Source organism: Rhinoraja longicauda, chromosome 13 (assembly GCF_053455715.1).
Source record: "Rhinoraja longicauda isolate Sanriku21f chromosome 13, sRhiLon1.1, whole genome shotgun sequence".
Taxonomy (NCBI): Eukaryota; Metazoa; Chordata; class Chondrichthyes; order Rajiformes; family Arhynchobatidae; genus Rhinoraja; species Rhinoraja longicauda.
Window position 1 is genome coordinate 14,416,503 of NC_135965.1, and position 818,188 is coordinate 15,234,690.

The window sequence follows — 818,188 nt, forward strand, 5'->3', positions numbered from 1 at the left end:
ATTGTATTCTTTTTCTCCATTAGAGTTGAGGAAATTGAAGTCAGGAAATGAATTAATTTATGATATTTAGCATAAATATTAGCATTGTATAGAGTGGTTTGGAAGAGAAAAACTGTTTGCCCCTCTGACTTTAAATAGTTTGATGACCTAATTTTGTTAAACGACTATTAATTTGGCAAAGCTAACAATAACCTATTATCCTTGAAGAAACTGCTGAGTCTCTCACTGTGAATATACGCATTGTTGTACTTTTGAACATAAATGGACCATTGATGTTTCCAAATTCAAGACAACTTGCAAGGAAGTTTGCAGGTAACTTTCCAATGTATTTTCCGGTTGCTGTGCATTCCAACAGTAAATTGGTGACTTGCAGCAATAAATATTTAGGTTAAATGCTGCAGTATGTTTTACAAATGCAGGGATAACTTCATGTTTTCATAGAAACATAGAAAATAGTTGCAGGAGGAGACGGCCATTTGGCCCTATGAGCCAGCACCGCCAATCATTGTGATCATGGCTGATCATCCACAATCAATAACCTGTGCCTGCCATCTCCCCATATCCCTTGATTCCACTAGCCCCTTGAACTCTATCTAACTCTCTTTTAAATTCATCCAGTGAATTGGCCTCCACTGCCTTCTGTGGCAGAGAATTCCACAAATTCACAACTCTCTGGGTGAAAAAGTTTCTTCCCATCTCAGTTTTAAATGGCCTCCCCTTTATTCTTAGATTGTGGCCCCTGGTTCTGGACTCCCCCAACATTGAGAACATTTTTCTTGCATCTAGTTTGTCCAGTCCTTTTATAATTTTATACGTCTCTCTAAGATTCCCTCTCATCCTTCTAAACTCCAGTGAATACAAGCCCAGTCGTCCCAATCTTTCCTTATATGACAGTCCCGCCATCTCAGGGATTAACCTCGTGAACCTATGCTGCGCTGCCTCAATAGCAAGGACGTCCTTCCTCAAATTAGGAGAGCAAAATTGCACACAACACTCCAGATGTGGTCTCACCAGGGCCTTATACAACTGCAGAAGGACCTCTTTTCTCCTATACAATTCCTCTCGTTATGAAGGCCAACATGCCATTAACTTTCTTCACTGCCTGCTGTACCTGCACGCTTACTTTCAGTGACTGGTGTACAAGGCCACCCAGGTCTCGTTGCACTTCTCCTTTACCTAATCTGACACCATTGAGATAATAATCTGCCTCCTTGTTTTTGCCGCCAAAAGTGAATAACCTCACATTTATCTACATTATACTGCATCTGCCCACTCACTCACCCTGTACCCTCCTAACATCCTTTTCACAGTTCACACTGCCATCCAGCTTTGTGTCATCTGCAAACGTGCAAGTGTTATTTCTAATTCCATCATCCAAATCATTAATATATATTGTAAATAGTTGCGGCCCCAGCACCGAGCCTTGCGGCACTCCACTCGCCACTGCCTGCCATTCTGAAAAGGACCCATTTATTCCTACTCTTTGATTCCTGTCTGCCAACCAATTCTCTATCCATGTCAATACCCTACCCCCAATACCATGTGCTCTAATTTTGCTCACCAACCTACCGTGTGGTACCTTATCAAATGCTTTCTGAAAGTCAAGGTACACTGCATCCACTGGCTCTCTTCATCCATTTTACTTGTCACATCCTCAAAAAATTCCAGAAGATTAGTCAAGCAGAATTTCCCCATCATAAATCCATGCTGACTTGGACCAATCCTTTTACTGCTATCCAAATGTGCCATTATTACCTCTTTAATAATTGACTCCAGCATCTTCCCCACCACCGTTGTCAGGCTAACTGGTCTATCATTCCCTGTTTTCTCTTGCTCCTTTCTTGAAAAGTGGGATATCATTAGCTACCCTCCAATCCATAGGTACTGATCCTGAATCAATTGAACATTGGAAAATGATCACCAATGCATCCACTATTTCTAGAGCCACCTCCTTGAGTACCCTGGGATGCAGACCATCAGGCCCTGGGGATTTATCAGCCTTCAATCCCATCAGTCTACCCAATACTATTTTTCGCCTAATGCAGAGTTCCTCCGTCTCCCTCAATCCTCTGTCCTCTAGTAACCTGGGAGATTGTTTGTGTCTTCCTCAATGAAGACATCCGAAGTACCTGTTCAACTCTTCTGCCATTTCCTTGTTACCCAAAATAATTTCACCTGTTTCTGCCTTCAAGGGACCCACATTTGTCTTTACTAATCTTAACATACCTAAAGAAGCTTTTACTGTTCTTTATATTCTTGGCCAGCTTCCCCTCGTACTTCATCTTTTCAGCCCGAATTGCCCTTTTTGTTACCTTCTGTTGTCCTTTGAAAGTTGCCCAATCCTCTGGCTTCCCGCTACTCTTTGCTATGTTATACATCTTTTCTTTTAGTTTTATTCCATCCCTAACTTCCCTTGTCAGCCACGGTTGCCTCTTCCTCCCCTTAGAATCTTTCTTTCTCGTTGGAATGAAATGATCCGGCAGCTTCTGGATTATGCCCAGAAATTCCTGCCATTGCTGTTCCACTGTCATTCCTGCTGGGATCCTTTTCCAGTCGACCTTGGCCAGCTCCTCTCTCGTGCCTTCATAGTCCCCTTTGTTCAACTGCAACACTGACACTTCTGATTTAACCTTCTCCCTCTCAAATTGCAGATTAAAACTAATCATATTATGGTCACTACCTCCAAGCGGTTTACCTTGAGTTCCCTTATTAAATCTGGTTCATTGGACAACACTAATTCTAGAATTGCCTTCTCTCTGGTAAGCTCCAGTACAAGCTGCTCTAAGAATCCGTCTCGGAGGCACTCTACAAACTCTTTCTTGGGGTCCAGAACCAACCTGATTTTCCCAGTCTACCTGCATATTGAAATCCCCCATAACCACAGTGGCATTGCCTTTGTTACATGCCAATTTTAACTCCTGCTGCAACTTACACCCTATATCCGGGCTACTGTCAAAGATAGAAGATGGGGAGCCAAGCACTACTTTGGGGTGCTCTGCTATTGATGGAATTGGGTGTCCAGCCGAGTAAATATTTAATCACATTCCCAACTTATGTACTGTTGGGGGTGGAAGGGATGGCATAAAATGTCACCAATAAGCCATAGCATATTTGGGCTGCGAATTCTTCAAACTACAGTATTTAAATGGTTAATCCTCTTCTGTTCCTGGTTCACTGTGGTCCTTGGTCAGTACTGGGGTATATTTGATTGCTTGGCATTTGTGTCAGTGAGTGTTACTAGGACAGGATCAAACCACATGCAGCTTTCAATTGCTTTATACTGAGCAATTGAGATTGGAATAGAATATTTCTGCAATTATTATTGAGCATTAGCATTTCTTACCAAATAGAGGCATTGGATTGATGGCACGGGATGGGCTTGTGCTGCCATGACCAGAGACTGATTGCCTTCGAAAAACTAAATTTGTTTGCCTTTGCTTCCCGCACTCTTGCATCTTAAACCCCTCAACTATTTTCGATGGATCTTAATTTTCATTTTCTCATTGTCAATGAGGCCTTTTTTCACCTTGCCTTACTTTATTTCAGTAGAGGGCGTGATTTGTTCATGTTTAGGCCGAGTCTGCAGTAAAGTCTGGGGTTAAGTACACTTGGATGAATCAGTGAGCAGGTTATTGGTAAATTTTGAATGAAAGCAACTTCTGATTCTGGGTAATTCTGATGGAGCAACTGTTGAATTGTCATGCTCATAGACTAGGTATCATATCACAGGTAGCTGGGTGCCCATATAGTAGCTGTACCAAAACAGCTTGGCCTGAAACAACTAATTCTGAAGCACAAGGTTCTAACATTAAAACTGGGATGTCGCCTGGGCCCATATTCTTTTGTATCCAATGCATTCAGATTTTCCATCACTTCAGATGGAGTGAATTAATTGCAGTTAAGCTTCTATGATAGTGGTGCCTTCGCGTGTCTGAAATTAATTGCCCCTTTTACATTTCCGCTGAAGAAATTAAATGTTTCAAGGTTGGCTTTTACTCTGTTGGGGTCTGCTTCCATTGAGTTTGGGAAAGTTCATAGTGCTGCTTCCCATATCAGCCACACAATCTGTGACTGTATGTAGCAAAACCTCAGAGCTGTTGTCTGATCTGGTTGAGGTTCATTTGTTGTCGATTAATTTGCTCCTGGGTTGCCCATTAGAATTTCTCACAGAACTAAAATCGTGTGGCTTCACGATGATGCCAGGAAAGGAAGTTATAGATCATAGTTTAAAAAAACATTGCTGCTAATTGCTCTCAATATCATGTGAAATCCCGACTAGAGCTCCTGGAAGTGTATGTTGGCATTATCAGATCTATGCATTGTGAAGATGAGATTTTAATTAGATTTTCATTATGAATGTTGAAGACCTCATCCGGAGTACAGTGCTGCATTACTCAAATCAATACGGAAAAGTGGTTATCCTTGCTGTTTTCTGATGTGATCATTCATTTTGTGGTTAGGAGCCTATTATGACATTTTTCATGTTTGTTCCCTGCACACTTTGTTATTCTTCCAACTGTGTACCATCTGCCACTAATTAGGAAAGTTGAATAATGTGATATTGGCCTAAAGGTATTTTTGTTGGTATGACTGTCAAGCTCTCATATGACCAACCTATAAAGAATTCCCCAATTTTGGCACATTGTCAGATATTAGTGACAAGTTCTTTGCAGGGTTGATTGGGCTGAGTGCACTCTTGACATGACACATGCCTTGGTTAATTTTGGGTACCCCACTAAGTTTTACTCTAATTAATTTGATGCTTCTACATGGTAGAGAATTACATTCCATTTGCCTTCATGCATCTACCTCCACAGAAGGCTTAGGAAGTTCGGCATTCCCTATCAACTCACCAACTTCTACAGAGGTAACGTAGAAAGCATTTTATCGGAATGAACCACAGCATCATTTGGGAACAGTTCCATCCAAGACGGAAAGAAATTGCAGAGAATTGTGAATGCAGCCCAGACCATCACATGAACCAATATCCCTTCCAATGACTCCATTTACACCTCGCTCTGCCTCTGCAAGGCCACCAGCATAATCATGGATGAGTTGCACACCGGGAACTCCCTCTTCTCTTCCATCGGGCAAAAAGTATAGAAATACCTCTCGATTCAGGGACAGTTTCTTCCCAGCTGTTATGAGGCAACTGAACCATCCTACCAACAACTAGAGAGCAATCCTGAGCTATCTACTTCATTGGAGACCCTCGGACTATCTTTGATCGGACTTTACTGGACTTTATCTTGCACTGTTATTCACGTTATTCCCTATATCGTACATCTGTACACTGGAAGGCTCGATTGTAATTGTGTATTGTCATTCTGCTGACTGGTTAGCGCGTAACAAGCTTTTCACTGTACCTTGGTACATGTGATAATAAACTCAAACTCAACTTTGTGGCCACTACCTCATGGTTGCAAAGTCAAATTTTATTAATTGAAATAAATTGCCATTTCAGTTTTCTGTTGAACCTCTGAACCCATTGTCACTCTGCAAATATACTCAACTGCTACATGTGAAGCATTTCACAGCTAATATATTAATGAACCTTTAATTCCACTAGTTTCTAGGCCCATCCCAATCCTATCTAAAATAATTGACTGTCCCAATCCACCAATTCTCTGCAAGGATACCTAGATTGTGTCTGGCTTTTCAATGCCTCATTGGAATTTTTTTATCCTTTTGGTTACACTGTTGATGTTTACCTTTTCTCATTTCAGCTCATGTTACCTCCAGTTGCACCACTACTTCTGGCTGCTTGGTCATTCCCCATTCCCTTCGTCCCATAACTGATGGCTGAGCCTTCAGTCGTTTAGGGCATAAACTCAGGAATTAGCCCCCAGAAATTCACATTCTCTTGTGTCACAAACTTGATGAAGCAAATGGAGCTGTCCTGTGCTAGTCATCAGGTCAATTTCCTTCCATGCATATTTCCATGTAACCCATTCTCGCCTGCATGCTTATCAACTCAGCCCCACTAGTCAGTTACACCTGGGTGATTTCAGTAATCGATTAAGAAACCAACCAGCATGTCTTCACAATGTGTGAAGAAACTGGAGCACCAGGAGAGGGAAACCCACACAATCATAGAGAATATTTAAACTCAAACTAAGAGGCACCAAGATATCTATTGTGGCCATCCCAGGACCATTTAAAATCCCTAAAATCCACCTCTGACCAAGCTTAAGTTATATTGAGATGGAATATTTTGTGGATGTAATTGCTTTGTTGTTCAACTTGTGGACGGACCACTTGAGTGAAAGTTTTTTGATGACTTTGCAAATAAAAATAGTTGTATCATAAAGTAATCAAAGAGCTTTATGTACACTTTTTAATCTGTTAAATTTATAAATCAAAATATTGAGAACCCACTAGGTTTTAAGTTTGCGCATTTTGTTAACTAGAAGCAATGAGGTTCGGCTCTATAGGGGAAGGACCTTTTTTGTAGCGGTGCATGTTTTTTTAACCTAAGGTATTCCTCGGCTGGCATCCCCCCTGTGAAACTTATGTTAATATTTAACAAAATAACAAATCGATTTTTTTGAGGATGTAACTAGGAAAATTGACAGGGGAGAGTCGGTGGATGTGGTGTACCTCGACTTTCAGAAAGCCTTCGACAAGGTCCCACATAGGAGATTAGTGGGCAAAATTAGAGCACATGGTATTGGGGGTAGGGTACTGACATGGATAGAAAATTGGTTGACAGACAGAAAGCAAAGAGTGGGGATAAATGGGTCCCTTTCGGAATGGCAGGCAGTGACCAGTGGGGTACCGCAAGGTTTGGTGCTGGGACCCCAGCTATTTACGATATACATTAATGACTTAGATGAAGGGATTAAAAGTACCATTAGCAAATTTGCAGATGATACTAAGCTGGGGGGTAGTGTGAATTGTGAGGAAGATGCAATAAGGCTGCAGGGTGACTTGGACAGGTTGTGTGAGTGGGCGGATACATGGCAGATGCAGTTTAATGTAGATAAGTGTGAGGTTATTCACTTTGGAAGTAAGAATAGAAAGGCAGATTATTATCTGAATGGTGTCAAGTTAGGAAGAGTGGATGTTCAACGAGATCTGGGTGTCCTAGTGCATCAGTCACTGAAAGGAAGCATGCAGGTACAGCAGGCAGTGAAGAACGCCAATGGAATGTTGGCCTTCATAACAAGAGGAGTTGAGTATAGGAGCAAAGAGGTCCTTCTACAGTTGTACCGGGCCCTGGTGAGACCGCACCTGGAGTACTGTGTGCAGCTGTGGTCTCCAAATTTGAGGAAGGATATTCTTGCTATTGAGGGCGTGCAGCGTAGGTTCACTAGGTTAATTCCCGGAATGGCGGGACTGTCGTATGTTGAAAGGCTGGAGCAATTAGGCTTGTATACACTGGAATTTAGAAGGATGAGGGGGGATCTTATTGAAACATATAAGATAATTAGGGGATTGGACACATTAGAGGCAGGAAACATTTTCCCAATGTTGGGGGAGTCCAGAACAAGGGGCCACAGTTTAAGAATAAGGGGTAGGCCATTTAGAACGGAGATGAGGAAGAACTTTTTCAGTCAGAGTGGTGAAGATGTGGAATTCTCTGCCTCAGAAGGCAGTGGAGGCCAGTTCGTTGGATGCTTTCAAGAGAGAGCTGGATAGAGCTCTTAATGATAGCGGAGTGAGGGGGTATGAGGAGAAGGCAGGAACGGGGTACTGATTGAGAGTGATCAGCCATGATCGCATTGAATGGCGGTGCTGGCTCGAAGGGCTGAATGGCCTACTCCTGCACCTATTGTCTATTGTCTATTGTCTAAAGTTTAACTAATTTTGTATTCTATTTTCTGTCAATAGTGAGTGAGGTATATGCACCTACTGCATATATCATATGCATGCTTTCGATTGAGTCTATATCACTCTAAACTAGTTTGAAAATGTGATACCTTAAATTTGGTTCTATGATTTTTATTTCTTCACACACTGGCGATTAAAGCATTTTTTTTAACACGGTGATAATTCAGATCTGTTCTTTGAAAGTGTTTTCTTTTTTTTAACCAAAAGTTAGGGTGAAGAAAAAAGACTGCATATAATGCAATAACTGTACCTATAATCTATACACTATCCTTTGTTTGTAATGGGATCGGTCCGTTGTTCATTCACTCGCCTATTTTGCCGATATCAACTTTGATAGAGCCAAATGTGGAGGAATGAAAATCCATGTAAAAATTTTACTTGGTTTTGATAGTGGGTTTTCATTATTAATGTTGTGTTATTTTAAAGCTAACATAAATGAATATCAACTCAATGAACTAAATGAGTGCCATTCTAGTTCTACACCGTGGTCTCTTACTTGAAGCCATTGATACAATGACGGATATCCTGGACCCAGAGGCTACAGATTGTGCTGGAACACAATTCCAATGATTACAGTGTGTTGTTTTTCAGTGCTGCCTGGTTTTGAGCACTTGTGTGAATCTATCTTTAGCATGGTGGCAATGTCTGTAAAGATGGGATCTCACCACCATAGGGACTCTGGTGTCATTGCTGAAACCACTTTGGGCTAGTACATCTACCGCAAAGGTGGGAATGAGATTGAGGATGAACAGACAGATGATGCTTAGATGTGTAACATTAGAAAATCAGAAGATATTAATATATTGCAGCTTTTGCTCTGACCACTTTACAGGTTTGGCCATCTTTGATATATTGCTGAGAAATGATGAGCTTTAGAGAGTTCACAGGTGCTTCACATTAAATGTAGTTATATGGAAGTCTCTTCCCAACATGGGTCTTTAGCTTTTAAATATCATTGCTTCCTGTTTTGAAATTCCTTTCCGTGTGGATAACTAGGTTTAAAAACGATTGGACAGTGCTGAATATACTCATTTTTGAATAGTTTGATCAAATGTTTTCAGGTGCGTGTGGTGGAGGCAGGCAATCGTCTGCAGGGTCTGAGAGGTCTGTTAAACATTTTTCTTGCTCTCTATTGCATTTGTCATAGAGTCATAGAGTCCTACAGCACAGAAAGAGGCCCTTCGGCCCATCGTGTCCGTGCCGCCCGTTACCAAACACAGTCTAATTTTAATCCCATTTTCCCGCATTTGGACCGTAGCCCTGAATGTTGTAGCATTTCAAGTGCCCATCCAAATGCCTCGTAAACGTTGTGAGTGTTCCCGACTCCACCACCACCCCAGGCAGTGAGTTCCAGACTCCAACCACCCTCTGGGTGAAAAAGTTATTTCTCACATCCCCCCGAAACCTCCCTCCCCTTACCCTGTATCTATGTCCCCTCATTGTTGAACCTTCCACCAGTGGAAGAAGTTCCCCGCCATCTACCTTATCTATGCCCCTCATGATCTTGTACACCTCGATCATGTCCCCTCTCAGCCTTCTCTGCTCCAGGGAAAACAACCCCAGTCTGCCCAGTCTCCCCTCATAGCCGAGGCCCTTCATCCCTGGCAGCATCCTGGTGAATCTCCTCTGCACCCTCTCCAAAGCTATCACATCCTTTCTATAATGTGGTGACCAGAACTGTACACAATACTCCAGCTGTGGCCTCACCAGTGTTCTGTACAATTCCATCACTACCCCCCTACTTTTATATTCGATGCCCCGGCTAATGAAGGCCAGTAACCCATATGCCTTTTTAACCACCCTGTCCACCTGTCCTGCTGCCTTCAAGGACTTGTGTACCTGTACTCCAAGGTCCCTCTGTACCCCTGTCTTCCCTAGGGTCCTTCCATTCATGGTGTACTCCCTCTCCAAGTTATTTCTGCCAAAGTGCATCACCTCGCACTTTTCAGGATTAAATTCCATCTGCCACTGCTCCACCCATCTGACCATCTCATCTATACCTTCCTGCAGCTTGCAGATCCCTTCTTTGCTATTCACCACCCACCCCCTACCTTTGTGTCATCTGCAAACTTGCTGATCATGCCCTGTACGTTGACATCCAGATCATTTATGTAGATTACAAACAGTAAGGGACCCAACACCGATCCCTGCGGCACCCCACTGTTTGTATGTTGGTGTTGCTGTTTGGATAGGGTGCAAAGCAATTTTGTAGTCTGTGGTTCTCAGAACTTAGTTAACTATGTTTGTCCAGAGGTAAAGTCTTTAAAAAAAATTAAATATAAAAAAATATCATTTTTAAACATGCATCAGTTCACTTGGGATTGATGGAAAGCACAGATCTCCTGTTGGTAAATGATCACTGAACATGAAAAATGCCACCAATAAGTGACACATTAAGTTGGTCGGATTTGGTAATGAAATGGGAGCTGGATTGCTCCCATGTCATATATCTGAATGGCCTTGTCTTGTACTCATTGTAGTAAGCCACATAAATCAAAGGTGTCAATGCATTTTCTGTGCTGCTCTTGACTGCCACAGTGATCAGGGAAATGTAGCTTGCATTGGTGTAGCTTCATTGAGTAGCGGAGGGAGAGTGGGTGGAGAAACTGAATCTCTGTCCTTAATTGCTGTCTGGAAGATTGCTCGGTGAATGAGTATCTCATTAGTCTGCGTACATTGTTAACTGGCTTTGCATGAATAACCACATGGATGAAGAACTGGAGATTCCCCGTATCCACAGAGCTGTGACCCACAATAAGAGGCATTAGAAAATTCAGTGCCAAAGGTATAGCAATCTCTTCTGAAAAGTATCACGATTATTCTAAATGTCATAGTAAATTGTCTGTAAGGCGGTAGCCACTTGCATGAATATTTCTTCCATGACAAGTACCACAACAAACTGCATTAAAAAAAAAAAAAAGATGGATCTTGGCTATTTAGGGGTGAAAGCAGTGTTAACAAATGGCTCTTGCACAACGAATAGCAGGGAGGTCCTGTGTAATAAATCAAGAGAATTGAATAAAAAATCACTAAATGGAAACTTTAAAGCGAAAGCTCTTCTAGATTAATTGAGTGCTGCAGATTCCCAGTTACCTGGACAATGCCTCCTCACACCCTGCCTCCCTCAAAGACGCTATCCCCTACTCTCAATTTCTCGGTCTCCGCTGCATCTGACCCCAAGATGCTTTCCGATCCAGGACTTATTTTTTGTAAACATCGTCTTCTCCCCTGCTGTCATAGATGGATCTCTCACCCGCATTTCCTGTATGAAACAGTTCACACACAATTCTCCCCTTCCCTTTCCCCTTCCGCAGAGACCACTCCTTCCACAAATCTTTAGTTCAATCATCCATTTCCACCCAAACCAACCTCTCCCCAGGTACATTCGTCTGTAACAGCAGGAAATGTAATCCCTGTCCCTATACCTCCTCCCTCACACATATCCAAGGACCCAAGCAATCCTTCCAGGTGAGGCAGAGGCTCACATGCACCATTGGTGTTCCTGATGTGGCCTCTTTTACATTGGCAAGACCAAATGTAGACTAGGTGGCCGATTGGCTGAATACATGCTTGGTCTACAAAGGTATGCGGGATCTTCTGGTTGCTAAACATTTTAACACCCTCCCATTCCTATAGTGACCTTAGTGCCCTGGGTCTCCTCATTGCCAAAAAGACCACATCAAACTGGAGGAACAGCATATCCTGTTCCACTTGGGTAGTTCACAACCTAACGGTATGAACATTGAATTCTCTTATTTTGGTTAACTAACCTCCAAACAACTCCCTCTCGCCCCCATACACACACACACACACACACACACACACACACACACACACACACACACACACACTCTTCCCTGTGTCCTACCTGGATTTGCATACATATCTCCCCTTCCCACTCCCCCGGTCCCTTTTCAACTATGTTCCTTCCTCTAGCTTCACAATCTGCTCTTCTATCTTTCTCGCACTTTTCACATCTGTCTTTGTCTGACCATCTACCTATCAAAAACACCTCTCGCCTGTATCCACCTATCACATCCTCCACTTCCTGTTATTGAGCTAATTTTATTTCTACACTACATTTCTCCTAATTCTTTTATTTTACCAATGGTCCTCCCAAGTTCACGTTTGATTTGCAAATATTTACATGCATCTATGTTGCAGATCTTTTGAATATGTGCCCTGATATTAACTCTTGTGACTTCAGGTCAAGTTTAGTCTGGCTTCTGTGAAGCATCTTTGGATGTGTTACCATGCCAAAGGTGTCTTACACATTTGTTTTTGTTGTTTCCCCGCACAGAAGCCCTGCCTTAAATACTATAAACCCTACATTTATTATCATGTCTGCTGAATTTTCAATTGTCTCATACAGGCCACCTACTGAGGTTTCCAATCATTTAGATGTTGGAGCCTTTCTTCAAGCAAAGGAAAACTTGCAACTCACAGTAAAAGTCTTAATAAATAAATCACGATGCCTCAGATCATGCAGCCTCGAGGACGTACAGTAGTAACAAGATCATATTATATTGAATGGCGGTGCAGGCTCGAAGGGCCGAATGGCCTACTCCTGCACCTATTTTCTATGTTTCTATGTCTTCCCAGAGATGTCAGATTAATTTGGCTCCTGATATATTAAAGAACTCATGCCCTCATTATAAAGGAGCATACCTAGTTGACTGTTAAGGAAGTGTGGTTTTATTAAGTACAAAAGAACATGTTACGAGAGTGTTCGTTTTGGAGATAGTGTGGAAACAGGCCCTTCAGCCTGCAGAGTCTGTGCCAACCAGCAATCACCTGTACACGAGGGACAATTTACAGAAGCCAATTAACCTACAAACCTGCATGTCTTTGGAATGTAGGAGGAAACTGGAACATCCGGAGAAAACCCACGTGGTCACATGGAGAATGCACAAACTCTGTACAGACAGCACCTGGAGTTAGAATCGAACCCGGGTCTCTAAGGTAATAACTTTACCGCTGCGCCACAGTGCCATTCCGATTCTTGTATTGGAGTCCTGATCTGAAATGTCACCTATCCATGTTCTTCAGTGATGCTGCCTGATCCGCTGAGTTTCTCCAGCACTTTGTGTCTTTTCTTTCTAAACCAGCATCTACAGTTAGGTTTGCGCTCCAGCAATACAAATTGATTACAATATAGATGTTTACCTATGTGAGTGTCAGAAAATCAGGAAAACAAACTAATTTCTTTGTTCTAATTTAAAGTATGTTTTTTTCCTGAAATATAGATTAGTCCACCTAGAGCAACCTTCCTCATTTCATTCACTATGCACCCCAGTCCATTACTTGGAAAAACACCTATTTGATTAGTTTTCAAGCAGGCAGGTTAATGGAAAGCTAAGAGAGAGATAACACTGGACATGTTTGCTCTCTTCCCATGTCTATTATACGATCAATATTAACCTAAAAAGCTGCATGCAATTGCGAGTCATTTTTGAGTGTGACTAGCATATTCTCTCCCAAAAGGTAATGGGAATGGGTACAATAATTGCAGAGTTACATTAAAAATGTTCAATGTATTCAAAGAGGGCTTTAAAATGAATGGATCTATCATCATTAACTTGAGAAGAGTTGTTTTACTTCATAGAAGAAAACAATTTACTCATAAATCATCTTGGACAATACAGCTCACCCCTCCATGACACACTGGTGAACGTGAGGAGCACCTTCAGCAACAGACTGGTTCCACCAAGATGTAGCATAGAATGCCACAGGAGATCATTTTTCCCTGTGACTATCAAACTGTACAACCCCTCCCCTTTCTGTCGTGGGGTAGACGGATTCCCTCGCACCCCCTATCCCCAATCTTTGCACATCACCAATCCTAGACTTTCCACTCGTCACTTTAATATCGTGTTTTATGACTGTTGGCAGACCAAATAAATAAAGTTCTGTCTTATCGTAAAGGTCAGGAGTTGGTGAAAAAAACTTTGTATGTTCGTGATAATTTTGCTATTTATTACCGACTGCCAACTGGAGAGATGTGTTATCATGGTTGGTTCATTGATGCTGGAAGGAATCATCAGTCAAAGCCGGGTCTTCAAATGCAAACAGGAAAATGGAAAAATATTCAATGACAACTGTTTCTGAAATGGACTAAGAAATCATTCTTGAAGACATCTTCTATATTACTCAGTTGACTAATATTCTTTGATCTATTTTGTTTGTAAGGCAACAGTATCCCTATGGGTTGCATTAACACAGCTAGCTTTGGGTCTATTTTGAATATTTACAAACTAGCTACTTTACGATATTGAAAGTTTATGCACATCCCATTCGAGTTCTCTATAATAAAACTGAATACAGAACCAAATCCATCAATTATTCCTTCAATTGCTTGCAGATAGCAAAATGTCATGGTTTCTCCAAACTCTTAAATTCTTTAATTCTCCATACCAACTATTAATGCAGCTCCTTTTTAGTGCTACTGGTTATATGTTGCAAGTTTCATGCTGTGAACCAGAAGATGACTTTCTATATACTATAACTGGAACAATTCTCAATAATGATTGCTGAAAAAAGATTTTCACAACTCCACTCTGTTGAATGCAAACTAGGGTCTTCGAATGAAGGTGTATTGTGCCACCCAGACCCTTTTAATGTTGTTTTGTCTAACGAATCTAAGTTTTTCTTAATGTGTACAGAGTGTGTGTGCTGGGATGTGATGGTGCCTGTCAATGCGTGTGCATTAGATTTCTTGTCCTGATGATATTTTTTGTATTCTAGTCATTAATTTTTGTGTCAACATTACAGACACCCCAACCAGCATTCGAGAAGACAAAGCCTGATCATTTATTTTGGTGTAATATGGAATCTAAATTATTAGTTCAGAACACATCCTTCCTCAAATATGGGACCCAAAACTGCTCACAATACAAATGTGGTCTGACCATTGCCTTATAAACCCTTAGCATTACATCCCTCTTTTTATATTCTAGTCCTCTCAAAATAAATGCTAACATTGCATTTGCCTTCCTTAATACCAATTCAACTTGAAAATTAACCTTGGAGGAACCTTGCACCAGTACTTGCAAGTCCCTTTGCACCTCTGATTTCTGAATCATCTCCCCATTTAGGAAATAGTTTATGCATTTATTCCTACCAAAATACATGACTGCACACTTTGATACACTGTATTCCATCTGCCACTTTTTTGCCCACTCTCCCAACCTGTCCAATTTGTTCTGCAGAGTCCCTACTTTGTCTACACTAGTTGCCCCTCCACCGATCTTCGTACCATCCGCAAATGTCACCACAAAGCCTTCAATTCCTTCATCCAAATGTATTAATATGCAACATGCAGGGTAGCGGCCCCAGCACTGACCCCTGTGGAACTCTGCTAGTCCCTGGCAGCCAACCAGAAATAGACTCCTTTATTCCCTTTTATTGACACAAAAATCCAGGTAAACAACATACACGGGCTTTCCATTGCCTATCCTGTTTTCTTAACTTCCTCAAACAATCCCAACAGCGTTGTCAGGCAAGATCTCTCTTTCATTAAACCATACTGACTTCAGCATATTTAACATTTGCTTCTTGGTATGTGGAAACCTCATCCTTTGTAATGGGATCTAAAAACTTACCAACCATTGAAGTCAGTCTATAGTTTCAATAGACAATAGGTGCAGGAGTAGGCCATTCGGCCCTTTGAGACAGCACCACCATTCAATGTGATCATGGCTGATCATTTTAAATCAGTACCCCGTTCCTGCCTTCTCCCCATACCCCTGACTCTGCTATTCTTAAGAGCTCTATCTAGCTCTCTTGAATGCATTCAGAGAATTGGCCTCCACTGCCTTCTGAGGCAGAGAATTCCACAGATTCACAACTCTGACTGAAAAAGCTTTTCCTCATCTCCGTTCTAAATGGCCTACCCCTTTTCTTAAACTGCGGCACCTGGTTCTGGACTCCCCCAACATTGGGAACATGTTTCCTGCCTCTAATGTGTCCAGCCCCTAAATAATCTTATATGTTTCAATAAGATCCCCTCTCATCCTTCTAAATTCCAGAGTATACAAGCCTAGTCGCTCCAGTCTTCCAACATACGACAGTCCCGCCATTCCGGGAATTAATCTAGTAAACCTACGCTGCATGCCCTCAATAGCAAGAATATCCTTCCTCAAATTTGGAGACCAAAACTGCACACAGTACTCCAGGTGCAGTCTCACCAGGGCCCTGTACAACTGCAGAAGGACCTCTTTGCTCCTATACTCAACTCCTCTTGTTATGAAGGCCAACATTCCATTGGCTTTCTTCACTGCCTGCTATACCTGCATGCTTCCTTTCAGTGACTGATGCACTAGGACACCCAGATCTCGTTGTACGTCCCCTTTTCCTAACTTGACACCATTCAGATAATAATCTGCCTTCCTATTCTTACCACCAAAGTGGATAACCTCACACTTATCCACATTAAACTGCATCTGCCATGTATTCGCCCACTCACACAACCTGTCCAAGTCACCCTGCAACCTCATAACATCTTCCTCACAGTTCACACTGCCACCCAGCTTTGTGTCATCTGCATATTTGCTAAAGTTACTTTTAATCCCTTCATCCATTAATGTATATTGTAAATAGCTGCGGTCCCAGCACCGAGCCTTGCGGTACCCCACTAGTCACTGCCTGCCATTCTGAAAGGGACCCATTTATCCCCACTCTTTGCTTTCTGTCTGCCAACCAATTTTCTATCTATGTCAGTACCCTACCCCCAATACCATGTGCTCTAATTTTACCCACTAATCTCCTATGTGGGACCTTGTCGAAGGCTTTCTGAAAGTCAAGGTACACTACATCCACCGGCTCTCCCCTGTCCATTTTCCTAGTTACATCCTCAAAAAATTCCAGAAGATTAGTCAAGCATGATTTCTCCTTCGTAAATCCATGCTGACTCGGAACGATCCTGTTACTACTATCTAAATGCTCTGCAATTTCATCTTTTATAATTGACTCCAGCATCTTCCCCACCACTGATGTCAGACTAACTGGTCTATAATTCCTGTTTTCTCTCTCCCTCCTTTCTTAAAAAGTGGGATGACATTAGCTACCCTCCAATCCACAGGAACTGATCCTGAATCTATAGAACATTGTAAAATGATCACCAATGCGTCCACGATTTCTAGAGCCACCTCCTTAAGTTCCCATGGGATGCAGACCATCGGGTCCTGGGGATTTATCAGCCTTCAGTCCCATCAGTCTACCCAAAACCATTTCCTGCCTAATGTGAATTTCCTTCAGTTCCTCCGTCACCCTAGGATCTCTGGCCACTAGAACATCTGGGAGATTGCTTGTATCTTCCTTGGTGAAGACAGATCCAAAGAACCGGTTCAACTCGTCTGCCATTTCCTTGTTCCCCATATTAAATTCCCCTGCTTCTGTCTTCAAGCGACCCACATTTACCTTAACTTTTTTTCCTCTTCACATACCTAAAAAAGCTTTTACTATCTTCCTTTATATTATTGGCTAGTTTACCCTCGTACCTCATCTTTTCTCCCCGTATTGTCTTTTTAGTTATCTTCTGTTGCTCTTTAAAAGACTCCCAATCCTCTGGCTTCCCACTCTTCTTTGCTGTGTTACACTACTCTTTTATTTTTATGCTGTCCTTGACTTCCCTTGTCAGCCACGGGTGCCTCTTACTCCCCTTAGAATCTCCCCTCCTCTTTGGGATGAATTGATCCTGCAACGTCTGCATTATTCCCAGGAATACCTGCCATTCTGTTCCACTGTCTTCCCTGCTAGGGCCTCCTTCCAGTCAAATCTGGCCAGCTCCTACCTCATGCCTCTGTAATGCCCTTTGCTATACTGTAATACTGGCACTTTCGATGTTCCCTTCTCCCTCTCAATTTGTAGATTAAAACTTATCATATTGTGATCACTGCCTCCTAATGGCTCTTTTACCTTGAGTTCCCTTTATCAAATCAGGTTCATTACACAACACTAAATCCAGAATTGCCTTCTCCCTGGTAGGCTCCAGTTTAAGCTGTTCTAAGAATCCATCTCGGAGGCACTCCACAAACTACCTTTCCTGGGGTCAAGTACCAACCTGATTTTCCCAGTCTACCTGCATGTTGAAATCTCCCATAACCACCGTAACATTACATTTGCGGCACGCCAATTTTAGCTCTTGATTCAACTTGCACCGTATGTCGAGGCTACTGTTTGGGGGCCTGTAGATAACTCCCATTAGGGTTTTTTTACCCTTACATTTCCTCATTTCCATCCATACTGATTCTACATCTCCTGATTCTATGTCACCCCTTGCAAGGGAGTGAATATCATTCCTTCCCAACAGAGCGACCCCACCCCCTCTGCCCACCTGTCTGTCTTTTCGATAGGTCTGAATATTCAGTTCCCAATCCTGGTCCGCATGTTGCCATGTCTCTGTAATTCCCACAACACCATACTTTCCACTCTTTTGCTTTGTTCCCTTCTTGAAAAATTGAGTAACATTTGCAATTTTCCAGACTGCTAGAACCACTCCCACCTCTAATGATTCTTGAAAGATCATCACAATCTCTCAAGACTCCTCTTTCAGAACCCTGAGTTGTAGTATATCTGGTCCCTGTGACTTATCCACCTTCAGCCCTTTCAACTTCCCAAGCACATTCTCCTCAGCAATATCCACTCTACTAGCTACTGCCCCTTGACTCTTGAATTTCAGGATTGTCGCTGGTGTTTTCTGTTGTCAAGACTGACACAAAAATGTATTCAATTCCTCTGCCGTTTCTTTACTCCCCATTATCACTTCTCCAGCATTATTTTCCAGTGGTCCATGTCCACCCCTGCCTGTCCTACTCAATGTATCAGAAGAAACCTTTGCTATCCTCTTTTACTGTATATTGTTGGCTAGGTTACCTTTCATATTTCATCTTTTCTCCCCATATTGCCTTTCTGGATACCTTCTTTTGGTCTTTAAAAGCTTCCCAATCCTCTGGCTTTCCACAAATCTTTGCAATATTATATGCCTTCTCTTAATTTTATGTTCGCTTTGATTTCCCTGGGTAGCCACAGTTGCCTCATTCTCGCCTTAGAATCATTCTTCCTCTTTGGAATGAAAGGATCCTGTGGCTTGCGATTATGCACAATAATCTTTTAATGCAATAGGCATAAAAAGATTGTGTCTTGAGTATTTGTATTCTTAAATAAAATTAGAACAAATTGGAAGGATGGTTTAAATCATCTTAAGTGGGTCTTGATACTTCCTTTTCTCTTACTGGGAATTGAACATGTCTTAATATTTTCCATTGGGCATCAATAAAGGGATTCTCTTTCAATGCTTGATAAAGTCTCTCACCAACTTACTTCAATGAAATGTTCCCAACTGCATTGATATGAGACTTTAATTTCTTATCAGTCATTTATATGGCCTATTTGAACAATAATATTAATTATGAGAAGGATTACATCTATTAATAGAGCTTCCGTGGAAAGAATTTATCTTAAAAGCTCAGCCAAAGCATTTTTTTATCTAGCTAACTAACGCTGATTAATTGCTATCTGGAGTACAACAAGCAAGTAAAAGGTATCTGGTTTCAGAAATTTAGAACTACGTCTAATTAAATGAGTTGGAAGACAGAAAAAAGAGATGGTGCATACTGATTGAATTAGTCCATGCCAAGTTCTGTGAATTGATGGGTTGAGGTCACTGCTCTAGGTTGTTTAGTGTAGAAGGATGTTGAAGTAAGTGGTGAGACATGGGAAGAAATGAAACAGACCTTTTGTGTTAAATCACAAAACTTCCAATCAGAAAGTAACGGTGACATATTTTCTGCTCAATCCTGTAAATGATTGCCTGGGCACTATAAAGTATTAACTTTTGCAAATATCTAAATATGTGCCCAGTTGATGAAAATTGGCTTCCAGGCATTCCCAACAAGAATTCAAAAATTCACGCTTTGATTACATAGTGATAGTGACATTTATTCATTTGTAACGAGAGAAAGTAGCAGTCTAGCTGGTGATAGGTTTCCAGATTTTCTTTGACATAACTGGGAAAAGCTGAACAATGAAGTGTTGGAGACGAATCTGAATGTTAAGGGCATAATGGTTCTAATTGTAGAACTGAATAAAGTTGCAGAGAAGTGTCTATACTTTTATCCTCACCTTGAAATTCTGCAGTGGTTGGTTCATTTAGTACAATGATTTCCTTCAGACCCATCTCCAGGTCACACAAGACAGGGTTGCATGACCCTTCCTCCATCAATGGCAGCCCCTCTTCCTCACAAGTGCCATGCCCTTTACATTCGACCAATAGTAGGGATGATTTAATTGGACTTGGGCCAAATGATTGTGGCTGAGGCCAATTAAATCACTCCTTTTGTCAGTCACCCGAGATCGACCAGCATAACTGGGAGTATACACTGATGAGCCAGAATATTATGACCACCTGCCTAATATGCTGTTGGTCCTCCATGTGCTGCCTAAATAGCGCTGACCTGCTAAGGCATGGACTCTACAAGACCCCTGAAGGTGTCCTGTGGATCTGGCACCAAAACATTAGCAGCAGATCCTTCAAGTCCTGTAAGTTGCGAGGTGGAGCCGCTGTGGATCGGACTTGTCGATCCAGCACATCCCACAGATGCTCAATTGGATTGAGATCTGGAGAATTTGGAGGCCAGGGCAACTCTGTGAACACTTCATCATGTTCCTCAAACCATTCCCGCACAATGTGCGCAGTGTGGCAGGGCACATTATCCTGTTGAAAGAGGCCACTGCCATCAGGGAATGCCATTGCCATGCCATTGAAGGGGTGTACTTGGTCTGCAATGATGTTTAGGTAGGTGACACATGCCAAATTGACGTCCACATGAATGGGCGGACGCAGGGTTTCCCAGCAGAACATTGCCCAGAGCATCACACTCCCTCCACTGCCTGCTGGTGCCATCACTTCCCCAGGTAAATGGCGCACACGTACACGGCCATCCACGTGATCTAAAAGAAGACGGGACTCATCGGTCCAGGCAACCATCTTCCACTGCTCCAAGGTCCAGTTGCGACGCTCGCGTGCCCAAGGTAGGTGTTTTCGACAGTGGACAGGGGTCGTCATGGGCATTCTGACCGGTCTGCGGCTAAGCAGCCCCATACGCAGCAGGTTGCGATGCAATGCAATGTGTATTGGGACACATATGCCACTGTATGTTTCTTTTTTTTTCCTAGTCAGATGTGCAGCACTTTGGTCAACTTGGGTTGTTTTTAAATGTGCTATACAAATAAATTGACTTGACTTGACTTGACATTCTTCCCGTGACCACCATTAACATTTTCTGACTTGTGCCACAGTAGACCTTCTGTAGGTTTGGGCCAGACGGAATAGCCTTCATTATCCTCGCGCATCGATGTGCCTTGGGAACCCAACTGTGCCTTGGGAACCCAACACCCTGTTGCCAGTTTGTGGATTATCCCTCCTCGAACCACTGTCAGTAGGTACTCGTCACTGCTGACCAGGAGCACCCCACAAGCCTTGCTGTTTCAGAGATACTCTGACCCAGTCGTCTGGCCATAACAATTTGACCATTGTCTTTACTTCTGCCCATTTCTCCTGCATCCAACACATCAACTTCAAGAACTGACTGTTCACTTGCTGCCTAATATATCCCACCCCTTGACAGATGACAGTGTAACTCGATAATCAATGTTATTCACTTCACCTGTCAGTGGTCATAATGTTTTGGCTCATCAGTGTATGTTGAACCTTGGGCCTTCCTCGCTCAGCTCTGACTTGATCACTCATCGGATGCAATCTGTGCTGCACCATGGTATTACTGAGGCAAAATTAAACATTGATAAGCATGTAGAAAGTGCACAGTAAATAATGATTTGTAGTTCACAGCAATTTTTTAGGATACCAGATACATGAACTGCCAAAAAACCCACACTACAGAAGCATCTCATATTTCGCTTGGGCAGCTTACACCCCAGCGGTATGAACATTGATTTCTCTAACTTTAGACTCTTTGACTACAGAAGCATGGTGATTTCATTTGTGTTTCTTGTAATGTAACATCGTCAGGTAATAGATTAATAACCTGTCACAATGATTGCATTTAGTAATCAACATGCCAGATACTTCCATGAGGATATAGTGCAGTTAGTGATCTGCACATGTGCCAGCATATAACCATAACTTGACCATTAACCGTTATATACAGTATATGCAGAGCCCTGGGAATGATCCTACTCTATTGCATCTCCTTTGTTGTTTGTGGTGCAGAGCCAATGGCTCTGTGCAGGACTATGGATCTGCTATCAAGAAACATTTAATGCTGTACCACAAGCTACATTAGTAAAGTTCTCACCTCTCTGGACATACGCGGCTATTACTTTGGTACTCTACGAAACTCAGATGGCTTACAGATCTGGAAACCGGATGAGGTGTAGATGAAAGGAACCATTCTCCATAACCTGCAGTGCCCAGGGTTGCTTCGACACCAAAATATTGCAACCTCTGTCAAGCAGTTCGGCTACCTCTGTGCTCTGGTCATTAGGTGGCTTTAAACAGGTTGGGACACCATTCATTGAGGATTCAAATTATTATCATTCAGGATAATAAAAATGATAATAATAAATTAAACACTAGGAGAAATTTACAATGGGCAATTAAGCTATCAGCCAGCCTGTCTCTGGGATGTGGGAGGAAACTGGAACACTTGGGGGGAAGCCACAAGGTCACAGGGAGAATATGCCAATCCACACAAACAGTACCAGAGCTGTACTGCTGGAACTGAGTGGTAGTAGAGGCAGCCGCATTACCTGCTGTAGAATTGCTTTTGTGTTCCATGCAACATTATAGTGGGTGCAGTGCAGGACTTTAAATTTGTGTCCTTTTAGAAAGATGTCTGGATGGATCCTTAAAGTTGTCTGGTGGTCAGATGTATGCACATCCTTAACCACACCATTTATTTATGATTACAGGCCAAGGTGGCCATTTTCCTGCTTGTCCCATTCCATCACCATCCACTACGCAACCCTGTTTAAACAGTTGCATCAATGAAGCAGTGACAATAACACTGAATTAGCAAAAAGGATGCAAAAATTGTAAAAAAAGAGTGAATTATTGGCTCTATTACCAGGGGGATTGGAGCACGAATGTATGAGAGTCTTGCTGCAACATCACAGGGCTCTGCTGCTGTTTTGGTCACTCTACCTAAAGAAAAGTATTCTTGCCCTGAAATCAGTGCTGGAGAGATTGACAGCATGATCCTCGAATAAGGTAGTTGCCCTGCTAAGAGAGATTGAGCCTATACTCATGAGATCTATGGTGATTTCATTGTGATACAAAATGCCCTGAGAAGAATTAATGAGATAAACACAGAGGAGTTATTTTCTGAAGCTGCAGAGTCTAGCGAAAGGCTTAGTCCAAGAGAAACTACTTTGCTTGGGGAATTGTAAATCTTCAGAATTCTCTACTTCAGAAGGTCGTGGATGTCTGGCCACTGAGTATAATCAAGGCTGAAATCAATAGGCTTTTGGACATTAAGAAAATCTATGTGGGGATGAAATGGGGGCACGAACCTGAGACAGAATCAGCTGAGATCTTATTGAATGATAGAGGGAGCTCAAGCAGGAGATAAAAATACTCCCGGTTCACTTCCTCATGTTCCAATATTCTTAAAGGGGCAATTACCAGAGGACGCAACAATAAAAGTCCAAGGATTCACTATTGCAATTCTTGAATGGGGTACCTATGACTTGAAGTACTGGGCTAATATTCCAAAACAAAAAAGGAACAGGGAGGCTTAAGACAGAGGTCTTGATACCAATGGGCTCAAAATAAATGGGGATTTGGTATCAAAGTGAACTGTGGGCTCAGGGTAAGCCATGAATTTAGTGAATGACAAAGCAAGTTCAAGAGGCTGAAACTCCTGTTTTTCCTTCAATGTTCTACTTGCAATTGATTTTCTTTTTTCTAAATTCATCCATAGAATGGGAGTATCTAGGAAGGCTATCATTTGGCCATACATTTGGCCCTGAGCTAGGTGACTTGTTAAGTCATTTAGGTGATCCGACGAGAGACAAACCATAGGAGCAGGTCTGGTATTAAGGACTGGGTTATTATGGCAATTCTCTCTTCTAAAAAGGCATTGTCAAACCAGGTATGAAAAAGATAGACACAAAGTGATGGAGTAACTCAGCGGGTCAGGTAGCATCTCTGGAGAAGAAGGATGGGTGACACTTCAGGCCAGGGTCTTTCTTCAGAAGAAGGAACTGCAGATGCTATTCAGAAGAAGTGGCCTGACCAAAAATGGCACTCATCTTATCTTTGGTTGTAAACCAGCATCTGCAGTTCCTTTTTTAAAAATGTTAGTCTAACCAGGTAGTTCATTGATGTCTAATGGTTTCATGATCAGCATCATCAACAGCTGCTTTGTATTTTGAATTCATTTAATTATCTGAATTTAAATTTCACAACCACCATGTGCATCTAATAGTCTGGTGTCCATGTTCCTGTAATTCCACTTCCAAAGAATAGCCTTTAAGAACATATCAGTTCTTTCTTAGTTAACCGAGTGTGGTTGGCAGCAAATCCTATTTCTTCAGGATAATCCATAAAATGGCTGCTGTAGATTTCAAAATTAATTTTAACGGTAACACATCTAATAAAAACTACAAAGGAGACATTTCACAAGTACAAATTGCAACAGTTGCTCATTGCGTAAACGTGGCCTTCATTGCAAAACAGCTTTCCAGTTAAAAAAACAGGGTTTGATCAGTAACAAATTATTCTCGTCCGCATTTAACAACTGTTCTATATGATTGCAGTTGAACATGCTGCTGTTATCCATCCGATCATGTGCATGATAATTTTGTGCTGCTATCTGATTGTATCCATGTCCTTTAGGCGGGTCATCTGAAAGGAAGATGGAAGGAAATGTTGAAGGAACTGGAGCAGTTTCCTCTGTGGGAATATAACAAGAGGAAAGGGAGAAAGATAATGGAAGAGAAATACTGAAACTGCTCAGAAAAAAAGGACACAAACCTCAAAGGCAATTGAGCAAAATAAAATTAAAATAAAACGCAGAGCAGGGTCAAATGGATAACGGCAAATGGTGATCGGTAATTCGGTAATGTTAACATAATGTTAACCTTTCAAAATAAATAAAAACACAAACATTGAAGCTGCTTCATTTCTTTTCCTCTAAGATTTCCATTATGAAAGAATGGCAAAGATCATAAGCTACATAAAAGTCTAATTAGCAGGTACAAGGACGTACCCCTCAATGGAAAATGAGTAATTATGGGGTATTTTAACAGAAAGTTATTTTTCATTAATGTAAGGTAATCATACACTTAGATTTTCCAGGTACAATGCTTCAATAAATATTCTAGGATAGTCTGTAATGATGTTTACAAATAAGCATCCTTTATTATTTTAACTTGGGAATGGTACAGTTGTGCTGATGTTTTAGAATTGACTGGAGTCAGCCTGGGAACCAGCAACTTTCATTAAACCATTTCTGCCCCCATGATTTTATAAACATTGTGGTTTCACCAAAAGGAATAGATGCCTCTAAATGCGTCTCTGCAGCAACCATGAAGATTTAGATCCTGTTATTATTTTTGATGTAGATTTCCCTTGCTGTCCAAAAAATCTTGTTTTTTCTTTAATGCCATATAAACTACATGTTGACCATATAATCCATTTTAGAATGAAAGTTATCATAAACATATAATCTTCTTCAAAAGTATTCCATCTCTCAATTTGTATTCAATGTACCGACTCAACTGAAAGACTGCACGGTTAAAATATTCAGGCCAGCATGTTGCACTTATGTGAAGTATTGACCTATTACTTGGTGTCAATAATGGCCTAACCTTGTGCATCTTTTATGAGCTGCAATGGGACTTTACGCAATAAATTCAGTTAGTAATGATGAATTTCACAACATGCAATCTTAAAAGAGAATACAAGTCAATTGATCAAAGTGTCACATTCTATCAACCAAAATCCTATGATGTTGATAGTTCCTGTTATTGGCTAATTTCAATGTGCATATAAACAGAACTCTGCATTACATTTGAAAGATGGAGAGGACAAACAAAGAATTTAATGCGACCTAACATTGTGATGCCAGCATCTTGAATAAAGACACAAACTAACCATTCACAGTCTGGCAGGTTTGTGTTTGAGGAGGGTTTGGAATGGGTGAGCTAGGTCATACCCAAATGAACTCTACATTAAACTGTCTGCTGGAAGCTCTTAAGAAAACTGGATTTTCCCAACAGTCCAAACTCAACTTTTGCTTTTATTTTTATTAAGAAGGATTGAGACGTCCATGGATTGAATTCTTCAAAGATCTACTGCATTCGCAGATATGGTATATAATCCCCTGAGTTGTGCACTTGCTCAAATTCATAAAGAAACAGTTCTGTCAAGAGTTCAGTATCTTAAATTTTAAATGAGATGTTTTTGCTATAGATACTGGCTGATTTGCAGATCGTTTCTCGGAAAATAACTGCAGATGCTGGTACAAAAATCGAGGACATCACAAATTACTGGAGTAATTCAGCGGGTGATCGTTTCGCTCAACACCTTCGCTCAGTCTGCCTGAACCAACCTGATCTCCTGGTAGCTCAGCACTTCAACTCCCCTTCCCACTCCCAGTCTGACCTTTCTGTCATGGGTCTCCTCCATTGTCATAGTGAGGCCCACCGCAAATTGGAGGAACAGCATCTCATATTTCGCTTGGGCAGCTTACACCCCAGCGGTATGAACATTGATTTCTCTAACTTTAGATAGCTCCTCTGTCCCTCTCTTTCCCCTCCCCCTTCCCAGTTCTCCCCTGTCTTCCTGCCTTCCACTACATCCTTTCTTTGTCCCGCTCCCTCCCCTGACATCAGTCTGAAGAAGGGTCTCGACTCGGAACGTTACCATTCCTTCTCTCCTGAGATGCTGCCTGACCCGCTGAGTTACTCCAGCATTTTGTGATACTGCAGATTGTTTCTGGATCTTTCTATTTTTGTTTCCGAAATGGCCTGCCACTCTCGTAGAAACAGAAACAAACCCACGTGGTTATTTGAATTATTTCTCTCTCAAATCTTTGGCTGAAGAAATTTTTGAAACTATTAAAATAAGTGCAATACACAGATCTAAATTACAATTTAAAAATAGTCATCATGGCTGAATGGATTTGAAGGAGTTGTAAAAGGCCAAGCAACTAGAAAAAGATATAGACGTTTTAAAAAACAATGTCTGATGCAAATTTTGAAACAGTTAATATGTTGAGTGAATGAATGGATGTTGAATCAACTATATTTAGGCCGACTTTCATTATTGCAACACAATTATCAAAAAGGCATATGCCAATGCAGCTATGTTCTTTAAATTACTAAAATGTCACTGAATAAATCAGTACATTAGATGTGTAAGTGTCTTTAAATATATAACATCATACTACAATGGGAGCATTAGATTTCAGTGCGGTGTTTTGTACATTTTGATAGAGTTAGCCTGAGAATAATTGCATGAGTTTGTTAAGGTGCTGAAACCTGACTGATTGAGATTCCCATGTTGGTTCAATTTTGCTCCATTGTTTTTGAATGCTGTCAATCAAATTGAGAAATTACAGATCTTTCTGTAGAATTTGGTGGTGCAGTGGCGTAACTGGTAGAGCTGCTGCCTCACAGAGCCAGAGACCCAAGTTCGATCCTGACTGTGAATGAATTCCGTGTGGAGTTTGCATGTTCTCTCTCTGACCACCTGGATTTCCTCCGGGTGCTCCGGTTTCCTCCCACATCCCAAAGACGTGCAGGTTTGTAAGTTAATTGTTCTCTGTAAATTCCCCCTAGTGTGTAGGGAGTGAACAGCAAAGTGGAATAACATAGAACTACTATAAGCTGGTGGTCGATGGTCGGTATAAGCTGGTGGTCAATGGTCGGTATAAGCTGAAGGGCCTGTTTCCGTGCTGTGTTGTGAACTAAACCAAATTTAAAAAAAAAATGTACTCAGATTTTCTTTTCATTCACTTTTGGCAGATCTGGATGTGGTTGATGAAATCAGTATTTTGTGGCAGTATTTCTCTGGGGTTAGGCCACACCCTGGGTCGAACCTCTAGACACTAGATGAACAGGTCCGGTGGGATGGCCATAGGCTACGGGGTTTCTTGGAAGGGCAGAGATCATCCCTTAGTCTGCCTCGTGAGTTGGAGAAGAGCAGTTGTTAATAAACAGCTTTCCTGAATCTAACCGGCGTCTAGCCTCATTTCGCATCTGACACCGCTACATTGGTGACCCGACGTTCCATTGTTGGTTATCATGGATGCCAACGCGGACCCGATCACTGACCAAGGTGACCTCAATGCCGTTTCCCTTAAACTCCCCACGTTTTGGACGGCTGAACCGGTTTCAGCAGGCGGAGGCGCAATTCAACCTCCAGGGCATCATGGTCGATGACACTCACTATTTTTATTCGGGGCCAGTGGTCAACAAATACGCCGGGCTGAAGGCACTCCTGCTTCGGCAATACGGCCTCTGTGAGTTCGAGTAGGCGACCAAGATCTTTCACATAGACGGCCTTGGTGACTGCTACAATTTATTGCCCATCTGCACTGATTAGATTAGATTAGCTTATTTTCACATGCACTCGAGTGCAATAAAACACCTTATTCACATGAAGCTCATAGACTAAAGCATACAAGCAGTAATTATTAATATATCAACACGATGAGCGAAAAACAGCAGAATGGAGCAAGGCTGTAATGCAAAATCCGAATGGTGCAAAAGAATATTAAAGTACAATAATGGGATAATCAAATGAGGGAGAGTTAAGTGTATGTGATAGCACCTCTGGGAATGGGATGCAAAAGAGGTGATTGGTTTAGGAGAGGCATGGGAATGGGAAAGAAGCTGTTGTCAAGTCCGAGCTTTCAAGCTCCTGAATCTTCTCCTCGAAGGTACAGGAGAAAAAAAGGGAAAGGCTAAACAACGTTGACAATTCTTGCAGCCTTGCTGATGCAATGCAGCGTGAAGATGGACTGCATGGATGGAAGTGACCAGCCCAATGATGGACTGGGCTATATTCACCACTTTCGGCAGATTCAACCAGTCAAGAGCAGAGCAGTTGCCTTACCAGGCTGTGATGCATTGAGTCAGAATACTTTCTGCAGTGCATCTGTAGAGGTTCGAGAGAATCCTTGTGGACGTGCAAAACCTTCTCAGATGCCTGAGAAAGTAAATGCACTGCCATGTTCATCCACTTGTTTGCTTCGGTCAACAACCAACACTTCCACCATGCTACCATTAAGGGTAAGGTCATTGCCTTGACACCATGACACTAGGTTCTCGATCTCTTTCTTGTACTTCTCATTGTTGTTGTAACTCTGCCTGACAACATTAGTGAACTTACAAATCAAGCTGGTACTGGACTTGGCCACACTGTCATGAGTGTACAGGGAATAGAGCTTTTATGGTGCTGAAGGTGGAAGTGTAGTTTACAAATAGCATGCCGACATAATTATTTGCTATTTGCTAATTGTTCAAAGCACTTAATTATGGTCAATGTTAGAGCTACTGGGCGGTGATTATTGAGACAGGTCAATTTATTTTTCTTGGGAACTAGGTGTTTTTTTTTAAGCAGATTGAGACAAAAGGCTGTTGGAGAGGGTGAAGATGTCAGTGAAGTCTGTGGCTATTTGATTGATGTAAGTTTTCAGAAATAGTCTGTGATGTAGAAACATTTTAGAAACATGATACTGCTCATTCTGCATAGTTTATTAACTCTTTGTGATATGTGCTATATTGTTCGACCACTGGTTTGGTGTTAGTTAATATATTAACAAGCTTAATTGAAGCATATGCGTTATATTAATTAGTCAAGTCATGATAGGGACTGTGATTTGCATTATCATTGTTAATAGCCCATGAGAACACAGTGGACCAGGCAGCATCTCTGGAGAGAAGGAATGGGCAGACTCTAGAAGGGTCTCAACCCGAAGAAGGGTCTCGATCCGAAACGTCACCCATTCCTTCTCTCCAGTGATGCAGCCTGTGCCTCTGAGTTACTCCTGCATTTTGTGTCTACCTTCGATTTAAACCAGCATCTGCAGTTATTTCCTACACATGAGAACGTGATGTTGAGCCATCATTTTGAGTTGTTGTTCTTCAGTGGATGTAGGTACTCCACAATATTGTAGTGAGTTCTAGGATTTTAACTCAAGTGACAGCAAGGATACAATATATTCCAAGTTAAGATAGACGAAGGGCACGCAGGTTCCCAGAGACTTGCTGCCTTGGTGGTAAAGGTTGTGCATTTAGAACAGTAAAGCATAGGAACAGGCCCTTCGGCTCACTATGTGCTGAACGTGATACCAGGTTAAACCGATACATGATCTGCCTACACATAATCCATATCCCTCTATTCCTTGCATGTCTATCTGCCTAGCTAAAAGCCTCTTAAAGGCCACTGTCGTATCTGCCTCCACCACCAGTCCAGGCAGTGTTCCAGGCCCCACCACTCTCTGTGTAAAAAGACATCCAGTACATCTCCATTAATCTTTCTCCCTCTCACCTTGTAGCTACCCTGGGGAAAAAGGTTCTGCTCATCTACCCTTTCTATGCCTCTCATAATTTTATATGCTTCAATCAAGTCTCCCCTCAACCTCTGACATTCCAGAGAAAACACTCTCCTTGTAGCTAAAACCATCTAATCCAGGCAGCCATCTGGTAAACCTCCTCTTGTGCCTTCCCCAAAGCATCCACATCCTTCCTGTAATGTAGTGACCCAAACTGCACGCAATACACCAAATGCAGCCTAACCAAAGTCCGAAGAGTTGCATCATGACTTCCTTACCCTTGTACTCAATACTCCTAACAATGATGGCAAGCATACTATACGCCTTATTTGCCTCCCTATCTGCTTGTGCTGCTACTATCAGTAAGATATGAACTTGGACTCTAATATCCCTCTGCACATCAATACTCTATGGGAGATGGTATTGGAATAGCCTGGGTGAGTAACTGTGGTGCATTTTATAAATGACACATTCTGAAGTAGTAGTGTGCTGAGTCATGAAGGGAATGAATGTTTAGATTCACCTGTTGTAAATGTTTATACCCTGGTACCTTTTGGTATGAATATTTAACACTTTGGCACTTATCAATCTAAGCCAAGAAATTGAGTGGGCCTTGTATGTAGATGTGGAAGTATGGAAGTTCACATTATCCCACAATTTAAAAAGAAACCCTGTTTGTGACCTTATGATGGGATGGTCACAATTGCAGCTAAAGATGGTGGAGCTGAGGGCACTACTCTAAGGTACCCCAACAAATGTTCAGGTTGGGACGATTGATCTTCATTCACCAAAACCATTTTGTTTGAGGATTGACTGCAAATGTTTTCTCTTTCATGCATATTCTACCCAAGGCTTCCCAATACCATTTTTTTTTCTTCTGTCAAATGCCGCTGCACCATGAAGGGCAGTCACTCTCGCATCAGATCCAACTGTTGGGTCCACGCTTGGGCCAAGGTTAAGATGGAGTGTGGAGATGTGTGGCAAGATGCAAACTGGGCATTGGTGAGCAGATCAAAGGTTTCAAAGGTCTTTTATTGTCACGTGTACCAATTAAGGTACAGTGATATTCGTATTACCATACAGCCATACAAAAAAAAGCATCAAGACACACAACCACATAAAGATTAACATAAACATCCGCCACAGCAGATTCCACATTCCTCACTGTGATGGAAGGTAATAAAGTCTAAACTTCTTCCCTCATATTTCTCCCGTAGTCGGGGCAGTCGAACCATCCATCGAAGTTCCCGCAGCCAGCGATCGAAGCCTCTGCGTCGGGGCGGTCGAAGTACCCGCGTTGGTGCAGTCGAAGCTCCAGTGGCTTGGAGCTCCCGGTCGGTCTCTAACCAGAGACCGCGAGCTCCACAATGTTAAAGTCCACAGGCTCCTGCGGTTGGAGCTCAGAGGTCGATCCCTGGCCAAGGAATCGCCAGCTCACGATGTTAAAGTCCTGCAGGTTCCTGGAGCTCCCGAAGTTGGTCTCCAGCAGAGGCCTCCAGCTCCTCAATGTTAAGCCGCAGTGCAGACGGAGGGAGATATGATACAAATTGCATTTCCATCGAGGTAAGAGATTTAAAAAAAGTTTCCAACCCCCCCTCCCCACATAACACAAGCTAAAGAACACTAAAAACATACATTTAACACATACTAAGGAACAACAGAGAAGGGACAGACCCGACTGTTGGTGAGGCAGCCACTGCCGGTACCACCCTGTCAGATCATTTGTCAGTGTTGCCATTTTACAGCACTACCTACAATAGTAGGTCCCCTCCCCCCACTCACCATCAACAACACCACAGTCACATCTGAATGAATGAATGAATGAATGAATGAATAAGTTTATTGGCCAAGTATGCATATTCAAGGAATGTGCCTTGGTGCTCCGCTCACAAATGACAACACAAACATACAGTTAACAATTAAGAATAAAGCATAACCACATCAAAACAATAAGGATACAACATTACGGTCTAAACATGTGGGTGAAAATAAATAAGGGCAGAAAAGAGACTACAGACTTTGGTTTTTGAGTAGGACTATCACTCGTTGAAAAAAGCTGTTTTTATGTCTGGCTTTGGAGTCATTTAAGTTCCTTGGAACCATCATCTCCAAGGACATTAAATGGGGGGCCTCCATCGACTCCACAGGCAAAAAGGCCCAACAGAGGATGTACTTCCTGCGGCAGCTAAAGAAACACAATCTGCCACAGGCAATGATGGTCCAATTCTATACTGCCATTGTAGAGTCTGTCCTCACCTCCTCCATCATGGTCTGGTTTGGCTCAGCCACCAAGCACGACATCCGGAGGCTGCAACAAATCGTTCAATCAGCTGAGAAGGTTGTTGGCTGCAACCTTCCCCCCATTAACGAACTGTACACTGCAAGGGCCAAGAAGCGAACGGGCAAGATTATCTCTGACCCCTCTCACCCTGGCCACAAACTCTTTGAAGCACTTCCCTCTGGAAGGTGACTCCAGACTGTCAAAGCAGCCACAGCCAGACATAAAAACAGCTTTTGTCCGCGAGTAGTAGCTCTACTCAATAACCAAAAGTCTGTAGCCTCTTTTTGCTCTGGTTTATTTCATTCACGTGTTTAAACTATAATGTTTTATTCTTAATGTTTTCATGTTTTATGCTTTATTCTTAATTGTTTACTGTATGTTCGTGTTGTTACTTGTGAGCGGAGCACCAAGGTACATTCCTTGTACACTTGGCCAATAAACTTATTCAATTCAATCAATTCAACTCAATAAATAACCTTCACAACTTTGCTTGTACTGTAATCGAGCATAGACTGATTGGGTTGCAGCTAGTCAGATTAAAATTGTCTTGCTTTTTGTGGACAGGATATAACTGGGTAATTTTCTACATTGTCAGCTAGATGCCAGTGTTGTCCAATGTTAGAAGTTGGTCATATTGCAACATATTGCTTCCTTAGCAGGAAGTGATAAAGATGAGTATTGTAACAAATTGAAATGGCAGAAGAATGTAAATAATATAAATAAAACTCAATGAAAGGCCTTCAAGATGGTGAAATCCACTTGTTACAAAAGACCACGTGCTATTTTTGTTGCTATTAAAATTTATTGTCCATTTCATAACCTGAATTATTGGATCAATGCTACAGTTTAGTTTTACTAATAGTATTTGCCAGGTCAGGACCATTGAGGTGACCCAATTCAATATCAAAGCTGTAAAAAATGATTGATATAAGTGTGAGTCGCAAATTGTTCAGCAATATAAAGGATCTAAATGTGGCACGCTCATGTTGAGGGGAAATAAGGTGGAAAGGGCAACAGATTTTTTAATGTAAAATTTAATGAACTGATCGAATAAGTTACTATTGAAGAGGACAGGATGACAATTAGTGGTAAAAAAACAGGATAAAAGATCAATCAGAAATGAAGATTTTGTAAGACCAAAAAAGATTAGAATTTTAGTAACACAGCACAATGCCCTGCCATGTCCACGTTAACCATCAAATACCCATCTATCAGCACTTAATACCTAAATATTGGGAGTATACCTTCCTCCACTACCCACACAGACAATATATTCTGAATTCAAACCATTCAGAGACTGAAAAAGACGAAGCACAAAAAGCTAAGCAGGTTTAGGGAAAGATCAGAAGAACAGGAAATAATTGGATTCTTCACTCAATAAGATAGGATGAGAATGATGGGCTGAAGGGGATTTCCTGCATTGTTTTCTGATTCTAAGAAATCCCTTCCTTGTTCTCAATGTCTTATCATCTGCTGAAGCATAGATGTTAAAAGACTGCTGCATGTGGCCTGAGGGAACGGTAACTGCTGTTTCCACCTACCGACTGTCTGCTTTTATGCTTCACTGTTAAAGAGACAAATCTAATAAAGTCACTGTTGCATTTGTCATTGTCTAACCCAGAGAAAGCAGAGAGTTGGAGACAGCTGGTTTGAGAGAGTACTACTTTATTCTGATTGATAATTTAATAAAACAATCCCCTCTGCCCGATGATTGCTATAAATAATTTGTTGTTTAACAATAAAAAAAGAACATACTGCTTCTTCATAGATTGGATAAAAAATATACTTCAGTTAGCAGGCTGTCATCTTAACCATGCCTTTAAACCTAATCTTTCACCAGTCAGCTTACACTTTTCCCCTCAGTATTTATTGATTGTACAGACCAGATACTTTGATTTCACCTGTATCAGCAGGATGCACATTGCAAAAACAGCACAAAAAAAGACATAAAGAAAATGGTCTGTAGGAAGGACAAATGAAGAAAAAACTTTTAATGTTCATGAATTAATTACCCCTCAAGGATGAAGCTAAAAGCAAGATGGCATACAACTGCCTAAAGAGAATGGTAAAAGAGGGGAAAGTCATGCTTCTGACAGTTTTCCAAAATTCTCCATTTTGTATTTAGTGGTTGGATTTGAATGAAATAACTCAAGCCAAGCCAACTCAGCAGCAATTTTAAACAAAATCTATAAGGTGTTAGCAGTTTAATTGCTTGTTCGTTAGTTTTGCTGAAAAATCTTTGACCTGACATGTTACATGTTTCTCCGTCCACAAATGCTGCCTGGTACACTGAGTATTTTAAGCACTTTTTTTCACAGGTCAGATTTCCAACCTTGGAGATTTTGCCGTTCACACAAGTAATTAAAACAAATATCCCTGGCAACAAAAAGTGTAATGATAAGGATAAAAACAGATTATTGGCCTTACTATTCAGATCAATATTCACTGGAAGGTGTTCAAGGAAATATTGACCATAAGATTGGTGATGGGTGTGTGGTTTGGGTTCTTAAAATCTCACCCGCATGCAACGAAATGCAGAACTGGTGCACGAAAGTGTAGTTTATCACTTGTCTGGTCTTATCAATAGCTAGCTCTCATTAGGAAGTGTTCTCCATTAATCAGTACCTCCCCAAGGATCTTGATTGCCGGGGGCTGTGTTGAATAGCGGAGGGAGGGAGGTTGGTGACAGATCTCCAATTTCCAGATAAATGGTGTGCGTCAAGTTAGGTTTGGTGAAGGATTTGACATTGGGTTGTAATTGGCCCTGAGTGTGCACGTATGACTGAGGTTGGAGTGATCTTGTTTCTGGAGTGGAAACGATGCAGGTTTGAACAGTATCCCCTCATCCTGTTTATTAAATTTATTATGGCAGGAAGACTTTTCTTGGAGGTGAGGTCCAAAAATTCAGAGGGGAAGATTGAGATGGGGGTCAGTGTGTTGAAACAGCTTTGCTTAACTCAAATCTGCCTAAGATTGAGGTGGATTCATTGGACAGGAACAGCACATTTACCCAATTTTATAAGAGGCCCAGAAAGATAAAAATAATTATTTTTTGGTGACTATTTGGTGGTGATATAATTATTTTAAGAGACTTCCTCTGAATTTCGGAGGTGGATACAACCAATTGGCCTACTGTGACCAATTTCAGTCTCCCAAAATACCTCCTTTCTCATTCCTACCCTTCTGAAAGTCAGATTGTCCTCTTAGGCTACATGAAATTGCAGACACAAGTACTGGAATAACTCAGCGGGTGAGGCAGCATCGCTGGAGAATATGGGTAGGTGATGTTTTAGGTCGGGACTTTATTCAGACTGATTGTTGGAGGGGTGGGGGGGGGGGGGGGGGGGTGGTAGGCGGCGGAGGGAGAAAGCTGGAAAGGAGAGGAGCAAGACAAAGCCTGGCAGGTGATAGTTTGCTATAAGTGAGGGTGGTTATAGACCAGTGGTTCCCAACCTTTCAAATATAGCGACCCATTTTAGAACAAGCAATCATGAAGCGACCCCAACCCTTAAAATATCTTATATATACATTCGGTTTTTGTACAACAAACTGCCATATATTGCGATTATTGAATTATAGATTATTTATTCATAAAAAATTCCAAAGCTCCTACAAACATTAATTAATTGCAAATCAATTCAAAATTGTTCGAACACACAAATTTCCACCGTTATGTAAAATATGTTTATGAGCCGGTGATCGCGGGCTTGCGCCGCTAACGGCGTCCTGGTGCGAGTGTGGAGATGCCGCGCATGCGTGCTGAGTACAGAGTGAGGAGATTCCGCGCATGCGTACTGAGCACTGCCGGACCGCAGCGCCCTCTATCGAAACCTCAATAAGGGGGGGGGCATTGCTTTAAAACCTGTGTAACTTAAAAAATATGCGACAGAATTAAATAAAAAAATCATTTTCCAGCAGCGAACCGCATGCTGATTAAGGCGGTACAAAAATCGTGGCGCTACGGTTCACCGACATCGTGGAATATATATATATAGATACAAGATCTGAGTTTTAATAGTATATAGATAGATAGATTCATATCAGCTCAAAATCATTTAACGACCCCATGGCATTGGTGTCGCGACCCCGTTTGGGGTCGCGACCCACAGGTTGGGAACCACTGTTATAGACAGAGCCCATCCTCCCTTCTAGCACTTCTCCCCCTCTACAACCAGTCTGAAGAAGGATCCCAACTCCGAACGTCATCGATGTTCCATGTTCTCCAGAGATGCCGCCTGGCACGCTGAGTTACTCCAGCACTTTGTCGGGTTTTTTTTGTAAACCAGCATCTGCACTTCCTTATTTCTACATGATGTTGTAGCAGGGCATTCAGCGTGGGCATGGAAAATGTTAACAAGGGCTGTACTTAAGACTCGACCGAGCTATTACATGAGGGGTGAATAGTTGGAATGGATTAAAAGATACAGCGTCGAAACAGGCTCTTCAAACCATTCAGTCCACGCTGACCAGCGATCACTTTAACCCACTTTCGCATCCACTCCCTACACACGAGGGGCAATTTTACAGGGACCAATTGACATACACATACGTCTTTAGGGTGTGGGAGGAAACCGAAGCACCGTGAAGAAACCCACACGGTCACAGGGAGAAGGTACAAACTCCACAGATTGGACCCGGGTCTCTGGCGCTGTGAGGCATCAGCTCTACCAGCTACGCCAATGTGCTGCTGCCTCTAGCGTATACACGTCACAGGCCAGCTACCATTACATTAAACTCCAACGCAGACCTAAGTCTGCTTTTTAATTTTCCATTAGGATGGCTATTAGTCAATAGAGACAGCACATGCGCGCAATTAAACGAGTTAAAGTGTACTGAACCGAAACACTGTAGACGATGAGAATGTGAAATATACGCCGCGCGGATCTTTAGTGAAACCTGCATTTCCAAATTGAAAAATCAAAGAACTGCAGATGCTGGTGTCTGAAGAAGGGTCTCGACCCGAAACGTCACCCATTCCTTCTCTCCCGAGATGCTGCCTGACCTGCTGAGTTACTCCAGCATTTTGTGAATAAATACCTTCGATTTGTACCAGCATCTGCAGTTAATTTCTTATATTATATGACACAGATGCTGGAGTAACTCAGCGGGTCAGGCAGCATCTATGGAGAAAAAAGATAGGTGACGTTTCGGGTCAAGCGAAGAAGGGTCCGAACCCGAAACGTCACCTATCCTTTTTCTGACCCGCTGAGTTACTCCAGCACTTTGTATCTCTCTTTCAAAATTGATACATGGACCTTTTTGATGTTGTTGCCATTGTCCACCAATTTTCACCAGCGACTTCCTCTCTCCCATAGCCGCACACCACCACCAGTTATGAGAATATTTCAGAATGGCAGAATGTACAAACCCAAGATGCAAAATACTGTCAACTTCAAAGACGTTTTGAAAATAACAGCCATAATAAGTCAGAGGTGCAATGTGCCTTCGTCCGTCGCCAGCCCCGACCTTCTGCTCCCAGTCAGTTAACCGAGAGGGTAATCGATGCCTTGCGAGAGAGGTGTGATACGGTCGGGAAACCGCTTGGTCCGCGCCCCAGTAAATAAAAAATGAAGTTGTGTAATGTGTAAGGCGCTCGGAATGACAAGAGTGCGGGTCGAATTCGCCCATTAGTGGAGACGCGGGGCTTATTTATTGTAACGGTATCCGGTTGTACTTGCATTTGGCGGACCGTCTAGTTTTACAGATGGGTCCCAAACAACGACGGACTGCCCCACCCCCCACTATCCCAGCTCTCCCTCCCCAACACTGCCCCCTCCCACCCTACCATCAACAGTCTCTCATTCCCCCACAGCCAGCCCACCCACCCACCCATCCCCCATCGCTTGCCCCCTCATTCCACATCGCCACCCCCTCATTCTCCAGGAACACTCATTCCCCACCTTCCCTCCTTCCCCAGTCCACGTCCCGTCCCCTCATTCTCCATCGTCAACCTCCCCCCCTCCACGGGATCTCCTTCCTCACGTCATCCCTCTCTCCACAAACACATACACACCTCCTCTTTCTTACGACACGTCCACACAATCCCACCCCTTTATTTCCCCAATCTATTCAACCCCTTCCCAACTATTAAACCCACCCACAACCATTAATCACCCGCTCTTTCCAAACTGATCACCCCCTCCACTTCTGTACCACCCCCTCCCCCCCCCCTTCCCGGCCCAGCCGGCCGCACCCCCCCCCCCCACCCCCTGCAAACCATCCCCCCCCTCCAAACCACCCCCCTTCCCGGCCCAGCCGGTCGTATCCCCCTCAGTCCTGGCGTCCTTCAGACACCCTCCTCCTCCTCCTCCTCCTCCCAACGCAGTGTCCAGCCCGCTCCTTGCCTTGCTGTGCCCCCGGCCCAGGGTGAGTGAAAGTGCGCCTCTCAGGAGCCGCCTCACCCCCGACCCAACCGGCCCCACCGAGCCCCGGTGCACAGAGAGCGGCAACGGGGCAGGGGGAGGGTGGGGGCGGGAAAGGCGCCCCCCCCCCTCTATCTCTCCCAGCCTATTTATATATATAAAGACAAATTGCACACGTGTAGCCAGAAGATTATAAAGTGGGAGGGAGGGAGGGAGGGAGTAGAGAGGGAGGGAGGAGAGAGAGAGAGAGAGAGGGAGAGAGAGAGGGAGGAGAGAGGGAGGGAGAGAGGAGAGAGGGAGGGAGGGAGGAGAGAGGGAGGGAGGGAGGAGAGAGGGAGGGAGGGAGGAGAGAGAGAGAGAGGGAGGAGAGAGAGAGAGAGAGAGGGAGGAGAGAACTCTGCATCGGTTCAGCATGAGATCGAGAGTATTGGAGCAGCGCCTGTCCTGTGCGGGCTACAGGGAGCGGGCTCTGAGGAGGCAGTCGCCGGAGGGGGTCCTGTTTAAGTGACAGAGGAGGTGAGGGGGAGTTGGGAGCGGGACCTACCCGGATCGTTTGAGAAGGAGAGAGGGGGAGGGGGGGATTGGAGGTAAGAGTTGATGAAGAGATCGGACGCTGGGGCACGCACACAATTCAGACACACCAGAGATGCGTGACTGAGGCAGGAAGGAGCCTGGCTGCTGGGCTTGGGCTGAGCTCGCAGCCCCGACCACTGGAGGCTGTACACTGTGTGGACTGGTGGGCTTAGCTCGCAGCCCCGACCAGACTACTGGAGGCTGTACACTGTGTGGACTGGTGGGCTGAGCTCGCAGCCCCGACCAGACTACAGGAGGCTGTGCACCGTGTGGACTGTACACCGTGTGGACGGGCTTAGCTGTGCACTGTGGACGGACACACACACAGACAGACGGAGGGACGAGCCGCTCTCTTGCCTTGTGGCGGCGTAGGGGAAGCGAGGACGCTGGAATTGAGGGAAAAGTTGACGGGCTGCGATGTGAAGGGGAGCGAGGGAAGGAAGGAGAAGGAGCAAGGCGGTGGCCCCGTCTCCCCCCAACCCCCCCCCCACCCGCCTCCCATGGCCGGGGCAGGAGCACAGCTAAGTAACTGGAGCCCGTGGTCACGATGCTGCTGTGAGTTGTTATTGCCTTTTTAATTAATAACCCCCCCCCCCCCCCCCCCACGAAAGACCAGGAGGATGAAGGTGCTGCGCAGGAAGGCTGGCTTCTTGGTGCTGGGCTACATCGTGCTGGTGGTGCTGACGATGCTCCATTTCACCGACTACAAGGGGGCCAAGGAGTGCAGCCAGGTGAAGTATGTGCCCTACCCTGTGCGTTACACAGTGGAGCAACAACACGCTCCGGCCCCACACAACGCGTCCGCCAAGCGGCAGTATGTCTATGTGTTCACAACATGGCGATCAGGCTCGTCCTTCGTGGGCGAGCTCTTCAACCAGAACCCCGACGTCTTCTTCCTCTACGAGCCCATGTGGCACATCTGGCAGAAGCTGTACCCTGGCGACGCTCTGACTCTGCAGGGGGCGGCCAGGGACATGTTGGGCCACCTGTACCGCTGCGACCTCTCCATCTACCAGCTGTACAACGGGGGCAACAACGTGACCAGCATGGGCATCTTCGGGGCACCCCGCAACAAGGTGGTCTGCTCATACCCTCTCTGCCAAGCCTACAGGAAGGACAAGGTGGGCCTCATCGACGAGCACGTCTGCAAGAACGAGTGCCCACCTCAACACCTGGACTCGCTGGCCAGCGAGTGCCTCAGGTACAGCACCATTGTGATCAAGGGGGTCCGCATCTTCGACCTGAGTGTGCTGGCGCCTCTGATGAGGGACCCTTCCATTGACCTGAAGGTGATTCACCTGGTGAGGGACCCCAGGGCGGTGGCCAGCTCCCGCATCAAGTCCAGGAACGGGCTGATCCGGGAGAGCCTGCAGGTGATGAGGAGTAAGGATCCCAAGGGGCGGCGTCTCAAGGTGTACGATGGCTACCAGCGGAGCCGGCGGGACGCGGTGGACTACCATGCCCTGAACGCACTGGAGGTGATCTGTAGCAGCATGGTGCGGACGGTGCAAATGGCCAGAGAGCCGCCGGGGTGGCTTAAGGACAACTACCGTGTGGTGCGCTACGAAGACCTGGTGGAGGAGCCCATCAGGTACCTGAAGGACATGTACCACTTCGTCAACCTGTCCCTCAGCCAGGACTTGGAGAGGTTCGTCCTCAACATGACCATGGGCTCCAGTTACTCCAACAAGAAGCCCTTCAGCGTCTCGTCGCGAAACGCCACGCAGGCGGCCAACGCGTGGCGGACCCAGCTCACCTACTCGCAGATCAAGCAAGTGGAGGACTACTGCCAGCAGGCCATGGACTGGCTGGGCTACCAGAAGGTCCAAACGCCCGAGGAAGTCAAGGACTTTAGCAAGTCATTTGTGACCAAACTCCGGCTCTGAACTGAAGGGACAGACGGTGCAGTAAATCACCACCGCCCAGTCCACCCAAGAGTGGCCGAGAGCAGGCAAACCCTAATCTGTTTACTTTCCAGATATCCTCGGATCCAGATGTCAGACTGGGGTGTTGGCCGGGGCATGACATTTGAGATTGGAGATTTTGCAGGGAACCTTCTCTCTCTCTCTCTCTCTCTGACACAGGGGCGGACAAATCCCCTCTTAAACACTCAACACTAACATACCTATTCACACAACCGTCTCCTTCACACGCACACATAGACACCCACACACAGATGCTCAGTCACGGATACCTTTGCATCAACGCACACCTCCAAATACACCAACATAAAAACACACTCACACATATCCATTACAGTCTCATCGACTCCAACATATACATCCATGCAAACATACTCAAGGATGCACCATACAGACACAGCCAAACACATGCACCCTTCCACTGATAAAACATTAATCCATGCAAACATGCACCCATGTAACTCATTCAATTTGCTACTAACAATGAAAAGTGATGTGAATTACTTGACGATTTTAAGGGAGCTTTTCATCTGCAGGTGTTGACAAAAGTGCAAAGAATTCAATTGTTCACCGGAAATACTTGATCTTTGGGTTTAAAATTGTTATATATGTTGCTCTATGAATACATGTGTATATATATATAGTTCCTTTTGTTGTCTGGTTAAATGAATAAATTGATAATTTATCATTTTTTAAAAAGAAAGTATTCTATTATATTAATGGCATGTGATATAGAATTGTGAGTACAGTGCTTTACTGCCAAAGTGCATCTGATCAGGATCCTTTCTGTTCGTGTTTTTTGCTCGATTGTTCTTCCCAGAAAAGTCCATTTATGTTCCCTCCCTCCAGGCTGTGGAAAACAAGCAAAGAAGCCTGTTGCAAAATAAACCTTTTCGACCCTTATTTTTATTATTATTGTTGTGTCATCACAGGAAATCAACCCCCAGAACACAAAGAAAATACAAAAAAAATGGCATTTGGTTTGATGACAATTAATACCTGCTATGATGATAATTGAAACTGGCTAACAGAGCATGTGGGCCTTATGGTTAAAAGAAACTATGCTGAAGGGATTTTTGTATTTTATCAAGGGTCTTTGTGACAGAATATTTGCAACATGCAGTGGGCTATAAGATAAGTTGAGCAACATGCACCCAGAAAGTTTATCTTATGCCCCCAGAAATGGCCAACTCAAAATACACAGCATTTATGAGATACTTGGATAGGTACATGAATAGGAAAGATTTATAGGTATATGGGCTGACCGCAGGCAAATGGGACTAGCTTAGATGGGGCACCTTTGTTGGCATGGACAAGTTGGGATGAAGGACCTATTAACATGCTGTTTGACTCTATGACCCTAAGACAAAACCAATTTAATGAGGGGATTTTCTATTATACCTCTATCACCAATGTCAAAGGTACGGTATGATGTGATTTATTTCTAAATGCCCCCTGGTCCTCCCCAGACACACAAGGACAGCCATCAGCAGATATTTGATCGGATCTTTTCAGAAGGTCTGTTCATTGGAACTGGCACCATATGTATACTGCAAAGCTGTTTTTGTGATAACAGGCATTTTAAAATCATTTTTAGATCTTGGCATGCAATACGACAATGCAGACATGAATTCAGTTTGCTGTACTCCATTATGTACTCATAGGTTATTAATATTTTCCAAAATCAATGCCCATTTTGAAGATAGACTTGAGGTTTGGACGTGAGTACATAGCGGAGGGTCCACACTGTTCTATCTGGAAGTTGAAATAATTGTAGAATAACTTGAAATTCTTTTTTATTCTGAATATCCAATTTAAAGCCATGTGTTTCACATTTCATTGTCAGGCATCAACGGGTATCTGTGCTTGCTTCATGGCACAAGGATTGAAAATAGATGGATGAATGCATTCCGTTAGTTAGAATATAGAGTTGGCAAATTCTCCGGGTACTCTGGTTTCCTCCCACATTCCAAAGACTTGCAGATTTGCAGGTTAATTGGCTTCTGCAAATTGTCTCTAGTGTGTAGGGTAGAACTAGTGTAAGGGTGATCACTGGTTGGCACGGACTCGGTGGACAAAAAGGCCTCTTTCATGCTGTATCTCTGAACTAAACTAAACTAGTGTACAGGTGATCGTTGGTCGGCGTGGACTTGGTGGGCCGAAGGGCCTGTTTCCACAATCCCTGGGATGGCGGGACTATCATATGAGGAAAGACTGAACAGACTAGGCTTGTATTCACTGGAGTTTAGAAGGATGCGAGGGGATCTTATAGAGACATATAAAATTATAAAAGGACTGGACAAGCTAGATGCAGGAAAAATGTTCCCAATGTTGGGGGAGTCCAGAATTAGGGGAGGCCATTTAAAACTGAGGTGAGAAGAACTTTTTCATTCAGAGAGTTGTGAATTTGTGGAATTTTCTCCAAATCACTGGATGAATTTAAAAGAGAGTTAGATAGAGCTCTGGGGGCTAGTGGAATCAAGTGATATGGGGAGAAGTTGGGCACAGGTTACTGTTTGTGGATGATCAGCCATGATCACAATGAATGGCGGTGCTGGCTCGAAGGGCCAAATGGCCTCCTCCTGCACCTATTTTCTATGTTTCTTTGTATCTCTCTAAAAAAATTTGCAATACATTCCAGCGCAGGCTGCGAGGAGGTGCTAGGTGGTTGCTGATCATTAATAATTGTTTGGGATGATTCATTATGATCCAGGACAAAGTACGAAGATGCAGGTTTGTGCACGGGTTAGCCCAGGGGGTAAGCAGCTGAATCATTTAAGAAGGGTCCCACCCCGAAACGTCACCTGCCTATTCCCTCCACAGATGTTGCCTGACCCGCTGAGTTTCTCCGGCACCTTTTGTTTTGCTCAAGATTCCAGCATCTGCACTTTCTCGTGTCTCCATTTTACTGCCGATTTCTGATGCCAGCGTGAGAAGTTGTAAATTTGAGGCTAGTTATTTCCTATAGAAGGAGGGGGAGGGGGGAATTTGTGGACGTCAGTGATTCGTTTACTTTCTGACAAGCTGTTAATGGATGCCCAGAGCATTTCAGCTGAGGTGGACAGGTGGCAGGCCACTAGTGACCCTCACTTGGTCCGTTCAAATATATTGTCTCTTGCAACCTTGAGCTTTGGCCACTTTATGTTATTGTCAGCAAATGCTCTTAAGACGGGAGCGATGGTTGTGTCATGTTATTAGAAATGCAGTGATTTTGTGCCTACACTTTGAAAAGAGGTAATAATGGCAATCATTTTGCGAATTCAAAAGAAAATTAATGTAATAAGCCTGTTCCAAGACGTACTTGACGAACTTGTAACCATAGAATAAGAATGCTGCCAATGTAACGTTGCAGGATTAAATAATGATAAATCCCAATACCATCAATTTCCGCCTATGTAATAACCTTTACGTAACAAAGCAGGAATTTCACCCTTGTGTGAAGAATGTGACCGAATTTTAACAAAATAAATAATTTAAAGTAACAGTTGAATGATTTATTTCTTCCAATATTTATAGATTTCAGCTATTATTACAGTAACTATAAAAAAATAACTCCTGTGGTAAATTATTATACCATAGTGGACATATTTTAGGCCTAGCTTTCATGCAGAATAATTGCTGTGGACTGCATCACTCACATGTAGATATGGGGCAGGATTATCATTTCAGGAAGATTGAACCCATGAATAACACTTTTCCTAAAAAGGATGCAGCGTTTAAGTGGTTAACCATAGTAAATGTCATGCAAACACTCATCCTACTAAAATTAGCTTGACGTGAAAATATGTTTTTATTTCTCTACATTAATTCTCAGTACAAATTCAGAATTATTTAATAGATATCTTCCGTGCATTCTTATCAAAGGTGGGCAAAGTGTATGATTTGCTTATCATCAGATCGTATGACAGCCTGAAGAATATTGTTTAGCATGTCAGAATTTATTTAAATTTAAGTTGAGAATGCTTAGTTTTTTTTGTTCAGTTGGAATGATTTGAAATGTCTATTTAAAATATTTTCACGTAACAATAATTAAAATTAGGTTTAAAAATTAACATCTATCTTTTCCAGTTTTCAGCCGTTTGGGAATTACGTGTATAATTATTTGGAAAATTATCAATCAGTTTTGTTTATTTGGGGTTTAAAACATTTTTAGCCTGGCTTGCACTTCATGAGGATTTCCCTAGATGGGATAATTGGAAAACAGCCAATGTGATGCCCTTGTTCAAAAACGGAGAAAGACAGAAGCCAGTGAACTCCTGGCCAGTTCGATTAACATGTATTGTAGGCGAGATGCTGGAGTCAATAATCAAAAGGGAAATGGCTAATCATTTAGGAAAACTGAATATAATCAAAGCTAGTCAATATAATTTGACAAATTTGCTTGAATTATTTGAGGATGTGTAAGGGAGGAACCTGCAGGTGTATATCTAGATTTCCAAAAGGCCTTTGACAACGTGACCGCAGGTGGCACTGAGACTGGTGCATAAATTAAGAACCCTAGGTTTTGGAGGAAATGTGTTAGCATGGATTGAAACCTGGCCGACACAGAGAAAACAAAGAGTTGGAATAAATGGGTCCCTTTCAAGCTGGTGGGATGTAACAGTGGCGTACCCCAAGGATTAGGTTCTTGGTTCTCCATTGTCTACATAAGTGACCTGGAGGAGGGCAGGAAATGCAAAGTTTCCAAGTGTGCTGATGATACGAGAATAGGTGGAAAGTTATGTTATGATGAGGAAATTGTGACTGGGTGAAAACCTGACAACCAGAGTTTAATGCTGAGAAGTGTTAAGTCATGCACGGGGGATCAAGTGGTGGGTTATATTATAAATTGAGATATTCTGCAAATGAGTGGTTTGGATGGATCTAGATATTTGAGAGTATGAATCACAAAATGTTAGCATGCAGGTTCAACAAGTATTTACAAATGCAAATGGTATATTGACCTTTATTGGGCTGGAGTTTAGACACTGAGGTGTTTTCACTGGCGAGGGAGTCACGAAGAAAGGGACATACAGTAGATTCAAAATAAGAGGACGACCATTTATTACCGAGTAGAGAAATTTCTTAGTGTAGAAAAGGATAGTGTATCTCTGAGGGTGGTGGAGGCCAGATAATCGGATATACTAGACCATGTTGGGCCCAAACCTCTCCTGCATTAGTGCAGTATCCTCTCCTCCCCTGATATCAATGAAACTTCTTCCATTAGCACCAAAGTGACAGTGAGTAAGGTGGGCCTAAAATTGTCGCGCTATCGTGTACCGTTTTGACTGTAGTTCAGGAACAAACAAACAAACAAGAGTTTTAGTATATGGATTTAAGTTGAAGATAGATAAATACTTGAAAGATCAAGGAATTGAGGTTTTAATTTAGTTTAGATATACAGCATGGAAAAAGGCACTTCTACACACCAAGTCCACGACAACCACCGATCATCTGTTTACACTAGTTCTATGCTATCACACTTTTGCAACCACTCCGAACACATTATATTTTACAGAGGCTAATTAACCTACAAACCCATATATCTTTGGGATGTGGGTGGAAACCGGAGCACCCAGAGGAAACCCATGCAGTCACAGGGAGAACATGCAAACTCCACACAGATTCAGCACCCGAGGTCAGAATTGAACCCGGGTCCCTGGCGCTGTGAGGCATTAGCTCTACCAGCTGCACCATTGTGCCGCCTTATGTGGCACTGGCACAGTAGAGGAGTTGAGACCAGTATAGATTAGCCATGGCCATACTGAATGGCAGAACAGGATTGAGGGGTTTGTTAGCATATGCCTGCTCCTGTTTCTTGTGTCCTTGTTTTCTCTCTCCTTAAGCAGAAACATGCTGGATTACTGCTCTGTGGATAACTGTGGCTTTTCATTCACTTACACACACTGTTGACATAAGAAACTTGGCAGTGAATGTGCAGAAGTTAGTTGACTACAACCAGGTTTTGATCGTGACTGCCCGGATGCTGATTCTCACTGGTAAATATAGCCGTTATTTTCCTGCACTCTTTTGGCAGGAGACCCAGACTAACCTTAAATCATTCACTGAACCCAGGTAGAGTTTCAGATCTGACACTTCCCTCATAAGGGAGAAACTGAGTCATTGATGAAGTCCAGTTAATGACAAAAACACATTTTTTCACTTTACATTCTGCAAGACTTTCTCAAAGTCATATTGCAGAGATCTGTAAAGAAAGATATCAGGAGCAAACAAGCAGAAACTGAACGTTCTTGAAATCGGTTTCTGATTTACAGCAAATTGTGCGGATTTACATTCTCCTTAACAAAAGGTCTTTATATTATCCTGTGATGTTGTTCTGTTTAATGTACTTTCAATTGGTTATTTGCGCCATAGATGTAAAGTTACCACCTGCCAGCACAGGTGTCTGTGCTGTATTGTCACCAGTTGTACATTCTGTCTTATTACATGAGATTATAAACTCAGATTGCCAGCAAACAGATTGTATGTATAGCACTGAAAATCATTAGCAATCTACCACCAAATAGAATATTCTTCTCTTACAACCCTTGAACTCTTACACATAGCCTAATAATTTTTCAATTATTATATAATGGCTGATTGTATCCAACTGATTCGAGCATTCATTTATCTGAAATAATTAAACATTGAAAATTGGCAAGATTAGGTCATAAAAATGTAAACCATGGAAACCACTGCACCTTCAGCCACTGAGTCTGCATTCCCTGTCAAGCATCCATTTTGACACAAACACTTCCCTTCACCATTTAATTCTCCCCTTGTTCCCAGATTCAACTACAGGTTGAAACTCTATTCTGGTACACTTGGGATCTGATGAGCAGTGTTAACAACAGAAAATGCCAGGCCATAGTAATTGCCCTGATCATCTACCTCTGAGCAAGAGAACAGTTTTCAAATGCGTTGGGATAGTTGTGGGAAGTGGAAACTGCAGGGTTATGAGCACCAAAGGTGGACACAAAATGCTGGAGTAACTCAGCGGGTTAGGCAGCATCTCTGGAGAAAAGGAACAGGTGACGTTTTGGGTCGAGACCCTTCGACGGACACTGAAACCCAAAGCCATCCTAAGTCAGATACACTGTTGGCTGAGATCTCATAGGTTACACTGGTGGGTTAATTAGCTGCAGATTAGTACAGATCTTAGTTATTTTAGTAAGAAAATAACTGCAGATGCTGGTTCAAATTGAAGGAAGACACAAAATGCTGGAGTAACTCAGCGGGTCAGGCAGCATCTCAGGAGAGAAGGAGTGGGCGACGTTTTGGGTCGAGAAGAAGAAACGTCTGAAGAAGGGTCTCGACCCGAAACGTCACCCATTCCTTACCTCCTAAGATGCTGCTTGACCCGCTGAGTTACTCCAGCATTTTGTGTCTAACTTCGTTTTTTTTTGTTCTTACTTAGAATTCCAAATTGGAGTCACTCCAAAGCCGTACAGGTATGTAGGTTAATTGGTTTGGTGTATGTCTTGGGTTTCGTCAGCAGTCAAACTTGGTGGTGAAGGTCGGTAGGTCTGTCTGCTATCATTGAAATCCATTATAAAAAGGTCCGTAAAAAGGAGGGTTTACTGTATATGCAATAACAGGCAACTATTTCTGGCTTGGAATAATGACCTTAAATTAGTAAGATTCTTGTGGTTTGCGATGTGAGTCTCAATTTCAGTTAGTAACTTGTACATTGTCCATGGGGGTTTCACAATGGAAAATGGTACCGTTCCAACTTCCTTTTTGTGAGGAACTACATTATTATGAAAGAATGTTCTTCCTCCTCTGCACTTATTTATTTCGTTCAGTGTCTTCCTTCAAAGGGACTCCTCTGGCTCTAATAGTATGTTGGGATATGCTGAAAGGAATGTGAAACATGATTTTGAAATGCAGATGCATGATGTTTTTCAAAAAAGGTGAGAATTGCTTAAACAAAATTTGATTTTCAAGAGTCAAGGGTGTTTAATTGTCATATGTACAGAAATGGAGCAATTAAATTCTTACTTGTCGCAGCATCACAGGTCTGTAAACACAATACTCAGAAGATAACGTAATCAAACAAGCAAAAAAAAATTCAATACATTAAAAAAAGACATTAGTGCAAAAATAAACAAAAGCTGGAAGCTCCTAGTGCAACCTGGCCAGATCATAGTTCAAAGTTTAGTTGGTGCTTGTAGTATTCAATAGCCTGGTGTTTGTTGGGAAGAAACTGTTCATGAACCTGATCAGGATTTTCAGGCTCCTTTACCTTCTTTCCGAAGGCAGGAGTGAAATGAGAGCATGGCCTGGGTGGTGTGGGTCCTTGATGATGCTGGTTACCTTTTTGAAGCAGTGCCTCCTGTAGATCTCCTCGATGGTGGGGAGGTCAGTACCCATGATGGATTGGACAGTGTCCACCACTTTTTATAATCACCTTCCCTCCTGGGTGTTTTTAGTTTTCCTTTACAAACAAAGAGAGAATTTTCATGTTTGACACTGTGTGACTTGAGCTACTTCTCTCCAGGTCTACCAGACGCTTTCTTGTGAATCCTTTAAAATAAATGTTAAAAGTCACAGAAGAGCAGCTCGTAGAGGTGTTGCCTCACAGTGCCAGAGGCTTGGGTTCGATCCTGACCTTGGGTGGGGAGTTTTTGCACGTTCTCCCTGTCACCACATGGGTTTCCTCTGGTTGCTCCGGTGCCCTCCCACATCCCACAGAAGTGTGGGTTAGTAGGCTAATTGGCCTCTGTAAAATTGCCCCTAGTGTGAAGCGAGTGGATGTGAAAGTGGGATAACATAGAACTAGTGTGAACGGCTGATGATGGTCGGCGTGGACACAGCGGGCTGAAGCCTGTTTCCAAGTTGCAACTTTGTAAAAATTATATATTATATAAAATCATATAAAAATTAGTTCGGGAGCCTGTATGATTTGGTATGAAGCAAGGCCCTAGCCCAAAATGTCACCTGCCCATTCCCTCCACAGATGCTGCCTGACCTGCTGAGTTACTCCAGCACTTTGTGCTTTGTTCAAGTTTCCAACATATGTCTCCTGTATTACATTTGTTGGTAAGCCATAGTGTTAAAATATTCAATATTAATCAGAAAGATTTATTTTTCCTAAATGCCAAGAAGTGCCTTTGGTTTTAATTAAAAGCGTTAATATAGTGTCCTTGCACAATGCCATTCAAAATCTCCTGAGGATCTTTACAGTCAGTTTTATCCTTCCACAATACCGTTTATTATGGGAAACCTAAAGTAAGAATTTGCAGGGAATGTCTGGAGAAGGAGGAATAGTTGCAGTTGTTGTCACAGCATGCAATAAATGTCTTGGAACATAGAACAAAACAGCACAGGAACGAGCCCTTTGGCCCACAGTGCTATGTTGGAATTTGGGAACTTAGGATGGCAAGATTCACACAACCTCCATTATATAATATTCCCAAAAGTAGGGGGCAGCAGCGCTCAACGGATAGAGGAGAGGAACGGTGCCGCTGAGCAGGCTAGGGTCTTACCTCCCTCACCCTCAGAAACGCTCTGGGTGTTCAAAGGTCGGCTGCAGGAGGTGTCCCAGGACAAGGAGGTGAGGTGAGGAACGTGTGAAGTGAGGGGCAGCGTGTTCGACAATCAACGTATCGAGGTGTCGATCGAGTGGGCGGTTGGAGCCTGGGGCTCGATTGGATCGGGTGCCATCCCAAGAAGATCAGCACACGGATCGGACAAGGCCTACAGTGGCACTGAGTTGCATAGCAGCGGTGGAGGGCATCGACAACATCACCAGGCCAGGCCGACCTCTGCAAATCCAACCCAATGCCATTGCCAGGACAATGGGCCTTTCTGGCCTAGTTAAGACTCTAAATTCTTATCAACTTTAAACTTGAATCATGCAAAATGGTGCCAAAAATGTGGTGACTCTTGTGTACTGCCTCAGTGTAATTTACTATTCCTACTCTCTTGTTCTTAAGTATGAATGTTCTTATGTATGTTAAGATTTTTACTGAACTGTATGCAAAAAAGGAATTTCACTCTACCTAGGTACATGTAACAACAATGTACCATTGAACCATTGAAGATTCTTTAATTGCCCTCCTTTGAACTGTGAAATGATCATCTCCCTTTGCAGGGGCAACCCTGCAGGTTGGTGTATTATACTGGTATCTTTCAAATATCAAAAGGATCTGCTGAAAGTATTTTCTATCTTGTTAGTGAAAATTAAGTGTAAAAAATATTACTTCAGAACATCCCAGGTTGTATAGAGATAAAACACAACACCTGATGACAGTTGCAATAAATTGGTTTGTTGGCTGTGAAAAATCAAAACAGAAACATCCATTGACCAATTAAGGGATATTCAATGATAATTTCTACCATGTGCATTTGCAATGATCAAGTGAAAATATATGCTTATGGTAAGAATGAAGACAATTAAAGTCTTGTATTGATTTGCAGTGAGAATAAAGATACTTGTTTGCATGTTCATGCTTGTTAAAAATAATTGTTAAACCTTCTAGTACAATCAAATAATGTTCCATTCTCAATTATTCAACTGGACATAGTTGTCCCACTGAATCACTAGTATCCCTCAAATACTTTGCAATCCAACCAAATATCTGTTCCCAATCTGCCTGTAAATACTGGGAGGGATGTTGGAAAACAAACTTTGCTTGGGCATTTTAAAATAACCCTGGAGTTAGATATTTTGTGTGGGCTTTAAGCCATGTTTGAGAATTGCTTTTAACAGTATGGTCTAAAAAGACTGATCATCCATTCTTCAGTGGATAATTAATTGATATTTAACAGTACAACATGTAAAAGACAAGGATGCTTCATATTATATGAATTCTGCTTCACATGCCCTGCCTTGAATGAGAAAACAGAATATGCTAAAAATACACGTCATGCTATTGTGTGCAGTTCTGGTCACCATGCTACAGTAAAGATACGAGTAAGCTAGGGAGGGTGTGGAAAAGATTCACAAGGGCATTGCTGGGACTGGAGGGCTTGTAAGGGCAAAGGAGGATGAGAGGTAACATGATACAAGTACGTTAAATTATGAGAGGCACAGATATGGTAGATAGCCAGACTCACATGTCAGCAATGTCTAAAACGAGAAGGCACAAGTTTAAAATGGATCTGAGAGGTAATATTTTTCATTGAGAGAGCAATTGGTATCTGGAATGAGCTGTCAGAGGAGGTGGTGGAGATAGGAACATTAACAAGAAAACCTCCAGGATCTGGACCGGAAGGATCAATGATATACTTCTAAGTCAAAATTTGGTTCAACGATTTAATGTGTAGGAAGGAACTGCAGATGCTGGTTTATACCGATGATAAACACGAAATATTGGAGTAACTCAGTGGGTCAGGCAGCATCTCTGGAGAAAAAGAATAGATGACGTTCTAGAAGAAGGGTTCTGACCCAAAATGTCACCTGTTTTTCTCCAGAGGTGCTGCCTGACTCGCTGAGTTACTCCAGCATTTAGTGTCTATCAATGGTTCAATGGTTTGCTTATTGTCATGAGTACAGAGTTACAGTGAAACATTTGTTCTGCATGTGATCCAATCAAATCATACCGCACATGAATAAACAATTCCTCTTCTGGAACAGCACGCTGAGAATCACCACAATTCAGCGCCAACATGCAACTTCCAAGTCTCGGAAAAGTCTGACCTTGGCATCAGGAGATGTGCAATTTCTTATATTTCTCACTTTAAGTCCTAGCTTGCCAAAACTCCCTTGAGAGAGGAAATACAATCTCCAGAAGATATCACAGGCTACTGTGAAAGTATATCAAAAGATATGTAGGGCGACCTGATGGCAGTGGTGTTCCCATGCATGTGCTATCCTTTATCTGTCCTGGTGGTGACGTTTGTAGGTGTGGAGGTGCTGGTGGAATGGCCCAGGTGAGTAACTGTGACAGGGGTGAGCATTGGTGTGAAGACTGAATGAATGGGGTGGTATTTGGGCTACCACTCAAGCAGGGTGCAAGCTGATGGTGTCACGTTTCTGGAGTGCTGTCAGAGTTCATCTCATCCATGCAAGTGGGGACTATCCTATCACGGTCCAATGTTGCACTTTGAGGGCAGTGCAATGGTTTTAGAGCATCCGGCAACCTGAAAATGCAAAGGAACAATTCAGTCATTAAAAAATAAATAAATTTTGAACAGAATTTGGAAGTGATCATCGAGATTTAGACGTAATTTGTAAGACTTGTTTTCATTGCTGTTTGATTTCCATTTTAGTTCTTCTTTCGTGTCCATCATCCGTGTTTCAAATGTTACATCACTGTCATCGTCCGTCCTGAAAAGTTGAAGTCTTAGTAAAATAAACATCCTTTGCATTGGAAAAGGAAATTTAGCATCTTACTCTTTGTAGTTGTGGATGAAATTGAATTATTGATACCTCTTTAGGTTACTCTCAAAAACCAGGAATAGATAATGACAAAGCTGAACTTGAAAATACACAATTGAAAATTTCAGTCTAAAGAAGGGTCCTGACCCGAAACGTCACCCATCTTTCTCCAGAGATGCTACCTGACCCGCTGAGTTACTCCAGCACTTTGTGCCTATCTTGTAAATGAATGATTTATTCACAAAATGCTGGAGTAACTCAGCAGGTCAGGCAGCATCTCGGGAGAGAAGGAATGGGTGACGTTTCGGGTCGAGACCCTTCTTCAGACTGATGTGAGCTTGTTTTAGTTACACTGTTTCATTTGTTAAAATTTGATCAATTGTTCTGTAATGTCTGGATTGGCTGTCAGAGATTAATAGCGATCTAATTAATAAATATGTATGTCTGCCTTAAAAATAATAATTTCCCAGAGAAAGAATGTCATAGAGTTAATACTGTTGTCCCAAAAATGTTACTCTTTTGCTGCAACGTACACATTTTTTTAGTTTAGTGACTCAGCGTGGAAACAGGCCCTTCGGCCCACCGAGTCCACGCCGACCAGCGATCCACGCACACTAACACTATCCTACACACACTGGAGACAATTTTACAATCTTACCAAGCTAATTAGCCAATAAACCAGTATGTCTTTAGAGGAGCACCTGGAGAAAACCCAGGTTATGGGGAGAACGTACAAACTCCATACAAACAGAACCCGGGTCTTTGGCGCTGTGAGGCAGCCACTGCCCCACTGCCCCACTGCCCCACAACGCCGCCCATAATAATTAGATAATTAGGTTAATTAGATTGTTAGGATTGCTTGAATATTAGGACTTTATCCCATGTCTTAATCAAGGTACCCCTGGTGTTATTTGTCCCAAATTTTCACATTTGCTCTCTGGTTACCCAGGGTGACCAAGGTATACTGAAAATGTGTAGATAACTTACAGTACACTGGGGTGTGCACAATGTAACAGTGAGCATGCTTCTTTGCAGCAGGGAATGTGTGAATGTGTGTGCACGTGCTGAATCATCACCTCACGTTACAGACGACATCATGTACTGAGATTGACTCATTTATAGATTCAGCGTGGGAATAGGCCCTTCAGCCCAACGTGTCATGCTGACCATAGATCACCTGCTCACACTATTCAATGTTATCCCCACTTTCACACCCACTCCCCTACACACTAGGGGCAATTTAGAGGCCAATGTATCTACAAACCTGCACGGTTTTTGGGGATGTGGGAGGAAACTGGAGCACCTGGAGGAAACCCACACAGTCCCAAGGAGAACGTGCAAACCCACGCAGACAGCACCTGGGGTCAGGATCGAACCCATGTCTCTGGTGCTGTGAGGCAGCAGCTTTATCAGCAAGTTATCATTGGAAGTTATCTTGGTTCGTCTCTTTTATTTTTATGCATTATTTTTATGCTTTCCTTGACTTCCCTTGTCAGCCACACGTGCCTCTTACTCCCCTTAGAATCTTTCCTCCTCTTTGGGATAAATTGATCCTGCAACTTCTGCATTATTCCCAGGAATACCTGTCATTGCTGTTCCACCGTTTTCCCTGCTAGGGCCTCCTTCCAGTCAAATCTGGCCAGCTCCTGCCTCATGCCTCTGTAATCCCCTTTGTTATAATGTAATACTGACACTTCCGATTTTCCCTTCTCCCTCTCAATTTGTAGATTAAAACTTATCATATTATGATCACTGCCTCCTAATGGCTCTTTTACCTTGAGTTCCCTTATCAGATCAGAAGTTGACATCAGAACACAAGAGACTGGGGAAGGGTTTATTGTCCACTGTAAATATCCCTCTCTTGCGTAGGTGAGCAGGAAGTTGATGGGAATGTGGGGAGGATAAAATAGGAATAGTGTAGAACTGGTAACTCAAATTTCATTGTACCTTAACTGGTACATGTGACAATAAACTGACCTTGAAACCTTGGTGTAAATGGTCTTAGATATAAGCAAGACTTGCAAAAGGGTGCAGCCCTGTTCGGGTGCAGCCCAGTGAGAAAAGTGCCCAGTGAGAAAAGTGCCCAGTGAGAAAAGTGCCAGTCTTTGGCTGCGAGTCAGAAAAGTGCGAGTCTTTGGCTGCGAGTCAGAAAAGTGCGAGTCTTTGGCTGCGAGTCAGAAAAGTGCGAGTCTTTGGCTGCGAGTCAGAAAAGTGCGAGTCTTTGGCTGCGAGTCAGAAAAGTGCGAGTCTTTGGCTGCGAGTCAGAAAAGTGCGAGTCTTTGGCTGCGAGTCAGAAAAGTGCGAGTCTTTGGCTGCGAGTCTTTGGCGAGGAGGCTGAGGTGAGGAGGTTACAATTGTTTTAAGCCAGACAGTAGGTAATGGCGGAAAAGTTGGTGCAGTGTGTTTCCTGCAGGATGTGGGAAGACAGGGACGTCACTGGAGCTTCTGGGAGCTACACCTGCAAGAACTGTGTCCAGGTGCAGCTCCTGAAGGACGTGTGGTGGAGTTGGAGAGGCAGTTGGATGACCTCAGGGCCATCCGGGAATGCGAGAGTTTCCTCGACAGGACCTATTGTGAGGCTGTCACGCCAAGGGTCCAGGTCGAGCGAAGGTGGGAGACTGTTTCAGGGGGGAGTGGACGAGGACTACAGGAGACCCCAGTGGCTGTGCCTATTGCAAATAGGTATACCCTCTTGGGAACTGTCGGGGCAGAAGACGTTTCCAGTCCGAGTGGCGGACCTGTTGGCAAGGATACTCGACAGGGGAGACCGAAGTCAGGAAGAGCCGTAGTGGTCGGTGACTCCATCGTCCGAGGGACGGACAGAAGATTCTGTGGCAGCCGGAGGGACTTGAGGATGGTCTGTTGCCTTCCTGGTGCCAGGGTTCAACACATCACGGACCGGCTTCAGAAAATCCTAGTGAGGGAAGGCGATCAACCTGAAGTCGTTGTGCATGTGGGCACGAATGACATCGGGCGGAAGAGGAAGGAGGTGCTACAGTGGGAGTTTAGAGAGTTGGGAAAAACACTGAGAAGTAGGACGTCGAAAGTGGTTATCTCTGGACTGCTACCGGTACCTCGTGCTGGTGAGGCCAGGAACAGAGAGATAGAGGGTATGAATTTATGGCTGAGGGGCTGGTGCAGAGAGCAGGGATTTAGATTTCTGGACCACTGGGATCTCTTCTGGGCTAGGGGTGACTTGTACAAAAGGGACGGGTTACATCTTAACAGCAGGGGGACAAACATTCTGGCAGGCAGGTTTGCTAGTGTGACACCTGTGGCTTTAAACTAAGTAGTGGGGGGGAGGGGTTGACAAATTGTGAATATGAAGATGAGGTAAAAAAAGGGAATACAGGAGATATTGCAAAAGACTCTCGGAAGAATGGGAACAGAAGTTCTAGAGGGGAAAAGAAATTAAGGGCAGGGCCAATTGTGACCGATGTGAGAGGGGAGGTGAATACAGAAGTTAAAGTGTTGTACTTAAATGCGCGTAGTATAAAAAATAAAGTGGATGAGCTTGAGGCTCAGTTAGTCATGGGCAAGTATGATGTTGTAGGGATCACTGAGACATGGCTACAAGAGGACCAGGGCTGGGAACTGAATATTCAGGGGTACACAACGTATAGAAAAGACAGACAGGTGGGCAGAGGGGGTGGGGTTGCTCTGATGGTAAGGAATGATATTCATTCCCTTGCAAGGGGTGACATAGAATCAGGAGATGTTGAATCAGTATGGATAGAAATGAGAAATTGTAAGGGTAAAAAGACCCTAATGGGAGTTATCTATGGGCCCCCAAACAGTAGCCTCGACATAGGGTGCAAGTTGAATCAGGAGATAAAATTGGCGTGTCAAAAATGTAATGCTACGGTGGTTATGGGAGATTTCAACATGCAGGTAGACTGGGAAAATCAGGTTGGAAATGGACCCCAGGAAAGAGAGTTTGTAGAGTGCCTTCGAGATGGATTCTTAGAACAGCTTGTACTGGAGCCTACCAGGGAGAAGGCAATTCTGGATTTAGTGTTGTGTAATGATCCTGATCTGATAAGGGGACTAGAGGTAAAAGAGCCATTAGGAGGCAGTGATCACATCATGATAAGTTTTACTCTGCAAATGGAAAGGCAGAAGGGAAAATCGGAAGTGTCAGTATTACAGTATAGCAAAGGGGATTACAGTGGCATGAAGCAGGAGCTGGCCAAAATTGACTGGAAGGAGGCCCTAGCAGGGAAGACGGTAGAACAGCAATGGCAGGTATTCCTGGGAATAATGCAGAGGTTGCAGGATCAATTTATTCCAAAGAGGTGGAAAGACTCTAAGGGGAGTAAGAGACACCTGTGGCTGACAAGGGAAGTCAGGGACAGCATAAAAATTAAGGAGAGGAAGTATAACATAGCAAAGAAGAGTGGGAAGACAGAGGATTGGGACTCTTTTAAGGAGCAACAAAAATTAACTAAAAAGGCAATACGGGGAGAAAAGATGAGGTACGAGGGTAAACTAGCCAATAATATAAAGGAGGATAGCAAAAGTTTTTTTAGGTACGTGAAGAGGAAAAAAATAGTCAAGGCAAATGTGGGTCCCTTGAAGACTGAAACAGGGGAATTTATTATGGGGAACAAAGAAATGGCAGACGAGTTAAACCGTTACTTTGGATCTGTCTTCACTGAGGAAGATACACACAATCTCCCAAATGTTCTAGGGGCCGGAGAACCTAGGGTGATGGAGGAACTGAAGGAAATCCACATTAGGCAGGAAATGGTTTTGGGTAGACTGATGGGACTGAAGGCTGATAAATCCCCAGGGCCTGATGGTCTGCATCCCAGGGTACTTAAGGAGGTGGCTCTAGAAATAGTGGAAGCATTGGAGATCATTTTTCAATGTTCTATAGATTCAGGATCAGTTCCTGTGGATTGGAGGATAGCAAATGTTATCCCACTTTTTAAGAAAGGAGGGAGAGAGAAAACGGGTAATTATAGACCAGTTAGTCTGACATCAGTGGTGGGGAAGATGCTGGAGTCTATTATAAAAGACGAAATTGCTGAGTATTTGGATAGCAGTAACGGGATCATTCCGAGTCAGCATGGATTTACGAAGGGGAAATCATGCTTGACAAATCTACTGGAATTTTTTGAGAATGTAACTAGGAAAATTGACAGGGGAGAGTCAGTGGATGTGGTGTACCTCGACTTTCAGAAAGCCTTCGACAAGGTCCCACATAGGAGATTAGTGGGCAAAATTAGGGCACATGGTATTGGGGGTAGGGTACTGACATGGATAGAAAATTGGTTGACAGACAGAAAGCAAAGAGTGGGGATAAATGGGGCCCTTTCGGAATGGCAGGCAGTGACCCGTGGGGTACCACAAGGTTCGGTGCTGGGACCCAAGCTATTTACAATATACATTAATGACTTAGACGAAGGGATTAAAAGTACCATTAGCAAATTTGCAGATGATACTAAGCTGGGGGGTAGTGTGAATTGTGAGGAAGATGCAATAAGGCTGCAGGGTGACTTGGACAGGTTGTGTGAGTGGGCGGATACATGGCAGATGCAGTTTAATGTAGATAAGTGTGAGGTTATTCACTTTGGAAGTAAGAATAGAAAGGCAGATTATTATCTGAATGGTGTCAAGTTAGGAGGAGGGGGAGTTCAACGAGATCTGGGTGTCCTAGTGCATCAGTCAATGAAAGGAAGCATGCAGGTACAGCAGGCAGTGAAGAAAGCCAATGGAATGTTGGCCTTCATAACAAGAGGAGTTGAGTATAGGAGCAAAGAGGTCCTTCTACAGTTGTACCGGGCCCTGGTGAGACCGCACCTGGAGTACTGTGTGCAGTTTTGGTCTCCAAATTTGAGGAAGGATATTCTTGCTATGGAGGGCGTGCAGCGTAGGTTCACTGGGTTAATTCCCGGAATGGCGGGACTGTCGTATGTTGAAAGGCTGGAGCGATTGGGCTTGTATACACTGGAATTTAGAAGGATGAGGGGGGATCTTATTGAAACATATAAGATAATTAGGGGAATGGACACATTAGAGGCAGGAAACATGTTCCCAATGTTGGGGGAGTCCAGAACAAGGGGCCACAGTTTAAGCATAAGGGGTAGGCCATTTAGAACGGAGATGAGGAAGAACTTTTTCAGTCAGAGAGTGGTGAAGGTGTGGAATTCTCTGCCTCAGAAGGCAGTGGAGGCCAGTTCGTTGGATGCTTTCAAGAGAGAGCTGGATAGAGCTCTTAAGGATAGCGGAGGTATGGGGAGAAGGCAGGAACGGGGTACTGATTGAGAGTGATCAGCCATGATCGCATTGAATGGCGGTGTTGGCTCGAAGGGCTGAATGGCCTACTCCTGCACCTATTGTCTATTGTCTATCATCGGGCTTATTTCTGTGCTGCATGACTGTGAGATGTGTGATTTCCAGGTATCACAAAATGCTGGAGTAACTCAGCGGGTCAGGCTTGGGTGACGTTTCGAATCGAGACCCTTCTTCAGAGATGAAATCTGGGATGGGTCCAGGGATCAAGAGTGGGTTTCTGGGAAGGGAATATTTAGGGTATATTAATTGCAGCAGACTTGGTACTGAATTGCAAATTACATAGCAGGAAAATAATTTACAAGTTCTGATAAGACCATGCTACAAATATGATATGTTCTCTTTACTACTGCAAAATAACCTGCAGGAAAATTGGTTCAGAATGAATTTTCAGTAGTTCTTTGCCGTACAGACCCTCATTCACCAAGCACCCGTATTAAACAAAATCGAGCTTTCCCATTTCAAAGTGAGTACTTTCTGGGTGAGCATAAAGACTCCAGTGTCTTCTTTGTTTCCTTTCTCAAAACTCCACACTCCAGTTATTAAAAAAAACAGCTACATATGTCGTTAAGGCTGTCACCAGCTTATGTGCTTGGACTGTTATTCATGTTTTTCAAGGTGCAGCACAGAATGCCACAGGAGATCCTCTTTAACTGCGGATATCAAGACTGTACAACTCCTTCTGTCGTGGGTAGACTGTCTCCCCCCCCCCCCTGATCTTTGCACATCCGTCATCCTGGACTTTTCCACTGGATAATTTAATTTCATGATTGTTAACAAACTCATCAGGAAGGTTGGCTCCGTTGGGGGCGGAGTTGGATTCATGGGAGGTGGTCTTGGAGGGGAGGATTCTCCTCAAACTGTCGAAAATCTTGGACACTGCAGCTCACCCCTTCCATGACACACTGGTCATCCTGAGGTGCACCTTCAGCAACAGACTGGTTCCACCAAGATGCAGAACAGAACGCCACAGGAGATCCTCCTTCCCTGTGGCCATCAAACCTATCAAACTGTACAACTTCTCCCCTTTATTTCGAGGGGTAGACTGACTCCCCTAACCTCCCCTCCAATCTTTGTACATCCCCAATCCTTTCCACTCGTCACTTTAATTTCAAGTTTCATGTATTTTGCGTTTCATGTTTGTTGGCAGATCAATTTCCCTCCTGGGTAAATAAAGTTCTATCGTATCATATTGTATCGTTACATAAGTGCTGTGCAATAACTGGTCACTTGAATTTCATTATTATTATAGCGCATATGACACTTTCAATACCTTGTACCTATATCCTTTGACTGTTGGCAGACTAATTTCCCTCCAGGATAAATAGAGTAGTATTGTGTCGTAGAACTGCAACCTTTCTGGAGCCTACTCGAAGAAAAATATTTTGATTTTTCTCACTTGCTGGCTGGCTACTTTGGAAGTAATGCCTCGGTAAGTGATGGAGGTGACCGAGAGATGATAGACATAGAAACGTAGAAAGTAGTTGCAGGAGTAGGCCATTCAGCTCTTCGAGCCAGCACCGCCATTCAATGTGATCATGGCGGATCATCTAGAATCAGTACTCTGTTCCTGCTTTTTCCCATATCCATTGATTCCTTTAGCCCTAAGTGCTATATCTAACTCTCTCTTGAAAACATCCAGTGAATTGGCCTCCACTGCCTTCGGTGGCAGAGAATTCCACAGATTCCAAACTCGCTGGGTCAAAAAGGTTGTCTTCATCTCAGTCCCAAATGGCCTACCCTTATTCTTAAACTGTGACCCCTGGTTCTGTACTCCCCCAACATGGGGAACATTTTGCCTGCATCTAGCCTGTCCAGTCCCTTAAGAATTTTATATTTTTCTATAAAGTCCCGTCTCATCCTTCTAAATTCCAGTGAATATAATCTCAGCCGATCCATTATTTCATCATATGTCAGCCCCGCTATCCCGGGAATTAATCTGGTGAAACTACGCTGCACTCCCACAATAGCAAGAATGTCCTTCCTCAAATTAGGGGACTAAAACTGCACACAGTTCTCCAGGTGCGGTCTCACCAGGGCCCTGTACAACTGCAGTAGGACCTCCTTGCTCCTCTCGCTATGAAGGCCAACATGCCATTTGCTTTCTTCACTGCCTACTGCACCTGTATGCTTACTTTCAATGATTGATGTACTAGGACACCCAAGTCTCGTTGCACCTCCCCTTTCCCTAATCTGACACCATTCAGATAATAATCTGCCTTCTTGTTCTTGGCACCAAAGTGGTTAACCTCACATATATCCACATTATACTGCATCTGCCATGCATCTGCCCACTCACCCAACCTATCGAAATCACCCTGCAGCCTCATAACATCCTCCTCGCAGCTCACACTGCCACCCAGCTTTGTGTCATCCGCACACTTGGAGATGTTACAATTAATTCCTTTATCTAAATCGTTAATCTTGCCAATGATGGTGTTGGTTGAGGTACATGCGTTGACTTGGACCTGAGGGAGAACTCTTCTCTCTGAAATAATGTTGTGAGTACTATAGTACTCTACTATAGTAGAGTATATACTATATCCCGTCTACTCACCCACACCCCGATCCGTGACCATATCACCCCCGTCCTTTACAAACTCCACTGGCTCCCCATCCCCCAGAGAATCCAGTACAAAATCCTCCTCATGACCTACAAAGCCCTCCATAACCTGGCCCCATCCTACCTGACCAACCTCCTCCACAGGCACACTCCCACCTGCACCCTCCGCTCTGCTGCTGCCAATCTCCTATCCCCCCACATCCGGACCAAACTCAGATCCTGGGGGGACAGGGCTTTCTCCATCGCTGCTCCCACCCTATGGAACTCACTACCTCAAACCGTCAGAGACTCCTCCACACTCACCACATTCAAAACATCACTGAAGTCTCACCTGTTCAGTACTGCCTTCAACCACTGAAGGTCACCTCACCTTCTGTCTCCTTTCTCTGTTCGTTTACTTATTTATCTATTTATTCACTTCCCTATGTTCTCTAAATCCCTGTAAAGCGTCTTTGAGTATATGAAAAGCGCTATATAAATGTAATGTATTATTATTATTATTATAGTGGATTATTATGAAGAAATTAGGTCTTATCCCTGTCTGCAACCAGAGTATTTAAATGCAAGTAATTAAATAAAACCATGAATAAGAATAAAATATTACTAAGAGCGATTAAGAAATTAGAAACCATAGAATGTAGAAACAAGGAACTGCAGATGCTGGTTTGCAAAGTGCTGGAGTAACTCAGTGGGTCAGGCAGCATCTCTGGAGAACATGAATAGGTGACGTTTTGGGTCGGGACCTTTCTTCAGAGTCTGGTTTCAGTTGTGCTTTTGAGAAAAAATCTTTTGTCTTTACCCTGTCAGGTCTACATGTGGTTACGTCCACGGTCTAGCTGGTTAATTCCGGGTAAACCATTTATGTTTAGATATACCCAGCAAAGCTGACTCTGCAAATAAATATAGAACTGCAATGCAGCCAAACCCTTGCCTTAACACCTGTCTGAACGAATCTGAAAACCAGCGTTAAAATGCTCTCTGATCTTAATGAATAAATTGTGAGGAATTGATATGCAAAGCTTCTATGACATCCCAAGTAACTGACTGATAACATGGCTCAATCAGTATCAGTGATTGCCAGATGATTATGAGGTTAAAATGCCAGAATAACTCAGCGGGTCAGGCACCATCTCTCCAGAACATAGATAGGTGATGTTCCGGATGGGGACCCTACTTCAGACTGATTATGAGGCACGTAAATTGTGACTGTAAAGATTAGGATCCCACTAGAAGGCTGGAAAGGGTGTCTTTACTACCTGCCTCCGATCACCACACAGCAGTAATGCATATTTTAGAGTCAGCATAGAAATTTGCCCTTCAGCGTGTTAAATCAAGTTCTTTACCTTCAGTCTGAATAATCACACGTGATACTGGATTAGCACATCAGATTTATTCCACCATGGGGTTCTTCCCCAAGAGGATCTCCAGACTCAATACTAGTGTCTGAAAAGATCTCAACTCAGGGGAGGGGAAGAACAACTTCTCCACGATTGTTTACTTTTTGAACGACTAGGAAGGTTATTAGATTAGGAGGTAAGAGTGAAGGGGAAGATGAAGTGGTTTTGAGGATGAGCAACATAATAGAATAGGTGTAATAGGATATGCGCCCTTTGGAGGGCTAAACCAGAAGAATGATGCATGTGTGGAGTTTTGAAACTAAAAGAGTTAAGGCGATGCAGGCAAGAAGCAGTTCATGTAAGAGATATTGTAGCAGGGCGTAGTTTTTCTGGTGGAGTTGTTACTAAGAAAGAAACTTTCTTATCTCTATAGACGAGCAATCTCGTAGCTGCATGACCTTGCTTTACTGTTTCAATACACAGCACTCGCAGTCAGACAGAGTAGTGGGTGAGGACAATAGCCCATCTCTTCTGTACACTCCTTATCATTCGTAAAGGGACAAACACATTCTGTTCCCAAGGATAACATTTCTGCCACAAGCATCCATCTTACTGCTTTCCACTAAAATAAGCATTCATTTTATATTAGCTAAAACAACAAAAGAAACCATCTCTACTACAACAAAATATAATATCTTTAATTGACTATATCAGCTAATAGCATAGATTCTCAAGCGCACCAAATCTATGCCAACTGTTTTGCCTACCTAAACCAATTTGATTCATCTCCACTATGTTCTGGCATGTTCTCCATCCTGAACAGGCCAATTAGTACCCACAACAGAGACTGGGATCTAATGTGCCTGAGTCTGTTCTAGTGCTCCTAGCAAAGTTAATGAAGATATTGAAGTTTAGTACAGGTGTCAAGGGTTATGGGGAGAAGGCAGGAGAATGGAGTTAGGAGGGAGAGATAGATCAGCCATGATTGAATGGCAGAGTAGACTTGATGGGCCGAATGGCCTAATTCTGCTCCTATCATTGATGACCTTATGACATTCATAAATGTTTGGTAATTTTTGGCCTGTCGGGCTTAGACAATTGGACTGGTCTTTGAAAGATGCAGATTTGTCAAGGGATTTTCATCAAATAGTTTCATACTTATAGATGTTCTTAAGCAGCAGAATACTAGATTACTAGCATGACTCCCCCCTGCAATTGATGACTTGTGAGCAAAGTAAATTTCAAATCCGCACTTTCTTATGAGTTAGTTGTTAGGTTTCTAATTATATGGCAGAAATAGGAATGTTCTCTTTGAGGGTTAGAGAAAACTTTCAATGGAAGTTCCCTGTGGAATAACAAATCTCTAAAGTTACCCCTGTTGATTGTCATGCTGTCTCAAGATTCCCACTTGTCACATTACTGGACTTGAGGTGGGGACATAATGGAGAATATACTGTTAGAAAATGAGAAACTGAGATGTCGGAAATATTATCATATCATATCATATCATATCATATATATACAGCCGGAAACAGGCCTTTTCGGCCCTCCAAGTCCGTGCCGCCCAGTGATCCCCGTACATTAACACTATCCTACACCCACTAGGGACAATTTTTACATTTACCCAGCCAATTAACCTACATACCTGTACGTCTTTGGAGTGTGGGAGGAAACCGAAGATCTCGGAGAAAACCCACGCAGGTCACGGGGAGAACGTATAAACTCCTTACAGTGCAGCACCCGTAGTCAGGATCGAACCTGAGTCTCCGGCGCTGCATTCGCTGTAAAGCAGCAACTCTACCGCTGCGCTACCGTGCCGTTTCAATTTGGTGGCAGAAGTTAAAGCGATATAAAATCAGATCCTAGTTAAGATCCAAATGGATATAATATTCCTCCATTGATACATGTGTAAATGCTGTAACGATGCACCTCAGGGGGGGGCAGTCAGAGGCAACAGGAGACAAGGATAATTGACTGAATTTAGTCAATTTTCAGTATAAAAATTGGTTATTTTAGTCAATATAACTAATTGGTCATAACTAATCAGAGTTGTGTAAGTACTATGGTTAGTTTTGAGAACCGAGTGACTAGGATCATTACACTGTTACCATTCTAGTCAGCAGTGGTCTTTGTTGGCATTAGTGTATACTGGTGATTTCAATGGATGATAATTGCTTGTGATATCAAAAGGAGACTGGACATTTTGTCATATTGATGCAGAAATAGGATAAAGATTAATGCCTGCTTATTATCAATGGTTCTCTCTGCTCCTTAACTTGGAGGTACATGAGATGACATAAAAAGATCTGGTGGGACTGGGGCATGTTGGGATTGCCTCATGTAAGCAATACCAGATTCAACCAATGTTCTCGGACATTAACACAAGAAGGTCAAGTCAGTCCTGAAAGTTGCCCAGGGAAAGGAGAAGTGAAAGGTGCTGATCTTTGCACCCTCTTGTTCCATAAAGATTCTTTGGCTGTAAGAGTCCATGTTTATCCAAGTCAGGCATTGCGCCTGGAAGCTGAGGAACCACTATGTTGCATCCAGGAACAAACATTTGTATCAAAGCAGTGGAACCTCCAACATTTGAAATCCATGTATCTCTGGCCTTGATTATCTGCCGACATTTGCTTCTGGAGAAAACCTTATTTGAAATGAGCTGATTATCTTAATTTTTTCAAATTTAGTTTGCATTTGTGTTGTTCCTACTCCAAGGTCTTCTGGTGTTTGTCAAAGACCAACGTGCAGGTAGTTTACTGTTTCCATTATGCAAAAAAAAGTACCATTCGCAGGATGGAGGGAGAAAGTCAGAAAGCGAGAATATCCCAAATGAACTGAATAACATCTGCAGTCAAAATAGGAAGTCAAATACTCAGCTGTGTGAGCAAGGGATGCTGTCTAAATCTCAAAGTCCCATGCCTGTTGTACAAGGCATTAGTTCAACCATTCAGGTCACCCAGTCACTGGAAGTTAACAAGCTGGGTATATTGACTTGTTCATCATTCATTCCAAATAATCTTCATTAATTCCAAATACCAATGAATAAAACAAAAATAATGCTGGATTATCATTTGAGTCTTTGGAAGTGCAAAGCTCTTCTGGAAGAGCTGTGCATGAGGTTTGGCATCCAGCTCTGGCCACCATGAGTTTAAAGGGAGTAATCTAAGCTCTAATGAGAATGTAGAGGAATGTAGAGGACCCCACGCCTTAAAGAATGATCTGACAGGCTAGATTCGACAAGCAATGAAATGTTGAGGAATGGCAGAATGCATGCTGTTAATAAGATAAAGTAAACTTGGAAGGACATTTTCATGGGTGCCAGGATAATAAGTTTTGGGGTTTCAAAGATCAAGTGAAAATCTCAACATGGCAGTTGATTAAATAGATTAAATGGATGTGAAAGTGGTTGGTTCCTTCCGGACACTATTAGTATAGGTGTGGTTTGGCGGTTGATATGAACATGATGTGCCAAAGGGCCTGTTTCTGTTCTCAAAGAATCATAAAGAGATATACCTGGGAAATGAGCCCTCCAGCCCATGCAGAACATTAAGCACCATTTACATGAATTCTACCATAACACATTGTATTCTCCCCATGTTCCCATTTACACCCCCCTCCCCCCCCCACTCAACCACTCCCAATTCAACCACTCCCCTCACCATCAGGGAAACTTGCTGAAACCAATTAATCTACCAACCCACATATTTTAGGGATGTGGGTGGAAACCAGAGCACCCAGAAACCAATATGGTCAGAGAGAGAATATGCAAACTCCATTTAGTCAGCACCAGAGATCGGGATTCAACAGGGGTCACTGGAGTTGTGAGGCAGCAGCTCAACTAACTACACCCGTGTGACACCATTATAATTATGCACTGTATGCCACCATATAGCTAGATATTGCAGAAACATAGTTATCTTGATATTCCGGATTAGGTCAAATGTGCTGCAGAAACTCCATGATTTGAGGAATATCTTCCAAGCAAACAATAAAATAAATGACATTTTCCACATAAAACCCCCCATCAATAATGCTAAAATTGATCTGACCAAAGTGAGTGGTGAAATCTTCAAAGCCAACACAAAAAATAAAATGATACAAGTTAAGAGTGAGAGAAAAAAACCAATTTAATCCACCAGGGTTATTAGTGTGGAATAAAGTAACAGGAAAATCTATTCAGGCAGTATGATGAGATTGAAAAAGAAATTGAATATATTTGTCAAGAAAGGGTTCAATGTTAGAACGAGATACTGGGATTAACATGAAGGTGAAGTTATCTTATTTCCATATTTGAAAATGTTTACATTTTTATTCTCATGTGTTAAATATTTTTTACTATGCTTTGACCAGCCAATATTCATAGAGACTGGTATATCGACAGGGAAAAGCAAACTGTTACAGTATGCTAAAATATCAAGCAAGCATTTACCTTATGGCTTGGAAAAAAAATAACATCAATATGCTTGAAAACGAACTTGACAACTGATTTACCAGAGCAGAGGTGATAATATAAAGAAATGCAAATGGGAGGCATGAAATGAGTGTATCAGTTATTATTCAGAGCAGTGAACATGGCTTTTGGGAATGAAGAAAGCAAACACTGATTTGATAATGAATTCTAGTAAGAAAGTAGGCTCAACTATTCTTGGGATAGTGTCTCACAGAAATTATTTCAAAATGACAGGAGCATAGAAATAAGCAATTAGAAGTACCTAAGAGGATACTGCATGGATTTAAGTTTTGATCCATTTTGCCTTGTGCAGTCTGTTGAATTACTTCAATGGGAATATGTTTTAAACAAAGGTCTTCATCTTAACAAGGATCGCCAGTACTAAATAACAATCTTTATTTAATAAATGTCCAGTAATAGTAAAGACCAAGGGGAATCTAGCAGTCCATATATGTACACTCTACATGATTTTGGAAGTAAAATTGTCATCACTATGTTACAAGAATCATATAAATTCTTCTTAAGTTATTGCTACTGCTGAAGTAAACTACTATATAACATCGATGAACTTGTGGAAATTGTGATCTGGTCTTTTAACTTTGAAGAACAGGGCTAACCAATAATCCAGCCTGATGTGAACAGAGCCCCATCTGACTGTTGTCTTTGAGGTGGTCTTGGAGGGGAGGATGCTCCTCAAACTGTGGAGCATCTTCGACAATACAGCTCACCCCCTCCATGACACACTGGTCAACCTGAGGAGTACCTTCAGCAACAGATTGGTTCCATCAAGATGCAGGACAGAACGCCACATGAGATTCTTCTTCCCTGTGGATATCAAGCTGTACAACTCCTCCTCCCCCTTCTGTCGTGGGGTAGACTGAGACTGACGTGCCCCCCCCCCCCCCCCCTAATCTTTGCACATCCCCAATCCTTTCCACTCATCACTTTAATTTCATGTTTCAAGCATTTTATGACTGTTGGCAGTTATCCCTCCTGGGATAAAGTTCTATCATATCGTATTGGGTGCCGTCTGTATGGAGTTAGTATGTTCTTCCTGTGTGTATGTGGGTTTTCTCCGGGTGCTCCGGTTTCAATAATATAATAATATATTCCTCACCGGGGAAATTATCAGTGTTACAGCAGCAAAGTGGATAGTAAGAGACATTCATTATAAATAAAAATAAAGATAAGGATAATTGTCATCATTTACTGTGTTTTTTCTTTACTGTTACTGTTGACTGGTCTGTTGACTGGTCTGCTGGGAGCAGTGCTGGTTGTGCAGTCTCACAGCAGCGGGAAAGGAAGGACCTCCGATATCTCTCCTTCACACACTTGGGGTGAAGGAGTCTGTCACTGAAGGAGCTACTCAGTGCAGTGACAGTGTCCTGCCTGGGGTGGGAGTCATTGTCCAGCAGCGATGTTAACTTTGCCATCATCCTCCTCTCTCCCACCACCTGTACTGAGACGAGGGGGCAACCCAGGACAGAGCTGGCCTTCCTGACCAGCTTGTCAATTCTCTTCCCCTCTGCTACTGAGATGCTGCTGCTCCAGCAGACCACTCCATAGAAAATGGCTGATGCCACCACAGTGTTGTAGAAGGTCCTTAGGAGTGCCCCCTGCACTCCAAAGGACCTGAGTCTCCTCAGCAGATAAAGTCTGCTCTGGCCCTTTTTGTACAGTGCATTGATATTTTCAGTCCAGTCAAGTTTATTGTTAAGGTAAACACCTAGGTACTTATAAGAGTCCACCCTCCCGATGTCCATTCCCTGGATGTTCACCAGTGTCGGGGGGACATGGCTGCGCCTGCGGAAATCTCCCACCATCTCCCTGGTTTTCCCCGCGTTGATCCGGAGGCGGTTCCACTGGCATCAATCCACAAACTCCTTGATCAGTTCTCTGCATGCCCTGTCATCGTCGCCTGTGATGAGGCTGACGATGGCAGAGTCGTCAGAGAACTTCTGTAGTTTGCTGAGCTGTGCCTGAAGTCCACAGTGTACAGGGTGAACAGGAAAGGAGCTAGCACTGTTCCTGCGGAACCCCTCTGCTGCAGACCACAGCTGCCACATTCTAAAGACATGCGGGTTTGTAGGTTAATTGTCTTCTGTAAATTGTCCCTAGTGTGTAGGATGCGAGGCTAGGATAACATGGAACTAATGTACGGGTGATCGATGAACGGTGCAGATTTTGGGCCGATGGGCCTGTTTTCACACCGTATCTCTAAACTTGCATGTGGCCTCATTCTGGAAATGGAGGAGGCCCAGGACAGTGAGATCAGTACTGGAATGGGAAGAGGAGTTTATAAATGGGTAGTAACCATAGAGATCCAGGAGGCCTTGGTGGACCCAGTGCAAGTGTTCAGTGATATGTAGATGAAATCTACGCTTGGTCTTGCTGATATAAAATAGGCCACATCGGGAGTACCAAGTGCAGCAGATGAAGTTAGAGGAGGTGCACGTCAACCTCGGTCTCACCTGGAAGGACTGCTGATGTTCCTGGATGGATGTGAGGGAGGAGGTATAGGGACAGGCGTTACATCTCCTGCTGTTGGTGGAACAAATACCTGGAGAAGAGGTGGTTTGGGTGGGAATGGATGAGTGAACCAAGGAGATGCAGGGAGAGTGATCTCTATGGAACGCGGAAAGGTGCAGGGATGAGTGTGACTGGTGGTGGAATCGTGTTGAAGGTGGAGGAAATGTTGGAGGATGATGTGTTGGATGTGCAGGCTGGTGGGTGAAAGATAAGGGCCAGGGGAACTCTATCTGGGAGGAGAGGGAGGAAGAGGAAAAACTATGGGACACAGGTGAGGGATCCATCTATGACAGCAGGAGGGAAAAATGATTACAAATGATGTCTACAAGAATGATCCCAGGAATGATGAGTTAACATATGATGAGCATTTGATGGCACTGGGCCTGTACTCACTGGAGTTTAGGAGGATGAGGGGGGGGGGGGACCTCATTGAAACTTACCGAATAGTGAAAGGCTTGAATAGAGTGGATGTGGAGAGGATGTTTCCACTAGTGGGAGATTCTAGGACTAGAGGTCATAGCCTCAGAATTAGGAAGGATATGAGGAGAAATTTCTTTAGTTAGAGGGTAGTGAATCTGCGAAATTCTTTGCCATAGAAGGCTGTGGAGGCCAAGTCAATGGATATTTTTTAAGGCAGAGATAGATAGATTATTGATTAGTACGGGAGTCAGGGGTTAAGAGGAGAAGGCAGGAGATGGGGTTAGGAAGGAGAGATATATCAGCCATGATTGAATGGCAGAATAGACGATGGGCCAAATGGCCTAATTCTGTTCCTATCACTTATGAAGATCTTGGATGCCGTCGAATGGAGAGGCCTCAACTTGGGAGCAGAGATGGATATTTCCTTATTTATTTTACAAATACAAATTTAACTCACCATACAAAATTGCCTTACGTACCACAGCTTTAAGGAACTTTGTAAACGATCATATCGAAAATTTCCATAGAAAAAAAACGTACACATAATTGATACAAATGCAGACAGTGTTTTAAAATATAAGAAGATAACTGCAGATGCTGGTACAAATCGAAGGTTTTTATTCACAAAATGCTGGAGTAACTCAGCAGGTCAGGCAGCATCTCGGGAGAGAAGGAATGGGTGACGTTTCGGGTCGAGACCCTTCTTCAGACAGTGTTTAACATGTATTCAAATCATTTGCACATTCTTGTTATTCGTGTTGTAGATTTGTCAATGTAATTATTGTAGTGACACGTCATATATAATGCAAAGGAAGGACTGATGGGGCAGCCATGTACTGTAGCTGTGTCCCACATGTAACCTGCAGAGCTCATACCCTGGAGTATTTATTTCTATACTTTGGAGTGCACAATATACTTTGAACTTAGCAGTTCTGGCATCAGTTCCGCACCAAAACTAGATCAGAAAATTTTGACCAGTACTCTTAAGTTTCACCCTCAATGACCTAGGATGCTTCCCATCTATATAGACTTTAGCGCGATAGCGCAGAAACAGGACTTCAGCCCACTGAGTCCGCGCCGACCAGCGATCATCTCGTACACTAACACTATCCTGCACACTAGGGACAATTTTACAACTTACCAAAGCCAATGAACCTACAAACCTGTATGCCTTTGGAATGTGGGGGGAATCTTGAGCATCCGGAGAAAACCCATGCGGTCACAGGGAGAACGTACAAACTTTGTACCTACATCACCAGTTGTCAGGAGCGATCCTGGGTCTCTGGCGCTGTGAGGCAGCAATTCTACCGCTGCGCCACTGTGCCGCCCCTAATATATCTGAAACTTTTCTCTTCTATGATAAGATGTTCCACTATCAATTTATCTGTTCTTAGCCTCACCAGTTCCTCAGTTTTTTTCAAGATTTGAAAGGATCGACTCTGCTTCCCCTTCTATTCCATCATTTTTGGCCAATATTTTGGCCACATCGGGAGAACCAAATGCAGCAGATGAAGTTAGAGGAGGTGCACGTCAATCTCTGTCTCACCTGGAAGGACTGCTGATGTTCCTGGATGGATGTGAGGGAGGAGGTATAGGGACAGGCGTTACATCTCCTGCTGTTGATGGAACAAATACCTGGAGATTTGCCCCGAAACAATATTTGCCCCGAATCAATGCCTTCAAGCCACAATCTAACCATTTATTTCATGTATGTTGGAAATTGCTGTGTGTAAACTGGCGACCTCAATCCCTACACAAAAACATTTCAAAATGCACTTGACTGACTGAAGGCCATGAAAGGTGCTACATGAATGCAAGGTATTTCACTGTACCGAGATACCCAAGGTACATGTGACAATAAAGTATCATTCATTCATAACGTATCACTCATTTATGTATCATTCATTCATTCTTCATGGCTACTTCCTCAGCCCCAGTGATTTTAGCATTCCAGTATAAAAACAAAACTGACCAGAAATTTGTGAATGTAAAAACATCAAAACTATGCTTATTGCAGTTGACAGAAACTGTAGGATGTTCAAGCAAATCAAGATTAGCCCAGAACTCCCAAGGTTACTGCCCAATGTAGTGTGCCTTCACAGATTGAACTTTTCGGCAACCTTTTTCATTGCAACTAAGTTATAATTCCTTGAATTTAAACTGTTGACAATTTATTGCTTGGAAAAATGCCCGGTAAGTTAAACCTTAGTTAAATAATGGTCCCGGCACGAAATGCTGCTTTGCTTGTTCTTCAGAGATGCTGCTTGAGCCGTTGAATTAATCCAGCACATTCTGTCCTTTTAAAAAAATATGACATAAGTGATTTTTTTAATCATATATTCCGTTTAGTGATCTGTGCAGTGCTTAAAGTATAAATCAAAAATTGTTTTCCAATCCTCTATCTGTGGGAGTTCTTTGTTAAATGAAAGTCTAGACAGCTTGATGTTGACAGATCTGTGCCATAAAGATTGTTAGACCGTTGCATAATCTTATTCCCTCCAATTGAGACAAGTGCCATTACTTCATCACTGATAAGGGGACTCGAGGTAAAAGAGCCATTAGGAGGCAGTGATCACAATATGATAAGTTTTACTCTACAAATTGAGAGGGAGAAGGGTAAATCGGAGGTGTCAGTATTACAGTATAGCAAAGGGGATTACAGAGGCATGAGGCAGGAGATGGCCAGAATTGACTGGAAGGAGGTCAACGCAGGGAAGACGGTGGAACAGCAATGGCAGGTATTCCTGGGAATAATGCAGAAGTTGCAGGATCAATTTATCCCAAAGAGGAGGAAAGATTCCAAGGGGAGTAAGAGACACCCGTGGCTGACAAGGGAAGTCCAGGACAGCATAAAAATAAAAGAGCAGAAGTACAACAAAACAAAGAAGAGTGGGAAGCCAGAGGATTGGGACTCTTTTAAAGAGCAACAGAAGATGACTAAGAAGGCAATACGGGGAGAAAAGATGAGGTACGAGGGTAAACTAGCCAATAATATAAAGGAGGATAGTAAAGCTTTTTTAGGTATGTAAAGAGGAAAAAAATAGTCAAGGCAAATTGAAGACAGAAGCGGGGGAATTTATTATGGGAAACAAGGAAATGGCAGACGAGTTGAACTGGTACTTTGGATCTGTCTTCACTAAGGAAGATACAAGCAACCTCCCAGATGTTCTAGTGGGCAGAGATCCTAGGGTGACGGAGGAACTGAAGGAAATCCACATTAGGCAGGAAATGGTGTTGGGTAGACTGATGGGACTGAAGGCTGATAAATCCCCAGGACCTGATGGTCTGCATCCCAGAGTACTTAAGGAGGTGGCGCTAGAAATTGTGGACGCATTGGTGATCATTTTCCAATGTTCTATAGATTCAGGATCAGTTCCTGTGGATTGGAGGGTAGCTAATGTTGTCCCAATTTTTAAGAAAGGAGGGAGAGAGGAAACGGGAAATTATAGACCAGTTAGTCTGACATCAGTGGTGGGGAAGATGCTGGAGTCAATTATAAAAGACAAAATTGCGGAGCATTTGGATAGTAGTAACAGGATCGTTCTGAGTCAGCATGGATTTATGAAGGGGAAATTATGCTTGACTAATCTTCTGGAATTCTTTGAGGATGTAACCAGGAAAATTGACAGGGGAGAGCCGGTGGATGTGGTGTACCTTGACTTTCAGAAAGCCTTTGACAAGGTTCCACATAGGAGATTAGTGGTCAAAATTAGAGCACATGGTATTGGAGGTAGGGTACTGACATGGATAGAAAATTGGTTGACAGACAGAAAGCAAAGAGTGGGGATAAATGGGTCCCTTTCAGAATGGCAGGCAGTAACTAGTGGAGTACCGCAAGGCTCGGTGCTGGGACCGCAGCTATTTACAATATACATTAATGACTTGGGTGAAGGGATTAAAAGTACCATTAGCAAATTTGCAGATGATACAAAGCTGGGTGGTAGTGTGAACTGTGAGGAATATGCTATGAGGTTGCAGGGTGACTTGGACAGGTTGTGTGAGTGGGCGGATGCATGGCAGATGCAGTTTAATGTGGATAAGTGTGAGGTTATCCACTTTGGTGGTATGAATAGGAAGGCAGAGTATTATCTGAATGGTGTCAAGTTAGGAACAGGGAACGTACAATGAGATCTGGGTGTCCTAGTGCATCAGTCACTGAAAGGAAGCATGCAGGTACAGCAGGCAGTGAAGAAAGCCAATGGAATGTTGGCCTTCATAACAAGAGGAGTTGAGTATAGGAGCAAAGAGATCCTTCTGCAGTTGTACAGGGCCCTAGTGAGACCGCACCTGGAATACTGTGTGCAGTTTTGGTCTCCAAATTTGAGGAAGGATATTCTTGCTATTGAGGGCGTGCAGTGTAGGTTTACTAGGTTAATTCCCGGAATGGCGGGACTTTCATATGTTGAAAGACTGGAGCGACTAGGCTTGTATACACTGGAATTTAGAAGGATGAGAGGAGATCTTAGCGAAACGTATAAGATTATTAAGGGGTTGGACATGTTAGAGGCAGGAAACATGTTCCCAATGTTGGGGGAGTCCAGAACAAGGGGCCACAGTTTAAGAATAAGGGGTAGGCCATTTAGAACTGAGATGAGGAAAAACTTTTTCAGTCAGAGAGTTGTGAATCTGTGGAATTCTCTGCCTCAGAAGGCAGTGGAGGCCAATTCTCTGAATGCATTCAAGAGAGAGCTGGATAGAGCTCTTAAGGATAGCGGAGTCAGGGGGTATGGGGAGAAGGCAGGAACGGGGTACTGATTGAGAATGATCAGCCATGATCACATTGAATGGCGGTGCTGGCTCGAAGGGCCGAATGGCCTCCTCCTGCACCTATTGTCTATTGTCTATTGTCTATTGAATCCAAATTGTGAGCTATGGGAATCATGGAGTCATAGTCTTACAGCACAGAAACAGGCCCTTCAGCCCAACTCGTCCGAGATGCCCACTGAAGCTAGACATATTGCTCACATTTTGCCCATATTCCTCTAAACCTCTCCTTTCCAATTCATGCACCTGTCCATTTGTCTTTTAAATTGTGTTGTAGTATTTACCTGAACTACCTTCTCTGGTAGCTCATTCTAAATACCCACCACCCTCTGTGTGAAAAAGCTGCCTCCCCCAACCCCGGTTTGATTTGACAAATTTTGTTTCACAGAATATCAGCTGTGGAGCTTTCCTACTTGTAAACCCATCATTGGCAGAATTACAATTTAATTTTGAAATTAATGGGCACGTTTCTGGTGAAAGACTTGGGAAGCTAAACGGGTATTACACATTTAGAAGATCAAAGAAGGTTAAGTATCAACAAAAGCAAACATCAAAGGATCATTTCTGCCATTTGGGTGCCTCATTGACATTTGGCCATTAGTTTGTGGGAGGTCCTACGTATCATTGTGGAAACAGAGAGCGGTGTGGTGCAGATGGAGACTATTTAAACCGTTGTCCATGCCAGTACCTTACAGAGCAATCTGTCAGTCCCATCCAGTACTCTTTATTATTAAACCTATAAATTATTCCCTTGTGCATATCCAATTCCTCTTTGAAGATTTAGCTTGATTGTTTCCACCAACGTTACAAACAATAAACATTTAGATTCAAGGAAATGCAGATGCTGGTTCACAAAAAAAGTACACAAAGTGCTGGAGTAACTTAGTGGGCCAGACAACATCTTTGGAGAATATGGATAGGCGATGTTTCGGGTTGGGACCTTTCTTCTGACTGGAGTTTTCAGATCGGGGTCCTTCTTCAGAAGGTACTCCAGCACTTTATGTCTTTTTTGGTCTGACCCTCTTGAGTTACTCCAGCACTTTGTGCCTTTTGTTTGGTGAGCCAGCATCCGCAGTTTCTTGTGTCCCCAGTTCTGTGCAGTTTATTTTCACAAAGCAGGGATCCACAGAGAAAAACGTGACCAGATAATCTACATTGCTGATGTTAATTATGGGGTAGGTGTTTGCCAGGCCAGGAGAACTTTCTAGTCTTAATCTTAGATTTTGTCACATCATCTAAAAATGCAGACAGAAACTCAATTTATCATCTTATCTGAAGGGCAGCACAAACAACAATGTGGCATTCCCTCTATAGTCCAATAAATAATAGGCTGGTTTAAGCAATCTAGGTGCTGGAGTGGGCATAAAGATCTATGACATCCTAACTCCAAAATGATGGTGTATAGGAATGAACTGCAGATGTTGGTTTATACCAAAGATAGACACAAAATACAGGAGTAACTCAACGGGTCAGGCAACATCTCTGGACAAAAAAAATAGGTGACGTTTCAGGTCAGAATCCTTTGTTAATTTGGAGGAAATGCACCTTACATTTCATTTGGGCAGCTTACAACCCAGAAACATGAACATTGGTATCTCTAATTTCAAGTAACTCTGACATTTTCTCCCCTCCCCTCTCTCACCCTTCTCCCACCCTAATCGTTCTACCAGTTCCACTATTCGCATCCTAGTGTCTCTCGTTATCACACTTTCCCCAGCCAACAATGGGCCCTTATGGACTCCACCCTTCCTGTCATCTGTTGCCTGCCTTGATTTGTTCTGGTCTTTTCTCGCCTCCAGTTCTCCCACCTCTACTTTCAGTCTGAATAAGGGTTCTGACCCGAAATGTCACCTATTCGCTATCTCCAGAGATGCTGCCTGACCCGCTAAGTTACATAAGCATTTTGTGTCTATCCAAAGTGATGGTGCTGTAATGAGCACTGGCTAACCAACAGTCTGATAATACAGAAGAACACGTCAGATCATCATACAGTTTGCAAGCATTAGGATTCCACCCACAGCACGACTTTGAAAATCAGCCTGGATAAATAATTCCTACACCAGGGGTACAATTAGACTGTTTGTAATGGATTTCACATTAGCTTATTTTCTTTACAGAAGAGAGCTGAATTGATTCATCAAACAATGTCTTTGGTGTAGAGATTCAGCTTCATTATATTCACAGAGTGCTGCTTGAATAGCAAAAGTATCTGTTTGCTGTTGACAAAGCTTAAAATCTGGCTCAAATGCATGAAATATTGAGCAAGACGTTCCATAATCGCATTACTTGCAATCACATGTGCACGAGCATGCACATACATAAACATACGTGATGGATTAGTCCCAAGCTTAAAATGGTGCAGAGGAAATTTACGAGGATGTTGCCAGGACCCGAGGGCCTGAGCTATCGGGAGAGGTTGAGCAGGCTAGCACTCGATTCCTTGGAGCGAAAGAGGATGAGTGGTGATCTTATAGAGGTGCACAAAATCATGAGAGGATAGATTGGGTAGATGCACAGTCTTTTGCCCAGTGTAGGGGAATCGAGAACCAGAGGACATAGTTTTAAGGTGAGGGGAGAAAGATTTAATAGGAACCTGAGGGGTAACTTTTTTACACAAAGGGTGGTGGGTGTGTAGAACGAGCTGCTGGAGAAGGTAATTGAGGCAGGTATTATCGCAACGTTTAAGAAGCATTTAAACAGGTACTTGGATAATACAGGTTCAGAGGGATGTGGGCCAAACGCAGGCAGGAGGGACTAGTGTAGATGGGACATGTTGGTCGGTGTGGGCAAGTTGGGCTGAAGGGCCTGTTTCCATGCTATATGACTATGACTCAGATCATCCCTACTTCATCTCCACCTTCCAGCTCAACTCTTTCCCCCCCACTATTTGCACCCTCTCATATTGACACTTAGAACAGTGCACAATCAATTACAAACCTGTCCAACACATACATATATAACGATACACACTCATGTGCACCCTCAGATACTCACACTTATAAAAGCGCAAGAAATAGCAATTAGAGTACTAGATGGCCCTTTGAGCTCATTCTGTCACTCATGGAAATCAGGGTTGATCTTCTACCTCAATGTTATTATCCTGCAGTCTCTCCATATCCTCTGATTCCCCTTATATCCAGCAAGCTATCAATGTAAACACAAGGGACTGCTGATACTGGTTGCAAAAAGAGACACAACAGTGCTAGAGTAACTCAGCGGGTCAGACAGCATCTCTGGAGGTTATTAATAGGTGACGTTTCAGGTCGGAACGCTTTCAATGCTTGTTTTGAAGGAACTCAATGACTGAGACTCCACAGTTCTGAAATATTTCTAGATGAGCAAGACCAGGGAAAATGCAGAAACACCACACAAGGAAAAAGGAACAATAGAAACACACAAGAGGCTGTAGATGCTGGAACCTGGAGCAAAACTCAATCTGCTGGAGAAACTCAGTGGATTGAGCATCATCTGTGAGGGTAAAGGGATTGTCGACATTTTGGGTCAAAACCCAGATTAAATCAGAGGCTTCCATGCCCGGGAATAAACCTTGCAAAATCTTGATGTGCTTTCAGCAGGTAAGAACATTTGTTTATCTTGTGCTGAGCATGTTTTGCAGTTTTCAAATCTTTCTTTAGAATAGTCTAGCTCATTCATAATGTATTTGCTCCTCAATTCAATTCCCCGATGTGCTAAACACCAGCCCCCAAATAAGAGACTAGGCTACTTGTCTACTTCTGAGCCTAGTCATTGAGTCCATCAGGAAGCAATTCACATGGGACAAATACTCCCTGCAGATGTGAGGAAACAATAAATAGGAAAATCTGTGTTGTTCTTCTTCTCATTGGTGTGATACAAACCTTGAAACAATCTTCGCATGTCTAAGTCCACATTCTGCCACATGCTGTGACAATGTGTTGTCCCATATACTGTATGTATCCTCTAGTAGTATAGTTTTACTATACGTACAGGGCTGATCACATAAAACTAGATTGAATATAGATAGGTAGATCACTATATCACTATACATCTACATAGTTTTAGATGAAAAGGACCGTGGAAAATGCAGAAACACAAATTGAGAAAAGAGAAACAAATGAGAGAGACACCAGGATGATACAGTGGTGGAGCTGGTAGAGCTGCTGACTCAGCACCAGAGACCTGGACTTGATTCTGACCTTGGATACTGCCTGTGTGGGGTTTGCAAGTTCACCCTGTGATCGCGTGCGTTTCCTCTGGGTGCTCCGGTTTCCTCCCACATCTGAAACATGTGCGAATTTGTAAGTGAATGGGTCTCTGTAATGTGCCCTGAGTATCTAAGGAGTGGATGGGAAAGTGGGATAACATAGAATTAGTATGAACAGGTGGTCGATGGTCAATGAGGACTTGAAGGGAATATTTTTTCGTGCTGTATTCTTCAATCAATCTATCAATCAAGCAGCTGGAAATGTACTGCTGAAGTGATGGGTTGTATAAAAATAGGAAAGCTGATATTTAAAGTTTAGATCCCTATCATCTATAAATTTATAAGGTATTCAAAGTGAAACTTAAAATCCGTTCTCATTAAATAACAGCAGACTGTTCTTTCTTATTTAATCTACATTGTGCTGCTGTGGGTCACATTCCAATATCTTGAGAATATCTTGCATCTTCCTTCCTGTTTTGTTTTCTCACTAATGACCATCAGTGTATTTGATGTGCTGTTGGTAACAGATTGTATGTAAGGGTCCAAAGGCCATTGCAGTCCAGCCTTATAATTGTAATGAATCAAAGTCTTTTTAATTAATTTTTATTGTCTGGAAAATGTTAACACCAAACTAAGTCCTGTTCCCCATTTACCAATTGTTCAAACTTACTACAGAAAGCAATCCAACTGCAAAATTCAAGGCAATATCGCAAAACCTTTTATGTAGCTGTCAGTGTTTCTATTCAGTGTTTCCTGTACCTTGTGCCGGGATTAAATTTTTAACTGGCTTGGGGAATAAAGGCTTAAAAATTGGCAAATGCTACTAAGCAATCAAAGCTCTGATCCAGACAGTTACTAAGCATACTGGTTTATTTGTAAGGATTCTCAACTGAACTTCACAAACAGCAGATTATCATAATAGGTTCAACTGGATTAATCACTGAAAAGCTGCCTTATTATATAGTGAGATCTTTTGGGCTGCATGTTTGCAGTTCCTTGTTTTGATGATTGAATTGATTGATTGAGATACAGCATGGAAACAGGTCCTTAGGCCCATCTACCTCACACTGACCATCGGTCACCTGCACATGCTAATTCAATGCTGTCTCAATTTCACATCCACTCCCTACACACTAGGTCAATTTACAGAGGGAAAATTAACCTACAAACCCTCACGTCTTTGTGATGTCGGAGGAAACCGGAGCACCCGGAGGAAACCCAACACGGTCACAGGGAGGGCATGTGAAATCCACACGCAGACAGCAGCCATGGTCAGGATTGAACCTGGGTCTCTGGCACTGAGCCACTGCGCTGCCCTTTACTTAGCTGAAATTGTCCATATTGCTAAAACTCAGGGTGCAGCTTCTGCCTTTCAGTAATTCAGGCTCTGCTGAGATTGTTTAGCCCATCTGGATCGCTGAGTGGCAGGAGACCTCTGAATGAGAGAGACCCTGGGATGGGTATCTGAGGCTGGGGAGGGCAGAGGTGGATTCCTAAACTGGAGGCAGATCTGGGATGAGATGTATGGCTGGGGTGGGAGTGAGGGTGGAGTATTTAGGAGGAATGGGATGATTGGGGAAATGCTGGGAAACAAATTCAGTGCTGGGCTTTAGTCCCATGGTCAGAGAAAAGATGGTTTATGTCTTTTAATTTGAGGGTAAAACAGGCTGCAAGTTTTTGATTTTTAATTAAATATTGCCTTCCTTTCAAGTGATATGGAAACGTTTGAGGTTTTTTAATTATGTCCTTATTTGAGGGTTACAGATAATTATTGAGGTCCCTCCTGATGCTAAAAAAAGGACAACTAAGAAAGATTTCCATGGGTTTCCCAGTCAACCACATGGATGTGGTGGGACCAAACATTGCAGTCGGTATTTCGATGCACTGAATCATTGCCTTCATCGTCAATCTTATTGAACTGTCAGTCTAACTGGGTCAAGTCAGTAATCACGGGCTTTGTGAGTTACATCTACCTTGGTTATTGCCTTAGTTTAGTTTAGAGATACAGTGTGGAAACAGGCCCTTTGGCCCACCAAGTCTACGCCGACCAGCGATCACCGTACACTAGCACTATCCTACACACTAGGGACAAATTACAATTTTTACCGAAGCCAACTAACCTACAAACCTGTACGTTTTTGGAATGTGGGAGGAAACTGGAGCACCCAGGGAGAACCCATGCGGTTCCGGGAAAAACATACAAACTCCGTACAGACAGCACCTGTAGTCAGGATCGAACGCGGGTCTCGCTCTGTTAGGCATCCTGCGTGGTACCGGTACCAAAGACGCCGCACCCGAAGGAACTCAACAGCTACAGGCCGGTGGCACTGACATCACACCTGATGAAGACACTCGCCCATCTCCGCCCCCTGGTGAGACCATCAATGGATCCGCTGCAGTTCGCCTACCAGACTCGCATCAGGGTGGAGGACGCCATCATCTACCTGCGGAACAGAGCTCTTTCACACCTGGAGAAGCCGGATAGCACTGTGAGAATCATGTTCTTTGATTTCTCCAGTGCATTCAACACCACCCAGGGCTTCTGGGGGGCAAGCTGGAGCACACAGGAGTGGATCACCACCTCACATCCTGGATTCTGGACTACCTCACCAACCGACCACAGTATGCGAGGACAAAGGACCTGGTGTCGGTCAGGGTGGTCTGCAGCACTGGGGTTCCACAGGGAACAGTGCTAGCTCCATTCTTGTTCACCCTGTACACTGCGGACTTCAGGCACAGCTACAGAAGTTCTCTCACGACTCTGCCATTGTCGGCCTCATCACGGGCGACGAGGACAGGGCGTACAGAGAACTGATCAAGGAGTTTGTGGACTGGTGCCAGCGGAACTGCCTCCGGATCAACGCGGGAAAACCAGGGAGATGGTGGTAGATTTCCGCAGGCGCAGCCAGGTCCCCCCGACACCAGTGAACATCCAGGGAATGGACATCGAGAGGGTGGATTCATAAGTACCTGGGTGTCCACTTCAACAATAAACTGGACTGGACTGAAAACACCGATGCACTATACAGAAAGGGCCAGAGCAGACTTTATCTGCTAAGGAAACTCAGGTCCTTTGGAGTGCAGGGGGCACTCCTAAGGACCTTCTACAACACGATGGTTGCATCAGCCATTTTCTATGGAGTGGTCTGCTGGAGCAGCAGCATCTCAGCGACGGAGGGGAAAAGACTTGACAAGCTGGTCAGGAAGGCCAACTCTGTCCTGGGTTGCCCCCTCGACTCAGTGCAGGTGGTGGGAGAGAGGAGGATGATGGCAAAGTTAACATCGCTGCTGGACAACGACTCCCACCCCATGCAGGACACTGTCACTGCACTGAGTAGCTCCTTCAGTGACAGACTCCTTCACCCCAAGTGCGTGAACGAGAGATATCGGAGGTCCTTCCTTCCCGCTGCTGTGAGACTGCACAACCAGCACTGCTCCCAGCAGACGAGTCAACAATAACAGCTAAGAACACACAGAAAACTGATGACAATTTATGTATCTTTTATTTATAATGAATGATCTCTTGCTCTCTTGCTATCCACTTTGCTGCTGTAACACTGTAAATTTCCCCAGTGTGGGACGAATAAAGGAATATATTATCATTAACTCTACCGCTGCATCACTGTGCCGCCCCGAAACCTGCCAGAAAGTTGCCAGAATCTTACTCTGGGACCAAAGCTGAACAATTGCTTGGGATACTTGGTGAAAGCTTGTGGATATTTTCTAAAAATGCATTTGGGATTCTTCTAATGTCTATGGTCACAGCTTAGACCAGGTGCAGTATTTGCTCTCGCTGGCAGTCTGTTTGTCCTTTGTCCTTTTTGTTTGTGTGTTGGTGGTGGGGTGTTTTGTTTTGGTTGTGTATGTGGGGGGGGGGGGGGGGGTGGTGAGGGTGGGGGGGTATATGGGGGGGGGGGTGGGGGGGGGGAAATCTTTCTTTTTTTTTTAGGTCTCTTCCGCGGGGCCTTCCATCACCCGGCGCGGCTCGGCTGCGTGACTGAACAGCGCCCGGTGCGGCTCGGCCGCGGGGCCTTCCATCGCCCGGTGCGGCGCGGCCGTGGGACACCATTCTGCTTTAGTTAAACATTTTGTTCAAGATGGCCGCGCCGTTGTGTTTGGCTGCCTGCCACTGTATGTTTCTTTTTTTTCCTAATCAGATGTGCAGCACTTTGGTCAACGTGGGTTGTTTTTAAATGTGCTATACAAATAAAATTGACTTGACTTGACTTGACCAACTATTTGGAGTTTGAGTGGGGAGGCACTTTTAATTTTCCATCTGGCTTAATCTTGTTGGAAGAAAATCAAATATAGTCTAAATAGAATGTATCTATTTTTTTGTTTCTTATATATTATCAATGACACGCTGGTCAACCTGAGGTTGCCTTCAGCAACAGACTGTTCCACCAAGATGCAGGACAGAATGCCACAGGAGATCCTTCTTCCCTATGGCTATCAAACTGTACAACTCCTTCCCCTTCTGTCGTGGGGAAGACTGAGACTGACTCATCTCTCCAATCTTTGCACATTTCCAATCCTTTCCACTTGTCACTTTAATTTCATGTTTCATGCATCTTGTGCTTTTATGACTGTTGGTAGATAAATTTCACTCCTGGGATAAATAAAGTTCTATCGTATCGTATCGTATCGTATCGTATCACATCACATCATTATCGTATAATCTTGGTTTACATCACAGCTTGGTTTGGGAACAGCTCTGCCCAAGACTTCAAGAGTTGTGGGTGTGGCCAGGTCATCACACACAGATCAAACTTCCCACCATTGACTCCATCTACACTACCTCAGAAAAGCAGTCAACTGAATCAAGAATCTTTTTCAGCCCGGTCAATTCGTTTTCTTCTCACTCTTGTTGAACAGAAGATGCAAAACTTGAATGCACATCCCCACCAGACACAGGAACAGGTTATTTTCCTCTGTTATCAGACTTCTGAATGGTCCTTCTATAAGCTGGGGTATAGTCCCAATCTTCCAACCTATTCATTGTGAACATTGGATATTTTCTCTACAACTGTTATGCTACAATGCTGAAAAACTATATTCTACACTCTGGTATATTTCTCTTTGATCTATCTGTTGTACGTGAATGGGAAAGAACGGAAGATGCTGGTTTAAATCGAAGGTAGGCACAAAATGCTGGAGTAACTCAGCGGGATAGGCAGCATCTCTGGAGCGAAGGAATGGGTGACGTTGCGACTCGACTCAGCCAAGAATTGTTGCGGCTCATTTGTATGTGTGGGTCTTTGTAAGTCTGGCATTCGTAAAACGCGGGGAAGGACTGTAGTTGTCACTCATGTCTCTGTCCATGCCTCTCCTCCACAGCTGCAGAAACCCTCATCCACGCCTTCATCACCTCCCGTCTGGACTACTGCAACAGCCTCCTCTATGGCGCACCCTCAAAAATCATCAGTAAACTTCAATACATTCAAAACTCCGCTGCCCGTCTACTCACCCACACCCCGATCCGTGACCATATCACCCCCGTCCTTTACAAACTCCACTGGCTCCCCATCCCCCGGAGAATCCAGTACAAAATCCTCCTCATGACCTACAAAGCCCTCCATAACCTGGCCCCATCCTACCTGACCGACCTCCTCCACAGGCACACTCCCACCTGCACCCTCCGCTCTGCTGCTGCCAATCTCCTATCCCCCCACATCCGGACCAAACTCAGATCCTGGGGGGACAGGGCTTTCTCAATCGCTGCTCCCACCCTATGGAACTCACTACCTCAAACCGTCAGAGACTCCTCCACACCACATTCAAAACATCACTGAAGTCTCACCTATTCAGCACTGCCTTCAACCACTGAAGGTCACCCCACCCTCTGTCTCCTTTCTCTGTTCGTTTACTTATTTATCTATTTATTCACTTCCCTATGTTCTCTAAATCCCTGTAAAGCGTCTTTGAGTATATGAAAAGCGCTATATAAATGTAATGTATTATTATTATTATTATTAATATAATGACCCATGATGTACTTTCTCTGCTTGTAGAAACAAGGAACTGCAGAAGCTGGTTTACACAAAAGGGCACAAAGTGCGGGAGTAACTCAGCGGATCATACATCATCTCTGGAGAACATGGATAGGTGACGTTGTGGGTCGGGACCTTTCTTCAGACAGCAGAACTTTAGATTTCAGTCTTTAGAAGGGTCCTGACCTGAAACATCACCTATCCACGTTCTCCAGAGATGCTATTTAGTTTAGTTTAGTATATTGAGATACAGCACTGAACTGGGCCTTTCGGCCCGCTGAGTCCGCGCCGACCAGCGATCCCTGTACACTAGTGCTATCCTACACACGAGGGACAATTTACAATCTTTACAATCTTTACCTAAGCCAATTAACCTACAAACCTGTACGTCTTTGGTGCATGGGAGGAAACCAGAGAACCCAGGGAAAACCATGTGATCACGGGGATAACGTACAAACTCCGTACAGACAGCACCGGTAGTCATGATCTCTGGTGCTGTAAAGCAGCAACTCTAGCGCTGCACCACTGTGCCACAACTTTCAAAAATGCTGCACTCTCGCTGCTTCCCTTGCATTCTTTCAAATACCTTCTCCGGCCAGTTTACACGTCCCATAAATTTCTATTCAACCACATTCATCACTGGGGGCAGTTCTCATTTATTACAATATTAAAGTCAGAAAATGAAATTAATAACTTGATTCAAATGTGAATATTTGATAAATTTCTATTTGATTATTTAATGTATTGTACCAACATGACAGGAAAAATGAAGGCCCGATATTTTGAAATAATTCCATTTCAAGATATTCTTGCATTGGCAGTTCTATTAAATAGAAGGGTCAATTTTTATTTCCACATTTCAAATTTTATTTTTTGATATCCAGGAAAACTCTGGAATGCAGTTCTTTGTTGTCCACTTGCAATTAGGTTACGATCATTCCCTTAGGAGTACGATAAATGTTTTTTGTCCTTTTCATTTTAGAAAATAACAAACCATGATGAATTTATTAGGTCCATGACTCTGGTGACAAAGTCTTAAGTCCAAGTCATCAGTATTTTTAATCGGATGTTTGTACACGAGTACTTAATTTCTTAAATCTGCCGACACAAGAAACTGTAGGTGCTAGAATCTTGATCAAAACACAAAGTGCTGAGGGAACTCTGTGAGTCAGGCAGCATCTGTGGAGGAAATGTACAGATGTTGTTTCTGGTCAGGATCATTGAAGGGACCCAACTCGAGATATCGTCTGTCCATTTCCTCCACAGATGCTGCCTGGTTCATTGAGTTCCTCCAGCAATCAGTTGTTTTCTTAAATCTGGTTGCTTGTCATAACTTTTGGAGTTTAAAAGCTGTTATCATCTAATTATTTAACACCACCAGAATCAAATGGGGCTCTGCTTCAAGAGCAGAAGGATTTAATAAACCACTGAGAGAAACATAACCATCTAAAATTCTGAGAAAAGGTAACTGGCCCGAAATATTGACCAAAGTCTCTTTCCACCGATGCTGGTGGACTGGCTGAGTTTTTCCAACATTTCTCTTTTAGTACTTTGTAAAATTAAACAACATATAAAAAACTGTCAGCACCTAGAGTTAACTTTTCTGCAGGCTTATCCACAATGGCAGTATTCCAGCTGATGAAATAAATGAGATATTTCAATAATCTCATTCTTTTTCATTGGACTTTGACTTTAAAACTTATAAGTTGTCCAACTTAAGAATCCAAAATCATATAGAATATCAGAAACATTAACTAAAATCATTATTGACCCAAGGAAAGATAACATCCTCATTTAGAACGGCCACATTTGAGATTATACACCAATCATAGAATCATAGAGTCATACAGCGTGGAAATAGGCCATTCGGCCAAACTTGTCCACACCAACCAACGTGTCCCATCCACACTAGTCCCACCTGCCTGTGCTTGGCCCATACCCCTCGAAGCCTGTCCTATCCCTCTGTATAAATGTATCTTAAACTTTACAATAGTACCTGCATGAACTATCTTCTCCTGCAAGCTAGACACAAAATGCTGGAGTAACTCAGTGGGTCAGGCAGCATCTCAGGAGAGAATGAATGGGTGACCCGAAATGTCACCCATTCCTTCTCTCCTGAGATGCTGCCTGGCCCACTCCAGCATTTTGTGTCTAGCTTGCAGGAGACCTGGTCTCGACCCGAAACGTCACCCATTCCTTCTCTCCTGAGATGCTGCCTGGCCCGCTGAGTTACTCCAGCATTTTGTGTCTAACCAGCATCTGCAGTTATTTCCCTACACATTTTATCTCCTCCTGCAGCTCATTCCATACACCCACCACCCTTTGTGTGAGAAAGTTACCCCTCAGGTTCCTATTAAACCTTTCCCCACCTCACCTTGAACCTATGTCCACTGGCTTATTCTCAAACTATTTGCCCAAATGACAATTTAAACTTCACAATCGTAAGTTTTCAGTATGTGGGAATCACATATCTAGCATTAGGGAAGTTTGTGTGACTAATTATACCAACCAGAATTGCATATGATCATGGTCAAATCCAGATCCTTATTACCTTCTTATATTAATTCAGAGCAATTGTTACCAGCTGATAAAATGAGACAAGAAAAACGATGTACAGGGACACAAAGAGCATGTGCTTACAAGCAATTGTTTTATTAAATTCCATTGGATTTCATCAAATTCCTGAAAAAAATCCAAATGTAACTAGAAAAATCTATGTCACTCAATTATTTTAGTTCAAACTGCAGGCAACAAAATCAACTTGTAACAGTAGCCCAATTATTTTAACAGCCTTCTGTCACTTCAAGTCGACGTCCCTTGAAAAGCTAACATCGAAAGTCAAGGAGCAACGACATGATTAAATCAATTCCTAAATGCTGCTCAAGGATTTTAAAAGAATTTAAAATAAATACTAGACCAAGTGGACCCGTAGGGCCCTAACCTCTCCTGCATTCGTGCAGCACCCTCTCCTCCACCCCTCCCCTCTCCCCCCCTCCATCCTCTCTCCCCCTCCCCTCCCCCCTTCCCCTCCCCCCTTTCCCTCCCCCCACTCCATCCCCCCAACCCCCTTTATTCTCCCTCCTTCCCTCCCCCCCTCCCCCCCTCCCTCTCCCCCCCCCCCTCCACCCCCCCTCCCTAGAAGAGATTTAATCTTTAAAATGTGAATAACTTAAAAAATATAACACCACGGTAGCGCAGCGGTAGAGTTGCTGCTTTACAGCGAATGCAGCGCCGGAGACTCAGGTTCGATCCTGACTACGGGTGCTGCACTGTAAGGAGTTTGTACGTTCTCCCCGTGACCTGCGTGGGTTTTCTCCGAGATCTTCGGTTTCCTCCCACACTCCAAAGACGTACAGGTATGTAGGTTAATTGGCTGGGTAAATGTAAAAATTGTCCCTAGTGGGTGTAGGATAGTGTTAATGTACGGGGATCGCTGGGCGGCACGGACTTGGTGGGCCGAAAAGGCCTGTTTCCGGCTGTATATATATGATATGATGATATGAAAGTTCTTCCATTAGCACCAAAGGGACGACGGTGAGTAAGGTGGGCCTAAAATTGTTGCGCTATCGTGTACCGTTTTGGTTGTAGTTCAGGAACAAACAAACGAGAGTTTTAGTATATAGATGCATCCTCCAACAAACAATACCAAGGGTTAACAGCTTCCTATTCAATGCAGAACAGCAATTGATTTTCGACATGTCGATGTTGCTCTTTGGAAAGGCATGTTTTCACATGAAGAATACCCATTCATTCAAGCAAACATTCAGATATATTTTTATCTAGATTTAGATCTAGATAAAAATCTAGATTTTCTTTACTTACACCTTTTTGTGTTAAAGTTCACTTGCATCGAAAGCATGGATGCAGTTCTAAGCCAAGGGTGACACACAGTCACGCTGGTAAAGCCACTGCCTTATAGCGCCAGAGACCTGGGTCCGATCCTGACCTCGGGTACTGTCTGTGTGGAGTTTGCACATTCTTCCTCTGATCGTATGGGTTTCCTCTGTGTGCTCCAGTTTCCTAATCCCAGAGACATGTGGGTTTGTAGGTTAATAGATCTCTGTGAAATAAATGCCCCGTGTTTAGGGATTAGATGAGAAAGTGGAATAACATAGAACTAAAGTGAACAGGTGATCGATGGTTGGCATGGACTTGTTGGGCTGAAGAGCCCATTTCCATGCTGTATCTTTAAACTCAAAGGAATCTGCTGTCATCCTTTTCTCAACACAGCTCCTCCCTGTTCACTCATACGACAGGTAACTGGCAAATGTTCTCTTTTCTCCGACCATGTATAATATAATTTCACAAAGAGGCTGCCACGGGGTAGACGTGAATGGAACAGCACCCCTAGCCTATGGAAGGACTGTTTAGAAGCCAGACAATGGAAGGGAAGAAACTATTCCTGTCTTGCATGGGACATATTGTCCGCTGTGGGCAAGTTGGGCCGAAGGGCCTGTTTCCACATTGTAAGCTTCTATGACTCCATGAATGACTGGGATGGGACAAGTCTTTGATGACATTGGCTGCCTTTCCAAGGCAATGTGAAATGTAGATATAGTTAATGGTGGGAATTCTGGTCTGTGTGATGGACTAGGCTACATCCACAACTCTCTGCAATTTCCTGTGGTCTTGGGCAGAGCTTTTCCCAAACCAAGCTGTTATGCAACCCAACAGTATGCTTTCTGTGATGCATCATTTGTAAGCGTCATTGGAGATGTACCAAATTTCCTCAGTTTCCTCAGGAAGCTGTCTTTGATATGCCTGCTTGGTGTTGCAACAATGTGGTTGGTCCATGGCAAATCATTGGTAATATTAGCACCAAAGAACTTTATGCTCCCAACCATTTCCTTATCGGCACCATTGATGCTGATTGGGGTATGTACTCCGTCCTGCTTCCTGAAGTTAATAACTAGCTCCTTCATCTCGTTGACATGAGGGATGGTTTATTGTCCTGGCACCATGTCTCCATCACTAAGGAGTCTATCATCTTGCCATACTCTGTCACATTTGTTTGTGATTTAGCTCACTACAGTGGTGTTATCTGCAAAAGTAGATAGAATTAGAGCCAAATTTAGCCGCATAGTTGTAAATGTAAGGGGTGTACAGTAGGGGACTGAAAATGTATCCTTGCAGGGCACCGTTGCTGAGAGTTATTGTGCAGATGTTGTCACCTGTCCTCACTGATTGAGGTCCTTGGGTCAGAAAGTCAAGTGTGATGTAATTAAAGTAAAGGGGGAGATGTGATGTATATGTAATGTAAATGCCAGTGCCCCCTTGAGGCCAAGAGCAGAAGCTGGCCAATGGGCTTGTGCCTTGTGACTGAGGTCAGGTGGCCTTCTAGAAGTTTCCTGGTGAAGGATCAGTAATAAAATCTTCTTACAAGATGTCGGGCGTATATTCATTGTGCTAACCACAACAGGGTCTTACAGAGGACATTACATCAAGGATCCAGTAACAAAAGGGGGAGCTGATTCCTAGGACTCACCGTTTGAAAGGAATTATGATGTTTAAGGCAGAGCTGTCTGTAGTCTATAAATAGAAGTCCAGCGCATGAGTCCTTGTTGCCAAGGTGTTCCAGAGGTGTGTTTAGGGCCAAGGAGATGGCACCTGCTGTGGTCCTGTGCAATGGTAAGAAAACTGCAGTGGATCAAGACTGGCTGGGAGGACGGAGTTAATGTGTGCCCTCACCAGTCTCTCGAAGCCCTTCATAATCATAATCATAATTATAATTTATTAACCAACTATGTTTTACAACATACGAGGAATTTGGGTTTGTCATACAGTCATAACAAATGATGGTGGATGTCAGAGCTACTGGACGGTAGTCATTGTGCCCTGCCAAATGTGGACAGTGATATGGTTAACTGGTAGTAACAAGTCTGTCCAAGGTGAAATGATTTGCATTTATTTCAGATGGTCATTACACTGTAAAAATACACGAATGACAAAGTTTATATGATGTTGGGTTGTGAACAAGTTTGTCAGGAAGTTAGTAGTTTGCTAAACCTTTTATCTTGTTTATTTTTGTTCTTTGGTGGGCATGCAATGGTGGGTAAAGATGCATTGTTAATACCAAGGATCATAGGTGGGAGAGAGCCAAAGGCAGATACTACTCTTAGTCACAGCAGTAAATAACCCTGGAAAGTCACAGAAATGTCACGTGAAGCAGCTCCTGCACTGGTCTCCTCGGTAATTGGTAACTTGTTCGGTCATAGTCTAAGAGATTGGGCAGCCTCAGGACATCAGCAGCACTCGTGACGTGGTGGCAGTTAGCATCAATACAAGATCATTTAAAAGGTGGGAACAACTTGGAATCATAAATACCCTGGACTCTTTGGCAGTGAAAGATGTAAAGTTGGGACCCATGTAACTGATGTTGAGGAAGACCTCAACCTGTAGTCAAGGCCTGTATACTTCCTTGTCCAGGACCGCACCATGCCTACTCTTGTTATATACACAGAGGAATCACTGAGCAATCAGATGGTTGTGACATAAAAAGAGGCCATTTCATGCGGATTCAATGGCCTGCTGGTATTTCATGTGGAGTGAATACATTTGATCAAATGTATTTACCTAGAGCTGTGCTGCACAATATAATTTCTATACCGAACTCTGTGGTACAATTACAACTCTTTCTGATCTTATGCCACTTTTTCTTGTTTGACATACTCAATAACCTGCATGGATGTAGGGCATAGCTTGGGTCAAAATCACAGTCACAGCCCGACCCACCATCAAAAGCATCTACAAGAGGTGCTGCCTCAAGAAGGCCGTATCTATCGTTAAGGATCCCCACCATAGTTTTATGCCCTCTTCTTGCTGCTAACCCTGTGCCACAGGTACAGACGCTTGAAGCTGCCCACCACCAGGTTCAGAAATAGCTACTTTACCACCATTGACAGGTTCTTGAACGAACCTTGACAATGCTAATCCTACCTTCGCACCAGAACACTATGGACCACACTTTGCTCTACCATGTTTTTTTATTCTGATTGGGTTTTGTGCTCATTTTTTTTGTAGTCTTTTTACTGTCTTGCAGAATTTATGTACAATTTATGTTTCTCTGTGCTGCCTGAGTCTATGTGCCTGTTACAAGGGAGCAGGTTCAAGGATCTGACCAGTAGAACAGAAAAAGGCTCACTCGTCTGTTTAGTTGCAAATCAGTTTTATTGGCAAGAGAGGACTAAAAGAGTACTTGGCTTGGTATGCGTGGGGCACACGTCTCTCTCTCGCTCCGTCCACAGCGTTGATCGCCCCTTGGCGAACCCCTCTCGTACATAAACATGAACTGCCTTCTGGCTTACTGGCGCCTGCCTTTATACAGCTAAGAAATCAGCTGTTGAAATAATCGCCGGCTAGTCCTGGTCAATAGCGCTGCTCCCAAATATAAACTGCACCCAATGGCAGGGGGCTGCATCCGAGCAAGCCCCCCACCCCCCCACCCCCCTGGGAACAAAGTGCTATCAGTTGCAGACTGGCGCATAAAGCAATACACACAGCAACACAGACTTGGGGTAAAGGTAATACACAGAGCGCTATCAGCTTAGTGCGTGGGAATTTAAACAAAGCGCTCCCAGCCACAGCGCTGTGGGTCACAGACTGTTTGGGCAAAATTCTCGTATAACAGTGCCTGTAATACCTCTACAAGCAAGCTTATCATTGCACCTGTACCCCACCACACTTGTGCATAAGACAATAAACTCGACTTGACTTGATCAATTGGTTGCACATGACATTTGTGTCAACACCTCATTTTGAAACTATTTCATTCAGAGCCAAGCATTGAATAAGAAGTAACTTTTACAAAACCCCCTTGACTATGCAATATCTACTTCTCACTTGACCCTTTCTATCTTTTACAAAATCACTCAGGAAGACACAATCTCCCAGATATACTAGAGAACAGAGGATCTAGGGAGACAGAGGAACTGAAAGAAATTTGCATTAGGCGAGAAATAATATTGGGTAGACTGATGGGACTGAAGGCTGATAAATCCCCAGGGCCTGATGGTCTTCAACCCAGGGTACTCAAGGAGGTGGCTCTAGAAATCGGGGGACGCATTGGTGATCATTTTCCATTGTTCTCTAGATTCAGGATCGTTTGCTGTGGATTGGAGGGTAGCTAATGTTATCCCACTTTTCAAAAAAGGAGCGAGAGAGAGAAAAGGGGGAATTACAGCCCAGTTAGCCTGACCTCGGTGGTGGGGAAGATACTGGAGTCAATTATTAAAGAGGTAATAACGGCGCATTTGGATAGCAGTAAAAGGATTGTTCGAAGTCAGCAAGGATTTATGAAGGGGAAATCCTGCTTGACTAATCTTTTGAGGATGACAAGTAAAATGGATGACAAGGAGAGCCAGTGGATGTAGTGTATCTGGACTTTCAGAAAGCCTTTGATAAGGTTCCACACAGGAGATTAGTGGGCAAAATTAGAGCACATGGTATTGGGGGTAAGGCATTGACATGGATAGAGAATTGGTTGGCAGACAGGAAACAAAGAGTAGGAATAAACGAGTTCCTGTCAGAATAGCAGGCAGTGGTGAGTGGAGTGCCGCAAGGCTCGGTGCTGGGGCTGTAACTATTTACAATATATATTAATGATTAAGATGATGGAATTAAAAGTAACACTAGCAAATTTGCAGATGATACAAAGCTGGGTGGCACTGTGAATTGCGAAGAGGATGCTAGGAGGTTGCAGGGTGACTTGGACAGGTTGAGTGAGTGGGCAGATGCATGGCAGAATGTAGATAAATGTGAGGTTATCCACTTTGGCGGCAAGAACGAGGAAGCAGATTATTATCTTAATGGTATCAGATTAGTAAAAAGGGAAGTGCAACGAGACCTTGGTGTCCTTGTACACCAGTCACTGAAAGTAAGCGTGCGGGTACAGCAGGCAGTGAAGAAAGCTAATGGCAGGTTGGCCTTCATAACGAGGAGATTTGCATATAGGAGTAAAGAGGTCCTTCTGCAGTTGTACAGGGCCCTGGTGAGACCACATCTGGAGTATTGTGTGCAGTTTTGGTCTCCTAATTTGAGGAAGGACATCCTTGCTATTGAGGGAGTGCAATGTAGGTTCACGAGGTTAACCTCCGGGATGGAGAGACTGTCATATGAGGAAAGATTGAAAAGACTGGGCTTGTATTCTCTGGAATTTAGAAGAATGAGAGGGGATTTTATAGAAACATATAAATTTATAAAAGGACTGGACAAGCCAGATGCAGGAAAAATGTTCCCAATGTTGGGGGAGTGCAGATCAAGGGGCCACAGTCTAAGAATAAAGGGGAGGCCATTTAAAACTGAGATGAGAAAAAAACCTTTTCACCCAGAGAGTTGTGAATTTGTGGAATTCTCTGCCACAGAAGGCGGTGGAGGCCAATCCACTGGATGAATTTAAAAGAGAGTCAGATAGAGCTCTTGGGGCTAGCGGAATCAAGGGGTGTGGGGAGAAGGCAGACATGGGCTACTGATTATGGATGATCAGCCATGATCACAATGAATGGTGGTGCTGGCTCGAAGGGCCGAATGGCCTCCTCCTGCACCAATTTTCTATGTTTCTAAAATCAGATTTTTTAATACAGTTCTGTTTCCTAATTCTGTTCTTGAAAATACATGAGCAGTTTTCGTGTTTATTTCAGCTATGTTCTACTGTAGTTATGTCTATCTTGTGACGTCTCCCACCGTTATTTCACACTCCACCCCACAAACCAGATCAGAACTCGGTATAATCACTCAGTCCAATTATTGGAGGCTTTGCTTTCATTCTGGTGCACCTGATGAAGCATACATCATAAAGATATGCCTTACACTTGTGATTCACACATATTGAACAATATCAGGAATATTTGATAACATTTTTAATAAACACTCAACTGCTTTCCTGGCTTTACTTGTATGCATTGGATTCTTGAAAGCGATCTAATTCATTAAGGATATAACACATGAATGGTAAGGTCCATGTAGAGGTAGCAACTGCATGTATTAAAAACTCAGCAGAAAACCATGAAACAAGTTTAGTTGCCATGGTGATGTTTTATATACCAAGATCTAGGTCACATCAAAAGAACGCCATTTCCATAAGGTACATTGAATTTGACAGTATAAGGCACAAAATTCCATAAAACCTTAAACTCTGGAGCAAGAGCTTTCTAACTGCAAACAAAAAGCTATCCATTATTTTCTTGAAGGTTCCTTCACAGAATAAAACAAAGTTTAGTATACAACATGGATGGATAGACTGTGAAGTAAAAATGATGAGGAGTGAGCATTGCATGTTGTTCAAAATATATCTAGCATTAGATTAGCTAAAATATTATTTATATTAGAAAGCATACAGGAAAATCCCATCAGTTCTTTCAAACCAATAATTAAACCAGACTTCATAGTAAATTTGCTCTCTCTAAGTTTAACCATGTGTGGAATTGTGTATTTTCCATCTTTTCCTCTGAGGTATCTTTATTGTGGTAAAACAACTTTGTTATGAAATTCTTAATGCCAAATGCCATTCACATTCAGACTGAATGCAACATATAAGAGTAAGCAAGCTACGGTTCTTAGGCACTTGAGCCTGTATCAGCTGTCCAACTGGCCAAAAGCTACTAAACCCTTCGACGTCCCTTATTTTGTAAACTTTACTGTCTTCCCAACAAAAATCTATCCAATGCAGGTTTTAAGATTGCAATTGATTTTGGCTAAAGCAGCTCTAATGGGAAATGCCTTTATTATAATCCACTGATCAAAAACTAATCTCAAGTCTTTAAATTTTATTGCTAAAATGTTCACTCTTTCAGTCTGCCACGTTGGGTTTATTTCCACCTCTTTCCACCCCTGTCAAATTAACTGACTTCTTCTGAAGTAACTCACTCTCGCTGGGGTATAGTTCAATGGGCATGGAGAGCCTTCTTGCGCCTCATCTTCATGTGCCAGCTATGTTGTTCAGCAGCATCAGAACAGAGACATGTCCCACTTTGCAGCACTGCATTGGACACCATTCAATAGGCTGGCATGTCTTTGGTGGCATCCAGCATGTCTTTTGTCCCTCTCCTTGCTCGCAAGCATTCAGGTTAATTATTGCCCAGTAACTTTCTGGTCAGAATTGTTTAATACTACACCCCATCTGTGCCATTGTTCACTGATGCTTCAGGGTGGCTGAATTCAAGGTGTTTCTGTTGTCAATCTTACTCAATGTCTAGGTGGATAATGTAATGAAGGCTAAACTACCAACCCATGAGAAAGAAACATATGATAACATCAAAGAAACCTATATTTGAAAACTCTAGGGTTCTAACACTACTTGGAGTAATATATTAAAAAAATACAGATAAGTATTATTACATTTATAATTATTAACATTCAAAAGTTTTTGCAGTAAGGTAAAGATTCTCCTTCAGTTTCAACAGTGCAGGTTGTATCAGAATTATTTCTGCATGGATGCACAACCAAGCACTGTCTTACTTGAGGGACGGTATAGAGCGGGCAAAGCTAAGAACGACATCCAACAGCATTGGATTGGAAGTAATTGATAGGTCATTCTCATTACTTTAACTGGGCTGGAATGTAAATGTGGGATTCTTGAGATAAATCATACTGGAATAATACCTTTGACCACTCAGTCATTAAGTATTTAAAGATTCAAGTGTTGGTCAAGTTAATAATTGTGCTTGCCTGAATTTAATATAGAGACTAGTGCCTGTCACACTGAAATTTCACAATCAGGAATTTAAAAACCATAATATTAGTTCAAATGTAATAAGCATATCATAGCAAATTCATCTTCCTTTCCAATTTATTGCCCTGATGGGTCAATAAAGTAATGTCAGGTTTAGGAGGGAGGGACACAAGGTGTCTGACTGGAGGCGAGGCCCAATCTTGGCTGACTCTCTCCTTCACAGACGTTGTCCTTGTCTGCCAGTTGTTGTTCTGCAGGAATGTTCTTTCCTGGTGTCTCTCCGTCGCAAGAGGTGGATGCGGCTTTATCTTCATAGTAGATCGAGAGTTCGTCGTTATTGATGATGTAATCTGCATCATCCACGTTCTGATGGTCCTGTGTTTTACAGATAAAAACAACTGTTATAGGTACAACATAATCTGTTGGGCTGCTGCAAGTAAGAATGTCATCGTTCTGTATGGGACATATGACAATAAAACATTCTTGACTATTGACAAAGCTCCAACACGGGATTCAGATAACAATATTGCTTGTGGGAAATTTGATTGAGCTACAAAATGCAAGAGGACGGAGATCATGGTAGAGTTCCCCAACAACCATTGGCTTCTTGAACTGTAGACACAAAGAACTGCAGAAGCTGGTTTACAAAAAAACCCCACAAAAGTGCTGGATTAACTCAGCGAGCCAGACAGCATCTCTTGAGACAATGAATGGGTGACGTTTCGGAATACCAGTCTGAAGAAGGGTCCTGTCACCTATCCATGTTCCCCACAGATGCTGCCTAACCCGCTGAGTTACTCCAACATTTGGTGTCTTAGGTTCTTTAAACGAGCTGCACCAGCCTAATCCTACCTCAGCAACGGAACATTGCGGACCAACTCTTGCATGACCGTGGACTTGATTACTAATTGTATCTGATACCAGTGTCTTGTTTCTACAGAGTTTTTAATTTTTACTGTCTTGGACATTTTATGCACGATTTTTATATGTTATGTTTTTGCGTGTTCGTCTTTGTAGCAGTGATACTGCTGCAAGTAAGATTTTCATTGTACCCATTCCCCACTGTCCTTGTGCATGAGGCAGTAGACTTGAATTGATCTACACAAAACACTAATTAGGCTGCAGCCAGGGAATCATGCAGATTTTTGATCATAAGGATGGTTTCAATGTAAAGAAGACATTTAAGCAGGAATTGCCAGAGCTGGAGGACTAGTTTCAATTTGACTAGGCCGATCGGAGTTAGTCTCTGGTACAAAGGAGGGGACATTTTTATTGAGGTGTATCAAGTTATGTATGGCTAAGGTTTCCCTCAGCTTCAAGGAGAATAGTTGAAACATGAATTTATGTACTCCAAATTACAGGGAAGGTGAAGAACTATTTCTCTCTCAGCAATCCGTAAAGGTCTAGAACTCAAGTACAGCAAATGGATTAGAAAAGGAACATCTGTTCCCATATTTTATTGCAGAAATAGCATACAATATGATTTTTGGTATATTTTGAAGTAGTTTCACTATTTTTCCGATGAAGTCTTTCCATCGGAAATTGGGGACCATAGAGTCGTAGAGTGATAAAGTGTGGAAACAGGCCCTTCGGCCCAACTTGCCCACACACCGGCCAACAATGTCCCAGCTACACTAGTTCCACTTGCCTGTGCTTGGTCCATATCCCTTCAAACCAGTCCTATCCATGTACCTGTCCAACTGTTTCTTAAACGATGGGACAGTCCCAACCGCAACTACCTCCTCTGGCAGCTTGTTCCATACACCCACCACCCTTTGTGTGACAAAGTTACCCCTCAGATTCCTATTAAATCTTTTCCCCCTCACATTGACCCTATGTCCTCTGGTCCTCGATTCCCCTACTCTGGGCACGAGACTCTCTGCATCTACCTGATCTATTCCTCTCATGATTTTGTGCACCTCTATAAGATCACCCCTCATCCTCCTGCGCTCCATGGAATAGAGACCCAGCCAACTCAACCTCTCCCTATAGCTCACACCCTCTAGTCCTGGCACCATCCTTGTAAATCTTATCTGAACCCTTTCAAGCTTGACAATATCTTTCCTATATGGTGCCCAGAACTGAACACAATATTCTAGATGCTGTCTTATCAACATCTTATATAACAACCTCATGACCTGTGTCATCAGCATACACACTGGCCATTAATTAATGACAGAAATTGGACAGTCATACAACCTTCACAGTTAACATACAGATCAAGAAGTAGATCAAAATGGAAGGCGTGAAGTCGATCAAAATGCACTTTGTGCAATTTAAATTAGTCTCTGGGGTATCATTTTATGCATGAAAAATCGGCAGTTGTTTTAAAAGAAATTATTGCCAGCGGCACTCTGTACAGGACAAAGTCTCTGTGGCCTATTGCTGCTACAGATCATGTGGGAAATATTGGGACACCAGCACCCTGGCCACACTCTCCTTTTGCTCCTACATCGGGAAGAAGGTATAGGAAATAGCCTGAAAAGTACTGTCAAATCTTCAGTCTGAAAACTGTGTTCAACAGGTTCACGAGGAGCTTCCTCCCAGAATCCATCAGGTTCTTGAACACTGCACAACATTAACCTCAACTACAAACTTTGCTCAGTTGAAAGTTGCTCTCAGGACATTTTTTGCACAAGGATTGGGGTTATCCGTTTATTGATTTTTAAATTTATTATATGTTGCCTATGCATATCGTGTTGACAGACCTGTTATGCTGTTGCAAGTAAGAATTTCATGGTTCTGTTGTTGGTTCATATGACCATTAAACACTCTTGATTTGATTCTTGACCAAGGCTTGAGAAAGAGCAAGGGGTCTTCCTTGCAAGACGTTTATGCCATTGTCCCCTCTCACTTTGCATTCTTCCCCCTGCCCCCATGCTTTCTTGAATTTTCACACTCCCAGCCTCCAGCTCAGCTTGCCGTGAAGCTACCTTGGTTTAACAGCAGTAACCTACCTCAAGGTCAGTTCTGAGTTGACAAGTGGCAATATGGGTTCATGAAACGCACAGGATGGGTTTCAACACTTGATGGGAGTGAACCATGGCAACAATTTCTTCATGCAAGAATGCCTGAACTTCACAATTTTTGGGTGGTTTGCAAAGTGATACCAGCGCAACATATGGGGTAAATGACCCTTTCATCACAATAAAATTAAGTCTAGATGATGAGCTGTAACCCAGAGCAGGTAAATGGGATCAACCAATGTAACTCACTATTTGGTCAGCATGGAAACCATGGATGAATTACCTCTGTCTGGACTGTATTTTTAAAAATAATATTAATTGAATCATAGCAATGTTTAGGCCCACTTGGTTCTTGTCACACATATGCTTTCAATATTTACAGAATGTTAAATATGTAAGTGGAAGAATTAAATGTAAGTATGATAAAATAGAAAAAAAACATGGACTGCATTCTTGGCTCTTAACAGTTTCCATAAAAAGTAAGCTACATCTGGTGAATTGCAGCTGTATAATAAACGCCAAAATTCAATCTTAGGATCTGGGCATTACCAGCTAGGCCAGCATTTACTGCTCATTCCAAATTGCTCTTGAGTAGATGCAAAGAGGAGATGTGGAACCAAGTGGCCCAGGAGAAACCCAAACTCAGTGAGTAGTTTATTCTCGGGAAGGTATGTTGCCTTCTACACTACTACACTGGGACTTCCAGCATTTAGACAAAGCAGTAATGAAGGACTGGTAATATGTTTCAAAGTCAAGATCGCGTGCCATGTGGAGGCAAATCCCACACTTGTCTTTCTTGGCTGTAGAAGTCATGAGAATGAGGAGGTATTGTCGAGGCAGCTACTGGTACAAAAGGTAGCCATTGTGTGCCCATGGTGGAGCGAATGAATGTTTAGGGTGGTTGGTGGGGTGCCTTGTGCTGAAAGGTGTTAACTTTCTTAATAACTATTGCCACTCACTCATCTAGGCAATTGGAGAGTATTCCATCACATTCCTGATTTGTTCCATTTAGATGGTGGGAAGAATTTGGGGCGTCAGAAGGCAAGTCATTTGCCGTAGTATACCAACATCTCAACTCCTCTTACAGCTACGGTATTTGTGCGGCTGGTCCACTTAAATTTCTCGACAATGCTGACCTCCAGGATATTGATGGTGGAGACGTTGGCAATGTTGATGTCACTGAATGTCAAGGAGAGGTACTTGGAATCTCTTGTTGGCGTAAATATAACCATGATAGAAATTACTCAGGCCCAAGCATTGTGTAAGTCCTGCTACACGCAGGGATAGACTGCTTTATTTTCTGTGGAGTTGCAAATGGAACTGAACATTATAAAATCATCAAGACATATCTCTGCTTCTGACCTAATGATAGAAGGCATTGAGGCAGCTGAAGATGGCTGAGTCCAAGACAAAGCCCTGGGGAACTCCTTTAGTTTAGTTTAATTTAGAGATACAGCGCAGAAACAGGCCATTCGGCCCAACGAGTCCGCAATGACCAGTGATCCCAACACATTAACACTATCCTACACACAGTAGGGACAATTTACACGTATACCAAGCCAATTAACCTACAAACTCGTACGTTTTTGGAGTTTGGGAGGAAACCAAAAATCTCTGAGAAAACCTGTGCGATCACGGGGAGAATGTACAAACGCCATACAGACATCAACTCTACCACTGCGCCACTGTGCCGCCTGAGGTTAAAAAATTATTACATTGTTTTTTTAAATGCCAATTTACCTCGAGTTTACTAGGGCTCCTCAATGCCACATTCAATCAAATGCTGCTTTGACCTAATGAGCAATCACTCTCACCTCACCTCCAAAATTCTGTCTGTTCCATATATGGACAAGATTGTAATGGAGAGTGGAACCAAGTGGCCTAGGGTGAATGGGTCTGTTGCATTAGGTTTAGGAGTAGTTTATTCTTGATGAAATGCTGTATGATAGCATTGAAAATAAAAACCAACTTCTCCCTGATACGTTTACTCTGTTTCTCTTCCCACAGATGCCTGACCTGCTGAGTATTTCCTGCGTGATAGCTTTGATGATAACAGCTTGTTAATAACATGTCTGAGAACAGGCAGTAATTAGCAGTTTGGATTACTCCTATCTGTGAGCAATGCATACTTGGGCAAATGCCCGTGTTCTAAGTGTACAAGAACAGCTTGGCTTGAGCCACAAGTAGGTTTGGACCACAATTGCTGGGATGTCGTCCAATCCTGTGCCATCACTGAGGGTGAGAAGGTTCTTGGAATCTATTCCTCCTGATAGCTATTTAATTGTCCCCCATCATTCACTCAAACCAGGATAAGACTTTCACAATGAACGGTAGGACCTTGGTAAATGTTGTAGATCAAAGGAACCTGTAAATAATACAGTACAAGTCGTAAGAAGTACGAGTACATAGTTCCCTCAAAGGAGCATCACAGTTGGATAGGGTGGTGAAGAAAGGTTTTGGCCTGCCAGCATTCAGGGAATTGAGGATAGAAGTTGGAACATTATGTTACAGTTGTGCAAGACATTGAGTGAAGCTGCATTTGGAGTACTGCATTCATGCTTGGTCACTCTGCTATAGGAATGATGCTATTAAGCTGGAAAGAGTGCAGAAATTTGTTTCTGAAGAACTTGCCAGGACTCAAGGGACAGATATAGAGAGATGTTGAGCAGGCTGGCACTTTAATTACCAAATCATAGCAGACTGAGAGGTGACCTTATAGATGTGTGTAAAATCATGAGGGTCATAGAACGCTCACAGTCTTTAAATAGGGTTGGGAAATCAAAAAGTAGAGGGCTTAGGTTTAAGGTGAGAAGGGAAAGAGGTAACACTTTTTCACTTAGAGGTTGGTGGCTAAATGGAAAGAGTCACCTAATAAAATAGTTGAGTCATGAACAAAAATAAGATATTTGGATAGGTATGAAGATAGGAAAGGATTAGAGGGATTGGGGGCAAATGCAGGCAAATGGAACTGACGTGGATAGTCATCCTGGTTGGCATGTGTGAGTTAGTCCTATGGTCCTGTTTCTATATTGTACAACTCTACAAACATGCAGAATTCCAGAGCAATGGCTTGATCCATTGGTTATCAGACTGAATTTATTTTGCAATTTGTCACACAATTGTCACACAATTCGGTGTTCAGTTTCACTCAGTATTTTAGACACGTCATTTAATATGTGCTCTTTTGTAATCCTCATTGATCCGCAATGAGAAGCAAATAAAATGTAATCTTGATCTAGGGATTACATATTCCAATCTGAAGCTAGCCATTTTGTAAAAGCTCTGAGCATGTAAATGCTTTGCCATTCCAGTAAACCCACAGTGAGTGCATCGGTTTGAAACCTCAGCTTTAACTGCCTGTGCTCCACTGTCACATTATTTCATGGACTGGATGAGAAATAATTCCAGACTGGTTATTTCACTGGAAACTCGAGATGGAATGGGATATAAAAAATCAGTGACCCAGTGGATACCTTCTTGCTACAACATGAGGTGAGAGTGGTTACCCTTGAACTACATCAGGGCAGCGTTTGATTGAATTTGGCATCAAGGACACCTGGTAAAACTGAACTAAATTGACATCAAATAGAATACACTGCAATAACTTTTCACACAGCAGAATGTTCATTAATTCCTTCGTTATAGCAGCAGAATTAGGTCATTTGGCCCATCAAGTCTACTCCTCCATTCAATCTTGGCTGATCTATCTCTCCCTCTCAACCCCATTCTCCTGCCTTCTCCCCATAACCCAGAGACCCTCACTAATCAAGAATCTGTCAATCCCTGCCTTACAAATATCCACTGACGGCCCCCACAACCTTCTGTGATAATGAATTCCACAGATTCACCACCCTCTGACTAAAGAAATTCCTCCTCATTATTTTTCTTAAGGTACGTCCCTTTATTCAGAGGCTACGGCCTCTGGTCTGAGACTCTCCCACTAGTGGAAACACATCCACCCCATCCAGGCCGTTCTTCACAGCAATGGCCTTGGCTCAGCCACCTTCAGCTACTTGATGTGTGGGGCAGAGTGGTCAAGTGTCATCCACGTGATTTCCACGTTGCACCGGAATTTCATTGATGTCCCCATCGATGTGCCGTCCAGGCCCGAATCTACTTCACTTCACGGATCGTGGGATCAGGCATTTTCCGAACACCACCAACAGGCCAACAGAATGAACCTTTGCACACTTTTCATGTCAGAAGTTGTGACCTAAAGTAGCAAAGATATCACAACTCTACCTCTACCGTACAACCCCCTCATCTCACTCAATGGAAGGATCTTTGGTCAGCAAGTAAAGAAACAGCTTTCTCTGTTTCTTTGTTTGAACTCACTGGAAGTACAAGAACATTTGGTGCCACGTCCATACATTACTTCCAATGTTTCCAGCACTTCATTGCCTCTTTTACTGAAGGAGGTAGTGAGCAATTCTAGGGTGGCAGCACGGTGGTGCAGCGGTAGAGTTGCTGCCTTACAGCGAATGCAGCACTGGAGACTCAGGTTCGATCCTGACTACGGGCGCCGTCTGTACGGCGTTTGTACGTTCTCCCCGTGACCTGCGTGGGTTTTCTCCGAGATCTTCGGTTTCCTCCCACACTCCAAAGGCGTACAGGTATGTAGGTTAATTGACTGGGTAAATGTAAAAAATTGTCCCTAATGGGTGTAGGATAGTGTTAATGTGCGGGGATCGCTGGGCGGCGCGGACTCGGTGGGCCGAAGGGCCTGTTTCCGCACTGTATCTCTAAAAAAAATTGCGTTTGTTACAGCTGCAACAATAGGTTTATAAATACGCTGTCATGGGAGTGGATTCTCACTATTCTCTCACTGCTCCAATTGCTGTTGCACACAGCTCTTCAGAAAATAAAGTGTCACCCATCTCTGCTGCACTATTTTCAGATCCAATTCATTCTAATATCCAGTGCTGTCCCTTTGCCTATTGACAGACCCTTTACCACTGTGAGCTACGAAGGAAGCATTCTTAGTACATCTCGTGCGGCTGGTTACTTTGCTGGGGTTTATGTCTGCTCAGCTTTAACATTCAGCAGAGCTCTTCCTCCAGGTTCAATATACGGTACAATTTACAAACCAAATTTATTAACCCTCCAGGATGTGATCTATCTGCAAATGTACTTGTATTACATTATACTTTGTATTTGCCACAGGCATCCTAGCTCTTGCAGATGGCTGTGCATGGCTTGACAATGTATTCATTTACGCAGTGGCTGATGCTTCAGGCCTGGTCTAGTTGGACTTCGCATGCTGATACCGGACAGCGAGTGACAGCGAGATGAATGGAATCAGACGGAACTACACCAGGGGTTGGCGAAGGGCGGCCAAGCTTGTGGGAACTGTGGCAACAAATGACCAAAAGAGGATTTACACTTGGGCAATCATCACCGCTGTTGTGGTGGAAACAGCTGGCACAGTTCGTCACTTCGCAATCTTACAACAAAAAGGTTCAATTACAATACCGTCACACCCAGAACACGGAACCGTCAGCTTACCTGTGCCTTGGGACTGGTCAGCAGTCGAGCGATAGGACCACACCAAGTGGGCAGTGTTGTCGTGAGTGGTGGACCAGCATGCGTCAGAACTGGCTTTAAATATCTTTGCAGTTTAGTTGAGGAAACGTCACATTTTTATTTTTGACACAATAAATGCAAGCTTTTTAACTAGACTGATTAATAAACTTTGGACGTGTACATCACAGGTTACATTACAGTTCCATGGCGAATTGCAAAATATATTAGGTCTTCACCGTGGGGGCGGCACGATAGCACAGCTGTAGAGTCGCTGCCTTACAGCGCCAGAGACCCGGGTTCCATCACAAACCATCTCCCAGATGTACTAGTGGACAGAGGATCAAGGGAGACAGAGGAACTTAAAAATAAATTTGCATTCGGCGAGAAATGGTATTGGGTAGACTGATGGGACTGAAGGCTGATAAATCCCCAGGGCCTGATGGTCTGTATCCCAGGGTACTCAAGGAGGTGGCTCTAGAAATCGTGGACGCATTGGTGATCATTTTCCAATGTTCAATAGATTCAGGATCATTTGCTGTGGATTGGAGGGTAGCTAATGTTATCCCACGTTTCAAAACAGGAGCAAGAGAGAAAACGGGGAATTATCGACCAGTTAGCCTGACATCGGTGGTGGGGAAGATGCTGGAATCAATTATTAAAGAGGTAATAACAGCGCATTTGGATAGCGGTAAAAGGATTGGTCCAAGTCAGCATGGATTTATCAAGGGGAAATACTGCTTGACTAATCTGGAATTTTTTGAGGATGTGACAAGTAAAATGGATGAAAGAGAGCCAGTGGATGTAGTGTATCTAGACTTTCAGAAAACCTTTGATAAGGTAACACATGGGAGGTTGGTGAGCAAAATTAGAGCACAGGTTATTGGGGGTAGGGTATTGACATGGATAGAGAATTGGTTAGCAGACAGGAAGCAAAGAGTAGGAATAAACGGGTCCTTTTCAGAATGGCAGGCAATGGAGATTGGAGTGCCGCAAGGCTCGCTGCTGGGGCCACAACTATTTACAATATATATATTAATGATTTGGATGATGGATTAGAAGTAACACTAGCAAGTTGGAGGATGACACAAAACTGGGTGGTAGTGTGAACTGCGAAGAAGATGTTAGGAGGTTGCAGGGTGACTTGGACAGGTTGAGTGAATGGGCAGATAATGGCATATGCAGAATAATGTAGATGTATGTGAGGTTATCCACCTTGGCGGCAACAAGACCTTGGTGTCCTTGTACACCAGACACTGAATGTAAGCGTGCAGGCACAGCAGGCAGTGAAGAAACCTAATGGCATGTTGGCCTTCATAACAAAAGGATTTGAGTACAGGAGCAAAGAAGTCCTTCTGCAGTTGTACAGGGCCTTGCTGAGGACCACATCTGGAGTATTGTGTGCAGTTTGGTCTCCTAATTTGAGGAAGGACATCCTTGCTATTGAGGCAGTGCAGCGTAGGTTCACAAGGTTAATCCCTGGGATGGAGGGACTGTCATATGAGGAAAGATTGGAAAGACTAGGCTTGTATTCACTGGAGTTTAGAAAGATGAGAGGGGATCTTACAGAGACATATAAAATCAAGCTAGATGCAGGAAAAATGTTTCCAATGTTGGGGGATTCCAGAACCAGGGGACACAGTCTAAGAATAAAGGGGAGGCCATTTAAAACCGAGGTGAGAAGAAACTTTTTCACCCAGAGAGTTGTGAATTCGTGGAATTCTCTGCCACAGAATGCAGTGGAGGCCATTTCACTGGATTAATTTAAAAGAGAGTTAGTTAGAGCTCTAGGGGCGAGTGGAATCAACGAATATGGGTAGAAGGCAGGCACGGGTTACTGATTGTGGATGATCAGCCATGATCACAATAAATGGTGGTGCTGGCTCGGAGGGCCAAATGGCCTCCTCCTGCACCTATTTTCTGTTTCTATGTTTCTGAGCTTGGATCAGGTCCCAGGTGGGCTGGCATGGCTAACCCCATATCTGATGTTTTGGTGTAAAATAGAATGGTTGTGACCATAGATTTATACAGCATGGAAACAGGACCTTGGGTCCAACTCGTCCGTGCTGACCAAGATGTCCCTTCTGCCCGCATTTGGCCCATATCGCTCTGAACCTTTCCTATTCATTTACCTGTCCAATTATCTTTAAAATGCTATTATAGTACCTGCCTCAACTACCTCCTCTGGCAGCTCATTCCAGATACTCACCATTCTCTGAATGAAAATGCTGTCCTTCACGTTCTTATTGAATTTTGCCCCTATCACTTTAAACCTGTGTCCTCTGGTTCTTGATTCCCCTACGCTGGTAAATCATTGTGCATTAACCCTATATATTGCACTGATGATTTTATACACCTCTATATGATCACCTCTCAAACTCCTGCAATCCAAGGGATAAAGTCATAGCTTGCCCAACCCTTCCTGATAGCTCAGGCCCTCGATAATGCTCTGGCATTATCTATGTAAATCTCCTCTGCACAACTTCTAGCTTAATGACATCTTCTGATAGCAGGATGACCAAAACTGAACACAATACTCCCAATGCGACCTCGCCAACGTCTCGTTGGACTGTAACGTAACATCCCAACTATCAAACTCAATACCCTCACTGATGTAGACCAATGTATCAAAATCTTTGTTACCACGAAGGTAGACACAAAATGCTGGAGTAACTCAGCGGGACAGGCAGCATCTCTGGAGAGAAGGAATGGGTGACATTTCGGGTCGAGACCCTTCTTCAGTCCCTTCTTTGTTATCACCCTACCTACCTGTGCTGCCACTTTCAGGGAACTATGTACCTGTACATCTAGATCCCTCTGCTCTCCAATATTCCCCAGGGCCCTAAACAACAATCCCCATGGCCCTTAGACCAGAACTGATCCAAGGCAGATACTCAGGTCTTGAGAGGCTGAGGGTGAACCACTCAAGTTCTAACTCAACCTGCTTGAGCTTCCCCGAGGCATTGTGAAAGCATTATGAAAGCAGAATATGGCTGGGATCAATATTGTCCCTAACTAAAGCCTTTCTTGACTCAGCTAAATACAATATTGCTTTGCCAATGCAGGAGAAATAGTCTCTGGAGTTAATCCTTTGTTTTATGTAATAAAGAGCAAAGCACAAAAAAAAATCAGATTTGGCTCTTTCTACAAAATGCAGCATCTCCTGGAAATATTATTCATCAGAATTATTTCACTCTCTGGAAACTTGATCTTTTTGTAAAGGAAGGATCACACTTTGACAATAGTGTGACGATTTCAACAAGTGTGGCCAGTAATTGGGGGGAAAAACTGAGCGTTAGTCCAACATGGAGTTCAATGTCACAGTGTGACATGCTTAATTTAACAAGGCTTCTTTGCACATCATGCACTGTTTAAATGATCTTAGGAGCAGAAGCAAGTGGGATCATGCAGCAACCCAGACCTTGGGCTGCCCCACCAGTCGGCAGGGTTAAATTTAGCTCTGTGCTCTCAGTGGGGTTTTCATTCAACATATGACGTATTGCTGACTCAGATTGTAATGCCCTGGCTGTTCCACAAAGGCAGACATTTACAACGCACTTAAAATTCAGTAAGGTTTCAACCCTTGCTGGACCGACATTAAAGAGACTTGACCATAGCAGGAACGTTGATAGTGCCAATATTTACAGTTTGTGTTGTGGAATAGCTGACAAATTGGAATATCAAAGGAAGTGGAACTCATCCAGAGCACGATGGAGTTGGCAGACCCAAGAGAAACTGTTCATATTTTATTTTCATAGGCTGGTAAGTAGAGTTCTGTTTTTGCAAGCAACATCCAAGTGAGAATTAAATAAGGTTATTAAAGAATATATTGAAAAATACGGCAGCAGTTTTTTTGAAACAAAATGTTAATACAGATCACTTGAAACTTTATTTAAAATTGCTTTGCAATGGTTATATCTCCAGCAGGGCCGTCTTAACGCATGGGCCTGATGGGCACTTGCCCGGGGCCCCACGAGCATAGGGGCCCCATGCTGATCTGTGTATGTTAAGTGACTTGCAATAAATAAATACTACTTTAAAAATGTAGGTTCTATAAGTGCTTTTTTCGCAACATTTTCGGTCCCTAAGTGTTTTTCACAACATTACCATCCCTAAGTGCTTCTCACAGCGATCTGTTTCGCAACAATTAGCTCCCTAAGTGCTTTGCTTTTCCATCCCTAAGTGCTTCTCACAGTGATCTGTAAGTGCTTTTCGCAACAATGTAGCACCCTAAGTCCATCGCTAAGTGCTTTTCGGTAAGTGCTTTTCGCCGGCACGACAGGAGGGGGCTGGTAGGGAAAGGGGGGTGGGGGAGAGTTTACCATTGACATTTTTATTCCTGTGAGTAGTTGTCGTAGGGGCCCCAGTACACTGCTTTGCCCGGGGCCCATAATGCTGTAAAGACGGCCCTGATCTCCAGTGCAGTTCACAGGAGCTGATCTTGTAAGAATGTCCTCTCATACAATTATCATACTGCCAGCTGGAAAATCCTGTTTGCGTCTGATGCCTTTTTTGTCCTAAAGTTAAAATAGCTCCCCATCAACGAGTGAACAAAAAGAATTAGTGCAAACACATATCACTCCCCACTTTCATTTGTTATCAGATTCCACTCATTTGTTCTCCATTTATACAGCGTTGGTTACTATCTCTCACCTTCTCTCCCCATCTGACTCTTCCACCAATCACCCTTTCCTCACCTGGATCCATCTTATCGCTTGCCAGCTCTTGCTCTACCCATTGCCCCCAGCTATCAAAGATGGATACCGACCCGCAATGTCTGTCCATTCCCATCCACAGATGCTGCCTGACCCGCTGAGTTTCTCCAGCAGTTTGTTTTTTGCTTAAGATTCCAGCACCTTATGTCTGAAATTCTAAGAAGCTGAGAAAGTAATGGAAAAGTCAACTTCTCGTAAATTTATCATCATCACCATATCATATATATACAGCCGGAAACAGGCCTTTTCGGCCCTCCAAGTCCGTGCCGCCCAGCGATCCCCGTACATTAACACTATCCTACACGGACTCGGGACAATTTTTACATTTACCCAGCCAATTAACCTACATACCTGTACGTCTTTGGAGTGTGGGAGGAAACCGAAGATCTCGGAGAAAACCCACGCAGGTCACGGGGAGAACGTACAAACTCCTTACAGTGCAGCACCCGTAGTCAGGATCGAACCTGAGTCTCCGGTGCTGCATTCGCTGTAAACCAGCAACTCTACCGCTGCGCTACCGTGCCGCCCTCTTTAGACTTTTGAGATACAGCGCGGAAACAGACTTTAGACCCACCGACTTCACGCCGACCAGCGATCACCCCCATACAATAGCACTATCCTACACACTAGGGATAATTTGCAATTTTACCTAAGCCAATAAACCTACAAACTTGTACGTCTTTGGAGTGTGGGAGGAAACCGGAACACCCGGAGAAAACCCTTGCGGTCACAGGGAGAACGTACAAACTCTGTACAAACAGCACCCGTAGTCAGGATCGAACCCATGTCTCTGTCGCTGTAAGGCAGCAGCTCTTCCTGTGGCTAGTGGTGTGCCTCAGGGTTCGGGGCTGGGCCCGTTACTGTTTGTCATCCACATCAATGATTTGGATGAGAACATGCAGGGCAAGATTAGCAAGTTTGCTGATGATACAAAAGTGAGTAGTTTTGCAGATAGTGAAGATGGTTGTGTAAGATTGTAGCAGGATCAGGATCGATTGGACAGGTGGCTGAGGAATGGTTGATGGAATTTAATACAGAGAAGTGTGAGGTGTTGCATTTTGGGACGTCTAACAAGGGCAGGACATACACAATAAATGGTTGGCCTCTGTGGAGTGTTGTGGAGCAGAGAGATCTAGGAGTGCAGGTGCATGGTTCCTTGAAGTTCGAGTCGTAGGTAGATAAGGTGGTCAAAAAGGCTTTTAGCACATTGGCCTTCATCAGTCAGAGTATTGATTATAGAAGTTGGGAGGTCATGTTGCAGTTGTATAAGACATTGGTGAAATCGCATCTAGAATAATGTGTTCAGTTCTGGATACCATGTGAGAGGAAAGATATCGTCAAGCTTGAAAGGGTTCAGAAAAGATTTACGAGGATGTTGCCAGGACTAGAGGGTGTGAGCAAAAGGGAGAGGTTGAGTAGGCTGGGTCTCTATTCCTTGGAGAACAGGAGGATGAGGGGTGATCTTATAGAGGTGTACAAAATCATGAGAGGAATAGATCGGGTAGATGCACAGAGTCTCTTGCCTAGAGTAGGGGAATCGAGGACCAGAGAACATTGGTTCAAGGTGACGGGGAAAAGATTTAATAGGAATCCGAGGGGTAACGTTTTCACACAAAGGGTGGTGGGTGTATGTAACAAGCTGCTAGAGGAGGTAGTTGACGCTGGGACTATCCCATCGTTTAAGAAACAGTTAGACAGGTACATGGATAGGACAGTTTTGGAGGGATATGGACCAAGCACAGGCAGGCGGAACTAGTGCAGCTGGGACATGTTGGCCGGTGTGGGCAAGTTATCCCGAAGGACCTGTTTCCACACTGTGTCACACTATGACTCTACCACTGCGCCTCTTGTGCTCGCTTCAGCAACATTTGGCCACATGATGGGAGGTGGTGTAATGAGACCCACAAAAGACTGGTCCCATATAATCCAGGGTATATATTGTCCTCCACACTCAAGAAGGGTTCCCACCCGAAGCTTCATCTATTCCTTTTCTCCAGAGATGCTGCCTGACCCGCTGAGTTACTCCAGCACTTTGTGTCTTTCAACCCTAAACAGTGCTGCCAATGTCCTAATTGACAATAGGTCTTCTTCACCCACACCTGGTTCCTGCTGACCCTCATTCATTCCATTATGGTTCAACTCAGTTAAAAAAAATCTCACTCCTGCTTTCAAACCTTTTCATTGCTGTCCACCTCTGCAATCTCTACCTGTCAGCAGCTCTCAGAGATTCTCACTCCTTCAGTTCTCTTGAGCAACCAAATTTATATTATATCACCACTGATAGTTCTAAGTACATCTGCCAATAGCCAGGGGCCTGGAATTCATTCCCATCCATTGTTCCTTAATACCAGATTTTCAGTCAGAATTATTTGGTATCAAGTAGTACTCAAAGAAAGAGACTTTGGATTATAGTTATTGATCTTTATTAATCTTTAACTGGGGCATTTTTACACGACCATTGTAATTTAAAAAAAAGTAATTTCTATGTAAAAATGATCCTTATGTAAATAAAACACTTAAATACACTTTAGTTTAGTTTAAGTATAGCCAGGAAACAGGCCCTTTGGCCCACTGAGTCCACGCTGAGCAGCGATCCCCAGACACTAACACTATCCTACACACACACGAGGGACAAATTACAATTTTTATCGAAGCCAATTAACCTACAAACCTGTAGGTCTTTGTAGTGTAGGATGAAACCGGAGCACTCGGAGAAAACCCACATGGTCACGGGGAGAACGTACAAACTCCGTACAGACAGCACCTGTAGTCAGGATCGAATCAGGGGCTTAGGCGCTGTCAGGCAGCAACTCTTTCACTGAGCCACTGTGCCACGCCACGGGACCGATAATATAATAGTTATTATATTTTCAATACAGGATCTGACAGCACAGATAAAAATTGAGTAGTGACTTCCAGAAACTCGTGATAATTTCAGTAGAAAACCCGAGAGCGTGAACATGTAGATTTTGTATTAGTCTTCAACTCTGTGTTTCTTTGATCATGCTGTGGGACATGCACTCCACCATCTTCTTAAACAGCATCATCTCAAATTCTGTCCAGGAAAGCCTTTGAAGCACAATTCTACGACTTGAGCAAGACTCTATATGAATAAAAGTTATTGCTGTCATGCTGATAGGGGATTTAATGAAGAAGGATGGCAGGAAACTTATGGAGCACAGTTTAGCTTAGTTTAGTGATACTGCGTGGAAACAGGGCCTTTGGGCCACCGAGTCCAAGCTGACCAGTGATCACCCATACACTAGTTCTATCCTACACACCAGGGACAGTTTACAGAAGCCATTTAACCTACGTACCTGTACATCTTTTGAATGTGGGAGGAAACTGGAACACCCAGAGAAAACCCACGCAGTCACAGGGAGAACGTACAAACTCTGTACAGATAGCACCCTTACTCTGTACGGCAGCAACTCTACCGCTGCACCACTGTTCCACCGCTAGACACCACTATTTGGCTGATGCGTCATTTCTGTTTTGTGAATTGTACATTTTGCAGAATTGACTTTGATAAACTCTGAACAAAAACAAATTTCTCCACCGTGGCTATTGAAATAACATTCGCTTTTAAAATTGTGTTAAAAATTAAACTTAGTTTTTCAAATTTATCATTGAACTTCAATTTAGACCATAAGATATAGGAGCGGAATGAGGCCATTTCGCCCATCGTCTGTTCTGCCATTCGATCATGGCTGATCTATTTTTTCCTCTCAACCCTATCCTCCTGACTTCTCCCCGTAACCTTTGATACCCTTCCTAATCAAGAACCTATCAATCTCTGATTTGAAAATGGCCAATGCCTTGGCCTCCACCACCGTCTGTGACAATGAATTCCACAGATTCACCACCCTCTGGCTGAAGAAATTCCTCCTTGTCTTCATTCTAAATTTAACTCAAACCAGTAAGAGATAGTTCTGCCAATAATTTGTTTGATGCCACACTGTCAAAGTGGAGATCTAATAGTGGGGAATAAAAGGCATTTTTTTGACACTATCTGCTGAAAGCCTTGCGGATCTCAGCACAGTAATCAATCTATTTCTCATCAAATGTCAACTTTCGGTTTCATCGTCTTCAAAATCATTTTACCAATTTAAAAAAAGAAATGAAGTTATTCTTTCACAAATAGAGAGGAAAGCAGATGCTGTGATCTCTTACATTCAAAGGCTGCGGATGAAACACCAGGCTGACTTGCTTGGAGGGATGAAAGACACAAAATACACTCCGCTTTTGACTCCCAGAGCTACAATCACTTTCCATCATTTAATGTCAAAGCCCAAAGAGATCATGGCAATCCAAGTTATTTCGAAAACTCGATCTCCAGCAAAGTGTTACTGTAAAATAGAAATTATTTAGAAAATAGGAAATTGGCTTATTTGTAGAGCAGTAATGAAAGGGTGCATGTGTATCTGGGTGACCTTGCCATTCAGTCAGCACAGTCCCCAGGCGAGTTTTTAATTTCGTCATTGTGACTCCAGGTCAGCAGTGAAAAGTTTAACCACACACTGCAATCACTTCTCCGATCTGAAGGAAAGGTGTTGTGGTTAATCCTTGCCTAGGTTCAAAGTGAGAGATTAAGTATTTAACTGTGCAGTTATATTTATCAAACGCCTACAATTTATTTTTTGGTGCAGAGTTTCCTTCTCCTCGTTGGACAAACATGCCAATGTCATTGAAATTGTTCCTGGGATTCGGCCTTAGTCACTATGTAAATGTGAGCTGGAACTAACATCCCTACAGTGAATGGTAGAACTTTGGGGAGTGTTGTAGAGCAGAGGGTTCTCGGAGTATCAGTACATTGTTCCTTGATGGTGGCATTACAGGTAGATAGGATGGTCAAAAAGGGTTTTGGCACATTGGCCTTCATCAGTCAGTATTAAGTATAGTCATAGAGTGATACAGTGTGGAAACAGGCCCTTCAGCCCAACTTGCCCACACCAACCAACATGTCCCAGCCACCACAGTCCCACCTGCCCGCATTTGGTCCATATCCCTCCAAGCCTGTCCTATCCATGTAACCAGCTGGGAAGTCATGTTGCAGTTGAACATTGGTGAGGCCGCATTTAGAGTATTGTGTTCAGTTCTGCACACCATGTAAAATGAAAGATGTTGTCAAGTTGGAAAGGGTACAGAGAAGGTTTACGAGGATGCTGCCGGACTCGAGGGACTGAGCTATAGGGAGAGGTTGAGCAGGCTGGGACTTTATTCCTTGGAGCGCAGGACGATGAGGGGTAATCTCATAGAAGTGTATAAAATCACGAGAGGAATAGATCAGGTAGTCTCTTGCATAGAGTAGGGGAATCAAGAACCAGAGGACATAGGTTTAAGGTGAATGGGGAAAGATTTAATAGGAATCTGGGGGGGTAACTTTTTTGCACAAAAGGTGGTGGGTGTATGGAACAAGTAGGTAATTGAGGCAGGGACTATCGTAATGTTTAAGAGACATTTAGACAGATACATGGATAGGACATGTTTGGAGGGATATGGGCCAAACGCAGGTAAGTGGGACTAGTATTGATGGGACATATTGGTTGGTGTGGGCAAGTTGGGCGAAGGACCTGTTTCCACACTATGTATGCAGGAAATGTGAAAATAGACTCCTGCAGTCACAAATTGTCAGATGTTATCATATCATATCATATATATACAGCCGGAAACAGGCCTTTTCGGCCCTCCAAGTCCGTGCCGCCCAGTGATCCCCGTACATTAACACTATCCTATACCCACTAGGGACAATTTTTACATTTACATTTACCCAGCCAATTAACCTACATACCTGTACGTCTTTGGCCTGAGCCTTGTCAAACTTTCCACATCCTGCAGAAGGAGAACTCTTTTGTACATCAACACGGTTGGCCCAGACCCTTTGGTTCCTTTCCTTGTGCACAAGAGAGTTTCACTCAAAGAATGATACATAGACTGAAGCAATGGTTTCCAATTTTTGGCTTGCAGCTGCAAGCTATCCAGTCAACAGATAGCTGCAGCCTAATGCAAAATATCTTCCAAGTGGATAAATGAACAGTACATTGCACATGTATTCCATGGACTTCTAATGATATCTTCATTGTGCACTATTTGTTAGAAACTGTTTTCCAATCCACATTACATACACCTTTCACCAAATGCATGATTTTTCTTTCTCAGACACTCATGACACAATCTACCTGCATTAATTCCCCTTTTTTAAGCTTTTGTCCCATGCGGCACCACATGTACTTCTGACTGTTGACCCTACAAGGTTCATTGCTGCCTCTGGATAGCTCCAAAGCTTAGCTAATCTCCACATACATTTCTCCAGTTAACTCAATTTCTGTGAACTCTTCAGGCTTGGCCTACAATTTCTGATAAAGGAGTGCTTCAAATGTGTAAATTGTTATTATCTGCTGACAGCTTACCTCCAAGGAGAAAATTAAGGATCATTCTTGTTCTTGGAAGCACATCAAAAATTGATACCAGAGAACATAGTGGTAGAGTTGTGGCCTGACAGAGCCAGAGACCTGGGTCCCATCTTGACCACGGGTGCTGTCTGTACGGAGTTTGTACCTTCTCCCCATGACCACGTGGGTTTTCTCCGGGTGCTCTGGTTTCCTTCCACATTCCAAAGACGTGCGGGTTTGTAGGTTAATTAGCTTTTGTAAATTGTCCCCAGTATGTAGGATAGAACAAGTGTACGGGTGATCACTGGTCAGTGCAGATTCGGTGGGCTGAAGGTCAGTTTTCAAGCTGTATCTCAAACTAAACTGCACTGTTTTGTTTGCAGGCAGATTGCAATCCAGCAAAATGCATTGGCCAGGGTCTCAGTGGATGGGTTGATGGTCAATCGTGTTATATCCAATTAATATTATATCCAATTAATATATCCAATTAATTAATCCAATTAATCTTTACATTCACATTCTCCGGTTTATCTGCCGCAGAAGCCCAATGTACAGTACAAACTCTTCCTTCCCATTTCTCTATTTCTACAAGCCTGGAAATCCATTGGCACAGGTGCTTCACGTTCCTCTCTGCAAACACTCTCTAAGCTTACTGTCTCTCAGCCTACACTCACACATTATCCCAATTGGGAGGGATTTCACCCAGGGAATGGCTTTTGATCAGGCATGAGATGTAAATTTCATAGCTTCATCAGCCAGCACTCTGACCTAATGAGTCTTTAGTGAAAAAATAATTAGCATTTCAAACCAACTTAGGTCCTTCATTAAAAGTAATGTTTAAGTATTGAGATAATATTTTTCTTATTTAAGATTACTTCAGACAGATTTTCTTTAACTTTCTGCACACACGCACTGTTGCAACAGCACATGGCCAATATTCACAAGATATAAATCACTTCAAAAAAAATTGGTCATTGTCACTATTACATATTGCATAAACAGTGCAACTTAGGACATGGGCATTCAGCCTATGATGTCTGTGCCTGATTCTATCCCCTCAATTATTTCGCCATCTACTTTAGTTTATTGTCATGTGTACCGAGATACAGTGAAAGCTTTTGCTGCGTGCTAACCATTCAGCGGAAAGACCATACATGATTGCAATGGAGATATCCACAGTGTACAGATACATAATAAAGTGAACAACGTGAATAACGTTTAGTGCAAGTTAAAGTCCAATTAATTCCGATCAAAGATAGTTCAATGGTCTCCAATGAGGTAGATAGTAGCTTAGGACTGCTCTCTAGTTGTTTGTTGGTAGGATGGTTCAGTTGCCTGAAAACAGCTGAGAAGAAACTGACCCTCAATGTGGAGGTGTGCGTTTTCATTATCTATACTTTTTGTCCGATGGGAGAGGGGAGAAGAGGGAGTGACCAGGGTGCGACTCGTCCTTGATTATTCTGGTGTCCTTGCCGTGGCAGTGTGCAGTGTAAATGGAGTCTATGGAAAAGAGGTTGGTTTGTGTGATGGTTTGGGCTGCATCCACAATTCACTGCAATTTCTTGTGGTCTTGGATGGAGCTGTTCCCAAACTATGCTGTGATGCATCCCAATAAAATTATTTCTATGGTGCATCTTTAGAAGTTGGTGAGAGTTGTTGGGGACATGCCGAACTTACTAAGCCTTCTAAGGAAGTGGAGGCATTGGTGTGCTTTCTTGGCCATTGCTTCAATATAGGTGGTCCAGGGCAAGTTGTTGGTGATATTTACTCCTAGGAATTTTAAGCTTTCAACCATCTCTACTTCGGCACCAACAATGCAAACTGGGGTATGTGCACCGCTTTGCTTCCTGGTCGTTCACTATCTCCTTTGTCTTCCAAGGTATGTTTCGAAGAAATGGGAGTGGCCCATGTTCCCCTGAGCCACACTGCGGACATTTATTACGGTCGGAGGGTGGTGCTGCTTGATCGAGGGCTTAGTTTTACAGATGGTGAGTGCAAGATCCATTCTCTCAAACGTACATCAATTCAGTACACTAATCTACATTGCACACTGTCTGCAGTACATTTATGGACATGTGGTTAGTTAATGAATCAAGCTGCTTGGAGTGTCAACTCATTGCTACTTGTCACGGACAAATCCCACCAATCTATCTCGGTTATTTCCCACTTGGGAGCTTACAATGATCCAGCTTAACATCACTATCCCTCAGCAATTTATTTCACTGCATGTTCCAACACTTTTTGTGGTATCAGAGTCATACACAGGAAAAATGTTTAACCAACCGTTAAACCGATTTTCTTTCTCTCGACTGCATTTTATCTGGCATGCTCTTTATTTTGAAAATATATCTGTATTTTTATTATTGATGTTCCTACAAATTCCTTTAATTATGCATGGATCCCTTTTAATTATACATCTTGTATCTAAGCATTTTGATTTCCCCCTTTAACTTAGTATCACTTGTAACCTCGCATCTCGTAACAAAGCACATTTTCAATGTTCCCAATGTTGGGCGAGTCCAGAACCAGGGGTCACAGTCTTAGAATAAAGAGGAGGCCATTTAAAACTAGGTGAGAAGGAACTTTTTCACCCAGAGAGTTGTGAATTTGTGGAATTCTCTGCCACAGAGGGCAGTGGAGGCCAAATCACTGGATGAATTTAAGAGAGAGTTGGATAGAGTTCTGGGGGCTAGTGGAAAGAAGGGATATGGGGAGAAGTTGGGCACAGGTTGCTGATTGTGGATGATCAGCCATGATCACAATGAATGGTGGTGCTGGCTCGAAGGGCCAAATGGCCTCCTCCTGAATCTATTTTCTATGTTTCTATGTTTCTATGTTTTAAGATGTAGTCAGAATGACAGATCTTGAGAAATATTTCTGAATGGCTGAAAAAAATTATTTAGACAATCATTTAACATGAAGAAAATCATTTACAACCACCAAGTCTTGGGATCAACTGCTGTGTTATTTTCCCTCTTAACTTGTATGGTTAAAAATGTCAACAGAAGAAACATTAACAATAATCACTTCTGGATGTACCATTAACACCCCTCTTCCATTCTCCTCCCCAATGTTTCCTGTGAAATGTCAGTTTGTACAAGGAACCACACTGTTCCTCCCTTGCTGCTCACGATGTGTTCCTCAGATGGGGGGGATAGTGGGGTCAAAGCTTAAGTTGTGTAGCAATAAGACCTGCCTTTCGTTGGTGTGAGAGGACAGGGGCTTGCACCAGATTCCTATCCTGGATGCTTCTTTTAAGTGGACTGGGGACATATATCTGTGTGTGTTCGGACCCCAAGATGTAGAAGACTGTGAGTTAATGCTAAGTGAGACACCAGAGTGTTCAACATATGTGCCATTTCTCTCTTTAAAAATTTGCAATATTGTTCACAATTTCTTGTTAGTTTAGTTTAGAGATACAGCATGGAAACAGGCCCTTTAGCTCATCTAGTCCATGCCGACCATCCATCACCCATTTACACTAGTTCAATGCCATCCCACTTTCTCATCCACGCCCTACACAGCAGGGGCAATTAACCTGAAAACCCGCACATCTTTGGGATATGGGAGTAAACTGGAACCACCCAGTCTCTGGAGCGGTCACAGGGAGAACATGCAAACTCCACACAGACAACACCTGAGGTCAGGATCGAGCTCGGGTCTCTGGCGCTACAAGGTGGCAGCTCTATCAGCTGTGCCACTGTGCCATCCCAATACATCTACAATTAAAGAACGTTACCTTCACTTTCTTTTATCTTACGTCAAAGCAAAAACATCTTTGCTTCAATCTTGCCATCCCTTACAAATATAGGGCAGGAAGCAGACAATATTCTTTCCCCACCTACACCATCTGCCCAACACCTACAGAGATCTCCCACTGGATCCCTGATCGCCTCCTCCCACTCTTCCAATTGACCCAACACCGCTCCCATATCCGGTTCAACTCTTTCTTTCTCATAATTTTCCATAATGTGAAACCCTTTGTTGTCTCCACTTATTCCCACCCAGCCTTAGGGGGAATATTTCAACCGTTCCCTCCCTAACCTGCCTACCTAACTCCATCTGCAAATCAACCCCTTCTCATCTGCATTCACCTATCAATTGCCCGCTCTTGCCTCACCTCTCCCCTCACCTCTTTATATTAACTCTCTCTCCTTTAATCCTTCAGGCCAGATGAAGGGTTGCGGCAATTTTTGCACCATTTTGCTGTTTTGCATTGGTTGTTGTATTTATCATCGCATCTATCGTTCACATGTATACTGTATATTCTATGAGGTTCATGTTAGCAACAGATTTCATTGCACCCTGGTGCATACGACAATAAACTAATATGAATCTGAATCAACCCAAATGTCAACTGTTCATTTCCTTCCATTATACTGTCTAACCAACTGAGTTCCTCCAGTGTCTGCAGTCTCGTGTGTCTCAATTGAGCACACTGTGCCTATTCTTGGAAAGGGCAAACCAATTAGTTCATTTACGAGCTCATAGTACGAGCGACTGGGATGTTGTAGCCATGACTGAAACCTGGTTAACGGACGGGCTGAACTGACAGCTCAATGTTCTGGGGTACAGGAGCTTCAGGTGAGACAGGGGTGAGGGAAAAAGAGGAGGGGGGGGTTGCATTGTTGGTTAAGGAAGATGTCACGGCAGTGATCAGAGGTGACATTACAGATGGTTCGTCTAGTGAGGCTATATGGGTGGAGCTGAGGAACAAGAAAGGGATGGTCACCTTGTTGGGGGTGTATGACAGACCCCCGAATAGTCAATGGGAATTAGAAGAACAAATATGCCAGGAGATTGCAGACAGCTGCAGGTCAAATAACGTTGTTGTAGTAAGGTATTTAAACTTTCTAAATATAGACTGGGAAAATCATAGTGTGAAGGGTTTAAATGTGGTGCAATTCCTCAAAAGTGTTCAGGAGAGTTTTCTTAAGCAGTATGTAGAGGCTCCCACACGTGAGAGGGCAACGCTGGATCTAGTATTGGGAAATTGGGAAGGGCAAGTTAATGAAGTGTTTGTGGAGGAGCCTTTTGGGACCAGTGACCACAGTTCGATTAGGAGAGGGTCCATGCATTAAAATGCTCAACTGGGGTAAGGCCAACTATGAGGGTATGAGAGAAGGTCTCGCTCAAGTTGACTGGAGCTGGTTATTTGAGGGGAAAGGAACATCAGCCAAGTGCAATGTTTTAAAAAGTGTGCTGACAGAAGCTCAGGATATGTACATCCCTGTTAGAGTGAAGGGAAAAGCAGGCAAACATAAGGAAGCTTGGCTGACGAGGGCAATTGAGGTGTTGGTCAAAAACGAGAAGGATGCATGAGACAGGTATAGGCAGCTGGGATCAAGTGCATCCCTGGAGGAGTTTCAGGAACTAAGAAGTAAACTGAAAAAGGAGATCAGAAGGGCAAAAAGGGGCCAGGAGATAGGTCTAGCAGGTAGCATTAAGGACAATCCCAAAAGATTTTATAAATACATAAGGGGGGAAAGGGTAACTAGAGAGTGAGTGGGACCTCTCAGGAATCAAAGCGGTCACCTCTGTGTGGAGCCACAGGAGATGGGCAAGCGACTAAATGGGTATTTCTCCTCTATTTAATGAGGAGAAAGACAGTTGGACAGAGGAACTTGGGGGAGTCACTGGAAGTGTCTTGAGAGCAGTCAGTGTTACGTCAAAGAAGTACTGAAGGTACGGTCATGTATGAAGGTAGACAAATCTCCAGGGCCTGATCAGATATATCCAAGGACATTGCGTGAAACTAGAGAGGAAATTGCGGGAGCCCTGGTTGACATTTACGAGTCGTCCTTAAATACAGGACAGGTGGCGGAAGACTGGAGGGTGGTAAATGTTGTGCCTCTTTTCAAGATGGGCTGCAGGGAAAATGCTGGGAACTAGAGGCCGGTCGGCTTAACATCTGTAGTTGGAAAGTTACTACAGATGTTAGAGAGTATTTTGAGGGATAGGTTATACTGGCATTTGGATGGGCAAGGGCGGATCAGTGATAGTCAACATGGTTTTGTACGTGGGAGGCCAAAACATTTTTTTTTTTTCTTCAAAAAAATCAAGACGTGACCAAAAAGGTCGATGAGGGCAGAGCTGTAGATGTTGTGTACATGGATTTCAGTAAGGTATTTGACAAGGTTCCATGTGGTAGGTTGCTCTGGAAGGTTAGATCGCATGGGATCCAAGGAGAGATAGCTGAATGGATAGCAAATTGGCTCCATGGAAGGAAGTAGAGGGTGATGGTGGAAGGTTGCTTATCGGACTGGAGGCCTGTCACTAGTGGTGTGCCTCAGGGTTCGGTGTTGGGCCCGTTACTGTTATCAATGATTTGGATGAGAACATACACAGCAAGATTAGCAAGTTTGCTGATGATATAAAAGTTAGTGGTTTTGCAGATAGCGAAGATGGTTGTGAAAGATTGCAGCAGGATCTGGATCGATTGGCCTGGTGGGCGGAGGAATGATTGATGCAATTTAATACAGACAAGTGTGAGGTGTTGCATTTTGGGACATCAAACAAGGGCAGGACCTACACAGTAAATGGTAGGCCTCTGGGTAGTGTTGTAGAGCAGAGGGATCTAGGAGTACATGGTTCCTTGAAGGTCGAGTCGCAGGTAGATAAGGTGGTCAAAAAGGCTTTTGGCACTTTGGCCTTCATCAGTCCGAGTGTTGAGTATAGAAGTTGGGAGGTCATGTTGCAGTTGCATAAGACGTTGGTGAGACCGCATTTAGAATATAGTGTTCAGTTCTGGGCACCATGTTATGGGAAAGTTATCGCCAAGCTTGAAAGGGTTCAGAAAAGATTTACGAGGATGTTGCCAGGACTAAAGGGTGTAAGCCATAGGGAGAGGTTGAGTAGGCTGGGTCTCTATTCCATGGAGCGCAGGAGGATGAGGGATGATCTTCTCGAGGTGTACAAAATCATGAGAGGAATAGATCGGGTAGATGCACAGAGTCTCTTGCCCAGAGTAGGGGAATCGAGGACCAGAGGACATAGGTTCAAGGTGAAGGAGAAAAGATTTAATAGGAATCCTAGTGTTAACTTTTTCACACAAAGGGTGGTGGGTGTATGGAACAAGCTGCCAGAGGAGGTAATTGAGGCTGGGACTATCCCATCGTTTAAGAAACAGTTAGACAGATAGGACAGGTTTGGAGGGATATGGACCAGGCGCAGGCAAGTGGGACTAGCTGGGACATTGTGGCTGGTGTGGGCAAGTTGGGCCGAAGGGCCTGTTTCCACACTGTATCACTCTATTACTCTATTTTTTCACAATCGCCTGCCATGGCACCTTTGAAGATACTGTGCAAAAAGTCACTGTATGAAAGTAAACGACAGATTTTTAACAATAACCAGCTATTTTCAAATCACAGTCCAAGGACACGCTGTATTTGGACATAAAGACTGAGATATAACCAAGACAAAAAGGAGGATTAACATTTTTGGTGTTTGGGTGACAATAAACAATTCTGAGCTGGCAATTCCCTCTGTAACAGCATTGGTTTTATCATTAAATATCTGCATCAGTATTGGGAGAGAATATTCATGTAGGTCATGATGATAAACTCTGATATTTTGAGTGTAGTACATGGCAATTCTCGATGTTGGATTCATGATGGGGAATATATTTGCCATCTAAAGTCAATCACAGTTGCTGCAGGAATTATTGGGTGTCAGAGCAGAAGAGGAACTAGAGAGCATCACAAAATCCAATGGAGACATTTGGTGGTCAAGTAGCATCTGTGACCAGAAAGGAATGGTCGACCTTTCGGGTCAAAATCATGCATCAGAACTGAAAGGGGGGAGGGGAAATGGCTTGAGGGGGAATGGTGAGACAGGGGCCAAGAGGTGTTTGGTGGCGGATGATGGATAGATGGAGCCATGTAGGGGAGAGGGTGGGGTGGAATTGAGAGACAGAGGCAGATAGATGATAGATAGCGCAGACGTAAAAAGTATGGGTTGATGTAGGCCGGTGGGGAGCAGGTGGACAGTGGCATCAAGGATCCCAGTGTTGGAATCTGATAAGAAGGTGATAACAGGAACCTGTAGAATAGACATTAATGGCAAATGGAACCAGAACCTTATGATAAGGTGGTGGTTAGGGTGGGGGTGGGGGGCTGAGGGGACCAGCTGGATTAGTCTTACATAGAGCCAGCACCCACTATGGAGTGAACAGTCTCCTTCCGTTCAGGAACTTGCGATTCCTTATCTGATCATGTAAATGAAAAGAAGGTGGAAAGTTTTGGGGAGAAGAGAAGGAGGGTGAAATGACCACCTAAATCAGATGAATATTGCAGCCATATTTGTATGAACACTTCAATATGGTGGATAATTTGGAGAACCAAGAACAAACATAATTGCATCTTATTTTATCAAGGGTTGTTGATTATTCGTACAGATCTTTTAACGTCAGAGCAGAATCCAGCATTGTTACCTCATCAATTATATAATGTATTCTACTCTGCAGGGTGAACCACTGTTATGTTTACGCTGCTCAAGGCTACAGCTAACAAAAATAAACCACACTTCAATTCATGATTGGTGCACATGAAATACCATGCCCGACAGACTCGTGGAGATCATGTATGCTAAAACAGCTGCTATCTGAGGCCACTTAATCTAGTGAACTGATTAATTTAATTAATATTATTACCACAGTTTATTAAATTAATACAGATTTAACTATATTGTTTGCACCTATTTCTCATTAATTTTCCAATTTCATCTGTAGCATGGAAACAGGTCCTATACAGCATGGAAACAGGTCCTTAGACCCCAGACCTCTCCTAATCCTAGATTCCATTTATATTCTGCTTGGGTAGTTTATGATCACCTTTTGAAGATAATGTGCAACTCAGCATGAAAATAAAAGAAAGATTTTTTAACAATAACTATAGATTTTTTAAGTCACAGTCCAAGGACACTGTGTTAGATGTGGACATAAGGACTGAGATATAACCAAGACAAAAAGGATGATTCATGTTTTTGGTGTATGGATGACGATAAACAATTCTGAGCTGGCGATTCCTTCTATAACAGCATTGGTTTGTATCAGTATTGGGAGAGGATATTCATGTAGGTCATGATGATAAACTGATATTTTGAGTGTAATACATGGCAATTCTCGATGTTGGATTCATAATGGGGAATATATCTGCCGTCTAAAGTCAATCACAGTTGCTGCGGGAATAACTGGGTGGCAGAATAGATGAGAAACTAGAGAGCACCCAAACATCCAATGGAGAAATTTGGTGTCAAGTAGCATCTGTGGTTGGAAAGGAATGGTTGATGTTTTGAGTCAAAATCCTGCATCAGAACTGGAAGTGGGCCAGAGGAGAAGGGGAGAGAAAGGGAATGGTGAGACAGGGGCCCAGAGGTGATTGGTGTATAGAAGAGGATGGAGGATGATGGGTAAATTGAGCCATGTAGGGGTGAGGGTGAGGTGGAATTGGGAGACCAAAGCAGATAGATGATAGATAGTAAAAAGGATGGGTTGATGGAGGCAGATGGGGAAGAGGGTGTAGACAATGACATAAAGGCTCCCAGTGTTGGAAACTGATAAGAAGGTGATAGGCAGGGTAGAGATGAATGGCAAATGGAACCAGAACCAGATGATAAGCTGGATGGTAAGGGAATCAGCTACTGTAGGTTAGTCTTACAAAGAGCCAGCACCCACAATGGAGAGAATAGTCTCCTTCTGTTCAGGAAACTTGTGACTTGTATCTTAAATTAACAAGGGATGGTGATTATTACTACCAATTGTATTGTGCATATTTCAACATTAGAACAGCATGCAGCACTTTTACCTAATCAATTATACAATATTTTATGTAGTACGTCTACTGTGCAAGATGAACCACTCTTATATTTAGGCTGCTCAAGGCTACAGCTAATATAAATAAATCACATTTCAATTCATGAATGGTGCACATGAAATACCATGTCTGATATACTAGTAGATATTATGTGTGCATAAAACAGCTGCTCCCTGAGGTCGCTTAGTCCAATGAACATTAATTTAATTAACATTATCATCTTGGTTTATTAAATTCATACAGAATTAACTATATTGTTTGCACCTTTGTCTCATTCATTTTCTAATTTCATATAGAGCTATACAGAATGGAAACAGGTCTTATGACCCCAGCCTCCCTGCTGATTATCACACCTATCTGGCCCAAACATTAGGAGGTATCACAAAATGCTGGAGTAACTCAGCAGGTCAGGCAGCATCTCTGAAAAGAAGGAATGGGTGTCAAGAAGGGTCTCGACCCGAAACGTCACCCATTCCTTCTCTCCAGTGATGCTGCCTGACCTGCTGAGTTACTCCAGCATTTTGTGATACCTTCGATTTGTACCAGCATCTGCAGTTATTTTCCTACACAACTGGTACAAACATTAAATTCTCAATTTTTAGGTAACTAAACCAATCTTCCCCCCTCTTCTTGCTCCCCTCTTCCCCCTTTCTTGGGTCCCACCTGGACTTACAGCTGCTTCTCGCCTCCCCCTCCCCCCCCCCCCCCTCCCCCTCCTCTCCACCAGGTTTACAATTCTTTAATCCATTTGTCTCAGATCTGTCTTTTCATCTCTGGCTTTTGTCCAACCATTTGTCTGTCAAAATCTCCCCTCTCCTGTATCCACCTATTACTTGTCCTGCACCATCTCTCTTCCAGCTTCCTTTCCCCCTCCCACCACCAGCAGACTGAAGATGGATTCCGACCCGAAACGTCACCAATCCAGACGTTCTCCAGAGATGCTGCCTGACCCCCTGAGTTACTCCAGCACTTCGTGTGTGTTTTAAAAAAAAAATCCTACATTAATTCATTTTTTAAAATTTCTCCCCACATTCTCATTAACTTACACCAGATTCGACCACTCATCGACACATTGGGGACAATTCGCAGTAGCCAATTGATTTGCTAATCTACGCATCTTTAAAAATCTCTGAGGAAACCCACGTGGTGAGAGGGAGAACGTGCAAACTCCTCAAAGACAGCGCCCACAGTCAGGATGGAATCTGTCTCTCTGGCAATGTGAGGCAGTAGTTCTGCCAGTTGTCTTATATGCAAATGTTAAAATTTAGAGCACTTTGCACACAATGATCATCAAGCACTTTCCAGGGCTCTTAAATAAATTCAGCATTTGTTTTCCGTCGTAGGTCTTTCATAAATCTGTACTGGTGTCAATTTATTGTCCTTACCTTTGTTTCAATTATTTCCATCACAATAGAATTCAATTTGTATCCTGCTGTAAACTTGACTGTCCCTTCACTCTGAATAATGGGCCAGATCTCAATTCCTTGTGAAAGATAGTTTCATTCGGTATTTAATAAGCTGCAAAAAATTCCATCTATAACTCCCCCTATTCCCTACTGGTAGTTGTTAAGTATTTTTGGATTCATTCCATACAATTCTGCTACCTTATGAACATTCTTGTACCGCAGGTTCCTACAAACTGCCATTTCATGAGAATTTGCTCCAAATCTAAAGACTTAACTTCCACTCAGAAGTGTTTCCACAGCAAAAGCTGTGGCAGAGAATGAAATGCTTGGTATTTTGCTTTCCTCTCTCACTGCCTCACTTCTAATGCCTGTGGGCCTCGTTAATGTTTAATGAGGTTCGTTTTATTCAAGCTCCATCTCACCAGGAAACCCTAGAAATAATAGTCAGGTGCTTTGGTTGGAAGCAACGGTGATTCCCATGCACGACTCTGTCAAAACATCATTGCTTTTTAAATAGAATTTATTTAAACAGGCAAAGTAAAGTAACTTTTCTAAAAAAAAGACAGCCAAAATGAAACATTCTATTTCAAACAACTATGCTCAACACTTGATTTCTAAGATGCAGTACGTGTATTTTCAAAGCAGCTGAGAATGGTTAGTCGAAAGAGCCTTGAAGCACAAATGATTGCATTCCATGAATAGCCTGAAGGGAAGGGCACAGCATGCAAGAATCCCTCCAAAATATTAGTTCAATGTCCAGTGCCAGATTTTTTCTGTCTATAACGTTCAGATAGTGCAAAAATCTCCCCAGCTTTTGTATTGGAATTGTGGGTTCGTGGGGAAATTGGACAGGGAAGTTAAGGGAAGTCAATATTGATCATGATGGAATTGAATGGTAGAGCAAGCTTGAACAGCCTAAGGGCCACTCCTGCTGCAATTTCCTTTTTTTTTAAAAAGTGGAAACCTTCGACAAATTATTCAATTTGTAATGAAATGGGCTAGGCTTGTTTGATATTAGGTTTATTATTACCAGAGGTTTTTGATATTAGTTGAGAAGGTAGGATGTGCATTATACTAAAAAAAAACCCTGCCCATCCAGATCAAAAATTGAGTCCATGTTAGGTTTGTTAAGGATCAATCGCACTCCATCGTTCTCTCTTCTCTTAAATCCCACTCCATGGTTCTCTACTCTTCATGTAATCATCTGGTTCCCTTTTGAAGCCTTCTATAAGATCTATTTCCACTCCCAGGTCTACCGTGTTTCCTAAATCCTAACCACTCACTGAAGTATCAAGCTTTTGTCCACATTCTCCATTGACAGATCTATAGCTTCTGTTCACAAACCCATAAGCAGCTGGAAACAATGCGTAGATGTTGGTTTATACTGAAGGTAAACACAAAATGCTGGAGTAACTCAGCGAGTCAGGCAGCATCCCTGGAGAAAAAGCATAGGGGATGTTTCGGGCCAGAACTCTTCTTCAGACTGGTCAGAATGATCTAAAGGAGATTCAGATCATTTATCTATTCTTTTTCTCCAGAGATGCTGCCTGACTGACCCACTGCGTTACTCCAGCATTTTGTGTCTAGCAACTGGAAACAATTTCTTCTTATTTAATCAAAAGCTTTCATGATTTGCCTTTACCAAATCTCTTACCCCACCCTAATCTTAATAGAACAATTTTGTCTCTTCAGTTTATCCATTTTAACTGCAAGTTTTCAAACCTGGAACCACATTTAATCTCCAATATACCATCTTCCCATACAGTGCCGAGGATCTTACCCAAGTTATGCAGCCAAGTTAGATAAAGATTCAATGTACTCTATTTATTAAAGCTCATCTACCTATTAATATTTATTAAAAATGTTACTACTGAACCAAGAAAGTTTACAATTAGTTAAAAATTCTTACTGAAATATTTCAAAACTAGAAATAGAAAAATGCCAAATGTCACAATAGGACGAGCAAACAAAGTATATGGGTCTGTTTGAAATGATTGAAAGATACAACATGGAAATAGGACCTTCAGCCCACCAAGCCCATGCTAGTTCTATATTATCCCAACTTTCACATCCAGTCCTACACTGGGGACAATTTACAGATGCAAATGAACCTACATCAAGCGTCTTTGAGTGTTTGAAAAGCGCTATATAAATGTAATGCATTATTATTATTATTATTACATGTCTTTAGAGTGTTGGAGGAAACTGGAGCAACTAGACGAAACTCATGAGGTCACAGGGAGAACGTGCAAACTCCAGACAGACATCAACTGATGCGAGGATCAAACCCTGTTCTCAGTCGCTGTGAGGCAGCAGGTCTAACAGTTATATCGCTGTGCTGTCCAATGAAAACATCTATCACATGTTCTTTTACAGCTTGCAGTCTTTTGGAGTCTGGTGTCAAAAACAAGATGGAATGAACAATACACATGGGAGCAGATGTTGATTATAATGAGTCTGCCTGCCTTCATTAAATGATGATTCTGTCTATAAACATGTACTCTTGAAACTGGGTGTACACGGAATTTCAGCACTTTTAGTATTGTAGCGTTTAAAAAATCCAACTTTCCTTTGAAAAGCAAAGTGTTTTTCCACTTTGTTTTTATTCATAAAAACAATAGATAATTATTTTCCACATCATATTCCATCAGCCTCACCTGTATCCATTCATGTATATATGTATCCCTTTGAAACCTCTTTATCTCCACACCTTGTACTACTATCTAGATCCATATCAGCATAAATTAATAATTTATATTTGAACCACATCCAAATCAATGGTGCGGATTGAGAAAAGCTGAGACCTCAACATCCATCCCTGCAATACTCTGCTACTTACTATTCCTATCTCCAAAAGTGAAGCATCTATTCCTACTCTCAGCTTCCTGCCCATTAACCTTCAATCTTCATTGTGTAAGAAGGAACTACAGATGCTGGTTTAAACTGAAGATAGACAGAAAATGCTGGAGTAACTCAGCGGGTCTGGCAGCATCTCTGGAGAAAAGGATTAGGTAACGTTTCGGGTCAAGACCCTTCTACAGACTGAGAGGATCCTCATTCCCAAACTAATACTTTGCCCTGATTGCACGCATACTACTTTGTGCTATCTATTTGTCATCATTATTTTGTTTAATAATCTGCCGTGTGGTACAATGAGTACTGTGTTTACAGGCCTGTTATCCTACTGCAAGTAAGAATTTAATTGTTCCGTTGTTAATTATGTCAATATGATAATTAAACACTCTGAACTTCTATATCAAAGACTCTCTGATCATCCAAATTTAACAAACATCAGGTTGACACAAAAAGCTGGAGTAACTCAGCGGGTCAGACAGCTTCTCTGGAGAAAAGGAATAGGTGATGTTTCGGGTCGAGATCCTTCTTCAGACCTGACCCCAAAACGTCACCTGTTCATTTTCTCCAGAGATGCTGTCTGACCCGCTGAGTTACTCCAGCTTTTTGTGTCTATCTTCGGTTTAAACCAGCATCTGCAGTTTGTTGTTGTTTATTCTGCTGGTTACAAATTCAAAAATTTGTCAATACAATTTTCCTTTCATAAATCCATTTGCCCTATCTTTCAATTTAATTTGATCAATTTGTTTAATTCTGTCATCTTAATTTCTGCACAATCCCTGATTCATCAAACTCCACGGTTGCTGCACTCAGTGCTTGTTATAGGTCAACAGATTTATTTTTCAAGGTAGCAGTATATTTGAGTCACCAGATTTCAATTAAGCTGTTACCCAATTAGTTGGGAAAGTACGTGTTATCTGTTTACTACTTTGTATCACTGTAATTTTGAAACTACAAGATAAAGATAAATTAACTGCGGAAGAGATTAAACAAATATTTCTTTTAAGTGAAAGTAAATATAAAAATAAAGAAGATAATTACTTGGAAATTCTACAAAATATCTCAATTAATGATTTTAATATAAGAAATGATATGTTGTTAGCAGCACTGACAATTTAAGGTTCTGTCTCCTTGTCCATCTCCTGCTCAATGGGAAGGTGGGGGACACAGTGAATGACTGACAGCACCAATTAGCCATGTTGTTGCACTGTTACAACATGGTGAAGACGTTTGGACAGGCACATGAACAGGAAAGGTTTAGAGGAATATGTGCCAAATGAATGAAAAAATAAAACCAGATTATGCACCATGGTCAACATGGACAAGTTTGGCCAAAGGACCTGTTGCTGTCGAGGATAGACACAACATGCTGGGGGAACTCAGCAGGTCAGGCAGCATCTCTGGAGAAAAGGAATGGGTGACGTTTCGGGTTGAGACATCACCTATTCCTTTCTTCAAATTGAGCGTCAGGCGTCAGGGGAGAGGGAAACTAGAAATATGAAAAGGTACAGAACAAATCAAAGCCGGCATGGAAGACACAGGAAAGGTGGAGCCCACAATGGTCCATTGTTGACTGTGGAAGAGGTGATAAGGAAGAAGTATGAACAGTGAAACTAGCAGGGAGACTCGGATGTGGGAGGGACAGAGAGAGAGGGAATGCAAAGGTTACTTGAAATTAGAGTAATCAATATTCATAATGCCGGGCTGTAAGCTGCCCAAGCAAAATATGGGGTGCTGTTGCTATGTTCTTTCTGTGTTGTGCGACAATTTACGTGTCTGGAAATCTCAGCAAATCTGTCTAAAACCAAAGGTTTTCACTGTTACTGTACACCTCCAAAAAGAAGGCACTTCCTCAATTTCCACCTGGGTAGTTTACTACCCAATAGTACAAACATACAATATCCCAATTTCAGGCAACACTCATCCCCCCCCCCCCGTCCGTCCTGTCTCCCCCACCCTCCCTGTCACACACTTCCATTCTCCTCCCCCCTCCTGGTTCCCTCTATGCCTTTATCTGAAGCTCCGTTATCTGAAGCTGTTTCAAACTTCCTTATTTATAAGATTCCAATGTCTGCAGCCGGCTGTGTTTCAATGTATTACCTTCCAGACTCTGTCTCTGTCTCCGTCACCATCTCCCACCTCCCACCCGGCTCCATCTGCCCCTATTTTTTTACCACTTTCTCACTATGTCGCTGTTTTTCATCCACCAGCCACTATCTCCCAAATCCATATCTCCTCCTCCACCACCTGGTTCGATCAACCCATCATTTTCCTCCTCACCCTCCCACCTGCCTCTTCCCTCCCCCTCACCTCTTAATACTAGCCACCCCCATCCATACACTCAGTCCTGATGCAGGATCTCAACTTGAAGCATTGGCTGTCTCTTTGCCTCCACAGATGCAGTTTGACTCACTGGGTTCCTCCAGCAGTTTGTTTTTTGCTCTACAATAGAGTACCTGCAGAATCTTGGGTCTCTTGGGAATGTTTCCTCATTTCCCTGTGCTGCTTCCCTCTCTAGGAGGGAACAAAAATAAACTGGATGAAGAAGAAAAATAAATTCCTAAGTTGTACGTAAAATGATAAGTAGCAAATGTTTGGTTTATTTTGTTTTCTGTGTTGCAAAGAAATGTTCTCTGAAAAGAGAATGCGTGAACCAGCTGACAAAAGGCCTTTACCCATCTACGAGAGGTTAGTGTCAATTGCTCCATGTATGGTACTCACAGACATGCTGGTGACCTTTACAATTCTTGCAATGTGATCCATGATTGACAAGAAACTCAAGGAGAGCCAGTGTAATATTCACCCAGACATCTTACACAGAAAATACTAGACATTTAGAATTGGCAATGGGCCATCATATTAATGACAGCGTAAATAATATGCAGGAGGCAGAAGGAACTGCAGATGTTGGAATCTTGAGCAAAACACAAAGTGCTGGAGGAACTCAGCGGGTCAGAGGCACACAGCATGGAAACAGGCCTAAAAAGCTGGAGTAACTCAGCAGGTCAGACCGCATCTCTATAGAAAATGAATAGGGCTTATGGGGAGAAGGCAGGAGAATGGGGTTCGGAGGGAAAGATAGATCAGCCATGATTGAATATAATAATAATATAATAATAATAATAATAATAATAATAATAATAATAATAATAATAATAATAATAAACATTTATTTTTTATAGCGCTTTTCCAAATGCTCAAAGACGCTTTACAAAAACAGTCAAGACATAAAAACAAACAGACAAACTATCCTGACGGAGAAGCGGCGAACAAATAGCGCCAGCGTCCTCTCACGTCAGGGTCCGGCAGTAGACAATAAAGAACACAAGACAATGTGATCCATGACGTAGTAGACTTGATGGGCCGAATGGCCTAGTTCTGCTCCTATCACCTATGACCTTATGAGGTGACGTTTCGGGTCGAGACCCTTCAGAACACAGTGTTTTGTGTTAGAAGCCTTCTTCAGAAGCAATATACAATTAGTTGTAATTATCATGTGGGCCCCAGAATACAATCTCAGTCCCAAACTCTTTACAAAGAGTGCCCTTCTATCTCACATTCACCACTTAGACTCTGTCTTGAAAAAAACAATTTGTAAAATGTTTTCTATAAGATTATCTGGGAATGATTCCCAGATCCATCAGTCTGTGAAAGCCGCCACAGCCAGACATTCCCTAAGCCCGTGGGAGTTCTACTGCAGGGAAACAATCCCTAAAGTGACCAATTCTGCAGGACTTTAGCAAAGGATGTAAATGCTAAACCATGGGAGAAAGAGGTGACTGTGGAAGCTGCTGGATGGCTCAAATGGCCATGGATTACAGTGCAGTGTAGGCAGTGTGCCTAATTAGTGCTATTCACTGCTTCTCCACAGCGAAAAGCTTTGCAGTTTAGTTTGAAGTTTCAGCACTTCCAGCTCCAGCTGAAGCACGATGTTGTCCAGGGCCAGCAATTTTCATGTATTCTGAGCATCTCGGATAGAAGTATGACTGCAGAGAATGAACTTGGACTTTGTAATTTCATGCCTGAACCAATTGTTTCAAGATTTAACTTCTGCATGATAAACCATATTCATGGGAAGCTGGTCATGAACCATAATTCATGGGAAGTTGTGTCAGCCATCTTATAACAAAATGGAGCCAGACCTGCTAATTGCTCCTCGGAGTAATGCTGCAAGTGGAAGAAGTATGACAGGTTTGTCAGAAAATTACAAGTGCAAGTGAAAATTGCAAATGAAGTAAAAACAGAAAATGCTGTAAATAGTCCGTAGATCAGGCAGCATCCGTGGAAAGATAAACAGAGTTAACTTTTCAGGTTCAGGTCAAAGATCCTTCATCAGAACTGGGAAAGAGAGGAAACAAATTGGTTTCAGGTGGCAGAGAAGGTGGAGATAGGATGGGTAGCAAAAAGACTAAGAGGTTGAGACAAAATGATTTAGTTTAGTTCAGTTCATTAACATGTATACCAAGGTACAGTGAAAAGCTTTTTGTTGCAGACTATCCAGTCAGCAGAAAGACTATATTGGGGCAATTAAGTAGCAGTACAAAATTTGATTATGTTTCTTAATCTGTATGATTTGTTGCTAATAGTAAGACTGTGGGACATAGATTCATAGAGTTAAACACCATAGAAATAGGTCCTATGGCCCAACTCGTCTATGCTGACCAACTCATCCATGCTGGCAGTCCCATTTGGCTGTGTTTGGCCCTTATCCCCTAAACCTTTCCTATACCTACACCTGTTCAAATACGCCAGCGACGTTGTGAGATTTCACACAGTCAACTTTGTCTAAAGAGTAAGAAATAATTAGAATTGAGAAAAGAATAGTCAGGAATTCGAGATTTAAATATTACTAATAAGCAGAGATTAAAGTGCAAGCAGTTTTGAAATCAACATTTAGTTACTAGATTGGAGACACAAGAGGCTGCAGATGCCAGTATCTGCTGTAATAAACAAAGTGCAGCATGAATTCAGCAGGTCAAGCAGCATCTGGTCAAGTGCGATAAAGTTGCTGCCAGAGACCCGGGTTCGATCCTGCATTCTGGTAAAACTCTTCTGCACCCTCTCCCAAACCTCCACATCCTTCCTGTCAAACAGAACTGACACGCAATACTCCAAATGCAGCCTAACCAAAGATTTGTAAAGCTGCAACGTGTGCCTCATAAAGTTGTCTGGATTGGTAAAATTGAATTATAAGGAGAGATTGGATGGGCTGGATCTGTATTCAATGGAGGCTTGAGATGTGAGATGATGGATGTTTATAAAACTATGAGAGGCATAAATAGGGTAGATAGCGAGAGTCGTTTCCCATGGTAGTCCTATTTAAAACTAGGTGGTGTAGGTTTAAGGTGAGAGAGAGGAGTTTTAAAGTGAATCTGAGGGGTAAATGTTAACGTGGAGTAATTGGTATTTAGAATGAGCTTGGCAGGACCAGTGATAGAACCAGTAAATCATTGAAGAGACATCTGGCCAGGTACTTGAATGAGCAAAGGACCGAGGGATATGGAATTAATGGAGGCAACTGGGTTAGTATAGATAGGTATTATGGTTGACATGGGCGTGTGTCGAAGAACCACCTCCTGTGCTGCACAACTGAAGCCTAGAAATTTGATCATGTGCAGGGATGAAAGTAACTTAATTTTCTTACTGGTACAATCGTGTAAATTTAATTACCAGTACGGTTCTAATGCAAACCTACTATCGGCCATTTTGTTACCTACAGGTCATAGTGACCTCCTTTCACCTCTGATCAGATGGCACTAGTTATTTCCACCCCATGCAATTTATTTCCACCCCATGCACTAATCATCGAACAAAACATTTTTGTGACCATTTCCAAGTCATTCTGGAAATGTAAACAGGTACTTCCAGGTGCGAGTTGCCATGAAGCAAAGCAATTGCATTTTGGAGCAAAGCAATGGGGCCACAGTGTGGTGGCGCTTGCATGTGTAAATATGCAAAAAGTATTTCACTATGTGACAAATAAAGCACCATTGAACCATTGAAGCAATGGTCTCAAGTGTCCCTGATCGATGCTGGCACTGATGTGACCAGCCACCGATTTCTTCCAGAGTTCCATCCCAGGAGAAATAAATCAGTAATATCTTGCCACTTTGTCAACTTCCACTAATACAGTTCCACAAATAAAACATGCCATTTGTAATTCTACAATCAGAATCTCTTCGCAGCATTGAACAAAATCAGCTGAGGGAAAAACCACTGAACACACAGGGATCAGTGCCAATACTTGTAAACATGAGTCAATGACTCACCCTTCTGCTTGCTCCATGTGTAAAGTACCAATGCTCTCTGCTCTTTCTGCATGACTGTCAATGCCGTGATTGCTTTGCTTCAAGCAGCAAGCAGACTTTGCAGTAACTTAATCCTCCTTTTTACACTGGTGTTGTAATATCTTTCTGTGGATTACAAGAATCACAGTGCTCTGAGAATTTGGCCTCACCTACACTTTTAACTGCAGCTTGAAGTTCATAAAGAGCTTAAAAAAATAAATACATAAATGGACACAAATTTCAAATGCAGAATGGACTGCCCTTCAGTTTGTACCACAGCTGGGTATCCATGTGTGCATGTGGAGTCACAAGACACTGCAGATGGTGGAATCTGTAACCAAAAATAAGGAAGCAGCTGAAGGAACAAAGGAACACAGCGGGTCAGACAGCATCTGTGCAGGGAATGGGCAGTTGACGTTTTGGGTTGAGTCCCAAGATCCAGGGCCAGACACAAAAGACCTGGTGAGATGCGCAGCTGGATGTAAAAGACCTGGCGGGCCTGGCGTTCTGTAGGGGGAAGCCGCCAAGCCAGCCCCTGCTCGTCCCTCAAAGACCGGAGAGGAGGAAGCCAAGAGGAGGAGGGAGAATGACCATTGACACCTAGATGGAAAGAGTAGAGGGAAAGCAGCCAGTATAGAGCAGTGGGAGGAGGGGTGAGGCAAGAGCTAGCAAGTGACAGATGGATAGAAGTGAGAAGCGGTTGGTTGGTAGTAAACATTCAGCTGGGGGATTCAGCTGGCAGCTATTACCTCCTGCTGTTATACTCCACTATTCTTGAATCCACCAAAAGAAGTTCTAATAAAATAAGTGTTCTAAAATGGTAACACAAACATACTGCTAATAAGACTTTTCATTAAGGCTCTGCATATGGCCATCAGAATTGTTGGTAAAGGTTCTGTTTCTCAACACCCTGAAGGATTAACACACGATTGACCTTCTTTAACTGGGCTAATTGGGTTAGACAACTTCAGCTGTGTGCATTCAGCCGTTATAAATCCTAGACTCAGTGGTGAAGATCAGCACACTCCCATGCTTTGATATCAGTGCGTACATAAATAACTCGGTGCATCTCACGTGACTACTATGACAACTGAACAAAATCAGCTTTCTCTGAACAAGTCAACTGGATTATGGAGATTGCCGGTGACACTTCAAGCAGTTGTACGGTGGTGGCACAGCGGTTGAGTTGCTGCCACCCAGAATAGCCCTAACCAAAAACAACTTTGTGCAATTTAGTTTTGAACCTGACGGTTAGATTGGTAACATTTTTCATCTCTCCTATGCCATAGGGCGGCTCAGCTGGTAGAACCACTGCCTCACAGCGCAGGAGACCCAGGGTCAATCTTGGCCTCAGCTGCTGCTTGCGTGGAATTTGCACGTTCTCCCTGTGACCATGTGGGTGCTCTGGTCTCCTCGCTTATTTCAAAGACAAACGTAGGTTGATTGTCTTCTGTAAAATTGCTGCTAATGTGTAAGAAGTGGATGTGAAAGTGAGATAACATAGAATTAATGTGAACGCGTGATCGATGGTCGGCATGGACTCGGTGGGATGAAAGGCCTGTTTCCATGCTGTATCTCTAAACTACACTAAATGCTGTTTCTTCAGACCCCTTATGACTTCAGGGTATCAGGGGCAATAGGGAGAAGGCAGGAGGATGGCATTGAGAGGGTGAGATAGATCAGCCATGATTGAATGGAGAAGTAGACATTATGGGCCAAGTGACCTAATTCTGCTCCTAGAACTTATAAACTTCATGATTAAGACCTCACTTGTTTCTTTAAAGATTCTTAGTTTTTTTAAATTCCTGTCCTTTACTTGACTAAAACAAAATCCTCCGTGTGTGTTTGCCTCCTGCCTCCCTCTCTTTTTGATTTTACAGATCTGCTTACCTCAAGACCTTACTGTTGTGCTAAAGGGTGTTGCCTGAAAGGGCAAGTGTTTTCTTGTCACGACTGCTTGCTGCCCTGCCCTATTGTTTTTCCACCTTTCTTCTGTCTTTGTTTCGGATTGCTGACGTCCACTGCATTTAGCCTGTAGTGTTCGGCGAGTGGTGCCAGCAGGTCAGAGATCGGCCCGAGCTGCAGTTAACCATCTGATGCAGAGTGAGCATCGGCAAGGCTGTTCTTTGCTGTTAATTTTCTTTAATATATTGTAGAGGGGAAATCTACTTAGTTAGGCTGGGCATGCAAGTGTTACCGACTGAATCCTTGCAGGATAATTTCTATTTCATTGCTACACAACTTACCAGAAAATGGCAGAATAGCAGATAACTTAGTTGCTTTGAAAATTCACAAGTTCTAACAACACCCCTTCTCCCTTCCCTTTCTCCCCCCACCCCCCTCCCTTTCTCCCTCCCCGTGCCCCACATAGACTATCACAGATTTCACCCCTCCCCCTCCACCTACATTCCGTCCTTTGGGTTCACAATTTGCAACTCTTCAATCCTTTTGTCTCACACCTTTCTTCATCTCTGGCCTTTGAGCAACAATCTGCCTATCACAAGTTCACGTACACAAGTTATCGAAGTAGAATTAGGCCATTCGGCCCATCTAGTCCATTCCGCCATTCAATCATGGCTGATCTCTGCCTCCTAATCCCATTTCCCTGCCTTTTCCCCATAACGCTTGACACCCGTTCTAATCAGGAATTGTCTATCTCTGAATAGAGATATTCAGAGGAATATTGAATATCAGTAGGAACATTGAGGAATATTGAGAGCATGTCCATACTCCATTAAGATGGACAGGGTGGGGAGGCTCAGTGCAGAATGTAAATGAAGATGGTTCAAGCAACATTGCAAAGCAAATGAGAGCTGCACTCATTTATTTATTTGACTGTATTTGCCACATATTAATATACCAAACACATATTTTGCTTAAGCTACTCCTTCAGGAGCATAACTCAGGAGCATAACACTGTCTATATATTTGGTTGTAAAATTATGATGCTAAACTTTTTTCTCTCCAACTTGAAATAACATTGGGTCGAGTCAACATGTGTTATTTTTCAGCAGGGGTGGAGTGGCAGATTGCTAACATATTTTTGATTTATGTGGGCATTGAGAGCAAAAGAAAAAACCCAGTTGATGCATTTTCAATATCTTGTAGGATGGCCGACTGATATTTCATTAGCTGAAGACAGATTTTCTGTTGCCATGATGTGATTCTTAAGAATAAATCCAATCACCATGAAGTAACAGAACTGCAGATGCTAGTTTATAGAAAACACACACTGGCTCAGGCAACTTCTCTGGAGGACATGGATAGGTGACATTTTGGGTTGGGGTTCTTTTTCAAACTGACTGTAGTGTGGAGGGGGGGCAGTTCAAAAATATGTGGGGGTTGGACAAAGCAGAGTTTTTGACTGTAAAATGGGTGTACAAAGACCAGAGAAGAAAAAAAGACAAAAGTTTGCAAATTAATGCTGAGGAAAGGATATAGGTGGAGGGGGATGGGGGGAAGGGGAAAGGAGGGGGCGGGATAATGGGAGGAATGGCACATCCAGGTAGGGCACAGGAGTGAGAGGGTGGAAAAAAAGGGGTGGGATTTGGGCTGTTACCTAAAACTGGAGAATTCAACGTTCATACCATTGGGTTGTAAGCTTCCCAAGCAGAATATGAGGTGCTATTCCTCTAGATTGCACTGGCAATGGAGGTGGACATGAACAGGAAGGTCAGTATGAGAAAGGGAAGAAAAGTTAAAATGGTTAGCAACTGGGATATCCAACAGTTGACAGATAGCAAGAATATCAACCTTCATGTCTACAGGGTCATAACGTTACTTCTGTAGCCTTACATTATTAGTGTTGCACCAGGACCATTGTTGTCAAGCTTCCCAAATGTGGAATGGTGGCAGGAGAATCAGAGAGGAGATGAAGGGAATGTCTGAGAAAATAGGTTACAGGGAAGGGAGTGACTGAATGGGACTGATGAAATGGGGTAGATAGTTCAGTTTTTTATTGTCACGTGTACTGAGGTAGTGAGAAACAAGCCATCGACAGTATACAGATACACGATACAAGTCAAGTCACGTCAAGTCAATTTTGTTTGTATAGCACATTTAAAAACAACCCACATTGACCATACAGGATAGCCAGCATGGATTTGATGGACCAAACAATCTCTTTCTAAGTCATAATAAATGTTGAGAAATCTTGCCATCTCTGCAGTGTTTGACACGGTTAAAATATTTGGTGGCTCCCCAAGAATAAATTCTTGGACTCACTCTGCTTCCTGATAGAGATGTTACTCTTTGTTAGCGTTATCTAGTCTGGCGCCCAATTTACTCACTGCTATCAAGTATGTGCATGACATTCAGAACAGTCTGAGACTTTGTTTTTCCCAAACCATTGACCACTAGTCCTAAAATGTGGCTCAGTGCCAGATATCATCAAATGACACTTCTGTGAAGTCCCGTGTACTGTGATAAAGGTGCTATTTAAATGCAACTTAAGATCCACAAAGGTTTGTGCACTGGTTGTGGTGAAAACTTATCACTGTTCGTTTTAAGGCACATCAGTGGCATAGTGATTAAAACAGCACGGTAATACTAACAATCTGGAAATTCAAATTCAAAGATCACACTGCAGCCGAGCGATTAAAATTTGGTTAATAATTTGGATCAACAACTAGTAATGATGACCAATGATTAGTAATGAGTCTCTTATAAAGACTTATCTGCTTCATTTAGTGTTCTTCATTAATGAATCAGAGGAGAAAATCTGTCACTGTCACATAGACGACTGGCCTGTGTGCGAGACCCCGGCCTATGCCGAGTGGTTGACCCTCTAAACTCTTCTTTGAAATGACCTAACAAGCGGTTGTGAATGTCTAACCAGCATATGCTCACGGGCAAAGTAAGAATGAGCAAACAATGACAGTAACGGCCAGAATCTGGGCGGCACAGAGACCCGAGTTCAATCCTGACCCAGGCAGCTGTCCGTGTAGTTTGCACGTTCTCCCTACGGCTGCGTGGGTTTCCTCTGGGTGCTCCGGATTTCTTCCACATCCCAAAGATGTGCAGGTTTGTAGGTTAATTGGCCGTGGAAAATTGCCACTAATGTGCAGGGAGTGGATGGGAACGTAGAACGAGTGTGAACGGGTGATTGGTGGCCGGCGAGGATTTGGTGTGCCGAAGGGCCTGTTTCCATGCTGGATCCTTAAACTAAAACTAAACTAAACCCAAAGAAAGAGGAATTAAAAAGTCCTTGAACTGCAGAATGACTTAAGAGGAAGAGGTGTGTCTGAGATCATCGCCATATACATAGTCAGCAGACATGTGCTATTTAACAATTACAAGACTGACTCTGTTAACGCAAAGGATATTAGCAACATCCCAGGACATCCTGAGAATTATGGTGGTTCATGATCAATGACCTTGTGTCATTTTAAAAGCTGACTGTTGTGCCTGGCAGCTTAATCGTGATAGTTATCACAGGATGTGAATCGTACAACAGGATGGACTGATTTAACTGCAAACACTGTCGTCGAACACCATGTTGTCAGCTGGCGGCTATGCTAACACATAAAACACGGGATCAGAAGTGAGCCTGGTGAAATGCAGTGCTGCAAATTTACTCTCGAAGGCTACAATATTTTAAAAATGTATTCATTAATTCACAAGATGTGGAAGACATTGTTGACTTTAGACTTTAGAGATACAGCGTGGAAATAGGCCCTTCAGCCCTGCGAGTTCACGCTGACCAGTGATCACCCCGTACACTAACACTGTCCTACACACGAGGGACAAATTACAATTTTACCGAAGTCAATTAACCTACAAACCGGTATGTCTTTGGAGTGTGGGAGGAGACCGGAGCACCCGGGAAAAACCCATGTGGTCACAGGGAGAACGCACAAACTCTGTACAGACAGCACTCACAGTCAGGATCGAACCTGGGTCTCTGGCGCCGCAAGGCAGCAACTCTACGATGTGCCACTGTGCTCCCTAATGCTGTGAGACTAACATTTATTGACCCTTGAAACCAGTCCATTCCAAAGGGCAGTTCAGAGACAAGCATTCTGTAATACCCATACACATGCCCGAGCAGGTAGGATTTCCTCCCTGCAAGGACAGAAGTAAACAGTTTGGATTCTAAGACAATCTGATAATTTCATAGACGCATTCACTGATCCTGACTTTTTGTTTGAGATTTACTTCATCTCAACTTGGACTACGTCCAAGGACCCCGACATTCTTTTCAGGTGAGGCAGAGGTTCACTTGCACCTCCTCCAACCTCACCTGCTGTATTCGCTGTTCCAGGTGTGGACTCTTATATATCGGCGAGACCAAGCGCAGGCTTGGCGATGGTTTTGCCGAACACCTCCGCTCAGTACGCCTAAACCTACGTGATCTCCCTGTTGCTAAACACTTGAACTCCCCCTCCCATTCTCATACTGATCTTTCTGTCCTGGGCCTCCTCCACTGTCAGAGTGAGTCCCAGCACAAATTGGAGGAGCAGCACCTCGTATTTCGCTTGGACAGCTTACACCCCAGTGGTATGAATATTGACTTCTCTAACTTCAAGTAACCCTTGCTTTCCCTCTCTCTCCATCCCTTCACTCTTCCTAGTTCTCCGACCAGACCGACTGTCCCCCTGATTAAATTTTATTTCTGTCTGCTTCATTGTCACCTTCTCCTAGCTACAATGATCTATTCCACATTTTCCTTGATCCCATCTCCTTTAATGTCTCATTTTCACACCTTACCCTTCCTTATCTCTGTGTCCCTCTCCCTTGACTCAGTCTGAGGAAGGGTCTTGACCCGAAATGTCACCCATTCCTTCTATCCAGAGATGCTGCCTGTGCCGCTGAATTACTCCAGAATTTTGTGTCTATCTTTACTTAATCTCTGTTCTGATGGGAATTTGAACTCATGTCAATAATCACAACATCTGGTGTAGATTGGTCTGCTAAACAATGTAGGAAAGAACTGCAGATGCTGGTTTAAATCGAAGATAGACACAAAATGCTGGAGTAACTCAGTGGGACAGGCAGCATCTCTGGAGAGAAGGAACGGGTGACGTTTCGGGCCGAGACCCTTCTTCAGACTCTACTTGTAGTGTACTTTGGTAGGTCTGCTTAACTGCTTGGAATCAGAGTGGAGTGAACAGGGAATCAGTCAGGAATCTGGGCTTAGTCACTGTCAGGCTATGTAGATGAATCAGAGGTAAGCCAACAGTAACATGGGGGTTGAATGGGGAGAGCATGGGGAACAATTTAAGATCAGATTGGATTCTGTAGAGATTACAGAAATGAGGAAGGAGATCAAATTAGAGCTGAGGTCAGCTAGATGCGTGTGGACGTGCATGGGAGTAATTGGGGAAATGGAAAGGAATGGCAATGTCTGATGAGAAACTCCATAAAATTATAAATATAGCAAATGGCGAACAACACAAAAGGTAGAGCAAAGTGACCACAAGTGGCATGGAGGAACATAATGGGATCGGAAAGAGTAACAAAGAACTGAGAATGGAAGAGGAAATACTAACAATTTACAACTCAAGGCCTTTCTGGAACTCTTGTAGCGACTCCTCTGCTAACAACCCCAAATCAAAAAGTCAGATCGTATTAGTTTATTGTCATCTGCACCAGGGTGTAATGAAAATGATAAATACCGCAATAAATACAACAAATGCAAAACAGAAGAACGGGGTGAGATTCTACTGCAAATTTCAAGTAATACAAAAGAATATTAAAGTCCAATATTGGAATGAGATAGAGTAAAAAGTAAGAGTATGTGACAGTGCCATGAAGATAGACTGGTTGGAAGGAAGTGATGGACTGGGCTGCGTTCACCCCTCTCTGCAGGTACAGGCAGTCGACAGCAGAGCAGTTGCCATATCAGGCTGAGAAACAGCATGGAAACAGCCCGCTGGACCACTGAGCCCACACTGACCATCATCCAACCATTTTACATTATAGACAATAGGTGCAGGAGTAGGCCATTCGGCCCTTCGAGCCACCACCGCCATTCACTGTGATCATGGCTGATCATCCACAATCAGTACCCCGTTCCTGCCTTCTCCCCATATCCCATTAATCCTGCTAATCCGATTTTAAAATTCTCCCTCAGATTTTCCCACTCCCATCCGCATTCTAGAGGCAATTTTCTTAATGTAAAGGTGTGAGACATTTAACTAACCACCCACACGTCTGAGGTGTGTGAGGAAACTGGAGCACCCAGATGAAATTCACACAGGGGTCGTGTGAGGTCAGGAGACCCCTTCAAGTCTCCCTTCGTTCTCGGCAGAGTTACATTTTCAGAGGCTGCTGAGCTGTGCCTGTCCCCCCGACAGAAGGATGGGAGTGCTGCAAAGACGAGCGTACTCTGAGGGCAGATGAGTCACAACTAACAGTGGAGATGTCATCCCTCCAAATCCCTCCTAAGCAACGGAGAGAGAATGAAAAGGAGAAGTGTAAAGGAATGTCTGACTGGGAACGGAAATAGGACAGAGAAAGCGAGGCTGAAAGTCAAAGAACTAGTGCAGCAGATTGAGAGTACAACGCTTGTAACGATCTGAGACATCAGCTAGAGTGCGGCTCTGAGCTCCCCTGCACCTCATTGGGGATCATTGAATCATCTTTCATCCGACTTTATCTTGCACTATATGCTGTACCCTTTATCCTTGATCTATACCCTTTACCCTTTACCTGTATATTGTGGAAGGCTTGATTATAACCATGTATAGTCCATTCTTTCACTGGATAGCAATTCTGGCAAATCTTTCACTGTGCTTCGGTACACGAGGCAATAATAGACTAAACTAAAGCAGGAAATGTGCCACAACTTGACTGCTTTCAGTTGTGCTTTCTTTCCACATCCCAACACCACCCTGTGGATCCAAATACAATGCTACCAACCAGCCCCAACCCCCAAAAGGAAGTAAGTTAATGCAAACAACAACAAAAGTCTGGAAGAGAACCGTGATACCACTACAGATGCCAGAGGAGAATGCACTTGTTCACAGAGAATTATACAGCAGAATGGATAAATACAAGATTCACTACCATCCTCAGTGGAATATTTATTGCCAAGAGAAAGAAGGAGCAATACACAATTTAGAAAAATCCCAATTGGAATGAGAACAAGTTCTTCAGTGAAAAACATTGTTTAAAACCAGGCCTATACATTGCAATTCTTGCAAATCCGCAAACCAAGACCTTGTCTTCACTCTCAAATAAACATGAGAGGACTCATGACATGATATAGGAATGTTCCAGTCAGCACCTCTCCCCCAGTCACCATGCTCCAACACATTATCGAGTCACTGTTTCATTGCTGTCATGGGAACATGCTGAGCATGAATTAGCTGCTGCGCTTCACACATTACTGTGTGGAATACATTTGTAAAGTAGGTCATTGTTTGCTATGCATTCTGAGCAGTGCAAGTCAAGATGTACTATATAGTAACTATTCTTTCCTTCAGTTTTGTTGCCTGCAGTCTTCTCATGTGGGCTTATGTAGGCCTATTATATCTTACATCACCAGTTACTCTGCCAATTCAGCCAGTTGCATCAAATCATGTTTTGCTTGTCTTTCTTCTTCTCCTCTACATCCTCCTCACACCCCACCTCATTGGATTCACAATCAGTGTACTTATCCAGAACTCCCTCGCATGCTATCACTGCTGCCTCCTTTCACCTTGCCTTTGCTCTCCCCCACTCCACCCGTTCCTATATCAAGCTGCTTTTTCCCAAGTTGTCAGAACTCTTGCACTTTGCTTTCCAATTTGCGACGAATTACAGCTTGAAAAGCCCGTTCGCAATCTTCCAACTTTCCTTCACCTATCCAGATCCATGCCCAAATGTGACTCAATAGCTATTTTTTCTCATGTTGACACATTTCTTGTCGTCAAAATACTTGGCTTAGAAACATGATACGATTGTAAGCATTTCTACAAATATTACTAATATTAGAAATTTGAGCAGTTGGTGTCCGGTTATTTCTGAAATGGTCACGGAGAATGTATTCAGATTTCAGATGAAAGCTTAGTCCATTTTCAAACACAAAACAATTGTTAGAATTCTCCCAGATCACAAAAAGAGCTTCAAATATAAAGAAATGTATGCACTCAGCAGTTTGCCATTCGAAGGTGTCCTTTGCAAACAGCCAATCTATATTAGACTTCTACCAAATTTGTTTAAAGAGACTTCAGATTTCTCACAGCTTCATGTTGTCAGAATCTTTCTGACTAGATTTCTAATTAAAGCATCAGAAATCCAGGTGTTTCCTTCCAATCTCAGATCTTTTTCTAAATTATCTGCATAGAACATGAACCTTGAAGACTGTTTATTCTGCTTTTCTCACTAGAACACTTAATTAATTCTGGAGGTGGTAAATGGAAATGTTACTGCTCAAAGTATAGACAACTCTTTCCCCTGATAAATAAGCACAACACTTAAAAGCATTCTGGAATTAATTTGAAGGATGACTAAAAACCTACCAATCATTTTCTACCAGTGAGTTGAAGTAGGCATGGTTAAATGCATATTAGGTTTGCTCAGTAAATGTTATTGACCTTTAGAATAGCATGCATTTGCATGGAATAACATTGTCCAATAAAACATTGTTGTCTGGTGTCCTTTCCATGGCTGGAGCATAGAGATTTAAACAAATGTAAAAGATCCTTTGGAGATATGAGCAAAACACAAACTGCTGGAGGAACTGAGCAGGTGAGGCGGCATCCGGGGAAGGAATGGACAGGTAATGTTCTATCCATTCCCTCCACAGATGCTGCCTTACCCAGTGAGTTCTGTGTTCGGCTCAAGATTTCAGCATCTGCAGTTTCTTGTGTCTCCATTAGGAAGATGGGACCATTTACACAGCGGCTTGTTTTCACTTAGTATCCACTGCTGACAGTGTAGTGGATTTAGATCCAACAGCATCTACAATTGGAACAGGATAGGTAATTGAAGAGGCAATGGGGAAACAGTACGGGGGCGAAGTTAATTGGACAGGGTTAACATAAGTGGCTGAATGGCTGCGAGACTTAATGAGAGCTGAATCTACATTAAAATATGGCAAAGACTGATGTGTATGATAGCATGTGTGAGCATGACAAGTAAGAGAGAGAGAGAGAGAGAGAGAGAGAGAGAGAGAGAGAGAGAGAGAGAGAGAGAGTGTTAGTTAGTTAGTTAGTTAGTTAGTTAGTTAGTTAGTTAGTTAGTTAGTTAGTTAGTTAGTTAGTTAGTTAGTTAGTTAGTTAGTTAGTTTGTACGTTCTCCCTGTGACCGCGTGGGTTTCCTTCAGGTGCTCCGGTTTCCTCCCACACTCTAAAGACAGAGGTTTGTAATGTTAATTGGCTTTGGTAAGTTGAAAAATTGTCCCTGGTTTGTGTAGGTTAGTATACTCATTGGTGCAGACTCGATGGGCTGAAAGGCCTGTTTCCGTGCTGTATGCCTAAAGTCTAAAAGAAAGAGTAGTGACAGTGACGTAAAAGGGAGAATTAATGACTGGGGAGAGAAAAAAATGAGGCATAGAATATTAAAATTAAAAGATGATTTTAATGGCTCTTTTGTATGTCCATCTGTTTCCCCAGGTGGCCTAATTGGATCGCATTGTCATTGTCATCTGTGATGAAAGAATAGTGAAAAGCTTTAATTGAAAGACTGCTCTGAATTGGCACCAAAACAACGGTCATCCTCAAATTGAGATTTTTACTAATGAAACATTTTTTCTATGAAAATCTATATCAGGGTCATTGGTAAATTTTCAGTTGAATCTTGCAAATTGGGGAAAATAAACATCTCACTGTACATCATAGGTTCACCATCACAACAGTCTTTCAGAACCAATGCAATCAACTTCCAGCAAGGCATATTCAACCTGGATAAAGTTTGAAAAATCAAATAGAACTCACAAGAAGTCCTAATTCAAACATATGGCAGTAATTTAACATGGAAGACCCTTGGTTTCAACCCGAAATATCACCTATCCAAGTTCTCCAGTGATGCTGCCTGACCCGCTGAGTTACTCCAGCACTGTGTGTCTTTTTTTGTAAACCTATTCAGTACAGATCATGTGAGCTACAGACATTTGATGAATAATCGGAAAATATTTGTAGAAAGCTACTGCAAATACTGGTTTATACCAAAGATAGACACATAGTGCTGGTGTAACTCAGTGGGTCAGGCAGCATCTCTGGAGAAATAGGATGGGTGACTTTGGGCCAGTCTGAAGAAGGATCCTGTCCTGAAACAGCACCCATCCTTTTTCTCCAGAGGTGCTGCCTGACCCGCTGAGTTACTCCAAACACTTTGTATTTATAATTGAAAAATATACTTCCCTTTAACACGGTACCAGGAAAAGATTACAAAATAGATAATGACTCACTGGCTATATCATAAACAAGAAGAGATTAATGCTGACATGCATCCTGCCATCTAGATATAATTATCTCCTTTAACATCCAAGTGTAGAATTATAGTTGATGCTCTCAATTTCTGCCAGTGAAAGAAGATAACTTGGCAAATACATGGGAGTAAAAGGTCATTCTTGGCCACCGAAGAAATTGGAACCAAATTTCAGACTATAATGTTCTGCTTCTCTTGCATTGCACTTTTAGCTTAACCCTTGGGGAAGAATTCCTAACCCTGTGGTCTTCACATCAACAGTGTTACAGTGACACCTGTTGACAGTGGCACCTGGAAATTTCCAGTATGACATTATAGCTGAAATTCTGGTGACAACATGCATAAATGTGCAAACAATGAGAAACTGAGGGAAAACTGGTCTTGAATCTATCCATTGTCTAGTAATAACCAATAGCAAGAGAAAGATGTCTGACCCTATTCTTTACCAGGTGTGTCAAAAATGATGCTAAATGGCTTACATCTTTAAATAAGGTGTTGTGGCGCGTCGAAAGAGGCCCGGAATAAAGGCGAGGAGCTGGGTATTTCGGGAGGTTCGGTTTTATTACACAGCTATCAGACCGGTCAACTCTGCTGGAATTACTTCGCGCCCAAAACCTCGTCCTTATATCCGTAGCAAAGGACCGCCCCCCCCTGGACTGGTCCATTCCTGTGCCGAGGGGTCGGGAGTGGTATGGCCCGACCCTCGGGAGCCGCCACAGTGTTAACATTAGTTTGAGGAGCCCTTTGTTAAAATGAGCAAAATTTGAACACAGCAGGTCTTAGGCAACACATGCACTTGATCCATCAAAGCATTCTAGACCTCCTGGTTGTTAACCTTTCCATTACTCTACTGACCTTTCTGTCCCGAGCCTCATCCATGGCAGAGTGAGGTTACACGGAAACGGGAGAAACAGCGCCTCATAGTTTGCTTTGGTAACATACAACCCAAAGGCATGAACATTGATTTCTCCAATTTTAGGAAACAGCTCAACCCTTTTTCCCACCTCTTCCCTGGGCCCAACCTGGTGCACAGCCATTTCTCCCATCATATCTCCCCCTGTCCTTTTACGCCTATCTTCTCTCCGTTATATCCCTTCCTCAGGCTTCACATTTCACTCCTCTTTTCTCCTTATCTTACACCCTTTTGTCTCCTTTTCATCTCCAGGCATTGTCCACCCATCTGCCAATCAAACCACGCTCACCTGTATCCATTTATCATTTGCTAAGCTTTATCCTGCCCCACCTCTTTTCCAGCTTTCTCTACTCTTTTATAATCAGTTTGAAGAAGGGTCTCGATCCAAAATGTCACCTATCCATGTTCTCCAGAGATGCTGCCTGATTACTCCTGCACTTCGTGTGTTTTTTTTTCAGTTGTGGTACTTGCTGTGGAATGTATAAAATGAGGATAAGCAGCGTGTAACAGAATGTGTGAGTAAATTAAAAAAGACACAGACTTGGAGTTGGAATGCACCTTCCAGCCCCACAGGACTCCCAAGGGTCCTAGAATCTCAACATTCCTGCAATCAGTGTCTTTCCATGGTACTTTCCCACGCATTCCCACATCTTCACAACCCCATGCCTTGAAAACAGCATGTGGCACTTGCTGTTAAATCATAGAAAACTTCTCTAATGTAGCCACAACAAGATGCTTCAAATGCAAATGAAGAAGAAACTGCTCCAGACTCTTTGTGCCAGTATGCACTGTGCATACACAAGTAAGACAACATGCAGATACAAATGTGTGCAGATGCTCACACTTCAGTGCTTTGGCATTAAAGCTGATTTGTATCCTACGGGTTGAACATTGCCTGACTGTGTCCATCACTTGGAAGAAGGTCATTAGGCAGATGAAGGGCCTGACCCTTGTCTTTAAAATACATGAACCCTGTCAAACATCGGAAAGGGGAAAAGATCTGGAGCATTGCAGTACATGTATGTATACAATTATTGTTTATCTCATATATTGTGAGGCTGTAGAAATAAGGAGCTGTAGTTACTGGTTTACACAAAAGGACACACACTGCTGGAGTAACTGAACGGGTCAGGCAGCTTCTCTGGAAAACATGTAGAAACAGACAATTTCAGATAGACACAAAATGCTGAAATAACTCAATGGGTCAGGCAGCATCTTTGGAGAAAAGGAATAGGTGACATTTCGGGTCGAGACCCTTCTTTAGATTGAGAGTCGGGGAGAGGGAAACTAAAGGTATGAAAAGGTCCAGAACAAATCTCAGCCGGAACCGATGACGCAAGAAAGGTAGAGCCCACAATGTGTTGGAGATGCTGATTTATATCAAAGATAATTCACCGGGTCAGGCAGCATCTCTGGAGAAAAAAAAAAGGTGATGTTTTGGGTTGGGACCCTTCCCCAGAGATGCTGCCTGACCCGCTCAGTTACTCCAACACATTGTGTCTATCTCTGGAGAACATGTATAGGTGACGTTTCAATCTGAAGAATGGTCCCGACCCGAAACGTCTCCTCTCCATGTTCTCCAGTGATGCTGCCTGAGCCACTGAGTTACTGCAGCACTTTGCGTCCAGTAGCATCGTGGAGCTACCTGTTTTAATGGATGATCCGACATAGGCAATCCAGTGCAAAAGAATGTCCAATCTTATAGCCTGCTGAGCCATGACTTACAGTTCACCCAAAGAAAAGATACTTGTGGTCAAAATTGTACCATATCCGGAACATCCAGGCACTTTCTGCTTCCGTGGGGTTCACTGCTTGCCTGCCATCGCCACTCTGCAGAGATACAAATAGACATTCTTCTTTAAGCAAAGGTTATTTCGGGCCTGCTACTAAATGATGTTATTTCAAACAGGAGGAATAGCCGCGATGGACTGCATGGCTGCATAGTGTCACAGTGACTAAGCTTTTTCATTAGCATTTAAATTGCAACATCCAGAGTGACCCTCTGTTCTTATCTCTGAGACCTGAGGAAACGAACCTTGCTGAAAACCAGCAAATGCCACAAAGGAACAAAACAAAAATCTATTACATGCTGTACGAAGAGTATCCTGTTATTTTCAACACAGAAATACTGCTATATGTAAAACGCTGGAACACAAAGGGATTCTAGAATCTGTGGCCCTGTCTTTAAAGGGGGAAGAAAGTGGAGATGTGGAAATGTGAAACCAGCTTCAAACAAGTATTCCCAGAGTGCTTCTTGATTTTGGCCAGATCCATAACACAATCTGTGAACACTACCAAATACGACACAAATGTATGTATGTATGTATGTATGTATGTATGTATGTATGTATGTATGTATGTATGTATGTATGTATGTATGTATGTATGTATGTATGTATGTATGTATGTATGTGTGTATGTATGTATGTATGTATGTATGGCCACTGACAATGTTTTTGCACTGCTTTTGTTTTGTACATTTCTTTTTGTTTTTCTGAATAAAGTTTATAATTTGAAAAAAAGATCCATAACATAATTGGGAGAGATGAAAAGTGTGATCACATCTGGTAATCTAAGGGAGTGCGAAGGGTGGGGATATCTGAAGAACGGTCTCAACCCGAAACGTCACCTATTCCTTTTCTCCAGAGATGCTACCTGATCTGCTGAGTTACTCCAGCTCTGTGTGTCTTTCTTGGGGATATCCAAACAGATGCTGGTGAAGGAATGGAGATGAAGAGCTGAGACAAAAAAGGGTATAAGAATTAGGGCTGTCCCATTACAATGTTTCACTAAAGATATACTCAAGGCAAATCTTCTGTTTTTAAGTTTAACTCTTACAGCTTTCATTGAAAAAAATTAATTGAGGTTTCATCCACATGTTGTTTGGTGAAGGAATGAATTGCTTCATGGTTCCATTGATGCTCAGTAACATCAGCTACATTATTACTCCATTGAGTATTCTTTATTTGAGAGATTCAGTTTAGATTAGTTTACAGATACAGCAGGAAAACAGGCCATTCGGCCTACTGAGTCCACGCCAACCAGCGATCCCCATACCCTCGCACTATCCTACATACTATTCTACACTTTGTGCCTATTTTTGAATTGAGATTAGTTGTATCCCATGCAGACTATGTGACAAGCTTGTGCTACCTGATATATTTAGTTTAGTTTAGTTCAGAGATACAGCGCGGAAACAGGCCTTTGGGTCCACCGAGCCCACACCGACCAGCGATCCCCACACATTAACACTACCTTACACACACTCGGGATAATTTACACATACTTTACATATCTCTGGTGTGTGGAAGGAAACCGAAGATCTCGGTGAAAACCCACGCAGTTGTGTTGAGAATGTACAAACTCCATACGGACAGCAACCATAGTCGGGATCGAACCCGGGTCTCCGGTGCTGCAAGCACTGCAAGACAGCAACTATACCGCTGCACCACCGTGGCCGCCCATGTACAACGCAATCACAGTTCACGGCCGGTGCTGATCTCACTCATCAAGAAGCCCACAATTATGAGTGACCACCATGATGTGTACTACTTAAAGGCAATGGTGCCCTTTGAAAAGGTAAAGAACTAACAATAAGGAGCAGCTAACAATGAGGATAATTTTACTTAGTTAAAACAGATAGTGAAATGTTTAAAATGTACAAGCAATTTTAAAGTGCCTTTTGTGTCCTGTATTACAAATTACTTAGTGCATAGCAAAGTGACGTAAATATTATTAAACCAAATACAACAAGGCTTAATGAGGCGGTAAGGTCAGGAAGCAAAACATAATGGTCAGTTAAGTCCAAGACAATGCTAATGGAAAAGAGTTCACTAGAACAGATTATTTTTAAAACTTGCAGAAGGCCAGGCCACTAATTTGGACTCTGTTGCGATGTAATAGGATCACCTCGAAAAGACCGGGAACACCACATCTACCAAGCAGGTGAAAATAAGGAAAAGTACCTGAAACAAGTAAATTAGGGGCAGAGCATTGATTAAGGATCAAGCAAATACAACAAGGATTAATGAGGACGAGAAGCAAAACATAATGGTCAGTTAAGTCAAAAACAATGCGAACCGCAGAGAGTTTACTGAAGCAGAATTATTTTTAAAACCTGCAGATGGTCAGGGCACTAATTTAGATGGTGAAAACAAGGAAAAATACCCAACACAAGTAAATTGGGGGCAGAGCATAAATAAAGAGATAGACAAAACAAAAGAGGGGTTGAAGGATTTGAAGGGTCATGTCAGTAAATCAAACATGAATTGTGACCATACTTATCAATTAGTGTGAGAACGTTTCCCTCAGACTCTGAGAGCAAAGAAGGTAACGCTTCATTTGTAAAAGAAGCAAGACTAGCAATGAATAAAACCCAAAGCAAGCAAGATTCAAGATTCTTGCCTCTGGAACTCTGTCTCTGGAACTGGTATGCTGCAAAGCAGATGATACGAAGATAGGTGGAGGGGCAGGTAGTATAGAGAAAGCAGGGACTCTGCAGAAGGACTTGCACAAGTTGGGAGTGTGGGCAAAGAAGTGGCAGATGGAATAGAGCATGGCAAAGTGTGGAGTCATGCATTTCGGTAGTAGGAATAAACTTTTTTCTAAATGGGGAGAGAATTCAGAAATCGGATGTGCAAAAAGTTAATTTGCAAGTCGAATCGGTAGCAAGGAAGGCAAATGCAAAGCTAGCATTTATTTTGTGAGGATATGAATATAAAAACAGGAATGTAATGCTGAGGCTTTACAAGGCACTGGTCAGACTGCATTTGGAGTATTGTGAGCAGTTTTGTGCCCCATATTTGAGGAAGGACGTGCTGGTGTGGAGAGGGTGCAGAGGGTGTCTACTAGAATGGTCCCAGGAATGATTGGGTTAACATATGATGGGCATTTGAAGGCACTGGGCCTGTCCTCACTGGAGGCCAAGTTAATGGTTGTTTCTAAGGCAGAGATTGACAGATTCTTGATTCGTAGGGTGTCAGGGCTTATGGGGAGAAGGCAGGAGAATGGGGTTGAGAGGGAATGATAGATTACCCCTGGTTGAATGGCAGAGTCATCTTGATGGGCCGAATGGCCTAATTTTGCTCCTATAACCTATGAAGAATTTACTAGAGGGAGAAACAAGAGTTCACCCTCCCCATGATTGGGCAAGTGCTTGGCTTTTATACAGAGACTGGCCTTGCCCTGTGTAGTGGAACTGAGAACGTGACAAGTGGGACGCTGCCAGGAAGAACTCTGTGGCAGAATGCATTGGAGGCAACCTGCTGGGCCAGAGCTCATTTATCACCTCCATCAGTGAATCAGACTAAGGTGAAACAAAACCCTGCTGCGGCTCTCTGTATATTTGCCAGATACATGCTGACTATCGGGTGAGAATAATTTTCTTTCAATGCCTTCAACAAGGCTGCTGGAAGCTGTGAAGCCCAGTTCATTATCCAGGGCCCCTTTCACGAAGCCACTTAACAAAATGAAAAATTCTCATCTGACAAAACTGCATTTCTCATGTGACAATCTGAGGACACTTTGCTCATGCACTGACATGATTAAAACTTTATAAATCATCACCCAGCCCTTGGTGTTAACTAAATGACACATTATTGGCTATTAATGCTGTAAGATCTCAGAACCTCTGCAGACATATTGCTTAAAGATTAATGGCAGAGAAATTAATTGAACATCACATGTCAGTTCTTGTGGACGACTCCCAAAGTGGACATTTCAAGGAACACCTCTCAAGAACATTCTGCATAAGAATGTAAAAAAAGAGAACAGGAATAGCTAAAGATAGACACAAAATGCTGGAGTAACTCAGCGGGTCAGGCAGCAGAAAAGGTGATAGGTGATGTTTCGGGTTGTAACCCTTCTTCAGACTCGAAACGTCACCTATTATTTTTCTCCAGAGATGCTGTCTGTCCCGTTGAGTTACTCCAGCATTTTGTGTCCATCTTCGGTATAAACCTACATCTGCAGTCTCTTCATACACAGGAATAGCCAACTTGGCCTCTTGAGTCTGCTTCACCATTCAATATCATCATGGCTGATCTACCCCTGACCTTAACAGCTAGTTCAATTCCCTAATCTTTAAAAAAATAATCTACTTTTAAAAAAAAATACCCGCCATGATCCAGCTTCGACAACCTTCCGGTGTAGAGAATTCCAGATTCACTACCCTCTGCAAGGATAACTTACAATGCATGTCAGTTTCAAATGACCATCCTTTAATCTAGTAACCATGTCCTATTGTTTGAGATTCTTCCAGTCATGGAAATATTTTGCCATTTAACCTGCTTTGCTCTCTGAGGATGTTATATATATTAATAATAATATGATTGGGCGGCACAGTGGCGCAGCGGTAGAGTTGCTGCCTTGCCAGAGACCCAAGTTCGATCCTCACTACGGATGCTGTCTGTTCGGAGTTTGTACGTTCTCCCTGTGACCTGCGTGGGTTTTCTCTGAGTGCTCCAGTTTACTTCCACACTCAAAATACATACAGGTTTGTAGGTTAATTGGTTTCTGTAAATTGTCCCTAGTATGTAGGATAGTGCTAGTGCACAGAGTAATCGCTGGTTGGCACAGACTTGGTGGGCTGAAGGGCCTGATTCCACGCTGTATCTTGAAAGCCTTAAGATAGGCATTTTAAAAACATGTTAAAGGAACCCAATATTCCTAATAAAGGTAGGAATCAGACAATAACTGAACGGCACGGTGGCGCAGCAGTAGAGTTGCTGCCTTACACCAAATGCAGCGGCTGAGACCCGGGTTCGATCCTGACTACGGGTGCTGGCTGAACGGAATTTGTACATTCTTCCCATGATCTGCGTGGGTTTTCTCCGAGATCTTCAGTTTCCTCCCACACTCCAAAGACGTATAGGTTTGTAGGTTAATTGGCTTGGTAAATGTAAAAATTGTCCCTAGTGGGTGTAGGATAGTGTTAATATGCGGGGATCGCTGGTCGGCGCGGACCCGGTGGGCCGAAGGGCCTGTTTCCATACTGTATCTCTAAACTAAACTAATATTAATATTAAACTAAACTATACTAATATTACTAAATTAGTATAAAGTATGGCAGGCAACAAGCCTAGAAGCCAAAGATAAAAACAAATAGATTGGTGGGTGGAAATATGGAGAATTGGATATGCTGAATGATATCTTCACATTGTTCTTTGTAAATTGCAGCTTTATTCGTTATGACTGGGTTTATTTTGGCTGCAATACATTCATGTCTGCAATGCTTCCAAATGAATAGTAATGAGGGATCGGAGGACCTTATGCAGGTGACCTTAAGTGGCCTTTATCAAGCATCCCTGATATACCTTATTCCATGCTGTAAGCATTTATTATTCGCTGAGTGAATTCTCTGAGTAATATTTTCAGAAATGTCAGCACCTGTCTGAAAAGAATGAGATGCTTTGATATTCAGAAAAGAATGTGCAGAACACCAACCCATGAAATATATCCAAAATCACTGGAAAATTGCTGCAGTAGAGGATTTTGGAGCTTTACAAAGGAATCAGTAGAAGACCTACAGCATCAACCGACTCCTCAGTCAAAGGGAATGACTCCAATCTTTTTACATTCCTATTATTTTCCTGTATCCATTATTATTCTTCCCTTTCAGTTATTTATTGTTTTCTTTTAAAACATTTTACATTTTCCATCATAACTGTTCAGGGAGAAGCACCTTCATCTAATACTCCTATTATATGAGGAAGTTGCATTCTTCGAGAGAAAACATTTGGGGAACTTTTAAAATTTGCTGACCTGTAAAGAAAATGCGTCCTACTTTATCAACTTCACGACTTTGAAAATATTCATTTGATTTCCCCTATCTTTAATCTTCAATACCTCTCTTTATAAACATGTAAGTCGGACTTTGTTTTAACCCATCCTGTGCATTTGGTAGCATAGCTTTGTTCAGTCTGAAGAAGGGTCCTGACCTGAATCGCCACCTATCTATGTTCTACAGAGATGCTGTCTGACCCACTGAGTTACTCCAGCACCTTGTGTCTTTTTTCCTAAACCAGCATCTGCAGTTGTTTGTTTCTGCAGCAGAGCTTTCATTATTCCTTCATTGTTATCAGTTACTATTTGGAATACAATTTCTGACATTTCTCCAATGTGCTTTTTTTCACGTTAGATTGCAAAGGTCAGAATAATGTCAACATTGACACGGTTACAGAAAACGTTTGAGGATCAAATTAAATGAATGAAATGTGGTCATGTGTTAAAAACAATGAATGTGGGCTGGATTGTAGTGACAGCCATTGGCAGGTAAATAGAGAACCGCAGGTTAACTGAAGTGCGTGTGCCTGTGTCTTCCAGATTTCGGAGACTGCACATCGCAGCAGAGAAATGTAGAACACTGAGTCCGGGAGTGTCTCATTTCTTACTGAGTTGAGGGACAAAACTTTGTTAATTAAAATAAAGCACTGAAACAGGTCCTGTAGTCCACTGAGTCTGTGCTGACCATCAAGCGCCGATTTAACTTAACCCGACACTAACCCGTTTTTATTCTACCCACATTCCCACCATCTTCCACCCCCATCCCCACCAAATTCTACCATTCACCTACACATTGGAGACACTTTACAGAGGACAATCAACCAACTAACTTGCATGTCTTTGAGACGTGGGAGGAAACCAGACTACCCAGAGGAAATCTACTCAGTCACAAGAACATCCAAACTGATAGCACGAGATAAAACCCAAGTCATTGAAGCTGTGAAGCAGCAGTTCTACAAGTTTGTTAGAAAGTACGTAGAGCAAAGACACAGACATTTGGCCCATTATGTATCTAACCCTTTAGCTTTAGGACTGCCATGTCTAGAACAGTCAAAAGGCTGTCACAAGGATAGTCCATGACTTGTGTAAGAAAAAAACTGCAGATGCTGGTTTAAATCGAAGGTAGACACAAAATGCTGGAGTAACTCAGCATCTCTGGAGAGAAGGAATGGGTGACATTGCGGGTCGAGACCCTTCTTCAGACTGATCAGTCTGAAGAAGGGTCTCGACCCGAAACATGTGTTCTAGCTGACCACACAGAATATTCTGTACAACTCTGGCAGGACAACAGGACCAGTAGGGATTGGGAGTGGTTCTGAACACAAGCTGTGGGCAGGTAAGCACAGTGTTTGGCCTAGTGTACGTCACACAATGTGCATGTCACAGTGTATGTCCTAGTGTATGTAATACAATGTGTATGACCTAGCAGGTCATTTGGGCCACTGACTTTATGCCAGCTCACAGAGCAATCCCGTTACCTCACTACTTTTTCTTGTAAGCCATTCTAAATGTTCATTCTTGTATATCTGTCTCCCAGATTCCAGCACTTCCCTTTCTACCAGGGCAATTTACAGTTGCCAATTAACTTTCCAACCTGTGTCTTCAGGATCTGAGAGGAAAGTAGGGCAAATTATAGGTTGAATGTGTAATCTCCAGACAGATAACACTGGACATCTGCAACTAGATGCACCACTCAATTGTCAAGTGGGATTTAGTGTTTACATTTTCCAGTGAGTTATGGGAAACAAGGTTGTGTGCAGCAAGGATATGGAGGTTTTGGAGATGGTGCAGAAGAGGTTTACCAGAATGTATTAGAGGGTATTCACTATAAGGAGAGATTGGACAAACTTGGATTGTTTTCTCTGGAGCATCAGAGGCTGAGAGGAGACCCGATAGAAGTATATACAATTTTGAGAGGCATAGATAGGGTAGGTAGTCGGAACGTTGTCAAACACAAGAGGGCATAATTTTAAGGTGAGAGGGGCAAGATTTAAAGGAAATGTACAGGGCAAGTTTTTTTACGCGGAGTGTGGTGGATGCCTGGAACACACTGCCAGGGGTGCTGGTGGAGGCAGATTGTGGCAATTAAGAGACTTTTAGATGCGGATATGCAGCATATGGAGAGATATGTCACAGGTGCAGGCAGAGGAGATTAATTGGAGCACAAAATGGTGGATATCTAAGTGGGCCAGGTTCCAACAGAGATGTTGCTTTGCCTGCTGAATTACTCTAGCACTTTGTGTTTTATTTTGTAAAACAACATCTGCAGACGCTTGCCTTGAGATTAGTTTAACCTGGCATCATACTCTGCATGGACATTGTGGGTCGAAGATTCTGTCCCTGTCATGTTCTGTTCTATGTTCTTAGATTTGAACTTGGTTAGAAATATGACATAGAAGATGAACAGAAAGTACAAAGTGGGGTTATGGATACCAGTGTTTTAAAGAAGCTTTTCTATCTGGTCAGATCATTAAATGGGAGCATTCCATTTTGTGTAATATTGACCTGTTTTGAAAAAGTTTAGACACTAAATAAATACTGATGATTGATAACAGTCAATGGGTAGTAGATCTGTTAAAATGTAAGTATTTTTAATCAGATCAATGAAAGATTGTGGTTAATATATATATTGAAAATGAGAGTCATGCTGCCATGTCCTTTACATAATGTGTGAACAATAGGTTTTGAGTGTGATTAGTTATTACTCTTGGAGTGCGTTCAATCAATGTGAATCCGTAACAATGTTAATTGACCATTGCATCTTAAGGATACTTGATTGTAGGTGTACAACAGCAACATGCAAAAAGAAAGAGCAATTTAGGAAGTACACCTATCACTTTCCAGGCTTTGTCCTGTCTTCCCCCTACCACAATTAGTCTGATGAAAGGTTTCAACCCAATTCACTTCACCATAATTCACAACTTTTTGCTTTAGAGGTTCCACATCTGTATGAACCCATTGTGCAAATGATCGTTATTTTAATTCAAAATTAATTTACTTTTGTAACAAACATAATTTATTTTATATATTTACTCACAGGATTAGAGTATTGCATTTAATATGCTTCCCTAATTGCCCTTTACACTGAATGCCATGTTACAGAGAGTTAATAAAACTCATCCTCACCCTCACTTGTGTCTCTGTGTCCTGTAGTTTTGCTCTTGCTCTGCCTCCCCACAGACAGAACAAGGATAGAGTTCTGGTCCTCGCCTTTCACCCCACCAGCCTCTACGTCCAACACATCATTTTCCAACATGCTCCCACCACTGATCACATCTTCCCATCCCCACCCCTATTCACTGCAGAGACTGCTCCCTCTGCAACTCTTTGGTTCACTCATCTCTTCCCACCCAAACCTCCCCCTCCTCAGGAACTATCCCCTACAACCTATATGTCCATTCTCGCCTCCATCCAGGGACCCAGGCTTCCAAGTGTGACAGAGGTTCATGTGCACTTCCTCTAATCTCATCGACTGCATCCAGTCATCAACATGTGGCCTCCTGTGCATCGGCGAGGCCACGTGTAGACTTGGCGACCATTTTGCTGAACAGTTGCACTCAATTTCCCTGTGCCCCACTTGGGTTTGCATCTATTTCTCCCCTACTCCTCACGCTCCGCTAAATTCCTTCCTCTGACTTCGCAATTTGCAATCCTTCAATCAGTCTGTCTTACACCTGCTGCTCCAATTTCTGGCCTTTGTTCCAGCCATCTGCCTATCAAAGCCCACCCTCACCCATGTCCACCTATTGCCTGCCAGACTTTGTCCTGCCTCTCCCCACTCCCAGCTGTCTTCATCTCCCCCCTTCCCCCCCCCAACTACAATCTAATCTGAAGAAAAGGGTCCCTGTCCCGAACCATCAACCATCCATGTTCTCCAGAGATACTGCCTGACCTACTGAGTTACTCCAGCACTCTGCCCTTTTGTGTAAACCAGCATCTGCAGTTCTTTGTTTCTAAAAAGATCATCATGAGCTGACAGCCGTATTTCTGTTCTGTACAACTCCATGCCATCAATACTGGCGAATGAGCAGACAGCTTTAACATGAACCACATCCACTTACACAAGACATGAAAACAGTTATTGCTTTTAATGTCAAATATTTCTCAACTTGCTCAGCAGGTTGTCAACATCAATATCTCTGTTGTTCCATTGTTGTTTAGATAGGTCAGAGAAAATAACCCCATGGAAGAGATCAGGAAAGTTAGAGAAGGCTTTTGTTCGAATGAATTCATCACTTATAAAGTCACAAGCTTATCACATCAAATCTGAGATGAGTGGGGGTGTTTAAACATTCTCACAGTAAAAACACAGTTAAATTAACATTAATATTTAAAGAATTCCCAAACAAAGGAAGTTAAAGAAAGAGGCTCAAAAAAAGTGAGCATTGTAAACATGAGGCATGAAGCAAGGGAAATATTTCTAAAGTAAGATCAGCCATGTAGAGTTCATCGAGAGACTTAGAAGGAATGACTACAAGAGATGAAACTTCAACAAGTATTCTTGGAGAAGTCAGTGTTGGTTTTGAATGCATGCACTTCGATGAAGATGCAATTCTAAATAATAAGTGTCCCCAAATGTCATTGCACCTTCAGTTATAACAATTTGACGTGAAACGTACTGTGACAGATTGAACATCTGGTCTGTTCAATATCATAAGATCATCTACGAGGATGGAAGGGTCAGTGGTGTTGTGGCCATTGATGGGTCTGTATTGTGGCAATTGTAAGGTCAGTGTTATGGCCACTGTTGGGTCAGTGTTGTGGCCACTGTTGGGTCAGTGTTATGGCCACTGTTGGGTCAGTGTTATGGCCACTGTTGGGTCAGTGTTGTGGCCATTATTAGGTCAGTGTTATGGCCATTGTTGGGTCAGTGTTGTGGCCATTATTAGGCCAGTGTTGTGGCCATTATTAGGCCAGTGTTGTGGCCATTATTAGGCCAGTGATGTGGCCATTATTGGGCCAGTGTTATGGCCATTATTGGGCCAGTGATGTGGCCATTATTAGGCCAGTGATGTGGACATTATTAGGCCAGTGTTATGGCCATTAATGGGCCAGTGTTGTGGCCATTATTAGGCCAGTGTTATGGCCATTATTAGGCCAGTGATGTGGCCATTATTAGGCCAGTGATGTGGACATTATTAGGCCAGTGTTATGGCCATTATTGGGCCAGTGTTATGGCCATTGTTGGGTCAGTGTTGCGGCCATTATTAGGCCAGTGTTGTGGCCATTATTAGGCCAGTGATGTGGCCATTATTAGGCCAGTGATGTGGCCATTGCTTCTTTCTGGTAGCAACCAAATTGTTTGAAGAATATATGCCAAACTGAATTCTGATATAGCTTTGAAATTCTTTTCTCCACTGACACTTTCAATTGTACTTGAAGAAATGTTGGCAGAGGGAGTAAAATGTGAGAAGATGTGAGGCTATCTACTTTGAATGAATGAAAAAAAGAACATTATTTCAATCAACTGAAATTACACAAAGTTGAGAGACAGAGGAATTTTAAATCCGATTATGTCAAGCGCAAAAACATTACATGAGTTAGACAATTACATGTACTTAGGAAGGCTAATTGGTTATTGGCCTTTATTGCAAGGGGTATGGAATATAAAGTAGGATAGTTTTGATACAACTTCACAGTATGTTAGTGGGACCAGATGTGCACTGCTTTGATGCTCATGGCTAAGGTAAAGATATTTCGACTGATAGAGGTGTGTAGGAAAGAACTGCAGATGCTGGTTTAAATCGAAGGTAGACACAAAATGCTGGAGTAACTCAGCGGGACAGGCAGCATCCCTTGGATTGAAAGAGGTGCAGAGAATATTCACCAGGTTGGGCAAATTGGGCCAGTACTCCTTGGAGCTTACAAGAATGAGAGGTGATCTTAAAGGTAAGCCTTCAAGATTCTGACAAGATGGATGCTGAGAAGATATTTATCCCAGCTGGACATCCATGAGGATGTTTCCATTAGTAGGAGTATCTTGTACCATTTCAGGTGGAGATGAGGATGGATTTCTTCACTCAGAAGGTTGTGAACCTTTGGAATTCTCTGCCCTGCAGTCATTGAATATATTTACATCGCAGATTGACAGACATTTAAACTGCAGGGAGTAAAAGGTTATGGAGGGAGATTAGTAAAGTGGAGTCGAGGCCAAGATTGGGTAAACCATAATCTTATTGAATAGTGGAGCAGGGTCAAGGAGCAGGGTCAAGGGGCAGACTGTTTTACACATGCTCCTGTTCCTTATGTTTTTATGTACAGGGTTGTGTCGGGTTTGATGTACAGTAAATGAAGTTCATCTCAGTGGTGAACACCCAGTGAGAGAAGACCCACAGCTCATCCTTGACTCATAAACAACTAATATTGACCACAGTTCTGTGACTCCCCGGTGTCCGCAATCTATTTTATTTACTATTGAACTGGAGGTTAGGCGCTGTTGTCAGCTTGAACTTTAGTCCACATCACAATCGCGACTGGTGTCTGCATTGAGGGTATGTGAATCGTTAGATTTTGGGGGGGGGGTTTTAGAGATACAGCATGAAAACAGACCCTTCAACTCACTGGGTCACTGGGACCATCGATCACCCGTTCACATTAGTTCCATGTTACCCACTTTCTCATGCACTCCCAAAGCACCAGGGGCAATTTCAGAGGCCAAATAACCTTTAAACATGCATGCCTTTGGGATGTGGGAGGAAACTGGAGCATCCAGAGGAAACCCCCACGCGGTCACAGGGAGAACGTGAAAACTCCACATATGCAGCACCAGAGGTTAGGATCGAACCCGGGACCCTGGCGCTATGAGGCAGCAGCTCTGCCAGCTATGCCACTGTGCTGGCCAAGTTTCTGAGAGACACTTGACAATAATAAGTATTTAGTAAAATATCCCAAGGCATTCCAGAGGATGTGAAGCAAACTTTCTCATTGTGTGGTAGCTCGTATACGGACCCGTTGGTAGTAGTAGTGAATGATGACTAGGATGGGAACTTTAGTGTTATAATATTCTTAGTGTTAGTAGGTAGAGGGTGACAGTGAGGATATAGTGAGTACTGAAGAAGTAAGTATGTTTAACATCCAGGCCCTTTGGTCCACTCTGTCTGGCATTGATAGAGCAGACTGAAGGGACTGTTTCTATGCTTTATGACTGAATGAGGTTCTGTCCAACAGTGGTTATCAGAATTACACTGAACAGGCAGTGTGCAATGTGGATTTGCACCAGAAAAATTATTTCTGATCTCTTGGACTTTGATCAAGCAACTAGTAACATTTGCCATTATTATTAATTAGTTGGAGTCTAAAAATGCTCTTGATAAAGCTTAATTACTTTTAAACTACTTGCACAAGAAGTTGTTTGTAATGTAGAAGCAGAAAGATTGAAAGAGATTTAGGGTTGAGTTTTTTCCTGGAGGAGTGAATGGGGAGATTTGAACCTGCTGTGCAAAAGGTAATCAAAGGTGAGTTGCAAACCATGGGGAATCCACCAGAGAGCCAGCTCCAGCCCACTGATAGACAATAGACAATAGACAATAAGTGCAGGAGGAGGCCATTCGGCCCTTCGAGCCAGCACCGCCATTCAATGTGATCATGGCTGATCATTCTCCTGCCTTCTCCCCATACCCCCTGACTTCGCTATCCTTAAGAACTCTATCCAGCTCTCTCTTGAATGCATTCAGAGAATTGACCTCCACTGCCTTCTGAGGCAGAGAATTCCACAGATTCACAACTCTCTGACTGAAAAGGTTTTTCCTCATCTCAGTTCTAAATGGCCTACCCCTTATTCTTAAACTGTGGCCCCTTGTTCTGGACTCCCCCAACATTGGGAAAATGTTTCCTGCCTCTAACGTGTCCAAACCCTTAATAATCTTATACGTTTCGATAAGATCTCCTCTCATCCTTCTAAATTCCAGTGTATACAAGCCTAGTCGCTCCAGTCTTTCAACATATGATAGTCCTGCCATTCCGGGAATTAACCCAGTAAACCTATGCTGCACGCCGTCAATAGCAAGAATATCCTTCCTCAAATTTGGAGACCAAAACTGCACACAGTACTCCAGGTGCGGTCTCACTAGGGCCCTGTACAACTGCAGAAGGACCTCTTTGCTCCTATACTCAACTCCTCTTGTTATGAAGGCCAACATTCCATTGGCTTTCTTCACTGCCTGCTGTACCTGCATGCTTCTTTTCAGTGACTGATGCACTAGGACACCCAGATCTCGTTGTACGTCCCCTGTTCCTAACTTGACACCATTCAGATAATACTCTGCCTTCCTATTCTTACCACCAAAGTGGATAACTTCACACTTATCCATATTAAACTGCATCTGCCATGCATCCGCCCACTCACACAACCTGTCCAAGTCACCCTGCAACCTCATAGCATCTTCCTCACAGTTCACACTACCACCCAGCTTTGTATCATCTGCAAATTTGCTAATGGTACTTTTAATCCCTTCATCCAAGTCATTAATGTATATAGATCCACACTGATCTGTGGTACATCAGAGGCTGAGGGGCAACCTGACAGAAGTATATAACATTATGAGAGGCAGAGACAGAGTAGAGAGCCATAGTCCTTTCACAGGGTGGAAATATCAAACACTTGAGAGCATCCTGTAGCTTTCAGGTAAATGGTAGAAAGATTAAAGATTTAAAAGGCAAGTTTTTTTTACACAGAGAGCAGTGGGTGCCTGGAACGCACTGCCAGGGGAAGTGGTAGAAGTCGGTATGATCATAACGTTTAAGAGACTGTCACGTGTCCATATATGGAAAGGAGTAATATTAATCATCGTAGAAATGAGGAACTGCAGTGTACAAAAAAAGACACAAAATGCTTGAGTAACCCAGCAGACCAGATTACATCACTGGGGAACATGGATAGGTGATAGGCTGGGACCCTTCTTCAAACTGTTTGTGGGGGAGGAGGGGAAAGAAAGCTGGAGGAGAGGTGGATCAGGCCAATGCCTGGCAGGTATTAGGTGGATACATGTGAAGGGGTGGGGGAGGGAGGGGATTGACAGGCGGATGGTTGGACATAGGCCAGAGATGAAAAGACAGAAGGTGGGTGACAAAAGGATTGAAGAGTTGCTAATTGTAAATCTGGGGGAAGGAATGGAGGTGGAAATGGGGCACAGAGTAGTGGGAGGGTGGAAAGAAAGGGAGTGGGGGAAGAAGGGGGAAGGAGGGGGAAGGAGAGGTTTATTTACATAAAATTGGAGAATTCAATGCAAGCTTCCCAAGGGGAAATATGAAGTAGTTCCTCCAGTTTGCATGTGGCCTCACTCTGGAGGAAGCCCAGGACTGAAAGGTCAGTTTGGGAATGCAAAGAGGAGTTAAAATGATAAGCAGCCAGAAGATCCAATAAGCCTTGGCAGACCAAGTGAACCTGTTCGGCAAATGGTCGTCAAGTCTGTGCTTGGTCTCGCCGATGGACAGGAGACTGGGCAAGCTCTTTCCTTGCTCCATCTGGGGGGAGGGAGAGCAGAACTACAGGGCACAGAGGAGAAGCAGTTGAGGGGGTCCATCTATATAGCAGGGGAGAAACCACATTTACTAAAGAAAGAGGACATTTCGGATATTCTAGATTGGAAAGCCTTATGTGGAGCAGATGTGGCGGAAAAAGAGAATCTGAGAGTAGTGGACAGTGTCTGTAAGAGGCAGGATGGGAGGAAAACTGGGTAGGATTGTTGTAGACATACGTCGATAGTCAGTCCCCTGTGATTGAGGCAGATTGATCAAGAAAGGGGGAGAGGTGTCAGAGATAGATGAACAGTTTAAATTGACTTTGTGGTTGGCACAGGCACCTTGGGCGGAAGGGCTTGTTCCTGTGCTGTGTACTATGCATTTAACTGAAACATGTTCAGCCTCTTCAGGGCAGCTCAGAGATGTGGAGTGCCTATTAACATATGTTAATTGCTCAACCAGGGTGAGATCTCAATCAACAACCAAATTTAATGACATATTCATGAGTTTACAGGGCTTCCTGAAACCAACGAAAGCTAGGGAACAGAGTGGCAGCTAAATGAATTACTTTAAATTCAAGGCAGGATACATGAAATACCCAATACTCCTAGGTGCTTCCTTGGTTACAGTGAGAAGGGTTTATTCATACTTCTTTCACTGAGAATTTATTTTCTGAACTCTGGTATTTTTGTTGAAGTACACCTAGGTGTGTGTGGTTATGACATATTGAGGTTAGATTACCAGCAACAAGCAACAGACTCAGAAGAGTTATAAGAAAAAAAAATTAAAGGTACAGGTGCAAAAACAAATGCAGATGACAGTTCACAGGTCAGTGTGAGGGTTTTTTTAAAAGTCAGCAAAAATGTAAAGGAAATAACAACTGAACTGGCAGGCAGCACAGTGAGCTTCTCTGTTGTGACTTTATTTCTTGCTGGGGCCTCTGCAAGGAACACTGCGATTGTGGTAAATGTGCACCTTATTCTGCATTTGTACATCTTTGTGAAGTGCAGTGAAGTTCTCAATCCTTCAAAGAGATACCCAGTTCTGTTCACTTGGTCCCAAGCACCCCATTTCCTTTCAGGACACAAAGTGCTGGAGTAACTCAAGCTGAAGAAGGTTCCTGACCTGAAATGTCACATCCATGTTCTCCAGAGATACTGCCTGACCCGTTGAGTTACTCCAGCATCTGCAGTTCCCTGTTTCTAACCCATTTTCCGGGTTTTGCTGTTTCCAGGTTGTACTTTCAGCAATTTGCCATGCAAATATTTTGAAATATTAAACATAGGGCAAGTGTAACAAATAGCAGTCACAGATTCACTCCACTTTAGAACATCATTTTGTAAAATTGTAGAACAGAAATTCTTCCTCATTTGACTTATAGTAAATTAGGCATTAATTTCAACATTACCAACTTTTGACAGGGCGGCACAGTGGTGCAGTGTTATAGTTGCTGCCTCACACTGGCAGAGACCTGGGTTTGATCCTGACTACGGGTGCTGTCTGTATGGAGATTAGACATTCTCTGTGACCATGTGGGTTTTTTCCGGGTGCTCCGATTTCCTCCCACATTCCACAGACCTACATATTTGTAGGTTAATTATTTTTTGTAAATTATCCCTAGTGTGTAGGATAGAATTAGTGTATGGGCGATCATGGTTGGCGTGAACTTGGTGGGCTGAAGGGCCTGTTTCCACGCTGTTTCTCTAAACACAGCAAAACTAAATTAAAATACAACATGCAATTGCTACATAATGCATATTCAATGCATGCAATAAAAACCATTTTGGTTGAAAAAATCTCTCAAGCAGAAGATAGACACAAAAAGCTGGAGAAACAGGCGGTATCTCTGACGAGAAGGAATGGGTGACGTTTTTCTGTTTCTCACACTCCATTGATTTTATACAATATTAAACAGCAGAAGGAAGATCCCACGTGCCAATCTAGAACAAGGCAAATGGCTTCAATGACCGGGAGGAGATATATTAATGAAAAAAAAATGGGATTTGTAAAATATCTTTTGAAGTTTCTCAAATGATGCACTGTTTTATTTACTCTGAATATTGGTTTTATTTTTTTTATTACTTACCACACGTAAACTTTCTAGGTTGAGCTCATCATCTGGGTTCACATCCACCCTGAGGTACAGAGAAAATGAATAGAATCAGTGAAGGCTTCTCTCAATGAGTCTTAGTGCCAACCTGCCTGCTCTTTCATTACATTATCCGTTAAACCTGAGGCCAATTATTAAAGCTTCAGTGATTTATAATTGGCTTCATTTTTCAAATTTTGCGACCTTAATGAACTTACCATAATTAATTCTGAACATTTATAATATTTAACATCAAAGTTGCTTAGTTGAAGGTTTGCACTGAAATAGGAGCATTGCTTATAGCTTCATAAACTTGGCATGGACAGAGAGGTGCTCTGGTGTGACAGCTTCTGGGTGGTACTTGTGCCAGGAAATGCTTCACCTGCATGAAATACTGCAAGTGTGGCAAATGTGCATTTTGTTCCACATTTATTTAACTCCACTTCAGAGGAATCTTTCCCTTTTTCTCCCATTATCCAAGGAAACAACAGACTCAATAGAGTGTCCAACAGCCCTCTGGGATCTCTGCACTTTGCTTCTACTCCTGGTTTTGATTGCTGCATCACTTGCAGGCATGTTTTCAGCTGACAAGGTTCTGAGCTCAGTGATTTCAAGGCACACAGCTTCAGTGACAGGGAGGAGATGGGTATTAACAAAGAAACAATAGGTTTTGTAAAATATGCTTTCAAAGCAGCTCAAATGAATCATTTCCACCTGCCCGCCTCTCCACCTCTATTTCCTCCGTTAAGACACATTAAAATCCCGTTTATCAATCTGCCTTAACATCCTCTTCTGGCCAGTGGAAAGTTTTGTCTGATAATCCTCCTGTGAAGCACCTTGAAAGTTTTATTATGTTATGAAGACTTTATAAATGCATTCCACTTTTAATCTTGAATTAAAAACACGTGCGAGACTCGCTGGTCTTTTATTGATGGCATTGGTAGCAGAGAAAAATCCAAAGCAAATTAAAACATCTTGAGCTGCCCATTATTCTGCATTTACCATATCAAGTAGAAATAACTTCACAAAATTTTAAAAACAAAGAGATCTTGACTGAAATGGGATCCTGGATAATTTCACAATTTAAACTACAGCACAGCAGATGTTCATTTTAAACAAAATTACAGATCTTCCTTTGCCAAAATTTTTTCATGAAGGAAGCATATTTGGCCCAGGTTTTGCTGCACTCAAAATGGTCGAGGCGACAAATGCTTACTGTTATTTACAGCAACTTCTGGCATCTCCAAATGTGTAATCAAAAGCAGAATTTTGGAGAATGCTGTCAGTGATATCTTGCTCCTCTGCAGTCTTGGCAGATGGAATTGTCCCGAGTTCACGGTCTTGCCGTAAAGCTGGAGTAATCACCCATTGGCATTGCATGAAATACCGATGGAAACCCAGGCCACTTTCAATCATGAGTTATTGAGTATTTAATGGCATGGCAAATCATAATTACTGCTGAACAACCTCCCCAGCAAATTAATTTTCATACATGAAAACTCATTAATATTGCACACTGTATTTTTTTAAACGTTGCTTTTAAGTTATTCTCATTTATGTCTTTCCTTAATTTTATGTATATCATAGAATCTTCACATTGCTTCCGTAAGATCATCTGAAGTTATACTTTTATTTTAAATTTCTTGAATTGTTGTCAATGAGCATTCTTCAGTGAGATTGGCTGAACACTTTTCCTATGCTCAGCCTACTTACAAATACTAGTGATTCTCTTTAAAGGGCAATTAATTCAAACAGGGGCCAGGAGATCAGAAAACTGCAGGTAAGTTTAGGTTTAGTTTAGAGAAATGGCATAGAAAAAGGCCCTTCACCCCTTCAAGTCCATGCCGACCATCAATCAGCTGTTTGCACTAATTCTTTGCTAACATGTCTTTAGCATGTGGGAAGAAACTGGAGAAAAACTACAGGGAGAACATGTATACTCCACACAGACAGCTCCAGAGGTCAGGATCAAACTCGGATCTCTGACGCTGTGAGGCAGCAGCTTTACCAGCTGCCCATTATAGTGATTATATCAAACATCTGCAGAAGCTGTAGAGGAAGTGAATTTTGCCTACTGTGACTACAATGCGAAAAAAAACATATCAGCTACAAAATGCTTCGGGATATTCAAAGTACATGAAAAGAACTATATAAATGTAAGTCTATTCTTGTTGTAAGCATGTGGGGTTCTTTTCTTCTGAATTAGAATTTATTGAGTACACTCCTGAGAATTTCTACAGCAGTGAAGGCAATTCCTCTTCTGCTGCCATGGGGGGTTTAGAGAGTTTTTTTTGGAACCTAAATAATAAATCTGAACTAGTTAGTAAATTAGTGTGGAAGATGCCGACAATTTTTCTTTGATAAGACAAATTTACAAGTTACTGCAGCATTTAATTTAAAACCACACTGTGTTTACAGATTGAAAAGCTGCTGACGCAGTAGCTACGAGGGAAAGCTGAAAAGAAAAAGATGTTATCAGCAATTTCTACCGTAGTTAGACATCAAGGTACTGCACCAGCATAGGAAATCATATATCATATCATATCATATATCTACAGCCGGAAACAGGCCTTTTCGGCCCTCCAAGTCCGTGCCGCCCAGTGATCCCCGTACATTAACACTATCCTACACCCACTAGGGACAATTTTTACATTTACCCAGCCAATTAACCTACATACCTGTACGTCTTTGGAGTGTGGGAGGAAACCGAAGATCTCGGAGAAAACCCACGCAGGTCACGGGGAGAACGTACAAACTCCTTACAGTGCAGCACCCGTAGTCAGGATCGAACCTGTGTCTCCGGCGCTGCATTCGCTGTAAAGCAGCAACTCTACCGCTGCGCTACCGTGCCGCCCAATGTAGTAAAATGTAGTAGCCACAAGACAAACCCACACACTGGTGCATCTCAACTCTTAGTATGCTGAGTTGTTGCTTCCCTATCATTCACAGTGTGGATGAGGATGTCACAAATCTCATCTGTGGCTACATATTTCACCGAGGTTCACACTTCGATACATGGAGTCAGTTGCACAGTGGCACTGGGAAAACTGTAATCATGATGTTTGTTGCTGTTGCTATATGGAGCTTATACATGAAGCCTAGAGATGATTTTGTTGATCATGTCTAAATGGCTAATATTAATAAATTATATAGAGAAGGACGCAAAGTGGTGGAATAACTCAGCAGGTCAGGCAACATCCCTTGAGAACAGGGATAGGTGATGTACCGGGTCGAGACCCTAGTCTGAAGAAAGGTTCTCGACCTGAAACGTCATCTATCCGTGTTCTCCTGGGATGCTGCCTGACTTGCTGATTTACTCCAGCACTTTGTGTCCTTTTGTGCATTAACCAGCATCTTCAGTTTTTTGGGTTTCTGCATTATCCCACAGAAAAGCATACTTTGGCAGGGAAAGAATAAGGAGAAAGTGAGAGAGGTGGAAGAACTGGGCAGATGAAAAATATTCAGCAGGTTTATGAAACACAATGGAAAGCAGGTTAATACTTAAGAGTGCCCCATGTGCAACCTGGGGTAAGGCTATCATTGGAAACATTAACAACCATCCTCACTTTGGCAATTCAGCGTTGGCAAACAGCTTAGCAAATCTATTGGTTTCTCACTTAGAAACCAAGTAAACTCTATAGTGGCAGCAGCAATGATATAGTTTCCTTGCCACTTGAATCCTCAACATATAGTAAAGTCAAGCAAGTTATGCTAGTGGAAAGCAGGTCCTCATTGAAACATCTTACTCTTCATTGTTATCAGTGGGTTGTCCTTCTGACTGGGTGGCACCAGCAATGGCTGCCTCGCCAACAATCTGTCTGTCCCTTCATTCTTTGTTGTTTTTTTTAGTATGTGTTAAATGTATGTTTTAGTGTTCTTTAGCTTGTTTTTTGTGGGGGTGGGGGAAACTCTTAATCTCATACCTCGACGGAGATGTGATTTTTTTTCAGTATCGTATCTCTGTCCACACTGCGGCCTAACATTAAGGAGGTGGAGGCCTTTGCTGGAGATCAACCGGAAGCTCCAACTGCGGGAGCCTGCGGGACTTACTTCGTGGAGCTCGCAGTCCCTAGTTAGGGACCGACTTCGGGAGCTTCAGGCCGCAGGACCTTCGACTGCCCTGATGTGGGGGCTTCGATCGCCCCGACGCGGGAGCTTCGACCACCGGCTGCGGGAGCTAAGACCGCCCCGACGCGGGAGCTTTGACCGCCCCGACTGCGGATAGTTCAACTGGCCCGACCATGGGAGAATAAAGAGGGAAGCAGATTAGACTTTATTGGTTCCATCACAGTGAGGAATGTGGGGAATCCGCTGTGGTGGACGTTTATGTTAACTTTTAATGCACTTGTGTCTCTTGATGCTCTTTTATAGTACGGCTGTATGGTAATTTGAATATCACTGTACCTTAATTGGTACACGTGACAAAAAAAGACTGAGAGCTCAAAACAGAATGTCTATTTCTTTCCAGAGTCTCTCCTGCCTTTTTCTCCAGAGATGCTGCCTAACCTGCTGAGTTACTCCAGCATTTTGGTCTGTTTCAAGAGTTTGGGGTCAGGAAAGTGATCAACATGGCTGCCCGCTGCCACCAAGAGGAAGTGGTGAGGGCCTCAGTGCGCAGGATGTTGGCCTGGGAGAGGAAGTTAATGTTGGCTTACTTACCCTGCTTATGAATTTGGAGAATTTAGCAGAGAGAGTATTGCTGGCAATTTTTCCAATGCCTTGTGAGGCCTGCAGTAGGTAGTCCAGGACTCAGTTGGAAACAGGAGGGCAGGGATCACCACTGCTGGTAGACCATTAGGTCCAAAGGCTTTTGAGTTTGAGTTTGAGTGTGAGTTTAGTTTATTGTCATATGTACTGGGGTACAGTGGAAAGCTTTTGTTGCGTGCTAACCAGTCAGCGGAAAGACAATACATGATTATGATCGAGTCATCCACCGTGTACAAATACATGATCAAGGGAATAACGTGAATAACGTTTAGTGCAAGATAAAGTCCAGTAAAAATCCAATCAAAGATAGTCCGAAGGTCTCCAAAGAGGTTGCATTTTTCCTCAAAACCTTCAATTAACAGCCAGGATTACAGAATCTTTTCTCTCGAGGGTTTTGAGATAATGCAGTCCCTCTGTTTATCATGCAAAATATTTGCCGAGAAGGGTCAACACAGAGACAAGTTTGGTGACATTTCATCAAGCACAGCAGAACCTAAAGGAAGAAAAGTTCTGCTGAGACCTTTGCTGGGTAGAGCGCTTTCTTCTTAGGATTGGGAATGGGAAGAGAGGGAAATATTCCTATGGAGTTTGGAGCTTAAAGAAAGCTGAGAGGATTAGACTTGCTTTAATTATCTACCAGTTTGAAATATACCATTAAGAATAATACGTTAGAAAAGTAAACAAATCACCATCATTCAAAGAAGAGTATTAACTAATTTAACTGCCCAATATCATTCTTTAATAATCTTGTCATCCAATTTGGCTCATTGTCAATAGACAATAGACAATAGACAATAGGTGCAGGAGGAGGCCATTCGGCCCTTCGAGCCAGCACCGCCATTCAATGTGATCATGGCTGATCATTCTCAATCAGTACCCCGTTCCTGCCTTCTCCCCATACCCCCTGACTCCGCTATCCTTAAGAGCTCTATCCAGCTCTCTCTTGAATGCATTCAGAGAATTGGCCTCCACTGCCTTCTGAGGCAGAGAATTCCACAGATTCACAACTCTCTGACTGAAAAAGTTTTTCCTCATCTCAGTTCTAAATGGCCTACCCCTTATTCTTAAACTGTGGCCCCTTGTTCTGGACTCCCCCAACATTGGGGACATGTTTCCTGCCTCTAACGTGTCCAACCCCTTAATAATCTTATACGTTTCGATAAGATCTCCTCTCATCCTTCTAAATTCCAGTGTATACAAGCCTAGTCGCTCCAGTCTTTCAACATATGAAAGTCCCGCCATTCCGGGAATTAACCTAGTAAACCTACGCTGCACGCCCTCAATAATAACCTTGCTAATCCCCACAAAGTGAATCATAGAACCCTTTCAATTGTCCTTGTAGTTAGGGTGGCACAGTTGTGCAGCATCTGCTGACTCACAGCGCCAGAGACCTGCGTTCGATCCTGACCTTGAGTGCATAACTTTAAATTTTAGATTTTAGAGATACAGCATGGAAACAGGCCCTTTGGCCCACCGAGTTCGCATTGACCACCGATCACTCCGTACACTAGCACTATCCTACACACTAGGGACAATTTCCAATTTTAACAAAGCCAGTTAACCTGCAAACCTGTACATCTTTGGAATGTGGGAAGAAACTGGTGCACCCGGAGGAAACCTCATGTGGTCACTGGGAGAACGTGCAAACTCCATACAGACAGCACTCAAGGTCAGGATCGAACCTGGGTCTCTGGCGTTGTAAAGCAGGAACTCCACCGCTGCTGCCTGTATGTAGTTTGCTCTTTCTCCAGATGACAGAATAGGCTGCCTCCAGGTGCCTCCCACAGGTTTCCTCCCACATCCCAAAGATATACAGGTATGCAGTTTAATTTACTTCTGGCAATTGCCCCAAATGTATAGAGAATGGATGCAAAGGGGGATAGCATAGATCTAGTGTGAGTGGATGATCGATGGTTGGCATTGACTCAATGTGTTGGAGGGCCTGTTTCCATGCTGTATCTCTCAACTAAACTAAACTATGGCCTTCAACCTATCCACATGCAAACTCAACAAATCCTAGACATGGCTTCCCACTTCCTTGATTAGCTTGATTAAAATACGTTTCATTATTTCTTCTTATTTAAACATAACCAGGCAATTCCTTGTGTACAGTGAATGAAACATTCAAACTATTCTTTCACACGACATGAATAAATCAGTCCTGATAATTTACATAAACTGAATAAATGTAACCAGGTAATTCTTTAACAGGCAAAGCACTAACCAGTCTAGATAATCATTCACTCACACTAAAAGCACACTGGCTGGAAAAAATCCTTACTCTTGCTAAATAAAATTGATCTGCAACTCACTCAGTTCAGCAACACAATCCTGAGAATATGCTCACGTTAAATAACACAAACCTAATAATCCTCACAGACTGAATAATAACCTTGCTAATTCCCACAAAGTGAATCATTGAACCCTTTCAATTCCATTGCATGAAATAAGATTTTCCTGATAATTCCCTTGCAGCTGAATTCATCCCTGATAGGCCATTTAGAACTCAGATACCAGGAGTGGGATGAAGCTACAAAGGCCGGGAGCTGTTCCACCATTGAACAAGATCATGGATGGTCTGATCTTGGGCTCTGCTCCATTTTCCACATGCTCCCCCATAACCATGTTAGACCGAACATCTCTCTACCTAGGCTTTAGGTATATTCTATAAATCAGCCTCCATAATTCCTTGAGAAACAAATTCCAAAGATTCCCAAGCCAATGAAAGAAGAAAGGGCATAAAGTGTGGAGTAACTCACAGTAATATGGATAGGTGATGTTTCAGGTAGGGACCTTTCTTCAGACACAAAACAAAATGTCACCTATTCATGTTACTCCAGGGATGCTGCCTGACCTGCTGAGTTACTCCAGCACTTTGTGACTTTTTGTGTAATCGAGCATCTGCAGTTCCTCCTTTCTACCAATGAAAGGAGAAATTCCTTCCCACCTTTACATAAAATGGATGAACTATTTGGTGAAACGATGCCCTGATGCCAACATTCCCTGGAAGGGAGTAACAGCCTCATGGCAAATAGAACAAAGCACAATTTCATAAATCTCCTCACATCAATTCACACAATTTTAATAATCCTGAGATAGATAAATCGGGCCTTGATAATCCTCAAACATCAAATGAACAGTTTTTGTAATCCACAGATTGTGGAGAACAGCCCTGATAATTTCCACAGATCGAAGAGAACAGTCTTTATAATTCCAAAATTGTGCTGTACAGCCTTGCGCATTCCCATTCAGCAGCACAGCCCTTAGGAAGCCTCAGATTACAAGTCACGATGCTAGTAATCCCCACAGAGCCTCCAGAAAGTATAATGCAGGTCATGTGTGAGGTCATGCACCTCAGTAAAAGGAGTCGAAAGGCAGGTTATTATCCAAATGGAGAAAGAGTCCAGATGAGTATGGTACAGTGGGACCTTGGTATTTCTGAGTATCAATCTCAGTCTGAATTAGGGTCTTGACCCGAAACATCACCTATTCCTTTTCTCGAGAGATGCTGCTTAACCTGCTGAGTTACTCCAGCATTTTGTGTCCATCAACAAAAAGCTAATTGGTAGGTGGAGCAAGTGGTTAGGGAGGCAAATGGCATATGGGTCTTTATTATAAGAGGATTGGAGTTTAGAAATAGGTAAGTGTTGATACAATTCTACAGTATCTAGAGCATTCTGCATAGTGTGTTCCCCTTATTTAAGAAACAATATATTAACATTGGGGGCAATCCACAAAGGGATGGCGCAGCAGTAAAGTTGCTGCCTTTCAGCGCTTGCAGCGCCGGAGATTTGGGTTCGATCCCGACTACGGGTGCTGTCTGTACGGAGTTTGTACGTTCTCCCCATGGCCGCGTGGGTTTTCTCCGAGGTCTTCGGTTTCCTCCCACACTCCAAAGATGTACAGGTAAATTGGCTTGGTAAATGTAAAAATTGTCCCTAGTATGTGTAGGATAGTGTTAATATGCGGGGATCGCTGATCGAAGGGCCTGTTTTCGCGCTGTATCACTAAACTAAACTAAACTAAAAAGATCAACCTAGCTAGTTCCTAGAATAAAAGGTTTGGCCTATAACAAGCGGCTGAAGAAATTAAATATGTATTCATTGGAGTTTAGACGAATGAAGGATAAATCTCTGGAATACTCTACTCCCGGGTATTGTGTCTGCAAAATAATTGGGGGTGTTTAAAGTGAAGTAGATACATATTTACAAGGTTATGTTTAGTTTAGTTTAGAAATATAGCATGGAAAAAGCTCTTCATCTCATTGAGTCCACACCGACTATCGGCATTGAGTCCACGCCGACTATCGGCATTGAGTCCACACCGACTATCGGCATTGAGTCCATGCCGACTATTGTCATTGAGTCCACGCTGGCTATCAACAAGCCCTTCATCTCATTGAGTCCACGCCGACTATGGGAAAGTGGATCTGACTTTCCCATCCACTCCCTACACACTAAGGGCAATTTACAGAGACCAATTAATCTACAATCCCACACGTCTTTGGGATGTGGGAGGAAACTGGAGCACCCGGAGGAAACCCTCACAGTCACAGGGAGAACATACAAACTCGACTCGGATCAAACCCAGGTCTCTGGCATTGTGAGGCAGCAGCTCCACCCGCTGCACCACTATGCCACCCACACTATGGAATAGAAAACTGCGAAGATCTGTAATGGAAGAAGAGTTGAAGCCTAGGGTAGATTAGCCATAATCGCATGGGGTGGCCAAGCCTTGCTCCTATTATTATCATGATCTTATGTTTAACTCATTGAATAGCCCAGTCCTGATAATTTACACACACTGGACAGAGCCCTTGTAATCCCCTATATCTGTCAATTGTTAGGGCTATGTTATTCAATGTGTCTAAATTATCAGTGCCGTGCTATTTAATGTGACTGGGTTATAAAGAGTATGTTATTCAATGTGTGGACATTATAAGGAAGGTTGTTATTGAATCTGACTAATTGTCTGCACTGTGCTATTCAGATTGATGGGATTATCAATATTGTGTGATCCAGTGTGTAGGAATTATCAAGGATAATTATAATTTCTGGAGAGTGGGTTAGTTGGGTTTTGTTCATGTATGAAATGTATTATGCATCACTCGTTATCACCTTCCCCACAGCCAACAATGGACCATTGTGAGCCCCACCTTTCCTTGATCATCGTTGCTTTAATTTGTCCTTCAGCATGTCTTTCATTCATTTGTTCCAAGTACCTTTTCATATCTCTCATTTCCCTCTCTCCCGACTCTCAGTCTCGACCCAAAACGTCACTTATCCCTTTTCTCCAGAGATGCTGCCTGATCCGCTGAGTTACTCCCGCTTTTTGTGTCTATCTTTGGTGTAAACCAGCATCTACAATTCATTCCTGCACATCTCTTGAACTACCATGGTGTTATAGACAATAGACAATAGACAATAGGTGCAGGAGTAGGCCATTCAGCCCTTCGAGCCAGCACCGCCATTCAATGCGATCATGGCTGATCACTCTCAATCAGTACCCCGTTCCTGCCTTCCCCCCATACCCCCTCACTCCGCTATCCTTAAGAGCTCTATCCAGCTCTCTCTTGAAAGCATCCAACGAACTGGCCTCCACTGCCTTCTGAGGCAGAGAATTCCACACCTTCACCACCCTCTGACTGAAAAAGTTCTTCCTCATCTCCGTTCTAAATGGCCTACCCCTTATTCTTAAACTGTGGCCCCTTGTTCTGGACTCCCCCAACATTGGGAACATGTTATCTGCCTCTAATGTGTCCAATCCTCTAATTATCTTATATGTTTCAATAAGATCCCCCCTCATCCTTCTAAATTCCAGTGTATACAAGCCCAATCGCTCCAGCCTTTCAACATACGACAGTCCCGCCATTCCGGGAATTAACCTAGTGAACCTACGCTGCATGCCCTCCATAGCAAGAATATCCTTCCTCAAATTTGGAGACCAAAACTGCACACAGTATTCCAGGTGCGGTCTCACCAGGGCCCGGTACAACTGTAGAAGGACCTCTTTGCTCCTATACTCAACTCCTCTTGTTACGAAGGCCAACATTCCATTGGCTTTCTTCACTGCCTGCTGTACCTGCATGCTTCCTTTCATTGACTGATGCACTAGGACACCCAGATCTCGTTGAACTCCCCCTCCTCCTAACTTGACACCATTCAGATAATAATCTGCCTTTCTATTCTTACTTCCAAAGTGAATAACCTCACACTTATCTACATTAAACTGCATCTGCCATGTATCCGCCCACTCACACAACCTGTCCAAGTCACCCTGCAGCCTTATTGCATCTTCCTCACAATTCACACTACCCCCCAACTTAGTATCATCTGCAAATTTGCTAATGGTACTTTTAATCCCTTCGTCTAAGTCATTAATGTATATCGTAAATAGCTGGGGTCCCAGCACCGAACCTTGCGGTACCCCACTGGTCACTGCCTGCCATTCCGAAAGGGACCCATTTATCCCCACTCTTTGCTTTCTGTCTGTCAACCAATTTTCTATCCATGTCAGTACCCTACCCCCAATACCATGTGCCCTAATTTTGCCCACTAATCTCCTATGTGGGACCTTGTCGAAGGCTTTCTGAAAGTCGAGGTACACCACATCCACTGACTCTCCCTTGTCAATTTTCCTAGTTACATCTTCAAAAAATTCCAGTAGATTTGTCAAGCATGATTTCCCCTTCGTAAATCCATGCTGACTCGGAATGATCCCGTTACTGCTATCCAAATGCTCAGCAATTTCGTCTTTTATAATTGACTCCAGCATCTTCCCCACCACTGATGTCAGACTAACTGGTCTATAATTACCCGTTTTCTCTCTCCCTCCTTTCTTAAAAAGTGGGATAACATTTGCTATCCTCCAATCCACAGGAACTGATCCTGAATCTATAGAACATTGAAAAATGATCTCCAATGCTTCCACTATTTCTAGAGCCACCTCCTTAAGTACTCTGGGATGCAGACCATCAGGCCCTGGGGATTTATCAGCCTTCAGTCCCATCAGTCTACCCAAAACCATTTCCTGCCTAATGTGGATTTCCTTCAGTTCCTCCATCACCCTAGGTTCTCCGGCCCCTAGAACATTTGGGAGATTGTGTGTATCTTCCTCAGTGAAGACAGATCCAAAGTAACGGTTTAACTCGTCTGCCATTTCTTTGTTCCCCATAATAAATTCCCCTGCTTCTGTCTTCAAGGGACCCACATTTGCCTTGACTATTTTTTTCCTCTTCACGTACCTAAAAAAACTTTTGCTATCCTCCTTTATATTATTGGCTAGTTTACCCTCGTACCTCATCTTTTCTCCCCGTATTGCCTTTTTAGTTAACTTTTGTTGCTCTTTAAAAGAGTCCCAATCCTCTGTCTTCCCACTCTTCTTTGCTATGTTATACTTCCTCTCCTTAATTTTTATGCTGTCCCTGACTTCCCTTGTCAGCCACAGGTGTCTCTTACTCCCCTTAGAGTCTTTCCACCTCTTTGGAATAAATTGATCCTGCAACCTCTGCATTATTCCCAGGAATACCTGCCATTGCTGTTCTACCGTCTTCCCTGCTAGGGCCTCCTTCCAGTCAATTTTGGCCAGCTCCCGCCTCATGCCTCTGTAATCCCCTTTGCTATACTGTAATACCGACACTTCCGATTTTCCCTTCTGCCTTTCCATTTGCAGAGTAAAACTTATCATGTTGTGATCACTGCCTCCTAATGGCTCTTTTACCTCTAGTCCCCTTATCAGATCAGGATCATTACACAACACTAAATCCAGAATTGCCTTCTCCCTGGTAGGCTCCAGTACAAGCTGTTCTAAGAATCCATCTCGAAGGCACTCTACAAACTCTCTTTCCTGGGGTCCATTTCCAACCTGATTTTCCCAGTCTACCTGCATGTTGAAATCTCCCATAACCACCGTAGCATTACATTTTTGACACGCCAATTTTATCTCCTGATTCAACTTGCACCCTATGTCGAGGCTACTGTTTGGGGGCCTATAGATAACTCCCATTAGGGTCTTTTTACCCTATTTTACTCTATTTTCTAATTGGCCTGAAGAAGGGTCTCGACCCGAAACGTCACCCATTCCTTTTCTCCAGAGATGCTGCCTGACCTGCTGAGTTACTCCAGCATTTTGTGATACCTTGCTTTTTGCATGGTCGTTTTTCTTTTCACCATCTTGTAGAATTTATGTAGCCATATGTATTATTTATGTTTTTGCATGTTGTCCAAGTCTATGTGCCTGTGATGTTGCTGCAAGCAAGATTTTTACTGCACCAGTTCCTCAGAGTACTTGTACTTATAAACAACAAACTTAACTCTACTCGCAATAACCCTCTCGCAAATCAGCCAGAAATCCCTTGAGAATCCTTTTGTCTTTTTCACACAATTGATGTGGAAACCCAATGACGGCAAAGAAAATTGTGCTTTTAATTTATCAAAAATAAATCATGTACAGTATGAATGAAGGAAATGCTAAGCGATTGTGAAATACCATGCAGCGTAATGAGAGAGTATTGAGACTGTGCTGTCATCCTGAATGGTTGGAGCTGATAGAAAAGATTCACTTAAGGTAAGGGTTGATGTATGTTTCAAGGAAAAAGGAATAGATGAAAATGGAAGTTGATGGGAAGAAGTAATTCGAATGAGAGATTGCTCATGGAAACAATAAACATCAGTAACATGTTAGTTGATCTGAATAATGTGCTTTGTTTGTTGATTACAATTCTATAAAACAAATTAAATTGTAAAATTAAATTATGCTTTATTATTTACATTGCACCAGGATATTTATCTGCTGCTTGGCGTGTCTTTTTGTTAAGAACTCATGGCATTATCTGAGGACTAACCCGGAATAAGTAATGGCAAAAGTTAGTTCTCAGATATAATTTTTACTGAAGCCAATTAACCTACAAACCTGTACGAGTTTGGAATGTGGGAGGAAATCGGAACACCCAGAGAAAACCCATGCAGTCATGGGGAGAAGGTACAAACTCTGTACAGACAGCACCGGTAGTCAGGACTGATCCCAGGTCTCTGGCACTGGAAGGCAGCAACTCTACTGCTATGCCACCCAAACAATTGCCTTTACTTTTTTTGTTTACTTTTTTCATATTTTGGGGACCTGAGCATCTCTTGCAAGTCAAGATTTGTTGTCCATCTCTAAATGTCCTTGGAAAGATCATGGTGAGCTGACTTCTTGAACTCAGTGTTGCTTCTGATTATGGAACTCTCAGAGTGCTCTGTGGAGCATTTCACATCAGTGACCAGAAAACAATTCCTTTTCTATAAGTTAAAAAAAGCACAACAGTTGGTTACTCATCCAGAATAAGTGTTTTCTCTACAGTGGGACTTTTATTTCAGCCTTGGGTGCTTCACAGCTAGTCACCGCTTGATTCAAGCGCTTTGCTGAAAATTTGGAGCCACTTTTAACAGCACCATAAATAATTGCAACAAATTGATTTTGTTTCCTACCCCAAGTTCAAACTCTGGCTTCAAAGCACGATGTGATGAGGCACTACACAATGATGTCTCCGATATTTTAATTGTAAATCGAGTTTGCTATCTCAATAAACATATTTGACAAGAGAATATGACTTCTCATAAATTCTAAGCAATAATTCAGTTGTGCATAAGGCAGCATGTGTCATCGCCGGAGTCTATCATCATTACCCAACCTGAAATATTTTTCTATTTGGGTATCTATGTATAATCAAGGACATTTGAAACATTTATCAGTTTAAAAGGGACATTGATAGCACAGATACAAAGTTGCTCAAGTCATCGGCAACAGAGGGTTGTCGAAATATAAAAATCTACAATTTCTGGAATCTTGAGCAGAAAACAAAGTGCTGGAAGAACTCAATGGGACCGATAGCATATGAGTAGGAAATGGACAGGCAACATTTCAGGCTGGGATGCTTCTTCAGACTGACGTTTCGGATTAGGTCTTTTCTTCAGACTAAAGACAGATCCTGACCCAAAATGTTGTCACTTCATTCCCTTCACAGATGCTCTCAGATGTGCTGAGTTCCTCCAGCACTTGTGGTGAATGGTTGATTCTTAGATTGGGGTGATGCAACAATCTTGGTGTTGATAGATTTTTATTAATTACATCAAATTTCGGGTATAAACCACAATTTGTGGATATCACAAAACATGGCACCATTGGGAAAGAAGGTAATGACATGCCATCAATTGATTTAACAATGCACCCACCAGCTGAAATATTAATACTGCAAGTTATAAGTTATTTAGAATGGAGTTCACCCAAGTGAATGTTCTACAGCTGGTGACAGGTGACAGATGCAGGTGACAGGTCCCTAGAGGAAAAGCTTGCATGCGAAGGCTATTGCAGGGGACTGAGGCATGGATTTTAAAGTTATAGGCTGAACCTTTGAAATGTTTGGTGATAGGACAACATCAATGATAAAGTCAAAAGCTTGGAGGAGTAGAACACCAATCTTGCACTGGACTTTGCAGAGCTTTGAGAGCAACCTTTCCAGCAAGGGAGTAGAACTCAAATCCATCAGTGCGTCAGTCACTGAAAGGAAGCATGCAGGTACAGCAGGCAGTGAAGAAAGCCAATGGAATGTTGGCCTTCATAACAAGAGGAGTTAGGAGTATAGGAGCAAAGAGGTCCTTCTGCAGTTGGACAGGGCCCTAGTGAGACTGCACCTGGAGTACTGTGTGCAGTTTTGGTCTCCAAATTTGAGGAAGGATATTCTTGCTATTGAGGGCGTGCAGCGCAGGTTTACTAGGTTAATTCCCGGAATGGCGAGACTGTCATATGTTGAAAGACTGGAGCAACCAGGCTTGTATACACTGGAATTTAGAAGGGTGAGAGGAGATCTTATCGAAACGTATAAGATTATTAAGGGGCTGGACACATTAGAGGCAGGAAACATGTTCCCAATGTTGTGGGAGTCCAGAACAAGGGGCCACAGTTTAAGAATAAGGGGTAGGCCATTTAGATGAGGAAAAACATTTTCAGTCAGAGAGTTGTGAATCTGTGGAATTCTCTGAAGGCAGTGGAGGCCAATTCCCTGAATGCATTCAAGAGAGAGCTAGATAGAGCTCTTAAGGATAGCAGAGTCAGGGGGTATGGGGAGAAGGCAGGAACGGGGTACTGATTGAGAATGATCAGCCATGATCACATTGAATGGCGGTGCTGGCATGAAGGGCCGAATGGCCTCCTCCTGCACCTATTGTCTATTGTCTGTTATCAGCACATCCTTGAACACAAGGGTCAAGCAGCAACTGCCAGTCTCTCTCTATTTTCAGTGTAACTCAAGCAGGAAGTGCACATGCTCATTGCTCATCTGCTCTCAGTAAAGCTGACACCCCTGTCATTATGGGTCTTTAACTGAGAAAATCACAAAGTGCTACAGTAATTCAGCGGCTCCGGCAGCATCTGTGGTGGGGGGGGGGGGGGGGGGGGGGAATGGGTTGGGGACATTTTGGGTTGGGACCATTTTTCAGACACACAGGTGATGCTTTGGGTTGGGACCCTTCAAAACTGACCGCCAATGATCTCTAACCTGAGAGTACTTGTACTTATAAACAACATGACAATAAACTCAACTCTACGCGCAATAACCCTCTCGTAAATCAGCCGGAAATCCCTTGAGAATCCTTTTGTCTTTTTCACACAATTGATGTGGAAACCCAATAAGGGCAAAGAAAATTATGCTTTTAATTTATCAAAAAGAAATCAAGTACAATGTGAATGAAGGAAATGCTAAGTGATTATGAAATACCATGCAGCATAGTGAGAAAGTATTGAGAATGTGCTGTCATCCTGAATGGTTGGAGCTGATAGAAAAGACTCATTTAAGGTCAGGGTTGATGTATGTTTCAAGTCTGATCTCTGCCATGATACTTCAGGAGAATGCCAGAAGGTTTACAGAGTAGGAATCTCTGCGGATAACCAATCTGATCCTAATCTACTGTTTCCTTGCCTCCGGCTCGCCCAGATTGTTGTCACTCCCGCTGAGTAAATGCGGCCCAAAGTCTGGCCTCCACTGAAATTCAACAACTTTCCCTCAGGGACTTCACAGTTGGAGGGATGCTGTGTGTAGCAGCAATTGATCTACAAAATTATCCTTTCTATTAATTTTGTATGCAAGCATAGCTCTGACCACACACGGAGTGTGTACATGGGTTGCACACTATCAGCATCAGGCATGGTGCTCACATGCTACACTTTAGTTCATCCTAGTGGTTGAAATACATACAGTTGATGTATTGTTGCTGGGGTATCAAGTGCTGATATGCCTGCCAATGTGTTAAACTTTGGACTTTAAGATACAGTGTGAAAACAGACCTTCAGCCCACCAAGTCCGTGCCGACCAGCAATTATCCCGGCCACAAACCTACACACACTCGGGACAATTTTACAACTTACAGAAGCCAATTAACCTACAAATCTGTACATCTTTGGAGTGTGGGAAGAAGCTGGAGCACCCGGAGAAAACCCACGTGGTCACAGGGAGAATGTACAAACTCCGTATAGACAGCACCCACAGTCAGAATCAAACCCGGGTTTCTGGCGCTGTGAGGTAGCAACTCTACTGCTGTGCCACTGTGCCCCTGCCGCTGTGGTAGGAATGGAATCTCCTGTAGTTAAGAATGAGTGGTGAGCCCACAGAGTAACGTGCATGCATTTGCTGAACTCCTGCACCCCAGGGACATTTGCAATCCTGCAAAGCTGCACATGAGCTCCACCTGCACCTCTCTGGCAAGACAGCATGTAAGGTAACTGGCTCTGTTTAAATTAAAGAGCTGGCCTCTCTCAATTAGTTGTCCCATGGAAGAAGATACATGGAACTGCAGATCCTGATCAACTAAAAAACATCCAGTGCTGGAGCAACCCAATGGGTCAGGCAGCATCTCTGGAGAACAAGGATGTTCTACTTATGCGCTTCAGAGATGCTGCCTGACCTGCTGAGTTTCTACAGCACTTTGGGTCTTTTTTTTTAATCCCATGGAAGAGGCAGGCATTTCCTCTTGAAAAGAACAGGACTAAGAATGAGCAGAGAGAGCTGTTGGAGGTAGAGGAATGGGAGTTTTGCATCATTTATTCATTCATCGAGGATGGCATTAATGGTAATGTTGGTACCATCATGCTCCTGATCTGTTTAGAGACAATTAACAATTAACCCCATTTGTGGGCATGGCGTCACATATTGGTAAGGTTGGTGGATTTCCGTTTCTGGGCAACACAATGGTGCAGCTTGTAGAGCTGCTGTCTCACTGCACCAGAGACCCGGATTCAATCCTGACTTTGGGTGCTGTTTGCGTGAAGTTGGCACGTTCTCCCTCATCTCCTCCAGGTGCTCCTGTTTTCTCCCACATCCAAAGGACATGTGGGTTTGTAGGTTAACTGACCTCTGTCAATTGCCGCTTATGTGTAGGGTGTGGATGAGAAAGCAGTATGAACAAGTGATCGATGGTCAGCATTAATTTGGTGGGCCAAAGGCCCTGTTCCCCTGCTGTATTTCTTAACTAAACAGCGCATGAGTGGACTTTTGTGGATTTTTAGGACAATCCAGTCCAGTAATTTTATGCTTACAAACTATTTCAAAAATTTCTAAATGCATTTACTTTCCAAGATGCCAGAGTAGAATTTGAACTCATGCATCTGTGCAAGTGAGGTAACTTAACCATAATGCTGTGGTGTTCTTTTGGTTTTCCAGAACACAGCATTAAGTGGCCAGTGTTCGGGGTCCAATTTTCGAACCACAATCTCAGGGTATGTGACATCATGCTTCAGTAAGAGCGTTATTCTTAAAATGTTCCACCCAACCATGAATGCAATTCAAGAGCAGAGTAAGCATCACACTGTCCGCAGCTGACCAGGTCATCATGATCATGGTCTTCAACACGATGGGATTTTTCCAGACTGGAACTGGAGATACTTGTATTGCGGTTTGTCCACTATTGCTAAACGTGCGTTATGTTATTGTGTTCAGTTTAGGTCACCCTGCTATAGGAAGGATGTTGTTGACTGAAAAGAATGCTGAGAAGATGTACGAGGATGTAGCCAGGACTTGATGGCCTCAGCTTTCGGGAGAGGTTGGACAGGCTCGGACTATTTGTTGGAGTGCAGGTGGATGAGGTGTGAAAGATCATGAGGGAAATAAATAGGATAAATGCGCAGAATCTTTTACTCAAAGTAGGGAAATGAAGAACAAGAGGACATTTAAGTTGAAAGGGAAAAATTTAAAAGGACCCTGAAGTACAACTTTTTACATAGAGGGCGGTGGGTAAATGAATGAGCTGCGGGTGAAGGTAGTTGAGGCAATTACTATAACACTATTTAAAAGCCATTTGGACAGGTACATGGATAAGAAAGGTTTAGAAGGATATTGGCCAAATGCAGGGTGGGGGGCTAGTGTAAATGGGGTGTCTCGGTTGGCATGGGCAAGTAGGGCCGAAGGGCCTGTTTCCAAGCTGCAAGACCCTATGTGAAATTATGAGCTTTACCGGGAGAAACAGATGGATTATTGAGCTCCAAAATGGCAGTGTGGCTGTCATGTCAGTATTGGATGCTAACTAATATTCCCATCTGCCTAATTAGCATGCTTTTAGCAAACATTATCCACACATTCACACTAATGCACTGACCACTATGACATTTGGCAAAATTACCCCATACAACAGATGATGTAATCGTCTGTTATGGGTGCCAAAAGGTGCCATTATTTAGCCAAATTTAGCAACTAATATCTCTAGTGGCAAATAATATTATTTCAAGCAAGCATTGTATATTTCTACAATTTCAAAGGGAAAGCAGAAGGATTCTGGCAGCACAGAGAATGAATGCAGATGCAGTATTGTGCTATTTTTTTATAACTGCATACAAACATACCCTGCAAGGCCAGGGTAATTAAGTAAAAGGATTCAAAGAGGCTCTGTATGCTGCTAACTACTATCATCCTGTCACTTCACATTTCCTGACAGCTATTGTGGGATGTGTGACAATAACTTGAAATTGAATTTGTCCTTTAAACGTAAAGAATATCAGTGGGACGAAATTAGGTGTCTCAGCTAATTTATTAAATTCTCCAGTATTATTCAAATAGTACACAGTCACAATGTATGTGCAAATACTCAAAACTCAAGGATGAAAGTAGCAACAGAAGGAACAGAAATATAAACATTAATGAATTCGGAAATTCACTGCAAGCAGGTATCTAACCTTCCTGAAGCACAAATTGGAATATATATTCACAACAAATGTTTATTTGCAAAGTGGATACTGACTCAACATGATTAATGCTTGCAGTGTTTTACTAAATTTTAATCTTGATTCAATGCATTGTGTTTTGCTTTGTTAAATTGATTAATTGGACTTGGACAGCGCAGGTCATTATGAAACGCTAAAAATATAGTAAGGTGGATATTTTTTATTGAAGAACTCGTGTTTAACTGAATGAAGGCACTTTGTCTGACACTGTTCCACATTAATCATTGAGCTGCACAATTGTTTCTTAATGCTCAATTAAATTTTCAATCCCTTGGAGGAAATTTCTCGCCCTTCAGCAATGGAAGCTAATATTCAGAAGGAAATTTATGATACGTGAAAACATCGCTTAAAGTAATATCACAAATGCACTGCTCCTTCTGTAGTCCAGTATCACATGAGAGCATCAGGAAGCATCCTGACCTCTATCGTTGGCCTTGATCTAATTTGTATAAAGGTCACAAAGCTGCCGGGGTGGTGACTCGGATGAGGAGAAATTTAGGATGTTTCCAGAGGAAGGAAAACAATAGTACAGGGTAGCAAAATGGCTAACGGCAATCAGTCTGTTGGGAAGCTGTGCATACAAACAAAGGCGTAAACCTCAGATTCCTCTTGGAGCAGCCAGAAGTGCTACAAAAACTGAAACCTCTTTATCTGAATGCAGGCAGCATGGTAGGTAAGTTAATGGAGCAAATAGGAATAAATGGGTACTATCTAATAGGCATTACAGTGATGTGGTTGCAAAGTGACCAAGGTCGGGAAATAAATATTCCAGAATACTTAATTGTCAGAATAGCTGAGCAAAGTGGAAAAGGAGGCAAGGAATGGGATAGGCACAATTGAGGGAAAGGAAGTCAGTTTAGAAAATCTAGAAGTATAATCAGTTTGGGTGCAGCTAAGAAACAGCAATATTGTTGGGAATTATATAGAGGCCCCAAACAGTAGTGGTATAATGCAGGGTATAGTATCGTCCAGGAAATTAGAGATGTACATAACAAGGGAAATACAAAAAGTATCGTGGTCTTCATCTTACATATACATTGGGCAAACCAAATTATCAGTAATAGTGTGGAGGATGAATTCACAGAGAAAATACAAGATGTTTTTTTGGATCAGTGTATGGGCATTTTTTATTCAGTATTGTTTTTTGATAAAAGTTGTTGATAATCTGGCAGTCAAGGGGATTTGAGAAACAGTTATTATATTGTGATAGAATTTGTGAAAGTGTCTTAAGACTGAACTAAGCAATCAAGGCTTCAGTCATTCATTGGCCTAGGTAGATTGCAAAGCTGCATGAAAAGAATTACAGTAAAAGGTAATGGAGAATGTGAACAAAATAATGTAATTGTGAAATGCAGTGGTAGGAAATGGCCAGCAGGCCCTGGTGTACTTACTGGCAGAGGGAGGATCACAGCTGATACTACAGATGACCTCAATCAAATCCCTGCCGGAAATCTTCAAAGATATTTCACCACCAGACATAACTTCCCTCTCCCTGGCTGGAGGCTCGCAGCAGCCTGGGACTTGCCTACGAACTAGAGTGTGGACTGAAAATTGTGCCAAAACATGGTGCCTCTTGCATGCGAGCTTGGTAGAATATTTCTATAACATTTGTTAATCAGGGATTGGGGTTTTGTGAGAAAAATAATTTCAGTGTTTGCACTGCACACGAGACAATGAAAGCAGCATTGAACCGTTCACTTCCTCTTTTAGCATTTTGCTTAAATCTCAAAAGTCCTTCAGCAGTCCTTCTTGGTGAGACAGAGATTCACATGCACCTCCTCTAACCTGATCTACTGCATTAGGTGTTCCCAATGTGATCTCCTGTACATGGGCGAGACCAAGGATAGACCACTTCGCCCAGCACTTGCACTTGGTTTTCCAAGCCCACTGGATCTCCCGGTTGCTGTCCATTTTAACTCCCCTTCCCACACTGACCTTTCTGTCCTGGACCTTTCTGCCCTGGACCTCACTCCTTGTCAGAGTAAGATCACATGTAAACTGGAGGGCCAGCACCTAATTTTTCGCTTAGGGCAGCTTGCCACAGTAATGAATTCTCCAATTTTAGGTAACCAACGCACATAGAGCCTCCTTTTCCCTCCCCCTCAACACCCCTCCCCTTCTCTCCCCCACCCTCAAGTTACTTCCCCTGAACCTTGCACCAGTTTCTCCCCTCCCCCCTCAACCCATTCCCCCCCCCCACCCCTTCCCCCTACCCCCTGCATCCATTCCATCGGCTACACAATTTGCAACTATTCTTTCCCCAAGCTTTCCAATTCACAACTCTTTAACCTTTTGTGGTCACACCTACATTTTCATCCCTGACCTTCGTCCAGCAATCTGCATCTCAAAAAAACAACCCTTGCCTGTGTTCACATATTACCGGCCATGCATTGTTCTGCCACTCCGTTCTTAAAACCTTCTTTCCCGCTCCCCCTTCAATCAGTCTGACGATTAACACCCCAAAACGTCACCTTTCCATGTTCTCCAGAGATGCTGCCTGACCCACTGAGTTACTCCAGCATTTGTGTCTTTCTTTGGTAACCCAGCTCTTGCAGTTCCTTCTTATTACATCTGTGAATGGAGAGTAGCTTAAAGTGACTTGAAAGTAGCACAGTGATTTTGTAATCTTAATAGAGATCACAGTGATTTGTACTAATGGTGAGAGTATTGATAGTGCTTGTAAAAGGTATAACACACAACCTCAATAAGAACATTGGTTAAGGCACTGTCTGCTTTGTTATAAATTACAACTTCAAACTCCTATTAGCACCAGGGTAATAGAAATAAAAAATTCAGAAGCTGCAGAGCCAGCCAGGAGTTTGTGGTTGAAGATAAATGACCAGAAGTGATGTAGAAGTAGGCTGGGCACAGTTTATTGAAAGGCTGTTGAAATTGTGTTAGCAGAGAATAGAGTTATAGAGTCATATTCATATAGCATGGAAACAGGCCCTTCGGCCCAACTTGCTCGCGCCGACCAACATGCCCCATCTACATTAGTCTCACCTCCCTGTGTTTGGTCCATCTATATGCTAAAACCCTTGTTTGTTTGTTTGTTTGTTCGTGAACTACAGCCAAAACGGTACTCGATAGCCTGACAATTGTAGGCCCACCTTACTCACCATCGACTCTTTGGTGGGGGAGGAGGGAGGGAGGGGGAGAGGTGGAAGAGGAGGGGGAGGGGAGGGGAGGGGGAGGGGGAGGGGGGTGGAGAGGGTGCTGCACCAATGCAGGAGAGCTTTGGGCCCAACGGGTCCACTTGGTCTAGTATTCCTCTAAACCTATTCTAACCATGTACCTGTACAAATGTTTTTTAAACATAGTGATAGTTCCTGCTTCAACTTCCTCCAGCAGCTCGTTTCATATACCTACTACCCTTGTTTAAAAAAGTTGTTCCTCATGTTCTTATTAAATCTGTCCCCCCTCATCCCCTCTCAACTCACCTTAAAACTATGTTCTTTGGTTCTTGATTCCCCTACTCTGGGTAAAAGACACTGCATTTTGGCTATCTAATCCTCTCATATACACCTCTCTAATACCACCCCTCTTCCTCCTGCACTCAAAGGAACACAGTAATTAATGATGAATGGGTTACAATATTGGAGGAAAAGACCAATGGATACATCACATTAAAAGTTTCCTCTCTTCCGTAAGTGTGAGGTTCTATATTTTATTCTTCGTCCATCTTCCACAAGAACAGTGATGGTTATGGTAATGTGATGGTTAATTTGCATAAATGTTATTTACAATTTTTCAGTTACTTCAGGAAACACAGAAGTGTTTGAGTAAGGAGTAGCAACATGTGATAAATCACCAGGTTTGTCTACAAGTCGTTGTTCTTTCTCATCCTGCTTTATCAGCCATCTGCCACCCACATGGAATAATTGCCAGTGTGGAAAAGACTGCAATGACGTTAACTCTTTCACTGACAGAACTTTTGTTTATATTATTTAATTCTGAGAAGATATTTCATAAAGATAAGTTGAACAGCACAGAAACAGACCCTCCAGCCGACCACATCCACGTTCTCCTCTTTGTCCTACACTAATCCCATTTCCCAGCACTAGCTCCTTATCATTCTCTGCTCTGTCTATTTAAGTGGATATTGAAATGTCTCTTCAGTGTAGACGCCATCACTTTCTCTGGCAGTAAATTCCAAATATCAATTATACTCTGTAAAACAAAATCCTCTTAAATCACCTTTAAATAGTGGGATTCACTATTCACCGACTAGTGAAAGGCTTGGATAGAGCGCATGTGCAGAGGATGTTTCCATTGGTGGGAGACTCTAAGACCAGAGGCCATAGCCTCAGAATAACTTTAGAAAGGCAATGAGGAGGAATTTCTTGAGTCAAAGGGTGGTGAATTTATGGAATTCATTGCTGCAGATGGCTGTGGAGACCAAATCAACAGATATTTTTAAAGCGGAGATTGACAGATTCTTCATTAGTACGGGTGTCATGGGTTATGGGGGGGGATGCAGGAGAATGGGGTTGAGAGTGAAATATAGACTTGATGGGCTGAATAGCCTAAGTGCTCCTAGAACTTATGAAAACTACTTCCTCTGATCTTCAACCTATGCTTCCTTATTTTTGATTCACCCAACCATAGGAAACCTATTCTGTTTACATACACTATCCATGCCTCTATCAGGTCACCCCCAGCTTCCTCCATTCCAGGGAAAACAAACCTCTTCCATCTATTCCCAGACTAAAGTTTTCCAATCCAGGCAATCTTCCTGTACTCATGCCAGTGCAACCACTTCCTTTCAATGGTGTGGTAACCAGAACTATGCACAATATTCCTAGTGCAGCCCAATCAATGTTTTGCAACTGCGTGACCTATGGTTCACAACTTCTACATTCTATGCCCTGACTTATGAAGACCAGTGTGCCTAAATGCCTACTTTTCCATCCTATCAACCTGAGTTACCAATTTCAGGGAACCATGAACTTGAACCCTAACATCCCCCTCTTATTCGACATTCCTTAATGTGTCACCATTTACTGAACACATCTGTCCCATTTGACTACCCAAAATGCAACACCTTGCACCTGTCAGGATTAAATCCCATCTGCCACCAATTTGCCCAACTTTCCATATGATTAATATCCTGCCACTGCCTTAGATCATGTTATCCACATCACCAACTTTTGTGTCATCCACAGACATACCAATCATACCTAATATATGCACATCCAAGCTGTTAATTTATATCACATCATTTATCTCACAAACAACAAGGGTCCCATCACTGATCCCTGCAGTACATGGCTGATTGTGGTCTTCCAACTAGGAAAGCATCCTTCTGCGCCTACTCTCTTTCTCCTGTCACCAAGTCAATTTTGGGTCTAATTAGCCAGCTCACATTGGATCTCATATGCCTAAATCCTGGATTACTCTACAATGCAGGACCTTGTCAAATGCCCTATTAAAGTGCATACAAACAACATTTACCAAGTTGTCTTCATCAATCTTCTTTGCTTCCAACTCAAAAAAATCAAATTAATGAGGCAGTATTTCTCACACACATAGCTGAATACCTTTGATCAGTCCTTGATTTTTGCAAATATGCATAAATGTAATACATAGGATTTCCCCAAATACTTTCCCTAACACTGATGTAAGTATCTAGGAGCCACTGGTTGAAAACAAAAACAAATGGAATGCATGATCTTCAACTTGGGATATTAACTCTGTTTCTCTTCCAAAATACGTGCTGAGTATTTCCAGCATTTTAATTTTTTTATTTCCAGTCTGTAATAATCTGTGTTATCCCTGCTGCTTTCTTAAATAAAGAAATAACAATCGCTATATTCCTGTCTTCATTGACGATCAAAGATCCAAGTGTATCTGCGAGGATCCAGCTATGTCCTCACTTGCTTCCCACTGCAATGTGGGATAGATCTCATCTGCTCCCAGGGATTTATCAATCCTTGTGCGTTCCGTAACACCTAACACTTCTTTCTTTTTTAAGACTGAACAGATTATCCATGTAGTCCTGCCTGAATTCACTATTTTCCAAGTCCCTCTCCTTGGTGAATATAGATGAGAAGTCTTCATTTTGGACCTTGGCTCCACAATTAGATTATTCATTTGTTCCTGAGGGGGACCCATTCTTTTTCTGACTCCCTTCCTGGCCCTGATTTAGTCGTAGATTGTCTTGGGGTTCTCCTTAATCTCACTTGCCATGGTCTCTTTTTGCCCTCTTGCTTTCTTTCCTGCACTCTTTTTCCAAATTAATTTTATAGGCTCTCGAGTTGATTCACTAAGGATTCTGTTCCCTTCCTTTTGAACAGGTGCAATGTTTTTGAACAGCGAGTAGGTGCGGCAAGCATTCAGCAGTATTACGAATTTAAGAACATGTCTGTAAACATCAAATAGTGCAAGGTTGCAATTTGGACAAGGTATTGCCTGTCAGTCACTTGGACCTAACATATTCAGGGTTTTCTTGTTATTTTCCAGAATAAAATAGATCAAGAGAAATTTATTTGACATCTAAGAGAAGGATCTGTTGGATATTACGTTTAAACCAGTGAGTATGCAATTTATTTTGCAGAAGTCCATAACTTTATCTCTGAACATTTAAAATAACTATTTTCTGAGGCAGGAAGAGTCAAGCCAGTCTCTCAACTGGTAATTAACATCAATTAAAAGTGGAAAGATCACAAAGTTCTGGAGTAACTCAGCATGTCAGTCAGCATCTCTGGAGAACATGGATAGGTGACGTTTCGGGTCGACACCTATCTTTAGACCCGAAACATCACCTATTCATGTTCTCCAGTGATGCTGCCTGACCTCCTGAGTTACCCCAGAACTTTGTGTCATTTTGTGCATTAACCAGCACCTGTAGTTGTTTGTTTCTAAAGTGGCAAGATGGTTAGCTTGCATGCATTGACATGTGTGGCAGATGCTGGGATCCTGCATTGGTTGGTTGTGAAGCAAAAGACATGCAGAAATGCATAGTGAATTTGAACTAAAGAACAAATCCCAAACCTGTACAGTTGCTTGATACCCAGTCATTAAGAAATAATTAATGTAGCTCAGGAGAGGAAAAGACTAAGGATATCATCAAGACATTGACAAATACGCCCTTGAGAAAATGATTTTGAAACAATTAAGTTAGATTAAACACAAATGGGCATAATTGATTTAAATCATAACTGGGAATAAAAACGTAGCACGATTTTCGATTGGGACAACTGTTTGGAACTGAATGTATGTGGGAAGTTTGTGGGAACACAATGAGATGAAAATAAATCAGTTAAAGGAGATATTATCAGGATTGAACATTGCTGGAGAGACACAATTCAACAATTACATCAGAACCTCATTACAGTCAAGGATGACATGGAGCTATTCATACGGAAAGAAGGAGTAAGTTTATCAAGGATAAGGGAGACGCGGTAATGAATGTTTCTAAAGCATTGCATGTGCCATTTATCTGAGTTATATGCTTGATCAGACATAAAATGGCTTTAATTATGTAAGGAACAATTGAATCCCATCTTTTTCTAATGACAGTACGATGGAGAGATTAGTCGGCTATAAACATTCAGGTTAGACGTGGGTTGGTATCCCCAGTGAAAGGGAACCACATTCAGGAGGAAATAAAGACAATAATAAATAAAGATGTCAAGTGTTGGAGTAACTCAGCGGGTCAGGCAGCATCTCTGGAGAGCATGGATAGGTGACATGTTAGATTGGGACTTTTCTTATGACAGATTGTGGGGGGGGAGGGGAGGGGGGGGGAAGGGAAGAAAGGAAGAAGAGAAGGATAGGAAAAAGCCTGGCAGGTAATAGGGACTGATTGTAAGGGAGGGGGATAAAACCCACCTTAGAACCTGACGTGCTGAGTTATTCGAGCTACGTTTTGTGTCTTTTTTTGTAAATCAACATCTGCAGTTGCTTGTATCTACAGTAATAAACGGTTCACCTTTACCCCAAGAAACGACGAATGGTCTTTGAGGTACCAAGGACACTGTATCAGGATCTCTGCACTAAATATGAAGCTCCATCTTCCCTCCTTATCCAAACTACCAATTGCTGCTCTGACTATGGAGAGGTGTATCCTTATTATCCCGGTGTTAGTAATTGTTGGAAGCCGTCATTTGATTTCTCTCTAGACGCCCATTCACCTCTATGTGATATACAAACACAAAGTCAGGAGCCTGACAGTGCCAGTATGCCAATTGATGGAAAGGCACAGACGGTAAAGCTTTGATAATCCAGTCTGGAAATTCCAATGGTGTGGCAACTCATTAGCCTGAAATTGAGCCAGGGGTGCAGAGTGAAAACATGATGTGCGGCCAGAGCCTTGGATCCAGTGTGTGGCCAAGACTGAAGCCCTGTCTGTGGCCAGGTATCTGACTGGAGCCAGGATCTGGAATACCAGAGGTCAGGAACGTGGGTACTTCTGCAAGCGGTGATGTATTCGGAGTGAAACATAGAAACATAGAAAATAGGTGCAGGAGGAGGCCATTCGGCCCTTTGAGCCAGCACCGCCATTCATTGCAATCATGGCTGATCGTCCCCAATCAATAACCCATGCCTGCCTTCTCCCCATATCCCTCAATTCCACTAGCCCCTAGAGCTCTATCTAACTCTAATGCTTGAACATTTTCCTCTCTGTTTAAACCGGCTCATGGTTTAATGTTTAACATTTAACATTTGTTACGTGTAGGAAAGAACTGCAGATGCTGGTTTAAATCGAAGGTAGACACAAAATGCTGGAGTAACTCAGCAGGCCAGGCAGCATCTCTGGAGAGAAGGAATAGGTGGCGTTTTGGATCGAGATTCTTCAAAAATGTAAACCAAGTGAAATAAAAGCATGTTTTTGTATTAATAGACATAACATCCAAGAGTCCAGAAAATTTGCCGGTGAGGCACAACCAAAGTGTTTGGGTGCTGAATTGTCAGTTTTATTGCAGTCTCTTCCCACCAATGCTCAATGATGTAACAAGAGAACAGGGGGTTTCACTGTTATGATAACACATGCTTTAAGCACACTAATATACTGTAAGCTTACTGGACGTCACACAATGCTTCCCACAATGGCCGCAACACCACAGATTTCAGAGTACATCGTATCATGTCTGAAGAAATGACCAAAACCATTAAACTATTTGGCCACCTCCATTCTCCTTCCTGTTTAATAAATTGATCCTCTAAATGTGCTGAAACTCTTGAGCTTGTAAATCTGATGAAAAATAATTACTGTCGGTGATCTGTGGTGCTGACTCGAAGGGCCAAATGACCTCCTCCTGCATCTATTTTCTATGTTTTTCTATGTTTTCTATGATCTGACTTTGCTGTTAACCTGTGTGGATTGACTGATCCATTTGAAGACAAAAGGAAAAATCGTTACAAAGAGCTGGAGTAACTCAGCGAGTCAGGCAGCATCTCTGGTGAACATGGATAGGTGACGTTTCGGGAGACAGGTTATGTACATTAGAGTATTTGGCGACTCGAGAAATGCTTCAAGTTGTAAGCAAGAAAAGACATTTGAGAAGGGACTGTGCAATTATCCTTTTGGATCCAAATGGTTAAATGGAGAAATTTAAACTTTCAAAAAAAATTAAGAGAAAAATTGCAGAAACTTAACAAGCAAAAATCTTGAACTGTGTGGATTGCCAAGAAGCTATTCCCAATTTCTGAAGGATTGTACATAGAGATAAAGTGGAGCTTCATGGATTTATCAAAGACATATCCCTTCACAATACCTAACAGGATAGTCTTATGTGACAGGAAAACAACAAAGGCATGAGTTAGGTTGGATGAGTTTGTATATGCATTTAGGTTGGATGAGTTGTATATACATTTCATACCATCATATTACAAGGATGTGAAATCATGATTTATTGAAGAACAGATTTGTTGACATAATGCAAAGTCTGGAGACATTTAGCTGTGAGGAAATGTTAGCTAGGTTGGTAATGTTTCCTTTGGAAGATAGATTAAAGTGCATTAATTTATAAGAGGATAGGATGAATGGGAAGGAGCCACTTTTAGCTGAGAGTAAAATAAAAAGGGGACATAGATTAAAAACTATTGAAGGATGAGAGAAAGAAAATCACCAGCATATTAACAGCGTGGGGAACTAACTGAGTGAAAGGGTGATGGAGTCAGAATTTCTCATCATGTTAAAAAAATCCAAGGGTGGGAACGAGAGCTGGAAAGCGAGATTATTCTAATTAATCTTTGTTTTTAGTGCCACACACAACATGGGGTAAATGGTTTCTCTTTGTACTGCATGGTTCTATGAAGAGAAATCTGAGACAAGCACTTACACGATGCTGTGGGTTTTAAAAATCATGAAGAATGATGAAAATACACATTTCCTGAGAATTTGCTACAATAAACCACTCTGGTTCACGGGAAAATCACGCTAGACAAAGAATGGAATGAAATTTCAGGCCCGCTTGAAGTGTTGCAGGATAAACATTTTGTGTGATCTAATCATGGTGGCAAAGAAAAGCAGTCATTCAAAATGTGATTGGGATAAATATGGAAAGGTACAAAAAACAGCAGAGGGTAAATTATGGAAAGACAATAGACAATAGACAATAGACAATAGGTGCAGGAGTAGGCCATTCAGCCCTTCGAGCCAGCACCGCCATTCAATGCGATCATGGCTGATCACTCTCAATCAGTACCCCGTTCCTGCCTTCTCCCCATACCCCCTCACTCCGCTATCCTTAAGAGCTCTATCCAGCTCTCTCTTGAAAGCATCCAACGAACTGGCCTCCACTGCCTTCTGAGGCAGAGAATTCCACACCTTCACCACTCTCTGACTGAAAAAGTTCTTCCTCATCTCCGTTCTAAATGGCCTACCCCTTATTCTTAAACTGTGGCCCCTTGTTCTGGACTCCCCCAACATTGGGAAAATGTTATCTGCCTCTAATGTGTCCAATCCCCTAATTATCTATGTTTCAATAAGATCCCCCCTCATCCTTCTAAATTCCAGTGTATACAAGCCCAATCGCTCCAGCCTTTCAACATACGACAATCCCGACATTCCGGGAATTAACCTAGTGAACCTACGCTGCACGCCCTCCATAGCAAGAATATCCTTCCTCAAATTTGGAGACCAAAACTGCACACAGTACTCCAGGTGCGGTCTCACCAGGGCCCGGTACAACTGTAGAAGGACCTCTTTGCTCCTATACTCAACTCCTCTTGTTACGAAGGCCAACATTCCATTGGCTTTCTTCACTGCCTGCTGTACCTGCATGCTTCCTTTCATTGACTGATGCACTAGGACACCCAAATCTCGTTGAACTCCCCCTCCTCCTAACTTGACACCATTCAGATAATAATCTGCCTTTCTATTCTTACTTCCAAAGTGAATAACCTCACACTTATCTACATTAAACTGCATCTGCCATGTATCCGCCCACTCACACAACCTGTCCAAGTCACCCTGCAGCCTTATTGCATCTTCCTCACAATTCACACTACCCCCCAACTTAGTATCATCTGCAAATTTGCTAATGGTACTTTTAATCCCTTCGTCTAAGTCATTAATGTATATCGTAAATAGCTGGGGTCCCAGCACCGAACCTTGCGGTACCCCACTGGTCACTGCCTGCCATTCCGAAAGGGACCCATTTATCCCCACTCTTTGCTTTCTGTCTGTCAACCAATTTTCTATCCATGTCAGTACCCTACCCCCAATACCGTGTGCCCTAATTTTGCCCACTAATCTCCTATGTGGGACCTTGTCGAAGGCTTTCTGAAAGTCGAGGTACACCACATCCACTGACTCTCCCTTGTCAATTTTCCTAGTTACATCCTCAAAAAATTCCAGTAGATTTGTCAAGCATGATTTCCCCTTCGTAAATCCATGCTGACTCGGAATGATCCCGTTACTGCTTTCCAAATGCTCAGCAATTTCGTCTCCAGCATCTTCCCCACCACTGATGTCAGACTAACTGGTCTATAATTACCCGTTTTCTCTCTCCCTCCTTTCTTAAAAAGTGGGATAACATTTGCAATCCTCCAATCCACAGGAACTGATCCTGAATCTATAGAACATTGAAAAATGATTTCCAATGCTTCCACTATTTCTAGAGCCACCTCCTTAAGTACTCTGGGATGCAGACCATCAGGCCCTGGGGATTTATCAGCCTTCAGTCCCATCAGTCTACCCAAAACCATTTCCTGCCTAATGTGGATTTCCTTCAGTTCCTCCATCACCCTAGGTTCTCCGGCCCTTAGAACATTTGGGAGATTGTGTGTATCTTCCTCAGTGAAGACAGATCCAAAGTAACGGTTTAACTCGTCTGCCATTTCTTTGTTCCCCATAATAAATTCCCCTGCTTCTGTCTTCAAGGGACCCACATTTGCCTTGACTATTTTTTTCCTCTTCACGTACCTAAAAAAACTTTTGCTATCCTCCTTTATATTATTGGCTAGTTTACCCTCGTACCTCATCTTTTCTCCCCGTATTGCCTTTTTAGTTAACTTTTGTTGCTCTTTAAAAGAGTCCCAATCCTCTGTCTTCCCACTCTTCTTTGCTATGTTATACTTCCTCTCCTTAATTTTTATGCTGTCCCTGACTTCCCTTGTCAGCCACAGGTGTCTCTTACTCCCCTTAGAGTCTTTCCACCTCTTTGGAATAAATTGATCCTGCAACCTCTGCATTATTCCCAGGAATACCTGCCATTGCTGTTCTACCGTCTTCCCTGCTAGGGCCTCCTTCCAGTCAATTTTTGGCCAGCTCCCGCCTCATGCCTCTGTAATCCCCTTTGCTATACTGTAATACCGACACTTCCGATTTTCCCTTCTGCCTTTCCATTTGCAGAGTAAAACTTATCATGTTGTGATCACTGCCTCCTAATGGCTCTTTTACCTCTAGTCCCCTTATCAGATCAGGATCATTACACAACACTAAATCCAGAATTGCCTTCTCCCTGGTAGGCTCCAGTACAAGCTGTTCTAAGAATCCATCTCGAAGGCACTCTACAAACTCTCTTTCCTGGGGTCCATTTCCAACCTGATTTTCCCAGTCTACCTGCATGTTGAAATCTCCCATAACCACCGTAGCATTACATTTTTGACACGCCAATTTTATCTCCTGATTCAACTTGCACCCTATGTCGAGGCTACTATTTGGGGGCCTATAGATAACTCCCATTAGGGTCTTTTTACCCTTACAATTTCTCATTTCTATCCATACTGATTCAACATCTCCTGATTCTATGTCACCCCTTGCAAGGGAATGAATATCATTCCTTACCATCAGAGCAACCCCACCCCCTCTGCCCACCTGTCTGTCTTTTCTATACGTTGTGTACCCCTGAATATACAGTTCCCAGCCCTGGTCCTCTTGTAGCCATGTCTCAGTGATCCCTACCACATCATACTTGCCCATGACTAACTGAGCCTCAAGCTCATCCACTTTATTTTTTATACTACGCGCATTTAAGTACAACACTTTAACTTCTGTATTTACCTCCCCTCTCACATCGGTCACAATTGGCCCTGCCCCTAATTTCTTTTCCCCTCTAGAACTTCTGTTCCCATTCTTCCGAGAGTCTTTTGCAATATCTCCTGTATTCCCTTTTACCTCATCTTCATATTCACAATTTGTTAACCCCTCCCCCCCACAAAGTTTAAAAAATGGTCCAGTTTTCATAGGGCGGTACCTGGCATATTATTTAAACATAATCAGTATTCTTAAGTTGATGTCAACTTAATGTCAAAAGGTAACCAGATAGTCTAAGTCAATGAGGCAAAGAAGTACAGCTGATATGAATGTGAAGCAGCAGTGTGCCATGACATTCCTAACTGCAGTATATTAAATAGTTAGGAAAAGTAATTACAAATTGCAGCTTCATATTTTCTTCAATATCTACCAACTGGATATATCAATTTTTTAAACTAGTGAGTACTGTTCAAAACACACTATGCTGGAGGTACTCAGTGGGTCAGTCAACATTTGTAGAGAAGCAATCTTCAGATATCAGTCTGAAGAAGGGTTCTGACTCGAAATGTCACTATTATTTTTCTCCAGAGATGCTGTCTGACCCGCTGAGTTACTCCAGCATTTTGTGTCCATCTGTGGAGGAAATGGACAGCCAAAGTTTCAGATCGGGTTCCGACTTCACACTGAATACTGTAACTACATTAATATGTTTAATGACATTCACAAAGCTTTCAAGAGTCAAGAGTGTTTTATTGTCATATGTCCCAGACAGAACAATGAAATTCTTAAGGGCCTGTCCCACTTAGGCGATTTTAAGGTGACTGCCGGCGACTAGGCTGTTGCCGAACATTCGCTGGGGTGTCGCAGGCATGATCGTGAGGAGTCTTCAATGAATTGTAGTGGATCTCGGCGCGTCACAGAAAAAAATTCCAGATAGAAATTTCTCGGCGACAGTTGGCTTGTCACCAGGTATCGTAGCTTATTGCGGGCGCTGTCGCATGCTGTCCCCAGGTTTGGTAGGTTGTCGCAGATGCATTTAGAAGCACGTAATATTAAATTAAAGAAAAGGCATTTGAAGATTTACCGTCAGGCCATTTGACAGGTAGATTGGAGGCGACAGTTTGACGGTCAGGTGAGCGTGGGAATTTTGCGATGTTTCCGAAGACGGTGTAATCTCTTAGCAGGTGGACAGAAGAAATGAGGCAAGAATGTTCTGAAATATTTCCTTGAAGAAAATGGTAAATCTTCGCTGACTCATGGAAAACCCTGGCCAGTGACTGGAAGAAGAGGCGTTTAGGATGGCAGTAAGAACCTCGAATCTCTTCCTTGGGAAGCTCATAGAAGCTCAGTGAAAACTACAGAAGGAGCTCACAACCTCGCAAACTAACATCACACCCGAGCACTCCAACAGGCACCTCCTGCTCCAACTACCAGAAAGTGCACAGGCCCCACAATGGCCTCATCGTTCTCTGCAGAACTGTCGCAGAAGCAAGTCATCCTCAACCCAAGTGAATGGCTAAATATTTGGGCCGGACTTGTTAAGGATGCAGATTTCCTTTCCTGGAACATTCTAATAAACCAAATTGGTTTTGGAAGTGGTCACCAGAAGTATTTCCGACATTTATTTAATTACAAGAATTTAACACCTTTCATATCACATGCTGCATTCCAAGAGTACATTGTTCATTGAGTGACAGTTATAAATATTTTCACATTATGGCAACCTAGTGAAGGCTGAGTAAATTGGGGTGGTTTATTGATTTTTACAAGGCAATTTCCTCCATGTTTATAAACTCCACGACTGGATTGAGGAGGTTTTTGTCATTGACAGTATGACTGATGATCACAGATTATTATTACAGCAGCAGCATTATTGACAACTCTCCTCAATCATGCAGATGAGATTCTATTGCATCAATCTGCACATCTCTAAAATGCCCAGTTATCTGATTTCAAAAGTCCAATCCTCCACAGAGCTGTAAGATGTTTGCGATTTTCTCTGGTAAATAGGAATTGATCTCCAAAGGTGTTTCTTTTAGATAGCATAGTTTGCTATTTCGTGAAGGATTTGACTGGATAAATGCATCAGCCAGGAGGGTAATGTGCTTAATTTTAAGTTAAGGATTAAAAACATATTTCATAGAAACATAGAAACATAGAAAATAGGTGCAGGAGTAGGCCATTCGGCCCTTCGAGCCTGCACCGCCATTCAATATGATCATGGCTGATCATCCAACTCAGTATCCTGTACCTGCCTTCGCTCCATACCCCCTGATCCCTTTAGCCACAAGGGCCACATCTAACTCCCTCTTAAATATAACCAATGAACTGGCCTCAACTACCTTCGGTGGCAGAGAATTCCACAGATTCACCACACTCTGTGTGAAAAGAAACGTTCTCATCTCGGTCCTAAAAGACTTCCCCCTTATCCTTAAACTGTGACCCCTTGTTCTGGACTTCCCCAACATCGGGAACAATCTTCCTGCATCTAGCCTGTCCAACCCCTTAAGAATTTTGTAAGTTTCTATAAGGTCCCCCCTCAATCTTCTAAATTCCAGCGAGTACAAGCCGAGTCTATCCAGTCTTTCTTCATATGAAAGTCCTGCCATCCCAGGAATCAATCTGGTGAACCTTCTCTGTACTCCCTCTATGGCAAAAATGTCTTTCCTCAGATTAGGAGACCAAAACTGTACGCAATACTCCAGGTGTGGTCTCACCAATGCCCTGTACAACTACAGCAGAACCTCCCTGCGCCTATACTCAAATCCCCTCGCTATGAATGCCAACATACCATACGCTTTCTTCACTGCCTGCTGCACCTGCATGCCTACTTTCAATGACTGGTGTACCACGACACCCAGGTCTCGTTGCATCTCCCCTTCTCCTAATCGGCCACCATTCAGATAATAGTCTGCTTTCCTGTTCTTGCCACCAAAGTGGATAACCTCACATTTATCCACATTATACTGCATCTGCCATGCCTTTGCCCACTCACCTAACCTATCCATGTCACGTTGCAGCCTTTTATTTTATTTTATCAGAATGAAATAAAATGCTTTTAATCATTGATTCATTTCTAATTCACCAAACCTCACCATTTACATTAGTGAGGTTTAAGATTCAAGATGGCGGTGGTGACGGGTGCAGGGAAACAATGATGCTGGGTTGGGGTTTTACCGCCCGCGCCCTCAAAATCACTCGGGATGCTACGAGGTTTGACCTATGAGACTGCAGGAGGCTCCCCCGGGGCATGGAGACTGTACGGTGGTTGGGTGAGGAGAGGCACAATGGTTCACATGTCGATCTGTCTGTATCAAGACATCGGAGCAGTGGGCAGCGGGAGGCCCTGCAGCTGCCTGGGGCTTGATTTAACTGGACTTCACTCCAAGAGGCTGAGCACTCGGATCAGACGTGGGCCAGCAGAGCGGCACGGAGCAGTGGAGGACATCAACAACTTCACTCGGCCAGACCCAGCCATGCAACGTCGCTCGGACAACGGGCCCTTGTTGGCAAGTTAAGAATATACACTTATAACAACTTTAGACTTGAATCATGAAGAATGGCGCCGGAAACATGGCGACTCTTGGATATTATCTCAGTGACATCTATACTCCGATGCACTTGTACTTAATTATCATTGTGCTTATGTATAGTAATATTTTTAACTGGACTGTATGCAAAATAGGAATTTCACTGTAATTCGGTACACGTGACAATAAAGTAGCATTGAACCATTGCTGCTGAACTACCAGACCTTCTCCCACAGGACCTTGCCCCTCAAAGCCACAAAACTTCACAATCCTTCTGCAGTGCTCTAAAAAACATCAGCTGTCCTCCTTTCCACATATTAAATATCAGCCCATCTTCCTCCCCGAATATGTTATCTGAATCATTACAAGCAATGTCACGGTACAAATCACTTGTGCCCTGTATGATAAGCTGAACACCCTTTATGCTTTTCCCATTCAGGTTTGAAAGTGTCACGTTTTGCAAAAGTAAGAGGAAAGACGGCTTTGCTAGTTCTTCCACGATGCAGTTCTGCCCAGTCTTCCCTGAGTAACTGGCTTCTAATTGACTTCAGGTTATGACTTTATAGACCTTTTTCTCAAAGGCCATTGTAGCCTCAATCTTAAAAAGATTGTTAACATGTGGCTCCAGATGCCAGTTTACAAGGGATCAAAGCCAGGAGTTATTACAACATACAATATTTACATGTCACATTCCAACACAAGTACACGGAAAGCTGCGCATTCTATTCTGGGAGTAAATTATGTGTTTGTGTAGAAACGTATAAGAATATTTGGTAACATGGTTATAAATCACAATGACATTTTCAATTCATATATTTAGTGATACCGTTAATACCACTGCAACATAACCCACTGATGTTTAGAGCATCTGAATTTCCTTGTGTCTTGGATATTTAAAGCAGTCTTTGCCAGTCCTATGTAGGAGGATAACTGAGACAGAGCACCAGATGGAGGTGAACTGAGAAAGACACAAATCACACAGTACCAGATGGAAATGAATGATATCATTTTCCATGGCGAATACTGTAAGTGTACAGGAGGTGATAAGAAGGGTCTCGACCCGAAACGTCACCCATTCCTTCTCTCCTGAGATGCTGTCTGACCTGCTGAGTTACTCCAGCATTTTGTGAAATAAATACCTTCGATTTGTACCAGCATCTGCAGTTATTTTCTTACACAGAGAGACACAAGTCACTCTGCTACAGACAGCAACATAGTGCTCCTTTTCATCTGCTGTATACACAAGAGAAGGTGCCCAGAACATAATGCCTCAACTGCACCATCTTCTTAGTGTGCATGTGCCTGCAGAAGGTGACAGAGAATTGTCGAGACGCTTACGGAATGCAGTATAAATATGTCCCTCTGTCATCTTGCTAAAGTTGTGCTTAGGGAATTAAACACCAGGGAAAATAGGCTGTAGACAGTGAAGAAAGGATTGTGCATGCTTTTAAGCAGAGATACGCTTAGGTTTCTCTGCATAAAACAAATGATGTAACTAAAAAACATTCCTTTTAGGCGAACAGGAACACTATGTCTGGAATAAATGGCTCTCCAGGGGTCCTAACAATTGTACCACCCTGGATGCAAAGCACAAAATGCATTAATATCTGCACTTGTTTCTTAAGTAATCCCTTGAGATCACTGAATGCTTCACGATAGAAATCTCTGGTTCCTATCAGATTTAATCCACTGCTGGCTCGGATAAGAGGAACATAATAACAGAACAGGAGCGGGAGTAGATCGTACACCACTGCAGCCTACCCGGCCACTCTAGATCATGGCTGTTTGATCCTGGCTCAGCTCCACTTCCCTGCCTACACCCACAAACCCTAATTTCCCCATAGTCTATATAAAGTGGCGAACACGGCCCAGTCCATCAGGGGTACTGACTCCCCCACCATCGAAGGGATTTATAGGAGGTGCTTCTCCAAAAGGCAGCCAGTATCCTACACCACCCTGGACATGCTCTAATATCACTCTTGCCATTGGGAAGAAGGTATAGGAGTCTGAAACTGCTGTGTCCAGCTTCTTCCCAATGACGATTAGGCTATTGAACACTACGAACTCCAAATAACGAACTGCTCGTGTTGCATTAGGGATGTCGGGCTTTCTTCTGTTATTTGCACTATATTGTTTTTTTAATTTATTGAATTTATTTTTTTCAAGTTTGTTTATTACATTGCAAGTAAGAATTTTGTTGTTCCATTTCGGTTATATGACAATAAAACCCTCTTGACTCTTGACTTGACTAAATTGTCCTCATTATAGACAATAGACAATAGACAATAGGTGCAGGAGTAGGCCATTCAGCCCTTCGAGCCAGCACCGCCATTCAATGCGATCATGGCTGATCACTCTCAATCAGTACCCCGTTCCTGCCTTCTCCCCATACCCCCTCACTCCGCTATCCTTAAGAGCTCTATCCAGCTCTCTCTTGAAAGCATCCAACGAACTGGCCTCCACTGCCTTCTGAGGCAGAGAATTCCACACCTTCACCACTCTCTGACTGAAAACGTTCTTCCTCATCTCCGTTCTAAATGGCCTACCCCTTATTCTTAAACTGTGGCCCCTTGTTCTGGACTCCCCCAACATTGGGAACATGTTTCCTGCCTCTAATGTGTCCAATCCCCTAATTATCTTATATGTTTCAATAAGATCCCCCCTCATCCTTCTAAATTCCAGTGTATACAAGCCCAATCGCTCCAGCCTTTCAACATACGACAGTCCCGCCATTCCGGGAATTAACCTAGTGAACCTACGCTGCACGCCCTCCATAGCAAGAATATCCTTCCTCAAATTTGGAGACCAAAACTGCACACAGTACTCCAGGTGCGGTCTCACCAGGGCCCGGTACAACTGTAGAAGGACCTCTTTGCTCCTATACTCAACTCCTCTTGTTATGAAGGCCAACATTCCATTGGCTTTCTTCACTGCCTGTTGTACCTGCATGCTTCCTTTCATTGACTGATGCACTAGGACACCCAGATCTCGTTGAACTCCCCCTCCTCCTAACTTGACACCATTCAGATAATAATCTGCCTTTCTATTCTTACTTCCAAAGTGAATAACCTCACACTTATCTACATTAAACTGCATCTGCCATGTATCCGCCCACTCACACAACCTATCCAAGTCACCCTGCAGCCTTATTGCATCTTCCTCACAATTCACACTACCCCCCAGCTTAGTATCATCTGCAAATTTGCTAATGGTACTTTTAATCCCTTCGTCTCATTGGTTTAATTTAGAGATACGGCATGGAAACAGGCCCTTTGGCCCACCGAGTGCATGCCAACCATCAATCACCTGTTCACCAGTTCTGTGTTATCCCACTTTCACATCCACTCCCTACACACTAGGGGTAATTTATAGAGGCCAATTAACCTACAAACCCATGGGTCTTTGGGATGTGTTCGTTATAGGAGCAGAATTAGGCCATTCGGCCCATCCAGTCTACTCCACCATTCAATCATGGCTGATCTATCTTTCCCTCTCAACCCCATTCTCATGGCTTCTCCCCACAATCCTAACGCCTGTACAAATCCTATCAATCTCCACCTTAATAATATCTATTGACGGCTTCTGAGGCAATGAATTCCACAGATTCACTACCCTCTGACTGAAGAAATTCCTCCTCATCTCCTTTCTCAAGGTACGTCCATTTATCCTGAGGCTATGGCCTCTGGTCCTATCCTCTCCCACTATTGGAAACATTCTCTCCACATCCACTCTATCCAGGCCTTTCACTAGTCAATGTTTCAATGAGGTTCCCTCCTCATCCTTCTAAACTCCAGTGTGGGAGGAAACTGGAGCACTTGGAAGAAAACCATGCTGTTACAGAGAGAACATAGAAACCCCACACAAACACTGCCCAAGGATAGGTTCGAACCCGGGTCTCTGAGACCCAAATCTAACTACCTTCTCTAATCCTCTCATAATTTTATACACCTATATCAGATTGCCCCTCAGACTCTGATGCTCCAATCAAAACAATCCAAGTTTGACCAAACTTTCCTTATAGCTGATATTCTCCGATGTTGGTAACATCCTAATAAACCTCTTCTACCCCTTCTCCCACACTTCGACATCCTTCCTACAATGTGGTCGTCAGAACACAATACTACAAAGGTGGCCTAACTAAACCTTTATACACCTGTAACAGTGCTTAGTCTGTTGTTAAGTGTATGTTTTAGTGTACCTTTAGTTTTGTATTATTATGGGGGGTGGGGGAAACTTTTTAAATCTCTTTCCTCAACAGAGATGCAACTTTTTTTCATATCATATCTCCGTCCGCGCTGCGGCCTAACATCGTGGAGCTGGCGGCTTCTTGCTGTGGACCGACCTTGGGAGCTCCAACCGCGGGAGCGTGTGGACTTAACATCTTGGAGCTTACGATCCCTTTGTCAGGGATTGACACCGGGTGCTCCAACCGAGGGAGCCTGCGGACTTAACATCGTGGAGCGTGCGGACCCCTGGTTAGGGACCAACTTCGGGAGCTCCAAGCCACAGGAGCTTCGATCGCCGGCTGCGGGAGATTAGATCGCCCATGACTGTGAATGGTTCGACTGCCCTGACCGCGGGAGACAAGGAGGAAAGAAGATAAAACTTTATTGCCTTCCATCACAGTGGGGAATGTGGTGGAGCCGCTGTGGTGGATGTTCATGTTAATTTTTTTAATGTAGTTGTGTGTCTTGTTCCTTTTTTTGGTATGACTGTTTGGAAAAATCAAATTCTTTGTATGTTTCAAAACATACTTGGCTAATAAATCAATTCCGATTACAATGACATGACTTCCTGACTTTTATACTCAAGCCCCCATTGATGAAGTTAAGCATGTGGTGTACTTTCTTTACCTCCCGATCCACTTGTGTTGCGAAGTGCATAGAGAATCTTTCCCCTCTGGACATTTTTGCAATTGTTCCAAGGTAATGGTAAGTCTACACCTGGGGATCTATGCACTGTTTAGTCATTTTAGTTAAGAAAATCTCGAATATGGGGAGGTAATACAAAATAATTAATGCTGTTGCAGCCTCTAGCTCAATGCTTGAAGGTCACCTTGGAAGCTGTGGGGACACATTTCACTTCAACTCTGTTTCATCCCAAATAATCCAATTACACTACATCTGCAGGTTCCCCTTTATTCATCCTGCTTCTTACACCTTGTTACCGAACAGACCCGACTGGCCGAATGGCCTAATTCTGCTCCTCTATCTTATCGTATTCAATGAACAAGAACACATATATACAGTAAAACTATGTTGACTCCACTTGAATCTTGTGTGATTTTCGAAATGTCTTGCCACTACTTTTTTTATAATGGATATCTGTATTTTCACAATGTTCAATTTTGTCCAACTGGCACATAGTTTCTTGCTTTCTTTCTCCCCTCCTTCTTGAAAATGGGCTTTATATTTGCAGTTTTCAAATTTGTTGGAATCTTTCCAAAATCTAGAAAGACCATGAACAGTGCAACTTCCATCTATTTTAATAATCAGGGATAAAACTATGAGCTCCAGGGTTTTCTTCAACTTTTAGTCTGATCATTTTGTTTAGTACTTATTTTCTAATGACAATGATTGCTTTAAGTACCTCTCTTTTATCCTGATCTTTAATTATTATCAGGATGCTTAAAGAGTCTTCTACCTGATGGCAGATATAAAACCTTTGTTGAATGTCTCTAACATTTCCTTATTTCTTATTGCTGATGGGAGAAGATACAGGAGCTTGAATGCTTGGATGTCCAGACTTAAGAACAGCATCTTCCCCAGTGCCGTCAGACCTCTGAACCGATCACGATTTTTTCAAACTCTCTTCCTGGTGATGCTGCCACGTACTCTTACTCTGAACTCTACCTCATTTGGCAAAGATAAATTGCGAACCTTCAAGAAGACAGCAAGGGAGAGGAATAGGTGGAGTGCTTAAAAATGCTTAAAGTCCTCATCGTGTGTTATAATAATTCTGTGCTTTAAAGAAGGTTGAAACTGAGCATGTGTAAATGACACTCACTGCAGTCTACTTTCGTCAGATTCTCTTTGTTGTCAAAGGACAAATGGCAATCGTAAAACAATGAAATAAGGTCGAAAGGGTAACAGGACATTTGCTTATCTGTAATGGTGTGGAATTGGGCTGTGTCTTTTGGAGGTGCATGATAAGAAGGAAAAGTTGTAAAGTGCCTTCTGCAATAAATAAAACATCAAAGGAAAATTCTGTAAGAGTTGAATCTTTGTTCGTTGGGCAATCTCCTAGATTGTTCCCAGTGATCACTGTGTTTGATGCTCTTAAATAAAGTCTTGATTGTTTTTCCCCGATTTTTGTGTTGTGTTTTAAAGTTTACTTTAACACATTCAGTTATTCCTTTGTTGCACTTTTGTTTTTGTTTTGCACTACTTCAGATTGCATTACAATCATTGACCCAATTGCTTTCATTGTTGTAATTATCATTATTGGGTATCCTCTGTGAGCTTCATGAGAACAAAGTATTTCATTGCACCCAAGTGTATATGACAATAAACTCATTATCTTTCAAGTTACCTTTAGCTCCAACAGTGCTTGCATGAAGAATGTAAAATAAAGCTAGCTGAGAATAGAAGCCAACAATCTGTGGACTTAACTTAGTTAAGTGAGAATGGAAGAGGGGTATTGGGAGGAAGTTTGTGTGAGGCTAGGTTGCAAAATTATTACTTGAAGGACTGACAGACTCTTGTGGGCCTGTATGCACTGCACACAGCAGAAAACACCACTGTCCCATCTGAATCAGATGAATGAATGCTTTCCATTATCATTTGCAATATCCACTGGAAGCATCAGTCCACCAACCTTTATTTGAGGTGAAACAGGGTTGAAGTGAAATGTGTCCCCAGTGCTTCCACTGTGATCTTCAAGCATTGAGCTAGAGCTGCAACAGCATTTACTGTTGCAATCATTGAAAACTCTGCCAGTTCATTCAGCTGTTCGGCTCGAAGGTCCAATGCACAACTCAGACATCGGGTGACACGAGCAGATGAGGCAGAAACGAAACTGCATGGAGCACAAATTTGTGAAGAAAGTATGCCAAAAATATGATGTAATTAGGAAATGAGTGTCTGCCACAACAGTCCTTCCGTGTTACTCACATGATTGATGTGCTGTTGCTGGCAAAATGTGTGCCAACTCCCCAGCTCACTTCAATACATATCAGGCAACCTTGATGCATTCTGTGTCAAGCATTTGTTACAGAGACACAGATAAGAGGTGCAAATAATAAACATTTCTTTGATTAGATGTTTTAAAATATTTAAAGCTGTATGACATCAAGATGGACAAATGGAATTAAGACACAGAAAGATCCCGATCTAATTGCTGTTCCTGTCAATAACCTGAAACAGAAAAAAACATGAACATCTCCCCTGGGTGGGCTGGGAGGTTACTAACCACTAATGGAATGCTGTGATCTCTGAGTGCTATCGGCATTACAAATCTACTTTTGAATAGATACAATAATGTTTCAATACATTGGAAACTGTGCAAGTATCCAACTTTACAATGGACTTTAGAGATACAGCATGGAAACAGGCCCTTCGGCCCAATAAGTGCGCGCCGACCAGCGATCACCACTGTACACTAGCATATCCTACACACCAGGGACAATTTACAATTTTTACTGAATCCAATTAATCTACATACCTGCACATCTTTCGAGTGTGGGGGGAAGCCATATCACCTGAAGAAAACCCATGTAGTCACAGGGAGAACATGAAAACTTCGTACAGACAGTACCCATAGTCAGGATCGAACCCGGGTCTCTGGTACTGTAAGGCAGCAACTCTACCGCTGCGTCACTCTGCAACCCTTCTTTAATTCAACTTCTCAACTCAAAGGACTCAACAACACAGACTACAAACAGATAGAAAAAAGTAACTATATTGAGCACAAATTCCGGAAAGAAAGTTTAAGAAAAATATAATGTTTTTCTGGAGGGGCCCTGCATGCCCCTTGACATCTATCAAATGTGATAGCATTTGAAATGACAGCAAATGACTGGACCATTGATCCAGAGACATGAACATCTGGAGACACAAGTTCAAATCCATCACAGCAGCTGCAAAATTAAAACTCAATTAATTAAATCATTTGGAAGCTGAAATGAATTATGGTGAAATCGCGTCTTGTTTGCTGATGTCCTTGAGAAAAAAGAAACCTACTATTCTAATGTGGAAAGTACACAAAGTGCTGGAGTAACACAACGGGTCAGGCAGCATCTCTGGAGATCATGGATAGGTGACGTTTTGGGCTGGGATGCTTCTTCAGACTGAAAGCCCGAAATGCTGAATCTGAAGAAGAGTCCCGACCTGAAGCATCATTTATCCATGTTTTACAGGGATGCTGCCGGACACGCTGAGTTACTCCAGCACTTTTTGTCCTTTTGCCCAAATCATCATCCACAGTTACTTGTTTCTATATTCTAATCTGGTCTATTCTAGAAGTGATCCGAGTTTCATTGTTTAACTGGTGCATGTGACAATAAACAGACCTTTGAACCTTTGATCCCAATTGCTCAGCTGTTGGTTGAATATTTAATGGCTTCAGAATTGCCAGAGCAAGTTAGTTACAAGATTACTAAAGCATAATTTAAAAAAAATAGAAATAGAAAATTATAAACAACCCAAAATGACACTGGGAATTGTAAAGTTAGAACAAAACTCCACTACGTCTCATAACATTTTATTGATCGTGGGAAAGGAAACCTATTCCTTATTATTTTCCTAGACTGATTAATCAGTTCCTTCCTTGTTAAACAACATTTGGAAAAAGCACTGAAAATAACAAGGGAATAGAATGCACTCTCAATCTGAAGAAGGGACTTGACCTGAAACATCACCTATCCATTTTCTCCAGAGATGATGCATGACCTGCTGATTTATTCCATCACTTTGTGTCCTTTGGAGGGTTTCAATATTTATTACTAAGTGTGGCCTATTGGAACCACTACTGACCAAAAGACTGAAGGATTTATCTGCCAGGCTAAGTAGATGATAAGAAAATCAATACAAGTGATATACGTATCTAACCATGTTCTCACAAATCTATCGTTCGTAGATTTATCACTCGACAACAATTTGTGGAGTCTCCAACCCACTATTTTTGTGGAGATGGAGTTATGATTTCATATAAAGGACTTTCTCCCACTGTCTTCCTGTCTCCACCTACATCCTTTCTTTGTCCCCCCCCCCCCCGACATCAGTCTGAAGAAGGGTCTTGACCCAAAAAGTCACCCATTCCTTCTCTGCAGAGACGCTGCCTGACCTGCTGAGTTACTCCAGCATTTTGTGATACCCTCGATTTGTACCAGCATCTGCAGCTATTTTCCTACACAACTTTCTCCGTCTTGGTCAGTGGTCTTATAGATCCATAACAGGCGTAGAGGCTCAAAACTGAGATGTTGTGGGTCTTCATCAGCAGATGATACCACTATCTTGGACACAACACATGTCACATTCTTTCATTTACTTTAAGCCACCGCACAAACTCTGGTTCAATGAGAAATGCATGCAAGGGATATCTCTACCATTAAGAAGGATAAGGTCAACTGGTGCTTGGAAACACCATCTGCAAATTTCCTTCCAGGTCCCACTTTCTTGATTCTTATCGATGTTCTTTCATTATTTATGAGTCGAGATCCCTGAACGTCCTCGTAATAACATTATGAAAAGAACATTACCACATTGATTGGTGGTATAAGAATCACTATCACCCTCATAATGAAAGTGAATTACTGATCTTGTGAGTGCTGTACTTCTCCAATGGAGAAAAAAAAACACCTTTCATTTCAGCTGAATTATCAGAAATATATTGCATTGCCCACATCTTGTTTGGAGCTGCTGTCAACTTGAGATGAGTTTGCTCTCAGCAAAGTTCCAGCCCTCTTTGATGGTCTACCATTGACCCAGTTTCAGCTCAGCCATCGTGATGTGTTCCATTGCCTGGTGTTGCTGGGCAAGCAAATTTAGTACGAGGTTTTGAAATATTCATTAATGTTGGAAAAGAAAACAACAAAATGAGAACGCTTGCAGTGCCAGATTTGCAGAATGATGGTATTACCACTTCACTAAACATGTCATTATGTCTATCGCTTGACTATTTATCACGCAGCAATCTCAAAAACAGTTTTGAAAAAATCCTTGGTGACTCAGAAACAATTGTGCGAATAAGCTTTGAATAGAATGAGAGCTACTTCTTTCATGCCTATCTATTTTGAGATTATTTCACATCTAATATAAATCAGGGTTAGAATTAAAGGGTTTGCAATCTAGTCCAAACATCGTGGAAAAGGCTCAGATCCTCTTTGTTCGCACCCCACTGTAGAATTAGGCTTCCGCCACTGTTTTATCACCTAGGAACTGCAACCTCCAGAAATCTTTTCTCAATATGTGTAAGAACAGGTTGTGATCCAGTGAATAGGTCCATAGAGAGACACATCACTAAAAGTGCCCCCTCAGCCCACTGAGTCTATGCTGACCATCAAGCTCCAATTTTTACACTAATCCTATCCTAACCCTCTTAATTTTTTAAACAGTGGAAATCATTTATACTGGCAGGAAACTTGGTAGCAACAGGGTACAGATTTAAGATCATTGGCAAAAGGGATGAGGAGAAATGCTCAGAAATAGAGAGTTTGTGGGATTGGGAACAACTGCCTGAAAGGATGGTGGAAGTAAATCCGTCATTAATTTTTGAAAGTGGAACTGAATACATTTTTGAAGGGGAGAAAAATGCACAGCTACATGGAACAGAATGAGTTGGTCAGTGAATTGATCGCCATAAATTTCCTCTGCTGTGTTGGTGAGTAATAGTAATGAGTAATAGTATTGAGAGGGAGGAGTTGGCTGCGCCTAACGGCTGCGGCTCTCTGGCAGTCTGTTTGTCTATTTTTCTTTTTTGTTTGTTTGTGTCGGTGTTGGGATGGTTTTTGTTTCTGTTTTTGGCTGTGTATGTGTGGGGGGGGGGGTGTGGGGGGGGGGGTGGGGGGGGGGTGGGGCGGGAGAAACCTTTCTTTTATTAGGTCTCTTCCCCGGGGCGCAGCTCGCCCGCGGGGCCTTCCATCGCCCGGTGCGGCTCGGCCGCTGGACTTAACATCGCCGGCGCGGCTCGGCTGCGGGACGTTTCAGTGCCCGGTGCGGCTCGGCCGCGGGACGTTTCAGTGCCCGGTGCGGTTCGGCTGCGGGACTTAACATCGCCCGGTGCGGCCGCGGGACGTTTCAGTGCCCGGTGCGGCTCGGCTGCGGGACGTTTCAGTGCCCGGTGCGGCTCGGCTGCGGGACTTAACATCGCCGGTGCAGCTCGGCCGCGGGACGTTTCAGTGCCCGGTGCGGCTCGGCCGCTGGACTTAACATCGCCCGGTGCGACCGCGGGACGTTTCAGTGCCCGGTGCGGCTCGGCCGCTGGACTTAACATCGCCCGGTGCGGCCGCGGGACGTTTCAGTGCCCGGTGCGGCCGCGGGACGTTTCAGTGCCCGGTGCGGCTCGGCCGCTGGACTTAACATCGCCCGGTGCGGCCGCGGGACGTTTCGGTGCCCGGGGCGGCTCGGCCAGGGGGCCTTCCATCCCCTTGCGGGGGCTGTGCGTGTCGGTTGCCTCGGTAGGGGTCGAGCTGTCTGTCCGTGGGTGCGGGGGGAGGAGAGGGGAAGTTTTGTTGCCTCCATCACAGTGAGGGGGTGTTTGGAGTCACTGTGATGGATGTTTGTGTTGGGGTCGTGTGTCCTGTGTTCTTTTCTTTTTTGCTGTGACTGCTGAAATTTCGTTCGGTGTTGTGCTGAATGACAATAAAGTGTTGTTATGTTATGTAATTTGAGGAAGTTGATGAGAATGTGGGGAGAATAAAACAGGTTAGGATAGGCATAATGTAAAAATGGGTGCTTAATGATTGAAACAGATTTGGTGGGCTGAAGGGCCTCTCTCCATGCCACATGATTCTATGGCTCTATGAAAAATGGAGTGAAGTGAACTCAATGTTATATCTTTGCACTAAATGTTGTACCCTTTATCCTTTACTTGTGCACTGTGGATGGCTTGATTGTAATCATGTATTGTCTTTGACCGTGTAGCACGCAAACAAAAGCTTCTCACTCTACTTTAGTACACGTGACAATAATAAACCAAATTAGTTTATTATTTTAGTTTAGGACTACATTGTCACAGATGGCTGTGGAGCCAAGTCATTGGATATTTTTAAGGTGGAGATTGACAGATACTTAAGATAGACACAGAGTACTGGAGAAACACAGTGGGTCAGGCAGCATTTATGGTGAAAAGGAATAGCTGACGTTTCGGGTTGGAACCCTTCTTCAGACTGATTGACATATACTTAATTGGTAAGGGTGTCATGGGTTATGGGGAGAAGGCAGGACAATGGTGTTGAGAGGGAAAGATAGATCAGCCATGATTGAATGGCAGAGCAGATTTGATGGGCCAAATGACCTACTTGTGCTCCTATTTATTCACAAAATGCTGGAGTAACTCAGCAGGTCAGGCAGCATCTCGGGAGAGAAGGAATGGGTGACGTTTCGGGTCGAGACCCTTCTTCAGTCGATTTGTACCAGCATCTGCAGTTATTTTCTTATACTACTTGTGCTCCTATGACTTATGAACTAAACTAACTTAAACTCAAGAGCATCTTCAAAGAGGTTCTTCCTTTGTTGTGAGAGTCCTTCCATGGCGGCGCCTAACGGCAGCGGCTGACTAGCAGTCTGTCCGTCTTTTTTTTCCCTTTTTTTTTTTTTTTTGTTGTGTGTCGGTGTTGGGATGGTTTTTATATATATTTTTTGGTTGTGTATGTGTGGGAGGGGGTGGTGGTGTGGGTGGGTGGGTGTGGGGGGGGGGGGGGAACTTTTCTCTTCCTCACGGCGCGGGGTGCGGCTCGGCTGCGGGGCCTAACATCGCCCGCTGCGGCTCGGCCGCTGGACTTTACATCACCCGGTGCGGCTTGGCCGCTGGACTTAACAGTGCCCGGTGCAGCTCGGCCTAGGGGCTTAACATCACCCGGTGCAGCTCGGCTGCGGGACTTTTCACCGCTGGTGTGGCTCGGCTGCGGGACTTAACATCGCCCGGTGCGGCTCGGCCGCGGGGCTTAACATCGCCCGGTGCAGCTCGGCTGCGGGGCTTTTCATCGCTGGTGCGGCTCGGCTGCGGACTTGACATCGCCCGGTGCGGCTCGACCACGGGACTTAGCTGCGCAAGGCTTGGTCGCGGGCCTTTCATCGCCCGGTTCGGCCGCGAGACGTTTCAGCGCCCGGTGCGGGGACTGTGCGGGTCGGTCGGGGACGAGCTGTCTGTCCGTGGGCGTGGGGAAGAGAGTGGAAGTTTTGTTGCCTCCATCACAGTGAGGGGGTGTTTGGAGTCACTGTGATGGACGTTTGTGTTGGGGTTATGTGTCTTGTGTTCTTTTTTTCTATGACTGCTATGTAGTTTCGTTCGGTACTTCGGTACCGAACGACAAATAAAGCTCTGTTATACTGTTATGTTATGATAAACCCGGACCAACCAAAAGCAATGAGAAGTCACCCAGTAACAGGAAGAGAGTTCAACCGACTAGCTGGGGACTCAGACACAAGATGTGAGTGGCAGAAAGTATGTCAAAAGCAGGGTTATCAGAGATCATTATGCTTTGCTTTCAGGTCCCCTCACAAACAACAGAGAGGCCTCTGTATGGTGAGGTTTCTCATCACAAAGAGATTTGCAGCAGCAGACTTGTTAATGACAAGAGCCCATTGTGCTTGGAATGGGCAGATTCTGGTGAGCAGACACTCTGTGGTCAGTGTGACAAAACATCAAATTAGTCCCCGCCACCCTCTGCTGGTGCGCTGACAACATGCACTGCAGATCTCGCTCTTTGCATTCAAACCATGCTCTGTATTTGGAGATAACATACAGGAAGAAAATCATTCAACCGATAGTGTATGGCGGGTTTTAAAATTTTCCAACAGAAGGTTGCAACATTACAATAAATCCTCCCTGTCTCTGGGTTTACATTTCCTTGTCATCTAACCAATCATTTTGGTTGCAAAAGCTTGTCATCGCGAGGACTTAATTTTATTAAGGACCAGGTATTTGTGGCACTCTATGCAGAAGCAATGTTAAGAAGCTCTCGCCTGAGAATAACAGCTCAGTCCAGTCAGTTTATAGGTTGAATGTAACGAGGGGTAAGAGACAGCAATTCAAAGCAATGGTACAGCTTTAGAATACATCAGCCTGACACCACAGGATGCTACCTCCGAATATAGTTCCTTGTTGACAGCAACAAACACATTTGATAACTCAAGGCATGGCTTCAGAATACGGTGACAAAATTTCATCAATGTTGGTGGAGGGGCACAGATGTAAATTTCCTGAAGGATATGACTGTTGTTGCAATTTTCGACAGGTCAGGTTCCCTTGAGGTACCCCGTGATATTTTACTTTGTTAAAGGTGCTTTGTAAATGAAACTTGTTGTTGTTAGGAATTATACATAGGGTCCAGATGAGACCACACCCAAAATATTGTGTACAATTCTGGTCTCCCTACCAAAGAACGGATATATTTGTAATTGAGGGAATGCAGCAAAGCTTCATCGATTGATTCCTGGGATGGTGAGGCTGTTGGTTGAGGAGAGATTAAGTGGGGCACAATAGGCCCTGAGTTTAGAAGAATGAGAGGTGATCCCATCAAAAGCTACAAAATTCTTTAAGGATGTTACAAGAATCATACGATGTGTAAGCTCTTATCTATTCCACCATTTGTTAAGCTCATGGCTGATCTATCTCCGGCCATTTTTCAGCAATATCCCCACATCTTTTGACACCTTTAATATAGAGAAATATATCAATCTCTACTTTGGAGGAACTCCAAGAACAGTCCCTCCAGAGTAGAGTTTTCCAAATGTTCATCATAAGAAGTTTATCCTTATCTCAGTCTTAACTGGCCTCTCTCTTATTCTGAGACTATGATCCCTGGACCTAGACTTCTCATGCAGAGAAACATCCTCCCTGCATCCAGCTTGCACAGCTTTCACTTTTAAAAAAAAGTTTCAATGAGTTCCCCAACTATATCTCAAGGAATTGAGGCCAAATCCACTCAACTCTCATTAAGTAGGAACCCCGCAGTTTCTGGAACCAATCCAATGGTTCTTCACTGCGTTCCATTGATGGCAACTACGTTTTGTTAACAAAGGAGATCAGTTAAACCTTGACCAGTCTCAGATCAACACTGTTTTCCAATCACCAGTCAGAGTGAACCAAATTATTAAACTATGCAAAGAAATCTATTTGGAACATTGGGATAAAGTAACTAAAAGCCAAAGCAGACTAGAGTGCTACCGTGCCCTAAAAAGAGATTATAAATTGGCAGACTATCTCTCAACTGTTAGAGACATAAAGCAGAGATAGACCCTCACCAAGTACAGGTTAAGTGACCATCATTTGGCAGTTGAAAAAGGAAGACAGAAATCTTGGCAACCAAGAGAAAATAGAATATGCGGTCACTGCTTGACAGATGAGGTTGAAACAGAGGTACACTTCCTCTTAAAATATAAAAAATTCGATAAAATAAGAAAAATATATTTTGAAAAACTCAGTCTGGCGACCCCAGATTTTAAAGAACTAGATGATATATCAAAACTGAGAATAATCCTTGGCGAAGGAAATACGGCACATCTTGGCGCACAATACGTAACAGCATGCCACAACCTGATAGACAGTGAATGACCAACATGTACACATACACTCATACATAAATTGACACTAAGGAAATTAATATCGACCTGCTAAACGTGCTACCTTGCTGTACTGTTTACAACTGCAAGAACGAGTAGCAATCGATAAAAGGCTATAAATGTATTGCGTGAATATATATATATATGTATGTACAGGGGCATATCGATCCATGCTTGTATACTTGTTTTTATATTCATGCATTTTAAATATGTATGTTATGTTCTATACTTTGGCAATATAATGATGTATCTTATCATGCCAATAATGTATTTTAAATTGAAAATTGAAAATTGAGATCAATAACTGTAACACAATACACAGGTGTGGCACCATCAAGGCCCTATACAATTCTAACAAGGCTTGCTTTTTTCCTGTTTTCAATCAAAATAAGAATTAGCATCCTTCCCAATGCTTGATAAACCTGCATGTCTGTTTTAGTGAGCATAGCTAGATCCTTTTGCATTTCAACATCATCCATTGTCTCGCCATTTACATACACTTGACTTTTCAGCTCTGAGCATCAGAGTGGATCATATGCATTTCTCCACATTACATTCAATTTCCCGTGTTCTCGTCTACTCACTCAGGTTCCTTCTTGAAGCCTTTTTACATTATCCTCACACATGCACGTAGTTTAATATTATCAGCAAATAGAAACAACAGCCATTTGGACCCCTCAACCAAAGGCAGGGCTGACGTGTGTCCTGCAGAAGTGTCTATAAACAGGGTTACTTGTCTCAAAACAAGGGGTCAGCCAATCAGGGGAAGAAATGTCTTCAGCCAATTGGTTGTGATTGTCTTCTCTATCCAAGAGTGCTAGGAGGAGCCGTTGCTGTGTGTAGCCACAACGAAAATCAAGAGATTTTTAAATGGAATAAAACAATATGAGGTTAGTGCAGGTTCATGGTACCGGGGTAAAAGATAATATTGATTAGCATAGTAAGCACAGGAGACTGAATGGCATAGACTTGTTTGGTTTAGAGATACAGCATGGAAACAGGCTCTTCGGCCCATTGAGTTCACGTTGACGAGTGATGATCCATTCACACTCATTCTATGTTATCTCGCTGTCTCATCCATTCCCGCACAATAGGGGCAATTTTTTTTGTTGCAGAGGCCAATTAACCTACAAATGCACACGTCTTTGGGATGTGGAAGGAAACCAGAGCTGCCTCTGTGAGGCCGCGGCTCTACCAGCTGCGCCACTGCCTATTTCTGTTTCTTTCTCTTTTGCTTTTATGCCTAACTGCTTCACAGATTCAATTTTGTTCCTGCCCTTTCCTGCCTAATTGATCCTTCCCTGAAGACTCAGCTATTCCTAACCTCTTCATATCCTACAAGCAAAATGCTTGTCATTCTGGGGAAGACTACATGGAAACTAGTGTCCGCTTTCAACACTTGCTTTAGTTACAATAGCAGAATGGTCCTTGTCACCACAGTGGTGCAGCTGCTGGAGCTGCTGCCTCACAGCCTCAGAGACCCAGGTTCAATTGTGATCCTGGGTGCTGTCTGTGTGGAGTTTGCATGTTCTCCCTGTGACTACGTGGGTTTCCTCCGTGTGCTCCGGTTTCCTCCCACATCACAAGGACATACAGATTTGCAGGTTAATTGGCATCTGTAAAATTGGTCCTAATGTTTCGGGAGTGGATGCGAAAGTGGAATAATATGGAACAAGTGCAAATGGGTGATCGATGGTCAGCATACACTCAATGGCCAAAGGGCATGTTTCTATGCTGTGCCACTAAATTAAACTAAACTAAACTTAATTTCTCCTTGCTTGGCCTTCCTGCTCCAGTGGCACTTTCTCCGTCCTTCTGCACTTCATTTGAACCTTCTCACTTCCACTGTTCATTCTCTACTGCCCGCTTAGGTACAATTAGAATTGTTTCATTGAAACAACGTCATTGATGGGATCGGAATGTGGCTGACATGGTCGAACGTTATTGCCTATCCCTGTTTATCCCAGGGAAAGTGGTGCTCAGCCCTTTCTTCAACCACTGCAATCTGAGTGGGTGAGGCTACCTGCACTTTACTGCTGGGTCAGGCCTTCCAGGATATGGACCCGGTGATAATAAAATGATAACAATATTTCCACTTAAGATGGAGGGAAATTTGAAGCTGGCGTTCACTCTGTTTGCTCGCTACCTTTTATAGTTTCAAGGTCTCGGGCTAGGGTTGCTGAGATGAGCCCACTTACAAGAAGGGTGCGGGCATGTCAGAGAGTACACCCCATTAAAGGTAAAGTCTATCTTGCAGGATGAAAGAAAATGAAGGGCTTCAATCTATGCCCTTGGTGGAGAGCTTTGTCCACTGTCAACACAGGTTGCTAAAAGCATTGCCACTTCTACTGGCAATGGTAATTACCAGTGGTGGGCTGAAAGGCCTGTTTCTGTGTTGCAATCTTCAATGACTCAATGTCAATAAACAACAGAAGCTATAAATTGATCTGAGTGATCACTCAAAATGGGCAATATTGGCCCTCTGCTCAAGTTGTTTTTGCCAATGATCTTAGATATTGGGCATAGGATTCAATGCAGCCAATTCAAACGTTCAACTCCCAAACATTAGTAATTGTGACCAAACTTTTAAAAGATTCCTTGGCTGAATAATGCTTAGGAATGTGAAAATTGCCCAATAAATGCAAGACTTTTTCCAATGATCCGAGATTCAGCAGTGTTACCACAATTTTATAGTTGTAATGACTCTGTGAGAAACTAGGTTAGCGGGGAGTTAGATCTAAGCTGTTATGTTTCATGGAGTTCATTATGAAACTGAATTTTAATTGCATTTGTGTTGATGCTTGGCAGCTTGGTCATGAAAACCAACAGCTGCATGGCTAATGAATGATCGTCTTGAACCTTTTTGTTTTCAGCCTGCTACTGGGTGCAAGCTGGCACATATATCTGAAAACTGAACGTGGAGCACAGCCAATTTTATAAATGAAGTTTAGTGGTGATTAGGGCTCTGTTCCCTGCATGATTCACCCTGTAGAACATTCCGCAAAGAACCCCACTCACCTACTGCAAAGTTGGAATACCATTAACATAAATTATTTGACTACATTAAATTAATTCAGTAATTCAATTTTTTTTATGACCGTTAATTGCTCTCCTTTGAGCACGAATATTTTTTAACCCTGGGAAGAAGAAGGAATTGAATGTCCTCTGTCCCACTCCCACTTTTGACCTATCTTTTTTAACCTCCTACACAGGTCCAATGTAGTTTGAGAGAGCTCACCTCATCATTCAAGAGGGCACACTAACGCTCCAAGATCAACACTGAGTTCAACAATTGCAGGGAGTAATTTCACTACTCACACTTATGCCACTTCTGGACCCATCGTTGTCTTCTTTATGTGTTCCCATTACGACAGTTCTTTCCTGTGCATCCCCTCTCACTATTTAATACACATATGGTAGCCTTCCACCCCCACCCCAAATCCCTTGCCATTCTTTTCTCCACTGCCTACTCCCAGCATCAAAAAATGTGTTTTATCTCCCAACCTTTCTCAATTGTGATGAAATGTCATCAGCCTGAACCATTAACTCAATTTTTCCTTCTCCACAGATGATGATTGGTCAGCTGAATATTTCCAGCACTGCCTGCTTTCATTAACGAGGAAGGACTTGATTTCTTCACCATTTATAGTTCCCTTTAAATGAGTTCCTCAGGCTCCAGAAATATACTGATATTTAAGAATGGCACATTCTGGTTAGTAGACAATCTACAGTCAATTTGATTAAAAAATCAAATTATTTCTTCACCACTCTCTGCTGGAGTAACAACTCGCACACTGCAAAGCTTGCTCTTTGCATTCAAACCATGTTCTATATTCGGAGAGAGCATATAGAAAGGAAATAATTCATCTGGCAGTGTATAGCTGGTTTTAAATCTTCCAGGAGAAGGTTGCAACATTGGAATAAAACCTCTCTGTCTCTTAGTTTACATTTCCCTGTCATCTGAACAAGCATTTTGGCTGCAAAACGTTGTCATCGGGAGGACTTAATTTCATTAAGGGCCATGTCTTTGTCATTCGCTGTGAAACAATGTTAAGAGGTTCTCAGCTGAGAATAACAGTTCAATTTATAGATTGTGGGTAGCAAGGAGGAAGAGGCTACATTTCAATGCAATGGCACTGCTTTAGAAGACATCAGTCTGACAACACAGGACACTATCTCTGAATATAGTTCCATATTGACAGCACCAAACAAGTCCAATGACTCAAGGCAAATATGATGATAAATATCATCAATGTTGGATGAGGGGCACAGATGTAAATTTGCCTATATATTGGAAATCATTTAGACTTTAGACCAGAGATACAGTGCGGAAATGGGCCCTTTGGCTCACAGAGTCCACGTCAACCAGCGATCACTCACCGTCAAACATTAGGACAGTTTTTACAACTTACCAAGGCTAATCAACCTACAAAACCTGTTCTTTTTTGGTGTGGGAGGAAGCCAGAGCACTTGGAGAAAACCCACGTGGTCACAGGGAGAATGTCCAAACTCTGTATAGACCTCACAGGTAGTCAGGACCGAACCTGAGCTTCTGGTGCAATAACTCGACCATTGCGCCACTGTGCTGTTACAATTTTCAATTGATCGTCTTCTTAAAAGGTGCCTCATGAGATTTTACTCTGTTGAAGGTGCGTTGTAAATGCAATTTGTTGATGTTGATATTGTTAGGACTCATACAGTACATAGGGAGGCGAGAGTCAAAATACAAGACATCGTGATAGGTATGGACAGGGGTTTCTGCGGCAACAAGCGGGATTCAAGGATGGTGTGTTGCCTCCCTGGTGCCAGGATCCAGGATGTCATGGACCAATTGCAGAGCATCCTTAAAGGTGAAGGTGAGCAGCTGGAAGTGGTAGTACATGTCGGCACAAACGACGTCAGGAAGAAGTGGAAAGATATTCTGCAGCGTGACTTTAGAGAGCTCGGAAGAAGGCTGAAAAGCAGGACCTTGCGTGGTGGTTATCTCCGGTTTGCTTCCAGTTCCTCGTGCTGGTGAGGGCAGGAACAGGGAGATACGGGATCTGAATGTGTGGCTGAGGAGCTGGTGCAGGGGGCACGGATTTAGATTCTTAGACCACTGGGATCTGTTTTGGGGTAAGGGTGGATTGTACAAAAAGGACGGGTTGCACCTCAACAGGCGGGGGACCAGCATTCTGGCAGGCAGGTTTGCCACTGCTACACGGGTGGTTTTAAACTAAACAATGGGGGGGGGGGGTCAAATGGGATAGATAAGGATGGAGTTAAAGGGAAAGAGAGTAGAGGAATAATTAAGAAACACCCCAGAATTAATGGGACAGAAAGCTCACGAAGCAATAGGAGAGAATGGCCGTGTAATAGGAATCGATGTGGAAGTTGAGATGAGCAAAGGATTAAAAGTATTATATATGAATGCGCAAAGTATAAGAAGTAAAGTGGATGAGCTTGAGGCTCAGTTAGAGATTGGTAGGTGTGTCATTGTGGGGATCATGGAGACGTGACTGCAGAAGGATCAGGACTGGGAACTGAATATTCAGGGTTATACGTCCTATAGAAAGGACAGGCAGGTGGGCAGAGGACGTGGGGTAGCTCTGTTGGTGAGGGATGGAATTCAGTCCCTTGCGAGGGGTGACAATAGGGCCTGATGATATATAGTCACTGTGGATAGAGTTGAGGAATTGTAAAGGTAAGAAGTCACTAATGGGAATTATCTACAGACCCCCAAACAGTAGCCTGGATATAGGGTGTAGGTTGCAGCAGGAGTTAAAAATGGCATGTAACAAAGGTAATGCCACTGTAGTTATGGGGGATTTCAAAATGCAGGTAGACTGGGAAAATCAGGTTGGTTCTGGACCCCAAGAAAGGGAGTTTGTAGAGTGCCTCCGAGATGGATTCTTAGAGCAGTTTGTACTGGAGCCTACCAGAGAGGGCAATTCTGGATTTAGTGTTGTCCAATGAGCCAGATTTAATAAGGGAACTCAAGGTAAAGGAACCGCTTGGAGGTAGTGACCATAATATGATTAGTTTTAATCTGCAATTTGAGAGGGAGAAGGTTAAACCAGGAATGTCAGTGTTGCAGTTGAACAAAGGGGACTATGAAGTCTTGAGAGAGGAGCTGGCCAAGGTCGACTGGAAAAGGATCCTAGCAGGAATGACGGTGGAACAGCAATGGCAGGAATTTCTGGGCATAATCCAGAAGATGCAGGATCATTTCATTCCAAAGAGGAAAAAAGATTCTAAGGGGTGTAAGAGGCAACCGTGGCTGACAAGGGAAGTTAGGGATGGAATAAAACTAAAAGAAAAGATGTATAAGATAGCAAAGAGTAGCGGGAAGCCAGAGGATTTGGCAACTTTCAAAGGACAACAGAAGATAGCAAAAAGGGCAATGCGGGCTGAAAAGATGAGGTATGAAGCAAAGCTGGCCAAGAATATAAAGAAGGACAGTAAAAGCTTCTTTAGGTATGTTAAGAGAAAAAGATTAGTAAAGCCAAATGTGGGTCCCTTGAAGGCAGAAACAGGTGAAATTATTATGGGTAACAAGGAAATGGCGGAAGAGTTGAACAGGTACTTCGGATGTAGCTTCACTAAAGAAGACACAAACAATCTCCCATATGTACTAGTGGACAGAGGATCAAGGGAGACAGAGGAACTGAAAGAAATTTGCATTAGGCGAGAAATAGTTTTGGGTAGACTGATGGGACTGAAGGCTGATAAATCCCCAGGGTCTGATGGTCTGCATCCCAGGGTACTTAAGGAGGTGGCTCAAGAAATTGTGGACGCATTGGTGACCATTTTCCAATGTTCAATAGATTCAGGATCAGTTCCTGCTGGGGCCGCAACTATTTACAATATATATTAATGATATGGATGATGGATTAGAAGTAATACTAGCAAGTTTGTGGATGACACAAAGCTGGATGGTAGTGTGGACTACGAAGAGGATGTTAGGAGGTTGCAGGGTGACTTGGACAGGTTGAGTGAGTGGGCAGATGCATGGCAAATGCAGTATAATGTACATAAATGTGAGGTTATCCACTTTGGTGGCAAAAATAAGGAGGCAGATTATTATCTCAATGGTGTCAGATTAAGTAAAGGGGAAGTGCAACAAGACCATGGAGTCCTTGTACACCAGTCACTGAAAGTAAGTGTGCTGGTACAGCAGGCAGTGAAGAAAGCTAATGGCATGTTGGCCTTCATAATGAGGGGATTTGAGTCCAGGAGCAAAGAGGTCCTTCTGCAGTTGTACAGGGCCTTGGTGAGACCACATCTGGAGTGTTGTGTGCAGTTCTGGTCTCCTAATTTGAGGAAGGACGTCCTTGCTATTGAGGTAGTGCAGCGTAGGTTCTCGAGGTTAATCCCTGGGATGGAGGGACTGTCATATGAGGAAAGATTGCAAAGACTAGGGTTATAGTCACTGGAGTTTAGAAGGATGAGCGGGGATCTTGTAGAGACGTATAAAATCATAAAAGAACTAGACAAGCTAAATGAAGGAAAAATGTTCCCAATGTTGGGGGAGTCCAGAACCAGGGGACGCAGTCTAAGAATAAAGGGGAGGCCATTTAAAACTGAGGTGAGAAGAAACTTTTTCATCCAGAGAGTTGTGAATTTGTGGAATTCTCTGCCACAGAATGCAGTGGAGGCCAATTCACTGGATGAATTTAAAAGAGAGTTAGATAGAGCTCTAGGGGCTAGTGGAATCAAGGGATATGGGGAGAAGGCAGGCACAGGTTACTGATTGTGGATGATCGGCCATGATCACAATGATTGGCGGTGCTGGCTCGAAGGGCCAAATGGCCTCCGCATGCACCTATTTTCTATGTTTCTATGTTTCTATGACAGTGGGAAGATAGGAGGAGGGGCTCCCCAACAGATCTCCCGGTGGCTGAGCACTTTAACTCCCCCTCCCATTCCCAGTCTGACCTTTCTGTCATGGGCCTCCTCCAGTGCCATAGTGAGGCCCACCGGAAATTGGAGGAACAGCACCTCATATTTCGCCTGGGCAGTTTGCAGCCCGGTGGTATGAACGTCGACTTCTCCAACTTCAGATAGTTCCTCTGTCCCTCCCTTTCCCTCCTCCTTCCCAGATCTCCCTCTATCTTCCTGTCTCCACCTATATCCTTCCTTGTCCCGCCCCCCTGACATCAGTCTGAAGAAGGGTCTCGACCCGAAACGTCACCCATTCCTTCTCTCCCGAGGTGCTGCCTGACCTGCTGAGTTACTCCAGCATTTTGTGAATAGATTAAAGATGAAGAGTGAGTTGAGTAAAGAAAAGCTAAAATTTAAAGAGGAAAGCTTGTGATTTATTTTACTATATGACACAATAAATACTGTGACTATTAAGAATAGTGTACCCCTCCATGCAAATTTTAGAGAATTATATAGAAATGTAACATTTACATTTTGGTGTGAATGACATGAAAGAGCCTAACTAAGTTTGCAACTTCACAGCAAAATAAATTGTCAATAAATGCACACAGCAAGACTTGGATAGCACTGATAGCACATAAGTGCCATAAAATTGCCAGACAATAACGATCTTCAATGAGAAGTGAGACTAACCACCCACGCCTGATATTTAATGTACATTTAATAGCCACATACTGTGACTATCAAAACAAGTCAGAGGCTGGTATGCGACAGTGAGTGATCCTGACACCCCAAAGGTTTTCCACCATTTGTAAAGCACTAGTCAGGAGCATGATGGAATTCTTCCACTTGCTGGGTGAACGCATCTCTAAGAGTGTTTAAGAAGCTCAACAATATACAGGACAAAACGGCAGCATAATTTCTTAGCCCATTCATCATTGTAAAGATTCATTACTTCCACTACAGGTGCATGGTGGCTGCAGTGTGAACCATCAACAAAATGACCCGCAGTTACTGTCCGAAGCTACTCTGACAGCATTCCCGAGATCCTCAACCTGTCCCACCAAGACTTTGGGTGCATAGGAACACAACTGCAATGGTTCAAGAAGGTGGCTCACCATCACCTTCTCAAGACCAATAAATGCCGTCCTTGCCAACAATATCCAGTTTCCAAAATTAATGAATAAAAACCAGCACTGAAATCTGATATATTGTTATAATTATTTAAAAAAGAATCAACTTGGAATAACCAAATGAAAATGTTGAATGCTGGACACGTGAAATCAAAGCTGAGAGTTTTGGAAATAATCAGCAGGTCAAGAAGTATTGGAGGAGTGAGAAACAAGTTAATGTTTCAAGTCGATGAGCTTTCCCTCTATTTCTCTTCTCACAGTTTTTATTTGCTCACAGCATATGAATGTCAGCAGCAAAGCCTTTTGTTGCCATCCCTAATTGCACCTGCAACTGAGGGCCTTGTTGTCATTTCAGACAAGCGGGTCCAGAGTCACAGACCAGACTAACCAAGGAAGGCTGGTTTCATTCCCTAAAGAACATCAGTAAACCTGATTTTTTTTCTCCCAACAATCTCATATTCTATGCTAACCATTACTGATGCTAGTTTTTTCTTTCAGATTTATTAAAATTAATTTTTCCACAATTCATTATTGATCAGAGAAAACAAAATCAAACATCTGGATAGTATTTGAGATACCATGTCTTATACCTCATGCCAAACCTTTTAAGTCTTCAGTATTTTATGTTGCTTATTTAAAACAAGTATTCGTGAAAGTTGACTTTGCTACAAACTGTTCTTCCCAGAATTTAGTAAGGCTGTATACACGACAAAATGTAAAATTAAGTGCTATCATTTTGAACTTCCATTTATAAAAAATACACTTGCTCATTCAATATCCATTCAGAAATGTATTATAAATGTATAACTTATAGGTGTGGAATTAGGCCATTCTGCCCATCAAGTCAACTCCGAGATTCATTCACGGCTGAGCTATCTTTCCCTCTCAACTTAGTTCAGCTTAGTTTATTGTCACGTATACCGAGGTACAGTGAAAAGTAACCCCATTCTCCTGCCTTCTTCCCATAACCCTTGAAACACTTACCAATCAATTAATCTATCAATGAGTCTGACGAAGGGTTCCAACCCAAAACGTCACCTATTCCTTTTCACCAGAGATGCTGCCTGCCCCACTGAGTTACTCCAGCATTTTATGTCTATCTTAAGTATCTGTCAAATATATCCAATGATTTGGCCCTCACTGCCGTCCGTGGCAATGAATTCCTAAACAAAAATAATAAGCTAGCCTAGTTTACTATTTGTTTAGGAATTCATTATTTAGTTAAGTTTATTATTATGAAGTGTACCGAGGTACAGTGAAACACTTTTGTTTGCCTGCTATCCAGTCACAGAAAAGACTAAACATGAATACAATCAAGCCATCCACAGTGATACAACATTTAGTGCAAAGATATAACATTGAGTTCACTTCACTCCATTCATAAAGCCAAAAAATCATGTTGCATGGAGATAGGCCCTTCGGCCCACCAAATCTGTATCAATCATCAAGCACCCATTTTTACATTAAGCCTGTCCTAACCCGTTTTATTCTCCCCACATTTCAATCAACTTCCCCAAAATACTATTACTGAGCAACACAGGAGGGGACGTTTGCGGCGATCAATTAACCAACCAACCCATTTTGTTCCATGCAGCTCTGCACTTTTCTCCCCTTCAAATATTTATTCAGTTCCACTTTCAAAAATTACTGTCAGATTGACTTCCACCATCCTTTCAGGCAGTGAATTCCCAATCCCACAAACTCTCTATATCTGAACATTTCTCCTCATCCCTTTTGCCAATGGCCTTAATTCTGTGCCCTGTTGCCACCAAGTTTCCTGCCAGTGTAAACAGTTTCCCCATGTTTAAAAAATAAAAAGGGTTACACCCATACAAATCAAAATTCCATCAATCTCTGCCTTAAAAATATCAATTGACTTGACCTCCACATCTTTCTGTGACAATGATACCATGTAAGTGTTTATGTAAAATAAAATATCAATTTTTGGCTTTAATTTTTGGCTTTAATAAAGGGCGGCACGGTAGCGCAGCGGTAGAGTTGCTGCTTTACAGCGAATGCAGCGCCGGAGACACAGGTTCGATCCTGACTACGGGTGCTGCACTGTAAGGAGTTTGTACGTTCTCCCCGTGACCTGCGTGGGTTTTCTCCGAGATCTTCGGTTTCCTCCCACACTCCAAAGACGTACAGGTATGTAGGTTAATTGGCTGGGTAAATGTAAAAATTGTCCCTAGTGGGTGTAGGATAGTGTTAATGTACGGGGATCACTGGGCGGCACGGACTTGGAGGGCCGAAAAGGCCTGTTTCCGGCTGTAGATATATGATATGATATAATGATATGATGGTGAAAACATTAATACTTGCTGCAAGTACAGCAATAAACAGTTAATATATTTGAAAGTATTTAGGGTAGCCAGATTAAAATGGCAGGAAATCTCCAATCATGTTGTGGCTTTTTGAATTGTTTACGGTCTTATGAAGTCCCAGCCTGGTTAATGTAAATTAAAGAATATGTGCCAGAGCTGTCACAGGGGGGTGGGAAGATTAAGTGCAAACAGTGATATCAAGTGATATTGGTATCAAGGTTGAATCCAGCCCAGCATAAATCTGAACAGTATCATACTTGATCAAAAGAACGTTAATAAAAGACAAACAAGTCCAGGTTAGCCATCCCTCATGATAATGACCTCTTAATTTTTAAAAAAGTGACTGCGTGTAGCACCACATAATATAGTGTGCGATCTTGGCATCAGCCACATCATCAAAAGTAAAAGAAGCAATTCGGTAGTTCATCTTGAATGCACTGAGCTGTGCAAGATGGATTTTCTGAAACAAAATGCCAATGCCAAGTCATCTGTCTGTCCTTAGATCCCAAGGATAAAACCATGCTTTTCGCAAATAAACAAGTGCAGTCATTTCCACAGGTAATGGTGTTTTCTTAGTTCATTTTCAATGCAAACCTTTTTCCAGCATGAAAGAAATTAAAAGCAATCTTCGTGTCACATTAAACCAGTCATGGATAATGTTCTGCCTGCGAATGGTGGGGGCATTCATGCAACGGACACTTACTGCCATCCTTAAGAAATAATTGTTGAGCAACCCCATATGTGAAGTAGTGGCATGAGGGAGCTGAAGATGGGTTCACGTGGGAGGCTGGAAATTGCTGAGCAACCGATGGATTGAATTGTTACTAAATGAATGTAACGATTGATCAGATGCAATTAAAAATCAGTGTGGAACTGTCAGGACTGGAACGATTTGCTGAATGATTGCAAGGTTCTATTTATCCCCGAATTTCCAAGATTTGAAAATCATGAGAGGAATAGATAGGGTGCAGGCACGGGCTTTTACACAGGATAGGGGAATCAAAAACCTGAAGACATTGATTTTAAGTGAGAGGGGCACGATTTAATAGTAATCTGAAAGGCAACATTTTCACTCAGAAGGTAGTAGGGTACATGGTTAGAGCTGCCAGACGAGGTAGTAGAGGTCAGTACTATAACAGCATTTAAGGGCAAGTATCTGGATAGGAAAGGTATAAGGATATAAGCCAAATGCGTGAAAATGGGGCACGTTGATTGGCATGGACTAGTTGATCAGAAGGGCCTGTTTCCATGCCGTGAAACTCTTTGATTCTATTTATTTAAAATTTGGCTCAGTATCTGACATTGAACAGAGATGGAGAACCAATGATCAGTCATTGATAATTTCAGTGTTTGGCTAGTACTTCATTATGGGAAGACTTTGACTCAGTTCTATGACAATGCCAGCATATTGGGCCAACGGAAAAACTGACTGGAAGTGGGCTTCACTCCATGACAAGAATGATTCGTGACACAGATGCACACTCCAGGAGTCTTCAGTGAGTAACTTTGTTTTTCTCTCCACTGACTCCATCTGACCTGCTGAGTTTCCAGCATTTTCAGTTTTTATGTTGTATTTATGTTGCACCTACAAAATTTAGCACTTGAAATGTGGCATTTCTCTAGACAAACAGTGAAAGCTGTGAAGAGGCCCAGGAATCAAGCACTGTACTTGAATATAAACTACTAGATTGTCATCCTCTCTGCGACACACAATAATTGATTACTGAAATTAATTGCAACAACTCGCCCAACTTTCAAAATAAGTTGGAAAAGAATGATTGTATTATTTATTCGATAATGAATTTTGTGTTTGAACACTTCTTTAAAATTGACTTGTAGAAACATAGAAACATTGAAAATAGGTGCAGGAGGAGGCCATTCGGCCTTTCGAGCCAGCACCGCCATTCATTGTGATCATGGCTGATCGCCCACAATCATTAACCCATGCCTGCCTTCTCCCCATATCCCTTGATTCCACTAGCCCTTAGAGGTCTATCTAACTCTCTCTTAAATCCATCCAGTGATTTGGCTTCCACTGCCCTCTGTGGCAGAGAATTCCACAAATTCACAACTCTCTGGGTGAAAAAGTATCTTCTCATCTCAGTTTGAAATGGCCTCCCTTTTATTCTAAGACTGTGGCCCCTGGTTCTGGCCTCGCTCAACATTGGGAAGATTTTTCCTGCATCTAACTTGTCCAGTCCTTTTATAATTTTATATGTTTCTCTAAGATCCCCTCTCATCTTTCTAAACTCCAGTGAATACAAGCCTAGTCTTTTCAATCTTTCCTCATCTGACAGTCCCGCTATCTCAGGGATCAACCTCGTGAACCTACGCTGCACTGCCTCAATTACAAGGATATCCTTCCTCAAATTAGGAGACCAAAACTGTATACAATACTCCAGATGTGGTCTTACCAGTGCCCTATACAACTGCAGAAGAACCTCTTTACTCCTATACTGAAATCCTCTTGTTATGAAGGCCAACATGCCATTAGCTTTCTTCACCTCCTACTGTACCTGCACGCCAACTTTCAGTGACTGGTGTACAAGGACACCCAGGTCTCACTGCACCTCCCCCTTACCTAACCTAACACCATTGAGATAATATTCTGCCTCCTTGTTTTTGCCGCCAAAGTGGATAACCTCACATTTATCTGCCCACTCACTCAACCTGTCCAGGTCACCCTGCAACCTCCTAACATCCTCTTCACAGTTTGCACTGCCACCAAGCTTTATGTCATCTGCAAACTTGCTAGTGTTGCTTCTAATTCCCTCTTCCAAATCATTAATATATATGGTAAACAGTTGCGGCCCCAACACCGAGCCTTGCGGCACTCCACTCGCCACTGCCTGCCATTCTGAAAAGGACCCGTTTACTCCTACTCTTTGCTTCCTGTCTGCCAACCAATTTTCTATCCATGTCAACACCCTACCTCCAATACCTTGTGCTCTAATTTTAGTCACCAATCTCCCGTGCGGGACCTTATCAAAGTCTTTCTGAAAGTCTAGATACACTACATCCACTGGCTCCCCTTCATCCATTTTACGTCACATCCTCAAAAAATTCCCGAAGATTAGTCAAGCATGATTTCCCTTTCATAAATCCATGCTGACTTGGACATCCTTTTACTGCTATCCAAATGCACCATTATTACCTCTTTAAAAATTGACTCAAGCATCTTTCCCACCACCAAAGTCAGGCTAACTGATCTGTAATTCCCCGTTTTTTCTCTCGCTCCTTTCTTGAAAAGGGGGATAACATTAGCTATCCTCCAATCCACAGGAACTGATCCTGAATCTATTGAACATTGGAAAATGATCACCAATGCATCCACTATTTCTAGAGCCACCTATCTGAGGACCTGTTTCCACACTGTATCACTCTATGATTCTAGGGGTTTGTTTCCACACTGTACCTCTAAAGTAACGCTTTGACCAATGGAAAAGTTGTATGTCAACACTAATAGAAGTTGGAAAACAAAAGGCTTTCTGTCAAATACCCAACAGCAAAAGGTTAAAAGAAATGTGCTGCAGATAATTGAAGAGCTGCAGATAAATCTTGGTCTATCCACATAACTGTCTGATAAGTAATTTTTCACGCAGGGCAGATGTCAGCACAGCAAAGAGTTTAAATAAAAACTATGAATTATGTGATCGCATCACAGAGGGTCAACACTACTGGGAAACCCAAAAGGTTTCCTACTGTTTGCAAACAGGAGCCCCCTGGGAAAGCTCTAAGGTCAAATATAAGAGTGGATGGAATCAGCAAGATATTTCCCACAGTCAAGGTTAATAATGGTCTGAACCATCTCATGCCTCAGCCAGCCCATCCCACTTCCAGCATTGACCAACTCAGCAGCAGCAAGGAGAGCATGCAAAGAAGTGTAGACAAGGCACAGAGAAAGTGAATGAGCTTAACAATTTCAGAAAGAGAAATAGAAAGACATGTATTCATGATGCACTTTACACAACCCTTGTCATGATATCTAAATACTTTAAAAACAATTAACACCTCTGCTGTGGCCGGCTTTACAAAGAGGCAAGGAAATGGAAAGGGCATCATTTTAATGTATTAATAGTATGTGAGGCATTTACTGTTTTAGATTATACTAGACCAAGTAGACCCGTTGGGTCCAAACCTCTCCTGCATTGATGCAGCACCCCCTCCTCCTCTCCCCATCCCCTTCACCCCTTCCCCATCCCTCCATCCCCCCGACCCCCTCCTCCATCCCCTCCCCCCAACCCTCCCTCCCCATCCCCTCCCTCCCCTCTCTCCCTTCCCTCTCCCCTCTCCCTCTCCCCTCCCCATCCCCTTCACCCCTCTCCCCTCCCTCCCCTCTCCCTCCCTCCCTCCCCTCTCCCTCCCTCACCTCCTCCCTCCCTCCCTTCTCCCTCCCTCACCTCCTCCCCCACTCCCTCCCTCCTCCTCCCTCCCCCCTCGCCCCTCCCTCCCTCCTCCCCCCCAGCCCCCTCCTCCCGCTCCACCCCTCCCCACCCACCCCCCTCGGCCCAGCCGTGGAGCCGTTGCCGGGCGGGTAGTGCCCCCGTGGCCGTGTGCCAGCAAGGGGGGAGAGGGAAAAAGCAGCGACGTTGGCCCCGTTTCTCCTGCGGAGCCGAAGTGTCTCCTGCAGCTCGGCTGTGATCTGTGGCGGGGAACGGTGGCGACGGCATGGACCCGTTGCCGGGCGGGGAGTGTCTCCCGGGGCCGTGGGTGGGCGAGAGTGGACAGGGAGAAGGCACTGACCTCAGCCCCATTTCTCCTGCTGCGAGCGGCGGGTGACGGCCATCTTGTTGGACCATCTGCCGCAGCCTCTGCGGCGCGCTGCAGCACGGGAGGAAGGTCAGGTGCGGGGCACGCCGGGACGGGCACTGGTCCTCCCGCTGGTCCTCCGGGGGGGAGTTGGATTTATTAAAGTTTATAAGGTAAATTGCTTTTAAAAAGTAACGAACGTGGGTTTATTCACACCATAGGGGAATGATGAGTAGGGTGGGCCTAACATTGTGGCGCTATCGTGTACCGTTTTAGCTGTGTAGAGGGCATGGTACACACACACACACACACAAACAAACCGAGAGTTTCAGTAATATATAGATAGATAGAAAGAAGATAGATAGATAGATGGATAGATAGATAGATAGATAGATAGATAGATAGATAGATAGATAGATAGATAGATAGATAGATAGATAGATAGATAGATAGATAGATAGATAGATAGATAGATAGATAGATAGATAGATAGATAGATAGATAGATAGATAGATAGATGTTTAGTTTAGAGAATCGGCATGGAAACAGGCCCTTTGGCCCACTGAGTCCATGCCGTCCATCAATAACCCGGTCACACTAGTTCTATGTTATCCCACTGGAGGGCAGCACGATGGTGCAGAAATAGAATTGCTGTCTTACAGTGCCAGAGACCTGGGTTCGATCCTGACTACGGGTGCTGTCTGTATAGAATTTGTACATTCTCCCCGTGACCTGCGTGGGTTTTCTCCGGGATCTCCAGTTTCCTTCCACACTCCAAAGTCGTACACGTTTGGGAGGTTGATTGACTTGGTATAATTGTACAATTCTCCCTGTTGTGTGTAGGATACTGTAAGTGTGTGGGGATCGCTGGTCGTTGCAGACTTGGTGGGCCAAAGGGCCTGTTTCTGTGCTGTATCTCCAAACTAAACTAAACTGAATTAAACTTTTGCATGCACTCCTTACACACCAGGGGCGATTTTACAGAGGCCAATTAATCTACAAACCCACACGTCTTTGGGATGTGGGAGGAAATCGGAGCACTCGGAGGAAACCCATGCGGTCACAGGGAGAATGCGCAAACTCCACACATGCAACAGCCGAGGTCAGGGTCAAACCTGGGTCTCTGGCGCTGTGTGTTACATAAACAGAAAACACTGGAAGGACCCAGCATGTTAGGCAGCATCTGTGGAAAGTGAAACAAAATTAACGTTTCACATCAATGACAAGATGGCTTCATTATCAGTTTATTGGAACAGGAGCCTTGGACACAATCAGAATCATACAGGTGTGCAGTACGGAAACAGGCTCTTTTGCCCACCTTACCCATGCCGACTCAGTTGCCCATCTAAATTGGTCCAATTTTTCTATATTTGGTCCATATTCCACCAAATCTTTTCTATCCATGTACCTGTCCAAATGTCTTTTAAACATTGTAATTGTACCCAACCATTTCCTCTGGCAACTCATGCTCACATACTCACCACCCTCTGTGTGAAAAAGTTGGCTGTCAGGTCCCCTTAAATCTTTCCTCTCTCACCATAAATCTATGCCTCTAGTTTTAGACTCTCTAACCAAGGGAAAAAGACTGCGACTATCCACTTTGTGTATACTCCTCAAGGTTTAAATGATCTCTATAAGGTTATCAACCAATGTCTTGGAATGGTCCCAACCTGTCAGCGCTGTGGGTGGCCGCTATTTGTATACATTGGGTATGCAGCAAAGAATTTCACTGTGCCTAGTCACATGTGACAATAAACTATTCCATTCCATTCCATTCCATTCCAACCTGAAACATCGCCTCTCCATTCCCTCCACAGATGCTGCCTGACCCACTGAGTTCGACCAGCACTTTGCGCTTTGCTCAAGACTCAAGCATCTGCAGGTTCTTGTGTGTCCATCTCAACTCCTGTACTTAGTGCCCTGATCGATGAAGGCGAACAAGCCAAATGACTTCTTCACAACCCTATCTACCCGTGCGCCACTTTCAAGGAACTATCTACTTGTACTGCTAGGTCTCCCAGTTTGGCAAGACTGCCACGATCCTGCAATTTATTGTCTTAGTCCCGCCCTGGTTTAATTTATCAAAATGCAAATTAAAGTTTCACTCTAGTCCATTGAATACCATCTGCCATACTTTGGCCTACTTTCTCAGTTGATTTAAATCCTGTTGTAAGCTTAGATAACTTTCCTTACTTCCACTATACCACCAAATTTGCTGTTGTCAGCAAACCTATTAATCATGCCAACTACATTCTTATTCTAATCGTTAATATAGATGACAAACATCAAAGGATCAAGCACTGATGCTCACGGGCTTCCAATCTGTTAAACAATGCTTCATTACCACCCTCTGACTTCTACCAATTTTGTACAGAGTTAGCTAGCTCACCTTGGATCCAATGTGAACTAACCTTCTGGACCAGCCTACGATGCAAGATCTTGTAAATAGCCTTGTCAAACTCCATGCCGACAACATCTACTCCCCTACTCTCAATGATCCTGATGGTCATTCCTTCAAAAATCAAATTCACAAGGTAGTCTTTTTGTCCCATCCTTTCCTTCCCCCATCCTCTCTCAATTAAAGGTTGTTTTCTCTTTTCCCCAATTCTGATTTAAGGGTCTTCATCCTAAAACATTAACCCTGTTTCTCTTACTGCAAATGCTGCCCAACTGGCCCAGTGTTTCTTGTACACTGTTTTTGTTTCTGATTTCCAGCATCTGCAGCTTTTTGAATTTCATTTACTGGCCTGAGTTTGTTTTTCCATTACCAGCTGAAATAGCATGGTTGGCATGCTGAGCTTCCGCCTATTTAGAAAGTCAATTGAGATTGTAATGTTTTCAAAGAATAAAAAGACAGAGAAGAAATTTGATAACTGTGGATTACTTTGGTGTTATCTAAACAGATATAATGGGGCATTTGGCAAAGCCTGTAGTTATGTTGCTCTGATCTTTGGAGAGAAATAATACTCCTGTAGCTACAAAAAAATGAATATTGTATGAAAGTAAAACCTCGAAAAAGGAAGGAATACTGAATAAAAACTAGAAGCTGTGTACCTTAAAAAGAAAGATGAATGCAGCATTAGAGCAGAGAACATTTTCACAATTGGGAAGATTAAAACAAAAAAGAATTCTTTAGGAAAGGAACGTGGAAAGGTGTATGAGGAGTGGAGAGTACTGGTTAAAAGAGTTGAACGAGAGTTGTTTTTTTAACCCGGAGACCAGTATTTTTTCAAAGATGATCAAATTACCTGTTCCCCTGGGTTTCATTGTTAAAGTTCACCCTGAGAAGCTGCATTGCAGAGGACTCTCTGATCTAAGTAAGGGCTGTTCCCAGGGATGCACACTGAGACAAACATCAAGAGCTGCAGGACCATCATCATCTCGATGAGACTTTGGTCTTCCTGAAATTTGGTGGTCTTCCAGTGTAGATGGACGTCCACTGGCGATCCACATTCTGGCGATTAACACATTCCAGCCTGCAGGATGTGTAGGGAAATAACTGCAGATGCTGGTACAAATCGAAGGTATCACAAAATGCTGGAGTAACTCAGCAGGTCAGGCAGCATCTAGGAGAGAGGGAATGGGTGACGTTTCAGGTCGAGACCCTTCGTCAGAGTCTGAAGAAGGGTCTCAACCCGAAACGTCACCGATTCCCTCTCTCCTAGATGCTGCCTGACCTGCTGAGTTACTCCAGCATTTTGTGATACCAGCCTGCAGCATGCACTGAAGCTCGGTGCAACACAAAGATTTTGTGGGGAAGGACTGGAGTCTAAGCTATTTCTGCCACCAGACAGTGAGGGGCAGGGTCCTGTGTAAAAGCCTTTCAAACACTAGTGGTTTTGTATTGCGCAAAGGGGGCCACATAAATGGCAATGATGCTCTGTATACAGAACATGCTCACAATACAAATGTATAGAGCCAAGAACACTATGAATGCAGAGACTAAATAACATTATGAATGCAAAGAAAGCCAAGCACTGTTTTTCATATTTGTTGTTTATGTTTATGAATAACATTTATTTCAAGATGAAAAAGTATTTTGAGAGGAATGTCAGCTCACTGCAGGTGGAAAGGATAGTCCTCTCCTGCTTCTTTCGAGCTACAATCATGCAGCCCCACATGCACCAAATTTGTACGGTACTTTAATGAACCAATTACTAATGTGCAAACCCTCTCATGGATGGGGTTAAGTGAAACTTGGAGGGAAATGTGAGTATGGTAAAGATGACCAAAATAGGAGGAGGGTGCGTGATATGGGTTTGAAAGGACAGAGGCGAAAGCAATTGAAACAATGACACTGAATACAAGCATGGGACTGGGTGGATGATGGAAGCTGTGGGCTGAAAAACATATAACAACACCACAACACCAAGACCACCCGTTGACCAAGTTCTCTCTAGTTATTGAGCTCCCACAGCCCCAATTTTTGTTTAACCTTAGACACAAGGAACTGCAAATGGTGGAATCTTGAGCAAACCACACAGTGCTGGAATAACTCAATAGGTCAGGTTTTGTTTAACCCTTCCTATCTGCTCAACCTTTGTTACATTCCTCAGCCCTTCTGAACCAGTACCACATCACTTTCAAGTACCCAGACCTGATCAAGAAGGGGACAGTGGACCTGTTGGGCTAGTTGCTCCAGAGCCAAACTTCACTCTTCTTGCAGTTTTCTTTTGTTTCTGATGTTAAATCAAACTGGTCGTGGATCGGAGCAGGCGACAGTAACATCATCCGCATATGGAATTTAATATCGAGAACCTGAGGTGTTGCATTTTGGAATGTCTAACACGGGCAGGACCTACACAGTGAATGGTGGGGCTCTGGGAAGTGTTGTAGAGCAGAGAAGGGGAATCGAGAACCAGAGAGCATAGGCTTAAGGTGAAGGTGGAAAGATTTTATAGGAATCGGAGGGGTAACTTTTTCCTCATACAGGGTGGTGGGTATATGGAATGAACTGCTGGAGGAGGTAGTCGAAGCAGGTGTTATTGCGATGTTTAAGAAGCAATTAGACAGGTACATGGATGGGATCGTTTAGAGGGATATGGGCCAAATGCAGGCAAATGGGACTATTGTAGATGGCACATGTTGGTCAGGTGGGCTGAAGTGGGCAGTGTTTTCACGTGTAAGACTTTATGACTCTCGAGAGCAGCCCTGTCTGATTCCAGACCTGAAGGGGAAACTATCTGTTTCCATCCATTGATTTGCACTATGGATATCTGTGCATTGGATCCAACTTCTAATTCCGTCCCTAAATTATTCAAATGTTGAATGTAACCAATTCTGGCCAATGCCAAGTTAAGCTTATACAAATCGACATCAATTTCCATGTTTGCCACATTAAGATGTAATTAATATTATTATGATCGAAGATATTCATGAACACAGAAAATACTTCAGACTACTGAGGATAATAAAAATAAAATCCAATATTTTCATGGTCAGCAAAATCTAAATGTTCCCACACTGAAAGATCAGCAGAAAAGGAGAAGGGCAAGCTGCAGGAAAAGGGAAAAGAACATAGGTAAGATGTTTGCTGCATAAAAGAATAAGAGAAGAGGCAAGCTGCATAAAAATGCTATGAAATTCCATGTACTGTAAGTAGAGCAAAATGCAGTGTGAAAGAGATGGGGTATGTTTCCTAAAGCGAAAGAAAAAAGCTGCATAAAAGGAAGACTGCATACGGAAGAGAGGCAATGCTGCAGGAAGGGAGGAGGAATGCTGCGTACGGGAATGCTGCGTCAAAGTATAGGGAATGGTGCATAAAGGGAGAATGAAGGGATGATGCAGAAAGGGAAGGGGGGATGGTGCATATGGGGAGAGGGGACAGTGGATATGTGAGGGAGGGAAAGGTGTGCAAAGAGAGAGGGAAAGGTGGCTAAAGGGAAGAGGGGATGGTGCATATAGGGAAGAGGGAATATTGTATAAGGGAGAAGGAATGGTCCATAAAGGAGATAATTGCAGAAAAGGAAAAGGGAATGGTACAGAAAATGAAGAGGAACCTACATGAACGGGAGAGGGAATAGTGCATAAAATGGAGAGAGCGAATGCAGCAGAAAAGGAAGAGGGAATGGTGCATACAGAGGAGAAGGGAATGCTGAATGAAGGGGAGAGAGGAAATGCTTCATACAATGGAACGAGGGAGAGCTGTATTAGTGGAAGAGGGGAATAGGTGTGGTTATTGGCTCAACAAAGGTTAAAACATTGCTCTCTAAAAGGGAAGCTAAATGCTGTTTGAAAATAGAGAGGAATTTTGTAGAAAATAGGGGAATGCGAGAGAAAGCAAGGGGAATATTACATAGAAAGCAAGGGGAAATGTGAGAGGGGATTGCTGTTAAGAGGAAGGGGGGTGATGTATAAACGATAAAGAGCTGCTGCAAAAAAACCCACAGATTGCTGCATAAAAGGAGAACAAATGTGTTTACAAATGGCACTCAAAGGTGAATGGGAATGTTACATAAATTGTGAGCGTGAAGCTGCAGAGAAAGAGAATGGAATGAGGTGTCAAAGAGAGAATGGAACAGTGCTTCAAAGGTGATGGGAATACTGCATGAACTAAATGGAAATACTATGTGGTGGCAAAGGGGAATGCTGCAATAAAAGGAGATGAAAATGCTGCATCAACAGAAGGTGAAGGTTGCTTATGACAGAGAAATGAATGATGCATTAAAGAGAGAGGGGCATACAACGTGAAATATGTCAATATTATATCAGAGCTGTTGCATGAAGGAGAAAAAAAATCTGCATAAAATGGTAGATGATTGCTGCAGAAAAGTAATGGAGATGTTGCATAAATGGAGGCTGTTTAAGGTGTAGAATTGAATACTGCAGAGTGGGCACAAGTGATTGCTGCATGTTTTGTTAAAAATGTACCATTTGTCTCTTTTTTCCAGTAGTATTTACAACTTGGAAATAGTCTCTGAATAGCAACATCATTTCTGGTTCCAAACAGATATTATAATTAAGATATTCAAAATTTGTATTTCAATTTTTCTTTTTTGATCCATTTTTTTCTTTGCAATCTAACACAAATTCTGTGCATTATGAAATGTAATAGTGTGTGTTGAAATGACTGTTTATAATTAAAATAACTTTCACTGATGTCAACAATGAGCTATAGAGCTCCATACTGAGAAATCTCCATCTTAGCTTGTAGGAGCTATGGCAAATTGTAATGCAGGTCCACCACCGATTTTCCAGCAACTGGTGGTCCTTTAATCCAGACAAAATTACAAGAGCACACTTGAAATCCCCCCCAGAAGCCCTCTCCCACTCCCAGAAAATGTGACCCCTAGGCTGGGTGAGGCAGCCGATCTCGATCTCATCGGGACTTCCACGCTGATCAGCGGGTCGAATCTGCCCCCAGCGTCCGGGACTCTGAAACTCCGGCCTGGCCGGCGCCGGCAGATCCGTTCCCATAGTCGACTTCCACAGTCGACTATGCAGGCTGGGATCTCAGCCCCCCCCACTCCCCCTCCCTCCCAAGGACGTGACCTCTGTTGGTCCGGCAAAATGGATAATACGGTAAGGCTCTGGAACCAAGAGTGCCAGAAAGTCGGTGGTGGATCTATACTCAATATGCTGCCATAAACAGTGTGCCAGGAAGCATTTGTGGAGAGAAATGGACAGTCAATGGTTTGGGTTGGAACCCTTCAACTGAAGTCAGAGCATGGAAGGGAAGGAGTACTGGTTATTTTCTCTGCCTTTTCATCCAGATGAAGATCCAAAATGTCGGCTATTTCCCTCACACATGCTGCTTGACCATCTGAGTTTCTTGTTTAATGCTAGAGATTCCAGCATCTGCAGCCTCTAGTATCTCAAAATATGTTGCCATGTTACTCTTAGTAGCAGAGAAGGCCACTGAGTAGCTGGACGAAGCTAATTAAAACTGTTTTCATAATACGGATTGATCAATTGGATATGAACCACAATTACCTACAGAGTATAAGAAAATAACTGCAGATGCTGGTACAATGCTGGTATGCTGCAGTCTGAAGAAGGGTCTCGACCCGAAATGTCACCCATTCCTTCTCTCCCGAGATGCTGCCTGACCTGCTGAGTTACTCCAGCATTTTGTGAATATTATCTACAGAGTATTGGACAGACACATGAGCAGGCAGGGAATGGAGAGATACAGACCACAAGTAGGAAGATGTGTAGTTCAACATGACGTAAAGGTTGGCACAGACATGTTGGGCCACAGGTGCTGTTTCTGTGCTGCGCTATTCTATGGTGGAATACAATAGATTTGGCTATCAGGCACCTCCTGCCCTAACTGTGGCAAAATCTGTTGGGATCCTACATTGTCCTCATTAGTCATGCTATAGAACTGGAATGGCAAGACCAAGGACAGGCCAAGAAAAAAAGAATGCAGTAGGACGGATCTGCAGATGCTGGTTTACACTGAAGACAGGCACAGAATGATGGAGTAACTCCGCGGGACAGGCAGCATCTCTGGATAGAAGAAATGGGTGACGGTTCGGGTCGAGAACCTTCTTCGGACTGAGAGTCCGGGGACTCTATGTAGGTCTAAGAATGTAGGCTTGACCGTGCAAGAATAATAGATTTCTTCCCTTCAAGCATATGAGCGAAGCAAATGGGGCTTTGTTGTGGCATCTGTTTTCTGCTTATTGTTACTAAGACCATTTTTTGTTGTAATTCTAAAGATTATTTAATTGCTTGAAGCTAATTTCTCAAGCTTCCATGGGGAAATTAAAAGGTTTCTGGAGCTATAGTGCAGAATACTGGCTGTGCGTACAGAGGAAAGGAATGGTGCAGGTGGGCTGTGGGCTCACCTCCAGCCTCAGAGACACCCTGGATGGCCTGAGGTCGGCTCAGGGAGGCACCCCAGAGCTTTGAGGCGTGTGGGCTGAGGGACAGCACAATCGTGGATCGATGTGTCCAGATGAGGCATTGGAACAATTTAGCCCTGTGTCATAGGCAGAATTTGTTTAATATAATTAATAGTGCTAATCTTAATGGTCTATAATAGGATTAACTTACTACAAGGAGGTTGGCTGTTACCCTGACAAATAATACACCATTTTCTCATTTGCATTTCAAGGTAAGCATCACATTTCAAATGTCAATATATTATACATATATTAAAGTACCAATGAATCATTGTTGAACATGATTCAAAAATATAAACACAAAGAAAAATAAGGCTGGTCATTTCCTACTTGTGTTTCTGATATTGTGTGAAAACCTGGCGTCTTCTCAAAAAAGGAACTAAAGAAGATGGCAATCTGGAGCAACATCCTACAATGGTTATCGGGCAGTAATCGGCCTACATTGCACCCATGTTGTAGTGCAGCTCTTTCTGTGTAGAGCAGCTGCACAACAATCTTAAAAAAACAGGCCAAGTTTGCAGTTCCCATAACAGCCACCTCCAAAGCCAAATATAACAACAGAGGAAATGTGCAACTAATATTTCATAGTGAAGTCATACAGAACTGCAGATGCTGGTATCTTGAGTAAAACACCACGTGCTGGAGTAATTCTGCAGGTCAGGCAGCATCCCTGAAGGGAATGGACAGGTAACAATTCGGATCCGGGCCCTTCTTCAGACTCATAGACTGATATAATAGTTCTGCTTAGAGTTATTATTCTTATACTGTTTTTGGTTTACTTGTTTTAACCCAACGCCTTTCAAAATACTTATTTTAACATAACTCCTTTCAAAATCGCAATAGGATTTAGAGTCAATTAAGTGGTCCAGTGTAACGGTGCTACTGTACATCAATATGTCGGCAATGGCATACAAGGAATACCTGTGGTGCTTGTGGCACTTGACATTTTGCATTATAGACCAGCTAAATTGCAAGTGGGCTTATTTTCTAATGAAAATAATTATGCAGATAACTAGGGATAGTTTGCCCAGGAATTTCCCCCTTGTTTTCAAAGCAGTAATGGTACACAAGCTGTATTTTATGTTGACTGATGAAATTTGCCTGTTGGGGAGACAGCACCCAGAAACACACATTTCCTTGATTAATGGTGTGCTCCAGAGCTCCATCGGTCAGAGCCATATATCGCTACTACATCAAGTTCAGACTCCTCTGGCCACAGAACAGCAGCTTCTACAACTTCACTCATTCTTTGACTAGTAACCCAATGTTCATATACTTTGGATGTTATAGGTTGTTACATTTTAAGCTTCAGCATGTATTAACGACATGGTGGTGCAGCGGTAGAGTTGCTGCCTCACAGTGCCAGGGCCCGGGCTCAATCCTGATGATGGGTTTCTGTACGGTGTTTGTACGTTCTCCCTGTGACCGGGTGGGTTTTTCTCCGGGTGCTCCGGTTTCCACCCACACTCCAAAGGTGTACAGGTTTGTAGGTTAATTGACTTTTATAAATTGCTAATTGTCCCTGGTGTGTAGGATAGTGCTAGTGTACGGGGTGATCGCTGGTCGGCGTGCACTCATGGGCGGAAGGGCCTGTTTCCACGCTGTATCTCTAAAATCTAAAGCATTTCTAAGAACCATCTATCGGCAACGAAATGTGATTTGTGATCAAAATAGTGTGATCAAAAATAAGAAATTTGGAGCTCTGAAAAGTTTTTAAAATCTAGAGTTGTGAGGGGGTGGAATCAACGATGGGAATTAATGGCTGAAATTGACCACACTAACTATTAAGAAAGGAGGCGAGGAAGTGTCATGAGGTAACAGGTAACCACCCCTCCACGTGGAATTTAACCAACAGTACAGGCCAACTACAAACCTGCAAGTCTTTGGGAAGTGGGAGGAAACTGGAGCACCCGGAGGAAATCCAGGGAAAACATGCAAATTGCACACACATAGACAGCACCCGTGGTCAGGATCGAACCTGGTGTCTGGCGCTGTGAGGCAACAGCTCTACCAGCTGCACCACTTTGCTGCCCATTTTTTACTTTGTAGCTTTTAAAATTTTTTATTTTCAATCACAAGAAGAATTAGAAGTGGAAGGTAGATTAAATTTAATTTTAAAGGAGACTATTCGAAGTTGGAGAGCCCTGTCATAACTAATTACTTTTAAAAAGGAGTCTTTTATTTGATTTCAAAAATGAAGACAAACATTTCTGTGAAGCAAGTAGGTGAATGGTATTAGAGTAAAAAGACTTTAGCAGAGTTAAACACCAGAGATCAGATAATGATCTAGATGGCCTGTTTTTGTGCTGCAACAATTCATGATTCTGTGAACACTCCAGCATCTTTTCATTTAATATTCTCAAATGTCTTTGCATTGACTATTGGTAACACTGCACTAACAATGCTGCATCGATTAGCCCTGTCTAAACACAATGGCCTTTTTTTCTACATAGGTATCCAGGATGAATGGTTGTGACAACAGAAAAAGAACCATCTCCCTCCAGAGTTCCGATTCAATAATACTTTCGAGTTTTGTTCTATGTCCACTGGGTCACATAGAGATATAATGAGATTATGATTTGTTTACAGTCACTGCTCCCACCTATCACTTTCGCCAAATAATGTTCCAACACAATTAAGAAGAATTATACTTTGTTTCCCCCAGTTTTCACACCATACAGCTAACTTGGCACGAACTGTAAGCATGTCTTTGGCTGGCCTTGTAGAATGACTATCGATGAATAGAACATTAGAAGGTTCAAGGAGAGTGCAAACCTTTCCAGTAGCAAATCTTTTTATTAACATGAGATCAGAGTGTGGAGGCAGAACTCTTGTCCTTGGCATCATTCTACAGAAGTGAAAACGACTTCACTTAAGATTGTCAAACAAGCAATTCTTGGCCTTCCTGGAGAAGGCCTTCTGACAAAAGAGGATTCCCAAATTGAGTAGTTATCCACAATAGGTACTGTAGTGAATGGTGGTTTTCTCCATGCTTAAAATGATTATTCTGACCCCATATATTCAATCTCGCAAACTTAGCTGAGCAGTAGAAGTACTGTTTGATTGCCTGCTCAACATGTCTTCTTTTGAATGGCCAAACTTGGAGCAACAATGTTTAGCTTAAGGCTAGTTAACTGCCTAATGTTATTAAAGAAAGAGTGTATCTGAGTTACATCACCATCAAATTTGGATATGGGGTCAGTGTTGTTAGGTGATCGAAGTTTCATCACTTACCTTCTATGGAGCTCTGATTGACATTACATATGCCTGTGGCAATATGCAATTTAGAAATCCTGCTCCTTAGAACTTGAGAAAATTACATTTATTCCTTCACAAAAGTTTTCAGAATAGATGGAAATTGAGGCTTTCCCTATTCTAAAAATGGTGGAGTAACTCAGTGGATCAGGCAGCATCTCTGGAGAAAAGGAATAGGGCTGTGAACCTTTTTCAGATGTTCTGACCTGAAACGTCACCTATCACGTCACCTATTCTTTTTCTCCAGTGATGCTGCCTGACCTGCTGAGTTACTCCACCATTTTGCATCTATCTTCGGTATAAAACAGCATCTGCAGTTCTTTCCTACACACCTGATCTGAAAATACTGGGTTGGTTACTGACCTGATGTGAAGCCATGTGAGCATTTGAGTGGTGCCCCCGCCAAACACCCAGACGGTGAAGAACACAATCATCAGGGTGGTGGTGAACATCATCTGCTTGGGTTTCGAGTTGGTATCTCGGATTGCCAGGGCAAACGCAATAGCACCACGCAAGCCTAGGAACAAAGGGTGAAATTATGATGTTAATCTACAGATGTAGGTGACAAGAGACCAGGGCTTTAGCAGCCAATCAGCCTAGTTATCACCAGAAATAGAACTTGAAACTTCAAATCTCTGCTTGGCAAAATAGACACAGCTAAAACAGGTGCCCGAACCAGAATTCATTCTTCTGCTTATCCAGCTCAAGGGACATGTGTTGTCTAGTCATTGAAACTCCTGATTGCTCAATCAGAACAATATGCAGGGAGTGAACTGAAAACCAGAAATAGCCCCACATTTGCATCAATTCAGAACAAATGACCTCAATTTCCCTTTAAATTAATCACACTTGTCAAAAGATAGATCAGCGTTCCCTCAGTGTATTTTAGCATCCAAAAAGATCGTTGGCAGATTATCATCCACTTCTGGTCTCAGGAAGAAAGGTGGTGTTGATTGCTGTTGTGTTTTCAGTTGGAACCATCATAAGGTGAGCAACAGGTGGCTGGTGTAGGGAGAAGGTATATCCCCCGATATGTTTGTACAAGGATACTCACCAGCTGGTGGTGTGGGTGCTTCCACAACATACAGGTGAGCAGAGAGAGGAAAAACAGGTAATGCTCACTTAAACTGAGCATTGGTTGGGAAGAAAGCTTGCTGGTAGACTGCTTATTAATTGAGTTGCTGAGATCTTGGGTTTGATCCTGACTGTGGGTCCTGGCTGTACAGAGTTTGTATGTTGACTGCATGGGGTTTCTCTGGGTGCTCCTGTTTCCTCCCACATTCCAAAGATGTGCAGATTTGTAGGTCAATTAGCTTTTGTAAAATTGTAAATTGTCCCTAGTATGTAGGACAGTGCTAGTTCACGGGGTGATCGCTGGTTGACACAGACTCGATGGACTGAAAGGACCTGTTTCCACACTGTAGAGTATCTCTAAAATCTAAAGAATGATGCACTCAAGGGGATTCTTGCTGATAAGAAGATGCCGTATTCTTGGTTGATGTTTAGCGTTTACAGTGCCCTCCATAATGTTTGGGACAAAGATCCATCTATTTATTTGCCTCTGTACTCCACAATTTGAGATTTGTAATAGAAAAAAACACATGGTTAAAATGCATATTGTCAGATTTTGTTTAAAGGCCATTTTTATACATTTTGGTTTCACCGTGTAGAAATTACAGCTGTATTTATACATAGTCCCCACATTTCAGGGCACCATAATGTTTGGGACACATGCCTTCACAGGCGTCTGTAATTGCTCAGGTGTGTTTAATTGCCTCCTTAATGCAGGTATTAGAGAGCTCTCGGCACCTAGTCTTTCCTCCAGTCTTTCCATCACCTTTGGAAACTTTTATTGCTGTTTATCAACATGAGGACCAAAATTGTGCCAATGAAAGTCAAAGAAACCATTCTGAGACTAAGAATAAAACTGTTAGAGACATCAGCCAAACCTTAGGCTTACCACAATCAACTGTTTGGAACTTCATTACGAAGAAAGAGAGCACTGGTGAGCTTACTAATCGCAAAGGGACTGGCAGGCCCAGGAAGACCTCCACAGTTGATGACAGAAGAATTCTCTCTATAATAAAGAGAAATCCCCAAACACCTGTCCGACAGATCAGAAACACGCTTCAGGATTCAGGTGTGGATTTGTTAATGACCACTGTCCGCAGAAGACTTCAAGAACAGAAATACAGAGGCTACACTGCAAGATGCAAACCACTGGTTAGCCGCAAAAATAGGATGACCAGGTTATCCTGGAACTCCATACAGACCACACCCATAGCCAGGATCGAACTGGGTCTTTGGTGCTGTAAGGCAGTAACTCTACTGTTGCGCCACCATGCCACCCTGCTTCTATGCTGTAGTTCTCTATAACTAAAAGTAAAATCCCATGGGATCAATGGACATCCGTCAAGTTAAATCCAGAACTGGTTTGGGTAAGAGTAGAGCAAGAGATTGAGCTCACAACCCGGAGGGGCACCAGTGTTGTGGATCACAGTGGAGGAAATGTTATGACCAATTCTAACCGAATTCTGTCAGAATACAGCCGTCAACATATTCCTTGATGAAACTGGTGGCGACTAAGAATACAGTATACTCATTCAGGTTAAACATTGTGGCCTTGAACATGTTAAAATCCATTGACTCAAGACAGTCTTGAAGTAGACTCTTGGCCTCCTCAGATTACTGCTGTAGGTGCTTCATGTTTCAGTATTGGTCTTTAAGTTGGCAGAAACAGCACTGATAGATGATCAAGCTGATCGAAGTGAAAGATGAAGTGATAGGTGTACTTGATGGTGGTATAGCAGTGATCAAGAGTGTTAACACCTCACATGGGTCAGGAGCCATGCTGATGGTATTTGGTATTCTGTTCCTGATGTTAGCTTGACTGAAGTCACCAGTAATAATGAACAGGGGCATCAGGATTTGCTATCTTAAGAGAGTTGATGACTGAGTATAATTTGGCCAGTACCAGCTTGGTGTTGGCATGGGGTGGTATGTAGACCACCATTAAGATGGCAGAGGTGAATTCCTTCGGTTGATAAAGGGGACGGCATTTTATAAACAAGTATTCCAGACCAGGGGAGCAGAATTGAGTCACATCAGTGCACTCCAAATCATTGACCAAAAAGCAGATGCTTCTGCCTTTCCACTTGTCTGTGGATTTTATATGGTCCATGCAATAAATGTGGAAATGAGCAGATTGTGGTCATGGTGAGTGATGTTTCAGTGAAACAAAGAACACAGCAGTCATTGGTATTCCTTTGAAACGGCAGTCTTGCACCGAGCTCTTCAATTTTATTATCAAGTGATTGAACAAGAACAGGAAGTATGCTGGGGATGTGGGGAGCTGGCGTGGTGTCAAAATCCCCATCATTTCAGCTGCACCTGACTGCCCTGCTTTGTCAGTACGCACAGCTGTGCCAGTGGCGTCGACTCTACTGAAGATCGGTAGTTCTTTTGAAATGGCGCTGATTTACAGGAAATGTTCAGTGCTGGAACTAAACAAATTCTCATTACTGGACTGTATAGATAATAAGGAGAAGTGATCCTAAAAAGCCTGTTTTAACAGGAGTTTTATGTAAAATGTCATCACTCTCCAATGAAGAGAAAGCCATTAGTGGAGAATTTTAGTTGCAAGAATGTCTAGACTATGTTTGCTTCCTTGTAATAAAGGAGGCTGAGGGAGATTTAATTGAGTTGTTTAATTGAATGAGAGGCCTGGACAGAGTAGAGTGGAAGAACTTATTTCTCTTAATGGAAAGATCAGTAACCAAGGGCTTTGGTTTGAAGAGCTGCTGGAGATTACAAGGGAGAACATTTCATTTAGAGAGTTGTGAAAGTCCAGAACTCATTTCACAAAGACAGCGGAGACAGAAACCCTTGTTGCATTTTTAAATAAGACTATGGGCAGAGTGAGAATGCAATTAGGCTGGGTATCTATTTGCCACAGCCTTGCACACTGCTATGTTACAATGGTAATGATAAAATATAACTTCATTAGATGTTTATATGAAAAAAGATGGAACTGTTCAGCTATTTACTGAGTACTGTAGATCAATTTGTTTAATGCAGACTTTTTAAAATAAAAGTTTAATGAATAGTGAAGATAACCACTGAGCAAGCCATACTCCCATTGCTTAGTAGGCACACGCACCTGTTGATATCATTATCACAGGTTGGCAATCCAGGCCTGGAAACCACATCTTCCAGAGCCAGCCTGAAAGCTTAGATGGAGCTCGGCTTGATAGTTATTGGGACTGGCAGTTGTAATTGTCTAAAGGAGTTCATATCAGGGGATTAATAGTGTTTGCTAACGTCTGGAGCTTGAGATAAAAGAAAAATCAATGGCTTTCCAAATAGCAGTTTTAGTGCAATTCTCCTCAAGCTATTCAGCATTGATTTCACCTGTGACAGGACTCGGGCTTTCTCCTTGGGATTTCTCATGTGCCACTGCTGGACTCATTCCCGATCCTTTGACACTTTGTGCGATTGCAGTGAACAAAACAATAATCTCCAACTGAGTGGCAGATTTTGCCCTCTATTCCTTCCCTTAAAAATGAGTAGTGCAGCAGGGATTGAGGTGTACCGTGGGGCAGGGATCAAAGGGTATTATCCCATTTGGTCTTGGCAAAGATGACTTGGGAGTAGTTAATATTGAGATTGGATGCTTGAAATATGAACCCCTCTATGCCCAAGAACAAATAATGAGCACCTAAAAGAGGAGAAAGATAGGAAGCAAATTATCTTTATTATATCGATGGAATGCACTTGATTACTCTTCTACCAACTTTATAAACTCAGTTAGTTTGATCTTCACTTTGGGGGGATGAATCTGTGATTAAAGACCGCTAATATCCTGTGGTTAGTCAGGAAAGGGGACTGATGTTTGCATCTGCCATTCATCCTGGACCTGTTCTGCACATTGGTGGATACACTGCTTTAGTGACTCGGCATGGAAGCCTGGACTACAAATGCCAACATTCAGGGCTGTGAAATGTAGACCTGTGTGTTTTTGTACAAATGGAATCAAATAATGGATCAAATAATGTTTTCACAGCATGCAGATAGAAAGTGGCTAATTTACACTGTGCAAGCTCCCACAAGTAGCAACATAATGATGACCAAACACTTTCAGTGATATTGTTGAAGGGATAAACGTCTACCAGGACATTGGAGAGAATTCTCCTAGTTTTCAAAATATTGCCAAAATATGGGGTCTTTCATGGCCACCTGAGACAGTAGATGGGACCTTCTTTAAAGTAGTATAAGAAAATAACTGCAGATGCTGGTACAAATCGATTTATTCACAAAATGCTGGAGTAACTCAGTAGGTCAGGCAGCATCTCGGGAGAGAAGGAATGGGTGACGTTTCGGGTCGAGACCCTTCCTCAGACTGATGTCAGGGGGGCGGGACATAGGAAGGATATAGGTGGAGACAGGAAGATAGAGGGAGATCTGGGAAGGAGGAGGGGAAGGGAGGGACAGAGGAACTATCTAAAGTTGGAGAAGTCGATGTTCATACCACTGGGCTGCAAACTGCCTGTTTGCCTTCTTTAAATGTCTCTTCCAGTGAATAGCCTCACCAATTGTCCGGCGTTCTCAGAACCACACAGAAATCCGCTTGCATTTCTGATCTATGACAGCATAATTTTCTGACTCTGAGATAACCAACTAAAGCAATGGTCAGAATCCAAGATGGAGCTTTAACAATTCCCATGCAGAAATTACATTAAAGCAACCTTTTGTTTCCAATAATTTTGGAGAGAAGGCTGATAACCTAGGTTATTCTTAAAACACCGGTGCACAAACAGGGCTATCTGTGCCTGCGTTTCACAATGCAGCCAGTCACCATGCTGTTAGTTCCAATCAGATTGTAAAATCTTAACATGATATCTCTTAGCAGCTCATCAGCTATAATTACATGGTCTTTTACCCTTTAATGAAAACAAAAGGTTCCATTAATACCAGATTGTATTCCATTCATTTGGGGATTATCTGCACACATCTGGTCTATGCACACATCTGGTCTAACATCAACCAGGTGGCAGGTTTTTCTTGAAGTGAGCTTCCAACTCATGTACTGTGATTCCACTGGCTGTTTAAAACACAGCCAGAATCACAATTCTCTGCTTCTGCTTGTCAGGTAGGTTTCTTACTTAATAGAAAGCAATTAATAAACTGCTGGAAGAACTACGGTGGGTTTTATTTATTTGTGTCATCACACAGCTGTTTGCCAATAGTGGGCAAATTTTAGTGCCACGTCGTTGGCCTCTGCAAGATGCTTTACAGAGCATGTGTCATGCAGCTTGTCACAGCTCAGGAGATGTTCCATAGTCTGGAGGCCCCGTCCACACTCGCAGTCTGCCGCATCTTCAGTACATCCCCACTTCAGCATGTTTGATTTGCTCCTCCCCATGCCTGTCTGCAGTCTGTTGAGACTGCGCCAGGTTATCCACGGTTGGTCGGAACCTTTTGTGGAGTTTCTCAGAGGGATCGATTGCCATGTGAGTGTCTTCCAGAGATTTCTCTAGTCTCTCTTCCCAGAGTTTGAGCCTTCTGGAAGATGCACTGCAGTCCAGGGGATGGACAGAAGAGAGGAAACTTCTGCGTGATTTCAAACCACGCTGAGGCAGCAAAGGGTGGTCATGTAGGGGGTGTCTTTCATCCTCTGATTGTCTGAGGCGTTCTTTTTGACTGGCTACAGCTCTTCTGATTCCAGAGGGTGCAATGCCAGAGAGTAGGTAGATGTTGTCAGTCTTGGTAGGTTTCATGCATCCACTGATGCAGCGACAGCTTGTGTTTAGCACAGGATCAATCTTCCTCGCATGAGCTGAGCGCTCCCATACTGCGCAGGCATACTCGGCAGTGGAGAAGCAGAGAGCCAGAGCTGTTGATCAAATGGGTTTAGAATTTGCTCCACATTTTGAGGTACTTAACTTGCTAAGAAGAGCATTTTTGGAACTGACTTTTCCTTTAAGCTTGGTGATGTGTGCTTTGTAGGTCAGAGATCGATCAAGAGTCACACCGAGATAGACTGGACTGTCACAGTGCTCCAATCTGACTCCATTCCATGTGATCTTCAACCTTCAATTTGCATCAAGTATGAATCCGACCCCTTTTCTAATAATATTATTATTATTATTATTTTCTGCTGATATTACAGCCACCGGGGAAGCTGTTACTGCAGCTGTCGCATCTGATCAGCGCAAGTCATGGCAGGATCTGATTGAATCCATGGATATGACACACAGCAGCAAGAAGGCTTGGGCCACTCTCAATTGGATTAACATGGACCCAAAGAAGACCAAGTCACTCCATACTGACCGGCCTGATGCTAATCAAGTAGCACACCAACTCCTATTCAATGACAAAACTGACTCACCAGTGACAAAGCAGAAACCCCAGCAGTGCTATGAAGGTCACTCTGATAACCCACAACTGTGTCAGCCTTTCACAATGAAAGAACTAGTTGCTGCTATCTGCACAGCCAAAATAGGTAAAGCTGCAGGTCTGGATAACATCATGAATGAACAGATCAAGCACCTTGGATGAATTGCAAAACAGTGGTTGCTGGCCATGTTTACCACCTGCATGGAGAGATGTCACATCCCAAAAATCTGGCATCGCGCATGTGTCATAGCATTGCTGAAGCCAGGCAAAGATTCTTCAGCAACAAAGAGCTACAGGCCAATATCACTTCTTTGCCACATCTACAAGCTGTTTGAGAGACTCATCTTGACTCGCCTCAGCCAGGTGATAGAGCCATCCCTAATGAAGGAGCAGGCAGGGTTCCGGCATGTGGGGTCCTGCACAGGTCAGCTTCTCAATCTTACCCAACACATACATGGCGGAAAAAGGCCCTTCGGTCTTCCGAGTCCAGCAATTCCCCGCACATTAACACTCTCCTACACACACTCGGAACAATTTACAATTATACCAAGCCAATTAGCCTACAAATCTGTACATCTTTGCAATGTGGGAAGAATCCGGGGATCCCTGAGAAAACCCATGCAGATCATGGGAAGAACGTACAAACTCTGTACAGACAGCACTCGTAGTTAGGATCGAACCTGGGTCTCTGGCACTGTAAGGCAACAACTCTGTCGCTGCATCACCGCCGCCCTTGGTTGCTTGATGTTGGAAGTATGACAAGGTATTAAATTAATTTGCCCAAATAAGGCCAATGAGAGAGAGGTTTATGGATTAACGTGACTCTGATCATTGCAGATTAACCATGTCGGTTGCAAAGGGGACCAAAATCAAACTGAAGACACATTAGCTATGGTTCTATGGCAACACTTGCTTCTTAGTCATTAAAGATGTAGGTTCTAGTCCGAAGAAGGGTCTGAAGCAGTCTGAAGAAGGGTCTCGAACCGAAACGTCACCCATTCCTTCTCTCCAGAGATGCTGCCTGACCTGCTGAGTTGCTCCAGCATTTTGTGATACTTTAGGTTCCAGTCCCATTTAGGATACTTGAACATCAATTGCTGCAGTACACTGACTTTTTGAGATAAAGAGAAGAGAGGAATGGTTCTGACAGGATTGCTCTAAGAAGAGCTGGTACAGACACAATGGATCAAACTAGCTATTTTCATGCTGCAACAATTCATATTCTAGTATAAACAAAAGCGTGAATGCAAGGTAAAATGTAAATTTGGATTCACCCCTTATGTCCCTTGAAGGTCACCTCAAACAATGATGACAAGAAGATTCTACAAATACTACCAACAACCGACATTAAGGCAACTCCTTTAATAAAGAACACAGACATGATTTAAAAAATATTTTGCCTGATTATCATAGCAACAAAGGAAGCCCATTGGCCCACTGAGACAGCTGGATCTATGTAGGCCAACAGTCCTATTTGTCTGAAGAAGGGTTCCGACCCAAAATGTCCCCCATTCTTTTTCTCCAGAGATGATGCCTGACTCACTGAATTACTCCAGCACTTTGTGTCTATCTTCGGTCCTAGTTCTCCCTTCCCCCACTTTCCCACAGAGCCGAGCAACTTATTCTGTCTCAGGTGCCTATCCAATATACTGCTGAAGCTATTAAATGATTCTGCTTCCACCACCCCTGAAGTAAGTGAATTTCAGATCGTAACGACAGTCTGAGTAAAAGTGCTTTAAATCACATCCTCCATGTATCTTTTGCTAAGATTCTGTAACTGCTCCTTCAGCCATCCACTACCAGGGCAAACTTCCTTCTATTTTCTGATTTAAATCTGCAATTTTGTACACTTGTTAAGGACAAGGTATCATCATTCAGAGGCAACTGACTTACCTGAAAACATCATCATGTGTTGGAAGTTCCAAGGAATCCTCCTTTTCCGTCTCAGGTTCAGCAGAAAGGTCAGAGGGTATATATTACAAGCACGCCCCACAAAGATAGCGAGCTATTGAAGCCATACGTTAAGGAAAACAGCAAATATATCAGCTAATATATATTTAGATTACAGTTTAGATTTTTAGAATACTTAGTATGTTACAAACCAACAATACCCATCGCACTGAACCAAGACGTTTCTGTGAACCTTATTTCATTAAAGGAACATTATAACTCCAAGTAATTGTTCAGACAAGAACAATGCCCCTTATACGTTATCTTCAGATCACTTTAAAGGTCAAACTACTGAAGGAAAAATTACTGGAATAAATATAAAGAATAGAAGTTCAGGGAATCTGGAAATCGTGAAAACCTGCAAAGATTAATTTGAGGAAATTGCCTTTTATTCTTTATTTTACTTATTTGTTTATGGGATATGTATGTTGGGGACAATATTAGGTTTATTGTCCATCTGAAAATGCCCCTGAACTGAGGTTGCTGTTTAGAGTCAACCACCTTGCTGAATCTGAAGTCACATTTAGGCCAGCTTCCTTCCCTTGCATGACATTATTGAACCAGATGGGCACCATTGTTACCTTTACTGGTGCCAGCTTTTCATACCAGATTTATTTAATTACGTGACATTACACTCCACTCCTGTTGTGGTGGGATCTGTACTTCTATCTCTGGGCTGAATATTGGTCCAGCAATTAGCCAGGGTTCCAGAAACAGAGAATACGTGACAATCAGAACTCCATGATTAAATAATTGAGCATCCTGCAGTCAAGGAACCAGCTGCCTGTTCCACTCGTAAACATCCTTAGCTCAGCAACATTCAAAGCTTGCGGCAGTAGGTCTATCAGCTCTTAATAGTTCTGTAATGATAGGTGCTGGAAAGTGGGGTAGTCTTAAAATATGTTAAGAATTCAACCTGGAACTTCTCCATTAGCATGCATACTGCACTGTAAGAGAGAACAGTGGAGGCATGGAGCACAGCGACAGTGTTGCTGCCTTACCGTGCCACGGACCCGGGTTCGATCCTGACTACGGGTGCTATCTGTATGGAGATTGTACCTTCTCCCCGTGACCTGATTAAGAGGCAGGAAACATGTTCCCAATGTTGGGGGAGTTCAGAATCAGGGGCCACAGTTTAAGAATAAGGGGTAGGCCATTTAGAACGGAGATGAGGAAAAACTTTTTCAGTCAGAGAGTTGTGAATCTGTGGAATTCTCTGCCTCAGAAGGCAATGGAGGCCAATTCTCTGAATGCATTCACGAAAGAACTAGATAGAGCTCTTAAGGATAGCGGAGTCAGGGGGTATGGGGAGAAGGCAGGAATGGGGTACTGATTGAGAATGATCAGCCATGATCACATTGAATGGCGGTGCTGGCTCGAAGGGCCGAATGGCCTACTCCTGCACCTATTGTCTATTGTCTATTGACCTGCAAGGGTTTTCAAAAGATGTACAGGTTTGTAGGCTAATTGGCTTGGTAAAATTGTAATTTGACCCTAGTGTGTAGGATAGTGTTAATGTGCGGGGATTGCTGGTTGGCGCGAACTCGGTGTGTCGAAGGGCTTGTGTCCGCGCTATATCTCTAAACTAAACAAAACCTTTTACCTAAATCCAACACAATTCTATTTGAAGAGTTTTCATAAAAGAGGTGTTTACATTCAGACATGGATAGGGCATTGGACCGTTCAAATGTTTGGCCGCTCATTAAGTCTACTCATACCTTCGGGACACCTCCCTGGCAACCTCTTACTCACTTAATGCTGTACACCAGGAAGCTGCCCTGTGTGTCTCTTGCCTCCAGAAGTCTATCCCTTTGCCACTGTCTATCCCTTCCCTCCATCCCACCCCACCCCACCATCATTTGGCATGCATGCATTCTTTGCTTGCGCTCTGTAGCAGCTGTGCTTGTTAGTTATAGCGTAATATGAACCTTTAAAGGCTACTTTTTAAAGTTAAGAATTGTGAGGAATAGGATCATTGACATAGGGAATTAGAAACCTCAAGTTGTTGTTCCTCGAGCAGAGAAGTATAACGTGAAGTTAACAAATTGAGCCATTTTTCAAACTTCTTTGAAACAGTGTTAGGGAGAGAGCTAACATCATTTAGTTTAGACAATAGACAATAGGTGCAGGAGTAGGCCATTCGGCCCTTCGAGCCAGCACCGCCATTCAATGCGATCATGGCTGATCATTCTCAATCAGTATCCCGTTCCTGCTTTCTCCCCGTACCCCCTGACTCCGCTATCTTTAAGAGCTCTATCTAGCTCTTTCGTGAATGCATTCAGAGAATGCATTGAATGCATTCAATGGCAAGAATATCCTTCCTCAAATTTGGAGACCAAAACTGCACACAGTACTCCAGGTGCGGTCTCACTAGGGCCCTGTACAACTGCAGAAGGACCTCTTTGCTCCTATACTCAACTCCTCTTGTTATGAAGGCCAACATTCCATTGGCTTTCTTCACTGCCTGCTGTACCTGCAGGCTTCCTTTCAGTGACTGATGCACTAGGACACCCAGATCACGTTTTACGTCCTAACTTGCCACCATTCAGATAATAATCTGCCTTCCTATTCTTACCACCAAAGTGGATAACTTCACACTTATCCACATTAAACTGCACCTGCCAAGCATCCGCCCACTCACACAACCTGTCCAAGTCACCCTGCAACCTCATAGCATCTTCCTCACATGGGACAGAAAAAATTCTAGGCCAATTAATTATGTGCATTAATCTGTTCAAATTATATTTAGCATGATGTTTCTCACATACAGTGCATTACTGTACTCAGGTTTGGACTAAAGCAGTTAAATATTATGAACAAGAACACAAAATGCTGGACATTTTTAATAGGTCAGGTAGCAGTTGCAGAGAGAAAAAAAGTCAATGTTAATGTTTCTAGTCCATGACCTTGCATCAGATGGTTAGGCAGGTTTCTAACTGAAGGGTGTTCACTAATAATTATGTGGATGGCAGCTTCACACCATTGGGTCCTCAGCTATGCTATAATGTTTTCATTATTTTTTATCTAAATCAGGTTCATTCTTGTGCTGTTAAACAGACAGGTAGACACAAAATGCTGGAGTAACTCAGCGGGTTAGATTTTTTTTTAGATTTAGAGATACAGCGCGGAAACAGGCCCTTCGGCCCACCGAGTCCGCGCCGCCCAGCGATCCCCGCACATTAACACTATCCTACACACACTAGGGACAATTTTTACATTTACCCAGTCAATTAACCTACATACCTGTACGTCTTTGGAGTGTGGGAGGAAACCGAAGATCTCGGAAAAAACCCACGCAGGTCACGGGGAGAACGTACAAACTCCGTACAGACAGCGCCCGCAGTCAGGATCGAACCTGAGTCTCCGGCGCTGCATTCGCTGTAAGGCAGCAACTCTACCGCTGCGCCACCGTGCACCAGGTTAGGCAGCATCTCGGGAGAGATGGAATGGGTGATGTTTCGGGTCGAGACCCTTCTTCAGACTGATGTCAGGGGAGGGGGCGGGACAAAGATAGGATGTAGTCAGGAAGACTAGTGGAAGAACTGGGAAGGGGGAGGGGATAAAGATGGAAAGCAGGGACTATTGGAAGTTAGAGAAGTCAATGTTCATACTGCTGGGGTGTAAACTACCCAAACAAAATACGAGGTGCTGTTCCTCTAATTTGTGCTGGGCCTCACTCTGACAATGGAGGAGGGCCAGGACAGAAAGGTCATATTGAGAATGGGAGGGGGAGTTGAAGTGTTGAGCCACCGGGAGATTAGGTAGGTTCAGACGGACTGAGCGGAGGTGTTCAGTGAAACGATCGCCGAGCCTGCGCGTGGTCTCGCCGACGTAGAGAAGTTGACGCTTGGAACAGCGGATACAGTAGATTGGGTTGTTTACACCTCAGCGGTATGAACATTGACCTCCAACTTCAGATAGTCTCTGCTTTCCCTCTCTATCCCCTCCCCCATCTCCCACTAGTCTTCCTGTCTCCGACTACATTCTCTCTTTGTCCCGCCCCCTCCCCTGACATCAGTCTGAAGAAGGGTCTCAACCCGAAACGTTACCCATTTCTTCTCTCCCGAGCTGCAGCCTGAACCGCTGAGTTACTTCAGCATTTTGTGTCTACCTTCGATTTAAACCAGCATCTGCAGTTTTTTTCCTACACTGTTAAACAGACATCCGCTTATATCCCATGTGAAGGTGTATTCAGCACGATGTCTTTAAGATCCTCTACATCTCACCCCAGTTGCCGGTAATATCGGCCAAGCTAGAAACCATCCTTTTTTTTTGCCTTTAATTGATCCCGTACCAGTCCTCAGATTTTGTTACATTTCAGCAATTGAATGTTGAAAATCAGAAGCTGTTTGTGCTGGTAGAAATGACAAATTATGTTGATCCCTGAATTTTAATCAAGGTTAGAATTTATTGGCAATTTCTTTGGTGCGCTGCTTTCTTAAACCACTGCAGTCTGTGTGGTAATGAATAGAGTCCCCAGATTCTGCCAGATGAATGAGGAAGAAACCAAGATATATTTCCAAGTAAGGATGGAATGAGGCACGGAGGGGAACGCGTTGGTAATAGTTCTGCTTCTGCTTCCCATGCTTCTGCTCCTGGCCCTTCTGGGCGGTAGACATCAAGAGGTTGGGAGGTGCTGCTGAGGAACCTTTGACAAGTTTATATAGTGAACAAAGTGGGAGGTGTGTATATGGAACGATCTGTTAGAGGAGGCAGGTACAATAACAACATTTAAAAGACACTTTGACAGGTACATGGATAGAAAAGTTTTAGAGGGATAAGGGCCAAATGCAGGCTGGTGGGACTAGCGAAGATGGGGCATCTTGGTCGGCATGGACAAATTGGGCCGAAGGGCCTGTTCCGTACTGTCTGACTCGATGATACTAATTCTGTAGATGATGCACACTGTAGCTGTGGTGGATTGGTGATGGGAGAAGGGAATATTCTGTGTGGAAAACTGCTCAAACTAAGCTCTGACCTGGAAGCTTCTGAGTGTTACTGATAAGGTGTGAATGCAGGCAGGTGGATTCATTAGATTCCCGACACGCTCCGTTGAGAGTGAAATAGATTTAGAAAGATTAGACATCCACAATAAGGCTAGCTAGCCTTTGACTTGCTGATTTCCACAAACTTAAGTAGCTAGCCCAGCTGTTTCTTGTCAATGGTGACCAGAAAATTGATGATGAGCAACTTGACAATGGTAATGTTGTTGAGTGCCAAGGAGAAATAGTTAGACTCTTTTTGTTGGAGATGGTCACTACTGCCATTTGGGTGGTACGAATATTATTTGCCATTTGATCAGAGCATGCCTCACCATTGTCCAGATCCTGGGCACAGAGAGCTTCACTACTAGCAAATATCCCCAAATATAACCTTATTAAGACGCATGGAAATCCTGCAATGATGCCCATGGATTGACACGATTGATAGCCAACAACTTCAACTTCCTACCCTTGGGCTGAGCTGCCACACATCTGTGCAATGTTTTCCCCTTGACCTCCACTGACTTCAGTTTTACAAGTACTTATATCCTGATCTCATACTTCCTCAGATCTGGCTTTGATATCATTTCAGTTTACCACTGGAACCTAAAATGATGATTTGTGAGCAGGTTATTGAGAAAAAAGTACCAGCTGATTACACTATTCACATCTTCCTCCATCTCCTTGTGAAGAAGGAAAATCCATGTTCTCCAGAGATGCTGCCTGACCAGTCGAGTTACTGCAGCACTTTGTGCCTTAAAAAAAGTATTGAATGTTACCAACCAATTTAACTATGTTACAGCAGAATGTTACTCATGTCTTGGCAATAAGGTGACGGATGTTCAACCCTCTAATCATGAGATATGATTTGCTCTTGCCCATCCCAGCACTTCTTCTAAATGTTGTTCAACATGAAGTACAGAATCAGCACTTGAAGCAAGGCAGGAAATAATCAGGAAGAGGTTTCTTTGTCCCTGTTCAGCCTGAGCCATGAGGTCTGGAATCAATGCAGAGGGTTCACAGGGCTCCTACCTCCCCAAGGTTGCCACGGTAACATTGCATTGATAACTACTCCCGACGAAAAATGAGTGGACGTGATTAGTTGAGAAAATTGAGTTGAGATCAGTTTAGTTTAGTTCAGTTTAGAAATACAGCGCGGAAACAGAAACTTCGGCCCAACGAGTCCGCACTGATCAGAGGTCCCAAATACACTAGCACTACCCTACACACCAGGGACAAAATACAGTTTTTTTAAAAACCGAAGCCAATTAACCTACAAACCTGTACGTCTTTGGAGTGTGGGAGGAAACCGGACCCAGGGAAAACCCACACGGACACGGGGAGAACGAACACACTCCTTTCAGACGGCACTCATTGTCAGGATCCATGTTGCTTCACCATGTCACCCTGTAAGCTTGAAGGAACATAAAGGTTAGGAGCAAGAGTATGTCACTAGTTGAACCATTGCAGAAGATCGACCTTGGCTTCAGCTTCACTTTCTTGGCTGTTTACTACGATCGTCAGTGACCATTAGGTAAAGACCAAAAGAATCAGTCTGTCCTGACCAGGTGCATATTCAGTGGTTCATCCACCAGAATTTAGGATGAGGGAATTGTAAAGATTTAGAATATTTAGATAGAAAAAAAATTACCCTAAATGGCTGACTCTTCATTTTAAAACATTAGTTGTAGACTTCTCCCAAAATGGAAACATCCTCTCAACATTTTGCAGGAAAATAGGCTGGGATAACTGTCCTTGCATCACAACTTGGATCAAAGTTGAGGGAATATGATTAATCTATATGGACAACGTTTTTTTTGAAAAAGGCACAGTGCTTACATTCAAAATCAAGAGCTAAATTCATCTCTCTCACACATTTTATACCTGTGGACAGGCACCCTTTGAAGTCATGATTTTATAATACATTTGCAAAGTGAACACAAATATTGAGCTGAGGAAAAGCTGGAAGTTGAAAGTGGATGAAGACCGAGAGGAATTGACTGCAAGATAATTCCTCCACCTCTGCCTCGTGATGATAAGGACAGGCTCACACTGATTACTGTTCAGTTGCAAGGGATTCACTTTAAAAGGAAGATGAGAAGAATATGGAATTTATTAAAAGCAGTCTCAGGTCTATTTTGTGCCATTGGAGAGATTTCTTATGTTAAATATCATTCCACATTCTACCAAGACACTATTCATTTAAGATTTGATTCTTTACAGTACCTCATGCAGTCATTAGGATTATTTAAAACAGTTTGATACTTAAGTGGAAACGGCTTGATATTCCCAAAAGCTGCTTTTGCTTCCAAACTGAAATACATTTCTGCATTTTGGAAGTATATTAATTATTGAACGACAGAGGTCCAAGACTCACTGGGTTCTCCTTTATCTATCCTAATGGTCACATATTTGCTACTGCAGTGCAACTGGTGACTTATTCATTGGAATCAATCTCAGTTTGTCAGTCAGGAAAGGGCATGATGCAGGATTTGGGCCTGCACTTACTGGAGTTTAGAAGGGTGAGGGGGGCCTCATTGAAACTTTGGCCTTGATAAGAGTGGAGGCGGAGAAGATGTTTCCACTAGTGGGAGAGTCTAGAAGCAGAGGCCATATCCTCAGAATAAAAGGACGTAACTTTGGAAAGGAGATGAGGAGGATTTTCTTTAGTCATAACCCAAAGTCACCTGCCCTTGACAAGTTTATCATTCTCAGCACATGTTGCGACGAGCAGCACTGTGGTAAAGTAAGTGCCTTACAGCGCCAGGGACCCGGTTTCGATCCTGACTACGGGTGTTTGTCTGTACGGAGTTTGTACAATCTCCCCGTGACCTGCGTGGGTTTTCTCCAAGATCTTTGATTTCCTCCCACACTCCAGACATACAGGTTTGTAGGTTAATTGGCTTCGTATAAATGTAAATTTGTCCCTAGTGTGTGTAGGGTAGTGTTAATGTGCAGGGATTGTGGGTCAGTGCAGACTCGGTGGGCCTAAGGGCCTGTTTCTGAACAAAACTAAACTAAACTAAATTTAAATCACTCATATCCCATGTCCCAAAGTGTTTATTTTTAAAAGATATTTATCCAGTTTACAACCTGGATGATTCAATACTACACTCTGCATCTTGGGAGCTGTTCCACTGATTGGCCAATTGGTCACCAAAACACTGAGGGCATTTTAATCCCCAAGGGCAAGCTGGAATGTCCGTGGTGAGGAGAGGGCTGTTACTCAAGAGAGGGAAGTGTATCTCCTTCTCTATCTTTACAGGGCTGGATAATGGGTGGGATAACCCATCTGTTCTCCATGGACAGTCTATCATTTAAGTATTTTAATTAATCACCATCTTTAAATTTCAGCTATATTAGACTGAACATCTTGGGCTTAGTTACTTAGTTATGAAGCAAAGATAAAGCAAAATTATGTTTAAAGATCATGACTAGTTCTTTTCATTAAAACTAACTTTTGGACTATCTCAAAATCATTCTCCCCTTTCTTTTTCCACTGAGTAGTACATAGAACAGCACAGGACCAGGCCTTTCAGCCCAGAATGTCTGTGCTGAACATAATGCGAAGACAAACTCTTATCTGCCTGTACATAATTCATATCCCTCCATTCTCTGTATATCCATGTGCTTATCTAAAACTCTCTGAAATGCAACAATCATATCTGATTCTATCACTACCTCGACAGCATCTTCCAGACACCCATCACCTTCTATGTAAAAAAAACTTGCCTTGCACATTCCTTTAAACTTTGCCCCTCTCAACGTAAAGCTGGCTTTGATGTGTCCAACCGGGGAAAAATGGTTTGGAATGGTATGATAACACGCAATATAAAAACGCTAATCCTGATAAGTGGGTGGAACAACTGCTACCTTGGACTAAAGTGGCATGCAATAAAACTCTTTGTTTAGCCAACAAAGAAACAAAATTATTCTGGGACTTTGTGGATTACTTTTAATTATAAAAAATACTCTTTCAAAATGTTGCCCTGGGAATTTGATTTAAACAATGCATCCACTGAGCCAGGCATTGTTATTTCTCCATTCTGAACTAATTACTGTTCAACACCACAGCTTTCGATACAATGGATTGCTCACTTTATGACAACTGCACACACAAGCCAGAGAAAAGAAACACCACTATTTTCCAGCGACCCTGGCCCCTGACACTGAAAGGGTCAAATCAGAAATAATCCGAGTCACTATGAGGGGAGGCTCATAAATCAGGTCATAGCTTTGGTCTCCAAAGCAATTACAAAGTGGCTGATAGAAATATGAATCTTCTTGCATGAGAATAACTAAGCTGATTTAAAAAAAAAAAAATCTCTAAATGAGGCAACTATCTGCTAAATGTCTCTCAATAACTGATACAAAGTGAAGTGGATTTTTGAATAAAGTTCCTGATATCTTTCTTTCTCCATCTGTGCAAAAAATCACCTTGAGATCATAAACCTAGCACGTTTGAACACACAGAATTTAACATTGTGGATTCACTTTGTCTTTGTCCAAACTTTGGCTGAAGAGAACATTATGACCACTGACAGGTGAAGTGAATAACATTGAATATCTTGTTACAATGGCACCTGTCAAGAGGTGGGATATATTAGGCAGCAAGTGAACAGTCAGTTCTTGAAGTTGATGTGTTGGATGCAGGAGAAATGGGCAGGAGTAAAGACCTGAGCGACTTTGACAAGAGCCAAATTCTTATGGCCAGCCGATTGGGTCAGAGCATCTCTGAAACAGCAAGGCTTGTGGGGTGGTACCGGTCAGCAGTGGTGAGTACCTACCGACAGTGGTCCGAGGAGCGACAAGCCACAAACCGGCGACAGCGTGTTGGGCGCCCAAGGCTCATTGATGCGCGAGGGCAGTGATGGCACCAGGATGCACTGTGGGAAGATGACAAGCCAGTGGAGGGAGTGTGATGCTCTGGGCAATGTTCTGCTGGGAAGCCCTGGGTCCGGCCAATCATGTGGACGTCAATTTGACACGTGTCACCTACCAAAACATCGTTACAGACCAGGTACACCCCTTCATGGCAAAGGTATTCCCTGATGGCAGTGGCCTATTTCAGCAGGATAATGCCCTGCCACACTGCACACATTGTTCGGGGATGGTTTGAGGAACATGATGATGTGTTCACGGTGTTGCCCTGGCCTCCAAATTCTCCAGATCTCAATCCGATTGAGCATCTGTGGGAGGTGCTGGATCGACGTTCCATGGCGACGCCACCTCGCAACTTACTGGACTTGAAGGATCTGCTGCTAATGTTTTGGTGCCAGATACCACAGGACACCTTCAGGTTTAGAAATTTTTGCAAAGTAATTAAAAAGAAATAACTGAAATATCACATTTACATAAGTATTCAGACCCTTTACTCAGTACTTTGATGAGGCACCTTTGGCAGCGATTACAGCCTCAAGTCTTCTTAGGTATGACGCTACAAGCTTGGCACACCTGTATTTGGGTAATTTCTTCCATTCGTCTCTGTAGATCCTCTCAAGCTCTGTCAGGTTGGATGGGGAGCGTCGATGCACAGCTATTTTCAGGTCCCTCCCGAGATGTTCGATTGGGTTCAAGTCCGGGCTCTGGCTGGGCCACTCAAGGACATTCACAGACTTGTCATGAAGCCACTCCTGCGTTGTCTTGGCTGTGTGCTTAGGGTCATTGTCCTGTTGGAACGTGAACCCCCACCCCAGTCTGAGGTCCAGAATACTCTGGAGCAGGTTTTCATCAAGGATTTCTCTGTACTTTGCTCCGTTCATCTTTCCCTCGATCCTGACTAGTCTCCCAGTTCCTGCCGCTGAAAAACATCCCACAGCATGATGCTGCCACCACCATGCTTCACCCTAGGTATGGTATTGGCCAAGTGATGAGCGGTGCCTGGTTTCCTCCAGAAGTGACGCTTGGCATTCAGGCCAAAGAGTTCAATCTTGGTTTCATCAGACCAGAGAATCTTGTTTCTCATTGTCTGAGAGTGCTTTGGGTGTCTTTTGACAAACTCCAAGTGGGCTGTCATGTGCCTTTTATTGAGGAGTGGCTTCCGTCTGGCCTCTCTACCATAAAGGTCTGAATGGTGGAGTGCTGCAGATATAGTTATCCTTCTGGAAGGTTCACCCATCTTCACCCATCGGGTTTCTGGTCACCTCCCTGACCAAGGCCCTTCTCCCCCGATTGCTCAGTTTGGCCGGATGGTCACCTCTAAGAAGAGTCCTGGTGGTTCCAAAGTTCTTCCATTTAAGAATGACAGAGGCTACTGTACTCTTCGGGACCTGCAATGTTGCAGAAATTGTTTTATACCCTTCCCCAGGTCTGTGTCTCGACACAATCCTGTCTCTGAGGTCTATGGACAATTCCTTTGTCTCACGGCTTAGTTTTTGCTCTGACATGCACTGTCAACTGTGGGACCTTATATAGACAGGTGTATACCTTTCCAAATCATGTCCAATCAATTTAATTTACCACTTGTGGACTCCAATCAAGTTGTAGAAAAATCTCAAGGATAATCAATGGAAACAGGATGAACATAAGCTCAATTTTGAGTGTCATAGCAAAGGGTCTGAATACTTATGTAAATGTGATATTTCAGTTATTTCTTTTGAATTACTTTGCAAAAATTTCTAAACACCTGTTTTCACTTCTTCATTTTGGGGTATTGTGTGTAGATTGATGATAAAAAAACATTTTTTAATCCATTTTAAAATAAGACTGTAAAGTAATAAAATGTGGAAAAAGTGAAGGGGTCTGAATACTTTCTGAATGCACTGTATATCTTTCCAAAAGGGCAAATAAAGAATCATAAGACCACATGCGGTTCAGTCAAAGGATACAAAGGCTCCAAAGATGAAGAGGGCATTGAAGATGTGGTTCTGGTAGGTGAACAGGGCAACTCCCATGTAACAGAAGATGAAGTTCTCAGCCATAAAATTCATAAATTCAAAAAGCTGCAAAACACAATGTTTAATTTTGGTTACATCCAAGAAAAACATCAAGAACACAAGAAAATCAGAGATATTCAACTGGTCCCTCAAGCCTGCCCTGTTATTTGAATATCTGCCCAGGCCTAATTTCTACTCTGTGCTGGTTCCACAAGGCCCTCAATTCATTAATATCACCTCTTCTTTAAACACCTAGCTCCTCCGTGGTAGAGAATTCCACAGGTTCAACACTTTAAGTAAGCAGAAATTCCCCTGCAACTATGCTTTAAATGATTGCTCCCTTAACTACTGGAAACATCTCATATCAAGATTGTCACACCCCTTATCATATCATATCATATCATATCATATCATATACAGCCGGAAACAGGCCTTTTCGGCCCTCCAAGTCCGTGCCGCCCAGCGATCCCCGTACATTAACACTATCCTACACCCACTAGGGACAATTTTTTTTTTTTTTACATTTACTTAGGATTGTGTAAGTTTCAATAAGATCATTCCTCATTCTTCTGAAGAATACAAGTCTAACTTTTTCTATCCCTTGCGACAGGACATCCCTCCCATTCCAGAAATTAGTCCAGTACATCTTTTCTGGATCACCTCCATATTCTAGTGTTCCTTTAAGTAGAAAGATCAGCACTGCATACAATACTCCGATATTATATCAGCCTCCAATTGCAAAAATATTTCTCTATTTTTGAAACACCAAATCCCTAGCAATGAAGGCTGAAATTATGCTTGTTAATTAGCAGCATTACTTAGATTTTGCACCCTTCATGATAACCTTTTGTGTTTCATATAGAACACCTAGATCCCTCTGTATTCCACTCATTTACAATCTTTCTACATTTCATCCACAAATCCACAACCTTGTATGCACCTAGATAAAACTCCATTTGCCGACTTTTTGCCTCTTTGTTCAATGTATCCAAACGCTGTTGCAGAATCCAAATCTCACTGTAATCTGTCTTCCTACTTATTTTTAAATCATCAGCAAATTTGAATACCTTACACTCTGCTCCCTTCTCCAAATCATTAATACATTAAATAAGCAAATGTCATAAACTGATTCTTGGGGTAATCCACAGTTTACGTCTCCGCACTCTGGTAAAAAACAAATCTATTCAGAATATAACTTAAGTGATAACCAATCTTCAATCCATATTAACACACATGCCAGGACCAGAGGGTGTGAGCTATCGGGAGAGGTTGAGTAGGCTGGATCTCTATTCCATGGGGCGCAGGAGGATGAGGAGAGATCTTATAGAGGTGCATAAAATCATGAGAGGAATAGATCGGGTGGATGCACAGAGTCTTTTGCCCAGAGTCGGAGGATCGAGGACCAGAGAACATAGGTTCAAGGTGAAGGGGAAAAGAATGAATAGGAATCCGAGTGGTAACTTTTTCACACAAAGGGTGGTGGGTGTATGGAACAAGCTGCCATAGTTGCAGCTGGGACTATCCCATCATTTAAGAAACAGTTAGACAGGTGCATGGATAGGACTGGTTTGGAGGGAATGGACCAAACGCAGGCAAGTGGGACTAGTGTAGCTTGGACATTGTTGGTTGGTGTGGGTAATAGACAATAGACAATAGACAATAGGTGCAGGAGTAGGCCATTCAGCCCTTCGAGCCAGCACCGCCATTCAATGCGATCATGGCTGATCACTCTCAATCAGTACCCCGTTCCTGCCTTCTCCCCATACCCCCTCACTCCGCTATCCTTAAGAGCTCTATCCAGCTCTCTCTTGAAAGCATCCAACGAACTGGCCTCCACTGCCTTCTGAGGCAGAGAATTCCACACCTTCACCACCCTCTGACTGAAAAAGTTCTTCCTCATCTCGGTTCTAAATGGCCTACCCCTTATTCTTAAACTGTGGCCTCTTGTTCTGGACTCCCCCAACATTGGGAACATGTTATCTGCCTCTAATGTGTCCAATCCCCTAATTATCTTATATGTTTCAATAAGATCCCCCCTCATCCTTCTAAATTCCAGTGTATACAAGCCCAATCGCTCCAGCCTTTCAACATACGACTGTCCCGGGTAAGTTGGGCTGAAGGGCCTGTTTCCACACTGCATCCCTCTATGAGTATGACTATGACTCTAAGCCCTGAGAGAGTGACCAGGCAATGCACCTTTAAGCAGGGAACACAATAGGTGGTAAACTAATGACTTCTTGCTTTATAAAACAGTTCTTTATTATGGAAGCAAATAGCGCTAAAATCATTTTAAGTACAAGAGCCAAACCTTGAACCCTCTGACTAATTGATCTCAAATAGCCACAGCTAATCGGAGCTTTGCAGCTTCCAAGGTAGTGTCACCCATGACAAAATTTATCAGTTATCTTTCAAAAGAACATCTATCTTTAAAGGTCTTTGAACCCCACAGCTGTTACTTAAAGAGGGCCATCAACCAAATTACTCCTTCTAAGTTGAAAAGGATTAAACAGAAAATGGCCCAAACATCACCATATTAAAGTACCTAATGGGCAAAGGTTAACAAGATTTACACTCAAATTATCAATTCCCATTTTTGCCCACCGATTTGGTAGACATTTAGAATTTACTTTAGACTTTAGAGGAAACAGGCCCTTCGAACCAACGAGTCCACACCGACCAGTGATCACCCCTTACACTAGCACTATCCTAATCACACTAGGGACAATTTACAATTTACAGAAGCCAATTAACCTGCAAACCTATATTTCCTTGGAGTGTGGGAGGAAAACAGAGTACCTGGAGAAAACCCACATGGTCACAGGGAAAATGCACAAGCTCCAAACAGAGTACCTGGAGAAAACCCACATGGTCACAGGGAAAATGCACAAGCTCCATACAGACAGCACATGCAGTCAGGATTGAACCCAGGTCTCTGGCGATGTAAGGCAACAACTCTGCTGCTGCGCCACTGTGCTGCCCAATGAGATGCACGTTGATTAAAGGGAAACAAACATTCAAAACCCAAGAGAACATCAAAACCTGCAGGGTACCTCCGTAACCTTGAGCACTGTTTTAAACCAGCACCTCATATTCCGCCTGGATAGCTAGCCTACAATTGAACATTGAATCCTGCAATTTCAGGTAATCACCCCGCCCCCCATCCTATTCTCGCTCCTTCAGACCTACCCAGATCCTATCAACCCCATCCCCCCTCTTTACATCCACTCCGAGACTCCTATCACCCGGTTTGTTTCTCTCCCAAACTCTACCAATCTGCCCATCATGCACACACTCATCCCACTGGGTTTGTTCACCCTTCACCCGACTGTTCCCTTTGGCCCGACTGAGTGTTTCTTCCTCAGCTAATGCTGTCCTACCATATATCCTTATATATCTATAGCCAATGGACATTGACAGTACAACCACATCATGCCATGGGTAACGCAGAGGCACCAGAACCTTTAGGCTCACTGGCTTTGATTTCTCCCTTGGGATGCTGCCGTTTCAGGCACTCTTAATAAGACAAGACACAAACTGCCGGAGTAACAGTTGATCAGGCAGCATTTCTGGAGAACATGAATTAGCGACGCTTGGGCAGGACCCTTCTTCAGGTTTAAAGGGGTCTCTACTCCCCTTACCCATTCCAATCTCAACCCCTCTCAATGCATCGGCCATTCAGTAACAATAAAAATATTGTTATCAAAGCTGCCGGCAAGGGAGGTGTTGTGGTACTCTGGCAGGCCGACCTCTACCTAGGCCGTGTGCCAGCTCTCGGAAACCTCCTCATACCTGCCCCTTGACATGACCCCACAGATGAACACTGATGTTCTGATGCTGAATCAGACATTTGTCCCTGAATCTCACTTCAGCACTTGGATGTGTGCGAGATCAATCCTTGTTAGAATGCAGGACCAGACAAGGGCTGCATTTTGAAAGCACAAATATTCTCCAACACACTGTAGTGCTGTACTCCTAATGACCATGCTCCATAATCCTGCACAGTGGAGCAAGAAATAGCAACAAGAAAGCAGCACCACCTTGCAGAAAGTTCGATAACATTATCTGTACCCTTAAGAGTCGAGCTAGATGAATCCGTTACGTACCCATTATTGCTCCCACTCCATAATCAGGGAGAGCTCAGCAAGCAAGATGGAACTAAATGGTAAATGCATTCCAACAAGCACAACAAAGAGCCAACAAAATAAGACTCTGATTTATGAGACTGACAAGTTGCTTGATGGCCTTCTTTAAGTAATAGCTGTGGGGCGAAAAAGTCTTTGGAGACAGATGTTTATGAAAAGACAGATGATGTATTTTACCATCAGAGACAATGCACTGGAAGTTGCAATGCTCTCATTAGCTGTGAGGTTTCAAGGTTTGGCTTTTGGACTTTAAATGATTTTAGCACCATTTGCTTCCATAATAAAGGACTCTTTTACCAAGCAATAATTACATTTTAAAGATATAACGTTGAGGTTGTCCTAGACAGAGAATTAATCTAATTCAATGCCAAACGTTTCTATTTTCTAGCGATTTTCAAAAAGACATATTGTAAAGCACATTTTAAATTTACTGAAGTAAGTTCAGTGATTCAACTCGCATACTCCAGCAAACAAAAGACCGATGAGCATCTGGTTTGCTAACAAAGATAAAATATAAATAAATACAGACTTCAAGGAATAGTTGCCCATCTGGACCAATATAGTGCACAAAAATCGAGGTGCTGGAGAATGTACAAACTTAGTCTAAAATGAGTCTGAGGAAGTGTTCCAACCTGAAACATTATCTATTATTTTTCTCCAGAGATGTTGCCTGACCCGCTGAGCCACATAGCACTATGTATCTATCAGAAGGTCATAAGTGACAGGAGTAGAATTAGGCCATTCGGCCCATTATTCAATCATGGCTGATCTATCTCTCCCTCCGAACCCCGTTCTCCTGCCTTCTCCCCATAACCTCTGACGCCCATACAAATCAAGAATCTATCTATCTATCTCTGCCTTAAATATATCCACTGACTTTGCCTCCACAGCCTTCTGTGGCAAACAATTCCACAATTCTTCGGTATAAACCAACATCTGCATTTCCTTCCTGCACAAGTACTGGATGAACTCAAGGAGTAAGGCAGCATCTGTGGAGTGAATGGGCAGGCGACGCTTCAGGTTAGGACTCTTTTTCAGTCAGAGAAGAGAGGTAAGCCTGTCATGAGGTTCACCAGTGATCAAAGCTGTCTCTGCGATTGAACGCTTGTGAAGGTCTGACATTCATGAACAACAGGATGGCACAGTGGCGCAGTGATAGAGTTGCTGCCTATCAGTGCCAGAGACTTGGGTTCGATCCTGACTGCGGATGCTTTCTGTACGGAGTTTGTATGTTCGCCCTGTGACCGTGCAGGTTGGGTCATTGACTTCGGTAAAAACTGTAAATTGTCCCTCGTGTGTAGGATAGTGCTAGTGAACAGGGATTGCTGGCCGGCATGAACTCGGTGGACCGAAGGGCCTGTTTCAGCGCTGCAACTCTAAATTAAAGTAAACAGTCCAAGAGCTGGAGGAATTCAGCAGGCTAGGCAGCATCTGTGGCAGGAAATGGACAGACCATGTTTTGGGTCGGGGTCCTACTTCAGACCACTTTCCTCCACAGATGTTGCCCAACCCACTGAGTTCCGTCAGCACTTTGTTTTTTGTACAAGATTCCTGCATCTGTCGTCTCATATGTTGGGATTTAGGAAGACTCAGAAACATTCAACCAATAAAAAATAGAAGTAGCGTTTAAAAGAATTTAAACCTATTGAAAATCATTAAAATGACAAATAAGGACACAAAGTGCTGGAGTAACTCAGAGGGTCATGCAACATCTCTGGAGAACATGGATAGGTGACATTTCATGTTGCAACCATTCTTCATTAAAAATAACAAGCCTGATAAAGACTTGAAGATTCTTAAAAACAAATGTTTACATTAAGCAATGTAAATCAAATATAATGGCTTTCTTATTGTTCTTCCTTTAGACTTTAGAGACAGCGCGGAAACAGGCCCTTCGGCCCACCATGTCCGCGCCAACCAGTGATCACCCCATACACTAGCCTACACACACTACGGACAAAAAAAATTCATTGAAGCCAATTGACCTACAAACCTGCACGACTTTGGAGAGTGGGAGGAAACCAGATTACCCTGAGAACATACAAAATCCGTACAGACAGCACCTGTAGTCAGAATCAAACCTGGGTCTCTGGCGCTGTAAGGCAGGAGCACTACCATTGGGCCACTGTGCCACCCATTATTGATATCAATAGGGCAATGTATTAGTACTGGGCAAGTTTGCAAAGCTCAGTAGATAGTTATCCCAACAGAATAGCTGCGAAATCTGAGAATAGCTGAGAATTGGACTTGGTTGGATCTTCTGGAGTTGACATTCAATATTCATCTTCTTTGCAGTTCTACATAGTAAACAGCAGACTCAAGTGAATCAGGCAACTTTTAAATGAGAGTTCTGATACTCTAAATTAAACGAAAAGGTGAGACCTGATAATTAGGCTATTATAGTCTAGTTAATCGAACACCATCAGGAAATTAATGAAGTCCATAATACGAGGATATAGTAACAAAATACCTTGAAATTTTTCTGCTGAATAAGGCGAGTTAAGGTGATTTAAAAAGTGTTTTTCATGCTTGATTTATTTTATTGAATTTTATAAGATGACCAAAGGAATATGCAGAGAAATGTGTTACAGATGTCATTTTTATCGACTGCCACATTAGATTTTGCAAAGTCCCTCTTAAAAGACCTTTAGAAGAAATTGAACCTCTGAAAACTTTTTGACCCAGTTAAGAGATTGGGTGAAAATTAAGAGACTGAAAAATAGAGAGAATGTATAGGATCCCCAAGTGACCAGTGGTGTCCCACAAGGACTTGTTTTGGACCATCCACTATTCCAGATACAGTACAACTTTGATACTCTGCGATCTGATTGTTCAGAAATCCTGATGATTTGGCAGCTGGATCACCAGAGCAAACCCTGTTTCCCACAGTACCTTCAAACTCATTGGGGGCTTGTTTCTCATGTGTGAGAAAGAAATGCAGACGCTGGTTTAAACCGAAGATAGACTCAGTGGATCAGACAGCATCTCTGGAGAAACGTCACCTATTCCTTTTCTCCAGAGATGCTGTCTGACCGCTGAGTTACTCCAGCTTTTTGTGTCTATCTTCGGCCTGTATCTCATGCTCAGCAGGGTCCTGTTTCCTGCACTTCCTTTAACAGACTAGCCCCTGGCTCTACACTCTATTTAAACTCCCCAGGGCCTCATTTCCCAAACTTCCTCTAAACTCATTGAATTTTGCTTTGCTCACTTTAAACTCACTTGGTTCGCTGAGAAATGTATTTTGCTACTATGTAACATCTAAAATTAAGTTAATTAAAAGCTTGGTATATTAATCGAAATAATAACTAATAGTCTGGAAAATATACCCGTTCAGCACCATCAAAGTCCCAAAGATGTCAGACAATCAAAGTTTAGTTCAGCTTCGAGATACAGCGTGGAAACAGATCCTTTGGCCCACCGAGTCCGCAACGGCCAGCGATCCTCGCACATTAACACAAGCTAACACACACTCGGGACAATTTACCAATTTACCATTTACCAAGCCAATTAACCTACACATCTGTACGTTTTTGGAGTGTGGAAGGAAATCGAAGATCTCAGAGAAAACCCACACGGTCACAGGGAGAACGTACAAACTCCATACAGACAGCACCCGTAGTCGGGATCGAACCCGGGTCCCAAGTGATGCAAGCGCTGTAAGGCAGCAACTCTACCGTTGCACCACCATGCCGCCCATAAGTCTTACTAGTTTTAATCTTCTGTGTCAGCCATAGACAGATCACTTTGCCATTGGGGTTCTGTGCCTTAGAGCAGTTTTTTTTAATATCATGTTTTATTTCTTGCCCTGAAGTTGTTCTCAATGCACTTTATTGAGTACCAAAAAAACAGTATTAAAAATGTTAAATCCACTGCATTTCTTGCTGTATGAATGATTTATTTTCCAAAGTACAGATGCAAGATTTATTTGTAGAAAGGAACTACAGATGCTGGTATATACCAAAGATAGACTCAAAATGCTGGATTAACTCCGGTTAGGTCAGGTCAGGCAGCATCTCTGGAGAAAAAAGATGGTTGACATTTTGGGTCGTAGCCCTTGTCTGAAGACGTGCCCGGACCTGAAACATCACTCATTCCTTTTTCTCCAGAGATGCTACCTGACCCGCTGAGTTACTTCAGCACTTTGTGTCTGTCTGCGAGATTTATTTACAGAGTAAAGATTGTGTAGCCAGAGATAAGATGTCAAGTATTCCCTCAGGCTCAGGAGCAGAGGTCTTTCTGCCTTGATGATGGCTGAATGGAGGTTCTGACTTCGGGTCAAGGAGATGGACAATAGGGAGGATATGTCATTGTTGAATCCTCAGGACTGTATCAGCCTGAGTGATCAGATACTTGCAAAGGAAATAGACGCTGTCCATGTGTCTGATAGCTATCAATGTAAAGGACAATAAATGGTGACTGTCTGATCAGTGGTTATCTCATGGGACATCACCTGTGGTTTGATGATAGGTGATGCAAGCCCATAAAAGGACCTGCAGAGGAACTGCAATAATAGAACTGGACAGAAGAACATTGGTTTGGGAAGAAATTGTACAACAAAAATGATTGTCAAAGACTTCAAGAACAATAAATCCGGAGACTAATCATCGCAAGGAAGAAGTAATCCCCCATGTCTGGGAATGGGATTCGGAAAAGTATTTTTTCATGAGCCTGGCCAATTCACAAGTGTGCTGATAATATCCCATATTAGTAACAGAAGTTAAATGTAACGATCCATGTTAAATAATCATTTTAGTCAAGGGTAATTAAGTAGTCTGGAAACTGAACTCTTGTTAAATGCAACTATTTGCCTGGAAGTGTTGTCACCTTCTGACAGACAACAATTGCATTATTGCTCGAGCCTAATGCGTGATGGCCTGAGCAAGGAACAATGTATACCAGTTACTTTACTGCACCATCAGCCTGTGTCCTGGACCACACATGGAGAGGCAAAGGTTCAAAACCCACCACGGCAGCCTGGCAAGTTAAATTCATGTAATTAATTATCTGGGTTGAACCAAAAATGTCTGAAGAAGACTCCCGATCCAAAACATTGCTGCCCATTCCTTCCACCAATGTTGCCCAACTCCCTACCTTCAGCACCTTGTGTTTTGTTCAATATTCCAACATCAGCAGTTCCTTGTCACCAAAACTACTAGATTGTCATAATAACACATCATACAGCACAGAGTAGGCCCCCATACCCAACAATACCAACCATAAATATCATAACATTTAAGAGATATTTGGACAGGTACATGGATAGAAAGGGGTTTAGTGGGTTATGGGCCAAGCGCTGGCAGGTGGGGCTAGTGCAGATGGGGCATGTTGGATGGTGTGAGCACACTGGGCAGAAGTTCTTGTTTCCATGCTGTATGACTCTATGAACACCAAGGGCTCATTAATCTGTTATTTTTTTAAACTCTCCCCATATTCCCATCAACTACCCACAGAATCCATCACTCACCGACACACTAAGGGCAATTTACAACGGCCAATGAACCTACCAATCTGCACATTCTTGGGAGTAAACAGGAGCACTGGAAAAAAACAAACATAAGCACAGGAAAAACATGGAAACTGCTCAGACAGCACCTGAGCCAGGATTGAACCATGGTCTCTGACACTGTGAGACAGTAGCTCTACTTGCTACGCCACTATCGGTATCTCATTTAATTTAGGTTAGTTCAGCTTAGTTAGTTTAGTTTAGTTTAGAGATACAGTGTGAAAACAGGCCTTTGGCCCACAGAGTCTGTGCCGACCAACAATCACCTATACACTAGTTCTATCCTACACACCAGGAACAATTTACAGAAGCCAATTAACTTGCAAACCTGTATGTTTTAGAATGTAAGAGGAAACCGGAGCACCTGGAGAAAACCCATGCAGTCATAAACGTATAAGATTATTAAGGGGTTGGACATGTTAGAGGCAGGAAACATGTTCCCAATGTTGGGGGAGTCCAGAACCAGGGGCCACAGTTTAAAAATAAGGGGTAGGCCATTTAGAACTGAGATGAGGAAAAACTTTTTCAGTCAGAGAGTTGTAAATCTGTGGAATTCTCTGCCTCAGAAGGCAGTGGAGGCCAATTCTCTGAATGCATTCAAGAGAGAGCTAGATAGAGCTCTTAAGGATAGCTGAGTCAGGGGGTATGGGGAGAAGGCAGGAACAGGGTACTGATTGAGAATGATCAGCCATGATCACATTGAATGGCGGTGCTGGCTCGAAGGGCCAAATGGCCTCCTCCTGCACCTATTGTCTATTGTCTATAAGGTCATAAGTGATAGGAGCAAAATTAGGACATTCGGCCCATGAAGTCTGCTCTGCCATTCAAACATGGCTGATTTATCTCCCCCTCCTAACCCCATTCTCCTGCCTTCTCCCCATAACCTCTGACACCCTTGTCACTTGGGGAACGTACAAAATCAGTACAGCCAACACCTGTATTCAGGATCAAACCCAGGTCACTTGGCTGTAAGTCAGCAGCTCTACCGTTGCGCCACTGTGCTGTGTGTAAACTGGAGCACCTGGAGAAAATCCACATGGGCACTGGACAAACATACAAACTGCATGGACAGCAGCTGATGCCAGGATTGAACAATGGTCTCAGATTCTGTGGGATAGTAGCTCTACTAGCTGCGCCACTTTGTCAGTACTTTATTCAGGGAAGAAAATCTGCACCCTTTTCCATTCTGGCCTGTATGTGATTCCAGACCGATCAATGTACCTCATCAGTTCAGCAGCAACTGTGGTGGAACATTAAATACTGGCATTGGCAGCCATGTCGACATCTTGTACCTACGTATTTAAGAAACGAAGGATAAGTAATACCTGCTGACAAGTCCTATTGAAGAAATACAATGGTGTCGGAGGGTGAACGTGCACATCTAAAATTGAAACGGGATTATTGCTTTAGAGAAAATATCAGTTCTTATTGCTATCATGCGTAGAGCAGTGAATTTTCTCTGCAATTGTCTCATACTGTAGGGCTAAAATGCCATTACTCGCAAAAATTGAAGATGCTGCAAAACAAGTCCTAAAGGAATATTGATTTCATGACATATAGCTTCAAGCAGCATTGATTTTTATAAAGCAGGACTAGGAGGAGTATTGGATTTGTGATGTCAGACCATGCTTTTTATCTGGACATTTTCGACCATGAATTACAGAAAAATGTAATTCCACTGTAAGTAATGGATGCCGAATTGAAACATTTGTGTTGAAGACTAGCAGGATGCCCTCTGAATACGATTCAGTATAATTATGTGTCTCACAGAGCACAGGCATATTGAGGCGGTTAAGACAGGCAGGACTGCTGGATTGAAGAATAGCCGCAATGCATGCAGTCGATTGCAAAAGATTTGGTGCCTTCTTTATTCAGCACAAACTTTTCGGGTCTTTGTACAAACTTCCCACGGATGTCACTTTGTGTTCACCTACACAGAAGCTATTAAATTATGTGCGTCTTTCCTCTCACAGCTCCAACTGCTGTCTCATTAACATTGGAGTTTCTGCATTAAAATAGACTATTTGTCAGTGTTCTGGCAATGTTAGGAATTACTTAAGCTGCTTAAAAGTTATGTAAGATTAAAAAAAATAATTGTCAGGAAATGGACTTTGGGTGTATTTGCTAGTGAATTTTCCATAGCAAAAAAGACTGTGGAGAATTAACTAGCAAAAGCACCCAAGGTCCATTTCCCAGCCAAGTTTGGAAGACTGCATCTGAAATGACACACAAAAAAATTGGGACAACCTTCTTTTAAGAAATCATTATCGTGACTTGTTCCCCTTAATTAGCAAATCAAGCTCATTGTCAGCCATCCTTGTAAGCCTGACTTAATTCCAAGGTGACAGTGCTTGCTGGAGAGGGAACTGCCATGTTATTTATGCACCAACTCACAGGGTCATAGAGTCGTGCAGCACTGAAATAAGTCCTTCAGCCTAACCCGTTTATGCCGACCAAGGTGCCCCATCTAAGCTAATCCCATTTACCCTCATTTGGCACAGTGGTGCAGCGGAGAGCCAGAGACAGTGCTGAGACCCGTTTTAAATCCTGACTATGGGTGGTGTCTGTGTGGAATTTGTACATTCTCTCGGTGACCGCATGAATTTTCTCCGGATGCTCTGGTTTTCTCCCATATTCCAAAGACGTGCAGGTTTGTAGGTTAATTGGCTTCGGTAAATGTTCCCTAGTGTGCTTTTCATTTTCAACATAATGAAATGCAAAGCCAAGCATGTTTCAGAATATTTCAAAGTGCTTTCCAGTCAATGAAAATCATTTGAAGTGTAGTTACTATTGTTGAACAGTAAACATGGCAAGCAATTTGTGTACAGTAAATTTCTGCCAGTGACTATTTGATAATGACCAGATTGACTATTTAGAAACATTGACTGATAAATATTGGATGGCACTCTGAGGATGAAGTCAGGGAATCTTTAATGACCATTTCATGCTGCGGACATCCTCTGCTGAAGATAATACCTCCAACATTGCAGCCTGCATTCAGGTAACAGCGGACAGTCCGGGCGGCATGATGGGGCAATGGTAGAGTTGCTGCCTTACAGTGCCAGAGACCAGGGTTCGATCCTGACAATGGGTGGCGTCTGTACGGAGTTTGCGCATTCTCCTTGCAACCGCGTGGGCTTTCTCTGGGAGCTCTGGTTTCCTCCCACACCCCAAAGACATACAGATTTGTAAGTTAATTGGCTTCGGTAAAATTGTAAATTGCCCCTAGTGTGTGGGATAGTGCTCGTGTATGGGGTGATCGATGGTCGGTGCGGACTCTGTGGGTGGAAGGGCCTGTTTCTGTGCTGTATCTCAAAAGTCTAAAGCTGATATTATTGCGATCAAGCCACTGGACTGGGACTTGAATCTGTAACCTTCGGACTCAAGAGGCTAAAAGTGCCACTGACTGCGTCACAGCTGACAACCCTACAAGAAATGGGCTGACAAGCACAGCCAGCGCCCACTGCAGGCCTCCCTTGTAACCTGACAACATGTTCATGCATAAACTCACGCAGATGACAGCAGTTCTCTTCCTACTCCTCATATAGATTCTCATTATGCTCTGCTGGGAATCATATTTGACAATGCCAAGTTATCAAAGATGTGATGGCACATTCTTTCTGTTTCAGCTGGAACTAAATGTTAAAGATGCAAATGCCAGAAAGCAGGACCAATGTGCCACTGGATTTCCAGAATCCTTTAACATATTTGCTTTTTACACACATTGTAAAAGTAGGCCTTAAGAAAGATACAATGCATTACATTAGTCAAATGGGATTCTATTCATTCAGCATTCACAGTCTTCATACCAAGTAGGTACAGATTGTTCTCATTGTCGTCAATGACCAACACCCTTTGTTGAGACTTTTATATGGTACACTATGTTAAGCTACTGTTTGAGGGCTTACTTACAGCACCCATTAATGTGTCTAGCCTCTTGTGCTTTCTTAGCTTCACCTGAATTGAGACAATGTGTATCGCGGTAGAAGTTCAGACCACTCACATCTTGGGTCTGAATTGCACGGTTATGATAACTTGGCCAAAGTATTTGGGCAAGGTCTTGCTTTGAAGAAATATCCTAACCTAAAAAGTCACCTTGGTCTTTTCCTTTTGTTAGTTTATTATATTATCTATTGAGTACTGTGTTTACAAACCTGTTGTGCTGGGATGTTGTTGGGCACGGAAACAGGCCCTTCATCCCACCGATCTGCACTGACCAGCGATTCCTGCTCATTAACATTATCCTACACACACTAGGGACAATTTATAATTTTAACAAGCCAATCTCGGTGACATATGGCGATAAAACACTGTTGACTCAACCCATGTTCTCCAGAGATGCTACCCGACCTGCTGAATTACCACAGCACTGTGCGTCTGTTTTTGTAAACCAGCATTTGCAGTTCCTTGTTTCTACATCTTGCATGGAATGGCCAGGGACTTGGTAAACCTGGCATCTCTGGATTCACCAAGGTGCAGGATTACCATGATAGCTCGCTATTAAAATGCTGTTTAAAAACAAATCTGAGCCAAGTAAAATTAAATTCAAATTAATTCATCTAAACTAAACTAGAGGTAAAAAATGTGGCCATTATACCAGGTCTCCTTGGTCTGGAAGCTTTTTTTAAATTCCTTCATCGATGGGTTGCCAACAGTATCAGCAATGACAGTATTCCCAGTCTATCCCCACCGATCCTGAAATCAGTCAAGCCAACCATACTGTTTAGTTTAGAGATACAAAGTGGAAACAGGTCCTTCGGCCCACCAAGACCGTATCTATCAACGATCATGCATACATTAGCTCCATCCTACACACTAGGAACAATATACAGAAGACAATTAACTTACAAACCTGCACTTCTTTTGAATGTGGGAGGAAATCAGAGCGCCTGGAGGAAACCCACTCGATCACAAGCTGAACGTGCAAACTCCACACAGACAGCACCCATGGTCAGGCTTGAACCCGGTCTCTGGTGCTGTGAGGCAGCAATGCCACCGCTGTGCCACCCAAACTGTTATGTCAAGAGTCACATTTAGGCCAGAATGGGTAAGTGTGGCAAGTCTCTGTCCCTGAACGATATCTGTGATCCAAATGTGTTTCTGTGGTAATCCAGTAGTTTCATGATCCCCATCATCATTTTCTTTTCAAAATCCTGATTCATCTAATCACTTCATGAGTCAAGAGTCAAGTGATTTATTGCCATATGTCCCCAAAAGGAACAATGAAACTCTTACTTGCAGCAGCACAGCAGACATGTGAACATAATACTCAATAGACACCATTATAAACAACAAAAATAAGTTCAATAGACAAAAACAAACAACTAATATAGTGCAAAGACAGAAATTATGCCCCCAAGGCCCTAGTTCAGTGTTTAGTTAGAGCTCATTGTGTTCAATAGCCTGATGGTTGTTGGGAATAAGCAGCTCCTGAATGTGGAAGTTAGTGTTTTCAGGCTCCTATACCTTCTTCAATTTTGATTCAACCTTGGATTTAAATTTGCCAGCTGCCAGGGTACAATTTAAACTCATGTCTCTGCATCAGTGGTACAAAGTTCTGGGTGGTAGTCCATTAATCTAAGCATAATGGTAGTCTCCCACTGCACAAATGTAAACTACACTGGGGGGGAGGATAAATCATCCCATGCAGTGAAATGAGGATCTAAATACACACAGAAACACAAATATGGAGAGAAGATTTCCCAAACTGTTGTAATTTTGTTGAAATTATTATTAATCTCCTACAATTAAGGTCGCACTACCTAGCCAGCTGACTAAATCCCAATGGTAAATCTCCAAATGCGAGCAAAATGGAGGTGGTTTCAATATAAAAGTGGGTGGGAGGTATGCACACACGTGAAACTTGTTGCCTCCTTCCACTGATCCACAAATAGGACCATATCGCACAGGAATAGGCCCTTCAGTCCACAATGTCTGTGCTGACCATGACACCAATTTAATCTGCATATCTGCCAGCAAAGGGTCTATATCCCTCCATTTCATGCCTATTTGTGTCTGGGAATCTTATGTGTCCATTGGATTTGCCTCTTCCACTTCCCCTGGATCCAGGTAGCTACCACTCTCTGAGTAAAAAACTTGCCTCAGAAAGCTCCTTTAAACTTCCCGCTTCTCATCGTAAAGTTACACTTGCTGATATTTGACATTTCCACCCGAAGAAAAATGCTCTATCACCCTATCTCATAATTTTATCTACAGATGCTGCTCGACTTACGCAGAGATACGTCCCACGGACCCTTGCATAAGTCAGATGTAATGCAAGTTGGAAACGGAAGTGCTACTGCGCACACGTAAATTTACTGTTCGACGTGGAGACCACGAGGGAGCTCCGACGTGGAAGCAATATGGGAGCATCTATGAGGAAAGCAGACTGGCTTGCAGAAACGACTGTTTAGTTTAGTTTATTATTGTCACGTGGTGCAAGACACCATGAATGGCTTTTTTGTTGCGTGCTATCCAGTCAATGAAAAGACTATATATGATTACAATCATGCCGTCCACAGCACACAGATAAAGGAGAAGGGGTATAACATTGAGTACAACATGAAATCCAGTAAAGTCCGATTAAAGATAGTTCGAAGGTCTTCATCGAGGTAGATGAGAGGTCAGGCCCACTCTCGTTGATGAGAGGACAGTTTAGTTGCCTGCTAACAGCTGGGAAGAAACTGTCACTGAATCTGGATGTATGTGTTTTCAAACTTCTGTACCTCTTGCCCGATTAGGGAGGGGAGAAGAGGGAGTGATCGGGATGGGACTGGCCCTTGATTCTGCTGGTGGCCTTGCCAAAACAACATGAAGTGTAGATGGAGTCAATGGAAGGGAGGTTGGTGTGCATAATGGACTGCGCTACAGCCACAACTCTCTGCAATTTCTTGCGGTCTTAAATGGAGCTGTTCCCAAACCATGCTGTGATGCATCCCGATAAAATGCTTTCCACGGCGCATCTGTAGAAGTTGGTGAGAGTTGTTGGGGACACGCTGAACTTCCTAAACCTTCTAAGGAAGTAGAGGTGTTGCTGTGCTTTCTTGGCCATTTGGCATTGAATTTAAATTCAAATGATGCAATTTAAAGAGTGAGTTCCAATGTTCTGAACCAATGGGCTGGACATGAAACTTGAATTGGTTCATTGAGTTCATGACAATGTGCCATTTTTATCCAGACTTTTACGAGTATTGTGTTCAGTTCTGGGCACCATGTTATAGGAAAAATGTTGTCAAGCTGGAAACGGTACAGAGAAGATTTACAAGGATGTTGTCAGGGCTGGAGGCTCTGAGCTATAGGAATAGGTTGATTAGGCTGGGACTCTATTCCTTGGAGCGCAGGAGGATGAGGAGTGATCTTATTGAGGTGTATAAAATCATGAAAGGAATGGATTGGGTAGATGTACAGAGTCTCTTCCCCAGAGTGGGTGAATCGAGGACCAGAGGACATTGGGTTTAAGGTGAAGGGGAAAAGATTTAATAGGAATCTTTTTTATACAAAGGGTGGTGGGTGTATGGAACAAGCTGCCAGAGGAGGTGGTTGAGGTAGGGATTACCCCATCATTTAAGAAACAGTTTGACAGGTACATGGATAGGACAGGTTTGGAGGGATATGGACCAAATGCGGGCAGGTGGGACTAGTGTAGCTGGGACATGTTGGCCGGTGTGGGCAAGTTGGGCCGAAGGGACTGTTTCCATACTGTATCACTCTATGACTATGACATGCCCATTTGAGACACCAGGCCTATGAATGAGGTTGATTGTTGATGTCCAATAAACCTCAGCAAAGCCTCACATGAATGAATAAAGAAAACAACAGCTTATAAAACATCCTAATTGTACAGAATCCATGGAAAGAAAATGCCAAGAACCAAGATTTCTTGGCAACCACTCCACTGTTACAAGTAGCCTGGAACTCCCACTTCACCGCCAGCCAGAACCTTCTCCAAAACCCTGGAAAAGATGAGAGCGGTGACCTCGCCCTTGTAGCTTTGGCTTCACCAGGATGTCCCTGTAGGAAGTGAGGGGTAAGGATTTCACAGTGGCTGCACTCCACCACAGTGCAGCACCCGGCACCACAGAAGTCAGAGTGATCGAGACATACAGCACAGAATAGGCCCTTCAGCCCAATTCATCCATGCTGATCACAACGCCCATCTAAGCTAGATACATTTGTCCACATTTGGCTCATAGCCCTCTTACAGTCGTAGAGTCACAGAATCACACAGCATGGAAACAGGAGGCTCAGTGTGCCGAGCATGCACATACACTGGGGTGAAGGGCCCGTTCTTGTGCTGGACTGATCCATGTTCTATTTTCTAACACGCCCCATTATTAGGGGTGGCACAATGGCGCAGCAGTAGAGTTCTAGTAGACCCGGGTTTGATTCTGACTACTGGTGCTGAAGTGTACGGATTTGAATGTTTCTCCCTGTGACCCTGTGGGTTTTCTCGAAAAGTTGAGAGTGACACAAAAGGTTGGAGTAACTCAGCGGGTCAGGTAGCATCTCTGGAGAAAAGGAATAGGTCCCATTTCGGATCAAAGCCTTTGTTCAGCCCACTGTTCCTTGACTCACGTTGATTTGATTACAATGCTGAATCATTCCCCATACAACCTCTCATCAAGGGCCCAGAAATACTTGAATCTGCAGGTTGGAAAGATGTTTGGAACCTTACAACAAGTGTCCCAGACACATGCAACCAGCGATCCTCCCTTACATAATCTCCCAGTATAATGCCACCTTACACACTGCTCTGTATTCCACAAAATGAGCATTTGTTCCAGTCAAATTAATATTCTCCCCCTCCACCCACTCACACCTGACCTTCATCACTAATGTTCAAAAAACACTCTTACCAGAATAAATAAATTCCTGTTCGATTAACAAGGACAGGCAGATATAACACTTCCAGGCTGTCATTCAGTACAACAGCCCTTCACAAAGCTGCGCACCCAAAGTGCAGGAGAAGTAGCATCAGTGTTATCTCCACAGAATCCTCTGAACTAAGGGCAGGATAAGTGAACCAATGTTAGGGCAACACCCCCACAACAAAGGCTTTGACCACATTCAACCATCGTTGGTAGGTCACTCACACGCTCTGCATATACCTGCCGCTAGACTCCTGAAACAAACATACAACAAACAGAGGCACCATGGCGCAGCTGGTAGAACTGCTCCCTCAATATGCTACAGACCTGGGTTCGATCCTGACCTCGGGTGCTGTCTGCGTGGAGTTTGCATGTTTTCCCTGTTACTGCATGGGTTTCCTCCAGGTGCTCTGGTTTCCTCTCACATCCCAGAGACAAACAAGTTTGTAGTTTCCTTCTCTCCAGAGATGCTGCCTGTCCTGCTGGGTTGCTCCAGGATTTTGTGTTTATCTTCAGCTTAAACTAGCACCTGCAGTTCCTTCCTGCGCAGGGTTTTAGTTTAGTTTAGTTTAGGTTAATTTATTGTCATGTGTACCGAGGTATAGTGAAAAGCACTCGTTACATGCTAACTAGTAAGCAAAAGACAATACATGATCACAATTGAGCCATTCACAGCGTCTGTAGGGAATGGATGTGAAGGTGGGATAACATAGGACTAATGTAAACGAGTGGTCAGTGGTCGGTGAGGGCTCGGTACACCAAAGGGCCTGCTTCCATGTTGTATCTCTAAACTAAATTGCACTAAATTGCAAGCTCCATCACTGCAAGATGTTTCCAGGAGGAGAGAGGAAATGCTTCAAGGATGTTTTCAAATCCTCCTTGAGAAAATCTAACATCCTCACGGGAATCCCTGGCCTGCGATGGCTCAGAATGAAGGAGCAACCAGAAGGGCAAGGGCACCTTGAGTCTCTATTTACAAAGTATGTTCACAACAATAGAAGAAACACCCCACATTGTGAGCGATGCAAGCGATATGTGTTCCACTTATGGCATTGACTGGAAATCCTCTGTAGGTCTCCGTAGCCAGTTCCACAGAGCTGGAGTGGAATGCAATCAAACTCAACCCGAAACTGCTCTAAGAAAAAGGCTGATGGTAATCAGTGGAAATAACCCAACAACTTGCACTGTCGAAAGACTGCAGCACACTCCCAAAATGTCGTCTATTCCCTGCCCTCCACAGGTACTTTCTGACCTGCTGAGTGACTCCAGTACTTTGTGTTTTGCTCTAGATTCCAGCATCTGCAATCTCGCATCTCCAGCTTGCATTGATAGCTTGGATCAGATGCATCAGGAGCAATATTTTCCAATATAGTAGCCCTTGGATGTCTAAGAGAAAGGGTTTAGTTTAAATAGATGTACCAATGACTCCTGTGACTCACTTTAACTCAGTGCCTTACATACAGCACATCTTCACATTGTTGCCATGGCGACAGCAGTCTGGATTACAGGCCACAATAAACAGCTTGATCACCAGACACTCTCCTTTATAAACTCTGCAGCAAAAAAAAAAAGGCTCTGCAATTCAAACCTTCCTACTCAATTTAGAATTTTTAAGAGCATCCTCATGCAAAACACAAATCTTTCTACAAACGGCTGAAGGAGCTCAGGAGATCAGCAACACCTGTGGAGGGAAATTGTTCCATTTAGTTTTGAGATAAAGCACGGAAACTAATTATTCGGCTCATCAAGTCTAATGATCACCATACACAGGCTCTCATCCTACACACTTGGGACAGTTTACAGAAACAAATAACCACCAATCCCGCATGTCTTTGGAGAGTGGGAGGAAACCGGAGCACTCGGAGAAAACCCACACAGTCACAGGGAGAACATACAGACTGCACCCGTGGTCAGGATCGAACCCGGGTCTCTGGCGCTGTGAGGCAGCAATTCTACCATTGTGCCACTGTGCTGCCAAGGCCAGATGCTTTGGGTCGGTACCTATGTTGAACCTGGCAGTGTGGCAGAAGGGCCTTCCTCTGATTAAGAAACGACACACAAGCTCTCGCTGAATTATCAGTGCATTTATCGAGCAAGACCGCAGTGATAATCTACATTTATTCAATTGCAGTATTTGATATAGGCAAGTCACAAAAAAACTCTACCAAACTTCCACAGTTGAACTGAAGAAGGTAAAAAATGTATAAAATGCTGGAGTAACTCAATGGGTCAGGCAGTATCTCTGGAGGGTATGGATAGACAACGTTTCGCATCAGGACCCTTCTTCAGATACGAAGAGTCCCAACCAGAAACATTGCCTCTTCATGTCCTCCACTGATGCTGCCTGATCTGCTGAGTTACTCCAGCATCTTGTGTTTTTTTGTAAAATCAGGAACTGCGGTTCCTTGTGTCTCCACTGCAGAAGGTATCCCGACTAGCTGCATTGTGTCCTGGTCTGGGAATCCCAACACACAGGAATGCAAGCTGCAGGGAGTGCTGAACTCAGCCCCATCCATGAAGGGCACAGCCCTTTCTGGCAACAAAAGTAGACATTGCCTCACAAAGGCGGCAACTATCATCAAAGATCCTCACCATCTGGGCCATGCTCTCTTCTCGCTGCTACCATCGGGCAGGAGGTAAACAGTCAGAGTGTTTTTCACAGGGTAGAAATGTCAAATACTAGAGGGCATAGCTTTAAGTCCCACACCACCAGGTTCAGGACTGACTACCTGTCCTTACCGGCACAATCCAAATCTTACTTCAGCTACGGACCACCTTTTGCATTACCAAGGACTTGTTTTCCAGTTGTATTTTGAAATAATGTCTTGTTTTTTGCACAGCTCTTTCATTTTGTGGAATCTATGTGTAATTAGTGCATAAATGTATATATAATTTAAGTATAATCTGTGTTTTACAAGATACATAGACAATGGGTGCAGGAGTAGGCCATTCGGCCCTTTGAGCCAGCACCACCATTCAATGCGATCATGGCTGATCATCCACAATCAGCACCCCATTCCTGCCTTCTCCCCATATCCCTTGATTCCGCTAGCCCTAAGAGCTCTATCTAACTTTCTTTTGAATGCAACCAGTGAATGGGCCTCCATTGCCTTCTGAGGCAGAAAATTCCACAAATTCACAACTCTATGGGTTAATTTTTTTTTCCTCATCTCAGTTCTAAATGGCCTACCCCTTATTCTTAAACTGTGGGCCCTGGTTCTGGACTCCCCCAACATCGGGGACATGTTTCCTGCATCTAGCGTGTCCAATCCATTAATAATTTTATATGTTTCTATAAGATCCCCTCTCATCCTAAATTCCAGTGAATACAAGTCCAGTCGTTCTATTCTTTCATCATATAACAGTCCTGCCATCCCGGGAATTAACCTGGTGAACCTACGCTGCACTCCCTCAATAGCAAGAATGTCCTTCCTCAAATTAGGAGACCAAAACTGCACACTATAATCCAGGTGTGGTCTCACCAGGGCCATGTACAATTGCAGAAGGACCTCTTTACTCCTAAACTCAACTCCTCTTGTTTTGAAGGCCAACATGCCATTAGCTTTCTTCACTAACTGCTGTACCTGCATCTGTGTTGTCCGAGTCTATGTGCTTTGGATGCTGCTGCAAGCAAGATCTGCATTGTACCTGCACCTCACCGTACTTGCACACATGACAATAAACTCGACTTGTCGATTCCACAGAGGTCCAGTGGGAAGTAACCAATGCATCCAAGCAAATAATTAACATTACTGAGGAGCAGGCACCTGATCATGATTGCACGTATAAATTATCTTCCCTATTTCTTACAGTATAGCAATCACTGTATTTTAAAATTACTTCATTGGCTGAGCTTGCAAAAGGTACTGTATAACAGCAATCCATTCCCAGGTACATTTGCAATTAGTCCCTAGTGGAGATTGGAAAAGCTGAACTGAAAACGGCAAAGTGGTTGTGAAGATTTGGGTGGATTCCAGATGGTTGTTCTTGTGCCAACATCCACGGGCAAGTCAGCACTTCCTTTCAACTGAAACGTATCATGTAATAGCAATCTGAAGGAAGCTTGCCTTGGGCAAAGAATAACCCAGTTTACCATCAATGCACAGTGGAAAGAGAAACAGGAGATCTTTCTGACTGACTGATAAAACTAAGGCCATGCAAACGCTGGTCATGGACAGAAACATAAATTAGATTTATTAAGCAATAAAATAAATCAAAAATATGAATAAAAACATTCAATAAATAAATCAATGTTTCTGAGTTAACTTCAAAAATATGGTTCAATACAATAAAAAAACCTTCCATTCAGGTCATTCACTATTTACACTTCAGCAGCACTTCTACATTATTGCTAACCTTGCCAATTTATAAAGGAAATTAGATACTGACTGGAAGACTAAGTGCAGCCTTGCAAACTCACTACCATTGGACCCAATCTGTGGAAGTAACTGGGGTGGAGAAATAATTTCAGGAGACGGTAAAGAATTTCTGCTGTAAACAAAGTGAAATTGTTGCATTGACCTGTCAATATCTGAATGGAGATGTGTCTATACCATCCTCAGACCATTCAAGAGGTGAAGATCAAGAGGTAGAATAAACCATTGTGTAAATGTCAGCTATGGTGTAATGTCATATGTGATAAGAGCAGAATTAGGCCATTCGGCCCAATGTCTACTCTGCCATTCAATCATGGCTGATCTATCTCCCTCCTAACCCCATTCTTCTGCCTTTTCCCCATAACGCCTGACACCCGTACTAATCAAAGTGTATTAGTACAACCCGTGTACAAGAAGGAATGGAGCTGTGCATACCAGCACACTGATGTGGACTGCAGTACAGATGTGGAGGAGTGGATTGGCTAAGCAACTACACTAAAGGCAGCAGGAGATCACAGCAAGGATGTTCACATCTTAGTCCTCAGAGCCCTATCGGTAAGTCTCTCCATAGAAGGAACAATGCTTTTGGTAGATGGACAGAGAGAACAAGAAACTAACTGGAGTGTATGAGAGGACAAAGCACCCATTGTGAACATAGAAGACACAAGTGGCTTTAATTAGGATGTGCCAAAGGTGGTGGGTAAAATGGAAGTTGTGGCGGTACCCGGGGATTAGGCCACTCCCTGGATCATCCCCCTCGGCACGGGTTGGACAGGGCTGGGGAAGGGACTAGTGCCACGGGGTTTGCCTGAAGGAGCTAGAGAGATAACTCGTGCTTGTGACTGAAGAGAGTGTGGATGTTCTGTTGCTGCATTAAAATTACTGTTAATACTTACCTGGCGTCTTGCCTGATTCCTACTGCGTCCAGACCCACTGCAAAGTGAAGCAATGATTCAATCGTGGCAGAATTACAGAATGGTTGCAGTATGGAAGGACACCATTGGGCCAAGAATTCTGCATCAGCTCAATCCAGCTGGTTCCACTTCCCTGTTCTCTCCCCATGGCGCTGCAAATTCTTTCCTTTCAAACACTTATCTCGCTCACTTTGAACGCTACACATGACCTTTGGCAGTGCATTCCAGACTCTACAACTCATTGTATTGAAAAAATTATTTCCTCATGTTACTTTTGGTACTTCTATCAAAAAGCCTTCATTCTATCTCAGCAGGTACTTGGCCCCTCTATCAAAGGGAACAATTTCTATCCAATATGTCTATACCCTTTGTGATTGTATATATCCCTATCACATCCATTTTAAACCCATTTTTCCCAAAAAGAACATTCCCTGCCTTTCCAATCTATCCAAACAAGTAAAGTCCCTCAAACCTGGAGTTTATTTTTGTAAATCTTCTTTGCACATCTCTCAAGCTTTCATAACTTTCCAAAAGTATGGTGCTGAGACGGAGACACATGGCGCCATTCATGACCACCCCAGTGTTCCTAACAGTTCATCATGTCTGTGTGACACGGTGAAGCTGCTGCCACACAGCTCCAGTGACCCAGGTCCCGACATCGAATCCTCTCTGTATGGTGTTTGTATGTTCCCCCTGTGACTGTGTGCGTTTCTGCCGGGTGCTCCAGTTTCTACCTACATCCCAAAGAGATGCATAAGAAAATAACTGCAGATGCTGGTACAAATCGAAGGTATTTATTCACAAAATGCTGGAGTAACTCAGCAGGTCAGGCAGCATCTCGGGAGAGAAGGAATGGGTGACGTTTCGGGTCGAGACCCTTCTTCAAACTGAATAAATCCCAAAGAGATGCAGGTCGGTAGGTTAATTGGCAACTGTTAATTGCTTCCATGTGTACATAAATGCTAGAGTTTGGGGAAAGTTGATGGAATGTGCAGAGAATCAAATGGGATCAGTGTAGGATTAAGGTAAATGGGTGCTTCATGACTGACACAGACTTGGTGGGCTGCAGGACCTATCTTTGTGCTGCATGATTCTGTGATCTTTTCTCATACTGTATATCCTATGCCTCTCTTAGTGAAGACCCGACGCAATGATCGCATTGAGGGGTTATATTTTGTTATAGTGACACAGCATGGTAACAGTCCCTTCTGCCCACCAAGTTCATGTCGACCATTGACCACCTATTCACATTATGTTATGCCACTTTCTCATCCACTCCCTACATGCTGGGGTGATTTTACAGAGGCTAATTAACCAACCAACCTGCACCTCTATGGGATGCGGGAGAAAACCAAAGCACTTGGAGGAAACCCATGCAGACACAGGGAGAACGATTGAATATCCATTCAACCCTCCCCCTCAGAAATCGACGTACAAAATTCACACTGAAACCACCCCAGGTCAGAATTGAACCTGGGACTCTGGAGCAGTGAGGCAGCTCTATCAGCCGCAACACTGTGCCACCTCTGTCTTTCTGTTCTCCTGAGCTGCAGTGCTTTACCCTAAAGGGCCTGCCCCAATTCGGCGATTTTTAAGGCGACTGCCGGCGACTGTCAAAGTCATAGCAGATCGCCGAAAAACTTAGAATTCTTTAACCCTACGACAATGTCTACGACTCCCCCTACGACAATTCCCACGACAAGCTACGATAACCTACCACCTCGGCGACGGCAAGCTGCCGACAACCTAGCTGCTGACAACCTCTACAAAGGCAGAGATATCTGTGGAATGAAGTATATAGTTTAGGCCAAGTGTAAGGCAAATTGAGAATAAGATAACTGCAGATGCTGGTACATATCGAAGGTTTTTATTCACAAAATGCTGGAGTAACTCAGCAGGTCAGGCAGCATCTCGGGAGAGAAGGAATGGGTGACGTTTCACCCATTCCTTCTCTCCCGAGATGCTGCCTGACCTGCTGAGTTACTCCAGCATTTTGTGAATAAAAAGGCAAATTGAGAAAGTGGTTTAAAAAGCATATAAGAATCTCCCTTTTCTCCTTAAAGGCCTGTCCCAGTTCGGCGATTTTTAAGGCGACTGCAACTAGGAGGTCCACCTACGACAGGGACTACGATAGGCTACGACAGGGACTACGACGGGGACTACGACAGGCTACGACAACCGACGTCAACCTGACCTCCACCCTCGACAAGCTACGATCCAGTCAGGTCACAACTGTTACAGGTCACCATCTCTGCACTTACTACAACTCCGAACCATGGCAGAATGACATGATCTGAAGACCAGCAGCTCCACAAGCAGAGGTCCACCACTCCAGGAAGAGAGCCCCCAAAAGACCACAACCCAAGCCCCTTTTCAGGGCCACCCACACCCTCCCAGAGGAGTTTCTTTTTTGATGCAGTGCATTGGTTGTGTTGGTTTTGTGTCAATGGTCGAAAGAAATGATAAGAGTTCGCCTTTCAATGCAGTGAATTGCTTGTGTTTGTGTTTGCTTCATTGATCTAAATAAATGAAAAGGGTTCCCTTTTAAATGCAGTGCAACGCCTGTGTCAGTGTTTATTTCATTGGTCAAAATAAATGAAACTACAATTTTCGAAAGAGATGCCATGAGAAAGTACTTAGAAATGCAATAACTTCAGACATAATTTTTTTGTCAAAATGTCCAAAATCAACATTATTCAAACAAACTAAATTCCTATAAAAGGTGGATAACTACAATGCAAAAAAACGTGAAAAAATATAAACTTCAAACAATTACAAAAACTACCAAAAAAGAGATTTTTAACATTAAACAGATTCTTCTATGTAGTAATTTTTAATATGGTCGGTTATACAACGCAACTTGTCTTCTCCTGATCCCGGTACATGTCGCCGGTTGACGTAATGAAATTTATCCGTCGTCAGTACCAGCGACAACATACCTCACCTGGTGACAACCTGCGACAGCGCCCACGACAAGCTATGATCATTGGCATCAAGCCAGCTGTCGCCAAAAATTTCGAACAGAGTGAAATTTCCGCGATGACCCGACAACTGCTACGACTCATTGGAGACTATTCACGACTCTGCTCGCGACACCCCGGGATACTGGAGACTACTCCTGACCATGCCCGTGACAGCCCGCGATACTGGAGACTACTCCTGACCATGCCCGCGACAGCCCGCGATACTGGAGACTACTCACGATTAGGCCCGCGACAGCCCGCAATACTGGAGACTACTCACGACCATGCCCGTGACAACCCCGCGATACTAGAGACTACTCACGACTAGGCCCGCGACACTGGAGATTACTCACGACCATGCCCGCGACAGCCTAGTCGCCGGAAGTTGCCTTAAAAATCGCTGAACTGGGACAGGCTCTTAAGGAGGGAAGACAAATTCTTCTATGCTTTTTAAACCACTTTCTCAATTTGCCTTACACTTGGACTAAACTATATACTTCATTCCACAGATGTCTCTGCCTTTGTAGACCTTTTACAATTAATAGTCATCCTTTACTGAATATCACCTCTTCTCGACCTTCCTGCCAAGAAATTACACTACATATTTCTCAGCATTAAATTCCATCTGCCACAAATGTTCCCATTCCACCAGGCTATATATTGCACCAAAAGCCTATCTATTTTATTATCAACCTGTCAAAAGCAGTGGGAAAGACAGAAGAGGTGTGCACAGCTGGTAGAGCTGCTGCCTCGCAGCACCAGAGACCCAGGTTTGATCCTGAACTCTGCGTGGGGTTTGCATGTTCTCCCTATGACCGAGTGGGCTTCCTGTGGATGCTCCAGTTTCCTCCCACGTCCGAAACTTGCGCACGCTTGTTAGTTAATTGACCTTTATAAAATTGTCGCTCATGTGTAGGGTGGATGGAAAAGTAGGATATCGCAGAATTAGTATGAATGGGTGATCGATGGTCAGCGCGGATTCTGTGAGCTGAAGAGACTGCTTCTCCGCTGTATTTCTACACTAAACTAAAGAATACATACAAGGACCATGGAGCAAGGCGTGGATTGAATTAGAGAATATTTTGTGTCATACATCTTCTGGTGAAAGCCGCTGATTACAACTGTTAGCACATTTCTGGACACTTTTTTGCCCACATCTTTGTCATAGATTGGTTCACTGGGCAGAGATGTCAGGCCCAGTAATGATGCTTCCATTCTGACAAGAACACAGTAGCAGCCAGAAACCTGTAATAATAGGTACGGTACTAATCCATCCCCCTGTCACAATGTTAAAATGTTGGAACAAAGGTTGAGAATGAATAAAGACTGTCTGCACCGGTGAAAATCCATTGTCAGATTCAGCTACAGAGATTCGGAGCACAGAACAGAGCTTGTTTAAAACCTGTTTGTAACATAACATATCTAGTGATTATAGGATTGTCATAGGTTCATGGGAGCAGAATTAGGCCATTTGGCCCATCAAGTCCACTCCACCATTCAATCATGGCTGATTGATCTTTCCCTTCAAACCGCATTCTCCTGCTTTCTCCCCATAACCCCTGACACCCTGACACTATCTCTGCTGGCAGTTCAAGTATCTGTCAATCTGCATCTTAAAAATATACAATAAGGTGGCCTCCACAGCCATCTGTGGCAATGAATTCCACAGATTCACCATACTCTGATTAAAGAAATTCCTCCTCATCTCCTTTCCAAAGGTATGTCCTTTTATTCTGCGGCTATGGCCGATGGTCCTAGATTGTGCCACAAGTGGAAACATCCTCTCCACATCCACTCTTTCCAGACCTTTCACTATTTGGTAAGTTTCAATGAGGTCCCCCACTCATCCTTCAAAACCTCAGCAAGTAGAGTCCCAGTGCTGTCAACCGCTCATCATATGCTAACCCAATCATTACTGGGATCATTCTCGTAAACTTCCTCTGGATCCTTTCCAACGCCAGCACATCCTTCCTCACATGTGGGCGCAAAACTGCTGATTTAAACAAACACTAAAAAGAAACAATGAGCACAAGGTTCCTGTGAAAAGGGGATTCTGGTTCCACAATCCTGTTCAAATTATGTAAAGGTCAAAACAGACCTTTACAGAGTGGTAATTCTTTGCGACGTCAGGCTGTCATTTACTCGTGTTGTGAAATCTGAGAGACTTAGAGTCATGCTACAGGGAAACAGAACCCTTCTGCCCAACTCGTTCGTGCCAACCAAGATTCCCAATCTAAGCTAGTCCGACTTGCCCGCGTGTGGTCCAATCCCGCTAAACTTTTCCCTTCCATGTAGCTGTCCAAGTGCCTTTTAAATGCTACTATAGTATTTGCCTCAACTATCTTTGCTGGCAGTTCATTCCATACACCCACCACCCACTGAATGAAAATGTTGCCCCTCAGGTTCGTAGTAAGTATTTCACCTTTCACCTTAAACCTATATCCTCTGGTTTTTGATCCCCCCACCGTGGGTAAAAGACTCTGCATTCACCCTGTGCATTGCTTTCTCCTCCCGCGTCTTTTCACTGAAGGACAGCTTACAGTAAGGTCCCTTCCTCCAGAGGGTGAAGCAGCACAGCTCAGAACAGAACCACAGAAATAAAATGTAGACATGATCATTCTGCCTCAGGCCTTCATTTCTTCCTTAAATCTTTCTCTTTCAGTCACAAATGTAGTCTGATTCCAGCCCTTCTAGCTATGATCCTGCTTCTGTTACTTTGCTTGGATAGCAGAGCTTTGATTTTTATAGCGGAGAGCTGTGAATTAAGATCCTGCATCAAGATCAGAGCACGTGACTGGGACTTGACAGAACAATAATCTTCGACAAACTTTGGAGACCTATAAACTATCTTTAATCTGACTTTATCAGACTCCAATATTATATGTTGCTCTAAATGTTGTAACCTTTATCCGGGCACTTTGGATTGGTTGATGATATTCACGTATAGTGTTTTCTTTGACTGGATAGCACGCAAACAAAAGTTTTTCACTGTACCTCAGTACACGTCACAATAATAGACAATACACAATAGGTGCAGGAGTAGGCCATTCGGCCCTTCGAGCCAGCACCACCATTCAATGTGATCATGGCTGATCATTCGCAATCAGTACCCCGTTCCTGCCTTCTCCCCATACCCCCTAACTCTGCTACCCTTAAGAGATAGACAATAGACAATAGGTGCAGGAGGAGGCCATTCGGCCCTTTGAGCCAGCACCGCCATTCAATGTGATCATGGCTGATCATTCTCAATCAGTACCCCGTTCCTGCCTTCTCCTCATACCCCCTGGCTCCTCTATCCTTAAGAGCTCTATCTAGCTCTCTCTTGAATGCATTCAGAGAATTGGCCTACACTGCCTTCTGAGGCAGAGAATTCCACAGATTCACAACTCTCTGACTGAAAACGTTTTTCCTCATCTCAGTTCTAAATGGCCTACCCCTTATTCTTAAACTGTGGCACCTTGTTCTGGACTCCCCCAACATTGGGAACATGTTTCCTGCCTCTAACGTGTCCAACCCCTTAATAATCTTATACGTTTCGATAAGATCCCCTCCCATCCTTCTAAATTCCAGTGTATACAAGCCTAGTCGCTCCAGTCTTTCAACATATGACAATCCCGCCATTCCGGGAATTAACCTAGTAAACCTACGCTGCACGCCCTCAATAGCAAGAATATCCTTCCTCAAATTTGGAGACCAAAACTGCACACAGTACTCCAGGTGTGGTCTCACTATGGCCCTGTACAACTGCAGAAGGACCTCTTTGCTCCTATACTCAACTCCCCTTGTATGAAGGCCACCATTCCATTGGCTTTCTTCACTGCCTGCTGTACCTGCATGCTTCCTTTCAGTGACTGATGCACTAGGACACCCAGGTCTCGTTGTACGTCCCCTTTTCCTAACGTGACACCATTCAGATAATACTCTGCCTTCCTATTCTTCCCACCAAAGTGGATAACCTCACACTTATCCATCTATCTAGCTCTCTCTTGAATGCATTCAGAGAATTGGCCAGAGAATAAACTGAACTAAGCAACTCTCTTCACTAAGAGAGGGCTAGCATGTAATGAATATGTCCGCAGCAGTTGGAGCTGGCACGTTTAAATTATTTTTCCCTAAACTAATCATGTATATTTTTGCATCTCATTGAAATAAAATTAAGTAGCATTACTTTGAAATTTTCAATTCAGTATCTGCTGGCTGGGTGGCGATAAATTGAGCCTAAGGACACTTTACGAGCAAGGGTTGTTTGGGATGGGGTGGGTAATGGGAGTTATGCTGATTTTATGCTGTGGTGATTTGAGTGATTCTTGTAAAGTTTTGCTTTAGAGTTGGCACAATTATCTTTGGAGTGATGCATTTAAAAACATTATGATAATACACTTTGCATGCAATAGTTTAATATTGAGATCCTTAAAGCTGAGAGGGAGTCAAATGGCATGGAACAGGTTCTCTTGGCCCACACTGACCATCAACCGCCCACTTGCACTAATTCTACACAAATCTCATTTTTTATTCCTCTCACATTCCTATGAACACCCCCAATTGTACCACTCACCTACATATTGGGGTCATTTGCAGAGGTCACTTAACCTACAAACCCACGCTACTTTGGGATGTGGAGGGAACTCAAAGGAAACCCACCGGGTCACAGGGGAAAGATACAAATGCAGGATGACTGGAGGTCAGGAGTCAAGCCCTAGAGTCTGAGGAAGGGTCTTGACCCGAAACATCACCTAATCCTTTGGATGCTGCCTGACCCGCTGAGTTATTCTAGCATTTTGTGTCTGTCTTCAGTTTCTGGAGCTGTGAGGTCTTCCCAATGTGTCGCCGATGATTACACAACTGTATGAAATGGGCTCTTTCAACCAATGGGTTTGAGAACTGCTGCCATGTGTTCCATTTTCTGGGTACGGATCCTTGATAAAGTACTGTGTTCCTGTGCAAAACTCTCACTGTCAACCAATGGTGGTACAGGTCCTCACACGTAGAGACACACTGACGTCAGAAAACATTTGTCAAGAGTCAGGAGTGTTTACTGTCATATGACCCAAAATAGAATAATGAATAGCTTACTTGCAGCAGCACAATAGGCGAGTAAGCATAGTACTCTGTAAACACCAAAATAAACACCAAAAAAGTTCAAAAAAACAAAAGTGCAAAGCCAAGTCTGTGTTGTTTGGAGCTTAGTTGGAGGTTGTCGTATTTAATAGCCTGATGGTTGTTGGGAAGGAAACTGCTCCTCAATCTGGACGTTAGTTTTCATGCTCCTACATCTTCTTCCTGATGGCAGGAGTGAAGTGAGAGCACGACCAGGCCATCTTTCGCAAGCACTAACAACTGTGGGAATCAAAACTTGCACCCTTCTTCATGTGATCCTGACTCTGTGGTTGGGCATGCAGGCCTGAAGGGATGTTGTAGCTGGGTGCAGACGTTCCAACTTTCCTCACAGCTTTATGTAAAGACCAGAAGGAATTTATCCTAATCAGTGCCAGCATTCAGACAATTACTGCCAAAAGCAAGTTGGCTGCGTTTTCATCTCCTGCTGTGAAAAGAATGTTTTTTTGTACATCTCTCATGTCCCACAAGTAAAATCAAAACTTTACCATCCATGAAAGGCATAACAATGTAGCAAATAACCAAGGATTCCTTTTCCATTATCTTTGATCCTGCACTGTTCATTTTAACATGCATTTGCTGAAATGTTTTTAAATTCTCTCTAATCCCTCTCCACTTTTGCATTATGATGACAAAATTCTGCCTCCAAACTAGTGTTGATTCACTTGAATCCAAAAGTTGACTCCCTCTGGCATTCATTATACGGCCTCAGTCCGTCCAAACTTCCTTGTCGCAAAATTATCCTCCGCCACTCACTTGGATTTTACTCGAGTCATTTCTGATTCTGCCTCCCTCAAGATATATTCTGGGCAGTGGAATTCCTTCTCCCTACTGACACCATTTGTTTGCAGAATGTGCTAGCTCTGCCCTATTTATCCTTCCTGTATAACTAACTAACTGCAAAAACAAGTATCCTTAAAATCTATCCATCGCTATATGTCTTCAGTGGAATCTACAGCAAATTAATCCTCTACTCAAGAAAATAGGAACAAGAGTAGGTCATCAGACCCTTCAAGCCTGCCCAGCAATTCAATTGAAGAACAAGGCTGATCTATGCTGGCCTCAATTCTTCTCTCGTGCCAGTTCCCATAGTTCTCAATTCCTCCATCTTTCAAATGTTTATCTATTTCCACCTTAAAAATATTTAATGATCCAGCCTCCACCAACCTCCAGGGCAGAGAATTCCAGAGATTCACTATTCTCCGAAGAAAGTAATTGCAACGCACTCATTTTGTAAATGACTGGCCAAATGTTATAACTATGTCCCCTTATTCATGACTCTCCCAATGGTGAAAACAGCACAATATCCCCTCTGACAAGCCCCCTTAGGATCTGAGATGTTTGAACCCTCCTTCTTCTAAACTTCAACGAACACAGATCTACAGAAGACCCAGAGGGTTGTGGTAGCTCAGCTGGTCAGGCATCATCTCAAGAGAACATGTATAGGTAACGTTTTGGGTCGGGACCCTTCCTGGGGAATGTAGCTCCAACCTGTCCAGCCTAACCTGGGAATTTTAAGTTCAAGTGAATCAACACGGGATTGGAGGAAGGAATGTAAGGTGGAGAGGAGTGAAAATTCACAATCCCAAATGTGCCAGGCATCAGGCATTCATATATTTTATACAGAGATATGTAATAAACACAAATGTTAGTAAGTGTAGGAAAGAACTGCAGATGCTGGTTTAAATGCTGGGCAGGCTGCATCTCTGGAGAGAAGGAATGGGTGATGTTTTGGGTGGAGACCCTTCTTCAGACTTGTTAGTAAATGTTAGTAAAACTGTTCTTCAGCAACAATAGAATCAACTACGACGCTAAGGTAGTCTTCAGTGAAATAAAATGACTTAGAATGGAGGAGATACGATGTTTATACTCCCAAAGTTGTTAGTGCACGTGACAAATAACTTACATTTCCTGGCAGTAGTACATATCAACATCAAAATGCTTGAAAATATAACAAGTGCAACAAGCCAATTACTGTACTATCTCAACGAACTGTCTTTCTAACACGTTTTTTCAAAAGTTCTTTGCAGCAAGATATACTTTAAGATGCTATAAACTATATGGCTTTCCCAATACCTGTGATGAAGATATTGATTTACGGCACCTAAGTTCCAAATTCCATAAACAGACAATATTTAAACAATGGCTATGGTGTCCCGTTAGTGAGTTTGTAAGCTATTTGTTCAGACCAGGGAAATCTGTTCGGTTGGCAGTGTATGAGGTTAGCTCGTTTGCGCCTCCATAAACATCAGGAATAGCTGTAAAGAGGCGGAAAAATAAGACACGCTTCACAGCTGAACAGTGATCCATGCTGGAGAAGTACACTGCAGCGACCCTGAAGGGAAATAGAATCAATCTCAGCTCTCCGATGACCTAGCAACATTTGCTGCCCGTTACTCAAAGGACAAGAGAGCAGATGGCAGCAAGAAACAACCTTTCCTACAAGTGGCACCAGCATCTTCAAGGGGAGGCTTATGCAAGTGATGGGAGGAGGGAATTGATTAAGCTGCTTTGGAAATATATGTGCTGTTGGATGCGATGGACTTTGTTTGCTTGACCAGAAAACGGACAATTTTGCGGGTCATAAGTTCATAAGTGAGAGGAGCAGAATTAGGCCATTCGGCCCATCAAGTCTACTCCGCCATTCAATCATGGCTGATCTATTTTTCTCTCTCAACCCCATTCTCCTGCTTCCTTCCCAGAACCCATTATGCCCATATTAATTAAGAATCTGTCAATCTCTGCCTTAAAAATATTCTACACAATGAATTCCACAGATTCATCAGCCTCTGACTAAAGAAATCCCTCCTCATCTCCTTTCTAAAGGTATGTCCTTTTATTCTGAGGCTGTGTCCTCTAGTCCTAGGCTCTCCCACGAGTGGAAACATCCTCTCCATGTCCACTCTATCCAGGCCTTTCACTTTTCGGTAAGTTTCAGTCATCCTTCTAAAGTCCAGCGAGTACAGGCCCAGTGCCGTCAAACACTCATCATATGTTAACCCTCTCATTCCTGGGATTATTCTCGTAAACCTCCTCTAGACTCTCTCCAGCGCCAGCACATCCTTCCTCGGATATGGGGCCCAAAAGTGCTCCTAATTGGTCAGAAAAAAAGCCCAAACACAATATAGTTGGATGAAGAAGCTGCTATCACTTCAGCTCTTTAGGCAGTGCTGCAGAAGTTCTGTGCTGGCATGGCTGGTCCTATCTACTAGTTCTGATGGCAGTTACTGTGCTGACTTAAAGAAGCTGATCAGGAAAAAATGCCAAGAACCGCACATGTCTGTCAAGCAAAGGAGAAATACCGAAGTCTCTGGTTCAGCAATGGAAAGAAGCTGGAAAAAAGTTACATACGAAACAATGGGAGGACAACAAAATTATACAAAGATTATACAAGACATTAAATTCTAATAAGAAGTCACTTTTATCTCAAGTCTCTGTAACTGATGTGAAATATAGTTTGGCAGCTCACGGCAATGTTTTTCTTCGAGTTATGAGAAAGCTTAATAAGCAAAACTAACGCCAGAAATTGATGGAAAATATACACATATAGCACCTTCAACTCTGGAAAACATCCCAAGGTATTTCACTGCTGACAAACCCACAGGCAAAACTGGGGGGAGAATGGTAACTACAACATGAGAGATTTGTGGAGAGAATGAAATGGGACCAGTACAAGTGGATGCGTGATGATTAGTTCAGGCCCTGGGGTTCAAAGAGGCTGCTTCCATGCTGTCTGATCAATGACTTGAAAGGTTTTGCAGGTGGGAAGGTAATGCCTTTCACAGAAAATCCCAGAGAGAAATTGAAAACTGTGGGGAGGCTGAAAGACCAAACCCCCCCCCCCCAGTAATAATGGCTACTTATATAAGCACCATAAACGTAACGAAATATCCCAAGAAAGGTCTTGTGCAAAATAGAAAATAGACAATAGACAATAGGCGCAGGAGGAGGCCATTCGGCCCTTCGAGCCAGCACCGCCATTCAATGTGATCATGGCTGATCATTCTCAATCAATACCCCGTTCCTGCCTTCTTCCCACACCCCCTGACTCCGCTATCCTTAAGAGCTCTATCTAGCTCTCTCTTGAATGCATTTAGAGAATTGGCCTCCACTGTCTTCTGAGGCAGAGAATTCCACAGATTCACAACTCTCTGACTGAAAAAGTTTTTCCTCATCTCAGTTCTAAATGGCCTGCCCCTTATTCTTAAACTTCTTAAAATCTAACAGCTGGCCACATTTATTTCCCAAGCAGCTTAATCAACATTACAGCTGTTGACTAGAGGTTTGGTTAGGAAGTATATTGGAATAGGAGAAGGTTACAAAGGTAGGAAGGGAATTGTCTTTGACTGTTTTAAAGAGGAATGATTTTAAATTTAACTCCTGCAATGACACAGCTGCAGCTGGCCAAGGTTGCACTAACAGTCCAGTGAGATAGGATACAGGTTTATAAGGAGCTGGATCTGTTGGTATTTACACTGTTTGGATATCAGCAGACAAGAACAATAAATTCAATCTGCAAGATGTGGAAGCTTGGTATGAGGATATTAGCGGCTGTTGGATGAAGAGCAAGATGCTCTTGTAGAAACAAGGAACTGGAGATGCCAAGACACAAAGTGCTTGATAACTCAGTGGGTCAGGCAACATCCCTGAAGAACATGGATAGGTGACATTTGGGGTTCGGGACCCTTTTTCAGACTGATTGCAGGGGTGGGGGGAAATAAAAGTAGAAGTGAGGAGCGGCAAGACAAAGCAAATTAGATCCTGGGTGAACACAGGTGAAGGGGGGTTTTAATAGCCAGATCGTTGGACAAAGGCCAGAGATGAACAAACACAGGGTGTGAGACAAAAGGATTGGAGAGTTGTGAATTCTGAAGATAGAGGATTGACGAGATGCAAATTATTTAGTAGATGGAGGGGAGAGATTGTTATAGTAGGTGGGGGGGGGGGAGGGAGAGATAAGTGCAAGATAAGCCAGGGCTCAGGGAAAGGGAAAGTAAAGTGGGGGGGGGGGGGGGGGAGGGAGTTATGATGGAGAAAAGGGATGGGGGTGTTTTGTAGAGTTTACTTAAATTTATTCTATATTTTATTTAATCAGTATTAAAATTAATCTGTATTAAAATTAATCATTATTTCTGAGGTGAAGTCTCACCACGGGACTGCTTGTGCTCAATGGCCTATAAATGTATCCCACAAGGTGATATAACCATGCATTTAAATATAGGGAAGATCTAAGCTATAACCTTGGCCCAGGGTCTGCGTGCAACCGATAATAACTGAATTAAACATACCAACCCCGAATTTCCTTTGGCAGGTCATTGAATAATGCCCATCATTGGACTGCCCTTGTCTACTTAAACCTAATAATACTTTGCACTGCATGTTGCAGAAGGTAGACATTGATAACGTCACAGCAAGAGGATAACTGGGCATCCTAGTGAGCGAGAGGACAAATGGGTATCTCTACAACACATCGGAATAAACATAGAAACATAGAAACATAGAAAATAGGTGCAGGAGTAGGCCATTCGGCCCTTCGAGCCTGCACCGCCATTCAATATGATCATGGCTGATCATCCAGCTCAGTAACCTGTACCTGCCTTCTCTCCATACCCCCTGATCCCTTTAGCAAAAAGGGCCACATCTAACTCCCTTTTAAATATAGCCAATGAACTGGCCTCAACTACCTTCTGTGGCAGAGAATTCCACAGACTCACCACTCTCTATGTGAAGAAATGTTTTCTCATCTCGGTCCTAAAAGACTTCCCCCTTAAGCTGTGACCCCTGGTTCTGGACTCCCCCAACATCGGGAACAATCTTCCCGCATCTAGCCTCTCCAACCCCTTAAGAATTTTATATGTTTCTATAAGATCCCCCCTCAGTCTTCTAAATTCCAGCGAGTACAAGCCCAGTCTATCCAGTCTTTCCTCATATGTAAGTCCCGCCATCCCAGGGATCAATCTGGTGAACCTTCTCTGTACTCCCTCTAAGGCAAGAACGTCTTTCCTCAGGTTAGGAGACCAAAACTGCACACAATACTCCAGGTGCGGTCTCACCAAGGCCCTGTACAACTGCAGCAGAACCTCCCTGCTCCTAAACTCAAATCCTCTTGCTATGAATGCCAACATACCATTCGCTTTCTTCACTGCCTGCTGCACCTGCATGCTTGCTTTCAATGACTGGTGCACCATGACACCCAGGTCACGTTGCATCTCCCCTTCTCCCAATCGGTCACCATTCAGGTAATACTCTGCTTTCCTGTTCTTGCCACCAAAGTGGATAACCTCACATTTATCCACATTATATTGCATCTGTCATGCATTTGCCCACTCGCCTAATCTATCCAAGTCACTCTGCAGCCTCCTAGCATCCTCCTCGCAGCTAACACTGCCACCCAGCTTCGTGTCATCCGCAAACTTAGAGATGTTGCATTCAATTCCCTCGTCCAAATCATTAATATACACTGTAAATAACTGGGGTCCCAGCACTGAGCCTTGCGGTACCCCACTAGTCACTGCCTGCCATTCCGAAAAGGACCCGTTTATTCCTACTCTTTGACTAGGATTGTGAAACTAACAGTGGATGAATTAAGGAGGACGTGGGTCAATCAAATTAAATCATGAACAGATACTAAAGAGAGTACAAAATATTGGATTGATATAGTGGCAGAGAATACAGACAGGGGGAAAATAATGCAAAAAATGATGAAATGGCAGGTCTAGGGGAAAGGTGCAGAGTAGAGAGATTTAGGAGCGTAGGAGCATAGTTCCTTGAAAGTGGCGTCACGGGTAGATAATAGGGTGGCCAAGAGGGCTTTTGGTACATTAGCCTTCACCAATCAGAATATAGAAGTTCTATACTGAGTATAGAAGTTGGGATGTTATGTTACAGTTGTTCAAGACATTAGTGAGACAGCATTTGGGGTTTGTGTTCAGTTTTAATCACCTTGCTATCGTAAGAATGTTAAACTGGAAAGTGTGTAGAGAGGATTTTACGAGGATGTTGCCATGGCTGGAGGGCCTGAGCTTTTGGGAGAGGTTGGGTAGGCTAGGACTTATTCCTTGAAGCACAGGAGGATAAGGGGTGATTTTAGAGGTGTGTAATATCATGAGGCGAAGAGATTGCGTAAATGCTGAGATTCTTTAACCTAGAATAGGGGAATCCAGAACTAGGGGATATAAGTGAGAGGGGGAAAATTTAATAGAAACCTGAGGGGCAACTTTTTCCACATAGAGGGTGGTGGGTATAGCGAACGAGCAGCCAGAGGGAGTAGCTGAAGCAGGTACTACAACAACATTTAAAAGGCATTTGGACATGTACATGAACAGGTGTTTAGAATGATACGGGCCTAATGCGGACAGGTGCGACTAGTGTAGGTGGAGCATATTGGTCAGCATGGGCAAGTTGGGATGAAAGACCTGATTCTGTGCCGTATGACTCAATGACAATGACACTATTTAACATTTTTAATGTCTCAAATCTGAATGAAAATAAGTAGGAAAGAGACTCAGTTTCCACTACTAGAGTGGTTGCTGGCAATAAATAATTTATTGGATTGGAATGGATTAATTTGAATTTTCTCAAAAATGTTCAGCTTTTCTCTAACCTGCAAATGCTTCTACCCCAGCCAATAGCGGGCCATTATGGGCTCCACCCACCCTTGGTCATCTGTTTTATTGGGCCTGATTTATTCTGGTCTTTTCTTACCTCCCTTTCCCTAGCCTCTACTTTCAGTCCGAGGAAGGGTCCCGACCCGAAATGTCCACCATCCTTTTTCTCCAGAGATGTTGCCCAACCTGCTGAGTTGCTCCAGCACTTTATGTCTATAATAATAATACAGCCACTTTGTCTGTTCAATGGATGTCAGTAACAAAACAGACAGCAAGGTGTTGTTTGATAGAAATGACAGTGTGAGACAGATAGAAAAAAACACTTCACCGTGGTGGGGCGGCAGAGATTTACATCAGGCCGAGTTGACGGTACCAGTTTAGAAATGAAATGGAAATGCTGCTTTGCTGTTGTTGGAGAGTGAGCAGGCACTTTCAATATGAAATGTGAAACTACATAGAACAGAAACAGACCAATTCCCAGCCACTGGGAACTGCATTTTCACAAACATTGATCTTAGAAACATTGATTGAGTACAAAAACACAAGAGCTAAAATCTTGTATACACTGGAATTTAGAAGGATGAGAGGGGATCTTATCGAAACGTATAAGATTATTAAGGGGTTGGACACGTTAGAGGCAGGAAACATGTTCCCAATGTTGGGAGAGTCCAGAACCAGGGGCCACAGTTTAAGAATAAGGGGTAGGCCATTTAGAACTGAGATGAGGAAAAACTTTTTCAGTCAGAGAGTTGTGAATCTGTGGAATTCTCTGCCTCAGAAGGCAGTGGAGGCCAATTCTCTGAATACATTCAAGAGAGAGCTAGGTAGAGCTCTTAAGGATAGCGGAGTCAGGGGGTATGGGGAGAAGGCAGGAACGGGGTGCTGATTGAGAATGATCAGCCATGATCACATTGAATGGTGGTGCTGGCTCGAAGGGCCGAATGGCCTACTCCTGCACCTATTGTCTATTGTCTATTGTCTATAGAAGGTAAAATGGAAGCTGCCACAGCATATTATGATTCACATAATAAGTGAAGCAGTTCCCACAGCACCAAGGCAAGAGGAGAAAACCTTTATCACATTTAAATGCATCACTGGTTCTTGTTAATGAATTAATTCTTCAAACTGTGACACAATGACTTGCCTGCTGCCCTGAGGCCAGGGTTCAAGTTATAATTAGCTTTGTTAAAACTGGAGTCTTCCTCCACCGCTCATACCATCTCAAGAACACGACGCCGACTCAAGAAGAGCTGTTCCCTGTTGTCTTTCGCTGGAGGTGATAGGTGAACTATATGTTGAGGTGGCACAGGGTGCGAACCTCATAAATAGCAACTACATCTGTTTCGATCATGAACTGTGCAGCATTTCAGGCAAATTAGCAGAAAATTCTGGTAGTGTTCGCTTTGTTTGCAGTGTTTAGACAAGGCCGACTGTGCTGAAATGCAGCACAGGTGAAACCAGGTACAAATCCTCCCTCCGGCAAGGTCAGAAGTGAAATGAATTTGCAACTAGTGCAACTACTTTTAAGTGGATACAATTAAACACCACAAACTTGATCATAATTCAACATTAAGCTGAAAGGCCATTAGTGAAAGATGGAAATATAACTGTGGTTTGGGTTTACCAGAAATAACTCATTTATCTTTTTTCCCCCAGTAACAATATAAATCTGGAGTGTTGCTACGACAACCATGCACAATATATCGGTCAAAAACAGGTCGGAAGGAAGTCATAAAGTGAATTACAGCTCAGAATCAGCAAAATGAATCTGTGTTATAGTTTTCTGGGGCAACAGTCTGGATCATCAATAAAACAAGACAAATATGTCATTACGGTTTTATTGGTACAGTGAAGAGTAGTATCTACACTGTGCCTCACAACTATTTTTGCTCCAAACTTCTCCGAATCTGTATCCGCTCATTGTTATTGCTTCCTCTTCCCTTTGCTCTTGTAGCTACAGGAAGCACATCTAGTTTTAGCCAGCCACAGTGGTGACAGTGTCATTGTACGATAGGGAGAGGTTTAGTCGGCTAGGACTCTATTCCTTGGAGCGCAGGAGGACAAGGGGTGATCTTAAAGAGGTGTACAAAATCATGTGAGGAGTAGATCAGGTAGACGCACAGAATCTCTTGCTCAGAGTAGGGGAATTGAGAACCAGAGGACATAGGTATGTGAAGGGGAAAGATTTAATAGGAACCTGAGGAATAACGTTTTCACACAAAGAGTGGTGGGTGTATGGAATGAGCTGCTGGTGAAGATGGAGGAGAGGTACTACTGCACCATTTAAGAAACATTTAGACAGGTACATGTATAGGACAAGTTTAGAGGGATTTGGGCCAAATGTAGGCATGTGGGACAAGTGTAGATGGGACATGTTGGGACATGTTGGGCGTTAATGACTTAGACGAAGGGATTAAAAGTACCATTAGCAAATTTGCAGATGATACTAAGTTGGGGGGTAGTGTGAATTGTGAGGAAGATGCAATAAGGCTGCAGGGTGACTTGGACAGGTTGTGTGAGTGGGCGGATACATGGCAGATGCAGTTTAATGTAGATAAGTGTGAGGTTATTCACTTTGGAAGTAAGAATAGAAAGGCAGATTATTATCTGAATGGTGTCAAGTTAGGAGGAGGGGGAGTTCAACGAGATCTGGGTGTCCTAGTGCATCAGTCAATGAAAGGAAGCATGCAGGTACAGCAGGCAGTGAAGAAAGCCAATGGAATGTTGGCCTTCGTAACAAGAGGAGTTGAGTATAGGAGCAAAGAGGTCCTTCTACAGTTGTACCGGGCCCTGGTGAGACCGCACCTGGAGTACTGTGTGCAGTTTTGGTCTCCAAATTTGAGGAAGGATATTCTTGCTATGGAGGGCGTGCAGCGTAGGTTCACTAGGTTAATTCCCGGAATGGCGGGACTGTCGTATGTTGAAAGGCTGGAGCGATTGGGCTTGTATACACTGGAATTTAGAAGGATGAGGGGGGATCTTATTGAAACATATAAGATAATTAGGGGATTGGACACATTAGAGGCAGATAACATGTTCCCAATGTTGGGGGAGTCCAGAACAAGGGGCCACAGTTTAAGAATAAGGGGTAGGCCATTTAGAACGGAGATGAGGAAGAACTTTTTCAGTCAGAGGGTGGTGAAGGTGTGGAATTCTCTGCCTCAGAAGGCAGTGGAGGCCAGTTCGTTGGATGCTTTCAAGAGAGAGCTGGATAGAGCTCTTAAGGATAGCGGAGTGAGGGGGTATGGGGAGAAGGCAGGAACGGGGTACTGATTGAGAGTGATCAGCCATGATCGCATTGAATGGCGGTGCTGGCTCGAAGGGCTGAATGGCCTACTCCTGCACCTATTGTCTATTGTCTATTGTCTATTGTCTATTGTCTATTGTTGGGCCGATGGGCCTGTCATGCTATAAGTCTCTGTGACTCTACCCCGCAAACAACAATGTGGGAGAACAGGGGAAAGGAACACGAAAGGGAAAGATGATTGTGTGGGGGTAGAAAGCGATCTATAGCGGAGGAGAAAGAGATGGCCTGAGGAGGAAAGAGGATCGAGTGAGGGAGAAAGAAAATTCAATGGCAGTAGAAAGTATGGAACTGGGGGAGAAGGATAATTGAATGGGGAGAAGGAGGGTTGAGTGGTGGGGTTGAAGGTTCGAGTGGGAAGGGAAAAAGATCAAATGTGGGTGAAAAAATATTAAGCAGAGGGGAGAAAGGGGATCAAGTGGGGAGGAGGAAAATAATTTAGTGGAGGGGGATAGAATGAAAGAGGTAAATCTCTGTACCAGGGAACCTATTCCACCCACTTCATTCTCTTTGCAGCTCAACTCTGCTGAGTGCTGGCCAATTAACCTTTGAATTCGGTTGCCAGGAACCAAGTTTGTTGGCTAAATGTTGTTGGCTTGCAATGAAGTTGGCGTGTTGAAAACATGAAAGGTGGCCTTCGTCCAGAGCTATTGCTTCAACTCTTTTGTTCAACGAAAGACTTTATTACAAGAATCGTCTGATTCTGCCTCCCAATGTGTTATATCTGTAGTACATTGTCACTTAAATACACATCAAAGGTTACTTCCTACCTGCTTTGTCCTCATCTTTGCTTCATCAGAAAGATTATTGTAGGTGTAGTGAGCTTGAGTGATTCCACAGAAGAGAACGGCAACAATTCCTGTAATATGGAAAAAATATTGTCCGTCTTTAGTGAATTATTTTATTTCATGACTCTGAAATGCTTGAGTTAAAACACGAATCAGGGCCACTTAAGAAGGCAGAATATTTAGGAAGGAACTGCAGAGGCTGGTTTACACCAAAGATAGACACAAAATGCTGGAGTAACTCAGTGGGTCAGGCAGAATCCCTGGAGAAAACGATTAGGTGATGTTTCAAGCCTGAGGAAGGGGCTCGACCTGAAATGTCACCTATTCCCTTTCTCCAGAGATCATGCCTGACCCCCTGAGATACTCCAGCATTGTGTGTCTATCCCCTGAAGAAGAAATTGAGGTTGAACATTGCCCAAAGGGCTTTAATTTGAGTTTTTTTAAATTCTAGGATTCCCAAGGAACACTTTAGAGAAATTTACAGCTATGATTTGGCAGGACAATACTGCTAACTGCATTGGTAAATGCCTGTAACAATGTCTAGAAGCCCAGTGATTATTACCTCTTTATAGACCTGTGCATAATGATCAGCTGTTGGCTGTGCCTGAGGTAGTTCCAGATAGATTTGTCCATTGCCACAGCTTTGATTGAGCCAATTTAATTCCTTTACTTATTATTCTGGCACGCGATGTACATGGAGTTGTTGCATCAGTTGTCTCTTACAAATCCTAAAATACACCAGTGATGTTTGCAGGCTTCCAATCCTGAAACAGGAACACAACAACATAGGAACTGGGCTTCAGGAAACACAAAGTTTAACTTTATTTCCTAATGGATTACACCAGAACTGGTCAGTTCTGATACAAACTGGAAATAGAATCAAGTTTATCGTGGCATCATGTTTAGTACAGTCATTGTACAGCCTATCAACAGGCCCTTCAGCCCACAACGACTGTACCAAACATGATGCCAAGATAAACTAATCTCATCTTCTTGCTCATGATTGATATCCCTCAATTCTCTATGTATCCATGTGAAGGAATACAGCTAACTACATTGGCAAATGCCTGTAACTACTGAAGTGGTGGCAATCCAAAACTGTTGAATTTGGTGTCACATGCTAAAGGTTCTAACATGCTTAGGTGGAAGATGGGATGCCGTTCCTTGAATTTAAGTTGGACCTTGTTGGAACAATGTAAGATGCCAACGTTAGAGATGTCAGTGGAAATGTGTGGACAACTGATGTAACAGGCAGGCATAGTTATCCTTGCCAATGCAGAGATGTTCTGCAAAACAGTCACCCAAGTTGGGCTTGGTTTCTCCAATGCATAAAAGCATGAATGACGTACACTAATGCTTTATTTGGAAGGAGTGTGTGGGTGCCTGGATGGTGGGCAATCTTCTCTGTGGATCATCAGCTTGTCGTGGTGGGGAAGCTTGTGTGGTCCTGAGATCCTGAGAGCGATGCCGATGGGGGCTATGCTCCTGGTAGGGTTACCCATGGAGATAAGGTCGAGGGGGAGGTCCCTGATGAAGAGCAATCCAACCAAGACCTCAACGGTGGAACAGGTGGAGGATGATGGCCGACTTTAGTGGAGCATCACAACGGCTGGGAAGGCGGATGAAGGCTGTAGCAGAAAAGAGTCCCTGGTCTTCTTGGACTCCATGCCACTGGATCCTGACCCAGATCTGTCAAGGACCATGTGGTGGCTGTCTGTGCACCAGTCTCCCCACGTTAAACAAAGCCACGCACAGGCGTCCTTTGGAAAGGCCAGTCATACTTGCTGAGAGTGACCGACGATGATGGATGGTGGGAAGGGAGGAAGTAAAAGATCAAGTGGTGAGTTCCTGCTATTGTGTGGGGTGTGGTGCGACAAGGAAAGTGAGCAGTGTTGGAGATGGAAGAGTGAAACAGAAATTAATGGTGGGAACAGACCCTTTAGAATGCTAGAAGGGAGGAGAGAGGAAGAATAATTTGGTGCAGATAATGTTGAAGATGACAAAAAAACAGAGATTAATGCATTGAATGTGGAGTTTAGTGAGTTTGAAAGGTGGGGATAAGGGAAATCCTGTCCATTGTGTTAGACAAGACGAGAAAATGATAAGGGCAGAAGTGTAGGAAATGGAACATGAGTATTTAATTTCATTGAGTAAAGACAAACAGCATGGAAATAGAGTTTGCACTGACCAGCGATCACCATTACACTAGCACAATCCTACACACTTAGGAACAATTTACAGGTGCTCCCCGACTAATGATGCTTCGATGTATGATATTTTGACTTTACAATGATGCAAACGCTAGGCAACGGCAGCTTGCTTCCGGCCACGTGATCAGGTGTATTTAAATGCATTTCGACGTATGATATTTTCGGTTTCCGATGGGTTTATTAGAACGTAACCCCATCGTAAGTTGAGGAGCACCTGTACAATTTTTACCAAAGCCAATTAACCTACAAACTTGTGCGTCTTTGGAATGTGGGGGGAAACTGGAGCTTCCGGGATAAACCCACGCAGTCACGTGGAGAACATGTACAGACAGCACCTGCAGTCAGTGTTGAACCCGGCTCTCTGGCGCGCTGTAAGGCAGCAACTCTACCACTGCACCACCGTGCCGTTCGAAAAATATGGAACACTTCATGAATTTGCATGCCATCCTTGCTCAGGGGCCATGCTAATCTTCTCAGTATCGCTACAATGATTTTTTTTCCGAATCGAGCACATATGTGGGGTGGTTGGAAGCTCTGGCAACTGTGGTGGAGGGCAGTGCATTCTTTGTAGACAAAACATGCCAGTGCACACATAACAGTTCACCTGACTCTATTGGCCGCACTTCATCAATCAAATGTTTAACTTGTTTGAAGTGCCGGTATACCGTATCAACTCTTACCATTACAAAACAAGCAATGGTGTAGGGAACGCACCCAGTCTTTTGTGAGATGCTACAATGAATAAAAGGTTGCAGTGCTTGGAGAAATCCTAACTTCAGACAATTCGAAGCTGTGTCCTTGGACACACAGAAGAGTACCATAAGTTTTCCAGGAATCTGCGAGAAAATTGCAATCATTTTACTTCATTTAGGAAGTTCATAAGTTCTAGGAACAGAATTAGGCCATTCGGCCCATCAAGTCTATTTGGCTTGTTGGCTTTCAGTCAGGCAATTGAGTTCAGGAATTGGAATGTTATGTTGCAGTTGTACAAAACATTGGTGAGTTCGTACTTCGAATAATTGGTTTCCTTTCGGTAACCTTGCCATAGGAAAGGTGTCATTAAGCTGGAAGATCGGCAAGAACGTTGTCATGGCTCAAGGGTCCGAGTTATAGAGAGAGGTAGGGCAGGCTCTGAATTTATTCCATGGAACATAGGGGACTGAGGAGCGATCTTACAAAGGTGTATAAAAACATGAGCAGCATAGATAAGATGAATGCATTTATTCACAAAATGCTGGAGTAACTCAGCAGGTCAGGCAGCATCTCAGGAGAGAAGGAATGGGTGATATTTCAGGTCGAGACCCTTCTTCAGATGAATGCACATCTTTTTCCCAGGGAAGGGGAATCAAAAACTAGAGGGCACAGGTTTAAGGTGAGAGAGGAAAAATTTAAAAGGTACTTGAGGGACAACTTCCTCACACAGAGGGCAAGGCGTACATGGGAATAAGCTTGCAGAGGAAGTGGTAGGGACAGTTACAATAACAACATATAAAAAACAATTGGATAGATACACAGATAGGAAAGGTTTGGAAGGATATGGGCCAACGCGGGAAAATTAGACTAGTTGAGATGAGCGTCTAGGTTGGAATGGACGAGTTGGGCCAAAGAGCCTGTTTCCACACTATATTTCTCTATGACTATTTTTCAGATTAAATTACACCATGGCAATGTAAATCGCCCATCCCCACAGTCATAACATTTATCTTGAACAGTAATATTTGGAACAAACTACCCAAGTCACTGCAGCAAAGCAAACAATTAAAAACAAGCACAATATTGACAATTTATTTTGAAGCACGGCCTGTAACTGTAAACTGTTTTGCATTTCAGATAATTTGGCCTTGCCCGAGTCATACTGATCTCACCCACTCACAGATGGATTCATGTGTTTGGGCCGCAGAATAATGAGCATTAATATGATGAGCAGTCTTTGAGGTATTTTCTGCAGCTGGCATCACTAACATTCATGGCCATTACCCAGCCAAAGTTGTGGCTGGCTGCTGGATTGTGGCAGTGTTTTCCAACTCGAAACCGAATAAATCAAAAACATTGAATATGCTGATTTTGATATGGAATTCTGTGATGGAGATTTGGCACAGGATTTTCTCTCACCATGATCCCAATACAAACTCTAACCAAAAGAACATGCAGATCGTTTGGCAGGTGGTGCCCACGAGATGAATCCATTACCATAAGACCATAAGGCATAGGAGCAGAATTAGGCCATTCAGCCCATCAAATCTACTCCGCCATTCAATCAAGGCTAATCTATTTTTCCCTCTCAACCCCTTTCTCCTGCCTTCTCCCCATAACCTTTGATGCCCATCCTAATCATGGACCTATCAATCTCCTTAAAAATACTCAATGTCTTAGCCTCCACAGCCATCTGTGGCAATGAATTCCAAAGATTCACCACCCTTAGGCAATAGAAATTCCTCCTCATCTCCATTTTGAAGGTGCGTCCTGTAATTCTGAGACTGACCTCTGGTTCTAAAATCTCCCATTACTGGAAACATCGTTACCATGTCCACGCTATCTAGGCCAATAGCAAATACAAAGACCAAGGAAACCAAGAAGAACAAAAGCAAGTTGTTTTGGGAAACACGCCAAGATAAGGTACCATCTGAAGGAGCTTTGCAGATTATCCATATGCCACAGTTTCATCTCAACCCATTGCGTGCAAAGATGTCAAGAAATCACTGGTTTTTAAGATTTCTATGCATGGTGATGCTGCAAAAAGGCACATCACACTGGCATTAGCCCTCAGCGTTCATTGAGAAAGGCGAGGTCACAAAACAATCTTCCAGCCCAAGCACATTCACTGATCCATAGAGAAGCTGGTTATATAGTGAGGGCTACCAAAAACCAGACACTATCTTACGCAATAAGCGACTTACACAAATTTGAACTTACGTAAACAATTCTGTACTCAGTCCCTAGTGCAAGTAAGGCAGTTTGTCATTTCCACAAAGCTGTACGATCACTCAAGTTTACAATGGAAACAAGCCAGCAATGGCGCCGATGCTTACCAGAAGGCCACGCACTGCAGAAAGTGCCCTGGATGCAGCCGCGACAATTAATGCTCTCGGTGAGTTATTTCGGGCAACGGATGGGGTTCGTGATTCCGACATATGTAAAGTCTTACGTACGCAAGGGTTTACGGACTGTAACTCTTACATAAGTCAGGGAATGCTTGTGTGTACTTTTAAATAGCTTCACGTCACTTTTATTTTTGCAGGGCAATGCTGGTGTCTAATAGGTGAGTGGACATTTAAAAATGAGCAGCATCATTTTAAAGCTCTTATGCTGATGAAGACCTCTCGCCTCCTGCAGTACAGCTTGTCCAAATATATCAACTCTCCTTTGAGAGGATGGTGCCAATACATGGAGAAAGCTGCACCTTATTAATTGTCCACATCATGGTAGCCACATCACAAGGAAAAAATGCTCCATTCTTGCATTCTGCATACATAGAACAAGGAGGTGCCAGTCACAGGTTATAATCTTCACATAATCAGTGCAAAGTGAGTTTTACACCTCACCTTTGGCAGTAAGACAATTCATTGCATTCAACTGGTCAGCTATAACTCTGCTAGACCTTGGACGATTCAGTGTTGGTCTCCCATATCCCAACTGCTTCCCTGGGCGCACGGGGCGAGACTAGACAGAAACGCTGCACCAAGTAAAAATAAATGACTTTCCAGCGAAGGAGCTGGAATGTCAGGACCATGTGCCTTGGTCTGACAGTCTGAAGAAGGGTCTCGACCCGAAACGTCACCCATTCCTTCTCTCCTGAGATGCTGCCTGACCTGCTGAGTTACTCCAGCATTTTGTGAATAAATACCTTTGGTCTGACAGATGGTGACAACCTGCAACATGTGAGCAACACTCAAAAGTCACTTGCGATTGACCATGAACTGTACAAATTCAATAATAATAACCAGAGCTCCAGAAAACAAGACACCCAGATGCAGGCTCTCCCCATAAGTTCATAAATCATAAGTTCATAAGTACACAGGATTGCCTGCCTCCATGATCCCAATGCAAACTCTAACCAAAGGAACATGCATATTAATGATTTGGAGGAAGGAATTAGAGGTAACACTAGCAAGTTTGCAGATGACACAAAGCTAGGTGGCAGTGTGAGCTGCGAAGAGGATGTTAGGAGGTTGCAGGGTGACCTGGACAGGTTGAGTGAGTGGGCAGCTGCATGGCAGATGCATTATAATGTAGATAAATGTGATGTTATCCACTTTGGCGGCAAAACCAAGGAGGCAGATTATTATCTCAATGGTGTCAGGTTAGGTAAGGGGGAAGTGCAGCGAGACCTGGGTGTCCTTGTACACCAGTCACTGAAAGTTGGCGTGCAGGAACAGCAGGCAGTGAAAAAAGCTAATGGCATGTTGGCCTTCATAACAAGGGGATTTCAGTATAGGAGTAAAGAGGTTCTTCTGCAGTTGTATAGGGCCCTGGTAAGACCACATCTGGAGTATTGTGTACAGTTTTGGTCTCCTAATTTGAGGAAGGACATCCTTGTAATTGAGGCAGTGCAGCGTAGGTTCACGAGATTGATCCCTGGGATGGCGGGACTGTCATATGAGGAAAGATTGAAAAGACTAGGCTTGTATTCACTGGAGTTTAGAAGGATGAGAGGGGATCTTATAGAGACATATAAAATTATAAAAGGACTGGACAAGCTAGATGCAGGAAAAATGTTCCCAATGTTGGGGGAGTTCAGAACCTGGGGCTACAGTCTTAGAATAAAAAGGAGACCATTTAAAACTGTGAGAAGGAACTTTTTCACCCAGAGAGTTGTGAATTTGTGGAATTCTCTGCCACAGAGGGCAGTGGAAGCCAAATCACTGGATGGCTTTAAGAGAGAGTTCGATAGAGCTCTAGGGGCTAGTGGAATCAAGGGATATGGGGAGAAGGCAGGCACGGGTTACTGATTGTGGATGATCAGCCATGATCACAATGAATGGCGGTGCTGGTTCATAGGGCCGAATGGCCTCCTCCTGCACCTATTTTCTATGTTTCTATGTTTGGTGGGAGGTGCCCTCCAGAGTGAATCCATAACCATAAGACCATAAGACACAGGAGCAGAATTAGGCTATACGACCCACTGAATCTGCTCCGTCTTTCGATCATGGCCGATTAATCTTCCCTCTCAACCCCATTCACCTGCCTTCTTCCCATAACCTTTGACACCCTTACTAATCAAACAAAACTTGTCAATCTCTGCTTTAAAAATACCCAAAGACCTGACCTCCACAGCTGTCTGTGGCAAAGAATTCCACAGATTCACCACCCTCTGGTGGAAGAAATTCCTCCTCATTTCCTTTCTAAAGGTATGATTGGAACAGGACTCAGGAACAGCTTCCTCCTTTCTGAGGGTACTACCCAGTTGACCTCTACCCCATTGAGGACATTGGGCTTTGGGAGATGAGGAAGAACTTTTTCAGTCAGAGAGTGGTGAAGGTGTGGAATTCTCTGCCTCAGAAGGCAGTTGAGGCCAGTTCGTTGGATGCTTTCAAGAGAGAGCTGGATAGAGCTCTTGGGGATAGCGGAGTGAGGGGGTATGGGGAGAAGGCAGGAACGGGGTACTGATTGAGAGTGATCAGCCATGATCGCATTGAATGGCGGTGCTGGCTCGAAGGGCTGAATGGCCTACTCCTGCACCTATTGTCTATTGTCTAATGAGCCACAACACTCTGTATCTTACCCTTTCCTCTATCTTTTCTATTTGAGTTTGAACTGATTGTACCTGAGTATGGTATATCTGATCTGTTTGGATAGCATGCAAACCACAAGGGCACTCATAATTTCTTTTGGCAAGGAGAAAAGCTGAAGGTATTGTCAGTCTGGTGTCCACCACTCTGAGCGCAAAAAAGTTGTAAAGCTTCTGGAAATTTCCATTGGGAAACCAGAGCTTTTTACCTTAGGCTTCAGGCAATCTCATGCACTAAAATTGAATTCTATCTCTGAAAAGTAAAAATATAATTAAGCCAATTTATCAAAGGACTATCATCAACTGAGCCATTATTCATCCTCAGAGATATTAATGCATTCGTGCAGAGAACAATTCATGATCAGATTGCCTGGGACATTTTATGTCAGCAAGACAAATAAAAATGGCCAATGACCAATTGTGCATTAACAATTGATATTATTTTCTGGAAGAACCCCAATACGTGTCACAGTATCATCCACCAAATGGCCATTGGCATTAACTAGACTTTGTTTGGAGGAAAGATTTGGCTTCAGTGCAGAAGACTTCAGTACGGGCGGCACGGTAGCGCAGCGGTAGAGTTGCTGCTTTACAGCGAATGCAGCGCCGGAGACTCAGGTTCGATCCTGACTACGGGTGCTGCACTGTAAGGAGTTTGTACGTTCTCCCCGTGACCTGCGTGGGTTTTCTCCGAGATCTTCGGTTTCCTCCCACACTCCAAAGACGTACAGGTATGTAGGTTAATTGACTGGGTAAATGTAAAAATTGTCCCTAGTGGGTGTAGGATAGTGTTAATGTGCGGGGATCGCTGGGCGGCGCGGACTTGGTGGGCCGATAAAGCCTGTTTCTGCGCTGTATATGTATGATATGATGACATGACTTGCACATTTCTTTGTGTTGGCTCCAATGCTTATCACTCCCTCATAATATGACCAAGGAACTGCATGGAGTAAAATCAATCATAAAATCAACACCACTAAGAACCAGGGATGATGCCAAAAGTTTGTGAAAGCGCTTGAGTGCAGCATGTCTGGGAATTAAATGCCAAAGATTGCAGAGCAAATTTGGGAAGGTTTCAGAACAGCAATATGTACAAAGGTATTTGGGGAAAAGAGAACATTCACGGCTGACATAAAGGGAATGTCGAAGAACGATTACTGATCTTCACTTCAAGAACATGGCCTTGGAACGCAACAGAGATCACTGAAATAGAACTTTGACAAACTGAAAATAAGAAACTGGCAGCAACCTGATATTTCACAAATTAGTAATGGACCAAACTTTGGAATTGTGTACAGTTAGCCTTGGTATCAGGAAATGAAAACAATGGTCTGAAGATGGTCCCGGGCCCTGCTGCCAACACTAAAATTATGTGGTGACTAAACCATTTCACAGAGAAACAATATCCCATTGGCTGAAAACTCTATGCCACAACAGCAAGGGAAATTAGTAGTAAATCACTGGACCTAATAAAATCTGGAGCGCAGTACAGAATTAGACGTGGAGCTATTTGCTAATTATCTAAAGGCACAACTCCTAGCTAAGAATGTTACTCCAGTGGAAATTCTTGTGTGTGGGAAAAGACTACCACCGCATTTTCATCAGCTGCAACTGAAATGCTGCAAAGAAGGTGTGATATCACAATAAATACATAATGCAAATATCATCACGTTGTACAAAAATAATGGAGATAAAGATGACTGTGACAACTGCTGTGGTATTAATTCAGTACATAAAGTTTACATAAGTGACATCTTGGTGCACTATCTGTTGTACTTCGTGGTCCGGTATCTGTTATACCTTTGTTAGGACTCTGGACTGACCACAAGTACACTTGTTTAAAGGTTAGAAAGCTGGAGCTTAAATCCAGGCTGTTTATTCCATGGCCACCTGGAACCAGAGTGCCCGCAAAGAACACGTCGTTCTCATATATACATATTGCTACACGGGCACACAAAGTAGTCCTTGTGACACAACAAAGTAGTCCTTGCAATATCACAACACTATCAACAGGTTGTAACAAGTTGTAACAAGTTGTATCCAAGCTAAATTGGGCTGGAAGATCAATTGTATTCATGATTTTTCTTTCTGTGTCAACTTCAAAAGTGCTGAGAGGAAAATCGACCATTCCATGTCACCAAGCATCTGACACCATCAGCTGTGCTATGTTATTTGTGGTGCTGGAGAAGACAGATTGCCCACCGACACTGTTAAAACATATGCTTTTCCACAACAAAATAAGGCACTGTTCTATTTGATGGATCTATTTTGGCATGCTGGAGAAAGATTGTGCGAAACAAGGATATGCTTTTCTTCCTACTTTCTTGGGAACTTCTTGGTACTCCTGGACTCTGCCATAGAGTCCTACAGCTTGGAAACAGGCCGTTCAGCCCACTTACCTACACTGACCAACATGTCCCACCTACCTGCACTATCCATGAATGTTTCCTAAACGTTGCGATTGTACCTGCCTCAATTTCCTCCACCTACAGCTCTTTCCTTACACCAACCACCCTTGGTGTGAAAAAGTTACCGTTCAGGTTCCTATTAAATCTTTCCCCCACCTTAGACCTGTGTTTCTCCTGTGGTTAAGACTTAGAATGTAGTGTGTGCGTACAAGCAAGATTGGATGGGATGCTCTTTCAATCTGTTATTATTCAAGGTGAAGACGAAAGTCAAAAAGGTGCTGAGCAGGAAGTTTTTCATCCCAGATAATGTTGCTCTTATAACCCACAGCAAAGATGTACAACAAGATTTATGGACCTCATTTCAAGAGCTTGTCAGACAATTGCTCTCTTCATGAGCATAACAAAAACAGTTGTACTACAACAGAAAGCTTCACAAAGTCCATTAATCACCCTTAATGAGAGACAGCTAGTTGTACAGTTACCTAAGTTGTCCCATCCTTTCACTGGATGAAGTATTCAATGTTCACTCAGAAGAGCTGCTCTTGTAGGCTAATTAATAGAGCATGAAATTACTCCAAGCTCACTGTCAAAATCAAAAATACCAGTGCACATGACAGATAAGCAAACACAACTTATATAACCAGGAGCAAAGTGAAATAGCTTCCAACTACACTGCCTGCAAGAATATTAAATGGAGTCACCACACTTAAAGTTCTCCATAGAGAAACCTTTTCAAGGGTGACAACAGAATCAAACGTTTTCAATTTCCTGAGCATCTGAGCAGACTGATGGGTGGATGCATGCTCAAGGACATGCATTATAGGGAACTATCAGAGCGGTCAAAAAGATGCAGGTGAGTGGATCGTGAAGGCATTTAGAACTGATCTTGATTGATGGCAAATGATCATAACAATGCGTGTCATTGTCCCTGCAAGACGTCAAAGTTCATGACAGGAATAGGCTGTAACAGCCCGAGGAGAAAAGCATCCAGAGGAAGCAGGCAGATTCTCGCCTATCCAATTGTGCCACCACCACTTACAACGACTGCACAGATTGTGCAAAGTTCCCACTGAACTATTTAATCAGGTCTAATGCTGCAATATCCATCGACCCCTGCAGATGAAAGGATGCCAACAGTTTTGAATATGTTACCTGCTGCCATCTAAAAGGATCTAAAAACAGTTGCATTTGCCCAGCCTAACAATAAAGATTTCACAGCTCCAAACAAGTTCCATTAGTCTGAGGACTGCTCTTGAACTCTCTAATTCCCTCCACAAACACTACCTGACCCGCTGAGTTCTTCCAGCAGTTGTGTTTTGCTTTAGTTCTACTAGTTTTCCACATCCTCCATTTATTAGCTCTTGCACGCAGGAGCATTGGTGCAAGACAACGATGCAGTTACCACCACATTGTCAAAACTTTCAACAAACTTTCAACGTGATGTCACCCGATTTACTAATTGAGGAGTCCTGTTAGATTGGTAGATAGAATTTTAGTGTGAGAACTAGGAATTAATGGAGTTCCTATCTTCCTATCTTTATGCAATAACGCTTTATTTGTCACATGTGCAACTGCACAGTATTTTTTTAAACATATTTACACATGCAGGTTATGGTGCCATTTCCAAAGTCCGGTCTGCCCAAGCGCTCGTACTGTATCCGTTCCCGATCAAGGCAAGCCCCAGGCTCCTGCAGGGCCTTGCTCTGTCGCCTTCAACCAGATCAGCCTGCCAACTGATGTCCCTCTCCTTGCCCGGCCATCTTTCAGCCAACCTTCAGCGAACCTTGAAAGTGCTGGGGGCATAACCATGGTTCATCCTCCTACCAGCCCTTGCTCCTCACGTCCGATGTCTCCAGAGTCTCCCTTCCAGTTGCGTGGTCTACCGAACCTTCGGGTCCTCCAGGCGGGTTCCCGGTTCCACGGCGGCGGCACCCAAGGAAGGGCTCTGCCACGCGGCAACCCAGGAACACATGGGTGTGCAAGGGATTTAGTGCAAATTATCCACATGAAGGGCAATTCTAATGGGCATGCAGATGTCCCGATATCTGCAATTGGCCACCATTTAGATTTCATGCACCAAATAGCACTCTACCTAGAGATAACATGGTGTCACCCTGCCTTATATAATCTGGTCTCCTGATTCTGTTCAAGTGGATCAGGGCTCTGTCTGTACACAGTAATGTCATATCCATTATGGCTGACCACATTTAACCTTCATAAGGTTGCTCCTGTAATAGCCAAGCACTGAAAGCATTAAGTAGATTGGTTGCAATTGTTCATCATTGAAGCCATACCTAAATAGCAAAGATGATGAAACTTGTGCTTCCATAGTACTGTATATCTAGTATTGTTCAGCCAATACTTTGCCTGGAGCTCTTCCAAAAAAAGATATGCATCTGGGAAATCTACTCTTTTTAATGCTAATAACCCCCTACATGATGCATTTATTACAGTATCAAAACATACCTATGTTATGTAGCACTCACAGGCATGTTTACTGTAACTCAAGTTAGAAACTGGGCTAGTTTCCAAAATTGAGGGTCTGTGAATACACAGCATTCTGTATTTCACTATGGTTTATTGACCTGACTACCACACCCAGACGCACACTAACATCCTCTCTGGGCCAAACATAATATGCTGTATGTCCAACTCTTCCAAATTTAAAGCATTTCATTTCCTGTTTATTGATTCTGAGTGTAATCACTGGAGTGCATGATTTACTCATTCTGAGGGTTTTTTTTTTGCAACGTCTCTATTGGAACCATGTGACAGTACAGTGTGTTACATAAAACTAAGATAATAAGCTTTTCCCCACAAATCTCTTTGCTCCTCCTGTGATGGTGAGTTATCAAATCAAAAATCCTTAAGAAAAAGCTCTCTAGATCACTGCATTCTTCACACTTTGTTATCCCTGTATGTGGATGAATGGATGGTGCAATCCAAGAGGAATGTGGGGAGAAACAAAATGGGAATAGTCTAGGTTTAATGAAAATGGGTGCTTGATGGTCAGCATGGGTTCAGTGGGCTGAAAGGCCTGTTTCATGCTGTGTGATTATATCACTGATCACATTACAACAGCCTATTATGGTTTATTATTAAGTCTGAAAAAGGGTCTCGACCCGAAATGTCACCCATTGAGTCTGAAGAAGGGTCTCGACCCGAAACGTCACCCACTCCTTCTCTCCAGAGATGCATTTTATGTCTATCTTCGATTTAAACCAGCATCTGCAGTTCTATCCAACGCAGCCTATTGTGGTTGTTAGCATTGGAACTAATGCCAGCTCATGATGCTGACATTCAACGCAGCACAAACACAATATGGATGACAGCAGATCAGTTCACTATTATGCCCTCTGGAGACTCTGCCAAGGAAAATAAAGTGGGGTGGTGAATCTGTGGAATTCTTTGCCCTAGAAGGCTGTGGAGGCCGTCAATAGATAGTTTTAAGCCTGAGATAGATTGATTCTTGATAAGTACAGGTGTCAGGGGTTATGGGGAGAAGGCAGAGGAATAGGGTTAAGGGAGAGATGGATCAGCCACGATTGAATGGCAGAGTAGACTTAATGGGCCTAATGGCCTTATTATGCTCCTATCACTTATGATCTTATGACCTATCACAAGGAATCACTCTAGTCCACCTGCTCCTCATCCTCTTTCTTACACTTTGAAAAGACTCTGACCATCTACCTATCTACAGTATAAACTATTAGATGCCCCTTCTCCTGAAACCTCTCCTGAAAGTTAATACTCTCTAATCAGCTCTACCCTATACTCTCTACCCTGGTGAACATCTTCTGCACCCTCTCTGAAGCTTCCATGTCCTTCCTGCAATGTGGTGACCAGAACGGAATATAATACTCCAAATGTGGGTTACGTACTTCTTTACTGCCCTTCAGGGAAGTAAATCCATCATCATTATCGTCTGGTCTGTAAGTACTCTTAATTTAGTCTGCCATTCAGTTCAGGGGTAATTACAGCTGGGCGATAAATCCTGTTCTTGTCAGCAGTGAATAAATAGAAAGGGGAGGGGAGGAGGAAGCAAAAGAAAGGGTTTAAGGAAGGAGAAGGCGTTTAAATGACAAAAGGGATGATGGCATAAGGTGAAAGGTAGTGGGAAGGAGGTGGTGTGAATATTGATTAATTATCTGAAATTGTCAAAGGAAAGCGGAGAGAAAGTGACAATTCTGAAAAGCAAGTGTGGGCCAGCTGAAATTATTGAACTCAGCGGTCACATTTGCAGCCTGACCCATGGAGCATTTTCTATTATTATTGTTGTGGAAGTTCCAGATGTTTGGAGATAAGGTCCTTCCCCATGAGTTTACATTGAATGGGAATTGAAGGTCAGAGTGGGAGAGATACACAAAACTAGAATGAAGAAATATGGGTCAATAGTAGAGAGCATTGAACTTTTGCATCAAATGAAAAAATATTTTTCTAATTGTGTTTATGCACTGATGTCTTGTTTTTTTGCGGTCTTGCTTATTTTTGAAATCTTGTGTTTAATTGAGGTAAGGTTTGTTATGCATGTTGGTCTGAGTCTATGTGTGTGCCAGCAAGACTTTCATTGTACCTCTGCCTTACCATACCTGTGCATGTCAATAAGCGACTTTTTATTGAAATTTAGTCATCCATAATATTATAGCTACATGATTAAGCATTTAATACGGAGAAGGATGCTGGCCTGAAACATCGCCGATCCATGCCACTCCAGAGATGCTGCCTTACCCTCTCAGTTGCTACAGCACTTTGTGTTTCTTTTGGTAAACCAGTTCCTAGTCCCTTTGTTTTGAAACACAAACTTGGATCAAAAGAGCTTCAACGATCACAACAACCTGTCATGGTGACCAGAAGGTCAAAACATGCTATAAATGTAAACCACTGATATTCCAGCAATTCATCAAATTGTTAAACTGAAGCTGAAGGAACTTATCTTGCAACACATTCATTGGAGCTAATAACTTGGTTGTTACTTTGATGGGATAACTGCGGAGCCGACAATGGAGACACAAGATGGTAGAATCATAAGCAAAAACAAGTATGCTGGAGGAACTCAGTGGGTCAGGCCGTATCTGTGGAAGGAATGGACAAATGACGTTTCGGATCGGGAACCCAAAACCCATTGGGCCAAAGTAGACTATTGCTAGCCCAGATAGAAACCAATTATTTCTGAATTGTGGGTGAACTCTGTAAACATCACTCATTAGGCAATGCACTGAACAGATGATTCATCACCCTGAAATGGCTCTCTGAAAGTCTATGATGTGGATTCACCGAATATCAAGCATAAATCTCCAAACATGTGATAGTCAATGTAGATACAAGGGACTGCACAAAAATAAGTGTCGGAAGTAACTCAGCAGGTCTGGCAGCATTCCTGGGGGACATGAATAGGTGACGTTTCAGGTCCGAATCATTCTTCAGACCACCCATTTGCATTGTTGTAGGGGGGAGAAAGCTGGAAAAGAGAGGTTGAGGAAGGAAGAAACTGGATACAGGTGAGGGGTGATTAATTGGCAAATTACCACCAGGCGCCGAACGGTGGATGCCTTGCCATCGATCTGTCTCATCTTTTCCCTTTGTTGTTTTTAGTTTGTTGTTAAATGTATGTTTTAGTGTACCTTTAGTTTTGTATTATGTGGGGGGTAGTGGGGGGAAACCTTTTTATCTCTTTCCTCGATTGAGATGCGACTTTTTCCGTGTCGTATCTCCGCCTGCACTGCGGCCTAACGTCGTGGACGGCCTCTTGCTGGAAGCTTCAACTGCGAGAGCCTGCGGATTTAACATCGTGGAGTTTGCGGTCCCTGTCGGGATCGGCTTCTGGAGCTCCAACCACGGGAGCGTGCGGACAACATTGTGGAGCTCGCAGTCCCTGGTTAGGGACTGACTTTGGGAGCTCCAAGCCACAGGAGCTTCGACCGCCCCGATCGTGGGAGTTTCGATCGCCCCGACGTGGGAGCTTCGATTGGTGGCTGCGGTAGCTTCGATCACCCTGACTGTGGATGGTTCGACTGCCCCGACCACGGGAGAAAAAGGAGGAAAGAAGATGACTTTATTGCCTTCCATCACAGTGGAGGAGCCGCTGTGATGGATGTTCATGTCAATTTTTTGTGTTGTTGTGTGTCTTGGTGCTTTTTTGGTATGACTGTATGGCAAATCAAATTCCTCATATGTTGCAAAACATACTTGCCTAATAAATCACGATTATGATTGTGATCATGGTTTAGTGGATGGACTAAGTGACAAAGGCTGAAGATGAAAAGGAGTCAAAAGGGTATGAGATGAGAAAACACAAAGTGCTGGCGTAACTCAGCGAGTCACACAGCATCTCAGGAGAACATGGATCGGTGACATTTCAAGTCTGGACCCTTCTTCAGACTCAAGGGTCCTGACAGGAAATGCCAGTATGAACAAGGGTCCCAAACCAAAACGTCAATGATACATGTTCTCCTCATATGCTGCCCGACCCGCTGAGGTTCTTCAGCACTCTGTGTCTTTCTTTGTAAACCAGCATCTGTAGCTCTTTGTTTCTTCAGGGTATGAGATGAGGAAAGGAGCGGGGTTAGCTGGGTAGGGACAGTGGGAGACGTGGGAACGCATTGGGGTGCAACAGGACGCACAGGAAAGAGAGAGGTGGTAGGAGACATTGAATTCTTCATGTTTAAGTCAATTTTATATCATCAATGTATAGCTATTTTGTATAAAGCAGTGACCTCGTCCAATCATAACTCTACAGAAGAATGATAGCATGAAGAAAACTAGCTTTGTTTTTAGAGTTATTTCCACATTATTCTTTTAGGTTTTCAAAGTATTTTCTGTCAGAGAAGTTTACATAGAAAGAAAATAGTTAGAACTTGAGCAGTAAAGAGATAGGGTCCAGATTTTTATTGAACAAGGAGTAAAATTCTTCATCAAGGTGAAATGAGTTTCACATAAAAGAAAATTGTCTTCTCAATGTAGCTACTATAATAATGAAGATTTAATAACACTTGTAAAATAGTGACAGGTTTCAAATTGTCTATTTCATCTTCCAATACTCCAGTTTTCAAAACCTTAACACCAAGCATATTACAGCAAAGATACATTTTAATAGAAATATGATTTTTGAAATTAATTTCCATTGATTTAGAATGAACATTTAATTTTCTAGATTTAAAAAAACCCATATTGTTTGCTCACAGAATCAACAATGATGCTGCACTGCAGTTCCATCTTGTTCAAGCAATTCTTTCATTAAATATAGCTGAGGATGGAAGTAGATTTCTTCCAAAACATAAGTAAAATGCCTGTTACAGATGATTACTTCTGACTCAGAAATGCGCAGAGGCATGCAGTTCTAATGTGTGTGATTCATGTGATTTTGTTAATGAAATGTAGACGAGCAGCTAATCATATTTAGTTGGCAGTAATGATCCCACTCTATTCCAGTAGCTGCTTACATGGTGAAATCGTTGAAATGCATTAAAAATCATTGAGATCGTTGGAAGCTCCTGGCGAGGGCCGTGGAGGTGTGCAAGAGCACACCAAGAGGGCTTCCGAGTACAAGGACAGACCCAGCGGCTGCTGAGAACAAAGACCCAGTGGCTGCCCGTGGCCATGTGCGGCAAGACCTGGTCCGCCGCGATCAAGAAAGGCCCGTCGGGCCGCTGCCTGCAGGGGGAAGCTTAGAAGCCCCGACGACCGTTGAGTCGAGGAGGAGGGAGCCGCTGGTGGTGACGGACACGAGGAGTGGGCGGTAGGAGAGGGGCCGGGGTATTGCCTCCAGCGCCTTCAAGGTCAGCTGCTGGGGGCATGCCCCATGACACAGAGGCGGGCAGTCTGTTGAGGGGAGGGATGTTGGGTCGTGGGCTTGCAGCAGCCTGGGGTTTACCTGGGTTTACCTGGATCGGGGGCTCTCCAGTACTTCCAACATATGGACTGTACTTTGGACTTTTTCTTTCTCTTTGTAAACGCCACCAAATTATGGAGACTACATTTGTGGGTTGTGCAAAAGAATTTCACTGTGTTGCACACACGTGACAATAAAGAACCAATGAACAATAGGCATGTTAAGGACTAGAGGCATAACTTTAAGGTGAGAGGGACAAAGTTTAAAGGAGATGTACGGGACAAGGTTTTTTTTACACAGAGAATAGTGGCTGCCTGGAACACACTGCCAGTGGTCGGGGTGGAGGCAGATTAGTTGGTGGCATTTAAGAAGCATTTGGTTGGGCACACAGATATGCAGGGAATGGAGGGATATGGATCATATGTAGGCAGAACAGATTAGTTGGACTATCATTGTGTTCAGCAGGGACATTGTGGGCCGAAGGACCTGTTCCAGTGCTGTACTCTTCTGTGTTCTAAATACCTTTTAATTCAGCTGTGGACTCTGCATTGTTTCTGATGACGGGATGTCAAAATTAATTCTAGTGCCTGTTTACTTCAGTCATCAATGTTCCGCTGTTCCAGATGTCAACTTCTCTACGTCGGCGAGACCAAGCGCAGGCTCGCGATCGTTTCGCTGAACACCTCCGCTCAGTCCGTCTCAACCAACCTGATCTCCCGGTGGCTCAGCATTTCAACTCCCCCTCCCATTCCCAATCTGACCTTTCCATCCTGGGCCTCCTCCATTGCCAGAGTGAGGCCCAGCGCAAATTAGAGAAACAGCACCTCATATTTCGCTTGGGTAGTTTACACTTGATTTGAACATTGACTTCTCCCACATCAGGCAGTCCCTGTTTCCCCTCTCTATCCCCTCCCCCTTCCCACTTCTCCTACTAGTCTTCCTGTGTCTGACTACATCCTATCTGTGTCCTACCCCCTCCCCTGACATCAGTCTGAAGAAGGGTCTCGACCCGAAACATCACCCATTCCTTCTCGCCTGAGATGCTGCCTGACCCGCTGAGTTACTCCAGCATTTTGTGTCTACTTTATGAAACATTGAGCCAGGAATCATCAAGAATTGCTGCATGGTACAGACAACGCCACATCACCCAGATTATATAGCTTGTAGTTTCACAATATTCAAAGGAATCAACCATTGGATTGAACTAATGACACATAATCTAGAATACATTCTATTTTGTAATCAAACTAATAAAGTGATAAAAAGTTTCTAAATCAGAATGGGTTAACCTGAGCTGTTGTCACAAGCAGGCATGTTTAGGTGCCATTGAGTGTCTGAGTGGGACCTACTGTTGTAACCATTTATTTGCCACAAGGAGTGTGAATACTTCATAAGCTATCATTCAACATACACCACAAGCTTGCGTACAATTTGTGTGCCAGCCGTTAATTAAAATGAAATACAATCGGAATCAAAGTGATCAAATCCAATGAGAATTAGAAGACAGATTATAAATGAAAGCAGAATATAGAAACAGAAAATTGCAGATGCTGGTCTACAAAAAAAAAGCCAAAGTGCTGGAATAACTCAGGGGGTCAGGCAGCATGCTTGGAGATCATGGAAAGGTAATGTTTTGGGTTGCGTCTCTTCTTTAGACCGATTGTAGGGGGAGGAAAGGCATTTCCTTTGTCTCAATGAAGAGATGAAAAGAAGGTGTTCCACAAGCTTGGCCTTCGGAAGAGTAACTAGTAAGCTCGGCTTTCAAAGAGGCAAGGTTTGGTGATCACAGTAATCCAGGCAGTATGTCAGGCTCCAAGCTGAGAAATAGATTAACTCACCCTGCGCTTGCACTCAGTTTACAAAATCATCTGCTTGACAGCAGTCACAGATTGGTTTCTACTGAAATTACTCTCTGCCAGTTGCAATGAATTGGAACAAATCGCCATCTATCATACTGGCAACATGTTCCAGCCGAGCACAAAGCACATTAATATGCATCCAACAACAAACTTGAGTTTATATGCTGCCTTTGGCGAATAAAATTGTTCCACAGTTTCTCACACGTATGATCGAACAAAAAATGTACACTTTGGTTTAAATGAAGGAACTGTAATGAGGGTGTTAAAGGATGATTGAAAAGAGGAAAAGCAATTCCAAGCCCTAGGACATAGGCAGCTGTGGAGACAGCACCAATAGCAGGAGAAAAGGAATGAGGGCTGAGTTACTGAGGGTAGTGTAGCTGGAAGAGGTTAGAAGCATAAGGAATTTGAAAGATAAATGGAAACTTACATGTGGGAGGGAGAGGAATGGGGGAAGATTGGTCAGCAAACAGTCACAATGGTCACAATGAGTGAACAGAATATGGTGCAGTCAGGAAAATAAGATTTAGTTTAGTTTGGTTTAGTTTAGAGATACAGCGAGTATCACACCGACCAGCCATCCCTGCACATTAAAACACTATCCTACACACATTGGGGACAATTTTACATTTATACCAAGCCAATTAACCTACAAATCTATACGTCTTTGGAATGAGGGAGGAAACCGAAGATCTCGGAGAAAATCCACACAGGTCATGGGGAGAACGTACAAACTCCGCACAGACAAGCACCCGTAGTCAGGATTGAACTCGGGTTTCTGGTGCTGTCAGGCAGCAACTCGACCGCTGCGCCACCATGCTTTAGAGATTTGGGTGAACTGAAGTTTATTGAAGAATGAAAGTAACCAAATCTTAAAATGACCTACGATAAGGATCTCTCCAGTGGACTGGCAGAGACAAGGTGAGACAATCATCTCCAACATGCAGTCCATGGACGCCTTGCAACCAAGATTCAGATTTTGCATTATGCAGGTTCTCTCTCCCTCTTGGCCAGCGGTCAAGACCTCTTCCATTTTCTGTTGCTTATGCTGAACTCTCATCTCTTTGTAGTTTCACTCAAATCTCAGAGAAGGCATCTTGTCCATGCAACCAATATCCTGCTCCTTTGGCTGATAATTGCTACTCAGCACACAGCTGAGGTCTTGTCTCCATGGCTACGAACACTGTAAATAGTCTTTGCTTTTTTCTGAGAGAAGACCAAGTACAATGTCAGTTCTCGCTTCTTTTCAAACCAGTCACCACTGATTTCCGTGTAACAAATCCATCCAGTACCCCTCTGTACTTGACTAAAACTTCCATTCAAACAAGAATTTGCCTCTTCTTGAATGGGCTTTCACCATACAGATCCATGCTCACCGCACTTGTTCAATCTCTTCGTACTGATTTCAGGCTACACTATTGAATCTCTCCAGAATACATAGGACATCCATGTTGAATATTATTTTTTATCCATTAGGTCTCCTTTACTTTCTCAATTTTTTTGCATCTTTTATACTGCTGACCAAGTGACCCTTTAACAAATCTCCTTTATTGCATATCCCTTTGGATATATGCTTATATTTATCCATTGGTAAGTAAACTCACTCCAGCAACAGCCTCATTCCCAAACCTTTCACTGTTAACCACCAGAGTTTGCCAATGACACAACCTTACCATTTCCTCGACACCATGCTGTCCAGTTTCAGCGTAAAGTGTCTACTGGATCAGCCTGCCTACGTAACATAGTGATTCACAACTATTGTACCGATAGTAAAATTTCCACTGCTTCTTATCTGTTGGGCTATTTGACTACAATTTAAGCACAATATCCTCAAGTTCCCTTCTAATGCCATCAGCTGAACTGGATGAAGACAAATATCAACTTTAAAAAATAATAAGCTTCACAGTTGCCCACTGTCTTTACTTAAAAATCTTATGTCTCAATGCGTATATCATCTTAAAATCTTTCTTTTTACATATTTTCTGCACATTTGTGTGTCAATCATCATTATTAATTCCAATGGAATATGCATTCTAATGAGAGCTGTTCAGCAGGTAACCAACTCAGACTTTTCTGAAATGTGGCCACTTATCTATAAGTTTTCATGCAAAACAAAAATAAATTTTAAACTAAAGACAAATTAAACATTATTTATGGCTTTCAAAAGCTTGGTTTGAAGGATCAATTCTAGAAATGGTAACAAGATATGGGTTCAAATCTATATATATAGATAATGGCTCTACGAGCTGTGCCATTTTGACACCCTCTCTCTCTATATATATATATATAGAGAGAGAAAGAGAGGGCGTCAAAATGGCACAGCTCGTAGAGCCATTATATATATATATATATATCAATAGAGGGTGTCAAAATGGCACAGCTCGTAGAGCCATTATCTCACAGCGCCCGAGACTGATTAAATTCAGAGTTCAGGAGTCTTCTTTGTGGATTTTCTCCCACATTAATTGGTCACAATAAATTATCCCTAGTGTGTAGGAAAGTGGTAGAATCTGGGGAGAATGAATAAGAATGTGGGGAGAATAAAATAATGGGGTTAATGTGGGATTGGTGTAAATAGTGCATTGTGGCCAGTTTCAACTCGGTGGGCCAAAGGACTTGTTTCTGTGCTGTATCTCTCTATGATTCTATTACCGCAACTCTATTGTGTTACTGAGGGAGCGTTGCTCCCTCTGAAATGTCATCCACAGAGTGAGGCTTCAAACAGATAATGTTTGCTCTCTTGGCACTAAATTGCCAAGGATATAATTCTGTTTCTGTTCAATATTTCCCTCCCAACCGACATCTCTAAAACATATTGCAGTGAAGAAAGCCAATGGAATGTTGGCCTTCATAACAAGAGGAGTTGAGTATCGGAGCAAAGAGGTCCTTCTGCAGTTGTACAGGGCCCTAGTGAGACCGCACCTGGAGTACTGTGTGCAGTTTTGGTCTCCAAATTTGAGGAAGGATATTCTTGCTATTGAAGGCGTGCAGCGTAGGTTTACTAGGTTAATTCCCGGAATGGCGGGACTGTCATATGTTGAAAGACTGGAGCGACTAGGCTTGTATACACTGGAATTTAGAAGGATGAGAGGGGATCTTATTGAAACATATAAGATTATTAAGGGGTTGGACACGTTAAAGGCAGGAAACATGTTCCCAATGTTGGGGGAGTCCAGAACCAGGGGCCACAGTTTAAGAATAAGGGGTAGGCCATTTAGAACGGAGATGAGGAAAAACATTTTCAGTCAGAGTTGTAAATCTGTGGAATTCTCTGCCTCAGAAGGCAGTGGAGGCCAATTCACTCAATGCATTCAAGAGAGAGCTAGATAGAGCTCTTAAGGATAGCGGAGTCAGGGGGTATGGGGAGAAGGCAGGAACGGGGTACTGATTGAGAATGATCAGCCATGATCACATTGAATGGTGGTGCTGGCTCGAAGGGCCGAATGGCCTACTCCTGCACCTATTGTCTATTGTTTATATTATCAGCCCTTCCCTATCAGTGGTAGCTGGAGATGTGTAAATTGGCTGCCAGCATTTTTAAGTTAAAACAGAGTCTACGTTTCAAATGCACATAATGGACTGCAAAATGCTCTGGGATTTTCTGAGGTTGCAGAGGTTGGGATCCTCAGATTTGGAGGTTGTGAAAACCTCTACATAGTCTTTCTTTGAAATGACGATTGAATTATATTTTCATGTCTTGATCAATGCAAGTCTCTATTTCCAACCCTGCTTCACCTGGTTTCCAAGTAGTCATAGAATCCAACAGCATGGAAACATGCCCTCTGCCCAAAGTGCCCATCCCAACCAAGATGCCCACCTATCCTAGTCCTGGCAGCATCTGGCAGCTTGTTCGATATAGATATCACAGCATGTGTGAATAAGTTGCCCCTCTGGTCCCTATTAAATCTTTCCCCTCTCGCCTTAAACATAGGTTTCTCAATTCCCCTTTGAATAAAAGTCACGGTGTATTCACTTCATCTATTGCTCCCATGATTTTATCCATCTCTATAAGATCACCGCTCAGCCTCCTGCACTCCAAGGAATAAAGTCCTTGGCTGCCCATATAGCTCAGACCCTCAAGTTCTGACAACACCCTTACAAATCTTCTCTGCACTCTCTCTCAAGCTTAACAACATTCTTCCTGTAGCAGAGTGAGCAGAACTGAACACAATACTCCAAATGCAGACTCATCAACATCCTGTACAACTAACATACTGTAACATCCCAACTTTTACACTCAACAGCCGGACTAATGAAGGCCAATGTACCAAAAACTTCTTGACCACCCCATCTATCTGTGACGCCACTTTCAGGTAACTATGTACCTGCACTCCTAGATTCCTCTGCGTTACGACACAGCCCAGGACATTGCCATTTACTGTGAAGGTTCTTCCCTGGTTTGACTTCCCAAAATCCAGCGCCTTAATCTGCATTAAACTCCGATAACCAATCCTCAGCTCACTGCCCAGCTGATCAAGAACTTGCTGCAATTTTTGATAACCATCTTCGCTATCTACGATACCACTTGCTTTAATTTCATCTGCAAACTTACTAATCATTCCTAGAAAAAACAATGAGCCCAGCACCGACCTCTGAGGCGCCCCACTAGTCACGGGCCTCTAGTCCAAAGAACAACCTTCCATCACCCTGTGCTTTCTTCCATGAAGCCAATTCTCTATCCAGTCAGCTAGACCTCTCTGGATCCCATGCGATCTAACCTTCCAGAACAACCTACCATGCAGAACCGTATCAATGCCTTGCTGAAGTCCAAAAAGACAACATCGACAGCTTTGCCTTGTCAACCTTTGTGTATCCCTAATCAGCCCCTGTCCATCCAAATATATATCTTATCCCTCAGAATCCTCTCCAGTAACTTGCCGACTACAGATGTTACGCTCACTGGTCTATAGTTCGCAGACTTTTCCTTCATAAATAGATGCACAACATTAGCCACACTCCAGTCTTCCAGCACCTCACCAGTGTGTAATGATGATTCATCTACTTCAGCCGGGGCTCCTGCAATTTCTTCTTTGATTGATTCCAAGTGCCCCCACATATATCTGATCAGTCCTGGAAGATTTAGCTACCTTCAGATGACTTAGGATATCCATCACATCCTCAACTGTAATATGGACTGTCCTCAAGACCGCCATTAACTGTCCCATGTTCCCCAGTCTTCACGTCTTTTTCCACGGTAAAAACGGAGGGAAAATGCTGCCACGAGATCAACTAGTGAAGATTATTTTTTAATATCTATAACTGAATTATTTCTGATTGGTTAAATAATTGCAGTCTCTTGGGTTTGGTTGGGTTATTTTCACTTATCTGAGCAATGTCATCAGTCACAATCTTACAAGGTACCGAGTCAGAGCCGGTCAACAAAACAGAATGCCATTTTTACCCTGTTAAAAATTCTGAATTCTAATGTGCACTTTATATGGGGCTTTTATGATGGCAGAGAGGTGTACAGTTCCTTGAAGCTTGATTTATCAGCAGGACAACGCAGAGAGACGGTGACTACAAACGATAAGTAAATCAACATACAGAGGTCTGAGTATGCAGAACCTTGCAACCTGATTGATGAGAAACTAAATAGCAAGAGGCATTATAATTGTGATTGGGTGCCTGGAATCTGATTTATCAAAAAAGCTGATATACAGAACGCTTGCCTTACAAAACCAGGAATTCAATTTATAAGGAATGCATTACAGAACAGGAGAACCAAGATGGGTCAGGGTCACAGATTTCATATTTATGCATTCAATTATATTTTAGAAATTAGACAATAGACAATAGGTGCAGGAGTAGGCCATTCGGCCCTTTGAGCCAGCACCACCATTCAATGTGATCCATGGCTGATCATTCTCAATCAGTACCCCGTTCCTGCCTTCTCCCCATACCCCCTGACTCCGCTATCCGTAAGAGCTCTATCTAGCTCTCTCTTGAATGCATTCAGAGAATTGGCCTCCACTGCCTTCTGAGGCAGAGAATTCCACAGATTTACAACTCTCTGACTGAAAAGGTTTTTCCTCATCTCCGTTCTAAATGGCCTACCCCTTATTCTTAAACTGTGGCCCCTGGTTCTGGACTCCCCCAACATTGGGAACATGTTTCCTGCCTCTAACGTGTCCAACCCCTTAATAATTCTATATGTTTCGATAAGATCCCCTCTCATCCTTCTAAATTCCAGTGTATACAAGGCTATCCGCTCCAGTCTTTCAACATACGACAGTCCCGCCATTCCGGGAATTAACCTAGTGAACCTACGCTGCACGCCCCCAATAGCAAGAATATCCTTCCTCAAATTTGGAGACCAAATTCTCTGTGAACAACACCACGGCAGATGGGCTTCCATTATACATATTTATACCGAGAGTCACCTTCATCCTTGCTCCAGCAGGCACCATTAAACTGTGAAGTTGCTGATTATATCATCATAAGGTTACTATTTCTGATGCCAACTGCAAGAATTAAGGATGCATCCCCCTCTTTCTAATGTTCACATGATCATTTCTAATTTATTTCATGCACATCTTTTGAAATAATGAGATTCCATGCACAAAACCATCACTTTGATTCCCAAGATTAATTATTCAAAATTGATTGTGGGTGAGGTTATCTGGAAACCTGCACAGTTTGGAGACTGGGCATTAAATTAGATATGCGTTAGACTCTCTTTGGGCACTGTTGACAGTACTTGGGCCCAGAGAGACATTGGTATGCAGAGAAGAAAGGTCATGCACCATAATTACTGCACGTATGAAGTACTCTTTGGAAATGGGAAGCTTAAAATTAATGTCTTCTTCATTAAATGCCTCTGCTGAATAATAACATTTTAATGGATAAGTTGTCCCACATCAAACAAAAATCAATTCTCATTAAAACAATGCCACCAATGTGAATTATAGTTATGTTCAGGAACTTACTGAGCCCTTCAATTGGTCAGGATGAAGGAGGCTTGGATGGGCAACAGTGGGGAAGGATGTACTTAATTCAATGCCACAGGAAAACAATTTCAATATGATAACAAGGAAATACAGATGCTGGTTTAATGCAAATAAAGACACAAAATGCTGCAGTAACTGAACGGGTCAGGCAGCTTCTCTGGAGAGCATGGATAGGTGACCTTTTGGGTCGCGACCCTTCTTCAGACTGATTGCAGGGGGGGGGGAGGTGGAGGCAGGAAATACAAGTTGAAGAAAGGTGGGGCAGGACAAAGCATGGCTCATAATAGGCGTGCACAGGCGAGCGGGGGGGGGGGGGGGGGGGGGGGGGGGTGGGGGGGGGTGGTGATAGGCAGTTTGTTGGACAAAGGCCAGAGATGGAAAAACAGGTGTAAGCCCCAGAAGGATAAAGAGTTACAAATTGTGGAGCTCAGAGATAGAAAAGTTGTGAATTTTGTAGCTCCGGAAGGAATGTAGGTGGAGGAAAAAGGGAGAAACCAGAACACAACGCGAGTTCAACAGCGGAATAATTTAGCACTTTATGGATCACAACATACTGTCCAATATTAAGGAATCAACCATACAATATACAATAATTTGGAGCTGTATTGGGGGCGAGATACAGGGCGAAGATCCTATATACAAAAACATAAAATGCTGGAATAACTCAGTGCGGCAGGCAGCATCAATGGAGAAAATGGATAGGTGACGTTTTGGGCCAAATTATCCAGAAATGCTGCCTGACCTGTTGAGTTACTCAAGAACTTTCTTTTTTCTGTAAACTAGTATCTGCAGTTCCTTGCATCTACGACTTACACTCAAGCTTTCTTCAGCATAGTACAGTTTCCCATTTACACGTGGTCCATTGATATTTTTTTCATGGTGCCCCATCAGGTTGGCTACGCATGTAGGTTCTCACTCACCTGTCAGGCCACTTGCTTCAGCAGAGAGAAATGCACTCCAGGACAGCAAGAAGAAAATCCCAGTCTCCAGCATTGGGAACTCACAGAGTTTTGTGAATTTGGTTAAGTAATCACAGCATGAGTTAAGGAAAAGAATGACAATGAAAAATGGCCACAATTTCTTTTTCACCTAATGTTTCCCATTCCCTCCCTTTTCAAGACATTGTCTCCTTTAACTGGTGTATTTTCCATGAATAGCAATGACTAATATCTCACCGAAGATAGACACAAAGTGCTGGAGTAATTCAGCGGATCAGGCAGCATCTCTGGAGACAAATGATTGGGTGACATTTCGGGTCGGAATCCTTCCTCGGAACCCTCAGAAGGGTTCTGACCCGAAATGTCACCCATCCTTTTTCTCTAAAGATGCCGCCTGACCCGTTGAGTTATTCCAGCACTTTATGTCTATCTTCGGCATAAACCAGCATCTGCAGTTCATTCTTACACAATATCTCACACAAGAGGAATTAGGCACTTCAAGCCATGAGCACATATTCAGTAGGTTATCCAAGAATAAGTTTATAAGTTGAATACGTTTATGTTTATTGGCCAAGTATGTGCATATACAAGGAATGTGCCTTGGTGCTCCGCTCACAAATGACAACACAAATATATAGTTAACAATTAAGAATAAAGCATAAACACATCAAAACAATAAGGATATAACATTACGGTCGAAACATGTGGGTGAAAATAAACCAGAGCAAAAAAGAGACTACAGACTTTGGTTATTGAGTAGAACTACTACACTTGGAAAAAAGCTGTTTTTATGTCTGGCTCTGACTGCTTTGACAGTCCGGAGTTGCCTTCCAGAGGGAAGTGCTTCAAAGATTTTGTGGCCAAAGTCAGAGATGATCTTGCCCGCTCGCTTCCTGGCCCTTCCAGTGCACAGTTCGTCAATGGGGGAAGGTTGCTGCCAACAACCTTCTCAGCTGAGCGAACGATCCGTTGCAGCCTCCTGATGTCGGGCTTTGTGGCTTAGCCAAACCAGACCATGATGGAGAAGGTGAGGACTGACTCAATGAGTGAAGGCACTGCAACATAGACTAAGCTTGGTGCCATCACTGCCCATTCAGCTGGATGCAGGAGCATCAGCACTGTCAGACATTCCCTCCCTCCTCCTTGGGAGGATGGCACTACCAGCTGTGTGTTTCTACCACTCTTTGCCTCAGACTATTATTTACAATAATAAACCCTGCTTCAAAAGGTGAGATTGTCCCTTTTCATGCTTTGTTTTGGATTTTCAGCATCTATGGATTTAATTTTTTCAAAATTATGATTTGGTGCCAAATTTTGATCATAGGAGAGGAGTGGAGGGAAAAAAAAGTGTAATAAAATGGAGAAACATCTGAGTGTCAACAACACATTAATTAAAGCAAAAAGCATTGACCAGAATATATAAAGACTGGGTGGTAATCAGGTCAAATAATTTTTGACTTCTCTAACTTCCAAGTAACCCTTACTTTCTTCTCTCTCTCCATCCCTCCCCCTTCCCTGTTCTTCGACCAGTCTTACTGTCTCCGACTACATTTTTATCTCTGTTTGCTTTGTTACCTTCTCCCAACACTGATCTATCCTACATTTTCCTTAACCTCCATTCCCTTTGTCCTGTTTTCACACCTTACACTTCCTTATCTATGTACCTCCCTCTCCCCTGACATCAGTCTGAAGAAGGGTCTCGACCCAAAACGTCGCCTATTCCTTCTCTGCAAAAATGCTGCATATCCCGTTGAGTTACTCCAGTATTTTGTGTCTATCTTAGGTGGTAATCGGGAACAGAAACTAACATGCCTCTTCACCAGGGCAATGACCACAGCATTTGTATCATCCTCACTGCAGTCCAGACAGTCCAGATACAGTGTTTAGCCTTGCTACTCTCAATGGCTCTGTTTCTATTTATACTACTGTGTCTGCATCAATAAATCTGTGTCTGTGCACCCCAGAAAGCAACTTTGGAAGTCCATAGCTTATCTCAACTCTGAAAAAAATCACATTTGCTTTGGGAAGAAGGGTCTCGACCCGAAACGTCACCCATTCATTCTCTCCCGAGATGCTGCCTGGCCTGCTGAGTTACTCCAACATTTTGTGAATAAATACCTTCGATTTGTACCAGCATCTGCAGTTATTTTCTTATACTACTTGTTGCTCCACTGCGATTTCTCCTCAAGGTATGTCCACTTTGAAGAAGTTCTCCTCCTCTCTTCGACGAGAGTTTAGCAACATGCTCTCTCGCTGCTCCCCCTCTGTGATTTCTCCTGCCCTCCTACTCTACGACCGGAAGAAGGGTCTCGACCCGAAACATCACCCATTCATCATCATCATCATATATATACAGCCGGAAACAGGCCTTTTCGGCCCACCAAGTCCGTGCCGCCCAGCGAGCCCCGCACATTAACACTTATCCTACACCCACTAGGGACAATTTTTACATTTACCCAGCCAATTAACCTACATACCTGTACGTCTTTGGAGTGTGGGAGGAAACTGAAGATCTCGGAGAAAACCCACGCAGGTCACGGGGAGAACGTACAAACTCCTTACAGTGCAGCACCCGTAGTCAGGATTCCTTCTCTCCCGAGATGTTGCCTGACCTGCTGAGTTATTCCAGCATTTTGTGAATCGATTTGTACCAGCATCTGCAGCTATTTTCTTATACTACATTTGCTTTGGGAATCATTAATTGCAGATGGCTACTGATGTTGCACAAGCTCTCAATGAAATATTTAATCCATTTAATTCCATGAGTTTTCCCCCATATTCTTTTCTTTTGAGTTTACAATCCCTTTCTGTTTTAATGCCTCCAACTGGAGCCATGTCCACCTTTGTACAAGGCAGGACATTCTAAATCCTAACTCACTACAAATAATTCTCCTGATTCCGTGCCTGATACTGCTGCGCACAGCTTTAAATCTATGCCCTCTGCTTAGTATTCTTACAGCCAATAGAACCAGTTTCTCTTTAGTTAGTCATAAAGCGTGGAAACAGGCCCATCAGCCCAATTTAGCCATGCCGGCCAAGATTCCCCATCTGCACTAGTCCCACTTGCCTGCGTTTGCCATATCCTTCTAAACATTTCCTATCCATGTACACGTCCAATTGTCTTTTAAATGTTGTGATAGTACCTGCCTCAACTACCTCATCTAGCGGCTCATTCCATGTACCAATCACCCTCTGTGCCCCTCAGATTCCTATGAAGTCTTTCCTCTCTCACCTTAAACCAATATCCTCTGGTTCTTGATTCCCCTGCACTGGCTCTGTGCATTTACCTCATTTACTGCATCTAAATGCTTAATTATTTTATAAACATGCTGTTAAACCTTTCCTTCACCGTCTGCTCTGAGGAAAGGATCCTTCATTCCTCCACTCTGTCCACATGACTGCAATGTCTCTTCTCCAGGATTTATCCCCTTGAAACCATCCCACATTATGACGTGAAGCTCTGAATTTCATCTGATGGTATCAGGTAATCATAGCTATTTGTAGTTCCATATAGTTCTGTAGAAACTTCTCAAGTTGCTGCAGAACAGAGTATCATTTGCTGACTGCATCCAGAACTCTTAAATATCATTTTCTTGTTTTTGCAAGATAACAATATCATTAGAACATCTGTATAAAGTGTTTCTCCCCCACTTATCACTCTCTTCCACATGGAATGTCTTTCCAACACAGACTTTGCTTTTGATTTCCAGGTATTTTACTTTTTCATAACAACTACATACACATTATTATTTCAGAAAAAGTATTCTTCTTTTCTCACAGCATCTTTATCTTTTTGTCCAACTATTTCTCAAACAGTTAATCTTCTCCATGTGACCATTTCTCTGAGCTTTAACAGACAAAAAAATAGTACATGCACTGTTTAAAACAGTATAAAGGAACCCATTCTTTAAAAGCAAAATTCAAACTGTAAAGAACTTTCAAGGTATACACTCTTCCTAAAATGTACTAAATGGAAAACATCCCAGCCCATCCCCTTTGTGAATTGTGGTTCGATTGAAGTCATTGTAATTGACTTTCAGAGGAAACTTCAATGCAGACACTGTGCTTTGTGCAAAGGTTGAATTTCTGCACCATTGTTTGATACATATTTTGGGGATTTAAAAAACCCATTTGTATGATGAACATTCTGATTGAATCCCGCAGGCCATAGTGTTAAGGGTATTGGTCTTCCCAATCTACATTAATAGCTGGAATGAAAGAGGTGGGAGAACTGGTCACTAGTTCTTTGTCGACAGAATGGCCTGAATTTGGAATTATGAAGACGATGCAACAGTCGATTTTTGCCTTTATTGCAAAGTGAAATGGGCAGCAATTTCTGGTATAAGGACATGCGTTAAAATCCATCATAGCGGTGAACAATTGCCCAATCCTTCAGAGGACTGTTCTGTTTTGCTACCTTCTCCCGTATAATCTCCAGAAGTGAGTGACCTGATGTGAAATTCATGTATTCATGTACTTAAGTCGGTGTAAAACACATTACAAATGTTACACTTTATAGCTTAAGGTATAAATGGGTCTGGAATGACTGCTTTACAGCCTCACAGGCCCTAAATCAATTAATTTGCGTGTATGATTTTTGTCATTCCCTAAGATAATTAAAAATTTAGCACTTTTAAAAATAACAACTATTATATTTTTTAAACAGTTTGCTATTATATTTCAGCTTCTATATTAACTTTTTAATTCTCTGTAATATCTAAAACATCTTACTTCTTACTTCTCTATTTGAAGTTTGAACAACTTTTCTTTGTGATTGTGATTGACTGCTAAACCTAATTATCAATGTCCATTTTACAGGGCACCAGAAATTTCTTGGAGCCGATAACTTGGTAAAGGGGAACGCCACACCACAGATATTGGTAGATTTATGTGGACAGCTTTCTTCCGTGTCATCCATCCATTTTCCCCTTGCTGCAAACCATAGGCCATCAAAGAATGTGAATCTTGAGTTGGTAGACAAAATATTGCAATAGAATTGTATAGATAAATGCAGTGTTCTGCAGAATGGCACGCTAAAGCCCAGCACTGGTCTATTTGCAGGGCCCCCAAATTAAAATCTGTAGATCGTGAAGTAAAATTCAAGAATGATTGTAGGCAAATCTGTAATGGCTCAAGACAAGTGCTGTAAGGTTATATTTAAAAAAATCATTAGTGCATTCGTGATCCAGTTTTACTGGAATGACACTGTTTAAGCATTCCAGCATCCTCTTCTTCGCCTCAACAAAAAGACTAACTCCTTTTGATCCACTCACACGATGGTAAAATGGAGAAGCCAAGGATAATGAATGGAGCATCATCTGATTGGCATTGGGGTTAATAGGCCTTAGCACTGTAGCTTGGAGAGCACTCCCTTATTAATTCAAGGAAATTAATTACGGTGTTAGAAAATGTTTAAAGTGCTCAAAATAAGTGGGAAAACAGATTCTGTCCATGTGGTTGAGTTGTTATTCTAAAGCACTTCAAATGACCCAAAATGTTTTACTGTGCTGAGGTCAATATTGCAATATAGGAAACATGGCAGCCAACTTAAGCAATGCAAGCTCAAGCAATGTGTCCGAGTTGTCCCATCCTTTCTGCCTCTCTTGTATTATCTCCCCTATTTGCCTTCTTTACAGTATTTGTGTTTGTGTGATAAATACAAAGTTGGGAAGAAACCCTCCATTATTCCTTGAAATCCTGCCATGGGACATTAGTTGCCCAACTGAGAGAGGGGACAGACCCTTAATTTAATATCACATTTCATCAAAGGCACCTCTTCCAAATGGCACTGGAGTGTCAGTTTCATGTCCTTGGGTGGGGGAAGTAGACAGACTATTTCAACAAAATATATTCAGAGATAATCAAGGGTATTGCAGATAAATTCAATTCACAAAGAACTAGATTAGATGTTGGAAGCTTTTGTTATCCTAAAGAACCATCAATTTTTGGAACAAGTTGCCAACTAGCACAAAAGCATGGATTCACTGCAGGAATTTGAAAGTGCAGTGCCCTTGGCTGTGGCTGATATCATCACTGAGCCGGGACAAGCACAATGGAAGATAAGGTGCTGTTCCTTGAACTCGTGTCATGCTTCATGGGAACAGTGCAAGGGGAACAGTGGAAGCACCAGTGAGACAGGGATTAAACAGAAGCAGAAGGTCAGGGCAGATAATATAAAGCACAAGAACTGAAAGAGACAAGGCAAGCTACAAGGAAAGGCAATTAGGGGAGACAATAGAAGGAGACAGAAGGGGAGGGACAACAGAGACACACCATTTGGAAGAGCTGCCATCTTTGAAATGTGATATTAAACTAAAGCCTTATCTTTACTCTCAGTTGGGCATCAAGAATTACATGGCAAAGGAATAATGGCGGAGTTCTCCCCAACATCCTTTGTTGCCATGTTTCCCACATTACTACATTGACCTCAGTCAATATTGATTTTCCTATGTGTAGCAATGAACTGCAGGTGCTGGGTCAGAGAGAGTGGCAAGTTCTGTGCTACTATTGAGATAATTCCCAAATGCTCTTGTCCTATGATAAAACTTGGGCTATCATTGAGATAATTTGAAAATCTTCAGAAGCACAATAAAATTTGCTCCGAATTATCTCAAAATTTAGTGGGATTTCTATTCTTTGACTCATGTTCACAAATCGAAAGTCACAACATTCCCCTTTTGGCTGGGAAGACAAGTTGCAGTGCTGCTTTCAATTGAAGTCACAGTGCAGTTGGGTCTTCTGCTGAATGGAAGATAAGATGTGTGTGTGTGGGGGTGGGGGGTGGGGGGGGGGGGTGGGATAATAGTTAATTCTTTAAGAGGCATCTGCTGGTTCTTTCACAAACATGTACCTGTATGAAGATGGGCATCATGGCCAAATGTATCATTTTAAAAATAGGTTATTGTCTCAGAAAACCTCCCAGCAAAAGCCAGCCGAAAGAGGTAAGAGGGTGTTTCCAAACTGAGGATCCCAAGTTGTGGCTACAATCAAGCATTCAACATCATAACTGAGCAACACCGCTCTCATTCAAAGAATAAGTGGAAGGCTTTGATTATTATATATCCATCAATTGCTATGTCTCAGAGACACAGTCCTATTAGAATGCTCTGTTAAAGCTGAGGAGTACTACAGTCAAAGCCATGTATCACATAGAACTGATTGGGTTCTAAATTCATGAACAGCACTTTGAGAAGCTGGCCCTCTGCAGATGGAAATGTTCATGTAATGCCAGTCCCAGCTTGTACGGAACAAATGTCCTTTCTCGCACAGTGTCCTCCATACCAATTGGCAACTAGGGTTTGAGATGTAAACTGCCAGCTCTCTTCTTCAATTAAAAGCAACACTGGGTATCAATTCTCCTGTTTCCTATCCTATGGCATCATTTAACAATGGGAAGATAAATTCACAGAGCTGCAACCTGGTGGAGCACCACTGATATTCCCCAAGATCAGGAATACAAAGCCATGTCATCTCACGTTACACTGCACTTCAAACACATCTGGTCTAGCTCAGCGAATCTCCACTCTGTAATCATCTACTGTCAACAAGATTCTTGCTTTAAAAGAAATTTGACATAATTAGACTGTCATTTTTATCTGTGTTCACCAACATCATCTCTCCCTGTATTAGTAAGCATGCATTTATCAGGGCTCCTTTGAAGTCTTGTTCCAATTATTTCTACCTCCTTCCGGCAGGGAGGGAAATTAACACTAAATGTAACCCCCTCTTTGAACTTATTTTTTCTCATTACTTTAAAATGAGAAACTCTTTACCTCCCCTCAGCTTTTCCATTTTCAAACAAGGTCATGAAATTACAATGTGATGAAATACTGAGAAAGAACAAATGAGTTCTGGAGCATATGTCTGAAGATTCCTGCAGGGAGAAGAGCAGGTTGTTTAGTTGTTAACAAGACCTATGGAATACATTTCCGTATGGGACTATAGTTAGACTATAATTCTAGTCATCAGATTGCAGGAAGAGGCATTAGCAATACAGCAGAGATATATTAGGACATTGCCAGAACCGGTGAATTGGGGAGAGGCTCCTTAAATTGAGTAGTTTCCCTGGAAGGGAGAAGAGAAGATTACATTGAGGTGTATAAAATTAACGTGGCTGGAAAGAGTCGATAGCAACAACCCATTTTCTTTCACGGAATGGCTAATAACTGGGAGGTATAAATAAATGATGAGTGTTGAAAGGATTAGAGAGTAGTTGGTGAAAAATATTTAAACTGGATCTTAGGAACCCATTGACCTTAAAGGTTCATAAGTTCATAAATTGTAAGAGCAGAATTAGGCCACTTGGCCCATCAAATCTTTCCCTCCCAACCCAATTCTCCTGCTTCTCCCCTGACACCCGTACTAAACAAGAAACTGTCAATCTCTGCGTCCAAAATATGCATTGACATTACCTCTATGGCCTTCTGTGGTTGAAGAAGTAGAAACAACCATCACGTAGAAAAAGCATTTGGATGACCATTTCATATGCTGCAATCTATGGACCAAAATAAAAGGCTTGGGATGAGGCTGGCTTGATGTTTGTTAGCCGCCATGGACCCAATGTGCTAATGGTCTCGTTTATGTCTTGAATCTCTATCCTTTAACACCCAATCTTTTTTTTATGTTCTTAATTTATATTGCCTTGCTGGGGTCCTGAACTTTGACTTTGGACTACACTTTGACTTCTCTACATTTTTCCATGTAATAGTCACTACTTCTTTTTCGTCCAAACTAAGTTGGGAGTTTTTAGGGACACATGCACATCCTAACAATGAAACTACAGTACGATGTTTCTCTACTACAGTGAAACTTTTGGAGAATTGATAATGCAGGAGATAATCAGAAGATCCACAGTAAGTTCTGACTGAAGGTTAAGTTTGTCTGAGCAGATTGATCACCAGTGGTTCATATGTTTGACGACCAGATAATCCCTTGGATGAAGGGATTAAAAGTAACATTAGCAAATTTGCAGATGACACAAAGCTGGGTGGCAGTATGAACTGTGAGGAAGATGCTATGAGGTTGCAGGATGACTTGGACAGGCTGTGTGAGTGGGCGGATGCATGGCTGATGCAGTTTAATGTGGATAAGTGTGAGGTTATCCACTTTGGTGGTAAGAATAGGAAGGCAGATTATTATCTGAATGGTGTCAAATTAGGAAAAAGGGACGTACAACGAGATCTGGGTGTCCTAGTGCATCAGTCACTGAAAGGAAGCATGCAGGTACAGCAGGCAGTGAAGAAATCCAATGGAATGTTGGCCTTCATAACAAGAGGAGTTGAGTATAGGAGCAAAGAGGTGCTTCTACAGTCGTACAGGGCCCTAGTGAGACCGCACCTGGAGTACTGTGTGCAGTTTTGATCTCCAAATTTGAGGAAGGATATTCTTGCTATTGAGGGCGTGCAGCGTAGATTTACTAGGTTAATTCCCGGAATGGCAGGACTGTCGTACATTCAAAGACTGGAGCAAATAGGCTTGTATACACTGGAATTTAGAAGGATGAGAAGGGATCTTATTGAAACATATAAGATTATTAAGGGGTTGGACACGTTAGAGGCAGGAAACATGTTCCCAATGTTTAGGGAGTCCAAAACCAGGGGCCACAGTTTAAGAATAAGAGGTAGGTCATTTAGAACGGAGATGAGGAAAAACTTTTTCAGTCAGAGAGTTGTAAATCTGTGGAATTCTCTGCCTCAGAAGGCAGTGGAGGCCAGTTCTTTGAATGCTTTCACGAGAGAGCTAGATAGAGCTCTTAAGGATAGCGGAGTCAGGGGGTATGGGGAGAAGGCAGGAACGGGGTACTGATTGAGAATGATCAGCCATGATCACATTGAATGGTGGTGCTGGCTCGAAGGGCCGAATGGCCTACTCCTGCACCTATTGTCTATTGTCTATTGTCTAAAATGGAAGTTACGAGGAGCTTTTTTGACCATAATTGCGTATAACATGGCATAAACAAAAGACAAGCCAATTTTGTACCAAGAGAACAATCACTTTATGAAAGACCTGCTTGCCTTTGCTCTCCTATGTATGAAAAGTTACTTCGAAAAAATTTTTTTGCCAGTATTTCTTAATGCAAATACTTGAACTCTCATTAATGCTTTTGTTATATATGTGATTTAACAGATTTTTAAGAAGTTACATTAACCAAACTGATCACGAATGTGAAATGGAACCAATTACAGAGTTGCTTTCAGATTAGCCCTGTGGATGTGTGTTATAGTTTGAAATTAATGCATGAGAAATGAATGATCAGTTCCACTCAAAGACAAATTCTGCACTCTTCTTACAATTATAGAAAGGATATCAAAGCCGTGACAACACCAAATGCTGAGCCCATGGCAAACGAACCAGCAAAGATCCAGGCAAAGTTCCCAACGGATGTAAAGAAAGCAGTGGCATCAAACATGTGGGGATTGTCCTTTGGGCTGTAGATGGATATGGAGCTACCAAAAAGAAAATAAGAATTATTAGCATTACACTGGAGTCAGAACAAAGTAACACATCAAAGGATTCACTTGTAAACAAATCATAGTTGCTTGTAGGACAAGTACAATTGGAATCAAAACCCTGAATGGAACATTGACTTTTATTGCAAAGGAAACAGTATTCTTACTCTTGTTTGATCAAACCCCATGTGGAAATAATATTCAGTTTTAGGTGCATACCCGACTTCAACAGCACTATGCATTTTTGCCAAACTGATATGAAGGCATGAATTTTAAATTAGCAGCACAATGTATATAAGCTTAACTTGCAGTGTGCAGAGTTGCAAAGTTTAATACATTATCTCACAAAGTACCTTTGATTTGTTTCGGATTTCGCAAGAGACAACCAGGTACCAATTAGCCAAATTCTTATTAATAGACAATAGACAATAGACAACAGGTGCAGGAGTAGGCCATTCGGCCCTTCGAGCCAGCACCGCCATTCAATGTGATCATGGCTAATCATTCTCAATCAGTACCCCGTTCCTGCCTTCTCCCCATACCCCCTGACTCCGCTATCCTTAAGAGCTCTATCTAGCTCTCTCTTGAATGCATTCAGAGAATTGGCCTCCACTGCCTTCTGAGGCATAGAATTTCAGATTCACAACTCTGACTGAAAAAGTTTTTCCTCATCTCCGTTCTCAATGGCCTACCCCTTATTCTTAAACTGTGGCCTTCTTAAACTGTGGCCTTCTGTGTATTCTTAAACTTAAACTTAAGTAGAAGAAAAGATTCAAGCTAATTAATTACAATTATATTGCACCAACAGATTTAAGCAATTGAACAGCACCTGTTTCTCTATAGTCAAAGTTGTTTTTATGTTAAATATTCTTTAAGAAGTATATCATCTTTAAGATATGTTCAGTGCCAAAGAATTGGAAGGCGTTCCCCACGGCTCCCAGGACTGAGCATTTCCAGGTCATAAAAGCATCTCTCAAAAGGTCGTTACATAAAATAAGGGCCAATTGAGATCAGGGATAACATATTACTGTGGGCCGATGATTAGACGAAGAGCAACACTTGGCTCACAGAGGGACTGTCGAGTTGACAGGATGGATGTATGGCCACTGTCTCCTCTGATGGGGGAGAATACATCTTGGGACATGAATGCAGGATAAGAACTTAGTCATTCAGCGGTGGAATGAAGCAAATTGTGGTAATTCTCCTCCCCCAGAGGACCGTGGAAGCCCAGACAGTCAGGTCCATTCAAGACTGGAGTTGGCAGATATTTGGACTCGAAGAAATTTAGCAGATACGTGGGAAAATGAATGGAGATAGGGTATCAGGCATACTATTGAACGGCACAGAAGGTATAATCCTGCTTCTATTTCTTAGGATCTTGTATATACCATAGGATAAATACATGTACAGTGGTGTTAATGATTTATTTTAATGTTTCGAGCCAATACTTTAGGAGAACATTCCTCATTCCACCATTTACATTTTGTACATAAGCTATGATAATGGACATCCAAAGTGAAGTGCCCACAATGAAGGAAGCAAAGTGCTGGAGTAACTTAGCATGTCAGGCAGTGTCTCTGGAGAACATGAATAGGTAACATCTTGGGTCAATCCAAAACATCAACTATCCATGTTCTCCCGAGATGCTGCCTGACCTGATGAGTTACTCCAGCACTTTGTGTCCTTTTGTGTATTAACCTGCATCTGCAGTTCCTTTGTTTCTGCATCCTTTTAAAAAAAATGTTATTTTATACGGTTGTTCATTTTAAAGCCTTTTCTACCAAGAGTTAGTCATCCTGACAATAAAGATGAACAATTACTTGGCAAAATGCTGGAGTAACTCAGCAGGTCAGGCAGCATCTCCCACCTAAATTCCATAAACAGAACTATCCCGGCAGACCCATTGTTTTTTCTGCCTGTTCATGTCCCACCGAACTTAAAATCTCCTAAGATGCTGCCTGACCTGCTGAGTTACTCCAGCATTTTGTGAAATAAATACCTTCGATTTGTACCAGCATCTGCAGTTATTTTCTTACACTAACAATTACTTGGCGCAGCTTGTCAAAAGATTATTCCAACATGACCTGACTTAAGTGTTGATTTAAGTGTGATTGGATGACCAATCTTCCTCTTAAGTACAGTGATCATGGGATTAATAATTGTTAGGTCTACAGGTAGACCTGCCTGACATTTTTGCACATCTGGGTCCAAAAACCAGTTGTAGGGTGACAATCAAAATCTGTGCATCATTAGAAATATATCATAATCATAGAGTTGTATAGCACCAAAAATAGGCCCTTGTGCTCACCACATCCATGCCGATCTTTTTGCCCTCTACTCCAATCCCATTTACCTGCATAAGGACCATCCACTTATACCATGTCTGTTTATTCTTTGCTTGTTATCCCAGGCCTTGAGTGGCCTAATCCAGCTGAGCAGGAATTTTCTACCCCAACTTCCAAAAATTGTTTTAAACTCCAGGTGTTTCTCCATTGACCCCTTCCATTTTCCTTTTATTGCATCTCAATATTCCCACCTCCTAATCTGAAATCCCATTTAGAGGTTGGTTGGTGTTATAGCTTCCTGACCAAAGAAAGAGATCTTTAGATCAAAATGCTTTTGTGTGCATTTCTGAGAAAGTTGTTTAGATAAATCCCTGAGTTAAGTTATTCTAGTAGATTTCCAGGTGCAATTTGTGTTGTTATCATTCGCTTTCTGAGTGTCCAACATATCAATGCAATTGGTTCCACTGGAAGACCTGTCGGACTCAGTCTTTCCTGGAATGACCATTGAAATCTGTATGTCTGAGGGCAAAGCCACCCTGGTACGCCATCTGTTCCAAAAAAGTAATTTATTTATGCTTTTCCTCAAACAATAAACAAAACAAAAAGCATTCTGCCTACAACATCTGGTTATATTAGGCAAGACTACAATATCCATTTAAATCATACTAGATTTAAAGAGACATTACCCTAAAACACACATTGTCAGTGCATGGCAACCGTGTTTATCTTTTTGTTTACAACAGTGAGAGGAAATTTGCAGACCTGCATTTTATACAGCTGCAAACATTACCGTCACAAACCAGTCGCATTCTTTGCTCCTTCTCTAATCCAGTAATGAGATAAATACCAACATTCCTGATCCACTTGTAAGATGGTCACATCAGCTTCTCCATTAAAGATGTCATCTGTGGATACTAGTTGCACAAACTGTCAGATAGTGGATTATTCATGAACCCATATGCCTTGCATTGAAGTATTCAATACTCACCAACAGTCCATTTATTAATTGCAAAGATTTTCATTGGTATTTACGTTTTACTAATTAGCTTTTCTGGCAGTAAAGTTTTCCAAAAAGAGAGATCAACAGGGATATTTGATGAATTGTACTTGTTGAATGACAGGGGAAATAACGTAAATTGTAATTGCTGCAGCTTTAGTGGAGCTAATCAGAATTTAAGTCCAATTTTAATCCGAGGACAAGCTGGCAGGGCTGGATTGCCATTTTGCAGCCTGGATTAAGTGATATTAATTACAAGAAGGGTCTCGACCCGAAACGTCACCCATTCCTTCTCTCCCAAGATGCTGCCTGACCTGCTGAGTTACTCCAGCATTTTGTGAATAAATACCTTCGATTTGTACCAGCATCTGCAGTTATTTTCTTATACACTCTTTAATTACAAAGAGAGATTGGACAGAATCTCTGAGGTTAGATTGTTCTAGGAGGTTTAGGGGAGACGATGGAAAATTATGATAAAATTATGAGAGGCATAGTTGGGTAGACAGTCAGAGCCTTTTTTCCCAGGGTAATAATGTGAAAGACTCGAGGGCATAACTTTCAGGTGCAAGGGGCAATGTTTAAGGGAGATGTGCAGAGCAAGTTTTTTTATACAGAGGATGGATGATGGCTGGAATGTACTGCTAGGGATGTCTGTGGAGGCACGTATGACAGTTTTTAGATAGGAAAATGAACATGCAAATAATTGAGCAATACAGATAATGTGCAGACAGAGATTAGTTTGTCTTGGTTTCATGTTCGGCACGGACATTGTGGGTCGAGATCTGTGCTTCACTGTTCTATCTATGTCCTATGTTCCATTGAAGTCTAATCCTGGTATGTCTATTCTGGTTGGATGGCTCAGATTAAATTGAGTCTTTGGTGCTGAGAAGAGGTCCATGTTTCGCTTTGTATCAATCAAACATCAAACCATAAATATCTGGAACATTTTTGCTGAAATTTTTTAAGCCAGATCTTAAAAACGTTAACACTTTATTTCTTGCACATTCAATAAACTTTCACTTTCACAGTTCATCAATACCAAGGTAGGCTTGAGGAAACAAAGTAATATAGGTTACTCAGGAACTTAGCTTTTTTTTGTAAACCAGCATCTGCAGTTTCTTGTGTCTAAAAACAGTTGTATCTGCCTGCTTGTGGTCAGAAGGCCATATGCGTAGTGTGTACAGTGTGCTTGTGAGTATATGTCCACTTACACTGTGCTACATCTGTGCAGCATTGCCTGGTCTCCAATCATCCTGGACCTCCTTGGCTTGGAATAAGAACCTACTCTGACATTAGCCATTTCACCATTAGAAAGACACAGGAATCTGCAGGTACTGGAACATTGAGCAAAAAAACAAACTGCTGCAGGAACTCAGCAAGTCAGGCAACATTTATGGAAGGAAAATGACAGATGACATTTTGGATTGGAACCCATCTGCAGGCTTCATCAGTCTGTTATATGTTTACAGAAATCAAGCTCAGTGAATGTGGATTTGAATGCAAAGGTCAGTGAGCTGACAAAATGAATAAAAGATCAAGGGGAATAGACAACTAACCAGCTTGGCGAATGCACGGTCAGGAAGAATAGACTACCGATTAACTGAGTGAATGCACAGTCAAGAGGAATAGACTACTAACTAGCTGAGTCAATGCATTGTGAAGAGGATTAGACTACTAACTAGCTGAGTCAATGCACAGTCCAGAGGAATAGACTACTAACTAGCTTGGTGAATGCACAGTGAAGAGGAATAGACTACTAACTAGCTTGGTGAATGCACGACTCACTGAATGATCAATTTCTTGCTGTCTGTCTTCAAAAGAATCAAGGATCCAGCAGGAAGAAGGAATTGAAAGACATAAAAATTTGGCCAAAAAATAAAACGAGCAATATCAGTGAACTCGTAAATCCCAAGGACCAAATGATTTACATCTCAAACCATGAAAGAAGTGGTTTTAGAGATAGTGGATACTCTGTTTATCATCTTTTGTAGTTCATGTCCTTAACACATAGGAGCAGAATTAGGCTATTCAGTCCATTAATTCTGCTACACCATTCAATCATGGCTGATCTATTTTCCCTCTTAATCCCATTCTCCTGCCTTCTCCCTGTAATCTTTCATGCTCTTACTAGTCAGGAACCTATAAAGATATAGAAGGAGCAAAACACAAAGTGCTGGAGAAATTCAAAGGGTCAAGTCATGTCCCTCAGCCTCCTGTGCTCCAAGAAACAAAGCCCAAGCCTGCCACCCTTTCCTTACAGAACTTCCTGCACTTTGTGTTTTGCTCGAGATTCCAACCGCTGTAGTTCCTTGTGTCTCCAAGAAATCGAAGGATATGGACTATGTGCAGGTATTTGGGATTAGTCTGAAACGGCGTCATTATTGACAGAGACACAGTGGGCCGATAGGCCTATTCCGGTGCTGTACCGTTCTAGCTATGTTCTGTGAATGAAAGAGCAGGCTTAAAGGACCAGAAAGACTATACCTGCTCTTTTGTTCTATCAGGGCAGATAAACTTCTAATTGCTCAATGATTGCACAAGAGGTGGAGAAGACTACCAACTAACTAAATGACTGCACAAACAAGGAAACAGAATACAAGTAGCTCAATTAAGGCAGATTCACAGAAAATAAACTGGTGCCTCATTTTAGGGATGTGAACTCAGGTGGAATAGATTAATTTGTAATTATGCGAGTAGAGACACAAGTGTTTCAGTGTTTATTTCATTGGCTGTAGACTGATACATGATGCCATGAATGCCAAATAGGTTACTACCAGCTGGCGGAAGGCCAGAAACAGCAGGCCCAGGTAGTATGAACCACTGTCAAATGTAGCAAACCTGGAATCAGTTGACTTGAGATTGTAGAATGGAGTGAAGATTTTATTGAAATAAAAGATTTCCTTGTAAAGTAGAAATGGGGGAGCTGACTGCTCCCTGGAATAGTGAACATAGACACGGTTTGAATGAATCATACGAAAGACAAACTCATCTGGAACATATCGCCCCACAGTGGAGTAATAAGAGATTCAATGACAATGCTATAAACAGACTAATACCTGATTAAGTGTGCAAAAGCATGCCCTTGGGACTTAGAAAAGACGCAAAATGCTGGAGAAATTCAGCAGATCAGGCAGCATCTCTGGAGAACACAGGTAGATAACATCTGTAGGAGGGTCCAGACCCAAAACGTCACCTATCCATGTTCTCCAGAGATTCTATGTTTCTATGTTACCTGACACGCTGAGTTACTCCAGCACTTTGTGTCTTTTTTTGCTAACCAGTATCTTCTGTTCATTGTGTCTCCTTCTTAGGACTTAGAGTTTGAACAAAGGGAAACAAAAATAAGCTGAGAGGATGGTCAAATATTAGAGGATTCTCGAAGAGTGCAAAATAAGTATAAGATGAAGTAGAATTACATGGAACATAAAGCAAGCACTTTGGTTCACAATGCCAAAGCGGAACATGATGCCAAGTTAACCTTGTCAAATCTGCCTGCATGTGATCCATATCCCTCCATGAACGATTTTTAAAGAGCATTATCATATCTGTCTCTTCCACCACCACTAGCTGCACAGTCAGCATCAAAGGCAGTGCCCTCGATTGGAAGAAGCCTTTGGAGAGGGAGTGGGTTTACCAGAATGCTGCCTTGATTAGAGGATATTCGTTAAAAGGAGAGGTGGACACGCCTGGACCTCGCTTTCTAGAATTTCAGAGGCCGAGGGAAGACCCGATAGAAGTATATAAACTTATGAGAGGCGTAGTTAGAGTAGACAGTGAGACCCTGCATCTCGATCTGCCTCTTAAATGCCACTATCGTATATGTCTCCACCACCGCACCTGGAAGCATGTTCCAGGCACCCACCACCCTCTATTTAAAAACCTTGCCCCACACATCTCCTTTAAATGTTGCCCTTCTCATCTTCAAGCTAGCTGGGGGCTAGTGGAATCAGGGGATATGGGGAGAAGTTGGGCACAGGTTACTGATTGTGGATGATCAGCCATGATCACAATGAATGGCGGTGCTGGCTCGAAGGGCCGAATGGCCTCCTCCTGCACCTATTTTGTATGTTTCTGTTTCTATGTTTCTATGCCCTCCAGGCTTTGATATATCCACCCTGGGAAAGCGGTTCTGACTTTCTACTCTTTCCATTCCTCTCATATTTTTATGTACCTCCACAAGAATCCCCCCAGCCTCCGACACTCCAGAGAAAACAATCCAAGTGCGTCCAAAATCTCCCCTTTGCCAATACTCTCTAATCCAAACTCTAACTCAAATTCAATGTATTCCCAATATCTCCACCTGAAAACACATAAGCTGTTTCATAACTAACGTATCACTCTCTCATTTCAATCTTCAATTCGGACAACATTATAAGCTCAGTCCGCCATAGTCTTCTGGATATCCAGGTTGGAAACCATTTTAGCTCCTCTTCCCATTTCCTTACCGACCTTTCCATCCTGGATCTCCTCAATTGTCAGAGTGAGGCTGCACAAACTGGAGGAACAACACCTTAATTTGGGTAGCTTACATCCCAAAGGTATGAACATTGAATTCTCTATTTTTAGGTAACTAACCAACATGCCTTCCCTCCTTTTCTCCACACTCTCTCTGCTCCCCACCTGGATGTCCTGGGCAAAAATCTTAACTGAAGAAATGATCCTAACTGAATTTAAGGAATCCCTTTTCAAAGTTAAGCTGCGCCTCTCAATAAATTATTAAGCAGATGAATTTCACAGTTGGAGGAATCTGGAGGTTTCAAAGATTTTTTTCCATCCTACATCTTTTACTGAAGCCATGGTTTGGAATATCTGAAATGCACATTTGCAAACTCTTATACAGTCAACAGTCTCATTCATGGGATAACTTAAGTTGTGCATGCACTGCCTTCCTGAAGAAAATATATTCTTCAGCCAAAGATATATTTTAATCTTTATAATCCCTCTGCATCTCTGGTTGAGCAGCATTTCCTGGCTGAGGAAGGACCTTGAGTTTGCATCAGAACTTGTCAAGATAATGGTAAACTGTAAAAATGCTTGCGACCACAAGCAGCAAAGCGACATGATGAAAGGTCATCAACCTGAAACGTTATCTGTTTCTCACGACATGGACGGCATCTGACTTGCCAGGAATTTCGGCTTGTATTTAGATTTTCCAGTTTCTGCTGTAATTTGTTTTAGTCACGGTAAGCAGCCAGCTGCTTTGAAGTTATTCATCAAGCTTAGCATGCTTCTTGCTTTGAAGTTCTTGTTTCAATACTTGAATTAAAAAATGAAATGGACCCTCTTTGTTGAGACCTGGTGATTTTAGTTTTTAGTTTAGGGTTGCAGTGTGGAAACAGGCCCTTCAGCCCATCGAGTCCACACCGACTAATGATCGCCATACACTAGTTCTATTCTGCACACTAAGAACAATTTACAGAAGCCAATTAACCTCCAAATCTGCAAGTCTTTGGAATGTGGGAGGAATCGGCTCACCCGGAGCAAACCCACATGGCCACAGAACGTACAACCTCCATACAGATAACACCCATTGTCAGGATCCAACCCGGGACTCTGGTGCTGTAAGGCATGGCGGCGGCAGAGTTGCCTTCTTACAGCACCAGACACCTGGGTTCGAACCTGACTACAGGTGCTTGTCTGTACAGAGTTTGTACATTTTCCCCATGACTGCATGGGTTTTCTCCTGGAGTACCAGTTTCCTTACAAACTCCAAAGCTGTACAGGTTTGTCGGCAGTTTGGCTTGGTAAATTTGTAAATTGTCCGCAGTGTGTAGGATAATGTTAATGTACGGGAATCGTTGGTCAATGCAGACTCTGTGGGCTGAAGCGCCTGTTTCCACGCTGTATCTCCAAACTAAACTAAACTAAAATCTACTGCTTCCCCACGTTCCGCCATACTGGTATTTTAGAGACATATTTTAGTCTACTTCAGATTGCACTAACAATCAGTTATTCAGCTTCCCACGTTTCCAAAGCATGGCAGGCTCAAAGAGTTGAATGCACCATTTTGAACACCAAGTATTGCAGGCAATTTAATACTTCTCTAATCTCATGCAAACTAGGCTATCTCCCCTGAAAGAAATCGAGGAGACGAGACACTGATGGACAAAATGCATCAAGAAGACAAGAAGAGCAGATGTGCACTAGATTTAATGAGAACAAGCTGCCAGCCTAGATTTTAATAAGGACACAGATGTCTCCGATCCTATTGTTTAACCTTTTTCTTAAGTTCATCAAACTTTCATTTTCTTAAAACCTGCCAGACGGTTTATGTTCAAAACATAATTTTAACTCTTCAATGGGAAATTACAGAAGGACTCGATAGTAGTAATACATCTGATAGAAATGATGGAGATGGAAGCACAATCTAGCAAGGAATACTTTTATACTTTTCTATATTCATTGGAGGGATGTGGGCTTTTCACACTGAGACAGCATCTAATGGCCCATGCCTCCTTGCCCTTGAGAAGGTGGTGGTGAGCTGCCTCCTTGTACTGCTGTCGTCCTTGGGGTGAGGATAGACCAACAATGCTATAAGAGAAGGAAGTTCCAAGATTGTGACCCAGCAAGAATGAAGGTAGGGCAATACCGTTCCAAGTCAGGATGGTGTGTGGCTTGAATGGTAGCCTGTTGGTGACGTTATGCTTTCATGCAGTGATGATGCTTTAACTGCCTGTGTTCTTCTACCTGGTAGAGGTCAAGTGTTTGGAAGATGCTGTCCAAGGAGTATTGGTGTGTTTCTGCAGTGCATCCAGTTGATGGTACAAATCACTGCTGCCATGCGTCTGTGTGGGTTCTTGTAGATATGGTGCCTGTCAAGTGGGCTGCGATGTCCTGTCGGGCATGCAGCTTCTCGAGTGTTGTTGAAGCTGCACTCATCCAGCCAAGTGGAGCATATTGTATCACACTGCTGACTTACACCTTGTAGATGGTGGACATGCTTGTGAAGTTAGGAGGTACGTTACTCACTGCGGAATTCATAGCCTCTGATCCACTCTAGTAGCCACATTGAGGCCACTAGTTCAGTTTCTGGAGATTCAATTTTCAGATAGCGATAGTCAGAATATTTTGGGCAATTTGACTTCAGAAAAGGACAATGCAATAAAACAAATGCAGTGTACACCGACCAGGAGTAATCCAGTTCGAGGGACTAAACCTCACAAAGAGAGATACTCGGAGGGAAAATAAAACACTGCCCTCAGAGTTGATTGAGGTGTTTAATATGTTTGGGGCAATGATAATCCACCTAGCAGTATCCTAAATAAATCAGAATAAGAGGTAGTGAGTATGAAATTTGCCAGCCTCCAGCAACAAATTAAAGTTACAGCATTTTTCCACAATTGTGGAGGTGAAAATATTCCCAGAACGTACAATTGATGCTTCATCTGTTCACATCTTCATGTCACATTCAAATAATTGCTTGTGCAAATAGTTCTCAGAAACTCTGAAAGATATTTCCACTCAGCTGATATACATATACTGTATCTCAGCTGCACATAAACCCCCCATCCCCTCTTCTTCCATCAATTCTACTTATATTTGATTGACAATAGCAATCAATAATGAGAAGGGAGCCAGACCCTCACAAAAGAAAATCAATTTCCATCAGTCAACTTTTCACTTCTTCAAACATGTAAAGAGTAGGTAGCCCACACTGATTCACCTCGATCCACACCAGATGAGTCTGTAGATTTTTGCAAATATTATCAGTGCTGTGCTTTCCTACTCTGCCACGCCTGACTGAGCAGCCAAGTCGACAAATCAAACAACGGTGACTTGCACTGATACGGCAGTTTTCACACAAGAAAGTGTTTGATATTTTACAACTGAAAACTGGCACGCTGCTGCAGAAAGGGATATCAGAAAGAGCGAATAAAAGTTTGGGTCATGAGGTTTGTTTTAAGGCAGGTCTTAATAGAAGGAGAGGTTGGAGAGATTTAGAAAGGGAACTCTAGGGGTTTGATTGGGATGAAGGTACAGAGGGCTGCACAAAGGGCCAGAGGTTGTGAGGAATACAAAGAGCTCGACAAGCTATAGAGTTGGAGAAGATTACAGAGGTAAGGGGGGAAAAGGTCATGACAGGATTTGAAGTCAATGAGAATTTTCAAAGAGGAGGTGCAGAAGATTTGAGATTTAATGTGTGTTGGCAAGCAGATGGGCGATGTGTGAGCGGATATTGATACAGGTCGGATAGACAGGTTGCTTGTATTTTGTGTAACCATATTTTTCATGCACTTGCTCAGTCTGGAGTTATTCAGAATGCAAACCATTATGCTGAACTGACTTGCCCACCCAGGATCTGGCATTAGGAGATATGACTTCAATAGTAAAGTAGCCAGCAATACCTCCTTACACTTAATATTGAGAAAATCCACAGCTCTCTTTTCCTGGTTTCTATGATTTTGCCAGTGGAATTATTTCAATATACAGAACAGTACGTATGCATTTGCTGCCTAGAGCATGCTATAAGGAAGCACAAGAGTGGCAAATGGATGCAGTTCAAGTGTGGAAACAAAATTGCCTCAAGCATTCAATCTAGAGTTTAGATGACATCCCTAAATCACAGCTTTGTATGAGCTGTAACTACCCTCTACATCAGCCTTTGCAATCTCCCTCTTGTTATGAAGTGTGTGCTGTTTTTTTGTCAAGGCAACAAAAACTAAACCATTAACCTAAAAATCACAATAACCTTGATTGATTAAAGTCTTAAAGCACTAAGAGCCATTCTAAATTGCCATACAAAATGATTAATAAAGTTATACACATTCGCAGATGTTTTAACATTCACCAGTGCTTTATAAATTAGTAGACTGGATGGTTTCCATGGCAATTCTTTGCCATAATAGCAGACTCCATTTTTATCCAAAGCAATAGTAATTCCCGTGTGCACAGATGATTGAGTTAACCTATATCAGACTGTGCAGTTCAATAATGGAGTACACAACCTATTTATTTCAAGTGCATAACACACAACTCAAATAAGTATCCTGGAGGTATAAATGAATGGAACTGAAATTTAGAAGCAGAGTACAATGTACATGTATTATTGCATCTCATGTTTAGCATGGCAAAGATGATAAATTTCAAAACTTCAGAAGTTTTAAAATTAATTATTCATTCATGGGATGTGGAATTCATGGGCAACGTCTGTGTTTATTGCACATCCTAAATACCCCTAAAGTGGGGAAGTGATTAAAAGTAAATTACATCTAAGTGAGCAACTCCTGACAATCAGAGTCATCTCCTATAATATTTCCCGGGAGGGAGCTTTGATTGACACACTGACTGATCGGCCGGCTTTGGTTATTAACAAGGAGATCCCTGGTGCAATAACTACTTGCACGCAATGTGTTCCTTTCCATTTAATGCTGTCTCCTTTTTCAACTCCAATAATATACACAACAATAATAATCTTGAGGGCATGTAGGAGAGAAAGGCCATCACTGAACTGGGCAATTATGGTTTAATGCTTCAATGGTTCAACGGTGCTTTATTGTCGCATGTGCAAACGTACAGCAAAATTCTTTTCTTACACACAGTCCAGTAGAGTATCACCATACCACCCCCGATCAACAGTTGTGCAGAAATAGTCCACTGAGCCTGCAGGCAAGAGGTGCCAAGTTTCGCGCCATTTTCCAAGTCAAGTCCACGCTCCAGTTATTAAGAGCAGTGCCCGATTCAGGCAAGCCCCAGGCTGCTGCAGGCCTCCACCCATTGCCTTCCTTTGGTCGACCAGCAACCCATGTCCACTCCTCGCCCTTCCACCTTTGTTCCCTGGGGAAGCCTCCTGCAGCTGACCTTAAGTAGACCAGGCTCAGGTTCCCTCTCCTCTCCCCTCCGATCGGCCTCTCCCGTCGCATCCGTCGTTGTCGCCGGCTCTATCCTCCTGGTCTCTGATCTTCGGGTGATGAGCAGTGGTGGCTCGGCGGGCTCCCCCCATCCAAGTCACTGCCGCCGGGTCCTTCGAGCGTGGGTCGGCTCAACAGCTAGCTCCGGAAGGCCACGGTCCATGCCAGGTCTTCTGTTCAGCCGGGCTCCACGCCGAGTCATATGGTCGTAAGTAATAGGAGCAGAATTGTATCATTCGGCACATCAAGTCTACTCTGCCATTCTATCTCTCCTTCCTAACCCCATTCTCATGCCTTCTCCCCATAACCCCTGACACCCATACTAATCAAGAATCTATCTATCTCTGCATTAAAAATATCCATTGACGTCTTCCGTTTGGCCGCGCTCTGCGCCGGCTCTCCTGAAGGCTGAGCTTGGTGCCCTGTGGGTGCCTTCAACCACAACACCGGACATTGCCTTTTGTGAATTTAGATTGAGGGGAAAATGTGAATTAAAGGCATCCACTTTTTCGAAGTTGCAGAGAAATTTCACAAATTTAACTTAGAGAATGCATTCACATATTTTATGTCATGCCTTTTGCCTTATTGGTCAAATGGAAGCACAAATAACTATTTGTGAATGAGTACAAATGTGGGAGTGAAGGGGAGTCTTAAATGTCTGACAATGAATGCTTAGCACCAGATCATCCTTCTTTACTTAATAAAGTAATTCAATTGCTCCACCATGGTAGATCTATTATAAAGTAACATGGGAGTCCAATTCATTAGCACAACATGATATTATTACTAATTCATTAACACTTCCAGCATGAAGGAATGCATTCTTTACCCTTACTCCTCAATTCTAGATTCTGGCCCATTAATTAAGGATACTGTGGTTGAGACTTTAGACTTTAGAGATTTAGCATGGGAACAGGCCCCTTGGCCCACCAGATCCACGACCAATGATCCCTATACATGCGCACTATCCTACACACTAGGGACAATTTACAATTTTTACTGAAGCCAACCTATAAACCTGTACGTCTTTGGAATGTGGGAGGAAATTGGAGCACCCGGAGAAAACCGACGTGGTCACAGGTCAAAGTACAAACTCCATACAGACAGCACCCATAGTCAGGATTGAACCCAGATCTCTGACACTGTAAGGCAGCAAGTCTACCATTATGCCTCTGTGCTGCCCTAAAAATGTATTCAATGTTAGTGATCAGATGATGGGATTGAATTGGATGAGCATCTTTTCAAAGCTCTGTTGGTTAGATGCACTTCCCTATTGCTCCTGCGTAATGTTAAGGAACCCTGAGCCTTACCCTCCACCAAACTGGCTCCCACTATGGTTTGGTAGCAGCACAGTTGCACAGCTGGTACAACACTTCCTTACAGTGCCAGTGACTTTGGGAGCTGTCTGTGTGGATTTTGCACGTTCTCCCTGTGTCTGTGTGAGTTCCCTCCAAGTGCTCCGGTTTCCTCCCAAATCACAGAGATGTGCAGGTTTGTAGGTTAATTGGTCTCGGTCCAATTGCTCTTGATGTGTAGGTAGTGGGATAACATAGAACTAGTGTTGACGGGTGATAGAAGGTTGGCATAGACACGGTGGGCCGAAGGGTCTATTTCCATGCCGTATCTCTAAACTCCAAACAAAACTAAGCAGGGAAGCCATGGACCAACATAAAGTCAGGAGCAGAGAATTCCAGAAGTTCACCACACACTGTTTACATACTGTACCTCAGTTTTAAACAACTGCCCCGAATCTGAAAACTATGTCTGCTTGTTCAAGGATCTCCCACTTGTGGAAACATCTTGACATCTACCCTATTATGTCCCTCAGGTTCACTCTTCTTTCAGTCAGAACACTGCTCATTTTTCTAACTTCAACGAATATATATTTAATTTCGTTAGCTGCTCATGGTAGAACAACTCTTTCATACCAAGGAGGATAGAAGCAAGTTGGTCAGGTTACAAAGATCCTATCTGCTATACACCAGTGTGCCCCACTGTAAAGGCTGATGCCGCACAGCGACATAAGTGGAACATTTCTTCTTCCCCACATCAACTATCTTAGTCCAACTCCAGAATCATGAGATCCAAAACTAAGGCTGCCGTTTCCCTTCAGTGCAGTTCTGACAAAGTTACTCCCTCTCAGACGTGCCATTTTGTTGACAGAGACTCTGTTTGCCCTCAGAGTTGGACACCAGAGATGCCATTGCACTATTTTGAAGAGGAGCAGGTAAAGATTCTTCAGAGCCCTGGACAGTATTTATAAACCAACCGGCATTCAAAAGTAGATCCTTCGATCATTATCACATTGTTGTGGGATTTTGGTGAATGTAAATCGGTGCTGTGTTTTCTACAAAATGTCAGCATTTCATAAAAGGTATGAATAGCACTTTAGGATTGAAAGGTGCTCTCTGAATATGGGATGGCACAGAGGTGCAGCAGTGGCGGCACGGTAGCGCAGCGGTAGAGTTGCTGCTTTACAGCGAATGCAGCGCCGGAGACTCAGGTTCGATCCTGACTAAGGGGGCTGCACTGTAAGGAGTTTGTACGTTCTCCCCGTGACCTGCGTGGGTTTTCTCCGAGATCTTCGGTTTCCTCCCACACTCCAAAGACGTACAGGTATGTAGGTTAATTGGCTGGGTAAATGTAAAAATTGTCCCTAGTGGGTGTAGGATAGTGTTAATGTACGGGGATCGCTGGGCGGCACAGACTTGGTGGGCCGAAAGGGCCTGTTTCCGGCTGTATATATATGATATGATATGATAGAGCTGCTGCCTCACAGCGCTGGAGTCCCAACATCGATCCTGACCTCGGGTACTGTGTGTGTGGAGTTTGCAAGTTCTCCCTGAGACCACATGGGTTTTCTCAGGGTGCTCCGGTTACCTCCCGCATCCCAAAGAAGTGCGGGTTTGTAGGTTAATTGGTTGTTGTGAATTGTGTAGAGAGCGGATGAGAAAGTGGAATAACATAAAACTAGTGCGAACGGGTGATTGTTGGTCAATGTGGACTGGCTGGGCCTAAGAGCCCATTTCCATGCTGTATCTCTAAACTAAACTAATATTCTCAAAGGATTATTGAGTGGCTTACACCTATTTGCAGGTTAAGGTTAAACGGAATTCCACTGAGAACCACTGTGGTTACCAACCAGGAGCTGGCACCCTGTCATTCTTCTGTCAGCTCGATACCAATCTCCCCGCTGAGTCAGGGCCAATATCCAGGTACCAGTGTGCAGGTTTTCCATCTGTAGTCTGAGTCACATCCCTTTCACTAATTCTTCTTACTGCAATCATTTTCATAAATAACAGACACATTAAGAATGACTAACAATCCCTCTTGGAGTCTACGTCTATGCGCTAAATTCCATTTTTCAGAATTGTAATCCATGCTTGACTCAACCAGAATGACAGAACTGTATTTCCCAGGGCAAGTATCACTTACCCAGGGGAACCACACACACAAATGGAAAATAACAGATAAAGCACTCCTTGTAATAATTAGCCTCTAATATCTTGTGGCACTACATAACTTAAATGCTATGATTCACTTAAAGGCAAACATCAATTTCAGATTGGAATTCGGAGAGCCTAGTGATGATGTTAGCTTTCAGTTGGATAGAGAACCACAGACAGCAGCTTGTAGGATTAAATCAGCAGCCTGCTCCAGCAACTGGGATCCTATGAATCCAATCCCCAGCTCTAGGGGGGAGAATAAATCCCCCAATCCTATTGAAGGATCCCCAATTGAATCCCCCAATCCTAACGGGAGAATAAATCCCCCAATCCTATTTTAAAAAGGAAGGTAGAAATATCCAAATTTGGTGGAGGTTCAGAAATCAGGAAGAAGAGCTTCTGCCCTTCATGGACCATGAACAAATCCTTAACAGCAGTGATCTCTTCCCAAAATATGTTCTTACCTCCTTTCAACTGCCATATTTCCAGAGACCTGGGAGACTTTAATACTAATTGGAGTATTATTTGGAAAATTGTGTTCAGTTATGGTCACCCAGCTATGGGAAGGGTGCCATTATGGTGGAAAGAGTGCAGAGAAGATGTACGAGGATGTTGCCAGGACTCAAGGGCATTAGCTATAGAGTTATTTAGCAAGCTGACTTTATTCTTTGAAGCACAAGAGGCTAAGGGATGATCTTACAGAGGCGTTTAAAATCATGAGGGGAATTCATTTGGTGAATGTATGTCTTTTACCCAGGGAAACCAGCGAAAGTTGATTTATAATAAGAGGGGAAAGATTTAACAGGAAACTGAGGGGTACCTTTTAAACTCAAGAGGGTGGAGGGTATATGGAACGAGCTGCCAGACCAGGTTGTTGTGGAAAGTACTACAACAGCATTTAACTGGCCCAGTTAATCAATATCCCTCTGTAAGGTAAGACATTTTCTTCACTGTACATTTTACCACCAATATCATCAGCAAACTGACTAATCAAGCCACCTATATTCTTATCCAAATCTTTAATATAAGTAATGAACAACAGTGAACCCAGCACCGATTCCTGTGGCACACTTGTTACAGGCCTTCAGTCTGATTAACAATCATCTGCACCACCCTCTGTTTCCAACCTAAAAGCCAATTTTGTATCTAATTGTCTGGTTCACCCGGATCCTATGTGATCTAACTTTCCAGGCCAGTCGACCATGCGGTGCCTTGTCCAAGGTACTATGCACAAAATGGTTGACGAGATGAACAATCAAACACCCAAAGGTCTTATCCTACTTCATGTAAAGTCAGAGAGTGAGTTAACTCAAGGATTAGCTATATAATAAAGACAGAACATACAGCAGTTGGCGTAGATTCAGATTTTGTCTCAGTTGCTTTGAAGAAGTGACAACTCAAGTAGATTGTAGAAAATTCAATAATTTAATGCATTTCTATTTCAAAATTTACCTTGTGAAATTCTACAGGAAAAGTCATGACTTAAACTCAAAACAGTGGAGTTTCAGAGTACGTTGGGCTTGGCCTCTTGTTAGTGAGCACAGTCAAAGTGGAGTGGAATTTTATGAGAAGTTTGTATCAGGGCAGTTTGTGCGAGGCAGTTTTACTGTTTTACATTTACAGATATCTTCTGGGTTCAGAAACAGTGCAGAGGGGACAAATTTGCAAATATTCCCAAATAGGACTGTGCTTTGGGATTGAAGGAGACAGCTCAGGAATTACTGAATGAGTAGAACAAATAATAGTGTGATCCCAGGAGAATACACGATGAAATATAATGCAGGCAATCACGTATCGATGCATATACAAAGGAGAAACTGGTGACAGTCCCACAGGAATGATGCTGAAGTGTAAACGGAAGGAGATAATGGATTTTCCATAGACTTATTTTCAAGATACCCTCAATGCAAAGATGTCTTCATTAAACACAAACAAAACACTGAACCTCAGAGCTCAAAGCAATAGAAACAAATCTATACATTAATGACTTGGATGAAGGGATTAAAAGTACCATTAGCAAATTTGCAGATGATACAAAGCTGGGTGGTAGTGTGAACTGTGAGGAAGATGCTATGAGGTTGCAGGGTGACTTGGACAGGTTGTGTGAGTGGGCGGATGCATGGCAGATGCAGTTTAATGTGGATAAGTGTGAGTGTGGTAAGAATAGGAAGGCAGAGTATTATCTGAATGGTGTCAAGTTAGGAACAGGGGACGTACAACGAGATCTGGGTGTCCTAGTGCATCAGTCACTGAAAGGAAGCATGCAGGTACAGCAGGCAGTGAAGAAAGCCAAGAGGAGTTGAGTATAGGAGCAAAGAGGTCCTTCTGCAGTTGTACAGGGCCCTAGTGAGACCGCACCTGGAGTACTGTGTGCAGTTTTGGTCTCCAAATTTGAGGAAAGATATTCTTGCTATTGAGGGCGTGCAGCATAGGTTTACTAGGTTAATTCCCGGAATGGCGGGACTATCATACGTTGAAAGACTGGAGCGACTAGGCTTGTATACACTGGAATTTAGAAAGATGAGAGGAGATCTTATCGAAACGTATAAGATTATTAAGGGGTTGGACACGTTAGAGGCAGGAAACATGTTCCCAATGTTGGGGGAGTCCAGAACAAGGGGCCACAGTTTAAGAATAAGGGGTAGGCCATTTAGAACTGAGATGAGGAAAAACTTTTTCAGTCAGAGAGTTGTGAACCTGTGGAATTCTCTGCCTCAGAAGGCAGTGGAGGCCAATTCTCTGAATGCATTCAAGAGAGAGCTGGATAGAGCTCTTAAGGATAGTGGAGTCAGGGGGTATGGGGAGAAGGCAGGAACGGGGTACTGATTGAGAATGATCAGCCATGATCACATTGAATGGCGGTGCTGGCTCGAAGGGCCGAATGGCCTCCTCCTGCACCTATTGTCTATTGTCTATTGTCTAAATCATAGGAACAATTGCCAGAACACATCCTGAATCCAGCATCCATTTCTAGTTACCAAGAGTTGATCTTGGCCTCATATTCAGCACGGACATTGTGAACCAAAGGGCCTGTTCCTATGATCTATGTCTAAGAAGCAGGGTTATGATCAGTAAAATGAGCCACAGGTAATGTAAAGCAGAATCATGAACTTGGATCTTTATGTTTGGAGCCTGATTTATTTAAGAACATTATGAAACTTGGATTTTCCATTGCAGCAAAGCACGCTTCAATGCTGCATACAATTGTAATCAAAATGAGGAAAATAAATCTGAAATATTACATGAAACAAAGAGAGCAACAGGATTAATATTAAGAAACAATTTACCTTCATGCTAACAGCAACTGATGCTTGGACCAAATTTCCAATTAAGGATTGGAGGGGATTGAGAGGAGCAGAATCAGTGGAGGGGAGATGAAATAAGGAGACAGAAGAAGACACAAGAAACTGCAAGGCAGCATCACTGGAGAACATGGATAAGTGACCCTTCTTCAGACTGATTTAATCTGCTGAGTTCCTTCAGCACTTTGTGTTGTTCCCCTTTCAAATGAGGAGCTGATGCTGCTGGTCTGAACCAGTGAGCCCCTCTTCATTGGTTGATGTGGCTGTTGAGGATTATTCTCAGATCTGGCATGCAATTAATGGGCTAAATGGCCTCCTACAATATTATATAAAAACATGAGTAATATGCGGAAACAGCGAGGGAATAGGACTGATAGGATTCCTCTACCAGAACTAGCATAGACTAGATGAAACGAATGGCTTCCTACTGTGCCATACCAATTCTATGATTCCCTCCCAAGTTTCAATTCCTCATTCCTCTGGCCTTTGCATATCAGACAGAACAAAAAAATATCAAAAGGAAGAAAAAATAACAGGCACAAACACGGGCTCCTTGCTTTGGCCGGTAATTGTCGTCATTCTTGTCATCAAAATGCAGTTGTAAGCCTTGATAATGGTGTTCGGAGGGGGTAGGGTGAGGGTGAGGAGGTGGTCACAGGGGTACACACGTGACTCATTATCACTGTGGCAACGTCAGTCAAAAAGATCAACACTTACTATGTCAAGACTATGGCGACGGCATCATTGAGAACACTCTCCCCAAAGAGCAATGTATAGAGTTGTGGATCCACGTCGAGCTCATGGAAAATGGCCAGCACGGTCACTGTATGTAGAGAAACGACAAAGAGAGGCAACTTTTACTCAGGCATTAGCGGGAGGGTGAGACAAGCTAAATTAACCCCCAACGCAGACCTAACCCTGTGGGTTATCACAGCCATTTGAGACTTCCTGGGGTCACTTAAATATGGGCCTTGCAAGCTCTAATTCTTTGCACTGTCACTGTTGCTAGGCAACGTGCGGCAGCATCCAAAAGGCAGCATTAAGTATAATACATCAACAGGACTATTGCTGCAGGGAGCAAACACAAAGCCTCGCAATTCAATGTGCAGGAGATGAAGTAGGGAATCTATTTGTTTTTGAAGATATTCTTCCTATTAAATGTATATCTAAAGCTTTCCTCAGTTTGAAGCAGAGTTGGTCTGCAGCTGCATGCAGCCAGATACCAGTGAACGGTGCAGAAATTTAAGTGCTGACATTTTTGTCATTTGAAGTTATCTCCTCACTTCCCTTTTGTTTAGGTTTATTATTGTCTTAGGTACAGAGATACAGTGAAAAAAATTTTTTTTACGAGCTATCCAATCGGATCAGATAATACGAAACATAACTACAATCAAATCAAACTCAAGTACAATAGATACAGCAAAGGCAAAGATACTGAATGCAGAAAATAGGTCTAAGCATTGTAATGCATCATTTAGAGAGTCAGAGGGTCACACAGCATGGAAATGGGCCTTTCAGCCCAACTCATCCGTGTCAATAGACAATAGGTGCAGGAGGAGGCCATTCGGCCCTTCGAGCCAGCACCGCCATTCAATGTGATCATGGCTGATCATTCTCAATCAGTACCCCGTTCCTGCCTTCTCCCCATACCCCCTGACTCCGCTATCCTTAAGAGCTCTATCTAGCTCTCTCTTGAATGCATTCAGAGAATTGCCCCCACTGCCTTCTGAGGCAGAGAATTCCACAGATTCACAACTCTCTGACTGAAAAAGGTTTTTCCTCATCTCAGTTCTAAATGGCCTACCCCTTATTCTTAAACTGTGGCCCCTTGTTCTGGACTCCCCCAACATTGGGAACATGTTTCCTGCCTCTAACGTGTCCAACCCCTTAATAATCTTATTCGTGTCGACCAAGATGCCCCATCGAAGCTAATCACATTTGCTGGCATTTGGCCCATATCCCTCTAAACCTTTCCTATCCATGCTACGTCCAAGTATCGTTTAACTGTTGTTATTGTACCTGCCTCAACTACCTCCTGGCAGCCCATTTCACATAACCATTATCCTCTGACTTCCATAAACAAAGTCCTCAGACTGCAGTGGGGGAGAGGTGAATCAGACTGTACCCTAGCTTATGGAAGGACTAAAAGCCTAATAACAGATAACAGGGGAAAAAGCTGTTCCTGAGTCTGGTGGTGTGAGCTTTTGTGCTCCAGATGGGAGCAGGAAGAAGAAAGAATAATTTCTTTTGCCAAGATATTACAAAGCAAATTTACAGAAAACTCTGCTTTAAGTGTCGAATAGGTCAGGAGGACACATTATTGGCAACAATGCTGAATACAAGATTCAACTGTCAGCTCCTTATGCCAGTTTACCCACTAAACAAAAATCAGATTCATTTCTGGTTTCTGGTTTCTAAGTTTACCTTCACTTTTGCCAATAGAAAATAACTTTTTAAAAATCAAAACCATCTTAGTTTTGAACATCCCTATTTAATCTGCCATTAGGCTTCAATGGTCTCGGGAGAACAATACCGACTTCACTGTTAGGGATTGTTAATTATAGGACATCCGTCTGGAACTACTGGATAGCAAGCATTAATACAAATGAGAACTAGTCTTTTTTCTAAAAACTGTTAAAATGGAAACTACAAGTATTAGGGTTGGGATTCAAAGATCATCTTAAGGTCATAAGGTCAGAAGTGGTGTGAGTAGAATTAGGCCATTCGGCCCATCAAGTCTACGCCATTCAATCATGGCTGATCTATCTCTCCCTCCTAACCCCATTCTCCTGCCTTCTCCCCATAACTTCTGACACCTGTACTAATCAAAAATCTATCTATCTCTGCCTTTAAAATATCCACTGATAGCCTCCACAGCCTTCTGTGGCAAAGAATTCCACAGACTAAAGACATTTCTCCTCGTCTCCTTCCTAAAAGAACATCCTTTAATTCTGAGGCTATGACTTCTAGTCCTAGACTCTCCCACTAGTGGAAACATCCTCTCCACATCCACTCAATCAAAGCCTTTCACTATTCTGTATGTTTCAATGAGGTCCCCCCTCATTCTTTTAAACTCCATCGACACAGGCCCAGTGTCGTCAAACGCTCATCATAGGTTAACCTACTCATTCCTTCGTAAACAAATAGTACTGTGTGCAGAGCATAAGCTACCAGCCTACAGCAGTAGATGTACGGCTTGCAAACTAATATAACCATGAGACATTCTTGGATGCATCAGCCAAATATAAAATAATGGGGCTCTGGTTTGGGGGACAACATCAAACCAGGCATCAGACACCTTCAGGTTAGTTATTTTGCATCATTGTGATAGAAATGAATTGAGGTTCCAGAACAGACTGTCACTTCTCACATCAAGCATAGTCACAGGCTTATCTGCTCTGTCTATGATTAATTGGGATGCCTGTGTTCCCATAGAGTTGGCCCTCACAATATTCATTTGTTTGTCCGGATTCCCTGTCCTCAGAAACATTTAAACCATCCCTGTGACTTAGTTTAACCCAACAAAGGTTTTTGAACATAATATTCAGAAGTGTGCGCTATGCCGGATGGGGTTTTATATCCCTGGCAGGTTCAACCAAACTGGACGAAGCAGTCCCTGGTCCTCCAAGTTGGGGGTTGGGCGTAGGGTTAACTACCCCACCCTGGAAAAAAAGTGTGTTACAGAAACTTTGACGAATGAAAACCAAATTACACACTTGGTTGAAGAAGTTGCCCCAGCGACGGGGATCATGACGCTTCCCAGCCAAACCCACAAGGGCGCTGGGAAGCTGACACAGCTTCTGACGCCAAAGAAATCCATCCTTGTGCGGACATGGAACATCCGAACCATGTCCCAGGCTGGCAAGGCTGCCACTGTTGCCAACGAAATGGTGCGCTACAATCTCTCAGTCCTGGGCTTGGCAGAAACAAGATGGACACTGTCAGGGGAGATCGAATTGGAAACCTTCCACAAACATCACCCGGCAAGCCCTGAAATGGAACCCCCAAGGAAAAAGGAAAAGAGGTCACCCCAGGAACAGCTGGAGAAGAGGTGTCCAGGCAGAAATGTCTGGGAGTGGGCTCAACTGGGGAGATCTCGAAAGAACCGCCAACAACCGAGTGAGGTGGAGGACATTTGTCAATGGCCTATGGCCCCTAGAGGAGCCAAGGGCTTAAGAAGAAGAAGAAGTAGAAGGGTCCGAAGAAGGGTCTTGACCCGAAGCGTCACCCATTAGTTCTATCCAGAGATGTTGCCTGTCCCGCTGAGTTACTCCAGCATCTTGTGTCTATCTTCAGTATAAACCAGCATCTGCAGTTCCTTCCTGCACATTCGGAAGTGTCTTGTCAGTTGTAGTGTACTGAATATGTAATTCAATGGAAACATTTGTTGGATCCAAATATTGAGGTAAACAATGTTGTAGCTATTGAAAATGTATTGAACCACCTGCTGTTATTTTTTCGCAAGAGTATAAAAACTCAAATGTATTTTGAGTTCATGAAGATTCTACTGAGTGTGTTGCCAAGAGAATAGCAGCTTGTCATGATGAATAAAGAGATTTTACATCTACATTCTCCTTGTGGCTTAGTCACAGTTACAACATTCATCAATCTCAGCAACTCAACTCTGACATTCCCATTGTCACTTCCAGGGAACCTTCTCTGTCCCTTTTCCGAAGACTGCAATGCCACTGAATAGCACGTTGCTCCTGCTCAAAACAGAGTGCTGGAGGAACTTAGCATCAGGCAACATCTGGGGCGGGAATGGACAATTGGAACTGGGGCCCTTCTTCAGTGACAGCCAATGTTTCAGGTCGGTACTCATCTTGAGACTCCTGCTGTTTGTGTTTTTGCTATACAATCGGAACCATGATGTCTTGTGAAAAAGGTCTGCTCATTCCGCATTAAACTGGATCTGACAACGGCATGGTATGGTAACAATATTCCTGGTCAATAGAAATTAACTTTACTCTTTAGAGTTTAATGAAATACTGAGGGTGTTTTCACTACGCCAGCACAAGTTCAATGGGATTACTGGCCTTTCACAGCTGTAGACACGAGCACAAATGTGCTGACCTCACTCCAGTGATACCTTCATTGTAACACTCTTGCCTTGTTGCAGGAGTCCATAGTGCTGGCATTCTTTGGGAGGCCCAGCACATGAAGAGCTGCTGGCAGATTCTTCTTCTTATCGTGTCCACACATGCTAGATATTGTGTTTCAGCCAAAACTGAACACAACTCTTAGCAATATCATTGTTCTCTGCGAGGTCCTCAGCTTTGCATTCATGCTCCAATAGAGGACATCTCAATAGGTGCTCCATAGTTTGTGGTTCAGTACCACATATGCAGGTGACGTCTTCAGTGTCTATATAACACCCCACTTCTTGAGAGTCACTTTACAACGAACAGTACCAGCTCTCTCAGTCTGTTGAGGCATTTCTATTCAGCCCAGCTTGATTCGGCCCCAGGAGGTTCTTCTTTGGCACTGATGGACATGGATGTCGTTGATGGGAGATTGGCTAGTCTCTCTTCCCATAATGCAACTCTAGTACCTTCAGCTTCACCATTTGGTTCAACTTCATTGAGGAAGCTTTTCCTGGACTTTAGCCGTCTCTTTGCGGGTTCATGGGCGAATAGGGGATGTGGTACATCTGTGGTCTGGCGATGGCATTCTCTACTGCTTGTTGCACTGCAACGAATCTCTGATGGGGCTATACCAGATAGTATGTATAAGCTGTCAGTTGATGTTGGTCTAAGACATCCAGTGATAAGGCAGCAGGTTGTATTGATGGCTGGATCATTCTTCTGAGCATGGACTGATCTTTCCCAGATTGGGCATGCATACTCTGCCGTTGAGCAGCAAAGGTCAAGGCAGTTGATCGTAGAGTATCAGGAATTGCGCCCCATGTTGGCAGATATGAGGAACTGAAGGCATAATGAGGACTTGTGTTTGTAAATTGTAAATTGGCCCAAGCGTGTAGCTAGTGTTAGTGTATGGGGTGATTGCTGGTTGGCGTGGACTCCGTGGGCCGAAGGGCCTGTTTCCACACTGCATATCTAACAGTCTAAAAAGTAAAAGATCCCACCTGCAGTCCTTCTTTGACATGGTGCCATGTTAGCCTTGTAAGACACTTCATAGTCACATTATTGGACAAAATCCACCTTGGGGACATATAAAAAGATATCAGAATAAGCAGTCAGAAGCTTTGTCCAAGCAGCCAGCTCTCTGCAAAGTACAGAGAAATAGGAAGTTGGGATGTCCAGATCAAAAACACGACGGATGAAGGATGGGGCCCTGTGATAGAACAGTGAGGACAGGGCTCCCGACTGCTGATGTTGAGTTAGTTAGCAATCACTCCAGGGCAGTGGTGTGGACATCTCAGGGAAAGCTGCCTCCCATGGTCCCACTGTCTTTCTTTTCGTTACTTGCCTGGGTCAGTGGCTGAAATCAGAGCTCCAAAGAATAGGCAGTCTGTGAAGTAGAAGTCCAGCTTGTCCAGCTGTCCAAGTTCGATCATCCCCAGGACAAAGCCGTACATAACGCCCCTGAAAAATACAATAAGGAAATGATGAGGTATTGAGTAGCTTCTGCTTTGACATCTGCAATGTCTTGACCCTGACCTCTCTACTGCTCATAACAATGATTTCAGACATTTAACTGCAGCAGCTGAGGTACCTCACCCCATCTACTACCTGATGTAGTGAGCTGCAGGGAGTTACCAGGAGATCTCGTGGAAGTTATGTCGAGTTCGCGGTCAGTTGGATGACAATAATCAGAGATGGCACAGACTTTACCTGTTAGTTTATTAGAGATCTCGTAGACAGGTTTCTAAAAGCACACACAGAGTTGCGGACTCCGGGGCCAGTGGAAACGTGTCTCACCAGCCCCTAGAATTAAGCCCCCTTTATTCCCCAAAACCGCAGAATTCACAGTTATTTACAAGTATCACAACCAATCAATATTGGAATTAAGTCAGTTTTCCCTTATAAGGTCCTAACATGCTATTGTTCAAGGTTTAGTCGGCGTCTGTTTACTGTTTGTGTTCTTTATACATTGTGTTTATCTCCTCTGAAGACGAGCTGGAACATTCTGCGGTTTGGGCTACTGATTACTACTAGCTTTAGCAAGTTCAGCATTTTTGTGATTATGTAGCCTCAAGCAGGTGTGAGAGAGAGAGAGAGAGCCTCGCGCATGTGCTTTAACCTAGCACACAATGCTGCAAAGCCCATGCGGAGTCCAGTGGCCGAAGCAAACAAAAAGGACAGATCTGGCTCTACGTTCCTCATCTCCACAGTTACTTCCTGGTTGGGTCCAGCACTTAGAAGGATGAGGAGGCCCATTGGCATTGGGTTAAACTGGCACCTCAGACAAGGCTTTGGAGGATCAGGCTACGTGGGCAAAGAGGACTGAGGGGCGTTGGGGTAGGGATCAGGAGCTGTACAGAAAAGAGATGGGGATTGGTACCTGTAGGTTGATGATCCTGGGACAATGGCGGTGCCCACGGCTGGAGCCTGCGTCGAACAGAGCCAGAGGAAGTGCCGCCGGGAACAAAGAGGGACCTGCGATGGGGACTGCAGTAAGGGGATGGGGAAGAACAAAGGAGGACCCGGCATGGGAGGACTGCCATGGGGGGTGGGGGGGGGGGAAAGAACAAAGGAGGACCCGGCATGGGGAGGACTGCCATGGGGGGTGGGAGGGAGCAAGAACAAAGGAGGACCCGGTGGGGGATACTTTGTAACTTTGTCGGTGCCCTTTATGTGGCGACTATTCGCACGCCTTGGCTATGCAAACAAAGAATTTCACTGTGACTTGTCATATGTGACAATAATGTTTTCAATTCAATTCAACTTCATTCTAAGGTAAGCAGATGAAGCCCCACCCAAGTTGGGTTTCCAGTGTCAGGCTGAACATGGTCATTGAGTCATGCAGCATCTCTGGAGAAAAAGAATAGGTGACCTATCGGGTCGGAACCCTTCTTTTTTTTGTCTATCTTTAGTATAAACCAGCAACTGTAGTTCCTTCCTGCACACATGGTCATTGACGTCTGATTTAAATTTTGTTAATCTAGATCAAGCAATATCATGGTTTGCACTGAGAGTTCCAATATCGGTGTGTTTCAGAACCATGTGGACAATTTTCCACTGCTGCCAGAGAATTTTGAAGGTACTGTCAGAATAGCATTGGCAAGTAGCTGTTGACAGAGGATGTGACTGTTTAGTTTAGAGATGCAGCATGGAACCAGACCTTTCAGCCCACCGTCCGCATCGACCAGCGATCTCGGCACACTAACACTATCCTACACACACAAGGGACAATTTACAATTTTACCAAGTCAATTAGCCTATAAACTTGTAGGTCTTTGGGGTGTGGAAGGAAACCGGAGCCAACTGGAAAAAAACCCACCCGTTCACGGGAGAACGTACAAACTCTGTTCAGACAGCACCCGTAGTCAGGATTGAAAAACGGGTCTCTGGCGCTGTAAGGCAGCAACTCTACCGCTGCGCCACCGTGCCGCCTAATGAGATGCCACCCAAGGGGGGCTCAGGATAATGTCGAGGATAATGCTGAGTTCCTATGGACCCAACGTCACATTCAGGCACAAGGAGATGATTTCAATGCACCCCTGCCCTCATGTCATGAATGGTGCCAAAGTTTTGGGAATTCAGATGGTGAGTTGCACACTCACGTGTTTGGTCCCGGCCACATTTCGGACGCAACCATGTTTGCCGTGACTCAATAAACCCGTGCTTTCATACACCATGGTCGTTCTTGCTCCGCGCATACGTAACTATACCCATCATCTTACCACTCTGAATCACAGTGCTGCTGTTGCTGGTTCAGTTAAGCTGCTTAAATCTATCATTTACCTTCCTTCAGTTGGACTCAGCACGTCGCTGGTTTACCGTGATAACATGCCAAACCTATTGCACTGCACAATCTCTCTTAAGTGCCTCTAAAGCACTCAAACGTTGATTAATTACTATTACCACAAAGGGTTAAGCAAACAGAGAGCCATAAGTTTTCCCACTGGATTACATCCAAACCCATCAGAACACTTCTTCACTGGTCAACAGAGTTTTAAACTACAAACGCGCTGAATACACTTCAATCAGAAAGCTATGCATCAGTGAATAGCAATTTTTGAAATTAATTATGGCTGCCTGGTTGACAGGAAAGTATCAAGCTTGAACCATGCCTTATGTTGAATAGACAGAAACGAATTCAATAAAATGTCATTAGAGAGCTTTAACTTCAGAAGCATTAGATCATCCACACAAATTTGGATAAACTGCATTTTTGTTAGCACAAAAGTAATCCAGTATCAAAAGGATTGGGGCTTCTTCTCAGCTCAGGAGAAATGGAACAGGTTTGGAAGAATGATATTGGGTGATCTTGTGGAGTACTGAATTGGCAGTGTATTGTTTCTGGACCAGAGGACTTTTGACACTGGGTTCAAATCCAATTCAGGCTTTGGGCCATTAATCTTGTGCTTTAGTGTTTCAGGTCAGCCTCAAAGATCAGTGCCCATTAGCATTAAACTTCTAGCATTTAATGAGGCTTGTGTGAGACATTATTGGACAGTGGAATTGTGGCTGATAACTCTTGGTGACTCATAATTAGACATAGAATAGTGCAGCACAAGAACAGACCATTCAGCCCACTATGTCCGTGCCGATCATGGTGTCAATTTAATCCCACCTGCCTTCACACGATCTGTATCGATCTATTCCCTGCCTGTTCATATGTCTGCCTAAATGTCTTATCTACAAACGTCTGTAACTGTTGTAAATCCAGTTGATCCATCTGTGAACTCTGCAGTCTCTCAATATTCAGATAGATGTGGGGGTTTTTTTCTGCCAAAGTGAAGGAATGTTTTGTCACAGTGATTGTGTGAGAACATTGGCAGTCAGTAAGTTTGGGAATTTGTTGTGGTGGGATGCAATGTGCTGGAAATGTGTTTACACAAATCCCCAAAACAACAGCCCTGTGCAGGTTAAAGTTGGATTACCCCCAAAGCAGAGCAGTTTGGTGCAAATTTCTGGATGCCTTAGTGATTGGTGGAAAATATTTTGTGGTGGGAGCTTGTTCCCTCTTATACTGTTTTTCTGACATAAAATCCATCAAATGCCAGCAGTAATGCAACATGCAAAATTCATCTGCAATGAAATTTCCCATCTCACTGGCTGTGGTTATTGGAGGGGGTGTCTCATGGTTCCCATCCATTATGGATACGTTCAACACTGACCCAGGTCTTCATGGCCAGTGCAGATCACACCGACCCCGTGGGAGCAGCCTCCCGCTACCCTCCATCATTGCAGAGTCCATGCATAAAATAGCAACATCATCCCAAAGCTATTGTGCCCTGCCCTGCCAAGAGCCATCCGCTAAGATCACATCTGCTGGACTATGTACTGAGAAGTGGAATAATTTGAAACAGTTCAATAACCAGATAAATGCAACATTTAAGAAACAACGAGACCAAATGGACTCGTTGGGCCCAATCCTCTCCTGCATTGGTGCAGCACCCTCTCCCCCACCCTCCCCTCCTCCCTTCCCTTCCCCTACCCCCCACTCCATCCCCTGCAACCCCCCTTATCCTCCTCCCCCCTTCCCTCCACCCCCCTACCCCCCCGCCCTTCCCCTCCCCTCCCCGCCCTCCCCTCACCTCCCTCCCTCCACCCCCTGCCCTCCCCCTCGCCTCCCCCTTCCCCTCACCCCCACTCCATCCCCCTCAACCCCCCCTTATCCTCCTCCTCCCCTCCCTCCTTCAGCCCCTCCAATCCCCTCCCTCCCTCCCTCCCAAGGAGATGGATTTAAACATTAAAATGTGAATAACATTTAAAAATATAACACCGATTTCAATGAAACTTCTTCCATTAGCACCAAAGGGGCAACGGTGAAAAAGGTGGGCCTAAAATTGTCACGCTATCGTGTACCGTTTTGGCTGTAGTTCAGGAACAAACAAACAAACAAACGAGAGTTTTCGTATACAGATTAGACAGGTACATGGATAGGACAGGCTTAGAGGGATATGGACCAAACGCAGGCAGGTGGGAACGAGTGTAGATGGGACATGTCGGTTGGTGTGGGCAAGTTGGGCTGAAGGGCCTGCTTCCACGCTGTATCACTCAATGGCTCTAATAGAGAACACCAGCCTGAAACCGCCAATGTCAGATTTAGCACAGGGTTACACAGGACCCCCCCCCCAAGTGACATTGTTCCTTGAGCTCTGTTCATTGTATGACTCTTACAAAGCAGCGCAAGGGTGACTGCAAAGAAAAGGAGGTGGGACAACTTTATGGCCCTCAGGTTTTCAGTAATAATAGTCACACCATAATACAAAATTCACAAAGGTAGGAGGAATCAGCAAGAATTTATTTCACCCAGACAGATGCTAAAAGGCAGACCAGCTACCTTGCAGCACCAACATACATTCTTTCCCTCACCCTAGGAAATAACTATCACTGAGTTTTCCTGAGGGTGCACTCGCTGCTAATGACTTGGCAGAGGAGCCTACATTTCTTTAACAATGTACTGAAATCTTATTTGCAAGACACATTGAGACATTTGTAGAACAAGTGTTACTCGAACAATCTAGAGTGAACTCACAATAAAAAGCACAACCAGGTGAGTTCAGGGAGCAGCTTTGCGCATGCAATGAGCGCGGTGATTCATCAGGCAATTCTACAAATCCACAGGTAATGCTCTCATCTACATTGGAGACAATCATCAGCCCATCAGGCACACAATTCCTCTCACATTGTCAGTGGAATCACTGAAACTGGACGTCAATGTCAATGTCACTTTTAACAAGTCCAGGCGCTTGAGAATAGTGGAGAGAGGAAGGCTAGTTCCAATTACCAATGTACATAGGTTTAGGGTGAGGAGGGAAAGATTTATGGAGAACCTGAGAGGTCACTTTTTTACGTAAAGGGTGGTGGGTGCATGGAACAAGATGGTTGAGGCAATGTTTTAAAAAACATTTAGATAAGTACATGGATAGGACAGGTTTAGAGAGATATGGGCCAAAAGCAGGCAGGTGGGACTAGTGTAGATGGGGCATGTTGGTCGACGTGGGCAAATTGGGCCTGTTTCCACGCTGTATGACATGGACATAACATAGGAAATTGATGAAGAATGACCACTCAATGTTGTCCATAAGGTGTTTGACAAGGCTTTGCATGGCAGACTGGTCCAGAACATAAAGCCACAAGGGATTAAGGTGAACTGGCTAATTGCATTCAAAATTATCTGAGTGATCGGAGGCAGGGGTATTGGGGAAGGATTTTTCTCTGATTATAAATCTGTGACTGGTGGTGCAATGCAGGGATCAGTGCTGAGATCTTTGCTGTTGTCAAAGGCTTCAGCAGGAAATAAGTTTGATGGATAATTGAGCAGAGCATAGACTTTAGAGATACTGTGTGGAAACAAATCCAACCTGGTAATTTACTACTCCCTTAGTCCACTCTCAATCATCACCAAGGACATGGAAGGGATAATCGATGGTGCTATCAAATGGCACTTCTTTAGCAGCAACCTGTACACTGCAGCTCAGTGTGTGTATCACCAAATGCACTCAGTTCATCAACTCATTACAGCCTTAGTCCAAGCATGGACAAAATCTAAATGAGAATAACTATCTTTGGCTAAAAAGCAGCATTTGATTCAATATGGCTTCCAGGAGCCCTGACTAAACCCGTGTCGATGGAAATCAGAGGGAAAGCCCTTCACTGGTTGGAAAGGAAGATGGTTCTGGTGGTTCGAGATAATCAAATCATCTGCAGGACATCTCTGCAGGAGTTACTCAGGGTAGTTTTCCTAGGCCCAACCATCTTCAACTGCTTCATCAGTGACCTTCCTTCAGTGGTAAGGTTGCATTTTCACTGATGATTGCACAATGTTCAGCACCATTTGTGACTCCTCAGATAGTGAAGCAGTCCACATCCAAATACAGTAGACCAGGACAATACCTAGGCCTGGGCTGACAGGTGGCAAATACTATTCATTCCTCACAGGTGCCAAGCAATGACAATATCCAACAAGAAAATATCCAGCTACCATCCTCTGACACGCCCTGGCTAAGCACTGCTGAATCCCCCAATATCAATATCCCAGGGTGCCACCATTGACCAGAAACTGGGGAGGTCACATACACAATGTGACAACAAGAGCAGATCAGAGGCTAGGAATCTTGCCACAAGTAAGTCACCTCCTAGCTCACCACAGTCTGTCCGCCATTTATAAGGCACAAGTCAGCAGTGTGATGGAATACTCTCCACCTGCCTGGCTGAGTGCAGCTTCAATGATACTCAGAGAGCTCAACACCATACAAAAAAACATAGCAGCCCGCTTGATAGGTATCCCATCCACAACCATTCACTCACTCCAGCTCCGATGCACAGCCAGTTGTACCATCTACAGGATTCACTGCAGACTCCTTAGGCATCACCTTGCAAGTTCACAAACTCCACCAGCTAGAAGGACAAAGGCAGCAAAAGAATGGGAGCACCACCATCAGGAGGTTGCCCTCGCTGCCAAACACCATCCTGACTTGAAAATATATTGTCATTTCTTCATTGTTGCTGGGTCACAATCCTGGAAATCCTCAAGGGCTGTGGACTCTTCCTACATATTGGGCTGTCTCCATCACCCACTATTTCCCAAGTGTCTATGCCTTACTTATAAAATATAAATTTGTCAGAAACGCCTTCCTTTTAAAATTCTTCTCACTCACTGACCTCCCTGCTATTATGCTCAACGCTATTTTTAACTTCCAAAATATCATTACTTTGTACCGGCCTCTTCATCATCCCTGAACTTAATTGCTCTGCCATTGACAGCAATGCTTTCAGCTGACAGGCTGCAGCCATGGAATTTCCTTTATAAACCTTGTTTATAAAATCTACCTCTTTGACCCAGGTTTTGGGCCATCAACTATAACATCACCCTACACACCCCAGCATCAACTTCTACTTGATAATGTCCTCTGTGCCATTTTGGGACACTTTGCCACGTTAAAGGAGTTATATAAATATATATTATGGCTACGTTTGACCCCCTTGTCTCTGCAGTTTGTGATTTGAATAGCATATCTAATGTATATGTTCTGAAAATATCTGTTTTTTAAACAAATTTCACAGATTCCACTTCATTACCTCAAACTTAAAGATCCCTGGCTTGACCTCCCATCAGTGCTCCGTTAGTTTACCTCTATGAGCTGTCTTCTGCCTTGATATCCCATGCCCTCCGGATACAGTAAGAATTTGATGCTCATCAAAGCTGCTAAGTGGGTCACGGTGTTCAATTTCAGAATGCAGAGAGGAATCCTGAGTTGTCTCACTTGAATATAAATGGGTCAATGTTGCTCAGGTGAGCAGTGCTGTGATTAGCACCTTAGTATCAGGTCAGGCAGGTAAGGTTAATAGAGTCAAATAGTCATACACCATGGACACTAACCCTTCAGCCCAACATGTCTATGCTAACCATCAAGCAACCATTTACATTAATCTAATCTCAGTATGTTCTTCCCATGTTCCCCTCAGCTACCCCCACAGGTGCTACAACTCACTTCAACAAGAGGGGCAATTTTAAAGAGGCCAAATATTGGACTAACCCATACGTCTTTGAAGTGTGGGATGAAACTCGAGCAGCTGGGGAAAGACACCCAGACTTGAGGAGAACAGGCTGGTCAGGATTAAACATGGCCATTGGAGCTGTCAGGCAGCAGCTCTACGAACTGCGTCATTGTGCAAGTAAAGGAAGATGAATTTTACAAAACTGGTTAATGCTGTCACTGCAGCTTGCCAGACTGCAGAGGTTGTGATGCAGCTCTGTGGTGTGAGATGGTACGTCTTACAGAATGAGGGGTAGGAGGGGACTTGATGTATATTTTTAACCATATTACCATTTATTTTCAATTTATGTACAGTTTTGTTTTTAATTCTCAATAGTGTCATGGAAGGACCTGTTTCCACACTGAATGGCCCTTTGTCCAACTTGCCCACACCGGCCAACATGTCCCATCTACATTAGTCCCACTTGCCTACATTTGGCCCATATCCCTTTAAACCTGTCCTATCCATGTACCTGTCTAAATGTTTCTTAAATGTTGCTCTATCACCTGCCTCAACTACCTCCTCCGGCAGCTCATTCCATACACCCACCACCCTTTGTGTAAAAAAGTTACCCCTCAGGTTCCTTTTAAATCTTACCCCCCCTCACCATAAACCTATGTCCTCTGGTTCTCGACCCAAAATGTCACCCATTCCTTCTCTCCTGAGATGCTGCCTGACCCGCTGAGTTACTCCAGCATTTTGTGAAACAGGTAACCGAGAGAATCATCTCCTAATGTTGGTCTAATCGAGAAAAACCTGCAAAACCGCAAAGTCAAATCACACACACAACACACCCTTTACCGCGTTATTTCCATAAAAATATATAACAAAGGTTGGAAAATGTCCAAAGATCGACGCAAAGTGCTGGAGTAACTCAGCGGGACGGGCAGCATCTCTGGGGAGAAGGAATGGGGGACGTTTTGGGTCGAGATCCTTTGTATGAAGAAAGGTCTCAACCCGAAACGTCACCCGTTCCTTCTCTCCAGAGATGCTGCCTGACCCGCTGAGTTACTCCAGTATTTTGTGTCTACCTTCGGTTTAATCTGGCACCTGCAGTTCCTTCCTACACATTTGGAAAATGTCCAGTTTTCAATGAGATTCTCGATTCCCCTACTCCTGGGCAAGAGGAACCGATCTCCGATGTGAACGAAGATAGAAATAATTTAGGATCATAATCCCAATGTGATCTCCTTTAGATCAGCGAGACCAAGCGTAGACTAGATGACTGTTTCCCCAAACACTTGTGCTCAGTCCACCAAGGCCTGCTGGATCTCCCCATTGCTAACCATTTTAACTCCCCTTCTCATTCCCATACTGACCTTTCTGTCCTGGGCATCCTCCAGTGCCAAAGTGAAGCCGCATGCAAACTGAAGGAACAGCATCGCTTACATCCCAACAGGATATGAACACTGAATTCTCCAATTTTAGATAAATAACCCATAAATACCCTCTTTTCTTTATTTCTCCCCTCTCTTCCCCATGTCCCACCTCAATGTGCACCCATTTCTCCCACTCTCCAGCCCTAATTTCTCATTTCCCCTGTCCTCTTCCACCTATATCCCTTCCTCTGGCCACACAATTGAACAATTTACACCTCATTATCTCACAGCCCTCTGTCTCCTTTTCGTCTCTGGCCTTTGTCCACCCATCTATCAATCAATCAATCCACTACAATCAGTTTCAAGACAAAACATCCCCTATCCATGTTCTCCAGTGATACTGCCTGACTGGCTGAGTTATTCCAGCACTTTGTGTTTTTTGCTATACCTAACAACCTTTGTATGCAAGTTATTGCTGAACCTGGCCACGATTATAAGAATTTGTCACTTAATATTAAGGGATGCGAGTTTTTTTTTAACAATAGGCGCAGGAGGAGGCTATTCGGCCCTTCGAGCCAGCACCGCCATTCAATGTGATCATGGCTGATCATTCACAATCAGTACCCCGTTCCTGCCTTCTCCCCATACCCCTGACTTCACTATCCTTAAGAGCTCTATCTAGCTCCCTCTTGAAAGCATCCAGAGAATTGGCCTCCACTGCCTTCTGAGGCAGAGAATTCCACAGATTTACAAGTCTCTGACTGAAATTTTTTTTGCTCACTCGTGACCTCCTGAACTCTACAAAGCTCTCTCGCCCATTGATGGGAGCTTCATTTCAGATTCCCGCCACAAAATGCCTCATTCCTCTCTTTCCCACACCCCCACCTCTCCGCCCCACCTCCCAACATCAGGCACTTCCACGCAACCGGGCGCTGTGCCCATTCCTGTCGGACTCCTGATCACATGCACATTTTCCTCTTGCAGGAGCCAACCATCACTGGCAAGGCCCTGGCATCGTCCATCATGTCCAACGTTCTCCCCCGCTGTCACCTCAATGGAACCAAACTCCCCCTTGACCTCTGCACCCTCTCAGTCTCCGAGACCATTGGAATCCAACCACAAAGCCTCACTAGGGCCTTTCACACCTCACCCATACAGTGATCCAGACCTGCAGTAGAGCCCTGGCTTCTGATCTCCTCCTGTGGCACATCAGCACTCATTCCATCCCTCTCCACTGAACAATCTCACTGCTCCTGCCGGTGTGGGCATTGCTGACTCTTTCTCACTGCCCAGTGATCACCAACCCCAACACTCATCCACCGCCCAACTGCATCTCTCTCCTGAAATCTCTTTCCATAATAACTCCACTGCCTCCCTCTTCCCTTCAATTCTGATCACCTGCTTTAGAGTCCCCACTTGCAATGACACCTATCCATTCACTCCATAGATGCTGCCTGACCCGCTGTGTTACTCCAGCACTTCAAGAGTTTAGAGTTTAGAAATTCAGCATGGAAACAGGCCCTATGTCACACCGACTCCAGGCCGACCATCAATCACCCATTCACACTAGTTCTCTGTTATAGACAATAGACAATAGACAATAGGTGCATGAGGAGGCCATTCGGCCCTTCGAGCCAGCACCGCCATTCAATGTGATCATGGCTGATCATTCTCAATCAGTACCCTGTTCCTGCCTTCTCCCCATACCCCCTGACTCCGCTATCCTTAAGAGCTCTATCCAGCTCTCTCTTGAATGCATTCAGAGAATTGGCCTCCACTGCCTTCTGAGGCAGAGAATTCCACAGATTCACAACTCTCTGACTGAAAAAGTTTTTCCTCATCTCAGTTTTAAATGGCCTGCCCCTTATTCTTAAACTGTGGCCCCTTGTTCTGGACTCCCCCAACATTGGGAACATGTTTCCTGCCTCTAACGTGTCCAACCCCTTGGGTTATCCCACTTTCTCATCCTCTCCTACACACGAGGGAGAATTTACATCAGACAATTAACCCACAAACTCATGTCTTTGGGACATGGGAGGAAACCACAGCATCTGGAGGAAAACCATGCGGGCACAGGAGGAACGTGCAAACTCCACACAGTCAGCAGCCTCTGTCAGTCAGTCAGCATCTGGAGAAGGGTTTCCGATCCGAAGCGACGCCCGTTCCTTCTCGCCAGCGACACTGCCTGTCCCGCTGAGTTACTCCAGCATTTTGTGTCCATCTCATGTTTACATATCTGTTGTGCTGCTGCAAATAAGATTTAATTGTTCCGTTCTGGGACATATGACAATAAAACACCTGATTCTTGTCTTTCTTGGAAGGAATGCTGGAAATCAAAATTTAAATGACTTGACTAAATATACTGCTTTAAAATTTTAGGCTCCTCATATTGGTTCAGGAAACAGAACAAATCATTTTTGTGACGAAAACTGGAAAGTTATTAATGAATGGCATCAAACCCAAGCACTTCCTCTCCTGAAGGGGCTGGTGCCACAGTGCTGCCTGCAGTCCAGCAGCACCACCTGGTGGACAAAGCTCAAATCTCCGGTTCTCACACAACAGGTCATGGAATTAAGCGGAAAAGGACACAATATACTGGAGTAACTCAGCAGGTCAGGTAGTATCTCTGAAAAACATGGATAGGTGATGTTTAGGGTTGAGACCCTTTTTCACACTGTTTGTAGTGGGGAGAAGTAAGCTGGAAAAGGGGGGAAGGGAGGACAAAGTGCGGCAGGTCGACACAGGCGAGGGTTTTTTTTTTGACAGGCAGATGATTGGAACAAAGGCCAGAGATAAGAACTGTAGGTATGAGACTGCTTTGAAGAGTTGTGGATTGTGAAGACAATGGGAGGAAATTTGTTGTGGGGGCGGGAGGGGATGGAGTAGAGAAAAGAGGAGATGGGTGGTTTAGCCAGACGTTATTGGAAAATTCAATGTTCATACTGTTGGGGTGTAAGCTACCTCAGTGAAATATATGATGCTGTTCTTCCAGTTTGCGTGTGGCCTCACTCTGGAAATGGAGGAGGCCCAAGAAAGAAAGGTCAGTGTGGGGATGGGAAGAGGAGTTAAAATAGTTTGCAACTGGGAGATCCAGTGGGCCTTGGTGGGCCGAGTGCAAATGTTCAGCAAAATGGCGGCTGAGTCTATGCTTGGTCTTGCCGATGTATTAGGAGGCCACATCAGGAACACTGGATGCAGTAGATGAGGTTAGAGGAGGTGCACCAGTTTCCTCCCATATCCCAAAGACATACAAGTTTGCAGGTTAATTGGCCTTTGTAAATTGCCCCTAATGTGCACGGAGTGGATGAGAAACTGGAATTACATAGAATAGTGTGAATGGGTGATCGGTGGTCGGCATGGATTCAGTGGGCCGAAGGGCCTATTTCCATGCTGTATTGAAGTGTTTAAGTAACACAGCAGGTCAGGTAGCATCTGTAGAGTGAATGGATAGGTGACATTTCAGGTCAGGACTCTTGTTCACACCTGCAGTTCCTTGTCTTCAATACGTTTTGGACATGTGACCCACACATGATGAATGCAAATGTCTAAGATCTGTTGGGTATCTGAGTCATCTGTCTCCATCCTCCCTTCGCTGGTCCCCATGTGAAGTCCAACAGTGAAGCTAATTCTTTATTTATTAATTTTATTTAAATTTTAACAAAACAAATACATGTATGAACTCATAGTACGCGATGGTACCTACATTATAAATTCGATTATACATTTTAAATTCGATTATACTTGTATTGTTCTGTATTATCTCCCCACCCACAACCCCCCTCCCCCCCACCCCCCAGTTAGAAAAAAGAGGAAAAAGGAGAAAAAGAAAGATAAAAAAAATTAAATAAAAAAAAGGAAAGAAAGAAAGAAAGAAGAAAGAAGGAAACCTGGAGACAAGAAGGAAACACTTCCGGCTAATTTCTTATTAAATTCTTTTTAGGGGTATCAAAACAATCCTGAAATTAAATATTTCCAATTCTTAATCCTAGTTTTAAAGTGAATGGGTTCCAAAGTTTCAAAAAGAAATCATATTTATTTCTCAGATTATAAGTAGCTTTTTCTAATGGGATACAACTACTCATTTCTGCATACCATCTTGCAATTCTTATTTCATTGTGATCTTTCCAAGTGACCGCCGCACATTTTTTTGCTATTGCTATTGCTATTTTGAGAAATCTTTCCTGATATTTATCTAAAATTAATCTTGGAAATATTCCTTTAGTATCTCCCAATAAAAACAACCTTGAATCCAATGGTATGGTCTTATTCATCAATTGTTCCAAAAAGTTTTTTAGGTCTTTCCAAAAAGGAGTTACCTTCGGACATGCCCATGTGGAGTGTAAAAAAGTACCCACATCCTGGTTGCATCTAAAACAAATTTCAGGTAAATTTGGATTTAAATTGTTTAATTTTTTCGGAGTTAAATATAGTTGATGTAAAAAATTGTATTGTGCTAAACTATATCTCACATTAATAGTATTTTTCATACTTTCTAAACATAATCTTTCCCAACTTGGTTCATCAATGCTAATATTCAGATCTGTTTCCCATCTTTGTCTTGATTTTTGAATTCCTGTCTTTGGACTAGATTTTTGTAACAATTTATACATTGAAGATATAATTTTTTTAGTTCCCTTGCCCTGAATCAGGGATTCAATTCCTTTAATTTGAAATAAAAACATTGAATTACCTAACTTTTCCCTTAAAAAAGATTGTAATTGATAATAGAAAAAAATACTATTCCCTGGAATTTGATATTTGTTTCTCAATTGAGAAAATGTCAAAAAATTATTTCCTTCGTAGCAATCTCCTATATGTTTAATGCCCTTCTGTTCCCAGACTTGTAATATTTGATTATTCCAAGCAAACGGCAGTAATCTATTTTTTACTAATGGAGTTTTAGCTGTTAGAAAAAATCTTTTATCATTAGCTTTAACTGTTTTCAACAATATATTAATTAAATGTTTTAGCAAAGGTGACTCTTGATCCTTAACTAATAGCTTCGCTTCCCATTTATAGATAAATTCTTCTGGGCATAGTTCTTTTATTTTATCCATTTCAATTTTAACCCATGCTGTTTTTCCACCCTCTTGATAAAAGGATGAAATAAAACTTATTTGTGCTGCCAGATAGTAATTTTTAAAATTTGGTAATTGCAGTCCACCTAATTCAAATGTCCATGTTAATTTTTCCATAGACACTCTTGGCATTTTACCTTTCCAAATAAAATTTCTCACAATTTTGTTCAGTTCTTGAAAAAAATTATTTGGTAAAGGTATAGGCAGTGTTTGGAATAAATACTGTAACCTCGGAAAAATATTCATCTTAATACAGTTCACTCTCCCTAGCAATGTAATTGGAAGATTCATCCATTTCTTCAAGTCCTCCTCAATTTTTTTAATTAGTGGTTTATAATTTAGTTTATACAGATTATTTAACTTATTAGCTAATTCTTGACTTTTTACAAATATTTTCTTATGGCTTAGAAGGAAGCCATTTTCCCATTGTGTCCATGCCCAGATTTCAAAACTATCCCACCACTTCCATTCCTGACAACCTATCCTCTCATCAAATTCTGCCACCAACCTAGAAGAGGTGAAGTTTACGGCAGCCAATTAACCTGCCACCCACCGTGCCCTTGGGAAACTGGAGCACCCAGGGGGAAAAAATATGGAGAAGGAGTACATGAAACTTCTTGAAGGTCATGATCAAACCCAGATCACTGGATTAACTCTCCTTGCCCTGCTATTGTGTCATCCTGCCCAGTGTGTTGATGAGCATGTGAGTGACAGTATTGCAGAACTACTGGGATAGTAAGGAGAGGGTGAATGGGACAAATGGGAATGCTGTACTGAGAGCTGTCATTGACTCAATGGGCTAACTAGCTTCCTGGATCCTAATAACCAAAGGACGGCTGGCTTCCTTTTTTGCACGGCTGGCTTCTGTTCTTCTCCAGGGCAGTTGGTTTGCTCTCTTAATCTCTGATCAATGTTCAGTGGTTTGTATTTCTTGCTCCTAGCTCATCCTTCCCTGCTACCCCTCTTATAGAGTCATACAGGACAGAAGAAGGCCCTTCGGCCCAACTTGTCCATGCCGACCAATATGCCCTAATCCTATTTGCCCTATTTTGCCCCATATTTCAGTCCTCTGTTTCATTTCTTACTTCTTTGTGGCAGCGAGCGATTTCTTGTTTCTCTGTCCAAAATGAACTGCATCATTTGATTCCCTCACGATTCACTAGTTGGTGCACATCTCCTCCTTATTATCCAGACCCTCTGACACTGGGTCAGAGCCGAACGTGATCAACAAAAGAATCAGGTGAAGTCAGTAGTGGCTTCCTTTTCGGACATAATGAGCAAAGGAGTGAGCCTGTTAAGATTACATGACACTGCCAGTGAACCTGATTTAATTATTTTCCCAACTACTATATCTCAGTCAGTGACTGGGGTCTGGGCGTCACTGGCAGGACCAGGGATTAAAGGCTACAGCTTGAGAGAGTGATTGCGGCAAACCTCAAACACCGCAGTCCATGTGGTGAAGGTGATCCCGCTGTGCTGCTGGTGGGAATTCCAGTCGTAGTTCCCTCCATGATGAGGGAAGTGCGATGCAGCAATTTTCAATACCCGTGGGACATGAATATGTCACCTTCGTATCACAATTCATTACAACTTTGAGAATGTGGACTCAAGGAACTGCAGATGCCGGTTTACAAGAAAGGACACAAAGTGCTGGAATAACCCAGCGGGGTCAGCCAGCATCACAGGAGAACTCAGAGAGATGACATTTCGGGTTGGGACCCTTCTTCAGATTCAAGGATCCTGATCTGAAACGTCACGTATCCATGTTCTCCAGAGATGCTGCCCGACCCGCTCTGTTACTCCAGCACTTTGTGTCAACTTTGAGGCAGAAATCAGAATCAGCTTCAGCAGGAGAACCCTATCAGCCCGGCCACTGCAAATTACCGCTCGTGTGTAGGATCTGAGGAAGTTGGCAGGATTGTGGCAAGAATGTGGGGAATGTACGGTCTGCAATTTACTCCTAGTGTACAGAGAGTGGATGCAAAACTGGAATAACATAGGATTAGTGAGAAGGGGTGATCGATGGTCGGTGTGGACTCAGTGGACTGAAGGGCCTGTTTCCATGCTGTATCCATCAATCAATAAATCATAAAAATTATTATTATGCAGGATTGGTGCTTGGTAGTAGGTGCATTGAACAGCCCAATTCTATACTCTGTGACTTTGACTCGAAATCCTTTATTTAGCTTTGATATTACCGCACTCTGCTATCTTGGGCTCTGAACAACAATGAACAACAATGAAAGTTAGTCAAATCAGCAGATAACACCTAACAGAAAGATGTCATTTTCCATTGGGAGGTAGAAACATCAACCACTACACATGCAAAGTTAAAATTAGAGCTGCTGCCTCACAGTGCCAGAGACCTGGTTCGATCCTGACCTCAGGCACTGTCTGTGCGGAGTTTGCATGTTCTCCCTGTGGGTTTTCCCTGCCTGACCGGCTGAGTCTTCTAACGGTTTATATTTTGTTGTAAATGGGCATTTGGCATGAGCTGCCCGAGGAGGGAGTTATGAGGGATAAGGGCCAAACGTGGGCAAATGGGACAAGCTTAGTTGAGGCATCTTGGTTGGCAATGGACGAGTTTGGCCAAAGGGCCTGTCTCAGTGCTGTATGACTATGAATTCAGAAAACCTTCCTCCCATGTTCCCAGGACGTGTGGGTTTGTAGGTTAATTTGCTTCCGTAAATTGAACCTCGAGTGCACAGAGTGGATGAGAAAGTGGTAGAGTTGCTGCCTTACAACGCCAGAACCGGGTTCAATCCTGACAACGGGTGCTGTCTGTACGGAGTTTGTATGTTCTCTCCGTGACCGCATAGGTTTTCCCTGGGTGCTCCGGTTTCCTCCCATATTCTAAAAGCATACTGGTTTGTAGGATAATTGGCTTCGGTAAAAACTAAATTGTCCCTTGTGTACAGTTTAGTGCCGGTGTATGGGGTGATCGCTGGTCGGCGTGGACTCAGTGGGCCGAAGGGCCTGGATCCATGATGTATCTCTAAACTAAACTGAACTAAACACAGAACTAGTGTGGACATGTGATAGATGGTTGACGTAGACTCAGTGGGCTGAAAGGCCCGTTTCCATGATGTATCGTTAAAATCTAAAAAAAACCACAAACCACCAGCCAACGTGAAGTATAATGTGTAGATTGTATCAGAACTTTGGAAGGTACTTAAAGGCAGATACTTGCTGGCAGACGGGAACCTACTCAGCATCTATCAGTGTATATACTTCTCATCCCACACTGAATGAGAAATATTACTTCTGAAGAGTCATAGACTGATACTGTGTGGAAACAGACCCTTCAGCCTAACTTACTCAAACCGGCCAACATGCCCCAGCTACACTAGTCCCAGCTGCCTCCAAACCTGTCCTACCCATGTATCTGTCTAACAGTTTCTTAAACGTTGGGATAGTCCCAGCCTCAACTACCTCCTCTGGCAGCTTGTTCCATACACCCACCACCCTTTATGTGAAAAAGTTTCCCATCAAATTCCTATGAAATCTTTTCCCCTTCACCTTAAACCTATGTCCTCTGGTCCTCGATTCACCTAATCTGGGCAAGAAACTGTGCATCTAGCATAGTTAGCTATTATTTAACTATCAAATTTTATTGATTTTTCTAAGTACAAATGGCAGTGTAGGAACAGTGTAGGAAGGAATAGCAGATGCTGGTTTAAACCAAAGATAGACACAAAAAGCTGGAGTAACTCCACGGGACAGGCAGCATCCCTGGAGAGAAGGAATGGGTGATGTTTCTGGTCGAGTCAGGTCTGAAAAAGGGTCTCGACCTGAAACGTCACCCATTCCTTCTCTCCGGAGATGCTGCCTGTCCCGCTGAGTTACTCCAGCTTTTTGTGACACTCTGAACAGTAACCTGATCAAATCCTCTGTAAAGTGTGGCTTCCCCACAGAAAATACTTTAGTTTCTCACCAGGTGAGGCAATATCTATGCAAAGAGAAATAGAAGCCAATGCTTCAAATTAACCTTTCATTAGAAAGATCACTGGGCTGAAAAATTACTCTTTCCACTGATGCTGAGTTCCTCCAGCATTTTCTATTTTCATTTTATTTTCACCATCTGTCGATTCCTGCTTTGAGATGTTCTGAAGTGGAAACTTCCTTGGATTGTCCACTTTGCCAATGCTTCACTGGTTATTAAACACCCTGAGACATCCAAAGCTGAAATTCAGATTGCTCCCAATGCTGGGTTGCAACCCAAAATGTTGACCATCCCTTTACCTCCACAGATGCTGCCTGACCAAATGAGTCTTCTGACAGTTTATATTTTGCTGTAATTGGGGATATGGAACGAGCTGCATGAGGAGGTAGTTGAGGCAACAGCATTTAAAATATACTTGGGATAGACACGAAATGCTGGATTAACTCTGTGGGACAGGCAGCATCTCTGGAGAAAACTGAGTCTAGTTCTGAAGTTCTCCAGTCTGAAGAAGGGTCTTGACCCGAAACATCATCCATACCTTCTCTCCAGAGATGCTGCGTGTCCCAGCATTTTGTGTCTATCTTTGGTGGAAACCAGCATCTGCAGTTCCTTCCTAAACTTTAAATTATACTTGGACACGTACATGGATAGGAAAGGTTTAGAGGCATATGGGCCAAACGCAGGCAAATGGAACTAGCTGAGATGGGAGTTCTTGGATGGCATGGGCGAGTTGGGCCAAAGGGCCTGTTTCCGTGCTGTATGAATGAATCTATGACTAATTCAGAAAACTTGTTTTCTGAAAAGCTTGGATCGTACAATGCAGTACCTCCAAAGACCATAAGATGGCAGTTCTGGCCTGGGACTACGACACACAGTTTGTTAGTTTGCATACATAGTGCTGAGAAATAAAAATGGAATTGAAGGATTGCTCTCAAAGTAGGAGCTGGAGAGTTTACCTTCCCGAGTCCTTTCATTAGAGGAAATGGATTGCAAATTTAAACTAACAACAAGCTAAGCATGTTGAAAATAGTCGATATGTACACCGCTAGGGCCCCACCAATTAGACTATTCTGAAAGGGGAGTTTGCCAAGCCTGTGATTAGCTTTCATGCACCAAGCCCACTCGCTACTAGGTCTAAAGTCAGCAGGGATGAATGTACAAAATGCTATTATTTAAAGAAAGGAGAACGGTGTTTTGATTCATTACCTAGCACAAATTTGGGAACTTTTGTTTTCAATTAAGTTGAGATCAATAGGGATAAAATATGCCTGAAGAGGGCAATATCCATCTCCCCAGACTGGTGGGAAACACAAATGAAAATCACATGCCTCGCTTACATTGCCAACTATTTGATCCAAATCTCTTTCATCTTCTTTCATTTACCTCACATCTGGGCTGAATTTCCACACAATGCTGTGCTTGGGGTGTGTGAATTCCCTTCTCAATAGCTCTTAAAAGCTACACAACACTAACCTATGATTGAAACCTTCCTTCAGACCCTTTGTCTGAAGAAGGATCTCGACCCAAAATGTCACCCATTCCTTCTCTCCAGAGGTGCTGCCTGTCCCGTTGAGTTACTCCAGCGTTTTGTGTCTACCTTCGGTTTAAACCAGCATCTGCAGGTCCTTCCCTCACTAACCTATGATCTACGAGCTGTCTTTAGCTGCAATAAGGACAACAGGCTGTTTAGCACTAGTATTGAGCTTATTTTTATATTAAATGTTTGTTTTTATAATATCTACATGTATTGCGTTTACAAACCTGTTATGTTGCTGCATGTCAGAATTTCTTTGTGGTGTTATTGGTACACATGACAATTAAACACTCTCTTGACTGGAAGGGGTGAGTTTGATCAGGGAACTGGAACAATGAAATGCGATCACCAATGTGCTCATGTTCCCTGCTCGTGAATTGGTTTTGAACAGATGACAGCAACTTCTGCACAGGCAGAGGGGGGAGGGGAGTGAAGAGATCCCCAAGCTCAGATGCTGTTGATTCTCTAGAAGCCCTTGGAAGCCTTCACCCACTGGGTTCGCCTGGGTTCACGATTCTTTTGGCGACTGCCGGCGACTGTCAAAGTCATAGCAGATCACCAAAATGTTCTTTTACCCCACGACAATGCCGAGTCAGGTTGAGATTACACCGTCTTCGGGAACATTGCGAAATTCCCACGCTGTCAATGCTTCTCCGGCGTCCTAATTTTCGCTGAAATCACTGACAAGTCAGTACGTACTTGAGAGTTTTGAACTATAACATCTTGTATGGGTTACTTAAAAACCAAGCTTCACTGTAACAAGGCATAAACTGGATTTACTTCCAGTTTACTAATAGCTGTATTAAAAATATATATTTTTTAAGTGGTTAAGTGGATTTTTGTGAAAAGTGTGTGGGCATTCTTTGAAAATGTACAGGAAGGTTTTTGGGTTGCATATCTGGGTTGGGAGCCCACTTTAAATGTAATGGCTGATGGCCATAAACATCGCCAAAATTCCCACGCTTACCTGACCGTCAAACTGTTGCCTCCAATTTACCTGTCAAATGTCCTGACGGTAAATAAATTGGTTAAACACAAGCATTTTATGGTATTTTGAAATGACTTTACTTATTTTAATATAATGTGCTATTAAATGCATCTAAGAGAACCTATCAAACCTGGGGACAGCATGCGACAGCGCCCGCAATAAGCAACGATACCTGGCGACAAGCCAGCTGGCGCTGAGAAATTTCAAACAGGATGGTTTCTCAGCGACGCGCTGAGATCCACTACGATTTTTGGAAGACTCCTCACGATCATGCCCGCGACACCCCGGCGAACTGTCAGCGACAGCCTAGTCGCCAGCAGTTGCCTTAAAATTGGGACAGGCCGTTAACTCCATTGATCATTACCAGTTAATCTCTGAGCAGGCTCAGCTCCCTTGCTCCCTCATCTGGCCCTGTTAAGAACTGCACCCACTGGGCTGCCTGGCGCTGAAGTTATCTTCAGCCTCAGATGAAAGGATCCCAGTAAACACAGCATTTTAATCAGAATGCAGCTGAAAGCAATTAAACTGCCCCACTGTGTGGGCAGCCAGCCCTTTCCTATCACGTTTCCATGCAGAGCCTTCAGCACAGTCTTCATATCTGAATGCACTCCAGCTGTGTGATCAGGGTGCTTAAACCTCCACAGGACTCAGCACTGCATACACTGCCCCAGGCAAGAGGATCAAGGGGTCGGCTCCAGCTTCCCTTCAACACACTGTAAGATACGAGGACAGCAACCCACACTGTGAAATGTAAGCGGAGATTGCCTAACAAACTGGGCCATCGCTTCCTCAGGTTACCAAGTCACGCAGTGATACTGGGAAACAAGCCCAGTTCCACACGCATAAAAGAATACTCTGACATCAATAAGTGAATTGCTTGGCGAGGCAGGAAAGGGTACAGCTGCTTTTAGTACACAGAAGCTTCTAATAAATGCACTCCTCATACCTTTACGTTGTCTAATTGTAGCAAAAAAACGCCAGAGTGGCGCGGCTGGTAGAGCCACTGTGCCACGGAGCCAGAGACACAAATTCGATCCCGACCTCAAGTGCAGTCTGCGTGGAGTTTGCACATTTTCCCTGTGACCATGTGGGTTTCCTCCAGGTGCCCCGGTTTCCACCCACATCCCAAAGATGTGTGGGTTTGTAGATTAATTGGTCTCTGTAAATTGCCCCTAGTGTGCAGGGAATGGATGCAAAAGTGATTTAAAGTAGAACTAGCATGAACAGGCCATCAATGTTCAGCATGGTGGGCCGAAGGGCCTGTTTTCATGCTGCATCTTTCAATCAAAAAAAGGATAAAGTGCAAAGGCCTGTGATCGAGATAAGATTATCTCTTCCAGGTTGATAGTTTCAGATGCAATATGATTTTGTCACATTTTTCACAAGCAGAACATGCACCCAGGGTCCCGAATATCCATCTTGCAGAACATAAAATTCTGATGGTAATCATTCAGAAATATAAAACTAGCTTCTGACGTAATCTGGCAATAACAGACTGCCCTGCTTCTAAACGGTGATGCAGAGAAGTTATATGCTGCCCACTTGCCCCTGATCTTGCCCTCACCACCACTCAAAGACAGACCCACCTGATTGATTGATTAAAAGATACAGCATGGAAACAGGCCGTTTGGCTCAACAAGTGCACGCTGATTATCGATCACCCTGCTCACTCTAGTTCAATGTTATTCCATTTTCTCATCCACTCCCTCCACATGAGAGGCAATTAAGAGCAGCCAATTAACCTACAAGCCCACTTGGAATGTGGGAGGAAACTAGGGCACCCAGAGGAAACAGGCTATCACAGCGACAACATGCAAACTCCACACAGACAGCACTCGAAGACAGGATTGAACCTGGGTTTCTGGTGCTGTAAGGCAGCAGCTCTACCAGCTGCGTCACTCTTCCAACTCCTCCAGCAGTAAAGAGAACACAACTGTGTGAGCAATGTAGGTACAAGAATACCAACTCCCTACTTGTTTATTTCAGTCATGGAGACAGCAGCACAGCCTGAGCAAAAAGTTATTAATATTTTATCCCAATTGGATGATTTCTGGTAATTAAAATGAATTATGATGCCGACCAAAGCACTCGGGACACCACAAGTTGCTGAAGAGGAATTTGCATTTGTCTGTCAGTGGCAGGAGATGAGATGGTGTGATATACGAGTCTGGTCCAGCGCTGTCGCCTGGTTGCAGCTGTGTTGCTGAAAGTGCACTGCCATCATTTACCAAGTTCAAACCCCTGACAGCAGCAGGCCAGAGAAACAGATTCACGCTTTGAAATCCGACAACTGCGCTCTCCACGTTAACCCTAACACATCTGTGTCCCAGCTTTCCAACTGTCCTCTCTAACCTCCCAAGCTCCAACTCATTCTGTCTTCCACCACTCACTAAACACCTCAAGACTGCATCTCCACGGAAAGCTAATTCGTCTGAAGAATTGGTCTGAAGATTGGTCTCGACCCGAAACGTCACCCATTCCTTCTCTCCAGAGATGCTGCCTGTCCCGCTGAGTTACTGCAGCATTTTGTGTCTATCTTTAATTTGTAATAACTTCATTCTCATCTCTGAGGGCTTCCATAACCTCATCTCTCCACATCTGCAGGCCTTTGCACACCCTGACCTGACTAACCTGGCAAACCTTTCCCAACACTTGGGCAGTGTGGCAGTGAATGAGTTACTGGAGTGGGGACCCAGAGGCCTGGACTAAACACCCAGCAATTGACAGGTCGACAGATAAAAATATGACTCCATTTATATCAGAAATGGACAGGTTGTTCAGCTCTGATATTAACTCCATTTTTTTTCTTATACAAGATGCTCGAGTAACTCAGTGGGTCAGGCAGCATCTCTGGAGAACATGGATAGGTGAAGTTTCAGGTCGGGACCCTTCTTCAGACCCTTCCCAACCCATGTGAAAATCTGTTTTGCTGCGTACTATCCAGTCAGCGAAAAAAACATACATGATTACAATCAAGCCATCCACAATGTACAGATACAGGATAAAGGAATAAAGTTTAGTGCACGATAAAGTCCAGTAAAGCCCGATTAAAGATAGCCTGAGGGTACCAATGAGATAGATGGTAGGTCAGGACCACTCTCTAGTTGGTGATAGAATGATTTAGTTGCCTGATAAGAAAACTGGAAAGAAACTGTCACTGATTCTGGAGCTATGTGATTTCAAACATCTGTAACTCTTGCCTGATGGAGGAGGGGAGAAAAGGCAGTGGTGAGACTCATCCTTGATTACGCTGGTGGTCTGACTGAGGCAGCGTGAAGTGCAGATGGAGTCAATGGAAGGGACCTATCGACCAGACAGCTTTTTAAATAGCATTTCACCACAGCGTCCTGGACTCACCCTATGAGTGATTGTACTATCCTTAACTCTCTCACTCTATGATTTAAAATTTATTTTCTGACTTATTCAATCCTGATGAAACTTGAATTCTTCTTTCCCTTTCCACAGTTTACACCTGACCTGCTGAGTGTTCCCCACACTTTCTGCTTATTATTCCTAAGATGTTACTTTCCAAAATTCAAATTTTGTTAATAATCAGGAACTAAACTAGAACACTGGACTGTGATATTAGTTTGCATGTCTGACAGGGAAGGAAATCTGTCTTCCTTGTCTAGTTTAGTTTAGTTTAGAGATACAGCTAGTCTGCCCAATATGTCATTGATCCTTAGTGTCCAATGAAATGGCCCAGCAAATCTTTCTAGTCAGGGCAATAAGGGATGGCCAATAAATGATAGTCTTGTCAACATGACGGCAGTCCAGAAAAGTTAACAAAAATGCAAAAGCATTTAATTTGACTATGAAATATTTAATATACAAAGCTGTCACATGGATGAATCTTATGCAAACCAGACAGGAAAAGACTGAATACTTTTCCAATTGCAAGCTTTGAGTAATAGAATCATACAGCACAGAAACATGTCCCTCAGCCTAACTTGTCCATGCTGACCATGATGGCCCATCTAAGCTAGTCCCATTTGTCAACCTTTGGCCCATATCCCTCTATATCTTGTAATAAAAAGGAACTGCAGATGCTAGTTTATACAAAAGATCGACACAAAATGATGGAGTAACTCAGCAGGTCAGGCAGCATTTCTGGAGTAAATGTATAGGTGATGTTTTGGGTTGGGGCCCTTCAGACTGAGCATTTTGTATCTATCCCTCTAAATGTTTCCTGTCTATGTACCTGTCCAAGAGTCTTTTAAATGCAATTATAGTACCTGTCTCAACAACCTCTTCTGGCTGTTCATTTCATGAACCCACCACACACTGAATCAAAACGTTACCTCTCAGGTTCCTATTAAATTTTTACCCTCTCACCTAAATACAATGTCCTCTGGTTCTGGATTCCCCTATCCTGAGTAAATGACATTCACCCTATCAATTCTCCTTATGATTTTATACATCTCTATAATATCACCCCTCATCCTCCTGCACTCCAAGGAACAAAGTCACAGCCTGCCCAACCTCTCTCTTATAGCTCGGCCCCTTGAGTTCTGACAACATCCTGGTAAATCTTCTCTGCACTCTGTCCTGCTCGGAGTGTGGAGGAGGTAGGGTTAACGTGGAGAGCGCAGTTGTCGGTTTTCAAAGCGTGAATCTGTTTCTCTGGCCGGCTGCTGCTGGGGTTTTGAACTTGGTAAATGATGGCAGTGCACTTTCAGCAACACAGCTGCAACCAGGCGACAAGCCTGGAGCAGACTCATATATCATGCCACGTCGTCTCCCTGCCACTCACGGATAAAAGCAAATTCTCTCCAGCACCTTGTGGTGCCCCAAGTGCTTTGGTCTGCATCATTATTGATGCTAATCATGAGAAATGATCCAATTGGGATAAAATATTTATAACAATTTGTTTAGGCTGAGCTACAGCCTCCATGACTGAAATACACAAACAGGGAGAGGGTTTGATAGTCAGAGGAATTTCTTTTCTGTTCATTTTCCTTTTTATAAAAGCAGCAACCTGTGATTCCATGCCCTTCTGTTCTTCGTGCAGTGCCATGTGAAAAAAAATCCTGTTGGAATTCCGACTAATTAATTCTTCAGACATGGATGAAGCACGAAGATTGTCATGTTCTGTACTGCAGAGTCAAGAAACATGCCACCCTGTGCTCTCTATTAAGTTGAGCCCTTCACTCAAGCGCCAAGCTGCTGAATCTGTTCTTGTTCTGAATTCAGAGGAGGGAGATGGAATACGTCAGAAGTTCAGACTCCTGGATGTAATAATTCCCAGCCGTAGCCTTATGGCCAAAGGCAATCCAGTAATGAATCCAGCCTGCGACTCTGCTACACGGGAACATGGATCCTGGAAGTGACGGGAAGCTATTTCTTGGCTGCATTGCACAAAACAAACTTTTTTTTTCTGAATCCCAGTGTGGGTTTACATAATGCAACACAACTTCAGGCAAACTTGGACTTCCGACAATCACCTCAAGAGCAGGCACTGAACTTGATGGAACAGCAGATTATGGGGCTTATAAAAGAGCTTGAGTATGTGACTTGACCCTTCACGTCTGCCCACATTTCAATACGATCATGGGTGATCTGTCCCAGGCCAAGTATCTTCTGTTCCAGTTTCCCGCACAACAAATTCTCTGATCTTCCAAAAATGTATCTACTTCCTCTTTCCACAATGACCTAGCCTCCATAAGCAAAACACAAAGTGCTGAAGGGACTTAACAGGTTAGGCAGGGTCTGTGGGGGTAAAGGACAGGTGATTTTTCAGGTGGAGTCCTATCTTCATCCTGGGTAACCTTCATAAGTAATAAACTCTGCAATGAGGTTTATATGCGCCTCATTTTAAATGACCACCCTCTATTCTTCCGACCTGAAACGTCAGCCATTCCGTTTCTCCAGCGATGTTGCCTGACCTGCCGAGTTATTCCAGCATTTTGTGATTATTTTCATAGAGTCATACAGTGTGGAAACAGGCCCTTCTGCCCAACTTGCCCACACCGAACAACATGTCCCATCTACACTAGTCCCACCTGCCTGTGTTTGGTCCATAACCCTCTAAACCTGTCCTATCCATGTACCTGTCTAATTGTTTCTTAAACTATAAGATAGTTCCTGCCTCAACTACCTTCAGTATAAACCAGCATTTGCAGTTCCTTCCTACACATTCCATACTTGCTACCTTGGACATTGGTCTTTGTTTGAATAAGCACTGCCAAATGGAATATGGCCGCCACTACCCAAGGCAGATCTCTACTACTACATTTTTAATGCTAATCTTAAAAGGCTATTTGTCTCAACAATAGCTACTATTTTCCCTATCTCTGTATGATTCACTATTTTCACTACTGTGTGAACCACTATTTTTCTTCAATCACCTTCCCTGTTAAGGCGGCCTACACCGATCACCTGCTTTTCAATATTTTCAGGCTGAATTCAGCACTTTGGTGGGAAATAGCAAACATTATTCCTTCCCAGAGCCTTCAATGAGCCTCACCCATCACCTGTGACAACACAGTTAGGGTTTTGCATGCCCAATCTTAGACTCTCCCAAAACAGAGATTTTATTTCAAGCTCTGTCACAGGAAACCGTTACCAAGTGGGCAGACGGTACGATTTAGGGATGAGTTGATGAAATGTAACATCCCCTCTTAGGCACAGCAGCTCAAGACCACTCAAAATGGAGAGGTGACATTTGAGAAGGTTCGGAGAGCCTTGAATGTAAACATCAACGTAAACAGAAAGAAGCAGATGCCACAAACTATTCCCCCGTGCACCTTCTGTGGACAGGTCTGCAATTCCCACAGTGGCCTCATCAGTCACCCGAAAACCCACTAAACCAGAGTAAAAGCAAGTCATCCTTAATCCGGAGGACTGCCAAAAACAAAGATTTATGAAGGCAGACATTTGGGATTGTGCATAATTAAATTGCTGGTCTGAACTTAGCATGTGGAAGATAAGGTCAGCCATTTTGTATTAGGAATTTAACTTCAGGTACACTACAATATTCTTACAATATCATTGGTCAGTACCCCAAGTTCAATCAAAGCACCAAGCTCACTTGAATCTTTGGAGCCAGCTGGTGCATTTAAATCTGAACTTCTCTCTCTATGGATAGTGTCCTTTTCATTTCCACTTCCTTCTCTACTCTTGGATATCATCCATTACATTTCCCCTCTTCTTCACCAGTGGATAGCAATTGAGGCAGGAGGGTGATTGGAGTTACTGGTATTCATCATTACTGTATTTATACTATTTCAGTAGAGTTTAGTTTAGTGTCACATGTACCGAGGTACAGTGAAAAGCCTTTGTTGCATGCTAACCAGTCAGCAGAAAGACAATACAAGATTACAATCGAGCCATTTACAGTGTATAGATACATGATAAGGGAATAACGTGCAAGGTAAAACCAGCAAAATCCAATCAAGGATAGTCCGAGGGTCACCAAAGAGGTAGACAGTAGTTCAGCACTGCTCTCTGGTTGTAGTAGGACAATTCAGTTGCCTGATAACAGCTGGGAAGAAAGTGCCCCTGAATCTGGAGGTGTGTGCTTTCACACTTTCACACTGGTGATGGCCTCACCATCCATCAAAATCAAAGTTGTTCATTGAATTTGGCAACTGATGGTAAAACATTACAAGAACAATTTTGTCCTAACTTAGCCGAGTGCTTGAAATAAATGTTAATGCACTACAGGAAGCCAAATTTTAAAACGACACGGAGTGTTGGAGTAATTCAGTGGGTCAGGCAGCATCTCTGGAGAATATGGATAGATGGCGTTTCCAGTCTTCGGACTGAAGGAGGGACCCGACCAAAACGTCACCTATCCATGTTCTTCAGAGATGCTGCCTGGCCCACTGAGTTACTCCAGCATGATGTATCTTTTAATGTAAACCAGCATCTGCAGCTCCTTGAACTACTCTGATCAAAATCTTACCCTGACTGAGGACACTGAGCTTTAGAAGTATAAATAATTAACAACAGAAGCAAGCGGATATGTATCAATTCTGAAAAAAGTCATTAACCGAACATGTTGACCTGCTTTTCTCCTCACAGACAATGGCACAGTGACGCGGCTAGTCGAGCTGCTGCCTCACAGATCCAATGACCTGAATTCAATCGCATGGGGAGTTTCCACTGTGACCCCACTGGTTTCCTACAGCGCTCTGGTTTCCTCACTAATCTCATAATCGTCAGAAAGACGAGGAGCTAATTATTCACTTCAGAAATGAAGTGGGGTACACGCCCCAGTTAGAGATACAGCAAGGAAACAGGCCCTTCGGCTCACCGAGTCCACAGCAACCAGCGATCCCCGCACATTAACAATACCCTGCACACTAGGGACAATTTACAATTTTACCAAGTCAATTAACATACAAATCTGTATGTCTTTCGAGTGTAGGAGAAAATCGGAACTCCCAGGGAAAACCCACGCAGGTCACTGGGTGATTGTACAAACTCCCTGCAGACAGCACCAGTAGTCAGGATCGAACCAGGGTCTCTGGTGCTGTAAGGCAGCAACTCTACCACTGCGCCCCTTTCACATTTCACATCTCCGCCTATTGGCACTACTTTTTAGATTTTCAGTTATTTATTTCTTATTAACTAGATTTTGGTCATTATTATATCACGGGTCACGTGTGGCTGCGCCTAACGGCTGCGGCTCGCTGGCAGTCTGTTTGTCTTTTTTCCTTTTTTTTTGTTTGTGTGTCGGTGTTGGGATGGTTTTTGTTTCTGTTTTTGGCTGTGTATATGTGGGGGGGGGGGGGGGGGGGGTGGGGAGGGGTGGGGTGGGGGAAACCTTTCTTTTATTAGGTCTCTTCCCCGGGGCGCAGCTCGGCCGCGGGGCCTTCCATCGACCGCGGGGCCTTCCATCGCCCGGCGCGGCTCGGCCGCTGGACTTAGCATCGCCGGCGCGGCGCGGCTCGGCTGCGGGACCTAACAGTGCCCGGCGCGGCTCGACCGCGGGGCCTTCCATCGCCCGGTACGGCCGCGGGACGTTTCAGCGCTCGGTGCGGCTCGGCCGCGGGGCCTTCCATCGCCCGGCGCAGCTCGGCCGCGGAACGGTTCAGCGCCCGGCGCGGCCGCGGGGCCTTCCATCGCCCGGCGCGGCTCGGCCGCTGGACTTAACATCGCCGGCGCGGCGCGGCTCGGCCGCTGGACTTAACATCGCCGGCGTGGCTCGGCCGCAGGATGTAGCAGCGCCCGGTGCGGCTCGGCCGCGGGACGTTTCAGTGCCCGGTGCGGCTCGGCCGCAGGGCCTTCCATCCCCTTGCGGGGGCTGTGCGGGTCGGTCGCCTCGGTAGGGGTCGGGCTGCCTGTCCGTGGGCGTGGGGGGAAGAGAGTGGAAGTTTTGTTGCCTCCATCACAGTGAGGGGGTGTTTGGAGTCACTGTGATGGATGTTTGTGTTGGGGTCGTGTGTCCTGTGTTCTTTTCTTTTTTGTTGTGTTCTGTGACTGCTGTAATCTTGTTCGGTATCTGTACCGAATGACAATAAAGTTCTGTACTGTACTGTATAATAACCAATTTTAATATTTTTATTCATAACCCTAGCTATTGAAAGGCTTGTTGCATATGTATGGTTAATTCCTCTTCTAATCTTACTTTGACTGTCACCAGCACAACAATCTTTCATACAGTACAATGATAACAGTGCCATTTTTAAAAATTATAATTTTCAGTACAAAGATATTTATCTGAAAATCTTGCGGGACATTATTTGATGCTGTTGTTAATTAAATATATCCAGCATTTAGAACAAAGGCAGGAACAGCTGATCTTCCACTGCCAGTGAAAGGTCATATAAATGAAAATACAATCAGAAGGACAATACATTTACTGTTCTCCAGTGAGCTGGCACGCAATTACCACAACAGTAAAGGGCCTGTCTCACTTAGGCGATGTTTTAGGCGACTGCCGGCGACTGTCATACTCGTAGCAGGTCGGCGAAAAACCGGCGACTGGACCCCCCCTACGACAATATCTATGACAAGCTACAACAACCTACCACCTAGTCGACGTCAAGCCACGGCAAGCTACCGACAACCGGCGACCCAATCGTTGCGACTTAGGACGTCCACCTACGACCGCGCCTACAACAACCTACGACCACACAGGCGACAACCTAGGACAACTGAAGTCAACCTACGTCTACCCACGACAAGCTACGACCCTGTCGGCGACAACTGAAGACAATTCACGTCATTTTCGCCTCCGGATTTGACGCCGGTACCTGTCGCCGGTTGACGTAGGTAGTCGCCAATGAAATTCACCGAAGTCAGCACCGGCGACAACCTACGTCACCTGGCGACAACCTACGACAGCGCCCATGTCAGGAGACGTCAAGTTACGATCATTGGCCACAAACCAACAGTCGCCAAAAATGTTTAAACATTTCAAAATCCAGCGGCGACCAGAAAAATGCTACGACTCTTTGGAGACGACTCACGACCATACAGGCGACACTCCGGCGACTGTGTGGTGACAGCCTAGTCGCCTAAAAAATCGCCTCAGTGGGACAGGGGCTTAACTGTGTGTACCTCACTGGCTGGAAACCACTTTGGGATATCAGAGATTATGATAAGGGGTAAGTATTACTGATGAATGCTCATAAGGCCCCCATCCCTGGTTTTCGTTTTCCTTGAAAAGGCAACGCAGTGCCACAGTGGTAGAGTTGCAGTCTTAATGTACCAGGGACCCAGGTCTGATCCTGACTACGGGTGGTCTCGGTAGCAAATTTGTTCATCCCACACCAGTGCTCAGGTATCCACCCACATTCCAAAGATGTGCAGGTTTGTAGGTTAATTGGCTTCTGTAAATTGTCCCCAGTGTGTCAGATAGAACTAGTGCATGGGTGATTGCTGGACAGCATGCACTCAGTGGGCATAAGGGCCTGTTTCCACCCTGTATCTCCAAACTAAACTGAACTAAATAAAGGCAGAAGTAGCCTTCTTCACAGATCACTGGTCCAAGTGGGGAAGGTTTTCCACCATTCTGTTCGGTAAGACGATGTGAGATTTTGAATCCCATTTGTCAATAATGAAAGGGGAGCAGCAGACAAATGGGTTGGGCAGGTGTGCAGTTCTGGTAACTGTACTATAGGGAAGATGTAGTCGCAATAGAGAAGGTGCCGAAGAGATTCACCAGGATGCTGCCTGAATGGAGGGTAATAGTTATAACGACAGATTGGATCAGCTGAGTTTATTCTCACTGGAAAATATGTGTTTGAGGGTTGTCCTTACAGAGGTTTATAAAATGATGAAGGGCTTTAATAGGATAGATAGTCAGTTCTTTTCCCAAGGCAGTGGAACATATGACTGGAGGGCCCAAGTTTAAGGTGAAGGGATATATTTAATAGAGATCTGAGGGATATGTTCTTCACACTGAGGGTAATGGCTACAGAACTGCCACATGAGGTAGTCGAGGTTAATACAAGTACAATGTTTAAAATGCGTTTGGATGTAATTGGATAGGAAAGTTGTAAAGGCATACAGTCCTAACGTAGGCAAATGGCATTAGCAAAGTAGGCATCATGCTTGTGTGAACTATTTGGCTTAAAAGGTCTGTTTCTACGTGATACAATTCTATGAATCTATGCGCATGCGTTGGTGGGGAACTTGGAAAGGAAAAAGCTCTTGCCCTTCCAGGTGGAGGAGATTGAGAGAAGCTGTTGAGGAAAGACACAAAGTGCTGGAGTAACTCAGTGGGACAGGCAGCGTCTCTGGAGAGAAGAAATGGGTGACGTTTCGGGTCGAGACCCTTCTTCAGACAGACATCAGTCTGAAGAAGGGTCTCGACCCCAAAGGTCATCCATTGCTTCTCTCCAGAGACGCTGCCTGTCCCGCTGAGTTACTCCACCATTTTGTGCTTATCTTCAATTTAAGCCAGCATCTGCAGTTCTTTCCTACACATGTTGTTGAGGAAACCTTGGTGAGATGTTGTAGAGCATCCTGACTGCAGCCCTGATGTGCCAGTGACAGACAGACTATAATTGTCAACTAGCTGGTAACTGTGCTGCAGTTGGATGTGTTCGCAATAGAGAGGGTGCAGAAGAAATTCATCAGGATGCTGTCTAAAATGGAGGTAAGTAGCTATAAGAAGGCAATCTCATGGATAGTGTCAAGCTTTTTAGCCTCGTTTCTTGAGAGCTATTGAAAGAAAGTTGAAGAGTATTCCATCATGCTTTTGTGCCCCACAGATGGTGGAAAAGCATAGGGAAGTCGGGAAGCAGGTGACTCTTCTCTAACCCATTTGCTCAGGAATGCATATATAGACTCACATAGCACGGACACAGGCCCTTCGGTCCAAAGAGTCCATGCCGACCAAGTTTCCATCTAAGCTCCTCCCACCTTCCTGCTTTTGACCCATACCCCTCTAAACCTTTCCTGTGCTTGTATCAGAACAAATGTATTTTAAGTGTTGTTACTGTACCTGCCTCAACGGCATTTACATTATAAGCAACCCGAAACCCACAAAGCACTTTGCAGAATCAGCAGCGGCACAATTTTGCAATTTGAGAAGTCTGGTCCAGCTAACTGGAAGGGAGGAAATAATGAGGAGGGACCTCAATTATTTAAATCACTAAAAAAGGCGAGCTGTTGAAGGAATTCAATAGGTCATGCAGCATCTGTCATGGGGAATGGAAAATCGACGATTTGGGTCAAGACCCTTCATCTGCACTGAAAAGAGTCGAGGAGAATGAGCCAGTATAAAGAGGTGGAGGAGAGTGGTGGGGCAAGACCCCTTTGGGAATGATGGGGCAAGATACCTTCTTGAACATAAAGAGGTGGGGGAGAGGTTTGGGACTAGTACAATATGCAAACTTGGACGGAGTGAATAATGTGGGCCAAAGTGCCTGTACAGCTGTGTGAGTCTCCCTCTCTCCCTCCCTCCCTCCCACTTTCTCCACCTATCCCCCACCCCTCCATCCATCCCTCGCTCCACCCTTCACCTCTCGCAATAGGTGAGGTGGATTTGATTATCAGATAAGAGTCAGGTGGGGGAGAAGGGTGGAGAAAGCAACAGACGCTGACAGGTGATCAGTGGCAAACCATAAGCTGCTAATTCTGGAATCCGATAGGAAATGAAGATAAAGAGTGGTATGTAATGAGGGGTGGTGGTAGATGCCAGCAACAGAGGGAGGGGAGAGGTGAGAGGTGAGAGGTGAGTGGTGAGCAGCAGATGAGGAAGAGATCCAATGGAAGCACTATGTGAGTGTTGGGCAAATGGAGCAGGTGGTAGGAAGGGAAAAGGAACAGAGGTGGAAAGGAACTGGGGAAGAATACAAGATTGCATAAACGAGGAATAAAACAACCTCAACTGGTTAAATGTGTAAGAAAGAACTGTCGATGCTGGTTTACTGAAGATATTCACAAAATACTGGAGTAACTCAGCGGGTCAGGAAAGCATTTCTGGAGACAGACACAAAATGCTGGAGAAACTCAGCGGGTTAGGCAGCATCTCTGGAGAAAAGGAATAGGTGACATTTGGAGTCGAGACCCTTTATCAGACAGACTGAGTTACTCCAGCATTTTGTGTCCATCAACTGGTTAAATTCCAGCGACACTGGAAGGCTCACTGCGTGGTCTTGTAAGCTTCGTCTCTTGCCAGCCTGCAGTTGTACATTCCAGACATTAGTAAGTCTTTGTTCCTCCTCCTTTCAATCTTTAATTTATTGTCATTCTTGCATATAAAAGGGGAATTGGAACAAAACCTGGCAATTACTGATCAGTCAATTTCATCTTCATCGTAGAGTCACTGAGCACAGAAACAGGCCCTTCCCTCCACCAAGACTATTAAATGCCCATCTATACTAATCCCATTTACCAGCAATTGGTCTGTGACCTTCTACGCTATTGAGTCAAGTGCTCGTCTTGGTACTTTTTATCTGTTGTGCGAGTCTCCACCAACATCCCCTCAGGCAGTGCAGTAGTGATTGGAATGATACTGGAATTGGTACACAGAGGCTGCAGAATTACTAAAGATTGTAAATAAAAAGCAGTGTGCACTCTGAAAGGCCAAGTCATTGCTAAGTAAATCGATGAGATTCTTTGAAGAGGAAATGGGAAAAGGTGTAAAGAATAATGTGGTCAGTATTTTACCCTTGCCAAAAGGTCTAGGAAAATACACTCATGGCCAAGATTAGGGAATAACTGCTGACTGGACGGAAATTTGGCTGGAGAAGAGAAAGCAAAGTGTGGGATTAAGATTACTGAGACTGGAGGAAGGAGGAGTTATTCATGAATTGCCCTGATTATCAAAATTTGGAGTTAAACCAAACAAGGACAGATAAATTGACAGTGAGGAAAACTACAACATAATACAGAAAGGCATTAAAAACTGGGGAGGCATAGGGAACCACAGATGCTGGAATCACAAGCAACATGCAAAGTGTAGGACGGACTCTTGGGCCAAGCAGTGGTTCAGTGGATCAGGAGACTGAAGAAGGTGGCCCGACTTGAAATGTCACCTGTCCATTCCTTCCACAGATGCTGCCTGACCCGCTGAGTTACTCCAGCACTTTGTGCTTTAATAAAAATACAATAAAGGAGAGTCTAGGAACAGTCATGGCCTCAGAATAAAAGGAAGTACCTTTAGAAAGGGGATGAGAAGGAATTTCTTTAGTCAGAGGGTGGCATCCACCGGGTGGCGCCGTCAGCAATGGCAGCCTCGCCAATGGTCTGTTTGTCTTTTCGTCTTTTTTGTTATTTTTGGTGTGTTTTAAAAGTATGTGTTAATGTTCTCTGGTTTGTTCTATGTGGGGGTTGGGGTATGGGGTTGGGGGAAACTTTTTCCAATCTCAGCTTGCTGGAGATGCGATTGTTTTCCGGATCATATCTCCGGTCGCTCTACGGCCTAACATGATGGAGCTGGCGGCCTTGTTCGAGACTGACTCTGAACCCACCGCTGGGCCGTGGACTTACCATCGGAGCCTGCGATCCCTTGCCTGGGATTGACGCTCCAACAGCGACCTGCGGATTTTACCATCGCGGAGCTCGCAGTCTCGGGTAGAGACTGATGTCGGGAAGCTCCAAAGTCACAGGAGGTTCGACTAGCCCCGACCCGGGGTCTGAGCGTCCGGCGCGGGGGAGCTGTGATCCCCCCGATGTGGGAGCTTGATCGCCCTGATGCGGAGGGCCCGACCGCCTGCTGCAGGAGCCAAGATTGTCCCGTCAACGGAAGGTTCGAGTGACCCGACCGCGGGAGAACAAAGAAGGGAAGAAGATTGAACTTTTTTTGCCTTCCATCACAGTGAGGAATGTGGGGGAGTCGCTGTGGTGGATGTTCATGTTAAAAATTTATTTGGGTTTCTTGTTGCTCTTTATTGGTATGGCTGTATGGCAAATCAAATTCCTCGTATGTTGCAAAACATACGGCTAACAAAGTACTATTATGATTATGATCTATTATGGTGAATCTGTGGAATTCATTGCCACAGCCGACTGTGGAGGTCGTCAATGGATATTTTTAAGGTGGAGATTGACGGATTCTTGGTTAGTAAGGGTGTCAGGGGTTATGGAGGGAAGGCAGGAGAATGGGGTTGAGAGAGAAAAATAGATCCGCTTCGATTACATGGCTGAGTGGACTGCATGGGCCGTAGGGCCTAATTATGGTCCTATAATATATGAACATGAAAAATGTGTAAGTTTCTCATGTAAATGGCCAAAGCTGTTTAATATGAACATTAACAAAGAATGCTACATATACCAATTAGAACTGAATTCTCTGAAAGGACCTCAACTTGAAATGTTAACTGTTTCTCTCTCCACAGATGATGCTCAATTTGCCAAATATTTTCCCAGTGTTGTCTGTTTTAATTTTGGATTTTCAGCATTTAGAGTTTTCCATCTCACTTAACACGAAGAAACTTGGGATGAAATACATTCGTAGAAAAAACAAAAACTTTACTTTCTGCTTCAAGGAGATGATAGTCTTGTGGTGACAAGGAAGTAAATAGTTAAAATATCATTATTAGTTAACAAAACAAAGAAGCTATTGAAAGATTTGTAAAGGATTTCCGCAGCATTTTCACAGGTAGCAAGGTTATATATAAATAATGGACATAGGCCATTTGGTTCATCGAGTCTATGCAAGCTCTCAGTGGAATCTCATCAACCCTAATCCCCCACGTATTTCCCTCGATCCTATTCCCCTTCATGTGGCCAACAACTCCAAACTGATATTGTACCCTTGTCTAAATATACCAAGTATGTGCATAGATCTGGTTTCCAAATCATTAAAAGATTTATAAACAATAGAGGATGTGCAAAAAAAGATTTCCAAGCATGCTTGAAACTTTTTCAAGAAAGAATGGAGATCTAATATATGTCTTCAAAAGGGTGGCACAGTGACGCAGCTGGTAGAGCTGCTGCCTCAGAGTACCAGAGACCTGGTTTGATCCTGACATTAGGTGCTATCTGTGTGGAGTTTGCATATTCTCCCTGTGGGTTTACTCTGGGTTCCTCCCACATCCCAAAGATGTACTGGTTAGGAGGTTACCTAGCTGCTGTAAATTGCCCCTCGTGTGTCGGGACTGAATGCAGAAAGTGGGATAACATAAACAAGTGTGAACAGATTGTGACAGGGACTAATAAAAACAACTGTGATCTTCACAGTGATTTCTTTGATGGTGACCTCCAGTCTGAGCTGTCTCAAAACAAACAGAGGCAGGTGCATCACAGTGTAAGATAGCAAAAGAAATGAGAAAACAAGATTATTTTCAAATTTTTTAAATATAATTTTTAATCACCAAAGACTTTTCCTTTTGAAAACTGAACATTCAGAATTTTTCCAATGATTAACTCTTGATTTCTTGCAAGAAAACATGAGAAAAAATATAAAAAGGCAAGCAGGACAAAGCATGCTGTTTACAGCGAAATTCTGCCTTTCATTACTCACAAATAGACAAAAGGACAGGCCCCATCACGTGTGGACACTTTGTTTGTTATTCAGCACCACAACCAGTTATCTCCCAATTCAACAGTAAAGCACCTTGCAGCTGGGCTCAGTGATAACCAGACGACAGAGGGCAAACAGGCATGAAAACGAGCACAGGGCGCACAGGCAGGCCTGTATCCAGAGACAGGCCAGGCAGAGAGACAGACAAACAAGCAGGTAATTGATTTTCCTCACAGGCTGTAGCCAATACTGCTTGGTTCAGATGCCAACGGGTGAGGAAGCAACCTGGGTTGACTTAACTTATCAAGGCACACTCATGAATGGTGAGGAAGGCCCTCGTCTACACAATCCAGTGGAATAATTGAGGCAAGATACAAACAGAACTGAAAGTTGATTACAGGATATTGTGGAGTCATGACTTCAAAGAATATGGTTTGCACCTAAAATAACAACTGTTTGCATTTATTAAGTTTTTTAAAAATAATATGAAAATATTTTCTAGTACAGTTATCAAGGGTTATGGGGAGAAGGCAGGAGAATGGAGTTAGGAGGGAGAGATAGATCAGCCATGATTAAATTGCGGAGTAGACTTGATAGGCCGAATGGCCTCATTCTGCTCCTATCACTTATGACCTTATAAAACAGATTTCAAAAAAGAATTGTAAGAATGTTAACATATGTCAATAAAAGAATTATAGGAATGTTAACCAAAATATTTGGCACCTAGCCACATGGTGGAGCAGATACCCGAAGCTTTGTTAAAGAGGTGAGATTTAAGGAGCAGCGTTTGGGACTTTGTCAGTGCGAAGGCAGGTTCGCTAATGGTGACCTATTGATACAGGTGGTGTTCTGGAGGCCAAAACCACAATAGGATGCAGGTCGCAAAGGTCTGCAAGTCCAGAGGAGGTATCTGAGGCAGGGTAGATGATGACTGGGAAGGGTTCGTAAACAAGAAGTTTACAACCAAAAGTGGCCCGACCAGATATCAGTTTATTGAAAGTCCAGGGGATGATGGCTCAACAAGTTTCACATCTTAGAGACACAAAATGCTGGAGTAACTCAGCAGGTTAGGCAGCATCTCTGGAGAAAAGGATTAGGTAACACGTCGGGTGGAGACCCTTCTTCAGACCTTCTTCAGATGTCTCAACCCAAAACGTCAACTATTCCATTTCCCCAGAGATTCTGCCTGACAGGTTGAGGTACTCCAGCAATTTGTGTCTATCTTCGGTGTAAACCAGCATCTGCAGTTTCTTTGAACACAAGATTCACAGATTGCTGGAGCACAGACAGCAGGGATGAGGTCAAACCCATGGGAATTTGGGAAATCAGCTCAGGGAGCTTTGAAAATGTGAATGTGGAAATAAGCAGGTGGGGGTGATTCAGCGATGGATGAGCTGAGGCAGAGGCAGAATGAGGCGCCATTACAGACGTGGAACATGGAATTGATTTGTAATTTATATCTTACCTTGGGGGTCTAATGCAGTGAACCCTCATTATAACAGACCATGGGGTAGGGGGGATTCCAGATTCAGGGGCAGTTTCTTTCTAGCTGTTATCAGGCAACTGAACCAGCCTATCACAACTAGAGAGCAGTGCTGAACTATTATCTACCTCATTGGAGACCCTCGGACTATCTTTGATGCAAATTTACTGGCTTTATCTTGCACTAAACGTTATTCACGTTATTCCCTTTATCATATATCTGTACACTGCGAATGGCTCAATTTGTCTTTACTGCTGATGGTTAGCATGCAACAAAAACTTTTCATTGTTTCTCGGTACACGTGACAATAACTAAACTAAACTAATGGTATCAGTTATTGCCGATTGTCCACTATAACTGAGTTAGGGATTTGCTCCAACCACCTAGCAACTAGTGAAACAGTGAGTTGTTTACAAATACCAAGTACTTTTTAACAGCTAAAAATGTGTTTTTGTTACTGCAAGTTAAAAATAGTAAAGGCTGTTTGTTACACTGTTTAATCGAGTTAAGTGTCGATTGGACTGATTTCCTGTCAGTCTCAATGCCTTGTCAATTTCAATAGCCTTACACAATAGTGGAACCTGTAGCGAGTGTTCTTAAAGAGACAATCTACTGCAATCAAAATCTGTTATAAAGAGGTGTAATAGTGAGGGCTTACTGTACAATAAACAATTTACTGGACTCTCAATCATTTGCTGGGGAAAGGAGCCTCATTCGAGCCTCCGTGTTTGTGGCTGGGACTGGTAACAATGGTCATCGAATTTTCAATGATTCCTTCTGTGTTTAGCTTTGACTTGAATTATATACATCTGTCGTATTGTATCGATATCGTTCTATGGTATCGTATATCGTAACGTTCTATCGTATCGTTTCTCAGAGCAAGGGGGGAAAGGAAATTAGTCAAGAAGGCCAATTTCATGCAAACTAAAAAACAGATAAAACGTCTGATAATTGGAGGTTAAGGATGATGTTTTTTTATATTTAGTTAAAAAAAAAATATTGCCACTGAGGTACAGTGAAAAGCTTTTGTTACGTGCTAACCAGTCAGCAGAAAGACTATGCATGACTACAATCGAGCCAGCCACAGTGTGCAGATAAATGATAAAGGGAGTAATGTGAATAACACTTACTACAAAGATAAATTCCAGTAAAGTCCGATCAAAGATAGCCCGAGGATCTCCAATGTGGTAGGATAACAGTTCAGGACTGCTCTCTAGATGTTGGTAGGATGCTTGATAACAAAATGGCTAACAAAAAAAGGTCTCCTGTTCCAAGAGCATCACCCACAAAGTCACCAGTAATGATCTGTCAGTCATTACCTGTGAACATTAGTAATGTTGGAATTACAGAGAAGCCTAGGCTTACGACTTCAAAGAGTACTCACCCAATCACGATGCAGGAGATGGCAGTGCCTATAAAAGCATACGTGAGAATTGTGCCCAAATTGCGGAAGAATTGTCTCTGTTGGAAAAAAAATCAAAAGACAGCGTGTAATAGTTTTGGATTCTTTCAAAATATTGTAGAATCACAGCCATACAAAATTACAATATAAAAACATGCCCTTCCATCCACCAGGTTCCACCGACCATCAACCACCCATTTACAATTTACTATGTTAATCATAGAGCCATACAGTGTGGAAACAGGCCCTTTGCCCCAACTTGCCCACACTGACCAACATGTCCCACCTACACTAGTCCCACTTGTCTGCATTTGGCCAACATCACTCTAAACCGGTCCTATCCATGTACCTGTCTAATTACTTCTTAAACATTGTGATAGTCCCTGCCTCAACTATCTCCTCTGGCAGCTCGTTCCATACAACCTACACCCAATCACATTTTTTTATTTTCCTACATTCACATCAATTCTCCCCAGACAGTAAAACTAGAGATGAATTTACAGTAGCCAATTAACTTACTTACAAGTGCATCTTTAGATCTGGGATGAAACCGGAGCACCAAGTGGAATGGAAGCCCACAGAGACTAAGGAAGAATGTGCAAACTTCACAAAGACAGCACCCACGGTCAGGATTGAACCCAGGTCTTTGGCGTTATGAGACAGCAGTTCTATTAGCTGTGCCACTGTGTGCCCTAACAGTACAGTCTACCCTTGTTATTACGGACCTCTTTACAACGGATTTTGGTTATAGCAGATGGAGCATCCCCACAGTAATCAGACATCACTGCCTCTTTAAGAACACAGGCTGATAGTTACACTGCGGGTTGCCATTGAATTGACAAGTGATTGCTTTGATCTACACTTGTGCAATGATACCCCATTAAACAATGTAACTAACAGCCTTTAGTATTTTTAGCTTGCAGTAACAAAAATACATTTTTAGTTGTTTAAAAGAACTTGGTATTTAAAAACAACTTGTTGTTTCACAGAGTGATTGCTAGGTGGTTGGAGCGAATCTCTAATTCGGTTCTAGCGGACAGTCGGGAATGACGGATACCATTCCCCCACCCATTGTACATTATAAAGAGGATTTATTCACAAAATGCTGGAGTAACTCAGCAGGTCAGGCAGCATCTCGGGAGAGAAGGAATGGGTGACGTTTCGGGTCGAGACCCTTCTTCAGACTGATGTCAGGGGGCGGGACAAAGGAAGGATATAGGTGGAGACAGGAAGATAGAGGGAGATCTGGGAAGGAGGAGGGGAAGGGAGGGACAGAGGAACTATCTAAAGTTGGAGAAGTCGATGTTCATACCGCTGGGCTGCAAACTGCCCAGGCGAAATATGAGGTGCTGTTCCTCCAATTTCCGGTGGGCCTCACTATGGCACTGGAGGAGGCCCATGACAGAAAGGTCAGACTGGGAATGGGAGGGGGAGTTGAAGTGCTCGGCCACCGGGAGATCAGTTTGGTTAATGCGGACCGAGCGCAGGTGTTCTGCGAAGCGATCGCCGAGCCTGCGCTTGGTTTCGCCAATGTAAATAAGTTGACATCTAGAGCAGCGGATGCAATAGATGAGGTTGGAGGAGGTGCAGGTGAACCTTTGTCTCACCTGGAAAGACTGTTTGGGTCCTTGGATGGAGTTGAGGGGGGAGGTAAAGGGCCAGGTGTTGCATCTCGTGCGGTTGCAGGGGAAAGTGCCCGGGGTTGGGGTGGTTTGGGTAGGAAGGGACGAGTGGACCAGGGAGTTACGGAGGGAACGGTCTCTGCGGAACGCAGAGAGGGGAGGGGATGGGAAGATATGGCCAGTGGTGGGGTCCCGTTGTAGGTGACGGAAATGTTGGTGGATGATATGTTGGATCCGCTGGCTGGTGGGGTGGAAGGTGAGAACGAGGGGGATTCTGTCCTTGTTGCGAGTGGGGGGAGGGGGAGCAAGAGCGGAGCTGCGGGATGTAGAAGAGACCCTAGTGAGAGCCTCATCTATAATGGAGGAGGGGAAGCCCCATTTTCTGAAGAACGAGGACATCTCGGAAGCCCTCGTGTGAAACACCTCATCCCGGGCGCAGATGCGGCGTAGACGGAGGAATTGGGAGTAGGGGATAGACTTTTTGCAGGGGACCGGGTGGGAAGAAGTGTAGTCCAGATAGCTGTGCGAGTCAGTGGGTTTATAGTAAATGTCCGTCACTAGTCTGTCTCCTGTGATGGAGATGGTGAGGTCCAGAAACGGGAGGGAGATGTCGGAGATAGTCCAGGTACATTTAAGGGCAGGATGGAAATTGGAGTGTATGAAGTCAGTGAATTCTGCATGGGTGCAAGAGGTAGCACCAATGCAGTCGTCGATGTAGCAGAGGTAGAGTTCGGGGATGGGGCCAGTGTACGTCTGGAACAGGGATTGTTCGACGTACCCGACAAAGAGGCAGGCGTAGCTAGGGCCCATGCGAGTGCCCATAGCTACGCCTCTGGTTTGGAGGAAGTGGGAGGAGTCAAAGGAGAAGTTGTTGAGGGTAAGAACCAGCTCTGCTAGGCGGAGGAGAGTGTTGGTCAATGGGGATTGGCTGGTTCTACGGTCGAGGAAGAAACGGAGGGCTTCGAGACCATCCTTGTGGGGGATGAAAGTGTAGAGTGACTGGACATCCATGGTGAAGATGAGGGAGTGGGGGCCTGGGAACCGGAAGTTATCAAGGAGATGGAGAGCGTATGAGGTGTCTTGGACGTAGGTGGGGAGGGATTTAACCAGGGGGGATAGGATGGAGTCGAGGTAGGTAGAGATAAGTTCGGTGGGGCATGAGCAGGCAGAGACAATGGGTCTGCCGGGGCAGTTATGTTTGTGGATTTTGGGTAGGAGGTAGAATCGGGCCGTGCGGGGCTGGGGAACTATGAGATTGGAGGCACTGGGGGGTAGATCGCCGGAGATGATGAAGTCCGTGATGGAGGGTTATCTGTCCGCTATATCAGGACAGATTATAAAGAGGGTTATCTGTCCGCTATATCAGGTCAGGTCAAAGTCATTCAGGTTGAGCAGCATCTGTGGGACGGAAATAAATTGTTAATGTTTCAGGTCAAAACCCTGCGTCAGGACTAATGGAGAGTTTTGAGCCAAAATGTTAACAATTTCTTTCACCCCCACCTATGCTGCCCAATCCGTTGAGTTCCCGAGAGCTTGTATTTTGCTCCAGATTCCAGCAATCGCAGTCCCCTCTGTCTCATTCTCAGCAGCATCAGTATATACATGATGCTGACAATGAATAATAATACCAAGATTATTGTTTCAGAACAGGGACAGAGACTAAAACTTTGACTTCCCATTTCACATTTCCCCTATTATGTCTCTGTTAGCAATGGAGACCGTTTGCTGGGACATGGGGAGTTCAGGATAGAGGTGAATAAGCGGCTGACTTCATGTTCTGAATTTATTTCGTTTCCAGGAACATCATTTTTGCTGCAAGCCCTGGATCTAATCTCCCATTCCATGGAAAAGGAGAAATTAATGGGAAGGCCAAAGAGACATCAAACAAAAATATTCAAGACTCAATCTAAATTGCAGGGTGAATTACAAGAAATCACAATTGCGTTGCACACAAGACAAACAACATTTATAGAGAAGTAATAGTTATTTCCATTATTTTGTAGAAGACAGTAGGCAAACCTGGTTCTTGGGGGGGGGGGGGGGGGAAGCAGCAACTTAAATCACATAAACACTACTTATACATTTTTAATGTGGTACAGTCATGTGTTTAACCTTCAGAACTATTCTTTATTATTTGCAGGAGAACGTTACAATAACATCCAGTTTTCTCCCCAACTGTGAAAGGCCAACCCAGTGCAGAATGGAACTGAAGAAAACCTCATAACTTCTGCCTTTACCAGTTGCACCAGTCAGAAATAGATATATTAAACATGGTCTATGTGCAGGAAGGAATTGCAGATGTTGGGTTAAACCGAAGACAGACATAAAAAGATGGAGTAACTCAGTGAGTCAGACAGCATTTCTGGAGAGAAGGAATAGGTGACGTTTCGGGTCGAGTCTGAAGAAGGGTCTCGACCCGAAACATCACCTATTCCTTTTCTCCAGAGGTGTTAAACATGGTCTATGTATCCATTGGCTTAAATAAACACCAAATGAATTTGTAAACTTGTAAAAGTTACTTCAGTAAATCTTTTCATTCCAAGAATGCGTGGCCTTTAAAAAGACGGGGATAGAATTCTCACCTTTTTCAGACTGTACCCAGCGTAAAATATGATTGGAGGCAAGAGGACGTTGAAGAAAATTTCCGAGTCGAACGTAACCTGAAAAATAAGGGACAAGGTCAAATACATCATTGCAAACTCCCATTGTCAGTGCAAAAAAATCAGATCCTTATGCAATACATACCATGTGGAAAATTAGATTTTGAATTGCATGTCAAGTGATTTACACAGTGTTGAGAGCAACCAATTAACCAATTAATAGAAGCTACACCCCATTGACTTTTGAGTCAGCAGGAACCCTGTAACAGTGGAAGATCATAATATGTGAAATATATAAATGGAACCACAATAATATTACATGTGCAGGAATATGCTCTCAGAAAACTTGCATCAACTGCTGTAAATCTACAATTCATTCATACATGGGTGAGTGCTAATATTTCACATTAAACTCTGGTTGGTCGTACAATAACATTGCAATACTCAACCTCACATTTTTGCAAAAATGCACTAAAGAAAATCTACTGCAGATAAATGTTCAATAGTTGATCAGAGACGTTAAAGTTTCCCTGCTGCTTAATTAGCCTGCCAATTTGTTCTCTATTTAGATCATAAGATCATAAGTGATAGGAGTAGAAACAGGCTATTCGGCTGATTAAGTCTACACCGCCATTCAATCATGGCTGATCTTCTCTCCCTCCTCACCCCATTCTCCTGCCTTCTCCCTATAACCTCTGACACCTGTACTAATCAGGAATCTATTTGCCTTAAATATATCCACTGACTTTGCCTCCACAGCCTTCTGTGGCAAAGAATTCCACAGACTCACCACCCATTAACACTGCTTAGCTCAGGGGTGTCAAACTCATTTTAGGTCAGGGGCCGGAATGGGCAAAATGTGACTTCATGTGGGCCGGATCAGTTGTGCACGCACGAACGCACGCGCTCCCACAGCTTTCGTTTCCTTCATTTGTCAACCTGCTCTCATGTGTCTCGGTCTCTGCTATAATGGCGGCGCTGCCCTAGCAGCTGCGACTTACCTGCGGTACGTTTGTCTTTGTGTTTGTTGGTTTTTTTGTCTTAATTGTAGATGTGATATCGTGTTTTTTTGTGGTTGTGCACTATGTGTGTGTGTGGGGGGGGGGGGGAACTGTAAAATTGTAAATTTGTCCCTTCCGAACGGAGATCCGACCTTTGTTTTCTGGGTCGGGTATCCGTTCCTGTTGCGGCCTACCATCGGTCAAACTCCTGGAGCTGGCGGCCTCCAGGGCTCTGGTTCGCAGAGCCCGCGGACCAGACTTACCATCTGCGGAGCCGGCCGTCTTCGGAGGCTGCGGGAGCGGCTGCGACTCGCCTTCGGCTCGGGCCGCATGGATGCCGACATCGGGAGCTCCGGCAGTGGCAGCGTGTTCGCCCGCCCCAGATCGCAGGGCTTGGGTCGGCCCGCCGCGGACATTTCACTGTCCGGCGCGGCCTGAAATAGGCCGCGTGATTTTTCTCTGCTCGGCGGGGGCTTCAATGTCGGGAGCCACGAACGCCCCGACGTGCAGCAGCAGCGGCAGCGTCTTCGCCCGCACCGGATCGCGGGGCTTGGGTCGACCCGCTGCGGACCTTTCACCGTCCGGCGCGGCCTGGAACGTGGCAACCTCAACAGCCTGACCGCGGGAGAAGACGGCGGGGGAAGAGAAATGACATTCTGGCCTTCCATCACAGTGAGGAGGGGACTGGAGGAGACTCACTGTGATGGATGTTTCTTTTTTATGTGTGTTTTGTGTTGGTTGGGGTTGTGTAATTTGCTTATTTTATTGCTCTTATTGTTGGACTGTGGGTGACGAAATCTCGTCCAAAAGACTTGTTTTTTGGATGACAAATAAAGATATCCTGAGTCCTGAATAACTACAAAGTGTTTCACTTTACGAATTTCGTTTCTTATGAAGAAGATTGCGTAGCAAGCATTACTTATACGATTGGTATCTAGGCCCGACACAGAGTGGATGTGGAAATAATGTTTCCAGTAATAGGAGAGTCTAGGACCAGAGGTCACAACATCAGAATAAAAGGTTATACATTCCAAATGGAGATGAGGAGGAATGGGTGGTGAATCTGTGGAATTCTTTGCTACAGACATTGGTGGAGTCAAGACATTGGGTGTTTTGGGGCAGAGATTGATAGGTCTTGATTAGGTTACAGGGAGAAAGAAGACAATAGAATGTGGCTGAGAGAGAAAATAGATCGGCCATGGTTGAATGGCAAAGTAGACTTGATGGGCTAAATGGCCTAATTCTGTTCTCCTGTCTTATGGTTTTCCTACAGTGTTCATGTTTTGCCCACAATGGGCTGGCTGGGTGGTGAACAGCCAAACAGCAGCTACCTGGCATGGTGAAAGATGGTTTGTCCATCATCTCACCTGAAGGCCCCGCTCCCCATCCTTCTCCTTATGTCTTTCTTCCTTCCCCTCATATCCTCTCCCCTCACCTCTCATGTCCTTCTCTACTCTCACCTTCTCCCTCACCTGCCCTCTCCCTTTTCTCAGCCTATCCCTTCTCTCATCCCCACTTCCTTCCTTCCCACTACTCCTCCACTCCCCTCCCTTACTTCATCCTCTCTCTTTCCTTACCTCATCCCTAAATCCCTAAACACCATTCCATCTCTCATCTGCTCCCTTCCTCACCCACTCCCTCCCTACTTCCTTTCTTTACCACCTACTCCCCCACTCCCCTCCCTCAACACCTTCCCTTCCTCATCCCTAAAAACCCTCCCTTCCCTCATCTGCTCTTTCCCCCTCCTTTACCACCACCTTCTCCCTTGCCTTCCCTATTCCCGCATAACTACCAGCACGTCTTCACATCCCACCTAACCTTAACCCAAACCCAGAGCCCCCACTCTGGAGAACAGCTCAGATTTTGGATCGCTGGCTGTGGCCCCATTCACAGTGCGGGGACTTCCCACCAGCCTCACTTGGTTCTCAGGTACATGGTGTCGGTCTCTGTGGTGGCAGCCCAGGCACTTCCCGCTGAGACTCCCCACCTTCCCCAGCGCCGGCCCCTTCCCGCCCGCATCAGCGCATGGCCGGATATGGGCGTAGCTTCCACTCACCCCCGGGAGCTGGGGAGTGGGGAGGTGACAGCTGCAGATCCGACTTGCATTTTCCTTCTCAGCAAAATTCATAATTCCTGCGAGTTTAAGCGGTCATGTAGCTCACTTTCTGTGTATAATCTAACAGCGCTGGCCTTTCCCCAAATCATCCTGCGGGCCGGATTGGACCCCTTTGCGGGCTCCGTGGATGCGGCCCGTGGGCTGGTAGTTTGACATCCCTGGCACCACTCCCATGGGCTGGTAGTTTGGCACCCCTGGCACCACTCCCATGGGCTGGTAGTTTGGCACCCCTGGCACCACTCCCATGGGCTGGTAGTTTGGCACCACTCCCATGGGCTGGTAGTTTGACACCACTCCCATGGGCTGGTAGTTTGGCACCACTCCCATGGGCTGGTAGTTTGACACCACTCCCATGGGCTGGTAGTTTGGCACCCCTGGCTTAGCTGTTCCAGAGAATGTCGGAAATTCAGAAAATGTAACATCTTATAAGAATCCATATTTTTGCAAACTTTAAATGTGGAGGCTCCTGCTACTGTTGTATTGGATCTCCCTGTTTGGGTTTACTTGGTTCCCACTGACACATATTGATACCATGTCGCTGTTTTCTGTTGTTTTTGTGCAATAATCTGATTACTATTAGAACCATTTCATTTCCTTGGCTCGCACAAATATACAAGGCTGGCTACAGAAAACATTCTGGAAATTATGTCAGCACTCAGTCCTCATTGATAAGGTACAATTCGGGGAAAAGAGGCGAGGACATAATGAGATGGAAATAATAATGGGAAGATAACAGCATTTATGCCACCTAATATCCTCTGCATTGATTAGGAGACATCAAATGACTGAAACTGTTTTCTCAGCATTCCTGTTATATTAAATTATGGTGCACATTAAAAAGCCATCACCAAATTCCCCTCAGTGTATTCAAAGGCCCCTGATTGCAAGCTATTACCACAGCATTGTAACATCACCATTGTTACTTCACTTATACTGTGCAGCACTTATCTCTGTTTACACACACTTTCTCTACTCAATGCACATGTCCCAAACCCTAAACCTTTCATCCCTGCCATTGGATTCTCATTCCACAGCACGCCAAATCCTCTCATACTTGGCAGTGCAATCACAGACTGTAACCTTCTCATCCCAATGTAGTACCATGTTAATCCTACCTCTCATGCAAGTCAATCTCATATCTTACCTCACCAAAACCTGATCCTTCCATTACAGATTCTCCAATGCCTGCATTTTGGTCAGTGATTCGGAATGATTTGATCTTCAATGCCAAAATATGACCCCCCTCCCCCAACCCACTTTGTGCCATCACAACACCTGAAAAGATAAGAGTCTCTCATGATCAAGGACGATTTCCTTCTGCTCCCATTGTGTGGGTTCTCCGATGAGGCTAATCTGCATGCCGCAGGTTTTATCACAGATGCGCTCAGTGTAAACTAGTGGATAGTTTTGTGAAGTGGTGTTCTCCTTTCTTCATTAACACTGAGCCTCTGGACTCACAACACTCAGAAACAAAGTTCAGCTGCCCCTGCACGACTAAGCAATCACAGGCCAGGGACTCTCTGGAGTCGACAAGGATGTTGTATTTCTGTGAACAACCTTGAATCATTATGTCCATCTATGTGATGCTCCCTTCTCACAACAGAGCCTGGAATAGTTGCAAGGTCTCCACCCAAAACGCAGACCATGACTTTGCTTCTGCAGATGTTGCTTGACTCGCGTAAGTTCTTCTAGCAGTTTACTTTTTTGTTCCAAATTCTTCCATCTGCAGTCTCTTGTGTACTGAGCTTGGTTTTGTGTGTCTGTTTCAGAGTCTTGTATTGGGTATGTGAATGGCATGGCCTGTTGCGTGGAAACTGAGTACAATTATAACCTTGGTGGCAGGTATCAGGACAGTAACACAGGCTCATTTATCCACCCAGCGGATCTGGAAGATATCGTTTTGCTTTTCTAGGATATATCTCCTTTCTCCTCTATACCAGCAAGACCAAGCGCAGACTGGGCAATTGTTTCGCTGAACACCTATGTTCAGTCCAACTTGGCCTAAGTAATCTCCCGGTTTCCAAACATTTTAACTCCTTTGCATACTGACCTTTCTGTCCTGGGCCTCCTTCACTGTCTGAATGAGGCCACAGGCAAATTGGAGGAACAGCACCTCATATATTGCTTGAGTAGCATACAACTCAGTAATATGAACACTGATTTATCCAACATCAAGTAATCCCTGCATTCCCTCTCTCCCTCCCTTCCCCACCCTAGTCGTCCTACTTGTTCCACTGTTGGCATCCTTGTATCCCTTTGTTATCCCCTCTTTCCCAGCCAACAATGGGCCCTGATGGGCCCTACCCTTCCTTGGTCATCTGTTGCCGGTCCTGCTTTGTTCTGGCCTTTTCTTACCTTCAGTTCCCTCCCCTCTACTCTCAGTGTGAAGAAGGGTCCCAAACGGAAACGTCACCCATCTTTTTTTCTCCAAAGATGCTGCCTGACCCGCTGAGTTACTCCAGCACTTTGTGTCTATCTTCGGTAGAAACCAGCATCTACGGTTCATAGATACATTGACACTAGGTGCAGGAGTAGACCATTCAGGTAGACCTTCGAGGCAGCACCGCCATTCAATGTGATCATGGCTGATCATCCACAATCAGTACCCCGTTCCTGCCTTCTCCCCATATCCCTTGATTCCGCTAGCCCTCAATCGCCGACGTCGATTTGAATTGTTTGGAATTTAATTGATTTAGTGAGAGGAGTTTTCCATTAATCCTGTGGATTAGCTCCACTCCTGCACAAAGTTTCATGGTAGTGAGATGTAGGAGAAAGGTTGAAAAATGTGTCAGGGAAATGAAGCAGCCTTGCTTGATGCCTGTCTGCACGAGACTCCTCCAGTTTGATGTTAATGTTAAAGATAGCACCTATACCCAAGTGTAACCAACCTCACACTAAGCTCAACAGAGGGAGATGCTGAATCTGGAAGTAGATCCCTTAGGAACGCACCCACCAGTGAAGCACACCTGTTGCAAAATGTCGCCTTTCTTCAAATCAGATGAACCAAGTCACAAGACCAGACAGCACCCATCAATAATAAACGCAATGCTATGGCAAGAGAAGATGAAAATGATCCATGTAGGCTCCTCAGTACCAAGCAAAACTAAAGTTTAGTTTAGTTTAGTTTAGTTTGGAGGGACACCGCGGAAATAGGCCCTTTGGCCCACCGAGTCCACGACGACCAGCGACCTCGCACACTAACATTACCCGACATACTCTAGGGACAATTTCCAATTTTACCAAGCCAATTAGCCTACAAACCTGTACGTCTTTGAAATGTGGGAGGAAACCATAGCTCAAAAATAAATCGTTGCAGGTCATGGGGAGAACGTACAAACTCTGTACCGAGAGCATCCGGGGTGAGGATCCATCCCAGGTCTGGGTCTCTGGCACCTGTAAGGCAGCAACTCTACCGCTGCGTGGCATGGCTGGTTAAGCCATACCTCATATAAACTAAACAACATGACAACCACTGTCGCACCAAATTAATTCCTATTATCTTATGACAGTACAAATTGAAACGACCCATTTTTGCTTTTAATGTGGACTTTTGAGATATACAGCAACATGACATGCTGATGCAGATGCTTGATGTCTACCTGCTCAGAACCATGTTGCTTAAAACAAATATGCATTTAGATTTAGGTTTATTATTGCCACTTGCACTGAGGTACAGTACAAAGCCTTGTTTTGCAAGCTATTCAATCAAATCAAATAATACTATACATTCATACAATCAAGCCAAAGTCAAGTACAATAGGTAGAGCACAGGGAAAGATACAGAGTGCAGAATATCGTTCTCAGCATTGTGGTGGGTGTAACAGTTCCAGAGACAAAGTCCAATGTCCCCTTTATCGATGAAATAATGATAAAAACTACTTTCTTCAGCTCTGAACAGTATCCTGAAACGTTAGCAGGCTACCCATCTTTGAAATATATGCAACATAATCATTGCTACCTTGGGACATTTTGCGGTCAGGAAAGTTCAGAACAAATTATAGTAATATTTAAATTTCATCCCCCTGTGCACTATTTGGAAATAAGTATGAACCTATATATATTCTATATGAGCATAGCTAATTGGGACTGTAAGTCAAAGTGTCGCCATTACCCGAGTACAAACCCTCACCCTGGATTTTCAGCTGAATGACAATCTAATGAGCACAGTTACTTAGTGAAATGTTAAGGGTGACAGGGTGGCACAGCGATTCATGCTGCTTACTGCTCCAGGGACCCGTGTTTTACCCTAGTCTGGTGCTATCTGCATGGAGTTTGCACATTTTCCCTTGACTGTACAGTTTCCACTGGATGTTCCGGTTTGCTCCCACAGAAGAATTGATGGGCGTGTGAAGGTGCAGGGAAAATATGGATATAGGAAATGGGTCTGATGGGCTTGCACGGCTGGACTAGATGGGCTTAATAGCCTCCTTCTGTATCACAATAAGTTAGTAGGTAGATATACAAAATGCTGGAGTAACTCAGCGGATCAGGCAGCATCTTGGGAGAGAAGGAATGGGTGACGTTTTGGGTCGAGACCCTTCTTCAGACTGATGTCAGTGGAGGGGCGGGACAAAGATAGGCTATAGTAGGAGACAGGAAGACTAGTGGGAGAAATGGGAAGGGGGAGGGGAAAGAGAGGGACAGAGGAACTATCCAAAGTTAGGGAAGCCAATGTTCATACCGCTTGGGGTGTAAACTGCCCAAGCGAAATATGAGCGCTGGGCCTCACTATGACTATGGAGGAGGCCCATGACAGAAAGGTCAGACTGGGAATGGGAGGGGGAGTTGAAGTGCTGAACTACCGGGAGATCAGGTTGGTTAAGGCGGTCTGAGCGAATGTTAACGATCGCCGAGCCTGCGTTTGGTCTCGCCGATGTAGAGAAGTTGATATCTGGAACAGCGGATACAATAGGTGAGGTTGGAGGAGGTGCAGGTGAACCTCTGCCTCACCTGGAAAGACTGTTTAGGTCCATGGATGGAGTCGAGGGGGGAGATAAAGGGACGTGTGTTGCATATCCTGCGGTTGCAGGGGAAAGTGCCTGGGGAGGGGGTGGTTTGGGTGGGAAGGGATGAGTGGACCAGGGAGCTACGGAGGGAATGGTCTCTGCGGAAAGCAGAAAGGGGTGGAGATGGGAGGATGAGACCAGTAGTGGGATCCCATTGGAGGTGGCAGAAATGTTGGAGGATAATTTGTTGTATACGACGGCTGATGGGGTGGAAGGTGAGGACAAGGGGGACTCTATCCTTGTCACGAATGGGGGGAGGGGGAGCAAGAGCAGAGCTGCGGGATATAGAGGAGACCCTAGTGAGAGCCTCATCTATAATGGGAGAGGGGAACCCTCGTTTCCTAGAGGACATCTCTGATGCCCTAGTATGAAACACCTCATCCTGGGCGCAGATGCGGCGTAGACGGAGGAATTGGGAGTAGGGATAGAGTGTTTACAGGAAACAGGGTGGAAGATAAGTCACTAAGTCCACTGGGGTTAGGTGCAGGCTCGAAGGGCCGAATGGCCTACTCTTGCACCTATTTTCTATGTTTTCTATAAACACAAAATGCTGGAGTTACTAAGCGAGTCAGGCAGCATCTCCAGCTGCTTACTCCAGCACTTTGTGTCTATCTTCGGTATATACCAGCGTTACTCCAGCACTTTGTGTCTATCTTTGGTATATACCAGCATCTGCAGTTCCTTGCTACACACACTGTTAATAAGAACCACTTTACCAGGAAAAATGCATAAGCCCTCGGGCAAGTACAAGGTCATTTTTTAAATTTAAATTCTCGCAAGTTATCTGTCACTGTTAGTTGTGTACCTCATTTCAAAGGGAAAAAAATCTTTAACCAATGCTGGAATCCCTGCTGTGAATCATTTATTCATGCACAGTAACACTTCTACTGTGGGAGAGCAGCTGCAGATTGATGCTTTCTGTTCCAATTCTTTTGCCTCTCATTTGTATTCTTCAACCTCCAAACTCAGTTTGATGTTCCAATCTAACTCAAGACAGTTCAGATTAATACCCATCACTCCAGCTAAACTGAAGGGAATTGGCCTGATTTGGCCTGGTGATGCACCAAAGCAGTTTCAGGAATATTTTTTAATGACCGTCTAGACCGTCCAAGGGCATCATTTGGACTAGTGATTTGACAAAATATGACTTCCCACAATAAATCCACAAATTTCTTTATTTCACCATCACCTCAATTTGTTGCTTAGATACTGTAATGTTGCATTAAAGATCTCACGGGTGGTTAAAATGTTATAATTAGAATGAGAAATTACTCATCAATACTAATGGACTTGTTCAGGAACAGCATGGTTTAGCTTCTCCAAATTTTCTTGATTAGGAAGACCATTAAAGGTTACGGGGAGAAGGCCGGAGAATGGGGTCGAGAGGGGAAAATAGATCAGCCATGATTGAATAATTGATTAAATAGTTCAGTAGTTTCATTGCCTACACAATAAACCATAACAGCAAACATGTAGCATGGACTGATACTAAAGAAACATAGGTGTTTAAATTCTCACAAATTTGGTGGCTGTGATATTTTTCATCCTTCTGCTTTCTTTCTGCTGTCTGATTCCATTACAATCTTGGCATACAATCACAAATTGAAGTAATAGCACAGAATTGTGATAGATTTAATTATTTTTTATCATCGTAGTAAAATAGAATTATCTTAACGTACTGTATTGGGATAACCTCTGTCTGAGATTCTGGCCTGGTTTGATATTACACTGGGCTTAAAGGGACTGCAACTGAATAAGGCTATTAATCTTCATTCTGTTGTAGTCAAGGATAGGATTTTTAAGGCAGAGATAGATATATTCTTGATTAGTACTGGTGTCAGGGGTTATGGGGAGAAGGCTGGAGAATGGGGTTAGGTAGGAGAGATAGATCAACCATGATTAAATAGCAGAGTAGACTCGATGAACCGAATGGCCTAATTCTGCTCCTATCACTTATGAACTTATGATAGATGTGAGGGTCTTCTGCTGTTTATTAACCAAGAATAATTATCAGAGAATTGAATGCATATTATTTAAAAGATACTGTAAAAGATAAGAAAATGTGAGTTTCTCATTCCCTCTGTCATTAAGTAGTGGCATGGAATTCCAAATTGTTTCTTTACTGGCAGAGTTAATATATTTACTTCAAACCAATAAACCATGTTAAACAAATGCTCAATAGCTAAAATTAACTAAACAATTTAAAATTCTCTTCGTGAATGATAAACCATCATTTTCCTGTACTCCTTCCATATCTCCCAGCAAATGGATGTGCCCAAAACTGATAAACTATAAATCTCTCCATCGTCTCACCCCTCACCTAACCTCATGCCTGGTTTTTGCAGAGACATAACTTTTGACAAAGTCTACCATGTTTTTCATTTTCAACCAAAAGTGAACCTCAATACTTCCACCAATAAATGTCACCAGTTCTTCAATCTAATTTTTCACCATGAGCAGACAAGCCCAGATCCATTCGAGTGCAGAGAACATTTATGAGGATGTTGCCAGGAATTGAAGGCTTGAGTTACAGGGAGAGGTTGGGCAGGCTAGGACTTTATTCCTTGGAATGCAGGAGGCTGAGGGGTGATTATCAAGAGGTGTATAGAATCATGAGGGGAATAGACAGGAAGAATGCACAGCATCTTTTACCCAGAGAAGGGGAATAAAAAAACAAAGGACAGAGGGAATGTGAGGGAATATAGGGTGAATGCACAGAATCTTTGGCTTGGGGAATCAAGAATTAGATAGTATAGGTTTAAGGTGAGAGGGGAAAGATTTCATAGGAACCTGAGGGGCGACTTTTTCACTCAGCGGGCAGTGGGCCCATGTCCCGAGCTGCCATAGATGCCATGACAACATTTTAAAAGACATTTGGACAGGTACATTGATAGGAAAGGTTTAGAGAGATATGGGCCAAATACAGGCAGGCGGGACTAGACTAGATGGGCCATCATGATTGGCATTGGTCCAAATGAAATCTCAGGAAATGCAGTTTACACTTTTGAGGCTTTATGGAAGGGATCAATTAATTAAATCAGTTCAAACGCATTTTGTTTAATGCATGGAACTGATGTTGTGCAGTACTTGTCGCTATATTGCAGCTCTTCGTCCTTTGTCGATCAGGAAGGTTGTTTGCACTGAAGTTTGAGTGCACGCTGAAGGATGCTGGAGAGGGGAAACAGCAATGACTCCTTTCACTCACTTTCTCTTTGCTGAAATTATCAGTGGTCTCAGCCGCAACTGACTACTTTACCATTAATGTAGCATTAAAAATGTGCTGCCTGGGGCTCTCCAATGGCCGACTGACAGTCTAAGAACAAAATGAAGGATCCTCTAAAATGCTCAAAAGGGAAGTGGAAATTGCATCTAGGTCACAAAGGTGACAGATGACATGAATTAGCCAGTCAAATCCCCAGGGGGATGCAGAAAAATGCAGACGGCCTGCGGACAAGATGGAAAAGAAGGGAGTGCATTCAGGGGGGCAGGGGTCCAAATTAAAAAAACAGGACTTTGAGAAAACCCACCTGCAGATACCTCTCTGAGCCACATAAATACTGGCATTGGCAAATTAATGTTTGGCTAAGGGAGCAAAAAATAAACTGCTGGAGGATCTCAACAGGTCAAGTAGCACCTGTGGGGGCAAATAGGTGGTTGACATTTCAGTTCTTGACTTTGCATCAGGACCAAAGTCTAGAGGGACGACAGTCAGTTTATAGAAGTGAGAGGGAGGGGGAGACAAGAGCCTGGTAGGTGATAGCTGGAACCAGATGAAGGGGAGTGGGGGGGGGGGGGGGGGTGATGAGCAGATAGAACCAGGTGATAGACATATGATAGCAGGTGGGGGAGAAGAGTGGAGGAGAGGAATAGAGGCTGGGAGGAGGTATGTGGAACCAGGTAAGGGAGGGATGGTGGGCAGGTGGAACCAGGTGAGGGATGGTGGGCAGGTGGAACCAGGTGAGGGAGGGATGGTGGGCAGGTGGAACCAGGTGAGGGATGGTGGGCAGGGGGAACCAGGTGAGGAATGGTGAAGGGATTGGAAAGGTGAACCATGGTAAAGGTGAACCATGGGAGAAGAAACTCAGGTGGATAGATAAGCCGTTGATGGGCAGATGGAACCTGGTGGGGTAGGGTAATAAATCTTGGTGAATGGGGGGGGGGAGGGGGAAGAGAGAGGGGAGGATGGAAACAAAAAGGTGAAGAAAGGGAGAAAACTAAGATTGACAAGTGGGAGTGGGAGTGGGAATGGAACATAGGATACTGTGTCACATGAAAAGGAACCACTTATTCTTACCAAAGTCCTTTGGTGATGGATTCTACCTGAACAAAGATTGAATCCAAGTACTCACGGAAAGGGTAAATAAGGCGGAAAATACTCTCTACTCCGAAGAAGGGTGGAGACAAGGGAGTTAATGGCATTCAAGGAGAATTAAACAGTGATTAACCTTAAAGTGAGGTGAGTCTATTAAAAAATGAGTTAAATTTCCAAAGCAATGAAACTGTCTAAAAGTGGATGAACTGAAAAATGTCGAGGAAATGCTGCAAACAAATCTGACAGCATCTGTGGAAACAGAACCAGAGTTAACCTTTCTTCCAACGTAAACATTAATTCTGTTTTTCTTTGCACAGGTGCTGCCTGACCTGCTGAGTGTTTTCAGCCATTTCAGCATTTATTTCTACTTCCAGCATCTGCAGTTTTCATTTTGAAGACTAAAAAAAAGAGATTTTATCCTACTATTGAGAAAATACCAGGAATATAAAATGGGAGTGGTTGACGAGATGATTAATGAAATGTCCATTTAAAATAAAAAGGACTGATATGTTACAGAGTGGATAAACCTCCAATCTTGCTGAGATACGTCATAGTTTTTAAAGAATTTGGAAAGAGACAAAGCATTTGCAGAGGATTGGTAGATTGCTTAGGTAATACTTTAGTATATTGTATATTGGGGCGGCACAGTGGCATAGCAGTAGAGTTGCTGCCTTACAGCGCCAGAAACCCAGGTTTGATCCTGACTACGGATGTTGTCTGACGGAGTTTGTACATTCTCCCTGTGACCGTGTGGGCTTTCTCCAGGAGCTTCAGGTTCCTCCCACACTCCAAAGACGTTCAGGTTTGTAGGTTATTTGACATCGGTTAAAAAAAATTTTTTTAATTGTCCCTAGTGTGTAGGATAGTGTTAGTGAACGGGGGATTGTTTATTTGCATGGACTTGGTGGGCCAAAGGGTCTGTTTCTGCACTGTATTTCTAAGCTAAACTAAGCTAAACTAATTTTGGGGAGGAAGGGATAAGAACATATTGGGTGAACTATACACCATTCAGCTTCACATCAATTGAAGGAAAAGTAATGGATTCCATACCAAGGAAGAGAATAGAGTAACATTAAGAAACAATTATTACAATAATGAATCGTTAGCATGGATTTCGAAAGGTTGACTAAACTTGAATTTTGAAAGAGGTAAAACAAAGAATAGGCAATAGTAATGCAGTATATACAACTTTTTTTTTAAACCGTTTTTTGTTTTAGTTTCAGAGACAGCATGGAAACAGGGCCTTCGGCCACCGAGTCCACACCGACCGTCAATCGCCCATTCACACTAGTTCTATGTTATCTCACTCCATCATCGACTCTCTACACATTAAGGGCAATTTTGCAGAGGTCATTTAACCTACAAACCCGCATCTCTTTGGAACGTGGGAGGAAACCGGAAGCACGCAGATGAAACCCATGCGATCACTGGGGGAACATGCAAACTCCACACAGACAGGATCCAAGGTCAGGATAGAGCCCGGGTCTCTGGCCCTGTGAGACAGCAGCTCTGCCAGCTGTACCACTGTATCTTGACTGTCAAAATGCCTTCAATAATGCTCCTCATAAAAGACCAAAGAGGACAGAGAATATGAAGTCAAGGGAATGTCATGCACTGGATTTTTACATTGTTATATTCATTCCAGATTCATTTTACTTGACCATGTAGCTCTGGCTTAACAATGATTTTGACAGCAGACCTCCGGGTGATGAGCAGTTCTGAAATATATATTTGATTTTTTTGTGACATATGGTATGAGAAAACGTAACTAACATCTGCACGTCAATTAGTACAACCGCATTCCTGAAATTGTCAACACCATACTGATATCGTAAGTAGCTGCTACGTTGTTAACAATGCTTTTCACTATTCTTGGTAAACAAAAAAATATTTAATGACATAGCAATAAAGATAAATATGGTCCAGTGTCATCTCATCAAATTGTCTCCTAAAAGACTCAGTAAATCAGTCAACGGAAAAACAGCATTATTCCCAAGCAGTACATCCTATAGACCCAATCATTTGTTTTCTTTTTCCAAGTATGCAAGTCCCCATCCTGTCACAGTCATTCAAAATGACTGCTTCAGGTGATACACCAATCTTATTTTAACAACTCGTGTGTCATTTTTTTAATATAAGGTACGATGCAAATCCTTTTGTGCAGAAGCTCTCCTTATTGCATGATCGCACGCCGTGAATTTGTTTATCACCTGTTTAATGAGCACACAGCTGCTGAACTGAGGTGCATGAGTATACCCTTTGAATGGCCCAGGGCTCCGCTTTACAGTCAGGCCTGCTACACTGCTGATTCCAGTCACAACACGCGATTAACATCATTGCAGATTCGTGGAGCATACAGTGACCTCCATAATGTTTGGGACAAAGACCCATCATTTATTTATTTGTCTCTGTACTCCACAATTTGAGATTTGTAATAGAAGAAATCACATGTGGTTAAAGTGCACATTGTCAAATTTTATTAAAGGCCATTTTTATACATTTTGGTTTCACCATGTAGAAATTACAGCTGTGTTTATACATAGTCCCCCCATTTCAGGGCACCATAATGTTTGGGACACATGGCTTCATCGGTGTTTGTAATTGCTCAGGTGTGTTTAATTGCCTCCTTAATGAAGAGTATAAGAGAGCTCTCAGCACTAGTCTTTCCTCCAGTCTTTCCATCTACTTTGGAAACTTTTATTGATGTTTATCAGCATGAGGACCAAAGTTGTGCCAATGAAAGTCAAAGAACCCATTATGAGACTGAGAAACAAGCATAAAACTATTAGAGACATCAGCCAAAGCTTCGGCTTACCAAAATCAACTGTTTGGAACATCATTAAAAAGAAAGAGAGCACTGGTGAGCTTACAATCACAAAGGGACTGGCAGGCCAAGGAAGACCTCCACAGCAGATGACAGAATAATTCTCTCAATAATAAAAAAAATCCCAAAACACCTGTCCGACAGATCAGAAACACTCTTCAGGAGTCAGGTGTAGATTTGTCAATGACCACTGTCCACAGAAGACTTCATGAACAGGAATACAGAGGCTACCCCACTGCAAGATGCAACTCACTGGTTAGCCACACAAATAGCATGGCCAGGTTACAATTTGCCAAGGAGTACTTAACAGAGCAACCACAGTTCTTGAAAAAAGGTCTTGTGGACAGATGAGATGAAGATTAACTTATATCAGAATGATGGCAAGCGCAAAGTATGGAGGAGAGAAGGAACTGCCCAAGATCCAAAGCATACCACCTCATCTATGAAACACAGTGGTGGGGTTGTTATGCCCTGAGCATTTATTCACAAAATGCTGGAGTAACTCAGCAGGTCAGACAGCCTCTCAGGAGAGAAGGAATGGGTGACGTTTCGGGTCGAGACCCTTCTTCTCTCCTGAGATGCTGCCTGACCTGCTGAGTTACTCCAGCATTTTGTGAATAAATACCTTCGATTTGTACCAGCATCTGCAGTTATTTTCTTACACGTATGCCCTGGGCATGTATGGCTGCTGAAGGTACTGGCTCACTTATCTTCATTGATGATACAACTGCTGATGGTAGTAGCAAAATGAATTCTGAAGTGTATAGACACATCCTATCTGCTCAAGTTCAAACAAATGCCTCAAAACTCATTGGCCGGTGGTTCATTCTACAGCAAGACAATGATTCCAAACATACTGCTAAAGCAACAAAGGAGTTTATCAAAGCTAAAAAATGGTCAATTCTTGAGTGGCCAAGTCAATCACCCGATCTGAACCCTTTTATTTACTGAAGAGAAAACTGAAGGGGACTAGCCCCCAAAACAAGCATAAACTAAAGATGGCTGCAATACAGGCCTGGCTGAGAATTACCAGAGAAGACACCGAGCAACTGGTGATGTCCATGAATCACAGACTTCAAGCAGATAAATACTAAACATGACTACTTTCATTTACATGACATTGCTGTGTCCCAAACATTATGGTGCCCTGAAATGGGGGGACTATTTATAAACACTGCTGTAATTTCTACATGGTGAAACCAAAATGTATAAAAATGGCCTTTATAAAAATCTGACAATGTGCACTTTAACCACATGTGATTTTTTTCTGTTGCAAATCTCAAATTGTGGAGTACAGAGGCAAATAAATAAATGATGGGTCTTTGTCCCAAACTGTATGTCCTGAAACGTTCCCACACAAATTTTATTAACGTTTCCTCTTTGAAGGGCAACTTGATTTTGAAACGCATGCTGCTCACATCTGCTACTGATGCTTCAGAAAGTGTTTCTATTTCAGCAATTGCTCTGAAATGGCTTACAATTTTAACCTAGGCCCTTATGGATATACTGCTTCAAAGCACCATTTCAGACTCTCTCTGTGAGTCCAAGGAAACTGACGTGCTGGTATTTGATAAAAAAATATGCCACAAATCTGGTAAGAAATGTGTATACTTTAGAGATACAACGTGGAAACTGGCCCTGCGGCCCACCGAGTCCACATTGACCAGCGGTCATCCCGTACAATAACACTAGCCTACACTTTAGGGACAATTTATAATTTTACCAAAGCCAATTAATTTGTACGTCTTTGGATTGTGGGTGGAAACTGGAGCAACAGGTGAAAACCTGTGCGATCTCAGGGAGAACATACAAACTCCTTACAGACAGCACCCGCAGTCAGGATGGAGCCCAGGTCTCTGGCGCTGTAAGGCAGCAGCTCTACCTCTACGCACTGCACTGCCAAATCAGAATGTGGCACTGATCTTGATGTGAATACAGCATTCTGAAGCAGACCACATGGTTTATTATGGAAAGACAACATTTGTTACCATGTGAACCACCCACTTTACTCCAATTCCACATCTTGAACCTCATGTATTCAATAATTCGCTGCCTCAGCGAACTATCTAATTTTATTTTTAAATTATTGATGGACTCCCCTGCATGAAAGCAGAAATTTTCATATTCCTAATAAATGATTCTTATTTCCCTTGTTAATTGATTTCTTCCCATCGGCTTTACACCAACCAATGAAAGCTGGAAACTACACTGCAAAATATTTGGTACAAAAGCATATCATTAGCTGGAGTTCGTCATGCCCATAGGTCATGGAAGGTGTTTCAGAAATGAATGGCTTTCTTTTTTTATTTTGAACAATTCAAAACTTTGACAACATCTCTGGTGCATTCCCAGTTATTAGCTAACTGTAATGCTTTAGAGTTTCGACATTTATCTACAAAACTCGCTTTGACCTTCATCATTAATAGTAATGCTATAATGCCGAGAATTGTGGTTTCAAACATGGTGCTCACCATTTCTTTGAGGGAACTACAATGAATGGTCGGGCCCTGGGGAGTTATGTCGAGCAGAGGGAACTTGGAGTACTGTGCAAGTACTCAGTTCCCTGAAAGTGACATCGCAGGGAGAGAGAGTGGTGAAGAAGGTTTTTGGCATGCTACCCTTCATCAGTCAGGAAATTGAGTGCAGAAGTTGGATCATTATGTTACAATTGTACAAGACATCGTGAGCCAATACTTGGAGTTCTGTGTTCATTATTATCACTCTGGTATAGGAAAGATGCCATTATGCGGGGAAAACATGCAGAGATGATTTACAAAGATGTTGCCAGAACTCTAAGGTCTGAACTAGAGGGAGTGGTTGGGCAGGCTTGGACTTGATTCCTTCGAAGATAGGTGTATGAAATCATGAGGCAATATAGAGTGAATATAGGATGAATGCACCAAATCTTTTACCCTGAGCTGGGGAATCAAAAATCAGAGTTCATATAGAAGGTGAAGGAATGTTAAATGCACAGAATCTTTTTCCCACTGTAGGGGAACCAAGAACTAGATGGCATAGGTTTAAGGTGAGAGGGGAAATATTTATTAGGAACCTGAGGGGCACCATTTTCCAATATAGGGTGGAGGGTATATTGAACAAGCTGCCAGAGATAGTAATTGAGGCAGATACAATAACAACATTTGAATTGCATTTGATCTCTAGGTTAGGAAAGGTTCAGAGGGATATGGGCCAAATGAGACATGCTTAGATGGGGCATCTTGGTTGGCAGGGACAAATTGTGCCAGAGTGCCTATTTCTGTGCTGTATGACTGACTCTATGACTCTGGGGTGGGTGTTGATTAAGTTTAGTTCATTTTGAGATACAGTGTGAAAGCAGGCCCTTTGCTCCATTGACTCCGTGCTGACCGTTCACACTAGTTCTTTGTTATCCTAGTTTCGCATTCTATACCTTGGGGGCAATTTACAGAAGCCAATTAACCTACTAACCTGCAGGTCTGGAATGTGGAAGGAACACTGAGCACCCAGAGGAAACCCACGTGGTCACAGGGAGAACGTACAACGTCCACACAGACAGCACCCGTAGTCAGAATCGAACCCAGATATCTGGCGCTGTAAGGCAGCAACTCTACCGCTGCGCCACTGTGCCGGCCAATCTGGGGTGATCTGGGGTGCCATCTATCCGTGCCTTCCAGGGATGCTGACTGACCCACTGAGTTTCTCCAGCACTTTATGTGTTTTTTCATCTTATAAACAACACGTCCTAATAGCTTAGATTTCTTCCAAATGCCCTCTGGTCATGGGTCATGGGCTATATTTTATAGATTTAAATAGATACAAGGTCCAATTTTTACTCCAGCAACATCCATAGCAGTAATTCTTCCCTGATCTAAAATGTTAGTCTGGATAATTGATTTCACTTGGATATTCAGGGTATGGAGAAATACGGAACATGTGCAGGCAGATGAATTAGTTATGCTAACCACGGACATGGTGGGCTAAAGGGCCTGTTCCTGTGCTGTACTTTTCTATGTTCTATGATTCATGCTGGAATAAAAAGGGCGATTGCACAGAGTCTTTTTCCCAGGGTTGGGGAATCAAGGAGAGATGAGCCAAATACAGGCATCATTTTTTTAAAGAAGTAACTATTGTTTTCCATCCTAAAACCAATTCTATATAAATGTCAATTTTATTTTACCCTGACTCTTACTAATCTACCTTTAATTGATAGTGTAGTGGTCTGGCGGAGGCCAGAGAAAAGGCTGGACGCCAGGCAGGTTTAGTTAAAGGTCTTTATTAGGCTGTGAGCTCCTACTCACAGCGAAGTCCACCTAGGGATGAACCACACCTCCCAATGGGCTGACCTTTAACCACTTAAGCCTGTCCGTCAAGTGACGAGGGGGCTGACCCAAGGAGTGGCCTGATCCCCAGGGACCGCCACAGGACCCCCCCCAAGAACCGGAGGTACAAAGCGGACAGGAGGGCGCACGAGGGACCGGCGACCGACCGACAGGTGGAGGGGACGTAGCAGACACTGGCGGGGGTAACGTGGACAGAGGGCGACCGCACGGGCGGGACTGCGCAACCGGCACCGGCCGATCAATGTCCACGTGTGCCGGCTTCAGCCGTGCAACCGAAACAGTCTCACTGCGACCACCCATGTCCAGAACAAATGTGGCCGAGCCGTGTTGCAGGACCCGGAAGGGGCCCTCGTACGGCCGCTGGAGAGGTGATCGATGAGCGTCCCTGCGCAGGAACACAAACTGGCAGTCCTCCAGAGCGGCAGGGACGTGAGGATGGAAGGTGCCATGACGCGACGTGGGCACAGGTGCCAGCCTGCCCACCGTCTGCCGAAGACGTTGCAGGGCGTCCGAAGGCTGCTCCACTCGCCCCAAACCTGGAAAAGACCTGGGACCAAGCCAGGGTCAGAGCAGCCAGCTACGATTTGTATGCAAAATAAGTACAGCCTGGTATGTTCATCTCCTTGTTTGTACAACTACTTCAATAAACAACTAATTAAACTAGACAAACGACTGGAAGATCTGTCCTTTTGAGATTGCGTAAGTTCATTCCAACTCCCTATGTAGTAATGGCAATTAGAAATGAATTTACTACCAAATATCTTAAATATTATAATTGTATATGTCTTTGTCACCTTGTCTAGCAGCTTATTTAAGATAACCACCACCCTCTTTCTGAACTTTACAGTGCCCTCCATAATGTTTAGGACAAAGACCCATTATTTATTTATTTGCCTCTGTACTCCACAATTTGAGATTTGTAATAGAAAAAAAATCACACGTGGTTAAGGTGCACATTGTCAGATTTTAATACAGGATATTTTTATACATTTTGGTTTCACTATGTGGAAATTACAGCACTATTTATAATAGTCCGCCCTCCCCATTTCAAGGCACCATAATGTTTGGGACACAGCAATGTCATGTAAATGAAAGTAGTCATGTTTAGTAGTTTGTTGCATATCCTTTGCATACAATGACTGCTTGAAGTCTGTGATTCATGGACATCACCAGTTGCTGGGTATCTTCTCTGGTGATGCTCAGCCAGGCCTGTATTGCAGCCATCTTTAGTTTATGCTTGTTTTAGGGGCTAGTCCCCTTCAGGTTTCTCTTAAAAGGCATGCTCAATTGGGTTCAGATCAGGTGATTGACTTGGCCACTCAAGAATTGACCATTTTTTAGCTTTGAAAAACTCCTTTGTTGCTTTAGCAGTATGTTTGGAATCATTGTCTTGATGTAGAATGAACCTCCGGCCAATGAGTTTTGAGGCATTTGTTTGAACTTGAGCGGATAGGATGTGTCTATACACTTCAGAATTCATTTTGCTACTACCATCAGCAGTTGTATCATCAATGAAGATACCTTCAGCAGCCATACATGCCCAGGGCATAAGTGTAAGAAAATAACTGCAGATGCTGGTACAAATCGAAGGTATTTATTCACAAAATGCTGGAGTAACACAGCAGGTCAGGCAGCAGTCATACGTGCCCAGGCCATAACATCCCCACCACCGTGTTTCACAGATGAGGTGGTATGCTTTGGATCTTGGGCAGTTCCTTCTATCCTCCATGCTTTGCTCTTGCCAACACTCTGATACAAGTTAATCTTCATCTCATCTGTCCACAAGACCTTTTTCCAGAACTGGAGTTGCTCTTTTAAGTACTTCTTGGCAAACTGTAACCTGGCCATCCTATTTTTGCGGTTAACCAGTGGTTTGCATCTTGCAGTGTTGCCTCTGTATTTCTGTTCATGAAGTCGTCTGTGGACAGTGGTCAATGACAAATCCACACCTGACTCCGGAAGAGTGTTTCTGATCTGTCGGACAGGTATTTGGGAATTTTTCTTTATTAAAGAGAGAATTCTTCTGTCATCAGCTGTGGAGGTCTTCCTTGGCCTGCCAGTCCCTTTGTGATTAGTAAGTGCTCTTTTTCTTCTTAATGATGTTCCAAACAGTTGATTTTGGTAAGCCTAAGGTTTGGCTGATGTCTCTAACAGTTTTATTCTTGTTTCTCAGTCTTATAAAGGCTTCTTTGACTTTCATTGGCACAACTTTGGTCCTCATGTTGATAAACAGCAATAAAAGTGTCCAAAGGTGATGGAAAGACTGGAGGAAAGACTAGACCCTGAGAGCTCTCTTATACCTGCTTTAAGGAGGCATTTAAACATCCCTGAGCAATTACAAACAAATGTGAAGCCACGTGTCCCAAACATTATGGTGCCCTGAAATGGGGGGGACTATGTGTTGAAAGACTGCAGATTTGGTTTAGGACTAACATGAGCATGACAAAACATTAACAAGGAAATAACAACAGTTTATGACACATGACACATATTGAGGCTTCCAGCAGTTCACTCCACACTTACAAGTTGCAAATATCGTTTTGGTTGTTGAAATCTAACAGACAACATAACCAGAAGGCTAAAGACTACAAGGACATGGAGCCTGAAAGCAGCCTTTACTGTTCAGTAAGTCACATAGCACACAAAAGCACCAGTGAATGTAATAGAGGGAGATGTGCTCAGACTGGAAGAGACATTGTTGCTGTGGATTTTACAAAAGTCTAACTGCCAGTGAAGAGCTATCTTCTCCGGTCTCAAACAAACCTTTGTACGCTCAGCTGTAAATCATTGTCATTGGCGTTTGCAAGATGATAAGATGTGGAATTTAACAGCCCGCAGCTTAGAGGGCCACTTGCATATCTAGCAGTCTGGAAGAGGTCGTCTATCTGTCCTCTCGGCTGAAACACAACCCAGAAAGTAATGACAATTAAATTGTAAATGATATGGGGTCTGTTACATTAGTCCACAACATCAGCTGACACTGGAATAGAAGGGTGATATTTTGTAAAAACAGTAGGTAGAAGATGTTCCTGAGTCAGTGTACTTGTGTTCGAGGACTCAGTTTAATCATTCACCATCAGCAAGCTCCCATGTAGGATCTTCCAGTCCTTGCCTTGCTGTCAGGGAGATGACGTTCAGCAGACAGCACATTGCTGCTGACAGAATTAAAAGGGTGCATCATTCTGGCTTGATCTTTCCTGTGGTTTTCAGGCAGCACGAGGGAAAGGACATGAGAAATGAATGAGACAGACAACCAGACCCATAACCAGAGGCCAATGGCAATCTATTCATGAGTAAACCCGCCCCCATCTATTATTATCATCTAAGAAAAGCCTGTACACCAACACATCCTGAACCTTAAGGGTGGATTGCAATTGCAACATACAGGAACCAAATCAAGTCAATGGAAGAGTGCAGCTCCAGCTACAGTCATAAAATCATAAGTGATAGGTGTAGAATTAGCCATTCGGCTCATCAAGTCTACCCCGCCATTCAATCATGGCTAATCAAGAAACTTGGTATGGTGCAGGACAACGCAGGCCATTTGGTGAGTATCGATTCACAACCCAAAACATTACCTCCTTCCACCCATGAAATATTGGGCATGTAAAGGCTTCTTTGACAGTGCTTCTCAAAGCCACAAAGGCAACAAGTATTTGGGAATGCCGCTTCAAGACACTATACCTTGATACAAGTGTTTGCTGCCCATCCTTTGTCATTGGATCTACACCCTGCGACTCCTGACACAAGGGCACCATGGGAAATATCTTCACAGCCAGAATTGCAGTGGTTCAAATACCGGTTCATAATGTCATAAGTGATTGGAGCAAAATTAGGCCAATCAGCACATCAAGTCTACTCCACCATTGCATCATGGCTGATTTACCTCTCCCTCCTAACCCCATTCTCCTGCCTTCTCCCCATAACCCCTGACACCCGTACTAATCAAGAATCTATCTATCTCTGCCTTAAAAATATCCATTGACAGCCTATGGCAAAAAAATCCACAGATTCATCACCCTCTGACTAAAGAAATTCCTTCTCATCTCCTTTCTAAAGGAACGTCCTTTAATTCTGAGGCTATGATCTCTAGTCCTAGATTCCCCCACTCGTGGAAACATCCTCTCCACAACCACTCTCTCCAAGCCTTTCACTATCCAGTACATTTCAATGATGTTTCCCCTCATTCTTCTAAACACCAGCGAGTACAGGCCCAGTGCTGACAAATGCTCTTTTCTGAAGGAGAGAATGATAGGCTGTGAACATTGACATTAACAACAACGTAACATGAATGACAGAAGATAGGCTTTCTATTTACCTCTGCTGTGTGATCTCCATCTTCTACACTCTGATATTCTGCCACTCCTCCATTTTTCATACACAGTTATGAATTTATAGCATTGCAGAATATAATTATTGGAATGATGCAATCAGCAGAAATTGGGCCTCTGCAATTTACAATGTATATCAATGATATTAACCATTTATTTACTCTGAACAGCTATTACTGGCCAGTCACCCAATTTGCGATTGACAGATTCTTGGGAACTAATGGAATGCAAAAACTACACGAATAGGGTAAGAAAATTGGGGAATGGAGAAATTCAGTCATAATGTATCTAATTATGGAACAGTCCACAAATGGTTTTTGCACTTTTGCCTAATGCGTCTTTAGCCACTAGAAAAGTAATTTTGGATTCTGTTTCACTAGGGTTTATGGTATTAACCTAACAACAATTTTTTTTAAACTGTGCTTTTATTCATTGTTCTATTATTTATTTATCTTTATATCAATTAGAGCCGCATTTCATTCACATAAATCGATCAAGGAACATGTCAATATGGTCCTAGACATCTTGTCCCAACCAGAACTGCACAGATATTGATCCTCACTTTAAACTCATTGAGTTGAGTAGAATATATGCAATCTGACACAGCACCTAGATTTTATCTTCACCTAAAAATAATTGTACACTGATAGAATATGCAAAATGGAAATGAATGCAAAATAACAGCTGGCGATATTGGCCCAGAAATTCAAAAGCATTGGCATCTTTTTTTATGCACTGCACTATTATGCAACTTTGAAGTATACAAAGTTTGGGTAGCCAACACTGTCATAAAGACTCATAATGTCATATGGCACAAAACAGGCCCTTTAGCCCAACTCATCCATACCTTCCAAGATGTCCCATCCATTTTGTCTCATTTGCCTGCATTTGGCCCATGTCCCTCTTAACCATTCCTATCTGTGTACCCGTGCAAGTGTCTTTTAAATGCTGTTATAGCAGCTGCTCAACTACCTCCTTTGGCAGCCTGTTCCATTTGCCCACCACCTTCTGTTGCCCCTCAGATTCCTATTAAATGTTGCCCCTCTCACCTTAAATCCATGTCCTCCAGTTCAGAATTCCCCTAATGTGGGTAAAAGACTGTGAATATTTACTCTATTCATCACATGATTTTGTCCACCTCTATAAGATCATCCTTCAGCCTCCCAGGGGGAAGGTCCCAACCTGTCCAAACCTTGCTTTGTAGTTAGGGCACTAAAGTCCTAGCAATATCCTTGTAAATCCTCTCTGCATTCTTTCTAGCTCAATTATATCCTTCCTACAGGAGGATGATCAAAACTGAAAGTACTCAAATGGGGCCTCATTGACATCTTGCACAACTGTAACATTACATAACATTCCAACTTCAAAACTTAATATCCTGACTGATGAAAGCCTATGTACCAAAAGCTTTCATTACCACCCTATCACTCTCAGATCACTCTCTCCGATGCTACTCTCAGGGAACTATGTACCTGTATTCCTGGATCCCTCTGCTCCACAATGCTCCCCAGGGCCTGACCATTCACTGTGAACTTCCTGCCCTGGTTTGACTTCGCAAATTGCAACACCTCACACTAGTATGCATAAAAGATGGAGATTGGCCATTCCCCAGCCCACTTGCCCACTGATCAAGATCCTGTTGTAATTTTTGATAACCACCCACCCATATACGTTTCAATGAGATCTCCCCTCATTCTTCTAATTCCAGCAAGTACAGGCCCAGTGCCGTGAAACGCTCTTTCCTGAAGGAGAGAATGACGGGCTGTAAACATTGACCTGGCCAACAACGTTACATGAATGACAGAAGATAGGCTTTCTATTTACCTCTGCTGTGTGATCTCCATCTTTTATACTCTGATAATCCATAATACCACCCACTTTAGTGTCATCTGCAAACTTACATATTATGTCTTGTATATTCTAATCATAATCGATGATATAAAACACAAACAACAATGGGCCCAGCACTGATCCATGAGGCACACCATTTGTCATAGGCCTCCAGACTGAAAAACAACCTTCCACCATCGCCATCTGCTTCCTTCCATGAAACCAATTTTGTATCCATGAAGCCAATTCGGTATCATGAAGCCAATTGTATATCCCAAGAATAAGCTTTGAGGTCTGGGTGAGGTGTGATGTATGGAGGCCTTAAAATGCCATAGGTTCAGTAACCAATCTAAAGCAGTAGATCATGAACTTCCAGAACTGCAGCCTTTGATTGCTGATGAGCAAAACCTGTGGTCAAATAGAAGCAGGTCAAATAAAACACCACATATTGCTTCTCTCCTGCATCTGTCAGGAATATATTCTGATACTTTTTACAGTAGTTAACACCTCTTGATTTTTCCTGTGCAGTAGTGAAGAAATTTCATCCAAAGCTTTCAGACTGCCTCTCACTCAGCCTTTACCTTCTGCTGGCTCAAAAGGAAACAAAATGATTCACATCTTAAGACTGTCGTATAAAGTTTTAAATGTATTTTACTATTGAATTAGATGTCTATGCAATTCATAATTTCCCCTAAATATATGAATACATTGCACAGTGATTTAAATGTAGCATTATACAGCGCAAAACAGACCCTTTAGCTCATGGAGTCCACATCAACGGTCAAGCACCCATTCATGCTAGCTCCATTATATTCTTCTCACATTCCCATCAACTCTCCACAGATTCCACCACTCACTTTCACCACCAAGGGAAATTTGCAACAGCCAATTAATCTACCAATACACATAGCCTTGGGATGGTGGGAGGAAATCAGAGCACTTGTGGGAAACCCACACAATCACAGGAAAAATGTGCAAACTCCACACAGACAGCACGAGCAATCGAGATTAAACTCTCACCATTGAACTATGGGCAGTGGGGGTTCCACCAGCTGTGTACCTGCATTTACAGTATACATTTCTAACTACTTTTCTATTAATATATCAGCATAGCTATTGACTTTGGTTTATTATTGTCACATATACCAAGCTAGAGTGAAAAGCTTCATTTGTGTTCTATCGAGTCGCAACATACTAAACATGAGTACAATCAAACCATATACAAGCACAACAGGTAGTGCAAAGAGAAAAATATCAGAGGGTAGACGATAGTGTTACAGCACTATAGCATTACAGTTATAGAGAAATAGTCAGGTTGGGAGATCAGGCCTATACTTGAACATATGGGAGGACCATAAGTCTGATAACAGTGGGAAAGAAGCTGTTCCTGAATCTGGTGGGATGTGCATTTGTATCTTCGAATCGATGGGAGAGGGGAGAAGAGGGAATAACAGAGGTGAAAAGGGTCTTTGATCATGTTGGCTCCTTTCCAGAGGCTGCGTGAACAGTAGTTGGAGTCGACAGTGGGGAGGCTGGGCCATGTGGTGAAGAGTAGTTGGAGTTGACAGTGGGGAGGCTGGGCCATGTGGTGGACATGGCTACATCCACAACTGTCATTTCTTGCTGTCTTTGGTAGAGCTGTTGCCAACCAAGCAGTGATGCATCCCAATAGGATGCTCTCTCTTCGGGCATCTGTAGAAATTGGTAAGGGTTGATGGGAGATATGCCGAACTTCCTGATTCTTCTGAGAAAGTGGAGGTGTTAGTGCGCTTTCCTGGCCATAGCTTCAATGAGATGGGTCCAGGACAAATTATTTGTGACATTTATGCTAAGGAACTTGAAGTTCTCAACCATCTTCACTTTGGCACCATTGATGACGATTGGAGCGCATACTCTACCTTGCTTCCTGAAATGAATAACTAGTTCCTTCGTCTTGCTGATATTGAAGGAAACATGGAAACATGGCAAATAGGTGCTGGAATAGGCCATTTGGAGTTGTCCTACAATATCACAACAATGACATAAAAGTTCACGAGGTCCATGAACAACACCAAGTATATTGATTCTATATTACTTCATTGCATTACTTTACATAGTTTATTGTCACATGTATTGAGGTACTGAAAGGTTTTTTGTTGCGGAAAGACTACACGTGATAACAATCGAGCCATCCACAGTATACAGGTACAGGATAAAAGGAATAACGTTTAATGCAAAATAAAATGCAAGGAGAGGTTGTTATTTTGACACCATGTTATGTAGCTCTCAATCCCCTTCCTTTACTTCATTTCGTGATTGTTTGAGACCCGGTCCACGACTGCAATGCCATCTGCAAACTAATAAATGGAGTTAGAGCAGAATCTGACTGCATCTTGGAGTTAGATGTCCCAATCTCTTTTAGTACATCTTTGGATTCCTAAAATAAAATGTTAAATAATATAAGCAAAGAAAGAATTGTTCATCACTTCATAAAAATGTATCTGAACAGATCTCCTGCATGAACTAACTCTGGCTAATTATTATAATTGAGAAAAACAAAGAACCTTCTGCTCATACAAGATGTGGCACATTACAATAATTTGTTGGCAAACCTCCAAAGTGTGTTGTTATCATGTTGCCAACTTGGAGACAAGCTGTCAGGCAGGTAATATCAAATGAGGTCCCATCTCCACACGTCAACCCAACCCCAACATCGGAGGAGACAGGATGAGTCATCAACCAAGGTAGGAAAGATTTGGACCTCAAATGTTTCTCTGCATATGCTACTTGACCGACAAAGCTATGTTTTTCAGTATTTTCTACTTCTGTTACGGTAAATGTGCATGAATACCACAGCAGGGAGAATCAAGGAAACAGGTTTGCCATGAAAGGAGCCCTCCAAGTTAATAATAACTACCATGATCAGGAAACCTGGGTCCTCCTATCTCTGTTCTGTGGCTCTGCTCCATCCAATAAATTTAAGTTTACTCCTAAAATTTAATCTCGGCCTCCAATTGATCCCAGATTTTATTATTTTCAATCCACCACCCCTCCGCCTCCCTGAAATATAAATCATGCATGTTATTCAACCTTCCCTGGTTTTGATGAAAATACATCTCTTCACAGATGCTGCTTGAAATGCCGAGTGTTTCCTGCATTTTATGTTGTAATTTCAGATTTCCAACATCTACGTTTTTTTATCGCTTTTCCAAGAAACCAAAGAAAGCCCTCCTTGCATCATTCGTGGAGGCTCCCCAGAAGGGTGCGAACGATTCAGCGCCGATGGAAATTTCACAGGAGAGACTGTTTATTCATTTGTGAAGAGGGTCCCAGACACACCAATCCTTTCCACAGCTGTCTACCTCCCACAATGTTCAACAGAGTGTTGGAGAAGCAGTTTTCCCGTGGCCAACCCTGCATTCTTGGAATTAGGCAACTCCATGTCACCTCGGCGCTGTTCGTGCTGAGAACCACTAATTCAGCAGTTCAAATCCTGGCACAACTTCACACATGCAAATCCCCACTTTGCACATAACTCCTGAAATTACATGGCGTTAATGTCTGTAACCACCGTGCAACACCCGAAAATGCACCCAGTTAATTGTGCCACTTGGCATACAAACCCCTAAAATTCAACAAAGGTAATATACAAAAGTGCTCTGTGCAACTCCTAAAATCATGCACAGCTAACATGCACCAAGGAACTTGGAAAAGCTAACCTTACATGCATGACACTTTAAATGTTATATGCGCGTGAAAATCACTCCATGTTCCCTCCACCTCCCGATCCTGCATGAAAGATGCAGGTTCCACTTACAGCAATATATTAATAGTGTGGCGCGTTGATTAAGGCCCGAAATAAAGGCAAGGAGCCAGGTATTTCGGGGACGTTATATTTTATTGTACCTCGGTTATCAGACGGGTCGAGTCTGCCGGAATGGCTTCGCGCCCAAAACCTTGTCCATATATACCTGGTACCGGACCGCCTCCCTGGACTGGTCCATTCCCGTGCCGAGGGGTCGGTAGAAGTATGGCCCGACCCTTGGGAGCCGCCACAGGACCCCCCCCCAGAACCGGAGGCACGAAACGCACTGGTGGTCGCACAACCCGACCGGACCGCGTACGGTAATCGGTCGACAGAGGGGCCGTCGGAGGCACAGTTGGAGGGACAGGTGGTGGGACCCGCAAAGGGGGGCGACCTCGTGGCCGAGGCTGGGCAACCCGCTGGTCGATGTCCAAGTGGGCCGGCTTCAGGCGGTCAATTGACACGGCCTCCGGCCGGCCCCCCATGTCCAAGACAAAGGTTGTCTGTCCGTGCTCCAGCACCCGGTACGGGCCCTCATACGGCCTCTGGAGTGGCGTCCGGTGGGCGTCACGGCGCAGGAACACAAAGGCGCAGTCCCGGAGGGCCGATGGCACGTAAGGGCGGAATGTCCCATGGCGGGACGTCGGCAAGGGTGCGAGCTTGCCAACTCACTCTCGGAGGCGCTGTAGGGTGGATGAGGGCGGTTCCTCTCGCCCCGGCAACGAGGGCACGAACTCCCCGGGCACCGTGAGCGGGGACCCGTAGACGAGCTCCGCTGAGGATGAAGCCAGGTCTTCCTTGGGCGCAGTCCGGATGCCCAGCAAGACCCATGGTAGCTCGTCCATCCAGTCGGGGCCGGAGAGTCGCGCCTTCAGTGCTGCCTTCAGCTGCCGGTGGAACCTCTCCACCAGGCTGTTTGCCTGCGGGTGATAGGCCGTGGTGTGGTGCAGCCGCACGCCCAACAGGTGGGCCATGGCCGACCACAGCTCGGAGGTGAACTGTGGCCCCCGGTCCGATGAGATGACCACCGGCACCCCAAAGCGAGCAATCCAGTGCGCGGCCAACGCACGAGCGCATGTGGCTGTAGATGTATCGGCCAGTGGTATGGCCTCCGGCCACCACGTGAAGCGATCCACCACCGTGAGGAGGTGGGTGATGCCCCGGGACGGCGGGAGCGGGCCCACAATGTCCACGTGCAGGTAGTCGAAATGGCGGCAGGGTAGACCGATCCCTTGGAGTGGCGCCCGGACGTGGCGTTGAATTTTTGCCGTCGGGGTCACCAATGTGACGAGTTGAGAAAGGCCCGAAATAAAGGCAAGGAGCCAGGTATTTCGGGGACGTTATATTTTATTGTACCTCGGTTATCAGACGGGTCGAGTCTGCCGGAATGGCTTTGCGCCCAAAACCTTGTCCTTATATACCTGGTACCGGACCGCCTCCCTGGACTGGTCCATTCCCGTGCCGAGGGGTCGGTAGAAGTATGGCCCGACCCTTGGGAGCCGCCACAATAGGAGCTTTAGTCATAGAGTAGCAAAGCATGCCCTTTGGCCCCATGCCGACCAAGATGCGACCCTTGAAACCTTTCCTATCCATGTATCTGTCCAAATGACTTTTTAATGACATCCGCCTCAACTATTTCTTCTGGCAGCTTGTTCCATATACCTACCAAACACTGTGTGAAAAAGTTGCCCCTTACACTGTTATTTATGAAACACTGTACAATTCCCATCCACTGCGTTGCTCGAACCAAAAATTAATTAAAGTGAAAATAGGCAGCTTACAATTGATTTGCAGTTACATTTACAATTTGGAAGCTATGGAATTGGTGTGAGAGTGTTTGGGCAGAGAATTCCAGGAGGAGATATTCATTAAAACTGGAGCCATTGATCACATTCAAGGCTAAAATGGAATTTCAACTCAGAGGCTCATTAATAATGAATGTAAGCAGCAAAAATCACCTTTGAAATTTGGAGTCCCATTCTCCAGAAGATCCAAGTGATACATTGGGGCAACACTGAGAACGTGTTGCACTGTCAGTACAATTGCCTCTCAGAATTGACAAGAAACCATCACCTCTCAGTAGATGTAAAATCCCATGGATTCATTTTGACAAAGAACAGGCAAGTTTACCCCACTATCAATAACGACCAACAGGAGATTATCTGGTCAATATTTCCATTGATATTTGGGGGATCTCACTGCCTCACATGTTTATAATATTAGAATGGTGACCGCACATCCAAAGTACTTCATCAGTTGCAAAGATCGGTTGGAAATCCTGAAACTGTGAAAGATGTCATGGAAACACCAGTCATTCTTCTTTTAATTCCTACGTGACCACGATGTTTTTGTATGCTCCCTGCAAAGACTGAAGTAAGCTCTTTGTGTTGCAAAGAGCATTGTATTAATTCTCGCATCAATTTACATTTGAAGTGAACCGCTTGAGGTGCATTTATAATTAGCTCTCATTCAGAATTTATGCGTTCAATCCAAGTATACAGTGCTCCTTAATATGAATTAGAAAGCCTCTGATGAGTTCTTCAAACAGGTCTGCTTGGCTGGCAGAAACTCCGTCAGCAGTTTCCTTTTTAATTTCAAAGAAGCTAATGTACCAGCAAAATCCTGCATTGGGCTGAGTTAAGTCTGCACGATTGAATTTAATGTGGTCAGAGACCATGGTCATCTCCCCCCTCCCCATCTCACTCCGTCCCCCATCCCCGTCCACACCAGGACTGGGTGGGTGTACGCCATTCACCGTCACCCCATCCCTGTCACAGAGAGCAGGGTCAGTGGCCATGGTCATCTAATATAATGTGCAGATTTCATTGTGGAGAAAACTGGTCTAAACCTAGTTGACTATTGTCATCCATTGAGAATGTCCGAAGCGCAATTACTTGACTACAGCTTAAATTTATCTATCTAATTGCTAATTAAGCAATGCTAACTAAGATGCTTTACAGGAAGCAGAACAGGATCATACGGTCATGGAGAGATACAGCAGAGAAACAGGCCTCTTGTCCTCCTCCGCACTATCAACCACCCGTTTCCATTTATCCTACGTTTTTTATTCTCCCCACATTTTCAACTACTCCCAGGTTTCACCACTCACCTGCAAATCTAAGGGCAAGTTACTGTGGCCAATTATCCTACCAACCTGCACTTATGTGGGGTGTGGGCGGGAACCACAACGTGTGATGGAAACCCACGTGGCTGCATAAAGCACATGCACCTCTGCATGGACAGCACAATATTAGAGCTGAACCTGGGGGGAGGGAATAATTTCACAACGTTTTTTTCTTAACTTTTAAGAATTTGGTGTTGCTGACGAGACAAGCATTTATTGTCCATCCTTAACTACCCTTCATAAGGTGCTGGAGAGCGTCCCTCCTGAACTGTGCAATCCTTCTTGTAAAGAGTTCCTGCAACATTAGTAATGAAGGAACACGATACATTATCGGTCAAGAATGAATGCAACTTGTTGGGGTGACTGCAGCTGGCAATGTTTCCTGGTGCCGTCTGTCAATGTCCTTTTTGATGGGGGAGGTCAGGCCCTAGGGACGTGCTATCAGAGTGGACTAGATGATTAACTGATCAGCACTTTGTAGATGTAAGAAAATAACTGCAGATGCTGGTACAAATCGAAGGTATCACAAAAAGCTGGAGTAACTCAGCGGGTCAGGCAGCATCTCAGGACAGAAGGAATGGGTGTCGTTTCGGGTCGAGACCCTTCTTCAGACAGCACTTTGTAGATGGTACTTACCCGAGTCATCTGTGCCGCAGTGAAAGAAATGGTGGTGGATGGGTTGACAATCGGGTGAAATTGTTTTTATCCTGGATGAGGTTGAGATTTTTGGGAGTTGCCAGGGTTGCTCTCACCCGATATCATGGAGGTTATTGCATTGAAGGTCTATGGAGTACCAGGAAGTGAGTGGCTATCACAGATTACCCAGCATCAAACCTGATCTCAGAGCCACAATAATCATGTTATGTAACCAACCCTATTGAATTTCTCGTCAGTGATGACTCCCACAATGTTAATGGTGTCGGTAATGTCAAAGATGCAAAACAAGAGACAGGTCAAGTGCGCTCATTGATCATATGCCTCGGATATTGATCATATGCCTCGGATATTGATCATATGCCTCGGATATGAACGAGAACAATGGAATTCTTACTTGCTGCCACTTTACAGGCGCATCAGATGCAACAAAGATAAATATGCAATAATTGGTTATTCTATTGATTGATTGATACTTTATTGACATGTGTACCTGGCACAGTGAGTTTCTTTGTTTGCATACAGTACAGGTATGCAAGAGTTGCCACTTAAAGGGCACCAACAAAGTTACATAAGTATTCATTATAGTCACTCTTCCATCTCTCCAACCTCCAACCTCCAGGCCCCTCTTTGTTCTCAGCAGTCCCCCATGCTGGGTCCCTCCTTGTTCTCAGCAGTCCCCTCCCCCCATGCTGGGTCCCTCCTTGTTCTTGTTCTGGGCAGCCCCTCCCCCCAGGCTGGGTCCTTCCTTGTTCTCGGCAGCCCCTTCCCCCATGCTGGGTCCCTCCTTGTTCTTGTTCTGGGCAGCCCCTCCCCCCAGGCTGGGTCCCCCCTTGTTCTCAGCGGCACGTCCTCCACCGACCGCCGGGCCTCATACAGGCGAAAGCTCTCCGAAGTCCCTCTCGCTCGCCGAGGTCTCTCCTCGCTCTGCGGCGACTGAGCCCGCTCCTGGTCGGCTCTGAGCCCCAGCGGCCGGCCTAAGTAAACTAGACCATGATATTACAGAAACCAAAGTACACAGGCTGAACATGGGAGACTGACTAGGAGTGTAGTGTGAGGTGAGGAAGATGCAGGTGATGCTTTCATCAGAAGATGAGCCAATGTAGGGGTGGAATCAGGCAGGGCTGTCACCTCTTACTTTCAATCAATATCAGTACACTGATTCGAATTACATCTCCAATAAATAATTAATAATATCACCAATTAAAAATCCTTGTATTTTCAAATTATTGGCATAATCAAAATTATCAGTGGATTCCTTATGGCATTTTTAATCAGATGTCCTTAAGGTGTATCTTTTGTTGATGATTTCACATCTGCCCACACATTCATTTACCCAGAGGTGTAGTCTCCCACAAACCTCTAGAACAAGAGAAAGATAAGCAAAGTAACGAAAACATAATTGATAGTTTTTACAGAGAAAAACCAAACACGGAGCACATTTTAATCTAGTTCTGAACCGAGGCCATGCATAAAAAGCAGGTAGAACAAGTGGTAAGTGGATAGGATGGGTCTAAAGATTAATGTTAATAATTTATTGGCACAGGATGGTGGGAATAATCATGCACGGATCGAGACAACATGGTCACAGCCCCACGTTGCTCAGATCTCAGATTTAATACTGATTGATAAAAGAAGTCTGATATTCGTGCATATTTTCACTATTGCACCACTTCAAGATTCAAGATTCAAGATATCTTTATTTGTTACTTGTGAAGCTCTAAGCTTCAGTTATCGCACCCAGATCGGCTGATCTGTTCCTATAGTAACCAATGCCCTCAGGCAATTAGTGTTAACCTTAGAAATGTAAAAATATACTGTTTTGCAATTTAAAGATCATTTTTCATTCATTAACCTTCAGACCTCGATACTTCTTAATGATTCACTCTTAAAACTACTGAGGTGATGTTATTCAACATAATTTCAGTACAGCCTCTACAATTCTCTTAGGTTCTACATTATCACTTGGAAAGATTCCAATCAATTCTCACCACCGCATTAATATCCCCCCATCAATGCCAGCACTTACAGTCATTCATCATAAACTTGGCACTGTTAGATCTGTCAAATCTCAAAGCTGGAAAAGCGCCTGAACAGACAAGATATTTCTATGCCAGCATTGGTTTGTGTTTTGTGCAAAATACAAAATGCTGGAGGAACTCAGCGGGTCAGGCAGCATCTGTGGAAGGAACGCACAGGCAACGTTTTGGGTCTGGCCCTTCTGAAGTCTGAAGAAGGATCCTGACCTGAAACGTTGCCTGTCCATTCCCTCCCTCAAGCACTCTATTCCCTCAAGATTTCAACATCTGTAGTTCCTGCGTCTTCCCCAGTCTATTTTTTTAATTCATTCACTGAATGATGGTCTTAGTGGCAAGAATAGCATATATTATCCATCCCCAAATGTTATTTCACCCATGGGTCAAGTACATTACTGTGGTTCATGGGTTTCAGGCCCCATTGAGGTCAAGGATATACATTTCCATTCATAAAATGCTTCAGCAAATCTAATGAGGTTCAACAAGCATTATATCCCCATTACTGATAAACTAAAGCTATGTAGAACTCAATTAAAATAGGCTTGACAGCTATCATGCTGGCTTCTGATTTACCTGTGCAGTGACATTGTCACTTCCATCCATGCTGTAGCCCTAGTTTAAAGCTGGACTGGGTCTGATGCCAAGCAACCCACTTTAAATGTGGACATGTCACAATGTCTTCAGTAAGAAATGCTGCATCCATCTGCTTCTCCATATGCAAGTGAAACAGATTCAACCCATTCGATAGAGTGGAAAGCATCAATCACTTCTCAAGAATGGATGGATAACAATGGGTCCATTCTTAAATTATTACGACATCACTGAAAAGTGTTTTCTTAAAAGGAAACTTTGAAGAAAACTTGAGTTAAAACTTACAGCTTATTTGAAAACAGACCCTGAATTTTTGAAGAGTATTCGTAGCAGATTGATCCAGTATGATACCACTGTTAAAGTGGGTGGTTCCTGCAGTCCTATAATAAGCAAACTGTACCAGCTGATGTCATTCAATAATGTTAAATTATTTTTAGAGCTGATTGCTAAAGAAGGAAAATTGTCAATTACAAATTCAATCGCTGGAAATCTGAATTTAAACAAAATATAAAATACTGGAATTACACAGGCTAGAACCTGGATAGGTTTAGGTTTAGTGTGTAGGAAGGAATTGCAGATGCTGGTTTAAACTGAAGATAGACACAAAGTGCTGGAGTAACTCAACGGGGCAGGCAGCATCTCAGACGAGAAGGAATGGGACACAAAATGCTGGAGTAACTCAGCAGGACTGACTGAAGAAGGGTCTTGACCCGAAATGTCACCCACCAGGGATGCTGCCTGCCCCGCTGAGTTACTCCAGCATTTTGTGTCTATCTTAGGTTTAGGTTCATTATTATTGTCATGTTTACTGTGGTACGGTGAAAAGCATTGTTTTGCATGCTACCCAATCAAATCAGATACTAAACATGAATACAATCATGCAATAGGTAGAGCAAAGTGAGAGATGCAGGGTGCACAATATGGTTCTCAGCATTGTAGATGTGAAGGAAACGTACTGCATTCAAGGGGTTACTTGCCTATTATGACACAAAGGGGGGGGGGGGGGTGGACAGTCCATGGAGACTGTGGCAGCTCGGCAAGGCAATATCAGGCAATATAATAGAACATACACATCCTGTTCTCTTTCATTTAAAATCCTTTTCTTGATGTATTAAAAGTGGGAATTGGTGGCGGTTTTGTGAATACTGATAGAAATGTGCCCACGATCACAATAAGCATTTTTAATTGCACTCCATCTTACAGGCAACCTGACATAAAAATTAGATTGAAAATAATTTTTTTTAAAATCTAATATTGAAGAAACAAGAGAAAAAAAAAAGCAGAAATCTGAAATGAAACAAATCATTTGGCTGACCTGCTGAATATTTCCATCATTTTCAGTTTTTATTCAAGATAGAATGCCTATGAGGTTCTTAGTAAGTTATACCCTGGTATTGATATTGATTTTGGTTTATTATTATCATATGCACTGAAATACAATATTTGATTGATTGATTTGATTGATTGATACTTTATTGTCACATGTACTTGGTCCGTGAATTTCTTTGTTTTGCATACAATACACAAGTATGCAAAGAATCGCCACGGACAAAGTTACAAAAGTAATCAATATAGTCCCGATGGTCCCTCTTCCTACTCGCCCGCCCCCACCACCCCCCCCCCCCCCATCTCCCCTACGTCTCTCTTTGTTCTCGGCACCCCCCCCCACGCTGGGTCCCTCTTTATCCTCCGCGATGCGCCCTCGACCAATTGCGGGGACTCTGGTGGCCCATCCTTGACCAACTGCCAGATGGTTCTCCAATGTCCATCCACTCAAGGTACAAGTGCTGCCACGAGGTAGATTGGAAGATCATAAATTCATCCTTAGCACGTGAGAATTCAATTCAAGCATCTGATAATTGCAGGAAAGAAGCTGATCTTGAATCTGGTGGTACATGCTTTCGTGCTTTTGTACCTTCTGCCCAACTGGAGTGCAGAAAAGTGAAAATGCATCGGAGCACAAGGGTCCTTGATTATGTTGCCTGCTGTGCCAATGCAGCTTGAGGTGTAGATAGAGCTGACAGGGAGGGAGCTGGTTGCATGAGCTCCGTCCACAACTCTCCGTGATGTCTCGCAGTCTTTGGCAGAAGCTTTGCCAAAGCAAGCTGTGATGCATTCCAATAGGATGCTTTCTTTGATGCATATGTAGAAATTGATGAGTCATTGGAGACATGTTGAATTTCCTTCAACTTCTCAGGAAGTAAGGCACTGGTGTGCTTTCTTGGCTGTAACATTAATCTGGTTGGACCATGAGACCTTGTTGGTTATATTTATGCCCAATCATTTGCAGCTCTCAACCATCTCCAGTTCAGCACCATTGATACAGAGTGGGAAGTGTACTCCACCCTGCTTCCTGAGTCAATGAGTGGCTCCTTTGTTTTGCTAGCACTGAAGGAGAAGTTTGTCTTGACATCATGGTACTAAGTTCTTGATCTCCTTCCTGTACTTCAAGTTGTCTTGTCTGAGATTCAGTAGTGTCATCTGTAAATTTTAAATTGAGTTAGAGCAGAATTTGGCCACATCGTCATGAATGTGTGGGGGGTGGGGGGGAATTGTAAAGGGGCTAGCTGGAAACGTAGCCTTGTGGGACAGTGCTGTTCGGAATTAACATGGAAGATGATGATTCACTTATCCATAATGATTGCAGTTTCTGGGTCAGGATTTCAAGGATCCACTCCAGAGGGCATTGCTGAGTCCCTTGGTCCACGAGTATGGAGATGAGTTTGGTTGGAATTATGGTTTTGAACACGGATCTATTGTCAACAAATGGAAGTCTGACGTCAGGACAATCTGACATTGGCGATGGTGACTCTGGGTCCAGGTGTACCAAGACAGGTGGCATCATTCCACTGACCTTCTGATTCACAAACAAAACATGTATAACAAGCTTTCTGCCATCTGTTCTCTGCAAAAAAGTGGGTGGGATTTGAAGAGTGGTGGCAAATCTTTGCAGCAATAATCTCGACAAATCTGAACCGACAAAATTGACCTTGACCTTGCATGAAAGATTGCATGAACATAAACACATGGTTTCATATGGTTAAAATTCCCAAATTACGTGTTGATCTGGCCAATCTCACAGGATCGGGCTGATGTTATTGGCAGAAAAAGGCACAAAATTAATAGACTTTTTTCTGCTTCATCAGAGCTGAAAACTAAAGAAGCCAGTTCGTAAACCCAGAGAAGGAAGTGGGTAATAGATAGGTCGAGGGTGTGTGTGTGAAGAATGAAAACCGGAAAATAACAGGCCTATCAATCAGCAAGCAAGTTAGTTATATGATTAACTATCTAATGTTCAGTAGATTGGGGCAAACATTAAACAAAGAAATGTGCCAATATTTACAAGGATAAAAAAGCCCCCCATAAAAACATACGCGTTTATATCTGCTCCTCCCATATCAGCTTTTCCCCCCCTTCTACAAACAGGGTCCCAACCCTTAATGTCACCTATCCATGTTCTCCAGAGATGCTGCCTGACCCACTGAGTTACTCCAGAACTTTGCCTCTGTAGTATAAGATACGAGAAATAGTATTGGGTCGACTGATGAGACTGAAGGCTGATAAATCCTCAGGGCCTGATGGTCTGCATCAGGATACTCAAGGAGGTGGCTCTAGAAATCTTGGACACATTGGTGATCATTTTCCAATGTTCTATAGATTCAGTATCAGTTCCTTTGGATTGGAGGGTGGCTAATGTTATCCCACTTTTCAAGAAAGGAGCGAGAGATAAAATGGGGAATTATAGACCAGTTAGCCTGACATCGGTGGTGGGGAAGATGCTGGAATCAATTATTAAAGAGGTAATAACAGCGCATTTGGATGGCAGTAAAAGGATTGGTCCAAGTCAGCATGGATTTATGAAGGGGAAATCCTGCTAATCTTCTGGAATCTTTTGAGGATGTGACAAGTAAAATGGATGAAGGAGACCCGGTGGATGTAGGTATTTGGACTTTCAGAAAGCCTTTGATAAGGTTCCACACAGGAGATTATTGGACAAAATTAGAGCACATGGTATTGGGAGTAGGGTATTGACATGGATAGAGAATTGGTTGGCAGACAGGAAACAAAGAGTAGAAATAAACGGGTCCCTGTCAGAATGGCAGGCAGTGGCGAGTGGAGTGCCGCAAGGCTCGGTGCTGGGGCCGCAACTATTTACAATATATATTAATGATTTAGATAATGGGATTAAAAGTAACACTAGCAAATTTGCAGATGACACAAAGCAGGGTGGCAGTGTGAACTGCGAAGAGGATGCTAGGAGGTTGCAGGGTGACTTGGACAGGTTGAGTGAGTGGGCAGATGCATGGCAGATGCAGTATAAGTAGATAAATGTGAGATTATCCACTTTGTCGGCAAGAACAAGGAGGCAGATTATTATCTCAATGGTGTCAGATTAGGAAAAAGGGAAGTGCAACGTGACCTGGATATCCTTGTACACCAATCACTGAAAGTAACCATGCAGGTACAGCAGGCAGTGAAGAAAGCTAATGGTACGTTGGCCTACATAACGGGAGGATTTGAGTACAGGAGCAAAGAGGTCCTTCTGCAGTTGTACAGGGCCCTGGTGAGACCACATCTGGAGTATTGTGTGCAGGACATCCTTGCTATTGAGGCAGTGCAGCGTAGGTTCACGAGGTTGATTCCCGGGATGGCGGGACTATCAGACGAGGAAAGATTAGAAAGACTGGGCTTGTATTCACTGGATTTTAGAAGGATGAGAGGGGATCTTACAGAAACGTATAAAATTATAAAAGGACTGGACAAGCTAGATGCAGTAAAAATGTTCCCAATGTTGGGGGAGTCCAGAACCAGGGGCCACAATCTAAGAATAAATGGGAGGGCATTTAAAACTGCGATGAGAAAAAATGTTTTCACCCAGAGAGTTGTGAATTTGTGGAAATCTCTGCCGGCAGTAGAGGCCAATTCACTGGATGAATTTAAAAGAGAGTTAGATAGAGCTCTAGGGACTAGTGGAATCAAGGGACATGGGGAGAAGGCAGGCATGGGTTACTGATTGTGGATGATCAGCCATGATTACAATGAATGGCAGTGCTGGCTCGAAGGGCCAAATGGCCTCCTCCTGCACCTATTTTCTATGTTTCTATGTTTTTTTGGAAATTCGCATCTGCTGTTCCTTGTGTCTAAAACTATTTCTCTCCCTTTGCAAAGGCTGCCTTACCTACCGAGTGTTTACCAGCATCTTCATGTTTTAATATTCCTGAGCATTTTTATTCTTACCCCAGCCAGTGAGTGGAATATTGCTCCGATGGTCAGTTTCCTGATTCTCTTATGTAGAAAAACAGAAGAGTGCTGCACAGGAACAGGCTCTTCGGCCTACAATGTTCGTGCTAAACATGATGATTATTTAAACTGATCTCATCTGTCTGTACCTGTACCTGTACCATATCCTCTATTCCTTGTTCGTCCATGTGCCTGTTACATGACACTATCGTATCTGCCTCCACCAGCACCCCTGGCAATGCGCTCCAGACCCCCCGCACTCAATGTGTAAAAAAACATATCCCCGCACATCTCTATTAAACTTTCCCCCTCTCACCTGACAGCTACACCCTCTAGTACTGGACATTTCTGTCCTGGGATAAAGGTTCTAACTGCCTACCCTATCTATGCCTCTCATAATTTCATGTACTTCTATCAAGTCTCCCCTCAATCTCTGATGTTCCAGACACAGCAAGTCTATCCAACCTCTCCCTGTAGCTGAAACCCTCTATTCCAGGCAGCATACTGGTACAAACCCTTTCTGAAATGAATTATAGTTTTCACTGATTCTGTTCAGAACATTACATTTGAATCTCCAGCCATGCAAGAAGCATGAAATTAATTGTAAAGTAAATTGTGCAATATATGGGAAATTTTTGTTCACTTAGAAATTAGCTATTTTCTAACAGTCTGTTTGACATTAATTATAGTGCGGTCAACCTAATGAAAAAGCTTCACAGCAAATCAAAATTATTGCTTTCACCACACAGGACAGATGTCAGTGTGTAATTGAGAGTGAGAGGGTGAGAAAGGAAAGCAAGATCTGTAAATGTACAATTTCTATTTAATGTGATTTGTAAATTTTAAATCTGCAATTGTTAGTAATGTATTGAAAGGTGGTAATATTGAATCAGATTCATGTGGTTTGTTAGAGTTTGTTTGAGAAAGGATGATGAACAGCATTGTAAAGTGAAGACGCAAGGAAGAATGAAATCAAAATTGCTTTGCAGAAATCTGAATAGCAATGATCTTGCCAATAAAATCTTAAAATATGTTTTTAAAGGAGAGTTATGCTCAGGGTTCTGCTCCACAAAGACTTTGCCAGGACCACAAATATTACAAACTCTCTGTAAGCCTCCCCGTTGTGTGCCAAGAAACCTTGAGATTTATACCATTAATACAAAGTATTCTCAATACAGAAATTAAGGTCTGGAACTTTCTGTCAAAGTGATGTAATTTGTGATCATGTCACTAAATTTTGGGGCCCACAAGGGAACAATTGAAATTGTGAGTATAATTTTCTTTAGTTTTTGCAAAAAGAATTCCTTGCATCTCTTTTTCTCTCTCTTTTTCTCTTTTTCTCTTTTTCTCTCTTTTTCTCTCTCTCTCTCTCTCTCTCTCTCTCTCTCTCTCTCTCTCTCTCTCTCTCTCTCTCTCTCTCTCTCTCTCTCTCTCTCTCTCTCTCTCTCTCTCTCTCTCTCTCTCTCTCTCTCTCTCTCTCTCTCTCTCTCTCTCTCTCTCTCTCTCTCTCTCTCTCTCTCTCTCTCTCTCTCTCTCCTCTCTCTCTCTCTCTCTCTCTCTCTCTCTCTCCCTCTCTCTCCCTCTCTCTCCATTTTCACTTGATGAAAGATCAATTATGTAAAAGGTCAACTCAGTTTTTTTCTATATAGGCATTGCCTGGCCTGCTGAGTATGCCCAACATTTTATGTTTTCATTTGAATTTCCTTTCTTTCAATCTCTAATTTCCCCTGTTTTCTTCCTCCATTGTTCACATTGGTTTTAACTAGATTTTTATTTCATTACAGAAATGGACCACTTCACATGCCATTCAGGATGCAGTGACATTGTTGCCACTACCAATTTGCATTTCTGTTTACTTGCACGACAAGAATAACAATCTGGTGACAAGAGTTGAACATCCGAATCACAATGCTCCCCATAACAGCTAACAATGGTAATTTGAGGAAATTCATTGTCTTATCTTCTCCAATAAGATGGAGAGGAAGTTTGGCAAGAACTAATCTTTGAGTTCCTGTGCCAGTACAGGCCCAACAGTGTGCAACTGTTCAAGAGAAGAACACAACACACAAAGTGTTGGAGGAACCCCTTCCCTCTTCCAGCTTTCTTTCTCCTCCTGTTCAATCACTTTGAAGAAGAGTACCCCAAACGTCCATGTTCTCCAGGGATGCAGCCTGACCTGCTGAGTTACCCAAGCGCTGTGTGTCTTTTTTATAAACTAGCATCTGCATTTCCTTGTTTCTAGGTTTGTAAACACAGTACTCAATAAATAACTAAAGAAACAACAAAAATAAATTCAATTTAAAAAAGAGCCCAAAATCCTGAGTGCAACCAAGGCAGAATGTAGTTCGAAGTTTAGTAGCTATTTGTAATGTTCAATAGCCTGATGACTGTTGGGAATTAGCTGTTCCTGAGACTGAACATTATAGTTTTCAGACTCCTATTTTCTTCCCGATTGCTGCAGTGGAATGAGAGTGTGGCCAGGGTGGTGTGTGTCCTTGATGAAGCTGGCTGCCTTTTTGAAACAGAGACGCCGATAGATCCCTTCGATGGTGGGGAGATCAGTACCTGTGATGGAGTTCACCAATTTTTATAGTCTTCTTCATTCCTGGGTGTACCTGCTACGGTGCGATCGGAGCTCTTAATGTGTAAATTTGATCTGATAAAATGTGATTAAATCCGATACCAAATTCTGAACCTGCTACAACAGCTAAAGAGACCACAAGGCTTGAGATGACAAACTGTTGGCAAGGATACTCGACAGGGGAGACCGAAGTCAGGAAGAGCCGTAGTGGTGGGTGACTCCATCGTCCGAGGGACGGACAGAAGATTCTGTGGCAGCAGGAGGGACTTGAGGATGGTCTGTTGCCTCACTGGTGCCAGGGTTCAGCACATCACGGACCGGCTTCAGAAAATCCTAGTGAGGGAAGGCGATCAACCAGAAGTCGTTGTGCACGTGGGCACGAATGACGTCGGGCGGAAGAGGAAGGAGGTGCTACAGCGGGAGTTTAGAGAGTTAGGAAAAAGACTGAGAAGTAGGACGTCGAAGGTGGTTATCTCAGGACTGCTACCGGTACCTCGTGCTGGTGAGGCCAGGAACAGAGAGATAGAGGGTATGAATTTATGGCTGAGAGGCTGGTGCAGAGAGCAGGGATTTAGATTTCTGGACCACTGGGATCTCTTCTGGGCTAGGGGTGACTTGTACAAAAGGGACGGGTTACATCTTAACAGCAGGGGGACAAACATTCTGGCAGGCAGGTTTGCTAGTGCGACACCTGTGGCTTTAAACTAAGTAGTGGGGGGGAGGGGTTAACAAATCGGGAATATGAAGATGAGGTTAAAGGGAATACAGGAGATATTGCAGAAGACTCTCGGAAGAATGGGAACAGAAGTTCTAGAGGGGAAAAGAGATTAAGGGCAGGGCCATTTGTGACCGATGTGCGAGGGGAGGTAAATACAGAAGTTAAAGTGTTGTACTTAAATGCGCGTAGTATAAAAAATAAAGTGGATGAGCTTGAGGCTCAGTTAGTCATGGGCAAGTATGATGTTGTAGGGATCACTGAGACATGGCTACAAGAGGACCAGGGCTGGGAACTGAATATTCAGGGGTATACAACGTATAGAAAAGACAGACAGGTGGGCAGAGGGGGTGGGGTTGCTCTGTTGGTAAGGAATGATATTCATTCCCTTGCAAGGAGTGACATAGAATCAGGAGATGTTGAATCAGTATGGATAGAAATGAGGAATTGTAAGGGTAAAAAGACCCTAATGGGAGTTATCTATAGGCCCCCAAACAGTAGCCTCGACATAGGGTGCAAGTTGAATCAGGAGATAAAATTGGCGTGTCACAAATGTAATGCTACGGTGGTTATTGGAGATTTCAACATGCAGGTAGACTGGGAAAATCAGGTTGGAAATGGACCCCAGGAAAGAGAGTTTGTAGAGTGCCTTCGAGATGGATTCTTAGAACAGCTTGTACTGGAGCCTACCAGGGAGAAGGCAATTCTGGATTTAGTGTTGTGTAATGATCCTGATCTGATAAGGGGACTAGAGGTAAAAGAGCCATTAGGAGGCAGGGATCACAACATGATAAGTTTTACTCTGCAAATGGAAAGGCAGAAGGGAAAATCGGAAGTGTCAGTATTACAGTATAGCAAAGGGGATTACAGAGGCATGAGGGAGGAGCTGGCCAAAATTGACTGGAAGGAGGCCCTAGCAGGGAAGACGGTAGAACAGCAATGGCAGGTATTCCTGGGAATAATGCAGAGGTTACAGGATCAATTTATCCCAAAGAGGCGGAAAGACTCTAAGGGGAGTAAGAGACACCTGTGGCTGACAAGGGAAGTCAAGGACAGCATAAAAATTAAGGAGAGGAAGTATAACATAGCAAAGAAGAGTGGGAAGACAGAGGATTGGGACTCTTTTAAAGAGCAACAAAAGTTAACTAAAAAGGCAATACGGGGAGAAAAGATGAGGTACGAGGGTAAACTAGCCAATAATATAAAGGAGGATAGCAAAAGTTTTTTTAGGTACGTGAAGAGGAAAAAAAATAGTCAAGACAAATGTGGGCCCCTTGAAGACAGAAGCAGGGGAATTTATTATGGGGAACAAAGAAATGGCAGACGAGTTAAACTGTTACTTTGGATCTGTCTTCACTGAGGAAGATACACACAATCTCCCAAATGTTCTAGGGGCCGGAGAACCTAGGGTGATGGAGGAACTGAAGGAAATCCACATTAGGCAGGAAATGGTTTTGGGTAGACTGATGGGACTGAAGGCTGATAAATCCCCAGGGCCTGATGGTCTGCATCCCAGGGTACTTAAGGAGGTGGCTCTAGAAATAGTAGAAGCATTGGAGATCATTTTTCAATGTTCTATAGATTCAGGATCAGTTCCTGTGGATTGGAGGATAGCAAATGTTATCCCACTTTTTAAGAAAGGAGGGAGAGAGAAAACGGGTAATTATAGACCAGTTAGTCTGACATCAGTGGTGGGGAAGATGCTGGAGTCAATTATAAAAGACGAAATTGCTGAGCATTTGGATAGCAGTAACAGGATCATTCCGAGTCAGCATGGATTTACGAAGGGGAAATCATGCTTGACAAATCTACTGGAATTTTTTGAGGATGTAACTAGGAAAATTGACAGGGGAGAGTCAGTGGATGTGGTGTACCTCGACTTTCAGAAAGCCTTCGACAAGGTCCGACATAGGAGATTAGTGGGCAAAATTAGAGCACATGGTATTGGGGGTAGGGTACTGACATGGATAGAAAATTGGTTGACAGACAGAAAGCAAAGAGTGGGGATAAACGGGTCCTTTTCGGAATGGCAGGCAGTGACCAGTGGGGTACCGCAAGGTTCGGTGCTGGGACCCCAGCTATTTACGATATACATTAATGACTTAGATGAAGGGATTAAAAGTACCATTAGCAAATTTGCAGATGATACTAAGCTGGGATTGTGAGGAAGATGCAATAAGGCTGCAGGGTGACTTGGACAGGTTGTGTGAGTGGGCGGATACATGGCAGATGCAGTTTAATGTAGATAAGTGTGAGGTTATTCACTTTGGAAGTAAGAATAGAAAGGCAGATTATTATCTGAATGGTGTCAAGTTAGGAAGAGGGGATGTTCAACGAGATCTGGGTGTCCTAGTGCATCAGTCACTGATAGGAAGCATGCAGGTACAGCAGGCAGTGAAGAAAGCCAATGGAATGTTGGCCTTCATAACAAGAGGAGTTGAGTATAGGAGCAAAGAGGTCCTTCTACAGTTGTACCGGGCCCTGGTGAGACCGCACCTGGAGTACTGTGTGCAGTTTTGGTCTCCAAATTTGAGGAAGGATATTCTTGCTATGGAGGGCGTGCAGCGTAGGTTCACTAGGTTAATTCCCGGAATGGCGGGACTGTCGTATGTTGAAAGGCTGGAGCGATTGGGCTTGTATACACTGGAATTTAGAAGGATGAGGGGGGATCTTATTGAAACATATAAGATAATTAGGGGATTGGACACATTAGAGGCAGGAAACATGTTCCCAATGTTGGGGGAGTCCAGAACAAGGGGCCACAGTTTAAGAATAAGGGGTAGGCCATTTAGAACGGAGATGAGGAAGAACTTTTTCAGTCAGAGAGTGGTGAAGGTGTGGAATTCTCTGCCTCAGAAGGCAGTGGAGGCCAGTTCGTTGGATGCTTTCAAGAGAGAGCTGGATAGAGCTCTTAAGGATAGCGGAGTGAGGGGGTATGGGGAGAAGGCAGGAATGGGGTACTGATTGAGAGTGATCAGCCATGATCGCATTGAATGGCGGTGCTGGCTCGAAGGGCTGAATGGCCTACTCCTGCACCTATTGTCTATTGTCTAAACCATACACCAAACCATGGAAAATTGTTGGAATTTTGCCACAATTTGGTGGAAATATTTTGAGAAGTACGCAAATTTCTAAGACTGTTCATTAAAAGTAAGTCTTTTTGACTTTTGACTATTGGATTTGGAAACTGATTGCTTACATTCATAAGGGAGTAAACTCAGAGTTCTTGATTTATGTCGCTTAGGTTGTTTGCTAAATATTCCCAGGTTTAGAGTTACTGTAATCTCATCAAATCTTCGAGCCAAGTTTAATTACAACAGATGAGAAACCTTAGCCTTCAGGTGTTAGATCGCTGATAAACACAGGAAGTGAAGAAAAGTAATTCACAGTGTGAACCCTTGAAGCTAAAACAAGCCAGATGCCTGTAATAGACACTTTGGGTCCTTATTTTCAGCTGTTAACTTTAATGCCAGGGCCTAACATAATCACAGACATTATAGGCACAGTAGGGGACCATTTGGTTCATCTTGTGTCCATGCCATTTGAACAAAGAGCTATGGATATATTAATCCCACATTCTCTGTTCACTACTGTGTGGCTTAGAGTGCTTATTAAATATAATGACGGTTTGTGCCTCAGCCACTCACCCTTACAAGCAGTGCCTTCCAGCCCTGCTCTCTAATCTTTGAATTTTTTAACATAATCTCGACTGCCTTAATAATTTATCACTGGAGAAAAGGAATACTTGATGTTTCGTGTCGAGACCCTGTCTAAAGAAGGGTCTCAACCCGAAACGTCACCTATTCCTTTTCTCCAGAGGCGCTGTCCGAACCGCTGAGTTACTCCAGCTTTTTGTGCCTATCTTTGGTTTAAACCAGCATCTGCAATTCCTTCCTACACATTAATAATTTATCAGTCTGAAGAAGGGTCACGACCCAAAACGTGACCTATCCATGTATTCCAGTGATGCTGCCTGACTTGCTGAGTTACTTCAACGCTTTATGTCATTTTTGTAAACCAGCATCTGCAGTTCCTTTTATTTCCCTAATAATTTATATATCGGCTAATGCAAGCAGATCCTATCTTGCTCCTTCATAATTATGTACATCACAGTTGAACCTCCCTTCAGCCTCTTTAAACTTTACTTTAGAGTTTAGAGATGCAGCGCGGAAACAGGTCCTTCGGCCCACAGGGTCCATGCAGACCAGCGATTACCCCACACACTAGCACTATCCTATACACTAGGGAAGGTTTACAATTTTATTTTACCAAAGCCAATTGACCTACAAACCTGTACGTCTTTGGAGTGTGGGAGGAAACCGGAGCAGCCAGAGAAAACCCACGTGGACACAGGGAGAACGTACAAACTCTATACAGACAGCACCTGATGTCAGGATTGAACCCGTCTCTGGCGCTGCGAAGCAGCAACTCTAACGCTGCGCCACTGCTCCAAAGAAAACATTTTCGGCATAATCAATCCTCCCTCACTGTCAAACCTCGTCATAAATCTGCTGCTTACCATCTCTAATCTCATCACTTTCTACCTGTAATGTCAGCATTGCATTGACAAAAACAGGAAATGCTGGAAAAACTCAGCAGGTCAAACAGACTCTGTGGAAAAAGAAACAGTTAATGTTTTATATCTGCAACCCTTTGTCAGAACTTTGGTACATATCTGATCAGCGGCCTGCCTTTCTGGCCACAGGCAATCCTACACTTGGCGGCAGAATGGTGCATCAGGCAGAGCTGGGGACCCAGATTTGATCCTGACCTCGGGTGCTGTCTTTGTGGAGTTTGCATGTTCTCGCTGTGACCACATGGGTTTCCTCCAGGTGCTCCAGTTTCCTCCCACATCTCCAATTGCCCACAGTGTGGCTGGAATGAATGCAAAAGTGGGATAACATAGAACCAGTGTGAATGAATGGTCGGCGTGGACACGATGGGCTGAAGGACCTATTTCCTCACTATATCTCTAAAGCTAAAAATAAAAACTAAAACTGCCAGCTCTGGAGGGAATTGCACCACTCTATGGTATGTAGGTTAATTGGCTGGGTAAATGTAAAAATTGTCCTTAGTGTTAATGTACGGGGATCGCTGGGCGGCACGGACTTGGTGGGCCGAAAAGGCCTGTTTCCGGCTGTATATATATGATATGATATGATATCACTGAGGTAATTAACAGTCACCGCTCCTGCACAGCTCTCTGGATACAGCAGTCTGTGAACTCCAGTGTGGATGATTCAAAACCCTCGCACCACTCCCCGCTCCAATTCCAGAAACTTTTAATAGCCAGTTTTCTGATGGTTCACTACATGTTAGATGCTCAATGAACATATCATTTTGTATGGGCATCTTTTGACACATGAAGATGTCTCAAAGTCACCCAACTGTTTTCTAAAGTGCAAGTAGATTCTCAGAAATGAGGTAAACCAGCAGATGATTAGGTGCGCAGAATTGGTTGACACCGAAATGCAGATAAGTACCATAAAGAACTTCCAACGTTATCTCAAATAATGCTATATCGGGGCTCACAATATCCCTCCTTCACCAATAATCATGAATCATTTTTGAGTTTACATTTGTGTAACAGTTGTGTCACAAGGAAGCAAATTTACATTGCTATCACATCCCTCATGCACTGCAGTGTGTGGTATGGTACAGGGTGACAAAAGTTAGGCAACTTATCCAAAGGAAAATGGGCATCTCGATGTGCATCATACCATTACTACTGCACTCATGCTAAAATCTAGACTCAGTGCTAAATCTCTGGAGGTGAAGTTATAAACGTCTAGAATTATGTTCCTCCAATCCTTTCTCAAAAGAACAAAATAGTTTCTGTCTACATGTTAGCAAAACTCTTAACATAGTACAGCATATGCGATATTAGGATAAGTACGATAATATAGTACAGCATACACGTCCAGAACTTAGACCTAGCATCAATGAAAGAATGAAGTCAGATCTGGGCAATTGTTACATACTGAGGGGTCTGTTGCTTTCAAATTTATTTAGGTGGATTTTTTTGTTGCTAAGTACCAGAAATCCGATATGATCAGCATTACCTTTAGACTCCACTTCTTTTAAAAGTGTGACTTCCCCCAGGAGTACTGGGGTATTGACTGGAATATCATTACCCCTGTAATTCATTCCTCAAAGCGTTGAATGGCTTCTTGGTGGTATCAATAGCAGCATTTCACCATTCAGTTAGGATATAGTTCAACACTAACCAAGGGAATGGTTGCATTTACCAATGGTCACTTTACCAACAATGACCCACGGCGGGTATGGCAAGGCATCCAGCACATCACCAACTACAAGACCAGCAACCGCACGACTGCCGACGGCGACGCCTCGCTGGCAGAGGAACTTAACTGTTTCTTTGCTCGTTTCGAGGTGAAAGCTGCAGTGGCAGACATAACACCCTCTCCAGCACCTGACAGCAACACCTTCACTGTGCAGGAGTATGATGTCAAGCGCGTGCTCAGAGCAGTGAATCCCAGGAAAGCTGCAGGCCCTGATGGTGTGACGGGCAGAGTGCTGAGGGAATGTGCAGACCAATTATCTGAGGTCTTCACAAAAATCTTCAACCTGTCCCTTTTAAAATCCACCATCCCTCCCTGCCTGAAGTCCGTCACAATCATCCCACTGCCGAAAAAGTCTGTCATCAGCGGTCTTAACGACTACCGTCCGGTAGCACTCACACCGGTCATCACAAAGTGCTTCGAGAGACTGGTCCTGCAGCACATCAAAGCCAGCCTCCCACCCACCTTCGACCCATACCAGTTTGTCTACAGAGCAAATAGGTCTACAGGGGATGCCATCGACACTGCTCTTCACACTGCACTGACCCACCTTGAACACCAGGGGAGCTATGTGAGGATGCTCTTCCTCGACTTCAGCTCTGCCTTTAACACGGTCATCCCGAGCAGACTGGTCACCAAACTTTCTGACCTTGGATTTTCCCAAACCATCTGCCAATGGATCAAGGACTTCCTGACCAACCGCCCCCAGACCGTCAAAATAAGCCCTCACCTCTCCTCCACCATTACACTGAGCACCGGCTCACCACAGGGCTGTGTGTTGAGCCCCATCCTTTACTCCCTCTACACTCACGACTGCGCCCCCACCCATCCCACCAACACCATCATCAAGTTCGCGGATGACACGACTGTGGTTGGACTCATCTCAGGAGGAGATGAGAAAGCCTACAGGGATGAAATCCAAAGGCTGGCAGCATGGTGTTCAGTGAACAATCTTGTCCTGAACTCCTCCAAAACAAAGGAACTTATAATTGACTTCAGGAAAACCAGTGTAGAATACGACCCACTCTACATCAATGGGGTCTGTGTGGAAAGGGTACCCGCTTTCAGGTTCCTGGGTACGCACATCGCAGAGGATCTTACCTGGTCTACCAACACCATCACCACAGTGAAGAAGGCACAGCAGAGACTCCACTTCCTGAGGATCCTCAGGAAAACCAACCTGCAGGAGAAGCTCATGATGTCCTTCTGTCGCTGCTCCATCGAGAGTGTGCTGGCATACTGTATAACCACATGGTATGCCAGCTGCTCAGAAAAGGACAGGAAGGCCCTTCAGAGGGTCACCACGACGGCCCAGAAGATCATCGGCTGCTCACTGCCCTCCCTGGAGCACCTGTTCAGCCTACACTGCCTCAGTAGAGCAGGCAAAATAATAAAAGATCCATCCCACCCCGGCCACCGTCTGTTTGTTCATCTGCCCTCTGGTCGACGTTTCAGGTCGATCAAATCCCGAACAAACAGACTTAAGAACAGTTTTTACCCCAGGGCCATACGAGAACTGAACACTACCTTCTGCACTAGGCAACACTGTTAAAAAATCTTTTGTACTTAATATAATTGTATTTATTTGTTTTTGCATTTATTGCATATATGTTTTTACGCACCGTCAGGATTGGCTATTTTTTAATTTCGTTGTACTCGTTGCAATGACAATAAATGAATATTATTATTATTATTATTATTATTATTATTATTATTATTATTATTATTATTATTATTATTATTATTATTATTATTATTATTATTATTATTATTATTATTCGCACGAACTGCTCCTCAGAAACAAGGTGATCAAAAAGTCAAATCCAGTTTTAACTGAAGGACATAGTCCAAGCATTTATTTCAAAAGGGAGCGTAGGAAACAAGATTAAAGACAGGCTTGCCCATTTCAGTTAATGTGATAGCAATATAAAGGCTGAGAGATGACAATGAACAAAGCTCTGTGTCGTTCACCATGTAAACGTTACTGTTGAAGCCATGGCCTACCCTGCAATAGAATGCCTTAAGCAGTAAAGGGCAACCTTCCCTTAATTAATATAAATATTTGTAGAAGACAAAGGGCTGCAACAAGTGCAGTAAGATATTATGATGGATAAGTCGGTGCATTCTGGAAAGAGTAATACGAAAGCTACAGTTCAGAGTGGGTTAGTGGCAGAAAGTGAAAATGGGCTACAAAGTCACAAATCACCATTAAAAGTGCAAACAAAGCACTGGAGTTAGATTGTAGAGGAACAGAGTTCAAATGTAGAGAAATTATGTAGATCTCAATTAGGCCACACCAGGAACGCTGCATATATATGGTCTCCAAATTACAGAGGGAAAATATAGAAACTGTGAAAAATTGAATGATTCGGATAATACCGAACAAAATGGATGGCATATCAAGAAAGAATGAACAGGGCTGAGAAGAAATGAATGATGAAAGAGTTGACTTAGGCTTTTCCTCCTTCTTCATTTGTGGCTCCTCAGGGTCAATGATGCCTTGCCACCACTCCAGTTTTATGGTGCTCCAACATGATCGATGAGGGCAATGTGGGAACCACAGACTCATTCTTAGATGGGCTGGAAGGTCTCTGATGAGATGGATGGGTGGGTAGTTTGTGAGATGATATGCCCCTTTCAGCCAGTCCTGATTAATGGACTCAAGGTTTTCAATATCATCCCAAACACCCCTTTTGCTATTTTCAGCCACTGTAGGCCAGATGTTTCCAAGAATCTCAAGCAGGCATGTTGCACTTTGTCGAGGATCGTTTAGCACACCCTTGAATATTTTTCTCTATCTGTATTATGATCTATTCTTGTAACAATGTTTGGAATAGAGTATCTGCTTCAGTAGTCTGGTGTCAGGCATGAAAGTGACTTTGGCTGTACAAAGGAACCACTTATATGTGATTAGGGTTTAAGTGTTGGGTCCTTCTAGTGAATTTGGAGTAATTTGCGGAGACCGCATTGGCGGTATCTTTCAGACGTTCCCAAAGAGTTGATGGAGGACTTCCTTAGGATCTCGCTCCAATCATGAAACATTCCAGATCCAAATCCCAGGAGGAGACAAACTGATCTTACTGGAGACTCCAACACCTGGATGGGAAAGCACGATTGACAAGGAAGGAACAGAGATGTCCAACACTAGTGGGTTCCTTATGGCAAAATGTTTGGAGTTTGTCAAAATGAACACCATTTTACCAGAGTGATAAGCCAAACACTTCTTGGCAACACGCCCTGTCCAAACACTGGCACCCGTTAGATTATGTTATTGTCCAAGCAAGAGGTTATCACCAATAATTGCTTATGGAGATGTAATATCACAGATATTATGAAGTTATGAATATTATAATGAAAACATAAGTGTTTTTGCTTGAGGGTTTTGAAAGTAGCAGCTATAAATATATGATAGTCATAAAAAATCTCATCAAGAAGCCAAACAAAAATTATTTTCCTAAAGAGTAGGAGCATATGTTTGAAATGACCAACATAGATGGTTTAAAGAGAAACTGAATAAATATAGGAGAGCGAAGGAATAGAAGAAAACATTGATGAGTTGTGATGGTAATGTGAAAAAAGTAATGTGCAAAACAGACAGATCATCGCCATCAGTGAATGGCCTGTTTCTCAGCTAGCATGTTGTTCCCAAAGTGGCAGTTTGATCCTGGCATCTTTCTCGTTAAGGTCTGGCCTCTCCTCAATCAGTGTCCGTATTTACACCCATCGCAAACGGAAGTAATTAAAAATGTTGATGTTTCATAGGCAGAGAGGGAAACCACAACCATTAATCCAGTTTACAATGGTGTTTTACCAAACAAGAAACAAATAATGGAACTTCATGAAGAGTCAAGATCTGTTCAGTTAAAACTGATTGGTTAAAGATGGGTGAGCATTAGAATTACTGGGTACAGATGATCCAACACTTTTTTACATTTAGTTATTACAGTTCAAATAAATGTTAAACACATCCCTGGAAAGATCCACCTGGATTTGGCAGTGAATGATGAAATAGCATTGTTTGCCAATGACCTTGAAGAATGCTGCTGACTAAGGTACTGCAATCTTAATTGTGTCAGCTATCCTTGGACCTTCTCACAGATATCAGTGCTGGGGGATTTCTGAAGACTAAATATCAATATCTATGATAATTGGATATCATACAAGTTATTTTAAAATATTTATCTGAGGAAATAACTCACCACAGCTATATTATTTCAGGACAAGGGTGGATGTTGAAAATGAAAGAACATAAGAAATGGAAGTTGGCCGAGGCTAATTGGTCACTTGTGCCATCTCTGCCATTCAATAAGACCATGGTCAGACTCAATACCAAACATGATCCATCACTGCTTATGCTCTCAATATCCAAACATCAGCAGATCTTTACCTTAAATATACTTGGTGACATGAGCTTCCCCTGCCATTCTTGAGTAAAGAATACCAAAGATGCATCATGTTCTGGATGACACATTTCTCATCTCTGAGCCAGTCGCCCGACCCATTATTCTGAGACCATGGCGACTGGTTCTAAACACCATAGCCAGAGGAAATTGATGGGAATATCAGAAGAATATTAAAAATGGGATTAATGTAAGATTAGTGTAAATGGGTGGTTGGCAGTCAGCACAGAGGGGAATACAGCAGGGAAACAGGCCCAAGGATCCTGTGACCCTGTTGTAACACTATGACCTGCAACAGATAGATAAACGGAAACCTCATCAAACACCAGCTAACCAAAGTCTGTTCATGTTAAAGTACCTTCTGCGGTGGATCCCCAATGTGGGTGGGTTTACAGTGCATCAGTCACCAGCCCCCCATCATTATTTTATGTTACTTCGTGGAGATGATATTCTAAAACAACCAGGAAGCCCCAGCAGGACAACCCACTGGAGAGACTCAGTCCCCGTTCAATAAACGACGATTCCACTACTTTGCTTCCAAATCAAAAAAATCACAACTTAGTTTGGTTTTCCTAGACTTTTCAGAAAAAGAAACTGGCACATGTGCGTTTGGCACAAACATAAGTATAAGAATCACAGTGTATTGAAAGGGACCCACTATTACTTATTTACACCACTCATGGATTTCTAGCCAAATACATACCATGAAAGATTTAGCTCGTATTAATGCATTCTAAGTATTATTGTGTTCTGAATACCACGGCTATCAATATTTTAGTTGTATAATATGTCTAGCAATAGTGCCTATCAAACACACTTCAATAATAACCAGTGCAGCTTGCGTGGCTTCAAGCTATCAGCTTTCCTGTGACAAAAGGCAAATGCTTACTCATTTTATACCAAAGACCTAATGCTCAGGCAGGCAAGAGTTGCAAACTGACAGACTGTCAGACGTCAACTTTAACATAACATGGAAATATATTATTCAGATATTGCGTTGCTGGCTTCCTGTTGTGAAGTGCACAACTGAAAGCACTTTATAGTGGGAAATAACATCGCGCAAACAATGAGATATCTGAACGTCATCTCTGCATATTCAGGCCCATTCATGTACTGTTAGTTACATTCTAAAACGGTTGTGCTTGAAAGAAGAGTTCTTACCAAAAATAAACTACTCTGCTGATTGAGAGATTGCTGATCGATCATTTCATACGTTCAACATGCACAATCCTCCCTGACGTATTCTGAGGCCCTTAGCTGTTGTTACTTTCTGCCAACCACAAGAACAGACATGGAGCTTCTTTCCCTCTACCACTGAGCCGCTGTCCTTCATTGATGAACTAATCCTACTCATAGTCTTTTCCGTTCCGTGGTCTGTAGCCGGGTAATCAATCTGTGAGTCTTCTTTTGAATCAAACAAGAAGTTGTTACTTAATGGTATTAGCTTTTTAAGAAGAGAAGGAAATCAGCCAATTGCTGATTCGCGGAAGGATTTGTTACTGAAGAATGTGTTGTCATAATCTGAAGACGCATCGAGCAGAAACATTGTAATTTTGTAATGTTTCATATTCCATTTTGATCATTGGTAAGGCTGGCGTTTATTGTCATACTAGACCAAGTGGACCCGTTGGGCCCAAACCTCTCCTGCATTGGTGCAGCACTCTCTCCTCCCCCCCCCTTCCTCCCTTACCTCCCCTCCTCCTCCCCCCTCCCCTCCCCTCCCCTCCCCCTTCTCCCTCCCTCCCTCCCTTCTCTGCCCTTCCCCCTCCCCCTCACCTCCCCCTCACCTCCCCCCCCACACTCCATCCCCCTCAACCCACCTAGTCACTGCATGCTGGTGTTTTTGACAAAATTGCTTACCACATCAACTCAAAAGCTTGGATGTTGCCTAGTTTACACCTGCTGGCATTCATAAAGGCAGCTGAGACCTTATCAGCCAGCTTTGAAGGCATGCATACACTGCACGACAGGCACACTCCCAGCTACTGAGGATTGGTATTTAATTCGATGAGGCCACACCAGTGTTTCCAAAGGGGAAGAAACAAGCTCTCCAGTTTAATGAAAGACTTGTGGCTCACCTTACCGGCAAAAGAGATATCCTTTATTTAGGAGGGGTAATGGAGACCAGGCAACACCTGCAGGAGTCTGCAAAGGAAGCCTCTAAGAGCAACACTGTGTATTCGTGAAAAATGTTGCAAAAATTACCAAGTTAAGATGGGTGAAATGAGTCATGACAATGATTAATTCATTTTCAATATATGTACTCTTGCCAGCGTCTCCCTTTGCTCTCTGCTTGCACTTTCCTTTACAGTCATAAAGTCATACAAGGACACAGCACAGAAACAAGCCATTCGGCCCAGCAAACACACATTATGACACTAATCCTACCCTAACTTATTTTCTCTCCTCACATTCCCACCATCTTCCCCAGATTCTAACACTCATCCACACACCAAAGGCATCTTACACGACCAATTAACTTACCCACCAACATATCTTTGGGTTGCGAGGTAAAACTTGCGCAACCAAAGGAAACCCACACAGTCACAGGGAGAGTGCAAACTCTATACAGACAGTGCCCGGGTCACATGAGCTGAGAGGGAGCGGCTCTACTGTTGTGAAGATATACACATAATGCTGAAGTAACTCAGCGGGTCAGGCAGCATCTCTGGAGAAAGGGGATAGGTGACATTTTGGGTCGATACCTTTCTTCAGACAGAGTCAGGGGAGAAGGAAACTAAAGGTATGAAAACCTGCAAAGAACAAATGAACGAAGGGTATGAAAAGAACAAAGCAAAGGTCAGCACTGATGATCCAGGAAAGGTGTAGCCCACAATGGTCCATTGTTGGCTATGGAAAAGATGATCACGAATGATGCAGTGAAACTAAGCATGACAACAGTGAAACTAGTAGGTTGGCTAGGCTGGGGGAGGGATAGAATGTAAGGGTTACTTGAAATTAGAGGAATCAATTTTCATACCACTGGGTTGTAAGCTGCTCAAGCTGTCTTTCCGCTGACTGGATAGCAACCAACAAAAGCTTTTCACTGTTAGTCAGTAAACTTGACAATAAAACTAAACTGAACTGAAACTGAAGCGAAATATGAGGTGCTGTTCCTCCAATTTGCATGTGGCCTCACTCTGACAGTGGAGGAGGCCCAGGACTGAAAGGTCAGTATGGGAATGGGACTGTTGTGTGCCTTACTCCCTCCCCCTGTTATCTTGATAGCTGATCCTACCTGTGCTTCCTCTCGGCAGGTAACAGAGGAGTGTGTAATAGGGTCTGACAAGGCATGGTACAGCAGAGCACTGTAAAGAATGAGACCCGGATACAAACAGCAAAAGCTCACGTCCCCTGTGTTGACGCTCCATAATCTGCAGGTAGTCGTGTGGATTGTTGCCTTGCCTAGCTGGTATGTTTGCAGCAAAGGGCAGGGTGACTTCTGAGAAATGAGAGGCAGCTGTGACTGGCTGAGAATGAATGAGTCCTGAGAGCTGACAACAAACCTTGATCTGACCATGGGATAGGTCCTCTGAAGATCAAGCACCAGGTGCACATGTGGAGCAGGAGTCTCTGCCAGTTCATCTAATTGCATGTGATTATCATGAGAGGTAATGCCTGTGAGTACAATTTATCAGTGGCCACACACTGGAAAGCTTGCACCAACAACAAATTCTCATGGCTAGTTATAAGAGGACAAGAACTAGAAGCGGGTGCAGCTTTTTTTATTCTATTAATTTTGGAATTTAAGTGCCATTGCCAAGGCCAGCATTTATTGCACAAACCTAATTGTCCCAGCAAGTCAGGATGGTAATGGTGCTCCCTTTTGAAAGAGATTATGGATTTTGGTCCTGCCATTAAAAGGAGCCCAGGCAAGTAACTGCAATGCGTTTTGTGGGTGGTACGCCCAGCTGGCACTGTGCTGGTGGTAGCGGGAGTGAATGGATAGACTGGTTGACCGAGTGCCAGTCAAGTGGCCTGCTTTGTCCTTGATGGTGTGTCGCTCTTCTTTGTAGTTACTTTTGCTGCACCCAACTGTTCCATTATGCTTCTGATTTGTGCTTTGTGCATGGAAAAGGGCCTTGGGGTGGCAGGAAGTCAGTTATTTTCTGCAAATATTCCAGTCTCTGAGTTGGTCTGGAACTATTTATGTGGCTGGTCCAGTTGAGATTTTGGTCAAGGCTTATCTCCAGGTATTGATGGTGGAGAACCTAACAATGCCAAGGCTATTGAATGTTGAAGTTAAATGTTGCATGCTACCTTTTAGCTCATATCTGAATCTTGAGCAAAAAAAAAGTGCTGGAGTAATTCAGCAGGTCAGACCACACAGGTGGAGGGAAAGGATAAGTGCCATTTCATGTCAGTACCATTCTTCAGGCTCTGAACAAGGGTCCTGACCCGAAACGTTGCCTGATTATTCCCTCCACAGGTGCTGCCTGACCCACTGAGTTACTCCAGCATATTGTGTGTCCAATTCTTGCGAAGTGCAGGCATGGGCTCTTCATTTGCTGACAAAATGCAAATGAAAATACCATAAACTTAATGCAATCTTTAACCTACATCCTCAAGATAAAAAGAAGACCATTGATGAAGTAGCTGAAGATGGATGGGTCTATCAACTACCCTGAGGAACCCCCACAGAGATGTCCTAGGACTAGGATCATTGATTTTCAACAACCCTTTGTGCACGATAAGTCCAGTCATTAAAGTGTTTTCCATTTGTTTGCAGAAGTTGGGATCTTCTGAAACCGACAGCAACTGTTGTTTTTCAGAATTGCGATTGAAAATCTCACTGTTGATGGATTTTGCGGTCAACATTTGGGCAAACATGTTGCCAGAGAAACAGCACCATTGAAGATGCAAATCTAGCCCATAATGAGCACACTATGTCTTCCACTGCTACTAGTTATCCAGAAGCATGTGCCAGAAATGCTTCATTTCACAAGTACTATAACAACATTTAAAAGACATTTGGACAGGTACATGGACAGGAAAGGTTTAGAGGGATATGGGTCAAAAATGGACAGGTGGGACTAGTGTAGATGGGGCATCTTGGTTAGCATAGGCCAGTTAATAGACTCTATTAATGAGATCACAATTCTTTTTTAATAAGTTGTGCACAGATTCCAGTGCACAATATATTTGGACATCGAGAAAGTTTTTATTGAAGGATCTTTCATTTGGCAGGAATACATGATAGGTCCTGGAAAACTGCAGTGTTGCTCCTGGACAGGAAATGGCATTGTTCTTGCTCTCCAAAATACATCATTGTTATTAATGGTGAGAATTGCTAGGATTAGACAGATGACAAATGGAGAACTCCAAAGCTGGTTGTTTGGTTTACTACCTTTGCACTACCTTTGCAATATTTATCAACGATGCGAGAGGTACTATCCCCAAGTCTAGAGAAGGCACGAGAACATGTGCCTGCATTGGTGAAATCAAAAAACAAGATGATCTAATGTGCATGTGTTTGGTGAACAGGCTCACGCTTGCCAGATGATATATAATGTGACAAGATGTAGTCAATGATTAGGACCAGCACAAATCTTCAAGGAACAGATGTCTCTGAATTGAAACCTCATTAAAAAAATTGTAGAAATCTACACCACAAATAAGGTGAGCATTTGGTCCATTTCTTTCATGTCAGTCGAAAACAGTTAATTCCATTTCCCAGCTGCTTGTCCACATCCCCAAAGATTATACTTATTTACGTGGTTATTCATATCCCTTATAAATAAGAAGAGGGTTCCTGCCTCCACTACCCTTTCAGGCAGCAATGTCCAGACCCCACTGATCACTGAAAGTAAATAATTTCCTCATCTTCTCTTTAATCCTTCTAGCTGTTAACACAAATATAATATATGCATCCCTTCAATGCTGACTTCTCTGTGAAAGGAGATAGATTTCACCTGTCATCCTATCTAAGTCTCTCATAATATTATCAATTAAATCTCCCCTCCATATACTTTACCCTATCTGGTACAATCTCATCCTTAATGTAGTGCAAAGACCAGAACTGTATTCATTGCTTGAAGGTCGCAGAGGAACAGCAGCCAGACCAATGAGTGAGTGGATTGGCTGAGACATCCTAATTAGTTGTGTGGATAGTTGACTTGATTAGATAAAATTAAATTCAGGTCTAGGGAAGTGGCCTGTTGGGAGCGGCCTTGTTGAGGGAAAGTGCCTTGTTGAGGGAAAGTGCCTTGTTGAGGGAAAGTGCCTTGTTGAGGGAAAGTGCCTTGTTGAGGGAAAGTGCCTTGCTGAGGTAAAGTGCCTTGCTGAGGTAAAGTGTGAGTCTTTGGCGAAGAGGCCGAGGCAAGGGGGCTACACTTGAATCGGTTGTGTGTTTAATTTAATTCAAATATTTAAACTTGTAATGGCAGGAATGTTATTACAGTGCATTTGCTGCAGGATGTGGGAAGTCAGGGGCACTGCTGGTGTCACTGACCACTACACCTGTGGGGACTGTGTCCAGATGCAGCTCCTCAAGGACCAAGTTAGGAAACTGGAGCAGCAGCTGTATGACCTGCAGTCCATCCGGGATGACGAAAGCTTCCTGGGAGGGGGTTGGAGTCAACAATCTGGAAGTGGAAGCGTGCAGTTAACGGGAAAGAGTTTAGGAAAGGTCATGTTTAAACTAACAGGGCAGAGGGATGGGACCCAATGCAAGGAGACAGAGGGCCATAAAAGGAGGGCAAAAGCAAAAGGTAGAAGGGAAATAAGAAAAACTAACCTGAAAGCTTTGTGCCTTAATGTGAAGAGCATTTGAAATAAGGAGGATGAATTGAATGCGCAGTTAGTAGTTAAGGGATATGATATAGTTGGAATTACGGAGACATGGCTCCAGGGTGACCAAGGCTGGGAGCTAAATAATGCAGGGGTATTCGATATTCAGGAAGGATAGACAGAAAGGAAGAGGAGGTGGGGTGACATTCCTGGTTAAAGAAGAGATTAATGCAATAGCAAGGAGAGACATTAGCTTGGATGCTGTAGAATCGGTATGGATAGAACTATGAAATAGCCAAGGGCAGAAAATGCTTGTTGGAGTTGCATACAGACCACCAAATAGCAGTAGGAAGGTTCGGAATAGCAACAAGCTGAAATTAGGGATGTGTGTAACAAAGGTGCAGCAGTTATCATGGGTGACTTTAATTTACATATAGATTGGGGGAACCAAATTGGTAACAGTGCTGAGGAGGAGGAGTTCCTGAAATGTATATGATATGGGTTTTTAAACCAACATGTAGAGGAAACGACTAGAGGGCAGGCCATCTTAGACTGGGTATTGTGTCATGAGGAAGGATTAGTTAACGATCTTGTTGTGCAAAGCCCCTTGGGCAACCGTGACCAAAATATGGTGAAATTCTGCATGAGGATGGAGAGTGACATGGTTAATTCAGAGACTAAGGGCCTAAACTTGAATAAAAGAAGATCCTTCCTGAATATTGAATACCATGCATGTTTAGGTTTGAAGGTATGAGACTGGAATTGGTTAGGATAGACTGGCATATTATACTTGAAGGGTTGACAATGAAGATGCAGTGGCAAAGATTTAAAGACCGCATGGATGAACTCCAGAAATTGTTCATCCCTGTCTGGCGAAAAAGTAAAACTGGGAAGGCGGCTCAACCATGGCTGACGAGGAAAGTCAAGGATAGTGTTAAATCCAAGGAAGAGGCATATAAATTGGCCAGAAGAAGCGGCAAACCAGAAGACTGGGAGAAATTTAGAACTCAACAGAGGAGGACAAAGGGGTTAGACAATCTCCCAGAAATACTAGGGGATCGAGGATCTAGGGGGAGGGAGGAACTGAAGGGAATCCACATTAGTCAGAAAATGGTGTTAGGTAAACTGTTGGGACTGAAGGCAAATAAACCCCCCAGGGCCTGATGGTCTGCATCCCAGAGTACTCAAGGAGGTGGCCCGAGAAATCGTGGATGTATTAGTGATCACTTTCCAATGTTCTCTCGACTCTGGATCAGTTCTTGTGGACTGTAGAGTAGCCAATGTAACTCTACTTTTTAAGAAAGGAGGGAGAGAGAAAACAGGGAATTATAAACAAGTTAGCCTTACATTGGTAGTGGGGAAGATGATGGAGTCGATTATTAAAGATGTTATTAGCAGCGCATTGGAAAGCAGTGACGGATTGGTCAAAGTCAGCATGGATTTATGAAGGGGAAATCATGCTTGACTAATCTTCTGGAATTTTTTGAGAATGTAACAAGTAGAATGGATATGGGAGAGCCAGTGGATGTAGTGTATCTGAACTTTCAAAAAGCCTTTGACAAGGTCCCACACAAGAGATTAGTGTGCAAAATTAGAGCACATGGTATTGGTGATAGGGTATTGACATGGATAGAAAACTGGTTGGCAGACAGGAAACAAAGAGTAGGAATTAACAGATCCTTTTCAGAATGGCTTTGGGGTGCCACAAGGCTCGGTGCTGGGACGAGGGAATTAAATGTAACATCTCTATGTTTGTGGATGACACAAAGCTGGATGGCAGTGTGAGCTGTGAGGAGAATGCTATGAGGTTGCAGGGTGACTTTGATAGGTTGGATGAGTGGGCAGAAGCATGGCAGATGCAGTATAATGTGGATAAATGTGAGGTTTTCCACTTTGGTGGCAAGAACAGGAAGGCAGATTATTATCTGAATGGTGTCAGATTAGGAGAAGGGGAGGTGCAAAGAGACCTGGGTGTGCTTGTGCATCAGTCACTGAAAGTAAGCATGCAGGTACAGCAGGCAGTGAAGAAAACTAATGGCATTCTTTCTCTCCAGAGATGCTGCCTGACCCACTGAGTTACTCCAGCATTTTGTGTCGACCCTAAAACTAATGGCATGTTAGCCTTCATTGTGAGAGGATTTGAGTTTTGGAGCAAGGAGGTCTTGCTGCAGTTGTACAGGGCCCAGGTGAGACCACACCTGGAGTGTTGTGTGCAATTTTGGTCTCCTAATTTGAGGAAAAACATATTGCTATTGAGGGAGTGCAATGTAGATTCACCAGGTTAATTCCTGAGATGGCCTATCTGGAATATTCCAACCGCTCTTACATTGCGGGATCTGTTGGGTGACCGAAAGGCTTTGAATGTCCTGTACATTAATTCCCCTTAGCTATTCTTAAATAACTATCTTTCTTCCCCGAGAGAATGGTACTTAAAATAATGAGGGGATTAAACGTTAAAATCTGTATAGATTATTTCAATTAGTCAAAGCAAAGAGAACAAGAGTACAAATCTAACACCACTAACAAGATCTAGCACGGAAGCCAAGAGGCTTTTCAAACCCCTGGGGATCAATGACCTTTGCCATAAGTGGGCCGCCCATCCAGAGGCTACAGATTCAATGCAATCATTTAAAAGGAAATTGTAAGTTCCTGAAGGAAGCTGGTATTTCTATGTGCAGAAGATAGATGGATTTTAGAGTGCTTTATCTCATGGTTGTTTCCTGGAGCTCATATTTCATGGGCCGAGATTTTCCCAATTTATCTTTTCCACTGAATTGGCAAAGGTTGTTTTGACTTTTGTTTTCATTTCTCCCCAGTTGACGATCAATCTAAGCTCCTAAAATACACAAATATTTCTGTATTATTTGCAAATTTGCAACTGTAATTGAATTGCATCGGTCACCTTGTTTACTGCAGCCTGGTATTTAGGACAAGCTCATGGTTTTTTAGGAACCTGTCCCTTATTACCTTCTTCTATGAGTAGCCAGTTTGCACATAACACTAATATGTTTGCTCTATTAGGATCTTAAATGGTCATGAAAATTCCCAAGCTTTTTATACTTATTAAAAAAACAAGAGGGTACCAGGGTGGAGTTAGGTCTATATCAGTTGAGGGAAATATCAGTTATTAAGGAGTATCATTCAGATAGCCTTTGAGCCATTTGAAAGAAACTAGTGAGCATATAGTTCAAGGTGAGGAACAAATTCATTACAAATGTAAAAACAATTATAATGGTGAAAATAACGATGTAAAATGTTTGACAGAAATGCATCAACAGGGTACAAGATATGCAGAGAAGTAGAAGTACACTCCAAAATCTATTCAATCTATCCAAAATAAAGTTATTAAGAGGCACTAGTGTATGCTACTGCAATGCAAATTACACAGTACAGAAGTAAATGGTATGATTTGCATCACCAAAACTTTGTTTAATTTTTGCAGCCCAGTGAACATTTGAAATTTCACTTTCACATTCTGCAACATAGCAACATAGTCCTAATGCTGCTGCATTCATCTTTCCTTAATCCACACCAGGCAATACTAATTGGTATCTGCATGTACAATACGCACAGTAAAGTTCCTTGCATTGAAATTTTACCTTCTGAAGTATCTCACTTCCTTGCCGGCTGTTCATATTGTGCTTGGCAATCTCCCTCTTGTATGTATACTCGTACAGCTGGTCGGTAATGTTGAGTAGCAAAAAGCCAGGACTACTAGTCATATCCTCACAATTATGCACGATACTGTTTTCAGGATCAGAAGGTGGAATGGTGTAGCGGAGGATCAGTCCCATTATCAGGCCTAAACAGAACAAAAAGACATTCGTTTTGCACATTTCCACAATTTGACCTGTGAACTCTTTAGTTACCGCTTAAAAACATGTACACATAATCTGTTAATCAGTACATGTGGGTTATAATTATCATAAGCAGGAATCACCAATCCTCTCTTATGTACTTCAGCAATACAAACAAGGATCCCGACCCAAAATGTCACCGATCCATGTTCTCCAGAGATGCTGCCTGAACCAATGTTACTCCAGCACTTATTGTCTTTTTATATCAATAGTCTTTTTGTTTGTTTATTGATTATCTTATGCCATTTATTCAGAATGCTATTACTTTCTTAGATTCGTGACATTTCCAATTTCACAACACAGAGGAGGCCATTTTAGCCAATTTGGCTACTCGCAAAGCAATCCTATATCCCCAACTAATTGCTTGCATTTTAACTAAACATATGACCGGTTTACACAAGTTTGGTGAGCCACGCGGCAAAGGCAAGTTTGCTACTGTGCTGGTGATCTTTTACAATACAATATATCTTTATTGTCATTGTACCCAGGGGTACAACGAGATTGGGAATGCGCCTCCCATACGATGCAATAATTTAATGAATTCATTTTACTCATTCAGAGCATACGACAATAGACAATAGGTGCAGGAGGAGACCATTCGGCCCTTCGAGCCAGCACCGCCATTCAATGTGATCAAGGCTGATCATTCTCAATCAGTACCCCGTTCCTGCCTTCTCCCCATACCCCCTGACTCTGCTATCCTTAAGAGCTCTATCCAGCTCTCTCTTGAATGCATTCAGAGAATTGGCCCCCACTGCCTTCTGAGGGCTGGCACCAGAAGAAAATGGTGGAGATCTAGTGACCTGAACCGTCGCAGTTGGTCTAATGAACGTCCTCCAGAGGTGGGAAGGGAATTCCAGGATTTTGACCTTGTGATAATGAAGGAACACCAATATATTTCAAAACATATTGGACAAACTTGCAGATGGCAGTATTTCCATATTAACTACTCTGCCAACAGACTTCTCAGCCTCGTGATGCATAGAGCTCAGGTGTTTCACTACTGCAATCCAATTGTCGTTTTAAACTGCAATGTCACAAACCCTTTGCAACTCTAATTCCACACTGAGAAATAAGTTTGAAATAAGTCACCTAACTTAAAGCATAGCATTAGAATGAAAAATGGGATAAAAGAACAACAGATATTTTTGAATATAACTTTAAACAGGGAATGCTTAGCCACAGTATTTTGTTCCATTCTTTAACATTTGTAGGCTTTGCTATGCTAAGCAGGAACCATGAAGAGAGATTTAAATGAGATATGTAAAATTATGGGAAGTCAAGTTTGGTTTGAAAGATTGAGCCTCAGCACTGACTAGAGGCAGAAAAAAAAGAATATTAATGGATAGAGAATCAGTTGGGAGTTCAAGAGTTTTTAATTGTCATAGACTATGAAACCTGAGCAGTGCAATTCTCACTTGCTTCAGCTTTGCAGCCACATTTGCAACTGTGGGGTCTATTCTAATATTGAGATTTTTTTTTATTTTTAATTCTAGGCAGCAAAAAAAATATATATTTTTCAAATGTTTACTTAATTGCTTAGAATTCTAAGATAAAAACAAAAACTGCTAGAAATACTCAATAGGTCACGCACCAAATGAAACAAAATCAGCATTTTGGGTCAATAACCTTTCATCGAAATCAGAAAATCAAAATCAAACGTGCCTTAAATTGTGGTTAAAGATGAGGTGTGGAGATCCAGAATGTCTATGACAGAGTGGAGACCAATATAAAGTGAATGAGGCAAATGGTGTTAGTTTTGGCCAACATCAGATTCATCTGCCCACCCTTCCTTTTTTAGAATTCTGTCATTCTTGTTTTCTCCAGGACTGCCTAGTTCTCTTTTCTACCTCCATCGATGCTCACCTCCCTTCTCATGGCACTTTCTCATGCAACAACCTACAGGAAATATAATGCCCATCATTTTACATCTTCCTTCCACACTGCCCAAAGACCTGAATACTACTTTCGCATGATCCACAGCTATCCACTGGTATTTAGTGCACCAATTCAGTGGACTGCATTCAGTGCTCACAATGTGGTTACTTCGACATTGAAGAAAGCAAATGCAGATCAATGGACTGGTTTGCAGGACACCTCAGTTCAGTCTGCCAGGGTGACTCTAAGATTCCAATTTCATGTAAGTTAATTTCTTCATCCGAGTCATACTCTGACTCTGCCTCTGATGCCTTGTGAACCCAAGGAACAGGGTCTCATCCTCTGATGAAGCCCTCAGGCCCAAAGATCAAATTCAACAATTTCAGATAACCAGCCTTTCAGTTTGTGTCACAACTGTGCTCTTCTGATAAAATAATGTATTCAAACTGAATGATACTGCCTGACTTAATGAGCATTTTCTGTATTTACTTCTGATTTTTAGTATCTGCAGAATCTACATATTCTAGCTTTATGATTACCCTTATTTCTAATTTGAAGCGACCCTTCCCAGTTGAAGCCTGCAATTGGAAGTCCTGGTAAAGGTCACCAAGAATATCTATGTAATCCACAATTGAGCACCTCGAGCCTCTCCAAGATTCAACAGAATCATGGGCTAATCTGATATTCCTCATAGCCACTTCCCTGCCCTTTCCCCTCAATCCTTGATTCTCCAAATGAAGATCAAATACTCTTGACCATCGCAACTCCACCATCAAATATGCACTTCATTCAATCCCTCATCTTCATTTTGGCAAATCAGACCACGTGGCTGTGTATACAGAGGGACTAAAGAGCACAGCTCCAGTGGTGAGGATTACAGAGAGCTGGTCAGGCGAAGCAAAGGGACATTGTTGTTAACTGCTTGGTGGCGAGAGATTGAGTCATGTTCAAGGACTGCTCCAAATTTGAATAAATATGTCACAGTTGTAATTGACTTAATCAGAAAATGTTTGGAGGAGTCAGGTGTTCCCACCAAGACCATATGAGTGTTCCCCAACAGAAGCCTTGGATGAACCAGGAGGTCCGCAATGAGCACGAGATCTAGGGCATTCTAGCAACACGGGTTCATATAAGAGGTCCAGGTACAACCTTGACAAGGCCATCAAGAAAGTGAAGAGACACATTTGGTCTAAAGTAGAAGATCAGATGGACTTTGGGCAGCTGTGGCAGGACTTGCATGCCATTAGTTTAGTTTAGTTTGGTTTAGAGATACAGAGTAGAAACACGCCTTTTGGCCCACTGGGTCCGGGACGACCAGCAATCCCCACACATTAACACTATCCTACACGCACTAGGGACAATTTACACTTTAAACAAGCCAATTAACCTACAATCCTGTACATCTTTGGAGTGTGGGAGGAAACCGAAAACACTGGAGAAAACCCACACATGTCACGGAGAGAAAATACAAACTCTGTATAGACAGCACCCGTAGTCAGGATTGAACTCGGGTCTCCGGCGCTGCAAGCGCTGTAAAGCAGCAACTCTACTGCTGCGCCATCGTGCCGCATCTTACTTCCTCTAAACCAAGTAGTAGCTCCAGTGACAGCAATGCATCCCTCCCACTTGAGCTCAATACTTGCTTTGAAAGGAAGAATGCTGATGACCCTTCTTGAGCCCCTTAGCCCCTGATGACACTGGAATCACAGTCACTGAGGCCAATGTCAGAAGCTCCTTCACGAGGGTGAACCTTAGGAAAGTATCCGGCACAGATGGTGTACCTAGTGGTGAAGTAATGGAGACACAAGAGACTGTAGATGCTGGAATGGTGAGAAAACGTCAAACCACTGAAGGAACTCAGAGGATCAAGCAGCATTGTGATGGGCAATGGACAGACAATGTTTCAGTCTGATGAAGTGTCCTGACCTGAAACATCATCTGCTTATTCCTCCAGCAGTTTGTTTCTGTTCAAGGTGAAAAAATGGGGCAGTTAAGATAAGATTAAAAAGCACAAATGCTGGAGTAAGTGTGTCAGGCAACATCTCTGGAGAACTTGGATAGGCAAGGATTCGGGTCAAGATCTTTCTTTAGACCCTTCTTGTTTCTACAAGATAAGATTAAGCTTTTTTGTCTACGTTATGCATTGCTGATATTGTCATGTAGCTTTTCATTTGGACCAGGAGATATATCGACCTTTTGTCCATAGGTTTCCAAATACTATTTTTCTAGTGATGGCAACGAAAGAATATATAATTTGTTAATGGCATTATTCAATATTAACGGGATGAATGAAGCATCTTCAACCATAAAGATTGATCAAAATATTTGTTTAATTTCCTCTTCTCCAACTTCCTCAATTAACAGAAATGCCTTTGCTTTTGAACATTCTCCAAATCACAAAGAAAACAAGGAGATACTCTTCCTTCTGGCACACTTGTATCAGTTTGTAATCATGATTTAACATTCATTACTCAATCATTCTTAACATAACTTATTTATCTCAGGCATGATATAGTGTTACTTGCTGCAGATACTGGTTCTGAACTCCAATCAAGTAGTGCTAGATAATGCTTTTCATTACTTCCCTCACATTATCCTGAAAGAGTTAATGGCTATTAAATTTGCATGATGAGATGCTTGACCATAATAAAATGGTAGAATGAATAAAAAGTCTGAATAGCTGATGTTTGCAATATTGCACCTGGCGGGATGTAACTCCTAAATCTTGTACACCAGGCTGATAGTACACCCCCCCTTTTGCTTGGGGAGGACGTCTTGGAATGATGAGAACAATGTTTCCGCTGAGATTGGGATGCAGTTAATTGCTGACTGATTGTGGAATTGTGCAAACATGACCTTCTATGGTACAATAAGGATCCTTACCTTTGACTAATGACTTTGTGTGAAACATTTTGTGACAGTAGAGTGATAAGAATATTGGGCAGGAAACAATCTTATTAATTTGAAGGAAATGTTGTGTTAAGCATTCTTGCTGCAAATTCTGTATAAAAATGCTGCGAAAATGCTGTATCTTTGAGTGGAAGCAAGGGGAGTGCTGAGTATGGTCATACACCCTTAGCACTGATCCCCCCACTCCCGTCTGATGATAATTAAAGCTTTGCTTGGTTTACCTTTAACTGTTTATGTTGTTGTCTGTTTTAAGAAACGAACTTTAACATTAGCGTAGTCGGCAGGATCTCGCTGGGACCAACACCAGATGACTGAGTAAGAGGCTGCAGAGTAACCGGGACCGGATGGGGAGAAAATTGAGCTCTAGTCGGACCCCTTGAGACCGACCTCCCAAAGAAGCTCCCGGGAACACTGTGGTCCCTCGTCAGGAGGTTGACCTGGTTTCAGCCGAGATCCTTAGAAACAGACAACGAAGGTAAGACCTAACGTTAATTAAGAGATTTTTGCTACTGGGAAAGAGGTCGGCAATTGGCTATAGCAAACTCAAAAGGTTTGTCGTTAATTAAGGGATTTTTACTACTGGGAAAGTAGTCGGAATTGGCTATAGCAAACTCAAAAGGTTTGTCGTAAATTAAGATGAGGAATAATTTGGATAAGAGTGACGGGGGAACATGTGTTATAATAAAGATTCTAGAATATTAAGTTATAAATTAACCAAACGTTTGGGTGATGCGTCTGGGCCAGTTGAAGGAACATGGGATGTAGAAACTGTTAAAAAGGCAGAAATGTCAATTTGGGAAAAAGATGCAGGAAAGAAATGGAAAAAAAAGAATTAAAGAATGGAAGAGTGTGGCAGAAAAGAAGAGGGAGGAGATGTGAGAGAGGAGTTGGATGGATAATGCATGTGAGAAGGGGATTGTGTTGAGAAATAAGGATGGAACTATGAAAGAATGGAAGGTGCTCCAGATAGTGTCCATGGGCAGAAAAATAAAGAACTACAAAAAAGAGCGTGCTTGGAGCATTGATAAAAAGAGCTCAGAACCAAAACAATTAGTAGTTAAGAAAAAACCTGGTACTGGTAAATCCTCCAGAGACCCTATGTCTGGCATGACAACCCTTTTTGCTAGTGAAGATGAGGAGGGTCCCACATGGAGGAGACCTCCTCCATATGCCCCACCAGCAGGTGCCAATGCCCTTATTGAAATACAGGCACCATTAGTAGCTCCCTTATACCCCAAAATTCCAACAGGGGAAGCCAGGGGAGAAGTAAGGGCACGAGACCAAGAAGATGCAGGTGCGGGTACAGAATCTGAAGAAGAGGAGGATAGGAAAGACAGGGGCAAAGCGGAGGCAGCAATATCAAACGACCAGTGGCATACTTTTGGGTCAGGTTAGATGCAGTAGCTCGCAGATATCCCCACGCACCCAGATCTTGCCTGGATTACACGCTACTATCTCGGCCGCTGCAAACATTACTATGCATCAACCTGTCACTGTATTTACAACCCATTGTGTAGCCGCATTAATGAATGCAGGCCAAACCAAATACCCCACCCAGGCACGATTGGGACGGCATGACTTGACACTTTTAAATGATCCTAACCTGACATTTCAGCATTGCTCTACAATTAATCCATCGGCATTTTTGACACAGCCACCGGAATATTGCAAAGACCCACCACATGATTGTGAACAAGCTAATGACATTTTAACCAACTCCAGAGAGGGACTTTCTGATATGCCGTTAGAGAAAGCCCAATTAACGTGGTTTGTGGACGGATCATCCATGATTATTCCAGAGACGGGTCAGCGAGTATCGATGTTACTCCATTGTAACTGATGCACAAATTGTCCTCGAGGAACCCCCTCTCAGCACAACAAGCTGAACTATTTGCGCTAACTCTTGCATGCATTCTAGCCAAGGACAAATGTATCAACATCCACACAGACTCCAGGTATGCATTCGGAGTAGCCCATGACTTTGGAGTGCTATGGCAACACCGAGGATTTCTCACTTCTGCAGGAACACCAATCAAGAATGCCCTATTCGTTAGTAACCTCCTCGAGGCTCTTCTCCTGCCGAAACAATTGGCCATTATAAAATGTAACGCCCATACAGGGGGAGACAATTCCGTCTCCAAGGGAAATGCCCATGCAGATCAGGTAGCCAAGGATGCAGCCTGTAGATCAAATAACCTGGTACCCCCAGGACATACAGAACTAGTAAATAGAACAGTCTTGCCAGAACCGAGGGAGGTTCAGGAATTACAGAGGGACGCCTCTGCACTTGAGAAACAACTATGGAATCAAGAGGGATGCGCCTTTGATTCCACCACGGGACTTTGGCTCACCCCTCTTGGACAAGTTTGTGTACCTGATGCATTCTTACCCACCCTTCTAACCTATATCCACTCCCTTACACATGCTGGAAAGGAGGGAATGATTAGGATGACGAAGGAAACGTGGTGGCATCCAAAAATTCATCAGGAGGCCCTAAAGCAAGCCTCCGAATGCAGGATTTGCCAGAAATCCAAACCAGGCAAACCTATTAAAGTACCCTCCGGGGTGACACCGATGCAAGCACGACCGTTTGAATGTATTCAGGTTGATTTTATTGAAATGCCACGGGCCCATTGCTATAAATATTGCTTAGTGATATTGGATTTGTTTAGTAGGTGGATTGAAGCTCTACCAACCACTAATAATACTGCTGAAACTACTGTGACATTATTGTTAAGAGGAATTATTCCGAGATTTGGGCTGCCTACTGTTATGTTCTGATAATGGTCCACATTTTATTGCAACTGTTAACAAAGAATTATGTGCATATTTTAACATTAGACAACAGTTTCACTGTGTACATCACCCCCAGGCTTCAGGTATGGTTGAGAGACCCAATGGAGCCCTTAAGAATAAGATTGCAAAGTTAATGGGAGAAATGGGGCAGACATGGATTAAGGTATTACCTTTAGCTTTGTTCGAAATGCGAGTAACTCCCCATAGTGTAACAAAGTTATCCCCTGCAGAGATTATCTATGATAAACCACTGAGAACTCCTTGGGGAGCTAGCAGACCATATGAAGGAACTCTAGATTTGCACGCACTGAATGATGAAATAATAACTTATGTTCAGCAACTAACTCGTATACTATCAGCATTACACTTATAGGTAAAAGAGTCCCAGAGGCTGCTGCCTGATGGAGACGAAGGTGAAAAGGTCCAGCCCGGTGACTACGTGCTGATACGAAATTGGGATCAGAAAAAGTTAGGCCAATGCTGGAAAGGGCCGTACTATGTACTACTCACCACACCAACCGCCGTTAAAGTTGACAACAACCCTCGCTGGATACACCTGACTGATTGCAAGCGTATTGGAAAATTGAAAGATAAAATATGAGACTGTTGATTCTTCTTGCTATTCTGGGACTGGCCCAGAGGGGCTGGACTGGAGAGAAAAATGTATTTTTGTCCTTGAGTTACAAGTTTGCTTTCCACAGCAATATCAGTGCTGGGTGTGTACCCAAGTTCCCCATACCAGTGGGGAAGGGATACCTTTCTTACCCATTCCCTTTAATCTTACAGAGGACCAAGCTGCTTACTGTTTTCATAATGTCATCCTGGGTAGTGGCTGTGTAAGTGGAAACCAATATAGTACAGGTCCCAATAATACAAAGGTGTATGTCCCTGGATCGAGGGTAAGAAACAAATCAATTTTTGCAGGATGGTATACACTGTAGATCCATGTCTGGTTTTACTGTTGTGCATCCGGTCCATAATCCAGGCCGGGTTTTGTACTGCGTTATTCTGCGTTATCCTGGCGTTAGTTAGGAGACTATCCTGAAGGCTGGAGGTAACAGTAGCCAGCATCTGTACTGCCAATGAACTGCTAATAAAGGACTTGTATACACCGGAGTGCCTCTGAATGTACCCACTCACAAACATGGTGTCAGAAGTGGCCGTAATTTAGCTTTTTGATTCACCATCATTTGTTTCCTCAAGACTTTTGACGTCTCTAACCATGGCTGAATCTTTTCGGAAGCTTTAACTGCACCCAGTTCCTGATTTACCCTGGTCCTCTGTGGCCACTGACATTTTTGAGTGGCGTGGCAATCAATATCTGGTCCTGGTGGATTCCTATTCCGGGTGGTTTGAGATCGATTTGCTCCGCACAATTTCCTCAGCGGCAATAATTCAAAAACTCGCAAGACATTTCTCGGTCCATAGGTCTCCTCGCACCCTCATGTCGTGTAATGCCGGTCAATTTACCAGTCAGTGTTTCAAGGACTTTCCTATCTTCTCCAATCGGAAGGAGGAACCTTCCGGCGGAACAGAAAACACCTTCTACCGGTGAATGAGCCAGTGCCATCTCAGCTGCGTCCGCATGGCTACACGGAGGTCGCAGATGGCAGTTTACAGACCGATGGAGGCCAGGCGTCGGCAGACCACAAGCTGGTCTTTATACCAACAAAGGAGTCGCTGGTGCCGGTGACAGAATCACCCATAAAATCGTCTATACAGTCACCCGTGACGTCACCGGGACAGTCTCCTGTGCTAAAGGCTGTTGCGAGACCAGTGCCATTTGAACCACCACCTACGGTGCTGCCACCTGCAATGGGTACGGCGGAGGGCCTGTATTGTACTCGTGCAGGACGGGTCTGTAAACCCAATCCCAAGTACCAAGACTGTGGCTGGACTCTGATTAATTACAGTCCTTACCGTTCCCTTTCATTTACCTTACTCAATTTGTATCCTCCTCTGCTGAGCGTTTGTCGTAGTTGCTGTTTTCATCCCTTATATTAGGATGTCAGTAGGCTGTAGTTTTTTTTTCATATTGTAGTAGCTTTATATTGACTATTGACTATTATATACTCTTATCTAGTTTGGGGGCTTATGCTTAAGAAGGGGGATGTAAATCCATGTCTGGTTTTACTGTTGTGCATCTGGTCCAAAATCCAGGCCGGGTTTTGTACTGCGTTATCCTGGTGTTAGTTAGGAGACTATCCTGAAGGCTGGAAGTAGCGGTAGCCAGCATCTGTACTGCCAATGATCTGCTAATAAAGGACTTGTATGCACCGGACTGCCTCTGAATGTACCCACTCACAAACATACACCACCATTTGGACCACGCAGGATGATAAATGGGGCTAGAGTGGGGAACATGCCACGATTTAAATTGGCCATTCACCCTCAGTGACTAGTTGGTGCCATTTGCCATTGTCACATGGAGGGTAACGAGGTGTTTTTGGGAAACAGCAATTGCACCTCAAATTGGCATCCGGGAGCATCCCGGCCGCTGAACGGTACTTATTATGTATGTGGATCATGGGCATACCCCTGGCTGCCTGGGCTGCTACCTGGGGTTGATCAAGGATGGGACAGGCTGAAGGGCTCCACCCATTGGAGGGGCTGCTGCTACTTAGCGTATATTGTCCCTCATCTGAGAGCCGTGCAGCATTTGGCTGAAATATACAATCCCTTCAGGTCCAAACAAGGTATCTCACAGTCTGAACGATTCTGGACGATTGCCTTTCCCTTTTATGGCACGGCCCGCATCTCACGCGAACTGATTAACATGGCCTCTGCAATGGAAAAGTTGGCAAATGCCACTGCTGATGCATTTGCGGATACTCAGAAAGCCATCTCCTCTTTGACAGCTGAGGTAGTAGCTCTCCGTTCCGTGGCACTGTAGAACCGTATGGCATTAGACTTCATTTTAGCAGCAAAAGGGGGGACCTGTGCAGTAGTAGGACAAGAGTGTTGTACCTACATCCCCAATGAATCCTCTAACATCACTGACCAAGCTGCCCACATTTCTCAAGAAGTAAATAAGATCAAGAAGGTCGGGGAAGGAATGTACCATTATAATGACAAGGGTGTCTTCTGGGGTGCACGGGCATTCAGTTTCTTTGGAACTCTCTGGGGAGCTATCTTACATTATGACTCGATTCTGTTGCTAGTTGTTGTTCTATTGTTTATGATGTACCCGATCTCTCTGTGCTTCACGAGGAATTTAATGTTATCATGAGATGATAAAAGGAGGGAATGAAAGAGTTAATGGCTATTAACTTTTCATAATAAAATAGTAGACTGAATAAAAAGTCTGAGCTCTGAATAGCTGATGTTTGCAATATTGAACCTGGCGGGATATAACTCCTAAATCTTGTACACCAGGCTGATAGTACATCCCCCTTTTGCTTGGGGAGGACGTCTTGGAATGATGAGAACAATGTTTCCACTGAGATTGGGATGTAGTTAATTGCTGACTGATTGTGGAATTGTGCAAACATGACCTTCTGCGGTATAATAAGGATCCTTACCTTTGACTGATGACTTTGTGTGAAACATTTTATGACAGTAAAGTGATAAGAATATTGGGCGGGAAACAATCTGTTATTAATTTGAAGGGAATGTTGTGTTAAACATTCTTGCTGCAAATTCTGTATAAAAATGCTGCGAAAATACTGTATCTTTGAGTGGAAGCAAGGGGAGTGCTGAGTATGGTCATACACCCTTTGCACTCCCGTCTGACGATAATGAAAGCTTTGCTTGGTTTACCTTTAACTGTTTATGTTGTTGTCTGTTTTAAGAAACGAACTTTAACAATGCAGCATATTATCTAGCACGATGGAGTAACAATGAGGAAAGGGCACAGTCCCACCATCAGTAGCTATTGGCAACACTGCAGATAAATTATAAAATGGCAACATATGGCTGGAGCATCATGCCACAAAACCAACTGACGCATTCTGTAGCTGCCAAAGTTGCACTCAAGCAATGAGAGTGTTTATGCTATTTACACCTCTGCTTCACGTACAAACTATATATAACACAAAAGTGTTGGAGTAACTCAGCGGGTCAGGCAGCATCTGTGGAGGGAATGGATAGATGACGTTTCAGGTCGGGACCCCTCGACAAAACATCCCCTCCGCAGATGCTGCCTGACCCGCTGAGTTACTCCAGCACTTGGAGTTTTACTCAAGATTCCAGCATCTGCAGTTCCTTGTGTCTACAAATTATTCATATTGTTATCACAGCCAAAGTACATCAAACAGCACCAGAGAATAAACATTCAGCACTGAATACCTGCTCAAAAGCAGATGATGCCCATTGCCATCACTGACCCAAGCAAACAATTTGGACGTGTAGGAAAGAAGTGCAGATGCTGGTTTAAATGGAAGGTAGACACAAAATGCTGGAGTAACTCAGCGGGACAGGCAACATCTCTAGAGAGAAGGAATGGGTGACGTTTCGGGTCGAGACCCTTCTTCAGACTTAAAACAATTTTAACGTATCTGTGGACAAAGTTCTAACATGAACTTGGTTTCAAGGATGACACAGTGGCACAGCCTCACAACGCCATGGCCCAGGGTTCGATTCTGACCCTTTGTACTGTCGGTGTGGAGTTTGCACGTTCTCCCTGCAACCAAATGGGTTTTCTCCAGGTGCTACCGTTTCCTCCCACGTCCCGAAGACGTGCGGGCTTGCAGGTTCATTGCCCCTCTTAAATTGTCCCTCGTGTGTCGGGAGTGGACGAGAAAGGGGAATAACACGAAACTAGTGTGTGTGTGGCCGAAGAGGCTGGTCTTATGCCGTATCTCTAAAACTAAACCAAAATCAACAATCAATCTTTTTTTTGTGTGTGTGTGCAGCTGAACTGTTTTACAACTTCACTATCTCACCTTCCTGCCCCAGGCCAACCTTTTACGGACAGATCTGAAAGCGGCACAGGCAGTGTGTTCCACCGAGGGGGACGTAGACTTGTCATGTGTGTGTGTGTGTCTGTGTGGGTGGGTGCGTTTGCCCGCTGCTGCCGGTTAGTCGCTGGACACGGGGAGCGGACAGAAGCGGCGCCCAGAGACTGTGAAGCGGCGCCCAGAGCTGTTTATTTGCAGTCACCTGAGCACATCGAGAGGAAAGGAAAGGAGCTCAACTGGCTGTGTGTTTGGCCACTTCCTCTGTTGCAACCCAACGGCTGACAGAAGTGCGAGGGTGCGGGTTAGAGGAGAGCTACTTTGTAACAGGGCTCCAGGCTCCCGCAGACCACAAACACGTCCCACTCCTCTCACTGCGACACCCAGCGCGGAGAGCGGCGGCGGCGGCGTTTCAAGCTGCTGACATTTGTCTGACACGTTAACCTTAAGGCTGTTCCCCCTCACCGTAAAACATCGACCCTCCGGTCTCGTGCAGGAAGCGGACCCTCCGGTGTTTGAACAGGAAAATGGTCAAGATGGTGAGGATGAGCAAAAAGTTAAATATCAACAGTTGCACCGAATCCTGGCGATGACTTTCTGCGGCGCTTCGGCCCGAGGTGGACTTTGTGTCAAGGTGGAGCACCATTCTTGGTCGGGATGGTCCTTCCCCGAGCAGAGCCGAGCCTTGACCCGAGTCCCAGCTGGATTTCGGACCTGCTCCGGCCGGGGCTGCGGTTTTGGGCGAGATGTCAGCACTGACCCCCGGGCTGGGAATTGGCTGGGGGGGGGGGGGGGGGGGGGGGGAGAGGCTGCTTTGGGCTGGGAATTGGTTGGGGGAGAGGCTGCCTTGGGCTGTCGTCCTGGTGGGGCTGGGAATTGGCTGGGGGGGAGAGGCTGCCTTGGGCTGGGAATTGGCTGGGGGGGGGGGAGAGGCTGCCTTGGGCTGGGAATTGGTTGGGGGAGAGGCTGCCTTGGGCTGTCGTCCTGGTGGGGCTGGGAATTGGCTGGGGGGGGGGGGGGGGAGAGGCTGCCTTGGGCTGTCGTCCTGGTGGGGCTGGCACAGAGCGGGTCTCCAGGGAAGGTTTGCGGGTGGGGGATTGGGCAGTCGTGCAGCTAGCTCCCCGCTACTCCAGCCCGCTCGCTCGCCCGCCCGCCTGCTGATCCGCTCCGTTAGATCATCTGCCGGCTGGCGGTCGCCGCGCTGCGCGTTGGGATCTGCAGTCTCGCTATTCCGTCTGGTCTCGCCAACATGACAGGGGCAGGACTACATCTCCCAAAGTGCCCGGCGCCACGCCACGCCACGCCTCCCAGCCCCTTTCAGCTGCGCCTCAGACAACCTGGTGCCTCTCTCTCCACGTCAACTTGCTTCCCCCCTCTTTCATTCGGACTGTCCTCTGGCCATTTAACGCCCGGGCAGCCGGACACCCAACACGCCATTCTTGTGCGAGAGTCCACATCAGGTGTCAGATCTGCCTTACAACAGAAAAATGATGGAAATACTCAGCGTCAGGCAGCATCTGTGGACATTTAGGAGTGGGCCACTCCGACGCACAAGACCACTCTGCGATTTAATATAATCATGTGTGATCTAAATGCGTCCTCGAATCTGTTGAGTTGTTCTCGGTAAACTTTAATTACATTGCACGGTGCAAATTTGTCGACTGCTGCCTTAACAAGGTTCAAAGTTCCTATCTCCACCCTTTGAGAGAATAAAAATGTGCCTCATCATTCTCTTGCGCTGATGGCACGTTATATTTCTCATAGAATCATAGCTTTGTACAGCATGGAAACAGGCCAATCGACCTTGTCCATGCTGAGCTCAGACAACAGTTGCAGAACAGAAGGTAGACACAAACTGCTGCAGTAACTCAGAGGGGTTGGGCAGCAACTGGAGAAAAGGAATAGGTGACATTTCAGGTCGGCTTGTACTCGCTGGAATTTAGAAGATTGAGGGGGGATCTTATAAAAACTTACAAAATTCTTAAGGGGTTGGACAGGCTAGATGCAGGAAGATTGTTCCCGATGTTGGGGAAGTCAAGAACAAGGGGTCACAGTTTAAGGATAAGGGGGAAGTCTTTTAGGACCCAGATGAGAAAGATTTTTTTCACACAGAGAGTGGTGAATCTGTGGAATCCTCTGCCACAGAAGGTAGTTGAGGCCAGTTCATTGGCTATATTTAAGAGGGAGTTAGATGTGGCCCTTGTGGCTAAAGGGATCAGGGGGTATGGAGAGAAGGCAGGTACGGGATACTGAGTTGGATGATCAGCCATGATCATATTGAATGGTGGTGCAGGCTCGAAGGGCCGAATGGCCTACTCCTGCACCTATTTTCTATGTTTCTATGAAACCCTTCTTCAGACTTTTGAGAACGGGATGTAAGACCACCTCCGCATTGCAAAGCCATTCTTTCTCAAAGCATTCAACTCTTTGCACTTAATATGTTTGAAATATCTACGCCAGGTGCATATAATTTCAGGTGAGCATTTTACCAGGAAGGCATCGTACACTTTATCGGCATTTTATTAGCAGCACCATCACCGACCTCATCACCTCCGGCGATCTACCCCTCAGTGCCTCCAATCTCATAGTTCCCCAGCCCCGCACGGCCCGATTCTACCTCCGACCCAAAATCCACAAACACAACTGTCCCGGCAGATCCATTGTCTCTGCCTGCTCATGCCCTACCGAACTTATCTCTACCTACCTCGACTCCATCCTATCCCCCCTGGTTAAATCCCTCCCCACCTACGTCCAAGACACCTCACACGCTCTCCATCTCCTGGATAACTTCCGGTTCCCAGGCCCCCACTCCCTCATTTTCACCATGGATGTCCAGTCACTCTACACCTCCATCCCCCACAAGGATGGTCTCGAAGCCCTCCGTTTCTTCCTCGACCATAGAACCAGCCAATCCCCATCGACCAACACTCTCCTCCGCCTAGCAGAGCTGGTTCTTACCCTCAACAACTTCTCCTTTGACTCCTCCCACTTCCTCCAAACCAGAGGCGTAGCTATGGGCACTCGCATGGGCCCCAGCTACGCCTGCCCCTTTGTCGGGTACGTCGAACAATCCCTGTTCCAGACGTACACTGGCCCCATCCCCGAAATCTACCTCCGCTACATCGACGACTGCATTGGTGCTACCTCTTGCACCCATGCAGAACTCACTGACTTCATACACTTCACCTCCAATTTCCATCCTGCCCTTAAATATACCTGGACTATCTCTGACATCGCCCTCCCATTTCTGGACCTCACCATCTCCATCACAGGAGACAGACTAGTGACGGACATTTACTACAAGCCCACCGACTCGCACAGCTATCTGGACTACACTTCTTCCCACCCGGTCCTCTGCAAAAAGTCTATCACCTACTCCCAATTCCTCCGTCTACGCCGCATCTGCGCCCGGGATGAGGTGTTTCAGACTAGGGCTTCCGAGATGTCCTCGTTCTTCAGAAAACGGGGCTTCCCCTCCTCCATTATAGATGAGGCTCTCACTAGGGTCTCTTCTACATCCCGCAGCTCCGCTCTTGCTCCCCCTCCCCCCACTTGCAACAAGGACAGGATCCCCCTCGTTCTCACCTTCCACCCCACTAGCCAGCGGATCCAACATATCATCCACCAACATTTCCGTCACCTACAACGGGACCCCACCACTGGCCATATCTTCCCATCCCCTCCCCTCTCTGCGTTCCGCAGAGACCGTTCCCTCCGTAACTCCCTGGTCCACTCGTCCCTTCCTACCCAAACCACCCGAACCCCGGGCACTTTCCCTTGCAACCGCACGGGATGCAACACCTGTCCCTTTACCTCCCCCCTCAACTCCATCAAAGGACCCAAACAGTCTTTCCAGGTGAGACAGAGGTTCACCTGCACCTCCTCCAACCTCATCTATTGCATCCGCTGCTCTAGATGTCAACTTATTTATATCGGCGAAACCAAGCGCAGGCTCGGCGATCGCTTCGCTGAACACCTGCGCTCGGTCCGCATTAACGCAACTGATCTCCCGGTGGCCCAGCACTTTAACTCCCCCTCCCATTCCCAGTCTGACCTCTCTGTCATGGGCCTCCTCCAGTGCCATAGTGAGGCCCGCCGGAAATTGGAGGAGCAGCACCTCATATTTCGCCTGGGCAGTTTGCAGCCCGGTGGTATGAACGTCGACTTCTCCAACTTCAGATAGCTCCTCTGTCCCTCCCTTCCCCTCCTCCTTCCCAGATCTCCCTCTATCTTCCTGTCTCCACCTATATCCTTCCTTTGTCCCACCCCCGACATCAGTCTGAAGAAGGGTCTCGACCCGAAACGTCACCCATTCCTTCTCTCCCGAGATGCTGCCTGACCTGCTGAGTTACTCCAGCATTTTGTGAATAAATCGATTTGTACCAGCATCTGCAGTTATTTTCTTAGGCATCGTACACATTTGGTCTTAAATTCTGTTCAGCAACTGTAACATTGTAATCGGTAGTGACGATATGTTAAGGCAATTATCATAGCGTCACAACTGTTTACAATGTATTTGGTATCGCTATCTTATTAGAGTGACCCGAATGGACTAAATTGTGAACAAAAGAAATTGACACAGAGGCATGTATCAATAACAAAATAGCAACATCAACAACAAGTTACAATTGGACATTGTATTTGGTGTATGACTGGATACCGTTAACTCAGTGGTAACCATCTATCTAGTTGCTTTTCTGAGCTCCAGAAGTGGGCCTTATCCTTTACAATGATAAGCCACGAGGCCCATTGTAAAGACTGGATCTTTCCTCTTACCCACTGTCACCGTTGTACCCCAAATTATCTCTTTTGACTCCTTTTTTTTTAAGGCCTTCAACTCAGAAGAATGATCTCAGTTTGTTCAGTCGCACTATTTTGTGTCCATGAAGTCATAGAGTCCTACAGCATGGAAGCAAGCTCTTCAGCCCAACTTGCCCACACCAACTAATATGTCCCATCTACACCAGTCCCACCTGCCTGCATTTGGCCCATATACCTCTAAACCTAACCTATCCATATACCTGTCTAAATGTTTCTTAAACGTTGCAATAGACCCTGCCTCACTACCTCCTCTGGCAGCTGTTGATGTTATTAAGACTATGCCTCTTGTCTTGTCTTGTTGATACTGCACCAACCGCCGCTGTTGGGCTATAAACGTGCAGTCCCTGCGGCTACCTCCTCCAGACGTGTCCACGGGTGAGCTGAGGCCTATTGTTCTGGCGGCCTGGCATCGTCGCGTCTTTGAGGTGATCCATGGGCTGGCCCACCTGCGTCTACTCTTCCAGCGCCTCAGTGACCATGACCTCATAATTAACCCTGGCAAGTGCCAATTTGGTCTTCGGGCCATCAACTTCCTGGGGCATCGGGTGACACGGCACAGCCGGACAGGGTTGAGGCAATCCGCCAGTTCCCACGGCCTGCTACGGTGCGTGGCCTCCGGGAGTTCTTAGGGATGGTCACATTTTACCACAGGTTCGTTCCGGCAGCTGCCAAACTTTTGCGGTCGCTTTTCCAGTTGCTGACGGGCAAGCAAGGGGGGGATACAGTGGGACGCTGAAGGGGCGAAGGAGGCCTTGGCTTGGGTGACTATGGAGGATGAAACCCGGGACCCAACGGTACGTCCTCAAGCACCAAGCCAGAGATCGCGGTGCGGTACGCCGGCATCTCATCATCCGCCAGCTGGGCCGCCGCCAAGGCGGAGTAATCTATTCCCGAGGCCGGGTTAAGCACAGCTGGCATTTCTCGGTGATGTGTTGGACGTCCGTTGTACACTCCGAAATAGCCACCAGCTGGCGCTGCTGACGGGCAGACCAAGGATCCAAAACCTTTGCGAAAGCAAACGTGAGGGACTTGTGGTCCGTGAATGCTACGAAGGAATGGCCCTCGAGGAAGTACCGGAAGTGCCGCATTGCGAGGTGTAATGCGAGCAACTCCCGGTCGAATGCACTGTAACGCTGCGGAGCGCTCAGGTGATGGCTAAAGAAAGCGAGAGGCCGCTAACGGCCGTTAACCGACTGTTCCAACACGCCGCACACCGCAGAGTCCGAGGCGTCCACGGTAAGGGCTGTGGCCGCGTCGGCTGACGGATGCACGAGCACAGTCACCCGGGCCAAGGCCTCCTTCACCCCTTCAAACCACCTCCCCCTTTGCTATGCCATTTTTTTAAAGCATCTAACTCAGTTTGCACTTAATTCTGTCGATTCAACAATTCTGTGAATTTCTAACATTGAACTTTCCCCCAGAACCTGTGCAGTCTCAATTTCTCTGTCTGTGTTGACTCTGTCAGACCTTCTCAGCATGCTTGTGGATGCTTGTAGTGTTTTTTGCAAACTCATGCTGCTAAACATGTTGCAGATTCTTCATCTTAAATGGCTGCACTTGAGTTTTGCGGTTAATCCTCTTGTTCTGAAACGGTCAAATCACTGTTAAAGTGGCATACTTGACTTGGGCTGCTCATTACAGATTGTCTCCACCCAAATAGCAATTGCCATAAATCAATGACTGTCGATAAATGAAAATTTAAAACCCACAGATGCTAGAACCTTGAAATGAGCAGAGAAAATGCAGAAAAATCCAATGGGCCAGTGAGCATTTGTGGAAAGGGAAACAGAGCTACCTGTTTCTATCCAAAGAATCTGCGGACTAAATATCTTTGATCCAAAATGTTAACTCTATTTCTCTTTCCACTGATACTATCTGACTGAAGTATCTGTGCAATAGATGCTGTCTGAAGAAGGGTCCGACCCTAAATGTCACCCATCCATGTTCTCCAGAGATGCTGCCTGGCCTGCTGAGTTACCCCCAGCACTTACATGCAAACTAGCACTTGTTGTTTCTCGTTTCTTCTATTTGACCCACTGAATGTTTCAGCATGTACTGTTGAAGAATGCCTTCAACTTACTTTTTATGTCTCACCAGATACATACCCTTTGTAAATATTGAAGAGTGTGAAATATTGATGCCTCAGATTTTTGTTTCAATACAGGCAACAAAAGGTTTCCCGCTTCCATCGGTATCCTTCACTCTGATTTTACATCTCACTACTTTTATCTCCTGATCTGACACCCTTTTGTCTCCTTTTCATCTCTAGTTTTGTCCATCCATCTGCCAATCAAACCCCCCCCCTCAACTGTATCCACCCTTCACTTTAGAGGCTTTATCCTATCACACCTCTTTACTCAGCTTTCTTTCCCCAATGCAATCCGCCTAAAGAAGGGTCCCAACCTGAAACGTCCCCTCCACATCTCCCTCCACACTTGAGTTACTCCAGCACTGCGTTTATGGATTGTTGGTTGAACCTTTTAGATTAGTGAACATAATTAAACACTGTATCACCAAACACATTGCAGATCAGACTTTAAGAGTGTTGGTTTTTTTTATACATTGAATTAAAACACATTGAATTAAAAAGATTATCATATACTGTCAGTATAAGAAGATAACTGCAGATGCTGGTACAAATCAAAGGTATTTATTCACAAAATGCTGGAGCAACTCAGCAGGTCAGGCAGCATCTCGGGAGAGAAGGAATGGGTGAAGGGTCAGTCTGAAGAAGGGTCTCGACCCGAAACGTCACCCATTCCTTCTCTCCCGAGATGCTGCCTGATCTGCTGAGTTACTCCAGCATTTTGTGAATCATATACTGTCAGTCTCTATTTGCCTTTCAGAAGGTGGTGATGAGCCACTTCTTTGAATTTCTACAGTTCTTAGAGCCATAGAGTCATACAGCTGGACACAAGCCCTTTAGCCTAACTTGCCCATGGTCACCAATATGTCCATCTACCCTAGTCCCACTTGCCTGTGTTTGGTCCATATCCCTCTAAATCTCTCCTCTCCATGCACCTGTCCAAATGTTTTTTAAACATTATTTTAGTATCTGCCTCAACTACCTCCTACAGCAGCTCATTCATATACCTACCACCGTGTGTAAAATTGCCCCTCAGGTTTCTATTAAATCTTTATCCCTCACCATAAACCTAAGTCCTCTGGTTCTTGATTCCTCTACTCTAGGTAAAAGACTGTGCATTTGCCCTATCTATTCCTCTCATGATGTTATACACCTCTATAAGATCACCCTTCATCCTCCTTCACTCCAAGCACTAAAGTCCTAGCCAGCTCAACTTCTCCCTACAATCGCACCCTTGATTCATGACGATGTCCTTGTAAATCTTCTCTGCACCCTTTCCAGCTTAACATCTTCCCTATAACATGGTGACCTTTTGGTGAAGATGCAAGCACAGTGCTGTTGGGCATGGATTTTCAGAATATGGACCCAGTGATAATGAAAGGCAGTGATATATCTTTAAGTCAGGATGTTGTGTGACTTGGAGAGGCACATGCAGGTACTGCAGGTGTTTCCATACACCTGGTGTGTGCCTTGGAGTGGAACATACCGGAGATGGAGTTCCCATGCACCTGCTATCCTTGTCCTCCTTGGTAGTCAGGGTCACAGGTTTTTCAAGAGCTGGCAGAGTAGTCAGGTACCATTACCATAATTTGTAGATATTTCACACTGTAACGACTCTAGGATTTAGGATTAGGTTTATTATTGTCACGTGTGCAGCATGCTATCCAATTAAAATCACATCCGATAATACTGTACAGAAATAGTCAAGCCAAATTCATGTACAATAGGAGGAGAACAGAATAAAGAGTAAGGCGGCTGTGTCAGAACAGATAGGGTGAATGCAGAGTATTTTACCCAGAGGAGGGAAATCAAGAACAAGAGGACACAGATTTATGGTGAGGGGGTGGAGGGGAGATTAACTGGAAATACCCAGTGGGTCTGGCAACATTGATACAAAAGGTAACAGTGAACATTTTGGGTCGAAGAAATAGAACCAGGAAAGAAAGGATATGAACTCCTGATAATTAGCCCAGACCACTAGATTATAACACAGTTATAACTCCAGTATTAAACAAGCACATCACCACTGAACATCACAAAAGAAAAACTATTTAACTACTCAAGGAAAAGTTTTTACTCATAATTTGTTACAGAGAAAGAAGTCTCATCACTATTTAGTGGTTTGATTAGTTTTCTAAGGAATAACTATCAGAGAAGTGAAGTACTGCTGATTCAAGCTATCTCTAATTATTTTTAATGTGTTTTTGGATATTCTGATCATTTTGCCTGTTTGTTGAAACAATGACGGTGCCAGCCTTAATGCATTGATGTTTCTAATATCAGACGTGGGGCAAGACAACAAATGTTCCCCTTGAAAAGTGGCAGTGAGAGGAAATCATAAAACTGCAGAGTAGGTGGGGAATTATCTCTAACTTTGCAAACTGAGTGCTCAACTAATTCTCTCTATAGTTTGCCAGGGTAGTTATCTACAGTTCACCTCTGCTCAGAACATGATTGGGAGAAATGCCTACATGAAGGAGAAGGGAGCTGAAGATAAGGCCCAGCCCCAGATAAAACAGAGTTAAGACCCAGTTTGGACAAATGTTTCCAAAAATTGTGACTGTCACTGGTTGCATCACTTAATTGCCACTAAAAGCAAGCCCTGAATTTTGATGTTTAGAATGCTCTTGTAGGCTGCCCCGTCCTTTTCCTTCCTCAGCTTTTGCTTTGAGAAATGTATACGGGTGCTGTCTGTATGGAGTTTGTATGTTCTCCCCATAACCGCGAGGGTTTTCCCCGGGTGCTCCGGTTTCCTCCCACACTCCAAAGATGTGCAGTTTTGTAGGCTAATTGGGTTCGGTAAAGATTATTAATTGTCCCTAGTTTGTAGGATAGTGCCAGTGTATGGAGATCACTGGTCGGCACAGACTCAATGGGCCAAAGGACCTGTTCTGCACTTTATCTCTAAACTAAACTTTATCTAATCCTTTATAATTTTCTGGTGCATGTCAGTTTGCACTCTCATAGTGAACTAACCACTGTTCTTCCCTCCCTTAACTTGTCCCAACAACCCCTCTGTATTTATTCATGGCCATCTAATTGACCTTACCATCTTTACATCCTTGCTGCTTTAGATCTCAGTACTGCTCACTTGTTACTCACATCTCCTTATTCCCTCCAACCTTCATTCTTTGATTTATTCACAAAATGCTGGAGTAACTCAGCAGGTCAGGCAGCATCTCAGGAGAGAAGGAATGGGTGACGTTTCGGGTCGAGACCCTTCTTCAGACTGATGTCGGGGGTGGGACAAAGGAAGGATATAGGTGGAGACAGGAAGATAGAGGGAGATCTGGGAAGGAGGAGGGGAAGGGAGGGACAGAGGAGCTATCTGAAGTTGGAGAAGTCGACGTTCATACCACCTGGCCGCAAACTGCCCAGGCGAAATATGAGGTGCTGCTCCTCCAATTTCCGGCGGGCCTCACTATGGCACTGGAGGAGGCCCATGACAGAGAGGTCAGACTGGGAATGGGAGGGGGAGTTAAAGTGCTGGGCCACCGGGAGATCAGTTGCGTTAATGCGGACCGAGCGCAGGTGTTCAGCGAAGCGATCGCCGAGCCTGCGCATGGTTTCGCCGATATAAATAAGTTGACATCTAGAGCAGCGGATGCAATAGATGAGGTTGGAGGAGGTGCAGGTGAACCTCTGTCTCACCTGGAAAGACTGTTTGGGTCCTTTGATGGAGTTGAGGGGGGAGGTAAAGGGACAGGTGTTGCATCTCGTGCGGTTGCAAGGGAAAGTGCCCGGGGTTAGGGTGGTTTGGGTAGGAAGGGACGAGTGGACCAGGGAGTTGCGGAGGGAACGGTCTCTGCGGAACGCAGAGAGGGGAGGGGATGGGAAGATATGGCCAGTGGTGGGGTCCTGTTGTAGGTGACGGAAATGTTGGTGGATGATATGTTGGATCCGCTGGCTGGTGGGGTGGAAGGTGAGAACGAGGGGGATCCTGTCCTTGTTGCGAGTGGGGGAACTAATCTTTTTCTAAAGTTTCTGCCAACAACCCTTTTAAAAGTGCAGGCCCTCAATTTCACATTCTCCCCAGTACATCCTTAATTAAATTCCACTCTGATTGTTCATCCCATTTTTCTTCCCTTTGCTGTTTGCGTAAAGCACACAAATGGTGCAGATTGTTGTCGGCCCTCTCCACTGCCATATTTTGGTAAGTTGAGGTTCTGTGACTTTACGTGGGTTAGGAGGTAGCTGATGGGGGCGACGGATGTGTTGTTTGTGCATTTGCACACTTTTTGTCACTAATATAGGACTTCTATGTGCTCTGCATGGATGACCTTGAGGTTCTCAATCTTGGAGTTTGAATTTAGCCTGAACACGGCAATGGAGCAGGCTGACGATTGTGGGACTGAATGTTGAAAGGACATGCAACTGGAAGCTCAAGATGACCATTGTGGATAGGACAAAGGTACTCTGCAAAATGGACGTCTAGTTCACGCTTGGTTTTTGCCAATATCGTGGAGGTTACATTGAGAGCACTGACTACTATTGATGAGTTTGGAGGAGTTGCACATGAATCTCTGCCTCACCCGGATGGGCTGAATAGATCCCTAGATGGTGTGGTTGTGACAGTGTTGATTGGGGTTGAAAGTTCTCGGGGACAGGGAGGGTTGAGCAAGGAGAGTCAGATAAAGTCGTCCTTGGGGAAAGAAGAAAAGGGGTGAGGGGAAAATGTCACTGGCAGAAATATGCTTGGTGATATGCTTGGTGCACAGGACAGAGGGATGAAAAGTGTAGACCAAAGGAACTCTGTGTTCTGGGCTGGGAAGGGAAGTGAGGGCCGATATCCAGGAAATTAAGCAAATTCAAATTAAGCAAATTAACTATGGTAGAACAGAAGGCACTTTTCCTAAAAATTGACATTTTAGAAGTCCTGGAACAGAAAGCATAATCTTGACAACAGATATAGTAGACATGGAGAAAGCATGAAAAAGGGAAGGCATCCTTATAGGAGGGAGGATGAGAGGAGATGTAGTCAAGGTAACTATGGAAGTCACTGGAATTGTAGTAAATATAGCTGGTTAGTTTGTCTCCTGCCATGGGGACAGAGATCCAGGAAAGGGAGAGAAGAGTCAGAGGATGGTCCAAGTGAGGGCAGGGAATTCACCCCTAGTCTACTCAGTCTCTCCTGATGTGGCAAACCAGGAACCAGTCTGTTTACCCACAAAACAAATAATAGCCTCCCTGTCCTGACTCGGAAAATCATCAAATATTAGTTGATTGAGAAATTTGGGTTTCCAAACATACATGAAGGGCCTGTTGGGAACACTGATGAATGTATTCCATCAATTCACAGATATCAAACATAGAAAATAGGTGCAGGAGGAGGCCATTCGGTCCTTCGAGCCAGCACCAATGATCATCACTGCCAATCATTCTCAGACATTCAATATACAGTTGTAGGCTCAAAGAATTACACAAAATGATTCAATTTACACCATATCTCATATAGGAACTAGGCCAGCATCAGGTACAAACCATACATTTTTGGGGTCTGCTAATATTCTCTTGGAGTTATGATTTTTCTGAAAACTAGCTAGAAAATTGAAAGGCAATAATATTTAGCAAGCTGTTCAATTATTTTGAAATGTGATTTTAGCTTGCAATTGGTCTATATTGAGCACAACAGAGTAATTTAGCTGCACATACAGCCCAGTTCTTGTGTGTGTCTTTGTTTCTCTTCACTGTAATATCTTGATTAACTCAGAAGGGATGAACTCTATTCTGGAAGCTTAAATACAAAGCCCAAATTGATAGGTTTCTGGGTGTTAAAGGAAATAAAGAGATATGGGTTTTTTGGCAGAAAAATGGAACCGAGATGACAATTCATCAAGATTATGGCTGATCTACTATTTTAAGTGTTTTTTCCCCCACATTTATTAATAAACTCCATTCCATCAGACCAAGAGGATTGACTTCAGAACCACCCACCATGGTGTACATCATCAGCCCAGTCTGACTGTGACTGAGCCCATAAAATCACTGACTGTCCTCTCAAATTAACTAGAATGCGACACAGCTCAAGGGCAATTCAATATGTGGAATTAAATAAGGGAGAGCTGTCAAGTCAAATGGAGTTTATTGCCAGATGCATAGATATGGTGAGATACCGTTATATTGTTAAACTCTGCTTGCAGCAGCATCACATAAACACACACAACCCACAAATTGTGCATAAATTACGTTTTACAAGAGATTGAAAAGAAAATTAAACTGCTCAAAAACAAGACATCAGTAGAAAACAAGTTCATGGTATTGCAAAAGGCAATCTGTAGTGCTCCGTTACTGGCGTAGGATTAGGGTTGTGTAGCTTGGTTCAAGAACCTGATGGTTGTAGGAAAGTAGCTGTTCCTGAACATGGTGGTGTGGGGCTTTTGTCCAACGGTAGCAGCAAGAAAACAACGTGGCCCAGGTGGTGGGGATCCTGGATGATAGATGCTACCTTCTTGAGGTATCACCTCACGCGGATGCTTTTGATGGAGGGGAAGGCTATGGCCATGATGGACTAAGCTGAGTCGTCCACTTGCTGCAGCCTCCTCTTATGTTTCTGTGGATTGGAATTGCCATACCAGGCATGATACTTTCCACAGTGCATCTGGAGAAGCTTGTTAGCTTATCTAGAGACATGCCAAATCTCTTGCAACATCTATGGAAGTAGAGGTGCTGGCGTGCCTCCTTCCTGATTATGTCAACGTGCCAGGCCCAGGACAGGACTACTGCTAATTCTGACGCTGCTAACCAACCAGTGAAATTGGTACGTGGTCTCCAGACATCCTATTGCTCTCTTGTTTATTATATTGTTTGGAGTGTACCATGTTACATATTCTGTTGTGCTGCTGCAAGTAAAAAAATCATTGTTCTATCTGGGACATATGACAATAAAACACTCTTGACTTTCTTGAAGTCAGCAATAGTTCTTGTTGATGTTGCACGAGGGGTTGTTGTTGTTGTGGCACTGCTCGATTAGATGTTCCAGGTCTCTTGTATGCTGACTCATCACCACAAAGGAGAGGACGAGTCAGTGGATAGAGTCCAAAGACTATGCAATGATTCAAACTGAGCACCCACAAGGTACCAGATTTGGCAGAGTGCAGGAATCTCAGAGAGTTGCAGAGCTAGAGAATTGGCGAGAGCCAATGGTGTGATTATGAAAATAAGGATAAACATCTTAAAATCAATGTTGGAGGACTTGTCTCAGTCCAGCTCAGTGTCTATAGGCAACCGGGTGAACAGAACTACACATAATGTCAAAAATGGCATGTAGCACTTAACATAAGTTACTATTTGAGAAGCAAAGATCAGGAGAATGCAGTACACAAAGAGAGGAAGTCAAACATGCAAATCATTTAATTATATAACTTTTATTTATTTTAAACACTACATACAAATTATTTGGTATTTTATCAGGACCAAATTAGATTTGATTGCACTTGAAGAATACAACAGAAACATTCAGAAAATCTTTTCAATTAAAGTTCAGGACACATCCCTTAAAAGGAATAATTTTGCAGGAGTTGTTCATTTTTTAAATTTGACGTGACCAAAGTAAAATCAGGAGAAGTATCATGTTGTGGATGAATATGAATTGATTTTGGCAGATCATCATACTAAAGTGATACTATTATCTACATTTCAGTACAGTTGCAATTGTGTGAATGCTTGCATCCACTGGGTTGGAAAACAGCCACATGTAAAAGCTCGGTCATGAAACCCCACCAAAAGCCGGCCAGAGAGGCGGATAACTTTCCATCAGTTTCAGACTGCAGATCAGCTCATCTAGAACAATACAGATAGCAGCTAAGTGACCATCTGTAATCCAGACTCTTTCACCTTTATAGTTGATGGAGCAAGGGTAGAGAAAGGCAGTCAAGTAGAATGAACTGAAATTGTTTGCAGAGAAGCCATGTTTCTGTTCACTGTATGAAGATGCAGTGTTCATTGATAGAAGATGAATGCCATGCTTACAGCAGGACACTATTCAACATTGTCTCATGATTACTGCAAATATTTAAAGCGCCAATTTCAACATGCTTAAATTTGGTCTTTTACATATCATTCGGTTCAAATAAATATCATTATCATTAATTATTGGCAGTTTTTGGAAATAGCTTAGCAGTTGATTATAGGTGGAGATTAATTTCTAATGTTTCATTTGTAGCATGTTACAATGTCTAATTTTCTCATGTATTTCCAACTTTGAATTCTTTGAAGGACTCCCACGTATAGTCAAACAAATTTGCAGTCGATGCTGACACCTAGCCATCCTTACTGATACATAGTTGAATTAAAATAAAAAGTTATGCCATGCTGAAGTGTCGTTAAAAACAATCATAAAAGTATATATTGCACTTTTTTTTCCTCATATTTGTCAGCAATTTGCCTACCTAAATCATGTTGCGGTTATTAATGATTACATTTCAAAGAGCTGCCAGACCAGCTAAAGCTTCAGGAGTATACATATATATTGCAAATATACAAACTGGGCTGCCAGTGAATCTACACTTTCACCATTCAATAGACCCAGGTGGTGAAGTCAGTTCGACAAAATCTTCATTGTAATTTACTGGCACTGACAGCACTATGTGGACCTTGAAGTCAGTTTCATTCAGTTCCTTAAATTCGTCCAATTTGCTTTTCAGCTCTGATCGATCTTTCACAGCCTTTGCTCTCTCCTGTCCATCAGATGATTTGTGGCAAAAATATAAAGCCCTGCAGAAAGCAGAAAAATTGTTACACTTCCTTCAGTTAGACTGTGTCCTGTTGTAGATAAAAAGGCCCTTTATTTGCTTCCTTATGGAGATGGACAATAATTATTGTCCTGGTAACAGTTAATTTCATTCCAGCTGCAAGCCTGTTATGTTATCTTCTGGCACATCACTTAGACATTTAATTCTGAAAATACTGAAACTATGCACAGCAATCTGTAGTAAACATTTAGTTCCATACAGCATGGAATTCGCAACTAAAACAAAAAAATATAATATGTTAGAAGGAACTGCAGATACTGGTTTATACCACAGATAGGCACAAAATGCTGGAGTAACTCAGTGGGTCAGGCAGCATCTTTGGAGAAACGGAATAGGTGATGTTTCGGGTCGGAACCCTTCTTCAGACTCAATATAATATAATACAAAAATTATAATACTTTTTTACACTTATCAGATATCATTGCATCAATGTGCTGTGACAAAAAAAAAAGAAATCGACATATAATGGATAAATTCTGCTATCCTAATCTGGTTTTAATCTTACAGCAATGGAGTTGACTTCTGACCACGCTCTGAAATGGCCTAGGAAGGGACAATTAGGGGTAAATGCTTGCGAGCCATGAACATTCACATCTTGTGAATAAATGAAGGATTATTTCGTAGTTATTAAACTTTAGGATGACAGTGCCCCATTAAAAGGAGTAGAACATTTAAGAGTTTTTAGTCAGAGGAGTATGATTTTTTGCAGCTTTCTACCCTGATGAACTGTTAAGAATATTCAACTAGGATTGACTGTTTTATTTAGATTTGGGTATCAGGCAGGAAAGTAGATTAGATATGAATCATCTGTCATCTTTGTGTCTGAGGGGCAGTGATGTTCACTCTTGTTTCAAGTTCTTACATCTGTGTAATGTAAAATTGATTCATGTTAATTTGTTGAAATATCAGACAGTAATTTAAAGCTTTGTGGAAAACCCTGCCTGCAATTTGTTGATTTCTATAGCCCAATTCCCCTTGCAATGATGTTGTTATTTCAGCGGCTTTATCAGGAGTACAATAAGATAGATACTCAGAGAAGAGAGGGAGATCATTGTAATTCTGTGTGGACCCTGGATAGGAGATTGAGTGCAAAACTCACACACACTGTTCCTGAAATGCATTACAGGCTATTTTAACTTCTGAGCATTTAAATTGCGCATCCTGGAAGGAACTCAGAGGGAGGATTGTGTGGCATAATTATTTACCTGATGGGAGGGCAGGGCGGGGTAGGGGGAAGTGTTGGCTCAGTCAGTCTCCCATTAAGGAAGTAGAAACAAGGAACTGCAAGAAAATAACTGCAGATGTTGGTTCAAATGAAGGTAGACACAAAATGCTGGAGTAACTCAGTGGGTCAGGCAGCATCTCAGGAGAGAAGGAATGGGTGACGTTGCAGGTCGAGACCCTTCTTCAGTCTGAAGTAACTCAGCAGGTCAGGTAGCATCTCAGGAGAGAAGGAATGGGTGACGTTTCGGGTCGAGAAATGCTACCCATTCCTTCTCTCCTGAGATGCTGCCTGACCCGTTGAGTTACTCCAGCATTTTGTGTGGACCAACAAGGAACTGCAGATGCTGGTTTACACAAAAGGACACGGAGTGATGGAGTAACTCAACAGGACATGCAGCATGTGACCTGCGTGGGTTTTCTCCGAGATCTTCGGTTTCCTCCCACACTCCAAAGACGTACAGGTATGTAGGTTAATTGGCTGGGTAAATGTAAAAATTGTCCCTAGTGGGTGTAGGATAGTGTTAATGTACGGGGATCGCTGGGCGGCACGGACTTGGAGGGCCGAAAAGGCCTGTTTCCGGCTGTATATATATGATGATGATGATCTCTAGAGAACACGGATAGGAGACGTTTCTGGATGGGGCCCTTCTTCAGATTCTCACCGTTGCACTACTCCTCATACCCCTCTCAGCCCCCAGCAACCCCCCCACAGTACCCCTCCTGAGCTTCCCGCCACCTCTCTGAGCCCAGCCCTCACCACAGTTTTATTTTCATGTTACCCCCTGAGATTTCTCTTTCAGATGCAGAACTGTTGGTCCTCAAGAGGCCTTAGCTTTGCCCCTCTACACCCCCACCTCAACGAATTCCAGGCCCGCCATGGTTTACAGCTCCATTTCCTCACCTACATCTTCAGGCCTTTTTCGATGGAATGGAGTCCTCGCCTCCCATTGATGACCTCTTCCGATTCTGACATTCCCCCTCCCTTTGGACCCCTCCTCACCCCTACTGGCCTTCTACCATATCTGGACCTTTTATAAAATATTAATCTGAAGTGGGGTCCTGACCCAAAACGTCACCTCTCCATGTTCTCTGGAGATGCTGCCTGATCCATTGACTTACTGCAGCACGTGCAATCAGGAAGGACAGCGATGGCAATAGCTACATCTCATCCTACCATTGCTTGATGCTGAATAAAAGTAAAGGATTTTCAGTTGTTGAAGGGTGGTCATAGGGCAAATAGCAGGGAAATCAAGTTAGAAATATAATGTGCTCTCTGTTCAGCACTAGGCCAGAGATCCAAGTCAGGACTGATGGTCAAGTTAACCAACTGCTATTAAATGTTACATTGGCTTCTGTGGTGGTTAATACAATTAAAGAAATTAACTTGAGTTTTCACCACTGATGGACTGATTTAGGTTGAGTGGTTAAAATGTATTTCTAAGTTCCCTATCTAGCCTTAAACTTATACTGCCTCGGCAAGGCCACCAGCATAATCAAGGACGAGTTGCACCCTGCCAATCACTCCCTTTTCTCCCCTCTCCCATCGGGCAAAGGGTATAGAAGTGTGAAAACGTACGGCTCCATATTCAGAGACTGTTTCTTCCCAGCTGTTATCAAGCAACCGAACCATCCTACCAACAACTAGAGTAGTTTTGCACTACTACCTAACTAATTGGAGACCCTTGGACTATCTTCAGGCTTTAGTGGCTTTATCTTGCACAGAACATGATTCACGTTATTCCCTTTATCATGTATATGCAAATTTTGGATGTCTCGATTGTAATCATGTATTATCTTTCCGCTGACCGGTATGCTTTTGAATTGAATTGTATATCTGATTGTTGCATGTGACAAGTCACAGTGAAATTTTTTTTTTTAGATTTAGATTTAGAGATACAGCGCGGAAACAGGCCCTTCGGCCCACCGAGTCCGTGCCGCCCAGCGATCCCCGCACATTAACACTATTCTACACACACTAGGGACAATTTTTACATTTGCCCAGTCAATTAACCTACATACTGCACGTCTTTGGAGTGTGGGAGGAAACTGAAGATCTCGGAGAAAACCCACGCAGGTCACGGGGAGAACGTACAAACTCCGTACAGACGGCGCCCGTAGTCGGGATCGAACCTGAGTCTCCGGCGCTGCATTCGCTGTAAGGCAGCAACTCTACCGCTGCGCCACCGTGCTTCTTTGCTTGCATACCCAAGGTATGGAAATAGTCGCCCATAAAGGGCGCTAACAAAGTCACAAATTCCCTACCCCCACCCCGTGCCAGACACCCACCGCATGCTCTGTAAAAAACTCATCTCCTTTAAACTTTCCCCAACTCACCTTAAAGCTATGCCCTCTAATCTTTAAATCTTTAGAGATAAAGCACAGAAACAGTCCCTTCGGCCCACCGTGTCCGTGCCGACTTGCGTTCACACTGTACACTAGCACTATCCTACACAATAGGGACAATTCACCATTTTACCAAAGCCAATTAATCTGCACGTCTTTGCAGTGTGGGAGGAAACCGGAGCACCCGGAGAGAACCGACGTGGTCACAGGGAGAACATATAAAATCCATACAGACAGAACCCGTAGTCAGGATCGAGCCTGTGTCTCTGGCACTGTAAGGCAGCAACTCTACTGCTACACCATGGTGCTGTTGTCTTTGACATTATCACCCTGGGACAAAGGTTCTGACTGTCTACCGTATCTATGTCTCTCATAAGAGAGATATACCGATCAGGCTACCCATCAGTCTCCAATATTCAGAGAAAACAACCCAGGTTTGTCCAACCTCTCCTGACAGCCCTCTTAATACCCTCTAATGAATACAGCATTCTGGTACTGATTTATTGATTAAAAATTGGTTCCATTAATTAACCTCTTAAAAACTTGGAATGAAATTGAAACAAAAGAATGGTTCTTACTGCAGATAAGAAAATGGGAAATGGATCATAAGTGGAGTGTGAGGACCCGAAACATCATCCTTTTTCTCTGGAGATGCTGCCTGACTTGCTGAATTACTTCAGCACTTTGTGTCTATAACTGGAACAATGTTGTGCAACCTTGTTTATTCGTGCACAAACACTCTCAAATTCTCAAGGGAATACCTTGCTCTCATGTCATCCATTTTACAAGTACAAGGAGCCACTGGATATTTTGATCATTAAATTGAGGCAGCTTCTCTCTCTTCCCGATACCCACTGAGCTCCACATATGCTACTCCTCCTGCTTTTGTCCCAAAAGCAACTTTCTCCAAAAAAAGACAAGAGTGCCTGAGTAACTCAGCGGGTCAGGCAGCACATTTGGACAGCATGGATAAATGATGTTTCGTGTTGGGAGCCTTCTTCAGATCTGCAACGTCACCACACGTCCATGTTCTGCAGAGAGGCTGCCTGACCGGCTGAGGTACTCCAGCACTTTGTAAATCAACATCTAAAGTTCCTAGCATCTTTTTCCAGTTGTTTACCTCCTGCCTTCCCTTTTGTCCTTGTTAATATACAGTACATTCAGAAAGTATTCAACCCCTTCACTTTTTCCACATTTTGCTACATTACAGCCTTATTTTAAAATAGATGAAATTCTTTTTTTTTAAATCATAAATCTACGCACAATACCCCATAATAAAAAAGTGAAAACAGGTGTTTAGAAATTTCTGCAAAGTAATTAAAAAGAAATAACGAAAATATCACATTTACATAAGTATTCAGACCCTTTACTCAGTACTTTGTCGAGGCTCCTTTGGCAGCGATTACAGCCTCAAGTCTTCTCGGGTATGAAGTTACAAGCTTGGCCCACCTGTATTTGGGTAATTTCTCCCATTCTTCTCTGCAAAACCTCTCAAGCTCTGTCAGGTTGGATGGGGAGCGTCGATGCACAGCTATTTTCAGGTCCCTCCAGAGATGTTCAAGTCAAGTCAAGTCAAGTCAATTTATTTGTATAGCACATTTAAAAACAACCCACGTTGACCAAAGTGCTGCACATCTGACTAGGAAAAAAAAGAAACATACAGTGGCAGGCAGCCAAACACAACGGCGCGGCCATCTTGAACAAAATGTTAATTCAATCACCCACAGTCCAACAACAAAAGCATTAAATAAGCATCAAAATTACACCCCCAAAAAACCCCCAAAAACACAGTCCAACAATAAAAGCACTAAACAGGCACCCAAATTACCCAACCCCAAAAACACAGTCCAACAATAAAAGCATTAAATAGGCATTCAAATCACACAACCCCAAAACCCCCGTCCAACAATAAAAGCGCTAAACAGGCATTCAAATTACACAACCCCAAAAAACCCCCAAAAACACAGTCCAACAATAAAAGCATCAAACAGGCACTCAAACCACCCAACCCCAAAAACACACAAAAAAAAGAAACATCCATCAAAGAAACATCCATCACAGTGAGTCTCCTCCAGTCCTCTCCTCACTGTGATGGAAGGCCACAATGTCTTTCCCTTCTCCCGCTGTCCTCGCCCGCAGTCAGGTTGTTGTGGTTGCAGGCCGCACCGGACGGTCCACAGCGGGCCAAGCCCAAGGCGCGTCGTGTCGCAGCCGCTCCCGTAGCCTCCGAAGACGGCCGGCTCCGCCGATGATAAGTCCGATCCGGGGCGGGCGAACACGCTGCTGCTGCCGCTGTTGCTGCATGTCGGGGCGGTCGTGGCTCCCGACATTGAAGCCCCCGCCCAGCAGAGAAATATCCCGCGGCATATCTTAGGCCGCGCCGGACGGTGAAATGTCCGCGACCCAAGCCCCGCGATCCGGGGCGGGCGAACCCGCTGCCGGAGCTTCCGATGTCGGCATCCACGCGGCCCGAGCCTAAGGCGAGTCGCAGCCGCTCCCGCAGCCTCCGAAGACGGCCGGCTCCGGTGGTGGTAAGTCCGATCCGCGGGCTCTGCGAACCAGAGCCCTGGAGGCCGCCAGCTCCAGGAGTTGGGCCGATGGTAGGCCGCAGCAGGAACGGAGACACGGCCCAGAAAACAAAGGTCGGGTCTCCGTTCGGAAGGGACACATATTTACAATGTTACAGTTTCCCCCTCCCCCCCACATACACACATAGTACACAAACACAAAAACACCACATCACAACTACAATTAAGACAAAAAAAAAAATCGGGTTCAAGTCCGGGCTCTGGCTGGGCCACTCAAGGACATTCACAGACTTGTCACGAAGCCACTCCTGCGTTGTCTTGGCTGTGTGCTTAGGGTCGTTGTCCTGTTGGAAGGTGAACCTCCGCCCCAGTCTGAGGTCCAGAACGCTCTGGAGCAGGTTTTCATCAAGGATCTCTCTGAACTTTGCTCCGTTCATCTTTCCCTCGATCCTAACTAGTCTCCCAGTTCCTGCTGCTGAAAAACATCCCCACAGCATGATGCTGCCACCACCATGCTTCACCGTAGGTATGGTATTGGCCAGGTGATGAGCGGTGCCGCTTGGCATTCGGGCCAAATAGTTCAGTCTTGGTTTCATCAGACCAGAGAATCTTGTTTCTCATGGTATGAGAGTCCTTTAGGCAAACTCCAAGCGGGCTGTCATGTGTCTCTTACTGAGGAGTGGCTTCTGTCTGGCCACTCTACCATAAAGACCTGATTGGTGGAGTCCTGCAGATATAGTTGTCCTTCTAGAAGGTTCTCCCATCTTCACAGAGGAACTCTGGAGCTCTGGGTTCTTGATCACCTCCCTGACCAAGGCCCTTCTCCCCCAATTGCTCAGTTTGGCCGGGCGGCCAGCTCCATGAAGAGTCCTGGTGGATCCAACGTTCTTCCATTTAAGAATGATGGAGGCCACTGTGCTCTTCGGGACCTGCAACGCTGCAGAAATTGTTTTCTGGCCTTCCCCAGATCTGTGCCTTGACACAATCCTGTCTCGGAGGTCTACGGACAATTCCTTCGTCTTCATGGCTTGGATTTTGCCCTGACATGCACTGTCAACTGTGAGACCTTATATAGACAGGTGTATGCCTTTCCAAATCATGTCCAATTGATTAAATTTACCTCTGGTGGACTCCAATCAAGTTGTAGAAACATCTCAAGGATAATTAATCAATCGAAACATAATGACCATAATGAACATGAGCTTAATTTTGAGTGTCATAGCAAAGGGTCTGAATACTTATGTAAATGTGATATTTCAGTTATTTCTTTTTAATTACTTTGCAAACATTTCTAAACAACTATTTTCGCTTCTTCATTCTGGGTAATTGTGCGTAGATTGATGATAAAAAAATGAATTGAATCCATTTTAAAATAAGGCTGTAATGTAGCAAAATGTGGAAAAAGTGAATGGGTCTGAATACTTTCTGAATGTACTGTATCTATTAAATTAATCACATCTCCTGTCTTCTTTGTCCTTCATCTTGAGCAGTTCCAGAATTGAGGATGACTTGCTTCCATTCTAATTTTAGGGTTTTCAAGGCCGCAAATTAGGTCAATATTGGAACTGGAGACTTCCCCCACAGATGAGCAAGAGGTGACTGATGGGGCGGGAGGATGAGCAGTTTATGGAGTGATGCACTGCCTTCGCTTGCTGTGAGTAGAATTAGGCCATTCGGCCCATCAAGTCTGCTCCGCCAATCAATCATTGCTGATCTATCTTTCCCTCTCAACCCCATTCTCCTGCCTTCTCCCCAGAACCCGACACCCTTACGAATCACTGCTGGTCTAGAGAAATTAGCTTATATCCCATCACAGCAGCTAATATCCCATCCCATCAACTAAATACAGACCAAAAAAGCTGTGTCCACAAAGGGTGATACAAATCCTCTAGTTTGTTGCTTCTGAGGGAAGGAAATCGGACTTCCCAGTCCAGTGCATTAGTAACCTGATACAGCAATGTGGATGACTGTTAACAGTTTGTCCTCATTGCCAATCATTAGTATTTAGGGATGGGAGATAAATGCTGGACTTACTAGCAAAGCGACCTGCATGAATAAAGTATTGTTAATGTAATACATTTGTTATCGCCAATCTTCTCCTTAGAAAAACCCTATCCTTCTACCCTTGCAAACTGAACTGAACTCTACCGGCACGGTAGCGCAGCGGTAGAGTTGCTGCTTTACAGCGAATGCAGCGCCGGAGACTCAGGTTCGATCCTGACTACGGGTGCTGCACTGTAAGGAGTTTGTACGTTCTCCCCGTGACCTGCGTGGGTTTTCTCCGAGATCTTCGGTTTCCTCCCACACTCCAAAGACGTACAGGTATGTAGGTTAATTGGCTGGGTAAATGTAAAAAAATTGTCCCTAGTGGGTGTAGGATAGTGTTAATGTACGGGGATCGCTGGGCGGCACGGACTTGGTGGGCCGAAAAGGCCTGTTTCCGGCTGTATATATATATGATATGATGATATTATCAAAAAAACTAAGTTTTCGCCTGATGAACCTCAATTTTTATCAAGCTGTCGAAGTCAGTAATAGTCAGGTTGAGCCTGTGACAGTACAGACTCTTCAGGCTTGGATAAACATTTACTGGCAATTACTCCAAATGATTCATGTACCTGAACCCGGTATTTGCGTAGCTGACCTTCTGCCATCCACGCTCCTGAAGAAAAGGTTTTATTACATTTTTATGAATGTCTTTTGGAGCTCCACCGGGAGTGGCCACATACATGTAAAACAAGTTGCTGTCTTCACCGTGCGCCTGAGAGGACTTGATTTCATCCATTATTTCCTGAGTGCTGACATCCATGTTGGCGGATCAAATTATTCTGGAAATAAATGCAACAGTTAACTTTCTGTTTCGGAGAATGCGAGTCATAAGATGCCAGATTTTTAGCCTTTATCAAAATAACATTTTTCACATGAATTTTAAATAAGATCTGTTCGGGAAACTAACATATTTTTGACTGCACACATTCTTACAGCAAAATATTTCTTTTTAAAATGACAATTCTGATCCAATTCTTCATAGTCATAGTGTAATGGAGTTATACAGTGCGGAAACAGGGCCTTCAGCCCAACGTGCACACGCCGACCAACATGCCTCAACTACACTAGTCCAACCTGCCTGCGTTTGTCCCATATCCCTCCAAACTTCTCCCATCCATGTACCTGTCCAAATTCTTTTATAAATGTTGTGATAGTACCGGTCTCAACGACCTCCTCCAGCAGCTCGTTCCATATACCTGCGAAACTTTGTGTAAAAAAGTCGCCCCTCAGGTTCCTATTAAATCTTTCCCCCCTCACCTTAAACCTATGTCCTCTCATTCTTGATTCCCCTACTCTGGGTAAAAGACTCTGTTCATTTACCCTATCTAGTCCTCTATAAGATCACCTCTCCTCCTGCACTCCAAGGAAAAAGTTCCAGCCTGCTCAACCTCTCCATTTTGCTCCGGCCCTGTGTCATGGCAACATTCTCTCAAGTCTTCTCTGCACATTTGTTTCTTTTGTCAGGTTATAAATTTATAATCTAACTGATTTTGAAATGGTGCAAGAATAAGGATACAGGACACATTTTGAAGACAGCAGGATCTTCACAATCAAGGAAGTTATACTAATGTTTTTCAAATCTCTGAGTAAGCAGTACTAGACACAATATTTCAAGAAAAATAATGTCTTGCAGGGGATACAGAGGAGGTTTACAAGGATGATGGCAGGTTTGAGGAAACTTAGTTATGTGGAGAAATGGGTAAAGTTGAGATTTTGTACAGAAAAAGCCACATGTGTTAAGGCAAGATGTATTGAGGCATTCAGAATTGTACGAAGGGTCAGCTATTTCCTCTGAAAAATGGATACAAAATAATCAGAAGAGTTAGTGTAGAAATTTCTCCCTACTATGTTGGAAAGTATGGAACATTCCTGGAAAATGGTGGTGGAATCCAATTCTATATATTTTTTTAACTTCCAAACGTGCTTGAGAAGACAAAATTGAAGAGTTTGGGGCTGTGGGAGAAGGAATGGGAATAAAATGGGTCAAAATGGAATAGCTTGTTGAAAAGTCAGTTCAGGTGTAATGAACCAACTAGCTTCCTCCTGCACCATAAAATTCAATGACTCAGTACTTTCCTTCAACATTTAAAATAAACGTTTGTGTCGGTGCAACTGTGGATTTCTATAAAATTCATTATTTGTCTTCTAGTGCTCCAGAGAGGAAAAGCAAGGGGCCTGCCGTAGGGTCTCCTCTGGGTGCTTCAGTTCCCTTCCACATCCTGAAGCTGTGCTGGTATATTCATTGGCCTCTGTACATTACCTAGCATGGGTAAATGGCAAAAGAATCAAACGGTTGTTAATGGCCATGAAAGAAAGAATAAGTTTCAGGGGTATAGGGAAATAAGAAGGGAGTCATTTCTTTGCCGGGATGTGATGGGCTGAATGGCTTTCTGCTGCGTCATAATATGAATCCGGTCAACCTTAGTTGTGATTTATACTCTTCAAATGAATTCCCTACGGGAGAGAATATCAGACTATCATCTCAATTCTGGTCATTGGTTTAAATTGTGACCCATTGCATCTGGCACTCTAGAAAGATGAAACAGTCTCTCGGCATTTACTCTGTGACACACAGTGTTCTGTGTGATGACTTTTCATTCTTCTAATCTCTCCAATAAAGTCTTAGACCATTCAATTTCACAACGTTATCTCCTCACCCCAAAATTAATCTATTGAATCTTATTACATCATCGCCAGGGAAGGCATAACTTTGGAGACTTGATTTGTGTAGAAGTGTCTCAAATCCCTCTGAACAACAACATAGTTTTAAGGCGTGAGGGAAAATTTTAAAGGAGATATGTGAGGCAATTTTTTTTACACAGATAGTGGTGGGTGCCTGGAATGCACTGCCATGGATAGTGGTAGTGACATTTAAGACTTTTGGATAGGCACAATAATATGCAGGGAATGGAGGGATATGGATTATGTGCAGCCAGTTGAGATTAGTTTAACTTGCCATCACTTATGGCATGGACATTGAGAGGCAAAGGGACTGTTCTGTGCTGCACTGTTCCATATACCTCACCATTATATATATATATATCCTCTTCAGATCGTTCACCTTGTTGTGGTGAAGAGGCTTGCGTGCCCCCATGGTTCCGAAAGGATGCCGTCGGAAGCACTAGCTTCTGGTAGGGCCACTCGTGGCAGTAAGGTCAAGAATGAGGGTCCAGACTAAGAACGATCCAACGTACAAGACCTCAACGGCGGACCAGGCGGACAAAGTTATCTTGAACTCAACGGCTGTGAAGGCGGATGAAGGCTGCAACAGATCTACCAGCTCCAATCGTCTTGGTTCCCATGCAATTGGAATTAGTTGATTGATTTTGTGAAGGACGACCGCATGCTTCTTGGAGTGCAACATCAAGTACTCAATCTATATTATATTCCATCCACCCCATATTTCATACAACAATAGACAATAGACAATAGGTGCAGGAGTAGGCCATTCGGCCCTTCAAGCCAGCACCGCCATTCAATGTGATCATGGCTGATCATTCTCAATCAGTACCCCGTTCCTGCCTTCTCCCCATACCCCCTGACTCCGCTATCCTTAAGAGCTCTATCTAGCTCTCTCTTGAATGCATTCAGTGAATTGGCCTCCACTGCCTTCTGAGGCAGAGAATTCCACAGATTCACAACTCTCTGACTGAAAAAGTGTTTCCTCATCTCCGTTCTAAATGGCCTACTGTAGGGACATACGGATTGGCGGGTGGGTCTCGAACCCTCGGTTGGGCTAACGGGTCACGTAGTGCGGGAGCGCGAGGTATAGGAGTGTCTGGCGCCAAACTAGAGAGATTAGATTATATTAGCTAGTTAAGTAGTGTGTGTCCAAAGTAAGTGCGTTGCGTTTTGTCACGGTTTTTACCAAGAATAAAGCCTTTTGATAACATCGCTCGATTTGGACTCACTACATTGGTGACCCCGAACGTAAGATCTGAAGCGAACACGCAGAATGTCACAGGTGGGAGCGAGCGCGGGCGAGGTTCACCTACCGCCGTTCTGGGCCCATCAGCCGCACCTGTGGTTTGTGCAGGCGGAATCCCAGTTCCATCTTAAGGGGGTGGAGGAAGACCAGGAGAAGTTCCACCACCTGGTGAGCTGTCTGCAGTCGGAGGTGGCTGCGCGGGTCAGTCAATACCTGACCAGTCCACCCCAAACGGAGCAGTACGTGGGGCTCAAGAGGCTCCTACTGAGGACTTTTGGCTGGAGCCAGAACCAGCGGGCTCTGAAGCTCCTCCATTTACCAGAGCTGGGGCAGCGGCTACCGTCGGAGTTGATGACCGAGATGCTGACCTTGGTGGGCGACCATCAGCCGTGCATGGTTTTCGAAGCGGCTTTTCGGGAGAAACTACCCCGGGACGTCAGGTTAGTGTTGGCCGACGTCTCGTTTGAAGATCCGGTAGCGTTCGCCGAGAAAGCTGACGCGCTCGTCAGGGAGCGGCACACCCGAGGCGACTCGGTTAATCGGGTCTCGAGGCCCAGCGGCAGTGGGTGGAGCGGCCGAGAGAGCGATGCATCGGCCGCTATTTCGCAGTCAGCCCGCCAAGAAGGGGCTGCGGAACATGTTTATTGGTCAGGGCCGAATAGGCGCGGCTGGTGTTTCTTCCATCGGCGGTGGGGCAGTGAGACTCGAAGCTGCAGAGCCCCGTGTTCCTTTCCGGGAAATGCCTGGGCCGATCGAATGTAGAGGCAGTCTCGATTGGCCGTAATTGCCGCCTCTATGCGACGGACCAAGGTACCGGGATCGTTTTTCTAGTGGATACGGGAGCGGTTGTGAGTATTGTGCCCCCCTATGACTGCGAAGTTCAAGCGGGGGGGAAGGGACCTCCCCTCATTGCGGTGAACGGTAGCCCCATCCGCACTTACGGTAAAAGGGCTATGTCCCTGTCCTTCAAGTCCAGGACCTACCGTTGGGATTTCATCGTTGCGGATGTGGGCCAGGCCATTTTGGGTGCGGATTTCCTATGGGCGTTTTCGTTGGTCGTAGACGTCCGCGGGAGGGGCCTGCAGCCCTCGGCTAGCATACGGCCCCGAGGTACGGGGCCTGCGGCCCTTCCAAGCGCCGCCCCATCCAGTTCAGCGATCCAGGCCATTACCACGGCCCCGGTCAGTTCGATGCGGTCCTAGCGGATTTCCCGCAGCTCCTCGTTCAGCAGTTCGATGCACCTTCCGAGAAGCATGGGGTCGTGCATTTCATTCCGACCGAGGGGCCGCCGGTTTTTGCCCGGGCACGGCGCCTCCCACCCGACAAGCTGGCCATGGCTCGAGAGGAGTTCTTGAACTTGGAGAGGCTGGGAATTGCGCGGCCTTCGAGTAGTCCGTGGGCCTCCCCCTTGCATATGGTTTCCAAAGCATCTGGGGGGTGGAGACCATGTGGGGATTTCCGACGACTTAACGCGGCAACACGGCCGGACCGCTACCCGATTCCGCACATACAGGACTTCTCAGCCAGCCTGGAGGGGGCTACAATTTTTTCTATGATCGATTTGGTGCGGGGATATCATCAGATCCCGGTCCACCCGCCGGACATTCCAAAGACGGCTACCATTACTCCGTTCGGGTTGTTTGAGTGGTTGCGCATGCCTTTCGGCCTTAAAAATGCAGCTCAGGCATTCCAGCGTCTGATGGACCGTGTGGGTCGAGGTTTGCCGTTCGTGTTTATTTACCTCGATGACATTTTGATTGCCAGCCGTTCGGTCCAGGAGCACTTAATCCACCTCCGCACTGTATTCCAGAGGCTGCAAGACCACGGCCTGATTCTCCATCCGTCCAAATGCCAATTCGGCCTGTCGGCGGTAGATTTTTTGGGTCACCGGGTTACACCGGCCGGTGCCACTCCTTTGCCAGCTAAGGTGGACGCGGTCCGTCTTTTCCACGCCCTACGACCATCAAGGGTTTGCAGGAATTCGTGGGCATGGTGAACTTCTATCATCGGTTCGTGCCTGCAGCAGCTCGGGTCATGCGCCCCCTTTTTCAATGCCTCGCGGGTAACCCCGCTGAGTTGGTATGGTCCGCAGCTGCAGAGACGGCTTTTGTCGCGGTCAAACAGGCCCTCGCCAACGCCACCATGCTGGTGCACCCGCGCTCCTCCGCCCCCACGGCTCTGACGGTGGACGCCTCAGACGTGGCGGTGGGTGGGGTTTTGGAGCAGCAGGTCGAAGGTCGCTGGCAGCCCCCGACGTTTTTCAGCCGGCAGCTCTTGCGAGCCGAGCTCAAATATAGTGCGTTTGATAGGGAGCTCCTGGCCCTCTATTTAGCAGTCCGCCACTTCCGTTATTTTTTGGAAGGCCGCTCTTTTGTGGCCTACACGGATCACAAACCTCTGACATTCGCTTTTGCTAAGGTTTCTGATCCGTGGTCGGCTCGCCAGCAGCGGCACCTCACCCTGATTTCAGAGTTTACCACCGATGTCCGTCATATTGCGGGTAGGCTTAATGCTGTTGCTGATGCCCTGTCCCGGCCGGCCATTCCCTCCGTAGCCGTGGTGGGTAAACAGGTGGATTTCCAGGAGCTAGCGGAGGCTCAGCGCCTGGAAGGAACTGCCGGGATGTACGCCTCCACAGCCTCGGGACTGCATTTGGAACAGGTGGCGTGTGGCCCCACAGGTACCAAGTTGTGGTGTGACGTTTCCCTTCCAGGCCCTCGCCCGGTGGTGCCTGCCGCCCTGCGGCGTAAGGGTTTTGAGGCCATTCATGGCCTGGCACATCCGTCCATCAGGGCGACTTCAGCCATGGTGACCGCCCGGTTTGTCTGGCACGGCCTGCGGAAGTAGGTGGCGGCCTGGGCACGTGCCTGCATTCCGTGCCAGACCTCCAAAGTTCATCGCCATGTCCAGCCCCCATATTGGGTGGCCTGTTTCGGCGTCCCGGCTATCATCACCACAGATCGGGGAGCCCAGTTCACCTCGTCCCTCTGGGCCGCGCTGGCACAGTTGTATGGGTCTCGTTTACAGCAGACCACCGCCTACCATCCCCAATCCAACGGGATGGTTGAGCGTTTCCATCGGCAGCTGAAGGCGTCCCTCTGTGCCCGACTGACCGGCCACGATTGGGCTGACCAGCTGCCTTGGGTACTCCTTCGGCATTCGTACGGACCCAAAGGCCGAGCTAGGCACGTCCTCGGCCCAGCTCGTCTACGGTTCGCCCCTGCGGGTGCCGGGTGACATTCTCCCTTCCGCCCCCGCCTTGCCGCCGCCCGTCACGTCGGTGTTGGGTTCCCTCCGGGCACGGGTGGGTTCTCTGGCTCCAGTCCCGACCTCCAAGCACGGAAGTCCACGTCCCGTCGGACTTGCGGGACTGCGATTTTGTGTTCCTTCGGAAAGATTACAACCGCCCCCCTCTTCGGCCGGTTTGCCAGGGCCCGTTCCAGGTGCTTAAAAGAGGGGCTGTCACCTTCACCTTGCAGGTGGGAAATCGCCAGGAGCTCGTTTCGGTATCCCGGCTCAAGCCGGCCCATTTGGACCAGGACCTCCCCGTGTCGGTGGCCCAGCCTCCGCGCCGGGGCCGGCCTGTGGCCGCCCCACTGGTCCCGCCTGCGGCGCCCTGTTTGCCACCTCTCGGCCCCCCGCCACCTATGGTTGGGCCCGGGCCGCCGTTGCCGATCAAGCGCTCTCCATCACCTACACCCTCCGCTCCCGTGGCCCCTCCATCGCCTCTAGCGGCGGCGCCCTCCCCGCCTCCTGTCACGTTGGCGGTATCGGTTTCCCCCCTCCATACGCGTTCCGGGAGGGAGGTCCGGGCGCCCGTGAGGTATGGTTTCGAAGGTTCTGGGGGGGGGTCATGTAGGGACATACGGATTGGCGGGTGGGTCTCGAAGCCTCGGTTGGGCTAACGGGTCACGTGGTGCGGGAGCACGAGGTATAGGAGTGTCTGGCGCCAAACTAGAGAGATTAGATTAGATTATATTAGCTAGTTAAGTAGTGTGTGTCCAAAGTAAGTGCGTTGCGTTTTGTCACGGTTTTTACCAAGAATAAAGCCTTTTGATAACATCGCTCGATTTGGACTCACTACACTACCCCTTATTCTTAAACTGTGGCCCCTTGTTCTGGACTCCCCCAACATTGGGAACATGTTTCCTGCCTCTAACTTGTCCAACCCCTTAATAATTTTATACGTTTTGATAAGATCCCCTCTCATGCTTCTAAATTCCAGTGTATACAAGTCTCGTCGCTCCAGTCTTTCAACATATGACAGTCCCGCCATTCCGGGAATTAACCTAGTAAACCTACGCTGCTCGCCCTCAATAGCAACATTTCCTGCAACATATCTATCTGTCAACTTCTTGACCATATCTCTTCCTATCTACTGCAATTTATTCACCATGCTTTGCATTATAAGTTAACTCACTTACAGTATTTGGAGCAAAGAAATGTTGATGTGGCAAATCTGGAGAGAATGCTGGAAGCATTCACAGGTCAAGCAGCAAGAGCATTAAGGAAAAAAACTGCAGATGCAGGATTTCAGCAAGCAGTGCTACACTTGGTCCCTTAATCTATGGCATTGATATCGATTGCTGAGAAAAAGATCCAAGCAGTTATCCTTGAAACATTCTATGAGTTACCATTCTGAAAATTATTCTCTTTCTTCTTCATTAGCCAATCTTAATCAATGGCAATATATTACCTGCACAATATACTGTGTGAACTGTTTACCCTCGAGAGTCAGAGTTGTCAAACATTATTTTCTTTTATGAAGCCACATTGAATCTACCTAGAACACAAATGCTGCAGTAACTCAGCGGGTCAGGCAGCATCTCAGCATGATGTTTAGGGTCGGGACCCTTTTTCAGATGTCAATCTACCTAATCAACTGGTAACTCCATTCTGAGGAGGCTGGGCCAGCAAGTGGATGTTATTGTGTTCTTATCAATTACATTTTCTTTATTACATGACATTCATACATCTTCATACACCTTCATAACATTTTCTTTGTTACTTGCGCTATTGTTTCCTTTCGTCCTTCTCTATCCCAATGTTGGGGGAGTCCAGAACAAGGGGCCACAGTTTAAGAATAAGGGGTAGGCCATTTAGAACGGAGATGAGGAAGAACTTTTTCAGTCAGAGAGTGGTGAAGGTGTGGAATTCTCTGCCTCAGAAGGCAGTGGAGGCCAGTTCGTTGGATGCTTTCAAGAGAGAGCTGGATAAAGCTCTTAAGGATAGCGGAGTGAGGGGGTATGGGGAGAAGGCAGGAACGGGGTACTGATTGAGAGTGATCAGCCATGATCGCATTGAATGGCGGTGCTGGCTCGAAGGGCTGAATGGCCTACTCCTGCACCTATTGTCTATTGTCTATCCCTCCTTGAAAAGCAGGGTCATATTTCCTACCGTCCAACCCATGCGACTATTTTCTAAGCCAGAACTCTCAGGACGAGCAACACCACTGCATACACCATCTCTGCAGTTAGCTTTCTCAAACGGTCTATCTTGGATAACAGCCCATCGTGCACTGGGGACGTGTCAGATTTTGGTAATTAATTTGTCCAGTATTTTATTGCACTCTCAAACCACCAACTCAATTCTCTGCCTTGCAAGTGTGAAATTGAAATAGATTATTCACAACCAGGGTGTTGTACTGGACAGAGATGAGCGTTATACCACCTATCTGTGTCCTCAATAAGACTGCCTATTTCCATCCCTATCTTCAATATAACCCCTTCTTCCTGTCACAGCTCAAAATATTGTCCATATCTTTAAATGCCCCCAAGTCTATATAGCTCAGAACTTATTTGGAGGTGGTAGTGTTAAATAGCCTGATGGCTGTAGGGAACAAGCTGTTCCTGAACCTGGATGTTCCAGTTTTCAGGCTCCGATATCTTCTTCACAATGGCAGGAGTGATGTGTGTGTGGCCAGAGTGGTGTAGGTCTCTGATGATGCCGGCTGCCTTTTTAAGGCACTCCTGTAAATCCCTTCGATGGTGAGGAGGTCAGAACCCCTGTTGGACTGGACACTGTTCACCACATTTTGCAGCCTTCTTCTTTCCTGAGCGTTCTTTCTTAAAGCTCTCTCTTAAAGCCGATACACCACAGCATCTCTCTCTCTGTTCCAAGCTCAACAACACTCCTAACTTTATCAAGTGACAAATACAGTGTACCGCCACATTACGGCAGTTCAGCAACCAAAATTCTCCCTCATGGCTTGAATTCACTGGAGTTCAGGAGGATGAGAGGGGATTTTATAGAGACATATAAAATTATAAAAGGACTGGACAAGCTAGATGCAGGAAAAATGTTCCCAATGTTGGGCGAGTCCAGAACCAGGGGCCACAGTCTTAGAATAAAGGGGAGGCCATTTAAAACTGAGGTGAGAAGGAACCTTTTCACCCGGAGAGTTGTGAATTTGTGGAATTCTCTGCCACAGAGGGCAGTGGAGGCCAAATCACTGGATGGATTTAAGAGAGAGTTAGATAAAGCTCTAGGGGCTGGTGGAATCAAGGGATATGGGGAGAAGGCAGGCACGGGTTATTGATTGTGGTGATCAGCCATGATAACAATGAATGGCGGTGCTGGCTCGAAGGGCCGAATGGCCTCCTCCTGCACCTATTTTCTATGTTTCTATGGCATTTACAAATTACTGCTAAAGAAAAAAGAGGTACAGAATAAAAATTTGCTCAATGATTTTACATGAGGAAAAATAACCAAATAAGTACAAAAATGCGAAGGGAACAACAAATTTTCTTCAGGGTTTGTGTCATGGAAAAGTGCGACACAGACATTTTCCATGAACACAACCTTTCTGTAACATGGGGGTGCACTGTCCCTTTTGGGATCGTGTGGTTCTATACAGACGGTAATGTGTTGCATGGTCACCTGCATCTTACCTGTTTTTGAACTAATTATTGGAATTATTTACCATGCATAACAATAATAAAGGTCAACTGCAGGACAAAACACTAATCAGTCAGAAGGTGGTGCCTGACCCGGCACGTCACCTGCCCATTTCATTCCATGGATGCTGCCTGACCTACTGAGTTCAAGTCAAGTCAAGTCAAGTTTATTTGTCACATACACATACACGATGTGCAGTGAAATGAAAGTGGCAATGCCTGCGGATTGTGCAAAAAAAGAATTACAGTTACAGCATATAAATTAAAGTTAATACAGAGAAGACAAAATTTATTCCCTGGAGTTATAATAGTTAACAGTCCTGATGGCCTGTGGGAAGAAACTCCGTCTCATCCTCTCCGTTTTCACAGCGTGACAGCGGAGGCGCTTGCCTGTCCGTAGCAGCTGGAACAGTCCGTTGCTGGGGTGGCAGGGGTCCCTCATAATCTTGCTTGCTCTCGATCTACACCTCCTGATGTATAGGTCCTGCAGGGGGGCGAGTGTAGTTCCCATGGTGCGTTCTGCCGAACGCACTACTCTCTGCAGGGCCTTCCTGTCCTGGGCAGAGCTGTTCCCAAACCAGACTGTGATGTTGCCGGACAGGATGCTCTCTACAGCCCCAGAGTAGAAGCATTGAAGGATCCTCAGAGACACTCTGAATTTCCTCAGTTGTCTAAGGTGGTAAAGGCGCTGCTTTGCCTTACCCACCAGTGCGGCAATGTGTGTTGTCCATGTCAGATCCTCTTTGATGTGGACTTCCAGGTATTTAAAACTGCTCACCCTATCCACAGTAGACCCATTTATTTCCAGTGGCGTGTACGTCCTTGGGTGTTGAGCCCTTCTAAAGTCCACAATCAGCTCCTTAGTTTTTTTGACATTCAAGAGGAGGCTATTGTCCTGACACCAGAGTGCCAGATCAGCCACCTCCTCCCGGTAGGCCTTCTCATCGTTGTCAGAGATCCAGCCCACCACCAGTGTCATCAGCAAACTTGATGATGGAGTTTGAGCTGAACCTGGCCCCACAGTCATGTGTGTACAGGGAATACAGTAGGGGGCTAAGGACACAACCCTGGGGGGATCCTATGTTCAGGGGGCTAGATGTGTGTTCCCCCATCTTGACCACTTGGGGCCTGGCGGTGAGAAAGTCCAGGACCCAGGCACACAGAGGAGTGTTAAGCCCCAGTTCCAGCAGCTTCTCAGCAAGTCTGGTGGGGACTGTGGTATTGAAAGCTGAACTAAAGTCAATGAACAGCATCCTCACATAGCCCCCCTTCTGGCTGTCCAGATGAGAGAGAGCGGTGTGCATAATCGTTGCCAAGTAATTGAACAATGCTGTTAAAAGTGTTTTATTTTTCAACCGTGGTAATGTTATGATACAATAGCCATCCATTGGGTCCCAATCACCCAGAATTGATACTATCCAAAAGCTACTGCAAGAAAATGATTGCATAGAGAATTTTTCATGCTGCATGAAAAGAAGTTCGAATTTATTTTTGAGCTTGTATTTGAGCACTGTGATTGCCAGCAACATCTTGCTGGGTTATGCCTCTGACGTCATCTGCTGCTATTCTGCACCTGCACTGCAGGCATGCACCCCACTACTGGAAGAGGAATCTGCCAAATAACTATAAATAATTCTGAGTGTGGAAAAATCACCAGTACCAGAGACCTCTCTCTGAAGATGTGGCTCAATCTTGCAAGCTGTTGAACAGAATAAAGGGAAGTCATGATATGGCTGTCAAAGCTGCTATACTCAAACAACCAGCAGCAATTAAGTTCTCAAGGACCCCATTTGCTTGCTTGAACATTGCAGTGTCGCGGTTTACTGTCAAATGTATTTTTGAGCACATTCCCTGCATAGTTTATTATGAAGGCATAGAATTGAATTCTCTTGGGTGTAAAATGGCCATTTTCATTTCAGAGTTTGAAATAGATTTGGGGCCCAAAGTGAAATTATCCACCATTTTGCCGAGAATAGAAAGGAAAGGGAAGGTGGGTGGCGAGGAGAGGGGGAAAACAAGGGACAATAGACAATAGGTGCAGGAGTTGGCCATTCGGCCCTTCGAGCCAGCACCACCATTCAATGTGATCATGGCTGATCATTCTCAATCAGTACCCCGTTCCTGCCTTCTCCCCATACCCCCTGACTCCGTTATCCTTAAGAGCTCTATCTTGAATGCATTCAGAGAATTGGCCTCCACGGCCTTCTGAGGCAGAGAATTCCACAGATTTACAACTCTCTGACTGAAAAGGTTTTTCCTCATCTCCGTTCTAAATGGCCTACCCCTTATTCTTAAACTGTGGCCCCTGGTTCTGGACTGCCCCAACATTGGGAACATGTTTCCTGCCCCTAATGTGTCCAACCCCTTAATAATCTTATATGTTTCGATAAGATCCCCACTCATCCTTCTAAATTCCAGTGTATACAAGCCTAGCCGCTCCAGTCTTTCAACATATGACAGTCCCGCCATTCTGGGAATTAACCTAGTAAACCTACGCTGCACGCCCTCAATAGCAAGAGAATCCTTCCTCAAAATTGGAGACCAAAACTGCACACAGTACTCCAGGTGTACTCTCACTAGGGCCCTATACAACTGCAGAAGGACCTCTTTGCTCCTATACTCAACTCCTCTTGTTATGAAGGCCAACATTCCATTGGCATTCTTCACTGCCTGCTGTACCTGCATGCTTCCTTTCAGTGACTGATGCACTAGGACACCCAGATCTCGTTGTACGTCCCCTTTTCCTAACTTGACACCATTCAGATAATAATCTGCCTTCTTATTCTTACCACCAAAATAGATAAACTCACACTTATCCACATTAAACTGCATCTGCCATGCATCCACCCACTCACACAACCTGTCCAAGTCACCCTGGAACCTCATAGCATCTTCCTCACAGCTCACGCTACCACCCGGCTTTGTATCATCTGCAAATTTGCTAATGATACTTTTAATCCCTTCATCCAAGTCATTAATGTATATTGTAAATAGCTGCGGTCCCAGCACCGAGCCTTGCGGTACCACACTAGTCACTGCCTGCCATTCTGAAAGGGACCCATTTATCCCCACTCTTTGCTTTCTGTCTGTCAACCAATTTTCTATCCATGTCAGTACCCTACCCCTAATACCATGTGGTCTAATTTTGCCCATTAATCTCCTATGTGGGACCTTGACGAAGGCTTTCTGAAAGTCGAGGTACACCACATCCACCGGCTCTCCCCTGTCAATTTTCCTAGTTACATCCTCAAAAAATTCCAGAAGATTAGTCAAGCATGATTTCCCCAGCGTAAATCAATGCTGACTCGGAACGATCCTATTACTGCTATCCAAATGCTCCGCAATTTCGTCTTTTATAATTGACTCCAGCATCTTCCCCACCACTGATGTAAGACTAACTGGTCTATAATTTCCCGTTTTCTCTCTCCCTTCTTTCTTAAAAAGTGGGATAACAATAGCTACCCTCCAATCCACTGGAACTGATCCTGAATCTATAGAACATTGGAAAATGATCACCAATGCGTCCACAATTTCTAGAGCCACCTCCTTAAGTACACTGGGATGCAGACCATCAGGCCCTGGGGATTTATCAGCCTTCAGTCCCATCAGTCTACCCAACACCATTTCCTGCCTAATGTGAATCTCCTTCAGTTCCTCCGTCACCCTAGGATCTCTGGCCACTAGAACATCTGGGAGATTGTTTGTATCCTCCTTAGTGAAGACAGATCCAAAGTACCGGTTCAACTCGTCTGCCATTTCCTTGTTCCCCACAATAAATTCCCCTGCTTCTGACTTCAAGGGACCCACATTTGCCTTGACTATTTTTTTCCTCTTCACATACCTAAAAAAGCTTTTACTATCCTCCTTTATATTATTGGCTAGCTTACCCTCGTACCTCATCTTTTCTCCCCGTATTGCCTTTTTAGTTATCTTCTGTTGCTCTTTAAAAGATTCCCAATCCTCTGGCTTCCCACTCTTCTTTGCTATGTTATACTTCTTCTCTTTTATTTTTATGCTGTCCTTGACTGCCCTTGTCAACCACGGGTGCCTCTTACTCCCCATAAAATCTTTCCTCCTCTTTGGGATAAATTGATCCTGCAACATCTGCATTGTTCCCAGGAATAGCTGCCATTGCTGTTCCACCGTCTTCCCTGATAGGGCCTCCTTCCAGTCAAATCTGGCCAGCTCCTGCCTCTGTAATCCCCTTTGCTATACTGTAATACTGACACTCTGTTTTTCCCTTCTCCCTCTCAATTTGTAGAGTAAAACTTATCATATTGTGATCACTGCATCCTAATGGCTCTTTTACCTCAAGTCCCTTTATCAGATCAGGTTCATTACACAACACTAAATCCAGAATTGCCTTCTCCCTGGTAGGCTCCTCCAGTACAAGCTGTTCTAAGAATTCATCTCGGAGGCACTCCACAAACTCTCTTTCCTGGGGTCCATTACCAACCTGATTTTCCCAGTCTACCTGCATGTTGAAATCTCCCATAACCACCGCAGCATTACATTTGCGACATGCCAATTTTAGCTCTTGATTCAAATTGCACCCTATGTTGAGGCTACTGTTTGGGGGCCTATAGATAACTCCCATTAGGGTCTTTTTACCCTTACAATTCCTCATTTCTATCCATACTCATTCTACATCTCCTGATTCCAAGTCACCCCTTGCAAGGGAATGAATATCATTCCTTACCAACAGAGCGACCCCACCCCCTCTGCCCATCTGTCTGTCTTTCCTATACGTTGTGTACCCCTGAATATTCAGTTCCCAGCCCTGGTATGGGAGGCGCATTCCCAATCTCGTTGTACCCCTGGGTACAATGACAATAAAGATATATTGTATTGTGTTGTATTGTATCCTCTTGTAGCCATGTCTCTGTGATTCCCACAACATCATACTTGCCAATGTCTAACTGAGCCTCAAGCTCATCCACTTTATTTTTTATACTTCGCGCATTTAAATACAACACTTTAACCGGTATTCACCTCCCTTCTCACACCGGTCACAATTGGCCCTGACCTTACTCTCTTATCCCATCTAGAACTTCCCTTCCCATTTATTCGAGAGTCCTTTGCAATTTTTCCTGTATTTGCTTCCCCTTTAACTCCATCTTCATATTCCCAATTTGTCAACCCCTCCCCCCACTACTTAGTTTAAAGCCACACGTGTAGCACTAGCAAACCTGCCTGCCAGAATGTTGGTCCCCCTGCTGTTAAGGTGTAACCCGTCCCTTTTGTTCAGGTCACCTCTACCCCAGAAGAGATCCCAGTGGTCGAGAAGGGTCTCGACCCGAAACGTCACCCATTCCTTCTCTCCCGAGATGCTGCCTGACCTGCTGAGTTACTCCAGCATTTTGTGAATAAATCGATTTGTACCAGCATCTGCAGTTATTTTCTTATACCAGTGGTCGAGAAATCTAATTCCCTGCTCCCTGCACCAGCCCCTCAGCCATACATTCATATCCCCGATGAAGACCTCAAGCTGTTCCTGCCCTCACCTGCACGAGGTACAGGTAACAGTCCAGAGATAACCAACCTCGACGTCCTACTTCTCAGTCTTCTTCCTCACTCTCTAAACTCAAGTTGCGGTATCTCCTTCCTCTTCCTCTCGACGACGTTCGTGCCCACGTGCACAACTACTTCCGGTTGATCGCCTTCCCTCGCTAGGATGTTCTGAAGCCGGTCCGTGATGTCTTGAACCCTGGCACCAGGGAGGCAACAGACCATCCTCGAGTCCTGCCTGTCGCCACAGAATCTACTGTCCGTACCTCGGATAATGGAGTCACCCACTACTATGGCTCTTCCTGACTTCCGTCTCCCCGGTCAAGTCTCCTTGCCTGGATTAGAGCCTCCAACCTGTCCGTTGCTCGGACTGGAAGCGTCTTCTGCCCCGACAGCTCTCGAGAGGGTGTACCTCCTGGAGTCCACGTTCAATCCCCCTTGAAACGGTCTCCCACCATCGCTCGACCTGGACCCTTGGCGTGACAGCCTCACAGTAGGTCCTGTCCAGGAAACTCTCGCATTCCCGGATGGCCTTGAGGTCATCAGCTGCTTTTCCAACTACACCACACGTCCATTCAGGAGCTGCACCTGAACACAGTTCTTGCAGGTGTAGCTCCCAGAAGCTCCAGCGGTGTCCCTACCTTCCCACATCCTGCAGGAAACACACTGCACCAACTTATCTGCCATTACTTTAGTGTCAAAAAACAAATCAGGTTCCAAAACAAGTGTATCCTCCTCACCTCAGCCTCCTAGCCGAAGACTCGCAGACAAAGACTCACACTTTTCTCACAGGGCACTTCCCTCGACAGGGCCGCACCCCTTGTGCAAGCCTTGTTTATATCAGTCACTAAATTGCCTAATTGGCCAATTTACCAAACTTCTAATTTAATTGATCAGCCAATCCACGTACTCGCTTCTATCCTGCCTTCCTCTGACGAGCTTGGAGGAATGCGCTTCACTGATTGCCTGCTAGCATCCTTTTGGCGCTCTTTTTAAACGGACTTTAACCTGCAATTAACACTTACTTTCTCTCAGTCAACGGTCTCCTTTGCCCCTGCACTCCCGACCTTTACTGACTGACTGCTAGCGTCCTTTTGGCGCTCTTTTTAAACGGACTTTAACCTGCAATTAACACTTACTTTCTCTCAGCCAACGGTCTTCTTTGCTGCTGCACTCCCGACCTTTACTGACTGACAGTGGGCAAGCGTCTGTGCCTGACTGCACGGGTATTTGCATACATGTAGCTTCTGACGAACACCTGTATATCTGTCCACCTTTGTGTGCTGTGTAAGAAGGAAATGCAGATGCTGGTTTAAACCGAAGCAAAACACAAAAAGCTGGAGTAACTCAGCGGGACAGGCCGCATCTCTAGAGGGAAGGAATGGGTGGCGTTTCGGGTTGAGACCCTTCTTCAGACCCGATTCGACCAGAAACGTCACCCATTCCTTCTCTCCAGAGATGCTGCCTGTCCCGCTGAGTTACTCCAGCTTTTTGTGTCTATCTTCACCTTTGTGTGCTAATGTGTGCTAATGTCCCTGCAGTGGGCCTATCGTGGAATCTTTTGCCACTGGATGAAGAAATCAAGCTGTCCGCAAAAGCTATTCAACACTGAAAGAAGTAATGTCCATGCTACTTCCACTCCTCAATATGGAGTCAGGACACTCATGTACAATCCTAGTGTAAAAGTGTCAGAACAACAACCTAGCCCTTAAGATAGACACAAAAAGCTGGAGTAGCTCAGCAGGTCCGACAGCATCTCTGGAGAAAAGGTTTCGACCTGAAACGTCACCTATTCCTTTTCTCCAGAGATGCTGTTTGACCTGCTGAGTTACTCCAGCTTTTTGTGTCTATTTTTGGTTTAAATCAGCATCTGCAGTTCCTTCCTACACAAACTAGCCCTTAATGTCAGCAAAGAGTTGGTTGTTGCCTGAAGTAAGTGAGGAGGTGAACACAACCCTGTCCTCATGAGTGGAGCTTCTGTAGAGATGGTCAACAGCTTCAAGTTCCTTGGCATACAGATCACCAGCAACTTTATCTGCAGCATATGCCCCATCACCGAATGAGGAGTCTACCAAATAGATATAAATAATGTTGAGAGTGGAAAAATCGCCAGGGTCAGAGATCTCTATTGGAAGATATGGCCCAATCTTGCAATCAACCCATGAAATTATCGTCAATGCTGCTACTCGCAGAAACAGCCAGCAACAGTTACATTCTCAAGGACCACTTTCGCTTGCATGAATATTGTGGCATTGAGGTTTACTATTGCATTTTTGAGCACATTCCAGCATTGGTTATTATGAAAACATGGAACTGAATTCTCTTAGGTCTCTCATGTCAGTTTTCATTACAGAGGCTGAAATACATTTTGTCAATAAAGTGAAATTATCTTCCAGTTTGTCGAGAATAGAAGGGAAGGCGGTTGGCCAGGGGAGGGGGAAACAAGGGAAAGACAGTGGACAGGCAGTTGTGCCTTCGGGCAGATCACCAGCAACCTAATCTGGACCCTTCACATTGATTCAGTGAGCAAGAAAGCCCATCAACATATTCACTTTATTAGGCACAACTAATTATCCACAAGGATTCTCTCGAACTTCAACAGATGTGCCACAGAAAATATCCTGAGGGATATGGCAACTGCTCAGTTCTTAATGGCCTGAAGAGAGTAGTGAATCCAACCCAGTCCATCACAGACTCGTCACTTCCTTCCATCCAGTCTGCTTTCATGGTGGGTTATATAGACAATAGACAATAGGTGCAGGAGTAGGCCATTCAGCCCTTCGAGCCAGCACCGCCATTCAATGCGATCATGGCTGATCACTCTCAATCAGTACCCCGTTCCTGCCTTCTCCCCATACCCCCTCACTCCGCTATCCTTAAGAGCTCTATCCAGCTCTCTCTTGAAAGCATCCAACGAACTGGCCTCCACTGCCTTCTGAGGCAGAGAATTCCACACCTTCACCACTCTCTGACTGAAAAAGTTCTTCCTCATCTCCGTTCTAAATGGCCTACCCCTAATTCTTAAACTGTGGCCCCTTGTTCTGGACTCCCCCAACATTGGGAACATGTTTCCTGCCTCTAATGTGTCCAATCCCCTAATTATCTTATATGTTTCAATAAGATCCCCCCTCATCCTTCTAAATTCCAGTGTATACAAGCCCAATCGCTCCAGCCTTTCAACACACGACAGTCCCGCCATTCCGGAAATTAACCTAGTGAACCTACGCTGCACGCCCTCCATAGCAAGAATATCCTTCCTCAAATTTGGAGACCAAAACTGCACACAGTACTCCAGGTGCGGTCTCACCAGGGCCCGGTACAACTGTAGAAGGACCTCTTTGCTCCTATACTCAACTCCTCTTGTTACGAAGGCCAACATTCCATTGGCTTTCTTCACTGCCTGCTGTACCTGCATGCTTCCTTTCATTGACTGATGCACTAGGACACCCAGATCTCGTTGAACTTCCCCTCCTCCTAACTTGACACCATTCAGATAATAATCTGCCTTTCTATTCTTACTTCCAAAGTGAATAACCTCACACTTATCTACATTAAACTGCATCTGCCATGTATCCGCCCACTCACACAACCTGTCCAAGTCACCCTGCAGCCTTATTGCATCTTCCTCACAATTCACACTACCCCCCAGCTTAGTATCATCTGCAAATTTGCTAATGGTACTTTTAATCCCTTCGTCTAAGTCATTGATGTATATCGTAAATAGCTGGGGTCCCAGCACCGAACCTTGCGGTACCCCACTGGTCACTGCCTCCCATTCCGAAAGGGACCCATTTATCCCCACTCTTTGCTTTCTGTCTGTCAACCAATTTTCTATCCATGTCAGTACCCTACCCCCAATACCATGTGCCCTAATTTTGCCCACTAATCTCCTATGTGGGACCTTGTCGAAGGCTTTCTGAAAGTCGAGGTACACCACATCCACTGACTCTCCCCTGTCAATTTTCCTAGTTACATCCTCAAAAAATTCCAGTAGATTTGTCAAGCATGATTTCCCCTTCGTAAATCCATGCTGACTCGGAATGATCCCGTTACTGCTATCCAAATGCTCAGCAATTTCGTCTTTTATAATTGACTCCAGCATCTTCCCCACCACTGATGTCAGACTAACTGGTCTATAATTACCCGTTTTCTCTCTCCCTCCTTTCTTAAAAAGTGGGATAACATTTGCTATCCTCCAATCCACAGGAACTGATCCTGAATCTATAGAACATTGAAAAATGATCTCCAATGCTTCCACTATTTCTAGAGCCACCTCCTTAAGTACTCTGGGATGCAGACCATCAGGCCCTGGGGATTTATCAGCCTTCAGTCCCATCAGTCTACCCAAAACCATTTCCTGCCTAATGTGGATTTCCTTCAGTTCCTCCATCACCCTAGGTTCTCCGGCCCCTAGAACATTTGGGAGATTGTGTGTATCTTCCTCAGTGAAGACAGATCCAAAGTAAAGGTTTAACTCGTCTGCCATTTCTTTGTTCCCCATAATAAATTCCCCTGCTTCTGTCTTCAAGGGACCCACATTTGCCTTGACTATTTTTTTCCTCTTCACGTACCTAAAAAAACTTTTGCTATCCTCCTTTATATTATTGGCTAGTTTACCCTCGTACCTCATCTTTTCTCCCCGTATTGCCTTTTTAGTTAACTTTTGTTGCTCTTTAAAAGAGTCCCAATCCTCTGTCTTCCCACTCTTCTTTGCTATGTTATACTTCCTCTCCTTAATTTTTATGCTGTCCTTGACTTCCCTTGTCAGCCACAGGTGTCTCTTACTCCCCTTAGAGTCTTTCCACCTCTTTGGACCAGGAAGGTTGGAAGCTTCGTCGAGGATGCCTCCCTCCCTGGCAATTTCCTTTTCTCTCTCTGACCTTCTGGGAGAAGATACAAGAGCTTAAAAGCTCAGGCATCCAGACTTAAGAACAGCTTCTTTCCCAGTGTTATCAGATATCTGAACCTATCATTTGCTGCCATGTACTATTACTCTTAAATCTACCTCAATCTGTAACTCTACAACACATTATTACACTTTTTCTTGCACTACTTTAAATTGCACTACAATCATGCGCCACTCCGTTGTTTTGCACTCTCTGTTGCATTTTTTGTTGTATTTATGATTAGTGTATGTATACTATTTAATCTGTGAGGCTTATATGAACAAACAATTTCATTGCACCCTGGTGTATACAAACATTAAAGTAATCTGAATCAGAACTGAGACAGTCATTCTGTCATCATAGCCCGATAACTGCAAGACTTGAACAACACACCCCAACCCTGGAAGCTATGGAAGTGGCCAAAATGGACAAGACTTCTGAGATTGTTCCTGGGCAGGTGGGAGCTGTACAAACTTAATGACACCACAAATAGGCTTGCAACAGGGGTTTACTTGTGCTTTAAGGGTGGATTTAAACTAGCTTGGCAGAGGGACAGGAAATTGGGAGGAGAGTCAGAAGAGAGAAAAGGCAAATTTAAAAGGCCCGATATCCAAATGGATGCTACATCTGCCACCCGATGGATGAATTAATGGCATAAATAGTTGAAAATAGGCATAATCCGCTTGTCATCACAGAAAAATGGTTAATTAAAACTAGGAATTAAATATTCAAAGGTAGTTTGGAAGTACGGGCAAAAAGGTAAATAAGGAAGTTTTAAGTTAGTTTGGCAGTAGGGGTGGGAAAGTAGGTTTAGGTTTTTGGACCAGTAGGATCTTTTCTGGGGTAGAGGTGGCTTGTACAAGAGGGATTGCTTGCATCTGAACTGGAGTAGGATCAATATCCCAGCAGTGAAATATATGGGGACTACTTGAAAGGATTTAAACTAATCTGGCAATGAATGGGGTCCATAGCACTATGAGGCAAATGATAAGGTTGGCACACATACTGAAATTAAAGAGAGCACATTCAGTAAACAGGACTACTGTATATAGTCTTTGATTAAGTTGGCTGCTCTTCCAAAGCAGTGTGAAGTGTAGCTGGAGTCAATTGGGGTGGGAGGAGGCTGGTTTGTGTGACAGGCAAGCCTGCATCCACAACTCTTGGACCAGGCCAAATTATTGGTAATATTTATGCCTAGGAAATTAGAGCTCTCAAACATTTCCATTTCAGCATCATAGATATTGACTGGGGTGTATACACCACTCTGTGCCCCGACGTCAGTGACTAGCTCCTTCATCTCGCTGACATTGAGAGTTTGTTCTTTTGATACCATTTTATTAAGCTCTCTATCTCCCTCCGGTACTCTATTTGTATCCATTTCCAGACAGACACATAATGCTAGAGTAACTTAGCCATTCAGGCAGCATCTCTGGAGAAAAGGAATAGGTGATGTTTCGGGTCGAAACCCTTCTTTGTACATTTTTCGAGATCTGGCCCAATACGGCAGTTTCATCTGCAGACATGTAAATGGTGTTAGAGCAGATTGCCCACACAGTGGTAAATGTGGAGGGAGTAATGGAAGGGGCCGAGAATGCATCCATGCGGGGCATCGGTTTTGAGTATTATCGTGGAGGATGCTTTGTTGCCGATCACTACTGTTTGCGGCGTATGGGTTTGGTGATGAGTTTGATTGAGGGTTATGATGTTGAAGGCCTGGAGGAGAATTGCAGCGAATCAAGGCTGCCTGAGAGGCTAGAGATAACATGCACCATGACCAGCCCACTAAGGCCTTCAGTCTGAAGAAGGGTTCGACCGAAATGTCGCCCATTCCTTCTCTCCAGAGATGCTGCCTGTTCCGCTGAGTTACTCCAGCATTTTGTGACCATCTTTAAGGCCTTCATGGGGGTGGATATCAGAGCCACTGGATGAGAGTCATTAAGGCATGCTACCTTGCATTCTTTTAGGCACCAGAATGATAGTGGTCTTCATAAAGCAGGTGGGAAGCTCCGAATGGAGTTAGGGAATGGTTAAAAACGTACGTGAATATTGCTGCCAGATGGTCCATGCTGGTTTTGAGCACACAACCAGAGACTCTGTCCAACCCAGTTGTTTTCTGCGGGTTGACTCTCTGGAAGGCCAATCTATCAGCTGCAGCACTGAGATCATCCTCTATGACTCTACGATGCGGCAGTGCAGTTTATGCAATGACATTAGTACAATGATTAGAAAAGATATTGGCTTCACAGATCATAGAATAGAATTAGAGTAAATTTAGTAGAGGGCAAGAGTCATTGGTGGGAGTGATTTATGGCCTTCCAAGTAAATGAGGAAATTAGCATTGCATGTAACAGGAATAATACAGTAATCACTGGGGCTTTTAATGTTCAGGTGGGCCAGACAAATACAATTAATATGAGCAATGTGGAAGATGAATAATTGTGATACATATGGGGCAGATTTCTAGATCAATATGTTGAAGAACCAAGAAAGAAGCATATTATTATGCAACAAGAAAAGATAATTAATAATTTTGAGGTCAAGGTACCCCAGGAGAGAGTGACAGTAATATTATAGAATTATACAGTACATTAAGATCAAAAGTCATGTAGTTCAGTAAATGATGTGAAATCAGTATTTTCAATCTTTACAAAGGAAACTATAAAGATATAAAGGCAGCTCGGGAAATATAGTCGGCATGACAGAAAATGCTGGAACTTTTCAGCAGGTCAGGTCATATATGTGGGAAGAGTTAATACTTTAACCAAAGCCCATTCTGATAAGGGGTTATTAACCTGAAATGATAAGGGGTTATTAACCTGAAATCTGTTCCTTTTCCCATGGGTGCTGTCTGACCTGCTGAATATTTCCAGCCATTTCTTCTTCAGTTTTAGATTTCTAGCATTTGAAGTTTTACTGGGTCAAAATCGTGGAACTCCTGCCCCAACAGCATTGTGGGAATAATGACCCCGCAAGGACTGCAACATTTCATGAAGGCAGCTCACTGTCGCCTTCTCATGAGCAATTAGGGCTGGACAAATAAATGTTGGCCCTGCTTCAGAAGCCCACATCCCTTAGAGTCATAGAGTCTTACAGCATGGACAAAGGCTCGGCGGCCCAACTTGCCCACACTGGCCGTGTTCCATCTACACTAGACCCACCTGCCTGCGTTTGGCCCATATGGCTCTAAACCAGTCCTATCCATGTACCTGTCTAAATGTTTCTTAAATGTTGCGATAGTACTTGCCTCAACTATTTACTCTGGTAGCTTGTTCCATACACTCACAACCCTTTGAAAAAGTTACTCCTCAGGTTCCTAATAAATCTTTCCCCATCATCTTAAACCTATGTCCTCTGGTTCTTGATTCCCCAATGCTGGGCAGGAGACTCTGTGCATCTACCCAAACTATTCCTCTCATGATTTTGTACACCTCTATAAGATCACCTCTCATCCCTCCTGTGCTCCAAGGAATAGAGTCCTAGTCTGCTCAACCTTTCCTTCAAGTTAATGGCTAAGGCAAACTAAGGCAATATCCTCATAGGCCTATAGCTAAGGCAATATCCTCGTAAATCTTCTCTGCACCCTTTCCAGCTTGACAACATCTTTCCTATAACATGATGCCCAAAACTGAACACAATACTCTAAATGCAGCCCCAACAACGTCTTATACAACTGAAATTTGACCTCCCAACTTCTCTACCCTGGAATGAATACAAAAAATAATAGGTATGACATTGGACAGTAAGTAGAAAGAATTTAAAGAAATATTACAACAAATACAAATCTTTGAGACACAAAAGCATGCGGAAAAATGATCTGAAAATGGAGAAATCAAGTATCTCCACAAAATCTTATTAAGTTGCCAGACGCAACAGTAAACAACAGAGAATTCAGCAAAGGACGACCAAGAAATCAAAGTATAAAATATGACTGTTAAATGCTGAGAAACATAAAAACAAATTCGAAGTCCTTCCAAATGAATGTAACAAGGAAAAGACCAGCACTGGCAAATGTGGCTTCTTCACTGATAGAAATGGGAGATTTAATAATGGGAATAATGAAATGTTAAAGAATTAAACAAATGTTTTATGTCTGTCTGCAGGCAAGAAGAAACAATATACCTCCTGGAAATATAGCAGAATCAAAAGTTTGGTGCAAATGAGGAAATAAAAACCATTGGAAAAAGAACGGTATTAAGGAGGTTAATGAGCCTGAACCTGTCATAAATCCCTAGAGCAGGTGATCAATATTCCAGCGGTTTGGAAGAGGTGGCTGTAGGCAGAAGAAATGCTCCGATTACCATCTTCAAAAACTCTCTAAATTCTATAATGGTACTTGAGGATTTGCAGGGGAGCAAACATAATCCCACTATTTAAAGAAGGAAGGAGAGACTGTTGACTTTTTAGCCCAGGAAAATGTTGATGTCTATAATGCAGGTTCACTGGTTTGGATCACTGCGATCTCTTCTGGGGCAGGGGCGACCTGTACACGAGAGATAGTTTGCTCCTTAACTGGAGGGGGTCAATATCCTAGCAGGGAAATATGTAAGAACAATTTGGAATGGTTTAAACTAGTCGGGCAGGGTGTGTGAACCTTAGCAGCAATGAGGCAGATGAGTAGGTTGAAGCGTATATGGTTAAAGAGAGCGTTGAATAGACAGTACTGGCAGGAGCACCACAGAGACTAAGGAAAATCTGATAGTTTAAGCTGCATTTACTTCAATGCAGGAGGCCTGACAGGTGACGCAAGTGAACTCAGGCATGAATAGAAACGTGGGACTTTGATATTGTAGCTCCTACATAAATGTGGCTGGAGGGATGGACAGGACTGGCAGCTCAATGATCCCGGGTACAAATGCTACAGGAGGGATTGAGGTGAAGGTAATAGAGGAGGAGGAGGAGGAGAAGTTGCATTTTTGATTAGGGTGAAGATCATGGCGTAACTGAGAGAACTATTCCTGGGGGATCACCCAGTGAGGCAAAAAGGATAGAATCGAGAAATAAACCGGGGGGCGATCACTTTGATGGGATCGAAATACATTCCGCCCTAACCCTAACCCTAACCCTAATGCTTCTTCACACAATTCGTAGCAGCTAAAATCACGGTGGACTATGTATTAGATGCCTTTTGGTAGTCTCTGAGAGCTCAAAGTATTACAATACATGTTAATATTTGTCTCGTGGAACGTAGAAGGAAATTGCAGCACCCAGAGAAAACTCACGCAGTCACAGGGACAACATACAAATTTGACACAGACAACACCGAGTCAGGATCGAACCTGGGTCTCTGGCACTGCAAGGCAGCAACTCTACCATTGCGCCACTGTGCCGCCCCTGGTTGATGATCAGTTTTTTTGAAATTAAGAACCTGCTCACATCATAAACCTTTCTATAGTCCGTGTTTGGAAACTGGAGAAAGGGCATAGATTTATTGGTGCTTTTCACGTTCCCAAAGTACTTCAGAACAAAGTAATTCACTTATGAAGTGCAGTTACTGTTACTATGTATATAATGCAGCAGTCAATTTGTATGCAGAGCAGTACAAACTGCAAATGAGTTAAATGGCCAGTTAATCTGATTTATAAGTTCCTATTGAAGAATAATTGAATGTCAGGATATTTTTAAACCTCTCCTACTCTTGTTAAAATCAAACCATTGGTTATTTTGCTGTTGACTGAACAGTTAGATGGAGGGCCGTTAAAAAATGTGACAATGTAGTGCTCCAATGTAGTGCTCCAATGTAGTGCTCCAATGTAGTGCTCCAATGTAGTGCTCCAATGTAGTGCTCCAATGTAGTGCTCCAATGTAGTGCTCCAATGTAGTGCTCCAATGTAGTGCTCCAATGTAGTGCTCCAATGTAGTGCTCCAATGTAGTGCTCCAATGTAGTGCTCCAATGTAGTGCTCCAATGTAGTGCTCCAATGTAGTGCTCCAATGTAGTGCTCCAATGTAGTGCTCCAATGTAGTGCTCCAATGTAGTGCTCCAATGTAGTGCTCCAATGTAGTGCTCCAATGTAGTGCTCCAATGTAGCTCTTAATGTACTAAAATGTTTATCCAGATTATGTACTCAAAATTTAGTATAGGGTTTAAAACTATAACCTTCTAATTTACAGATTTAACATTGAGACAAGCTGTGATAATTAAACTGTTTTTCTCTGTGTGGCAGTATTTTCATTACTACTGAACAAACATTCAATTTTGTTACATTTCTCTATTAAGCTCGGACCTTTGATTGACTCCTTTCACACAAGTCTTCTTAGGGAAAAGTGAAGTGGTTGATGACTCCAGAATTTTGCCTTATACTGCAAACCTACGGAACATTTAGTTCATAACATGTTATTGACATATATTTATGACATCAAATCCATTTACACGACCAATCATCCATGAGGGTGCGCAAGTATCGTTCCAAGTGGATTGTTTTGGCGATATATACATGGATGATGTACTTCCAGCAACATGCTCCACTGGTAATACGAGCATTTTAAGACAACACAATGACTTAAATGGAGGGTAGGGGGAAAGTCTGTTACAATGATAGCAAAACTATGAGAGTGCATGAGTACTAAACATAACATTTTGTTTTTTTCTGACTCTTATTGCAGAATAAGTGAACTTACTCTTATATCCCGAACATGGTACTACAATTTTGAAAATACTATAATAACCTAACTAAAATATTATAATATCCAGAATGATAAACAGATTTTCTTCCTTAATTCGGCTACTGGCCCTCCTTAGCACTTCAAGGTGTTGCTTCCTCTTTTCAAGAAGTGTCGGAGAACAAAACCTCACAAAATAAAAATAATAATTTACAACTGTCATGCAAATACTACAGTTACTATGCACTGGATCATTTTGGTCAGTGGTAAATAAATAGCAATACCACCATTTCATAAAACTTCGTAACTAGCTCACAATCCTTCCAATGGATTTTGCATTGGTTAAATTTCCAAGTCTAACAGCAAGATAGTTGAGGAGTTGGGCAACTCAGACCGTAACATTCTCATTTCAGTTTCTGATGAGACACATTTCAGTCTCCTCGACCTAAAATTACATGCATCAATTTCAGATAATGACCATGATGAATTCAGATTTCCAACATTCACCACATTCCTACAGTTATGTCCGAAAGACTTTAATGTGCACCTCCTGCAGAATGACCTTTCATTTTTTATTAGCACCTTTTTCATGCTGTACTTCCATCTATTACTGTTACTTAGTATTTTGGTCTTTTCATAGCTTCCTCGTTCTCTATATCTTCAAACCTGTTTATCTCCATTTCTAGTTCTCATCAGAGGACATTCTTTGTCTTTGTTGATGTCGCAAGTGGAGCTGCTGAGATGCAAGAAAAACTTTTGACTTGATCTGACAATAAAGTATTATCGTATCGTATCAATCTGAATGGTTAACTGTTTCCCTGCCCACAAATGCAACTGTGTGTAAAGGGATATAGGTATTCTTGTGCTTGAAATACCAAATATCAGCTTGCAGATGCAGCAAGTACCTCAGGCAGCAGGTGGCATGTTGGCCTTTAATACTGGATGGACTTAAGATTTAGAGAACTATTGTTACAATTGTTGAGGGCGTTGGTGTGGCCGCACCTGGAATACTGTGTACACTTTTGGTCCCCCTTATTTAAGAAAGAATAACAATGGAGGTGGTCCTGAGGAGATTCACCAAGGCTAATTCCTTGGATAAGAGGGTTCCCTATCAAACAGGTTGGAGTTTACAAGAATGAAGGGCAATCTTATTGAAACATACAAGATCTTTAGGGGACATAACAAACTTCCACTAGTGGGAATGTCTTAAATGAACAGATACATTTACAAGCGGGTAATCATTTAAAAGTAATGTGTGTGAAAATGTCTTCTCGCAGAGGGTGGTCAATCTCTATCCCAGAGGTTTGGAAGATAGATCACTGGAAGTATTTGAAGAGGAGCAGCACAGTGGGCAGCACAGCCGGTAGAGCTGCTGTCCCATGGTGCCAAAGATCCAAGTTCGATCCTTACCTCGGGTGCAGTTAGTGTGGAGTTTGCACGTTCTTCCTGTTTAGGTTTCCTCTGGGTGCTCTGGTTTCCCACCTGTGGATTTGTAGGTTAATTGGTCTCTGTAGTGTGTGAGGAATGGGCGAAAAAGTGGGATAACATGGAACGTGAGATTAAAGGTCGGCATGGACTTAGTTTGTTGAATAATCTGTTTTCATGCTGTATCTCTAATCTAAACTAAGAGATAGATACAGGTGATGGGGAAAGGAGGGCTAGGGCTGGTCATGTAGCAGAGTAGGGCAGGCTTGACGTCTGAGTGCATTACTTCTGCTCTTATTTTCTTGCATTCTCCTTGTCTGATTATTTTCTCCCATTTCCCGTTTTTAATTTTCGCATTTAAATGCTGGTGCTGTTTCTGAAACTCACTATATAACTTCACACTTTAAAACAGTGATTGCTGTTCACCTCTTCTTATTTCTAAAGCAAACGCCAGCCTTATGTTTACATGTTAATTCATTGTCCCTTTTCCTAATGGGCTCTAAGGCAGGTACTTGCCTAAAGCTAACTGAATTTGAAACTAGCCCTCACTGACTTGGGAAAAGAAAGGCGAATAAACATTGCTGCACAGCTTCACAGGGTTAAATAATTGTCTTTTTAAATTAAAAAAAATACTGTCAGTTAGGTAGATATCTGAACAAATGCAACAATGCATCTTTCTCCCACGAGCTCAATGCAGTCTATGTTTGCTTTGAACAGAAGCTCGTGGAATGACGTCACCTCCTCCGACAGCCTTGGGTGTATCAGTATCTAACCTCAGAGTCGCAGGTGATAGATCGGCCTTCCTGGAAGTCTACCTGCTGAAAGCAAATGGGTTGGATGGAGTCCACAGTCATGACCTCTGAACCTGTGTGGACCAGCTGGCAGCAATATTCATGTACATCTTTAAACTATCCCTAACTCCATTCTGAGATTCCCACCTGCTTTATGAACTATCATCCTGATGCCTAAAAGAATCCTTAATGACTATTGAAATGAGTTACTTAAATTGTTGTGAGACAAATGAGAATTCTGATTTACTTAAACTTTATTTAAGCTTCTCAATATCAGAAGTTAAGCAGTGTGACGTCGAGATGGAGAAACTATTGAAACCACAACGCTTGGATCTGGATCCCAACTCACCTACTGCAGCAAAGGTATAGAAGCACTGGCTGCGTACACTAAATAACTTCTTTGATGAGTGTGGTGACAATGCACCAGACAAATTCAGGACATTAATAAGCTCTGTCTCTCATGATGTATATGATTACATAGAGGAATGTACAACTTATGATTCTGCTATTGATGTACCAAGCAGACTCTTCGTCAAGACACCCAATGTAATATTTGCTTGACACCTCCTTGCTACTCGTAAACAAAAACCTGGTGAGTCACTTGATGAGTTTTTACAAGAACTTCAAAGACTTAGTAAAGACTGTGCCTTCAAAGCAGTTACAGCTGATCAATATCAACAGGAACTTATTCGAGACTAGTTTATCAATGGTTTGGCATCGCCTTTAATACGACAGAGACTATTAGAAAACAAAACCTTGGATTTACAGTCAGCTTACAATCAAGTGTACTCATTAGACTTGGCTCAGAGAAATTCAGACGCTTATGGCTCATCTAATGTGTATTCTGCTGCAACTACTACAAAAGAATCTCACCCAAGTACTAACATGGAGCAAGCTGAAACAATTTCTACTAATAAATGTGCCCTTGCTGCAGCATATACTTATCCAAAAAGGAAGTGTTACTTTTGTGGGGGTAATATTCATAATAGAGAGAGATGTCCTGCTCGAGAGGCAACTTGTAATAGTTGTGGCAAGAAGGGACATTATTCTAGAGTATGCAAGTCCAAAGCAACTCCTAAAAGTGTGACTGCTGCCACGTTTGTGCCTTCTTTATGTGCAATTACAGCTGCATTTCCTCAGGGCTTGTCCCATGCAGTTACAACGGTATCCATCAATGGCCATACACTTAATGTACTACTTGATTCTGGCAGTCCAGAAAGTTTTATAAGTGAACAAGTTGTGTCTCGACTAAATCTAACTATAATTCCTTCAAATAGAGAAATCTCGATGGCTCTGACATCTCTCAATACTCAAATTATTGGATCTTGATGGCGGCGCTGCCCTAGCAGCTGCGGCTTACCTGCGGTCCATTTGTCTTTGTGTTTTGTTGTTTTTTTGTGTCTTAATTGTCGATGTGATGCCGTGTTTTTGTGTTTGTGTACTATGTGTGTATGTGGGGGGGAGGGGGGGAACTGTAAAATTGTAAATATGTGTCCCTTCCGAACGGAGACCCGACCTTTGTTTTCTGGGTCGGGTCTCCGTTGCTGCTGCGGCCTACCATCGGCCCAACTCCTGGAGCTGGCAGCCTCCAGGGCTCTGGTTCGCAGAGCCCGTGGACCGGACTCACCATCAGCGGAGCCGGCCGTCCTCGGAGGCTGCGGGAGCGGCTGCGACTCGCCTTAGGCTCGGGCCGCGTGGATGCCGACATCGGGAGCTCCGGCAGCGGCAGCGTGTTCGCCCGCCCCGGATTGCGGGGCTTGGGTCGCGGACATTTCACCGTCCGGTGCGGCCTAAAATAGGCCGCGGGATTTTTTTCTCAGCTGGGCGGGGGCTTCAATGTCGGGAGCCACGACCGCCCCGACGTGCAGCAACAGCGGCAGCGTGTTCGCCCGCCCCGGATCGCGGGGCTTGGGTCGGCCCGCTGCAGACCGTCCGGCGCGGCCTGCAACCACAACAACCTGACCACGGGAGACGACGGCAGGGGAAGGGAAAAGACATTGTGGCCTTATCACAGTGAGGAGAGGACTGGAGGAGACTCACTGTGATGGATGTTTCTTTTTTTGTGTGTTTTTGGGGTTGTGTAATTTGCCTATTTTAATGCTTTATTGTGTAATCTGCCTATTTTAATGCTTTTATTGTTAGACTGTGGGTGACTGAATTTCGTCCAAAAAAATCGTTTTTTTGGATGACAAATAAAGCTATCTTGATCTTGTATTGTAGACTTTATTCTGAACAAAGCTAGTTATAAATCTGTATGCCTTGGTATTTTGGAAAATTTGTGTAGCGATACAATTCTAGGTCAGGATTTTCAGAAACAGCACAGATCACTTCAAATAATGTATGAAGAAACTATGCCTGATCTTGTATTGTCAAAGCCACCGGTATTGTGTGTTTTTTCTGCTGCATCTGTTGAATGTCCTTCATTATTCACTAATTTATCCTCTAAGTGCAAGCCAATTGCTACAAAATCAAGACATTTTAGTAAGGATGACAAAAACTTTATCAACACAGAGGTAACTAATCTTTTACGAGAAGGTATCATAGAGCCCAGCTCTTCCCCTTGGAGGGCACAAGTTGTTGTGGTTAAGGACCCCTTGGAGAGACATAGAAAGAGACTCTGCATTGATTACTCTCAAACTATAAACCAGTTCACGGAGCTTGATGCATATCCATTACCTCGTATAGATGATATTATCAATACATTAGCTAAGTATAAGGTATTCTCTACTTTTGACCTAAAAAGTGCTTACTACCAAATTCCTTTGAAAGAATCCGAAAAGAAATACACTGCGTTTGAAGCTAATGGAAAATTATACCACTACTGCAGAGTTCCTTTTGGTGTAACTAATGGTGTGGCAGTTTTTCAGAGAGAGATGGACAAACTTGTTGAACTAGAAAACCTTAGAGATACTTTCCCTTATCTTGATAATATAATTATTGCAGGAAAAGACCAAGCTGAACATGAAGTTGTACATTCTAAAAATCTAACATTAAATGAGGCTGTCAATAATATCAGTGCCATCAATTAATATTCTTGGTTATTGGGTTGGAAATGATACGATCAAGCTTGATCCAGAGAGACTCCGCCAACTCCAAGAGATACCTGTTCCAGCTACATTAAACTCTCTACGAATGGGTTCTTGGCATGTTTGCATATTATGCTAAATGGATACCAAATTTCTCTGACAAAATTCAACCTTTGATTAGAGCAAAATCTTTCCCCCTTGACTCTACAGCAATTGGTGCCTTTACTTCTTTAAAGAAACAATTAGAATCTGCGACATTACACGCCATCGATGAGGATCTCCCCTTTGTTGTTGAATGTGATGCCTCTGATTTAGCAGTATCAGCAACATTAAATCAAGGAGGACGACCAGTGGCTTTCATGTCTCGTACTCTCCAAGGTAGTGAATTGCATTACCCACCCGTTGAAAAGGAAGCTACTGCAATTATTGAAGCAGTGAGGAAATGGAGTCATTTCCTTGCTCGCCGGCACTTCACTTTGATAACAGATCAGCGTTCAGTAGCTTTTATGCTAGATAATCGGAAGCGAACGAAGATTAAAAACAGTAAAAATCATGAATGGAGGATTGAATTATCTGCATATAGTTATTCAATTGAGTACCGCCCTGGTAAGGATAATGTTGCTCCGGATACCTTAACTCGAGCATTTTGTGCCTCTATTCATTCTTCTGCACTCACTGATCTTCACAATGGGCTGTGTCATCCTGGAGTCACTCGTATGTTACATTATGTTCGTTCCAAAAACGTACCTTTCTCTACAGAAGATGTGAAGATGACGTGTGCTTCATGTAGAATCTGTGCTGAATTAAAACCAAGGTTCTTCCGTCCTGAAGAAGGAAGATTGATCAAAGCTACTCAACCTATGGAACGTTTGAGTATTGACTTCAAAGGGCCTTTACCATCCTCCTCTCAAAATGTTTATATACTTACCATAATTGATGAATATTCAAGGTTTCCATTTGCTTTTCCTTGTCGAAATATGTCAGCTGCTACGGTTATCAAATGTTTAGATCAACTGTTTTCATTCTGTGGATTTCCAAGTTACATACATTCTGATAGGGGCACCTCATTCATGTCAAAAGATTTAAAGGACTACCTTTCTAATAGAGGAATTGCAACAAGTAAAACAACACCATATCATCCTATTGGAAATGGTCAGGTTGAGAGGTATAACGGAATCATTTGGAAAGCAGTGAAACTGGCTTTAAAGTCAAATGACATACCAGATCAGCAGTGGGAATGTGTTCTACCAGATGCATTACACTCCATCAGATCTTTACTGTCAACCGCTACCAATACTACTCCACATGAGCGGTTCTTTAACTTCAAACAGCGTTCTTCTAGTGGTACTTCTCTGCCATCATGGTTGACTAGCCCTGGGCCTGTGTTGTTTCGTCGGTATGTCCGATCAAATAAGAATGAGCCCTTTGTTGATGAAGTTGAACTGACTGATGTCAACCCTTCTTATGCAACTATCAAGTATCATGATGGACGTCAGTCAACGGTCTCACTTCGTGACCTTGCACCATGTGCATCTTCTCCATCAGCTCCATCACTCCTTGATAATATTAATCGAGAAGTTCCTTCAACACTCCCATCTTTCCCTATGAAAACTTCTACAAGTAATTCTAAAATTGAAAATGTAAATAACAATATGAGTGAAGTTGATGACCAAGCAACATATGTACCACCAGCTATTGAAACACCATTATCTCCTGATGCTCCAGTGCTGCGACGGTCATCAAGACATACTAAACCCCCTGACCGTCTCACATATAGATAGGAGGGGAGAATGAAGTGTGCGCATGCGTGGGAATGTGCTCATGCGCGGGATTCTCGGGCGGGCGAGGCCTGCGGAATCAGTGATAATTTCCAGGCGTTTCGAAGAGATGTATTAATGAAATGAGTTACTTAAAGCTTAAATAAAGTTTAAGTAAATCGGAATTCTCATTTGTCTCACAACAATTATCATCCAGTGGCTTTGAGATGCACCATCATGAAGGCCTTAGAGGGCTGGTCATGACATGTATGAACTCCAGCCTCTCAGTCAGCCTTGATCCACTACATTTCTCCTCCAGGCCTAAGACAGGCGTTGTCTCCCCGGCACAATACTCATCCCTGAAACATCTGGAAAACCAGGAGTTACGTCAGACTCCTATTTATTGACCATATCTCCACTTTTAACACCATAACTCCAGCCAAACTCGTCTCCATACTCCTGGCTCCAGGTCTCAACTCCCCACTCTGTAACTGGATCCTCAAACTTCTGACCCGTGCACCGCAAACAGTAAAGATACACAACAAAGCATCCTCCTCGATAATTCGCAAAACCAGTGCCCCGCAATGATTCATTAGGTCAGAGGTGATAGGGGCAGAACTAGGCCATTCGGCCCATCAGGTCTACACCATTCAATCATGACTGATCTATCTCTCCCTCCTCACCCCATTCTCCTGCTTCCCATAACCCCTGACACCTATACTAATCAAGAATCTATCTATCTCCGTCTTTAAAATATCCATTGACAGCATCCACAGCTTTCTGTAGCAAAGAATTCCACTCTCTGACTAAAGAAATTCCTCCTTGTCTCCTTCCTAATGGAACGTCCTTTAATTCTGAGTCAATGACCTCTTGTCCTAGACTCTCCCACTAGTGGAAACATTCTCTCCACATCCACTCTATCCAAGCTGTTCACTGTTCGGTAAGTTTCAATGAGATCCCCCCTCATCTTTCTGAGCATTCTCAGCCCAAAGATAGGTGGGTGACAACCCAAAACATGTCTGAAGAAGGATCTCGACCCAAAACATCACCCATTCCTTCTATCCAGAGATGCTGCCTGAGCCGCTGAGTTTCTCCAGCATTTTGTGTATTTCTTTGGTGTAAACCAGCGCCTGCAGTTTCCTCTTATGCATTCTCAGCCCCTGATAATACCCACTGCACATTGACCACTGTGTGGGCAATCAGCTCCAACTCCATTTATATGATTGCTGATGAAACCACTGTATTGGGCCGGATTTCAAACAATGGATGACAGGGAGATAGAGAGCTTAGTAAAATGGTGTCAAAAGAACAAACTCTCAATGTCAGCATGATGAAGGAGTTAGCCACTGTTTCCGGAAACAGGGTGGTGTATACACCTAAGTCAAGTATCTATGGTGCTTGCTGAAGTGGAAATGTTTGAGAGCTCCGATTTCCTGGGCATAAATTTCATCCATAGTTTGGCCTGTTGCAAAATTTGTAGATGCAGCCTAGTCTGTCACACAAAGCAACCTCCTCTTCCCACCCCTCAATCGACTCCGTCTTCACTTCACACTGCTTCAGAAGATCAGCCAACTTCAACGAAGACTACATACAGCATTCTCTCCGGTCCCATCATAGAGAAGATACAAAAGCTTGAAAGCACGTACCTCCAGATTCAGGAGCAGCTTCTTCCTCGTCTTACAACCTAAGATGGTAGTCCTGATTTCACAACCAACTTTGGTGTGGTTTTTGTGCTTTTATTCTGCACTCCTCTGTTGCTGTGACGTTATATTCTGCATGCTGGTCATTTTAACCTTTACATTTTCTATTGAACCTGTGCATGGCTTGACTGTGGTCATGTATGGTGTGGTTTAGCTGAATAGCTTGCAAACGTGTTTCAACGCATCTTGGTGCAAGTTTCAATAATAAACCTATACCAATACCAAATGTTTGCAGCTGAAATGAGTGGCTGGTAACTCCCTAAGACCAAATGTCAGTGAATAAATGACTAAGCATAAAACAGGCGAATAAAACAAAAATTGGCGTAATCCCCCATCACCACGCACATACTGTATCTTTCTCCCACTACCCCTATCACCCTGTTCCTTTCTTCTCTTCTTTCTACTTATCTCCCACTCTTCCTTTCTCCGAGTCCTCCATTTTCCTTTTATTCCCCGTGTTTCCCCTTCATCTACCAACAACTATACCTCCCTTCGGCTTTACATTTTCTTCCTTCCCTTCCTTCTTTATCTGCACACCTCTAGATTCCATTTCACCTCTAGCCTATGTTACTATTTCCACTTGCCTGTTAATCATCCATCCTCGCCTGTATCTATTTATCACTTGCCAGGTTTTGCTCCACCCCTCACCTCTCTTTACCACCTTTCTCCCATCTACTCCATTTGTTTGAAGAAGGGCCTTGACCCAAAATGTTGCCTGTCTATTTCCCTCCACAGAATTTGCCTGACCCACTGAGTTTCAAGCACTTTATTTTTTGTTCAAGATTCCAGCATTTGCAATCTCGTATGTCTCTATATGATTAAGTATCATAGAATTTGATGATTTAAGCTGAGAGAAGTTCCCTGTGATTGATATTTTTCACATCTTAAATACTTTGGCAAGATAAGAGACAACCACAGGATAAAACCTAGACAAAAGCATTTATATTTTACCAGAGTACGTTTATGATACCAAATGCCAAAACAATGGTAAAGATTGATATTCCAATTGAAACTATTAATTTTATCCATTGTTTTCTATGAACAACAGAAATATCAATTTTCATGATTGACTGCCTAATCAATCTACTTTTGAACATCAGTAAAGTGATGAAATGAATTGTCAACTGCTCTACTAAGCAGCATTTACTCACCAATAATTCCTGCTCCATGATATCATTTGGGGGATTTGGTAAGACCACTCCGCCCCAGAACTCATTTGGGACTTTAGTCCAAATATAGAATATAGGACATTAGTGCACAGGAGCAGGGCCTTTGGCTCATGATGTCCGTGCCAAACATGATGCCAAACCAAACTAATTCCTTCGGCCTGATCATGATCCATATTCCTCCATTACTTGTACATGCACATACCCATCTAAAAGCCTCCTCAACCCCAATATCGTATCTGCTTCCACCACCACCCTTGGCAGTGCGTTCCAGCCAATTACGCGGGCCCAGGGGTGTGAGTCTGGAGATCCAAGGAGTTGGACATTAACTGGTGTGCTCGAACAACGACAAGGTTAAGATAATAGACAATAGACAATAGGTGCAGGAGTAGGCCATTCGGCACTTCGAGCCAGCACCACCATTCAATGTGATCATGGATGATCATTCTCAATCAGAACCACATTCCTGCCTTCTCCCCATACACCCTGACTCCGCTATCCTTAAGAGCTCTATCTAACTCTCTCTTGAAAGCATCCAGAGAATTGGCCTCCAATGCCTTCCGAGGCAGAGAATTCCACAGATTTACAACTCTCTGACTGAAAAAGATTTTCCTCATCTCCGTTCTAAATGGCCTACCCCTTAATCTTAAACTGTGGCCCCTGGTTTTGGACTCCCCCAACATTGGGAACATGTTTCCAGCCTCCAACGTGTCCAATCCCTTAATAATCTTATATATGTTTCAATAAGATCCCCTCTCATCCTTCTAAATTCCAGTGTATACAAGCCTAGTCGCTCCAGTTTTCAACATACGACAGTCCCGCCATTCCGGGAATTAACCTAGTGAACCTACGCTGCACACCCTCATAGCAAGAATATCCTTCCTCAAAGTTGGAGACCAAAACTGCACACAGTACTCCAGGAGCGGTCACACTAGGGCCCTGTACAACTGCAGAAGGACCTCTTTGCTCCTATACTCAACTCCTCTTGTTATGAAGGCCAACGTTCCATTGGCATTCTTCACTGCCTGCTGTACCTGCATGCTTTCTTTCAGTGACTGATGCACTAGGACACCCAGATCTCTTTGTACGTCCCCTTTTCCTAACTTAACACCATTCAAATAATAATCTGCCTTCCTATTCTTACCAAAAAGGCGGATAACCTCACATTTATCCACATTAAACTGCATCGGCCATGCACCTGCCCACTCACCCAACCTGTCCAAGTCACCCTACAACCTCATAGCATCTTCCTCACAGTTCACACTGCCACCCAGCTTTGTTTCATCTGCAAATTTGCTAATGTTACTTTTAATCCCTTCATCCGTCATTAATGTATCTTGTAAATAGCTGCGGTCCCAGCACCGAGCCTTGCGGTACCCCACTAGTCACTGCCTGCCATTCTGAAAGGGACCCATTTATCCCCACTCCTTGCTTTCTGTCTGCCAACCAATTTTCTATCCATGTCAGTACCCTACACCCAATACCATGGGCTCCAATTTTGCCCACTAATCTCCTATGTGGAACCTTGTTGAAGGCTTTCTGAAAGTCAAGGTACACTACATCCACCGGCTCTCCCCTGTCAATTTTCCTAGTTACATCATCAAGGAATTCCAGAAGATTAGTCAAGCATGATTTCCCCTTCGTAAATCCATGCTGACTCGGAACAATCCTGTTACTACTATCCAAATGCTCCGCAATTTCGTCTTTTATAATTGACTCCAGCATCTTCCCCACCACTGATGTCAGACTAACTATAAAATTTCCCGTTTTCTCTCTCCCTCCCTTCTTAAAAAGTGGGGATAACATTAGCTACCCTCCAATCCACTAGAACTGATCCTGAATCTATAGAACATTGGAAAATGATCACCAATGCATCCATGATTTCCAGAGCCACCTCCTTAAGTACCCTGGGATGCAGACCATTAAGCCCTGGGGATTTATCAGCCTTCAGTCCCATCAGTCTACCCAACACCATTTATTGCCTAATGTGAATTTCCTTCAGTTCCTCCGTCACCCTAGGATCTCTGGCCACTAGAACATCTGGGAGATTGTTTGTATCCTCCTTAGTGAAGACAGATCCAAAGTACCGGTTCAACTCTGCCATTTCCTTGTTCCCCATAATAAATTCCCCTGCTTCTGTCTTCAAGGGACCCACATTTGCTTTAACTATTTTTTTCCTCTTCACATACCTAAAGAAGCTTTTACTATCCTTATTATATTATTGGCTAGCTTACCTTCGTACCTCATCGTTTCTCCCCGTATTGCCTTCTTAGTTATCTTCTGTTGCTCTTTAAAAGAGTCCCAATCCTCTGGCTTCCCACTCTTCTTTGCTGTGTTATACTTCTTCTCTTTTATTTTTATGCTGTCCTTGACTTCCCTTGTCAGCCATGGGTGCCTCTTACTCCCCTTAGAATCTTTCGTCCTCTTTGGGATAAATTGATCCTGCAACTTCTGCATTGTTCCCAGGAATAGCTGCCATTGCTGTTCCACCGTCTTCCCTGCTAGGGCCTCCTTCCAGTCAAATCTGGCCAGCTCCTGCCTCATGCCTCTGTAATCCCCTTTGCTATACTGTAATACCGACACTTCCGATTTCCCTTCTCCCTCTCAATTTGTAGAGTAAAACCTATCATATTGTGATCACTGCATCCTAATGGCTCTTTTACCTTGAGTCCCCTTATCAGATCAGGTTCATTACACAACACTAAATCCAGAATTGCCTTCTCCCTGGTAGGCTCCAGTACAAGCTGTTCTAAGAATCCATCTCGGAGGCATTCCACAAACTCTCTTTCCTGGGGTCCAATACCAACCTGATTTTCCCAGTGTACCTGTATGTTGAAATCTCCCATAACCACCGTAGCATTACATTTGTGACATGCCAATTTGAGCTCTTGATTCAACTTGCACCCTATGTCGAGGCTACTGTTTGGGGGCCTGTAGATAACTCCCATTCGGGTCTTTTTACCCTTACAATTCCTCATTTCTATCCATACTGATTCTACATCTCCTGATTCTATATCACCCCTTGCAAGGGAGTGAATATCATGCCTTACCAACAGAGCGACCCCACCCCCTCTGCCCACCTGTCTGTCTTTTTGATAGGTCGTATACCCCTGAATATTCAGTTCCCAGCCCTGGTCCTCTTGTAGCCATGTCTCTGTAATTCCCACATCATACTTGCCCATGACTAACTGAGCCTCAAGCTCATCCACTTTATTTTTTATACTTTGCGCATTTAAATACAACACATTAACCGGTATTCACCTCCCCTCTCACCGGTCACCATTGGCCCTGACTTTACTTTTTTATCCCATCTAGAACTTTCCTTCCCATTTATTCAACAGTCTTTTGCAATTTCTCCTGTATTCGCTTCCCCTTTAACTTCCCCTTTAACTCCATCTTTATACTCCCAATTTGTCAACCCCTCCCCCCCACTACTTAGTGCTGGTGCGGCTCGACCACGGGACTTTTCATCGCTGGTGCGGCTCGGCTGCGGGACTTAACATCGCCCGGTGCGGCTCGACCACGGGACTTTTCATCGCTGGTGCGGCTCGGCTGCGGGACTTTTCATCGCTGGTGCGGCTCGGCTGCGGGACTTTACATCGCTGGTGCGGCTCGACCACGGGACTTAGCTGCGCAAGGCTTGGTCGCGGGGCCTTTCATCGCCCGGCTCGGCCGCGAGACGTTTCAGCGCCCGGTGCGATTCAGCCGGGGGGACTTCCATCCCCTTGCGGGGACTGTGCGGGTCGGTCGGGGACGAGCTGTCTGTCCGTGGGCGTGGGGAAGAGAGTGGAAGTTTTGTTGCCTCCATCACAGTGAGGGGGTGTTTGGAGTCACTGTGATGGACGTTTGTTTTGGGGCTATGTGTCTTGTGTTCTTTTTTTTCTGTGACTGCTATGTAGTTTCCTTCGGTACTTCGGTACCGAACGACAAATAAAGCTCTGTTATACTGTTATACTGTTATAAACCCACACGTGTAACACTAGCAAACCTGCCTGCCAGAATGTTGGTCCCCCTGCTGTTAAGGTGCAACCCGTCCATTTTGTACATGTCACCCCTACCCCAGAAGAGATCCCAGTGGTCCAGAAATCTAAATCCCTGCACCAGCCCCACAGCTATACATTCATATCCCCGATCTCCCTGTTCCTGCCCTCACCAGCACGAGGTACGGGTAACAGTTCAGAGATAACCACCCTCGAAGTCCTACCTCTCAGTCTTCTTCCTAACTCTCTAAACTCACATTGCAGTACTTCCTTCTTCTTCCTCCCGATGTCGTTCGTGCCCACGTGCACAACTACTTCCGGCTGATCGCCTTCCCTCACTAGGATGTTCTGAAGCCGGTCCGTGACATCATGAACCCTGGCACCAGGGAGGCAACAGACCATCCTCAAGTCCCGCCTGCCGCCACAGAATCTACTGTCCGTACCTCGGACAATGGAGTCACCTACTACTATGGCTCTGCCCAACGTCGGTCTCCCCGGTCGAGTCTCCTTGCCAGGATTGGAGCCACCGATCTGTCCACCGCTCGGACTGGAAGCGACTTCTGCCCCGACAGCTTCCAAGAGGGTGTACCTGTTTGCAATAGGCACAGCCACCGGGGTCTCCTGTAGTCCATGTTTACTCCCCTTTGAAATGGTCTCCCACCTTCGCTCGACCTGGACCCTTGGCGTGACAGCCTCACAGTAGGTCCTGTCCAGGAAACTCTCGTATTCCCGGATGGCCCGGAGGTCATCCAGCTGCTTCTCCAACTCCACCACACGTCCATTCAGGAGCTGTACCTGGACACATTTCTTGCAGGTGTAGTTCCCAGAAGCTCCAGCGGTGTCCCTACCTTCCCACATCCTGCAGGAAACACACTGCACCAACTTGTCCGCCATTACTTTAGTGTCAAAAAACATAAATCAAGTTTAAAAACAAGTGTATCCTCCTCGCCAAAGACTCACACTTTTCTCACAGGACACTTCCCTCGACAGGGCCACACCCCTTGAGCAAGCCTTGCTTATATCAGTTACTAAATTGACTAATTGGCCAATTTACCACTTTCAATCTAATTGTTCAGCCAATCCACACACTCACTCCTAACCTTCCTTCCTCTGATGAGCTTGAAGGTATGCGCTTCACTGAATGCCTGCTAATGTCACTTTGGCGCTCTTTTTTAAACAGACTTTTACCTTCAATTCAAACTCTCTTATTAGGGTTGCTGGGCTCGGCGGGCGCCCGTCCCGGTGTGCCCCGCACCTGACCTTCCTCCCGTGATGCAGCGCGCGGCAGAGAGAAGGTCAAAGAAGATGGCCACCGGCAGGACATTGGGCAGCGCCTTGCAGCCACTCTCCTGCTGCTGGCCACTGCGATGGCCGCCCGGGGCCAGGGTGTGTGGCTCCCTCTCCCCTTTCCTCTCCCCTTTCCTCTCCCCCCTCGCCCGCCCCGGCCCCGGGGCAGTCTCCCCAGCCGCCACAGCCTCGGATATATATGCTGGGATCTTGCTGTGTGCTTTTGGAGTGGGGAGCGGAGGGTGCTAGACCAATGCAGGAGTGGGGGTGGACGGCACGGTGGGGATGGGGAGAGAGGAAGAGTGGGAGTGGGGGAGAGTGGGGGTGGGGAGGAGGGAAGATTAGGGTGTGGGGAGAGTGGGGTGCGGGCAGGGAGAGTGGGGTAGGGGAGGTGGGGGCGAGTGGGGGGGGGGGAATAGGGGTGGGGAAGGGGAAATGGGGGTGGAGGCAGGGCCAGGGGGAGTGGGGGTAGGGGAGGGGAAAGTGGGGGTGGGGGCAGGGGAGGGGCAAGTGGGGGTGGGTAGGGGGATGGGGTGAGTCAGTGGGGGGAGGAGGGGGGTATAAGGGGGATGGAGTGGGGGGGGGTTGAGGGTGCTCCAATACAGGAGAGGCTTTGGGTCCAGGGCTCACTCAATCAAACCCTGTCCCCTTCCCTGCCCCCCCCCCCCCCCCCTACGACGAATGGGCCCAACAGGTCCACTTGGTCTAGTATATAACTAAAACTCGCATCTTGTATGTATGTTCCCGAAATACAGCCAAAACGGTACACGATAGAGCAACAATTTTAGGGGCGCCTTACTCACCATTCGCCTATGGTGTGCAGAATCAAGTTTTTGTTATATTTTAAAAGTAATTCACTTTATAAACTTTAATAAACTTTATACTGTGAATGGGACAAGTTTCAACGTGGCAGTTGCGCCTGCGCAGTGCGCTCCCACTTGCCGGGCCCGGTATCTGCGCATGCGCATTTGGGGGAGGGTTGCCGGGCCTGGCGACGGTGCGCCCAGAAGGAATGAAGAGACGGAATTTGAAATAACTGAACGTCGTTTGCGTCACAACGAGAACCCCACGGGTTGTCTAGAGCCATATTAAAATGAGCAAACTAAAGAAATGTTTGATCTCAGTAGCTTCCTTCCCTTGACAGTAGCTTCCTTCCCTTAATGAGTCACAATGCTGCCACATTTTTATATTAAGGCATCATGATTATAATAATCTCACTAAAGTCATGGGAGTTTTAGAAGCTTTCCTACTAAAACCAACAACAAGGATTTTTTTTTTTAGAAAAATTGAAATGAACTTCCTTTAAATTGAATGTGTTAATTGAATGACCGGATATTTCCTGTGCACATTTCTTGCCATCCCCAAGCTTTCATTCATTCACATTTCAAATCCACTCATGTTGATCTTTTGGAAGTAATGTGCTGTGCATATTAAGTATAATTTCTATTAGTTTGAAGGAGAGTCATGTCTTTTTCAGTATCTCAAATGAAAATAAGTTTATCCTGCAACAGAACCACTCTATCAACAACTAGAGAACGGTCCTGAGCTACTATCTACCTCGTTGGAGACTCTTGGACTACCTTTAATCGGACTTTCCCTTGCACTAAATGTATTCCCTTTATCATGCATCTGTACACAGTGGATGGCTTGATTGTAATCATGTATTGTCTTTCCGCTGACAACAAAAGCAACAAAAGCTTTTCATTGTACCTCAGTACATGTGACATTAAACCAAATTAAACTAAACCAAACAGTCTGATACATTAACTCAAAGTATTGCAGAATAGTGGTAGAAAAGAAGGCTCTGCAGATTTGGTCAGAGACTATGAAACACTGTGCTCTGCTGGACTGACAGTTCACAGCTTGGGTTGGAACTCCATTCCAACAGGAACAGGATTCTTGCAGTTTAACTGTGCTAATATTGAAGCCCATAAAAAAAAATGCCAACAGCTGTTCATTTACCTTTGCCTACATTATCTTTTATCCACTGTCACTATCCAATCATTAAAGTAATACTTCCAATTCTGACTTTTTTTGGTCATCAGCAATTATGAAACTGGTTTGAAAGAAGCAATCAAGTATTTACTGAACTGATGAATGAATCCAGCATTGTTTGTTTTATTTCTTATCATTTTGCAATTTAACACTGGTTGAGTGAGGCACCTTAACAAAATAAATTACTATTCTCTACTTTCTAGTATTTGGTATTTTGTAAACAGATTTTATTCATTTTCATTCTTAATGCTATGACCCCTCCCCCCCACTACTTAGTGCTGGTGCGGCTCGACCACGGGACTTTTCATCGCTGGTGCGGCTCGGCTGCGGGACTTAACATCGCCCGGTGCGGCTCGACCACGGGACTTTTCATCGCTGGTGCGGCTCGGCTGCGGGACTTTTCATCGCTGGTGCGGCTCGGCTGCGGGACTTTACATCGCTGGTGCGGCTCGACCACGGGACTTAGCTGCGCAAGGCTTGGTCGCGGGGCCTTTCATCGCCCGGCTCGGCCGCGAGACGTTTCAGCGCCCGGTGCGATTCAGCCGGGGGGACTTCCATCCCCTTGCGGGGACTGTGCGGGTCGGTCGGGGACGAGCTGTCTGTCCGTGGGCGTGGGGAAGAGAGTGGAAGTTTTGTTGCCTCCATCACAGTGAGGGGGTGTTTGGAGTCACTGTGATGGACGTTTGTTTTGGGGCTATGTGTCTTGTGTTCTTTTTTTTCTGTGACTGCTATGTAGTTTCCTTCGGTACTTCGGTACCGAACGACAAATAAAGCTCTGTTATACTGTTATACTGTTATAAACCCACACGTGTAACACTAGCAAACCTGCCTGCCAGAATGTTGGTCCCCCTGCTGTTAAGGTGCAACCCGTCCATTTTGTACATGTCACCCCTACCCCAGAAGAGATCCCAGTGGTCCAGAAATCTAAATCCCTGCACCAGCCCCACAGCTATACATTCATATCCCCGATCTCCCTGTTCCTGCCCTCACCAGCACGAGGTACGGGTAACAGTTCAGAGATAACCACCCTCGAAGTCCTACCTCTCAGTCTTCTTCCTAACTCTCTAAACTCACATTGCAGTACTTCCTTCTTCTTCCTCCCGATGTCGTTCGTGCCCACGTGCACAACTACTTCCGGCTGATCGCCTTCCCTCACTAGGATGTTCTGAAGCCGGTCCGTGACATCATGAACCCTGGCACCAGGGAGGCAACAGACCATCCTCAAGTCCCGCCTGCCGCCACAGAATCTACTGTCCGTACCTCGGACAATGGAGTCACCTACTACTATGGCTCTGCCCGACGTCGGTCTCCCCGGTCGAGTCTCCTTGCCAGGATTGGAGCCACCGATCTGTCCACCGCTCGGACTGGAAGCGACTTCTGCCCCGACAGCTTCCAAGAGGGTGTACCTGTTTGCAATAGGCACAGCCACCGGGGTCTCCTGTAGTCCATGTTTACTCCCCTTTGAAATGGTCTCCCACCTTCGCTCGACCTGGACCCTTGGCGTGACAGCCTCACAGTAGGTCCTGTCCAGGAAACTCTCGTATTCCCGGATGGCCCGGAGGTCATCCAGCTGCTTCTCCAACTCCACCACACGTCCATTCAGGAGCTGTACCTGGACACATTTCTTGCAGGTGTAGTTCCCAGAAGCTCCAGCGGTGTCCCTACCTTCCCACATCCTGCAGGAAACACACTGCACCAACTTGTCCGCCATTACTTTAGTGTCAAAAAACATAAATCAAGTTTAAAAACAAGTGTATCCTCCTCGCCAAAGACTCACACTTTTCTCACAGGACACTTCCCTCGACAGGGCCACACCCCTTGAGCAAGCCTTGCTTATATCAGTTACTAAATTGACTAATTGGCCAATTTACCACTTTCAATCTAATTGTTCAGCCAATCCACACACTCACTCCTAACCTTCCTTCCTCTGATGAGCTTGAAGGTATGCGCTTCACTGAATGCCTGCTAATGTCACTTTGGCGCTCTTTTTTAAACAGACTTTTACCTTCAATTCAAACTCTCTTATTAGGGTTGCTGGGCTCGGCGGGCGCCCGTCCCGGTGTGCCCCGCACCTGACCTTCCTCCCGTGATGCAGCGCGCGGCAGAGAGAAGGTCAAAGAAGATGGCCACCGGCAGGACATTGGGCAGCGCCTTGCAGCCACTCTCCTGCTGCTGGCCACTGCGATGGCCGCCCGGGGCCAGGGTGTGTGGCTCCCTCTCCCCTTTCCTCTCCCCTTTCCTCTCCCCCCTCGCCCGCCCCGGCCCCGGGGCAGTCTCCCCAGCCGCCACAGCCTCGGATATATATGCTGGGATCTTGCTGTGTGCTTTTGGAGTGGGGAGCGGAGGGTGCTAGACCAATGCAGGAGTGGGGGTGGACGGCACGGTGGGGATGGGGAGAGGGGAAGAGTGGGAGTGGGGGAGAGTGGGGGTGGGGAGGAGGGAAGATTGGGGTGTGGGGAGAGTGGGGTGCGGGCAGGGAGAGTGGGGTAGGGGAGGTGGGGGCGAGTGGGGGGGGGGGAATAGGGGTGGGGAAGGGGAAATGGGGGTGGAGGCAGGGCCAGGGGGAGTGGGGGTAGGGGAGGGGAAAGTGGGGGTGGGGGCAGGGGAGGGGCAAGTGGGGGTGGGTAGGGGGATGGGGTGAGTCAGTGGGGGGAGGAGGGGGGTATAAGGGGGATGGAGTGGGGGGGGGTTGAGGGTGCTCCAATACAGGAGAGGCTTTGGGTCCAGGGCTCACTCAATCAAACCCTGTCCCCTTCCCTGCCCCCCCCCCCCCCCCTACGACGAATGGGCCCAACAGGTCCACTTGGTCTAGTATATAACTAAAACTCGCATCTTGTATGTATGTTCCCGAAATACAGCCAAAACGGTACACGATAGAGCAACAATTTTAGGGGCGCCTTACTCACCATTCGCCTATGGTGTGCAGAATCAAGTTTTTGTTATATTTTAAAAGTAATTCACTTTATAAACTTTAATAAACTTTATACTGTGAATGGGACAAGTTTCAACGTGGCAGTTGCGCCTGCGCAGTGCGCTCCCACTTGCCGGGCCCGGTATCTGCGCATGCGCATTTGGGGGAGGGTTGCCGGGCCTGGCGACGGTGCGCCCAGAAGGAATGAAGAGACGGAATTTGAAATAACTGAACGTCGTTTGCGTCACAACGAGAACCCCACGGGTTGTCTAGAGCCATATTAAAATGAGCAAACTAAAGAAATGTTTGATCTCAGTAGCTTCCTTCCCTTGACAGTAGCTTCCTTCCCTTAATGAGTCACAATGCTGCCACATTTTTATATTAAGGCATCATGATTATAATAATCTCACTAAAGTCATGGGAGTTTTAGAAGCTTTCCTACTAAAACCAACAACAAGGATTTTTTTTTTTAGAAAAATTGAAATGAACTTCCTTTAAATTGAATGTGTTAATTGAATGACCGGATATTTCCTGTGCACATTTCTTGCCATCCCCAAGCTTTCATTCATTCACATTTCAAATCCACTCATGTTGATCTTTTGGAAGTAATGTGCTGTGCATATTAAGTATAATTTCTATTAGTTTGAAGGAGAGTCATGTCTTTTTCAGTATCTCAAATGAAAATAAGTTTATCCTGCAACAGAACCACTCTATCAACAACTAGAGAACGGTCCTGAGCTACTATCTACCTCGTTGGAGACTCTTGGACTACCTTTAATCGGACTTTCCCTTGCACTAAATGTATTCCCTTTATCATGCATCTGTACACAGTGGATGGCTTGATTGTAATCATGTATTGTCTTTCCGCTGACAACAAAAGCAACAAAAGCTTTTCATTGTACCTCAGTACATGTGACATTAAACCAAATTAAACTAAACCAAACAGTCTGATACATTAACTCAAAGTATTGCAGAATAGTGGTAGAAAAGAAGGCTCTGCAGATTTGGTCAGAGACTATGAAACACTGTGCTCTGCTGGACTGACAGTTCACAGCTTGGGTTGGAACTCCATTCCAACAGGAACAGGATTCTTGCAGTTTAACTGTGCTAATATTGAAGCCCATAAAAAAAAATGCCAACAGCTGTTCATTTACCTTTGCCTACATTATCTTTTATCCACTGTCACTATCCAATCATTAAAGTAATACTTCCAATTCTGACTTTTTTTGGTCATCAGCAATTATGAAACTGGTTTGAAAGAAGCAATCAAGTATTTACTGAACTGATGAATGAATCCAGCATTGTTTGTTTTATTTCTTATCATTTTGCAATTTAACACTGGTTGAGTGAGGCACCTTAACAAAATAAATTACTATTCTCTACTTTCTAGTATTTGGTATTTTGTAAACAGATTTTATTCATTTTCATTCTTAATGCTATGACCCCAGTCATTCAATATTTATCAGGGAATGTCATTATGAAAATATAGACCAGTTTATGTTACAGTGGGCCCACGAGCTGGTGTACCAATGTGATTGGGACTCGATCATTACAATTGCAAGCATGAGAAAACCTAATTTTTGTAAACCAGCATTTGCAGTTCCTTTTTTCTACATGAGGAAAGAAAGCTGGTTACATATGTCTCAACAGAAAGGATTACAAAATTCAAGAGGAAACCTTGCCATTTATAATAAACATGTTAAAATGGCAACTCACAGGCTTGGAATAGTCCATCTTCTATAGCAGGGAAATGGTGTGTGGACAGGAGCATATGAAATTCTGGGGGTAAAGTGGGGAAAAGTGGCAGAAAAAGAGATGACACTTTGCATGAAGGAAATTTAACTTCTAAAGACCCCGAAAAATGTTCATAAGATCATGTGATAGGAGCAGAATTAGACCATTTGGCCCATCAAGCCTACTCCGCCATTCAATCGTGGCTGATCTATCTCTCCCTCATAACCCCATTCTCCTGCCTTCTCCGCATAACTTCTGACACCCATAGTAATCAAGGAAAGGAAAGTTAAAGGTGTGGCGGGTGCGTGAGAAAGCCCAGAATGAAGGCGAGGAGCCAGGCATATTCTGTAGAGGCTTTAATGAGCACAGCACACTACTCTCCACTTCAGTGAGAGACTGAAGACTGGGCTCGCGCCAAAATCCTTGCTACTTATCTGTGCAGCTGGGAGCCACCCCCGGATTATCTCTGCAGCTGAGAACCGCCCCCGGACCTGTCCATCACCGTGCTGGGAGGTTCGATATGGGAGTGGCCTGACCCGTGGGAATGTTTGAGAACTGTACAGTGAACAAACAGATTACTGCAATACTAAAGTCTATTATTGTGCTCTCAGTTTTTTCTCAAAGTGAGCATTAGATAGGAGGATCACATTTACATTAAACAATGTTTTTATATTCTGTGTTTATAATTAGAGTGAAAAACAAAGAAGTGCAGAGAAAATAATCCTGAAGTGGGAGGAGCAAAAATAAATTGGGAATCTCTGTTGGTCTAAGTACTTCTTTTAATTAATATTTTAATTTGATGGCACTTCTCAAATGCAACAAATTAAAGATAACACTAACATTTGGAGTTTGCTTGGCAAATAGGCAATAGGTGCAGGAGTAGGCCATTCGGCCCTTTGAGACAGCATCGCCATTTACTGTGATCATGGCTGATCATCCACAATCAGAACCCCGTTCCTGCCTACTCTCCATATTACTTGACCCCACTATCTTTAAGAGCTTTATCTAACTCTCTCTTGAAAGCATCCAGAGAATCGGCCTCCACTGCCTTCTGAAGCAGAGAATTCCACAGATTCACAACTCTCTGGGTGAAAAAGTTTTTCCTCATCTCCGTTCTAAATGGCCTACCCCTTATTCTTAAACTGTGGTTCTGGTTCTGGACTCCCCCAACATCGGCACCATGTTTCCTGCCTCTAGCGTGTCCAATCCCTTAATAATCTTATATGTTTCAATAAAATCCCCTCACATTCTTCTCAATTCCAGTGTACACAAGCGCAGTCGCTCCATTCTTTCAACATATGACTGTCCCGCCATCCCGGGAATTAAGCTTGTGAACCTACGGTGCACTCCCTCAATAGCAAGAATGTCCTTCCTCAAATTTGGAGACCAAAACTGCACACAATACTCCTGGTGTGGTCTCACCAGGGCCCTGTACAACTGCAGAAGGACCTCTTTCCTCCTATACTTAACTCCTCTTGTTATGAAGGCCAACATGCCATTACCTTTCTTCACTGCCTGCTGCACCTGCATGCTTACTTTCAGTGACTGATTTACACCCAGATCTCATTGTACTTCCCCTTTTCCTAACTTGACACCATTCAGATAATAATCTGCCTTTCTGTTCTTGTCACCAAAGTGGATAACCTCACATTTATCCACATTAAACTGCATCTGCCAAGCATCTGCCCACTCACCCAACCTGTCCAAGTCACCCTGCATCCTCATAGCATCCTCCTCACAGTTCACACTGCCGCCCAGCTTTGTGTCATCTGCAAATTTGCTAATATTACTTTTAATCCCTTCATCTAAATCATTAACGTACATTGTAAATAGCTGTGGTCCCAGCACAGAGCCTTGTGGTACCCCACTAGTCACTGCCTGCCATTCTGAAAGGGACCCTGTTTCCTGTCGGCCAACCAATTTTCTATCCATGTCAGTACCCTACCCCCAATACCATATGTTCTAATTTTGCCCACTAATCTCCCATGTGGGACCTTATCAAAGGCTTTCTGAAAGTCTAGGTACACTACATCCACTGGCCCTCCATTGTCCATTTTCCGAGTTACATCCTCAAAAGTTTCCAGAAGATTAGTCAAGCATTATTTCCCCTTCGTAAATCCATGCTGACTCGGACTGATCCTGTTTCTGCTATACAAATGTGCTGCTATTTCATCTTTTATAATTAACTCCAGCATCTTCCCCACTACCTATACCAGGCTAACTGGTCTATAATTCCCTGTTTTCTCTCTCCCCCCTTACTTGGAAAGTGGGATAACATTAGCTACCCTCAAATCCACAGGAACTGATCCTAAATCTATAGAACATTGTAAAATGATCACCAATGCGTCCACGATTTCTTGAGCCACCTCTTTAAGTACCCTGCGATGCCGACCATCAGGCCCTGGGGATTTATCAGCCTTCAGTCCCTTCAGTCCCATCAGTCTACCCAACACCATTTCTTGCCTAATGTGAATTTCCTTCAGTTCCTCTGTCACCCTAGGTCCTCGGGCCACTAGTACATCTGGGAGATTGTTTGTGTCTTCCTTAGTGAAGACAGATCCAAACCACCTCGCCTGCCATTTCCTTGTTCCCCATAATAAATTCACCTGTTTCTGTCTTCAGGGGACCCACATTTGTCTTAACTAATTTTTTCCTCTTCACATACCTAAATAACCTTTTACTATCCTCCTTTATATTCTTGGCTAGCTTACCTGCGTACCTCATCTTTCCTTTTTAGTTATCTTCCGTTGCTCTTTAAAAGTTTCCCAATCCTCTGGCTTCCCGCTCATCTTTGCTATGTTATACTTCTCTTTTATTTGTATACTGTCCTTCCCTTGTCAGCCACGGGTGCCTCTTCCTCCCCTTAGAATCTTTCTTCCTCTTTGGAATGAACTGATCCTGCACCTTCTGTATTATTCCCAGAAATACCTGCCATTTTTGTTCCATTGTCATCCCTACTAGGGCCTCTTTCCAGTCAACTTTGGCCAGCTCCTCCCTCATGCCTCCAAAGTCCCCTTTGCTCAACTGTAATACTGACACTTCCGATTTTCCCTTCACCCTCTCAAATTGTAGATTAAAACATCATATTATGGTCCCTACCTCCTAATGGCTCCTTTACCTTAAGTTCCCTTATCAAATCCAGTACATTACACCACACTAAATCCAGAATTGCCTTCTCCCTGGTAGACTCCAGTGCAAGTAGCTCGAAGAATCCATCTCGGAGGCACTTCACAAACTCCCTTTCTTGGGGTCCCGCATGTTGAAATCTCCCATAGCATTACATTTGCTACATGCCAATTTTAACTTTTGATCCAACTTGCACCCTATTTCCAGTCTATTGTTTAGGGGCCTGTAGATAACTCCCATTCGGGTCTTTTTATCCTTATAATTCCTCAGTTCTATCCATACTGACTACATCTGATTCTATTCTAGACCATTCTCGAGTCTCGCCTGCAACCACAGAATCTCCTGTCCGCACCTCGGACAATGAGGTCACCCACCACTATGGCTCTGCCCGATGTTGGTCTCGCCAGTTGAGTCTCATCGCTAGGATTGGAGCCACCGACCTGTCCGCCGCTCAGACTGGAAGCGTCGTCTGCCCCGAAAGCTTCCAGGAGGGTGTACTTGTTTTCATTAGGTGCAGCCAACGGGGTCTCCTGCACTCCACGTTTACTCCCCTTTCTCACAGTCACCCACCTTCGCACTTCCTGAGCCCTGAGGTCATCCAGCTGCTTCTCCAGTTCCCCAACACGTTCATTCAGGAGCTGCACCTGTTCTGCAGGTGTAGTTTCCAGAAGCACCAGCAGTGTCCCTGACTTCCCACATCTTGCAGGAAACACACTGTATCAACTTGCCTGCCATTTCTTCAGTGAACAAAAATCACAAATCACAGATTTCGATCAAGTGTAGTAGCCTCCTTGCCTCAGCCTCCTCGCCAAAGACTCTCAAGCTAAAGACTCACACTTTACTCACCAAGGCACTTCACCCCAACAAGGCTGCTCTGCTACAGCTGCACTTCTTTATCTGTTACCTAATCAACTACTTTAGGCCTAATTTGTAAATTACTTGAACCGGGCCTTTGGCGTTCTTTTTTAAAATCTTATTTCCCTCTGACTCACCTACTTCCAGCCAATACTCGCTCTCGCTGCTTCTGGCTGCTGCTTCTCTCCGACCTTCACAGAATGCCAGTATCAAGTACGTTCAGCCTAACTAAAGAGATGCCTCACAGAGTAAAACTCTTCCCAATACTTTGCAATTCTGCAGCTTATCTTGAACCACAGAAGAGCATTCACCTCCATATCATTGCGATTTCAGTATTAATTAGAGAATGTTAAACTTAAACAGGGACTTACATTGGATCAATGTATTGAATTGATTGCCCTCCAAAGCAAACCAATTTGTTATCTCTCTAAATAGATGTCAATTGCTCATCTTGGTAAAAAAAATACTACTAAAGAAAGGCTAGGACAGATGTTTTAAAACTTGTGGCATGCTGGGAGTGTTCAGCCACTAGTTAAAGAAAGGAAGTGATGAGTACAAAATTAAAGGACATCTCATAAAGACTAGATCCCACACTTTGTGTGGGAAGCTGTGATATTAAATGTCCACATCTGTGGTTTTTAGCTTTCGTCACTGAGGTAGCAAATTCTGATGTAGAAACAATGCACTGATCTCTGGTTTACAGTTTCATAATTGTGAAGTGGTTTCATAATTTCATAACTTGTGAGGTGGTTTGCAGTTGGTTTGTTGGTGTCTCCCAATACAACAATTGTGAAGACATGTGCAGGGAGGAACTGCAGGTGTAGATAGATACAAAATGCCTGAATAACTCAGCGGGTCAGGCAGCATCTCTGGAGAAAAGGAATAGGTGACATTTCAGGTCGAGACCCTTCTTGTACTCTCCTCAAACACGAAACTAAACCTTTGGGTTTGTCTGTCATTGTTGGACACTCAGAAACCAAGCAAGTTGAACATACAATCGCAACATTGTGTGCTACAAAGATTCAATTGATTTTTGTTTGGTGTAATTTTAAATTCAAACATTTCAGCATTGTTGCAAAATGAAAATAATTTATAGCTTTGTTTACTCCTTTTTTGAACCTAGTTTATGATTTGGCTCAAATTAAAATGATGAATACATAGCTATACAGTATCACTCATATAATTTGTACAGTATATGTAACCATCGCATTCAAAATCCTACATAACTTGCTTGTTGCTTCATTGACCTTTGATTTATGATCAGATGCAGAATGATGAATTAATTTATCTTAATATAAAAGTCTTCTCATCTGGATCAAAGATGATTTTTGACTTTTGCGAGGAATACCTGATGAACTGAAATAGAGACCATTAATCAAACCAATGTATTAATTTTAAATGTAGTCTCTTTCATTTTAACTGGTAACAAACTATAGAAATGTTAAATCATTTCTGATGTCAGCTTCGTAGAAAATCATGCACTAGATTCACAATCCCTTGTTGGTCTGCCCCAATGTTACAGAAGTGATTACAGCCATTGTTCAATTTGTGAAAGGGATGCATTTATGGAAAATTTGCTTAGTGAAATATTGTAAATTGAAAAGGCTCAGTGAAATCTTCTGCAGTTGTATAGGGCCCTGGTAAGACCACATCTGGAGTAGTGTGTACAGTTTTGGTCTCCTAATTTGAGGAAGGACATCCTTGTAATTGAGGCAGTGCAGCATAGGTTCACGAGATTGATCCTTGGGATGGCGGGACTGACATATGAGGAAAGATTGAAAAGACTAGGCTTGTATTCACTGGAGTTTAGAAGGATGAGAGGGGATCTTATAGAAACATATAAAATTATAAAAGGACTGGACAAGCTAGATGCAGGAAAAATGTTCCCAATGTTGGGCGAGTCCAGAACCAGGGGCCACAGGCTTAGAATAAAGGGGAGGCCATTTAAAACTGAGGTGAGAAGAAGTTTTTTTACCCAGAGAATTATGAATTTGTGGAATTCTCTGCCACAGAGGGCAGTGGAAGCCAAATCACTGGATGGATTTAAGAGAGAGTTAGATAGAGCTCTAGGGTCTAGTGGAATCAAGGGATATGGGGAGAAGGCAGGCACGGGGTATTGATTAGGGACGATCAGCCATGATCACAATGAATGGCGGTGCTGGCTCAAAGGGCCGAATGGCCTCCTCCTGCACCTATTTTCTATGTTTCTATCTATGGGAGCCACGACCGCCCCGACGTGCAGCAACAGCGGCAGCGACAGCGTGTTCGCCCGCCCCGGATCGCGGGGCTTGGGTCGGCCCGCTGCGGACCCTTCACCGTCCGGCGCGGCATGGAACGTGGCAACGACACCAGCCTGACCGCGGGAGAAGATGACAGGGGAAGGGAAAATACATTTTGGCCTTCCATCACAGTGAGGAGGGGACTGGAGGAGACTCACTGTGATGGATGTTTCTTTTTTTTGTGTGTTGGTTGGTGTTGTGTAATTTGTTTGTTTTATTGCTTTTATTATTGGACTGTGGGTGACTAAATTTCGTCCAAAAAACTTGTTTTTTGGATGACAAATAAAGATATCTTGAATCTTGAATCTTGAATGTTTCTATAAAATGCATTGTGGTTTTTTTCAGTACTACGCATTTCTGTGGGTGGAAAATATGGGGCACAATTTGTTCTTGCAAAAAATAACTTTGCAAATCAAAGTCACAAATTCCAAATAGTCAATGGCATTATAGCAAAGCTTTATAAATTAAATGTTCATAAATCAAGAAAAGCTGAACACAATTATAACTTAAGCATGGGGTTGGTGTAAGTGTCATCTACATTATTTAAGTCACGAGATTCAAGTTCCAATCTTTTTTGTTTTTGATAAGAATTGCTTATTGTTTCTTAATGTGAATAAATGAATTGAGCCAATCAATACGAGGATATGTTCCTGCTGTGATTTCATAAAGCCCCCAGCTAAATAGTAACAGTGGCAAAGATAGCACTGAGTGGAACAATAACTCACTTCAATGTTCTTTTTCTCTGGGATCTTTCTTTGAACCTTGTCCAGGCTGATGGGTTGGACGTTCCCTCTAACAACTGTGAAAAGACTTTGACAGCCTCAATTCTGATCCTGCCGGGCAAAGAACTGTGAACAAAAAAGGTTAAAATGTAGCATCCATTGCCAATTTCTTGGAGATGAAATGAAAAGAGTTCAGAATAGTACAAAGGGAATGATATTCTGTACGTAGGGTTAAAATAAATCTCTGATGCTTAGCTCTTACCAAGCCAATTGGTCATTAAGCATGAATTCAAAGCGATAAATATGATCCATAATGAAGCCAAGATAAATTTAATATGGCCTACAAAGGTTTTTCCTCAAATGCAGCAGCAATAACAAAGCAGAGACATTAAGAATTTGTCACATGGTGATAACAAAGGACAAATGAGCAAAAATGAGTTAGATAATGCAAAAATCCTATTTGTAAGCTCCTTCACTCACCTTTGTATTCAAAGGAATAAATGCATATCATCTTGAATGATTCTGCCTTTAATTTTCCCTGCTACTCTCAGTTATATACACCCTGCAAGAACTGCATCCAAAAACTGTGAAAGGTCAGGATTGCCCCACTTCCTTCTTGGTGTTCTCTCAACAGCAGGGACATCAGGAATAAAATACTAATTTGAAGAAGTCATCCATTAAACTTAATGAAGCTCGAGCATATGGACTTTACTCGTTATCTACTTTCGATCTTTGGCTCTAGAAACTCCCTAATTCCATTTTCTATTGCCTTAATGACTGCAACAACTTTCGTTAACAAGTTCCAATTTAAACTTTTGCAGAAGATCACCCAAAATATGCTGCAAAGTCCATTAGCGAGTGCATTTGAATGAAAAGATAAAATCCAACTTGATAAGTGCAGTTCACATTAGATCACGTGAGATTTTTCACAGCCAGTTTTTTAAGATTTGTTTTAAAAGGATTGGATCATTTAACCTTTACATTAAAAATGGTGAGCTGGAATGGAACCAAGCAGTTGAAGTTCAAAACCTCAGCTTATACTAAAAGCTGCAATTACATGGTATGGATCAGTCTGACACAACTCAAAAATCTTGCCTCTTGTGTAAAAAAACAGTCAAGCTTGATCGGCCATATGCTCACAATACATGCTGTAACTGCTTTGGATCCTTTCCAAAGCACCTCGTTTAATCTGTACATAAAACCTTCCAGATGTCCAGAAGGTCACCTGTTATGGAACAACATGGCAAAAAGCTGACTGTGCACAAGCCATAACACTTTGATGATGCCAAAAAGGCAGGAAGATTCATCCTTCCTTGTTCAATTAGTGGGCAATGTTATCTCGATTTATTGTGGATTTGTAGTCTGCAGCTCAATTTCAACAGAGCCATAAGTAGTTATTTAATTAAGGACATAAGAATTTGGAGGAAAATAGTTTATATGGTTGCTTGAACCTTTCCTGCCATTCAAAAAGACTAAGGTTGATCCTGCATCTCAGCCGAATCCCACATTTTTTGATCTCCAAAATGCGAAGTAATTACAACATTAATTACCACTATTTACTTCTTTATGTTGTTGCTATCTTTCAAACAGTATTCTAACATGAATACACTTATAGTGTTTCTTAACCATTACTGCCTTTACTGTGGACTGAATCTCTTTTGAAAAGGCATTGTGGCCCTGGGGAGTTTAATTCCCAGTCCGTGCTGAATCAGTTGTTTTGCTGCATCTGAATTTCTCGAAGTGCTCCTAGGCAAGAGGAAAAATAATAGATTTTCTGTACCTAATACTTTGAAATTACTCCTGCAAGAGACTCTGGTACCAGGTGAAGATGGCTGTGAATGTTATTGCCTGCAATTGTCCAGTATTTTTAGTTTTTATGCCATTTGATGCTCTTTCTGTAATTTGCATCATCTTCGCCATTTTTCTGCTCTTCTAATGTCCTTCCAGGGAGAAGAATTTTGAGAAAATTTAGAGGGTTTCTGCTTTTCTACTAAAAGATTTGCAGACCATATAATCTATTAAGTCTCTCAAACATCCATCACGGCAGGTTTATTTTCCTTTCTATTTTTCAGCTCTGAGACAGGGGTTGTACATCAGGATCATTTACCATCCTTCTTTACTGATGCCATGGGCTTTCTTTGTAGACCCAGTGATTTTGTTTTTCAATTTCCAGTATTTACAACCTTCTTTAACCTACCTTGTGAAATTCAGTAAAAATGACATTTTTCGCTTTATAATTTAGCATGCCAGTTGTCCAAGTTTCAGGAGTTGTTCACTGAGTCTGACTCTTGTGCGCAGGAGGGGATGCTGAGGAACAAGATCCACCGATATTTGGATAGTTTGGTTTAATTTAGAGATTCAGCATGGAAACAAACCCTTTGGCCCACCGACAAAAGACAAGTGTTTCATTGTCATATGTCCCGAAACAGAATAATGAAATTCTTACTTGCAGCAGCACAACAGATATGAAAACATGGTACTCTGTAAACAGCAACGAAAAAAGTTCAGTATGCCCCATAATATGTAGTTTGGAACTTATTTAAAGGTTGTAGTGTTTACTAGCCTGATGGTTGTTGAGAAGAAGCTGCTCCTGAACCTGGACATTACAGTTTTCAGGCTCCTATACCTTCTTCCCAATGGCAGGAGTGAAATGAGAGTGTGGTCATAGTGGTGTAGGTCTCTGATGATGCTGGTGCTATGAGGCAGCAGCTCTACCAGCTGCGCCACTGCGCCACTGCGCCACATGCAAGGACTGATTTGGGATATGATGCATTGCTTTGAGTGGGGGAAATCATGACTCGTAAATTTGATAGAATTTTTGAAGAGATCATCAAGAAGATTGACGAGAATAGGGCAGTGGATGTTGTCCAGATGAACTTTAAGAAGCCTTTGACAAGGTCCTGCATGGTAGGGTAGTCTGGAACTTTAGATCATGTGGGATCCAGGGTTCATCCTCCAACTTGGATTCGGAAACTGGCTTGATGGAAGGAGTCAAAGGGCAGTAGTGGATAGGTTGTTTGGAGGGCCGTGACAAGTGGGAGAGCCACAGGAATCTCTGCTGGGTCCACTATTTGTCATTTGCATTAATGATTTGGATGATAATGTAGTTAATAAATTTGCAGATAACACCAAAAGTGATTGGACATTGGACAGCGAGGAAGGTTATGCAAGTTTAAAAAAGGATCTGGATCAACTAGGAAGAGGTTTAAGGAATGGCAGATGGAATTTTACTCTGACATCTGTGAGTGAACTGATTGTGAACTGATGGACTCAGTATACCTGTATATTGATGGAGTATAGGGGGGAGATCGATCGAAAGACCAAATGGTGCCAGAGCAACAACCTTGCTCTTAACGTCAGTAAAACCAAACAAATGATTGTTGACTTTGGAAAGTCAAACCTGGATGTACTTACAAAATACATAGTAGAGTCCCAGAGAGTACTTTAGAGCAGAGAGACTGAGGGATACAGGTATCTAGTTCTCAGACAATGGCAACACAGGTGGACTGGGTAATGAAGAATGTGTTCGGCATGCTTGCTTTCTTCAATAAGGGTATGGAGTACAGGAGTTAGGGCATCATACTACAGCTGTCGAGATGTTGATGAGACCACATTTGGAGTAATGTGCAGTGGTAGTTGTCATGTTACAGGAAGGATGTCATTAAGGTGGAAACGGTTCAGAAATGATTCACTGGGATGTTAACAGGACTCAACATCTTGAATTATAATGAGAGGCTGGATAGGATAGGAAGCAAAGGAGGCAGAGGAGTGACCTTACAGAGCCAGACAAAATCATGAGAGGCACAGATAAGGTGAATGGTCACAATCGTTTCACCAAGTTAGAGGAGTTTATAAACTAGTGGGGAAAGGTTTAAAGTGAGAGGGGAAACATTTAAAAGAGATCCGAGGGACAATGTCTTTACATTGAGGGTCGGGTATATATGAAACAAACTGATGCAGGAAGCTATGTGCAAAGATGATGTTAAAAGACATTCAGATATGGATACATGGATGGGAGTTAGAAGGACATGGGCCAAATACAGGCAGATGGGATGAGCACTGTTATAAAACCTGGTCGGCATGAATGAAATGGGCCAAAGGGTCTGTTGCCATGCTGCATGTCTCTTTGATGCTGTGCTCTTGCACTTTCCCCATGTTTTGACAAGAATTTATCCATTGTCCTTTTGCACGTATTTTAAACCAACTTCCGCCATTTTATCAGTACATTCTAGATCATGACAATTCACTGTCCAATAAAATTTCTCATAACTCCTCCAGGATTTTGTCACTCATCATAATTCTATATGCCTAGATCACCATATAGTAAAAACTTCATAATTATAAATACATATAAATTAATTCACATTTTTTTCTGTTTCAGGTAGAGTAATCAATCGCAGCTGTTCAATTTCACTACCAGTGAAATGCTTCATTCTGACCATCTTGGATTTGATGTTATAGGAGTGGGCATGTGGAATACCAAGGTGACACTGCTGTCCAGAAGGAGCTAGCTTTCAGTCTGGGAAGAGAAAATTAGCAATAAAGCCAAATACTGCGCGCAAATGCAATTCCCCAGGAATCTTAAAATCTCAACTGTGAGTAACAGCCTGTACATTGTGAAAAGAAAGCCAAATGTATTTGACAGATGGCCAGTGAGCCTGAAAATTCTTATCCAGAAGCATACTGTCAGGGGTCAAGTAGTCAATTAATTGCACCGCTATTACCTTTCCATCCTAGTAATTAATGCAAAAATGGTCTTTTAAGGGTAATTTTCCTTTCCTCCAGTACTTTGTAATTTCAAGCATTTGGGTGTTTCTCTAATTAAATAGGAGGAAATCAATTTAATGATCCTTTCTCAGTTGCCTGCAAACCTGTGTTTTAGTGGTTTCAAGGTAAGTAGTGACTGGTGAGCTAAAATCTCAGCAGCATGTTTAGTTTAGTTTATTGTCACGTGTCCCGAGGTGCAGTGGAAAGCTTTTTTGTTGTGTTCTATCCAGTTCTATCAAACTGTCCACAGTATGCAGATGCAGGATAAAGGGAATAACATTTAGTTTGAATCGCTGATTAAAGATAGTCCAGGGATCCAGGTAGGCAATTATTTCCGTTCAGTGAAGCAGCGATTGGCATTGGCTTCAGTACTGCTTTAGCAGAAGGCTTCAGAGATTCTGTATCAATCATGGTTGTTATTTCAATGAAGAATTTATCTTCACTATATCACTACATGGTGCAAAGATATACCTTTATCTGGCATTGATTTGGTTCTGATTTTTTTGTTATTTTTAAGTTGATATTTACAAAAATATATTACCACTCCTCCCTTATGTTTTCTTACCCATTGCAAATTCAGGAGGGTGAGCAGTATTACATGAGAGCACTAGTGGCAAAGGAATTATTCCATTCATTTGTGGTCATTTGTTTAGTGTTGTGTATAAAACATACGTTTTCATTTCTTCCTTCTGGCTTGTTACAGGGTCCACATTATTCTCCACTCTGAGGATGGATTTTAGACCTGATACATTTAACTGTGCCTCGTCCCACAAGTACTACTTGACCTGCTGTGTGTTCCTACGATTTTCTGTTTTTATTTTTGGATTTTGAGCATCTGCAGGCTTTTGGATTTTATGTTCAATCAAAACCATGCCCACTTTTGAAAGGATTTTTAATGTATGTTTATGTTGATAGTGCCAGCAGTCTCTTGGGAGCTGGCAATGTCACATCTATTGTTTTCTTGTCGGTTCATGACAATAACCTGGATGACTTATCTTCCAATTATTTCCTCCTTTGTGTTTGGTGGGAAATAATTGGCACCGTCTCAATGGCACAGCATGCTAATGCACCAACTTGCTTCTCCACAATGCTGCCACTTTACTCCTTAAGGGACTTGTTTCTCCATATGTCAATGTGTTGATTTTGGCTGGGCTGCGCACCCCCGCAATTATCATACACTGCAATAACGCAGTCATCAGCCTCCACACTAATCTTACGAATAATTGGGTTCAGAAATGTTCTCGTGAGGGGAATCTAGATAATCCTGAAGGAGAAAGGAAAATAAGCTGGAGTTAGTGGTGACACAATGGCACAGCGGTAGAGTTGCTGCTTTACAGTGCCAGAGACCCGGTTCTATCCTGACTATGGCTGCTGTTCGTACGGTGTTTGTTAGTTCCCCCTGTGACTGCGTGGGTTTTCACCGGGTGCTCCGGTTTCCTCTCACATTCCGAAGACATGCAGGTTTGTAGGTTAATTGGATCCTGTAAATTATCCCTAATGCGTAGGATGTGAAACTGAGATAACATAAAACTAGCGTATGGGTGATCGTTGGTTGGCACGGACTCAGTGGGTCGAAGGGCCTGTTTCCAAGCTGTATCTCTAAACTAAAATAGATGTTTAATTGTCAGGATAAAGCTGGCCCTTTTGGTCGTATAGAGTGAATGCCCTACTTCTGTATGGCATTTCCATGCAAGTATCAAAAGGCTGTAAATATACCAATTAAATACGCTCTTTCGCCTGGCTCAACTTGTGCAGACATTGAACAACTTCTCCCTTAACTCCTCCACCACCACCCTCACAATGCATGTCCCTGGTCCCTCCTCCTCCCAGGTGAGACAGAGTTTCACATGCACCTCCTCTAACCTCATCTACCATTTTAACTTAGAGATACAGCGTGGAAACAGGCCCTTCAGCCCACCAAGTCCGCACCAACTAACGATCACCTGTATGCTAGTTCTATGTTATCGCAGTATTGCATCCTACACACCAGGGGCACTAGGGTGCTCCTGATGTGGCCTCCTGTACATTGGTGAAACTGAGCACAGACTAGGCGACTGTTTCACCGAACACTTACATTCAGTCTGCCAAACCCTGTTAGTTCTCCTGGTTGCCAACCATTTTAACTCCCCTTCCTATTCTGCCTTGGCTCTACCCCATTGCCAGAGTGAGGCTACACGCAAAATGGAGGAACAACACCTCATATTCCACTTGGGTAGCTTACAACCTAATGGTGTAAACACTGAATTCTCCAATTTTAGGTAACTAACCAACAAACACGCCCGCATCTTTCCTATGCCCCACCTGATGTGCACCCATTTCTCCTACAATCCTGCTGCCTTTTCCCCTTCCTCCTATATCCCTTCCTGTAGCTTTACATTTCATGCCTCTTCGCTCATCTTATAGCCTTTTGTCTTTTCATCTCCGACCTTTGTCCAACTATTTGTCCATCAAACCCCACTCACCTGTCACTTGTCTGGCTTTGTCCTGTCCACATCTCTTACCAAAGATGCTACCTGGCCTGCTAAGCTTTTCGTGCATTTTTTGTTTTGAATCCAGTTTTCGTAGTCGGGTGGCAAATCAACATTACATGCGATTGATGGCACTTTCTGCCTATTCTGTAAGCTTCTGGCAGGTGAGACACCTGTATGATTTCTACCTTCCCCACATGATGGGTTCGGCAACTCACACTCTAGATCTGTTCCTAAACTTAAGAAGCCACAGAGCCCACAACAACAAAGCAGCAGGCACTGACTGCACAGCAAAAATGTACAACTGAGTAGTTGCTGCAGTTTGTTTAGATTTCTGTTTGAAGTTCTGAGGGAAAAAAAATCAAACGGTGCCGAAGTCTGAAGTTTCTTACCCTTCACAACAGAATTCCCATTTGATTGTTAAGAGAGTGGAGGGAATAAATGGAGCACCAGATGTATGGCAAGTTTTACATTAATTCCTGGCTGCTGCCTATCTGAAGATAAGGCTAGTCCATTTTTACTGTTTTGAAACTGGGTTTCATGCTGCGTGATATAGAATTCCTGAACAATAGGATATATTGCTCATCAAAAGTTGAGAGGCAAACCTTGCGGTTATCAGCCCTCAGGAGATCAACTCTGACTCCTCACTTTGGTGTTGTGCCAAACCTCGATGTGATACTGGTGATTATCAACCTCACTGAGAAATTAAAAAAGCAGACTTTCTCCATATTAAAAGGTGGAAATCTGGACATTTGCGTGAGTCCAAGTTTGAACTGTCTTTCGTGGGATAGGTGGAACGGTGTTTTGTGGGATGGGTGGAATAGTATTCAATTCAGGCCTACTCAGGGCCGCTCTTTTTCCAGTTCAATATTCAATTCTCCGACTTTAGGTAACTCACTTTTCCTTTCTGCCTTTGTTAGAACTGGCCATTTCCGCAACTCTTCTCACTGGCTCCACTTTTATCATTCTGGTCTGCCGTGCATGTCTCACTTTTTGTAACAAATTACACAGACAAGGAAGCTTAATGAGTTGGTATCTGCTCCCATTAAGCAATTTGCATGGTCCTATGGGAGATGTTCCAATTGTACCATGTATCCCTCCACCACCTTTTATCACACTGAAAGCTAGCCTGTATCTATAAGGAGCTCAAAGGGCCCTGGACCTGAAACACAAATTGTTGCTGCTTGATCTGATGAACATTGCCAGCTTTTTCTGTTTTTGCCAAAAACAACTTTATTTCAAAAAGTGATAAGCACTCTTTAGGGGTAGCATGGTGACACAGTGGTAGAGTTGCTGCTCTACAGCGCCAGAGACCCGGGTTAATCCTGACCACGCGTGCTGCGTGTACGGAGTTTGTACGTTCTACCCGTAACCTACATGGGTTTTCTCCGGGTGCTCCAGTTTCCTCCCACACTCCAAAGATTTATAGATTTGTAGGCTAATTGGCTTCGGTAACAAATTGTAAGTAGTCCCTAGTGTGTGTAGGATAGTGTTAATGTGTGGGGATTGCCGATCAGCACAGACCCGTGGGGCTGAAGGGCCCGTTTCCACATTATACAGTATCTCTAAACTAAACTAGAACTAAACTTAACACACAAGCTTCGAAAGAGGATATGCCCAGGTTTACTCAGTGGGAACAGTAATAGATTTATTGTGGAAATTCCCTCCTGCTACTTTGTGTGATGAAAGAATCGCAGAAGGATGCAATTGACAATTTCATTCAAGAATTTGGCAAATTTCACGACAGTTGTTGGCAAAAGGAATTTCACAAGCCAAACTGTGGAAATGCATTCACCCTGTGAAGGTAAAACTATGATGGATCAACTCAAAGAGTAAATAATCCTTACAGCTGAGGAGATGAAGCCGCTGGAAAAGGCTGAGTGTAATCTTGTACAGCAGAAGTTAAATACTTTTCTCTGAATCTTCGATATATAATATAACAGTTTAAAACTATGATATAGTTTAGTTTTTTTTATTTGGTTTGGAGATACACCATGGATACCATTGAGTCCACACCAACCATTAATCATCCATTCACACTAGTTCTATGTTATCCCATTTTTGCATCCACTATACACTTGAGACAATTTACAGAAGCCAATTAACCTACAAACCCGTATGTCTTCGGAATGTGGGAGGAAACCACAGCACCTGGAGGAAACCCGCGGGGTCACAGGGAGAACATGCAAGCTCCATAGAAACAGCACAAGAGGTCAGTAATTAACTCTGAGACGGCAGCTCTACCAGCTGTGCCACTCTTGCTATCCCACAGCACTGATAACTGTGATAATATGAATGATGCCTCATTATCTGGGATAGGAACAAAAGAAATAGGAGCAAATGTTGGTCAAAGACTCCTTATGCTCCACCAGTCAATGAGATCGATGGACTCGATTTCTCTCCTGCCAGGTGCCCATATCCTTAAATTCTTCCATATTGCAAAACACCCGCTATTCAAACCTTAAATATGCACAGTAACACAATAATTGGAGTCACATCTCACACAAGGCAACATGGTTACAGCTGTCAAAATGGAATCTGTGAAACTCCAGGACATCACTGCAGGAGTTCCTCTGGGCAATGCCCTGGGTCCAACCATCGTCAGTTGCTCATCAATTATGATGCCACAATGTTCACTTCTAACTGCAGCTCCTCTTAAAAGTAAGTAGTCCATGCCTGCATCAGCAAGACCCATGCAACATTCAAGATAAGTGACAAGTGACATTTACATCAAGAAAATGCCAGGCAATGACATCATCTCCAGCAAAAGCGAGTCGAACCACAGTCAGTTGACCTTCAATGACATTAACGTTAGTACGTCCACTACACTGATCAGAAACTCAACCAGACCAGTCACATAAATACCATTCTGACAGGAGCAGGTCAGAGACTGGGCAATCTGCAGTGAGTGATTCAGCTCTTAACACTCTGGTGCCTTTCTACCATCTATACAAGGCCCCAACTAGAATTATGACAGAATATTTCACACTTAGAAAACTACTATTAGGATGCTCAATACCATCAAGGACAAAACAATCGACTGGACTAAAACCCTGTCCACACTCCTTAACATTTATTTCCTCACTAACAAAACACAACAGTTGCAGTGTACACCATCTCCAAAACTATACTGCACTATTTTGACAGCACCTTACAAGCTGACAATCTGAACCACCATGAGAAAGGAGAAAGACAGCAAGCTCATAAAAACAGCACCACCCACAGGCTACTACCTCCAGGCCACACTTCATTCTGGTTTGGATGTATACCACAAGCCCTTCATTGCCACTTGGTCTAAACCTTGCAACTCCACCCAAAACAGCACAATGGGAGCACTTTCAATAGAAGGATAGTAGTGCTTCAAGAATATGGTTCCCCTCTAAATTTTTAAATACAATTAGAGATAGGTAATAAATCCGGATCTTGCTGCTGATGCCCAAATTCCTATACTAAATAATAGAAATATTATCCTGATCTCTGGAAATGATCAGAGACTTTCAAAGATTCATAACACTCAGCAAGAAGAAATTTATTTTCATTTCTTAAGTGGATAACCCTACAGTCTGTAATCGTTGTAGGGGGCATCCTCGCAATATTTACCCTGTCAGATCCCACTCAAGTCTTGTGTGTTTTACTAAGATCATCTCTCATTTTTCAAAGGTTCTGAGAATAAAGGGCCATAAATCTTTGATTGTGAACAGTCAAAGGTCATGGTTAAAGCACAAAAGATTCTCCAAATGTTAATTTGGCAATTAACATTATAGATGGTAGATATTTTACAAATGCTGTGGCTTCTGATATTAGATCATCAAAGGTTATGGCTCACTAGTTGACCAGTCTTGACCTCCTGCCAAATAAAACTATTCTTAAGACATCAGGTTGCAGCTTAGCTTCAAAAATTTGTGCTCATATTGGAAATGTCTGAAAATGCTTGAGGAAAGAATATCCAAACCTGTGTGGAACAAATATCTTTTTGACTACCTGTTGGGAAAGTGAAATTTCACAAAAAATTGCTTCAGGCTCCAAGAGCATCTTTTTCCTCAGTGAAGGAAGACCACATCACATCGCTACCGAATTAAGGCTGAAGCTCTTGCAGCCTTCTTCAGCCATTAGCACTCAGTGAATAATCCATCTCAACTTCTTCATCGTTTCCAGCATCACAGAAACCAATCAGTCAAACTGATTAAAGACAATAGACAATAGACAATAGGTGCAGGAGTAGGCCATTCGGCCCTTCGAGCCAGCACCACCATTCAATGTGATCATGGCTGATCATTCTCAATCAGTACCCAGTTCCTGCCTTCTCCCCATACCCCCCTGACTCCACTATCCTTAAGAGCTCTATCTAGCTCTCTCTTGAATGCATTCAGAGAATTGGCCTCCACTGCCTTCTGAGGCAGTGAATTCCACAGATTTACAACTCTCTGACTGAAAATGTTTTTCCTCATCTCCGTTCTAAATGGCCTACCCCTTATTCTTAAAATGTGGCTCCTGTTTCTGGATCCCCCCAACATTGGGAACATGTTTCCTGCCTCTAAAGTGTCCAACCCCTTAATAATCTTATATGTTTCGATAAGATCCTCTCTCATTCTTCTAAATTCCAGTGTATACAAGCCTAGCCGCTCCAGTCTTTCAACATATGACAGTTCCGCCATTCCGGGAATTAACCTAGTAACTTCTGTTGACAAGAAACAGTTGGAAGACAATGGGACCCAACAATGTCACAACTGCAGTGTTCAAGACCTGTGCCACTAATAGTACAGGTAACATCTACCTAACTAAATGTAAAAATGTCTAGCCATGTAACTTTGACAGGATCTACTCAATTTGAACAACCATCAATGTAATAACCTCTTGTGGAAATGTCATAAATACTAGGATTAGCATCCTTTACCCAACAATAATCTACTCCCAGAGCTCAGTTTTGATTGCATCAGGACCAGGAACCCTCAATATAGCCTTGGTCCAAACATAGGATGAAGAACTTGATTTCAGAGATGATGTAAAACTTCCTTCATCATGAAAACAAGATTTAAGCAAATGATGCTTAAAGAAGACATAAGGAACAACAGATGCAAAAAAACCCCCACCCCACACAAAGTGCTAGAGTAACTCAGCAGGTCAGACAGCATCCCTGGAGGAACATGGATAGGTGAAGTTTTGGGTTCAGTCTGAAGAGGGGTCACAACCCAAAATGTCAGCTATCCTTGTTCCTCCAGAGATGCTGCCTGACCCTCTGAGTTACTCGAGCACTTCATGTTTTTGGTGCATCAAGTAGCCCAGCTAAAACTGAGCTGTTGGAAACTGCGATGGAATATTTTCAAGGATTTTCCCCACGGCTTGTGAATTATTTAACACGGGAATTTTAAGTCATTTTTTAAAAATAGCCCCTGAAGTGTACTTTTTGCAAGATGATTAATAATTTGAAATTGACCCAAAGGTTATCTTTAAAATTAAAGACATCACAGAAACATCCAATTACACTATTTTTCATGCTTTCCATTTACCTCATAAATCACACTTTATTTTTCAATTAATCAAATAAAAGGTTATCACATTCACCTCAACACTATGAGCAACTCAGAATATCTGAAGAATGCGTAATGAGACCTAGGCCATCTTCCAACGGGGAAAAAAGCCTTCCAACAGCAAAAACAACACAGGATCATTTATAGTGATGTAGCCTGTGATAAAATTGGAAGCTCTGGCCTACTTCCTGTCTAAATATGTGTTACATGTAGGTTTGATTAATTTTTAGCCAAGTCATAAAACCAATTTAGCAAAACTTGCACAGTACATAAAAAAAGATTCCCTTTGTTCAATACTGTATATACAATAACTTCACAGCTGTTTGGTCACCCAGATTCTAAAATATCGATGATTCAGCTATGGTCTTTTGAAACAAAAACTCAAGAGATGCTTGAGACTTGATTTATCTAGGTATGCAGGATTAAAGATTAATTTTGAAAAATATTTTGAATCCAATGTTTTGGAAAAAATGCCATAGAGAACTTGTAATTGGGAAGTACAGGATGGAATTTAGGGAAGTTTTGATGAGTGGTCGCCTAGTGAAGCTTATAATGTAAGAAGCATTATGCTGCACAAGTCCAGTACTTTATGCATTTATGTGTTACATCCTGATCTAATTGCCTTGTTGGGTAATATCATGAATTTATTGAGCTGTGTTACAAACTATGTACTCAAGCACAATGCATGTGCTATAGAATAAGAAAATAACTGCAGATGCTGGTACAAATCAAAGGTATTTATTCACAAAATGCTGGAGTAACTCAGCAGGTCAGGCAGCATCTCAGGAGGGAAGGAATGGGTGACGTATCGGGTCGACACAAAATGCTGGAGTTTAATCCCTCTCTTCCCCTCCCCCTTCCCAGATCTCCCTCTACCTTCCTGTCTCCACCTATATCCTTCCTTTGTCCTGCCCCCCTGACATCAGTCTGAAGAAGGGTCTCGACCCGAAACGTTACCCATTCCTTCTCTCCTGAGATGCTGCCTGACCTGCTGAGTTACTCCAGCATTTTGTGAATAAATGCATGTGCTATAGATGTAGTTTGAACTATCACCCTGATACAGCAATAATGATGAAAGATCTTTAAAGAAACTAACGCCACAAGCTCCTAAGTCTCTTACCAACCACCAGGAAACTCAACGGTAAGGTCATACACACAAATGAAAGAGTGTCTTTGCTGTTTAGTATTTCAATAGTATTCCATTTATTTTCCACCTCGACATTAGCGCCAACATTTCAATTTCTATGGAGACACAAGAGACTGTAGATGCTGGAATCTTGAGCAACAAGCTGCTGGAGGAAAACAGCAGACCAGGCAGCATCAGTGGAAGAAGTGTAAAGGACACTGTCCTGAAATGTTCTCAGTTCATTTCCCTGTACAGATTTTGCCTGGCCTGCTGAGTTCTTCCAACACTTTGTTTTTCAATTTCTCTGATGTACGTGGAGAATCTCAGAGTGCAGAACTATTACAGTTGAGGACAGTGCAACTAATAGTGGACCATAAAGGAAGGAATGCGTTGCCAATTCGGATTGTTAACTTGTGCACACACCAAAAAAATGAAGTGAAAACCAGGAGATTTGGAGGGCATCAAGTCAAGAGATTGGCTGACCGTGGAGCAGTTGAGGAGTCAAGGTTTGCTTTCCATTTTCAAGCACACAGAGTGAGACAGGCTGATACTGAGCAATGTGGAACAACATGGTTTTAGTGGTATCACAAAATGCTGGAGTAACTCAGCAGGTCAGGCTGCATCTCGGAGAGAAGGAATGGGTGACGTTTCGGGTTGAGACCCTTCTTCAGACTGATGTCAGGGGGGGGCGGGACAAAGAAAGGATATAGGTGAAGACAGGAAGACAGTGGTAGAACTGGGAAGGGGGAGGGGGAGAGAGGGACAGAGGAACTATCTAAAGTTAGAGAAGTCAATGTTCATACCGCTGGGCTGTAAGCTGCCCAAGCGGAATATGAGGTGCTGTTCCTCCAATTTCCGGTGGGCCCCATTATGGCACTGGAGGAGGCCCATGACAGAAAGGTCAGACTGGGAGTGGGAGGGGGAGTTGAAGTGCTCAGCCACCGGGAGATCAGGTTGGTTAAGGCGGACTGAGCGAAGGTGTTGAGCGAAACGATCGCCGAGCCTGCGTTTGGTCTCGCCGATGTAAAGAAGTTGACATCTAGAGCAGCGGATACAATAGATGAGTTTGGAGGAAGGGCAGGTGAACCTCTGTCTCACCTGGAAAGACTGTTTGGGTCCTTGGATGGAGTCGAGGGAGGAGGTAAAGGGACAGGTGTTGCATCTCCTGCGGTTGCAGGGGAAAGTGCCTGGGGAGGGGGTGGTTTGGGTAGGAAAGGACGAGTGGACCAGGGAGTTACGGAGGGAACGGTCTCTGCGGAATGCAGAAAGGGGAGGAGATGGGAAGATGCGGCCAGTAGTGGGATCCCGTTGGAGGTGACGGAAATGTTGGAGGATAATTTGTTGGATACGCTGGTGGAAGGTGAGGACAATGGGGATTCTGTCCTTGTTACGAATGGGGGGAGGTGGAGCAAGAGCGGAGCTGCGGGATATTGAGGAGGCCTTAGTGAGAGCCTCATCTATAATGGAAGAGGGGAAGCCCCGTTTCCTTAAGAATGAGTGGTGACTGTTAAAACTAAGTTCTCAATAAATACATTTTTATCTCGATTCTCTACCTTCTCCAACTAAGCACAAACTTATTATTGGGTACTAATGCTAATTTCCCATTTGTTCATTTCAACCGAATCCACGTCTTTTATTACAAAGTATGCTTCATTGTGACAAATTTAAAACGTGAGTTGAATTTATTACATAAGTGAATTCAATAATTAGGTCTAAAAATTATAATTTTATCATCATAGCTGGAGTTGGAAGTCCTCAGAGAGATATAACTAAATTACAGACTGTTGCTATGAATCATAGAGAGTCATAGAGAAATACTTTCAGCCCACCAAGTGCTTGCAGTCCATCAATCATCCTAGATTCTTATCAACTCCTCCCAGATTATACCACTCACCTAAACATTAGGGGCAATTTACAGAAGATAATTAACAACATAATCCGCATGTCTCTGGGATAGAAAACTGGAGCATCCAGGGGAAACCCACAGGTCACAGGGAGAACTCTACGCAGACAGCACCAAAGGACAGGATTAAACTGGTTTCATGTGGAGAACATTTCTGTCAATTCTGCTGGATGCTTACTGTGCAACATGCTTCAGTTTGGATCCCGATTGAGGAGAAAGTAGCATTGTTCACAAGGCTGTAAATGCACAGCTGCCCTACCAGCTGTGGGAGGTAGCACTTAACAATGGTTAAGAAAATGTACTTAAGAGCTCAACAGTCGTTTGCTAATAAACTATAATTATAGCTCCAGCAGACTTGTATTTAGAGGTAATGATCCTACACTTCCAGTAAAACAACATCTCTGAAAAGTTGTGACAACATTTTTGATAATGTTGCAAGGAATGACTGCCTAATGGCATATGGCAAGACATAAGAAGCAATGAGTTCGAAACAATAAACTAACTTTGAAATTTAAGTGTATCCTCAAATTTTCAGTGCTGCTATCTCATAAGGTCATAAGGAATAGGAGTAGAATTAGGCCATTTGGCCCATCATGTTCACTCCGCCATTCAATCATGGTTGATCTCCCTCCTAACCCCATTCTCCTGCCTTCTCCCCATAACCTCTGACACCTGTACTAATCAAGAATCTCAATATCTCTGCCTTAAAAATATCCACTGACTTGGCCTCCATAGCCTTCTGTGGCAAAGAATTCCACAGATTCCACAGATTCACCACCCTCTGACTTAGAATTCCACAGATTCACCACCCTCTGACTTAGGAAATGTCTCCTCATCTCCTTCCGAAAAGAACATCCTTTAATTCTGAGGCCGTGACCTCTAGTCCTAGACTCTCCCACTAGTGGTAACATCCTCTCCACATGCACTCTATCCAAGCCTTTCACTATTCTGTATGTTTTTTTTAATATCTCTTTGAATAAAAGCATGACCAGGTTGCATCTGAAACCTTTGATTAGAATCCTAACCTTTGATTAGGTTGTAAAGCAGTCCAACGCGGATTATAACCCTCATCTATTTAACAACTGTGTTTTTTTCTCTACTTTTATTGGTTCCTTATTTTAAAAGATCATCAAAATGTACACTCAAACACTCCAAAAGTTTAGCAAAATGAGAAAAGCAGTATTACTGTTTTTATTTATTAGAAACAGAACAAATATGATTTAGGTTTTTATAGCATAATTTCTAGTTTGATAAGATAAAGAAGAATTAGACACTACCGAAAGCAAATGAACTACAAGACTTGATAAATGTGCATCCTTTTATCCCACAGCCCAATACATGAATCTTACACCAGTGATAGTACTCACAAGTGTATGCAGATCAATCTCTCAGCAGTCACCATAATCAAGACTCAATAGTCATGGTCTTGCAACAAATTACAAGTATCTTACTGTTGCAATGCATGGTGCGCTTTTTGTGTGATTTAAATTATTTGAAATGGATGGAACAATCTAAAGTCATTCTAATTTCACTCCTGATCATGTGTCATAGACTCAGCAGTACCTCATGATGGACTGCCTGGATTCCTCCTCCACATTTCAGCTTGGTGCCATCCACCATATCTCTGGACCTATACTATGGTCTTCTAAATACAGTCATTGGCAAACAGTTCCTATGATGAAAGACGCCTAGGAGCTGTCAAATTTGTGAACAAATTCTTGAAAACAAGACGACTTTGACCATTGATAGGTGAAGTTTTGGGTTGGGACGCTTCTTCATCAGGAGCTGTCACTGCTCTCACTGCTCCCCTTCTGATTCCTGCTACTCTACATCCTCTCTCCAACTGGAGTTCTGTGAAACCCCCCCTCACTGTGATTTCTGATGCTCCCCTGCTAAACATCCTTTCTCCGGCAGAAGTACTGAGAGACCCTCGCTCACTGCTTCCCTTCTGTAATTCCCGCTGGTCTCCTGCTCTGTGGTTCGAAGAAAGGTCCTGACCTGAAACATCACCTATCCATGTTCTCTAGGGATGCTGCCTGACCCAGAGTTACTCCAGCACATTGTGTCTTTTTTTTAGAAACCAGCATCTGCAGTTCCTTGTTTCTACTCTTCTTTGACCATTGCCTCCCCAATTTCTGTTTCAAGTCAAATCTTTTGTCCAGAAGATTTTGAGTCTTTTTTTTTCAAGTGGGCTGCGAATTCAGTACCTGCTGGAATGGATGGGGTTGCCACAAACCTGTCACTTTCCATAAGAAATGCATTAGCGATTGTTTAATCTTTTTCTGAGCAACCACACTCTCATGAACAAACGACACCACACTTGAGACCAAAAGCTAATTATTACTCTTCTGGTCACCATCGCAACCATGTTGGTGATATAAAATATGATAGTAGCTCACGGAATCAGTTGTGGCATGATGAAAATAAGTAGGATGTAATTTAAAATGATATATTTGATGTCTGAGAAATCTTACAAGCCAAAAATTTCAGATAATGAAATTGAGGAATAATTAATCACACTAGGAAAATAATCTTAATTTTGTTATTTAATTACTCTTTATGATGGAGTTGACGAACAAGTTTTCGCAAAACTTTCCTGTGTAGTACATTCAGTCTCTGTGCATTTAATTGACTTCTAATTGCCTGTAGGCATTTAAAAATAAAATGTTCATCTACAATTATTCCATTTCAGGACATTATGAAACTATTGCATGAAGATTCCACGATTCCTTTAATGATCACCATGCATGGACTAAATTCCTTAAGACACAAGGGTATGAGTGTAAGATTATTAGCCAGACAATTATAGAATAAATCCTGAAATAATACCCATTAGAGAGTCAGGCATAAATTTCTGTTCCCAAACTAATCATAAGCAGTTACATCAAGGAAGCCCTGAATTATGTATCTGAGCTCACAGCACCAAGACTATAGAAAAGCAAGATGATATGAATGAACAATCCAATTATCTCATTTTAGTACATTGGCTATGAATATTTTTTCCGGCTACATCACCACAATCTGAAAAAAACATTTTATTATAAAATGCAAAGCAGATATCAAGAGAACTGGAATTTATGGGAACTGAATATTTGTGATCTAAAGGTAGTAATAAAAGTGGTTATCAAGAGAAGAAAATTACCAAGAAATAAAAATAATTTTTTTTTCCGAGGGAATGGGAATAATTCCAAAGGAAAGTCAGCAATCACTGCAGAACTGGACTAAGAAATCAGATCATCATCAGTGTGGCTTTAGTGTAACAACACATGATGGTAACCTATTTGGTTTACGGATCCAGTTCCTTTCTGAGACATCTGAGCCACTGACAAATAATTCATGAAGATGTTCATGGGAAAAAAAATCAGAGACACGAAGATTACCAATGGAACAGACATACTGCAACAATATTGTTTACCATGAATCAGAGGAAAGCCTTCAAAGTGATAGCTTATTTTAAAGTTAAAAATGCTTCCAGAACTTTAAAATCCACTTAAGTATGAGAAACCGCTCAACAGTAAGGCGGCAAAATGTTTTGTATTTCTTATCAGTAACAACATTTCTATAGAAAAACCATTTATGGTGTTTGTTGAACATTTCCATCCTCTTACTCTTAGGCTTCCTAGAAGGATGGCCTTGAACAGAATTCCTTTTTTGCCCTACAAATTATACTGAGATTAATAGATTTAGATTATGTGTTATATTGATAAAAGAAGTTTGCATTATTATGTAAGAAACCAGTTTTATAATTGGGACAAAAGCCTTGCTGACAGCAGCAGGAAGGTAATAGTCGCATTACATAAGTGGCAGAAAATAACCACCTTGACCAAAAGAAAAACCAAGTCATTTTTCCTTGACGTTCAATGGCATCGCCTGTGCCCAGTCCCCACTGGAGGTCACTGTTGAGAAGAAGCTAAACCAAGCCGACACTACCACTGAAGGATTGAGGCTTGATAATCACTCATCTAATAGATGTTTAAAACCCATCCATCCACATGGCAATGAGGAGTGTGATAGAATACTCATTACTAACAACAATATTTAAGAAATTTGATAACATTTCAATTGAAGTTGTAAACTAGGAGACAACCCTCAGAAAACATATGAGTTATGTATCAAAAGGTCTGCCCCTTTACTATCAACACAACTAGTAAGATTAATTTAATCGGAGTAAACATGAGCACATACAAAAGTTGAATGGAGACTGCTTAACTGAATAAAACTATCGAGTCTTGATATTACGTAATTGTGCAGGGGTGATTTATTTTTTTATATATCAATTCTGACAACAAAAACCATAAATTACAGAATAGCTGCTGCTGAATAAAACAGATATAAATTGATTCAGCAGCGAATCAGGTTACAACATTATCCTGTCACCTAGATTTGAATGTAAACTAGCTTGACATGGTAATAGTCTCATTTTTCTACCTCTACAAAATCTAAAGGCTCTCTGAATGATAGGCATGCCCACAAAATAACTCTTCTGACTTTATAATATTATTTCAGTAATTTTCTCTCTTCACCTGAGTGTAATTGTTTCAAACTGATCATTTGAAACGTTAATTTTAAGTGTGAACTGTATCATAATGCAATTCACTTGGTCCAATTTTTGCAGCCATCGTGTTGTAAATAAATACAAGTTGTCAACATCCGTAATTATGCCATATATTGGGGATTTTATAGGTGTGAGCAACGTTGAATTTCATTTAACCAAAACATTCCAATGTTATCAAATTGTTTATTTCCAGAATCATACAGCATAGAAACAGGACTTTCAGCCAAATATGTCCATACTGAACAAGATGCCCCTCAAAGTTAGTCCCATTTGTCCGGATTTGGATCATCATCTTTTAAATCTTTCCTATCCATGTAACTGCCCAAATGTCATTATTGTACCTGCCTCAACGACTTTCTCAGGCAACTCAGGCATATTTACCATCCTGTATGAAAAGATTGAACCTCAAGTTGCTATTAAATCTTTCCTCTCTCACCTATGCCCTCTCGTTCTTTATTCCCTAACCCTGGGAAATACTATTCATTCACTCTATCTGTGCCCCTCATGATTTTATACCCCTCTATAAGATTATCCCTCAGTCTCCTATGCTCCAAGGACCCTACAGTTCAGGCACTTGAGTCCTGGCAACATCCTCTTTAATCTTTTCTGCACTTTTTTAGTTTAATGGCATTTTTCCTCTCGCACTGTGGTCAAAACTGAACACAATACTCCATGCAAACTCACCAACACCTTCTCCAACTGCAACATAACATCCCAACCTCTATACCCCATGCCCTAACTGATGAAGGCCAGCATGACTAAACCCTGTCTATCTATGAGCACCACTATCAAGGAACTATGTACTTGTACACTGAGGTCCCTCCGTTGAACTAAACTCCAAAGGGTCCTACCGTTCACTGTGAAAGCCTTATGCTGGTTGACTTCTCGAGATATAGCACTTCGCATCTATCTGAACTAAACTCCATTTACTATTCCTCGGCCCACTTCTCCAGTTGATCAAGAGCTTGTTGTAAATCTTGATAACCTTTTTCACTACGATACTGTCTGAATCTGAGTCCGCTGCAATGTCACTAACAGTGCTTTGTACATCTTCAGTCAGATTGTTGATATAGATGAGAATGTACAAGGCATGGTTAGTAAGGCATGGGCCCAGCACTGATCCCTGAGGCACACCAGTAGTCACCAGCTAGGTCACCCACCTGGTCACCTCTAGGCTCCAGTTTCTAAAAATAGCTAATATTTCCACATTGCCTGTATAGTCTTTTTTAATAACAAAAGGGATATGGAATTATGCCCCAGATCCTTGACAGAGGGGGAAAAGTGCAACTAATTTTAATGATATTCCATTCTACTTCCATGTAAATAACTCAGTTTAGAACCTAGATTAATCCGCCTATTTTTATATTTCTGAAGATACAATGTTAAATCCAAAAATAATTTCAATGAAAATTAAATCTGGGTACTTTAAATATTTATGTAATATGAACCAGGGCACATCAACAAATACATTAATATTCGTTGAGCAATGTTCAAAGATTCCTTGAAATCAGGGTCTCAGAATTTGCGAGGGTGACTATGAGTCACGGTCCAGCAGCTTCCAAATATGAGTTGTCTGAGTTAACATGAGTGATGGACACTTGTACTAATAAAATGATAAAGTCACGCAAAATCAAAAGATATCCAATGTAAGTCAGATCATCTTGAGTATGATAAATGGAGCCCCATCCTAAAACTGAAAGTTTTCTGAAGCAGAATAAATAACTTCAGTTATCAAGTTGACTGCAATGCACTTTTCATAAGTTATGGACTATTGTGTGACTGTCTGAGTCTGCACTTCAAATCCATCTCTAGTAGATATTAGAGGAGCTGTTTTTCATAGATCACTCGTGCTTACCTATTTTCTCGTCATTTGAATCTTTCATACTTTTCATCACCAATGTCATTTCTATACAGAAATCCATCTGACGTTATACCCATTTGTATTATTCACATCAATGACCTTCCTTGGTTACTTATTCCACTGCTCTATTACCCTGACAGTGAAATATTTCATCTGCTTTACTTTCTTTCTTATAACTTTTTAATTCCTGACAGTTGTTTATTTGTGTCCCTTGGTACTGAACCCTAAATTTACCATGACAATCAATCGTCTTTTATCAATCTCTTCATAACCTTGAAATTTTTCAATAGACCACAGGTATAATTAAGGATGATGGATACTGTTCAACAATCCTGCCAGTGAAACTCGGGATACCTACTTCATCAGCATATGGAAAGAGTTGGGGTTTTCTCTGGATATTTAGAAAATCATTTTTTGGCTGTTAATCTTGAAAACAATGCTCTGGCTATGAATACTGAACTTACATATTATTACTATTCTTTCTTGTCCAACAATGATCATTTAGCTTGCATCCAGGTCGTCATTGTTTCATTTTGTGTATTATAGAAGAAATTATATCATTTACAGAGGAAAGCATATTATTTTTATGCAATCTATTTTCATAATATAGTCCTTTAACAAAATGTATCATTTTTCTTCCTTCTCTGCACTACTTTCTGGTGTTGCCATGTCTCTCTATTTTCTCTACCAACAAAAGTAAATGCAGGGCTCAAACTGGTATTTGCATGATAGAGCTTCATCACAGCAGCCTTGGGGTTATAGAAGCAGACTCTTCTACATCTGTGGCTACTGCAGAATTCAGAACATAGAGAAAAGAGGAATATCCATGCTGATAGACAAATTGAATGGCCAGAAAATCAGAAGCATTTCCTTTCAGCATCTATTTTTTCTGTATTCATCCACTCCAAAGACGTACAGGTATGTAGGTTAATTGGCTGGGTAAATGTAAAAATTGTCCCTAGTGGGTGTGGGATAGTGTTAATGTACGGGGATCGCTGGGCGGCACGGACTTGGTGGGCCGAAAAGGCCTGTTTCCGGCTGTATATATATGATATGATATGATATGATAATCCAAAAGTGCTGTTTTGAATAAGGTCAAGGGAAGAAGGTAATCGGATGTTTTTTTTTACCCCAATGCAATCTCAACAGGCAGATGAGGCACCAATTTACTGTCTCATTGAAAAGATGAAAGATTTGATAATGAAGCATTCCCTCAAATAAAACAGCTGTCGTATGGATTTAACCCAAAATATTCTGGATTGGGGATATATGTCGCCAACTAAACTCTCCTCTGCTGGCTTTTATCATTGCTATTCAATGTGTTATGTGTTGAGTCTACTTTCATCCATCTCGCTTGCTTGATATAATTCATCATTGACCCTCCCCACAATCTGTATATCTTGCACCTATAAAATTGACACAAACACTGGTGGCTCTGTAAACAATATGGATGGTGGCATTAAATTTCAGAATCATTAAAAAAACTGAGCACATTGATAAGAGTGCTGCAAATTAATGTAATTGGAGCCAATGGCAAAAGATTATTCACTTTGGACCCAAAAGGAACATATAATTTTCCTTATCGATGAAAATCATGAACAATGTGTTCCATGTACACAGATTCTGTGAACAGATACGGCAAATAATATAAAGTTGGAGGAGAAGGGGACAGAGGTTTTATTGTTTGGACTGCAATTGAAAAACAAGAATACATCAGGGCACCACATCTTGCGAAGGATACAGTGGGTTTGCAGGAAATCCAGCAAAAATTTAGCAGAATGATACATGCACTTCAATGGGTTGTACTTCAGTCCACAAGTATGTCCATGGGTTGTCAGTCACTTTAATCCTCTAACCCACTCCAACCTGAGCTTCGACCTCATACTGTTCCAATGAACCGCAACCTAAAAATTGCATTGTACTGAATGACATACTGGTTGTCAAGCTCACTGCTAGTGCTATAAATTTCAAACATAGAACATTATAGCACAGGAACAGCTCTTTGGCCTACAATGACCATGCTAAATATGATGTGTAGAAAAGAACTGCAGATGCTGGTTTATACTGAATATAAGTGTCAAAGTACTGGAGTAACTCAGCGAATGTTCTTTAATTGAATAGCAATATGTTCTGTATGTCATAATGTCCACCTGCACAATTCATTGGCAGCTTCACCATTGCCAGTTTAGCATCAGCAATTCTGAATTTCACCATGATTATATGCAATTTTCCCAAACTGTTGGGCGATGATTTGTCATTCACTAATTTCATGTTAAATGACACCTTTTACTCAGAGCAAACTAAGAATGTGCAGCATGCTTATCCATGGATCTTTATTCAGTGACTACTTGCAATTATCAAGTCATGACTATTTTTTATTATATATTGCAGATCTCCCAGTTGCTAACCATTTTAATTCCTCTTTCCAATGTTATACCAAACTTTCTGTCTTGCCCCCTACAGTGCATTCAGAAAGTATTCAGACCCCTTCACTTTTTCCACATTTTGTTACGTTACAGCTTTATTTTTAAATGGATTAAATTCATTTTTTAATCATCAATCGACACATATTACTCCATAATAAATAAGCAATAACAGGTGTCCCATCTCCAGAGGAACTCTGGTGCTCTGTCAGAGTGACCATCGGGTTCTTGGTCACCTCCCTGACCAAGGCCCTTCTCCCCCGATTGCTCAGTTTGGCCGGGCGGCCAGCTCTATGAAGAGTCCTGGTGGTTCCAAAGTTCTTCCATTTAAGAATGACGGAGGCCACTGTGCTCTTCGGGACAAGCAATGCTGCAGAAATTGTTTTATACCCTTCCCCAGATCTGTGTCTCGACACAATCCTGCCTTGGAGGTCTACTGACAATTCCTTCGTCTTCATGGCTTGATTTTTGTTCTGACATGCACTGTCAACTGTGGGACCTTATGTAGTCAGGTGTGTGCCTTTCCAAATCATGTCCAGCAATTTAATTTACCACTGGTGGACTCCAATCAAGTTGTAGAAACATCTCCCGGATAATCAATGGAAACAGGGTGAACCTAAGCCCAATTTTGAGTGTCATAGCAAAGGGTCTGAATACTTATGTAAATGTGATATTTCAGTTATTTCTTTTTAATTACTTTGGAAACATTTCTAAACACCTGTTTTCACTTTTTTATTATGGGGTATTGTGTGTAGATTGATGATTAAAAAAATGAATTTAATCCATTTTAAAATAAGGCTGTAATATTACAAAATGTGGAAAAAGTGAAGGGGTCTGAATACTTTCTGAATGCACTGTATGTTACCAGAGTGAAGCCATACATAAACTGGAGGAACAGCACCTTGTATTCCACTTGGGTATTGCTCCAGTGATGCTGCTCTGACCTGCTTAGTTACCCCAACACTTTGTTTTTACTCAAGGTACCACCATCTGCAGTTTCTTGTGTCGCCACTATATATCTATTGTTATTCACTATTTTTCCCTTATGATGAGTGGCACTGACATTTGTTTCACCCTTTGTATGTATTTACTAAAATCATTATCTTGTTGAACAATGGACCATGGGAGACATGTAAAGGAAAAAAATACTGCAGATGCAGGTTTAAATCGAAGGTAGACACAAAATGCTGGAGTAACTCAGTGGGTCAGGCAGCATCTCAGGAGAGAAGCAATGGGTGACGTTTCGGGTCGAAACCCTTCTTCACACTGATAAAGCTGGATTAAGAACTCTAGAGCAATATGACCATTTGGGACCAGCAGGCTCAGATGGAAATACAGGAAGAAATACATTCACATCGTGAATGAACTTTGCAACAATAATAAAAGCAAATCACTGTGATATACCAAGTACAATTTGAACGCAGCTACTGATGAGGTTTATTAAGAGTACACATTCCAAGATCATTATAATAAATCAAGACAAATATAGAAAATAATATTTTGAAGTAAAGGACACAAAGGTTATGTTGCTTAGATCACAGCTGAAATATAATACTTGATTTGACTGCCCTATTTTGTCTCTGCTTACTCATCAACTACTTGTTCCGATAGTGCCTTAATTTTAACATACCCAACCCATTTTTAGGTCCCTACATAATTTTGCAAATAGCTCTCCATCTTGTAACTATATCGAAATTTAGATCTTTGCACAATTCCTGATCCTTGCATGCTCAATTTTAATTGCTCCAATGAGTCACCCTTTCGACTACCCAAGGAGTAGAACTCTTTTCCGAAAATATGGCAGTACAGTGGCACACCTACGACCTCACAGCACTAAAGACCCTGGTTCGATCCCAACCTTGTGTGCTGTCTGTCTGGAGTTGCATGTTCTCTAGTGATCGCGTGCTTCTTCCAGGTGCTCCGGTTTCTTCCCACATCCTAAAAATTTCTTCTCAGCTGTTATCAGGCAACTGAACCATTCCACCACCAACTGGGGAGTGGTCCTCACCTATCATCTACCTCATTGGAGATTCTCAGATTATCTTTAATTGGATTTACTGGACTTTATCTTCCACTAAACTATCTATTAACGATTTAGACGAGGGAATTAAATGTAACATCTACAAGTTTGCGGATGACACAAAGCTGGGTGGCAATGTGAGCTGCGAGGAAGATGCTATGACGCTGCAGGGTGACTTGGTTAGGTTGGGTGAGTGGGCAGATGCAGTATAATATGGATAAATGTGAGGTTATCCACTTTGGTGCCAAGAACAAGAAAGCAGGTTATTATCTGAATGGTGTCAGATTAGAAAAAGGGGAGGTGCAACGAGACCTGGGTGTGCTTGTACATCAGTCACTGAAAGTTAGCATGCAGGTACAGCAGGCAGTGAAGAAAGCTAATGGCATGTTGGCCTTCATTGCGAGAGGCTTTGAGTTTAGGAGCAAGGAGGTCCTACTGCAGTTGTACAGGGCCATGGTGAGACTGCACCTGGAGTATTGTGTGCAGTTTTGGTCTCCTAATTTGAGGATGGACATTATTGCTATTGAGGGACTGCAGCGTAGGTTCACCAGGATGGCGGGACTGACAAATGGTGAAAGAATGGGTATACTGGGCTTGTATTTGCTGGAATTTAGAAGGATGATAGAAACATAAAATTCTTAAAGGATTGGACAGGCTAGATGCAGGAAAAATGTTCCTCATGTTGGGAGAGTCCAGAACCAGGGATCACAGTTTAAGAATAAGGGGCAGGCCATTTAGGACTGGGATGAGGAAAAACCTTTTCACCCAGAGAGTTATGAATCTGTGGAATTCTCTGCCACAGAAGGCAGTAGAGGCCAATTCACTGGATGTTTTCAAGAGAGAGTTAGATTTAGCTCTTGAGGATAAAGGAATCAAGGGATATGGGGAAAAAGCAGGAACGAGGTACTGATTTTAGATGACCAGCCATGATATTGAATGGTGGTGCTGGCACGAAGGGCTGAATGGCCTACTCTCCTGCACCAATTTTCTGTTTCTACTCCCTTTATCTCATATCTATAGACTGTGGACAGCTTGATTGTAATCATGTATAGTCTTTTCACTGATTGGACAGCACGCAACAAAAAAACTTTTCACTGTACCTTAAAGGATTGGACAGGCTAGATGCAGGAAAAATGCTCCCCATGTTGGGGGAGTCCAGAACCAGGGATCACAGTTTAAGAATAAGGGCTAGACCATTTAGGACTGGGATGAGGAAAAACTTTTTCACCCAGAGAGTTATGAATCATGTGACAATAAACTAAACAAATGAGGTTTGTCAGTTAATGAGCCTCTGTAAATTGCCCCTTGTGGGTATGGGATTGATGTCAAAATGGGATAACATAGAACTAGTGAGAACGGGAATCCAAAATTGGTATTAACTCAGTGGACTAAAGGGGCCTTTTTCCATGCTGTCTCTTTCAATCCTGCCTCTTCACATCACTTTCCTCAAAATCTAGTTTCTTGACCAAGCCTTTGGTCACCTATTCTGATATCTGCTTTGCCAACGTCTCATGGCACTTTCCCATGCAACAGCTGTTCTTTTACTTTTCCTCTTTTTACCATCAAGGGACCCAAAGTGCAACAGCGATCACTTGTACTTCTTTCCCTCTATAGCATTATATTTGGGGCTCATGATGCAGTCACCACATTGGAGAAACCAAATTACAGACTGGGTAACTAGTCTAACTAAACAGCAAGGCAGGTTTTAACATCCCGTTGTCTGTCTCTTTAATTCTTCATTCACTCGCATCTTAATCTGTCTGTAGTTCCATGCTCAGTTCCAGCAAGACTGAAAGATCAGCACCTTATCTTCCATCTGAGCACATCATGGCTTTCTGGAGGCAATTTTGAATGAAACAATTTCAGATAACTTACTTGCTCTGTTTGTATCAGAACTGGTCAGTTCTGCTGTTGGCAGCTGCAATAACTTAACCTGACCTCTCTCCACTTACACCGCCTCACCTGCTGGTGTTTCTGCAGCTCACACCTGTAGTTCCACAATTTTTTGACATCATCCTTTGTTTCCTCACCCACCAACTTCAATCTATTAGTTTTATTAACAGCTCATTGCCATAGTTACCTCAGCACCATTCTCTTAGAACCATTTCCTTTGTCCCATCCATCCTTTCCCCACCACCTCTGCAACTTGATCCTAACTGGATCTTTCTCTTTTTTTGAAGTCCTCTTCCCATACTGATCTTTCTGTCCCGGGCCTCCTCCATTGCCTAAGTGAGGCCATACACAAAGGTGGAGGAACAGCACCTCATATTCCTCTTGAGGACGTTACAACGCAACAGGGAGAACTTTGAATTCTCCAATGTTATGTAACCAATCTACAAACACCCCTCCCCCTCCCCTTCTCCTCCCAGTGCACCATCTGGATCCACACCCATTTCTCTCCTTCCACCTAAATTCACTCCTCTGGCTTTATAATTCCCACCACTCCTATCCCCTTATTTCACACTTTATGTCTTTTCATCTCTGGCCTTTACAACCAGCTTCCAATATCCCCCTCTCCCATCTACATTTATCCCTCACCGGGCTGTCCTGCCCCCACCTCTTTTCCAGCTTTCTCCTCCCTATTAGTATTAGTCCGAAGAAGGGTCCCCCACCTAAATGTCACCTACTCATGTCCTCCAGAGATGCTGCCTGAGCCGCTGAGTTAGTCCAGGACTGTTGTTTTCCTCAAATAGTTATGCTGGCTATTCGTTTTCCCCTTTAATTTAAGTGGAAAAATACCACTGCTGCCAACATTTGGAGTTGCTCTAGTTTTTTTTTCTATCTTCGGTTTAAACCAGCATCTGTTGTTCCTTCCTACACATTTGGATTTCAACCTTTAAATACTCATGCTGAGGCAATAGAAATCTGTAGACAGGTCCGACCCAAAACCTCAGCTAGCCACGTTCTCTGGGGGATGCTGTCTGCCTCGCTGAGTTACACCAGCACTTTGTATCTTTTTGGTAAACCAGCATTTGTAGTTCATTTGTTTCGACAGTAGACATTACTTTCAGTTCCACTTTCAGTTCTAATTTCTGGGCCTAATAATCACAAATAACACGCCTTTATTAAAATAAAAGCCACGCACAAGTAATGCTATTACTGCCAGGCTAAAAAACAATTTGGTTAACATCGAAACACAAAGTGTTGAAGTAACGCAGCAGGTTCGGCAGCAGCTGTGGAGGGAACGGATTGAAGTGATGTATTGGGTCGGGACTATTAGATCAAACTGAATCCTTCCAGCTCTTTGGGTTTTGCTCAAGATTGTCAGCATCTGCACTTCCTTGTGTCCAGTGGCGTATCTAGGGCATGGAAGGTATGGCACATGCCCTGCGTGCCACTTGAAAGGGAGCGCCACAGAGCAGTTTCTATTAACTCCAGCTGCTCGCCCACTACTCAGCGGGTCAGGCAGCATCTCAGGAGAGAAGAAATGGGTGACATTTCGGGTCGAGACCCTTCTTCAGACTGATGTCAGGGGAGGGGGCGGGACAAAGATAGGATGTAGTAGGAGACAGGAAGATAGTGGGAGAACTGGGTAGTGGGAGGGGAAAGAGAGGGACAGAGGAACTATCGGATGTTAGAGAAGTCAATGTTCTTACCGCTGGGGTGTAAACTGCCCAAGCGAAATATGAGATGCTGTTCCTCCAATTTGCGCTGGGCCTCACTATGACAATGGAGGAGACCCATGACAGAAAGGTCAGACCAGGAGTGGGAGGGGGAGTTGAAGTGCTGAGCCACCGGGAGATCAGGTTGGTTTAGGCGGACTGAGCAAAGGTGTTGAGCGAAACGATCGCCGAGCCTGCGTTTGGTCTCGCAGATGTAGAGAAGTTGACGTCTGGAACAGCGGATACAATAGATTCGGTTGGAGGGGGTACAGGTGACCTGTCCAGAACAAGGGGCCACAGTTTAAGAATAAGGGGTAGGCCATTTAGAACTGAGATGAGGAAGAACTTTTTCAGTCAGAGAGTTGTGAATCTGTGGAATTCTCTGCCTCAGAAGGCAGTGGAGGCCAATTCTCTGAATGCATTCAAGAGAGAGCTAGATAGAGCTCTTAAGGATAGCGGAGTCAGGGGGTATGGGGAGAAGGCAGGAACGGGGTACTGATTGAGAATGATCAGCCATGATCACATTGAATGGCGGTGCTGGCTCGAAGGGCCGAATGGCCTCCTCCTGCACCTATTGTCTATTGCTGTGTATTTATATATATAAGGTGCATTTGCGGGCCAAAATAAGGTGCATTTGCCTGATGTGTGTTGAATAATGAAGTGAATGGTGTGATTCTGGGTTGCAAAACTTCGCAACAATTCTTGTGAAAGAGTATTGTAACTGTTTTTTGTTCCCTCTTTCACCTCCCTTAGTCGACATTAATAGTGTATAAATTAGTGGATATCCTCCCCATTAAGTGCATCCACGGTTCTCGGTTGCGCATAGCATTACGTTAGCCAATTAAAGTATGATTGCAAAACATTAAAATAGTCATTCTTAAATTACAGCACTACAAATTCCACCGCATCAGTGTGTTAAGTAGTGATCCGAGATAGTTATCTGAAAGATGGGTGGGTGTCAGGGGTGCAATTTCAGTGCTTGCCATAGGCGCTATTTTCCGTAGATACGCCACTGCTTGTCCAAAATTCACCCCTTTGGGGCAACATAGGCGCTCAGACAGCCTCCCACCTGTAACGACAGAGTGGTTACCCGCATTAGTCGTCCCTTTTTGGGGGTAAATGTTCGGTAAATACCTCAAGAGTCGGGAGTCCTCGCCGCTTCCTATCCGGGCGCCGTTTCCTGCTCATGCACCGCCTCTTATTCCCACAATTTGGGATCCCGGCAGAACAGAACCCGGACAAAGTATCTGAAACAATACACCTCAATTACAGCGTTAGTTAAAATCCAGCCCCAACTTCATAGAAATAGAATTGACTGCAATTGAACTGACATTTCGTATCAGTCAAGCAAGAAACGTTGCAAAGTCTTCCCAACGAACTAAACCACCCGATGTACACACTCAATCCATACACACACCTTTACCTTAATTGTAGGTATTCACAAAATGCTGGAGTAACTCAGCAGGTCAGGCAGCATCTCAGGAGAGAAGGAATGGGTGACGTTTCGGGTGGAGACCCTTCTGCAGGTCTCGACCCGAAACGTCACCCATTCCTTCTCTCCTGAGATGCTGCCGGACCTGCTGAGTTACTCCAGCATTTTGTGAATAAATACCTTCGATTTGTACCAGCATGTGCAGTTATTTTCTTACTTTACATTAATTGTAATCGTTTATTTTTTTTAAAAAAAGCAAAACAATACAGCGCGTCGCTGGAAGGGAATGCAAAGGTAAACGTTTTCTGATGCTATAACTGGAGGGAGGCGGGGACGGCGGCAGGAGCGGAAGCGGCGGGAAAAGTGAAGGAGGGGGAAGTGATTGACGTGGGGGCTGACCAATGAGGGAAGAGGGTGGGGGGGTGAGCGGCTCGCGGAGGAGCGGCGCGCGGAGGAGCAACTGAAACTGAGCGGCGCGCGGGGCTGAGCTCAGCTGAAAGGAGGAGGAGGAGGAGCTCAATAAAAGCGGCGGGCGGGGGGGAAGGAGGAGGAGCTGAAGAAGAGCGGCGGGCGTGCGCGGGGAGAAGGAGGAGCTGAAGAAGAGCGGCGGGCGGGCGCGCGCGGAGGAGGGTCGGAGGGAGGGAGAAGGAGGAGCTGCGCGCGGAGGAGGAGGAGGAGGTTGGTTTTCCGTCGAGCAGCGGCTGCGTCGAACGCCCGCCTGCCCGGCAGCTGCTCGCTTGCTCGGTCAGTCGCTGCACGGCCGATCCGGACCCGAAGAACCGTGAAGAAGAATTTCTTTTAAAAAAAAACCAGAAATCCTGTTTCGAACTAAATTCCATTCCTTTCTTTTCACCCTCCCCCCCCTCCTCTCTCCCTTTTCATCGTTCAGACCGGGGGGGGGCGAGATTGCCGACTGCGCTACTCCGGAGCAGCAAAAGACAGAGTGTGTGTGTGAGAGAGAGCGAGAGAATAAGAGGTTTTTGAAGGGAGTTTAAAAGGCAGGAAAAATAATTTTAAAAAAGGACAGTTGAAGCAGAAAGTTGACTTATCGGATATCAAACCCGAAATGGCTTGTGAAGCGGCTCGTTCTTTGGTCAATTAGATTGTTGAAGGGCAGGTGATTCGGGTGGAGGGAGGAGGCGGGGGGCGGGGGGAGAGAAAGTCGCAAGAGTTTTTAAAATCTATTTTGCTTCGAATATGGTCGAGCGATAAAGTTTGTTACTGTGGGTTCCTTTCTTCCCTTCCCGGCAAAAGCAGTGTGCGGATGGGTGGGAGAAATCCCCCTCCAAAAGATGTCAGTGCTGCGAGGTTCTGTGCCCGGGCGGAGTGGCTGAAGCTCTCCCAAAGCCGCACCGAGTTGAACAACAGCAAGCACAAGTGAAGGGGACCCAGCGCTTCCGTGCACTGTCAACGCTCCAGTCCAAACTCAGCTACACTACATTTCCCTCCCCCCTTTTTGTCCCCCTTCCCTCGGCGAGAGATGAAGCTCAGGGACCGACGAATGAAACTTTAAACATTTCACCGAAGCTCTTCGCTTGCCATGCCTGCCTCATTTTAAGGCTAGAATTGGTTTTACTTTATAATCCCAGGAGCTAATTTTGACTCGGTAAGTGAATTATGTTCTGTGTTGATGGGATTGAAGGAAAACTCGGATTATTTGTTATGTTTGGTAGGTCGAACAGATTCAGTGCAAACTGCTGGTTGCACATTCGGCACATTGGGTTGTAATGTGCAGTTCTTAACATGCACCGATTGCTTTGCAGTTCGGGCTCTTTTGTCCCTGCAGTTGATCCGATTTGAAATTTAAATGCGGTTCAGTTTGTTTATGGATCGCAGTAAAAACAAATGCACCATTTAAAAAAATGTGCAGTAAATAAGTGGTAACGTCCCAATGTTCCAAAACTACAACTGAAAAAAGTGTTCTTGCCTGGCCAAAATGTTTGCTCCGAATGGCCAAAATGTTACATCGTCATCGAGAAACAACAGATAGGATGTCACTGATTTTGGACACTTGTCCATCAATCGCAAACGACAAGAAATGTGAATTATCATTTAGGTTCCGAAAAGCGATTCTTAAAAAATTGAGCGCACATTGGTTTGGCATCACTTTTTGCAGCTACGGCAATTAACTGGAACTTTATGTTTTGCGATCTAAGAAAATAATTAACAAATTGACATCAAGTGTAAAACATGTAGAGATAAAAACAATTGACCTTTTGTTAATTTCCAGATACATACTGCTGATAAACACCGAGATTGTTCATGTTCGGTGAAACTACATAGGTTTTTGTTCTAAAGTAATACGTGAATGGTAAGGGTAAATGGAAAACATCAGTACTTAGCCTTGAATTTCTGGTGTATGTATTGGCGTTACAAAATGTATCTATTTTAATGTCATTATTATAAAGTGGACGATTGTGTTTTAAATCTGGCTTTTCTCCTTCGGAATCCTTTTTTCAAATTCTTCAACTATTACAGTTTGTTACTACTTACAACCCCTAAAAATGTTCCCTTCTGTTTTTTGACTAAAGTAAGCAGCTTCTAAGCTCTTTGTTTCACATCAACTATAAGATGTTCTAATTTTCACCAGGTTTCTGTACTAAAATAAAATTTGTCCGACAATAGACTAAGAGCTTTGTGCCAAAATCTTTCAGTCAAATCCGGTCTGGGTACCTGAGCCTGTTAGCATGTATTCCTAAACAGCACTCTTGAGCCTTACCACAAATTAATCCTTGACCTTTAATGCTTCCAAACAACTTGCTGTGCAACCAGCGCACAGTTTGCCATATCAAATCTAAACCCAAATCACAATTTTATCTCGATTATTTGCAAATCCTGAACCAATTGCAAATGTGGTCTAAAATGTAAAATAAATATACATTTCATTAACTTCAGAATCATAATTAGCACCATTTAATCTTGCATATGGTAGACTGGATTTTTTCAGCTATTTATTCAAAAACTCTGAATTGCAACATTTGAGCAGAACGTTTGAGCAAAATTTGGTTTAATTGCAGATAAAATTTCAATATTTTTCAGAGTTGTTTAAAAATCTTTACATAGAATATGCATAACCCTTATTTCCTAACTATTCCTGAAGTTCATAATATTTGAGTTGCAAAGGTTTTAATAAGCACTTTTTAAAAGCATTTCAATTCAATTTTTTTAGTTTGAAAAACTCGAAGTAAGTGTTGAATGGTGTCAACATAATTTTGTAATTGGAAGTCAGCTTGTTATTTAGTTTAATTTTACATTGAACTAGCTTTTGCTTAATGTTTATATTCGGTAATTGGGTTTACACTTATAATAATGTAGTGCCTGTAACATATCCAAAGGTACATCACAGTGGTGTAAAAATTGTCCCTAGTGGGTGTAGGATAGTGTTAATGTACGGGGATCGCTGGGCGGCATGGACTTGGAGGGCCGAAAAGGCCTGTTTCCGGCTGTATATATATGATATGATATGATGATATGATATTGGGCCTGGTACAAGGTAGTTAATTTTAAGGATTTCTTTCAGGCACAGCGATAAGAGAGCTGGAGAGACTCGGAAGAAATTGGGTGATTGGTGGCCAAGCACATGTGGGAGAAGCGGTTGACGTTGGAACAATTAAAACAATTAAGACTAGGAGAACAGACATGTCTGTTGTTTTAATCAAACTTTCCAAAGTTACCCCTCAATATAATGATCAATATTTGAAAGCAATTTTCTAAAGGATGGCTTATTGCACTGGTTCAGTTTCTGTTTGTTGTTATGCCACATAGGTTCAACAGAAACTGGAATTTATTGGGGGGGAAAAGTCTTCTTCAAACTGAGGTTTTGTGCTTGGTTTGCCATGTGTCCAAAGGACTGAGTAATAGAGGCTATTATCTCAATTCTATTATTCTGCAATAATTCTGCATTCATTGATATGGTGTTTGGCAATTTGGAACAGCGACATTTGACACTGATATAATTTGGTGAGGATTCAAGGTTGAGCTGTTTATTGGATATATTTAGAACTATTGATAGTTGAAAAATATTTGATTATATTTTCTCATAGGAGCTGTGTGATTCAATTAAATCTCTTACCTTCCAACAAAAGTGGCTTCTGAGTCGCTATATGTTGTCAACCATGCATTGATGTTTTCTGTTACTGTTGAATTCTGATTATGGGCAAATGTACTTTATTCTGTCCATAATTTCAACTTTGATAATATTGTGCTGATGCAGTAGAGAATGATTTTCTGAGCTCAGATTTGTATTGTATTGTTGGAGTAGCATCATAGGAGAAGTTTGTGTTTGGCCTATTCAGCGCTTGGACTAGGGATTCTTACTGGCACACTCTTTAACGCAAAAGTGTAGTTTTTGTTGTTTATGTGCTTTGGTACACAACAATAGTTTCTGCCTTTGGATTTGTTTCACACTGAATGTCCTCTGGGGAAAGAAAATGCAGAATTTTGTATATTGATTCTGTTGGGCCCAGGATAGTTCAAAATACTTTGAAGCTACTGGATTAGGTTGTCTAAAGATGGTGACACTTCAGTTATTATTTTGTCATTAATTATGTATAACTACAATGTCCATGGTTCTATTTGCAATTGGCGGATTATAGTATGCGAATTGAACCATTATCATATAGTGAATTGCCATATGTATTAGGACAAATTCTTGTCTGAAAACATTAGGTTGTAAGGCTGATCAATCTACTTTTTAAAATAAACTATCTTATTTTGTTTTTTGGCCTTTTTAGGATATTCACTATTCACTTTTCTTTCCCAGTGAAAAATGTTTCATCAGCTTACCGTTGCAGCAAAAGGGTATGTTTTGAGATTCATCTCGGCTCCCTTTTTACCAGATGCAAATTCCAGGAGTTGCAGCACATCACTTTCATTTCTAATCTCATCAGTAACATGCCCACTTTCTGATTACTCCTGAGAAATTGATGGTAGCATGTAGTGATGTAATTGGATGTGAAAGTGAAGTGCTGCAGGGGCTGGGATTTCCACATGATGTGCTTTGCCAAATATGGTCAGTATTTATCTTGTCTGAACCTTTCATAGAGGTATTTTGCTTGTTAGAATTGTTTTATTGATAATAAACTAAAGCACACAATGGCTTGGGTATGACCATCTAACATCCATGTCAGTTGCTACTCAAAACTATTAAAAACAAAATTCCAATTTTGTGACAGGTTGTTGCATTCAGATGAGATGTTTAAACCGATACCCCAACATTCCCTTGGATGTGAGAGAACCGACTACACTACTTTGAAGAACTGTGGAGTTAGCTGTGGAATTTAAGTATTAGGTGTCTGGTTATGTTGTTTGCAGACTTGTTCTGTTCTGGAAATTCTGTTCTGATACAGGGTCTCCAGCCTGAAATGTTAACTGGGTGAAGATCAGACCCTTCCAGGACTTGCTGAGTATTTCCAACATTTTTTTTGTTTCACTGTAAAGTTTCTAATGTTATAAGGGACCCAAAAACTGAAGTTTTATTTCAGGCCAGTCTGGAAAGATTGTGAAAGCCATTGTATCAATTACATTTTTCTTTGTTACTAGGTATTGCAAAATCAACTCATCCACCTGGTCACGGCAATTTCTCTTTTAGAAATGCCCAGTCCTGCTTCCATTACCGATGATTAGTTCCCAAAGCTGTTTGAATCTGTCTGTTTCCTTTGAAAATATGCACCGTTATTTGCATGGTCTTATATTTCTTATTATGGAACATCAAACAACTGTCCCGAGTTTCTGTATGGCAATCTTAATTTGTCAACGACTCAAGGAGAAAATCTAATAATGTCTTCATGTTTTCATAAAGATTTTTAAAAATTATGATAACTTTTTGAGCTTGCCTTCCTTTATTACATTTAGATGGGATTCTGACTTTGAGACATTTGTTCATAATTCGCAGATTATACTTTTACACTTTTGGCTCCTCAGCTAAGTGCATGCGCCAAATATCTGAACCTGTGGTTCCCTTTATACTGGGCAGGATTACTATTACAACACATCAGTTGGGTAGAACTCAATTGTCTCAAGGGTTGAAACCCAGCTGTCCTTGCCTGTTATTTGGTGAACATTTAGACTGATCTGAAGGCTTTCCTCAGCTGTAATTGCTCACCTAATAAACCTTGTGTTGCTGAGAGCTAGACTTTTGAGCAGCGAGAGTTACCATGAGGATTCCCAATTTTATCTGCATCTCTGTGATTCTTGATGCACTCTTAAGATGTTTCAATACTTAAGATATAGACATTGTTGACTCAAAACACGGTGAATTGGTCAATTTGATCCAAACATCTTGAGCATAAGCCTAGTTAGCATTTGAAGGTGTATGGTATAAGGAAGGCTTTCAAAAGAAATAGATGAAAGTTGCTTACAAGTATATTTAGAGATACTGCTTCATATTTGAAGATAATATAGTTTAAGCAATTTAGTGTTTTATCTGTATATCAATTTGTAAAATTGTTCTAAAATTTATTGCTGCCTATTAAATTTAAGTGATCATTGTTCAAAACTACAAGACTTCATGGGAGTGATCTTGGCCAATGGCATGAATAATTTATAAGCTGTCCAGCACTTTATGGCACAGCAAATAAAATGGTTGAAGAGTGCTTTGTTTGCTAATGTTCGTAATATTGCATGTAGAACACAGTTTTGAAGATGTACTTGTTGGAATAAGGGGTGAAGTATTTTGCATTACTAAAAGTGAGCAGGTGGTGTCCAAGCTTTTTATGCTGAACGTCAACTGCTATTAATGCAAATGAAGGGGTTTTTGTGAATTTAGATTTTGCTGTGGCAAAAAAAGTGAACTGTTTCCAAGGTGACCCTGACTTGTTTTTGTTGTTTTTTGTCTTTGAGGTATATTGAAAACCAGCTTTTGAAAATTGCACCACCAGTGTTTGCTTAGTTCTTGAATTAATTTTGTATGCTAAACATATTCATATTTTGAATATGACACATTACCTTTTATTTAAATATTGAAATCCGAGTAGGTTGCTGTTTTGCAAATCAAAAATAAAACTGCAAATGTTGGAAATCTGAATTAAAAACATAAATTGTTGGCTGCACTGGATAAGGCACATTTTTCGAAATAGAAAAAAATAATTGGTTAATCATCACCTTTCCATGTTCTCCAGAGATGCTGCCTGACCTGCTGAGTTACTCCAACATCTTGAGTCCTTTTGTGTATTAACCAGCTTCTGCAGTTCTTTGTTTCTACAATGTACTTTCCCACCCCTTTAACCTGATCACACCATTTGGTTAGATTGCTGCCATTCTAGAACTTTTAATACATGACCTAATATTTCCATAAATATGTTTTTTAAATTTTGGATTTATCTAGCTCAAGAGCTGCTTGTGAAATAGTATTCCACAATTTTGATAGTTTTTAGTGCCTTTCTGACAACGCTCTTGTCTTTTCAACCTTCCACCACCCCAACCCCATAAGATAGTTTCTTGTCCATTCGTCTACCCGTTTGATCATTATGATAAACCAAAAAATGTAATTTGGATCACCTCCTAATTTTATACTTTTAAAGAACGCTAAATCTATAATGTGTAATGCCATCATAAATGATCGTTATTAGCCCCTGAGCTATGCTTGCTCAGGTCTGAACTAAAATCTGTAATCCAACATGGCTGAACTAGGGCTTCTGTATTTCAGTCCTCTTGACGTATGGTTCTATATTTGATTTGCCATTTATTATTGTTTATTGTATATTATTTATTGTTAAATGGCTTTGTTATTTGTGTACCTGGATAGCTAAATAGCAACCTCATTTAAATCGGATTAATGGGTTTCCAAATCAGTTGGTTACTGTGAAATATTTCCACGTTATGGGGAAACTTAATATTATTCATTTGAATACTTAAATATTTGTTTTAGTTTGAGAGACCACACTTGGTGTGACAGCGCAGAGGCATCTTAATTTAATCATTTTGGATACTCAGCAAGTGCTCAATGGAGCAGAATAAGTAGTTTTTTAACCTATCGACAATGTTCTAACAGTGGAAAATTTACACATGGTGAATTGTTTTATCCATGGATTTTCAACACTGATAAATGTCATTTCATGAGCAGATCAAAATAATGTAAACCTGTTGGCCAATATCCATGGTGTATAGTGAATAATTACAATCTTAAGCTTGTTTAAGTTACTTGAATACGATATCAGTTTCTATGTGGTACATTGGGAAAGATGATGGGTTGTAATTTCTGTATGGACCCAGTGCACTTGGCTTTCTGATTCTGGCCAATACAGCATGCAATGGTGACGACCTTCCTCTGCGTGTTGCTTTTTTACTAACATAAAACAATGACATTTTTCTCATAAGATCTACTCTTTTCACCTTCCTAATCTGCAGTTAATTTACCCACAAACTGTCGGATGAACAAATTGATCCTTTGCTAAATCATTAAAAGGTCTGGATTGCAAACCTTGATCAATACACAATTGTTAAACCAAAGTCACAATGACAACTACTTGAACTTTGAGAATAAAAATAATTAGTGGGTTTAACTGGTTGCATACAGAATTGTTTGGAAGGTGTAAATAATTCAGTATTTCTGAATGCTTCTATAGGAATATCTAGGTTTAAAATAAATTTATTAGTGAATAGATATGAATTGGTGAAATAATGTGATTGGATGTTAATTGATAATAATTTGTGCATAAATAAATAACGGTATAGCAAAGGAACTGGCCATTTGGTCCACAATGTCCATGCCAAACATGCCAAGTTCAATTAATCTCTTCTGCCTACACATGATCCATATCCCTCTATTCCCTACATATCCATGTGCCCATCCAAAAGCCTCTTGAAAGCCACTATCGTATTTGCCTTCACCACTACCCCTAACAGCACCCACCAGTCTGCGTGTAAAATAAAAAGTTGCCTTGTATATCTCCTTAAACTTTGCCCCTTGATGGACAATTTATTATGTAAATTAACTCTGTTTTGGTGAAATGCAGTTGGAATGGAATACTTTATTGTCACATATGACAAGTCGCAGTGAAATTCTTTTCGCCACATAAACGGCGCTGACAAAGTTACAGAGTATCCCCGCTGACGACTCCTTTGATCTCCCCCAAACAACCCCCCCTCCTGGTGGTCCCCCCAAGCTGGGTCTTTCATTGTTCTTCCATTCTTCCCCCCCACCCCGGGTGAGGGCACCCACCAACCCACGAGGGTCCGTCGGCTGCGAAGCCCCACCGCCGGCGAGGCTTCACCGGCCCAGAGGCTTCGCCGGCCCAGCCTCTCCGCGGCCCCCTGGGAAGTGTTTGCTGCTGCAACTTCTTGGGTTTATAATAGTTTTGTCCTTAAGTACATGATTAATGGAAAGGCAATGATAAATTTGATCAGTTGGGCTGATTTGGCACCATGTTTATCTGTTCCAATTCTGTTCTCTATTTGGGTTAAGTTCACATATTTGAATCAGCTGGCTCAGTGCGGTATTCCTCCTGATCTCCTAGGCAGTGGCACAATTAAATACCATCCTTGTCCTGGCCTATTGCCAGGTGTTGTTCAGTGCTGTCCATAGCTGGTCACTAGTGATATTTGGGTAATTCTCCTGTCAGTGAAGTTTAGTGACCATTGCTGTAAAAGATGTAGATTAATTTTAGGCACATACATAAATGGCAGAGAAATTACATATTTTATTCATGGAGCATCCCAAAATAATTGAGGCCTACAGGAAGGAGTAAATGAGTCTGAAGAAATCAGCATTAGGAAAACAACATTGGAAAAGTTAATAGGTCTGTAAGGTGATACATCTTCTGACCCTTATAGCTTGCATTTTATGGTTTTGAAGTTGATGTCTGTGGGGATGAACAACGACAGCTGGGACATCGCCAAAAAATCAGCCAATTTTAGAAATAGTTCCCACTGATTGGAAAGTTGCAAATATTTAATCTTTTATTTAATAAAGGACAGGGTGACAAAATGCATATCTTTAGAATAGTGAGCCTGATATTAATAGGTAACGGCTAGAATCTATTTCTAAGTCATAACAAAATACTTGAAATTGATGGATTATTTCATAAATCATGGATTTATGAAAGATTGTTTGACAAATTTGTTGGAATTCTGAGGTTGCTGATGGAGTAGATGAGGGAAAACCGGTTTGATGTTTCTATTTTGGTTTTCAAAGGGCTTTAATAGAGTACCGCACAAGTTATTGAAAATTAGAGCTCTTGTTATTTGGGGTAACACACTGGTGTGAATTAATGGTGAGTTAATAAACAATCAGAATCAATGATTCATGTTTGATTTGATGGCTGTGTTCAATGGATATACTGAGCGGCTGGTGTTTGGGAACCCAAGCTGTTCTGTCTAAATGATTTGGATGAAGGGATCAAGGTAATATTGCCAAGATAGAAAGCTAGGTGGCAGTATGGACTACAAGGTGGATGCAGAAAGTCTTCAGGGGAATATAAGCAGGCCAGGAGAATGGATAAGGGCATGAGCATGGCATCCTCTCGTAGCAAAGATAGACTGAGGAGATTTAAAATATGTTAGTTTTCAGTAGCTCGAGTCTTTGTTCACTAATCACAAAATTAAAATGCAGGTTCAACAGACATTTAGAATGTGTTTGAGAAAAGTTGTGTTCGAAATTATATAGAGTTTTTGTGAAATCATGTGCTGACTAATGTCGGTTTTCCTATGGGGGGGGGGGGCGAAGGGGGTAGGAATGGAATAGCACTTGCAGTGGAAGAATATTACAAATGTTCACCAGATTGGGATGTTGGGTGAACAATTGAGCAGCTGCAAGAGCCTTTGATTGTTTGTCCTTATTTATTATGTTATTGACGCGTCCATGTAATATCCAAATGCTGTTAAGTCAATTTGGATTTTCCATTGTACTGTTTCAAAACTACAGTTCTCTCCAGCTAATATTTGTTTTGTTACAGCTTGGTTCATCAAGATTTATTTGGAGAATAAATTTGAAAACCAAAACATTGAATGTGTATCTTAATTAAGCAACTAAAAGCATGTTGTATAAAATATAAGTTAGAATATAGAGAATAAAAGAAAAAGACGTGGTGCCACTAGTTCCTAAAATAATTTTATAGCCAAGTACAGTTAAAATTATTTTTTCACTCGGGCTTTGATGCAGACATTGTAATTTTTATTGTAATTTTTATATATATCTTGGTTAATAGACATTGGCAAAATTAGCAGTTATTGTCCGTCCCTAATTACAGAGTTGTGAGTAGTTGAGAGTCGGCCATACTGGTAGGTCAGGCATGTCATTTAGACCAGTGCAAGTGAAGATTGATTTCTTTCCTTGAAGAACTTTGTGAGCCAGGTGGGCTTTTATGATATTCTAAAGGCTTTTCATTCCACGTTTTATTTAAATATTTGAATTTAAATTCAACAGCTGCCCTATTGGGATTTATGAGTCCCCAGATTAACAGTCTGGGCAGTTCTAATTATGAATACCTGTTCTAATTATTACAGTTCTAATTATACCTTTTCTGTAAGATGGTGATCTTAATTGTTAACACTCCAGAGAGTGGTTATTGTTGTTCGTCCTTCGGGTTTGAAGATGACCATGACTTCACTTTCAATCTTATTTTGACCACTGATTGGGATCCCCGCCAGCCGTGGTATGCTGGCCGAGGTTGAAGTCATGACTTGCGCGCTTGACTTGGATTTAAGTGAAGGGGTGTGCGCAGATCGTCGGCCTCACTCTCTCGTCCTGGGCTATCGGGTTCCAGCAGCAAGACATAGTCGGGACGGCTGGGGACAGGTCAGGATGCAGTGGATGGTCAGAAGTGTCCTACGTATCTCACTCTGCCCTGTTTGCGCTCCACGGCGCTTTGCTGGGATCGTCTTTCTGCCCGTTGAACCCTCCGGTGGTTTCCTCCATGCAATCCGCCGAACCCAGGCTTCACATGCTAGGTAGACAAGCCCCAGAGCCGCTGGAACCAATGACTTGCCGACTGCACTTGTGGCATGCACACAAGACAGTGGAGACATCGTGGGGGTGGGGGGGTAGTCCTGCGGCTGATCCCACGGCTTGGGGGGATGGTCGAGACCAGGGCGGTTCTCTCCGGGCGGTGGTCCGCAGCCCCACGGGCAGGGAGCGCCGGCTGCTGCTGCTCCTCAGTGACGTTTCAGTCGTAATTATATTCCAAAGCAAAATACAATGTTGGAGGAACTTAGTGGGTCAGGCAGCATCTGTGGAAGGAAAGATCAGATAACATTAATGATTGTCTCTTCAGATTGAATGCGTGGGGGGGGGGGGGGGGGGGAGAAAGCTGGAGGAAGTAATGAGGTGGGACAAAGTCTGGCAAATGATGGATCGGGGGGGGGGGGGGTTATTTATCAAATGACTGGAGATGGTGACAACGGTTGGAGGTGAAATGATAACAGGGTATTTGATAAGGAAAGAAGGGGAGTGAAATGGAAAGCTGGAGGGAAAGATGAGTGGAAGACAAAGGGAGGAGAAAGAGTTGGGGAATAAAGGGAAATAGGGAATGAGGAGATGAAGGGTAGATGGATCATGGAAGGGATGGGAGATAAACTTTGGGAGGATGGTGACTCATCAGAGATTGTATTTATTTCAAAAACATCAATCTGAATTGATGGAACACAACAATATAGGAAGTAGTTGTGGATGTAGCCCATATCTAGTTTGGTATTTAATAATGTGTAAGAAGGAACTACAGATGCTGCGTATATCTTTGGTATTTAGTAAGGCCATTGCTAATTTTTTTATCTATGTCACTTTCACTCATCTCATATGCTAACTCAGTGCTGAAATGTTGATCGATTTCTTGAATGTATTCGGAATCTTAGTTTCCTTGGCTCCATAACCAAAACCTCTCTACTCTCATAGTGATTTTTTTTTTCTATTTCATTTCCGCCATTCCGATTTCACTCCACATTTTTCCGCAAAACACATGCCTCACCGCTCGCCCTGCCCCTCGCCTCGCCTCACGTCGCTGGCACGGCCTCGCCGCCGGCCCGGACTTCCCTCGCTGCCGCCCAGGCCCCCCCTGCCGCTGGCACCGCCCCCCTCGCGCCCGTCCCTGCCCCGCTGCCTAGCACGAGGCCCGTTGTTGTTGAGAGGGGATGAGGGAGGGGGGTCGGGGGGGAGGGGGAATGGAGGGGGGCAGAAAGGTGGGGAGGGAAGGGCGGGAGTGGGGGGGGAACGGGGGTGGGGATTAGGGGGGAGTCGGGGGAAAGAGCGTGGGGGTGGGGGGGACATGGACTGTTGTGATTTGCTCTTGAAGGCCACTGGAGCAAGTATGTCCTCAATGAAATTAGGTACGTGCAGTTTTAAATGAAACTCTTTCTTCATAACTTAGTCATACATTTTGTGTAAGGAAAAAGCAAAATAGAGAAAAGAAAACACAACAATTTTTTCTTTGTGTTGTAAAAAGTATTTCTGTTCAATAACCTTTCTATAAATAGCAGAATATACTCATGATAGGCCTGACATTTTACAGCTAGTCCAAGAACTACAGACTGTTGGAAATAATAGTAGTTTTTTACACATGAATGTAGTAGCGCAACGTGTATGCTTATTTGGCGTGCATACTTTTTTTTGCTGAAAAGTTGCATTACGTGCCATATTATGAATTTTGATGTAAAATTCTGAATTTTGGACATCAAAATTCTGAATTTGTAAAATCAAATGTTGGGAGGTCTGCAATTCCAACAGAACTTGTGTAATGGAGCACCTCGTCCTCTCCTTGGTGCATACTTGTACCAGTGATCTGTGAAAAGAAACCCATTTCTTGCCAGTGTTGGAGTAATTTGTCCAACTTTCTGGGCTTTCTTGTGCATATTTCAATAAATAATCCAAATATTTCAAGATTCTACTTTTTATTTTGGACAATTGATACCTGTACTCCTTCAGCAGAAGTCCCCCCTTAATCCTATTTACTTCAATGATTTCCACATGGACCATGACAAATGGATCTTTCCCTTTCTCCTGGTTTCTCCACTTTCCGGGTCAGATTAGTTTAATGCCATGTACATCAGTGCAATGAAATTCTTTATCTGCATGGAGCTCGTAAACAATATTTTTGCAATAATGATAGACATAACAATGAACGTAAATCACTAGAATGGTGCAAACGTTGTGCAAAACCAAAAAATTCAAGTGCAATAATGGAATAACCGAATGTGGTAGAGTTCAGAATTGAGAATGAGATAGACTGGGAAGGGGGTGTGAAAGAGGTGATTAGTTCAGCAGTCTGATAGCAGTAGGCAAGAAGCTGTTCTTAAGGCTACATTTCTGGCCTTTTAAACTCAAACCTTTTCTGTCAGAAGGTAGATGAGAGAAAAGGGAATGGCCACGGTGACAGAAATACTTGACCGTAGTCGCAGCCTGATGCAACGCACAGTGAAGATGGATTGGATGGAAGGCAGTGATAAATCTTTGATGGATGGGGCTGTGTTCACCACTGTTTGGAGCTTCAGGAAGTCAAGAGCAGAGCAGTTGCCATACCAGGCTGAGATGCATCCCATCAGAACCTTTTTTTTGTAGCACATCTGTAGAAGTTTGTGCAAATCGTCGTGGACATGCCGAATCCTCAGTTGTCATCTCTACAGCAGCTCCATTGATGATGACAAACTCCTGTACCACTTTCCTGATAGGAGCGAAATGGCCATGGTGGGTTATTGATGATATTGGCTCTTATAGGTCCCTTTGATGGTCAGTACGTGTGATGAACCAGTCAGTGTTTGTTCCTGGGTGTTTGTATGCAGTGAACTATAATTTTTAAGTTAGAGTGAACCCCATTTAAAATGGAAAAAAGAAACCACAACTTCAGCCAGAACAAAAAAGTTATTTTAATCCTTTTTCCTTTCAGTATAGATCTGTACTTTTGCTCTTGCCACATCAAACTCTCTTTTCAATAGATTTTATTCTGTAAGCACTGTACTCAGTGGATATAGCTTACTGCGTAAATGTTTGAAGCATTTCAGCATCTGAATTGAATAAGTTGCACACACTTGGTTTCCATCATAACCTTGAGCTGTCCCAGAGGAAGTATTTTTGATGCAATATGGAAAATCTTTGCACAGCAAATTCCCCCAAAAAGGCAATGAAACCATACAATGAATTTTAAAACTTATGCTCATCAGGACATTAGAAAAGAACTCGAGTGTGTTTAAGTGTCATATGTACCAACAACCAAACAATGAAATTCTTACTTGCAGCAACATTACAGACCTGTAAACACAATACACATGGACAATATATAATACACACAAATTCAACAAATTGATAACCCCAATGCCTGTGCAAAAAAAATCCCGAAGGCCTTGGTGCAATTAAAAGACATTTCATAGTTGAGGTTGTGTTGCGTTCAAAAGCCTTATGGTTGTTGGGAAGAAGCTATTCTTGAACCATAGAAATATCTGCAGGACTTGGAAAATCAGATGTGGAGAGTTAATCCTTTTATCACCAGCCGTACCAAGCGAGCAGATTTGGGGGAAATGTCAAACTTGTTGATGGAGCTTCATTATGACTTCACTCAAAAATCATCTTTTGAGATGTACTCCTACTATGAAGACATAGTAGGATGTCTTCTATGTCTTTCCCTGAATACAAATCAATTGCCTTGAAGGCCCTTCAACCACTAGTAATGATGACAACAACTTTCCTGCCTGAACAAGGATTTTCGACCTTGGTAGAATTGAAATCCAAAAAACGCAATTCACTTCAGTATGTTGATTCGGTAATGCAGGTTGCTTTGGAGAAGGAAATTGAACCTCGGTTTGAGAAGCTTGTCACAGGAGTACAGGAACATCCTCGTCATTGATAAGTGTAGAAGTATACTGCTTGTCATTTATTTGTGGTAAACATACTCAATAAGAAAACATTTTTTCTCAGAATCTAATTCTCAGTTCTAAGACAGTTGTTTACTAACTTTACTTTATGTAAACTAGAAAAATTCTAATTTTTTCTGTTCTTAATTTTTTTTTGTCGTTCCCAGTTGGGAAGATGGGAGGGCGCCAGATATTCGGAACTGAGCAACATGAAATGTTGTGATGATGTTTTGAGCATGTATGTGACATACATGTCAGTACACATGCACAACCTTTAAAATATATCTGGATTTTGAAGAGCCACCTTCTGGAGAGAAGTATACCAAGTTGATATTTGATGGTATTGTGAGCTTTCGTCAGGGAGAGTTAGAGAAAGTTATATTAGTTGGATACTAATATATTAAATCACATACTCTGGTTTTTTGAGCTAATTTTCCACGAAAAGGTTACTTTTCCAAGTAATCAAACCCGAAAGGGTAGGATGGGGCAGAATGGTTTTTTATCATTCTAATAGAATGATTTTCCAACTCTTATTTTCACTCCTAGTTTTCTTTACATATTTTTAGGATGTTCAAAAAGATGAATAAATTAAACACATAAGAAATGAGTTGATTTATGTTTTTTGCTCGTGTGACAAAATAAATTATATTTAAAATTATACGCAAGGGAGACCAAGACGAAAATTACCAAAAAACATAAAATTTAGTCGAGGGTGAATGAAATGTTGTGATAAAGACTCAAGGGTGAATGGCACTGAAATAGTTTAAGAAGCACTGGTGTAGAGGAAGCAGGGTGTCTGCAGAAGGACATAGTTCGGAGAGTGGGCTAAGATGGAATACATTGTAGCAAAGTGTGTGGCCAAGTATTTTGTTGGTAGGAATAGAGTGGGAGACAATTTTCTAAATTGAAGAACATTTGGAAATTGGAGATGCAAAGGGACCTGGGAGTGCTGGTGCAGGATTCTCCAAAGGTTAATTTGCAAGTTGAATTGGTAAAGGAAGGCAAGTGCAATGTTGGTATTCCCTTCAAGAGGATTAAAATATAAAAGCAGCGATGTAATGCTGAGGCTTTATAAGGCACTGGTCAGAGTGCATTTGGAGTATAGTGAGTAGTTTTGGGTGCCATATCTGAGGAGGGATGCACTGGCATTGGAAGGTGTAGAGAAGGTTTACGAGAATGATCCAAGGATGATTGAGTTAATGTACGATGTGCATTTGACGAATCTGGGCCTGTACTCACTGGAGCTTAGAAGGATGAAGCGGGAACATTGAAACTTACAAAAATAATGAAAGGCCTGGATAGAGTGGATGCATAGAGGAAGTTTTGACTGGTGGGTGAGTCTAGGACCAGAGGGCACAGCCACAGAATATAACAATGTAGCTTTAGAAATGAGATGAGGAGAAATTCCTTTTGTAACAGTGGTGAATCTGCAATTCATTGCCACAGACAGCTGTGGAGGCAGTCACTATTTTTAAAGCGGAGTTTAACACTTTCTTGATTGGTAAGTGTGTCAAAGGTTTTGAGTGGGAAAATGGAGTTGAGGGGAAAATAGATCAACCATGATTGAATGGTAGAGTAGACTCGATGGGCTGAAAGCCTAATGCACTCCAGGGAGTGGAAGTTTAGAATATTATAAGAATTTATAATTAAAAGGTTAATAGTTTTGTTGACCAAAATAATGCAGACTTGAAGCAGAAGATTTAAATAAAACAGCACTACCTGATATTAAAATCTTGGGTGGATAAGTTGTCAACAGTGCATCCATTACTGTTGTGTATCTTTGTCCAGATATCAGATTGTTATTTATTATTTCTTCTGTTCTTAGAGAATGTTTATCTGAACGTAGCAACCCAATATGCCACCTTCCAACACTAGCCTGCACTAAGGAGCAACTGTTTTTGAAACTGCTGTAAACGTTACCATTTACATTTGATGTGTGCAATGCTATTGAAAATTGTATTAAAATATGATTATACATATATGTACTGAAACAGCTTAATTACTGAAAAAAATGCTTTTCATTTTTCCCCCCAGATATTGTCTGCAGAACAGGAAATTCCTTGCACAGATTTATTCCGAATTTGAAGATATGGTATCCACCGAACGAGTATTCTCTTATGATTGACTTCCTGATTAAATTAAAAATAAAAACTGAGTATGTAAGGGAAAATTGTTTGTCAATATTGACTTTATGAAGCATCTCAAGTGTTAATGTGTCATTAAAGGGCCGACAGAACCATGTGGCGATTGCTTACACTGAAGCTTGGTCGGTTGTACTGCTGTTTGAAGTTCCTGTTTGTGGTGAGTCTGTTAGTTTTCATGTTAATGAATACGCACACGTTATTCGACTCCTTTCAGAAGAATGAACTTACAGATCGTCGTTTTATTAGCCTCAACAAGTGTCCGGCATGTTTTGGAACTAGCTGGTGTCGTAAGTTTATGAATGGCCAAATCACTTTTGAAACATGGGGTCGCCTGCGAATTCTGGATTTCTTGAATGTGAAAAATGTCTACTTTGCTCAGTATGGAGAGCCAAGAGAAGGTGCAAGGCGTATCGTTCTCAAACACTTGGGTTCTAATCAAGAACTGATGGAAATGGAACAAAAGATCTGCAAACGGGCCACAGGCCGACCCCGTTGTGATGTTACACAAGCTATGTACAAGACACAGTTTTCACGTTTAAATGGAGAAGTTCGGTTACTGACCCCAGATATTGTGGAAGGGTGGTCAGACTTGGTGCATTGTCCATCACAGAGACTCCTAGACAGAATCGTACGTAGATATGCTGAAACAAAGGATTCTGGAAGCTTTTTGATGAAGAATTTGAAAGACACTGAGCGGATGCAGCTGCTTCTGACATTGGCTTTTAACCCAGAACCACTGGTTCTTCAGGTATGATATTAACATGTATTATCTACTTTTTCGTTTCTGCAAATGTTGATTCCGGTTGTTTGTTTAGTCATTCCAAAATGGTAGCTTAATCATCACTGTTAAATTTTTCCATGTGTACAATATAATAACTGAGTTGAGGGATTTTGATTATAGGTATGCCAATGACATCATTTCTGTTAAACAGCTATAGTTTTGGCAGTAATTGCTTGTTCTTTAACATTGCTTTTAATATAGAGTAACCTTCAGAATAATGGCAGAATAATGTTCTTTTTTCTCTCCAAGTGTATTAATGATTTATTTGAATGATTTAAAATGTTGGGCTAATTTGGTAAATATCTTTTCAAAATCTCTAATCTCTTTTGCATATGGGACATCACATATGCTAAATAATTCTAAATTGGTTTATTTTTGGTCTAATTTCAACCCACAGGTGGTTCTCTAATGTGATAGATACATTCCTAATGAAGCTCATGTTATAGAAAATCATGTTATAAAAACAATGGTGTTAATGGGCAATAGGATGTTTGGGGCAAGAGTTTCAGACTTAAAATAACAGTTTTTTGCAGGATTTTCAAAAATAGAGGTCTTTAAATTTTTTGTTACTGCTCACTAAAAATACTAGAAGGTGTAGTTACAGCTGTTATGGAGCTGTAGCTTCATAGAGTATCACTGAGTAAGTGTCAACAGAAGTGATTGCTCGTCAAGTTCTATGGCCATCTGCAATGAAACGGACAGATTGTGTTATTAAGAGATGATGTTAGATTAGGACAGTTTTATTTCCACAACTTTTTTTAACCAAAGACAGCTTTATTTCTCCTTGTCAAATTCCCAAGCAACTCTTAAGTAGCTTTTTATCTTCACATACAAATATAAATTAAAACAATTTTATCCCAAAGCTTCCCTATTGACAACTCTTTATCCTTTTGGGCTCACACCTGTCTTTTCATCCCTGGCCTTTGTCCAACAATCTGCCAATTAAAAAAAACCTTGGTTGTGTTCACCTATTACTGGCCATGCTCTTCTATGCTCCTCCTCTCTTCCAGCTTTCTTTCCCGCCTCCCCTTCAATCGGTCTGAAGAAGTGTCTGACCCAAAAGTCACCATTCCACGTTCTCCAGAGATGCTGCTCTTGGTTATAATTACCCTGTTAGTTAGAGATGCTACCTGACCCTCTAGTGTTTTGTGTCAGTCTTAAGTAGTTTTCTAGTTACTGATTGAAATTGTGTGATAACCAATTCAGCTCCCGATAAAACAAAATGTTCTTAAATTCATCAAACACGTATTACAGTTCTGTAACAACTAGGGTTCACAGTGATTGTACTTTACAATATCTTGAAGCTGTCACAGGGTTAAAAAAAAGTCAATTTGTAAGTAAATGTTAATTATAAGGAAATTAACACCTTTGAGTAAATTTGGGGACATGAGAATATTACATCCCACAACATAAACTAAATTTGTTTTGGTTTTATTTGCACTCGTTCACACTGACCAAGCTGCCTAACTGAGTTTATCCCACCTGCCCTTACCTGGCTCATGTGCCTCTAAATCTTTCTAATGTGCCATTTAAAAAGTATGTTTTAAATGTACCTGACTCTGCCACTGCCTCAGGCAACTAATTGCATATACATACCACTCTCAATTTGGAAAAAGTTGCCACCCTCGGGTCCGTTTTGCATCTTCCCCCTCTTGCATTAAAGCAATGCCTCTAGTTTTAGACTCCTTTACCCTCAGGAAAAGCCTGTATTTATTTATTCACCTTATCTGTGCCCTTCGTGATTTTATATCTCTTATTAGGTCACCCCTCATCTTCCTAAACAGGGAATAAAATCTCATCCTATCCAGTTGTAAGGCTCCCATCTCCTTATGACTCGATGCTCAAAGTCCAGTAACATCTTGATTAATGATTTTTGGCACTGTTTCTGGTTTAATGACCTTCCTGTAGCAACTAGAACTGTGCACAATACTCCACCAAATGTGACTGTACCAGTTTTGTAGCAGGACGTCCTGTCAACTGGGCTGTCCATCTATCTCAAAGCCTCCAGTCCTTGCAAATCCTTTGATACCTTTCAAGCATAATGAATGTTGTTCCTCTTACTGGGTGACCAGAACTGCACACAGTGTGGTGTTAACAACAACTTGTGCAGTCGTAACAAAACGTCCCAACTCCTGTGCTCATTGCCCAGACGAATGCAGGGAAGTGTGCCAAATGACACCTTCATCGGTGTCGAAGGTATTTATTCACAAAATGCTGGAGTAACTCAGCAGGTCAGGCAGCATCTCAGGAGAGAAGGAATGGGCGACGTTTCGGGTCGAGACCCTTCTTCACACTGAAGAAGGGTCTCGACCTGAAACATCGCCCATTCCTTCTCTCCTGAGATGCTGCCTGACCTGCTGAGTTACTCCAGCATTTTGTGAATAAATACCTTTGATTTGTACCAGCATCTGCAGTTATTTTCTTATACCGTCATCGGTGTCTATCTGTATTGCCACTTTCAGGGAACTATATACAAGATCTCTCTGTACTACAACACCTACTAAGACCCTACCATTTACAATTAACTGGGTTAACTTTCTAAAATACGACACCTCGCACTTTACCTTGCTTAGTTTTTTTTTTGTTGGCTACCTTAATCAGCATTTTGCTCTCAATGCAGTTTTTGTTATCATTTAAGTTTCAAGCACTTTTCAACAATTGTTTTTGCTATCTAACTGACATGATCTTTGAATTATTTTTCCTGCAGTCATGTGATTTTTAGTTTTAAAAGACAATGTAGGTTTCACTCGCTGTGTATATTTTTGTCCCTGCTTGGAGTTAAGCAGTTTCATCAGTTTAAAGAGTTTGTTCAGTTTATACACTGACAATAGATTAAAAGAAACGCACGAACAAGGCTAGGTTCTTTTTTGCTGCTGAATTTGGCAAATGCTCATTGTGGGATTGATGTAATACTAAATTGAATCCAAAAGAATTGTTTAACCGTTATCACGAGAAATAAAGCCTCGCGTAGCAAAAGTAAGATGCATAATTAAAATGAGGATTTACTGTATATTGTTGGTACTGATATGCACTATGACAATTGGTTATTCATCCACCCATTCCAAGAATGTTTTGTAGCCATTGAGTCATTTTTGCCCCAGCACCAAAGAGGCAATATACCAGGCTGGGTTATCATTTGCAGCTGCAGAAACTGCTATTTATCTAATGGAATCCACTATTACTATAACCCTCCACTATTTTTTATCTTAAAAATCTCAGCTTAACGATGCTGCTTCCATTCAAGCCTCCCCAACGATATCCACAGCAATATATTCAGATGTAGAATCAGATGACCACAGGGGATTACTACCCTTCCTGCCAATCCATTCTACCAGTGGTGTGGCCAATCCTTAAAAGCAATCTGGCTAAATGTATGGAATGAAACATGTATTTTAGTTGCCTTGAAGCAGAGTACACACTGTTCACGTACAGAGCCAATATTTTGATGCTGAATGTGCATCTATTTGTATATATTTATAATATTTCTTGTACATGGTGTGGCCTTGGTCAAAGTTCATTTATTTGGCTGTCTGTCCTGGTTCCACTCTCTTTTACCTTAATTTTTGTATTATATGATTCGTATTATGCAAAAATTTCCTCTTTATTTTAGTCTCTCTGGTACATCAAATAAATAAAATCCTCAGTTAATTTCCCCAAAATCTAGAGAGGAAAAAAGGCTAGAATAAGATTTTCCCATTGTCTTTATACCTCAAAGCAGCATTAATATTTCCCAATTTGGTGTGTAGTGTAACTTGTGGTTTGGATTCATAGCATTGAAATTATTGACCCTTTGGCATTTCAGTAACTGCATAAATAGCATTTTTTAATTTCTACTTATTTAAAAGTATAATCAATAAAGCAAATGCTTTGACTATTACTGTCATAAGGAACAATTTAATCCGAAGGACCAAATCAAGCTTATCAGAGGCCAATACTTTATCTGATTATAGTTCTGTAACAAAGTCCCTTCTTTACTCCATTCAACCCCAAATTTCAAGCTTCAGCTCCCTGCTTGAAAATATAATTTGCTGTTTATTCGTTTAATTTTGGCATCCTAATTTACACATCATTACTTTTTAATTTCCCTGCTGTGTTTGTAGGATGATCTAATAGTAATTGAACCTTAAACATTTGAGTTTTTAGAGTGTGATGATGTGCTAACAATGTAAGTTCAGGCCTTCAGGAATAATTGCATGGGATTGATTTTACATTTATCTAACACGTTGAGTTACTGCAAATTAAGTAAAGTCGGTTGGCAGCTTTTACCATTAATTTATAACTGAGAAATGAAGCCTAGAAGTGCAAAGTCATCTTGGCAGACAGTACTCCAGATTATATTAAAAAGTTCAGAACAAAAATTTATCACTTCATAGAATTGAGCAATATAATCTAATTAGTCTTTCCCTCTTGTGATCCACACCTGCCACCTTCCATCCTATATCATTCAACCCAGTTGAAATATCCTTTTTCCCTTCTCACATGTAAAGCTTCGTAAATGTGCCAGTACTATTCTCTTCAGTTATTTGGTATCATTGCCATTCTTAAGAAAAAGCATTTTCTACTCTGAGTTGGTCTTCTGTGGGGATGTTCAATATGAACTAATTTCTTGGCTCTCCAAGGACCAACTTGTATTTGTGTACTGCCTGTTAAAACTCTGGGATACCTCCCAAGTGTTTTACAATCAATTAAGTATTTTCAAAATGTGATTAGTGTTACGAAGAAATAGTGGAAAATTACAATGGTTAAATAACCTGTTTCAGCATTGGTGGCTGAGGGATAATTGTTTTTTTTTATCATGCAGCTACTCTTTAATAAGCAGTCCTACAACTTTTTGGGGTGGAGTTGAATGTGCAATGTTTGCTTGAGGATCCATTTAGGAATAACACTCTAAGTTATGATCACCTGACTTGTGAAGGCCCATGCATGCAAATGAATGTTTGGGAGAACAACAGGGTTTACTGGCTGCTGTGGACCTTCAGGCAACTTCAGCGATCTGGGAACTTTGTTCGCGGCTCATGTGAACATTGGACTCTGTCTATGGATCTAATGTGCTACAATGCTGAGAACTATAGTCTGCACTTTGTATCTTCCCCTTTGCTTATTGTATATCAGATGTTTGAATAGCATGCAAAACAAAGCTGCTCATTGTACACGTGACAATATTAAACCTAAACTTAATTTTTGGATGGTTGATTTGAACATCCTGGTTTAACTACATTTTTATTTCTGGGTAGTTACTTTGCTTTTATCTGCAAAGGCACAAAGGCATAGTGGATTTATTACAACTATCAGTTAAGATTATTTATTGTGGTGGCATCAGCTGTTGCATTTCAGTAAAATCTTTAGTTTGCTGAGCCATCTGCACTTGCTGTAACAGACTGATCCAGATTGTTCACTGTACCTTGGTACACATGACAATCAACTAGACGGAACTGTTCTGAAACTTTGGTTATCAAGCTGAATATCAGGTCTTTTTATTTGGAATTTTTAGCATATGATGGAGAAAATTTGAAGTGGGTGTTATATCACAAACTGTATTTGTAAATGTTTATGAATACAGCACCTTTTGGGTGTGGAAAGAAATGGCTGGCATATTACACTTGGCATTATAATGTTTTTTGTACTTGGGTTCTCATTAAAATTATTTGGAACACCATGATGTCATGATTAGCATTAGATTTTTACTGTGACCCGAAACGTTACCCATTCCTTCTCTCCAGAGATGCTGCCTGTCCCGCTGAGTTACTCCAGCATTTTGTCTACCTTTGATGTAAACCAGCATCTGCAGTTCTTTCCTACAGATTTTTACTATACTTGGGTGCTCATTAGTTATTTGACTATTTTGCAGCTTGAATGCCATTTACTAGTGCACTGAAATGTGGCATTGCCACATTTCAGTAGAGTGCAGATTAGGTAGTGGGATTGCCCAAAGATGATTATTGTATATTGAATATAATTTATTATAATTGATTCATATACATTTAAATAGGTTAATCATATTACACTTTCATCTACTGCATGCAGTTTACCTAAACAATGTATACATAAAAATGAAGGCAAAGCTAGACACGCGAGAGAGGCAAGAGGGGAGATTGCTGGGCATTTGTATCCTGTCTACCCACAGGCGAGGTCCTGGAGGACTGGAAAGTAGCAGATGTTCCTTTGTTTATGAAGAAAAATGGGGCTACTCCAGGCTGGTAAGCCTCATCAGTGGCAAGGAAACTTGAAGATTCTTAGGGATGGGATAACTTGCATTTGGTAGAGAATGGACTAATTTGGGACAGTCAGCATGGATTTGTGTGGGGTGGTCATATCTTACAAACTTAATTGTTTTTTGGGGAGGTGACAAAGGGGATTGATGAGGGTAGGACAGTGGATGTTGTCTATACGGCCTTTAGTAAGGCATTGGGTAAGGTTGGCTAGCATTAGTTTATTGTCACATGTCCCAAGATATATAGGTGATCAAGAATATATAAATATATGCTTGGTACATGTGACAATATCCACTTGCTGGGATTAAACTCCACTTGCCATATTGCTGTGCACATCTGGGAAAGGGAATGAGTACAGTTAATGGCAGGGCCCTTAACAGCATTGATGTACAGGGGAATTGTGGAGTCTAATTCCATTGTTTACTGAAAGAAGCAACACAAGCAGATAAGTAAACAAGCCATATGATGTGCTTGCCTACATCAATTGGGACATTGTGTACAGTAATACCTTGTTTACTGCTACCCAGCATATTGGTGCTTTGCTATAGTGCTCTTTCATTTTGGAGCCTTTATCTCCCCAAAAAAATCTATTTAAGTTGTCAAAATTTACAAATTCGAGCAACCACTGGAGAGAGCCTATCTTTGTTTACATAGCCAATCAGAATGCATCACATGGGTGCTCACACCATCTCACAGAATTTATTTACACAATTTTCACCTGCGTGACAGGAAAACGGTCTGCAACTTCAAGTGCTGAAAATGCATGTAAGATGCTGAGCAAATGCATCAGATTGGATGTTAAACTGCCAGTGTTGTGGTGATTGGAAGCTGGTGAGCGTCAGGTTGATGTGGATAAATCTTTGAACTTGGCTGCATCAAGAATTAGAATCATTATATTTTGTTTATTGTCACGTGCACCGAGGTACAGTGAAAAGCTTTTGTGTGCTAACCAGTCAGCAGAAAGATAGTACATGATTACAATCCATCCGTTTACAGTGTTTTGATACATGATGATTGAATAACATTTGGTGCAAGGTAAAGCCAGTAAAGTCTGATGAAGGAGGGATTGAGGATCATCAGAAGTAGATAGTAGTTCAACACTGCTCCTTCCCTGGTTGTGGTAGGATGATTCAGTTGCCTGATAACAGCTGGGAAGAAACTCTCACCAAATCCCCAAATTATTAAAAATGCAGATAAGATAAAGGCTTCACGCCTATCAACAAAGAAGGTGACTTGTTCAAGGAGTATTTTTTGGAGAAAATGGAAGATGTGGTTTGCATTTGGGTGGATGAGCAAACCCAAGGCAACATGCCATTAAGCCAATTTATCCTGGAAAAAGCAAGAAGCATTTTCAGACACCTACAAGAAAAAGATATCTCGGAAACATTCACAGCTAGCAGAGGTTTATTTAAACAACAATGTAAACACGCACTTGTATCTCTGGTGAAGCTAGTGAATTGATGAATATTTACAGCAATTTCTGTTTTTGGTTATAATTTTCATAATCCACAGCAGTTTGCTGTGTATCATGCCATTGAGACTTGTCTTCCTTTGTCAGAAATCATCAAACACAACATAGACCTTTTGTATATCTTATCATTTGGTGCAAGTGGAGTCACAACCAGAGGATGTCAGAAATATTTCATTCTTTTGATGAATTTAAAGTTCAAATAAAATTTAGTTTAAATACCATAATTACAAATCTCAGAGGACAGTAACTCGTAAAATTATTTCCCATCGCACCTAATGGTGGCTAATGGAGATCACAAGATGAGTTTAATAGTTTGCGAGTACTTGGGCGCAACAGGATTTCTGGACTTGGTTGATTCATGCGTATTTAGTATTTTGCAAACATTTTAAACTCTCGTGTAATCTCTATGTTTTACATGAATCTCGGAATAGAGAACCATTTTCTTCGTAATTCCTAGCTGGCAGACTTCAGTTGGCCAGAATTGGCCTCAATATTTCCTCCACTCTTGACCTTCAATACAGGTGCTGCTCATGGTTGTGTGCGCAGTCTCTGGTTCTACTGCCTGTACATCCATGACTGTTGTCAGGTACAAGATCAACTCATTTTTTAAGTTCACCCATGACGCCACCACTGTTACTCAAATTAACTTTGAGCTACATCTGAACAAGTAATTCCTTTACTCTGGTGTATCAGACAATAAACTAATCTGAATTTAATTTGCATTGGGATCACCATGCTTGGATTGTATATACAAGGTAAACATGTTCAGATTTTCAAATCTATGCACTTAGTCTGGAAGTACTCATTAGGGTACCGTTACATGTCACAGATTGGATTAATGGTTACTAAAGTTGAATTGCAGCCGCTTTATTCTTTCATCAACCTTTGTAATTTGTCAAATGATTGAAGACTCCATTCCATTTCACTTTGGTCTTCATTTGTTTGGTTGCCTTGACAACAGAACTAAATCAATATTTCTGTAAATGCAACAAAAACTTGTGTGGTGCAGTGTAATGACAGCTCATTCAGTTCTTGAAGCTTTTAGTGGTGGTTTAGTTTGTTGCCTATGAACAGTCAATGTTTCAGAATAAAATTGTAATTTTGAATAAAGATTGCAACATGGTCGAGTGAAGTACTGAGGGTTTACAACAGAAGTTTTGGAACGTAGCTTCGTTGCATTCTAATTCGCTGTGTTTCAGATATTAGATGGAGGTGATGACTGAACTAATGACATCCTTCATGATCTTGACATTGCAGTTCTTTGAAGGAGGCAATTGTTAGGAAATTAAACCACTGTTACCCTTTCACAAATGCCTAAAATGTTATTTGGTCAAAGTATACTGCAAATAATAGGAAAATATCGATTTTTTTTTTTTTAGTGCACAATAAAGAGTCAAATTGAATAGAATATATAAACGAAGAACTGGCTTCTTATGCTCTTAGGCCTTAGAAACATAGAAAATAGGTGCAGGATTAGACCATTCGGTCCTTTGAGCCAGCACTGCCGTTCAATATGATCATGGCTGATCATCCAAAATCAGTACCTCGTTCCTGCTTTCTCCCCATATCCCTTGGTTCTGTTAGCCCTAAGAGCTAAATCTAACTCTCTTGAAAACATCCAGTGAATTGGCCTCCACTGTCTTCTGTGGCAGAGAATTCCACACGTTCACAACTCCCTGGGTGAAAATGTTTTTCCTCATCTCAGTCCTAAATGGCCTACCCTTTCTTCTTCAACTGTGACCCCTGGTTCTGGACTTCCCCAACATCGGGAACATTTTTCCTGCATCTAGCCTGTCCAGTCCTTAATTTTATCTGTTTCTATAAGAACCCACCCTCATCCTTCTAAATTCCAGTGAACATGAGCTTAGTCAACCCATTCCTTCATAATGTCAGTCCTGCCATCCCAAGAATTAACCTGGTAAACCTATGCTGCACTCCCTCAATAGCAATAATGTTCTTCCTCAAATTGGGAGACCAAAATTGCACAATACTCCCAGAGTGGTCTCACCAGGGCCCTGTACAACTGCAGTAGGAACTCCTTGCTCCTAAACTCATGCATGCTTACTTTCAGTGACTCATGTACAAGCACACCCAGGTCTCGTTGTACCTCCCCTTTTCCTAATCTGGCATCATTCAGATAATAATCTGCCTTCCTGTTCTTGCCACCAAAGTTGATAACCTCACATTTATCCACATTATGCTGCACCTGCTCACCCGCCTAACTGCCACCCAGCTTTGTGTCATCCGCAAACTTGGAGATGTTGCGTTTAATTCTCTTGTCTAAATCGTTAATATATATTGTAAATAACTGGGGTCCCAGCACAGAGCCTTACGCCACCCCACTAGTCACTGCCTGCCATTCTGAAAATGACCTGTTAATTCCTACTCTTTCCTTCCTGTCTGCCAACCAGTTCTCTATCCATGTCACAATCCAACCCCCAATACCATGTGCTCTAATTTTGCACACTAATCTCTTGCGTGGGATCTTGTAAAAGGCTTTTTGAAAGTCTAGATACACCACATCCACTGGCTCTCCCTTATCCATTCTACTTGTTACATCCTCAAAAAATTCCAGAAGATTAGTCAAGCACTAGACCAAGTGGACCCGTTGGGCCCAAACCTCTCCTGCATTGGTGCAGCACCCTCTCCTCCCCCTTCCCTCACCTCCCCCCTCACCCCCCACCCCCCTCGCCTCCCTCCTCACCCCACTACTGATGTAAGGCTAATTGGTCTATAATTCCCCATTTTCTCTCTCCCTCCTTTCTTAAAAAGTGGAGTTACATTAGCTGCCGTCCAGTCCACAGGAACTGATTCAGAGTTTATAGAACATTGGAAAATGATCACCAATGCATCCACGGGAGAGAAGGAATGGGTGACGTTTCAGGTCGAGACCCTTCAGACTGATGTCAGGGGAAGGGGCGGGACAAAGATAGGATATAGCCCATAGCTACTTTGACTACACGTCTTCCCACCCTGTTTCCTGTAAAAACTTTATACCCTACTCCCAATTCCTCCGTCTAAGCCGCATCTGCGCCCAGGATGAAGTGTTTCATACCAGGCATCAGAGATGTCCTCATTCTTTAGGAAACGGGGGTTCCCCCCTTCCATTATAGATGAGGCTCTCTCTGGGGACTCCTCTATATCCTGCAGCTCCGCTCTTCCTCCTCTTCCCATTAGTAACAAGGACAGAGTCCCCCTTGTCCTCGCCGTCCACCCCATCAACCGTCGTATACAACAAATTATCCTCCAACGTTTCTGCCACCCCCAATGGGATCCCACTACTGGCCACATCTTCCCATCTCCATCCCTTTCTGCTTTCTGCAGAGACCATTCCCTCCGTAACTCCCTGGTCCACTCGTCCCTTCCCACCCAAACCACCCCTTCCCCACTTTCCCCTGCAACCGCAGGAAATGCGACACCTGTCCCTTTACCTCCCCCCTTGACTCCATCCAAGGACCCAAACAGTCTTTCCAGGAGAGGCAGAGGTTCACCTGCACCTCTTCCAACCATATCTATTGTATTTGCTGTTCCAGATGTCAAGTTCTCTACATCGGTGAGACCAAGCGCAGGCTCGGCGATCGTTTAGCTCAACGCCTTCGCTCAGTCCCCCTTAACCAACCTGATCTCCCGGTGGCTCAGCACTTCAACTCCCACTCCCAATCTGACCTTTCTGTCCTGGGCCTCTTCCATTGTCATAGTGAGGCCCAGCGCAAATTGGAGGAACAACATCTCATATTTCGCTTGGGCAGTTTACACCCCAGCGGTATGAACATTGACTTCTCTAACTTCAGATAGTTCCTCGGTCCCTCTCTTTTCCCTCCCCCTTCCCAGTTCTCCCACTAGTCTTGCTGTCTCCTACTACATCCTATCTTTGTCCCGCCCCTCCCCTTAACTCCATTCATATTTAAAAATGCTGAGATTTAAGCACTCATTCGTCTTGTTAGATGAGTAGTATAAACACGACATTATCATATCCTTGTTGGTAGTAAATTGCTTTGGTCAGAAGAAATTATTAGTGTGCTTTATATAGATTTTGGATAGAGAAGGATCAGGTAAAAAGTTTGATTAATCATTTTTGATTAAACTTGGAAAGAACATTGATCTCAAAGTTAACTCTCCGCTGAAGCAACTAGAACTACTCTGTATTTCCTGACGTTTGTTTATATTTTGGTTTTCCCGCACCTATTGCTTTTGTGCAAACTGCTATCAACGCTCCACTGTACTACCAATCCTTAATTTGGGCAAAGTTACCGAGTGCAAGGATTTCACAATTTGCTTCAAGGTTTGGATATTTGCACTTCCCAGTGTCTTCTATTATTTCTGCTGTGTGCTTTCAACACAACCTGCTATTTCAATTTTCTACTGGCAAAACATCTGGAAATGGATGAACCTGTGGAACATAGAAAGCAAGATACATTACTATGGAATATTTAGGCAACTCTTTACAGCAGATTTTTAAATATATAAATGGTAATTCTGTAATACCTGGGCAACGGCGGCGGCTCGCTGGCAGTCTGTCTTTTTTCCTTTTTTTTTGTGTTTGTGTGTCGGTGTTGGGGTGGTTTTTGTTTCTGTTTTTGGCTGTGTATGTGTGGGGGTGGGGTGGGGCGGGGGAAACCTTTCTTTTATTAGGTCTCTTCCCCGGGGCGCAGCTCGGCCGCGGGGCCTTCCATCGCCCGGCGCGGCTCGGCCGCTGGACTTGACATCGCCGGCGCGGCTCGGCCGCGGGACCTAACAGTGCCCGGCGCGGCTTGGCCGCGGGGCCTTCCATCGCCCGGCGCTGCTTGGCCGCGGAGCGGTTCAGCGCCCGGCGCGGCCGCGGGGCCTTCCATCGCCCGGCGCGGCTCGGCCGCTGGACTTAACATCGCCGGCTCGGCCGCGGGTGCGGGTCGGTCGCCTCTAGGGGTCGGGCTGCCTGTCCGTGGGCGTGGGGGGAAGAGAGTGGAAGTTTTGTTGCCTTCCATCACAGTGAGGGGGTGTTTGGAGTCACTGTGATGGATGTTTGTGTTGGGGTCGTGTGTCCTGTGTTCTTTTCTTTTTTGTTGCGTTCTGTGACTGCTGTAATTTTGTTCAGTATTTGTACCGAATGACAATAAAGTTCTGTAACATGTAAAGCTGACAGAAATAAACTGTTGTAATGTGTGGGGGTTTCTACGTGTTCTCCTGCTCAGCTGTGCATATGATTTTCCCATATGTATGATAGGAAGTGACCTCAACTTTGCTAGGCTGAATGCCAATATTCTACCAGCTTGTATGACTTAATGGACTATCACCCCTCTTTGAAATATCAAATTATTGTCTCCTGGACACCTCCAGGCAACACATCTGCTGAAGGAAGGGATGATTTGGAGATCTTCCCACTACAACCTCCAATCTCCTGTTATCGAATGAAGCGCAGTCCAGTTCCACCTCCTGAGACCCACAGAAGAACTTTTCTAGTTGACTCATTGTTTCAGTTGGTTCTTGTCGCACAACAGAACTTGCTTCTTCCTACTTTTTCACCCCATGCCCCATTTTGTTCTATCAATCACTACTTAACCAAAACCAGTCCTCCCATTGAAGGTCTTGAAGATCAAATAGTGCATTTCATATCATATCATATCATATATATACAGCCGGAAACAGGCCTTTTTGGCCCTCCAAGTCCGTGCCGCCCAGCGATCCCCGTACATTAACCCTATCCTACACACACTAGGGACAATTTTTACATTTACCCAGCCAATTAACCTACATACCTGTACGTCTTTGGAGTGTGGGAGGAAACCGAAGATCTCGGAGAAAACCCCCGCAGGTCACGGGGAGAACGTACAAACTCCTTACAGTGCAGCACCCGTAGTCAGGATCGAACCTGAGTCTCCGGCGCTGCATTCGCTGTAAAGCAGCAACTCTACCGCTGCGCTACCGTGCCGCCCATTTGGCTCATCAAGTATGCTGTCCTTATATTCAGTGCCCCTAGCAATGGATGCAAGCATGTCATATGCCTTCTTTACGACCCTATCTACTTGTGTTGCATTCTTTAATGAGCTATGAACTTGGACTCCAAGATCTCTTTACACATCAATGCTGTTAAGGGTCTTGCCATTAACTGTATACTCTGCCCATGCATTCAATCTCCCAAAATGCAACAAGTGTCATCAACAAACTTACCGATCCGTCTACATTTACGTCTAGGACCTTTATAGATGTTGCAAACAGCAGAGGTCCCAGCACAGATACCTGTGGAACTCCACTACTCACAGACCTCCAACCAGAATATCTAGCTTCCACCACAACGGTCTGTCTTCTATGAATAAGCCAGTTCCGATCCATACAATCAAGTCATCGTAAATCCCATACATCTTAATCTTCTGGATTAGCCAATCATGAGGGACCTTATCAAAAGCCATACTAAAATCCATGCATACACCATCCACTGCCCTACTTTCATCAATCTTCTCTACCACCCACTCAAATCAATCAAGTTAGTGAGACATAACCTACCACGCAGAAAAATGTGCTGGCTATCCCAATTAGCCCATTCTCCCAATATATATATATCCCACTTCTTGTATTCTGTGCCATGGCTAGTGAAGGCATATATCCCATATACCTCCATCTTATCCACCTGTTCCTTTGGAGGAAACAAGTAGAGTTAAAGGTATAGCGAAAGGAACCTATATGGGTTTCAGCTATGTCCATATCTTTGTAGAAAACATGGAATAATGCTTGTTCCTTCACTTACATCTGGTGCATCATTTCAATCCTACCTTTTTTTTTAAACCTTATTCAAGCTTTCATCTCAACTGAGGCCATGTGCAACATCCGCCTCAAATTTTGCTGCCGGCAGAAAACCATATCTATCTTAGATTTGCTTCATGATGGTGTGCAAACCATGATCTTTGTTGACTGGTCCACAATGGAGCCAGTTTCAATGAAGACGCAAAACAAGCAAGACTGCATTATCACCCTTGAGGGGTTTTTCCAACTTTCTTTATGCAATCCTGTAACACTCTTCCAATAAGGTTTCTGATGTAAAGGAACTAATCTATTGGATTAATGGGAAACTGTTCAACCTATGTCACCCCACTCCAGAACTAAGGCCATTCTAATCTCTGCTGTTGAGTTGTAGTAGACGAATTCAACTTGCAAACAATGCTTTTGGTGACAAAGCTCCAACACACCTTGTTGAGATGGTTCTCAGATGCTAGTGTAAGCATCAAGGATACTTTTTTTTTACAAGCTCAATTGTTTCTTTATTAACATGTGTACCATGGTACAGTGACATTTTTTTGTTGCATACAACTCAGCAAGGCGATCATCATGCATAAGCACAGTTCCCAGGCTGGTACAGAACGGCCTCCTGAGTGTGCGCAAGAGGTGCCATTTTGCAGTCCCAGCTGCACCTGGCCTCAAAGGCCCGTTGCAGCAGTTGCCACCATTCTGGTACCGCAAACTATCATCCATCTCCTTCCCTGGGAGGTGCCTCCCCCAGCCAACCTCGTGGGTGCAGAAGGTGAGACCCCCCCCAAGTTCTCCTTTGGCCAGCGTCCACCCCCGGTTTCCCTCCATCCTCCCCTCCGCGGCTTCCCTCTTCTGTCAGGTTCCCGGTTCTGCAGCGAGGCAGGCCTGCCATTGGTATGGGCCGCGGCTCCCATTGAACACACTGCTCTCCGTTGTTCAAGATGCTGGAAAATTAAGACCATTTCCCATGTCTTGGGAGCCACTTCTCAGTGAAGACTCATCGATAATTTGCCATCACCTTCATTATTCCCGCATTGCTGTTAGTGGGGGAAAAAACAAATCACATCTAAAACATTGAACAAAACTCATGGTCTACTAGTCATCATTTAGTCCTGTCCTTTTATGCTTCAGATACCTGGACATCCTAGCAAGCATCTTAATGCAGTGAGTGATTCCACTAATGCTGTCTTTGTAAAACCCTCCAAATCCACTGGTGACATGTGATTAAAGTCAGAATCATTTCCCAGGCCAACGGCACTAGCACTTAATTTCTGTTAGCTATGTTATGCAGCCATGTCACTATTTGGCATCACACTCTTGAAAAAGACATTGAGTTCTGTCATAGGAAGAGATTACCAGGTGGATGAAGGAAAAGATTCAAAGATGCTCTCAAATTTGCAACTTCCCCACTGAGTTGTGGTCGCTAATGACTATTTTAACTGAAGTATGTCTAATAACCTAAGAGTCTGTGTTAGGAGCAATATGAAGCCAATCTCTAAATAGCAGAATGAGAATGCTATCATGCGAACTATAGTCGTTCCCTTGGAGTTGGGCACTGAGCGGAGGTATTGAGTAAGTTCGATCAGTCCGCCTTACTCAACACCTCCGCTCAGTCCGCCTTAACCAACCTGATCTCCTGGTGGCTCAACACTTCAACTCCCCTTCCTATTTCCAATCTGACCTTTCTGCCCTGGGCCTCCTCCATTGTCAGAGTGAGGCCCAACGCAAATTGGAGGAACAGCATCTCTTATTTCACTTGGGCAGTTTACACCCCAGCGGTATGAACATTGGTTTCTCAAACTTCCGATAGTTCCTCTTTTGCTCTCTATCCCCTCCCCCTTCCCAGTTCCCCCACTAGTCTTCCTGTCTCCGACTGCTTCCTTTCTTTGTCCGGCCCCCTCCCCTTACATCAGTCTGAAGAAGGGTCTTGACCCGAAACGTCACCCATTCCTTCTCTCCCGAGATGCTGCCTGACCCACTGAGTTACTCCAGCATTTTTAGTCTACCTTCGATTTATACCAGCATCTGCAGTTTTTTTCCTACTACTCTACATGAGAGCTTCTCTTGCATATGACTGCAGCTTGTTAATTGATCTGTTACTGTCACTGCCACTTCAAAGCAGCATTTCTATCATCATGCAGTGCACTGAATTATTGACTAGTTTTGAAGTCATGTGAATGTCAAAATGATGCATTAACATGTTTTAAGAGCAAAATGAGGATCAGTTGGAAAATTGATTATTAATGAGCAACACAAATTATATATGCAATTTTTAAGAGCTTAATTGGGCTTGGATCATCGGGTAGCGATCCCCTGTCTGTAGGTGGAAACAATGCAAGTACCTGATCTTAAATGGAATCTATTTTAACAATTTCATTGTAAGTGTGTTCCAACTTTTTAATCCATTTATAATATAGCTAAATGTTGAGGTAAAACTAAATGTACAATACCAAACAGTAATTGCATGTTCTTCCCTGTCTTTTAAGAGCCATATTTTGAGTAATAACTCACTCAGGCCATTTTCTGCAAAACAGCGTTCTGCAATTTCGTGACTTCAAAGCTCTTTGCCCCTTTGAATCTGCAGCAACCATCAACCACCCAATTATACTACAATAATCTCTCATTTAAAACATTTTTTTTCCCCATAGTCTCATCAATACCCCACTTGCCTATTCTCTCGGGGTAATTTACAGGGCCAATTAACATATCAACCTAGGTGGGATGCGGGAGGAAATAGCAACATCTGGAGGAATTCCATGTGGTCACAGGGTCTTTGGAAAACTCCACAGAACCTGATGTCAGGAATGCATGTCTCTGGCGTTGAGGCAATGGCTATGCCACTGTGTCACTCTAACCAGGTTTGAAATTTGAACCTCATTTGAACTTTGTATTTGAAAATTTTATGATTCTTTTAAGGTGAATGGAAAAATAGTTAGAAAAGAAAATGCAATAGAGGACATTTGTCCAACAATAATTAAGTAGGTAATGCCATGTAGAGTTGATATTTAGTAGCATTTCACAAAGTGAGGTGAACATTAGTTTTGTGGGAGTTGGTGTCATTTTGATTCTACTAGTTAGAAAGATGATAGTGAGGATAAATTCAAGTCTATGACTATTAAAAATCATTTCCATTGTGTAGTGCTTTTCACAATCCCTTCAGAATATCTAAAAGTACTTTACAGCCATTGATGTGTAGTGAATTTTGTACTATAGCAAGCACAGCAGCCAAATTGAAAATGGGCAATCTTGCATAAGCAGCATTATGATATCAAATCTGTTTTACCATGGATTAATAGTTGCCAGATCATCTAGATTCATTTAAAGGCCCCTCCCCCACCTCAGATGTTTAACCAATCTCCTTCCCAAGTAAATGGAAAAGTATTTGGAGAGGGAAAATAGAAATAAAAAAGACAAAAGTAATAAGCTTAGCATTTTGGCTGAGAATCAGCTCAAATAATTCTTGGACATTGCCTTTTTTTAAACGCAGAGCACGAGACCTTGAATCTGTAATCCCTATAATATAAGAATGTTCAAAACCATATAACTTGTAGATTGTTTTATGAATTATTGCTTCATTGTATAGATAATACTTGAGCATATTTTCCTTTGTCTACATAGAGTTTTCCATCAGATGAAGGATGGCCTTTTGCAAAATACCTTGGAGCCTGTGGGAGAATGGTGGCTGTAAATTATGTAGGCAACGAACTTTGGAGTTTCTACCATGCACCTTGGGAAAAACGAGTAGACTTGGCCTGGCAGCTGCTGGAAATCGCTGAGCAACTCACTAACAATGATTTTGAATTTGCGCTCTACCTCCTGGATGTCAGCTTTGATAACTTTGCTGTTGGATCTCGGGATGGAAAAGTCATCGTCATTGATGCTGAGAACATTATTGTGGCAGACAAAAGGTTAATTAAACAAAGTAAGTATTTTATTCATTTCTTTGTTCCCAAAATGCACCACAATACTTTAGTAGCCTTTTTGATTTCCAGTAAAGATGACTCTGGCAATATTTTTAATCATAATGTAAAAGTGTTATTGAAGTGTTTAGTGTTGGATTAAAAAGAAAGACCAATGCCCCAGTTATACTAAGAGCTATTTGACTTGCATTCAAGTATGTATTTTTCCAGCGTTAATATTCTACTGGTAAAAGCTTGTAGGTTTTAATACAATGTTTTCATTCAGATCTCATGCTACAACTGAGAATTATGAAATTGGATGAGTTGCTGTCCAGAATTACCTTGGGTGCTGTAAACTCTATATCTACATATGATCCCAACTTTCAAAGTTCTCAATAAAACATAAAATACGCTGTAAAGATAAACCAAGTCCAGCATTACTAAGCGATTCTATATATATTGTTTTCTGTATCCAAATTCTCATAAACCTCCACTTTAGAAGTCAGTGAAATGTGCTGTGGTAAATTAATGGAGAGTGATTATATTTATTATTGCAGGAATTACTTTGAAATGAAATAGTAGATATGCAGTTACATTGGTTTTGGCACAAGAGGATGATCAGGGTAACAATGGAACTGGTTTGCTTTCTCATTATCAATGGTAATGGTAATATTGTTGACTCTCTCACCCAGTTTGACCTATAAAATTGGTTTGGGAGTTTAGTGCTTTCATCATAACTTTCAAATGAATTGTGTAAAGTAATTTAACTCTACCTTGAGTTATTTTAATGTATTGCATTCAAAATTAATATTACATATTAACTATAAATATTTTAGAACAAACCATACAGACCAGTGTAGGGACATACAGATTAGCGGGGGGGTTACCAGCAACATCTGAGTCTCATAGTTAAGTTGCTATCTGATGAGAGAGTAACTGGGGAATTGTAGTTGTTCTTATCATTTTCGCAAATGGAAAAGGGAAATTTTTCTATCCAGTGACTTCTGTTGGAATGGCACCTTCGAGGTTGGGTGAAGGTAGGATGAGTTTGTAAGTAGATCCATGCAGAGCTTCTGATTCCTTATCCACATCTTTGCAAAAACTAATTAGATGTAACATCACCTACCTTAACCGTAACCTCTGCTCCACTTCATTTGTTGCTAAAATATTTTCTTTTCAACTTCAGGTTATTTAATCTGGCAGCCAGGATTTCAGTCCATCAAATTCTATTAAATAGATCTTGTGCAGCCACAATTTTCTCTCCTACTAAGCCCTTCTTATCAGTTCTAATAGAATAACATAAAACATATCAGGCAGTACATGATCTGCAGTCGAATGCTTTAGACAAAATGTTTACATTTTGCCATCTGACCCTTAAAGTCTGCTCTGACTTTTAGTAAAATAATAATGCCCGAAATTTACTATCCAGTAACTGCTTTCTCCATAGATTCATTCAATTCTTTAGCTATTTGTATTATATCTTTGTACATATAAATAGCTAACAAACTTGGAGGTATTTCTTCCTCTCATGTAAATCAGTAGTGTTGTAACTACCTGCCATCCAATAATTTAACCTTCTAGTACTCCACTGGTCCTTTGGCTGCCACATGGAAATAGGCGTGTTTATTCCTCTATTTGCAGTATAACATCAGTTCTCCTTTGATTACAGCACCTTAACTCCATAGCCATTAATTTTGTGCAGTAAGTTCTTATGAGACCTTGTTAACAACCTTTTGAAATGCGCCATATCCACTAGTTCTCCTTCCTCCTCTCTATTGGTTTTCTCAAAAAAAATCCAGTAAATTTGTCATGCAAGATCTACCTTTCATAAATCCATGCTGATTTTGTCCAATCCTTTAATCTGAAGAAGGGTTCTGAGCCGAAACATCACCCATCCATTTTCTCCATAGGTGCTGCCTGACCCGCTGAGTTACTCAGCATTTTGTATCTATCTTTGACCCAAATGCTCTACTTTTACATCTTTAAAAATAGACAGTAACATTTTCCCACTACTGATGCCAAGCAAACTGGTCTGCAATTGTGTTTGCTCTCGTTTAAAAAAAAAATCCATGTTGTTAATACGTATCGAATAAATAATACTTGATTTTTTGATCAACTAAACTCTGGTTCTGCAAATACCAACTTTTCTGTGGAGCCTTGCTTTTTTCAATCGGAGATGAATCATGTGATTTAATGCAAGGATTAAATATTTATTGGAACAATGAATAATGCAAGAATTTGTCATTCTCAGCCCAAACCTTTTAAGTGTATGACAAGTGAAACAGGGGATTTCTGATATTGTGTGTAAACCTAAATGGTTTACTGTATAAATGCCATTGTTTTATCAGTATAAATCCTCATGTTTTATAGTTTGTCATTATATATTTTTTTATAAGAATTGCCTTCAGAACGAACTGCCTTTTGTTTTCAATATGTTATACAGTTTTATCACAACTATTAATTTTCCTATTCCTTCAATTCATGAAACAATAGCCTTTATCCTGTTGAGGAAGATAGGAATAAATACTCATGGAGACAAAAGCAACTGCAGATGCTGGTTTACACAAAAAGAGGCAAGGTGCTGGAGTAACTCAGCGGGTCAGGCAGCATATCACTAGAGAATAACAATAGGTGACATTCCGGGTCAGGACCTTTCTTCATACTGATTGTGGTGATGAGGGAGGTTGGAAGAGAGGTTGGTGGCAGGACAAAGCCTGGCAAGTGATAGGCGGATGCAGATGCGGGGGGGGGGACGGACAGATAGGTAGATGGTTATGTTTACAGTTTAAAGATAAAATGTGGAGACAGGCCCTTCAGCCCACCGAATTTGTGCCGACCAACAATCACCACCACCACCACCACAATAGAACATTAGTTCTATCCTCCACTCGAGGGACAATTTACAAAAGCCAATTAACCTACAAGCCTGTACGTCTTCAGAATGTGGGAGGAAACCCAAGCGGATATCATAGGTATATTGTACAAATTCCATACAGTCAGCACCTATGATCAGGATCCAGATTCTGTATCAGTAACTGTGCCACCCTAGGTTGGACAAAGGGCAGAGATGAAGAGACAAAAAGTGCGAGACAAGGATAGAAGAGGTACAAATGATGAAACCAGATGAAGGTACATAATAGTTGGGGACGGGAAGGGGAGAAATGGGTGTGAATCGTGGAGCCCAGGGTAGGGAGGGGGAGAGAATTGTTCTTTAAAAGAGTGTGGTTGCTAGTAGGTTAGTTACCTGAAATTGGAGAATTCAATGTTCATAAAATTAGGTTGTAAGTTATCCAAGCAGAAGAATATGAGGTGTTGTTCATCCAGTTTGCATGTGGCCTCACTCTGACAATGGAGGATGTCCAGGATAAAAAGGTATGGGAAAGGGTGTTAAATATTCATGGATTGTTTTATAATAAAGCTTTAATGCATCCATATTTCCATTATCATATTATTTACTGTGGTGGGAAGTTAAAACCGTATAAATTTTGATTGGTGAGAAAAAAAAGTGAAACATAAAATATGGAAAATAACATCCATGGTATAGGAAAGAAGTGCCCAACCTACCTTGATCTTTGTTGTGAGGGCAATGCTACAAAGAAACTACTATGAATTTGGTAGTGGTGTATGTGAGCATTTTTAGTCCATAAACCCAAGGAAATATATACTTGGAGACAGTGAAAGAGAGTTTAACCGAGCAGAAGTTGAGATACTTTAGTGCCTCTGCCTGCTGACTTTTGGATCAGTGGTATGGTATGAAGATAAGAAGTTCACCTTGTATGACTGAAGTGAGGTGATTCAACGGTTCTTGAACATAAGAACGCAAAAGGATGAAGCAGAAGTGGAGAATTTGGCCACCCTACTTTCTCTATTGTTCAGAGATCATAGCATATCTTTTACCTCCACATTACTTTTAAACACTATAATTCCCTCATTGTTTACATTTTTGTGATCACTCTTGTGAATATACTCAAATATTGAACCTCCTCAACCCTCACAAAAAGAAAATTCCAAAGATTCACCACTATTGAATTAGGAGAGACGAAGGGTTGTGAACCTTTGGAATTCTGTACCCCAGAAAGATATGGATAGTCAGTCATTTGATTGTATTTAAGATAATGATTGATAGATTCTTGGACATTGAAGTGCTTTGAAGACATGGTGTGAGATGTGTCATTGATCTTATTCAATAGCAGGCAGGTTTTGAAAGGCCAAATGGTCTATTTCTACTTTCATTTCTCATCAATTTTTTATCACTAGTTTTTGATAATGTTAAAATGAAATATTTTGCTGCTGTCAAATTCCATTTTATACACAATTTATGCAAACATATTTAAAATTATATGTTGAATCTGATTTTCTTGGGTCAGGATGAATAAAGAAATGAACACTGGAACTGGAACCTATTCTTTTCTCAGTTCCTTTGCCTTTCCCACTAGTTTCCCTGCCTTGAAACATTTGTTTTATTGCCAAGAATGTATGGCATAGGATTAGATGGCAGAGACATAGTTAAGTCTGGTTCGTGAATTACGATAGAATATTCCAAGGTAATGTGACGGCAATATTATATGCCTAAATAGATATTGCTTATAGAGTTCAGGATGACTTTTGAATTTTAGAAATGAGAAAATAATCTTTAAATATCTAGAAATAGGCACAGAAAATCGCAGAAAAAATGTGATGAAAAAGCAATGTGGTCTATTGCAGTTCAATTATTGCAACATATTTCCCATTTCACAATTTGACATTTCTTAAATTATTCCATTTTGTTGCCTCTGCTAATGTACCTCTGACTTGCGTGTTGATTAGACTTCATAAAATGTGATGTATTAGTGCCTTTTTAAATTAATATCTGTCTTTCCTGTACAATCTACTTTATAGTAAGATTCCATATTAACCTTTTCCATAGCACATCACTATTTCTGAGATCATCTGTTTCTTGTTTTGAGTGAAATATTCAGGGCTTTCATTGGAGCTCTGATCTCTGATTTTAGAGCTCAGTTTTGTGTATTTTTTTCCCTGCAAATTGTTCAATGCTTATTTTTGATGAAAGCAATAGATAAGGTGCGATTTGACTTGCTTTGTAACTTGAACAAGATTTTATCGTTATTATGCACATCACAATTATTTTTGTAATTAATGCATGCTGAACTTGGAGCAATGCGAGGTCTTTGAGTTATTTGACTCAAATTCTTTTTTGTGTTGAAATATCTGGGGAAAATTCATTTTACCATATTAATCTTCATTTGTCATTGTTTTCTGTTTACCTTATATATTGATCAGTCTCCTTGGAATCAGATATCTCTCTTAATTTTTGCTGCTTTAAATTTTTAATCGTTCCTACAAGCATGAATGTTTCTGGCTAGACCAAAGATTATCTCTTACAACATTTAATCAGGATCAGAGTGGTTTCCTCAATTGGTTTTGTATATCAAAGATCAAAGAGTAATTTCTAGTACTATTTGTTGTGATTGGCCTGAATTTTATCATTTTTCTAGAGATGTTACCACGGATTTCAAGTCAGATGGAAATATGTTGTGAAGCATTGGGCATAGCAGTTGGCTGGATATAGTAAACTTAATCTAAGTTCAATGTCATATTCATATTGATTAATTAAACTAGAAATCTGCAGAGATTCAAGCATTGATCCTCGGATATCCCACACTACCCTATATAACTTAAACATGCCTACTGTTTGTTATTTTATAACCATTTCTTCATTCATACCAAGATTTTCGCTGTATTCCAACAACTTTAAACTAATATATAACTTCCCATGCAAACTTTATGTAAAAAGCAGTATAAAGTTCATGGCATGTAGGAAAAGGGTAGATAATTAGTCTTAATGGAACATCCATAAATAATCAAACAAAAATCCAGATGGCATGTTGCATATTTAACTGATGTCTCTGTGTCCTTAATACAAACACTTGAATGGATGGTAATTTGAACAATTCGAGGCACTCATGCCTAAGGACATGGAAATGGCACAAGCAGAAAGTATTGAAAGGCTGAATTGCCTCGATCCTTTCCTGGTTTTGTAATGGCTATCCACAATTATACAAATTCTGTCCTGATTCCTCCTCAGGAATGTTGCACTTTAAATTTGGCTGAAAGTTACCCATGCAAAAGAATGTATTGAGAAAATTGTCATGGAAATACTGATTTATTAGTAGACTTGTCAATCGATACAGTCATGCAGTTAGGTATTGAGCCTGAACTTTCTGCCCATGGTGTCCTACCCAGTAGATGACTTGTATAGCTGTACAAATATACTTTCTGTGGCTCATGCGTTTCAATTTAAATGCCACCCTTGACATAATAGTGAATGATATCTGACAGCTAGAGCCCTTCCAAGCCAAGAAATAACTGAAGAAAATGTTTGGCAGCCTGTAGTCAAAATGTTAAGAGCTGTTAATATTTCTAAATATTATAGCATTCAAATGCAATTGAGACAATAAGATTTTTTAAATTACATTTTAAAAACACCTGCAGATAATTAAAAAAAAAACAAATTCACAAAATGTTTCTTGATTTGAATGGGCTCACTGCACTTGTGCTAGGTCTAAGCTACTTCATATCAAAGAGACACATTTTCCAGTGCAAGTTACGGGGACTTCATTGTCCACCGTTGGACTCCAGTGGACTGCAATGTTGTCAGAGCAACAATGAAATGCTGCCAAGATGTTTGGCTGATTTTTGACTCTGTATCCTAATTCATAGAAATAGGTGTAGGAGGAGGCCATTAGGCCCTTCGAGCCAGCATTATCATTCATTGTTACATGGCTGATCATCGTGCCTGCCTTCTCCCCATATCCCTTGATTCCACTAGCCCATAGAGCTCTATCTAACTCTCTTTTAAATTCATTCAGTGAATTCGCCTCCACTGCCTTCTGTGGCAGAGAATTCCACAAATTCACAACTCTCTAGGTGAAAAAGTTTCTTCTCACCTCAGTTTTAAATGGCCTCCCCTTTATTCGTAGACTATGGCCCCTGGTTCTGGACTCCCCCAACATTGGGAACATTTTTCCTGCATCTAGCTTGTCCAGTCCTTTTATAATTTTATACAAATCTATAAGATCCCCTCTCATCCTTCTAAACTCCAGTGAATACAAGCCCAGTCTTTCCAATCTTTCCTCATATGACAGTCCCGCCATCCCAGGGATTAACCTTATGAACCTACGTTGCACTGCCTCATTAAGAAGGATGTCCTTCCTCAAATTAGGAGACCAAAACTGCACACAATAGTCCAGATGTGGTCTCACCAGGGCCCTATACAACTGCAGAAGGACCTCTTTGCTCCTATACTCAGATCCTCTCGTTATGAAGGCCAACATGCCATTAGCTTGCTTCACTGCCTGCTGTACCAGCACGTTTACTTTCAGTTAGTGGTGTACAAGGACACCCACGTCTCGTTGCACTTCCCTTTTATCTAATCTGACACCATTGAGATACTAATCTGCCTCCTTGTTTTTGCTGCCAAAGTGGATAATCTCACATTTATCTACATTATATATACGGCATCTGCCATGCATCTGTCCACTCTCTCAACCTATCCAAGTCACCCTGCAACCTCCTAACATCCTCTTTGCAGTTCACACTGCCACCCAGCTTTGTGTCATCTGCAAACTTGCTAGTGTTACTTCCAAATCATTAATATATATTGTAAATAGTTGCGGCCCCAGCACCGAGCCTTGCAGCACCACTCGCCATGATAATCCGAGTTCTTTACCTTCAGTCTGAATAATCACACGTAATACTGGATGAGTACATCAGATTTATTCCACAGTGGGGTTCATTTTATATTAGCTAAAACAACAAAAGAAACCATCTCAACTACAACAAAATATCAATATCTCTAATTGACTATATCAGCTAATAGCATAGATTCTCAGCCACTGCCTGCCATTCTGACAGAAACCCGTTTATTCCTACTGTTTGCTTTCTGTCTGCCAATCTATTCTCTATCCATGTCAATACCCTACCCCCAATACCATGTGCTCTAATTTTGCTCACCAATCTCCCATGTGGGACCTTATCAAAGGCTTTCTGAAAGACTAGATACACTACATCCACTGACTCTCCTTCATCCATTTTACTTGTCACATCCTCAAAAAATTCCAGAAGATTAGTCAAGCAGGGTTTCCCCTTCATAAATCCATACTGACTTGGACCAATCCTTTTACTGCTATCCAAATGCGCCGTTATTACCTCTTTAATAATTGACTCCAGCATCTTCCCCACCACCTATACTCAGATCCTCTCGTTATGAAGGCTACCGATGGCTAACTGGTCTATCCATAGGAACTGATCCTGAATTAATTGAACATTGAACATTGGAAAATGATCAGCAATGCGGCCACGATTTCGAGAGCCACCTCCTTGAGTACCCTGGGATGCAGACCATCAGTCCCTGAGGATTTATTAGCCTTCAGTCCCATCTGTCTACCCAATACTATTTCTCGCCTAATGCAAATTTATTTCAGTTCCTCTGTTTCCCTAGATCGTCCGTCCTCTAGTACATCTGGGGGAGATTGTTTGTGCATTCCTTAGTGAAGACTGATTCAATGTACCTGTAGAACTCTTCTGCCATTTATTTGTTACCCATAATAATTTCACCTTTCACCAAAGGACCCACATTTGTCTTTACTAATCTTTTTCTCTTAACATGCCTAAAGAAGCTTTTACTGTCTTTCATATTCTTGGCCAGCTTCCCCTCGTACTTCAGCTCGTATTGCCCGTTTTGTTACCTTTGAAAGTTACCCAATCCTCTGGCTTCCCGCTACTCTTTGCTATGTTATACATCTTTTCTTTTAGTTTTATTCCATCCCTAACTTTCCTTGTCAGCCACGATTGCCTCTTACTCCCCTTAAAATCTTTCTTCCTCTTTGGAATGAAATGATCCTGCATCTTCTGGATTATGTTCAGAAATTCCTGCCATTGCTGTTCCACCATCATTCCGACTAGGATCCTTTTCCAGTCGAACTTGACCAGGTCCTCTCTCATGCCTTCGTAGTCCCCTTTGTTCAACTGCAACACTGACACTTCTGATTTAATCTTCTCTCTCTTAAATTGCAGATTAAAACTAATATTATGGTCACTACCACCAAGTGGTTCCTTTACCTTGAGTTCCCATATTAAATCTGGTTAATTGGACAACACTAAATCCAGAATTGGCTTCTCTCTGGTAGGCTCCAGTACAAGCTGCTCTAAGAATCCATCTCGGAGGCACTCTACAGACTCCCTTTCTTGGGGTTCAGGACCAACCTGATTTTCAGAGTCTACCTGCATATTGAAATCCCCCATAACCACACCTTTGTTGCATGGCAGTTTTAATTCCTGCTGTAATTTACGCTCTTTATCCGGGCTACTGTTTAGGGGCCTGTAGATAACTCCTATTAGTGTCTTCTTACCTTTACAATTCCACAACTCTATCCACAGTGACTCTATATCGTCAGACCCGATGTCACCCCTCGCAAGGGACTGAATTTCATCCCTCACCAACAAAGCTACCCCACCTCCTCTGCCCACCTGCCTGCCCTTTCTATAGGATGTATAACCCTATTCCCGACCCTCCTGCAGCCACGTCTCTAATCCCCACAATGTCATATCTACCAATTTCTAACTGAGCCTCAAGCTCATCCACTTTACTTCTTATACTTTACGCTGTGGCGCGTCGAGAAAGCCCAAAATAAAGACGAGGAACCAGGAATTTCGGGAGCGATGTATTTATTACGTTCTCTAGACCAGTTGACTCTGTCAGAGAGCGATCACGCCTAAAACCCCATCCATTATACCCATAGCTAAGGGCCGCCCCCCAGACCGGTCCATTCCCGTGCCGAGGAGTCAGTAGTGGTATGGCCCGACCCTTGGGAGCCGCCACAGGACACCCCCCAGAACCGGAGGCACGAAACGCACTGGCGGTCGCACAACCGGACCGGACCGCGTACGAAAATCGGCCGACAGAGGGGCCAGCGGAGGAACAGGTGCCCCCGCGGAGGAACAGGTGGAGGGACCCGCAAAGGGGGGCCACCTCGTGGTCGATGTCTAAGTGCCCCGGCTTTAAGGAGTCAATTGACACGGCCTCTGGCCGGCCCCCCATGTCCAAGACAAAGGTTGTCTGCCCGTGCTCTAGCACCTGGTACGGGCCCTCGTATGGCCTCTGGAGTGGCGTCCGGTGGGCGTCACAGCGCAGGAACACATAGGCGCAGTCCCTGAGGGCCGATGGCACGTGCGGGCAAAATGTCCCATGGTGGGATGTCGGCACGTGTGCGAGCCTGCCAACTCGCTCGTGAAGGCGCTGTAGGGCGAACGAGGGCGGTTCCTCCTGCCCCAGCAACGAGGACAAGAACTCTCCGGGCACCGTGAGCGGTGACCCATACACGAGCTCTGCTGAAGATGAGGCCAGGTCCTCTTTAGGCGCAGTCCGGATGCCCAGCAAGACCCATGGTAGTGCGTCCATCCAGTCCGAGCTGGAGAGTCGTGCCTTCAGCGCTGCCTTCAGCTGCCGGTGGAACCTTCCACCACGCCGTTTGCCTGCGGGTGATAGGCCGTGGTGTGATGGATTTGTCCGCCATGGATGCTTCAGTCTCTTCCCTGGGTGTTTCGTCAGTTCGCTTGCGTACTTGATCTAGATATCACCTGACTCTCTTCCGTCTGAGAGTCCTAGTTCAGCCACTTGACTCGTACAATGCCGGGAGACAGGTGGTTGCCAGCTTTCTTCATGCCTGAGTTGAGTGTAGACTTTGTCCTCAGTGCTAAATGTTCGTGGCCTGGTGTGGGTATCTGTTCTGCTTCATGGCCTCTTGTTTGTTGCATATATGTTCGTGGATGGTCGACTGTTGAAGTTTGAATCTGGTTCTTAAAGGGCCTTTGAACATTGATTCAGCGGGGGCTGTGCCCGTTAATTCATTTGGAGTTGTCCAATAATGGAAAAGGAAACTACTTAACATTGTCAAGTCACCTTGCATTTGTTTTATGAGGCCTCGATTCACCATTGCACTGCATGCTCAGCTAGCTCATTTGATGCTGCGTGATATGGTGCTGTTGTCAGGTGTCCAATACCATTCTTCTCCACCAATTCCATGGATTTTAAATTTGTGAAAGCTGGGCTGTTGACGGATACAAACATTTCCGTATTGTCAAATGCAGCAATGACTGATCGTAATGTAGATACAGAAGTTGCCGAAGTACACGATATGAGTAGGTAGTGCCTCTATCCAGTTCGAATGGGCATCAACAGTAATTAGAACGTGTCCCCAGAACGGTCTGAAATAATTGATATGAATGCGCTTCCAAGGGGAATCGGGCCAGGCCCATAGTTTGAGGGGAACCTGTGGGGATGCATTATGCATTGATTGACAAATGGGACAAGCGCGTAACATATTCTCGATATCTCTATCGATTTTAGGCCACCACATGTAGCTTCTCGCCAGTGCCTTCATTCTAACAACACCAGGATGAGCATCATGCAAGTCACGGAGTATATGCCTGCAAACTTGAGGGGGAATAACTACTCGATTGCCCCATAATATACAGCCATCCTGTAGGCTTAGTTCATGTTGACAGCTCGTTAATGGTTGAAACTCATGTGAAGGGCTGGCGGGCCAACCAGCCTGGAACCCCTTTTTAATCTGCGACAGGAGTGGACCACGGGCTTTCCACTGCATTATGATGTTACTCTTGACTGGTGTTTTATCTAGGCATTGCAAGAGGTGAACAACCTCGAACTGAGAATGTATTCTCATCCATTGGTAATCTGTTTAAGGCATCTGCAACAATGTTTTCTTTTTCGGGGGTATACTTCATTGTGTAAGAGCAAGCAGATAGAGATAATGCCCGTCTTTGCATTCTCGGTGATGACATCTGTTGGATGCTGCGTGTCTCTCCCAATTAAACCTTAATGGGCTTGTGGTCTGTGTGGAGTTCAAAAGGACACCCAAATATGTATGTGGAAGTGTTTGATGCCAAACATAATAGCGAGGGCTTCTCGATCAAGTTGTGAATAATTCATCTCTGCCTGACATTTCCCATTCCATTATTTGGACATTGTTCTTGATGCGAAAGACACGGGCATCTCTGTGCTGCAAGGCATACGAGGCAGAAAGACACACCTACTCCATATGGCGAGGCAAAACATTTTATGATTATAGGTTTTTCTGGGTCATAATGTACCAGCACAGGAGAGGAACTGAGGGTTGCTTTTATTTGTTCGAATGCTCTCTGCTCGGCTTTTGACCATACCAGTGCTGGTCCTTCTTGAGTAATCGGTACAAGGGCTTCAACACTGTAGCCGACTGATTTATGAACCGATTGTAATGCATAACTAGCCCTAGGAAAGAGCGCAACTGCGCCTTTTTTTGGCTTCGATCTTGTCGTCCTGGGGATGGACACCTGTCTTATCAACTCATAGGTAATCGACTCAGTTAGTCAGAAACGTGTACTTTTCACTCTTTAGTTTAAAGCCAGCTTCCTCTGGGCAAGAAAGTACCCTGTCCAATGTTTCAAGATGGTGTGCCTCTGATGTACCTGTTACTAATATGTCATCAAGGTAAGCACACACAGAAGGGATATCCTTAATTAAGTTATCAATAAGGCACTGGAATATGCAAAAGGCAGAACTCACTCCAAATGGTAGCTGCTAGTAGCGAAATAACTTCCTGTTGTGTTGATTGTTGTGACATCCCGTGACTCTTCATCCAGCCTGACTTGATTATAGGCATGTTTCAGGTCTAACGTTGAGAACTGCTGACCTCTTGAGGGGGATGAATATGTCTCCTATTCGTGGTAGGGGATATGTGTTCAATTTTGTGACGATTTTGTAACAATTTGCTTGTTAGCTTATAGTCCTCGCAAATGCCCATGGATCCGTCGGACGTGAGGACTGGCACAATCGGAGCTGCCCGCACCGAGTACTGCACCGGTTCGATCACACCTGTTTTCTGTAGACGGTCCAGTTCTTCTTCGACCTTCGGCTTTGTAAAATTTGGCTGAAAATTCTCTTTGAATTCAAACTTGGCTGGAACGCGCGCTGAAGTTTCTGTAGTAGGGAAGTTAATGCTGGGATTCCACTAAGATATAATGGATGGAATTTTCTTAATCCAATTTCTACCCAGCAGGTTCGGCAGGTCGCCGTGATGAGCAACCTCTGCCATAAAAACTCCAAGTACTTCAACACTATCTCTGGTGTAGCTGCAGAACACCAAGTCTGGGTGCTGTAATTTTGGTATTTGGCGTAACGACGACTCGCCTATCAAAGTGATGGCTGAACCTGTATTCCGTTCAAACCTCAAGGACTAGTTGTGTAACCACGTACAAAGGCTGGCTCTGACGTTTCGTCCCATGGGTTTTGAAAATGGTCCCCATGTCTACATAATGGCCGTCTACTCGTGTGGAGTTGCTAGTTAAAGTTTGCCGTTTTCCCCCCGGGTACTTTGCTTTGCTTTGCACAACATACCTTCTCGATATGCCCTACCTTCCGACAGAACCTGCAAACCTGCAAATTGTGTTTTTGAGCTTGCAGTCAGACCACTGTATGTGATTTTCACTGCAGTGAAGGCACCTTTGTGAAGGTTGACATGGTTGTAGCTTGGGTCACGGGTCGATCGGCGTTGGCAAACATTGTCGTCTTCGCGAAGGGATTCTCGCTCTCGTATTACCTGAATCAGTGTTGGATGATTAGGTTGAAGCTGTGTAGGACCCTTCTTGACTGCCCCCCTATGACGAGCAGTGGTGCAGGCCTTGTCCCAGGACAAATCGTTCTTTTCAGACAAAAGGCTCTCTAGTGTTTTTTTTGACACAGACCCCGATAATCAATGATTGCATTAACATGTGTAAGAAGGAAATGCAGATGCTGGTTTAAACCGCAGATAGATAAAAAGTAACTCAGTGGGACGGGGAGCATCCCGAAATGTCACCCATTCCTTCTCTCCAGAGATGCTGCCTGTCCCACTGAGTTACTCCAGCTTTTTGTGTCTGATCTTCTGCATTAACATTGTTTCTTTGAGCTTGTTCGGCCTGATATCTTTATACTTGTATTCTTGAAGAGCAAAATGGTTCCTACACAAAGTTAGTCTCGTAATAAATTCGTCAATGTTCTCTTCTGGAGCCTGCTGCAGCTGCGAGAATTTGAAGCGTACCATAAAAACATTGTCTTGCACCCCCCAAACATTAGCGAGAGCCGCAAATATGGTGGTCAAATCTCATTCACCTGGTAAATGTAGCGCATCAAAGTAATTCTGACCACGTTTGCCCAAGTGTATGTGATGCAGCTTGAATTTTGTCGCTTCCTCCAGTCTCGCCGTTGGAGTCAAAATAGATAGAAGTTGAATGTAAGCCTGGAAGGTTTTCTTCCATTGCAGCCAGGTTTTGGGTGTTGGTCTTGGCATAGCTGCAGCCCAAAATAGGGAGGGTACTGGAACGGAAATGCCATTTTGATTTTGATCCTCGTTGCGAAATGTCGAGAGTCAAGAGTGTTTTATTGTCATTTGTCCCAGATAGTAGAACAATAAAATTCTTACTTGCTGCAGCACAACAGAATATGTAAACATAGTACACCGTAAACAATATAATAAACGAGAGAAAAAAAAGTTCAGTGTATATATATACACATACTCACAAATACACGCACGTATATACATATCACGTATGCGCAGAGCAAGAAGACCATGGAGTATGAAAACACTGGTTTATTGAGTTACAGCAAACGTGGTTGTGTCCGAGCGAGATACGACGGGAACCAAGCACATGAGTGAGGGCGGACACCGAATGAATTGCGCGAAGGCAAGCCGTTGTGATTGGACACTGATATTGTTGGACTGTGTGATAGATGAGAAAGCAAGCAAGCGTCCACGTTCACAGCTGGTGAGGGGTTGTGGCTGGTGAGTTCTCAATATGGTTCAACCAACAGGTCCATGGGCAGATGTTGCTGTAGGCTCACTTCCATCGGGAGAATCAATACGAGTTATGATTGATTACTACAGCGGATATTATGAGTGGGATAATGACATCTACAACATCGGAAAAGACTAGCAATTTTTATGGAAATTCACAAGACATGACATTATATTCAGTCAATGGACCTCAGTTCATTTCTCAGATGTTTGCTGACTACATGAAAAACACAGGTGTGTACCATCACAAAGGTACACCAAAGTGGCCGCAAGCTAATGGAGAAGTGGATCGTCAGAACCAATCTCTAGAGAAGAGGTTGAGAATTGCCCAAGCAAAAAGCAAAGATTGGAAGGAGATGCTCTTATCATATGCTGCAGCATATAGAGCTACAGCACACTGGGAGGAGTCCGGCAGAATTGTTGTTGGGAAGGAAAATCTGCACCAAGATACCGTGGATTAGTGACATGGTAAATGATCAAGATGTGAGGGACCATGATGCAGAAAAGAAAGGGGCGTCAAAGCTCAATGCAGACAGGAGACGAGATGCTAGTGCGGAGAGAAAATCCTAGCAAAATGGACACATCCTTCATTCCAAGGGAATAAGGTTGTCAGAAGGAGTCAAATTTGATAGAAACATTGTATGTGAAAAAGTATCACTGTTGTGATAGTCCAGGGACACGGCAAACTGAAGTTGTGACTGGGGGATCAGACTCCAGACTACCAAATTGAGCCAAAAATGCATGAGTCTGAAGAGGAGACTATGCGAAACCAGAATCGAGATGATGAGCTGGTGGAACAGGACATGACAGATCAGAATCCAGTACCAGCGCAGACAGATGCATTGGCCAGACCAAAACGTCATAGAAGACCACCCAAGAGATACGAGGGCTATGCGATGTATTGACGTGAAAATGATGCGTTTCAATGTAACGAATGCTATATCCTAAATGGTGTTGGATGTTCAGTTCACAATGCGGATATCCTTTTTGTTTGATAAGGGAAGGATGTCACGCTAACAGATGTCATATTTAAATGTAACACATCTTACTATAAGTCAGAAAGGTCAAAGGATACATGTTGCCAGGATATTAAAAACGAACGGCGAACGAATAAAAAACCCCATTTATGTTCAGTGTCCTTGAAGTATGGTTGTTACGTTTGGATCAAGGCAAGGATCTGACAAAGTGGAGCTGATGTAGAAAGCCTTGAACGTTTGTTTTTATTGGGATCCCCTAATCTGTAATTTAATAGATTCTTTAATATCCAACAATCCTAAATTGATAGAATAACCTCTTTCAAGTTTTTTCATTGTTAATTTGTTATTTTGCATGCATTGTTTAAAAAAAAGTTTAAATGTCTTTCCAATTAGAATTCTCAAATTCTTTGAAATTCACTTTAAATCAGGTACCAAGATCAAATTTTGTACAGGCATGCCGGAGTATTCCTGTGTAGACATTTGCATTTTTAAGCATTGGCCAGTTTCCATCAAAATAATTAATCCTTTGTGATCCTTCTGCAAGCTTAATTGCTTTTTCTACAACTTGCCTTCCCACATATTACAACCTGTTATTTGTGTTGGATATTTTGATACTTGTATACTGAGCTGTTCAGCATTTTAATATGTTGCTGTGATAGACATGAGATATTTTGACTTTTAGCATTGCTGGGTTAAACTTTGGATTGTACATTTTGATATTTTATGTTTTGCTCTTTGGAGATGGATTGCTATATTTTGCTTTAATCGAGAGGAAGGAATCTATCCATGGTAAAGTTTAGATGGATTGTTGTTTATAACTAGTGAAACCCTTCTCTCGTGTTATCTGTTGTAGCAAAAACGATGGTAAATTTCACAGAAATGAGACGAAGGTTACATTTTAAGGTTTCACCTGATGTATAACACCTCTATCATTTAGCATTTACTTAGTAATTGCAATGGCAGACTATGTTCCAATTTGTAAAATGGCACTTGGTCCAGAACATTTGGCTCTTGTTCATCCAAATCTGATGGATGTCATGAATCAACTGTGGTAGCTCCAGTTAAGCAAATGTAAAAATGCTTACAAAGTTCCATAGAATATGATTGTAATACAAATAGTTTTACAGGTTGGTCATTCAAATGTATTCTTTCATATACTTTTATAGCTCAGTCTCATTTCAATACAATTAAGACCATATGACATAGGAGCATAATTAAGCCATTGAGTCTACTCTACATGGCTGATCGATTTTTCTCACTCTGCGTTCTCCTGCTGCCTCCCGATGCTTTTGATGCCCTTCCTAATCACGAACCTAACAATTTCTGCTTTAAAAATTCCCATGTCTTGGCCTCCACTGCCACCTGTGACAATTAATTCAGTAGATCCATCGCCCTCTGGGTAAAGAAATTCCTCCTCGTCTCCATTTTGAAGGTGTGCCTTTTTATTCTGAGGTAGTGTCCTCGCAGGCCAGAGGTAGAGCTACGAGTCAATGAAGCCCGTGGCCAACGGCCCCTGGTTCTGCAGAGCCTGGTCTGGGGCCTGAGTCGGCGCCACAGAGGCGTCCGGAGAGGACATGGCGATAGTGGAGAGGCCGGTGCGGCGGTCGATGATGGCGCCGACCGACAGACGAGGACGGACTATATGGAAGTGAGGACGCTGCTACTGGGGGAAGGAACAAAGGAGGACCTAGCATGGGGGGGCCGCTGTAAGGGAGGGGGAAGGAGAATGGAGGGCCCGGCGTGGAAATAAAGTATTCATGCATTCATTCATTCTGGCAGTCCTGGTTTATACTGGGAAAGGTAAAATCCTCTACAATAACGGTCATGATTCTTACAACACTATGCAATCTCCCAATACATTTGTTGCTCTAATTCTTCTTGACTGGTTGGGGCCCATTGTCTAAACCCAACAAGGTGAACATCTTAATACTCGATCACAGCCATTCCCAAAAAGGCTACTCCAAATTGGCAGTTCCACTGATCCCATCACTCCTGTAAACGGCTGTTTTTTCAAAGCTCCTTCATGCCTCCTTCTAGCTCTGTTATCTTTTTTAAACTAACCTGCATTTACTCTAACTGCTGTTTTTCAAATCTCCTGCGATTCTTTTCCTTTCAGCTCTGCATTCTCTATTGACACATCAATAACGTATAACAAAGCAATTTTAGACATTAATTGTGTGACACTTTCCTCATTTGCATTATATTAGTCCATAAGTAGCCTGGTAGTTTTAGTGCCTGTTAAATCTGCTGAAAGATTTTGTCTTCTCGTTTATGAAATCAGTAGCTGCTGCATCTGAAATATTTGAATGATATTTAATTATATAACTTGAACATATGTTCTCCCGACTGCAGGAAAAATGAATCTTCATCATGTATAAATAATTCGAATCCTCTTGAATTGCTATTTAATATGTGCAGGCTATTTAATATGTGAAGGCTACCAGCTGCTTCTTTGCAAAAGTTCATGCACACTTTATTTTTCTTTATGAAATAACTACATTTATGAAATGACTAATGCAGTTGATGATGTCCTAATTCTAAATCTTCTATTACCTGCCAAATCTGATCAGAATGCTCCAATATATTTTGATGGTGAATGATTTAAGGACAAATCTATGTGAAATGCTAGGAATGCTCCTTTGTGGTTCCTAAATGATGGCATGGAATTTTCATAACTATCTTGGCACCAACACTCAGTTTAATTTCTCATCTGAAAAATGGTTATTCTGATTTCCTGGACTGCTTGCTTTGATTGAATGTTTAATTCCTAATGTGAAGATTAAACACTTGTCACTGTCTCAGCAATAAAGTAGTTGGGACTGTTTAAGTTCCTGCATGACTGCAAACCAGTTGAAGATAACAGATAATGATGGTGATTTCCCCAGTAATTTTCAATGGAAGGATAATTGTGTGTAATCTTTGTGGTACGATAATAACTTTTGTAAACTATTCACTATAGCTTCAGAAGGGGAAGCTTCTGCTTGAAGAACTGTTTTCTTTGAGGAAGCAGCAACCAAAATCATCTCTGGAAAACTTTGAATACAAAAGATCCAAAGTTTTAATACGGTTTCTTGTGAAATACTTAACTAAACATGAACTTCTGAGAATTGAGTGGAAAACTTGGGAATCAATAGGAATTTAGCTGAAGGAAAGCAAATAATTGATGGTTGTTGAAGGAGTTTGTAAAATGGGAGAAATGTGAGTGAGGGATTAGAAAAGAGTCACCACCTGAACAAAACATAATGAGCAGTTGAGGTATGTATGTCTTTAATATAAAGCATCAAAATCCATGTTGTCCCTAGGAGGACATTATAAGACAATACAGATATAATAAACATAGTACAAGACTGTTCGAAAATTAAAATTATAGGAAGAAAGGATGTAGTTATTGAAAACATGAACAATACTTTGTCATAAATGATATATATTTTTAAGAGCTAAACATTTAACATCTCACTTTTGCCTAAATCCCACATTATTTAGTTATCTTGCTGCCCTCATGGGCAACTAATATTGCTATACCAGTATTGCCCAAATCCTTTTCAGGGAATTGGGTTTCAAGAATTTACCCTTTTTCTGATATTTTTTCATGTGCACAATTAGTCCCAGAAGGAATACTGCTTGTACGGCAAGTAAAATTCATAATATAACTTCAATAAAGTGCTAGTAATTCATTGGAGAGTTTTGTGATTGTTGCAGTCATTGATTTGTGTTTTAAAATAGTTTTTGCTTTGACATGAAATTGGGTCAAAAGTAAAAATCCATTCTAATTTTTTGTTTGACTTCAAAGGTCATTAGATCAATCAAGTCAGTTTAATTAGAATCATAACATTAAATGGATGATGCTGAATGTTAAGGGTCTAATGCCCTTGTTCCTGTTTTCTAAGTGTCTGCATTTCAAACTGACTTATTCTCTTATTTGATGATTTTGAACATGCCATCAGAATTCAATTTATCCTGTTGAAGTCAAAGGTGGGAAAAATCAAACGGGATACATAACGGTCATCCGAATTTATGCAATAACTTTTTGCAGTCCTTGCAAAATTGTACATTATCCCCAGATATTGGTCTCTAAATTAGTTGCTCGTCGTTGAAATTCCCGATATTTGTTGTTTCCATTCTTTATTTTTTACTTTATTTTCTGCTTGTCTCCATCCATACCTTTTTCCAGAACTCCTCTTTATTTTATCCCTTTCCATGAAATGGTTTTGAAAATATGGAATTTTAACAATCGACTGCGCATGCATATGCTTTTTAGAAAGATGAAAAATGAAAAGGAAGCATAATCAAGGCCTTTAAATTTATGGAAGAATGAATGGATAAGCCATTGCCATTTTTTTTTGTAATTTCAGGAAGTATAGCTTGGATTTCATAAAGAAGCAGTCAAATATTAGATGAGCTGTCCAGGAGGAATTGCATGAAATTAAGTTTAGTACGTGGAACTTGTAACTTGAATTCTTAAGGCTAATAATACTGATCCATTTAAGCAGAACCATCAAACATGTGTGGACAAAAAGACAATAGGTATGTGGGCTGGGCAGGAGGTAACCTTTACAAGAAGGCTTATGAGAGTAGATTTCTTTGTACTGACCAACAAATCTATCACTAAGTCTTTTATAACCTAGACCATCATAATTTTAAAACTAAACAGGTAAACATAATTCTATTTTAATTTTGGATAGTTTGGCTCCTGTCATTTTTCCCTTTTACTACATTACCTCTACGGATCTATTTTTCATGGCATTCGGTCACCAACTAAGAATATTTTCTTCATTTTCCCCAAAGTAACAGGATTCAAAACAATTTAAGGATTAAGTTCAAGTTTACAGAGTAGTTTCCACATTAAATTCAACCTCCATAAACATTTATAGACTTATCTGGTTATTTGTAAAATGCGAATAATTAGGTTTCTGTTTGGCATGATAAAAAAGGGGAAGAGTTAGGGTAGGGTTGATCTAGGGTTCATTCTATTTTTTTTTGTTCTCGATTACTTTGAAGGTAAAATTAGATCAATCAAGTCGAAAGGGGGGGGGGGGGTAAATAGGTAGGGTAGAACTCCATGTACCCTACGCAATGAGGGGAATAGATGGGGTCGATGCACATAATCTTTTACCCAGAATAGGGGAATCAAGAACCACAGATTTAAGGTGAGAGGGGAAAGATTTAATAGGAACCTAAGGGGCAACCTTTTCACACAGTGGTGGGTGTATGGAACGAGCTGCCAGAGTGGGTAGATGAGGCATATACCATAACAATGTTTAAAAGACATTTAGATAAGTACATGGATAGGAAAAGTTCAGACTCATGAGCCAAATGCAGGCAGGTGGGACTAGTGTTGACGGGGCATTTTGGTTGGCATGGGCAAGTTGGACCGATGGGCCTGTTTCCATGCTGTATGACATGGAAAACTAGTTCTGCATAAAGATTCTGGTACTTTTGTTGATCAATTATTCAGTCCTGTGAGAATTGCTTTTCATTCACATTTTATAGTTACAGGCTGTGAATGGCTGTGAGTCACATTTCATCGTCATCTATTCTCTTAATCTTGAGTCTTTCCTCTTCTAATCATCCTTTATCGCCTTTGCACTTGCCTGAAATGTTGCTTCTAGCAATTCCTTGCTTGGGGAAAGCTGACTTTATCTCCTCCATCATTGAGACCTTTATGTTGACATACCTCTGGACATAAACTTTGCATCTAGTAATGTGCCCAAAATAGCCTACAAAATAAAAGGAGAACTGGTTATACCATGACTTGTTTGCCAGATGGCCAAACCATATTTAAAATATAAGAAAAATAAAAAATACTCCACCATTAGCAAAGAACAGAAAAATAATTGCAAGTACCCACAAAATCGAATCTAGTGTTGGAAGCCCTTCAGTCTTTCCACTGAAATTAAGGGGAGATCATTTCCTCCATGCGCATGCATTCAATCTGAGTATGAGATATTAATGCTAGCCACAGTACCCAATTTGTTTTCTCTTCACACAAAATCCAGTGTCAGGGAGCAATAGAAAATTGCTGATGGGACTTCATGCTCAAGTATATAGAGTTTTCACTATTGTTATACAGGATGTTCTCCACAATTTCCTGACACTTCCCAACAAATGTCTGGCCAAACGTGATCTTAACAAAATTAAAAAAATTGTAGAACTGGAAAACTGAAAGGTTTTGACTTGCAATGTTATCTCTTTTTCTCTTTTCATTTATGCTACCTGATCTGTTTATTGCCAGCATTTTCTGTTCTGATTTACATTATAATCTCACTCAATCAATTTTCAAAACAGGTTATTTTGAATTGTTCTGGAAACCTAACTTCTTAAAAAATCCCAATTGATTTCCAATTGACTGTTAAGCACTTTTGTGCTGGTGTTTTAAAATCTGCTGAAATGCAGGATTTGAATTAATTGTTCAGCTTAATTCACTGTAGTTCCCGTGGCCTGATGGTAATGCAATTATCTTTTATTTACTGTGAACATCTGCACTGCTCAATAATTAATCATAGAATGACTGAATAATGAGTAAATTGAATGTCTCGAGAACAATTCAGTACTTAAGAAAGTAAGCTGCATAGGAACCACTGTAACTTTGTATGCAGTATTACAATAATTTGGTAGAATGCAAAAAAATAAGGGTTTAAAGTGAGCTGTCTTTATATCCTTGAAATACCTTTGTACAGATTCAACAACATGTATTAGTGAAATTCAATTTTTTGCAGAGTGCACATTATTCAGTGATGTATCCTCATTTTAATACGGATACCATTTTTTTTCAAACTGTTGTGAGTATGTTTTATTTGATAACTGGGAGAGAATTCAGAAATCAGAGGTGCAAAGGGACTTGGAAGTGGTGGTCAGGATTTCCAAAAAGGTAAATTGCAAGTCGATTTGGTGCTAAGGAAGGCAAATGCAATGCTAGTATTTAGTTTGAGAGGACTTGAATATAAAATATACAATGCTGAGGCATTAGGCACTGATCAGACTGTATTTGGAGTATTGCGAGCCGTTTTGGATCCCATATCTGAGGAAAGATGTGCTGGCATTGTTGAGGGTCCAGAGGAGATCCCAGGAATGATTGGGTTAACATATAATGAGTGTTTGATGGCACTGGCTAGAGTTTAGAAGGATAAGGAAGGACCTTATTGAAACTTACCGAATAGTGAAAGGCCTGGATAGAGTGAATATGGAGAGTAGAGCCTAAGACCAGAGGCCATGACATCAGAATAAAAGGACATACCTTTAGAAAACAGATGAGGAGGAATTTCTTTAGTCAGAGGGTGGTGAATCTATGGAATTCACTGCCACAGATGGCTGTGGAGGTCAATTCAATGGATATATTTAAGGAGGAGATTGAGACGCTCTTGATTAATATGGGTGTCTGGGATTATGGGGAGAAGGCAGGAGAATGGTGTTGAAGGGGAAGGATCGATCAGTCATGATTGAACGGTGAAGTAGACTTGATGGGCCGAATGGCCTAATTCTACTCCTATAACTTACGAACTGAACAAATGAGAATATATATGATTTACCATGAGGGTTATCACTGTTTACATAGTAAAAATGACTGACCCTTGCAACATCTATATATATATATATATCTATCTATATTACTAAAACTCTGTCAGTCTGAGATTTGTATATTTATTTGCCGATGTCTGTGATGTTGCCGTATTTTTGTGCCCCCGTCACACGATAGCGCAACAATTTTAGGACCACATTACTCACCTTTGTCCTGGGGACCCTTTCATCCAAGTTTCATTCAAATTGGTGTTATATTTTTTAAGTTCGAGAGATTTTAAAGTTTAAAAATACCTAAAAAAACTATTTCTTGCCACGTTTAGCGTGTGACGTCACAATGGGACCCGCCCGAGTGACGGCCAATGAGGGAGGGGGGGGCTCATGATGACCTCTGGGAGCGGGACCCGCCAGAGTGACGTCCCACATGGGGGGAGTTCCGCCCATTAAAACAAATTTCTTTAAACTTTTCCTTCCATCCAACTCGACAACCGATTGGTCCAGGTCCCACGTGGGGGGGAAGCGCCGCCCATTTAAAAAAAAACCTTCAATCCAGCTCGACGCCTGATTCGTCCAGGACCCAGGTGTGGGGGGAGGGGGTGGGTGGTTGGGGGTGCGGGGCGCCCCCACTCTTCCCGCTGAAATAAACTGCCTTCTCCTTCGAACTGAATGAGGCGGCCGTTCGCCGACATTCCCTGCCGCTTGCGGGAACGTGCTACACCGATACAGGAGAGGCTTTAAGTCCATGGCTCGCTCTGGCTGCACGGGGCCGAGGTGAGTGGCACTCTCTCCCCTTCCCTGTCCCCGCCCACAGCCCCGGGAGACACTCCCCACCCGGCAACGGGCTTTGTCAATTGGAGAGGGTTGCCGAGCCCGCAGGATCTACAGTTGGGGGGGATGGGGAGGGTTGCCCAAGGAGAGACCCAACGGGTCTACCTCAGTCTAGTACGTAGAAAATTTTGAACTGAGTGAATATATATATTTATTTTTTAATTAATAGTTATGAAGGCAGATGCCATGAACACCATGACAGTCAACCATCAACCACTCATTTACTCAAATCCTACATTAATTATTTTATTTGTTATTTATTGATAAACATATTGATATTTTTATCTGTATTGAAAAGCAATTGCTGGAGAAGCCAGTATTGTCAAAATAAAATAGCCAAGTTAATTAAAATTTGAGAATTAGCTACATGGTCTTAATGACTACAGGCCTGACGCACTTACCTCTGTAGTCATGAAGACCTTTGAAAGACTTGTGCTGGCCCAACTGAAAAACATCACAAACCCCCTGCTAGACCCCCTGGAGTTTGCATACAGGGCCAATAGATCGGTGGATGACGCAGTCAATCTAGGCCTGCACTTCATCGTCCAGCACCTAGACCACAAGGGGACCTATGCCAGGATTCTGTTTGTGGATTTTAGCTCTGCTTTTAACACCATTGTGCCAGAGCTACTACACTACAAACTCTCCCAGCTGACTGTGCCTGAACCCCTCTGTCAGTGGATCATCAACTTCCTGACAGACAGGAAGCAGCATGTGAGGCTGGGAAAGCACTTCTCGGACCTGCAGACCCTCAGCATAGGAGCTCCGTAAGGTGCGTACTCTCCCCTCTCCTTTACTCTCTCTACACCAACGACTGCACCTCCACAGACTCTGTCAAGCTCCTCAAGTTTGCGGATGACACTACCCTCATTGGACTGATCCAGGATGGGGAGGAATCTGCCTACAGAGGGGAAGTGACACAGCTGGCGTCCTGGTGCCATCGCAACAACCTTGAGCTCAATGCTCTCAAGACAGTGGAACTAATTGTAGACTTTCGAAGAGATCCCCCTCCCCCCACTCACCATCAACAACACCATCTGTGGAGTAATTTAAGTTCCTTGGAACCATCATCTCCAGGGACCTTAAATGGGGGGCCACCATCGACTCCACAGTCAAAAAGGCTCAACAGAGGATGTACTTCTTGCGGCAACTGAAGAAACACAATCTGCCACTGGCAATGATGGTCCAATTCTATATTGCTATCATTGAGTCTGTCCTCACCTTCTCCATCATGGTCTGGTTTGGCTCAGCCACCAAGCACGACATCCAGAGGCTGCAACGGATCGTTCGCACAGCTGAGAAGGTTGTTGGCTGCAACCTTCCCCCCCATTGACGAACTGTACACTGCAAGGGCCAGGAAGCGAGCGGGCAAGATCATCTCTGACCCCTCTCACCCTGGCCACAAACTCTTCGAAGCACTTCCCTCTGGAAGGCAACTCCGGATTCTCAAAGCAGCCACAGCCAGACATAAAAACAGCTTTTTTTTCCACGTGATAGTTCTACTCAATAACCAAAGTCTGTAGTCTCCTTTTTGCTCTGGTTTATTTTAACCCACATGTTTAGACCGTAATGTTGTATCATTGTTTTTATGTGGTCATGCTTTATTCTTAATTGTTAACTATGTTTTGTGTTGTCATTTGTGAGCGGAGCACCAAGGCACATTCCTTGTATATGCATACCTGGCCAATAAACTTATTCATTCATTCATTCATATACCATAGCTGGGTTGTTTGTATGAGATGTTGCATTTTAGTAACTTAGACCAGGTCAGGACTTGCACAATGAATACAAGTCTCTGGACACAATCGAAGGAACGAATGGCCTACTCCTGCACCTTGTCTATTGTCTATTGTCTATTGACACTGTTGTCGAAACACTAAGAGACCTGCAGGTACAGGGGCATAGTTCCCTGAACGTGGTGACACAGGTAAACGATGCTGAAGATGCTTGCCTTCATTGGTCAGGGCATTGAGTACAAGAATTGGAATGTCATGTTACAACTGTATAAGTTTATGGTGAGAGTGGATGGTGATGGAGGAATTGTAGTATTGTGTGGAGTTCTAGCACAAAGGACATTGTTAAGCTGACATGGGTGCAGAAAAGGATCTTATCGGGAGGGTCTCAGTTATTAGGAGAGACCGGATGGGATGGGACGGGACATTTTTCTCTGGGGCAAAGGAGGTTGAAGGGTGACCATGTAGATAAAATTGTGACATGGATGGATAAGGTGAATAGCCACAATCTTCAGGGTAGGGCAGTTTAAAACTAGAGGTTATTGTTTAAGGTGAGGAAGGGATGATTTAAAGGTGTCCTAAGCAGTATTTTTCTTACCTGAGAGAGGTGGGTATATCTAACAAGCTGCCATTGAAAGCTGAGAGTGGGTACAATGTTGCTGTAGAACTGTACCGCATGGAACCTGACACTTCTGCCCAAGTAGTCCATGATGACCAAGTTGCCTAACCCAGGAGGTCCCACTTGCCTGCACCTGATCCATATCCATCCAAACTTATCCTATTCAGGTAGCTGTCCAAATGTTGTATAAAAATTGCAACTGTATCAGCCTTTACCGCTTCCTCTGGCAGCTCATTCCATGCATGCACCACTCTGTGTGATAAACTTGCGGCTTAGGTTCCGTTTAAATCTCCCCCTCCTCCCCACACACGCACAGACGCACACTGTCTATTCCTTCTAGTTTTAGACTCCCCTAACCTGTGATTAGAAACTATGGCCTTTCACCTTATTTGTGGCCCTCATGATTTTATATATGTGTATTTTTACAATACTGGAGAGATTTTTAGGAACAAGATTATTATTCAGGTTTTTACACCAATACACTGTTCTTAACAAAAATCTACCCATCATGTGAAACCTTATAAATAACAGATATAAATGAGATAACTTCAAGACCGAAAGTCAAAAACTTTTTTAATGACAGACAAATTTTCATCTTTTTACCACCATTTTGGACACAAAATGGGACATTAAAAACTCTGCCACATTTAGTCATGAATATTTAATTCATAAATAAACATCATATGGCCCCACATACATATACATTTTGATAATGATCTAGGGAAATATCTTCATCAATACCAGGAGAAAAATACAGTAACATGTCTGGTATTCTGCCTAGCAAAGATTCAGCAACGGTCGTTGTGCTTGGTGTCCATTGTCACAACGACCGTTATCGGGGTCGGTACCTCCGTAAGTTAAACCATGGAGGCTCCAAACCTCTACTGCTTTTCACAAACCCCAACGAGGTATCCTAAGGTAGTAGTGATTTTGGGGTGAGTTAATTATTTTTTCTTATATTCAAATTTAATATATCAAAAACATCGTGGTGTCAAAAACACAACAACCATTTATGATATATTTTCCGACATTTTAAAGTCAATTAAAAAAAATTTGGGGGGCATAAATTGGTCATCTAAACTAAGAAACTGAGCCAATCTTCAGTTTGGCAACACACTGTCTCTTGTTTAACTTTTGTATGGACCAAGTCGCTAACTTCATTCCTTCGAGGCAACTTCCGGAAGCTCCACAACGACCGTAACGGAGACAAAAACATCAGACCCATGTCAGCTACAAAGCAGTTACAGTGTCTGTGTGAATACTGTGTGAATATAAATTTCTCCTGCAGTCCCTGAACATGAAATGCCTTCAAGTAGGTCACAACAACAGTCTGAAGAACAAGGTATTTTTATCATATGTACAGTGCATTCAGAAAGTATTCAGACCCCTTCACTTTTTCCATATTTTGCTACGTTACAGCCTTATTTTAAAATGGATGAATTTTTTTTAATCATCTATCTACACACAAAACCCCATAATAAAAAAAGCGAAAACAGCTGTTCAGAAATTTTTGCATTTAATTAAAAAGAAATAACTGAAATATCACATTTACATAAGTATTCAGACCCTTTGCTATGACACTCAAAATTGAGCTTAGGTTCATCCTGTTTCCATTGATTATCCTTGAGATGTTTCTACAACTTGATTGGAGTCCACCAGTGGTAAAGTAAATTGATTGGACATGATTTGGAAAGACACACCCGTGTCTATATAAGGTCCCACAGTTGTCCCACATGTCAGAGCAAAATCCAAGCCATGAAAACGAAGGTATTGTCCGTAGACCTCCGAGATACGATTGTGTCGAGACACAGATCTGGGGAAGGGTATAAAACAATTTCTGCAGCATTGCAGGTCCCAAAGAGCACAATGGCCTCTGTCATTCTTAAATGGAAGAACCTTGGAACCATCAGGACTCCTCATAGAGTTGGCCACCCGGCCAAACTGAGCAATTGGGGGAGAAGGGCCTTGGTCAGGGAGGTGACCAGGAAGCCGATGGTCACTGAGGGAGCTCCAGAGTTCCTCTGTGAAGATGGGAGAACCTTCCAGAAGGACAACTATATCTGCAGGACCACCAATCAGGCCTTTATGGTAGAGTGGCCAGACAGAAGCCACACTTCAATAAAAGGCACATGACAGCCCGCTTGGAGTTTGCCACAAGGCACCTAAAGGACTCTCAGACCATGAGAAACAAGATTCTCTGGTCTGATGAAACCAAGATTGAACTCTTTGGCCTGAATGCCAAGCGGCACCGCTCATCACCTGGCCAACAGCATACCTACGGTGAAGCATGGTGGTGGCAGCATCATGCTGTGGGGATGTTTTTCAGCGGCAGGAACTGGGAGACTAGTCAGAATCGAGGGAAAGATGAACAGAGCAAAGTACAGAGAGATCCTTGATGAAAACCTGCTCCAGAGCATTCTGGACCTCAGACTGCGGCAGAGGTTCACCTTCCACCAAGACAATGACCCTAAGCACACAGCCAAGACAACGCAGGAGTGGCTTCGTGACAAGTCTGTGAATGTCCTTGAGTGGCCCATCCAGAGCCCGAACTTGAACCTGATCGAACATCTCTGGAGAGACCTGAAAATAGCTGTACATCGACGCTCCTCATCCAACCTGACAGAGCTTGAGAGGATCTGCAGAGAAGAATGGGAGAAATTAGCCAAATACAGGTGTGCCAAGCTTGTAGCATCATACTCAAGAAGACTCGAGGCTGTAATCCCTGCCAAAGGTGCCTCAACAAAGTACTGAGTAAAGGGTCTGAATACTTATGTAAATGTGATAGTTCAGTTATTTCTTTTTAATTAAAAAAAAAAAAATCTTAACGCCTGTTTTCGCTTTTTTATTATGGGGTGTAGTGTACCGACTGATGTTAAAAAAAAAAGAATTTAATCCATTTTAAAATAAGGCTGTAACATAGCAAAATGTGGAAAAGGACTAGGGGTCTGAATACTTTCTGAATGCACTGTATGTATCAAATACAACTTAGTAATTTATTTCAGACTTTTCTTCAGACTGAAGTAGGGGTCTCAACAGAGCCACTCCAGCACTCTGTGAAACATGCTCTCCAGAGACGCTGCCCGACCCGCCGAGCCACTCCAGCACTCCGCGAAACGCCACCCATCCATGCTCTCCATAGACGCAGACTGACCTGCCGAGCCACTCCAGCACTCTGTGAAACATCACCTACCCACGCTCTCCAGAAATGCTGCCCGACCCGCTGAGCCACTCCAGCACTCTGTGAAACATTACCTACCCATGCTGTCCAGAGACACTGCCCGACCCGCCGAGCAACTCCAGCACTCTGTGAAACGCCACCCATCATGCTCTCCAGAGATGCTGCCTGACTCGCCGAGCCACTCCAGCACTCCGCGAAATGCCACCCGTCCATGTCCCGTTTTAGTGTCATCCACAAACTTACTAATCATATCACCTACATTCTTGTCCAAAATTGGTACTATAAGTAAGGAAAAGCAGTGATTCCAGCAACAATCCCTGTGGCACAATTAAGACTGAAAAGCAATCTCTACCCTCTTGCCTACCTTTAAGCCATTGTGGTGAAATTTTGCTGAATCGTTATCTTTGTAAAAGCTACAGAAGTTAGCATTCCGTAATTTTTGTTGGATTGATGTTTCTCTTGCAGTGCTGGCAGGTGGGATTAGTGTAGATGGGGCATGTTGGCCGGTGTGGGCAAGTTGGGCCGAAACGCCTGTTTCCACACTATCACTCTGACTCTATGACTCCTGCCTTATGAGTAAGTAGCAAAACCTTTCAGGTATCTACTTTGGCTCACTGATGGTACCTCTTCTAAATCCAACCCCGTTTCAAGGTTTGAATACATAATCCGGGGTATTACTTCAGTGCAATACTGGAGGAATGCAGCCAAAGGGTGCCATCTTTCAGATGTGATCCCAAATTGCTCTTTGGGTGAACTTAACATATCCCATGGTATTATCGGGAGAGGAACAGAGGTTTCACAGTGTTTTAGACAAAATTGTTCAGATTACTTTTCTGAAATATATTATCTTATCATTTGTCATCTTGCTGATTGTGAGATTTTCCTACATGAAGTAGATTAATTTGTTCCCCTAAAATGGGTGAATTGGTCAATACAATCTGAAAGTACTAATTAGCTGTGAAGTTCTTTGCACGTGCTTAGATGAAAAGTGCAATGTAACACACAATCACCACATTCAAAACATCACTGAAGTCTCACCTGTTCAGCACTGCCTTCAACCACTGACCGTCACCTCACCTTCTGTCTCCTTTTTCTGTTCGTTTACTTATTTATCTATTTATTTTCTTCTCTATGTTCTAGTAATCCCTGTAAAGCGTCTTTGAGTGTTTGAAAAGCGCTATATAAATGTAATGCATTATTATTATTATTATTATTATTATTATTATTATTATTATTAAGTGTAAGTATTTTTTCATCATGCAATACTTAACTCAGTTTGTAACCTATTGAACTGAAAACCCCTATAAGCATTGTTTTAATGTAGCTTAGTTGAACGTTTGCTATGTGTAATGGGTTCTTGAAAATCTGTTCCACTTTGCTATTGTCCAAGAAATCAAATTAAATGCAATGGTCAGTATTGATAAGACTGATGAGAACTCAATTGCCTTGGCATACACAGCAGATGGAATTGCTGCTGGAATTCCAAGATTTTTAATTCTTTTGACGTCTGACTTCATAAGGAATGTTACAGAATTTGAAATCGGAACAGGCTTTGAGCAAGATTAGCAAAAGGGATGGACAATAACAGCTGTTCTTGTCAGCTGTAGCCTGGGAGACTTCGTTCTTGCATTTCTGTAGCCTGTTTCTATGAATGCATTTTATGCTTTCGATAGAATTCAATGATTGACTTAGTTATTGTGCTGATTTAAGATGATGTCCATCAGAGCACTGAATAGAGAAGAAAAAATAAAAAGCAGAAAAAAACTTGCATTTCGATTGCACCTTTTTCTTAACATGTCTCCCTGAAATACTTTACAGCCTGTGAGGTATTTGTGAAATCTAGTCACTACTCCGATATTGGGAGAAAAAAGGATATTATAATTGTAGACTGACAGATCATGTTTTTAATCCCACAGTGATTGCATCCTTAATTCTGTATTGCCATTATTGCGCGCCGGTTGTAATGACATTTGATATATTGCTGAAATTTAATGGTGCAGAAAACCCCACTAGAATAGTACGTTTTCAATACTTCTCTGTGTGTTTACAAGTGCAAGAATTTCTCGTAATATAAAGTCACAATGTTGGAAATGCTGTCAGCTAGACAACACAAGTTCAAAGTGGCATGTATTTTAAGTTATTTTGATGGAACTGAAAGAATTGAGATTCAATAGGTAATAACTCTGTACTAAAGAGGGCAGGATTTTTGGGAGTGGGCCAAAGGATTGTCACAGTCAGTGGGTGTATGGGTGATTGTGGAGCATGGAAGGCTGGTAATGGTAGAAAGAAAGATTAAAGAATTTCAAAACTAAATGAATACAGAGAAGCCAATATTATTACCTGCTGCAAGGAAAGAACAGGTGTTGATGAGGGTGTATTAATGTTGCATAAGAAAGAATTTATTTAGAATGGTGATGATTATCTTGAACGATGTTCTCTCAACCATATCATTGATTAAAAAATCTTTTTTTGAAGCATCATGTATGATGATTTTATTAAAAACCACTATCAAAAAAAATTACCGTGTATATTTAGCACTGCAATCTTCAGCAGATTAATTTTTGAACTTTGTTTCTGATTGGTTGTTATTTGGTATTCACTTTCTCAGATTGTCGCTGTCACAAGCAAGGTCACCTTTAATTATGTACACCTGGTTGCATGTGACGTTGGCATGTATTTCAAGGAACCTTTATCAATGCTTTTTGAATTGTGGCTATTTATTTTGTGGAAGAACTCCCACAATTCTGTTGGATAGGGAGTTCCTGGATTTGCACTCAGCATTGATAAAGGAATGTCAGGATGGTTTATGACTTCGAGGAGTAGCTGCAGGTAGTTGTGTTCCTGTATATGTTGTCCTCCTTGTAGGTTTGGGAGGTGTATTGGGAATTGCATCTCCCAAAGCCACAGGAATTGCAGTGCACTTTGTAAACATTTACTTAGCCATGGTATGATGGTGGTGAAGGGGTTCATTTTTAGAGTGGTGAATGGGGTTCTGCTAATTCAGTGAGCTGCTTCAATCAGGTGGTGAGCTTCTTGAGTATTTGTAATAGTGATCCAAGCTAGTTGAGAATATTTCATCTTGTTCTTGCCTTGTGCCTGTTTCGATGTTGTGAAGGTTTTGATATGTTAGAAAGTACGCCATTTGCCACAAGATACCCTAACTCTGACCCGCTTTCATTGTCTTTGTATATATGTCAATAATGCCCCCTACGTGGGAGAATTCACAATAGTAGTGTCATTGTACATCAAGCATAGTGGTTACATGCACTGTGCACATGCAGTAAAATGTGTGGTACTATAACCATCACCTTTCCTCTGTATTCATTGTCTTGCTCCAGGTTTGAGCCAAGGCTGTGATGAGGTTTGGAGGCGATTGGGGGGAAAAAAGTTAAATGAGCTCTCAAATCATGCACCTGCTCTGTGGGGAGAGTTGACAGATTCAGCTACTTGATCTGTTAGTAAATCCCATACTTATACATTTCATAGCAAATATGAAGTCCAAACTTTCTTCCATTTCAGTGGCTGAATACCATTACTTCCAAGGGAACAACACTAGTTAATACATGTAAGAAGGAACTGCAGATGCTGGTTTAAACCGAAGATAGACACAAAAAGCTGGAGTAACTCAGAGGAACAGGCAGCATCTCTGGAGAGAAGGAATGGATGACGTTTCGGGTTGAGACCTTTCTTCAGACTGGTTAGGGATAAGGGAAAATAGAGAAATAGACGATGTGGAAAGATAAACATAAAAACATAGAAAATAGGTGCTGGAGGAGGCCATTTAGCCCTTCGAGCCATTCATTGTGATGATTAATTCCTTGATTCCACTAGCCCCCAGAGCTCATTCTAACTCTCTCTTAAATTCATCCAATGATTTGGCCTCCACTGCCCTCTGGCAGAGAATTCCACAAATTCACAACTCTGGGTGAAAAAGTTTTAAATGGCCTTCCCTTCATTCATAGACTGTGGCCCCTGATTCTGGACTCCCCCAACATTGGGAACATTTTTCCTGCATCTAGCTTGTCCAGTCCTTTTAGAATTTTATCTGTCTCTATAAGATCCCCTCTCATCCTTCTAAACTCCAGTGAATATAAGCTTAGTCTTTTCAATCTTTCCTCATATGACATTCCCGCCATCCCAGGGATCAATCTCATGAACCGAAGCTGCACTGCCTCGATTACAAGGATGTTCTTCCTCAAATTAGGAGACCAAAACTGTACACAATACTCCAAATGTGGTCTTACCAGGGCCCTATACAACTGCAGAAGAACCTCTTTACTCCTATAGTGGTATTCTCTCGATATGAAGGACAACATGCCATTAGCTTTCTTCACTGCATGCTGTACCTGCACGCCAACTTTCAGTGACTGGTGTACAAGGACACCCAGGTCTCGCTGCAATTCCCCCTTACCTAACCTGACACCATTGAGATAATAATCTGCCTCCTTGTTTTTGCCGCCAATGTGGATAACCTCACATTTATCTATATTATACTGCATCTGCCCACTCACTCAACCTATTCCAGGTCACCCTGCAACCTCCTAACATCCTCTTCGCAGTTCACACTGCCACCCAGCTTTGTGTCATCGGCAAACATGCTAGTGTTACTTCTAATTTCTTCATCCAAATCATTAATATATATGGTAAACAGTTGCGGCTCCAACACCGAGCATTGCGGCACTCCGCCCGCCACTGCCTGCCATTCTGAAAAGGACCCGATTACTCCTACTCTTTGCTTCCTGTCTGCCAACCAATTCTCTATCCATGTCAACACCCTACCCCCAATACCACGTGCTCTCATTTTGCTCACCAATCTCCTATGCAGGACCTTATCAAAGGCTTTCTGAAAGTCTAGATACACTACATGCACTGGCTCGCCTTCACCCATTTTACTTGTCACATCCTCAAAAAATTCCAGAAGATTAGTCAAGCAGGATTTCCCTTTCATAAATCCATTCTGACTTGGACTTATCCTTTTACTGCTATCCAAATGCGCTGTTATTACCTCTTTAATAATTGACTCCAGCATCTTCCCCACCACCGATGTCAGGCTAACTGGTCTGTAATTCCCCATTTTCTCTCTCACTCCTTTCTTGAAAAGTGGGATAACATAAGCTATCCTCCAATCCACAGGAACTGATCCTGAATCTATTGAACATTGGAAAATGATCACCAATGCGTCCACTATTTCTAGAGCCATCTCCCCGAGTACCCTGGGATGCAGACCATCAGGCCCTGGGAATTTATCAACCTTCAGTCCCATCAGTCTACCCAATACTATTTCTTGCCTAGCAAATTTCTTTCAGTTCCTCTATCCCCCTAGATCCTCTGTCCTCTAGTACATCTGGGAAATTGTTTGTGTCTTCCTTAGTGAAGACAGATCCGAAGTACCTGTTCAACTCTTCTGCCATTTCCTTGTTACCCATAATAATTTCACCCCTGTCTGCCTTCAAGGGACCCACATTTGACTTTGCTACTCTTTTTCTCTTAACATATCTAAAGAAGCTTTTACTGTCCTTTATATTCTTGGTCAGCTTCCCCTCATACTTCATCTTTTCAGCCCGTATTGCCCGTTTTGTTACCTTCTGTTGTCCTTTGAAAGTTTCCCAATCCTCTGGCTTCCCGCTACTGTTTGCGGTGTTATAAATCTTTTCTTTTAGTTTTATTCCATCCCTAACTTCCCTTGTCATCCACGGTTGCCTCCTACTCCCCTTAGAATCTTTCTTTCGCTTTGGAATGAAATTATCCTGCATCTTCCAGATTATGCCCAGAAATTCCTGCCATTTCTGTTCCAAAGTCATTCCTGCTAGGATCCCTTTCCAGTCGACTTTGGCTACCTCCTCTCTCATGCCTTCATAGTCCCCTTTGTTCAACTGCAACACTGACACTTCTGATTTAACTTTCTCCCTCTCAAATTGCAAATTAAAACTAATCATATTATGATCACTATCTCCAAGCGGTTCCTTTACCTCGAGTTCTCTTATCAAATCTGGTTCATTGGACAACACTAAATCCAGAATTGCCTTTTCTCTGGTAGGCTCCAGTACAAGCTGCTCTAAGAATCCATCTTGGGGGCACTCTACAAACTCTCTTTCTTGGGGTCCAGAACCAACCTGATTTCCCATAAAGAACAATAAATGAAAGATGTGTAAAAAAGTAACGATGATAAAGGAAACAGGCCATTATTAGCTGTTTGTAGGGTTAAAATGAGAAGCTAGTGTGAATTGGGTGGGGGAGAAATAGAGAGAGAATGAATGCCGGGGCTACCTGAAGCGAGAGAAATCAATATTCATACCACTGGGCACCACTGGGTTGTAAGCTGCCCAAGCGAAAGATGAGATTCTGTTCCACCAATTTGCATTTAGCCTCACTCTGACAATGGAGGAGTATGACAATAGTATTAACACTAGTTAATACTATTGGTCTCGTTGTCTTTAAACACGACCCATTTTATTTGAGCAGTATTTTACACAGCTTTTTGCAAGGTCACCTTTAAGGCATGCGTCATTCTGATTTGAAAATTTATTGCTGTTTGTTCATTGTTCCACCAAAATCCTGGAACTCACTGTGCAGTTGCAACAAAGTAGTACCTTCACTGTGTGGTCCTTCTTGAATATTCAACTCGTTCTCTCTATATGAGGGGCAAGTTGGCATTAATGCTCACCTGATAAACTGCTGCCTTGATGCTCAAGATGCATTCCCAATATGAGTGATAAAAGTAGTCCTCTTGCAATATAATGCACAGATGCCTTACTGCTTTGGAAATCCAGTCTGAACCACTCCCTTCCCCACAGCTGTGTTGGAAAGTGGTGCAAACTCCTGCTCCAGGAGCTCTTGCAACAGCGAATCATGGTTGGAGTGTAAAGCAGACAAGAAGCTGTCTGATTGTTGAGACTTCCTGTGGGATCTGGGTGGTGTGTCAAAACATAGAGCAGGTGCTGCCAGTCTCATTAATGGTCCGCACTCATTGAACTGTTCAGGGTGCTGCCCTGAACCCTGCATTTTGTGTAGCTGCAATGCCTACCCAACTCCACAGACAACAACTTCACACCAAGCTGTGGTTAATTCGTTGCTGCAGAAGGCAGGGGTTTGGTATGTCTTCAATTAAATTAGGTATGTGCAGTTTTAAATGAAACTCTTTCTTCATACATTTTGTGACCATTGTTCTTTTATTCAATACCAAGAGAATTGGGATGTTTAAGGAAAAAGCAAAATAGAAAAAACAAAACAAAACAATTTTTTCTTTGTAAAACGTATTTCTGTTCCATAACCTTTCTATAAATAGCAGAATATACTCCTGATAGGCCTAACTGTGTACATGTAGTCCAAGAACTACAGACTGTTGGAAATAACCATTGTTTTTCACACATGAATGTAGCACAACGTGTAAGCGCATTTAGCGTGCGTACGTTTGTTTTGCTGAAATGCTGCATTACGCGCCATATTATGAATTTTGATGTAAAATTCTGAATTTTGGACATCAAAATTATGAATTTGTAAAATCAAATGTTGGGAGGTCTGGTATTACAGTCGAGGAAGTACTGGACAAACTAAGTCTTATGAAAGTGAACAAATTTCCCAATACTGATTGGATATATCCAAGGACATTGGGAAGCTAGAGATGAAACCTCAGGAGTCCTGGCTGAGATATATAAATCATCATTAGCCACAGGTGAGGTGCTGGAAAACTTACGAAGGAATGCAAAGTAAAACCTTGGAGCTATAGAGTCAAGTGTTTTATTGTCATATGTCCCAGATAGAACAATGAAATTCTTCCTTGCAGAATTGTGTAAACATAGTGCACTGTAAACACTTGAGAGAAAAAAGTTTATTACATTTATACACACACACACGTATACAAAAAACAAACAACAATAATAGTCTATGAACGTCAGGCCCTGGGGAATGTTGTAGAACAGAGGGATCAAGGAATACAAGTAAATTGTAAACTGAAAGTGGTGCTGCAGGTAGGTAGGGTGGTCAAGAAGGCTTTTGACACTCATCAGTCAGAAATGTTAAAGTATAATATGGATGTTTTTTACAGCTGTTCAAGGTGTTAGTGAGGTCACACTTGAGTATTGTATTCAGTTTTAGTCCTCCTGTTGTACGATATATACCTACATATGTCAATATATCAATGGAAAGAGTGCAGATAAAATTTACGAGGATGTTACTAGGACTAGAAGGCCTGAGCTATAAGAAGTTGGCCAGGTTAGATTATATTTCTACAGCACAGGAGGCTGAGGGATGAACATAAAATTATGGGGGGAATAAATAGGGTGAATGAGCAGAGTCTTATTCCCAAAGTAGTGATTCAAGAACTAGCGAACATAGATTTTAGGCGAGAAGGAAAAGATTTGTAAGGAACGTGAGGAGCAACTTTTTCCGCAGAGGATGGATGTACGGAATGGGCTATCAAGGACATAGTAGAGGGCTGAACAATAACAACATTTAAAAGACATTTGGACAGGTACATGTATAGTAAAGATTTAAAAGAAATGGAAAATATGGGGAAAAGGGTTCTGTTTAGGTCGGGCTTTTTGGCTGGCATGGATGAGTTGGGCTGAAGGGCCTGTTTATGCGCTGTATGTCTCTATGACTCTAACTACCCAGCACAGCATTGAACACTTTTAAAGACCAGGATTATGTAGTTGTTTAGTATTCAGATTGGAGGACAAAAAGCACTATAATGGGATAGTGGTGACTATGGTACCAGCATATTAAAACCAAACTTTTATTTCTCATTACACAACATGAAAGGCATTCACATTTGTTAGAAAACACTGTTCCATAATTAACATCCACCGTTGAGTGGTGCAATCTCACCAGGAGGCATTAGGATTTGTTGCCAGAGGCAGCACGTTTCACTTCATGGGGTTACAAAAGTATGTAAGGCTTCGGGGATTTTGTGGGTGATGAGTAGAAGAAGCTGGGTGGATTGAATACAATTTGTTTATTGAGGGATGTATGTCCTCTTAAGAGTTAATAACATTTTACGTTTTCAGCAGTTGCTGCTGCAATTGGCACTGACGTTTTGCAAAGCAGAAGCAACGATCTTAATGCAATGTGGACGGTCTTGAGAAATCTGCGCCTGCACAATGTGCTGATGTTTTTTTAGTTCATGTATTTAGCTGTTGCTGTAATTTTTTGATTTTTCTGCATATGGATGAATGAAGAAGTTCAAGACAATTTAATATAATGGCAAGTGGTGTGCTATTTTCATGCATTTGACAGATGCTTTTTTGTAATAGAGACAATAATTATTTTTTTCATTCTTTGGTAAAGTCACGTACCAAGGGCAATATTACTTGGAAATCTATCAAACACCAAGCCCTCTTCAATTATTTCTAATTGCTAATCATCTAGCTTCTCAAATTATGTTAAGTCCCAACATTAAAAAGTTGCTGCCTCTTCAGCTCGACCTTGATCGTTGATTGTTATATACAATTACTGAGGGAATGTTGAACTTTGTATTATACAATTGATTGCGCATACAGCCCCTAGATTTCTTATTGATCCATTTGAAAAACTAGTGTGACGGATCAAAATGTAATACTATATACAGTTTTTCAATTAATTTCATATTGACCACCAAGCAATATTACACTAAGTTTGTTACCACAGACATGCTTGCTGTGGACAGCAATTGTATTTTGTTGGAGCAAATTAAGCTATCAACAAACACATAACATTACTTACTAATACCATTGTATGATGAAGGAAAATTGCATAGGCAGTTTCTTAAAGGAAAATCTTTAGGTATACTTAGGTTAAATCCAAAGACAAAATAACATTCTGGGCATTTATAGACTGCATTACCTATCCACTTCCATAAGGTTACAGTATATTATTGAAAAGAACCAGATCTATGATTGTTATTCTCCAAATTTTGCAAAAGTTGAACAACCAAATGTTGTCACATCAGCTTCTTTACCAACATGCTGCTTGGATTAAAGGGTATTAACTATGAGGACTAACAGAGTTTTCTCTGGAGTGCCAGGGGAGGCTGAGAGGAGACCTGATAGAAGTTTCTAAAATGATGGGAGGGTTAAATAAGGTAGACAGTCAGAACGTCGAAACGTCAAAAATTAGGGGATATCAGACCAAGTGGACTCGTTGGGCCCAAACCTCTCCTGCATTGGTGCAGGACAGAATGCCACATTCCCCCCCCCCCCCCCCTCCCCTCCCTCCCTCCTCCCCCCACACTCCATCCCCCTCAATCCCCCTTATCCTCCCTCCCCCCCCTCCCCCCTCTACCTCCTCCCTCCAGCTACAAGCCAATGGTGCAGAGGCTGCCTGTGACCACAAGGTTAGTGAGGAGGTGATCACAGGAGGCCTGTGAGGCTCTACAGGGCTGTTTTGAGGTCACAGGCTGGGACGCATTCTGTAGGCCCCATGGAGAGGACATTGATGGACTTGCGGACTGTGTTACCAGCTACATAAAGTTCTGTGTGGATAATGTCCCTGAAAAGACTGTACACTGTTTCCCCAACAACAAGCCCTGGGTCACCAGTGACGTAAAGGCCGTTCTCAACCAGAAGAGGAGGGCCTTCAGGAATGGTGACAGGGAGGAGGTGAAACGGGTGCAGAAAGACCTGAAGGTGGGACAGACAAGGCAAGGATGACTACAGGAGGAAGCTGGAGTTGAAACTTCAGCAGAACAACATGAGGCGCTGCCCTAGCAGCTGCGACTTACCTGCGGTCCGTTTGTCTTTGTGATTTTGTTGTTTTTTTTTGTCTTAATTGTAGATGTGATGTCGTGTTTTTTTGTGGTTGTGTACTATGTGTGGTGGTAGTGGGAGGGGAGGGGGGGGGACTATAAAATTGTAAATTTGTCCCTTCCGAAAGGAGACCCGACCTTTGTTTTCTGGGTCGGGTCTCCGTTCCTGCTGCGGCCTACCATCGGCCAAACTCCTGGAGCTGGCGGCCTCCAGGGCTCTGGTTCGCAGAGCCAGCGGACCAGACTTACCATCTGCGGAGCCGGCTGTCTTCGGAGGCTGCGGGAGCAGCTGCGACTCGCCTTCCGCTCAGGCTGCGTGGATGTCGGCCCGCCGGGGATGGGTCGGCCCGCCGGGGACATTTCACCGTCCGGCGCGACCTGAAATAGGCCGCGGGATTTTTCTCTGCTCGGCGGGGTCTTCATTGTCGCGAACCACGACCGCCCCAACGTGCAGCGGCAGCGGCAGCGTCTTCGCCCGCCCCGGATCGCGGGGCTTGGGTCGGCCCGCTGCGGACCTTTCACCGTCCGGCGCGGCCTGGAACGTGGCAACCTCAACAGCCTGACCGCGGGAGAAGATGGCAGGGGAAGAGAAATGACATTCTGGCCTTCCATCACAGTGAGGAGGGGACTGGAGGAGACTCACTGGGATGGATGTTTCTTTTTGTTTTGTGTTGGTTGGGGTTGTGTACTTTGCTTATTTTATTGCTCTATTGTTGGACTGTGGGTGACGAAATCTCGTCCAAAAGACTTGTTTTTTGGATGACAAATAAAGATATCCTGAATCCTGAGGGATGTGTGGAGCTGTATGAGGAGCATTACAGGCTACAAAAAGACCAGTGGCCTGGGGAGGGAAAGCAATCAGGACTGGGCCAACGAGCTAAACCTGTATTTTAATAGATTTGATGGTGGGGCCTCTGCTCACCCTGGTGTACCTTCAGCAACAGACTGGTTCCACCAGGATGCAGAACAGAACGCCACAGGAGTTCCTTCTTCTCTGTGACTATCAAATTGTCCAACTCCTCCCCCTTCAGTCGTGGGGTAGACTGAGACTGATTCCCCTTTGCTTTGTGCATAACATATGGTTATGTATTTTAACCATATCTTTCCACGTCCAGTTTATGTTATAGGAGTCGAATTAGGTCATTCGGCCCATCAAGTCTACACCATTCAATCATGACTGATCTATCCCCTCTCAACGCCATTCTCCTGCCTTCTCCCCATACTAATCAAGAACCTCTCAATCTCCTCCTTAAATATATCCATTGAAATGACCTCCACAGTCGTCTGTAGCAATAAATTCCATAGATTCACCACCCTCTGACTAAAGAAATTCCTCCTCATCTGTCTTCTAAAGGTATGTCCTTTTATTCTGATGTCATGGCTTCTGGTCTTAGACTCTTCTCTCCATATTCACTCTATCCAGGCCTTTCACTATTCAGTAAGTTTCAATGAAGTCCTCCCTCATCCTAAACTCCAGTGAGCGCAGACCCAGTGCCGTCAAACGCTCATTATATGTTAACCCAATCATTCCTGGGATCTCCTCTGGACCCTCAACAATGCCAGCATATATTTCCTCAGATATGGGATCCAAAACTGTTCGCAATACTCCATATTGCCCTCCATAACCTGGCCCCATCCTACCTGACTGACCTCCTCCACAGACACACTCCCACCCGTACCCTCCACTCTGCTGCTGCTAACCTCCTGTCGTCCCCCCCCCCCATCCGGACCAAACTCAGATCCTGGGGGGACAGGGCTTTCTCCATCGCTGCTCCCACACTCTGGAACTCACTACCCCAAACCGTCAGAGACTCCTCCTCACTCACCACATTCAAAACATCACTGAAGTCTCATCTGTTCAGCACTGCCTTCAATCACTGACCGTTACCTCACCTTTTTCCTTTTCTCTTCGTTTACTCATTTATCTATTTATTTTCTTTTATGTTTTAGTAAACCCTGTAAAGCGCCTTTGAGTGTTAGAAAAGCGCTATATAAATGTAATGCATTATTATTATTATTATTATTATTATTATTATTATATACAGTCTGATCAATGCCTTATGCCTCAGCATTATATATTTTATATTCAAGTCTCTCAAAATAAATACTAACTAGCATTGCATTTGCCTTCCTTAGTACCAAATCGACTTGCAATTTACCTTTTTGGGATTCCTGACCAGCACTTCCAAGTCCCTTTGCACCTCTGATTTCTGAATTCTCTCCCAGTTATCAAATAAAACATAATCACAGCAGTTTGAAAACAAAAATTGTATCCTTATTAAAATGAGGATACAACATCGCTGAATAATGTGCACTCTGCAAAAATTTGAATTTCACTAATACATGTTGTTGAATCTGGACAAAAGTATTTCAAAGATATAAAGGCAGCTCACTTTAAACCTTTAATTTTTTACATGCTACCAAATTATTGTAATACTGCATACAAAGTTACAGAGGTTCCTATGCAACTTACTTTAAGTACTGAATTGTTCTCGAGACAGTTCTAACTGCCTCGCCAATTGCTGGGAGAAGCAAAATACTTGCTAAAATTATTTTTGTAATTGATCAAGTAATACTGTACAGAGAGATAAATAAATGGTGCTGATGCATTACTTTCCAGTATAGTACTGTACATCTGCACTTGTGCTGATTGTAATAAAATAGCATTTAATCAAAATGCAGAATGCTATAAATCTAAAATAAAAAAGAAAGCATTGGAAATACTCAGCAAGTCAGGAAACATTTATAGTGTGAAAAATAATTATTTCTGAAATTGCTGAAATGTCATCAAGCTGAAGTATTAATTCAATTTCTCTCCACATAAATGTTGCCTAATTTGCTGAGTATTTCAAACATTTTCTTTTATTTATGGTAGCATTCAACCTTTACAGTGTCTAGTGTGCAGTGGCATGGTTGTAATCAATTTTGTTACATACAATGCCCAATTTACTTCCTGGTCTCTATGGAAAGTGAAAGTAAAAGAGACAGATATATAGAAGTGGAAAGAGATAAAGAAGGAAATAATTTTTACGCACAGTAAGTATCCGAAGGATTACTCGCCATACACCAAGAATAAGAATGAAAGGTACTGAAAGAGAGAGGAGACGAAGACTTGACAGAAAGGAAGAGGGAAGCCAGAAAAGTAAATTAGAAAATGACGAGAAACTGAAAGAGAATGTGAGGTATGAGGAATAGGAAGATGGAAACCAATGAAGATATTTCTTTCATTCCTTTCATGCAATCACTGGTAGTGCCAAAAGCATAAATTTCTTCTGATATTTTGGCATAATAAGGAAACATTGAAGAGCTCAGAAGCAGATGAATAGCACCTGCCGTCATTGCATGTTCACTTGCCAACTTCCTATGTAGCAAATGAAAAAGTCAGATTGAAAAAAAACTAGGAAAATATATTTTTCTCAGGTTAACAACAGCCCCAACTATTCACTGACAGTATCAACATTTTTGCTGAGGACATGAAATTTAATGTCTCCAAGTTTGCTGATGCCACAATTAAAGGAAAAATATGAATTGTGAGGTAGATATATAGAGGCTTCAAATTTATATAGATAAACTGAGTGGGTAATAACATTGCAGATAGAGTACAATGTGCAAAAAAGTGAGGTTAATATCTTTGGCAGGAATAAAATAGAATTGCTTTTTAATGGTGTGAGAGATTAGGAGTATTAATGTTTAGTATGTCCTTGTATACAAATTACTGATAGCTGGTGTTGGTTGTTGCACTTTGGAGGTCAAATGCAAGAGGAATCCATGCAGTAAACCGCAGGATCCTTAACAGCATTGATGTACATTGAGATTTTGGGTACAAGTAGAAAGGACAGGCAGGTGGGCAAAGGAGATGGGGTAGCTATGTTGGTGAGGGATGGAATTCAGTTCCTTGCGAGGGGTGACTTTGAGACTGACGATGTGGAGTCACTGTGGATAGAGTTGAGGAATTGTAATAGTTAGAAGACACTAATGGGAGTTATCTACAGACCGCAAAACAGTAGCCTGGGTATAGGGTGTAAATTGCAGCAGGAGTTAAACTCGGCATGTAACAAAGGTAATGCCACTGTGGTTATGGGGGATTTCAATATGCAGGTAGACTGGGAAAATCAGGTTGTTTCTGGACCCCAAGAAAGGGAGTTTGTAGAGTGCCTCCAAGATGGATTCTTAGAGCAGCTTGTACTGGAGCCTACCAGAGAGAAGGAAATTCTGGATTTAGTGTTGTCCAATGAACCAGATTTAATAAGGGAACTCAAGGTAAAGGAACCGCTTGGAGGTAGTGACCATAATATGATTTGTTTTAATCTGCAATTTGAGAGGGAGACGGTTAAACCAGGAATGTCAGTGTTGCAGTTGAACAAAGGGGACTATGAAGGCATGAGAGAGGAGCTGGCCAAGGTCGAATGGAAAGGGATCCGAGCAGGAATGATGGTGGAACAGCAATGGCAGGAATTTCTGGGCATAATCCAGAAGATGCAGGATCATTTCATTCCAAAGAGGAATAAAGATTCTAAGGGGAGTAAGAGGCAACCGTGGCTGACAAGGAAAGTTAGAGATGGAATAAAACTAAAAGAAAAGATGTATTACAAAGAGTAGCAGGAAGCCAGAGGTGTGGGCAACTTTGAAAGGACAACAGAAGATGGCAAAAAGGCCAATACAGGCTGAAAAGATGAGGTACGAAGATGAATATAAAAGTTGGAATGTCATGTTAGTTATGGAGAGATACAGCATGGAAATGGATGCTTCAGCCCACTGAAACCAGGTCTACTTTCAGCTTCCCTTTTACATTAATTTTATGCTAATTCCTCTTATTTTCTCCATCTTAATTTCTCCATAATCTAATTTTATCAATTACCGACAGATTCTACCACTCGCCTCGTTTCATAGCAATTTTCTGTGGCTAATTAACCTACCAAGTGGATATGGAAAGGTTTCCCCTGTGTATGAAGTCTAGAATTTGGATCACATTCCAAACTGAAGGATAGGCCATTTCTATTGAAATTAGAAATTTCCTCACCCATTGAATAGTGAATCTTTAGACCAGAGGGTTTTGGATCCTCAGCCATTGGTTGTGTTCAAAAGGGAGAGATGGATGAATCTGTGGCTACTAAAGGAATTACAACACATGGAGCTTTGGAAGAATGGAGTTTGAGGTAGGTGGCCAGCTGTAATGTTAGAGTAGCAAAGCATGCTCGAGATTCAGTATGGCTGCTTTCTGTCTGTTACATTATGTTAAATAATTATTGTACTAGAAGAATAGCCAATGTGTGCTTCTATTTGGGTAGTTTTTTAATTAAATTGGCTCCGAAATACTTTTGGTACAATTGATCTCTGTAGCAGGCATATTTGGTGCAGTCCAGGAAGGTACAGGTGATTAACCAGCCTAGTTTATTTCTAGGCTTCAATCACTGTTGATTAAGAATCTTCCCATTTGGCTCCAACCAGTTTGAACCCAGTCCAAATAAAGATTTTAGTTGGGCAAGAATTAATTTTTTTAACAATGCGTTGGGCTGGTGAAGTGCACATAGTAATCGACAGAAGTCCAGAAAAACTGGTTAGCTTCAAAAATGCAATCCAAAAGATAACATCTCAAAATAAATGCAACTAAACAAGTTTTCAAATGAGGACTAATATAAGCCCCATTGTTTTTTTCGGATTTCAGTCTTTTCTCATAGTACAGGTTGCTTTATCTAGGAAATTAAACCTATTGCAATACTAAAACACAATCATTATGCAAAACATATTACAATGTACAGTAAAAAGCCAATATTTAATCAATTGTGCTGAATTGATTAAACACTAATTCATCGATCGTCTTTGCAATCATGATTTCAGGAATCACTCCTGAATCACAAATGGGTGAAAATTTTGGCAATGCAACTGAAAGGATCATATTCTTAATATCGTAGAGTCAAAGCATTGAGGATGATCTTCCACAGAGGTTCTCATTTTAGTTTGCTTTAAATTCAGCTGAAGAACTGAGGAAACTGACTAATCGATGAATCAGCAGTTGATACCCACATCTCTGCATTTTTAGTATGATCTGAGCGAATCTCTTTAGCCTAAGGGTAAAGTTTGAAAGTAGTGGGGTCTTTCAACTGACTGCTATTAATCCTACGTAACAGTTGCTCAAATCAGTGTAGGATATGTTTCGAAGCAGGATGTGCTACCTTGAAAAACAACAGCTACTAAATAACGCAACACTAAAACTAGCTGCTGCTTTAACTTTGACCAGTTTGTTTAGGATTTGCATTCAATGGTAAATGATATGCAGTCTATCAGCGGTTTATTTTATGGGAATGGGGAAAAGAGAGATTACTTGAAAGAGATCATGAAATCTGAATTTTGTATAAACTGGAAAATGCAAAGAAATCTGCTCATTAGGATCAAAGACTGGAGGTTGTTGTTAGTCTTGAAATGATCCCAATACCTGATAACTCATGCTGCTTGCGTTAAGTTTTTTTTTGCATCTTATTGCAGAACAAGATAAATAGAGGGGAAGCTGTGTTTTACAGTTAAGCTTTATTCAAACCACTTTCAATTTTTTGGCAATCTCTTGTCAACAGCTGATGATTCTTCATTGCCGTGCAATTAAAATATTCCACATGGACTATATACAATCTTATTGAACCATTGTATGTGAACAAGCGAGCTAAAGTACACTGTCTAATGAATTTATTTTGGTTGGTGCCAAATCTGATTACAGGAAAACTGCAACAGCATCTGAAGTTGTTAGTCATTTACTTTGATAGTCCATGGGCAGTTAAAAAATTAGCAGCATTCCTACATGCCTCAGAACCCCCAAAGGTTGGATTACATTAACATGGAATAGGGTTCTATGCATATTTGTCGATGTCTCTAAAGGGAAGCAAATGTAAATTCCATAGTGGAGTTTATGGTGGCACGGACAAGGGAAGCCTTACAGTACAGGGACTCCAGGGACCAGAAGGTGTCATCGGCTGGCATCGAGGTGAGAACAGGGAGGAAATGGAGGGCGGAGAAAGCAGTGGAGGTGGCAGAGTCGTGCTTAAGGCAAAAGGCATAGGCGGGAGTCATGGCAACTGGCAGAGCGGGCTTGGGATACTTCCCTAAGACCCAGGTTGGCAAGGCCCAGGGCAAGGAGAGACACCATCTAATCCAGGAAGAGGTCCGAGCTGGTGTGGAGGAAGAGCGTGTGAGCAGGACGGTGGGGCTCAGGCAGCAGGGAGCGTGGACAAGGTGGGAGAGCATACTGCAGCGGAGGATTACCTGGTCAATCATCATGCAGGCAGACTTCCAGCGCGTCCGGTTCCTTGTCGAAGCTGTCTACGATGCGCTACCAAGCCCAGCAAACCTCCACATCTGGGGCAAGAGCGAGACACCTTCCTGCCCACTTTGCTCTGGAAGAGGATCATGAGAACATCTCCTCAGCAGCTGCCCAAAGTCCCTTGGGGAAGGTCGCTATAGGTGGCGTCATGACCAGGTGCTCAAGATGGTTGCTGAGAGCATAGCCACTGCCATCAGTAACAGCAAACATCACCACGCCCCAAATAAATCAATCACTTTTGTCAAAGCTGGAGAGAAACAAGGACAGACCTCCTCTTCACGGCCACTGGGCAAACAGCTGAAATTTCCACAGTACATCAGAGCAACATCACTCCGGCTAGACATGATCATCACCTCCGAAGTGACAAAACAGCTGATCATTCTGGAGTTGACAGTGCCCTGGGAAGAGTTTTGAAGAAGCTAATGAGAGGAAACGCGCAAAGTACCAGGAACTGGTGGAGATGTGCCAGGACAGAGGCTGGAAGACATAGTATGAACCTATAGAGGTGGGCTGTAGAGGCTTTGCAGGATGCTCACTCTGCAAAGTCCTCAACCAATTGGGCATTACGGGGCTGGCAAAGAAGAGGGCCATTCAATCCGCAAGCGAAGCCGCAGAGAAAGCCACTAGGTGGCTTTGGATTAAGAGGGCTGATCCGTGAGCTGTTGCTGCTGGGACGCAAGTCGTAGCCTGATCAACCCCAGCTGGGTCGCCTGGGCGAGGGTGTCTGATGTTGTGAGACCCGAAACAACCGATGACCCTAGGTCACATCACTGAGGATGCGTCCCAGCGCATCCAGAAGATGTATCTTTCACATTGCGGATTTTTCAGTAATTAGGTTTGAAGACAGTTTAGTAAGATGCATGCTCCTTGACTATTTAAAAACATCTGAATTTTTCATAACTATTGCAACAGACTTTATTTAATTAATTCATTGGTGTTCATTTTTATTTAATTAACATGGAATGTTGACGCTGCCACCCTAACCGTCAGCGATGTCAGCCTCGCCAATGGGCTGTCTGTTTTTTGTCTTTTTTGTTATTTTTAGTGTGTTTTAAAACCCAGCTTAGTACTCCCAAAACGCATCACCTCAAATTTATCTGGATTAAAGTCTTATTTGCAGTTTATTTAACCCATTTTACCAACACATCAATTTCTCTGTGTAGCATACTGCCTTCAACATTATCAGCAACTAAGCCAATCGTAGTGTCATCTGCAGACAGACTGATTACGTCTCCCATGTTCACATCAAAGTTATTCGCGTATATTACAGACATCGAGAGTCCCAGCACCAGTTGTCACCAAAAGTCACAGGCATCCAATTTTTTAAAAATCAACCCTTTGCCATCAGCCTCTGTTTCCTATTGCCATACCAATTTTGGAACCAGTTTGGTCGGCTGTGGGAAGTTCCCCTGGGGCACAAAGGTGGTCAGGCGAGGAGATGGTTCACTGGTCGATCCAGACGTCCAAAGAAGGCAATGGCTGGAGCCCTGCAGTATCCTGGGGCTTACCTGGACCAGGCAATGCTCATTAGACCTAGAGCACGCACTGGACTTTGAAAATGACGGCAAGGCCTGGCACCTCTTGCAAGAGAGCACAGCAGACTATTTCTGTACATTTTGCTGGTGAAGGATATGCTTTGGTATGGCAATACTGTACGTTACTGTAAGAAAATAATGTTACTATGCATTTGCACACATGACAATAAAAGCACCTTTGAAATTGCTTTAGTTGCCATTCTGTCTGACCTTTGAACCAGTGGATATGGATATATGGATCATATCAAAGCTTTTATGGATATATATATATATATATATGGATCATATCAAAGCTTTTACTAAAGTCCATCCATGTGGAGCCCTGACATATTTAAACCTTTCTAAAATGCATTCTTAACTGTATCCTTAAATGTATGCTCAGATTCAAACTAAGTGTCTGTAGTAAGTATATTCTAACAGTATTTCCTTTGTCTTGCAGTTTGCACAGGTGAAGTACATCATAAATTCAGCATGTAGATAACTCTCTCTTGCTCTTTCCCCACCATTTACAAGAAGAATGATTGGGCATTTTACTTAAACTGTAATTGCAACATGGGCCAGTTCAGACATTTTAGAAAATAAACCCCTTTTGATTAGTGACAGTTACCTGAATCTACTGCTGAAAATGTATGTTGGCTCAGAATTGGATTTTTTTTTTAAATGATCAACAACCTAGCAAACTGTAGGTAGAATCACGCTGTTTATTAACATTGTCTGTACAATATTTTGATATTTATTGAGGTCATTCAAGCAGTACAGAAATTGCATCCTTTGTATGAATAGTTATTTTGAAAATAGTTTGTACAAAGGAAAAAAATAGCTTTCTGGAAAAATCTGATACTGAAATTCCAGATTATTTGTCCAATTGTCTACATAAGATTGTAGAAATGGCATTGAGCTAATTTCCCTACTTCTATACACTCTAATTCTCTAATGTAGAAGACATGGAGAAACCTTTTGAGTCTCCTGACATTTGTTTTGCTTATGTGTCCCCATATAAAATTTCTCGTACAAGAAGTAATCACTAAAATTTGTTTAATAAAACAAGCTGACATCGACAGTGTGTTGCAGAGACCGAAGATGTATTGATCTGTATCATCTTAGTGAGTGCGACAAACTGCATTTGGACCAAGGCCCTGATGAAGCAGTGAATAGTATTCAAATAGAGTTTTGGAATTGCATTGCGCAAGTGTTTGGTTAAATGAGACTAAATTGTCAAAGTCGATGAGGTAGGCTGCTTCTAGTTGTTAATCTTGTATATAAACGAAAGTGCAATCAAACTAAAATTCCAAATTGTTGACATCTCAATCATGCTAAGATAATTACATAAGAATTGCAAATATAAGTAAAAGGATTGGAAACATAAGATGGTTTGTGATTAGGGAATCTGACTCTAATTTAATCGCTGCAGAGATTAATTTAAATGCTCTGCGAAATTTCTTGTTTCTTAATTTTATTGCTGAATATTAAATAGGTGTACAATATTCTATTTTCAGTCTGAAATTTATTTTTTCAATTTTTTTTGTCTGTTATCATTTTTTCAGCTGTAAAATATACATTCTTGTATGAACAAGAGGTGGAAAGCATTAGAAGGCAAATCAACTGTGTGCAGCTTTTAGGACTGAGCTCAATCTTTCCCCCTGCCCACCATTCAAGTGTACTTTTGTGTACACTTTCGGATACAGGGAGGTTGTGGAAACAGGTGTGGAGAAGGAATGTAAGCAAAGGGATGTGAGAAAAGTTAACTATAGGAAACCAAATGAGAAAAGGGTTAATTGTGCATGATAAAAGTGTTACATGGGACGAGTAAAAATCTCATAGGGAGGCATAAATAGGAAAAGCAGAATCATTGATTGGATATAGGAGATTAATGCAGAAAATCTGGAATAAAACCAATGTTGAATACACTCATGAAATTCTTGAACCCTACTATTGAGTTTCAAAAAACAGAAGACTGCAGATGAATTAATATTATTCACCAAATTTACTTTTGTATTTTATTTAGTGCAATGGTCTTTGAGGCTGAGGACAAGCTCAGAGTGGGAATGACTAAGAAAATTAAAATAACAGATGATCAGAGGATAAGATAATACATACAGATTGAATTCCTCTGAGTGGATGAATCACTCTCTTTTGGGGCTGCATTATGGACAGCAAATACAGTATAATGAATCAAAAAGTACAAATAAATTGTTTCACCTGGAAAATATGTTTGGGCTGCTGAGCATATAAAGTGTAACGGTAAAAGAGCACCTATAGTTGTACAGGACGGTGCCAGGGGAAAAGGAGTGGGTATTGTTGACAGAAGCCTGAAACAGATTGCCGCTTTACAATGCTGCAAGGAAGAGGAAAATTATGTTTATGTAAATGGTGTTGAAAATGTTGCTTTAATAATTGGATTTGATTTGACTTCGCAATGTAAGTTGTGGCTAAAGCAAGTAAACTTCTGTTTTGATTCTTTGCTCAAGCCTAGATTGAAACAATGTAGCTGAGATCAATTGATCCAATATGCTATGCTATGTCTTTGAAAGTTCTAACCATTTAACCCCATTGCATCTTCTACCCAGTTTTGTAAAATTTCATTATGTGTGCAATGCCACTTTGGCTAAAATTGAATGAAATATAGAATATGCATGAAAGTATTTTGAACAACATCTCAACTCCATTGGCTGTTTTAGTAACTGGTGGTTACTTTATTGTCACATGTACCTAGATACAGTGAAATGCTTTGCTTTGCATACACTCAGTAAAATCATACTATACATAAGTAAAAATGTGCAGCAATTTAGTAGATTTCTTCTCAGGCAGTGCACAGAATTGCCACGCAAATCTTAAAAATATTGAGTTTTATCTTGTCCTTAAGCGTCCAGTGTCCTGACAGCAGCACGGGATTGGGGTTGGTCTGTCCTGTTAATGCTTCTTGTGATGTTGAGAGGTGGCATGTGTTCTATAAAATCCTCCTCCTCACCAAGTCTCTTGGCTCCTGTGGGAACTTGGCTCCTGTGGCTCCAAGTCTGTGGGAACTGAAGCACATTTTATTGCTGACAGGAAATGCTGGGATTTGATGTGCAAACCCAGTGGGCTGAAGGTTGTGAATATAGTCTTTGAGTTCTGAAAGGCTGATTCCCTTTAATTTAAAGGCCTGACTGAGATCATCCAAAACAGGATTAGTGTGACCATACAGCTCGCTGTCGCAGTGGCCCCCATGGCTCACCTGCTCCATGTATCACATGAGCATTACTTTGCTGTTGACCATTTTGCATTGCTGAAATAGATGAGAAATTAACTCAAGTTCTAAATGTTGATTGTTTTATTAGCTCAGGTCATCATGTTCATCATAGGTTCTGAAGTGACTGAGGCTATTGTGGAAATTCAGACCCTACCACGGATGAAATATTAGATGCCTGGCAGGACAGATGGGTAGTTTGAGAATCAGTGCTCTCCTTATGCATGGACTCTTGGCTCGACTCCTGTCTCACCCTTATTTCTGCAACATTGGAGTTGCCTGTAATGCCAAATTCTAAGCCACCTATTTCAAATACAATGAAGTGACGTATAGGTTTTATTTCGGTAACATAACGAATAGTAGCATCATTACCACCATGCCTTATTCACTTGATATAATGTAATACTGGTAGTAACAATTTCACACTTTGCTCATGGTTATCACTGGGCCTGAAGATATGTCTGTTTTAAGCTACCACTGTGCACAAGACATACGTGAAAACCTGATTTTGACCCAACAGCAACAAAGACTTAACAAGAAACAATATATAACAATATTAACAAGTTTGTTTCTACAAGGCCACTGAGAAGTCACATTTTCTAGTGCTTTTCAATATGATTAGAAAAAGGGAAACATGATCAAAAGATTTGCTTTTGATCAATGTTATATATGAATTTAATCGATATATAGTCAAGGTCTCAGCAGCAGACTCCATGATCTGTCAGCAAAAGGCAGCTCAATACGGCATAGATTTAAACTAAAGCAAATAAGTATGAATGACAAATCAATAGCCGATTGATATTCCTAGAATATGGCCTTCAATTATGTTGTAATGTTGATGACAGAAGACTGTAAACAACCAATAAAAAGATATTTTGAAATACAGCAGAACCATACAAATTGTACAGTCAATACACATGCAAACATCAATAAAATCACTCGTGTCCAAGATTCAACAGCTGACATCCTACTTCCTACAATTTTAACTAATCTATTGAACTGATTTCCTTACATTGGTTAATTCTTCCATTTAAGTTTATGTCTTACATAAGCACCATCTGACTGACCGAAAGAGAACTGCACCAAAAGCAGTGATAAATTGATACTCAATATAACACTAGGGTAGAGACGCAGGGAACTGCAGATGCTAGTTTATAAAAAAAGACAAAGTACTGTAATAACTTAGCAGAACAAGCAGCATCTCTGGAAAACAGTCTGAAGAAAGGTTCCGACCTGAAACGTCACCTAACTATGTTCTCTGGAGATGCTGCCAAATAGGCTGCAGCATTTTGTGCCTTTTATTTTAAAGACCAACAGTGCATCCATTTATGGAAGGGGGCAACAGAGTAAAGTGAAATAAACTTCAATATTGTCTAACTATTTTTCAGATTTTTATTATTGACTAGCACAAGTGTGCCCGTTGGGCCCGTCCTCGTAGGGTTTCCATTGTAACCGGGAGGGGAGTGGGGGGAGGGAAGGGGGAGGAGGGAGGTGTGGAGGTGAGGGGGAGGGAGGGGGGGAGGGGAGGGGGGAGGGAAGGGGGTAGGGGGGAGGGGAGGGGGAAGGGGAGGGAGAGGTGAGGGAGGGAGGGAGGGAGGGAGGGGGACCTCCCTTTTTCCCAGTACCCCTCTTTCCCCATTGGGCCCGTCCTCGTAGGGTTTCCATTGTAACCGGGAGGAGGGGAGGGAGGGAAGGGGGAGGGAGGAAGGAGGGAGGTGTGGAGGGAGGAGGGAGGGGGAGGGGGAGGGGAGGGGGGGAGGGGGGAAGAGGGGAGGGAGGGGGTAGGTGGGTTAGGGAGGTGGGAGGGGAGGGAGGGGGACCTCCCCTTTTCCCAGTACCCCTCTTTCCCCGTTGGGCCCGTCCTCGTAGGGTTTCCATTGTAACCGGGAGGGGAGTGGGGGGAGGGAAGGGAGGAGGGCGGTGTGGAGGGGGGAGGGGGGGAAGGGGAGGGGGAAGGGGGGGGAGGAGGGAAGAGGGGGAAGGGGGGGAGGAGGGAGGGGGACCTCCCCTTTTCCCAGTACCCCTCTTTCCCCGTTGGGCCCGTCCCCGTAGGGTTTCCATTGTAACTGGGAGGCGAGGAGGGAGGGGGGAGGGAGGGAGGAGGGGAGGGGGATGGAGGGGGGAGGGGAGGGGGGAAGGGGTGGGAGGGGAGGGGGGAAGGGGGGAGTTGGAGGGAGGGGGGAGGGAGGGGGGGAAGGTGGGAGGGAGGGGGACCTCCCCTTTTCCCAGTACCCTCTTTCCCCGTTAGGCCCGTCCCCGTAGGGTTTCCATTGTAACCGGAAGGGGGGGAGGGAGGGTGGAAGGAGGGGGGAGGGGGAGAGGGATGGAAGGGTGGAGGGAGGGATGGAGGGAAGGAGGGAGGGGGGGGAGTTAGGGGGTGAGGGAGGTGGGGAGGAATGGGGAGGAGGGGGGGAGGGAGTGGGGATGGAGGTGGGAAGGAGTGGGAAGGAAGGGGTTGAGGGGGGAAGGGGGACCTCCCCTTTTCCCAGTACCCCCATGCTGATCTGTGTATGTTAAGTGACTTGCAATAAAAAACACAACTTTAAAAAACAATCAGTTGCTTTTCGCTACAATGTTGCAACCATCTCAGACAAGCATTGTGACGTCACAAGCTGAAGACCTTGAAAAAAAAGGTTAAAAATAAAAAAATGTAAATTTGTAAAGAGCAGACACCCAATAGCAGCTGCTTGTCCATTGTGACATCACACGCTGAATACCGCGGGGGGGGAAGGGGGGTCAGCTCGAGTTCATCTCACAGGAGCATTGTGACATCACAATGAAGATTAATCCGCACCGCAGCGCCCCCCTTCTGTCAAAACTTCGATAAATCAGGGGGGGCAGCGCTTTAAAGCCTCTGTAACTTAAAAAATACATGACCAAATTCAATGAAAATACCGCGGCCGGTCAGACGGGAGGTTGGTGATCAAGGCGGTGCAAAAACCGTGGCGCGACGGTTTACAATTTTGGCGAAATCACTGATGTATACACAAATTTAGGATACAAAACTATTTATAAACAAGAAGTGAATTTTAATAGTATACTAGCACAAGTGTGCCCGTTGGGCCCGTCCTCGTAGGGTTTCCATTGTAACCGGGAGGGGAGTGGGGGGAGGGAAGGGGGAGGGTGGGGGGGAGGGAGGGAGGAGGGGAGGGGGAGGGAGGGGGGAAGGGGAGGGGGGAGGGGAGGGGGGAGGGAGGGGGGGAGGGAGAGGGGAGGGAGGGGGAGGGAGGGAGGGGGACCTCCCCTTTTCGCAGTACCCCTCTTTCCCCGTTGGGCCCGTCCTTGTAGGGTTTCCATTGTAACCGGGAGGAGGGGAGGGAGGGAAGGGGGAGGGAGGGTGGGGGGAGGGGGAGGGAGGGGGGGAAAGGGGGGGAGGGAGGGGGAGGGGAGAAGGGGGGAGGGAGGGGGACCTCCCCTTTTCCCAGTACCCCTCTTTCCCCGTTGGGCCCGTCCTCGTAGGGTTTCCATTGTAACCGGGAGGAGGGGAGGGAGGGAAGGGGAAGTGAGGGAGGAGGGGAGGGGGAGGGAGGGGGGAGGGGAGGGGGGAAGGGGGGAGGGGTAGGGAGGGGGGAGGGAAGGGGGAGGGAGGGGGGGAAGGGTGGAGGGAGGGGGGAGGGATTGGGGGAGGGAGGGATGGAGGGAGGGGGGGAGTTAGGGGGGAGGGGTGAGGGAGGGAGTTAGGGAGGAGGGGGGGAGGGAGTGGGGATGGTGGTGGGAAGGAGGGGGGATGAAGGGGTTGAGAGGGGAAGGGGGACCTCCCCTTTTCCCAGTACCCCTCTTTCCCCCACCACCAAGCCCCCTCCGCAACGACCCCTGTTGTCCCCGTCCCCAGTCCCCCTTCATGGATGGGGGACCGAGCTCAGGGGTTACCGAGCTTTTGCGGTTGCAGCTCCTAGACTGTGGAACAGCATCCCTCTCCCCATCAGAACTGCCCCCTCCATCCACTCCTTTAAGTCCAGGCTCAAAACCTATTTCTACTCCCTAGCGTTTGAGGCTCATTGAGGAGGTACTGTGAACTGTTTGCGTGCCACTGTATATTTCATTTTTTTCCTTAGTACCTAATCAGATGTACAGCACTTTGGTCAACGTGGGTTGTTTTTAAATGTGCTATACAAATAAAATTGACGACTTGACTTGACCAAGTGCTTCTCACGGCGATCTGTATTCGCAACAATGTATCACCCATCTCACAGGGGCATTGTGACGTCATAAGCTGAAGACCTTCAATAAATCCGCACCACAGCGCCTGTATTCGCAACAATGTATCCCCCATCTCACAGGGGCATTGTGACATCATAATCTGAAGACCTTCAATAAATCCGCACCACAGCGCCCCCTATAATTTAGGGGGGGGGGGGAGCGCTTTAAAACCTCTGTAACTTAAAAAACATGCGACCGAATTAAATAACAAACAATTTTGCAGCAGATAACCGCGTGGTGATTAAGGCGGTGCAAAAATCGTGGCGCTACGGTTCACCGTTTTGACGAAATCAGAGAAACCGCTGTTACGCGCATATATATATATAACACAAGATCTGAGTTTTAGTAGTATACTAGAAAAGAGGGCCCGTTGGGCCCGTCCCCACACCCCCCATTCTCTCCTCCCCCAGCCCCACTCTTACTCTCCAAGTGTGCCCGTTGGGCCCGTCCTCCTGATCTGTGTATGTCAAGTGACCACTATAGCCTTTTTTTTTTTTTTTTCCTAATCAGATGTGCAGCACTTTGGTCAACGTGGGTTGTTTTTAAATGTGCTATACAAATAAAACTGACTTGACTTGACTTGACTTGACTTGCAATAACAAAAAAGACTTCTTGGAAGCTTTTCGAAACAATGTAGCCGTCACAAGCTGAAAACTAAATCCTTTTCTGTCCTTTTCTGGAAACTTTTGGAAACAAATGTTGCCCCTTGAAGAAAAGGGTTAGAAATGAAAATTTAAACTTTAATATCTCTCTAGCTTTAAAAAGGTAGCTTCAATTTGAACGAAAGTTAATGGTGAATACGGCGGTACAAAAATCGTAGCGCTTTGGTGTACCGTCTTGGAGGAGTAGGGTTTGTAAGTTAAACTTCGGAATCTTCCGTATATACACACATACACACATACATACGAACGCAGAGTTTTAGTATTAGATAGATAGATATATAGAAGATATAGATAGATAGATAGATAGATAGAAGATAGATATAGAAGATATATAGAAGATATATAGAAGATATAGATAAATAGATAGAAGATAGATATATAGATAGATAGATAGATAGATAGAGATAGATAGAGATAGATAGATAGATAGATAGATAGAGATAGATAGATAGATAGATAGATAGATAGATGGATGGATGGATGGATGGATGGATGGATGGATGGATGGATGGATGGATGGATGGATGGATGGATGGATGGATGGATGGATGGATGGATGGATGGATGGATGGATGGATGGATGGATGGATGGATGGATGGATGGATGGATGGATGGATGGATGGATGGATGGATGGATGGATGGATGGATGGATGGATGGATGGATGGATGGATGGATGGATGGATGGATGGATGGATGGATGGATGGATGGATGGATGGATGGATGGATGGATGGATGGATGGATGGATGGATGGATGGATGGATGGATGGATGGATGGATGGATGGATGGATGGATGGATGGATGGATGGATGGATGGATGGATGGATGGATGGATGGATGGATGGATGGATGGATGGATGGATGGATGGATGGATGGATGGATGGATGGATGGATGGATGGATGGATGGATGGATGGATGGATGGATGGATGGATGGATGGATGGATGGATGGATGGATGGATGGATGGATGGATGGATGGATGGATGGATGGATGGATGGATGGATGGATGGATGGATGGGCTGCAGAGTTCTCCGTTGAACTGAAACCTGAAAGCAATATTTATGTGAGCATAATCCAGGTTTATGACTAGTCATGTATTTTAAACTTGATAATGCATGTAATATATTGCCACTTCTACCATTCTGATCAATGGAAATATTAATCTGTACACTACACCATACAGGGACTCACTGTAAAGGGTTTATCTACAAATACAGTAGCAAACAATCTAAGTGCTGTGATCATGAAGTAGTTGGCAGGAATCATGGAAACTAACAATAAGGGGAGACCTGCAAAAGGTGAAGGGCGAAGATAAGGAAAATGGGCAAAAGAGAGATTTTGACTATAACTGATAAGCTTCCTGTACAACCACAGGAGATACAACAGCTGCCCTTTCATCTTTTCACTTTCCATGCCCAACACATTTCAGAATCTCAGCTGCTCTATATTACAAATACAGTGCAAATGTCAGGAAGATTTTAGTCATACCCTGAAGTTGCAAAGGAAAAGTCCAAGTCAAGAGACAACATAGCATAGATTGTGAATTTGGCTGACCAACTGTCAGCACACATTAATTAACATGCCGCTTGTTCCTGAGGCAAAGAACTCAATTTTCCTCAATTAGTCTGAAGAAGGGTCCCGAGTCAAACGTCACCTATCCACATCTTCCAGAGATGCTGTCAGACCTGCTAAGTTACCCCAGCAATGTTTTTATTTGTAATCCAACTTCTGCAGTTCTTTGTGTCCTTAATTTAATATTTGGCAACAGGGCCATGCAATACAAATCAGCCTTTATCCATGTTAGAAATACAGCCTTAAAATTGACCATTCTGACTAGAAAACGTTATAATAATGCCAGGATGTGTAGGAAAAAAAACTGCAGATGCTGGTTAAAATTGAAGATGGACACAAAATGCTGGAGTAACTCGGCGGGTCAGGCAGCATCTCGGGAGAGAAGAAATGGGTGATGTTTCGGGTCGAGACCTTTCTTCAGAATGCCAGCACAGATTCTTAACAGAAACAAAACTGCCTATAGTGAGTTGCATCTAATTTAGTAATTTCACAGCAGTGTTCATCCTATAATGTCCTGTAAAGATAATTATCCTATTCTCAGTAGATGAGCATAAAAATCTTTAGCTCAGAATAAAAATCACAAAAAATCTATATTCTGAGAAATCAGTTCATAGTCTTCATTCAAGACTGGACAGACTCGGCTTGTACTCGCTGGAATTTAGAAGATTGAGGGGGGATCTTATAGAAACTTACAAAATTCTTAAGGGGTTGGACAGGCTAGATGCAGGAAGATTGTTCCCGATGTTGGGGAAGTCCAGAACAAGGGGTCACAGTTTAAGGATAAGGGGGAAGTCTTTTAGGACCGAGCTGAGAACGTTTTTTTTCACACAGAGAGTGGTGAATCTGTGGAATTGTCTGCCACAGAAGGTAGTTGAGGCCAGTTCATTGGCTATATTTAAGAGGGAGTTAGATGTCGCCCTTGTGGCTAAAGGGATCAGGGGGTATGGAGAGAAGGCAGGTACGGGGTACTGAGTTGGATGATCAGCCATTATCATATTGAATGGCGGTGCAGGCTCGAAGGGCCGAATGGCCTACTCCTGCACCTATTTTCTATGTTTCTATGTAAATTAGGTAAATATTAAAATATTTTAATGTGAATGAAGTACACAGTTAAAGTAATTTGTGAATAGATTTATAATAGTTCTATAAGCTTTGTATCTCGTTTCAAATCTATGCTAGAGTGACGGGATGTAATCTCAATGATGGAAAGGCTCCTAAAATAGGGTACTCAACAGCTCCAAATGGATAAGCTCAAAGCATTAAACAAATTCCCTTGTAAATCACTATAAATTGACATTATCCAATTTCAGTTACCTTAGACTTGAGGATGTTTTTGAAATTGAGAATACCAGACAGATGGTGATGGAAAAGCGTACAAGATATTTGGAACAGTTAATGTATGTATCGCCACACTTAAAATCTTCAAACATTTCAAATAAAATAATTAAACTAAAATCAAATTACATTGGCAACCATAATGCAAAGGACGATTTGCAGACATTAATTGTTTTATTTGAAAGGATGAACACATAATAGAATGGGTATGAAAAATAAATAATACTGGGCACAGAAATTCTCAGGAGTGGCAAGAGACACCCGTGCTCAGTAGTTCCCTGACCACGAGCTCTACACTTTCATGGGGCAGACCTTCTTGCAGTTATATTCAGAATACCTTTGTTATAACGGACCATGCAGGGGGTGAAATTAGAAAATTCTCCTTTATTGCTGAATGTCCGCTATAAACCAAGTAAGGGATTGGCTTTAACCACCTCGCTCTATGAAACGAGTTGTTTTCAAATACAAAGCTCTTTTTAACAGCTACTGCTAAAAATATTAGAGGTTGTTTGTTATATTGTTTAACAGTATCATTGCACAAGTGTTCATTGAACCAATTGGGTGTCAATTTTCATGAACCCCCACAGTGTTCATGGCAGCCTGTGTTCTTAAATACACAGTGGTATCTGATTACCGTGGGGGCGCTCCATCCACTATAACCAAAATCCATTATAAAGAGGCCTGTAATAACAACCACAGTTTGTTATTCACAAACCTGGCTCTACCCGGCAGTGGGTAATTCTAACAATAAGTAACGTGTCTCCTAATGTGATGACAGCCTGGCAAGTATGACATCGTTGCTATCCAAGAGTTTGAATGCTCGTAAATATCTAATATTCACAAACATTCAACTGAAAACTTTTCCATACCTATAATTTAAAATCATTAAAATATTTAATTAATTTGTTTTAGAAATAATTTAAAATTAAGTAAAATTCTCATGTCAGAGAAAACAATTATATATATGCGGTTAAAGCAATTCAATTTAATGTAAGTTTAATATGTATTTTCTTTCCTTGTTATTGAAATGAATGCAATCGCTAAACTTGCATCGTTGCATATGGCATTATGTGGCAGATTTCCAAAGTTTAACAGGAGCAGAAACTTCTGGAAATGTAGCATTCTACATTTTTGCACACTCATTCAAGTCCTGAACTTCCTAACAGCTACATAAGAAACTGTCAGCAATTCCATAAAGAACTCCATTAGAAATCAGGCAATAGGTTTTGAAGGGTCTTTGATCTGAAACATTAATTCTGTTCCTTTTTCCACAGATGTTGCCTAATTTGCTGTGTGTTTTCAACATTTTCTGTTTTTATTTCAGAGTTCTGTATTTTGGGATTTTCCACTCCTTAGTTTTTCTTCAGGAACAAATTGTCTATTTCAACGTTACATGTATTATTTTCAATTCATTTGTGTCATAGCATATTTTGATTGAAAGAATAAGTTTAAATATAGTGGGGGAGTAAAGTGATCCTGGAGTATAAGTTTACAAATCATTCAGAAGAGCAATGCAGGAAAAAAAAAAGCTAAAGAGTACCATGTAATGGTATTTTTATAGTACAGAAGGAATTGACTGGTAATTGAGACAGGGACTCTCCCAACATTTATGAAACAATTGGGTATATGAATAGGACAGGTTTGGAGGGATATAGACCAAATGGGGGGCAGGTGGGACTAGTGTGGCTGGGACGTAGTGGCCGGTGTGGGCAAGTTGGGCTGATTTTAATTTTACCATGATCGTCAGAAAACACTCATTAATCAAATTTTCTCCGTAAAAGGGGCAAGTAGCCCCTTAAAATGGCAACTTGAAAGAGGAAACCACTTATTGCACTTCTCAATTCATACCATCTGCTGCTGAAACTCTTTTGAATGCATTTACACCAGTCAATTCAATTATTCCAATATAATCACAGGCACCCTCCCGGTAATTGGCAGTTCCGGAATTTAATATTATTTTTCTGCTGCCAAAGCCACAACTTGGTTATGCACAACTCATTCAGTTGGAAGGCTAAGAGGTTTTGGATGGGCCACAGGGTCACTTTCATCAGGTTGTGTGCAAAGATCAGGACTTCCAAGCATTTTCATCCAACATCCATCCCAGCAAACAACAAACAGATCAATCCATGAAAATCATAAATGAAGACCAAAATGAAAGTACTTGCGTCAGGTAGCATTCTGTGGAGAAAGAAATAGAATCAATGCCTCAAGTCAATAATTGTTAATCCGAACTCAATTACATAATTGATTCCTTTCCACTCAGATGTTAGGCTGCTGCCGCCTCCATCATGTCCATTCCAGAACCAAGGACCACATCTCTCAGGCTACAGATATGCTTGCTTTGAGTCAAGGTGGTTAATTTCCAAATGTACTCATTCACTGAGGCATAGAAAGGGATGGGCCATACACTGAATGTTCACAGAACAGATGTCCTCACGATTTGGCCCAAGTGCATAATATTATTTTGGGATAATAAAAAGATTAAGGGCAAGATGCAGACCTCTTCCATTACTTATGGAGCCATCTTTCAGCGAAGGGATACAACCATGTTGCAATTCGTCAATGGTTTCAATCCGATGACAGAGTCAATCTGAGAAAGAGTGTGTAAAGATCAAGTCCTCAAACTCAGCACCAACCACATTGTCTACCAGACATCCTACATCAGAGACGCAAGAAATTAGCTCAGACCATCATCAAAAATCCACTGGAAGGGTTTATTTGGGCACACCACGTCATTTGCATTCCTGATTACAGACTGCAAAACAAATACTTTACTCTGACAAGAAACAAGTGAAGGACATTTTCGAAGCCTCCTCAAAAAAAAGCGGCCAACATAATCAAAGACCATTTTCATCCTGGTCATTCTCTCTTCTCTTTCCCATTGGGCAGAAAATATAAAAGCTCGCAAGCACAAACCACCAGATTCAGGAACAGCTTTATCGCTGTTATTGGACTACTGGAACGGTCCTCCTATAAGCTAGCATGCAGTCCTGATCTTCCAACCTACTTCATTGCAGATCTTGCACTTTTTCACTGTAATTGTAATGCGGTAACTATATTTTGCACATTGGTATTTTTCGCTTTTACATTACCTGTTGTATGGCTTGATTACACTCATGTATAGTTTGATTTGATTCAAAAGCACGGACGCAAAACATTTTCGCTGTACCACATAACAATAATAAACCAATACCAATAACAAATACACAAAAATTGTAACATATTCATACATTCGTAGTATTGTAATGAATGACACCTAAAGCACAAGATTGGTAAGAAAGAACAATTAGTACAAGTGATGAAAGAGGGGAAACTAGTTTGGCCATTCATAGCAATGTACACACGTCAGACTTATGTGTAGGGGTGTCCATAAGTTGGGGGTTTGAAACCTGGGGATGGCCTGTGTGTTAAGTTTAGAGCAATATGATTTGTCTATAGAAAATTGAACTTTTTGACTTACAGAAGAGCGAGTTAATGGACATTTCTTGGGAATGGAATTCCTACCTAACCTGGGAGCTGCTCATAGTTTATGGATAGATTTTGTTAAACTGTCATATTCTTTGTCTTTATAATGTTGTATTTTTCAGAAGAGTGTAAAGCTTGGAAATTTCCATTACTTTCAAATAACTAGAGATCTGTGTGAAAGCAATTACCAATTGTGAACAAGATTTCAGTTCAGATGATTTGCTAGATTTTAAAATACATTTTGGATTAAGATAGTTGGGTTGGTGCATCATTCAATGTACTGTAATACTGTAATCCTGTACAGTTAATTAATATGTGTATCTTGCTGTTAAAGAAATAGCAACAATATCAGTAAAATGCAAAAAACAAAATGCTACCGTGCATGTCAAAATGTGATTAAAGTTGCACTTTTAATGCATGAGGCATTTGATGTTTATTCCATGAAAAATGACATTGACATTGATTAAATTCAATGGCATGTCATGTAAGAAATCTTAAATCATTGTATCTCAAAATTGGAGGTTTAGTTAATGCTTTTTATTAACTGGTGCAAAAGTAAATGGGAGTGCTGCTGCCTAAATCTTTCATATTATTGGGTCAGCGCAGCATCTGTAAGGTCTTATACCAAAATACAGGGGACAGAGAATGGGAAGACTTCTCGCCTTTGCCAAAGGAGTTATTATTAATAATTTGATTATTCTCACACATGAAAATGCTTAAATGGTAAGCAAACAATGTAGATAAAAGGTAGCTTCAGCTGGTATAATTATTTCTGCCAACAATAATTGAGTTTGATAAGAATCCTCGTAGCCCTGAAAAATAGAAACATTGTTATATACTAAACCTGTCCCAACTCTTAATTATCGTCAGATTGTTTGTAAGAGACCACATAAAATTTGGCAAGAATCACCTGGCCCAGATGGGGTGCAACATAAGTTTTTTTGGGAAAGTAAAGAAATGCCGAAGTCTTCACCATATTTTTGAAATATCTGTGAAGTGGACAGGACAGGAACATTGAAAAAAAGGATGCATCCTGTTCAAAAAGATTGCAAGAACAAATTCAGTAACTAATAAGCATTTTTATAGGAGCTAAGAGTACAGTCAAAGTAATGCATAGGAAACAGAAACTAAAGCGTGTAAAACTCAACTTTAGCAGGGATCGATGCCTTTTGAGAGTTTAGTATTTTCATTTCTGCCAACAATGATCCTTATTTGCTTCCATCTTTTGAACATGAATAGATTGCTGAGAGAAGGCTAACATGATTTGTTCAAAGCAAATTGTGTCTAAATAGTATTTAGTTAATATTAGAGGGGCTAATGAGGGAAATGTGATTGATGTGGTGCATACGGATTTTCAAAAGGCATAAAGTAAGCTTGTTGTCAATATTGATGGTCATGCAATTAAGGGTGCTGCAGCTGCAAGGACATAACATTTAGCAAAGTACAGTAAACTAGTTAGAATGGACCCCTTTATAACTGATTCCAGTTATAGCAGAGGGACCTGATGATGCCACCCTGGCTCGCACTGTCTCCCAAGCCCTGGCTTCCGATGACATTTCTGGCTCACAAGGTGCACCAGCAAATACCTATTCACCCACCACACGGTCTGCGATGTGTCTGCTCACGGCCAGGGGCTACAATGTGAACTGGAACATCAGCCATTTTAACCATGAAGAAGGGCTCGCTAGTTCAGACCAGTGGCATTGGCGCCCAGTTTTACGGTGAAATGACATGAAGTGCTGAAACAGCTCAGCAAACTGAATCAGTCTGAAGGGTCCCAACGTCACCTTTCCATGTTCTTCTGGGATGCTGCCTGACTTACTCCGCTGAGTTACTCCAGCACTTTGTGCCCTTTTGTGTGTGAGCCATCATTAGTTTAGTTTAGAGATACAGTGTGGAAACAGTCCCTTCGGCCCACCGAGTCCGCACCGGCCAGCGATCCCTGCACATTAACACACTAAGGATGAAGGAATTCCAGTTTTTCCAGGGATTTGTATTGCCTCTCATGATTCCGTACCCCAGAGGATACAGCCCTATTCAATCTCTTTCCGTATGACAAATCAGCCATCCCAAGGCCAGGTCTCATGAATCTTTGCTGCACTTCTCTGGCAAGTATGTCCTTGTTTAAGCAATTTATGCACAAAACTGAAGGTGTTGTCAATTCAACATGCTATATAAATGCAAGTTAGATTGCTTTATTCCTGTATTGAATTATAAGTAATTATGTCTAGCATACCAATTGCCTTCCGAATTGGAGGGCCGAAAAGGCCTGTTTCCGGCTGTATATATATGATGATATGATATATAAGTTTAAATTGGTCTGTGTATTCGGATGTATGTCCTTTCGAGCATCAACACTTCCCAATCTCGTGTAAAAAAAACAGATTGTTAAAAATATATATTTTGTGCAATGTTATGAAAGTGTTGGATGAATTTCTAGATCATATCTGAATAAAGCTAGGAATATTTAATGTTTGCCTGAACAACTAAAATAGACACTCAAGGTTTCTGTTTAAAGCTTTCATTAAAAGGCTAGTGCCTCCGATGATGAAGAACCCACTCAGTGTTGCAATGATGTGGACGGGAGTTTAGTAAAGTATAGTAAATTTTGTTTTTGTAAGTGTCGGAAGACAAATCGTGACTTGCTCAGGGAGGTATTGGCTTAGAACTTAATCCCGCAGGCCATTCACGTAGACAGATGTTACAACTGAGTATAGCCCTTTTTTCACAGACAATGCCATATCCGTTCCCAGCAGGAGTCATGGGATAGCGTATCAGCCATAGGATCTTTGATTGTGTGTACTCCCACCCCACCTCCTCCATAGATTTAGAGGTGCAGAGACCAACAATGGAGTAATAGCCTCCTCCACGGGGGTTGAGGGAGCTGCTCTTGTAGCCACCTTGTCTAGGTAGTGCTTTACAAAGGAGGCACTGTGCTACATTGTATAACAGAGTGTACTTCAGCTCTATGTCATAACCTGAACTAAGTGGCATTAAAGTATTTGAACGAATAACAAATACGTAAAAAAATAAATGATTCATCATGTGCTTTAAATGGCTTTTCGGATTTTGAAATAATCTGCCTGGTTGGTACTTCGTTTAATGTACATGAACTGTAACTGCCCATGATATATTAATATTTATTTGTTCCGACTATAATAATGGCAGAATCTGTGAACTAATGTCAACAATGTCATTGGTGATATCTAATTAAAGTTAAAACTGTCTTCTGCATGGAGTAATCTGTTCCGTGCACCATGTTAAAAGAGAAAAATAATATCTAGAAACAAACATAACACATTACATGCATGTATGCTCTTGGCTACTGAGGTTATAATGATGTGCCACATATTCACTTGAGGGAAAATGTGCAGAGGAGCTTTTATCTTGTATTATTAGATCACTGGCATCTGCAGGCATTTCTCCCAAAGTAGCTATCCACACATTTTACATGGCGTCAGGTTAGATTGCATAAATTGAAGCATTTTCATGCGCTGAAAGGGGTTGCATGCTAACTTTAAAATAGTAATATTATATTGTAATTAAATTATGTTGATATTCTCTTCACACCAATAGAAATGCTGAAATCATACTTTAAAAAAATGGAAATTTTAAATATTAACTTAAAACAATGTTGTGCATTTTGAAAGTTATACATTTCAAATGATAAATAAATAACGCCATTTAATTTCTGATTAATTAATGTTTGCTTGCAATTTATTCCCCACAACAGTAATGATCCCCTTTTAAATGATCAAATGTTATTTGTTAATGTAATATAAGTCTTCCTGGAGATATAATCACCTTAATGCTATTGCTTCACAGCTGTTTCTTGTGGAAAGAAAGCGTGAAGGAAATCATTTTAGTCAGCATTTGATTATGGGCTGTTAAATTGGAACGGGTACAGAGAAGAGATACGAGGATGTTGCCAGGACTAGAGGGTGTGAGCTAAAGGGAGTGGTTGAGTAGGCTGGGACTCTAATCCCTGGAGTGCAGGAGGATGAGAGGTGATCTTATAGAGGTGTATAAAATCACGAGAGGAATAGATTGGGTAGATGCACAGAGTCTCTTGCCCAGAGTAAGTGAATCAAGGACGAGACATAGGTTTACGAAGGGCAAAAGATTTAATAAGAATCTGAGGGGTATCCCTTTTCACACAAAGGGTGGTGGGTGTATGGAACAAACTGCCAGAGGAGGTAGTTGAGGCTGGGACTATCCCAACGTTTAAGAATCAGTTAAGACAGGTACATGGATAGGACCGGTTTGGAGGGATATGGACCAGGTGGGACGAGAGTAGCTGGGACATGTTGGCCGGTGTGAGCAAGTTCAGCCGAAGGGCCTGTTTCCATATTGTACACTCTATGACTCTTAAGTTACAAATAACACTCAATGCCTTAAAAACGCCAGGCATTAGGATAATAGAATCATGCTGCATTGAAATAGGCCCCTTTGCCCATTCACTCCATCAAACCATTAAGCACCTATTTACCTTAATCTCTTGTTTAATCTACTCTCATTCCTATTAACCGCCCCCAGGTTCTAGCATTCACTTACAAAGTTGGAGATATTTACAAAGGTAAATTAAAGTATTGTTCTTGTAGAAACAAGGGACTGCAGATGCTCGTTTACTAAAAAAGACAACATGCTGGAGTAACTCAGTGGGTCATGGAGCATCTGCATCTCATGAGAACATGGATAGATGATATTTCAGGTTTGGAACCTTCTTTAGACTAATTGTGGTGGGATGGTGGGGGGGGGGGAGAAGAAAGTGGGAAGAGAGGAGGGCAGGACAAAGCCTGGCAAGCAATGGATGGATACATATCAGGGGGATGGGGGTGATAAGGCAAATTATGGGCAAAGGCCAGAGGTTAAAAGGCAGAAGAACTCCCCCCACTCCTTTGTCCCACCTGGACTTGCACCTATTTCTCCCACCCATCCACCACATTCCTTCCTCGAGCTTCACAATTTGCAACTCTTCAGTCCTTTTGTTTCTTACCGTCTAAATTCACCAGACTACAATCAGTCTGAAGAAGTGTCCCAACCTGAAATATCACCCATCCATGTTCTCCAAAGATGCTGCCTGACCCACTGTGTTACTCCAGCACTTTGTGTCTTTTTTAAAATCTAGCAGTCTTCATATCTTTGGGATCTGGTTGGAAACGAGCACCTGGAGGAAACTGTGATCATGGGGAATATGCAAACTCCTCAAAGCACCAGAGGCTAGGACTGAACCCAGGTTACTGGAGTTGTGAGTTAGCAGCTCAACCTGCTGCCTACATTGCTACCCCTTGTCCAACAAGGAAGACTCTTGCCATCTACTCAATGGCCTAACCATTGCCAAGAAACCACCAACAACATCAAAGGGTCACATTGACAAAAAAATTAAACTGAACATAAGTTCCATGTCTATCAGAGTATGTCAGAGCCTGGCGAGTGAGCAATTCACCACCTGACACCCCAAAGTCTTTCAACAATTTGCAAGGCATATTTAAGGAACAGGATGGAATATTCTCTTGATGAGTGCAGCTGTAACAGCTGTTAGAAAGCTCTATACCATCTGAAGCAAACCAATCCTCTTGATTGAAGCCCCTTCAACTATCCTTAACAATAATTTATTTCACTGGCGCACAGTTGCTGCAATTTGTGCCATCCACATGACAGTATATGCAGCATTGCCCTATGCAATACTGGGCATCAACCCAAGTATAAATAAAGAAAACAACAATCAAAAGAATAGTCTACCGTTTAATCATTTGGCGACAATTTTTGAATAGGGAGAAATTTATATATAAATATTACATTCTGAAATGCCTCCATAGGCTAGAGATTTTATTGACTACCTACGTATTTGTTATTAGCCCAGAGGTAGGTTTGTTATGTGGCAAACAGGATAGTTTTGCCTTCCAAGCAGTGCATTGATGCAGAGATAAATTCAGCCTGTGGTAACAAAAAACAGAGCGCACATACAGATTCAGGCAAAATAAGCTACTGCATTCATTGTTCTGTTATATCATAGCTGTGTGTTTCCCCTACAGTTATTCAGTTCACAAACTCTAATTAAATACTGCTGGAATAATATTTGCTTCTCAAGATTCTGAGGGAGCTTAAGCGGGCTTTCCAATTTCGGCTTTGCAAAGTCTGGTTAATTCAATACCAAGGAAGGTTTATTGATTTATTTATCCTGAAGTATTTTATGGTTCTTTATTTTCTTTCCAAGTCAAATTAATCAAATGTCATCAAAATTTAGATCAGGCCATAAAATTAGTGTCATTTGTATTATCCATCTACACTTTAAAAGCCCTTTGTATTTTTGAAGGCAAATACAACTCATTGGATTAGGAGAGCAGTGCACATTCTCCTATTTAAATTGAGGTCGCATTCAGCAATTTCAATACCTATCAATAAAGAGGTCTGCCCTTCACGCTGCATCATTTTTCAAAATGTTAGTATTAGTAGTTTTTGAGTTCTTTATCATGGAAATAATAAAGAACTGATTGATTACTTGAACCAAAGCATTGCTTGCGCCAAATGATTTACTGTCTATTCTCACAATAAAGATCATTGTTGGCACAACATTCAATTATAGTGCCATGGAGACAAGGTGTCCAGAAACAGGCTCTTTGGTCCATGCCAACCAAATTGTGGGAATATCTTAGCTCAGCTCGATTCTATTTTTGCGCGGTACATGTATTCATTACCGATCAGATTGCAAATGTGATTCATTTTTTAATCTCTCCCTAACCCTGAGAGACCATTTGTAGTACCCATTGCTGTCCTGCCTGACGTCTGATGAAGGGTCTTGACCCGAAACGTCTCCCATTCCTTCTCTCCAGAAATGCTGCCTGTCCTGCTGAGTTACTTCAGCTTTTTGTGTCTATCTATGACTTCTACTTGGTATCTAATCTAATCTTTTCTAGTCTAGAAAAGTTTGAGAATTACTTACACTTTTCATGATAGACTTGAGTAATCCAGCATCTGATCCTGTGCTAACGGGTTTAATCTTGAATTTATTTTCATAATACACATAAGATATGTCTTTATAACAGTAATTCTGTTTCATGGGATAAAATTTTGTCCCAGTGAAGTTGATCAAAAAATATTTTGAATTTTAATCCACTATTCCATCTATATCACTACCACCACTCCCTCACCATTCCATTTCTTTTGCCAGCCATGTAACAATACTGAAGAAATGTCTTCTGGCATTTGACAAAGAAAATACAAATAGTTAATTAAAGTAGTGTCTATCATGGTCAAACTAGCTTCAAGGATTTTTAGCATGTTGTTGCAGTTGTAATATTGAAAACACATAGCTTATTTATGTGTAAACAGTTGTGAAATGCAATCTGCTCTTTGATTTTAGTTGCAAAATATCATCTGGGCTAATTCAGTTTCCCTTCATGCTGTGAAACTTTCCGTTGTCACTTGAGAGAGCCAATGGGATCTTGATTTAATACCTTTCCCGAAAGAGGGCACCTTAAGATTGCAGGCACTTCATCATCTGAAGTGTGACACTTGTTTTGATGATAGTTTAGTGTGGGTTTTGAACACACGACCTTCTAACCCAGAAATTAGGATGTCAGGACAGAACCACAGCCAGTAACTTCTCACCTTCAAAATTGGACTCTTGTGGGAGTGAGGAACACCATTGTCAATATCAGGTAAAGGTCAGGAGTGCGATAAATCTCAGTCCTGTCTCCGCATTGAAAGCTTTCCATTTGCCATGCGATGCATAAAAATAGGTGACACTTTTTCATCTAAAATCAGTATGAATGAATCTGCTCACTCATTGTTATCTTGCAGAAAATTTAGCAACATAATTTCTGAAGCAACATGAAGGAAGTTATGTGGAAACAATAGATCATTCAGAAAGCAATAGCTTCAGTGGTTGGATGACATTTACTTTTCATATGTGTTATGATCTGGTGCAGTGACCATTCAGAAAATACTCTTGAAATTCTGAGTAAATGGACATTTTTAATTAATGTACTTTTCTGGCAAGAATGTATGGCAGAACTATAAGAATAACAATTTCACGCAGTCAGATCCTCATTCTAGAAAATGAGTAGCCTGGTAGTTTGGGAAAAAATAGATTATTGTGAGAATTGGTAGTCTATTTGAAAAAAAGATTTTAAATTAAAATATTTGCAAGAGGAAGGAGTGTTGCATAAAATGAATTGAAATATTTAGCATTGCTGGTTTATATCATCTTAAATGCCGTGATCAGTGAAATTACCAGCATTGCCTGAACTAGGTCCAATTAAGCTTTGGTTTTAGAAAATCCACAAACCTGTAACTAAGTTGAGGTGATGATTTCAAGGTGAACAAATAATCAAAACATATTCCTGTTTCTCATTTGTAAATCTAAAGCAATGTATTCTGTACATTTTTAATTTGATTTTCATAGAATGTGGTTGCTTCTCGCCAGGCTGGTGGTTTATTTCTTGTTGTCTTATCTCTTTGGGAAGGTGAAGCACTTCAACGGCAGTTATCTGTGTAGCTAAGCTACTTTCACAGTGCTGAATGGTAATATGGCAAAGAATTAATAGCCGTATTTACAGTCGGATTGTTGAGTCCAAGTTTTAGAAGGTGGATTCTGTGGATTTTCTGCGCAGTGGATCAATGTTTGAGGTTGTCTGAAAAATAACAATCAAGTGGACTGCTTTATCTCCTTGCTCTAAATGGTTTTGCATTTGCCTTCGGCCAAGCAATTGAAGACTATTTCATCTCACTAATGACTTGGAAAGGCCTAAGTTGTCACTTTTGGCAGCGACTCAGTATTTTGCTGCAGATTTTCTGAAAAATATCACGTCTTATTTGTAACCATTATTTTTGTGGCTGATCTATTTAATTTCTGATTAACAGTGAACTGCCTCAGAATATTGGTGATAGGAAATGTAGCCATAGTAAAGTTGTTGAATGTCAAGGACATTCCCTCTTGCTGGAGATTGTCATTGCCGAGCAGCTCTGCAGAATATGTGTTGTTTGACCTTGAATCTTAACTTAAATGTTGTAATCCAATCTCAGTGGGTCATTGCTTCAGTATTTTAATCACGAATGGGACTGTATTCTACAATCATTCAGGTCTTTGATATGCAGACCTGTGTTCGCATGGCAGATATCACAGTGAGCATTGTTTAATCGATCATTGGAGAGTGTATGACTATTGATGATAACTAGAGCCAGGATTTTACCATAAGTTCCTTTTCATGCCTTTTTTGATGATTTCAGCAAGATAATGCCTTTTTCACAATCGAGTGCCTAAATCAGCCTTTTTTTTGCCGTGATAACGTAACTTACAAGAAAATCTCCATCACCGGGGCGAAACTGGGGGCACCGCCGTCGGTCGTTCATTCGTGGGTAGTGGACAGGGTCCCAGTCTTTTGCAGTCAGGCTGTAAGTGGGTGTTAAGTGATGATTGGAGAGGGGTGGGTGGGGAAGCATCCAGTCTTTTCAAACTGGAGACAGGCTGTGAGTAGGTATGAAATGTTGGTCAGGGAGGGGGGGGAGGGTGTACCAGGATTAAGTTTCTGTTTATCGAACCTGCAGTAGATTGTGTAGGAAAATAACTGCAGATGCTGGTTCAAATCGAAGGTATCACAAAATGCTGGAGTAACTCAGCGGGTCAGGCAGCATCTCAGGAGAGAAGGAATGGGTGACGTTTCGGGTCGAGACCCTTCATTCCTTCACTCCTGAGATGCTGCCTGACCCGCTGAGTTAATCCAGCATTTTGTGATACCTTCGAACCTGCAGTAGAACTTGTTCAGATCGTTGGTCAGCTGACGATTGTCCAAAGTTTTCCTCTTGTAGCTTGTGATTTCTTGCAAGCCCTTTCAAACTGAAGAAGAGTCATTAGCTGAGAACTTGCTCCTGCTCCTCAGAGTACCTTTCCTTGGCAGCTCTGATTCCTCTTCTCAGCTTGTACTTGGCCTGCCGGTAGACGTCTGCATCCCTGCTCTTGTAGGATCTATCCCTGCAAGCGTCAAAATGCCTAAAGTCAAGTTAACGCCTTGTAAAAAAGTGAATGATTTGGTGAGAGTGTACGGGAGTGATATAATTTCAACAGGCAACTGTGTGGTGTTTTGCAAAGCATGTGAGAAAGCAGTGAATCATGAGAAGAAATATTTCGTCTTCTAGCATGTACAGACAGCTAAACACAAGTCGGCGGCAGAGAAACTGAAGACGGGAAATACGCAAGCTTGTCTCCTCACTACATTTATTGCTGGCTCCAGTCGCAAATCTGAGTTTTCGAGCGATTTGTGCAAGGCATTCATTGATGCTGAAATTCCACTGTGGAAATTGGAAAACAAATCTCTCAGAGGTTTTTTAGAGAAATACATAGAAGAACATATACTGAGCGAGTCATCATTACGGAAAAATTATGTTGACATCAACTTCAACATTGTTGTGCAGAAAATTAGAGATGAAGTTGCATGCAACAAAATATGGATCTCAATAGACGAGACAACCGATGCTGTGGGGAGATATGTTGCCAATGTGGTCATCGGTACAGTGGAGGCAGGTCAACCATCAAAGGAGTATTTGTTGACATCGGAGGTATTGGAGAAGTCAAGCGGCTCAACTATTGCTCAGTTGTTTACATCTTCACTTGCTGTACTTTGGCCAGAAGGTATAAAACACGAGAATGCTCTTCTGTTTGTGACTGATGCAGCTCCCTACATGAAAAAAGCTGCTCGTGCTCTTAAAGTTTTATTCCCCAAAATGTTGCATTTGACATGCTTAGCTCATGGACTCGATAGAATTGCCGAGCACATACGTAGCTTGTTTCCAAATATCGATCGCCGAGTTTCCAATGTCAAGAAAATCTTCCTCAAAGCACCGTCGCAGTTGTTCAAGGAAATGGCACCCGGGATTCCGCTACCTCCTCAGCTCGTTTTGACTAGGTGGGGTACATGGTGTATTCTACTATGCTGCAAATTTTGAAAAGATAAAATAAATCGTCAACTGTTTTGAAGAAGATCTGCAGTCACGATCGTCCGTGAAATCATACAAAAAAAGTCCCTGCACCGTGATCATGTGTTTACTGCTTCCAATTTTGCAAACTTCCCCAAGCTATCACTTCCCATGAGAAATGTGGCGAATCATTAGTGAATAACTTGCAGGTTTTCAACAAAGTAATTGACGATATTCGTAAAGTTCCTGGCGATGTAGGTAAAGACATACAAGGAAAATGTGGGAGAGTAATTTTAGGTAACAAAGATCTTGAAGAAATACAAAACATAGCTAAAGTTCTCAAAGGTAGTTGCTATGCACAAGATATCGACATGAATATTGAGTCTGTAGCTTTTTTCGGGTACGCACCAGTGACCTCAGCTGGGGTAGAAAGAAGTTTTTCACAACTGAAGCATATTCTGTCTGACAGACGGCATAGTTTAACACCAGATAATTTGAAAACAATGTTAGTAATTATGTGCAACCAGGCAACTTTGGTCATTTAATGTAGTATACCTTTATATTATTTTAACCATATTTTGGTGGTGGAAATACATGCCTTTTAATGCCTTCTTTTGTCCATAAATGCCTTTTGCGTGCCTTTTTTGCAATTTTATTATGCCTATTGCCTGCCTATTTCAGAGATTTTTAGCGTATAAACATCCTGGGTCTATAACATACTCATTGATCCATTTATTGATCAATAATTCATATTCTTTCATGTTGTCTGGTTGATCTTAGTGTTCTAGTCATAACGGAATAGCTTTGTTAGAGGAATTAAGGATAGAGGAACTCTCAGGCACTCCAGATATAATTTTGTTAGAGATCGTGTTTATTCTTTTCTTTGTGTTGGTCCTTTCTTGCTAACATGTTGAATGATCAAATAGTCTGAAGACTGGTCATTCAGTTAGCAGTGTCATCTGGAGTAGCTCACTAAAGGTCTGTGACCTGAAGCTTATGCTGCCTGAACTGATAAGTATTTCCTGCATTTTCTGTTTTGATTTCAGATTTCCAACGTCTGTATTTCTATATTTTAATTGATTCTAGTTTCGGTTTAACCTTATGTTAAACCTGCACTTATTGTAAGGGTACATTTGAAGACTTTTTGCTGCATGCAACATTAGCAGAACCATTGCATGTCTTTTACACAACTTCTGAGCGTTTTCTTTTGAGATTTTGTATAACTGAAAGAGCTTTGACATCTTTATCTTCACCTCAAATAAGTAGCCCGAAGAAGATCATTCTTGCATTTGAAAATGAAATGGTCCTGCAAAAGTAATCAATATTGGACCTCATCATAATCTGGGTCCTCAAAATATATTTTGTACATGATAAAAGCAAATGAAAATACTACCATTGTAGAAGTGATTTCTTTACAATGGTTGGTTACAGAAATAATTTCTGGCTGTAAAGGACATTATGGAAATAATCCTACACAATAGTCAACTTCGGCTCTGGAAAGGCAGTGTTGCTGCTTAAGCAGAGCTGAAATGTATCGGAAAGTAATGACAGAAGTTTTAACTTTCCAGAGTAACTGAGATATTTCATAACATGCATGCCACTCTTGATCAGAAGTGTAATGGAGGCATTATTCTGATAGTTCAGAAAAGATCCAATTTTAGTTCTAATATATTATTTTTTTAATTTTGAGGTCATGTTATGTTTTCATCAATTCATAATCTCAAATTATTTCTAATCTAACCCCTGTGATGAAATGTAGATGTAATGCTATAAAATCTATTGTTGCATTACTGCAATATTTCAAATATTTTTAAAAACTAGTTATTTAGTATACTCTTATTAAATAATGCAACCAACAAAGTACACATTTACTGATTGCTTTTAGAAGAAATTAATTCCAGAAAATGGTAATGCTGGCCAGCTTTACATTATTTCATCAAGCAACAAATGTTAAGATGTACAGATAGGTGCTGATCTCCACAATGAGAAATTATACAGAAATGAAGAAATTAAATGATGTAAATAAATTAAACAGACAAGCTCATATGTGAATAAAGATCCCATTTATACTCAAATTTGATTTTCAAATGGAATTTAGTCAAGCTAGCTTTTTTTTTCCAGGATTACCTGTCCATAATTATTTCTACCAGGTTCCCAGTTGACTTTAAATGGCAAGCGTTGGTAATTCTTTTACCTACACCAGATCTGCATTTTTATCAAGATCGAACACTCCTTTATTCTGCTATTCAGCAAGACTGAATCATTTATAGCTGTGAAGTCAAATTGTCAAAATGAGGAGAAAAAAAAATCACTACTGTTTGCCAGAGAATCCTGCACAAATATGAGACAGTTACTCTTGTTTTACGATACAATGCGACAGAACTTTATTTATCCCAAGAGGGAAATTGATCTGCCAACAGTCGTAAAAACACAAAATATATGAAACATGAAATTAAAGTGACGAGTGGAAAGGATTGGGGATGTGCAAAGTTTGGGGAAGGGGGAAGGGAGTCAGTCTCAGTCAACCCCACAACAGAAAGGAGGAGTTGTACAGTTTGATAGCCACTGGTAAGGATGATCTCCTGTAGCGTTCTGTCTTGCATCTTGGTGGAACCAGTCTGTTGCTGAAGGTACACCTCAGGTTGACCAGTGTGTCATGGAGGGGGTGAGCTGTATTGTTCATAATGCTCCGCAGTTTGAGGAGCATCCTCCCCTCCAAGACCACATCCCATGAATCCAACTCCGCCCCCAGGACAGAGCCAACCTTCCTGATGAGTTTGTTAATCCTATTGGCGTCCACAGCCTTTGCCCTGCTGCCCCAGCACACGCCAGCGAAGAAGATGGCACTGGCTACCACCAATTGGTAGAACATCTGCAGCATCTTATTGCAGACGTTGAAGGAGCAGAAGTACACAGCCGGCTCTGTACTTTTACAGTGTTTATTTCAATTTAATCTTGGACCATAATGTTTTAAAATAAATTACCATCAGATTCGTGTCCCAAAACAGGGGTCCTTGATTGCTAAGTATTACCATGTAGGGTAGAAGTGATGGATTGGGGAATGTTATTGGACAGAGCCACCTAGAGGTACAAATACATTGTTCCCTGAAAGTGGCAGCACGGGTAGACAAGGTGACAAAAAAAGGGCTTGCCTTCATTGGCCAATGCATTAAGTTGGGATGCCATGTTAAAGTTGTACAAAACATTGGTCCAGCAGAACTTGGAATATAATGTGCAGTTGTGGTCCCCACACCCACAGGTAAGCACAAAAGGATGTAGGAAATAACAATGTTAAATAAAGATGTTGCCTTAGTTGGAGGGCTTGAATTATAAGGAGAGATTTGGATAGGCTGGGTCTGTGAGGTGACGTGATAAAGTTGTCTAAAATTAAGAGGCATATATAGGTAGATTGCAAGAGTCTGTTTCCCAGGGCAAAGGTGTCTACAACTAGAGGTCATATGTTTAAGTTGAGGATGTCATTTCTCTCTGGGGATGAATAAAATTTTATCGTAAAGGGGCTCTGAGGTGTAAATATTCCAACATAGTATTTGGTATCTGGAATGAGCTAGAGGTGGTGGAGGCAAGAACAGTAACAACGTCTGAAGTGTTTGTACGTGTATTTGAATGAGCAAGGCAAGGTATTGGTTATTGGAATTAATGCAGTAAGATTTATAGAGATAAGCATGATAGTCAGCATAGGTGCAGCGCACCAAAGAACCTGTTTCAATGCTGAATGACTCTGACTGGCCAAAAGTAAAGTAGGTACCAGACAGAATTGTTTGCCGACAAACCTGTCAACCAACCATTGCCTGGCTTACAGAGTGTCGAATCAAATGGCTCCCTTTACTCTGCCCTTGATTTACAATTGACTAGGTGTATCTAAACTGCCCAATATTAGCCTTGAAGATATTTTTTTTAATTATCAAAGTCACGTGAAATATGTTTCTGTAGTGTGAAACTGCACCTGCATTGCCACTCTGCCACAAAACTGAAGGATGACTAAGCAGAAGGAGGGGAGCAAATACCTAAAGGTAAATGCAGAGGTTGGCTGAGGTAAAGCTGCTGCATCTATTTTGGATGAATAGAGAAAGTATGCCCTCTCTAAGAAAGCATTTGATGCTGACATTAGGCGTCTCAAATAGAGATGTTCATTACCTGGCATTCATCTCACTTTTTATCAGAATTTCTATCGAATAACCATTATGTTTTAAGCTTCATATTTATAGTCATCCTGAATATTTTTCAGGATGACTAAATATTTTATGGAACTTTGAAAGTAAGGAATTTGTCTGCTCTTTTATGTTAAACTTGTTCCTGAAGGACCTGTGTTGCATAATTAAAATGCACGGTGTGGATTTGAAAAATGACTAAAATTAGGAGTTTTGTCTTTAGTAATATTTAAAAAGAAATATAAATTTTGAAAGGCACTTTATCAAACTAATCTAAGTTAGAAAATTGAAACTTGCCTTCCTGCAATACTAGTTTAACATGTCAGACTAATTAACATGTATCTAGGTCAAAACATCATCCTCTCTTCACCAGGTTTAATTTGGACGCAAATGTCTTCTGACAAGATGCAGAGCCCTCCATAACGTTTGGGACTTATTTATTTATTTGCCTCTGGACTCCGCAATTTCAGATTTGTAATGAAAAAAAATCACATGTGGTTAAAGTGCACATTGTCAGATTTTATTAAAGGCCATTTTTATACATTTTGGTTTCACCATGTAGAAATTACAGCTGAGTTTATACATAGTCCCCCCCATTTCAGGACACCATAATGTTTGGGACACATGATTTCACAGGCGTTTATAATTGCTCAGGTGTGTTTAATTGCCTCCTTAATGCAGGTATAAGAGCTCTCAGTGCCTAGTCTTTCCTCCAATCTTTCCATCCCCTTTGGAAACTTTTATTGTTGTTTATCAACATGAGGAACAAAGTTGTGCCAATGAAAGTCAAAGAAGCCATTATGAGACTGAGAAACAAGAATAAAACTGTTAGAGACATCAGCCAAACCTTAGGCTTACCAAAATGAACTGTTTGGAACATCATTAAGAAGAAAGAGAGCACTGGTGAGCTTACTAATCGCAAAGGGACTAGCATGTTAAGGAAGACCTCCTCAGCTGATGACAGAGGAATTCTCTCTATAATAAAGAAAAATCCCCAAACACCTGTCCGGCAGATCAGAAACACTCTTCAGGAGTCAGGTGTGGATTTGTCAATGACCACTGTCTGCAGAAGACTTCATGAACAGAAATACAGAGGCTATACTGCAAGATGCAAATCACTGGTTAGCCACAAAAATAGGATGGCCAGGTTACAGTTTACCAAGAAGTACTTAAAAGTGCAACCACAGTTCTGGAAAAAGGTCTTGCGGACAGATGAGATGAAGATTAACTTATATCAAGTGCAAAGTATGGAGGAGAGAAGGAACTGCCCAAGATCCAAAGCATACCACCTCAACTGTGAAACACGGTGGTGGGAGTGTTATGACCTGGGCATGTATGGCTGCTGAAGTACTGACTCACTTATCTTCATTGATGATACAACTGCTGATGGTACTAGCATAATGAATTCTGAAGTGTATAGACACATCCTATCTGCTTAAGTTTAAACAAATGCCTCAAAACTCATTGGCCGGCCGGCAAGACAATAATCCCAAACATACTGCTAAAGCAACAAAGAAATTTTTCAAAGCTAAAAAAGGTCAATTCTTGAGTGGCCAAGTCAATCACCCCATCTGAACCCAATTGAGCATGCCTTTTATATGCTGAAGAGAAAACTGAAGGGGAATAGTGCCCAAAACAAGCATAAGCTCAAGATGGCTGCAATACAGGCCTGGTAGAACATCACCAGAGAAGACACCCAGCACCTGGTGATGTCCATGAATCGCAGACTTCAAGCAGTCATTGCACGCAAAGGATATGCAACTTTTATTTACATGACATTGTTGTGTCCCAAACATTATGGTACCCTGAAATGGGGGGGACTATGTATAAGCACTGCTGTCATTTCTACATGGTGAAACCAAAATGTATAAAAATGGCCCTTATTAAAACCTGACAATGTGCATTTTAACCACATTTGATTTTTTCTATTAAAAATCTCAAATTGTGGAGTACGGAGGCAAATAAATAAATGGTAGGTCTTTGTCCCAAATATTATGGAGGGCACTGTAATCAACATCCAAGAATTTTAGTTGCATTGCAAATTTTAATATGCCAGTAAGAAATCTCTCTTTACATGCAATGTACTAAAAACAGAAGAATACTTTCAACAACAATTGAAAAAGCTAACTCTTTAATATTCTCCTCGGTGACTTAACAAAAAACAGCTGATTCAATTGGCTCAATTGTTTTGTCAGTCACTGAGCAAATGAATTGAATTTCATCTATTTTCGTACAATAACAAAACATTTTGTAATGTTTTGAATTCAATTGTGCAATAGAAACCAAATATATATTTCAATAAGTGAAATTATTGAATTTATTTTGAATTTATTTTGCAGAAAATGAATAGTCAGTCTCTTTAATGGTATTTAGTCTGCAGAGCAACAGATTTCCGCAGCATCCTGATTCAAATCTGCACTCTTGACAGATCAGTGTTCACATAGTTAACTTTCAGTAAATCTACATTTCTGCCACTTTCATGTGCTTAAAAATCTGCAACACATTATATTTGCCTACTATAGCTTTTCTGATTGTAAATCTTTCTTAAATTTGTCATTAATCTCTTACTGGTAGCACAGAGAAGCTTGTCATTTATTTTACTTTTTGAAACTGTATCATTAAAAACAATAGATTAATTACACTAAAGAACACAAAGTGCTGGAGCAACTAAGCAGGCCAGGCAGCAACCCTGGATAGCATAGATAGGTGATGTTTCAGTTCGAGACTCAAGAAGGGTCCAGACCCTGAAATGTCACCTGAGGATTCATATTCTCCAGAGTTGCTGCCTGACCTGCAGAGTTACTCCAGCACGTTGTATTCTTTTGCCTATTAACCAGCATCTGGCGTTCTTTGTTTCTACAGATTAATTACATTGCTGGTTTGGATTGTCGATTGATAGGTTTTAATTCATTTGTTGATGTGGGTGTTATCAGAGACACCAACATTCATTATCAATTCCAAGTGGCTCCTGACTAAACAGTTTCAGAGGACAGTTGAAATTCAAACATATTTGTTGGTATAGATTTGCATGCGGACCAGAATTTGCAAGGAGAGCGGATTTCCTTCCTTGTAAGGCATTTTATGAATTTATCCAATTCTCTGCAGTAGTTTCATGGTCACAATGGACATTGCATGGTCCATCACAGGTACTCTCCTCCCTATCATCAATGGGGTCTACAGGAAGCAATGCCTCAAGAAGGCAGCTAAGATCTTCAAAGACCCAAACGACTTTGGCCATGCAGTCATCTACGGTTAGGAAGAAGCCTGAGAACAGGTTCAATAACAGATTCTTCCACCAACCATCACGTTCTTCAAACACACTACGCAGTCCTACATTTATGCTTCCATGGTTGCTCATGTATTTTTGTCTTACACTATCACGGTCTAGTTAACTTAAAATAACTGATCTTTTTTATTTTTGTGCCTAATGTGCATGTCAAGCTGCATCAACTAATAATTTCTTTGTTCTGGTTTATATCTGGTGCATATGACAAATAAACACTTTTAACTCTTGCTGCTAGTAGTGGTAATTGCATCAGTTAAATTCCCACCTTTCATAGAGGATCTTGTCTCTGGATTGTAGGTTCAGGCCTCAGGGTGCTATTTCAGTAAATTGTATACTAAGATACAATGGCACTTTGCCATGTGACTTCAATCGAAAAAAATATCTAGAAAATCACTCTGAGCTCTGCTTCACAAATACACCCTGGCCTTCTGGATTTACTATGATCTATAGAGTCTTAAAACCCTTCCATGTTGTCCACTTTTACACCTTTGGTTTTTCCCCATCTTATCGCTGAGCATTCAGCTATCTTTCCTGTTGATAAAACTATATTACTGCTGATGGTTTTGCTATATCACTGACCCTCTTCCTTTCATCACTACTCATGCCTCTTAGTAATTTCATCCTTCATCCTTTTGTGCTATTCATGTATTGCTTCATCCATGATGTACATTTATTCTCTAAGGCAGTTGCACATGTCAAGACCTTCCTGTACCATATTCATTCATAGTTTCCACTTCTACTTCGTTGAGTACTTTTCTGCATGCCCAAAGAGCCAATACTGAATGATATCTTTAACTGCAGCTGAATGTTGTCTTGTCTGTCTCCTCTACCTCTGTTGGGCAATCCTTATATAATTTATCCATATTAATTCCATTCCACTAATTTATTTCCTACAGTGACCCATCTATGTGGCCCTCTTTGAGCCCCCCAAGGATTCATTCTTTCCTTTTGCAAATGCATGCAACTCTTGTAATTGAAAGTGGAGAAACAGGATTATTGGTAACTTGATCATGAGCAGATCCGTACCCTTAGCATATTCCTCAGTCCATTGTGGGTTTTTATCTGATTTGGAATATGAGGAAAATCAATCCACTGATTCTGGGCCTTTTTGCTAAAAACCTTACTTCTATGTCACCAACTCCACCCACCATTGGTTGCAAACTTGGGTCAAACCAGACAGTAAATACTTGTACTGGTATTCTGCTCATTACTGGGCTGGATGAAGTTCTCTATCTGAAGAAATTAATTGCACTTGTAATTATGAAATTAAAATCTGTTGTATGGTTTGGTTCTGCTCTTTTCCTCTTACTCTATGTATTTTGACACTATTAATTTGCAACTAGTATTAATGATATAAAAAGGCTAATGAATCATTAAACATCTGTCCTCATCAGCCAATTCATGGGCAGATGGAAAGGAATGGGGTACATATGCTGGTGGATCCAGAGAGATATTGGAACCTTAAAATATCTGGATTTATCATGGTATCTTGTATTTGTATCTTGAGAGATCTTTCATACTGTTGACAACCATAACTGGGTCAAATTTTAGTTAGTGACCTCAGCCTAGTTCCGATCTCCAAAAGATGTTAATTAATGTCATATTTTTCCCCTTGTCTTTAATAAATAAACAAAAGTATCACAGATTGAATTAATGGTCCTATTGATTCTACTTCTTGAAACTGGGATATTTTATACATTTTATTTTCGGATGATTTATGATCTTGATAAATCTGACAGTCTTGATACCTCTGCAGTGGAACCTTGATTGTCCACACTTCATTGTCACAGTCTGGATTACATCCAGTCATTTACATTAAAAATGGGATTTAGCTTTTGCATAAACCAAAAGGCAGTTGAACATTATTAATTGATTCTTCACTGACTTTAAGGTTGTGACCCACCAAGTTAAGCAACTAGTAGTATAGATGTTTAATGCAATAGCTTACAGTCCATGCCCTCTGCGGATTATGAAGCAAATAGATTGATATCACGTGTGAAAAGCCTAAATGGATCAGGTTGCTAATAGAGACTTTTCATTGAAATGCTGATAAGCTGCACTTCAAAACATGGGGTCTTACCTGAACATGCTGGAGAAATAATGAGTTGGATGTCTAAATGAACATTTGAAAGTTAAGAAGTTACCATGTAAAATTAAAAATGGAGAGAACCTTAACTGACCATCTATTTATTCACAAAATGCCGGAGTAACTCAGCAGGTCAGGCAACATCTCAGGAGAGAAGGAATGGGTAACGTTTCGGGTCGAGACCCTTCTTCAGACTGCTTGATTGCAGATAAGCAGACTGCAGAACTCTGCAGTCATCTGTGTGGAGTTTGCTAATTTTCCCTGTGACTGCATGGGTTTCATTTGAGTGCTCCAATCCCCCCCCCCCCCCCCCCCCACCACATGTCACAATACATGGGTTGGTAGGTTAATTGGATATTATAATTTACTCCTAGTGGTGGGGAGAGGGTGGGATTCAGTTGAAGGGATTCAGGACAAAATTGTATGCTTTGGAATAGGATTAGTATTAAAAATGGGTGCTTGATGGTCAGTGTGTACTCAGTGGGCTAAAAGACCTATTTTTGTGCTGTACGTCTCTTTGAAAATGCTAACAAACTTGAATTGTTTTCTCCAGAGCTTTGAAAGTTGAGGGGAGACATGATAGAAGGATATAAAATGATGTGAGTCATAGACACGTTAGACAGTTTTTCCAGGAGGGTAAATGCCAGGGACTAGAGGGCATAGCTTTCATAACAGGGGAATGTTTAAAGGAGATGTGCAGGGCAAGTTATTTTTGCACAAAGTGAGTGGCAGGTGCCAGGAACCCGTAGTCAGGGGTGGTGGTGGTGAATCTGTGCAAGAGGTTTTTGGGCAGACACATGTATATCGAGGGATATGGGTCACCTGCAGTCAGTGGAGACTAATTTAACTTGATGTCATGATTTGGTACAGACATTGTGGGTTGAATGACCTGTTCCTCTGCTGTAATGTTTCATGACTGAATTAGTTCTGCATTATAATTTTTTTTTTCCTTTCTAAAGAACCATTGTATCAGTTACTACAGTTTAAACTAAAATTGCAAATGTAGTTAAATGCACATTTCTTGAAATTGTGATCAAATGTATTTACTTTTGTTCTCTGCAGATAAGCCTCAAAATTGGGATGTATGGTACGAAAGCAAGTTTGACGATTGTGGAAAGGAAGCCTGCCTGTCATTTTCGAAGGATATTTTATGTTCTCGTGTTACAGTTGACCATAACTACTATGCCATCTGTCAGAACCTGCTCTCCAGGTATGCCAACTGGCGTGGAACATCAGGAGGGCTCCTGCATAACCCTCCCCTAGAAATTGTCAGAGTTGGCAGGCTGGAAACATTGCTCGAAGAATGTGCCAACCCAAAGAAAGAATATGGTCGATTCCAGGCAGCAAGAGAATTACGAGATTACCTTGCAAAGCTGAACAATAATGTAAGGTAGCTCAAAATGGGATCTACTGTTTTTTTTACATAGCTCTAGTTTGAGACTGCAGTTAGTCAAATGTGAGAGTGGTTCCTGTGTAGAATGTAAATTTACATTAAATGAAACTATGCAGATATGACAGCACAAGGTAATAATTAGTGCTTGGAACAACAATGGATATCTGCCAACCCATGTGTGGGGTTGATTATCTGATTAGAGCATTGAGCTTTTATTGACTGCCCATGGAGAAGACCAGCAGGTCACTGGAGATAATAGACTGACAGGTTTATTGATTGCACATGTGTCAAAGGGCAATTGACAAAACACAACTTTACTGTCACAAATTGTGAGGTTGATGCCTTTACTGAAGAAACCTTGCTAATTGAAAGCCTGTTTCAAGGCTTAAACCTGCTGATGTCTTGCATTTCTATATTTTGAATAAGGAAACGTTAAGTTTTTATTAAAAGACTTACATGTACTGCCATTAAACTGTGCAAGATTTTGATATACTTGCCTCTACTTCTTTGAAAGTATGTGAACATTTATGTAACTTATCATCTGTACACTGAAGCACTGAGGATAATAATGGCATTGCGGTATTCTTTTGAAAATCTTAAACCATTCCTTCATCACCATTAAGCAATAATTTGATGTTCTACAAAGAATAGGGAGAGGATCAAAAATCACATTACTTTTAAGTATTACATAAGATGTTTTTTGAGCATGAAATAGTGACCTGAGGTTAATTTGTAGCAGTGAAATTTAAAAAAAAGGTAAGATAATCATTTAAGAACCTGTAGGGAATACTCAAAACAGAACAGAGTTGACATTTCTGTAAATAAAATCAGGAGAGCTTCTTTTCTATGGGAAGCAGGAAGACGCAGGAGCATCTAGTATATGAGCGTAAACCAAAGAGTAAGAGTTGTTCCAAATTACCTTCATCTTGGTAGAAGAAATGTATTTATTGTAGTAAACAACAATAAAAGCATAATGAGGACACATTTCAATAGCTGTTTGTATTTTAAAATTGCTTCGTTTATCACTGGGTTAAGGTTATTGGTCACAAGTTTACATTTGCCATGTGCTGGACTGGTTCTATTTTTCACTGATTTACTGGGCTGACACAGATAGCAGTTGCTTTCTGCTGTTTATTACACGTTGGTACAGTATTGTAATTTGAAAGTTTAGGGTTAACATTTTCCATTTTGTTCAACTAAACTATATTAATTTGTTTCATGTTTTATAAAAAAAAATCTCTTTGGCACATTAAACAAAAAGCCTGGTTGTTTTTGTGGAAATGGGGTGGAAAATCTGCCTTTGCCGCTGATTAGCTGAAGTGCAGCAGTAACACCATTGCCAGCTTCTTTCGTGCTTGTGGCTCAATCTGGATAAATGTTAAGCTGACCCCCATAAAGCAATTTTGGTGGCTTTAATCTTCATTGAAATCACGCTGATGCTTTGATTCAAAAACTAGCTTAAGTTGGCTTTGTTCTAAAGGATTGAATGCTGCAACAGTGAAAGCAATAGTGTTTTTTCAAATTCTCAGACACTGAAGTAATAAAATTATGATCCATTTAATGGTACACATGTAGCTTTTATTCTGTATTCATTTGTTGGTGAAGATGAAGATGGTCAGCGATTTTATGAATGGGATTTGAAGATTGTAAAATGCTGTATTCACCTTTTTTTAATGTGTTCTTATTTAGTTTCCATGTTTTATCAAAATTGTCTCACTGTGCCTTTCATTCAAAATTGTCTTTATAACTTAATGTGGATTCATATAATAAAATATGTTGCTTATTAAAACTGTTTGTTGTTAATATCAAAATCAGCATTTTTTAATCTTTAAACGTACTTTAGGGGGAGGCCGGTAGCTGTAATAGGCTCAATATGCTGGTCCCTCCAGTGTTAGACTCCCCTATGCTGGGAAAAATACTATTTGCTCTATCTATGCTCTCATAATTTTATAAATATCTAAGGCAGTGGAGTTGTTGCCTTACAGTGCCAGAGACCTAGGTTTGATCCTGACTATGGATGCTGTGTACGGAGTTTGTATGTATGTGGCCATGTGGGCTTTCTCCGGGTGCTCTGGTTTCTTCCCGCATTCCAAAGACATGTAGGTATGTAGGTTAATTGTCTTCTGTAAATTGTCCTTAGTGTGTAGGATAGAACTCGTGTACGGATGGTCAATGGATGGCATGGACTGTGGGCTGAAGGGCCTGATGCCATGCTGAATCTCTAAACTGCATAGTTCGTTGAAAGTGGTGACACAGATAGACAGGGTAGTGAAGGTGGCAATAGGCATGCTTGACATCAAGCAGGACATCAAGTTGGGATGCATATTACAGCTTAGAAGACATTGGTGAGGCTGCACTTGGGAGTTGTGTGCAGTTCTGGTCACATTTCATCTGGAAAGATGTGATTCAGCTACAGGGGGTGCAGAAAATATTCACAAAGATAATGCCACAACTGTAGAGCATTAAATGAGAGACTGGTTGTGCTGGGACTATTTTCCAGTCCTAGATATTTATAAAATTATGAATTAATTTATAATTAATATAAAATAATTATAATTAATTTATCATTCAAAATAAGAATATTCTTAAATTATAATTATTTAATTATAATGCTAATACATGGTCAATCTTGCTGCCTTCACTCCATCTCACACCATCTACAAGTGCCGTTCATGTGGGTCATGGAGTACTGCCCTAGGTGAGTGCAACTCCAAGAAGCTTGATACAATCCAGAATAAAACAGCAGTCTTGGTTGACAAGAAGAGGATGCAAATGTGAGATAACATAGAACTACTGTGAACGGGTGATGGTCGTCGTGGACTCAGTGGGCCAAAGATACAGTATCCATGCTGTATCTTTCAGCTCTAAATTCTAGGTTTCTGGTCTTTGTGATCCTGGACAGGCCATTTAAGAAGCTTTTTGATTTTATGGAGCTCATAGCATATGCTTGATTATTTCTGATGTAAAGTCATCAACCTTAAATGTCAACACCATTTTCCTCTCCTCACATATTGCTTGTCCTGTTGAGCGTTTCCAGCGCCTGAGGTATTTTGCTTTCATTTCTTTATCCAGCACATGCAGTAGTTTTCAAGGGTTTAGTGAGAATACTATCAGGTGGAAATGAAGACCTGAAGAAACTTATTCTGAAAAGTTTTGGAGCTACTGTAACAATGGTTATCCAGATGGATGAAAGAATGTTACATTAGCTAACGACCAGGTAGTGGAAGGTTTGAGCTTCCTTGGTGCCAAGATAAACAGAAATAGGGCATGCAATGAAGAAATCTGAACATAGCTAATGATTAGTTAGCAAGAATGACAATATGACATGTTTGATCAAACTTTTGAAAGATAAGTGTCAATGTGACACCAAAATAAGAACATGAGAAATTGGTTATTTTGTCACATTGTGTGGGTGTGAAAGCTAGAATCTAAGAAAGTGCAAAGTGAATAGGATCGAATCATTTGAAATGTGGAAGATTGCTGAACTTTGTTTGGATGGCGAGGAGAGTCGGTCATTCAGTTCTGGGCCAAACAAAGCCCAATTATTCACTCAAGGTAATGATATTCAAACAGAAACTGGTATTATTTGGATATATGACATGCACCAATAATGAAATGGAGACCACTGTTATGTGTTGTAAATCAGAAGAAAACACATGTGGAAGACAGCAAAGTAGTGAATGGAATCAGAAACCTCTTATAGCTTTACAACTTGTTCAGACTTGCACTATCATTGTTGATAAGTCATCTTGGAGAGAACTAATCCAATGAATCGACATGAATCAGCACAGACCTGGTGGCATCTAATTGAATTGATCTGGAGTAACATTGTCCTTGATCTTAAAGCAAAATACTACTGATTTTGGAAATCTTAAAAATAGAATCTGAGGAAGTAGGTTGGGGAGCATCAATGGAAAGAGGAACTGACTTTGCATTTCACGAAGACGACGTTTCATCAGAAGTGGAGGAAGTTGAAGATTCGCAGAGAAGAGTGGGGCAAATAAACAAAAATCGTTATAGGGTGGAATCCAAGAGTCATTGAATGGCACGAGTGGCAATAGTACTGGCTGAAATCCAGAAGATTAAGATGCATGGAAACCACAGTGACTTGGTAGTTTGCATTCAGAACTGGCTTACCCATGGAGTTCAGAAGGTAGTGTTAGAAGGGCGCTATCCAGGCTGGATGTCTTTGACCAGGGATCTGTGGTTTGTGATATATATAATGACTTGGACAAAAATGTAGATGAGTTGGTTAGTAAGTTTGCAGACGACGCAAACATTGGTGGAATTGCAGACATTGAAGAAAGCTGTCAAAAGATGCAGAAGAATATAGATTAGTTACAGATATATGTGGAGAAATAGAAGATGGAGTTTAACCCTGGCAAGTGTAAGGTTTTTCACTTTTGGGGTCACATGTAAGGGAAAAGTACACAATTAATGGCAGGACCTTTACAGCAGTGTTGTACAGTGAGATCTTGGGGCCCAAGTCTATGCACTTGTTTCAATGTTGCTTGACAATGGTTAACTTGAAGTAGGCCAGGTTTTTTGGGTTGCATAAGTACTAGAAGAAGTATGTAGGAAGGAACTGCAGATGCTGGTTTATAGACAATAGACAATAGGTGCAGGAGTAGGCCATTCAGCCCTTCGAGCCAGCACCGCCATTCAATGCGATCATGGCTGATCACTCTCAATAAGTACCCCGTTCCTGCCTTCTCCCCATACCCCCTCACTCCGCTATCCTTAAGAGCTCTATCCAGCTCTCTCTTGAAAGCATCCAACGAACTGGCCTCCACTGCCTTCTGAGGCAGAGAATTCCACACATTCACCACATTCTGACTGAAAAAGTTCTTCCTCATCTCCGTTCTAAATGGCCTACCCCTTATTCTCAAACTGTGGCCCCTTGTTCTGGACTCCCCCAACATTGGGAACATGTTATCTGCCTCTAATGTGTCCAATCCCCTAATTATCTTATATGTTTCAATAAGATCCCCCCTCATCCTTCTAAATTCCAGTGTATACAAGCCCAATCGCTCCAGCCTTTCAACATACGACAGTCCCGCCATTCCGGGAATTAACCTAGTGAACCTACGCTGCACGCCCTCCATAGCAAGAATATCCTTCCTCAAATTTGGAGACCAAAACTGCACACAGTACTCCAGGTGCGGTCTCACCAGGGCCCGGTACAACTGTAGAAGGACCTCTTTGCTCCTATACTCAACTCCTCTTGTTACGAAGGCCAACATTCCATTGGCTTTCTTCACTGCCTGCTGAACCTGCATGCTTCCTTTCATTGACTGATGCACTAGGACACCCAGATCTCGTTGAACTCCCCCTCCTCCTAACTTGACACCATTCAGATAATAATCTGCCTTTCTATTCTTACTTCCAAAGTGAATAACCTCACACTTATCTACATTAAACTGCATCTGCCATGTATCCGCCCACTCACACAACCTGTCCAAGTCACCCTGCAGCCTTATTGCATCTTCCTCACAATTCACACTACCCCCCAACTTAGTATCATCTGCAAATTTGCTAATGGTACTTTTAATCCCTTCGTCTAAGTCATTAATGTATATCGTAAATAGCTGGGGTCCCAGCACCGAACCTTGCGGTACCCCACTGGTCACTGCCTGCCATTCCGAAAGGGACCCATTTATCCCCACTCTTTGCTTTCTGTCTGTCAACCAATTTTCTATCCATGTCAGTACCCTACCCCCAATACCATGTGCCCTAATTTTGCCCACTAATCTCCTATGTGGGACCTTGTCGAAGGCTTTCTGAAAGTCGAGGTACACCACATCCACTGACTCTCCCTTGTCAATTTTCCTAGTTACATCCTCAAAAAATTCCAGTAGATTTGTCAAGCATGATTTCCCCTTCGTAAATCCATGCTGACTCGGAATGATCCCGTTACTGCTATCCAAATGCTCAGCAATTTCGTCTTTTATAATTGACTCCAGCATCTTCCCCACCACTGATGTCAGACTAACTGGTCTATAATTACCCGTTTTCTCTCTCCCTCCTTTCTTAAAAAGTGGGATAACATTTGCTATCCTCCAATCCACAGGAACTGATCCTGAATCTATAGAACATTGAAAAATGATCTCCAATGCTTCCACTATTTCTAGAGCCACCTCCTTAAGTACTCTGGGATGCAGACCATCAGGCCCTGGGGATTTATCAGCCTTCAGTCCCATCAGTCTACCCAAAACCATTTCCTGCCTAATGTGGATTTCCTTCAGTTCCTCCATCACCCTAGGTTCTCCGGCCCCTAGAACATTTGGGAGATTGTGTGTATCTTCCTCAGTGAAGACAGATCCAAAGTAACGGTTTAACTCGTCTGCCATTTCTTTGTTCCCCATAATAAATTCCCCTGCTTCTGTCTTCAAGGGACCCACATTTGCCTTGACTATTTTTTTCCTCTTCACGTACCTAAAAAAACTTTTGCTATCCTCCTTTATATTATTGGCTAGTTTACCCTCGTACCTCATCTTTTCTCCCCGTATTGCCTTTTTAGTTAACTTTTGTTGCTCTTTAAAAGAGTCCCAATCCTCTGTCTTCCCACTCTTCTTTGCTATGTTATACTTCCTCTCCTTAATTTTTATGCTGTCCCTGACTTCCCTTGTCAGCCACAGGTGTCTCTTACTCCCCTTAGAGTCTTTCCACCTCTTTGGAATAAATTGATCCTGCAACCTCTGCATTATTCCCAGAAGATTACACAGATTACACAGAAGATAGATACAAAGTGCTGGAGTAACTCAGCAGGACAGGCAACATCTTTGGAGAAGTGTTGCGACCCGTAAATGTCACCCATTCCTTCACTCCAGAGATGTCTGTCCCTGACTTCAGCATTTTGTGTTTATCTATTCGAAGAAGTAGACCATTTGACTGGATGGTAGGCTGGCATTTATAAATTACACTAGTTGGTGATTGGTTGAGTTATTGGGTTGGTGTTGGAGGGCATGTTGCAGGGAAATAAATGCAGAATAAGACAAATAGGAGCTGGCATTAACTTAATGGGCCTTATGCCCTGCTGCATTGTAAGAAAACATGAGGAAGATTGTTGGCTACTTAAAATAATCCTTTTTTTCTGCTTCATAAAGGTTATACTAATCTCCAATCCCAAACCTGTCTTGGCCAATCTCTTCTGAATCTGGCTGAAGTTTCCAGTCTGTCACTGCTCCCTATAATTTCAGAAAGACTTCCTATCTATTTTCTGTTCACCTCAACTTTGTTCTCAATTCTATGGATGAGATTTTTTTTCCATTTAAAAACAGCTTCTTACATGCATTAGTCTACACCAAAGAAATACCAATGTTTTCGTTCATTTAACATTTCTTTAAAATAAATTCCAACTGTATTTAATGCGCATGTATGATAAGTGGCGAGATAAAGGATAAGGTTTCACAAAAAAATTAATAAAAAAGATCGTATGAAATAAAATTGGAAGGCAGGGAGTGTGATGGCATTTTTTGACAAAATTTAAATATTCTAAATGCTGCATATGTAAATTAGAAAGACAAAATACAGGAAGTACACAACTGATCAGGTAACATTCATGGAGTGAGGAAATTGTAGCAATGTTTCACATCAGTGCCATTTTGCCAAAGTGATGAATGGTCATTGAACTGATTTGTCATCATTCTCGCTCCACTAATGCTGTTAGACTATATAATAATGTGGCTTGATCAATATCTAATGGATTATTTGCTGGCAAGCATTCTGTTTACACTTCACTGTTAATTGGAAACATTGATATAACCAGACATTTCTGAGGTGCTCCACACTAGGACCATGTTGCATTGTTTCTAGACACAAGACACTGAGGGGAATGAGTAAAGGTTGACCAAATAGATTTAGCTGCATCTCTCAGCCCCTCAAAAACCTTTTAAAAATCTATCCCCATTTGGGGTTTTTTTTACTAAACTGAAAGGGATTTTTAAAAATATGGTCAATGTTCCCCTTTGCTGTTTTACCAGTGTTCTAAATCTAAGATTTGAATGAACAGAGAAACCGAGTTACTTGAAGACTTCAATATTTTAGTAACTCAATTTCTCTGCCTGTATCAGAATGGATCGGGTAACGTCTATGATATTGGCTTGATTTTTCTCTCATCGTTAGCATTGCCTGAACTGCTGGATATGCAGTCTGTGTTCCTATTCCATAACTGCTCTCTGAATCTGGAAAAGGGTCTCAACCTAAAACTTCACCCATTCCTTCTCTCTAGAGATGCTGCCTGTCCCACTGAGTTACTCCAGCATTTTGTGTGTAACTGTCCTCATTCCTTATGAGGACCAACTTCTCTCTCCCACAACTACCTCCATTCACCTTTTGTAGGAAAATAACTGCAGATGCTGGTACAAATCGAAGGTATCACAAAATGCTGGAGTAACTCAGCAGGTCAGGCAGCATCTAGGAGAGAGGGAATGGGCGACGTTTCGGGTCGAGACCCTTCTTCAGACTGAAGAAGGGTCTCGACCCAAAACGTCACCCATTCCCTCTCTCCTAGATGCTGCCTGACCTGCTGAGTTACTCCAGCATTTTGTGATACCTTCCATTCACCTTTTGTTCAGTTTGAAGCTTATCCCACGAGACCCCTGGTCTCCTCACCCTATCAGAGATATCCTTTTATTTATCTATCTGCTCCCTCCCTGCAGAGTGATACTAATTTGCCTTTCCTCATTCCCAATTCTGATGAATGGTCCTTGATCCAAAATGTTAATAGTTTCTCTTGACTGTCAGTGCTGCCTGACCTGAACATTCTCAGCATTTTCAGTATTCTAAATTTCCTATTCTCACCAATGGTAGGTTAAATAGCAAAGAGAGTTAAAAACAAGTTGTTTTGAATTTTTAAAAACACCATTTGACAGCAGAGTTGTTTTAAAGCCAATAATTTATATCATGGATCAAATCTTGATCAGACAAGCTGCTGAATGGAAATGGTGAAGGATTTTCCGAAAATGCACCGAGAACATTTAGTCTCTTAGGGGTCCTGCAGAAGTCTAGCAGAAATGGTGAAAGAACCCTACCATCCCAGCTGCCCACCCATTGCCTCATGCAGCTTCTGCCCCATCTATCAAAATATATGGAACCCACAATGACATTATCAGCCACCTTGACCACAAAACTAGAATGGAAGCATGCCATGTTTGACCCCGAAGACCTGCCAAAGAAGTGAAGAAGACAGCTACTAATTTGATAAATTCTGTAGTTGGGTTCAAATCCTGATCAGAGCAGTCTGTGAATTCCCTATTTAACAATTGCAGACAAAATGTGGTCTAAATACTTCAGTCTCGTAATAATAAAATTCATTTACTTACTTAATAATTGTCCATTTATTTTGGCGGATTCCTCAGGCTAATGTTATCGCCTATTACTTAACATGTTGCCTCCAAGGTAATTAAAACAATTGATATGCACCCTGACATATTTTCTGGGGCTATGCAAGAATTACTAACTCCCTGGCTTAAACTGGCTTCCAACATAAAGATATGTTTTCTAAGTGCAGGTAATTAATTTCTTAATGAAATTAAATGATTGCATCTGATTGAAACCCATTTTAAATTTGATATTTAGAATATATAGAACAGAGCAGTACACTTAGGCCCACAATATTTGTGCCAAGTTAAACTGATCTCATCTGCCTGTACAGTATATGATTCATATCCCACTATCCCTTGCACTTTCATGTGCCTATCTGAAAGCCTCTTAAACGCCACTGTCATATCTGCCTCCAGCACCAACCCTGGCAATGCATTCTTGGCACCCACTGTGTGTAAAGAAAACGTGCCCCACACATCTCCATTAAACTTTCCCCCTCTCACCTTATAACTATGTCCTCTAGTGTTGGTCATTTCCATCCTGGGGTAGAAAGGTTCTGACTGAAAATCCTATCTACGCCTCTCATCATTTTATATACTTCTATCAATCTCTGACGTTCCAGAAAAAAAATTCCAAGTCTATTCAACCTCTCCCTGTAGCTGGAATATATGCTCCATTCTGGTAAATCTCCTCTGCACCCTATCCAAAGCCTCCGTAATTTGTGCTAAATGTATTTGGGTGTAGCTGAAATGCCTGCATTTTAAGTATACGATTGAACTTTTTTTTGCCTTCATTTACTTCCCCCTATTTGAAATATGCTACCTAGTGGTCCTGCTCTGATGATGAAGTGAAGTTTGCAGATCATTTCGACTTTTAAGTGTTACAAATTTTTTGGAGATTCCGTGTTTAATTTGTCTTTAAGAATTCTCGAGTACCACCGGGTGGTGCCGGGATGGCAGCCTCGCTTACAGTCTATCTGTCTTTACTCATCTTTTTTTGTTATTTTTAGTGTGTTAATGTTCTCTGGTTTGTTTTATGTGGGGGGTGGGTGGGGGGTCAGGGGAAACTTTTTTTCAATCTCTTACCTTGCCGGAGATGCGATTGTTTTCCGGATAGTATCTCCGGTCGCTTTGCGGCCTAACATCATGGAGCTGGAGGTCTTGCTTGGGACTGACTTTGAGCCCCACTGCGGGGACGTGGACTTACCATCAGAGCATGTGATCCCTTGCCTGGGATCGACGCTCCAACCATGACCTGCAGACTTCAACATCGAGGAGCTCGCAGTCTCGGGTAGAGACCGATGTCTGGAGCTCCAAATGACGCAGAAGGTTTCGAATAGCCCCGACCCGGGTCCGATAGCTCGGCGCGGGGGAGCTGAGATTCCCCCCGTTGCAGGAACTTGATCGCCTTGACGAGGAAGGCCCGAACGCCGGCTAGGGGAGTCAAGATCGTCCCATCAACGGAAGGCTCGAGGCCCCGACAAAGAAGGGAAGAGATTGAACTTTTTTTCGCCTTCCATCACAGTGAGGAATGTGGAGGAGTCACTGGTGGTTGTTTATGTTAAAATGTATTTTGTGTGTTCTGTTGCTTTTTATTGGTTTGACTGTATGGCAAATGAAATTCACATAACCTAATTCAACTTTTTGAAAAAAACAAACTATAAACACTGGTAGACACAAAATGTTGGAGTAACTCAGCAGGACAGGCAGCATCTCTGGAGAGAAGGAATGGGTGACATTTTGGGTCGAGACCCTTCATCTCCAGCATTTTGTGTCTATCTTCTGTGTAAACCAGCATCTGCAGTTCCTTCCTATAAATACTGGTAATTTGAAGTAAAAACCACATTCTGGAAATCCTCAATACGTCAGGCAGTATCTGTGGAGAGAGAAACAGACAGATAACAATCTTTCCACAAAATGCTGCCCGACCTGCTGACTCTTTCCAATGCTTGGTTATTTTAACTTATTTTCAAATTGGGTGGCACAGTTGTGCAACGGTAGAATTGCTGCCTTACAGCGTCAGAGACCCAGGTTCGATCTTGACTACAGGTGCTGTCTGTATGGAGTTTGTATGTTCTCCCTGTGACCCCGTGGGTTTTATCCAGGTGCTCTGGTTTCCTCCGACACTCCACAGACATACAGGTTTGTAAGTTAATCGGCCACGGTAAGTTATAAAATTGTTCCTAGCGTGCGTAGGTTAGTGCATCGGTCATGCAGACTCAGTGGGCTGAGGGGCCTATATCTCCAAAGTCTAAACTGAAAATAAAATACTGTTGAGCAATAATACAAAAGCATACAAAATACACTGGGCACATTAGGTCTAAATATCCAATGTCATTAACTGAAGCCAATTAACCTATAAACCTGTATGTAAGTTTTGGACATTGAAGAAGGGTCTCGACACAAAACGTCACCCATTCCTTCTCTCCAGAGATGCTCAGTAACATGCAGTGAAATTGTTATTGCATTTCCAAATGGTGGAGGGGTCAAGAATAATCGTGCTCTGTATGCAGAGGCAACTGTGTTAGAGGCACTACCTATGAGGAAAACTTTGGTCTCTATGAAACTACTGAACTTGCCCTTGAAAGAAATAAGTCACAGTAGCCAGAAGTTACACTGACATCTAAACGATATTCCAGAAGCGTACTTGAGGTCAAATTTCCTGTGAAACCGATTTATCCAGATTGAAATACAAATATGGCAGGAAAGGAATGCAAATTCACCACTGTCAATAGGGGTGTTAGCAAGTCATCTGCCAAGGTGCCCCGCTGTCAGAAACTCACAATTATTATGCAAAACATTAGAATGCCCATTGAGATAGAGAGCCCATTCCAGATGCTCAGACCTTCTGCATGCATAACCGTATGAAAAATATTGAGAAGAATGAGGCATACTATATTTGCTAATTATCGCACAAGCCTCTCTGGGAAAATAAAAGATTCAAAAACACAACTACAGAAATCTGTTATGCCGTATCAGTTCATGACAAGCCGTAGAGTACCTATACTTAAGCAAAAAGAAAACCGCTGGAGGAGCTCGGCAGGTCAAGGAGGGTACCCAAGTACCATTTAGACAGGTACATGGATAGGGTAGGTTCATATGGATATGGGCCAAAAGCAGGCAGGTGGGACTAGTGCAGATGGGGCATGTTGTGCGAAAGGGCCTGCTACACTGTATGACCCTATGATTATATGAGAGTGGTGAAGCAATTGTCGACATTTCAGATCGAGACCCTGCAGCTGAACAGTCATAATGCAGGGTTCTGTCCTGGAATGTTGACGATTCCCTCTACCTACCTACCTACCCACCCATCCCCCCTTCCTTACCCTCACAGATGTTGCCTGACCCGCTAGGTTCCTCCAGCCGTTTGGTCTTTGCTCCAGATTCCAGCACCTTAAGTCTCTTGTGTCACTGTGTACCTACACTTTACAGCCTGGGTTGGAAAAAAAATCAGGAACTCGCGTAAGCAAATATTTTACACATGAGTGGCAGGTTGTTTTGACATATAACTTGGAAGCTGCACAAATGATTGGTTTTATACATTTATTATTCTAAACATTAGTGAAAAATCGGTTCGAATCAAATTTACCTGAGGACAGAGTGATTGATTCTTTTAGAGATATGAAAACAGACCCTTCGAGCCATCCCGCAATCCCTGTACACTAGACTACACACTAGGGACAATTTACAATCTTTACTGAAGCCAATTAACCTACAAACCTGTATGTCTCTGGAGTGTGGGAGGAAACCAGAGTACCCGGGAAAACCAGCGTGGTCACGGGAAGAACATACAAACTCCATACACAGCACCCATAGTCAGGATCGAACCCAGGTCTCTGGCGCTGCAATGCAGCAATTCTACCACCATATTTGGATTCTGAGGGACATGAGGGATATGGGATTGATAATGGAAAGTGTTACTGAGGATAGAGACCAGCCCTGGTCTTTCTGAGTAACAGCAGATGCAAGTAGTCTAATGGCTCTAATATCTGATGTTCTCAGTGAATCTCTGCTCTTGCATTAGAAACATGTTGAAATTTTGCAGGGAGCTTAGGGCCAAAGTATACAGTGAGAAAGATTATCAATAACATGAATGTGCTGTATAGTCACATTATCTCAGTAATTCAAGTAAGTGAGTCCATTGTGTGGCAAAAAAATGTATGCAATTTGTTCTCGTCTCACTGTGGGCAGCTCTCAGATTTCTTCAAATTTGCAATATTGCCATGAACATTAGATGGAATTCAATCTATTTTCCTTGAACAGGAAGAAAGCTCTGCTTTATACTCAGAATAGAATAAATACTTCATTAGTTTCTATGCCGTCCGACATCTGTTATGCCACCTACTTTGTATCAACAAGACGCCCTCTTTTGAAACACTACCAAAGATTTACTACGATTTCATGGAATTTATTTTTCTCCTCCAGTTTTATTATTTGACTCATGAAGCCACTGACCTACGGAGTAGTATGATTCCATGGGGGAAGCAATTCACAGATGTATCGTTCGTGGCAAGTCTTACTGTCTAGTACTTAGCAGGATGATCAACCATCTGTGTAGGGATTCAAGGTGAGCCTGATCCTATCCAGAGCCGTGATTTACACTTGTATCACCAGTTAAAATAAAAACAGCATCATCAGTACTTTATTTTTACAGATGTCAGAGACTGGATGTTCGTTTAAGAAAAATCTGTTTATCTCAAGTTTCCAACGTCAATGTTAAAATTTGTTCTTAGCAGGTCTCTATTTTTTGAGGATGACTTGCCCTCTGGGTTCTGAGGTTACTGCCAATGTTGGTGCTGCCAGGGTTTGGTAGGAAGTGTCTGATCTGGAGGTGGGTGAGTCAAAAGAGTCGAGAGTGTTTAATTCTCAAATGCAATGACAATGGAACAATGAAATTCTTACTTGCAGCACCATAACAGGCCTGTAAATGCAATACACATAGATAATATATAATTAAAAAATCATTAAATTAATAACTCCAATACTATTGCAAGAAGCACCCAAAAAGTCCTTAATGCAACCAAAGACAGTCCATAGTTTGGAATGGTAGCGCAGCAGTAGAGATGCTGCCTTACAGCGCCAGAGACCCGGGTTCGATCCTGACTATGGGTGGCATCTGTATGGAGTTTGTACGTTCTCCCCGTGATCGTGTGGGTTTTCCCCGGGTGCTCCAATTTCCTCTTACATTCCAAAGACGTACAGGTTTCTAGGTTAACTTGTCTTTGGTAAAAATTGTAAATTGTTCCTAATTGGTAGAATAGTGCTAGAGTACAGGGTGTTCGCTGGTCGGAGTGGACAGTCAGCCGAAGGGCCTGTTTCAACACTGTATCTCTAAACTAAACTCCGTTCATAGTTGAAGTGAGTGTTGTGTAGTGTTCAAGAGACGGATGGTCGTTGGGAAGAGACACGTTTGAACCTGTTGATTATGGTTTTCAGATTCCATACTTTCTTCATGATGGCAGGAATGGAATAAATATGTAACCAGGGTGATGTGGGTCTTTGATGATACTGTCTGCTTTTTTGAGGCAGTTCCTCTTTATGATGGGGAAGCCAGTATCTGTGGTGGATTAGGGCAGTGTCTACCATTCTAAACAATCTCTTTTGTTCCTGGGTGTTTAAATTGCCAAACAGGTTATGATACAACCAGTTAATATACTCTTTATTGTACACTTGTGGAAGTTCAAGAGAATATTCGGCGACATACCAAATCTCTTCAATCTTCTGCCATTTATTCTGTGCTTCTGTGTGCTCTGCAAGGTATTAAAGGTTCTAGGATCTATCCCACATGGTCCTCCTATGCTTTGAGTAGTCATGGTAGGCAGTGGGAATGTTGCGCTTTTTTTCAAGTAGGCTATGAGAACGGCTTTGTATCTTTTCCTCTGTCTGGCAATATTTTTCTACGATAGCCCGAAATTGGGTATTTGTTGCAAGAATCTGGTCTAGGCATGTATGTAACAATATGGCCAGCCCATTGATTATCAAAACCTATTCATGATAAAAAAGATCCTCCACCACATACCTGTTCTCAATATCCAGTGATATGGAAATGTATTGTAGCCAGAATTGCTGAGAGATGAGATCCTGTTATTTTGCATTTATTAATTTGTTCTATGTACCCTTTCATTTCTCTACTTCCCTCTCATGTCTCATGCCTCGATGCGATACATCCCCTATTCCTTTTCTCCAGAGATGTTGGCTGACCCGCTGAGTTACTCCAGCTTTTTGTGTCTATCTTCAGAGTTTGACTAACGCAAAAATGAAGTAAATACTACAGTTGTAACTGCATCGAACAGCATAGAAGATTTTCAACAGAAAACATTTTCATTGTGTAAAATGAAAACTTTGGCCTACATGATGGGAGGAGTTGGCTGCGCCTAACGGCTGCGGCTCTCTGGCAGTCTGTTGTCTTTTTTTCTTTTTTTTTGTTTGTGTCGGTGTTGGGATGGTTTTTGTTTCTGTTTTTGGCTGTGTATGTGTGGTGGGGGTGTGGGGTGGGGGGTTGTGGGGTGGGGGGGGGGCGGGGGGAAACCTTTCTTTTATTGGGTCTCTTCCCCGGGGCGCGGCTCGGCTGCGGGCCTTAACATCGCCCGGCGCGGCTCGGCTGTGGGCCTTAACATCGCAGGCGCGGCTCGGCCACGGGACGTTTCAGTGCCCGGTGCGGCTCGGCCGCTGGACTTAACATCCCCCGGTGCGGCCACGGGACGTTTCAGTGCCCGGTGCGGCTCGGCTGCGGGACGTTTCAGTGCCCGGTGCGGCTCGGCTGCGGGACGTTTCAGTGCCCGGTGCGGCTCGGCCGCGGGACGTTCAGTGCCCGGTGCGGCTCGGCCGCGGGACGTTTCAGTGCCCGGTGCGGCTTGGCCGCTGGACTTAACATCGCCCGGTGTGGCCGCGGGACATTTCAGTGCCCGGTGCGGCTTGGCCGCTGGACTTAACATCGCCCGGTGTGGCTGCGGGACGTTTCGGTGCCCGGGGCGGCTCGGCCGGGGGGCCTTCCATCCCCTTGCGGGGGCTGTGCGTGTCGTTTGCCTCGGTAGGGGTCGAGCTGCCTGTCCGTGGGTGCGGGGGGAGGAGAGGGGAAATTTTGTTGCCTCCATCACAGTGAGGGGGTGTTTGGAGTCACTGTGATGGATGTTTGTGTTGGGGTCGGGTGTCCTGTGTTCTTTTCTTTTTTGCTGTGTTTTGTGTGACTGCTGAAATTTCGCTCGGTGTTGTGCCGAGTGACAATAAAGTGTTGTTATGTTATGTTATGTTATGTTATGTTATGTTATGTTATGTTATGTTATGTTATGTTATGTTATGAGCGTCGCAGTAGCGCAGCTAACAGAGCCACTGCCTCACAGCTCCAGTGGCCCCAGAGCTTGGGTCTTGTCTCTAACTCCCTGTAACTGCATGGGCTTTCTCCTGGTGCTCCAGTTTCCTGTCACATCACAAACACTTATACGTTGGTAAGTTAATTGGCCACTGTAAATTACTCCTAGTGTGTAGTTCAGTGGTAGAATCTGGGGAGAATAAAATAGCTCAGTGTGGGAGGAATGTAAATGGACGCTTGATGGTCGGCCAAATGTGCTGTTTCCCTGCTGTATGTCTTTATAACTAGTTTAGCACAAATTTATAAAACATCCTTAAATTCTAAATCTTGAGATTTCCACGTTTTTCTGCAATGTTGCCTTATTACAACATAATTTCTGTTGCAAACTATGTCTCGCAGAAAAACATGAGGACAGGCTTAAGTTTCTTATGCCAGTTCTGCATTAAATTTTCAGTAACATGAAAGTCTTGAAATGACATTACTGGCAGTGTAGCGGGACTGACAATGTTAGCAACAAGGTCATCACGCAGATGTGTTTTGTTGTCGGATTACCTACCCCCCTCCCTCGAGTAGAGATTGAGCTTTGCTGGAATTTGAGGATTTCCTGGAACAAGGCAGTTGGTCTATTTCATTTTTAGAATTTAGGAATACGAATTGTCTAAAGTGTAGTTACCATATATCAGTCATTCCCTTTTCCAGCCATTCCCCCTCTGACCTTAAAGCTCTGCCCTCTAGAATTTGACATTTCTACCCTGGGGAAAAAGGTCTGACTGTCTACCCTATCTACGCCTCTCATAATGTTATAAATTGGTATCAGGTCTCCCCTAGCCTCTGATGCTCCAGAGAAAATAATGGTAGGTGGAGTATAATGAAGGAATAGGATTTATCCATTTTGTAAAGAATAGAAAAGCATTTAAATACTGCGAGTCACTGAATGCTGGTGTTCAGAGAGCCACGAGTGTCCTCAGATACAAGCATTTAACTATACCAAGTAGTTAGGATGGAAGACGTAATGTTGTCCTTTTTTGCAATTGAGACCACACCTGGAGAACTGCATGCATTTATAGCAGTTTAAGGACCAGACGCCTCCCTTGGAGGCAATGTAATGCAGGCTCACTACGTGCATTCCTGGGAAGAAAATCTTGTCCGAGAAGGACAGATTAGGTAGATTCTGCCAAATTATCTGGAGGTCTGAAGAATGAGAGATCATTTTCTTGAAATATGGAAACAAGGAACTACAGATGCTGCTTTACACAAGAGGACACAAAGTGTGGAGTAAGTCAGCAGGTCAGGCAGCATCTCTGGAGAATGTGGATAGGAGACATTTTGGTTTGGGAAGGGTCCAATTTTATCCTGTACTGATGCTGCCTGACCTGCTGAGGAACTCCACACTTTGTGTTCTTTCTCGAAGTATATAAGCTTATGAGGGGGACTGACCTGAAAGACATCAGGAGGATGCTTTTTCTGGCTGGAGAATCTCAAACTGGATGGGAGGGGCAGAACCGTGGGATAAAGGGTACTCATTTAAAACTGAGATGAGGAGAAATTTCTTATGGCTGTGTTTTTATGAATTTTCGACAGTTATGGGTGCTTAGTAACTTTATGTTCAATATATAACCAACTAGATTTGTGGACTGTAAAGGAATCGTGACTGTAAAGGAATCGTGGCCTCCATGATCTTTATTAAATGGCTGAGCAGACTTTAGGAATCATGTAGCCTACCCTGGCTGCTTTGTCCTAAATTTGTCATTAGTGCTAATACACGCCCAATTTGGCTGCCTTCACTCCACCTCCCATAAATTCCTGAGACGCTGGCCAGGGATGGAAATTGAACTGGCTCCATTGTGAAATGGACAACTGCATGCAAAGATACCGTGTTATTTTAATAATGCATGTGCTTTTGTTCCTGAGTTGCCTAGCGGGTGATTAAAAATATTTGGGGTGGTGGGAGTTGGGGTGTAGGCGTGATACTATTGTTAGTGGCATCTTGTGTAAACAAGGGTGAAGTGAGATTTCAGTCCCACTCTGTCCTCAGCCTTGACGTGGTGACAGTGGATAATCTGTGATGTCTCTTGTCAGTGGAAAGGAAGTTCAGCACACAGTGTGTGAGATAATGGAACATGTTTATTCTCTTATGGGAAAGAGTTTATGCGCTGGCATGAGTTTTATTAAGGATTGCTTGCATTACTGATAGAGGTACAGATTACACACTTTACAAAGCTGCCTAATAAAAGAATCACATTGCATATTGTATTATTGCGCAGTTCTTCACAACACAGGCCTCTGTATCCAGCTTCCTCAGAGTTATTGAATTATTAATGAATCTATTGAATTATTAGTACAGGAGAGATGAACTGAATGTTAAATGTTGTTACTGTTTTTCTAGTTGGTCTCCTTACCTAATGCTTTCTCTCTCCCACAATCTCAGCAGCTCCACAGTTCCACAATGTTGGACCTAACAGCATCAATGGCCCCTGGCTATACAGTCTTAATCTGAAATTATTCCTGCCTTTGTTTGTGTTAGGTCTCATTCGCTTTTGTGTGCGGCTCTGTGATGCCTCCTTACATGAATCTGTAGGTGTTGACGTAGTCACCATGATTCACAGAAAGATGTTAATGCTGCACTCAAAATGTGCCCGAAATCACAGCCGAATTAGCGCTTGCTGCAAAGCCAGTTGCTCCAAGGTTGCTCCAAGCTGAGAAAACAAGACACAATTTCAGTAATGGACAAGAAATTATCATTCTGAAATTTTCCGTTTTTTATATCCCACGGAGTGCCTGTGGGAATTTGCAAACAGACACTAAATTTATAAGTGAATTGCAAAGTTCCTAATGGTTAGGAAATCATGATTATTAAACTCTTACTCCCTTCCTTGTCTCTGTATCTCTCTAGGTGCCATATTACTTGTGAAATGCCTATTAGTCAATTGCAGCATTATCCCTTTTGCAAGGATAGGAAAGAGACGTCACTGCAATGCAGGGGCATTTACTAGTGCGGAGAGAAGGCAAGTGAAAGCCTCAAATTGTCTCCATTCCGATAAAGCTTCCAAAAAAATTAAGATTACACATAGTCACTCCATCCCTACAAGTTTGTTGCACCATCCAGGTCAAGCCAAGTCAAGTCAAGTTTATTTGTCACATACACATACACGATGTGCAGTGAAATGAAAGTGGCAATGCCTGCGGATTGTGCACAAAAAAGAATTACAGTTACAGCATATAAATAAAGTTAATAAGTTACTATAGTGTAGACAAAAAAAATTAGTCTCTGGAGTTATAAAAGTTGACAGTCCTGATGGCCTGTGGGAAGAAACTCCGTCTCATCCTCTCCGTTTTCACTGCGTGACAGCGGAGGCGTTTGCCTGACCGTAGCAGCTGGAACAGTCCGTTACTGGGGTGGCAGGGGTCCCTCATGATCTTGCTTGCTTTGGATCTGCACCTCCTGATGTATAGGTCCTGCAGGGGGATGAGTGTAGTTCCCATGGTGCGTTCTGCCGAACGCACTACTCTCTGCAGGGCCATCCTGTCCTGGGCAGAGCTGTTCCCAAACCAGACTGTAATGTTGCCGGACAGGATGCTCTCTACAGCCCCAGAGTAGAAGCAATGAAGGATCCTCAGAGACACTCTGAATTTCCTCAGCTGTCTAAGGTGGTAAAGGGGCTGCTTTGCCTTACCCACCAGTGCGGCAATGTGCGTTGCCCATGTCAGATCCTCTGTGATGCGGACTCCCAAGTATTTAAAACTGCTCACCCTATCCACAGTAGACCCATTTATCTCCAGTGGCGTGTACGTCCTTGGATGTTTAGCCCTTCTAAAGTCCACAATCAGCTACTTCGTTTTAGTGACATTCAAGAGGAGGCTATTGTCCTGACACCAGAGTGCCAGATCAGCCACCTCCTCCCGGTAGGCCTTCTCATCGTTGTTGGAGATCCGGCCCACCACCACAGTGTCATCAGCAAACTTGATGATGGAGTTTGAGCTGATCCTGGCCCCACAGTCATGTGTGTACAGGGAGTACAGTAGGGGGCTAAGGACGCAACCCTGGGGGGATCCTATGTTCAGGGTGAGGGAGCTAGATGCGTGTTCCCCCATCCTGACCACTTGGGGCCTGGCGGTGAGAAAGTCCAGGACCCAGGCACACAGAGGGGTGCTAAGCCCCAGTTCCAGCAGCTTCTCAACCAGTCTGCTGGGGACTATTGTGTTGAATGCTGAACTAAAGTCAATGAACAGCATCCTCACTTAGCCCCCCTGGCTGTCCAGATGAGAGAGAGCGGTGTGCAGAACCTGGGAGACCGCATCATCCGTGGACCTGTTCGGACGGTATGCGAACTGCAGTGGGTCCATGTGGCGAGGAAGGAGGGCACAGATGTGGTTCTTGATTAGCCTCTCGAAGCATTTCATGACAACCGAGGTGAGGGCCACCGGTTGGTAGTCATTTAAACACGCTGGAGAGGCATTCTTTGGCACCGGTACAATGATGGATCTTTTGAAGCATGCAGGGACCACGGACTTGGCCAAGGAGAGGTTGAATATTGTGGTTAGCACTGGAGCAAGCTGAGTATCACAAGACTTTAGTACTCGCCCAGATATACCATCTGGGCCTTCAGCTTTCCTCGTCTGATCTGTGATTGAATGTTGTTGCATTTACAAAAATACAACCATTATCCTAGCTCTCCATTGCAATGCCTGGGCACATCTTATTCCACAGTGAAATTGATCTCATCAAGAACCTGAGTTCTCTCTGCATTGCCCAAGCATCACAAGAGATCAAACTTGGACAACCAATTGCACTATTGATTACCACACACATCTCACCGTCAACTGATGAATCATGAAGGGCTGGAATAAAAATAAAATGCTGGTAAAATGGAATGGAATGGAATACTTTATTGTCACATGTGACTAGACACAGTGAAATATTTTGCTTGCACACCCAATGTATACAAATAGCGGCTATCTACGGTGCTGACATAGTTACAAAGCACGCCGGCTCCTTCTTTTGTTCCCCCCCCCCCCCCCCACACAGAAGTTCCCACATTGTCCTTGTTCTGCCCCCACCTCCCTCGCGACGGTCCCCCCACGCCGGGTCCTCCATTGTTCTTTCTCACCCCAGTTCAAGCATCATCTACAAAGAGAGAAATGGAGTCAGGAACATAAGTAATTTTTAACAGCATTGACACCTGTCCACCTTGCATCTTTTGGTAAATATCTTTACCGGACAATTTATCACAGCATCGAAGTCATTAACAAACATATTGAGACCCTGAGGCCAGTAATCCCTGTGGATTGTCATTATTCGTCTTACACTGATTGGAGAACCTTACCTTTATTCTAACCCAGATTACTGGCCATGGTACTCCAAAGTCATGCCCTGGATTCACTCAAAACTAATAAATGCAGCAACAAATATTGCCAAGTTCCCACATTCATACATTTACTTTAGAATGATTTTTAAAATGTAAATTATGTTAGCAAAAAAAATGATTTGGCTCTCTGAGAAGAAAACTGTCAATTGATTAATACGGGTGTCAGGGGTTATGGGGAGAAGGCAGGAGAATGGGGTTGAGAGGGAAAGATAGATCAGCCATGATTGAATGGCGGAGTAGATTTGATAGGCCGAATGGCCTAATTCTGCTCCCATAACTTAAAGCTTTATGAATTTTGTGTAAGGGGGGTCCAACTTACTATTGATTAGTTCAGTGCTGCATCTCTGGGATAGAATGGATTGGAAGGAGCCCTGAGAACAGAATTGCTTGAGGTATAGGTTGGTGACAATGTACCACTTATTGCTTATAAACACTTCCTCTGTAAAGTAGATGGACTCAGAGGAAGTGGAAGATAACTGTGGATATGTATGGATGGAATTGGACTAACTGCTGAAATATCTGTGCAACACATGGTTGGCGATGGACTGTTTTAGTTGGAATAATCCATCAGCTCATCAGAAGTCATTGGCTCAATGGCATCAGTCTAATAGATTTAATTGCACTCTTGGTACAAGCTCCGTGAAGATTATTCCTAGATCTCCTCACTACAAAAACATTGAGCCCAATGGCTACATTGTGATTGCTTACATGATTTGTGACTGTGAACAGATTTATCATAAACAACCAGACCACTGTTTGAAATCTGCTGAGGAAATGCCCGAACTGCAGAGATCAACTCCTAAGAAGGGCGCTAAGAAAGCCTTACCGAAACCTGCAAGCAAGGCGGGCAAGATGTGGAAGGCTGACGAAGGAGAGTTATGACAACTACATCTACAAAGTAAAGTAAGATGGCATCAAAGGCAGGCGATTCTTTGCGTGCTGGTCCCAGAAGTAGATCTGCAATCATTCATTACAATCACACCACTCTTTTAAAACTTTACCCTTTATCCTGTATCTGTACGCTGTGGACAGCTTGATTGTAATCATATATAGTCTTCTCTCTGACTGGATAGCAGGCAACATAAAAGCCTTTCACTCTACCTGGGTGCACCTGAAATAAATAATAAAAAAATAAACTAAACCTTTTTATTCAAACATGTGGACGCACTTATGAAAGGTGTTTGGTTTCTTCCCTCCCTTCTCTGCCTCAAAAACAATCACATACATAGTTTTGAACGTTTTTAGGTTTGCTGCCATTAATGTGGTAAATATATTTATTTTCCCCCAACCATTCTTCATCTGATCTTTCTGTTAAACAAACAACACTGTTCCTCTGTGACAGCTAGCCATTATTGTCCCTTATTTGCCCTCTGGAAAGACCACATGTCATCTCCTGCGTGTTCAAATCTCCAAACCCCATGCAACCCAACAACTTGGTATTTAAATTCAACTACCTTGGGAGAGAATAACATCTGCATCTCAATAAGTTGCCATCGGAATGGAAGCCGCTGGCCATTGTCAAGCCATCCACTAGGAAGGATTACATTACATTCATTGGAAAGTCCCGCTCCAGTTTAAGGCAGGCAATCATTGATTGTGAGCTTTCTCTCGAGTGCTTTAATAACCCTTAATTCGCTGAAGAAGCAATGCACACTGCCTGAGCTGCACAAGTGACAACTTGCTGTCAAAGAGTATTATGTCTGTGAACAGGGTGAGAGCACTGAGCTCTAGGTCTGACGCTGTTTGTCTTTTAAAATGTGGCCAGTCCAAGCTGCCTCCTGCTGACCAGGTCAGAGCCACTGCCAAGGCAGATGGTGCAGCACTCCCACACGTCCACATTGTGACCTTGCCGTCATCTTATCTCAGCAGTCTGGGCATCAATAAAAAAATAAACATCTCGCATGCGAAGTAACGACCCTCTTAAGAATAAGATTTATCTAATGGTGTTGACATAGTTTTTCTTTGCACAGCAGGACTGGTGGCCCCTCAGAAATGCCAGCATCATTAAATAAATTCAGAAGAGCTTTATAAAAAAAGTTGGTGCTTGAAGCAGACTTCACTGTAAATACACTCTAGGAAATAAACAAGTGACGTTGGCACTCAAGTGGAGAATGCGATTAAGCTCTTAGTAATTAGAAATGAGGGCAGGTGGCACCAGATTGGATTTGCTCTACAACCACATGTAATCTCTCCACTTCTCATTAACAATCGTCCCAACTATGATGAATTACTCTTTATATGTTGTGTCAAATTTTGCTTTGGATTGCTTTTTTTTGTTAAAAAAAACGTTTTTGCTCTTAAAAGCGAATGTCCAAAAAAAAAGTTATTTAACCTCAGGTTAGCGCAGAGATTTGTAAAGTTCATTTTCCACTCCAGTAGATGGCAAAGCAATTTTTAGTTTAATGAATAGCATCTATCTTCAGTCAAAGTCAGCTCATGTTTGCAGCTGCTGACTGTTTGAGGAGTTGACTGGGTAGCTGTTCTGTGCAGTGATTACCAATGCATGTAATTCTGATGGCAACAGATTATCGGTGTTACTGAAAGATGCCTTCTGTCCTCGATAATTTTATTTCACATAAAGGATATTCGTGTAAAATGTTTGCATGTTAGAGAATCTTTCATTGTTTGTTAGATGAAATATGACAACATTTTCCCTCCATATTTAACACTACATGTATTTGCAGGTTTCTCTTGATTCCTCACAGTGCTGTTCTATACAACTGAACATCATATTTGCAAAGAGGATCTGTCTATTATCTTTATGGTATATTGAGGCTTTTCTGAACTTTACTTCATCACCTATTCACTCACTTGGACATGGAGCTTCAACTAAACCCAACCTTTATTTATGACACAAAAGTGTTGGAGTAACTCAGTGAGTCAGGCAGCAAGCATGTGCTCCACAGATGCTGCCTAGCCCACCAAGTTTCTCCAGCAATGTGTGTTTGGTCAAAATTCCAGCATCTGCAGTTTCTTGTATCTATTGCCATTGATGACAGTTACTCTTCAGATGACCTGCAAGTATGATATACACATTATTACAAGATATCATCAAATAATATTGTTTATTTAATTTATCACATCTGTATGGTGATTGTTTCTGTAATGACTAAAGGCTGGGTGATATAATCTCGCATTGGCCACATCAGTCATTTCAGAACCTACTGGAGTGGAAGCAGGTCATGCTTGACCTCAAGGGACTTCTTCAGAAGGACACAAAGTGCTGGAGTAACTCAGCAGGTCAGGCAGCACCTCTGGAGAACATGAATAGGTGACGTTTTGGGTCGAGACCCTTCTTCAGACTGATTGTAGGGGGGAGAAGAAAGCTGGAAAAGGGGAGATGCAGGACAAAATATGGCAGGTAATCTTTACTTTGCCAGGTAATATGTAAAGGGATCTTTTGATAGGCAGATGGTAGGATTCCAGGTGAGCCATAGGGGAGGGAAGGGGGGCCGAAAGAGAGAAAGAGATGGCGGAGGGGGGGAGGGGTGAGGGTGAGGGTGAAGGTGAAGGAGGGAAGGTTAGGGGCGGTTTATATGGAGGTTACCTAAAATTGGAGAATTTAATGTTTATACTGTTGGGTTGTAAGCTACCCAAGCAGAATATAAAGTGCTGTTCCTCCAGTTTGCATGTGGAGATAGATGTACACCTAAGAAGATAGACTAATCTGATCTCCCCTTAAAGGATCTCCCACTACTAACCACATCTTCCCATCTCCGTCCAAGGACCCCGACAGTCTTTTCAGGTGAGGCAGAGGTTCACTTGCACCTCCTCCAACCTCATCTACTGTATCCGCTGTTCCAGGAGTGGACTCTTGTATATCAGCGAGACCAAGCGCAGGCTCGATGATTATTTCGCTGAACACCTCTGCTCAGTCCGCCTAAACCTACCTGATCTCCCGGTTGCTCAACACTTTAACTCCCCCTCCCATTCCCACACTGACCTTTCTGTCCTGGGCCTCTTCCATTGCCAGAGTGAGGCCCAGCACAAATTGGAGGAACAGCAATTCATATTTTGCTTGGGTCGCTTCCACTCCAGTGGTATGAACATTGACTTCTCTAACTTCAAGTAACCCTTGGTTTCCCTCTCTCTCCATCCCTTCCCCCTTCCCAGTTCTCCCACCAGTCTTACTCTCCCCGACTACATTTTATATCTGTACGGCCCCCTCCCCTGACATCCGCGTGAAGAAGAGTCTCGAGCCAAAACGTCACCCATTCCTTCTCTCCAGAGATGCTGCCTGGCCCGCTGAGTTACTCCGTCCGGCATTTTGTGTCTAACTTCCTTCCTGTAGCTGGGTGACCAAAATTGAACACAATACTGCTGCCTCACCAGCACCTTGTACAATGCCTTGTACAGCTGCAACATAGCACATGCTTGTACATCATCTGTCTGAAACGCCAAGATGCTTCCTGTCTCCGTGTTGACCATCGGCTCACTTGGATGTCCCTCTCTTTCCTCCTCTACCTTGTGCTGAGTCACAGGCATAGCAAGTGGTGGTGAAGGTAAAGACCCGTCTGTTCATTCATTACCCATTCTTCCCACCCTTCCCCTGCAAGAGGCATTAAGGTATTAGCCTTAAGTGTACCAATCCAATCTCAGCATAGCTTGTTTCTGGGTAAAGTTGGCTGCACTTATCATTAGCTTGACCTGATTTTTTTGAACCACATGCTTTAGAGTTTAGCCTTTAGAGATACAGCGCAGAGACAGGCCCTTCGGCCCACTGAGTCTGTGACAACCAGCGACACAGTGCAGAAACAGGCCCTTCGGCCCACTGAGTCTGTGACAACCAGCGTCCAGTTGCACTATCCTACACATTAGGGACAATTTTACAATTTTACTGATGCCAATTGACCTACAAACCTGTATGCTTTTGGAGTGTGGAGGAAACCGGAGCACCCGGTGAAAACCCACGCGGTCACAGGGAAAATGTACGAAAATGTACGAATTGCGTACAGACAGCACCCAAAGTCAGGATCAAACGCGGGTCTCTGGCATTGTTAGGCAGCAACTCTGCCGCAGTGCACTTTGCCGCCCCACGCACCTAGTTTCTTTGAGAGTTCACTGTACTTCTCTGGAGTTTGCCCCTAACACACTGTCTAAAGTTAGGGAGCTTTTGCTCCATTATTCAACAGTCTGCTGCTTGTTGACATCTATTCTAAGTTTCTGACCATTTATTTTAATCATGATTGTGAACACTTTTCTTGGATTGTCATCCTCTCTATTCCATTTCTACTGCTTCTGTCATCTGGTCTTAAGCTCCCAGTTTGAATGTACTAATCTTTCACAGAATCGTTGACACATACAGCATGGAAACTAGCCCTTTGGCCCATGGCCATGCAGACCATTGATCGCCCGAGCACACTAATTCTGTTATCCCACTTTCGCATCCATTCCCTATACACTATGGACAATTTACAGAGGCCAATTAACCTGCAAACCCACAGGTCTTTGGGATATGGGAGGAAACCGGAGCACCCGAAGGGAACCCATGCAGTCACAGGGAGAATGTGCAAACTCCACAAAGACAGCAAGGGCAGCACGGTGGTGCAGCGATGGAATTGCTGCCTTGCAGCGCCGGAGACCCGGGTTCAATCCCGACTATGGTGCTGTCTGTTCAGTGTTTGTACATTCTCCCCATGACCGCGTGGGTTTTCTCCAAAATCTTTGGTTTCCTCCCACACTCCAAAGACATACAGGTTTGTAGGTTAATTGGCTTGGTATACATCTAAATTGTCCCTGGTGTGATAGTGTTAATGTGTGGGGATCGCCGGTCGGTGCGGACTCAGTGGGCCGAAGGACCTGTTTCCGCGCTGTATTCCTAACTAAACTAAACTAAACCAAGGTCAGGATCGAAACCGGGTCCCTGGTGCTGTAAGGCAGCAGCTCTACCAGTTGCACCACTGTGCCGTCTATATTGGTCTTTTGGGCATGACTTCTATTTTATGACTCTTCTGCAAAATTGTAATCCCAACCAGTCTTGTTTTTCTGTAGTCAGGGACGTGTGCATATCCCTTCCTTGTCACCTGTGCGGTGTATTGAAGATTTATCAGAGTCATCACTCATTCATACACTGAGTATCGTGTAGATGTACCTCTTTATAGTGGCAGTCTTCAGCTCATACCAAGAATGTTAATCATGTATCATGCTTTCATCAGATAGTTTCACTTAACAGCTAATGGACATACACCACATCATAAAGCATGCATTATGTGTAATGCAAATAAATAGAACCTGGAATTAAATCTTGCCAATTTAAACATCCCCTAGTGTTTTCATCCAAAAATTAAGAATCTACCCAGTGGGTAGCTTAACCGTTCAGAAAGAATTACAATCAAATGTTTCAATAAACTCAAACAAGATATTTTAATTCTTGCTGTTTGTTGAATGAATGTGAGTATTGTGTGTCTGATGAAAGAGCATAATTATTCATTTGTCATAGCTCCTCCATGGACTTATCATTTTTCTCCATGATATTGTGATAAAAGATGTAATAGTGCATACTACACACATTGCTCAAGATAATACCAGAACAGTATTGTTTCAAGTAATATCATGTACTGGATTAATTCGGCTCTTTTGAGTGAATGCACAGGAGCATGTTTAACAAGGAAAATTATAATTTAGGAAATGTGTCCTACCTACACATCATCAACCTCACCAACCTCACCATCCTCTCCACTAGTTCTTCAAAGAGCTCCAGCACAAGTTGCTTTTCACAAGTTCACGAACTGGTATTATTCAGACGCAAGGAACTGCAGATTCTGGACTGCAAAGAAAAGACATTTAGTGCTGGCGTAACTCAATGGTTCAGGAAGAAATAGATCGGGGACGATTCGAGTTGGAACCCTCAGACTAGCTATAGTGGGAGGGGGTGTTAAAGCCTGGCAAGTGATAGGTGGAGAAACAAGGAACTGCAGATGCTGGTTTACAAAAAAAGACACAATGTGCTGGAGTAACTCAGTAAGTTAGGCAACATCCCAGGAGAACACGGATAAGTGACGTTTTGAATCGGAACACTTTTTAAATTCTAAAGAACATGAAGTCACCTACGCATGTTCTGCAGGGATTCTGCCTGACTCGCTGAGTTACTCCAGAACTTTGTGTCTTTTTGTAAGTGATAGGTCGATGCAGGTGAGGGGGGTTTTGATTGTTAGATGGGTGGACAAATGCTAGAGATGAAAAGAAAACGAAAGGCTGTAAGATAAGGAAAGAAGAGGAGTGAAATGTGAAGACAGAGGAAGAGATTTGGATGGAAGGGGGCAGGGGGAGGTGGAAAGGGGGGCAGGATAGTGGGAGAAGTGGGTGCACACTTGGATGGACAATAGACAATAGGTGCAGGAGGAGGCCATTCGGCCCTTTGAGCCAGCACCGCCATTCAATGTGATCATGGCTGATCATTCTCAATCAGTACCCCGTTCCTGCTTTCTCCCCATACCTCCTGACTCCGCTATCCTTAAGAGCTCTATCTAGCTCTCTCTTGAATGTATTCAGAGAATTGGCCTCCACTGCCCTCTGAGGCAGAGAATTCCACAGATTCACAACTCTGACTGAAAAAGTTTTTCCTCATCTCTGTTCTAAATGGCTTACCCCTTATTCTGGACTCCCCCAACATTGGGAACATGTTTCCTGCCTCTAACGTGTCCAAGCCCTTAATAATCTTATACGTTTCGATAAGATCCCCTCTCATCCTGAGTATTATTCTTTTGTCCATAACTTTCTAAATGATCAATGGTACACCAAAGGTAATGGTAATGGTAACAATGGTAAACCAAAGACATTTAGACTGCAATGGTGGCAATAATCTCAGTGATGTGTTTTAATTTATTTCTTATATGTTACCGAGGCATACGTGGGTGCACCGAGACTATAATAATAATAATAATAATGCATTACATTTATATAGCGCTTTTCATATACTCAAAGACGCTTTACAGAGATTTAGAGAACATAGGGAAATGAATAAATAGATAAATAAGTAAATAAGTAAATGAATAGAGAAAGGAGACAGAAGGTGAGGTGACCTTCAGTGGTTTTCACAATTCACAATGTCTAACATTAGCAATTTTAGATTGCCCATTGTAAATTATAGTAATTTCTGGATTCGGCATGTATAAACTAGGACTACTATAGTTCAAGGCACAAAGTGCTGGAGGAACCCAGTGGGTCAGGCAGCATGTGGAGGGAATGAACAGAAGGCATTTTGGATCAGATCCCAACTGATTGTAGTAGGGAGGAGAAAGCTGGAAAAGAAACATTGGGGCAGGACAAAGCATGGAGTCTCGAACATGGTTGTAGAGCTGGAGAACAGCAGGAGTCACAGAGGGGGAGCAGTGAGGGAGAGTCTCACACAACTCCAATCAGAGAGGGGAGAACTTCTCCAAAATGGAACACAAATTGCTGGAGTAACTCAGCGGGTCATGCAGCACCTCTGGAGAACAAGGAAAGGGGACATTTTGGGTCAGGGCCCTTCTTCCGACTGACCTGAAACGTCACCTATCTATGTTCTTCAGAGATGTTGCCTGGCCCACTGAGTTACTCCTGCACTTTGTGTCCAATTGTGAAATCCTGCATCTGCAGTTCCTTGATTCTACATTTTCAAAGTGACACAGCTGGCGTCCTGGTGCCATCACAACAAGCTGGAGCTCAATGCTCTCAAGACAGTGGAATTAATTGTAGACTTTCAAAGAGATCCCCCTCCCCTCCCCCCACTCACCATCAACAACACCACAGTCACACTGTGGAGACCGTCCTCACCTTCTCCATCATGGTCTGGTTTGGCTCAGCCACCAAGCACGACATCTGGAGGCTGCAACAGATCGTTTGCACAGTTGAGAAGGTTGTTGGCTGCAACCTTCCCCCCATTGATGAACTGTGCACTGCAAGCGCAAGGATAACTAATTTTAAAATCAGACTAAAAAGGCTTGACAACTCAAAGCCTCATCAATGAAAGCGATAGAAAGAAGCATCTTAAATGAGGAAGGAGGTGGAAATGTGTAGGGAGGGAGCTCCAGAGCTAGTTCTCTGCTGCACTTTATAGCTAATTGATTAATAATTCACTGTGATTTCTGCACAAATACTAAGGCATGCATCTTAAACCATTGCTAAGGTGTAAGCTTGTGGCTAGTTCCCAAGCAAAATACTCATCTTGCATTTAAAATAGGATAATCAGATAAAGCCTTCAATAAGGTGATTCTGCCTCATGAATTTGATCCTGGTCCTTCGGACTTTACAATTCTTTCTCTGAATATCCACCCTACTGCATATTATTGACCGGCTGTGGAGGTTTAAGTGCTAATTCACCAATTCCTGCTTCTATTTCCTGTTAATTTTTCATTTGTTGACATGAAGTGTTCATCACGAACAGATGAAAGATTTCGGAGGATGTTCCTACACAGATGCAGTAAGTTGACCCAGTTATATTTGCTGACAATGCTCTCTCCTTTAGCAATGTGTAATGGGTTGAAATCATGTCATAAAATTACAGATCATGGGGGAGCTGATCTATCCTTCAGTTCTGTTTAACCTCGTGATCCCACAACTCTGGATTCCTCTGTAGTTCACAAATCTAGCTTAGCCTTGTACACACTAAATGATCTGTCATCCGCTGTGCCTGAATGGAGAATCATGAATTAATGCAACACTCTGAGAGAAGGTATTCTTCCTTATCTCAGTTCAAAACTGGGCAACCCTTTTTCCCTGACACGCTACAGTAAGTTGTAGATTCCCACAACAAGTAAAGTCTTCACAGGGGCTACGCTGCCAGGTACAAACAAATTCTTACACACATCCCTGAAATCACCTGAATACCAGAGCACAGAGGCCCAATCTACTCAATATTTGCACATTGGACATACCCTTCATCCAAGGAATCAATCTAATAAACCCTTTATGTACTCCCTTCAAAGCATTTCTTCTTAAAGAGGCCAAAACTGAACATGCTTCTCATCAAAACTTTGTACATTTATGGCAAGACATCCTCTCTGTTTTACTCTATTCCTTTTAAAATAAAAGCCAATATATAATTTGCAAGATGGAAAATTGGATAGAGCATTGGCAGATGAAACTAAATTCCAACTAGTGTGAGATGATCCATTTTGTGAAGTCAAATAGTGATACCACATATGGAGTCAATGACACCAAAGTAAGGAATGTTGCTGAGCAGAGGGACCATGGGAATGTTGCTGAGCAGAGGGACCATGGGAATGTTGCTGAGCAGAGGGACCATGGGAATGTTGCTGAGCAGAGGGACCATGGGATTGTTGCTGAGCAGAGGGACCATGGGATTGTTGCTGAGCAGAGGGACCATGGGAATGTTGCTGAGCAGAGGGACCATGGGAATGTTGCTGAGCAGAGGGACCATGGGAATGTTGCTGAGCAGAGGGACCATGGGAATGTTGCTGAGCAGAGGGACCATGGGATTGTTGCTGAGCAGAGGGACCATGGGATTTTTGCTGAGCAGAGGGACCATAGTTCCCTGAAAGTGGTAACTCACGGTGGCGAAGATGGCCTATGGCATTCTTGCCTTCAGTGGACATAGCATAGAACTGGGTGGCACAGTGGTGCAGTGGTAGAGCTGCTGCCTTACAGTGCCAGAGACCTGGGTTCGATCCTGACTATGGCTGCTGTCTGTATGGAGTTCGTATGTTCTCCCTGTAACCGCGTGGGTTTTCTCCAGGTGCTCCAGTTTCCTCTCACACTCCAAAGGCGTGCAGGTTTTAGGTTAATTGGCTTTGGTAAAAGCCAATAGTGTTAGTGTACGGGGTGATCGCTGGTCAGTGCGGAATTGGTGGGCCGAAGGGCCAGTTTCTGTGCTGTAACTCTAAAGTCTGATTGCAAGTTGTGATATTATGTTACAAATTTACAAAACGCTGATTGGACTGCACTTGGAGAATTGTGCGCATTTCTGGTTATCACTGCACAGGAAGGAAGTGGTTGTACTATAGATAGCCACAAAAAGCTGGAGTAACTCAGCGGGACAGGCAGCATCCCTGGAGAGAAAAGGGCCTGTCCCACTTTAGGCGATTTTAAGGCGACTGCCGGCGACTAGGTTGTCGCCGACAGTTCGCCGGGGTGTCGTGTGCATGATCGTGAGGAGTCTTCCAAGAATTGTAGTGAATATCAGCGCGTCGCTGAGAAATCAACCAGAGTTAAATTTCTCGGCGACAGCTGGCTTGTCGCCAGGTATCGTTGCTTATTGCGGGCGCTGTCGCATGCTGTCCCCAGGTTTGCTAGGTTGTCTTAGATGCATTTAGAAGCACGTAATATTAAATTAAGTAAAGTCATTTGAAGATACCATCAAATACTTGTGTTTAACCAATTTATTTACCGTCAGGACATTTGCCAGGTAGATTGGAGGCGACAGTTTGACGGTCAGGTAAGCGTGGGAATTTTTGCGATGTTTATGGCCATCAGCGATTACATTTAAAGTAGGCTCCCAACCCAGATATACAACCCAGAAACCAGATATGCATCTCCCGTACATTTTCAAAGAATGCCCACACACTTTTCACAAAAATCCACTTAACCACTTAAAAAAAAATTTTTTTTAATACAGCTATTAGTAAACTGGAAGTCAATCCAGTTTATGCCTTGTTACCGTGAAGCTTGGTTTTCAAGTAACCCGGGCAAGATGTTATATTTCAAAACTCTCAAGTACTTATCGACTTGTCAGTGATTTCAGCGAAATAGGATGCTGGAGAAGCATTGACAGCGTGGGAATTTTGCGATGTTTCCGAAGACGCTGTAATCTCGACCTGACTCGGCATTGTCGTGGTCATTGTCGTCGGGTAAAAGAAAATTTCGACGATCTGCTACGACTTTGACAGTCGCCGGCAGTAGCCTAAAAAATCGCCTAAGTGGGACAGGCCCTAAAGAATGGGTGACCTTTCAGGTGGAGACCATTCTTCAGACTGTGGAAGAGATTCACCAGAATGTTCTATGGATTGAAGGACTTTGTGGGGAAAGATTTGATAGACTGGGCTTGTTTTCTCTGGAGTGCAAGATACTGAGGTGTAACTTGATGGAGGTTTTTTAAATCAGAAGCAGCATAAATAGGATAGATAGACAAAATCGTCTTCTTGTGGTAAGAATATTAAAAACAGGAGAGCATAAGTTTAAGGTCAGAGGAAGGAGTATTAAAGGGGATTTTGAGGAGATTTTTTACAGAGAGTGGTGGAGATCTGGAACTAGCTGCCAGAGGAACTGGTGGCAGGAGATACAATCATCACATTTAAGTGGCAATTGAACAAGCAATTAAATAGGTAAGACACAGAAGAATACTGACCTAAGGGGTGGGGGGGGGGGGGTGGATGGAGGAGGGGGGGGAGGGGGGGGGTGGAGGGGGGGGGTGGAGGAGTGGGGGTGGAGGAGTGGGGGTGGAGGGGGGGGGTGGATTAGTGTAGCTGGGCAAATGTTGGCTGCAGGAGGCACTCCGGGGACACAAAGATGGGTGGGTGAGGAGAGGGCCGATGCAGTCAAAGGCAATAGAGGAAGGCCCTGCAGGAGCCTGGGGCTCCACAGGATTGGGAGCCGCTCCAGTAGACCTGAGGACCAGGTTTTGGACTTTGGAAATGGCGCCAAAACATGGTGGTGCCTGCATGTGTAAATATGCAAAAGGAATTTCACTGTGCAGTTGCAACCTTGACAAATGAAACACCATTGAACCGGTGTTGTACCTGGAGAGCTGAAGGACCGGTTTCTGTACTGTCCAACTCTGTAACCGTAATTATTCACTGTGCTTGCATTGTACCTCTACAGTGACTTCTGCGAAACAGATCCCTCTGAATGCAGATCCCTCTAAATGTCAGTATAAGAAAATGATCCTGTTAAATGCCAGTATTTATTAGTCTCATATCTTTTAAATAATATTCTGCTCTTCTACTCTAAAGTGAATAACTGCACGTGTCTCCCCATCACACTTCGTATATATTTAGTGTAAGAAAATAACTGCAGATGCTGGTACAAATCGAAGGTATTTATTTCACAAAATGCTGGAGTAACTCAGCAGGTCAGGCAGCATCTCAGGAGGGAAGGAATGGGTGACGTTTCGGGTCGAGACCCTTCTTCAGACTGATTTATGTTCATATATATTTATATATAATGTGATCACGGCTGATAATTCAGTACTGACACAAAGGCATGAGCTGTGAAATAGTGAACAATTACTTAATGTTGCCTCTCCAATGAACCAAACTATGCTGTCTGGTTCTAATTCCTCTCCTGAGAGTTTCAGCAAGCGAGAAAGCAACAGAGACCTCCAGAAAGGATTGAAGCTTTGTTTATACGATTTATACGATTTATACGAGTATTACTGCTGGGATCCTTTCCCTTCTGATACATTTTTCTTCATCATTGTAAATATAAAATTATATTTTTTGCCACTTTCTGTCTTCAGTCCTTAAAATTGTTTATTTTCCCCGTTGTCTCCAATTTATTTAATCGGTATTTAAAAGGATATTGTACATTGTGTATGTACACTTTTTCCTGTCTTTCATTCAGTGTTCAAATCCTTGGTGGGTAACTTTCAAGTGCGCCTTGCCTGAGATGGATCTTCAATCCAAAAGCATAAGCATGAAAAAATGTGCTGGTAAATCAGGATCTTACCTGGTGTATTCACATGCCATTGAGTGAAAGTAAATTATTGGCCTGGAACTATGCAATGGAAACATTAATGGCACAAATATTTAATGGTGCTATAAAGCCTAGAGATATAATTAATTACTTTCAGTGGCACAGTAGCAGCTCCTTTTCCAGTCAATGTTGCACCTGTGGCAAGTATAATTGGATGGCCTTTCCTTTGTCAGCATTCTGGGATTCATCTTCTGACCCACACTGTTCAAACTGTAACTCATTTGTCATTCTTAAAGTTCTGAATTGGGCAATTACTGAAATAACATTAACTTGGGTTCAGTATGAATGACAAAAAGGAACAGTGATGTGTTACTTCTGTGTTCACCAGCAGTCTTTTTATTTGACGTTTACAGCTCGTTCTTGTAAATGAAATATGCACTTATGTTGCAGCGCACCACCAAGAGAGGTGCTGCCACAAGAAGGCGGCTAATATTAACAAAGACCCACACCAATCTGGCCAATGTCTCATCTCACTGCGACCATCGGCAGAAGGTACAAGAGCCTGAGAACCGCTTCTTCCCAGCAATGACCTTGAATGGCACTGGATAACACTGACCACAATCCCACCTGAGCAAAGACCTACTGTGGGCTTTGTTTTGGTTGCACCCCAAACTTCGATTTTGCGGTATTATGGTCTGGTCACCGCATATTACTGATCGTCAATTTATTGTATTATCGATTATTGTATACTTATTTGTGTGCGTTATTGTATTAATGGGCCTGTAAAGCTGCAGCAAATAATAATTTAACCGTTCTGTTCCCAGTACATATGATGAGTAAACACTAGTCAAGTCAAGTTTATTTGTCACATACACATACACGATGTGCAGTGAAATGAAAGTGGCAATGCCTGCGGATTGTGCAAAAAAAGAACTACAGTTACAGCATATAAATTAAAGTTAATACAGAAAAGACAAAATTTATTCCCTGGAGTTATAATAGTTAACAGTCCTGATGGCCTGTGGGAAGAAACTCCGTCTCATCCTCTCCGTTTTCACAGCATGACAGCGGAGGCGTTTGCCTGACCATTGCTGGGGTGGCAGGGGTCCCTCATAATCTTGCTTGCTCTCAATCTACACCTCCTGATGTATAGGTCCTGCAGGGGGGCGAGTGTAGTTCCCATGGTGCGTTCTGCCGAACGCACTACTCTCTGCAGGGCCTTCCTGTCCTGGAAGAGCTGTTCCCAAACCAGACTGTGATGTTGCCAGACAGGATGCTCTCTCCAGCCCCAGAGTAGAAGCAATGAAGGATCCTCAGAGACACTCTGAATTTCCTCAGCTGTCTAAGGTGGTAAAGGTGCTGCTTTGCCTTACCCACCAGCGCGGCAATGTGTGTTGTCCATGTCAGATCCTCTTTGATGTGGACTCCCAGGTATTTAAACCTGCTCACCCTATCCACAGTAGACCCATTTATTTCCAGTGGCGTGTACGTCCTTGGGTGTTCAGCCCTTCTAAAGTCCACAATCAGCTCCTTAGTTTTTTTGACATTCAAGAGGAGGCTATTGTCCTGACACCAGAGTGCCAGATCAGCCACCTCCTCCCGGTAGGCCTTCTCATCGTTGTCGGAGATCCGGCCCACCACCACAGTGTCATCAGCAAACTTGATGATGGAGTTTGAGCTGAACCTGGCCACACAGTCATGTGTGTACAGGGAGTACGGTAGGGGGCTAAGGATGCAACCCTGGGGGGGATCCTATGTTCAGGGTGAGGGGGCTAGATGCGTGTTCCCCCATCCTGACCACTTGGGGCCTGGCGGTGAGAAAGTCCAGGACCCAGGCACACAGAGGGGCGCTAAGCCCCAGTTCCAGCAGCTTCTCAGCCTGTCTGCTGGGGACTATTGTGTTGAAAGCTGAACTATTACTTCTGATGGCCTGTGGGACTGCAGGCCAAGAGCTGCAAGGTGGGACAAGGCTGAATGTCTTGCAGTTGGTTGGTATGGACAACATAGGCCAAATTAATTCACTCCTTGATGTATGTTTCTTTGGTAATCTAAAATAGTAGAACCAGCAACAGCAGAAAGTGGCATGGTCAAAATAAATCCAGGAATCTCAGAAAAATTACTAAGGATGTGCTACTCACTCAGACCAACAAAACACTCACATACCTCTACTTTCTCTCTCCCCAACTCTCAGTCTGACAAAAGGGTCTTGACCCAAAATGTCACCTATTCTTTTTCTCTAGAGAGGCTGCCTGACCTGCTGAGTTACTCCAGCATTTTGTGTTTACACCGATCAGCTAAAACATTATGACCACTGACAGGTAAAGTGAATAACATTGATTATCTTGTTACAATGGCACCTGTCAATGGCACCTGTCAATGGCACCTGTCAATGGCACCTGTCAATGGCACCTGTCAATGGCACCTGTCAATGGCACCTGTCAATGGCACCTGTCAATGGCACCTGTCAATGGCACCTGTCAATGGCACCTGTCAATGGCACCTGTCAATGGCACCTGTCAATGGCACCTGTCAATGGCACCTGTCAATGGCACCTGTCAAGGGGTGGGATATATTAGGCAGCAAGTGAACAGTCAGTTCATTTAAATTTTTTATTCACAAAATGCTGGAGTAACTCAGCAGGTCAGGCAGCATCTCGGGAGAGAAGGAATGGGTGATGTTTCGGGTCGAGAGTCTGCCTGACCTGCTGAGTTACACCAGCATTTTGTGAATAAATACCTTCGATTCGTACCAGCATCTGCAGTTATTTTCTTATAGTTCTTTTAAATTGATGTGTTGAATGCAGGAGAAATGGGCAGGAGTAAAGACCTGAGCGACTTTGACAAGGGCCAAATTGTTATGGCCAGACGACTGGGTCAGACAATCTCTGAAATGGCAAGGCTTGTGGGGTGCTCCCGGTCAGTAGTGGTGAGTACCTACCGACAGTGGTCCGAGGAGGGACAAACCACAAACCGGTGACAGGGTGTTGGGCGCCCAAGGCTCATCGATGCGCGAGGGCAACAAAGGCTATCCCGTCTGGTCCGAACCGACAGAAGGTCTACTGTGGCACAAATCACAGAAAATCTTAATGGTGGTCACGGGAAGAATGTGTCACAATACACAGTGCATCGCACCCTGCTGCATATGGGGCTGCACACGGAGGACCAACAGCATATTAGGCAGGTGGTCATAATGTTTTGGCTCATCAGGTCATATTGTTTTGGCTGATCGGTGTATAGTCGGTGTAAACCAGAATTTGCAGTTCCTTCCTACACTCCCATTTGCGTCACAGTCTGGGATGGCTTCTTTCTTTTGCCTTCTGTCACTGAGGAGTTAGAGAATATTGCAGGTAAGTAGGATGGTGAAGAAGGCTTTTGGCACGTAAGCCTTCAATAGTCAGCCCGTAATCCTTCATTAGTCTGAAGAAGGGTCTCGACCTGAAACGTCACCCATTCCTTCTCTCCTGAGATGCTGCCTGACCTGTTGAGTTACTCCAGCATTTTGTGAATAAATACCTTCGATTTGTACCAGCATCTGCAGTTATTTTCTTTCATTAGTCAGGGAATTGATTATAGGTCTGAAGAAGGGTGTCGACCCAAACCATCACCCATTCCTTCTCTCCAGAGATGCTGCCTGTCCCGCTGAGTTACTCCAGCTTATTTTTTGTGCATAATTGATTATAGAAGTTTGGATGTTATTTTACAGATGTGCAAGACATTGGTGAGGCTTTTTCCCGGGATAGGGGAATATTATAGGGGATATTATCTTTTTCCCAGGAGAGGGGGAATCAAGAACTGGAGAGCCTAAGTTTAAATTGAGAGGTGTGTGATTCAATAGGAACCTGAGGAGCAACTTGTTCACACAGAGGGTGGTGGGTATATGGAACGAACTGCAGAGAAAATAGTGGGTGCAATAACAACATTTAAAAGACATTTGGACAGGTACATGGAGAAGAAAGGTTTAAAGAAATATGGGCCAAACACGGGCAAATGGAACGAGCTTACATAGGGCATCTTGGACAGCAGGGACTAGTTAGTCTGAAGGGCCCCTATGACCCTTTGACTTGAACAAAAAGGGAAAACTTTTATTTAATATGCCTGTTATGTTGATGTTCCTTTTTAGATGAACTCTACTGACCTCAACAGCTTTGGCCAGAGTCAGGCAAGACATAGCTATCAAATTAATAAAACTGAGGTGGCCTGCCTTCAAACCACACTGCCTTTATGGCATGAGCTACAATGGGTACTTTATTTGCCACACGGTACAGTGAAATTCATTTTTGTATACAGTTCAGTACAAGTATCTCTATACAGGCAACTGAATCATTCTACCACAACCAGAGAGGAGTGCTGAACTACTACCTACCTCTTTGGTGACCCTCAGACTATCCTTGATTGGACTTTGTTGGCTTTACCTTGCACAAGCCGTTATTCCCTTATCATGTATCTATGCACTGTAAATGGCTCGAATGTAATAATGTATTGTCTTTCTGCTGGCTAGATAGCATGCAACAAAAGCTTTTCACTGTGTTCGGTCCATGCGCCAGATCTCTTGAATTGGCGCCCAGTCCAGCTGAGCCCCAGGCTGTTACAGGATATAATTTATTCTGTTACTTCATTTACTTCTGCAGGGTATTCCCACTACTGTTAACAGTGTAGAGAGAACAAAAGTCTAAAACCCTTCTCATTTTGCAGAGAATGTGATTTGTGCAAACCAAAAAAGAGAAAATGAAAACAATAGACTTTTCATTACATAAGTAATAATGTGGATTTTGTATCATACATAAACTTTGTTCATGAGTGATTTGTTTCCAAATACCTATTCAACATCCATTAAATACATTTAATTTATTTGATACATATATACATTAAATACATTTAATAGTATTCAGCTATCATAGCAATGACCCAGGATCTCTGAAATATGCTGAATAAAGTCTGAGGAGTGGAAAATGGCTGTGGCATTTAATGAAGCTTTATGAAAAGCATAATCCATTTACCACAAATATTCCAGTTTAAATATATGTATAGATTGATAACTGAATCAATGCACAGTGAATGATGGGCCAGTTTTAGGATTTATATCATATTTATTTTGTACTAAATAAGGCTGTGATGGCTGTGATGTCTCAGGAAAATGTGGCAGATCTTTTAAACAGGCTTTGCTTATCTTTTTCCAACATGAACCCTGTTACAAATATTCAGAACTTTGATATGGTTTGCCTTATCAAGTTGAATCACAATAGATAGTAATTCTGTCCCGATCATATCCTTACACACATCTGTTTGCCTAGTGTTGCCACAGCATGAGTGAAAGACAAAGGAAATGTCAACAGATCTTTGACCAGAGTCCTATATTTATTCACAAAATGCTGGAGTAACTCAGCAGGTCAGGCAGCATCTCAGGAGAGAAGGAATGGGTGACGTTTCGGGTCGAGACCCTTCTTCGGACCAGAGTCCTAATCGCTGTCACTGCAGTGATTGAGATCAGATGCTTTGCATTGATCAGAGATTAAACCTACACCAAGATCACAAAGGATCGATGACGGCAGATACAGTAGAGCAGTCCCTTGAGATTAGAAGTGGGTACCACCAATACGATGCTCTAATCCATATTAAAACCCGTCATCCCTTGCCATTCTCATCTCTACTCTTTCATGCAGGCTTGAATGAACATGACAACAACTAGATTCACCATTCTCCTCCATGTATGCCTTCTATCTACCACTCCTGTTCAAAAATCATCATGGAATACATGAAAATCCCTATCTTCTGCCCTTTCTGTTCTACTGCAAGCCATTGTCATAAATCACTCCCCACTGTCTCCTTCACCTTCAATTACAATAACAAAGGGCAGCAGCTCATGAACCATCTTGCTAAGATCTGGAACATCAACTGCATCAGTTACGTCCTTCCCCCTTGTCCATCAGATCAAGCCTTCCAAGCCTTCCAATCCTATACCTAATCTAGCATCTTGCCCTAGTTTCTCTCCTATCTCTCTGCAAGGTGGCTCTGACACAATTGTGTCCACTACGTCTCCCTCAAACTACTCCAAATTGGGTCTTACCAATGACTTGTACAGTTGTGACGTGACGTTCCAACTCCTATACTAAATGCCCTGACTGATGAAAGCAAGCATGTCAAATGCCTTCTTCACCACCTTGTTCACCTGTGTTGTCATTTCATGGAATGATGTACCTGCATCCCTGGATCCCTTTGTTCCACAACACTCCCCAAGGCCCTACCATTTCCTGTGTAAGTCCTGCCTTGGATTGTCCTACCAAGAAGGGATACCTCACATTTCTTTGAATTAAATTCCATTTGCCATTTCTCGGCCCTATGATCAAGATCCCATTTTTGTCATAGGCAACCTCCTTCACTCTCCACTGTACCATCAATTTTACTGTCATCTGCAAACTTATTAACCGTGCCACCTACATTCACATCCAAATCATTAATATAAATAATAACAACAGTCACATTCCCTGTTGTACGTTATTTGTTACAGGCCTCCAGTCTGAAAAACAACCCTCTACCACCACCCACTGTACCTTGAATCAAGCATTATCATTGATACCAAGAACTTATTTCAACTTCTACAACATTGCTAGACTGAGCTCAGTTGCTGTGAAATCCTTACACATGACTCTGCTACCTGTAGCCTTCACATCCCAGCACACTTGATCTGCTATCCTTATCCTGTTGTCTATAAACCTGAGAGCATGTGTACCTTTTTTGTTTGGCATTGACGTACATTGGACCAAATCCCATTCACCCATCACCCCTGTGATCATTGTCGTTCGTTCCTAATTAAACAACACCTAGATTTAAAAATTCTTATCTTTGTTTCCTATCCTTCTATAACCTTACCCTTTCTCATTTTTAATCTCCACCAGCTCAACAACACAATTAAATACGTGTTCCTCTAATCCTGTCCTTCCGTTTATCTCCAGTTTAATCGTCCAGTCTAGGTGACCTGACCTTCAACTCATCAGACCCTGAATTCCTTCAACATGGAACTGCAGAAGATGGTTTACAAAAAAAAGACCCAAAGTGCTGGAGTAACTCAGCGGGTCAGGCAGCATCTCTGGAGAACATGGATAGGTAAAGATAGACACAAAAAGCTGGAGTAACTCAGCGGGTCAGGCAGCATCTCTGGAGAACATGGATAGGTGAAGATAGATACAAAACGCTGGAGTAACTCAGCGGGACTGGCAGCATCTCTGAAGAAAAGGAATGAGTGACATTTTGGGTCAAGATCCTTTGTCAGACTGGTTAGGGATAAGGGAAATGAGAGAGAAAGACGATGATGTAGAGAGATAAAGAACAATGAATGAAAGATATGCAAAAAAATAATGATGATAAAGGGAACAGGCCATTTCTAGGTGTTTGTTGGGTGAAAACGAGAAGCCGGTGCGACTTCGGTGGGGGATGGATAGAGAGAGAGGGAATGCCGGGCTACCTGAAGTTAGAGAAATCAATAGCTGCCCAAGCAAAATATGTGATGCTGTAAGAAGGGTCCCGATTCAAAATGTCACCTAGCCTTGTTCTCCAAAGGTGACCTGTTGAGTTACATCAGCACTTTGTGTTTGTATTTTCCTTCTTTACGATACTATTTAAAACTTGCCTCTTTGATCAAACTATGGCCATTTGAATGAATTATAAACAATGTTGTAATTATGGCCAAACTAAATTTCAATAAAGTTGAATACTTTGGGGAAGAAAAGAAATGGTCGGCACAGTGGGACGGTGGGAGAATTACTGACATACAGCGTCAGAGACCTGAGTTCGATCCTGACCACGGGTGCTGTCTGTACAGAGTTTTACGTTGTCCCTGTGACTGCGTGGGTTTTCTCCACTTGCTCCGGTTTCCTCCCATGCTCCAAAGATGTTGGTTAATTGGCTTAGGTAAAATTGTAAATTGTTCCTAATATGTAGGATAGTGCTAGTGTATGGGGCAATCGCTAGTTGTTGCAGACTCAGTGGGCCAAAGGGCCTGGTTCAGTGCTGTACCTCCTCCACAGGCACACTCCCACCTGCACCCTCCGCTCTGCTGCTGCCAATCTCCTATCCCCCCACATCCGGACCAAACTCAGATCCTGGGGGGACAGGGCTTTCTCCATCGCTGCTCCCACCCTATGGAACTCACTACCCCAAAACGTTAGAGACTCCGCCACACTCACCACATTCAAAACATCGCTGAAGTCTCACCTGTTCAGTACTGCCTTCAACCACTGAAGGTCACCTCACCTTCTGTCTCCTTTCTCTGTTCGTTTATTTATTTACTTATTTATCGATTTATTAATTTCCCTATGTTCTCTAAATCTCTGTAAAGCGTCTTTGAGTATATGAAAAGCGCTATATAAATAAAATACATTATTATTAAAGTCTAAATCTCTCTTAATATACAGCTCATGCCAAATATCGTTTGACAAGATATATGTGAGCTCCCCTATGAGCTATGTGACGTCAAAGATGCCACATAAAAATGTGTTGTGAGTGAAATTTTCAACAGAACGAAGATATTTCTTTTTGAAAGGAAAGCAGAAAAAGAAAGAGCAATCTGAACCTGTGGGCCCGGACTTTCAGTGTGGAAAAAAAATCAAAACATGCCTCACTCACATTTGAATTTTCCAGACTAAAATTGATTGTCTTTCATCAGTTTCACTAACAATCTGCATAAAGCTAGAATTATCAATGCTGGATTTACATTGAGGAATTGGCTTGAAGAGATGAGTGGCCACAAATCCTGTCATTCCACCCACAACATGCAACCAACACAGAGAATCTAGCATTGTGAAATGTTATGGAACAAATTCACTTCTCCTTCCAACATCAGCATATCATTCACCACATATGATTGAATAAATATTGCAAAAGTACATTGCCTAACCTACCCGGCAACAAAAGGCTACTTTAACGCGCTTAATCCCCTATATTAGCCTGCCTGGAATCTCTAGTTAAGATCCCTTCAGAATTTTTCAGCAAATACAACAACAATCTTTTATATCCTCGCTACTTCTGAAAGCTGAAAACCTGTTTTTTGAGGCCTTAGGGAAGGTCTTGGATTTCTGTGTGACTGTAAGAAATCCATAATCTGCACACAATAAATCCAAGCAATGTTGAACATTTTTAGAATTGAAGTACCTCTGGGCATGAGACAGTGGCCTAGAAATTCAATTGGCCATAAAAACATATGTTAACGTATGGCTGTGCAGAGGTCCCACTGGTGTTAGGACTTGATTTTCATTTGTGCACTTCAGGCAAAGACTTAAGTACTTAGTATGTGTCGATAATGATGATTTCTCCATTAGCACATGTTAGGCTTGAGAAGTTTCAGGAATTCACCAACTTGAAATAACCTGCCCAAATAACCTGAAGAAGGTCTGAAGAAGGGTCTCGACCCGAAACGTCACCCATTCCTTCTCTCCTGAGATGCTGCCTGACCTGCTGAGTTACTCCAGCATTTTGTGAAATAAATACTTTTGATTTGTACCAGCATCTGCAGTTATTTTCTTACACTGCCCAAATAACCTGACTCCCTTGGCCTTCTCTGGGTGGTCTCCCTTATCTTGATCAAGCAGGATGTATCTGTTGTTGGTATTTTGAATATAAATTCGTATCAAGTTTGACTTTTAGGCTTAGGTTTATTATTATCTCCTGTACCGAAGTACAGTGAAAAGCTTCGTTTTGCATGCTATCCAAACAGATCAGATATACCATATATATATACACAATCAATTCAAAATTACAATGGATGGAGCAAAAGGGGAAGATACAGAGTGCAGAATATGGTTCCCAGCATTATAACATTATAGGTCAGAAGAAGGGCCTCAACCCGAAACATTACCCATTCCTTCTCTCCAGAGATGCTGCCTGTCCCGCTCAGTTGCTCAAGCATTTTGTCAAGCAGTTGCATAAACCAGCATCTGCAGTTCCTTCCCACACATTATCGTCCATCCATCGACAAAGTCTAATGTCCAAAATGGGACAGAGGTGACTTAGACAATACCCTAGCTTATGGAAGGACCGTTCAGAAGCCTGAAAACAAAGGGGAAGAAGATGCTCCTGGGTCTGGTGGAATGCTGGATGGGAGCAAGGAAAAGAAGGAAAGACTGGGGTAGGACAAGCTTTTTCAATGGAAGCAGGGTCTAGATTACATTCTCTGTTGATGTGAATCAGTGGCCTTTGCGAACTACTTGTGATGAATCAACGCTGAAGTAACTTTCATCATCACTCTGTGTGGATATAGTTGATGATTCTTGAATGTTTGAAGCTGTTATCTCCGGTGAATGCAGCATTTTGTTGTGCCGATATGGATAAAGTGAGCATAATCCTTTATATTAATTGTTGGAGCAGCAGGCAGATTAGCATTGGTCGTTTTAATATTTGTTGTCAATTTGCCACAGCAGATGCAAATTTGAGTGTCTGTAACTATCTTTTTCATCAGAAAGTTCCAAGGCTGTGTAACATTTGTTAATAGGCTGTCACTCACATTAATGAAGACATTTACATCTCCAGCCCACAGTTCATTGCAATTCCAACTGCCGTCTTGTTGAATCAGGGGGCACCAAGGTAGTACTGATACTCACTGCCTTCCCCACATGCAGGTACTCAGTGGCTCTGCAAACCCTTTTAAAAATTCACTCCTGAAATAGTTTGGTCGGCTGTGAGTCGAAAATGAGAGATATGGAGCCATAGAATCACACAGCTACGAAACAAGTTCTTCAGTGCATTGAATCTACATTGGAGGCACAAGAAACAAACAATGTGCAAGCTTGAACAAATCTCAACAAGAACGACTAATTCCACCGCGCCCTTAAAGGATGTGGAGTTGTAGCTAATCTCTCACTCTGTGTCTAACAAGTTGTGGAAGCCCCATATGATTATTCCTCCCAATCAGGAGAGATAACTTTCACACTGTGGAACAGCCTCCCAATGTATCAGTGCACGGACATTTCACGTCAGCCATTGTTTTCATTCGATTGCATCTACTGCACCTGAAAAAGGAGTGAAAACTGATGCTTCTTATTAATTGAAGTTTTATTCATAAACAAAGCTGACTATTTTGCTAAACATTAACTGGAACCTTCAAATAAAATGTGAAAAGTTAAAGCCCCATCGTGAGAGAGAGGGGATGCAAGGGTATAAGAAAATAACTGCAGATGCTGGTACAAATCGAAGGTATTTATTCACAAAATGCTGGAGTAACTCAGCAGGTCAGGCAGCATCTCGGGAGAGAAGGAATGGGTGACGTTTCGGGTCGAGACCCTTCTTCAGACTGAAGAAGGGGATGCAAGGGTGATTTGAAGTTAGGGAAATCAACGGCCACACCGCTGGGTTGTAAGCTGCCCAGGCGAAATATAACGTGCTGCTCCTCGAATTTGCGTTTGTCCTCACTCTGACAAACGAGTATTTGAAATGTACTGGAACCATTCACCTCAAAGCTGTGGGCCGCACCAAACCCAACCATTGAATCGTTCTGCGAGTCATGACGTTTATTCTGAATTTCTCATTGGATTTATTTGTGGATAAAGTTTATATAGGGCTTACAGTTTTCTGCTTGAGCTGATAAAAGCAAAATAACAGGCCTGAGGGCTTACATGGAAAAAAATATTTTCCATTTTGATTTGCTGACAAACTGACGATAAATGCAGAATTTACATTTTGCTTTCAGAGTGCTGTGTGTGATTTTCAACGCACCTTTGTGGACAAGCGCACTTGTCTGTGAGATGTGCCTGGTCACAAAGTGGAAGGCTAAAAGCATGGGGTCAGTCTTCTCTTACGAGGAAAGATACCCACCATGTTCAGTCTTTCCTGATAGTTTTGACCTCAGTATTATTGTTTAGTTTACTTTAGTTTATTACTGTACCGAGGTACAGTGAAAAGCTTTATTGTTGCCTGCTATCCAGTCAGCAAAAACACTATACATGACTACAGTCAAGCTATTCACAGTGTGCAGATACAGGATAAAGGGCATTGCTATCCTGTAAATGTTGCCCCTCCTTTGCTTTGTATCATCCATTTGGTCTGTGAGCTTTAGTGTTTACAGTGAGTTAGTAGGTCTGTGTAAACAGAAAAAGAAGGGATCCGAGCTGAAACGTCACCTATCCATGCTCTCCAGAAATGCTGCCTGTCCCACTGAGTTGATCCAGCATTTTTGTGCCTTTTTGTTTTGTAAAGCAGCATCTGCATTTCCTTGTTTCTACAAAAAACACTGAGAATTTGGTAAGGTGGAATTCAGCGCAGAAGGCAGTCGGAAGCATCAGATGCGCACACCTTAATGAAGGATGGAATTTGACAAAGTTGTTCGGAATGGGAGATCATGCTTCAGCAGAAAAATCCTCTGAGCGGTCTCCAATATTGAATGAAGCCGCCACCAGCTCAAAAGAAAACCAACAGGGCGTTGTAATTGAAGGGATCCCTTTTGCTACTAAACATATTTCCTGTCAGATCACAAAGGCAGTTCAGGTTAATTCTGTACAAGCTTGAACAAATCTCAACAAGAACGAGAAATTCCACCGCACCCTTAAAACTTGCAGAGCTGCAACTGACCTCTCCCTCCCCATCTAACAAATGCCGGCAACCCCATACTTAACCAGAAGAGATAGCTTTCACACTGTGGAACAGCCTCCCCATGTCTAAGTGCACGGACATTTCACATCAGCCATTATTTTAATTCAATTGCATCTGCTGCAACTGAAAAACAGTGAAAATCTATGCTTCTTATTAACTGAAGTTATATTCATAAACAAAGCTAACTATTTCCCTGAACTCTAACTGGAATCTTAGAGTAAAATGTGAAAAGTTAAAGCCCCATCGTGAACCCATGTTTTGGACTGGCCTCTCATATTGAAACATCCACACTATGCCTATTCAATCAAACCATTGCAATAACTGCTGAGAGTTATGGATGTTGCCCAGTCCATCACACAGCCCAAACACCCCATTATACATCTGCACCTCCTCCAACCTCATCTATTGTATCCGCTGTTCCAGATGTCAACTTCTCCACATTGGCGAGACCAAGCGCAGGCTCGGCGATCATTTCACTCAACACCTTCGCTCAGTCCGCCTTAACCAACCTGATCTCCCGGTGGCTCAGCACTTCAACTCCCCCTCCCACTCCCAATCTGACCTTTCTGTCCTGGGCCTCCTCCATTGTCATAGTGAGGCTCAGCGCAAATTGGAGGAACAGCACCTCATATTTTGCTTGGGCAGTTTACACCCCAGCGGTATGATCATTGACTTCGCTAACTTCAGATAGTTCCTCTGTCCCTCTCTTTCCCCTCCCCTTCCCAGTTCTTTCACTAGTCTTCCTGTCTCCTACTACATCCTATCTTTGTCCCGCCCCCTCCCCTGACATCAGTCTGAAGAAGGGTCTCGACCCGAAATGTCACCCATTCCTTCTCTCCCGAGATGCTGCCTGACCCGCTGAGTTACTCCAGCAATTTGGGTCTACCTTCGATTTACACCAGCATCTGCAGTTTTTTTTTCCTACCGTTATACATCACTCTGCCTAAGGAAAGAAGCCAACATAATCAAAGAACTTTCCCATCCCGGCCATTCCTTCTTCTCCCTGCTCCATTGTGGAGAAGGTACAGCAGCTTGAATGTGCACACCACCAGACTCAGTAACAGTGTGAATCCCTCTGCCACCAGGCTCTGAATTGTCCAACCATAAGTTAGGACACTGTCTGCTTCACCTCTACCTCATTGCTGACAGTGGACCTTGTGTCTGGAACTGTTGCACTGCAATGTTCAGAACTATACTCTGTACTTTGTATCTTTCCCTTTGGCCTGTCTGTTGTACTTTGACTTGATTGTATTTATGTGTAGTGTTACCTGGAGAGGATGCAAACAAAGCTTCTCATTGTTCCTCGTACACTTGACAATGATAATAAACTAAACCTGAACCTAAACCTAAACTTTACAATATTTAATGGCTCTACATGCAAGAATTTCATTGTTCCATTTCGCAACATATGACAGTAGAAACACTCTTGCAAATAGAACAGTGCAGCATAGGAACAGGCACTTCGGCCCGCAATGCCAATGCTAAACACGATACCAAGTTAAACGAATCTCATCTTCCAGCACGTGATTCATATCTCTCCATTCCCTGCATATCCATATGCCTATTCAAATGCCTCTTAAATGCCACTGTCGTCTCTACCTCCACCACAACCCTGGTGTGCATTACAGGCACCCACCACTCTCTGTTTACACTTTTCCTGGAAAGCAACGATTCGTGCTTATAATGACAGTGGCCATTGTGCAACTTATTTTTGATTTCCTCAGTCCCTATCCTTTCAAAATGTGAGATTTAGACCCCGAGTTTGCAAAGAATTGGTGGACGCGCAAACAGACAAAGGCATTGTGAGAGGGATTCAACGGGAAATTACGCATCAGGACTAGAACCCAATGGATCAGGAAATAAATGATTATATAAATAAATAGCCAGCAATAATTAAATATTGCAATGATTAAAATTGAAGGCAGCATGCCATTAAAATAATATGTATATAAATTATAAATTAGCGTAAGGGAATGTGGTTAAAGAGTTATAAATCAAGCTAAATCCAGGCACTAAATATGTTATAAACAGAAAACTAAATTATATTGACTAATTAATCCATTAAAACATTAGACAGCAATGAGGGCTCCATGTGGATCTATAATATGTGCGAATTTGGCACATTTGCAGTAAACATTTGCCTTGAAACAATCGAACCGAGTCTGAGATTGAAACACTCCACCACTTACTTGAGGGGGTGGAATATAAGATGTCCTCTGGTTTGCAGTCATATCCCAGAGGGAGGCATGAGTGCAGAAATGAGGGGACATAGAAGGGTATGAAGAAGAGAGTGGAAGTGGAGGAGAACTGTTGCAGACATTGGTCCTATCCAATAGTATAAAGTACTTCATAGGGGGTGGGAATGAGCTGAAACGTTATAATAGAACATGCAGAAAGCCTTGCCTTCACATCCTGGACACTCAACAATGTGATGCGATGGATAAATTGGATAGATTCAGAATATGATGGAACCCTTAAAGCTGTGTTTCTGGGAGTAATATATGGCAATGGAATTATACTGCCTCATGCCTCAGAATTACCATTACCAAGGTTCACTGATGCCCTTTGAGTTAGGTTTTTGTTTCCGTACGTTCCGTTCCGTACGTGGCTCGTACGTATTTCCAGAATTACCACAATATCTGTGATGGAATGCCACCACCTGCAAGTTCCTTCAAAGCTAAACATTTGGAATATTTCTCCTTCATGGAAACTGGATCAAACTCCTGAACTCCCTACCCAACTGTACCACGAGGGTTATCTTAAATATCTTAAGAAGCTGCTTTTGGAGTAAACGTACTGGACTATCAGAAATGGGCAATAATTGTTGGCTTTGCTGTTAATGGCGGCATCCTGGGAGAGAATGAAAGGAAGAGCTAATCCAGATATTGTGGAGCAAAGATAGACACATAATGCTGGAGTAACTCAATGGATCAGGCAGCATCTCTGGAGAAAAGCAATAGGTGACGTTTCGGGTGGAGATTCTTCTTCAGACTGAGAGTAAGGGGGGAGAGGGAAACCAGAAGTATGAAAAGGTACAAAGAACAAATGAATGAAAGTTATGAAAATAACAAATGAAAGCCAGCAATGAGAGAGAGGAGGAGAACTTCTTCAAAGTAGGCATACCTTGAGGAGATTTCGCAGTGGAGCAGAGAAAATGTGTAGCAACGAACTGCAGATGCTGGTTTACACCGAAGATAGTCCACCGAGTCAGTAGGCAGATGGAAATGTAACAGTGGATTCAATACTACAGGGATTGGAAGCATTCTGTGCTGTAATGATTATGAATCCAGATGGATGTGTTGTCCATCCAGTACAGCTGAGACAATTGAAAATAGATTTGGAACCATAAGTAGGGGATGTCCACTTAACATGATAGAATCAAAGAGTCTTTGAGAGATGCAGCACCGAAATAGGCCCTTTGACCCCTTTTCCCCACTGCCTATCAAGCACTCATTTACGCTAATCATACATTAATCCCATTTTTTACTCCCCCCAGATTCTACCACTCACCTACACTCGTGGGTTGATTTACGGAGGCCAACTAATCCACCAACTTCCATGTCTTTAGGATATGAGATGAAACTGGAAACGCCCGGAAGAAACCGACACGGTCACAGGGAGAACGTGCAAACTCCACTCGGTCAGTGCCAAAGCTTGCGGTCACACTCTTTTTAAATGCAAAGGGTGGTGAGTGCATGGAAGAGCTGCCAGAGGAGGTAGTTGAGGCAGGTACGATCACAACATTTAGGAAACATTTAGATAGGTACATGGATAGGATAGGTTTAGAGGGATACTAGCACAAGTGTGCCCGTTGGGCCCGTCCTCATAGGGTTTCCATTGTAACCGGGAGGATGGGAGGGAGGGAAGAGGGAGGGAGGGAGGAGGGCGATGTGGAGGGAGGAGGGGAGGGGGAGGGAGGGGGGGGAGGGGAGGGGGGAGTGGAGGGGGGAAGGGGGGAGGGAGGGGGGAGGGAGGGGGGAGGGAGGGGGGAGGGAGGGGGACCTCCCCTTTTCCCAGTACCCCTCTTTCCCCGTTGGGCCCATCCCCGTAGGGTTTCCATTGTAACCGGGAGGGGGGGAGGAAGGGTGGAAGGAGGGGGGAGGGGGAGAGGGATGGAAGGGTGGAGGGAGGGGGGTGGGAGTGGGGGAGGGAGGGATGGAGGGAAGGAGGGAGGGGGAGTTAGGGGGGGAGGGTTGAGGGAGGTGGAGAGGGATGGGGGAGGGAGGGAGAGGAGGGGGGAGGGAGTGGGGATGGAGATGGGAAGGAGGGGGAGGAAGGGGTTGAGGGGTGAAGGGGGACCTCCCCTTTTCCCAGTACCCCTCTTTCCTCCACCACCAAGCCCCCTCCGCAACGACCCCTGTTGTCCCCCTCCCCAGTCCTCATTCTCAGACCCCCCCCATTCTCTCTCTCCCCCAGACACACTCTCAGTGCTTTTTTCGAAACACTTGCCCCGGTGGCCCACGAGCATAGGGGCCCAATGCTGATCTGTGTATGTTAAGTGACTTGCAATAAAAAAAAAGACGTAAAAAAAAGATAAGTGCTTTTTAAGTGCTTGTTTTGAAACATTCGCGGTCACATAGTGCTTCTCACTGCGATCTGTTAGTGGTGCTTGTCGAAACAATGTAGCACCCATCTCACACAAGCATTGGGAGGATGGGAGGGAGGGAAGGGGAGGGAGGGAGGAGGGAGGTGTGGAGGGAGGAGGGGAGGGAGGGGGGGAAGGGGAGGGGGGGAAGGGGGGGAAGGGGGGGAGGGGGGAGGGAGAGGGGAGGGAGGGGGATGGGATGGGGGAAGGGGGGAGGGAAGGGGGGAGGGAAGGGGGACCTCCCCTTTTCCCAGTACCCCTCTTTTCCCGTTGGGCCCGTCCTCGTAGGGTTTCCATTGTAACCGGGAGGAGGGGAGGGAGGGAAGGGGGAGGGAGGGAGGAGGGAGGTGTGGAGGGAGGAGGGGAGGGGGAGGGGAGGGGGAGGGAGGGGGGAGGGGAGGGGGGAAGGGGGGAGGGAGAGGGGTAGGGGGGAGGGGGAGGGAGGGGGGAGGGGAGGGGGGAAGGGGAGGGAGGGGGACCTCCCCTTTTCCCAGTACCCCTCTTTCCCCGTTGGGCCCGTCCTCGTAGGGTTTCCATTGTATCCGGGAGGAGGGGAGGGAGGGAAGGGGGAGGGAGGGAGGAGGGAGGTGTGGAGGGAGGAGGGGAGGGGGAGGGAGGGGGGGAGGGGAGGGGGGAAGGGGGGGAGGGAGGGGGACCTCCCCTTTTCCCAGTACCCCTCTTTCCCCATTGGGCCCGTCCTCGTAGGGTTTCCATTGTAACCGGGAGGAGGGGAGGGAGGGAGGAGGGAGGTGTGGAGGGAGGAGGGAGGTGTGGAGGGAGGAGGGGAGGGGAGGGGAGAGGGGGATGGAGAGGGGAGGGAGGGGGGTAGGGGGGGAGGGGGGTAGGGAGGGAGGGGGAGGGAGGGGGAGGGAGGGGGGAGGGAGGGGGGAAGGGGAGGGGAAGGGGGAGGGAGGGGGACCTCCCCTTTTCCCAGTACCCCTCTTTCCCCGTTGGGCCCGTCCCCGTAGGGTTTCCATTGTAACCAGAAGGGGGGGAGGGAGGGTGGAAGGAGGGGGGAGGGGGAGATGGATGGAAGGGTGGAGGGAGGAGGGGGAGTTAGGGGGGGAGGGGTGAGGGAGGTGGGGAGGGAGTTGGGGAGGAGGGTGGGAGGGAGTGGGGATGGAGGTGGGAAGGAGTGGGGAGGAAGGGGTTGCGGGGGGAAGGGGGGGAGGGAGGGAATAGGGGCCCCATGCTGATCTGTGTATGTTAAGTGACTTGCAATAAAAAACACAACTTTAAACAACAATCATTTGCTTTTCGCAACAATGTGGCAACCATCTCACACAAGCATTGTGACGTCACAAGCTGAAGACCTTGAAAAAAAAGGTTAAAAATAAAAAAATGTAAATTTGTAAAGATTAGACACCCAATAGCAGCTGCTTGTCCATTGTGACATCACACGCTGAAGGGGGGTCAGCTCGAGCTCATCTCACAGGGGCATTGTGACATCACAAGCTGAAGACTAAATCCGCACCGCAGCGCCCCCCTGAAAAGGGGGGTGGGGGGCAGCGCTTTAAAACCTCTGTAACTTAAAAAACATGCGACTAAATCAAATGAAAATATCACGGCCGGTCGTTTGGGAGGTTGGCGATTAAGGCGGTGCGAAAACCGTCACGCTACTGTTCACCATTTTGCCGCAATCGCTGTTACGCGCAAATAAATATATCAAATAATTCAGGTCAAACCCCAAAAAAATATATATGTATGACTTTATGACTCTACAATTCTGCACCAGTGTCTTTGGCGCTGAGAGGCAGCAGCTTAACTACCTGTGCTATTGTTGCAGTCTGCCTCTAAACTAGTACTAGGAATTAAGCGGCAGATGTCCTCTGTTGAGTGAGTACCAGGAATTAGGAGCAAAATTGAAAGGTAGCAGCACAAGAATATTAATATCAAGAATATTACTGGTGCCATCTGTTATTTGGCATAGGGAAAATCCACATATGTAGGTGAGGGTGGGGGCAATGTTAGTCATGGTTTGTCACCAAGTAGGGTTCCAATTTATGGATAAATGTAGAGCACCCCCTCCCCTCCACTGTGCCCCACCTGGACTCCCACCTGTTTCTCCCCCCTGCTACTTTCCTCATCCTGGCTTCACAAGCCACAACTCTTCAAACCTGTTCCGCACCTACTGCTCTTCTTTCTGGCCTTTGTTCCAACCATCTACCTGTCAAAAATAAACCCTTGCCTGTGTCGGCCTATTACCTTCCATGCTTTATCCTGCCTCTCTTGCCATAGAGGGAGTACAGAGAAGGTTCACCAGATTGATTCCTGGGATGGCAGGACTTTCATATGAAGAAAGACTGGATAGACTCGGCTTGTACTCGCTGGAATTTAGAAGATTGAGGGGGGATCTTATAGAAACTTACAAAATTCTTAAGGGGTTGGACAGGCTAGCTGCAGGAAGATTGTTCCCGATGTTGGGGAAGTCCAGAACAAGGGGTCACAGTTTAAGGATAAGGGGCAGTCTTTTAGGACCGAGATGAGAAAGTTGTTTTTTTTTTCACACAGAGAGTGGTGAATCTGTGGAATTCTCTGCCACAGAAGGTAGTTGAGGCCAGTTCATTGGCTATATTTAAGAGGGAGTTAGATGTGGCCCTTGTGGCTAAAGGGATCAGGGGGTATGGAGAGAAGGCAGGTACGGGATACTGAGTTGGATGATCAGCCATGATCACATTGAATGGCGGTGCAGGCTCGAAGGGCCGAATGGCCTACTCCTGCACCTATTTTCTATGTTTCTATGTTTCTATATTCCTCCGGCTTTCTTCTCCCCAACCCCTACAATCAGTCTCAAACCGAAACGTCACCTATTAATGTTCTCCAGGGATGCTGCCTGACCTGCTGAGTTACTCCAGCACTCTGCGTCCTTTCCAATTCATGGATGGCAGTTGCAGAACTGAAATAGGAATGAGCCACTCTAGTGGAGAAGACTGATTTGAACATGCCACAAACAGGATCCCAGTGGAGAGAATGGATTAGCTGGGAACTTTGATCTTGTAAACAAGGGGAAGGGTCGGGGAGCTGTGGCAAAAAAATTGAAAGTTTAGGGTGCAAACATTGGTAGAAGTTTCCAGGAGAAGGAAATACTGCAATGACTAACGTAGTTACATTATGAGTGACAAATAAGAACGTGTAAATGGTTTGTGAAAGCCAGGAATCAGGCAGTGCCAGGTTGTGTTATTTTGCCAAATTGGAGTTTCATATATAAGTACACCAAGTACAACAATCTGAATTGAGTGAATTCTTAGAAGGTCAGTGGGAGCTCAGAGTATTATGTGCAAGGTATTACTGAGACTTGGCTGCCAGATGGCCATCATTTGGAGCTAAGGATCATAGGATAGAAGGTCTTTGGGAAGGAGAGTGAAGTTGGAAGGAAATGAAGGGTTGTCTTACTGATTAAAGCTGCAAACTGAGACCAAACAATCAGCAAATACAATGTAGTTGGGATTGAGGAATTAGAGACCATTTTAAACTGTAATAGAAGTTGACTAAACCCCACCTGACAGCAACAATGTTGTGGCACATCAGCAAACATCTAAAGGGAGGCTTGATTATTCATCTAGATCAGCAAAAACAAATCACCTCAATTCAAAGAGATTTTATATTTATTTTGGTTGGCCAAACCTGTATGGTTCTGAACTGACAGAAGGTAGGCTTATTGATGAGTAATGAGCCAGAATTAGTTAATAATCGAATAATAAGGAAACATTAATGGGCAGAGACAGAGACTGACAAAGGCAAATTGGTCAAAGTGTTGCTGTGCAAAACTACAAACGAGCAGATAGGGTGTTTAAAATCTAATTTAGCTCAATTCAGGACTGCCATTTACTTTGAAGGGACAGGTGCTTCACTTACCAAATATAGCAAATGCAAATAAAAAAGAATGTTTAATCCTGAGTTTAGCTTAATTTAGAGATGCAGCATGGAAACAGGCCTTTCGGCCCATCGAGCCTATACTGACCATTGATCAACCACTCACGCTAGTTCTATGTTATCTCACTTTCTCATTCACTGCCTACATATTGGCGGCAATTGTTACAGAGGCCAAATAACCCACAAACCCGCACGCCTTTGGGATATGGGAGGAAACCGGGGCACCTGGAGGAAACCCATGCAGTCACAGGTAGAACATGCAGACTCCCGCCAGCAGCATCCAGAGGTCAGGATTGAACCTGGGTCTGATGCTACGAGGCTACAGCTCTACAAGCTGCACCATTGGGCAGACTTTCACAATTTTAGGATTTCCTAAATGCAAATGAAACTACACTGAAGAGTTGTTGCTGCTTAATATATTAAACATGACGGCCAGTTTGCAAGTGAGCAAGATCCCACACCAGCAATGTGATAATGAGCAGATAATCAGTTTTTGTAACTTTGGGTTCGGAATAACAATTGACCAGGCAACACAAGTATATTTAGAGGTAAAGAGGGCGTATGGTATGTTTGCCATCATTAGTTGGGGGAATTGAGTATAAGAGTCAGGATGTCATGATGCAGCTTTATAGGACTTTGGTTAGGCTATATTTGGAGTATTATGTGCAGTTCTGGTCGTCCAATTATAGGAAGGACATGAAGCCTTTGGAGACGGTGCAGAAGAGGTTTACCTGACTGCTGCCTAGATTAAAGAACATTATCTATATGAAAGGTTGGACAAACTTGGATTGTTTTCCCAGGAATGTCAGACACTGATGGGATGCCTAAGAGGTATTATGAGAGGTATAAATAGGGTAGACAGTCAGAATCCTTGTCCCAGGATGAAATGTTAAAGACTAGATGCATAGGTCTACAGAGATAGGGGAAAAGTTTAAGGGAGATGTGTAGAGCAAGATTTTCACACAGAGGATGGTGAGTGCAGGGAAGGTGCTCCCAGGAGTGATGGTGGAGGCAGGTACGATAGTGACGTTCTAGAGGTTTTTAGATAGGCACATGGATATGCAGGGAATGGAGGCATATGGACTCATGTGCAGGCAGAGGAGATTAGTTTAGCTTGGCACCAGGTTCAGAGCATACGGTATGTGCTCTATGTTCTGTGTTCTGCAATGGAGATAGTTTCCCTTTCAATAATGGTATTATGGGATATTTTGTGGCGACCTGAGAGAACATACAGGGGTTTGAATTATGCTCAATAATAATTTTGAGCATCAATATTCCTGACATTGCAGTTTAGAACTCAGGAAAGTTAATGCAAGCATCAAAATACTTCCAAAATACTAATGGCATCAAAGGGTCACAAAACAAGAGAAGCTGATGTTTCTACCTTATGGCTTTGAAGGAAGCGAGTGAGGAAACTATCCTTTAGCTGCAGTCTTCCAAAACTATCCAGATTCAACTTCTTTGCAATGGAATATTAGAAACATAACTCCACTATATTTGAGAACGCTGAAAGAGAAAGAGAGAGGGAGAGAAAGCAGGGAATTATAGAGCTGTTAGCCTAACATCTGTTGTCGAGAAGTTCTTGGAATGTATAATTAAGGACAGAGTGACTGAGCACAGAGAAGTTGTGCTAATTAGAAAGAGCCAACATGGATTTGTAAAGCGCAGGTCATGCCTAACAAATCTAATTGAATTTTTTGAAGTAACTAATTAGACAGGGAAAAGTCTATGGATGCATAGATATAGCATTGCAGAAGAGATTTAGTATCACAAAGCTGTTAGCTAAAATTAAAACTCATGGAATTGAAGGTAAATTAATGATTTGATTCTGAGATATGTTAACCAGTGGAAGATGAAGAGGAGGGATAACATTCATGTGATTGAACTGGAAAGGGTTGAAGTCCCACAAGGATCAGTGACAAGAAACCAACTAATTAATGAATTAACTGGTGCAAAGACACCACATATCAAGGTCACTGGAAATCTGAACTTCACGGTGGCTTATTGTCTGATTAAGTGAGTGGGAGAAACTGTTCATGGCTTTCAAAGTAGGTAAATATATTTCTAAAATGTTGAAAAGGTATTTACAACAGTGTCTCCGAAGAGATCATAGAGTTTGTGTACACAGTTTGTAAAAGTGCGTTACCCATGTGCAAAATTAATCAACAAGTAATTTGGAATATAGTTTTTAGAATAAGAAGACCAGTATAAACCAAGTCAGGTCCATTTTATTCGCATTGTAGATCACAAAGTGCTGGAGTAACTCAGCAGGTCAGGCAGCATCTCTGGAGGACATGGATAGGTGGCGTTTCGGGTAGGGACCCTTCTTGTGTCTCCAATTTAATGTCATATGAACAAGCACAATGAGATACAGGTATAATGAAAAATTTGCATCACAGGCACATGGCCAGGCAAAAGCACAAGAATGTAAATCATACATGAATTGCACGTTAAAATTCTGCAAGACAGTAGAGAGAAGGAAGACTGGAAAAGAAGACATGAGTGCAACACACAATTAGAAAAAAAAGTCCTTGGTAGTAAAGAGGTGATCCATCTTGTATTGTTGTCAAGTTAGGATTAGAATGAATAAATGAATTCTACTTAATGAATGAACGATACTTTATTAAATTGAATGAATGAATGATACTTTATTGTCACGTGTACCTAGAGTACCTCGGTCATTAAAAAGCTTTGTTGTGCATCCAGCCCAGGCAGTACACAAGTGTCGCCACGTGTTAGCGCCGACAAAGGTACAAACGTACTGAGCAGTCCTATCTACTGCCTGTTGCCGCACGTGCATGTACTGGTTAGTTCAAGAATCTGATGGTTGTTGGTAAGTAGCAGTTCCTGAACCGAAAAGAGTGTTTTAGACCTCGGGCTTCTGTACCTCCTGCCCGGTGGCAGCAGCATGAAGGGGCCACGGCACGGATGGAGGGTATCCTTGATGCTAGAGGCTACCTTCTTGAGGCCGCGCCTCCTGTAGATGCTTTTAATGGGAGACCAGAATGTTTAGAGGGGAAATCTGATGTACAGATCTGGCGCTCTAACTCAGAAAGAATACACTGATCTTGCAAGCACTGCAGTACAAGTATGGACAATGTCCGAGGATGGAGTATGGGGCTGATTACCCATGATCTTATGCAATGGTGGAATAGTCTCTGTGGTTGAATGGGTTTGACTCTGTCACTTTGATCATGAATGACAAGAGAGAGCTAGATAGAGCTCTTAAAGATAGCGGAGTCAGGGGGTATGGGGAGAAGGCAGGAACGGGGTACTGATTGTGAATGATCAGCCATGATCACATTGAATGGTGGTGCTGGCTCGAAGGGCTGAATGGCCTACTCCTGCACCTATTGTCTATTGCCTATTGTCTATTGACAAATATCTATTGCAGTTTTCCTTGTGAAACTCGACAGCCTCAGACTTGCTCTAGATTTATTTGTGGTTCACCAATAAAACCTAGTTTAATGTCATTAATGATGAGAGGGGTGGCACGGTGTCGCAGTGGTAGAGCTGCAGCCTCATAGCGCCAGAGACCCGGATTTGATCTTGACTCTGGGTGCTGCCTGTATGGAGCATTTACATTCTCCCTGTGACCGTGTGGGTTTTCTCTGGGTGCTCTGGTTTCTTCCCACACTCCAAAGGCATGCAGGTTTGTAGGTTAATTGGCTTCTGTAAATTGTAAATTTGTCCCTGGTTTGTAGAACAGTGCCAGTGTAGGGGGTGATTGCTGGTCGGCATGGACTTGGCGGGCTGAAGGGCGTGTTTCCACATTGTATCTCTGAAGTCTAAAGTAGAGATCTCACGATATTAACAAAGACATTTCCTTCAAAGGGATCAATCTACATAATGTAAAATTATTCCTCACATGCCTTCTCCTGCACTACTATGAGACCAGCACATCAACTGTTAATAACCCTAGTGAAATGTTACTGACAGTTATCTCAATACAGAATTAGCAATTGAAGTCCGTGACCTTTCATCAGGAAGATGTATGGATGCCTGGAAAGTGTTGGTATTGGAGGTCAAGTGAAGAAAATGTCCCTTGAGCTTGGAAAATGGGAATCTGTCGGACAGAAAAATCTGAATGGTAGATCATGAGGAACATTTAGGTTTAGAAATCAGTTTCAAGCTTGGTTCCAGCCAAGTAATCTGTTTTTGCTTTCCAGTATTCGTTTTTTGCAGTTTAAAATATCTGTGTACCTGTTAATATAGAAACAGAGGGCAGCTGCAGATGCTGGTTTACCAAAAAAAGACATAAAATGCTGAAGTAACTAGTGGGTCAGGCAGCGACCCTGGAAAACATGGATAGGTGACATTTCGGGTTGGGACCCTTGATCAATTTAGACTGAAGAAGGGTCCCGACCCGAAACGTCACCTATCCATGTCCTCCAGCTGAGTTACTCCAGCATTTGGTATCTTATCTGCTAATAGCAGATAAGCAATAGCAGAATGTGATTCATTCAGATATACTATTAACATCAGTATGAAGGCACAATGAGTCTCACGTTGTCCTTGACACAGATCATAGTGGAGCAGGACCCATGGGAGTCATTTTGTAAAGAGCCAGCAGACACGGATCGGACTGAATGGCTTTTCTCTGGGTTGCACAGTTCCACAATTCCAGTCATTGAAAATCATCAAGAATTCTTTGTGTGAGCACAAACTTGATAATCAAAACACGAGGCTTCAAACACTGAAGCTCGGAGGAAGCATTATATGCATAATAATACATTAATGACATTTCAGACAAATTCACTGTACTCTTTCCTGGTACGTGCATGTCAATAAGTCAAATTTAGCTAAACTCGGCATGGTAGCTATTAGCAGAGCTGTTAGCATGGTAGATAAGCATATTCTCCTGGGGAATATAGAATATTAAAAGTCTGAAATGAGTCAATATTTCATTCTGACTGTCTTCAAGATGAGCATTTTGTTGAGAATGCTGAAGGTTCTTTTCCAACATTAGAAGTTGATGAGACTCTTAAACATCAATAGTTCCTTTGTATTAATGTTGAAAAGATGCATTGATTTATCCAAAATAAGATGAAAAGGGTGAGCGATAAAATCCTTTGTGCTGTTCAACACAAAGAAATGTTATTTAAGACCTGTTTGCCAACCGTTATCGACAGCTTTGTGCACACAGAGTGCATTTGTTAAATTTGTTAGTGGGATCTGTGTACATCAATGTTGGTGCATGTATGCAGGGGTTGTAGTCGGTGTGTAACATATGTATTGGTACGAGGTGCAATGTTAATTTGTGCCTCTATTGGGCACTCAGCCGGCTTTACCTCGAGAGTCCAAGGCGTTGGTCTTCTTTCAAGTAGTTCCTGCTTCAAGGACTTTATTCACTGTTTGCTCACATCATTCACAACCCAACCATACCCACCCTGCTAATTTTGCATCTACCTTATTGGAGACCCGCTGACTATTTTTGATCAGACTTTACTGGACTTATTCCCTTTATCACATGTGGATGTGGATTTACACTGTGGATGGCCTGATTGTCACATGTATTGTCTTTCTGCTGACTGATTAGCACGCAACAAAGGCTTTTCACTGTGCCTTGGTACACGTGACAATAAACTAAACTCAATCTCAAACTCAAACTCCTCCTTCAAAGAGTTATACAGCACAGAAACAGGCCCTTTGACCCACCGTGCCCATGTCGACCCATCTACATGAATCCCATTCATCAGCACTTCATCCGTAGTTTTCTACGCCATTTCATCAGCTTCCACCACCCCCTTAAGCAGGGTGTTGCAGATTCCATCCATCCTCTGTGTGAGAAAAAAATATTCTGCAGATCCCCTCTCAACCTCTTGCCTCTTAACCAAACCCTATGTCCTCTAGTTTTTGAGGCCTTTGCTCCGGGGAAATGTTTCCTGGCACCTACTTTGCCCATGCTCTAGAAAATATGATATGCTTCAATCAGCTCACCGCTTAGCCTGCCCTGCTTCAAGGAAAACAGTCTCAACCCGTCTTGTTAAACACTCCATCCCAGGCAACATCCTGGTGAATCCTCTCTGCAATCTCTTCAGTGGAATCATGTACTTGTTATAGTGTAATGACCAGAACTGCAAACAATACTCCACTTGTTGCCTGACCTAAGTTTTAAAGGAGTGTACAATACCACCATCTCCCCCCCCCCCCCTGTTCTTGTAGTGTTTGTATAAGTATCCTGATGCCTTCTTTACCATCTTCAAGTGCTGCCACCTTTAAGGATCTTTGGACGTGCATTGACGTTGTCTGTCTCTCTGCACCATCTAGATTTTAACTTTCATTGTCCATGTCCTACACTTTTTTGTCCTCTCAAAGTGCATCACATTGCACTTATCAAGATAACTTCCTTTGCCATTGGGCTGCCCATCTTACCGACTGTACGGAAGGCTACACTCCTCATTATCCACAGTACTACCAATCTTGGTGTTATCTGCCAACGTATTAATCATGCCTCCAATATTCATATCCTAATATTCATATCCAAAGTGCATATTACAAACAACAGGATTATCCCAACACTGATCTCTGTGGTAAACCACTAATTACAGGCCTCCAATCACAAAAATAACCATTCAACATCACCCTCTCTCTCCTGTCATTAGGTCAATTTTGGTTATAATTTGCACATGTCTTGAATTCCATGGATTGTAAATTCTTGAACCTGTCTCCCAAGTATGTGGCCCAATGGTACATCCTCAAAGGAGCGGCTTCTGGCCATTACAAATGTAGGCTTAAAAATATATTTGGCTGAAGGAGGAGCTGGTGAGACCAGGTTACTAGCATGCTGTTAGGTGGCCTGTACACAACTCCCACTAGCGGAGTCAGGGGGTATGGGGAGAAGGCAGGAACGGGGTACTGATTGAGAATGATCAGCCATGATCACATTGAATGGCGGTGCTGGCTCGAAGGGCCGAAGGGCCGAAGGGCCGAATGGCCTCCTCCTGCATCTATTGTCTATTGTCTATATTACTGCCTCTCTCTGATTATTGCTGCTGCTATCTTTATGCCAGTGCTCACTGCCTGCCACCTTGCCTTTTCTGGTATTCTGCACTCATCTAATACATCCCTCCAGTCCCCACCACCAATAACTAATTTTCCTCTCAGCCCAGTTCACTGACTCTTAATCCTACCACCTTCTCAGTATTCCTTAGTCTTTTGACTTTAGCGATACAGAGCGGACCAGGCCCTTCGGCCCACAGAGTCCGTGCTGAACACTGTTCACTGCGTACACTGGCACTTTTCTACATACCAGGGCCAATTAAAAAATTTAAAGAAGGCAATTAACCTACAAACCTGTACGTCTTTGGAGTGTGGGCCGAAACTGTAGCACCTGGAGAAAAACCACGCGGTCACAGGGAGAACGTACAATCTCCGTACAGACAGCACCTGTAGTCGGGTGCTGGGTCTCTGACGCTGTAATGCAGCAACTCTACCACTGGGCCACCATGCCACCCATCACCACTCTCACTCAACTTTAAGCACATTAGCACTAGAGGGACTTACTTAAGTTTAGAAGAATTGGCGGATTCTGTGAAATGTACACATTTCTTACAGAGCTTGGCAGGCTGCTGCAGGAGTTTCCCCATGGCAGTGTAGTGTTAATCCAGGCGTCACTCTGTTAGAATAATGATCAGGCCATTTAGGTCTGAGATAAGAAGAAATTTCTTCACGTGGAGGGTGGAGAATTTTTGGAAATTCCTCCTTGGGATGGCAATGGAGGCTCAGTCATTGCACGCTTTAAAATCAAAATCAATGATTTTTTTGGATAGTAAGGGGACCAATGCATATGGGGATAGTACAGGAAAAGGCTTTTGAAGTAGGAATGTGGCGCAGCGGTAGAGTTGCTGCCTCACAGCGCCAGAGACTCGGGTTCAATCCTGACTATGGGTGCTGTCTGTACGTGTTTGTACGTTCTCCTCCTGACCTGCGTGGGTTTTCTCCGGGTGCTCTGGTTGCTCCCACACTCCAAAGATGTACAGGTTTATAGGTTAATCGGCTTCATTAAAAATTGTAAATTGTCCCTAGTGTGTGTGTAGGATAGTGTTAATGTGTAGGGATCACTGGTCGGCGTGGATTCAGCGGGCCGAAGGGCCCGTTTCTAAGCTGTATCTCTAAGCTAACCAAAACTAGACCAACCATGTGCTGCTGGATGGTGAGGAGATTCAAAGAGCCAGATGGACTACACCTACTTCTGTTCTTATCGTGGTAGTCCAATGTTGAAATAATCTCCAGCAGAATGCTACCTGAGGATGCTAATGAAATGTTCACAAAGGCTGGTGCAATAAGACCTAAGGCCAAATACTATGTTAGGAAAGCTTAAATAGCGTGTTGAATTTGCTCATCGGGCCTGTTGCTTTCATAAGAGGTTGGTTTATAATTATTGACTGCTGTTGTCTTAAGTTACTACAGTGACAGTACTGCAAAGTACATCATTGTCTGTGAAACGCTTTGAATGAACCTGATGCAGTGCCTCAAGCTGCAACCTTCACCTTCTCTTTCCCTCCATGGATGCTGCCTAATCCACTGAGTTAGACACAAAAAGCTGGAGTAACTCAATGGGACTTGCAGCATCTCTGGAGAGATGTTTCGGGTCGAGATCCTTTATTCAAACCCACTGAGTTCCTTTATTTGCACTGAATGAACCAAAAAGTGCAAAGTGCTGTATCAATACTAATTTGTCATTTCTTTTTAATTCATTTTACTTTTGAATGCATTTTCTTTAAGTTGGGAGGTATGAAAGTGTGGTTTATTTTGGTTGTGCTAGCAACATAGCAACAATTATTGGATTTGTGGTGCTGCTGAATATCCAGGAGCATATGTCTTGGCTGTCAAGGACAAACAGTGAACCAGACGTAGGAGTTAGATTTTCAGGTTTGCCGTTGGAAAATTCTAATATTTTACCCGAGTTTTCACAAAGCTAAAAAAAACTTGCTACAAGTTAAGATATTTAAACTGCACTCGTACTTTCATGAATAATTATGAATAATGGTTAAGGCTCAGCCTGGTTATCGACTGTGCTCAAAGAGATAATTTGTCAATGACGATTTTATATTAATAATTAACGGCTCTGGTCAATTTAAAAAACATGGCAACTCCAGGAGTAGGCCATTTGAAGGTGAGTGGAAAGATAACAACTCTCAGAATTAAGCTCTGGAAAGAGCAGAAAAAGCCTTCATTACATTTTGAATATAAAGTGGCCTGTGTAGCGAGTCTCGATCAAGCTTTTCTAAGGTCGACTGCAGTCCTATGCTTATTGAGCCCCCATTTTTAATTATCCCGGTGCATCAAATGGCTGGTACATTTTGCAGAGCGACAAAGCCCAACTAATAATGCTGCAAGCAGCAAAGCTCTTAACTTATTAATGCTCCAACACTGTGGAGAAGCACAAGTCCCATCTGGCTTACAGAGTATCAGGATGTGCTGCTTTATTTTTTTTTAAAGCATTTGACTTTGCTCCATTGCCTGTGGAGAAGCAGCCTCACCAACCCTCACCTTTCACACTGCTAAACTATTTTACTCACATGGTCATTTCTGGAGGGATTTGGTAATGAATAATATTTAGTGGATAGTAAGAAAATGAAAAGCAGTATTCCATAACCATTTATTCAGCAAATATGTTCCGGTTTCCCTGGCTCATTGGCAGGCAGCAATGGATGCTTAATTCAGTGTGACAGTACAAGGAACATGCCAGGGAAATGTGTCGTTTGCATTTGTTGTAAATTCGAAAAAAAAAAAGAATTCTGATTCTCTGCCTATTCCCTCGTGGGCTTGAGTCTAGCAGAAAAACAATCCCAAATTTCACACCTCATTTGAATCTCTCATTGACTCTGGACTGGAACCTATTAGAAATGAGAACTTTCCGCTGGAAAAGCTTATTTTAAGGGACTATGAATGTGTCAAATCAAGTAGAAAGCTTAAGACTCACTGCTAAGATCTGATGTGGCCCGTTTGTAACATTGTGTAGGGGCATTACTGTCAGGCCCCTACAGAAAGATATGGAGAACAGAATTCATTAAATTCTTAACACTGTCACGTTAGACGTACTGTGATTTGAAATAGACAGGCACTTGATCTCCTGTCTCTCAGAATGCTAGCTAAGATGGAGATGGTTAAAAATGCCAGTAATCAGAGCAGTAAACAAATTGACCCAGTTTTTGACACATTTCCAAGCTGTTTGGCACCCTTAAAAGCAACTCATATTTTCTTCCTCTTATCCTCCCCTTTCCTCCTCCTCACCATTTTATTCTTTTAATTATATTTTAGCGTTCCCTTGGTTGCACTAATCTCGCTCCCTAATCTCTTAAGCTCCTTTTCCGGCTTCCTACTTTCAATTTTGGCAGAGGAATCAATATGCAACCGTTATGCAGGCAAAAGGCTGGCTTGCATGGGATCTCTTCTGAAGCAAAAACTTGCTTACAGATTCAGATTAGTTTATTATCCTATCCACCAGGGTGCAATGAAATTCCTTGTTCACATGAAGCTCACCGAGTAATCGGTATAAACACAGTAATGATAAATACAACCATGAATATAACCGCGAGTGCAAAACTGCAGAGTGGTGCAAGATTGTAGGGCAATCCGAAGCAGTACCATTATCGTATCTGCCTCCACCTCCACCTGGCAGTGCATTCCAGGTATCCACAAACCTCTGTGTAAAAAAAACTTGCTCCACATATCTCCTTTAAACTTTGCCCCTCTTACCTTAAAGTTATGCCCTCAATCGTTTGACATGTTGAACCTGGGATCTTGCTCTCACTGACCATGTCAAAATCTTCAAGTCATTGAATGAATAAAGCATCAGCAGTTGTGCTTTGTTTGGATAACCATAGAAGATAGAACAGCACAGCACAAAGTATGTGCCAAACATGATGCCAAGATAAATCACTCATCTGTCTGCATATGATTCATATCCATTCCCTGCATATCCATGTTCTATGCAAAAGCCTCTTAAATGCCCTATAATATCTGCTTCCACCACCACACCAGCAGTGTAATCTGTACTACTACTATACACTTGTACTGTGTCTGGGATACTTATTTCAGGTCTAAGTGATACCTGTACTGAACTGTCTTCTAAAATGAATTCCACTTTACCTCGACACGGGTGACAAATAAAGTACCCATTGAATCATTGAACCATTGAGGTACCCGACATCCTATAAATAAAAAAACTTGTCCCACCCTTCTCCTTTAAACTTTGCACCTCTCACCTTAAAGTGATGCCCTCTGGTCTTTGACATTTCCACCCTAGCAGAAAGGTTCTGAAAAATGTTATAATCATTGAGCTTTCTTTCCTGTCTTCTGACTATGAGCTACTGTTACATTTGCATCTGGTGTTGGACACAATTCATTGGCACTTTTGCAAGTCAGATCTAATGTGAGATACCGTATCTTTACCAAGTGATACGAGATCCAATTATTGTGTAAGTCACACACAAATCTATCTCACAATAAGATTTCACCAAAGCCAATCCTTTGATAAATCATTTACTGCACGACTTATTTGCTGACTGTCTCTCCTGTTCTTGGATTCTTTGTGCGAAGATTGGAATTCTCTGCGATTTTAAATGGCTGTAGATTGGAACCGTCCTCCAAACTCAGTGAAGGAAACATTTTTGAATTCCTGTGTTCAATAAACATATGGTCAGGTACAGAGCCGGTGTTTACAACAATGACGAAGGGTCTCGACGTCACCTATTCCTTTTCTCCAAAGATGCTGCCTGACCCGCTGAGTTACTCTAGCATTTTTTGTCTATAATCTGTTACAACAATAGTCTTCTTGCACTCTGTTCAGGCAGACCTCTGTGCCGAAGGAGTTTTCAGTTCCCAGATAGTATCAGAATTGAAGAATGTGTCCATTCTTTCGACATATGCTGTGAAAGACTCTTATGTTAATTATACACTCCTGAGCTGCCTATATATTCTGCCTGCATTTGAGCTATCATTTTGTCCTGGTTCCCATCTGAAGTGATGCTGCTGCACTCAGTGTGTATCTGTATTCTGTCCAGTTCCCCTGCGCTTTCTTTGATTATTGCAGTCTTTTTCACACCAACATCGTTCCAGAATACCGCAGCCATTTTTAATTGTCACTCTTTGAGCATTAGATACAGATTCACTGACACACATTAATGACCCAGCCATTTTCACCTCTCCAACTGTAGAATTGGTAGTGCCAGATAACATCACTTTCAGTGTTGTGAGGTCTAAGTAATTTCTCCAAATCAGGCCAATATATTTTTCTCTGGGTCCAAAGTGCATCAGTATTTTTGTTTTGCCTTAGTCTTAACTTATGCCAACCATGTTACCATTTGTGGTTGATTGGGAGGTAGATCATGCGTCTATGACAAGAAGGATGTAGAGGTTTAGGAGAAGGTGCAAAGAGGTTTACCAGAATACTACCTGGATTAGGGATTATTAGCTGCAAGGAGAGGTTGGAGCAACTTGGTTTGTTTTCTCCAGAACACTGGAGACTGAGAGGAGACCTGATAGAAGTATATAAAATTATGAGAGGCATAGATAGATAGGGTAGACTGTCAGAACGATACGATACAATACGATACGATATGATACGATAAAACTTCATTCATCCCCGGAGGGAAATTGGTCTGCCAACAGTCACAACAAACAAGGTACACAAAAACTTGATATTAAAAGTGAAAACAGAAAGAAAAGGACAAACGACCGTTTGCTGGCTGCCGTGTGCATAGCGCCTTCACCAGAACAAATGAACAAACAAACAAATGGACACAGACTTATCCCCCGGGCAGAGGATTCTAAACAAGAGTGCCCCCCCCCACACCGAGTCCCCCTTTGTCCTCCCCCTGTCCCTCATGATGATCTCCCCAAGCCGGGTCCCCATTGTTCTTCACAGTGATCTCCCCAAACCAGGTCCCCATTGTTCTTCACAGTGGTCTCCCCAAGCCAGGTCCCCATTGTTCTTCACAGTGATCTCCCCAAGCCGGGTCCCCATTGTTCTTCACAGTGATCTCCCCAAGCCGGGTCCCCATTGTTCTTCACGGCGGTCCCCCCCCACGCCGGGTTCTTCACAATTATCACACCAGAAACTGTATCATACCACAAACTTTGTATATTGACAGATATCTGGAAGATTTATTTTCAACATTTACATTTTGTCAAGAACGCAGAACTTCACAACTTTACAAGCATGGAGGAAGACACAAAATGCTTGAGTAACTCAACGAGTCAGGGAGCATCTCTGGTGGACATGGATAGGTGACATTTCGGGTCAGGACCCTTCTTCAGACTTTACAAGTATGGAGGTGGTTGACATGACTTTTTCTGAGCACATCATAAGATCATAAGTGATAGGAGCAGAATTAGGCCCATTGTCTTCTCCGCCATCCAATCATGGGTGATCTATCTCTCCAAACCCCATACAGGGCCCTAGTGAGACCGCACCTGGAGTACTGTGTGCAGTTTTGGTCTTCAAATTTGAGGAAGGATATTCTTGCTATTGAGGGCGTGCAGCGTAGGTTTACTAGGTTAATTCCCGGAATGGCGGGACTATCATATGTTGAAAGACTGGAGCGACTAGGCTTGTATACACTGGAATTTAGAAGGATGAGAGGAGATCTTATCGAAACGTATAAGATTATTAAGGGGTTGGACACGTTAGAGGCAGGAAACATGTTCCCAATGTTGGGGGAGTCCAGAACAAGGGGCCACAGTTTAAGAATAAGGGGTAGGCCATTTAGAACTGAGATGAGGAAAAACTTTTTCAGTCAGAGAGTTGTGAATCTGTGGAATTCTCTTCCTCAGAAGGCAGTGGAGGCCAATTCTCTGAATGCATTCAAGAGAGAGCTGGATAGAGCTCTTAAGGATAGCGGAGTCAGGGGGTATGGGGAGAAGGCAGGAATGGGGTACTGATTGAGAATGATCAGCCATGATCACATTGAATGGCGGTGCTGGCTCGAAGGGCCGAATGGCCTCCTCCTGCACCTATCGTCTATTGTCTATTGTCCTGCCTTCCCCCATAATCTCTGACACCGGTACTAATCAATAATCTATCTATCTCTGCCATAAATATATCCACTGATGGCCTCCACAGAGAATTGCACAGATTCACCACCCTCTGACTATAGTCGAAATTCCTCCTTGTCTCCTTCCTAAAAGAACGTCCTTTAATTCTGAGGCTATGATCTCTAGTCCTAAACTCTCCCACTAGTGGAAACATACTCTCCACATCCACTCTATTCATGCCTTTCACTATTCTGTATGTTTCAATGAGTTCCCCCCTCGTTCTTCTAAACTCCTGTGAGTACCGTCCAAACGCTTATCATAGGTTAACCCACTCATTCCTGGAATCATTCTTGTAAACCTCCTCCTAGAGCCAGCACATCCTTCCTCAGATATGGTGCTCAGAATTGCTCACAATATTCCAAATGTGGCCTGACCAGTGCCTTATAGAGCCCCAGCATTACATCCCTGTTTTTTTATGCAAGCCCTCTCGAAATAAATGCGAGCATTGCATTTTCTTTCTTTACTACCGTTTCAACTTACAGATTAACTTTTTGGGAATCCCAAGTCCCTTTGCACCTCCGATTTCTAACTTACTTTGTATTTTGGCAGACAGGCAATGTAAACATTCAAGCTCTTAATGATATTCATTCTAAGTGGGTTGTTTGAAACCATTTAACTTTTATGTGTATTTTCATTGAGCTAGGAGATATGGAAGTGTGATTTATTTTACTTGTGCTGGTGACATGGCGAATATTATTGGATTTGTGATGCTGGTGAATTTCCAGGCCCCATATGTCTTGGCTGTCAAGACATGGGAGTTAGGTTTTTGGGTCCAGAGGAGATTAGTTTAACATGGCATCATGTTTCGCACGGTCATTGTGGGTCAAAAAGGCCTCTTTCTGTGTTATACTGTTCTATAGAAACAAAGAACTACAGATGCTGGTTTACACCAAAGATAGACACAAATTGCTGGAGTAACCCAGCGGGTCAGGCAGCATCTCTGGAGAAAAAGGATGGGTGGTAGTTTGGGTTGGGACCTTTCTCCACATCACTCCTTGCTCCCTTTCCCCTCCCAAAGTAGTTTTACCGGTTCCACCATTCTCCACATTGTTTTTCTTGAGATAACTCCTTCCCGAGTCAACAATGGGCCTACCAGGCGACCTACCCTGCCTGAGGTAATTTGTGGCAGGCCCTGATTGATCCTGATCTTTTCTAGCCTCCAGCTCTTCACCTTAACCCCCCCCCTCTCTTGCTACTTTCAGTCTGAAGAAGAGTCCTGACCCAAAACACCACCCATCCTTTTTCTCCAGTGATGCTGCCTGACCCGCCGAGTTATTCCAGCACTTTGTGTCTGTCATTTGTACTGTTCTATGTTCTATTGACAATATTTCACTTGTGATCTGAAAATTCAGGGATACATTACAAATGAAGCTAAAAACAAAAAGCAGTAAAAGCCCACACGTGACAGTACTCAGACAGGTAATCCTTCAGTATATTTTCATTATGTGATTTGTTAGTTGTCTTTGCAGTGCACAAAAACACTCATTTATACCAGACATTTTATTATCATTCTGTTCTTGATGATTTCAGCATCATCGTGTGTGAAATAAAAAATGAAACAAATTGCTTTAGAACGCTAATAGCTGGTGCTTAATTCAATACAATTGGATTAATAATCCATCCCTGAATTTACCCTCAGCCTGAGGGTTCGCAGAACATGTAGTTTTAAAATCCTAGGTCAGCACGAACATTTGTCAAGCATTGCTAGCCGATGGGGTGTTTTTTGGTCTAGGTGGATTTATTGTGTAGACTGAAATGGCCTTTGAATCTGGGAGGCCCATCTCTTTGGACGAGCATTTGGCCAAGTCCTCCTTCAGATCTGTGTCAGTTGTGTTTGATGACCCTCCTGTGAAGTGCTTTTGGGTATTTTTCCACTTCAAGGCAGCACATAAATGAAAGTTGTTGTTGCTGTAGGCTCTAACCTTAGTTGGTATTTGTTCTCGGTTGAGGCAAGGGAATGTGTCATTGCATTTGGGGCTAAGAGCCTTTAGTTCTGGATCTCAGATCACAGAGGATTTGGTTTTGAATGCTGATTAGAAATGCTTACGTCAGCAGAATTGCTTTTTTAAAAGACTTGTTTGCAATGACAAATGATTGAATAAGTTGAAACAAGGAAATGCAGATACTGGTTTATACCAAAGATAGACACAACATGCTGGAGTAACTCAGCGGGTCAGGCAGCATCTCTGGAGAAAAAGGATAGGTGACTTTTCTGGTTGGGACACTTCTTCAGACTACAGGTAGGGGATGGGGTGCTTCGGAAAAGCAACCATCATATTCAAGGGCCTTTTTCACCATGGTCATTCTCACTTCTTTCACCCCGGTCGGGCAGAATCTACAGAAGCTTGAAAGCACATACCACTAGACTCAGGAATAAATTCTTTCCCTCTGCTGTCAGACCTCCGAACAGTAAGCTTTGATATAGTCCTGATCTTCCAACCTACTTTATTGTGGATGTTAGAATTTTTCTTCAGGATTGTTTTGCTACAATGCTGAAAAACTATAACCTGCACTCTGGTATTTTTCACTTTCCTCTAGCTGTTACAAAATGCCAGCCTCTATCACTCACTCAGGGAGTGTGTTCCAGATGCTATCTGCCTTCTGGATGAAAAATATTCTTCTTCAGATCCCTTCTTCGGATCTCTACAGCCAATTCAGCTATTAAACACTACAACCTCAAATAAGCTCTGAACTACATAGACTATTATTGTTATTATTGCACTATTATTGTTTTCTTTTGTGTGAACGTATGTGTGCGTGGTTGCGTGTGTATATATATATATATATATATATATATATATATATATATATATATACATATATACATATATGTCTATGTATATGTAGATTTGTGAGTATGTGCATACACACACTGAACTTTTTCTTCTCTCGCTTATTATATTGTTTGCAGAGTACTATATTTACATATCCAGTTGTGCTGCTGCAAGTAAGAATGTAATTGTTCTACCTGGGACGTATGACAATAAAACACTCTTAATTCTTAAATCTATCTTCTTTCAAGGTGCTGTTTATGAGTTGGTGAGACTAGATTTGAAATATTTTGTGCAATTCTGGCCACTCGTGTATTTATGGCATTATTCATGTATAGTATTGATGACGAGATAGCATGCAAACAAATGTTTAGATTAGTTTGGAGATACGGCGCGGACAAAGACTTTTCGGTCCAGAGAGTCTAGGCCGACCAATGATTCCTGTAGACTAGCACTATCCTATACACTAGGGACAATTAATAATCTTTACCAAAGCCAATTAACCTACAAACCTGTACGTGTTTGGAGTGTGGGAGGAAACTGGAACACCCGAAATAAACCCACACAGTCACGGGGAAAACATGCAAGCTCCATACAGACAGCACCTATGGTCAGGATCAAACCCGGGTCTCTGACGCTGTAAGGCAGCAACTCTACCGCTGCACCACCAATACATTTTTTCACTATCTCAGTGCACGTGACAATAATAAATAATAAATAAGTACCAAACTAAACCAACTCCTCTGATGTGAACTGATTCCCATCCAGTTTGTGAACAGGGTGTTAGTGTGGATTTCTGGCATTCAGCTTCTGATGCTGTAGGGTCTTTTTAATTTTCATTTAGCCTCAGAATGCAATTTTCACATTCGCAGATTGAATTCTGCTTTAATCTGGGCACTGATCCGTTCTCATCATTTCTTTCCTCTGCTCTGCACCTGCCGCTACACTTGGACGCTGTCACAGGCAGTCGAGAGTCCAGTGTCACAGATGGATGACTGCGTTAACTGTGTCACAGCCACTACTCAACATATGGCTGATGGCGTGTTAGTAACAGTGGTGATTTTCAACTGGAGTACTGCTGTACAGTAAGCAAGCAGTGATTTGCAAGGTGAAGTTGGCCATTCTTGACAACAAACCTTTAATTTAGTGTACTTTAGAGATACAGCGTGGAAACAGGCCCTTTGGCTAACCATGCCGACCAGCGATCACCTGTCTACTAGTTCTATCGTACACCCTAGGGACAATTTTACAGATGCCAATTAACCTACAAACCTGTACATCTTGGGCGTGGAGGAGGAAACCGGAGCGCCCACAGAAAACCTACGCGGTCAATAGACAATAGGTGCAGAAGGAGGCCATTCGGCCCTTCGAGCCAGCACCGCCATTCAATGTGATCATGGCTGATCATTCTCAATCAGTACCCCGTTCCTGCCTTCTCCCCATACCCCCTGACTCCGCTATCCTTAAGAGCTCTATCCAGCTCTCTCTTGAATGCATTCAGAGAATTGGCCTCCACTGCCTTCTGAGGCAGAGAATTCCACAGATTCACAACTCTCTGACTGAAAAAGTTTTTCCTCATCTCAGTTCTAAATGGCCTACCCCTTATTCTTAAACTGTGGTCCCTTGTTCTGGACTCCCCCAACATTGGGAACACGTTTCCTGCCTTTAATGTGTCCAACCCCTTAATAATCTTATACGTTTCGATAAGATCTCCTCTCATCCTTCTAAATTCCAGTGTATATAAGCCTAGTCGCTCCAGTCTTTCAACATATGAAAGTCCCGCCATTCCGGGAATTAACCTAGTAAACCTACGCTGCATGCCCCCAATAGCAAGAATATCCTTCCTCACATTTGGAGACCAAAACTGCACACAGTACTCCAGGTGCGGTCTCACTAGGGCCCTGTCCCGGTCACAGGGAGAACATACGAACTCCGTACAGACGGCACCTGGAGTCAGGATCAGACGTGGGTCTCTGGTGCAACAAGGCAGCTAGTCCACCACTGCGCCATTGTAGTTTCATATGCACAAGTGCGATGAGGTGCAGGTACAAGGAAAAAATGCTTACCTCAGCATCGCAGGCACACAGACACAGACATGCATAAAACATAAATTACAGATACATTATATATACATACATTTTATGATGTTGGTTATAAATTTACTTTGCATTAATTTTCACTGAGGATCTCTGGAATATATATTCTTAATATCCAAGCTAACCACCCCCACACACACGCCATTATTCCAGGGTCCCCTGTTATTGCCTGCTCAATCCGATACAAATGTAGCAAGGAAGCTTTGGGCTATCCTGCGGGATTCATAGTAACTGAGTATTTTGGGCTCTGTATTCGTCTTCCTGACTTCCAATCAGTGGGACTGCCATTGCCTTTGGCAGCTACTAAAGAAGACTCAGGAACAAAGTCGATGTCACCCACAGATAATCTTCCTTCTTTGTGGAAGTCCAAAGCCATTGTTAATTTATTATCCTAACAGCTAATCGATTGAGAGTCACGAGTGACTGAATCCGATATCAGTGCTGATCACGGAGCAACTTTGAGTCTTGTGAAAAAAGACACTAAATGCTGTTGTAACTCAGCAAGTTAGGCAGTGTCTCTGGAGAACACGGATAGGTGACATTTCGAGTCGAACTTTTCTTCAGATTTAATGTCTCAGGTGGGGACTGTGATGTACAGAGGACATTACAGGGACCTTTCTTCAGACCTGAAACATCACCTATCCATACTCACCCGCTGAGTTACTCAGCACTTAGCTTAGAGATACAGTGTGGAAAGAGGCCCTTCCTCAACTGAATGCAACGTTCACCTCCACACTAGTTCTATCCTGCACACTAGGTACAATTTACAGAAAGTGACTAGCCTACAAACCTGCCCATCTTTGGGATATAGGAGGAAACCCATGCGGTCACAGGGAGAATGCACAAAATCCGTACAGACAGCACCTGTAGTCTGGAGGACCTGGGTCTCTGGTGCTATAAGGCAGCAATTCTACCGCTGTGCCACTGCGCCACTTTGCTCCTCTTTGTGTAAACTAGCAGCTGCAGCTCCTTGAGCAGCCCAATCCTGAATCCTAACCATCTCGGATTGCTTCCTCCTATTTAATAAATTCAACCTGTTTGTATTCAGCGATTGACTGAAGGAAGATCTGAGGCACTGGACCCATTGAACTGGAAGCAAGAAAAGACCAGGACAGGACCGGCAACAGATGACCTTCGGCAGGGAGGTTCCCTGATAGACCGATTGTTGGCTGGGGATGGCGTGATCCCAGGAGGGATACGTGGTTGCAAACTGTGAAATTGGTTAACCAACTCCTCGTGGAAGAAGGAGGCAAGGGGACTGCCTAATCTGCTGAGTTACTCTCGCACTTTATTTCATTTTTAGTGAACCAGCATCTGCAGTTCTTTGTGCCTCCCATGACCAGAGATAACCTGTGGTCGTTGTGTAACGATGTGTAGGCAGGTGGTGCAGTAAATCCAGGTATACTTTCAACCATGGTTTTGAACGATGGGTTCAATTTATTCCAGAAACCTTTATGCTTCGCTGACTAGTTTGTGGTTTGGCCTCCCGGAAATTCAAATCTTTTTTTTTCTTGTTATTGCAAAAGTAGTTTTCTTTTCTGAAGACTCTCTGTGTGCCAAATTTACGAGAAATGTTGGAGGTTTTCTTGTCTATGCTGTTTGAATATTAATATCATTCTTACTGCAGTGCTTTCAGTCAGTAACAGATGTTCAGGGAGAAAAAAAATGTAAGGTCCGTTTGCTCCTCTGACCTCTCTGTTGACAGCTGCCGCCTACACTTTGTTTCCGAGATCGAGTGTAGGTTCTCAAACACCAGGGCTTGTAGCTGTGGGAGAGCCTAACCCACAGCCTTCCAGGTCTACCGCAGGTGCCATGGCATGGAAATGCGGCAACTGATTTGTTGCTGCATCCAGCAACTGAGCAAGGATTTGCAGCGTCAGCAGTAATTAAAGAGTTTTAGGAAGATATCCAGTTTCAGAACGGTTCTGTACCGCAGTGGAACTGAGGGCTTCAATGATGAATGAGAGGATTCGGTCCCCTCAGCGTCCTGAAGCCTGTGTGGAAACTGAGAAGATTACTTTGCCGTTTGTTTGATAACTGGAGCAGTGAGGGCTCAGAACCCAGGTGGGACACACAGAGAAGAAAGTGTGTGTGGGGGGGGGGGGGGGGGGGGGGGGAGGAATGTTTGTGGGTTAATTACCTGAAATTAGAGAATACAATCTTCATACTGAAGAAGGCTCTCGACCCGAAACGCCACCCATTCCTTCTCTCCAGAGATGCTGCCTGTCCCGCTGAGTTACTCCAGCATTTTGTGTCTACCTTCGATTTAAAGCAGCATCTGCAGTTCGTTCTTACACAATCATCATACTGTTAGGTTGTCTGCTACCCAAGTGGTTTGGTTGTCAGTTTGAGGAAAGGCAGTTGCCCTTCTTGCTCTTGTTATTTTCATCCCAGGTGTTTAGCCTCAGTGATAAACTGATCACACTATTCATGGGGGGGGGGGGGGGGGGGAGGAGGAGAGTGACGGGGGGGGGGGGGGAGGAGGAGAGTGGAGGGGGGGGGGGGAGGAGGAGAGTGGAGGGGGGGGCTATCTCTCCTTTTGGTAAGAGTACACTGATTCTGGGTATTCTTTGTAGCCCAGTCTTACCTTGTGGTAGAAGGTGAGCTGTTCAACTGCAGTGAGAATCAAAGCTCGATCTGCTTCTTGCTCACTGTGTGCATAACATAACATAACATAAATAACAACAAGGAGCAAGAGTTGTCAATCTTGCCTCTCCATATTGCCTCACTATTCATCAATGTCTAGATGATTCTCAACATCATTTTTCACCATCACACCCGTGATGTCTTCATTGCACTAATGTCTCAGAACAGTGTCTCAGTGTCAGTTTTGAATGAAACGTTGACCAAGGTTCCACAGACCACTGGGATAGAGAATTCCAATGATACATCACCTTTTGAGTGACGAACCTTTTATCCCAGGGTGGAAATGACAAAGACCAGCGGTCATGGCTTTAAGGTGCGAGGGGCAAAGTTTAAAGGAGATGTGTGGGGCAATTTGTTTAGACAGAGAGTGGTGGGAGCCTGGAACATGCTGCTAGGGATGGCGTGGGGGCAGATACGATGGCAGCATTTAACAGGATTTTGGATTCTATATTGGAAGGAATGGAGTGATGTGGATCACACAAAGATTAGTTGAATTTGGCATTTTGTTTGGTGAGGACATTGTGGGCTGAAAAACCTACTCCTGCGCTGTACTGTTCTATAATCTATAATCTTTAGAATCTCATTGCAATAAGGTCACCTCTCGTCTCAACTCTAAAGGATGAAGATCTAGCCAATTAGCCTCTCCTCATATGACGATCTTGCAACCCCAGGAAACATTCTGGCGAATCTTCACTGCACTCGTTCTGTAGAAAGTGCATCCTTTTTTAACAAATAACCCAGCAGGTTGCTTTGTGATCTGGCTCATGGGCAGTGATGGTGCTGAGACAAGTTGTTGTGAGGATTCTTGATTAGTCAGAGTATCAGGTGTTGTGGGGCAAAGGCACAAGAATGGGGTTGAGAGGGAAAGATAGGTCAGCCATGATTGGCTCCTAGAACTTATGAACTTATGAACTTAGCACCAGCATCTTTCTCACAGGACAATGAAAAGCAATTAGAAATAACAAGCCTAAACATGATAGAATTCACTGGTAGTGCTGATTACCCACACACCAGTTCTATCCGACACATTAGGGACAATTTACAGAAGCCAATTAACCTACAAACTTACACACCTTAGGAATGTGGGAGGAAACCAGAGCACCCGGAGAAAACCTCCGAGGTTATTGGCAGAACATGCAAACTCCTTACAGACAGCATTCGCGGTCAGGATCGAACCCGGGCCTCTGGCTTTATAAGAAAGCAACTCTACCTCTGCGCCACTGTGCCGCCTATTAGGTTGTTAGATGTTGTTGTGGAGGGGGAGGGGCAGTAATCAGCAGGAGGTTCTGATTCAGTTGGAGCACATTTGGC

General features: G+C 43.0%; 4 protein-coding genes, 2 long non-coding RNA genes and 1 other non-coding gene across 9 annotated transcripts; 4 read left to right on the forward strand and 3 right to left on the reverse strand.

Moving 5' to 3' along the window:
* Positions 1–39,325: 39,325 nt before the first annotated feature.
* Positions 39,326–44,976, forward strand: LOC144599472 (carbohydrate sulfotransferase 2-like). The gene is made up of 2 exons (XM_078410425.1): positions 39,326–39,715; positions 39,773–44,976. The coding sequence occupies exon 2, from the start codon at positions 40,193–40,195 to the stop codon at positions 41,456–41,458; it is 1,266 nt and encodes a 421-aa protein (XP_078266551.1). The 5' UTR covers positions 39,326–39,715; positions 39,773–40,192; the 3' UTR covers positions 41,459–44,976.
* Positions 44,977–93,790: 48,814 nt separating this feature from the next.
* On the reverse strand, positions 93,791–504,851 carry LOC144599474 (sodium/hydrogen exchanger 9-like). The gene is made up of 16 exons (XM_078410426.1): positions 504,519–504,851; positions 491,317–491,519; positions 425,804–425,881; positions 421,582–421,658; positions 380,800–380,915; positions 375,088–375,193; positions 354,351–354,489; positions 344,027–344,132; positions 316,109–316,197; positions 272,500–272,613; positions 260,634–260,745; positions 251,709–251,862; positions 170,542–170,590; positions 152,962–153,044; positions 106,468–106,570; positions 93,791–98,371 (listed from the first exon to the last, which is right to left on the reverse strand). The coding sequence occupies exons 1-16, from the start codon at positions 504,697–504,699 to the stop codon at positions 98,150–98,152; spliced, it is 1,932 nt and encodes a 643-aa protein (XP_078266552.1). The 5' UTR covers positions 504,700–504,851; the 3' UTR covers positions 93,791–98,149.
* LOC144599476 (uncharacterized) lies at positions 110,023–131,219 on the forward strand. The gene is made up of 3 exons (XR_013548009.1): positions 110,023–110,244; positions 119,469–119,577; positions 130,999–131,219. It is a non-coding gene; the product is annotated as an uncharacterized LOC144599476 (long non-coding RNA).
* On the reverse strand, positions 318,748–318,856 carry LOC144599725 (U6 spliceosomal RNA). The gene has a single exon (XR_013548025.1). It is a non-coding gene; the product is annotated as a U6 spliceosomal RNA (small nuclear RNA).
* LOC144599475 (uncharacterized) lies at positions 418,834–425,595 on the forward strand. Its single transcript, XR_013548008.1, has 3 exons — positions 418,834–418,930; positions 425,020–425,197; positions 425,362–425,595. It is a non-coding gene; the product is annotated as an uncharacterized LOC144599475 (long non-coding RNA).
* Positions 504,852–518,350: 13,499 nt separating the features above from the next.
* LOC144599477 (uncharacterized) lies at positions 518,351–616,195 on the reverse strand. 3 transcript variants are annotated; one of them, XM_078410430.1, is made up of 5 exons: positions 616,102–616,195; positions 615,813–615,925; positions 584,429–584,551; positions 528,535–528,633; positions 518,351–519,672 (listed from the first exon to the last, which is right to left on the reverse strand). In XM_078410430.1, exons 4-5 carry the CDS (start codon positions 528,612–528,614, stop codon positions 519,468–519,470), a joined length of 285 nt encoding a protein of 94 aa, XP_078266556.1. In that variant the 5' UTR covers positions 528,615–528,633; positions 584,429–584,551; positions 615,813–615,925; positions 616,102–616,195; the 3' UTR covers positions 518,351–519,467. The 3 variants fall into 3 exon arrangements, with proteins under 3 accessions (XP_078266556.1, XP_078266553.1, XP_078266555.1); XM_078410427.1 differs by having other exon boundaries at positions 528,424–528,633; XM_078410429.1 differs by lacking the exons at positions 615,813–615,925; positions 616,102–616,195 and adding an exon at positions 586,206–586,240 and having other exon boundaries at positions 528,424–528,633.
* Positions 616,196–616,759: 564 nt separating this feature from the next.
* Positions 616,760–740,481, forward strand: LOC144599478 (divergent protein kinase domain 2A). Its single transcript, XM_078410431.1, has 4 exons — positions 616,760–617,716; positions 633,916–634,773; positions 652,828–653,131; positions 738,394–740,481. Exons 2-4 carry the CDS (start codon positions 634,120–634,122, stop codon positions 738,723–738,725), a joined length of 1,290 nt encoding a protein of 429 aa, XP_078266557.1. The 5' UTR covers positions 616,760–617,716; positions 633,916–634,119; the 3' UTR covers positions 738,726–740,481.
* The last annotated feature ends 77,707 nt before the right edge of the window (positions 740,482–818,188 follow it).

Excerpts from the sequence above, each read along its gene's own strand:
- LOC144599472 (XM_078410425.1), top strand. The coding sequence starts at position 40,193 with ATGAAGGTGCTGCGCAGGAAGGCTGGCTTCTTGGTGCTGGGCTACATC.
- LOC144599474 (XM_078410426.1), bottom strand. The coding sequence starts at position 504,699 with ATGGTGCTCCACCTTGACACAAAGTCCACCTCGGGCCGAAGCGCCGCA. Across the intron at positions 425,882-491,316 it reads GAAGTGAGATACTTCAGAAG|GTTACGTTCGACTCGGAAAT; the intron begins GTAAAATTTCAA and ends CTTATTTTTCAG. Across the intron at positions 272,614-316,108 it reads CAAAGATGAGGACAAAGCAG|CTTTTTGAATTTATGAATTT; the intron begins GTAGGAAGTAAC and ends TGTGTTTTGCAG.
- LOC144599477 (XM_078410427.1), bottom strand. The coding sequence starts at position 528,614 with ATGGATGTCAGCACTCAGGAAATAATGGATGAAATCAAGTCCTCTCAG. Across the intron at positions 519,673-528,423 it reads TACGCAAATACCGGGTTCAG|GGCTTTATATTTTTGCCACA; the intron begins GTACATGAATCA and ends TGCTTTCTGCAG.
- LOC144599478 (XM_078410431.1), top strand. The coding sequence starts at position 634,120 with ATGTGGCGATTGCTTACACTGAAGCTTGGTCGGTTGTACTGCTGTTTG. Across the intron at positions 634,774-652,827 it reads CAGAACCACTGGTTCTTCAG|AGTTTTCCATCAGATGAAGG; the intron begins GTATGATATTAA and ends TTGTCTACATAG. Across the intron at positions 653,132-738,393 it reads CAAAAGGTTAATTAAACAAA|ATAAGCCTCAAAATTGGGAT; the intron begins GTAAGTATTTTA and ends TGTTCTCTGCAG.